Raw genomic sequence first — 1,153,433 nt, 5'->3', positions numbered from 1 at the left:
TATTTTAAAAGAAAAATGTTTTTGCACATTTACTTGGTGTAGGGTATTATATGGTCGGGCTTGACCGAACAGCGTCCCTATAATTCTGAAAGGGCATGTTGAGTAGATCATATTTGTAGCTGGTCTGAATTTTTTTTTACAGTTTGTAAAAGTTTTAATTTTTTGATCGAAGGTAGCATTATACTAACTGGAAAAAATGTTGTAAATTAATATCTGAGAGAATTCTTATTGTCAGAGTTATATTGTGGAATTTTATGGGGATCATTTTTGTGGAAGATCTTAACCCTCTATCTCCTATCTTTAGGGGTCAAATTGACCCCTTTTTCGAGAAAATCGAAAAAAGTCTTTTCAAAGAGGACATTTGAGGATTAAAATATTCTACGAAACTTTTTGCCGTAAAATTTCATTGGGGTCGCCAAAGACACAAAAGTTGTAAATAGAGCCCTTTACGCTTAATTAGCAAAATTACACGCCATATAGGGTCTCACATTATTATTATAAAAAGTCAAAGCACCGATCCTCGAAAAGGCATCATGCTTATAAACTATATTTTAAATTACCTGGACTATATTATTCTGAATAGTTTTTACTTAAAAATCTAACAGTAAGGAAATTTGGCTCATTCGCCAAAATATGGCCAAAATATTAGTTTTTCTCGAAAATCTCAAAATTTAAATCCCTGGTACGGAAAAACTATAGGAGGTATTGTTATATTTTATTCATACTTTTTTTCCCCTATTATGTTGTCAATAAATCCCCATGTGATGATCAAATAATTCTGAAATTTGTTTAACAAAATTTTTAAAAATTTGAAATTAATGTTTTGAAACTGCCGTTAAAAAATATATTTTTTTGGTTATACCTGCGTATAGGTTAACGGTATCCTACGAAGACAAGAACTCATATAAAAGTAAATATGGATATATTCTAAAATAAGCTTTTATTTTAATATTTCTCAAAATATGTTAATTTTGTTCATACATTTCATGTTCTAGTGGCCTGAGAAACGATAATGGCCTGGCGATTTTTTAATAACTTTAACATTTTTTAACAAATGTTTGTCTTTTATATCTTATTAGAACGACAATTACGTACACATTTCGATTCTTTTAAATTAAATTGCAAAAGTAATTATTTAATGGCAAAATTTTTACAAAAACTGAAAAAAATGCATTTTTTCCCCTTGTAAATGCACCTCAAAACTAAATCGCTAAGTCGGCACGGGTTGCCCTTCTTAGAACAAGCTAAAAATTTTGTTGGTAGTATTTTATGTCATTACGAAAGTTTTCAGGGGGTACCGTCTCAACATCAACAAAAAATTTAATTCTAAGGGACATTCTTTTATATAGCCCTATATATTACTCAAATACGTGCAAAGTTATTTTGCTATCACACGGTAAATAACATAGCAGTAGGGTATTTTCTAAAAAGCTCAGTTTTTGGAATATATTTTCCCCGTTTTAGGAATTTTGGTATTTTAAAATAAAAAGTGAAAAAAATTGTAACGGTATTGATTTAAGAATATTTTTATCTACACTATTTCCAATTTTTGATGTATTATCTTTAACCGATGAAATTTTAAATTAATTCAAACTTTATATTTTTGTTTATGAAAAATCCCTATATTATAATTTTTTAGTTTCTAAGGTAAATGACGTCCGAAAGATTCATAAAATTATTTCACTTCACCAATCTATTAAGCTTCAAGTCCTTAGATTTTCAACAATACCAACCACTTATACAAAAAGCTTATATTTATTCACCAGGAGCTCCACAAACCTTGCTCCCTTTTGAAAAATTTTAAGATTTTTTTATACATTCCATGCAAAATGTGTTTTTTGAAAAAACGTAAAAAATATGGCCATTTTTTCATGCTCCAACTTTGGATGCGTGTAATTTTTTATAGGGATGGGATAACTGTTACCACGTTATTTTTATTGTATTCGAAATTTTATAGAAATATAGATAATATTTTTAAAAAAAATTTCGAATCTTCGTAGGACCGCCATATCTAAAAAACAAAAAAAAAAACGATCGAGGAGAATTAAAAAAAATAAATAAATAAACCTAAATATCTCTTGAACTAAAAGAGATAACTTACATATATTTACATATATTTTGTAGATCACCTTATAGACTATTTACAATTTAAACTTCAGCTCATACTTGCATTTTTGGAGATATTTTTAAAAAATGTGAGACCCGATATGGCGTGTAGTTTTGCTAATTAAGCGTAAAGGGCTCTATTTACAACTTTTGTGTCTTTGGTGACCCCCAATGAAATTTTACGGCAAAAAGTTTCGTAGAATATTTTAATCCTCTAATGTCCTTTTTGAAAGGACTTTTTTCGATTTTCTCGAAAAAGGGGTCAATTTGACCCCTAAAGAGAGGAGATAGGGGGTTAAAATCTTCCACAAAAATTATCCCCATAAAATTGCACAACATAACTCTGACAATAAGAATTTTCTCAGATATTAACTTACAACTTTTTATTCAGTTAGTATTATGCTACCTTCTATCAAAAAATTAAAACTTTGACCCACTGTAAAAAAAATTCAGACCAGCTGGACTATAAGTTTATTCTACAAAAAGTATCTACTCAACATGCCCATTCTGAATTATAGGGCCGCTAGACTGTTCCAAAAATGCTGTTGGACTGTGTTATTAACAAAACTCTATGAAATTTTCAACGTTTTACTAATTTGTTATTCTTAATAACAAGGTGTAAAAATCTTGTCAAAGGTAATCCCACAATTCGTAAAAATTGGAGCAAAAATCCCAAAAATGCAATTTTTTAAATTTTGCCCATATTGGATAAATAGCGAACATAACAATATGGTTAATTTACGATTCATATGATTATACCAATCATATATGTATATGATTGCATTAAGAAGGATTTTACATATTATGTTGTTCTCGACTGATGAATATCATAATCTGAGAACAACGTATTATGATATGTCATCATAAAAGTAGTTGTCACAATCATATACTTGTTTACTGTAACCATATATATGATTGATACAATCAAGTGAAATTAAACTTGGTTTATGTGTGATATTTGTCATGTTGCAGTGTAAAAACGTCTATATACAGATAGACACACACTGAAGTAAGAAGTGATATAAAGTCATAATGCACACACACACACATTTATACAGATAGAATATGTATGTTTGTTTGTATGTTTGGGTATAAATGTTACTGATGTTGGTGATATGTTTGCTGCTGCTGCTGTTTACTACACGTGGTTTTTAGTATGTGTGTTATTGTGTATGTGTTCGTCTGTTAATGTATACAATATTATACCAAGTATGATTTTGTGTGCATATGTAGTATCTGTGTGTGTGTATTTATAGGAGAGTGTGTGTTGGTGCTTGGGTGCGTATGTGTGTTTGTACCGTTGTGCCACTTTAGATGTCACCACAAGCGTCAGCATAACAACAATACAAATGACAGCTGCAAGGCACTTGCGTCTTGTTTTGTGACTGTTGCAGGCATAAATCCATTGTATATTTTTCCTGTTGCTGCCACAGTTTATAATGTTGGTGGTGCTTCACTGTTGGTTCTGTTGTTTATTTTTTTCTTTTCAGTTTTATTTTTTTATTTTCAATTCATTCATATAGTTTTTGTTGTTGTTGCATGTATGTATGTAGGTATATTATTGTTGCTTATGTCCTTGCTACTACTCATACATACATCATGCTCCTACATAAGAGTACATGTGAGAGTCCTGATGAAGTTGGTGCTGCTGATGATGATGATGATGACAATGATGGCTGCTAAGTTTTTGTTGGCGCTTACGTATTTAGATGGATGGTTGGATGGATGGATGAATGAATGGATGCATGGATAGATGTGTCTGTATGTGCTGTTTTAGATTTTTTTTCTATTTAAGCATACATTTATGCTTGTATGTTTAAATGTATGCAATTGTTATTTGTTTGTTCTTGTTTCGGTGTTCACAACCACCCATACTTTTTCGTTGTGATACACATACATACATTAATTTGTATACAAATGTGTGTATGTGTGTGTGTGAGTGTTATTCTCATATTTGATGTATTATCCTTCTTATTTTGTTACATTTCACTACTTTGTCATTTTTTGGCACAAAATGTTGTTCTTCATCGTTGTCAGCGTGTTGTTGTGTTATTGTAGTTGTTGCAATTGTTGTTTTGCTGATGTTGTTACTCGTTAGTCTTTATTGTTTGCTGTTTGTGTTGCATATCGTTTAGTTTCCTGTTGTGGCAACTAGCATTTTTATGAAAATAAACCATATTTTCCTTGTTTTGTATGTTTTTATTTGTTTTGTTTAGTTTTTTTTTTTGTGTGTTTCATATTTTTTTTTTGTTTTGTATGACAAATATGGTTTGTTAACTATTTGTTGCTAAAAGCAAAAAAAATAAAAAAATATAAAATTGTTGGTTGTTTTGTATTTTATGAGAATTTATGAAATTAAGTTTTTACATGTATGCATGTTGCCTTTTCTTTTTTTTTGATGTGAGTCTGTAAGCGAACATCTTGTTTGAGTTTCATTTGTATATTATTTTATGTATGTTAATTTTTATGCTGGAATTATATGAATGTATTTAAAAATTAGGTTATTTTTCGTTTGTACTTGTACGAAGTTTTATGAAAATTTTTATAATAATGACCAGGGAATTTTAGAATAGGAATTTAAAGCAGCTTAAAAACATAATTATTTCTAACACTTTCTTATGGGGTATATGACTTAAAAAAGAGAGAACGACGTTTTTTAATCATTTATATTATATTTTGAAAGCTACACATCTGTAATTTATCCCCACTTAGTTATTGAATATTATAGTGTTTTTTTTGCTTCAAAAATTTCAAATTTTATAGCTTCAAAGCGTCATATGCGGGAAGTTTTGCTTTACTTCTGTAATTTGAAAAAAAAATGCCGCTGAAGCACATAAATTGCTCACCAAAGCTTATGGTGAATGTGTTTCATCGAGCGAGAGATGCTTTGTGCGGTTTAGAAGTGGTGATTTTGACACGAAAGACAAAGATCGCCTAGGCCAGCCAAAAAAAGTTCGAAGACCACGAATTGCAGGCACTACTCCATGAAGATTGTTGTAAAATTCAAGAGCTTGCAAAATCGTTGGGAGAAGAAGCAATTTCAAAATGATTACGAGCAGCAAGATTCATCGAAATGCCGGCAAATTGGGTACCATACGAATTGAATGACCTCAAAAGACGATTTTGTATGTCTGAAATGATGCTTGAACGCTATAAAAGAAAATCATTTTTGCAACGAATCATTACTTGTGATGAAAAGAGAAGAGAGCGCAAGAGATCAAATGTGAAGCTCGGCCAACCAGTAAAATTGACACCAAAGCCAAATATTCATGTCTCTAAGGTAAAGCTCTCTAATTGGTGGGGGCAAAAGGGTCCTATCTATTCCCACCAGACCATCACTGGGATCTGTACCGAAGCACATAGAATATGCAGCCAGACATGAAACCGTACTATTCGATCAAGACAACGCTCGGCCACATGAAGTAGTTGGGAATGTTTGCCTCACTCTCCTTAAAGACCAGACCATAGCCCGTCCTAATACTATTTGTTTCGATTCGAATATTGGCCATTGTTAGCTATGAAATTTTCCCTCTCTGTTCCAAGTATCAGATATTGGCTTGATTCGTTCTTGGCCTGAAATGATGAACAGTTATTTTCTTTGAAGTGTTTGACAGAGAGAGCGTTCTGCATGTTGCCAAAAAGATGGTAAATATTCATAGCTAACAATGGCCAATATTTAATATTTATACCAAATTATTAGTAACTATTATGCCTGTTCATAGATAACCCTTTTAAATATTATATATTCCAATAAAATAAATGAAAATTCTCTCCTTCCCTTTGCTTCAATCCAAGCTTTTTTTAATAATAAAAAAATATAAAGAGATGGCTAATACCATACCGGGTTTCATATTCATTTAATACTTTTTTTTTACATTCAACTTGATTGGCTTTTGGCTATTGTTCAGTTTCCCTTTTCATAAAACTGTGAAAAGAAATTCATTAAAGAGATGAGCCATATTTTAATTTTTTGCTTTGTTTTTTTTTATATAAATTTTTAATTATATTCTATTAACAAGATTTTTCTTTAATAATTTTCCCTTTTTCCACAGAGTATGAGTGTTTGTCTAGCACTACTATGACTACTACTGCTAAAACAACAACAGTTTATTTTATAAACATATTAAAATCCTTTTGTTTTATATTTATTCATTCACTCTCCCTCTCTCATTCTCTGCTTTATCTCTATAAACCCTATTCTTTGCGATTAAGCCAATTGAATTAATTATGGCTAATGAAAATTTACTTAAAGTGTAAAATATTTAATTTCAGCCTCAATGCTTAAACAAACAAAATTATGATAATGATGTTTTTTAGCTGTTGACGATGATGATGATGATGAATAAACAAATGAAACATAATGAAAAAAATAGACTTGCATTTTCAAGGATTTTTATTAATAAAATACAAAAATAAATATTAAAATGTATTTACTTACAATTAGTGAGAAAAAATATACATAATTTAAAGAAACTAATAGGTTACTAGGGACCACAGTCATGGATCCGATCATGTACCACTCTTAAAAGTTTGAAAGTTTCATTTTACATATGACTGGAGAGAGACTTGATTAACTGCTTTTCCAAAATTCTCGGAAATCTTTTGGTGTATTTTTTGTGCTAATTTTATTAATTTAGCATGTGACATTTACAACGCGACAAATCTTCCCTTCATGTTTGTGTTAAAGTTTGTGTAATTTAGATGACAAAATGCATTGAAAACGATTTCTATTTTTTGTCGCATTCTTAATCCCAAGTTTATTGCTAACCTTTTGTAGTAAATATAGTACATCTAACGTAAAGTGGAAATAATTTTTAAGATTTCTTTATTTTCTTTCACTTCAAAGGCATACGAATGCCATATTCTAGTCTGAATGTCACGTTCATGACAACAAATATTATATCATAAATTGGAAATACGTGTCCAAGTACATCAGTCCAAACACTAACAAAAATCTTATTTATTTATATTAATTGATTTCGATTTCTATTAAATCTATTGAAAACTTTTTAAAAAAATTGCTGGGCACATGAATTAATATAAATTAGCTTTTAAACTAAGTAATAACAACATAAATTTTCTAAAATATTAAATATTTGCTTAACTTCTAAATGGGGTGTCTCAAAAATGTATGTTATTTTACTTTACTTTCAATCGTAGTTGTAAAATTAATCAATTAATATCAGGTTAATTTTCTGTTAAATTAATCGTGGATTATATCAAATTCATTTTCTTTCTTTCATTTAATCGTAGATTATATAAACTTCATTTTCTATAATGTTAATCGTGTATTATATCAACTTCTTTTTCTTTCTTTCATTTAATCGTGGATTATATCAACTTCATTTTCTTTCTTTCATTTAATCGTGGATTATATCAACTTAATTTTCTTTCTTTAATTTAATCGTGGATTATATCAACTTAATTTTCTTTCATTTAATCGTGGATTATATCAACTTCATTTTCTTTCATTTAATCGTGGATTATATCAACTTCATTTTCTTTCATTTAATCGTGGATTATATCAACTTCATTTTCTTTAATCGTGGATTTCATTTAATCGTGGATTTCATTTAATCGTGGATTTCATTTAATCGTGGATTTCATTTAATCGTGGATTTCATTTAATCGTGGATTTCATTTAATCGTGGATTTAATTTAATCGTGGATTATATAAACTTCATTTTCTTTAATCGTGGATTTCATTTAATCGTGGATTATATAAACTTCATTTTCTTTAATCGTGGATTTCATTTAATCGTGGATTTCATTTAATCGTGGATTTCATTTAATCGTGGATTTAATTTAATCGTGGATTATATAAACTTCATTTTCTTTAATCATGGATTTCATTTAATCGTGGATTATATAAACTTCATTTTCTTTAATCATGGATTTCATTTAATCGTGGATTTAATTTAATCGTGGATTATATAAATTTCATTTTCTTTAATCGTGGATTTCATTTAATCGTGGATTTCATTTAATCGTGGATTATATCAATTTCATTTTCTTTAATCGTGGCTTTCATTTAAGCGTGGATCATATCAACTTAATTTTATTTCTTGCATTTAATCGTGAATTAATCAACTTCATTTTCTTTCTTGGATTATATCAACTTAATTTTCTTTCATTTAATCGTGGATTATATCAATATCATTTTCTTTAATCGTGGATTTCATTTAAGCGTGGATCATATCAACTTAATTTTATTTCTTGCATTTAATCGTGAATTATATCAACTTCATTTTCTTTAATCGTGGATTTCATTTAATCGTGGATTATATAAACTTCAGTTTCTTTAATCGTGGATTTCATTTAATCGTGGATTATATAAACTTCAGTTTCTTTAATCGTGGATTTCATTTAATCGTGGATTATAAAAACTTCAGTTTCTTTAATCGTGGATTTCATTTAATCGTGGATTATATAAACTTCAGTTTCTTTAATCGTGGATTTCATTTAATCGTGGATTATATAAACTTCAGTTTCTTTAATCGTGGATTTCATTTAATCGTGGATTATATAAACTTCAGTTTCTTTAATCGTGGATTATATAAACTTCAGTTTCTTTAATCGTGGATTTCATTTAATCGTGGATTATATAAACTTCAGTTTCTTTAATCGTGGATTTAATTTAATCGTGGATTTAATTTAATCGTGGATTATATAAACTTCATTTAGTTTAATCGTGGATTTCATTTAATAGTGGATTTCATTTAATCGTGGATTTAATTTAATCGTGGATTATATAAACTTCATTTTCTTTAATCGTGGATTTCATTTAATCGTGGATTTCATTTAATCGTGGATTTCATTTAATCGTGGATTTCATTTAATCGTGGATTTCATTTAATCGTGGATTTCATTTAATCGTGGATTATATAAACTTCATTTTCTTTAATCGTGGATTTCATTTAATCGTGGATTTCATTTAATCGTGGATTATATAAACTTCATTTTCTTTAATCGTGGATTTCATTTAATCGTGGATTTCATTTAATCGTGGATTATATAAACTTCATTTTCTTTAATCGTGGATTTCATTTAATCGTGGATTTCATTTAATCGTGGATTATATAAACTTCATTTTCTTTAATCGTGGATTTCATTTAATCGTGGATTTCATTTAATCGTGGATTATATAAACTTCATTTTCTTTAATCGTGGATTTCATTTAATCGTGGATTTCATTTAATCGTGGATTATATAAACTTCATTTTCTTTAATCGTGGATTTCATTTAATCGTGGATTTCATTTAATCGTGGATTATATAAACTTCATTTTCTTTAATCGTGGATTTCATTTAATCGTGGATCATATCAACTTCATTTTCTTTAATCGTGGATTTCATTTAATCGTGGATTTCATTTAATCGTGGATTTCATTTAATCGTGGATTATATAAACTTCATTTTCTTTAATCGTGGATTTCATTTAATCGTGGATCATATCAACTTCATTTTCTTTAATCGTGGATCATATCAACTTAATTTTATTTCTTGCATTTAATCGTGAATTATATCAACTTCATTTTCTTTCTTTCTTGGATTATATCAACTTAATTTTCTTTCATTTAATCGGATCATATCAACTTCATTTTCATTAATCGTGGATTTCATTTAATCGTGGATTATATCAACTTCATTTTCTTTAATCGTGGATCATATCAACTTAATTTTCTTTAATCGTGGCATATACCAACATCATTTTCTCCTTTTCAAGTTAATCGTGGATTATATCAGCTTAATTTTTTCAAATTAATCGTGTTCTTTATTTGAAAAGTTTCTTAATCACAAACTTAAATAACTTATTTTCTTAAAAGACCCTATCTCATAATATAGAGTATGTGTGCATAAATATGAATACATTAACCAACTATTAATTTATTATACAAACTTTGGCAAAAATGTTGAAAATAAGAAGAAAAAATTTAACAAAAAGCTAGAGGCAAATCCAAAAAAGAATAAGAAAAAATTTTTTTATGTAACCACAAAACTAAACCTTAGAAAGGCTTTTATTGAAATTAGTTTTTATATGCAACGCCACTTCATTTATACAACATTTTCTTTGCTGTGTGCAACAGAAGGCAACTCATCCATACACACAGAGACTACTTTTATAAGTTGGTATAAATTAAAATCAAGTTTTTCGAAAAATGCAAATAAAAAGAAACTCTATGAAAATCCCTTTAAAAATCTGTTAAATTGTATCAATTTCCCCTTAACACCCGCTTATTCTCACAAGCATACGCAAGGATAGCCAGAAAGAAAGCGTTTTTAATAATTTTTTTTTAAAAAAAAACGTCGTTAAAGACCTTTAGAAAAGTTCTATAAAAAACTAATAGAAAAAAAATTTGTTTAGCAAAGTTTGTACAATTTGTGGCAGGGTGTTATGGGGAACGATATTTTCGTTGATGTAGTTGTAATTTTGTACATTTATTAGCCATGAAATATGAAAATGTTAATATCCAATAACTACTTTTAGTAACGATGTTTATGTAGAGTGACCAGCTTGGAGGAAAGTTGGGATTTACATATTTAAAATTAATTTCTAATTTTATATGAATGAAAATTATTCATTAATGGTGGTAATTGAACAAAACTATGTAACAAAAAAAAAATAAGTTTTCTAAGAACAACCCTATATTTAGATACATTAGTATTTTGCTGAACATTTTCTATTTGGTTTATAGAATCTTCTTATATGTATTATATTATACTCGTCTAATTCATATCTTTAGTTTTACACAAAAATCGGTGATTATATCAAGTTCACTATCTTGAGAATAATCGGAGATTGCACAAAGATTAGTTTTTTGTTCTATCATTAACTTTATCAAGTTTAGTTTTGTTAAATTTTTCCAGTTTTTCTAGTTTAGTTTCTAATAAATAAGTAATGGATTATATCGAATTCCCTTTTTATTCCTTAATTAACTGCCAAATATATCGTGGACTATATCATGTTCCTGATCTGTAAAATTTACAGTGGTTTCTAACAAGAGATTGATCATTTAACAAGTGCCAGTTCCAGTATGATTTAGTTTTCATATGCTAAATTCCCAATTAAATTATTAATAAATTTACTGGAATTTATTGTTGGGCGATAAGCTATTTCCTATGCTTATTTAGATTTGTCGTTGTTCTAGTTCCTTTGTTGAGATTAGTCATGATTTGTAACAAGTTGCAGTTATTTTTGTAGCAAATTACACTGCTGATATTAATCGTCGTTTGTAACAGTTTCGTTTGTAAAATGATATTTTGTGGAAATTTATCATGGTTTGTAATAAGTTTCAGTTCCTTTTGTTGAGAATAATCGTGGTTTGTAACTAGCTACTTTTGATGAGCTAAATAGTGGTTTATAAAAAGTTCCTTCTGCTAAGATTAATCATGGTTTATAACAATTGTCTTTGATGAGACTAGTCGTGGTTTATAACAAATTCCTTCTGTTTGCTGAGATTAATTGTAGTTTATATAAAGTTTATTTTGCAGACAGTAATCGTGGTTTATAACAAGTTTATTTTGCTTGCTGAGATTAATCGTAGTTTATAACAAGTTCGTTCTGCTTGCTGAGATTAATCGTGGTTTATATTAAGTTTAGTTTGCTGAGATTAAACGTGGTTTATATTAAGTTTAGTTTGCTGCGATTAAACTGGGTTTATAACAAGTTTATTTAGCTGAGATTAATCGTGGTTTATATTAAGTTTAGTTTGCTGAGATTAAACGTGGTTTATTAATCGTAGTATATTGATTGTGGTTTATTAATCGCGGTTTATATTAAGTTTAGTTTGCTGAGATTAATCGTGGTTTATAACAAGTTTATTTTGCTTGCTGAGATTAATCGTAGTTTATAACAAGTTCGTTCTGCTTGCTGAGATTAATCGTGGTTTATAACAAGTTTATTTTGCTGAGATTAATCGTGGTTTATATTAAGTTTAGTTTGCTGAGATTAAACTGGGTTTATAACAAGTTTATTTTGCTGAGATTAAACGGGGGTTATAACAAGTTTATTTTGCTGAGATTTATCGTGGTTTATTAATCGTAGTATATTGATTGTGGTTTATTAATCGTGGTTTATATTAAGTTTAGTTTGCTGAGATTAAACGTGGTTTATAACAAGTTTAGTTTGCTGAGATTAAACGTGGTTTATAACAAGTTTATTTTGCTGAGATTAATCGTGGTTTATTAATCGTAGTATATTGATTGTGGTTTATTAATCGTGGTTTATATTAAGTTTAGTTTGCTGATATTAAACGTGGTTTATAACAAGTTTAGTTTGCTGAGATTAAACGTGGTTTATAACAAGTTTAGTTTGCTGAGATTAAACGTGGTTTATAACAAGTTTATTTTGCTGAGATTAATCGTGGTTTATTAATCGTATTATATTGATTGTGGTTTATATTAAGTTTAGTTTGCTGAGATCAAACGTAGTTTATAACAAGTTTAGTTTGCTAAGATTAGTTGTGGATTATAGCAAATTCATTTATTTAATTGAGGACTAGATCAAGTTCATTTAATCGAGGATTAGGATTTAAGTTCATTTAATCATATGACCAAGTTCAGTTAATCATGGATTATTGCAAGTTCATTTATTTAATTGAGAACTAGATCAAATTCATTTAATCGTAAATTATAGCAAGTTAATTTATTTAATTGAAAACTAGATCAAGATCATTTAATCGAGGATTGTATTAAATTCATTTAATAAAACGACCAAGTTATTTAATCGTGGGTTATAGAAAGTTCATTTATTAAATTGAGTATAGCAATTTCAATTAATCGTCGATTATAGCATGTTCATTTATTTAATTGAAAACTAAACCAAGTTCGTTTAATCGTGGATTTTAACAAGTTAATTTATTAAATGGAGGACTTGATAAAATTTATTTAATAGTGGATTAAATCAAGTTCATTTAAATGCATATTATTGTAGACATGGTCACATTCTGATAATTGTGGATTATAGCAAGTTCATTTAGTCGCATATTTATTTATAGGAGACTTGAGAAATTTCTGATAATCGTGGATTATAGCAAGTTCATTTATTCAAAGAATTGTTAAAACGTGGACTGCATCAATTTCAATTTATCTTGGATTATATCATCAACTTAATGTTTGTGAAAATGTTTATGGTTCATACACTTTATTGGAAATGTAGAGGAATACGAACCAATATAGGTATACATTCATATTAGAAATAAAATAACGACCTATTTACTGCATTGAAATCTTTAACTAAATATACATAAATCTATTTACAAGTGTATTGAACGAACTCCTTATGCACTATAATGCAGATGTAAATCTAACTTTGTTACCTGACCACCCTGATAACCATAAATAATTTGTAATCTATAATAAAAACGTTATTACTTTAATGTCACCATATCTCGCCTTTTTCTCCCTTTGAATTGTGCGAGTCAGTGTCTGGGCAAAGTGGGAGAATAAGTTTTCAATCGTGTGCTATATAAACGTAGAAGAATTGCGAAAACTTATTTAACTCATATTATTAGGAAATAAGTAAGTAAGAAAGAAGTAAGTAGAAATAGTTAAAAGTTTAGCAATTGGCAGAGTTTGGAGTGCTAAAGTATGTGGCATTTCGAGCAACTTAATGTAAGTAACACGGTTTTATACAGGCAATCGATTGCTAAAGGCTTAATTCATTTGCTGTGTGTTGTCGTTATTGTTGGTGGCAAATGTTGTTGCTGAAATAGTTTTTTTTTTATTTTTTTTAATTTTCGTTTTGTGTGTATGTGTTGGCACTCTAAACTTCGTACCACCTTATAGTTGTGCTATTTTCTCTAGTTTTATTATTTTTTTTAATAAACTTGTGGAAAAGTTTTTCAGTTTTTTCATTTAGTTCAACTTGGTGGCTGTTGTTGTAGTTTGCCAGCTAAAATTACTAATATTCTTGGTGTTGTAGTGGTAGTCAAACTCGTCGTCGTGGTTAATATACATTAGTTTTTGTTGCTGTTTGTTGTAGATGGAGAGAGTTTAGTTTGGGTTACAAATTTGTGCCATAATTCAAAAAGGCTTTTCACCGCAAGAAAACTTAATTGTTGCGCTATTTTGTTACTGCTGCTGCTGCTACTGCCAAAGGTAAATAGGTGCTTCAAATACACAAATACAACACTGTTATTTATGTAAGCAAGGTGTTTCTTGTTTCTGTTTTCATTTTATTATATAGTTCTATGGATGATGATGATGATATTTTTAGTTTCTTTTTAGAACATTCCCTTTCTTTTTTGTTCCTCTACTATTTTTTTTAAGTACTTTCATTAGTCTCCAATGAAAGCTTCTGTTCTGTTCTGTTCTTTGTGATATTGTTGTTATTTTTGTTTTGTGGCAAAGTGATTTTGTTCAAGTTACAGAAAGGTATGGCATAGAAGCCAGAGAAAAGAGAGTGTAAGCATGCATGCTTCGTTGGTTGGTTGATTATTTAGTTGTTGTTGTTGTTTGAGTGTATTAGTTTATACTTAATGGTATGCTTGTGGCAGGATTATTAACTTATTTTGTATTAGTTTTTATTAATGTGTTTATAGCTCTTTATAACAAACAATCAACCAACCAACACATCTCTCAACAGGTGTTTAGCACACTTTCTTACTTACTTTCAAACAAATACTCACAAATATACATTCACACGCAATGATTACATATACATTAGGGTGTCATCAAAAAAATAATTGTGGATATTAGCAACTTAAACAAGAGTTTAGTTCATTTTAAGATACCGTCTCTAAAAATTTTTGTCCTGGGTCCAGTATTTAAGGTTGTTATGATTTTTTTTATATTTTTCGCAGAGGAAACATACGAGAAATATTGTTATTATATAAAATGTATTTTTAAGACGCTTTCAACGCCGTGCAAAAATATATGAACTTTTGTAATTTTTTTTTGCAAAAATTTTATGTTTTTTAAATTCTTATTCTGTAAAAATGCGAGATTTTTTTTAAATGTTGAAGCGGTACCCGCTGAAAACTTTCGTAATGACCTAAAATACCACTAAAAAATGTTTACCTTGTTCTAAGAAGGCAACCCGTAGCGACTTTCGATGAAACTTAAGAAAAAAAACAAAAATGGAAATTAACCCTTAAGAGCACTTGGGGTCCAAATGACCCTGAACTTTTAAAATCACGAAAAACACAGTCTTTTTGACCCCATGTGCTTTTAAGGGTTAATTTCCATTTTTGTGCTATTATTGTAAATACTAGATTTTATGTTATATTTTTCTTAAGTTTCATCAATCGTCCCAAAAATGTATAATATTTTGCTATCTCTCCATGAAAAATTCCAAATATTAAAAAATTTGACCTTTGACCCTCAATATTTAAGGCTTAGCGTTTTCGATTTTAGTAAAACTTTCATAGTATATTTAAAATTACCTGGACTATAATATTCTTAACAGATTTTAATTAAAATTAATAACAGTAAGGAAAATCGGCTCATTCGCCAAAAAATGGCCAAAAAATTAGTTTTTCTCGAAAATCGCAAAATTTAAATTGCAGGTATGGAAAAACTATAAGTGGTATTGACATACCTTTTTCACATTTGTATTCCCTATTATGTTGTTAATAAATCCCCATGTGATGATTAACAAATTCTGAAGTTTGTTTAACAAAATTTGTTTTAAAAATTGGAGATTTGAAACTGCCGTTAAAAAAATATTTTTTTTGGTTATACTTGCGAATAGGTTAACTGTATCCTATGAAGATAAAAACTCATATACAAGTAAATATGGATATATTTTAAGTAAAAATAAGCTTTTATTTTAATATTTCTCAAAATATGTTAATTTTGTTCCTACATTTCTTGTTCTAGTGGCCTGAGACACGTAAATGGCCTGGCGATTTTTCAATAACTTTAAAATTTTTTAACCAATTTTTGTCTTTTATATGTCATTAGAACGACAATTACGTACACATTTCGATTCTTTTAAATTATATTGCAAAAGTAATTATTTAATGGCCAAAATTTAAAAAAAACTAAAAAAAATAATTTTTTCCCTTGTAAATGCATCTCAAAACTAAATCGAAAGTCGGCACGGGTTGCCCTTCTTAGAACAAGCTAAACATTTTTTTGGTGATATTTTAGGTCATTACGAAAGTTATCAGGGGGTACCGTTTCAACATTTCAAAAAATTTAATTCTAAGGGACACTCTAATGTGTACAATATAAATTTATACAAAGTATTAGCTATTGTTAGCTATGACCTTTTCCCATCTTTCTAGCAACATATGGATTCCGAGCCAAAAGAACTGCTCACCTTTCAAGCCTATATCTGATAGTCTGTTCCAAAGTGAAGCATATCCCAGAGAGAGCGTTCTACATCGATCGAAACATATTGTTGTAGATCGGGGCAAAGTATGGACTAGGCGGATGAGACAAAACTTCCCAACCACTTCATTATAAATAGTTTTTAACAGGTATTGAAACATGTGGCATAGCGTTCTCATGATGGAATATTACGGTTTCATATCTGGCCGTTTATCGGCCAATGTTCGCTTGATCTAGCCAGATTTTAGCAGCTCATAATAGATGGCACCATTTTGGTACCACCAAATACAGATCATTACCTTAGCACCATGGATATTTGGCATTGGTGTCAATTCGGCTGGTTTCAGCCGGGCTTTACACACAATCTATTTCGCTTCGTGTTATTGTACTGGATCCATTTTTCATCGTAAGTCATCGTATAGTGTTCATGCATCATTTCAGACATACAAATCGACTTTCAAGGTATCTCAGTTTCAATTTGGTATCTCAGCTCCAATTTGGCTGCTTTTGTATGAATACTGCTGCTTGCAAACATTTTGAAATTGCTGCTTGAGTAGCTTCCAATGACATTGCAAGCTCTTGTTGAATTTGACAACAATTTTCATGGAGTAATGACTCTAAGTTTTGGTCTTGAAACTTTTTTGGCTGGCCTGGGTGATATTTCTCTTCCATGTCAAATCAGTACTTCTGAAAAACACAAACCATATCTCGCACGTTGAAGCCGATGGAACGCATTCACCGTAAGCTTTGGTGAGCAATCGGCGTGCTTCAGTATTTTTTTTTTCAAATTAATGAAGTAAAGCAAAACTTCCCGCATATGACGCTTTGTTGGTATAAAATTCGACAATTTAGAAGCAAAAAAAAAGGTTGTGGTTATTGGACTTGTATGAGAATTCAGATAGCTCCGTATCTAAATTCTCATACAAGCACCTTTCAAATATTTTCCCCATTATACCAATCTTTCATATGTTTCCTTCAAATAAACTATACTTTCATTTTAGTTGGAAACTTCGGGCCAACCTAATGTACATACACTCGAACTCCTATACACTCATAAAGATATTGGATTAAGGAAAAGTTATATATTGTTTAGCAGGTAAAAGTAAATTGAAACTTATACTTGCGTTAGCGGTTTGATAGCTATAAGTGTTATAAAATAATCAATAAATTAAGCCTTAATGAGAGCTTTTAAATTTCAATTACCAGAGTTATGTGATTAGAAGAGGATATTTAGCAATAATACTAATGAAAAAGGTTTTTTAGGTAGAATTGCCAGAGACATGGCTTAATGGATTTAAATGAATAAAATGAGCTAACTAAAAGAGTAAAATTACTAATTATTTTACGAAATTAATTTCTCCTTAAACCAATAACCACTTAAGTTGTGTATATTGGTATTGTGTTGATAACATTATTAAAAATCCTTTTTGTAAGACTTTTAATAACTTCCTTCACATTCTCTCTGTATCAGTTTTTAAGTTCATATATGAAACTTGCAGCAAGAAACAAATTCCCTATGAGAATGGCCTTTCTTAATACAAAATATTTCAAGGAAAATGTTAGAACTTTAGTTTCTTAAAGTTTAGCTTTTACATTGTTACTCACGTTTAGGAAATTAATTCTTAATGTTTAAAGTTAAAATATTTTTTTGCTGTTATTGTACATACTTTCCTTAAAGAGAAAAATGAAAATTCATTTAAGTAAGAAATGTGTTTACGATTTTTGCGTTCATTAGTTTGTTTTATACTTTAAATATCATCATAAATCGAATAAAGACGTGATGTTAATAAAGAATTTACATTTATTAAGAGAATATTATATACAAGGCCCAAGGGTATTAAAAGAGAAGAACAAATTATGAAGAGAGTAAGAGTGTTTTATTCGGCTGTGCTGAATCTTGTATACCCACCATCTAAATGTGGCAATAAAATATTTTTCGGATTTAGGGGTTATATGGAGGCAGGGTCAATTATTGACCAATCCTCACAAAAGTTGTTAGAAAGATTTAATTTCATATAAAACTTGTTTATGTTCAATTTCATCGCGATACGATTAATTACTATAAAACAATTGTGAAAGTTCAAGTCATTTTCTGAGGGGGTCCTTGTATGGGGACTAATCTAAATGTTGACTGATTTTCGCCATACTTTACAGTATAATTTCGGAATACTTAGAACTAATTTGTGCAAAACTTTATCAGGATCATGAGAATTAAGATATTTATGGCTGCTCAAACAGTATTCCGGGGGATAATCATAGACCAAAATTGCATATTTTCAATACCAAACAAACTTAATCGACAGAAATTATTTGCGATGAGAGAGAGACGAACAGACGGACGAACATATCTACAATCGAGGGACTTATCATATTATGTTGCTCTCGGCTTAAGGCTTATCATAATCTGAGAACAACATATTATGATAAAATTATTCATCATAAATATGGTTTCCACAAACATATACTTGTTTACTGTAACCATATATATGGTTGAGACAATCATGTGAATCGTAAATTAACCATATTATGGTTATCACAATCATGTAAATAGTTACTGTGACTTTAATATTGTTAAAAATCTTGTAACACTATTTAAATGGTTACAGTAACCATGCCCAATTATATTTTTTCTCTGAGTGTACGACCAATATTTCGAAATGTTACAAACAGAATGACAAAATCAATATACCGCCCATGTTTTTGATGGTGATTATAAAAACCTTAAGGAAATATAAATGATAACATACTAATAACAACAAGCCAAACAATAATGGTCGAAAATATGCTTATAAAAGAGGCTGCTTCCTCTCTACCACTAAACATTGCAATCATTATTATTTATGTTGTGTGTTTGTTTGTTTGTAAATATTTCCCGCTCAAACGATTATTTATTTTGTTTGTTTAAAGCTTTTTTCATTTTTCTTAAAACATTCAAACCCAACTTTGACCCTGAAAATAGAGCAATATAATGTATGTTAATAACTTTTGCGGTGTGGGCGTCGAAATGTTGTTTCTTGCCTTTATGTTGAGAAGTCGAAAAGGATCAAAATCAACTTGAATTTATAATTAAGTGTTTGGTTTGCTTAAAGTTAAGTAGCAATAATGTTTTTGTGTGCGCTTTTTCCTTTTGAATTAATCATGCGATGTTAAAAAGGATATGTTTTGATGTTGCTGTTTTATGGATTTTGAGGAAAGTGAAAATGGAGGAGAGTTTGAGGTAGGCAGTATGGAAAGTTCGTTCATAGGCACATCACAAGACATCAATAACTTGGGTTTTGTATTTTGGTCATAACATTCATAACACTGCTAATTAGTAGGGGCGGATTGTCATGCATTTATTATTGATAAATATGCTCCTAAAATATTCTTCACAAAAATCAAATTATGATCTAAAAACAAAAAATAATTTGTAATGCAGAAAAAGTCAATTGGTTACTTTATACATCCCATGTAATCTAGCGTCAAGACAATTGTAACTTAAGTGTCTCCAAGTAATCTATAGTATAGTCCCTTTAAATGTTAATTGTGTGTATTTGTCTTTAATAAATCCATTAAAATGTATGTAAATAATGATTTTTTTAAATCTGCCGAAAAGTATGCTTTAGTTTATAATAATTTAATAGTTTATGGCCCAGGACACTTAATTCCTTTAGTTTTTTCTTACTAACTTACATTGACCAGCCTAAACCGTGTTAAGAATCATTCCTAGGAAGTTTATATGTTCCAGAAAGTTGTTTATTGAGATCTTAGGTACATTCTTGTAGTTGATTGTTTCCTTGAATTTTGAACGGTTTGCTACATATAGACCTTTTTTTATTTTATTTGTTCGCAATTTTTATTCCTCATGACCAGGGCTACAACTTTGCCTCAGAGAGTTAATCAATATTCCGAACTGTTTGCAAGACATGAGCTTGAGAAAATGATCCCTTTCTTGCAAAAATGACACAAGGCCCCAAATCTTTGGGGTCCCATAAGAAAGTGCATGGCTTTGGGCCAAACTGGGAGACACGGGTCTTTTTTTGTCTTTTATCGCGTAGTGGTGTCCGTATATGGTTATTTTTTTCGTATTGCACTGTGTAATTCATCAAGCTACTTATTAAATAAGTGTTTGGAAAGGGTTCTACACATTTACGGGTTAACAAATTTGAATTTTGTGGAAAAATAAATTTTATGGGAAATATTTTTAAAATTTTTAATTTTTTCTTTTTCTTTTTAAAGGCTTTTGTGATTTAAAATTATTGCAGAAAAGATTTAATTTATTTTTTATTTTAATTTCTTTTTAAATTTTTTGTAAAATATTCCAGATACGATTTAATTTTTTGTAAAATATTAATTTTTTGTAAAAAAAACATTTTTGGAACCATGTATCTTTTCAAAATTTTACCTCTAGCAAAAAATGGGGCAAGGACGGACAGCTGGAAATGGTTGTATTAGGTAAAGGAATAACACTGCGGAACAGAGATTTTGGTGCCCGAGATTTGAACTACCTTTTGTACACGTTGATGAACCCTCATTACTATGTTATACTTGTTTTTTTTCCAGTCAGCTCGCGTTTTCGAAATATCGCGGTTTTTATATTTTCATTGAATACCCTATTTTTTGTGTTTTTCTTCAAAATTTTAGGTAATGCAATTAAGAATGTGATTTTTTTAGCATGAGACTGGTCTACATAAACATATGCTTCTTTTGAATATAATAATTCTAATGGATATTTTGGCATATTTGTCTGATCTTTCAGGAAAGTTGAAATTTGACTTTTTTAGCTTTATCTTTAATAAAATTGTGCATTATGAAAATTTTAAATAAAAATTTATCACTGCACATTCAAGGCATTATAGCGAATATAGTTTTTAATTAAAATGAAAAATTAGTTAAAAATTTAATGAAATATTTAGATAATATCCCGAAATTTTACATCCTAAAAAACAATTTTTTTTATAAATAAATTTTTAGGTAGTCATTAGTCTTACTTCATTTGACGTTTTTAAAATATTGCGAGTTTTGAATTTACGTGATTTACAGCGTTTTTGGTGAAAATATCTTAATTTTTTTTTAAAAAACACTAGTATTTTACAGAAAAAAATAAATTTTTACAAACATATAGATTTATTTCTACATTATATATCCAGGAATTGTCTATGTTGCGAATTTGAATACCAAGGTAAGCTAAATATAATTGAAGAACAGTGTTGTAATTGATTTGCGCTGATCTTTTAACATATTTTCGTCACAAATGTAACAAAACATATTAAGATCTTTAACACAGCATCTCATCTTACTAGCCATAATGAAATAATATAACAAGAGAAATTATATTTATAAAAAAAACAGGTGTAAAACATTCAAGTTACGAACATTTATATAGTTTTTTAATATGAAATACATATGAAAAATACTGTAAAACTTTGAGTTATTTGCCAAATAGTTTAGTATATTTTCAGCGAATTTTCAATATTTTTATATAAATTAGTTTACTGATAAGTTTTTATTGTATATAGTGAAAAAATGTTGAACCCTTTTACCATAGGTTAAACTTATAAGGATGAAACTGAAAAAAGTTAATTTTCAACATCCTTGCGATATCACCAATATATCCTGAAACTTTGATAAATAAAATTGATGTCAAAGAAAAGATAATTTTGTGTAGAATACCAGTACAAAGATGCGTCTTTAATTTTAGTCTCCATTTATGAAATAACCCAACAAAAAGAGAAAAAAATACAGAATAACCAAACAAATTAAAACCGCGATATCTTAAAAACAAGAGCTCATCAAAAAAAACTAAATATAGTTTTGACTATGTAATGTCCCATACATGTTTTATCAAAAACATTTTCCGCGGCACCAAACCAAAATGTCAATTTTGTTCCTCTGTGTAATCAAAGAACTTGTTTTGAAAATATGGTAAATATAGAAATTTATAGTTTTTTTTTGTTTTTTTTATTTTCCATCAAAGTTGAGAAATATTGAAATAATGTATAGCTGTTAAGTATTGATTTACCTGGATAAACATAAAACAAATAGTACAATTTTTTTATTATTCTCTTAATAAATTGATCTATCACCTGAATCAAAAAGAATGACGATCCGTTACCTATTTTTCGAGATACTGTATCTGAAAGCGAACCAAATTACCTAAAAATGGTCTGCTTTTTTAATACTGAAAATCAGTCCACTTTGAAGGTCTATTATATCTGAAATATAAATGAAAACTTCTACAATATAAATGGAAATGACGCAGTAAATTCCATATATATAAAAAGTTTCAAATCGGGTACAGCACTTTAAGGCCATGCTTTGCCCAATATAATAGACATGAAAATTAAAACCGAACTATTGTTTTTAATAACTTGTATGTCATTTTGAAGGGTACATAACTGTCATTTACTCTTAATTATTTTTTTAACATTATAGTTAAAAAAATAAAGTTTTTTACTTGATTCTAAAATGTGGAATGGTTTTTGCTGTTCAGAAGTATAAATATTGACACGGAAGACAAAGATCGACCAGGCCAGCCAAAAAGGTTTGAAAACCAAGAATTGCAGGAAGACAAAACAACAGATTGCAGAATCATTTTGAGCTACTCAATCAGTAATTTCAAAACGTTTGCCAGCAGCAGGATTCATACAAAAGCTGGGAAATTGGAAGCAGAGATGCTGCTTGAACACTATAAAAGAATGGAAAATGGATGGTAATATAAAGCCCGGCCAACTAGCCGAATCGACACCAAAGCATTCCCACGACAGCCGGTTCTACGCACCGGAATGACCAGAGTTCACTCGGCCAAGGGCTGTCAACTCAGTAATCACTGCTTCTACAACAACAACACCAAAGCCAAATATCCATTGTGCTAAGGAAATGCTCTGTAATTGGTGGGACGAAGAGGGTCCTATCTATTATGAGCTGCTGAAATCGTTTGAAGCGAGCATTGCCCGAAAAACGAACAATAATTCGAACTGGAAATCAAGTATACACAAGCAGGAGTCTGTTTAATATCTATAAACATTATAAAAGTTTTCACTTCCTTAATAAAATTATAAACAAAAGAGTTTTCTGCTTTAAAAAATACTAAACATTTATTTTTTATAAAATTTTAATTATTTCACCATACAATATTTTCCTGTTTCTTTAAGATCTAACAATTGCTTAAAAGAATTACATGAAATAGGTAAAAAAGCCAGCAGTATTCAAAAAATTACACATAAACACAAACAATGGCTGTATGTGTGTATGTGTGATTTCTTTTCTTAATATTTCACATACATGTATGAATTATTTAAATGGAAAATACATATAAATGTATGATGTTGAAAATTGTTTTCCTTTGAATGTGAAAACAAAAGAAATAATTGTTTGAGTATCGAAAAGAACACCAGACACATAGGCAAACATTCTATATATGTATATAAATAAATACATACATATTTTTACGAATAGGAAATAAATGTTTAGAAATTTTGTATAAAAAATTTAAAAATAAATATCAATACATTAAAAGAATAAAGCAATTTAAAGGAACCAGAAAGAAAACAAACATACACAATAAAAACAAGTAAGAAGGTATAGTCGGTCAAGACCGACTAATCAGGTTGCAGTAAATAAATATGAATTTTCATATCGGCAAATATGATTTATTCTATTAAAGGCGAAGCCGATGAAATCTGGCCAGACCATCACCTAACGTTTAAAGCGAACATTTACCGAAAAACGCCCAGAATATGCGACCAGACATGAAATCGTAATATACCATCATCTTAACGCTAGGCCACATGTTGCAAGTTTTGCCTCACTCGCCTTATAGTCTAAATGTTTCAAAAAAAATATTGTGCAATATTTTTGAAGAACGTAGTTTTAATGTGGCATATATTTGAATCCAATTGAGATATTGACTTAACATTTTTTTTAACCAAAAATTAAGTTATCTAAAAAAAAAAAATTGGTTCGGAATAATCTTTCTTAACATTATTCTTGAATTATATAATTTGATTTCATTTATATTGAATTAGTATTTAATGTTAACTTTGAATGTTTAAATTTTAATATAACGGCTTTTGCAAGATACAGCTCTGTCGATTCTTTAACCTTTATGTCAACGGCAACATACCTGGGTATGTTTTGCATTTTTAAAATGCTGTAGCTCTGAATTGGATAATCGGATCGACTTGAAATTTCTTGATATCCTAGCCAAAACTGTTTTCCGCAATATATATGATTTTTTGATTTAGGATAGGATCAGCCGTTTGGAAGATAAAGCCCATTTACAAAGTTGCACCCTTACGTCAACAGCATACATAACTGGGTATCCATAGAAAAACGCATGCAAATATAAAAGTAAAATTGAAAAGTATAGTATTTTTTCAACGTTTTTAGCCACCCTACTCCTCATTTGTATAACAGCAGGTCCAAATATATCCCGATTTTCTCCATTTTTCTTTTATTGGACTAACAACAAATGCATATGTCAAACAAAACAAGAGTTATTTAAAAATCGTGACTCACTGCAAATTTATATGTATTTGAATTTAAAAAGGCGATTATTCTCTAGTTTTTTGAAAAAAAGTACTTTTTTTATTTTTAAGTTATCTAAAAATTTTCAAAAATATGTATAAGGAATTGATACCTTTTGAAAAGCTAATTTTACACTAAATATTTTAAATGAAAATAAATTTAAAAATTCTTGATACGGATGGGATAGGTCCATTCAAATGACGCCTATTTTTTATGTAAAATTCAAATTTGGGGCAAAAATTCTCAAATCGCATAGTCGATATCAAAATAAAGTAACCTATTTTGGATGGCCAAATATGTTCTTAATTATCTTGTAAAGGGTTCCGATAACCCGGCAACTAGTGTGGATATTATAGCAAAAAAACAGAAAGATATTATAGTGAAACAGAAAAATAGATAATTTCAAAACCTTTCAAAAGAGGTATCTGTGATGAAATTCTGACAAAAAATAAGAAATTTAGACGTAAAAGTAATAAATATTACACCGAATCTGTTTTTTTTATAATTAAGTTTATTAATATCAAACGAGTTTATTCAGTGTTAGCAAAAATTGTCACAAATAGTTTATATAGCTATTTTTCATCAATCATTCGAAAAAAATAAAAATAAAAAATATTTGACTTTTTTTCTTGCAAAATCAAAAACTTTTTTCTTTTTTTTCAATTTGCAAAAAAAAAGTCAAACATTTTTTATTTTTAATTTTTTTTCCAAAGATTGAAGAAATAGCTATCTAAACTATTTGGAACAAATTTTGCTAAGAGTAATAGGTAATAAGTTACATGGATGAGAAAAAACACCTGTTTGTAAAATTTTGACCCCCTCTAACTCAGGGAGTTCTTGAGCTGATCCTGTTGAAAAATTGTATAAACTACTATCTATATATAACCTTGCTGCAAATTTCATCCCGATCGGAAGATATCGGTTTTAACAATTTGTTCACTTCACATGAAATCCCCCATATAGTTACAGTAAACCGTACCTCAAAAAAAAAAAAAAAATAAAACCGTTCACCCGCTAATATAAAGTATTTCTGCAAGGCTGTTACGAAAAAAATTTTTTTTTTAATTTTTTTGCCGAATGTAGGTGTCGCACAGTGCTTTGTTTTCATATAGGCAATGGACAAAAATAGAAGGAGTTATTGCAGACGAATAAAAATTAGTGGAATATTACCTTTTGGTAAGATTAAGAAAAAATATAATTCTTGAAAAAATCCGTGAAAGGACACGGGTACCTCCCATATATCCTGAACATATAATTTTGAATAAAATTCACAGTTATACTCCTAACTTTTTAAATTTTGGTTATAATCATTTTAATAAAGTTATTGTTGTTTGTGAAAATTTTTATTACAATCGCAGCACGGATTCGGGTGGCTGCCATACATCCTTTTCCTTAAAAAACCTATAAACCTGTATAAAATTATTAATTTTCAGAAATTATTGTTCTCTTATAATATTAGATGCAAAGTTATGAAAATTTTATCGGAAGGATATTCATAATTCCAAGACATCAAGATTTCAATATCCTGTATAACATCTAAATTTTTTTTCAAAAATTCGTAAAAATCGTTTCTTATTTTGGAACCAATTTGGTTATAATCATTTTAATAAAGTTATTATTGTTTGTGAAAATTTTTATTACAATCGCAGCAAAGATTCGGGTGGCTGCCATATATCCTTTTCCTTAAAAAACCTATAAACCTGAATAAAATTATATTTTCAGAAATTATTATTCTCTTATAATATCAGATTAATTTAGTTATTAACAATTCAATTCTAGCAAGGATTTACATAACTGCCATATATCCTTTTTTAAAAAAAATACTGAAATATTGTATATATTTTCTAAATTCGGAAGGACGGATGGACGGACATTTTCAAATGTTGATAGCCTTATGGTTCAGCTGTAATATTAGAATCTGGATAATGGATTATAGTTTAAGTGTTCCTAATATCAGCAGAAGCTCATATTAATATCTCAATCTGAGGATATGTAGGTTATATTCAATTATTGAGTTACTTACATTTACGGTAAAAATGTATTATTTATGGGTACCATCAAAAACAATTTTTTTTAGAGTTCTAGTCAAAACGGACAAATAATGATTTCACATTATAATAAATAAGAGATAGGCATTAGATAAAATTAAAGAAAAATTAAAATTGATTAACATGTTTTTTTTTCAAAATTAAATCAAACTTTGGAATTTTTTTTGATTTCAGCAAAAAAAACATACAATATCAAGAACCAAATAAAGACCTATTAATACACTTTAGCCATTAAACTACTTTTGTTAAATAACGCAATATTTCTTAGTTATTTAAAAGAAAAAACGGTATTATTTTATAAAAAACCAAAAATCTGGAGCTCTTTCCCCAAACCATCAAATTGAAAATTTACGAAATGGTAATTTATACATTTAAACAAAAACAAAATTTTAACAGTTTTCATACGAAAGGACAACTAATGATTACATTTTCTTATAGATAATACTTATGGCTATTCTATAGTAAAACATAATCAAAATAGATTAACACGTATTTTACTAATATTCCAACAAAATTTTAGAATTTCAGGCTTACAATAAAAAAAATGTTAATTATTAAAAATTGCGCAGATTAAACTGTTAAACCTTTTTTTGACAAAGACAGTAATTTTCCATAATTCCACATTCATATTCTTTCATTTGCAGCCAATCGCGAGTTTATATCTTTTAAAACGAACTTTTAACAATAATTTTAGTTAAACTTAAAACAAATATATTTTTCTCTATAAAATGTATGTTGAAAATGTACTAACTTTAGCGACCTCTAGTGGCGACAAAAAGAGATATTTATAAATAAGTGTTTTTTATGCGAATGAGTTATTTAGTTGTCTATTGAAAAATATAAGTTTCATTAACATCAAAGACATGATCTTGTTTTTGATTTTTGTCCATTGAACAAAGCACTGTGTGTCGCCTTTTTAAATTTTTCGTTATATCTTTGTCATTTTCAGTCGGATCTTAATGTATGATATATCAATGTTTTCGTCCCGAGAAGACCAATGTTTTTCTCTAATGTTAGCAAAGCATCCTATATTTCACACAACGGATAAATGAGAGCCTAATGTCCGTTTGAGATAGCCGAATCTATCGCCCATTGAATAGAAGTAATTTGGTATAAATATCTTTAAGTTGGAAAAAACGTTTTTTTTTATATATTGCTACCTATACAACCACTTTTTTCAATAAACAATGAGTAAATGTTAGGGTAAAACTGGTTATCATAAAATTTTTGAACATTTTGTTAGAAATAGACAAAATGTTTAAAAAAAAAAATTATACAGAAATTCCAACAAACGGCAGCCATTCACCATACAGAACGTATGAACATACCCAGGTATGTTGCTGTTGACGTGCGTATAGCAGTTCTGCTGTTGACATAAAGGTTAATATTACACATTTATACAACCCTTTTTAGGTTTTCTGATTATTACTTATTATTTAGAAAATAGTATAAAAGCAGCTGCAGTTGCATGAATAAAATCACGCTTTGTCGGGTTGAAATTGACTTGAAGTTATTAAAGCAAAGTAGTCTAAGTTGAAATTTTTTGTGTTTTATCTACTGCCTGCTTTGTTCAAATGAACATTTATAATCTTAGAAAAAAGGTTATTTAAATCTTATTAACATTTTTATACAAATTATATAATAAAATCTTTATTTATTAACAAAACTCGATGAAATTTTCAACGTTTTTTAAATTTGTCATTCTAAATAACAAAATGTAAAATAACTTGTCAAAGGGAATCCCGAAATTCCTAAAAATTGGAGCGAAAATCCGCTCCGTTTTTAAGAATTCGGTTTAGAAATACCAGATTTATTTCCCAAAAAAATTTGATTCTACCCCACTGTGCAATATGTTACAAACGGAAGGACAAACTCAATATATCCACATTTTTGGTGGTGGGTATAAAAACAAGAAGTTCAAGTTATATATTTTCCAAAATTATTAAAGAAATGAAAATAAAAGAAACACAAAATTATGTGTGCATTAGGTTTGCCTCATTTATACAGAGTAAAAAATATTGCCAAAATTCGCAACAAAAATGTTTCACACAAAATATTTGCGGTGTTCACAATATTGAGCATTTAAATAGCCAATTTATGCTTTGTTATATTTCTGTTTATTTTGTTAGTGTAAAGTAAAAATTGCCATGCATATACGAGATGCAAGACCATTTGCACAAGATTGTAAATTGGCCTATAGAATATTAGGGAAAAATACAGGCCTCTACAAGAATTTTTACTTTCATAAATATAACTAGTTTCATTTGTTTGTCCACAACTTGTTTGCATGTTTTTTTTTTAATTGTGGAGCGCTCCTAATACATCCACACAAACATTTATATATAAAAATTCTTAGAAAATATTCAATTTAACAGAGAATTTAAATTACAATATAGAAAATATAAATTATACAACAATTATGCATACAAATACATAAATACTACAAATGTACAATTTATATTGATAAACTAAATAGATAATTTACATACACACAAACAAATAAATTATTCATTTTATAAGTTTATATAAAGTTTGAACTACAAACAACAAAGTTTAAGATTTAAATACGATATCTAAATACAGATGTGGCTACAAATGTAATTAATAATGGATATCTTTAAATTTTACTACTATTTTTCTTGTATGTTGCATTTTTTTTTTACGTATTGTATAAATTGCTTTTAAAAGAATAGATACTTGTTTAACGCGCTTGTAATATACATTATTAAAAGGAAATCATTTCATTACAGCTGGAGAATTGTTTGAACATTCATATGTTTTACCTAAACTTAAGTTTTAAATAACGCTGGGTGGCGATCATCAGAAATGTCAAATTTTCCATGACCCTGGTGCATAAATTAGACTGTATTTGACAGATGTCAATAATTATGTTGGCTTTTAGTGAACCTGTGGTTTGTGGCTTATTTGCATAGACCTGTGACTTAAGAAAACCCGACAAAAAGTATATCGGGGTCAAATCGCATGTTCGTGGTGGTAAGAGCACATCACCTCCACGTGAAATGATCATGCCCTCAAATTAGTAATGCAGAATATCCAATGTGTCATGAGCTGTGTGGCATATTGAATCCTCCTGGTTTCTATATCCTTCAACGCAGGCCAAAACAAGTTGGTGATCGTCGACGTATAGTGCACGACGTTGCACAGTGGGAGAAAACCCTAATTTAGTGGAATTAAATTCGCATCTTCTAAACGCTTGGCCAAATTAATTTCATTTATATGGAAATATTGCAGGCAAGGGGGTAAGCTAATAAAGTAATGCAAAATGGGTACTGCTACTTCAGTAGAATGAGCGGGAGAGGCTGCTAAACTACACTACCTCGGAAGAAATTCTATACTATTTTCAATTCTAAGAAATTATTTTAATAAATCTTTCAAAAAATTAAAATTTTATAAGTAATTTTATTTATAGCATGTAACTATTTAAATCTATAGAATTTGGACATTTACCCTATTGCCGGCATAGGACGAAATATTCATATAAAATTAAACTTTTTTTAGTTTTATTAATAAGTTTATTTTTAAAAACGAATAACAATTACACTGTGCAACAACCAAAATCGGAATGGAGAAAATCGGGAAATATTTGGACCCGCTGTCATCAAAAAACTGGAGTCTGATGAATCACTAGGAAGTAATGGATCCAACAAAAGCTTGCAGATGAAGTTCTGGACAATGTGGATATAACACAGCGTTAATACAAATATATTAATATTGACATAAAACGCTTTGCAAATGTTATATTTTTAATCTAAATAAAGCACTACCATGTTTAAAAGGACTCATAATTTTATGTCAAATTTGGTATATGGGCATTTGTTTTTAGCAACTTGTAAGCAGTTAGCACTTCTTATATACAATCTTAAAAAATAAGGAACAAATTTAGTACGAGATTTTACATCGTCTCAACGATAATAATTTCTTAAAAAAATTATATAAATTCACCTCGCACTTTTCAAGTAGCCTTGATATTGGTAAAAAAAATTAGGACTGCATCTCACAGCATTAGTAACTGGCAACCTTCCGAAAATTCAAAAAGTAAAAAAAATAAATTCTATTAGAATATGGCTATTGGTTATCACAAACAGCGGAAAATATATTTTTATTTTTCTGCTTAATAACAACTTTGGAAAAAATTCTTCATAAAAAAAATTTCTGAAAAATTTTTTACATTTAAATAGTTGCCAATACCAAACCACTGAAGTTATTAATAAATATTAAATATTTTTAAGTACAGCAACAACTATAGATTGAAACTACATAACAATAAATCAAATATGCCAAAGTTTATTTTTTTTATTTTGCGCGACTAAATTGTTGATTTCTCCCACAGTGCGTTGGCGGTGCGGGCTAGTCTAAAATCCTTATCAAACTGTGGCTTTTTCGGAATGCATTAGATGCATTATCGTCCCAAAATTAGAGACGTACCCTCAGTGTAAAACGGACGTAAAGGTCGCAATTACTTTATTGGCTGACAAACCCACCTTGGTCTTCTTTGTCGCCGATTCACCCTGTGAAACCACTGCTTTGACTGATGTATGACACGTTTCGCCCACGGTTACGAAACAGCACAAAAACTCGTCCATATTGCTGTAGAACAATGTCTAACACTCCTTAGAAGTTGTCACACGATTGTGTTTGCGGTCGACTGCGAAAAGCTTTCTCATGCCCAAGTGCTCATTCAAAATTGAAACGTCTGAGCCATGTGAGATGCCTATGACTTCAAAAATCGCTCGCACTTTCAATCTCCGATCGGCCAACATCATATCGTGAATTTTTTTCAAATGTTTCGTGTTTAGAGAAATTGAAGGTAGAGAGTTCTCGTAGTATTTTTCAAGAATAGCCCCGGTTTCAAATTACGCGGTAGTCTGCTATCAATGGCTGTCAAACCCAAACTGAATGACGTAGCTTGTTCAAATTGTGACAGGAGACAGATTCAGATTGCGACAGGAGGCAGCTGTAGTTTTGCCCTGTCAGTGAAGAGGCGGGGAATTTAAAACTGTGAGAAACTATGAATTCTTTTCACAACACCTTTAGCTATATTTCGCATTCCAAAAGAAAAAACAATTGAAAAAACTCAGGATATGGGTTGACCGATCGGAAATTTGAAGGTGTGAGAGATTCTAGAAGCCAGGCATCTCACATGGATAAGTGGTTCCAATTTTGACTGATAACTTGGGTATAAGAAAGGTTTCCTTAAGATGGCCACCGCGTTTGCACACGAGTGTAGTTTCCGTGTCTAAAATCCATGAATTAAGCTAAAACTTACTCCCTCTTCTCGCTCTATCCACCAGTTTTGGTTTCGAGTGACTATTACCTGTTTCCAAACCTAAAAAAATGGCTCGGTGGAAAGAGATTTGACTCCAACCATGAATTTATCTCAATATTTTGATGACCTCGATAAATATTATATTTTGGAAGGAATAAACAAATTGGAGAAACTTTGGTGGAAAATTAAAATTATTTTTTATCCAAAAACCTGTGTTTCATTCAAAAAGACCAGACCTCGTAATAAAATACTATAAAATTTAATTTTTCGAGAATTTGTTTGGATTGGTTTTAATATTTGGAAAAATGTCCATTGTATTGTAAACTGTAACATCGTAAACCAAAGTAACTATTGACTTTCAGTTTTTTAAATTAATATTTTTAATTGATCTGATGCATTTGTTATTTCAGCAATAAATATTTATCCCCGTTAAATCTATCTTAGATGTATTTAAGCAGGTTTTTTTTTTTTTTTCATATATGCAGTTTTATGTATTAGTATGTATGTTAATTTTATAATTCTGTAGATTTTTCTTGTTGTTAGTGTATAAAGCCTTAAATAAGTACCATAAAAGATTTACATCTTAAGTAAACTGGAAACAAAAATACACATGTTCGAGGAAATCTGTATAAAATTATATTAAAAGTAAAATAAAATATTTCAGTTACATCACAATCTTTAAGTAAAAAGTTTTATTTTTTTTTGTTTAATTTCATAAGAAGTTTTAATATCCCTAGTTACATTGGTTTTTTTTTTTTGGTAAAGAATTTCATTTGTGGAAGTCAAGCAACAAACCGCCCAACATTGCAAAGAAATGCAAAAGATAACTAAATTTGTGAAATAAATGAAAAATGAAAAAACTACTCGTACTGCTACTACCAAAAAGTGTTTATATATTCTGAAAATTGTAATTAAATTACAAAACAAACGAAACGTACAAGTTTTTTAATTGCTTTACGAGTTAAAACACAACGTACTATTCTTTTTTTTAAAAAAAGGGGGAAGACAAATATAAAACCAACGATCACACACACCTTTTACATACTCAAAATAAGAAACGTAAAATTTTAGTTAAATGAAATAAAATGAATTGCATTTGTGAAATGTGTTTTTAATTTACGTTTTGTGCTTTAACAGGAAATATTTGAGTTTACCTTTAGTACATTGGGACCGGGTTGACAAAATGTTATTCATATTAAGCTAACATTTAGTCAAATAACTAAAAATAAAGCAATAATTAATTATTACTGTTAGGAATGAATCTACAAATAAATCTGGCATTTCTAAACGGCTAGTCCGATCGGGACGTAGCCAAGGAGCTTTCAAATTTAAGTTATTAATATGGACGCTACAAATGCTCTAGGGGCAGCGCTATGGGGGATCAAATAAGGGCACCTTCGACATGTAAAATTTTTAAACATTGTTTTGCTTCCCATCCGTTTTCAATGATTTTTATATTTTTTGGAAAGCACTCAGCTTAAATTTTTAAATTTGTCATTCTAAATAACACTGTACAACACCAACAAAAATTACGAGGTCCGACCAATAAATTTTGATAGAGGAGACAAAAAAAAAGACACGTCTATCGGCGTTTTGAAAGTTTACATCTGAATTTCATTTGAGGGGGGGTTAAATTTTCCCAACTCTGGCACATTCTTATTGTTAATCGTCATAAGAAACCATGTGATCCTTGCATTTAAGGTATAAAATGTGTTCAGCAAAGTTATGTAAAATGTTACGGAGAATATTTTTGTAGAATATATTAACCCTCTAAATCTTCATGGCATGGGCCTTTTTTGTCCATCTTTTAAAAATGAGCAAAAAAAATCGTGCCATTTTTTTTTGTTTCCAATCCGATTTAAAAAATTAATAAGAAAGTGTAAAAAAACTTGTCAAAGTGATTCCCACAATTCCTAAAAATTTAAGCGAAAATACCAAAAATTTAATTTTTTACAATTTTCCACATTTCCTTCCTGGCTGGGAAACTACTTCGGAGATAAATATGGAACATATCAAGGTTTCCAAAGCTTCTTTCCAATTGCTGCCCCAAATTTTAAATTTTTTAAAAAAAAATAGGTCAAATTCCGATAGGACATGTTTTTTACACCAAAATATTCACAGTAAAGATACCTTACAGGAAAACATAAAATTGTTATATGTTCTTAAAGAAAGTTTTTTTTTAACAAAAAAAATATTTAAGTCACCTTTTTGCCCAAAAATCTACTATTTTTTGAATTTTTAAATTGAAAATCGTTTATTTTTGGATCCATAATTGATATTGCTCTAAAATCTTTTGTATATTATTGCCAATTTAGTTGTCTAACTAACAATGAAAAACTCTAATCCATTCGGTTCAAAAGTACGTCCCATATTTTTAAAAAAGCGGACCAAGTTATGAAAAAATTTTAATTTTACATATCAAAGGTACCCTATTTTGCGTAACGATTGCGCTGCCCATGGAGCATTTGTAAGGCTCATTTTAATAACTTAAAGAAATTGCATAAAATAACATTTAAATTGAAACAAACAATAAAAAGGAACGGTGTTGTTTCTGTTTTTGTAAATATTTTCATTTGTCTCCCTCACGACACTCCAAATATAGTTTCTGCAAGTAGCTTTGCAAGCGGGTTCGGATGATGGTGTAATTTTGATAAGTCATGAGTTTTTCTAAATTCGCCCTTGCCCAATGGCACATCTAAGTCTCTGTGGTTTTTCTCATTTATTAAGTACCATGGAGCTCCAGTCATGGTTCTAAGAATTTTGGATTGTGCCCTCTATATGAGATATATGCTGGTATTGCTTGCTGTTCCCCATAATTGGATTCAGTATGTCCAAATTGGTTTTAAGACCGTCTTATACAGGATGACTTTGCAGTTAAGGTTTAATTAATTAATTTTAATTGATGGTGGTTAGCCAGACTAAATTATAAGCTTTTAGTTCCATGTGAAGTCGCTTGGCTTCTATGTACCGACGCCAAGTAAATGAATATTAAGGCATGTAAGGTGATCAGACTGTGGGAAGTTCACACTGTTTAATGTCACTGGTGGACAACTTTCTCTCCTAAGTGAAAACGTTATGTGCTTACTTTTTATTTCATCTACTTGTATTCTTTAATTTTAACCACATTTCCACGCGTCTGAGATAATTATCTAGGTTTCTATATACTAGATTTAAGTCCAAATGAGAACTAGAAATTACAGTGTCATCTGCAAAGGTGAAAATTAAAGGTGAAAATTAATCGCATATAGATTGTCACAAAATCTCCTCATTTTATCCTAAACTAGCGATCCCATAGGTAAGTACTAGAAGGCAGTAGGCTTTTTACCTATATGCCAAACCTTGTCAAAAGCCTGGGTAGCATCTAGAAATATTGCCGAACAGTATTTGTTTAGTTCGAAAGATTAGCGTATCTCTCCAGTTAGGTGTCTAACGTGCTCAGTTGCTCAGTGATGCTCACGGAATCCGAATTGATGATCTGGGACAATTTTTTGACTATTTCACAATGTTAAAATTTTCCCTTGGATTATTTTCTCAAATAGTTTAGACAAACAAGTCAATAAAGTGATTGATCTGTAGGATGATGACAATATTAAAACCTTTCCTGGCTTGGGTATCATTATAATTTGGGAGATTTTCCAATCATTCGGCAAAAATCCTAGAGACAAGATCGCATTGAATAATACTGTGAGCAGAATAATTGCCACATCTTGTAGGTTTCCAATCATAGGTGTGATTAAGTCATAACCTGGAGATTTTTTTGTTTCTATGCGAACAGGTAACTCCCCTAACACAATAATTTGTTGGGTAGTTCGGTTGGAATACATTACTCAAATGTTCAGCGAAAACTATGGCTTTATCCCAGGTAGCATCAGATTTTTTTATTGGACTTTGACCCTAAGAAGCTAAGAACATTAAGCCACCGGTAGAGGCTTAATGTTCTTAGCTGTCTGTCAAAAGGGAGAAGTTAGTGTGTTTAGTATTGGTTAAACTTTCAATATATTTTCGATATCTGCAATCGTCTTCCGAATAAAGGGCTCTTTATAATTTCTTACTTGCAGTGGACATCCTCTGCTTAGCATCAGGAGATCTGTTGTGTTGCCAATCTCTTCTATATCTCATCTTTTCGAGAAGGAGTCTATTAATTTCTCTATTAGAAATATACATTTTAGTTTTAGAAGGAATTCATCACTGAAAGTGATCCAAGTCCAAAAAGATTAGAGACCTGAAGTCTCTGATACAATTGTTGATATATTCCTTACTAAATATTCCTTAATAAATATTATTACAATCCCACGGTACATCTTCCTCCCTCCAGTTTTGCAAGATAACAACTTGCTTGTTTGAGGAAACACAACAACAGACGCCGAATAAGATAACAATGCAACGAAAGTTAAATATTCACTTTGAAGTTTAAGTTCTTTTCAAATTTAGCTATTGCTGTTGCAGTTGTTTAAGCTTGTACTTAGTATTTTCCACTATCAACATCATATTTCGCTTTGGCGTTTTTCCTGCATGATTTTCATCATGCTAAAGAATTTTTGTAATTTTGCAAATAGAAAAACCATCATAGCAAAAACGCTGAGAAAAAAAAAATGTAGAAGGGTAACGAATGGCAACAGCAACCTATACATATGATGGTGAAAATGCTAAAAATTCTTAGCATATAAACGGATTTTAAACGAATATAAAAATATATGTAGAAAATTTACATACATCCATCATGTTTAAATGTATATATGAAGGTACCTTTAGTTCTCTAGTTATTATATTGTTAATGCTAGTTGCAAAAGGGGAAACAAACAAACAAACGTTTGTTATTCGTTAAAAACTAATAAATTTAATTTTTGGTTTGTATTTTCATGCATTTCATAGCAAAGCAGTATTCATATACATTTAGACTTATATTAAGATGGTACCAAAAACTGTTGTCAATATTCCTAACTAAAGCCAAAATCTATAGATGTTCAGACTATAATTTAATTTGAAATATCATAAACTTTGAAGTAGCTGAGCAGCAGAGCTGTAACAAATGTTAAAACTTCACTTTCTAATATTTCACAAACTCAAATTATTTTCTCTATTTTTAGTTTTGAAATTTAAAAAACGTTTATAAAACAAAATCTTAAAACTGTTGATGAATATGGAGCTTAGAATATAAACTAAAATTAAAAAATTATACTCTGCACTCGAATGTGAATATTTCGAATATTTTTTTTAATGTTAAGGTGATACAAATAAGAATACAAATTAAATGAATAATAATGATAGGAGCCGTATGATTGTTATTGAACTCATATTAAATATAAATCATACGCCATGATACTTTCAATATGTAATTTTTTAGTACAAAACGTAGTTTTTAGTACAAAACGTAGTTTTTAGTAAAAAACGTAGTTTTTAGTACATAACGTAGTTTTTAGTACAAAACGTAGTTTTTAGTACAAAATGTAGTTTTTAGTACAAAATGTAGTTTTTAGTACAAAACGTAGTTTTTAGTACAAAACGTAGTTTTTATCACAAAACATACTTTTTAGTACAAAACATAGTTTTTAGTAAAAAACATAGTTTTTAGTACAAATCGTAGTCTTTAGTAAAAAACGTAGTTTTTAGTGCAAAACTTAGTTTTTAGTACAAAATGTAGTTTTTAGTACAAAATGTAGTTTTTAGTACAAAATGTAGTTTTTAGTGCAAAACGTAGTTTTTAGTACAAAATGTAGTTTTTAGTACAAAACCTAGTTTTTAGTACAAAATGTAGTTTTTAGTACAAAACGTAGTTTTTAGCACAAAAAATAGTTTTTAGTACAAAACATAGTTTTTAGTACAAATCGTAGTCTTTACTAAAAAACGTAGTTTTTAGTGCAAAACTTAGTTTTAGTACAAAACGTAGTTTTTAGTACAAAACATAGTTTTTAGTACAAAATGTAGTTTTTAGTACAAAACGTAGTTTTTAGTACAAAACATAGTTTTAAGTACAAAACGTAGTTTTTAGTACAAAACATAGTTTTTAGTACAAAACGTAGTTTTTAATGAATAATCATTGTCCAGCTGCTATCATTTGCTAAACTCCAAACAGGATTACCCTATTATACATTTATAAATACACAAGAGTAGCTGAATCCTACTTTTAATACAATTAATGTGCACTTTTTAATAAGAAATTAAAAAAACAAATGAAAAAGGGGATATACTAGTGGAAGATGCGAAAAAAAATAATTTCCTTCATTAGTAGACTAAGAATTTTTATGTGGACTTTTGTTAGGTATTTAAATTATAAAAACAGTTTCATAAATTTGTCTTCTTAACTGTTGAATAAAATTTCTCACGAATAAGGTACCGATAGCAAAATGGTAATAAATTTGACTAAAGATCCGAACGATTCATAATATAAAGTAAAGGAGAATTTGAATTCGTTTAACTAGAAGCTGAATTCTGTAGTCAAACTTCTTCTCGATTTCTTATTATTTTTTGTATTGCTAGAATTTATTGAGCATGTAGAATAGAAGATTTTAAAATACTTTATAACAGAGGAAAGGGAATTGTGTCTACTTTTCAAAAAATAATAAACAATTATTAAGACTTAATTATAACTTTGTTATGAAAGCATGTTATTTTCCTCAATTTAATTAATTTTTCTCAAATATTTTTGTATCATATATCAATTAAGATCAATTAAAAACTGTTATTCTGGTTAAGCTACAAGAAATTACATCTTACCCACTCTAATATTAAACGAAATACCTTAATAAAATCTTTAGGTTTATGTACATATTTTATTTGTTCTCTCTGTTTAATGCTTCTGGTTGTAAGCAATTCCCTAAATGAGCATTCTGAAAAGCTTAAACAAAGAAAAAGACGAAATCAACAACAGCAAAAAAGGTTATATTCCCTCACTAAAAAGTCACTCATCCAGTCAACCAGACAGCACTACACATTAAACAAGCATACTTATGTAAGAAACTTTAAATTATTACCACAAACATACAAACAAATTTATTAATGTTAACAAATTCTCATAGCAGTGTAAATGAAAATGCAGAATAAGACTTTTTCAAAACAAAACTAAAGGTAAAGAAAATTTATAAGAACGAATTTACAAAACAAAATTAAAAAATCGTTGTATAATTTCTAACCAAAAGGTATGATAAGGAGAACAAGTAAGAAACGAAAATAAATTTGCAATAGATAATAGACGTTTTGTATTAAATTGCTGCATAGAAATAAGTAGAGATTTACAGAAGGTACAAATATATTTTATGGATAGAGCAAAAGCGAATAGAATCCAGCAGATTGTCACAGAAGTCATAGTCATACGTATGGCAGCAAACAATAATTACAAGCACATTTGCTACATACTTAGTAACATTTTCGTTTCAACAACTATATGAACACCAAACTGTCATGGCAATCTCAAATGAGTGCCAAAGTGAGTGCTGCTGAAACTGAAAGGAAAGTGAATTAACAAAGGGATTCCGTTGGTAATTAATTCACTTAAAAAACCTTCTTAATGTGGGAAAACTATTTTTGCGAAATATTTCCAGGGATTTTTTCGTTAGTGGTACAATTATTCGTAAATCACACAAAGTATTTGTAAAGTTGTCATGTGATGTCTTAAAATGCCACAATATTGTTGTTGCTATGTTGAGTTTTTGAATGTGTTTGTAAAATTAATTTGGAAATTATTCTTCAACAACATTTTGTACTAAAAACTACTTTGTTGTACTAAAAACTACGTTGTTGTACTAAAAACTACGTTTTGTACTAAAAATTACGTTTTGTACTAAAAACTACGTTTTGTACTAAAAACTATGATTTGTACTAAAAACAACGTTTTGTACTAAAAACAACGTTTTGTACTAAAAACAACGTTTTGTACTAAAAACAACGTTTTGTACTAAAAACAATGGTTTGTACTAAAAACAACGTTTTGTACTAAAAACAACGTTTTGTACTAAAAACAACGTTTTGTACAAAAAATTACGTACTAAAAACTACGTTTTGTACTAAAAACTACGTTTTGTACTAAAAACTACGTTTTGTACTAAAAACTACGTTTTGTACTAAAATCTACGTATTGTACTAAAAACTACATTTTGTACTAAAAACTACGTTTTGTACTAAAATCTACGTATTGTACTAAAAACTACATTTTGTACTAAAAACTACATTTTGTACTAAAAACTACATTTTGTACTAAAAACTCCGTTTTGTACCAAAAACTCCGTTTTGTACTAAAAGCTACGTTTTGTACTAAAAACTACGTTTTGTACTAAAACTAAGTTTTGCTCTAAAAGCTACGCTTTGTACTAAAAACTACGTTTTGTACTAAAAACTACGTTGTGTATTAAAAACTACTTTTTGTACTAAAAATTAAGATTTGTACGGAAAACTACGTTTTGTGCCAAAAATTAAGTTTTGTTCTAAAAATTAAGTTTTGTCCTAAAAATTAGGTTTTGTACTAAAAACTACGTTTTGTACTAAAAACTACGTTTTGTACTAAAAACTACGTTTTGTACTAAAACCTACGTTTTGCACAAAAAACTATGTAGTACAAAAAACTATGTAGTACAAAACCTAGATTTTAGTACAAAAAACAGTTTTTAGTAGAACGTTTAGTACAAAAAACAGTTTTTAGTAGAACGTTTAGTACTAAAAACCACGTTTTGTACTAAAAACTACTAGTAAAAATTACGTTTTGTAACAGCACACTCCATTGATGGGTAATAAATATTAAAATTATGAGGGCGTATGATTCATATTTAATATGAATTCAATAACAATCATACGCCTCAGTGTCGTCTTTATTTATATAATTTTTTAATATCAATTTTTATCATCTCCTTACTAAGAATCTAAAACATTTATAAAGCAAGATTTGTTTATATATGTATGAGTACAAAGTACAATAAATGAGTAGATATTTAAAATAAACCCTAATTCAGCAAATAATAGCAAACAATATACTGACTTACTTTGTTGTTATTTTTGGTGTTGTTTTTATTATTATTATTATTGTTCTGGTGTACTTAAATTGAAGTTTATATACTAAAAACAAAAATACTTAAACAGACAATTACATGCAAGTCTATATGTCTAAAAAACATATTATGTATTTTGTGGTTGTGTGTGTGGATATGCAAGTGAGTGTATTTGTTAGGTCTTAAATTATATTACAAAACAATATTTGCAAATAATGGTTTTGTGTACATAAAAGATTGTTTATATAGGATCACACATACAGATAGCCTATATACATAGTTAAAATTGAAATTTAATTCATTCTGGCTTGTTTTTACTTCTGTTCTTGTTGTTTTTTTTTACAAACAATTTAACAAAAAAAAACATACAAATAAAGCGAAATTAAACAAGTAAAATAAGCGTCTAAACAAAACACGGAGGAAAATAAAATCCATTTCATTCTTTTGCTATACACTTGTACTGGTAATAATGATAGCATAGTTACAATAACAGCAAAGAAAGGCTACAGAAAAAGCTACAACAATTGTTCTAATGACGGTTAGAAATTCATGAAAAAAATATATAGAAATACTTAAACTCATACTTACTCAGTCAAACAGACAGACACGTATAACCCAACATTACTTTAGCTTAATGTTGTATATAGATACAAACAAGTACTTGTATCTATGTATTTGATTTGCTCATGATGATATGAAATACAACAGAAATTAGCGCTTATCGTGTTCATTTATATTAAATTGCTGAGTAATACTTACAAAGTACATTATGCTAGGCTAAAGAGGAAAATAAAATATATAGTTGCACAGTGGGTTAAGTTAGTATACAAGTAAAATAATAATTGTTTTTATTTTTCGAATTATTTGCATTAAATATTTAATTAATTAAAGAATTCAGTGGACAGTTGTAACTACGTTTTACACTAAAAACTACGTTTTACACTAAAAACTACGTTTTACACTAAAAACAACGTTTTACACTAAAAACAACGTTTTACACTAAAAACAACGTTTTACACTAAAAACAACGTTTTACACTAAAAACTACGTTTTACACTAAAAACTAAGTTTTACACTAAAAACCACGTTTTACACTAAAAACTACGTTTTACACTAAAAACTACGTTTTACACCAAAAACTACGTTTTACATTAAAAACTACGTTTTACACTAAAAACTACGTTTTACACTAAAAACTACGTTTTACACTAAAAACTACGTTTTACATTAAAAACTACGTTTTATACTAAAAACTACGTTTTACACTAAAAACTATGTTTTACACTAAAAACTACGTTTTACACTAAAAACTACGTTTTATACTAAAAACTACGTTTTACACTAAAAACTACGTTTTACACTAAAAACTACGTTTTACACTAAAAACTACGTTTTACACTAAAAACTCGGTTTTACACTAAAAACTCGGTTTTACACTAAAAACTATGTTTTACATTAAAAACTACGTTTTACACTTAAAACTACGTTTTACACTTAAAACTACGTTTTACACTAAAAACTACGTTTTACACTAAAAACTAAGTTTTACACTAAAAACTACGTTTTACACTAAAAACAACGTTTTACACTAAAAACAACGTTTTACACTAAAAATTACATTTTACGTTAAAAACTAAGTTTTACACTAAAAATCACATTTTACGTTAAAAACTACGTTTTACACTAAAAACTATGTTTTACACTAAAAATTTAGTTTTACACTAAAAATTCCGTTTTTTACTAAAAAAGACGTTTGTTATTATTGTATCAGCTCTGCATGCAAATTATTACAACATAATTGTTATTGAGCTGCGGTTAAAAAAGTATCCCTAACCTATAGGTAATGCACTATGACACTATATTATATTATTGCCCTTCAACTCTTTGACCTACCGTTTAATGTGGGTATGTCGTCTATACCGTTTATCCCGAGGGAATAAACAATACTCATATTAGTATGTGAATGTATCGTGTGTAAGTGTATGTGTTGAAACCTATATCAACAAGAGCGAGGGAGTATAAAATCATTTTAATTTTGTCTGTCCATTACGATGGTATGTTTGTCTAAATATATTTTAGCACTCAGAAAAAATATAGAAAAAAATCTCAAACAAAGTTGAAGAATTTTTTTCTTCAAAATAAATAGTGTATAAAGTTTAGATACGTAAGCAAACCACTGGTAAACAACATTAGAAACATTAAAAATCTAAAACATGTACACACCATTAAAAGCCACAAATGAAATGTGCTAAAAAGAATGCTCAGAAAAAAAGTTTTGAAAGAAAAAAGTATGTCTAACAACAAAATGCTCAACAAAAAAAGAGGGAATGAAAAAATAAATTCTTTAAGCTGATTCTATTTGTTTTCCTTTTTTCGGTTCTTTTTTCATATCTGTAACAAATTTTATGTTGGGCTAATAGTACTTAAATTTCGTGGTTTGGTCTGGCCATTATCGAAATTCATGTCTATAATTCAGTATGTGTGTGTGAGCTTTCAAGACAAGACAACTTAAGTCAGTTAATGGGACGATTTTTTAAGCAGCATTTTATTAAGGAGCATTAGTGTGGTCTGATCCCTATCATGAAGCGTCTGGGTGTTCTATATTTTAATGTTATTAAAAAATGCAAAGAAACATACATTTATGTTTAAGACTAGCATTATATTTATTTTTATAATTTGTTTTTGCTAATAAATAAAAATGAAAATAATTTTCTATTTGGCCAGTTTGAAAAGCATTTCGTTATACTTTAAGTACAGTGTATGAGAAAAATAATACAAATTTAAGAAAAGCTCAAACATCAAAGTTCTGTAATAAAAACTACGTTTCGTACTTAAACCTACGTTTTGTACTAAAAACAACGTTTTGTGTAAAACTTAAAAACTACGTTTTGTACTAAAAACTACATTTTGTACTAAAAACTACATTTTGTACTAAAAACTACATTTTGTACTAAAAACTACGTTTCGTACTTAAACCTACGTTTTGTACTAAAAACTACGTTTTGTGTAAAACTTAAAAACTACGTTTTGTACTAAAAACTACGTTTTGTACTAAAAACTACATTTTGTACTAAAAACTACGTTTTGTACTAAAAACTACATTTTGAACTAAAAAGTACGTTTTTTAATAAAAATAATTTACTTTCTGCTACTTTTTGTTCCAGAAACTTCAAATTCTGATTTTTTAGATAACTTTGATGGATTTCCTATGAAAATATACAAGATTTTCTAAATATTTCTAATTCTATTGGCACTCACTGCAGTCAATACCTGTAGGGCATCATGTAAACGTTGTTGTCTGATTCTATTAAATACATAGCATTTTTTATAGCAACATTTTTTTTTTCATTTTAATTTCTTTTTTCATTTTTACACTATCATTGGGCAATTTGATATTTTTCGTGTGATAAGGAGAAAAACATGTTTAATGCGGAAAGCAACTTACAAGCTGACGAATCTATCTGGCTTGATAAAATGAAGTATCGTTTTGTATCCTTAGGGCTAAATAACTTTGTTTCTTGTTATTTTTGCAGTTCTTTCCCTCTAACTTACTTACTTTTTGGGGTTAGGAAGTCGAAGTCTTAATGAGATTTGCGATTTGTATATTAGACTCTTTCCCTAGCCAGACCAACAAACAAGCAACCGAAAAAAAAAACTAGAAGCAGTAATAGAAACCACTTTAATAGAGACATGGTATTCTTCATTTTATTTTTTCTGCTTTTTTACAATTCATTACCAACAGGCATGTTGTCATTGTAGTTGCTGTTGTTTGTATTTTAGTGTAGAGTAGAGTAAAACAAGCCAAATAACAATTCAAATGACTGACTTTAAGCTGGAATATAATCGAGTCAGACATTTAGCCTTTTAGCCAGTTGTAAATAATGCCAACCAGTCAAACAACAAACCAACCTAAGGTTTTACTAGTAGAAAACAACAATAATAACAACAGCAACAAATAAAGCAACATCAACTCCAAATACTCGTAAAACAAACAAAAAAGAAAACCAAAGAAACTTTTGTTATGCAAGTTGATTTTGGAAACGTCCTTTTTTTACTACATTTTCTAGTATATTTTTGGTTGAACTCAACCATAAGCAAAAGTAAAACAACACGATAGTAGCAATAACAGGGATAAGCCACCACCTAAACCATTAAAAAGGTAGTTGAAGGGTTCAATATCTTAATAAAGTATCGATTTCAAAACTTAAATTATACAACGAGTACAAATTACATTTACTCCTGCTGCTACCGCTGCTTCGTCTTAATGGGAAAAAGTTTTCAAGTTTTAGAAAATACAAACATACTTACACATGTACATATGTTTCTATGCGGAGGCATAAATATGTGTATATTGGGTGTATGTGTGAAAAATCTGAATCTTATACCTTACACAGCTTAAAAGGTTATACTTCTTTTATTATCCTTTGTTTTCGGGCATATATTTTGGTTACAAGTGGTGTCTTAGAACATACACCCGAATAAAGAAAATGGTAAAATAAAATTAAATTTTAAAATTAAGACAAGTGACAATACATACTTGAATTGTACTGAAGTGAATCTATGCCAAAACTAAAAATCTCGTTTTATGCTAAAGACAAAGCTTTTGTGCTACAAATGTTCTTTTATACTAAAAACGTGGTTTTATACTAATAACGTGGTTTTATACTTAAAACGTGGTTTTATACTTAAAACGTGGTTTTATACTTAAAACGTGGTTTTATACTTAAAACGTGGTTTTATACTTAAAACGTGGTTTTATACTTAAAACGTGGTTTTATACTTAAAACGTGGTTTTATACTTAAAACGTGGTTTTATACTTAAAACGTGGTTTTATACTTAAAACGTGGTTTTATACTTAAAACGTGGTTTTATACTTAAAACGTGGTTTTATACTTAAAACGTGGTTTTATACTTAAAACGTGGTTTTATACTTAAAACGTGGTTTTATACTTAAAACGTGGTTTTATACTTAAAACGTGGTTTTATACTTAAAACGTGGTTTTATACTTAAAACGTGGTTTTATACTTAAAACGTGGTTTTATACTTAAAACGTGGTTTTATACTTAAAACGTGGTTTTATACTTAAAACGTGGTTTTATACTTAAAACGTGGTTTTATACTTAAAACGTGGTTTTATACTTAAAACGTGGTTTTATACTTAAAACGTGGTTTTATACTTAAAACGTGGTTTTATACTTAAAACGTGGTTTTATACTTAAAACGTGGTTTTATACTTAAAACGTGGTTTTATACTTAAAACGTGGTTTTATACTTAAAACGTGGTTTTATACTTAAAACGTGGTTTTATACTTAAAACGTGGTTTTATACTTAAAACGTGGTTTTATACTTAAAACGTGGTTTTATACTTAAAACGTGGTTTTATACTTAAAACGTGGTTTTATACTTAAAACGTGGTTTTATACTTAAAACGTGGTTTTATACTTAAAACGTGGTTTTATACTTAAAACGTGGTTTTATACTTAAAACGTGGTTTTATACTTAAAACGTGGTTTTATACTTAAAACGTGGTTTTATACTTAAAACGTGGTTTTATACTTAAAACGTGGTTTTATACTTAAAACGTGGTTTTATACTTAAAACGTGGTTTTATACTTAAAACGTGGTTTTATACTTAAAACGTGGTTTTATACTTAAAACGTGGTTTTATACTTAAAACGTGGTTTTATACTTAAAACGTGGTTTTATACTTAAAACGTGGTTTTATACTTAAAACGTGGTTTTATACTTAAAACGTGGTTTTATACTTAAAACGTGGTTTTATACTTAAAACGTGGTTTTATACTTAAAACGTGGTTTTATACTTAAAACGTGGTTTTATACTTAAAACGTGGTTTTATACTTAAAACGTGGTTTTATACTTAAAACGTGGTTTTATACTTAAAACGTGGTTTTATACTTAAAACGTGGTTTTATACTTAAAACGTGGTTTTATACTTAAAACGTGGTTTTATACTAAAAACGTGGTTTTATACTAAAAACGTGGTTTTATACTAAAAACGTGGTTTTATACTAAAAACGTGGTTTTATACTAAAAACGTGGTTTTATACTAAAAACGTGGTTTTATACTAAAAACGTGGTTTTATACTAAAAACGTGGTTTTATACTAAAAACGTGGTTTTATACTAAAAACGTGGTTTTATACTAAAAACGTGGTTTTATACTAAAAACGTGGTTTTATACTAAAAACGTGGTTTTATACTAAAAACGTGGTTTTATACTAAAAACGTGGTTTTATACTAAAAACGTGGTTTTATACTAAAAACGTGGTTTTATACTAAAAACGTGGTTTTATACTAAAAACGTGGTTTTATACTAAAAACGTGGTTTTATACTAAAAACGTGGTTTTATACTAAAAACGTGGTTTTATACTAAAAACGTGGTTTTATACTAAAAACGTGGTTTTATACTAAAAACGTGGTTTTATACTAAAAACGTGGTTTTATACTAAAAACGTGGTTTTATACTAAAAACGTGGTTTTATACTAAAAACGTAGTTTTATACTAAAAACGTGGTTTTATACTAAAAACGTGGTTTTATACTAAAAACGTGGTTTTATACTAAAAACGTGGTTTTATACTAAAAACGTGGTTTTATACTAAAAACGTGGTTTTATACTAAAAACGTGGTTTTATACTAAAAACGTGGTTTTATACTAAAAACGTGGTTTTATACTAAAAACGTGGTTTTATACTATGTTTATACCATGATCATAACCTAAAAATTTACCAACTTTCATTTTCTGAGCCTAATGTCTGACAGTAATTTGCCTTACTAATGTTTTGTTTTCCCTTACAACTTCACTCCTCCATCCCACTCTACGGGCTAAAGGATAAATTATTTGTACGCCTTAAGTTATGCAAAGACTAAATAAGAGAGGGGGAGGGAGTTGTAGAAAAGTATAGGAAAAAAACGTAAAAAAATATGTCTTAAAATTTTAAAATGTTTTAAGATTATTTTGATGGCATGACAAATTAATTACTTATTTAAACAGTTCTTTGTTTTTTTGCGCTTTATAGACAAGTTTTTTGTTCAATCCAACTTATTCTTTATCTCTATTTGTTAAATGTGTCTGACGATGGCAAAAAGTTTAAAGAAATGTGAAAGGATAAAGTCAAAGCTAAGAGATTTTCCTGGAAAATTTATTGGATTTCAATTAATCAAGCTTTAATCGAAATAAATTTACTTTTACCATGAATTTCAAATATGTAAAGAAAACAAATTTAAACAGAAGCAAAAAAATACTTGAAGAGATAATTGTTACAATTTGTTTTTGTGTAAATTGCTATATATTTCCTAGAAAATAATAATATAGTTTTTATATTTGAAAAAAAACATATCTGGATTTCAAAGAAAAATTTAATAAGAAAATAATTATATGTTTGGTACTTAATTTATAATAATAATAACATGATATCATTACAACCAACTGTCACTTTTATGGCTACACTTTCCTTATATTTTATTTAAATAAATTCCCTTCATTATTTGTTAGTTGATGGTTTTCATATTATGCTGAACAACTAAAAACCCCATTTTGTTGAGTAAATCATGATTTTTTATCTAACGGGCTTAATTATCAATAACCACACATTTTAAGCATTGCATTATTTATAATAATGCTCCAATTCCCCAGGATAACAATGTTTTAATACCTCGAAACCTTGACTACAATCATAGATAATACTTGCTATGTATGTATGTACGTTGGTTGTTATAATACTCGTACTTCTTTCTATTCTCTGTGCACTTTTGCAATATTCAACATTTCAACGTTTTGTTGAATACTTATGTACATACTTGCATGCAAAAGATACTTATGCACACAAACATTTGTGATGGCATTATTTTCTAACAAATGAGTTCATTTAAGACATTTTACGTATTATACCACACACACACCAAAAACACAAATCATTCAAAGATAATATTCTATAAAAATTTACACCATATACTTGTACAGCTTTTGCTGTAAATATTTGATGAAATTTATGCCAAATTTAAAGCAATTGTGATATTGTAAAGCAATGTTTAGTTGAACATAATACTAATCGAAAATTAAATCTAAATCAATGCATATTTCAATTTCAATTTAAAATGTTTTCCAATAATTTATGTCTTAATAGCAGCGAGATATAAGAAAAATAATATTTTGTTTGCAATTATTTTTAAAATATATTTTGTAGTGAGCAAATTTATGCCAAAAAAAAAATATGATTTATTTATGAGATTTTAAAATAATATATAAAAAAAATTCAAAAAATGCAATTTTGATAAAATTTATATATGATTTTTTTTATTTTACAGCTTTTTGGATTTTTTAAATTTTTTTTATACAAAAAAATGCAATTTTAATAAGATATTTTTACAAGTAAGATATTTTTAAACACGTGGCAATTTGTTTGTTCCTCATCCGAAGTGGCATATTTTTGAAGCCAATTGATATATTGATTTATTTTGAATTATTTTTGTAAGACCAAAAATTAACTTAACTAGACAGAAAAGTTAGTTCAGAGTAAATGTGGATCAAATTGTTCTAATATTTGCAATCCTATTAAAATTTTGATATCAAGTTTAGTTTTAGAAACTCAATAAATATGTAATATGTAACAAAACACAATGAAGTTTTCAACTTTTTTTTAAATTTTTCACTCTAAATAACAAAGCGTAAAAAAACTTGTCAAAGGGAATACCGCAATTCTTAAAAATTGAGGCGAAAACTCCAAAAATGGTATTTTTTACAATATTGCCCATAGGGTCCACATTTCCTTTAGGGCTGGAAAAATACTTTAGGGATAGATAGGGAACACATCAAGACTTCCAAAGCTGTTTTCCGTTTTCTGATCCCAGATTTGGGATTTTAGAACATGTTGTCCAAAGTTGAAATTTTGATAAAAAAGAGGTCAAATTCCGAAGTGCCATTAAGGGATAATTTCTATTTTTGAGCTGCTATTACAAATAATAGACTTTGTGTTATATTTTTCTTAAGTTTCATCAAAATCGGCCCAAAAATATATAACATTTCGATATCTTTCTATGAGAAATTCCAAATATTGAAATATTTGACCTTAGTTAGACCTACACGATTTAAGGATTAACGTTTTCTGATTTCTGTAAAACGTTCTAACTAAATTTAGAATTACCTGGACTATAATATTCTGAATAGATTGTACTTAAAGTTTTTGTCATTTATATCTCATTAGAACGATAGTTATATACAGATCTCGATTATTTTTGCATTCAATTGCAAAAGTAATTTTTACAAAAACTGAATTGCATTTTTTCCGAAATTTAGCGATAAAACAGTTTGTGGGTCATTTTGACCCAAAGGTAAAAATTTTTTTTACTGAATTTTCATTAATATAAATAAATTTACATATTTCTGTAAAATAATGCAGCATGTTTCACAAATTTATTTAATATAAATAGTAAAATTTTGCATCTATCTGACCTTTGACATCGATGCGCGTCACGAAATCGTTGTCTGATTTGGCTCAAATTTTCAGCACTTTGCTTTTAGACCCAGTACCACAATATTCATGCCGGCACTCTTCAAACAAAAACTTCGACCCTCCGTAGGCCCCAATATCTAACGATCTAAAGATCGAGCAAAATTTATAAAAATAAATCACTAAATCGAAATATCTCTTCAACTAATGGAGATAACCTATACATTAGGGTGGCCCTTAATAAACGAAAGTTGGATTTTGGCCATTCTCACCCCACCAGTTTGGTGAACATTGGTAAAAAAATCATACTGAAAAAATTTTAGGTAAATCGGTTGGTGTTCCAAGAGAAATTCCAAATATTGAAAAATTTGACTTTTGACCTTCACGATTTAAAGGTTAACGTTTTCCGATTTTAGTAAAAGTTTCAGAATATATTTAGAATTGTCTGGACTATAATATTCTGAATAAGTTTTGCTTAAAATTCATAAGAGTAAGGAAATAGAGCTCATTCGCCAAAAAAATTTCCAAATAATTGGTTTTTCTTGAAAATTTCAAAATTTAAATCGCAGGTACGGAAAAACTATAAAAGATATTTTCATAACTTTTTCACATTTTTATTCCCTATTATGTTCTTAATAAATCCCAATGAGATGATCAAAAAATTCTGAAATTTGTTTAACAACATTTTTAAAAATTTGAAAATGGAGTTTTGAAACTGTCGTTAAAAAAATTTTATTTTTTTGTGCATACCTAAGAATAGGTTAAAGGTATCCTACGAAGACAAAAACTCATATACAAGTAAATATGGACATATTTTAAGTAAAAATGAGCTTTTATTTTAATATTTATCAAAATGTGTTAATTTTGTTCCTACCTTTCTTGTTCTAGTTGCCTGAGACACGATAATGGCCTGGCGAATTATTAATAACTTTAACATTTTTTGACCAATTTCTGATTTTTATATCTCATTAGAACCACAATTACGTACATATTTCGATTCTTTTAAATTAAATTGCAAAAGTAATTTTTTAATGGCAAAATTTTTACAAAAACTGAAAAAAATGCATTTTTTTCCCCTTGTAGATGCATCTCAAAACTTTCAGGATGATTTTTTTACTAATGTTCACCAAACTGGAGGGTGAGAATGGCCAAAATCCAACTTTCGTTTATTAAGGGCCACCCTACTATACATGCAAGCGTATTTTTGTAGATCTTCTCAAGGACAATTTATATTTGATTTTTGGATGGATTTTTAGAGATTTCTTTAAAAATTTGAGACCCGATTTGACCAATTTTGAGGTGCCACGCACCGGTTCCCATTAGCACTAGGCAGCTTAACAAATGTTAATCAACTCGAAAACACCTCAGCTTCCACCGTGTTAAATTTCGTAATGATATCTCTAATAGTTCCTGAGATACCGATTTATTTCCAAAAAAATGTTTCTGAACGCACCAACTTTATTTTAATTGTTTAAATCTATAGCATAATTTTAGGTGTCACAGAATACTGTACGCATAAGTAACATATAAAGAGCGACTTAATAATTAAGTATACGTTTAAATTTACAAATTTAAATAAAGAATTATCCCCATATGCATCAACAGTTTATGAATTTATCAAAGGTTTATAAAACAGATTTTGTATGGAACTTTTGTTTTATAAACCTTTTATAAATTTAAAAATTGTTTATGCATATGGGGGTTAGGTTTTTTCACTATTTAATGTAATTGTACTTTTTATTTAAAATAACTTTAATAAATATTAAAATTTATTATTTTTTAATAAATAAAAAAATAACGATTATTTTTATATACATATAATTTTTATTTTAAAAACTTTATTTAAATGATAATTTATAAATTTTAAGTTTTATTTCTAAACGGTGTATGTATCTGCACTACCAGAGGAGTGTTATCGTACCAAAAGCGGCACTACTACATGAAATTTTTTTACTCGCTAAATATTATTCGGTTTAACATGACTGGATAAAATTGCAAAGCAAACACATACACTCTCACACCAACACTGGAAACCATATAGCAGCAACACAAAAGCATGCACTTGCATGACTGCGAATTACAAAAAAAAAAAAAAGTAGAAAAGAGAAGACTAGCAACTCAAAGGAATAAAAATAACTCGAAGGAAGTGCAAAAAAAAGAGAAAAAAATATGGATTTTTATATTTTTAGATTTTAGAACAAAGAAATCGTATAATTTTACAATAAAGCAACTTGTAACTTGCAAATAGTGATTTGTAAAAGAGGAACGAAAACAAAAGTAAACCAGAAAAAAAGCACACAATGTGTTGAAATATTGAGTTAAACGGCGAAAACAAAAAACTGAATACTACAATATTAAAAACAAAAGCAAATGGAAAAAAAAGTATAAAATACGAAATGAGTCAAAAGGGAATCATAATTCAAACTGAAAGGAAACTGAAATCAAAGATACTTTTGTTACAACATACATTTATGTATGTGAGTCTGTGTATTTGTTATTTTAGAAATAATAATGATTTCTATTCCTTTCAACATGATTATGAATTAAAAAAAAAATTGCAAAATGTTTACTTCCTTAAAAACAAACAAAGTAAAACCAGCAATAGTAACATTTCACTAATGTGTGTTTGGGGAATCCTTAAAATAATGTTTGCAAGTTATTAAAACATTATTTCAATATTACAACCGCCAAAAAGGAAATGATTTAAAATGATATATTGAGTTTTGAGTTTTTGATATTATGAAGGCAATTCGTTTGAGTTTGATATTTACAATGGAATGAGAAATTTTTGGGGAGTGTTTAGATGAATAAATCTTACCTTAAATGTTTTGCAGCTGCCATACACAGAAATTTGGCATATTTTATAATTGTACAGCATTTTGTTTAGGAATGAGCAGAAAGTAAAAGGACATAAAGTGAAAATTTAATAAACTTATAAACTGAAAACGAATTTTAAATATATTTTTGGACTGTAAGGACACTATTTCCCTTGATGTACGGCCAAGCAAAATATTTTCGGCCAATGCTTGCTTCAAATGACTCAGTAGGATTCGGCACAGGTTTCCTGTGATGGTCTGGTAGATATGACACTTTTGCCCTCACCAAATATAGAGAATTTCCTTCGCGGCAAGCTTATTTGGCTTTGGTGTCGGTTGGGCTGGTTCGGGCTTCACATACGATCTCTTACGCTTTGGGTTATCGTAATGGAACCATTTTTCATTGCAAGTAATGACTCGGTGCAAAAATAATTTTTTATAGCGTTCAAACAGCATTTCAGACATACACCATCAAAAGCGATGAAACACATTCACCATAAGCTTTGGTGAGCAATCGTAGTGCTTCAGCCGCACTTTTTTCCAAATTTAAAAAGTAGAGCCAAACTTCTTGCATATGACGATTCGTTATAACAAAATTTGTTCAATAAATAATAGGGAATAAATGATAGATATGTAACCTTCAAAATGACATATAAGTTATTAAATGAACAAGTATTTTACGCAATCAATACCATTTGTATTTATGGATAAGCAGAACGAAATTTGTGAGACCGAAATTCTGATGACAATAAATAAATTAAAAAAGCCTTTTAATAATTTACAAAATATTACACAAAAATCTAATTTTAATCAAGTAAACTTGGCAAACGTAAAAAAATAACCTAAAAAAATAAATAGTTTTTAAATGGATCAATTTAGACAGAATAAGTTTAACATCCACATTATACTTACAGAGTATTTTTTTTTTGAACTACAAAACTTCAACTTGATTTAATTTTTTTGTTTTTTAAAGAAAATCACATCTTTTTTAAATGACATCACTTGACTGCAGCAAATGTTGTACTGCAATATATCTTCATAATACTCATTCATACATACATGGGTGTGTGTGTAGTATATGTTTGTTTGCAAGAGTCTACTTGAGTAAAAACAAAGATTGTTGTTTCTTTCCTTAATATTATTTATACTAATAATAATGTAGGTTTAACTTTGAAAAAGTCCAATAAAAATTATGAATACATACCAACTACAACTACAATAACTATGTATTTATACTTGTACAAACTAAAAGCAAAATAAAGAAAATAATTTGAAGCTCAAGACGAAAAAAACAAATAAGGAAAGGCAACAAATAAAACAAAAACAAAGAGAAGAAACAAACTTGTCACAACATTTTAAAAAGTTGCAGCTGCGACTCAGGAATATAAAACAATAAAGGATTTTTTTCTTATTTTTATTTTTTGTTTTCGTAATTTCACTTCACAAATAAAAAAAGCCGTAAAAAATACTTGCTCGCACAAGCAAGAAATGAGAAAATTATGATGGATTCAGAACGACCATATGGGGCTTTAATTAAATTATTAAGAAAATCTGTTTACAAAAATGTAAAAAAAAATTTAATTAAGTTTTACAACAGCAGCTCTGTATGCTAGAATATATACAAAGATAATACGTTTTATTTTCAAATGATTGTTGCTAGCTTAGTCTATCATAGATATCAACATTTAATTACTGCCTGCTGTAGGGTATTTAAAAACAAATAAAATACAAAAACAATAATGCAAAAAACGATAAGCCAAGTCGTCATGTGGCAAAAACCAACAACTTTAAAATTAAATTTATATATTTTACAAATACTGCACTATACACACATACAGCAAACAAAAAACATATACTGCAATAAGAGGATATAAAAGGAAAAACTATAAAAATATAGCAACAGGCATACATGACTTTACATTTACCTACTTTGGTCATTAAATCTAGTCATAGTCTAGTCATAGTCTAGTCATAGTCTAGTCATAGTCTAGTCATAGTCTAGTCATAGTCTAGTCATAGTCTAGTCATAGTCTAGTCATAGTCTAGTCATAGTCTAGTCATAGTCTAGTCATAGTCTAGTCATAGTCTAGTCATAGTCTAGTCATAGTCTAGTCATAGTCTAGTCATAGTCTAGTCATAGTCTAGTCATAGTCTAGTCATAGTCTAGTCATAGTCTAGTCATAGTCTAGTCATAGTCTAGTCATAGTCTAGTCATAGTCTAGTCATAGTCTAGTCATAGTCTAGTCATAGTCTAGTCATAGTCTAGTCATAGTCTAGTCATAGTCTAGTCATAGTCTAGTCATAGTCTAGCCATAGTCTAGTCATAGTCTAGTCATAGTCTAGTCATAGTCTAGTCATAGTCTAGCCATAGTCTAGTCATAGTCTAGTCATAGTCTAGTCATAGTCTAGTCATAGTCTAGTCATAGTCTAGTCATAGTCTAGTCATAGTCTAGTCATAGTCTAGTCATAGTCTAGTCATAGTCTAGTCATAGTCTAGTCATAGTCTAGTCATAGTCTAGTCATAGTCTAGTCATAGTCTAGTCATAGTCTAGTCATAGTCTAGTCATAGTCTAGTCATAGTCTAGTCATAGTCTAGTCATAGTCTAGTCATAGTCTAGTCATAGTCTAGTCATAGTCTAGTCATAGTCTAGTCATAGTCTAGTCATAGTCTAGTCATAGTCTAGTCATAGTCTAGTCATAGTCTAGTCATAGTCTAGTCATAGTCTAGTCATAGTCTAGTCATAGTCTAGTCATAGTCTAGTCATAGTCTAGTCATAGTCTAGTCATAGTCTAGTCATAGTCTAGTCATAGTCTAGTCATAGTCTAGTCATAGTCTAGTCATAGTCTAGTCATAGTCTAGTCATAGTCTAGTCATAGTCTAGTCATAGTCTAGTCATAGTCTAGTCATAGTCTAGTCATAGTCTAGTCATAGTCTAGTCATAGTCTAGTCATAGTCTAGTCATAGTCTAGTCATAGTCTAGTCATAGTCTAGTCATAGTCTAGTCATAGTCTAGTCATAGTCTAGTCATAGTCTAGTCATAGTCTAGTCATAGTCTAGTCATAGTCTAGTCATAGTCTAGTCATAGTCTAGTCATAGTCTAGTCATAGTCTAGTCATAGTCTAGTCATAGTCTAGTCATAGTCTAGTCATAGTCTAGTCATAGTCTAGTCATAGTCTAGTCATATTCTAGTCATAGTCTAGTCATAGTCTAGTCATAGTCTAGTCATAGTCTAGTCATAGTCTAGTCATATTCTAGTCATAGTCTAGTCATAGTCTAGTCATATTCTAGTCATAGTCTAGTCATAGTCTAGTCATAGTCTAGTCATAGTCTAGTCATAGTCTAGTCATAGTCTAGTCATAGTCTAGTCATAGTCTAGTCATAGTCTAGTCATAGTCTAGTCATAGTCTAGTCATAGTCTAGTCATAGTCTAGTCATAGTCTAGTCATAGTCTAGTCATAGTCTAGTCATAGTCTAGTCATAGTCTAGTCATAGTCTAGTCATAGTCTAGTCATAGTCTAGTCATAGTCTAGTCATAGTCTAGTCATAGTCTAGTCATAGTCTAGTCATAGTCTAGTCATAGTCTAGTCATAGTCTAGTCATAGTCTAGTCATAGTCTAGTCATAGTCTAGTCATAGTCTAGTCATAGTCTAGTCATAGTCTAGTCATAGTCTAGTCATAGTCTAGTCATAGTCTAGTCATAGTCTAGTCATAGTCTAGTCATAGTCTAGTCATAGTCTAGTCATAGTCTAGTCATAGTCTAGTCATAGTCTAGTCATAGTCTAGTCATAGTCTAGTCATAGTCTAGTCATAGTCTAGTCATAGTCTAGTCATAGTCTAGTCATAGTCTAGTCATAGTCTAGTCATAGTCTAGTCATAGTCTAGTCATAGTCTAGTCATAGTCTAGTCATAGTCTAGTCATAGTCTAGTCATAGTCTAGTCATAGTCTAGTCATAGTCTAGTCATAGTCTAGTCATAGTCTAGTCATAGTCTAGTCATAGTCTAGTCATAGTCTAGTCATAGTCTAGTCATAGTCTAGTCATAGTCTAGTCATAGTCTAGTCATAGTCTAGTCATAGTCTAGTCATAGTCTAGTCATAGTCTAGTCATAGTCTAGTCATAGTCTAGTCATAGTCTAGTCATAGTCTAGTCATAGTCTAGTCATAGTCTAGTCATAGTCTAGTCATAGTCTAGTCATAGTCTAGTCATAGTCTAGTCATAGTCTAGTCATAGTCTAGTCATAGTCTAGTCATAGTCTAGTCATAGTCTAGTCATAGTCTAGTCATAGTCTAGTCATAGTCTAGTCATAGTCTAGTCATAGTCTAGTCATAGTCTAGTCATAGTCTAGTCATAGTCTAGTCATAGTCTAGTCATAGTCTAGTCATAGTCTAGTCATAGTCTAGTCATAGTCTAGTCATAGTCTAGTCATAGTCTAGTCATAGTCTAGTCATAGTCTAGTCATAGTCTAGTCATAGTCTAGTCATAGTCTAGTCATAGTCTAGTCATAGTCTAGTCATAGTCTAGTCATAGTCTAGTCATAGTCTAGTCATAGTCTAGTCATAGTCTAGTCATAGTCTAGTCATAGTCTAGTCATAGTCTAGTCATAGTCTAGTCATAGTCTAGTCATAGTCTAGTCATAGTCTAGTCATAGTCTAGTCATAGTCTAGTCATAGTCTAGTCATAGTCTAGTCATAGTCTAGTCATAGTCTAGTCATAGTCTAGTCATAGTCTAGTCATAGTCTAGTCATAGTCTAGTCATAGTCTAGTCATAGTCTAGTCATAGTCTAGTCATAGTCTAGTCATAGTCTAGTCATAGTCTAGTCATAGTCTAGTCATAGTCTAGTCATAGTCTAGTCATAGTCTAGTCATAGTCTAGTCATAGTCTAGTCATAGTCTAGTCATAGTCTAGTCATAGTCTAGTCATAGTCTAGTCATAGTCTAGTCATAGTCTAGTCATAGTCTAGTCATAGTCTAGTCATAGTCTAGTCATAGTCTAGTCATAGTCTAGTCATAGTCTAGTCATAGTCTAGTCATAGTCTAGTCATAGTCTAGTCATAGTCTAGTCATAGTCTAGTCATAGTCTAGTCATAGTCTAGTCATAGTCTAGTCATAGTCTAGTCATAGTCTAGTCATAGTCTAGTCATAGTCTAGTCATAGTCTAGTCATAGTCTAGTCATAGTCTAGTCATAGTCTAGTCATAGTCTAGTCATAGTCTAGTCATAGTCTAGTCATAGTCTAGTCATAGTCTAGTCATAGTCTAGTCATAGTCTAGTCATAGTCTAGTCATAGTCTAGTCATAGTCTAGTCATAGTCTAGTCATAGTCTAGTCATAGTCTAGTCATAGTCTAGTCATAGTCTAGTCATAGTCTAGTCATAGTCTAGTCATAGTCTAGTCATAGTCTAGTCATAGTCTAGTCATAGTCTAGTCATAGTCTAGTCATAGTCTAGTCATAGTCTAGTCATAGTCTAGTCATAGTCTAGTCATAGTCTAGTCATAGTCTAGTCATAGTCTAGTCATAGTCTAGTCATAGTCTAGTCATAGTCTAGTCATAGTCTAGTCATAGTCTAGTCATAGTCTAGTCATAGTCTAGTCATAGTCTAGTCATAGTCTAGTCATAGTCTAGTCATAGTCTAGTCATAGTCTAGTCATAGTCTAGTCATAGTCTAGTCATAGTCTAGTCATAGTCTAGTCATAGTCTAGTCATAGTCTAGTCATAGTCTAGTCATAGTCTAGTCATAGTCTAGTCATAGTCTAGTCATAGTCTAGTCATAGTCTAGTCATAGTCTAGTCATAGTCTAGTCATAGTCTAGTCATAGTCTAGTCATAGTCTAGTCATAGTCTAGTCATAGTCTAGTCATAGTCTAGTCATAGTCTAGTCATAGTCTAGTCATAGTCTAGTCATAGTCTAGTCATAGTCTAGTCATAGTCTAGTCATAGTCTTGGTAAAATTCAAGATCTTATTATTTACATTTTGTAAATAATTACATAAATAGATTAGTGAAATTGCAATATTTTACTGTTTCATACATAAAGATAAAATGAATATGCTACCTATTTTATGATTGATGGTAAAACAAAAAAGTTAAGACAACTACAAGCACCGACACAAGTAAGAAAATAAAATTTAATTTTAATTTTATGTTTTTTCTCTTCATTGTTTTTATTTTTTAGTTACAGTTTACTTTTGCTTGGTAATGTAATACATACACACATATAAATGTATCTATGAATGTGTATGTAAAACATATATACGCATTCATACACTTATTAACTTACATATTCATACTTGCATGCAACCTCTGGATATTAAGGGGAGAAAGTGTAATTGTATATGGATATATTTGCGTCTGTTAAGAAACTGGGGTTTGGGGATGGTAGTGGAACACAAAAAAACTAAATCATACAAGCAAGTAACCTCAACCATCACTGCATTCAGTGCAAGTTGCCAACATTACGTTAAATTTTTTTTCTTTTTGCTTTTCATACAGACGTATAAGTAGTATATAGTAGATCTTATTATTTTGTTCTTTTATTTTAAAAAGACGTGATTTATCTTAAATTGTTATTAGTTTTTTTTGCTCGTATGTTACTTTCTTTGCTTTGTCACAAAACGCAAAAACAAAATGTTGAGTTTTTTTAGTGTGGAAGTTTTGAAGACAAAATGTTTGTCATGTTTCATATTTTTGTTATAAAATTTGAAAAAGTGTTTTTATTACAAGTATAAAAAGTTATTAGTTTTGTTTAGTGAGTAGTTGTGGTGAAAAAGATGGTTGGTTGGATGGATGGAGAGATTTTGAAACAGAGTTATTTGTTAGCAATTTTCTTTATAATTTCTAAAAGATGTAATATATTAAAGTATTTGAAAAATGTAATCAATTTCAATCAATTTTATCAATAATAATCACAAACATATGTACTGAGATTATCTGGTTCAATAATTTTTTGAGATATTGTTTGTTTTAAGTGATTGTTTACAGTTTAAAGCAGATTAAATAAACATAAATGTTTAACATATTGAATACAGTTTTAAATATTTAGAAATGTTGTATTTAGAATTTTGTATACATAAGTAGTCAAGTAAGTGACTTGCTACTTACTTAAATATGTATATAGATTTATAAAACGTTTTATTAGAGAAACAATATATTAAAACATTTAAATTAAATGTGTTAGTACTTGGTATGTATTAATTTTCAACAGTAATGAAATCTTTAAAAATTTCAAAAAATATATACAGGTGATCACAAAATAATCGTTTGCCAAATGAACCACCCTCTTAAGGTATGCCATTATTGTTATCATTATGATACATATAGTAATTTATATTATTGTTTATAATTAAACATTAAAAATCAATCAAAAATTTTGACAATAACTTTTAATACATTTCACGCCTCCTTATATGACAAATGCAATCAATTTTAAACAATAATTACACGAATACATACAAACATACGTTCACACACACACATACTTAACAATGACAACAATTCAAAAGAGTGACAGTATGAAAATCTATGTGTGTATGTATGTACTTTGGCCATGCCCATACAAAATTTCTTAAAAAAATTTTAAATATTTGAAATAGACCTATTCTAATGTATAAAACATTCAAATCAAAGAAAAAATAACCATGTTATTAATTTTCACACCTCATATATTCAACAAAAATGAAATAGTATTGGGCAGATATGAAACAAATGACAGTTCTCAAAAATTACTATTTTGACGTTCTGACACAACTTTTCAATGGTTGTGATTTGCAGAGCAAGATAAAAATAACAATGTTCAATATGCAGCGAGTGTGATATATATTTGTTCCTCTTTCCAAACCACAACCATTTTGACATTTTGTTTTGTTTGTTTTCTACTGTCATATTACTAGAACCAGCTGATTCATATCTGTGTAATCTGTGGCATTCAAATTAGCTTTTAGCTTTTATTTTGAACAATTTGTAGAATATAACTTTATAAGTATTGGCCATTGTTAGCTATGACCCTTTATCAGTTTTTTGGCAACATATGTATTCCGAGTTAAAAGAACTGCAGATCTTTTGAGGCCAGGAACGAATCAAGCCAATATGGGATACTCTGTTCCAAAGTGTGACATCCATTTTTCATCGCAAGTAATGATTCGGCGCAAAAATGTATTTATTTTTAAGCGTCCAATCATCATTTCGGACATGCAAAATCGTCTATCAAGGTCTCTCAGCTTCAATTCGTATGTACCAATTTATTAAATTTTTAATGAATCCTGCTGAGTTTTGAAATTACTATATGAGTAGCTCCCAATAATTTTGCAAGCTGGACCATCTTTGTCTTCCGTGTCAAATTCATCACTTCTAAATCGCTCAAACCATGTAGAAACAGATGGAACACATTCACAATAAGCTTTGGTGAGAAATCGGTGTGATTTGTTGGCCAAAATACGATTCATCCAAAGCAATATATTTGGTCAATTCACAAGGACTCATATCATGTCATATTGTCATAATGTCCTAATTTTTCACAATGGTTTGAAAATGTTGTTATTGCCTTTCAAATAAAAAATGTCCTTAAATAATACTACTCTGAAATAATACTACAGCAGAGACTTGCGACGAACGTCTAAGAGACGGTTAAGCCGAGCCACCGAGTCGTGAAATATTAGGACATTATGATGATATGACAATTGTGAATTGACCAATTGTATTTTTAAGGGCATATCTAATGTAAATAGGTACATATGTGTGCGTTGATGTGTATTTTACAATTTTAACACTTGTTAAACACAAACATTTAACTATTCAATCATTGCAATGACATGACATGTCATTTAAATGATTTTTAATTAGCCAATGGAAAAGAGAGTACACATCACAATTATTTTGCAGTTGTATATACTTATGTAGATAATTCTCAGTCTATATACAAACACTTTAAGTAATAAATACGATCGTAAAGTATTTTTCGAACTGAATAATTGAATGCAGATTTTCTGATTTTTATTTCAGTAAAAACAAACACCTAATGAGGATTTTTTTTTTTAAATAAGTAAAAAATACGATTTAAGATGTATTCACATGTTTAAAAGATACTTAACCCGTTCTCTCCCTAAAAGGTTTGAACTTCAAAAAAGTACCAAACACCTGTCTGCTCATTATTTAAGTAGATAGAGATGTATTGTAAAGTATTTTTGTATCTGTATTAGTTAAGAAGATATCCCCTAAATATTACAATTTTCAGAAGTCCCTTCTTAGTGGATCTTTGCAGGAAGAGAGGTACTACAGCAAAGATTGATAAATAAGACAGTCACTCATTAACGTTACATTTTGCATTTACAAAAAATGATTGGATTTTGAATATGTATGGATAGTAATTAAAAATTGGCTACAAAAAAAATAGCACATCTTGTGTGGAAAACCACACAAATTTAAGTTTTTGTATACAAGTTTAAAAAAATTTGATAAACGATGTTTAGGAAATTTCTTTACTATCCTGCATTAATTTAGTAAACAAAACTCATTAATTTATTAAAACAAATTGTTTGATATCGAGATATTTAAAAAATTATGTTACTCACCCTGTTGTGTGGTTGTATAGTTGAAATAAAAAGTCGACTTTTTGACTTTTTCCGATTTTAAAAAGTCAACTTTTGAACTTTCGACTTTCGGTAATTTATGAAAAGTCGACTTTCGAACTTTCGTCTTTTTAGTTAATCGACTTTTCGACTTTTTTCAACTTTTTACCATTTTTTTAAAAAATACATGGTTTCTACATTTATTAATGCGCCTTTTGTAATGTTTAGCAATCAAAATTAAATTTATCAAGGCTATAATAGTTAGAAGAATGTTGTAAGAATTTTGTGTAGAAAAAAGCTTTATTTTATAAACATTTATATATTACTAGCTGAACCCGGTCCGCGTTGCTGGCCCCTACAATAATTCTGTTTTATATTACATCTCGATTTGAATATACAGTGTCGACCTGACATCGCACCCTGTACTGTACTGCTACAAAGTTGTAGCAGTACAGTGGCATGATATCCTTAAAAAAAGAAACGGATATATTTAAGGCAAATGGGACATTATATTTATGAATTCATCTTAAGGACAGGGGATACGTTTTTTTTTTCTTTTATTTACTCGGGAGCAAACCACATACAAAACATGAATTTTCCAAATGTAAGCCAGCAATAGTCAACGATTGGCCTTATGCTTTGTCGTTGGAAATCTTTGGTATGCTTGAAATCATTACGTCTTCGCATTTTAATCTGCACCGATGATTGTTGCCTCAATTAAATTTGGTGAACATTTTTTGATGGTCAATCGTGTTCCGTTGCATAATTTTGGCGCGTTTATGTTGCGGAGAAACATTATCTGTGATCCAACCTTCAATGTTTCAGTAGAATAATTGAGGCTTGTTCTTCGTTCATTACTGTGTCAATCGATTTGTATTTCATTGTGTCGCCAGTCAGTTTCAATTAAGTCGCTCATTGATTGAGCTTGTTGACATTATCATTTTTTGGTACCAAAATTGCACGTTCCCACAGCCAATCCGAATTTTTGTAGTTGGTTGTGAATACCTTGTCGACAACGGATTGAATATTAATTTGCATTTGGCAGAAGTTCGGCGGGAACGAAATCTGATTTGTCGACGTTGTTTACTATATTAGTTGTATTTTCGGAAATTTTGTTTATCATCGGTTGATAATATAAAAGCACTTTTATAGTACAATGTTAACAGCGGCCTACTTGTTTTATCGAACGATATGAAAATTTGGTATGTACCGGACATGTTACACCAAATCATTCGCTTAAGAGTACACCACTGTGAATTAAAATTTGTAGAATGATGTTAAGCAACGAAATTAATTGTTTGATCGTTGGGAATGAAAAAAAGCATTTATTTCCCGAATGAAAAATAAAAATAATTTTTTGACAATTTTTTTTGTGGATTTTTTTTTAACTTTTTTTTACCTCGAAATCATTAGCGATAGTGTAAAAATTTGATTTTACCACGCCCCTGTGCCCACAGACCGAAAATCAAAAATCTGAAGATTCACTGAAAATTTGATAAAAATGGGTCCAGCCATATCTCCGGAACCACTATGCCGATTTCGTGCAAACTTCACATAAACCATCTACAGACCATCCCCAACGTACCCTGGTTGAAATCGGTCGACCCGTTTTCGCAGTTAGTGGTGACATCAAAATGTACATTTATTTTTATATATAAGAAGATTTACATTTTTATATTATTTACACATATTAGCATACACTATTTTCGACTTTTATCGATTATTTGACTTTTTAGATAACATAATCGATTGTTCGACTTTTTTCCGACCAAAAAGTCGACTTTTCGACCTTTTTCAGGAAAAAGTCGAATGTTCGAACAATCCTCTTATAGAACCCTAGTCTACACATATTAAATTTGAATGTATTTTGCACTAGGAACAATATTATTTGTCATAAGATAAACTAATTTTATGACAAACAGATAAAAGCTAAACAAGATAAATTATTATGAAAAAATATGTTGGTTATGTAAAATACATAGACATAACGTTTGTGTGGAATACAACACTCGAGGGTAAACAACGTAAGTTTTCTAGAGGTTGAGATGAGAGTTAAGCCAAAATGGCCAACTTCAGTACCGAAGCACACCTCGGCATGTTTGATACTATTTTTAGCGATATTTTTTAAAAAATATAGCTGACAGTTTTTTTTTGAAAGTATCCTTGACGATTCTTACAAATGTTTTTCTGTTTAAACTAAAGAAACAAGTATAGAATTAGTTTCAGATTAAAATGTTTATGATGTTTTGAATTTGTTACTTTAAGAATACCGCTATTTCACCAAAACGAAGTGATCGAGAAAAACTAAAAGTATTTACGTATTTTAGCGTTGACTTTTGTATCACTGTGTTGTTATTCTTTTATATATTTAAGTTCACAAAATATAATATACTAATGTATGTAGTACATAAATACATACATAATTATTTTATTTAGGCAAATTTAATAAAATGATAACCATTAAAGATAATTCCACCAAGGTCCTTAATAATTATAACCCCCACCTTTAAAAAATTGTCAATTTAAATGCGCTGTAATGAAAATATGTATATAAGCATGAAATTACAAAATAAAAATGTTCTGTAAATAAAAACTTCAAAACAATAAAATTATGTCAAATCACTAAAGAAAACTTTTCTCCGAAATAATTTTCCCTCAAATTTAGTACATTATTTCTTTTTATTTATGAGCGTAATATGATGACTGCCTTTTTTTTATAGCTGTTGATGATATTTAAAATTGATTCATTGAATGTGGCCAGAGTATGTAAGGGACTGGGGTTATGGGGGGTGAATTTAACAAAGAATTAAACGAGTGATAAACTGTAGTTTATGCATGATTATCGCAGTGTGTTAACTGCTTGTGGTATTTTAAATTAATTGCAGTTGATGATGATGATGATGATGATGATGCTGTTACTACTACTAGTGACTGCTACAGCCGAGGATGATGAGGATGAAGAGCTAAAAATGGCTTTCAGTGACATTTAATGTAAATATGACAAAAAAAAAAAAACAGTCTAGTAAGTATGATATAGTCAGTTTAAGCGAAATTTACATGCCCTTCATTACAAACATTTACATCTATAATGTTTAAATTTTTCACTATTTTTACAGGACTCTTTTTGTGTACATTCCTATAAACAATGTTTATTTATTATTTTATAAAATATTCGAAAATTTCCATTATTGCATTAGTAATCGAAATAAACTTCGAAAGCTTCATAGCTTGCGAGTAAAAGGGTATCGAATAAGAAAATCTCCAAAATAAACAAGAATCGCTGGTGCGACTAAATATTCGCTCGTATACGAATATAAGAATTAGCCCTCTGAATTAATGTTACAACACTGGTCAGCTGCTAATAATACCCTTGTCATTTATGATGTTCTTTCTATACTTAACAAAAAAGGCTAACCAAAACCCCAATGCAACCAAACAAACCGCACACATCGTGACAACTAAATGACTGACAGCCGACTATTTGTGTATAAGTGTATGTATAACTGTGTGTTTGTGCTTAAATAACTGTGTTTAAGCCATTTAATTTTTTTCCTCCACACACACACACACATACATATCTGTGGTCGTATGCAAAAACTAGGTAACTCCATTTTTTGAAAACTCGTGAAAAGCACATTTAAAGTTTTAAAAATATTTCATTAATTACACTGTCCAACAGCATTTTTGAATTAAAATCGCAAAAGACTTTAACAAATTCGATATTTTTTACCGTTTTCCCCTGTTCAGGGCCACACCGTTCAAAATTCAAGGAAACAATGAACTACAAAAATGTACCTAAGAATGATTCTTAACAACTTTCTAGAACATATGAACTTCCTAGGAATGATTCTTAACACCGTTTAGGTAGGTTAGTATAAGTTAGTAAAGGTAGGGTCACACATCACAAATATTTGACGAAAAAGACGTAACCAATAAATAAAATACATTTGAATTATTTAATTTATTTCAAAAACTTATTTTACTTACGATGATTCAAAACAAAAAAAAAATTGTTTTATTTTATTTGATGCTGTTTGATCTTACAAAACACTTCTAAGAGTAAACACGTCAAACAAATTTGTTCTAAATAAAGTGGTTACGCTTTTTTGATCAAATATTTGCCATATGTGACCCTAACTTAAGAAAAAACTAAAGAAATTAAGTGTTTCGGACCATAAACTATTAAATTATTATAAACTAAGGCATACTTTTAGGCAGCTTTAAAAAATGTATTTCTAAATTGAAGATTAAGTTTTTTTGATTTTATATGTTCACAATTTTCTTTATGACGAGGGCTACAACTTTGCCTCAGAGAGTAAAAAAAAATTCGAACTGTTTACAAAATATGAGCCTGAGAAAATTATCACTTTTTTTGCAAAAATGAGACCAAGGACCCAAATCTTTGGGGGCCCATAAAAAAAGCATGACTTTGGGCGAAACTGGGAGCTCCTTTCGATCAAATAGATAAAACTTTTATCTACTCTAAAATAATGCAGAGCAGCTGGACTATAAGTTTATTCTACAAAAATGATATACTCAACATGATCTTTCAGAATTATAGGGTCGCTATTCTGTTCCAATCAAAAAGTCTCAATTTGTTGAAGTTATGTTATGATATGATTTTAAATAATGTTAAAGGTTTCTGGTTCCTTTGAACTCACTTTTGGACATTAAAACAGAAAATCGATGTCAGTTACCTTGTTTTTTCGAAACATTTAGTTACCTAGTTTTTCAACAAAAACATTTTTTTCAATTTATTTTCATATTTTACGGATTTAACTCAACTTTAGCAATCATTTGTCGTAAAGCATTGATATTTGACTCAGAACGATAATTTATCCATTTTTTAAACGAAAAAATGTCAAAAATAAGCCGATTTTTTAATTTTTTTAGGTTCAAAATTTTAGCTTGTTACCCGTATTTGTTCAATTTCGCTCATTCTCTCTTAGTTTGCGAAACAACGTCGTTTTAAACTTCTAAGATTTCTGTTTTTTAAGAAACTATGGAGTTCCCTTGTGTTTTCAAAAAATGCATGGAGTTAGCAAGTCTTTACATAATTAACTTTTATGAAAATTTCCATCTGACAGATTGATAGCAAATGAAAAGTACATTCTAAATTTGGTGTTATCTCAATTTTCGCAAAAAGTGGAGTTACCTAGTTTTTTCATATGACCACTTTATATATATATTTCATACATACATGGTAGTTTAATTTACACAAACAAAAAAAATGAGAAGAATTAATAACAATGTAATGAGACAGTGTCAGTTTAAATTAAAAACATTCACTCACTAACACACATAAAAACTACTCGAAAGATCCTTGAGTTGATTAACAGCATTAAAGAGGTTTTATATCCTGTTTTAAATTACCAACACATATATGCATCAAGTATGTAGTGGATTTTTTTGTTTGTGTGTGTTTCTGTGTGTAAATAGTTATAAAACCTTAAACTATTTAAGTTTTTTATAGTCGTATTGTAATCACATACTTACATCTATGTAAATCTGTTTATATATTTATGTACATGCCACATAATCAGTCAGGTCAGATGAAAACAGAGTTAACGAAGAAGTTTTTATAGTTGAATTTTCGATCAGAAGCTGTGGCAGCGGGTAATTGTTATTTTTGATTAAAAACACTTTTTAGAAACTTGATAATGACTTATTATACCCTCCACCATTGACTAATATTCAACTAAGATCCTTATAAAATTCTAAGTCAATTGAGCTGTTTTCGTCTATCTGTCTGTTTGTGTAAAACACTTATTAGTCATAAATGTTTAATTCATATAGTTATCTACACAAATTTCGCTCCAAATAAGTTATATATACCAAAATCATGTCACCTAATTTTATGATGATCGGGCCATAATTAGTCATATCTCCCATATAAGGCCCGCTTCCAAAAATCACATTAACGAGCGTAAATCCCTTAAACATTTTGGTATACACATAAAATTCAACAAAAATAATTTTCATATAGACATAAATAATATGAACTAATTTCATGCCGATTGGTCCATAATTAGTCATAGCTCTCATATAAGTCCCTCTTCTGAAAATCATTCACGAAAATAAATAATTGAAATTTTAAAAGAAAATTTATTTTGCTCATTTGTTTAGTGTAGGGTATTATGTGATCGGGCTTGACCGACCATACTTTCTTACTTGTTTTTTTCAACAGAGGTACAAAAATGTATGAAAATTGTACAGCTTAATTGGTTCCTGGACCAATTTGCCTTGCTAATACGAAAGTGGATATTTTTTCAACTGTCGAATTCGAAATCCGACATATTAATTTCAATTTTCGGTGTCAACTCATACAAGTAAGTATATTTCTACTTTAGTAAACATGAAAATAATGAAAATACGACGATAGTGTTAAATAATATTTTCATTAAAAAAATGCTCTTTTTGTTTTTTTTTTGCGCACAGAAGGATCATTTGGTAAAGGATTATTTGATCACAAACCGTCAACTATCCAATTGAGTTTCTTAACTCTTTGGAACCTTCTGAAATGTCACCACACAGTTTAACTTTAAAACAATAAAATTGTGAAACTTAACAAGACTTGCTATTAATCGCTCAATCAGTAGCGGCAAATCTCAAGGCGAAGATGTGCTGATACCAAGAATTCCAATGATTTCAACTGATTTTTCAACAAATAAACAAAATGTGTTTATTTTTTAGCGTAGTAGCAAACGCCGGGTATCCGATAGTATCTTATATATTTATTGATATAAGGTTTAAATTCGACATGCATAATCCCCATATGGGCAATTTCCTTTTTCAAGATGATTTGAATAGGAGAAAACACTAAAATGTTACTATGTGAGCTTATTACAACATTTTAAGGGAAACAATAAATAATTCTGTGGTCATAAGCAATAACCACCTAAGTCGACTTAAGAAAGATTTGAGTTACATTATACTGTTCATAGAACTGTATGTAAACGTGAAATCCCTACCTTCCTAACTTTCTTATTTAAAAAGTTATTAATTAGAAACATATTGGCTTAAGTCCTAAGGAAGACTATTGCATTTACAATAAACGCCAAAATATACTTAAGAAAACATTCAATTATATTTTATTTTGTTTAAATAGCTTATAAAGACTTTAGTTGTTATTGTTATTTTTCACAAAATAAATTTTCATAAATAAGAGTGCTATTATAATAGCCAAACTAAAGATAAGCGATTATTGCAAATTGGCTTAATTACTTGACATGTCAATATTTAAATATGTAATAACAGCTTAACTCAACATATGCCAAGCAACAATCAAAACACTTGTTTTCAACAAACGCCTAATCAGACATTAGCACTTTCAATTTTGTATTTCTGAGTTGCATTATGCAACTGAGTTGCATTAAGCAACAGTTTTTATTAAATATTTCTCTAATAAATAAAGCTTTTGTTATAATTTTTCATTTTAGCATTGTAAGGGTAAGAAGCTTTGATTCTGCATTCTACTTTTTCTAATGCATTCATTTATTTTTCGCAGAAACGCTTTTATAACTATAAATTGCTTTTTCTCTAAAACATGTTTTTTGAATTAGGCGGTTATTGCTTGTGAAAACAGAATTGCTGAATGCACAACATTTTAGAAATCGGTTTTCGGTTTCTTCGAAAAATTGCAATTTAATATAACCCGGTTTCGGTTTCTGTTTTTTAATAACAACCGGTTAACCGGTTTTTATGGAAAAATTGAAACGCATAGATAAGAAGAAAAAAAGATTTATTTATTAAAATAAAAAGAGTTCATGGAAAAACATAACACAATAAAAATGAGATCATATAACAAAAAATAAGCCTTTTTAAAATGCTTAAAAAATTTTTAATTTTGATTATTTCTTTTAACCTTCACAAGGTCTTCGGATCAAATTTGAAAAATGCTGAAATTATAATAGATTTTTTTCTAAAAGTGATTGGTTGATATTTTATGAATTTTATTTAATTGCAAATGTCAACAACTACGCTAGGTTTTTAAAAACATAAATTGGTCAAAAAAATATCTCGATTTTTTTTTTTTGTTTTTATAAAGCTAGACATTGAAAATGATCTTTCTCAGTGTAGAGTTTTCCAGATCGCTTGTGACATGTATATAAATATAAAAAGACTTCGAAAATAGTTGCAGTATTTGTTTTAAAAAACTTTTTTGGATTTTAAATATTTTTTTAAGTTTTTAATACACTAAATCTCATAAAACACACTTTTAAAAAACCGGCTAATCGAGTAGAAAATCCCGGTTTCTTCAATATTCGAAATGTGAACTTTTCGAAAAAACCGAAACCGACTTAACCAAAAAAACCGGTTATAACCGGTTATTAATAAAACCGGGTCGATCTCCCTAGTGAACACCCATTGTATATTGTATGAATGTTTTTAAAAGAGTAGTATATATAACCCAACGGGAAAAAGATGCAGTAAAGAGGCCTTCCTAAATGCCTCATTTTGCAGACACAAGGACTTGCAAAATCATTTTGCCGCATTGCAAAATCATTTCAATTTTACACGGCGTGTCATTGCGAGCCAAGGCCTTGCATACTCGCTGCTGTTAGAGGACTGAGAGAAGGCCTACTTATGATGGGCTATTGGCAGCCAACAAGCTCACTTGTTATTAGAAGGGGATTCATAGGCCTTCTTGAACACCTTCTTAGAGCAGGCAGTGTGGAATGAGTATCGGATCTTTTAGAATGTGTAAGTATGCCTTTTAGAAGGCCTATAAACTGAAGTCCTATAATTTTTTCCCGCTGGGTATTGTATTGAATACAATAATACACTCGATACAAGGGGTTTTGCGAATTCAGCAAATATTTAATGACTGTATTTAATTTTTCAATTTAATTTGTATATTTTAGGCTAAAGTTGCGGAGAAAACTAAGCTCTTAATTAGCATATAGTATGAAATGAATTTGACTCTGCTTCTTTTTTTTGCTATTATCAAATTGTTTATTGAAACAGAATATATATTTCCTATTTATTTTTTAGTTTTTGTATACATATATTTGCAGAGATATGTATATGAGGAGCCGCAGAACAAAAGGTACTTTTTTGAAAATTTAAAAATTTTGGGAAATGGATTTTTTCTAGAAGATTTCAACCCAAATATTATAAAAATACCAAAAAAACAATTTGTAAAAAAATTCTAAAAAGTACATTTTGTTCTGCGGCTCATCGTATATTGTTTTACTATAAGAAAAAAATCTGTCACTTACGATATTAAATTTTATTTATTATAAAAGAATCCAAAGATTGTTTTTATTTAAATATGACGGATTGTAAAGGAAAAATATTTGGTTTAGTGTAAGAAATTAAAAGAAAACATATTTAATATTTCTACATGTATGTACCTCAAATTACTTCCGTTTTATGTCACGTACGATATACCTTTATTTCGCTTGATATTTTGGACAACAATGCTTCGAAAGAACTTATAAAATAGTAACCTCTGAATGGAACATAAAGAACAAATTATTGTTGCAAAATCTATTACACTCTATAGGCGTATAAATGTCACGTACGATGAAATCGAATTGCCCATATACGGTCTAAATTGGTTGTAGCTTCCATATAAGGACCACTTCCAAAAATTGTAAAATTTAACAAAAAATTTTTATTGAACCAAAATAATACACATATCAGTGTATCCAAAAATTATATACATAACTGAATTTTATGAATATCGGTTTTTTACCCACAAACAGACATCGAACATGGGTTGTACATCTCACAATATATTTATATTTTGGGTCCTTATGAAACTTAACCCCTTGTCGACCAAGGATTTAAATCGTTGAAAAAGGTTTATTTTTTTATAAAATATTGAAAATAAGGACTTCAGGAAGTTATTTAAAAAATTTTAACTTTGTGGAGGACCCGCAAGGTACCGAAAGGGATCTGCAAGGATTCGAAAGGGACCTGGTACCGTTGGGTCAGCATCAGCCAAATATAAAAAAAACTCATAGATTTTTGTTTAATTCTCCGTTATTCTGGGTATGCGAGTTTGCCAATAGACAAAAAAATATATTATTCCAAAGATGATAGTGTACTTCAAAGTACTTTTGGGCAAAAAGGGTCAATGTATGTTTTGTTTTCATTTTAGGTCTGTTCATTTACTTTCCCAGTAAATACTTGCAACGATAGAATAAAATCAAAATTTACAAAATTACTCTCTTAAATTCTCAAAAATAGTAAAAAGTAAATGAACGCTTTTCCAGTAACAATTGTTTTATACACACAATTTCCTTATTTTATTCCTTTTAAAATGTATAAATACTCACATTTTCTTCAATTATATTGAAAATTCTTTTGTTTTGGCATTTTTTCACCACAAAAATAAAATTTTAAATAAATAAACAATAACACAAAACATATAAAATATAAGCTGCTAACTATTACGAGTTCAAAATATAACTTGTAATGGTTTGCAACGAGATAACACTCTATAAAATTTATACGCTCTTGATTTTTTCTCTACTTGCATGTTTTTGAGTTAATGAACTCTTTTCCAGTAACAATTGTTACTAACTAGTAACAACTTTTAGTTATTGAACATAGCTTTTGTAAGCTTATTATTGTTACGTTACTTATATGTACCGTCGGTAGACAAAGGGTTAAAGATGATCTTGATACGTCCGTCGGTTTGTCGGTCTTGCAAGGACAAAAATATTTTTGTAATTAATTTTTTTTTATATTTTTTTTTACAAACTTTATTTTTATGTAACAAATAAAGATAATTTCATTTTGTGTACATTTTCCCGCTATTTTGAGCTTTTTTTGTGCATAAGGTATTTGTTGAGAAAGTGCTAATTTAATTTTATCTATTTAAATTTTTGAAATCATATGTTATGAAGAGGGATCAAATGTATTTGTGGTTTTTAATAACTACTTCGTAGTTTATCACAACGTAATCGTAATGTCTGTAAATGTACTGTAATTCTTATCACTTACAAAAAATAATGTAAAATTGTATCTCTTTACCATGAGTGTTACTATGAATTTATATACATTTTATTATTTCATTTTATGTAAAAATCTTTGGATTTTTTGTAAATATTATCCTTAGAGTACAACAAAATTTACACACACACACACAAGTATACTTGGGTTAAGTGTTCTACCAACAAAATGTAAAGTTCATTTTATAAATTTAATTTACAGAGGAGGAAAATATCTGTGTAACACAATATTTTTCCATTAGTTTTTACAAGGAAACTTTCCATAAAAATACTGGATGACTGAAGTGAGTATAGATAGAAAAGGAATTAAAAATAATTTTATATTTTATACATATATGTATATATAGTTTATATATGTATTTATGCATATGTTAGGTGTATATTTATATAAATACTTTTACCTAAAAATGTCCCTAAAGATGTCAACATGTTGATTTTTGAGTAGCTTTGGTAGAGTTGGTAGAGTTTAAAAGTTTCAAAAAATATGCTTCTTTACACAGGAGACTTACAGCAGCAGAGCTATAGATATAGAAGGAGATGATAATAAGGGGCATATTGATTAGAAAAGTTTGAATTATTTAAGTATAAATTTGTTTTATTTATTTCAAAGTATTATAATTTGTTTTATATTTTCATATTTCAGCTTTTATTATTTATTATAAAAATATCTGACTCTACCAGTTTATGCTTTTGTATGAATTCCAACAAAGATCACTTATGCTTGGCTCTTCCGATTTTGACCATTGTCAGTAAGCACATATCCATGGAAATTTTACAAATCTTAAGCAGTCAAAACTCCCAAAAACTCATATCTAACCTTTAACATTTAAACTTGTAACAGATTTGTTGGCAAATTCAATTACTGGCATAAATGTAATCAACACCCCCAAAAAAAAACCCACGTCCTTTTTTGTTAAATTAGATAACCTGTATCACAGGATATGTTTACACTGTGACCACTCAAAACCTTTTTTATTTTTATTTCCAACTAACTACTAAACACATACTAACAAAGTTAAATATTTTGCTATATTCCTAGATTATTTGTTGTTGTTGTTTGTATGAGCTTCAAGAGTACACAGAAGCGTCTAACCACAGGATGTCCTCTTCTGGTTTTAGAGGTTTTTGCTTCATTTTTGTTTCTATTTATTTTAACTAAACTAATCCTCATGAGTGAATGAGTGACTACCAGAAGAATAAGAGTGTAAAGAAAGCTTTGGCCTAAAGGGAGAGTAAGAGAGTAGAAAAAAAACAGCATACTCATGACAACAATATCTTAAATGCAGTAGAATAAATAAACAAAAAACAACAACAGCAGTAGCAAGATAACCTAAACATTTATTAGTCTAACAAGGATCTGTGAACAGTTGTATTTTTTTTTTCAAATAAACACTCACACATGTCCAACTTGTATTCTAATACATGTTTACTTACATTTACAGTAACCCTGCCAGCAATTCAAAGAGTCTTTGGGAGAAATGTGACTACTGCGTCAAATTTAAAAGTTAAAAGGATGATTTTGGTCAGATTACCAACAATGAAACATTTGATCTTCAGTTTGTTATTTGTTCGAGAACCATACGAGCAACTTTGGTTATCGATGAACTAATGGAAGAACTTAAGTCGACGACTTAGTTGTTGTTGTAGCAGTGTGAACAATTGTACAATATTTAAGCAAGTAGATCAAGTACAAGAAATTATGCTACTTCTACTGGGTGAGTCCGTAAATCCACTGGACGTAGGCTTGGCTGGACAGTTGAATATGTGGAGGGTGTCATGGTTACATGACCACATTCTGGGCATAAGTTGAGGACAGCACGGTCTATGCGGGACCAGACTGTTGCTCCATCTTGATCTTAATTTTACCAGAACGACTTTTGTTTTACAAGGCAGAATTTTCTAGGCGTCTGCTATCGGTGGTGGGCGACCTCCAAGTACGACATTTATATGGTATCCAGCTAGTGCCGAATTTATGGCTTCTCTATGAATGTCGTTCGAAGCTGTTATATACGAGCTGCGATCAAATGGATCTTTTACATACCTCTGTATACTCTTCTCGTATTCTCTAAGGTCCTGTCTGACATGCCAAGGGGGAATCTCCAACTGTGTGATGTTGAAGTTAGGATGACTCTTCCAGTGACATCTCAATGACTTAGTAATTTCTGTTACTGGGTGGGATGATGTAACGATATCGGATAGGATGCAGACTGCTCTGAATATAACCAACAAGTGGTTCCTGGAAAGAAGTTTGACCATCAACCCAGCCAAGACAATTCTTGTATCATTTACCAAACGGAGAGTTATTAACTCTTTGCGGTTGGGTGGTTAGTTTACTAACCACATTTTCTATAGTCTTTAAAACAGAGTTTATTGTCATCTATTGCCATTTTACTAAACAATTATATTTTTTGTCATCGTTTCTGATTGTTTGCAAAACTTTGCCGTCAGGGTGCTCTGGTTAGATAAATATATTGATTTGAAAATATTGTAAAAATCAGTTTTTTAAGAGACTTTCACGCATTCAATAAAAAAAGCAGAGAGTGTTTATTGTTCATCGAATTCTGAGTTAATTTGATTTTCGGTTGCTTGGTCAGAAAATTTAGTCAAAAATATTCGATATCAAAAAAATGTATACGAAACAATAATTTTTATCATAGTTATTTTTAATGCCAACCTCTACGGTGGTTAGTAAACTAACCACTTAACTCCACAAAAAACCTTGGAATGGGGTGGTTTTTTCATGTTTTTATTAATTTTTTCTTACTTTTTATAATAAACTTACCTTTATTAAAGTAAAAATGCAATTGTTTTGATTTTTAACTTATACACAAACAAGTAAGAAAGTCGGTCAAGCCCGACCATATGATACCCTACATCAATATAATTATGAACCAATCGCAAGAAAATTAGGTGGCATGACATCTGCATATATGAAACCTATTTGTGTTAAATTTTATTTGAATACCAAGATTTTTAGGAAATCTACACTCATTTAAGGGAGATATGACTAATTATGGATCGATCGTTATAAAATTAAGTGACATTTATTAGGATACCAATATTTTTAAGAGATTTATGCTAGTTAAAGTGATTTTCGAAAGTGGGCCTATATGATAGCTATGACTAATTGTGGACCGATCATCACAAAATTTGGTGAGGCGAGTTTGACTTAGGCGAGTTTGACTTATTTTTGCAGAATTTGGTTTGGATATCTATATAACTAAGGTATTTATGAGATCTTAACTATTTTCAGATAGGGCAATCGTATGGGGGCTAGGATAAATAATGGACCGATTCTAACCAAATTCAATGGACTTCGTCCTTGAGGCATTAAAGAAGCTTGTACCAAATTATCTTTGAAATTGAGAGCTGTAGTTTGATTACATGGTTTACATGGACGGACAGACGGACATCGCTAAATCGACTCAGAAAGTGATCCTGAGCAGATTGGTATACTGTAAGGTGGGTGTTGGGACAATATTTTGGTATGTTACAAACATCAGCACTAACACAATATACCCTGGCGTAGGGTATAAAAAGCGTGGCTGAAAGAGTTAAACGCATAGAGCCTACATTGAATGCCTCATCTATAGGGTTTTCTAAAGAGGTAAAATATCATGGGGTTACACTTAATAGGATCCTCACTTAGAATTGTCACTTATCTAACACTATCAAAAAAGCTACTACGGCAATCAATGACTGGTGATCTTCTTGAGAACATGCGTATTCTACCCATCTTTGGGAATAATAGTACTGCTGTATCAGACTCCAACTTTGGAAGTTTAGGGTCTTTATAGTTGAAAGGGATGAGTGGATAAGTCAGACATGGTGGCAGGAAAATTCCGATAAAGTGTGGTTTCTGATGGTTCCAAACAGCCTAATGGTGACACTGGTGCTGGTATATATGGGTCCAATTTTCTAAAAGATATACCAATGGGTACATTCCCATTCCCATATATCAGGCGAAGATTTCGCAATCCGTATATGATGTAATGAATGTTTAAGAAGGAGATTAAGGAATACTAGGATCTTTGTTATGTCGGATAGCCAGGCTGATTTTAGAGCCTTATTATCATATGACATGAGGTCTGGTGTTGTCATGGACTGCTGGACATCTTAAAGTGAACTCGGTGCGCACAATTAACTCACTTTGTGCTGGATACCTTTTCAGTAGCGGTGCCCGATGCTCGTACATAGGGCACGAATTCGTTCTTGTGTTGAATCGGAATTTGTCCGAATTTAGGGTAATATGTGGTACTAGGACTTAGACATTACTCATTACTCTATCCAAACGTAGATCCGGGCGATGTAATTGATCTCTCATCAAATAGAATAAGTTGCCTAAATCTGTTATGATGAAACTTTAAGGCTGCACAAAAGATTGGGTCGTAGTGCCTCGCTAATAATAATACTTCTTCGATACTTCCAGAAGTGAAATAATTCGTACGATCACACTTTTTTGATACATCCAGAAGATACGTATTCGTTAATTCTAGACGTCACTTAAAAGTATCCCTTTTAGGTGTATGACTGTAATGGCACACTTATTGCCAAATTGTGTTACAACAGCGATCAGAAAAATTATGACGTTACGAGGCAGAAACTTCTGCGATATAAAATGCTGGCAGGGTAAATGTACATACATATTGTTGTATGTTTGTGAATCTTTATTAGGTTAGGGGTTATACATCTATACACATTACGGCAGCCCTTGTTTTACACTTTATAAATTTTCGTTACTCCCAAGGTCAAAAAATTATTCTTAGTCTTCTAAAACCTAAATTCTGAATTTTAGCATATTCGGATAACGTTTAGAGGTTGGAATTTTTTTTTAAGTTTGACTCAAAGTAGCAATATCTTCTTTTCAAAATTAAATATTGAAAAAAGTAGTTTTTGAAATTCATTTACCCATAGATTCTTAAATACGAGTATAAAAGATGAAACTTAACCCTCTAACCGGCAAGGCTGCCTTTAGGCAGGTATGTTAAATGTATGTAATGCTGCTTTACTTGGTTATTTTTCCCGTTATAACGGTAAATATGTGCAAAGTGACAAACAATTTACTTATAGTGATAAACAAGAACGTGCACTTGTATTTTGTTTGTTTTTATTCCAACGTATTTCTTTTTTTTCAAACAATAACCCGGTATATTATTATACCACGTAATAAAATTGGCCGGTTAGAGGGTTAACATTTTCAAAATGTTTTTAAATTAAAATTCGAAAAGAAATGTTTCCGAATCTCATAACATACTGTAAAAATTTTAATATTTTTTCCGTATTCAATTAATCGGGTTTCTGGTTTAATCGGTTAATCGAGCAAATAATTAATCGAGGTTTAGATTTATTCGGTTAATAATCGGTTAATTTAAAATTATTCGATTAACCGAATAATTTCTATTTTCATTTTAAATTGAAAATACTACAACGAATTTTGTGTACAAAAACATAAAAAACAGCAAAAGAGGTATTTGAGATCATTTTTGTAAACATATCGCCTATTTGCTGTAACAACGTCATAACTCAAAATCCGTGTTTTATGAACTGAGTTATACAAAATATGCGCTGTTCTATAATATTTCTTATAGTTTCATCTGTTTTCAAAAAAGTCAATTATTTTTTGTGTGGAGTGTTTTTTTGTTGTAAACTTCAAAATAAAAATGTTTTCTCGTATATTTGATTTGTTGAAAATTTATTTAAGAAATAGAAAAAATTTCATAAAATATTCAAAGACATTTTTCTCGAAACGACTTTTTTTGAATTATGACGTTGTTGCAGCAAATGAGCGATGTGTGAGTTTTCTAAGGTTTTAGTGAGATCTTCTGAAATAATCTTTTATAAAAAGAATATAATTTAAACGATTTTTTCTTTAGATTTAATAAAACTTTTCTTGGAAAAAACTCTCTCGCTGATTGTATATGTTGGAGAAATCAAAATCATGATAAAGAATATTCCTTTTTGGATTGTTTTAGATTTTGATTAATTTAATAGTTTCGTTTAGTTATGATAAAAGACTAATTTAAACAAAAAAAGTTTCGTCTGTACATGTAAATACAAAGTTTGAAATATGTACATGTAAATTAAATATGTCAGTTGTTATACATACTCACTAATCATGTTTATTGGATGTTCATAAATATCTAATTTTAATTTGAAATTTGTATTTGAATTGAAACGGAAAAATAAATACAAAAAAATTTGTTAAAGTGCAAAAAAAAGGAATTTCGGTTAATTGGTTAATCGACACAAATTAATCGGTTTATTTGTTATTTGAAAATCGGCAATTTCAAATTATTCGAACAGTTAACCGTCCAAAATTAATCGGTTAACCGATTAACGGTTAATCGATTGAATACCCTAGTAGATATCGAAGATGAAATCGTATGAAAATGCAAATTTCTATGGTTTTTCATATTATGGGTTAGCCTGGAATTCGATTTAAAATTGGCTGATTGTGATTAAATTTTGTTGTTGGTCACAAAATTGTTAAAATAATTTCTTGAAATAACATTTCATATCCTATTTTCTAATATTTAATTTCAGCTAGTTTTTTTTGGGTAGCTAATTTATGATTTCGTAATTTAAAATTATGGGTATTGCTAATTGGTTAAATTTTCAACATTTAGTTTTCAGATGGCGGATAACAATTTTATACCTTGTGATAATGGAAAAAAGTGCCACCCTAATACACATGTTTGAATGTATTTATGCATAAGTAAGTGTAATTGTTTTTTTTTATTATTTTTAATTTCTTATTAGTATAAGTGTGCCTTTACATTGTACATATATTTGTTTGAGTTTACATGTTTGTGTGTATCCATGTCATTGTATTTCTTTACATGTAGAGACCCCTAAAGTGCCATTGTTTATTAGACAAGTTAAAAACCAAAAGAAATTTTCATAAAAAAAATTATCCTAGAGAAATTTTAATATATTACATACATTCATTACTAGTGTGTGTATAGTAGGTTCAAATGTACATACATACATATATGTTTGTTAATTTCGACACAGTTGTTTACAATAATAGGTGTACTTGACTGCTAACTAATAAAAACTGCTAAAAGTTCATCTTCTTGTTCATATTTCGACGGCAACATACCTGAGCATTGTACATATTTAACATTTATGTCAACGGCAACATACCTGGGTATGTTTTGCATTTTCAAAATGCTGTAGTTCTGAATTGGATAATCGGATCGACTTGAAATTTCTTGATATCTTAGCCAAAACGCAATTGTCCCAAATTTGGTTAGGATGGGTTCACCCATTTGGAAGATAAAGCCCATTTACAAAGTTGCACCCTTACGTCAACAGCATACATATCTGGGTATCCATAGTAAAACGCATGCAAATATAGTAATAAAATAGAAAAGTATAGTATTTTTTCAACGATTTTACTAGAGTATCCAAAACCGAAAACCGGTTTTTTCATCTTTGTAAACCCAATCGGTTTCGGTTTTTTTAACTTTTCGGTTTTTTGACAAACCGGTTTTTATAAGACGGTTAACCGGTTTTAATGAAATATATTTTCTAAAGCTCAATGAAACATATTTATGAACAACTTTGATACAATTTTTAAAAATATTGATATATTTTATAGAAAATTATAGCATTTGACAATATTTCGTAAAAGATATAAAATAATTGCATAAAGATAGAGCTTTAAAAATTCAAAAATGCTAAATAAAAATTTAATATAAACCGGTTAACCGGTTTTTTTGAAGACTAAAACCGAAACCGTTTAACCGGTTTTTTTAAAAGACAATAATTAAAACCGGTTTTTTCAAAAACACACTTTTTCGGTTAAACCGGAAACCGGTTTTTCATATTTGCCGGTTTTTTGGACACTCTAGATTTTACCCACCCTACTCCACATTTTTATAACAGCGGGTCCAAATATATTTGGATTTTCTCCATTTTTCTTTTATTGGACTAACAACAAATGCATATCGTTAGCTTAGTACGCAAACGTGCCAAGTTCCATTTTTTGAATTTTATAGGAGAGACAAAAAACGTTCTATCTTTTTTTGCTTTCAATATTCTTTAGATCTGTAAACACAGTTCTCTCCTACGATCTGTTGGCTTTAAGTATCAGTTGAAAAAAATAAAATAGTTGAAATGACTTTAGAAATTGAAGCCATTTTTAGGGACTTAGCTCTTTTGATTTTTATGATTTTGTGTTTTTTGGCTGAACTTAGCACATTTTCTTATAATAAATTTTAATTTCTCGTTTTATTATTTTACAAGGCAAAAATTCTCAAATCGCATAGACGTATCAAAATAAGGTAACCAATTTTAGATGGACAAATATGTTCTTAATTATTTTGTGGATATTATAGCAAAAAAACTAAAAAAATCCATTTTTGGGATTTTTCAAAACTTTTTTGGGAATTACGGGATTCCTGATTATAAATTTCAAAATTTGTTTTTTTTTCTATATCTAATAGAAAAGTCTATATAAGTGTAAAATTTCATTTAAAACTATTAATAAATAAAAAAATTAATTTTAATTTGAAAAATTTGTATCTTTGCAAGAACTCAATAAAAAGCATTTTTTGTCATACCTACACAGCAACTTTTTTCAAAAAACAATGACTAAATGTAAGGGTAAAACTGGTTATCATAAAGTTGTTGTACCTTTTGTCTATTTCTAATAAAATAAAAAAAATAATACAGAAATTCCAACAAACGCGTTAGATATTAGCATTTTTATGCTAACGGGATGTCATTCACCATACGAAACGTATGGACATACCCAGGTATGTTGCTGTTGACGTGCGTAAACCAGTTCTACTGTTGATATAAAGGCTAACAATTAATCGATGCACATGTCGTCCAGTTATATGTGTGATAGTCACTGATGTTTTCTTTCATAACACTCAGATACAAATATAGCTGTGTATGTTTACCTGAACCATTTAAAAATTTTACAAGGTCTTTAACAATATTATAGTCAGTGTAATTGTTCGTATGATTAAGGCAACCACGTTGGAAAAAAACCTTGAAAAATGACCCAGCGTGGGTTATAGGTTATAGGAAACACTCTCAAATTCAGAAGTTATTCTAAAAAAAACCGTTTTCAATGATGTTGGTCAACTTATCGAAATGTACCCCAGTCAGTTTTTGTCTGACTTTAAATTTTGTAATGGGTTTGGAATAGGGTATTCATTCGACTAATGATCGTTCGATTAATCGAATAATTTCTTACGAATAATAATTCGAACAATTTAAAAATGGCCATTTTCGAATAACGAATAATTCGAACAATTTTATGTAGAATAATCGAATAAAACGAATAAATGTTCATATATATTTAAATTTATTAAATTGCTTAAACTTTTTCATAATTCAAAATTTAAATAAGTAATAATGACTCACAAAAATTGTATTTTTTCTGAAATTTGACAAATAACTAAAGACAAAGGGACTTTCGATCACTGTAGGTGAGTGTTCCGATAGCTCCTTCTATAAATATATAAATATTACTACAAGAAGTTACAATTCTAAAAACAAATCTTTCAAAATTTTTAACTTGACCAATGAAAATAAAAGGTACGGAATAAAATATTTGTTATTTAGCTGGCGAAATATTAGAAGAATCGCAATTAATAATCAAAATATTAACTTAGATTAAAGCGGAGTTGAATGTGGTGTAGAATGTGATTTTGAAACGGTCGTCGAAAGTGATATTAATGATTACATTGAAATAGATGAAGGCCATGATCTTAAAATATATGTATATAAGTGATGTTATTAACCGCGTACGTAAGTGTTGCAAAATATTTCATAAAACGAATGATAAACACAAATATTGCAAACTAACGTTTTGTTGCAAGAAAAGCATGGAGTTCGTCTTATATTTGATTTTGAACATCGTTGTAAATGCTTCAATCATGCACTGCCTGACTTCAAATTAGTCACCTTCACTGACAATGATATCAAACTTTGGACAGATCCCCTTTATTGTGTAATTCCCCAAGACCACTTTATTAAGCAAAGATTCGGCAACGTTGTTAGAGCTTGATGTATAATACAATATGTTATTTATAATTTAGAAATAGTGAGTAATTAATTTACTAAAGAATTAGTTACTCAATTTAAACCCGAATTAATGAACGACATAAAAAAGTTCTTAATACGTTTTTATTGTATTTGAATTCAGGATCATGTGCAACTAGCTCAAATTTTTTAAAGCATAGCTCCAAAATGGAATTTAAATGGTTTACTAGTCAATTGTTTTGTAGATTGTGCGGGGGTTAATCTGATCAGAATATTTCTGTTGAAAATTTAATGATGGACTTTGTTTTCGAATGTTTTTTAACATTATCAATACTTGAATTGTTAACTTTAACGTTATTTTTTGTTTTTCTTTAACAATAAAATATTAAAAAACCTACATCAATACTTCATTCTTTACTTGTTTAAAAAAAATTAAATTATTCGAATAATTCGATTAATTTTAAACGTGTGATCGAATTATTCGAACAAGTTAAAATCTCTTATTCGAATTATTCATTTTATTCGAACAAGAGAAAACTCGAATAATTCGAATACCCTAGTTTGGAAAGAAAACTGATTTACGTTTACTTTATACCCTTTTATATCCCTTTTGTAAAAATTTATTACAAAATCCTACTTTTCAGTCAGATAATAAAAATTTGCATATTGAATCACCCTGTTTATAGGGAAAATGTTTACATTAGAGACCTGAGTTTTTGGCTTATGAGGTACTCAGGTGTTAACTTTAATATGAGTATTTAAAATTAAAAATTGGCGACAAAAAAAAAGACTTTTGGCTGCTATTTCAAAATTAGAAACAATGTGTGTCGTTAGTACTTCAATTTGCGTCGTTAATATGGAAATGCTTGTATCGAAAAATCGATCTTTTTAGCTAAAATTATGAATCTCGGAGCTATAATTATGTTCACAAGTGTGTTTTGTGCATACAAACACATGCTTATCCATATATTGTATTTGTATTAGTATTTCAATGTATTGTCTTTTATTTAGTCCTTATACTCTATTTTGGGCTTAATGCCAACAAGTTACCGAGCATTTTCTTAAGTATTGTTTTATATATTGTATTTTGCCAGTAAACTCTGTATGTTTTTCAATTTTTTCCACTACAGTATTAGTTTCTTTACATTTTGCATTTACTATTTGTTGTATGTCCTTCACTCCGGCCCCCTAACGTTCCACCACTTACTTATTCTCTCACTGTAACAATTTAAAACAATTTTGTTTACAACTTTATGTTACAACACAGTACTTGACAACAACAGTCATTTTCAACTCCACTTGGGGGCACTTTCTTCCTTTGTCGTTGGTTTTTTTTTTTTGAAAAGAAAAGAAAACAAAAATTAAAAAATAAAATTTGTTGCTGTAACCAAAATAGTTGTGTACGTACTTAAGACAACGCAACCCGAATGGGAGAGAAAAGATAAAGTGGGGCAACATCATTTTTACGTATTAATGTAGATGTAACCGTTTTATCATTAGGGGGTTCCTTCCTGTTGCTATTTGTACCACACAGCCAGAACAAAACTGTCACATGGTTCGAAAATCTTTGCTAAAGCAGAGCAATGACAACTGCTCTAACTAACAAAGAAATCTGTATTTTGTTAAGATTTTTATGTAGAAATTTTAATCTGGTTAAAGATTTTTCTATTGTTGTTGTTTTGTTGGGGTTTTTTTTTTAATTTTTTTTTTGCAAACGTTGCTAAAATTTTGACCTTGACAAATAAAAAATGTTGTAACTGAAACAGCAAGAACAACAGTAATTGGTGTCTTTTGAGTATGATAAAAACCCAGAGAACTTTAAAAAATTGTCTTAAATATTTTATTTTATTTTTTAAGAAAAATAGTCATCTTTTTTGTTTTTAACGCTTCATTGGAGATGAAATAAATTTGCAAGATATTCTATTCTATTTTATTTTAAAAAAATAAAAATAATTTATTATTTTATGCTAAATCAGCTTAATATTTATTTGACCACAATAGTTGTGTTTAGGCAGAAAACAGAAATTATAATGGTAAATAGCAATGTTTTAAAACATAGGTTTGGCAGAATGATTTATTTTAATTAAAGTTTTTAATATCGTATACAAACCAAAAGGTCTGGAAGCAAGTATTATTTTTGGAATAGTAACAGGAAATAAAAATTTAAATCAAATAAAATTCAATTAAGAATTTGATATCTACGACTTTATTTCAGTTTAATATATTTGTCCAATTTACAACAGCGCTAATATCCTAGTAATGATTTTTATAATTTTTTAAAAGTTTTGTTTTCAAAAATTTAGTTTGAAAAATATTTCTGATTTACAAAGATACAATAATACAGCATTACTTATTTATAAAACACTAGCTGACCCGGTGCGCTTCGTCACCCCAATTAGAAGAAGGAAATAGTACTATTAAGTCTCCCTTTGTGAATCTAAATGTAAATGTCTAATTTCATATTTCCATTATTATAGAAAATTACCAGAAAGTTATCGGTTTTTTGGAAACTCTAAGTCCATTATTATAGAAAATTTAATTTTCACTCACTTAGAACCATTTCATATTTCTATGTCCATTATTACAGAAAATTCAAAAACTACTATTAGAATATATAAAAAGTACCAAAAAGCAGCCACCTGTGGATTCCCACACACTCCGGCCCATGTAAGCTTTATTTCATGTTTCTAGGTTCATTGGTGAAGAATTTACAAAAAGTACCATTCGAATAAAGAAAAAGTACCAAAAAGTCTCCCCCTAGAATTCTCACTCAGATTTTGGTACCTAAATATTATCCCCTATTTTTAATACTAACTTCAATTTTCCTTTTCCTCCTTGAACACCTCTCAAGTTTGAAATTTAAAAATAAACCATTTTGCCTAAATTGTTTATGCTACAGGCATGTCTCAATAGAATAAAATCTGTGTTAATGTGCCCAAGAAAAATATGTTTTAAAAAAAGTACCAAACTGTTTATCCGGATTTCGCCCAATATCCTTGGCACTCGAATTCCTAATAACACCCTGCTAGTTAATTTTTGTATGAATCCAGGAACCAATGTTAAAAAAAAATTATCAAAATTGGCTTAATAATTTCAAATAAAATGTATTTTCCCGATGTTATCTCCTTTTTGGTACCTTTTTCATCCCCATTGCGGTGTTAAAATTTTATTCAAATAAATTTCTGTGTCCTTGTGGGAGCTCATAATAAAATATTCGTATTTCTATGTCAAATTATAGAAAAACATATTTTATGAAAAAGTACCAAAAATAAACTCAATTTTTATCCCTTATTTTATTTACATTTTTCATTTCCGACCCTATAAAGTATATATATTCTGGATCCTTATAGATAGCGGAGTCGATTAAGCCATGTCCGTCCGTCTGTCTGTCTGTCTGTCTGTCTGTCTGTCTGTCTGTCTGTCTGTCTGTCTGTCTGTCTGTCTGTCTGTCTGTCTGTCTGTCTGTCTGTCTGTCTGTCTGTCTGTCTGTCTGTCTGTCTGTCTGTCTGTCTGTCTGTCTGTCTGTCTGTCTGTCTGTCTGTCTGTCTGTCTGTCTGTCTGTCTGTCTGTCTGTCTGTCTGTCTGTCTGTCTGTCTGTCTGTCTGTCTGTCTGTCTGTCTGTCTGTCTGTCTGTCTGTCTGTCTGTCTGTCTGTCTGTCTGTCTGTCTGTCTGTCTGTCTGTCTGTCTGTCTGTCTGTCTGTCTGTCTGTCTGTCTGTCTGTCTGTCTGTCTGTCTGTCTGTCTGTCTGTCTGTCTGTCTGTCTGTCTGTCTGTCTGTCTGTCTGTCTGTCTGTCTGTCTGTCTGTCTGTCTGTCTGTCTGTCTGTCTGTCTGTCTGTCTGTCTGTCTGTCTGTCTGTCTGTCTGTCTGTCTGTCTGTCTGTCTGTCTGTCTGTCTGTCTGTCTGTCTGTCTGTCTGTCTGTCTGTCTGTCTGTCTGTCTGTCTGTCTGTCTGTCTGTCTGTCTGTCTGTCTGTCTGTCTGTCTGTCTGTCTGTCTGTCTGTCTGTCTGTCTGTCTGTCTGTCTGTCTGTCTGTCTGTCTGTCTGTCTGTCTGTCTGTCTGTCTGTCTGTCTGTCTGTCTGTCTGTCTGTCTGTCTGTCTGTCTGTCTGTCTGTCTGTCTGTCTGTCTGTCTGTCTGTCTGTCTGTCTGTCTGTCTGTCTGTCTGTCTGTCTGTCTGTCTGTCTGTCTGTCTGTCTGTCTGTCTGTCTGTCTGTCTGTCTGTCTGTCTGTCTGTCTGTCTGTCTGTCTGTCTGTCTGTCTGTCTGTCTGTCTGTCTGTCTGTCTGTCTGTCTGTCTGTCTGTCTGTCTGTCTGTCTGTCTGTCTGTCTGTCTGTCTGTCTGTCTGTCTGTCTGTCTGTCTGTCTGTCTGTCTGTCTGTCTGTCTGTCTGTCTGTCTGTCTGTCTGTCTGTCTGTCTGTCTGTCTGTCTGTCTGTCTGTCTGTCTGTCTGTCTGTCTGTCTGTCTGTCTGTCTGTCTGTCTGTCTGTCTGTCTGTCTGTCTGTCTGTCTGTCTGTCTGTCTGTCTGTCTGTCTGTCTGTCTGTCTGTCTGTCTGTCTGTCTGTCTGTCTGTCTGTCTGTCTGTCTGTCTGTCTGTCTGTCTGTCTGTCTGTCTGTCTGTCTGTCTGTCTGTCTGTCTGTCTGTCTGTCTGTCTGTCTGTCTGTCTGTCTGTCTGTCTGTCTGTCTGTCTGTCTGTCTGTCTGTCTGTCTGTCTGTCTGTCTGTCTGTCTGTCTGTCTGTCTGTCTGTCTGTCTGTCTGTCTGTCTGTCTGTCTGTCTGTCTGTCTGTCTGTCTGTCTGTCTGTCTGTCTGTCTGTCTGTCTGTCTGTCTGTCTGTCTGTCTGTCTGTCTGTCTGTCTGTCTGTCTGTCTGTCTGTCTGTCTGTCTGTCTGTCTGTCTGTCTGTCTGTCTGTCTGTCTGTCTGTCTGTCTGTCTGTCTGTCTGTCTGTCTGTCTGTCTGTCTGTCTGTCTGTCTGTCTGTCTGTCTGTCTGTCTGTCTGTCTGTCTGTCTGTCTGTCTGTCTGTCTGTCTGTCTGTCTGTCTGTCTGTCTGTCTGTCTGTCTGTCTGTCTGTCTGTCTGTCTGTCTGTCTGTCTGTCTGTCTGTCTGTCTGTCTGTCTGTCTGTCTGTCTGTCTGTCTGTCTGTCTGTCTGTCTGTCTGTCTGTCTGTCTGTCTGTCTGTCTGTCTGTCTGTCTGTCTGTCTGTCTGTCTGTCTGTCTGTCTGTCTGTCTGTCTGTCTGTCTGTCTGTCTGTCTGTCTGTCTGTCTGTCTGTCTGTCTGTCTGTCTGTCTGTCTGTCTGTCTGTCTGTCTGTCTGTCTGTCTGTCTGTCTGTCTGTCTGTCTGTCTGTCTGTCTGTCTGTCTGTCTGTCTGTCTGTCTGTCTGTCTGTCTGTCTGTCTGTCTGTCTGTCTGTCTGTCTGTCTGTCTGTCTGTCTGTCTGTCTGTCTGTCTGTCTGTCTGTCTGTCTGTCTGTCTGTCTGTCTGTCTGTCTGTCTGTCTGTCCGTCTGTCTGTCCGTCTGTCTGTCCGTCTGTCTGTCTGTTGAAATCAGTTTTCTGAAGACCCCAGATATCTTCGGGATCCAAATCTTCAATAATTCTGTCAGACATGCTTTCGAGAATTTTGCTATTTAAAATCAGCAAAATCGGTCCACAAATGGCTGAGATATGAGGAAAAAACCAAGACAACCTCGATTTTTGACCTATTTTTTACCTATATCTGGATTACTAAGACATTAATATAGACAACATGGATATCTAATGATAGATATTTCAAAGACATTTGCAACGACGTATATAAGACCATAGTAAGTTGGACCTACAATGGGTCAAAATCGGGAAAAAATTTGAACCCGAATTTTTTTTTAAAAACAAAAAATTTTAAAATTTAAAAAAAAAATTTTTTTAAAATTTAAAAAAAAAAATTTAAAATAACAATCGAAAACTTTTTTTTTCCAAAAAATTCAAAAAACAACTGGAAAAAAAATTAAATTTTGTTTACCTAAAAATATTTAAAATTTTGAAGTATAATTTGGTGAAGGGTATATAAGATTCGGCACAGCCGAATATAGCACTCTTACTTGTTTATATATAGATTAATTTAATTACTTTTTATAATAAGTATTTTATATTACTTATTTACTAGGTTTTTGTAAAAAGTACTTTGAACTATTTTTTAGACAAAAATATGTTTAACTAGTCTTCTATATATATATAAAAATTAAATGGTCCATGTATGTAATGTCATCAAGTGAGAACGGCTGGAGCGATTTGGCTGATTTTTTTTTATTCGATTCGAAATTTTCAGGAGATGGTTTGTAAAGAAAAAAACCAAAAATTCCGGGTAAAACTCGGAAATTCTCTTTTTTTGTGAGTCCAGTCAACTGTAATAAAAAAGCTCCCTAAAGTATGCAATACAAATTTAGATATTTTATTTGCAAATAAATAAGAACAGGCTGGTGTGCGTGGGTTGGAGAAACTTATGCCCAGTTTTTGACTTGTTATTTAAATACGTATTTAGTTAATTTTAACTTAAAATTAAGTTGTATTTAAATACAGTTTGAGTTTTTCAGTGCTACATAATTTGTCTTATTTAAATAAGATAAAAGTATGGTAGCACTACTAAATATCAAAAATTTATCGATAGTTTTGCTTAAAACAGCTGTTCAACCAAAACAAAAATTGATACATTTTGCCCAATAAGAAATAAAAGTTTATTAAACAATAAAATTATTGGTAGGAAAATGCACAAAAGAAGCTCCAATTGCCCCGCATCGGAGTTGTAGTTTTAGCAAGACGCTTTTTTTAGCAAGACGCTGTTGTTTTTTTTTTTTTTTACTACAATAGAGTGAAAAAAACCAAACAACAAAAGTCAGCTGTCAAAAACATATGGTAGTTTATGAAACTTAAATAGAATTTAAATGACCAACGTTGGCCATTTAAATATCATTTAAAAAAGCACTGAGAAACTCATTTTCGTATTTAAATAGAACTTAAATATAATTCATATTTAAATACAAAGTCAAAAACTGGCTCTTAAAGAACTAACATTAGTAAATGCTACCGGGCGAAGCCGGGGCGATCAACTAGTTTTTTTATAAAAGGTACTTTCTATTTTGTTAGTACTTAATATATAAAAAGTACTTTATACTGCTTTTGTGTAAACAGTACTTGGAACTCTTTATTTATTTTATAAAAAATTGTTTACTACTTTTTTATAAAAAAGTACTTTAGTACTAAAGACTTTATAATATTGTATTACTTATTACTTTATTCTACTTTTTAATGAAAAGTACTTTTAGGTACTTTTTTAAATGCACTTTTAGCCACTTTTTTATAAAAAGTAACTTATGAATTTAGAAAAAATCTAGGAGAGCGATATTAAAAATCTTCTTTGGGATAAAGATAAAGTAAGAATGGCACTACCTAAAATAATTTTTTTGGTAAAATTAGGTCATGCCTTGGTGGGGAGCTAGTAGTGTTTATAAACCGGTTAACCGAAAAACCGGTTTTTCTTCGAAATCTCGTTTTTTTGCGAACCGGTTAATTTAAAATGTTGATTTTTGGTTAACCGGTTTATCCGGTTTTTATCACTCGGTTAACCGATTTATAAAATTTGGGACTAAAATTAATAAATCTCACGTTTTTGTTCATTTTTAATATTCATTGTATACACAGTATTGGTCTGATTTGAAACCTAAACTGCTGATTTACAATATAAACCTCTTTAGATTAATATTTTTAAGAATTACAATGATTCTAAAGAGTAGAAGACGATGAGTTTACTTAAAAACTTTTTCAGAATAAATTTCACATAATGAAACTATTAAAAAATAAAATTAAATTCCGCATAATTATATAAGTTTATGCTAAATCTTACTAATGATTCATTAAAAACTTAGTGATGATTTTACCAAACGTTAAATTGAATTCGATGTACATACCTTCTTTGAATAAATTTGACTTCAATAGTGTGTTTTGTTCTTAAAATTTTAATTTATTAATAATTTCGTTAGCTTTTCACATACATTTATATTACAGGAGAGACAAAAAATGTTCTAAAAACCATTATTTGAAATATTTATTAAATCTGACAAATGAGTTTTTTTATAATGACAAATAATCACAGCTAAGAGGAAGTGCGTTTACATCTTATAGGTCCTTTTTGGGACTTGTAACATTTGCTGTTTCATATAAGAAAGTCGAGGTTATAATAAATTTCAAAATTTCAAATCGCTTGAAATTTAATGAATAAACCAATAATTAAAAAAAGTATTATATATTTATACTGATTTCCATTTGACTGAGATAATAGTTTTGGAATTTTACAAAATAAATGGACTTAGAACTTTTGTATATTTATTGTTATTTAATATTAACCATTCCTGATTACTAAGAATTACAAAATTTAAAGCTGTATATACTTTGTTGGACATTTTATGTGTTCTACACATATATGACGGTTAACCGGTTTTTTCGATGTCGGTTAACCGAAAAACCGGTTTTTCAAAAAAGGCCAACTTTCGGTTAACCGACAAACCGGTTTTTTAAAAATTCGGTTTTTTATAAACACTAGGAACTAGTGTTCCAAAGCGGATTAATTTTACAAAATCACAAAACTCGAAAATAAGTAGCTCTAGAAAACGGGGCGAGTGGAAGTCCCCAAAAAAGTTAAACATAGCTTTTACCATTAAATATTTTGTTAAATAAATTCTACAAATTTCCAAATATTTTATTAAAGGATCAAATCCAAAATAATCAAAAACCCTTATGTCAATAATTGTCATAACATTAACGTACCTGCGATTTGAACATTAAGCTGTTCAGTTTCAATAAAACAACTACCCAATAAGCACCAAAACCCGAAAATTCAAGTACTTGAACATTTTGTTGGAATTTGACTTGAATGCAATAAATTAAATTGAATAAGTTAAATGTTTTTGAAATTTATGTTTCCTTTTTACTGGAAAATGCTATTGATATAAAGTGTAAGTAATAGGATTATAATACAATTGCTTGACATGAATTACACTTGCTGTCAACATGAATTCCAGTGAAAAAGCTTATTGGGTATAAACTATTATTACTAAATGCATAGGAAATATATACTGAAGATTATACATACTTAAATTGGGAAACGTTAACCCTTTTAGTACCAGGATAAACAATTTTGAATATTTGGATTTTCATTAAACGTCAGAGAAATGTACAAGCCACATTTGTCCATTTATTTCGCCTCCAATATAATTTGTAGATTCTGTTAAACTTTTTACGCTATAATTTAAAAGAATTTAGTAATGTACTGTTTTCACTTTTCACTGTGAAACAACATTTTCTGGCATTTAATTTCATTCTGCTGAGTGTTTAAGACAATGTGTAATCAAAATCCCTGAAATTCCGTGTAAAAAGCATCAAATTATAATTCATACTGGGTTTTTACATGTTAAATTGAATACAAAATAGATTTTATTTTCATACAATAATTTAATGCCATCATAACGAAAAAAACAAAATAAAATAAACTTAGTTTTATTTACAGCAATAAAAAAAATGTTCGTTCTTTCAACAAAATATTCACTAACTGAACTTATTCAATTGTAAATTTCCCCTTAATCGTATCTCGCGTACAGACAAGTGCACACACACACTCAGTCAAACAACTAAAACCAGAGAGGAACAGGATAAAAAAACAGGAACTCCTCTACTCATACCAGCCACATAAAACAAAAAAAAAAACAGAAAAAATTGTTTTACGTGAAAGTTGGAGTAACCAAAAAGTGGGAATAAAAAATTAAATAAAATATTATTAACGGGATTTCATTGGGGCCCTACACTGGCCAGAGAAAGAAAATTTAATTTTTGAGAAATTTCGAACATTATTGAATAAAAGTTGTTTGCAAACGAATATTTACTTTAACCCTTCGTTACTAGCAACTGATCTGGTTGATACAGGCAAACATTTTTTTATTGTAAATTTTTTTAATCACCCTAGATTTTAACCTATTTTTTGATAAAATAATATGTTTACTGCAATTTTTTTTTATAACTCTTTTAACTAAATTGTATTTAATATTGTTTTTATGTTTTCGAAATAAAAAGTGAAGAGATTATTTTCAAACGCGCCTTTTTTATTGATATCAATTTGATACATTGCGACTAGATTCGATTGAAAATGATTGCGACTAACGGAGGGTTAAAAGAGGCATGTAAATTTACTACTATGAAGCAAGTAAAATTACAGAAAATACAGGATATTGTGACAAACCTTGTGAATCAATCAAATATGTTTATCAAAATTATTTACATCATGATATGCATTTTTCCTGGAATTCAAGTTGAAAGCAAGTGTAATCTAAGCCTTGAATTATAGTCAAGCAATTGACTTACAGTTGTATTACACTTTAGTTCAATAGCATTCACATAAAGTCAAGCCATATTATTTTTTGTTTGAAAAATATTTAATTTTTTCAAATATTTTTCAAGTTTAAAGCATAATTATATTTGTATTCAGGTCAAATTCCAACAAAATGTTCAAGTGCTTGAATTTTTGGAAGTTTGGTGCTAATTGGGATACTTTTATCTACAAAATTGAAATTATTGATCGAATATCACTCAAGGGCCATTTTTTCCATAATAGCATGATGCCAAATCTGGCCAGAAATATGAAGGCACTATGTGCTGTTTTAAGAAATGAAATAACTCCCCACGAAAAAATGAAATAACTCACAAAAAATTGTTCATACAACTTGGGACTCATTTCATTATGAAACAACTCCTAACGCATACACGCAGAGAAAAAATATAATTGGGCATGGTTACTGTAACCATTTATATAGTGTTACAAGTTTTTTAACTATATTATAGTCACAGTAACCATTTACATGATTGTGGTAATCATAATATGGTTAACTTACGATTCACATGATTGTCTCAACCATATATATGGTTACAGTAAAGTATATATGTTTGTGGCAACCATATTTATGATGAATAATTTTATCATAATATGTTGTTCTCAGATTATGATAAGGCTTAAGCCGAGAGCACCATAATATGATAAGTCCTTCATCATATAAATGGTTGTCACAAACATATATATGTTTACTGTAACCATATATATGGCTGAGACAATCATGTGAATCGTAAGTTAACCATATTATGATTACCACAATCATGTAAATGGTTACTGTGACTATAATATAGTTAAAAAACTTGTAACAATATTGAAATGGTTACAGTAACCATGCCCAACTATATTTTTTCTCTGCGTGTAGGGAGTTATATCATAATTTTTTGTTGGGAGTTGTTTCATAATGCAATAACTTCCAATGAAACAACTGGCAATGAAATTTTTGTTGGGATTTATTTAATTTTATTTTGGGAATTAGGAGTTATTCCACTGTTTTGGGAGTTATTTTATGTTAGTTGGGTTCTACTTTGCAAAAGCAGAACCCATAAATATCAAAAACTGGCATCGCCGGCCTTCCGCTGTACGCTAATGTTTTCACATCTGATTTTTATCAAAAACTGGCTTCGCTCAGAAAAGTTTTTTGCATTGCTGGCCTTTGGGGTGTATCAAAAACCGGCTTCGCTCACAATAGATTCTTTTTACATTGTCGGCCTTTTTAGGTCGTAACGATTTCTTAATCTGGTGCGAAATGAAAATCGGCTTTCTGAAATATTATAAAACCTTTCTGCAGTGAAAGAAATCTTTTCTGAGCGAAGCCAGATTTTAATATACCCCAGAGAAAAAAATTTGCTGAGCGTAAGCGAAGAATAATTTCACTTTTGTAGTTCTTTATATCATTGGGAGTTAGATTACACAATTAAATTGCTTCGGATTGGGAATTATTTTATTTCTATTGGGAGTTATTTCGCTTTTTTGGGACCAATATTTTCTTTTGTCACAACTGCAAATGGCTTGCCACAAAACAAACTTCTTGGGGAATTTTTGATGTTGATCCATCAGCCACATAAAAATCTTGAGCCAGAAGTTGTGAAAAGTCTGCCAGTACATCAGATTCATCATCCATCACACAACAGGTTTATTTGTATACTTCGTTATAGATACCGAAGTCGATATGGACATGGCCATCTGTATGTTAAAATCAACTTTCCATAGCCCCCAGAAAACTTTCTTCCGGCTCGGTTACTATTTAAAATCGACAAAATCGGCCCACAAATGGCTGAGATATAAAGAAAAAACCAAGTTAACCTAGATTTTTGGCCTATTTTTGATCTATATCTAAATTACTATGTCATTAATATAGACAATATTTCAAAGTCCATTGCAACGATGTTCATATCTAACGCCTAAGTAAGTTGGATCTACAATGGGTCAAAATCGGGAAAAAAAATTTTAACCCCAATTTTTTTTTCACAAAAAAAATGTTTGTCATAAAATGAATTTAAAAAAAAAAAAAAATTAATTAAAAAACAATTTCGAAAAAAAAAATTTTAAAAAATATTTGAAAACCAATTTTGAAAAAAAAAATTTTGAATATTTAAAAATTTTATTTTAAAATATAAGATTTGGCGAATATAGTTGTTTGGATAAAATTTGACCCCAAATTTTTCGCCTGTTCTTTTGCAATCTATAAATTTCTGAACTTTAAACGACTTCCACCCAGCATTACATTTGACTCCGTGCACAAAAGAATCTGAGCATTCAACTTTACGAAGCCTTATCAATATCTGTTAGACCAAGTTTTCTATCAACGTTCTAGTCTTGCTTATGCTATTTAATGGCTTTAGAGACAGTGTGATGTTGAACCTTCAGATCGTTTGCTATTTTTTGAAAGTTTATATTGAATTTTTCTGAAAAGTTATCGTCAAAACCGTTAAAAATATTTCAGAAATTTGTACTTGCAAAGCTGTTACTACTAATATTTCTTATAAAAGTCGACCCTTACCTTCCTTATCCAATTTTCTAACTTATTTTTTGCAGCTAAATAAGAAAAAATATATATAAGAAGCTTAAGGCAACCACTGCTGATGTAGACGTGGATGTTATTATAGCTTCAACTGTATATGGTATGTGCACTTGTAGCACTGAATATGCTCCAAAAGCATAAAACTTTATTATTAATTCACTTATAGCCACCCGATATTTTTTCACAGTATTCTTCATTTTTTCCAAGATTTTTCTGTGAAATTTTACTTCTACTACAACAACTACAATATATCTTTAAATTTTTCCAACGAAATTTGATTAACGCACTTTATTCTGCAAGTGACAGTTTTTCTTAGTTTCGTAAAAAGCGGCAAAAGCAGCGCTTTAGAGTGAGCAGTGGCAGTAGCAAAGGCATCATCATCATCAGTTGAAACAGCAACAGAAACATTCCATGTGTCAAATTGTTACAAACACAAACACAAAAAAAATAAAAATCGCTAGTTGAGTGGAACAACTTCTTACAAAAAATAAATGGCTGGCATGATGAAAACAAAGAAAAAAATATAATTTTGTTGAAATAAAAAAACTTTTCAGTTTTTAAAGTGCTGAAATTAAAGTTTATATCAAAAGTGGTTAATTTAAAACAAACATATTTATGTTTGCAATTTTTTATAAGCTTGCATTCATTAAAATTTGTCTTTATTAGTACCAGTTACAAGCTGTACACAGATTTCCCAACCAGAGGTGATTTATAACAGGGTGGTCATTAGAGTTTTTCACGGGGAATTTTCAATACTGAAATCCCATAATTATTTTCCTTAGTTTTATGTAATGTTTTCTGAACTTGGCATTCTCTAAAAGATGCTTAAAGCAAATGCAAGAAGATTCATACAACAAAAAAGATTTAACCCAAATAACCAATAAGAAGTTCATTATTCAAATTATTCCCAAAACTCGCGAATGTTCATGGCTGTCACAGAATTCTATTAAGATCGAAAGTGTAATTATTTTAGTATTTTGCTTTATCACAAAGAGTAAAATGAAAAAATTTTATTTTTTATTTGTATCCAATAATATTTTAAAACTAAAGAAATTTTTTAGATTTTTAACGAAGTCTCCATTCTTAAAAATTAATAATTTGTTCTAGGCGGGAATTCCCGAGATCAAAATTTCAAAATTATTGCCGATTTCCCGGGAATTGAAAAAGTGCGTGAAAAGAAAAACTTTAGTGGTCATAGATTTGATATCATACATCATTTTACAGTCGGCCCAGTAGTTTACGAGATTCAGATTTATTACCACTTTTTGTGTCAGCACCATGTTAAAATCCTGGTCACATAACTAGTTCTGTGTTAGTTCCCATTTATTTTATGGCTGAATGACTTAAAAATGAGGGATTTACAATAGATAACGTATCTTTTAAACGCGAAAAATGTTTCTTTTAAAATTTCAATAATTTATATTTTTGAGTGATTTTCGGAAGTGGGGTTATATGGGGGCTATGACCAATTATGGACCGATCACCATGAAATTAGGTCGTATGATTTATGTCTATATTAAAATTAACTATGTTGAATTTTGTGTGTTTACCAAAATTTTTAAGCGATTTATGCACGTTAAAGTGATTTTCGGAAGCGGGTATATATGGGAGCTATGACTAATTATGGACCGATCGTAACAAAATTTGGTGACATGAATTTTGTGTATATAAAAGTTATTTGGAGCGGAATTTGTGGAGATACATATATAAATTAAACATTTATGACCGATAAAGTCCAATTTCGGGAGGACATTTGTATGGGGACTAGGTGAAATAATGGACCGATTTCAGCCAGTTTCAATAGGCTTCGTCCTTGAGCCGAAAAAATTATATGTACCAAATCTTATAGAAATATCTTCAAAATTGCGACCTGTACTCTGCGCACAAGGTTTACATGGACAGCCAGCCAACCAGCCAGACGGACGGGCATCGTTTAATCGACTCAGAAAGTGATTCTAAGTCGATCGGTATACTTTAAGGTGGCCGTTACACACATCTGCACAAACGCATAATACCCTCCCCACTACGGTGGTATTCCAGCCAAAATATCACGCTAACTTTTAAATAAATGTCAGATATTATCATTTCTAAATCATTCATTAACAATGGTTTTTTCGGTCAAAATGGTCGCCGAAAAAAAAGTCCGTCAAAAACTTGAACATTGAAAGAAAACCTGTATCAGGAAGATAAAAGGTCAAACAGATAGTGGTAAGGCAAATGAAATCCAACAACTCTTTCGAACACTTCTATCAGAAAAGAAGCCCATAAAGTTAAATGTAAGGATTCTTTTGTGCGCGGAGCTAAAGTTTCAAATTGCAATGCGTTCAAGAACTTAGAAGCGAAAAAATTACCTTATAATAAAACAGCACAAAGTGCCTTCATATTTCAGGATCGATTTTGAATTATGCCACTATGGAAAAAAGGCCTCAATTTTGTACCATGGGAGGCTAATCCAGCCAACTGTCCAGAACTTCGGCCTGTGGAAAGATATTGGGCTCTTGTACAAAAAGGATTAAAGAACACAAGAAAGGTATCCCACGACATGTCAGCCTTTAAGCGTAAGTGAACCACTTCGTCCAAAAATGTAACGGAAGCAACCATAAAATCTTGAATGGAATGATCTCCGGAAAAAGTGGATAAATTTATAAATTCCAGTAATATGCGAATATTTTAATGTTTAATGAATTTGTACAATCTGTGAATTAATTTACGTATTTTTGAGAATTTTTATATGGAACGTTTTAAGTTTTTTTTTTAACTTAATACAAGTATATGTTTCTTTTGGCACACATTTTTTATATATTTAAAATTTCTGGTAGTCCTACTTTGAACTACCATCTTACTAAACTTAACAAATATCGACTCAATGAACTTTGTATGCAAATTTTTACTTAATTTATAAATTTTTATTAACTTCAATAATCCTTAGTGCATCTCTCTGCAACACTTTAATCTTCATATGCATATAAACTATATAAGTATGCATGTGTTTGCAACAGAATCAATAAATGCTATAGCAGAATTAAAAATTAAATTTTCATTTAATTTTCAAACATTTTTTAGCGTAATATTTAAAGTTTTTCTCAAGCTCGTAGTTTATTAAGAACGCGAAGGTGTGCAATATTTATATATATCTTTTCTATTTTTGCATTTATTTGATTTACGTTTCATTTCCGGCTGGCATATGGGGGAATGTCATAGTTACGCTTGTATGTAGCACATTAGAATGGCCCCAAAAATTGTTTAATCAGTGTGTTCAAAGATTTCCACAAATTTGTGTTGTGCAATTTTGGTATCATTTTATGCTCCCTTCCTGTACTAAAATGAAACTGAGAAAAACTCAAACAAGTTCGGTTTTAGTTTTTATTCTGAAATGATGAAAAGTTTGGGAATATCAACCATTTTATTTGCCTACAATGGGGCTACCCTAATGTACTTTTAAGAAATTTGTGCAGTGTACAGGCACAAGAGCACATTCAATTTCGTATAAATGTGCTCGACTTTATACTGAAGGCGTTATATTCGCTTATACATACGCTTTAATGTACGAAAACTATCTTATCCTACAGATAATGACATCACACACTTCTGCACATACAAGTGCTATCCACCCATTTGGAAATTTTTTATATAAATTTTAAGTAGTTACTTTTCTATTGTACTGCTCCCACACAAAGGCGCCGATGATAGTTGCAATATGTTTATACCCACCGCTGAGAAGATGCAAGTATTCGTAAACCGCTGTCTTCGCAAGATCCTACGGATATTCTGGCCGTGAACCATATCTAATCACACGCTCCACAGTGGGGGAACTGAGAAAAAAAGTGGAAATAAATCTGTAACTTCTAAACGAATAGACCGATTTTAATAAAAATATTTTTTTCACTGCCTTGCCGACTCTTTTGCACTACCTTACCGACTATTTTGCACTGCCTTGCCGACAATTCCCGGTGAACACTACAAGATGAAGCTAAGAAGAAAATTTTAATTTTTAAAATGCAATAAAAGTTTTGTTATGAATCGTTTTTAATGAAATTTTACACTTACATATATATAAACTTTTGATCCAAATCCAAAAGTGAAAAAGATATTTGTGAATTGTTAATGACAATCCCACAAAGACTTTTCAAAAATCCCAAAATTGGGTTTTTTTTTAATTTTTGGAACTATTTGGAAAATCGATTTGCACAATATTGATGAACATATTGCAACATACAAAACAGATCATAATTTTTGGAAAGCAGCTATGCGATTAGAGAACATGTTGTCTAAAGTTGAAATTTACATAAAAAATACGTCTACTTCGGAGGGCTCTGGTCCACGCACTAATACGAATTTTGATATTATTTTTATTCAGAAAAATATAAATACAGGTAGGCCTCCATTTACGCGGTTTGTAGGGCCCAAAAAAATAGCGTCAAATTCGCGTAAAACGAGGTTCTAATTTAGAACGAAATGCTTTTGTGGGCCAACAATTTTTTATTTCGCGTAAAACAATACATCAGTCACATAACAAAAAAGAAAGTGGGACCTAAAAATCGCGTTAAATAGAAAACACATATTAAATGAAAGCGGATGTTACTACACAACAATTCAAAATCGAGTTTTTGATTGATTGAACAATTGCCAAGAATTGATTTTATAACGTATCCTGTAAAAACAGTAAAAATGTAGTTACGTCCGTTTGCATTTAAGGCGACGATATATGTATACTTTAAGTAAACTTATTTTATTTGTACTTTTAAAAAATTACTTAAAACCATGATACAATAATTGTAGAAGGTAGAATCACTAGGGAGAGTTTTCAATATTTAGCCCTATAACGTCAAACTTTGATTTTGATTTATTTTCATACATTTTTATATATTCTTTTATTTGACGTTACAAGAATTGTATAATTGAGAATTTATTTTCTATTGAGTGTACCTTATATTTTTGTATCATGCTTAAAACAAAAGTAAAGTAAACAAAATTATTTCTTATCGAAAATTAAGGAAAAAATGTCAATTAAAAAAACAAAATATTCTAATACATAAAAGAGATCAAAACATAACAAAAAATTCATAAAAATTAACGAAGTTTTCAAAAAAAAATCTTTTATTCGCCTGTGTTTTTTTTCGATTTTTGTTGTTTGTTGCCGCGTTATATAAAAATTGTGTAAAAAAGTCGCGTATTTTAAAAAATGGTTGCTAATTAGAGTTGGCGTTATATCGAATTCGCGTAAATAAAGTACCGCGTAAATGGAGGCTTACCTGTACATTATTTATCTTTTTCTTATGTTCTGTATAATTTAAAATTAATGTAAGTACTTTTTTCAACAAAAAATGGCGAAAAAGCGAGTTTTTTATTTTTTTAAGTTTGAATACACATAACTTTGGAGTAAAGTAAAGGTTTTTAAACAGTTTTACCTTACGATTATTAATAAATTTGTTGTTAATTCAAAAAAAAATATTTAAAGGAAATCGGGAAAGAATTGGATCCGTTATTAGCAAAAAAGCAGACCATGGTAAGTAAAAAATCATGAAATTTTACTTTTCAAATGTGAATATCTTGTAAACTATAAGCGATAGTATATGGCTAAAGCAGTGTTTTTTGTAGATCTCGTCTAATCGAATCGCAAACAAAAATTTGCCACCATTTTTTATTTTTGATATAGCCGAGGTGTCCTAATTTGGGGCATTATGGCTCGGTGACCCCTTAGTGATATAAGACCAAATTCAAAACTTAATTTATCAACACCTCCTCTATAGCCATGGGAATTTTTATTAAAATCGGTCTATTCGTTTAGAAGTTACAAATTTATTTTCACTTTTTTCTCAGTTCCCCCACTGTGCGCACAGGCCAACAAATCCTTTCGATTGAGATAAGCATACGAAAATGGAGTTGGTTCGGCCACACCCTTTGAAGGCAGCCTAACGACATCACTAGAACTGCCATAAACTGGAACCCGCAAGGGAAGAAGGCGACGCCCAGCTCATACTTGGACAATGCAGAGATGGCGAGAAGTGAAGGCGTTAGCACAAAATAGAGAGATTTTCAAACATTTTATTGAGGCCCTATGCTCCTTGTAGGAACGACGGGAACTTATATATGACATTATTACTTTTTGCATAGATCAACTACAAGCAGAGGAAAAATATAATTGGGCATGGTTACTGTAACCATTTAAATAGTGTTACAAGATTTTTAACAATATTATATTCACAGTAACCATTTACATGATTGTGGTAACCATAATATGGTTAATTTACGATTCACATGATTGTATCATCCATATATATGGTTACAGTAAACAAATATATGTTTGTGGCAACCATTCATATGATGAAGGACTTATCATATTATGTTGCTCTCGGCTTAAGGCTTATCATAATCTGAGAACAACATATTATGATAAAATTATTCATCATAAATATGATTGGCACAAACATATATTTGTCTACTGTAAACATATATATGGTTGATACAATCATGTGAATCGTAAATTAACCATATTATGGTTACCACAATCATGTAAATGGTTACTGTGATTATAATATTGTTAAAAATCTTGTAACACTATTTAAATGGTTACAGTAACCATGCCCAATTATATTTTTTCTCTGCGTGTATATAAAACACAACGTCGCAACGACTATAAGCAACTGTTGCACCTGGTTGTTTTATTCCTGGGCGTTGATTTGGACGAATTTATGTTTAAAGAACTCATATCCAATCACAACACACAATGAATGGCTTGAAAATTATGGAGGACTACAATAAAATATTGTGCAGGAATGAATATTTGGAAATTTTCGTGAAAATGCGAACCGCCTGAATGGTTGGATATAGGGTTCTAGAGAAATATTGGGGATACAATCATAATGGGGGTTGCTCATACATTTTACCTCCTAAGGGTGATTCCTGAGTAGTTACTAGCCTTTTTCTATTAATTTTCATTCAATTTTGTTCTCACGAACTTTAGCCCTTGTGCGGCCGTTTTTGAAATAGATGAGTTTTAAATTTTTTAATACATTGAGGGTCCGTCCACCTTAATATATCGTTAGCTCTATCTTTTTTTGCTTTCATTATTCTTTAGATCTGTAAACGCAATTCTCTCCTATGATCTGTTGGCTTTAAATATCAGTTACAAAAAATAAAATAATTAAAAAGACTTTAGAAACAGAAGCCATTTTTAGGGACTTAGCTCTTTTGATTTTTATGATTTTGTGTTTTTTGGCTGGACTTTTCTCGTTTTATTATTTTAAAAATTGGTTTTATTATTTTATATTATTTAAATACATAACAAAAAACAGTCTAATTTTATTGCTGTAAAACAAAATAACTCAAAATCTTAAATAAATTAGTTTTTTATTATTATTTCTTCAAAATTTAATTTTTTTTATAGCGATTACATCGAAAAATGTTAATCTTCAAAGTATTATAGCAAATAGTATAGAAAAAGTAGATTTAAATAGCATATTCAATGTTTTTTGCTGGACATAGCATGTTTTCTTATTATTATTTTGTGGAGTTAGCACTTTTGCGTATCACTGAAAAATCATCAGTTAGAAACAAAATAACGAAATTTTTTATTGCATAATATGTATCTTATGGTTTACTATCTTTCTGCATCAAAATCTTAATTTCAATCAAAAGTGGACTTGTTACATTTGCGTACTAAGCTAACGATATGTTAATTTCATGTCAAGTGAACCTACTTTTTAAATGAATGTCTTCCGATCGGGATGAAACCAAAGTTAGTCCAATTGGATAGTAATTCAACAAGAAAGGTCGAGAACTCTCTAAGTTACAGGGGGTCAAAATTTGACATTTTGTCCAAACATATGTTTATAGAATTTCATGAGTTACAAAATATTTATTTTGATAGATATCCCGCTTGCAATCAAAAACTGGAGTTTGCTATTTCTAAAATCAAATAATTTAATTGTGAGTGCAAAATAACTATCACTAACACAGTGCAACAATAAAATGCACTTTTTTAGGGGCCCCCAAAGATTTGGGGCATCTGAGCCTGAGAAAATTATCACTTTTTTTTGCAAAACTTACACCGAGGCAAAACTTGCATGACTTTGGGAAAATCTGGAAGACACTTGTTTTTTTTTGTTTGGTCTTTTATCACGTAGTGGTGTCCGTATATGGTTATATTTCCATGATTCCAAAAATTACACACAGTATAAATTGGTTATGGAAGACATCTTATTTAAAACCTTTTAAATTGCTTACATTTTTACTGCTTAAGCAAAATTATCGAATTTTCCTCCAGCAAAACAATTTCCCTATTGGGTACGTGTGGGTGCATAAGAAGGTATATGCGAATTTTTGTGCGATTATAAACGTTGCGCACACGTTATGCAATTATAACTTTTGTCGTTAACATTTTTCTGAACAACTTTAAGCGTTGCTGCTGTTGTTGTCATAGTCGTTTTATTTTTGTTTTACTTTTTTTGTGACTTTCGTTTGTAGTTTTAAATCAAGTGTCTTTAGAGAGGGTTCTCCAAAAAAAAAAAAAAAACAAATACAAAAAAAAAAGAACGAAAATGGTGACTATGAATTTATATTATTAAGCGAGCATATGATGAGTGTGTGTTTATGTGATTTAAAATTGCATACAGTGAGGGGTAATACTTAAATGTGTTTAATAGGGCTAACACAAAATGTCAAAATTTACTAAAGCATTTCACAGGTGTTCTTAACTATATAACTTTATACTAATACCTCAATTGGTATAAAGCTTGGAATAACTGGAGTAAACCATGTCTGTGAGGGCCCATGAAATGGCAACACAATTATGAAATGCGAAAAAATACACACACACTCTCTGTGTGTCCTTAGAAATAATTTGTCTGTAAACGGTCAAATTAAAAGACGAATATTATCTTGTCATATAATTAATACCTTATTTGCTCCTTATTGTAAATTTCCTCATAAGCATGAATCTTTGTAGCTGTTTCTGCTACAGTTTATATCAATACCATGTCATTTTACACTTTACGTATAAGGATGTGTTTGCAATATTTACGATTTCTGCAGCTTTACTAGTTAACTTTAGTTCTGACAAAAACATTTTTTGTCACTTAGTTGTTTTTGTTAAGATTATTTAAAAAAAAAAAACACATTTTCTATTAGTAAAACGCTGGGTTGGTCCCCTGTCTTTGTGCAATTCAAACTCATTTTCGTTAAGTACAGCACTTAGAATGGAAGTTGAGCAAAGTACAAGAGCAGCAGGATACTTCATTTGCATTTTATGCAGTTTATTCACGAAATGAATTCAAAGCACAAAAGTTACAATTTTTCTACAGGTAACAACTTTCACAACTAAACGCACACACACACACACACATACACACCAGCACAATATTTTCTCTGACTGTTTCCTATTCCATTCTATTCATATATAATTTGGCAAATTTTTAGTGACTGTTTATAACTACACTTTAACAACTCTACTTGAATGCACTAGGAAAGCTACTTTAGTTTTTTCTGATTGTTTCACAAAACTAAAACACACACACCTGCACTCATACACATACGACCCAGTGGGGAAAAATTATAGGACTTCAGTTTGTAGGCCTTTTAAAACGCATACTTACACATTCTAAAAGATCCAATACTCATTCCACTCTGCCTGCTCTTAGAATGTGTTCAAGAAGCCCTATTAATCTCCTTCTAATAACAAGTGATTAACCCTTAAATGCATGATTTTTACTTTTATTTTTCTACAAAGTATCAAATATTTAGTTGATTTTTATTTATTATATTTCCTTTAGCTTTAGTTTGATTTAGAATTCCGTTAGCTGATTCTTTTCGTACTCCATTTGATTTTTCTGAATTAGAATCTGAATTAGTATCAAGCTTATATTCGTCTAAAATTAAGTGGAACTGGAATGTAGACAATTGGCAACAATATGCATTAAAGGGTTAAATGAAAATAGTCTACATCAAAAAATTAAATACTCTGCATCTCTTTGATTACCTCTCTTTACAAATTTACAAAAATAAATTGCTTCTTATTTATTTTCCCTTCCTAAGCAGCCCATCATAACTAGGCCTTCTCTCAGCCCTCTAACAGTAGCGAGTATGCAAGGCTTTGCACTGTGGTTCCAAATCAAAATCTAGGTGGAGAAAATTATTTGGCGATGTTTTTATATAGAATTGGTATCTCCGATTCCAAAAAAAATCTTTAAAATATGAATATAAACTTTTTTTCAAGTTACAGTAGGGTCTAGATATACATATAAAAAACATTAATAAAAAATTAAAAAAAATCGTTTTCATGTCTTTCTGAAACTAAATTTTTAAGAAGATCTGTATTTACTATATTTCAAGTTACAGTAGGGTCTAGATATATAAACATCAATAATAAATAAAGAAATATTTCTAAAAATTCCATTCCGTAAAAATTAAAAAAAAGTATTTCGGCGGCTAAAATTTGTTTACAAAGACATTCCCCAGAAATTTCTTTAAATGATGTATATAGTCATTGGACGGGCTTCGACGGCCTGTTTTTTTGCAAACTATATAACATTCTTAGAAAAAAAAATATCAGTATATTTGAGAACCAAGTTTAAAGGACTATAACAGGAAAATGGAGAGGCCCATAAATATAAGATATACATTTAATAAAAGCCTATATCAATGTTTATCTATGTTTTGAAGTATGAATTTATATATGGTAAAACCATTGAGATATATCTAATTTAGTAAAGCAGTAAAATATTAAAAAAAATTAACGAAAATATGATTCAAAATTTGTTGAACTGTCGAGAAAACGAAATGTCCAATTGAAAAACCCATTTGTATTGGAGGAGTGCAGATTGTCAGCTTCCGAAAAAACTTAGTTTTTCCAAATTTTGAAGATACCGATTTTCATAATTTTGTCCACCTAGATTTTGATTTGGAGCCACAATGCTTTGGCTTGCTTTGGCTAGAAGTTCTTGTGTCTGGCAAATGAGGCCTTTAAAAAGGTCTCTTTACTGCATATTTTACCCGCTGGTTACTAATACAAGTGCGAAAAACTTAGTTTTTCCAAATTCTGAAGATACCGATTTTCATAATTTTGTCCACCTAGATTTTGATTTGGAGCCACAGTGCTTTGGCTTGCTTTGGCTAGAAGTTCTTGTGTCTGCCAAATGAGGCATTTAAAAAGGTCTCTTTACTGAATATTTTACCCGCTGGATACTAATACAAGTGCGAAAAACTTAGTTTTTCCAAATTCTGAAGATACCGATTTTCATAATTTTGTCCACCTAGATTTCGATTTGGAGCCACAGTGATTTGGCTTGCTTTGGCTAGAAGTTCTTGTATCTGCCAAATGAGGCCTTTAAAAAGGTCTCTTTACTGAATATTTTACCCGCTGGATACTAATACAAGTGCGAAAATACACTCAAACTCCTCACACAAATTGTTCTGCAGTACTTAAAATTTAAATTCAATGTGACAGGTATTACGAGTTACAAATTATTGAGTTTAAAATGTTTGTTGTTGCCCTCAAACGAAAAGTTGAAGAAAAAAAAAATGGCAAATAACAAAATAGTGTGACATAAATGTTAATTTTTTTAGTAGAGTTTCACATGTTGAGAACAAATTATTTTTTCAAATTCAAACAAAGTTGACCGTAATATTTTGAGTAGTATTTTGATATAATTGTTGTTTTTGGCCTAATTTTTATATTAATCATCATGGAATTTGTGTGCTGTTGTTGGAATAACTAAAATTATAATTTGGTTTTAGTTTTATTTCAGGAAAAAGTAGTTTGATTTGAAATGTTGATTTTAGATTTATAAATTTAGTAAGATTGGGAATATTGTTAATACAGCTTTTAATAATTACATTATGCTACACCAATAAATATTCAAGGATTCACATATATTCTGCTTTATTGGAGTTCGGAAATACTTATAGATTTTCTTAGCCATTGCGATATTCTTCATTTATAACTTCAAATAACACGGCGCTACAGAGAAAAAAAAACTTGAAAACGGACCTAGCATGGTTTATAGGTCTTGCTGAGTACATTACAAACTGTGTCAAAAAATTTCAGAAACATAATACTGAAGTTATTCTAAAAGACCATTTTCAGTGATGTTCGTTAACTTATCAACATACAACTTAGCCAGTTTTTGGCCGACTTTAAATTTTTTAACGGGTTTGGAAAGTAAACTGACTAACTGAACTGACTCCTTAAAATGACGTGCATTTTTTGATACATTTGTAAGTTGTAAGTATTGTTACGTTTTAACCTTTTCAAAACGCTGGTTTATTTCCTTTAAATAAACCGGATACTTTTGATTGCAAATAAAAGCCGTTTAGTAGTTTGAAAATTGTAACAACTCTTTATTTCTTTAAAATGTATAACAACAACAGAATTAAATAGCCAACGTTTTTTTTATACACGTTTATAAATTCTCAGAATTACAGACACAATTTATAATGTACACGAATTTACTTGAAATACATAACACACTTTAAGGCACTTAGATGATGTTTCTTCGAAAAGCGTCTCTGATCAACTCACTAACGACTGCAACCTCTGCCACTATTTATAACACTGCATTACCATCTAGAAAGCTCTTTAACTGTCAAAGTTCGAATATTCTAGATCATACGCCATCTGTGGTGTACTTTCTACAATGTTCTTTAACGGATTATTCGAAATCGAATACAGCGTTGCCAACTTACATCAAATCAACTGAAAGCTTTTATTTAACAATGCCCACAGATATGTTACAGTTTTACAGCACTGTTACTTGAAAGCATTATGCTACTTTTAAATCAGCCGTTAAAATCGTTATATTTGAATTCAAGTACAATTTCTTAACAGTATTTTGAAATCGATGTCTTCCGATCGGAATGAAATTTGCACCAAGGTTAGTTCTACTAGATAGTAATTCAGACACATTTTTGTATGCCTTGAGTTACAAAATATTTATTTTAATAGAAAAGGAAAAGACCTAAGCTTTCTTTTGAGAAAAAAAATTAAAAAATGGTCAATTTCGAAAAAAAAGTGAAAAAAGTTTTTGATATCGGAAAAAAAATTCCAAACATTTTTATTTTTGAAAAAATTACTTTCTAAACTATTTGAGACACATTTTTCTAAGAAGAATAAGGTTTCTTTTGAGAAAAAGTCCCATTTTGAAAAAAAAAATCAAAAGAAAAAAAATTTTAAAAACTTTATATTTTTTTTTTGCGAAAGTTTGAAGAAATAGCTATCGAAACTATTTGGGACACATTTTGCTAAGAACAATAAGCTTTCATTTGAGAAAAAAGGCCCATTTTGAAAAGAAGTCAAAAAAGTACGAAAAAAAATTTTAAAAACTTTTTATTTTTTTTTTGCGAAAGATTGAAGAAATAGCTATCTAAATTATTTGCGACACATTTTGCTAAGAACAATAGCTAATAGTGACATGGATGCGAAAAAACACCTACTTGACCAAAATGTCAAATTTGTTGAATAATTGTGTTTGAATTACTATCCAATAAAACTAACCTTGGTGCAAATTTCATCGATTTCACATGAAATCCCCCATATATATATCAATCTTTTAAACTAGTTGACTGACCCGGCTTTGCCCGCTGGCATTTACTAATGTTAGTTCTTCAAGTTTCTCCAACCCACATACACCTGCCTGTTCTTATTTATTTGCAAAAAAAATATATAAATTTGTACTGCATACTTTAGGTAGCTTTTTTATTACAGCTGACTGGACTGAAAAAAAAAATTTCCGAGTTTTACCCCGAATTTTTGAAGTTTTCTTTACAAACCATCTCCTGAAAATTTCGAATCGAATAAAAAAAAATCAGCCAAATCGCTCCAGCCGTTCTCACGTGATGCCATTACATACATGGACCACTTCATTTTTATATAGATAGGTTAAAATTCAAACGAAAAAATGTAATTTGCACTCTCAAAATTTGTATGCATATTTTTCATGTAGAGTATATCCTTTTTTTGCAAAATATATTATAAATTATTTTCAATTGACATTTCATACATGCATAAATCCACTTAATTTTTTTTATATAAAAATATTTTCATTAATAATATGCAAATTTTTGTTTGTTTAAAAAAAGATTTAAACAGATTTTCCATTAATTCTAAACACCTTTGAAATAATAAAGTAAATTTTCTGTCTTTAATAGCTTCATAATAAACCATTTTAAATTAAAATACTTTAACAATTAACACATATAAAATCGAATCATTTAAAAAAAAGACAAAGTAAATATGAATTTAAAAAAAACGTTGTAAAATATTCACAACCTTTTTTAATCTGACTAAAATCCTTTAATACCCTCGCCAAATGACAATATTTAATGCGTGTGCCAAAAAAAAAAAAATAACGAGCAGCCAGACAGACATTTAGCACGATACTTTCATTTACAGATACAGAGCAGACAGAAATTATAAACACACACATGAATTACAATTGCATTGCTCTCTATCTGTAGATACAGTATTACTCTTGCACTATCCCATTTCTTTCCCATACTGCTGCCAATTATGTTCCCTTTGAATTGTGTTTGTCCGCCTGAATGTATGCAATTGTTTTTGTGTGTCTGTATTTCACTTAACCTTAAAATGCATCCTCCACCAATACCACCATCAACCAATGCAACTAAATGAGAGTAGCATCGGCGTCGGCATCACCACCACCGATGTTGTCATGTTTGCTGTCTATTCTATTCAGGGTTTAACTGTCTAAAGCAACAGTTGCACCCTGGTGTGAATGTAGTTTAAGTCTCTATGTGATTGCATATGAGTGTTTTTGTGTGTGTGTGTTAATGTGTGCATTCTATATACTAAATGCAGTATGTCAAAATTGGCTTCTATTGGCATTATCTGTATTATTCACTGACAATTAATGGTTCTATATTTACCACGACATTGCATCGACTACAAAAGACACATTTAAATGCTACAAAAACACACATACACGCAATCCCATAGATTTTTATGTGAAGCTCTTAATGAAAAAATCATGTAAGAGTGCTATAGTCGGCGGTTCCGAATATAAAAATAATTATTTTGATAAAAAAAGTTTGTTTTTGTTAAAAAAGTTGAAAATTTGTAGGTAGGTTTTTTGTTTATATATCCGCAATTTTTGTACCGATTTTCTGGATTTTAAATAGCAAACCTAAGTTCTTATATAGCCGATATATTCATGTATGTAAGTTACTTGAGCATACTAAGGCTGACCTCAAAAAAAACGGGTCACCATAGACATTAAACACAAGCAGGTTCTTCACCAACCAAATATTTTTAAAGGGCAAAAGGAGGAGAAGACTGACAAACCTACAATGTACATTGTCCATGGTTACCTTTAGAAATTCTACAATTCAGGAACTTAAATAGGGTAGAAACGGTGTTTTGGTACCTTTTCTAACCCATTATAAATTCTAAACAAATAAACATAGAAATAAAAATCAAATATATCAGCATAAAACGTTGCTGATTTAAAAGCAATACAGCTTATCACAATAGTTTGCTTCCAAAAATGTGAAAAACTGCAGTATAGTAAGGCGAAGAACTGCCTACTGCTATTTTAACCTCTACACTGGGAAACACAAACTAAAAATATTTGTAATTTCAGTACAACCTCAGTTGGTTTTTGAACATCGAATATAAGCACAATAGAGCAAGAATATGCAAGATGTTTCTAATCATTAAGAGGAAAACTAGAACGTTTAAAGCAAAAAATCAATATGGGTTGAAATTATAAAAAAAGGAAAAAGCTTTTGTGAGAATGAAGTAAAACTGTATATAAAATGTATATTCTGGATCGTTATAGATAGCGAAGTCGATATAGCCATGTCCGTCTGTATGTTGAATTCAACTTTCCGTAACCCCCAAAGAACTTACATACATGATTCATACATCAATATATAGGGAATTCTTCCGGCTCAGTTGCTATTTAAATTCGACAAAATCGGACCATAAATGGCTGAGATATATGTATGTAAGTAAAAAACCACGATTTTTGGCATATTTTTTATCTATATCTGGATTACTAAGTCATTAATATAGACAATATGGATATCCAATGATAGATATTTCAAAGTTGTATTTCAATGATGTATATAAGGCTATAGTAAGTGGACCTACAAAGGGTCAAAATCGATTTTTTTTATCATAATTTTTTTCTTTCAATAAATTTAAAAAAAGAATTTGAAAAAACTTTTTTAAAATAAATTAAAAAAACAATTTCGAAAATAAAAAAATTCTCTTAATTTAAAAAAAGTTTTAAAAGCATTTAAAAAAATTTGGACAAAAAAACTTTTTTAAAATAAATTAAAAAACAATTTTGAAAAAAAATATAAGATTCGACATAGCCGAATATATCTTACTTGTTTTAAATGCTTTTATTTAACATGCAATGTTAATTTGTTGGTTTGTTTGTATTCTAGCTTAGGTCAAAATTTGTAGCTGAATTGTGAATCAGTAATCGCAGTTCGAATATGCTGAAATTTGGTATGCAAAATTCGAATACCATGTGTGAGAAAAGCAACACGGAATGAGGCTTACAAAGAAGTGTAGGTAGTATATTCAAAATTCACAACCGAATATAATATCATTTACAAAAATATGTTTATCTTATGTATAAAAAAAAGTGTACATTTTGATGTCACCACTACTGCGAAAACGGGTCGACCGAATTCAACCAAAATTTCAGGATACGTTGGGGATGGTTTATGTGAAGTTTGCATGAAATCGGCATAGTGGTTCCGGAGATATGGCTGGACCGATTTTTATCAAATTTTCAGTGAATCTTCAGATTTTTGATTTTCGTCTGTGGGCGGAGGGGCGTGGTAAAATCAAATTTTTACACTGTAACTCTAATGATTTCAAGGTCAGTAATTGTGGAAAAACTTTTGCAAATAAAAAAAAGTTTAAACAAAATTAAAAAAAAAAAAAAAAATATTTTTTTTCATTCGAGAAATAAATGTTTTTTTTTCATTCCCAACGATCAAACAATGCTGATTTTAATTTCGTCGCTTAACATCTTTCTAAAAATTTTAATTCACAGTGGTGTACTCTGAAGCGAATGATTTGGTATAACATGTCCAGTACATACCAAATTTTCATATCGTTCGATAAAACAAGTAGGCCGCTGTTAACATTGTACTATAAAAGTGCTTTTATATTATCAACCGATGATAAACAAAATTTCCGAAAGTACAACTAATATAGTAAACAACGTCGACAAATCAGACTTCGTTCCCGCCGAATTTCTGCCGGATTAGCTGTGGGAACGTGCAATTTTGGTATCCAAACATTATGATGTGAACGAGCTCAATGAGCGAATTAATTGAAACTGACTGGCGAAACAATGAAATACAAATCGATTGACACAGTAATAAACGAAGAACAAGCCTCAATTATGCTACTTAAACATTGAAGGTTGGATCAGGTGGCATGTCACAGTGTCCATTGACATAATGTCCATGGACATTAAGACACCCCATAAAGTGACATTATGTCCATGGACATTATGTCATTTCGGTAGTGTCATAATGTCCATGGACACTATGTCACTTTTCTTATGGATATTATGACACTTTTGAAAGTGTCATGATGTCCAAATTGTGTTTAGAAAAACTAATTTTTATAAAATTTTTGATCCTAGTAGCAGTTTATATTTTCATATATTAGAAAACTTCATGTAGCGAAGCCGCCTGCCGCGTTCCATGGAGGAGAAAGCCCCTAAAAGCGGCCGCAGGCCGCCAATAAGAAATACCTTTTTCTGCGATACCGAATAGTTGCTCGCCATGCTAATGAGTGCAAAAAACTTGTCTTTGTAAATAAAGTTTTTCTGCGTGGCGTCCTACGGCCGCTCTTAGGGACTTTCTTCTCCATAGAACGCGGCAGGCGGCTTCGCTAAATACAGCCTTTCTTGTAAATAAATTATTAAAAAGTATTTTTTAGAAGTGAAAGTTCTTAAATTTTTTATTGAACTCTCTTTTTTTGTCAAATTTATTCCTAAATTCATATTTATATTTTACATTACCCATTTTAACACTTCAACACTTTTACTTTTTTAAACTTTAAATTTGTGACGTCTGAACTCCACAAAATTCAGATAACAGATAACTAAAAATCGCAGCTATCGTCTTATTACTACTTTAAATTTACAACGGTAAATTCGATAGAAGTTAAATTAACACATAAATACTTAAATTATTTTTTAAATATCATGGACATTATGTCACTCCAAAAGTGTCATTATGTCCATGGACTTTACGACACTTTACACATGGACATTATGACACTACCAAAATGACATAATGTCCATGGACATAATGTCATCTTTTGGAGTGACATAATGTCCATGGACATTATATCAATGGACACTGTGACATGCCACCTTGGATCACAGATAATGTTTCTCCGTAACATAAACGCGCCAAAATTATGCAACGGAACATTAAAAAATTTTCACCAAATTTAATCATCGGTGGCAGATTGAAATGCGAAAACGTAATGATTTCACGCATACCAAAGATTTCCAACGACAAAGCATAAGGCCAATCGTTGACTATTGCTGGCTTACATTTGGAAAATTCATGTTTTGTATGTGGTTTGCTCCCGAGTAAATAAAAAAAGTAACGTATATCCCCTGTCCTTAAGATGAATTCATAAACATAATATCCCATTTGCCTTAAATACATCCGTTTCTTTTTTTTAAGGGCATATCATACCACTGTACTTATAGATATCTGCAACAACTTTGTCAAATGACCACCTCAGTGTTTCGGGTGCGATGTCAGTTCGGGGGAGTTCGTGCTTTTTTTGCCCGACACTGTATATTCAAATCGAGATGTAATATAAAACAGAATTATTGTAAGGTCCAGCAACGCGAACCGGGTTCAGCTAGTAATTGTATAACTGTTTGGTATGGAATATCAGATTCAGATTGTCCACCGAAGCTTACGGTGAATGTGTTTGATAGTTTGTGCTTCCGTGATTTCGACACGGAAGACAATGACAAGAAAAGGTTGAAGGCGAAGAATTGGAGGCATTACCCCATGAAAATTGCTGTTAAACTCAACAAGAGCATGCAAAATCATTGGGAGCTACTCAATCAGCAATTTCAAAGTTTTTGCACGTAGCAGGATTCATCCAAAAGCAGGGAAATGGGGTACCATACGAATTGAAGCCGAGAGAACTTGAAAGACAATGTTGTTTGTCTGAAATGCTGCTTGAACGCTATAAAAGAAAATCGTTTATGTACCGAGCCAGCACTTGCCATGAAAAATGGATCCATTACGACAAACCAAAGCGTAAGAAATCATATGTGAAGCCGGGACAAACAGCCGAATCGACACCAAAGCCAAATATCCAAGGCACTAAGATAATGCTCTGTATTTGGTGAGACCAAAAGGGCCCTATCTATTATGAGCTGCTGAAATCTAGTCAGAACATCACAGAGAACCGGTGTCGAAGAACGGACAGATATGAAACATGTTGCAATAACCGCTTTATATTCCAGACCTTGCAGTTATTATGGCTCAGAGTTTTTGACGACAATTTCCGGGACGGGATGCTTAAAGTTCTAAAACAAATGCAGAAAATTTTGACAACAAAAAAGATTTAACCCAAATAGACCAATAACAAGTTCATTATTCAAAAACTCATGAATGTTCTGAGCCAGAGTATGAAAACAAAAAAAACATTTCGCAAACGTTTGCAAAATGTACAAAACTTTTCAAGTGGCAAAAAGGGAAAACGAAACAATTAGCTTTTCACTCATCTGCATTATTTAATTTACCATTACAATCATAGAGAAATAGAAATAGAGCGGAAACTAGAAAAAACTCAAACAAAAATTTTACTCAAACTAATCACACCTACGAGTGTTGTTTTTGCTATCACATAGTTTTACTTATTTACTAATACATTCTGACCACTTAGGTTTTTGACAAATGAGTTATGTCTTTGACAGCAGAGTTTCCGCTCTATGTTTATTTCTCTGTGTACATTATCTTACTTAGGTTTTTGACACCTAAGTTAGGTCTTAAGCTGGAGATTTTCCAATCTATGTGTTACAAACCCTACAAGAAACCTGCACATATTTTCAGTTTCCAATAAAGTGTTCACAAAAATATTCATAAAAATATAATAACAATAAATCCATTTGCAAAAACATGCCACCCTATAGCAAATAAACTCATCCACAAAATTGTCACTTGCTGATGATGATGAAGGAGAAGGGGGAGGAGAAGGATTATTAGCAGCACCATCACTATCATGCCAGCCCACCAAAATATTGAAAAATATGTTTGAAATATAAAACGGAAGACTATAAATAAAAAAATGCACAAAAAAATGCAATTATTTTTTTACCAGGAATGAGGGTTGTTTGGCTGTATTTTGGTTGGTGGTGGCATGTTTGAAATTGGGTTGATTTTCAGTATTTTGACTGCTTTGAATGTTCATTTCAATGCTTGCCGCCAATGTCCTCGTTATTATTATTATTATTTTCCATACACATCATAAATGTTTTATTATGTAGATTTGCTATTTTGAATTGAATTGAGTGAGACTCATTCTGAAGCAATGTGTGATGTGTGTGGAAATGGTTGGGCTAGGATGCTGCTGATGTGTCACTGTTTTTTTGTTTGTTTTTAGTTGTGTTGATGCTGCCATATTGTTCATTAAATTGGTTTGGCATTTCAATGGATTATTTAGTTTTTATTATTTTCTATTCTAAATGTTTTTAGCTCTATTCCAGTTTCATTTGTAAAGACCACATGACAGATGTTTCTAATCAGTTATGTACACAATATTTGTGTTAGAGTGCGTATGTGTAAGTTACATCCTTTTTTTAAATTTGTTGTTGTTTTGGATTTGATTAAGTAATTCTATGCTGAAAACAGGCTTTTTATTTTTGTGTAATTTTAAAAGCTTTCAATAATAATTAGTGAGATTAATTTGAGTTCTTACAAGGGAATTACAAATGCTGCTTTTTGTAGAAAAAGAGCTAAAGGGGATAAGTTATGTTAAATTTAACATGTATTTAGAAGTACATAATAATAAAATTAAAATCTTCTTTGGCTGCCAGCAGAGATTAAAGACTCTTACAATGTTGGTATTGAAAATTGGCAATACCGGTCCATGATTTCACCTAGCCCTCATATAAATGTGTCCCCGGAATACTGCTTGAGCAGTCATAATATGTTGATTATGCGGTAATCCTGAGATAATTTTTCACAAATTATTTCTATGTATGTACATTAAAGTGCTCCAAAAAAATAAAATTGCGAATTTTGACCGCCCCCCTCTAGAATTGTTCCATGTATTGTAGAAACACGTTGTGTAAAATATTAGGATGATAGGATAACGTTAACTGGTGGCGCAACGACGCTGAAGTTTTGAGGTGCACACAGAGAAAAAATATAGTTGGACAAGTTTTTTAACTATATTATAGTCACAGTAACCATTTACATGATTGTGGTAACCATAATATGGTTAATTTACGATTCACATGATTGTAGCAACCATATATATGGTTACAGTAAACAAATATATGTTTGTGACAACCATTCATATGATGAAGGACTTATCATATTATGTTGCTCTCGGCATAAGGCTTATCATAATCTGAGAACAACATATTATGATAAAATTATTCATCATAAATATGGTTGCCACAAACATATATTTGTTTACTGTAACCATATATATGGTTGCTACAATCATGTGAATCATAAACTAACCATATTATGGTTACCACAATCATGTAAATAGTTACTGTGACTATAATATTGTTAAAAATCTTGTAACACTATTTAAATGGTTACAGTAACCATGCCCAATTATATTTTTTCTCTGCGTGTGCATTTACAAGGGGAAAAAAACCTATTTTTTCAGTTTTTGTAAAACTTTTGCCATTAAGTAATTACCTTTACAAATTAATTTAAAAGAATCGAAATGTGTACGTAATTGTCGTTTTAATAAGATATAAAACAGAAAAATTGGTTAAAAACTGTTGAAGTTATTAAAAAATCACGTGTCTCAGGCCACTAGAACAAGAAATGTAGGAACAAAATTTACATATTTTGAGAAATATTAAAATAAAAGATTATTTTTACTTAAAATATATCCATATTTACTTGTATATGAGTTTTTGTCTTTTAACCTATTCGAAGGTATAACCAAAAATAATGTTTTTAAAAGCAGTTTTTAAAATTTTTAAAAATTTTGTTAAACAAATTTAGGAATTTTTTGATCAGTACATTGGGATTTATTGAGAACATAATATTGAATAAAACAAGTAAGAAAGTATGGTCGGTCAAGCCCGACCATATAATACCGTACACTAAGTAAATGAGTAAAAATATTTTTCTTTTAAAATATCAATAATTTATATTCGTGAGTGATTTTCGGAAGTGGGCCTTATATGGTGGCTATGACCAATTATGGACCGATCACCATGAAATTAGGTCGTGTGATTTATGTCTATATCAAAGTTTATGTTGAATTTTGTGAGTATGCCAACATTTCTAAGCGATTTATGCACGTTAAAGTGATTTTCGGAAGCGGGTCTATATGGGAGCTATGACTAATTATGGACCGATCGTAACAAAATTTGGTGATATGAATTTTGTATATATAAAACTTATTTGGAGCGCAATTTGTGGAGATACATTTATAAATTAATCATTAATCTCTGCGCACAAGGTTTAAATGGACAGCCAGCCAGCCAACCAGACGTACGGACATCGTTTAATCGACTCAGAAAGTTATTCTAAGTCGATCGGTATACTTTAAGGTGGGTTAGACTAATATTTTTGGGTGTTACACTATGGTGGTGTAGGGTATAAATATGAAAAATGTATGACAATACCTCCTATAGTTTTTCGAACCTGCGATTTAAATTTTGTGATTTTCGAGAAAAACTAATGTTTTGTCCATATTTTGGCGAATGAGCCTAATTCCTTACTGTTATGATTTTTAAGTAAAAGCTACACAGAGAAAACAGATTCGTGATAGCAACCGAATTTGTTGCCAATCGAATGATTCTATCTTAGTGACCGAATTTTACAGTTGTGACTACAATATTTTGTAAGGGGTAACTAAAGTTTGGTTGCCTCAACTGAAATTCTTCTTTATCAACTGACTTTCTGTTGTTAGAACTGAAAAATTCTATGTCTGCAACCGAATCATTCGATTGGCAACAAATTCGGTTGCTATCACGAATCTGTTTTCTCTGTGTATTCAGAATATTATAGTCCAGGTAATTTTAAATATAGTCTGAAAGTTTTACTAAAATCGGAAAACGTTAACCCTTATATCGTGAAAGTCAAAGGTAAAATTTTTCAATATTTGGAATTTCTCATGGAAATATAGCGAAATGTTATATATTTTTGGGCCGATTTTGATGAAACTTAAGAAAAATATAACTCAATGCCTAGAATTTACAAAAACAGCATACAAATTAAAATTAACCCATAATAGCACTTGGGGTTAAATTGACCCAAAACTTCTAAAACCATAAAAGAATAGTCAATTTCAATATTGTGGGGGGGCGGCCTGTACCTACAAAATTTTGTTCTTCCATACATTCTTGGAGCACTCTAATGTACATACTCTGATTTGTCCCTAGTCCCCATACAAGTAATCCTCAGATAAAAGACTTGAAAATTCGAGTACGCTGAATCCAGTGGTGATAACCGTTTTTTTAGTTTAGCTAATGTTTTCGGGATATACCGTTATTGCACAACATATAAAACAGCATAAAAATATCCCCTAATTTTTTAACAAAATTATATAACTCGCTGTTATTAGCTAAATCTTGCAGTGTTCTCCTGTGTTTAGTATTGCAATAGTCGGCAATGCAGTGCACAAAAATATATTACAAAACGGAAAGATTCTGTAAATTTTCAGTTTGTTGTTGATTTTGAATCTATAAATTTGACTAATGGAAAATACAAGATATACATATTTTATATCAACGTGTAGGAAATTGTGTTTTCTTTATAAAAATATATACAATTTTTAGGAATTAATAAATATATAGAAGGTTTTATACAGAAATATGAGAAAAAATGTTAAAATGGTAATAAGGAATATTTGTTTTTTATTTTGTGTATGAAATCAAAAGTTGTTGACAGATTTTCATCATTTTCTATACGCGTAGGAAAAACGAATAGCGTAGTTGCATTTTCCAATTTTTAATGCCGTTTTGAAAAACAAAAATTTCGAAATTTTTTTTAAAAAATTATTTTTTTCCAAAAAAAAAAATATATTTCTAAAATGATTGCGCAAAGTTTCAGTCTTATTTATTTTATTGCGGAATTTCGGTTTTTTTAGTTTATTTAATAAGCTAAACAGTTTTTGAGTTACGCGAATATATGTTGTGCAACCTCCTCCTTTATCGAAATAACGGTATATCTCGAAAACAAGAGCTAAACTAAAAAAAACAGCGTACCCGAATTAGGTTAACCCGCTAGGTGCTCCGCTAGACAGGAAAAAGTATCAAATTCGTGCACAGTGTAATTAATTGCTGTTTTTCTCTCAACCTAAGTGATTTTAAGTTATAAATGACCTTTTTAAAATAATTGGACCACTTATTTTCTTGCTGAGTTTTTAAATGGTGGTTTTGCTGATTAAACATCAATTTAATTACTATAATTAATTGGTTTTCTAACTATTGGCAAATATTTGTCATTCTATTTATAAAAAAAAATATTTAAAATCCCAACATAAAGCCCTCATAATTAAATTTCACTAAGTGATTAAAATACTGCAACAAAAAACCTACAAATTAACACATAAATATGGTCAAGTTAGACAAATAAATTAGCAACATTTTTTTAATAAACAGCAAAATAAAAATAGTTGTTGAGTTGAGTTTAGTTTAGTATTTTTTAATATAAAACAACTATTATTAAGTGGTTTATAACTTAACAACACAAGTACCACTGACAAAATAATTTATGCTCTTTTATGAAAAATTTAAATTTTTTTGTATTTATTTAGTTTCTAATAAAACCTCAAAAACCACGTAAAAATCATCATTATTGTCATTTACCCAAAAACCACAAAAAATACTAATTATTTCATCAACCGCTCTTCTGGTTTGCTATTATTTTTATTTTTTTTGTAACAACATTTATTAACAAACGAAAAAAATACATGTGAATAAATATCTAAAATAAAAACTGTTTATAAACCAAAAAAAGAAATGCAACATTAAATATCATAAAAAAAGTAGAAAAGCAAACTCATAATTATATACAAACAACGTATAAACTTTTGCTTGTGAAAATAACAAGTTGTATAAGGGGACACTAATTGAAGCACATTCAACTAATTTCCTCAGGCTCACAATTGCACTCACTTACAAGAATACACGCACACAAACTCATAAATACATTTAAACTTTCATATATATATATACAATACATACATACAATTTATAAAAGGATACACAAATTGTAACATGTTTAAAACGAGTTGAGATGTGCTACTTATGTTATTTTTTTTTCTTCTCCTAAGCAACTACTTTTACTTTCAACAAAAGTACTTTCATTATACAAAACTCTTTGCTGTTTGGCTCTGCTGTAGCAGCAACTACTGCAACTATAACTTCTGCTAAAGACTAACAACAACTACTACTACTAATATTCTAAATATGTTGAATGTTTGTGTTTTGGGACGGATATACATTTATAAATTTGTATATTTACTATGATGACCAAAACAGTAAGTATTTTACAGAGCACTATGGGTTGATTTTCGATATTGGCCATTTTTTTTAGAAACAACATCATTTAATAATATAAAACAAGTAAGAAAGTATGGTCGGTCAAGCCAGACCATATAATACCCTACACTAAGTACAAGAGCAAAAACATTTTTCTTTTAAAATTTCAATAATTTATATTTTTGAGTGATTTTCGGAAGTGGGCCTTATATGGGGGCTATGAACAGTTATACCATGAAATTAGGTCGTGTGATTTATGTCTATATGAAAGTTTACTATGTTGAATTTTGTGTGTATACCAACATTTTTAAGCAATTTATGCACGGTAAAGTGATTTTCGGAAGCAGGTCTATATGGAAGCTATGACTAATTATGGACCGATCGTAACAAAATTTGGTGACATGAATTTTGTATATATAAACCTTATTTGGAGAGGAATTTGTGGAGATACATATATAAATTAAACATTTATGACCGATAAAGTCCAATTTCGGAAGGACATTTGTATGGGGGCTAGGTGAAATAATGGACCGATTTCAGCCAGGCTTGAATAGGCTTGGTCCATGGGCCGAAAAAATAATATGTACCAAATTTGATCGAAATATCTTCAAAATTGCAACCTGTACTCTGCGCACAAGGTTTACATGGACAGCCAGCCAGCCAACCAGACGGACATCGTTTCAGAAAGTGATTCTAAGTCAATCGGTATACTTTAAGGTGGGTGTTAGACTAATATTTTTGGGCGTTACAAACATCTGCACAAACGCATAATACCCTCCCCACTATGGTGGTGTAGGGTATAAAAAGCAAACAAAAAATTGTATTTAGATAAGCTAAATTGTTAAAACCTCACACTGTGGACCGACTTGAAATTGGCAGATTTCGAGGTAATTTTGTTTTTGGTCACAAATTTCATAAAAGTGTTTCTTAGGAAAACACTTGTTTCTAATATTAATTTCAGATTGCTTCTTTGGATTGATAATTTACAATTACGCAATTAAAAATTGTAAAAATATTAAAGTTAGACCTCTGCAACAGAAGCAAACCAAAAATAAGGTTAATGTTCATTATCGCGAAATCTAAAAATATAGTTTTTTAGGCAAAAATTTACCCATTGTGTTGCTAGGTCACATCAAATAAAAGGATTTTGCATGCAACATGCTAAAAACAAGTTTTTAACAAAATGAAATGACCAACATGTTGAAAATCAGAAAAGGAAAAACAACATCCACACATTAAGTAGCACCCCACAACATACTGTCTACAATAACAACAGCAACAAAGACTTTTTTTCAAACTAAAATCTAATGCGGTTAAAAATAGCAACAACTGCAATAACAGCAATGACATCAAAAAACCAACAATAACAATAATAACCAAAAACTACATACTACATAAGTATAACGTTATCATTGTCGTCATCATCGCCATCATACAAGTTTTAAACTTAAAAACAACAACAAAGTTATCAACGACAACAACAACATGACTTTCATCGCAGTGCTCATGCAGACATAGGCCCAAGATTAGAACAACTACACACAGATTAAAATCATATTCACATTAGGGTGGAATTATTTTGCACTTTTTCGATTTTTGAAAGTGCCAAAGTCAAAAATTGTTTTTCGTCATATAAAAAAATCAATTATCAAAATTGCATAATATTAAGAAGTTGCACATTTTATTTGAAGTTTCTGGTTTTTGGTTCAAATTGGCAATCTTTTTTAAAAGACTACAAAATTTATGTTGGTAAAAAATTGCAATAATAACAAGTATGGGTGTTATATTTTACCATCCATCAATATGTGTCCATAAAATATTTTTCACAATATTAATTACACAGGGCAACAAAATCGAGAAAATTTTAGAGGCATTATAAACCACTACAAAATTTTAATAAATTGTGGTTCCATTAGTACAAATAGGGTCAAGATTTTAAATTTTATGGAGAAGTTTTTTTTTTTTTTAAAAATTTAAGTAAAATTGTGATTTTTTTAGACGTTTCTCCACATAATTAATGATTACTCAAAAACGGTTAGTCCGATATTATTAAGGTAAACTCAAACAAATTTAAATTTTCATATCCTTTAATCCGTTTATATATTGCGTTTTAGTCGGCTCATTAATTTCGGAGTTATAATAACAAATTTCAACAAAAACAAGTAAGAAAACATGCTCAGTCAAGCCCGACCATATAATACCCTACACTAAGTAAAAGAGCTAAAAAATTTTTCTTTTCAAATTTCAATAATTTATATTTTTGAGTGATTTTCAGAAGAAGCTATGACCAATTATGGACCGATCACCATGAAATTTGGTCATGTGATTTATGTCTATATAAAAGTTAACAATGTTGAATTTTGTGTGTATACCAACATTTTTAAGCGATTTATGCACGTTAAAGTGATTTTCGGAAGCGGGTCTATATGGGAGCTATGACTAATTATGGACCGATCGTAACAAAATTTGGTGACATGAATTTTGTATATATAAAACTTATTTGGAGCGGAACTTGTGGAGATACATGTATAAATTAAATATTTATGACCGATAAAGTCCAATTTCGGAAGGACATTTGTATGGGGGCTAGGTGAAATTTCAGAAATTTTTAATAGGCTTGGTCCTTGTGTAGAAAAAGTAATATATACCAAATTTGATAGAAAAATCTTCAAAATTGCGACCAGTACTCTGCGCACAAAGTTTACATGAACAGCCAGCCAGCCGACCAGCCAGACGGACGGACGGACATCGTGATGCGGACGGACGGACAGAAAGTGATGCTAAGTCGATCGGTATACTTTAAGGTGGGTGTTAGACTAGTATTTTTGGGCGCTACAAATATCTGCACAAACGCATTACACCCTCCCCACTATAGTGGTGCAGGGTATAAATATATTTTTTACGTGAAAATAGAAATTTTTTGTGTTTTAAAAAACTCATGAAAAATCGAAAACGGCAGGAATTGTTCAGGTTTATTGCTTTATCGCAAAGCCACATATGATAGCAACAAAATGAGATATCGATCATAAAAATCGATTGATTCTTTTCGAATTTATTCATAATTAAGTGAATTCTCTCATTTTCACAAAAATTTTGTTTTTTGTTTGATATACATAAAATTGAGTAGTTAATGTTCTTCTTTCGATTGATAGAATTTTGAAAACATTTTAGGGTTAATTTTGCATTTATTAATATTTTTTTAGAGCATTTTAACCCCTTAAATTATTGTTTTAATGGTGGTTTTGCACCTTTTTAGAAGAAGGAGAAAAAAGGCCCATGCCTTGAGGATTTAGAGGGTTAACATATTCTACAAAAATATTCTCCGTAACATTTTACATAACCTTGCTGAACATATTTTATACCTAAAATGTAAGGATCATATGGTTTCTTATGACGATTAACAATAAGAATGTGCCAGAGTTGGGAAACTTTAACACTCCCTCAAATGAAATTCAGATGTAAACTTTCAAAACGCCGATATACGTGTCTTTTTTTTTGTCTCCTTTATCAAAATTTATTGGATGGACCTTATAATTATGGAAAAAATTTGATTTTGTTGTATAGTGTAATTAATAGTTACTCAAAAACGTTTAGTGCAATATTATTAAAGAAAACTTAGAAAAATTTAAATTTACATAAAGTTTAATCCGTTTTTATATTGCGTATTAATCGGCTCAGTAGTTTCGGAGTAATTATAGCAAATTTATGCAAAAAAAATATATTTTTTACGTGAAAATAGCATTTTTTTTTTGTTTTAAAAAACTCATGAAAAATCTAAAACTGTAGAAATTGTTCAGTTTTACTTCTTTGTCGCAAAGCCACATATAATAGCAACAAAATGAGATATCGATCGTAAAAATCGATTGACTCGTTTCGAATTTATTCACAATTAAGTGAATTCGCTCATTTTCACAAAAGTTTAGTTTTTTGTTTGTTAAACATAAAATTGAGTAGTGAGTGTTCTTCTTTTGAATGATTTAATTTTGAAAACATTTTCCCCATGCTATATACAAATTTTCACATATACATATATTGCTTTTTAATCAGCTCAGTCATTTCGGAGTTATAATAACAAATTGAAGCAAAAAATATATTTTTTACGTAAAAATAGCAAATTGTTTTGTTTTAAAAAAATTATGAAAAATTGAAAACGGCAGAAATTGTTTAGATTAATTGCATTATCGCAAAGCCTCATATAATATGAACAAAACGAGATATCGGTCATGAAAACCGAAGAAGTATTTTCGAATTTATTCACAATTAAGTGAATTTGCTCATTTTCCGAAAATTTTAGGGGTTTTGTTATTGTAAAAAACATTGTAACAACATTGCACACTTTTCGGGTTTATAGACCTCAATTGTGCTTCCAGAACGATCGGCATCATCCGTGCTTGTACGGCCACAACGAAATTCTGTAAACCTCCTTTTTACCACTAAAATTGATGGTTCAGATTTCCCATCAGCTTAGCTTTTATTTGAATGGCGTTTTTTTCCGAAAAAATAACGCATAATAAGCAGACGAAATTCACTTTTTTCCTATATCTCCTCAAGTCACAAGGAAGTCAGCTATCAATGGTTGTCAAACACAAACTAAATGACGTAGCTTGTTCAAATTTTGACAGAAGTCAACTGACAGATGCCTGTTGACAGAAGCAGCGGTGCCCTTTCTGTTAAGTGCCGGGATTAAAAGTGTCGCTGTTTTATTACACCGCCCTCGTATCTTTCATTGCTGAGCGAAAGGTTTTTTAAAGGATTTCAAACTATAAAAGAAATATTTACAGGGCAAAACTGGTTTTATATACACACCAGTGGCTTAAACCCTGTGTCGGAACAAAAGACGGCAAACCAAGAAAATTTTCCTGAGGGATACAATAAGAAATAATAAATACATTATTATTTTCACTTTGGTTGGGAATTATTTAATTTTTTAGGGATTTATTTTAAAGTTTGGGTGCATTGTAAATCCAAAAAAAGTCACCCTAATACAAACAGATTAAAAGGATCATACAAGAGAGGTTGCATAGAGTGAAGTTAGAGGAGGAACTTCAGCCACAAAACCTAAAAAAATATATAATTTACAAAATTTCAATCAATGTCCTTTAAACAGGTTCTTGTTTCAGTTTGCTGGGCTATTTGCACAGTTCCTCTTAATAAGTGTTTGTACTTAAATGTGTTGCTGGTGACTCAATTTTAGTTGTTCTAGTGCTTTAACCCGGCAATTCCCAGTGTCACCTACAGGTGACAAAGATTAACGGTAGTTTTAAACATTGAAACAGATATCACTGATAAATATTGATATTATTTATATACAGACAAGATCCTGTTTTATATCTGATTTTATTTTGGCAAAGCCTAGAATTTTATTTACTAGGGGATTTTTAAAAAACATTAAGCTGTGTTTTTGATTTTAACATACTGGTGTGTGTCTTATGATAAATAAGTTGTTATAAAAATGCCAAACGGGTATGTATCACAATAATTTTTTTTAATAAATACTGCTAGATATTCAGGCTAACAATGTGAGCAAGTATTTTTAGAAAATTATTTTTTTTTTGCCCAGTGTCACCTATAGGTGACCCCGCTATAAAATCGCAACTAGCTATATTTTTTTTTATTTTAAACTTATTTATAGTGTAAACTAGAAGTATTTTTACTATTTTTAATAAAAACAAATTGTTTCTCCCTTTGGCGAGGTTATGGGAATTGCCGGGTTAAATATGTATGTTTAAGTGCAAGAGTGAGAGAGTGTGTGTGTATGTCTGTGAGAGTGTGCGTGCAAGTGCATGTGTTTATCAGAAAATTATAACTTTGGAGCTTTTTAAAGTTAAATGTAGTTTTCAACACAACAACTATTGTTTTAAACAATTTAATTAGTTGCTAAAAACTATTGTTTTTACTAACGTAAATGAACATGTTAACATTTGTTGTGTAAAAAAAAATAATAAAAACTAAAATGAAAACGCAAAAAACAACAAGTGAAACTAAAAAAAAATAAACGCTTAGAAGCACAAGTACTCGTATTAACATTTCCCAAAATAAGTTTGGAGGGAAGAAAAGTTTTTTTTGTTATTATTTTTCTAAGAACTAATTTGACATTTTTAAATTAGTTTCTCGTATTAAAGTGCTAGCATAGGAAACTTAATTTAATTGTAGCTTATGTTAAACAAGAGTGTTGAATTTCACTTTTAGGAAATACATCAAAGTATATGAGATTATGTATTTAGTTTAGTTGTAAATGGCATTATTAAGCCGGATAGAACTTACGAAAGGGTTAACTGTCAAAGAAACTGTCTAACAGCGCTCACTTTTTGATATTTATTATCAATATACTCTGGCAAATCATTATGAATAGACTGAAGCTTGATAAACGCTACCAAATTATCGCAATCTACTTTGAAAATCAGTTCTCGATTCGCGCATCTTATAGACGACTGTTTTATCGCAAAATTGTGTTCAGCGATGAGTCTCATTTGTGGCTTAACAGGACAAATGCACAACAGACATTACAGACTCCATTACATGAAGAAAACTATACCTTTTTTTGCGGTTTACACGTATGTCGCATCTTCGTTATCCTTATTTCTTCAAAAATGAATGCGGAGCCATGATCAAGCATTTTTATATCCTACACCACCATAGTGGGGAGGGTATAATGCGTTTGTGCAGATGTTTGTAACGCCCAAAAATATTAGTCTAACACCCACCTTAAAGTATACCGATCGACTTAGAATCACTTTCTGAGTCGATTAGGCGATGTCCGTCCGTCTGGTTGGCTGGCTGTCCATGTAAACATTGTGCGCAGAGTACAGGTCGCAATTTTAAAGATATTTCGATCAAATTTTGTACATATTACTTTTTCGGCCCAAGGACAAAGCCTATTGAAACTGGCTGAAATCGGTCCATTATTTCACCTAGCCCCCATACAAATGTCCTTCCGAAATTGGACTTTATTGGTCATAAATGTTTAATTTATAAATGTATCTCCACAAATTTCGCTCCAAATAAGTTTTATATATACAAAATTCATGTCACCAAATTTTGTTACGATCGGTTCATAATTAGTCATAGCTCCCATATAGACCCTCTTCCGAAAATCACTTTAACGTGCATAAATCGCTTAAAAATGTTGGTATACTCACAAGATTCGACATAGTAAACTTTCATATAGACATAAATCACACGACCTAATGTCATGGTGATCGGTCCATAATTGGTCATATCCCCCATATAAGGCCCACTTCTGAAAATCACTCAAAAATATAAATTATTGAAATTTTAAAAGAAAAATGTTTTGGCTCTTTTACTTAGTGTAGGGTATTATATGGTCGGGCTTGACCGACCATACTTTCTTACTTGTTTTGCTTGAAACTATGGATGTGGTTTCAGCAGTATTGCGGTACAATTTATTGGAATCAATATTTCGGCGAAATTTTTCGATTTATTTAAATTAAAATTACTCAATAACTTGTTTTTTGGAAGTTGACCTTTCAATTGTTCTCCAAGATCTTGCGATTTAACACCTCTCGATTATTTCACGTGCAGCCAGGAGAAGTCACTGTTCTATGCTGCTAAACCAGCACAAATTTTCAACTTGGAGGCCATCATTCGTGACACATGGTCTGCAGCACTGCTCGAAAAGTGGCCCAAAATTGGAAGTCCAGGATGCGCTTCATCAAGAACAGCCACTGTGGATATATGCCCGAAATCATTTTCAAATATTAATGCCATTTATTGATCTTTCGAATAAAAAATTAGTACGGATTCAAATTTACTTTTGTCGGGCTTAAAAGAACACCCCTTACTAACAAAGATGGGTCAATAAGTCCGCGACTTTTTGAATTTCCCGGCTCTTAACTGAAAAGACAACATTGCTCCTATCAAGAAGCATCAGTCAGTTGACTCCTGTCAAAATTTTAAGAAGCTGCTTCATATGCCCGAAATCATTTACAAATGTTAATGCCATTTATTGATCTTTCGAATAAAAAATTATTACGAATTCAAATTTACTTTTGTCGGGCTTAAAAGAACACCCTTTACTTACGAGTATGTGTCAATAAGTCTGTGACTTTTTGAATTTCCCGGCTCTTAACTGAAAGGACAACACTACTCCTATCAACAGGCATCTGTCAGTTGACTCCTGTCAAAATTTGAACAAGCTACGTAATTTAGTTTGTGTTTGACAGCCATTGTTAGCAGACGACCTCGTAACTTGTGGAGAAATTGGAAAAAAGCGAATTTCATCTTCTCATTAAGCATTATTTTTTCAACCAAACCTCAAATAAAAGCTAAGCTTGATAAATGCAATCTCTGAACCATAAATTTCATTGGTAAATTTCATGATGCCGAACGTTCTGGACACCCAGTTGAAATCTCTGCAGCCGAAACAATTGAAAAAAATCAGGATATGGTGTTGGGCGATCGGAAATTGAAAGTGCAAGAGATTTTGAAAGCCATTGGCATCTCACATGGCTCACTTGGGTATGCGAAAGCTTTCTGCAAGATGGCTAGCGCGTTTGCTCACAATGAAGTGCACAAAAGGGTGCAGTTTTTGTGGAAAAAGTCCTTGAATTATAAAATGAAATGCTCTCTCTTCCGCTTTATTCTTCGGATTTAGCCCCAAGTGACTATTTCTTGTTTTCAAACCTAACGAAATGTTTCGGCAGAAAGAGATTTAACTCCAAGATGAAATCATCTCCCAACAAAAACCTATTTTGATGACTTCGACATATCTTATTTTTTGGAAGTGATAAACAAATTGGAGAAACGTTGGACGGACTACATAGAGCTCAAAGGAGAATTAAATAACTTTTTGACCAACCGTCGAATATTCATTATTATGTTTAAATTTTTAATAATTTTTAAAGCCAACTCATATCATATAGACCCTCCCATATGCACTCAAAAATAAATCTATACACTCTTTGTTTTATTCTCAAACCGGAACCATTAATGTAATCAGTAGCCGGGTAATTAATTATGTGTTGGGACATGATTTATTAAAACCCTTAATGATGTGCTCTACATACATTTATTGTATTTGTACATTTTAATAATTTTAAAAAAATTTCATAAAATATGTTCACAAAGGTGTTTACATTATTGTTATAATTCTTTGTGAAAGCAGTAACAGTTGGATTCCGCACTCGCATTAATAATATGAACGAATTAAATTTCATAATTCTACTGTTCGTCTCTGGGATCTGCTCTACTTTGTGCAGCTTTGCTTTACTGTGTTTCCTGGTGAAACTAACCCATTACAAAAAGGGTTGACACAGGTTATTTACACATGAATTTTTCCCCTTTTCAGATTTTCTTTACGTTTACTATGATTGAATTCACGGGGTTGCACACAGCACGTACTACAAAGCAAAATGAAAAAAATTTAAATTGTGCGTAACTTTAAATAAAATACACGTAAACAGTTTTTTTTTTTTGTAATTCTCTTGTTCACTTTTATTTGTAACACATTTGTGGTTGATTGAAAGCAGCAAAAAAAAAAGAAAGAATGGGAGTTAACAAAACCTTTGCACTGTTTTATTAAAACTGTTGATTTTAAACATGAATAAATATTAAAAATAATAAAATCACAAAACATATCCACAAACACAGCAAATCAAACAAACCCAGCCAAGAAACGAGTACTTTGAATAAATAGGAAATGATTGAATGGCTGTGTAAAAAAAACTACTGATAAAATTTTTAAAAAAATATATCAACAGAATGTGACAGATGTTTAACAATTTGTTGTTGACAATTTTGTAATAATAAATTAGCTGTATTGCTGAACATCAGTACAACAGCAGCATCATGTTGAATGTTGCATATACAACGGAAATAAACAAAAAAAAAACTGCTACTGTTTAACAACCATGTTTCTTTTTATTTGTTGCTTATATTCAATAGATGATTATGGGCGTTAAATTAAAAAAAAAAATAAAAAAATAATAATTTCCTTCATGCTGAGTATATTTTTTGAAGTTGTGTTTTATAAAAAATATGAAATATTGTTTAGTTATGTTGACAAAAGGAAATAAATCACGAAATATTTTCACACTTAAAACTGAGGCAGAAAAGGAGAAAAAAAATTAACTGACCCCCACTAAACCCCCTAAAACTAGATTAACCAAATTTGCAGTCGTTTAACTTGGATAAATTTCTAAACACTCACTTGCAAGGCTTTCGACTAGTGAATAGGGTTTTTTTACTCCCGGAAATCAAGATTACTTTTAAGCATTCGCGGGAATTCTGGAAAAGAACTTACATATACATATGTATGTATGTTTAATCAAATATTTAATCAAAACAAAAAAACATTTGTACAACATAAATATAGTCAAAGTATCGGCCATTGGTATGATATTTTCCCATCATTTTGGAAACATATTCTGAGACAATTTCGAATACTCTGTTCCAAAGTGAAGCGTATCTTAGAGAGAGAGATAGAGTTGACCGGCACAAGGTGTGGAACATAAGGCTTCAAAACTTCTCAATCTTATATTTCTAAATAGGTTTAACAGGTATTGCAACATGTGACAATGCGTTATCAATTTGTGATATTAAGGTTTCATGTCTGGCCGTATATTCTAGACATTTTTCTCCCAATGGTCCTTACAAATGAATCAGTTGCATTCGGTACAGGTTTCCTGTGATAGTCTGGTCAGATTTCAGCAGCTCATAATCGATAGGACCCTCTTGGTCACACAAAATGCAGAGCGTTACCTTAGCACCATTGATATTTGGTATTAGTCGATTCTGCTGTTTGCAGGGCTCCATTTACACTTCGGTTTTCTCAGTGGATCCATTTTTATTAGCAAGTAATTATATGGTTTAAAAATTACTTTCTTTTATAGCGTTACCCAATTTCCCTGCTTTTGGATGAATTCTGCTGCTTGCGAACATTTAGAAATTAATGCTTGAGTAGCTCCCAAATATTCTGCAAGCTCCTGTTGAGTTGGACAACAATCATCATGAAGTAATGCACCTATTATTGGTTGGTCTGCTTGATCTTTGTCTTCCGTGTCAAAATCAGAGGCTTCAGAGGCACATTTTTTCAAATTAAAGAAGTAATACAAAACTTCACGCATACGAAGCTTTGCTGGCACAAAATTAAATGTTAAGTAAATAGTTTTTATGTTTTTTAAAAGTGTTAAAATGCAAAATATTTAGAAGCTACATAAAAGAAAATTCCATAACTGGTAATGGTTTTTGTTCTATTGTGATCGTTAAAAATGTAACACATTATGAGGGTATGGGTAGGTAACCATTAATAAATGGTACAAAATATGTTGGCAAGATTTGGTGTCAGAAAATAAAACGCCATCAGCAACTGTTGGTATATTTTAAATTCTTATTGTCTGGGCTTTGTGTTTTTAGTACAATTGTTCTGTACTTTCAAAAACATATATAAAATTTAAACGAATCCGAATAAAATTTTGTTCTTTAGCTGAAATAATATGAAGACTTTTTTGGGTGAAAACATATAATGATATGCTGCATTTAAGATGTAGGCCGTAAACTAGCTTCCAATACAACTACGAGTCCATGGAAGTAGAAATAAACTCAGAAACACCTCAGGCATGACTATTTGAAATTTCTCAAGATCTGTTTTTAAAATTCATTAACATTTTAAAATGTTTCTAAGTAAACTTTTCTGTTCAAGTTACATTGTATACATATTTCTGTCTCAAATACTATTATTACTTTAATACAATAATCTCTGTTTAAGGCTCTTTAATAAACTGTTAACCTTTAACTTATTTTCTTTTTTCTATTCCCCGCACACATCTATTATTTGTACATACATACTTAGTATATATTTTATTTTCCAATTTAATCAATTTGTTTACCTCAATTGTTTAATGCTCATTTAATATGTTTATTTTGTTCTTATACTGAAAAAGCATGAAAAAAATGGCAAAAAAAATATAACAACAAACTAAAATCAATAAAACTTACTTTGATATAAAACATAAATGAACTAAAAGTCAGCTCTGGAAATAAAAGCAGGAGCAAGACAATAAAATATAGAAGAAATACAAAAAAAACACATTGAAATAATTTATAAATAAATGATAAAGATAAAACTAAACAAAAACATAAACACTTTAATGATTGATACAAATGTAGAAAAACAAAAACCTAAACTTTATAAGTTTTTGCTACAAAAATAAATGAAAAGAAAAATAAACGATAGGTTTTTATTTATTTACAACTTAAATAGAATATAAAAAATCATGTGTTTAAAACTCAGGGATAACAAATTTTTACTAAATGGAAAATAGAAAACTATCATTATTACCCATACAAGCAAACATATTTATAAACACAAATACATATCGTCACCTAAAATGCAAAACAACGTATCATCAAAAAAATCGAAATTGATTCTATTATTGATTACGATTACAAAAATAATCAAGTTATAACCAAAATTCAGAACGAAGTATCATTAAGTGCAAGATTTTCTTAAACAAAATAACGTATACGTTTTTACTTGATTTTTTTAGCTTAAAAAAGTAGTTTTTAGTAATTAAAATTAAAGAAAAACATACAAAATGTTAAAACAAATATAACTGCTTTTATTTACAATAAAAAACCATAATTTTATTTAGATTTTTATTTTTTCATACAAATTTATATTGATGATAAGTTATTTCGGTTTTAGAAAACAAAAAATCATATTAATATAAGACACTTAACATAAAGTGTGCATTGAAAAACTTTGTGTTTTTATACAAAATACAATGGTTGACAAAACAATGGAAACTTTTCCAAATATTCCATATGTAGCCCAAAATTTAAAATATTTTTTTAAAATAAATTTTTTTTTTTTTAGTATTTTACTTTTATAGTTTTATTTATATAAATTAACTGAAAAACAAACAACATAATTAATTATATTCTGAAAAAAGGGAACAGAATTAAAAATATTCACTATTTCGCTACCGACAAAACAATTGAAACTTTTAAACATCTGCAAGAAAGAAGTGTAAAACGAAAATAATATTTAAAAGGACGATGTAAAAAGCATCCTGTTTACAGATATTTTATTTTTAAGTTCTGGTAATTTTTCACAATTTCTTTTTCTAAGTTTTTCGCATAATTGCTTTTCTTCAAAGTTAACGAAAATGGCTAAAGTTAAGATTTGTGAAGACTTAAAAAATAAAATAATTAACGATTTTAAAGCTGGTTTAAAACAAAAAAGTATCTTTGACAAATATTCAATAAATAAATCAGCAGTTTCAAAAATTATAAAGAAATTTCGTGAGACCGGTTCTGTAAAAACTGAACATTTAGGTGGAAGACCTCGTAAGACTACTCCTAGACAAGATAATTTAATAGCGAGAGAGTTCAAGAAATTCCCAAAAATAACTCCTCGAGAGGTTGTTAATAGCCTAAAATTAGAAATAAGTACCCGAACAGTTAGTCGCAGGACAAATGAGGCTGGTCTTGGTTGCTATCGTCCTGTGAAAAAAACACTCATTTCTAAAAAGAACCGTTCTGCTCGTCTACAATTTGCCAGGGATCATTTAAACTGGTCGATACAGAAATGAAATACTGTCCTCTTTTCCGACGAATCCAAATACAATTTAAGAGGCAGTGATGGGAGAACATTTGACGACCAAAGGGAAAAAGATTAGATCAAAGTACACAAATAAGACTATAAAGTTTGGCGGTGGCAATATTATGGTATGGGGATGTTTTTCAGGGCAAGGTATGTGCCCAATTCATATTATAAAAGATACCATGACAGGTATAGGATATATAACCAGATTAAACGATGTTATGTATCCATATGCTGAGGAAAATATGCCCCTAGTTTGGAGATTCCAACACGACAACGACCCGAAACACACCTCTAGTGTTGTAACCGAGTGGTTACAATCCCATAGAAAATCTATGGGAAATTGTAGATCGTAAAATAAGGACCCAAAATTACACCAGGAAGGAAGATTTATCGGAGGCGGTTATAAGGGAATGGCAAAATATTTCAAAGGAGACCATTGACTCTTTAATTGGTTCAATGCATCGTCGATGTGTAGCAGTTACAAAAAATAAGGGATACCCAACAAAATATTGAGTTATTGCAAAGTTTAGACCATATTTGTTAAAATAATACCTAAGTTTCCATAGTTTTGTCAATGCCGTAATAAAGAAATCTTTTAATTTTGTTTCTCATTTTTAGAATTTAATTTATTATGTCCTTTGTTTTTTGTTAAATTAAGTTAATAAAAGTATACAAATAAAATACTACAATAATGTTAAAATTTTTTAAAAAATTATTTCAGATTTTAGGCCGCTAATGAAATATTTGGAAAAGTTTCAATTGTTTTGTCAACCACTGTATATTTATAATGTTATTATAAGTCAGATTTGAAAATTTTGTTTCATATCTCAAGTAGTTTTCATTTTATATCGTTTTTTGCTTCTTCTATAAACTTATGAAAAGCGATGTTACGTTATTTTGCATTTTAGGTGACGATATAGTATAAACTGTAGGAGTTATAAAGCCAGATAAACAAACACTCACACAAACTTTCCTACACATGGCTTTGATGGTTATAAATTTGTATAAAAAAAACTTAGTTTTTTTTGTACTTCTTCAAAGGAAACGTTGTCAGTTTTATGTTCTTTATGCTTAACTTTGGTAACACACACACATACTTTTGGATAGAGTTGATATGTGTGTGTGAGTATGTGTTTAAATCATATATCAACAACAAAAGCATAAACACAAACAAATAAACTATGACTCCAACCAACTTCCTTACACATGTAATGTAGTAAATAGAAAGCACAATGGCTCATAGTAATATGAAATGTGCACTTTGTTTATTATAATATCCTTTCTGTAATGTAAACAACATAGTTTTTTTTTTTTGCATGTCGAACTTTGTACCAACAAAGCGTCATATGCGGGAAGTTTAGCTTTTTACTTCTTTAGTATGAGAAAAGTACCACTGAAGCACTCATATTGCTCACCAAAGCTTAGGGTGAATGCTTTCCATCGGCTACTCAAGCAGCAGTTTAAAAACTTTTTCGAGCAAAGGATTTATCTAAAAGCTGGGAAATTACACGCAGAGAAAAAATTTAGTTGTGCATATTTACTGTAACCATTTCAACATTGTTACAAGTAACTATTTAAATGAGTGTGGTAACCATAATATGGTTAATTTACGATTCACATGATTGTATCAACCATATGTATGGTTATAGTAAACAAGTATATGTTGTGACAACCATATTTATGATGAATAATTATATCATAATATGTTGTTCGCAGATTATGATATATAAATGGTTGATACAATCATGTGAATCGTAAATTAACCATATTATGGTTACCACAATAATGTAAATGTAAATTACGGTGATTCGTTTGAAGCAAGCATTTAGTGCAGAGCTTGACCAGTCCGACTACTATTTGTTTCGATCAATGCAGAACGCTGTCGGAGAGTTTTCGACATTAGCAGGATTTGCTCTTCGCCTCATAATCTGATCAGTTTTTTGTCGCGGAATCCATATGTTGCCAGAAAGATAGGAAAAGTTCATAGCTACAAATGTGTAAAAATAAAAGCTAAACATTTTAAAAAATCCCGCATTTTTAAGACTTTCAGTATGTTGAAATCAACTTTCCGGGGTTTCGGAAAAATAATTTTCATACATCAATATATCCGCTATAGACCCGGTTCGGTTTCTATTTAAATGCAATTTTAAACTATTTTTGATCTTTATCTGGATTTCTAAGTCATTGATTATGTCTACCTATGTATATGACATACTGATTTTAGAATTTAATCGAATCTAATGCAATCACTTGCACTTTTATACTTTCTGAATTGTTAACTTTCCTACATCTGAGCCATTGTGCATTTGACACACATAAAACCGGTGTGTGAAAAAAAAAAATAAAATGATTTTAACTTTTTTACCTTTACTTTATGTTGATATAAGACACATTCATGCAAACTCACACACATGCATAAATACACATCAAACACCAAAGAATGGCACTATGACGCCCTTCTTATGTCAAAAACCATTAAAATAATGTTTGTGATATTTTTCTATGAATGATCGAAATTTCGCAAGTTTTTCTTTTTTAGCATTGACTTTTTATACAACTTGGTTTCGTTTTTTTGTTTTTTTTTTTTTTGGTAAATTGTTGTTGGTGTTTGTTTTTCTATCAAAAAATATATTTTATGTTTTTAAACGTTAGTTCTATATATGAGCAAGTTTATAGTATATATGTATATGTATGTATGTGTGTATAAACTATTTATATATTAGCCAAAGTTTGAATTTGTACGCTGTTTTTTGTTTGTGGGTGAGTGCAAATGTAAGTGAAAATGTTGAAAAAAAGTGAGAATGAGAACGTAAGAGTAAGAGTAATATAGAGTAGTATGTGTACTTTTATATGTAATTTCTCATGCATACATACAGTATCGGTCAAAAAATATTGAACGCAATACAGGTTATAGCGTTTTTCCAATTCCAAAGAAAGTAACGATTTTAGAAGCAACAAATGCAGTCTAAAATAAAAATACATCATCAGTAGAATTAACAGCGAAATATAATTTCACCAAATTATATTTTGAAAAAACAAAATTTAAATATTGTTACAAATTTGCAAGACCGATTTGAATTTAACGGTCTGTAACATGACCATCAGTAGAATCTTCTACTTATCAATAATATTGATTGCATGTAGTTATTAGCTTTGTGTGTAAGTATGGCAATACTAAATGTTTAAGCTGCTAACATTAACATCGAAGGCTCTTGAATTCGAATATACTAGTTTTGTCCGTTAACAGAATGTATAAGCTATACGAAAGATGGCGCTGTCTATAAATAGTGGTCGTGGTTGCAATGGCAAAGGTTGGAAAAACTGCTTATGATAAACTATCATAAGCTGTTGTTGTATAAATTTAAATAAATAAAGAGTTGTTACAAATTTTAAACTGCTAAACTGATTTTATTTGCAATTAAATAAACCACTGTTTTTAAAAGTTGAAAATGTAACAATATTTTCAGATAAACAAAATTATTTCTTTTTTTAATTTATTAGTGAAAAATTTTTATGCATTTAGTTTTTTTTTTAAATTTTTGTCTTAATTTTTAAAAGAATTTTTTTTTTTTTAAATTTATTAGTTGTTTTAAATTATATGAAAAAAAAATTCGGTTTAAAAAATATTTTTCCCAATTTTGACCCATTGTAGGTCCGACGTCTTGAGTTACAAAACATTTATTTTAATATATATCCCACATACTATCCAACTCTCATCCCACAAAGCGAAAAAAATCTCTTTTTGAGCAAAAAAAGAAAAAAATTTTAAAAAGCACCGATTTGGAAAAAAAACTCAAAAAAGTTTTTGATTTTGCCAAAATTTTATATTTTGAGTTACAAAATATTTATTTTGATAAATATTCCACTCACATCCCACTAGGCGACCAAAAAGGTTTTCAAGGAAAAGATCTTTTCTTTTGAGCAAAAAAATAAAAAAAGGGTCCATTATGAAAAAAAAAATGTCAACAAAGTTTTTGATTTTGCAAAGAAGGTCAAAAATTGTATGTTTTGAGTTACAAAACATTTATTTTTATAGCTATCTAACCCGCATCCCACTAAGCGACCAAATAGGTCTTCAAGAAAACAGGTCTTAAAGCTTTAAAGCTTTCCTTTGAGAAAAAAGGTCTCATTTTGAAAAAAAAAGTTTCTGATTTCGGAAAAAAATTTTCAAAATTTTTTTATTTTTTTTTTTCGAAAGATTGACTATTTGAGACACATTTTTCTAAGAATAATAGGTAACAAGTTACATGGATGAGAAGAAATACCTGTTTGGCCAGAATGACAAATTTTGATATAAGTTGATATATAATTAAATATAAGTTACTAAAACAATACTGCGCTTAAAAGATACGCTATTTATTGTAAATCCCACCTTTTGATTTTGACCCACACTGTATATAAACAACACCAATTCTGCCATTCGTTTTCTCATACTCAGGCAGAATTCCAAGTGTATGTAGTAGAATCCTTGTAAAAATAGTGTAATAGTGCCAGTACTCCTTGTATTATTTAGTGTTGTCGACTAAATGAATGTAAGTTGTTGTTTATTTATGTGTTGTTGGTCTCTGTATATGTATTTATTTTGATATGTGTTTGTAACTGTGTGTCTGTATGAGTGTAATAAAGTGATGCATTGTAGCTTGCTTTTTGGCGTCTCTCTCAACTAATAAATCACTGTCAAATGTCATTGGCATCACTTTTGTATTAAAGAGCGTGGAAAAGTCGTTTTAAAAAGTTAATGTTGATGCGAGTATAAATATAGTAAAAGTCAAGAAGTAACACAACATTAAAGAAAAGAAAAAAATACATAAAATATAGGTTTCGTTTTATCTTTTGGCATAAATGAAATATTCAAATTCCAAAAAAAAGGATGTGTTCAAAAATTTTATAGTTTTCTAACCAATACTAAAGGTATAACTGTGTGAAATCAATTTTAACATAAATTGTTTCAATTACACTGGACGACTGCTTTCATTAAGCTAACAAATTTCTTAAGAATCTTAGTTCTTGTGAAAATAATGACTTATCTATTTTCCCATCAAACTTGTTCTCTACTTACTTTTCACCACCCTCAATTTATTTAGTTGTAATTAGTCCTCTAAACAGCATCTGATTTCAGTTTTATTACTGCTTATCTAATTCTTTTATTGTTAATCTTTTATGTTAATCAACAAATTTCCACACAAATTCATATACTATCAAAACTACACCTCCCCTCCACCAGAAATGACTCAACACTTTAAGCAAAACCAATAAATAAAACTATCTATGAATATCTTCTTTCTGTATATAAATTACAATCATAGAATAAATATCTTGAAGTATATAAAAACAATAAAATCAATGACTCGTTGCACGTGCTATAAACTCTGGCGCAGGAAGTCAAAAGATTATCATCGAAAATAATATGGCCCTGGGAACAACCCCTTGTGGAACTAATTCAATAACTACTAAATGGAACGAACTATTGCTACAACTTATTTACACATTCACTCACTCAAAAAGTGCTTTTGAAGTCTTAAGAAAATCTTGTTATTGTTTTTGTTTCTCTACTTGAATTTTTGTTATTATTGGCCTACTCATGCAACAAGTTTAAGCATAATTTATACAAAAACTCATGCATAAATACTTATGAAAATATAATAGCAATAGCAATAGCTAAAACTGAATGTGCTTTTTATAATCTATGTATTTGTTTGAAATAAATGGCCTCTTAATAAAACGAAATCTTTGCCATAAAAAAGTCTGTATTACAATGGGAAAATAGAAAGGACTTACCCTTAAAACAAGGATTAGACAAAAAGGAAATATAAACAAACATACATACGAATAAACAAAGAAAAAATAATCTTAATGTTACAAACTTGCACTAATGTCATTACGAACACACTAATTTACACTAGGGTGGCATTTATTTTGCACTTTTGCGATTATTTAAAATTGTTCTCCGTCATCTAACAATCATGTGCTGCTTTGTGCCAAATCGGATAACGTTTAATTAAATCGATGTCTTCCGATCGGCATGAAATTTGCACCAAGGTTAGTCCTATTGGATAGTAATTCAGACACAACAAGATCGGTCATGAACTCACTGAGGGTGTCAAAATTTTACATTTTGGCCAAACAGTATTTTTTTCTCATTTAGTTTAAATACATTCAAATGTTGCTATTTCTTTAATCTTTCTAAAAAATAAAAATTTAAAAAAAATAAAAAATTAAATTTTTTTTTTTTTTTTTCAAAATCTAAAACTTTTTTTTGGCTTTTTTTCTAAATAGACTCCCTTTTTCTCATAAAAAACTTTTGTTTTTTCCTTGAAGAGCTTTTTGGTTGAATATCTATCAAAATAAATGTTTTGAAACTCAGCACATACAATTTTTAACTTTTTTTCAAAATCAAGAACTTTGTTGACATTTTTTTTCCAAATGGACAATTTTTTTATTTTTTTTTTTTGCTCAAAAGAAAGCTTAGGTATTTTCCTTGAAGAGCTTTTTGGTCGCTTAGTGGGATGCGAGTTGGATATCCATCAAAATAAATTTTGGTGGGATCATAAAAATCGATGAATTCTTTTTGAATTTATTCACAATTAAGTGAATAAAAATATATCAAAAGGTCAAATGGAATCCCGCAATTCCTAAAAATTGGAGCAAAAATCTCAAAAATGGTATTTTTAAATTTTGCCTATAGGGTCCACATTTCTTTCGGGGCTGGCAAACTGTAACATATCTGTGGGCATTATTAAATAAAATCTTTCAGTTGACCATTGATCGTAAGTTGGCAACGCTGTTCAATATTCAGTTAAAGAACATTGTAGAAATAGAGCTTTCTAGATGGTTATGCAGTGTTATAAATAGTGGCAGAGGTTGCAGTCGTGAGTGAGTTTATCAGAAACGCTTTTCGAATAAACATCAACTAAGTGCCTTAAAGTGTGTTGTGTTTTTCAAGTAAATTCGTGTTCATTATAAATTGTGTCTGTATTTCTGAGAATTTATAAACGTGTATAAAAAACATTGAGTGGCTATTTAATTCTGTGGTTGTTGTACATTTTGAATAAATAAAGAGTTGTTACAATTTTCAAACTACTGAACGGCTTTTATTTGCAATCAAAAGTATCCGGTTTATTTAAAGGAAATAAACCAAACGTTTTGAAAAGGTTAAAACGTAACAATTGGTGTCAGAAGTGGGATTGCAAAATAATAAGCATGAAGTTTGAAGAACTAAAAGTTGAACAACTCAAGGAAGAACTGAGTAAGTTGGAGCTACCAACAGCAGCTAACGAGGCAGAATTGCAGAAGAGGCTGATAGACGAATTCAAGCGGCGTGATATTGACACCGGTGCTTACGAATTCGAGTATAAGGAAGAAATGGAAGTTTCTACACGTTCAGCAACAAGCAGCATGGATTTAAGCACAATATTTGCGGCTATTATGGAAAAGATGGAAGGAATGCAAATGAAACTTCTAGAAACTATTAAAGTAAACAACGAGAAGCTTCTAGCTGAACTTCGAGTAAACAACGACAAGCTGTTAGCTGAAGTTAAAGAAACTTTCAGAGTAAACAACGATAAACTTCTAACAGAAGTTCAAGAATCTTCTAGAGCCACAGATAAGAAAATTCAGAAAGTGTCTGATGTTATTAACAACAGAGTGGATGGCATCGATAAAAAGGAGTCGGACTTGAATAATGTTCAATGTCAAAAAGAGGCAGTTTTAGAGGCTTTAAATGAGAAACGTAATAAGGGTTTGTCATCCAAATTAAGGAATCACTGCAAAGGACTACATAGGGTAGTTAAGAAATTGGACGACATGGTTTATAGAATACGGAAATGTGGAAAATTGATACCGGTTTATTTAAAGGAAATAAACCAAACGTTTTGAAAAGGTTAAAACGTAACAATATTTAAATTGAATTTTTGGATCTGTAATAGATATTGACCTCAAATCTTTTGTATATTATTGCTAATTTAGTTGTCTAACTAACAAGTCCATTCGGTCCAAAATTACGCCCTATATTTTTAAAACAGCGGGCAAAGGTAGGCCAAATTTTAAAGTTTAAATTTTAAATGCCTATAACTCGAAAATTAGAAGAGATAATAGCACACACAAGCCAATGGAGCATTTGTAGAGCCCATTTTAATAACTTAAACTCGAATGCTCCTTGGCTACGCCCACGTTTTATCCCGATCGGACTAGCCATTTAGAAATGCCAGATTTATTTCCAAAAAATTCGATTCTGCCCCACTGTGCAGGATAGGATACCTTGTGAATCGACCATTTGTATGTAAAATATGTAGTGAATATTTAAGGCTGTTGAAAAGCGGCAAACGTAGTCATTTGAAGTTTGGTGTAGCTATGATTTGGACAGAACTAAAAATTATCTGATTTACCGTCTGCTAAACATTCTCTACTGTACTCAGACAACGTAACATCTACATCTATCAGACTAATGAAGCAGTATATAAAGGCATTAGATACTGGACCAGGTTTTGCTTTCTTTCAAGAAAGATTCCAGGTTTGAGTACCAATTATATTTTAGGGCGGCCACACATTTGTAGGTATGGTCAGCCCACTTGGATGAGAACAGTATTTGACAATTTTTACCCAAATTCCGCTTCTTAGATGCAGTAGAGTAAGGAAACAAAGGATCAAACATAACCTAGAATGCGTATTTATGTTGTATTATTTATTTTTATTATAGTTTTTGATCTCTCTATATTAATAAAACTGAATATATTTAAAACTCACAAAAGGGCAACTTTAAACAACTTTTTATTTTATTTTCAAGGTACTTTTTGTTTTACAAAACAAAAAAAAGGTGAAAATGTACCCCTTTATCAACACTGCTATAAAACAGCTCACACAATTACATACCAACCAACATCTAAGTATGTTGATTCATAAACACCAATGTTTTTCCTCCTACTTTTTAACACTCTTTGTAAATACCAATTTGTCCCTCCCTCTTTTTAGACGTGTCATCAGCGAAACGTTTTGCGTTCGACTGTTCGAATTCGAACACAAAAGGGAACCAAAACATATAAAAAGGGAAAAAAATCTACAATCTATTGAGCGCGACTTGCCTCAACTCAAGTTGAGTTGATATTCCAGCATGTATGTATGTTGGTATGTAAGTCCGTGTGTGCTTGTATATGCTTTAGCGAATGTGTGTGTTTTTGTGTATTTCTGGATTCCGGTTTGACTTTTGTGGGTCATAATTGCAATTTTTCTTCGTCGCGTCACGTCACCTAAACAGTAATTGCATTCTTTTGTGTTCAAACTAAAACTGGGATAAATTCTTTTGTTTTCTTTTGCCTTTTTTTTATCTTTTTCACGTTGCTTTTCCCCACTACATTTTCAGGAGGGAATATTTGATATTTGTGTGTTGGCTGTGCACATAAAGGAGTGCAGCCAGGATTGTGTGAGTATGTTTTTAACTATCATATCTGTGATTTTTTGGGATAAAAAAAAACATGAGAAAAATAGAGTAATTTTTTAGGGTTTATAAAATACAGATTTGTTTTTGTCGTTATTTGTGTTAAAGTGCCCTACATTGGGGAACTTTAAGTAACAACTAAGAGTGTTAAAGTTGGTTAATTTTTGTGATGGGAGGATATAACATTTTTTTAGCGGCCACAAATTTTAAAATTAGGATTAAACAGAAGGAATCCAGTATTCAGCCTATTGCCTTCATTTTAATCCCAGCTAGTTGTGGTAAATATAAATATGAATCCAATTTTTTTGATTAAAACAATCTCCCCTAAATTCCTTGACAACTTATCCAAAATAAACACAAATTTGTTTGGACAAAATATTGTTCCTTTTATGGTTTGTAACTATTGTTGTCATTGACGAACGACAGGCAGCAGTAAGTAGCATTTTGTCATGGTCGTCTTGCACCGTCAAAGAAAAAAACTTTTATCTAGATTTTGTATTTTCATTTATGTATGTGAATTAGTTTTGGTTTCATCTGATTTGAAAATTTTTATTCAAAATATTGTAATTGCCTTTAGGTTGACTCTTGTGTATTTTTCTACAGTTCTATTTGTTTTTTTTTTTAAGGGTGTTTTTTTTTTTGCACACAATCACACATATGTATGTACCCAGCAGTTCTAGGAGACATTCCCGAACTAGTGATTTTACCTATTATTTAGGGTGGGAAATAGTTACTTCAATAGCTACGTGAATAGCTATTTTAACACGTGCATGTCCTAAGCAGGGGACCCTTTTTGATTACAATGAGACTGTCTAATAGCTGGTACAAAGTAAGCAACGCATTGGATTCACATACTGGTTACATAGCATTAGTTACCTTACTGTTTACTTGATCAGCTACATAACTAGTTATTTTAACATGTAGGGGTGCTAATTAACTTCAAAAGGTCAGCTAAAAAGACATATTATAGACGGTCTAATAAAGGATTGCATGTAAACAAACCCTCCTCCGACAACTCTCCAATGAATTGCTTTCTAAAGTTCAGTACAAAAAAAAAAAAAACGTTTAAAGTGACTATTGACTTCATGCTATGTTACATGTAGGGTTTTTATCCCGGGAATTCCCGGGACAAATTTCCCGGGAATTTGGCCAATTTTTCACTACCCGGTTCCCGGGATTTTTAGTCGGGATTCCCGGGAATTTAAAACTGACGAAACTACAAAGAAAACAAGTTAGATCTCTATTTTTTAAAAAAAGAAAGTGAACAGTTTTTTTTACAGTTTTTCGTTTATATCTCGGCAATAGTAGACCGTTTATTATTGTTATTTATTTGGGGTTTTTCAAATGAACAGTTAAAAAAGAATATGGAAAACTGCACGATCTAGAAATAAAGGTGTATAATCTTCAATGCCAAGATTGACCAAGATTCCAGAAAACACTAGTAGAACAAAGGCCCCTATTTGGTATTTTCAAGTATAGAATTGATTTTGGCCATTTTGGTAACAATGACAGCTTTATAATGAGTGTCTTTTGCAGATGTTGTATTATAAAAATTTTCCTTTGAATGCAATAATTTCGAAATTTTCGAGATCAACATAAATTTTATCCCTTAACTTATAATTCAATACATTTGAATACATTCCTTTCACTAAAAGGCTTAAGAATTTTTTTCAATTCATTTTGAAAATGATTAAAAGCTAAATAAAACTGAATGAAGAAAAAACATTTTAACTAAATTTGTAGTAGATTTGAATCAAAATTTAACTAAATTTGTAGTAGATTTGAATCAAAATTTAATCATTCAAAGTTTGAATAAATTCTGTTATTAATTAACTTCAAAATTAATTCAATTTAAATGAAGCTTTTGAAGGAAGCTAAAGAATTAGATATTGGGAATGGATTTATGAAATGAAAGGCTGATATTTTATAATTACGGATTAAGATTTTAGTGAATTAAGCTCAAATTGAATTAATTAATACGAAGCTCTATATATAATGATTATAGCACTACGTTTTTATATACAATTTTGCTATAATATTCATAGTTTACAGTATTATTATATATTTCTGGAATAGCCGGGTACCCGGAAATGTAGAGAAAAATTTTACCGATTCCCGGGAATCAAAAAAGGTCGGGAAATTAAAAACCCTAGTTACATGGGATATCAGTATACTGAAGCAAAAATAAAAATAAACTGTATGAGAATTAATACCAGTTTGTACAAATTACTCACAAAATGTTTAAAGTGACTACACTCCAGATTACTTAGAGACACTTAAGTGGCAATTGTCTTTACACTAGATTACTTGGGATGTATAAAGTAACCAATTGCCTGCTCTCTGCACTACAAAGAGCACATACGTGTCAAATGATCCAAAATATATAAATTGGAGTCAGCCAAGTGATAAGACATTTGTGACAATTACTCTCTTTAAGGGATACATTGACTACTTGCTCAACTGCTGGGTATATATGAATGGGATGTTAAATTGACAACGTGATAACTTTTGTAGTAATAACAACAATTACTAATACAACAACAATAACAACATATAAAATATATTGAAAAAACAATAACAGTAGATAGATAAAAGTTGTCCTTTTTTTTGTGTTGTGAAGAACACAGGAACATGTTTCTTCTCAAATGTACTCGTAGTCGTAGTGGCATGTAGTAAATTGACATCATAGATACTTGTAGTCATTTACAAATAATTGTTTTATTTTGTTGAAAAAATTTTTATATAATACTGTTGTTGTTGATGTTGTTGTTTGTTAACAACATTTATTATTGCCTAATCAAGAGGGTTTCAATAATAACAATTGTACGTTGTACATACGAATGTCTGAGTGGCAAGGAAACAGGACTATGTTGTTCTTTTAGATTCCTTGAACTATATTACACAAAATGGGTGGGTGTATGGGTAGGAACAAGTTTTGAAATTTTTAAACGACATTTACCCACAAATGTTTTGCGGTTTGTTGGCCAACGTAGAAAGTGGAGTTGTAGGAGGGCTGGTTTGGTTTCATTTAATAGACTTTAACATTTTTATGAGCAATTTTAAAGTTTAAACTTGTTTGTCATTCACTTATTCATTCATTCTTTGTCACATTCCTTTAGTATTTTATAATTGTAATATTGGCAATTTACATTTTTAAATTTCATTATTATTTTCAAGTTTTTATTTGTTTTTTATTGGTTAATGTTTTGTAGTACTGAAAGGACTACAATTGCCAAATTGTTTGATATGCCTATTCTAGGCTATTAAAAACAATTTTCAGGATATAATAAATATTTTTATTTTAATTACTTTCGGTTTATTTTTACATTCAGACACATTACAATATATAAATGCGAAAACATGTGATGACATATGTATATATGTACATTTCTATATGTATATATGTACATTTCTATATGTATATACTTAAATTGTGTTAGTAGTTAATGAAATGTGGAAATATAAAAATAAAGTCAGGAAGTTTTTAATGAATGAGAGTGTCTTTAAATTGCTATAATTGAGTATTTATTAAAAGGATTAAGTAATTTAAAGTTGTATTGAATGGCTTGCTTTTGTAACACAATAAGCCACAAATTATTAAACAGTTTTAAATTTTTTTTCAAAATATGAAGGAAGCTATTTTTTGTAAAGACATGGAACATTACTCTTTCCAAATTTTTTAAAACTTGCTAGATATGTTCTTTATGGTAACAGAAAATTTGATGTTACTCAATAAATTCATAAAATCACTGAAAATCGATTTTAACCGCTTCTCCAATTTTTCCAACATTAGTCTCAAAGGATATTGAAAATAAAAAAATGCACTTGAATATCGCAAAAAAAGTATCTTCCATTTCCTAAAGATTTTCTTCAATTATCTCTTTGCGGTTTGGTGGTTAGTTTACTAACCACATTTTCTATAGTCTTTAAAACATAGTTTATTGGCATCTATTGCCATTTTGCTAAACAAATATATTTTTTGAAGTCATCGTTTGCGGTGGTTAGTAAACTAACCACTTCATTAAACAAAAAATCTTGGAATGGGGTGGGGTTTTTCATGTTTTGATTTATTTTTTCTTACTTTTTATAATAAACTAACCTTGATTAAAGTAAAAATGCATTTGTTTTGGCTGAAAGAGTTATTGGGTGTATAACTTAAAAATGCGGGATTTTTTAAAATGTTTAGCTTTTATTGTGAAATATTTTTTTTTCAAAATAACTATTCATAACTATGACCTTTTCCCATCTTTCTGGCAACATATGGATTCCGAGCCAACAGAACCGCTCAACTTTTGATGCCAAGAACGAATCAAGGCAATTTCGTAGACTCTGTTCCAAAGTGAAGCGTATCCCAAAGAGAGCGTTCTGAATCCATCGAAACACTTAGTAGTCGGACGGGGAAAGGTCTGGATTTATAGGAATTGCCTAGCGTTGTCATGATTCAATATTAAGTTTTCAGGTTTGGCCAAATATTTAGGGCGAGATGTTCCCTTCAAGGGATTCAGTTGCATTCAGTACAGGTTTCCTGTGATGGTCTGGTCTGGTCAGATTTCAGCTGCTCATAATAGATAGTACCATTTTTGTCAAACCCAGGAGCGGATCATGATCAACTATGCTTGTCCCACCAAATACAGAACATTTCCTTATCGCCATGGATATTTGTCGTTGGTATCGATTCGGCTGGTTGGCAGGACTTCACATACGATCTCTTACGCTTCGAGTTATCGTAATGGATCCATGTTTCATCGCCAGTAATATTTCAGAGGAAAAATTATTTTCTTTTATAACGATAAAGCATCATTTCGGACGTGAAAAATCGTATTTCAAGGTCCCTCAGTTTCAATTTGTATGGTATCCAATTTCCCTGCTTTTGGATAAATCCTGCTGCTCGCAAACGTTTTGAAATTGCTGCTTGAGTAGCTCCCAATGCTTTTGCAAGCTCTTGTTGAGTTTTACAAGCCGACCAAACATTTTTTAATTTCAATAATTTATTTTCCTGAATGTTTTTCAAAAGTTGGCCTTATATGGAAGCTATGACTTATTATGGACCAACCGATCGTCATGAAATTGTTTCTGTTGAATTTTATCTGGATACCAAGATGACTATTTCTTGTTTTCAAAAATTAAAAAAAGTCTCGGCGAGAAGAGATTTAAAATTTGAAATAAGAAATCCAAAATACATTGAAATTGAAAAATCGAAAATAATATTAAGAAAATGTTATTTGAAGTTAAGAATACCTAAATTAGTATTGAAAATGAAAATTTTGTATTGGGTTTAAACAGACATAAGTTCATAATCAAAGCATGCATTTTATAAAAATACTATTTAAAAAAAATTATAGTTAATTGAGCTTGAGTTTATTTTTTTTTTTAAATATTTAGTTTTATTTTCAATATATCGCATCTTCAAAGAGTAGCAAAATATTCTCAATTAACTATAAATAAAATTAATAAAAATGCTCGAAAAATTATACTATAAATTGTTATTGTCTCAATTTCAATTTGTGTTTTGATTTTCAAAATTTGTATTTTCTAAATATTAATTTGGATTTCTCATTTTCAATTAGTTTTCTCTCAATATTAGAATATGTATCAATTTGATATTTTTCAATATTATTTTGAATTTCTTGTTTTCAATTTTAATTACTCCATATTAATTTGATTATCTCAATATCGATTTTTAGTTTCTTAATTTTAACTTGAAAATTTAAATTCTTGTTTATTTTTAGTGAACAAAAAGTGGCTCGTGGTGTCATTGAAATTGGTAAGTGGGGGGGAGTGTTGAAGCAAAAGCTTGTGGGAATACCAGCTTTTTATAGTTTAGAAGATATGAGGTTACCAAATACAACCCAATAAATATTCATATATTTTGAAGTAGTCAACCAAAAAAGCTTATTTTAAAGGTTGCTTAAATTATACTTATTGAACAAAATGTATCATTATAAGGGAATAAATAGAATAAGAAAATTTAAATCTATATTTAATTCATTGTACAATAGTATACAGTTAAGCTTTTAATTCTGATGTTGGGAAAATGTATCATAATTTTAATTAATTGTTTGTTTGTCTTTAAATTCATTAAACCTTTAACATTATGTCTATTTCTAAAATAATACAAATGTAATCTATTTGTTTACTGTTAATTAACATTTGTAAATTCTCTGTTAACCTACTACTTAACATTTTATACCGAATCGAGGTGAAATGTTAAAATACTTAACATTAATGCCATTGTCTCACATTCCACATTATTCCTTACACACTAACATACTGTAAGCAACATGCTGTTGTCAATGACATCCTTTTAAAAACTACAACAAGGATGTTATTCAGGATTCCATAATGTTAAATTCCTTTAGCTCGTGCTGTCCCATTGACGAGAGCAGACATAAAGCATATGTAAGTTAACAGTTTCGTACTTTTTTGCCAACGATATTGTTGTTGTCGTTGAGGGGGTTGACTGTGTGAAATTGAAACACAATTTATTACATTCGAAGACGGCACTTGTTCAGTTTCGTGTTTATAGTGCGCTCGTATGGATGTGATAAAACGGATAAAACGGGCGCGTTTTGTTTTAACACATACAACGTGAGTGTTTTTGTGATTTTCCCAACAAAAAAAAAAAAATAAAAAAGCAGCTAGAAAAAATAAGCTGAAATTTATCAATTAATGAAAGTAGAAGAAATGCAAGAATAAAAAAATAATACACATGAAATGTATGAAAATTTAAATGAAATACCGTTAGAAAAATAATTTAAATGAAATTAAATCAAAGAAATTTATAAAAAAAATAACCTTAAAAATTCTAAATGAAATTAAATTTTAGAAATTCGAAAAAATTAAGTGAAATTGAAAAAAATATTTTCAAAATATGTAAATAATTTTTAAAAAAATAAAGCTATATATAAAAATATTATAAATAAATTAGTGTTGTTCAAAGTGTTTAAAAATTAATAAATTTAAATAAAACTAAAGGAATTCCAAAGCAATTTTACAAAAATCAAATGGTAAAAATCTGTAAATAAATTATAATAAATTGTTAATAATAAAACAATAAAAATATTAGTTTATGTTTAATTACTGGTGATAAAATTTAAGCATAATCATTTATTTAAAAATTAAATGAAATTATTCCAAACAAACAAAAAAAAAAAAATATTTTTATACTCCTTGTGTATGCAAGTATTTAAATATAAAATGTTACACATTTTTGCATGTTATACTGACATAATAAAGCAGTTGTGCAAGTAGCAAAAAAAATAAATCAAATATGTGTTCCTCCTCCCTGCTTGTTGACTTGCTGGGATTTCAGTGCACACTATGTAAATCGTACAACCAACCATTAACACCCATGCCCCACACATTTAGTAAAAATAAAGTTACAAAAATGTTGTAATTTTATGCTACGAATACATCAGGCATTTTTTACTTTCCAGTTTTAACAGATTTGAACTGAGTAAATGAAATTGGGGAAAGAGAATTTATAATTTAGATTGAAAGTTGTTAAATTTGCGCGCCGTTTTATAAACAAAATGGATATAAATGTGTAGATTAAAGCAATAAAGGTGCACACCGTTTACAAAAAAAGATTTTTGTTATTTTTTTCCAAATTTTTCAATAAGGATTTAAATTAAACGGCTGTATTAAGTGTTTTATAATAAATAAAAGTAGCCAAAAAGTATGCTACACTAATTTCCTTAGAGTAAATTCATGGGCAATTGATTATCGTATATTTATAAATATAAATATGCAAGAGATTTGTTTAAAAAAAAACAGTTACTAAAACGAAAAAGAATAAAAAGTTCAATATAATGCTGTGTTTGGCGATTTTCATCCATTAATAAGTTTTTCCAATAAAGCACTTTTATATGCATAATTTTATTTATAAATGCATGAAAATCCGCCACCTTGTTATGGCCAAAAATAAATAATGTTTAATCGAAAAATTCTCATTATTTTCTCAATTGAGGAAATTGGTACACTTTCAACACAAAATAATGGAGAAGATAAAGATTTCGGGAATGATTATAAATGAAGTATCGCTTCATCATAAAATCACTTAACTATAATAGCCCCATTTTCATATAGTTTTCCACAAAAAAATGTTTTCAAATTTCCATTAAAACATTACGATAAAAAAATTAAAAAAAAAATTGCTAAAAATTAAAAATTTTTAATTTTTTAAATCAAGTTTTTTTTCCACACAAAATAATAGAGAATATAAGAAATTTTGCGAATGGGTGTTTAGAAGTTTGTAAATATATTTTGCAAATAATGTAAATAAACCAACGAATACAGCTACAAAATATGGTACAAATAATTTAATATAGTAAATTTAAGACCAATTTTATCCATATTATGTTATAGGTGAACTTCACCTTCGTGAGAAGTTTGTCATTTTCACAATATAATTTTCCGACCCTATAAGTATATATTCTGGATCCTTATAGATAGCGAAGTCGATTAAGCCATGTCCGTCTGTCTGTCTGTTGAAATAAATTTTCTGAATACCCCAGATATCTTCGGGATCCAAACCTTGAATAATTCTGTCAGACGTGCTTTCGAGAAATTTCCTATTTAAAATCAGCAAAATCGGTACACAAATGGCTGAGATATGAAGAAAAAACCAGGATACCCTCGATTTTTTGACCTATTTTTTATATATAAAAAATAGATCTTGATAAATCTTGAGTTACAAAATATTTTTTTTGATAGATATCCCATTCGCATCCCACTAAGCGACCATATAGGTCGCTTAGGAAAAGACCTAAGCTATCTTAAAAAAAATAAAAAAAAAAATAAAAAGGGCCCATTTTGAAAAAAAAAGTCAAAAATATTTTTGATTTAAAAAAAAAAAATCAAAAATATTTTATTAAATTTTTTTAATTTTTTTTTTCGAAAGATTGTATAAATAGCTATCTAAACTATTTGGGACACATTTTGCTAAGAACAATAGGTAATAAGTTATATGGATAAAAAAAAACACTTGTTTGGCCAAAATGTCAAACTCAGAGAGTTCTTGACCGATCTTGTTGAAAAATGGTGTCCGAATTACTATCCAATAGAACTAACATTGGTGCAAATTTAATCGCGATCGGAAGACATCGATTTCAAAAGTTGGTTCACTTGACGTGAAATGCCCCATATATATCTGGATTACTAAGTCATTAATATAGACAATATGGATACCTAATGATAGATATTTCAAAGACCTTTGCAATGACATATATAAGACCATAGTAAGTTGGACCTACAATTGGTAAAAATCGGAAAAATATTTTTTTAACCCGAATTTTTATTTCACAAAAAAAATTAAAATTTAAAAAAAAAAAAAAAATTTGGAAAACAACTCGAAAAAAAAAATTTAAAAAAAATTAAAAAAACAACTTTAAAAAAAAAATTGTTTACCTAAAAATATTTTAAAGTATAATTTGGTGAAGGGTATATAAGATTTGGCACAGCCGAATATAGCTCTCTTACCTGCTTTTAATTTCCTTATTTAGAGATATTTGATCCGACTTGTTTTGTATGTTTTCCTACAAATATACTCGTAGTACAACTTCAAGTGTACACAAACCATTATCGAGAAATCGGATTTTATTAAAATTGTGTGAAATTGATGGTAAGCTTTTACATCTGTGTCTGTTAATCTATGTCTGTTATTAAAAATGTATTACCTTAGTAATTCATTAATTGAAAATGTTCATAAACCTAAAATGTGCTTAAATATTTAATATAAAATGTTGGTTTTTCACTCTAAATTGTATTGAAAAACTTCCAAATGTTTTCGACTAAAAGAAAAATTTATTGTATTATTTTAATCCACAATGTTTGATCAGGAATTAGTTATAAAATAAACACTCCAGAAAGTCTAATGACTTGTTTCTCAATATCTAACGAATGTTTTCTTTCGCTTTCTAATTGAAAGAAATCTGTGGTTGATTTAATCCACTCTATTGCGAACGAAAACTTGAAAGTTTACATACAAAATTTTCTTTCGCTTTTTCCTACTTTACAAACGCACTTGTCACAATCAGTTATTTGCTGATATGTTTTAGTAAAAAAACTCAGTCTAATTTGAATGACTAAATTTCGTTCAATCTGCAATTTACAGCAGTTATTAATTTAAAAAATGTATTACCCTAAAATATGTTTAAATGTATAATGCTTTTCCGTTTTTATAATTTCTCTAAGGGCCATTATTACAACTTGCCTTTATGTTCGAAATAGTATAAGTTAATTTTAAGGGTACATTTTTCAATTACTTAAAGTTACTTTTTACTATTACGAACACAAAGGCAAGTTATAATAATGGCCATTAACTTTTTCCAAAAGTTTCGAAATAAAAATCAAATTGCTTGTATTGTTTCAACCAAAACTCATTAAAAATATAAAAAATTTAAAATTTAATCTATTGAAATCAGATTAAAATTATCTACTTTTAACCACTATTCCCTTTTGTAATGCGCTTAAAGGTATGCTACATATTTTAGGTGAACTACTAAACGACACCTCAGCAAATTCATGAAACTATTGGAATTTGCCGATTTTTATCTCCAAATTAGAACAGAGCTGATAAAATGCCGATTTTGCTAATTATCCTATGAATGAATTTTTAGCAAAAATTCCTCAAGTGATATCTACGTGAAATAAATTTATATTTCTTTAATATTCATGGACAAATTTTTTAACGAAGTTACCCATTTTTATTATAAATATTAATAAAAAATCAATATATTATTAATATTAAAAACATTAAATACAACAACAGAATAGATTAATTTAGTTATTAATTGGTTGGATTTTTACAATCACAATTTTTCTGATCTTTCAACAAAATTAACAACTTTTCAGTTCAAGATGGATAAACAAAAGTTAACAATGTAAAGCGGGATCCTGTAAAGCGGGATCCTGCGAGAGATTATGGAAGCCATAGACATATCATATAGCTCTGTGGTTTCAATTTTGAATGATAACATTGGAATGAGAAAGCATTATGCAAGATAGCTGCCACGATTGATCACAATCGGGTGCACAAAAGGGTGCAGATTCCATGGCTAAAATCCATGAATGAGACTACGTAATGCACCCTCTTCCGTCCTATTCTCCGGATTTTGCCACGAGTGACTATTTCTAGTTTCCAAAACAAGAAAGATAATAGACTACAACGATGAAATCATCTCACAAAAAATACCTATTTTGATGACCTCGACAAATCTTGCTTTTTGAAAGGGATAAACAAATTTGAGAAACGTTGCGCAGAAATTTTATCTCAATAATTTCAAAGTATATACCAGTCTTCTATGATGTTTATCAACGTTGGTGTAAATTATATAAATCACCTTTTTAATTTGCATAATTAAGAAAAATAATTCGAGACTTCATTACAACCACTTAATCCTTTTTTTTAAATGAAATTTACTTTATATAATTAATTCTTAATTTTTAAAAAATGTACATTACTAATGAAATTAATTGAATCTTAAAAACTTACATTCTCATAATCAAAATTTAATGTTCTTTAATATAATACGAAATTCCAGGATTATATTATTGAAATTTCCTCAAATATGTGTAAATGTGCAATTTCAATATTCAATTCACTTTCACAAATATATTCATACACTAAAATAGAAACATTGGAATTTAAATGATGTTTTCATTAGGTCACAAATCTCTTATAAAACCATAATGAATAAATTGTCAATGAAATGTTTTGAAACTCAATTAAGATGTCGTTTAAATTAAAATTCTTTTGGTAATTTGAGAATTTAAAGCAAGTGCGATGTTTAATTAAGTAGTGTGGGAAATTATATATATATACAATTGGTATGAATTAAGTTTGGCCTAAATAATAGAATGGTAAACAAAATTAATACAAATATATTGTTAAATAGTTATTAGTACTAAATGTTTAATGAAACTTCAGTTAACATGGACATTATATAACATTAAACATAAAAATAGTATTTTATATCTGTTTTATTGAAAATATCTAAAATTAACATTATAATAATGATTTATTTATAAAACAAATTTAAGATTTTCAAATTCTAATGTTGTTCGAGAATATTACAAGAATGCCTTGTACTGATTGTTTACATTAGATTTACATAACAGGCTCATAAAATTAGTTGCATACTTTTAGGCATTCATGATAATAATTATAATTAGTAGAGTTGTTGTTATGATTGAAAAGCAGTAGGAGGTATATCAAAATTGTTATCCTGTTGTGTTAACAGAAAATGCATAAAAACATTGCAAAATACAGTTTTTTAAATCATAATTCTATGCCAATATCTATAGGTTATTTATAGTTAACAATTAATTAAAATCATACATTCATAAATACTAAATTTCAAAACATACATTATTTTCTAAAATATAATAGCTCATTATTATTTGAACTAACTAGAAACTAAAATTTATTGTAATTTATTTATATTTTTTTTATGTCCTTAGACAAAAATTTATAATACTCATGCTCTCATAATAAAAAGTGTAATTAATTATAAACTAAAATGTAAAAACTACATGTATAAATAAATGTATAAATATAACATATAATTAATAATAATTTGTTATAACATACAATTAATTAAATTGAATGTATTCGTGTTTGCTGCCGGCATTTTGAGTAAAAAAAAATAAATAAATTAAAACTGATGTTTATTATGTGAAAATATTGTGAAAACTAAAATGAGTATGAACAAGTGAAAATAAACTTGAAACACCATTCCCTCAAATTTGCAAACATTTTTGTTTTGATGGCAGCAAGGCAAAAGTGAATTGAAGTGTTATACACTACATTATATGGGAATTTCAAATTCAAATTATTTTATTGTATGAAATTAATATTAATTTCTTAATTAGAATAAAGGGGCTTTAGTTAGAAATGAAAGATATGTATATCAGACCAAATGCTAAAAGTTACATTAAATCACTTGTCCACTTTAATTTTCATTATTCTGCCACGTACTTTTTTAAAAGCTATTACAATATGTGGGAGCGTATAATATCCCACATATGGGTTTACGTGAATCTTTGGAACAATTTCACAGTTTCAGTGCGATGATTTCCTTGTTTTTTTTATCCCGCCTGGTACTTTTTTTGGGACCATTAATTATTTTACAGTATTCCAAATTTCAAAACATTTCGAAATTTTAAAATAAAGTGCGTAAACTTGCAAACTGCTAAAGATAAAGCGTCAGTGTATACACGCAGAGAAAAAATATGGTTGTGGTAACCATAAACTAAGAGCAACATATTATGATCAGATTTTTGCTTGTAGTCCAAAACATATTATGATCATTATTAGTATCATAAAATATCATATGTTCTGAAATAATCAAATTATGATAGAAATCAATCATAATATGTTTTGAAATAATCATATTATGATAAAAAAACAATCATAATATGACCCAGAGTCATCATATTTATGACCCAATTAAATCATATTATGATCCAAAACAATCATATTATGATCCAAAATAATCATATTATTATTAAAATTTATTTTTGGAAATACAAAAGTTTAATAGGATTTAGTTTTAAAATACTAAATTCACAATTAAAATATTATTGATAAAATCAAATTTATTGTTATTCGCTCTAGGAAAGTTAAAGATAATATACAAATAAAACTATAGAGCGAATGGGAATTACAGACACTCAAAATTTACTTGTAAAAACAACACAGCTTAGACAAACACCAGCACTCACAAATGGTTGGAAAAAAGACTATTAAAAGTAAACATATTTTGTTTGCATCTTAAACATATTATGACTACATAATATAATATGTTTACCTATTTATCATTATATAGTTGTTGTAAACATATTTTGTTTGCATCTTAAACATATTATGACTACGCGTATATAAACTTAACATTTAATGGTTATATATAAAAATAATATGTTTACCTAATTATCATTATTTAGTTGTTCGAAAACCATATTCATATTTATAATTGCGATGAAAATATAAACGTTTACAGTAACTATAATATTGTTGAAATTAAATTAAAACAATAATTATATGTTTACGACAACAATATATTGTTACAGAGAACATAGTATAGTTGTCGTAACCATGTCCAACCATGTTTTTTCTCTGCGTGTATTTAATATTTCTTAGATGCCCTTTTTAGAGACTATAGTGGGGTTAGTCACAGAAACTTGAACTCGAATATTTCTGTCAGAAGAGCCAGTTGGAAATGGCAGATTTATTTCTAAAATATTTTCCAGCAGCGAATATTTCATTAAATATGATTTGATGCATGGAATATAATCGTCAAAGAAAGTGGAACAAATCAGATTTTATTGGGTGTATGATTTGAAAATGCGGAATTTTTTTAAATTTTTTGCTTTAATTTTGATACATTTGTACAATATAAATGTATTCAAATTATTTGCCATTGTTAGCTATCACCTTTTCTCATTATTCTGGCAACATAAGGATTCCAATCGAAAAAAAACTGCTCATCTTTTGAGGCGAAGAACGAATCAAGCCAATATCTGATACTCTATTCCAAAGTATCCCAGAGCGTGCGTTCTGCATCGTCGAAACAAATAGTAGTTGGACGGGGCAAGCTCTGGCATATAAAGCGGGTGAGACAAAACTTCTTAAATACGTATTGCAACATGCGGCCGAGTGTTGCACAGTGGAATAGAAAATAAAGAGGGAAATAAATCTGAAATTCTAAACCCTTAGTCCGAATTGTTGTCGAGTTTATGTTCTGAATTTTGTCCTCATGGAATTTTGTCCACCAGGGGTGCAGCCAGGGGTTCTCAAAGTAGGACACCTCGGGTATATTCAATATTTAAAACGATCCCATTTCATAGTCATTGATTATCTCTTATATTCGCATTTGAAAATTAAATTTTCAAAATTTTTTGATAACAGTTTTTTGATAACAGCGGGTCCAAATATTTCTCTATTTTCTCCATTTTTCTTTTATTAAACTAACAAAAAATGTATATATCAAACAAAAAAATATTTTTTTAAAATTCGTAACTGGCTCCAAAGTTATATGAAATTGAATTTAACAATTTTTAAAAAGTTATCAAAAAAATGTCTAAGAAAATGTATCAGGAATTTATACTTTTTGAAAAGCTTACTTCATGCTAAATATTTTAAATGAAAAGAAATTTCAAAATTGATAATACCGATGGGACCAGGTCCATCCAAAAAACGCCTATTTTTGATGTAAAATTTAACTTTAAGGCAAAAATTTTCAAATCGCATAGTTGATATCAAAATGTAGTAACCCATTTTAGATGGCGAAATATGTTTTAAATTATTTTGTAAAGGGTTCCGATAACCCCGCCCATGGTATATCCATATATAGCCAAAAAATCCCATATTTGGGATTTTGCAAATTTTTTTTGGGAATTGCGGGATTCTGATTACAAATTTCAAAATTTGTTTTTCCATTTTCAATGGAAAGGTCTATATAACAGACAAAATATTCATAAATAAAAAATTAAATTCAATTTCAAAATCTTGTATCTTTGCAAAAACTCAATTAAAATAATTTGTTTTTCAAAAATTATATGTATTTTTGAAAATAATAAAAAATTGATATATAACATGTCTACCTTGAGCTTTTTACGTGGCAAATAAATTAGGGAAAACTTAACAACTCGTAGAGAATTTATCTAACATCGAAATTCATAAAAAAATGTTGTTAGGTAGGCAACATAACCTAACAACATTTTTATGAATTTAAATAATAGTGATAGTAAAAGGTCATCCAATAGGACCTTAATTTTGACAGCTGATAGTGGCCATATTGTTGGAGCTACTTCTTTCGTTATTTAATCAGTTGATTTTTGCCAAATCAATTAAATTATCACGCAATTATTTCAGCTTTTCAAAATTTTACGGGGAAACAGTGTTGCAAGTTACTTACAACTTGAAACATTTCCATATACACTTGCACAAAGTACACATGCCAAAATAGCAAGTAACGCCACGACCTACAACTGAGTTAATATAGTGATTTTCACTTTTTGCCGTCTGCTGCTATTGCTACAACAAAGTTCTCTTGCGCTCTTTAGTTTTTGTTACTTTTTTTAAACAATTTTTTTTTTGTTTTCATTACATCCGTTTGTAAATTATGCGGGAAAATTTAATTTGTGCTCTGTTTCCTCTATAACTAGATTGTGTTTTTATTTTCATAGCCGTTCAGTGTAAAAACAGAAAATAAATTTTTATAAAGTCTTCTTTTTGTGCAGAAAATAAAGTCAAATACTGAAGAAAAAACACAAACATTTAACAAAATATTCCATTAAAATTGAAATTTTAAAGAAAAAAAAAAACTAATTTGTGAGGGTGTTAAATAGTGAAGTGTAAACAAAATAAATTAATTACTTTATTATAGCAGCATCATGACAAAAGAAAAATGCTTAAATTTATATTCTATTGCTGGTATTACATATAACCCAGCAACAAAATTAACAAATTTCCTAATAAAAATTAGATATTGTGGTTGTAATAAATAAATTTCCAATAAAATGTTTTAAAACTCAAATGAAATGAAAATTTTGAGCATTAAAATAGTGGTGTGCATAAAGAGAACATGAGTTAAGGATTTTAAGAACATGTTATACAATTTAGTGTGAGTATTTTTGTTTCTTATTTGATTATTAGCATGAACTTCCTTGACATTAGTGTTATTTATAATTAAATAGCCGATCACGTTCGAGGCCCTGGTAACTAAAAGTGCCGATCACTGATTTAAATTCATGTGCATATAAATGTGGCATACTTTTAGGCATTCACCATAATATCTCGGAGTGCAGTTCTCTATTTTCTTCCAAGTTCCTTTCATTCGCTGGGTTAGTTTGTAGTATTATTATTTGTTGTTGTAATTTTTAAAAAGGATTAAATTATTAAAATTTGTGCTTGACAAATTGTTTTTCCGTAACTGTCTTAAATCAGTCAACACAACAGGAAATTAACAAATTTAAAAACTTGTTCGCTTTATGAAATTTGTAAACGACCGGCGAAAGGCCAAAGAAATAAACAGACGGATACATAAAAGTTTTCTTCTATTCCATGGTATTGTAGTATAACCATTATAATCTTGTTAAACCAACAAATGTTTATATTGATTTCTTTTTATTTTTGTGTGTTAAAAATTAGTGTGATTTATTTTAAGACGTATATATATACAAATCTACAAGTTTTAGTTTAATTAAATCAAAAGAGGAAGTACATATTTGAAATTCAAAGCTGTGACTCTGGGCATTTATATTAGAAACTTAACTTTAAATTGTAATATATTTCCATATTGTTTTTTGAAGTCAATGGCAATAAATCACGTTGAGTACCATGTAATGGCCACTATTAATTCGTGTAAGACAAAGTCATATAAGAATTAATCTTATATAGATATCCTTTGCTGAGAAGCTATGATAATTCTATTGTTATGTAAGAAATGAAATAATCAAAACCTAATCATTTTGTTGACAACGTTTGAAGAATTTCGCAATAATATTTCTCAAGATATTTAGAAATCATTTATTATGTATGGAGGTGACTCACCCCCTATTCCGATCCTTCCCATTTTTTGTTAAACTTCATGCCGTTATATGAAATTGATTCATATAAAGTTTGAAGAATTTCATAGTTATAGTTCAACAGATATTCCATAATAACTATTTGCTTTGTATGGGCAGTGCCACGCCCACTTGAAATTTCAACAAAAGAGTAGCATATTATTCCTTCGAGATATAGAGGAACATACACTAACAATTTGTTACCCCCTCTAACTCAGAGAGTTCTTGACCTATCTTGTTTAAAATTTGTGTCTAAAATATTAAAATTTCATCCCAATCGGAAGACACCAGTTTCAAAAGTTGTGTCACTTGAAATAAAAATCCCCATATATAGTTTAAAATTCTTTTTACTGGCATCTTCGGCTGTGTTCCGATTTCAAAACGATCACATATATAGAACATATATATTAGCTATCAATTATCTCTTATAACTTAGGAGATATTCGCATTTGAAAATTTTAATCATTTTTACCCACCCTACTCCAGCTGGTCCAAATATTTCCCGATTTTCTCCATTTTTCTTTTATTGGACTAACAATATTTATGTATGAAATATAGAAAGAATTGTTTAAAAATAATGACTGAGTCCAAAGGGGATTTTTCAACACTTTTTTGGGAATTGCGGGATTCCTGATTACAAATTTAAAAATTGGTGTTCAGTTTTTCATTTTAAATCGAAAAATCCATAGTAGAAAAATAGAAGGTAGTTTCATTCTCTCTTTATTTTTTAAAATTCTACGTCTGACATGCTTAAGGATTTTGACGTTTTCGTTAAAATAGCAATACCATATTAATTAAAAATTTTCCCATATATTCTTTAAAGTTTGTGAAAAAATTAATACATAATTTTCATTAATTTGAAAAATATTAAAAAAAATATAAAAAATATTTACTATCAAATTGGGATCAAAGGTAAGATTTTCATTTTCAAATATTTCAAAACTAATTTGTGAACATTATTTTAAGATTTAACAAACATGAGTTGCATTTTCCCCAACTGCGAAAATACCAAATATTTTTGCAAAAATTCAAATGTAAATTTTTTTAAAGTCCCTACATTACCTAACAAACGACAACAGTGGCTGGATGTATGTAAAACTTGCGAAGAAGACCTGACGATAGAGGTGTGCTCCGACCATTTCCTTAAAAGCAATATTTCAGTTAATACATTAACATACAACACAACATACTTAATACATTTTTATTTAAATACTAAATTATAAATTACACATTTTTTGTAAAAAAATTCTCTAAAATAAAAATCATTTTTAGGAATGTGGCAACGCTTTTTATAATGCTCACAAAATAAGGAAACTTCAAAAAACCTTATTTGAAAAAAAAAATTTGATTGAAACTACCTTCTATATTTTTATCATGGAAAAATCTATATTACTGGAAAATTTTGTTAAAAAATATTCAAAAATAAAAATTTTATTTCAAATTAAAATATTTGTATCTTTGCCAAAACTCAAAAAAGCATTTTTTGTCATATTTTTCAAAAAAGTATTCCATGATTTTTTTAGTTGTAATAAGTTATATATATCTTTAAAAAGTAGACAAAATTCCCTATCTGTTGACATATAATATGTCTACATTGTCCTTTTGACGTGGCAAATTAATTAGGGAAAACTTAACAACTCGCAGAGAATTTACCTAGCACTGTTGTTTACATTCATAAAAATGTTATTTGCAGGCAAACATACTTTTTATGAATTTCTATGTTATGAATTTCTATGTTAAAAACCTCGATTTTTGCCCTATTTGTTATCTATATCTGGATTACTAAGTCATTAATATAGACAATATGGATATCAAATGATAGATATTTCAAAGTCCATTGCAACGATGTACTAACGATGGCTATAGTAAGTTGGACCTACAATGGGTCAAAATCGGTAAAAATATTTTTTAAACTGATTTTTTTTTTCATAAATTCTTTTTCAAAAATTTTTTTTTGAAAATTAATAAAAAAAATTTGAAATTTTTTTTTTTTTTTTAAAAATTGTATTTTGTTTAAATAAAAATATTTAAAAAAAAATATTTTTAAGTATAATTTGGTGAAGGGTATATAAGATTAGGCACAGCCGAATAGCTCTCTTACTTGTTTTTATTATTAAGATCAGAAGTGTATCAAATTTGTTTACTTCAACTCTTAATATTACACAGGTCAACAGAAAAAAAGGCTTGACTAACCACTATATAGATTTGATGCATCATGGCTACCTTAGTACAAAAATGGTTAAATTTGTTTAATTCTATGGAGAGATTATTTTTTAAATTTTAACTAACGTTTCTCGTAAAATTTTGTGTAAATGAACGACTTCACTTAATTGTGAATAAATTCGAAAAGAATCCATCGATTTTAATGATCGATACATCATTTTGTTCCTATTACATGTGGCTTTGCGATAAAGCAATTCTGCCCTTTTAAATTTTTCATGAGTTTTTTAAAACAAAAAAAATCCTATTTCCACTTAAAAAATATATTTTTTGCTTCAATTTGTTATTATAACTCCGAAACTACTGAGCCGATAAAAGCGCAATATATATATGAAAGTTTGTACATAGCATGAGGAAAATGTTTTCAAAATTCAATCAATCGAAAGAAGAACATTAACTCCTCAATTTTATGTAAAAAGTAAAATTTTGTGAAAATGAACGACTTCACTTAATAGTGAATAAATTCGAAAGCAATTCATCGATTTTTATGATCCATATCTCATTTTGTTCCCATTACATTTTGTTTTGCGAAAAACTAATAAATCTGAACAATTTCTGCCGTTCCCGATTTTTCATGAGTTTTTTTAAACAAAAAAATTGCTATTTCCGCTTAAAAAATATATTTTTTGCTTCAATTTGTTATTATAACTCCAAAACTACTGAGCCGAGTGAAATGCAATATATATATAAAAATTTGTACATAGCATAGGCAAAATGTTTTCAAAATACAATCAATCGAAGGAAGAATACTCTTACCTCTTAATTTTATGCATATCAAACAAAAACTAAAATTTTGTAAAAATGAGTGAATTCACTTAATTGTGAATAAGTTCGAAGGGAATCAATAGATTTTTATTATCGATATCACATTTTGTTGCTATCATACGTGGCTTTGCGACAAACCAATAAACCTAAACAATTTCTGCCGTTTTCGATTTTTCATGATTTTTTTAAAACAAAAAATTTTGCTATTTTCACGTGAAAAATATATTTTTGGATTCAACTTGTTATTATAATCCCGAAACTACTGAGCCGATTAAAACGAATTATATAAATTTTTTTGAGTTTACTTTAATATTATCGGACTAAACGTTTTTGAGTAATTATTAATTATTTGGAGAAATGTCTAAAAAATTCACAATTTTATTTAAAATTTTTTTAAAAAAAAACTCTCCTTAGAATTTAAAATTTTTACCATATTTGTAATACTGGAACCACAATACAGCAATATTATGTAGTGGTTTAAAAAGCCTCTAAATTTTTTCTATTTTGTTGCCCTATGTTATCAGTTTCATTACTATTATCATTGATATGTCCTAACTATTGTTCTTATATAAATTTATTTATAACTAAAATCAATTGCTTTTGATTTAACTAATTGAAAAATGTTCTAATTGTCTCTCTGCTTTATACAAAAGATGGCCTAAAACTATTTAGCTAAACAAACAATTTTCTTTTTACAACTATTTTATTTTTTCTGTTTTAGTTTTGCAAAAAAAGAAAATAAATCATTTTAAATGATTGTACTAATTAAAAATCTGTCTTTAGTATCAATCATCTTTTCAACAAATAAATGTCCTTAAGCGTTTTATCTTTTTTGTAGTTTTTTTTTCAACCTGTGTGCAATTCTTTTCAACAATTCAACTAAACTAAACTCAACTATTTTGTGCATTGCAATCTTGGCCTTATTGTTGTTGCAGCAACATGCAACAATTTCCTCAAAACTTTTTACCACACTCACAAAGTTTTATCCTTGGTGCCCTTATTTTTGCCAATAAATATGACTATTTAAGGGGCGGCTGGCTGGTAAGGAGAAGCTAACAAAAGGAATGTTCTTTGGCAATTTTACTTTAATCGATATTCTTAACAAATACTCAAATCAAATTATATTATAAATACAAACGTAAACATACGAGTACACATACTTATGCTTCTAAGTTTATTTACGTGTGTACGTATAGTTATGTATGTTTATGTTTGTATTCAACTCCCAAACTAGCAAATAAAGCTAAACTTTTATAACAAATTTTTGCTAACTTCATGCCAATAACACTCTTTGGTATTTCTATATTGGTTAAGAGAACAAGTTAATTCTTAAAATTAAATTTATGTAGGATTTTGAAAAAAAAATTGGAAAATAAGGTGATGAAGTTTAAGGCACATTAACTAATTTGGCGAGTAACTAATTTTATCGCTTGTAAAAGTTTAAACGCTTGTTAAAGTTTATATGTTTGTGAAATATTCCCTACCCAATACTCTGTAAACTATCTGAAGTATCTAACAACAACTAATAAAATAAAAAACCTAAAAACCTCAATATAAAAGAATCTTATCCTACCGCAAATTTAAAATACTTGTCTAAGGCAACTTGAAGGGATAAAAATCTTAAAGAAACCCTTTACTTTGCCATAAAAGTAGTTGTGGTACAAATAATTGTTAAAGCTATAAAAGAAAAATATTTGCATGGGTTTCTTTAACATTTTAAAGAAGGTATATACATATTTAATATAAACAGTGAGTGACAATACAATGGACACTTTGTTTTTAAAACTATATTCCATAATTTAAAAAATTACATTTTACCATATATCCAAATATATGGCCATTTTAAGAGGAAGGAGCACAGTGAGCGAAAATAAAAATTATTTTTTTTAACATTATTTTCAACAAGTAATCAATATATTGTTTTATTTTTTTTATTGACAATAAAATACTTTTCTGATATAGGTGTTAATGTAGATTGGGGTTAATTATAGATCTATCCTTACAAAAGTTGGTTGAAAGATTTAGGTTGTATCCAATTTCATTACGACATTAATTATTATAAGACAAATGAATCGTTTATTTCAAAAACCAGTCAAGCAACAAAAAATTCAAAATTGATTTATTGGGCGATTGGGACGGTTTTGTAAAGGTAAAAGCATCGCTTAATTAAAAAAAATACCGTCCCTCTATTATGATGAAGTAAAGGCGATAAATCCGTGTTTAGTGCAAAAAGAAGTCAAGTGACAGATAGGCCCTAATCTAGTTTTTTCATAAATGTTATAGGTCTTAATAAATCTAATAAAGGTAAATAATTTACAAGCTCTAAAACCCTACTTGGATATGAAGAGTTTTATGGCATACAACGAAAGCAGAATGCACTGTAAAACTAGTGCATGACGACAAATATGTATATGGGCATTTCCACTGAAAAGTCCACCCAGATCGAAAAATTAAAATTTAATCAATTCAAATCAAATTTCGCTCCAAATAAGTTTTATATGATCGGTCCATAATTGGTCATAGCTCCAATATAATGCCAACTTCCGAAAATAAATTATTGAAATTAAAAAAATATGTTTCGAAGTGTAGGGTATTACATGGTCGTGCTTGGCCGACCATACTTTCTTACTTGTCACGTCAGACAAATAAAAAACGAGTAAAGATTTTTAAGTTTCATAATTTCGAAAATAAATTTATATTATTCCAAGTCCTACTACAAAAGATTTTAATAAAAAAGTCTTGCCCAAATCAAACCGCAATTCTGTTTTTGTTAACATCACTTCATAATGGAAATACCCATATATATAAATTTGATGTTAAACACTTTTAAAAGTTCATTTGTCATTTTAAAGTTTTGCAGTTCCTAATAATATTATTATGTTTCATATGAAATTTACAATAGTGATGGTTGTCAAACCAGTCAAGTACAAACTTTATATTATATTTTAAATATATGTTAATATAGATACAAAAAAGTTTTATATTTGTCAAACAGATACACAAATAAATAACTCTCATAGGAAAAAATATAAATTTTGTAAATGTAATTATTAGGTTGCTAGAGAGTTTTCTTTGATTTACTAAAAATCATTAATTTGTTGCTTGGCCGGTTTTGAAATAAACGATTCAATTATAAATGTGCAAATAATTTTCTGAGGGGGATCTTATATGGGGACTAGGGACAAATACTTTACAGTATAATTTCAGAATACTTAGAAGTAATTTGTGCAAAGTTTTATTAGGATTGCAGCATAATCAACATATTTATTACTTCTTAAACAGTATTCCGGGGAGCGCTTGTATTGGGACTAGGTGAAATCATAAACCGATAATGCCCATTTTCAATACCAAACAAACCTTATCAACAGAGAGTATTTGCGAAAAATTTCAGCTAGGTAGCTCTTTTTGTTTGGGTCCTATCGCGTTTTAAAAGGACGCACAGACGGTTAGATGGACGGACATAGCTAGATTGTCTTAGAATCTTATGAGGACCCAAAATATATATACTTTTGTGGGTCTGCGATGTATAATTCGATGGTGGATATAAAATTTTTTTATTAAAGCTTATAAAACAAGTTATGTATGGAATTTTTGTTGAATAAACTTTTTTTTTATAAAATAAAAATTTGGTTATGAATGAGACCTTTATAATATAATTATTACACCAAAAATTTAAAGAGGACGAACGAAGCTCGATTGTATCAGTACTCCGAGATAGTTTTAATAAAGTGGCCAATAATTTTAACTGAAATAAAAAAATGTTGTGGCTTTAATTTAAAAACAAGTTACTGCTCTATTAAACACTTTAAATATTTTATTATGATAATCAAATTATGGTTTGCGATCGTAAATGTATCTGGCATAAATCAAAATCAAGACAATAGCTGTACTCTAATAAATAGCTTTTTGTTATAAGCTTTCTCAATTATAAATATAAAAACGTTGACATTTTTGAACTTTAAGGTCATTATGTATTATAAACTTATCTAAATAGTCTTATATATATAAAAAAGTGTAATAAATACATTTTTTGTAGTTTATGTAATTTCAGGTTCAATCGGTATCACAAATATGAATGACAAATATGTCACGTGACGAATCATAATTAAGTTTGTAAAAACAATAACAAATGAAATATTTCAACAAGAGAAATCTCAATTGATAGCTATATTATTTCATTTTAATTTAAGAATAATAATAAATTGTGTTGAAGACAAAACCTTCTTCTTTATATTTTTCATTTCAAAGGCGTACGAATGTCGCGTTCGGTATCGTGGAAATGTCTATAATTATATGTACATTTCTAAGATAAATAACCATTTACTAGTGTGTCCCAGAACTTTTTTTGTAGAGAAATTTTTAATTGGATTAAATTTATTATAAAAAATCCATTTTTACAGTATGATATACAAAGTAGGGGGGTGTGTCAATATGTATCATTATTCTAAAGACATTAACACAATCATATATATGATTACTGCAATGATGTGAATGACAACATAAGCATATTATGGTTACCGAAATTATGTAAACAGTTACAGTGACCTTTATATTGTTAAAAAACTTGTAAAAATATTGAAGTGTTTATGGTAAACATGTTCATTGTACAACTATATTTCGCAAAATACGGACTGTAAGTTATACCTTTAAAAAGCTTCATCAGGTGTGGTACGAGAATGGTAAAATATTTTAAAGGTGACAATTGAATTTTTAATTGGTTTAATGCATCATGGCCGTGAAGCTATAACAAACTCAATGGCTATCCGATAAAATACTGAGTCACCTAAAGGGTGACTCATTGTTTTGACAATACCATAATAATGAATACTTTTTGCCATGTTTTCTATTTTAAGAATTTAAATAATTTTGTTCTTATTTATTTGTTAATATAAATAAAAGTATATATTAATAAAATTCTCCAAAAAATTTAAAATTTCCTAAGAATTATTTTGGATTTTGAACTATTAATTAAATATTTGGAAAAATTCCATTGTATTGTCAACCACTGTAGTGTTTATGTATATATTACAAAGTTTAAGTTAGCTTGTGAGAAAAGAAAAAAAAACGGAAGTAAATTGTATTGATGAAAGATTTTTATTTCCTGTTACAAAAGTCACGTGCTAGACAACACATACATACATACATGCACAAGCAGGCATACGTACACGCAGAGAAAAAATATAGTTGGGCATGGTTACTGTAACCATTTCAATATTGTTACAAGTTTTTTAACTATATTATAGTCACAGTAACCATTTACATGATTGTGGTAACCATAATATGGTTAACTTACGATTCACATGATTGTCTCAAACATATATATGGTTACAGTAAACATATATATGTTTGTGACAACCATTTATATGATGAAGGACTTATCATATTATGGTGCTCTCGGCTTAAGGCTTATCATAATCTGAGAACAACATATTATGATAAAATTATTCATCATAAATATGGTTGCCACAAACATATATATGTTTACTGTAACCATATATATGGTTGAGACAATCATGTGAATCGTAAGTTAACCATATTATGGTTACCACAATCATGTAAATGGTTACTGTGACTATAATATAGTTAAAAAACTTGTAACACTATATAAATGGTTACAGTAACCATGCCCAATTATATTTTTTCTCTGCATGTAGAAACCCTAACAACAAACAGCAATCAATTTAGCAGCACATAGAAGCCAGTACTAGCTAATCCAAAAAAAAGCAAAAAGGACGAAGGTCTCGACAATATGTATGATGTTAAGTGAACTACTAGAAAATCATCATCATGTTTATAAGCAATATGGTACATGTTTTTCTATATTATTTTACTTAACGTTAAAACTGTTAAAATATTAGTTTGCTAAACTTAGTACTGATGTTGATATGCTTATTGATGGTATATATGATTGTGTTAAAAGGAAATTATTAAGAGCTGCGGAAATGCTTAGCAATAAATGAACATATATGTATGTATGTTTTATTTATTATAACTGGATGCCTTGTGAGTCAAATTGATTAACTATACTTTCTGATTTAGTTTAAGATTTTAATAATCAAGAACTTGAGCACCACTAAATGAATAGATATTAAACCAATAGATAAACAAAACAAGGAATTTATTTTAAAAACTAAAATGGAAACCCTTATGTTTTATATTGTGCATGAAAAATATACCCAATTGAGGTATTCACACGGTCTACTATTTGGTCATATTGTCATAATGTCATAATATATTATGATAGTTTAAACAAATTTTTGTTGTGTTTCAAACAAAATTTTGTTTATTGTTTTGTCATAAAATAATACTTTTTTTATTTAAAACACAACAACAACTATTATAACAAATTAGGACATTATGACAATATGACTAATAGTAGACCGTGTGAATACCCCAAATATCTAAATATTATAGTGGTCGGCATAAATAAAATAGGGATATGCGTTACAATAACATGTAAACTCAATATTTTCCCTCTTGCAATCCCATCACAGACCCAATAATGTACATACACACAGCCTCAAAAAAGAGTAAACATACACACAGCCTCAAAAAAGAGTAAACACCAGCGAATTTTTTGATTTTTTTAAGATCATGAAAATCATTATAGTCCGAATTGAATCTTTTTTCACAACAGAATCTATTATTCAACCCATTCTCCAACAAACCGAAACTTTTATATTTTAATCGAATTTTAAGATTTTCATTATCTTAAAAAAAATCAAATAATGTTTGGTGTATACTCACTTTTGTATATTCTAGGAGTTTGTGGAATTCTAACGCGATCTAGGTGTGTCCGTCTGCCTGTCTGCTAAATAAACGGTAAGACCCAAACGAAAGGAGCTAGCTGGATATAAGGTTTGTTTATATATTGGGCGTATGAATTAAAAATGCGGAATTTTTCATATTTTTAGTTTTTCTTTTGATACAATTTCAAATTTATTCAAAGTATTGGCCATTGTTAGCCATAACCTTTTCACATCTTTCTGACAAAAGAAATGCTCACATCTTTCTGACAAAAGAAATGCAGATCTTATGCTCATCTATTTAACAGGTCTTGCAACGTGTGGCCAATTGTTGTCATGATGAATATTACGGTACCTTGTCTGACCGCATATTCTGGGCATTTTTCGGTCAATTCTGGCTTTAAACGAATCAGTTACATTCGGTACAGGCTCCCTGTGATAGCCTGGTCGAATTTCAGCAGCTCATAATAGATATGACCCTTTTGCTCACACAAAATACAGAGAATTAGCATAGCGCCATGGCCAATTCTCGCTTCAAACGAATCAGTTACATTCGGTACAGGCTCCCTGTGATAGCCTGGTCGAATTTCAGCAGCTCATAATAGATATGACCCTTATGCTCACACAAAATACAGAGAATTTGCATAGCGCCATGGATATTTGGCTTTGGTGTCAATTCAGCTAGTTGGTCGGTTTTCACATACGATCTCTTACGCATCGGGTTATCGTAATGGATCCATTTTTCATCGCAATTGATGATTTGGTGCAAAACTTATTTTCTTTTATAGCGTTCAAGCATCATGTCGGACATGCAAAATCGTCATTCAAGGTCTTTCGGCTTCAATCCTGCTGCTTGAAAACGTTTTGTAGTTGCAGCTTTTGTAGCTTGCAAATATTTTGAAAGCTGTGGTTGAGTCTGACAACAATGTTCATGGAGTAATACCTCCAATTTATGGTCTGCAAACTGTTTTTTCTGGCCTGGGAGATCTTTGTCTTCCATGTCACTTATCAACCGAAAAAACCATCTCTTGCATGCTTTGGTGGACAATCGGTCTGCTTCAGCGGCACTTTTTTTCAAATTAAAGAAGTAAAGCAAAACTTCCTGCATATGACACTTTGTTGGCACAAAATTCGGCATTTTCGAAAAAATAAAAGTTGTTGTTTTCACTATAATGTTCAATAACTAAGTGAGAATAAATGACTGATATTTACCCTTCAAAATGGCCTATAAGTTATTTATAACAAAGGATACGCCTTCCATTGGAAGTACACCCAATAAAAAACCATTTACTAAACTTGTTTTTTTTACACAAAATAATTATTTTTTAGAATTTTCAAACGAATTAAGTTATCTCCAACACAGTATTTAACAATACAAACTCAAATTTCAATTAATTCATTTGATTAATCACAACCAATCCAAATCATTTAAGCTACAAATTTTGCTTTTAAAATTCACAAAAGCAATTACAAAAATTCAAAAGCCTTTACTTATTGTTTCTACATTTTGCTTTGGGAATCACCAAGTGTGATTCCTTAAAAAGATTTTCTTTTTCATTGGCCAAGTTTTTTCAAAAAGGGAAACAAATTTAAGAATTGAAACATGTTCACAGCTAAAGGAAAGCATACTATGCATTTTACATGCAAGAAGACATGAACATTTGTATGAGTTTCTATGAAGTTCTTCAAAGAAACCCAACCAGTAAACAAACAAAAAAATACATGGAAAAAGTATCTATGAATATACGAGTAGGAAAACCAAATAGTTAAGACTAAGAGGGTTTGGGTTTGCATGAATAAATAAGATTCAATGAATAACTGGGTTATAAATGCCAAAATACAGGGTAACGAATTAAGAAACCCAACATTATTTCCAACAATTTACATTTTTACACTTAGAGCTAAAGAATTTTTTGTTAAATTGCCCGGTAAATCAAAGAAAAAAAGATATTTAAAAGTTTTTTTTTTAAGGTTGTGGTTTTCAACAAAACTGTTTCAAGTATTTTTAAGTCTTTGTGCTACTTTATGTGGTTCTCTTTTTTGGGTGAATTTGATTTTCCGTTTTTTATATTTTTTGTAAATGCACAAATAAAAAAACAAATAACTAACACAAAAAATAAGAAAATCTCACCCAGTATTTTTGTGAAAAAATTTTAAGAAGAAGGTGATGTCCTCAAATACACCTTTAACAAATGCAGACTTTGTTGCAAGATACTTTTGCATACATTGCAGCAGGCAGGGTCTAGTACGAAGTAAAATAAACAAAACCAGCAAATTTCCATGTATTCAAGCATGTGAATTGTATAGTTGTTTCATTCTACTGTCTTTTCTTTAAGTTTCTTTAGTTTTATTTGTTTGTTTGTTTTTGCAGTTTTTTTTTTTTAGAAGAAAAAAGTTATTTAAATAAAATTATAAATGCAATGATGTGTGAAACGTGTAACAAACAAAGTGTCGCATAATAATAATAATAAGAAGTAAACAAGTTTTCTTTTACTTTTGTTTAACAAAATGTTACAAAGATTTATTTTAGATTTTATTTTATTCTCTTAATACCCTTCACCATGAGTGGCAAGTTTGTCATTATGTTTGTAGTTTCCACATTGATAGCGGAGTCGATATGGCCATGTCCGTCTGTCTGTTCAAATCAACTTTACAAAGCCAGCAAATACCTTACATACATGATTGACACATTAATATATCCGTAATGGTTCAACTTAGGCCGCTTTTTAAAATCGAGAAAATTGAACCACAAGTGGCTGAGATATAAGCAAAAAACCACGAGTACCTTAATTTTGTTGTTGTTATGTATGACCCCAAATGCTCTTAAGGGTTAATATCCATTTTTGCACTGTTATTATAAATGTTACAATTTAAGGTATATTTTTTTATCAAGTTTCATTAATATCGGCTGAAAACTATCGCCATCTTTCATTTAAGAACTCCAAATATTGCAAAAATTTACTTTTGACCTTTACGATTTAATGGTTAACGTTGTCCGCTTTTAGTAAAACTTTCAGAGTATATTTACAATTATCTGACCTATAAGATTCTGTATAGGTTTTAGTTAAAATTCATAACAGTAAGAAAATTAGTATCATTCACCTAAACATGACCAAAAACTTAGTTTTTCCCGAAAATCACAAAATTTAAATCGCAGTTACGGAATAAGTAATCTCAATAAATCCCAATAATGATCACAAAATTATGAAATTTGTTAACCAAAATTTTTGAAAATTTGAAAATCGAGATTCGATACAGCCGTTAAACAAATTAAATTTGTTTGGTCATACCTGAGAATGGGTTAACGTTATCCTACATAGACAAAAACTCATACACACGTAAATACGGATAATTTTTAAGTAAAAATTAGCTTTTATTTTTATATTTCCCAAAATATTTTATTTTGTTCAAGTGGCCTGAGACACAGACATGGTCTGAGAAATTTTTAATAACTTTAAAATTTTTCAACCAATTTTTTTCTTTTATATCTCATTGGAACGACAATTAAGCACACAGTTCTCTTCTTTTTTATTAAATTAATAAAGTAATTATTTAGTAGCAAAATTTTTACAAAAACTCAAAAATTTAATTTTTTCCTGAATTTTTGCTATAATATAGTTTGTGGGTCACTTTGACCCAAAATTGTTATTTTTAATTAAAACAAATAAATCTACATATTTCTGTAAAATAATGCAGAAATTTAATGATTTCATCAAATTGATTTCATATAAATAGTAAAATTTGCATATATCTGACCTTTTACCTTGATTCGTGTCCGGAAATCTTTGTCGGATTTGCCTCAAATTGTCTGCACTTAACTTTTAGACCTAGTGTCACAATATTCCAACTGGCAACATGAGTCATTATAGTGCGGCCTCTGTTTGCGGAACCTGTTAGAATATCTTACAGGAAAAAATCTGAAATCTGAAAAATTTAATTGCAGTTTTTGAAAAAGCTTTTAGTTTTTTTACTTTCATTAGAAATTTCGACATGAAAATATTAAGATTTAAAATGAAAACTAACTCTGTCACGATATCGAGCACCAGCAGTCACTTGACCAGCCTCATTTAAGCTGAAGTATGGTCCAGTGAAAGCCAAAGTAAAAAATTGGCACGAAACAGTGCCACATTGTGGATGAATATTTTTTCGGCAATCACAATCTGAACTTAAAAGCAGTGTTTAAAAAGCTACGATAACTAACAAAATTTATAACTGTTGCTACAACTACTGCTTCAAAAAAGTGTATGTAGCGGTAGCAGTAGCAGTAGCATTTGTCTTTTTTCGTTTTCTTGTTTTTTTAAAACAACTGCTACCTTCAAAATATAAAACTCTTAACAGAGCAGTAGTAATAAAACATGAATTGTAAATGGAGTAGTAGCATAAAAATACAAATCATTGCTACTGCTCTATATCGAGTTTTAATTTTTAAGGTAGCAGTAAAGTAGCAGTTGATGCAGCAGTTAAGGTAGCAATAAAAGTAGTCAAAAAAGAAAATCTTCAGTCATAACACCAAAATTGACAAAATTAAACACTGTGTGTTGTTTTTGTTTTGAGAGAATTTGAAAGAATTATTCGATTTTATTCGTCTCAGATGTTCGTGTTGCTAACAGAAAGATCGTGTTTTCTGTGTGTATAAAAAAAAAGCCGAACTTTTGTTTACAACACGACCAACTTACACAAATATACATTCACAACAACAACACATAATATACTTTTTTGGCTGACGATTTTTATCTTTGACTTATTTTATTGCTACCTCAACTGCTACTTAGCTGCTACTTCAACTGCTACTTCTTCTACTACCTCAACTGCTACTTCTATTACTACTAAATTTTAAAAGTAGCAGAATTAATAAAAAACTAATGACTGCTACATCAAAACTTTTTCTTTTTTAAGGTAGCAATAGAAAATAAATTACTCTGCTACTTTTAAATTTTTCTTTTATTAGTACTACTACAACTACTGCTACCAAAATGTGAAGGTAGCAGTAGTAGTAGTAATTATTGACTCCGAATTTTTATTAATTTTGTGTTTTTTCGTTGCTACTGCTACTTGTAGTCTAGTTTTTTAAACACTGCTTAAAAGTTGCAATTTCGACAAATACCAAATCATGAGTTAAAAATATACTCCATCGCTTAGGAATATTTTGGTAGAAAAATAAAAATTAGGGCCATGAAACTTTCATTATTTTCGTAACATTATTCCACAATAAAAATGCGTTGTACTCTAGAGAGTATTGCTTCATTTTTACAAAATCTAAACTGTCAAACTGTTATTTTGTCGGGTTGGAACTACTTGCGTAAATAGAAGCTAATTGAAATCTTGAGTGAATTGTGTAAAATTTTATTTATCATCATCGGAGCCATTACCATCATCGGTGTAGTCCTCCTTAATAATAAATAGATTTCACAGCTGAGCTGTAGAGTATCTCAAATAAGTATTTATGCCAACTTCTCACCAAACTCTTAAAACTTCATTTCAACTATTCTAGTTTTGTGGTTTGTTTTCATACTAAAATTGGTATTTGAAATAAATGTTGGAATTTTTTTGTTCCATTGTCGAATTCTTTCGTTTTACCATTATAGACGAAAAGAATAAAATAAAATAAAAATAATAAAAATATATGTAATAAAAAAAACAGAAATATTAGATTTATTTTGCCACAACCACTTTGCTACTACTTGTACACACACAAACAAAAACAAACAGCAACTATTATTATTATTTAAATGCCTCATTTGCCAAATAGATTAACAGCTCAAATAAATATAAATATTTTTGTTTAATTTATTATTAAATCAGCATCTCACTTGTCAAACAGATTAGATCCTTAAAATATAGAAATTTGATAAAATGCAATACCTTAACTGAAATAATTTTGTCATTTAATTATTTTTATAACTTGGTTAGAAATCACTTAGGAATCAAAGTTGAGTTTTGCCATTTAAATTTTGTGCCAACAAAGCGTCATATGTGGGTTGTTTTCATTTGATAAAAAGTGCCGCTGAAGCACACCGATTGCTTACCAAAGCTAATGGTAAATGTGTTCCATCAGTTTCAAAGACTGAGAGTTGGTTTGTTCGGTTCAGAAGTGGTGATTTTGACATGACAAACAAAGATCTCCCAGGCCAGCCAAAAAAAAGTTTAAAGACCAAGAGCTTGAAAAATCAGTGGGAGCTATTCATGCAGCAATTTCAAAATGTTTGCAAGTATTTATCAAAAAACAGGGAAATTGGGTACCATACGAATTGAAGCCGAGAGAACTTGAAATGCATGTTCGAAATTAAGCTTGAACGCTATAAGAGAAAATCATTTTTGCACCCCATCATTACTTGCGATGAAAAAAGGATCCATCAGGATAACCCGAAGAGTAAGAGATAGAGTTGTCAAACCGGTTTTCGAATTATTCGAAAAACCGGTTTTTTTCAAAATTTTTTATTTTAAAAAAATCTTTTTTGAGGAAAAATAATTTATGACAAAAAAAAAATTATTTGTTGAAAAAAAATTCAAAAAAATATTTTTCCCGATTTTGACCCGATTTTGATAGGTAAAAAAAATATAGGTTGTCCCGTTTTTTTCCATATATCTCAGCCATTTTTGTGCCGATTTTGTCGATTTTAAATAGCAACCGAACCTGAAGAATTCCCGATATATTGATGTATGAATCATGTATTTAAGTTATTTGGGGGCCACGGAAAGTTGTTTTCAACATACAGGCGGACTGACGGACATGTCTATATCGACTTCGCTATCTATAACGATCCAGAATATATATACTTTGTGGGGTCGCAAATGAAAAATTTAGAAATTACAATTTCAATTGACAAAAAATGCTAAAAACCGGTTATTCGAACCTGTTTTTGATAGAAAAAACAGAAAAACGGTTTTTAAAAATTACGCTTTTTCGAATTATTTGAAAACCGGTTTTTATAATATGTCGAATATTTGACAACTGTAGTATGAGAAGTGAAGCCCGGTCAACCAGTCATATGGTAATTCTTTCTCTCTCTCTCTCTCTCTCTTGGTGGGAGAAAAAGGGTTCTATTTATTATGAGATGCGGAAATCTGGCCAGACCATCATAGGGAATGTGTACCGAAACCAATTGATTCCTTTGCCCCGTCCGATTACTATCTGTTTCGATCAATGCAGAAGGTTATAGGTAGGGGGCGGATTTTCATGCATTAATTATTGGAAACTATGAGCCTAAAATATGCTCCAACAAAATCAAAATATGACCTAAAAATAATAATTAACTATGGATCGCGCAATATCCAAAAAATATACAATGGTGTTCCCAGCTGTTAGTACTCTTTAAATTATATCTGGAATTAAACAGTTAAATTTTTAAAATTATAATGCTTTTCTGAGAAAACGAATTATAATATCTTGTTTAGAGCCTTAATTGTCACTAATGTCTGATCACAATTTTTGATACAATAACAAAACACATTTAAAATTTATACTCAAAGTATAAGCTTGTAAGCACATACAATTTTTGGAAAATGAGCGAATTCACTTAATTTCGAAAACAATCCATCGATTTTTATGATCGATATCTCATTTAGTTACGATAAAGTAATAAATCTGAACAATTTCAGCCGTTTTCGATTTTTCATGATTTTTTTAAAACAAAAAAATTTCTATTTTCACTTAAAAAATATATTTTTTCTACAATTTTTTATTATAACTCCGAAAGTATTAAGCCGATTAAAACGCAGTATATACGTGAAAATTTGTAAATTGCATGGGGAAAATATTTTCAAAATTCGATTATTCAAAAGAACATTAACTACTAAATTGTATGTATATCAAACAAAAAACTAAAATTTTGTGAAAATTCACTTAATTTTGAATAAATTCGAAAAAAATCAATTGATTTTTATGGACAATATCTCATTTTGTTGCTATTATATGTGGCTTTGCGACAAAGTAATAAACCTAAACAATTTTTGCCGTTTTCGATTTTTCATGATTTTTAAAAACAAAAAAAATTTGCTATTTTCACGTAAAAAATTTATTTTTTTGCTTTAATTTGCTATTATAACTTCGAAACTACTAAGCCGATTGAAATGCAGTATAAATTTGTCAATAGCATGAGAAAAACGTTTTCAAAATTCAATCTTTCGAAAGAACACTAACTACTCAATTTTATGTATATCAAACAAAAAAACTAAAATTTTGTGAAAATGAGCGAATTCACTTAATTGCGAATAAATTCGAAAAAAATTTATAGATTTTTATGACCAATATCTCATTTTGTTCCTATTACACATGGCTTTGCGGTAAAGTAATAAATCTGAAGAATTTCTGCCGTTTTCGATTTTTCATGATTTTTTTAAAACAAAAAATTTATATTTTCACATAAAAAATATATTCTTTCTACAATTTGTTATTATAACTCCGAAACTATTGAGCCGATTGAAACACAATATATACGTGAAAATTTGTAAATAGCATAGTGAAAACATTTTCAAAATTCAGTCTTTCGAAAGAAGAACACTAACTACTCAATTTTACGTATATCAAAAAAAAAATAAAATTTTGTGAAAATGAGCGAATTCACTTAATTGCGAATAAAACATTTATAGATTTTTATGATCAATATATCGTTTTGTTGCTATTATATGTAGCTTTGCGACAAAGTAATAAACATAAATAATTTTAGCCGTTTTCGATTTTTCATGATTTTTTTAAAACCAAAAACGTAGCTATTTTCACTTAAAAAATTTAATTTTTGCTTCAATTTGCTCCGAAACTACTGAGCCGATTAACGCAATGTTTAAACGGATTAAAATTTATGTAAATTTAAATTGTTCTAAGTTTACTTAATAATATCAGCCTAACTGTTTTTGAGTAATCATTAATTATGCGGATAAACGTCTAAAAAAATTTTAAATTGATAATTTTTAAAAAAAAACCTCTGCATAGAATTTAAATATTGGAACGTATTTATACTGCTGGAACCACAATACATCAAAATTGTGTAGTGGTTTAAAAGCCTCTATAATTATTTCGATTTTGTTGTCCTATATTATTAATAAATTTTCTATAAATACAAATTGTTTCGAATCAAAAAAAAAAAGCTTTGGCATTAGAATCTAAAAGAAAAATTCAAAAAGTGCTATTAATCTATTTGTTAAATAAGCCAGGCATTTATTTTATTATTGTCATTTTTAAATTAGTATGGGTGAGTGCGTGCGAATAAATATAAGTGTGTGTGCAGGAATTTTCATATTAAAGTGGGTGTTTGTATGAGTAATTGGGTACATTTTGCTTTAACAACCAACAATAATCATACAATTGTTGGCTGTTTAAGTGTTTTAGCTCCATTCTAGCTCACTCTCTTATAATACAAACAAAAAAATCTTAGTTTTTTTCTTGTTGTTGTTGTTGCTTCATTTGTTTGCTGAAGAGTACACGATGAGTACAAGTATTTTTTTGTTGTTTTGTTTTCAATTTTATGAATGAAATTGTTGTTATTTGTTTGTTTTGTATTATTGTTTCGTTTCTATAAACATTTTTTCAATGCAGAAAATACCAGAAGAGTAGGAAAAACAAGAAAATAATAAAACAAAAATATAAAACATTATCCTGCGTTGAGTTTTTATATGATTTCTTTCTATTTTCTGCTCATTTCGTACGTGTTTAGAATAATAGTTTCAAAATTGTCTTGTTTTTTCTTTTGTATTTTAGTATATTTATTTTTCTCCCACTTTTTGTGTAGAAGTATGTTGTTGTTGTTGTTGGTGTCATATTTTTGTTTTAAAGAGTTCAAGCAAATAGAAAAATTTTGAAAAATAAAAACTACAAAACAGCATCTTAGTGAAACAAGTTGTAGTACCAGCAATAGCAGCGGCAAGCAAGCATAAAAAATTTTACAAAATTGTCCTTCATCATTTTTTTTTGTTTGCTTTTATTTTTTTTTTTTTGTTAAGGCAACTATAAAAACAACATCATCAACAATTACAATAACGACAAGAAGATTGTTTTACAAAACATTATACATCGTTATAGCGCAACTACCACTAGATGGATGGCTGGTTTGTTGCTGCTCCTCTAGATATACAGCCAACGTTCCTTAATAAATTGGATTAGGGAAAAAGTCTCTTTAAATGGATTTTATGGTCAGTTACTAAAGTTTTTGAAAATGTTTTCTTTTTTCCATTATGTTTCTATTTGGCTTACTCACAGCATTTGCCAGTGAACTGTTCAGTTTTTTGTCACAGTTTTTGGAATAATCACCTAAGTGAGCAGTGATGTAGAGCAATATTAAAACACGATGAATATATTTTTAAAATTTCTTGTAATTAAAAACTGAAATTGAATTCAGTGTATAATAACACTGTGCAACAAATAAAGAGTTTTGGAAAACACACGGACTGATCAGTATAGGTTTGACTCTCTACTACTGAAGGGTAGAAAAACCTTATACTCAGTTTGGCGATTTCAGTTGCCAATTTTTTTTTATGAGGCTCCAAATATACTGCAAATCGGTGGTCCCTCAAAAGAAGGTGTCATCAATTTTTGGCCAAATCTAATTCATATTTGGTGATACCGCTTAACTTTATATGGCAATAATATAGCTAAGAGTTCACCAAGCTAATTTTGTGTAAATTTTTTGCCAATAAATAGCTCTTTCTTGTACTTTTCTTGAAAAAAAATAAAAATAATTGGAAGGAAAATTTTTTTTGGTAATATTTTTTAGAATAACTTATAGGAACTCTTAATTTTTTACTAATACAATTTAGCATAGTTGTAGCTAGGGTAAAACTGAATAACTCTTGTGAACATACCAATGCAATCTGATTGTGTCTAGGCACTCTAAATAGCTCATAAATTTCTCTTTGGGTGGAAATTGAATCCATTGTATAATAACACTGTGTAACAACTAAAGACTTTTGGAAAACACACGGACTAATCAGTATAGGTTCGACTCTACTACCAAAGGGTAGTAATATACTATACTCAGTTTCGCAATTTTGGTGGCCAGTTTATTAATATGCGACTCCAAAAATTCTGAAAATCAGTGGATCCTCAAAAAAGGTGTCATCAATTTTTGGGCAACAGCTTATTCATACTTGGTGATACCGCTTAACTATATATGGCAATAATAAAGCTAAGAACCTACGAATTCTACTTTGATTACATTTTTTGCCAACAATAGCTTTTTCTTGACCTTTTTTGGAAAACATATGGGAAGACATTTTTTTCATTTCTTTTAGAATAACTTACAGGGACTAATAATTTTTCACTAACAACATTTAGCAAAGTTGTAGCCACGGTAATGCTGAATAACTATTGTGAACATAGAAATGCAATATGAATGCGTCTAGAAACTCTAAATAGCTCATAAAGGTCACTTTGTACCTTACTAAATTTCGTTTTTTAAAATTTTTTGACATTAAAAAAAAATTTGCTAAAATAGTAGGATCAATTCCATACTTCTATGTTGTGTATGATTTATTTGGCTAAGGTGTTTTCGAGTTGAGTTACAGTTGTTCAGTTTTGTATGTGGCATGGGGATCAGTGGGTGGCCCCTCAAATTCTCAGATTTAAAAAAAAAATCCCCAAAAATTCAATTTATGATTCAAATGAGCTGAAATTTAAAATATAGATAGTCCTTGAGAAGGTTTAAAAGAGTAGGTTATCTCTTTCAATTCAAGAGTTATTTGGCAACAATTGTAATGCCATTGACTTAAGGACATCTAGGTCTATATTAGTTCCAAATTTTGTTATTATATCTTTAACCGTTACAATTTTACACTAGCTGACCCGGCAAATGTTGTTATAAAATATATTCGTTTTGACATCTGAAGCATTTTGAATATCAACTCTTGAACAGGCCCATGAGAGAAGCTCGGTTCCTCCAAATTCAAGAAAACATGAATACAAATGATAGACGTACTGGGAATTTCATGTCTGTTGCTTTCAGTAGAATACGCGGTATAACCACAATTTCGCTTTGCCAGTCAATAATGTGGCTTCATTCAAATTCGGCATTAATTTTTTTAAATTAATTAAATCGAATTTTGCCTTTTTCGATTTCCATATCGCAGAAGTTCTGGATATATTGCATATGGGATTTTCAATTACCTATACGTTGAAGAAAAAATTTATGTTAATTATTTTTCAAGTATTTTAAATCCATGAGTCATTGAGTGGAAACAATGCAGAGTGTGCTGTTCGTCCACCATCCAATAAAGTAGCAGCAATTCCCGATGAAGCAAGTGACAATAAAATTTTTCCGTACGAACGAATGGCTGCCAAAATCAGTGATACCACGACATTACGACACATAGTTTGATAACTTTTCAAGTTACAATAAAAAAATCATAATATAGAAAATCTAAATGTCATATCTTCGGAACCACTGAATTTCGTGCAAACTTCATATAAACCTTCTACAGACCATCCCCAACGTACCCTGAAATTTTTTTTAAAATCGGTTGATCCGTTTCTGCAGTTATATATCCCACTTGCATGCCACTAAGCGACCAAAAGCCTCTTAAATCTTTCTTTTGAGCAAAAAAAATTTAAAAAGGGCCCATTTTGAAACAAAAACGTCAAACATTGTATATCTTGAGCTACAAAATATTTATTTTGATAGATATCCCACTCGCATCCCACTTAGCGATCAATAAGGTCTTCAAGGAAAATATTTAAGCTTTCTTTTGAGCTACAAAAAAAAAATAAAAAAGTGTCCATTTTGAAATAAAAAGTCAACAAAGTTTTAGATTTTGCAAAAAAAAGTCAAAAATTATATGTATTCAGTTATAAAACATTTTTTTGATAGATATTGAACACGCATCCACTAAGCGACCAAATATGTCATCAAGGCAAACATTTTGAAAAAAAGTCAAAAAAGTTTTTGATTTCGGAACAAAATTATTAAAATTTTTTTTATTTTTTTTTAAATATTTTTTTCGAAAGATTGAAGAATTTGGGGCACATTTTTCTAAGAACAATAGGTAATAAATTTCATGGATGAGAAAAAAACACATATTTGGCCAAAATGTAAAATTTTTACCCTCAGAGAGTTCTTGGCCGATCTTGTTAAAAAAATTGAGTCTGAATTATTATCCAATAGATGTAAGCTTTAGGAACACAGAAAAAACAATTTCTTAAGCCGTTTCAATTCAAATATTTGTCACATATTGAACTGGTTTCAATTATTTCATAATTAAATCAAGTATTCATTTGCTCAAAAACAAAATTTCTTGATACATATTTTCTATTGAATTTTGAGTTTTGAATTTGATTATTTTGACAATTGATTATACAAAATTATCTATTCAATAATTTTTGTATTTGAAATTCAACCAATAACGAAAATTGTATATACAATAATCAAAATTATCAAATTCAAAACTTAGGGCACTGCTACACGTTCAATATATATTGACCGCGATCCAGTATCCCGATATTTATTGAACGTGTAGCATACGGTATTGATGGATCGCGATCCAAATCGCAGAATAACCTCATTTTGCGTGATCCATTTCAATAGATCGCGATCCAAATATCACAATATATATTGTACGTGTAGCAGTGCCCTTAATTCAATAGAAAATATCAGAAAATTTTATTTTTGAGCACATGAATACTTGATTCAATTATGAAATAATTGAAACCAGTTCAGTATGTGATAAATGTTTGAATTGAAATATAGTTTTTTCTGTGTGGAAAAAAAAGTCAAACATTGTATGTCTTAAGTTCCAAAATATTTATTTTGATAGATATCACACTCGCATCCCACTAAACGATCTAAAAGGTCTTCAAGGAATATATTTAAGCTTTCTTTTGAGCCAAAAAATAAAAAAGGGTCCATTTTGAAAAAAAAGTCAACAAAGTTGTAGATTTTGCAAAAAAAAAGTCAAAAATTATATGTATTCAGTTACAAAACATTTATTTTGATAGATATCGAACACGCATCCCACTAAGCGAGCAAATGGGTCTTCAAGGCAAATATCTCCGCTTTATTATAAGAAAAAAAGGACCCATTTTGAAAAAAAAGTCAAAAAAGTTTGATTTCGGAACAAAATTATTAAAATTTTTTTTATTTTTTTTTAAATATTTTTTTCGAAAGAAGGTAATAAATTTCATGGATGAGAAAAAAACACATATTTGGCCAAAATGTAAAATTTTTACCCTCAGAGAGTTCTTTGCCGATCTTGTTAAAAAAATTGAGTCTGAATTATTATCCAATAGATATAACCTTTAGGAACACAGAATTATTATAGTTGTCCATGGTTACTGTAACCATTTAAATATTGTTACAAGTTTTTTAACAATATTATAGTTACAGTAACTATTTACATGATTGTGGTAACCATAATATGGTTAATTTGCAATTAACATGATTGTATCAACCATATTTATGGTTACAGTAAACAAGTATATGTTTGTGAGAACCATTCATATGATGAAGGACTTACCATATTATGTTGCTCTCGGCTTATGGATATCGTGATCTGAGAACAACATATTATGATAAAATTATTCATCATATAAATGGTTGTCACAAACATATACCTGTTTACTGTAACCATATATATGGTTGACACAAATTGTTACCACAAAAATGTAAATAGTTACTGTGACTATAATATTGTTAAAAAACTTGTAACACTATTTAAATGGTTACAGTAACCATGGACAACTATATTTTTTCTCTGCGTGTATACTCAAACTTTACTTGTGAAAATATCACAACCATGATTTTTTTCTCTGCGTGTAATTACAAAATAGCCCCAAATTAAGAGCATATGCAAATAAAATTTGAAAAAACTTTTGAAAATCCATTAGGAATTTGGCTGGAATGTCAGCTGGTCTATTTTAATGTCGTTTGGGAATAATTGAAGCTGAATATTTTGTGCCGCTTTTAGGTCTACAGAAATCATATTAACACTTTCTTAAGTGGACTACGCATGGTATGAGTAATATTCAATTAAATATTTATTTGCATTTTTCGTAAATTTATTTTATTTTATACATGTAGTCCATATGTTTCCTTGAAAGTTGTAAGTTCTTGAAATGCAAATACTTCTTAAAGACATTTCTTAACAAACACTGCACTAATAACACCAATTTATCTACTACACGTTTGTATGTTCGTTACTTTTTTTTCGCTCGGTTTCTTGTTTGTTGTATTTTCTACTCAACTCATCATCTTTATTCCTCATTTTTCCCTTATCCTTATGATATTTAAGATTTAAGCGTTGTTATTATATGAGTGTATCTATATATCCTTTAGTTGCAAACTGTTTCATAGTTGTTTTCTTAAACAAGTAGCTCCTGTAAACATACAGGCCAAATAAGTACAAAGAATATAAATAGAAATAATAAGCATCCCAGAGCAAGTAAACTCATTTTATCAACCAGTTGTTGTTTTTAAAATTCTTTTAGTTTTGGTTGTTGTTGTTGTTGGTGTTTTTGTCTCATGTCCTATAAAATATTTACAATATTAGTCTTCTTCATCTTTAACTTGTTGTAATCTTTTTGTTTGTTTCATTTTTTTTGGCTTCTTTTTTGTTTAGCAGGCTACACAGTTTATCTTAAACTGCTACAGTTTTCCTGCATTTTTACTTATATTCGTTTTATTTAACATTATTTTTCTTATTTTTTTTTTGTAAATGCACCTTTTTCCGGCTGTTTCTGCTTATCTGGTGTTTTCTGGAAACTGTTTATAAAATCTTAAGCATTAAACGCTTTTTATACACATGTGTTTCCTGTGTACGAGAAAAATTGCTTGTTATTTTGCAGCATCGTTTTTGTTTTTTGGCGGTTTTTCAGTATTCAAGTGTGTTTGTGTGTGCGTGCGAGTGTATTTCCGTTTCCGCGTTGTTGTTTTGTGTGTGTTTTTGTTTTTGTTTACGTTTTGTTTTCTTGTTACTCTGCTTTATATTTTATCTTTATTTTTCTGTTTAGACAATATTAACGAGTTTCTGTCTTATTAATTTTTTATTTATGTAACTTTTTAGCAACTTCTTAAATTGTGTTGTTCTTGTTGTTGAAGATGCTTTTCATTTGAACGCAAAGAATAGGAGGAAATCTGTACTTGTATTCAAGTTTATTTTCAAAAGTTTTTGTAAAAAATAAAATTTTGGAATTGTTTGAAAATTTAGTTTTGGGGGAGTAAATAAATAAATTAAAATTAAATTATTGATTGACTATATTTTTTTATTAATTTTTTTTTGGAATTTTGAGTAGTACACGTCCAACTTTGAGGATTTGTGTCAAATTGGAGAAAATATATAAGCGGTTTAAAAATATATAGCGGTTGAAAAAATATATTTTACAACCGCTTATATATTTTCTCCAATTTGACACAAATATTCAAAGTTGGACTAGCACTACTCTAAATTCTAAAAAAAAGAAATGAACACAAAAATATAGTAAATCAATAATTTAATTTTAATTTATTATACTCCATTTTAAAACTTTTTAAAATTTTGTAAAACAAATTCTAAAATACTAGAATAAAAGACAAGTAAAGAATTGGCCACTTAAAAATGTAGCTAGAGATAAAATTGTGCACAACTATCTAGAAAATCCGACTTTGTCGGGTTAAAATACAGCCAAAATATGATTTTCGGCAGATATTGGGTACAAATTTTTACGTTTCGGCAGCTCGAATATATGAATACGAATACGTATGAATACGTAAAATTTACCAAAAATATTAAATTGGCAGGCAATCCGCAGCTGCGGTTTGAAGAGTCAAGCTTTCCAGACATGTTTTTAAAGAATTTTCAGAATTATATATAAAAAGACAGTTTGGAAAAGCGATTGCTGTCATTTATTAGACATCATACATCTGATACAAAGTTTCAGCCAAGTTGTCATTACTCAAATACAACTATGAAGTGGTATAATGAGAATAATATTGATGTTATACCAAAACACATCAATTAAACAAATTGCCCAAATCTTCGTCAGATCGAGATATATTGGGCAATTGTTAAACGTAAATTGAAAAAGAATGCAGGTACAGTAAATAACCAGATTTTTATGAGAACAAAGTGGAATAGATATGCTGGAATAACGGTAGAAGTGGGAAGAAAAGTTGTGCAGCTATTAATGGGAGGCATAAGAAGAAAAACCAGAAAATTTATTCGCAATAAAGACACATTAACCTGCAGTTATATTTTTTGTAAAGCTTAATAAATTACTTTTAAGTTCATGTATAAAAAGTTAATATACGTTGTATCATTTAAAAGATATGCTCGCTTTAATCCGTACGGATTTTAAGTGGCCACTTCTTTATAATTCGACTGAGTCTTGGCAGGATTTTATTTTGTAATATTTTTTTTAAAAAAAAGTTTGAAGACCACAAATTGGAGGCATTGCTCTATAAAGATTGTTGTAAAACCCAACAAGAGCTTGCATAATCAACTTATGCAGCGACTAAAACATATTCGAGCCGCAGGATTCATCCAAAAGCAGGGAAATTGGGTACCATACGAATTAAAGCCGATAGACCGGTTTTCAATGTCCGAAACATTTTGATTTATTCACTTTTTCTAAAGTTTCTGCAATTTTTTTTATCTCTTCCAAAAAATAAGATTTGTAAGATGATTTCATTGTTGAAGCCAAACCTCTTTCCAACGAGACATTTCTTTTGGTTTGAAAACAAGAACAAGTCAGTCGGGGCTTAATCCGAAAAATAGGACGGAAAAGGAAACATTTCGTAGCATCCATCTTGCATAAACCTTTATCATTCAAAATTGAAACCACTCTGCCATGTGAGATACCTATGGCTTCCATAATCTCTCGCATTTTGAATCTATGATCGCACAGTGGTGCTGAACCGAAATTTTTTGAAAATAAATCGGGCATTTCTAAACGGCTTGTCCGATCGGAATAAAATTTGACATGGGCGTAGCCAAGAAGTATTCGAGTTTAAGGTTTTAAAATGGTATCTACAAATGCTCCTGGAACGGAGCTATGGGGGCTCAAATTAGGGTACCTTCGACATGTAAAATTTTTAAATACGTGCCATTTTTTTTGTTTCCCAACCGATTTGAATATAATTGAGATATTGAAATTTGTTTTGTATGACTAAAACAAAAGGAATTAGTATGGAATAAATGTGGATCAAATTCCTCTTAATATTTGCAATTAAAATATTGATAAAAATTTTAGTTTTAGGAACTCAATAAATCTCTTCATGTAATAAAATCTTTATTTATTAACAAAACCCGATGAAATTTTCAATGATTTTTATATTTGTCATTTTAAATAGCAAAGTGTAAAAAACTAGTCAAAATTTTTGCCATGGGGATAAACAGAGAACACATCAGGGTTTCCAAATCTGATTTCTGGTTTTTGATCCCAGCTTTGGGATTTTAGAACATGAGGCCCTTCGGCATCTTCCGTGCATATACCTACCGTATATGCACGGAAGTGTCCCCATAATTTTTTTTTTGGAATTTCGGAACGCATACCCTCTAATTTTTTTATATATATAAAACTATAGTTAAATATGAAATTTTGTCTTTCTATCATGATTGCAACCAGTGCCGACTTGCGATTTAGTTTTGTGGTGCATTTACAAGGGGAAAACAATGAAATTTTTTCAGTTTTTGTAAAAATTTTGCCATTAAATAATTATTTTTGCAATTTAGTTTAAAAGAATCGATATGTGTACGTAATTGTAGTTCTAATAAGACATAAAACACAAAAATTGGTTAAAAAATGTTAAAGTTATTCAAAAATCGCCAGGCCATTAACGTGTCTCAGGCCACTAGAACAAGAAACGTAGGAACAAAATAAACATATTTTGAGAAATATTAAAATAAGAGCTTATTTTTACTTAAAATATATCCATATTTACTTGTATATGAGTTTTTGTCTTCGTAGGATACCGTTAACCTATTCGCAGTTATGACCAAAAAAAATTATTTTTTTTAATGTCAGTTTCAAAACTCCAATTTCAATTTTTTTAAAAATTTTCACTTGGGGATTTATTGTCAACATAATGGGGATTATGTCAATATCTCCTATAGTTTTTCCGTAACTGCGATTTAAATTTTGCGATTTTCGAGAAAAACTAATTTTTTGGCCATATTTTGGCGAATGAGCCGAATTTTCTTACTGTTATGATTTTTAAGTAAAAGCTATTCAGAATATTATAGTCCATGTAATTTTAAATATAGTCTGAAAGTTTTACTAAAATCGGAAAACGCCAACCCTTAAATGGAGAAGGTCAAATTTTTCAATATTTGGAATTTCTCAAGGAAAAATAGCGAAATGTTATATATTTTTGGTCCGATTTTGATGAAACTCAAGAAAAGTATAACATGATGTCTAGTAATTTTTATATCAGCAATTTTTGGGCTAGATTTTAAATAGTTATTTGGTTGCTATGGAAAATTGATTTCAACATACAGACGGATTGAGGGACAGTCGGACGTGGTTATATCTACAACGATCCAGAATATATATAGTTTATTGGAAGGCAAATGAAAAATATAGAAATTACAAAACTATTTCCACCATTGCCACTCATGGTGAACGGCATAAAAAAATATTTTTAGTTTTAACAACATTTCAGAAATTCTATAAATAATTAAATAAATAAGTTTGCTATTTCTGGAAAATATATATTTCTTTTGGCTTTACAATTCAAATTAAATTGCTTAACTTTGCTCTATAACAAAACTGATGTAAATAAATAATACCTTGTATAAGTTTGAAAATCCTTTTATGCTGTCCGAAAATTCTTAGAATTTTAACATTTTGTCATAAAATACTAATTTTCTGTGGAATAATGGCAAAAAAACTTTATTTTTAAACCAATGACCGATTAAATTTCTAAGCTAAACAATTAAAAAGAAAAATTACTTTTCACAAAAAAGAATAAAAAACATTGCTGAGAATATGACACTTAAAAGTTCAAATACCTTTTTATTGTAGGTGTAGAGTCATATACCAGTAAATGTTTAAATGTAAAATGATGGGGTAAAATAATCTTTGTTTAATTTTTTTTCCTGTTAAACAAAACACCTAAACTTAAGACAGAAGACTTAGAAAAAATAAAATAAAATAGAAATAAATAGAAATAATTGTGACTAGAAAATAAAAATAAAATAAGACAAAAAAAAAATGCTAAGAATAGATTCTGTGTAGGCTTTTGTTGGTCTAAACAACAGCAGCAGCAACAATTTTACAGACATTAAGTCTACTCAGTCGACTCAGTGTAAAGAAAACATTTATTTACCACCTTTTATTTCAACAATTTCTGTGTTTTTTTCATTTACTTTTTTCTTCCTAACAAAAATAATGTATTTCCCTTTTACCCAATACAGTGTGTATGTAATTTCTTGAAAATACTGAAAAAAACAAACCAAGAAATATATAAAATGATACAAGTTTATCATCATACTCATTGTATACAACACAGAATGTGTCAGTTTTGAAAATGAGTATTTTTTGTTTGCTTCATCCAACAACTAAAAAAAGTGTAAGAAAAGAGTGAAAAATAGTTTATTTTTGTGAAAAAGAAAAACAAACAAAAAAATTAAATAAAGAAAAGTATAGGAAAAATAAGTAAAATTTATTCAAGCACAATTTGAAAATCTTTTAAGTAGCACAACTAAGACATGAAATGACTGGCAGACTGTCTGTCAGACAGACAGTCAGTCAGACGGACACTAGAATTTACAGACAGACGTTTATTTAGAGAGACTGACACAAGCAGAAGTAGTAGATTGGCGGACTTTTAAAGATAATAGCTAAGTAAAGTATTTTTTAAAGCAAAATAAAAAATGGAGGTGTGTTGAGGAAAAAAAGTATATTGTATTAGTGCTTAAGGTAGACAAATTCAGAATGGTAAAAAAGTTTCGAATAATTTCAAAATGACACATGTGACAAAAGGTTTGATTAAACAAACCTTCGTTTTAAAGAACTTTATCGGTGATAAATAACTTAAAAATGAAGGATTTATATTAGAAGTAGGGTTTTTCTCCCGGGAATTCCCGGGACAATATTCCCGGAAATTTTGCCAATTTTGCACTACCCGATTCCCGGGATTTTTAGTCGGGATTCCCGGGAAATAAAAACTGACGAAACTACAAAGAAAACAATTTAGAACTCTATTTTTTTTTAAATAAAAGTGAAAAGTTTTTTTTACAGTTTTTCGTTTATATCTCGGCAATAATAGACCACTTATTATGAACATTTAAAAAAGCAAGAAAACTGCACGATCTAGATATAAAGGTGAATAATCTTCAATGCCAAGATTGACCGGTACGAATTATTACAGAAAACACTAGTAGAACAAAGGCCAATTTGGTATTTTCAAGTATGGAATTGATTTTGGCCATTTTGATAACAATGGCTTCATAATGAGTGTGTTTTGCAGATGTTGTAATATAAAAATTCACCTTTGATTCCAATAATTTGGAAATTTTCGAGATCAACATGAATTTTATCTCTTAACTATTCAGCTAAATGTATTGAAAACATTCCTGTTACTAAAAGTCTTAAGACATTTTTTTTCAATTCATTTTGAAAATGATAAACAAAACTGAATGAAGAAAATTTATTTTGAAAATGATAAACAAAACTGAATGAAGAAAAAACATTTTAACTCAATTTGTAGTAGATTTGAATCAACAAAAATTTAATCATTCAAAGTTTGAGTAAATTCTGTTATTAATTAACTTCAAAATTAATTAAATTTAAATGAAGCTTTTGAAGGAAGCTAAAGGCAGACATTTTTTAATTACGGATTAAGATTTTAGTGAATTAAGCTCAAATTGAATTAATTAATACGAAGCTCTATATATAATGATTATAATACAAAGTTTTTATATGAATTTTTGCTATAATATTCATAGTCTATAGTATTATTATATATTTCGGGAATAGTCGGGTACTCGGGAGTGTAGAGAAAAATTTTACCGATTCCCAGGCATCAAAAAACGTCGGGAAATTAAAAACCCTAATTAGAAGGCGAATATTTTGAACGCGATTTTTGTTTTTAATAATTTATATGTCATTTTTAATTGTATATATCTGTTATTCATACCCACTTACCTACAGAATATTATAGTATAAACAACAATGCTTTTTTTGCTTCGGAAATGTCGAATTTTGTGCCAATAACGCGTCATATGCGGGAAGTTTTGCTTTAGTTCTTTAATTTGAAAAAAAGCCGCTGAAGCACACCGAAGCTTATGGTGAATGTGTTCCATCGGTTTCAAGGTTCGAAAGATGGTTTATTCTGTTTAGAAGTAGTGATTTTGACACGGAAAACAAAGAGCTCCCAGTTCAGCCAAAAAATTTTGAAGACAAAATCAAAAAAATTTTCGAGACTTTTTAAACCACTACAAAATTTTGATGTATTGTGGTTCCAGTAGTACAAATTTGGTCCAAATTTTAAATTCATTAAAAAAATGTTAATTAAAATTTTGATTTTTTTAGACGTTTCTTCACATAATTAGTGATTACTAAAAAGCGGTTAGGCCGATATTATTGAAGTAAACTAAAAAAAATTTAAATTTACACATCCTTTAAAACGTTTATATATTGTGTTTTAAGCGACTCAGTAGTTTCGGAGTTATAATAACAAATTGAAGCAAAAAATATTTTTTTTACGTGAAAATAATATGTTTGTTTTAAAAAATTCATGAAAAATGGAAAACAGCAGAAATTGTTCAAGTTTATAACTTTATCGCAAAACCACATACAATAGCAACAAAATGAGATATCGATCAGAAAAATTGATGGATTCTTTATTGACAATAAAGTGAATTTGCTCATTTTCACAAAATTTTAGTTTTTTGTTTGATAGTCATAAAATTGAGTAGTTAATGTTCTTCTTTCGAATGATTGAACTTTGAAAATGTTTTCACCATGATATGTAAAAATTGAAGCAAAAAATATATTTTTTACATGAAAATAATAAGTATTTTTGTTTTAAAAAAATCAAATTGTTCAGATTTATTACTTTATCGTAAAGCCACATGTAATAGGAACAATATGAGATATCAGTCATAAAAATCGATGGATTCTTTTTGAATTTATTCACAATTAAGTGAATTAATCCTAGGGCCACCTAGATCGTGTGACCACGTGACCACAATAATCCGTGTATTGAAAGACCGTGCATCACAGAATATCAGACACATTTATCAACGAAAATCAAACACATTCTAGTAATCGGAAGAGGTCGTGTAATTCAATACCATAGGATTTATTTTCAAACACACAGTATTGAGGAAAAACTGCACTCTGTATCAGACACATTTATGCAAACTGATTCGACAAAATAGTGCGTATGTGCAATTTGGATAACCTTTTTACACGATGTGCTACTCTAATCTAAAAATGTGCTACTCTAATCTACTAATCTAAAGAAACAAAATTTTTCATAGATTTTTTACGAGCTGATTTTAATGGTTGATATGACTTGGCCAGTAATAGGATATTAGGAATTTTTAAAATACATCACAGACTAATTATTTCTTTTAAACAATGTGCCATCGGTTATACATTTTCCATCTATTTTATTTTCTTTTTAAATTTCTATTAAAGCTAATTATTAACTGAAAACAAAAAAACTTTAACAATTTTCTTTGCTTTCATTTATTTATTTTTTTTTTTTTTTATTTGCCAGAAATATATGAAACAGTTTACAAACTATTTTAATAGTTTAAGCGTTTTTGTATAAAACATACAAAAATATAGTGAAAAAAAAACAACACTAACATTAAATGCACTTCTCACATATTTACTTTCATTCATAAGAATGCTAAAGGCAAACAACATTTGCCTTTTATTTGAGTTTTTCCTTTTCATTTCCATTTTTTTTTTTAAATGAATTTAAACACATTCACCGGCAACAACAATTCTTTAACAAACGACAACATTCATATAAAATATTCAGATGTACACAAATCTACAGTCAAATTTATAACACCCACACGCATTTATACACCCCAGTCGTACAGAAAAAAACCCAGCAGTTTTACAAGTAGACAAAGTATCCTCTATTATATATTTTTGACATAAATGTGTTCTTTGTAATGTAATAAAAAAAAGTCAATTGGTTATTTTGTATATCCTAGGAAGTCTAGGGTGAAGTCAATTGTCATACTAGTGTCTCTAAGTAATCTACAGTGTAATCAGTTTAAACTTTTTTTGTGCTTCTCTATAGAAGGTAGGTTTTTTACTCAACAGATAACTTCTAATGGTGAGTCAAATATCAATAAGTTTCCCTTTGTAATCTGAAGTCAAACCAATAATCAGCTGGCTTTTTAACGTTACCTGTAATAAATTCGCCTTGACTTTGCCCAATAAATTCTCAAACAAAGCTTCTCTCTGTACGTCTGACTCTGCTTTAGAAACTCCTTTTGCTACCAGTTATATAATTTTTATATTGTAGCTTATATACTAGGGTTGTCATTCGAATAAAAATTATTCGAATAATCGTGGAAAAAAATATAATTTTTATTCGAATGAATAATATTTTTCGATTTTAAATAAAAAATGTTCGATCAATAGTTGTCGATTAATCGAATAGTCTAATAAATTTATTGTCAAGTTTCCAATTGTTTATTTATATAAATAATTCTTCTGTACGTGTGTTAGTAACTGAACTCCTCCTTAACGGTTGGTCCGATTTCGATGAAATTTGTTGTGTGTGTTTGAGTGGGTCCCTGGATGGTTTAGATTCACAATTGACCTATATAGGCACAATGGGCATGGCACCTACCATACAAAATAAAAATTTATATCTGGAATACTATTATAGCGGGAGTTTTCAAACTTTGTGGGAGCTATGGCAGAACAACGTTTGCCGGGACAGCTTAATGAAACAATAACAAAGTAGCAAAATAGCTCGACTAACCACTACATAGAGTTGATGCATCATGGCTAGCTAAGTACAAAAATTCTAAAATTTTTTAATTATAAGGATTGATTTTTTTTTAAAATTTTAAGTAAAGTTATAAATTTTGTTAGACGATAACTTAAAAAGGGTTAGTCTGAAGTTATTAAAATAAACTTAGAAAAGTTGAAATTTACATAGCCTTTAATTCACATATATATTGCATTTCAATCGGCTAAGTAGTTTCCGAGTTATAATAACAAATTTGAGCTAAAAATTATTTTTTTTATGTGAAAATAGCTAATTTTTTTGTTTTAAAAAAATCATGAAAAATCGAAAGCGGTATAAATTGTTCATATCGTAAAGCCACATATAATAGCAATAAAATGAGATATCGATCATAAAAACTGATTTATTATTTTCAAATTTATTCACAATTAAGTGAATTCGCTCATTTTCACAAAATTTTAGTTTTTTGTTTGATATATATAAAATTGGTCAGTAATGTTCTTTTTTCGAATGATTGAATTTTGGAAATATTTTCACCATGATATGTACAAATTTTCACACATATATTGTGTTTTAATCGGATCAGTAGTTTCGGAGTTATAATAGCAAATTGAAAGCAAAAATATATTTTTTACGTGAAAATAGCGAATTTTTATGTTTTAAAAAAATCATGAAAAATCGAAAATGGCAGCAATTGTTCATAGTTATTACATTATCGCAAAGCCACATATAATAGAACTAAAATGACATATTGATCATAAAAATGGATTTATTATTTTCTAATTTATGCACAATTAAGTGAATTCGCTCATTTTAACAAAATTTTAGTTTTTTGTTTGATATACATAAAATTCATCAGTAATGTTCTTTTTTCGAATGATTGAATTTTGGAAATATTTCCCCCATAATATGTGCACATTTTTGCGTATATACTGAGTTTTAATCGGCTCAGTAGTTTCGGAGTTATAATAATAAATTTAAGCAAAAAATATATTTTTTACGTGAAAATAGCGAATTTTTATGTTTTAAAAAAATCATGAAAAATCGAAAATGCCAGCAATTGTTCATATTTACTCCATTATCGCAAAGCCACATATAATAGCAATAAAATGAGATATCGATCATAAAAACTGATTTATTCTTATCGAATTTATTCACAATTTAGTGAATTCGCTCACAAAATTTTAGTTTTTTGTTTTTGTTTTCACAAAATTTTAGTTTTTTGTTTGATATACATAAAATTGTGTAGTAAATGTTCTTCTTTCGAATGTTTGAATTTTGAAAATGTTTTCAACATGCTATGTGCAAATTTTCACGTATATATTTTGTTTTAATCGGCTCAGTAGTTTCGGAGTTATAATAATAAATTTAAGCAAAAAATATATTTTTTACGTGAAAATAGCAAATTTTTATGTTTTATAAAAAACATGAAAAATCGAAAACGGTAGCAATTGTTCATATTTATTACATTATCGCAAAGCCACATATAATAGCAATAAAATGAGATATTGGTCATAAAAATCTATTTATTCTTTTCTAATTTATTCACAATTAAGTGAATTCGCTCATTTTAACAAAATTTTAGTTTTTTGTTTAATATAAAAAAATTCAGTAGTTAGTGTTCTTCTTTTGAATGACTGAATTCTCATAATGTTTTCCCCATGCTATGTACAAGTTTTCGCATATATATTGTGTTTTAATCGGCTAAGTAGTTTCGGAGTTATAGTATCAAATTGAAGAAAAAAATATATTTTTTACGTGAAAATAGCAAATTTTTATGTTTTCAAAAAATCATGAAAAATAGAAAGCGGAAGAAATTTATCATATTTATTGCTTTATCGCAAAGCCACATGTAATAGGAACAAAATGAGGTATCAGTGATAAAAATCGATTTATTCTTATCGAATTTATTCACAATTAAGTGATTTTGCTCATTTTCACAACTGTATTTTAAGTTTAATTTAATATTTTCGGACTAACCGTTTTTGAGTAATCTTTAATTATGTGGGGAAACGTCGAAAAAAAATCACGATTTTACTTAAACATTTTTTTTAAAAAAAAAACTGTCCATAGAATTTAAAATTTGGAACATATTTGTACTAATGGAACCACAATACATCAAAATTGTGTAGTGGAATAAAAAACATTTTTTCGATTTTGTTGCACTGTGTAATTTATACATTGGCTACATTGAACGACTTTCTAAAGGGTCTCTCATTAAGACTTTCCTATCATCGACATGTATGAATGTAGAATTTTCCTTGACTCTGTCGCATAAACCTGCCTAAACCGCTGAATTTGGTAGGATCTCGGTGTCCAATTGACATCGCTTTCACGTGAGATGATGATGCCCAAAAATCGCTTTCGCAGATTGTGCAATGTAGCATGAGCTGTATGGCAACCAAGCTATTACTTTTTCCCCCATGTGCATTGATATCGTCCCAAAGAACTGACTATTCTACGATATATATTTTTGACTGACTATTTGATGTTAATTATTATAGCTTCCGCTTAGAACACGCCCATTAAAAAATAACTAGTCTCATAGCTAATTATGTCGCAGTCACCCAGAACTGCTGGAATACATTCATGCTCTTTTACATTCATATACATTGACGCATAAAAGACGCACATGTGCATGTCGAAAAGGACACCATTTGTGCAATACAATTTTGTTCTTCCTTTTTCAGTTTATTATGAAATGCATACATACAGGAAAAAATGTTCATATAGTGTAAATATGAATAAATATTTGTAAAGTAAATCTTATACTGTTGGAAAATATGAATGTTGGCAGAGAAAAAAAACTTGTAAGAGCAAATGAAAAAAATTTAAACAATAAAAAAAAGAATTTATTTAAAATATGTAATATTTATATAAATACAGCAATGATACAATGAGACATGGAAAACAGAAGAGTTCTGTGATATGTATCAACTCAAATACAGATTTAAATGAATGCTCTTGTCAGAAAATAGAAAGCAAATAAGCTTTAACCCACTTTTTAATTTTAATTTTCAGATTGTAAAGGCTTTAATAGGATTTTTTTTTTAATATTTAGCAAAAGAAACTCTTTAAGGGATGTTGTTTCAAGAGTCATACAAAAAGAGCTAAACAGATCTTTCATTAATATAAATGAATAAACAACAATTCACACAAACTTAATTCGTTGAAAACAAATGGGTTAATCTGATTTCATTTCATTCCATAATTTCACTTTTCAATAATTTGACATTTTAATTAAAAATGAATTAATATTCTTTAGTTTGTGTTCTTCTTTATTTTTTTTTTTAATATACAATACATAAATACAAATATTTAATTCATATAGTTTTTCATGCAAGTATTATTGCATGATTATCATGTTTAATCAGTTGAATTTAATGGAGAAAAAACAAATTATTTAAGGCTTGTTTTTATGTGTGTATTTTTTATTTTATTATATTTATATTTTCTTCCTTTTAGCAAAATTTAAAGTTCATTTCACTTTTTATGCTGCGGGGTATTATTTATCATTATTATTATTAATACGAGCAGTATTATTATTTTTTTTGTTATTTTTATTATTGTATTAAAATTGAGTTTTAAAAAAATTTATGTACTCGTAAAGTTAAACCAAGTCAAGAGAGAAATAATTGAAGTGGCACAGTAGAAAAGAAGCTTTTGATATTTAAAAACATGAGTAACAAAGAAAATTTTTTGTAGCACGAGCTTTTCATGCAAAATAACGAAAATATTAAAACTTAATTCAAATTTCAAACTCAAATTAGCTTTTTCTATTAAATATTTATTTCGCAGTCATAATTCTTCATGTCCTACAGAACTCAATCTTTAAAGAATTAGGTTTTTACTGAATCATCCAAGTTTTCTTAAACTCAAATCCAAAAATGAGAAATAAATTTTTTTAAAGCTGCCTAAAAGTATGCTTTAGTTTATAATAATTTAATATTGTAGCGGTATAGTAGGGTTTTCATTCGAATAATATTTTTCGGCTTTAAATAACAAATTATCCATCAATTGTTGTCGATTAATCGAATAGTCGAATAAATTCATTTATTTGTACAAAACTATCTAATTAAAACAAGACCAATAACACGGTCAACAGCAAACTCAAAAATTTTTAGTACGATGTTATTAAAAAAAAACTTAGAAAAGTTGAGATTTACATAACCTTTAATCCGTTTATATATTGCGTTTTAATCGGCTCAATAGTCTCGGAGTTATAATAACAAATTGAAGCACAAAATGCAATTTTTTTTTGTTTTAAAAAAAAATCATGAAAAATCGAAAAAGGTAGAAATTGTTCATATTTATTACTTTATCGTAAGACCACATGTAATAGGGAAAAAATGAGATATCGATCATAAAAACCGATTGAGTCTTTTCGAATTTATTCACAATAAGTGAATTCGCCCATTTTCACAATATTTTAGTTTTTTGTTTGATTTACATAAAATTGAGTAGTTAATGTTCTTCTTTCGAATAATTGAATTTTGAAAATATTTTTCCCATTCTATGTAAAAATGTTTACATATATATTGTGTTTTAAATTTTAAACGGTGTTAAGAATCATTCCTAGGACGTTTATATGTTCTAGACGGTTGTTTACTGATATCTTATGTACATTTTTGTAGTTGATTGTTTCCATGAATTTTGAATGGTTTGCTACCTATGGACCTGAACATGGGAAAACGGTAAAAAAAAATCGATTTTTTTTTTTAATTTTTTGCGATTTTGATCTTGAAGATGAAGTTTTTTTGAAGTTATATGTTGATAATTTTTATTCTTTATGAGAAGCGCTACAACTTTGGCTCAGAGAGTAAATCATAAAAACTTCATCTTCACGATCAAAATCGCAAAAATTTTAAAAATTCGAAATAAATTTAGAACTAAATTTGTTTAAGCTGCCTAAAAATATGCTTTAGTTTATAATAATTTAATAGTTTATGGCCCAAAACACTTAATTCATTTAGTTTTTTTCTTACTAACTTATATTGACCTACCTAAACGGTGTTAAGAATCATTTGTAGGAAGTTTATATGTTCTAGAAAGTTGTTTATTGAGATCTTAGGATCTTAGGTTTTCTTGAGTTTAGAACGGTTTGCTACCTATGGACCTCAACAGGGGAAAAAGGTAAAAAATCGATTTTATGGCGATTTTGATCTTGAAGATGATCTTTTTTTGATTTTATATGTTCACAGTGTTCTTTATGTCAAGGGCTACAACTTTGCCTCAGAGTGTAAATCAAAATTCCGAACTGTTTGCAAGATATTAGCCTGAGAAAATTATCACTTTTTTGCAAAAAGTGCATGACTTTGGGCAAAACTGCGAGACACGGGTCATTTTCTTTTTGGTCTTTTATCACGTAGTTGTGTCCGTATATGGTTTTTGTGAAAAGGCAAATTTTTTTTTTTAAATGTTTAAGTGCTCACATCTAGAATTGTTCTTTTTAGTGTAAAAATACGATTGTAAAAGTTTTCGAACTTTGCCTTCCCGAGCCGAAAGAGTCCTGAAGTTTTCAAAAAGGCTATCGCCAACAGCTTCCGCCTGACTGATACCTGCGCTATTCTCTAAAGTGGAGATTGCCATTAGTTGTTCATCATATTCTTTGCTTACCAATATTGCAACAACAAACTTTAAATTAATATTTAATATTTAACAATCGTATTTTTACACTAAATGGCACTATACTGAGCATCTATAAAAATCGGAAATCGATTTTATAAAACCACCCTAGTGTAATACAATACATAAAGTGTGATTTGTATTTATGTTAGTTCAAAACACTGTGCTGTTTGATGTAGTGTTTATTCAATTGGAAATTTCTGCTTGAATATTTTTTCAAGCTCAAACAATTAACTTTGTGTTAATGAATATCGAATTGGTTTAAGGCAAACATGGCTATACATAAGTATGGGTTAAACAAATTATTTTACAGGCAAAATTTCAAAATGTTTTGCAAGAAAAACATTTGTACTCTTCAAATCTTATGGAAGATTTTAAGCAAATATTTTTATTTTAATTTTTAGTTTGTTTACTAAAATGACTCTATTATTTACATAAAATTTCTTTTATTTGTTGTGTAAACCTTAATTAAGAAGGAATTTTTTGTAGAAAAATATTTTTTTAAAAAACAACACATACAATTTTCAAATTATTTACATCTACTTCATATGTATTTTTGTAATTTATTTCAGATTAAAAAATATCTTTTTATAAAAATGGGGAAAAAAGGAAAAATAAATTGGTACTAAACAAACAACAACAAAAAATTCTCTATGATTTTGATATGCGAACAAAAACCCAAAGAAAGAGCGAGCCAGAGACAGAGAAAATATTTTACTGGTTTAATGAAACATCAGAGAAATTTATGATTTAAAGTCTACAAATAAATATGAAATAAAAAATATATAAAAAAAGAAATCATATAAAATACTCACACAAAATATAAATTGCCAACAAAATGCAATTGTATAAAAAACAAGCTACTAACAAAAACAACAATAATAGCAACAACAAACAAATGACTAAAACAAAACTACGAATACAACTAAAACTAAAACTACAGCAAAAACAAATTCATGTGAGAATAAATATGAAATCATGTAATAAAAATCAACAAAAATATAATAGAAACAACAAATATAACAAATAAAATAGAAAAATATATATGTATTTTAGACAACAAAAAAAAAAATAATAAAAAAAATTCCATTTTTGTTGTCACAATAAAAACAAAAGATTTTTATCATACAACAAATAAAAACCAACAAACGAAAAATGTACACTATCTACTGGAGATTCTTTTAAACAATAGTGAAATTGCAGAACAAAATAACAAATTTATCGTAACTTAACCACCGAAATAGACAAAAACTAAAAGCAAAAATTCATGCACATACACACACACAACAATTTAAACAAAAAAAAATATATATATTTGTACATAAAAAAATATAAACAAATAAATACAAAAACTATATATATATACTACATACAAACATATATAAATTATTTGTAACTGTAATAAACCAAAATAAATAATAGAAATAGTATCACATATTTTTATTATTTGAAACAATAAAACCACAAACGATACCCAGCAATAGCAACAATCCATAAAAGACTTGTAAAAATCCCTATAAAATCAACCTCAAAAGATGGCTTTGCGTATTTCGGCGAAATATAAAAATCATTTAGGACTCATCATTTATGGTTTCACTGGTCTCCTGCTGTTGACAACAGCAACCTCATACACATTAGCTGGCCGTTTATTTGGTAAGTTTTGCTCCACTTCAGTTTGTTTTTTTTTAATGGAAAAATGATTTTATTATCAAAAATTAATCAAAAAATTTGTATAAATATAAAAATAATTTATAGCCTTTGCATATGCTTTAGTTTTTGTATTTAAGATATGATTAAATGGATACGATAAAATATAAAAAATAAAATACACAGGTCAAAGGCAAAAAAAGACTTGACTAACCACTATATAGATTTGATGCATCATGGCTACATAAGTACAAAAATGGTAAAATTTTTCAATTCTATGGATAGATTTTTTTAAAAAAAAATGTTTAAGTAAAATTATAAATTTGGTTAGACTTTTCTCCACATAATTAATGATAACTCAAAAAGGGTTAGTCCGATGTTATTAAATTAAACTTAGAAAACTTGAGATTTACATAACCTTTAATCCGCATATACATATAATGCGTTTCAATAGGCCTTGCAGTTTGGAGTTATAATAAAAGATTGAAGCAAAAAACTTATTTTTTACGTGAAAATAACAAATTTGTTTTTATTTTATAAAACTCATGAAAAATCTAAAACGACAGATATTGTTCAGGTTTATTGCTTTATCGCAAAGGTACATGTACCTACGAACAAAATAAGATATCGATCATAAATATTGATTGATTCTTTTCGCACTTATTCACAATTAAGTGAATTTGCTCATTTTCACAAAATTTTACTTTGATTTAAATGAAATTGAGTAGTTAATGTTCATCTTTTGAATTTTGAATTTCAATTGTATTTCAATCGGAGCAGTAGTTTCGTTATAATAACAAATTGAAGAAAAAACAAGTAAGAGTGCTATATTTGGCTGTGCCGAATCTTATATACCCTTCACCAAATTATACTTCAAAATTTTAAATATTTTAAGGTAAACAAAATTTAATTTTTTTCCAGTTGTTTTTTTCATTTTTTGTAAAAAATTTTTTTCGATTTTATTTTAAATTTTTTAAATTTTTTTTTTGTGAAAAAAAAAAAATTCGGGTTAAAATTTTTTTTTTCCGATTTTGATCCATTGTAGGTCCAACTTACTATGGTCTTATATACTTCGTTGCAAATGTCTTTGAAAAATCTACCATTAGATATCAATATCATTTGAAATCTAGGTTGTCTTGGTTTTTTTCCTCATATCTCAGCCATTTGTGGACCGATTTTGCTGATTTTAAATAGCAAAATTCTCGAAAGCATGTCTGACAGAATTATTGAAGATTTGGATCCCGAAGATATCTGGGGTCTTCAGAAAATTGATTTCAACAGACAGACGGACGGACATGGCTTAATCGACTCCGCTATCTATAAGGATCCAGAATATATATAATTTATAGGGTCGGAAATGAAAAATGTAGAAATTACAAACGGAATGACAAACTTATATATACCCTTCTCACGAAGGTGAAGGGTATAAAAATATATTTTTTACATGAAAATACCAAATTTTTTTGTTTTAAAAAATTATGAAAAATCTAAAACAGTAGAAATTGTTCAGATTTATTGTTTAATCGTAAAGCCACAAATAATAGGAACAAAATGAGATATCGGTCATAAAAATCGATGGATTAGTTTTGAATTTAGTCACAATTAAGTGAATTCGCTTATTTTCACAAAATTTTAGTTTTTTGTTTGATATACATAAATATGTTCTTTCGAATGATTGAATTTTGAAAACGTTTTCCTCATGCTATGTGTAAATTTTCATATATATATTGCATTTCAATCGGTTCACTAGTTTCGGAGTTATAGTAACAAATTGAAGCAAAAAAATATAGTTTTTATGTGAAAATAGCAATTTTTTTGTTTTAAAATAATGATGAAAAATCGAAAACGGCAGAAATTGTTAAGATTTATTACTTCATCGCATATGTAGTAGGAACAAAATGGGATATCGATCATAAAAATTGATAGATTATTTTTTAATTTATTCACAATTAACTGAATTCGCACATTTTCAATAAATTTTATTTTTTTGTTTGATTTACATAAAATTGAGTAGTTGGTGTTCTTCTTTCGAACGATTGAATTTTGAAAACGTTTTTCTCGTGCTATGCATAAATTGTCATATATATAATGCATTTCAATCGGTTCACTAGTTTCGGAGTTATAATAACAAATTGAAGCGAAAAAATATAGTTTTTATGTGAAAATAGCCATTTTTGTTTTAAAAAAATCATGAAAAATCGAAAACGGCAGCAATTGTTCAGATTTAATGCTTCAACGCAAAGCCACATGTAATATTAACAAAATGAGGTATCGGTCATAAAAATCTATGGATTAGTTTTGAGTTTATTCGCAATTAACTGAATTCGCTCATTTTCAATAAATTTTTTTTTTTCTTTGATTTACATAAAATTGATCAGTAATGTTCTTCTTTCGAAGGATTGAATTTTGAAAACGTTTTCCTCATGCTATGTATAAATTGTCATATATATATTGCATTTCAATCGGTTCATTAGTTTCGTTATAATGACAAATTAAAGCAAAAAAATATATTTTTTACGTGAAAATACCAAATTTTTTTTTGTTTTAAAAAAATTATGAAAAATCGAAAACGGTAGAAATTTTTCAGATTTATTACTTTATCGCAAAGCCACATATAATAGGAACAAAATGAGATATCGGTTATAAAAAGCGATGGACTATTTTTGAAATTATTCACAATTAAGTGAATTCGCTCATTTTCACAAAATTTTAGTTTTTGTGAAAATGAGCGAATTCACTTAATTGTGAATAAATTTTAAAAGAATCCATCGATTTTTATGATCGATATCTCATTTTGTTTCTGTTACCTGTGACTTTGCTATAAAGCCATGGTAGGCGTTTATATTGTTCAGGTTACGATGATTTTCGTCAAACAACACGAATGTGAACAAAAGAGCGTAATAGAACGTAAAAATACACACAATTCATTCAGTTTCTTGATGTTGTTGTGGATATTTTATTTTTTACCCAAAAGAGCCTCTTTTTGCCTACCAATGCTATAAAGCAATAAATCTGTACAATTTCTGCCGTTTATTGTTATGGATCCAGTTTTCATCGCAAGTAATGATTCGGTGTAAAAATAATTTTTTTATAGCGTTCTCGCGTTATTTCAGACTTCAGTTCGTATGGTACCCAATTACATTGCTTTCGTATAACTCCTGCTGTTCGCAAACATTTTGATATTCTTGCTTGAGTAGCTCCCAATGATATTGCAAAATCTTGCTGAGTTCATGGAGTAATGCCTCCAATTCTTGGTGTTCAAACAAAATATGCAATAACAAATCAATGCCAAAATTCTTAAAATTATATGAAACGAATAAATAACTTACTAAAAATTTAAATTCTGACCCAGAGTACACAAAGTTCAGTGATAAGGAGGGCGTATGATAAATAATTATAATTAAACATATTTCATACGTCATGGTGGTTTACTAGTAGGTGAGTAGAAATTTATGTTTAAATACAAAAAATTACTATGAGTTACAAAATATGAAAATTTTTTTTAACAAATTATCAAAAGTCGGTATTTTAAGTCTCTTGATAATTAAATGAAATTTTTTAAACAGGTATATTTCTGATATTCCCAAAATGTTTGTTAATTTTTTTTATATCATTAGTTGATTATCAAATACCTAAGAGAAATTCAATATTACAAAAAACTATACATTATTAAACACTCCCTTTTTTTGAATAAAAAAAAACATTTCTACCAACTATAAACCTATTTATGTAGATTTAATTTCGTGTAAAAACTCAATCTGTTTTTTTACGGCTAAAATCATTATTATTTTTTAAATACTAAAACAAATACTTTTATATGTATACATTGTTAAAACAATGTTTTAAAAACAAATACAAATATAATTTGTTTATATTTATGTATATTTAAAAAATCATTAAATTTCCATAAATAAATAATAAAACTGTCATCATTTGTTTGCCTCAAACAACAAAGCTAAAGAAAAAAAAGTCAAATAAAAAATTAAATAAATACATATATACTTTATTTATTTTTTACACATACATACATATAAACATTGATACAGAAAATATTTATGAATATTATTTTAATTAAAACTTGATGTTTATATAATAAAAAATAATTTATACACGTTGATTTTATAGGTTTTAATTAATAAATTACAAACTAACTGGCATGTTATCTGTCAATAATCTTGACAGCTTATTGACATTTATAAAATTTTACAAAAAACTGTTGTTATTATTATTATAATTTTCATATTTGGTTTTTTTTCTCCAAACCCCTAAAAGTATGATAATTATTTTGTTTATTGTCTTCTTGACTTGTGATAACAGGATTTTGTTTTCATATACAGGTTATAATAGTAATAATAACAACAAGTATAAATAGTTATAAATATTGATGCTGATTTTAACAAAGATTATAGCCACAACAAAAACTTAAAAACCTTTTTAGGCCTAAGGTAAATGATTAATTAATTAATAGAAAATATTATGATTTTACAGTTTATTACATAGATATTATGTATATATGTAAGTTGAGGATGTGACAACAAATTATAAAACAAAAGAAATACGATGTTTCTATTAAAATCTATAGACTTTTGTTTTGATTTTTGAGAACTTTTTTAATGTATTTTAATGATATAAATGATTTATTATAATTTATAAATCATATGAATATGTAAACGTTGATTTATAATAGGTTTTAAATTTATCAAAACACTATGGCTGAATTTCCAAACTTTGCGGAAAAAGTAGATTTTTCAAAATTTTTGTATAGTGTTTAATTGTCAAAATATTAGAAAGAAAACATTGATACAAATAATGAAAATTGACAACCCTTAACACAGAGCAACAAAGTCGAAAAAATGTTGATGTATTGTGCGTCCAGTAGTACAAATATAAATTCTATGGAGAGTTTTTTTTTAAATTTTTAAGTAAAATTGTGATTTTTTTTAGACGTTTCTCAACATAATTAATGATTACTCTAAAATGGTTAGGCTGATATTATTAAAGTAAACTTAAAAAAATTAAATTTACATATCCTTTAACCGTTTATATTTCGAGTTTTAATCGGCTCAGTAGTTATGGAGTTATAGTATCAAATTGAAGCAAAAAAATATATTTTTTACGTGAAAATAGCAAATTTTTTTGTTTTAAAAAAATCATGAAAAATCGAAAACGGTAGAAATTGTTCATATTTATTGCTTTATCGCAAAGCCACATGTAATAAGAACAAAATGAGATATCGATCATAAAAATCGATTTATTCTTTTCTAATGTATTCACAATTAAGTGAATTCGCTCATTTTAAAAAAATTTTAGTTTTTTGTTTGATATACATAAAATTTATCAGTAATGTTCTTCTTTTGAATGATTGAATTTTGAAAATATTTGCCCCATAATATGTACAAATTTTTGCATATATATTTCGTTTTAATCGGCTAAGTAGTTTCGGAGTTATAATAATAAATTTAAACAAAAAATATATTTTTTACGTGAAAATAGCAAATTTTTTTGTTTTAAAAAAATCATGTAAAATCGAAAACGGTGCAAATTGTTCAGGATGTAATAGGAACAAAATGAGATACAGACCATCAAAATCGATGGATTTCTCTCGAATTTATTGACAATTAAGTGAATTCGCTCATTTTCACAAAATTGTATGTTCTTTTTATATCCTACACCACCTTAGTGGGGAGGGTATAATGCGTTTGTGCAGATGTTTGTAACGCCCAAAAATATTAGTCTAACACCCACCTTGAAGTATACCGATCGACTTAGAATCACTTTCTGAGTCGATTCAACGATGTCCGTCCGTCTGGCTGGCTGGCTGACTGTCCATGTAAACCTTGTGCGCAGAGTACAGGTCGCAATTTTGAAGATATTTCGATCAAATTTGGTACATAATATTTTTTCGGTCCAGGGACCAAGCCTATTGAAACTGGCTGAAATCGGTCCATTATTTCACCTATCCCCCATACAAATGTCCTTCCGAAACTAGACTTTATCGGTCATAAATGTTTAATTTATATAGGTATCTACACAAATTTCGCTGAAAATAATTATTATGTACAAGGAATTCATGTCACCAAATTTTGTTACGATCGGTCCATAATTAGTCATAGCTCCCATATAGATCCGCTTCCGAAAATCACTTTAACGTGCATAAATCGCTTAAAAATGTGGGTATACTCACAAAATTCAATATAGTTAACTTTCATATAGACATAAATCACACGACCCAATCACCATGAAGATCGTTCCATAATTGGTCATAGCTCCCATATAAGGCCCACTTCCGAAAATCTCTCAAAAATATAAATTATTAATATTTTAAAAGAAAAAATTTTTTTCTCTTTTACTTAGTGTAGGGTATTAAATGGTTTTCTTGTTTGTTTTTTAAATGTACTGTTTACAGAAAAACTAGCTTTTTTCTCTTAAAAAAAAATAATTTTGATAACAAAAACTTTATTCCCAAAATCGTACATACTTTATTCACAAAAACTTACCTTTTTTCTTACTTTACTTTTTTCACAAAAATTTTAATTTTTTTTTTATAAAAGTCCTTGTTTCGCAAAAAGTTCTTTTTCACGAAAATGCACTGAAAATTTTAAATTTTTTTTTTCACAAAATCTTAGTTTTTCACGAATATGCAATCTGAGAATCCACATATCAAAGTATTTTGTTATTTAAGTCCCCATGTTATAGTAACTGCTTGCCTTTAATGGCAACACAGTTTTAAATAACGAAATATAATGCCAATGTTTAAATAGTTGTAAGTAATTATACTATATATTTAAAACAAAAAAACTCAATTTTTACAAATATATTCGAAAAAAATTATTATTTCTTCATAAAACCAAATCGTTTCTGTTGGTGATCCTAAAAGGAATAAATATTTATGTATACGAACTTTTCCATACAAATAACAAAAATATAACACTTTACGTTAAAAACTCATCAGCCGAATTCCTGTAATCATGCAAAAAAAAAAAAAATTGCCCACTTTTTTTTTTTTTTGTAAAATTTTGCCCAAAAAATAATCAATTACTGTTTGCAAACAGGTGTGTAGAATGAAGCCAGCCAGATGATATAGACGAATGGGTGCGTGAGAGAGCCGGAGTGAAAAATTACCAATAATAAATATAAAAATATTTTTCAACATGCAATCAAGTTAAAAATAAATAAAAACACTTTACCGTTTAACAACTACATAAAAACATTATAAGTAATACAATACATACAGCAAAACCTACAAAATAACCGACTATTTTACAAAATAATAACAACATCAGTGACAACAATAGCAAAAACAATGTGGAAAACAACCAAAAAAACAAACAGGGAGGGACGATTAAAATAAATTTATGTGACACTTCCGCACATTTATTGGATTTTAAATGAATTATAAATATGAAAACTTGGAAAATAAAAGTCAACAGAAATATGAATATTTTTGTATTGAAAAATATGGCAATAGCACAACCCAGCAAAGGTTTTTAAAAGTCATATAAAGAAAAACTGATCTTTGTGACCCTTGACCTTTCATACAATATTTCTAATAGCAAACAAATGGTTTTAGGTTTTTCTTTTTTACAAAATCTCAACAAAATTGTATTTAATTTGTTTTCACATCTCACTGGGTTTTGAACTACCAAAAAAAAACCAACTGCCATTATTTATGAAATAATAAACCACTTCAGCAACATTTTTACGGGGTATGACAAAATGTGTTCGGCGTGGATTTATATAAACTGAAATTTAAAATTATTAAATACCAATAACAAACAACTTAACCTCAATAATAAACAACAACAACAGCAAAAATAATGATGTAGGTTGCTGTTAATATTAAATAAAATACAACATAATATAATATTACAACTAAATCAAAAAATAATACTTGTACTACTAAAATAACAACACACCAACATATATATTTTATGACCCCAGCATCACCTCTAAATCAACTAGTCGATTATAAATTTGATTTAATATTGTGTAAAAATATTGAATTTTTTTTTTTGAGAATTTTTGAAACCTAATAAATCAAGGTTTGTTTTTGTAATTTGATTTTACGAAATATTTTAAAATTATTTTATTTTGCCATAATACGACCTACATGTAAATATTGATTTGTGTAAGTGTTTTGTAATTATTTATTAAAAAATTAATTTTTCGTATGTAATGGATTGTAGGAGCAAATATGTAATACTGCTATATTCGGCTGTACCGAATCATATATAACTTTCGCAAAGTTTGTGAAAATTTGGCCCACTGTGGCTTCGCTGGAAAGTTTTTCCATATTATCTACATGTACATGACTAGTAATTGACATATAGGCAAAGATAGAAAAAAAAATCTCAGCCATTAGTGATTTACCCAATTTTTAATAGCAACCGAACCAGAACAATAATTGATATATTGATGTTATATTCAAGTTATTAGTTTAAGAAAAGTTGATTTTAACAGACAAATGGACATCGATATATGGATGTGTCAGAAGCTAAAAGGCCTAAATAAACAAATGCTTCTGAAAAAATCCAATAAGAATCAAACCTTATATCGATTTTTCGTATTTTTTAATGGAAAATATTTAAATAATAGAAAAACAAAATAATTTTCAAATAATTCACAACCAATTAGATACAAGCAGAAAAAAAATATAGTTGTGCATGTTTACTGTAATCATTTAAACAATTTAAAATTTTGAACAATATTATGGTAACTGTAATTATTTATATGATTGTGGTGAAGTAAAATTACGATTCACATAATTGTAACAATCATATACAGTAGAAGAATTGTTAATTGTTAAGCACTCTATTTACTATAATCTGGTAACTCACTCTGAAACTAACGGAACTTTTATACGTTTTTTGAATCACATCTGAACGAAGTTACATATGAATAGTATTGTCTGCCAATAGATTTTGTGAGAATGTATGGTCGGTCAAGCCCGAACATTTAATACCCTACACTAAGTAAAAGAGCATAAACATTTTTCTTTTAAAATTTCAATAACTTATATCTTTGAGTGATTTTCGGAAGTGGACCTTATATGGGAGCTATGACCAATTACGGACCGATCACCACGAAATTAGTTCGTGTGATTTATGTCTATATGAAAGTTAACTATGTAGAATTTTGTGTATTTACCAATATTTCTAAGCGATTTATGCACGTTAAAGTGATTTTCGTAAGCGGGTCTATATGGGAGCTATGACTAATTATGGACCGATCGTAACAAAATTTGGTGAAATGAATTTTGTATATATAAAACTTATTTGGAGTGGAATTTGTGGAGATACATATATAAATTTAACAGTTATGACCGATAAAGTCCAATTTCGGATGGGCATTTGTATGGTGGCTAGGTGAAATAATAGAAAGATTTCAGGCAGTTTCAATAGGCTTGGTCCTTGAGCCGAAAAAATAATATGTACCAAATTTTATCGAAATATTTTCAAAATTGCGACCTGTACTCTGCGCACAAGGTTTACATGGACAGCCAGACAGACAAACGGACATCGTTTAATCGAAAGTGATTCTAAATCGATCGGTATACTTTAAGGTGGGTGTTAGACTAATATTTTTGGACGTTACAAATATCTGCACAAACGCATTACCTTCCCCACTATGGTGGTGTAGGATATAAAAATAAACACACAAAACAAAGCACTTCAAATTTTCAGTTACTTTGCAATGGATAAAGCTATAAATTCTGTTTTGAATGTGGTCATCAAGAAATATTTATGCAGGACACTGTTATAATAACAACAAAAATTAAACTGCTCGAATGGCCTGCCCCAGTCCACAGATTTAAACCCTATCGGGCACCTTTGAATTATTTTGAAACGTAAAATTTTTGCCGAAAAAGACTCTCCATGACCCATAGTTGAATTGTGGGAGCTGGCCCTTCTAACATGGCAAAATATAAGAACAAAAATTTCGGAAAATCTTGTAAATAGTATGCCAGAAAGAATCAAAGCTCCAAAAAAAAAAATATAAAATATTAATTTTAATATTACCCTGTTTTTGAAACAAGGGACATAACTGTTCACACCGACTTTTATTTTAAAAGTAGTATGTTGTATTTAATCCAATTTTTAAATTTAGTTTTTATGTATTGTTTATGTTACTAAATTAATACTCTTTTAAAATTAATTAATATATTTCTTATACATACACGCAGAGAAAAAATATAATTGGGCATGGTTACTGTAACCATTTAAATAGTGTTACAAGTTTTTTAACTATATTATAGTCACAGTAACCATTTACATGATTGTGGTAACCATAATATGGTTAATTTATGATTCACATGATTGTATCAACCATATATATGGTTACAGTAAACAAATATATGTTTATGACAACCATTAATATGAGGAAGGACTTATCATATTATGTTGCTCTCGGCTTATCATAATCTGAGAACAACATATTATGATAAAATTATTCATCATAAATATGGTTGCCACAAAAATATATTTGTTTACTGTAACTATATATATGGTTACCACAATCATTTAAATAGATACTGTGACTATAATATTGTTAAAAATCTTGTAACACTATTTAAATGGTTACAGTAACCATGCCCAATTATATTTTTTCTCTGCGTGTAGTGAATAATAAAATTTTTCTGTAATACAAAAATTTCGTGACTTTTTAACGGGTTTGTCTTCTAATGTATATCATTAAATAAATAAGTCAGCCCAATTATGAATAAAAAAATTCACCGGGAGTTTGTTCCCAGGGAGTTTTTCCCATTGAATTTGAATAGAAAAAATGGGAAAAAACTCCCGGGGAAGTTTTATTCATAATTGGGCTGAGTATGTTTCTGACAACCATTTTTATGATGAATTTTTTTATTACAGATTATGATATCCTAAAATGGACTAAAAATAAAACATAATGGAATGAAAGAAAATATTTTCATTCAATTTGGTATAGATGAATTAACAAAAATTTAACCATGCAAAAGTTAAATAGATTGTATTATGAATAATTTCCATTTTGAATTAATTTAACAGTAAATTAATTATATTCAAAACATTAATATTAAGCCACAGAACTCTAACTTTAAGGGCCTGGCTCACTAAATACGAACGGACATTTTCTTTCTTATTTTATATTGAAAACAACAAATAAATTTGAATTTTTATTATTGTTTTCAATATAAAATAAGAAAGAAAATGTTCGTTCGCATTTAGTGAGCCAGGCTCTAAGATTTCGGATTCATAAAAAAAAATACAAATCATTTCCATAATTCTCCAAAATATTTGATATTCCTTTTATATTGATTCCTATTTTCCTACTTCTTTTACTGTTGGACCAGCTTCGTTTACGATTTGTCTTCTCCAGGTATTACTGTCACCTGTTACTGCTTTAGGGATTCCTTTCCTTGTAAAATTAATAAATGTACAACATAAAGGCGATCGCCATTGCAACTTTTATTTTCCATTTGTGAGACTGAAACTGCTCAGACGCTACATAGAAATCTTTGCGACTGCAGTTTATAATATAAATAGGAGCGGCTCTAGAACATTTCCCAAGAGTATACTATCGGACATTTGTCGACATGAAGAGATGATATCTTTGATTTTATTTGCAAAGATCTGTTTTTTATATAACGCTGAAGTAACTTGTGTAAATTTTCAGGTAATAACGTAGTGATTTTGTATATAAATCCATCGTTCCAGACTTTATCAAATGCTTGAGAAATATTTATAAATAATGCAAAGCAATACCCAGTATGCAACATTTCGAGTCAGTTCTTTTTATCGAACTTATTTCGAATTAAAATCGAAAATATCAATTTATTATGATGCTCTATCCAATCTACATTTTTTATAATATCGTATTTTAATATTTTATAGAAATGGCGAATAATGTTCGAGTTTTTTTTTTAATGTCAAATTTTATTTTTGCACAAATTGACAAATTCATATACATACATACTATTCTTTTGTTAATTTGTGAGAAAATAAAATTGTATTTCTTATCCTATCAATAACATATTCATAAAAATATAGTTTAACACGAAAAATTGATCAAAGACGTCTTAAAAGAAAAGCGCAGTAAATTATTGATGTTGTTTTTGACAATTCGAATCTCATAATCAGCAAACATCAGAAATATGTGCAGAATTTATTGCATTTGAAAATGAAAACACATCTAACGCAACATTATTGGATAATAATAAAGGTATTGAATATGCATTATTTCAAGAAGAAATTGCTCGATGGTATAAAGTATACGAAATTGTTCATATATTTAATCGAAATCGAATCAATTTAGAACATTTTTAATACCGAAAAAGGTATAGTATATCGATAAAAATTAGAATCAGAATAATAAATAATTTTCGACTCTTTATCGCTCTGCACTCTACTCAGGAAAACACGCACATTATCGACATTATATCGAAGTCGATATCGATAAAATTTTACGAAAAAATGATTCATTTTCGACATAACTTCGAATCATTTTGCATACTGGGTACTGTTTGCTCTCGAACATGCCGAGTTATGTATAGACAGTGTAATGTTGAGGATTGCTCCAATAATCGGATCAACTGTCACTTTACAGACAGATATAATTCCACCAATCAGGCCTTTAACTGCACGCAGAGAAAAAATATAATTGGGCATGGTTACATTAACCATTTAAATAGTGTTACAAGATTTTTAACAATATTATAGTCACAGTAACTATTTACATGATTGTGGGAATCATAATATGGTTAATTTATGTGGCAACCATATTTATGATGAATAATTTTATCATAATATGTTGTTCTCAGATTATGATAAGCCTTAAGCCGAGAGCAACATAATATGATAAGTCCTTCATCATATGAATGGTTGCCACAAACATATATTTGTTTACTGTAACCATATATATGGGTGATACAATCATGTGAATCGTAAATTAACCATATTATGGTTACCTCAATCATGTAAATGGTTACTGTGACTATAATATAGTTAAAAAACTTGTAACAATATTGAAATGGTTACAGTAACCATGACCAACTATATTTTTTCTCTGAGTGTGGATAGACAGTGTAGCTGATAACTACAGATATTTTTTGAAATTGAATTAATTAATTTCAGCGCTCTGATTGAAAGTGATTAAATGAAAAACACCGAATAAATATCTTGCAGTAAAAATTTCTAAACTATTAGCATAACCCTAGCCCCTAACATTAGTTAAGAATATTTGCACTAAAATAAAAATTTCACTAATTATCTAAAATTCCAACTACCTATCACAAAAGCTCTACCTTGACAGTAAAGCACCCATCTGCCAACTAATTGCAATATACTCAAGAGAGCTTTCAACAAAATATATTTGCTGCAAATACATGACCATGTATTTATTCAATAAAAACAATATTGAATTCCTTTTATTTATTCCATTTACCCAAAAATTCTATAGCAAAACAACTCTTCAATTAACTTTATCGATCTATATTCTAATTCTAAAATAATATTTCGTTTTTAAACAATAAAACAAAAAAAAAACTTCTAAATTACTTTACACCACTCCCCCCAACCACCAACCAGCATATTTAAATAGAAATACATAGAATTTTGTAAAACTCTATTGATAAAACCATGCAACTTTATGTAATTGCATTCGACACACAATGCAGTGGTAGTTGGTTGTTGCACTTGTTATGCTCATATTTGTTGCATGGCATGTGTGCTGAGAAATTTCGATAATTTTCATTTTACATTTTGAATTCATTTCATTCAATGGCTTAAAATGTAAAAATAGTTTTTCACAGCAGCTTTTGTTAAAGAGAGTGTGGAATTTATGTGGGTGTGTGTGTGTGTTAAACTTTTGTTTATAAATTGTGGCCATTATAGAAAAAATACTCGTATCCCAGTAGTTAAGCAAGTAGTCAATGAATCCCTTATAGATAGTAATTGTCACTAATGTCTTATCACTTGGCTGACTCCAATATTTTTTTGGGTCATTTGACACTCATGTGCTCTTTGTAGTGCCGAGAGAAGACAATTGGTTACTTTATAGATCCTAGGTAATCTAGCGTGAAGACAATTGTCACTTATGTGTCTCTAAGTAATCAAGGATGTAGTCACTTTAAACGTTTTGTGAGTAATGCAAATTGTGTTGATATAATTCTCATACAGTTTATTTTTATTTTTGCTTAAGTATACTGATATCCCATGTAACATAGCATGAAGTCAATAGCCACTTTAGTGTATCTTAGTAAACTACAATGAAGTCACTTTAAACGTTTATTTTGCACTGCACTTTAGAAAGTAGTTATTTTAGCCACCAGAAGCAATCTATTGGAGAGTAGTTGGAGGAAGCCGTACATGTTAAAATAACCAGTTTCGTAGGTGATCAATCCAGTGCGTTGACTACTTTGGACCAGCTATCGGATAGTCTCATTGTAATTAAAAAGGGTCAACTTATCCCCTGCTTCGGACATGCATGTGTTAAAATAATTAGTCACGTAGCTATTGAAGTAACTAGTTCCCACCCTAAATGATGGATAAAATCACCAGTTCGGGACTGTCTCCTAGACCTACTGGGATGCAGAATATATTTATTTACATAAGTCTGTCTATATGTGTGTGATGCAGTGTGTTTTTGTAAATTTTTACAAATTGACCAACGTTTGTGTCCATGGGCTGAAACCTAAAACCATAGTTTGTCATTGGAGAATTATTTTATTTTAGTTTAGTCAATTGTCCCATTTACCACTAGCAACAAGTGACAACATAAATTTATTTTAATTTTATATTTTGGCGTGTGTTGTATAGTAAATATGTATGTATATCATGGCCGAAAGGAGTTAACGAGTTTGGGACCTCTGACCAGAAATTGAATATTTATAATATTTGAAAGTATGTAATAGCCAAATAGGTGATAAATGTTAATTTTATTTAAAACTAAGGTTACATATTTATAATAAATATATTTAAAATATTTACAGGTCAAAGCAAACAAAAAAAATTCTATTAAAAAAATTTATTTTTGGAATCTTTATTCTTCTAAACTCGATAAAATTTGCTATACTGGTTTTACATTGTCATACTAAATTTAAAGTTTATATTGAAATTCATTATTTTTAAACAAAGCTGGATATCTTAACCTAGGATTCTTAGGAAATAGATTAACTATATCATTTGTTTTCTATTAAATTTTTAAAACACATTTTAAACACCTACTTTAAAAATTTACTATAATGTTTTCAAAGGTAGTGGCATTCACTCTATAATCAATAATAGACATGTATTCATTATTCTCATTCATACATATAATTCTATTTTCAATAATAACAATCAATTCATAAATATGTACTTTGAAGAAAAAACAAACAACTAAATTATTCTATAGAATTTCTTTAAATAATCGTATCTATGTATTTGTTGTGTGGTGTGTTAAATAAAAATATAAATAAAGGATTTTAATTGTAATTGTATGGTTTTGTATCGTATTTGTACAAATAAATATATAAATGAATGAATAAATATTTACAATCTTTATAAAACACTCTATTGTTTTCAATTTATTTAATAAACTCTTTGCACGCATACCAAACATGTTGTTATTGTTTGTATTAAATTAAATACAAACACATTTATACATACACGTTCATTTGCCCAATAGTTCTGGGTAACTGTCCCGAAGAAATGATTTGACCTAAGGGTCACTGCTAGTCCTGATTCAGAATCAGCAAAGGAAAACTATTTTCAAAATTTTTGTATGAAAAACTACATATTTCAAAACTTAGTGATTTTTGACAACTGAGTTAGGTCTTTGACAGGAGAATGTGTCCTAAGCAGAGGTACAATTAACACTACACAGGTTATAAAGAGACTGTCTGATAGCTGAATCCTAAGTGGTCAACACATGGGATTTACCTTATAATTTACTGGACTAGCTATATAACTATTAATTTTAACATCTATGTAGCCTAGGCGGAAGCTAATTGTAGTAGTACTCAACCCAACCAGATACTAGCTTCAATGATACAACCTTATACTCTGTTTTTAGTAGATGATTCGGTCTCAGGGAACCATCATCCAACTACTGCATGGTTCCTATAATAAGATATACCAATAGGACCAACTAAAATAATCAGTACCAAATAGTCTACAGTAGTTTTGACTTACCTGCCTTTCACTTAAGAGCATTTTGCATATAAGTGCACAAAACTTGTGCTTTGTATATTTATTTACCAAACTCCATATAAATTCGTTAATTTAAGTGCATTGTTCATACCTGCACATTTAAGATAAGTGCATAATACTTTTGGAAGCTATAACTGGTTTTCATGAAAAAAATTTCATTTAGCTGCCTAATACAAAATTAAATCAAAACAAAATAAGGAAAATCCGATTTTGCAAAAATGAGAAGTTTGCAACTTCTTAATAATTTGAAACGTAGCTAAAATAACAAATTTGTCGTTATGTTAAGACGGAAAAATCACAAAGCTTCATGTAAATCATTTGCCGTTAGCTGCTTTTTTGGGCAGTAAACTTAAATGCACTTACCAGCATCAATGAGCACGTAAGTGTATTAAGGTTAACTGCATTTTTATCTTACCTGCACAAAATATCGTGCAAAGTTGGTTGTGCAGGTAAGTCAAAATTACTGTACCAATAAAAGTTTTTACTTTTTTATACCCTTCTCCATGAATGGCAACGGTATGTATAAGTGTGTTATTTCGTTTGTAATTTCAACATTTTTCATTTGCGATCCCATCAACTTTCCGTAGCCCCCAAATAACTTAAATACATGATACATACATCAATATATCGAGAATTCTTCCTGCTCTGTTACTATTTAAAATCGACAAAATCGGACTACAAATGGCTGAGATGTAAGGAGAAAACCGGAACAACCTCGATTTTTGGCCTATTTTTTATCTATATCTGTATTACTAAGTCATTAATATAGACAATATGGATATCTAATGATAGATATTTGAAGGTCCATTGCTACGATGTATATAAGGTTGAACTTACAATGGAAATGGATCAAAATACGGAAAAATATTTTTTAACACGAATTTTATTTTTATAAATTCTTTTACAAAAAAAATTTAAAATAAACAAGTAAGAAAGTATGGTCGCTCAAGCCCGACCATATAATACCCTACACTAAGTAAAAGAGCAAAAACATCTTTCTTTTGAAATTTCAATAATTTATATTTTTGAGTGATTTTCGGAAATGGGCCTTATATGGGAGCTATGACCAATTAAGGACCGATCACCATGAAATTAGGTCGTGTGATTTATATCTATATTAAACGTAACTATGTTGATTTTTGTGTGTATACCAACATTTTTAAGCGATTTATGCACGTTAAAGTGATTTTCGGAAGCGGGTCTGTATGGGAGCTATGACTAATTGTGGACCGATCGTAACAAAATTTGGTGACATGAATTTTGTATATATATAACTTATTTGGAGCGGAATTTGTGGAGTTACATATATAAATTAAACATTTATGACCGATAAAGTCCAATTTCGGAAGGATATTTGTATGGGGGCTAGGTGAAATAATGGTCCGATTTCAACCAGTTTGAATAGGCTTCGTCCTTGGGCCGAAAAAATAATATGTACTGAATTTCATCGCAATATCTTCAAAATTGCGACCTGTACTCTGCGCCCAAGGTTTACATGGACAGCCAGCCAGACGGACGGACGGACATCACCTAATCGACTCAGAAAGTGGTTCTAAGTCGATCGGTATACTTTAAGGTGGGTGTTAGGCTAATATTTTTGGGCGTTACAAACATCTGCACAAATGCATTATACCCTCCCCTCTATGGTGGTGTAGGTTATAAAAAAAAATTTGGAAAACAAATTTTTTTTTAAAAATTTTGAGAAACAATTTAATATAATAAATTTGGTTAACTAAAAATATTCAAAAAAAAATCAATTTTTGAGCATAATTTGGTAAAGGGTAATAATTTTCGGTACAGCCGAATATAGCTCTCTTACTTGTTTACTACTCGAGTTCGTTGCAAGTAAAATAACATGTCTTTTTCCACCGAATCATTACTTGCGATGAAAAATGTATCCATTACGAAAACCCGAAGCGCAAAAGATCGTTTGTGAACCCCGCCAACCAGCCGAATCCACACCAAAGACAAATATCCATGGCGCTAAGGTAATTATCTGTATTTGGTGGAAACCAAAGGGCCTGTCTATTATGAGCTGATGAAATCTGGCCAGACAATCATAGGGAACCTGTACCGAATGCTACTGATTCGTTTGAAGCGAGTATTGGCCGAAAAATATCCATATTCTGGGCCATGCATGAAACCGTTATATTCCATCATGCCACAGATTGTAACACCTGTTAAAAAGTATTCAGTATGAAGTGGTTGGGAAAATTGACTCTTCCGTTTTATAGTCCAGACCATGCTCCGTCCGACTACTATTTGTTTCGGTCTATGCAGAACGATCAATCTGGGCTGCGCTTCAATTTGGAATTTAGAACCCGATATTGGCTTGATTCGTTCTTGGCCTCAAATGATGAGCAATTGTTTTGGCTCGGAATTCATATTGTTACGAAATTGTACTTGAATTCAAATATAACGATTTTAACGGCTGATTTAAAAGTAGCATAATGGTTTCAAATAGCAGTGCTGTAATAGCAAACTGTAACATATCTGTGGGCATTATTAACATTGAATAAAAGCTTTCAGTTGACCATTGATCGTAAGTATGGCAACGCTGTTTGCTGCGACCGTATATTCGAATTCGAATATTCAGTTAAACAACATTGTAGAAAGTACACCACAGATGGCGTATGTATTAGAAAGCTCTAGACAGTTAAAGAGCAATCTAGAGTGCAGATGACAGTGTTATAAATAATGGCAGAGGTTGCAGTCGTTAGTTAGTTTATCAGAGACGCTATTTGAATAAACATCAACTGAGTGCATTAAAGTGTGCTGTGTTTTTCAAGTGAATTCGTGTACATTATAAAGTGTGTCTGAATTTCTGAGAATTTATAAACGTGTATAAAAAAACATTGAGTGACTATTAAATTCTGTTGTTGTACATTTTAAATAAATAAAGAGTTGTTACAATTTTCAAACTACTAAACGGCTTTTATTTGCAATCAAAAGTATCCGGTTTATTTAAAGGAAATAAACCAACGTTTTGAAAAGGTTAAAACGTAACAATATGTTGCCAGAAAGACGGAAAAAGTTCATAGCTAGCAATGGCCAATACTTTGAATAAATTTATATTGTACAAATGTTTCTAAATAAAAACTAAAAATTTAAAAAAATTCATACTAATATAATAAAATGAGTTTTGCTTATCAATAAATCTAGCAACCATATATTGTTTACTTCTAAAAAAAAGTCTACTTTCATAAATGGCAAAAGTCGACTATTAAAAAAATTTTAAAAAATCGAAAGTTTGAAAAATCTACTTTTTGTTTCAAATAGAGAATTCTACTCTAGATAACATGTGGTAAACAAAATAAATAGTCTCTAGAGTATAAATCAAAGTCACTATTAATAATATCTAGTTCTTTCGTATAAATCTAATTAGAGTTACGAAATGACCACAGATTGGTCTAACAAAATACAGTAAAATGATAATGCACCTATATACTCTCCAAAGAGTAAAATACACTGCAGATTGCAAAGGGTCACTAAGTGACAATACATTACATATGGTATGTGAAATAGCTAAGTTCTATAATACAGTTCAAAATAGAAGTTTAAAGTGACTTCATACTAGATTACTTAGAGCCAATAAGGTATCCAATTGATTTCCATTTGCACTCAACAGAGCACATACATGTCAAATAAACCACAACTATCTATATAAATTGGAGTCAGTCAAGTGATCAGACATTAGTGAAAATTACTATATATTAGGGATACAATGACTACTTGTAAAACTGGTGGGATTTAGTAGATGCAGGAAAATACAAAAGCAAAAGACTAGGTTAACAGATATACTCAAACAACACTGACTTTATGTATTTGCAATATTTGCACTTATGGTGTGAACAGTGCTGGTTAGTGATATTGGAACATGATAATATTCGAGGCAAAATAAAAAAGCTAAAATATGATGGGAAAAAGCTAAAGAAATTTCAAAAATGTGTTTTTAATTTGGTGCTAAATAAATGATCTGTTATTAATGTTCAAGTTAATTTTTTAAATCAGAGATGCTTCTTAAAATAGCTAAAACCCAGTAATTTTTAATATATATGGGGAAAAGTAAATTATTTTCACAACTTATTCTAAAACACAGCATTTGTTTTAGATTGGCGTTAACCTTCATATGCATCATTCGGGAACTAATTGTTTTATTAGTGATTTTGATTTGTAATTGCCAGATGCTGTTTGGAAATTTTTATCTTTTGTTTGGTTCAATAATAGAATTATTATAAGAGACTTATAGTTATTGAATTTCATTTAAACTTTCGTATACCAATAACGGCTGCCTATACTGTTTGCGAGAGTTAGTGAACTGCATGAACTCAATTTTAAGCACAAAAGGATAATAAAAGAAAACAGAGTAAAGGTCAGTATAAAATACAAAAGAAAGACTACGAACTAGAAAAACGGAAAATAAATGTTTAACGCCTGCAGTTTATTTATGGCAAAGTATTTATTTTTATAGATATGCATGGTAAACTGAGTATGTGTTTATTGGGGGGGTATGAGTGTCCTTGCTAACAACAGCCAGCAAAATAAACAAACAAAACTTCTGTTCTGTTTTTAGTGTATTTTATTACATGTTGCTGTTGTAGTTGTAGTTATTTTGCATATGTACTCACATACACAGCCATACCCACCCACTATCAACAATATTAAGGAGCAAATTGTTGGTAGGAGAAAATAAAAGAACCATAATGATTTAATAAAATGATGCCATAAACAATAAATAAACACTATAAAAAACACTTACTTACTCCCCTCCCCAAGCACTCATCCAAACAAATATTGAAAACTAAAAATCTGACATAAGGGAGAGTTTTAGACAAAACAGAAAAAATTTCAAAGTAAATAGGGAGAAAGAGAGAATTTGCTATATAATTGAATGTATGTACAACAGAGCTGGTGAAGTTGAATAGGAAAGAGTCAAACTCACACAAGTAAAATTTACTTGAGCAAGTCTTGAGTTTATAGCAGAGAGAGGAAGAAAAAGAGGAAAATCTTTCCAATCTCCTCTCCTCTGTGTTCTATAAACTCAAGACTTGCTCAAGTAAACTTGACGTGTGTTAAGCGCAAGATTGGCTTTAATTCGGCGTTAATAGATTTAAAAATACTTTATACATAGTGTTACTTCCAACCTAGAAATGTTTGGTTAGGAATTAAAGAAACATCTTAGCAATTTTTGTCATTGAGTTAAGCCCCTACCTGTCTATTTTACTCCTCTTCTGATGCAACTTTGTACCCGCTTTAGTAACATATTTCTTTGTCAAATTTTACCTAAACTGTTATATGCAATAGAGGAAAGTAGAAGGTAGGAGACTGGTGAAGAAATCGCTGTATTTTCTGAAAATCAATTCAGATATCTGCGAATATATGGCTAATTGAATACGATATGTAAAGGATGTAAAGACTAACTAAATAGTTGTGGTTAAAGTGCATGCCTCCAAAACCAAGCACCCCAGTTTCGATCCTTGGCAGAGGTCGAAAAATTTTAAAAATTTACCCCCTCTAAACAATCCATCCAAGAAGCCGCCTGACCATTCACCTGGAAAAGAGGATAACATCATGGTAAAGGTCAGCCAGCCAGCCACCACACTCCTGGGAAAAAAGGTAGGAATCAAATATTAGCAAGGTTCTCCACCACTACAACAAATACACAGAGGGAGTTGTATCAAGGCAACGACAGTTGACAGCCCCATTATCCTGGACCAGCTACTTAGATGGAACAACAACAACGAATAACGAAACTGATACAAAGCAAAAATAGCAACAGACTGGATCTTATGGCAATATCGTTCATATATCGCAGGACCCGCTACAGCAGACCAGTCATCTACTTTGCTGGAACAACAACTTTTTAACGAAACTAATACAAAATTACAATAGACTGGATCTAATGGCAACATCGTACATGGAGACGCACGATACTCCAATAACTAGGAGTGCAATCTTACATGGGAAATATACTGAAAAAATGCTCCAAATCGTATAAGATGGAGATGCTTTGTGGAAAGATGAATGCTGCCAAGAGGGGTAAAGGAGAAATTGGGCACAGAATTTGAATTTTTAAATTTCCTAATATATATTGTATAAAGTTCGTAAAAAGTTCCATATAGCTATTTTGTCCAGCCCTGATGTAAACAAACTTTGTAGCACAAAGTTTAAATGAAACAAGAACTTGTAAAAGCGGGGCAAGTACAAAAATCAGCACAACTTTAAATAGCAGAAAATTTCGAAAATAAGTAGTTTCAAACTTAATTAAAGAATTTAAAAGTGATTCAATTGGATTAAGGTTTGAAGTTAAATATTTTTAGATATAAAAGCAAAATTTAATAAAGAGAAGATAAAACATCTAAATAACTAGCTATAAAATTTGTGAATATAATTTAATATACAACTAACAATTCAAGGGAGCCAGACAATGGTGTCGGCCAAAAATCGAATATGCGAATTAAATTATCATGTCATGGATGCGGAAAAAAGAGTCCAATGTATGCTTATTATTTCAGGAGAGCAAAAGGGAATTTACTTCTTATATAAATGCCAATTTAAAATACACATTAATCTATTTGAAAACCTTGGAACCAAAGAGTATTTTTGAAAAATTTCACACAGGACTTTTATATATCTCTGCTAGTATATTCTATATATTGATTACTTAGATGACTTCTAGTATATTTTATATATTGTGATAAAAAAATCTTTCAAAACGGATATATTATGTTGAATTACACTGTTTGTAATTTTAGAATCATGTCTTCCTGTTTTGCCCAAAGTCATGCACTTTTTTTATGGCCCCCAAAGATTTGGGGATCGGTGTATTTTTTTAAAAAAAAGTGATCATTTTCTCAGGCTCATATCTTGCAAACTGTTAGAAATTTTGATTTACTCTATGAGGTAAAGTTGTAGCCCTTGTCATAAAGAACAAAAATTGTGAACATATAGAATCAAAAAAACTTCATCTTCAAGATCAAAATCGCAAAAAAATTCGAAATAAATTTAGAAATAAATTTTTTTAAAGCTGCCTGAAAGTATGCTTTAGTTTATAATAATTTAATAGTTTATGGATTAATTGTAGCAAATTGCCCCTAGCAACGAGGGGGATGGTCACGTCGGGATATAGTTTTTTTATTAGCTAAAAGATGAGGCTTAACATTCATACCAATATTTTTCAGAAATTCTACCTTTTTCACATATAAACATTTTTTGAAAAATTTTATTTTTACTGTTCGAAAAATTGAACAGCGCACAGAGGGTTGAAATGTACCAAAAGTGGCGATTAATTCAAAAGCTGAACTTTATCTGTTTCAGTCATGTTTGGTATTGGGTTAAAGTGCATTAAATAATACATCACAAACTGCTAAAATTACAGTTGTGAGTAACTCACTTTATTGGCAGTGAGCGGTCAAAGTCAAATAATTTTTACAAATTTTGCGTGCTGTGGTTAAAATTTAAAATTGTGATATTTCGAGAGCTTATATTTTTTGTTAAATCTGTTAAAAGTAGAAATATTAAAATGGAACCATCAACTTCAGGTATTTGAGAACATAAATAAATAATTTTTGTTTAGATAAATGTTTTGAAAATATTTTTTAAGATTTTTTTTAAAGTTCTCCATTATTGGGGTTTTTTCGATATATAGATTGAGTTTAAAAAAAATCAGGGTGAGATCGGGTAAATTCCATTAAATGCTCTTAAAATATGAACTTTCAGCTTCTATATACAGAAAAAAAATCGTCCGGGTTTATTGAGGTTTTTTACTTATTTAAGTTATAGTGAAAGAAGTCCTCTTGCTAAAAAACATATTCTGATATAAAATAGGTTAAAACATTTTTTTTAAAGTTGTGTTTTTATGTATTTATGATTGTTCATTACAAAAATTTATAATATTGTCTTTTGTGGCTTTTTTTTAAAAAAATTTGTACATTTATAAAATTTTGTGAAAAACAAAAATTAGATTTTAAATTAAATTTATGCTAATGTAAATACATATAATAAATTTATGTTTTGAATTTTTTAATAGCATATTAAGTATGCTTTTATTTCCAATTTAATTCATTAATTTATCGCTTTCCATTCCAAAGTTACAGCATTAATTGTGAAAAAAGGTTTTTTTTTCCAAAAAACAATAATGCGCTTAAAGGGTTAACCTTTTTTTTCTAAAATGCTGTGTTTTTATGTGCTTATAATAACTTATCAATAAAAAAATATAATATTTTAAAACTACGGCTTCTATGAATTAATCGCCACTTTGGTACCCACTGTGCAGCGGAGCGAAATGGGTTAATTCCTTTATTTTTTCTTACTAAGAATCGTTCTTAGGAAGTCCATATGTTCTAGAAAGTTGTTTATTGAGATCTTAGGTAAATTTTTTTAGTTGATTGTTTCCTTGAATTTTGAACGGTTTGCTACCTATGGACCAGAAAAGGGGAAAAAAATTAAAAACAAATCGAATTTTTTAAAGTTTTTTGCGATTTTGATCTTGAAGATGAAGTGTTTTTTATTTTATATGTTCACTATTCGACAAGGGCTACAACTTTGCCTCAGAGAGTAAATCAAAATTTCGATTTGTTTGCAAGATATGAGCCTGAGAAAATTATCACTTTTTTGCAAAAAGTACACTAAATCTTTGGGGTCCCATAAAAAAGTGCATGATTTTTGGCAAAACTGGGAGGCACGGGAATTTTTTTTGGTCTTTTATCAAGTAGTGGTGTCCGTATATGGTTATTTTTTTCGTGTTTTTTTCTTCATGTACTTTAAGTTGGCAAAAAATTTAAGTTAAATTTAAAATTTAAAAGCTTCCTTTATACCAAAACAATAAAACCGGCAAAGGAAACAATTCAAAGCCAATATATGATTAAATAACACGCCTCAGTTGTCATCAACTACTTCCGTTTCCAATAGTTTATGGACAATATTTACACAATTTAAAATTTTTAATAAACTTGGCAGAGTTTTTTTTCCATTAAAAAAATTTTAACAGGAAAAATAAACATTATTCCAAAAAAAAACAAATATTTAACATAAAAAAAATTTAACAAATCAAAAAACGACACATTTATTAAATTAAAATATAAAAAACTATAAAAAACAGCAAACGTTAGACAAGCACAAAATAACCATAAGTACACACAGGATACTAAAATTAATATTCATAGAGGAAATTGAAAATATTTGATTTCCGATTTGCTATATTTTTAAATTCAATTAAAATATTAAAAACAAATTAAAATACGAATAAATAAATAAAATTTTAAAAATAGCATATGAATATAGCAGCAGTAATAAATAGATTGTTGAAATATTGCCAAGTAAATAGAGGTAAATTGGCAAAAAGAGCAATAATAACAAATAGCAACATACATATTAAATTAATTTAATTAATTTTGTTTAGCTTTTAAAATAAACTATTTACTCAAATTTAATTGGAAATCAAAATACATTACAAAAACAAAACTAATTTCCATAAAACTAAATACAGCAGTATAAATTTGACGCCTCAAAATATACTAAAGTGAAGCTACAATGTAAATAAAATAATTAAAATTGACATGTGTCTGTGGGTGTGTGTGCACATGTGTGTGTGAGTGTATCCTTTAATCATGCCATTCATCACCTACACATCTACTCTTACTCTCACTTACACTTACATTTTATATCTATAATGCCACAATAAACTTTAACATGTTTTACTTAGAAGATTGTGTATTAAAATAAAAAAAAACTTGAGCTTCTTTTTTCATTTACAAACACACATGACAAATATATCTTTTGTAAACATTAACAATACTTTTACACACACAAACATTCGTACTAGTGTAAACGCGTACATAAACAAAATTGAACTTCTTTATCTGCTGACTTTGCATATCTGTTTATAACATCAGAAAACACACAAAACTCTAACATACAATCATGCTTATAAATTACACTCAGGATTTAGGGAATAGGGTAAATTAAGTAATGAATAAAGTGTGAGAGAAAAGAAATGACTAATCAGTGGGACGATACGAAAAACTTTGAAGCATTTTCACAATATTAATTTATTCAAAGTATTAGCCTTTGTTAGCTACGAGCTTTGCCCATCTTTTTGGCAACATATGGATTCCGTCCCAAAAAACTGCTCATCTTTTGAGGCAATTTCGAGCGACTGATTTGTATCGATCGAAACAAATAGTAGTCGCACGGGGCAATCTCTGGACTATAAAACTGCTGATGCAAAACTTCCCAGCCACTTCATTCTATATATTTTTTTTACAGGTATTGCGGCCTCATGTCTGGCCGAATATTCTAGGTGTTCTTCGGCTGCAAACGGTACAGGTTCCCCGTGATATACTGTATTACCTTAGCGCCATATTTGGATTGGTTGGCTGAACAGTTAAATATATGGAGGGTGCCATGATGACCCTAATCACAAGCTGAGCAAAAGATAAGGAAGGCACGGGCTATGCAGGACAATCCTAATATAAGTTATGACAAAACGACTCTTGTTTTACGAGGCAGAATCTTCTGCTATCGGTGGTGGGCGACCTCCAAGTACGAGATTCGTACTGTATCCTGCTACCGTGGAATTGACGGCATCTCTGTTAATATCGTTCAAAGCTGTCATATACAGCGGCGATCAAATGGATCCTGCACATACCTCTGTATGCTCTCCTCGTATTTCCGTAGGTCCTGTCTGACATGACTCCTCCGGTGACATCCCAGAAGGAACTGTTGCGACAACATGACATTGTGTTCCTTGACTGGTAGAATCTTCGTGAAGGTGGTGTTCGGAGGTAATTTGAAGGCAGCCTGTGTCGGTCCTTAAGGCTGCGTTTTGACAGCTTTGAATATTTCTCCACTGAGTATCACTCAACGAAGGCGATCACACTGGAGAAAAATAGTTGACCACTGACCGACCAATCGTATTATAGGTAATTAGCAAGGTTTCATTGTCCATACCCCGGCTAGTGCTTTGAGGACCTTGTTAGTATTTCGAAGTTTATGCGTGATTGCAGTGGTGTGTGCTGAGGAGGTAAAAATGCTATCAAAAGTTGAATTGGTGTCAATTCGGCTGGCTTGCCGGGCTTCACGTATGATCTCTTACTCTTTGGGTTATCGTAATGATTGAGTAGCTTTCAATAATCCTGCAAGCTCTCGTTGAGTTTGACAACAATCTTCATGGATTCTTGATCTTCAAACTTTTTTGGCTGGCCTGGACGAACTTTGTCTTCGGTGTCAAAATCATCATTTATGAAATCGATTGAACACATTTGCCATAAGTTTCGGTGAGGCATCGGTGTGCTTCTGCGGCACTTTTTTCAAATTAAAAAAGTAAAGCAAAACTTCCCGCCAATGACGCCTTGTTGGCACAAAACTCGATATTTACGAAGCACAAAGAACTATAATGTTCAATCGCTAAGCGAGAATAAATGAGAGATATGTATCCCTTCGAAATGCCACACAAGTTATTAAAAACAAAAATTTCGTTCAAAAGATACGACTCTTTTGTAAATCCCGCATTTCTAAGTCATACACCTCGAAACAGGATACAGCACACAGTGGGGGAAATAGAAAAAAAATTGGAAATAAATCTGTAAATTCTAAACTGATAGAGGTATTGTAGCTGAGCTGAATTTTGACTTTAAACACTAACGTGGGACGGAGCCTCAATGCCCTAAAGTGGGGTATGTTTTTTCTCGATCCTATTTGTGATATTTGTAAATGTGTAAATCTACAAGAAGAGAGCCATAACTATATTTTCTCTCTAATAGTTTGCGAGATATTCTCATTTGAAAATTATAATATCAGGTTTTTTACCTAACTTGGTCTTGATTTTTGCTAATAGCGGATTCAAATCTCTATCGATTTTTATAGTCCGAGTCTCGGTACCGTCAACAGTGTAAAAAATCTAAGTTTTTAGTATTTTTAAAAAGTTTTTTTTTTTGGGAATTGTGGGATTTTCAAAAACAGTTTTCTATTTTTTTTTTTCAATTTCCATGTGGGGAGCTCGAGACAGAAATGCATGACATTTTACGATTTGTTTGTTATCAAATTTAAATGGATTATTGATGTCTGTACTTGATTCTGAGATGACAAAGAATAATTTTAGAGCTTAGAAGCATCATATATAAGTGATCATCCTAGTGATCGCTCATTTTATTCCTTTTTTTGATGGTTAATAAAGTTATGGATGATCGATTTTTGGTGAAATAATCTCATATTTGACACCATGAAAGCTAATTAATCCTGATCCAAAAATTGTGTAGTCCTTGCACTATTCCTTTAACTCGCATTTAAGTATTTATACAATAACAAATTTTCGCAACTATACAAATATTAAACTTAAACACATACTCTCACATATTAAAGTTTATCCATATACAACTACATACATACATGTATATATTCCCAGCTGTTCTAGGAGACTGTCCCGAACTTGTGATTAGTTATCCTAACATTGCATTACCGTGTCCCAAAAAAAAAAATTTTGTTATGGCTCAAGCATAATTTGAAAGCTTATAGGGTAGATTATTTTTGAGATTTTTTTAAGATTTTTCGGAAGAGGTTTAGAGGTCGCTCAAGTCGACTTTTGCGGGTTTGTGGGCTTTTTTTGAGTTTTCTTCATAACTTTGTCAAGACCCATGAATTTCATTTCATTTGAGGACACATTTTTAAAACAAAATGTCCGTGCTTTATTTTTGTGTGCAAAAATTTTTAGTTTTTTCAATGAATTGGCTCATTAAGGTGCCCTACATTACAATTTTTCGTAATTATACCCTACACCACCATAGTGGTGAGGGTATAATGTGTTTGTGCAGATGTTTGTAACGCCCAAAAATATTAGAATCACTTTCTGAGTCGATTAAACGATGTCCGTCCGTCTGGTTGGCTGGTTGTCCATGTAAACCTTGAGCGTAGAGCACAGGTCGCAATTTTGAAGATATTTCGAATTGAATTTGGTACATTTTACTTTTTCGGCCCAAGGACTAAGCCTGTTGAAACTGTCTGAAATCGGTCCATTATTTCACCTAGCCCCCATACAAATGTCCTCTCGAAATTGGACTTTATCGGTCATAAATGTTTAATTTATCTATGTGTCTATACAAATTTCGCTCCAAATAAGTTTTATATATACAGAATTCATGTCACCAAATTTTGCTACGATCGGTCCATAATTAGTCATAGCTCCCATATAGACCCTCTTCCGAAAATCACTTTAACATGCATAAATCTCTTTATGTAGAATTTTATACACAAAATTCTACATAAATAACTTTCATATAGACATAAATCAAATGACCTAATTTCATGGTGATCGGTCCATAATTGGTCATAGCACTCATATAAGGCACATTTCCGAAAATCACTCCCGAATATAAATTATTGATATTTTATTATTATCAATTATTATTAAGAATTAATTGATCTTTAAACTGCATTGTTAGTTTTTTTCATTTTCATAAAAATTGTATAAGTTATAAAGCCTTATTTACAAAATTTATAGAAAAATTTCAAAAAATTTTAATATAGGGCACCATAATGACCCAATTCATTGCAAAAACTAAAAATTTTTGCACACAAAAATAAAGCACGGACATTTTTCTTTTAAACTGTGTCCTAAAAAGTAATGAAAATCGTGGGTCTTGATAAAGTTATTAAATAAAACTCAAAAAAGGCTGACAAACCCGTTTTTTGACAAAAACTCGACTTGAGCGACCTCTTCCGAAAAATCTGAAAAAAATCTCAAAAATACTATACCCTATAAGCTTTCAAATTATGCTTGAGCACCTATGAAAATAAGAAAAAAAACTTTTTTGGGACACACTAATGTGCATGTCCTAGGCAGTTGGTCAATTGATCTCAAGCTAACTTACACGGGATGTCAGTATACTTAAGCAAAAACAAAATAAACTGTATGAGAATTATATCAACACAATTTGTATTAAACCAGTTTGTTCAAATAAATCACAATAAAGGTATAAAGTAACTACATTCCATTTAACTTAGGGACACTTAAGTGTCAATAGTATTCAGGCTAGATTACCTAGGATGTATAAAGTAACCAATTATCTTCTATATAAAATAGAGAACATAATATAAGGGATAAGGTTAATTAACTGCTGGGTTCTTAAAATCTTTATATACATATTCATATATTAAAATACATATGTATATACAATATGTACAAGTGTATGAGTTTGTATTGTGTTTGAATACTATAATACATTTTATGGTACATTTTATCTGTTTGTCGCTCGCGCAAAACAAAATTTACACAATTTATAATTTAATCAACATAAAAGCTTTTCTTCAGCTCCTGCTTCAACTTCCTGGCGCAGTGTATGTGTGTGTGTATGTCTTTACTCGTTCCCATATTCATGATGACTGTTTGAATGCCTACTAGGGAAATACATATATATTTTTTTTTCTCTTATGTAGGGAAAATAAAAATTTTATATAATTTTTTTTCCTTATTTTTTTTTTACACTTTCATTTAAAAGCATTATAAGTTTTTTTGAAGCTGATTTTTTTCTTTAGCTTGTGAAATTTTTTTTGTGGTAAATGTGCTGGGAGCAGCTCATAAAAATACAAGTATAAAGTAAGTCAGGTCTGTTATTTAATGATTTTTTTTTTTTTTTGTTATTAAGTTGTGCTTGGAGTGGTGGTAGTGGTTTTGGTTGCCAAATTTGAGGCTTTAAATATAAATCCTAAAAAAAAAACGAAAAGAAAATCTCATATACAGTTTTATCATACAATATTTAAATCTAAATTATTTAATACGTAAAATATTGTTAATATGTACAGACATTTGTATGAGCAGATTATATAAACATGTGTTATTTTTTTTTAAATTAATTTACTACATATTTTGTATTTTATACACACATGCATGTCTGTAAACATTTATTATTTAAGCTCATTCACACTCTTTTGCAGATGCAGAAAAACATATTGAGCTTAACAAGGACACCAGTAATTATGATTATAAACTCAGAGATAAAAAGGATGTATGTATAACAACATTTGTACATACATACATATGTACACATACGAAGAATATTTGATAAAACCAGATACACAATTTTTAAATTAAAAACACTGTAAATTTTAGAAATGGAAGAGTTATTAAAGTGTCATTTTAAAAATGAAATGAATTTCTAAATATCAGAACGTTATATTACGTTAGCTAAAATGCAAAAAGGCGTAACTAACAAAAAATTCCAAATCGAGTTTTTGATTGAAAGGGACGTAAGACCCCTTTCGCACTAGGAAAGTTAGTTGCGCAAGTGTCTTGTGTTTGTAGATGCCAGAAGTAATGTTGGGTTAAGGAGAAGAAAAATTTAAATGCTGTTTTGTTGTTGGGCAAGAGACTTGCGCAACTAAATTGCCTAGTGTGAAAGGGGTCTGTCTAACTACAATTGTGTTTATTTGATAAATACAAAAAGACGTAACTACATGTTTTAGTTTTCTAACAAAATATAATAAAATGATTTTTTTTGAAAATTGTTTAAAGAATTGCATAGATGACTTATCAATGCATGTTTTTCTGATGTTGTTTAAAAGAATATCAATATCAAATTAACTAATTCTTTGTATGACTAATATCTCTTTGAGACATTTGCAACAATTAAGAAATGCTGTTGTTAAATTCCCTGACATGCACCATATTATTCTCTATTCTTTACCAAAATATAAATGGGGATCTGTCTAATGATTTAGCTTCTTTAAAATTTATCAAGTTCAAAAAGAGCAAAACGAAATAGGTATGTTAATAAAGGATAGAGTACGTACTTTCAAATGGTATTAGGTTTTTAGGAAATATTAGGAATTCCCTAAGGTTCTATTCCATTAAACCTTAAATTTATGTAAAATTTAACACATTTTTAAAAATAATATGGAAGCGATTTTAAAAGTGGTGGAAACATATATCTGCATTGAAATTAATGATATGAATATCCCTTTTGCAAATAAAAAGTTATAAGCAATTGAATTTTCAAAATTTATTAGAAAATCCTACTTTTCAATCTGATAATTGGGGTATTCAAACGTTCTCCTATTAGGTCGTATTGTCATAATGTCATAAAATATTATTTTAGTTTAAATAAATTTTTGTTGGCTTTCAAACCAAAAAGTTATAAACTAATAAGATTTGTAGAACTATGTTTATTGGTTTGTCATAAAATAACACTTTTTTGTTTGCAGCACAACAAGAATTTGCTTAAACAAAACAAATATTTTACGACATTATGTCAATACGACCTAATAGCAGACCATTTGAATCCCTAAAATATAAAGGTGCATATTGAATCACCCTGTTTATAGGGAAAATGTTTACATAGAGACCTGAATTTTTGGCTTCTGAAGTTCTCAGGTGTTTACTTTAATATGAGTAATTAAAATTAAAAAAAGACTATTTCAAAATTAGCAACACTGTGCGGCGTTGAGCTTATCAACTTTGCTTAACATCGCTTTGCGATATTCGGACACTTAGATGGTCAAAATGAATGAAGAAGGCACTCAAATGACAATTTCCCCTATACGATAATTCGTGACTTCATATCGATATACATATCTCCATTAATATAATTCTTTTATACCCGGTAAACTGTCGCTTACCTCCGTTTTGGCTGTCGCACAGTGTTTTTAATTCGAATACCTTCGTTAAGCCGAGCAAATAAATTTTATGTTTAAACTTATTTGTTGTAGATACGTCTTTTTGTGTGTAAGAAAAACACAAGTCAAAAAGGCGTATCTAACATAAGTCATCAAATAATCGAAAAAAAATATTTTTTTGGTTTCAAAATAAAATTTTCGGTGTATTTGAAGTGGAATTAGAAAAAATTTCATTAAAGATGTTTATAGTTTTAATTTTACAAAATTTTTTGGTTCTCCTGTAAAATTATATTTTTGTTACGAACGCCTTTTTGCAAAACGAAAGAAATCCTCCTGTGCACAGTGGTTTAAAAACTTTTATTTGGAAATAATTCGGTATCTTGGGAACTATTGGAGATATTGTTACGAAATTTCAAATGGTTTGAGCTGAGGTATTTTCAAGTTGATTTACGTTTGTTCAGCTTCCTAGCGCTAATGTGGGCTAGGGTCTTAAATTTTTTAAAAAAAAAAACGTAAAAATCCCTTTATGATCCGAATGAGCTGAAATTTTTGAATATAAATACGCTTACAAGTGTAGGTTATCTCTATTAGTTGAAGAGATATTCAGGTTTATTTATTTTAATTTTGATCGATCTTTTTATGTTTTTTTTAGATATGACGGGCCTATGGAGGTTCGAAATTTATTTTTAAAATATCAGCTATATTGGCAATAAAATTCTAAATAAAATAAAAACAACTTGCTAATAGTTATCTCTTCCCTATAAAAAGTTATACGCATCCAAATTTGGAACTTGTAAAAATTGACGTATTTTTTACGTTTTTTCCCAAAAAAGCCCATATATTTTGGCTTTTGTAGAAAAACAATTTCTTCGGGACTATATAGAATTTTTTTATGATCCGGAAAGATAACTTACTGCAAAAGTGTGTAAAACATAATTTGGCTCACTTAAGAGGACATATCTTATCCAAACTTGGCCAATTTAAAAAAAAATTTCAGTTTGAGTAAAAAATTCTAAAAATGCAAAGTACCGATCCACGAAAAAGCTCCATATTTGTATAACCCCATATATTTCTTAAATACCTACTAAGTATTTTTACTATTACAAGGTAAATAACGTCACAGTAGGCACTTTTCTAAAAAACTTAGTTTTTGGAACACATTTTCCCCGTTTTAGGAATTTCGGCATTTGAAAATAAAAAATTTCAAAAATTCTAATGCCATTGATTTAAGGACATTTGAGTCTATATTTGTTCCAAATTTTGTTAAGATATCTGTAACCGTTAAAATTTTACATTAATTCAAATTTTATATTTTATTCGTGGAAAATCACCATATGAATTTTTTTTTTAGTTTTTAAGGTAAATGAAGTCCCAGAATTTTATAAAATTATTTAATTTTACTAAAATATCAATCTAAAGGTCCTAGGGTTTTCAACAATATCATATATCTATATAAAAGGCCTTTATTTGCACCTCAGAAGTTCCACAAATCTTGCCCCCTTTGAAAAATTTGTATGTTTTTTTCATATAATGCATGCAAAATCTGTTACACCAAAAATGTTTTGTACGCTTCTCTTCATAGCAGAGTATACGAAATTGGCTTGAATGGTTCTTGGCCTCAAAAGGTTTTAAATTTGTGTTGCTGGTTAAACAACATTTTATATTTATTGCTATAAACTGGTTTGTAAAAGTAACATTTTGAAATACAACAAATTATTGATAGCTGAGTTCAGTATTAAGTGTGAAAGGTCTAGCAGCAATGCAATAACTAAATTCACATTCACATCTAAAATGTTGCATTTGCAATGTTGCGTTTTAGTTGCTTAATTAAAAAAAAAACAGTTTTTTGGCTCTACTAAATTTTTTTAAATTTTCAGTTGACTCTCTTTAAAGCAATCAGTGCGATATTCTCCGTTATCCTTTACTTCAAATTATTTATGTTAATCAGTAAAGTTTCATCTAAAGTTTCTGGAAATGTACAAAATGATTCTATTTATTTGTAGTTATTTTCTAATTTCTTTCTTAATTGATTACCCCCTTAAATTGGTCATTCGTAAAAGCGGCCATTAGGTATATTATTTTCTTACTATTCCCCCATGAAAAGGCTAGACTTGCCATAAATTTTCTTAAGCCTTAAAACCCACATACAGAAACAAACATACGTATGTATATATTTCGATATATTTAGTTTCTTTTAAAGCTTCCAGCTGTTTTTCACAGACAAAAACAATTATCCTTGGGACATTATATGAATTAGTTTTATGTTAAAGATACAAACGTGCACATGGTTAAGGGCCATTGTGAAAAGAAAAATACAAAAGTTTATTGCAAAACAAAAGGGTCTTAAAGCTAGCAACTTAATACATCTAAATATGCTCTTTTTGGCCAAAAAAGAAACTCAAATAAATACCTAAAGCAAACAAAAAAAAAAAAAACAATAAAAATCTGTTACAAACCATGCAAACATACAACTTATATAAGAAAAAATCGCGTAGCTAATTGCAAAACAAATCTTTAATTCTAACCAAATATTGCGGTCGTCCTTTTTTATATCATTCTTTAGGTTTATTGCGAAAATTTTGTACTTTGTTCTTAATTTTTATTTTATTTCTGTTTTGCACCATTAATTTGGCACCTTTCTACATCTTGGTATTAATTGAACCCATTTTTCTGGTTAATTTCTTTAACCTCTTATTTAAGGGATTAGTTCAGGATGAATAACGTAAACAAACAAGATGTTTTTAAAAGGAAATTAAAAGGAAATCTTTAAATTGAACACCACAACAAGAAAATCAGGAGAAGAAGACAATTTGATACTTTTTTTCCACACTACTTAACAGTTTTAACAAATTGGCTATAGGCCAAATTGAAAGCATCAACATCAAAAGCAAAACACGGCCAACACACAGGAATACCTACAAATGTACTTATATTAAAAACGGGGGAACAACAAATTTTAGTTCTAAATAAGTCATAAGCACACATTAATGTATTACATCAATGTCTTACTTACAATTTTACCAAATATGAGTATAAAAAAGGCTCAAATATTGTAAACAAATACACTCGAAATTAAAAAATTGGTAAAACAAAAAAGTGGAAATTTTAACAATAATTGATCAACCGATTATAATTATAAATAAACTTTTATTCGATTTATAAAAACCTCCAATTATTGACAACCCTAATACGAATGTTGAAATGATACAGGCAAATACAGTGACAAAACGAAAAATCTTCTGTATTCGAGTATATTTGGTATACAGGTTTTCCATGGCCATACAAAATTTGAAATTCTCCAAAATTGCGAAATTCGAAAATTTAACACATTTATGGGCAGTTGAACATTATAGTGTAAACAACAAGGTTTTTTTTGCTTCAAAAATGTAGAATTTTGTGCCAACAAAGCGTCATATGCGGAAAGTTTTGCTTTACTTTATTTAATTTGAAAAAAACACCTCGCTGAAGCACACCGATTGCTCACAGAAGCTTATGGTAAATCTGTTTCATCGGTTTCAATGTGCGAGAGATGGTTTGTGCTGTTCAGATGTGGTGATTTTTACACGGAAGACAAATATTGCTAAATCCCGCAAAACAAGTTTGAAGACCAAGAATTGGAGGCATTACTCCATGAAGATTGTTGTCAAACTCAACAAAATCTAGCTAAATCATTGGGAGCTGCTAAATCAGCAATTTCAAAACGTTTGTGATCATCAGGATTTATCAGAAAGCACACGCAGAGAAAAAATATAATTGGGCATGGTTACTGTAACCATTTATATAGTGTTACAAGTTTTTTAACTATATTATAGTCACAGTAACCATTTACATGATTGTGGTAACCATAATATGGTTAACTTACGATTCACATGATTGTCTCAACCATATATATGGTTACAGTAAACATATATACGTTTGTGGCATCCATATTTATGATGAATATTTTTTTCATAATATGTTGTTCTCAGATTATGATAAGCCTTAAGCCGAGAGCACCATAATATGATAAGTCCTTCATCATATGAATGGTTGCCACAAACATATTATTGTTTACTGTAACCATATATATGGTTGAGACAATCATGTGAATCGTAAGTTAACCATATTATGGTTACCACAATCATGTAAATGGTTACTGTGACTATAATATATTTAAAAAACTTGTAACAATATTGAAATGGTTACAGTAACCATGCCCAACTATATTTTTTCTCTGCGTGCAGGTAAATGGGGTACCATACGAATTGAAACCGAGAGCTGACACCAATGCTCTGTATTTAGTGGGAGCAAAATCTGGCAAGACCATCACAGTGAATCGCTTCAAGCGAGCATTGCCCGAAAAACGCAAAAAAAAATGTGCCCAAACATGAAATTGTAATATTTCATCATGACAACGCTCGGCCTCATGTTGCAATAACTGTTAGAAAGAAGTGGTTGCGATATTTTGCTATACCCGCTTTATAATTCAGATATTGCGTTATCCTGCAACTATTACGCTTCACTTCAGAACAGAGTTTCCGAAATTGACTTGATTCTGTCTTGGCCTCAAAAGATTAGCAGTTCTTTTGGCACGGAATCCATATGTTGCAGGAAAGATGGTGAAAGGTCTTAGCTAACAATGACCAACACTTTGAATAAATGTATATTGTTCTAATGTTTTAAAGTAAAATCTAAAAAATTAGAAAAAAAATCTGTCATTTTTTGTTATACACCCAAAAGTGAAACTATTGATTACTTTTTAACTGTTAGTTAGTTTTTATCATTTTGTTAAAGGTAATGGTGTGTAAATTTAAGTCTTTTTTTAGAAATCCGTTTCTCATCAAATCAGGATAATGCCTAAAAATGGATTTTGCTGAATAAATAACATTTTCTTAATTTTTTCTCTACACAACTGCATCTTTGGATTTTTGAAATTGAGTGTTTGAAAAATTTACTGCCACGCAGGGGAAGGCCGCTCGCCATGCAATGCATTGTGTTGGAACTAGGATAGGTTATCGGAGGGAGGATAGAGGTAGTAGTGTTTGTGGACATTTGATTTGAATTTTTATATATATAAACAGCGATAGGAAAGAATTCAGCAGGATGCTTATTCCACATACAGACAGTAAGGCTAAAGAACGAAATTTTCCTGTAATCTGTTGTGCAATACACTGTTCACACTACGACGAATTGTTGAGCCCTTGCCGAAGAACGTGTATTGCGTAAAAAAAATGCATTTCGGCAACAAGTTCCCTAATTTCAGCAGAGCACATTCCATTGTAGAATCGATAAAACAGTGAAATACAATCCACACTGCGACGATGTTCCAGTGAGTCAAGAGAGCTAGATACCCTACTATTATCGATAAGCACATTCGCCCACTTCTGTACTTGGTCGACTAACTCCAAAATATACTTCGAAGCACCAGAACATACGAGGAATCGCAGAACAAAAAGTACTTTTTTGAAAATTTAAAAATTTTGGGAAATTGATTTTTTCTAGATGATTTCAACCCAAATATTATAAAAATACCAAAAGATCAATTTGTAAAAAAAAATCGAAAAGGTACCTTTTGTTCTGCGGCTCTTCATACATGAAAATTCCATTTTGGGTCGCATATAAGTGGTGTAAATAGCGATGAGATTGAAAGATATGGTTTGTCCAGCGAACATCGCACACATGCCTAGAACATCAAGAATTCTTTAATGTTTACACCATCCATAAAAACAGATGAAGAAACATGATCTGTCGTACGTTTGTGTGTTAACATACAATTTTGGGTCCTGCTACATTAATACCGACTCTATTCGCACAACCACATTCAGAGATTGTCACGAGATATTAAAGGAATATAAATGTCAAATGTTGCTGTCATCTGCAAAAGAATAGATAGGGTTGGAAGTTTCACGTAGAAGGTCTTTAGAAAGATAAGAAATAGAGTAGGAGAAAGGACGGAACTAGGTCTGGATTACAAGGTGGATGAGGAAAAACTTCCCAACCACTTCATTCTACATTATTTTTAACATTAATGTGGCGGTACAGGTTCCACGTGACATAGTATATACGACACCAAATGCATAGCATTACTTTAGCGCCATGGATATATGACTTTCGTGTCGATTCGGCTGGTTGGCCGACATTCACATATGATCTATTATACTTCCAGATATCGTAATGGATACATTTTTCCGCGCAAGCGATGATTCAGTGCAAAAATAATTTTCTTTTAAAGCGTTCCAACATCATTTCGGACATGGAATATCGTCTTTCAAGGTCGTATGGTACCCAATTTCCCTACACAGAGAAAACTGATTCGTGATAGCAACCGAATTTGTTGCCAATCGAATGATTCTACCTTAGTAACCGAATTTTAGTGGCTACAAAATTTTAGTAGGAAAAACTAAAGTTTGGCTGCTCAAACCGAAATTCTTCTTTATCAACTAACTTTCTGTAGGTAGAACCGAAAAATTCTATGTGTGCAACCGAATCATTCGATTGGCAACAAATTCGGTTGCTATCACGAATCTGTTTTCTCTGTGTACTTTTGAATGTATCCTCTGTTTACTGCTTTGTAGCTCTCAATTAACTTGCAAGCTCTTGTTGAGCTGGACAACAGTCTACATGGAGTAATGGCTTCAATTCTTCAAACTTGTTTGGCTGGCCTCTGCAATCTTTGTCTTCCGTGTCACCACTGCTGAACTGCACTTTAACTTAACATTTTCTGTGAGTGTATAACAAAACCTACAAAATATCTACATGGCCACAAAATCTGTATTTTACAAAATATGATGGAGATGATGACGATGATGTTGGTTACATTAATGGTGTTGATTAAAAGCCGTAAAGAAAGTGTGTAGAAAAAGCTGAAAATACCAAAAATAAATAAAAAAAATATTGCAAAAAGAAAAATACCACCTAAGCCGAAACCAAAAAAAAAAAAACGAGAAAAATTACTTAAATGAAAGTCCTAACAATGCCACAAAACAACGAAAAAAGACAAATTGATGAGACCAAAATGAACCAACAAAATAAAATACAAAGGCAGACAAACAGGCAAAGAACTGAAACTAAAAGAAAAAAAAAAGGACTAAACAAAACTGAAACAAATACGTATAAAAAGCTTAAGTCATTTAGAAAAAAAAAAAACTGAACAAATTCGTTTTTTTTTTGGTGTTTTTGGTTTGGTTCTTTTCAAGAAATAGAATCAGATTATGGGAGTTTATATAAATGTTAAGGGATATTGGAGGTTATTTTTCACATGAATGGTTGGGGTGATTTAATGTAGGATGCTGTTGTTCATGTTGTAAATGCTATTGTTGTTGTGGCTGCTTTTGAAGTAGATGAAATAGCAGAAGAATAATAATGGTTGATGGGTTATAGGGAAACCCCAAGTATTATAAAATACTTACCACAAAAATATGTACGACTACATGATAATAAAGCTATAAAGCGCATTATATCTATATACATATATATTTCAAATTTCTCATAACATTTTTATTTTTATTGGTTGAGTGAGAAATTTAGCTTCTTCTTCTTTGGTGGAATATGGGGACTAAAACCAATAATGAACTGTTAATCGTTTATCACCATGTTTAAGCCGTATTGTGGTCAATAAAGTTATCTTAAGAGGAACGAGTTACTGCCAGTATAGCAATACAGAACTTATGAGGAATTATGACATATTAGCTTTCTCCCTATCTTATATTGAAGCCGTTCGAATGAAGACAACTTATTTTTAGTTACAACATGAGTTTAAATCAAGGAATGATCTGTTGGTGGTTTAATACCATCGTTATATCAATATTGTGGCCTATGTGGTGTCCTAAAGAGGAAAATTATTTATCTTGGTTCTGGAGAAGCTCTGAAGTGTTGAGATGTGATCATTAGACCGCGCCGATATTAACGACTTTCTTTTTGATATCAGATGTGGCTAAAACCAAGAATAATCTGTTGACCTTTTAATCCCTATCGTTATATCAATATTGTGGCCAATGTCGTGTCCTAACGATGATGTCATCTCTCCGTTCAAAACTTCTTTTTATAAACTTCATCCTGGCTGGTTAAAGTTTGTCATAAAGTATAAATATTCCTGATCGTAATAGATAGGGGTATCTATATAGCCATGTGCGTTTGTCCGCCTATGAAATCAACTTTCCGAAGCTCTCAATTAACTTACTACTTACATAAATGATTCATACAATAATATATCCGAGATGTATAATAAATGGCATATCTTTTGAACGCGGGCTTTGTTTATAATAATCTATATGTAATTTTGAAGGCTACATATCTATCATTTATTCTCACTTAGCTACTGGATATTATAGTGTAAACCACAAAGTTTTTTTGCTTCGAATATGTGGAATTTTGTGCCAACAAAGCGTCATATGCGGAAAGTTTTGCTTTACTTTATTTAATTTGAAAAAAAATGCACACCGATTGCTCACCGAAGCTTAAGGTGAATGCGTTTCATCGGTTTCAACGTTCGAGAGATAATATGTGCTGTCCAGGAGTGGTGGTTTTGACACGGAAGACAATAATCGCCCTGGCCAGCCAAAAAAAAGTTTGAATACCAAGAATTTGAGGCATTACTTTATTAAGATTGTTGTAAAACTCAACAAGAGCTTGCAAAATCATTTTATAGCTACTAAAGCAGTTATTTTAAATCGCTTGCGAGCAGTAAAGGTAATACCTATTCATCCAAAATCAGGGAAATTGGGTACAATACGAATTGAAGCCGAGAGACCTTGAATGACGATTTGCATGTTCAAAATGATATAAAAGAAAATCATTTTTGCACCGAAAAATTACTTGCGATGAAAAATGGATACATTACGAAGCCCAATCAATCTGCTGAATCGACAACAAAGCCAAATATCCATTGCACTAAGGTAATGCTCTATGCAACTGATTCACTTGAAGCGAGCATTGGCCGAAAAATTCCCAGATTTAAGGGTACGAAAAATGCCCAGAATATGATCATGACAACGCTAGACCACATCTTGCAATACAAGCTAAAAACTATTTAGAAATAAGTAATTACAAAGTTTTGCCAACTCGCCTTATAATCGGCCCAAAACCAAATATCCATGGCGTTAAGGTAATACTCTGTATTTGGTGGGAGCAAAAGGGTCCTATCTAAAATGAGGTGTTGAAATCTGGCTATATCATCACACGGCACCTGTACTGAAGAACGCAACTGATTTATTTGAAGCGAGCATTAGACGAAAATCGCCCAGAATATGCGGCCAGACATGAAGCTGCAATATACCATCATGACAATGTTCGGCCACATGTTCCAATACCTGTTAAAAACTATTTAGAAGGAAATGGTTTGGAGGTTTTGCCTCACCCGTCTTCTAGTCCGACTTTGACCCGTTCGACTACTATTTGTTTCTATCCACGCAGTCTCTGGGATACGCTTGACTTTAGAACAGAGTATACGAAATTGGCTTGATTCGTTCTTGGCCTCAAAAGGTGAGCAGTTCTTTTGGCCCGAAATCCATATGTTGCCAGAAAGATTGGCAAAGGTCATAGCTAACAATGACCAATACTTTGAATAAATTTATATTCAAAATAGAAGCAAAAAATTTTAAAAAAATCCCACATTTTTAAGTCACACATCCAATAGTTTTGCTATTACTCGTCGTCATATTCTGTTGTATTTGTGAAAAACTGCAAATACTAGTGAACCGATTGATGAACTCAGATGCACAGCAAAATATAGACAACATAGGGCAACAAAATCGAAAAAATTTTAGAGACTTTTTAAGCCACTACACAATTTTGATGTTCCAGTAGTACAAATATGGTCCAAATTTTAAAATCTATGCAGAGGTTTTTCTTTAAAAAATTTTTTAGTAAAATTGTGAATTTTTTCAAACGTTTCTTCACATTATTAATGATAACACAAAAACGGTTAGTCCGATATTATTAAAATAAACTTAAAAAAATTAACATAATCTCAGTAGTTTCGGAGTTATAATAACAAATTGAAGTAAAAAATATATTTTTCCGTGTAGATAGCAAATTTTTGTGTTTTAAAAAACTCATGAAAAATCGAAAACGGCTGAAATTTTTCAGATTTATTTCTTTATCGCAAACCCACATATAGCAGCAACAAAATGAGATATCGATCATAAAAATCTATTGAAGATTTTTTAATTTATTCATAAATAAGTGAATTCGCTCATTTTTACAAAATTTTACTTTTTTATTTTATATACATAAAATTGAGTAGTTAATGTTCTTCTTTCGATTGATTGAGTTTTGAAAACATTTTCCTCATGTTATGTATAAATTTTCACATATATATTGTATTTCAATCGGCTCAGTAGTTTCGGATTTATAATAACATATTGAAGTTAAAAATATATTTTTTACGTGAAAACAAAAGTTTTTTTTTTGTTTTAAAAAAATCATGAAAAATCGAAAACGGCAGAAATTGTACAGATTTATTGCTTTCTCGCAAAGCCACGTGTAGTGGAAACAAAATGAGATATCGATCATAAAAATCGATGGATTCTTTTCGAATTTATTCAGAATTAAGTGAATATGCTCATTTTCACAAAAGTTTATTGTTATAATATCGGACTAAACGTTTTTGAGTTATCATTCGGAGAGAGAATTAATTGTTGCACGATCTTGTCCAAAACTCAGCAATTTACGAATTGAATAGATTATTTTTAAATTACCGGAAATATGTCCACTATAGTGATGCTTCATAAAGGTTTGTAAGTTATCCAAGATCATCGATGTTGGGAAATACATTGTTAAATATAATCTAACTATATAAACTTTATGGGGTTGCTAAAGGAAAATTACAATCTGAATTACAAATTTATAAACAGCTTTTCCACTCATTGGTAATAAAATAGCCTAAAATATTCAACACAAATTAAAAATTATTCAGTAATTTACAATAACTTGTAAATAATTCAAATATTTTCTATCACACCCAATATTTCAGTTAAACCAGCTGCCTCCCAATACTTCACTACACAAACAAAAAGAGCAAGAAAGAGTATGAACAAAAAAAAAAAGAAATGAAAAGCTTAACATAAGAAGAAGAATTGGGTCATTTTAGGTTCAAGCTAAAAATGCAAATGTGCCTTAATAAATGATGGCTGATTTGCTTAGTTCACTGACACACAGACACAAACTCAGTCACTCACACAAAAGCTCTTGCAATGACACACAAACACATATACTCCTACAACTAATACACAATGTATGTGTGTGGCATGAACTGGCATTGCTGTTTGAAATTTTTTACATGGTATGGTCGATTGGTTGCCTGAACGAGTGAATGGTTAGTTAGACACTACATACAACAAAAAATAAAACCGTCCGTTTGTCCGTCCCTCTATCGTTCGTTCATCCATCCATCCAAGCATTTGTCTGTCTTTTATTATCCTTGTAATAACTACAACAACAAGGAATTTAATACATAATATTCAGTCATTTCTGCCACTAACGCTACCCCAACTTTTGATTTTTTCTCTTTTTAAATCCGAAAAAAGTAGTTGTTCGTTTGCACTTTGCTACATTTATTTTGTATGAGTGTATGAGTTTGAAAAATTTGTATTGGTAACTGGTTTCATAATGATAATAATGATAGCAATGTTATATTCCAATTTTTGTTTTCATTCGAATTTTTTTCTTTAATGTTCAAACATCATGTTGCCAATGATTAAGCAAAAAATCAATTTATATGCAAGTGTATTACGACGAAGAGCCACCCAGCAGTTAAGCAGGTAGTCAATGAATCCCTTATAATTGTCACTAGTGTCTGATCATTTGGCTGACTCCAATTTATATACCTTAGGTCATTTGACACACATGTATGACATCGTATGTGCTCTTTGAAAGAAGTCAATTACTTTATGCATCCCAAGTAGCCTAGCGTGAAGACAATTGTCTCTTAAGTGTCTCTAAGTAATCTAGAGAGTGTGAACTGATTTTAAACCTACAATTTGTTCCGCACTTTGTGAAAATTGTGTTTATATATGTAATTATAACCTAGGATTTATTTTGTATAGCACTTTACAAAGTTGTTAATTTTTATCACAAGAAATAATCTATTGGAGAGTTGTCGAAGGAAGGTTTGTTTACAAACTATCGGTTATTGGACTGTCTATGAGATGCATTATAATATATCGAACATTAACTACTCAATTTTATGTATATCAAACAAAAAACTAAAATTTTGTGAAAATGAGCGAATTCACTTACTTATAAATAAATTCAAAAATAGTTAATCGCTTTTTATGACCAATATCTCATTTTGTTCCTATTACACGTGGCTTTGCAATAAAGCAACAAATCTGAACAATTTCTACCGTTTTCGATTTTTCATGATTTTTTTAAAACAAAAAAATTATCTATTTTCACATAAAAATATTTTTTGCTTCAGTTTGTTATTATAACTCCGAAACTGCTGAGCCCATTGAAACGCAATATATGTATGAAGATTTGTGCATAGCACGAGTAAAATGTTTTCAAAATTCAATCAATCGAAAAAAGAACATTAACTACTCAATTGTATGTATATCAAACAAAAAACTAAAATTTTGTGAAAATGAGTGAAATCATTTAATTGTGAATACATTCGAAAATAATTAATAGATTTTTATGATCGACATCTCATTTTGTTCCTATTACATGTGGCTTTGCAATGAAGTAATAAATCTGAACAATTTCTGCCGTTTTCGATTTTCATGATTTTTTAAAACAAAAAAATTATATATTTTTCACGTAAAAAAAAGATTTTTTGCTTTAATTTATTATTATAACTCCGAAACTGCTGAGTCGATTGAAACGTAATATATAAATGGATTATAGGTTATGTAAAACTTAACATCGGATGAAGTCTTTTTGAGTTATCATTAATTATGCGGAGAAACGTCTAAAAAAATTTATAATTTTATTTAAAATTTTTTTTTAAAAAGCCTCTGCACATGTGTAGTGGATTTTTGATTTTGTTGCCTTGTGTTATTAATTTTTTATTTGAGGTCAATTATAACCTGTATAAGTTAAAACATCTAATGTAGCTGATTAAGTAACCAGTTAGGTAGCTAGTAAATTAACTGACTCTAACCGGTATATGAGTACAAAGCGTTGTCTACTTTGGACCAGCTATCAGACAAACTCATTGTAATCAAAAGGGAACCTGCTTAGGACATGTACATGTTAAAATAACTATTCACGTGATTACTATTGTAACTAGTTGTCATCCTAAGTGATAGTTATAATCACTAGTTTGGGTCAGTCACCAAGAACTGCTGGGCAATATGCGATTGTATGTAAATGTGTGGCTGCGTATAAGTTCTGGACTCTGACAATGACTGCGACTAAAAGTTAAGTAGAGGCAAAACAGAGATAGAGAGTCATAGCGGCCATAAAACTCGCAGACAAATTATGTTTAATAGTTTTTGAATATATGAATGCAAATTAGTTGAAGATTTCGGATTATGGAAATATAATTTTATACTCTTTGTATGAGTATCTCTGTCTATAGTAGTGTATACATGTGTATATATATACTGTAGTAGCTGAATTTATGTGCATTATAAAAGTTAATCGACAAATCAGAAATTTAATTTAAATAAACATTTTAATTTTGAAAATCTTTTTCTGCTTTTGATGCAATTTTTTTTTTCTTTATTGATTTGCAGAGGTTTTTGTTAAAAGCTATATAAATATGTAAATTTAAGCCTGCCAGCAGCAGTGAATTTATAAAAACAAATCCTTAAATCTTGACATTAATATTTAGCAAACAATTCTTGTTTAGCTGTTTGCCAAAATATCTTAATAAAGGCTTTTTTCGTTTATATATTGCGTTTCAATCGGCTCAGTAGTTTCGGAGTTATAATAAAAAATTGAAGCAAAAAATATATTTTTGACGTGAAAATAGAAAATTTTTTTATTTTAAAAAAATCATGAAAAATCGAAAACGGCAGAAATTGTTCAGATTTATTGTGTTAGCGCAAAGCCACGTGTAATAAGAACGAAATGAGATATCGATCAGAAAAATCGATGGACTCTTTTCGAATTTATTCACAATTAAGTGAATTCGCTCATTTTCACAAATTGTATGTGTTTTGTTTTTTTTTTAATTTCAAAATGAATCAAATTTGACCCTATGAAGGTCAACGTCCTGGACTTTTTTCAATATTGGTTCTAAAGTAACAATATTCTATATTCAACATCATAACCTAGTGTAATTAATTTATAATTTTTGCTTTATTTCATTTAAATTGTTAAGGATTCACGAGAATTAATATTTTGAAAGTATTTTCCCTTTAGTACTATTTATTGGCTCTCTATTTCAAGTTTCACAAATTCATCATTAAGCTGTTTGGAAACTATTTTTTTGGTCCTTCTTTTGCTAGCAAAATAAAGCTAAGCTAAAGATATCTAAAGAAGATAGGCCAACTTTAAACGTTTTATGCATACAACGTATAGGATAAATAAAGTAAACTAAACATTGATAAAGCATTTCATATCTTTACTACAATTTCATCTATGGACAATATTCCTGCAGCAACTTTGTTAGTATGCAAAAGACAAAAAAAATTATTTGTAAAAGGGAATATTGGCAATTGAGTTATAACGAACATTACTAATTTTTTGTTAACTTCTTTTAGTTTTCCAAGTCAAAATTTTAAAGACTTCTTTTCTGTTGTTATTTTCTTCCTTTTGGCCTTATGTCTGCTGCCTTACTCACTGTCTATAAACGACATGGATTTTTTCTGTTGATTTATTTTTATTTTTTTTTGGCTTTTCTATTTTGTATGCTCGGTTAAATGCCCAATTAAATTTGACTTATGAGTGTTATACGAGTGACTTTTACCAAACCATTATTAGACGACCAATAGAGTCAGCCAAGCAGTCATTCAGTCAGTTTAGTCAAGCCACTTATGGTCTCCACAGACAGTCGGTAGCAGTCGGTGGTGGTGATGAGGTCACATTAATATGTCTCCTAGTGTGAGTATGTGTGTGTGTTTGTAAGGATAAAAAAGGACATTTAAAAGAATTATACATATGCCTTATATACAAGCATTGTGCCCTCTAAAACACCCCAGGAGATTATTGTTTTGCTGCTCAGTTAACTGTCCTGTCCTTTGCTTTGCTTTGGTTTTGTTAATTTTACTTTTTTCTAACTGTTGTTTCGATTTCTCCGTAGGGCAGTGGTGGTAAGGCAGACAGGACACATCAATTTTTGCTGTCTTCTTTAATTTCGTGGTTGATGTGACAAGCCTAAAGTACTTGTTACAAACAATACTATACTGTAAACATATATATGTTGGCTTTGTGTGGCCAACAAAATTTGTTTGGTTGTGCGGTAAGAGCACTTGAATATCTGTTGTTTATTACATACACGGAGGCTCCTTTTTGTGACGTTTTCTTTCCTTTTTTTTGTGTTGTGGTTTTATTTGCCAAACAAAAAACGAGAAGAAAATGTCTATTAGAAAGCCAAAAAGAGCAAGTCAGTCAGTCACTAGAAGTGGAATGGGGTTTTGTTTTAGTATTTTGCATTTGTTTTTATACAAAAAAAAACCCAAAATCTATGTTTGCAGGCAGGCAGGCTGTTACAGAGAATTACATTTCAAATATTTAATGTCAAGTGACCACAAAACTGACAAGCAGGCGTTTTAATTCCACTTAATAATGACAATTGTAAATGCTGCAAAATTTGGCGGTAATACGAATTCAATTAATAAATAAATTAGCAAATATTTAAGCATTTAATGATTGCTCAAATTATTGTAAAATGCTTAGTTTAATTTGACAAATAATTGATATACCTACATGGTTATTTAGCGTAATTAAAATGAAGGTTTAATTTAAAATAATGATTAGTTGTTTAAGTGGAAACAAGTCATTTTAAATAATGAAGAAAATGGGGCAATAAACCCCTTTCAACTGCTTTAAATGCTAGAAATTTATAGAAATTAATTAATGAAATTTTATACTCTCAAATGTTTCATAAAGAGAAATTCGTTTGTAACTTCGAATGCCATTGAATTAATACTGAAACAAAAATATGTAGAAATACATATTTATTTTTACCAATCTTTACCCTAATTTACCCAACTAATGTATATTTGATTAAATACAATTAAATGATTAGAGTCGCCAGGCAATTTGCCCAACTTTTCACATACAATAACATTTTTTCAAACTGTCAACAAAGTAGTTATATTGTGCATGCTGCAGTTGCGTGTTACATGCAACTAATTCGATAACCTTTATATTCATGTTGACAAATTCCACCATAAAAGCTCAACAAATTCTAATATATTGAGAAATGAATACCTGTAAATACTGAAATACCGAATGTAATGTTTAAGAAAGTGTATATAAAAATTAACAACTTATACTGCTAATAACTTCTAAGAAAAGTAATCAAAAAAATAAGTCATTAAATATACAAAAATTACGCCATAAGATTAAAGTTCAAAAGATTTTTTGTTGGAGATTATGATTTATGACAACCTTGAAGGGTACTTTTGTTTACAAAATACAAAAATTTATTAATTGTCTCAGATAAAGGTAAAGATTATAATTCATCAAGTAATGTAATAACACGACTACATTTTATGAAAGTAGTTGATCGTTACTTTTAGGTTCATATATGATTTATATTTGTATTTTATTTATCAATGGATTTTTATACCTTTTACCATGAGAGGCAAAGGTATATAGAATAGAATATAGAATGCAGCAACATGTTTTTGTAATAAAATGTTGCAGGAACCTGTTTAAAAAATTGCATAAAATGTTACAGCAACATGTTTATTGAATAGAAAAAAATGTTGCAGCAACATATTTGTAGCATAAAATATTGCAGAAACATGTTTATAGAATAGAATGTTGCAGCAACAAGTTTATAGAATAGAATAAAATGTTGTAGAAACATGTTTATAGAATAAAATGCTGCAGCAACATAAATAAACAGTCGCATTTAATACGACGACAAACTGCAAAGTAAATGAATGAATGAACAAACCAAACAATAAATAAATCAGGTTGGGAAATAAAATGTTTGTTCGATTAAAAATAATATTGAGATAGTACTTTTTCACACACAAAGTATTAAAATGTATTTATACAAAAAATGCTTAATAGAAAAACAGTTATAATTATTATGTTCTACTTTGTATAAAATAAATGTTATATATAAAATGTTCTATAGAAATAACCGTTATACACAAAATTGTCTATAAAGAGTGGGTCAGTAAAAACCTATACACAAAGCACCAGCCAAAACTTATCCTTGGTCCAACCAATTATTATTTTTTATAATTACAATAGCTTCAAAAAATATGCCAATTATCTTTCGGTCAAAATGGACAACGAAAAAAAGTACGTGAAAATATGATTAAAACTTTTCAAAAGTTCTGAAAGTTCATCGTCACACTGCTTCAAAAGCCATTAAACCATAAAAGGAAGAAAACTTGAAAAGATCTAACAGATACTGGTAAGGCAAAATAAGTCGGAAAACTCTTTCGCAAAAAATGTTGCAGCAACATTTTTATTGAATAGAAAAAAATGTTGCAGCAACATATTTGTAGAATAAAATGTTGCAGAAACATGTTTATAGAATATAATGTTGCAGCAACAAGTTTATAGAGTAGAATAAAATGTTGTAGAAACATTTTTATAGAATAACATGTTGCAGCAACATGTTTATAGAATAGAATAAAAATTTTCAGCAACATGTTTTTAGAAAAAAAAATTATGAAGCAACATGATTATAGAATAAAATGTTGCAGCAAAATGTTTATAGAATAAAATGTTGCAGCCACATGTTTATAGAATAGAATGTAGCAGAAACATGTTTACAGAATTTAATGTGGTAGCAACATGTTTATAAAGTAGAAAGTTGCAGCATCATGTTTACAGTATAGAATTAAATGTTGTAGAAACATGTTTATAGAATAAAATGTTTCAGCAGCATGTTTATAGAATAGAATAAAATGTTGCAGCAATATGTTTTTAGAATTGAAAAAAATTATGAAGCATCATGTTTATAGAATAAAATGTTAAAAAAATAAAATGTCGCAGCAAAATGATAATAGAATAATATATTGCAGCAACATGTTTATGGAATAAAATGTTGCTGCTACATGTTTACAGAAAGAAATGTTGCAGCAACATGTTTATATAAAAAAATGTTGCAGCAACAGTTTTATAAAAAAAATGTTTCAGCAACATGTTTATAGAATAAAATGTTGCAGCAACAGTTTTATAAAAAATGTTATAGAATAAAATATTGCAGCAATATGTTTATATAATAAATGGCTGCAGTCACACGTTTATAGAATATTTCTAGTTTGCAAATTGCTGTGAAATTTATTCAAACATTTTCATTGTCATAGTGAAATTTAATTTAACTATGAAAAATATTTTCTTGTTTTTTTTTGGAATTTTTTCACTCACAGAAATTTGAATAATTGTTTAAAACAATTTTTTGACTACTTCGAACAGAGTAACCTTCCTTAGTTACAAAATGAGACCCTTATATTACAAACTAAATTTAGGTTTAAATTAAAATTTAACCAATAAATTTTATATACATAATTTACATTTAGTATGCCTTCTAGTCTCATCTAAAAAAAACAAATCATTATTTCTCAATTACCATAAAATTTAAATTATTTTGTGTTGCCTTATAGACAGCTGCTCATCGATTTATCAACTAAACTAATTACTAATAATTAATAGTTAACATTATAAATATGTACGTATTATGTATATTATAGGCATAATAGCAATAATAAATTAAACTCTTTAGTTGGGATTAAAATTGGAAAAACTTTAAAGCCCTTTTAATCGTTTTTAACATTTAAATCTCAATTTTCATACACAGCTTAAAATGTCTGTCAGAGTTTTGTATTACAGTCTGTCTGTCTGTTTGTCTATTTATTTGTTGGTTTTACGAGCTTTTTATTATGCATTTTGTTGTTGCTGTATTTAGGCTTGCTTTAATTTAATGCTACTATATTAAATGGCTTATGAATTATATTTTAGTTAATAACCTGTATAAACAAAAGCCAAAAAAAAAATATAATAAAAAAAATAATAACAATAAATAAATAAACTTATGCTGCTTAAACGCAAAACAAATATTATGGAATTATACCCAACAGTGGTTTTAGTTGGAATGGATGTCAGATAGAGATGTATATTTTAATCCTCTATAGATTGATAAATCCTTAAATAAAGTTTATATAAAAACAGCTTAGAAAAACATATCAAAAGTATGCATTTTTAAGACAATCCAAAAAAATTTAGATGAACATTATCACAGCAATTATTGCAGCCTTATTACAAGCTATTTAACAATATTGCGGTCATTTGCCATTTAAATGATTACTGCAATCGTTGTAGTAATTAATTATATATTTATGGCAATCATGTTCATGATAAATTATTACATCATAATATGATAGCAACATAATGACCACAAACATATGTATTCATGATAAATTAAATCATATTTATGAATGCTGCAATCATGTGAATCATAACTGGTAGATATTATGGTTGGCATAATCATATAAATAGTTACTGTGATCATAATATTGTTGAATATTCTGTTGAAATTATTGTTGTAATCATAATATGACTATTAAAGTCTTGATATGATATTATTAGCTAGTAGCTAACTTAAAATTTTTTGATTGAATATTTTTTGACAAAAATTTTCAAAATTTTACTGGGTTAACTCATATACATATGCTCCGAAATATGCGTGTGATTGCGTTTGCGAGTTCTGTTTGTATCGATAAATAACACTTTCTCTTCTTTATGGCCGTTAACATTATTATTGTAAATAACTGAGGATATTTATGATTATGTGTGAGTGTTTGAGAATGTATTCATCTGTATGCGTGTTATTAAATAATCAATGAAATGTTTTATTGACAAATATATTTGTGTCAATAAATAAATAAATAAATAAAATCATTGGGTGAATGTATGTATGTGTCCTTCAGTAGTGACACTCTTAAATGCCATAAATAAACTGTCGCATTTAATACGACGACAAACTGTAAGTAAATGAATGAATGAACAAACCAAAAAATAAATAAATCAGGGTGGGAAATAAAATGTTTGTTCGGTTAAAAATAATATTTAAATAGTACTTTTTCACCCACAAAGTACTAAAATGGATTTATACATAAAATGCTGAATAGAAAAAACTGTTATAATTATTATGTTCTATAGAAATAACTGTTATAAATACAACTTTGTATAAAAACAGGTAAGAGTGCTATATTCGGCTGTGCCGAATCTTATATATCCTTCACCAAATTATACTTCAAAATTTTAAATATTTTTAGGTAAACAAAATTTTTCCAGTTGTTTTTTAATTTTTTGGAAAAAAAAGTTTTTCGATTGTTATTTAAAATTTTTTAATATTTTTTTTTTAAATTTAAATTTTTTTTTTAATTTTTTTTTTTTTTTAAATTTTTTTTTTTTAAATTTAAAATTTTTTTTTTTTAAATTTTAAAATTTTTTTTTGGTTTTTTTCAATTTTTTCCGATTTTGACCCATTGTAGGTCCATCTTACTATGGTCTTATATACGTCGTTGCAAATGTCTTTGAAATATCTATCATTAGATAGATATTGTCTATATTAATGTCTTAGTAATCCAGATATAGGTCAAAAATTGGTTTTTTCGCAATATCTCAGCCATTTATGGACCTATTTTGATGATTCTAAATAGCAAAATTCTCGAAAGCATGTCTGACAGAATTATTGAAAATTTGGATCCCGAAGATATCTGGGGCTTCAGAAAATTTATTTCAACGGACAGACAGACGGACATGGCTTAATCGACTCCGCTATCTATAAGGATCCAGAATATATATACTATATAGGGTCGGAAAAGAAAACTGTAGAAATTACAAACGGAATGACAAACTTATATATACCCTTCTCACGAAGGTGAAGGGTATAATAACTGTTATATATAAAATGTTCTATAGAAATAACCGTTATACACAAAATTGTCTATAAAGAGTGAGTCAGTAAAAACTTATACACAAAGCACCAGCCAAAACTTATCCTTGGTCCAACCAATTATTATTTTTTATAATTACAATAGCTTTAAAAATATGCCAGATATTATCTTTCGGTCAAAATGGACAACGAAAAAAAAGTACGTGAAAATATGATTAAAACTTTTCAAAAAAGTCAAATATGGACTTTCCAAAAAATAGCTTAACATCTGAAAGTTCATCGTCACACTGTTTCAAAAGCCATTAAACCATAAAAAGAAGAAAACTTGGACCAGGAAAAAAAAGGTCTAACAGATACTGGTAAGGCAAGATAAGTCGAACAATTCTTTTGAAGAGCATGGAACACTTCAATCAGAAAAGCAGCTCGTAAAGTTAAATGCTCTGATTCGTTTGTGCGCTGAGCCAAAGGTAATGATGGTTGGAGTCGTAGAATGTTCAGGAAGTTTTAGATCGGATTGCGGTAAAGAACTTAGAAGTAAAAAAACGAGCGAAAATTAAGGTCAAATCTTATAAAAAAAATACACCTGTTGTGTGGATGGATGATGAAACTCTTCACAACTTCTGGGTTAAAATTTTCATGTGGCTGGTGGACGATTAATCTGATTAAAATGAGTGACAAGAAAAAAGTGCGTACTGAAATTACTAAATATTTTTAACAAAACCCAACTTGGTTGGCCAAACAATCAAGGGTCTGCCGTCAAACTGAGGCCAAATTAACACAGATATATACAGATTTCTCAAAACTGACGTTTATAAAAGTGGTGTATCAGCTTTTCTTGCTATTCCTTTCTTACGAATGTGTTAAATGTGTGATGCCACTTTGATACATTTTAACACCGTGACGTATCTCGAGAACTTGTCCGTTGATATATAACCTGGTTCATGTAGAAGCAATGGTCCACATGATGTTTCTATAGCCAGTAAATAGAAAACATTTTCAAAAGAGCTCCCAACACATCCGGTAGGAAAGCTGTCCGTTTAGCTTAGAACTCGGACTATTTGGTACAAAAAGTTTAAAAACATAAAAGGTTAAAAAAAAACTCTCAGAGCACGTAAATTGAAGTATGGAAAATTTTTTGCAGCTTCCGGTCAGTATTTTAATATTGCTGCTGCTGGAGGGAATGTTGTAGAAAAAATTAGGACCCAAAAGCAATTTTCCCATAAAGTTCTTGGCATGGCAAGCAATATACAGTTGCGGCAAAAGAAGCCAAACATTTGTTATAAAGTGCTCTATAAATACCGAAATTTGCATCGAGGAATGTTTACAAAAGAGAATGCTTCCATTCATAAGACTTCTTAATGTGTCCACTTATTTTTGGCCTGATTTGGCATGCCGGCAATATGGTAAGCAAGGTCTTGAGTGGTACAGGAACAATAATGTGTTATTTATACCAAGAGAGACAAATCCTACAAACTGCCTGGAGCTAAGGTCAGTGGAGAGATATTGGGATATTGTTAAAAGAGAATTGAAGATATATAATAATACTGTATCTATAAAAAGAAAATTGCTTCCAGTTATAAACTCTCTTTAGTGAAATGACAGTATAATTGTGGAAAATCATTAGAAATTGGAACATATTTGATATCGAAAAGAAAAAGACTTTTAGGAAAATATATCGCAACCAGAATACATATATAAGCATTGATATATTGAGCATATGATACCAGCAGTACCATGGTACCTTTGAACATGAAATAGTATCAGAAAAAGTACGATCGTATCAAGCTTTGCATGACTATAATCAATGAATACATAATATAAGCAGAGAGTAAAAGGGAGAGGATAAAGAAGCAACTTTATACCAAAAGAAATATTTATTTATAATTGTGTGTGTTTGTGTTGAAACATCACTGAAGAACTTTAATACAGCAATTATTTATTTCTTGTTTACCAACATTTTTTGTATGGATTAATGCCACAAAAATAACAACAACAACAGGCTATTGTTGTTGTGGTTCAACTATACATGGCTGCTACTTCTAGAACAAGTAGCAGCAATTTTCCAAAAAAAAAAAACACAACAAACATTGATTTATGAACGATAAAACATTAAGCTTTATTAAAGCCAAACATATTAAATTAATTAATAATAACTACGTCTCCAAACAAACAAATACGTACTACTATCAAGTTGAAAATATATAAATAAACATTCACATTTACCCACAATAAATATAAAGATAACTATAATATATAAACATTCATATACATATGTGTGGACTTTTGACAAAACAACTTAAGTGTAATTTTAAAATGTTTCAGGAGTGCACACAAATTGTTGAATTGATCGAAAATTATTTTATTATATGATTTTAAAGAATTTCGAGACAAATAATAATGTTCTTCAAGGACAAATAATAAAATAATTACACTAGTTTACAAATCAAATATTTTTGTTTGCTCATGGAATGAAACTTATATTTTTGAGAAGAACTAGAAGAGCTGAACAATTTTAAAATTACACTTAAGTTGTTTTGTCAAAAGTCCACAAATAAGTATGTATATAAATATAAATTGCTTTACATTTCAAGTCTTCTGTTAAATTTATTTTCTAAGAATTTATTTATAGTTTATGCATTTTATAGTAAATAAATATATGTGTCTGAGTGGTTTTGGCATTAATTCTAACCCTAATATTTTCTTAATAAAATTGTTGTATATCAAATGGGTTAGTCACACCATTATTTCTGTTATATCAAAAATATTTAAGTTGTCAACTTTATGGATTCAACCAGGTGATAAACTCAGCAACCGAAAAGCTTTATGCATACATAAGTATTGTGTCATTACTTATGTTTAATTAAGTTAATGTAATGAAATGTCAAAAACTGATGTTAACACCTTATTCCAGTGAAAATTTAAATGCCACTTACAACAAAAATGTACTCATAGGAAAATAAATTAAATTACTATTTAATAAGTTAAGGTAAAGACATGTAAAGACACTGAGTTGCGGTTCAATTATATGAAAATGAGGATAGACTTATACATTTCGATATTGTAAGTGACAGACAAGCTTTCTTAATGAACAAATTATTTCAGCAATATATTGTGCTATTCACTGACCAATCGATTCTGGAAAAACGAATCTGAATACACTCCATTGTAGTATTGATAGAACAGTATAAAGAGTGAATCAGAAAAAAACTATACACTCTATTCCAGCCAAAACTTATCCTAGGTTCAACAAATTATAATTTTTTTAATCACGTTAGCTTTTTAAAATCTTTAATTTTCAACTGTTAGTTCGGTAAAAATGGACAGCCACTATAAGGGTGAATATGAACTTTCAAAAAATAGAAAAAGATCTGAAGGTTCATCGTCACACTGTTTCAAAAGCCATTAAACAATATAAGGAAGGCCTAAATATTAAAACAAAGCCTGGATTAGGATGAAAAAAAGGTCTAACAGATATTGATAAAGCAAGAAGTCGATCAACTGTTTCGAAGAGCACCGAACACTTCTGTCAGAAAGCCAGCTGGTAAAGTTAAATGCTCTGATTCTAGAGTCGTATAAAGTTCAGAAAGTACCAGATCGCATTGCGAGTAAAAACTTAGAAGCAAAAGAACGAGCCTAAATATTTTATAAAAAAAATACACCTGTTGTGTGATAGATAATGAAATTTATGTACTGGCAGACTTTTCACAACTTCCAGGTCAAGATTTTTACGTGGCTGATGGACGAGGTAATGTTAAAGAACAATAACGGACAAAAACAAGTAAGAGAGCTATATTCGTCTGTGCCGAATCTTATATAGCCTTCACCAAATTATACTTCAAAATAAAACATTTAAATATTTTTAAGTGAACAAATTTTTTTTTTCAGTTTTTTTGGAAAAAAAAATAATTCAAATTGTTTTTTTTAAATTTTAAAATTTTGTTAAAAAAAATTTTCAAATTGCTTTTTTTAAATTTAAAATTTTTTTTGTTGAAAAAAAATTCGGGTTAAAAAATATTTTTTCCGATTTTGACCCATTGTAGGTCGAACTTACTATGGTCTTATATACGTCGTTCCAAAGGTCTTTGAAATATCTATCATCAGATATCCATATTGTCTATATTAATGACTTAGTAATCCAGATTTAGGTCAAAAATCGAGGTTGTCCTGGTTTTTTCCTCATATCTCAGCCATTTGTGGACCGATTTTGCTGATTTTAAATAGCAAACTGCTCGAAAGCATGTCTGACAGAATTATTGAAGATTTGGATCCCGAAGATATCAGGGGTCTTCAGATAATTGATTTCAACAGACAGGCGGACAGACAGACAGACAGACAGACGGACATGGCTTAATCGACTCCGCTATCTATAAGGATCCAGAATATATATACTTTATAGGGTCGGAAATGAAAAATGTAGAAATTACAAAAGGAATGACAAACTTATATATACCCTTCTCACGAAGGTGAAGGGTATAAAAAAACTAACATAATTCCCCAAGAAGTTTCTTGTGTGGAAACCAATAATTTGTGACACTATAAACATAGAAATATATATTAAGGAGTATCTAAAAAAACGGCTTTTAACGTTCTTAAGTCCCGGTCCACACTGTGAAACATTTGCTGCAAAACATTTGAGTTTGTGGATGAAAGGAGACAGAGGAATGAAAAAGGGAACTTTGTTTCATGTACATGAAATTTTTGTTGAGTATGTCATCCGCATTTATTCGTTCGTATTCGTACTGTACAGAAATGTCAAAAACTGAAAAGCAAAAACTTCACTGTGTGGACACGAATGCAGTTTCAAAAGAGAATTTAAAAATGTTTTGCAGCAAATGTTGCACAGTGTGGACCGTGACTAAAACAGCACAGAGTGTCTTCTTATTTCTGGCCCGATTTGGCATCAAACCACAATGGCAAAAAGGCCCTGATGTCAATTTTGAACCAAGGGAGCCAAATCCATCCAACTGTCCAAAACTACGGCAATTGAAAATATATTGTAAAAAAAATAATTAAGAACACAGCGCAAGTGGACCACCTCGTCCAAAAAGTGGAAGCAAGTATAAAATCTTCAATGGGAGGATTTCGGGAAAAAGTGGATAAATTTATAAATACCGAGTAAAATAATATGCAAATATTTTAATGAATTTGTACAATATTTGAATAAATTTATGTAATTTTGAAAATTTTTACACATTTTTTTTAACATAATGCAATATATAAGTATATGTAGTATATAAGTTTTTTCTGGCTCACTCTCTACACAACCGATATAGCTACGAGTGAGTTAGCAAAAGAACCAGAAGCTCCTACTGTCCTGGAAAGCGAAAAAGAAACTTTAACAAAACGGATAATCAAAAATGTGTCTCAAAAAAAAATCAACAATATGCATACATTCAGCCATAGAATAAACGCATAGAACGGAAGGAGAGAGTAAAAAAATTACTCTCTTTTCACACATACATGCAATACATTCTCATGAATTAGGTTTCTGACAACAGACTTAGGTTTTTGGCTCTCAATTACCTATCTAGTTGTTGTCTATGCATTCAGCATTTAACTATTTAAATTAGTATAATTTGCAATAATACTTTAGCTATGTATTTAAAAAATTAAACTTAGCTTTATTTAAAATATATACCAATAGTATTATATAACAATTGTCCTAATCATGTCATAATATTTATTAATAAAATTTTAATATTTGTTATACACCCGAAAATTTGTTTAGCTTATAAGTTTTATTTTATTAAATTTAACATGTTAAAATGTAGCTTCAAAAAGTCGCTTTCATATTGTCAAGGTTTTTTGTAATCTTATATTGGGTGTATGACTTAAAGGCAGGAATTTCTAAACGTTTCGTTTCTAAACCACCTTGAAACTAGATTTTGCATGGTCGGAATGATGTTTGAACTTTATAAAAAAAAATATTTTTTCACTGAATCATTACTTGCGATGAAAAATGGAAATATTATGAAGCCCGGTAAACTAAGCATTATAGTCCAGACCTTGCCCCCTCCGAATACTATTTGTTTCGATCGATGCAGAACGCTCTCTCTGGGATACTCTTCACTTTGTAACAGAGAAACCGAAATTGGCTTGATTCGTTCTTAGCCTCAAAATATGAGCAGTTCTTTTGTTTTGGCATCCATATGTTGCCAGAAAGATGGGAAAAGGTCATACCTAACAATGGCCAATACTATGAATAAAATAAAATCTAAAAATTTTAAAAAATTCCGGATTTTTAATTCATAAGTCCACGGGAGAGTATATCTGTATATACTCTTTGCAAATGTTCTCATTTGGTATATTATATATACATATATCAGTAACTTTCATTCCCATAGATCTGATTATAAAGAAAACCGAATAAAAATTCTTCAGAATTGTTGATAGGTATCTGGAAATTAGAAAATTGAATGATGGTAATGAAAAACAAATTTGAACTAAAAGTGTAGAGTTCCAATGGAATATTACATATTGGCAATTCCACGAGAATGACAACCACGATTGAAATGACGAAAAGGAAACTTTTTTTCAAGATGATTTGGAGAGTAAGGAGAAAACATTAAAATGTTAATACTTATGTGAAAGTATTTAGAGCTTATTACAGTTTCTATTTTTTTTAATCTCTGTATACATACATACATTTACAGAATATATATTGTTTGACTATAAGAGAAAAAATTGTCACGTACGATATCAAATTTTATTTATTACTAGTTGACCGCCCCGGCTTCGCCCGCTAGCATTTACTAATGTTAGTTTTTCAAGTTTTTCCAACCCACATACACCTGCATGTTCTTATTTATTTGCAAATAAAATATATAAATTTGTATTGCATACTTTAGGGAGCTTTTTTATTACAGTTGATTGGACTCAAAAAAAAATGAGTTTTACCCGGAATTTTTTAATTTTTTAAAAAAAGTAAACAGCCAAATCGCTCCAACCGTTCTCAAATGATGCCATTACATACATGGACCATTTCATTTTTATAAAATCATCCAATCATTTTTTTTATTTAAATATGACGGATTGTAAATGAAAAATATTTGGTTTAGGGCACTGGATTTCTATATTCGGATTTCTTTATAAATGGATCACGCAAAATGAGGTTATTCAATACAGTATGCTACGCGTTCAATAAATATCGCGATACTGGATCGCGGTCAATATATATTGAACGTGTAGCAGTGCCCTTAGAGTAAGAAATTGAAAGAAAACATAACGCCTCTTATGATTAGAAAATTTTCGCATATTTCTACATGTACTTACCTCAAAATTATTTCCTTTTTATGTCACGTACGATATACTCTTATTTCGCTCGATATTTTGGATAACATTGTTTCGAAAGTTCGTATTATTTTTTTAAAAATAGTACCCTCTGAATGGAGTATAAAGACCAAATTATTTTTCAGATACTCTTATTTTTGCAAAATCTATTCCACTCTATAGGCATACAAATGTCACGTTCGATGACATGGTATTGCCCAGGTATCTGTTGGACTCTATAAATTTGTTATTAATTGTCTCTGCAACATAATTAACCCGATTTAGCTTAATTTTACGCAATTCCTTTAACGAGTGTAGTTTTTTTTTTGCTGGCAATTTTTAATAACTTTTTTCCATAATCTATTAAACTGACACTATATTTGTTTTCAAAATACTACAGAATAAAAAAAAGCTAATAATAGTTAATAACAACCAACCATAACAATAACAAAATATCTGTGTTTAATTAAATTTAATAACTTTAAAGTATTTGGCAAAAAAAAAAAACAAAATAATTTGCATAGTTATTATGCAATTTATTTATCTATTTATTTAAATAAAAAAATCTAACTACTAAATATTATTATTTGGTTTTAGATGTTTTTATTATTATTAGTATTTTTTTTATTTAAATTATAATCCTATACTGCATTATGCAGAAATGCACAAAAAAAATTTTTTGAATAATAATTATTACCAAAAACAAAATAAAATACATATTTTTGATAGTTAAATAGAAATAATTACCACAATTTTTCTAATATGATTATGTTACAATTAAATAATTTAAATATTGTTTAAACATTTTGTAGCCAACTATTCAGCTGAATGCAGTGCAACAAACAACGATTGTTTAATTTTAATTTAATAATAAATAAATGATTGCAATTAATACCTATAAACATTTTTATGGTTAAATAATGAAAATGAAATTTTATTAATATTAAATATTTTTTTTTTTTTTATTATTTACAAATTTTCAATAGGAATTTCACATAATTGTTACTAGAATGTAATTACTCTAAAACTATTTGTTTAAATTTGTAAATTTTTCTACATAAAGTGCATTCATGAGTATTAAATAATGGTTAAAATTTGAAATAAATTTGTAATTAAGCTTAAGCAAGTTGGCAACGTAACCATTAATTAGTGTTGTATATTAAGTCGGCAAGAGTGTTGTGGGTTCGAGTACCGACAAATACTGTGGGTGTTTCTGCAGACAAGTCAAAAGGCTTCTCAGATAGCAGTTTTTTAAATAAAATATATACATATTCAATTTTCTTACATATAATTGGGGTATTCACACGGTATACTATTTGGTCGTATTGTCATAATGTCCTAATATATTACATATTATAGTATAATAACATTTTTGTTGAGTTTTAAACAAAAAAGTTGTAAACATAAAACTATTTGAATTATGTTTATCGTTTTGTCATAAAATAATATTTTTTTTTGTTAAAACACAACAACAACTATTATAATATATTAGGACTTTATGACAATATGAATACCCCAAATATTTATATAACGTACTTAGTTGTACCTTGAGAAAAATTGGATGTTTTTTGGAAAAATCAAATTTTAGACAAAATATAAATGAGTCCATAAAATAGTAAATAAATAAAATAGTAAAATAGATAAGTACTTCTAAAAATTCCTCACTGGATGTTGCACTGTGTAATAATTATTGAGCCATATGAAAGGCACTTAGAATCTCTATTAGGAGGAAGAAAAAATAAATAAATTACATTAAAATTATATAATAATGTGTAAATAATTGAAGCTCTCAGACAGCTATATAACTCACAATTCATGTAAAATAAACATATTGTCCCCAATTTCTTGATACAATGTGTATTTTTATAATTAACCACTGAAAATTTTAATTAGATTTTTATTGGCTTGTGTTATTTTGCTGTCTTGACATTCCATAATTATCTCTTCATTACATCTATTCGTTCTATTCTATTTTTGTTGATAATTTGTTTTGAGCGCCAAATTGTCTATAATTTCGATGGCTTATCATCACCAACAAAAGGAAACTAATGTTTATTATTATTTAACAAATAAAAAAACAAGTAATGAGCTGAAAGAAATAACATGGTAAAGGACTTAATAATATATTAAAATAACAAATACTAAAATAATATGTCGCTGCCAACAATTATAATTAGACAGTGACAACTAACAAATTTATGATGAACGGAGTTTGTTATGAAAATAAATTTAAAATTCAATGGGAGGAATAAGTGTAGCATAACCTGCAGTTAGATTTTATACTGGATGTACTTTTTTAGGTAATTTTCTTAGGTTCAAATTTTTTTTAACTAACAATTTATTTAATTTAATTTTTCATTTATAAATCTATGATTAATAAAATATTTTATTCTTTAGATTGCATTTAAATTATATAAAATTTAATAGAAAAAAATATGTTATCTTTTATATAGTTAAACAGTTCCAGGAAGTACATGAATCATGTCTAGTTTTATAGCGAACGGAATTAAAAGTTTTATCATTACAAGTATGCTGCTCACTAGGGTGGTCCCCCACAAAGCTGTGGATGTTACCAACTACAATAAAAGTTTAATTCATTCAAAGACCTTTATCATGAAGCAAATCATAAAAACTTTTTAAAACTAGATTTTTTCCTTTGATGCAGCTCACCAAATACTGATGCCAGGACAAAGATTTTGAGAAATGGTCTCTTCAAACAAAATAAACTATCATTTTAATTGGAAACATCGACAGCTTATTTTTCCGCCATACAAACGGGGCAACCCAAATGCTCACATATCCACATACAAATGTTTCAACTCTAAGGCCAACTAATACACTGAAACATGTGTGTTTTATATTTATTTTTTTTTAGCAAGTTGTGCAAAAGTAAAACTATTTTTTATTACTTCCTATAATATTTAAAATACCCTACTGTAAAAAAGCTAAACAAATAAATGTACTACACAGTTTACAGAAATTTGGCACAGGCAAATAAATAAATCATACAAAACCTTAATTATATTTTTTTTTGCGTAGAGACTATATCCTTATCCCGCTATTGTGTGGAAAACCACACAAAATTAATATTTTTTACACATTTTTAAAAAAGTAATTCCTACTTTCAAGACCAAAGAGAAGAGGTGATTTAAGGTCCCAATGTGGGGTACATCAGGCATATGAAAATGCAAATTAGACATTTCGTGATTTTTTAATTAAATTTCAAGGTGCAGCACGAAAAAATATAAGCATATACCGACACCACTAGGTGACCCAGTTTTGCCTAAAGTCATGTACTTTTTTATGGGCCCCCAAAGATTTGGCTTGTCGGTGTCATTTTTGCCAAAAAGTGATCATTTTCTTAGGCTCATATCTTGAAAACAGTTCGGATTTTTTTTTACTGTCTGAGGCAAAGTTGTAGCCCTTATCATAAAGAACAAAAATTGCGAACATTTAAAATCAAAAAGACTTCATCTCTAGATCAAAATCGAAAAAACTTTAAAATTTAGATTTTTCCCCTGTTGAGGTCCATAGGTAGCAAACCGTTGAAAATTTAAGAAAACAATCAACTATAGAAATGTACCTAAGATCTCAATAAACAACTTTCTAGAACATATGAACTTCCTAAGAATGATTCTTAACACCGTTTTGGTAGGTCAATATAAGTTAGTAAGAAAAAACTAAAGGAATTAAGTGTTTTGGGCCATAAACTATTAAATTATTGTAAACTAAAGCATACTTTTAGGCAGCTTAAAAAAGTTAGTTCTAAATTTATTTCGAATTTTTTTAAGTTTTTTAAGATTTTGATCGTGAAGATGAAGTTTTTTTGATTTTTTTGGCTGGATATTTGGCTGTTTGGCCGGGCTCTACATATGCTTCTGGTAATGTAATGGTTCGGTGCAAAAGTGATTTTATTTTATAGCATTCAAGCAGCATTTTGGACATGCAAAATTGTCCTTCAAGGTCTCTCAACTGATACTCGTACCCAATTTCCTTGCTTTTAGATGAATTGTGGTGCTCGCAAATGTTTTGAAATTGCTGGTTGAGAAGATGCCAATGATTTTGGAAGTTATTGTTGAGTTGGACAACAATCTTCATGCAGTAATGCTTACAATTCTTGGTCGTTAATCTTTTTTGGCTGGCCTGGGCGATCTTCGATTTCTTATAAAAATCTCCACTTCTTTCTTGTGCGGTTCAGAAGAGAAGATTTTTACATCTATCGCACGTTGAAACCGATGGAAGACATAAGCTTTGTTGAGCAATCGGTGTATTTTAGCGGCTCATATTTTCAAATTAAAGAAGTAAAGCAAAACTTCCCGTATATGACGCTTTGTTGGCACAAAATCAGACATTTTCTAAGCAAAACAAAAATACTTTATTGTTTAATGAAGTGAAAATAAATGACAGATATGCACCTTTAAAAATGACATATAAGTTATTAAAAACAAAAACCGCGTTGAAGAGATACGTAATAAGTGAGATATTTAATAAGTGACTTTGGTGTGTGGTTTTCCACACATATGTAATATCTAAGTTTTTTTGTTTTGTTTTTTATTGAGCTCACAAGTCATTATTTTGCACTACGAACTGCTATATAAACTCGAACTTTTATGTAAAATGTGTAATATTTGATGACAAACAGATACAAAAAATATAAAAATTTGTTTGATGTTAATTGTAAATAATGATTTTGACTACTGCTAGTGCAAAATATGTAGACATACAGTATGTGTGGAAAATAACACACGAGGGTAAATAGCGAAAATTTGATTGAGAGTGAGTTAGGTAAAAGCGTCATATCGGAAATGAAGGGACTAATATATTACAATTTATAAAAAAATCGCCTAAATCGCATGAATTAGTACGTGTAGCTCAAACAATTGCCATTGCAGCCTCTTAGCTGACTTTGCTTTACACTTTTAGCCCATAAACACTAATAAAGTGCGTTTCATAATTTGTACGAATTTTAACTTGCTCCATGTGCAGCCAGGTATGAATGTGTTGTATAAAAAACTGTAAGTGGGAGTCTTCCGTTCGCCAGCACTAGAACGCTCTTCAGACTGCCTCTCTCTCTCGCCCGTTCTCTTGCGTAATATTATGATGGCATTTTGTAAAAAGCATTTTAAAGTTATGAATTGCACTTTTGTGTTTGTTGCTAAAAATATACAAGAACAAAAAAAAAACAAAAAATGGTGAACAAAGTTTGTCTTGTTTTTGTTGCAACTTACAAAAGCAGCACTAGTGTAGTTGTTGTAGTTTTTTTTTTTATTTTTGCTGTAACAGTTATGTAGCAGGTGTTTTAAATTGCGTTAAAATGCTAGATTGAAAACTTTTGCGTTTACTGCTTTCTTTCTTTGTATCAAATACGTAGTATTTCATTATTTTTGTGCTGTTTTTATGACTGCCATTTAAGTTTTGCTAGTGTTTTTTTCTGAGTAAAATAAAATGTTTTTGGAAAAAGTTTAAAATTTTTTGTAATAATTAATTAAAAAAAACTGTTTGTTTTGTTTAAAAGCGTTTTGCTGTAAAAACATTTTATTAAATATAAATTAGTTTTGAATTAAAAAAACAATATATTACAAAATATTTTATAATAAAAAAGGAAACACATAAATAACAACAAATTTGTACAAAAGTAAATTTTGTATTTGTCTGCAAAACTAATTTAATTAAATATTACTCATACGCTCACAAACAAATGAATTATATGCATATAACAAAGTAATTATTAAATTTTATTTGAACATAGTAAAGAAGGAAATATTTATATGTAAATATTTTATATATATTTTTTTAATTGCTAAATAATAACACAGCAAATCATGACATATTATTACCACAATTCTTAAAAAAAAAATAAAAAAAATATTTAAATTTATTTTCTGCAAATTAAGGTAAAAAATAATGGTGATTAAATGTGTGCAATTAAATTTTAAAAGCTTTGTGCTTAACATGTTGCATGTTGTTATTTAAGAAAAATAACTTTTAAGCCATTAAAATATGTTTATTATTTTTTTCAAAAAAACTAAAACAATCTCTTTAAAAACTTTAATTTAATTATAAACCTGCAGACAACTTCAACCAGCCTTTAACAACTAAATATTACTTCCTATAGCTTTAAATACTTAATAGTAGTGTACTTTAAATTATTTGTAAATTATTCATGACTCCGGCTGTGTCTATTTCACATCTGTCACTCCGAGCCTTTAATACAATCCAACTTAAACAAATATAATAACTGTGCAAAGTAGGATGCCACCGTTTGTATGGTCACAAAACTAGCTGTAGATATTTCCTAAATAAAATGTAGTAGGTTTTGCTCATATTTTGTTCTTCAAATGTTATCACATAAAATTTAGAAAGTTTCAGCGAAGTCATTTTTAATTTATTATTCCGATTTATTTGGAATCATTGCTTTTCATTTTGAAATATTTCTAATTGAAATTATTTATTTAAAATCGTTTTACTTCTAAAATTTTAACCCTTTATCAATTTAATCCACATATAATAATTGACATCATGTGCGCTTTTTTAAAAGCTCTCTAATAACATACAATCCTTTTTTTACATAATTGTTCAATTAACAAGGTCTTCTGTTTTCATAATGTTTTAAAATTTCACAATGGTTTAAAAATACTTCTTTAAAAAAAGCTTTTTTACAAAATTAAACTTCTTCCTCAAAAAGCTTTTTAATTTTTTTAATTCAAAAAGCTTTAATTAACTTTTATTTAAATTTCTTTAACAAGATTTGATATTTTTGAGAAAATAACGTTTCCACAAAAATATCTGATTAAAAAAATATTTTTTTTTGAAAAAGCTTTTTCGCCTAAAAACTAACATATTTCTTAAAATGAGCTTTTTCACCCAAAAACATATATCTTTCTCAAAACGAGCTTTTTCACCAAAGAAATATTATATTTAAAAAATTAAATTTTGTTTGCACAAAATTCTTTATATGAGCTTTATATAAAAGCTTTTTTATTTTTACTTATTTAACCAAATGTTTACATAAAAAAGCTTTTTTCTATAAACGCGTTTTTTACAATAAAATTAAATATAAAATTAAAATTTTCATATACAACAAAATAAAACTTTTTCCAAAAATAAAAGGTCCGACCAATACATTTTGATAGAAGAGACAAAAAAAAAGACACGTGTATCGGCGTTTTGAAAGTTTACATCTGAATTTCATTTGGGGGGGCTCGTTATTAAAATTTCCCAACTCTGGCACAATCTTATTGTTAATCGGCATAAGAAACCACGTGATCCTTACATTTTAGGTATAAAATGTGTTCAGCAAATTTATGTAAAATGTTAGGGAGAACATTTTTGTAGAATATGTTAACCCTCGAAATCCTCAAGACATGGGTCTTTTTGTCCTTCTTTTAAAAAATAGCAAAAAACACCATTAAAACAGGGATTTAAGGTGTTTTTTGAACTGTTATAAGACAAAAGGCCAAGAACGAATCAAGACAATTTCCAAAACAATGTCCCCAAATATAGCGTTCTTCATTGATCGAAACGAATATTAGTCGGACGGGGCAAGGTCTCGACTATTAGGCGGGTGAAACAATCCTTCCCAACCACTTCATTCCAAATACTTTTCAATATATATTGCAACATATGACCGAGCGTTGTCATGATTCTGGGCATTTTTTAAAATTTTTTTTTTTTCCAAATTGTTTTTTATTTTTTTTTTTAAAAAAGTTTTTTCAAATTTTTTTTTTAAATTTCTTTAATTAATTTTTTTGGAAAAAGAATTTATGACAAAAAAAAATTTTTGATGAAAAAATAATTCGGGTTAAAAAATATTTTTTTCCAATTTTGACCCATTGTATGTCCAACTTACTATGGTATTATATACGTCGTTGCAAAGGTCTTTGAAATATCTATCATTGGATATCCATATTGTCTATATTAATGACTTAGTAATCCAGATATAGGTCAAAAATAGGTCAAATATCTCAGCCATTTGTGGACCGATTTTCTCGATTTTAAATAGCGACCAGGCCGGAAGAATTTCGGAGATATTGATGTATGAATCGTGTATGTAAGTTATTTGGGGGCTTCGGAAAGTTGATTTCAACACACAGACGGACAGACGGACATGGCTATATCGATTCCGCTATCTATAACGATCCAGAATATATATACTTTACAAACGGAATGACAAACTTATATATACCCTTGCCACTCATGGTGAAGGGTATAAAAACTAATCGACAAATTATGATACCGAAATATGTAAATAAGAAACAAAATTTCAGATTTCCTAATTTTTTTCCACTACAAAACTGTACGAATGTCGCGTTCGGGAACAAGTATCATAAAGCAAACCTAATTACCATTTAATAACTCTTCTTTAACTCCATATAAAACGGGCCATCCTAATGCACAGCCCTTTAAGCATAAGCAGCCCATCATTTGAAACATTTATAGTATATCTCTTGCAGGATTTTATTTCTGCCTCTGGTTGCATGCAACAAACGAATTTAAAATAAACAAAACTGAAAAGCTATAAGAGTATTAGCCGAATTTGGGGTACATGTTAATAAACTCTATAGTAAGCTTCTTAAACTATTGTATATTACAATTACACAAACAAAACTCATAAGCAAATGAAAATTATATTTACATGGAAATAATGTTTATAAAATTTTATATTAAAATTTGTAATAATTACATATGTAAATGAATTTCTACCTTACTTGCATAGCGTAGGGTATTGAAATAGAATTTGTTGTTTATCACTGCTTTACTTAATATGCCACTGTCAGTTGCAATTTACAATTTGTTTTGTTTTTTGCCTCCTCTCTACTTTTTTTGTTTTATATCTATTTTTTTAACTTTTAAATATGCAGCTTTTATTTAAATGAATTGTCTGTGTAATTTTTTTTTTTAATATAATTCCTCTTTAGAGTGTATTTTTAATGTTAGTTTTTCGCAATGTGCAGTAAAAAGCATTATGACTTAGTAATTTACTAAAGTAGAAGTTAAATTTAGAGCTGAAAGTGAATTAATAGTTACAGTTTTTTTGTTTTGCTACTTTTGGGAAAACAGTTAAGTGTTGTTGGAAATGTGTCACTGAATTACATTTGAAAGGAGAAGACAAATTAAAATTTGGTAAAAAAAAATAAATAAATTAATTTATTTAAGTAAGACGTATGAGTGATGTTAATATGTAGGAGCTGCATAAAGCAAACAAGGGATAAATAAAACGTATGAGTGATATTAATTTAAACAATAAAATACATATTAATCATACGACTAGGTTAAAGCACTTAAGCCAGTACAAATAACAGATAAATTGAATAGCTGCTTGCAACGAAAGAAATATAATTTGTTTACAATTAAAAGAAATTAAAATTATGTTATTAATTTTATAATTTCTTATAAATTTAAAATCCATAAGTTTTTATTAAACCACTTATTTCTTCATTTAAATATAAAAATTTTATTCACAACTTAATTGTACTATTTTCATGAAACAATGGCTTATTTAACTTATATTTACCACTTTAATTTATTCTTTTTATACCTTTTCTTTAACATTTCATACAAATATATATTAAATACCTCGCAACGCCTTTATTTCAGGTCGTATTTAAAGCCATAAAATTCGTATTTTTAATATTCATAGTAGTTTAATGCTGCCGGTTAGGACGATGCATCTTTTATTATTACCATTAACGTATAATTAAATCATAAAAAAATATAAATACATATAAAACAAAGTAAACAATAAAAGTAAATTTTACTATTGACTGTTCTTAACAATTTGTGTAAGCTGTCGGAGGACTTTCCTTTATTGCTGTATGTATAAGAACAGCGTTCAGTTCAGTTTAACTCTTTAACTTTTGCGGCTGAATGGTAAATATATAATAAAATATTTATTAAAACCGTACAGTTTTAATATGAGAAAAAATATTTTTGTAATTATTATTTAAAGACTTGTAAAATATGTATTTAATGAAGCATTTTAACCAACCGTGAATGAATACAAAGGAAGGTAGAAAAAATTGTTAACTATTTAAAACCTTTAAGTTTTAAATAAGTTTGATTTCATTTTATTTAAATATTCTTTAATTTAAAGCAATTTAAATTAAAATGATTTATTTGAATATGAAAAATGTACAGTCAAATGATCATGAGCCCAATCACATTCAGTGAACATTGCTGATATATTTCTAAACAGAAAAAAAATACAACAATTAAAACCACAATATTGCTTTTAACATCAATATCTAAATTGACAATAATTTTCGTTTAAAAATAAACTTTTTCTAAAGCTGTCTCATAGTTATGCTTAAAACTTCTTTTTTGAAAACCCGATTCTGCTGGTTTCCAATACCAAATCTCCTAGGACAAAAATAAATATTCTAGATGAATATTATAAATTTCAATTTTATATTCTTGGCGAGAGAGTGTTTTACACACACAGGCACATGGTTGAAGTTAAATCGAATTAAAATTTCATAAGGATGACCCCCATATTCTCAATATCTGGTTATCGTTTTTCGTAACGATAACACAGTACAACACATGATTTTGGGACTCAATTCTGACAATTGCACGTGAAAGTAGCCCCAAAAATAAGAACTTCTGCATCATTAGTTTTGTCAAGTTGGCTGCCGTATTAATTTAATGGCCATACGAATTTTTTTTCCTCAAGGTGGATTTTTTTCACTTTTTCTATATTTTAGCACGGTTATATCTCGTATACCGTACGGAATATCTCTTTTGTGGCTGAAGCAAAGTTGTAGATATTGAATAGTAGAAAAAAAGTACGGAACATACCTACCCGAAAAAGATGCATATAGTGCCTTAAAAATCGCCAAAATGCCCATTTTTAAATTTTTTAACCAATTTTTCACCTTTTTTGCTCAATAACTGGATTACAAATCCAATTATGGACCGATCACCATGAAATTAGGTCGTGTGATTTGTGTCTATATGAAAGTTATTTATCATGAATTTTGTATGTATACCATAATTTTTCACAGATTTATGCACTTTAAAGTGATTTTCGGAAGCGTGTCTTATATGTGAGCTATGACTAATTATGGACCGATCATAAACAAATTTGGTACATATAATTTGTTCGGCCCAATAACAAAGACTGTTGAAATTGGCTGAAATCGGTTCATTATTTCACCTAGCCCCCATACAAATGTCTTCCCGAAATTGGACTTTATCGGTCATAAATGTTTAATTTATATATGTATATACACAAATTTCGCTCCAAATAAGTTTTATATATACAAAATTCATATCAAAAAATTTTATTATGATCGGTCCATAATTATTCTTAGCTCCCGTATAAGACCCGCTTCCGAAAATCACTTTAAAGTGAATAAATCTGTTAAAAATTATGATATACATACAAAATTCATGATAAATAACTTTTATGTAGACACAAATCACACGACCTAATTTCATGGTGATCAGTCCATAATTGGATTTGTAATCCAGTTATTGAGCAAAAAAGGTGAAAAATTGGTAAAAAATTTAAAAAAAATGGCAATTTTTGCGATTTTTAAGGCACTGGATGCACCTTTTTCGTGTAGGTATGTTCCGTACTTTTTTTCTACTATTCAATATCTACAACTTTGCTTCAGCCACAAAAGAGATATTCCGTACGGTATACGAGATATAACCGTGCTAAAATATAGAAAAAGTGAAAAAAATCCACCTTGAGGAAAAAAATTCGTATGGCCATTAAATTAATACGGCAGCCAACTTGACAAAACTAATGATGCAGAAGTTCTTATTTTTGGGGATACTTTCACGTGCAATTGTCAGAATTGAGTCCCAAAGCAATGAACTGAAAAATGTTGTACTGTGTAATCCTCCAATTAACAATCAGTTTATCGTCACGATAAAAAAATAACCAGAGATTGAGAAAATGGGTATTATGATGTATTATGTTGCAGTTTTGACTGAAAATCAATGCTCCATTATATCTCTAATGAAAATGTAGAATTTTGTACCAACAATGCCTCAAAAGCGTTAGGTTTAGCTTTAGCAAAAGCACACCACTTGCTTACCGAAGTTTATGGTGAATGTGTTCCATCGGTTTCAACTTGTGAGAGATAGTTTGTGCGGCTCAGAAGTGGTGATTTTCACACGAAAGACAAATATCGCCCAGGCCACCCAATGAAAATTGTTGTCTAACTCTAAAAATCATTGCGAGCTAATCAATCAGCAATTTCAGAACGTTTCCAAGCAACAGTATTCATCCAAAGATAGGGAGTTGGTTATTGAGAGACCTTCAAAGATGATTTTGTATGTCTGAAATTTCTGGCGATGAAAAATGGATTCATTACAATAACGCGAAGCGTATGTGAAGTCCGGCAAGCCTGCCGAATCGATATCAAAGCCAAATATCCATGGTGCCAAGGTAATGAACAGTATTTGGTGGGAGCAAAACGGTGCTATTATGAGCTGCTGAAATCAGATCATCACAGGGAAACTTTACCGAACGCTGATTAAATAAAAAGTACCAAAATAGAAAGACAATGAAGAAACAAACAAGAGAGTTACAAAAGTAGAGTCAGTCAGTTGAAGTTTGTACCTAGCGAAAGTTGCATTCAAAAGAGATTTTCTAAAAGTTGCAGTTAAAAAGTTGTTAATAAATCAAAGTTGTTCTTAAAAGTTGTGAAATTTAAAAACTAATAAAAGTTGTAAATATATTTATTAAAATAATTAAATCTACATTAAAATTAACACATTGACTGCCATGTTGGACACATATGTGTGACACGACTTTTATTCTCTCTAGCCATGTCAGACAATAGTGCTGGATTTTAAGAATTTTTTCGATGTTGTCTGGAAATTCCTCATAAAAACTGTAAGCTTCACATTCTTCATCACTTTCTGAACTTGTACTGAGTATTTTTTCTAACTCAGTATCCCATAAAAAAATCTTTTTCGCCATTTCGTAAGACCCTCTTATTTATAAAAAAATCTGTTTCTTAGCAGTATATTACTGACAGTATCTTAAATTCCAATATTGACGTTTTCGAAGAGATTACGCAAAGAAAATGCTGTGGCCCCCAGCATATTATTAGCTGAAAATGCATTGGCAGTCAATATGTTAAACTTAAAAATTTAAACTGTAACAACTAATCCTAAAATATTAAAAACCATTGTAAAGAATACTACATATTTGAAATAAATTAATGAATTATCTTTTAAAATAAAATATCTAAATAAATTTTGAATAAAAATTAAACAACAAGTTTTTATTGAAAATAACCTTCTTACATACCTGTAAAAAGGTATTTGGAATAAAGTGGTTGGGAAGTTTTGCCTCATCCGCTTTAAAGTCCAGATCGTGCCCCGTCTGACTACTATTAGTTTCGATCGATACAGTACCCTCTCTCTGGAATACTCTTCACTTTGGAACATAGGAGCCGATAGTGGATTGATACGTTGTTGACCTCAAAATCTGAGCAGCTCTTTTGGCTCGGAATCCATGTCATTGTACGTGACAATTGTACGTCTATATATTGGAATAGATTTTGCAATAATAAGAGTATCTGAAAAATTATTTGGTCTTTATGTTCTATACTATATTTTAAAAAAATAATGAGTATTTTCGAAATATTGTTGTCCCAAATATCGAGCGAAATAAGAATATATCGTACGTGACTTAAAACGAAAGTAATTTTGAGGTACATGTAAAAATATGCTAAAATTTGCGAATCGTGAGAGGCGTTATTTTTGCTGTTAATTTCTTACACTAAACCAAACATTTTTCCTTTACAATACATCACATTTAAATGAAAACAATCTTTGGATGATTTTATAATAAGTAAAATTTAATATCGAACGTGACATACCGCACGCGAAAGATTTTTCTTAGCAGTGATATCGTACGTGACATGCAGTGATCATTTGTGAATTTTAAAATTTTACAGCTGGAATAAAACCTTATTATCTTGGGTCTATTAGCGGACAAGACAACGCAACTGAAGTTCTTTTTCCTTAAAGATTATTAGGCATATTTACGAATCGTGATCTCATAAATATTTCGAATAAATACTGACCCTACCGTCAACTAATTTACTCGCATGTAAACTGATCTTAAACAATAAACATTGTCATCAACATCAAAATTACGCTCCTATTATGATTCAGAGCAGAGCCTGTAATAGTTAGCTCATCTGCAAGTACCAAGACATTAATTCTTAAGATTAAACATACTAAGGTTTTCGCTAAATGTTTAGGGTTTAGTTGTCAAGAAAACTTCCAACAATCTAATTGACATAATTAGGTCATATATGTTTATTAAGCAATGAAAGACTATTTAACTCAACAAATCTAGCTACAAAATTTAAATATCAAATACCTTTAATCTAACTGCCAAGCCCACATTTTATTATCTGCAACTCAGCAAACATAAAATCTTTCCAATTTATATTTTTGCAAAAAAAAATAAGAAAAAAAATCGTAAAATTTTCTAATATTTGTCAGACATGCAAACGATTTATTATAAATATTTTATACATGCATATGTATGTATCTGCAATATATTGATAAACTAATTTCAACCTCAAGAATGGCATACTGGAAGAACAATAACTTTGATAAATGCATTTCCCAGCAGTTAAGCAAGTAGTTAATGTATCCCTTATAAACAGTAATTGTCATTAATGTCTAATCATTTGGCTGACTCCAATTTATATATTTTGGGCCAAAAAGATGTCAATAGGTTATTTTATATATCCCAGGTAATCTAGCTTGAAGACAATTGTCACTTAAGTGTCTCTAAGTAAGCTAGAGTGTAGTCACTTTCCACTTTCAACCCCTCTGGATCCACACCTGCCTCACATGATAGGTAAAATCACTAATTCGGGACAGTCTCCTGGAACTGATGGGTTACACAAACATATATGTATTTATAAGTATGTATGTATAAATTAGCCTGCTGTACAAACACAAATGCAATTGAGCAACATTTTTGGGTTTCTGTTTGTTTTGTGCGAGTGATTGTACAGACAAACAAATATTTCTATTTAAATATTGTTTATATTGTCGATTAGGCAACTAACTAAACAAATTGCAACAAAAACTCTAATAAACCTAAACCTAAACCAATAAACCTAAAAGTCTATAGGTAAGACAGACAAACAAAGAGACTGACGATGTGTCTACTTGCCTGCCTAACTAGCAATTCAGTCGTGTGTGTAAATAATATACTATGAAAATTACCTTAAAATATTTTGCAATAGTTTGAGCTGATGTCGAACAAAGTTGTAGTTGAAAGTAAGGTAGATGAGAAAGTAACAATTTAAATAATTTCAATTTTGTGGTTAGCACCTGTTTCTATTACTCTGCCTATGTGAATGTGAATTTATTTGTTTGCTTGTGTTTATCCAAAACTATTCTTCTCTTCTAATAACATTTCATTACAATCAAATTTAAAATATTTTTATTGTATTTCCCAGCACACAATAAACAAAACTAACTCTAACAGGGTGTTCCCAATACTGGTATATTTAGGAGATACAGTTTTCAGCAAAGAAAAAAACATTAACAAAACTAACTCATTTTTTTAAATAAAAAAACCAGGGACCGTAACTGTTATAGGTGATATCAAAAAAGTTATTTTATAATAGTTATTTTGTGACTTTAAAAAAAAAATCCATCTAAAACCGTTATTATTCAACGTAAAAATAAAAGTTCGCATGAAACTCTTAAAAAAGAGTTTTAAATAGCCGTCATAAAAAATACTCATTTGAGGAGTTTTATTTTTCGCGTCAGAAAATTTGAAATCACAAACTCTCTCTATGTTAGACTCAACTATACTGTTATATGCCAATAGATTCGTATTGACGTGCTCTTTTAGAATATATAGTGATATAAAAGTTCGCATGAAACTCTTAAAAAAAGAGTTTTAAATAACCGTCATAAAATAAAAGTCATTTTAGGAGTTTTATTTTTCCCGTCAGAAAAAAAACTCATTTGAAGAGTTTTATTTTTTTCAAATATAATTGATTTAATAAAATCAAGTGCGATTTTAATTTGTCATTGTTTGATTACTATTATCAGATTGTTGTTTTTTTTCGTAGAAAAGACGTAGAAAATAAACGAAAATAGTTTTATTTTCTGACTAAAAAAAAAAATTCCTCAAAAGAGATTTTTTCTGAAGGGAAAAATAAAGCTTCTCAAATGAGATTTTTTATAACGGTTATTTAAAACTCTTTTATCCTCGTATTGAATTGAATAAGAATTTGAGTTTTATTAATTGTATTCATTATAAAATACACCCTTTTTAGACTGTGATATGGGTGTGTATGAGTTTAAGATAAATTTGTGCACTAGGTATTGAGCTTAGTTGTATTAGAGTTGATATAGTCTAGAAAATAGTTTTAGGTCTTAAATTTGCCACGTAAAAAACATAAGGTATACATGTTATACATATATCAGTAGATAGCGGATTTTGTATATTTTTTAAAAAAAATACAGTGACGGACAATACAATAGAATCACTACATATAAATTTAAGTAAATTATTAAAACTACAGAATTTAGTTCAAAAATTTAGGGTCTCATTTTGTAAAACGAAACGTTTGTAAGCGTGAGCAATTTGTTTTTTGGTTTGAAACTTGAATATTTCCATACAAAATTTTGTTAACGTTTGTAGTTTCGTTTTATAAAATTAGACCCTTAAATTATTTCAGTATGTATTAATGTCTAGGTGTACACAAAAAATAAATAAAACTAAAATAAAAAATATAAAAAAAAACTCAATGAGATACGCGACATTAAAATAGAATCAATCAGTCTAATACTTATAAAAATTAAAGAACATCTTAAAAACGCGTCGTTTTCCTAATATTTTGTTGCATAACCATTATTTTAGATAACAGCATCACATTTTTTTTGGCATTGAATTTACTAATCGTTCGCATGTAGAACGAGGAATATCGTATCAGATTTCCTGAATTTTTTGCCATAATTCTTCCTTGTTTTTCACTTTTTCAGGTCCAAGTTTATCTTTGACTATTTTCCATAGGTTTTCGATAGGATTTAAGTCAGGGGATTGCGAGGGCCACTCCATAATATCAATTTTGTTATCTGAAAACCACATTTTCGCAAGACGTGAAGTGTGTTTTGGGTCGTTATCTTGTTGGAATACCCATTTTAAGGGCATACTCCATTCTGCATGTGGCTAACATTTTCCAAAATATTCACATACAGGTGCTTATCCATATTTTCCTTAATCCAGTAAATTGGTCCAACGCCATACCAAGAGAAGCATCCCCATATCATAATATTTCCACCACCATGTTAGAGCGTTTTTGTTGTATACCGAGGATCTAATTCAGCATTTTTTGGACGTCTGACCCATGTTTTACCATCGCTACCAATCAAATTAATTTTTGTTTCATCCGTCCACAACACATTTCGCCCCTTTTTTATATTCCACACCAGTCATTATGTTCTTTGGCAAATTTCTTTCTTGCTGCCACTTGTTTTTTAGTGAGCATAGGAATTTTTCTTGAAGTTCTGCCATGCAGACCAGCATCCACTAATCTTCTTTTAATAGTTCTTGTGGATACTTCACAACCAACCTCCTTCCGGATTGCGTCAGCGGACTTAAATGGATCTCGTTTGGATATTATAACAATTAAATTATCTTCATGATGACTAGTTTTTCGTGGTTTTCCTATGGAACGTGGCGGCTTGCGGATGGATAACGCATTGAAAACAAATTTCTGGGATCGTCCTACTAATTTAGCAATTTAACGTTGAGATCGGCCGGAACAACTTAAATTTCTAATAATTTTTTGATAAATATTTTATTACCGATAGCTAATATTTATTAAAATATTTTCTCATTAACAAAAAAATCCAAAAATGAAAAGTCAAAGTCAACTTTTAATTTAATTTTTTAAATGTTATTCTATTTATTGTCGGAATGTGTTCAACAAAATTTACGTTTCATATCATTTAATTTGAAAAGTAACAATGTTATTAATATTGTAATAAGTTGTAATTGTAAGCGTTGACCACATAGACAAAATTCAAAGGCAAAATAAAAATAGAGTTTAATATATTATATATCATAGTTTTATATGAAATATTGGTAGTGATTCTATTGTAATGTCCGTCACTGTATATCCAACTTATGACAACTAAAAAAAATAGTTTTTTGAAAAATATGTCAAAAAATACTTTTTATTGAGTTTTTGCAAAGACTAACATTTTTAAAATTGCAATTAACCTTCGTTTTACCAAAGGTTTTTTATGTACATGGTTTACTAATACCCACCCGGGTGGTACTTTACTTTTATACATATAAGAGAAGAAATAAATTTAAAAAAATCAAAAAAAACTCATAAAAAGTTTAAAATGATTTTAATAAATTCTACAGAACTCTAAAATTTGTTCTGTGAGTCTTAATTTCATTAAATCGAAACAAAATTAAAAAATATTTAATTACTAAATCCGTAAATGGGAGGGTATTGGTAAAGCGAAGGTTAAATTTTTATTTATGAATATTTTTTCATTTCCAGTTATATAGACTTTTCTATTGAAAATGGAAAACTAAAAAGAAATTATGAAATTTGTTATCAGGAATCCCATAGTTTCAAAAAAAGTTTCGAAAAATACCAAAAATGGAATTATTTAGTTTATTGGCTTTAAAATATCCATACCAGACCAGGGGTTATCGGAATCCTTTACAAAATAATAAAGAACCTATTGGGCATTCTGAAATGGATTGCTATATATTGATATCGACAATGCAATTTGAGAATTTTTGCCCTAAATTTTAATTTTATATAAAAAAAGTCGTTTTTTGAATGGATCTGGTCTTCTCGGTATCAAAAATTTTAATTTTTTTTTTCATTTAGAATATTTAATGTTAGCTTTTAAAGTTAGCTTTTCAAAATGTATAAATTTCAAATACATCTTCTTAGAAATGAATGACAAAGAATAAATCTGAACAATTTCTGCCGTCTTCGATTTTTCATAATTTTTTTAAAACAAAAAAAATAGCTATTTGCATGTAAAAAATATATTTTTTGCTTCAATTTCTTATTAAAACTCCGAAACTACTGAGCCGACTGAGTTTAATAATATCGGACTAACCGTTTTTGAGTTATCATTAATTATGTGGAGAAACGTCTAAAAAAATTCAAAATTTTACTTAAAACATTTACTAAAAGAAAACCTCTCAATAGAATTTAAAATTTGGACCATATTTGTACTTCTGGAACCACAATACATCAAAATTGTGTAGTGGTTTAAAAAGCCTCTGACATTTTTTTCGATGTTGTTGCCCTGTGTAATATAATAACAAATGCGGTTCGATGTAAATTTATTCAAAGTATTGGCCATTGTATGCCCTGACATTTTCCCATCTTTCTGGCAATATATTGTTACGTTTTAACCTTTTCAAAACGTTGGTTTATTTCCTTTAAATAAACCGGATACTTTTGTTAATGTTAGCTTTTAAAGTTAGCTTTTCAAAATGTATAAATTTCAAATACATCTTCTTAGAAATGTTTTAGATAACTTAAAAGTGAAAAATTGCCTTTTTTAAATTTTAATGCATATAACACTGGAATCAGTCACGATTTTTAAACAAGTTTGACATATACATTTGTTGTTAGTCCAATAAAAGATAAATGGAGAAATATTTGGACCCGCTGTTATCAAAAATCTAGAGTAGGTTGGGTAAAACTGTTGAATATATAATTTTCAAGTGCGAATATCTCAAGATATAGGATCGTTTTAAAAATTGAACATACCCGAGGTTTCCTACTTTGGGGACCCCTAGCCGCACCCCTGGTTGGATGATATTGATGTGGACAACATTTAATAGCAGACCGTGAAACCATTCATTGAGAAGTTTCCTTTCAAAGGTAATATATTGAAATTACACTCAACAATTTCCTTAAATATTCCTAACTTCTCCTATAATTCGTTCCCGGAGTGTCCCTCATACATATTTACATATATACAATTTGTTTCAACGCATTGCCTGCATTGTATTCATATGCTCCAGTATTACATTATTGTGTAATTTCAAATGTTGTATAGAAAATATATATATTGAGTTTGGTTACTTTACTTTGTGCTACGCTGCATTGCATTTCATTGGATTTGGTTTTGGATTGAATTAGATTTTAAGTTTCTATATATTTATTTTTCTATTTTTTTTCTCTTGCCAATTCCATATATTATTTGAGGCTTGTTAAATACATCTATAAAGCAAATGCAGACATGCACGCACATGCAACCATCTAATCTAGCTTGGTTCGGAGTGGTTGTCTAGTTGGTTAGAAAATATTTCCCTACCAAAATTCTACACAGAAAACAACAACAACAAAAGTATGAAATGTTGCAAGTAGATTTATATGTGTAGCAAAGAAAAAGAAACCTCAAGCATTATATAAAGAAATTGAGAAAATTTATTGTTTTTTTTTTTTTGCTTTTATAATGTTCTACTTGTTTAAATCCCAGAACCACATTTGCATGCTTATTCTAAGACACACAGATATTTTTACAGTTTTCAGCAGTGCAAACGATAATGGGAATAGGCCTTACAGAAGGGCTTAGAAAAGTGAGGAAAACCAAAAAAAAAAATTAAATAACCACTATATGGAGAGATTTTTTTATAAATTTTTTTGTTGAAAAACTATAAATTTTTTAGACGTTTCTCCACATAATTAATGATAACTCAAAAAGAGTTAGCCCTATGTTGAGATTTATATATTGCATTTTAATCGCCTCAGTAGTTTCGGAGTTATAATAACAAATTAAAGCAAAAAATATATTTTTGATGTGGAAATAAAAAATGACCGAAATCACTTAATTGTGAATAAATTCGAAAAGAATCCATCGATTTTTATGATCGATATCTCATTTTGTTCCTATTGCATGTGGCTTTACGATAAAATAATAAATCGGAACAATTTCTGCCGCTTTCGATTTTTCATGATTTTTCTAAAACAAAAATATAGATATTTTCATGTAAAAAATATATTTTTTTCTTCAATTTGTTATTATAACTCTGTAACTACTGAGCCGATTGAAACGCAACATATATGTGAAAATATCTAAATAGCATGGGGAAAGTTTTTTCAAAATTCAATCAATCGAAAGAAGAACATTAACTACTCAGTTTTATGTATATCAAAAAATAAACTAAAATTTTTGAAAATGAGCGAATTCACCTAATTGTGAATAAATACGAAAAGAATAAATCGATTTTTATGATCGATATCTCATTTTGTTGCTACTACATTCGTCTTTAAGACAAAGAATAAATCTGAACAATTTCTGCCTTTTTCGATTTTTCATGATTTTTTTAAAACAAAAAAAAAATAGCTATTTGCATGTAAAAAATATATTTTTTGCTTCAATTTCTTATTAAAACTCCGAAACTACTGAGCCGACTGAGTTTAATAATATCGGACTAACCGTTTTTGAGTTATCATTAATTATGTGGAGAAACGTCTAAAAAAATTCAAAATTTTACTTAAAAAATTTACTAAAAGAAAACCTCTCAATAGAATTTAAAATTTGGACCATATTTGTACTTCTGGAACCACAATACATCAAAATTGTGTAGTGGTTTAAAAAGCCTCTGACATTTTTTTTCGATGTTGTTGCCCTGTGTAATATTATGTATGCGGTTCGATGTAAATTTATTCAAAGTATTGGCCATTGTATGCCCTGACATTTTCCCATCTTTCTGGCAATATATTGTTACGTTTTAACCTTTTCAAAACGTTGGTTTATTTCCTTTAAATAAACCGGATACTTTTGATTGCAAATAAAAGCCGTTTAGTAGTTTGAAAATTGTAACAACTCTGGTCAACTGAAAGCTTTTATTCAATGTTAATAATGCCCACAGATATGTTACAGTTTGGGCACTGCTATTTGAAAGCATTATGCAACTTTTAAATCAGCCATTAAAATCGTTATATTTTAATTCAAGTACAATTTCGTAACAATATGTATTCCGAGCCAAATGAGCTGCTCATATCGACCCCTTTGCGCGAAATTATCGTATGTTACAAAAACCAAATTTTAAAGGAGAGCGTCATAATTATGACGCTCTCCTGTAAAATTTGGATTTCTTTGTTTTGGCTGGTATCATCAATACCAAATTTTAAATCCGATACAATAACCGATTTATTAAATTAAATTTCACATACGATAAAAATAACTTAGTAATATTTCCATAAATATAGCGAATACCGATATAATATTTTACTATGTAAAAATGTAACATACGATAATTTCGCACAAAGGGGCCGATATTTTCAGGCCATGAACGAATCAAGCAACTATCGGATACTCTGTTCGAAAGTGAAGCGTATCCCAGATAGAGCGAAAAGAGTAACCGATAGTTGCTTGATTCGTTCATGGCCTGAAAATATAGACCCCTTTGCGCGAAATTATCGTTATTTGTTCGATTGAAACAAATAGCAAACTGATGGTTGGATGAGCCAAAAACTTCTCAACCACTTCAGTCTAAATACTTTTTAACAGGTATTAAATAATGTTGCCGATAATTGTCATGATGGCCGCAAATTCTGGGCGTCTTTCACGAACGATTTCTTACATTTCGGGTTATCGTAATGGATCCATTTTTCATCGCAAGTAATAATTTGATGCAAAAATTATATTCTTTTTATAGCGTTAAAGCAGCATTTCGAAAATACAAAATCGTCTCTCGGGGTCTCTTGGTTTCAATTTATATTGTTCCCAAATTCCCTGCTTTTGGATGAATCCTGCTGCTCGGCGTATTGAAATTGCTTCTTGAGGAGCTTCCAAGGCCTTCAAGAGTAGGCCATCTGATTTCTACAACTGTATTGTTATATATTATATGAGTACGTGCCTGTATTGTTTTCTAGTCTTGTGAATAAAATCATATACATACATGCCTCATATGGTTGCGGAAACAATCATTTTCGTCAACTCCATCATCGTCATCATCTACATTAACAAAGGCAATCTAAGCTCCTTTTCTTCTTGTCTTACTTCTTAGATGTTTTAAAGATATTTTGTAGCTTACTTTACATGTTTGCTGGTTTCAGGACTATTAGGGTCCTTTGAAAAAAGCTAATATTTCCCTATTTTCAGACTATTGGTTAGGAGTTGTAAAGGAAAGTATGACAAAGAAATTGTGCCACCTTATTATCATTTGTTCATGTTTGAATGTTTCTGTTGTTATTTATATGCAAGTAATTATTTGCAAAAATCTGTTCATGTATGTGTTCGTATGCATAATATTTTGTATTAAATAAGGATTTGCAATTTAAAACATTATAATAAGTTTTATTTTCTGGTATAGATTAAATGTTTGACAGCAGTATGCACATATAAATACACAGTTGGGGTATTCACACGGTCTACCATTTGGTCATATTGTCATAATGTCGTAATATATTATGATAGTTTAAACAAATCTTTGTTGTGTTTCAAACAAAAAAGTTCTAAACTAATAAGACTATTTGAACTATGTTTATTGTCTTGTCATAAAATAATACTTTTTTTTCTTTAAACACAACAACAATTATTATAATATATTATGACATTATGATAATATGACTAATAAAAATCTGAGCTTACAAAAAAACAAGAGTTAGGGCCTGTCCATATTAAGGAAACTATATATGACTTGTATTATTATTTCTTTGTATTACTAATAAATTTTAAGAAAACCTAATTCAAAATGTGGTGTTTAATAAAGATTTTGATAGATGTCCCTATTCAAACTTAGTTTCTTTTATTAACATAATATCATTACTTATGTCAAAGAAATCATAGTAATAATTAAAAAAACAATGCTCTTGAATTTTTGGTTTTCTTTGTTTACTCAATTTCAGGGAAACACCCATATTTCAGTAACCAACTTTTTGTAACATTTATTTATTTACTTTCATATTCTTCATTTACTTTTTTTTAAGATACAGACTTAAACAAATTTTCTTGATTTAATTTCTAAACAGCTGAACCACAAATAACTACATAGACACACATCCATATACATATATTCATACAAAGGCAAATACAATCCTACATATCGTCACCTAAAATGCAAAATAACGTAACATAACTTTACATAAGTTTCTAGGAGAAGCTGAAAATGATATAAAATCAAAACTACTTGAGATATTGAAATCGGTATTTTCAAATCTGAATTATAATGACACTAGAAATATATTTTATACAAAAAAATAACATTTTCATACTTAATTTTATGTGTCTTACGTTATTTTGAATTGTTGTTTTCTTAAACCAAAATAACGTATCATCAATATAAATTTGTATGAAAAAATAAAAAAATAAATTATACACCCTAACTATGAAAGACATTTTAAAGTTAATTGTTGTTAAAGTCGACCTTATTTTAAAATAGAACTTTTTTTATTTAAAAAAGCTTCAAAACTTTTCCCAACATATATATTCAAATAATTGAAAATACCCTGTAGCCAGCCTACAACCATATGTCTCTATGTCAATACTATTTCTCTACAGACAATTGCAGCGTCAGTAGAGATACATTAGAGACAACAGTTCTAGTGCATTTTTGGTGACATTGGCGACGATCGCGTCAATAATTTGTTTTTTTTTTTTATTATGCTGTGTATTCAATAGCTATAGAAAGTAACTACCTAGTCAATAGTGATACAGTCTACTGGTGAATTTTCAATGACAAGCTAATGTTAAATGTCAATAGAAGATTTCATTGGCTGGGGTACATGTGGTAGTAGTGCTACTGACATTGTCACTAGTAAATCTCTACAAATTTACTATTGGCATTCCCTGTAGGGTATTTTTCAATGAATGAAAATAAAGAAAAAGAAATTTTAAAAACTTAAAAAAACAAAATGTACATAAAAGCTCAAAACAAAAAGCTTTTCTTGGAAAAAATAAATCAACATTTTAAATTATATTTGAAATTTGTTTTATGGCACGAATTTTAAAATAATAGTCAACTTTATTGACTTAAAATCGACTTTAAGGCTTTTGTAGTTAGGCTGATGGTTTTTATTAATTAATTACTCAAAACGTATACGTTATTTTGTTTAAGAAAATCGTGCACTTGATGATACTTCGTTTTGAATTTTGATTATAACTTGGTTACTTTTGATAGCAAAAGTTTAAAATTTTGTAGACATATGGGCAATTCCATGTCATTGTAAGTGACATTTGTACGCCTACAGAGTGAAATAGATTTTGCCAAAATAAAATTATCTGGGGGGTTACTCTCTATTGCGATGCAAAAGAAAAACTGAACAATTGGTACCCTCTACTCCGTTTTCGCATCGCAAACAAATGTGTTTAAAATATTTTTATTTACAAGTTTTGACATTTCATTTCGCTATTGTTTATTTTGTGGTACCAGTGTTGCTTATTTTTCAACTTATTTTGGAAAAGCGTTTGCGTAGACGATGCAGAGTACTAAATTGTATTCTTATCGCATTTACCTTTCGCATCGAACTTGCTTTCGCATCGCAATACAGAGTAACCCCCCTGAAAAATAATTTGGTCTTTATGTTCCATTCAGAGGGTACTATATAATAAGATCTTTCGAAATATTGTTGTTCAAAATATAGAGCGAAATAAGGGTATATCGTACTGGACATAAAACGGATGTTATTTTGAGGTACATGTAGAAACATGCGAAAATTTGAGAATCGTGAGAGGCGTTATGGTTTCTTTTAATTTTTTAGACTAACTAAACCAAATATTTTTCCTTTAAAATCCATAATATTTAAATAAAAATAATCTTTGCAGAATTTTATAATAAATAAAATTTACGTACTTGACAGATTTTTCTCTTTTCTGTAAATATATGTATACAAAATCAAAAAAAATAAATAGTAATTGTATTTTCCGTTTCAATAAACAATTTGATAATAGCAAAAAAAGATCATATTCAACATCATTTCATACTACATGCTAATTAGGAGCTTAGTTTTCGCAGCTATCTTAGCTTAAAATATACCAATTAAATTAAAAAATAAAATATAGTCAGTTTAAACTATTAGTTTTGCCATTAAAATGTTGTAAAAAGCTCTAAATACTTTCAAATAGTTTTCTCCTATTAAAATCACCTTGAAAAAATGTTTCAAGGTTTTTTGTTTTTTCAGTCGTGTTTGTCGTTCTCGTGGAATTACCCATATCTAATATGATATAGTGAATCGTAATCAATTACAAAATCAATTTCGAATTTTTGTGACGATACGTTGTTTTCCATTTTAAGTGACGATATTTAAGTACATTCACACAATACATATGCATTGCTTTTTTCCGATTATTTATTCATTTAGGTTTTTTTTTATACAATATTTTATTTATATCTTTATTTTATTATATTTTTTTTACTCGCTTTTTTCTTTTTTAATAATAGTATATATGTGGCTTTATCAATATGTATGTATGAGTTAAATTTAATGAATTTCAAGCACATGGCAAAAAAAGAAGAGGCTCATATGTAAAGAAAACAATGTAATAATGAATGAATAAGAAAATGAAATTTAATAGACGCATTTTCCATTTACATACATATGCATTCAATTATCCTCAATACACTTTTATATATTCTGTATAAATGTATTTGAGTTTATATTTATATAAAGAAATACATTTAGCATTTGTAGGCCTGAATTCGTTTTACAACTTCTTTTTATTTTTTTTTTAGATTTTTGCAAGTAAAATGTTATAACAAAATGTTGATTAGTTTTGCTTATTCTGTAGTTTCTATGATTTTAATTGTAAATACTTGATATTACATATGTATAAAATGCATAAAAGTCTTCCCATAATTTTTCTATAAATGAAAAAAAAATTTCGAAAATTTCTTTAAAAAATAAATTAATTATACGGATAATGTATTTAAATGAATGTAGAAATAAAAAAAAAAATTTGCTTGGTTTTGTTTTGAATTAGGTACAAGATGCGTATGCGTGCTATTTGAACATTCGCAATAAAGTATACGCACAGTAGAACATAAAGTCCACATACTGCAAGGGAAAACAAGTAAGAAAGTATGGTCGGTCAAGCCCGACCATATAATACCCTACACCAAGTAAATGAGTAAAAATATTTTTCTTTTAAAATATCAATAATTTATATTTTTGAGTGATTTTCGGAAGTGGGGTTATATGGGGGCTATGACCAATTATGGACCGATCACCATGAAATTAGGTCGTATGATTTATGTCTATATGAAAGTTATTTATGTTGAATTTTGTGTGTATACCAACATTTTTAAGTGATTTATGCACGTTAAAGTGATTTTCGGAAGCGGGTCTATATGGGAGCTATGACTAATTATTGACCGATCGTAACAAAATTTGGTGACATGAATTTTGTATATATAAAACTTATTTGGAGCGAAATTTGTGTAGATACATAGATAAATTATACATTTATGACCGATAAAGTCCAATTTCGAGGGGACATTTGTATGGGGGCTAGGTGAAATAATGGACCGATTTCAGCCAGTTTCAATAGGCTTGGTCCTTGGGCCGAAAAAGTAAAATGTACCAAATTTGATCGAAATATCTTCAAAATTGCGACCTGTACTCTGCGCACAAGGTTTACATGGACAGCCAGCCAGCCAGCCAGCCAGCCAGCCAACCAGACGGACGGACGGACGGACGGACATCGTTTAATCGACTCAGAAAGTGATTCTAAGTCAATCGGTATACTTTAAGGTGGGTGTTAGACTAATATTTTTGGGCGTTACAAACATCTGCACAAACGCATAATACCCTCCCCACTATGGTGGTGTAGGGTATAAATATAACCACAAATATCTTTTAATTAATATAATAATAATATATGTGTTTGAAGATAAATTCGAATTTAACTAGTAGAGACACAAACCACATTTTGTAACAGAGCTTATTTAGCAGTTAACAGTGCACTATTATGCATTTAACAGATATAGTATTTAAGAGGTAGTATATTTAGGAGGCTAATACAGGAGAATAGAACCAAGTCCATGACCAAAACTATATTGAAGTGGTACTCCATGAGGCCTGTATTAATAAAATATCTAAAATATTTATAGAATTTACAAATTTGGATGTCTGTTTCGAAAACACATTCTTTAGAGGATCATTGGTAAAAATGGTAATTTTTGGAATGCTACACGTAGCACACTATATAGGTTTGGTGGTACAAGGGGTGCTTAATGATGCACTATTAGTGGGATAGCTGAGCTGATTTTGGGATTTGATAAAATTGACTTTCAAAAAAATATGATTTTGAAAAATTCTTTAGAGGATCGTAGGTAAAAATGGCCATTTTTGGAATGGTACATGTAACACACTATATAGGTTTGGTAGTCCAAGGGATGCCCAATGATGCACTATTAGTGGGATAGCTGAACTAATTTTGCGATTTGAGAAAATTGACTTTCAAAAAAATTTGATTTTTGAAAAAATTCTTTAGAGGATCATTGGTAAAAATGGCCATTTTTGGAATGGTACACGTAACACACTATACAGGTTTGGTAGTCCAAGGGGTGCCTAATGATGCAATATTAGTGGGATATTGCCTTTCAAAATCATATATTTTTGAAAGTAAATTTTCTCAAATCCCAAAATTAGTTCAGCTATCCCACTACTAGTGGATCATTACAGACCTCTTGGACTACCAAACCAATATAGTGCGTTACGTGTACCATCCAAAAAATGGCAATTTTAACCAATGATCCTCTAAAGAATTTTTTCAAAAATCAAATTTTTTTGAAAGTCAATTTTCTCAAATCCCAAAATTAGTTCAGCTATCCCACTAATAGTGCATCATTAGGCACCCCTTGGACTACCAAACCTATATAGTGCGTTCCGTGTACCATACCATAAAATCCCGAAAATTATAAGAAAGAAACGTACATAATTATGTCTTTACAATTGAAAGTAATTTTTTTATTTAGCAATTAATTTTTATTAGACACTAAAAAGCATACTATTGCATCTATGGTTTCGTCTGCCATTCTGGAACGAATTTTGTTTCCGACATATGCTGCTGCCGAAAGACATCTTTCATATTGGCAAAAGCGTTTGCAAATACTTATAACAAATATGCAAGTATTTTTCTCTTGTTTCTTCAGAAATAAAGTGATCTATTTCTTTTGCAAATCTACATTATAACTTGGTTTCGTTATTGTTATTTGGGTTTTTTACATTTATTAATAATATCTTTTAGCCTTTGAGCAATCGAAATAAAATCTGAGATAAAATCAATTTCGTTTGAAAAGTATTTAAATTGAGTTTTGTTAGATAACTTACAAAAAAACATGAAGAATTGATTTTCCAGAGACCCACTCTAGGAAAACCAAAAATACCGCTTTCCTTTATTAACTATGTTGCATCACTTTGCGATATTCGGGCATGTAGAATGTCAAAATGCATAAAAAAGGCACATAAAAATTACAATTTCCCCTATTTATTTATGAAAAACGCGATTTGGAAAATCCTGAAAATCCCGGGATTTAAAATTAAAAAATCCCGGGCTTCGGGGTTTAAGAAATCCCGAAAACCCCAGGATTTTCGGGAACGAGATTCCCCGTTTGGCATCTCTAATCAAGATACATGTTTCGTTTATAATTTTAAAACTTTAACTATTTAATTTTTAGTATAATTTAAAGAGTCATATATACAGGGAACTTTTGGGCGATCCATAGTTCGCTACACGTTAGTATGTAATTTTCTATATTTCTATATTTCTATTTTTCTATATGAAAAAACCATATTTTAAGGAAACATTTTTGTATAATTTTTAGGGAACTGGCATTTAATATTAAAATTAATTAAACTAAAATTAGTTTTTAAGTTATTTACTTTAATAAATTCCAGGCAAACCTTTTGTAAAAAAAAACAAAACAAACGTTTAAAGGATTTCCTGTTATTTTAAGTTTTTTTTTTTTTTTTGGTTGGCAAACGGAAAAGTAACAAAACGATTTGAAAATTATATTCATTTAACAGCAGCAACACTAACAACAACACCTCATTTAATGGCAAAAAAAAAAAATAACAAAACTGTTACTTGTCCTGTAATTTAAATGAATATTTTGCCATTGTTTTGCATATATTTTTTTTGTTGCCAGCTAAACAAAACATTGAAATACTTCCACAACCCCCGAAAATAAAGTTGAATGCTTTTGTGCTACATCTTTATAAAGTTTTATAATATTCGTACACCATTTCCCAATGAATATTTAAACATAATTAGGAATAAAACTGAAGGCAATTCTTATGGTCTTTAAGTAGAGTTTGCTTTCTCACAAAAACCTAAGGGAAACAGTATTTTATTGTAGCTTATTTTATATTTAAACAGTATAACTTTGATGGCACATATAACAATAGAGAACAAAATGTGTTACAAAAAGTAACAGATTTTCACTGTGGCTGGCTTTAGAGTGGAAATGCAATTTAAATGTTTCCTGCACAATTTACTTTCTTTCTCTTGTTACATTTTAAGAATGTACAATACATAAATTTGGTATATTAAATAGCTGTAATTTAGTACTTTTAAAATCATTAAATTGGTACTTTTTACTTACATTTTATATAAAATTTAAGTAGAGGGTGATACAAGATATAGAGTTAGAAGATAACAATTATGTTTATGTTCCGATAAATTTTAAACAAGTTTTTTAATTTGTACAATTCTACTGAAAGTACTTTTTGAAAATTATTAAGTTTGAAATTGTAGCCATTTTGATGAGGAACACAATAGTATATAAAAACAAGTAAGAATATTATATTCGGCAGTGCCGAATCTTGAATACCCTTGATGCTAAAGCATAAAGGATATTTTTCGTAATGGAAAAAAGTACTTTTTTTTAAATCTTTCAACAAGTGCCCAATTAATATTTCTTGATGTTTATTTTCTTAAAAACGAATAATTTTTAAAAAGTACTTTCTGTAAAATTTCCAGCATACAAATATATACAGTCATAAACTTTTTATTTAACATTTCCGTTGTTTAGTCTCATTTTTTTTTTGGCCAACGAATTTCAGAGTTTTTGTCTAAGTTTAGTGTTTGTATATTTGGTTTAAAAATAAAATATTTCTTTCATGAAGGCAAACAGTCAGTACTAGTATCTGCTGCTGACATTAACAACATTGAAATGTGTTTCTTCTTTTTGCCTTCATTTGGAATTTTCTTTGCCATTCTTCTCAGCCATAATAATATTATTGCTGGTGTTGCTAAAGGAAATGCAAAATATTTATAAGAAACAAGATTTTTGTCCCCCTAGAAAAAAACGAAAAAAAAAACGAAAAAAAAGTGTAATATTTTGTTCAGCTTAGCTGAAAGTTATAATACAAAACGCGTATTCAAATTGCTTTTAAGTAGGCAACAATTGAATTGGCACTCCAGCTAACTTTAAGAAGGAAATACGTATAAACCAAAACAAATTTATTTGTGTAAAAAGTAAAATTCATACAAAATATGCTAAAAACTACCGACCTAAAAATATTATTATTATTATAATGAAATGCAAGGGCAAAAAGAAAATATAAAATCTGCTAAATAGTTTAACAAGTGAGAAAAATACTAACAAACAAACGATTTTAGGTCAACGAATTTTAAGAATTTGAAAATTTGTTTAATGCCAGCATAAATTTATATTTATAAGGGGAACAAAATATTTGAAGTAGTTTAAGTTTTATTTACTAACAATTTTAGATTAGCATTTTAAATGTAATTGTATGTATGTATTTAGGTAGAAAAATATGCAAAAATTATGCCATAAATTGTTAAAAGTAAGTGAAATTTTATAAAATTCAATTTTAATAATTTTTTCTCAATTCTTTTACTTTTAGGTAAGTGATATTTCAGTTTTAATATGAAGTATACATTGTGAAAGGCCAAGTACTGATTGAAATAAGTAAGTCTTACAGAAGTATTAAATTAACGAGTAAGAAAGTATGGTCGGTCAAGCCCGACCATATCATACCCTTCACCAAGTAAATGAGCAAAAACATTTTTCTTTTAAAATTTCAATAATTTATATTCGTGAGTGATTTTCGGAAGTGGGCCTTATATGGGAGCTATGACCAATTATGGACCGATCACCATTAAATTAGGTCGTTTGATTTATGTCTATATGAAAGTTATTTATGTTGAATTTTGTGTATATACCAACATTTTTAAGAGATTTATGCACTTTCAAGTGATTTTCGGAAGCGGGTCTATATGGGAGCTATGACTAAGGTTTACATGGATAGCCAGCCAGACGGACATCGCTTAATCGACTCAGAAAGTGATTCTAAGTCGATCGGTATACTTTAAGGTTAGACCAATATTTTTGGGCGTTACAAACATTTGCACAAACGCATTATACACTACCCACTATAGAGATGAGCGATATTTCCATACATGTGATTTAATCACTGTGATTGAAAAATCACTGGTAACAACAGTTACTGACTATTGCAAGTAACAGGTACATTTAAGTCGTTCTTTTATATTTTTCAACATACTGTTAAATGTTGTTCTTTTATATTTTTCAACATTCACTGGTAACGTTTTAGAAAAATAACTGGAACAATTGTAGTAATAGGTACATTTAATATTGTACTGTTAAATGTCGTTCTTTTATATCTTTCAACATTCATTGGTACCGTTTTAAAAAATCACTGGTGACAAAACAAGAAAGTAACAGGTACTTTTAATGTCGTTCTTTTACATATTTCAACAAACTGTTAAATGTCGTTCTTTTATACATATTTTTCAACATTCAGTTACTGCCTATTTTTAGGCGCATAATTTTATTTATCTCCAACACAGTGTTAGTTAGTTAGTTAACTTTATTGAGACTTCTTTTTTTCATATTTCAAGATTTACAAACATTAAATATTATAAGAAAACTTAAAACTATAACGTATTATTTTAATTACATGAGTATTCAATTGGTAATGCGACTAGCTTATCAATATTTGAGAAGAATTAATTATATGTAAAATTAAATGTTAATTTTGAAGAAAACAATGCTTGCTCCCGGCATTTAGCTATCCTAGTAGAGTTATATCTACTTTTAATTAAACTTAATACTAAAAAAACTTAAAAGCTAAATTTTAAAACTAATTAAAACTAAAAAATCTTTAAACTAGAACCAAAAAAAAATAATGAAATTATACTAAACAAAAAAATTAATAAAATATTTAACCCCTGTGTATACCGGGAGTTGTGTGTGAATAGAAGTTTGGACCACTCCAACACAGTGTATAAAATAAAATGTTAAGTTAATTCTCTTAAAATTTTATTGCATTTACTTAATTCTGTTATTTTCCTATTTTTTTTAAAAAAACGTTTTTAAATCAGCAGATTTAAGAATGAAAATAATACATAATATATTGTTCTTAACATAATTGTTATTTTGCTTAAGATAGACAAAACGTGATCACGGTAACTGTTTAAAAGAACAGTGATTTATAAATCACGTTCACTGAGAACGACGTTCTTCAAAATCACGGGATCGCTCATCTCTAACCCACTATGGTGGTGTAGGGTATAAATATTTATTTAAATACGTTTTCATTTTAAATATATTTTGATAGATTTAATGCCCAATATCGGACGACGATTTTACTTAGCACCCATACAAATATCCCCCCTGAATACAAAATTAGTTGTAAGTACTCTGAAATTATACTGTAAAGTATGTCGAAAATCGATCGACATTTTTCCCTTGTGCCCAAATAAGATCCCCCTCTGAAAATGACTTGAACATTCAAAATTGTCCTATAATTAATATCGGGATGAAATTGAACACAAATCTAAATCTTTCTACAAACTTTTGTGAGGTTCAGGCCATAATACATATCATATCAATATTTAATTGTCAGATATTAGACACAGCCGAATATAAAAATATTACTTGTTATTTCTCAATATGTTTTTTTTTTTCAAGTATATATATTTTTATTATTTAAATAAATCTAAAGAATTTAAGACAATTAAACATCTCCATCCCATAATTGTCTTTATTGTGTAATAAAAAATTGTAGGCGAAAAAATCGTTTAAATCTTCTTTCAGTTTATTGAATAATAAAATGAATTATTTATATATGGGAGCAGAAAAAAAAAATTCTTAAAAAAAAATAAAACCAATATCATTCATTTGTAAACCACCAACAACATGGTGGAGATTTTTCACTCTATATACCAGTCCAAACAAAAGCAAAGATCAACCACACCCACAATTTAATGCCAGGAAAAAACAATCTACATTAACTTCTGCATACGTATAAATGTTTATACCCTGCAATACTGGGAACTTGTTCCGGAAACAAAAACATTGTTGGTTACCCCATCTTACTTTTCTCTCTTTTTATAGTTAGGCATTCAATTGGTTTTGAAAGTTTTCAAAGATATATATTTTTTGGTAGGTTGTCCGTTTTTGATTCTAAAGTGTGCTTTCTTACATCTTTTTCCCTATTGAAAACAACTTTTACAGTTGGCAGTAGGGTATTCATTCTAGTAATGATCGTTCGATTAATCGAATAATTTCGAAAAATTTTATGAAGAATAACACTGTGTGTAATTTTTTGAGTCATAAAAAATAAGAGACCAAAAAAAAACAAATCCGTGTCTCCCAGTTTTGCCTAAAGCCATGCACTTTATTATGGGCCCCTCAAGATTTGGGGCCTCGGTGTAATTTCTTGCAAAAAAGTGACCATTTTCTCAGGCTCATATCTTGCAAACAGTTTGGAATTTTGATTTACTCTCTAAACAAAGTTGTAATCCTTGTCTAAGAGAACACAAATTTTGATCATATAAAATCAAAAAAACTTCATCTTCAAGATCAAATTTGCAAAAAACTTTAAAAATTCGATTTTTTACCTTTTTTCCCTGTTCGAGCCCATAGGTAGCAAACCGTTCAAAATTCAAGTAAACAATCAACCACAAAAATGTACCTAAGATCTCAATAAACAACTTTCTAGAACACATGAACTTCCTAGGAATGATTCTTAACACCGTTTAGGTAGGTCAATATAAGTTAATATGAAAAAACTAAAGGAAATAAGTGTTTTGGGCCATAAACTATTAAATTATTATAAACTAAAGCATACTTTTAGGCAGCCTTAAAAATGTATTTGGATTTTTTTTTAGGTTTTTTGCTCGGGAAGTTTTTTTTGATTTTATATCTTTTTTATGTCAAGGGCTACAACTTTGCCTCAAAGAGTAAATCAAAATTCATAACTGTTCATCATTTCTGATTTATATTTAATGATGTATGATGTATTTTTGTTTTCGAATGTTTTTAACAATAAAATATTAAAAAATCTACATCAAAACTTCATTCTTTACCTTTTTTAAAAAAATTTAGATTATTCGAATAATTCGATTAATTTTAAACGTGTGATCGAATTATTCGAAAAAGTTAAAATCTCTTATTCTGATTATTCAAGAGAATAATCGAATATTTTGAATACCCTAGTAGGCAGGGAACACATTCCCAGAATACCTATTAGAAGTTCTATTGATTTACAAGAGCCCTAGTTGTTCTTCTTATAAGTGAGGGTCGAATGAGTTTGGATATTCTTTAATTAGTAATCGTAGACCGACTTTGTAACCCCTTTCCCACTTCTCGATTGCATTTAACATTCCAAGTTTAGAAATATGAACATCCATCTGTGAATCAATATTATCCACATGAGATCAGTGCCTCGAATTCGAGTTCATTAAAAAATATTCCCTAACCATTTACAGTTTAATCAACCACGAATAACAACACTCAAGCTGATTTTTTTAAAGGAAAATCTCCACTCACTCAACGATCGACACAGTAATTTAATTTTTTATATAACTGGAGTCAATGTTCCTTTTAAACAGCCATCAGAATAAAGTCGACCTGCCAAAGTAGCATTAAAGCCATTGCAAAGTTAATAATTGCTGCCTTTAAAACTACAGGGTATTTACAGATAAACAGTGGGTAACAATATAAGAAATATAGTTCTTATAAAATCTAGTTTTCTTTTTTATTTGTTGCTAAAATAATGTTTATATAAATAAATTATTTATAAAAGTGAGTAGTAACATTTTCAAAATAAGTTTCAAATATTGTCATTCACTGTATGTTTATTTGTTTGCACTAACTATGGTCTCTATAACAGCAGCACAAAAAAAAATTAAACTACATAATAAATGACTTAAAATAACTCATTTATCTTCTATTAAATAAATGTAATTATTTTTCCACTGAAGGAAAAAAGAGAAACAGCAAAAATATAAAAGCAATTATTTCATTCAAACAAACTGGCTAAAAAAAAAATGGATTTTTTCTATGTGTATATTTTGTTCATTTTAAAAATTACACAAAAATATAATTTATCAAATAATTTATAAAAAACCAATACACAGCAATAACAGAAATATTCAAAAGTTTTAATATGTTATACACACTCAATATAAAAAATTACAAATATTTAAACCCAATGAAAATATTTCATTTTATTTTAAAAGTGTTTACAAATTCACTTAATTAGTACTTATTAATATTCAATTTAACCAAAATATTTTATAACTAAGTATATAGCTGAGCACATTCATAATTAAACAATAAATTTATTGGTCTACAGGCACAATTTAACAATTCTCTGGGCCATCACTGTGGATCATTCAATCAATGTCTCTTATTACAACAATAGATAAAATATAAATTCACATTTGCAAATACACACAAAAATTATTTCACAATACAGCTACATTATTCTTTTGAACATATCCCAGCAGTTCTAGGAGACAGTCCCGAACTAGTAATTTTACCAATCATTTAGGGTGGGTACTAGTTATTTCAATAGATACGTGAATAGTTATTTTAACACGTACATGTCCTAATCAGGGAGTCAATTGACCCTTTTTGATTACAATGAGACTGTCTAATAGCTGGTCCAAAGTAGTCAACACATTGGATTCACATACTGGTTAAATAGCGTCAGTTACCTTACTAGCTACTAGGGTAATCGAATTATTCGATTTTTCTCTTGTTCGAATAAAACGAATAATTCGAATAAGAGATTTTAACTTGTTCGAATAATTCGATGGCACGTTTAAAATTAATCGAATTATTCGAATAATTTATTTTTTTTAAAAAGTAAAGAATGAAGTTTTGATGTCGGTTTTTTAATATTTTATTGTTAAAGAAAAACAAAAAATAACGTTAAAGTTAACAATTCAAATATTGATAATGTTAAAAAAATTCGAAAACAAAGTCCATCATTAAATTTTCATCAGAAATATTCTGATCAGATTAACAATCAGCAAAACAATGCTTTAAAAAATTTGAGCTAGTTGGACAAAGGGACATTCGATCACTGTAGATGAGTGTTCCGATAGCTCCTTCTATAAATATATAAATATTACTGCAAAAAGTTACAATTCTAAAAACAACTCTTTAAAAATTTTTAACTTAGGACTTGAACCAATGAAAATAAAAGGTACGGAATAAAATATTTTTTATTTAGCTGGCGAAATATTAGAAGAATCCCAATTAATAATCAAAATATTAACTTAGATTAAAGTAGAGTTGAATGTGATGGAGAATGTGATTTTGAAACGGTCATCGAAAGTGATATTGAGGATCTTTAAATATATGTATATAAGTGATGTTATTAACCGCGTACGTAAGTGTTGCAAAATATTTAATAAATCGAATGATAAACACAAATATTGCAAACTATCGTTTTGTTGCAAGAAAAGCATGGAGTTCGTCTTATACATGATTTTGAACATCGTTGAACATCTTTGTCTAACATGGTAATAAACTTTTTGAGTATTTGTAAATGCGTCAATCATGCACTGCCTGACTTCAAATTAGCCAAGTTCACTGACAATGATATCAAACTTTGGACAGATTCCCTTTATTGTGTAATTCCCCAAGACCACTTTATTAAGCAAAGATTCGGCAACGTTGATAGAGCTTGATGTATAATACAATTTGTTATAAATAATTTAGAAATAGAGAATAATTAATTTACTCAATTTAAATCCCGAATTGATGAACGACATAAAAAAGTACTTAATACTTTAATAATATATATTGTATTTGAATTCAGGTCGTTCGATTAATCGAGTAATTTCTTACGAATAATTATTCGAACAATTTAAAAATGGCCATTGGCCATACTCGATTAATCGAACGACCATTAGTCGAATGAATACCCTACTAGCTACCAAACTGGTTACCTGATCAGCCACATAACTAGTTATTTTAACATGTACGGCATGATCTCAAATAGTCAGCTAAACAAACCATCCTCGCACAACTTTCCAATGGATTGCTTTCTAAAGTGCAGTACAAAATAAACGTTTAAAGTGATTACACTAGAGGTTACTAAGAGACATTAAAGTGACTATTGAATTCATGCTAAGTTATATTGGATATCAGTATACTTAAGCAAAAATAAAAATAAACAGTATGAGAATTATATCAACACAATGGGTGAATTCCAAAATGTATGTATGCAATGCAGTCATAACTTTATCAAGACAAAGCATGCAAACGCGTAGTTAAAATTTAAAAAAAACTTATCATACTGCCTGTTTTTACTTTTTCATACATTTTGCGATATGAAACATTATCAAAATTTACACGGTTGCGTTAAGAATCGCTCGACTTTTTAACGTTGCATTGCATACATACATTTTGGAATTCACCCAATTTGTATAAAACCAGTTTATACGAATTACTCACAAAACGTTAAAAATGACTACACTCTAGATTACTTAGAGACACTTAAGTGGTAATTGCCTTCACGCTAGATTATCTGGGATGTATAAGGTAAACAATTGGCTACTCCCTGCACTACAAAGAGTACATACATATGTGTCAAATGACTAAAATATATAAATTGGAGTCAGCCAAGTGATCAGACATTTGTGACAATTACTGTCTTTACTTGCTTAACTGCCGGGATTGACATAAACTGAGTGCAAATCAATAAATAAAAATAATTGTTGTCATTCAATAAAATTTATATAAATTAAACTCAAAATGTGACAGACAATACCAAAGGGTATTGGGACGAAAAATTTCAATGTCAATCAGAAAAATTTATTTTTTAATTTTTATGCTGCGTTTACTCTGCACTTCAGTAAGGTTCATGTTATGTTTTTTGCGATTTTGATAAAGTTAAAGATACATTTTTTTGAATTTATATGTTCACAATTTTTGTTCTTTTTGACAAGGGCTACAACTTTGCCTCAGAAAGTAAATCAAAATTCTGAACTGTTTGCAAGATATGAGCATGAGAAAATGATAATTTTTTTCAAAAATGACACCGAGGCCCCAAATCTTTGGGGGCCCATAAAAAAGTGCACGACTTTGGGCAAAACTGGGAGACACGGGTCTTTTTTTTTGGTCTTTTATTTTTATGACTCAAAAAAATTACACACAATGTAATCGAATCATCTATTTCAAAAACAAGTCAAGCAATAAATTATTGATTTCGATTAAATCAAAGAAAACTTCCTAACAACCTACTGATTACTTTTACAAAATTTATAATATTTCTTATCCATTTGTGTAGCTTTTTAATAAACATAAAACTCTTTTTATTTATGAAAAAAATAATATAAAGTTTGCACTTAAGAAATATTCTAATCTTATTAGCAACTTCAAAAGTAAAATGCCAAGTGAATTTTTAAAAATTTTTGCATCTTACTCAAATATACATATTTGTTCTGAAATAACTCTTCATCATCATACACTCGTTCTTTAGATCATTCTGCTATCGTTGTAGACCATTGAAAATTATTCCAACAAAACTCTTCATAGCCAACCAAGTAGGGTTTTAGAGCTTGTTAATCGTTTATCTTTTTCACAATTGATGAGATCTACAACATTTGCAGAAAGAAGTCACTTAACTTCTTTCTGCACTAAACGCGGATGTCTCAGCTTTGCTTCACCATAATAGGGGGCAGTACTTATTTTTTTTTCATTAAACGATCCTTTTACTTTTACAAACTGTAATCGCCCAAAAACTCAATTTTGGATTTTTTTATTGCTTGGCTGGTTTTTGAAATAAACGATTCAATAGAGGAAACTCTTTAGAAAATGGAGGATATCTGTTTTGAGATAACCTTTATTCAAGGGCAATTTTTTGGTTCAAATTCCTGTGTGCAATAGAAAAGGAATCTTAGGAAAATACATTGAAACTAGAATGCATAAAGAAAGTTATTCACTTTTGATATTTTGTGATTTTATGTACATAGTATATTAAATTTGAACTTTGAACATCGATATGTGACAATGCCAATTTAGAACGATTCTTATAAAGAATATTTCTTAAAGTAATTGCCGGATTAAAGCCCTCTATTAAACCGAATTTTCAATACTATTTACACTCTATTAAGCTACACTGAACTATTTTGCTATAAAATGAAACTGAATCAAATAATATTTGGCAGAAAAGCAAAAAAAAAATCTTTAACATCAATATGCACAAAACAATATTTGCCATATAAAAATTCTTTATTGGAGTCTACATTTAGTATAACGTGAAATATAAATTGCTGGTTTAATAGAACCTTTTTCATGATTATATTATATGTAGTATATAAAGGTAGTATAAAATAACCAACCAAAAACTATTTTTCATCATATCAAAAAAATATATGGAAAAAAAATATATAAATAAACAATTTCTCATGGCAATTGTATCTAACAGGGCTTTTGCTTTCATAATAAAATGTACAAAAAGAAATTGCATACAAAAGGTTAAATTTATAAAAGGAAACGTTTATAGAAAATAATTCACAAAGATACATACATACATGCACATATACAAAAAGATACTCGCATAAAACATTCCATAAATTCATAACTAACCGGCAACATCTACAACAAGTGCAATAGCAATAGCAACAGCAAAAACAACTACTACTACTACTACAAAGAAAACCGTTACGTTTTACGTTTTGAAATTGTATCCGACCAACATAAAAAATTTAAAAAAAAAATAATAAAAATAATAATAAAATGATATGAATGAATCAAATACCTGTGCAAGAGGTAAAATGCGTGTTGCATGAATGAATGGCAGCTTCGTTTTTTCATTCAGAGTTTCAGCAATAATGTAGGGTATTGAGGGAATTCGGTTATTCGAAGATAAAACCTGATTGTTGCTTAATTTTATTATACTTTTTAAAAACATTTCTACTGTAGCGAAAACCGGTGCTACCGCCCCATCCGTGTGGTAAATACTCCTAGGTGATGGTTCAGCAATGTCAAAAGTAAAATAAAACAAAAATCTCATAATTGACCCATAATTTCATTTGAAAATTTTGTTCACACTAAACAGAAAATGTCATTTAAAGCGATGATAATTCCGGTGGAATAGTTGGTGCTCCAATAGACCAGTCGATATTGTGCTGGACTATTAATCTGAGGGTTCCAGGTTCGATTCCCGCTTTTTGGAAATAATTCTGGCATTTCTAAACGGCTGGTCAAATCGGGATAATATTTGATGTGGTAGTAGACAAGGAATTTTCGAGTTTAAGTTATTAAAATGGGACCTTCAAATGCTCCACCATGGGAGGTATGGGGGCTCAATGACCAGTTAATAGGTTCATTTGTGGAAGTTATTTGTTTGCTAAATATTTCTCCCAGTTAATTGATTGCACCGGGCTCTGCACAGTGGGGCAGACAAATTTTTGAAAATAAATCTGGCATTTCTAAACGGCGTAGACAAGAATTATTCGAGTTTAATTTATTAAAATGGGAAAATACTTTGGAGATAAATAGGGAACGCATCAAGGTTTCCGAAGCTGCATTCAGTTTTCTGATCCCAGCTTTTGGATTTTAGAAAAAATAGGTCAAATTCAATATCTAACAAAAAAACATAAAATTGTTATATGTTCTTAGAGAATTTTTTTTTCAAAAAAAAAAAAATAATAAAAATTCTCCTTTTCGCCAAAAAAAAACAGCAAAAATCTACTATTTTTTGAATTTATAAATTGAAGATTGTTTATTTTTGGATCCATAAATGATATTGTTCTAAAAACGTTTGTATATTATTGGTAACTTAGTTGTCTAACTATCCAATATACGACCTATATTTTTATATTTAGAAATGCGGACCAAGGCATGGCAAAATTTTAAAATTTAAATTTTGAAATGCCTATAACTCGGAAATTATAAGAGATAAATATCACTAGATTTTTCAAGACCTAGCCGAGCGACATCGGATACATTCGACATGTAAAAAACTCGCCATTTTTTGTTAAACATCCGATTTCGCTCGGTTAGTGATATTTATCTCTTATAATTTCCGAGTTATACGCATTTCAAAATTTAAATTTTAAAATTTTGCCATACCTTGGTCCGGTTTTCGAAAAATATAGATCGTATATTGGAAGTTAGACAACTGAATTACCAATAATATACAAACGATTTTAGAGCAATATCAATTATAAAAAATCTTCAATTTAAAAATTCAAAAAATAGTAGATTTTTGCTGCTTTTTTTTTGCGAAAAGGTGAATTTTTACTATTTTTTTATTTTTTTTTAAAAAATTTCTTTAAGAACATATAACAATTTTATGTTTTTCTGTAAGATATTGAATTTGACCTATTTTTTCAAAAATCCCAAAGCTGGAATCAGAAAACTGAAAGCTGCTTCGGAAACCTTGATGCGTTCCCTATTTATCTCCAAAGTATTTTCCCATTTTAATAAATTAAACTCGAATAATTCTTGTCTACGCCGTTTAGAAATGCCATATTTATTTCCAAAAATTTGTCTGCCCCACTGTGCAGAGCCCGATGCAATCAATTAACTGGGAGAAACATTTGGCAAACTGTTCACCTCGTCATTGGACTATTTTCTCTGCACGCGAGAAAAAATATATAGTTGGGCATGGTTACTGTAACCATTTCAATATTGTTAAACGTTTTTTAACTATATTATAGTCACAGTAACCATTTACATGGTTGTGGTAACAACAATATGGTTAATTTACGATTCACATGATTGCATCAACCATATATATGGTTACAGTAAACAAATATATGTTTGTGACAACCATTCATATGATGAAGGACTTATCATATTATGTTGCTGTCGGCTTAAGGCTTATCATAATCTGAGAACAACATATTATGATAAAATTATTCATCATAAATATGGTTGTCACAAACATATGTTTGTTTACTGTAACCATATATATGGTTGACACAATCATGTGAATCATAAATTAACCATATTATGGTTACCACAATCATGTAAATAGTTACTGTGACTATAATGTTGTTAAAAATTTTGTAACACTACTTAAATGGTTACAGTAACCATGCCCAATTATATTTTTTCTCTGCGTGTGGGGATATGTAAAGTTCCAGGTCAATGTAGATAAACCAGAAACGACCAAACACATGGAAGCGGATATTCGATGCATTATTGCCGAAGTACAGCCTGCTTTACTGCGACGGCCATATGGCCGAAGTTCTCCGCCTGTATAAAAAAAACCCTTTATACAAAAGACATCAAAAGAAAGTACATTATGGGAATCGTTCAGTTATTTTTAAAAAAAGAGTTTGGAAAATCATTGGGTGCTTCTCAACAGTGTTGCCAATTCATGTTGAACAAAAAGGGCTTACTTAGAAAAAAAAGGCTAAAAATGGGCTAAAATTTTTAATTAAAAAAATACATACATTTGACACAAGAAACAACTTAGAATGTTACATTTGGCTATGCCGAATAGACAAACAAAAATGGATGAATATAACACACATTCAAATGCAAGAAAATAAGAATATTTATTCCTGTATGTTGATCCTTAACTTTAAAATAACGTAATATGGGGCCACACGTATATCATATGCCGATGTTTTTAAAATCTCGTATTTATCACCTGGCCTGCAAAATGCTCCTAGCAAATTTTTTTATATGAAAGACAAATTTTGTATAAAGTAATCCTTTGTGATAACTTCGATGGAGAATATTTTGATAAGTGAATATGGCAAATATGCCACTCATGTAATGCAGAAAAAAAATATTCTAAAAATTATACACGTCGCCGGACAGAATTGATTTTCATTGGAAAAAACATAAATTTTGCCATTAGTTAGTAAACATATCATAACTAAGATAGCCGAAATATGTAAACATAAATATTTAATTTAATTTTGGAAAAAAGTTAATTTTCTATATTTGAATAATCATAGCTAAATTATTATCTATTGTAACGTAATTGTACTTGAATTCAAATATAACGATTTTAACGGCTGATTTAAAAGTAGCCTAATGCTTTCAAATAACAGTGCTGTAATAGCAAACTGTAACATAACTGTGGGCATTATTAAATAAAAGCTTTCAGTTGACCATTGATCGTAAGTTGGCAACGCTGCGACCGTATATTCGAACTCGAATATTCAGTTAAAGAACATTGTAGAAATAGAATATAGAGATGGTTATGCAGTGTTATAAATAGTGGCAGAGGTTGCAGTCGTGAGTGAGTTTATCAGAGACGCTTTTCGAATAAACATCAACTGAGTGCCTTAAAGTGTGTTGTGTTTTTCAAGTAAATTCGTGTACATTATAAATTGTGTCTGTATTTTTGAGAATTTACAAACGTGTATAAAAAAAACATTGAGAGACTATTTAATTATGTTGTTGTTGTACATTTGAATAAATAAAGAGTTGTTACCATTTTCAAACTACTAAACGGCTTTTATTTGCAATCAAAAGTATCCGGTTTATTTAAAGGAAATAAACCAAACGTTTTGAAAAGGTTAAAACGTAACACTATAATGAACTGAATTTCTTCTTTCCAAATTGGTTAGATTGTAGTCTTTGAAAACGGTATACTACATGGCATGTGTTATAAAATATTTGTTAAAGTACTATATTTACGTTAATACATCGCCCAGATAAAGTTAAAAGTATTATCTTTAACCCTATATATGATTTTATAATCGCCCGGACCCGCGCTTAAAGCATTAACATATTTATTAACAATTTTTATTCAAATAACGTCCATTTTCTCTATATTAGCAATGGCATTTTTTTAATGTATGGAAGGTTCAACAATTTGTATGTGCTTAAATTGTTTACTGGTTCAACATTTTGTATCCATGGCCAGTTGTAACGACACGTTTCCGCTGGTTGCTGGGGTAAGTTCAGCGGAGTCCAGGGTCATCTAAATAAAATACTTTATTTCACACAACGTTATAAAGCGTACTTTATTTAACACTAAACACTAAGGTAATGCTTTATATTTGGTGGTAGCAATGAACGCAACTGATTGGTATGAAGCTAGCATTTGCCGAAAAGTGGGCCTTATATGGGAGCTATGACCAATTATGCACAGATCATCATGAAATTAGGTCATGTGATTTAAGTCTATATGAAAGAAAAGCTACACCTGACAAATGGTTCTAAGAATTGTAATACTTCCACCAAAAATTGTTTTTCCATCAATAAATTGCTTTTTACCAAAAAAACCGTGTTTCACTTAAAAAACCACTTATAAATTTCCAAATGAAAACCTAATTTCATATAAAAAATTTCTATAAAAAAAGTTCCACCTGACTTTTACTTGTGATCCCAACAATTTACTAGGAAAAAGGAATACATTCTATGTACATATGACCTAGATTATTGCATATATTGTTCCCAATAAATACGCCTTGATTTTAGCAGAAATTTGTATTTAATTTACAAACAAAATGTTGTTTGATCTCTCCCAATTTGAAATAAATCTCGCTCTGTGGTTTCTACTAGGAAATATTAACCGAATAACCAGCGGTTAAACTGAGAATTAAATCACACTATCGCACCTATGTACGTGCATGCATATGCATGTATCTGTTCCTGCAATTGTATGCGGTTGTATGTTCTCCCTCTTTCTGATTGTTGTTGATGTTTCTGTCATTCATTTTACCCAGCAGAAGATACAAATTCATAATAAAAATGATTGCACTTTTCATTTCTGTGTGCTGATGTGTTTTCTCATAATTTTTTTTTTCTGTTGCTTTTATTTTCATATTATTATTTTCATTTATAACATGAATTTTCATCATACAGTTTGTAATAAATTTATGTGTGAATGGCATTAGGGTGAACTTTATTTTGAACTTTTTCGATATTCGCTGCTACTAAGGTCTAAAACTGTTATCGGTCATCTAAAAATCATAATATTTCATGCATAACAAAATTGCTCTCTTTTTACAAATATGTGTGATACAATAACAAACTGCATGGCACTATAGTCTCATGAATTAGATTTTTGAAAACAGACTAGGATTATTGCTCTCAGTTCTCTATCTAGTTGTCATTTATGCCTCAACTCCCAAATTTTACATTTCTTAAATGAAATTTCAATAATAAAAACAAAAAAATAAACGCTAAATGAGGATTAAAAACTCAGGAAAATGGATTAGAATTTTCCGGATTTCGAGAAAATTATTTCTGGTCAGAAATTTAGGCTATTGTTACGCTTTTACCTCTTAAAAACGGTGGTTTATTTCCTTTAAATAAACCGGATACTTTTAATTGCAAATAAAATCAGTTTAGCCCTTTCGCTACAAGTTTTAACTGGAAGTGTTAATAGATGTTTTAAGTATATCATATGGTTGGTATTGATATCAATATTGACTGATGCTAATATTTAGGTCATACGTGTGCTGGTTTATCCGTTATACAACATTAAATTTTTATCCTGAAGGCCCCAATGACTTTTTTGCAATCTTTTTTATTTTTGTATTTCCGTAATATGTTTCTAAACATTCTAAATCATTTTTATTACAAAACTTGAGTTTTTACAAATTTTATAGGAAAAAAATCGAAAATTTATTTACACACTTTTTCAAATTGTTATCAATCCAATAATTCAATAAAAGAAATTGTAAACATCTCTGAATATATTCCAAAGATAGACTCAAAAACAATTTTTTAAAAATATTCATAAATGCCGAAGTTATATGCAAAAATATAAAATGTATCCATATGGATACAATATAGCGAAAGGGTTAGCAGTTTAAAATTGTAACAAATCTTTATGTATTCAAATTTAGATAACAAAAGTTTAAATAACCTATATGTGTTTTTATACAAATACAAGTTTATAATTCACAACTCATACAGCACACTGTCAGACAGTTAATTTATGTTTACTTAACGATGCTTCAAATTAGACTGACTGCTTGATGTTCTCACGGCCACCATATATACACTGCATTACCATCAAGATGTTTCTAGCACCATCTACTGATGCTTCTCGAAAGTTCTATTTCTACAATGATTCACTCAAAGCTTTTATTAATGTTGAGAAACATGATCCAACTTGAAACCAGTAGTTAGAAACCATTATGATTGAATTCAAATACAATACACAGATAAAACAGATTCATAGTAGCAACCGAATTTATTGACAATCGAATGATTCAGTAGCACACGTAGAATTTTTCGGTTCTATCAACAGAAAGTTAGTTGATAAAGAAGAATTTCTGTTGAAGCAACCAAACTTTTGTTACCCTTTCTAAAATTTTGTAGCCACAACTGATTAGGCCACTACGATATATTCATTTGACCCCACAAAGTATATATATTCTGGATCGTTATAGATAGCGGAGTCGATATACAGTCCGCCTGTCCGTCTGTATGTTGAAATAAACTTTCCGTAGTCCCTAAATAACGTACATACATGATCCATACATCAATATATCCGCCATAGACCCGGTAGGGTTGCTATTTAAAATGAAAAGAAATCGGCCCACAAATGGCTGAGATATAAGGAAAAAACCATGAAAACCATAGGGTGAAAATCGAGAAAAGTTTTTTTAAATTTGTTTAACTTCACATTTTAAAAGGTTAATAACACTAGTTTACAAATCAAAAATTTTTGTTTGCTCATGGAATGAAACTAGCTAGGGATGCTAGCTAATTGACCATTTTTTGTTTCCCACCTATACGTCAAAATTTTGAGATATATGGATTTTTATTTTTCACCTGCCGTGAGTACAACTAATGCATACTGTAGTGTACCGAATTGTGGTAATTAGGTATTTATATCGTTTTTGGTTACTCAACACTCTGACGAAGCTACTAGATACTTTCAGAGTTGTATTTTTTCACAAATTCCAAAAAAAATTAACGGCGAAAAAATAAATACTGTTTAAAGTACATCTTTTTGTAGATAAACGTTAATAAATCGCTATTAACTACAAAACTCTAAAGTAAAAACTATTTTAAAATGTCTTCTAGAAAGTGTAAAATAAACCCAGATCATTTTTGTTTCGAGGTTTTCCTATAACACAAACACTGCAAAATGCTTATTTACATTATTTTGGATTCCCCGTGTCAAATCAGGATAAAATGTGGGTCCCTCATTCGATTTGCACAAATTTTAGTGAATATATTCCAGGTAAAATGAACATTAAAATGTCAGTTTGGTTGACCCACAAAAAATAGTTTTGCCGCCACTCCACATTAAATTAGGTTTAATGAAAATTTTCGTAAAAGCTTTAGATGAGACAAAACCAGCATATCAATATTTAAGTAGCGTGCTCCCGAGTCTTTCTGAGGCCAAAATAAAAGAAGGGATATTTGTGGGTCCTCAAATAAGAAAAATTTTAGGTGATACCAAATTTGAGTGTCTATTAACCGATGTTGAAAAAGCAGCATTGAATACTTTTAAACTTGTTCAAGAATTTTTGGGGAAAAGAAAAGTCAAAATTACAGAGATATTGTTGCGAATTTATTATATAATTTAGAATTGTTGGGTGTAAATATGTCCATCAAAATTCACTTTTTATATTCTCATGTGGATTTTTTCCCGGAAAACCTCGGACACATGAGTGACGAACATAGAGAGCGTTTCCATCAAGATTTGAAGTTTTTCGAGAGGAATTATCAAGGTTTTTGGGATTAGAATATGCTAGGAGACACTGTTGGAGTGTCGTGAGGGAGACAAATGTAAATAATTATAAAAAGAGGACTAAAACACTTTTTATTTTTATATGTTTTGTTTTTAATAAATATCTCAAAAGTTTGACGTCCAGGATCGCATACAAATCCCCATATGTTTCAATTCATGAGCAAAAACCTTGTAAACTAGTATAACTGAAATCAAAAATCTAAATAACTGAAGCAAACAAAATATGTATAAACAATCCAAGGCATTAATCTGAAATTAAATTCTAGAAAATAAACTCCTAAATGTAATTTTATGCAAAAATTTTAACAAATTTAAACAATTGGCTTAATTAGCCAATTTCGAATCGGAAACAATTATTTTATTTATTTTTTACTTTTTTTAAATTTTCAAAATTCGGTGTTTACTTAACGTAGAAGGAGGGAGGGTCGAAACCAGTGCAAAAGTGCAAAATAAGTGCCACCCTAGTGTGTGCATAAATGTGTTCATGTGTAAGAGTTTGTGTGTTTGTTCATGTCAAACTTTCAGATTTCCAGTCTCAAAGAATGAAAACATTTTTTGACAGCAACTCAAAAGCAATCAAATAAGTTTTAATGCTAAATGATTTTTTTTTAGTTGGCGTTTAGTTTTTGGTGTTCCTTTGTGTTGCGTTTTTGTTCTATTCAAATAAAAAGTATCAATCAAAATTTATTAAAGGGGAATAAAATGAAAGACAACAAAATTTCACAAACATTTAGCTAAAAACAATTTTGTAAAGCATGGTGTTAAAATGAAAGGTTTGGCTTTTTCTAAATTGAAGTTAAAAAACATTGCTTTTCTAGATTTTATGAAATAATAATTGTACAACGTTTGCAATAACACAAAAATAGACAATTTTAAGTTTCTGTAGGATGAGAGTTGTAATGGAAATGTGACACCATTCAAAAATAATTGTATTATGTTATTCCTTTTTGAATATTCTTAGTTCAAGTAGGATTTAACAATAACAACTTATCCCTAAAGTATTTTAAAATCACTTAATTTGTCTTCAAAAACCCGCTGCTTTGGCAACAAACCATCTTTAAAAATTTAATTAAACTTCTTAACAAATTTGCTATAAAATGCTGTAGCCATTAATTGGTAAAATTAGAATTATTTAAAAACCAATATAAGTATTTTCAGCACACTTACAAGCGCGAAATGTAACAGTTGTTTTATTTCCTTTTTTTTAGCTTTTAAATATGTAAAAAGTTGTAAAAGTTTTTGTTGATATAATTTCCTGTTTTTGTATGTATCTATGGGTGTGCTGACCCAAATTAAATAATTTCGTGTTGGAAAATGTTTTGTTTGCATAGAAATGTGCTAGTGTGTGTGTATGTATGAAAGTGTAAGTCTGCTGGTTTTATTCCGCTTCTCTGCTTTTTAAATATTCATCGAAATTAGAAATTTTGTTTGAGTTTCATTTGACGTCGTTCTTGTAGTAGTTGTTGCTGTTGTTGTTCGTCGTTGTCGTCTTTCATTTACTTTTTTTTTCTCTATATTTTTCTTTTTATTTGTATTTGAAGTACATTTTAATTGATTTCACACTACCCCTCACCCTTCACCTTTTTTGTGGACATCATCATGGTGGTTTTGTTTTCATTGTTGGTTACATTTTAATTTAAGCGTGTCTTTAACTACTTGTCACTCTATTACAATTTTAGTGTTGCATACAACAAATATCATGTTAACATTTACAGCTGTTCTTTGCTAGTCGTTTTAATTTATGTACAAATATTTTGTTAGTTATTTAGTGTAAAATGATGGAATATTTTATTTAATAGACAATTTTCTTCCGTTTTTGCGGTCAAATAGGGTGCTCAAATGGTAGTGTAGAATGATGGTTAAAAATGACATTTTGATAAAAATTAAATTTCAGTTTTAATCTTACAATTCAACTTCAGTTAAACTAGAGTGAGCCAGCGAAACTACTTTGTTACAGTCTAGATCATGAAATAGACTCATTCTCCTTCAACTTCTGCAATAATTGTCACTTGAGCTTTTCCACGGCCCCGAACGCGACATACGTACACATTTGAAGTGAAACAAAATAAAGAAATCTTAAAAAAAAATTTATTTACGGGTTTCATTAGCATATTTGTAGCTCTCTGTTTAGAGAAAAAAATAGGCTTCGTCAATTAGTTGTTTCCAATATATGAGTAACAAACATGGTATCCCGCACGAGACAAAAAATAAACTCGTTTTCGGCTGCCTCTAGCTAAATGCAAAAATCAGCGAATTGGAACATAGTTTATTAAAGAATTATTTTTTTTTATTAAAATGCAATAATATAGCTGTGAATTGACAGATGTCTGGTTGAAATGTTTGGTTTTTGCTTCCCAACCATTAGCATGATTTGTCACGCGACATATTTTTCAATCACGTTAAAATTAGTCAAGTAAATTCTTAAAATTTTATAAACCGCAATAAACATCATCTGAATTAAAAACGCAAGATTTACAATAGATTGTATATCTTTTGAACGCGGTTTTTGCTTTTAATAACTAATGTGTCATTTTGAAGGCTATATCTGTCTTACATATATTAGCATTTAGAGTTTCATGTTCGGTTTTAACAGAAACCGAAACCGCGGTTTTTGAAGGCCTAAAACCGAAACCGACAATTATTCTTCGGTTTTCACTTTTAATTTATTTTCAGTAAAAACATTAAAAGTTTAGAAATGAGAAACAAAATTTTTCATTCAATGATTCAGCCAATATCTCAAAAAACAAATCAAGAAAATTTGGTTTTAAATTTCTTAATACAGAAACCGCGGTTTTGAAATTCTTAGGTTTTTTGGAAACTCTATTAACATTTATTTATTAAACATTATAGTGTAAACAGAAAAGTTTTCAAGTAAGAAAGATATATTCGGCTGAGCCTTAAATTGTTTTCTAATTTTTTGCCATTTTTTTTAAATTTTTAAAAAAATAAAATTTTCAATGAATTTTTTTTATTAAAAATTTTTATTTTTTAATTTTTTTTAGCCCAATTTTTTTTATTTTTAAAATATGAAATTTTTTAAATTTATTAGTAAAAAAAAAAAAATTGGTAAAAAAAAAATTTCGGGTTAAAATTTTTTTTTCCCGATTTTGGGCCAAAGTTGAACCAACTTACAATAGATTCGTTTCAATGGACTTTGAAATATCTATTATTAGATATCCATATTGTCTATATTAATAACTTAGTAATCCAGATATTGATAAAAAATAGGCCAAAAATCGAGGTTGTCCCAGTTTTTTCCTTATATCTCAGCCATTTGTGGGCCGATTTTCTCGACTTTAAATAGCAACCGAGCCGAGAGAATTCTCGATATGCACGAATACCGCTGAAGCACTCCGATTGCTCACCAAAGTTCATGGTGAATGTGTTACGTCGATTTTAATGTACGAGAAATTGACAGACCAGCCAAAATATCTGAAGACCATGAATTGGAGGCATTATTCCATGAAGGTTGCAAATCATTGGGAGCGACTCAAAACGTTTGCGAGCAACAGGTTTTATCCAAAAACAGGGAAATTGGGTACCATACGAATTGGAGCCGACGGACCTTAAAAGACGATTTTGCGTATCCAAAATGATGCTGAACGCTATAAAAGTAAATAATATTTGCAATGAAAAATTGATCCATTACGATAACCCGAAAAGTAAGAGATCTTACACGCAGAGAAAAAATATAATTGGGCATGGTTACTGTAACCATTTATATAGTGTTACAAGTTTTTTAACTATATTATAGTCACAGTAACCATTTACATGATTGTGGTAACCATAATATGGTTAACTTACGATTCACATGATTGTCTCAACCATATATATGGTTACAGTAAACATATATGTATATGTTTGTTTGTGGTAACCATATTTATGATGAATAATTTTATCATAATATGTTGTTCTCAGATTATGATAAGCCTTAAGCCGAGAGCACCATAATATGATAAGTCCTTCATCATATAAATGGTTGTCACAAACATATATATGTTTACTGTAACCATATATATGGTTGAGGCAATCATGTGAATCGTAAGTTAACCATATTATGGTTACCACAATCATGTAAATGGTTACTGTGACTATAATATAGTTAAAAAACTTGTAACAATATTGAAATGGTTACAGTAACCATGCCCAACTATATTTTTTCTCTGCGTGTATGTGAAGCCTGACCAACCAGCCGAATCTACACCAAAGCCAAATACCCCCCATGGTGCCAAGGTAATACTCTGTATTTGGTGGACAAGCAGTCGCATGTTAGAAACAGGAAAGAGAACAGCTCACTTGGGTCCAAACATTGGGTCACTTTGTGTAACCTGAAAATAGAAATAGAAGAGGCCCAGATAGAGATGAAAAGAAAAGGATAAGAAGTAGTAGAAATGAAGAGAATGTGAGGAGAATAGTTGCACCAGTCATGTGTCTCGCTTGATTAGCCAACTGTTATTCCTAATGAAGTCATTGATACATTGTAGCTTCATGTCCGATAGCTGAGAATGACTATTAAAGTAACGTTGTCCTAGAAACCTGATGTGTAGATCTCCTAATGCCGCGCAACGAAGATGAAATATGGTTTCATCCACCTCTTTATTTTGTCAACTTCTACAGAAGTCATTAAAAAGCATGTCAAGTCTCCTCGCATGGTTGCAAAAAGTGCAGCGTCCGGTTATCAACGCCACTACATTGCTAAATTGTGAGCGTGTCATTACAAGAAGATATGTTGTCCATCCTCGTACAGGTGGATTCACCTCCCCATCCGGCATAAGAAGTCTATGTCTCCCTCAGGTATCATGGCGCCTTTTTTATTAAAAGCTGGTGAAATCTGGCCAACCATCACAGCAAAGCTATGCCGAACGCAACGGATACGTTGAAGCGAGCACTGGCTGAAAAACGCCCAGCATGAAATCGTAATATTCTATCATAACAACGCTCGGCCACATATTACAATATCTGTTAAGAACTATTTAGAAGTGGCTGGGAAGTGTTGCTTCACCCACCTTATAGTCCAGACCTTGCTCCGTCCGACTACTATTTGTTTCCAACGATGCAGAAGGCTTTCTCTGGGATACGCTCCTCTTTTGAACAGAGTATTGGCTTGATTCGATCTCAGCCACAAAATCTGAGCAGTTCTTTTGGCTCGTAATCCATATGTTGCCAGAAAAATGGGAAAAGGTCATAGCTAGGAATGGCCAATACTTTGAATAAATTTATATCTGTGTACAAATGTTCACAAACTTCAAATTAATTTAGAAATGACTGCATAAGGATTATTTACACTGAGTCATTTGATGACAGTTTTTTGTATAGCACCATATAATTTTGTAATATATTGGGTTTTAATTAATTTTAATAATTTAAAAGATACAAATTTATAAAAACTTTACTGCAGCTACACACAATTTTTAAAAGTTCTTTTTCCTTGGAAAAATCTTTTTTTCATTTGGTAAATTTATCCGCAAACGTTTTATTTCCTAATACGCCATACAAGCCATTAAACATTTTCTAAACCCACAATTAGTTTAATCGTTCAACATAAATTAGGCCCTCCTCTCTTTAGACGTCTTGTAAGCAGTAAAAGAAATAATGCCAAAAGAACAACAAAGACCCGTATTTAAGCCATGATTACTAATGAGTAAATATTGTAAATTTATATTTAGCGACAAGTTAAATGAATAAATTAAACGTTGAAGTATAAAATAAATAATGTTGCTGATGTTGATTTTTGTTAAAATTCAAATTCCTACAAAAACTACAAATACACGAACAAATTAACAAACAACCAAATAAATAAATAAACAAAAATAAAAACTACCACTACTAGTTACTTATTTAAACAAACTCACATAAAAAAGGGAAAGGAAAAGGGGAGCTGGCAAGTGTCTAACAGGAATAAAATATAAACTAGATTTAGGAAAAAAAAATATCAAAGAAAGAAACTTTAGTCAACACCATCATAATAAAACCAACATTTTAATTAATCATTTGCTTGTCAAAAGAATACGGAATAACTTTTTTCTCTCAACTTTTTTCAGTTTAGTATATTTTTTCCTCTTTTTCTCTAGTTTTAGCATTCTAACAAAGTTAGTGCAAGTTTAGGTGTAACGTTAACTGAATGGCAAGAATAACAAGAACAACATTTTATTTATAAAATGGAAATAATATAGAGAGTAGTATTCTCCTTGAGATACATTTTGTTGGAAAAATGTAACCAAAAATCAAACAAAAAGTTTGACAAAAAAAAAAACAAAACACCAGATCAAGAATGAAAAGAAACAGCAGTAAATAAGAAAGTTTATTTTTTTTTTTTGCAAATAGTGCTAATGATGATAAAGATAATAATGAAAATGAGCTGACGTTGATGATAATGATGGTGGTGATAGAGTTGATAATGATGATGCTAATGATTGTTCCCTTATGGTTTCTGGAACTTTTTTTTTTTAATATCTTTTGTTTCTATCATTTACCCCATTTGTAAATATAAAACACCCACTTTTGTGGAGGTTTTGGGGATTGTTTTGAACTAAGAAGATTATTATATATTACTTATTCATTTTTAATTCTTTCAAATCCTTTTAAACGTAATTTAATTTTAATACATTAAAGAAACTTACATTTTACTTATTTAATAGGGAGAAAGCAAGAATTTTCGACAATGCATCTTACCTAAGCCATTCCAAAGTTGCTAAAACTTGGAACACAGGTTCATTATGGCCATGAAAAATTGGTGTATGACTTAAAAATGCGGAATTTTTTTAAATGTTCAGCTTTCATTTTGAAACATTTGTATAATACAAATTTATTCAAAGTAATGGTCATTGTTAGCTGTGACCTTTTTCTATCTTTATGCCAACAGACGCCTTCCGAGCCAAAAAAAACTGCTCAGCTTTTGAGTCCAAGAACGAATCAAGCCAATACACTCTGTTCCAAAGTGAAATGTATCCAAGAGAGAGCGTTCTGCATCGATCGAAACAAATAGTATTCGGATGGGGCAAGGTCCATTATATGTCCCGACCACTTCTTTCTAAATTGTTTTTAACAGGTTTCGCAACATGTAACCGTGCATTATCATGATATACCACTAAATACAGAGAATTACCTTAGCGCCATGGATATTTGTCTTTGGTGTTGATTCGGCTGGATGGCCGGGCTTCAAAAATGATTTTCATTTACAGTGTTCAATTATCATTTCGGACATGCAAAATCGTTACCGCTTCTGAACCTAACATATCATCTCTCGTACGTTGAAATCGATGGAACACAAGACTAAAAATAAAATAATAAAAATGAAACCACTAAACTAACTGTTTTCAATTTTTATTTATTTGATAGAGATTATTATTACAATTTACCAAAAAAAATATTTTTATAGTTCTAATCACTAGTGATGAATTTTTCACCTTTTCCGGAAACTCTTCCATTTAGGTCTTTACAGTGCTTTTGTCATTGTGTTCGAACAGATAGTCCATCTGCGTTTAAAATCCAACATATTTTTGAACACCTTTTTTGTGCTCTTCAATTCTCTTTTAACAACAGCCCAATATCTCTCCACTGTATCCAGGCAGTTTGGAGGATTTGCCCCTTTTGGTACAAGTACCACATTATTGTTCTTGTACCACTCAAGACCTTGCTTACCATAAAGACAGGATGCCAAATCAGGCCAAAAACAAGTGGACACATTAAGAAGTCTTATGAATGGAAGCATCGTATTTTGTAAACATTGCTTGAAATAAATTTTGGTATTTATAGAGCCCTTTGTAACAAATGTTTGGCTTCTTTCGCCGCAACTGCATATTGCTTGTTATGCCAAGAACTTTTTAGGAACATTTTCTGCTTTTGAGTCCTAAACTTTTCTACAACATTCCCTCGAGCATCAGCAATATACAAATTTTTACCCGGAAGATGCGAAAAATTTTCCATACCTACATTCCGTCATCTATTTTGCAGCAGCTATATTTATACCCCAAACCACCATAGTGGGGAGAGTATAATGCGTTTGTGCAGATGTTTATAACGCCCAAAAATATTAGTCTAACACCCACCTTAAAGTATACCGATCGACTTAGAATCACTTTCTGAGCCGATTAAACGATGTCCGTCCGTCCGTCTGGCTGGCTGTCCATGTGAACCATGTGCGCATAGTACAGGTCGCAATTTTGAAGATAATTCGATCAAATTTGGTACATATTATTTTTTCGGCCCTGGGACCAAGCCTATCGGTCCATTATTTCTATAGAATTAAAAAGTATTTAAGCGTTTATATTTATAATTTTGATTACTTCTTTCAACGTTCACAATTTTAATTTTGATATTAAAATTTAATTTTTTCTAAAAGTGAGTGGTTGATATTTTTTTTTATTTGAGGAATTTTATTTAATTTCAAATATCGACAACTACGTTTTAGAAACAAAAATATGCCAAAAAAAATATCTATAAAACTTTTTGCACTTAAGGTCATTGGGTCAAATTTGACCTGGAGCTAAAATCTTAAATTTTTGTTACGCACAATTAAGTTAAATGTTTTCAGAGCTTTGGCAGCACTTCATGTTATATTCTTCTTAAGTTTCATCAAAATCGGCCCAAAAATATATAATATTTCGCTATCTCTCCCTGAAAAATTCCAAATATTGAAAAATTTTACCTTTGACTATAATATTCATAACAGTAAGGAAATTCCGCTCATTCGCAAAAATATGGCCAAAAAATTTGTTTTTCTCGAAAATCGCAAAATATAAATTGCAGTTACGGAAAAACTATAGGTTGTATTGACATACTTTTTTCACATTTTTATTCCTTGTTATGTTGTCAATAAATCCCCATGTCGAGCCCTTAGCGCCAAATTATCGTAAGCGACATTTTCAAAAATTTTTTTTTATTGCAAAAATTAAAATTTTATGTACCGACTGATGTTTTAGCGTTCTCAGAATATCAAAATTGTTAATAACTTCAAAATTATAGGGGGTAAGATTTTATCGTAAGTCAATGGTTACATTTTACAGTAAACGAATTTTATCGTAAGCGACTAGGGTATTCGAATTATTCGATTTTTCTCTTGTTCGAATAAAACGAATAACTCGAATAAGAGATTTTAACTTGTTCGAATAATTCGATCACACATTTAAAATTAATCGAATTATTCGAATAATTTAATTTTTTTTTAAAAAGTAAAGAATGAAGTTTTGATGACGATTTTTTAATATTTTATTGTTAAAGAAAAACAAAAAAAAATAACGTTAAATAAAGTTAACAATTCAAGTATTGATAATGTTAAAAAGCATTCGAAAACAAAGTCCATCATTAAATTTTCAACAGAAATATTCTGATCAGATTAACTCAGATTTGAGATAGTTGGACATGATCCTGAATTCAAATACAATATAAACGTATTAGAACTCTTTTATGTCGTTCATTAGTTCCGGTTTTAAATTGAGTAACTAATTCTTTAGTAAATTAATTATTCACTATTTCTAAATTATTTATAACAAATTGTATTATACATCCAGCTCTACAACGTAGCCGAATCTTTGCTTAATAAAGTGATCTTGGGGAATTACACAAAGAGTATCTGTCCAAAGTTTGATATCATTGTCAGTGAACGTGGCTAATTTGAAGTCAGGCAGCGCATGATTGACGCATTTACAAATACGCAAAAAGTTTATTACCATGTTCGACAAAGATGTTCAACGATGTTCAGAATCATGTATAAGACGAACTCCATGCTTTTAGTTTGCAATATTTGTGTTTGTCATTCGATTTATTAAATATTTTGCAACACTTACGTATGCGGTTAATAACATCACTTATATACATATATTTTAAGATCATGGCCTTCATCTATTTCAATGTAATAATTATAAATGTCATCCTCAATATCACTTTCGACGACCGTTTCAAAATCACATTCTCCATCACATTCAACTCCACTTTAATCTAAGTTAATATTTTGATTATTAATTGCGATTCTTCTAATATTTTGCCAGCTAAATAATAAATATTTTATTCCGTAACTTTTATTTTCATTGGTTAAAGTCCTAAGTTAAAAATTTTGAAAGATTTGTTTTTAGATTTCTAACTTCTTGCAGTAATATTTATACATTTATAGAAGGAGCTATTGGAACACTCATCTACAGTTATCGAAAGTCCCTTTGTCTTTAGTTATTTGTCGAATTTCAGAAACAATACAATTTTTGTGAGTCATTATTACATATTTAAATTTGAAATTATGAAATATTTTAAGCAATTTAATAAATTTAAATATATTTGAACATTTATTCGTTTTATTCGATTATTCTACATAAAATTGTTCGAATTAGTCGTTATTCGAAAATGGCCATTTTTAAATTGTTCGAATAATTATTCGTAAGAAATTATTCGATTAATCGAACGATCATTAGTCGAGCGAATACCCTATAAGCGACACATAGTGGTATAGAAAAAAAGAGGGAAATAAATCTGTAACTTCTAAATGGTTAGATTGGTTTGAATGAAATTTCACATGCGCAAAGAAGAAGTGTTCTCGAGTTTAAGTTCTGAACGTAACCTCATTTGCCCACCAGGGCCGCGACCAAGGGTCCTCAAAGTAGGACACCTCGGGTATATTACATTTTTAAAATGATCCTATTTCTTCGTTTGTGATCCGATTTCAAAACAATTACACACATAAAATCTTTTCATCAAGTGCTACAAAAGACCTAGTGTAGCTATCAATTGTCTCTTATAGCTTAGAAGATATTCGCATTTGAAAATTAAATTTTCAAAATTTTTAACCAACCTACTCCAGTTTTTTGATAACAGCGTATCCAAATATTTTCCGATTTTCTCCAGTTTTCCTTCATTGGACTAACAACATACGTATGTGTCAAATAGGAAAAGAACTGTTTAAAAATAATGACTAAGTCAAAAGTTATATGCATTTGAATTTAAAAAATGTTGAAAAGCCGATTTTTCGCTAATTTTTTGGAAAAAATAACGTTTTTTGTTTTTAAGTTATCGCAAAAAAATTCTAAGAGGATGTATAAGGAATTTATACTTTCTGAAAGCTAAGTTTTCATAAAATATTTTGAATGAAAAAAAAAATTAAAATTTTTGTTACCGAGGGGACCAGGTCCATTCAAAAAACACCTATTTTTTATGTAAAATTAAACTTTAGGCCTAAAATTCTCAAATCGCACATTCGATATTAAAATATAATAACCGATTTTAGATGGCCCAATATGCTTTTAATTATTTTGTAAAGGATTCCGATAACTCCGACCCTGGTATGGATATTATAGTCAAAAAACTAAAAATTTCCATTTTTGGGATTTTTCAACACTTTGCGGGATTGCTGATAATCAATTTTAAAAATCGTTTTTATTTTTCCATTTTAAATAGAAAATTTTACATAACTGTGAAATTTCATTAAAAACTATTCATAAATAACAATTTTATTTCAATTCGAAAAATTTGTATCTATGCAAAAATTCAATAAAAAATATTTTTTGTCATATTTTTCAATAAAGTATTCAATGAATTTTTAATTGTCAAAAGTTATAAATATTTTTGAAAAATAGACAAATAGCTTGAACGAAATTATAATATATCGCATCATAAAATTTTTAATTCTATGTATAAATTTCAAAATAATCGAAAAATCCTTCTCCTGTAAAATTTGTGTTTTGTCGCTTACGATAATTTGGCGCTAAGGGCTCGATGTGATGATCAAAAAATTCTGATATTTGTTAAACAAAATTTTTAAAAATTTGAAATTGGAGTTTTAAAACTGCCGTTAAAAAAAATATTTTTTTTTTGGTTATACCTGAGAATAGGTTAACTGTATCCTATGAAGATAAAAACTCATATACAAGTTAATATGGATATATTTTAAGTAAGAATAAACTTTTGTTTTAATATTTCTCAAAATATGTTAATTTAGTTGCTACATTTCTTGTTCTAGTGGCCACGTTAATGACACGTTAATGGCCTGGCGATTTTTGAATAACTTTAACATTTTTTAACCAATTTTTGTGTTTTATATCTTATTAGAACGACAATTACGTGCACATTTCAATTCTTTTAAATTAAATTGCAAAGTTAATTATTTAATGAAAAATTAAAAAAAAACTGAAAAAAATGCATTTTTTCACCTTGTAAATGCACCTCAAAACTAAATTGAAAGTCTGCACGGGTTGAACTTCTTAGAACAAGTTAAACATTTTTTTGGTGGTATTTTAGGTCATTACGAAAGATTACAGCGTGTACCGAATCAACATTTCAAAAAATTTAATTCTAAGGGCCACTCTAATGGGGGTATATCGATTTTGTCATTCCGTTTGTCTCAGAGTCACATTAGTTTATTTATTCTGAGTCCTCAAAAGATTCTAAGACGGTCTAGCAATGGCCGTCCGTTTGTCTGTCTGTTGAAAACAGGATAGGACCTAGCCGAAAGGAAAAAGCTGGCTGAAAATTGGCAATATCAGTCCATGAAGTTACCACACAAATGACCGCAGGAATACTTTAAATTTTTTACCAACTTTTGTAAAGATCGTTCCGTAATTAACACATATTGATGGTGGGTATACAATAGGGTATTCAATCGATTAACCGTTAATCGGTTAACCGATTAATTTTGGACGGTTAACTGTTCGAATAATTTAAAATTGCCGATTTTCAAATAACAAATAAACCGATTAATTTGTGTCGATTAACCGACTAACCGAAATTCCTTTTTTTTTGTTGCACTTTAACACATTTTTGTATTTATTTTTCCGTTTCAATTCAAATACAAATTTCAAATTAAAATTACATACATATTTTGTTTAGTGAGTATAACAACTGACATATTTAATTTACATGTATTTCAAACTTTGTTTGTATTTACATGTATAGACGAAACTTTTTTTTTTAAATAAGTCTTTTATCAGAACTTAACGAAACTATTAAAAGTATTCAAAATCTAAAACAATCCAAAAAGGACTCCAATGGTATAACGAAGGATTTTATATGCTTAGAAAAAACTAAAAAAAGAACTGATATATTGGATTTTCTTTATCATGCTTTCTATTTCACCAACATCTACAATCAGCGAGATAGTTTTTTCAAGTCAAGTTTTATTAAATCTAAAGAAAAAATCGTTTAAAAGGAAAACATTTAAATTATATTCTTTTTTTAAAAGATTATTTCAGAAAATCTCACTAAAATTCTATAAAACTCACATGTGTATACAAAAAGGATCTCAAATACCATATTTGCTATTATTTTTTGGTTGAATGTTTTTGTACACAAAATTCATGGTTGTATTTTCAATTTAAAATTAAAATATAAATTATTCGGTTAATCGAATAATTTTAAATTAACCAATCATTAACCGAATAAATCTAAGCCCCGATTAATTATTTGCTCGATTAACCGATTAAACCAGAAACCCGATTAATTGAATACCCTAGTATACAATCTATTACTTTCTGACTTTGTTCAAGGAAGATTTTCTATGCTATCCTTTATGAGAAACGGATTGCTAGAAAAAACTTTAAAATCTACTTTTCATTAGCTTTAAAATGCGATAAAAATATCAAAATCTGATGAACAGTTCTAAAGATTTTAGTAGATTTATTTTATGTATTTAAACATATATAAAAACCAAACTAAAGCGAATATTGAATTACTGTCTATATAGTAGGGCCATGGAAAACATATGCGACAAAAAAAAAACAAGTAAGAAAGTATGGTCAGTCAATCCTGACCATATAATACCCTACACTAAGTAAAAGACCAAAAACATGTTTCTTTTAAAATTTCAATAATTTTTATTTTTGAGTGATTTTCTAAGTGGGCCTTATATGGGAGCTATGACCAATTATGGACCGATCACCATGAAATTAGGTCGTGTGATTTATGTCTATATTAAAGTTAAAAATGTTGAATTTTGTGTGTATACCAACATTTTTAAGCGATTTATGCACGTTAAAGTGATTTTCGGAAGCGGTCTATATGGGAGCTATGACTAATTATGGATCGAACGTAACAAAATTTGGTGACATGAATTTTGTATATATAAAACTTATTTGGAGCGCAATTTATGGAGATACATTTATAAATTAAATATTTATGACCGATAAAGTCCAATTTCGGAAAGACATTTGTATGGGGGTGAGGTGAAATAATGGACCGATTTCGTCCTTGGGCCGAAAAAATAATATGTACCAAATTTGATCTAAATATCTTCAAAATTTTCCTTCACATTATATAATAATTATTTAAACCTAACAATACTTATAAGTAAAATATTATACAAAACTATTTAAAAAATATTGTAAATATGTAAATATTAAACGCATTTGAGTGCCCGATTTTGGGACTATATTTGCAAAAAATGTATTTTATTAACTGTTTGTTTATTTGCAGTTTAAGTTAATAATTTTTTTTGATAAATAAACGAAAAAAAAAAAAAAATATCTTCAAAATTGCGACCTGTACTCTGCGCACAAGATTTACATGGACTGCCAGCCGACCAGCTAGACGGACGGACGGACATCGTTTAATCGACTCAGAAATGATTCTAAGTCGATCGGTATACTTTAAGGTTGGTGTTAGACTAATATTTTTGGGCGTTACAAACATCTGCACAAACGCATTATACCCTCTCCACTATGGTGGTGTAGGGTATAAATATGTAACAATATTAATAAATAAATGGATTTTGTATAAGTTTCTACTATAAGACCCTGCTGATTTTGTCCTACACATGACATGACATTACATTATAATTATTTACTGCCTTAACCAACTGTACATTTTCAAAACTTTTACATGTAAAATGTCTGTAATCCCATAGTGCAAAAGCTTTTCATTGAAAACATTCACTGAGTATAATTAAATCTTGTACAATTTCTAATTTCACTACAATCACCATTAATTAAATATTGAAAATTAATTTTATGCAACATTATTTTATACTTTACAAATATAAACATTTTGACATTTGCCTTGATGCCAACAAATAAATTTTTGCAACAAAACTGCAACATAAATTGTTGGTATGTACATTCAACGAATGCATGTACATTAGGGTTGGCCATATAATGACCTTTTTCGATTTGAAATGGCTATTATGTACACGATATAATATTCAGCAAATATTCGCCGCGGTTTCGCTGACGCATAAATCATGCGGAATTTGACTGATGACATGGGTTATGTGGCTTATTCACATAGACTGCGACTTAAGAAAATCCCACAAGAAAACGTGTAACCGGTTCAAATCGCTTTGGCAAAACAAAATGAATAAATTAAAGACAATTCGATAGATGTAGCTTCAACAAAATGGCAGCTATCAACTGTCAAAGTTCGGAACCCCTTATACCTCAAATCCCGAATTTTTTCAAACGAAAAATTAAAAATATTATTTTCTATAAATTGCTAAATGAGTATTAAAAATGCTAGTTTTAATTTTTTAACTGCAGATATTATTTCGTCCCCTTATTAAAACAATAGTGTATAATTTTTTTGCCATTTCGAAATAAATGAGTTTAAAATTTTTGTGTTAGTAGACATCTAGAACAAAAGCAATATTTCAATTGATCATTATACCCACTTTGTGGAAGTAGAATTTCACCAAATTTTTACCACATATAGAATCAGTTATGTAGATTCTTATTATGCAATAATGGTGTATATGCTTATGCACTATTGTTTTATTGAGGGGACGATTTAATTTATACTCAACGATACTCCACATAAAGTGTGCAACATCTAAATGTTATTCGATTTTAACAAAATTTTCAATAAATAATTTTAGACCTTGGCAGCTATATATGGGCCACCCTAATGTACATAAGTACAAATAGATATTTTATAACAATGATTAAAAATGTTCAAAAATTCAATTCGCTATCGTATCCCACAGCATAAAATCATCAACAATTAGAGTCATTTACATTTTGGTCATTTACCGCAAACGTGCAGAGGCATGAACTCAGTACCTTAGTGTAAAAATACGAGGCACGAAATACAACATACTAAATACCAATGATGGTTATAGTTCTGACTACAGCTTTAGTATATAAAAATGGTTTGCACCATCAAATACTTACATACATTTGTTAGATGAAACATGTAATTCAAATTACCACATTTTAATACCTGTTGTAATATTTAATGTTCAACATAAAATTTAATTTAAAATGTTCAATGTTGCTGTACTATTGTAACGTGTATAATCGTGTTTTTTTGTGAGTTTTTCTCTGTGATTCCATTATAATCGACTACAAAAAAAAATGGTGAATTTTAAATGATTGGTAAATTAATTAAATATTAAATGTTAGAAAACTACGATGTAGTTACAAGATTATTTAATGCATCCATTATAATCCACTGATATATTTAATGTAATGACTAGAAATTATTAAAAGTTTATGAACTCGATAAACCTTACACATGGATTTGCAAAATCACAATGTTTGGGGATGATAAACATTGATTTAAAAAATATAAAGGATTAATGAAGAGTAAATACAAAGACAAATTATGAATAAAAAACTCCCAGGAAATTTTTATTCATAATTGGGCTGTATAATAAAATGTTTAAAAAGACATAATGTAAAGCTTTAAAATCGTAAAATTTTAAAGCTTTAAGTGTTGCAGCACTATAAACATATTCTTCACCTTGAATATGTTTTCGGAATATTTTTGTCTACAAACATGTTGTTTCAACTTGTAGAGACAAGTGAAAAAATTCCCCATATTTGGCTGTTGCGAACAAAATCAATTAGTGTGAATGAAAATTTCTTGGGAATATTGATATTAATTATATTGATAAGTATGGATAATTTATGGGAACATTAATTTCACATGTTCTTGCCGATAGGGCCGAAAAATATCAAGCCAAGAATTTTATAATACTTATATGAGTAGTTTTGAAAAACTTGAAGAAATTGTACGTTTTGTATGTTTTAAAATGTGTATGTATAAAATGTAAATGTATGTTTAAAAATGCGGAATTCACAATGATTGAAAAAAAGTTCTGCTGAAGCAAACCGATTGCTCAGCATATGGTGAATGTATTTCATCGGTGTCAAAGTGCGATCGATGGTTTGTGCGGGTTAGAAGTGGATATTTTGACTAAGAAGACAAAGATCGCACAGGCCAGTCAAAAATGTTTGAATACCAATAATTGGAGACATTACTCCATGAAGATTGTTGTCAAACTCAACAAGTGCTCGCAAGATCATTGGGAGCTAATCAGCAGGATTCATCCATATGCAGAGAAAATGGATAACATACGAATTGAAGCTGAGAGACCTTGAAAGTCAATTTTATATGTTTTAAATGCAGCTTGAATGCTATAAAATAAAATCATTTTTTCACCGAATCATTATGTTCTATGAAAAAAGGATGCATTAAAATAACCTGAAGCGTAAGAGATCGACATATGCCAACCAGCCGAATCGACAGCACAGCCAAATATCTTTGACTTAAAGGTAATGCTTTGTATTTGTTGGCACCAAAAGAGTACTACCTATCATGAGCTGCGGAATGCAGGCTAGACCATCACAGGGAACCTACATCGAAGGCAACTGATGTGTTCGATTGGCAGAAAAAGCAAAGAATATGCGGCTAGTGATGAAACTGTAATATTCCATCATGAAAACGCTCGGCCACATGTTGCAATACCTGTTAAAAACTATTTAGAAATAAGTGTTTGGGATGTTTTGCTTCAACTGCCTTATAGCCCATACCTAGACACGTCCGACTACTATTTGATTCGATCGATGCACGCTCTCTCTGGGATACGTTTCACTTCAGAACAGAGTATCCGAAATTACCATGATTTGTTATTGGTTTCTTTTGGTTTGGAATATATATATTGCCAGGAAGATGGGAAAAGGTTATAGCCAACAATGGTTAAATGGTTAAAATGATTAAAAATAAGAGCTAAAAAAAATAAAAAATTCCTCATTTTTAATTTACACACTAGACACAATAATAAAACAAGTAAAAAAGTATGGTTTGTCAAGCCCGACCATATAATACCCTACACTATGTAAATGAGCAAAAATTGTTCTTTTAAAATTTTAGTAATTTATTCTAGTGAATTATTTTCGGAATAGGAGCTATGACTAGTTATGGACCGATCGCTATGAAATTTGGTATATTTATGTATATGTATATGAAAGTTATTTTTGTTGAATTTTATATGTATACCGACATTTTTAAGAGATTTATGCTCATTAAAGCGATTTTCGAAACAGGTATTATATGGGAGCAATGACTAATAATGGACCGATCATAATAAAATTGATATGAATTTTGTATATGCAAAACTTATTTGGAGCGAAATTTGTGTAGATAAATATATAGACAATACATTTATGATCGATAAAGTCCAATTTCGGGAGGACATTTGTATGGGGGCTAGGTGAAATAATGGACCGATTTCACCTAGTTTGAATAGGCTTCGTCCTTAGGCCAACAATTGCGACCTGTCCTTTGCGCACAAGGTTTATATGTATAGCCAGACAGCCAGACGGACGAACGGAAATCGCTTAATCGACTCAGAAAGCGATCATGAGTCGATCGGTACATTCTAAGGTCGAACTAAAGTTATAGTCAGAGCGTGGAATTATTTAGTTCAATTTGATCTTAATTCACTACAGTCTTAATTCGGAATTAAAAAATGTCTTTATTAATTTCATGAATCCATAACTAACATCAAACTACTATGATTTATTCAAAGTCTTTTATTTAAATATAATTCATTTATCGCTGACTTAATTTATAACAAAATTCATTCAACCTTTAAAAGGCGACATTTTTATTAATTCAAATTTAATACAAATTAAATTAAAATATTTTTTTCCATTCAGTTTTATTTCTGTGTTGCTTTTATACTTATATACAAAATAAATTAAAACAATTTAAGAATAATTTAGGAATTCAATTAATTTTTAAAGTTATTTTTCCAATGGATTTGAGTTGAAGAAAATTTGAATTATTCAATTAGGTATTAATTCTATGAATAATGAATTCTTAAAGTAATGAATTCAGTACATTTGAAGTACAAAAGAATTGAGCCTATGCATTAATTCATAATAAATACGGGGAACGGAATGGTTGAGATAGAATTTATTTTGATTTTGAAAATGGAATAAAGAATAAATTCTTTCCGTGATAGTTTTATATGAATTTTGAAAATTATCCCCTTAATTTTTATTTCATATTAAATATTTGCTAAAAATTTTAATGGAAAACTATACTTTCTATTATTTTTATAATTCTACCAAGATCAGATACGAGTATTGCAGTGTGTTTTCCATTAACATTTAAATTTATGAACTCTTACTATTCTTTTTTAAATTAGTTTTAGTATTATTTTAACTATTTCAGTTATTAAACTTAATTTACAGCCAACTATTTTTTTTTTTGTTTGCATAGTTATAAATAAACAACTATTATGTTTTTGAAATTAAACAGACATTTATTATAATTTGCATAATAATTATGAATTTTTGTGTACGTCATGTTGCGAGTAAATTCTATGTATGTAGCCCTCACTTTTCTAACAATTACATGCATTTGAATGTATCTCCTGATTCGCATTAAACAAATAGAATTGTGAAATGTACAAAAACAGCATTAAATCTTTTAGCATTGCAATTTCGAAATGTCAGAATTAATTACAACCATAAAAACTGACACTCAAATAACATTTATTTAAACAATTAAATGCATTAAATGTGCACGAGTTTATGAGCAAGAGAGAGAGTAAATACATACTTAGACCAACACAACTGCTGTTTGTGCTTCAATTTGTATTTTCATTATTTTTAATTTTTTTTTTCATTCTCGGAACTTGTATGAATAGTAAATGTTTACATTTCAAAATCTGTGCGATTTAATTAAGCTTTTAATATGCAAATTCAGGCGTTAAACCATGACTGTTTGTGAGGTTAGCAAGTGAAGTATGATTTGGCTTAGCAATTATTGTTGGACATCAACAAAAAAAATTAGGATTTAGCAAATGTTTTTTAGAAAGTTTTTATAGAAAACTAAAATTGTAATGCAGGAATTGTGGGTTTTTGTGGGGATGATTTAAAGTTCTAAATGCATAAGAAAAATTACTAGAATTACAAAAAAAAATACTAGATTTCCGCCAAAGTCTCTTGTATTGGTTACTCTGTTTTATAAATTACATTAAAAACATATTTGATCATTTCACAAGATCTCCTATCATGTCATATTATTTGTCCTAATATTTCACAATGGTTTGAAAATGTTGTTATTGGCTTTCAAGCAAAAACGGTCCTAAAATAATACTACTCTGTATGTATCGGTTAAACCGAGCCTCGGAGTCGTTAATTATTAGAACATTATGACAATATGACATGATAGCAGACCTTGTGAATTGACTACTTATAACGCTATAATCGGTTGTGTCGAATCATAAAAACTCTTTACCTGAAACTAGAATTACTCAAATTATGATCATTGTTAAACATTTTCGGTGCTCCCTAGGTCTAAAATGATTCTCTATCATCTAAAAATATTTCTCTATCCTAAAAGCTTAGGTTGTTCAAGAGAAAGCTTAGGTCTATTCCTTTAAGATATTTTTGGTCTCTTAGTGGGATGCGAGTGGGATATACATATACAAATTAATTGTTTTAACTAAAAAATTGTATGTCTTGAGTTACAAAATATTTCTTTTGACATATATCGCACTCGCACCCACTATGATGCCAAAAAGTTCTTAAATCGATCATAGCTTTCTTGTGAGCAAAAACAAAATAACAGAAAAAGTTACCATTTAAAAAAAAAAAATTTAAAAAATTTTGATTTTGCAAAAAAATTTAAATGTCTTGAGTTACAAAACATTTATTTTGATATATATCCCACTCGCATCCCACTAAGCGACCAAAAAGTAAAGGTCCTTTTCGTAAAGGAAAAGCTTTCTTTTGAGCAATAAAAATAAATAAAAAAAGGGTCCATTTGGAAACAAAATTCAAAAAAATTCTCACTTGACTCAGTGGTTTAAATTTTTAATGATCACTTGGATGAGAGAAAGTTTTCTGCAAGATGGGTGCCGCATTTGCTCACAATTGAATGCACAAAAGGGTATACACATGTGCAGTTTCCATGGCAAAAATCCATGAATTAGGCTACGAAATGCTGCATCTTCCGCCATATTCTCTTAATTTAGTCACGAATTACTATCTCTTGTTTCCGAACCTGAAGACATGGCTCGGCGAAAAGAGATTTGACTTCAACGATAATCTCACCAAAAAACTAGCTATTTTTATGACCTTGAAAAAACTTATTCTTGTATTAAGTTAAATAAATCTTAAACCGTTCAATATGTATAAAAATTTAAAAAAATACGTAAATTCATTAAACATTAAAATATTGGCATATTTCTCGGTATTAGGGTTCGAATAGGTACATCGGATAACTACACTTATTCGGAAAACCTTCGAGAACAAGCAGTATTGTTCCGCATTATTTATTGACATATCTCAAGCCTTCGATAAAGTCTGGCACGATGGACTAATACACAAAATAATTAGATTACTACCTGCGAACGTACATAAACTGCTTAAAAATTACATACAACAAAGATCTTTCCAAATCAGATCAAAGGATGTGATCTCAACACGTCGAAAAATATCCGCTGGTGTACCGCAGGGAAGTATTCTAGGGCCGTTCCTATATATTTTATATACTGCAGATATGCCTACGAGCGCTCTGACTCACACATCTACATTTGCGGATGATACCGCTTTTTTAAGTACACATGAAAACCCCATAATAGCTTCTGAACAACTCCAGTCTCACATCGGCGATTTGGAAAAATGGCTGGACAAATGGAAAATTAAGGTCAATGCAACAAAATGTATTCACGTTACATTTACTTTAAGACGAGAAAGTTACCCTTCCATACAGATAAATAATATCAAAATCCCAGAACAGAGCCATGTGAGATATCTCGGTATCCATCTTGATCGCCGTTTAACATGGTCCCACCATATTGAAGCCAAAGTTACGCAAATAAAATTAAAGTCAATCCAACTGTACTGGTTAATTGGCCCACGGTCTGCTCTAGTCTTGGAATACAAAGTGCTTTTGTACAAAACAATTATAAAACAGCATTCAGCTATGGGGAACAGCCTCCTCATCTAAAGTTGAAAAATTGCAAAGAAAGCAGTTAGCACTGTTAAGGACAATAACAGGTACCCCATGGTACATTCGCAATAGTAATATCCATAGGGATCTGAATGTACCCATAATACGCGAGGAGATCAAACTCTCCAGTCTAAAATACATTTCAAAACAAATGGATCATCTAAACCCCTTTGCCAGGGAGTTGCTGTCATTTGAGGGTCATAGACGACTCAGGCGATTGGAAACACTGGATCTGGCCAGATAATCATTTAACGAGCACTCATGTTGGACATTGCAGCGGCAATAACAACAAAGAAAGATTCAATAAAGAAAAAAGATACTGACAAAAAAAAAATAAAAAAATTTGGGTTCCTACGTGGGAAAAATTTCCCGGGAATATTTTGTTGTTAATTTTCGGGAAACGTTTGTCGGGAATTTTCGGGTATACCTTCAGAAGTTATCTTCTAAAATTTTCAACATTCAGATTCGTTTTGATGGTCAAATTTGTTGCTAATTGAATTATTCTATTATATCCTTAGATTTTTTCGGTTCTTTTGATTTATTGATTTTATACTGATTAAAACTACGACTGGTTATTGGTTTACTGGTTTTTGGTTTAATTTAGTATTAAAATATTCCCGGGAATTCCCGGTAATGAAACGATTTTTTAATTTCCTCTCGGGAAAGAAAAAAATCCGGGAAATTAGGAACCCTACTCGGTATTTATAAATTTTTCCACTTTTAATAGAAATCCTTAAAGATTTAATAGTTGCTGCCGTTGCTTTTTTGTTTTTATGCTTAAACTCGGACATTTAATGGGATACCTTTTCTGTATTCTAATTATTTATTTTACAAGAGCCCAATATCTTTCCACAGGCCGAATTTTTGGTCAGTTGGGTGGATTTGTCAGTGGATCAGCCAGTTCTAAAAGATAATTCTGGTAATCATCATCAGTATAAAAGAATAGATTTGGCATCATTATTTCATGTCTAAAAAAATTTTAATAAGTTTTACCATTTAAATATTTTATATAGTCATGTATTCTCATAACCTTAAAAGTTTTATATTATGATTTTCTAAAAAAATCTAAATTTTTACTTCAAAAATTAATGTGCTGTTTTTTTAATCCAAACGAGTACTTTGAGTGGAAATTTAACATGTGTTTTGTTATTGTAACAAAAACAAAATACATGTAAAATTTCTACTAAAAGCACATAAATTCATATGTTTTAGAACCCTCATATGCTGAGTGGGTAATTTTTTTTTAGCAGTCAACAAAATCGTACGTGTAGCTTAGGAAAGTGGACCTATTGTCTTGGTTATTTTTACTGATAGAGGACATTCCCCCGTTTTTTAGAGACATTTATTTATAATCTCTTGGTTATTTTTACTGATAGAGGACATTCCCCCGTTTTCTAGAGACATTTATTTTCGAATTTTGTGATTTTGTAAAATTGCTCAACTTTGGCCCACTAGTTCCCCCATAAGGCATGACTTCATATTACCGAAAAAATTAATTTAAGTAATTCGATTCTTACTTTATATATACCAGGAAAAGGCTTTTTGATATCGCTATTCTAGAATTTTTTTAAAATGGTTCTATTTTTCGGTATTTTTCTACCCATTCGGTGTTAATGCGACAATTAGCCTTACTAAGAAATTTTCTAAAATATGTATATCTATTTTGGGGTATTTTTCTAACCATCCGGCGTTCATGGGTTAATCTAAGATTGACATTTTTTCAATGTTACACACGCAATGACAAATTGCTTTCAAAGTAAACATGATTTTTATTTACTTTTCTTTCTTAATAAAATTTTAAGTACAAATTTAAATTTCAAGAGAATTTATTGTAATTTTGATAAATTTCAACAATAAAAAAATTATTTATGTAAAATTTTACATGGAAATTTGCATTTAAGTTTTAATTGAATTCTTTTTTCACTTCAAAAACCACAACAATCAAATTCTTTTTTTAAATATGCATGTATAAAATATACCATTATTCCTGTATGTAACATTTTTTTGCTAATTTACATAATTTCATTATGCTCATATCGTTCAATTTCCCCTATTTAAGATTTATTTAATTAAATTTAATTTAAAATTATACTCACATTACAAAGCCATATCAAAAAACATTTGTGATATTGCCCCCAAAAAATAAAATCCAACATTTCTCTAAACTTTATTTACTTTGAGTATGTGAGAGAGAGAGAGAGTTGATAAGGGGAAAAAGCAAATGAAAATATGGTAATTAAAATAAAATTGCCAGCAATTAAAGTTTTATATGCAAAACTATTTATATGCAGCATGGTAAACTAGACAGACAGCTGTATAGACGGACATTTAGAAATTTAATGAAGCATTTTAGGTTTTTTTTTGTTCATATAGAGAACATACACCTTTAGACAAATATCACTTGTTTACACAAAGAACAGAGTGCCAAAAAAGAATGTTTTAGTACAAAACAAACAAAATATTAAAAAAAACACCAGGCATTGCAGCAAATTGTTCATTTCACTTAAATGTGGTTTAGAGAACATTTCATTCACATTTTTTTTTTCAACGTTTATTTAAAATTGAATTTATGTAGGTTTTTTTCATATACAATATTATTTTGCCTCCATGTATTTGAGTTTTTTGTATGCCTGGGTTTATTTATTTTAGTAAGAATATTATGTCTGGCTAAAGTTTTATTTACTTTTACAGCTATGAAATTTCGTTTTTTTTATTTTCTTTTTAAAGTAGAAACAAAAAACTTTGAAATGTAGATATGAAATGCAAAGGCATTAAGGCATATTTTCATAAATTTTTGTTGCAAAAAAGCAAAATCCACATTTTAGTAAAGTTATTGAATTTGTGTATTACCTGGAGGCTTTAAGTGAAATGCTGTAATTAAAAATAAGAATAATAAAAAGAAATGAATATAGTACATAATAAAGATTTAAGTATTTAAAGTACGTGGGTTAACTATAAATATAATTAACATGTAAGAGTGTTCTATTCTGCTGTGCCGAATATTGTATGCTCACCATCAATATTTTCATCATGAGTGGCATGTTTGTCTTTTCTTTTGTAATTTCTACATTTTGCATTTGCCACCCCACAAAGTATATATATTCTGGATCGTTATAGATAGCGGAGTACATACATGATTTATACATCAATATATCCGCCATAGACACGGTACGGTTACTATTTAAAATCCAGTAAATCGGTCTCCATTTTTTAATTATTTTTGATATAAATATATCTGGATTACTAAGTCATTAATATAGATAATATGGATATCTAATGATAGAAATTTCCTTTGCAACGAAGTATATAGCGCCATAGTTTATAAATTTCACAAAATTTTTTCATTAATAAAATTTAAAAAAATAAAAACTTAAACAAAATATTTGCCATAACATTTGTTTCGATAATAAACAACTTTTATTTTTTTTTTAAAAAAATTAAATACAAATTTAAATTTTTTTTTTTAATTTTTGTTTACCTAAAAATATTTAAAATTTTTATTTTAAAGTATAATTGGCAAGTGGTATATAAAATTCGGCATGACTTCAACTTAAAATTTGTAGCTTTTATTTCAAAACTTTTGTACAATATGAATTTATTCAAATTATTGGCCATTGTTAGTTATGATCTTTCCGTATCCTTCTGACAATATATGGATTCTGAGCCATAATAACTGCTTATCTTTTGAGGCCAAGAACGGATCAAGTCAATTTCTAGAGTGAAACGTATCTCAGAGAACGCATTCTGCATGGATCGAAATAAAAAGTGAGGCAAACTTCCCAACCACTAAATAGTTTTAACAGGTATTACAACATGTGGCCTAGCGTTGTCATTATGGAATATTACGGTTTCATGTCTGGCCACATATTCTGGGAGTTTTTCGGCCAATGCTCGCTTCAAAGGAATCAGTTGTGTTCGGTACAGATTCACTGAGATGGCCTTGCCAGTTTTTAGTAGCTCATAATAGATAGGACCCTTAGCGACATGAATATTTGGCTTTGGTGTCGATTTGGCTGATTTGTCGGGCTTCACATATGATCTCTTATACTTCTGGTTATCGTGCTGAATCCATTTTTCCTTGCAAGTAATGATTCGTTGAAAAAACTTTATTTTATAGCGTTTAAGGCTTTCAGCTTCAATTCGTATAGTAACAAATGTCACTGCTTTTGGATGAATCCTGCTGCTCGCAAACATTTTGAAATTGCTGCCTGAGTAGATCCCAATGTTTTTTCAAGATCTTGTTGAATTTCACTATAATCTTCATGGAGTAATGCCTTCAATTCTTGGTCTTCAAACTTTTTTGGCTGCCCTGGGCGATCTTTGTCTTCCGTATCAAAATCACCACTCCTGAACCGCACAAATTATCTCTCCCACGTTTAAACCGATAGAACACATTCATAATAATCGTTGGTAAGCAAATTAGAGAAGTAAAGCAGAACTTTAGAGAGTCTAGGTGTGCTCATACCGTGTTCTTTATTAATTTTTAACACCGCCGTCTTCGATATTTTTTACATTGAACGGAATGAGTTTCTCTTGAAAAACGTATGAGGAACGCATTGGATATACATATTGTAAATCCTACTGCTTTCACATGGATCCTCCCATAACTAAGTGAGAAAAAACAAGTAAGAGAGCTATATTCGGCTGTGCCGAATCTTATATACCCTTCACCAAATTATACTTTAAAATAAAAATTTTAAATATTTTTAGGTAAACAAAATTTAATTTTTTTTCCAGCTGGGTTAAAAAATATTTTTTCCGATTTTGACCCATTGTAAGTCCAACTTACTTTGAAAAATCGATCATTAATTAGATATCCATATTGTCTATATTAATGATTTAGTAATCCAGATATGGGTCAAAAATCGAGGTTGTCCTGGTTTTTTCCTTATATCTCAGCCATTCGTGGACCGATTTTCTCGATTTTAAATAGCAACCGAGCCGGAAGAATTTCGGAGATATTGATGTATCATTCGTGTATGTAAGTTATTTGGGGGCTTCAGAAAGTTGATTTCAACACACAGACGGACATGGCTATATCGACTCCGCTATCTATAACGATTCAGAATATATATGTATACTTTGTGGGGTCGCAAATGAAAAATGTAGAAATTACCCTTAAACATCACATATGAGTTATTAAAAACAAAAACCGCCTTCACAAGATACGTAAGCCCCACATTTTTAGGTCATACACCCAATAAAAAGTCATATTTTTCAGAAACTTAGATTTTTTTGCCGTCGTCATGAACTTTCAAACTACATATATAGTAACCAAATTAAATCTATTTTCAAAATTCTGGATAACTTTAAATTTTGAATGACCATGGAAAACAACTATACCAAATATTATCGAATTCAAAAGAGGTTGAAACAATTTTTTTAACAAATTTATTTTTTTAAAAATCTGCAATAACAAACATAAAACTAAAAACTAGAAAAACCTTAAATTCAATCAAGCTTAAAGTTAAACAAAAACAACTCAGATTTATTTCTCAATATCTACTTTCTTAACTGACTGACCCACTGAAAATAAAAGACAAACCACAAAAAGAATACAAACTAAACAAGGAAAAAAAAATTTAATAAAAATCCCCACAAACCCCAAGTAAAGAGCAGCACAGCAGAAAAAAAAACAAACTTTCAAGGGGGAGAAAACAAGAAACAAACAAAAAACAAAAGAGGAAAATATAATATTAAATTATTTACATTTTAAATTTTCTGACACTCTAAAGCTTCCATCTGTCTCTCGGTGCGAGTGTATAAACAAGTGGTGCCAATAAGCCAAGTACTATGTACGACGTACTAGTGTCAGTGTAACAACTCTTCTTGCCTGCAATGAAATGCAACAAACAGCAAGCAAAACGTACCAAAAACTAAAGCCAACAACGACAGCATCAGTTAATACACATGTAATGAAAGTTTATACTTGTAGATACAGAAACAGACACAGAAAAAAAATCTGTGAAATACAGAACAACGTACTTTTGCAACTACAACAACATTTTCAACAACATTGAGTGCAGAGAAAATGCATTTTTGTTAAACGAAATGTTGCTGTTGTTGATGATGATAACTGGATTTTATAGTTTTATTTATAAGAGTAGCAAACTACAATGCACAGATAGACAGACAGATGGACGGACGGACATATGTCCTTATAAATACATTGGCGAAATGTATAAAGATACTTACATACATAGTTAACACTTGGGTATTTTAAAATTGATAATATTGACAAATTGAATTGGAAATATAAATAAATAAAAGTAGCTTCTTGTACTCAAACACACATGCATTTATTTTACAGCCAATAACTGAGATTGCTTGACTTTTTTTCTAGAACTATAAGAGGGTGATTTTTAGCTCGAGTGGAGTAGTATAAAATTATAATAACAATAATACATACTAATGAAACTATTTCATGTACATTTTAACCACGAATTCGTTGTATATTTCGATAATATGTAACTCGTGTAATGTTTTTAAAACTTGTGATTTCCCATAACTCTAGAGCAGTGCATCTCTACTTGTAGCCCCGACATCATGAGCCTTTGTAAACATTTTAAGTACTTATAGATATCCAATGGTTCGATTTGTAGGGACGCAAAAAAAATCGCCCAAGTGACAAGGAAAGTCGTATTCTAGGGATCAAAGTAAGAAACTTTGCCCTGGTAACCATACCTTTAAAATGAATTCTGATGTTCCTTATTTTGACTCAAAGGTCAAATTTCAAAAAATTTGGAGTTAAGCATATTTTTCCAAATTTGTTTATTATGACGCGAACGCCATTTTGTGTATGTTAAATACTCCGCTACTTAGGCACGCTATAACTATTCGTGTTAATTATTTCGCTCATTGCGAGCAAAAGTTATGTTGGTTTAAACTTTAAACTTTAAAGTTTAAACTATGTAAATCTTAAAAATAAAGCTATGCTGATTCTCATAGGCGTATGATTAATATTATTTAATATACATTATTTATTTATCATACATCATGTTAAGTGCCAAAAATGGTGATTTTTGAAACTTTTGTGGTGGGGTCCCCAGGGGGATCCAGGGGGTGTGCCACTAGTATGAGTGAGTCGGACCACCAAAGTTAGTAGGTCATACATTTAGACTCGATTAGGGCACTTTAAATGGGTCAAAATTTGACCTTTGGGTCAAAATAAGGAACATCATAATTCATTTTAGAGGTTTCTTGGGTTCCTTGTGCAAAGTTTCTTTGATCACTAGAGTACGACTTTCCTTGATACTTGGGCGATTTTTAAATTGACCCGCCCTAGTATATGATCTTTTGAGCATGGGTTTTGTTTTTAATAACTTATGTATATGTCGAGTTAATTCTCACATACTTATTGAACATTTTTGCTTTCAATGTTTTAAATTTTGTGCCAAAAAAGCGTTATATGCGGGAAGTTTTGCTTTACTTCTTTAATTTGAAGTAAGAAAGTATGGTCGGTCAAGCCCGACCATATAATACCCTACACTAAGTAAAAGAGCAAAAACATTTTTCTTTTAAAATTTCAATAATTTATATTTTTGAGTGATTTCCGGAAGTGGGCCTTATATGACCAATTATGGACCGATCACCATGAAATTAGGTCGTGTGATTTATGTCTATATGAAAGTTTACTATGTTGAATTTTGTGAGTATACCAAAATTTTTAAGCGATTTATGCACGTTAAAGTGATTTTCGGAAGCGGGTTTATATGGGAGCTATGACTAATTATGGACCGATCGTAACAAAATTTGTGACATGAATTTTGTATACATAAAACTTATTTGGAGCGCAATTTGTGGAGATACATTTATAAATTAAACATTTATGACCGATAAAGTCCAATTTCGGAAGGACATTTGTATGAGGGCTAGGTGAAATAATGGACCGATTTCAGCCAGTTTCAATAGGCTTGGTCCTTTGGGCGAAAAAATAATATGTACCAAATTTGATCGAAATATCTTCAAAATTGCGACCTGTACTCTGCGCACAAGGTTTACATGGACAGCCAGCCAGCCGACCAGACGGACGGACATCGTTTAATCGACTCAGAAAGTGACTCTAAGTCGATCGGTATACTTTAAGGTGGGTGTTAGACTAATATTTTTGGGCGTTACAAACATCTGCACAAACGCATAATACCCTCCCCACTATGGTGGTGTAGGATATAAAAAGAACCGCTGAAGCACACCGATTGCTCACCAAAGCTTATGGTGAATGTGTTCCATCGGTTTCAACGTTCGAGAGATGGTTTGTTCGGTTCAGAAGTGGTGATTTTGATACGGAAGACAGAGGCAAGCCAAAACAGTTTGATTACCAAGAATTTGAGGCACTACTCCATGAAGATTACTGTCGAACTCAACAAGAGCTTGCAAAATAATTGGTAGCTACTCAAGCAGCAATTTCAAAACGTTTGCGAGCAGCAGGATTCCTCCATACGAAATGAAGCCGAGAGGCATTGAAAGACCTGTTTGTGTATCCGAAATTATGCTTGAACGCTATAAAACAAAATCACTTTTAGACCACATCATTAATTGCAATGAAAAATTGATCCATTACGATTAGCCGAAGCGTATGAGATCGTACGTGAAGCCCGGCCAAACAGTCGAATCGACACCAGAGCCAAATATCCATGACGCTAAGGTAGTGCTCTGTATTTGTTGGGACCAAAAGGATCCTATCGATTACAAGCAACTGATTCGTTTGAAGCGAGTAAAGGCCGAAAAATGCCCAGAATATGCGGATAGACATGCAACCGTAATATTACATCATAATAACGATCGGCCTTATTATACAATACCTGTTAGAAACTATTTGGAATGAAGTGTCTGGTAAGTTTTGCTTCACCAGTCTGAATACTATTTGTTTCGATCGATGCAGTATGCTCTCCCTGGGATACGCTTGACCTTAGAACAGAATATCCGAAATTGGCTTGATTTGTTCAAGGCCTTAGAAGATGAACAGTTCTTTTAGCTCGTAAAGATGGGAAAAGGTTATGGCTAACAATGGGCAATACCTTTAATAAATTCTTATTTTACAAATGTTTTAAAATAAAAGCAAATTTAAGTTATAAGAGAATTAATATGAAAAAACATTTAGAGGCCAAACAACAGTAGCCTTTCTCAACTTTATTTAAAATTTAATCAAAAATATAACTGATATTTTCAAAATCAGTTAGGTTCATCTAAAGTCATCTAAAATATTAAAACAAAATATTTTTCAACCTTTTGATTTTAATCTATTTTATGTACACAGAGAAAACAGATTCGTGATAGCAACCGAATTTGTTGACAATTGAATGATTCTATCCTAGTGACCGAATTTTACAGTTGTGACTACAATATTTTGTAAGGGATAACTAAAGTTTGGTTTCCTCAACTGAAATATTTCTTTATCAACTGACTTTCTGTTGTTAGAACTGAAAAATTCTATGTGTGCAACCGAATCATTCGATTGGCAACAAATTCGGTTGCTATCACGAATCTATTTTCTCTGTGTAGATATTTCCACATTTGTTTAAAGTTGTGTAGACATGAGAAAACCAACTTTCAGTTGCCGCCCACTATGAAAAAAAATACAAATCATCTCAAAACCACCTCAAATTTTATATTTCACCGAGTTTCTACCGAGTTATTTTCAAAATAAACTTTTTGTAAACAACTCCAGAGTGGAAGAATTTTGATTTGTTATTGACGAATTCTAAAATTCTTGATATTTTCTTTAATTTTTGTTAATTTCAATGTATGTATATTTTTATTATATTAATATTTGTTTACTTCTTTTTTCTCTTATGCTTAATATAGATAAATTAATAAAAATCGTTTTCTTTTACTTTTTTTAGGTAAGTTCAACATCTCTACTAATACCTTGTTAAACATTACAAAATATCTGGGTAAGTAGACGCAAATGACACTTCGATAATATAATATGTTTATTACTTTTCCGAAAAGTTTATTAAAACTTAATATCGAAGCCAAACAACAATGAGTAAAAGTCATAAAAAATAAAAGAACAACTTTCAAAGAAAATCAGCAAAAGTAATTAAGTATGACAAAGTATTGTTTGGAATTTCAAGTGCTACTACTATTCTTTACATATTTTCCGAAATATTCCTTAATTTAAGCAAACAAGTGTTTCTAGGGTGTTGAAACTATTTATCAAATTAAATAAACAATATAAATGAGATTTTTTTGGTGTTAAAAAACGAAACTGTCAATAGCAGGCGGTTCAAGTGTAAGCTTTAAAACAATTGTATGAATATTTTATATATTTTAACGCCCACAAAAAAAAAAAAAAAAAAAAAAGAGAAAAACAAAAATGAAATCAAAGGACATGCAAACTGAAAAACGGTAAAAATCTAGACCATCAAAGTCAAAATGACAGACACAAAACAAGGGAAAAATAACAACTAATTATAGACCTCACATTTTAATGAGCACGAAAACTACAACGTTTATGTAGAAATTATTTTTGCTGTTTTTTGTTTGTTGATGCTCACCAAAAATCCAACATTATCCAGCTGTAACATGTTACAACAGCATACACTACATATTCTCACGTACACATATAATTATAAAAAGAAAGCAGCAAAACTGAACGGAAGAAAAAAAGTACAGGAAACAAAAACAAAAAAAAATAACGCTGCCGTCATACCAAAAACAATACAGACACAGATAATGGCAGCTAAATGAAAACTCTGGGTATAAATACTTATACATATAGAAACAGCGATAGCAACAGCAGTGGCAGCATTAAAAGACAAAAAGACAAGGCATCAGTAACACTACTAATTATTTCGACATTATGCAGGCTATTTCGTTTTAATTATAGAAAGGAACATTAACGTTACAATGTACTCTACACCTTCCTGTTGCCACCAACCTATCACAAACTCCACCATTGAACAATGAACGCAACATTAAAATAAACCTTAACACACACACACCCACATCCATAAGTACCCTCTTCGAACACATACTCTAATACAGCTACAACTCCTACCATTAAATGTTCATTCACTCATGATCATTAGGGTGGCACTTTTTGTATTTTTAAATGCTTCCAATGTCCAAAATTGTTCTCTGTCATTTAAAAAGCAAATGCAGAAAATTTAAGAAGATTTGGATAAGTTTTGTGTTGAGAGAAATTCCAATTAAAAATAGTTTTGTATTTCTCCTAACTTGATACCAAACAAAATCTTATAATTGCATGATCATCTCAAGTACCCAAAATTTAAAAGTCAAATACTTTTTTGAATGAATTTATCTAGGTATCTTGCGAACTATTGTATATAGATATTGTTACGAAATTTCACATGGTTGAAGCTGAAGTATTTACAATTGTTCAGCTTCCTAGGGGTAGTCCCTCAAAGTTGGTCACCTCGGGTCTCATTTTTTTTAAAAAATTAGCAAAATTTCATTTATAATCCGAATAAAATTTAAAATATAAATAGTCCTTAGGAAGACTATTAGGTTATCTCTTTTAGTTGAAGAGATATTTAGGGTTATTTATTTATTTTTTTAATTTAACTCGTTTTTTTTAATTTTTAAATATGATGGGCCCACTAAGGTTCAGCTTTTTCTCGCATCCCACTAAGCGACCAAATAGATCTTAAAGGACTAGACCCAAGCTTTCTTTTGAGCAAAAAGATTTAAAAAAGGGCCCATCTTGGAAAAAAGTTAGATTTTGAAAAAAAAAAAAAAAAAAGTGAAAAATTTCATGTTTTGAGTTACAAAACATTTATTTTGAAAGATATCCCACTCGCATCCCACTAAGCCACCAAATAGGTCTGAAAGGAAAATATCCAAGCTTTCTTTTTAGCAAAAAAAAATTAAAAAAGGATCCATTTTGAAAAAAAAAGTCAACAAAGTTTTTGATTTTGCAAAAAAAAGTCAAAAATTGCATGTTTTGAGTTACCAAACATATTTTTTGATAGATATCAAACTCGCATCCCACTAAGAGACCAAATAGGTCTTCAAGGAAAATATCTAAGCTTTATTTTAAGAAAAAAAGGGCCCATTTTGAAAAAAAAAGTTAAAAAAGTTTTTGCTTTCAAAAAAAAAATATTAAAAATTTTTTATTTTTTTTTTTAAATAATTTTTTTTCGAAAGATTGAAGAAATATCTATCTAAACTATTTGGAACACATTTTGCTAAGAACAATAGGTAAAAGTTACATGGATGAGAAAAATCACATGTTTGGCCAAAATGTCAAATTCTGACCCTCTCTAACTTAGAGAGTTCTGGACCGATCTTGTTGAAAAATTTTGTCTGAGTTACTATCCAATAGGAAGACATCGATTTTAAAAGTTGGTTCACTTGACGTGAAATCCCCCATATAAAAAGTATTTTTTCTATCACACGGTAAATAACGTCACAGTATGCACTTTCCCAAAAAAACTCAGTTTTTGGAACACATTTTCAACGTTTTATGAATTTCAGTATTTGAAAATACAAAATGTAAAAAATTCTAATGCCACTGATTTAAGAACATTTGAGTCTATATTTTTAGCCGTTAAAATTTTCATTAATTCAAATTTTATATTTTTTTTAATGCAAAATCACCATATTATCATTTTGTTTAGTTTTTAATGTAAATGACGTCCCAAAAATTTATAAAATTATTTAATTTTATCCAAATATCAATCTTCAAGTCAAAAGGTTTTCACCAATATCAAATACTTATATAAAAAGGCTTGATTTACTCCTCAGAGGTACCACAAACCTTGCTCCCTTTGAAAAATCTTAGATCTTTCCAGGGACCAAAAACATTGACCTAAATGAAAGTTTGGTGTAACATATTTTGCGTCTTCTCAAGGACTATTTACATATATTTAAAATTTCAGCTTACTCGGATCATAAATTGGATTTTTTGCGATTATTTTAGACCCAATGTGACCATTACCCCTAGGAAGCTGAACAACTGTAAATCAATTCGAAATTACTTCAGTTCCAACCATATGAAATTTCGTAACAGTTTTGACAATGTTTATATTTTACATAAAACTGCAAAGTTCAAATGTACAACCTACAAAAGTTATTCCATTTTGCACAAATTTTCTTCTCTTGGATGTCAAATGACGTAGAAAAAGATATTGGGAATATTAAAAATTAAAAACAAACAAAATAAGAGCCACTCTAATGTTCATGTTAAAAACTACAATAACAACATTGTTTAAGGAACTACATGTACAGGAGGAAACAACAAAAACAACAACACAAACACTAATATTATAAAAACTCGGGCAAATACATACAAATACCGTTGAAAAAGAGTAATACACAATAGCAAGAACTACAACAACAACACAAAAAACAAATGAACAAAATGAAATAAATGCACAATTTATGAGAGAAATAAGGGACATTGTTATTTTATTTTAAAAGCTCGGTAATGGAGAAAAAGAGAAAGAAACAAACGAAATAATGATATTAAAATAACAACAACACTACTAACCAAGTTTTGTTATTTCCTTGTTACTGCTGCTGTTCTTTTAATTTTGCTAAAGGTAAACAAATAGCAACTACCATTATAAAATCTTTACTACATGCTGGATTGATGTAGGCAACAGTATTAATAAAATAAATAGCACACTTAAAGTAGGTTTATAAGTTTTTTTTGTGTGTGGTTTTGTCCTAACATGCATTACAATAAATCTCCAAGTGTATAAATGGGAAAAAGTAACACTGTCTCAGCGACTATTACTTTACTAATTTCATATTACTAGGAAGAGAAATAGTAAACTCTGGTCTCCAACGGTTAATTCTTACTTCATACAGTACCATTCATTTTCTAATGCTCTGAGGAAGACTGATCTGGTAAGTAATTCAAGGCTACTAAAAAAAAAAATTAAAAAATTGTGACTAGTAAAATAACAAATACAATTGCTGTGGCATTTTATTTTCTGACACAAAATTTTGCTTATGAATTTGTTGATAAATAAAAATCAGGCAACCGCACCAGGACTTTTCATGATATATGTATGTATTTGAAGCTTTGGTTCGAAAATTTAGTACAATTTGTTTTTTCAAAACTATTTTCTTATGACACATAAGAAATTTTTCTAGTTGTATAGGAAGATGCTCAATAGAACTGTATTAGAAGTATCAAAATATGTTAATTTATCATTTGACACGTATGTGCTATTTGCAGTGCAGAGTGAAGACAATTGGTTTCTTTATACATCCCAGGTAATCTAGTGTAAAGACAATTGTCACTTAAGTGTCTCTAAGTAATCTAGGGTGTAGTCATTTTAAACGTTTTGTGTGTAATACGTAGAATCTGGTTTTCTACAAATTGTGTTGATATAATTCTCATACAGTTTATTTGTATTTTTACTTAAGTATACTGATATTGCATGGAACATATTGTGAAATCAATAGTCACTTTAGTGTCTCTTAGTAACCTATAGTGGAGTTACTTTAAATGTTTATTTTGTACTGCATTTTAAAAAGTAGTTATTTTAGGAAGCTTTGTTTATAACCAATCATTTGTTGGGCTATCTGTGATATGACTGTTTGTGGTAAATTAGCACCAGTACAAGATAAAACAAGTAAGAAAGTATGGTCAGTCTAGCCCGACCATATAATACCCTACACTAAGTAAAAGAACAAAAACATTTTTCTTTTAAAATTTCAATAATTAATATTTTTGAGTGATTTTCGGAAGTGGGCCTTATATGGGAGCTATGACCAATTATGGACCGATCACCATGAAATTAAGTCGTGTGATTTATGTCTATATTAAAGTTAACTATGTTGAATTTTATGTGTATACCAACATTTTTAAGCGATTTATGCACGTTAAAGTGATTTTCGGAAGCTATGACTAATTATGGACCGATCGAAACAAAATTTGGTGACATGAATTTTGTATATATAAAATTTATTTGGAGCGGAATTTGTTGAGATACATATAAACATGTATCTATATATATAAAAGTGAATGTGTGTTTATATGTATATTTGTTGGTTTGACGTCTATAGACGGCTAACCAGATTTGCTTGAAATTTTGACTGTATGTTTTTCGATATCTGGAAGGAACAATAGGATATTTTTTTGTTTTGAATTTTCAAGTGGGCGTGGTACCTCCCATACAAAGTTAATTTTAAATATCAAATATTTTGGAAACTATAATAGCTATAGTCCTAAAATTTTGCATGAACAATACCACCGTTTGTATAAATATTTAAGGCCAAAATGGGAGTAGAAGCCACAGAGGGCGTGGCACCTCCCATATGATGATAATTAAAATCTATTATATGTGATACTAAATAAGAGATAGAGTCCATACATTTTGCACGGTTATTCTATCATCAATATTAATAGTTAGGACAAGAATGGGCGGACTATCAATAGTGGGCGTGGCACATCCCATACAAACTAAATACTAAAAATCATATCTATGTGTATAATTTTGATATGTAAAGCAATCAAACTTTGTATGAATTACATATTTAGGCCAAAAATGGGCAAACTAGCAAAAGTGGGCGTGGCACCTTCCCTAGATATAATGACAAATTATATATAGGGAAAGCTATAGCAGCTATCAATATTAATTTTTAGTGCAGAAGTGCGCGGACTACCAACAATATTAAGAAAATATTAAAATTTGTATACATTTGAAACCCTTATATATATATATATAAGGGTTTCAAATGTATTTATAAATTTCATCGCGATCGGAAGACATCGATTTCAAAAGTTGGTTCACTTGACGTGAAATGCCCCATATATAAAAGTCAATGTGTGTTTGTTTGTATGTATGATGTTTGCGTATTTGTAGTGGCACTCGACTTACAGTAAGGCAATTAATGAACAATTTAATCGGAGCGACCTCTAATCGGAGCGACCGAATTATAACTTCGGAAATGCCATTTGATTTTATTCGATAGCAGTTTCCTATTTGCTTAGTATTTGCAATGACAATTTGCAAAATCAAGGTCAGTCTTTGCAAATTTGTGGACTAAATCTAGAAAATCCATGTTTTTCACATGAACAGAAACTAATTTCAGATAGACTAACCCCCATTTTCTCAATATCTGGTTATCGTTTTTCGTAATGATAAATCGTCACGATAAAAAATAACCAGGGTTTTAGCTAGTGACCTATAAAGTCCAATTTCGGAAGGACGTTTGTATGGGGGCTATGTGAAATATCGAAATATCTTCAAAATTGTGACCTGTACTCTCCGCACAAGGTTTACATGGACAGCCAGCCAGACAGACGGACATCGATTAATCGACTCAGAAAGTGATTCTAAGTCAATCGGTATACTTTTAGGTGGGTGTTAGACTAATATTTTTGGGCGTTACAAACATCTGCACAAACGCATAACCCCACCCACTATGGTGGTGTAGGGTATAAAAACTATTTATGTAGCTGATCAAGTAACCAGTTAGGTAACTAGTAAATGAAACCAGTATGTGAATCTAATGTGTTGACTACTTTGAACCAGCTATCGGACAGTCTCATTGCAATCAAAATGGGTCAATTGGACCCTGTTTAGGACATATACGTGTTAAAATAACTAGTCACGTAGCTATTGAAGTAACTAATTCTCACCCTAAATGATGGATAAAATCACTAGTTCGAGACTGTCTCCTAGAACTGCTGGGATAACATGTTTGTTACAATGCAACTGTTAACAACATTCCTAGCTAACCGTGAAAGGTTCCAAAACAATTAAACTAAGACTATCAATGTACAAAAACTAAAGCACTAAAGCTCCAAAAATTCAAGCACTTGAACGTTTTGTTGGAATTTGACTTGAATTCTAATATAATTACTAAGTTTTAGACTTGAAAAATTTTAATATTTTTCAAACAAAAAACACATGGCTTGAATTTATGTTACCTTTTTACTGAAGAATGCTATGGATATAAAGTGTAATACAACTATAATTGAATATAATTCTAGGCTTGAATTACACTTGCTTTCAACTTGAATGTTCAACAAAAATTTGTTTAAGAATTCAATTACTAGCAAACTCTTACATTTAATCAAAATGTACTTCTTCAATTAGACCTTGATGACAGAATTAGTGAGGAGCGAATGTTTTTCTAAATGTTGAGCATATTTGTTTGATTGTTTTTTTGTTTTAAACTCAAAAGTATTAGCAAATCAATGGCAAAATTATATTTTATTGGTAGCTGAATTTTTATTATATCCTTAATGACTATGGAAGTGACTCCAAATGGTCATTAGAAAGTAATATAGTTTTATTGATGTATTTAGCTGCTATTTTTATTTGCTTTAATGTTCATAATTGTATGTATGCTTATAGAATAGTATTTAAATACGAATAATATAGAACAGTGGGTTATAAAAACGAATTGTATAGTTGGGATTTCATAATAGAAACATTAATAGAGTTAAATAAGGAAATTATATTATGGAAATAAAATAAAGGCTATAATAACTGAAACATATTTATGAGGGAGTTTCAGATAACGAAGGCTCAAGAAACACATATGTCTTTTAGTAAATTTTATAAATGATTTAATTCATATTCTTAGTCTACATTACATCTACAAGTATATAATTATTTACAACAAGCACAAAAATTAAACCCATAAAGCAATATAGTTTGCCCTTGGTCGGATTCCTAGCTATAGATTTTCGATAGTACGAATTCACTGATCTTCTTAAGAGATCAAATTTTTAATTTTAATAACTTCCAAAGCATAGTATTTACTATTAAAGAGCTGAAAATAAGATTCATTCAAAAGCTCTTTTTCCTAAATTTTCCATAGCAAATATTTGATTAATTTTGAGGGATTTTTATTTTTTTTATTTAAATTATTTTCATTTTAAATTTGGGTCACCCCTTTTTTATTTACTTTTAATATTCCTAGCATAATTGTTGCATTTTTTTTCCATGTTTGAAAGGTAAAAACAAAAATGGTAGAAAAAATTGTAAATCAAATTACAATTAAGTTTTACAACAGAGAATGACATACACAGCAGCAGCAAAAATTTCATTTGTCCTATAAATTTTTTTCTTAATAAAGATAATTTTTTACCATTTAAAGTATACACAACAAACATACAGGAAATAATAAAATATAAACGCATACATGCTCGTAAAACATTAAACATATAAATGTATGTTTATTAGGTTGGCCCTAAAATATTAGTCTAACACCCCACCTCAAAAGTATACACAGAGAAAACTGATTCGTGATAGGAACCAAACTTGTTGCCAAACAAATGATTCGGTTGCACACATCGAATTTTTCTGTTCTATCAACAGAAAGTCAGTTGATAAAGAAGAATTTCGGTTGAAGCAACCAAACTTTTGTTACCCTTTCCAAAATTCTGTAGCCAAAATTCGATCACTAAGGTAGAATCATTCGATTAGCAACAAATTCGGTTGCTATCACGGATCTGTTTTCTCTGTGTATTGATTGACTTAGAATCACTTTCAAGGTCGATTAAACGATGTCCATGTAAACTTTGTGCGCAAAGTACAGGTCTCAATTTTCAAGATATTTCAAATCGAATCCTATTGAAACTGGCTCTAAAATCGGTCCATTATTTCACCTAGCGCCCATACAAATGTCCTCCCGAAATTTAACTTTATCGGTCATAAATGTTTAATTTATATATGAATCTACAAAACTATCGCTCCAAATAAGTTTTATATATACGAAATTCATGTCACCAAATTTTGTTACGATCGCTCCATAATTAGTCATAGCTTCCATATAGATCAGCTTCCGAAAATCACTTTAACATGCATAAATCTCTTAATAATATTGGTATACACACAGACATAAATCAAACGACCTAATTTCATGGTGATCTGTCCATAATTGGTCATAGCTCCCATATGAGGCCCACTTTCGAGAATCACTCACGAATATAAATTATTGAAATTTTAATAGAAAAATATTTTTGCTCATTTACTTAGTGTAGGGTCTTGCTTGACCGTCCACACTTTCTTACTTGTTTTTAAATTTTTTTAAAAATATCGCTAATTTCGACCAAAATTTAAAATTTCAAATAAAATGTGATGCAACCTCTAAACGTTATGCGATTTTGCAGCGAAAACGAGCAAATTAAGGGCAACGTTAGTGTGTTTATAAATATGCATATTTGGCCATAAATATTTGTTCTTATATCAACAATTGTAGTTTGTAAACTGTTTAACAACAACACGAAATGGCAATATAGTAAAGAAACAAAAAATGTGAGATAAATAAAAAAAAAAAAAACATAAAAACAACCAGGAAAATATTGTAAAAACAATCCCTTTAGAGATGTCATGTTGCTGTCATCACATGTTAGTTTAAGTTTAACAGTTGAGGTAGGTTCGTTTAAAAATATTTTTTATTATAAATACACTTTGTTTTGCTTTATTTTTGGCAAATGTTTATCCATGCGTACAAATAGTTAAAATGTTAACAATATATAAAAATTTATTAAAAACAGCAAATATTGTGTTTTTTGCAAGTGTCCTTTTTGCTGAGAGTCCTGTTTTTTTCATTATTTTTTATATTTTTGTTATTATTATAAACATAGATTGAGTTTTTCATGTTAAAAAGGTATCAGAAAAAAAAATATGCTTCCAAGTATAAATGTTGGAAGTTAAGTGAGCGACATATTGCAACATAATCAATTTATGTTTCAAACTGATTAAGTTTTAAGGGTGAGTCTTTTGATATTTTATAAAGGAAATTTTTATGCAAATATTAACATGTTACAACAAAATTATTTTAATAGTTTTTTTTTAATATAGTTCCAGCTGTTTTAAAAGTATCCAAAGTAAACGTTTTAGACAGTCTCTTTTTCTCTATATTACAAAGACACATATTTGGTCTTTGTAATATAAAGGGGAGTCCATTGATTACTTTATATATCCCTTGTAATCTAGCATGAAGTCACTTTGATATCTCAAATAATCTAGATTTTAGTCACTCTAAAAATTAGTTTGTACAGTACATTATAAAATATGTAGTAAATTTTCCCACCAGAAGTAATCTTTTGAAGATTTAATTGTCACTTTGTGTCCCTTTGTAATCTGAAGAGTAGTCCGTTTTCATGTTTTATTCCCATTTCACCCGTACTATTTCTTTTTTCGTAAATTTAATAATATTTCTGCTTAAGCACTAGCTACTATATTCACCACTCAATTCAATTGCTGTATTACTTTCCCTTAAAAAGGACTGTCTCTATGTTATTAACACGCACGTTTCCTCAGAATGAGTCAACTGCTGAGAACAGTCTAAATTGTCTCGTTACATGTTAGCCCCTAGTTTAAATTAGTTCTCCTGTAGTAGTCTAATACAATTAACTCTAATAAATCCATTTCTTATTTCTCTTTAAACATAAACTCAAATCATCTAGCATTAGTATACTTTTACTGTGTGTGAAGATAAATTTAAATTTATTTAGCACAGACCTAAACCATATATTTTAGCTCAGCCCATTTTGCAGTTAACAGAGCACTGTTAATCACATAACAGTCATAATACTTGAATTATAATAATCAAATTTATACCTACAATATCTGAAATAATTTCATAATAAGAAAAAAAATGGAAAAAATTAAAAAAAAAACTATCCATCTGAAATAATAGATGGATATTTGAACCCATCGTAATATCAGGATTCCAATTAAATTGACTTTTTTGAAAAAATAAATCTGGAGAGGATTTTTGGCCATTATGGAAATTAGGAAAAGGGCTCGGATATGACACTATATAGCTATGGTAGTCCTAGGGTCACTGAATGGAACTGTGGTAGTGGGATATCTGAAATAATTTTGGGATTCCAATAAATTTGAGTTTTTGTTTTTATTTTTTCACAAAACTCAAATTTATTGGAATCCCAAAATTATTTCAGATATCCCACTACCACAGTTCCATTCAGTGACCCTAGGACTAATTATCTCTAGTCATTTTAAACAATTTATATCTATATATATAAAAATGAAATGGTCCATGTATGTAATGTCATCACGTGAGTACGGCTGGAGCGATTTGGCTGATTTTTTTTTATTCGATTCGAAATTTTCAGGAGGTGGTTTGTAAAGAAAAAAAATTAAAAAAATACGGCTAAAACCGGCTTTTTTGAGTCCAGTCTGTAATAAAAAAAGCCCCTAAGTATGCAGTACAAATTTAGATATTTTATTTGCAAATAAATAAGAACAGGCAGGGTTGGAGAAACTTGACGAACTAACATTAGTAAATGCTACCGAGCGAATATATTTTAACACAAGATTTGAGTTTTCTCTTGTTGTTTTGATATTCCACCGCTTTATACTTGTATTTCTTGTATTACAATTGGCTTTTATCTTAAGTGTCTTAAATTGTGGTAGATATTTTATTGTGAAAATAATTTTTACTAATAATTGTACGATGAATAAAATGTGAAATTCGATCTCTTCTATACATAATAAAATAGCAATTTCCACTAATGCCACTAATCCAATAAAAAGAGGTATTTATGTCCAATTTTTCAAAATTCTCAGATGTTCTCTACTCAATTGGGGTAGTCGTTTGCATAAAGACGAATTTGAATGCTATATATGTTCTATACATTAGTATAGGTTCCTTCTGTTCCCTTTCTACACGAATAAATAGAAGGAGCTGTCTAACATAGTCTCGACCCCATAGCATTTCCCCGATATTTTTGCGCTTTGGTATAAGATTAATTCCACAACATTAAGAAGGGGTTGTACTTCCTTGAGAAAAGTATAAGATTAGTTTTCACGGGAATGACACTACATGAAGAGTATACGCTGTGTCGAATCCATTATTTGTGGTATAGGGTCCGGATATTTAAAAGTTTTATAACCCAGTTTGAGTTTTATGAGTGAACAAAATGAAATTTAACAGAGAAAATCTCTAAAAACTCTTTCTTATAACTGGTAAATTATCTGAAGCATTATCCAAATAATAATCATTGAAATGATATAAATATTGTTACGAAATTGCACTGTCAATTTGAATTTAATGGTCTGTAACAATTGCTTGCAATATTCACCATGTTTATAAACAGATCCATCAGTAGATGGTTCTACTTATCAACAAGGTTGATAGCACACAGTTATTAGCATTGTTTGTAAGTATGGCAACAATTCGAACATTCTAGTTTTGTCCGTTAAGATCATTCATGAAGCTACTGGAAGGAAGATGATAAAATGTAATTTAAGTGTGTGTATTATTGTGAATTATAAACGTGTATTTTTATAAAAACACACAGTGACTATTTAAACTGTTGTTGTACATTCTAAATAAAGAGTTGTTACAATTTTAAACTACTAAACTGTTTTTGTTTGCAATCAAAAGTATCCGATTTATTTAGAGGAAATAAACGACCGTTTTTAAAAGGTAAAAAAGTAACAATATATATATATTATATAATATATTGAAGAAAAAGAAAACTTAAAGTATTTTTAGTCAACTTTTATTTAAATAATTTTTTTTAAACACTTTAGACATGAGCAAATTTTAATCACTTACCAAACAATAAATTAAATTTTTCCCAGACCCAACATGTTTTTATGCTGCTAATAAAAAATATAGTCAAATGGTAATGTATGTTTATGATTATGACCCAGCAACAACTAAAATAATAACAATAATAGTTATATATATATACTTGTAGAGATATACAATGTAAATAAACATGTATACATACAGTTGTGGACATGCAATTAAGTTATTAATGCAAGTTATTTTTTAAGTGTAAAAAACTTGTTTATTTTTTTATATTTACATTGCAATGTTTATGCAAAAAATGTTCCGTTAGGATTATTTGTAAATATAAAAATTTTTGTCATTTTACTGCTTTGCTTCATTAATAGTCAATCATTTCTTGAAACCTCAACAAAATTTAGGTGGACATTTAATTAAGTCATTTTAATTTTAAAAGGTAAATGGATATAATAAAAAGGTAAATTGTTGTAAAAATGGATCTAATGGACAGTTTAAATATTTTAGCACCCTCCCCCATAACGTCGTTTGATTTTTCTAAATAATGGGTAAAAATAAAAGCACTAATCCCGCAGAAAGGGAGATAATTTGGAATTGTTTCCAAAATGTTGCTTCTATCTCCAAAGTGGTACAAACATTAGGATTATCCCGGGGCAAAATTGTTAACGCAATTACGCATTATAAAAAATATAAAACTTTTAACAATTTAAAAAGAAAACAACCGCGAAAAACGACCGCAGCTGAAGACCGGATTATGGTCAGAATGAGTAAAGCTGACCCATTTTTGACATCCACTCAAATTAGATCTCTGATGGAATCAAAATATGATGTTCAAATTACGGCAAGAACTGTAAGAAGACGATTGGCCGAAAATAACCTTCATGGTCGCATAGCACGTCGAAAGCCAAACGTGTCAAAGATGAATATTAAGAAACGTATGCAGTTTGCCAAAAATCATATCAATAAAGATTAAAATTTTTGGAAAATGATAGTCTGGAGCGACGAATCTAAATTTAATGTGTTTGGAAATGATGGTAGGCCATATGTACGACGACCAATAAATGCTGAATTGAACCCCAAATATACGAAAAAAACGGTGAAGCACGGTGGGTCATCAGTGATGGTTTGGGGGTGTTTTTCCTCGTCTGGTGTGGGTCCATTAATTAAAATAGAGGGTAAAATGACTGGTGAAATGTATAAGAACATATTAAAAAATAACCTTAATGGCGATTATGCTGAAAATTTACCACCAGGGTGGACGTTTCAACAAGATAACGACCCGAAACATAAATCTCGGGTCGTTAAGTCTTGGTTAGATGAAAATCTAATAAATGTTCTTGAGTGGCCACCACAAAGTCCCGATTTAAACCCCATAGAAAATCTATGGGGGATCATAAAACGAGCCGTTTCGGACAGAAAGCCCATAAACCAACGTTCACTTTGGGATATTATTCAAGAAGAATGGAATAATATTACTCCACAACAGAGCAACGATTTAGTAAAAACAATGCCAAATAGATGTGCGGAAGTAATTCGCCAGAAAGGATTTCCTACTAAATATTAGTTGTTAAAAATATATTTAATTTAAAATATTTTAATTTAATGCTATTTTTTCAAACAATTTTGAAATAACTTAATTGTGTGTCCACACCAAATTAGAGATATAAACAATATTTAGTACATAAAATAATTAAAAGTGAATAAATTGAATTTGTTTTGTTATAATATAGTAGAATAAGTTTAAAATTTAATAAAAATGAAGTTGTTTTTGTTTACTTTTTATTAAACAAGCTATTTTATTAACTGCAATATCAGAGACATTAAATGACTTAATTCAATGTCCACAAGTGTATGTACATTAGGATGGCAACATTTAAAATGTAATACTATGGCCCTAATTTTGTAAATCACGTCACAAAGTGATATTTATATGGAAAGCAAAAACAAAATTTCAAAAATTTTAAAAATTTGTTTTTGTTTTATATACAAATTCTTAACAGAACAAACGCACCAAAATTCAAGCGTTGATTTGCCTTTCATAATTTGAAAATTTTGTATATAAAACAAAAACAAATTTTTAAAATTTTTGAAATTTTGTTTTTGCTTTCCATATAAATATCACTTTGTGACGTGATTTACAAAATTAGGGCCTATACCTATTCATACAATTTTGGTATTATGTGAAAGGCCTTTGAAAAGAGTATCAAATGGAAATAAAGAAATTCAAAACTAAAGACCAACTAACTGTCTGTTTCTAAACATTGGCTCATTACTTTCAACATAGTACCTAGCTTCAGGTAGGTACTACGGTATTGATTCGAGTAATGATCGTTCGATTAATCGAATGATTTCTTACGAATAATTATTCGAACAGTTTAAAAATTTCCATTTTCGCATTTTATGTAAAATAATCGAATAAAACGAATAAATGTACATATATTTTTAAATTTAATAAATTGCTTAATTTTTTCATAATTCCAAATTTAAATAAGTAATAATAATATTTTTGTTTGCGTTTTTTTAAATTGCAATCTATCTTAATATAGATAATAAGCAACTTTGATAAAAAATTTAATAAAACGTTGATATCTTGTACTCTTTTAAGTACAACTATAGATATTATGAATTTACATATTTCTGACAAAGTAATAATAATGACTTACAAAAATTCTATTGATTCTGAAATTCGACAAATAGCTAAAGATAAAGGGAGTCTTTCGATCACTGTAGATCCTTCTATAAATATATTAATATTACTGCAAGAAGTTACAATTCTAAAAATAATTCTTTAAAAATTATTAATTTAGGACTTGAACCAATGAAAATAAAAGGTACGGAATAAAATATTTGTTATTTAGTAAAAAAAAGCCTGAATAAGTTTAGAGTTGATTTCGAAACAGAAATTTGTAGTGAGCATATGCTGGCGAAATATTAGCGGAATTAATAATCAAAATGTTAACATACATTAAAGTGGTTTTGAAAGTGATTGCGAATGTGATTTTGAAACAGTCGTCGTAAGTGATATTGAGGATTTATAATGACTACATTGAAATAGATGAATGCCATGATCTTAAAATGTATATAAGTGATGTTATTAACTGCGTACTTCAGTGTTGCAAAATATTTAATAAATCTAATGATAAACAAAAAATATTGCAAACTTACGTTTTGTTTCAAGATAAACATTATTAACATTACATTATCTAACAGGGTAATAAAATTTTTGCATATTTATAAATGAGTCAATCATGCACTGTCTGAGTTCAAATTAGCACCGTTCACTGACAACGATATCAAACTTTGGACAGATTTGTGTATTTCCCTAAGACCACTTGATTAAGCAAATATTCTGCAACGTTGATAGACCTTGAGGTTATAATATAATTTGTTATAAATAATTTAGAAAAATTTAATAATTAATTTACTAAAGAATTAGTTAATCCCGAATTAATGGACGACATAAAAAAATTCGTTTATATTGTACTTGATATACATTTATATTGTACTTGAATTCAGGATCATGTCCATCTAGCTCAAATTTTTTAAAGCATAACTTTAATTAATTGTTTTGTAGATTGTTCGGGAGAGAATCTGAACAGAATATTTCTGATGAAAATTTGATGATGAACTTTGTTTTCGAATGTTTTTTAACATTATCAATACTTGTTAACCTCTACGTTATTTTTTGTTTTTCTTTAACAATAAAATATTAAAAAACATACATCAACTTCATTTTTTACTTTTTAAAAAAAATTTAAATTATTCGAATAATTCGATAAATTTTAAACGTGTGATCGAACTATTCCAACAGGTTAAAATCTCTTATTCGAATTATTCGTTTTATTCGAACAAGAGAAAAATCGAATAATTTTAATACCCTAGTAGATACTCTGAAATACCTTTTACATTTTTTCATTTTAATCTGCGAGAAATATACTTTAATACAGCTCACCACATACTGAAACCAAAACAAACTTTTTAAAAAAAATGATCTACTCAAACGCGGACATCCTAATGTTTATGTGTATACAAATACTTCCTTTTGGCCTTGTTAATGAATGCATAACAATAAAACAAAGGTAATAATGTTAGTTAGTTAGTTGTTGTAGTTATAGCTGTTGTAATATGTAGCAGAAGCAATAGTAGCCAACGTCCTTTACTCTAATAACAATTAAAATACCCATATATGAATGAATGAATGTATGTGGCAACAAACATATACACAGATATAAAAAGGACTTTATTTGTATGTTGTTTTTTATACATATATGTATGCAAATGTATGTATGTGTATATATATGTTAGTTTATGTTCATCCTATAGGAATTTATAAAGCATGTAATTTTATTAGATTTCATTTTAATGTAATGTTATTTTCATGGTAATTTTCTTATGTTACAAATATAAAATTACAATTAATTTGGGACTTATGAGTGCCATTTTACATGTGTATAACAAAATAAAATTTATTATATTTAAGGAATTTGTAATGTTAAATTTAAATCAAAATAAACTGTTGCTTAACTTTTACATAGTTTTTAGTTTTCTTTTTTAAAATTTCTTCTTTGGTAAGGTAATGTTTTTTAGGTCATATTTTTCTCATAATAAATATTATGAAAGTAAACTTTCATTTTTCCAAGAAACCCAAAACTTTTAAACTACATTCATTATTTAAAAGCATTAAGTTTTTAAACATTAAGTAAAACAAAAAGTTTATTAAGGCGTATACTTATTTTTAATTTATTAATATTGCTCATACGTAGAAATATTATTTAATATTTAATGGCTTGTACAAATTGGAATAATTTAAATTAAATTACATTGTATTACAAATTTGAAATGGAGTTAAAAATTTAAGGAATTTGTGGTAAAAACAACAGTTTTTAATAAATATATTTCAGCTGGTATACTTTTACTTTTGAATCGAAGTAGCATGTGCTTTTTTCATTAAAGTTTTTTTTTGCAAATTAGCACATGTTTTTATAAAACAGTTAGCAGTTAACCATTCCAAGTGGTTATTACGGAGTTTTTGCGTGTTCTTTTTATATAAAAGTGAAGTGATTAGGAACTAGTTTTAAATCTATAGAAAATAAATTAAAAAAAAAAGTTTGAAAGGCCAGAACGAATTAAAAGGGGCTATTAGAGGTTAAGTGCAAATTACATCTAATACTTTAAAGTATCAATAGTAAGTACTATAAATTTCAGCTGCAAATATCTGCCATTCCAAAAACCAGCACGATTTCAGTGCCTTCATATTTTACACATTTTTTTGGTATTTTGTTCAATGGATCATTTATGTTATTTTTAATTATAAAAGTAATTAAAGCCATTTACAAAAAAAAATATATACTTTTTTCGATAATTTTATAACGTCAGTGTTTATTTGGCCAACTCCTGTATGTAATTTCTAATATTTTTTGCGATGGATCAAGATGTACACCAAACTTCATACATTTATATGAATAACCTAACTTTTCCGATAATTTAGAAACGTCCATTATTGTTTGGCCAAACCCTGTATACATATATCGGAATTTGTAATACTATTTTTTTCAATCACTTATGCTATTCTGCATTTTTGAACTAAATTTCAGGTACTTGAATAACCATAAATAACCAAATTTTTTCGATGCTTTTAAAACGTCCATGATTTTCCATGTTTGGCCAAAACCTGTATATATAATCCGAAATTTGAATAACCAATTTTTTTTTCGATCACATATTTTATTCTTTATTTTTGGACTAAATTCAGGCACTTACATGCAATTTTTTGATAATTTTTGAACGTCCTTGATTTTTTGGCCATTGAAATATTTATCCATCGATCGGTTATGTTATTCTTAATACAAATACCAAATTTCAAACATTTTTATTAACAAATAAAGAAATTATGGAGTTTTGGCCGGAATTGAGAGCATTAAATTCAAAGAAAATTAACTAAATATCTAAAGAATATGTCGTACATTCGAAAGTCATTTCACAGCTTTCTATTCAAAACAACTACAGAAGAAATATATTGTATACTCCACATCAATATATGACAATAAAATATTTTTCTGATATTGTGATAAATGAGGGGTAGGGTAAATTATAGATCGATCATCACAATAGTTGGTAGATAGACAGAACAACGATATATTTATGTTTCTATTGTGTCCGCCACATTGGTCAGAATACATAATGCAACTTACACCACTTTTGCTCTATTACATTGTTATATTATTCTCTATTGTTGGGTATTTAATAGGGTATTCGAATTATTCGATTTTTCTCTTGTTCGAATAAAACGAATAAGAGATTTTAACTTGTTCGAATAATTTGATCACACGTTTAAAATTAAGCGAATTATTCGAATAATTTGAATTTGTTTAAAAAAGTAAAGAATGAAGTTTTGATGTCGGTTTTTTAATATTTTATTGTTAAAGAAAAACAAAAAAAAACGTTAAAGTTAACAATTCAAGTATTGATAATGTTAAAGAGCATTTGAAAACAAAGTCCATCATTAAATTTTTAACAGATATATTCTGATCAGATTAACTCGCGAACAATCTACAAAACAATTGACTAGCAAACCCTTTAGTTTCAGTTTTGGAGCTATGCTTTAAAAAATTTGAGCTAGTTGGACATGATCCTGAATTCAAGTACAATATAAACGTTTTAATGTCGTTCATTAATTCGGGTTTTAAATTGAGTAACTAATTCTTTAGTAACTAATTCTGTCCAAAGTTTGCTATCATGTTAGTGAACGTGGCTAATTTGAAGTCAGGCAGTTCATGATTGACGCCTTTACAAATACGCAAAAAGTTTATTACCATGTTAGACAAAGATGTTGAACGATGTTCAAAATCATGTATAGGACGAACTCCATGTTTTTCTTGCAACAAAACCTATAGTTTGCAATATTTGTGTTTATCATTCGATTTATTAAATATTTTGCAACACTTACATACTCCCGGTCCACACTGTGAAACATTTGCTGCAAAATATTTTTAAATTCTCTTTTGAAACTGCATTCGTGTCCACACAGTGAAGTTTTTGCTTTTCAGTTTTTGACATTTCTGTACAGTACGAATACGAACGAATAAATGTGGATGACATACTCAACAAAAACTTCATGTACATGAAACAAAGTTCCCTTTTTCATTCCTCTTTCCCCTTTCATCAACAAACTCAAATGTTTTGCAGCAAATGTTTCACAGTGTGGACCGGGACATACGCGGTTAATAACATCACTTATATACATATATCTTCAGATCATGGCCTTCATGTATTTCAATGTAATCATTATAAATGTCATCCTCAATATCACTTTCGACGACCGTTTCAAAATCACATTCTCCATCACATTCAACTCCACTTTAATCTAAGTTAATATTTTGATTATTAATTGCGATTCTTTTAAAATTTTCAAAGATTTGTTTTTAGAATTGTAACTTCTTGCAGTAATATTTAAATATTTATAGAACGAGCTATCGCAACACTCATCTATAGTGATCGAAAGTCCCTTTGTCTTTAGTTATTTGTCGAATTTCAGAAACAATACCATCTTTGTGAGTCATTATTACTTATTTAAATTGAAATTATGAAAGATTCTAAGCAATTTAATAAATTTAAATATATATGACCATTTATTCGTTTTATTCGATTATTCTTTATAAAATTGTTCGAATTATTCGTTATTCGAAAATGGCCATTTTTAAATTGTTCGAATAATTATTCGTAAGAAATTATTCGATTAATCGAACGATCATCAGTCGAATGAATACCCTGGCATTTAAGATTCGTCACAGTCGTACATATTATTCTAATTTGTTTCCTTTCAAGTCAATTGCATTCCAATAAGTAAGACAAGACAATTAAGTAATTCACAACAACTCAAATTGATGTGGCACAATAATTTCTAACACACAATAAAGCACAGGTTTCAAATATCTACATGTCAACCACAAAAATCGAACAAACACACACTGGCAAACAGATAGACATACATACATACATACATAAAAATCAGCATAAAATATAAATTTGTTTTCCCCAAAAAAAGAAAATATCATTTGAGGAATTTGCTGAAATATTGCAAAAAATATATGCATACATATTTCCTTTTTTTCCTAATAATTTTTTCTGCATTCGTTGTCAACAAACAAAACATCTCTTTAATTTAAAGGAGTATTTGTGCAAGTTTTCTGTGTATATTTTTTTTTTAATTTTCATTTCGATTGGTTTTTGCATATTTCATTTTATTATGGTTTGGTTTGGTTTAGTTTCATTTGAGTTTTGTTTTTGTTAGTGTCCTGTTCAAACTAAAAACGGTAATAAAACAATAACTTGAAAATGAAATGCATACAGGAGCCACTAAAAGTGAAGCCAAAGAGAAATCAGAGGGCGATTGAAAGGAAGAGACATTATAAAGGTTCTGATATCAAAGATGTTTTAGAGAAAACTCGGGTTTTTACAAAATGTTGGAGTGTGGCTGTATGCCAAAAGAAGTAGAAGTGGTTTTGTAGTAGTCGTTGTAGTAGTTGTACTGGTAAAAGTAGACGAAGTGAATGTAAAAGTATGTCTGTGACAGTTTAAGCCAACTTTTGTTTTTTTCTTCTTGTTTTTGTTCTATCCTGTTTTCCTTTAGTCTTCTCTTTTTTTTTTGTATACCAACAAAACCAAAGTGATAAATAGACTTGGCTATAGCATAAAGTGGGTCATTTGGATAATGACACACAAATACACTAACAAATAGATATATATACACACACACACATATGCATATTTATGTATATATACAGAAAATAAGAAAAGTAGACAAAAAAAAATTAAAAATGTTCTGAAGGTTTGAATACGAGTCACAAGTTGAATTGTTTGTAGTTTGTATAAAACTGTCATTTACTATGGGAGTAAAACCACATAAACTCTATACATTTACACACACATACATACATACTTACATATACACATATTGAAATATATATGTATGTGTATGTATCTGTGTTTACAAACAAAAAAACAATCATCTCCTATACTTATATAGACAACCAGAAAAATAATAAAACAAATAAAAAAAAAAAACTAAAAAAAATTATTGGCACACATTTTCTTTCCATACTCGTAAACATTCTGGCAAAGACAGACCAAGTCATACACTCATATATACACCAGCATATGTCAAAGTGCAGACTTAAAAGTCCTTTCAAAATAAAGGCATAAATAGCATTATGGGTACCGTGAAATAACTCCCCACGAAAAGATGAAATAACACCCAACAAATTTTTCATACAACTTGGGACTTATTTCATTATGAAACAACTCCTAACGCATAGGGAGTTATTTCATTATTTTTTGTTGGGAGTTATTTCATAATGCAATAACTCCCAATCAAACAACTCCCAATGAAATTTTTGTTGGGTTTTATTTCATTTTATTTTGGGAATTAGGAGTTATTTCACTGTATTGGGAGTTATTTCATTTTTGTTAGGTTCTACTTATAAATATCAAAAACTGGTTTCACTCAGAAAAGTTTTTTGCATTGGCGACCTTTGGCCGGGCGCTAACGTTTTCTCCTCTGGGGTGTATCAAAAACCGACTTCGCTCAGAAAAGATTCTTTTTACATCGTCGGCCTTTGTCAGGTTGCAAAGGTTCTTAATCTGTTGCGAAATGAAAATCTGCTTTCTGCAATATTATAAAACCTTTCTGCAATCAAAAAAATCTTTTCTGAGCGAAGCCAGATTTTAATACACCCTGGAGGAGAAAACCTTAGCGTCCGGCCGAAGGCCAGCAATGCAAAAAATACACCCCAGAGTAGAAAACCTTAGCGCCCGGCCGAAGGCCGTCAATGCAAAAAACTTTTCTGAGCGAAGCCAGTTTTTGATACACCCCAGAGGAGAAAACCTTAGCGCACGGCCGAAGGCCGGCAATGCAAAACAAATTTTCTGAGTGTAGCCAGTTTTTGACACATCCCAGAGGAGTAAAACTTTGCGCTACGCCATAGGCCTGCAATGCAAAAAATGTTTGGTAAGCAAAGAATAATTTCACTTTTGAAGTGCCTTTTTCTAGATTACAAAAATAAATTGCTTATTTCATTGGGAGTTATTTCGCTTTTTTGGGAGTAATATTTCTAAAACTATGAAACCGCCGATTATTGGGAGTAATTTCATTTTACCCTTTGGTAGTTATTTCATTTTTCAAGTTTGGGAATTATTTCATTTTTGATGGGAATTGTTTCGTAGGGAGTTATGTCATTGGGAGTTATTTCATTTGGAAGCTATTTCACGGTACCAGCATTATGCTACACCAAAAAATATGCAGGGTTTCTCATATAGCAATTCTGTCTTATTGGAGTCTATAGAGTTCGGAAGTTTTTCCCGATGAATCACTATATCAAAATGTATTCTTCTCAGATCGTGATAACCATAAGCCGAGGATAATATGGTAAATCATTCATTGATACAATCATGTGAATAGTAAATTAACCATATTATAGTTACCATAATCATATACAAAATTACTGTGACTATAATATTGTTAAAATACTTGTAAAAATATTGAAATTGTTACAGTTAACATGCAAAACTATTTTTTTTCTCTGCGAGTATAAAATTGTTTTCAAACAAATTTTTTGAAAATATCTTGAAAAATTTTTAAATATTTTTAGGTAAAAATTTTTAAATATTTTTAGGTAAAAAAATTAAATTTTTTTTAAATTGTTTTTTTTTATTTAATTTTTTTTTGAAAAACATTTTTTTTTTTGAAAATAAATAAATTCCTTTTCAATTGTTGATGAAAAAAAAAAATTCGGGTTAAAAAATATTTTTTCCGGTTTTGCCCCATTGTAGGTCCAACTTTATATACATCGTTGCAAAGGATTTTGAAATATATATCATTAGATATCCATATTGTCTATATTAATGACATAGTAATCCAGATATTGATAAAAAAAAATAGGCAAAAAATCGAGGTTGTCCCGGTTTTTTCCTAATACATATCTCAGCCATTTGTTGATCCAGAATGTATGTATACTTTGTAGGTTCGCAAATGAAATATGTAGAAATTACAAACGGAATGACAAACTTACATATACTATACAGCCCAATTATGAAAAAAATTCCTCGGGAGTTTTTTTTCCCTTTTCTCATTTTTCCTATTCAAATTCTATGTTAAAAAAACGAAAAGGGAAAAAACTCCCGGGGAATTTTTGAAGACCAAGAATTGAAGGAATTACTCTATGAAGATTGTTGTCAAACTCAACCCAGCAATTTCAAAACGTTTCTAGCAGCAAGATACACACAAATGTAGGAAAATTGGGTACCATACGAATCATGGAAAAGAGTCCTTCAATGACTATTTTGCATGTCCGAATCATTGCCTGCGAATGAAACTTGCGATAAACCGGAGCGTAAGAGATCGCATGTGAAGCCCGGCCTACCAGCCGAGATCGAAGCCGAATATCTATGTCGCTAAGGTAATGCTTTGTATTTGTTGGGAGCAATCTATTATCAGCTGCTGAAATCTGGCCAGACTATCACAAGGAACCTGTACCGAACTCAACTGATTCGTTTGATGCGAGCATTGACCAAAAAAATGGCCAGAATATGCGGCCAGACATGACTACTATTTTTTTCGATCGATGCAGAACTCTCACTCTGGGATACATATCACTTCAGAACAGAGTATCTGAAATTGACTTGATTCGTAAATTTTTACGTCATACACCCAATAACTCCCAAAGGGTAGAATGCAGTTTTATAATAATTAAAAGATTAGTCCCACAAAAATTTGATATAACTCCCAACAGAAGTGAAATAATTACCAATTCGGCAGCAATGAATTTATTAATGCTTACAAAATCGGTAATACGACAAAAATCGGTTTCTCTCAGTGTAGTATTCTTGAATTGAGCTGTGTATCATAAACCTGCTTAGCATAGTAATGCTTTCATTTACTACAGATATGTTTCCAATTAATTTAGAAAAACTTTTCGCTCGGCAATGCAAGGAATTCAGCTGGGTTTTACTATAACCCAGAGGAGAAAACCTTTGCGGCTGGCTGAAGATTGGCAATGCAAGCAGTTTCTGGATACATCCGAAAGGACAAAACTCAAAAACAATGATTTTTAAAACTTAAAATCTGGTCAAACACTGTTTTTAATACTTGAAAAGTTAGTTTACACACATAAAACTAACAAAATACAAAATTTTATAAATTTTTATTAAGGAGTGAGATCGAAAAATTCTTAACACACGTTTTTCATTACATTTTTTAACCCAAGTATTATTTGAATTTTTTTTTGATCAAGTTACCTTTGAAAAACATGTCAGTTATTATGTGTAATGTCAATTATATTAATTTTTTTGTTAATCTGATTAAAATGAGTGACCAGAAAAAAGTGCGTACTGAAATTATTAAATATTTTCAACAAAACCCAACTTGGTCTTACAAAAAGTTGGCCAAGCATACAAAGGTCTGCCGTCAAACTGTTTCCAATGTTATTAAACAGTACCGGGAGAACTTGTCAGTTGATAGAAAACCTGGTTCAGGTAGAAGGAATGGTCCACATGATGTTTCTAAAGCCAAAAAAATAGAACGCATTTTCAAAAGAGCTCCCAACACATCCGGTAGGAAAGCAGCCCGGTTAGCTCAGTGCTCGGACTATTTGGTACGAAAAGTTAAAGCTAATGCAGGTTTAAAAACATACAAGGCTCAAAAAGTTCCTGACAGGAACGCTACTAAAAATTTAGAGGCCAAAAACAGAGCACGGAAATTGAAGTCAAGTTTTATAAAAAAATATTCTTGCTGCATAATGGATGACGAAACGTATGTTCTGGCAGATTTTTCGCAACTTCCAGGTCAAAAATTTTATGTTGCTGATGCTCGAGGGAATGTTGAAGAAAAGTTTAGGACCCAAAAGCAGACAAAATTTCCCAGAAAGTTCTTGGTATGGCAAGCAATATGCAGTTGCGGCAAAAGAAGCCACTCATTTGTTACAACGGGCTCTATAAATACCGAAATTTACATCAAGGAATGTTTACAAAAAAGGCTGCTTCCATTCATAAGACTTCATAATGTGTCCACTTATTTTTGGCCTGACTTGGCATCCTGTCACTATGGCAAACAAGCCCTTGAGTGGTACAAGAACAATAATGTGGTATTTGTACCAAGAGAGGCAAATCCTCCAAACTGGCCGGAGCTAAGGCCAGTGGAGAGATATTGGGCTCTTGTTAAAAGAGAATTGAAGAGTACAAAAAAGGTGTCCAAAAGTGTGGTAGATTTTAAACGGAGATGGACTACATGTTCGAGCAAAGTGACAGAAAGCACTATAAAAACGTTAATGGAAGGGTTTCCGAAAAAGGTTCAAAATTTCATCACTAGTGATTAAAACTATAAAAATAATTTTTTTTGTAAATTGTAATAATAATTTCAATCAAATAAAAAAAAAATTAAAGCTGTAAGTTTAGTGGTTTCTTTTTTATAAACATATATGTATGTTAAGAATTTTTCGATCTCACTCCTTATTATATATTTATTTATAATTAGTGATTTTCAATACTCAAAATGGGAATTAGAGAAATAGCTTAGAAATTCATTAACCTTTATGCCAACAGCAGAACTGCACGTCAACAGCAACATACCTGAATATATGTTTTGCATGGTGATGGCTACCGTTAACATAAAAATGCTAATATCTAATTCGTTTGTTGGAATTTCTGTATTTTATTTTTTTATTTTCTTAGAAATAGACAAAAGGTTCAACAATTTTTTGATAACCAGTTTTACCCTTACATTTAGTCATTGTTTTTTGAAAAAAGTGGTTGAGTAGGTATGAGAAAAAATGCTTTTTATTGAGTTTTTGCAAAGATACAAATTTTTCAAATTAAAATATTTTTTTATTTATCAATAGACTTTTCTATTAGATATAGAAAAATAGAAACAGCTTTTGAAATTTATAATAAGGAATCCCGTAATTCACAAAAAAGTTTTGAAAAATTCCAAAAATGGGATTTTTTAGTTTTTTTGCTTTAATATACACACCAGGAGCGGGGTTATCGGAACCCTTTACAAAATAATTAAGAACATATTTGGCCATCTAAAATAGGTTAACTTTTTTTGATATCGACTATACGATTTGAGAATTTTTGACCTAAATTTGAATTTTACATAAAAAATAGGCGATTTGAATGGACCTGGTCCCTTCCGTATCAAGAATTTTTAAATTTTTTTTCATTTAAAATATTTAGTATAAAGTTAGCTTTTCAAAAAGTATAAGTTCCTGATACATCATCTTTGAAATTTTTTAAATACCTTAAAAATAAAAAAGTACTTTTTTCTCAAAAAGTAGAGAAAAATCGTCTTTTTAATTTTTTTTTAAATTCAGATACATTTAACGTTGGAGTCCGTCACGATTTTTAAATAACTCTTTTTTGACATATGTATACATTTGTTGTTAGTCCAATAAAAGAAAAATGGAGAAAATCGGGATATATTTAGACCCGCTGTGGGTAAAAACGTTGAAAAAATACTAACTTTTCAATTTTATCATTATATTTGCATGCGTTTTACTATGGATACCCAGGTATGTATGCTGTTGACGTAAGGATGCGACTTTGTAAATGATCTTTATCTTCCAAACGTGTGATCCTATCCTAACCAAACTGAGGACAATTGCGGAAAACAGTTTTGGCTAGGATATCAAGAAATTTCAAGTCTATCCGATTATCCAATTCAAAGATACAGGTATGCAAAACATACCCAGGTATGTAGCCATTGACATAAAGGTTAAATCAATTTAAACGAGTTTAATGACTAAAAACTAACAAAATACTGAATTAAAATTAATTCCTAAATTTTTAGTACCCAAAATGGCAATTCCAAAAATTGCAACGAAGTTCATTGAATTCAGTTAAATATGGTTCAAAATGTTTAGACCTTTTAGATTTTAATAAATTCCCAAATTAAAATTCAAATTTCGTAATCTTAAATCTAAAGGGATCAAAAAAAATTACCATAAAAGAGTGCATATGCCAGCAAAGCTTGGGCGCCATTTGCCAGATGTCCTATTCCATATTTATTCAGTGTTATTAGTGGTTCACTAAAAATTAAAACAATCGAAAGAAACAAAGTGTTCAATTCAAATCTTGTGTAATTTTTGGGTTAAGCTTTATTTATGAGGGTTTGTTCATGCATGAAATGTCACTGTTAAAAATATGCTACAATGTCAAAGCAAGCATGTTTGAAAAGCTGGACATGAATTGACAATGTTTGGTGTGACACCTGACGTCCAGCTAAACATTTTGATGGCTTTAATGGTTATTTGATCTAAAGCAAACTTTAGATAAAACATTTCAAAACATTCACCATGTTATAGCTAAACATCGGAAACATACTTGTCTAAACTCACTGAAATGACTTTTCTCATTACCCTCGTTTAAAAACTACAAATAGACAGTTAAACAACAAACACTTATACCCGTTTATACATTTATAACTACAACAACAACAACAACAAAAACAGCAACTACAACAACTAGAAATTCAAACATACATTTGCCATTTCACATTGACACTTAATATTTATCGTTGCACACAAATACACTCAATTCTCACACACATATGGACACACATACACCCATTGAGAAGCAAACACAAAAACAGAATGAAACCAACAACTACAATAGTTTTATATTGAGTGAAAGAAATTGTTTTTTTCTTATTCGTTTTATTTCCTTTCTTTACGTTGTGCTTTATTGATTGTGATTGTGTGTGACACATAAGAAAAGTTTATGCTGCTGAATAAATGTGCATGTGTGACATGCAGTTAGAGAAAAGTTTGGATCACAATGGAATATTGATGGTCACATGTTAACAGGGGCAGTTTTTTTTTTTCAGATGTGGGAATCGTTTGGCATTAAGTACTAACTCATGTTAAAAAATTGTCAGTTTGTAAATGTCAACATCTGAATATTGCTATATTTCTAAGTTAAAAAGCTTTAGAGACTGTAATGTGGAAAAAGAAAAGGGCAGGTGGTCAGAAGTACTTAAAATCTACAATGTTTGTTATATAGGAATTCAAATATTGTCAGAAATCAACAAAATCGCCCAATTTCGGAAGTAATAGAAGGGTCACAGTTTGGATTAAAAGAAGGAAAGGGTGCCCGTGAAGCGCTTTTTTCTCTTCAGATATTAGCTCAAATATTTTATTATTTTTTCCATTATCCCTCTTGGGAGCATTTGGCTTCCACAAAGCACTTTAAATAAATATGATACCTTAGTTTTAGAACCAATGGATGAAGAAGTTTCACTTGCAAATTGCACCAGGTAAAAGGAGCGAATATTGGTACCGGGAAATAACTCCCAAATGAAATAACTCCCCACGAAAAAATTAAATAACACCCAACAAATTTTTCATACAACTTGGGACTTATTTCATTATGAAACAACTCCTAACACATAGGGAGTTATTTCATAATATTTTGTTGGGAGATATTTCATAATGCAATAACTCCCAATGAAATTCTTGTTGAGTTTTATTTAATTTTATTTTAGGAATTAGGAGTTATTTAATTTTTGTTGGGTTCTACTTTGCAAAAGCAGAACCCATAAATATCAAAAACTGACTTCGCTCAGAAAATTTGTTTTGCATTGACGGACTTAGGCCGGTCGCTAAGGTTTTCTTCTCTGATACAAACCAGAGGAGAAAATCTTAGCGCTACGCCATAGGCCCGCAATGCAAAAAATGTTTTGTAAGCGAAGAATAATTTCACTTTTGTAGTTGCTTCGGATTGGGAATTATTTCATTTCTATTGGGATTTATTTCATTGGCAGTTTCGCTTTTTTGGGACTAATATTTTTAAAATTATGAAACCGCCAATTATTGGGAGTAATTTCATTTTACCTTTTAGTAGTTATTTAATTTTTCAAGTTTGGGAATTATTTAATTTTTGATTGGGAGTTATTTCATTGGCAGTAATTTCATTTGGGAGTTATTTCACGGTACCGCGAATATTATACCAAAATTGTGCAGACTGGAGCAGATATATCGTCAGAGAATACTCTCTTAATCAAACTTAGGTGGAAAACTCTCCTCTGTTATTAAAAGGAAACTTAGTAAAATGTTATATCCTGAAAGACTCGGTTATCCAGCTATCAGACAAACAAACAACAAATTATTCAAAGCATTGGCTATTGTTAGCTATGACCTTTTCTCATCTTATGGATTCCAAGCCAAAAGAACTACTCATCTTTGAGCATCCGATACTATGTTCCAAAGTGAAGCGTATTCCAGAGAGAGTGTTCTGCAACGATCGAGACTAATAGTAGTCTGACTGGGCAAGGTCTGTACTATAAAGCGATTGAGGTAAAAGAGTTAAGTCTAAATACTTTTTAATATGTATTGCACCATGTGAATGAACGTTGTCATTATGAGATGTTACAGTTTTATGTCCGGCCGCATATTCTGGATTTTTTTCAAACTAAACAGCTGTTGAAATCTGTCCAATAGATAAAGCACTTCACATGCGGTCTCTTACGTAATGGATCCATTTTTCAGCTCAAGTAAATCGTCTTTCAAGATCTCTCGGCTTCAATTCGTATGTTACCTAATTTCCCTGCTGCTCGCAAACGTTTTGAAACAATCTTCATAGAATAATCTCTCTAATGCTAGATCGTCAAACTATTTTGTCTGGCCTAAGGAAGACAAAAATCGGTCTTCCGTGTCGAAATCACTACTTCTGATCCATCTCTCGCATATTCAAACCGATGGAACACATTCACCATAACCTTCGGTAAGCAATTTTTTTTTCAAATTAAAGAAGTAAAGAAAAACTTCCAGCATATGACGCATGTTGGTGCAAAATTCGGCATTTCCAAAGCAAAAAAATGGTTGTTTACACTACAATATTCAGTAACTAAGTGAGAATAAATGGCAGATATGTAACCTTTAAAATGACAAGTTATTAAAACAAAACACCACGTTCAAAAGATAGTTATTTTGAAAAAACATGTTTTAGGGTAGGTCGTAGTACTTTAGTACCTCTAACTCACACATTTTTATACCTATTTAAAAATTTTAAACAATATCGGATAGGCCAAGAATATGCATAAAATTTATATTCAAAATATGTGTAATTAATTCTGCAGATTAATATGCAGCAAAAGCTTTACTTATTTTTCTACTAGAAAAAGTAGATACTTATTTTTGATCGCGATATCCATTTTCCAAATTCGTGTTGAAAAATATTTTTGCCGATTTTGACCCATTGTAGGTCCAACTTACTATTGTACATCTTTACAATGCACTTTGAAATATCTATCATTAGATATCCATATTATCTATATTAATGACTAAGTAATCCAGATATAGATAAAAAATAGGCCAAAAATCTAGGTTGTCCCTATTTTTTCCTTTCATCCCATGCATTAGCGGGCCTATTTTGTCGATTTTAAATAGCAACCGATCCGGAAGAATTTCCGATATATTGATGTATAAATGATGTATGTAAGTTATTTTGGGACTACGGAAAGTTGATTTCAACATACAGACGGACAGACGGACATGGCTATATCGACTTCGCTATCTACAACGATCCAGAAAACATATGGGGGATTTCATGTAAAGTGAACCAACTTTTAAAATCGATGTATTCCAATCGGGATGAAATTTACACCAAGGTTAGACCTATAAGTAATTCAGATACAATTTTTCACCAAGATCGGTCAGGAACTGTCTGAGTTAGAGTCAAAATTTTACATTTTGGCCAAACATGTAATTTTTCTTATCCATGTAACTTATTACCTATTGTTCTCAGCAAAATGTGTTCAAATAGTTTAAAAACAAGTAAGAGAGCTATATTCGGCTGTGCCGAATCTTATATACCCTTCACCAAATTATACTATAAAATAAAAATTTTAAATATTTTTAGGTAAACAAAATTTAAATTTTTTTCCAGTTGTTTTTTTAATTTTTTTTTTAAATTTTTCTTTTAAATTTTATAATTTGTTTTTTAATTTTAAAATTTTTTTTTTTAGTTTTTTTTTAATATTTAGTGAAAAAAAATTTTGGAGAAAAAAAAAATTCGGGTTAAAAAATATTTTTTCCGATTTTGACCCATTATAGGTCCAACTTACTATGGTCTTATATACGTCGTTGCACAGGCCTTTGAAATATCTATCATTAGATATCCATATTGTCTATATTAATGATTTAGTAATCCAGATATGAGTCAAAAATAGGTAAAAAATCGAGGTTGTCCTGGTTTTTTCCTTATATCTCACCCATTTTTGGACCGATTTTCTCGATTTTAAATAGCAACCGAGCCGGAAGATTTCGGAGATATTGATGTATCATTCGTGTATGTAAGTTATTTGGGGGTTTCAGAAAGTTGATTTCAACACACAGACGGACAGACGGCTATATCGACTCCGCTATCTATAACGATTCAGAATATATGTATATACTTTGTGGGGTCGCAAATGAAAAATGTAGAAATTACAAACGGAATGACAAACTTATATATACCCTTGCCACTCATGGTGAAGGGTATAAAAATATAAAAAAATTTTAATATTTTTTCCGAAATCAAAAACTTTTTTGACTCTTTCAAAGTGGGCCCTTTTTATTTGTTTAAAATAAAGCTTAGATATTTTTCTTGAAGACCTACTTGGTCGCTTAGTGGGATGCGAGTTCAATATCTATCAAAAAAAAAGTTTTGTCATTCAAAATATGTAATTTTTGACTTTTTTTGCAAAATCAAAAACTGTGTTGATTTTTTTTTCAAAATGGGCCCTTTTTTAATATTTTTTTTTTTTTGCTCAAAAGAAAGCTTAGATATTTTCCTTGAAGACCTATTGAGTCGCTTGGTGGGATGCGTGTTCGAAATCTATCAAAATAAATTTTTTGTAACTGAAGATTGATTTCTTGATTTTTCCAAAATGGTACCTTTTTTAATTTTTTTTTTTTGCTCCAAATAATGCTTAGGTATATCCTTTAAGAGGTTTTTGGTCTCTTAATGGGATGTGTGTGGGATAGTATGAAAATAAAGTTGGTTCACTTGACGTGAAATCCCCCATATACATATGTATATACTTTGTGGGGTCGCAAATGAAAAATGTAGAAATTACAAACGGAATGACAAACTTACAAAAAATGCTGCTCCAACCGTGAGTTGAACTCGCGATTTCGTATTTAGATTTATATGTGATTTGATGACAGCTTTAAAAATAATGCCTTTAAAAAGTAGTTGTCAAGTAGTTATATAAACAATTTTAAGTGAAGTTTTTACTGGGCATTTAATCCCAGAGCTTCATTCCTAATCCAATGCATTCTCCAATATTTTTTTTAAGTGTAAGTTCTTTTAATTTTTTTTTTTTTTTGAAGTTTATGTTTTTACATTCAGTGTTTAAATGTTCTGTTATAAATTTGTATCTGAATGTGTGTCTGGGTATTTATGTATAAATGCGAGTGAGAGTTTAAGAGCGGATGTTTATTGTCTTTTAACAGAAGTGGGAGTAAGTAGTTTTTCTGTTTGTTTTTTTTTTCTTATGTCATTATTATAAATATATAAGCACACTTACTTAAGCTTTTGTTTTTTGTGTAAAATTGAATGCAATTTACTTTATGTTTCCCCCCTTTTTTCCATTTATAAGTACATATTTATTTTCCTTTTATTTTGTACTTTTATTTAAGTATGCTTATATTATTTTTATTCTCTTTATTTTTTTTGTTAAGAAACATGTTGGTGCTTGTATATATAAATGTTTTTTTTTTTATGTCATCTCAAATTCATTGAACTTTGATGGACATCTCTCACAGTGTGTTAAGAAGTCATATGTGAATGGCCATAAGTGAAATAATAATGTTAATATGATGTCCTTAAATGAGTGAATGTAATTTTATTTTATATTTACTGAATGCCAGTAGCGGGGGGAATGGAAAATTGGTTATAGCAAGTAGAAGGCTGCAGAAAATTTAACAAAGAATAGCTTGACTTGGTTTTTTCAATAAACGTGCATTCTGGGAAAAACAATTGCTTTATTCGGCTATGACGAATCTTATATACCCTTCACCAATGTACATTTAAAGCTAAAAACTGAACACCTTTAGGTGGAAAAAATAGTTTGGCGAAAAAAATTGCAAAAAAATTCTGGTTAAAACAAATATTTTTTCCGCTTTTGGACCATTGTTTTTCAGAATATCAATGGATTCGTTCTTTGAAAAGGTCTTTAAAATAACTTTCAGTTGATATCCATTTTCTCTGTGTCCATAAATTAGTAATCGAGATATACAGTATTGGCCATAACTAAAGCACCCCCTCATTGGATTTTTTGAAATCATAATTTTTTTGATAAAAACGGCTTTTTTGGGATGTATTTTGTATATATTTTATTAACTAATATTGTTAATGTTCATTTAATATTCATTTAGTAAAAGATAATTGTATTAAAAATTAATTTAAAATGATAAATCATATAAAAACTCAAAACTCAACGGACAAAACAAAAGCACCCTCTTATAAGATGTTTAAAAATTTGACTCGGTACTGCATATTTGCAATGTGAGTTATCGGGAATCACAATGAATGGAATTAAAAATTCCAAAATATAAAAATATAGGAAGACGTAGTGTGCAAAATTTAAGTTTTATACAGTTTATTGTGAAAAAAAAACAATGACAAGGAACAAGTACTCCAGTGAATTTAAAATTAAAGTTATTGAAGACTGGAAGACGGGCTTATCACTACATGAATTTAGTAAAAAATATTCAATTAACAGATCAGTTATTTCCAGGCTCGATTAATCAGCTGACGACCAGCAAAACAAACATTTCTATCAGCTAAGAACAAGAAAGCTAGACTGAAATTTGCCAAAGCCCACATCGACTGGAGTGTCCAAAAATTAAAGACAGTACTGTTCCCTGCCGAATCCAAATACAACTTAAAAAGTTCCGCTGGAATAAGGCGTGTACGCTGACCAAAAGGAGGAAGACTGAATCCTAGGTATTGCAAAGGAACAATTAAACATGGAGGAGGCAATTTAATGGTCTGGGGTTGCTTTTCTGGTCAAGAATTTGGGCCAAATCATAAAATTTATGGGATTATGGATCGGTTCATGTACCGTGATGTATTGAAAGCTGTAATGTTGCCTTATGCCAGTGAAGAGATGCCAATTATAGGGAGCTTCCAACAGGATAACGATCCTAAGCACCCCTCCAAAATTTGTAAGACTTGGCTACACAGCAATAAGATTCTAGTTCTTCATTGGCCTGGTCAATCTCCCGATCTCAATCCTATTGAGAACTTGTGGCACATTGTTAATATGAAAATAAATCGTGAAAATTGTTGAAATAAGGATTGGAAATTTTCACGATTTATTTCATGCCATTAAAATAGCCTGGGAAGGAATATCGAAAAACGCCTTAAAAACATATTATCTTCTATGCCAAGAGATGTTCTTGTGCCATCCAAAACAAAGGATTTGCAACAAAAACTTAACTAAATTTTTTTTTTATATTATATCCTTGAAGGGGTGCTTTAGTTTTGTCCGTTTCATTTTCTACCTTAAAATATTTTTTGATTTTAAGTTACCTCTTATAGAAAGGTTAACTTTGAAAGTATTTGTTTATCAATACTAAACATATTAACAAATGAAAATAATACATAATAGATATTTAAAACTATGATTTTATACAAAAAAATACCATATGAAAAAAATTCATTGAGGGGGTGCTTTAGTTATGGCCAATACTGTAGGTCCACCATTTGTGGGCTGAATTAACAACCGAACCAGAACTGTACCCCATATATTGATGTATCAATCATGATTATTTTTGATATGCCACATGAAAGATCGTGACATATCACGTGATAAGTCATGATATGTACCATGGTAAGTCATGACATGTCACGTGATAGATCATAGCAAAAAACAATCTGAAGCTCAGTCCCACAAAAAAAAAGTTTTGCTAGTCATGGATCACAATTTCATGTTAACAGAGCAATTCCTCTCTCCCTCTCCAGACATGTCAAGACACCTCTTAGTATATACAAAAGAAGTATACAGAGGTATGTTAAGGATTTATTGGGTCGGCTTGTGATAAGGTTCCTCATGTTACTCCCTAGCCCAAAAAGTTTTAGCTGTAACAACAATATGAGAGAATCCATAGACTGCTTAAAATTATAGTATTTTTTATGCCTTACATAATACCAATAAAAAATTATCACACATCGTTTTTGATTTCCTCATTCCTCTTCGATTTTAATACAAGGAAGCCTCATAAATTGCGTTCCAACCATTAATCCTTAAGCCGCATTCTTCACACGTCTGTGGCTCTTGCTTTCATTGGCTGTCGTTCAGTTCTTCTTCACCTTTTATTTCCCTTTTTTGTTTGTGTCTTTGACATCTTCTTTTATTTGATGTTTGGCATTTTCATTCAATTCTTCCATTCTTGTCGTTCACAATATTTTCACACACTTAAATAAAGCTGTCTTTATGGAGAGACATTTTCATTTGCTACGAACATGTGAGTAAGTAAGTAGTGTATTATGAATTTGTATAAGTGTGGGAGTGCGAATTCGTGTAATGCACAACATAATGTCAGTTGATAAGCAAAGGTTGCAATGTCCATTTTTTCGTGAACTTATCTAACTTTGGAATAAAGTATATGATATTGTCTTGACTTGTTCTTGGCCACAAAAGATGAGCAGTTTTTTTTTGGCTCGGAATCCATAATTTGAATAAATTTTTATTGTACAAGTGTTTTAAAGTAAAAGCTAAAAATTTAAAAATTCCCGAAACTTTAGAAATCCGTCCTTGCACTTTTTCATACTAAAAACTTTGTACAAATTTCCTTAATATTTTATTTATCACATTAAAATAAGAAAAAGTGCAATATTTTTAAAGCACGGAGTTTTAAATCTAATTGAGACAAAGCTCAATAAAATTCTCAACGTTTTTTAAATGTGTCATTCTAAATAACAAAGTGTAAAAGAACTTGTCAAAAGTTCAAAGGGAATCCCGCAATTCCTAAAAATTGGAGCGAAAATCCCAAAAATGGTATGTTTTACAATTTTGCCCACAGGATCCACATTTTCTTCGGGGCTGGGAAACTAATTCGGGGATAATTAGGGAACACATCAAGGTTTCCAAAGCTGAATTTCTAAAATGAAAATCGTTTATTTTTGGATTCATAATTGATATTGCTTAGTTGTCTAGCTAATAAAGTATACATTCGGTCCAAAAGTACGATCTATATTTTTAAAAAAGCGAACCAAGATATTGTAAAATTTAAAAAAATTAAATTTTGAAACACCTATAACACGGAAATTATAAGAGATAAATCGGATATGAAACAAAAAAATGGCACATGGTACCCTACTTTGAGCCCCCATAACGCCGCCCCTGGAGCAGTTGTAGGGCCCATTTTATAATAATAATTTAATCCCGGACCAACCGTTTAGAAATGCCAGATTTATTTCGAAAAAAATTTCGCCATTTATTCACAAATATGTACTTGAAGTCTCTTGGAGACTGAGTTTGTAACCTTCCAGGATTCACTTCCGTATAACAAGACCGCCAAATACTGCGTTTGGCGTGCTTTATTGATTCGGCTTTTAACATCTGCATCCGCACCTCCATCAGTTGTTATCACACTACCTAGATAACTAAAATCAGTGTCAATCTCAATGGTATCATTATTGTTTTTGTTGGCCGAAATTCGCATACATTGTTGATCATTAACACAACTTTGAGGTCATTTTCATATAACTTTTTCATCTTATCCTAGATGCCAACAAGTATATGCGACATTATAAGATTCCACTGGATGCCATCCGAAGCTAATAATAATCCAGAACTAATAAAACAAGTGTTGGCGATATTACACAAACTTATCTTACTCCACAGTTAATATAGAAACTATCAATATACACACCCTTGAAACGGGCTCTACATTTAACGTCGCTGTATAGCATCCGTATAATAGAAATTATCTTGTCTGGAATATCCGGATTACGAATACATTTCCAGATAGCTTCTCTGTTCGAATGCACTCTCAAAACCGACAATAATTATGTATTGTTACGAAATTGTACTTGAATTCAAATGTGCTGTAATAGCAAACTGTAACATATCTGTGGGCATTATTAACATTGAATAAAAGCTTTCAGTTGACCATTGATCGTAAGTTGGCAACGCAGTTTGCTGCGACCGTATATTCGAATTCGAATATTCAGTTAAAGAACATTGTAGAAAGTACACCACAGATGGCGTATGTATTAGAAACCTCTAGACAGTTAAAGTGAAATCTAGAGTGCAGATGACAGTGTTATATGTAAATAGTGGCAGAGGTTGCAGTCGTTAGTGAGTTTATCAGATACACTATTTGAATAAACATCAACTGAGTGCTGTGTTTTTCAAGTGAATTCGTGTACATTATAAAGTGTGTCTGTATTTCTGCGAATTTATAAACGTGTATAAAAAACATTTAGTGACTATTTAATTCTGTTGTTGTACATTTTAAATAAATAAAGAGTTGTTACAATTTTTAAACTACTAAACGGCTTTTATTTGCAATCAAAAGTATCCGGTTTATTTAAAGGAAATAAACCAACGTTTTAAAAAGGTTAAAACGTAACAGTATATACAGTGATGAGTTCTATTCGATTGACTTTTCCACGATTAATCTCAAAAAATGAATGTGGTTTATACATGATCGGTTGTGTCTAAATCAAGCTTGTTTCTTACTTAGGTAAGCTTCAAGAACAGGCGATATCTAATGCAGAACAATAAAGGATAGAATTTTTGCATTCACTAAGGTCACCTTTCTTAGGAATGGTAACGATGACGCCCTCTTTTCAAGACTTTGGAATGTTGTCCGTAGTCCAAGCTTCATATATTAAATGCAATTTGTAGGAATTTTGTCCACGCCTGATGCTTTATTGCTCTTCAACTTTCCAATTGAGCTTCTGACCTCCACCTCAGTTGGTACAGGATTGTTGTATGTCGATGCTAGAACTTCAAAGTATTCTTACGACCGCTGAAGCTTTTTATCAGTTGTGGAAAGCGTCCTTCCATTTACGTCATTGATGTAGTTTTCCGCCACTTAGTTGTCTGACAGCTTTGAAGACTGCGCGAGAGTTACTACGTAACGCAGCATGTTCGGACTCACTATCGATGCTGTTATAAAACAGGTGCTTATCTCTGTGCACTAATTTCTTAACTTTCTTCTCCTCATTGTTATAATTTGTCCTTACGAGGAGTAATTCTATGCTATCAGTTGCGGACTGCAGTTTAATGTTTAGTGTCTTTCTTTCGTCGATCGCGCACCAAGTTTCATCACTTATCTATGGTTTAATATGATGTTTTTTGCACTTTCTCGGTAAGCTGTAACGTTACTCTCCCAACTGTTTGTGATGTTACGATCCAATCTATTGCAAACGATTTATGTTGTATTTATCCCTGCTTACTTTATGATGACAGTAGGCCTTTTGTCGGGGTTTCACAACACCGATCACTATAAATGTCAGCAACTCTATACGGCCTTACGTCCATAAGGTAACCTTAGAATCTTCGTTGAGAAAATTACGTTGTCCGGGAATCGCCATGTGCACCTGTGGACATCACTGTGGGGGAATTGTGTACCTCCAATATACAACTGATGTGAGCCACATAAATCTATTAGACGCCCACCATTATTGTTGCGAGATGATCCAAGCCCTTTGTTAACTATGATGTAGCGCAAATTCGAATTGTCACTTTTATTTGCCCGAGCAATTTCCATGTTCAGTTTCTCTTAGAATTCACTTTTAGTTTGGTCTTCATCACTTACAGTTGGTTCGTAACACTGAAAACCGACCATGTTGCGGTATTTAGTCTTGGAATCTTTAAAGATATTGTTTTTTTTCTCATTTATCACAGAAACTAAAAAAAGTGGACATTGCAGCCTTTGCTTCTATACTACTCAATTGTGTGTTGTTTGTGTAAATACAATGAGTAAATAACGCAGGGAGCAAAGGAAGAGAGATTGTATTTATGTTGACAATTGATTGCAGACCAAATTATATGTGGGTCATTGATTATAACGGTAACGACACAAACAACTACCAACAACAGCTACACTTGCCACACAATGATACTGCTGCTGTATTGATGTGCTGATAATACGGACTACTAGTGTTAACATACTCCTGCTACTTGCTTCACACACCAGCTCTGGCAACAAAGTCATTTATCCAACTATTCAGTCATTCATTTAATGTAGATGATGATGATGCTGATGATTGCTGTGCTGTTTTGATGTTAAATCGTTTTTATTATGGATCTTTTTATATTTTATTATTTTTATCTGCTGCTGCTGCTGGTTTTTTTTTATTGCCAGTATGAGAAATCACTTTTCACCATTTTTTTATTTATTTTGTTATTGTATTGTAGTTTTTATTTTTTGTTAAAACTGACTTTATTACATGTGTCATTTTAAGTAGGGATCTATTTTAGACATATGTTTGATTTATGTTGCCATTCATGCTTCAAGGTTGTTTGGTTTGGTTTGAATTCGATTGGGTTTGTTGGCTGCTTGTTTTGTGGTGTTAATGTGTTTGTTTGTGCGCGAGTGAGTGTGAGCTATTGTGTGCATTTGAAATGTTTGCTGTAATAAATCACTTTTAGAATAGGAAGGTTCAAACATATTAAGGGTTTGATTAGATTAGATAAATATTAAGGTTGATTTATACAAACACACACATACACAGATATATATAAACTTTAGAAAAAAGCGCTGGCAACAAAAGGATTTTAAGCGATTAAAAAAAACACACACTAACAAGAGTTTTGCAACACAGATGTAATTTATCATCAGCTAACAGCTTTTTGGGGTTTAATGCTTCATTTACGCAGTTTTGTGTTAAAAAAAAAATGAACAATGTTTATAGCATTTATTTCGATTTTATAATTTATCATGTATTAACTAGGTATAAGGGGTAGATAAAATTCCATAACCTTTTGCTATTAAATGTTTCTCATTGCACATCATTGGCAAAGTTTTTCAATGTTTAAAGAAAACAATAGTGATAATGAACATCTCAAGACACCCAGTAAAGAGTATGTCCCTCAATCCGTACGTTGGTTGAAATAGCTTTTCCGATGTCCAGATAACTTAAGGACTCCCGTGTTACCATTAGAGTTTTTCACGGTAATTCCCGAACATTTTCAATACCGAAATTGTTTAGTTTTATGTGATATTTTTCGAACTTGACAAATGCAAAAGACTCCTACAAAAAAAAATTAACCCAAATAGACCAATAACACCTTCATTATTCAAATTATTCCAAAAACTCGCGAATATTCAGGGCTGTCACAGAATTATATTCAGATCAAAAGTGGAATCATTTTAGTGTTTGAACATTTAGTTATTGAACATTAGCGTAAACAAAGTTGTTTTTGCTTCGAAAATACCAAAGCGTCATATGCGGGAAGTTTTGCTTTACTTCAATGAGCGAGAGATAGTTCGGTTCAGAAGTGGTGACTGGTGACATGGAAGGCAAAGATCTCCCAGTCAAGCAAAAAAAAGTTTGAAGACCAAGAATTGGAGACATTACTCCATGAAGACTGTTGTCAAATTCAACTAGAGCTTGCTAAATTATTGGTAACTACTCATTCAGAAATTCCAAAATTTTTGCAAGCAGTAGGATTCAATCAAAAGCTGGGACGTTGCACAGTGCTTTGTTTTCATATAGGCAATGGGCAAAAATAGAAGGAGTTATTGCAGACGAATAAAAATTAGTAGAATATTACATTTTGGTAAGATTAAGAAAAAGTATAATTCATGAAAAAATCCGTGCAAGGACACGGGTATCTCCCATATATCCTGAACATATAATTTTGAATAAAATTCACAGTTATACCCCTAACATTTTAAAATTTGGTTATAATCATTTTAATAAAGATATTGGCCCATAATCATAGTCAAAAATAAAGTACATTTTAAGAGAATTAAACTCGACTTTACTTAAGAGTGGACTTTAGGTCTATCATAGACAAGTTAAAGTATACTTCTGACGCTGAAGTCTACTCTAAATATAAAACTAGCTAAAGTTGTTTTTAACTCGTTTAACAACAGCATCAGCTGTTCGTCGCCGAGTAAAAAAGTTCTTTACAAAGTAAAAAATGTTTAAGTTACAAGATATTGGTAGAGATTTTGCAATTATTGAACAGTTATCAATAAAATTAATACCAAAATATTCTAAATATGATATTAATCTTATCTTTTCCATTTTTCCACCACAAAAAACTTTTTTTCTTTAGTTGTCCCGGTTACTTTTATTGTTTACCTTTTTTGGTTTTTGTTTTAATTTTCTATGTCAGCTGTTCAGCGGTGCCACTTGTCTGTATTTTGTTGTATATTGTATGAAAACATTTTCTACATTTGAGGTGGCACCCAGTTAAAGTCGGTTCAATTTAAAACATACTTTAATTTTGACTATGATTGCAAATTAATAAAAAGCAGGTTTTTATTTTAAAGTTGTTTTTAAAAAGAACCGACTTTAGTGTTTGACTATGATTATGGGCCATTGTTGTTTGTGAAAATTTTTATTACAATCGCAGCATGGATTCGGTTGGCTGCCATCCATCCTTTTCCTTAAAAAACCTATAAACCTGAATAAAACTATTAATTTTCAGAAATTATTGTTCTCTTATAATATTAAATGCAAAATTATGAAAATTTTATCGGAAGGATATTCTTCCAAGACATCAAGATTTCAATATCCTGTATAACATATAATTTTTTTTTTTAAAAAAGATTCGTAAAAATCGTTTTTTATTTTGGAACCAAGCATTAATTTAGTTATTAACATTTCAATTCTAGCAAGGATTTACATAACTGCCATATATCCTTTTTTTTAAAAAAAAAATGTGAAATATTGTATATATTTTCTAAATTCGGAAGGACGGATGGACGGACATTTTCAAATATTGATAGCCTTATGGTTCAACTTTAATATTAGAAACTGGATGTTGGATTATACTTTAAGTGTTCCCAATATTAGCAGAAGATCATATTAACATCTCAAACTAAGGATATGTAGGTTATATTCAATTATTGAGTTACTTACCTTTGCTGTAAAAATGTATTATTTATGGGTGCCATCAAAAACTAATTTTTTTTAAAGTTCTAGTCAAAACGGACAAATAATGACTTCACATTATAATAAATAAGAGATAGGCATTAGATAAAATTATAGAAAAATTAAAATTGATTAACATGTTTTTTTTCAAAATTAAATCAAACTTTGGCATTTTTTTGGATTTCAGCAAAAAAAACATACAACATCAAGAACCAAATAAAGACTTATTAATACACTTTATGCCATTAAACTACTTTTGTTGAATAACGCAATATTTCTTAGTTATTTAAAAGAAAAAGCGGTATAATTTTATAAAAAACACAAATCTGGAGCTATTTCCGCAAACCATCAAATTGAAAATTTACGAAATGGTAATTTATACATTTAAACAAAAACAAAATTTTAATAGTTTTCATACGAAAGGACAACTAATGATTACATTTTCTTACAGATAATACTTAAGGCTATTCTATAGTAAAACATAATTAAAATAGATTAACATATATTTTACTAATATTCCAACAAAGTTTTACAATTTCAGGCTTACAATAAAAAAAATGTTAATTATTAAAATTTGCGCAGAGTAAACAGTTAAACTTTTTTTGACAAAAACAGTAATTTTCCATAATTCCACATTCATATTCTTTCATTTGCAGCCAATCGCGAGTTTATATCTTTTAAAACGAACTTTTAACAATTATTTTAGTTAACCATCAAAAAAAATATATTTTTCTCCATAAAATTTATGTGGACCTCTAATTTTAGCGACCTCTAGTGACGACAAAAAGAGATATTTATAAAAAAGTATTTTTTACACAAATAAGTTATTTAGTTGTCTATTGAAAAATATAAATTTCATTAACATCAAAGACATGATCTTGTTTTTGATTTTTGTCCATTGAACAAAGCACTGTGCGTTGGTACCATACGAACTAAAGCCGAGAGACCTTGAAAAACGATTCTGCATGTGCGAAATGCTATAAAAGAAAATAATGTTTGCACCGAATCATCATCATAAAAAAATTGATTCATTATAATAAACCGAAGTGTAAGAGATCGTACGTGAAGCTCGGCCAACCAGCCGAATTGACAATAAAAACTTAATATCCAGGGCGCTAAGGTAATGCTCTGTATTTGGTGGGACCAATGAGATGCTGAAATCTAGCCACACCATCACAGGGAAACTGTACCAAACACACCGATTTGCTTAAAGCGAGAATTGGCTGCAAATCGCCCAGAAATTAAACTGCAATATTCCATCGTGACAATGCAATTTATGTTAAAAAGTATTTACAATAAAGTGGTTGGGAAGTTTTGCCCCGCTTTATAGTTCAGACCATGGCCCGTCTTACTACTATTTCGTTTCGATCGATGCAGAATGCTCTCTCTGGGATAAACTTCACTTTGGATTCATTCTTGTCCTCAAAAAATGAGCGATTCTTTTGGCTCGGAATCTATATGTTGCCGGAAAGACCGGAAAAGGTCAATATCTTGAATAAATTTATATTGTGCAAATGTTTCAAAATAAAAGCTAAAAATTTGAGAAGAAAATTTGATCTTTGAACGACGAAAATAGACAAAACAAAATCTAATTTAATGGTTTTCAACAAATTCGAATTTTATTTCACCACAAAGTTATTGACTTTCCTGCCACCTATATTCATTAAACTGGAAATGTTTACGATTCCTCTACGTCCTTCGGAATTTCACCTATTTTTATCAATATTTCAACATTGGGCCACATGTTCTAAAATTCCAATACTGGGATCAGACAATAAAAAGCAGCTTTGGAAACCTTGATGAGTTCCCTATATATCCGCAAAGGAAATGTGGACCCTATGGAAAAATTTGTAAAAAATACCATTTTTGAGATTTTCGCTTCAATTTTTAGGAATTGCGGAATTCCCTTTAACATTTTAACCAAGTTGTTTTACACTTTGTTATTTAGAATGAAACAAATTTCATTGAGTTTTGTTAATAAATAAAGACTTTATTACATATTACATATTTATTGAGTTTCTAAAACTAAAATTTCTATCAAAATTTTTATTGGATTGAAAATATTAGAACCAATTTGATCCACATTTATTCCGAACTAATTTTTTTTTTGTTTAGAAAAGTTAATTTTAATTCAATATCTCCATTAGATTCAAAAATATTTCACTTTCAAACTCACTGTGCAAAGTTTTTTAAACTTTTTTGAATTTTATTTTTGAGAATTTACCAGAAATTATTTTCCTCAATTGAAAGTAGTAAACAAAGTTTAACAAGTAGTCCAACTCTTTGACAGCAGTACCTAACTATAAGCATGATTTAGTGAAAAAGTACCTAACTCTATACATGTATTAGTAACAAAATTACACATGTGTAGGTACCTTTTAAATTTTCTCTAGGCAACAGAGTTCTATAAAAATGTTTTAAATTTAAATTTGTATGAATTTTCAGTACTAAAAATTGGAACTCTGTCCTATAATTTAAATCCTACAATAACAAAAAATTACATGTCAGAAATTCCAAAAATATTTTTTCTTGATTTGTGCAAAATAGAAACGTTTTAACAATGAAAATGTGCAAAAAGTATTTTAAAAAAATAAATAATAATATGTGTTAGTGTAATAATGTGTAAAAAACGTTATTTTTATCAAAATTTAAAAGTTAAAATTTCAAGACATTTTATTGGTTAACATTTCTCTGAACTCACACGGTACCCGTATATGTGAGAGATTAATTTTAAAAAATTGAGAGTCGGACTACTTGGTATACTTTGGTAGTAAATATGCGTATGTGGAATATTTTCAATATTGACAAACTGATAATACGTATACGTACAGAGGTAAATCTTGAAACAAAAATGTATAATTAAATATTTAAGTTTCTTACACAGTTTCTTGCAACGAAAAAAAAAGATCTTGAAAAAACTAAAAAGTATACCTTTTTTAAGAATGGGCGAGCTCACGAATGGTTATAGCAAAATAAGAAATGTTTCGAGAGTATTCAATGAAAATGTCATAGTTTATTTTCAGGGGTCACTAACATTGTTTTCTGGAAAAGACCCGCCTTAATATACATATCACCTAATAGCTTTTTTTCCTTCCAACCGAAACTACACTAAACTAATACTATTCTCAAATGTTTAATAAGAGATTAGTTCCTGGAAATCCAAACAATATTTTCAAAACACATAAACTAAAACTAATAACTCCTCCTCCTATCACTTGCAGGGAAAATTAACATTTCGAAATCAATATCTTTAAGAAAACAAATAATACAATATCATTTTAATTTATATCATCTGTAGCTCATTTTACTAAAAGCCTACCTTTACAGCTTAAATAAATACGCATTTAGCCTTAAATCCCTTGCAGCTAAAAGCGAATTCATGGAAATTAAATTATGTTTAATTTGCAATGATATGTGATATAAATCTGATAACTTTTGTTTCACTCGATGAGTTTAATTAATAAATGTGTATGAAAAAAAATTGTGTATTTTACTCCTGTAATATCGGTTTCCATATGAATATAATACTATTAAGTGAGCCTGTATTTACGTTTAAAATGATTGAGAAGAGTATAATGGAAATCATGTTTCACTTTCATTTATAAATACACTTTTTTATAAAGGATTAAATAATACTGCGAACTGATAATAAAGATACTTTTTAAAGAAAGCCATAACAAATAACATAATGTTATCAAATATATTAAATATTATTAATAGATGACATGGAATAACTACCAAATTTTAAGCTGTGAATCCTTGTACAATTTATTATTAAACATAGTACTAAGGGTGTCCAAAAATATAAGAAATATTTGCCGAATTCATATCAGTAAAAAAGACAATTTGCCTTTTTATTGTTGAATAATATTTCAAAAATAATTCAACTTGAAGAGAGTAATTAAACAAGATTGGGTCTAAAAGTTTGAATACCAAGAATTCTAGGCACTACTCCATAAATATGGTTGTCAAACTAAACAAAAGCTTGTAAAATCATTGGAAGCTACTCAAGCAGCAATTTCAAAACGTACACGCAGAGAAAAAATATAATTGGGCATGGTTACTGTAACCATTAAATAGTGTTACAAGATTTTTAACAATATTATAGTCACAGTAACCATTTACATGATTGTGGTAACCATAATATGGTTAATTTATTCCATCATGACAATGCACAGTGGGGCAGAATCAACATTTTTTTAAATAAATCTTGATTTCTAAACGGAGGAGTATTCGAGTTTAATTTATTATAATGGGCCCTACAAATGCTCCAGCGGCGGCGCTCAGTGCTTTGTTCAATGGATAAAATTCAAAAACAAGATCATGTCATTGATGTTAATGAAATTTATATTTTTGAATAGACAACTAAATAACGCATTCGTGTAAAAAAGATTTTTTTATAATTATCTTTTTTTGTCGTCACTAGAGGTCGCTAAAGTTAGTATATTTTCAACATAAATTTTATGGAGAAAAATATATTTTTTTATCGTTAACTAAAATAATTGTTAAAAGTTCGTTTTAAAAGATATAAACTTGCGATTGACAGCAAATGAATTAACATTAATGTGGAATTATGGGAAATTACTGTTTTTGTCAAAAAAAGTTTAACTGTTTACCCTGCGCAAATTTTAATAATTAACATTTTTGTTATTGTAAGCCTAAAATTGTAAAACTTTGTTGGAATATTAGTAAAATATATGTAAATCAATTTTGATTATATTTTACTATAGAATAGCCTTAAGTATTATCTATAAGAAAATGTAATCATTAGTTGTCATTTCGTATGAAATCTATTAAAATTTTGTTTTTGTTTAAATGTATAAATTCACATTTTGTAAATTTTCAATTTGATGGATTGGGGAAATAGCTCCAGATTTTTTGTTTTTTATAAAATAATACCGTTTTTTCCTTTAAATAACTAAGAAATATTGCGTTATTTAACAAAAGTAGTTTAATGGCATGAAGTTTATTAATCGGTCTTTATTTAGTTCTTGATGTTGTATGTTTTTTTTTTCTGAAATCCTAAAAAATTCCAAAGTTTGATTTAATTTTGAAAAAAAAACATGATAATTAATTTGAATTTTTCTTTAATTTTATCTAATGCCTATCTCTTATTTATTATAATGTGAAGTCAATATTTGTCCGTTTTGAATAGAACTTAAAACAAAATTAGTTTTTCATGGCACCCATAAATAATACATTTTTACCGCAAATGTAAGTAACTCAATAATTGAATATAACTTACATATCCTCAGATTATTAATATGAGCTTCTGCTAATATTAGGAACACTTGAAGTATAATCCAACATCCCGTTTCTAATATTACAGTTGAACCATAAGTCTATGAACATTTGAAACTGTCCGTCCTACTGAATTTAGAAAATATATACAATATTTCACTATTTAAAAAAAAGGATATATGCCAGTTATGTAAATCCTTGCTAGAATTGAAATGTTAATAACTAAATTAATGCTTGGTTCCAAAATAAAAAACGATTTTTACGAATTTTTAAAAAAAAATTATATGTTATACAGGATATTGAAATCTTGATGTCTTGGAAGAATATCCTTCCGATAAAATTTTCATAATTTTGCATTTAATATTATAAGAGAACAATAATTTCTGAAAATTAATAGTTTTATTCAGGTTTATAGGTTTTTAAAGGAAAAGGTTGTATGTCAGCCACCCGAATCGTTGCTGCAGTTGTAATAAAAATTTTCACAAACAACAACAACTTTATTAAAATGATTATAACCAAATTTTAAAATGTTAGGAGTATAACTGTGAATTTTATTCAAAATTATATGTTCAGGATATATGGGAGGTACGCGTGTTCATGCACGGATTTTTTCAAGAATTATACTTTTTCTTAATCTTACCAAAATGTAATGTTTTTATTCGTCTGCAATAACTTCTTCTATTTTTGTCCATTGCCTATATGAAAACAAAGCACTGTGCGGCGCTATGGGGGCTCAAAGTAGGGTACCTTCGGCATGTAAAATTTTTAAATACGTGCCATTTTTTGTTTCAAATCCGATTTCAAAGACGCTCGGCTAGGAATTGAAAAAAATTGCTTGCATGTGCATTTCAAAATTGAAATTTTAAAAACATGTCCTATTTTTTGAATGTGTCGCCTCTAAGCCCCTAAGGACAAATTTGTAAAAAATACCATTTTTGAGATTTTCGCTCCAATTTTTAGGAATTGCGGGATTCCCTTTAACCTTTTAGCCAAGTTGTTTTACACTTTGTTATTTAGACTGAAAAAATTTCATTGAGTTTTGTTAATAAATAAAGACTTTATTATTATTACATATTACATATTTTTTGAGTTTCTAAAACTAAAATTTGTATCAAAATTTTTATTGGAGTGAAAATATTAGGATCAATTTGATTCACATTTATTCCGAACTAATTTTTTTTTAGTTTTTTTGTTTGTTTATTGCACACCCACTTTAAATTTTATCACGATTGGATCAGCCGTTTAAATTTATTTCCAAAAATTTTTTTAAAACTTTAAAAACGTTTTTTGAATTTTATTTTTGAGAATTTACCAGAAATTAGTTTCCTCAATTGATGGCAGTAATTTCAACAAATAGATATCTACGGTGTAAATTACACAGCGGATAAATTTATCTAAAAGGTAACTTGACATTAAATTCCAATCAATATCTACAGGTAAAAATTATCAAATATATTTACTCCATAAGTAACTAAGCGCTGATAGATATCTCTTTATTAAAATTACGGACATGAAAGTAGTAAATATGCGTATGTGGAATATTTTCAATATTGACAAACTGATAATACGTATACGTACTGTGGTAAATCTTGAAACAAAAATGTATAATTAAATATTTAAGTTTCTTTTAAACTGATTCTTGATTTGAAAGGAAATGTAAATCAAAATAGTAGAGAAGGATCTAAACATATAAAAAATGTAACTAGTAACCAACGTGTTTGCACACAGCTAGAGCTACAGAGTGTCAAAGTTGATTGCCTCCACAGTAAATGATGAAAATCATTAAATTCATTAAAGTTTTTATTACCCCCTAATGCCTAATATTCTCATTTTTAATTTTTACTTAAATACTTTTATTGGAAATCACCAGCAGCTGGCAACTAACGAAACACAATTGATCTAGTATGCAACACATTTCAACACTCATAATTTGATATTTCTCCTGCACACTAATAAAACTGTCAAAAAACTGTCAAATGAAACATTTCGAACATTGTTCGTGCCATTAATTCCTCAATCATTTCAGAGCCTGACATACACACATAACAAATTATAAAAAAAAACCTAAAGTAAAACACAGCCAACAGTGTGATTGAGCAACATTTGTAAATGTGTCTATATTGTATTGTATATTTAATGCATGCACAAAAACTCAACCGCTCATCCTGCTACTCAAATATACCCATACAATTTTTTTTGACATTGTTTAAGGGGTAGTGGGATGGTCATGGTTAAAAACAAAAAAACAGAAAAAATAATGAAATACTGTAACAATTTAATATGCGAATATCATCATCTCATCGTGTCATTTTCAGCGGCAATATCACAGATTTGGTTTCATGTTTCGTACATAATTTTTTTTTTATTTAACCTGCTACGGTTTTCATTTCTTTTTTAGAACATTTTTGAGCTAAAATTTTGGCCTTATTTGTATACATGGAAAAAAAACTGTATGCAAATTTGTTAGATTGTGGGTAAATGTTTTTTGCAGGGTTTTGAACAAAATCAAACAAAAATTAGGTTTGCGAGTTTGTTAGTTAAAAATAGGGGAGAAAAAAAATATGAATTTCCAAATTGTTGTTTAATTTTCAGGTCACCATTGGGAAAAAAATTTAGCTTCAATACTATTTTATGATGTCTATGATTGCAACAAATAAAGGACGCAGGATTTGATTTAACTACCAAACATAGTTTTTTCTTGGATTGATATTTATGCGGAACAGATCGAACAAATGGCCCCCCTCGGCTTTGCAATCATCAACGAATTTCAGCATAAATGCGGTTGAAATTCGTTGATGTTGCAATGAATTTCCTTGGTTGGTTGTGTCTTCAAATAACCCCATAAAAATAAATCCAATACACTTTCGATTGGGTACATGTTCAGGTAATATATTGTGCAGTAATTGAAATATATCGCTGGCACTGTGGCATATGGCAATTTCATGTCGATCACAGCAATATCATTCAATTTTGGCAATAGCGAATACCAATCACTGCTTGGCTAGGGGGTGGTTATTTTGTAATACGTTTCGAAAAGAGTCTCGTTCGAATTTAAATTTAGGTTTCGAATCATTTTCGAAAAAGTATGACAGTACCAGTCCATATTGTGGCTGCAATTGTTTTCCTATATTTATATTAGAATTAAATGCTGACAGTAATTTCAACGATTAACAAAGCTATAATGTTGAAAATATCATTCATCGCTTAGGATGATTTTGTTCGAACACTCAGCATCAACTTGTTCACATTCAACAATTCATTCAACGAACTATCTTCGCAATGCATAGTAATTAGGCTTCAGTTCTTGTGTCAGTTAAACTTTTGAAGACTGTAAATCTTCAGTAAAGATATACTGAAATTTGCAATTGTTGACCAAGACGCCGAATTTATGTTCCGGCACTTTTACCAACACTCGTACGCCCTGCTTCGACATAAACATTAAATCCGCTTGTTTTTGAAAGACCTGTGTGTTAGACGAAGTTGGCGAAGTTAAATAAATGCTCCGTCTATATTTTGTCTGAAATTTTGGAACTCTGGTAGGCAATATTTTAATATTATTCAACAATGAAGAAAATATTTTCACTAGTACCACCAGTTCAGCTATTTTGAAGATAAAAATGGATAACAACAAGAGTTTCTGTTCATTTGTGAACAGAATTCCGAACAACAGACGTACCTCAATTCCCCCTCTTCTTACGGGTGATTGTAATGTCAACGAAGCTAAGGAAAAAGCTAAACTTTTAGCAAAAATTTTCTCACCAAATTCTTCTCTTCCTGACAGCTATCAATCGGTGCCTGTGACTGATTGCTGATGATTCAGAACTCGGGCAGTCTAGAAAATTATATCAACGTAAACAAATCTGGTCCGGATTGTAGTCCATCGCTTGTTCTAAAAAATTTTCCTCATCGCTGGTTCGTCCAGTAAGGAATCTTTTCTGCCTTTCGTATCAATCTGAGATTTTTACCCATTGTTGGAAGGTTGCCAACGTCTACCCAATCCCCAACCATTTGAGATAATTATCGCACTATAATGGTAGTAATAGATGGGGTTTCTTCCGATAACTTTATGGAGTCTCCCAGGGCTCTGTTATTTCTCCTTACCTTTTTTGAATTTTGATGAATGAAATCCAATTTATTATTTCGCGAATGACACCAATATTAGCACACATATTCACTTGATCATAGGCCAACTATTTCTGAAATAAAGCTCTTCTGAATGAATATGGATGAGTCGATATATCGTGACTTCAACCGAGTTAATTTCAACGCCTATTAACATGAAATTGTTGGAGATTCAGATAACCTTTTTATTCTGGGTACGGCAAACAATGTGACGTCCGTTGAAACTGTCATGTATATTTGATGTTGCAAAGAAAACTTTTAGGTTCTTGGGTTTCTTAAGTCGTTGTCAGACATATTTCTCCCCTTCAGACCGTAACAATATTTTAAAAACTTTCCGAAATATTAGTCTGGTCAAATTTCAAAAAACTCAACCAAACTTTTCTTTAAGTGTAGTAAAGTTAAAAAATCCCATCCCTTCTTATAAATACAACAAAACAATCACACATACTCTCCTAGACACTCACACCAACAAACTTACACTAATACCAAAATTTATACATATTTTATATGTAGATTGAAAAGATTTGTTGATGTCCCTCTATGTATGTACCTATTTATGATGAAGAGGGGGTGGCGGAGGAGGTGCAGCAACATGACAATATTTTTATTGTTATTTTTGTTGTATGTAGGTAACCATCTCAGGCTAACTGTCACATCCATATGGCATAGATGATTCATGGATACAGGTTATTTGATCCAATTCAAGTGCTGATGTTTATGAAACTAAAAAAACTTCTGAAAATAAAAATTCTTTCACTTAGCCATGTCATTTCAAACAGCCATTGATTTTCGTACAGCCGTTGCAGCAGCAGTAGTAACAGCAATGACAACATGATTGTCATTGGACACGTTGTTATACAATTTTACAATCCTTGTTATGAATTTCTTTTTTTGTTTTGTATTTTCTAGCTCTATAGCTAAAGCCGTAAAATTGTTGTTATTTAGAATTTAGTTGTTTTATAAGCTTCGATATACTGCGATAACCAACAGCTACAACAAAAAAACACCAGCAAACCAGGACCAAATAACTTTATCATTTGCTAGTGCTGCAGTATGATGTTGCTGTGGCTACTGTTGCTTTTAAAAGTTACTGGTTGTAAAAACCTGCTGTCATCATGGCAAACACTTATTCACTCACTCACTCACCCGGTCTCTATACTACATGTCCATCTGCCTTGCTGCATTTATAAACTGTATAAATATGTATATGTATTTATGATGAAATTTTGAATACATTTTTTTTATCTACCTACTCTACCTTTGCCTCTAAATATATGCTGCTAAAATGAAGCATATTTTTTTTTGGTAATTTTTGCTATTGTGATTTTTCAATTGAAAAATGATCAGGAAATTAAACTGGCTGTCGAATGGCCTGCTCATAAAAGGGAAGGGTTATTGACCAGCATGGATTTCAGTTTGGTACCCCTTAACGGAATAAATTATGTTACGAGCTATTTGGATAAGGGAATTATAACTGTGTAATTTTTAAATACTGGGATCTTACAAAACGTTGGATTGTTATTTATGATTTCGTACCATTTATTTCATAGAAATGCAAACAAACATTTTCGACAAGCTATCCTACCTCACCACTTGCAAATTTGTTGAAATTTGAAATACGAGTTTTATGTATGGCCGCATTTTTAATCCCACCAAATACAGATCATTACTTTAGCGCCATGGATATTTGGCTTTGGTGACGATTCGGCTCAAGTAATGATTCGGTACAAATGTATTTTCTTTTATAGCGTTCAAACACCATTTCGGACTCGGCTTCAATTCGTATGGTACAAAATTTCACTGCTTTGTGTAGAAACCTGCTGCTCGTAAACATTTTGAAATTGCTGCTTGAGTAGCTCCCAATGATGTTGTAAGCACTTGTTAGTTTTGAAAACAATCTTCATGAAGTAATGCCTCCAATTCTTGATCTTCAAACATTTTTGGTTGTCTTATATTTTTTCTTTTATACAGGCCTGTCACACATTTTGTTCGGAATGGTTTCAATTCCGTAGTTTTTATTCCGATCGATTTCTTTTTAGGTTCTTCAGATTCCGAGAATTTATTAATTCCGAAAATATTTAATCATTCTGTGTTTCTGATTTTAATTTGACAGCGTATTTTATATTAAAACAAAAGTGAAGTTTTTGGTAAAGAAATTGGTTAAATATTTTAGAAAAACAAAGAAATATCAATTCCACTTTGAAAACTGAAAGTGGTTTCATTCTGAAATAAATTTTCGTTTTACTTTTTCTGAAGAAGCGAAATGCGGAATTAATTCCAATTTCAATCGGAATGGAATTCTATGACAGGCCTGATAGACAAAAAATTTTCTTTGGGAATATACATATACAGATTTTATATGAACCGGAAAGAGAACTTAATGCAAAAGCCTGTAAAGTGAAACTTGCCTCACTTAAGCGAACATAATCCCCTCCAGAATGATCCAAACAAGTATTAAAGCTAAATTCGGTTGCACCGAATCTTACATGCTCTTTACGAAATTATACTTGAAAATAAAAAATTTTGATAATTTTAATTAAACAACATTTTTTTTTTATTTAATTATTTTTTTTTAATTTGTTAGTAAAAAAAATGATGACCACAAAATTTTTTTGGTGAAAAAAATTCGGGTTAAAAAATGGGTCACGATTTTGACCCATTGTAGGTCCAACATACTGTGGCCTTATATACCGATTTTGTTGATTTTAAATAGCAACTGAACCTGCTCTATAGCGTATATAGTAGGGTATTCAATCGATTAACCGCTAATCGGTTAACCGATTAATTTTGGTCGGTTTACTGTTCGAATAATTCAAAATTGCCGATTTTCAAATAACAAATAAACCGATTAATTTGTGTCGATTAACCGATTAACCGAAATACCCTTTTTTTGCACTGTAACTTATTTTTTTTAAGTTATTTTTACAAATGTCAAAGTAAAATTACATATTTTTTCGAACATCCAATAACAACTGACATATTTAATTTACATGTACATATTTGTTGGATGAAAACATGATAATTGACGAAACTGGAGGCATTACTGAAACGAGTCTTTTATCAGAACTTTTTAAAAGTATTCAAAATCTAAACAAATTCAAAAAGGTCTTCAATGGTATAAAGGAGGATTTTATATGCTTAGAAAAAACTAAAAAAAGCCTTATTTTCGATTTCTCCAACATCTACAATCAGCGAGACAGTTTTTCCAAGTCGAGTTTTATTTAAACTAATGAAAATTAATTATTTTTTGGCTGAATTGTTATGTTTTGTTTGTTTTTATTTTTTTGTTCTTTTTATTAATAAAATACTTAAATAAATACACAAAATTCATGGTTTTCTTTTCAAATTTAACCGATTAAATCTAAACCCCGATTAATTATTTGCTCGATTAACCGATTAAACCAGTAACTCGACTAATTGAATACCCTAGTATAAGTGATATATGAATCATGAATATGTTATTTTGGGGCTTCCGAAAGTTGATTTCAACATACAGACGGACAGACAATTATGGCTATATCGACCCTGCTATCTATAAAGATCCAGAATATCACTGATTCTCGAGAAAGCACCATCATTCTATATATTTTGCAATGCAAAGATATTTTTTGTATCACACACTAAATAACGTCGCAGTGGGCAATTTTATACTAGTTTCGGTATTTAAAAATAAAAAATGGCAAAACATTGATTTACGGAAGTATGGATGTATATTAATTCTAAATTTTATTATGATATCTTAATTCAAATTTTATATTTTTCTTTATGGAAAATCACGATATTATTATTCAAGTTAAATGACGTCCGAAAAATTTTTAAAACTTTTTCATTTCACTAAATTGACTTCAGGTCTTAGGGGTTTCACCAATAGCAAATACTTATATAAAAAGTTAACATTTACTCTTCAGAAGCCGTGCCCATTTGAAAAAATTAAAAATTTTTCATATGTGTAGCCTATGTACATATCAGAAGTAACTTCCCTGCAGCAAGTGTCAATAGTGAAACTATACTGACTTACTATTGACACAGTCACCAGTACTAGTGACTTATTTTACCCCAGACAATGCTATTTACTATAGACATTTAACATGTGCATGTCATTGGAAGTCTACTACTGACGATATTACTATTGACTATGTACTTATTCACTAGTACATTTTAGTAATTCTAATCTACACTTTTGGTACTTTTCTGAAGTAGATGTAAATAATGAAACTGCATATTTTGTTAACATTTGACGTTGTATTAAACAAATTAAAAAACGAAATGGTATGAATTCATAACAGATGGAAAAGTCGTCTTCGTCGACGCTTCGTTGACAATGTCGCTAAAAAGTCACCAAATTAGTCGACAAAACTGGTGACTTGGAGACACTTGTCCCCAGGTTTCCTTCAGGGTTATGAATTCAAACACATACTAATTTAAATGAAAGTTTGTGGAATTTCGTTACGATATATCCAATATTGCCTGAGATAACGATTTATTTCCAAAATGAAAAATCATGTCTAAACCACTGTGACAATGTATCCGGTCAAAAATGTTTTTTTTTGTTTTTTAATTTTTATAAAATTTTAATGGTAATTTTTTTTAACAGTTCAGAATATACAGTATCATTATTATTTTGGCTATAAAGTCAAAGGTTTTTTCTTTTCATTTTAATATAAGAAAAATGTGATTTTTTACTTTTGAATCGAAGTAGCCTGTGCTTTTTTCTTTAAAGTTTTCTTGTTGCAAATTATCACATAAAACAGTTAGCAGTTAACCATTCCACGTGGTTATTGCGGAGTTTTTGCGTGTTCTTTTTATATAAAAGTGAAGTGATTAGGAACTAGTTTTAAATCTATAGAAACTAAATTTAAAAAAAAAGTTTGAAAGGCCAAAGAAAGAGGCTTTTAGAGGTTAAGTGTAAAGTACTATAAATTTCAGCAGCAATTATCTGCCATTCCAATAACCAGAACGTTTTCAGTACCTTCATATTTTACACATTGTTTTTGTATTTTTTTGATCAATTTAAAAAATTATGTAAGTTTGAGAGTTATTTACGTCTATGCTGATTTGGCCAAACAACGTATTTGTATGTCGAAATTTTTTCAATGGATAATTATGTAATTTTTTAATTATAAATCTAATTGAAGCAAATTCAATACTTTTTTCGATACTTTTATAACGTCAGTGTTTATTTGGCCAACCCCTGTATGCAATTGTAAATGTACACCAAATTTCAGGCATTTACATGAATAACATAACTTTTTCGATAATTTCAAAACATCCATGATTGTTTGGCCAAAACCTGTAAATGTATTCCGAAATTTTTACGACCATTTTTTTCAATCACTTATGTTATTCTTCATTTTTGGACTAAATTTCTGGCATTTACATGAATAAGCTAATTTTTCGATACTTTTAAAGCGTCCATGATTGTTTGGCCAACCCCTGTATATTAAATCCGAAATTTGAATGACGAATTTTTTTTCGATCACATATTTTATTCTCTATTTTTGGACTTAATTCCAGCCACTTACATGCAAGTTTTTTGATACTTTTAGAACGTCCATGCTTTTTTGGCCAAACCCTGTATTTGAACATCGAAATATTTATCGATCGATCGGTTATGTTATTCTCAATACAAATACCAAATTTCAAACATTTTTATGAAGAAATAATGGATTTATGGATTTTTGGCCGGAATTGACCACCGTGCAATTGTGCAACTTTGAACCTATATAAAAATCAAACTAAAGCATATTTCAAAATTCTGCAGAACTTTAAAAAAGTTTAGAAAAGTTAAGGTTTGATGGAAATTTTTCGTTTTGTCCCAGCATTTCCATTTTTGGTTAGTTTTGATTTCCCTACATAAAGTTTTTTTCTAATCAAGCTGCTCGTGGTGTGTGCATATTTCAGTAAAATACAATATGTTGCACAATATCTTTGTCAAATAAAATGTCCATATTGTTTGGGTGCATTGGTAGACAAAACGTTGTTGTTGCTAGTTTTATTATTATTGTTTGTTGTATATCTAATGTCTAGATTCGCTGTGGCTGCATCGAGCAACAATCATGCCTGTAAATGAAGCTGTTTTAATGGTTTTTATTATGCCCTGGTCATAGACTCCGTGGTTAGACGGCCACTAACATTCGGGCAATGGTTAGTGGCTGTGCCTCCATGAATTCTAACTTTTTCCCCCATATAAGTATGCAACATATTTGTTTATGTAAAAACTATATCTCCATATGCAAACATAAATGTGTAAATGTATGTATGGCAATATGGTTTAAGATCATAAATAACATACACCAAAAAAAAAAACAAAAATAACAAAACAAGTATAGCAGGAAAACTATAGTATTAATATTGTATGATTATATTGGAGTATGTGGAGGTATATGTGTTGCTCATGGATATGAAAAAAATTAAAAAATATTTTTTGTGTTTGAAAAAGTGCTTTATATGCTTATGTACACATAATAGGCTGCTGCAGCCTGCCTGCCTGCCTGCCTGTTTATCATCTAAATCAGTCTCGGCTTCTGTTTCTACTTTTATGCAGCAGCGTTCCATGCATAGAAAAGCTCTTCTGCAATCAACATTAATATGACTTTATTACATGCAAAATAAAAAGCATAATTTTCAATTCAAGTGTTTTATTAATGTTTCGTTATTATGCATATTAAAATTGTTTTTCGTTTTATCTTTTGTATTTTGTAGCTGAATAAATATTTATGAAATTGTTTTAAAATACTTATTTACTAAATAGAAAAAGATGAACGCGTTTTTGAGAATTTATTAAATAGTTGTTTGCAGCAGAGAAAATTTATGTGATTTATAAAAAGAGATTATAAAATGTTGAATTCTATATTTAAATGCACAATTGAAATAACATTTCTAAGCACAAAAATAGGTGAGCTACAACAAAACAATTTAAAATCATGAGAATAAACTGTTGCCATAACCGTAAAAATTCCAAAAATAACGTTATGATCATTCTAAAATATAAAATCAATATTCGAATTCATGTTACTGTAGCAAAGCCTTCCATAAAAAACATTCCAGGAAAAACTGCATTAGCTCCTCAACTAGTTCCAGAACGAATATAAATATGTAGCTAGCACCCATTGCGATTTTTAATGTCAGCTTCGCAGAAAATTCTACTGAAGCATTACGGAGCCAGTACCCGTACTGTCTGTTCTGTCTCCAGTTCTCTAATCAATGATTTTCCTATGAAACTGTCTTCCTTCTAGAACTAGTTCTTCCATAAATAATTTTGATCAAGATTGACTCATTTTTAAATTATTGGTTGTATGACTTAAAAATGAGGGATTTTTTTAAATTTTTTAGCTTTTTGAGGCCAAGAACGAATCAAGCCAATTTCGGATAATCTGTTCTGAAGTGAAGCTTATTCCATAGAGAGCAATTGAAACAAATCGTAATCGGACGGGACAACGCACAGTGGTATAGAACAAAAAATAGAGAGAAATAAATATGTAACTTCTAAACGGTAAGTCCGATTTGAATAAAATTTCACAAGCACAAAGAGGTAGTATTGCCGAGTTTAAGTTTTAAACTTGGACCGCATGGGTCCACCAGGGTCGCGAACCAAGGTCTTCAAATTAGGATACCTCGGATATGTTACATTTTTAAAACGATCCTATTTCTTCATTTGTATTCCGATTTCAAAAAAGTTGCATACATAGAATTTTCTTTTCTTTTTACAGCTTACCCACCCTACTTCAGTTTTTTGATAACAGCGGATTTCCCGATTTTCTCCAATTTTCCTTTATTAGACTAGCAACACAAGTATGTGTCAAATAGAAAAAGAAATGTATGAAAGTAGTGACTAATGGTGTTTTCTTTTCTGACACAAAATGTTGCCTATATATTGTGTACCATTTATTAAATGTGTTGCATTTTTAACGATCACAATAGAACAAAATCATTACCATTTATGCAATTTTCTTTTATGTAGCTACTAAATATTAAAAAACTATACTTTTTGCTTACAAAAAAAGTGGTGCATTTCTAACCCTTATATAAAATTGAGGGTGAAACATGTAGCATATATTCAGGGTTTTAGGGTAACATTATTAGAAAAGAACACGACCAAACTACATTTTTTTCAGAAAAGAACGCAAAGAAGTGTAAAAGGTAGAATAAATGCAGCATTTATGCCAGAATAGAAAACACCATAAGTTAAACAGTCGAGCGGACTAAAGCATGATCGTATTGGTCATGGCACCATCCTACAAAAGATAGGCAGGCCAATCATAGGGCGGGAAACGGACTACATAATACCTACACCGAATTTTGACAGAACTTTTAAGACCAGAATACCGACAAGTGATGATTGAGCCGCGAACTCTGTCCTAAGGGATGACGTGATCTCAATCTACACTGATGGTTCAAAGACAGAAAGAGGCACGGGCTCGGGAATCTTCTCAGATGAGTTGCACCTTTTGATATCTATTCGATTACCCGATACCCGCACGGTTTTCCAGGCAGATACAGCCGCGAGAAGAATCCGGGAACTGAATCTCGAAAATTCGACTGTACATATCTACTTGGACAAACATGCATCAATCAAGGCTCTGAACTCCAACGTGACTCCAACTTGGACAGCCTTGCATCAATCAAGGCTCTGAACTCCAACGTGATCAGGTCGAAATGTCTTCTCAATTGTATCAAATCACTGGCACAACTGACACAACATCACGTCGAGTTGATATGGGTTCCATGACACGAGGGCATATGGGGAAATGAAGTATCTGATGAGTGCGCAACCAACGGGTCGTCCATGGACGTATCTCTAGCGCAAAGGGATATTCACACTCCCCTGGTGACAGTATCGACATTGATAGGTGAATGGGCTTTGAGCGAGACGGAACTCAGGTGGTCAAATATCATCACTTGTAGAATATCCAGAATGCTCTGGCCCAATCTGACAGAGGATAGAACGAGGACTCTTTTGTCTCTTAGCAGGAATTCGATCAGGCTTCTTACAGGTATAATTACTGGGCACTGTATGATTGGACATATGTCGGAACGTATGGGTTACCCACGTTATAGCTAGGAATCGGTACAGCACCTTCTATGTGAATGCCCAGCCTTACAAGAGCATAGACTACTACATCTTGGTAAAGCTCTTTTCCATGATCTGGACTGTCTCAGAGATGTGTCACTAGCAAGTATGATCAGATTTATTAGAAGTACCGGTTAGTTCCCACGGGGACCACAGGAATCACATAGTCAACGAAATTAGGGAGGGAAACTATTCTCACCTTATGTACGAAATTTTCAGCATAAGGGAATTGTATTTCTAAGGGTATCACAATGGGCCATAAGGCCTCCCAGTGAACTCGCTAAATTGCGAGCAATCCACGTAACCTAACCTAATGAATAAGTTTAAAGTTATATGCATTTGAATTTAAAAAATTTTAAAAAGGCAATTTTTCGATAATTTTTTTGGGAAAAAAGTAAAGAAAAAATTCTCTTTAAGTTAGCGCAAAAAAGTTCTAAGAGGCTTTATAAGGAATTTATATTTTTTGAAAGGCTAACTTTTCATCAAATACTTAAATGAAAAAAAAAAAAGTTCCATTAAAAAAAAAACGCCTATTTTTATATAAAATTCAATTTTAGGGCAAAAATTCTTAAATCGCATATTCTCTATCAAAATATAGTAACCGATTTTAGATTGTTCAATATGTTTTTAATTAGTTTGTAAAGAGTGCCGATAACCCCTACCCTGATGTGGATATTATAGCCAAAAAACTAAAAATTACCATTTTTCAACACTTTTTTGGGAATTGCGGGATTGCTGATAATAAATTTCGAAATTTGTTTTTACTTTTCCATTTTAAATGGAAAATCTACATAACTGTGAAATTTCATTAAAAACTTATCATAAATAAAAATTTAATTTTAATTTGAAAAATTTTTTATCTATACAAAAAATATGCCACTTTAAAACTCCGTCCTTCAAAAATATTGCACTTTTTCAAACAAAACAAGTAAGAAAGTACGGTCGGTCAAGCCCGAACATATAATACCCTACACTACGTAAAAGAGAAAAAAATTTTTCTTTTCAAGTTTCAATAATTTATATTTTTGAGTGATTTTCGGAAGTGGGATTTATATGGGAGCTATGACCAATTATGGACCAATCACCATGAAATTAGTTCGTGTGATTTATGTCTATATTAAAGTTAACTATGTTGAATTTTGTGTGTTTACCAACATTTTTAGCGATTTATGCACGTTAAAGTGATTTTCGGAAGCGGGTATATATGGGAGCTATGACTAATTATGGACCGATAGTAACAAAATTTGGTGACATGAATTTTGTGTATATAAAAATTATTTGGAGCGGAATTTGTGGAGATACATATATAAATTAAACATTTATGACCGATAAAGTCCAATTTCGGGAGGAGATTTGTATGGGGGCTAGGTGAAATAATGGACCGATTTCAACCAGTTTCATTAGGCTTGGTCCTTGAGCCGAAAAAAATAATATGTATCAAATTTCATCGAAATAGCTTCAAAATTGCGACCTGTACTCTGCGCACAAGGTTTACATGGACAGCCAGCCAGCACAGCCGATCAGACGGACGGACATCGCTTAATCGACTCAGAAAGTGATTCTAAGTCGATCGATATACTTTAAGGTGGGTGTTAGACTAACATTTTTGGCGTTACAAACATCTGCGCAAACGCATAATACCCTCCCCACTATGGTGGTGTAGGGTATAAAAATGGCACGTGTTTAAAAATTTTACATGTCGAATGTAGCCTACTTTGCCGCCCCTGGATTATTTGTAGGGCCCATTTTATCATGTAAGATACAATAAACATTTCTATTTTATTAAATATTTTAACAATATGACCATACCTTGAGACACATTTAAGTGACATTTCTTAATTATTCAACTTTTAAATGTGTATTATTTCGTTTTATTGCCAATCTCGGTTTGACCATATATTCATTTTCTGAATGTCATCAAAATAACTACATTTGTTCATTTCTATAAAGAGATTTTACAAATCTGAACAACTATTTCAACTAAAAGTTATTTCCCAACATTGACACCCCCGAAACACGCCACATCTTTTATATAAAATTTACGAAAAAAAAAACAAACAACATTTCAGTATTGCTGCTGGACAAGTTAGTATTGTATGTTTGTATGTATATTTTGTAATTATTGAACCAAAATACCAAATAACAATATGACAACAGCAGCACCATCAACAACAAATATATGTTTTTACAACAATTTATCTTTTGACACAATACAACCAGAATACGAATACAAAGCCCACATACATATATACAATATGAACATATCCTGCGGGAAAAAAATTCTAGGTCTTCATTTTGTAGGCCTTCTAATAGATCTGATTACATATTATAAAAGTTGCGATACTTATTCTACTCTGCCTTCTCGTAGAAGAATGACTTCTCCTTCTAAAAACTGTCATACACAATTGAAATTACATTGCAAAATAAGGCCTAATAAACCTTTTTTTAATATTTAAACATGATTGGTTTTGCAATTATTTCTCTCTACAATACAATTTATTTTGCAATGTTACATGAAACCAGAAGAAGGTGAAAATCTTATAATAACATTTATAACATTCGATGTTGTGAAGTTCGCTTGAAGAAGTTTCTTATATGGGAGATTTCATGTCAAGTGAATCAATTTTTGAAATCGATGTCTTCCGATCGAGATGAAATTTGCCCCAAGATTCAGACACAATTTTTAAATTTTTTTGGTCGAGAACTCTCTGGTTAAAATTTTAAATTTTTTTCCGAAATCAAAAACTTTTTTGACTTTTTTTTTATTAAAATGGACCCTTTTTCTCAAAAGAAAGCTTAGATATTTTTCTTGAAGACCTATTTGGTCGCGTAGTGGGATACGAGTTGGCTATCTATCAAAATAAATGTTTTGTGCAAAATCAAAAACTTTGTTGACTTTTCCTTCTTCCTTAACCCTTTCGGGACTACTGGGATAATACGCCCCAGCAATTCTCAAATGCAATTTCTTATCTAAATAACGCCAGTAGAGAGGTCTTCACTTGGTATCGAATAGTGTGATGATCAGGCTGCAACAACGCTTTGTGTTACAGGTGTTTTGGACCATTCCACAAATTAAATCCCTAATTATATTTATAAAATTCTATAAATAAGCAAATAAATGTGTCCTTTCATCTAAACTTAATAATATTCTGATGTTTTATTAATTTTTTAATTTCGAATCACCCATCAAGAACACTGATCGAGCCCTTAGCGCCAAATTATCGTAAGCGACAAAACACAAATTTTACAGGAGAAGGTTTTTTTTTGATTATTTTGAAATTTATACATAGAACTAAAAATGTTATGATGCGATATAATATAATTTCGTTCAAGCTATTTGTCTATTTTTCAAAACTATTGAAAAATATGACAAAAAATGTTTTCTATTGAATTTTTGCATAGATACAAATTTTTCGAATTGAAATTAAATTTTTATTTATAAATAGTTTTTAATGAAATTTCACAGTTATGTAGATTTTTCTATTTAAAATGGAAAAATAAAAATGAATTTTGAAATTTATTATAAGCAATCCCGCAATTCCCAAAAAAGTGTTGAAAAATTCAAAAATGGTAATTTTTAGTTTTTTGGCTATAATATCCATACCAGGGTCGGGGTTATCGGAACCCTTTACAAAATAATTAGAAACATATTGAGCCACCTATAATCGGTTACTATATTTTGATATCGGATACGCGATTTGAGAATTTTTGGCCTAAAAAGTTTTATTTTACATAAAAAATAGGTGTTTTTTGAAAGGTGTTCGGTAACAACAATTTTTAAATTAGTTTTCCTTTAAAATATTTTATGAAAACTTAGCTTACAGAAAGTAGAAATTCCTTATACATCCTATTAGAAATTCTTTGCGATAACTTAAAAAGAAAAAAAGTGATTTTTCCCAAAAAATTAGCGAAAAATCGCTTTTTAAACATTTTTTAAATTGAAATGCATATAACTTTGGACTTAGTCATTATTTTTAAACAATTCTTTTTCCATTTGACACATCATGTGTTGTTAGTCCAACAAAGGAAAACTGAAGAAAATCAGGAAATGTTAGGATACGCTGTTATCAAAAAACTGGAGTAGGGTGGGTAAAAATGTTGAAAATTTAATTTTCAAATGCGAATATCTCCTAAGATATAATAGATAATTGATAGCGAGGAGGTTTTTTGTAGTGTTCAATGAGAAGATTCTACATGTATAATGTTTTTGAAATCGGAACTCAAACCAAGAAATAATATCGTTTTAAAAATTTAACATACCCGAGGTATCCTACTTTGAGGGCCCTTGGTGGAGCCCTTGGTGGCCCCATGAGGTCCACGTTCAAAACTTAAACTCGACAACACTTCTTCTTTGCGCATGTGAAATTTCATTCAAACCAATCTAACCATGTAGAAGTTACAGATTAATTTCCCTCTTTTTTTCTATACCACTGTGTGCCGCTTACGATAAAATTTGTTTACTGTAAAATATAAACAAACATTGACTTACGATAAAATCTTACCCCTTATATTTTTGATGTTATTAATAATTTTGATATTCTGAGAAAGCTTAAACATCAGTCGGTCCATAAAATTTTAATTTCTGCAATAAAAAAAAAATTTTAAAAATGTCGCTTACGATAATTTGGCGCTAAGGGCTCGATATGTCCCAGGATAAAAGGACGATTTCAGGATTTCTGTGTATGCAGAACATAATATTTTTTCCTCATCTTTTAGAATATGCAAACATGTCTGCGATATATATTTTGGTTCTCAAAATAAAACTCCGTCCCGAGAGGGTTAAAGGCCTTTTAGGTCGGTTAGTGGAATGCGAGTGGGATATTTATCTTGTAAAATCTTATTTTTTTCAATATTTTTAATTTTTTTTTTGCTCAAAAGAAAGCTTACGCCCGTTCCTTTAACCATCTAACCAGCAAACTTTAAAAAGTTAATAAAATGTTGTCGAATAATTTTTTTTAAGGTAACTATGAGCCAATAAACTCAGAACAGCCATTAGGAACTAATTTGCAAATTTAGTTTAGGCACCAAGTGCAAAAAGGTGAAGAGTGCCTCAGGGCATTGTTGCCGATTTAGGTGTAAAAAACAATAATTATGAGACGATTTTATTGAAAAACTAATGAAAAAAAACTAATACAAAATATTTCGAATTGATCGGGCGACTAAAAGTTAGTAAAACTTTGATTTAAAAAAAATATATATAAAACTACGCACGTGATATTTTAAAGACCATTCTTTAGGTTTTAAGATGAATTCATTTATAACATTATTTTTGTTTCAGCAGACATTTTATTAGGCTTTTATGTAGATATTATGTGAGGCATTACGCGGTAGGTCTTCTTACATTTAACGGAAGACCTTCTAATACGCCTTCTTAAGTAGGGTTCTCTCAGCCCTCTAACAGCAGACAGTATGCAAGGCCTCGCAATGACACGCCTTGAAAATTTAAACGATTTTGAAAGTAAGGCATTATGGAAGGCCTCTTTTTCCCGCTGGGTACACTAACAGCTCAACAATATTTTTGTGCTGTGATAGTGATGAATTCAAATTCCAATTAACAATAAAATATTAAATGTCAAAGTATTATGTGTCTGTCGGTGATGTATATTTGAGTGTATACGTACGTATCCGTATATACAATATCTTGAGTAAAAATGTATTTTTATTCATGCTTGAATGAACGCACGTACATATGTATGTATGTGTGGATGTATAATTGTAAGTCTGTAAGTCAACAGTTAGTTGCATGCATGCATATTCAAAGCATAAACAAACAGCTGTTGCAGAAATGAAACAACAATTACGACTACTATAGCAATTTGGACATTTATGTTTAACACACACAGCAACATACACCAAAAAATAATAACAATTTAACAATTTGTAGTTGAAGTACATACATTCATGTATGTATTCAAATAGTTATAGTTACACCATTCCATATGTATACAACTACCTTTTACACGTCCGTTTATATCCTTTGTATGGGTTTTGTAAATGTAGAAATACATGCATACAAATACATATCTACATGTAAATTCAGAGTAAATTATTGCAAAAACTTGATAAATTACAAAATGAAAATATTCAAAATATTGCCATCATAACTGTAAAAATATGTCTCAGGTCTCTACTGATATTTGAAAAAATCTACAAATATTTTTTTGTCAAATATTTGTCGAAGTTGTTGCATGGAAATGTAATTGATTTTTCTGCACTATTGACATTAATATAACTATTGAATCTGTATTTATTTCACTGGCCTAATAATGAGTACTAAAATCTAATTGAAATCAGGTACCACTAACAACTAACTTACGAATAATATACAAAAGATTTCAGAGCAATATCAATTATGGATCCAAAAATAAACGATTTTCAATTTAAATATTCAAAAATAGTTTAATTTTGCTGTTTTTTTATTAAAAATAAACATTCTTTTTTCAAGAGCTGGAAGAGCGATTTCCAAAAATATAAAAATCTTTAAAATCGGATGGGACAAAAAAAATAACAAGTGTTTAAAAGTACCCTACTTTAGTCTCCCATATCGCCGCCCCTGGATCATTTCTAGAGCCCATTTTCATAACTTAAACTTGAATGCTCCGAATGCTAGGTCCACGTTAAATTTTATCCCAATCGGACCAGCCGTTTAGAAATGCCAGATTGGATTCTGCCCCATTGTATCAAAAATGCAGGATGTAAAGTTAAATGCTCTGATTATTTTGTGTGTAGAGCCAAAGCTATTGCTGGGTTGAAGTCGTATAGAGTTCAGAAAATTCCAGATCTCAATTCGTTAAAAAACTTAGAAGCAAAAGAACGAACGAATTGTGTTTTAGATTATATGATAATGAAAATCCTAAAATCTATTCTTCGATTCAAATTTAAAAGTTTCGGTTTGTTTGAGATTTTTAGGAATAATAGATTCGGTTCTGTAAAAAACGATTTAAGTCGGAATATAATGAGTTCCATGATCTTAAAAAAATCATAAAATTCACTGGTGTTCACTCACTTTTTAGGCTCTCTGCATATTACAAAGTTTATAGTTTCCTTAAAACAGCTGAGAGTGCCTTCATATTTCTGGCCCGATTTGGCATCATGGCACTATGGAAAAAAGGCCCTTGAATGAGATTCAATAAATAATGTCAATTTTTTTGCCACGGGAGGCAAATCCATCCTTCTATCCAGAACTTCGGCTTGTGGAAAGGTTTTGGGCTCTTGTAAAAAACAAACTAAAGAACAGAGGAAAGGTATTTCAGGACATGTCCGATTTTAAGCGTAAGTGGAATAAAAAATATCAGTTAAGGCGTCAATATAAATGAATACCAAGATATGTATGTAATAGTATCTTCCCGTGAAATGTTTATGTTATTCAGACAGAGTCCTCTTAATTTTAAGTTCATTTACCCGTCTTCTTCGATTATATTGCTATATCTGAGATATTTAGTCAATTCTGTAAAAGCTACATGGGAGCTAGATATGGATTTTTATTAAACAACCATAAACTGCATTTACCCATCTTCTTCAATTATTTTGCCATATCTGAGATATTTGGTCAATTCTGTAAAAGCTACATGTGAGCTCGATATGGATTTTTTTTAAATAACCACAAACTGCGAGTCCTTTAGCTTGTCTGCAGAAATACGCAGAGTCTGTGGCGGGAATCGAAACCTTGGAAATATAATCCAGCAATCTATCGTCAATCGGTACATCCAATGGGCCTGAAATGTTCAGCTTTAGGTCTACATCATTTTATTGGTGGCAATTTTCTTATCCGTGTGACTTATCCTATTATTGCAGCTAACCCTTCAAATGTATTTCCCCATATTTAGAGTGTACACAGACAATTACATTTTGTTATATTTGTATTTTATAAAAGATGAGCTTTAAATAACACATACAAACTGACCATATTTCACACACTTTCACACAGCTACACACATTCATACATACATAGATTTATATTTGTATATGAACATTAACATGATTGTAAACTGCTTAAATGGGGACAAAGTTATATGCTATTTGGACAAGACTGTGTCACCGACATGTGTCATATTTAATATTGTTTATGTAATAAAATAAATATGTATATCAGCATCTGTAAGGGTTGGAAATGTTGGCCAGAGAATGAAGCTCATTGAGTAGAGGGGTATTGCCTAATTTTTTTAAGCTTTAAATAGAAATAAAAATTATGAGAACAAAAATTTTGGGACGATTGTTTAGAGATATGAACACTTAAATCAGATGGCACCTCATTGGGAGACCCTAACTATCATACTCAAAGATTCATAATAAAATTTTGTAACCCTTTAATGCATATTGTTGCCAATTGTCTACATTCCAGTTCCACTTAATTTTAGATGAACATAAGCTTGATACTAATTACGATTTTCCTTCAGCAAGATAGAAAGGAGTACGATAAGTCTGAGCTAAAGAAATTCTTAAACAAATTAAAGTTATAGGAAATATAATAAATAAAAATCAAATAAATATTTGATACTTCATAGAAAAATAAAAGTAAAAATTATGCAGTTAAGGGTTAACCCTTAAGTGTATTAAAATTGTCTTTTATAAAGCATTGATAAACATTTCTTATGAACAAGGTTGTGAAAGGATGTTCCTACAACATATACCTATTTAAGCATATTTCTGAATTATCTACTTATTCTCCATACCAATGCACTTATATCTGTACATCTCCACTTCCATAACAGTATTTACATTATATTAATAATATTTAATATATTCTATATTAGTTTTTGTAATGTTTATTGCTTCACTAGTCAAGCTGCAGCCATTTCAAATGAATTTATGTACAAACAAGCATTTTATGATCATTTCAAAAACATAAAACATTTATCATTTTGAATATATATTTTGTGAATTAATGTACACGCAAAGAAAAACCCATATATATGATTGCTGGAATGATATGAATGGTATCTTATACATATGTATTATGGTTGCCATAACATAATTTCAGTGACCATAATATTGTTAGAAAACTTTTAAAGATTGTGAAATGGTTATGGTAAACTTGTACAACTATATTTTTACTCTGGGCACCATTTAGTGTACTTTATCTAACGCCTCAATGACATTGTAGTGATTGTCTTTTTCTTCCTGTGATGGTATCTTAAAATTAAATAAACTGCCATTTAAAAGTGAGTCAAACGGTGCCACCGTTATGTACATTTACCATCATGCACCAAGAGTGTTGGCGGCAAAAATATAAAAATAAATATTTAAATCCACTTAAAGTTGCACTTTAAATGTGTGTATATCTACATTTAAACTCACCCGCAAACACAATTAACACGCACAGTGTGTCACCTAAATAGAATTATGCAAATTTGCTAAAAATAACACTCCTTCTACTTGTTTCCAACTTTTTTTTTTCATCTTTTGCTTTAGACTCGCTCACATAATTTGCAAATACAAACATTATAATAACCGTCATTATGATCATAATCATAATCTTTATTATAAAAAATTGTTCGGATGTGTGTGTGTTTTTTTTTTTTTTTTTGAAAAACACAACATTTAAAGTGTTTGTTGTAGCATACTTAAGTCTTAAGTAAGGGATATAATTATAAGTACAGAGAAGTAAATGGGAAAATGTATAAGCCAAGTAAAAACAATAGAATACTTATACATAATGAAAATGTTTAAGAAACTACACACAAAAAAATATTCGAGGGCATATTAACTAAGCTTGCATAGGTATTTTTATATGAAAGTAAAAAACTAAGTTTTATTATCCATGCTAATATGTAATTTATACAATACATTTTACCTAAAATCCATGTTAATACAACTATTGGAATAAGGTATTTTTAATTTTGTTGACAATTCAAAATATTTTTTGTGCAAACTGGTATGTATTTTTTCAAATTAAATTTAATCAATATTTAAATAAATAAACTAATTTTATATTTTAGCAAAATAAATTCAAATTATGGTCAAATTGTGTCAGGCAACATACGAACTATAGGCAGATACTCGGGAACAATTTTAATGGATTTACATTATATAAGTTCCCGTAGTTCATACAAAGAGCATAGAATATCATAGAATATCACTCAGGGACCACCACGAGGAGGTTTGTGAGTCGACTTGAGGTGTAATGTATAACAATCACCAAGTATAACCAATCAGAAGCTTTGCCTTATCATTATATTAAACAAATAAATCCGGGTCACATCCATTCATACAACTTTAACTCCTGATGTGTATGTTAAATGTAAAGCCTTTTTAGACAATATATTGGAAAAACAGTGATGAACATGTAAAACTCATAAGCATATAAATTTGAAAAAGTGACCAAATAGCAGCTGATGTATCAAGAAAAAAGTCAAACGATTATAATTTTTTTCTTTAATCTTTAATACTGGTACTGTTACTTTCAAAAAGATCTTATGTATATATTTTTTAATTATAATTATAATTTTTATATTTATTAAATAATTATTTAATAAATATAATAATAAATAGATTTATTTGTTATTAATGTAAAACAAATATAAATGACCAATCTACATATAATAAAGTTAATTTAACTAAAAAATTAGTTTCGTTACATTTCTTTCATCGATAGTTTACCAAAAATAAAATTGTGATTTAACTTTGTTATCATTGGTAATTTTTAAAAGTTTATAAGTAATTTTAACAAAATTTTTAGTTGAATTTTCGAACATAGAAATCATCAAAAATTTTTGTTATATTAACTAAGAAACTTTGTAAATGCCATTCTACCCTTGCGCTTAGTTAAAATTATACTATATTTTTAGGAAATATAACCAATGGATTTTTTTTGTGTGTAGGAAACTGTTTAAGGAGAACCTAACCCAAAGCAGACAGAAAATAACACTTTTTTGATTTGTTATCTCTAATTTTGACAGAATTTGACACAGTTCCCAGTTGACGAGATCCCGAGCGTTTTGAAAGTGTGCAGCGTGGAAAGCATTGTATTGTAGACATGTGGTTTCTGCAGGATGGTGGTACATGTCACACAGCCCGAAATATTTGGTGAAAGAAAAAATTTTAAAAACCATTAGATTATTTTCTCTAGGGAAATGTAAAATTCCAGGTCTATGCATATAATCCAGAATCGATCAAACACTTGGAAGCGAATATTCGAAGCATTGTTGCCGAAATACAGCCTGATTTACTGCGAAGGGAATGTAAAAACTGGAGCTCCAGTTTACATTAAATTATCTTATTAATAAAATCAACTGATGTATATTAAAAATGGTTTTCTCTGATTGATTTAAATTTTAAGTTATCCGCTCAATAATTTCTTCGTTGGATTCAAATCTCTTTCCGATGAGCCATTTCTACCGCTTTGGAAACAAGAAATAGTCACTCCAGGCTAAATACAGAGTTAAGGACGGATAAAGAAGCAATTCGTAACCTTATTCATGGATTTTTGCAATGGAAACTGCACATGTGTGCACCCTGGCATTGTCCTGGTGAAAAAGAACTTTTTTCTTGGTCAAATGCGGTAGTTTGTGTTTCTTTCAAATCCTCATTAAATCAACCCAACGAGTTGATTGTTCCATGGTTACGAATCTGCGCAAAAACTCTTCCATATTGCGGTTGAACAACGACAAACACTCCTGCGTAGTTCTCACACGATCGCGTTTGTGGTCGATTGTGAACAAACGCTGCACACATCATGCGGAAAAGCTCTGTCATACCCAAGTGATTATTCAAAATTGAAACCACTGTGCCCGGCATCTACAATCACTCGCATTTTCCATCTTCGATCGTCCAACACCATATCGACAATTTGATACATTTTTACGGTTATAGATACCTTAACTGACCTCGACGTTCGACATCTTCTGTGCTTATATGGCCACAACGAAATACGGACTACTTTTTATATTCTACACCACCATAGTCGTAATCGAGTTAGAATCACTTTCTGTCCGCCTGGCTGGCTGTACAGGTTGCTATTTTGAAGATATTTCGATCACATTTGGCACATGCACATTTTTCTGAAGAAGAACATAGCATATTAAAACTGGATAAAATCGGTCTATTATGTCAGCTAGCCCCCATACAAATGTCCTCCCGAAATAGGACTCTATCGGTCATAAATGTTTAATTTATATAAGTTTTTTATATGCGGAAGTCACTAATTTTTTACGGAAGTGACTAATTTTATGATGATCAGTCCATAATTAGACATAGCTCATATATAATTATAAATTCAACTGAAATAAGTTTCGTATATACATAAATCATACAACCTAATTTCACGGCAATCGGTCCATAATTGCCATATGTGCCATATAAGACCTACTTCCGAATATCATTTACGAAAATAAATTATTGAAATTTTAAAAGAAAGGTTAGTATATGGGCTTGACCGATCAAACTTTCTTACTTGTTTACCATTTAAATTGATGGTGCAGAGTTCCCATAATATCTGTCAAGCTTAGCCTGATTTTTTTCGCAATAATGCTCATTTGCAAACGAAATTCCCTTTTTCCATTTTCTCCTCATATCACAAACTAAATGATGCAATTTTTCAAAATTTTCACAGGAGTCAACTGGCAGATAATTGTGGACATGAACAGTAAGATTCCTAAACTCCTAAACAAATATAGAAGGGGATTCAACCAACAACATACATTTTATAAATGTTGGTTTTTGAGATATAGGCTTTTGAATTTTATATCTCAAGAATTGAACTTTTGAAAGAAATGTGATTTATTCATAGGATTTAAACCATACAATGTTTTACATTGTATGGTTTTCAAGTTATATGCAGTTAGAAATGGATTATCTTATTATTAATATATTGTACTGTACTTATAATTAACTCCCAAACTTTTTGTTATATCAAATTGTAACAAACCCAGCAATATTCAAATTTTCTTCAGAACTTTAAAGACTTTTCTCACTCTCTAGCCCTCTCTCCTATTTATTTTTCATTTCCTTGATAATTTTTGTTCTTGTTTTGGCAAAAAAGACGACACACTTGGCTGAATGTCTGGTGGTGCCCTGGTGGATGGCAACGATGTTTGGTACTTGTTTACTTTCTACATCTTAGGTACTTTTTTTTTCTTCCATTTCGCCACCATATGTTGACTTAAGTTTGATTTTAATTTTCTGTTTTCATCTTGTGCATTTTCTTCCGGGTTTTGTGTAACTAAATCTGTTGGCCTTTAATTAACAGTTATTTAAAGTAATTAACAGTATTCTTAACAATGTTTATAAAATAAATATAAAACACAACAATAACAATAAAAACAACAGCAACAACAACAGATATACAAACAGCAGTGGCAGTGGCAGCATCATCAGCTTTAAGAGCTATTAAATGAAAATAATACTGGTAAAAGGCCAAATGATTTTATTAGTCATTAAAATGTATGTGACAATATTTATTTAAATACTTAAATATGTTGATGCTGATTGTAATTTATAAAATTTTAAGTATATTTAATTTAGAGTTTGTGTTCATTTGTGTGACACGCACAAATTTATGTTGTTTTAATTGTGGTTTTAAAATGTACAATTTACTATAAATTTAATTACTCTTACAAAGCAAACTTTAATAATATTAATGCATATATAATTGACATTAAAAGTTTTAATTATTTATTTACTGATGAAATTAACAAGTGTGAAATGTAGAATTTTTAGGGAAACTGCAGGGAATTTGAAATGAATCAAAAATCAACAATTGTTTATGGTTCTTTAAAAAAACATTAAGGAATACAGGGTCTCACTCGTATTAACTATCGAACGCTACTTAATACGAGTGAGTCCCTGTACAAGCGACTTTTTGCAGAAAGAATCGAAATCAACTACTTTATGCAAAAAAAGTTGCTAAACTAAACAAAGTTGGAAATAGCGATTATTCGATGAAAGTCGATATTTTATTTCAAATTTTTGTTTTAAAAATTTATATAAAATGCGTTTTTCTCATTAATAAATGTAGCAAACACATATTTCTATAACCACCACAAAAAAAATTGATTTTGTCATTCCGTTTGTAACATATCGAACTATTCCTCACAGAACAACAAAAGTATGTATATATATTCTGGGTTCTTTCAAACTGTCTGTTGAAGGTCGTACAGCTCACATGGGTCCAATAATAGTTCCCTTTGTGATACATGAAGAAGAAAATAAAAACAGAAAGAAAAGAGAAATAGAAGTTGGAGAAAAGGGGAATCTATAGATTGAGTTATAGTTAAGAATTCAACTAATGAAAGAACTTAGGGCGACTATATTTTCTCCAAATATTCCTTGTCGACTAGAAATGTTTGGTATTAAAAATCGGCAAAATCGGTCAAGTAGAACCAGAGTTATGAACCAAAATTCTTCAGAAGTTTTTTGCAATTTTCTTTAATAATATTGCGGATACATTGAAATTTTGCACATGTTATTTTTATTTCTGTAGAAAATAAGATTCGACACAGCCGTAGAAATACTCTTACTTGTTATACCCTTCACCATTCCGTTTGTAATTTCTATATTTTTCATTTCCGACCCTATAAAGTATATATATTCTGGATCCTTATAGATAGCGGAGTCGATTAAGCCATGTCCGTCTGTCTGTCTGTTGAAATCAATTTTCTGAAGACCCCAGATATCTTCGGGATCCAAATCTTCAATAATTCTGTCAGACATGCTTTCTAGAATTTTGCTATTTAAAATCAGCAAAATCGGTCCACAAATGGCTGAGATATGAGGACAACTTCGATTTTTGACCTATATCTGGATTACTAAGACATTAATATAGATATATAATGATAGATATTTCAAAGACATTTGCAACGACGTATATAAGACCATAGTACGTTGGACCTACAATGGGTCAAAATTGGAAAAAAACAAAAAAAAAATTTAAAATTTAAAAAAAAAAATTGAAAATAACAATCGAAAAAAATTTTTTTCCAAAAAATTAAAAAACCAACTGGAGAAAAAATAAAATTTTGTTTACCTAAAAATATTTAAAATTTTGAAGTCTAATTTGGTGAAGGGTATATAAGATTCGGCACAGCCGAATATAGCACTCATACTTGTTTTAAATTAAAATAAGACGAAAAATCTGAAAATAGTCGAAAAGTCATAAAAAGTCGACTTATTATAAATAGCTAAAGTCAAAGTTGAAAAAGTCAAAAGTTGACTTTTTAAAAATCAAAAAAAAGTCAAAAGTTCGAAAATTCGAATTTTAGTTTCAACCATAGAACTGTATAGAGGAGACAACCTATTAAAAATTCTTTTGTCAATTAATCCCATAACAAGAAATCGAATCTACGGATCCAATTCTGATAACCGAAACGAGAAGAGTTCACGACCTAGAAATGCACCAAAAAGTGACACGATCCTGCACCAAAATCCTACTTAAAGCTAATGGACAATTACAATACTACAGTTAAATACTACAGATTCCTCCTAAGTCATATACGGTAGAAGGGGCACATCTGCAAACACCGATTAACTTCAAAACAAAGTAATCGATTTTGATTCATTACTAACTTTTATTTTTTTTTCATAAGTATTTATTTAAAAAATTAGTTTAATACAATTCATTATAAGATGTCTCGCGCCACATGTGGCTTAAAGAGACAAGTTGGCAATATTAAATAGACTTTTAATACATGTTACATAAAAAAAACCATTATTAATTATTTACAATTATTTAAAAATTTGTTTTTTAGTATTAGTAAAGAAGCATTTCTAAGTTTTGCAAAATATACCATTTTATGTTTTTCTTGAATGTTGATAAACGATTGCAGTCTTTCAAGTTACTTGGTAAATTGTTAAAGTTTACACTGCCGGCATAGTCTAATCTTTGTTTGGTAGTTTCCAATCTGCACCTAGGTATTCTAAGATTATAAATGTTTCTTGTATTAAATCTGTTTTGATTTCTATAAAATTTTACGGATCTATGTCCAATATTATGAAGTGATTTGTATGTATAGAACAATATATGTTTTAAATATATTCCATATATAGGTAATGTTGTTTTGCAATAATCCTTGAACAAAGAATATGTATTATGTCTTGAATTTAGATTATACACACATTTCAAAGCTTTATTTTGTACTGATTGTAAAGACTTTAATTCATTCGACTTTTTATAGGCATATGCTATAGCAAGGTACTCTAAACGACTATGAATTAAGGCATTGTAAATCAACATTTTTGTCTTGATGTTGAGTTTTCTTTTTAATTTAAATAGAACACCGACCGCCGATGCAACCTTAGTTTTCAGTGATTTAATATGTGAATCCCAAGTTAAATTACTTTTTAAAACTATACCCAAATATTTGATTTCATGCTCCTCACTTTTGACATTTCCATCGACATAAATGCTGAAATTATTATTAATGCTATGTGAATGTGGTCTAAAACGTATTAATTTCGTTTTATTTGCATTTATAACAAGCCCATTTATACGTGAAAATTCAAAAATTAAAGCAGAATCTCTCTCCATTTGTGTTTTTAAAGCTATGTCATGTTTGTAGGGATAAAATAGTGCGATGTCATCAGCAAACATTATAATTTTACCAGTAAGACCTAGATTGTTGATATCATTTAAATATATCATAAAAAGAAGAGGCCCAAGGACACTTCCTTGTGGAACACCACAATTTATAGGAAGAATTGAACTTCTTTCTCCACCAATTTCAACATATTGTCTCCTATTGGACAAAAAACTTCTAATAAGCTCCAGTTCATCTCCAAGAAAACCATAGTATTTTAGCTTATCAAGTAAAATTTTATGATCAACCAAATCGAATGCTTTGCTAAAATCATAAAATATACCTGCCACCCCACAAAAACCTTTATCTAAACCTTCACATATTGTATTAATTACATTGACCACAGCTTCGTCCGTCCCACTTCCCTTAACATATCCAAACTGATTTTTGCTTAACAAAGACTCATTCTCCAGAAACTCAAGGAACTGAGAATGAATTATTTTTTCGAAAATCTTATCTATAGTTGATAACAAAGCAATTGGTCTGTATTGTTCAACTTTTCTAGAATTGTGTGTCTTAGGTATGGGAATTATTTTATGCAATTTCAGAGCTTCGGGATAGATGGAAGTATTTAACATTGTGTTAAAAATTGTTAATATATGAGGTGATATTATATCACAACAGTTTGTAAGTATTTTCGAAGAAATATTGTCATGACCTGAGCTTTTAGACGTATTTAAAGCCATAATTACGCTTTGTATCTCATTTATGGTTATAGATTTAAAATGAAAACGTGTGTTACTCTGTCTTAGAGTCCTCAATAAATTGCATGAGTCATTAGAATAAGTTGTAATACCTTGTTTTAACAAATTAACCGAATTTACAAAGTATTCATTTAAAAGAGTACATTTCAATTTATTGTCATCTACACTTAAACCCCAGCTATCAACTATGCTGACCACTCTATCATTAGATCGACCCATAACATTATTTAAAAACCTCCAGCAACTCTTTGCATCACCCCCAAATCTTAATAAATTATTTTCATAATAGAAATTCATAGATTCCCTTGTAGCTCTTCTTATTACTTTACTAATTCTCTTTAATCTATCAGCTATACCTGTATCATTTCTTTTATTTCTTCTAAGTTTTAACAGTTTCTTTTTAATTTCCATTAAATTCCATAAATTATCATTTATCCATGGAGCCAGATCACATTTTATTAGTTTATTTGTCCTGATTTCTGAAGTGCCAGCGGTAACAGCATTGTTTATAATATTAATTAAGTTTGAAGCAATATCCGATGGAGAATCAACTTCATAAATATGTTCTATGTTTTGGTTCAAATATTGTTTAACATTTTCATAATTGCAGTGGTATTTTATTTTACTCGAAAATATTTTCTGATTTATTTGACATTTTAATTTGCAGCAAACTAGATTGTGGTCTGACAAATCACATTCTACAGAATCTATAGCAACTTTTTCATCCACGTTACTGAACACATGATCAATGCATGTGCCACTACTCGGTCTTGTAACCATCATATGACAAGATTTAAGTCCATAGCACTGAAATAAGTTAATGATCTCACAACCCTGTACAGTACTTAGTAAATCAATGTTTGAATCTCCTACTACAATGGATGAGTTACTTGCAAAATTACTTATTTTATTTTCCAAAATTTCCACAAAATCTCTCACGCTACATTTTTGAGAACGATAAAATGACATAAATTCAAAAGGCTTTCCATTTACTTTAAAATTGTTGAATGTTAACTGAATAATTTCTACATAACGATCACTTTCGCAACAATTTACTGCATATTGATATTCTTTACTTATGTAGATGGATGTTCCTCCATACCCATCTCCTCTGCAACAGTGTACAGAGTTGTAATGAGGTATTTTATACATTTGCGAACATTTTGCGTCAAACCAAGTTTCTTGAATTGCAAGAATATCAGGTAGTTTTGGTAGTTTTGCTAAAAAAGTTTTAAAATTATTAAATTTCTTAAGTGAAGAAATGCTTCTTAAATTAATTGAAAAAATGTTCATATAATTATAATTTATATTATTCAAAAATGTTTCAAAGGAAAAAATATTTGTAAAGTATTGATTTTGATTCATATAAAAAATATTTTTAAAATATATATAACATATTACAGCTTTATAAATTTATCAGTGCTGAACTGGTGACATAAAATTAGATTGACCTTCATCTTCGCTGCTCTCTACTTGGGATACAATACCACTGTTGACCGATCTGCGGATCCTCGGTTTACTGGAACTAGCTTCCAGCAAAAGGCTGTCCACGTCATTTTCATTCCTCAGTACACGGGGTCGGGATATCTCACTCTTTTTTACAAAAATTCGACCGTGGTTGGGAAAAACAAATTTGTAACCAACAGTTTTTAATGTTTTTGCATAATTTAGCAATGCCATGGTCTCTTTACTAAGCAAGTCATTTATAATTACTCTCTCTGTAGTTTCATTTTCTTTCAATTTCGATTTTGCAGCCATTAATTTATTTTTTGAAGATTTTTCATTAAATTTTACAACGATATTTTTATTTAGTGATTTTTTGCCTCGATTTTTTAAAAAATAAGCATCTTCAATGTTGTCTGCTGTCAGTTCAACACCAATATCTTTAGATATATTAATAACAGCTTCAGCAGCAGAAATGTTTTCATCTGGTTTTAATCCCATTACAATGCAATGGTTTCTAACCCTTTCATCGTTTAAATATTTCATAGACATTTTTAAATTTGTTACTTCTTCTCGTAAATAAACATTTTCTTTTTTAACTTCATCCAATTTCTTTTTGTTATCAACCATTGTTTTCAAAACATCATCATACTGCTTCGATAAAAAAGTAATCGAATCTTTTATAGATGAAAGTTGATCCAGCTGATTTAACTTATTTTTGATAAATGTCAATTCTTCTTTAATTGTTCCATTCTCTGCTCCTTCGCATAAATGACATATGAACTCCTCACTCTCATTTTCGACCAATCGCTCGTATTGGCGCTTATCCAATTTAGAACACTGAGCATGGTATAGTTTATCACATTTATCGCATGCAATATTGTTTTCCTTTTCTTCATTTACTTCTAATTTGCATTGTGCACAAAATAATTTATTTATTTTCACACTTCTACGAGTTGAATTATTCATACTTCATTAAATATTGAGTTATTATTTTTAGATTGATTGTTAGACTGTTTATCAGTTATATTTTTTTAATAAATACTCAATTAAATATATTTTAAAAAATTATATGCAGAGAGCTCACAGAAAAAACACTTTGTTCAACAAGGGTTGCCAACTTCAACGTTTTTTTTTATTTATCGTTTATTTTCGTTTATCGATCTTGTAACATCCCCATTGGGGTTGCCTTTTGCGATTTTCGTTGCTCGGAAGATCTAAAATTGTTCTTCTGAAAATTTGAACAACAACATTTATATAAAAAAATGTACAACATTTTAAGATAGCTAGGTAGGTAACAATACCGGACTGTCTATTTGTAATAAAGGGTATTTCCTTAAGTGCTTCCTATATTTAAATAAAACAAAGTGTATGTGAGTTATCATTGACTTTATTTATCAGTTGAAAGGCCTATCGATGTCATCATGTATGGAATATAACATCGTGCAAATGTCTGCGTGTCTTCGCTGGGTGGCGAGCAATCGAAATGTCCAATTTTCAATGACTCTGGCGCATAAATTTGACGGGTTGCTTGCTTTGAGGCTTTGAGGGCAACTGTGGTTTGTGGCTTATTCGCATAGGCCTGCAACTTAAGAAAATCTCACAAGAAAAAACTAGAGGGCTCAAAACTCACTCTTTCGGTGTCTAGTTCACATCACCTCCATGTGAGATGCACTAATATGAAATCGTGCAAATGTCCGATGTGGCTTCGCTGGGTGGCGCGCATCCGATTTTCTTGAACTTAACCAATTGCATGCGTTTTGTAATGTAATGAGAAAATCCAACAAGAAAAAAACTAGCGGTGGCAAATCGCAATATCTCGGTGTCCATTCCACATCACCTTCTAAACGATCATGCAAAATGTCCAATATGGCAAGAGCTGTGTTGCATGTAGCGCCGTCCTGTTGATACCACATGTCGTTGGTGTTCATATAATCCAATTGAGCCCAAATGAAGTTGGTAATCAGCAACATATAGAGCTCGCCATTGACAGTGATGCCCTGTGTCAACGTCGTTCTCAAAGAACTCTGGACTGATCACGCCACCAGCCAAACACCCACACCAAACAGTGATTTTTTCGGGATGTATTTGACGCTTTTGGACCTCATGTGGATTGGTATCGTCCCAAACTTGACAATTTCGTTCGATGACGTACACATTCATCCATAAATTGGCCTCACCGAAAATTGTATGAAGATAACAAACATTTTTTCGTTTAATATGCCAAAACAAGATAAATAAGACTGCCAATACGACAGATGTAGCTTCAACCATATGGCCGCTATCAACTGCCAAAGTTCGTAAATCCGTATTGGAAGATTCTTTATACTTACAGGACATTTAAATGTTAAAATTATTAGTGAACTCAGTAACCACTGATGACCTCAAATATTAGGTAAATTCACTAGATCGGGTAGAGTCTCCGAAACCTTCAGTGGAATATAATACATTTTCTATGATGATTTAACAATGTAACTAAACGTACCATCCAAGTAGGTATTATTTTTTGAATGTAGCATGAAAAAAGAAAAACACTTAATTTGATATGGTTCCATAGACAAGCAAATACTAAAAAAATTTTTATTACAATATTATATATAACCTTATGTTGCAACATAAATATGTATTCAACAAAAAAAAAAATCTGAAGAAGAAAATCAAAAAAAAAACATAAAGAACTTGACCAATGTCTGCATATACAATTTGTAATAAATTTTGAATTTCTTTTATATTTTTACTAAATTTTCAACATACACTCCATGTAATGGTATTAGGGAAGACCTGTTATTTTAGTTTAAAACATAAAAGGTCTTATTCATAATAAAATTTGTACTTTATCAAAGGTTTGTTAAACAAAAATTCCATACAAAATTTGAAAAATCTAAAGTTTTACTACTAAAGGAAATAAATGAAAATTTTATTAGACATATTTCGTAATTTTCAAAAACTAATGCTGTTTTCATGATGAAACATATTGTTGTAGAAAACTTGGCAAATGGGCAAAATTATATATAAAGTTGAAATTTTCTTATAAATTGAGTTAGGGCTTACCCTAACTATATATTTTTAGAAAAATGTTGTTTCAAATCTACATATACATACATGTTTGTGAGTATGTTTTGTGTTCAAAAACTAAAACATTAGAAAAATCTCAAAACAACAGCCAGAGAAAAACTATGTTTTCTAAATCATCTTATAAAAAAACATGTTACAGAAACTAATTGAACTTTATACATTTGGAATTTACACACAAATACAAACATACATATACACACACACACACTGAATATATGTACAAAGATTTCTACAAAAGAAACATGAATGTAATTAGGAAGTCTGTATGAAAAATACTTAAACACATGGACGAACATACAATGAATACGAGTGTGCAGGCAGGGTATTAAAAGAATCCATTGATGAATTAAACATATTAATTAAATGATTGAGGTTTAAGCTCTTAGATAAATAATTGCAAATGAATTTATAAGTGTTGAATGCTTAAAGGGTTTAAAAGTGAATAGAAAACATTTAAAAGAAAATAATGTACAAAATGGACTAAAGTGTTTGTTGGAAATTAATTGGAATTTTCATTTAAAATAACTTTATGTACAAATACTATGTATGTATTGGGTTATTTGTAGAATATAAATTTATTCAAAGCACATGAAATTGTTAGGAATGACCTTTTCCCATATTTCTGTCAACATAAGGATTCCGAACCAAAACAACTGCTCATGTTTTGAGGCCAAGCCAATCTCGGATATCCTGTTCCAAAGTGAAGCGTATCTCAGAGAGATCTTTCAGCATCGAGTGAATTAAATAGTAGTCGGACTGGACACAGTCTGGACTATAAATCAAGTGAGGCAATACTTCCCAACCACTTAATTCTAAATAGTTTTTAACAGGTATTCATAATGTGGCCGAGGGTTGTAATGACGCAATATTACGGTTTCATGTCTGGCCAAAAAAAAATCTAGTAGTTTTTCGGCCAATGGTCGCTTCAAACGAATCAGTTGCGTTCGGTACAGATTACATGTGATGTTCTGGCCAGATTTCAGCAGCTCATACCTTAGCGCCATGGTTATTTGGCTTTGGTGTCGATTCGGCTGAATGTCAACGTAGCTAATGATTCGATGCAAAAAAGAGTACCATCTATAATGTTCAAGCATGCGGACATGCAAAATCGTCCTTTAAGGACTCTCGGCTTCAGTCCATATGGTTGTTTTTGGATGAATCCAAACATTGTTAAATTGCTGATTGAGTGACTCCCAACAATTGTGCAAGCTCTTGTTGAGTTTAAAAACAACCTTCATGGAATAAAATTAAAATTACTTACCAAATTGATTCATTATCAATCATTGCTATTTGTTACTACAGTATCTTTATCTATTTATGAGGCTCAATTATTTTCCTCCCAAAAACATCCCAGCAGTTCTTGGTGACAGTCCCGAACTAGTGATTCTACCCATATTTTAGGGTGGGAACTAGTTACTTCAATAGCTATCGGACTAGTTATTTTAACACGGACTTGCCCTAAGCACGGGCTCAATTGACCCTTTTTGATTACAATGAGACTGTCCGATAGCTGGACTAAAGTAGTCAACGCATTGGATTCATATAACGGTTACAATGCGTCAGTTACTTTACTAGCTAACTAACTGGTTACTTGGTCAGCTACATAACTAGTTATTTTAAAATGTACGGGTGATAATTGACCACAAATACGATTTCTTGTAAACAAACCTTCGTTCGACAACTCTCAAATAGATTGCTAATTTAATTACTTTCTAAAGTACAGTACGAAATAAACGTTTAAAGTGACTTCATTATAGGTTACTAAGAGACACTAAAGTGACTATTGACTTCACGCTATGTTACATGGAACATCAGTATACTTAAGCAAAAACAAAAATAAACTGTATGAGAATTATATGAACACAATTTGTACGAATTACTCACAAAACGTTTAAAGTGACTACTCTCTACATTACTTAGAGACACTTAAGTGGCAATTGTCTTCACACTAGATTACCTGGGATGTATAAAGTAACCAATTGTCATTTCTCTGCACTACAAAGAGCAGAGTCAAATGACTCAAAATATATACTATTGGATTCAGCCTAGTGATAAGACATTAGTTTTTTTAAGAGATACATTGAAAATGTAAAATTTGGATGGATGGCAATGAAAATGTAATATTTTTTAAAAACATTGAAGAAACATTTGTAAAATGTTTGAATTTTATGTTTTTTATGTATTAAGTTTTATTTCAATAAATTTTAAGATACAATCTCATATTACAACAAATTTTCAATTTTAATTTTAATCACAAAATATAAATTAAGTATATTGCAATTTTCTTAAAATAAACATTTACATTGAACTTTAAACACACAAAAAGTAAAAACTAATTTCTTAACTTTCAATTTATATGTGTATTCTGTTTGTTTCTCCTTATTTTAGATGTTACAAATTTGGAATATGAAAAAATTATAGCAGAGGCTGGTAAAAATGTAACCATACCCTGTCCGGGTGTCACCGAACATTCTCTAGTGGATACATTGGTATGGAAAACAGCCACAACAACAATAGCACAATTTGCCAATCGTATACCCCTGTTACATAGTCCTAGAGTAAGTACCAATATATAGAATATGACAACTACAATATAGTATAAATCTAAAACATTTAAATATCTTGCTTTGTGTTTGCATATTTATGTGTAGGAGAATGTTAAATTGAAATCCTTAGAACGCATAAAATATTATTGGTTTCGGTTTTTAAGTCTCTAAGAGACAAATTATTTGAATTTATTTCATTTTTATCTTTTATATTTTTTTTGTTTTTTTTTTCATTCCTTTGGTTTAAGTTTATTTTCATATGGTTCATTTAATGTTAAAATACTCATGGTCTTTTATTTCATTTACTATGTGAAACATTTCTCTGCTGTTGACAAAATCTCCTGGGAGTGGTTTTTCTTTCTCTGTGCCATTGAAGAAAATTAAAAACCAAAAATGAAAAAAAAATAATCATTTTATATTTTTGCAAGGCAAACAATTTTTAATGTTTTAATCTATAAAACCAGAGAGATGAACAAAACAACAATAATGTTTATTAAATCAGAAAAATATTTAATTTATAGTAGCAATTTTATACAGTTTTTCAATTTATTATATTTCAGTATAAAAATAAATTGAATTTTATATAAACGCTGCAAAATGTATGATCAGCTAGAGTTTGGGTGCATTTTGCTTATAATAAATTAGAATTTTGAAATCTTAAATAACCCTCAAATTATTATCACAATTAGTTTAATAAATATGTCTTTAATAATAGACATAACCACAGGCACAAATACTTGTTAACTTGAAAAAGGTCAATATGACACTAAACTTCTTCAAACAGTCAGTTAAAATGCCATTGTATAATCAGTGCAGAGTAATCATATTAATATTTTAACTCATTACTTTGTAATTAGGTTAGGTTTCCAGGTAGCCACGAAATGAAAGAAGAGAATAGAAGCTCGCATGGGTCCCAGCAATGGTCCCTTTGTGTTACCTGAAAGTAGAAAAAACAGAAAAAGAGGGACAGATAGAAGTGAAAAGAGAGAAGATTGAAAAAGTTAAGAAGGAGATTTCAGAGGAAAGAGAGAGGGAGGAGATTTTTTTAAAAAAGTTGCGTGCCAATGAGTCTGCGGTTAATTGGGTTACTCTAAAGAGATCCCCAAGTCTGGTATTTTTAACCAATTACTTCTCATTATAAAGGTATTAATGCCATCAAGCCTCATATTCGAGATCTCAGAAAGACTATTTAGGGATCGGTGTTCCAGAAACCCTATGCGTAGATCTGCTGATGTCGGATAGTGACAAAGAAGATGAAAAATAGTCTCATCCTCCTCCTCGTTTTGACAACTTCTGCAGAAGACGTGGTATGGCAAGCCAAGTCTCCTAGCGTGGTTACCAAAGGTGCAGTGTCCGGTTATAACCGCCACTACACCACTCAATTGTGAGGGTGTAAAGCCAAAAAGATATGTTGTTCGTGTAATGCTTTCGCTGTGATTTATTGGAATCGAGAAACAAATTTTAATTTTTAAAAAACATTCAGCCTAACTACAAAAGAATTAAAGTCGATTTGAAGTCCATAAAGTTGACTATTACTTTAAATATCGTACCATAAAACAAATCTATATCTATAAAAATGAAATGGTCCATGTATGTAATCGCATCACTTGAGAATGGCTGGAGCGATTTGGCTGATTTTTTTTTATTCGATTCGAAATTTTCAGGAGGTGGTTTGTAAAGAAAAAAAAATCAAAAATTCCGGGTAAAACTTGAAAAAAATTGAGTATAGTCCACTTCTTATTACAGCTCCCTAAAGTATGCAGTACAAATTTAGATATTTTATTTGCTAATAAATAAGAACAGGCAGTTGTATGTGGTACAAACTTGAAGAACTAGCATTAGTAAATGCTACCGGGCGAAGCATTTATTTTATTATTTCAAAAAAAAGCTTTTGTTTTGAACTAAAAAAAAATATTTTCAATTATTTGAATGTATATGTTGGAAAAAGTTTTGAAGCTTTTTTCAAATACATAAAAACAAAAGTTATATTTTAAAATAAACTTGACTTTAACAAAAATTAACATTAAAATTTCTTTCATAGTTAGGGTGATTATTTTTTCGAAATATAAGTTTAGTTATTTGTCAAGTTAACATATTGTAATGTTTTTACCTTTTAAAAACGGTGGTTTATTTCCTTTAATTAAACCGGATACTTTTGATCAGAGTACGGAAATAAAAAATCGAAACGTTTGCTATCGTTTTGTTTTGTTCTTTGCAGTGAATAAAACAAAAACCAAACAAAAACAATGAGAATGAGTGTCCCATTTTGTTTTGTATTGTTTTTGCTCATGAGCGCAAACTGTACATTAATATAAACGTACGCAGCTATAAAAGAAAAGAGTAAGAACAATATTGAAACATTCTGATAAAAAACGTTTAACAAACGTTTGGTATTTGATTTACTCATTATAATAGAGAACACAGTACAATAAAAAACAAAACGAATAAAAAATACGTTTCTCTATCTGTTTTGTACTCAAATGTACGATTGTAACGGTAAATTAAATAATGAAGATGAGTGAAAAGCTAATCGTTTCTTTTCTCTCTTTGTCACTTGAAAAGTTTTTGTTTTGTTTTTGCTCATGTACAATACAATATAAAAATTTTGATTTGTTTTGTACATTTTGCAAACGTTTGCGAAGTGTTTTGTTTGTTTTCATACTCTGCTTTTGATTGCAAATAAAAGTAGTTTAGTAGTTTAAAATTTGTAACAACTCTTTAGTTATTTAAATTTATACAATAACAGTTTAAATAGTCACTCAGTGTTTTTATACACGTTTGTAAATTCGCATTAATATACAAACTTTATAATGTACAAGTATTCACTGGTAATGCAGTTGATGTCTTTACTTAGCGATGCTTCAAATTAGTCTTCTTGTTTAGTGTTCTCACGGCCAATTTATATATGCTGCATTACCATCTAGAAAGCTCTATTTCTACAATGCTCTTCAAACTAGAATATTCGAATTCTAGAGCTTTCGATGTTAATAAATAATCAATTGGTGTTGCCATACTTAGTTTGTTTAAAGTTTGAGAAGCACTGCTGTTTGAGAGACATTATGCAACTTTAAACCAGCCGTTAAAACAATTATATTAAATTCAAGTACAATTTCGTAACAGTATTTATTTCCATTAATTATCGCTTTCAGACCCCACTGTTCACTAAACGTATGAATAATTTTAAACATTTTAATGTTTGCCTACAATCCGCTTAATTTGAATTTGTATTTAGGCATTATTATTAATACATAATTTAAATTCCTAACATACATATATTGTATCTCACAACTTTTTCGGCATATTCAAATAACAAAACTTGCCCCAAAGAATACAAATATAAATTTGGCAATTTTCTAAATCAAAATCTATTGCAATAAATATGTACTACTAGACTAGTATGTATGTAGAAGCCAGTGAATGAAAATCATAATGGAAAAGTTTGTGCAAATATTATGACAGTGTATATAATTTTTGCCATAAAACACACTAGAGGATATCAAATTTATGCTTTTCCCTGTATCTCTCTTTCATATGATAAATAAAACAATTTTTGCAGAAATACTACAGCGACTTAAAACAAATGCATGTACAACAGTTAATAGGGGGCTACGTGTTAAGACAAGTAAAATGAAAGATTTTTTTTCGTAATTGTTTCAAAGGAACTCTATGAAAAATAATTTAATATATTTATCAAAGACATTTCATATGATATTAAAATTACCTTAGCAAAAGCAGTAATAGCATTTTATCTCATTATTGATAGCGCTAAAACTACCCAAAAGTTAAGCATGTAGTCAATGTATCCCTTATAGATAGTAATGGTTACTAATGCCTGATCATCTGGTTGACTCCAATTTATATATTTTGGATCATTTAACACATATGCGCTCTTTCTAGTGCAGAGAGAAGTCAATTGGTTACTTTAAACATCCATTATAATCTAATGTGAAGACAATTGTCACTTAAGTGTATCTAAGTTATCTAGACTGTAGTTGCTTTAAACGTTTATTTTGTGCTGGACACTAGGATGGCCTTTAATAAAGTTGGATTTTTGCCATTCTCACCCCCCAGTTCGGTGAACATTAGTAAAAAAAATCATCCTGAAAAAATTTTAGGTAAATCGGTTGGGCAAGCCCTCTAAAGTTTTGAGATGCATTTACAAGGGGAAAAAATGCATTTTTTTCAGTTTTTGTAAAAATTTTGCCATTAAAAAATTAATTTTGCAATTTAATTTAAAATAATATAAATGTGTACGTAATTGTCGTTCTAATGCGACATAAAAACAGAAATTGGTCAAAAAATTTTAAAGTTATTAAACAAGAACAAGAAATGTAGGAATAAAATTAACATATTTTGATAAATATTCAAATAAAAGCTCATTTTTACTTAAAATATATCCACATTTACTTGTATATGAGTTTTTGTCTTCGTAGGATACCGTTAACCTATTCGTAGGTATAACCAAAAAAAACTAAATTTTTTTAACGGCAGTTTCAAATCTCCATTTTCAAATTTTTAAAAATTTTGTTAAACAAATTTCAGAATTTTTTGATCATCTCATTGGGATTTATTGAGAATATAATAGGGAATAAAAACGGGAAAAAATTATGAAAATATCTCTTATAGTTTTTCCGTACCTGCGATTTAAATTTTAAAATTTTCGAGAAAAACCAATTGTTTGGCCATTTTTTTGGCGAATGAGCTCTATTTCCTTACTGTTATGAACTTTAAGTAAAACCTATTCAGAATATTATAGTCCAGATAATTCTAAATATACTCTGAAAGTTTTACTAAAATTGGAAAACGTTAAACCTTAAATCTTGAAGGACAAATTTTAATTTTGATACGTTTGTACATTATAAATTTATTCAAAGTACTGTTAATATTTATTCAAGAACTGCTCATATTTTGCGACCAAGTACGAATCAAGCCAATATCGGGTACTCTGTTCCCAAAGAATATTACGGTTTCTTGTCTAGCCGCATATTCTGGGCGTTTTTCGGCAAACCAATCAGTTGTTGTTCGGTACAGGTTGTGTGTGATGGTGAGGCCAGATTTCAGCAGCTCATAATAGATAGATTTTGGTAGCATCAAGTAAAGAGCTTTGGTGCAGATTCGGCTTGTTGACTGCGCTTCACATTCGATCTCTTACGATCTCTTCACAACTAATGCTTTGGTACAAACACAACTTTCTTTTATATAATTTTTCAATGTATTTCGGCTTCAATTCGTATGGTACCCAATTTTCCTGGTTTTTGATTATTCCTGCTGCTCGCATACGTTTTTAAATTTCTGCTTGAGTAGCTCCTAAAGTTTTTGTTGAGTTAGACAACAATCTTCATGGAGTAATGCCTCCAACTATTGGTTGTCAAACTTTTTCGGCTGCCCTGGGCGATCTTTGTCTTCCTCCTGAACCGAACAAACCATCTCTCACACATTGAAACCGATGCACAGTGTTTTTTTGGAAATGAATCTGCAATTCTAAACGGAGAATATTCAAGGAGTATTCACACAGTAACTAGTCACGTAACTACTTATGTAACTAGTAACTATTATGTACAATTTTCTGAAAATAAGCGAATTCACTTAATTGTGAATAAATTTGAAAGTAGTCCATCGATTTTTATGATCGATACCTCATTTCGTTCCTATTACATGTGGCTTTGCGATAAAGCAACAAACCTGAACAATTTCTGCCATTTTCGATTTTTCATGATTTTTTTAAAACAAAAAATTTTGCTATTTTCCCGTAAAAACTATATTTTTTTGTATGAATTTGTTATTATTACTCCGAAACTACTGAGTATATTGAAACGCAACATATATGTGAAAATTTGTACATAGCATGGGGAAAATATTTTCAATATTCAATCAATCGAAAGAAGAACATTAACTACTCAATTTTATGTATATCAAACAATAAAGTAAAATATTGTGAAAATGAGCGAATTCACTTAATTGTGAATAAATTCGTAAAGAGTCAATCGATTTTTATGATCGATATTTCATTTTATACCTATTTATCGCAAAGCCACAAACCTGAACAATTTCTGCCGTTTTCGATTTTTCATGAGTTTTTTAAAACACAAAAATTTTTCATTTTCATGTAAAAAATATATTTTTTGCTTCAATTTGTTAATATAACCTCGAAACTACTGAGCGGATTAAAATGCAATATATTAACAGATTAAACGCTATGTAAATTTGAACTTTTGAAGTTTACTTCAATAATATCGGTCTAACCCTTTTTGAGTTGTCATAAATTATGTGAAGAAACATCTATATAGTGGTTAGTGAAGCCTTTTTTGCTGTTGACCTGTGTAATCAGTTACATAATGAAAAGTAAGTTATTAACATTTGGTTACTGCTGAATAAAAGTGATAAACAAAATCAGAAAGGCACTAAAAATAACTATTTTGTTATATGATCCAGCTCAGAAAAAATTATCCATACAAGAAATTGTATGGTGTTGGGATTTCAGTTTGGTCCACCCTAATACTCATATATAAAAACAGATGATTTGTCACCAAAATATAAACTTATTGCTAAAACTTCACATAAATGCGAGCAGTCTATACAATGGAAACAAATATTTTATTTGCGATATGTATGAGCGAAAAAAATTCTAATAATAAATGATCAAAATAATTTTTCCACAAATTGTTTTTTATCACATACATATGTATGTATGTATGTATGTATGTATTATTTGTTAAATATCCTGTGATATTTTATAAAACATTTTTGCAGCAGCTTTTGTAAGTTGTTTAAGTGTTCGTGATTAATTGCTAAATTTTTTCATTTCATAATAAAACAAACACATTGAAATTCCAATTTTTTATGGCAAATTAACTACGAAGCATAAAAATATAGGATTTTCGGAAATAAAATAAATAAATAAATTAAATAAATACGCTTTAAAACAATATCATTGTAATAACAACTAAATAGATTGATTGATTTATTGATTTGAGTGCTTATGAAACCATTATGTTCTATAGAAATTTATCAAAATTTAATAATAATTAAGCTAACAAACAAACTTTGTTATTAAAACCTTAGAAATATTTCACATTGTGGTAGTCATAAATCAATATCTATATTCCATTGTTAATATTAAACCATACAAATTGCTAATTTAACATTTAATATTATTGACAATATGTTCCCAAAAAATAAAAACTAATGAAATACTTTCAACTTCATTTAAAATTACTTTGCCATAAAGCCCTACATATTGGATTTGCACAAGTATGACAAAATTACAAATTAAAAAAAAAGAATTGAAATAAATTTTGTTGAAAATTAATTCCCAACTATAAGTCTTCCTGTCATTGTCCAATATTGTTTTGATTTTCTAAAATAGAACTACAAAACAAACACCCACAATAATAAAATAACAAAAGGAAAATCATTTATAAATATAGTTTTACACAAAATCTATTAAAAACTGGATATGAAAACGTCATACATATGAGTGCAAAACACAAAAAAGCAATTTAAATCATCTACAATTAATATTGATCCATAACATTGTTGCTAAAGTTTCCTAAACAATCACAATAAAGAATGTATAGAAAATATTGTTTAAAGTTGTGCATTGTGTTTTTATGTATTTATTAAATATATGTTGGTTAGTATAAATATTAGGCTGGCTTCAATAAAATTATTTTTTTTTCCACTTTTTACTAATTTGCTTAGCACAACCGCTTATAAATAAGTAGTTACTTCGATATCATTCCAAGTGTCATTGTTATGCAAGTATCTTATACATAACTACTTATATATCAAACTAGTTGACCGCCCCGGCTTCGCCCGGTAGCATTTACTAATGTTCAAGGTTCTCCAACCCGCATACTCCTGCCAGTTCTTATTTATTTGCAAATAAAATATCTAAATTTGTACTGCATACTTTAGGGAGCTTTTTTATTACAGTTGACTGGACTCAAAAAAAAATGTCCGAGTTTTACCCGGAATTTTTTAATTTTTTTCTTTACAACCCATCTCCTGAAAATTTCGAATCGAATAAATAATAAATCAGCCAAATCGCTCCAGCCGTTCTCACGTGATGACATTACATACATGGACCATTTCATTTATATATACACGCAGAGAAAAAATATAATTGGGCATGGTTACTGTAACCATTTATATAGTGTTACAAGATTTTTAACTATATTATAGTCACAGTAACCATTTACATGATTGTGGTAACCATAATATGGTTAACTTACGATTCACATGATTGTATCAACCATATATATGGTTACAGTAAACAAATATATGTTTGTGACAACCATTTATATGATGAAGGACTTATCATATTATGGTGCTCTCGGCTTAAGGCTTATAATAATCTGAGAACAACATATTATGATAAAATTATTCATCATAAATATGGTTGCCACAAACATATATTTGTTTACTGTAACCATATATATGGTTGATACAATCATGTGAATCGTAAATTAACCATATTATGGTTACCACAATCATGTAAATAGTTACTGTGACTATAATATTGTTAAAAATCTTGTAACACTATATAAATGGTTACAGTAACCATGCCCAATTATATTTTTTCTCTGCGTGTATGTTTATAATAATAGAAGTAATGCGGACAGTAAGTAGCAGTCATTAAAAAGTATGTTACAAATCACTACCAAGTATTTGTTGCGTAATGAAATACTTTAGGTTCGCAATTTTTCTATTTTCGAAAAACTGGAAAAATCGGAAAACGTTTAAAGTGGTTTAGAATTGAAATCAAAAGAGTCAACTAAAAATTTAAAAATTTTCCGTAGTGGCAAAAAACTGTGTTTTTTTAATACAATACAATGAAAGTTGAAGACGGATACAACTGTATCTTTTTGGCGAAAGAGTAGAGAAAATGATGTGAGATTTTTACAGTGGGTAGATATAACCACTGTACATCAATTATTGCAAAAAGTAAAAATTTTGAGTTGACAATCTTCAGAGGAATTTAATATTAACACATAATTTAATCGTTAGTTGTATATTTATACCCTTCACCATGACCGGCAAGGGTATGTTTGTTATTCCGTTTTTAATTTCTACATTTTTCATTTACGACCCTACAAAGTATATATATTCTGGATCGTTGTAGATAGCGAAGTCGATATAGCCATGTCCGTCTGTATATTGAAATCAGCTTTCCGTAGCCCCCAAATATCTTACATACATGATTCATACAGCAATATATCGGGAATTCTTCCGGCTCGGTTGCTATTTTAAATCGACAAAATCGACCCACAAATGGCTGAGATGTAATGAAAAAACCGGGACAACCTCGTTTTTTCCACTATTTTTTATTTATATCTGGATTACTTAGTCATTAATATAGACAACATGGATATCTACTGATAGATATTTCAAAGTCCATTGCAACGATGTATAAAAGGCCGTAATTGGTTTTTGGACTCCATACTAATGGGTCCATCCTACTGCACATAAGTATAAATAAATAAATGTGTATATATATGTAGTTTATTGTAAATATGTCAATAATGAAATTTACCATATGTTGTATGCAAATGACCAATATTTTCCTAAGCTGTCCATCCGAAACACAGACAACCATCATTGTATAATTGTAATTTAATAGTTGTTGCAGAATTTTCCATAAAATTGTTAGGGAAATATGTTCACATATTGTTGAATTGATAAACCAACAAATTATTTTGAAATTTTAGATAAAATAATGCAATTGATGTCTTAAAAGCATTTAAACAATATATATGTATGTATATGGGACAGTTCATGTAAAAGCAATATAGTATGGTATGTATAATGTTTTGATACAAAGACATTAATAAGTCAATTTAATTACAAGTCTATTTCATAAGTAACTTTCACATAAGTACATTTCTGCTCATATCTGGCATTCATAATTTAACGGCTCTATGTTTTAGTTGAGGGTTATTTAATGGTATCTTTTTTTATACAATACTAGTTGATCGCCCCGGCATCGCCCCGCATTTACCAATGTTAGTTCTTCAAGTCTCTCCAACCCACATACACCTGCCTGTTCTTATTTATTTACAAATAAAATATCTAAATTTGTAGTGCATACTTTAGGGAGCTTTTTTATTACAGTTGAATGGACTAAAAAAAAATTACCGAGTTTTATCCGAAATTTTTGAATTTTTTTTCTTTACAAACCATCTCCTGAAAATTTCGAATCGAATAAAAATAATCAAAAACCGTTCTCACGTGATGCAATTAAATACATGGACTATTTAATTTTTATATATATATAGATTATTTGACAATTGATCATGAAAAGATTCACGACGAAACAATAAATTCGAAAAGAATCCAACGATTTTTATGATCGATATATCATTTTATTCCTATTACATGTGGCTTTGCGATAATGGAATAAATCTGAACAATTTCTGCCGCTTTAGATTTTTTATGATTTTTTTAAAACCAAAAAAAATTGCTATATTCACGTAAAAATATATTTTTTGATTCAATTTGTTATTATAACTCCGAAATTACTGAGTCGATTAAAACGCAATATATATGTGAAAACTTGTATATAGCATGGTGAAAATGTTTTCAAAATTCAATCATTGAAAAGAAGAATGTTAACTACTCAATTTTATGTATAACAAACATAAAACTAAAATTTTGTGAAAACGAGCGAATTGACTTAATTGTGAATAAATTCAAAAAGAATCAATCGATATTTATGGCCGATATCTTATTTTGTTGCTATTATATGTGTATTTGCGATAAAGTAATAAATCTGAACAATTTCTGCCGTTTTCGATTTTTCATGATTTTTTTAAAACAAAAAAAACTGCTATTTTCACGTAAAAAATATATTTTTCATTCAATTTGTTATTATAATAAGAAACTACTGAGCCGGTTGAAACGTAATATATATGTGAAAACTTGTATATAGCATGAGGAAAATTTCTTGAAAATCAATCAATTCTACAGGAATTCAAATTAAATTTCCTTCGTTGAAAGCAGTATTTGTAAGTTAAAATTAATGAAATATATTTGTTAAGAAAATAAATTCACACTAAAAAAAATTAAAATAACATCACTTAAGTCGGGTTTAGCAACATTTCCTATCACGTCTAAAATTTCACCTTTATTAGACTTTTTGATTCTGAGTCAAATAACGACATTTTTTTTTGGTTTTTTGGGCTTTAATGTTCAAAATATTATGAAACTTAATAGCACCGCCCACCCAAAAGTAGGCGTAACCGAAAATAGATTTTTGGTTATTTTACTCAGAATCAATAACTCTAATAACGGTGAACTTTATTTGATTTTTTTTTTATATATCCCATAAAAAAACTGAAAAAACTGCTTTAAATTAAAGTAACATAATAATTTTTCCTGTATGTAGACTTTCTTGGGCTACTGTATATCAAACAAAAAACTAAAATTTTGTGAAAATGAGTGAACTCAATTAATTGTGAATGAATTCGAAAATAATCCATAGATTTTTATGACCGATAGATATCTCATTTTGTTGCGATAAAGTAATAAATCTGTACATTTTCTGCAATTTTCGATTTTTCATGATTTTTTTTAAACAAAAAAAATGCTATTTCCACTATAAAATCATTAATTATGTGAAGAAACGTCTAAAAAAATTCACAATTTTACTTAAACATTTTTTTTAAAAAAAACCTATCCCTAGAATTTTAAATTTGCACCAAATTTGTACTACTGGAACCACAATACATCTAAATTGTGTAGTGGTTTAAAAGACTCTAAATTTTTTTTCGATTTTGTTGCCCTGTGTAATTAGTCATAGCTACCATATAAGGCCCGCTTCCAAAAATAACTTTAATGAGCATAAATCTCTTATAAATTAAAAAAAATAAAAAATTCATCGCAAATAACTTTCATATGGACATAAATCATACGACCTAATTGCATGTAGATCGGTCCATAATTAATCATAGCTGCCACCCTCTTCCGAAAATCACTAACGATAAAATATTGAAATTTTAAAAGAAAAGAGTTTTTGCTGATTTACTTAGTGTAGGTATGGCTTGACCGATCATACTTTCTTACTTGTTTTCTTTGGGGTTTTGTGAATAAACAATTCCTGAGCAGAAATACGAGATTCAGCTAGATCTCTGTGAAAAATGTATGGAAAATTGTAGGAAAAGAGTAATGGAATCTCATCAGAGCCGTGTGGGTCCATTTGACGGATATTTTATTCCATACTTAATGGGAACATGTCTTCTATACAATCCAATCAAAAAAATCATAACTGTCTCAAAAAATAAGTGTTTATACCCTACACCACCATAGTGGGGAGGGTATAGTGCGTTTGTGCAGATGTTTGTAATGCCCAAAAATATTAGTCTAACTAAAGTGTACCGATCGACTTAGAAGCACTTTCTGAGTCGATTAAACGATGTCCGTCCGTCCGTGTGGCTGAATGGCTGGCTGGCTGTTTATGAAAACCTTGTGCACAGAGTACAGGTCGCAATTTTGAAGATATTTCGATCAAATTTGGTACATATTATTTTTTCAGCCCAAGTTTAATGAAACTGGCTGAAATCGATCCATTATTTCACCTAGCCCCCTTACAAATGTCCTTCCGAAATTGAGGTTTATCCATCATAAATGTTTAACTTATATATGTAACTCCACAAATTCCGCTCCAAATAACTCTTATATATACAAAATTCATGTCACCAAATTTTGTTACGATCGGTCCATAATTACTCATAGCTCCCATATAGACCCACTTCCGAAAATCACTTTAACGTGCATAAATCGCTTAAAAATGTTGGTATACACCGTTGGTGGCCAAACACTACCCCGGTGTAGTTATGTTATTCTCACTAATACATACGCAATACGAATGCTCTAAGTAAAAACACAAAGTAAACTCAAAATAAAAACAATTTCATAACATTTTATCAGTGCACGCATTTCCATTTGTGTACTCTTTTATTTTTTCACTACTACATATGCATTTTAAGCACTCTCTCGTTGGCCACCACTGGTATACACACAAAATTCAACATAGTTAACTTTCAAATAGACATAAATCACACGACCTAATTTCATGGTGATAGGTCCATAATTGGTCATAGCTCCCATTTAAGGTCCACTTCCGAAAATCACTCAAAAATATAAATTATTGAAATTAAAAGAAAAATGTTTTTGCTCTTTTACATAGTGTAGGGTATTATATGGTCGGGCTTGACCGACCATACTTTCTTACTTGTTTTATTTTAAAATGAAAAAGTGCATTCTTACTGCGACACCATTTATGAAAACACTGTGTTCCTACTAAATCGTTTAAAAGAAGTAATATTTGAAGTAATATTTTGTAGCAAATTTTTCCAAACCAAAGTAATATACTTATTTTAAGCTGTACAATTTAATTTCTTTTGTTTTTTATTAAATTTCTGTTTTCATGAAATTCCAGGAAATGTCGTTAGATATAATCCCCATATGTTGCTTGTTGCTGCTAACAATTCAATTGATTTAAAAATCTCCTATCGTTGTGTATTCTATTGTTAATTTCATTATTAATATTATGTATCTATAGATATTTAAGCAACACATGCGTATTTAAGTGAAAAGTATTTGCATTTTGTAAATAAAAATATTAATTTTTATTTAATTTTTGTTGACTTAATTATTGTATAATTATGCATAAAAATGGCTTAATATCGTATAAAAAAATTATGTGTTTATGGAAAAATATATATTGGGGGATTTCATGTCAAGAAATCCATGTCTTACGATCGAGATGAAATTTGCACCAAGGTTAGTTCTATTGGATAATAATTCACACACTATTTTTCAACAAGATCGGTCGAGAACTCTCTGAGTTCTGATATTGATATTTTGGCCAAGCAGGTGTTTTTTCTCATTCATGTAACTTATTGCCTATTGTTCTTAGCAAAATGTGGCCCAAATAGTTTAAATAGCTATTACTTCAATCATTGGAAAAAAATATTAAAAAAAAAAAATTTTGACATTTTTTTTCCGAAATCAAAAACTTTTGTGTCATTTTTTCAAAATGCTCACTTTTTGGTTTTTTTCTCAAAAGAAAGCATATATGTATATTTTGCTAGATGATTCTTTTGTTCTCTTAGTGGGATGATAGTGGGATATTTATCAAAATAAATATTTTCCAACTCTAGATATACAATTTTTGACTTTTTTTTCAAAATGGGCCCTTTTTTAAATTTTTTTTCTCAAAAGAAAGCTTAGATCCATTTCTTTAAGAGAGTTTTTGTCGCTTAGTGGGATGCGAGTGGGATATATGTATATCAAAATAAATGTTTTAACTCAAAAATTATGCCTTGAGTTAAAAAATAGGACAAATTCCGATGGGCGTAGGAGCGACATATTCGAAAAATAGGACATGTTTTTATACCAAAATGTTCTCCGTAAAGATACCTTACAGAAAAACTGAAAATAGTTATATAAAAAAAGAGTAAAATCACATTTTCGACGAAAAAACTATTATTTTTTAAATTTAAAATCGTTTATTTTTGAATCTATAATTGATATTGCTCTGAAATCTTTTGTATATTATTGTAAATTTAGTTGTTTAACTAACAAACAAATTTATGTCCATTCGATGCAAAAGTACGACCTACATATACATATTTTTAAAAAAGCTGACCAAAGTAATGTAAAATTTTAAAATTTCAATTTTTAAATACCTATAACATGGAAATTATGCTATGTATGTATATTAGAGTTCGTTTGTGACCAGGTCACTTCATTTGTTTTTCGGGTATCATCATTTTTCTGAAGGTTTTTGGGAAAATAAAAATTATGGCGTCCTTTTTTTTGGAAAATTTTTACTCCTCGGTTCAATGCACTAAAGACGCGGATTTTGAGCTCATTTTTCTGTAGAGCAAAAACGGTTGAATATATTGCAAATCTGATTTCACCAGTCGTTTCTGCATCAAAAATTAATACAATTGAAAAATGAGATCAAAATGCGCGTATTTAGGTGCATTGAACCACCACAAGGAGTAAAAACTTTCCAAAAAAAGGGACGCCATAATTTTTATTTACGCAAAAACTTTCAGAAAAATTATGATAGCCGCAAATCAGATTTTTGAAATTAACTCTAATGTATATAGCACACGTAAGTATGCTTTTCTAGACCCAGCCAAGCGCTTTACAAAAATCAGATGGGAAACAAACAATGGCACGTGTTTAAAAATTTTACATATCGATGGTACCCTAATTTGAGACCCCATATCGCTGCTCCTGAAGCATTTGTAGGGCGCATTTTAAAAACTTAAACTCGAATACTCCTTAGTTCCGCCCATATCAAATTTTATGCAGATTGCACTAGCCGTTTAGAAATGCCAGATTTATTTCTGAAAATGTTGATTCAGTGAGCAAAATTATTTGATTCAAGTCATCGAGCATTTTCACAAAATGCATCTCAACTGCAACAAAAGAACAATTTTAACAAATTTTAAAAAATAAAAAACCAATATTAGTCTCTTCTTACTTAATATTAATGTATTTATGAAATTGAAGAAAATTTAGAAATTTTCTGACGGGAAAAATAAAACTCCTCAAATTACTTTTATTTTATGACGGAAAAAATAAAAGTCCTCAAATGAGTTTTTTTATGATGGAGATTTAAAACTGTTTTTTTAAGAGTTTCACGCGAACTTTTATTTTTACGTTGAAAAATAACTGTTAACTGTGGAGTTGGGAAAATTTTTTTAATATCACCATAGATTCTGAAAGAGCTAAAACTGAAGTTTTAGTGAAATATCTATACATTTTGAAGTAAAATATAACAAACATATTTAAATATATCAAAATAATTTAAATGAAATTTAACTCGTATTAGTTAAAATCGAAAACTGGAACCCCGAAATATTAACAACTTCTCAATAGTGCTGGCAAACAAACTACATTTAGTTACTACTAAATAAAATTTAGGAGGATTCTTAAGAGGAGACAAATTTAAATAAATTAATTAAAAATCACATAAAATATGTAACAAGTGAAGGCTTTTAATGGATTAATCCAAATAACATTTCAATAATGTTTAATACATCAAAATTAAAATAATATTGTAATTAAATTATTTTTATTAAAATATATAATCACTTGGCAAATATGCATATTTGTAAATATATATAATTTTTTTTTTAAATTTACAATACTCAAACATATTTACACTATGTGTGTGTATGGAAGTGTATTTAATTTATTAAAAAATACATATAAGTATTAACATTAATTTAATGTGATTAATAGAGCATAAATTTGTGGCAAAAAAATAAATTAATAATAACTCAAACCCTAGATTGTGGGAGTTTCATAAAAAAAGCAAATATTTAAATTTTTAAATTTTTTATAATTAATGAATGAATTTGATTCATTAAAGAAATATTAAAAAACAAATTTCACATTTCGTACAGTTCCCTAACTGCAAAGTATGATTTAATGCTTCCAAATGATTTGAATTGAATGTTTCTTGCAGAATTGCTTCAGCGTAAAAGTAAAATTAATGCAAAAAAATATGAAACAATCGAGAGAAGTAATGCTTTTAACCTACAAAACTTTTAAATGGAATATAACTTAACATTAGAAAAATAACTTCTAATAACCATTATAGTAAGTAATTTGTACATAATGTCATTTACAAAATAATTAATTTTTAAATAGAATTAAAAATAAATGAAGATCAGACAGAAGCTTTAAGATTGCTGAAATTGTTAACTGTGGCTCTTAAGAGTTTCTAGTTGCCACAGTTAGCTCTAGTAATAACCTTAGCCCAGTCTGCGACCTTAAATGTGTCTTCCTCTGATTTTCCCTTGAATTTCGTCGAGAAGCCTTCTCTCAACTATATGGCAGTTGATTGAAGGAAAGATCCGCACTGCTTCTCTCATCCGGATCATTCTGATCCTTATCATCCAGGCTTAACAATTTCCTAATATTTTCAAAGTCGTGGGATTAATCTATCCAGATCTATCTCTCATAATAACTTACTCTTGGGGACCCTCAAAAGATCAAGCTCGAGATTATTCTGTCTTCTTGTTTAAGTCCAATTCTTTGGGCGCCTTTTTTTATTTATTTATTTCATCTACAGATAACTTAAATTTAATTAGTTAATTTTACAACATAAATAAGTTTAATTTAAATCTATTCAAGCTGACATTAAAATTTAATATAGGAGAAATACTATTACATAATTTCAGGCATCTTGCAATAGGCTCATTTAAAGCAAAGTGTCCTCAAAAATGCGGTTTCTCCTCATATCTCTTGGCGGATTAGATAATGTAAAATGTTCACAAATTTCGGTACATAATTGAAAAATATAAACAAAATGACACAACAACAAGATCTGCGATCATCCAATGCTTGAAGACCAAACAATTGCCTCTTAGATACAAAAGAAGGATCAGTAGGCCAACATAATAATGTAAAAGCTAAATTTACAATTTTTTTGGATCCGTTCAATACGGTTAGATTCCTTTTTATAAAATGGACTCCAAATAATTGAGCAATATTCCAGTAAACTACGAACAAGAGAAATATACAAGGATTTAAGAGTAAAAAGATCCTTAAACTTTTTGGGATCCTTTTTGGGGAATGACTTCAGAGACGAGGACTAAGAATTTTACACCCTATGACTGAGGTTGCCAACCTCTTACTCTATTGAGTCTGTTTGGGGTTAGCGACAACCTTCACCTGTTGTTCCCTGGGAGAGTTTTCCCCAAGTATAGCAGTGACAGGGTCATACATTTTTTGAAAAATGTCCATCTTATCTAGATAGGCAAGATACATACTAATGCATGCCATTCCTCCTATGTATTATCGCGTAATATCACTGGCAGGCTCTCCACGGCAACCTACCGAACTATTTGGTGCCGTATGGAGTTTTTGGAGTTGTCAGAATACACGTTTGGCCTCCCTCAGCCTCATCGAAAGACAGACGGACGGATCCTGGATCTCGTCAGAAAGTAAGTCTCATATGGGTTACTACAAATGAGTCACCGGACAACCCCAGTAATGTCCCAAATTGTATCCCATCTCCCAAATTGTATAATTAGCTGTGATTCATGAGCAATGACGTTCATCATAATTCTCACTATCCATCAGTAGATTCCCGCAACCTTACTCCTCATGTCATTCCTTTCGTCAGTTCCATTGTCCTTACTATAATTTAAATTTTTATTCATCTTGTTCATATGTTGATTTCAAGAATATCCTAGCGTTGACGGTCAGCTACTACCGACTAGTTGTCGGAATTCACGATCACTAGCTGATGAACATGATCGGCTATACAAAAATCACAATAAATAGCTAGTTAGGTTTCAAAAGAGGAAAAAAGTGCAGAGCAACCGAATTTGTTGCCAATCGAATGATTCTGCATTAGTGATCGAATTTTACAGTTGTGGCTACAATATTTTAGAAAGGGTAACAAAAGTTTGGTTGCTTCAATCGAAATTCTTCTTTGTCAACTGACTTTCTGTTGATAGAACCGAAAAATTCTATGTGTGCAACTGAATCATTCGATTGACAACAAATTCGGATCCTATCACGAATCTGTTATCTCTGTGTATGTACTAACTGGCCATTCATTCTCAGCACTGTAACCAACAACAATTAGACGACCACCTTTAGATGACGGAAATTGAAAGCATCGAAAATCCAAAAAGTTCAAAATAAGGGCCACCCTTATTGTTTATGTTAAACGATTTTGTTTATTCATAAACAACCTTTTTATTTTGGTAAGCGAAACCTGAATGCCCCCAGTAGGACAAACAATGCAACTCTTTTTGTCCATCACCTGTTCCATGACAAACCTTTTGTTTTGCATTCCTTTATAGTTTATGCTTCTTTCTACAAACTTTCATTTGAAGCCGGAAACATGGAAAATACTGAAGCTCTCTCAATGCATCAATATTGTTACCCAAGCGAAACTTGTTTTTCTTACACAAGCAACTTCTCAACAAATCTCAGTTTGAAACTTAAACATAATTTTGTATAAATTTATGCATTTGGAACTTTCGCAAAAAATTAAACCATAAACTACAACATTGTTAAAAATTAAGGCTTAATTTGGGAAATTTTCAAAATCTCTAAAACACACTTATACACTATCATTAACATCGTATACCTCTACATGCTCAGGAAAATATATGCAGCTAGCTACACTCGAAAAACATGTTCCAGGTGAATTAAGAAACTTTGGAATTTTTACCATAAATTATGTTACCAACCAGGCACAACAACAACCCACCCAACAAAATAACTCTTAAGAAGAATCCTTTTTGCTGGTTTTTTTGGAATACAATGTTTCCACAAGCCAACCAACCACTCCTGTACCCAACAGCTGGGTGGGTGGGTACCAAACTAAATGAATGTAAGTACAAATGAAAAATATTCGTGTGGGAGTTTCAAGTACGAATTTTAAGTCTAGAAAATGAATGAATCTTCTTTTTCTTGTTTTTGCTTTTAAGAGCAGAAAGTCTTTAACTTAAAACTATTTTAATGTTGGTAATTTGGAAGTGTGTAAGTGTCTCGGTGTGTAGAAGGGAGGGAGAAATGACTTTTAAAAAGCAAATGTGTAGTTTTAGGTAGCAAACATTAATGGCAGAATACACTGAACAAAATAATTCCGAATTGATGGACATGTTTTAAGAGACCTATACATTCCATTCCTACATAATAAATAATGTTATGCTCAAGCACTCGATTACTATCGTTAGGTCTCCATTATATAATTGCCGAGGATACTACGATATTTTTTACTTAACTGTAAATAGATCAGGTGCTTTTATTTTTCTTTATAAAAACCTAACTCTGAAACCAATTGTGCGCATAAGCTTATTATTATAAGCATAGCGTGATAGCATTGCCCAACATTTTCATATATTTGATAAAATATCAAATGATCACAAGCTGGAATATTAAAAATACTACCCAATGAGTATGTTAAAAAAAATCATAAATTTTATAACAAAATGTTCTCTAATACAAAACCTAACAAATTCCCTAACTGGATCATATGTATTTCATCGCACTGTACTCTATGTTTTATATAATCTTGTTTAAAATAAATATGCTCTTAATCTAAACTATAAACTACCACTTTGACTCCTGCAATAAAAAAAACTATTTTATACTTTTGGTTTAAAGTAATTTGAAACTTAAGATGGCTTTAAGAGCAGCCCATATAAACACTCTACATATTCATCTTTCAACACTCTTTTATGTACAGTGTGAATAATAATTATGAACACAAATAAATTTATTTCTCAGAATGATAAACGTTTTATGCAAATCTTTATAAAAGAATTTCTGAGGGAGAGAGAGAGCATTTTGATAAATTTTGTTTTAAACTATAAAGAAACGGTTAAAAAGAATTCCACTTCTTATAAATGCTATAAATTAGTCAAATGATATAATTTCTCTAAACAGAAAATATCTTTAAAGCATATATTTGTATCAATCATATATAAATTTGTAAAAGCTTATACAATTTTTCCAGTATTTTTCTCATAGCAGTGCTTATATATCCTAGTTTCAATACATTTTCCTAAAAATTCTTAAATTTTAAACACAAGATATTCATCCATAAAAATGTTCTTAAACAAACACAGAGCCAAAAGTGGTAGGTAAATAACGCAAAATGGGGTGTGGAATGGAAGAAAAGAAGGTTATTATACAACTAACAAAAATGTTCGTCTATTTAACACACATTTTTTAGTAAAATTGCAAATTTTATTAAAATAGTCAAATTGAAGAAACATCGTCAATTTGAATAAATGCGTTTGTTATTTTTTATTGTGTTAATTTGAATAAAATTTTGTTAAATTAAATAAAAAACATAGTTAAATTAACAAAAATTAATATTCAAAATGAAGATTAATTCTTCATTTTAATTATTGCCTTTTATTCAATTCTACGAATATTCGTTGATTTTTAAAAGGTTATAATATCCCAGTTGGATTTTTTTAAAAAGCGTCTTTATATTATTTAATGCAATTTTGTATGGTTTATACGCAATATGATTTAATATAACATAATGTTATATAAATAAGATAAAATTGCATTAATTTTAAATAATGAAATAAAAAAAACAAAGCAAAAATTATTTCATTGCAAGAAATGAACATGTTTATTATATAAAAATTATATAAGCATAAATTAAATGTGTATAATCTTATAAGTATGTCAATGGTAATATATAATTTCGTGTGCATAAAATATCGACAATTGTTATACATGTTAGAAGTTACTATATGGACCTATAGTTAAATCATAGTTTTCTTACGAAATATTACAATTGCCATAAAAACAACATTTCTTACTTTATGCGATAAATATATAAATGTCGAAAAAAAATTAAAAAGGAGACATTCAAAATGTTAATGATGTGGATAGTATTAATATATACAGTATTAATATTAAATACATATAATGGACCAAAATTTCAAAATACTTTCTATCATACAAAGTATAGAAGAATGTAAAAATCTCTCTTATATAATAAAAACAAATAATACAATTTAGGAGAAAACTTACATTTAAAAATTTCAATATACTAATTTATGTTTGAAATTAAGGAATTTATTTGGGGACTGTCATAATCTCAATTAGTTTTAGTTTTATAAAAATATTTCTGAATGAAGAACTAAACGAGTATCGATATTGTATTCCTTCAAAATATACCGCGATTTCTTGTTGTTCTGAAAAAGAACCTGAATTTAATATTGATGGTTTAAATTTGGCAGGCCGCAACTGTGCTTCCATCAATTATGAAACTCTTTTGTGAGTCTCTTATGGAGAACCTTGTATATATATATCTTTTTTTCATTTTTCATTTTGAGCAAAATATACCAAGGAATCAGCCATCTGAAAAGATTCAAAATTATTAATATTAATGTATTGAATGATCAATATAATAAAACCTACTTTGAGTTATATTTGGTTGGATTTTTATACGTTCTTCAAAGACAAGAATAATTTTTGATGAAAACGATTCAAGGCCATAATTGAAATCATTCGTATGTGGATATAACTGCTGAAAATCTATATCAACAGCCCATGAACAGTTGTCGTTTAATATTGCTCAATGCTTTCATCAATATTTACTTCTGGAGGATCTAAATATAATACTTAATCACAACTGATATAAAATAATACACATTTTAGAATTCTTACCTAGATTAACAACTCTATTTTGAACAACTGGAGAAGACTTATTGCATTTACATCTATACATTCACCTGCAAAATACAAATTAAAAATTGATTAACAAAATGTTCATTTATAAAGTACATTGTATATATTACCAGAAAATACAGGGAAAAGACTTCCAAAACTTCATTCGTTTAGTAGTTTTTAAACTTCTTCTTTGGTATTTCGTGCCATCCAGAGTTTGGCTAATGTTGCCAAATTGGTCTCACTGCATTTCGGGATATTATTGAGAATTTTATAATAGTAATCAACAGTTCTTTCGTGATTATTCAATTGGATATGTGATGCTTTTCGCATGTGTTATAGATGAAAAATTTTCCGTCCATGCTTTTTTACATTTAAAACACTTCATAACCATATATTATTTATAAACTATATGTTCTTGACTTTATATTAATAAAAACAAACATAATCACCACAAAAATTTTTGTTTGCTTATAATCACTGAATCTTATAAATCAACATTAAAAGATGTAATGATAATTCATATCATTATAACTAATATTTATAATTATTTTAATATTTTATAAATATTTTAATTTGAAACACTCACTTTAACTACGAAATGACAACTAATAAGCATCGTTTGCTTGTCCACTGCATGTTTTTAAATATTGAAGAAATTTCTTCAATTCTACATGCCTTTATTCAATATGAAGAAATTTATTTAAATTGAAGAATTTTATTCAATTTAACTAAAATGATTTATTTAATTTTAACAAAATTTCTTCATTTCTAAGTGCCTTTAGTCAATTTGAATAAATTTAGGTATGTTAATTTGAATAAATGCATGAGTTATTAAATATTTTTACGATGAGTTACCACCCTTTTAAATAAATTTTTGTTGATTTGACAGAATTTGTGTGTTATTTGTAAGAAAATTTTATTCAAATTAACAAATGTGACTAAAATAATCTTTTAACTAAAAGATTTAGTTCATTTGAATAAAAAATAGTTTATTTGAAGAATGTTTTCGTGTATTTGAATAAAAACCCAGTTGATTTGAATATTTTTTTCGTTAAAATTGACCGATGCTTTTTTGTTATTTTTACCTACGGATATTTGGTTCAGTGAAAGATATCTCAAAATAGTTATCTTCCATTTTCTAAGGCTTTTCATTTTTGTTGTTGTATCAGACATATTTGTAGTTCTTTTGTTTGACAAATGGATCTGGATATGTCCATCTGTCTGTCAGTCTGTTGGAAACACGATAGAGTACAATTGAAATGAGCTAGCTGGCTTATATTTCCCACAAATACTCTCTGTTGATAAGGTTTGTTTGGTATTGATAACGGGCAATATCGTTGGACCAAACTGATTCAAGTCCCCATCGTAGGCCAAACTACATATTGATGGTTGGTATACAAGATTCGCTACAGCTGAATGTTTTTGTTTTGATTGTTTTCCTAATGGAGACAGTAGTATTAATCTATAACTTTTAAGTTAGATACATATCTGAAATTTGTAAAGGTAATCAGCCTAACTATAAAAAATATTTTAAAATAGAAATATTTTCAAAAAAAACTTTCAAAACTTTTTCCAACACATTAATGAAAATATTTTTAAAAAATTTATATATATTTTTTTTAAAAAAAAAGAGAAGTAACACTCAGGCAATTAATATGCCTATATATTAGTTGTGTTACTTTCTTTGGAAAGGGATAGTTTTTAAAAGGAAAGGTGATGAAAGGAGGAGGAGAAAAGCTTTTATTGACAACTCTGCAATTGCGCGTTATGATTGTTATTAGTGCAGGTTGCAGCGCCTCTGGTGGTGAGATGGCGCATTAGTCAATCCAACAACCTTTATTTAATTATTTTACTTCGGTGGCGTTTTTAATGTTATACCACCGAAGGAGGGAGCTGTGATAAATATTAGTTATTAGTAATCTAATAATTATTATAAACTGATGTTGTTGATTGGCAGCGGATGGGAATCGAACACAAACGCGCTAACCAATTAAGCCACAGCACCTTCAAAAACATAAAAGTTCAAAAGTTCAAAACAAAAAGCTTATTTTAAAATAATAAAACAACATTTTAAATTATATTTGGTATTATGGTACGAAATTTAAAATAATAGTCAACTTTATATACTTAAAATCGACTTTAAGGCTTTTGTGGTTAGGCTGAATATTTTCATATTTTGTGTATTGAGTAGGGTATTCATTCGACTAATCATCGTTCGATTAATCGAATAACTTCCTACGAATAATTATTCGAACAATTTAAAAATGGCTATTTTCGAATAACGAATAATTCGAACAATTTTATGTAGAATAATCGAATAAAACGAATAAATGTTCAAAATTTTTCATAATTTCACTGTAGATGAGTGTTTCGATAGCTCCTTCTATAAATATATACATAAATATTACTGCAAGAAGTTACAATTCTAAAAACAAATCTTTCAAAATGTTTAACTTAGGACTTGAACCAATGAAAATAAAAGGTACGGAATAAAATATTTGTTATTTAGCTGGCGAAATATTAGAAGAATCGCAATTAATAATCAAAATATTAACTTAGATTAAAGTGGAGTTGAATATGATGGAGAATGTGATCTTTAAACGATGGAGTTCGCCTTATACATGATTTTGAACATCGTTGAAGATCTTTGTCTAAGATGGTAATAAACTTTTTTCGTATTTGTAAATGCGTCAATCATGTACTGCCTGACTTCAAATTAGCCACGTTCACTGACAATGATATCAAACTTTGGACAGATTCCTCCCTCTATTGTTTAATTCCCCAATACCACTTTATTAAGTAAAGATTCTGCAACGTTGATAGAGCTTGATGTATAATACAATTTGTTAATAATAATTTAAAAATAGTGAATAATTAATTTACTAAATAATTAGTTACTCAATTTAAAACCCGAATTAATGAACGACATAAAAAAGTTCTTAATACGTTTATATTGTATTTAAATTCAGGATCATGTAAACTAACGGGTTTGCTAGTCAATTGTTTTGTAGATTGTTCGGGAGTTAATTTGATCAGATTATTTTTTTTTTTGAAAATTTAATGATGGACTTTGTTTTCGAATGTTTTAACGTTATTTTTTGTTTTTCTTTAACAATAAAATATTAAAAAACCGACATCAAAACTTCATTCTTTACTTTTTTAAAAAAATTTTAATTATTCGAATAATTCGATTAAATTTAAACGTGTGATCGAATTATTCGAACAAGTTAAAATCTCTTATTCGAATTATTCGTTTTATTCGAACAAGAGAAAAATCGAATAATTCGAATACCCTAGTATTGAGTGATATTTTAGATTTAATTTAGAAAAATTTATATAAAACAACAATGAAGGAATTTCGAATTTATGTAGAACTTTAAATTTTGTATGGCCATGGAAAACATGTATTTAGAATTCAGAAGAGTAAAGTTTAAAAAAAAAACAAATCCTGTAATGAAAATGACTAAATTTGTGCCAAGCTAAAACTTAAGTTACAAATAATTTATCTTTACCATTTATACATTGGCATTTTAATTCATAATTTTAACACGGTGATGCATTGACGGCAAGTGCTTACTACAAGCGCTTACAAAAGTAATGTTAAATACCATGTCTGCCTACAAATATAACTTAAATAAGTTATTGTTATTAAATCTGTTATCTATAATGAATAAAGAATCATTATGAACTGATTCTTCATTTATTTTCTAAGATATTAATTCCATATCATTCAATATTATGAATTAATTCTGAATTTCGTAAACAGATTTTTTTTTGTCAGACATTACCAAACTGCTTTTCGGTAATATATATGGTATGTATTAATCATTGAAAATAAAGTATTTCTGTAATTACGAAACATTACAAAGATTTTTCTGGATAACTTATAAAAATGGTAAATATTCTTGAGAAAAAAAAAACCTAGCAAAGAGAATGTTTAAAAAATATAGATTTTATGTTAGAGAAATAAATTCCTTTTAATAAAAAATCTTTAATTTTTTCACCTACTGTTGTAACTTATTTAACCATTCGTTCATCCATCCTTATATCCTCTATTCATTCATTTCAACCACCTTTCTCTATACATTTTATAACAAAATCATACCAAATGGCAGCACGTACTCTGAAGTTTCGTTTTATGTAAAAAAAACTAAGAAAAACCTCAGTCGTACCATACAAAATTTATTTTTTATATTTTGAAATGAAATAAAAAAAAAATCCTAACGGAAATGCATGATGAAAATGTGGTGTTAAACGGCATACTGGGACATTTTAAAGAAAAATAAAATCAACAAAAAAGAGTTTTATTGCAGTTTGTGTTTTTATTTCCTTAAAATGTATATTTTTTTCTTCTGCAAATTCAAGAAGCAAGTGAATTCTTAAGCTTTCTTTCCTACACTCATTAGTTAAGTCTTTCAACTAATACTTACATACATAGACATATATTTGTAAATATGTGTGTTTGCATGTGTGTTAGTGTTACTATCCCACTGTATTATTTGTGTTGAAAAAAAAAACTTTTCCTTAGAGCTTGTTAAGTTCTTTCCTCTTGTAGAAAATTAAGAATATGCCTTCATTAGTTAGTTGGCAAGAGGGAAAAATCCTTAAATATCTTTTTTTTCCTAAAAAGTTTTGTAGATTTTACATAGCTAAGTACATACATACTATAAACCCTGCAGTCCTGGGAACCACTAAGTTTCATTCTGTCAAATGTGTGAAATGTAAAGCTGAGGGAACCAATTAATACTATATGTTAGAAAAGTAACTATTAGCAGTCAGTAGCCTGCCTACATACCTGTCTAACTAGCAATATGGCTAATTGACAAAGTTGACACTTGCTACCTGAAAAACTGCAGGGTGTGTATGTAATAAACATTAGGAGCGAAAGTGTGTGCAAATACATGGATTTCTAAGTATCAAGAGCGTGTATGTAATTATATTTAAAATGTTCCTTTAAGTGTGAGTGAGAGGGTTACTACTAATATTTTGAGAAGAAAAAACAAGTAAGAAAATATTTAAGGCTCCATCGCATTCCAATCAATAAACATTTTCAAGAGATGGAATAAATTTCGGAAACATTTTTATTTCCCACAATAAAAAAAAACATTTAATTTTGATGTGCGTGAATGACATGAAGTCACTGGGTGCCAAAAAAGGCTGTATGAGGAATGACCTCATATTTAAATTTATTGCTTTAAGTGATCTAAAAATCTCAAGTTCGCATTACAGTGCTGGAGATCAATTTATATTTGGAAAGGATCTTTCTCTTTGGATATTTGGCTTTGGTGTCGCTTCGACTGGTTGGCAGGGCTTCGCGTACGATCTCTTACGCTTCGGGTTATGTAAAAATATCAACAATCATAAAACTACCCTGTTGGTGATATATTTCCAAACACAATGAGTAACCCTCGCATGTGCTTCTATGTTTGTGGGCAATTTACTTTCAATGTTTGTTTTATGTTGTAAAGTTGAGAGATTTATTAAAAGTTTTTAAGCCTTTCGTTCATCTTCCTTCCCTGCGAGCATAATATTTATTAAATTTATTAAAAGGATGAACAGAGCAACTAAAACTATTTCCTGGCAAGAGATTTTTGTTGTTATCAATAGGTATAATATGTAATCACATTAAAGAACAAGAACTACTACTTTATTCACATAAAGTTTGAAGTATTGCTACTTTTTAAGAACTCATGTTATTTATGGCTATACTTATGGTTTTCATTTGGGAATAGACGGTTTAATAGTGTGTCCTAATTAAAGAAGAACAGATTTATTAAAGAGTAGCAAAAATAACATACATTTAAAGTTAGACCTCATCTTACCCTCAAAAAAATCGTACGTTATTTACACAGCTATGTCTACGTATTTTGCACCAGCAATATAACTAACTACTTTATTTTATAATTTATCAAGTAATATATTTTGATATGAGAATTTGAATTTTATCTTGATACTAATGTATGCTTTATATGATAGCTAGGATCAATTGTGGACCATAATTAACAGTATAATCATAAAATTAATCATTTATTTCAAAAATCAGTCAAGCAACAAAAATCCAAAATTGAGTTATTGGGCGAGTACTATTTTGTAAAGGTAAATATGTATATCACTTAATGCTCAAAAAAAAATTCTGAATCAAAGACGTGCAATTCGTGTTTAGTGCAGAAAGAAGTCAAGTGAGAGCGTTTGGCTAGTTTCTGCATATGTAATACTAGGCTCTAAACTATTTTTTCATAAATGTTTTAGGTCCCTATATGTATGTATGTGTTATGAGTTAAAAGCTCTAAAACCCTACTTGGTTGGATATGAAAAGTTTTCTGGGAATATTTTTCAATGGCCTACAAGCTGAATATAATGTAGAACGAGTGTATGAATAGGTATTTCAGATTTATTTTTATTCATACATTACCTGTTAACAATACACAAAATGTGTCATCAATTTGATGTCACTGAAATCATTGCATAGAAGACACACAAAATATGACAAAATTTTATGATAACGTTCGTCATTATATTGATGTCACTTTTTGTTTCATTGATGCCAATAAGTTCATTTGTCATTTTACTTTTGAAGCTCCTAATAAAATTAGAATTTTTCCTATGAAATCGGTTTTTTGTTTCAGAAACCAGTCAAGTGCAAACTTCATATTATTTTTAAACCCTTCACCATGGGTGGAAAGGGTATGTATAAGTTTGTAATTTCTACATTTTTCATTTGCGACCCCATCTGTCTGTCCGTGAATTATACATCAATATATCGGCAATTCCGTCCCGGTTATACTTTTGACCTTCACGATTCAAAGGTTATCGTTTTCCGATTTTAGTAAAACTTTCAGAACATATTTAAAATTACAAGGAATATAATATTATGAATAGGTTTTACTTAAAATTTATAACAGTAAGGAAATTGGACTCATTCGCCTAAATATGGACAAAAAATTAGTTTTTCTTGAAAAACCCAAAATTTAAATCGCAGGTACGGAAAAACTGTAAGAGGTATTGACATAATTTTTTCATATTTTTATTCCCTATTTTGATCTCAATAAACCCCGATGTGATGATCGAAAAAATCTGAAATTTGTTTAACAAAATTTTTAAAAATTTGAAAATGGAGTTTTGAAACATATTATTATTCCATATTAACAGTAAAATTTTGCATATATCTGAACTTTGACCTCGATGCGCGTCCAGAAATCGTTGCCCGATTTGGCTCAAATTTTCAGCACTTAACATTTAGGCCTAGTGTCACAATATTCCACCCGGCACTCTTTAAAATTTTAACAAACATTTTTTTCCATACAACTGATTGTCACTCTAATGTATATGTTAATATAGATAAAAAACAGTTTTATGTTTATCAAATGGATAACTTTCATAGAAAAAATATCAACTTTTTTAAAAGTAATTTTTAGGTAGCTAGGAAGTTTTCTTTGATTTACTCAAAATCAATAATTTGTTGCTTGACTGGTTTTTGAAATAAACGATTCAGACATAGCCAACACTTTTTGACAAATTGTAAAGTAAAGTCCCGAATAGATATAAACAAAATTTAAATTTTATCATTGTATTAGTTAAGATTAGTAACACAGTGTTAGGAAAGAAGATTGAAGTACTACTTTTCTGTTATATTTTGTGGATTTCAACAAGAATTTTGTCAATCAACACCAAAATCTTGAGTTAAAAAATAGTTTTTCGTATATTTATGCACTTATAAGCCAGTAACTTAGTTGAATATCAACTGATTTTAAGTTTCTCAGCGAATTTAGAAAGTAGCAACTGCGGGCTTTCGAATGGTATTGTACCAAGTTTTAAAAAATTTGGAACGATCCGATGCCTTGTCTAAAATTTTTTGTTTTCTTTATATACATTTTGATTTAATTTATCATCAACACATTTTACATACATATTCCGGTTAAGCATATTCTTACATAATATATCTTATTGCCAGAAACAGCTCATTTGAAGTCAAAAAGGCATAGAAATTACATATCGAGCCCTTAGCGCTAAATTATCGTAGGCGACATTTTCTAATTTTTTTTTTTTATTGCAAAAATTAAAATTTTATGGACCGACTGATGTTTTAGCGTTCTCAGAATATCAAAATTATTAATAACTTCAAAATTATAGGGGGTACGATTTTATTGTAAGTCAATGCCTACATTTTACAGTTTTACCGTAAGCGACACATAGTGGTATAGAAAAAAAAGAAGCAAATAAATTTGAAACTTCTAAATGGTTAGATTGGTTTGAATGAAATTTCACATACGCAAAGAAGAAGTGCTGTCGAGTTTAAGTTCTGAATGTGGACCTCATGGGCCAACCAGGGGCGATCATATTTCTTCGTTTTGAGTTCCGATTTCAAAAAAATTACACATATAGAATCTTCTGATCGAGCACTACAAAAAATTCCTCATAGCTATCAATTACCTCTTACAGCTTAGGAGATATTCGCATTTGAAAATTAAATTTTCAACATTTTTACCCAACCTACTCCAGTTTTTTGATAAGAGCGTATCCAAATATTTTCCGATTTTCTCTAGTTTTCCTTCATTGGACTAACAACATATGTATGTGTCAAATAGAAAAAGACCTGTTTAAAAATAATGACTAAGTCCAAAGTTATATGGATTTAAATTTAAAAAATTTTAAAAAGTCGATTTTTCGCTAATTTTTTGGGAAAAAGAACTGTTTTTCTTTTTAAGTTATCACAAAACATTTCTAAGAGGATGTATAAGGAATTTATACTTTCTGAAAGCTAAGTTTTCATAAAATATTTTAAATGAAAAAAATAAAAAATTTTGTTCCCGAAGGGACCAGGTCCATTCAAATAACATCTACTTTTTATGTAAAATTAAACTTTAGGGCAAAAATTCTAAAATCGCATATTCGATATCAAAATATAGTAACCGATTTTAGATGAACCAATATGCTTTTAATTATTTTGTAAAGGGTTCCGATAAATCTGACCCTGGTATGGATATTATAGCCAAAAAACTAAAAATTTGCATTTTTGGGATTTTTCAACACTTTTTTTGGGATTGCTGATAATAAATTTCAAAATTCATTTTTATTTTTCCATTTTGAATAGAAAATTTAAATAAAGTATTTCATGAATTTTTAATTGTCAAAAGTTAAATATTTTTGAAAAATAGACAAATAGCTTGAACGAAATTATATTATATCGCATCATAACATTTTTAATTCTATGTATAAATTTCAAAATAATCGAAAAAACCTTCTCCTGTAAAATTTGTGTTTTGTCGCTTACGATAATTTGGCGCTAAGGGCTCGATATGTGTGGAAAACCACATACAAGGCTAAGCAACACCACTTATTAAATATCAAAATATATTTAACTATATTTTTTTTTAATTTATAAAAAAAAATTAATTTTGCGTGGTTTTCCACACAAGGAAGAAATGAGCATTAATACTTCTATTTTCCTTTTAAATTGTTTAATGTATTAACAAAATATTGTGGCAGATATTTACAGCCTCATTTGACAAAGTAATTATTAGCACATTATTTTCTAGATGATTTTATATCTTTCAACCACATACAAGGAAGAAATAGTTCTATTAAATCACTGATTAATTTACTTACTACCACACCTTACACAAATATTTTAAGTATTTATACTCGTATACATAGTTATGTGTATGTATAGTGCTAATAAAAGGGTTTTAAATCTAATTTGTTTCGAAAATATCCTAAAAACTTTTTAAAACCCACAACTATTTAAATTATTAATGGCAATTAATCAAGAATTAATTAGTAGCAACAACATACAATCTAAACAAGAAAAGGTTTACATTAAATTAGTTATTAACAAAATCATGGAAAACCATAAAAATGTCTTATTTACACAAACTATTTCATTATGTTGAGGTTAAGTATGTGAGGTTATGAAATGAAAAGAAAACTTTTAAGACTTTGTTAAACGATATTAAATCTTTAAAGATAGATGGTATTAAAGTATTTGAAACTACTTAAACTTTGCTTGTTAATTAACAAATAATGTCTAATGGGAATTGATTTAAGAAAAGTTGTTAGATGTTTTGTTAGTAATTTAAGCTGCAAAAGCTAATGAATTATGAAATATTGGAAATTTAAAATTTTTGTGTTTTTTTCTTAGTACTGAAGTAATTTTCCTTAAATAATGTTATTGTTTTATTTATCTTTTAAAGTAGTTAAATTTTATAAAGTTTATTTTCCTCTAGTTTTTTTTTTTGTTATACTTTTTGTTAACATCATTCTTTTATGGATTCATTTAAGATTTTTTTAAAAGAAAAAACAAAGTAAAGTTTTTTTTTGTCTGTATCATGCAACAATTTTATTTCCTCACAATTCTTTTCATGCGTCTCTTTTAGTTATATTTCTTTATTTTTTTTATTGGTATTTTACAGATACAACTTTTGTCGGAAAATTTTGCATTACATTTTGCTCCAGCCTTAGCTATAGATACAGCAGAATATATATGCCTAGTAAATGACCGTCATATACCAGAAGCAATTGTTGATTTACTGGTGCAAGGTAAGTTACAATACCATGCTACATTTACACACATTTACCCTACTTTACATGCATACAACATCAACCTTCTACACAAAATACAATATTTAAAGTAAAGTGCAGTAGCTTGTGTTTTTCCTTTTTCATCTTGTTTTATTTTTTTTTTTATTAAATTTCATTTTGTTTCTTTAGATGTACCAGATCCACCTGAAAGACCACTACTGATAAGTTTTACATCACGTTCCGTTAACTTATCATGGGCCCATTCACAACATCCACGAAATGCTCCTGTAACGCATTTTATTATTGAAACCAGGTAAGTGTAAGGAAGGGAGTTTTTACGGAAATTGTAGTAAATTATAGAAATTGTTGCTGCATATTTATTATTACTCTGTAGTCATGTTAAGTTTGCTGTATTTTTCATAGGCTTTTTACACTTGCAAGTGGCAACAGAAAAGGAATTCTTAATGTATATTGCAGACTATGATGTATAAGTATGTCTACGTCTACATTTTTTTTAGTTCATTTCATACTCATGCTCATGCATTTGTTATTTATGTAAAGTAATTGTTACTTTTTCTGGACTTATGTTGTGAAAAAGTTGTGTAGCAAGAATATTTAATGATTTCAAAAATATATGAAGCACATTTAATGTATTAATTCTTATTAAGGCCATTAATTGTTGATATGAACTAACTTCCCAAACCGAAAATTAATTAAAGCCCAAAGTTAGGTTTTTTGATACATCCGAGAGGAGAAATCCAAAAATCATTATGAGCTAAGTCCTTAATTAACTGAAATGGAATAAATTTCCTAATATACATTTTTCTTTATATAGAGATTTAGGACTACAATTAATCATTGAGAACTTAGTTGTCAGTCAATTGTAATCAGTATTTCATGGTCAATATGTATTCTAGCGAATATTGCAACCAAAAAAAAGAATTGCTACGAAACTGTACTTGAATTCAAATATAACGATTTTAATGGCTGATTTAAAAGTAGCATAATGCTTTCAAATAGCAGTGCTGTAATAGCAAACTGTAACATATCTGTGGGTATTATTTACATTGAATGAAAGCTTTCAGTTGACCATTGATCGTCAATCGTGATGGCAACGCTGTTTGCTGCGACCGTATATTCAAATTCGAATATTCCGTTAAAGAACATTGTAGAAAGTACACAACAGATGGCGTATGCATTAGAAAGCTTAGACAGTTAAAGATCAATCTAGAGTGCTGATGGCAGTGTTATAAATAGCTTGCAGTCGTTAGTTAGTTTATCAGAGACGCTTTTCGAATAAACATCAACTGAGTGCCTTAAAGTGTGCTGTGTTTTTCAAGTGAATTCGTGTACATTATAAAGTGTGTCTGTATTTCTGCGAATTTATAAACGTGTATAAAAAACATTGAGTGACTATTTAATTCTGTTGTTGTACATTTTAAATAAACAAAGAGTTGTTACAATTTTTAAACTACTAAACGGCTTTTATTTGCAATCAAAAGTATCCGGTTTATTTAAAGGAAATAAACCAACGTTTTGAAAAGGTTAAAACGTAACAGTATTTTCAGCAATACTGCTCATATTGTTCTTAGTTCAAAAATTAGTTTTCCTAATGTAAATTAAGAGATTCTTTGGCTGATCTGTTTGCGATTTTCATTTATAACACTATATTAGTAAAGGTTAAATAGGGCGGCTTTTCACAATAAATTCATGGCACGTTTAAATGTTTGTACAGTGAGTGACATATAAAATTGGAAAAAAAAACTATTATACACATTATTTTCTATAAAAAATACAGTCTTACACAATGCTTTTTAATATTATATAAAATATTATTCATTACAGCATAAAATACTTTTATATACAATATTTTCTATAGAAAATACTACAGAAATATTGTGTCTAGCCATAAATATAGTAATACACAATCGTTTCTATAGAAAATGCTATTATAAACAATGTTTTCTAAAGAATATATCGTTTTTTGTAAGATTTTCGTTTATTTCGATAATTTGTCCTCTCATATGTATATCATATTTAGCCAAAAATGTAGACACGAGTTAAGGTAACGATATTATATATTACAGTAGAAAATATTTTTATACACAATATATTCCATATAAAATGTTGCGACTGCTTGCAGCATTCGCCATGAAAGGCGAATTCGATATATCCATGTCCGTATGTCCGTCTGTATGTTGAAATCAACTTTCCGTAGCCCCCAAATAACTTAAATACATGATTCATACATCAATATATCGGGAATTCTTCCGGCTCGGTTGCTATTTAAAATCGGTCCATAAATGGCTGAGATATAAGGAAAAAACCGGGAAAATCTCGATTTTTGGACTAATGATACATATTTCTAATGATAGATATTTCAAAGTCCATTGCAACGATGTGCATAAGGCTATAGTAAGTTGGACCTACAATGGGTCAAATTTGGAAAAAAAATTGTAACCCGAATTTTTTTTTCATAAATTATTTTTAGAATTTTTTTTTTTTTAATTTAAAAAAAAAAATAAAAAAAAATTGGAAAAAGCTTTTTTAAAAAATTAAAAAACAATTTTTTTAAAAATATTTTAAAAACAATTTAAAAAAATTTATTTTGTTTAAATAAAAATATTTAAAAAAAAATAATCACCCCTATCACGAATCAATATTTCACATGAAATTTGTTCCCATTTCCCATTTTTCGTTCATAAACTTTGTTCACGTGAAAAAATTCCCCATGTTGTGAAATTTTTACATGAAATTTTTTAAACAATAAACAGCTGTTACGAACAAAATCAACTATTGTGAATAAAAAGTTTAGGGGAATATCACGATAGCAATTTTCCCTTCGAGGGAAATGGATATTTCATGGGAACATAAATTTCACATGTTTTTCACGATAGGGGTGAATAATTTTAAGTATAATTCGTATTCCAAAAGTATAATCGCTTCACCAAAGATTCGGCACGAATATAGCTCCCTTACTTGTTTCTATTCATGCGTAAAATATATTATCGATTTTAAATAATCAGGATTGGGAACATTTTAGGTGAACATTTTTGTATGTCCGAGATGTGTAAATTTGAGGCGTCTACCATTAGACCCCATTTTAACTTTTAAATTTCATCTAGAATAGTTCACGAGCTGCTGAATTATTTCCATAATAAAAAGTTTCTAAACTACTGTGTGGATATCAAATGAAAAATCTAGCGCGATTCCCAACTAAAATTTATTTTTCTTCTTAAAGAATAATAAGATGAAAGCCAAAGATTTGAATTCAAAAAATCCAATGGTGTTACATCTGGAGGTTTAATTCTGATCACTGAAACCACGAAATGTCACATAAAGTTATTAAAATATTTCGCGGGCTGTATGACCCAAAAATGAAGGAAAGTTGAACTCCACAAACTTTATTTATTTTTGAAATAAACTAAACTTTTGTTACCCACTGTATTCACATTAAAACAAATAAGTATGTATTAATAGGGTGATGTTTATGACTGGTGCGAGTAATGAAAAGGAAATGTAAAGGAAAACTACGAAACACACACACACATACAGAAGCAAAAAAAGTTTTAAGTGCTTAGCTGAAGTAAAAATTGTGACAACAAAGTTTAATGTAGCTCTACAACAACCCAGCAGTTCTAAGAGACAGTTCCGAACAATTGATTTTACCAATCATCTAGGATGAGAACTAGTTACTGCAATAGCTAAGTGACTAGTTATTTTAACACGTGCATGTCCTAAACAGGGGGTCAATTGACCATTTTTGATTACAAAGAGACTGTCTAAAAGATGGTCCAAAGTAGTCATCGCGTTGGATTCACATACTGTTTATATGCTCAGCTACTAGGGTATTCAATTAATCGGGTTTCTGGTTTAATCGGTTAATCGAGCAAATAATTAATCGAGGTTTAGATTTATTCGGTTAATAATCGGTTAATTTAAAGTTATTCGATTAACCGAATAATTTCTATTTTAATTTTAAATTGAAAATACAACAACAAATTTTGTGTACAAAAACATAAAAAACAGCAAATAAGGTATTTGAGATCATTTTTATAAACATATCGCCTACTTGCTGCAACAACGTCATAACTCAAAATCCGTGTTTTTTGAACTGAGTAATACAAAACATGCGCTGTTCTATAATCTTTCATATAGTTTTATCAGTTTTCAAAGAAGTCAATTATTTTTTGTGTGAGAGTGTTTTTTTGTTGTAAACATCAAAATTAAAATTCATGTTTTCTCGTATATTGGATAAGTAAAAATTTGGGTTAAATACAGATTAGAAAGACATTAACATCTACTATTTATATTTCTGAAATCGCATGATATGTTGAAAATTTATTTAAGAAATAGTAAAATGTCATAAAATATTCAAAGACGTTTTTCTCGAAACGACTTTTTTTGAATTATGACGTTGTTGCAGCGATGTGTGAGTTTTTTTAGGGTTTTAGTGAGATCTTCTGAAATAATCTTTTATAAAAAGAATATAATTTAAACGATTTTTTTCTTTAGATTTAATAAAACTTTTCTTGGAAAAAAACTCTCAAAAGCATGATAAAGAATATTCCTTTTTGGATTGTTTTAGATTTTGATTAATTTAACAGCTTCGTTTATTTATGATAAAAGACTCATTTCAAAAAAAGTTTCGTCTAACATGTAAATATAAACAAAGTTTCAAATACATGTAAATTAAATATGTCAGTTGTTATACAACTCACTAATCATGTTTATAGGATGTTCAAAAAATATCTAATTTTAATTTGAAATTTGTATTTGAATTGAAACGGATAAATACAAAAGCATTTTTTTAAGTGCAAAAAAAGGATTTTCGGTTAATCGGTTAATCGACACAAATTAATCGGTTTATTTGTTATTTGAAAATCGGCAATTTCAAATTATTCGAACAGTTAACCGTCTAAAATGAATCGGTTAACCGATTAACGGTTAATCGATTGAATACCCTACTCAGCTACATACGTAATTATTTTAACATGTAGGGGTGCCAATTGTCCATAAATAGTCATCTAAAAAGACATAAATAGTCATGCAAACAAACCTTCCTCCGACAACTCTACAATAGATTGCTTCTGGTGGTTAAAATAACTACTTTCTAAAGTGCAGTACAAAATAAACGTTTAAAGTGACTTCACTATAGGTTACTAAGAGACACTAAATTTACTATTGACTTCAATGGGATATGTATACTTAAGCAAAAATAAAAAGTAAACTGAATGAGAATTATATCAACACAATTTGTATAAAAGCAGTTTGTACGAATTACTCACAAATTTTTTTAAAGTGACTACACTCTAGATTACTTAGAGACACTTAAGTGACAATTGACTTCACGCTAGATTACCTGGGATGTATAAAGTAACCAATTGTCTTTTCTCTGCACTACAAAGATCCATATATATTGGAGTCACCCAAGTGATACGACATTAGTGACAATTACTGTCTAACTATTGGGATACATTGACTACTTGCTTAACTGCTGGATATTTATAATAAAAACAGAGGAGTAATTGTGGGTGGGATTGTAAAGGTGTTTCTACAAATGCGTGCAAGTAAATACCTGTTTAGTACTGACGATGTACTTATTCATGCTGAAGCAAAGTAGGAATATTAAAGATTTTTTAAACCTAATAAACTTTTTCCTATTTTTATTTTCTCCCATTAAATATTTATTATCATACGAAAACAATTTTAAAATATAAAGTAGGAAGTAATTAAAAAAAAGTGTATGTGTTCTTCATTTACAAAATGAACTACATATTAAATAATTAAAAGAAGTGAATCAAGTTAAAACATAAAGAAAATGTATGTTAATATCATGTAGTATTTAATGGCCCAGAAAAGAATGTGATAAAACTTAAACATAAGAAAAAAAATAAATTCTGATTCAATAAACATTTAGTAGACTTTTAGTTAATTACGTAGATACTTAATGTATATTAAAGTTTATTAATTGATAATTTAAATATTTAAAGACATGTTGATGAAAATATGGAACAAGTAAGTTGAATTGGTTGTGATAAATTCTCTTTAAAAATCCAACTTTATTTTGCTTATTGTATTTCTAATTTACCCAATTTTTTTAATAACAAAAAAATATTAGGGTAGACTCCTCACCAATGGCGATCATTAACATCTAATGTCTGCTCCATACAAACGGGCCCAGCCTAATGTAGAAATATGCATATTTATTATTGTCATATTTTTGAACAATATAGACAGAAGAACAACACAACCCTAGCAGCGGCAACATCAGCAGCTACATAAAATTAAGACATGTGTGTCAGGAAGTGTCGATTTTATGTCAAACCAAAAATACATTAGGGAAAAATATTTAATATTGATGATGAAGATTATGATCTCAAAACAAATAACAAGAAAAATTGATGAAATTTTCCAAAGAAAAAAAAACAGAATATACTTTATAAAAAAAAAATATGAAAAATGCTTATACCTTCCCATTGAAAAGTAGAGAAAGAAAAATTGACATATTATTGCAAAGAAGTAAAAACCGAAAAGAAAACATACTTATTTCAAGACAAATGGAAAAAAATATTCCCCAAAATTTATGTATTGAAGACAATTTCTATAGAAAAATGTTATAATACAAATAAAATACCTAGAACTCTTCTAGTGAAACATCAACAACAACATAGCAATAGAAAAATGAATGTGTATTTTTGACATTAATTTGAAAAAAATGAAAAGGAAAACTCAAATTGAAATGAAAATGAAAACCAACCCTGAACAAAAAAACATTTGATTAAAAACATTTCTTAATAACAGCAAACAAACAAACAAATGCGGTTTAAGCTAAAATTTAAAATAAGATTTTTGCTTCAATTAAATTTCAGGATAATAAGAAGAGATTTTGTTTATGCATAAATACAATAGACTCATTCTTGTCAATCATACAGTTTGGTTTAAAAATACTACTATAGAGATTTTGTGTTGTGTTATTACCCAATAAGCATCAAAGCCTCAAACCATAGAGAAAATATACATAGAGCGAGAACTATAAAAAAACTCAAGCAAATAAATTACTCAAAAAAGTTAGTTTTTGTTTTGACATAGTTTTTTTTCACTAATACATTCTCACCACTTTGGTTTTTAACAACTGAGTTAGGTCTTTGACAGGAGAGTTTCCGCTCTATGTGTATTCTCTATGCCTCAAACATTCATGGAATTCTTTTTTCTTCTTGGACCAGCACTCAGGGGATGACCCCTACTCATGCAAAACATTGTGTTGGAACTAGGAAAATAGGTTATGGGAGGGAGGAAAGAGGGAGTAGTGTTTGTGGACATTCGATTTGAACTTTCCGACGTTGGAAATGATAGGAAAGACTTCAGCGGGAAGTTTATTCCACATACGGACAGTACGGCTAACGAACGAATTTTCCCTGTAATGTGTTGTGCGGTCCACTGTCCAATCTTGATGAAAAACGTACGTATTACGTACAAATCTGGAACATTCCATTTCAGGAACAAGTTCCCTAATTTCATCAAAACACATTCCATTGTAGTAACGATAGAACAGTGAAACACAGCCCACATTGCGTTGGTGCTCCAGTGAATCAATAGAGTTGGATACCCTACTGTCACCAATAATCACCTTCGCCCTCTCCTGTACGCGGTCGAGAAGCTCCAAAATAGACTTTGAAGCACCGACCCATACATGGGAGTTGTATTCCATTTTCGGTCGGATATAGGTGGTGTAAATAGTGAGGAAATCAGATGGAGTGAAGTAATTCCAACACCGTTTTAGAAATCCGAGACACTTGAATGCTTCTTTCGACACTTGAAAAATGTGTTAAGACTAACGGACATCACATTGTATTTTCATGCCGAGAACATCAAGAGCGTCTGATTCCACAATATTTACACCATCCATAAATACAGATGAAGCAACATAGTCTGTCGTTCGTTTTTGTGTCAACATGCAACACTGAGTCTTGCGAGCGTTGAAAGCGACCCTATTCGCACGACCCGATTCAGAGATTGTCATAAGGTCCCGTTTGAGGGAATCATTCCTGTTTTGCCTCATTGCCCCAATCTCCGACAGGCTTGGTCTAGAACTGAATGAATAAAAATGGCAAATATTGCTGTCATCTGCAAAAGAATAGATAGGGTTGGAAGTTTGACGTAGAAGGTCGTTTAGAAAAATAAGAAATCTAGTAGGAGAAAGAACGGAACCTTGCGGTACCCCTGAATTGATCTTGAACACGTTTGATGAGATTCCATATATAAAAGCTCGTTTAGTGCGATCTCTGAGAAAGCTGGATATAAATCGAGAAAAAAAAGCAACAAGTTTTGCTAAAAGCGCACCATGCCATACTCTATCAAACGCTTTAGAAATATCCAGAGCCACCACTGGAATTTATGTATCCTTTTCCCTGTTTTAAACTTGAAAACTATTTTTACTTTTTTACTGGGTAATATTGTAACAACCATAATTCAATTGATTTACACTGGACTCAAGGCTTGAATTACACTTGCTTGCAACTTGAATTCCAGTAAAAATATTATTGGGTATAGTTATCAGTTGGATTAGTACACGAGAAAACAACTTGTTCTCATTATTGAGCAATATTTAAAAAATAACGAAAATTTGGCTCATAATCTTCCAAATTTTTACTTTGATCGCTTTGTTAATCCTCTTCAAAAAGAGGCTGGTCAAACAGTGACTGATTTATCATTATCGTGACAAGAAAAAGAGAGTTTTTTCTTACAAAATAGAATGATGGGGACGACATTCGGATGCAACAAGATTGTCTTAATTAATGCATGGGGCATCTGATCATGTTCTCTCTCGCTTCGGTAATCAGAATGTACCTTGATTTAACACCATTGGATTTGCTTTTAAATTATTTTTATTCAGTAATGTTTGATAATTTATCATGAATAATTTCACATCACAAAAACGACTTCAAATTATTCAGCTATATTACGAAAATCAGCATATTATAAGAAACGTTTTTCAGCCTTTACAACGAGTATTCGAGAATACTTTTAAATAAATACTTGAAGGGAAAAGATAGCAAATGTCACCATTTGCTAGTTAATGCAATTTGGAGTTCAAAGTACTTAATTGAACTATTCTCCATTGCAAACGTATGTAGATAAATATGTCGCGTGCTAAATCAAACTGAATGTAAATGAATTTTATCATGAGATCTACCAAAAAATCTTTTTAAAAAAAATGCTTCAATTCACAGATTATTCCAAAAAGAGTTATGTTTCTGTCGCGATTTTGATACCATGTTTATTGCTAATATATGTATTAGAAACATAAAACCTACCAATTGTACCAAAAATTAAACCATTTTTTTTTTTAATTTGAAAATGTCGCGTCCTTGACTAGTAGTAACTAAAACCACCTTTCGTTTCTATTAGAATTTAATTTTAAGTACTTACAACTAGTGTTTAGTGAGATCTGAGTAATGGCTTATTTAAGGAAGTTGCCGGCAATAACAGCACCAGGTTCAAATATTAATTAAAATTCCAAAATTGTTGTGAAGAGTCATTCCAAAAAGGCGCTTGTAAGAAGTAGTAGTGCAGGTTAATTAACGATCAATTGTGAGCGATAAAAGCTATGATTTATACAGAAAAAACAACATACAAATGGGAACTCATTCCACAAAAATAAGGTCTTCTATAAGATGCTCCATCTTCCGCAGGGCCCTCCCTCTCCCACACAAACTGGTGCTAATAAGCGCCTCTTTCGAAGTGTATGAAAACAATTTTTTTGGATTAAGTGCTTCGATAGGAAGTTAAATTTTTTAATGTTTTTATATTCCTTGTTCTCTTTCCTTTACAAACAGAGCAAAACCTGAATAACTTTTACAGCTTTTTTATGTTTTTGAACAACCACGAGTATGTAAATTTATGCTATTGAGAAACAAGTAAATGATCTTTGCTTAAAATACAATAATACAAATACTGGCTGCTTTCATCCCTTTGCTGTTACCTTTTGTGCAAAGACAATTTATTGAAAAACTTTTAAGTTTTGTTCACGATGTCCATCAACATCATCAGCAACGCCGCTTGAGATCTAGGATGCTTATTTTAGTGGTGTTCTATGTTCATGAGCATTGTATTGGGGCATGTTGGGAAGATAGGATGTGTGAACATAAGGGGACCAACTAAATAAATATCATATCTTCTATAGCTACCTATATAAATATGCACATTTCCAAGTTCAAGAACGCGACATTCGTACGGTTTTGAAGTGCAAATAAAATAAAGAAATTAATCTGCAAAAAGCTGGTTTGGTCGTTTTGTTGTTTCCATTATATTAGCAATAAACATGGCATCCAGAACCCTACAAAAAATAGAACTCGTTCCCGACTGCAGCTGAAAAAATGAAAAAATATTTAATTATTAATTGTTTAAAATGATTTGTTTAAACTAAAGTAGAATAATAATGCATTATGTTGATAGTTGTCATGTTGAAGTATTTGTTTCAGTCAATTCCACAACCTTTAATATGATTTAGCACGCGACACATTTTTGTACACATTGTTTATAATATGGATTAGTTCAGGTAATTGCTTCATATTTATTATTTACTAGTTCGACATACTTTTTATATAAGACTTCAATGAGTTTAACTTTAAATTTTCAAATTTTCCCAATCATGGCTTGCCCGTATATGGTTCAAACTTCTGTTTTTCTTTCATATTTCCACTTCATATCAAGCAACTTTTTCGGTCTTATAAAATGTTTTTCCTATTTGTCTTATTTCTTCTCATCCTCGTTTTCTTTACTTTCACAACAAGTATTACTTATATTTAAATAAGCATGTTAAAATAATACAAGCATTTGCTTTTGAAAAATAGAAACTTACGTTAGCGAACGTGACACACTTTGGATTATTATGTATAGCAGCTTGTTTTTTAACTAAATCCACATTATTTTAATTTGAATTAAAATTATCAGCCACTTGATTAGAACAATCACGGAGTAATGATAACAAACGATTATTTAGATACCAGAACGCGACATTATAACATGATTATTTGTTACTTTTCATTTGTTTGTATTAATTTGGTGCTAAATAGATTTCATAACATGTGTGCAATGTGGTTTTACTTTGCTTTTTTGGACAATCTTAAACCCAGATATAAAAGGGTTAATAAAATCCTAGAAATTTTAAATTACAAAAAAATAAATTTCCTCGAAATCCGCCAATTTCAAAACGATCCACAACAAGTTAACTCTTAATAGGTACAACTGTGAAAATTCGTTGGTTTTAATCCTCAATTCATATGGTACCCAATTTCCCTTCATTTGTATGAATCCTGTTGCTGGCAAACTTTTTGAAATTGTGGCTTGAGTAGCTTCCAATGATTTTGCAAGCTCTTGTTGAGTTTGACAATTTTAATGGAGTCATGCCTCAAATTCTTGATCTTCATACTTTTCTGGCTGCCCTGGGCGATATTATTATTATTTTGTTTCCATCGGTCACTTTATTATGTTATTTGCTTATTTGAAGAATTTCTTTTCTTACCTATTTATTTGCAATTCGATGTGAATTTAAGTATTTTTACATTCAAATTACTCAAGTGCCACAAACAACAGAAATATGTACGTTGTTGAGCAGACAAAAGTGATGTTGAAAAACTAAAAAAACTCAACAGCTAGTCCACCAACACCGTGAAACACTTTTACACAGCAACACATAAAACTGAATGTACTACTTACAACTTTTCACAGTGCACCTTTTTTTACAAAGTGAAAATAACGACAGTTAAGCCAAGTTTTAATGGAACTAAGGGAAAAGAGTAGAGTCAAATAAAATGAGTATGAATGAGCGAATGAGTGCAAAGAAAAGAAGGACGAAATTTCCATATTACTTAATGTTTATATGTAGATATTGGTGTGTATACTACAACCATATGTGTATGAGTGTGTAAAAGTGTTTAAGTAGGGATGTGTTCTTTTTTTATATATCAGAGTATCTGAATAACACTAAAGTGGTTTCTGGGGAAATCGCCAGGTTAACCAAGTATAAAGGACAAAAACACATACACATATGAGTATTTGTGTGTTAAATTGTGATTGGTTTTTTATATCCCTTTTCTGTGTTAATATTCCAGCAACAAAAAATTAAAAACATATACGAACAAGAACAAATACCAAATGAAAACATAACGAACAGTAAACGCATTCAAAATATTGGACACTATCTTAGCAAAAGGTAATAAATACCATATTTTTCTCCCGATTTCTAAAAATACGGGAAAATTTATCATTAAACTGTTTCGGGGTTGTCTTAGGTGTTGCTCCAGAACTTTGATTCTGCTTAACCGTTTTTAATGAATTTCAAAAAACAAATTGCTTAAAACATTAGCAAATATTTTTGAGAGAATCTTGTTCATTTCGCAAGAGTACCAAAGAAGAAAATGAGTTTTAGACTGACATTCAGACGGATAAAAACGAAGGGCAGATTTCTGTGATGTTACGATAAAAAAAGTTGAATAAAAGTTTGAGCTCGATCGTTTAAAAATTGGCATGCCACACGGCCACTAAAACTCAGTCAAATTGAGGGTCATTTTGACCACTAGTGCTCTTAAGAGTGAATTTTCATTTTTGCACTGTTATTATAAATTTAAGACCTTAAGCTATATATATCGCAACTTTCATAAACATTACTCATTTAAATCTTAATAAACAAATGATTTTTTTCTAAAATTATTTAAATAGGCAATTGAAATGGAACGATAAAATCAAATTTATCAGTTGATTTTGTTCATGTGCAAATGTAGCGTTCTTGTACATTAATAAAATTTTGTTATCTCCGAGATCGTTCTAATCAAGTGGCTGAATACTTCTCTACACATCAAAATGTATATGCTTTAACTAACTAAAGTTACTGCATATAATTATCACACTAAACATTTTATTTTGATTTCCCAAGTGTGTCTCGTTCGCTATAGTTATGCGTCAAATCGGTTCATGTTGCAGTGTCGTGTTTTTGCTTCTAAAGCATCGTTTGTTATCAGTACTCAGCGATCGTTCTAATCAAATGACTAAAATTCATATAACAATCACACAAAAAAGATGTTGATTTTGAAAGTGTGTCACGTTATTGTTAGTGCATTTTTTTAATAACGCATTTCTATTATTTTAACATATTTATGATGATGGTGAAAGAAAGGATGAAATAAGAGAAGAAACAACGGTACTTGGTACAAATTAAAAGATATCCATTAAAGTATAAGAAATATAGAAATAAAACAAGGAAAAGTGTTATATTAGGCTGTGCTGAACCTGTATAACCACCCTCAATATTTGACAATAAAATATTTTTCTGATATAGGGGTTATATTGGATGTCAATTATGAACGGATAATCACAAAATTTTTTAGAAAGATTTAGGTTTATATACAATTTGTTTATGACCAATCTCTATATTAATTGTTATTAGAAAATTAAGAATGTTCAAATCATTTTTGAGTGGGACTTTATCGGGTTTGCCGCATAACCAACATATTTATAGATGCTCAGCAGTATTCCAGGGGGATATATGAATGGGTATTAGGTGAAATCATGGACCGATATTGTCCATTTTCAATAACAATAAAACCTTATTAACATGGGGTATTTTTTGAAAATATCAGTCAGCTAGATCCTTTCGTTTTGGCCCAATCGTATTTTCAACAGACATACAGACAGACAGGCATAGCAAGATCGTCTTAGAATCTTACGCGGACCCAGAATATGCAGTGGTTGATAAAACAATGGCAACTTTTCCAAATATTTCATTAGTGCCATAAAATCTGAAATAATTTTTTAAAAAATTTTAAAATTTTTGTAGTATTTTATTTGTATACATTTATTAACTTAATTTAACAAAAAACAAAGGACATAATTAATTAAATTCTAAAAACGAGAAAGCAAAATAAAAAAGAGTTCTTTATTACGGCATTGACAAAACAATAGAATCTTAGGTATTTTTGTTTAACAAATATGGTCTAAACTTTGCAATAACTCAATATTTTGTTGGGTATCCCTTATTTTTTTTTAACTGCTACACATCGACGATGCATTGAACCAATTAAAGAGTCAATGGTCTCCTTTGAACTATTTTGCCATTCTCTTATAACCGCCTCCGATAAATCTTCCTTCCTGGTGTAATTTTGGGTCCTTATTTTACGATCTACAATTTCCCATAGATTTTCTATGGGATTGAGATCTGGCGATTGGGCAGGCCTTCAAAACACGTACCCCGTTGGATTTTAACCACTCGGTTACAACCCTAGAGGTGTGTTTCGGGTCGTTGTCGTGTTGGAATCTCCAAACTAGGGGCATATTTTCCATACATAACATCGTTTAATATGGTTCTGTATCCTATACCTGCCATGGTATCTTTTATAATATGAATTGGGCCCATACCTTGCCCTGAAAAACATCCCCATACCATAATATTGCCACCGCAAAACTTTACAGTCTTATTTGTGTACTTTGGATCTAATCTTTTTCCCTTTGGTCGTCTTACAAATGTTCTCCCATCACTGCCTCTTAAATTGTATTTGGATTCGTCGGAAAAGAGGACAGTAAATTGTAGACGAGCAGAACGGTTCTTTTTAGAAATGAGTGGTTTTTTCACAGGACGATAGCAACCAAGACCAGCCTCACTTGCCCTGCCTAACTGTTCGGGTACTTATTTCTAATTTTAGGATATTAACAACCTCTCGAGGAGTTATTTTTGGGAATTTCTTGAACTCTCTCGCTATTAAATTATCTTGTCTAGGAGTAGTCTTACGAGGTCTTCCACCTAAATGTTGAGTTTTTACAGAACCGGTCTCACGAAATTTCTTTATAATTTTTGAAACTGCTGATTTATTTATTGAATATTTGTCACAGATACTTTTTTGTTTTAAACCAGCTTTAAAATCGTTAACTATTTTATTTTTTAAGTCTTCACAAATCTTAACATTAGCCATTTTCGTTAACTTTGAAAAAGAGCAATTATGCGAAAAACTTAGAAAAAGAAATTGTGAAAAATTGCCAGAATTTAAAAATAAAATAAAATAACTGTAAACAGGATGCTTTTTACGTCGTTCTTTTAAATATTACTTTCGTTTTACATTTCTTTCTTGCAGAAGTTTAAAAGTTTCCATTGTATTGTCAGTAGCGAAATAGTGAATATTTTTAATTTTGTTCCCTTTTTTTAGAATATAATTAATTATATTGTTTGTTTTTCAGTTAATTTATATAAATATAACTATACAAGTAAAATACTAAAAAAAAAAATTTTATTTTAAAAAAATATTTAAAATTTTGGGATACATATGGAATATTTGGAAAAGTTTCCATTGTTTTGTCAACCACTGTACATAGTTTTTGGTTCTATGACCAATATTTCGATATGTTACAAATGCAATGACAGAATCATATACCCGTTATCATTTTTGATGGTGGGTATAAGAAATGGAAGATATGGTATTACAAAAGCGAAGTGGAAAATATGTCGCGTTATAAATCTCTAGAGCTAAATCAAACCAAAGGTTGTAAGAAAAGAAGGCAACATGACAACTCATAACAAACAGCCATATTATTTCACTTTAGTTTTAAAAAATAGCTTGAATAAATTGTACATATCTTAGCAATCGAAAAATAACTCTGTTTTTTGTCGCGTTATTGACACCATGTTTATTGGTAATATATTGAAAACTAAAATGCTATAAGAAAATGGAATCAAAGAAAAACAATTGCTAAAATTTCCTATATTTTTGTTCACTTTAAAAGCATAAGAATGTCGCGTTTTAGACAGATTTAGCATTTTAAATTTCAGAAATGAATGAGAGTGGCACATGTACCCCGAGGTTACATGAAACCCCTTACATATTTTTATGCATTTCTGTTGAAAGTCAAGGTCTACTTTACAACTATTTGAAAAAGACAAATATTTATTATATAAAAACGGTTGATAGGTATTTTTCCATATAATAAAAATTTCCTTAAATGCTTCATGGAGGAACAGCAACACCCACAATAATTTCAATAAGAGCAGGAAAAAAATAAAATAAAAAATTGCCGGCTACCAAATGCGTGCGAGATTTTGGTATTCAGGCATTTCAGGATTAAAATCAGATTTTTATACCAATTTATTTCGTTGATTTTTTTTTTCATTTATTTTGCCCAGCTTTTTGTTTTAACTGTTTTCCATTTTTATTATACATTCGAAAATGATTAAAATAAATGTTCAATGCACGCATATCAGAATTACATTTAACATCAATTTGATCATATGATGAGGAGTATTTTTGGTTAAAAAATATTAAAAAATAAAGAACGAAAAACAAATACATACGAGAAAAACAATTATAAGAACGTATGTATTCGTATGCTTGGTAGCGGGATGATGGTTGGTTATTGTTTATGGTTTATTATGATGGGATTTTATAAACATGTATGAATGTACGTATGCGGATTGCCACCACTACATACTTATGTCATACAAAAATAGATATAAGGAGTCTTATAAATTAGAAGAGCCCTCAAAAAAAAAATCGGTCAACATTTGTCCCTAATTCACATAGAAGACTCCCCTCAGAAAATTATTTAAACATTAATGATTGTCATCTTCTAATTAATATCGTGATGAAACTGGATATAGACAAGTTGAGGATTGTGAGGATTGGTCCATAATTGATCATATTGATAATTTTTATTAGCTATAAACAATTTGTATATAATGATATTAACATAAATTTCGATATAAGTCATTTAAAGTTAATCACTCTATCAAATTCTATACAGTTTGAGCCATAACTAATTCAAGTCCCCATAGAAGGCCAGAACTACTTTTTTTTTTGAAAAACAAACACAACCTGCAGAGCGTTTTGCTTGTCTGCAGATAAACTGGCGGGAATCGAACACACAACACTCAGATTGAAAGTCCAGCACACTATCGCATAGTCTATCGGGGCACCCAATTGGTTGGTATAAAAGATTCGCCACAGCTGAATATAACACTCTTACTTTGTTTTTAAGCCATGTCCGTCTGTCTGTCTGTCCGTTTGTCTGTCTGTTGAAATCAATTTTCTGAAGACCCCAGATATCTTCGGGATCCAAATCTTCAATAATTCTGTCAGACATGCTTTCGAAAAGTTTCCTATTTGAAATCAGCAAAATCGGTCCACAAATGGCTGAGATATGAGCAAACAACCAGGAAAACCTCGATTTTTGGCCTATTTTGACCTATCTGGATTACTAAGTCATTAATATAGACAATATGGATATCTAATGATAGATATTTCAAAGACCTTTGCAACGACGTATATAAGAACATAGTCTTATATAAAAAAAAATTAAAAAACCAAAAAAAATTTTTTTAAATTTAAAAAAAAACTTTAAAATTAAAAAAAAATAATTTTCAAAAAATGTAAATATATTTAAAATTTGTATTCTGAAGTATAATTTGGTGAAGGGTATATAAGATTCGGCACTCTCTTACTTGTTTTAATTAAAGTTTTTTCTGGGTAACAGAAATCAGTTCTTTGTAATTCTAGACAAAAAAATATTTTATACTTTGATCCATTTATCCACTAGAATGAAAATGCATCTAAATAGTTCCGATAAATGTCAACATTGACAAAATTTTTGTGAGCCATCCTATTAGAAATGTGTATTAATAACTGCGTGGTTGAATCTATAGGTTTTATTTCATCTTTACAATATGGAATTTAAGCTACACTTAAATGTATTTATTTTTTTATTTTAAACTTTATGAAGAGAATCTGCAATTAATTGAAATCCTATTACATTGTGTTTAAGAACGATTCTTTATTTTTATTTTTTTGAAACATAAAAATTCAACCAACAAATAAATGCAATAATAAGAGAAGGTAAATTATTTTTAATATATGAATGTACCTTAAGCTATACATAAAAAAAGAAGTTGTTAAATAGCAGGCAAGTAGAAGAAGCTGCAGGCATTGAAGCGAAATGGGGCCACAAATTTAATTGCTTTCGCTACTTAATAATAAAGAATAAAAGGTCGCTTTAATAAACAATTATTTTAAGTGTATTTTAATGAATCACCAACAACCACAGTGATTAAGAAATAAGTAATGCAAAATTATACTCATACATGTTAAGTAATAGCGTGCTGAAAAAAAAAACATTAAAGAAAAATTTGGTTCGCGAAAAAAATATTTTAAAATGCTCGCTTCGCCATAACTGGATTATGAAACACTCACATTTAGTTCGAAAATTAAGAAAGCTTTTAATGATTAGTAATCTTTAATCTTTCATAGCTAAAATATTGATCGTCAATTGATTAAAAGTCATTCCTAGAACCTTGAATGTTTAAACTCAAGAAATCGAAACAGAACTGACATGAGTTTTCTTGGAATTTAATTGAAATCTTGCATTTGCTGCCAATTGTATAATGAAGTGTTGTAAAGTTTTTGCAGGTCTAAATTTAGGGCCTGTAAAAATGGAGCATTACAATAGTGAAAAACTCTAAAATAAAATAACTCCCAAATGAAATAAATCCCAACCAAAATAAACTAATTCCCAACCTTAAAAAATTAAACAACTCCTAAAAACTAAAATTAAATTACAGGCAAATCCCGGTATAACGAACGATATGTTGTCAGGCCCATTCGTTAAATTGAAAAATTCGTTATATCGAGATGTTTTTTTTAATTTTGGACAACTTTTTCTATATTGGAATTAGGTTGGATGAGCGGTGTGACATTAGGAGGCATGAATATCGTCCTAATTTGTATATCTATAGTAGTTTTTACTAATTGTTCTTCTGGAGGATGGCTTGGTGCATTATCCATGATTAATAAAGCCTTCATTGTAAGGGATTTCGATTCGGAAAATGAAAATTAAACTCAGAGACAAACATTTAAAAAAAACAGATTTTGAAGATTCTAGATTCCACTTAATTTGTGTAAAGACAATTTACAGGAAACATTTAGTCACGATAAAATGTTTTAATTTTCTTCAAAATACATGTTGAGAATTTTATTATTCCATATTTCATTCATTCATCAAAATTTTTAGTTTTTCTTTCAATGAAATTCTTCTACGGTTTCCTATATTTAATTCACGTGAATTATAGCCTGATTCACAATATCGAATGAAAGATTTCGTTCGCATTCTAAGCGAAAGAAAGCTGATTTTGAATTCCCTAACTTCATATTTACGTGAACGAATCAGTTTTCTTTCGCTTAAAATGCGAACGAAATCTTTCATTCGATATTGTGAAAACAAGCAATTAAAACCACTATAGAAAAAATGACAGCACCTATTATTAACCATTGAAAACGGTAATGTAACGACTTATTTTCTTATTTTTACATTCTTTACTAATTTTGTTTTTTATATTTTCTGTTCGTTATATTGAGCGTACAATTTTCGAAATATTCGCTATATAAGGTTGTCAATGCTAAAAATTTGGTCGTTTGTTTGATTTTTGTTTGTTTTTTCCATACAATTTTTGAAACGTTCGTTATATAAGGTGGTCAATGTTACGAATTCGACCTTGCGTTAAATCGGATTTTCGTTAAAGTGAGATTCGTTATACCGGGATTCGCCTGTACTACCAAAAATTGGCAATTTTATAATAATAACAAGTAAGAGTGTTATATACGGCTGTGCAGAATCTTCTATCAATATGTAACAATAAAATATTTTTCTGATATAGGGATTATATGAGGTGTAGGGTAAATTACAAAGGGCAACAAAATCGAAAAAATTTTAGAGGCTTTTTAAACCACTACATATTTTTGATGTATAGTGGTTCCAGTAGTACAGATATGGTCCAAATTTCTTTAAAACAAATTTAAGTAGAATTGTGATTTTTTTAGACGTTTCTCCACATAATTAATGATTACTTAAAAACGTTTAATCTGATATTATTAAAGTAAACTTAGTAAAATTTAAATAATGAAGACTTCCTATTCAAATCTATATAAATAAAAATCAATTGTCGTAAATATTGGTCATATTTAGATAAAAACTTAGGTTTTTACGGAATGAAAAATTTACCACGCCCACTTTTTTCAATTTATCTAAAATCAGAAAACGGCTATAACGATCTGGCTAATTTTTTGTTTAAATGTTCGTAGTTATCCAATTAAAGTTTTTACTGAAGGAAAAATTTACCATGCCCACATTATCGATTTATCTAAAATCTGAAAATGCCTATTTGGCTAATTTGTTTTTAAATGTTCGTAGTAAAATTCGTAAGAAAAATTTACCATGCCCACTTTTTTCGATATATCTAAAATCGCACAACGCCTGGACCGATTTGGCTATTTATTTTTAAATGTTCGCAATAGTCCACAAAAGTTTTTTACGCCCAATAATACACTCACTAATGAAATATGTGACCAAAGGTAGTGACATGGCCCGAACGCTGCCATAATACGAAATACCAAGATATATTTGGAATCAATTGTCAAAGAAATTTCAATGGCGGAAACAAGGAATTCCAGTTTCCCCTATTTAATTTCCAACATTATGTCCATCCGAGAAACGATGAGCGTTTCTACTTGCGTTGGCAAAAAATCGATTTTTTATATAAAAATACACAATATCTAAATTCGCTAATAACTTCGCCAATAAGCGTTTAATCATGAAAAACAGCTCGATCTGTGATCACTCATATTTCTGGCCAAAAATCGATTTTTTATATAAAAACTCAAAATATCACATTTGTGAACAAGAAAAAAACTCAAAATATCTAAATTCGCTAATAACTTGGCCAACAAGCGTTTACTCATGGAAAGCAGCTCGATCTGTGATCACTCATATTTCTGAACAAGAACGATTTTTTATATAAAAACTCACAATATCTAAAATCGCTAATATCTTGGCTAATAAGCGTTTCATCAAGAAAAGGAGCTCGATCTGTGGTCACTCATATTTCTGAACAAAAATCGTTTTTTTTATATAAAAACTCAAAATATCTAAATTCGCTAATAACTTGGCCAATAAGCGTTTAATCAAGAAAAGGGGCTTGATCTGTGATCAATCATATTTCTGAACAAAAATAAATTTTTTACTTAAAATTTTTTACTAAAAATCGTTTAATCAAGAAAAGCAGTTCGATCTGTGATCACTTATATTTCAGAACAAAAATCGATTTTTTATATAAAAACTCAAAATATCTAAGCGTTTAATAAAGAAAAAGTGCTCGATCAGTGATCACTCATATTTCTGACAAAAACTCGGTTTTTTATATAAAAACACAAAATATCTAAAATCGCTAATAAATTGGTCAATAAGCGTTTAATCAAGAAAAAGGGCTAGATTTGTGATCACCAGGGAAACCGGAAATATGCTCTAAAAAAAGCGTTTTAAGCGCTTTAAATATGCAGTAAAAACTTTAAAATATGCTCTTAAAATTTAAAAAATATGCTCTTAAAAAACCAAACTTTTACACAATTTTTTACCAAAAAAAATTTACTTAAATTTTCAAATAAAAATCGTTGTCTATTGGATCTGAAAACATTTTTATACATAGAAAATATTCTTTCGACATCAACTGACAAGATTTCTTTAACTCTTAGAACGGTTAAGTTTAAATTAGAACTAAAATTTGATATTTAGATGGCGCTATTATTAAAATAGTGCTTATTTTATATTAAAACAAGTAAGAGAGCTATATTCGGCTGTGCCTAATCTTGTAAACCCTTCACCAAATTATACTTCAAAATAAAAAATTTAAATATTTTTAGGTGAACAAACATTTTTTTCAGTTTTTTTAATTTTTTGGAGATAAAAAATTTTCGAATTGTTTTTTTAATTTTATTTTAAATTTAAATTTTTTTTTTCAAATTTATTTTTTAAATTTTAAAAAAAATTTTTTGTTTTTTAAATATTTATTTTTGGTCAAAAGCGATCTATTTTTAAATTTTGAATTTTAATCAAAGGAAGTAAAAACCTGTAATACAACATCGAAAAATAAGAAAGACAAAATTAGTTTTTGATAAAGTCAAAATATGCTATTAAACAGTAAAATATGCTCTAAAAACGCAAAAATATGACATAAATATGCTCCAAAAAAAATATATGCAAAAATATGAATTTAAGGGTAAAATATGCAAAAATATGTACTAACAAATCGATGCCAAAGTTCTTAAATAGTTCTGAAACGTGTAAATATCTTATCCATGTGTTCATTAAACTCACCAGAAAAAACATGCATTTGCATATTTTGGTTTCCCTGGTGATCACTCATATTTCAGACCATAATTCGATGACTTATATAAAAACTCAAAATATGCTGTTGTTTCTTGGACAGGACAACGTCTGTCGGGTCAGCTAGTTCTTAATAAATACGAAATTAACCGTAAGCTCTCTTTTATTATGTCTTATTTCTGACTTTCTGGTTGAATTTTCCGTTTTGGTGTATTAAGGACTTAAAGTAAAATTTCACGGATAATATTTTTGAGGACCATTTTAACCCCTTAAATCCCTGTTTTAATGGTGTTTGTTACTCATTTTTAAAAGAAGGACAAAAAAGACCCATGCCTTGAGGATTTAGAGGGTTAACATATTCTACAAAAATATTCTCCGTAACATTTTACATAACTTTGCTGAACACATTTTATATCTAAAATATAAGGATCACATGGTTTCATATGAAGATTAACAATAAGAATGTGCCAGAGTTGGTAAGCTTTAACCCGCCCTCAAATGAAATTCGAATGTAAACTTTCAAAACGCCGATACACGTCCTCCTCTATCAAAATTTATTGGTCGGACCTTGTAATTTTGGAAAAAATTTGATTTTGTTGTATAGTGTTATTTTAGAATTTATTCACAATAAAGTGAATTCGCTTATTTTCACAAAATTTCAGTTTTTGTTTGATATACATAAAATTGAGTAGTAAAAAAATTGTCCCCATGCTATGTACAAATTTTGCGTTTTAATCGGCTCTGTAGTTTCGAAGTTATAATAACAAATTGAAGCAAAAAATATGTTTTTAGGTGAAAATGGCAATTTTTTTTGTTTTAAAAAATCATGAAAATTCGAAAACGGCAGAAATTTTTCAGATTTATTGCTTTATCGCAAAGCCACATGTAATGGAAACAAAATGAAATATCGGTCATAAAAATCGATTGATTCTTTTCCAATTTATTCACAATTAAGTGAATTCGCTCATGTGCTTATACCCAAAGTACACCATATTTGTACTACTGGAACCACAATACATCCAAATTTTGTAGTGACCGATTTTGGCCATACTAGAACCAATTTGCATGATCCGGATGATGAACATATTAATCACTGATCGAACCGTATTCCAGGTGCATATACCTTGGGTCTATAAAACCCGGTTTTTTTATCCTCTACTCTAGAGTGTATCATAAACTGGCATCGCACAATACAGATTTCTTTAACTGCAGATAAGTTCCGAAATACTTCAGAAGACCTTTTCGAAATACTTTTGTATACCAAATATAAATTTAAAAAAATGACAACTGTAGTTCAAAAAATAAGATAAAACTAATCAACCACAACCAAATTATGATCTTCTAATCAGTTATAATACAGCTGACTCCTGCATATGACCAATTGGAACACACTCATCCCACCTGTTGAGTCCAAAACTCGCATTAAATATTCCCAAAGTTAATATTAACCTCAAAAACTTTTAACAAGAAAAATCACATCAGCCGAAAAAACCCCCAAAAAGCAATACGTTTTATTGAAAGTAAATTGGCCAACAAAAAAAAATTTATTAATCATGTGTCAAAAAGAAATCGACAACTCTATAAAAGAGAAAACTTTCCACATAAAAGTCCTTGAAATAAACACCAAAACAAGCAACCAGTCAGTCAGCCATCCTTAAACTGTAATGTTAAGAAAATATTCAAATACCACACGCACAAAATGTGTGTGAGTTTGTTCAACTTTGTTCTTTACTGCCACCAAGAATACCCACTTAAAGCCATAAAAACAAAGTTTTATGAAGACATTGACATTTTATGCCTCCTTAAAAAATTTATAATATATATTTTCTCATAAAGATGTTGATTTTTTTTCTTCATCTAAGGATTATTTACATAAATAAATTTGAAAAAAAGAGCCCACAAATATTTCGCAACAACTTAAGACAAATACAAGCAGAAAACACAAACGGTTTTCAAAACTTTCAAAGAAAATCATGTGTAACTGAAAATACAAAAAGTTATGCAGCCATAAATAAGATACGTTGTTAAGAATGCAAAACACAAAACAGATAAAGTATAAAAGGATAAAAGGGTTTGGCCACAAAAAGGGTTGGTTGGTTCAAAAATTTCCTAAATAAATACATCATCAAAAAGATTTTCTGGGTGGGCAAAACAAAAAAAAAAACAGAAAAGTTTAACTAAATTAAATGTTAAAGAAAAACTTTTCTAAATTATAAAGTACGAGTTGTTGGCTACATTTTAAGAATTTTTTTAGCTAATTATTTAGTGCTCATATTTTGTATTTCAAATGTGTTATGTGAGAAAATTTGTTTGTCCTTTGAGTGTTCTAAAAATAGCAACAGTTTTTATGTTTCTGAAAACTTTTTTTTTAAAAAAACACAGCTATTTTTCTCAATTTAGTCAAATTAAAAATTTACTCTAAAATTGTATAAAATAAAAAGTTCAAAAGTTCATCATGTATTTTGTTGTTGTGTCAGCCATATAACTTGGGAGAGGATAATTTTTTTACTCTAAGCTTACTCTTAGTTGGGCCTCTTCATATAAAGGATCAATACATTTTTAAGGCGCTTTATATTCTAAGACGATTTTATATACTTTAACCTCTCCTATGTATTTATTAGTCAAAAACAAGGTTTCCGTTTTTAGGTTAGGTCTCGTAATGTTCTGATATTGGTTACTAATCCCAAATCAATTGGGAAATTAATGTGGACGTTTCTAATAAAATTTTCAATGCAACCCAACTTGGAATAAAAGTATAAACGATTATTACGGTTTCCTTAAGATAGTTTTGACCAACAAACTACTTTTTATAACCTACACCACCATAGTGGGGAGGGTATAATGCGTTTGTGCAGATGTTTGTAACGGCTAAAAATATTAGTCTAACACCCACCTTAAAGTATACCGATCGACTTAGAATCACTTTCTGTGTCAATTAAACGATGCCCGTCCGTCCGTCTGCCTGGATGGCTGTCCATGTAAACATTGTGCGCAGAGTACAGGTCGCAATTTTGAAGATATTTCGATAAAATTTGGTACATATAACTTTTTCGGCCCAAGGACCAAGCCAATTGAAACTGTCCGAAATCGGTCCATGATTTTTTTGCTCTTTTACTTGTTTTATATTTTAACATGAAAATTAATTTAATCGAGAATTATTAATTGGATATTCTTTTATTCTAAATTGAAATATATTATTCATTCGATTAAAAATAAAATTTTTTATTCGATTATTCGAATAATTTTTATTAGAATTTCAACCCTAATTTCTATTTTGACCGAAAACTCGAAACTTTAAATAAAATGTACAACCTCTAAACGTTTTTGGTTTTTTGATGACGGAAGATAATTTAATACCTTGAGAGTAAGGACCACGGTAGTGTCCATACATAAAGATTTACTAAGATAACTGAGGAATGTATTTGATCGGAAAGGAATTTACAATTACAAATTTTATGTCTGTAACTTCAAGAATTTTAGCTGATGATGAATGAATTGTACTATTTTAGCATAAATATTTAAACAATATGAACATGATTTCAAATATTCTGCTAGGCAACTCTATAATTGAGAAAATTGGGAAAATCAATTGCTTTTATGTAAACCCAAGACATATTAATTTAAACAGTTTTTAGGCATTTTATTTAATCCTGCTAAAACTCCCACAGAGCAAACCTCCTGCCCTTAAAGTTTTTATTTCAATTGAAAACATTTCCTGCAAAAAAAAAACAAAAAACTCTTAAAAGTTCAAAATAAAATCATCTTAACTAAAACTTGTCAAAAATAATTCCCGACCCAAAAAAAAAAAAATTCACACAATCCCACAAGTAATTGAAAAACAAATGAAACAATTGCCTTAAATCAATTCCCATTGATGATTAAGAAGAATGGAAGAAATATTTAATACATTTGCTATTGTTTAAGTGAAATGAGAATTGCCATTGCTGTTATTAAATTTCTCATGCACGGTTGAAACAAAATATAAATATAAAATAAGAAGGAAAAAAAATTTATATAAAAATAAAAATAAAATAAAAAAGAAATATAAATTTTAGAAAAACATACATACATGTGGAGCGTAAAATTCTTTTTACGCTTAACTTAAACATAAAGCAACGTATTATTGTTGTTTGTAGGTCTGGAAGAAAGGAAAAATAAATAGAAAAAAATATAGAAAAAAACTGTTTTTATTTTGTGGGCCAAAAATAATAACAAAAAAAAAATGGAGCTAAATGTTGATATTTGTACACTGTTAGAGTGGCTAGACTATGTACATATGAATGTGTGTAGAAGTGTGTATAATAGGCTGGCCCTTATTTTAAAGCTTGTGGATTTATGCAATTATTACACGGGTCAATACCAAACAAGTAAGAAAGTATGGTCGATCAAGACCGACCATATAATACCCTACACTAAGTAAAAGAGCAAAAACATTTTTCTTTTAAAATTTCAATAATTTATATTTTTGAGTGATTTTCGAAAGTGGGCCTTATATTAGGTCGTGTGATTTATGTCTATATTAAAGTTAACTATGTTGAATTTCGCATGTATGGCAACATTTTTAAGCGATTTATGCATGTTAAAGTGATTTTCGGAAGCGGGTCAATATGGGAGCTATGACTAATTATGGACCGATCGTAACAAAATTTTGTGACATGAATTTTGTATATATAAAACTTATTTGGAGCGCAATTTGTGGAGATACATTTATAAATTCAACATTTATGACCGATAAAGTCCAATTTCGGAAGGACATTTGTATGGGGGCTAATGGACCGATTTCAGCCAGTTTCAATAGGCTTGGTCATTGGGCCGAAATTGTACCAAATTTTATCGAAATATCTTCAAAATTGCGACCTGTACTCAGCGCACGAGGTTTACATGGACAGCCAGCCGACCAGCCAGCCAGACGGACGGACGGACGGACGGACATCTTTTAATCGACTCAGAAAATTATTCTAAGTCGATCGGTATACTTTAAGGTGGGTGTTAGATTAATATTTTTGGGCGTTACAAGCATCTGCAAAAACGCATTATACCCTCCCCACTATGGTGGTGTAGGGTACAAAAAGGGCTTGAATAAACACTATATTGATTTGATTCAACATGCTAGCTAATTACAAAAACATTACTACACATAATTAATGACAACTCAAAAATGATCGATTTTGTTCCTATTACATGTGACTTTATGATAAAGCAATAAATCAGAACAATTTCTGACGTTTTCGATTTTTCATGATTTTTTTAAAATAGAAAAAAATTGCTTTTTTCAAGTAAAAAATATATTTTTTGCTTCAATATGTTATTATAACTCCGAAAATACTGAGCCGATAGAAACGTAATATATATACGAACATTTGTACACTGCATGGAGAAAATATTTTCAAAATTCAATCAATCGAAAGAAGAACACTAACTATTAAATTTTATGTATATCAAACAAAAACCTAAAATTTTGTGAAAATGAGCAAATTCACTTCATTGTCAATAAATTCGAAAAGAATCAATCGATTTTTATGATCGATATCTCGTTTTGTTCCTATGACATGTGGCTTTGCGATAGAGCAATAAATGTAAACAATTTCCGCCGTTTTCGATTTTTCATGATTTTTTTAAAACAAAAAAAATAGCTTTTTTCAAGTAAAAAATATATTTTTTTCTTAAATTTGTCATTATAACTCCGAAACTACTGAGCAGATTGAAACGCAATATATAAATGAAAAAATGTACATAGCATGGGGAAAATGTTTTCAAGATTCAATCAATCGAAAGAAGAACATTAACTACTCAATTTAATGTAAATCAAACAAAAAACTAAAAGTTTGTGAAAATGAGCGAATTCACTTCATTGTCAATAAATTTGAAAAGAATCAATCGATTTTTATGATCGATATCTCGTTTTGTTCCTATGACATGTGGCTTTGCGATAAAGCAATAAATGTAAACAATTTCCGCCGTTTTCGATTTTTCATGATTTTTTTAAAACTAAAAAATTTTTTACTTTCACGTAAAAAATAAATTTTTTCCTTCAATTTGTTATTATAACTCCGAAACTACTAAGCAGATTAAAACGTATTATATAAGCAGGTTAAAGGTTATGTAAATTTTAATACTTCTCATAATATCGGACTTACCGTTTTTGAGTTATCATTAATTATGTGGAGAAACGTCTAACAAAATTTATAATTTTAATTAAAAATTATTTTAAAAAATCTGTCCATAGAATTGAAAAATTTAGATAGCCATGGTGCATCAAATCTATATAGTGGTTATTCAAGCCTTTTTTTGATGTCATTGCTATTGAATTATGTGGATAAACATCTAAAAAAATTCACAATTTTACTTAAATATGCTGAATATATGCGCAAAAAATCAAAATCATTTTATTCAAAAAAATAAATAAATTGTGATGCAGTTTTTTTCCATCCGGGATTTGCATAGTCCGTCCAGGTTCTTTAAAGGCCAGCTTCCTTTGAAATTTTTTTGTTAATTGACGAAGCTTATAATAGCGAGTTTCGAAAAGATAAACGCTTTGGCTAATGACTTATTATGGAAGAGTAAATGCAACGGATGAATGGATATGAATTTGATGACTCCATACGTTAAGATAGCTAGTTAATACAATCCGACTACATAAATGCTTCGGCTCTCTGTCGGCTAACGACTACTTATGGACAAATATAAATATGGATGCAATCCGAGGAGATAAATTATTCCGCTCTCGGCAAACTACAACTTATTGGCTATGACTAGCTAATGAGTACAATCCGACCAGATAAATGCTTCGGCTTTCAGTCGGCTGACAACAAAGTAGGGGTAAATGTATCTATGGATATGAACCGAGCAGATAAAGTCTTCTACAACTTATTGGCTATGACTAGCTATGACTAGTAGAATCCGATGAAATAAATGACTCAGCTCTGGGTAGGCAAACTAAGGATTTTACATACGGTATTACAGGGAAATCGAAAATCGTAAGCAAAATAAGGTCCACCCTAGCATATAAGTGTGAAAGTATGTCTATTTAAGTAGTTTTCTAAAGAACTAAACAAACACAACTTTCTTTCTTTCATTATTTCATTCATTCCACTAAAGTCCTACAGTTGAATTGAATTGTAATGGTATTTTTTGAATGTTTGTGTGTGTGAGCAAGAATTTCCTGCTCTCTGTCCAAACATTTAAAGAAAATAAAGCACTAAAAAAAACCAATTGAATTAAAATACATTTAAACTATAAGATATAAGTAAATATTATTTTTTCTATTTCTCATCATCATTTTCAGTTCTTTTCAAAAAAAAAAATATTTTCTTGCAACTTTTTTCTGTGTTTTATTTATTTTGCAGAGTGGGCGAGAATGGTCAGTGGGATCAAGTGCCACAAATACAAACAAAATCGAATGTGACATCGTATCAAGTAACTGGCCTCGTACCATTTACAGTGTATAGTTTTCGTTTGAAAGCAGTCAATAAATTGGGCATTAGTCCACCCTCCAAAGAATCCTACTACATAGTGACCTTGCGTGAGGGTAAGTATTGAATATTTTTTGTAAACAAATAAGTACTTACTTATGTATAAATAAATCATTTTTATTTATTGATATTATTTTATAAGTCTGTACTTAAAATAACGTGGGCTAATTGTATATAATATAAAATATTTAAGAAGAATAGTAAACACTGGGAAATTGTTTATAACTTCATTACTTTAACAACATTTTTTAGTAACTTATTAATTACCCTGACTTAAGCTTTTCCATAAACCTCACACCTGCCATTAAAATGATAAAAGAAAAGTTGTTAAAAAAAAAACTTCAACAAATTTAATGTGGCACAGCAAGACAAAGTTTCTTTTATCACAAAACCTTTTAGGAAGAAACAAAAACTTTAATAACAGCAAAATAAAGAACAGAATGTGTTTAAAAATAAAAAAAAAACGTAAACTTTTTACAACTTATTTACCTACAAACACCCCACTGGAAATTCAATAAAACTCTCGCCTGCTCAGGCACCACAAATTACGAGGCGAGTTCTTTTATTATATCGAGTGATACTCGGCAGTAAAAGAAAATAAGTAGAGTTGGAGACAAATGTAGGCCTTACTCGTATAATTTACACTGTCCTCGTAAAAACACACATCCTTAAGCCTTTTAAAGTTTATCACATCACATCATTTAATGGCACACATATACTAGCAGTTGTCTACATATGAACAAATCCCAGCAGTTCTTGGTGACAGTACCGAACTAGTATCACTTAGGGTGACAACTAGTCATGTCACTACTTATGTAACAAGGACATGATTGTTTTACAAAAAAAGTGATAATTTTCTCAGGCTCATATCTTGCAAACAGTTCTGAATTTTGTTAAAAGGTTATTCGGGAATACAAAATTAGTATTTTAGTAAAATTGTTTTTATGCTAAATTCCAAATTTTTAATTTGATAAATTCACTGTAGTTATATGCGCTAGTTCCTATGCGCATTTCACTGGTTGCTTAGGCCAGATCATCAGGAAACCTTTTCCCAAAAGGCTTTAGAAAAACTAAAGATATTATACAAATAAAACTATAGAGTATTTGAGAATTACAGACACTCAAGCTTAATTTATAAAAATATCAAAGCTTAAACAAAACACAAACAATAAACCGTGATTGATTTTTTTGATTTAGTTTCTGAGCCAAAATTGTAGCTCTTGTCATAAAGAACAAAAATTGTGAACATATAAAATCAAAAAAACATCATCTTCAAGATCAAAATCGCAAAAAACTTTAAAAAATTCGAAATAAATTTAGAAATTCATTTTTTTAAAGCTGCCTAAAAGTATGCTTTAGTTTATAATAATTTAATAGTTTATGGCCCAAAACACTAAATTCATGTAGTTTTTTCTCACCAACTTGACCTACCTAAACGGTTTTAAGAATCATACCTAGGAAGTTCATATGTTCTAGAAAGTTGTTTATTAAGATCTTAGGTACATTTTTATAGTTGATTGTTTCCTTGAATTTTGAATAGTCTGCTACCTATGGACCTGAACAGTGGAAAAAAGATAAGAAAAATCGATTTATTTTAAGTTTTTTGCGATTTTGATCTTGAAGATGAGGTTTTTATGATTTTATATGTCCACAATGACAAGGGTTACAACTTTGCCTCAGAGAGTAAATTAAAATTCCAAACTGTTTGCAAGATATGAGCCTAAGAAAATTATTACTTTTTTGCAAAAATGACACCGAGGCCCCAAATCTTTGGAGCCCCATAAAAAAGTGCAAGACTTTGTGCAAAACTAGGAGACACGGGTCTTTTTGTTGTTGTTGTTTTTTATTAAGTAGTGGTGTCCGTATATGGTTATATTTCCATGACTCAACTAGTCAGTTAAAAATACATTCCATAGACACTCCAATAACAGATTGCTTATAAACAAACCTTCCTCCGACAATTCTCCAATAGATTACAGTGGAGTCGGGTTAGAGTGAACACTTGATAATATGAACTACTGGATAGTATGAACACACAAATTTTTACATTGGAGACTCTAAAGAATGAATATCGCCTACCTCTGTAGAGTGTAAAATGTCCCGGAATGTCCCAGCGTCGACAAAATACTCCATAATTGACTTTTAAAGCAGCGATGTAAAAATTTCCCTGTCAGTGGAGAAATGCTTAAGGCAAAATCCAAAAAAAAAAAATACACGAACAGTTACACGATCAGGAGGTTTCAATGCAAGCGCAGGCTGGCTTCAAGGGTATAAAGCACCAACTCAAGCTGTTTTTTTTTGAAAAAGCCATTGACTGGGCTGAGAACAATACTAAAGATTATGAAAATATCATAGTTTTACAAATTTCGTGATTTAGTAGTACACAAAGCCAAAAGTACATGTACAAAACAAGCAACCATTAATGATTTATTTGTTCCTTTATAAAAATGTAATAAAAGGTACATTTTTGACATAAAATTTTATGATTTTATATTATTTTTTCAGTCTCGATAAAGTGAATTTATTGGATAAAGTGAACAGGCCTTGCATTAATTAGTTCACTCTATCCCGATTCCACTGTACTTATAGTGAATAAAATAACTACTTTTTAAAGTGCAGTACCAAATTAACATTTAAAGTGACTACACTCTAGATTATTTATAGACACTTAAGTGACTAATGTATTTACGCTAGATTACATAGGGTGTAACCAATTGACTTCTCTCTGCACTACAAAGAGCACATACGTGTCAAATTGACCAAAAATATATAAATTGTAGTCAGTCAAATGATCAGAAATTAGTGACAATTACTATCTCTAAGGGATACATTGACTACTTGCTTAACTGCTGGGATATGTGTATGATTGTGTGTGTTCGAATAAATTGTGAGGACCCTCCCAACCAGCTGTCATGTGGCAGAGTGCTCTTTACTAGTCAGTTGCTTCCTATTTTAATTATTCGTAACCAACAAACAATGTATGATGTTTTGTCTGTAAATGGGTGTTTATAGTCATCTATATCACTCTCATATGTTACCTAAAGGCTGCTTGGTATTTCTTCTATAAACACTTTATTATATGGTGCGCTATAGTGCCAGGAAAGGGTATTCAAGAATAGTTGGTCGTAACGTTTGCCGAAAAAAAAAACAGAGTAATCTCTTACACTGTTTGATTTTTTCAACAATAGTTTTTGAATTCTTAAATTTACTCTTCAACATGTATTTTCCTTTTGTGCAGCTTTTAGGATTCTTTGGTTTTAATTAAATCAATTAATTGATATATCAATTGATTGATACACATTCCAGGCTTTCTCTTAATCATTAGGTATTAATCTAACTGCTTTGAAAACACATTGCCTCTATTGAGACTTGCTCTCATTTAAATTAAAATACGTAAATATCCCTCATTTCTGATTAACCAATGTTTATTTGTAAACCATAACACTAATTACTTTTAGTTTGAATTTGTATTAAATCCATGTTGTACCACTCTAACCCAGTCGTTACAACTCCAACTCAACAACAAAATTTCGTTTTAATATCTCATGCAATTTCTCTACTTTTAATTTTGAATCGTAAACAAATGTCAGATAAAATGCATACAGTATGTATTTGCATCATATAAATATTTGTATGAGAGTTAGTATGTGAGTGTACCAGTATTAAATGCCTTTATTACCATTAAAAATTGCAAAGTTTTTAAGGTTCTAGGTTTTTCTCTACTTTAATGTTGCCTCAATACAGGACGAGCGAGTAATAGTTTGTTCCTCTCGTACTGTATTCGTAATTTATATTACAACTACCAACAGTCGTCGTTCAACAACTAAGAGAAAAAACTCATAAAAAAAGTTGTTGTTAATGTTGTCGTTGTTATTATTGCTTTTTACTCACATTGTTGTTGTTAGTTTTTGCTATGATGTTTTAACAGCTGCTTTATCATTATTTCGGTGTTTATATTGTTGTAGTTGTAATTGTATTTTCTGTGTAAAAACATCAAAAATTTTCTATTTTTTGAACTTAAATAGGTTGCCTACTTTAGGGAGCAGCAAATGAAAAACCAAATAAAAATAGTTAACATTTTCCTACATACACAAACAAAAAACACTTAATCAGACAGCCATAAACAAAGCAGCAGCAACAATTATATGTCGACAACAAAAAAAACTTTTGGATTAAAACTTTACATTGCTAAAATCAGGCATACATAGCCACAGACATCCGGGTTCAATTGGCTATTTATACAATATACCACGAGTGTAAGCAATATTAAAGGAAATAAAAATTGTAAACAAATGTTAGATGATTTAAAAAAAAATTCTAAACAAAAATGCATGTAGAAAAGTTCTTTATTGAAAATACCTTTAACAATTTTTAATTTTCTCTTTGTGGCGAACACTGCATTTAATATATGGGAAATTCCACGAGAATTGCTACCACGACTGAAAAAACAAAAACCCTTGAAACTATTTATATCATATTACAATATTTTAAAGACAAAAATAATGATTTAAACTGATTATATTTAATTTTTTTAATGTTTTAGGCCAAAATTGCGTCGAAAACTAGGCTCCCAATTACTCTGATTGTTTTTTTGCTATTGTCAAATTGTTTATAGAAACCGAATGTATATTTTCCATTAATTTTTTTAGTTTTTGTATACATATACAGTGGTGGCCACCAATTTAAGACAAATACTTGATTTTTTTTCATCAACTGAATTTTAAGTGCGATAGAGCCAAAATAAAAGGTATGAAATTTATTATTAATGTTTCTAGTTTCTGAAAAATTTTTGGAAAAATCGGTAAAACATATATGGACAAAGATATGTGGAAATACGTTGACCCACCTCAGCGAACATCCGCTGTTAATAACATGATATGACCGAAACTAATGGAACTAAAAATAAGAAATTTGGTTCGAATATTTTATAATAATAAAAATATAATGATAAAATGTGAGAAAATATGTTTATTTAAAAAAACATTTTTTTGGTCAAGTTGTAGAAAAATTTTATGTTTCGTGGTAAATATGTATGAATTGACACAGTTGAATAAAACACACTTGTGTGTTAAAACAGTCCTCATGCATACATATTTGTGGAAATATTTGAAAAAATAATTGACAATCACGTGGAATTTAGCAAACAATTTTTGTCTTGAATTCCTGACCACCACTGTATTAACAGAATATATATTGTTTTATTACAAGAGAAAAATCTGTCACGTACGGTATGTCACGTACGATATAAAATTTTATTTAGTATAAAATCATCCAAAGATTGTTTTTATTTAAATATGACGGATTGTAAAGGAAAACTATTTCGTTTAGTGTAAGAAATTAAAAGAAAACATAACGCCTCTCACGATTCGAAATGTGTTCCGTTTTATGTCACGTACGATATACTCTTATTTATCTCGATATTTTGAATAACCTTGTTTCGACAGAACTTTTTATTATTTTAAAATAAAGTACCCTCTGAATGGAACATAAGGACCAAATTATTTTTCAGATACTCTTATTTTTGCAAAATCTATTCCATTCTATAGGCGTACAAATGTCACGTACGATGATATGGAATTGCCTATATGTCATTAGGGTGGCCCTTAAAAAATTACCCCAAGTAAGAGACTATTAGTTATTTTTTAGATACCGCTTCTTAAAATTTTTGTTCTGGGTTCAGTTTTTGTTGAGTCGGATCAAAGGATCCAAAGGACAATTTTTAAAGTTTTTATGATTTTATCTAGGTCTAGTTAGATTATTATTAATTATTTCAAAAAAAAAATATAAAAATTCTTCCTAAACAAACAAAATTTTAGTTGGGAACATCGACACGTTACTTCACACACAACTACTTTCTGATTGTTTAGTTACGTTATATTCGCGTATATATTAGTGCTTTTATGCTTATGTTTGTATGTGCGTATTTGTGATTATACACGAAAAACTGCCAAACAAATAAGTATGCAATAAAAACCGTGTTTGAACAATTTTTTTTTGTTTCATTTTCATTACGAAAGTTTGCTATGCAACTATGACAACATAAAAATGTGGTTGACAGTGAGCCAATAGCATTGAAAATGCTGATGTTTTGATCTTGAATAACATATTTTCTATTTTTTAAAAATATATGATAAAAATTTACTAATCATCATAAAGGATGAATAAATATTAACTTACCTTTATCCAATTGGCTGAAACAAAAAAGAAAAAATTATGAGCATAAATATTTTATGAAATACACAGTGCAACACGAAAAAAAAAATAACCACTACGTGATGAAAATCCAAAAAACAAAGTTCTGCCCAAAGTCATGCACTTTTTTATGGCCTCGCTGACATTTTTGTAGAAAAGTGATAATTTTTTCAGGATGATATCTTGCAAACAGTTCGGAATTTTAATTTACTTTCTGAGGCAAAGTTGTAGCACTTGACATAAACAACAAAAAAATAAAATCAAAAAACGTTGTAGTCAAGATGAAAATCGCAAAAAATTAATAATAATTCGTTTTTTTAACCTTTTTTCCCCTGTTCAGTTCCATAGGGATCAAACCGTTAAAAATTCAAGGAAACAATCAACTACAAAAATGTACCTAAGATCTCAATAAACAATTTCTGGAACATATGAACTTCCTAGGAAAGATTCTTAACACCGTTTAGGTAGGCCAATATAAGTTAGAAAAAACTAAAGGAATTAAGTGTTTTGTACATAAACTATTAAATTATTATAAACTAAAGCATACTTTTAGGCAGCTTTAAAAAAAATTTATTTCTAAATTTATTTCGAATTTTTTAAACTTTTTTGGAATTTTGATGTTGAAGATAAAGTTTTTTTGATTTTATATGTTCTTTATGATAAGGGCTACAACTTTGTCTCAAAGAGTAAATCAAAATTCCGAACTGTTTGCAAGATATGAGTCTAAGAAAATGATCACTTTTTTGCAAAAATTACACCGATGCATATAAAATAAAAACTGCATGACTTTGGGCAAAACTGAGGGGTTTTTTTTTGGTCTTTTATGTGATATTGTATATATAAAGATAAATAATCAAATTTATCATGAAATACTCAATTGATGGAATTAAATTTATTTGGAAAATGGATGTCGAAAGAAAAATAAAATTGTACATAAATGAATGGCTTCCATGAAAAATTACATAAAAAAATCACTTTTCATTTCAATAAAATACATTTTTTTTTTTTGGAAAAAAATATTGTATTGCACAAAATAACTGTTAGATGGAAAAATTTGTTTGTTATAAAAAATATTCAGCCCAATTATGAATAAATTTTTATTCATAATTGGGCTGATTATTTATGGGGAGCACTTTTGTAAACAACATTTCTGGATAAAGCTGACTTGTTGAAAACCCATTTTCCGAAACGAGCTTTAAAGTGAAAATAATCTGCATATTTTTTAATGTTTGCGGAAATACGTTTTCCAAAAAAAGAGCTTTTGGATATACAAATATTGCTTTGTGAAAAGTAATTCTTGAACAATAAATAACTTTTGAAAAGTAGGTTTTTTTTGAAAATATTTTTTTGAAGAAAAAAATGTTTTTCCTTATTAAAATATATTAATGAAACATAATTGCCCAATTCACAATCTGTTTCGTAGTGTTGTAACATTGTATGTCGTATTTTTTTATTAATATTTTGTTTTTGTTTCGAAAATTTTTGTTTGAAAAATATCTATGACAAACAACTTACAACGCTAGGACTCCGATTGTGAATTGGGCAAATATTTAAAATTCCACAAAACCAAAAAAAATGTTTTGGTTTTTGAATTGATATCCAAACTTGCTTACTTTGGTAAATGCAAATAGCATAGCTACAGAAAGATAGAACACATTTCATTTGTAATATTGTTGCAATCATCTTCATTAAAACTCAAAGTACACTCTTGTAAGAACATACAATTTTGTGAAAATCTATCGATTTTTATGATCAATATCTCATTTTGTTGCTATTATATGTGGCTTTGCGATAAAGCAATAAATCTGAACCATTACTGCCGTTTTCGATTTTTTATGATTTTTTTAAATGAAAAAACTTGCTTATTTGTTATTATAACTACATATGTATAATTTCTACATAGCATGGGGAACATGTTTTCAAAAGTCTATCAGTCGAAAGAAGAACATTAACTATAACTAATCAATTTATGCATATCAAACAAAAAACTAAAATTTTGTGAAAATGAGCGAATTCACTTAATTGTGAATAAATTAGAAAAGAATACATCGATTTTTATGATCGATATCTCATTCTGTTGCTATTATATGTGGCTTTGCGATAAAACTACAAATCTGGACCATTATTGCCGTTTTCGATTTTTTATGATTTTTTAAAAACAAAACAATTTGATGTTTTATCGTAAAAAATATATTTTTTTGCTTCAATGTGTTACTATAACTCCGAAACTACTGAGCCGAATAAAACGCAACATATATATGAAAATGTCTACATAGTATGAGGAAAATGTTTTCAAAATTCAATCAATCAAAAGAAGAACACTTACTACTCAATTTTATGTATATCAAACAAAAAAATTAAATTTTGTGAAAATGAGCGAATTCACTTAATTGTGAATAAATTCGAAAAGAATACATTTATTTTTATGATCGATATCTCATTTTGTTGCTATTATATGTGGCTTTGCGATAAAGCAATAAATCTGAACCATTACTGTCGTTTTCGATTTTTTATGATTTTTTTAAAACAAAAAATTTTTTTATTTTCTCGAAAAAAATATATATTTTTTTGCTTCAATATGTTACTATAACTCCGAAATTACTGAGCCGATTGAAAATCAATATATATATAAAAATTTGTACATGGGGAAAATGTTTTCAAAATTCAATCAATCGAAAGAAAAACATTAACTACTCAATTTTATGTATATCAAACAAAAAACTAAAATTTTGTGAAAATGAGCGAATTCACTTAATTGTGAATAAATTCGAAAATAATCAATCGATTTTTATGTTCGATATCTCATTTTGTTGCCATTATATGTGGCTTTGCGATAAAGCAATAAACTTGAAAAATTTCTGCCGTTTTCGATTTTTTATGATTTTTTTAAAACAAAAATGTTTGCTATTTTCACGTAAAAAATATATTTTTAGCTTAAATTTGTTATTATAACTCCGAAACTTCTTAGCCGATTTAAACGTAATATATAAACGGATTAAAGGTTATGTAAATTCAAATTTTTCTAAGTTTATTTTAGTATAATTAGAATAAGCGTTTTTTAGTTACCATTAATTAAGTGTAGAAACGTCTAAAAAAAATCACAACTTATTCACTTAAAATTTTTTTAAAAAAAAAAAAACCTTTTCACAGAATTTAAAATTTGGACCATATTTGTACTACTGGAACCATAATACATCAAAAAGCCAATAATATTTTTTTGGAATTTTATTGCCCTGTGTTATGAATGTAATTTTATCATTTCATTTTATACAATATAAAAATGATAGATTATTTTCTTCGCTGGCTAATATTACAAATAGACCTGCTACTTACAGCATCATTTATATAAATGTTAGTTTCAAACTTGCCCAAATTTTAAAACCTTCTACAAAATTCAAACATTAATTTTCTTTCTAGTAAGTATATTAAAAAAAACCTTCTAAGTGCAAACAATTATTCTTCAGCAACCACATTATTATTATTAAACATAAAGTCATATGCAAATCTATTAATATTCCAAGTACTTTAGCTTAGGCAAACCTTAAGTACTTTTAAAGTGAAGTTATTTTAATGGAATTTAAAATGATTTCTCTAGTGTTTATTATGTTTTTTTTCTTACATATAATGCTTGTATACAGCCAGCATTATGGATGATTCAAATTGTCTTCGTCACTCTGTTGGTGACAATCTTAGGACAATATAATTAAACACGTAAGCATGCTGTTAAAAAGCCAACATAATATGGCTGAATTTGTGGTATTTCACAAAGAGGCACAGCTATTAACGGCAACAACGAGTCACAGACCTCAAATCACACCAGCCATAAATCATTTAGGCAATTTAAGTGATATTTTAAGGTGTGAAAATGACATTAAGAAAGTTCATTAGGGCAGGTGTTTTATCATTTATTAAATATCAAGTATATTACAAAATATTAAAGCTAAAATATTTAGCAAAATATTCTAGTGATACTAAAATTAAACATTTAAATTTTTAACTTTATGCTAATAAGCTTTTAAGAAAATTACCTTGCTTAACATCTAATTATCTAAAGCATTTAGCACAAATTCCTAAAATAATTTTAAATATTATTTAGGTATTTCTAATTAGAAAAGCCTCATTTTCTTAATTTATTTTTAATGTCTGTATTTTGTTCGTGAAAGATTTTTTAAATGTTTTTAGCCTTACCACTGTAACATTTAACCCTGTTTTCAGGGCAACAGCAATAACAACTAAAACAATTTAAGTGGTAAGGAAAAACCTAAAATGTTTGCCAATTTTGCAATAAAAATATCTACATATATACACACAATCTATCTCGCTCTCACTCTCTCTTAAACATCGATACATATTTTTTAATCTAAAACGGAAACACTCTCATAATCAAATACATGTGTAGTTTGGTTGTGTATTTGAAAACCGCCGTGTGTGTGTTATTATGTGTATTGGTTGGTGTTTATGTTTCTGTAAAACACTGTGAATGTGTTAAAAAAAAAGAAAACGAAAACCTAAACTCAAAAGTTGTATAAATAGATATTTTAATTTAAACAAAAGTGTAAGTAAAACTAAAAATGTTTTCGATTAACCCGAATGTTGCCACATACAAACGTACATACTACGTACGTACGTACACATGCCTCAAACATGAAAACCTTAAAGCCGTCAATTGAACATGGCCGTGTTATGAATGAAAATATTGGTGGGCTAATTGAAAAGGATTAAGAAGAAATGTTATTAAAATGTTTTTCTTTATTTATTAGGCCTTACAATAAATTGTTCTTTAACGAGAGCGTTGATTGATAAATCAACCTTATCTTAGCAAGGTGATAAATTGGCCCTACTACGAAGCCTTTATATCATGAATAATTTTATCATAATATTGTGACGACAAAAGTCGTAGACTCGTTTTTGCCACCATTAAATATTAATTTTATTATTTTATATATATTTTATTTTATGTTTAGTATTAATCTGATTATTTTATTTGTTTTATGTATTTAAATTTAACGGTTTCATTTATATGAGTACGCCATCTGTTGGTAAATAATAGAGTCAATTTAATATCACTACCCCAAAATACAACCATGCAGAATGTAATAAAAGTACCATAGTACGATCGTTACCAACGATGGTTGTAGTCACTTAGTTGCAGTGTTGCCACCAAATAAATTATAAACTACACATGCCTCATACCTAAATTATACATACGAGAAAAAATTACACATGTAAATAAATTTTCGTGGTACAAGATTATTAAAACGTACATGAATATAAAAGGTTTGTCACAGTGGACTCTGGGATGTTTGGACCAAATACGATCACTTTAGTTTATCCAGGAATTGGATATATGAGGTTAATACCCCTTAACAATCTCTATTGTTTTAGTGAACTTTTCTAATTTAATGAATTCTTGAGATCAGTCAAATATGTCAATCCCAAATATGCTTTTAACAAATATTAATCAATGTTCATTTGGGATTGTTCCATTGCAAATTGTTACATTTCTATTAAAAATTTAAATTTTCGAATTTTTCCTAATTTATATTAAATGCTTTGAAATCAGTTTTGTTTTCTGTTTCAAATAGTCTTAATTTAGACAAAGTTAAATATTTTTTACTATTTGTTTAAAAATGATTGCTCTGATCATTTACCTTCCCAGTAAATTCTTGTAACGAGAGAGAAAATTAGGAAAAAGTAAATGAACCCTTTACGAGTAAAATCGTGTAAGTAAATAAATGTATAATTTTTGTAACGTTTAAATTTTGAAAATTTAATTGTAAATAGTAATTCCATTTAATATATAAAACACACACCAGAAACCAGACAGACAATAGCATAAACACAAATAACTAGTAACAATTTGTAAATAAATTTTTCTCACACAAATTCCTACATTCTTGTTTTTTTTCTTAAGATTGGCTAACGTTACCCCGAAATAACTGCAATTACCTTTAAAAATAAGCCAAACAAACCTTTACCGCTAAATCACCTTTATCGAAATAATCAAAATTAGCGTTATTGTTAACTTTTTACAGTTCTGAATCGATAGTCAACCTTGGGATATCTTGAAAATTAACGTTTTTCCAATAACAATTTGTAATAATTCGTAAAAATTTATAATTATTGAATACTATTTGTTGTTTTATATTTTTTTTCATGTTGGAATTAAAAGTTTGTAATATAAACTAAAATTTGGTTTCATTACCAATATCACAAACCAAACTATCACAAACGGCGAAATGTCCGCTCGGTAAACCAAACATAGCAATCTCCAAATTACTTATCGTATTTTTCTACAAACCTTAATGTTAATTTAGTTCAAACTTAATTCATATCTTCATACATATGCATAATTCCATTATACAAACAAACGAGTACAATATAATATACATATATGAATACATTAAGAGATACTGGATTTGTTATTTATCAACTAAAATAAAGCATATTATTTTCAGTCGGATTTGAAATCTGAATAATCCATGATTCATTCAATAAAAATCCAAAATATAGATAAAAGATATATGTATGTTGACAATATATTTTGGATATAATTGGAATTTAAAATTACACATGAATTGCACATGCGATCAATTACACATGGGCTACACATCCAAGTTAAAATTACACACAATATGTGTAATTACACATGAAGTGGCAACACTGCTTAGTTGTCCGACACGGGTATAAAAGAAGGCACACTGTGAAATTGAAGTCAGTCTGCCAGCAGGAGGCCAAGCGGTAAGAACCACTCGACGTTAGCGACGAGTAGTACTAACTAATTGGTTAGCTTTAAAAGGCAACTAGTGGGAAACCAGTGGTACATCCAGAGGTTATACCTCTACCTTGTAACACTCTTGTCCGACACTTACGACGTTAGCGACGTGGTGTAAACAAGTCCCAATAGAGGCATTTTAAGACTAATTGGCTATTCTAATAGGCACTAGTGGGAAACCAGTGGAACATCCAGAGGTTATACCTCTACCTTGTAACACTCTTGTCTGACACTTACGACGTTAGCGACGTGGTGTAGGCAAGTCCCAATAGTAGCTTATTGATCTAGCTCACCAGGGTACAACTAATTGGCTATTCTAAGAGGCACTAGTGGGAAACCAGTGGTACATCCAGAGGTTATACCTCTATCTTGTGACACTCTTGTCCGACACCTACGACGTTAGCGACGTGGTGTAGGCAAGTCCCAATAGTCGCTTGTTACTTTAGCCCAACAGCGTCGTCGTCAGCAGATTTTATCTCAGCACGACTGACTAGTTGCTACCTTGCTTCCCGTGGCTCCACCCAGACAGTCGGCGTTACTCTCTAGATTGAGTTTTTGTGTTATTTGTAAAATTAAAATAAAGTGATACGTATTATAACGTTTAAGATAACTGCGTCTTTTATTGTCTTTACTGAGACGACATAGGAGAACTTCTCTTCAATCAAGACAACAATACGACCCTGGACTCCGCTGAGACTACCCCAGCAACCAGCGGAAAAACGTGTCGTTACTCAGATTATGATAAGCTTTAAGCCGAGAGCAACATAATATGGTGAGTAATTCATCATATAAATGGCTATCACAAACATATACTTGTTTACTGTAACCATATTTATGGTTGATACAATCAAGTGAAACGTAAATTAACCATATTATGGTTACCACAATCATGTAAATAGTTACTGTGACTATAATATTGTTAAAAAACTTGTAACAATACTAAAATGGTTACACTAAACATGTACAACTATATTTTTTCTCTGCGTGTAGTACCTATCAAACTTAGCCTAATTTTGAGTGATGGTTTTTAGCTATCAATGGCTGTCAAACACAAACTAAATGAAGCAGCTTGCTCAAATTTTGACTGGAGTCCACTACATATTGCTTATTGACAGGAGCAGTATTTCACTTTCCGTTAAGAAAAAGGAAATTCGTACAGGTTTTTCCATTGTAACAGAAAATTTTTATTTGAGAAAATAAGCTTTCTGGATGCTTTTTGTATAATAAAATACAACATAATTATACCTTACACCACCATAGTGGGGAGGGTATAATGCGTTTGTGCAGATGTATGTAACGCCCAAAAATATTGGTCTAACACCCACCTTAAAGTATATCGATCGACTTAGAATCCCTTTCTGAGTCGATTACACGATGTCCGTCCGTCTGACTGGTTGGCTGGCTGTCAATGTAAACTTTGTGCGCAGAGTACAGGTCGCAATTTTGAAGATATTTCGATAAAATTTGGTACGTATAAATTTTTCTGCCCAAGGACGAAGCCTATTAAAACTGGCTGAAATCAGTCTATTATTTCACCTAGCCCCCATACAAATGTCCTCTCGAAATTGGACTTTATCGGTCATAAATGTTTAATTTATATATGTATCTACACAAATTTCGCTCCGAATAAGTTGTATATATACAAAATTCATGTCACCAAATTTAGTTACGATCGGTCCATAATTAGTCATAGCTCCCATATAGACCCGCTTCCGAAAATCACTTTTACGTGCTTAAATCACTTAAAAATTTTGGTATATACACAAAATTCAACATAAATAACTTTCATATAGACATAAATCACACGACCTAATTTCATGGTGAGTGGTCCTTCACCTTCGTGAGAAGGGTATATATAAGTTTGTCATGTAATTTCTACATTTTTCATTTCTGACCCTATAAAGTATATATATTCTGGATCCTTATAGATAGCGGAGTGGATTAAGCCACGTCTGTATGTCTGTTGAAATCAATTTTCTGAAGACCCCAGATATCTTCGGGATCCAAATCTTCAATAATTCTGTCAGACATCGGTCCACAAATGGCTGAGATATGAGGAAAAAACCAAGACAACCTCGATTTTTGACCTAATATAGACAATATGGATATCTAATGATAGATATATCAAAGACATTTGCAACGACGTATATACGACCATAGTAAGATGGACCTACAATGGGTTAAAATCGGAAAAAAAAAATTTTTAACCCGAATTTTTTTTCACAAAAAAAAATTGAAAAAACAAAAAAAAAACTTTTTAAAATTTAAAAAAAAATTTAAATTTAAAAAAAAAGAATTAAAAAAATAAAAATCGAAAAAAAAATTTTTTCAAAACATGAAAAAAACAACTGGAAAAAAAATTAAATTTTGTTTACCTAAAACTATTTAAAATTTTGAAGTATAATTTGGTGAAGGGTATATAAGATTCGGCACAGCCGAATATTGCACTCTTACTTGTTTTTTTATAAATACGTTCTTTCTTTATAGAAGTTTCGGATTTGGTAAAATTTTTTCCCGAAAACCAGATACTGGTATTAGGACGATTTTTGGCCGTAGTCCTAATGCAATAATGTAATAGCTTTCGGGAAGCATGTTATTAAGTAATAACAAGTCACTACCATGTTTTAGCTGGATTACTTATCAAACAACCCAAGCTAATACAATACGTAACCTCAATAACACCTTATGAACTAGTTATAATGAATGTGTAAAATATAGTATATGAAGACAGACACTAACTACTGCCACATCTACGTACATAAATAAATATTGTGTAATAAAATTCAATACAATACAGAAGAAGATATAAAGTCATGTTATTTTAATAAAATACAGTGGTTGACAAAACAATGGAAACTTTTTCAAATATTTCATTAGAGGCCTAAAATCTGAAATAATTTTTTAAACAATTGTAACATTTTTGTAGTATTTTATTTGTATTCATTTATTAACTTAATTTAACAAAAAACAAAGGACATAATTAATTAAATTCTAAAAATGAGAAAACAAAATTAAAAGATTTCGTTATTACGGCATAGATAAAACAATGGAAACTTAGGTATTATTTTAACAAATATAGCTGGGTACTCTGTTCAAAATTTCGTGCGAAATGCTGTCAAACTACATATAAAATATTTGGAATGAATTATATGCGAAATAATTTCGCAAAAGTTGTACTCTGTTTTTATTGTGGAAAACATGTGAAATACATCTGGAAACCTTATTTTTCCACACGAAATAACATACGCAGCACTTCTTTCGCACGAAATTAAAAGCAACAGCGAGCTGTCAAACTGCATATAAAATTTTTCGCATGAAAACACCATGATTTTTCGCAAATATGAACAGAGTACTAGGCTTATGGTCTAAACTTTGCAATAACTCAATATTTTGTTGGGTATTCCTTATTTTTTGTAACTGCTACACATCGACGATGAATTGAACCAATTAAAGAGTCAATGGTTTACTTTGAAATATTTTGCCATTCCCTTATAACCACCTGCGATAAATCTTCATTATTGATGTAATTTTGGGTCCTTATTTTACGATCTACAATTTCCCATAGATTTTCTATAGGATTGAGATCTGGCGATTGGGCAGGCCACTTCAAAACACGTACCTCGTTGGATTGTAACCACTCGGTTACAACCCTAGAGGTGTGTTTCCGGTCGTTGTCGTATTGGAATCTCCAAACTAGGGGCATATTTTCCTCAGCGTATGGATACATAACATCGTTTAATATAGTTATGTATCCTATACCTGTCATGGTATCTTTTATAATATGAATTGGGCCCATACCTTGCCCTGAAAAATATGCCCATACCATAAAATTGCCACTGCAAAACTTTACAGTCTTATTTGTGTACTTTGGATCTAATCATTTTCCCTTTGGTCGTCTTACAAATGTTCTCCCATCACTGCCTCTTAAATTGTATTTGAATTCGCCGGAATAGAGGACAGTATTCCATTTCTGTATCGACCAGTTTAAATGATCCCTGGCAAATTGTAGACAAGCAGAACGGTTCTTTTTAGAAATGAATGGTTTTTTCACTGGACGATAGCAACCAAGACCAGCCTCACTTGCCCTGCGACTAACTGTTCGGGTACTTATTTCTAATTTTAGGCTATAAACAACATCTCGAGGAGTTATTTTTGGGAATTTCTTGAACTCCCTCGCTATTAAATTATCTTGTCTAGGAGTAGTCTTACGAGGTCTTCCACCTAAATGTTGAGTTTTTACAGAACCGGTCTCACGAAATTTCTTTATAATTTTTGAAACTGCTGATTTATTTATTGAATATTTGTCACAGATACTTTTTTGTTTTAAACCAGCTTTAAAATCGTTAATTATTTTATTTTTTAAGACTTCACAAATCTTAACTTTAGCCATTTTCGTTAACATTGAAAAAAAAGCAATTATGCGAAAAACTTAGAAAAAGAAATTGTGAAAAATTACCAGAATTTAAAAATAAAATAACTGTAAACAGGATGCTTTTTACATCGTTCTTTTAAATATTATTTTCGTTTTACACTTCTTACTTGCAGAAGTTTAAAAGTTTCCATTGTTTTGTCAATAGCGAAATAGTGAATATTTTTAATTTTGTTCCCTTTTTTTCAGAATATAATTAATTATATTGTTTGTTTTTCAGTTAATTTATATAAATAAAAATATACAAGTAAAATACTAAAAAAAAAAATTATTTTAAAAAAATATTTTAAATTTTGGGCTACATATGGAATATTTGGAAGCGTTTCCATTGTTTTGTCAACCACTATATATCTATGTGTTTCTGAGTGTTGCATTAGTTTCCACAAGAAACATTTTGCCAACACAAATACACTCAAAATTATTCAATCAATGTTAACATAAAATATAACACACCATAACCTATTACCAAACACACGCATGCAGCCACCAAAAGCAATAACAACATGTAGCTATGAGTAAAAATGAAGATCATTCATGGGATTTATACACGCAAATATTAAAGGGGCCTTAAAAAAAGATTGATACATAAAGGAAAAGGAAAACTGAACAGTTCTCTTAGCCCAACCAAGTACAACTACAAGTAAATTGTTTATTCATTGTGTGTAAACATGTGTGTGTGTGTGTTAGCGTTTTTCTCACTTTTCTTTGTTTGTATTAAGAACGAGTGTTTTCAAAGTTTCAAGTGGAAAGGAAGCCTACTAACCTAATAACCTTCTTCAACATTTTTCTTTGTTAAACTAATATAATCATAGAGGTGTATGTGAGCATGTTCAACACAATACATGAATATTTATATTTGTTCGTTTATATAAGAATGTACTTTACAACAGTATGTGTGTGTGTTTGTTAGTGTTTATACAACATAAAGGCAAAATAAGCGAACTTTGTAATGTTTACATTAAATGTAAATATTACATACCAATACATACCAAAAACAAAAAAACACATACTCACATTCTATCTCTCAAACATATAAAGTACATGTTACTTTGTGTTGTACCGCCATCATCATCAGAAGACAAACAAAACAATATTGCCATATCCACCATATTCACACACAAACAAACACAAAAACACACACTTACACATACTCATACACTTTACGCTTAAAATGACAATGAGTACAGGATGTATATATTTGAGATTTTTTGTACAGTAATAAGATAGAGCTAAGTTTTGAAGTTCACACAAATAAATTTTCAAAAATCTGCTCTATTCATGAATTTGGGCACCGTTTTTTTCAGGCTATAAAACCAGGGACAGTAAATACCGTTTATCCAGAAAATTTTAAATCAAAAACTCTTTATGCTAGAGTCAACTCCACAGATAACAGATATTTTTCAACTTAAAAATAAAACTTCGCATGAAACACATAAAAAAAGAGTTTTAAATAGCCGTCATAAAAAAAACTCATTTGAGGAGTTTTATTTTTTCTGTCATAAAATAAAAGTCATTGGAATAGTTTTGTTTTTCCCGTCAGGAAATAAAACTCTGTTCATTTATTTTCTACATTTTTCAGTATCTTTCTTTATTGAGTCTATCTGATATAATGTTTGTAGTAATTTATTTTTTAAGAAAAAAAAGAACAATTTGATAATAAGAATCAAAAAATAACAAATAAAAATCCAACTTGATTTTATTTTAATGACAATTTATTCAATTACAATACTAATTTATTCAATTACAATACTTGTAATGATCTGACCATAGGGCAACATAGAGACGAGACGTAATTGTCAAAAACCTAAGTCTGTTGTCAAAAACCTATCTCTGGCAACAACAAAATACATGCTAGTCAATGCATTTTGTTGGTGTATCAGACATCTGATTTGTTGTATTTTTCTTTGACAATTCGGAGTGTCTCGTCTCTATGGGTCGGACCAACGGCAAGCTTTGGGTGTCAATTTACATAAAATGAGTTTTATTTTCTGACGGAAAAAATAAAACTCCTCAAATGAGTGTTTTTATGACGGCTATTTAAAACTCTTTTATTAATTGTTTCATGCGAAATTTTATTTTTACGTTGAATAATAACTGTTTTAGATGGATTTTTATTTTTAAAGTCACAAAATAACTGTTTTAAAATAACTTTTTTGACATCACTTATAACTGTTACGGTCCCTGTATAAAACTGTTAATAACACAGTGCAACGCGAATACATGTTGTGCAACCTTTTCCATTTTCGAAATATCCCGAAAACAAGAGCAAACCTAAAAAAACGGTCCAGTGGTGCTGGATTCAGCATACTCGAATTAGTTTGACCCGCTTGACAGAAAAAAAGTGTCAAATTCGAGCACAGTGCAACCACAAGAAACTATCAGAGAGACCATTTAATCGTTTTCAACTATATTTTCGTAAAAAAAAGCTTTATAAATTCATGATTTTTTTTTTGTCAGAAATATTTGTTATTTTTGATTTTTATTATTTGTTTTTGTCAGAATTTGTTATATGGTTTTTATTATTTTTTGTCAGAAATATTTGTCAGATTCTGGTTTTTATTTTTTTGTCAGTAATATTTGTACAACAAGGATCAATCTTAATGCTGAAAACGACCTTTCGACACTTCCATTTCACGGAAACCAATTCCCAATAGCAATGAAGATCATAATTCCAAATTTAAATAAGTAATAATGACTCACAAAAATTGTATTGTTTCTGAAATTTGACAAATAACTAAAGACAAAGGGACTTTCGGTCACTGTAGTTGAGTGTTCCGATAGCTCTTCCTGTAAATATATAAATATTACAGCAAGAAGTTACAATTCTAAAAACAAATCTTTCAAAATTTTTAACTTAGGACTTGAACCAATGAAATTAATAAAAATAAAATATTTGTTATTTAGCTGGCGAAATATTAGAAGAATCGCAATTAATAATCAAAATATTAACTTAGATTAAAATGGAGTTGAATGTGATGGAGAATGTGATTTTGAAACGGTCTGATATTGAGGATGACATTTATAATGATAACATTGAAATATATGAAAGCCATGATCTTAAAATATATGTATATAAGTGATGTTATTAACCGCGTACGTAAGTGTTGCAAAATATTTAATAAATCGAATGATAAACACAAATATTACAAACTAACGTAATCTGCAAGAAAAGCATGGATTTCATCTTATACATGATTTTGAACATCATTGTCTAATATGGTAATAAACTTTTTGCGTATTTGTAAATGCATCGATCATGAACTGACTAACTTCAAATTAGCCACGTTTACTGACAATGATATCAAACTTTGGACAGATTCCCTTTGTTGTGTAATACCCCAAGACCACTTTATTAAGCAAATATTCGGCAAAGTTGATAGAGCTTGATGTATAATATAATTTGTTATAAATAATTTAGAAATAGTGAATAATTAATTAAGTAAAGAATTTCTTACTCAATTTAAAACCCAAATTAATGAAAGACATAAAAAAGTTCTTAATACGCATATATTGTATTTGAATTCAGGATCATGTCCAACTAGCTCAAATTTTTAAAGCATAGCTCCAAAACGGAAGCTAAAGGGTTTGCTAGTCAATTGTTTTGTAGATTGTTCGGTAGTAAATCTGATTTTTCTGTTGAAAATTTAATGATGGACTTTGTTTTCAAATGTTTTTAACATTTTATCAATACTTGAATTGTTAACTTTAACGTTATTTTTTGTTTTTCTTCAACAATAAAATATTAAAAAACCGACATCAAAACTTCATTCTTTACTTTTATAAAAAAATTTAAATTATTCGAATAATTCGATTAATTTTAAACGTGTAATCGAATTATTCGAACAAGTTAAAATCTCTTATTCGAATAATTCGTTTTATTCGAACAAGAGAAAAATCGAATAATTCGAATACCCTAGTTAACTTTCATATAGACGTAAATCCCACGACCTAATTTGATGGTGATCGGTCTATAATTGGTCATAGCCCCCATATAAGGCCCACTTCCGAAAATCACTCAAAAATATAAATTATTGAAATTTTAAAAGAAAAATGTTTTGCTCTTTTACTTGGTGTAGGGTATTATACTTTCTTATTTGTTTATTATTATTTTCGTGATCTACAACAAATCTGCCATTTCTAACTGGTTGATCTGATTAACATACAAGTGTAAGGCAGTGTGATTACAAGTTAGTATTAATTTTAAATAATTCCGCGCTACCCTATTACCGCTACAGATAAGACAAAGAATATGCTATATTATTCAATAGGTAGGCGTGTGCCTGCATTGTGAATGTATAACTTGTATCTATGAATGGGTTGGTGAGTAGTGTGTAGTTTGGTGTAAATAGGTTGGTTGTGTACAATTTAGACTGCCTTAGGCACCGTTGTGTCTCATTAGCGTAACGCTCCACATGACAATTTTTTTCCCATTTCTTTTTTTTCATTTCGTTTCTATTTCCTTTTGTTGAGCATGTTTCACTCTCCACTGATACAGCCACTCATATACATATACGTTTCTTGCTGTGAATGTGTGGTGAGGCCACACCTGTTGTTACTCTGAACAATACTTATTGCCTTCATACAATGTTTTTCAAGTACCAAAGCAAACACACACTCACATATTTAAGTCAGGTGTAGTACAACATACAAAAACATTGTGTGTAGCAGAATACTATTATTATTTTGTTAGAGTATGTTTTAGAAAAACTCTGTACATAGACATACGTGTACTAAATGTTTATTGCTTCTGTATAAATGTATGATAAAAACGGCGGAATGATAAGTTACTTAACAGCTTAATGGAAAAAGACAAACAAAATTTAAAGTTTTGTATAATTATAAATGACCTGTGTACCAAGTTTTAACAAATTATGAAGGAGTATGGTCCGATGCTTTGTCGAATATTTATATTTCCTTCCTATTGTACTACTTGATCATGTGTTGCTTAAAAAAATTCTTCAAATATAAAGCCCAAAAGTACATGTATTAACAAGAAAGCATCGTTCAGTTTGTTAAACATCTTTTCAAATGACCCACTTATACGTATGATCAGGCCTCCATTTAGCGTTAAGGGGTTTTCCTTCTTCTCTTTTTTTTATTTTTGGCGTACAGCTATATGTGTTCTGTTTGCTGGAAAAAAAACCATCTCCTGTTGTTTGATGTTAGATTTGCCACTTTGCCATGTTATTATCTACATTTACTCTGTTGATTGTATGTATGGCTTGCTGTATTAGACTATGATTGTAAGTTTATACATACTTACATATATATATGTATCTATACATCCCAGCGGGAAAAAATGATAGGACTTCAATTTGTAGGCCTTCTAAAAGGCATACTTACACATTCTAAAAGATCCGATACTCATTCCACCCTGCCTGCTCTTAGAAGGTGTTCAAGAAGCCATATGAATCCCCTTCTAATAACAAGTGAGCTTGTTGGCTGCCAACAGCCCATCATAAGTAGGCCTTCTCTCAGCCCTCTAACAGCAGCGAGTATGCAAGGCCTTGGCTCGCAATGACACGCCGTGTAAAATTGAAATGATTTTGCAATGCGGCAAAATGATTTTGCAAGTCCTTGTGTCTGCAAAATGAGGCATTTAGGAAGGCCTCTTTACTGCATCTTTTTCCCGCTGGGATATTATGTCAGTGTGTGTGTGTATGCAGCAAGTGTGTGAGTGTATAAACAGAACAACATCTCGTTGTTGGTTTCTGCATCATGTATTAATGTGGCACGACTACGTTAGTAGTTGTACTTTGTGAGAACAACTTTCGTTAAAAGAATTTCAATAAAATTTAATAACACGGAACAAATTCATAAGGTCGTTTTCCTCATCTACTCTACAGAATATTTTTGGTTTTTGTTCTATTTGTTCAAAATTTACTATGATGCTGTTGCTGCTGGCATAAAATTATGAAAATTAAAGAATTTTGCTGTTTGAACAAATACGTTGCGTATTATTTTCCAAATTGTTGATTAGCATTTAAAATAGCTTCCTTAATTTTGTTTACAACAGAATTTTCTGAACCATTAACTTCAAAGTAAAATTTTGTTGATTAATTTTTGTTCATATTTTCAATTCTAATGTGTTTTCTTTATTATTATAAATTATATTTTTAGCGCCTACGGGTAAACCCATACCCACAGCTGCCCACAATACATCATCCACCTCTGTATATATATCATGGAAACCACCACCTCCGGATACGATATTGGGAGAATTTCTTGGTTATCGTATTACCTATAGACCCCGAGATCGTAATCCCAATGACACCAAAGAAATCTATATACGAGATTCAACGATTGAGGTAAGTTTTGTTTGTATGAATGTTTGCCAGATATTCCAGATGGAATTAGCTCCATGGAATAATCTCTTAAGAAATTGTGTTTTTTGGAATAAATCTTCGTCAGCTCTATGCAACAGCTGATCGTATGCGGTATAGAATATAACAAACCATCATTTGATTTATGGAATAGATCATAGATAGGTCTATAGAATAAATCATCGCCTAGAACATCGTCCGTACCAATGTCTGATCTATAGAACATTGCCTACTCCATTGATTACATCATAATCTATTCTATAGAAAAGAATATCGTCTACTGTATTGAATAGAATATCGTCTACTGTATAGACAATGGTATATTTCTATAGAATATCGTCTAATCTATACAATCAAAGATCATCTACTGTATGGAAAAGCCCACCATCTGCACTACAGGATAGACCATCGACTACTCTATAGAATAGACCATTGTCTACTCTATACGATAGACCATCGTATACTCTATAGAATAGACCATCGTATACTCTATAGAATAGACCATTGTCTACTCTATAGAATAGACCATTGTCTACTCTATAGAATAGACCATTGTCTACTCTATAGAATAGACCATTGTCTACTCTATAGAATAGACCATTGTCTACTCTATAGAATAGACCATTGTCTACTCTATAGAATAGACCATTGTCTACTCTATAGAATAGACCATTGTCTACTCTATAGAATAGACCATTGTCTACTCTATAGAATAGACCATTGTCTACTCTATAGAATAGACCATTGTCTACTCTATAGAATAGACCATTGTCTACTCTATAGAATAGACCATTGTCTACTCTATAGAATAGACCATTGTCTACTCTATAGAATAGACCATTGTCTACTCTATAGAATAGACCATTGTCTACTCTATAGAATAGACCATTGTCTACTCTATAGAATAGACCATTGTCTACTCTATAGAATAGACCATTGTCTACTCTATAGACAATTGTCTACTCTATAGAATAGACCATTGTCTACTCTATAGAATAGACCATTGTCTACTCTATAGAATAGACCATTGTCTACTCTATAGAATGGACCATTGTCTACTCTATAGAATAGACCATTGTCTACTCTATAGAATAGACCATTGTCTACTCTACAGAATAGACCATTGTCTACTCTATAGAATAGACCATTGTCTACTCTATAGAATAGACCATTGTCCAAAAGAATCCATGGGTTTTTATGATCGATATATCATTTTGTTCCTATTACATGTGGCTTTGCGATAAAGGAATAAATCTGAAAAATTTCTGCCGTTTTCGATATTTCATGATTTTTTTAAAATAAACAAATTTTCTATTTTCACGTTAAAAATATATTTTTTGCTTTAATTTGTTATTATAATTCCGAAACTACTGAGCCGATTGAAAAGCAATATATATGTGTGTGGATAACTGTTTTCAAAATTCAATCATTCGAAAGCAGAACATTAACTACTCAAATTTATGCATATCAAACAAAAAACTAAAATTTTGTGAAAATGAGCGAATTCACTTAATTTTGCATAAACTCGAAAATAATTCATCGATTTTTAAGGTCGGTATCTCGTTTTGTTGCTATTACATGTGGCTTTGCGATAAAGCAATAAATCTAAACATTTACTTCCGTTTTCAATTTTTCATGATTTTTTAAAAACAAAAAATTTTGCAATTTTCACGTAAAAATATATTTTTTGCTTAAATTTTTTATTATAACTCCGAAACTACTGAGTAGATTAAAACGCACTATATAAATGGATTAAAGATTATGTAAATTCCAATCTTTTTAAATTTACTTTAATAATATGGGACTAACCGTTTTTGAATTATCATTAGTTATGTGGAGAAACGTCTAAAAAAAATCACAATTTTTTTAAACAAACTTCTCCGTAGAATTTAAAATTTGGATCATATTTGTACTACTGGAAACACAATACATCAAAATTGTGTAGTGGTTTAAAAAGCCTCTAACATTTGTTCGATTTTGTTGCCCTGTGTAACAATTCAGAATTTATATTTATACTTTGGGAGGTGGCAAATGAAAAATGTAGAAATTGCAAACGAAATGATAAACTTATATAGATCGTTGCCACTCATGGTTAAGGGTATAAATATAATACCCTTTTGCTAATATTTAAACATTTTAGCTAAATTTCCCAGTTAACATCACCTCCATTATTCTTAATTTTCACCTCTGTATTTCTATATCTGTCTGACTTTAAATAAGTCTCTTATTTCCCCAAACAGCTTTTCTGTTAAATTATCAACAAAAAATACTATATCCCTTTAAAAAGCTTTAATAGTAAAGTACACAAACTGCATCTAATTAAAATTTTGATTTACCCCACACCATATATGAAAAATACTTTCTTCAAATTAAACCAACATTATAAACTATTTTTAATTTGAGTTTTAACACAAAACTTTTAACTTCTTGCTCTCTGTATAGAAAATCAAATAAAAATTTTGAGAAAGTATACATATATAATACACTAAATACAAAAAAAAAACTAAAAAAGATAAAAAAAATATTTTAAGTTAAACATGCTTGAAAGTTTTAGGCACTTAACATTAATGACTGCATACGGTACGTATACTTTATATTACACAATGTGTACAGAGAATATTTCACATACTTACAGGGGTAAGCAAACTATTAAATAACTGTATGGATGCATATGAATGGAAGTGTGTAAAAGTATGTGAATAAAACATGGAGTTTAAATGTCTATGTACAGGGTAAGGTATGTTAGTGTGTGTGTGTGTGTGTATGTTTAAGTGTTTGTTTGTATGCTTGAATACTTACTATCTCTGGTGAATTATTAAAAATTATATAATTTCATTTTTACTTAAAAAGTCATGCTAGTTAATCCATAAGTGTTTTCAACAAAAATTCCTAAAAGCATCACTAAAATTACACAAACCACACAGACTACTACCTTACACTCACACATATACTATCCCTGTAACACTAACACTGACACATACAAAATATATACATACATACATGCTACATATTATAAAAGTAGTAGACACATACAAGCAAAATAACAACTTAAGTCCACAAGATTTATGCATTAAAAGTGAAAAATACAGGAAAAACCAACTCAGTAAAATGAAGAAAAGAACTGAAGAGAAAAAAAAACGAAAAGCCATTACAAGTGGTTAGAAAAACAAGCTGCAACAACAACAAAAAAAATAAATAAAAAGAAGTAAATGTGAAACAAAATAAAAGCAAAATGAATAAACAAATTGTATGTAAAATGGAACAAAGTATCACAGTCATACATTCGTATACATATATGCATATTTACAAATGTTTATGCATATTCATGTTGTGCAATTTATGCAAATATTAGCAAATATAATTTGGTATAAAACTGAAACGATACAGGTAATAAACTACAAACAAAAAACCCCAACATTCACATAAACGCAACAAAAACTTCAGCAACAGAAAATTGGAACTAAAATCTACAATTATGCAACAAATAAAATTAAAAACTACTTGAATAAATCTTTGAGTATTTATGCACTTTAAGCCCAAGAGCATTTGTTTAAACAAATGATGCATTAGTTTAGTATGAATCTTGGTTTATAATTAATTGTTTAGCAATTACTCAGAATTACATTCATCGTGAGTGGTAAGGGCATATATGAGTTTGTCATTTCGCTAGCAATTTTAACAGTTTTTCATTTGCCACCCCATGTCCATACATCTGCTGAAATTAACTTTCCGAAGCCCCCAAAATAACTTGAGCAATATCTCGGGTATAGTATTGGTTCGGTTTCTTTTTCAAATCGAAAAATCGGCCCACAAATCTCGATTTGTTGACCTATTTTTGGCAATAATTAAAAATTATTCGACTAATCAATGAAAAACTTTATTCGAATGAACAAAATTTTTAGAATAAAAAATTATTCAATTAATATCAAACAAATTTATTTTCAACTTAGGAAATAATTTATTACAAGACCAATAATTTTATTCCAAGTTAGTTACATTGAACAATTTATCAGAGGCGACTTTCCACATCCATTTCTCAATCGCATTTGGATTGAATTTATTAAACCTAACTAAAAAAAACTACACCCAGAGAAGAAATATAATTGTACATGTTTACTATAATAATTTCAACATTTTCACAAGTTTTTTTTAACAGTATTATAGTCACTGTAATTATTTATATGATGGTGGTAACCATGATATGGTAAAGTTAAGAAACCCATTTTTGTCGCAATCATATATATGATTGTTTTAAACTATATGTTTGTGGCAATCATGATGAATCATTATATCATTATGTGTTGTAATCAGATTATGACATCATCATAAACATTTACTTATTCACTGCAATCATATATATTAGAGTGACAGCCGATTTTTTTAGATTTCAAAGAGTTTCATTAAAATCTGCCCAAAAATATATGTATAACATTTTGCTATCTTTTCATTAGAAATTCCAAATATTGAAAAATTTTACCTTTGACCTACACGATTTAAAGGTTAACGTTTTCCGATTTTAGTAAAACTTTCAGACCATATTTATAATTACCAGGATTACAATATTATGAATAAGTTTTACCTAAAATTTATAAGAGTAAGGAAAGTGGGCTCATTCGCCAAAATATGGACAAAAAAAATAGTTTTTCTTGAAAATCGCAAAATTTAAATCGAAGGTACGGAAAAACTATAGGAGGTATTGACATAATTTTTATTACCTATTATGTTGACAATAAATTCCCAAGTGATGATCAACAAACTCTGAAATTTGTTTAACAACATTTTTAAAAATTTGAAAATGGAGATTTGAAACAGCCGTTAAACAAATTAAATTTGTTTGGTCATACCTGCGAATAGGTTAACGGTATCATACGAAGACAAAAACTCATACACAAATAAATACGGATATATTTTAAATAAGAATTAGCTTTTATTTTTCACGAAATATGTTAATTTTTTTTCCTAAATTTTTTGTTCAAGTGGCCTGAAACACGTTAATGGTCTGGCGAATTTGTAATAACTTTAACATTTTTTAACCAAATTTTGTCATTTATATCTCATTACAATGATAATTACGTACATATTTCGATTCTTTTGCATTCAATTGCAAAAGTATTAATTTAGTAGTTAAATTTTTTCAAAAACTGAAAAATTTGCATTTTTTTCGAATTTTGGCGATAATACAGTTTTTGGGTCATTTTGACCCAAAGGAGATACAGGGTCAATTTCCAAAAAATCTTTTTAATGTAATATTCATTAATATAAATAAATCTACATATTTCTAGAAAACAATGCAGAAAGTTAACAAGATTTACCTATTTATTCCAATAAATAGTAAAATTTAGCATATATCTGAACTTTGACCTCGATGCGCGTCCAGAAATCGTTGTCCGATTTGGCTAAAATTTTCAGCACTTAACTTTTGTCACAATATTCCACCCGGCACTCTTCAAAATTTTAACAAATTTTTTTTTCCATACAACTGATTGTCACTCTAATCTACATAAAGAAAAATGCTATTTCATAATGTTCAACCATAAATTTTATCTTATTTAACTATTAACAGATATGAATATGCAAAAATCTAGTTAAATATCTTAATTTTTAATAAATATTGTAGTTTTTAACTTGATGGTACCCATTAACTTTTGCACAACTTTTCGGTCCATTTATTGTGCATATTTTTTCCAAGCAGATAACATTTGTTTATTGTCGATAATAGCACTTCCATTTTTATACCTTACACCACAATAGTGGCTGGTTGTCTGTCCATGTAAACCTTGTGCGCAAAGTACAGATCGCAATTTTTAAGATATTTCAATAAAATTTGGTACATATAATTTTTTTCGCCCAAGGACCAAGCCTATTGAAACTGGCTGAAATCGGGCCATTATTTCACCTAGCCCCCATACAAATGTCCTTCCGAAATTGGACTTTATCGGTCATAAATATTTAATATATATATGTATCTACACAAATTTCGCTTCAAATAAGTTTTATATATACAAAATTCATGTCACCAAATTTTGTTACGATCGGTCCATAATTAGTCATAACTCCCATATAGACGCGCTTCCGAAAATCACTTTAACGTACATAAATGTCTTAAATATTTTGGTATATACAAAAAATTCAACATACATAACTTCCATATAGACATAAATCACACGACCTAATTTCATGGTGATCGGTTCATAACTGATCACAGCTCCCATATAAGGCCCACTTCCGAAAATCAGTCACGAATATAAATTATTGATATTTTAATAGAAAAATATTTTTGCACATTTACTAAGTGTAGGGTATTATATGGTCGGGCTTGACCGACCATACTTTCTTACTTGTCTTTAATTTAGCTTTGACAATAGCCCAATAAATTTCAATTTCGTTGTACGGCGTTTCTCTTTTATTACGATCCGTGCTTAATGTTTTGTAACTAAGATATACAATTTTTGTTTTTTTGAATTTTTTTCTTTTTCCTTTTTATTTTTTTTTTGCACGAAAGGTCCTCTTAAATAGACCAAAGCTTTCTTTGAACACAAAAAATGGTCCCATTTTTTCAAAAACAAAAAAGAAAAAAAAATTTTGATTTTGCAAAAAAAAACATCTAAAATTGTATTAAATGTCAAAAAGGTCTTAAATGACAAAACATAAGCTTTCTTTTGAGAAAAAAAAAGTAAAAAAGGCCCACTTAGCTCTTAAAGAAAAAGACTTAGGTCTGTTTTTTAAGCAAAAATAAGGGTCCATTTCGAAAAAAAAAAAATAATTAGATACTAAGCGACCAAAAAGGTCTTCAAGGATAAGACGTAGGCTTTCTTTTGAGAAAAAGGCCCATTTCGAAAAAAAGTCTAAAAAGTTTTTGATTTTGCAAAAAAAAAGTTAACAATTTAGTTCTTCTTTAGAGAGTTCTTGACCGATCTTGTTAAATTGTGTTTTTTTATCTAATAGTACTTACCTTGGTGCAAATTTCATCACGATCGGAAGACATGGATTTCAAAAGTTGGTTCACATGACATGAAATCATTGCAGGACAAAAAATAAGAAATAGAAAAAATTAGTTGTCTTTTCATTAAATTCCCGAAGTGGTTGCGAATTACGTATAAAGTTTTAAAGATCTCAGGCACTTAGCTGGACTAAACAGCACTTTAAAATGAAAGTACTAAACAAATTGCTAAAACATATTGGTAAAAGCACTATCACTATAAAAAGACAACATATGTCACACATGAAATTTCATATATAAACCACCCTCGCATACGCATACATAAGTTAAAAGACTTAATTTACCTATAAGCCAGGGTTTTACAAACAGCTTTGCTGCCATCGTTAGGTATTCATTACTCATACATACAATATTAGAAGAAACAAAAAGAAAACGCAACAATACTAATAAAAAAAACACTAATAAAAACAAAAAGTGAAAAGAATAGAGAGACCACAAAAGGAAAACATTAAATTTTTTGCTGCAAACAGTAGAGACATTTACATACAACCAGACATTGGACCATATCACCCTCAAATAAATGGATACACCAACTAGTACACGTGCTCATGTATAAATATTTATTCCATAGTTGGCTTTCATAACAGGAACTGCACATACATATAGGATAGTAGGTGTATGTGGATCTGAGTATCTGTGTTTGTCTTTGATTATAGGGATGTGTGTAATATAAGTGGTGCTCTTGTAACCTCCTGGCTGTATGCCAATGTTGCTTTTTTCATCTTTATTTTTTTTTTACTATTTTGTTCCTTTTTTTTAAGGATTATCATGCAATTTTCATAACTTTAGAGATTTACGTAGGCATTAGTTACAATTCTTCTTCATTTTCATTTTTACTCTCGCATAATGTATTGAGTTTGTTACCATAAGACTATGTTTGTGTGACGTTGCTGCCCAGCAGTTCTAGGAAAATGTGCCGAACTATTCATAAATATAGCTACGCATGTTTACTTTAACCATTACAATATTTTTACAAGTTTTATAACAATATGATAGTCAGAGTAACTATTTATATGATTGTGGTAACCATAATATGGTTAATTTATGATTCAGTTCAATATCAATCATATATATATGTATATGTTTGTGACAACCACATTTATGATGAAGGACTTACCATATTATGTTTCTCTCGGCTTATGGATATCATAATCTGGGAACAACATATAATGATTCATCATAAAAATGGTTGTCATAAACATATACTATTTACTGTAACCATATATGATTGATACAATTATGTGAATTGTAAATTAACCATATTATGGTTACCACAATCATATAAATAATTACTGTGACTATAATATTGTTAAAAAACTTATAGCAATGGTTACAGTAAATATGCACAACAATATGTTTGCTCTGCGTGTCTCATTTAAGATGACAACTAGTTACACAACTAGCTTCGTGATTAGTTATTTTAACAATAGCATGTCCTAAGGGGTGTTCAATTGATTCTTTATGATTACAATGAGACTATTTAATAGCTGGTCCGAAATAGCCAACGCATTGGATTCGCTTACCGGTCTCTTTGTCAGCTACATAACTGGTTATAAATAAGAAGAAAAAATAAAACAAAAGGTTTTTATGGAATAAGGTGGTTAGTTTATTAACCACCATGGCGGTTGGCATTAAAAATAATTAAGATGCAACTTTTCGTAGCGTATAAATTTGTTTGAAAACGTATCATTATGTCAAAATTTTCTGAACAAAACAAATGAAATAGCTGATTAGATGAGACATTCTCCAATACTTTTATAGCATTTGGTATACACCCACCTTCTGTGTACTCAACCGGCTCTTTCAATCGACCATTTTTTCACCATTTTGGTTCCACCACAGCAGTTTGGGTAGATAAGTCATTAACAGAAGTGTTAGCCAAATTTTAGCACATTTTAACTGGAGCCCCGAGCACCATCATCAGATCGACTTGCTCCTAATAATTCACTTCTTCGTCGGGTTCAAGACTGCAAACATATTCCCATCCGAAGGTACAAAATATCTTCAATTTAATGTTCATTGAATACACGCGGAATCCTTACAAAATAACATAATATTATGTAGAGAAACACTTTATATAAAATCTATTTCAGTCATAGTGGTTAGTAATCTAACCACCTTATTACTTTCGTTATTTATTAAAGAATATAGTATATAATATTACTTTGTTAGCACATGCCAACCAAAGAAACTATATACACTCTGACCTTTTTTATTGAATCCGGGAAAACCCCTGCGGCTTACAATATTTTCAAATTAATATATTAATCTAACCAGAGGAACATGATGGCAAAGTTTGGCCAAAAAACTTAAACGATGACTTAAAAAAATGGAATTGTTAAGCAAAATGCCAATGGATGTCACTAAACAAGACTCTAGAAAAGGTGGTTAGAAAAGTGACCACCTTAGAGACATTTAAGATAGAACCAAAAGTACTCCAAAAAATATCAATTTGAGTACAAAGAGAAGTCTTCCTTGGTTCTATCTTAAATGTCTCTAAGGTGGTCACTTTTCTAACCACCTTTTCTAGAGTCTTTAAATAATTTTTAGTGATATCTATTGGCATTTTGCTAAACAATTAAATCTTTTTATTATCTCTAAGGGATACATTGACTACCTGCTAAACTACTGGGTGATGAAGGTGGTGTTGCTGCCATACGAAATCATAAAAAAATTGCACAAAAACTCATCTTTTCCCTTTTGACAAAAAAAATCTAGTTTTCATATTAATTTTCGCTAAAGCTTCCAAAAACATACAAAAAATAGCACCAATAAAATTGTTTGAGAAAATTAAAAAAAAAAATAAAAAACTCATACATGAACTAAATGCTTAGAGAAAATAGCAAAAAAAAGAAATAATATAATTTTGGCGCCACATATCATGCCACATATTCGTTGCAAGTTAAATACGTGGCATACATTTAAAAATAGAATAAAATTGCTGCAAAATTTATAAAAAATTGTCAGTTTGTATAGCAGAGCAACAAAAAGAAAACTAAACTAAACGTATAGCTAAATTGAAGATTTAATATGAAACCATTTTATCACAATTTAGTGGCAACACATTTCTTTTCTGTTTAGTTTTTTTTTTCTTTTCTTCTTATTTTTTATGTACGTTTTGAGGGTTTTTCTTTTGGATGCATGTAAATGTTTCTGCATATTTGGGGAAATAGTATAACAGTGCATATTGTGTAGCAAACATCCATTCCACACACACTCTCGAACATATTTTAAAAATTTCATGAAAAATAGTAGCAATTTGGCTCTAAGTAGGTAAGAAAAATGTCTGATGTATGAGCATTATTGCCATGGATACCAAACACAGACATACATGTGTTCTATATAGTAGAACTTCTTAAGCAGTGGCATTGAAGCAATCCCAATAAGCATTTTTATTGAAATTCAAGTGTAATTCAAGCCTTAAATTATAGTCAAGCACTTGAATTACAGATGTATTACAATAGCATTATTCAGTAAATAGAAAACATAAGTTTGAGTTTGAAAAATATTTAATTTTTTCAGATATTTTTCAAGTTTAAAACATAATTACATTTGCATTCAAGTCAAATTCCAACAAAATGTTCAAGTGAATTTTTGGGGCTTTGATGCTTATTGTGATAGGTGTGAATATTTGGTACGTTCCATGGCAATTCAATTTAGTTTAGTATTTCTTTATACAGAATTTTTTACAGTATTCGTCGTTGTTAGGAAACGAAAAATTTCGATCAAACAATTAAACTCGATTATAATTTTCTAGAGTTTTGTAAAACTTCATATTTCTAATAGCTGCGTGCAAAATACCTAACGAAAATTGGTATCAGATTTGATAATATTTGATCTCATATTAAAGCTAATGAAGTGCAGAATTTTAAAGCTTTATGTATAGAAATCTGATCCTCATGAAAACAGGATATAGAGTAGAATATCATCCTTGAGCAAAGGATCTCTCAAAAAAGAAATGTTCCATTTTCCATAGATCGTAATTAAATTATGAGCCATTGCACGATTTAAAACATAAATAACTTAAAAATGCGGGATTCACAACAGATGGCGTATCTGTTTTTTGTCTTCAATAACTTATATGTCATTCTGAAAGTTATTTATTTGTGATAGTGTAAACAACAAAGCTTTCTATGCTGTTTTGAATTTTGAGCCAACAAAGCGGATTCAGTACTTGCAATGAAAAATATATCCATTACTTTCCATTATATCCATTATCTATGACCTTTTGTCATCTTTCTGGCACGATATGGATTCCGATCCAAAAGAACTGCTCATCTTTTGAGGCCAAGAAGGAATCAAGCCAAAACTCTGTTCCAAATTGCGGCGTATCCCAGAGAGAGCATTCTGCATCGATCGAAACAATTAGCAGTAGGACGGAGCTCGACCGGTATGAAGCAGGTCCGGCAAAATTTCCCAACCACTTCATTCGAAATACTATTTAACACGTCTGGCCGCATATTCTGGTCATTTTTCAGCCAATGCTCGCCTCAAGCGAATCAGTTGCATACGCTGCAGGTTCCCTGTGATGGTCTGGTCAGATTTCATCAGCTTATAATAGATAGGACCCCTTAAATACAGAAAATTACCTTAGCACCATGGATATTTGGCTTTGGTGTCGATTCGGCTGGTTGTCCGGGCTTAACATATGATATATTATGCTTCGAGTTATCGTATGGTTCCACTTTTCAACGCAAGTAATGATTCGGTGCAAAAATTATTTTCTCTTATATCATTTTGGACATCTTTCAAAAACAACATTCAAGGTCTGCTTTTGGATGAATTCTGTTGCTCGCAAACATTTTAAAATTGCTGCTTGTGTAGATCCCAATGATTCTGCAAGGTTTTTTTGAGTTTTACAACAATCTTCATGGAATAATGCTTACAATTCATGGTCTTCAAATTTGTTTGTCTGACCTGGACGATCTTTGCTTTCCGTATCAAAATCACCACATCTCTCGCAAGTTGAAACCGATGCACAGTGGGGTAGAATCAAAATTTTTTGGAAATAAATCTGGCATTTCTAAACGGCTGGTCCGATTTTATGTGGGCGTAGCCAAGAAGCATTCGAGTTAAGTTATTAAAATGGGCCATACAAATGCTCCAGGGGCGTCGATATGGGGACTCAAAGTAGGGTACCTTCGACATGTAAAATTTTTAAAATTTTTTTGTTTTCAATCCGATTTCAAAGATTTTAATATTTTTGAACAGCGCTTGCGTGTGCTATTTATCTCTTCTCATTTTCGAGTTATAGGCAGTTAAAAATTTTAATTTTAAAATTTGGCGATACTTTGGCCCGCTCTTTTCAAAATTTAGGGCGTAATTTTGGACCGTATGGACTCGAATTTTTTTAAATTAGTAATAATATACAAAAGATTTGAGGTCAATTAAATATTTATGGATCCAAAAATAAACGATTTTCAATTTAAATATTAAAAAAATAGAAGATTTTTGCTTTTTTGTTAACTCTTTTTTATTAAAAAAAAAACTTTCTTTAGGGACATATAACAATTTTATGTTTTTCTGTAAGGTATCTGTACGTTATACATTTTGGTATAAAAAACATGTAAAATTTTTCAAATATGTCGCCCCTACGCCCTTCGGAATTTGACTTATTTTTTATCAAAATTTCAACTTTGGGCCACATGTTCTAAAATCCCAATGCTGGGAGCAGAAAACAAAAAGCAGCTTTGGAAACCTTGTTGTGTTCCCTATTTATCGCCAAAGTATTTTCCCAGCCCCTAAGGAAATGTGGGCCCTATAGGCAAAATTGTAAAAATTGGAAGGAATTGCGGGATTGCCTTTGAACGTTTGACAAGTGTTTTTACACCTTGTTATTTATAATGGCAAAATTAAAAAACGCTGAAAATTTCATTGAGATTCGTTAATAAATAAAGATTTTATTACATATTACATATTCACTGAGTTTCTAAAACTAAAATTTGTATCAAAATTTTAATAGGATTGCAAATATTAAGAACAATTTGATACACATTTATTCCGAGCTATATTGTTTTGTTTAGATAAGTTAATTTATGGTCTTACAAAAAAATTTCAAGTCAATATCTCAATTAGATTCAAAAATATGCCACCAAAAAATTTGTATAAATTTTCTTAATATTTTATTCAACACAAGTCATTGTTTCCGACTCAGTCACATTAAGAAAATTTATACAAATTTTTTATACGTGATTGATACATCAGCATGATAGCTATAGTCCTGTTTAGTTTGCTATTTCATATCGGGAAAATCACCCTACAAAAGGCTGAGATATCACACAACTACCTCGATATGTTTACTTGTATCTTGATTACTAAGTCATTAACATAGACAATATGGATATCAAATGAAAGGAATTTCCATGCAATTTAAATTAACAATGCCAAAATTCTTACGCAAAATTTCCTGCCAAAAAAAACGGAAATATTCCAAAATAACCAAATTTTCTGTTAAACTTGAATACAAAATCCTTCTTACTTAAGAGTTAAAATATATATATCAACATCAATATCAAATAGTTACTGCTGCTTCAACAAGATTTTTTGTTAGAATTTTTTACTCAAGTTTTTCTCTTTTATCATGCGTGCTGGTTCTATATAAAGAAACACACACATAAAACTAACAGTACAACCACAATCCAAACCAACAGCGGGCAATACAACCGAAATATGTACTATTTTTTTTCGCCTTTTAAAACTCAAATAATGTTACCAGCTATTTTTATGGAAATTTTTTCCCTACTCCCAGTAATGTTTTGGGTTTTTTTTCTTTCTTTTGTTACAACTTCTCAGTTATGTTGGTAACTGATATACTTTCGAAAACTCATATTCACATATTTACTCAAATGAAAAATAGTTGTGTATTTGTAGGAATTACATACGGACGTGTTGTGTAAAGACATAAACATGGAGAAAACTTACTGCCACTAAAATATGGCTGCGTTAGTTACTCGCAGTTCACTATCAGAGTTACTAACGCTACTACTGCAACTGCTGAAACTACTTTAAATAGCTGGTGCAATAATTTTTCTTGTATATACGGAAAAATTTAAAAAGGGTTGGCAAGTAGTTGGATTTTAATATTTTTTATTTAAATATCAGTTCAAACAAATTTCTCATGAATAAGGGGATTAAAGTTGTTTAAGCTTTATGATTAACTTCCAACTAAATTTATCGTATGTATCAATACGATCAGCCATCAATCTGTTATCTACGTAATTTTGTATTGCTGAACGATGTTCCATGAGAATGTTGGTGTCCACCTAAGAAATAAATTCTAACGACTCGAAAATCAAGTAAAATTTGCTATACGGAAGAGCTACCAAATAGCAATTGTATTAAATTGTAAAGGACGGATTAAAATCGTAACTCAATTGGAAGTCTAATTGTCAGGAGATAAATATTTTGAAATTAAAATTCTTTATTGAAAGGATTTACCCATATTAAAGTGACACAAGTATTATTATAAATAAAAATTTGTATCGTTTTACTTTACATTGCATTATAAATATATTTTCTCGTACTCCTTTAAAATCTCTGACGTTTGCCTCGTACTCCATAACTTGTATCAAATCTTGAAAATATATCTACAAAAAATCATATTTTAAATCTAAAATACTGTTTCTGCTGTTTTTACCATCCAATTTTATTTCTCTTGTGTACATTATCTTGTATTTTCCAGCTGAAATTACATCTAAAAGAAAAAAACCTAAAACTGAAATATAATTGTCGGTTCTCGGTTTCGAGCGTCTAAGATGCATATTCATTATTTCTTCACGAAAGTATATTTCCATTTAAAAAAAACCTTTTTTAAACAAAAAAACTCACTGCAATGTTTTCAAAGCTTATTTCAAAAATTGAAAAATTTTTATTGAGATTTTTTAAATTTATTCAAATTACACCAAGCAACAAATGAAGACCTTTGGAAAAACACAAGATCATGACAGTATAGGTTCGACTCTACTACCAAAGGTTAGTAAAACCCTATACTCAGTTTGTCCATTTTGGTGACCGATTTTTTTTATGGCCCCCAAAGTTTCTGAAAATCAGTGGAGCCTCTAAAAAAGGTGTCATCAGTTTTTGGTTAACACCCAATTCAGACTTTGTGATACGACTTAACTTTATATGGCAATAATATAGCTAAGAGTCCGCCAAATAAATTTTGTTAAATTTTTTTTTTTTTAAAATAGCTTTTTCGTGCACTTTTGTTGAAAAAATATAGAAAGAATTTTTTTTCTCTTTTTAGAATAACTTCCAGGGTCTCCTAATTTTTCATTAAAAATATTTAGCAAAGTTGTAGCTACGGTAAAGTTGAACAACTCTTGAGAACACATCAATGCATTCTGAACGTGTCTAGTCACTCTAAATAGCATGGACAAACTGAGTATAGGGTTTTCCTATCCTTTGAGTAGAGTCGAACCTATACAGTCATGATCGTGTGTTTTTTTCACTGTTGCACCGTGTTGGCTAATGTTAGTTATGACCTCTCTTCGCATCTTTCTGGCAACATATGGATTCCGAGCCAAAAAAAACTACTTATCTTTTGAGGACAAGAACTGATCAAGCCAATTACGGATACTTTGTTCCAAAGTGAAGCATATCCCAGAGATGGCGTTCCGTATCGATCTAAACAAATGGTAGTCGTATGGGGATTTCAGCAGCTCATAACAGATTCGCTGTGATGGTTTGGCCAGATTTCAGCAGCTCATAATAGATAGGATCCTTTGGCTCCCACCAAATACAGAGCATAACCTTAGCGCGATGGATATTTGGTTTTGGTGTCGATTGTGCAGTTTTTTTTATAGAGCTAAAGCAGCATTTCACACATACAAATCGTGTTTCAAAGACTCTCAGCTTCAATTCGTATGGTACCCCTGCTTTTGGATGAATACTGCTGCTAGCAATCATTTTGAAATTGCTGATTGAGTAGCTTCCAATGATTTGGCAAGCTCTTATTGAGTTTGACAACCATCTTCTTGGAGTAATGTCTCCAATTCTTGGTCTTTAAAGTTTTTTGGCTGGCCTGGGCGATCATTGACTTCAGTGTCAAAATCACCACTTCAGAACCGCACAAACCATGTATCGCACATTTAAACCGATAATACATATTCACAATAAGCTTTGGTGAGCAATTGGTGTGCATCAGCGGTAAATTTTTTTTCAAATTAAAGAAGTAAGCATCATATGAGGGAGTTTTGCCGCATATGACGCTTTCTTGGAACAAAATTCGACATTTTCGAAGCAAAAAAAAACTTTGTTTTTAACACTATAATATTCAATAACTAAGTGCAAATAAATGACAGATATGTACCTCTCAAAATGACATATGAGTTATTAAAAAAAACGGCGTTCAAAAGATACGCATATTTTTTCGTGTGTGAAGAAAAACTTTATCATTTTCACTATCAGATATTGATATATTTTGAAACAATAGCTGTCATAGATGATTATGTTATACCAGTTTTGCAATTCACAGTTCCCATCTATTGTAAGAATAATGAACATGATAACAATATTCAAAAAGGAGCAGCCTGTAAAAAATAATGAAATTGCCATAAAAAAAGGAAACTTCAAAAAGCAACTTCTAAAGTAAATAAAGATCAATTGTAGTCCACAGTATTCTTTATTTCCACCTTCAAAGTTATTAAAAATATTTGGCATAAATCCTGTGGCCTCCACTTAAAGTTTTTTTGCGGCGTTTAACTCAATAACCAGCAAAAATTTAATCATATTAAAGTTATGCGTTACTTACTACTAACAGCCATCGCCTCCTCCCTAGTCCTTTGTTTCCACAACGGTCTTGCTGTCTTTTCGATTACAACATCAAACATACATAAATGCCGCATACTGTGCGGCGGGGTGGGCGCTCAAAACAAATAACAAAAAAAAAAGATATTCCTCAATACAATACACTTCAAGTCTACTCGACTCTATTACAAATACAATTACTTCATTTTCAGTAAATACACACATATGTATGTATGTCTGCGTGCTACATGTGTGTAAATGAAAGGAAACCAAAAAAATAAAAAATGTTATGAACAACAAGAAAAAAATGCCATGAAAAATAAAGAAACTTTAACGAAACGAAATATTCAAAATGAATCTCACGTTTTACGCCTCATAGGATAATATTTCAGCGTATTTCGTCCTTGTTATTGTTATTATTGTAGTAGCTGGTAGCACGAGAAAAACAACTCGAAATAGCATCAACGTATTATGCAAAATATATCTAAGGGAACAATAAAGAAAAAATATGAAGAAAGAAAGAAACTCTAAAGGGAAGGAGTAAAGTTTTTTAAAGGTTTCCTTTTTTTCGGTACTTTTCTGTTTTATTTTTAAAAACAAAACTGAAGAAACTAAAAAAAAAAATTCAGTGATAACAGAAAAATATGCACTTGGGATAAAAAAACATACACATTAGCACACATCACATACATAGATATGCACATGCAGACATTTATATGCATGAGTGTTTGGTTAGATACAGTGGTGGCCAGCTAATTAGAGACAAAATTATTTGCTATATTCCATGTGAATCTCAATTAATCATACAAATTTGAGCAACTAAAAAAATATTTATATTAAATTAGGTCATTTTTTCGCACTTAAAATTATGTCGATAAAAAAAAATTCAAATATTTATCCCTAAATAGCTGGCTGCCACTGTATATGCAAGTGTATGCATAAGTGTGTATTTGTGGATTTGTGTTTACCACATATTTATTTGTATGCTTGTGTAAATGCTACATTGTGTACGTGAGTATTATCACAGATAATATTTAAATAAATGTCTCGATATTAATGCCACAGCAGCCGGAGAGTATTCAAATATATATGATTACTAGGATGGACCTTATAGTGAACTTTTTTTAATTTTCTGTACTTCCATATTCTAGCAACAAAGTGCAGCTTGGCCAACCAGCAGAATCGACACCAAAGCGAAATATTAATGACCTTAAGATATTTGGTGGCACCAAAAGAATCCTATCTATTATGGGCTGCTGAAATCAGACCATCACATGGAACCTGTACCGAATACAACTGATTCGTTTGAATCAGTTGTATAGCCAAAGATGCCTAGAATATGCAGCCAGACATGAAACCGTAATATTCCATCATGATAACGCTCGGCCACATGTTACAAAACCTGTTAGAAAACTATTTAAAAAGAGGTGCTTGGGAAGTTTTGCCTCACCCACTTTAAAGTCCAAACCGTGCCCAGTCCGACCACTATTTGTTTCGATTCATGCGGTTTTGCTAAAATTTATTGCACTTTTATTTTTAGCTGACAGAGAATTTTAAACCTTGGAATCACCGAATATCAAAAAAGTCTATATAAGGGCCATCCTAATAATATATGATAGTTTATGACCAACAGTTGGTGGTAGTAGTTTTTCTTATTAATATTCTTAAGTGCTTAGTGTATGTGTGTTAGAGTTTTAGATTTATTTTTTGCATTAAAAAAAACTAAATGTGTAAATCAGTTTTATACAAACTGAAACTCTGTTTTAAATTTAAATAACACACTGAACTAATATTTCTTAGTTGCTCATTGTCAGCCAAACCACAACACCTTTATAAAAGTTACAGGGTCTAAACAATTTTTCATACTCCAGATGGTAAACTATTGTGCTTACCCTGTCTTCGAATTGAATAAATCCATATCCGTTTGTTTGTTGAAAACAACTTTCCGAAGACCCCAAATAACTTACAACTATGATAATCGGCCTACAACGATTTTTTCTCCAATATCTCGATTACTAAAGCTACGTTTCCGCATACACCGTAATCGGCACCGAAAACGAAATTCCATACATTTGCACCAAAAAATAGTTCGTTTCAGAAATCGGCCACGAAAATTGGGAACGAAACGACACCGATCAGTAACGAAAAACCTGTCATTTGGGGCCGGAACGAAAACAACTTCAAGTATGTTGTTTTCGCTGCTGTAGGAACGAAATTATTTTAATTATTTTTTTATTTCAAATTTAAAGAAAAAAAAATGTTCTTTATTGGAAGAGGAAAAAATACTAGATTTTGTCAAAAATAATAAAATTCTATTTAATGTGCGATATCCAAAATTAAAAAATAATTTCGTTTCTGTTTTATGCCGCAATGCACCCAACTGAAACGAAAACAATTCAGAAACGAGACGGTGACAAACACCAATGTTTTTCAGTTTCAGTTATCGTTATCGGCGCCGATGACGGTCTATGCAGAAACCCAGCTTAGGCCATGTACATTAGTGTGGAATTTGGGAATTTTGGAACGCATACCCTATATTTTTTTATATATATAAAACTATAGTTAAATATGAAATTTTGTCTTTCTATCATGATTTAGTTTTGAGGTGCATTTACAAGGGTACAATAATGCAAATTTTTCAGTAATAGTAATAAATAATTACTATTGCAATTTAATTTAAAATAATCGAAATGTGTACGTAATTGTCGTTCTAATAAGATATAAAGCACAAAAATTGGTTAAAAAATTTTAAAGTTATTAAAAAATCGCCAGGCCATTAACGTGTCTCAGGCCACTAGAACAAGAAATGTAGGAACAAAATTAACATATTAAAATAAAAGCTCATTTTTACTTAAAATATATCCATATTTACTTGTATATGAGTTTTTGTCTTCTTAGGATACCGTTAACCTATTCGCAGGTATAGCCAAACAAAAATAATTTTTTTAACGTCAGTTTCAAAACTCCATTTTCAAATTTTTAAAAATTTTGTTAAACAAATTTCAGAATTTTTTAATCATCACATTGAGATTTATTGAGAACAAAATAGGGAATAAAAATATGGAAAAAGTATGACAATACCTCCTATAGTTTTTCCTTACCTGCGATTTTCAAGAAAAACTAATTTTTTGGCCATATTTTGGCGAATGAGCCGAATTTCTTTACTGTTATGATTTTTAAGTAAAATCTATTCAGAATATTATAGTCCAGGTAATTCTAAATATAGTCTGAAAGTTTTACTAAAATCGGAAAACGTGAACCCTTAAATCCAGAAGGTCAAAAGTCAATTTTTTCAATATTTGGAATTTCTAATGGAAAGATAGCGAAATATTATATATTTTTGGGCCGATTTTGATGAAACTTAAGAAAAATATAACATGATGTCTAGTATTTATAATAACAGCACAAAAATTAAAATTAACCCTTAATAGCACTTCAAAAATCAAATGCAGAAAATTTGAGTAAAAACTTTTACCCAAAAACATTGTAATATTTCACAAATTTTACATTTGCAACAAAATTTTTAAACGAAATTTCAAAAAATAAATATTTGTTTTCCTATTCTAATGAAAGCACTCTTATGACAATATAGGGTAGTAAAACTCTATACTCAGTTTGGTAATTTTGGGCCTCCAAAGATTCTGAAACTCAGTGGGTCCTCAAAAGGTGTTATCAGTTTTTGCCCAATAGCTAATTCAGACTTGGTGATACCGCTTAACTACATATGGCATAATATAGCTAAGAGTCCACCAAACTATTTTGTTTTACATTTTTTTTTTGCCCAAAAAAAATTCTTTTTGTGTCCTTTTTTAAAAAAAAATATAGGAACAAATTTTTTTTCACTTTTTTAAGAATAACTTACAGGGAATCCAAATTTGTCTGTAACAATATTTAGCAAATTTGTAGCTACGGTAAAGCTAAACAACTCTTGTGAACATATCAATGAAATCTGAATGTGTGTAGGTACTCTAAATAGCTCATAAAGATCGCTTTGATACCTTAAGAATTTTAGTTTTTTACTATTTTTTAAAAAAATTGATGATCAAGTATAAACTTCAATTTTGGGCTGCATTATCTCGGCACATTGGTTGAAGAGTGCCCGAAATTCATTTATTTCATGTTCGCCGATTTGGATAATTTTTTTATATTTTGTTGTCAGATATCTGAATATTATGATTCCATAATATTAGGCTGATATATTTATTGTTTGTTTTGACAGACACAATCGAAGTTCATATGCATGCTAATTTACTGTATATTCAATATTTTGGTAAAATCACAGTAAACTTATCATTTGACATTGTTGTATATTTTTGTAAATGACAATTGCCATAGATGAGATTTGCATTAAAAAAAGTTGGAAAAAATTTCGTAGAACAAATTATAAATAAAATCAAAATTTCAATGTTCATCAACTTCAGTGTACTGCATCTTTTTAGCGCTGTTTAAAGAAAGATATCAAATTACAGCTTGAAGTCTCAGTTAAAAGTTAAAAAAAATCAGCTGCTCCTACCTGCTCCTTTCCAAAAAAAATAGTGAAAACTATAAAGTGATATAGTGATAATTTAGAATTTTCGTTCATGCATGTTGTTGTTGCCATAATTCTTTAGTTGTAGGAAGGAGAAATTTATCTCCTTTCCTGGGTGTTTTGTTATTTTATTATTTTTTATACTTAAATTATTAAGTAAACCCAAGCCAGTCGATCAACGTCAAAGCAGGGTAATACTTTTTATTTATTTATTTAAAGGGACAAATCGGACTATAAAAGTCTTAATAGGTCCTCTTTAGTATTATTTTTTATTATTTAAAAAAACACCGCTTTTTAATTTGGTCAACTTTACCAGTGGACAGTTCATAAGCGAATGAATTTTATTTCAAAAAATATTTATAGTTAAGCTTCAAAATAAATCAATAAAATAATACAGGATTAACGGTACGGTATTTTAATTTATTTAATTTTAATAATAATGATTTCATTTGAATTTTTACATTTTAATTGATTATTTGTATCAGGTATGCTATCCGAGGAAGCTCAGGAAGCGAGAAATAAAGACTATAGAGCCTATAGATTACATCATTCGCGAAGAATTGGACGTGTAGCCACTAATGAAGACGTAATGCATAATCTTTTATTGTCTTCAGACCCATTTATAAATAGATTTCGCTCAAAGGTGCAAATCAAAAAATTGGAGTACGATAATGATGTTAAAAAATTATTAAAAGACTATGCTTAAATTACTTATTCATGCTTTTTCTATGGGAGATGGGCGTAAAAGTGGGCGGATCATGTATATATTTTCAGGAGCCAATTCTACAATTATAATATTTATTTTTTGAGAAAATTGAGTTGATTTCAATACAAGTTGTATGAGAAGTGGGCGTAAAAGTGGGCGGATATCAAATTTCACACAAATGATTCCGAGTGTTTAAAAAAGCTATGTGCCAAAAATCAATGCCTTAGGTCAAAATTAAATTTTCGCTTTGTATGGGAGGTGGGCGTAAAAGTGGGCGGATCATTTTGATTTTTAAATTTTTTCTTGATTCAAACAAAAAATACCTATGTGCCAAGTTTCATTGTCCTTGGACAACTTCTTCTATTTTTAGCCGGTCGTTTTATGAACTTCAACCAATGTGCGCCGCACAGTGGTGCTATTTAAGTTTTTTTCGTTGCAAAAATCATCAGATAATTGATCAACCTCTGAAATGAGTATTTGGAAGGGGTTCTACGCAGTTTAGGTGCCTACTTATGGGTTAGCAAATTTGAATTTTGTGGAAAAATCTATTTTATGGGAAGTAAAATAAAACATTTTTAAACATTTTTGATATTTTATGTTTCTTTTAATGGCTTTTATGAATTTAAAATTATTCCGGAAAAGATTTAAATTTTTTTCAACTTTTTGTAAAATATTCCATAAAAATTTAAAATTGTTTTTTTTTTTAATTTTTTGTAATATATTGTTCACAATCCGTCAAAGAAGGTACATATATGTATATGCAACACATTTTTGGAACCATGTCTTTTTTCAAAATTTTTCCTCTAGCAAAATATGGGCTGATAATTTTTGCATTATTTAAAGGAATAATCAAAAAACTTATTTTGAATATATGATAAATATAGAAATTTAGAGTATTTTTTTTATATTCCATCATGTTGAGAAATATTGAAAAAATGGATAGTTATTCTTTTCTTATTAAATAGATCTTTCCTAGTTTTCGAGATACTGTATCTGTAACCGGACCAAATTACCTAAAAATGGTCTGTTTTTTTGACACTGAAAATATGTCAACTTTGAAGGTCTATATATTCTGAAATCGTTGGACAATTTCCTGTAAAATAGGTTTGTTCAATATTTTATAGGCGTCACTGTGCTTCGTAAGTGTCGCCCTAGGAATTCGGACGGATCGTGATTCAAAATCGAAATACCAAAATTATTTTCATCAACATTTTTCTCCAACAATTTTATTTCACCAAAAATTGTTTTCAATCTTTATCTTAAAGTAAACTTTGGTGATAATAACACTCTTACTTGTTTGTATTAATATTGTTTTTCAATCCAATTATTTAGTTAAGTTCAATTTTTGTTTAGCTATCGACTGCAATATGCTACGTTTTCTAACCCTTGTTTAAGCACTTAATTTGATTAAACATAAATACAACTAAACAAACCAAACCCTAGTCCTTAGCAAACTAAATAACTACATAATTAATGATTGTCGTTAATATTATGTAAAAATTATGTGTATCATGTATGAGTGAAATTCTAACTAATCATTATTTTATCGCTAGCTGTTCGATATAAATTGTGTTAATAAATCATTAATATATTAGATGGAATAGAATTTGACATAATCATTGATAATATTTAGTAAATTTTAAACGTAACTACTACATACATACTTATTTATCAAACTGACAAGTTTGACACACATACATCCATACATACATAATGTGTTACATGTCATTATATAGTTTATCACTTTATCAAGATCCTATAGCATGAGTCACGAATATAATAATCGTCATGGAACAAAAACTAAAACAGCAACATAAAATATTTACAAAAGATACAAGAGTTCGACAATAGATAGACAGATAGATGGAAATAAATGCCAAAAGGGTTTTGTCAAGTGGAAATGAGAACAAGAATGAACAAAGCTTACGAAAAAAATGCTTCGTTTTCTTCCATAAATAACTCACGCGTGATAAAAGAGAAACATTTTTTTTTTGTTTTTTTTGTAAAACACTTTTTGTTTTATTTTAAATATCACGACTGAGAACTATAAGATGGATATTAGTTTTATAAATATCAAACGTGACTGTTTCCATTTTTTATATATTTCCTTTTTTTAGTTTTCAATATTTTTTACGTTCCTTTTTTATGTGCAGCGAAATCAAATGATATATTGAAAATCATAAGTCATAGACATTTGACATACATTAGCAGCGCTACAAAAATATCCATAAAATATGTTGGAGTACAGACGTAAAGAAAAACAACATAAATAAATTGCAAAAAAAAAAGAAAGCAAAAATAATAGTGAAATGATAATATTTTTATATGCAGTTCTGTTGCAAAAAAAAAAAAAATACGAATTTATCTTGCGACTAAAAAAGCACATACCTACATATCTATCTACCCGCACATAAAACATACACGTTCATTTGAAATGTTTAGTACGAGTAGTATCTTTACGAGTATCTAAAGTTTAAACACATACTCAGGCATATGCACACTTACACTAAAACTCATAAGTCAGTTAGGAATATACATATACAGATGATTGTACTATCACATACATACATCCTTACATACATAGGAATCGCTATAAACATTTATTTGTATGCGTGTTTAAGGATATGTACATATGTGTACATGTTTCTGTTCTTATAGTAACTATAGTGGATTTATAGACAAAAATGAGTGCAACCAAACAACTGTTTTAATACTACTTGAAAGAGTCCTTTTTACCATGGCACTCTGATTATTAAAAAGAATTGAATCTTAAATTGCATTTTAGACAAATGTCAAGGACCATTCATTCACATAACAAAGCATAAAAACTAAAGGAAATAAAAAAGTTACAAAATTTCAAAAATCTTCTTGATTGCCTTACATTATGATCTGTAACTTTTTGACTACTAAACCGTTGTAGCTAATTTTTAATACCCACTTGACTAGGATACTGATAAACATTGGAGTTGATTTGTATTAATATCCCTTTTTGTATTTTGGACGGGAGAGTGATTTACACACACTATGTCTATCGGTCTGGTAAGAACTATGTCTATCGGCCCAAGAAAATTGAGCACAGGCCTCAGATGAATATTTCTAAGTTCTGCACTGGTGTTATTCATTTTAGTATTGGCACTTTTAATTTATTAGCAATTAAAAACATTTATCACCAGCAATTCTAAGGATTGACAATTGTTTACTTTATGACTGACAAACAATCATTAATGTTTTTTTGTTATCCAACGTAAGATACACTTTTATTTATATGATATTAATTGAAGGACTTGCGCCAGTAACCCAATAGGCAACCTAAATTCGAAATCTTTGTCACATAAAACAAAGATATTATCTTTAATTTCTGATCATATATGAGGAAAATCAAAAATTTTGAGAAATTTGATTAAAAATATTTTTCAAAATTTGTTTCTTATAACACGAACGCCATTTTGTAGTAGTATAAACAGATTTAATATTTAAAAAAATCTTAAAAATAATTCTTTTTTAAAATGTTACTAATTCACAGGACACTCTCGGAACTATCAGCTTATGTGAAATTTTTATTTTATAAGAAAAATTTTGAATATAATTTTATCCATGAATTCGTCAATAGCAAGAAATTTTTAAAAATAAAATTGATTACTTTATATATAGTAGGTAGTCTAATTTGTAGTCAATTGTCACTTTAGTATCTATAATTTGCATTATGGAATTCCAGAATTGAATTTGTGAGATTTTTAAAAAATTTTCATGGAGAATTTTGGAGCTCTATGAGGGATTTTGTCCAATGAGGCCAAATGAGACATATGCATGCATAACCACTATATAAGAAATGTATGTTATGGTGATGGCTTTCGAATGCTGTTTATGGAATTTCAGAATTGAATTTGTTGGCTTTTTCGGTCAATGCTCCCTTCTAACGAATCAGTAGTCTGCGGTAGAGGTTCCCGGCGATGGTCTGGTCAGATTTCAGCAGCTCATAATAGATAGGACCCTTTTACTCTCACCAAATACAGAGAATTACCTTAGCACAATGGATATTTGGCTTTGGTGTCAATTCGGCTGGTTGTCCGGGCTTTAAATACGATCTCTTAAACTTCGAGTTATCGTAATGGATCCATTTTTCATCGCAAGTACTGATTCGGATCAAAAATTATTTTCTTTCATAGCGTAAAAGCATAATTTCGGACATACAAATTCGTCTTTCAAGGTCTCACAGCTTTAATTCGTATGGCCAATTTCCCTGCTTCTGGATGAATCCTGCTGCCTGCAAACCTTTTGAAATAGCTGCTTGAGTAGCTCCCAATGATTTTGCAAGCTTTCGTTGAATTCTACAACAATCTTCTTGCAATTCTTGGTCTTCGCACTTTTTTGGCTGACCACTTCTGAACCGCACAAACCATATCTCGAACGTTGAAACCAATGAAATACATTCACCATAAGCCTCAGCTGCACTTTCTTTCAAATTTTTCTTTCAAAGAATAGATAATTTTAACGTAGAAGATCATTAAGAATAATAAGGATTAGAGTAGGAAAAAGAACGGAGCCTTGCGGTACCCCTGAATTTATCTTGAACTCGTTTGATCAGATCCCATATATAACAACTCGTATCTCTGAGAAAGCTCGATATAAATCGAGAGAAGTTATTACCGACATCAAAAGCAATAAGTTTTGATAAAAAAAGCACCCTACCACACTCTATCGAACGCCTTGCAAACATCTAGAGCCACCACTTTACTTTCGCCAAAACGGTGAATGGAACGACACTATTTTCCGATAGAAAAGCTAACATATCTCCCGTAGAGCGTCCTCTATGGAAGCCATACTGGAGGTCGTTAAATAAATTGTTGGATTACTAATATTTAACCAAATGGTAGTTTACCATACTCTCCATAACTTTGGAAAGTGCAGAACAAATTGCTATTTCTAATTTTCAGGGTTATTAGCCGCTTCCTTTTTAGGAATTGGCATGACATTAGCAACCTTCCAATATGCAGGAAATATGACGGCGGTATGAAATGCTGAAAAGGTTAGCTAATGGACGAACAACGTCGAAAAGCACTGATCCAAGACTTGAGATCCGATAAAACCCCTTTTACAGCACGAGCTCGAAAGAATATATTTGGCATAGTCAGTAGTACTCCTTCGAGTTCGGGTAGTAGTTGATCACTTTCCGACAAGTGAGAATTACTTGCGAATAATTGAGGGTTAGCGTTATCAAGCGGGTCAGTGAATGTTTGGTCATCCTTTAAAAGAGTCGGAATTGAGGAAGTCCCATTATCCGTTACTCTTTTAACGAATGACCAAAAGCTTTTACTACTACTGCCGAAAGAAATCGTTGAGCTCAGCCCAACGATCCTTTTCGTAGATAAAAATTGAACGTTTCGTAGCTGTTCATGAAACATTGTGATGTTCTGAGAGCGAAAAGGAGGAGGAAATGGTGCAATGATCCGAATTACCGAGAGTTGCCAGAACATCCACTTCATACTTTTCAGAGTGATAAAAAGGTCAAGAGTGTTATGTTGGTGCTATTCAACACATGAAATGTGTGTTCGTCATTCACTAATTGCGCGAGGTGAAAAGTAATGACTAGCGTCATTCACAGCATCCTTTTACAATGGTGAACAAAACTTTTTCACAGAGACACACTGAAACAAGATCAATTATCGGAAAGCTTAGGACCTTCCCTAAAACTTTTTTGAAAAATGTTTCTTCATTGGACCAGCAGTTTAGGAGATTTATATTGCTATTACTTTTCTAAGATCGGCGTCACAGTGGGACAGTTTAATAACAAAAAAATAAAGAGCTAAATCATTCTAAGAATTAAAAAGATAACATTATTTTAAGTTATTGCTAAAAGAAAAGTTGCCATGGTATGAGTATTTATGTGTATTAGTATTAGTATGTGATGTATATGCAAATTGCTAGAAAAATACTAAAGAAGATAAATAACACCAGATGTCTGAGCTATGTTGGTACTTATGGATGTGTGTGAGAAACACACACACATACAAATACTCACACGCATACAAACACTCATATATACATAAATACATCCATATAAACATTGTGGTTTTGGCTGAATATTGATGCGGGTATATGAAGTGTATTTGCATACAATTTTCAAGAAAATACTTGTGTTGGTATTTGCTATTGGGTTGAGGGAATGGCTACAATTTACGAGTAATATTTCTTAAAAAACTACTGAGTATTATAAACATTTTTCTATAAATGTAGATTTGTAATTTTAATTTTACAAAATAATGATATTTTATGGTGGAAATATTATGTTACATTTGAATATTTTTCAAATAAAATATTGAATATAAAATGTTAGTAAAACAAATTTAGCAAATAAAGCAAAAGTTAGTAAATCAAAATTATTGGTATTGTTTAATAATTTTGAAATATTTGTTTTTCATTAATGTAACTTTTATCTTTCCTAGGATGTGTTAAAAAGATTCTTTAAGATCGTTAGTATTTTGGTCAATAATGATAAAGAAATTTCAAAAAACTTGCCATATTCAAAAGGCAAAAACTTAAAAATTCATTGCAGCCAAGTAAAACCTTTTTTAAATTTTGTACAACGATTGACCTACTTTCATTTGCTTTAGGAATGTTATTAAACACAAAAGCCATAAGAAATACAGAAAATTTTCCAGACAGTTTTAGCAATGTTTAATAACAATATTTTCACAATCATAAAATCCATAGACTTAGAAATACAAATTCTTAAAATTGTCTTCTGCTAAATCGAAATCTCTAAACAGTAGATGTATACAAATTAGTGTCTTTGAACAGACCCCAATTAGTTATAAATGAAATAACAAACTTCTGTATACCCTTGTCAATTGTGGCGAGGGCTGGAATAGGAAAAATATCGCAAAACAAAACCAGAACATTTCAATTTCAAGTTGCATCCTTGTTTATCCTTGTAATATCACTAATTGTCACTATCTGTCTGGCTTAAACAAACAACAACAGCAACATCAATAACGACAACTGAAAAAAAACTCAATATGTCTCTGTACAATATTAAAAAGAAATTCTCAAATAGTAAAAGAAAATTGGAAAAAAAAGTACAAAATCTAGACTAAACTCAATTTCCGATTAACGTTTTTGTCATATTAGACTTGAGCAAATAAGCAAAGAAAAACTGATAGAATGAAGGAAGAAACTAAATGCTAAAGAATGAAAACTACACGAGATGCTGCACACAGACAACACCAACTAGCTGTGTTTAAAAAGTTTTGTACGTTAAAGAAAATCAAATCGATTTTGTGTAGTTTCTCTTTTTTTATGTTGTATTAAAAAGATAAAGAAATTTGCTTTTTTGCGCGCAATTTCCGTTTTCTTTTCAAACTCTTTATCTGTTTTATATGTACTTTCTTTATTTAAAGAAAAATTAATTTTTAGCATAAATTTAGAAAACTTGTTTTGGCAAGAAACAATGTTGTATATTAGTTAGAAATATAAAAAATAAGTAAAATTTGTATATTAGGCAGAACACTGTGCGAGGGAAATTATAAATATGCAATTAATAAAGCTACACTTGAATGCACTTGACTGTATACCAGTGGCCAGTTCCATTCTTATGTGTTCTATCGAAAGAAATAAAATATCATACTCTTTTTCTCCATTGAAAACCATGCAGCAGTTAACCCTCTCAACCGTAAACTTTAAAAAGCTAAAAAAAAATGTCGAATAATTTTTTTAGGGTAATTATATCGCAATAAACTCAGAGCAGCCATCAGAAACTAATTTGCAAATTAAGTTTAGGAACCAGGCACAAAAAGGTGAAGAGTGCCTCTGGGCACTGTTGCCGGTTTTGGTGTAAAAAGCAATAATTATGATACGATTTTATTGTAAAACTAATGAAAAAGAACTAAAAAAATATATTTCAAATACATCGGGCGACTAAAAGTTAGTAAAACTTTGTTTTAAAAAAACTCTAGCGTGAAGTCAATTGTCACGTAAGTGTCTCCCAGTTTTGCCCAAAGTCATGCACTTTTTTATGGGCCCCAAAGATTTTTGCAAAAAAGTGATAATATTCTCAGGCTCATATCTTGCAAACAGTTCGGAATTTTGATTTACTCTCTGAGGCAAAGTTGTAGCTCTTGTCATAAAGAACAAAAACTGTGAACATATAAAATCAAAAAAACTTCATCTTCAAGATCAAAATCGCAAAAAACTTTAAAAAATTCGAAATAAATCTAATTTTTTTAAAAGCTGCCTAAAAGTATGCTTTAGTTTAATTCCTTTAGTTTTTTCTTACTAACTTATGTTGACCTACCTAAACGGTGCACAGTGGGTTGAATGATACCCAAAGTGGCGATTAATTCATAGAAGCCGTAGTTTTAAAATATTATATTTTTTTATTGATGAGTTATTATAAGCACATAAAAACACAGCATTTAAAAAAAAAAAATTAACCCGTTAAGCGCATTATTGTTTTTTGGAATAAAAAGACCTTAGTTCACAATTTATGCTGTAACTTTGGAATGGAAAGCGATACATTAATGAATTAAATTGGAAATAAAAGCATACTTAATATGCTATTAAAAAATTCAAAACAAAAATTTATTATATGTATTTACATTAGCATAAATTAAATTTAAAATCTAATTTTTGTTTTTCACAAAATTTTATAAATGTAAAAATTTTTTTTTTTAAAAAAAAAGCCACAAAAGACAATTTTATAAATTTTTGTAATGAACAATCATAAATACATAAAAACACAACTTTAAAAAAAATGTAAGAAAAAAATTGTTTAACCTGTTTTGTATCAGAATATGTTTTTTAGCAAGAGGAGTTCTTTCACTATAATCTAAATAAGTAAAAACACCTCAATAAACCCGCATAAGCTGAAAGTTCATATTTTAAGAGCATATAATGGAATTTACCCGATCTCGCCCTGAACTTTTTTAAACTCAATCTATACATCTAAAAAACCGCAATAATGGAGAACTTTAAAAAAAATCTTAAAAAATATTTTCAAAATATTTATCTAAACAAAAATTATTTATTTATGTTCTCAAATACCTGAAGTTGATGGTTCCATTTTAATATTTCTACTTTTAACAGATTTAACAAAAAAAAAAATAAGCTCTCGAAATGTCACAATTTTCAATTTTAACCACAGCACGCAAAATTTATATAAAAATTATCTGACTTTGACCGCTCACTGCCAATAAAGTAAGTTAGACCCCTTTCACACTAGGCAATTTAGTTGCGCAAGTCTCTTTCCCAACAACAAAACAGCATATACAATTTTCTTCTCCTTAACCCGACATTACCTCTGGCATCACACAAACACAAGAAACTTGCGCAACTAAATTGCCTAGTGTGAAAGGGGTCTTACTCACAACTGTAATTTTAGCAGTTTGTGATGTATTATTTAATGCACTTTAACCCAATGCCAAACATGACTGAAACAGATAAAGTTCAGCTTTTGAATTGATCCCCACTTTTGGTACATTTCAACCCTCATTCCTAGGAAGTTCATTTGTTCTAGAAAGTTGTTTACTGAGATCTTAGGTACATTTTCTTAGTTGATTGCTTCCTTGAATTTTGAACGGTTTGCTTCCTATTGATCTGAACAGTGGAAAAAGGTAAAAAAGAAATCGAGTTTTTTAAAGTTTTTTGCGATTGTGATCTTCAAGATGAAGTCTTTTATAACGTAGTGGTGTCCGTATATGGTTATATTTCCATGACTCAAAAAATTCTACACAGTGTTTCATACAGTTTATTTTATTTTTGCTAAAGTATACTGATATCCCATGGAACATAGCGTTAAGTGAATAGTCACTTTAGTGTCTCTTAGTAAACTATAATGAAGTCAACGTTTATTTGTAACGTTTATTTTGTACTGCACTTTAGTAAGTAGTTATTTTACCCATCAAGAGCAATCTATTGGAGAGTTGTCAGAGGAAGGTTTGTTTAAAAGCAATCGTTTATTGTAATGTCTGTGATATGTCTATTTGAGGTCAATTAGCACTCGCACATGTTAAAATAACTAGTTATGTAGCTGATTAAGTTACCAGTTAGGTAGCTAGTGAAGTAACTGATGCTATGTAACCTGTATTCCAATTCGTTGACTCAAAGGGTAAATTATCCTCCTGCTTAGACATGCATGTGCTAAAATAACTACCTTAATGATAGGTAAAATCTCTAGTTCGGAATAGTCTCCTAGAACTACTGCACATCACCATAGACAAGATCTACATAAGTAAGTAAAAGAGAGAAAAAAGCCCCTGAGGGGTATGGGCCTAGAACTACTGCACATCACCATAGACAAGATCTACATAAGTAAGTAAATGAGAGGAAAACGCCCCTGAGGGGTATGGGCGCATGTCTCTCTCCAATTTGTAAGTGTTTGGGTCATTTACCACAAATCTGATCTTTGTAGCGCAAAGGGAAGTCAATTGATTGTTTTATACACCCCTGGTAAACAATCTTGAAATCAATTGCCACTTAAATGTATCCAGGTAATGTATAGTTTTTTCTGCAATTTTATCTACCAGAAGTTACCTAGCGGCGAAATTTTTGAGGCCTTCAGCTATAAGGCCTTCTGTAAGACCTTCCTAGACCTTTTTTTAGATCCAGTACTCATGCTCGCTTGCCTTCTCAGGAAGACCTTATGGAAGGCCTACCTGCTCCCTTCTTTTTGTTGCTACAAAAAAAGTACAAGCACAAAATACCGTTAAAAAAATCACATTCCAAAGACAAAACAACAAACACAAAAAAATGCAAAAAGTGAAAAGAAAAAAAGAAGTTTCTGTGTGTGAATTGTTTACGAGTTATTATAAACAAATTAAAATAATTTGTAATATGTTTAATTTTTAAAGGTAATTATTAAAATTACCTTTAGAAATGACAGTTTTTCAAATAATTGTGACAGCTATTCAAATAATATACAAAAGGCCTGATAACAAGTCTGTGAAGAAGGCCTACTACCAGGCCTGTTGAAGAAGGCCTTCTATCAGGCCTGTTGAAGAAGGCCTTGGCTGGCTAGGACATCGTGTGTAAAAAATATATGAGTATGGAATGGAGCAATGAGGCCTTGTGTCTGATAAATAAGGCTTTCCAGAAGGCCTGCTTACTACTTCTTTTCGCCGCTGGGTAGCTATTGTAAAACCAATTGTCACTCTGGTGACTCCAAGTATAGCAACTTTTTTGGAAAGTTAATTAAAAATAGTTTTTTCAATGTTTTCATGTTATTTTTTAACAATATTATGGCCACTGTAATTTTGAATATGATTACGGTAACCATAATATGTTAAAGTTATCATGCCATAATCATATTTTTATGGCAATTATGTTCATGATGAATCATTAGATCATAATATGTTGTTCTCAGAGTATGGTTACCAATAATCCGAGAACAACACAATATGGTGAAGTAATACATCATAAAATCACATATGTGTATAATTACAACAATAATGTAAATGGTAACTTAAAAATATTTTGGATGTACGAACGAATTATAAAGGAGGACAGAAACTATCACAAAATAAATACAAAATAATTAATTTTAGTATAATAAAATGCTATTGCAAAAGTAACTATTTTTAAAAAATCTGATCCCTTGTTCTTAAGGGGTTGGCTACTTATAATTTGTTAATTCAAGAAAGCTAGAGACAGCTCCCAACAACTAAGAGTTAAATGATAATGTCTATGACTGAAAGATAAGGGCGCCAACTGTGCTGATGAAATACATTTTGAACTGCTGATATCTATAAATGAGCCTTTAAATTTATACATTGTTAAAATTTCACACATTTTCATTAATAAATCCCCAATTTCTATTTAATCTCTTTGCAGAGCCATGAAATTCTCAATTTGGAACCCTATACCCAGTATAAGGTTACCGTGCAGGTTTTCAATCCCGAAGGATTGGGACCTGAAACTACCATTTTGGTAATGACAGATGAAGGCGGTAAGTCAAATTTAATGTTTAATATACAATTTAACTAAACTTTAAAACAAAGAATTTTTAATTTAATGTTTATGAATATTAACTAGCATTAAATGGCATATTTTAATTAAACCCAATTAGGTCATTAAATATAATTTAAATTGCTGAATTATAAATAAGTTTTAAATGTTTACTTAAATGAAAATTAAAAAATAGGAAAATCAAAAAAAAATGTAATAAATGAAATAAAATTAAAAATTAATAACAAAATATTAAATATTTAAAGATTTTTGTTTTTAATTTTTAATAAAATACTTAAATTAGAATTGTATGTTGGAATGTTTATTGTGACACACGACTATGATGTAGGTGGTTTATATGCAAGGTCAAGTCACTCTTTCCAGCATTGCTACCAGTATCTCGCGTATTAGGAGTGTAGAGAATCGTTAGCAATGCTGGAAACCGTATAAACCTCCAACAGCTTAGTAGATTTACTTCAAAAAGTAAATATCAATTATATTTTAGCTCTCTAACCCTAAGAGTGCCTCAAGGCATGCATTACAAAAAACCAATTATTTCAAAAAGTAATTATAATTTTATTTCTTTAAACTTAACCGTGAATTTACTTACAGATTTGTTAACATTTCACTCGAAGGTCGAAATGCATTCTGACACACTAGCTTAAGTCAGCTTAAGCAACTGTGCGAATACATATAATGTACTTAAGAGAGTTTCGTCAAGTTTCGTCAAATTTTATTTGCTTAAGCAAAGTGCGAAGCTGGTCGCACATTCCGTACGGAATCAGCTGTTTGTTTATTTTATACAAAAAAATAGAGAAATAAATGAAAAGGATGAAGAAAGTTCATCCTAAAGTTTCTTCGGATTTCCTTAAGCATTTGACAGACTTTTCGTTCGGTTTTGACATTACCTTAAGCTAGCTTATGCATATTATAGTTGGGCCTTTAGTTTTTGTTGTGTCAACTGTTTTTTGAGTGATGTCATAATTTTAGAACGTGAAATTTTGTGTGTCATTATACCCTTCACCTTTGTGAGAAGGGTATATATAAGCTTGTCATTCCGTTTGTAATTTCTACATTTTTCATTTCCGACCCTATAAAGTATATATATTCTGGATCCTTATAGATAGCGGAGTCGATTAAGCCATGTCCGTCTATCTGTCTGTTGAAATCAATTTTCTGAAGACCCCAGGATCCAAATCTTCAATAATTCTGTTTTCGAGAATTTTGCTATTTAAAATCAGCAAAATTGGTCCACAAATGGCTGAGATATGAGGAAAAAACCAAGACAACCTCGATTTTTGACCTATTTTTGACCTATATATGGATTACTAAGGCATTAATATAGACAATATGGATATCTAATGATAGATATTTCAAAGTCATTTGCAACGATGTACATAAGACCATAGTAAGTTGGACCTACAATGGGTCAAAATCGGAAAAAAATTTTGAACCCGAATTTTTTTTTTCAAAAAAAAAAAATTGAAAAAACAAAAGAAATAAATTTTAAAATTTAAAAAAAATTGAAATTTAAAAAATTTAAAATAACAATCGAAAAATTTTTTTTTCCAAAAAATGAAAAAAACAACTGGAAAAAAAATTAAATTTTGTTTACCTAAAAATATTTAAAATTTTGAAGTATAATTTGGTGAAGGGTATATAATATTCGGCACAGCCGAATATAGCACTCTAACTTGTTTATTTTTTAAAAAAAATCACAGTTTTACTAACCTTTAGTTGCCCGATCTATTCGAAATATTTTTTTTTAGTTTTTCAATAAAATCGTATCATAATTATTGTTTTTCACACCTAAATCGGCAACAGTGCCCTGAGGCACTCTTCACATTTTTCCACCTGGTTCCTAAACTTAATTTGCAAATTAGTTTCTGATGGCTGTTCTGAGTTTATTGCGACTTAAATAACCTAAACAAAATTATTCGACAACTTTTTTTTAGCTTTTTAAAGTTTGCGGGTTAGAGTGTTAAGTGTTTTATTGAAAATTTAAAATGAAAACCTTTTAATTATTAACTCTATACATAAATTTATGAAAATCATTTTACAAATTTCAGTTATTATTCTTCAGCAAAATATTCACTAAAGACTTTATTTAAGGCTTTTGTAAATATTTGTTAACTGAAAAGAAAATTGACCTTCAACCTTAAGCCTACCAAGTGGGAAAAAAATTGCTACAGCTTTATTGGATTAAATATTGGCATTAATGCCATACTTATATATATTTTTTGTCTTCCAACATTTTACAGTCAATAAGCAACGTATTAAAGATATAAAAGTAAAAAGAAAATTCATAACTTTATGCAACAACACAGAGTACTTGAATGCCGTTGCCACATTTTAAAATGTGCTTTATATTTAAGGAATTTTTTGCTCGACGTAAGAAAATTTTATAGTTTTTTTTCTTCTTTTTTGCCAGCAGAAGATGAATGAATGTTTTGGGCCAGTAGATGTTACAATACAACAGAGAAAAACGGAAAAAAGACAAGCACAAGGGCATATTTAAGATAGTGTTTGATTTAAACAATTTTTTTTATTGCGTTCAGTTTTTTGGAATAGACTTACAATAAAAACTCAGATATGCATTTATAACTTATGTTTACCTTCATCAATGGAAACCAAGGAAATTCTTTCAATTTTTCTAAAAAAAAAAAATTAAATAAAAAGGCTGTATTTTCAGTTAGACTATATACATAAATGTGTTTGACTGTGTCTCTGTGTATATGAGAGACATCAAAATTTTTTGGAGAATCATTGAAAGTGACCATAATATGGCTAATTTACGATTCTCATGATTGTATTAATCATATATATGGTTACAGTAAACAAGTATATATGTGTTATGATGAATAATTATATCATAATATTGTTACGTTTTAATCTTTTCAAAACGTTTGGTTTATTTCCTTTAAATAAACCGGATACTTTTGATTGCAAATAAAAGCCGTTTAGTAGTTTGAAAATTGTAACAACTCTTTATTTATTTAAAAATGTACAACAACAACAGCATTAAATAGCCACTCAATATTTTTTATACACATTTGCAAATTTGCAGAAATACAGACACATTTTCAAGTAAATGTACACGAATTTACTTGAAAAACACAACACACTTTAAGGCACTCAGTTGATGTTTATTCGAAAGGCGTCTCTGATAAACTGACTCACGACTGCAACCTCTGCCACTATTTATAGCACTGCCATCTGCACTCTAGATTGTTCTTTAACTGTCAAAATTCGAATATTCTAGATCTTACTAATACATACGCCATCTGTGGTGCACTTTCTTCAATGTTCTTTAACTGAATATTCGAATTCGAATACAGCGTTGCCAACTTACGATCAAATCAACTGAAAGCTTTAATTTAATAATGCCCCCAGATATGTTTAGATATGCATTATGCTACTTTTAAATCAGCCCTTAAAATCGTTATATTTGAATTCAAGTACAATTTCGTAACAATATGTTGTTCTCAAATTATGATTTCCATAGGCCGTGATTAACTGTAACCATATATATGATTGATACAATCATGTGATTCATAAATTAACCATATTATGGTTGCCACAATCATATAAATAATTACTGTGATTATAATATTGTTAAAAAAACTTGTAAACATTTTGAAATGGTTACAGTAAACATGCACAACTATATTTTTCCACTGCGTGTAGGAAAGAAACCTGTGAATCTATTCTGGAGTTACTCGACCGCATACAGGACGAAGGTGCATATTGGTGACAGTAGTGTATCAAGCTCTATTGACTTACTGGAACAACCGGTGCAATATGGTTTGTGTTACACTGTTCTACCGATACTACAATGGTATGTGCTCTGCAGAAATACACGTTCTTCGGCAAGGGCTCATTCAGACTGGACAGTGGATCGCACAGTATATTACAGGGAAAATTCGTTCCTTAGCCGTACAATACTTATGTGGACTAAGCTTCCTACTGGAGTCTTTTTCGTCACTTTCAATATAGAAACATTCAAATCAAATGTCCACAAAAAATACTCCCTCTATCCTCCCTCCCATAACCTATTTTCCTAGTTCCAAGACAATGTCTTGCATAAATAGGGTTCATCCCCTGAGTGCTGGTTCAAGAAGAAAAAAATACCAAATTTTGTATTCTATAGACATTTATGTATTTTAGAGACATAATTCGGAAATAGTTATATTTGCATGGGAGAAATCATGGATTGATTATTATCAGTTTTAATACAAAATATTTTTAGTCCAACATTTTTGATTTTCCTCATATGTCTCAATCTGTTTAGATGTGTGTGAGTGTTTCAGTATGCTATGCTGTGAACAAATATTGCAAAAGCTGTATAGCTTTTCGCGCTGTAAGCAGTTTTGCTTCCGTTTCCGTTTTAGAACACAAAAGTGGAAAAATGCAAAAAAAAAAATAACAATATATCTAGCAACACATACCAGAAAAACAGCCAGAAATAAATGGCAAAAGCAACAGCTTTAACAGCAACAACCTCAGCACCAACAACATCTGAAAAAAACCCATAGTAGCAGCAAAAAAGAAAGCTTTGTAAAGAAGAAATTGACTATGAATACAATGGTTAAGAGTTGCTGGTTTACAAGTAACTCAAAAAGAAACTACAGCGTCCTTTTGGTCATAAGGAAAAAGGAAGGTAACACAAGCATTATACTGGAAAAACAGTTCTGTTCTGTGTTCGTTATTCAAAAATCAACCGAGAAAAAAGCAAAAAACCTTCAAAAAGAAAACTAAAAATATTAAAGGAAAATATACTTAAAAACGACCAATGTCAGCATTTTACCAAAGAAACCAAAAAAAAGCAAAAAACTAACAAAAAAAATATATAAATAAGAAGAACAAAGAAAAATGAAACGCCACAAATAAAGAATCTTTCTTGCATACAATTTATAAATAGGTTCATATTATACATATTTTCATACAGTACATCCAAACAATATTTTTCTGCTTATATTTGTATGCGGTTCTTTCTTATGTTACATTTTACCAAGAAAAGGATTATTTTAACATGTTACATATTTCTTGTTTTGCATTTGCCTTTTTTTTTCCTTAACAGTAAAAAACAAGAATAATATTGTGTTATAACGGAAGCTTAACATTTTAAAGAATATTATGCAGTAGAACAAACAAGAGTAAGAAGAACTTCAACACACAATATGTTTGTTACAAATAATATATTAGTTATTAAAGTAAAGTTATAAAATTTAAAAGAAAATATTTAAACAAACTCTATTTTACTACATAAATAGCAAAAAAACGAATAATTCTTGTTTCTGTAATCGAACATTGTTTACTGTTTATAAAAAAAAATATCAGGAAAAGAGCAAAACTAAAATATGAAAAAAGCTTAAAATAAAAAAAAACATATTGTAGCTACATGTTTATATAAATATAGCAATTAATATTGCAGCACCATTTTTATACAAAATAATGTTGCAGCAACATGTTTTTTAAAAAATAATGTTGCAGAAACATTTTTACAGAAAGTAATGATGCGGATCATTTTTGTAAAAAATAATGTTGCATCAACATGTTTATTCAAAATAATGTAGCAGCAACATGTTTACAAAAATTAATGTTGCATCAACATGTTCACAAAAATTAATGTTGCATCAACATGTTTACAAAAATTAATGTTGCATCAACATGTTTAGAAAAATAATATTGCAGCAACATGTTTATAGAAAATAATGTAGCAGTAACATACATTTTTACAAAAAATAATGTTGCAGCAACATGTTTAGGTACAGAAAATAATGTTGCGAATCATGTTTGTAAAAACTAATGTTGCATCAACATGTTTATACAAATAATATTGCAGCAACATTTTTATTCAAAATAATATTGCAGCCATATGTTTATACAAAATAATATTGCAGAAACATGTTTACAGAATATAATGTTGCAGATCATGTTTGTAAAAAATAATGTTGCAGCAAAATGTTTATTCAAAATAATGTTGCATCAACATGTTTACAGAAAATAATGTTGCGGATCATGTTTGTAAAAACTAATGTTGCATTAACATGTTTATACAAAAAAATGTTTCAGCAACATTTTTTTGCAAAATAATATTGCAGCAATATGTTTATACAAAATAATGTTGCAGCTACATGTTTATAGAAAATAATGTTGCAGCAACATGTTTATACAAAATAATGTTGCAGCAACATGTTTATACAAAAAAATGTCACAGCAACATGTTTTTTAAAAATAATGTTGCCTCAACATGTTTGCAGAAAATAATGTTGCGACAACATTTTAAAAAGAAATTAATTTGTAGCAACATTTTTATAAACAAATTTTGATAGCAACATGTTTACACAAAATAATATTACATTAACACGTTTATAGAAAATGATACTGCAGTCACATGTTTATAGGAAGATTGTTGAAGAAACATGTTTATAAAAAATAATGCTGAAGTAACACGTTTATAGAAAAATATTTCCAGCTACATCTTTGTAAAAAATAATTTTCTGGCAACATGTTTTCGGAAAAAATGTGGAGTTACATGTTCATAAAAAATAATGTTGCAGCCACATGTTTGTACAGCAAAATTTTTATAGCTAATAATGTTGCAGCCACATGTTTATAGAAAAAATTTTACAGAAAAATGTTTATGAAAAATAATGTTTAAGTAAAATGTTTATAAAAAAATTTTACAGCTACATGTTTATTAAAAATATTTTACAGTAATATGTTTATAAAAAATATTGTTGTTCATAGAAAAAATGTTGCATCAACATTAGAGCGTCCCGGAACGCATACGTTCGATTTAGTTTTGTGGTGCATTTACAAGGGGAAAAAATGCAATTTTTTCAGTTTTTGTAAAAATTTTGCCATTAAATAATTACTTTTGCAATTTAATTTAAAAGAATCGATATGTGTACGTAATTGTCGTTCTAATAAGACATAAAACACAAAAATTGGTTAAAAAATGTTAAAGTTATTCAAAAATCGTCAGGCCATTAACGTGTCTCAGGCCACTAGAACAAGAAACGTAGGAACACAATAATCATATTTTGAGAAATATTAAAATAAGAGCTTATTTTTACTTAAAATATATCCATATTTATTTGTATATGAGTTTTTGTCTTCGTAGGATACCGTTAACCTATTCGCAGGTATGACCAAAAAAAAATATTTTTTTTAACGGCAGTTTCAAAACTCCAATTTCAAATTTTTAAAAATTTTGTTAAAAAAATTTTAGAATTTTTTGATCATCACTTGGAAATTTATTGTCAATATAATAGGGAATAAAAATGTGAAAAAATTATGTCAATACCTCCTATAGTTTTTCCGTACCTTCGATTTAAATTTTGCGATTTTGGCGAATATTTTGGCGAATGAGCCGAATTTCCTTACTGATATGATTTTTAAGTAAAAGCTATTCAGAATATTATAGTCCATGTAATTTTAAATATAGTCTGAAAGTTTTACTAAAATCGGAGAACGTCAACCCTTAAATCGAGAAGGTCAAAGGTCATATTTTTCAATATTTGGAATTTCTCATGGAAAAATAGCGAAATGTTATATATTTCAAGAAAAGTATAACATGAAGTCTAGTATTTATAATAATAGCACAAAAATTAAAATTAACCCTTAATAGCACTTGGTGGTAAAAGTGTTTGTCAGATTATAATAATATTTAAGAGTTTAAAATTTATGATTTGATTCATTTAATCTCTTATGCATCCTTAATGAAACTTTATTGAGCAAACCTTTACTTTCTAAGGGATTTTTATTTTTTACATCACGCTAGAAAAGTGTTACTGTACTTATTGTCATTTATTTACAATTCAATAAGAAAACAAATAGTTAATACAAAAAAAATGGGCCTTTAGAGGCGATACAATAGCTGTAAGCAATAGCCAATCAGTTTTATTTTGAATACAATATATTTTTATCATGTATTATTCCCATACCATTGGCAATCCAGTCTAATGTAAATACTAGCTCATGTTTTATTTTGCCGCATGCATAATTAAAACTTTAAAATATATTTTCAAAACCATCTACTTTTCAATATTGTATATTTAGTTTATATTCAACATTATATACATTTTAATAAGTAGACTACTTATCAGGAAAAAAACCTCATTTTCATAATCTGTTCTGAGAATTATGCTTTAAATAAATATTAACTCTAGCTGACAGAAATAAAACAAACAATGAATAAATGAAATATTTTAAAAGAAGAATTTCCTTTCAACCAACAAATTACAATAAAACAGATCAAAAACGCTGAATATGTTTAAAAAAGAAAAAAAAAAAGTATTATAAAGTATTAAATAAAGTTTGTATTATTATTATTTTTTTTAAAAAAATAAGCAAAATGAAAAAAGATTCCACTTAAAACCATAACAACTGTACTGTTATCAACACATTTTTGCCACGTTACTATTAAGTAGCTGTGGAAGTTGGTTGCAAGTAAGTAGTAGTTGTTGATAATAATGATACTTTCTCCAGCTACTTTTAGTAGTTCTCTCTTTTGTTTTTTGTTTTTTTCTGTGTGTGTTGAATTGTTGCTGGTGTGACATTAATGCCATTGCATTAATATAATAAGCAGCATTTCATTTCAACTTCAATTTCATTATTGCGAAAACTGAAGAAAACTTGAAATGAAAACAATATAAAGCAGTAGTGGCTGAATGCCTGCCTGGCTGTTGAATGAGTGAGTACTTTTTATATACTTTTGCAACTGGCCCGCATAAGTATGCAAATAATTTTTGCAGATCTTAACAATTGTTTAATGCTTAAAGATTAACACAACTTTTGTGTTGTATTTTCCCCTTATTTTCTCTTTTCTCTTTCTCTTTTTATTTTTTTTTTTTTTTGTTTTTTAACAATACCCAGCCACAACAGAAGTTGTATTTCTTTTAACAGAATTCAACACCTGCTGTTTTGTTTTTTTTTGCGACAACACTTTACCATACTTTTCTTTTCATTACAAAACTGCAGAGAAAAATAAAGTACATTCTTCTCTTAAGTACAAAAGTGTGTAAATTTTTTGGCGAACTTTTGTAAAAATTTATTTCACAGGCCTGTTGTTTTGTTTCCAGCTTTAAGTAGTATTTATTGGGAATTTGTTTTTGAATGAAAACAAGAGAAAAGCTATGGGTATGAGAGGCTTATTATGACATTTTGTTAAAAATTTTATTAGCAGATTTTTCTAAAATATTTATTTAAGATATAAGCAAACAAGCAGATTAAATAATATCAATGAGTTTTGTTAAATAATCTTCTGGTTTTGTTATTGTAACTTTTAATTCTCTAAATGTCAAATTTAAAAATATTTGAAATTTGTCTTGAAATTATATCGATATATTTTGTATTTTTATACCCTTCACCTTCGTGAGAAAAAAAATTTAAAATTTAAAAAAAAAAATTTTAATTTAAAAAAAAAAAATTTTAAATAACAATCGAAAAATTTTTTTTCCAAAAAATGAAAAAAACAACTGGACAAACAATTTAATTTCGTTTACCTAAAAATATTTCAAATTTTGAAGTATAATTTGTTGAAGGGTATATAAGATTCGATTCAGCCGAATATAGCACTCTTACTAGTTTAATTTATTCTGATAAGATAAAATTCAGTTGAAATTCAGGTCAAATTTTCAAATATTTTGAGAAATTTGATTAATAGAGATCACTGACTTATTAAAAAAATAATATATTTATTTCCTGGAGTCTAAAGTTAATATTTCAATTGAAATTAAATCTTTTAGATAAAGGTCAACGGTTAAAAATTTTAAATATTTGAGGCTATGCATAAAAATATAACCAAATGACATCTCAATTGAAACTAGCCCTTAAAATGAAGGAAGACATGGGGCAAATTTTGAATTTAGTTGAATATTGAGAAAAAATTGTTTTCGGTTTTAACATTATAATTAAATGTTTTGATGCAAATCCCGGGATTACTATAAAATTTATCACTTAACAAGTAAGAGTGCTATATTCGTCTGTGCCGAATCTTATATACCCTTCACCAAATTATACTTCAAAATTTTAAATATTTTTAGGTAAACAAAATTTAATTTTTTTTCCAGTTGTTTTTTTAATTTTTTTGAAAAAAAATTTTTTCGATTGTTATTTTAAATTTTTTATTTTTTTTAAATTTAAAATTTTTATTTTTAAATTTAAACATTTTTTTTGGTTTTTTAAATTTTTTTTTGTGAAAAAAAAATTCGGGTTAAAATTTTTTTTCCGATTTTGACCATTATAGGTCCAACTTACTATGGTCTTATATACGTCGTTGCAAATGTCTTTGAAATATCTATCATTAGATATCCATATTGTCTATATTAATGGCTTAGTAATCCAGATATAGGTCAAAAATCGAGGTTGTCTTGGTTTTTTCCTCACATCTCAGCCATTTGTGGACCAATTTTGCTGATTTTAAACAGCATAATTCTCTAAAGCATGTCTGACAGAATTATTTAAGATTTGGATCCCGAAGATATCTTCAGAAAATTGATTTCAACAGACAGGCGGACAGACAGACAGACGGACATGGCATAATCGACTCCGCTATCTATAAAGATCCAGAATATAAGGAGTGAGATCGAAAAATTCTTAACACACGTTTTTCATTACATTTTTTAACCCAAGTATTATTTGAATTTTTTTTTGATCAAGTTACCTTTGAAAAACATGTCAGTTATTATGTGTAATGTCAATTATATTAATTTTTTTGTTAATCTGATTAAAATGAGTGACCAGAAAAAAGTGCGTACTGAAATTATTAAATATTTTCAACAAAACCCAACTTGGTCTTACAAAAAGTTGGCCAAGCATACAAAGGTCTGCCGTCAAACTGTTTCCAATGTTATTAAACAGTACCGGGAGAACTTGTCAGTTGATAGAAAACCTGGTTCAGGTAGAAGGAATGGTCCACATGATGTTTCTAAAGCCAAAAAAATAGAACGCATTTTCAAAAGAGCTCCCAACACATCCGGTAGGAAAGCAGCCCGGTTAGCTCAGTGCTCGGACTATTTGGTACGAAAAGTTAAAGCTAATGCAGGTTTAAAAACATACAAGGCTCAAAAAGTTCCTGACAGGAACGCTACTAAAAATTTAGAGGCCAAAAACAGAGCACGGAAATTGAAGTCAAGTTTTATAAAAAAATATTCTTGCTGCATAATGGATGACGAAACGTATGTTCTGGCAGATTTTTCGCAACTTCCAGGTCAAAAATTTTATGTTGCTGATGCTCGAGGGAATGTTGAAGAAAAGTTTAGGACCCAAAAGCAGACAAAATTTCCCAGAAAGTTCTTGGTATGGCAAGCAATATGCAGTTGCGGCAAAAGAAGCCACTCATTTGTTACAACGGGCTCTATAAATACCGAAATTTACATCAAGGAATGTTTACAAATAAGGCTGCTTCCATTCATAAGACTTCATAATGTGTCCACTTATTTTTGGCCTGACTTGGCATCCTGTCACTATGGCAAACAAGCCCTTGAGTGGTACAAGAACAATAATGTGGTATTTGTACCAAGAGAGGCAAATCCTCCAAACTGCCCGGAGCTAAGGCCAGTGGAGAGATATTGGGCTCTTGTTAAAAGAGAATTGAAGAGTACAAAAAAGGTGTCCAAAAGTGTGGTAGATTTTAAACGGAGATGGACTACATGTTCGAGCAAAGTGACAGAAAGCACTATAAAAACGTTAATGGAAGGGTTTCCGAAAAAGGTTCAAAATTTCATCACTAGTGATTAAAACTATAAAAATAATTTTTTTTGTAAATTGTAATAATAATTTCAATCAAATAAAAAAAAATTAAAGCTGTAAGTTTAGTGGTTTCTTTTTTATAAACATATATGTATGTTAAGAATTTTTCGATCTCACTCCTTATATACTTTATAGGGTCGGAAATGAAAAATGTAGAAATTACACACGGAATGACAAACTTATATACCCTTCTCACTAAGGTGAAGGGTATAAAAATGCGAGATTTTTAGCTTTTATTTTGAAACATTTGTACAATAAATTTATTAAAAGTATAGGCTATATGGCAACATATGGATTCTGAGCCAAAAGAACTGCTCATCTTATGGGGCCAAGAACGAATCAAGAATCTGCTACAAAGTTAAGCAGATTCCAGAGAGAGAACTAAATAGTAGTCGAGGCAAGGTCTGTCCTAAAAAGCGGGAGAAGCAAAACTTCCCAACCACTTCTTTCTAAATAGTTTCTAACAGGTATTGCAATATGTGGCCGAGTGTAGTCTTGATGGAATATTACGGTTTCATGTCTGGCCGAATATTCGCCTCAAACGTATCAGTTGCATTCGGTACAGGTTCCGTGTGATGTTCTGGTCAGATTCCAGTACTTCGCCAAATACAAATGCTTAGTGTAGGGTATTATATGGTCAGGCCTACCATACTGTCTTACTTGTTTTTTATACCCTACACCATCATAGTGGGGATGTTTGTAACGCCCAAAAATATTAGACCCAGCTTAAAGTATACCGATCGACTTGTAATCACTTTCTGAGTCGATTAAACGATGTCCGTCCATCTGTCTGGCTGTATGGCTGGTTGTCGGTCCATGTAAACCTTGTGCGCAATTTTGAAGATATTTCCATCAAATTTGGTACATAAAATTTTTTTTTTTGCCAAAGTACCAAGCCTATTGAAACTGGCTGAAATCGGTGCATTATATCACCTAGCCCCCATACAAATGTCCTTCCGAAATTGGACTTTATCGGTCATAAATGTTTAATTTATATATGTATCTCCACAAATTCCGCTCCAAATAAGTTTTATATACACAACATTCATGTCACCAAATTTTGTTACGATCGGTCCATAATCAGTCATAGCTCCCATATAGACCCGCTTCCGAAAATCACTTTAACGTGCATAAATCGCTTAAAAATTCAACATAGTAAACTTTCATATAGTCTTAAATCACACGACCTTATTTCATGGTGATCGCTCCATAATTGGTCATAGCCCCCATATAAGGCCCACTTCCGAAAATCACTCAAAAATATAAATTATTGAAATTTTAAAAGAAAAATGTTTTTCTCTTTTACTTAGTGTAGGGTATTATATGGTCGGGCTTGACCGACCATACTTTCTTACTTGTTTTTTATTATTTTTATAATAGATAGTAAAGAAATAGATAGTAAAGAAAAAAAAATGAAATAAAAAAAATTTCGGGAATTTTTTCCAATTTGCGGCTACCTAAACGGTGTTAAGAATAATTCCTATGAAGTTTATATATCCTAGAAAGTTGTTTATTGAGTTGTTAGGTACATTTTTGTAGTTGATTGTTTCCCTGAATTTTTAACGCTTTGCTACCTATGATCCTGAACAAGGGAAAAAAGGTAAAAAAAAAAAAAAAAATTTAAAGTTTTTGCGATTTTGATCTTGAAAATGCGTGGTATTGATTTTATGTGTTCGCAATTTTTGTTCTTTATGGCAAGAGCTAAAACTTTGCCTCTGAGAGTTAATTAAAATACCGAACGGTATGCAAGATATGAACCTGAGAAAATTATTACTTTTTTGCAAAAATTACAGCGAAGCCCCAAATCTTTGGGGGCCCATAAAAAAGTGCATACCTTGGGTAAAACGGAAACACGTAGTGGTGTCCGTATATGGTTATATTTCCATGACTTAAAAATTACACACAGTGTAATTAAGTGAGAATTGAGCTATGTATTACAATGAATCAATTTATCGGGTATGGTATCACATTTTGGGAGAAAAAATCCATTTTTCCCAATATGGGAATCTTTCCCCAACAAAGCTTCTAAAATCCTTTAATGAAAATAATTCCAGTTAATCTTCAAACACATCACAAAGACTTTTTACATTTTTAATATCAAACTGAGTATTTTTTTCTTTAATTTTTTGCAACCTTAATAACGTTATTAACCTGAACATGATGTCTGTGGCATGCTTTCATTATGACAAAGTTATTAAATTATTTGTACTCATTCATAAAAACAAAAATCAGCAGCCACATAATGCTAAAAAAGAAAAGAATTGACAACAAAAAAAGTATGTGTTACACAAAAAAAAGTAATATTTTGTAAGTGAAAAAAAAGTCTTGCTTAGCATTTGTTCACAGAAGTCATTACAAATCAGGACTACTATTATGTCTACACTGGCAGCTTTGTAAAACACAAAGACTAAATATTTTGCGAGAAACTAAACCAAACCAAATCATATTCAGCAGCCAAACAAAAACGATTTCAGCTGAACTTTTTAAAAACTCTACTCTTTGTTTTAGCTAAAATATCCATAACCAGCAAAGGGAAAAAACGTATTTTTTTACTTTCATGTGCTGATTTTGTTTTGTAAATATCCTTTAATATGTAACCAGTTGTTTTAGAATCAATGATGGTATTTTTCTGAGTGTTGGATTGATTACAAAATGTGCACTGTAATCAGCGCCATTGATTTGCTAGAAATTATTTCTGTTTTTTGTAAAGATTTTTCTTATTTCCAGCATCTCCTTTGTTGTTTAAAACTCTTGAAAACATTCATTCAAGCTTAAAATTCTATTTTATTAGTTTCACAACAATTCTTTATGTTTGTGATGTGTTGTTATTAATCTAAAGTAGTATTTCTTTTAGTATTCTTTTTTTGGCGTTTCCTCCATTCCAGCCTGCCACCATGTGTTGCAGCTTATCGTTTAATACAACCAAACAAGTGTTGATGTGTTGTGGTGCTTTTACTCTTACACCAACACATCTATTTATAGCATTCATATGTTTTCTTTTCTCTCATTTCATTTACTTTTTTCTGTTTTTGTTTTTTGTATGCTATTTTGGTTTTCTTCTATTCTCCACATATTTTCTTGTCTGTCAATAGCAATCGTGTAAAATTGATTTCATTTAACAATTTTCTCCTTCCCTTCTTCTCTTTTTATTTTATTTTTTTGACTTGTTTTCTTTTCAATTTAATTTATTGAATGGTAAATAATGATTCTGTGTTTTCTTTATTGGTATTTTGATGATAGATGTCATATGGTTTATTAAATTTTATATTTAACATTATGAAATATTGAACAGTTTTATATAAATTTTTAAGATACAAAAGAAATCTTATTGTACTTTTAAATAAGTAATAAAGATATCTTTATTTTGCCAAAAATTAATTTCATTAAAAAAGATTTTTTTCCACAAAAAAGCTTTATTTGCACAAATTAAGAATTTTTCATAAATGTTTTAAGCGTCTGACTAAAAAACGCGGGATTCGCAACAGACGGATTATCTTTTGAACTCGGTTTTTGTTTTTAATAACTCATATGGGCCAGTCCACGAAAATCGCTACCTCGACTGAAAACACAAAAACCCTTGAAACTTTTTTTCCAGATGATTTGAATAGAAGAAAATAATAAAATGCTACTATGTGAAAGTATTTAGATCATATTACAACATTTTAAAGACAAAAATAATAGTTTAAACTGATTATATTTAATTTTCTAATGTTTTAGGTACGTTTTAAGCTAAAATTGCGGCGAAAACTAGGCTCGCAATTAGCTTGTAGTATGAAATGAATTTGACTATGGTGGTTTTTTTGCTATGGTCAAATTATTTATTGAAACCGAATGTATATGTATATTCTATTCACTTTTTTTAGTTTTTGTATACATATATTTACAGAATATATATTGTTTTATTATAGGAGAAAAATCTGTCACGTACGGTATGTCACGTACGATATTAAATTTTATTTATTATAAAATCATCCAAAGATTGTTTTTATTTAAATATGACGGATTGTAAAGGAAAAATATTTCGTTTAGTGTAAGAAATTAAAAGAAAACATAACGCCTCTCACGTTTCGAATATTTTCGCATATTTCTACATGTACCTCAAAATCAGTTCCGTTTTATGTCACGTACAATATACCCTTATTTCGCACAATATTTCGAAATAATTTTATTTTATTTTAAAATATAGTACCCTCTGAATGGAATATAAAGACCAAATTATTTTTCAGATACTTTAATTTTTGCAAAATCTATTCCACTCTATAGGCGTACAAATATCACGTACGATGATATGGAATTGCCCATATGTCATTTTGTAGAGTACATAGCTGTCATTTATTCCCACTTAGTTATTGAACATTATAGCGTAAACAACAATGTTTTTTTTTTGCTTCGAAAATGTCCAATTTTGTACCAACAAAGAAGTTTGGCTTTACTTCTTTAATTTGAGAAAAAAGTGCAGCTGAAGCACACCGATTGCTCGCCGATGTGTTGTGTTTCATCAGTTTTAACATGTGAGAGATGGTTTGTGCCGTTCAAAAGTGGTGATTTTGACACGGAAGACAGATATAGCACAGGCCAACCAAAAAAGTTTGAAGACCAAGAATTAGAGGCATTTGGTCCTTGAAGAATGTTTTAAACTCAACACGAGCTTACAAAATCACTGGGAGCTACTCAAGCAGCAATTTCAAAACCTTTGAGATCAGAAGGTTTCATCCAAAAGCAGTAAATTTGGGTACCATACAAACTGAAACCGAGAGACCTTGAATGACGATTTTGCATGTTCGAAATGAAGCTTAAACGCTATAAAAAACCGAATCCTTATTTGCGATGAAAAGTGCATACATTACGTTAAACCGAAGCATAATAGATCGTACATGAAGCCCGACCAACCAGCCGAAGCTACACCAAAGCAAAATATCCATAGCAATAAGGTAATGCTCTGTTTTTGGTGAGACCAGACCTTCAGAGGGAACCTGAAGGTCTGGTCTGACCAGACCTTCAGAGGGAACCTGTGCCGAACGAAAGTCATGCGTTTGGAGTGAGTATTGGCCGAATATCGCCCAGAATATGCGGCCAGACATGAAACCATCATGACAAGGCTCCGCCACTTGTTGCAATGCCTGTTAACAACTATTAGATTGAAATGGTTGAGATATTTTGCCTGACCCGTCTTATAGTCCAGAGCTTGCCCCGTCAATACTATTTGTTTCGACCAATGCATAACGCTGTCTCTGGATACGCTTCACTTCAGAACAGAGTATCAGATATTGTCTTCATTCGTTCTAGGCCTCAAAAGATGAGCAGTTCATATGCTAATAGAAAGAAGGGATATGGTCGTAGCTAACAATGGCCAATACTTTTATTTTTAGAGATCTGGATCATAATATTTTGAAATTGTTTTAATAAAACTAAGCAAGCGTAAATAAATTTGGCTTACTCTTTCAACAAAAATTATTAATTTAAAGAGTTTGAGCTTTATGTTTCCAAAATTTAATTTAAATAAAAAGCTTTTCAAAAGCTTTATTTCGAATATAAGAAAAATTTGCACTCAAAAGTAATTTTTTTTATAAAATTTTTTTCAAAAAAGCTTTTAAAAGCATTAAAGCTTTCTTATGGCAAAAAAATAGCTATTGCAAATAATGCCTTATACTAACAACAAAAAATTTCATTAACATTTCTTAATGTTAACATTAAAAGCTCATTTAAAAGTAGTAGATAATATTTCTAATATAAAAACGTTATTGTTTTACATAAAATTTTTACCACAAATAAGCCTATTCTATAATAAAGTTTATTAATATAAAGACGTTTTCACAATTGTTGTATTTTCACATAAAACGTTTTTCTACAATATTAATTTTGAGGAATAAAACTTTTTTAAAAAAAAATATTTTATTTTACCAAATTAGGGTTTATTGATAACAAAACGACTTATTCAGAAAGCGACATAGTATTTTTCACACAAAAGCTTTTTATACATAAAAGCTTCGTCGGTAACAAAGGCTTTTTTGAAAACAAAATTTTTTTTAAACTGACTAAGCCATATTTACACATAAAATCGTTTGTCACTTAACCCTCTAATGATTAAGCATGCCTCAAGACACACATCGCAAAAATGACAATAAATGCAAATATTTTTCTTTTGAAAAACCCTTGTAACAACTGCTAAAAAAATTACTTAAATATTTTAAAAAGCTCTTAAAAGCTGTCTTCTTACTTATTCGATGCACTTTTTACCAAGTAACAACCAAAAATATATGAGGCATGCTTAAGCATTAGAGGGTTAAGACAAAATAGTATTTTTTCACCAAAAAAATAAGAATTTTAGAAAAATTTTATTTTGACTTTTACACATTTTAGCTTTTCCAAAAAGCTTTTGTTTAAAAAAAAAAACTTTTTCTGGAATTCATTGTTCGTTATTCTGAATTAATCATTTCTGTCATTGCAATCTCGTCTTATGAATTCTGAACAGTTTAATTCAGTAAACTAGTGTGGGAGCAACATAATTGAAATACTGTGCCTTTCCGGTGTTCCACAATTCATTTTAAAGGTTCTGGATAGCTTTTTCGCAATATCTTACTTTACAAAAATGTTGTAATAGGGTGGCATAACTTAAAAAAATCATGCTGGGATTTTTATTGATGTTTACAGTTCAAATTTCAGCATTTTCCAGAAACAATAAAGCCACCAAAAATATCACAAGATTTTAAGGAAACCACTAAAAAAAAATTTGTAACAAAAAAAAAACAACACACTATTTTACTTAAACAAATTGTTTATAGTTGCAACAATTTATCAACAACTCTGCATGAAGACAGCAAACAATCATTCACTCAACCATCGAAGTTATTGTTTTTTTGTATCTTTTTCTTTAAACAAAATGGCAACAAATAAAGAGAAAGAGAAAAAACAAAAAAGAAAAAAACAGCAAAATGAAACCGCAGTTTCAGCACCAAAATGAACATAAAAAAACGATGCACACTTACCAAAAACCGAAAAACAAAGAAAGAAATTTCAACAAAAAAAAATACAAAATAAAATCGAGTAAATGCAGGTGAAAAGAAACAAAAAAAAATAAAAACACACAACACAACTGAAGAACTTTAATGAAGAACTGTGGTTTTCGGTTACACTCACTCACTCATTCATGCTTTATACACTCACTCTCCCACCCACAATTTTAATGAGCAAATAATTTTTGTTTTTCTGTACACAAGCAACAAAATCAAGTAAGTAAAAGAATACTTGCAACAAAAAATATGTGTAAAAAAAAACCAACAAGTTATAAGATGAAGATGATGCTGCATCCACTTCCACATCAATAGTGTAGAGAAGACAGTGTGGAGAGAGGCAGCATAATTAGTTAAAAGTATCAATAGTAACCAGTACAAAATCGTTTATTAATAAAGGAGCCCGGAATGCTTACAGTGTATGTACTGCTGCAGTAAACTAAAGTTTTTTTTTTACAAAAGTTTTACAAAAAGTTGCAGGTAAAAGAAAACTGTCTTTGTATATAATAAAATCCATTTCCGTTTCCGCCGCAATTATGTTTGAAAGCTTGTTTATTTCTCTCACATTTCTTTTACTACTTACTTGCCAAAGTTTGTGTAAGTATGAAAGGATGTTTATGTATGTGGTTTTTTTGCAGTTGTTTTATTTATTATTTCACTTTTTAACATCATTCAATACCTACATATTTATTGTATAAATACTCTTGCAACAAGCATTTGCTTAAGGAAGCAGGTCCAGTGTTGGCACAAAATGAATAGGGAGACAATTTTAAAACAACATGTAAATTTCAATTACTTGCAGATTTTTAAATCTAAATAGCTGAAAAGCTTAAGTATTGTAGCACAGAAGTGTAATAGAATAGAGCTATTATAAGCTGCTGTTTTTGTCCAATTGTCATTTGGCAAAATGTATAAGATATTCAGATATGAAATCAACATGGTTCGTACAGAAGTGGTGATTTCGACACGGAAGATAAAGATCGCCCAGGCCAGCCAAACAAGTTTTAAGATCAAGAATTGGAGGCATTACTCTAACCCGAAAAGTGCAATATTTCTGAAGGACTGTGTTTTAAAATGGAATATTTTTGAATCTAATTGAGATATTGTCTTGAAAATTTTGTTTGTAAGACCAAAAATTAACTTATCAAACAAAAAAAATTAATTCGGAATATATTTGGATCAAATTGGTGCTAATATTAGCAAAACTATTTAAATTTTGATACAAATTTTAGTTTTAGAAATTCAATAAACAAAACTCAATAAAATTTTCAACGTTTTTAGAATTTGTCATTCTACATAGAAAAAACTATTTCTTAAACCGTTTCAATTCAAATATTTGTCACATATTGAACTGGTTTCAATTATTACATAATTAAATCAAGTATTCATTTGCTCAGAAACTAAATTTCTTGAAATTTTCTATTGAATTTTGAGTTTTGAATTTGATTATTTTGACAATTGAATATACAATTTTCGTTATTGGTTGAATTTCAAATACAAAAATTATTGAATAGATAATTTTCGTAATTGAAAACACATTTTTGTTATTTTTTGTGTTTCAATTACGAAAATTATCTAGTCAACAATTTTTGTATTTGAAATTCAACCAATAACGAAAACTATATATTCAATTGTCGAAATAATCAAATTCAAAACTCAAAATTCAATAGAAAATATCAAGAAATTTAGTTTCTGAGCAAATGAATACTTGATTTAATTATGTAATAATTGAAACCAGTTCAATATGGGATAAATGTTTGAATTGAAATATAATTTTTTCTGTGTAAATAACGAAGTGTAAAAAAACTTGTAAGAAGGTCAAAGGAAATCCAGCAATTTCTAAAAATTGGAGCGAAAATTCCAAAAATGGTATTTTTTACAATTTTGCCTATAGGATCCACATTTCCTTCGGGGCTGGGAAAATACTTTAAGGATAAATATGGAACACATCAGGGTTTCCAAAGCTGCTTTCCGTTTTCTGATCCCAGCTTTGGGATTTTAGAACATGTGGCCTAAATTTTAATTTTTGATATAAAATAGGTCAAATTCAGAAGAGCATAGGGACGACATATTCGAAAAATAGAACATGGTTTTTATGCCAAAATGTTCTCCATAAAGATTCCTTACAGAAAAACCTAAAATTGTTGTATGTTCTTAAAGAAAATTTTGTTTAAATAAAAAAAGAGTAAAGTCACCTTTTCGTTAAAAAATACTGCAAAAATCAACTATTTTTTGTATATTTAAATTGAAAATTGTTCATTTTTGGATCCATAATAGATATTGATTTGAAATCTTATATATATAATTGTTTATTTAGTTCTTTAACTAACAAAGAAAAAAAAATCGAGTCCATACGGTCGAAAAAACGTCCTATATTTTTTTAAAAAAATTTTTTTTTTTACAATTTTGCTCACAGAGTCCACATTTCCTTCGGTGCTGGGAAAATACTTTGGGGATAGATAGCGAACACATTAAGGGTTTCAAAGCTGCTTTCCGTTTTCTGATCCCAGCTTTGTGATTTTATAACATGTGGCATAAAGTTGAATTTTTGATATAAAATAGGTCAAATTCCAAAGGGCATAGGGACGACATATTCGAAAAATAGGACATGGTTTTTATGCCAAAATGTTCTCCGTAATGATTCCTTACAGAAAAACATAACATTGTTGTATGTTCTTAAAGAAAAATTTTGTTTAAATAAAAAAAGAGTGAAGTCACATTTTCGTTAAAAAACATCAAAATCGAAAATCCCAAAAATGGTATTTTTTAAAATTTTGCTCACAGATTCCACATTTCCTTCGGTGCTGGGAAAATACTTTGGCGATGAATAGGGAATACATCAAGGTTTCCAGAGCTGCATTCCTTTTTCTGATCCCAGCTTTGGGATTTTAGAACATGACCCAAAGTTTAAATTTTTTTATAAAATAGGTCAAATTTCGAAGGTCGTAGGGACGACATATTCGAAAAATAGGACATGGTTTTTATACCAAAATGTTCTCCGTAAAGATTCCTTGCAGAAAAACATAAAATTGTTGTATGTTCTTAAATAAAAATTATGTTTAAATAAAAAAAGAGTTAAGTCACCTTTTCGCCCAAAAAACAGCAAAAATCTACAATTTTTTTTTAATTTTTAAACTGAAAATCATTTATTTTGGATAATTGTTTATTTAGTTCCATAAATAACAAAGATAATAGGAAGACATTGCCAAATGCTTTCCAAAAATATAAAAATGATTGAAATCGGATGAGAAACAAGAAAATGGCACGTGTTTAAAAATTGTACATGTCGAAGGTACCCTACTTTGAGCCCCCATAGCACCGCCCCTGGAGCATTTGTTGGATCCATTTTAATAACTTAAACCCAAATTCTACTTGTCTAATCCCAACTCAAATTTTATACGGATAGTACCAGACAGTTAATCTACCATAAGAATTATTTTAGGTTATTTCTGTGTTACTTTTCAAAAAATATGAAATTTATTAACTTCTCATGAAAATAAAAACCCCCTGGAAATTTCTGTTTCTTCTAAATTACATTCACTATTTCTTAGCAACTTTTCATTTCCCCCATTTCAATTGCAACGAGTGTATTTCTACTGCTAACTGCAATTTCAAAAATGTTTCTTTAACAAATTGCACGCATACATACAAGCATATAAAAACTATACATAAAAATACATTCTTACAAGAAAATTAATTACCTTTGGCTACAATTTCGTTTACTTGTGAAGTCTAAAAAAAAAACTCAAAAAAATCCATGTTTGTGTTGGAGAAATATATAGAGAAAAAGTAGAAAACTTCTTAACGAAGAAACCAAAACGGAAATAATGCTTAAGATGAACACGATGAAGAAGACATGATGATGTGAAATTATACAAAAAGAAGCTCCCACAAACACTTAAACACCCATATACATATTAACACAAATAAAAAAAAAAGATAGATGATAAATGCAGCAGGATGATGGATAATACTTACAGTAGTAACAAGAAGAAAAATACTTTTAATTCTTTACTAAGGCAGGCAATGCTTACTTATTTTAAATAGTCGTAAATGTTATGGAACTTTACTCATTTTCTTACTAAAACTCTTGTCTGATTATTTTCTAACTCAAACAGAAAACACTAAAACAGTATAACACAACATACATCTTGCTAAAATTACAGTTTAAATTTAATAAACAAATTTTAACAAAATTATGAAAATATTATTGTACTAAAACAGTTGTTTCTTTCCCAAACAGCCACCCTGTCTGTATCTACTTGATAAAATTGCCATAAAAGCAAATAAAATAAAAATAAAAATAAAGTTAAACTCTTAGAAAACAATATGTTGAAACATTAATTTTGTAAAAGAAAATAAAATACAACACAAGTTAAATAATATAGCAAAAAAAATATATATATAAAACTCCTGCTATTCCTGCCACTGTTTGTTTGCACTGCTCCATACCAACTTTGCAGTTCCATTAAATTAAAATTACTGCAAATCCAAAAGCTGCCAAGGTAACCACAAAAACAAAATAAAAAAAGAAGACAGAAGAAAAACAACTGGAACACTTTGTGTAAGAAATAAAATAACAGCAACTTTTATATATATTTGTTGAGGGTTCCTTTTTTATATTTACTCTTCATTGCTTTTTCCATTAATGAAATGAAATTTTTTTTAAATTTTTTTAAACATTGATGTAAGAAACTTTATGCTAAATGTTATTAAATCTAGCAAAAATCAGCTAAATCAATTTTATTACATTTTCAAAATGTAAGAGAGGGGAGCAGAATTTTATGATATTGTTTAAATAATTTAATAGAAATATTCAGATTGCTCGTAAAATGCTGAACTTAAAGATTATATCGAGGGCCTATATTCAAAACCTTCTATCTTTGATTTTCACGAAAATGAATTTTTGATGGTAAAATGTTCAGTAGAACAGCACTCATCTATAGTAAGAATTTTGTTTGCTGTTTTATTTGCATTTTTGTTATTTCTCTATCTTACACAATTAATTTTTTTGAATGCAAAACCCTCTATCTTTCTAATAAAAATTTTTCAAAATATTTTTGGAATAATTTCTTCTTGCAATACATGTTTTCTTACTATTGTTTGCATGCTGAACATGAATTTGAGATTTTTTCATCGTTTATCAAAATAGCGAAAGCCGATTCTGAATTGAATTACCATGAAAATATTTTACCTTTTTACCTAGTGACTCAAGTTGGAATTTGCTTAAAAAATGTGTCTACTTTTAAAGTGTCATCATCAAGTCTGTGGCTATCAAAACAGCAACCATTATTTATTTAATGCTGTATTCAATTTTGCTGCGGAAAATAATAAAGTTGTTGAACAGTAGTTCTTAGAGAAAGACCATACACAAATGTATTGCGATAGTGGCCATGCTAAGATAGAGAATAAATTTAAAAATAAATTAAACACTTGGTAATCGAATACGTTAGAATTACTAGAGAAGCCAGAAAGACTGTCAAAATTAACAATGAGATCGTAAAAAAACCGTTTGGCGGCGTTATAGGAGCTCAAAGTAGGGTACCTTCGATATGTAAACTTTTTAAACACGTGCCATTTTTTGGTTTCCCATCCTATTTTAAAGATTTTGATTTTGTTCTCCGTTAAGATATCTTACAGAAAAACATAACATTGTTATATGTTCTTAAAGAAAGTTTTTTTATAATAAAAAAAGAGTTAAGTCACCCTTTCGCCCAAAAAACAGCAAAAATCTATTATATTTTTAATATTTAAATTGAAAATCGTTTATTTTTGGATCCATAAGAGATATTGACCTCAAGTCTTTTATATATAATTTGTAATTTAGTTGTCTAACTAACAACAATAATTCGAGTCCATTCCGTCCAAAATTACGCCCTATATTGTTCAAATAGCATGCAAAGGAATGGCCAAATTTTAAAATGCCTATAACTCGAAAATTAGAAGATGTAAATAGCACATCATTCAAGACCTCGCCGAGCGCTTTCCAAAAATATAAAAATCTTTGAAATAGGATGGGAAACCAAAAAATGGCACGTGTTTAAAAATTTTACATGTCGAAGGTACCCTACTTTGAGCCCCCATAACACCGCCCCTGGAGCATTTGTGGGATCCATTTTAATAACTTAAACTCGAATACAATTTGGCTACGGTCACGTCAAATTTCGGACCAGCCGTTTAGAAATGCCAGATTTATTTCCAAAAATTTTCGATTCTGCTCCACTGTGCACCGGAATACCATTTTTTACGATAACTTACACTAATTGAATTCCAAAAAATCTTAAAAATTCAAAAAAAAAATTTCTATAACTTTTTGTTAAACATTGTTTATTATAAATTTTTTATCTTAAGTTGTATTAATAGCTGTTATCTTAAATAAATCACATTACAAACTTACAGATGACATAAATGAAATCAAAATAATTAATTTGACTGACTATTTTTGAGAAGCCAAACCCACTATCTATCATAAAGACCCCAATAATGAACAATTTTTAAAACCAATTATATGTGAGATTCAGTAGTTGCTTTAAAAAATATTGTAGAATACCAAATTTTAATATCTCAAATAATACGCAAAAATAAGTTTTTGACTCTCCTGAAAATTTGTGTTTTTTAAGACAGAGGATTTTGAATATAGGCTCTCGATATAATAATCTTCGAAGTCAAGGTAAAAATCGAAAAGTTCAAACTTTTAACTTAAATATATTTTAAACTTTAAGCGATAACTAAGTCAAATAAACCTGCTTATTTCATTGAAAACTGTTTATATTTGTACAAATTACAATATGCACAAAGTTTTCCTAAACAGGTGTATCTCATCTTGGGTGGTCACAAATTTCCATTTCTTAAAGCCTATGTCCTCCTCTATGATTCCTTCGTACATAATTTTTTAATCGTACCAGATTTATTACAATTTTTTTGCGATTGACCCCACTGTTTGCAATAGTTTTTTTTAAATAAAAATATGTTGAATTTGTTTTCCAAATTTTTTCAAAATTACTATTATTAAAATATATTTTCCGAATGTCTGACTTGTTCTGAATAAAAAAAGCCGTCTCTCATTTAAAATGATTGTTAAATGTCAAAGTTATGGTTCTTTTTCTGAGTAGGAAAAATATTTTATTTATTCATTACTAGAGTATGAGTAATTTAGTCAACTATCATATCATGTTTATTACTCATACGTACCCATTACCATTACCTAACAAAATTGTAGCATACTTTAGGGATTTAAATAAAAAGGTAAACAATGCGTATGATTAATATTGAAAATGTGAATGCATTAGTTTTTATATTACTGTTTAACTTATTTTTTCTACTACATACATACTTCTAAAATAATAAAGAGATGTTGCAGTTGGTTCTTGTGATTTAGAGAATTTTGAAATTTTGGAGAAATTTAAATTTTTAATGGCCATAGAAAACATGTATACCAAATATAATAGAATTCAGAAGAGTAAAGATTTACAAATTATTTTTTTTGTTAGAAACTTTTTATCAACTTTTTTATAATAAAAAAAAATATTAAATTCATAAAAATTGTTTGCCCTATCCTTTAAATATTTCACAAAGTTTCCCTTGTATTGTCAACCACTGTATGTTGTATGGAATATGACGAGTAAAAGTTTTGTTTTTTACAATAACTAAGATTTTATTTCAACCGATTGTGTTGATCCTTATGTTGATAATATAATATCATAGATATTTCGTAACAAAATAGTCTACTTTTAATTACTCAATCATCTTTTATACCAATTTTTAAATATTAACTTTTATTTTCAAATGCTTAGCTTTTATTTTGAAACATTTGTACAATATACACTTATTCAAAGTATTGGCCATTCAACAGTGGACATAACCCTACAAATACTCCAAGGGCGGAGCTATGGGAGCTCAAAGTAGGGTACCTTCGATATGTACAATTTTTAAACACGTGTCATTTTTTTTTTTTGTTTCCCGTCCCGATTTCAAAGATTTTTATATTTTTGAAAAGCGCTCGGCTATGCTTATAATTTCCAAGTTATAGGTATTTCAAAATTGCAATTTTAAAATTTTAAAGGCGTACTTTTGGACCGAATGGCTTCGATTTTTCGTTAGACAACTTCGATGTTAGTTAGACAACTAAATTATCAATAATATAAAAAAGATTTCAGAGCAATATCAATTATGGATTCAAAAATAAACGATTTTTTATTAAAAAATTAAAAAAGTTGCTGTTTTATTGGCGAAAAGCTGACTTAACTATTTTTTTTATTAAAAAAAAAACTTTCTTTAAGAACATATAACAATTTCATGTTTTTCTGTAAGGTATCTTTACGAAGAACATTTCGGTATAAAAAACGAACATGTAAAATTGTTCGAATATCGGAATTTGACCTATTTTTTATCAAAATTTCAAATTTGGGCCACATGTCCCAATTGTTAATGCCAAAAGCCTAATCATTCTTTTAGCCTTAATATAAGAGATGAGCAAAGTTTTACCCCTTTGTTTCAATCTATACAAAGGCTGAAAGTTACGAAAAGCATGTCATCTCTTTCCCTAATAATGCCCAAAAGCATCTGTCAACCTGGTCAACATGTCCAAAATGTGGTTTCCGTTTTAAACTTAAGATATTTTTACTCCTTTGTTCTAACATCATTCCTACAGAAAGGTAAACCTTATTGAAAAGAATCCAATAAATTATACTCAGAAGTCCTAAAATCTTACTTTTTCTTTTGTTTCATTTTTTCTTTTGATTTCCTATTGGGTTTGTTTCATGAGCAAAATAAAATAAGCTTATTTATTTTGTTTATCGGCACCGAGAATAATTATAATTTCCAACCAGATTCCTGAAAGAAGCTTTTCAAATCAACACCAATTTATCCCCAATGTATTTTCCCAGTCCTGAAAGAAATGTGTACCCTATGGGCAAAATTGTAGAAAATATCATTTTTGGGATTTTCGCAACAATTTTTAAGAATTGCGGGATTCCTTTTGACCTTTTGGCAAGTTTTTTTATACTTTGTTGTTTAAAAAATTTAAAAAATGTTGAAAATTGCATTGAGTTTTGTTAATAAATAAAGATTTGATTACATATTTATTGAGTTTCTAAAACCAAAATTGGTATCAAAACTTTAATAGGATTGCAAATATTAGGAACAATTTGATCCGCATTTATTCAGAACTAATTTTTTTATTAGATCTTACAAAAAAAATTCTCTAATAGATTCAAAAATATGCCACTTTAAAACTCAGTCCTTCAAAAATATTGCACTATTTCGTATTTCAATGATTTTCTTGTATATCGTTGAAGCAGCATTTCACAAAAATTTTTAATTGCTGCCAATGATTTTTCGAGCTTTTGTTGAGTTTTACAACAAACTTAATGGAGTAATTCCTTCAATTTTTAGATTTCAAACTTTGTAATGGCTACAACATACTATTCAACTTACTTAGAAGTAGTTTAGTAATGACAGGCTCAACTCACACAATAAGTGTATTGTACCATTACAAAATATCAATATTTTAAGCATGAGTTGTATTGTTTACGTCATAGTAGAGGCAGTTTCAGATTCGTTCATTGTTATGTACTTCTCTGAAGTTTTTCCCACATTATGTGTCACGTAATGTTATAACGGTCATTGACTTATTATAGTTGCTGCATTAAAATAATGATTTATTCTTATATGTAAGTGCGTAATAAGTCAATTGAGTTAAACTGCCAAATAGTCATTGTATTAAAATTTTAAGCTTTTAAATGAATAGTTAAAATATTTTTCTGGGCATCTGTCAATATTTTTTGTTGCTTCATTAACTGGGTGAATTGCAGTCAATTCACCCAGTTTCCTAAGTATAAAAATCTTTGGCTTTTCATTGTTTAATTAAATTGAAAGTAAGTTCTTTAATAAAACATAAAAAAAATAACAACAATCTCAGTAAAAGTTTTAATACAGTTCAAGGTTTTCCTTAGAAGTAGCTTTTAGTATAAAACCAACAAAAAAAAATGCTAGAAACAATATTAAAAACTCTACTCAAAATTACTACTTGACATAAAAACGTAACACTACTTAACAACAACACCAGCAACAAAATTCATCATCATCACTAACAATGGTTTAAATAAAACACCCAGATTTATGCATTTCTCTGTGCATTTGTGGTGGACACCCCATTTTGAGTGGCATACAAATCGAGAGTGTGCAGCATAAACACATCAATGCCACACAGAGAATTACACAATGTTGAAGTAAAGAAAAATTATTACTTTTCACCAGTTGTGACATTTCATATGGAAATGATAATAATAAAAAAAATCACACCAACAAAAAAATAGAAGGTAAATGTAATGATTCTGTTGTCATGACCCATAAAACTTTTTAAAAGAAGATCATAAACATCATCTTTAACATATCCATACCATACCAATACAGTGCAGTAAAGGTAATAACAATAAGTAGAGTAAAGGCTTTAGTATCATCATAGATCTTAAGAAAAATGTATATTTTGTATATTTTTAGGATGTAAAAATGTTGGCAGCATATTACCGTCCCATAAATGATGTACAGAGTATTAAAACATTGATCTTAAACTCTCTACGAATCAGCAAACCCAAATATAAAAAAGTGCACCATTTCAGAAGAACTGAGTTTTAAAATGGCATATCTTTCAATCTAATTGAGATATTGACTTGATTTACCTAAACAAAACAAATTAGTCTATATATATAAAAATGAAATGGTCCATGTATGTAATGGCTGGAGCGATTTGGCCGATTTTTGTAAAGAAAAAAATTCAAAAATTCCGGGTAAAACTCGGAAATTTTATTTTTTTGTGTCCAGTCAACTGTAATAAAAAAGCTCCCTAAAGTATGCAGTACAAATGGGTGGGTCGGGAAAACTTGAAGAACTAACATTAGTAAAGGCTACCGGGCGAAAAGCCGGGGCGGTCAACTAGATTGGAATAAATGTGGATCAAATTTTTCCTAATATTTGCAATCCTAGTAAAGTTTTAATATAAATTTTAGTTTTAGAAACTTAATAAATATGTAATATGTAATAAAATCTTTATTTATTAACAAAACTCAATGAAATTTTCAAGGTTTGTTCAATTCATCATACTACACAACAAAGTGTAAAAAAAAATGTCAAAAGGTCAAAAGCAATCCCTCAATTCCCAAAAAAATGGAGCGAAAATCCCAAAAATTTTATTTTTTACAATTTTGCCTATAGGGTCTACATTTTCTTCGGGGCTGGGAAAATACTTTGGGGATAAATAGAGAACACATCAAGGTTTCCAAAGCTGCTTTCCGTTTTCTGATCCCAGCTTTGGGATTTTAGAACATGTGGCCCAAAGTTGAAATTATGATATAAAATAGGTCAAATTCCGAAGGTCGTAGGGACGACATATTCGAAAAATATGACATGTTTTTTACACCGAAATGTTCTCCGTAAATATGCCTTACAGAAAAACCTAAAATTGTTGTATGTTCTTAAAGAAAGTTTTTTTTTAAGTCACCTTTTCGCACAAAAAACAGCAAAATTCTACCATTTTTTGAATTTTTTAAATGAAAATCATTTGTTTTTAAATCCATAATTGATATTGCTCTGAAATCTTGTTTATGTTATTCGTAATTTAGTTGTCTAACTAACAAAAGAAATTCGAGTCCCTTCGGTCCAAAAGTCGGACCTATATTTTTAAAAAAGCGGACAATTTGTAACGCCTATAACGCGGAAATTATAAGAGATAAATAGCACACGCAAGGCAAGCCGAGCGCTTTCTAAAAATATAAAAATCCTTGAAATCGTATGAAAACAAGAAAAATGGTACGTGTTTAAAAATGTTTAAATTTTTAAATTTTTTGAATTTTTAAATCGTTGCTTTTTGGATCCATAATTGATATTGCTCTGAAATTTCTTGTATATTATTGATAATTTAGTTGTCTAACTAACAGAAAACATTGAATTCATTCGATCCAATAGAACGCCCTATATTTTTAAAAAAGCGGAAATTATAAGAGATAAATAGCACATGCAATGGTCTAGCCGAGCGCTTCCGAAAAAATAAAAAAATCTTTGAAATCGGATGAGAAAAATAAATGGCACGTGTTTAAAAAATTTGCATGTCAAAGGTACCCTACTTTGAGCCCCCATAGCGCCACCCCTGTTGCATTTGTACCCCATTTTAATAACTTAAACTCGAATACTCCTTGGCTACGCCCACGTCAAATTTTATACCGATTGGACCAGACGTTTCGAAATGCCAGATTTATTTCAAACAAATTTATGATTATTCCCCACTGTGCAGTGTCGAAGAGTTTTTATGGTCTCCACCAGGATTCTTCCAAATTAAAGGACTAGCGGTTGATGTAAACGAAGTAGAATAGGATCCGTTATGTGAATCCAGAACGAGACTCAAAATGATCGAAGAAATTATGACAATCACGAGCGAGTTGTTAATCAGCTCACAACTACCTTGCGATGAATTTGAACTTTGAACCTCGATAAAAGACAAATCAAAGGGAATGTTTAAATAACTAGCAATTTTGTTTCACCAAAAAGAACCTCAGTTTTAATAAATTTTAAACGGGTTAAGTCCGATGAATTGTCGAAAATTTTTGTTTTCTTCCAGGTATAATCGGTAAATCAAACAGTAACAATTGAAAAAACCCGCAATTATTTATGTTTAGTTAAGCATACAAGTGTTTTAAGGAACGATTCTTAACTCATAGGACAATCATTTAAGACAGTACAGAAGAAATCTTGTATGTGACCTGAAAATTAATTTTTCAGCTTTTGTGCATGTTACTCTTTCAAGTCACATATGACATTTTTAATTCAAAATTCCAGGTATTCTTTGGCAGATTGCTGTATGTTGTAGAGGGATAGCATCAGCAGACAATAACGAAGTAGTTTTCTTTTGTAGCAAACTGTAGTAAAAATCATTTTTATTTTTTACATGAGAGAGTTTTGTTGTTGCTGCTTTTATGTAAAAATGCATAAAATTCTAGGATTCATATGCATGATAAGAAATGAACAAAAACACTGTACAAGCAGCATTGTAAAATTTTAAAATTTTATTTTTGATTTAAATCTGCAAACGTGTGTCAGTGTTAGAGTGCTACACGACTGACACAATGCATGTAAACAGCAGCTCACAGTATGATTACGAGACCATGTGTAGTACAGTGGGACAAAGTTTAGTAAATAAATTGACTTTCCCTTTCATTAATAAGGAGTTTCCTGTGGGTCCTTGCTCAGTACTACCGTCCATATTTGTATAACTAGTTACTGTGGTGTTATGAAACTTGCTCCACTGTTTCAGCTTGAAAAATAAGGAAATAAAAGATCTAGAAAAGCAAACGGAAATGGCTAGCAAAATGTATAAACCTTTTAGTAGCATGTTATAGTAAAAATGTACATGTACTTACACTCATACAAAACATGCAAGCATGTAAAAACATGGTTTTTTTCTCATCATTTTTACATAAACATCTTTTGAGTCCTTGTGACACTTGTTAAGAAAATATTCTTAGAAAATAAAGAATAAACAAAACAAAACAAAACTTTTGTCAAGCAACAACAAAAGATGACGACATCAGTCCCCCCAACATGGACAGTTATAGTATTTTACTAGAAACAGTACTAATACAGATACTCATTCCAAATGTATTTCAATTTCCGGTGTCCCATAGAGCAAGAGATTTCTATAAAAAAAAAACAAATTCCACATTTGTTTAGTTTATTTTTAAAATAATATCTACCAAATTCCTTTAGAAACCCCAACTAGGTTGAGGTTTTCCAACCAAACCAGTCAAAATCATTTATTTTTAGTTTTAAGAAAAACAACCAAAAGAAAAGAAAAGAAAAGAAAACATGATGCTTTTAAACCAAGACACTATTTTATGCAAATGTATCAAGTATTTATGCCTGTTTAAGACTGAAAAAGTATTTATTTTGTTTGCTGAAAAACCAACAGCACGGAAACAGTAACAGAAACAAGGTGTATACTTGTGTATTTCTGAGCAGCAACACTGTCACTATGTTTATTTATATACCAAGGATTTGTTATGTTTTCTACTCCTTTTTTTTTTTGAAGTTTCATTTAAGGCTGCTGTAACAACTAAATATTCTACTAGACAAGTTTAAAATAAGAAAACAAAATAAAAAATCGAAAGGAAAGCAAGATTCCAAAACAGGAAATAAAAGAAAACAAACCGATTTACATTTAAAATGTTTAGAGCTTTAGAGATTCCTGCTATGTGTCGCCATTGTTGTCGTGGTCCGTTGTCTGTTGCAATGGGAATGTGGTTAAAATTTTCATTTCTTTTTTCTTTCGATTTTTTCCTGAAGTTACACGTATGGCAAGCAATTTTCTTAAGTGTAGTAAGCTTGTAGTTTTGTTATTTTTATTGTTGCTGCTGTTGTTATTCAATCGTAAATGGATTAAATTACAGGAATTTCTAACATTCTCCATAGATGACAAATAATATTTACAACAAAATGTAAATTTTTAGATAAAATTAAAATTTCTGTAAAGAATTGCTTGCTAAAATACATCTAAATAGTTGATCTCTTGAGGCCGCATAGATTACCACTAGACTATCATCTTAATATAAAATTATTTCGTTTTTAAGCCTAGTAATAGAATGGGAAATATGTCATAGGGGTCATAGCCAACCCCAAAAAAATTAGCTCAATTTGTTATCAAAATATGAATGGTTGTGAAAATCCTAACTTGTATCAGTATATTTAAATTTGCAAGTATCTTATTATAAACAGGCCTGTATTTGCTGCAATACTTATTTTAAGTTAAACCTCGAGCTTTGTAAATATAAAAATTGTAACAATATTTTCAAGTGTACTGATGATAGAAAAATAAATAAAATAAAAACATTCTGTAATTTTTTTGTGAAGTATCTTATTGATAAAATATTTATTTTAAGAACTTTTTTTTCGTTAAGCTTTTAATACAAATTCCTTAATAAAAAAATGTTTAATTACGAAAGTTCTCTGTTAAATTCAATTTTATTACTAAAGCTTTTTTTATAAAAGTTTTATAAATTATTTTGTTTGCAAATCAATTCTTGAAATATCTAGCAAACGCATTCTGTTAAAAACGATATTATTACTAAAAGTTTTGTGACGAACCTGAGGTAGGCATCTCGTATCGTCTTCCGAATGAGTTTAGTGTTTTCCAGGCGGAAATTTTTGCAATCATGGCAGCTTGCAATACACTACATGATCATAATACCCGCTGCAATATAGGTATTTTTGTCGATAGTCAGGCGGCAATTCTGAATGCTTACACAACTTCATCTTCACTAGTTAGGCAATGTAGGAACTCTCAGTCAAGGCTAGGTCATCAATCTGACATTACTTTGGTTTGGGTACCTGCGCATAGGGACCACCACTGTAATGAACAGGCAGACGATTTAGCCATAATGGGATCTGCCTTAGATATCTCCGATGCAGTCTCAGTAGCAATTCCACTGGGGACTATTAAAGGTATCATCTTCAGACACTTTCTTACAAAGGCTGAGAATAGATGGCGTAAATTAGACACATGTAGGGTAGAGTGTCCCAACAAATCTATTTTTTTATATACTTTTATATACAACTTTCAAAATCGATGGGATGCAATTTACAATTTACTATCCTATTGGATAGTAATTCAGACACAATTTTTCAACAAGATCGCTCCAGAACTCTCTGAGTTAGAGGGGGTCAAAATTTGACATTTTGGCCAAACATGTGATTTTTCTCATCCTTTTAACTTATTACCTATTGTTCTTAGCAAAATGTGTTCCAAATAGTTAAGATAGCTATATCTTAAATGTTTCGAAAAAAAATATTAAAAAAAAAAAAATTTATATTTTTTTTCCGAAATCAAAAACTTGTTTAACTTTTTTTTCAAAATGGGCCCTTTTTTCTTAAAATAAAGCTTAGATATTTTCCTTGAAGACCTATTTGGTCGCTTAGTGGGATGAGAGTTTGATATCTATAAAGAAAATGTTTTGTAACTCAAAACATGCAATTTTTGACTTTTTTTGCAAAATCAAATACTTTGTTGACATTTTTTTTAAAACTGGACCCTTTTTTAATTTTTTATTTTTTTTTTGCTCAAAAGAAAGCTTGGATATTTTCCTTTCAGACCTATTTGGTGGCTTAGTGGGATGCGAGTGGGATATCTTTCAAAATAAATGTTTTGTAACTCAAAACATTAAATTTTTCACTTTTTTTTCCAAAATCGAACTTTTTTAAATTTGTTTTTGCTCAAAAGAAAGCTTGGGTCTAGTCCTTTAAGATCTATTTGGTTGCTTAGTGGGATGCAAAATCGAACTTTTTTTCAAAAGGGGCCCTTTTTCAGTTTTTGTTAAAATTTTGCCATTAGATAATTATTTTTGCAATTTAATTTACAAGAATCGAAATGTGTACGTAATTGTCGTTCTAATAAGATATAAAACACAAAAATTGGTTAAAAAAATGTTAAAGTTATTAAAAAATCGCCAGGCCATTGACGTGTCTCAGGACTAGAACAAGAAATGTAGGAACAAAATTAACATATTTAGAGAAATATTAAAATAAAAGCTTATTTTTACTTAAAATATATCCATATTTACTTGTATATGAGTTTTTGTCTTCTTAGGCTACCGTTAACTTATTCGCTGGTATAGCCAAAAAAAAAAAAAAAATTAACGGCAGTTTCAAAACTCCATTTTCAAATTTTTAAAAATTTTGTTAAAAAAATTTTTGAATTTTTTAATCATCACATGGTGATTTATTTACAACATAATAGGGAATACAAATGTGAAAAAGTATGTCAATACCTCCTATAGTTTTTCCGTACCTGCGATATAAATTTTGAGATTTTCGAGAAAAACTAATTTTTTGGCCATATTTTGGCGAATGAGCCCAATTAATTTTAAGTAAAATCTGTTCAGAATATTATAGCACAGGTAATTTTAAATATAGTTTGAAAGTTTTCCTAAAATCGGAAAACGTTAACCCTTAAATCGTGAAGGTCAAAGGTCAAAATTTTCCATATTTGGAATTTCTAATGGAAAGATAGCGAAATGTTATATATTTTTGGGCAGATTTGGATGAAACTTAAGAAAAATATAAAATGAAGTCTAGTATTTACAATAACTGCACAAAAATGGAAATTAATCCTTAGGAGCACTTGGGGTCCAAATGACCCTGACCACAAGTGCTCTTAAGGGTTAATTTCCATTTTTGTGATCTTATTGTAAATACTAGACTTCATGTTATATTTTTCTTAAGTTTCATAATACCAGACTTTATCGAAGGCTTGGGTATGTCAATGAATAGTGTACGAGTAGTTGTTCGATAGTACTAGGCTTCCTTATGAAACCAAATTGATGGTCAGGAATAATGCAATTTTCGTCAAGGTTTGAGAATAATGACAACAGGCTAATGGGTCGGTATGATGTCACTTGAGTGACATCTTTTCCCGGTTTAGGTATCATAACTATCTCAGATATTTTCCATGAGGATGGGAAATATCCAATACGTATCGAGTTAAATATGAACAACATAATTCTCAGTGCTGAGTTGATCAGATTATTTACCATCGGGTAGTAATTGTATTTATACCAGATAAATATTTACATCAATTACAATACTAATTGTTTACCAAAAATTTATTTAATTCTTAAAAATTTCAATTGTTTGTTCAAAAGTTGTCACAATAAAAACAATTAAAAGTTTGTCTCTTCTCAAAAATTTTTCAATATTGTTAATATTTATGCCTTAAAAAAATACTTTTAATTGTTTACATGTTTTGGTTTATTTCTCACTTATCAGCCATTAGTGAATCCAGTTTTATTATTATTATTCAAGTATAAAGAAATAAAATATATTTGTTTATTAAACAAAATTTATAAATCTTTCTTAAAACCCCTGAAAACTTTTTTCAGTGTTAAATCAACTGTTAAAAATTATACAACACTTTCACACCTTTTGTAATTGCATAAATATGAATGTCACTTGTTTTTTTTTTCCAATTGAATTTGCTTTTCTTTATTTACTAAAATAAATAAATATTTAAACTAAAATACATATTTTTCAATGAAATGTTGCAACAAATAAACTAAACATGCATTTTTTTAAATGAAATTTAGCAGAAATAAAATACAATCAACACGTGAATCTGTTTAATCTTTTTTATATGCAAATACATGCATTTATATGCATATATTTATATACATGCTTTGTATATGGTTTTATTAACTCCTGGTTTTATTTGAAAATCGTGCGATTTAAAAAAAAACTGCACTTTACACAAAATAATAAATCATAACAAGAGAGCATAATATTTATGGGAAACTGTCGTGCTTTTCTAAATATTTAAAAATTTTAAATAATTTACAATTAAAAAACAACAGCAATAAAACATGTTAAAAAAATATAGTCGGGCTTGACCGACCGTATAATGCACTCTACTGAGTTTATGTGAAAAACATTATTCGTTTAAAATTTCAATAATTCATATTCGTGAGTGATTTTCGGAAGTGGGCCTTATATGGGAGCTATGAACTGAATTTTGAACTGGTCGCCATTAAATTAGGCCGCGTGATTTCTTTCCATATGAAACTTCTTTCTTCTGCAAACATTAAGTCCCACCAATCATATCCAATAATTTATAGCTAACATATAAAAAAAAACAGGTGGCTTATTTAAACTTTTGAAAATCGTGCAAACATTTCAAACTAAATACAATCATATAACATACATCATCACCATTATTATCATACTTTACCATCAAATTCAAAGAAATATGACCAAAAAAAACAAAATGTCAAACAAATTTTTACAACAAAAGAAACTTACAAAAAAAATATTACATGATTTATGATATTTTAAAAGAAATACTAAAAAGAAAAAAAAACTAACTTAAAAAGTCTACATATTTTTTCTTTTTCATAAAATTTTAATTTAAGTTAAACATAATTTCAGTGTCCATTGACGCACTTTATTAAATGTCAAAGAGTTGAAGTTGTATTAAAACATCTGGCTCTAGTCTCAAGAAAAAAAAAAAAAAGAAATAAGCCACCCTTTTTTTAACTGCTCTCGATGATGTCGCCTTCCATTGAAATATCTAGTCTACTGTACTTTTGTAAGGACTTAAAGACTTTTTTTATTTCCAGTTTTATAGTCCTTGAATTTTCATTTATGGTTCAATGTCTGTGTGAGTTGTGAGAGCGAGTGCAAGGGAATTTCTTTTTTTATGGTATCTATCTTTCAAGTCAAATTAAAAAGTTTTCTGCCAAACTAATATTCTTCTGCTTAAAGAAAAACAAACAAAAAAAAAAATACAAAAATTTATACAAATTTTAGGGTAAGTTTTTTAAGTTTTATTATTTTTTTTGTTGTTTGCTTTCTACTGTCCAAAATGAAAAATTTTTTAAGAGGATGAACTGCATGTGAGTAGGGGAATAATTTCTAAAGGAAAAACCTCAATTTTAAAACTGCTTATTGAACTTTTTGTTTTTGTCGTTGCGGCAAAACTTTCAATCAAACAGCATTTTCCGAAACTATTTAATGTTGTAAAATTGTTTTGGTGGTTAATACATTTCAAGGATAATTTTGAAATTGAATTTAAGTATTCAGTTTGAAAGTTATTTTTATGCTTTTAATCTAATTGAGGTGCAATTTGGTTTAAATTTAGGGGAGCCTAATTATATGTATACCATATTCATATTTCTTGCTTAATTTTTATAATCTAAAATGGCTGTTAAAATCAAAAATTTTTTGGTTTCAAAAAAAAAAAATTTTGTTTCAAATGCTTAAATGTAAATAATATAAGTAAGATATTATGATTTTATGGCAAAAATTTATTTACAAAAGCTCTTTGGTGTAAATAATTTATAATATTTTTAAGTAAAAAGCTTTTATAAATCTCTTGTTAAGTATGATTAAATCAAAATGTTTTTACAAGTTGTTTTTTTAAGAAAAAGCTTTTTTTCAGAAAGCTTATTTGTATAGATTTTTTGTGAAAAGCTTTATTAATAAAAATTAATTTAACTAAAAACATTTCTGATGAAAAAAGCTTTTTTGATGTAAAAACGATATTCGATAAATAACATTTCTCAAATCTAGCTGTTTTTCTGAAGATGTATATAGTCGACTTCTCTTCAATCAGGGGTTCATATGCAAATATAAATGATTTGATCTTTAAGACTTCCATTAAGGCACAGCCATCAAACATTATTTAAGACGGTATTTAACGCAATGAAAATATATATATGATGGCTTAATGTTATTGAGTGAAACTAATACCCAAATATACTTTGATTTCACGATAAGTTCAATTTCTGAACACCATCGATATTTTCTTACGCAGGGATTATCCCAAAACTTATCTTCCATTTTGTAATATTTGTTTTATGCAAACAAACATCAAATGTGTAAACGTTTAATTGAATATAAAAGAATTTACACCTAATATGTAAATTACACACAGATTTTGTAATTTTAACAAAGATTTTAAATAAAAGGCGTAATTTTACATAAAAATCGTAATATTACACAAAATTTGAAACTTCTATTCCATTTTTTAACCCTTTCAGACATTTTGTCCAATATATTGGACATTTGGATTTTTCCTTTTAAAGTCATGTAGCGTTGACGCAATTGGATAGATTTTTACAGTTAATAGCGTTATCAAAAGAGTGTTTACTAGATTGTATATTAGGGATATAACTATTGACATTTTTTGCAAATATGCAAATTGGCATAGCATAGTCGAATAGAGCATTAAAAAATATGAAAAACCACTGTATTAGTTTTTCGCGGTAGTTAAAAAGTTCACGCACCAAACGCAATACAGTTTTTCATTAAATATTTTCAATTATTGTGAAATACAATATATTTTATTTTAATAATAACTACGGACATACTTTAAAGATCAATTTTAAATGAGGAAAGTATCCCTCACACTTGCAAAAAAAAAATCGAAAATGATAATTAGATTATTTTAAGCTCTAAAAAAAGCGTGTAAGTATTAATTGAGTATTAGTTTAGATATTTGTGTATTAATTGCAATTAATTACATTATTTTTTTTAAATTTTATTTATGAGATACATTTCATTTAAGAAAATTCGCCCAATATATTTGACTTCATCTGGCAGACTCGTGTGACGATTTACCTGTAATTTGACTTCATATTCTTAATTAGCAGCCTCAAATTAGCTTACACTGAAATTTTCAGTTTTTTATCTCAACTAATTCTATTTAATGTCTGAAAGGGTTAATATTTGTTTTATGCAAACAAACATCAAATGTGTAAATGTTTAATTGAATATAAAAGAATTTACACCTAATATGTAAATTACACACAGATTGTGTAATTTTAACAAAGATTTTATATAAAAGGCGAATTTTACATAAAAATGGTAATATTACACAAAAATTTTTAATTTTGCACAAATAATGTTTAAAACGCCAAACGTGAAAATTAACGCAAACAAACATAAAATTAAAATGACAAAATTTGCAATAATTGTGTAATTTTATACAAACTATGAAAATTTATGCAAAATGTGTTATTTCACACAAATTGTAATTGTACACAAACTATGTAATTTTACACAAAATTTGCACTCTACACAAAATGTGCAATTTTACAACAAAAGCTTGGAACTAATTTAATTTGAAACAATTTGTGTAATTTTAATTGTACATAAACGGTGTAATTTTACAAAAAATGTTGCAAATCCACACAAAAAGTGTAATTTTACACAAAACATTTGAACTAATTTAGTTTAAAAAAATTGTAGAATTCACACAAAGTGAATACGTAACTTTTCACAAAATATGTAATATTACACAAAATGTGTAATTTTACACAAAATCTGTAATTTTACATAAAATGTGTAATTTTACATAAAATATGTAAGTTTACATAGAATGTGTAATTTACCACAAACTATGTAATTTTACACAAATTTAACAAAAATTATACAAAATGTGTAATTTTACACGAAAATTTCCGTGATATGATAATTTAACAAAAAAATTAACAAAATACGTAATTTCATACAAAACTTTTTTTGTATACAAAAAAGTGTAATTTGCCACAAAGCGTGAGATTTGGCACAAGTAATTTTACACAAATAATGTAATTTTCACAAATTTTACTAAATGTGAAATTGGAATTTAACACAAAGTGTAAAAATTTTGGCAATTTTTCACAAAATGTTTCAATTTACAAAAGTAGTTAAGTTAAATGTGTTTAAAATAAAGAAATTGTGTAATTTTACGGAAGATGTATAATTTTTCACAAAGTGCAAAAATATGTAATTTTCTACAGCATTTATAATTTAACACAAACTATATAATTTCTAAAATTATTTCACAAATAATGTAATTTTACACAAATAATGTAATTTTACACAAATAATGTAATTTTAAACAAATAATGTAATTTTACACAAATAATGTAATTTTACACAAATTCTGTTATTTTACATAAACGTTTTCGGAATGTGTTTAAGTTAACACAAAACTTTTAATTTTACGTGAAAAGAGTAATTTTACTAAATTGTGAAATTGGAAAAAAATTGTGTTATTTAACAGAAAGTGTAAAAATTTTGTCAATTTTTCACAAAATGTTTCAATTTACAAAAGCAGTTAAGTTAAAGGTGTCTAAAATAAAGAAATTGTGTAATTTTACGGAAGATGTATAATTTTTCACAAAATACTAAATTTTATACAAAATGTGTAAATTAACGCAAACTTAAATTGGCGAAAAATTTTACAAATTGTGTAGTTTAACACAAAGTGCAATAATATGTAATTTTCTACAGCATTTATAATTTAACACAAACTATAATTTCTAAAATTATTTCACAATTAATGTAATTTTACACAAATAATGTAATTTTACACATATAATGTAATTTTAAACAAATAATGTAATTTTACACAAATAATGTAATTTTACACAAATAATGTAATTTTAAATAAATAATGTAATTTTACACAAATAATGTAATTTTACACAAATTCTGTTATTTTACATAAAAGTTTTAGGAATGTGTTTAAGTTAACACAAAACTTTTAATTTTACGTGAAAATAGTGATTTTACTAAATTGTGAAATTGGAAAAAAATTGTGTTATTTAAACATAGTGTAAAAATTTAAGCACTTTTACACAAAATGTTTCAATTTACAAATGCAGTTAAATGTGTCTAAAATAAAGAAATTGTGTAATTTTACCGAATATGTATAATTTTTCACAAAATACTAAATTTTATACAAAATGTGTAAATTAACGCAAAATTAAATTTGCGAATAATTTTACAAATTGTGTAGTTTAACACAAAGTGCAAAAATATGTAATTTTATACAGCATTTATAGTTTAACAGAAACTGTGTAATTTCTAAAATATGTAATTTAAAAAAAATCTTAATTTAACACAAAATGTATATTTTTAAACTAAAGGCGTAAATTAACATAAAATGTGCAAGTTTATACAATTTGCGATAGGACATTTTGCTGGATTTGTTTAGCTTGGAAAGATCCATACAGTCAGCTATTAATTATTTCAAACTTTTACAGTTAATATATAAATGTCCCTTTAATTTTAAATGTATTATTTGATTTAAAAAAAACGCTTTAACTATATAACCATTCAATACAACCTTTAATTTCTAACAATTTAAACTTATTGTTTTTTGAATGAACAACAACACAACCATGACAGAAACATAAAACAAAAAAAAAAACTATAATTTCCTTATGTCAATTATTCGCAGCTCTAAATATAAATTATTTTTAACTTATAATTTTCAGCAAAATTTTAAAATGAACTTTTTTTATTATTGCCGAGTATTCATTGTGTTCCGATAAAAATTTTTCCCTTTTGCTGCTGTTATGAACTTAAAACCAACCAACTAAATACAAAGATATTCGTGAATGTACCAAACTCTAAGATTGTGGAAGCAGTTGAGGCTAGAATTCTATTTGTCTAGTTTAGCAGTGGTATTTCTTAAGAAAAATTGTTGCCTTGTTTTAAAGAAATTTGCAGATAAAGTATGTCTTTTTTTGAGTAAATTTTTCGTTACGGTTAAAACTGCATAATAATACTGCTGGTTTTTTGTTTTGGGATTTTCTACAACAAATTAGTTTGTCAGATAGTTTGTCATTCAGTGAGTTGGATAGTATTATTTGGTTTTTCTTCTATTTTTTTTTAGTTTTTGATGGCTGGTGTGTTGGTTGGTTCCTAGGTTGCTTGGTTGCCTGCTTAGTTAGTTTGGACGACTTTTCATATTTGCATAGTTAAGCAGTTTCGTAAAGCATTATAATGAAATAATTGAATAAAGTATAATGGGGTGAGGCATAATTGGTTTCATTCACATCATTCTCATTTTCAAATTCATCCTGCCATAAAGATGAAATTTTCTCTGAAAGCGTATTATGCAGTTTTTACCAAACCAAAAAACAAAAAAAAGCAAAAACTTATTCAAAAAATAAAAGAATATTTCAACAGAAATACTAAGAAGATAAAACAGATAAGTCATATTTTCATTTTTTTTTATTTATTTTAATACTGGTTTGAATTAAGAGATTCTGTTAAACTAAAAATAGAGAAAACCAAATTAAATTAAATGAAAAACTAAATGTTGTTAGGAATAAATTAGTTTGTGAATTACTCAAATAAAATAATTGCTGGTTTTTTGCTAATTCTTTGTTTAATTTTTGAGGTGTTGCTAGTTAAATTTATGAGTTGGCTTTTATTTGGACATGGTGATTTTTTAATTAAAATTATTTTGTAAAATGGCTTTTAAATTTTGTAGCAGCATTCGTGGTGATTTATTTAAACGTTTGTCGTTTCGTGTGATATATTCAAAATATAAATTTCTCTCTTGTAAACCGCTGCTCAGTGAGGCAGTCTGGCATTTCTAAACGGCTGGTTCGATCGGGATAAAATTTGACGCAAAAGTAGCCAAGGTGTATTATTAAAATGGTCCCTACAAATTCTCCAGGGCCGGCGATATGGAGGCTCAAAGTAGGGTACCTTCGACATGTAAAATTTTTAAACACGTGCCATTTTTTTGTTTCCCATCCAATTTCAAAGATTTTTATAATCTTGGAAATCGCTTGGCTAGATCTTGTGTGGTATTTAGCTTATGTGGTATATATCTATAATAATTTCCGAGTTATAGGCATTTCAAAATTGAAATTTGAAAATTTGGCCACACCTTGGTCCACTTTTTTTAAAATATAGGGCATAATTTTGGACCGAATTGAATTGGATTTTTGTTAGTTAGAGAACTAAATTGCTAATAATATACTAAATATTTCAGAGCAATATCAATTATGGATTCAAAAATTAACGATGTTAAATTAAAAAATTAGTAGAGTTTTGCTGTTTTTTGAGCGAAAAGGTGCCTTAACTTTTTTCTATTTAAAAAAAACTTTCTTTAAGAACATATAACTATTTTATGTTTTTCTGTAATGTATTTGTACGGAGAACATTTTGGTATACAAAACGTGTAAAATTTGTCGATTATGTCGCCCATACGTCCTTCGGAAAAAGACCTATTTTTTTATCAAAATTTCAATTTTGGGCCACATGTTCTAAAGTCCCAAAGCTGGCATTAAAAAACGGAAAGCAGCTTTGGAAACCCTAATGTGTTCTCTATTTAATTCCAAAGTATTTTCCCAGCCCCGGAAAAAATGTAAACCCTATGGACAAAATTGTAAAAATTAACATTTTGGGGATTTTCGCTACAATTTTTAGGAATTGCGGGATTCCCTTTGACCTTTTGCCAATGTTTTTTACACTTTGTTATTTGGAATAACAAATTTAAGAAACGTTGAAAATTTCATTGAGTTTTGTTAATAAATAAAGATTTTATTACATCTTACATATTTATTGAGTTTCTAAAACCAAAATTTGTATTAAAATTTTAATAGAATTGCAAATATTAGCAGCAATTTGATCCAAATTTATTCCGAATTAATTTGTTTTGGTTTAGACAAATTAATTGTTGTCTTACAAAAAACAATTCAAATCAATATCTCAATTAGATTCAGAAATATGCCACTTTAAAACTCAGTCTTATATAAAAATATATAAATTTTAATTTACCACCACCCCCGCAATTGGTTGACCTGGATCAGCAACCTGCAATGACAGCGTCGTGTTAAATTTGTGAGTGGTTTGAAAATTCACTAGTAGTAGTTCTGAGCGGCTACCTAATTCGACGTAGCGGAAACAGTTCAATGAACTGCATAGAATTAATTAAACTATTTATGTCTGTGTAAAACACACTCAACTCCATAATACAATAACAAATTTAATGAGATTCATTTGAAATGTTTATCATTATCCTAAGCAGTTTGGTATTAAACATCAGCCTAATCAATTCAGTAGAATACAATTTATGAACCAAAATGTTTTGTAAAAAACACAGCTTCCTTTAAAAGTAGTCATGTTTGAAATGTATTTATTCAAGCCATAAAAGGTTGACAACTACAAGGAAGATGACAATCTATTTTGAAAATTATGTACATAAAGGCCGACAGAATAATCGGTTTCGGTTTAAAACAAAAATTAGGCAACATTTAAAATTCAACACCAAATTTTGACTGAATATAATAATAAACAATCCATGAACTTATATTTTACTTTATTGTAAAATATCCAAGAAAACTAAGCAGCCAGAAAAACGGTTACCTCCAAAAACAATTTTCTATTTCTGATGAAAGGAGTTCAAAATGTTAAGTGGCTGCTGCAGGGCAACTAAACCGAATAGGCCGATTATTAGGTTCGGTTTGGTTTTGGTCTGAAAAACCTAGTTGTATAAAGAAAATAAGTTTGTATGCATAAGTTTAATTCCATACACATGTAGTTAAATAAAATATAGACATAAATACATATATTTAAACAAAAATTTAAAAATAATCCTAAAAAAGTATATAAGTCAAATTAAGGATCCATTCCAGGCTGTTGACTGGTGAGCAATTGCATCAACATATAAGTAGATTTATACTTATACATTTGCATGACTGCTACATGTTGCTTTATGTATTTTTTTTTTATAAAAACAAAAACCAAAAAAAAAAACATATTTTTTATAAAAAAAAACTTGTATGTTCATTTAGGTTTAAACAAAAATTTGCCCGAGAGTCTAGTATAGAAACTAAGGAGAGAGAGGAAGGGAAAATAACAAAAAAAAACAATAACATATGAACATTAAACCTAAATGCATTAAACTACATTAGATAGCAACATAATTGTAGGAAGAAATTAATGATTACTTCTAAGAAGATTACTAAGAAGTTGTTTGGTAATGGGTAAATTAAAAGTTAACTTAATGACTTCGACAATGAATAGTACATTCAAAAAGTTTCTGTTTGTCCAGTATAAGACGGAATAAAGATTTTTTGGTCAAATAGTTGATTCTGTTCGTTTGCGGTCTGAAAAATCTATATTAACTAAAAAACAAGTAAGAGAGCTATATTCGGCTGTGCCGAATCTTATATACCCTTCACCAAATTATACTTTAAAATAAATTTTTTTAAATATTTTTACGTCAACAAAATTAATTTTTTTTTTGTTTCTCAAAAATTTTTTTTTCATTTTTTTTAAAAAAAAGTTTTTTTTTCAAATTTTTTTTTTTTTGCAAAAAAAATGTATGACAAAAAAATTTTTTGATGAAAAAAAAATTCGGGTTAAAAAATATTTTTTCCGATTTTTACCCATTGTAGGTCCAACTTACTATAGCCTTATCTACATCGTTGCAATGGACTTTGAAATATCTATCATTAGATATCCATATTGTCTATATTAATGACTTAGTAATCCAGATATAGATCAAAAATATGTCAAAAATCGAGGTTGTCCCGGTTTTTTGCTCATATCTCCATTATTTATGGACAGATTTTGCTGATTTTAAATAGCAAACTTCTCGAAAGCATGTCTGACAGAATTATTGAAGATTTGGATCCCGAAGATATCTGGGGTGTTCAGAAAATTGATTTCAACAGACAGACAGACAGTCAGATAGACAGTCAGACAGACAGACGGACATGGCTTAATCGACTCTGCTATCTATAAGGATCCAGAATATATATACTTTATAGGGTCGGAAATGAAAAATGTAGAAATTACAAACTTATATATACCCTTCTCACGAAGGTGAAGGTTATAACAAGTAAAAGAGATTAATTTGTGCCGATTCTTATATGTATATCCTTCAGCAATTTATACTTTAAAATGAAAATTAAAAATATTTTTGGAAAACATAAAATTTAAAAAAAATAAAATTTGTTTTTTTAAATTTATTAGTAAAATCAATTTTATGGTAAACAATTTTTTTTTGGTGAAAACATATTTTTCCCGATTTTGATCCATTGTAGTTCCGAATTACTATACGTTGTTGAAATATTTATCATTAGATATCCATATTGTCTATATTAATCACTTAGAAATTCAGATAGAGATCAATAATATATTAAAATCGAGGGACTATAGCGGATATATTGGTATATGAATCATGTGTGTATGTTATTTGGGGGCTACGGAATGTTGATTTCAACATACAGTCGGGCATTGCTAATCCGACTACGCTATCTATAATGATCCAAAATATATCTAATATATATATATAATATATTTTTACGCCTAATTGTTTTAAAATTAATCCCAAAATTTACAGTTGTAGTCTAAAACAAGTAAGAAAGTATGGTCGGGCTTGACCGACCATACCCTACACTAAGTAACAGAGCAAAAAAAAATTTTCTTTTAAAATTTCAATAATTTATATTTTTGAGTGATTTTCGGAAGTGGGCCTTATATGGGGGCTATGACCAATTATGGACCGATCACCATGAAATTAGGTCATGTGATTTATATCTATATTAAAGTTAACTATGTTGAATTTTGAGTGTTTACCAACATTTTTATGCGATTTATGCACGTTAAAGTGATTTTCGGAAGCTGGTCTATATGGGAGCTATGACTTTGTAGCAGTCTAATGCGTACACTTTTTTAATGCATTTTGATGGATTTCTTTAACAACATTGTCATGCTTTTGCACTAAGTTTTACAACCTCTCAAAGTGTTGTTGCTGCTATTGCTATTGCTACTGCTGATGCTGATGCTGTTCGGTGCTGCCTCCCCTTATTGTTATTGTTGCCATTTTTATGTTCCTACTTTACTTGCAGCAAGTATTTCTTGTTGTCATTGTCCTCGTCGTTGTTGACGACTTTTTCTTTCCATTTTCTTTAATGTTGTTCTCATTGTTGTTGCTGTTTTGTTATGTCCTTCATATGGGTTTATATGTAAAAGTGTGTTTGTGTTGCATGTGTGTGTTTGTGCAACAATATTTTCTCAATATCAACATTTTTGGTTATTCTTGTTAAGTAAAGCTACGCTTTGTTAAATTGTTTTTCCACTTTGTAAATGGCAGTATGTATTTGTGTCTCTGCCAATGTATAGATGTTTGGCTGTTTTTATGTGTGTATTTGGGTGCATGCGTCAGTGTTTTACACATACATATTGAAATAATAACACTCATACTCATAGTTATGTGTGTAAATATATTTGCATATGACAGGATGTATTGCAACAGGAGACACATTTTTCATTTGCGAGCCCTTAAAATATATACAGAATCGATAAAAACCGATTGTTAAACTTCAGAAAGATCACGATTTATAAGATGTTCTAATAAATTCTTACAAAAAAAACGAGCTCCCATTGTGCAGCTGTTATTCCGAGTTTATTCATTACTATAGTAATAGTTGTAGACGTGGGCGTAGCCAAGGACTATTTGAGTTTAAGTTATTAAAATTGTTTAGAAATTTTTCTCAACATAATTAATGATTACTCAAAAATGGTTAGTCCGATATTATTAAAGTAAACTTAGACAAGCTAAAATTTACATAATCTTTAATCCAAAAATTGTTCAGATTTATTGCTTTATCGTAAAGCCACATATAATAGCAACAATACGAGATACATATCGTATAAATCCCTTGATTATTTTTTAATTTATCCAAAATTAAGTGAATTCGCTTATTTTCACAAAATTTTTGTTTTTTGTTGGATATACGTAAAATTGAGTAGTTTTTTCGATCGAATGAATTTTGAAAACATTTTCCACATGCTATTTATAAATTTTAACTTATATATTGCGTTTCAATCTGTTCAGTAGTTTCGGAGTTATAGTAAAAAATTCAAGTAAAAAATATATTTTTTACGTGAAAATAGCTAATTTTTTTGTTTTAAAAAAATCATGAAAAATCGAAAACGGCAGAAATTGTTCAGGTTTATTACTTTATTGGAAAGTCACATGTAATAAGAACAAAATGAGATATCAATCATAAAAATTTATGGAATCTTTTTGCATTTATTCACAATTAAGTAAATTTGCTCATTTTGACAAAATTTTTGTTTTTTGTTTGATATACATAAAATTGAGTAGTTAATGTTCTTCTTTCGATTGATTGATTTTGGAAACATTTTACCCATGCGATGTACAAATTTTCACATATATATTGCGTTTCAATCTGTTGAGTAGTTTCGGCGTTATAATAACAAATTCAAGCAAACAAATTTATTTTTTACGCGAAAATAGCTAGTTTATTTGTTTTAAAAAAATCATGAAAAATCGAAAACGGCAGAAATTATTCAGGTGTATTACTTTATCACAAAGCCACATTTAATAGGAACAAAATGAAATATCGATCATAAAAATCGATGGATTATTTTCGAATTTATTCACAATTAAGTGAATTCGCTCATTTTCACAAAATTTCTGTTTTTGTTCTTCTTTCGATTGATTGATTTTGAAAACATTTTACCCATGCTATATACAAATTTTCACATATATATTGCGTTTTAATTGGCTCAGTAGTTGAATTGAAGCAAAAAATATTTTTTTTTGTGAAAATAGCAAATTTTTTTGTTTTAAAAAAATCATGAAAAATCGAAAACGGCAGAAATTATTCAGGTTTATTACTTTGTCGAAAAGCCACATGTAATAGGAAGAAAATGAGATATCCATCGTATACATCGCTTGATTATTTTCGAATTTATTCACAATTAAGTGAATTCGCTCATTTTCACAAATTTTTAGTTTTTTGTTTGATATACATAAAATGAGTAGTTAGTGTTCTTTTTTCAATTGATTGAATTTTGGAAACATTTTACCCATGCGATGTATAAATTTTAACTTATATATCGCGTTTCAATCTGTTCAGTAGTTTTGGAGTTATAATAACAAATTGAAGCAAAAAATATATTTTTTATGTGAAAATAGCTAATTTTCTTGTTTTAAAAAAATCATGAAAAATCGAAAACGGCATAAATTATTCAGGTTTATTACTTTATTAGAAAACCGCATATAATAGCAACAAAATGAGATATCAATCATAAAAATTGATGGATTCTTATTGCATTTATTCACAATTAAGTGAATTCGCTCATTTTCAAACAATTTTAGTTTTTGTTCGATATACATAAAATTGTATTTATTCACAATTAAGTTTTCTGGAAACGCAATATATAAACTGATGAAACTTTTCTGAACTTTTCTAAGTTTATTTTAATAACATCGGACTTAACCTTTTGGAGTTATAATTCATTATGTGGAGAAACGTCTAACAAAATATAATTTTATTTAAAATTTAAAAAAAAAAAACATAGAATGCATCAAATTTATATAGTCGTTGGTCAAGCCTGTTTTTGCTGTTGACCAGTGTAATCTGAGAACAATATAATAATGGTGAAGTAACACATCATAATAATGGTTGCCATAAACATGTATTTATTTACTACAATCATATATATGATTGCTACAATTATGTGAATGATAACTTAAACATATTATTGTTACCACAATCATATACATATTTACTGTGACTATAATATTAGTAAAAATATTGAAATGTTTATGGTAAACATGTACAACTATATTTTATCTCTGGATGAACTAACACTAAAAGAGCGACTGGATCTTAAATAAAACGAATTGATAAACTATTCTCCAGAGTTTTCCTTTTAAGCCTGCTATATTCTTAAATACTGGTAATGCCACCGTAAGTAATACTTGTACTCTCTATCTATACTATACTCAGATGCATATATTTATGTAAAGGGCTTGTTTTAGTTCCTCGACGTTTTGTTGCATGTATGCAATTCATTCTTTTTTTTTTTGATATACAAAATATAGTGTTATTGTTTTTGCTTTTCATTGAAAATCCATCTGAAGAACATTTGGGAATTTCAGGGTGTTTACCAACTCATTCTCATTCAATGTAAATACATACATAGTATAAGTTTATGTGCAAGTGTGTTATGTCAGCTCACATCTACATTTAATAAGTGTGTGTGTATTAGGATACAACTTATTTGGCACCTTTTATAAATGTATATAAATTCTGGGTCTAAGGGGAACTAGCTATGTCCGCCCGTCTGTCTGTCTGTATATTGAAAACACATTAGGTCTTGTTTGGTATTGAAAATTGGCAACAGCGGTCCATGATTTCACATATCCCCCATAAAAATACTGTTTGAGCAGTCATAAATATGTTAATTTGGTCATCTTATCTCAAAAATTATACTTTGGCGAATGTGAAAACTTAAAAGTTATCTGATTTTGCTAAAATTTTCAGCATATGGGCTTCAATTGACGGTGAACAATTTTAGACATTCGGAGCATCGAAAATAAAAAATAACAAAATAAGGGCCACCCTAACATACAAGTATGTGTGTGTGTTATGTCAGCATACATATACATTTAATAAGTATATGTGTGAATGTGCATGTGTAAATATATTTTTATTACTTGTGGCTGTAGTTGTATAAAACATGTTAAAATATATTTTATATACCATATAGTTTAACTACAAGGATTCTTCCTTTTTTCTGTTTTTTTTTTGTCAGTCATGTTTAGAAACATGTTTTTGAGATTATATGTATGGTATATATTTTTTAAAAACTCTTTCTTGTATGTTCTAAATACAACAAGAACATTTTCTTTAATAAATTTTTAAATATAAATATTTTTCTTTTTTCATTTTTCTCGAATGCAACTTGGGTTAGCTTTTATAGAAATAAATTAATTTATTTAATAAAATTAAACTATTATGACCCTGGGGCCAAATATGTTATGGCATGGTAAATTATTAAAACGCAATTTCTATGACAAACATTGGGGAAGAAAATCAAGATGAATTTGTATTAGAAAAATTTAATAATAAAATGTATGTTGAGGAAGGAAAGTTGGAAAGAAATGTGGGTAAAAAACGTTTCAGAAATAAAAGAAATATATTATAGAATAGTGATTGATAAAGTCCAAACATAAATGTTTATTTTCAGGACTAAAAATTAATCGCATCCAATATGCGGCCTATTCTTCCGGATCACTATAGCCCAACTCCATCTTATATCATCATCTTGAGCAGAATATTGTTTGGAACAGTTTTTTTTTTTGATTTGTTCAGTGTTTCCGATTTAAGTGGAATATTATCTAAAATCGAATAACCATTCGGCCGAACTCTAATGCACGGTTTCTGTGTTTTTCATGATATTAGAAAGTTGCAGAAATATAAGCAAAAAGTACCTTATTTAAAATTAAACTTACCTAACTTACTAAGCCTAAAAAAGTATCACCAATTGATAAAAAAGTACTGAAAAAAAAATATTCAAAAAATATGTAATACTGTGGACTAAAAAATTACATAAAAAAAGTACCACAACTGTTTGGAAAAAGTACTTGATTTTTTAAGTTTATCAAAAAAAAGTACCAAAAATATTGGAAGAACTACTTGATATTTGAAGTTCCTCAGTTCCATCAAAAAACATCTAAGAAAAAATACATACATGTGCTAGACTAAAAAAGTACCAACAAAGTTAACAAAAAAATGGAAATATATGAAAAAAAAAACACAAAATATTTAATATTATTTTCAAATGTGAATTGTGAACGGTTAGACCGATATTATTAAAATAAACTTAGAAAAGTTTTGATTTAAATAATCTTTAATTCGTTTGTATATTGCGTTTTAATCGGCTCAGAGGAGGTATAATAACAAATTGTAGCAAAAAATATATTTCTTTCGTGATTATAGCAAATTTTTGTGTTTTAAAAAAATCATGAAAAATCAAAAAAGGCAGAAATTGTTCAGGTATATTGTATATAGCTACAAAATGAGATATCGGTCATAAAAATCGATTGATTATTTACGAGTTTATTCACAATTAAGTGAATTCGCTCATTTTCACAAAATTGTATTTTTTTGTTTGATATACATAAAATAGAGTTGTTAATGTTCTACTTTCGATTGATTGAATTTTGAAAACATTTTCCCCATGCTATCTACAAAATTTCACATATATATTGCGTTTAAATCGGCTCAATAGTTTAGGAGTTATAATAACAAATTAAAGCAAAAAATATATTTTTAATGTGAAAATAACAAATTTTTTTGTTTTAAAAAAATCATAAAAAATCGAAAACGGCAGAAATTGTTTAGATTTATTGCTTTATCGCAAAGCCACATGTAATAGGAACCAAATGAAATATTGTTCAAAAATATCGATGGTTTTTTTTCGAATTTATTCACAACTAAGTGAATTCGCTCATTTTCACAAAATTTTACTTTTTTGTTTGATATACAAAAACTTGAGAAGATAAAGTTCTACTTTAGATTGATTGCATTTTGAAAACATTTTCCCCATGCTATGTACAAATTTTCAGATATACAGTCAGTGTCCAAATTTAGTATACAGCACGTATTTAGAAAGAAATATATAAGTTTGATTAAACTTAAAATTAAATTTAGGGTATAATTTTATAAAACGAAACGTTAAAATAAAATGCTATGGAAAATATTCAAGTTTCAAACCCTTTTCCCAGTATTCTTCCTATAAATTGCTTACTTGCAAACGTTTCGTTTTATAAAATGAGGCCCTTAGAGTTTAATCTTTTATTATTTTAAAAAACTTTGAAAACTTAAAATTGATTTCGAGGAAAATTTATGAGAAAAAGAGAAAAGAACTTAAATTCAGCTTAATTACGGCCTCTACACGCAGAGAAAAAATATAGTTGGGCATGGTTACTGTAACCATTTCAATATTGTTACAAGTTTTTTAACAATATTATAGTCACGGTAACCATTTACATGATTGTGGTAACAATAATATGGTTAATTTACGATTCGCATGATTGTATCAACCATATATATGGTTACAGTAAACAAATATATGTTTGTGACAACCATTCATATGATGAAGGACTTATCATATTATTTTGCTCTCGGTTTAAAGCTTATCATAATCTGAGAACAACATATTACGATAAAATTATTCATCATAAATATGGTTGCCACAAACATATATTTGTTTACTGTAACCATATATATGGTTGATACAATCATGTGAATCGTAAATTAACCATATTATGGGTACCACAATCATGTAAATGGTTACTGTGACTATAATATTGTTAAAAATCTTGTAACACTATTTAAATGGTTACAGTAACCATGCCCAATTATATTTTTTCTCTGCGTGTAGTTGCCTTTTCAAAGAGTTTCCAAGATATTCAGTTATATCTTTAGTAATTTCCCCCTCTCCCTGCGGTGTGCTTTGGGTCATTGTCTTTCTTGACGACCCATGGTGTTAGAGGACCTAATTTTTCAGCACTTACTTTCAGATTGTCCTTTAAAATTTTTTAAGTAGTCTCGGCTGTTCATTGTTATTGCAATGAATACAAGATTGCCAGGTCATGCAGCTGATATACAGCCCACACCACACCCATACCATCAAAGACAAACCGGCATGTTTTCAAAATTCAATTAAACGAAAGAAGAGCATTAACTACACAATTTTATGTATATCAAACAAAAAACTAAAATTTTGTGAAAATGAGCGAATTCACTTAATTGTGAATAAATTTGAAAAGAATCAATAGATTTTTATGGTCAATGTCTCATTTGGTTGCTATTATATGTGGCTTTGCGACAAAACAATAAACCTGAACAATTTTGCAATCTTCGATTTTTCATGATTTTTTAAAACAAAACAATTTGCTATTTTCATATAAAAAATATATTTTTTGCTTCAATTTGTTATTATAACTCTGAAACTACTGAGCCGATTAAAATGCAATATATATGTGAAAATTTGTATAGAATGGGGAAAATGTTTTCAAAATTCAATCATTCAATTTTATGTATTACAAAAAAAAAAAAACTAAATTTTTGTGAAAATGAGCGAATTCACTTGATTGTGCATAAATTCGAAAATAATCAATCGATTTTTACGACCGATATCTTATTTTGTTGCTATCGTATATGGCATTGCGGCAAATTAATAAACCTGAACAATTTCTGTTGTTTTCGATTTTTCATGATTTTTTTAAAATAAAAAAGTTGAATATTGTCATATAAAAAATATATTTTTTACTTCAATTTGTTATTATAACTCCGAAACTACTGAGCCGATTAAAATGCAATATATAAACAGATTAAAGGTTATGTAAATCCTAACTTTTCTAAGTTTATTTGAATAACATCGGACTAACCCTTTTTGAGTTATCATTAATTATGTGGAGAAACCTCTAACCAAATTTATAATTTTATTTAAAAAAAAATTTTAAAAAAATCTATCCATAGAATTGAAAAATTTTACCATTTTTGTACTTATGCATCAGATCTATATAGATCTGATCTATAGTGTGGTTAGTCAAGCTTTTTTTTGCCGTTGACCTGTGTTATTGCTGATATTCTCTAACACCCTTTTCTAGTACATGCTTTCCTGTAATATTCAGAGCCTTCTCATTTCACTTAAATCTTTAATGAAAACCCTTGAATTAATTTCTTCCTCAAACAAATTTATTATCTCCCACAAATTGTCCCCAAAAAAAAAATTCGTTCATAAAATTTCCATATATTTTAAATCCTTTACTCTACATCCTTTTTAATGTTCTTGTTTATAAACTTACACAGTCACAGAGCAAAAACAAAACAGGAGCCAAAACAATACGTATATATACAGCAACTACAGCAACAAAATTACAAGCATAAAATTCTGGAAAAAAAAACCTACTAAATTTTCCATAAAATATTTGAAAGTGACAATGAATGTGAGGGAGTATCGGTGTGTGGTGTGCAGTAAATTTGGTTTGTAAATATTTTTACAAGTACTTTCCTATAAAATTACTTTGGTTCAGTTATTTTTAAATTGCAAGAGCAACAACATTTACAGAAAATAGAAAACAAAAAGCAAAGAAAAGGGTCATTGTGACAATCATCAATTAAGTCTTAAATGTATCCTTTTTCTTTTACTCATTTGGCATACGAAAGGATAAATTGTACAAAAATACTTATTTTTTTTGTGCTTTTCGTATGGCCATTACAAGTTAGTTACACAACATTGTTATTTTGCCTCAATATGGGTTTACGGAAGTGAAAAACAAAATGTTTATCTATTGGTATACAAACAAGTTGGGGACGTGGATACAGTAGAGCAGACAGACAGACAGCCTCATAAAGTTTTAAGCATTAACAATTTTCAGAGATTTATTTAAATGTAAACAAGTTGCACAATATGGCCATGACACCAAAGGAACAACAATGTGGCAGGGTAACATTTATACAGAATATTTAAAATGATGAAAATTATTTGTAATAGAAAAAAATTATGTGAATATAATAATAAAAGGAAAAAAATTTAAATACAAATTTATTAAAAAATAATTATGTTTACTTTGAAACAATTATATACAAAATAAAGACAATTTAATTTGTATTTAAAATTCTTTAATTCATATTAATTAATAATCATACGACTGGTTGAACTTTTCTTAAGAAATTTAATATCAATCATACGTCACAGTGTGCTGCAGATATGGTTTTAAAAAGGATTGTTAATTCTTATTAAACTTTTAAACTACTGTTGTAATCTGTACTAAACTGAACAAATAAATAGAGCAGATGTTGATATTTCATAATAAAGTTTGTGCAGATGTGAAATTAGAATACAGAATTTGAAACAAGAGCTCAAAGTTGTATGTTCTTAGCTTGATTTAAAGTCAATTCCAAATATCACAAAACAATTCATACATTCCTTCTTAAAATTCAAAACGCACTTTCGTATATGTTGCAGTTAATGAAGCTATTTTTATTTGAAACAATATTTAACTAGCCAAGCCTGAACAAAATTAAATACTAGTTTTAATTTTACAACTCTAAGATTTACTATGTCTCTGCTATATTACAGCGAAACCACTGAGCCGATTTAAACGCAATAAATATGTGAAAATTTTAACATATCATGGGGAAAATGTTTTCAAAATTTCATCAATCGACAGAAGAACATTAACTACTCCATTTTATGTCTATCAAACAAAACACTAAAATTTTGTGAAAATTATCGAATTATGAATAAATTCGTAATGAATCAAAAGATTTTTATGATCAATATCGCATTTTGTTGCTATTATATGTGGCTTTACGATAAAGCAATAAATCTGAACAATATCTGACGTTTTCGATTTTTCATGATTTTTTTAAAACAAAAAAAATCTATTTTCAAGTAAAAAATATATTTTTTTATTAAATTTCTTGTTATAACTTCGAAACTACTGATCCGATTGAAAAGCAATATATATGTGAAAATTTGTACATAGCATGGGGAAAATGTTTTCAAAATTCAATCATTCGAAAGAAGAACATTAACTAATCCATTTTATGTCTATCAAACAAAAAACAAAAATTTTGTGAAAATGAGCGAATTCACCTAATTGTAAATAAATGCGAAAAGAATCAATCGATTTTTATGATCAATATCTCATTTTGTTGCTATTATATGTGGCTTTACGATAAAGCAATAAATCTGAACAATATCTGACGTTTTCGAATTTTCATGATTTTTTTAAAACAAAAAAATTATATTTTCACGTAAAAAATAAATTTTTTGCTTCAATTTGTTATTATAACTCCGAAACTACAGAGACGATTGAAATGCAATATATATATGTATGAATATTTTTTATACCATGGGAAAAATATTTTCAAAATTCAATCAATCGAAAGAACAACATTAACTACTCAATTTCATTTGAATCAAACGAAAAACTAAAATTTTGTTAAAATGAGCAAATTCATTTAATTGTGAATAAATTCGAAAAGACACAATAGATTTTTATGATCAATATTTCATTTTGTTGCTATTATATTTGGCTTTACGGTAAAGCAATAAATCTGAACAATATCTGACGTTTTCGATTTTTCATGATTTTTTAAAATAAAAAAAATTTATATTTTCACGTAAAAAATATATTTTTTTATTCAATTTCTTATTATAACTCCGAAACTACTGAGCTGATTGAAACGCAATATACATGTGAAAATTTGTACATATCAAGGGGAAAATGTTTTCAAAATTCAATCATTCGGAAGAAGAACATTAGGTTAGGTTCCATGGGTAGCCACTCTTCAAGCAGCTCACTTGGGTCCATTCAAAACTGATCCCATTGTGATACCCAAGGGGTAAACATCTTGGTATTAATTATACGTCCGTTGTTTCCAGGCTAAACCAACCAGATTCTCTGATGAAAGAGTAGATTCGTCTAAGACTTATCCTTGATAGCTCATCTAAGCATGATAGGAATGGTGTTCCGAAGATACGTTCCCTCAGATTTATCAGAGCCGGGCATTGACAGAATAGGTGTGACACCGTCTCATCCTCTTCTTCATTATGGCAGCTCCTACAGTAGTCATTATACCGTAGGCCCAATCTCCTAGCATGTGTCCCAATTATACAGTGTCCTGTAATGAAGGAGACAATTAGCCTTATTTGCTCACGACGAAATTCCATAAGTAGATTCGTCCTGCTGGCATCATATACGGGCCAAGTAGACCTCGTTGTAACACAGGAAGACTCATTGGTCCACCTGCTTTGTGCAGATTCATATAGTGTCCGCTGAACAGCCATCTTGCATATAGCAAGGGAAATACCAGAAAAGGGGTCGATCTCATCATCATCCATCATCGCCCCCATTTTGGCCAGTTCGTCAGCTATACAATTACCCTGATTACCATCATGGCCAGGGACCCATATAAGCGTTATCCTAGAATGTCTCGCTATCTCATTAAGGGATACCCGGCATTCCTCGGTTAACCTAGATGTCGTAAAGACACCCGCTATTCCTTTAACGGCAGCCTTGCTATCGGTAAATATACATATATCACCAGATATTTGATAAAACCTCAGCCAGTTGGATGCACGTTTAATGGCCGTAATTTCCGCCTGAAGAGCCGTACAGAAGTTAGGTAGCCTGAAATAGGATTTAATCCCATAGTTCTCAATAAAGAAACCACCACCGACCCTATTGCCCCTCTTTGAGCCATCAGTGAATACCCTTATGACATCATCAGGGGGTAAGAGTCCGCGCTGCCATGAATCCCTATTCGGGATCTTAATATGGAAATGCATATCGAAAAATGGTTTTGCGATGCAGTAATCGACATTACTATGTAAGTACCCATAGTAGTTCAGTATCTTAGAGTGCCCATGATCTTTACCATACCACGAACATCCAGCATTTAGTCTCACAGCAGAGTTGAGAGCCATTTGTATCACCATCAAATCAACTGGTAACCAGTTCAGGATAGTAAAAAGTGCCTTAGAGGGGGTAGTCCTTATAGCGCCTGTAATCAGTATCGCAATAGTCCTGAGAACTCGTTCCACAGCCTTACGGTGAGTAGCATTATCCAAGGCGTGCCACCACACCAACACTCCATAGAACAAGATGGGTTTAACAACTGCTTTGAAGATCCAACTGATACCCTTCGGCATAATACCCCAGTTTGTACCAATTGCCTTCTTACAGGAGTAGATGGCTACATAAGCCTTGTTAATCCTGTTTTGAATATTCAAATTCCAGGACAATCTTTTATCTAGAATGATGCCAAGATACTTCGCATTATCTCTAATCTCAAGACTGATTCCATTCAGTCTAGGTGGTCTGAAGTCATCGATCTTATACCTCCTAGTGAAGAGAACCAGTTCCGTTTTTTGTGGGTTCACACTAAGTCCACATGAAATACTCCACTCACTCAGTGTACTTAATGCTGATTCCATACAACTGGATATTGTATCCAGAAATTTACCAGATATAAAAACTGCAACATCATCAGCATATGCGACTGTCTTGATCCTTCTGTTGTCCATCCTGATCAACAGGGAATTCATAGCCAAATTCCACAGAAGTGGTGATAAAACACCCCCCTGCGGGGTTCCACGATTGGCCACTTTTAAAACACTTACACCACCTAAAGTAGCACAAATGACTCTATAACCGAGTATCTTTTCGACTAGTCGGCGAACACATAGATCAATTCCCAGTTCATCCATCGCAGATAGGATGGCATCGGGCCTGACATTATTAAAAGCTCCTTCAATATCGAGAAAGGCAACAAGTGAATACTCCTTATGTATTAGCGACTCCTCAATGGAGCCAACTAGCGAATGTAGAGCTGTTTCCACAGATCTGCCTTTGGTGTAGGCATGTTGGGATTTAGAGATGAGTTCCGACGGAATGGTCATTCTCAGATATACGTCAATCACCCTTTCTAGGGTTTTCAGCAGGAAGGATGCAAGGCTAATTGGCCTATAATCCTTTGGTTTAGTGTGAGTCGCCTTACCACCTTTAGGAATGAAGACTACTCTGCATCTCGTCCACCATGTGGGGATATAGGTCCATCTAATACACCCTGTGTATATGCTAATGAGCCATGGTACAACTATTTCTTCGTTCTTTTGAAGATCAGCAGGAATAATGCCATCCGGCCCAGGAGATTTAAACGGGTCGAAGCTTTTGATTGCCCATTGGATTCTATCCCTGTTTATCGGAACAGAGTTATCACCCGGAGCAACAGAATCGGCAGCCCCATTCATAGTCTCATCATCGACTGGAAGGCAACCTGGAAAATGAGTATCCAATAGGACCTCAAGTGTTTCCTTACTATTCAGAGTCCATCTACCACAGGGTTTCTGGATATAGCTCGGTACAACCGGTGAAGTTGATAGAATTTTACGTAATCGGTTAGTCTCAGAGGATCCTTCCACGCCGCTACAGAAGTCCCTCCAGGCTTTCCTTTTCGCATTCCTCGTAAGGTTCTTAAAGTGGTTCACTGAGGACTTATATTCCGGCCAGTTACCCAGCCTCTTTGCCTCGTTGAACAATTTACGACACGCCCTTCTTGCGTGTGCAATCTCAGGGTTCCACCAGGGTGGCTTATTCCTACCCCTGCAGATATTCGGCTTACAGGCCAAATTAGTAGCTGATTGGAACGCTTCTGTAAGTGCCTCAACTGCTACCTCAATATCGTCCCTATTTTCAATAGTGGGCGGGTTTGGTAGAGACCGGGAGAGTACATCACTCTGCAACTCCCAATTGGTCTTCCTCCTATTTAGAATGGTATTATCATTCCTATAAGTTACACTGATATTGAAATCAATATATAGATGATCAGAAAAAGAGCAGTCGTCGGAGACAGCCCAATTGTTAATCATACTGTGGTGCTCAGCACTCACAAGTGTTAAGTCTAGTACCTCACTTCTGTTTGAAACAATGAAGGTAGGTTCTGAACCTCTATTAACTACTTCCAAACTACTATTAAGTATGAAACTGAAAAGACTCTCACCTCTTGTGTTGGTGTCGCTGCTACCCCATACAATGTGGTGCGAGTTAGCGTCAGCACAGATAACCAATGGTATCCTGGACTCATTCGCCTTTTTCACAGCACTACGGATATCATCGTTTGGTGGATGCTCCCCGTGGTCATGCGCCATGTAGCTGGATATCAGCCATAACAAACAGCCTTCATTAGTTTCCCATGAGACTGCTACTGTATCTTCATTACTGTAATCAGACAGAATGAAGATTTTCAAAGAGCTTTTAGCCAATATACAGGATCTAATTTTACCTGCGCCTTTAGCGAAGTAGAGCTTATAGCCCTTCAAACATAGTCCACAGATACGGTCCTGATGGACCCAAGGTTCCTGGACCATGACTAGCTCCTCCCCGTTCTGAGCAATTCGGAGGAGCAGTGCAGCTGATGCTGCTTTAGAGTGGTGAAGGTTTATCTGGGTCACCCTCACCATGCTCCATTTTTACAATAGTGACGTCGGCGTCCTCCTGGTCAGAATTCAGGAGGGCGTCCTCGTCCACCACCTCATCCATCCGTTCAAAGAATGTACCAACTAGTTCAGAGACTGAGTTGGTATCTTCAGTGTCGGCTGGATCAGTGGCGTCATTGCAATCCATGCCCTCTTCCGAGAGCATGGGCTTTACATCACCTGAGGATGTATCGCCTTTGTTGTCGCTACGGTAGACACGCAGGATGATCGTACCAAATCCATAGTAGACCTTCCCTTGTGCCTTCCTTAGCGGCCCCAAAGAGTCCTTATTCAGGACAAGGATCGCTTTCCTTGAAGAGCCCTCAGCGTCCGTAACCTTAACAACTTTCCAGTCTTGAGTTGGAAGCTGTGGGTTACAGCACTGAAGGATCTCCAAGATCTCCTCCGGGCTAGATGGCTCAGCTGGTATTTTAGCTATGGATCTAGGCTTTCGGGGTATCTCACTCACAGATACCACCTCAAGCCTAGACCCCGGCCAAACCTCACCCAGTGATGCGACGGCAGTCTTTAGTAGCAACGCTGAGCGTTCATCTACACAAGACATAAGTTTTACGTGACCCTGGTACCAACCAGCGTCATCGCATTGTGGAGGAGTGCCTGGGTTCTCTTTGAGAACTTTCCAAAACACCCCTACCAGTTTTTGCTTCACCATATCCCAATTCAATTGAGATATGGATCCGTCATTCGCACTCCGGTCGATAACCGCCCTAACAAGACTGTCTTTGACAATCTCGCTAAAGGATTTAGCTAACGACCTTTGTGCCGCTTTGGGACGTTTAGGTCCCGGTTGCTGGCTCTTGGTCGCTGTATCCTCCTCTGAACGTTGCCGTTTAGGCCCCGCTGGTAATTCAGCAGAAGGAGGAGCGGTCTTGAGACCAGCAATGTAGGCTTTCGCCCAGGAAAGCGAAGCTTGTTGCTCCTTAGTGAGGTCCTCGACTTTTTTCGAGCCAAGTGCCTCAACAAAGCGGTAAGCGGAACGCCTGGTGGTAGCAGCCCTTCTAGCAGGGTTTTTATGCCTGGGGTTAGTTTCAGAGCCGGGATTGGCCAGGGGTGATGCGTCTTCAGGACAGGAGGATTCCTTCACAAGACCTGAGCGCACAATTGGCATATGGGAAGCATCCGTGAGGGGCGACTTAGTCGCTTCCCCCTTAGAGGCACCCGAAACAGGGGATTTAGCCGCCTTGACGACTTGGGCTTTCGCGGCTTTGGAGGTACTTGGAGAGAAGTCCAGAGGTACCTCGCCGCTTAGGTCACTACCACCTATTGCCTTGGATTTTTTACAATCAGCCAATCTGGGTATGCCAGATTGACCTCTTGCGACACCAGTAGCATGCAGACTAGTCTGGCCCGGTGTGATCACCTGACTAGCCTGAGTTGCAGTAGCATTCGACTCACCACAGCCCGAAACCATCGCTGTGGGAGTAGGGTCCCCGGAGATTATGAAGCCCCCGACCGGGTACATGGGGCATGCCTTATCCTCTTCCATGAGTCCTGATGGACAATTACTTGCATTTTATACCTGCTGCCAGGTGTTGAGATAACTGCCGCCCCATTGGAGAAACAGACGCAGACCACCAGCCGCCCAATATGGGAAACAGACGCTGGTGGATTTCGGACGGACATTAAAGAGTCCTTACGGACCAGCCGGACTATCCACCTTAACCACCCCTCTCAATGAGGGGAAAATGGTTCGATGGAAATAACATCTGATAGCCGCCCCAGAGGAGAACAGACGCTATCAGACAAAGGGAGGGTAGTTCTTAGTATCATGCTCAACGCGTGCCCTTCTGGAATGGGAGACCCTGCCAGAGACAGCCAACTCAAGTTAAACTGTCCCCTCCAGCATGGCCAACGCGAATCATCGCACTTAAGCCTCTACATCGCGTCAAGATGACTACCCATCGTAGAGGAAGAAGAACATTAACTACTCAATTTTGTGTATATCAAACAAAAAACTAAAATTTTGTGAAAATGAGCGAATTTACTTAATTATGAATCAATTGGAAAAGAATCGATAGATTTTTTGATCAGTATCTAATTTTTTTGCTATTATATGTGGCTTTGCGATAAAGCAATAAACCTAAACAATATCTAACGTTTTCGATTTTTCATGATTTTTTTAAACAAAAAAATTTTCTATTTTCACATAAAAAATTATTTTTTTGCTTCAATTTGTTATTATAACTCCGAAACTACTGAGCCGATTAAAATACAATATATATGTGAAAATTTGTAGATAGCATGGGGAAAATGTTTTCAAAATTCAATCAATCGAAAGAAGAACATTAACTACTCAGTTTTATGTATATCAAACAAAAAACTAAAATTTTGTGAAAATGAACGAATTCACTTAATTGTGAATAAATTCGAAAAGAATCAATAGCTTTTTATGACTAATATCTCATTTTGTTGCTACTATATGTGGCTTTTCGATAAAGCAATAAATCTGAACAATATCTAACGTTTTCGATTTTTCATGATTTTTTTAAAACAAAAAAAATTATATTTTCACCTAAAAAATATATTTTTTTATTCAATTTCATATTATAACTCCGAAACTACTGAGCCGATTGAAACGCAATATATATGTGAAAATTTGTACATAGCATGGGGAAAATGTTTTCAAAATTCAATCAATCGAAAGAAGAACATTAACTATTTAATTGTATGTATATCAAACAAAAAACTGAAATTTTGTGAAAATGAGCGAATTCACTTAAATGTGAATAAATTCGAAAAGAATCAGTCAATATTTATGATCCATATCTCAATTTGTTCCCATTACATGCGGCTTTTCGATAAAGCAATAAATCTGAACAATTGCTGCCGTTTTAAATTTTTCATGAATTTTTTAAAACAAAAAAATAAATTATTTTTACGTAAAAAATATATTTTATGCTCCAATTTGTTATTATAACTCCGAAACTACTGAGCCGATTAAAACTCAATATTTAAAAGGATTAAAGGATATGTACATTTAAATTTTTCTAAGTTTACTTTAATAATATCAGACTAAACGTTTTTGAGTTATAATTACATAATTATGTGGAGAAACGTCTAAAAAAATTCAAAATTTTATTTAAAATTTTTTTTACAAAAAAAAATCTTTCTATAAAATTTAAAATTTGGACCATGTTAAATCAAATCTATATGGTGGTTACTGAAGCCTTTTGTTTTGTGTTGACCTATAAAATTTCATTACTAGCATATTTTTGAAAGTGAATTGTGTTCATTTGGTGGCACATCCTGTTTTTCTTTTCCTTTTCATTCATATTTTGATAACTCTATATTTATCTTTATTTAAGAACAGAAATTTTATGATAACCTACTCAATGTATAATCGAGCTGGCGATGTGGTTGGTTACATGTAATGCACATATTGAACTAGCGATATTTTGGATTACTTGTAATTCATTGGAACCTTATCTGAATAACCTTTGATTGGCAAATTAGCGATGATAGCTAGATCGGCAAGAAGACACCTATGACGCCTAAAAATGTACCGACGTAATTTAAGGAATTTTGGTTTTAAGTAGAAAACTAAGCCGAATTAACTTATTCCTCTCACTATTAACTACAATCAACTCCTGCAAATGATATTCGTTCCCCCTCTCCTCCCTCAAACAAGAATACATTTACGTAAATCATACATGTCATATGATATTTAAATGTATGTATTTAAAAGTTTCAATTAATAAAATGAAATACACATAAAAAAAAGGAAACAAGATATGACTTCATGTTCCTATATGCTGTATACAAATGTTAATAATCAAAAAATAAAAAGTTAAAAAAAAACTGGCAAAAAAATATTAAATAAATTAAAACAAATAACTTTTTTGTCGTTTCCACATGAACATCAACAATTCTGTTGAACATATGAACGAACAGCAGTTTTTTTTTTTTCTTTTTGACTCCCCTAGAAAGGAAGAAAGGCAATCATCTGGTTATATGTTACCTCTGGGATATGGAGCTGATACACATAAACATAACTAGATATGTAGATATAGTGTGCAAAACATTTTCGTAATAATAAAAGAGGGAAGAAGACAATGACAAAACCCAAAAAAAAAATGTCATTATAGAAAAGAACCAAAAAATATTTGAAATTTTTGTGAAAATTTATGAAATAGTTAAAGGCGACTCATTGAGATACTACTGGGCAATTTGTTTTCTTTGAGATAATACTCCTTATATACATATGTTCCTTAAGAATATAATACACAATAAAAAGTCTAACGGGGTTAAATCGCAAGATCTCAGTGGCCAGTTCACATTACCTGCACATTAGATGACCATGCCCTCAAATGGCATGAGCTGTGTTGCACGTCAAAAAACGTTGGTAATCATCGACGTTGACGATGTCGTTCTCAAAGGAATATAACCGATGACGCCGCCAGCCCAAATTCCACCCCAAACATTGACTTTTTCGGAATTAATTGGACGTGGATTGATATCGTCCTAAATTTGAAAATTTTGTCATCCTCATAATTGAAGATGATTTTTATATGAAAATTAGAGTTTTTGAACGCTATATCCGTCCATGGTGATTTGGCAAAACAAACTGAATAGAGGACACCCAATACGACAGATGTAGCTTCAAAAATATGGACGCCTTTACTACAAATAAAGTATTCTTTTATCTAATGTAGGGTATCAACCATCTTCGATACCACAAGAAAACATACAAACACAAATAAAAGTTTAACTTTCACATATGATTGCAAAACCCCAAAAATAAATTTCCAAAATGCCAAACAAAAAAAAAACAATAGAAATCCCAAAAATCCTACAAACCAAATAATGTTTAAAGAAATCAACACGAGAGCTGCAAATAAAAGTCGTAGAGTAGCTTTCAATTTATTTTGCAAGCTCTTACTGTTAGATTATTAGATTTGCCAAAAAAAAAGACAAAAATACATTTAAAATTTAAATTAAACAACTACAAAATTTCATAAAATATGTAAATAAATTTATAACAGACAAACCAACAAAAAGAAAGCTTAACCTATAATGTTCAAGTTAAATGAAAGTAATTTAATGCGAATTTGACTGCCAAGAAGTTGTTTGGGAAGTGGTTTAGGTATAAATTTCTTAATTTTATAAAGCAATTTTAGAAAAATTTTGTCAATAAAACTGCAAATGCTAAACAAATAGAGCTTCAAAACGTTCGAGTGTGTGTGTAAAACACTCTCACCTGCTTAAAATACAACCGAAATTAATGAGATTAGCCGAGACTCTGTACCATTGTCCTAGATATTGTGGTATTGAATATCAGTAAATTCGGTTTAGTAACAAAAAAGTTATAATCAAAAATGTTAGACAACCTGAAAAACATTAATGTTTTAATTAAACAAATTTTCAACATTGCTATTACTGATTATCTTGTTGTTGTAATGAGTATAAGAGTTTAAGATGTTGTTGTAATTTCGATTGTTGTTGTAGTCTTTTACAGGAATTAAACAACAATTTCCTCCAACAGAGGAAATAGGGTTTAAAGGATATGGAATAAAATGCTCGACTTTTTGGAATTTATAATCGAAAACATAATGTTATTTTATCTCTCCACTAAATTCTGCAGCAGTCTATGTTTGTATATATATGTATGTAGTTATTTTATGCTAAGAACTAATAGTATTAAAATAATTTCTCAATAAATTTTATATAAGATTTTCCACAAAATTCTAATTTTAATCTAAACACAAAAATTTAAATTAAATGTCACTTTGCAGACACCCAACCAGATATGAATCCAATATGCAAGCAAAGTAATTTGTGGTCTGGTTTATATATTTTTTACTACTGTTATCCTTTTAATAAGATTTACTATTTAAAATAATATTAAGAAAAGAAAAGACATTATTTTCATTACAAGAGAATTTGTTTCATAATATGTTTAGAAACAATAGTGATAAATTCATGTCTTACAAATGCTTAAGATACCTACACACCGCTACAAAAGTATACATACGATCGACTTATTGGGTTTTTATACCCTTCACCTTCGTGAGAAGGGTATATATAAGTTTGTCATTACGTTTGTAATTTCTACATTTTTAATTTCCGACCCTATAAAGTATATATATTCTGGATCCTTATAGATAGCGGAGTCGATTAAGCCATGTCCGTCTGTCTGTCTGTTGAAATCAATTTTCTGAAGACCCCAGATATCTTCGGGATCCAAATCTTCAATAATTCTGTCAGACATGCTTTCGAGAATTTTGCTATTTAAAATCAGCAAAATCGGTCCACAAATGGCTGAAATATGAGGAAAAAACCAAGACAACCTCGATTTTTGACCTATTTTTGACCTATATCTGGATTACTAAGACATTAATATAGACAATATCTAGTGATAGATATGTCAATGGGTCAAAATCGGAAAAAAAAATTTTTAACCCGAATTTTTTTTTTCAAAAAAAAAAATGAAAAAACTAAAAAAAAATTTTTAAAATTTAAAAAAAAATAATTTTAAAATTTTAAATTTAAAAAAAAAAAATTTAAAAATTTAAAATAACAATCGAAAAATTTTTTTTTACAAAAAATTAAAAAAAACAACTGGAAAAAAAATATAATTTTGTTTACCTAAAAATATTTAAAATTTTGAAGTATAATTTGGTGAAGGGTATATAAGATTCGGCACAGCCGAATATAGCACTCTTACTTGTTTTTGTAAACAACTTCTATTATATAAAAATATAAGACCTGACTCATTCATTCACTCACTCACCCACTGATGAGTCAGTGAATGAAAGAGTTAGGCCTTGTATTTTTAAATATATAGATGTTTAAAAAAAAACCCAATAAGTCGATCGTATGTATACTTTTGTAATGGTGTGTATATCCACAATACTTTAAATTATGTATTTAGAAAAATCGGATTTCCTTTAATTATCATTTTTGTTTAAGATTTTATTTAGAAAAGAGACAAATACCCAAAATTACAAACAATTTTAAATATGCTGGAGATAAAATTTGAAAAAAATGATTAATGTATGATTGGTTTTTAATAACTTATAAGTCACTTTAAAGGGTATATATCTGTCATATACATTTATTATAGCTTTTTTATTTTATATTGTTTTTGCTTCGAAAATGACGAATTTTATACCAACGAATCCTCATATGCGGGAAGTTTTGCTTTATTTCTTTAATTTGGAAAAATTAGCTTAAGGTGAATGTCTTCCATCGAATTTATCGTGCGAGAGATGATTTGTTCGGGTTAGAATTGGTGATTTTGACACAGAAGTCAAAAATGGCAGCAGAATTCATCCAAAAGTAGGAAAATTGCTACCCAATTTTACACATTGCTTGCAATATATGAAAAAAAGTACACATTTTTTAAAGGGGACAAGGTTTGTGGAAGTTCTGATAAAGGCATTTTATATATGATATTGATGAAAACCTAAGGACTAGAATATTGATATTTTAGTAAAATCAAATCTATATATATAAATTTTAAATGGTCCATGTATGTAATGGCATCACGTGAGCACAGCTGGCGTGATTTGGCTGATTTTTTTTTTATTCGATTCGAAATATTCAGGAGATGGTTTGTAAAGAAAAACAAGTAAGAAAGTATGGTCGGTCAAGCCCGACCATATAATACCCTACACTAAGTAAAAGAGCCAAAACATTTTTCTTTTAAAATTTCAATAATTTATATGTTTGAGTGATTTTCGGAAGTGGACCTTATATGGGGGCTGTGACCAATTATGGACCGATCACCATGAAATTAGGTCGTGTGATTTAGGTGTATATGAAAGTTTACTATGTTGAATTTTGTGTCTATAGCAACATTTTTAAGCGATTTATGCACGTTAAAATGATTTTCGGAAGCGGGTGTATGTGGGAGCTATGACTAATTATGGACCGATCGTAACAAAATTTGGTGACATGAATTTTGTATGTATAAAACTTATTTGGAGCGAATTTTGTGTAGATACATGTATAAATTAAACATTTATGACCGATAAAGTCCAATTTCGGGAGGACATTTGTATTGGGGCTAGGTGAAATAATGGTCCGATTTCAGCCAGTTTCAATAGGCTTCGTCCTTGGGAAAAAAGCATATGTACCAAATTTTATAGAAATATCTTCAAAATTGCGACCTGTACTCTGCGCACAAGGTTTACATGGACAGCCAGCCAACCAGCCAGACGGACGGACGGACATCGTTTAATCGACTCAGAAAGTGATTCTAAGTCGATCGGTATACTTTAAGGTGGCGTTACACACATCTGCAGAAACGCATAATACTCTCCCCACTATGGTGGTGTAGGGTATAAAAATTCAAAAATTCCGGGTAAAACTCGGACATTTATTTTTTGAGTCCAGTCAACTGTAATAAAAAAGCCCCTTAAAGTATGCAGTTCAAATTTAGATATTTTATTTACAAATAATGAAGAACAGGCAGGTGTATGTGGGTTGGAGATACTTAAAGAACTAACATTAGTAAATGCTACCGTGTCAACTAGTAATTTTATAAATTTTTGGGATGTCATTTACATTAAAAACTAAAAAAAATTATAATATGGAGATTTTCCATGAAGAAAAATATTAAATTTGAGTTAAAGTAAAATTTTAACGGTTTAATCATAACAAAATTTAAAACTAATATAGACTCAAATCTCCTTAAAATCAATTTCATTATAATTTTTGACAATTTACCGAAATTCTCAAAACGGGGATAATGTGTTCCAAAAACTGAGGTTTTTATAGAAAAGTGCCTACTGTGACCTTATTTACCGTGTGATTGTATAAACGCATTGTAAGTATTTAACAAACATACAGGGTTCTACAAATATGGAGCTCTTTCGAGGATCTGTGATTTGTCTTTTTAGAATTTTTTACTAAAATATGAATTTTTTTTTAAATTGGCCAAGTTTGGAGAGGTTTGATGGACACAATATGTCCACTTAAAAGAGCCAAGTTTTTCATTAAGTTCTCTTTGTGGATCTCTTTCTAGATACCGAAAAAAAAAATTTTCTACAAAAGAAAAATTATATGGATAAAAAATACTGCCCTTTTTACATGTTCCAAATTTGGATGCGTGTAACTTTTTATAGGGACGGCATAATTGTTAGCAAGTTTTCTTTATTTTGTTTAGAATTTTATTGGCAATATAGCTGATATTTTGGATATAAATTTCGATCATCCGTTGGACCGCCATATCTAAAAAACAATAAAAAGATCGACCAAAATTAAAAAAAAAAATTACTTAATAAACCAAAATATCTTTTCAACTAATAGAGATAACCTAGCATATTTTGTGTAGATCTTCTCTCTCAATATTTATATTTTACATTTCAGCTTATTCGAATCATAAATGGATTTTTGGTGATTTTTTTAAAAAATTTGAGTCCCGAGGTGACAAAATTTGAGGGGTTACGCACTGGCCCGTATTAGCGCTAGGATGCTGAACAAATGTAAATCAACTAGAAAACACCTCAGCTCCAATCATATGAAATTTCGTAACACTATCTCCAATAGTTCCCGAGATACCGATTCTTTTTTAAAAAAAAAAAGTTTCTAAACCTCTTTGTCTTGGTCGAAAAACGCCCAGAATATGCGGCCAGAAACCGTAATATTCCAACACGACAACGCTAGGCATCACGATGCAATTGCTGTTAAAAATTATTTAGAAAGAAGTTTTGCCTCACCCTCCTTATAGTGGAGACCTTGCTCTCTGTTTTACGCTTCAATATGGAACAGAGTATCCGAAATTGACTTGATTCGTTCTTGGCCTCAAAAGACGAGCAGTTATTTTGGGCTCGGAATCCATATGTTGCCAGAAAGATAGGAAAATGTTATAGCTAGAAATGGCCGAAACTTTGAAAAAAATTTATATTGTACAAACGATTCAAAATAAAAGCTAAAAATTTTAAAAAATGCCGCATTTTTATGTCATACAATCAAAAGAGGCCATCAGCGCAAAAGTGGTGTAACCCACAATTATTTCTGGTTGCTGTTCTGGTGTTACATACAATCCACACATTACCAACTATCAATACAAAAGTGAGATAAGCTACCTTTCGGTATTCAAAAGCAGATGGAGCTGAAAAACTGGTATTTGCACAGAACATACTTAATACAACAAAGTAATATAGCAAAAGTGGTGTAAGTTGAATAAACCACTAACTAAATAGTTTGGGGTTACACCACTTTTGCGCTGATACCCTCATATAATTCTACCGAACGTGACAAAACTATATATAGGAAATTTGTCAGTTATCTTTCAAAGAAATATTCTGATTAATAATAAACTTGCCGCTATTTTAGGAAATTTCAAAAATTTAATATTAATTTTCATTTTAAGAAGCTGATGTCATAGATATATTAATTCTCTCCTATTTATCCTTAATTTCATCTCAAATACAATTCACTTTTCGTATTTTTTTTTAATAAATCTCCCTATAAATAAATCTCAAAGCAATAATCTACCAAAGAACACATGTAAAAAATCATCATAAGGTTTTTAATTTACATTTAAAATTTTTTTATTACAGAAAGATTTATGAGGTAAAACTCATAAAAAAAATACATTAAATCATTTATTATTTAATATCAAGAAGTAGAAAGCAAAAAAACGCGTGATATCATAAATATTAATTATTTTAAAACCGCAAATCATGCGAAAATATTTATTTTGATGTAAAATAAAATATAAGTGCAAATGTCTGAGTATGAAAAAGGTAGTTTGTTACTTGCAACGTCTAATGTATTTCCGCACAAACACTTTACAAAATAAATGAAATGGTGGGATTTCTGTTTTATCAAAAAAGGTCAAAGGAAATTTCGTTGTTGTTTTTTCTTTTACCATAATACGAGAATCTTCAACAAACAACTTATTGTATTATTTTATTTTTTTTGGTTTCATAACAGGAAAAGGAAATATGAAATTGGGAGTTTTCATTTTCTGTTTTTTTTTTAAAGTAATGAGAAAAATATTTTTGCGACAATACAATCAAAGAACAAAAAAAATCAACAATATCTATACATAGTCATGCTTATATACATACATATGAAAGTTTTAGTTGACACATGGGTTAACTCACAAAAAGATTTCAGCAGCATATTACATATAGAACGCTTTTGCTCCCACCAAATACAGATCATTACCTTAAGGCTATGGATATTTGGCTTTGTATTCAAGGTCTCTCAGCTTCAATACGTATTTCGTATTTCCCTGCTATTGGATGTATTCTGCTGCTCGCAAACACTTTGAAATTGCTACTTGAGTAGCTTCAAATGATATTGCAAGCTCTTGTTGAGTTTGAAAATAAACTTGATGGAGTTATGCCTCCAACTCTTGGTCTTCAAACTTTTTTGGCCTATGATCGGTGAACAATCTGTGTGCTTCAGCGGCACTATTTATCAAATATGACGTTAATGACGCTTTGTTGTCACAAAATTCGACATTTTCGACGCCAAAAAAAAAAACTATAATGTTTAATAACTAAATGAGAATAAAATGCAGATATGTATTGTAAATCCCACATTTTTAAGTCACATAGCCAAGAGAACAAAATAATTCTTCCCGTGTTTATGCATTCAAGCCCTTGATAAACGAAAGTTGGATTTTGGCCATTCTCACCCTCCAGTTTGGTGAACATTAGTAAAAAAATCATCCTGAAAAAATGTTAGGTAAATCGGTTGGGGTTCAGACGTGCCGCAAGCCCTCTGAAGTTTTGAGATGCATTTACAAGGGGAAAAAATGCATTTTTTCAGTTTTTGTAAAAATTTTACCATTAAAAAATTACTTTTGTAATTTAATTTGAAAGAATCGAAATGTGTACGTAATTGTCGTTCAAATGAGACATACAAAACAGAAATTGGTCAAAAAATGTTAAAGTTATTAAAAATTCGCCAGACCATTAACGTGTCTCAGGCCACTAGAACAAGAAATGTAGGAACAAAATTAACATATTTTGAGAAATATTAAAAAAAAAGCTAATTTTTACTTAAAATATGTCCATATTTACTTGCATATGTGTTTTTGTCTTCGTAGGATACCGTTAACCTATTCTTAGGTATGAACAAAAAAATAAAAATTTTTAACGGCAGTTTCAAAACTCCATTTTCAAATTTTTAAAAATTTTGTTAAACAAATTTCAGAATTTTTTGATCATCTCATTGGGATTTATTAAAAATATAATAGGAAATAAAAATGTGAAAAAATTATAAAAATATCTCTTATAGTTTTTCCGTACCTGCGATTTAAATTTTGAAATTTTCGAGAAAAACCAATTATTTGGCAATTTTTAGGCCAATGAGCTCTATTTAATTACTCTTATGAATTTTAAGCCAAACTTATTCAGAATATTATAGCCCAGATAATTCTAAATATACTCCGAAACTTCTACTAAAATCGGAAGACGCTAACCCTTAAATCGTGAAGGTCAAATTTTTCAATATTTGGAATTTCTGTTGGAAAGATTTCGAAATGTTCGAAATGTTGTATATTTTTGGGCCGATTTTGATGAAATTTAACAAAAAATATGTTCTAATAGTACTTTTTGTTTGTAATGGTACTTATTGAGTTGAATTTTTCTTGTAATGGTACTTTTTGAGTCGAATAGGGCTTTTTGCTTCTAATGGTACTTTATTCCTATAAAAGTTCTTTTTGCATCTAATAGTACTTTTTGCTTATAATAATACTTTAGCTTCCAATGATACTTTATCTTATTTTTTGCTTCAAATGGTACTTTTTGAGTCGAATAGGAATTCTAATGGTACTTTATGCTAGTAATGATCCTTTTTGCATCTAATAATACTTTTTGCTTCCTATAGCACTTTTTGCTTCTTATATTAGTACCTTACGCTTGAATATAAATATTAGAATTTTAAACAAAAAGTGTAGTTAATCTATTTACCAAATAATGCAGCCACCCCGTATAAATATAAAATCATTTAGCTGTATAAGTATAAACAGTATAAAATTGAAATTATTTGTTGTTGATTTTCAGTTTTATTTTGACATTTTTTTTTTCTATTTCATTTCAAAGCCAAAGGGACTTTTATGCGAAAAAAATAATAATAATAAAGAAAAGTAATAAGAAAATCACAACAGTTTAAGATTTATTGCCATTTCTTTCCACTTTATTATATATATTTTTTTCTTACATTTTATAGCAAAGCCAAACTAAAGCAATGACATTTTTGAGTCAAATAGCAAAGGAATTGGTATTTTATACTTAAGTTTTGTTAAAATGTAGACTTAGAAGCACAACAATGTAACCAATTTCAAATTGTATACGTTTTTTCTTTTTCTAGAGAAAACAAAAATATTGTACTTTTGTTGTATTTACATCCAGTATACATATATGAATGAGGAAAAAAAAGTACCAGTTTTATGATGTCTGAGAAGCACATGGCTTTTATTTGTGTAGTTATGTTTTTTTTTTAGAAAAAAGAAAGTGAAATAGTAATGAAAAAGTGATATACATAGACTGAAAAGTGCTGTATGAAAATATATACATTGTAGGGTAAAAAAATATATATATCTCCCTCATTTGGTTTATGTAGTCAACATACATCCTTGCAAGTGACTAGTGAGAAATGTCATTCCTCTTCTCACATTATCGCCTGATTCCATTAAAAAATAACAGATGAAAGCGCCTGACTTTCAAATGTCTGAAGTATAAAAGTCAGGGGATATCATCATCAGTTTGAAATTTTCAACTGAGCATGTGAGCTCATAACAAAGGAAGTTTTAAACTGTCTTTGCTATAATGTGGTCATAAATACCACTACATGAAAATAGTATTTTTATTATAGTTCTTATTGTTATTGTTGCAAGTCTCTTAAATGGATTTTCTATTAAAAGAAGAATGTGGATTGGTTTGTCAGCAGCTGGTTTTAAGTTAAAACTTAAGATTAAAAAACTTAAATTTTTCCCAAATGAATTAAAAACAAGAATCAATAAACTTTTATTGATAAAAAAAAGTCTGTCGAAAAAAAAATTAGTGATAAATAGTAGTTAGAAATATCAAAAAAAAAATAGAGGTGTTACGTTTTTACCTTTTAAAAAATGGTGGTTTATTTCCTTTAAATAAACAGAATTCTTTCAAATGCAAATAAAAGTGATCGGTACTTTAAAAAATTGTATTGCGTGTATACAAGTTTTTAAACTACCGATCGCTTTTATTTGTAATTTAAAGAATTCTGTTTATTTAAGGGAAATAAACCACCATTTTTTAAAAGGTAAAAACGTAACAGACTTAAAACATTAGGGATTTTTAAAATTTTTGCTTTTTTCCGATACTCTGTTCCAAAGTGAAGCGTATGCCAGAGAGAGCGTTGTGCATCGATCGAAACAAAACTTCCCAACCACTTCTTTCTAAATAGTTTTTGATAGGTATTGCAACATTTGGCCGAGTATTGTCATGATGGAGTATTACGATTTCATGACTGGCCGCATATTCTGGACGTTTTTCGGCAAATGCTCGCTTCAAACGAATCAGTTGCAGGTTCGGTACAGGTTCCGTGTGATGGTCTGGTCAGATTTCAAAAGTTCATACTAGATAGGACCCTTTTGCTCCCACCAAATACATAGAATTAACTTAGCGCCATGGATATTTGGCTTTGGTGTCGACTCTGCTGTTTGGCCGGGCTTCACATACTATCTCTTACGCTTAGAATTATCGTAATGAATCCATTTTTCTGCGCAAATAATGATTCGCCGCAAAAAAAAAATGATTTTCTTTTATAACGTTCAAACATCATTTCGAACATGCAAAGTCGCCTTTCAATGCCTCTCGGCTTCAATTCGTATGATACCCAAATTTCAATGATTTGGCAAGCTCTTGTTGAGTTTGACCACAATCTTCATGTTGTAATGCCTCTTCAAATTTTGGCTGGCCTGGGTGATATTTGTCTACCGTGTCAAAATAACTTCTGAAACACATTCACCATAAGCTACGGTGAGCAATTGGTGTTCTTCAGCGGAACATTTTCTGTTGGAACAGAATTAAACATTTTCGAAGCTAAAGTAAAAGCAATGTTCAATAACTAAGTGAGAATAAATGACATGTAAGTTATTAAAAACAAATGCCGCTTTCAAAAGATACGTTGTCTATTGTAAATCCCATATTTTTAAGTCATACACCCAATAGAATAAATAGGGGCATTTATATCCTTAGATAAATGGGGCTGTTAAGCTCGTTGTACTTAGCAACCAGATATGGGGAGAGACACCAGAGCTCCGGGGATGCACGGACCCCTATTCTGAAAGAATCTATTGACTTAAACTCGCAGCTGACCAAAGTCTTTCGCTGGTTCTGTGGGGATTCTGTGATCACCTGGACTTGTCCTGACTTGATCATTGGCAAGGTCACTTCGGCGAGCACGCAGTGGCTGTGTTTAAAGCAGAAGATCGTTGGTTAATTCCCCAACGATTGTGCTAGTGACAAACATCGGGCAACCAGTAATTCCCGAAGTGCTGTTGCAAATGGAGTTGGGCTTGGGTCTCATTCTTGAACTCGACCGAGTGTGGTGTGCAACCTATTTGGTTTTTATAGCATTTTTTCTATCTGGTCTATCTGGACCATTATGCGATAAGGCCGTCAGGCAAGTGATCGCAATAATCTTGACACATCTAAACAAAATAATGAAATACCAAATTTGGTATTAAATACCAATATCAGAGAAAATTGGTTACATATGTTCCACCATTAATACAAAAATATTTGAAACTCGTTCTAGAGGGGATAGAAAAGGAGGAGGCTCAGGTTTCATATTCGTTTTAATTCTTTTTCGCAAGTTATTATAGTTTCGAGCCTTTTGACTCGTAGATGTATGAAATAAACTCTCGACAGACGAAACAGTTAAGATAAATTGGTTTATTTTCTTCATTTTTAATGTACTTTTAACAAAGCTGGAGCCAAAAAAAAAACAACATCCACTTAAAGGGACGGCAAGCGCTTTATAATTTTGTTTATTAATGAACATAGCTTTCAAATGTGAGCTATTTCCGGTTGTAGTTCTTTGGCTTCGAAAATTACGGTTTGCTTCTAATGGCACTTTTTGGTTCGAATAGTATCATTTGCTTCTAAGAAATTGTAATTTTTAGCTTTATGCGCCATTACAGCAGTTTTATTTCAACAACGTAGCGGTATAAATGCTAATATTTCTCTAACAAACTTTAAAGTTTTAAACCACTTTACGAGCAATTCACTATGGAGTTAAAGACAAACAAATAGTAATGTCCTGGTATTTTCTTTTAACATTATCAATAGATTTGTTTGTTGTTAGAAATTGTATACATTTTTTTCTTTGTCTTCAAAACCCTCTTTTACAAATTATTGCAACAATCAGTAAAACATATTGAATCTCTTACAAAGCAACTGTATAAGATACGTAATTTAAGGATATTATTTTTACGCTTCAATACATTATAACAATTTGTTTGTGTTAATATATTAGTGTGTGTGTGTGAGCATATAGAAAAAAAACACTGATGAATGTATATATTTCTTAAAAATTAATTTATTTTCTTTCAATTACGACACTCTGTCTCTATTTTTATAAAATTCCAATTCATTGTAAAGCTACAAAAACAAAATTGAATAAAAAAGAGAGAAACAAAAGTTAGAAGGAGATTTAAAATTAGGTGTTATTAGCAGATTTCAGGATTTTTTTTTGCAAAGAAGTTGGGTTTCTCACTTGCAGGATCTAATGTAAGAAATGATTTTTTTATTATCAATACCTGTGTATTTTTTATACGAGTTGAATTTTAAGAAATCAGAAGCCGAAATAAAGGGTCTACTTATTTTCAAACGGCTATTAACTATAACACCAATCATATACATATATATGAAAGCACAGGCTCTATGTGGTAGAAATTTTATTAGTATTGCCGCATATTCAGCATATTTATGGATTCTCAAACAGTATTCCGGCTGGACATTTGTATGGGGTCTAGGTGAAATCATGGACCGATATTACCCATTTTCAAGCAAACCTTTTCAATGGAGAGTATTTGTGGAAAATGTCAGCCAGTATCGTGTTTAAAACAGGGTCATAGCTAGATCGTCTTAGAATATTTTGAGGATCCTGAATATATATAATTTTGTGAGTCTGTGACAAATATTTTATTAAACCCCCATCTTTTTTGATGGTGGATATAAAAAAGAAGAAATTCAAATTTGAATTTCTTTGAAAATTTAAAGTCTTTTTAAAGCAAAAAATAACGAGATGAAAAACTGAAAGTGAAGTATGACAATGTGAAGTATCTAGTATCAAAACGTGACTTTCGTTGTGCGGTGTTATTTATCCTTTTAAATTCACTTACTGCAGTGTTAATTTCAAACTCTAGGATTTACTAATCTTACTAAAGCTTTATCTGAATATTTATCTAAGATGAATGTTTAGAATTGGGTTTAAGCTAGAGTCCCAAATAAGTGCAACTAAGATTATTAGTTGCCATTAATCATTAATTGGTTATATGACTTAATAATGCTTAATTTTTTAAAAGGTTTTGCTTTTATTTTGCAATAATATGAATTTATTATTATTATTTTTTATTTACACAAAGAAAATAGAGTTCTAGTGGCAACATAATTTGTAGCCAATCGAATGATTCGTTTGTACACGGAGAATTTTTCAGTTCTGGCAACAGAAAATCTGTTATTAGGGAAGAATTCGGTTGAAGCAACCAAACTTTGGTTAACTCTAAATCATTCGATTGGCAACAAATACGGTAGCTACTACGAATAAGTTTTCTCTGTGTATATGACCTTTTTCCATCTATCGGAGCAACATATGAATTCTGAGCTCTCTTTTGAGGCCAAGAACGAATCAAGCCATTATCGGATACTCCGTTCCAAAGTGAAGTGTATTCCAGAGATAGCGTTCTACATCGATCGAAACAAATAGTAGTCGGACGGGTGAGGCAAAACTTCTCCACTTTTATCTAAATAGTTTTTAACAGGTATTGCATCATGTGGTCGAGCCTTGTCATGATGGAATATAACGGTTTCAAGTTTGGCCGCAAATTCTTGTAATTTTTCGGCCAATGATCGCTTCAAAATAATCAGTTGCGTTCGGTACAGGTTTCCTGTGATGGTCTGTCCTGCTTTCAGCTGCTCATAACAGATAGAACCCTTTTGCTCACACCAAATTCAGAGAATTACCTTTCCGCCATGGAAATTTGGCTTTGATGTCGATTCGGCTGGTTGGCTGGGCTTCACGTACGATCTCTTATATCGCAAGTAATGATTCGATGCAAAAAATTATTTCCTTTTATAGCGTTCAAGCATCATTTCGGACATGGAAAATCGTCTTTCAAGTTCTCTCACCTTAAATAATAGATAGGACCATTTTGCTCCCACCAAATGCTGAGAATTACCTTAGCAGCGTAGGTATTTGGCCTTGGTGTCAATTCGGCTGGTTTTCCGGACGATCCCTTACGCTTCGTGTTATTGTAATGGATCTATTTTTCATCACAAGTAATTATATGGTGCAAATATGATTTGCTTTTATAGCGTTCAAGCATCATTTCGAACATGAAAAATCGTATTTCAAGGTCTCTCGGCTTTAACCCCTGCTTGTGGATGAATTCTGCTGCAAATTTGCTTCATGGAGTAATGCCTCCAATTCTTGGTCTTCAAAAATATTTGGCTGGCCTGGGCGATGTTTGTCTTCACGTAGAAACCGATGGAACACATTCACCATTAGATTTGTTGAGCAATCGGTGTGCTTCAAAGACACTTTTTCCAAATTAAAGAAGTAAAGTAGAACTTCCCGCATACACGCAGAGAAAAAATATAGTTGGGCATGGTTACTGTAACCACTTCAATATTGTTACAAGTTTTTTAACAATATTATAGTCACAGTAACTATTTACATGGTTGTGGTAACCATAATATGGTTAATTTTCGATTCACATGATTGTATCAATCATATATATGGTTACAGTAAACATGCAAAATTTTTCCTTTACTTCAAAACCATTAAAAAACACCTCATTTTACATTATTACGTATTGCTGTGGTGGTACATTGTACATGTTGTAGTACAACTCAAACACATTACAATGATGTTAAATTTTTAATACGGTATAAGTGTAAAACATCCATTAAGGACATACAACAAGAACAAAACAAACACTACGACAGCAAGAGTGTAGGTATGTATGAAGATGAAAAAAATTTAAAAATAATTCTGTACACAGGCTTACATACACATACATACTTTTATAAAACACGTTGTAAAACATTCAATAATACATACCAACTAACAATTTAAGGTGATTTCAAAGATGCAACGAAATGCATAAAAAAATCCTTTTAAGTAAGAAAAAACAAATAAGAAATTTTTCTTCATAGAAAAATGTGGAGAATTTCTTTTTTTTTACAGGTGCACAGCGCAAAAATGGCGCTGAGAAATAAGACAAAGACGAAACGAAAGGAACGGAAAGAAAAGAAACAAAAAAAACTATTAACGACAAATTGCAATCATTGTTTCTGTGATGAATTTCCGACATTTTTTTTCGTAACACTCAAATACAATAAACATTGAGCCAAGGAGTAGGAGCTATAAAATACAGTAAGACCTGGATAACATGCAATAAACACTTGGAATTCTGAAGCCATCTTAACGAAAGTTGTTTAAATTCTCTTTATCATTTTATTACTTAAATAGTTAACATTTTATTTAATTAATTATTTAATTATTTATTTAGTTGCTGTTATTAAGGTTTTACTATTTATTTCAGCTTTAAAATCAATACCTACTATAGCTCAAGAAAAAAAATCTTATTTTCTCTCTTTGTTTTCCTCTAAAAGTGGCTACATTGTATTGTTGTTGCTTTAAAAAAATCTTTACTTCTTTTCTTTAGGGTTCTTTGCTCCAGATAAAAAAACTGCTACTATTATTTACTAAGTGTCCTTGTTTTATGTTCCTCATTAGTAGCAGCAGTATAGCAATGATGTTAGTGGTGTTGTTTTGCTGTTGCAAGTACCATTTTATTTTGCTGTTGACTATTGCACTTGTACGAGCAGAAAAATTTATTACCAAATTCAAGTGTTATTTGTTTAATGATGAAACTTCAAAACTGCAACAAATCATTTATTTAACTATTGTATAGCATCCTATGTATTAGTTGCCAGTATGTTTTATGACCATAAAACATTTTGTGCTGCTACATGGCGTAAAGAATGTTGTAAAATGTTTAACATGATAGAAATACAATGCCAGCTATAAATTAGAGTTAGTATTTAATAAAATTGGAATTTTGAAGGTAAAACATAGAGGATTATAAAATGATGTATTGGGTGGAACTAAAAAAAAATTAAATGACAAAGAATTTTGTTTTTTTTTTTCAATTAAAAGATTTAGTTTTATTCACGAAATAAATAGCAAAATAAATGGAACATTTTACACAGTATTATAGAGTTTATTTAGCTCAGTGAAGTGAGCACTCTCAGCTCAGAGATAGATACCCCACTCGCATCCCACTAAGCGACCAAAAAGGTCTTAAAGGGAAAGTCCTGAGCTCTCTTTTGAGAAAAAAAAATAAAACAAGTAAGAGCGCTATGTATATTCGGCTGGGCTGAACCTTCACCAAAGTAAACTTCAAAATAAAAATTTTAAATATTTTTAGGTAAATAAAATTTATTTTTTCCAAAATAGTTTTTTAAATTTTTTGGAAAAAAAAAATTTTTCGAATTGTTTTTTTTTTAAATTTTAATTTTTTTGTTTTTTAATATTTAGCGAAAAAAAATTTTGGGAAAAAAAATCGATTTTGACCCATTGTAGGTCCAACTTATATACATACGTCGTTGCAAAGGTCTTTGAAATATCTATCATTAGATATCCATATTGTCTATATTAATGACTTAGTAATCCAGATATATGTAGATCAAAAATCGAGGTTGTCCTGGCTTTTTCTACATACATATCTCAGCCATTTTTGGACCGATTTTCTCGATTTTAAATAGCAACCGAGCCGGAAGAATTCCGGATATATTGATGTATGAATCGTGTATGTAAGTTATTTGCTGAATCGACTTCCCTCTCTATAAGGCTCCAGAATATATATACTTTATAGGGTCTGAAAACTATATTGTGGAAATTACAAAAGGAATGACAAACTTATATACATTGGTTGACAAAACAATGGAAACTTTTCCAAATAGCCCAAAATTTAAAATATTTTTTTAAAATAAATTTTGTTTTTAGTATTTTACTTGTATAGTTTTATTTATATAAATTAACTGGAAAACAAACAACATAATTAATTATATTCTGAAAAAAGGGAACAGAATTAAAAATATTCACTATTTCGCTATTGACAAAACAATGGAAACTTTTAAACTTCTGCAAGAAAGAAGTGTAAAACGAAAATGATATTTAAAAGAACGATATAAAAAGCATTCTGTTTACAGTTATTTTATTTTTAAATTCTGGTAATTTTTCACAATTTCTTTTTCTAAGTTTTTCGCATAATTGTTTTTTTTTCAAAGTTAACGAAAATGGCTAAAGATAAGATTTGTGAAGACTTAAAAAATAAAATAATTAACGATTTTAAAGCTGGTTTAAAACAAGAAAGTATCTGTGACAAATATTCAATAAGTAAATCAACAGTTTCAAAAATTATAAAGAAATTTCGTGAGACCGGTTCTGTAAAAACTCAACATTGAGGTGGAAGACCTCGTAAGACTACTCCTAGACAAGATAATTTAATAGCGAGAGAGTTCAAGAAATTCCCAAAAATAACTCATCGAGAGGTTGTTAGTCGCAGTTAGTCGCAGGGCAAATGAGGCTGGCCTTGGTTGCTATCGTTCTGTGAAAAAACCACTCATTTCTAAAAAGAACCGTTCTGCTCGTCAACAATTTGCCATGGATCATTTTAACTGGTCGATACAGAAATGGAATACTGTCCTCTATTCCGACGAATCCAAATACAATTTAAGAGGCAGTGATGGGAGAACATTTGTAAGACGACCAAAGAGAAAAAGATTAGATCCAAAGTTCACAAATAAGACTGTAAAGTTTGGCGGTAGCAATATTATGGTATGGGGATGTTTTTCAAGGCAAGGTATGGGCCCAATTCATATTATAAAAGATACCATGACAGGTATAGGATACTGAACCATATTAAACGATGTTATGTATCCATACGCTGAGGAAAATATGCCCCTAGTTTGGAGATTCCAACACGACAACGACCCGTAACACACCTCTAGGGTATTTACAGAGTGGTTACAATCCAACGAGGTACGTGTTTTGAAGTGGCCTGCCCAATAGCCAGATCTCAATCCCATAGAAAATCTATGGGAAATTGTAGATCGTAAAATAAGGACCCAAAATTACACCAGGAAGGAAGATTTATCGGAGGCGGTTATAAGAGAATGGCAAAATATTTCAAAGGAGACCATTGACTCTTTAATTGATTCAATGCATCGTCGATGTGTAGCAGTTATAAAAAATAAGGGATACCCAACAAAATATTGAGTTATTGCAAAGTTTAGACCATATTTTTTAAAATAACACCTAAGTTTCCATTGTTTTGTCAATGCCGTAATAAAGAAATCTTTTAATTTTGTTTTCTCATTTTTAGAATTTAATTAATTATGTCCTTTGTTTTTTGTTAAATTAAGTTAATAAAAGTATACAAATAAAATACTACAAAAATGTTAAAATTTTTTAAAAAATTATTTCAGATTTTAGGCCACTAATGAAATATTTGGAAAAGTTTCCATTGTTTTGTCAACCACTGTATACCCACTAAAGGGTATAAAAAGAGCCCATTTTGAAAAAAAGACTAAAAACAGATTTTGATTTTGCCAAATAAAAGTAAAAAAATTTATATCTTGAGTTACAAAACATAGATAGATATCCAATTCGCATCCCACTAAACGACCAAATAGGTCTTCAAGTAATTTGATTGTGGAAAAAAAAAATTTCAATTTTTTTTTTTAAATTCAACATTTTGCTAAAAACTAAAGGGAAATAAGTTACATAGATTTTTGATAGATATCCAACTCGCATCGCACTAAGCGACCAAATAGGTCTTCAAGTAAAATATTTAAGCTTTCTTTTGATAAAAAAAGGGCCCAATTTGAAACGAATGGTCAAAAAAGTTGTTTATTTTTTTAAAAATTTATTTTTCCAAAAGATTGAAGAAATATTTGGGAAGGATAAGAAAAAAACACCTGTTTAGCCAAAATTTAAAAAAACTCAGAGAGTTCTTGACCGATCTTGTTGTGTTGAATTGTGTCTGAATTACTATCCAATAGAACTAACCTTGGTGCAATTTCATGCCGATCGGAAGACATCGATTTCAAAAGTTAGTTCACTTGGCATGAAATCCCCCATAAAATAAAACCTATTGGTTGTATGACTTAAAAATGCGTATTTTTTTAAACAAATAAAATATGGAAATTTTATAATTACTGAACAAATTATTTTTTCTCACTAAAAAAGCAACATTTTGGAAGAGTAAGTTGAGGGCAACTGTACACAAATTACACCATTTTACAAGGCAATATATGTTATAGTTTGAGCCAAATGTCTCTCTAACAACAATACTTATTAGCACAGCTTGCCCCCCATTACCAAACCTCTATACGTTAGATGCTTTTGTGCAATTTTAGAAATGTCAATTTTGCAACATAATTTATCAAATTTTTGAAATGAAATTTTATTTTTCTGACCAACTGCAATAATATAACACAAATGCAACAAATATGTACCAATATGTACAGAGAGGAGTAGAATGAATAAATGAATGATTGAGTGAGTGAGTGAATGCATAATGTTTGTCAGACAGTTTTTGATTTTATTGCATCGAGTTGTTTATTTGTTTTTCAAAGGAAAACTTAATATCCTGTAAGTTATGTATGCCAATATACTTACACATAAGGATTCTTTACCTTTATATGACTACAAAAACCAACAAAAAAAAACACAAAAAATTGGCATGCAAAATTCAAATGTGTTTGTAAAATAAGCTCATATAAATACTATTAAAGGGGTGCTCTCAGTATCAAGTACTTGATTCCTTTTGTTTAGACGATGATTTATTGTGGCATAAAACAAAATTTCATATTTGACTTTAAATGTAAATGTTCTTAAAAAGAAACAACTCAAGCAAATAAATTAAGATGACTTAGAATTTTGATCACATTGTACATATTCGTTTAAGTTTAAGTAGAAAGAAATTGAATTAGTTAATGTTGATAGGATTGAATAAATATATGTATAAAGAATAGAAAGTGAGAGCGATGTTAGGAGTCAGGGTAGGCTCTTTGGTATGACAGGAGATTTCAAACCCAGAATAATCTATTGGTAATTTGAGGTCAGTATAAAGACCATACTGACCTTCTCCGCTTTGATACGATAGCAAAAGCTAGAACCGCTCACTGCTAAGTATTCATTTGGTAAGCCCTATCGCCTGATTTTCATGTTCGTCGCTGGTACAATGAGAACCTGTCATACATAGGTCATGGACCCTACTTACTACTTTCCACCTTTCCATATTTAGTGAAGGATTAGGATTAGTGAAGGATTAAAAGTTTTTGAATTACACAGGACCTTCTTGGTCCATATACCGATTAGGTATCCAGTGATCCAATCGCACTTAATGGCATGAAGTATCTAAAGAATTATGGTTCACAGTCGGGACACAATCAGGCACATTGTGAAAACGGGGCAGAAATTGTGAAACAATATTCAAAAAAGCAAAATATTCTTCAATATTTAAGTCGGAAAATTTGCATTATCTTCATTTGAACAAGAAAGTGTTTGAAAAGTGTTGCATGCATTCTTGAGATGTCGAATTTCCGGTCTTCGATTGTGTCCTCATCGTGTCATGAACTGCAACAGTTTAACATTAAGGCCCATTCTGGTAACGGACTGATTGTTTGCCAAACTTTATGATCCCAAAGCCTAATGGACAAGTGTAAGAAAAGACCAAGTCCTAGGTTAGTTAGCCAATCACGAGCAATATATGGAAACAAATAACCCAAGCGCTTAATCTGACTATCAAGAAGTTTGTTCGAAGAGCTACTATCACTCAATAATACTCAATGGGGGTTATTAAGAGGTTTGTTTACTTTAATTTGTGGTCTTAGATACCACCAAAATTCACTGTACTGCTCAACATTTTAAGGCCAAAAACTCTGTTTCAAATGTAAGCGTATCCAACAGAGAGCATTCTGCATCGATAAAATGAAGTGATATTCGGACGGGGCAAGGTCTGGACTATAAAGCGGGTATGGCAGAACTTCCCAACCACTTCATTCTATATAGTTTTTAACAAGTATTGCATAATGTGGCCGAGTGTTGTCCTAATGGAATATTATGTCTGGCCGTTTTATGGCATATTACTCGCTTTAAACCAATAACTTGCATTCTTTACAGGTTACACGCAGCTCATAATAATTAGGACCCTTTTGGTCCCACCAAATAAGCCGTGGATATTTGGCGTTGGTGTCGATTCGGCTGGTTGGCCGGGGTTATCGTAATGGATCCATTTTTCATCGCAAGTAATGATTCGGTGCAAAAATGATTTTCTTCGTAAATGCAAAATCGTCTTTCAAGGTCTCTCGGTTATGGTACCCAATTTTCCTGTTTTTTGATGAATTCTGCTGCTCGCAAACGTTTTGAAATTGCTGCTTGAGTAGCTGACAATGAGTTTGCAAGCTCTTGTTGTGTTTGACAACTATCTTCATGAAGTAATGCCTACAATTCATGGTCTTCAAACTTTTTCGGCTGGCCTGGGCGATCTTTGGCTTCCATGACATAATCACTACTTCTGAACCGAACAAACCATCTCTCGCCTATTGAAACCCGTGGAACACATTCACCATAAGTCTTCTGTTTCATTTGCGATCCCAGATATAGACATGTCCGTCTTTCTGATGAAATCAACTTTCCTAAGTTCCCAAATAACTTTCATACTTGATTGATACATCAATATCTCTATAGTTCAACTTAGGTTGCTATTTAAAATCAACAAATCATGAAAGACGATTAGTGCTTTACCCTCTACTATATCTGTAAAACAAGTAAGAAAGTATAGTCGCTCAAGACCGACCATATGATAACCTACACCAATCTAATTATGGACCAATCGCAATAACATTAGGTGGCATGACTTTTGTATATATGAAACCTGTTTGTGCTGAATTTTATTTGAATACCAACATTTCTAAGAAATCTATACTCATTTAAATGATTTTCGGAAGTGATCATTATATCGGAGTTATGACTAAATATGGACCGATCGTTATGAAATTTAGTGACATGACTTTTGTATTTTTTTCTCCATTACCCCACATTTGGGGGAATTTGGCTTAAACAAAGCATCTCCATCTTATACTAATTGTTGCAGTTGTTTTTCGCGTATTTCCCATGTACACGCAGAGAAAAAATATAATTGGGCATGGTTACTGTAACCATTTAAATAGTGTTACAAGATTTTTAACAATATTATAGTCACAGTAACTATTTACATGGTTGTGGTAACCATAATATGGTTAATTTATGATTCACATGATTGTATCAACCATATACATGGTTACAGTAAACAAATATATGTTTGTGGCAACCATATTTATGATGAATAATTTTATCATAATATGTTGTTCTCAGATTATGATAAGCTTTAAGCCGAGAGCAACATAATATGATAAGTCCTTCATCATATGAATGGTTGGATGTACGATGTTGCCATTAGATTGTTTGTATCAGTTTTAAACGGTTGTTGTTCCAGCTAAGTAGATGATTGGTCTGCTGAAGGGGGTCCTCGTATACATGTATGATGTTGCCATAAGGATTCAATCGATTGTTATTATTGCCTTGTGTCAGTTTCGTTAATCGGTTGTTGTTGGCGGGCTGCCTGACCTTTTCCATGATGTTATCCCCTTTTCCAGGTGGAGGAGTGGTCAGGGGGCTTCTTGGATGGATTGTTTAGAGGGAGGTTAATTTTAAAAACTCGAAAACCATGATTTAAATTTTTCGTCCTCTGCCAGGGATCGAACCTGGGGTGCCTTAACAAAACATTTTTGAAGCCACATAACTTTTTAACGGGTTGTGATAGAAAGGAAATATTGGTACCGTTTTGATAAACTTAAAATGCATTTTCATCGTTCATGTTTAAAAAATCTAAAATTCTTTTTTTAAAAATCCTGTTGTGGATTTTTGGAACTATTTTTAAGGATGGACTGGTGAAATCAGGTTTGCAATATATTCAACCGTTTTTGCTCTACAGAAAAATGTGCTCAAAATGCGCGTCTTTAGGTGCGTTGAACCACCACAAGGAGTGAAAATTTTTAAAAAAAAATGACGCCATTGTTTTTATTTACGCAAAAACCTTTAGAAAAATTATGATACCCTAAAAACAAATGAAGTGATCTGGTCACATATGAACTCTAATATACATATATAAATTATTTGTGTTGAGTTCTCTTAGAATATCAATATTTTTAAGAAATTTATGCTGGTTAAATTGATTATAGGAAGTGAGCCTATATGGCAGCTTTGACTAATTGTGGACCGATCATCACAAAATTTGGTGAGACGAGTTCGACTTATATAAAACTTATTCTTGCTGAATTTGGTTTGGATATCTATATAACTAAGATATTTATGAGAGCTTAACTATTTTCAGATAGGGCAATCGTATGGGGTCTAGGAGAAATAATGGACCGATTCTAACCAAATTTAATAGTCTTCGTCCTTGGGGCAATAGAACAGATTGTACCAAATTTTATTGAATTATCTTTGAAATTGTGACCTGTAGTTTGATTACAAGGTTTACATGGACGGACAGACGGACGGAAGGACATAGCTAAATCGATTCAGAAAATGATCCTGAGCAAATTGATATACTTTAAGGTGGTGTAGGGTATAACTACAGTGTATTTTTCTAAATTATTACCTAAAATATTTGTGTTTATTGTAATTAGCTTTAAAATCATTTTACATTTGATGTGAAATTTATTGTCTGTGACATTTATAGCCATCAACGCCTCAACTCTACTCAAATGTGTATCAATAGTTTTTGCATGAGCCAAACTACAGTGTCAATATACCTGGTATAATTGAGAAGTTATTTAATTAAAAGACAAACAATTAATAATAGCAAATGTGGCAACAAAACTTTCTTAAAACTTTTCCAACCAAAATTTTCACTGCAAAAACTACTTATACAATAGCATTTTAACAGGATAATAATTATAGATAAGTCATTACATTGATATCACTAAAACTAGTTACAAGTAATGATATTAGTTAGGTCTCACATGCAAATGATTAGAAACTATGATAAGTATATAATTAATAAGACATTAAATGACTACTTCTATGTAATATAGGCCGTATGTAGAAGGCTTTGAAAGGTAAGTCATTGAGTAATTGAAAGTTATAACCAAGTTTTTACTGGCTTGTTATAAAATAAACCATAATTTCAGCTATTTATCAATTAAACCACTCAATAGAATACGTACGAAAACGTACTCTGCTTAACTCTCCAATATAAAGTTACACAATTACAAGTACATACATACATATATTGAACCCAACAAAGAATCGAAAATAAACAGAACTTTTACATTTAGTCGGGTATTAGTAGACGTATGTTGGCATATTAGAGTCAAAATCTGTAAAGAGGTTTAATTGAAAAAACAACAACACCAGCATGAAAAATTTAAGCAGCAACCCAACACAAACACCTCTAGCACACAGCCAGCAAGAAAATATGCCAACAAACCAGCTAACAAATCTACAAAGATACAAGACATAAAGACTCCGAGATATTTCACACCATAAAGAAGCTTTAAAATTGGAATAAACTCACACGCAACGCAACGCATCTGCATAATGCGTTTGAAAACCAACTGTCAGTCTTAGATACATACATGCTACACATACTACATTTCTACATATGTTTGTATGTCTGTATGTTTGTGTATTTTAGTTTTCATCATTGTCAACTTCATTTGCTTGTTACAGCTACACATTAAGGATTCCCAAAAATTGTGTGTGTTGCACCATTGCAACAACAGCTACTGGAGCAACACTTGCTTGCCACCACTGCTGGTGTACATTGATAACTGATTTAACAACACAACATACACACATTAGTATTGCAAAACCAACACAAAATTCAAACAGAAAAAAAAAACCCAACTTATGGGCTTTAAAATTCAAGTCCCCAAACAAATATTCACTCACTCATTCACTCATACGCAGACACTTCAAGGACCTACTAACACATGAGACAGCAGACAATAGAGTGTTTTGTTAAAAAAAAAAAAGAAAATAGAAATAGATTTGTACCAAAGATGCCAAACCAAACCGAAACGAAACGAACCAATGCATTTAGTGGAATACGAGTGAGCATAAGACAGTAACACAGACAATCCATTTTAATTAAAGTTGATGCTTCTGATGACATAGACACTGGCTACAACAGCAATGCTGATGGAGATGAAGACATGGGTTTGTAAACATTTTTAAAGAGAAAATAGTTTTTCAAAATCCTCTATTCAAATTGTTTCGAACAATTTCTGTTAGGCATGATTTGAGATTAAATTTGAAAGTAACTTCTTTTCTTACTTAAAAAATTAGCAATTTACAAGCTAGAGGAAAAGAGCAAATTTATTATTTAAGAGGAAGTAAATTTGATTAAAGTGTAGTAAGAAAGAGCAGAATAATAAGAAACTGTTGTAAAATCAATTATTTTCAATTAATTTTGTTAAAGCTTTCGTTATAAAAAAAAACAAAAGCTTTATTTGATAAAAAAAACGTCATTCTTTGCTTGGAATGACAGTTCCTGATGCTAAAAGATTTCTATGTTCATAAGCTTTTATATATGTGCTTTTTGAAAGGTCTTCAAAGTTTTATTCGAAATAACTTCTTTTAAAGATGGCATTTTTAGCACATTTTTTTCGAAAAATTTATTTTATTTTGATGACTCTGCTACAAAATGACACTTTTTTGTCAGAACTTGAAAAGCGACCTAATGGAGGTTGTAGACCTAGGCGAGGACATACTAAAACCGTTTTCAAAGATTTTGAAACACCCTCAAAATTTTGAGATATTTTGAAAAAACAGTTTTAGGGTAGGTCGTAGTTCTTTAGTACCCCTAACTCACACATTTTTAGACAGATTTAAAAATTTTAAACAATTATGGAAAGACAAAGAATTAAAAAATTGCGTAAGTTTTTATAAAAAGATTCGCTTTACTTTTTTATTTTTTTTTTCATAATTTTTCTAATTCAACAATAGTTAATTTAATTTTTTTCTATAAAAACCGATTCTTTTTTGCACAGTGTTTTAAAGACAACTTTATACGGGAAAAAATTAGACATTACTTGTTAAAATCGGTTTATATTTGCAAAAGTTATTAAACTTTTCTGAAAAAAGTTCGAAAAAATTTTTCAAATATTTTGTTTTCTACAGTGTTTTGTTGTTTTTATTCATATGCGCTAAAAAAAATACTAAAAATGGTATTAATTAAAAGTTGAATAACTTTTACAATTTTAATCCGATTAATAAAATAATTAAAACCATGTTTTATTAAGAACTAAATTTCCTATATATGTTGGTATAAAGTTTTATAAACTTTCAATGAAAAGCGACTAAAATCAAAAAAGTTGATAAATTTTGTTTTTCTTTTAGATATTCTTAACAAAAACAATACTTATAACTTAAAAATTTATCAAAAAATGCACGTCATTTTAAAGGCTAGTCAGTTTTCTTTCCAAATCCGTTAAAAAATTTAAAGTCGGACAAAAACTGACTAAGCTACAGGTCGATAAGTCAACGAACATCACTGAAAACGGTTTTTTCAGAATAACTTCTGAATTTGAGGGTGTTCTGAGACAATTTTAGAGACAATTTGTAGTGTACTCAGCAAGACCTATAACCCACGCTAGGCAGTTTTCCAAGTTTTTTCCATCGTGGATGGAAAAAAAAGCTTTTTTATGTGAAAAGCTTTTTCATTTATAAATCGTTTATTTATTGATATAAAACTTGTATAAAAAATCCTTTTAAAGAAACGGACTTTTTATAAACTATTTTATTTAATCAAAAAGCTTGTCATATAAAAAGCTTTTTTTTATTTTTTACTTAGTTTAATCAAAACAAACTTTTTTGGGACTAGAGCTTTTTCTGTGAAAAACTTATTATTTTAAAAGTGATTTATTTAGTGAAAGCGTTTTTAAAGAAATTTTTTTATCGATAAAGCTTTTTTGCGAATAACCTATTTTCAGACCATGATACAATAATTGTAGAAGGTAGAATCACTAGGGAGAGTTTTCAATAATTGAGAATTTATTTTCTACTGAGTGTACCTTATATTGTTGTATGGAAAAATCCATACATCGCACAGTGGTCGGTGCAGTATGGAGTCGGCGGCCAAAAATACTTCCAATCTAGGTATCAACTTGTAATTTCGGTCACGGCTTTATAAATATGTCAGAACTATTTAATGATAAAATGGGAGTGGTAGATGACTCGCATTTTTTTAAAAAATGGGCGTAATTGGACAACTGCCACACCCACTCCCCATATAAGTGAAACTATAAACTTTTTAAAATTGATAAAAAATTAAAAATCAATAAGAAATCTTACTAAAAAAATTGCAAACTAAATCTGGGCGTGGTCCGCTCGCTCATGTGAGTTTAATAAAATCGACTCCTTTTAGGCAAGCCAATCAGAATATGTATTTTGAACTTTTGTTTTTATACGATTGCATTTTTGCCAAAATTTTTAAATTTTTTTGCAATTATAATTTAAGCGTGTTTCTAAATGACTTTCTTTAAATGTGTAGCCCCCATTTTTAATATAGTTTTTCACGACATCCTTCACTTTTCGAGCTTTTTCAGCATTCTAAGCACCAAATATCAAAAATACGTGAGCGCGAAAGTTTGCAATTATAAGATGTGACTATTGCAAATACAATTTATAATAAGGACCAAATTCATAAAGTAAAAATATTAAAAGTCCATGGAAAAGAAAAAAAAACAAACACAATTCTTTACATGCATAACAATAACAAAGCAACGCGAACATAAACTAACAAAACACCTCACAAAAATTCAAAGTTGAACATCAAAAACAACGAGGCCGCTTTGGTGTATGGGAGATAAATCAAAGAGATGCAAAAGGATGCAGCTGAAATTTGCAATTTTAGAATCTTGGAATATTAACTAATAAACCAGAAAAAAACCCATTGGAGACATCAGGGGGAAACACAACTAAAACTCTAGTTGAAATTGAAATATATGGACGAACGAACACTAAAAATGACACTGGGCAAATATTAATTTTATAAAAAATACACAAGAAGCTAAACACATTGTAATTATCTTAAAATTAAGTTAATACCTACCAATTCAATATTCATTTTGATTTTTTTCAAAAAAACATTTTTTTATATGGTTTTAATTAATTTAAAGTTGCGCTTAATTTTCCACTTTTTCACTCTGCAAAAACCAACTGTCAACATGCTCTCACTTTAGAAGCTATTCTTGAAGAGTATAGTTGGAAAAAAACAAACGTTTTTTTATTTTTGGCCTATGGGATCGACCAGTGTGCATCGGCTGGATTTTTTAAAATTTTTAGCTTTTATTTTGAAATATGGATTCCGAGTAGAGTTTTTATCATTGGAATTCCCGGTACAAATTCCCCGGGAATTTTGGCAATTTTTCACTAACCGATTCCGGGATTTTTAGTCGGGAATACCGGGAATTAAAAACTGACGAAAATACGTAGAAAACAAGTTAGAACTCTATTTTTTCACCAAAAAACAGTAAAAAGTTGTTTACAGTTTTTTGCTTATATCTCGGCAATAATAGACCGCTTATTATTATTATTATTTATTTGGAGTTTTTCATATGAAAATTTAAAAATCATTTTAATTTCTTTAAATCCATAACAAAATAGCTTCAAACATTTATTAAATGATTAAATTTTTCTTCAATTCAAATCTAGTACAAAAAGGCTTAAGACAATTTTTTCAATTAATTTTGTAAATGATTTTATTTAACAAAAATTTAATCAATCAAAGTTTGAATAAATTCTGTTATTAACTTTAAAATTAATTCAGTTTAAAAAAGGCTTTGGAATCTAAAAAATTCAATATTATGAATAGATTTATGGAATGAAAGGCTGACATTCTCAAATTTTATTAATTAATTCGAAGCTCTGATATTTAATAATTATAACACTAAGTTTTTATATGAAATTTGGCTATAATATTCCTAATTTACAGTATCATTATATATTTCGGGAATAGCTGGGTACCCGGGAATGTAGAAACAAATTTCCCGATTCCCGCGAATCAGAAAAGGTGGGGAAATTAAAAACCCTAATTCCGGGTCAAAATAATTGAGGACAAGAACGAATCAAGACAATTTCGGATACTCTGTTATTCATCGATCGAAAGAAACAGTAGTCGGTCTGGTCCATAAGGCGGGTGAGGCAAAACTTCCCAACCACTTCTTTCCAAATGCCTTTTAAAAGGTATTGCACAATGTGGCGAATCAGTTGCGTTCGGTAGATAATAGATAGAACACTTTTGGTCCCATCAAATACAGAGCATTGGATATTTGGCTTTGGTATTGATTCGGCTGATTTTCCGGACTTCACATACAATCTCTTACGCTACGACTTATCGTAATGGATCCATTTTTCATCGCATGTAATGATTCGGTGCAAAAATTATTTTCTTTTATAGCGTTCGAGCATCATTTCGGACATGCAAAGTTCTCTCTCGGCTTCAATTCGAATGGTATCCAATTTCCCCGCTTGTGACTGAATCCTGCTGCTCGCAAACGTTTTGAATTTGCTGCTTAATTAACTCCCAATGATTTTTCAAGCTCCTGTCGAGTTTCCAATTCTTGGTCTTCAAACTTTTTTGGCTGGCCTGGGAGATTTTTGTCTTCCGTGTCAAAATCACCACTTCTTAACCAAACAAACCATCCTTCGCACTTTGAAATTGCTGGAACACACTCACTATAAGCTTTGGTGAGCAGTCGGTGTGCTTCAGGGGCACTTTTTTCGTCATGTATTTGATTGAGATTAACCAGAGTACAAACAAATATATCCCTAAGTTATATGACTTTAAAATCAACATAAATACGATACATATTGAACATTGAAAATAAAAATATTCTTTCATAAAAACACCATGACAAAAAAAACTACACCCAGTTTCCTTAACATTCATCTACCTTCATTACGTACCTGTATATCTATCTATACATATATTTCAACTGTATTATATTTAAGCAGATTCACAGACTCACTCTAATTTTTATCTGTCATTATTTTATATGATAAATACTACAAAAATAATCTTAATCCCAAAAATCATGTTATTTTTATTATTCAAACAATATTCCCAATACTTAATTTCGTTTTTCTGTTTAATTTTCATTTTATTTTATATTTTTTTGTTTTAATTCTACATATGGATACAACAAATGTCTGTTGTGTTGTACCACAAATTTGGTGCACAACATAAAAATAAAACCAACATCATCTCAACCGAACACTAAATGAACAAGCGTGAACCGAAATGAAAAACCAATGAACAGCAATAACAACAATAACACGGACCGAGTGTTTCTTTTTTTGCGGTATTTTATTTTTATGAATGTATAGAGTCTACAGTTTTATGAATAATGCTCTTTAACACCCTACACATAACCCACAACAACATAATGAACACGGGCATCACAAAAATCTATGCAACGGATATCCGTTTTTTTTGGTTTTTGCGCTACATGGAGCATAAAGTTCAACACGATGAACGAAAACAAAACACCAAAACATTAAACAGACAAAAAAAAATATTGAAATAAAAAACTAAATAGTATTTATTATAGTTACAGGGTGCTAAATATGAGAGGAGACCAACAAAATAATTTTAAAAACTCATAATTCCTGAACATTTAGCTTTATTTGAGAAAACGAGTATGGCGATTTCGATATGATATATTCAACCATAATTGTAATTTTTTTAAAAACTGTAATGCTCCATGTAGATTAATTACACTGTGCAACAGTGAAAAAAACACACGATCATGACTGTATAGGTTCGACTCTACTACCAAAGGGTAGTAAAACCCTATACTCAGTTTGTCCATTTTGGTGACCGATTTTTTTTATGGGCCACCAAAGTTTCTAAAAATCAGTGGGTCTCTAAAAAGGTGTCATCAGATTTTGGTTAACAGCTAATTCAGACTTTGTGATAAGGCTTAACATTATATAGCAATAATATAGCTAAAAGTCCGCCAAATAAATTTTGTTAAATTTTTTTTTTCCAAAAAATAGCTTTTTCGTGCACTTTTGTTGAAAAAATATAGGAAGAACATTTTTTTTTTTTACTTTTTTTACAATAACTTCCAGGGTCTCCTAATTTTTCGCTAACAATATTTAGCAAAGTTGTAGCTACGGTAAAGTTGAACAACTCTTGAGAACATATCAATGCATTCTGAACGTGTCTAGTCACTCTAAATAGCACATAAATATCACCTTGTACCTTAACAATTTTCGTTTTTACTATGTTTTGACGCTAAAACAAAGATTTTTTTGTTTAAATAGCATGATCAAGTCCACACTTCTATGTTGTGCTGTATTATTTACTCGGCTGAGGTGTTCGGAATGGGGATCAGTGGGTGGATCCTCAATATCACACATTTAAAAAAAATCGCCAAAAAGCCATTTATGATGCGAATGAACTGAAATTTAAAATATAGATAGACCTTGAGAAGGTCTACAAAAATATGCTTTTATCTGTAGGTTATCTCTTTTAGCTCAAGAGATATTTAGGTTTAATTTTTTATTTTAATTTTGCTCGATCTTTGTATATTTTTGGCATATTTTAGGCGCATATTTTAAAATAAAAAAATCCATAAAAATCCGCAATAGTAACTATAACTATACTTAAATGGTTGCCTTCTTATGAGAATTGTTCAAAATGAGCGAATTTATTACACTCTGCTACAAAATGACACTTTTTGTCAGAACTTGAAAAGCGACCAAATGGGGGTTGTCGGCCTAGGTGAGGACATACTTTCAAAGATTTTGAAACACCCTCAAAATTTTGAGATACAGTTTTAGGGTTGGTCGTAGTACTTTAGTACCTCTAACTCACACATTTTTAGACCGATTTCAAAATTATAAACAATTATGGATAGACAAAGAATTAAGCTATCATAAAATGTATGCACAAAATGTATATCAAAAAAAGTTTTTATAAAAAGTTTCGCTTTATTTTTTTTCGTAATTTTTCATATTCAACAATAGTTAATTTAATTTTTTTCTTCTTATTTGTACAGTGTTTTAAAGACAACTTTATATGGGAAAAAATGAGATATTACTTGTTAAAATCGGTTTATATTTGCAAAAGTTATTAAACTTTTTTGAAAAAAGTTCGAACAAATTTACATTGTAAATTCAAAATTTTACAAATATTATTTTTTTCTACAGTTTTTTGTTTATTTTTATTTATATGCGCTGCACAGTGTGGTAGATCGCAAATCTAACTGGACAAAATTAATAAATCACGTTGGGTTCACTTCTCACTTATGAATCATATAAAAAATGAGTTCAAATATATAAACGATTATAAAAAACCAACCTTTTTTTCGCAATGTATTTTGGGAGTTTTACCCATTCTTCAAAAATTTTCTTTCGTGAAAAAGTAGAAGTCATACTGGAAAAGTGAAAAAATGTATGGCGGTCGCAAGAATACGCAAGATGTTTTTGATTTACCTTAAAGTGAACACTTGGCAGATTAACCCAAATATAGTTTTACAGCGGAACTATGCGGAATAAACACTACTTGAAAAAAGGAAATATTTTATTTTTTCCAATTTCTGATCTTCTTACAAAAAATATTTTTTTTTAATAGTTACAATGGAAATAATTAAATGAAAATTGTTGCATATTTCCTTGAAATGGAGCTTAATAATAATATAAAAAAATTATGACAATAAAATCACCGTAGCCTTTTTAATCATAAACCAAAGTCACACAAAAAATACACTTCTCTTTGAAATCTTAATGTACTTGTTGACAACAACTGACTTTAAAGCTTAGTTTTTCCTAATCGCAGCTAAAAACCAAAAAAACAAAACATGAATTACAGTTCCCTATTGTATTGAGAAACTCATTAAATGATCAGAAGGAATGTTGCCAGACATTTATTTTTTAATTTTGTCCAGCTAGATTTGGGATTTACCACAGTGTGCGCTGGGGGGAAAATACTAAAAATGGTGTTAATTAAAAGTTGAATAACTTTTATAATTTTCACCCGATTTGAATAATTAAAACCATGCTTTGTTAAGAACTAAATTTTCTATATATGTGGATATAAATTTTTATAAACTTTCATATCAAAATAAGCAATGAAAAGCGACTAGAATCAAAAAAAGTTGATAAATTTTGTTTTTCTTTTGGATATTCTTAACAAAAACAATACTTATAACTTAAAAATGTATCAAAAAATGTTCGTCAGCGTAATCAGTTTTCTTTCCAAACCCGTTAAAAAATTAAAAGTCGGACAAAAACTGACAAAGATGCAGGTCGATAAGTCGACGAACATCATTCAAAACGGTTTTTTTCAGAATAACTTATGAATTTGAGGATGTTTATGAAATTTTTAGAGACAATTTGTAGTGTACTCAGCAAGTCTAAAGATTTTGCACTTTCGATTCCCCAAAGTGTTGTTTATCTAATTTCATGTCCCCCTGTTTATATGCATTAGTTTATTGTTGCAGTATTTTTGTACATAATAAATCCCCATACATATTTCCATAGCATATAGCAAAAAGGATTAATGTCAACTTAGTAATCATCAATAGTCTTTTCACACAAATGCTAGTTGTTTAAGGTGTTTGATTTATAGTTTATTGCGATTTATAATAACTTCATATTAATGGTTTTATTTGCTATTTAATTACTATTAAAATAAAATGTAAACATTTTCTGATATTGATAGAAAATCTTGTGTATAATAGTATTTTCTATAGAAACTCTTGTGTATATCAGAACTTTGTATTGAAAATCATGTGTATAACAGTATGTATTTATAACTCAAATTTGTTTAAAAATTATAAAGTCTTTGAATTATTATAAAATTTAATGCACAAATACACAGATGCTTACAAAAACACTTAGATAAACACCCACACATTTACTTTTAATCCTTGTTATTGATTATATTTTTCATTTGATTTTCTCCAGTTCCCCAATAGAATTTACTCCCGTTTAAGAGTTCACAAAAATAAAGAAATATAAAATTAAATTGCCGATTTTGATGGGATTTTATGTTTTTAATTTTTTTCAAGAATATTTAAAAGCTGTTTTTATGTGTGTAGCAAATATATACATTAAAGTAGCAGCTCTTAAATAGCTTAACAACATAAAGTACACATCATCAGACTCATCATTGAAGTTATCATAGGATTCATAAGGCAAAAATGGAAACTTCTTTAAAACAAAATACTCTTTGTACTACATACTTTGCTTACAACAAAGAAAATACAAATTCTTGATCAGAAAACAAAAAAAAATTAAAATAATTTGAAATAAAATAAAGAAAAAATATATTTAATGGTTACAAACGAAACAAAACCCCATAAATTTTAGAAAAACGAATATAAAAAACAGAAGGAAATACATCATGCTTTAATACTTACAATTCAATGTATAATTTACACAAAAAAAACACACTCACTAACACTAATACTCTATCACTCTCAAAATATCAAAAAAAGAAAAAATACAGAGTGCGTATGAGTGTTATTATTTCAATAGGGCGCCTTAAGGTAGGCTACACAGAATATAAAAATGAGTGATTTTCCTACTTAGATATTTTTCTATATTGTCTGCAGGCATGAAAAGCGTAACAAACACATTTTTACGCGTTTTTTCTATAATTCTTTTGTGGCGCTCGTTTGCTTTTATGAAACAAACGTGAGCTACTGCTTCTCTTTTATTTTATTTCATTTTGTAATGTTTTTGGTTTTATTTTGTTTTATGTGGGGTATTTTTATATTATTTAAGATACTTGAATCATTTGGCATTATTTCTTTTTATGACCCAATAAATTATTTTTACATAAACGCACAACCACACAATAACCATAAGTAATAACGAAAACAGCAAATATTTTCTAGTAAAATTTATTGGGAGAAAAAAACAAAGTTGTGCATGATTTTTCTTATGGAAATGTGACAGGCAGCAGCAGTCTGACATCTAGTTAGTCAACCATGTCATATTCATTTATTTACTTGCTTTTGCACCAACAAGACTGACAGCATTTTTATAATACTGAGAGAATATAAACAACCAACAAATTTAAATACTTATTTAAGTATAATGAAAAAATTGCAGTAAACACTGTTTCCTTGGGGAAATTGAAGCAATTACAATGTTTTTCGTTTTTTTAATGGGAAGGGTGGGGTATGTTTGGTCAAGTTTTAATGTAAATTCATTTAACAATTGGATAATTACTTTAAGAAGATTAAAAAGGAAGCTTAGTGTAATGAATTTAGAGGCATATTTTAAAATAATAACCTTAGGCTGATAATAAGGGATCCATTTGTTTGCAGAAAATTATTAACTAACATTAATCACTTAAAATTTTACTTTTGTAGTAAATTACTTAGAAAAAACTTTCTGTAGGAAGCTTTATGATATGAAAATAGCTAAAGGGTGTCCCAAAATAGAGCATGTTTTGAATTAAATAGATAGCAGAGGTTTTTTAGATTGTTCATTGAATCAAATAGAAGCCAAATGGTCTCCACAGTTTTGCTGGACCATACCCACTTTGTGTGGAAATTTTTCATGGCCATTTTGGATATATGCTTGTGAATTTTGTTGATGCATCGTTGAATGTTTTGTTGGCATAGACCTATGATTGCATCCAATCACGTGTTTTATGGGGCCAATTTTGATCACCGAAATGATAAGGGGTTTCTAATGAGAAAAAATATTTTTTTTAGAAATTTCTATATCTCTGAGCTATGAACTCTTCCCTTCTTTCTGGCAACATATGGATTCCGATGCCAAAAGAACTGTTCTACTTTGTTCCAAAGTAAAGCGTATCCCAGAGAGAGCGTTCTGCTTCGATCGAAACAAAAAGTAGTAGTGGCAAAACTTCCCAACCACTTAATTTTAAATACTTTTTAACAGGTATTGTTGTCATGATGGAACATTAAAGTTTTTTGTCGAGTTCTTATAGATGGAAACTCATCAAACAAGTTCAAGGTAAATTCAGGGGTACCGCAAGGCTCAGTTCTTTTTCTAAATTACCTTCTAGGTCAAACTTTCAACCCTATCTATTCACTTGCAGATGATAACAACTTTTGACATTCATATTCATTCAGTTACAGAGTTACAAGATGGTCGGAGATTGGGGCAATGAGGCAAAACATGAATGATTCCTTTAACCGCGACCTTCTGACAATCTCTGAATAGGGTCGTGGTAATAACGTCGCTTTCAACGCTCGCAAGACTCAGTGTTACATGATGACACATAAACGAACGACAAACCATGTCGCTTCATCTGTATTTATGGTTGGTGTAAATATTGTGGAATCAAAAGCTCCTGATGTTTAGGGCGTGAGAATACAATGTGATGTACACTGGTCAAATGTTGAAAGAGGCCTTCAAGTGTCTCGGATGACTGAAACGGTGTAGGAAGTACTTCAGTCCATCTGCTCTCCTCACTATTTACACCACGGAAATTTGGAGTTTATTGACCGCGTACAGGAGAGAGCGAAGGGTATCCAACTCTATTGATTGCACTGACGCAATGTGGTCTGCGTTTCACTGTTCAATCCGTACTACAATGGAATGCGTTCTGATGTTCCTGATACCCGAAGATTTTTACGTAATACACGTTTTTCATCAAGAACACATCCCTTTGTGGTCGATTGGCCAGTGAACCGCACAGCACACTACAGCGAAAATTCGTTCTTTAGCTGAAGTGTTTCCTGTCATTTTCAAAGAGCGAAAAAAACACAGTTTCAGGTCTGGTTGAATATTCTGGGCGTTTTTTGACCAATATTCGCTTCAAAAGAATCAGTTGCGTTCGGTACAGGTTCCATGTGATGGTCTGGTCAGATTTCAGCAGCTCATACTAGATAGGACCCTTTTGCTGGAACCAAATACAGAGCATTACATTAGCGCTTTTTGGCTTTTGCGTCGATTTATACAATGATTTTATTTTATAGCATTCAAGCATCATTTCAGACATGCAAAGTCGTATTTCTAGGCTTCAATTCGTATGGTACCCGATACTCTGCTTTTAGATGAGTCCTGCTGCTCGCAACCGTTTTGAAGTTGCTGCATGAATAGCTCCCAATGATGTTGCAAGCTCTTGTTGTGTTTTTCGACAATCTTCAATGCCTTTAATTCTTGGTGTACAAACATTTTGGCTGGCCTGGGCGATCTTTGTCTTCCGTGTCAAAATCACCACTTCTGAACCGCACAGACCATCTCTCTCGCATGTTGAAACCGATTGGTTTGGTGAGCAATCGCTGTGATTCAGCGGCACTTTTTTTCAAATTAATGAAGTAAAGCAAAACTTCCCGCATATGACGCTTTGTAGGTACAAAATTCGATATTTTCAACAACTAAACGAGAATAAATAAGTTATTAAAATCAAAAGATACGCTAAAAAGATCTATTGTAAATACCCCATTTTTAAATCATTCACCCAATAGTTTTAGCCAATGCCATTTCAACCCAATAACAGAAGCAGAAGAAAAATCTACCACAAAGATATTTAAATTTTGTTTAAAAGTCCACCCATTCTCCTGGGAAACAGTGTTTAATTAACACAACAACTTATTTAAGCCTTAAAACAAAGAAAACATTGTTTATTATCTTAACGAACATTTCCCTAACTGCAAAACCCCACTCCGCCCCCTCAATCTTAACAACAATCAGTTAGTCTTGGTATTAACTTTATGTCATAATCATAATGTTATGTTCGCCGTACTTACAAGTATTTTTGGTTTGAATATAAAACACAAAAATAATAATAAAACAAAAAAATAAAACACACAAAAATATTTGTTGTGAATATTGGCAGGTGTAAACAATAATAATTAACACTTGAACACAAAACCTAAGCTCCCTACACAGAGAAAACAAGCTGCTGAAAAGCAAACAAACCCATCCACCCACTTCATATATGTATCTGTACATTTGTATTTATGCCCTCTTTATGATTATGAATAATTGAACTGATGTTTATGGTGGCATAGAATGAGTGGGTGCCAGGAGACCCCAGATACTCAATGGGATCGTTTACGTTGTAGTGGTGCTGGTATTGGTGCTGTTGGTGGTGGTGGGCACGTCAAAATTTTATAACATCTAATCGTTTAATGAGTTTTCATGATGACACCTTTTATTACTCCTACCACCAAGTTTGGATGTTTTTATTTTTACTTCCCTATTTCCTGTTCTTGTTCATGTTCTTGTTGTTATTATTATTATTTATTTTTATATTCTTGTTTTTGTTGTTGTTCCGCATGTTTAAACAAATGTTCTTTTTTTATGTTAGAGGTACTACAAGTACAAGTACATTCATAGATATAAAAAAGTGTAGTAAAATTGGAATTTATTGAAAATCAGCTGAAATAGATTATCAAATACAACAAAAACAAGTAAAAATGTGTTAAAATTCCGGGGAAATTTATTTCGTAAATATGTTAATGGCAAATTGTGTTATAGAACGTGTCGTTGTAGAAGTGAGCTTGAATGTTTAAGTTTATTGAAATTATGAGCAGCATTTTAATGAAGATAATTTCGCATGAAAATGGAATTATTTTCTGCTAGAATTATTTAATTAGTTAGGAAGTGTAATTTTTTGGTACTCATTAAAAGAAATACATATATAACGATTTTGCACAATATGTTGCAGTATTGAAATTAAACAGCTTTAGAATTTTATTAAAATATTAAATTTGTGGCAGAGGTAACTTTTAAGCAAAAGTATATTTTAAGAAAGTGAAAAGTATATTAAAAAAAACTTTTTTGAGTATTTGAAAAAAATAGTATCTTTTTAGATAGTATCTATTTTAGAAAAGTATATTTTTATTTTTTTATAAAAAAAATGTTCTTTTTGGTCTTTTTACAAAACACTCTTTAGAAAGTCATATGATTAAAAAAATATATTTCGGAAAAAGTACCTATTCCATCTTAATAAAAAATATTTTTTTTTTTAAATTTTCCGTTTTTACCTTTTTTTCAAAAAAGTACTTGTTTTAGTACCTTTTTAAAAAAAGTACTTGTTTAGTACCTTTTTTAAAAATAATATTTTAGTAAAAAAAAGCATCACAAAAAGTATCTTCTTTTTAAAAATGTACTTTTAAAAAATAATTATTTAGTAAACTAAAATGTATCATTTCAATAAGTACTTTTGAGTACCTTTTAGTACTTTTTTAAAGTACATATTTTATTAGCACATTTTTAAATAAATATCTTGTAAAAATACACATTTTAGTACCTTTTAAAAGTAGTACTCTTTAGTCACTTTTTAATAATTACATATCTTCTTAAAAAAGTACTTTTCAGTACCTATTTAAAAAAAATTAAAAAGTACCTTTTTTAAAAAAAATAAATTTTTGGTACTTTTTTAGTACCTTTTTTAGAAAAAGTACTTTCTCAGTACCTTTTTTAGAAAATGTACTTTTTAAGTACCTTTTTTAGAAAAGGTACTTTTTTAGTACCTTTTTTAGAAAAGGTACTTCTTTAGTACCATTTTTAGAAAAGGTACTTCTTTAGTACCTTTTTTAGAAAAGGTACTTCTTTAGTACCTTTTTTTAGAAAAGGTACTTCTTTAGTACCTTTTTTAGAAAAGGTACTTCTTTAGTACCTTTTTTAGAAAAGGTACTTCTTTAGTACCTTTTTTAGAAAAGGTACTTCTTTAGTACCTTTTTTAGAAAAGGTACTTCTTTAGTACCTTTTTTAGAAAAGGTACTTCTTTAGTACCTTTTTTAGAAAAGGTACTTTTTTAGTACCTTTTTTAGAAAAGGTACTTTTTTAGTACCTTTTTTAGAAAAGGTACTTCTTTTTAAAAAAAAGTACTTTTTTAGTACCTTTTTTAAAAAAAGTACTTTTTTAGTACCTTTTTTAAAAAAAGTACTTTTTTAGTACCTTTTTTAAAAAAAGTACTTTTTTAGTACCTTTTTTAAAAAAAGTACTTTTTTAGTACCTTTTTTAAAAAAAGTACTTTTTTAGTACCTTTTTTAAAAAAAGTACTTTTTTAGTACCTTTTTTAAAAAAAGTACTTTTTTAGTACCTTTTTTAAAAAAAGTACTTTTTTAGTACCTTTTTTAAAAAAAGTACTTTTTTAGTACGTTTTTTAAAAAAAGTACTTTTTTAGTACGTTTTTTAAAAAAAGTACTTTTTTAGTACGTTTTTTAAAAAAAAATATGGTTTTTTAAAAAAGTACTTTTTTAGTACCTTTTTTAAAAAAAGTACTTTTTTAGTACCTTTTTTAAAAAAAGTACTTTTTTAGTAACTTTTTTAAAAAAAGTACTTTTTTAGTACCTTTTTTAAAAAAAGTACTTTTTTAGTACGTTTTTTAAAAAAAGTACTTTTTTAGTACGTTTTTTAAAAAAAGTACTTTTTTAGTACGTTTTTTAAAAAAAGTACTTTTTTAGTACGTTTTTTAAAAAAAAATATGGTTTTTTAAAAAAGTACTTTTTTAGTACCTTTTTAAAAAAGTACTTTTTTAGTACCTTTTTAAAAAAGTACTTTTTTAGTACCTTTTTTAAAAAAAGTACTTTTTTAGTACCTTTTCTAAAAAAAGTACTTTTTTAGTACCTTTTTTAAAAAAAGTACTTTTTTAGTACCTTTTTTAAAAAAATACTTTTTTAGTAACTTTTTTAAAAAAAGTACTTTTTTAGTATCTTTTTTAAAAAAAGTACTTTTTTGGTACCTTTTTTTAAAAAAAATATGGTTTTAGTACCTTTTTTAAAAAAGTACTTTTTTAGTACCTTTTTTAAAAAAAGTACTTTTTTAGTACCTTTTTTAAAAAAAGTACTTTTTTAGTACCTTTTTTAAAAAAAGTACTTTTTTAGTACCTTTTTTAAAAAAAGTACTTTTTTAGTACCTTTTTTAAAAAAAGTACTTTTTTAGTACGTTTTTTAAAAAAAGTACTTTTTTAGTACGTTTTTTAGTACGTTTTTTAAAAAAAGTACTTTTTTAGTACGTTTTTTAAAAAAAAAATATGGTTTTTTAAAAAAGTACTTTTTTAGTACCTTTTTAAAAAAGTACTTTTTTAGTACCTTTTTTAAAAAAAGTACTTTTTTAGTACCTTTTTTAAAAAAAGTACTTTTTTAGTACCTTTTTTAAAAAAAGTACTTTTTTAGTACCTTTTTTAAAAAAAGTACTTTTTTAGTACGTTTTTTAAAAAAAGTACTTTTTTAGTACGTTTTTTAGTACGTTTTTTAAAAAAAGTACTTTTTTAGTACGTTTTTTAAAAAAAAATATGGTTTTTTAAAAAAGTACTTTTTTAGTACCTTTTTAAAAAAGTACTTTTTTAGTACCTTTTTTAAAAAAAGTACTTTTTTAGTACCTTTTTTAAAAAAAGTACTTTTTTAGTACCTTTTTTAAAAAAATACTTTTTTAGTAACTTTTTTAAAAAAAGTACTTTTTTGGTACCTTTTTTTAAAAAAAATATGGTTTTAGTACCTTTTTTAAAAAAGTACTTTTTTAGTACCTTTTTTAAAAAAAGTACTTTTTTAGTACCTTTTTTAAAAAAAGTACTTTTTTAGTACCTTTTTTAAAAAAAGTACTTTTTTAGTACCTTTTTTAAAAAAAGTACTTTTTTAGTACCTTTTTTAAAAAAAGTACTTTTTAGAACCTTTTTTAAAAAAAAAAAATATGTTTTTTAAAATAAGTACGTTTTTAGTACCTTTTTTAAAAAAAGTACTTTTTTAGTAACTTTTTAACAAAAATTACTTTTCAGTACCTTTTTAAAAATAATGTATTTTTTATTACCTTTATAAAAAAAAGTACTTTTTAGTATATTTTTAAAAAAAGTACTTTTTAGTATTTTTTTTAATTGCTAAAAAAATACAAAAATAGCTTATGGTAACTTTTTAAAGAAAAAGTGCTGCTTTATAAATTTTCTTTTTACCTTCATAAACAATTTTCAAATGAATCGGAAAGGAATTTTTTGGATGTACTGGAGGTTTCATCATGATGGGGTTGTGATTTGGATGAGTTGAGTTCGAAATTATCCCTAGTAAGGCGAGGACAATTTGTTTTGGGTTTGACTCCAATGAATTAAATATAAATGTGGGTAATGTTAGGCTTTACTATATCTCTGAGATAAAGTGTTTAGGAGTTTTTATTGATGAAATGTTGAATTTTTCACGACTTATAGATAATGTGTCTTCTCAAGATAAATTTTACTTTTAAACGTTTATGGTCCCGGGACTTATGCTAACGAACTACTTAGTATGTATAAGGAAATGTATTGCTAGTTCTCTATTAATGTCGATTTTGATTTTGTAACGTCTACATCTATCGTTTAATCGGATTGTTAGATATGTATACAGATTGCAGGTTAGGGTTAATTGGTTTTACATTTGGAAACTTGATCGATTTAAGAATTTTTTTTTTACTCTTTTACAAGATTATGATGAGAACTTGTCCGAAATACATCGCTGGTAACTTTAAATTGTCTAGATCATTGAAGAATCCTCAGATAATATTTTTTCAGATTGCCTCTGCCATATATGAAAGGTTATTCCAAGTAACTATTTACTTTGTATGATAGGTGCCACGCCCACTAATACAATGCTGGCCATTTTAAGCCAAACTCCGTATAGTGATAAGAAATTAATTCGTACAGAGTTTAAGTACTTTAACGATTATAGTTTTTCATATATTCGAAATTAAGGAATTAAATTGTATGGTAGGTGTCATGCCCATTAATACAATACCGCCCATTTTCAGCCAAACCATGTACAATAATAAGTGAAATATTCTACAGATATTCGAAAATAATTATTTACTTTGCTTGGGAGGGTTAAATTATGTTACAATTATAGTTCATCAGATATTCGAAAATAACTATTTACTTGGTTGGTGACACGCCCATTTTTTCAATTCCGCCCATTTGCAGCCAAGAAGGAATCAAAGTAAATACATCGAATTTTTACAACAATTATAGTTCACCAGATATTCCTAAAGTTATTTGGGCCAGTTTGTCAAGTTGAAATGATTTCTTGACTGCACATTTATTTATACCAAGTTTGATACCAGTTTTCGAAATTCAAAAAAATTTCGATTTATTCAAAATTAATTTTAAAGTTCGTTATTGTTAGTTAGAAATATTAGTTGGCTCAATTATAAGTATGTATGGTAATTCAGTATTTCATATTTTTTTTATTGGCCTTACTGCTAAACAAATTTATTTAAAATATAGCTTATTTTAGCACTTGAAATAAACGTGTATTTTTTAATATAAAAATATAATTTATAAATAAAATTGCTGTTATTAAATACATAAGCAACTAATACAAGTTGTTACAAATATTTATTATGAATAAAATATAAGTATTTTTATGCTCTTTTTAATAATACATCTATTAATATAAATTTGTTTTATGTCAGCAAAGTTTGTTTTTTTTTTGTTTTGCCTCTTGAAAGTTAGGGGGAAAACACTGAAGTGTATTTTTCCAATAAAGATTAAATTGAGTAGAAGAATATCAAAAGCATCCTGGTTGTTGGCTGGCTTGGTCATGCTTTGCTCCAAAGGTCAATATAAAATTTAATCGTTTTTCTTTAACAATATGTTTTTGATTTCCTAAAACATTATATAGTAGAAGATTTACAAACAAATTCCTACAAGTAAGTCTCATATAAAAAGAAAAGTTTCAATAGAAGACATAAAATCCTAAATTTACTATGTAACACATACGTTTGTATGTTCAAGTATAAAAACATAATCGTATAAAAAAAGTTAGTTCCTACTTAAATTAGTTTCCCATCAACCAATATGTTACATTTAATGTGACCCAATACACTTTTTCGCCTCCTGCTCCTGCTCCTTTTACTTTTTCAGTTTCTAATACTTTTCTTTTATATACCACGAACATTTTTGTCATATAATTTTGTTGTGTGCTTTTCTTTATACTTTTTTTTCACATGTTTTCTTATTATCAAAAATATGACTTGTATGGCTGCTCAGGGATTTCAATTTTAGTATTTTCTATAATAAAAAAAAGTTGATGAAAAAATATTTTTTATATGTATTCATTCATTCATTCAGTCACTCATAACGAAAAAATTTTGTTATTTGTTAGAAAAGGTTGTAAAAACTAAATTATATGTATAAAGAAATGTTTTAATTTTATTAGGAATTCTATGTGAGAGTGCTGAAATGTAAACGGCAGGATTAAGATGGTGAAAAAATATGCAATTCATTAAATTTTTAAAGAAATTCTCAAACATTGTGTTGTAATCATATTTATCCTGTAATAGAAGATATTGGTAAGGTAAACAGACCTTGATTTTAATTAAGTCTATGAATATAATCCTTCAGACCGAGTGTTAAATTATAAAATGTAAATTAATGTAAATAATGCTAGTTGTTTAAATTTAAAACCATATTAAGTTTTATAATATCAGCATTTAAAGAGAAATCTATAAAGTTAAACATTTCGTTAAAATTACATAAAGTTATTGAATCGTAATGAGCTTTGATGACATTACTTACAAGAAAATTGGATAAAACATTTCCATTTAAAAGATTTACAAGAAATTAATCAACGACTTTTTAATATTGGCAATCGAATCAAAGCAAGTCCTGATAAATATATAATGATTACTACATACCGTATCCATTACATCGAAGTAGTTTAGTAATAGATAGCTAATCATTTTATCTACAAAAAGAATCAATAGATTTCTCATTTAGTTAAGAATATTTTACTCATAAGCAGTGTTTAAAAAGCTACGATAACTAACAAATTTTTAACTGTTGCTATGTGTACGTAGCGGTAGCAGTAGCATTTGTCTTTTTTCGTATTCTTGTTTTTTTTTAAAACAACTGCTACCTTCAAAATATGAAACCCTTAACATAGCAGTAGTAATAAAACATGAATTGTAAATGGAGTAGTAGCATAAAAATACAAATCATTGCTACTGCTCTATATCAAGTTTTAATTTTTAAGGTAGCAGTAAAGTAGCAGTTGATGCAGCAGTTAAGGTAGCAATAAAAGTAGTCAAAAAAGAAAATCTTCAGTCATAACACCAAAATTGACAGAATTAAACACTGTGTGTTGTTTTTGTTTTGAGAGAGTTTGAAAGAATTATTCGATTTTATTCGTCTCAGATGTTCCTGTTGCTAACAGAAAGATCGGGTTTTCTGTGTGTATAACAAAAAAGCCGAACTTTTGTTTACAACACGACCAACATACACAAATATACATTCACAACAACAACACATAATATACTTTTATGGCTGAAGATTTTTATTTTTGACTTATTTTATTGCTACCTCAACTGCTACTTAGCTGCTACTTCAACTGCTACTTAACTGCTACTTCTTCTACTACCTCAACTGCTACTTCTATTACTACTAAATTTTAAAAGTAGCAGAATTAATAAAAAACTAATGACTGCTACATCAAAACTTTATCTTTTTTAAGCTAGCAATAGAAAATAAATTACTCTGCTACTTTTAAATTTTTCTTTTATTAGTACTGCTACCAAAATGTGAAGGTAGCAGTAGTAGTAATTATTGACTCCGAGTTTTTATTAATTTTTTAACTAGACTACTTGTGTTTTTTCGTAGCTGTGCTACTTGTAGTCTAGTTTTTTAAACACTGCTCATAAGTAGTTATGCTTTCTAGCAAGCAGTAAAGAAGGTAGAAAATATATTACCAGCTACTTGAGCTAATTCGTGACGAAAAAATATGTCGTGTGCTAAATCATACTAAAGATTGATTGGACAATTTTCAAGAGAAATACACATTATTACGTTTTATATACCCTTCAGCAAATTATACTTTTAACTAAAAAATTTAAATTTTTCTGTCTTTCAAAATAGTTTTTTTTTTAAATTGTTTTTATAAATTTTTATTTAATTTAAAATTTTTTTTTTTAATTTGTCGTTGCTATGGACTTTGAAATATCTGTCATTAGATATCCATATTATCTATATTAATGACTTAGTTTGTAGATAATATATTTCTATAATATAATAGCGGAGTTCACTATTAACTGCAAATGGTCTCGCATCATTGCATATGGGCAATTCCATATCATTGTACGTGACATTTGTACGCCTATAGAGTGGAATAGATTTTGCAAAAATAAGAGTATCTGAAAAATAATTTGGTCTTTATGTTCCATTCAGAGGGTACTATATTTTAAAATAATAAAAAGTTCTTACGAAACATCGTTGTCCAAAATATCGAGCGAAATAAGCGTGACATACGTGACATAAAACGGAAGTCATTTTGAGGTACATGTAGAGATATGCGAAAATTTTCGAATCGTGAGATTCTTCTTACACTAAACGAAATATTTTTCCTTTATAATTCGTCATATTTAAATAAAAACAATGTTTGGATGATTTTATAATAAATAAAATTTAATATCGTACGTGACATACCGTACGTGACAGATTTTTCTCTTATAATAAAACAATATACATATATTCTGTAAATATACATATGTATACAAAAACTAAAAACATTAATAGAAAATATACATTCGGTTTCAATAAACAATTTTATAATAGCAAATAAACAATCAGAGTCAAATTCATTTCATACTATATGCTAATTGGGAGCTTAGTTTTAACCGCAATTTTAGCCTAAAACATGTCAATTAAATTAAAAATTAAATATAGTCAATTTAAGCTGTTATTTTTGCCAATGAAATGTTGTAATAAGATCTAAATACTTACACATCGTAATATTTTAGTGTTTTCTCCTATTCAAATCATCTTGAAAAAAGTTTCAAGGGTTTTTGGGTTTTCAGTCGTGGTAGTCCTTCTCGTGGAATTGCCAATATGCATACATTTACAGTACTCCAATAACGATCGTTCGCGATCGTAGGTGTATCTAGCATAAATTAAGATCATATGGAATGGAACAGAATGGATTTCTTATTATTATTATTACATTAATACAAAATATATGTGCTTATATTGGCTGTATGTCTTAAACATGTGGGATTTACACCAGATGGCATATATTTTGAATGCGGAAGCCCATAGATTGCTGCTCACCAAAGCTTATGGTGAATGTGTTCCTTCAGTTTCAACGCACGAGATATGGTTTGTGCTGATCAGAAGTGGTGATTTTGACACGGAAAACAAAGATCGCCCAGGCCAGCCAAAAAAATTTGAAGACCAAAAATTGGAGGCATTACTCCTTGAAGATTGTTGTCAAGGGCTTGCAAAATCATTTGGGAGTTACTCAAGAAATTGGGTACCATAAGAATTGAAGCTGAAAGACTTTGAATGATTTTGCATGTTCGAAATGATGCTTAAACGATGTGGAAGAAAATCATTTACAATAACCCGAAGCGTAAGAGATCGTACGTAAAGCCCTGCAAACCAGCCGAATCGATACCAAAGCCAAATATCCATGGCGCTAAGGTAATTAGCTGCATTTGGTGGGATCAAAAGGGTCCTATCTATTATTAGCTGCTGATATCTGAACAGACCATTACAGCGAACCTGTGCCGAATGCAACTGATGCGTTTGAATAATATTCCATCATGACAAACCTAGGTCAGATGTTGCAATACCTGTTAAAAAACTATTTAGAAAGAAGTGGTTGGGAAGTTTTGCCTCCCTACAGTGCCCAGCCCGGCTATATTTGTTTTGATCAACGCAGAACGCTTTCTCTGGGATACGCTTCACTTTGGAACAGAGTATCCAATATTGGCTTGATTCGTTTAAATTCGAAGTTTTTTTTTAGTTTATGAACTAAAGTTGAATTTTCTTGGCTAATCAGTATGACAAATTATAAAAACCAATTCAAACATTGCAACAATAAGACTCTCAATTGAAATCTATATACATAATTCCATTTAATTTAAATAAAAATTCTTTAATAAATTATATTCCAATTCACAGATTTTTGCATTTTTCCAGAGGTAGTCGAAAACGATATTTTTTTAATAAAATAAATTACCAAATTTTCTATATTTTTTTTCTTGCAACAAAATTTTCATTTAAAAAAAATCTAACTTTTTAAATTTTCGAAAATTTCCCCCATTTAATGTTTACTAAACACAGCTTCACGTGTTATTCTCTGCTCTTGCTTCACACAGTTTCATAATGTTGTTGTTATTATTCTTGTTGTTTATGTTTTTGTTACTGTTGTTATCAGCAAATCTTTACTCATATTACCTACATTCTCCCAAAAAAAAAAAAAAAACAATATGCAGGCTAATATGGCATGAAAGAGAAACAACAAACAATGTAAAACGCCGATAAGAAGACATAGAGACAGACAGCCAGACTGGCAACAACACACAAACAAAACAACAAAAGCAAAACAAAAAAAAAACACAACAGACAGATAAATTCGCCGTAGAGCAAAACAAACAAAAAAAAACCTACCTAAAAATGCAACCCTGCATACTTAGAGATACAAACACACGGCAAAAAGATACGAACAAACGAAGACGAAGATAGACACAAAGCAGAGACCGAAAGAAAATAAATTCATTTTACAAATACTAAATTCGCTTCAATAGTTTACGTCGAGAGACTCAGACTAACAGCAAAAAAAAGGAAGGCAAAAAAGTCTACAATACAAAAAAACTATAGGTTTATTATACTAGAAATTAAGTTAATTAAATAAAATTGACAATAAATATCCAACAATTGAACAATAAACGGTAAAATTAAACGAAAAAATCATGGAAAAAGTTTAATACAGAAAAGAAAAACGAACCCACCAGTGCAAAGGTTTTCGAGACAAACACTCATCGGGCAAAAGAGGCAGCAAGCAGCGGCAGCAGCAAAAAAAAAGGCATTCGAAATTGAATCATGGATACAGGAGTTTAAAAATGTATGAAATTAAGTGTTAAATATGGTTCTAAAACAAAGTGCAAATTAACAAAATTCAAATTTTGTTCGTGTTAAATAAAAAAGAAATTGTGTAAAATTTTTAAAAAGCCATAATTAATGTAAAAAGTTTAAATTACAGTAAGAAAAAAGTGCAAGAAAAAAATTTAATTTAGGCTGTGCCTTATTTTGGTATATGCTCATACGTTTTTTTTTTGTATGTGTGCTATTGTTGTTGTTTTTCTCATATTTTTTTTTTTGAGTGTGTTATACTGTTGTTGTATCTTCTTGCAACAAATCAATAAAAAGTGCTGCCAGCCAGCAAGTGTTGACAATTTGGCGTGTTTTGTTTAAGTGTGTAAGAGTTTTCTTAATAATTTCAGGTTTAAACAAATAAAAGTAAAGCTAAAACAAGTTATAATTTAACAAAATTAAACTAAAAAATTATTGAATAATGAAATAAAACATTTTAGTTATCGTATATTGAAACAAATTTAAGTATAATTTGTGAAAAATCGTCTCATTATTAAATGCGAATTGCTATTTAAATATTTTTTGTCGATTTGCGAATCGAAATTTGCTTTAAAACGTCAAAATTGCATTGTGTATTGAGTTTGTGTGTGATTTAAATGCCAGGCAAGATTTGTGAATCAAGCTAATATTAATTAAGAAATTGTGTGTTGTAAATGGTTGTAAATATCGTTTTATTTGAATAAATTAAAAAAAAACGGACCCTGATGCTATAGTAAATAAGCTACAGTGCTTTATTCGTCTGAACCGAATCTTATAAACCTCTCACTTTAGTTTAATTTTTGTTAAAAAAAAAATGATACCCGAAATTGGCCCATTAACGAGCACCCTTTAATTTGATATATATACTGTCTATTGTTGAGATATAGGCAAAAATACACCCAGACTAGAGTATCCAAAACCGAAACCGAAAACCGGTCAACCGGTTTTTTCATCATTGTAAACTTCACCGGTTTCGGTTTTTAACTTTTCGGTTATTTGACAAACCGGTTTTTGTATGACGGTTAACCGGTTTTAATGAAATATATTTTCTAAAGCTCATTCAAACATATTTATGAAAAACGTTGATACCATTTTTAAAAATATTGATTTATTTTATAGAAAATTGTAGCATTTGATAACATTTCGTAAAAGATATAAAATAATTGCTAAATTCCATTAAATAAAAATTTAATATAAACCGGTTAACCGGTTTTTTTGAAGACAAAGACCGAAACCGCTTAACCGGTTTTTTTAAAAGACAATATCGAAACCGGTTTTTTCCAAAACACAATTTTTCGGTTAAACCGGAAACCGGTTTTTTAAATTTGCCGGTTTTTTGGATACTCCAACCCAGACATGTTTACTGTAAACATTTTAACATTTTTACAAGTTTTTTTTAAACAATTTTATGGTCACTGTTATTATTTATATGATTGCGTTAACCATAATATGGTAAATTTACAATCCTTACGATTATCTCAATCTTATATATTGGGTGTATGACTTAAAAATGCGAGACTTTTCCAATTTTCAGCATTTATTTTGAAACATTTGTGTAATATAAATTTATTCATAGTATTGGTCATTGCTTTTCCCATATTTCTGGCAAAAGAGACTGATCCGATTAAAACGCAATATATAAACGGATTAAAGGTTATGTAAATCTCAACTTTTCTAAGTTTAGCAATCATATATATGATATAATTTAAACATATTATGGTTACCGCAATCATAATAATTACAGTGACCAAAATATTGTTAAAAAAACTTTTAAACATTTTTAAATGGTTACAGTGGCATGCACTGCGTGTTGTTGAGATTGAGATAGTGTTTGTTTTTTGCTTATATTTCAGATATGGCTTTTTATGCCATTAGAATATTTGATGCCTTTGGAAAACTTATTTCAACCATCGATTTCTCTACATACAGTGGTTGACAAAACAATGGAAACTTTTCCAAATATTTCATTAGTGGCCTAAAATCTGAAATAATTTTTTACAAAATTTTAACATTTTTGTAGTTTTTATTTGTATAATTTTATTAACTTAATTTAACAAACAACAAAGGACATAATTAAATTCTAAAAATGAGAAAACAAAATTAAAAGATTTCTTCATTACGGCATAGACAAAACAATGGAAACTTAGGTATTATTTTAACAAATATGGTCTAAACTTTGCAATCACTCAATATTTTGTTGGGTATCCCTTATTTTTTATAACTGCTACACAACGACGTTACATTGAACAAAATAAAGAGTCAATGGTCTCCTTTGAAATATTTTGTTCGATAAATCTTCCTTCCTGGTGTAATTTTAGGTCCTTATTTTACGAGCTACAATTTCCTATAGATTGAGATCTGGCGATTGGGCAGTCCACTTCAAAACACGTACCTCGTTGGATTGTAACCACTCGGTTACAACCTTAGAGGTGTGTTTCGGGTCGTTGTCGTGTTGGAATCTCCAAACTAGGGGCATATTTTCCTTAGCGTATGGATACATAACATTGTTTAATATGGTTCTGTATCCTATACCTGTCATGGTATCTTTTATTATATAAATTGGGCCCATGAAAACATCCCCATACCATAATATTGCCACCGCCAAACTTTACAGTCTTATTTTTGTACTTTGGATCTAATCTTTTTCCCTTTGGTCGTCTTACAAAAGTTCTCCCATCACTGCCTCTTAAATTGTATTTGTATTCGTCGGAAAAGAGGACAGTATTCCATTTCTGTATCCACCAGTTTAAATGATCCCTGGCAAATTGTAGACGAGCAGAACGGTTCTTTTTAGAAATGAGTGGTTTTTTCATAGGACGATAGTAACCAATACCAGCCTCATTTGCCCTGCGACTAAATGCTCGGGTATTTATTTCTAATTTTAGGCTATTAACAACCTCTCGAGAAGTTATTTTTGGGAATTTCTAGAACTCTCTCGCTATTAAATTATCTTGTCTAGGAATAGTCTTACGAGGTCTTCCACCTAAATGTTGAGTTTTTACAGAACCGGTCTTTATAATTTTTGAAACTGCTGATTTATTTATTGAATATTTGTCACAAATACTTTCTTGTTTAAACCAGCTTTAAAATTGTTAATTATTTTATTTTAAGTCTTCACAAATCTTAGCTTTAGCCATTTTCGTTAACTTTGAAAAAAAGCAATTATGCGAAAAACTTAGAAAAAGAAATTGTGAAAAATTACCAGAATTTAAAAATAAAATAAAATAACAGTAAACAGGATGCTTTTTACATTGTTCCTTTAAATATTATTTTCGTTTTACACTTCTTTCTTGCAGAAGTTTAAAAGTTTCCATTGTTTTGTCAATAGCGAAATAGTGAATATTTTTAATTTTGTTCCCTTTTTTCAGAATATAATTAATTATGTTGTTTGTTTTTCAGTTAATTTATATAAATAAAACTATACAAGTAAAATATTAAAAAAAAAATTTTATTTTAAAAAAAATATTTTAAATTTTGGGCTACATATGGAATATTTGGAAAAGTTTCAACCACTATATGTACATACTTCATTGGGTCTCAAATATATATTATAGAAATTATAAACGGAATTCGAAATCTAGAAGTTTTTAATAAATTTCGTTAAAAAGTTACTAGATTCAAAATTTAAAAATTTTTTTTTTCTTTGTGCGAAAAATTCTCACCTAGAAAAAGTTAATTTTTAAAATGATTTCTGCTGCTATATTTCTGCCCTAGACTTTCATGCACTGTTTAAGCTTTCAAATTCCTTATAGTACTGGGGACTAATTCTCGCATTCGTTGTCGAAATAAATTTCGAATACATGTTAGCATTCGAGTGCAAACTCGCTCCTTGCCGAATTTCCTCATTACAAATTTCAATGCCTTTTATTCGATATCGAGTAAGGCAATAAATTAATGCACGAATTAGCCCTCTGAACTCTTCTATAGTTGACACAGCATTTACTTTTTCCTTAAAGTTGGTTTTTATAATTGACCAATATTCTTATATTGTTTATAATTCTGGATAATTAGATTGATTGTTTTCTTTCGGTACTAATGACTTTTAAGATTAACTTATAAAAACTTTTGTCAAAGAGAAACATAGAGCTGAAACTAAAAAAAAATCAAAGAAAAAAATTATTCAAAATAATCACACATACCAGTGCTGTTTTTGTTTCTGACAACTGAGTTAGGTCTTTGAGAGGAGAGTTTCCGCTCTATGTCAATTCTCTATGACTTTAGAGTGAAATAATATTCACATTCTCACCACGTAGGTTTTTGACAACTGAGTTAGGTCTTTGACAGCAGAGTTTCCAAGTCAATTCTCTATGACTTTAGAGTGAAATAATATTCACATTCTCACCACTTAGGTTTTTGACAACTGAGTTAGGTCTTTGACAGTAGAGTTTCCGATCTATGTGCCTCAAACTTTGGCAAAGTCCCAGCATATTTTGTTTCATAACTCTGCTACTATCTAAGCGAATTTGCTTATTTTCAAAGGACAATGACAAACACGATGTATGAAACAAATTTACGTTGGAATAGTTTAGATTACAATATATTTATTGTAAGGTTTTAGATGAATATTTCCATTGCATTTGTTACTTTTTCAAATTTCAGCGTTTTTTGTTTAATTCTAGCGTTTATTTCTACCACCTTTAAGTACATTTTATTCTTATTAGCATCTCTGTTTATGCATTAAATTCACTTTCCTACTCATCATCTCCGCTCACCATATGTGTTGCTGAATTGTACTGACTTGATTGCTTGCCTCACTGCCAGGCAGTCGGCCTAGCCGTCTGTCCAACCGCCCGTCTGTCTTTCGGTCTTGTATCTTGTGTGCTGGTTTGTTCAGCTACTCTAACGCGCAAAAAGTGGTTGTTCAATGTGTCATTGCCTTTAAAAGCAAATACAAACACGTGTTGTCTCTTTCTCTCCTGTACCCTTAACAAACCCCTAAATAAAGCGGCATAATTTCTGTTGCTATCGTTGTTGTTTTTGTTTTGCTGTCGACAAATTCGCTTCAAGTGTTTACATCTGGTTTTCCAACAAAATTCTACATTAAAGAGAGCGAATCCCGATTATTACTGTTGATGTTGCTGTTGTTGTCATTTTTTGTTGCTGCTGTAACGCACCCGTTGCCCTTACAATGTGTATTTTGACTACAAGATTTTTTATTGTTGCAAAAAAAAATTAAATAATTAGTTGTTTTTTTTTCTTGTAATAAAAAATAAATTATGGAGATAATTAAATTAAACACATGATTCATGGAAATTGTTGTCAATTAGTTGTAAACTAAAGAGAGGCATATAGACTGCAAGTATGTGTGTGTTTTCAATTTTGCTCTCTTGCTGAGTGTGTTATATATTTTTGCAAGTTTCCTTTAATTTTGGTATCCTGGCATACTAAACTGATGTGATGTGTTCAGTTTTCTGTATGTTCTTTTTATGCTTTTGACATTTTGGGATGCATGACCTTTGATATCTTGAGAAAATTGCATAAAAATTAAATTGAATATATAAGAATTATGGAAAATTCTAATAAAATTCAGACAATTTGAAAATTTTTATTGCAAAACCTCAAATAGATAGATATTTTCTTTAATTATTAACATTTTCTCCTTTCTCTCTAACAATTAACAATAAGCTGTCAGTTAGTTTCAACCCACAATTTTAATTATGAAACTGTATCCCTTGTTGTGTAGTGAAATTCATTAACCCAGTTTTTGGAAAATTTTGCCACAAAACATACAACGAACGCACTGTGAACGAGTAGAGAATTGAATTTATAATGCCGCACCCAAATGAATAATTAGAGCAAATTTAATATTCAATTATTAATATTCATTGATACAGTAACAGTTCAATTAGAATTAGGAAATGCACACAATTGCTTGTTTGTTTGTTATGCAAACAATTATACATTTAATAACATTCTAAATAGTATATAAATTAAAGCAATACCCTCTACACATAATCAAAATTAATATTTAGTTATGATTTTATTTAAACAGGATGAAATAAACCACAAATGTTGAGAAATATATTTAAAATAAGATGTAATTTACCTACAACATTCCTTTTCCATATCAATTTATTCTGGGTTATTCCTGTTCTCACTTTCAACATACTCCCATGGATGGTGTAAACAGTTGCAGCAAACTAAGAATTAATTATTTTGCTTGACAATTCTAATAATATTTGATTCAAAGAGTCTTTCTTAATCCTTAATTGAAGTTTTGGATATTTTTTTAAAGGTATATCCAGAGGAATTAAACTGTGATGAGTGTTTTTCCGAATAGGGCTGACTGTGAAATAAATTGCGGATCATCTTCTGCAGTCTCAATAATTCCATCGCAAAATGAAAATAGACTAGTGGACAAACAAATCCTTAAAAATAAAATGCTTAACTTACTTAGGGAAGTTTTGTAAATTTTGATCGCAATTTTGGTAGATACTACAGAAAAATGTTTACTCGACTATCCTCGATATAAAATTTTTCCAAAGACCCAAGTTTTATTGCTTACAAACCATTAATAATTTTAAAATTCTTTTTGAAAAGCTTCTTTTTTTAACCTTTTGACCAGCTGAAAGTTTTCAAACTTTTAATGTAACAAACTCAGGAAAGGTTAGGTGTCGGTGATCTCAGAGATCACACTATACGAGTTGTTATAGATGGAATCTCATCAAAATGAGTTCAAGATCAATTCAGGGGTACAGCAAGGTTTCGTCATTTCTCCTACTCTATTTCTTATCTTTCTAAATGATTCTCTATGTCAAAATTCCTAACCTATCTGCTCTTTTGCAGATGACAGCAACATTTGCCATTCATATTCATTCAATTATAGACCAAGCTTGTCGGGAGATGGGGGCAATGAGGCAATTTCTGAATGGGGTTGATTTTAATGCACGTAAGACTCAATGTTGTATGTTAACACACAATCGCACAACAGATCGTGTTGCTCCATCTGTTTTCGTGGGTGGTGTAAATATTAAGGAATCGGAAGCTCTTGATATTCTATGCATGAATACTCAGTGCGATTTCGACTGGATAAAACACATTCAAGTGCCTGGGTTTTCTAAAACGGTAAAGGAAATACTTCACTCCATCTGATCTCCTTTCTGTTTACACCAGTTATATCCCACCCAAAATGGAATACAAATCTGTATTTCAAAATCTATTTTGGAGATACTGGACAGTAGAGTATCCAGCTCTATTGACTCACTGGAAGATCATCACAATGTTGGGTTCTGTTTCACTGTTCTACCTATACTACAATTTATATTTTGGAAGTGATATACCAGCAAAGGACTTTCTGTCCAATTAATCAGTTACACAGTTGCCCTAGCATCATCCATGGCACGTTTGAAAGTACAAATGCTGTATAAAAGTAGTGAAGATCAGTAAAAAGGTCCATTTGCATTCCATTGCATTCAATGAATGAATAAATCACAACCAACCCTTTTCTTCCTTTAGTATTCCATAATCCCATGACCCCAGTTCACTCGGGCAAGGGCTGTCAACTCAACAACAACAACAAACTTCATGACAACTGCAGGTGGGAAGAGCCCTCATAGCTACATAATCCTATTCGGGATAATTACATATCAAACAGAGAACTCGGTATGCACTAGCATTCCAAGATCCAGGAGTGCCCACAATAGCGCATTTAATAGATTAGTCCTTACCCCTCCTGTTATCACAATGACAGTAATCCAAAGAGCACATTCAACTGACTTCCGGTGCGAAGCCAGTCTTGGATGATACCAAAATACTTAGCACTGGCCGTAATTTTCAGTCAGATTTCATGCAGTTTCGTGGGAATAATGTTACCTCCTTGCGAAAGTATCAATTCCGCCTTCAAGGGGTTCACACTCAGTTTACCCAATGCTGGCTCTATGCTAGAACCTCTGCATCATCCACATATGTAACAGCCACCTATAAGCATGGCTCTGTAGTACAAAGCCATACGACGACAGGGAACATGTGTGTTTCCTACTAGCAATCCAGAAGTTCTAGGAAACAGTTTTGAACTAGAGTTTTTACCTAGCATTTAGGGTGACAACTAGTTACATAATTAGCTATGTGACTAGTTATTTTAACACGCGCATGTCCTAAGCTGGGGTCAACGCATTGGACTCACATACTGGTTACATAGAGTCAGTTACCTTACTAGCTACCTAACTGGTTACTTGATCAGTTATTTTAACATGTACGGATGCTAGTTGATCTCAAATAGTCAGTTAAAAAGACATCTCATATACAGTCCAATAAATGATTTCTTTTAAACCTCCGACAACTCACCAAAAGGGTACTTTTGCTGGATGAAATATGGCAAAAGAAAATAAACTGTATGAGAATTATATCAATATAATAAAGTGACTACACTCTAGATTACTTGGAGACACTTACATAAGTGAAAATTGACTTCACGCTAGATTACATAGGATACACTACATGTCAAATGACCCAATAGGGGTCAAGTGATCAGACATTAGCCGACAATTACTGTCTATAAGGGATACATTGACTATTTGCTTAACTGTTGGGAAGCCATTCTTACGAATACATAATTACATGCAACACTCGCGGTTGGTGCTTCATTTCGGCCAAAACTTCTTTTCAACAAATGCAGTTTGCAATATTTTCCAACGTTTTTTCAGTGTAAGGCGACTCATTTTGATTCGAATAGTAAATATTTCGAATAGAAAAAATCTATCAGTGTCAAAAAAACATAGGATTTAAAGTGATACTAGCATTTGGTCAGCCATGACACAGTGGGGAGAATCGAAATTTTTTGGAAATAAATCTGGCATTTCTAAACGGCTGGTCTGATCGGGATAAAATTTTACGTGGCCGTAGCCATGATACTAGCATTTGCATATTTTTGAATCTAATTGAGATATTGACTTGAAATTTTTTTTGTAAGACCAAAAATGAACTTATTTAAACAAAACAATATAGCTCGGAATAAATGTGGATAAAATTGTTCCTAATATTTGCAATCCTATTAAAATTTTTATATAAATTTTAGTTTTAGAAACTCATTAAATATGTAAAATGTAATCAAATCTTTATTTATTAACAAAACTCAATGCAATTTTCAACATTTTTTAAATTTGTTATTCCATTAGTGTAAAAAAACTTGTCAAAAGGAATTCCGCAATTCCTAAAAAATGCAGTGAAAAGCCCAAAAATGGTATTTTTTACAATTTTGTCTATAGTGTCCACATTTTCCTCGGAGCTGGGAAAATTCTTTGGTTACTGATAGGGAACGCAGGTTTTCAAAGATGCTTTCCCTTTTCTGATCCCAGCTTTGGGATTTTAGAACATGTGGCCGAAAGTTGAAATTTTGATATAAAATAGGTCAAATTCCGAAGAACGTAGGGGCCACATATTCTAAGAATAGGACATGTTATTTATATCAAAATGTTCTCCGTAAAGATGTCTTTCAGAAAACCATAAAATTGTTATATGTTCTTAAAGGAAGTTTTTTTTAATTAAAAAAGAGTTAAGTCACCTTTTCGCCCAAAAACAGCAAAAATCAACTATTTTTTGAATATTTAAATTGAAAACAGTTTATTTTTGGATCCATAATTGATATTGCTCTGAAATCGTTTGTATGTTATTCCTAAATTAGTTGCTTAACTAATATAAAAAAGCGGACCAAGGTATGGCAAAATTTTAAAATTTAAATTTTGAAATGCCTATAACTCGAAAAGTATAACAGATAAATAGCTTGTTTTTTCAAAACCTAGCCGAGCGCTTTCCAAAAATATAAAAATCTTTGAAATCGAATAGGAAACAAAAAAATTGCAAATTTTACATGACGAAGGTATCCTACTTTGAGCCACCATAGTGCCGCCCCTGGATCTATTGTATGGCCCATTTTTATATCTTAAACTCGAATGCTGCTTGGCTACGCCCACGTCAAATCCCGATCGGAGCAGCCGTTTAGAAATGTCAGATTTATTTCCAAAAAATTTTGATTCTGCCCCACTGTTCATGATATGACGAAATCCAAATTTTTCTAAAGGTCTGAAGGATTATAACGGGCCATAGCTATTTATTCTCGTTTATCACAATGCAACTAATACAAAAAGACAACATTATATTTAACTTCGCGTACATTGGATTATAAAAAGTCCTTTCGATATTTCAGCCACAAAAATATTTATATAAAAATTTGAAAAACATACCATTTTTCCAAGATTATTTTTATTGACAAAATTCCTAGTAACATTCATTTAATTTGCTTACATCAAATGGCCATGAACGTTTTTCGCACTAACAGGCATAACTAACTAGGTTATTTAAAAATATTTATTTAAAGGAAACTAAGATATTCACTAGTTATACAAACCTAAATTCATGGTGCAGGGTATTAGCAAGAAACCACATATATTTTCATTGAATTGCTAATATTCAGCACATACTTATATACAATTTAATTAGGTCACTTTTTGCCATAAAATGCATTTCAAAATGAAAATCTCCAAACAGCAATGGAAAAATATAGCAATTTTTAAAAATCCTAAAGCAAAAACTAAAGAATATAGAAAACAGCCAATATTTAACAAAAAAAAAAACTTAAAATAAGAATATTTTTTTAAAATAAATTCTCTGGAAATACAAATAATTCGTTTAACTCTGATAAATTCAGAGAACAAGGAATAAAAGGTTTATACCAGTAACTACTTAGTTAAATTGAAATGTTTTATTGATAAACAAAGAGATTAACATTTCGACAGGTAGTGAGTGAGATTATGGTGTGGACAAGGGCTGGTAGTAGGGGAATGTTGATTTGACTTGACTTGACTGACTGATTGATTGTATTACGCTTGTGAAGGGTGCACACACACACACACATTGTTATTTGAAGGGTGATTGTGATTTTTGAGGTAAAACATTCACTCCTAAATGACTGTTAATTGACATTTGAGCAAGGTAAATAATGAGTAAAAGACACATTAATGTAAATGATTTGGGTAGCTAACTGGTAATTAACAAGTGTTCTTTTTTCCACAAGTTAATCTTTATTCTCTTTCTGTTTTTTGGGTTTATATTTAGACGTGAGAAAGATCAAGTGTGGTGTTTTAGTAGTCTAACACTAGGATAATTGAATTTTGATGGAAATATTAAGATTTTATAATGAAATTTTAATGTTTGATAAGAGAAAAGGAATTTGTTTAATTTGTGATTATGTAGAATATAAAAAATGGTATTTTGTTTTATCATTGACATTAGTAATAACGAGTTATTTATCAAAACCACAAAATTATACCTACTTATGACTAATTTATTTATAATAGCTTAATTGTAAAATAATTTATATAGAAATCATTGCTTTTATAGAAAACTTACCTGTTTCAATGTGGATTAGATTGTCTTATTGCTGCTAAAAAGAATATTTGTATGTGTTCTCATGATATTTGTGGTTTTCTTGAATTTATAGTGTCTGGAATGATATGAAAATTTTTTTCAGATTTAGAAATTATCATACATAGTAAAGTATTATGTTATATGACATTTTTCATTCTAACAAAAGATAAATAAGATTCAATTAAATCAGCATGGCCAATTTAACGCTTTTCAATATCCCAAAACCGCAAAATTAGAGCATTTTACTTTGAAAACTTTTTCTTAAATTTTGATAAAATTTCATATTATCTTATGATTTTACCAACTTTTAAGATAAAGTGGCCAATGCCTAAGTTTCTTTAATATACCGGATGAAATATTTGCAACATTTTATATTTTATGGCATCTATACTCGAAACTTCAATGAAAAAAGTTGTCAGTTATGAAATCAAAACCATAACACAGGTCAACAGCAAAAAAAGGCTTGACTAACCACACAAAGTACAAAATTTTTCAGTAAAATTTTTCAAAAAAAAAAGTAAAATTGTAAATTTTGTTTGACATTGCTCCACTTAATTAATGATATCTCAAAAACGGTCAGTTCGATGGTATCAAAATAAACATAGAAAAGTTGAGATTTACCTAACCCTTAATCCGTTTGCGTTTCAATCGCTTCAGTAGTTTTGGAGTTATAATAACAAATTGAAGCAAAAAATATATTTTTTACGTGAAAATAGCTAATTTCTTTTGTTTTAAAAAAATCATGAAAAATCGAAAACTGCAGAAATAGTTCAGGTTTATTGCTTTATCGCAAAGCCACATATAATAGCAACAAAACGAGATATCGATCACAAAAATCTATTGATTCTTTTCGAATTTATTCACAATTAAGTGAATTCGCTCATTTTCACAAACTTTTACTTTTTTGTTTGATTTAAATGAAATTGAGTAGTTAATGTTCTTCTTTCGATTAATTGAATTTTGAAAACATTTTCCCCGTGATATGTACAAATTTTCATATATATATAGCGTTTCAATCAGCTCAGTAGTTTCAGAGTTATAATAAAAAATTCAAGCAAAAAATATATTTTTTATGTGAAAATAGAAATTTTTTTGTTTTAAAAAAATCATGAAAAATCGAAAACTGCAGACATAGTTCAGGTTTATTGCTTCATCGCAAAGCCACATATAATAGCAGCAAAACGAGATATCGATCACAAAAATCTATTGATTCTTTTCGAATTTATGCACACTTAAGTGAATTGGCTCATTTTCACAAAATTTTATTTTTTTTGGATTTAAATGAAATTGAGTAGTTAATGTTCTTCTTTCGATTAATTGAATTTTGAAAACATTTTCCCCGTGATATGTACAAATTTTCATGTATATATTGCGTTTCAATCGGCTCAGTAGTTTCGGAGTTATAATAACAAATTGAAGCAAAAAAATATATTTTTTAAGTGAAAATATAAGTTTTTTTGTTTTAAAAAAATTATGAAAAATCGAAAACTGCAGAAATAGTTCTGGTTTATTGCTTTATCGCAAAGCCACATATAATAGCAACAAAACGAGATATCGATCATAAAAATCTATTGATTCTTTTCGAATTTATTCACAATTAAGTGAATTGGCTCATTTTCACAAAATTTAACTTGTTTGTTTGATTTAAATGGAATTGAGTAGTTAATGTTCTTCTTTCGATTAATTGAATTTTGAAAATATTTTCCCCATGCTGTGTACAAATTTTCAGATACATATTGCGCTTCAATCGCTTCAGTAGTTTTGGAGTTGTAATAACAAATTGAAGCAAAAAATATATTTTTTATGTGAAAATAGAAAATTTTTTTGTTTTAAAAATATCATGAAAAATCGAAAACGTCAGATATTGTTCAGATTTATTGCTTTATCTCAAAGCCACATATAAAAGCAACAATAGGAGATATTGATCATAAAAATCTATTGATTCTTTTCGAATTTATTCACAATTAATTGAATTCGCTCATTTTCACAAAATTTTAGTTTTTTGTTTGATATACATACAATTGAGTAGTTAATGCTCGTCTTTAGATAGATTAAATTCTGAAAACATTTTTCCCATGCCGTGTACAAATTTTCACATATATATTGTGTTTTAATCTGGGCAATAGTTTCGGAGTTATAATAAAAAATTGAAGCAAAAAATTAATTTTTTATGAGAAAATATAAAATTTTTTGTTTTAAAAAAATCATGAAAAATCGGAAACGGCAGAAATTGATCAGATTTATTGCTTTATCGCAAAGCCACATGTAATAGCAACAAAATGAGATATCGATCACAAAAATCGATGGATTTGGGAGTCCAAAATAAGGTCTCTGGCACTTTTTGTATATTTTAACTATTTTTGATAACTTTACTATATTTCTTACCTTAGAATTTTATATGTACCTTGGTAGTTTATAACCACATTAGAATCTTGATTCTTTTTTGCCAGTTTCTAAATTTCTAAATCGACAGTAAACCTAGCAAACCAGGTAACAAATTAAATTGTATTTGAAACTTGGTACTTTTTATTATGAAATTTTATTTAAAAATTATTCCCTTTTCTACATAAATGGGCCAGTGAATCAATCTGGATCTAAAATCCTGTTATGTTAGGTATGACTTTGTTAAGCCATGAAAAAACACGATACTCTAGATTAAAGTATTAAAATTTCACTCAAAACTGTAATATAAGGGAATTAAAATATGGTACTTTTTGATATTAATTATAAGCAAAAGTACTTTTGGTAATTTTTAATGACTTATCGAAGTCTGTAATATATTTTTATTTTTATATTTTATTTAATGTTTAATGGTCTTACATATAAAGCTTCAAAAGCTCTAAAAGCCGGCTTTATTTGTTTAAACAAATAATAAGAAACACACTGGCCAACAAACACGAACAAAAAAATAAAACCTGCCTTAAACGGGGCAAGACAATAACAAAAGAAATTAAGAACAGGTCAATAACATATAATACGATATATTTGGCATAATTTTATTTAAAAAAAAAAACAAAAAAAAATTGTGCTACCAAAACAAAATCAACAAAGAAAAAAGTAAACAAAAAATAAAATTAATAACAATAAAAAAAGAAGCAAATAAACAAACAAAAAACAGCACTAATAAGCAAAAAAATAAAATATTTGGTTACACTTTTACAAATTCGCTTTCAATCACATTCATTCATTATGCAGCGAGAAAAGCTCAACACAATGGCGCGCATTTGTAATTGAAATTTAAAAAAAAAAAAAACAAGTTTTACTTACACAAGTTTTTTTTTATTTGGAATTTAACACAAACAAATTTGAAAATGTTATTTATTATTAATTTCAAACATTACAGATGTATTTAAAAAAATACTTTAACAAAGACAATAAATAAATAAGAAAGAAAGAGAGAGAGAGAAAAAAACTGACAAAAACCACAAATAAATTTAGTGAATAATTATTAATGACTACAAAGTGTTGAAAATCTTAAGTGAACAACAACAAACAAACAAATCGAACAATGTCTTCATTATTATAGACTGTTAACATATTTGCCCTATAGCTTGCTTGGTTTATTTATCAGGCACAGTGGGCCTAAGCACGCACAAAGCAACAACTACAAATTCACAAACAACCCCCACCCCCCAAAGGAAAAACACGCACATTGCACTAATAAAAGCAACTAGCACTTTAAACGAACAACTTCGTAACTAAAACGAAAAAACGCACAACGAAATTGAATAAGAAAAAAAAAACTCAAACTCAAAACTCGCCTGGATCTCTGTAATAGAAGAGAGAAAAATCATATAAAATGACTAGATCCAAATATCATACCACGTTGTTACGTTTATTGTATAAATTATTAATATTTGTGGCCATAATCCAGCAAAATTATGGCAATCCCACAGCCTCAAATATGCCCTCAATACCACCACCCTTCGACATGGAATTATCCTCACCAGTGCCATTTACCACACGCAAACCAGAGATCTCCGTCATGCCCGACAATGAGAAACAAATTGAGATTTTATCAAATGATAGCAGCAGCTCTACTACTCTAAAGACTATTGAAACGAATTTAAAGGATTTGAAAAAGGATCCAACTTTAAACACTAATACCCCCATTAATCCTAATAACAACAACAACAACCACAATGATGATAATAATAACAACAATAATGCTAATGATGCTGCTGATGCTGCTGATGATAATAGTAGTTATGATGATTATATAGAGACTGATCTTAAAGTGGAAAAAACCACTCCTACTTCCATGGAACAACAAGATGATCCTGTCATTCCACCCACTACCATTACATTTAGTAATGTGGCAGCTGCTGGTATTTTAGGCAATTCCAATTCAAATATTGATGGTGTTGTTATGGGTGGTGGCTTGGATGGCGGCAATGGCGCTGGTACAGTTATTAATTATAATGATGCCACTCCCCCCTATGCTGCTGTCGATAATAAATATGGTAAGATTAATTGATTCATTTTGTTGGTTGGAAATTGTTTGGAAATATTTGCCCAATTCTCAATTGATATCGTAGTGTTATAGCATTGTATGGCATAAATATTTTTCAAACAAATTTTTCGAAACAAAAACAAAACATTAAAAAAAAAATTACGACATACAACGATACAACGCTACGACACCAATTGTGAATTGGGCAATTGTTTATTAATTTAATGTTTAAGATTTTGAATTTTCTTATATAAAACAAGTAAGAAAGTATGATCGGTCAAGCGCGACTATATAATACCCTACACTAAGTAAAAGAGCAAAAACATTTTTCTTTTAAAATTTCAATAATTTCTATTTTTGAGTGATTTTCGGAAGTGGGCCCTATATGGAGGCTATGATCAATTATGGACCGATCACCATGAAATTAGGTCGTGTGATTTATGTCTATATTGAAGTTAACTATGATGAATTTTGTGTGTATACCAACATTTTTAAGCGATTTATGCACGTTAAAGTGATTTTCGGAAGCGGGTCTATATGGGAGTTATGACTAATTATGGACCGATCGTAACAAAATTTGGTGACATGAATTTTGTGTATATAAAACTTATTTGGAGCGGAATTTGTGGAGATACATATATAAATTAAACATTTATGACCGATAAAGTCCAATTTCGGGAGGACATTTGTATGGGGGCTAGATGAAATAATGGACCGATTTCAGACAGTTTCAATAGGCTTGGTCCTTGAACCGAAAAAATAATATGTACGAAATTTGATCGAAATATCTTTAAAATTGCGACCTGTACTCTGCGCACAAGGTTTAAGCCGACCAGACGGACGGACGGACATCGTTTAATCGACTCAGAAAGCGATTCTAAGTCGATCGGTATACTTATAGGTGGGTGTTAGACTAATATTTTTGGGTACCGTGAAATAGCTCCCAAATGAAATAACTCCCAGTGAAATAATTCCCAATGAAATAATTCCCATCAAAAATGAAATAATTCCCAAACTTGAAAAATGAAATAACCCTTTGGTAAAATGAAATTACTCCCAATAATCGGCGGTTTCATAATTTTAAAAATATTAGTCCCAAAAAAGTGAAATAACTCCCAATGAAATAAATCCCAATAGAAAAGAAATAATTCCCAATGTGAAGCAATTTATTTATGCAATCTAAAAGAAGGAACTACAAAAGTGAAATTATTCTTCGCTTACCAAACATTTTTTGCATTGCGGGCCTATAGCGTAGCGCAATGTTTTACTCCTCTGGGATGTGTCAAAAACTGGCTTCACTCAGAAAATTTGTCTTGCATTGCCGCTAAGTTTTTCTCCTCTGGGGTGTATCAAAAACTGGCTTCGCTCAGAAAAGTTTTTTACATTGCCGGCCTTCGTCCGGTCGCTAAGGTTTTCTCCTCTGGGGTGTATCAAAAACTGGCTTCGCTCTGAAAAGTTTTGTGCATTGCCGGCTTTCGGCAGTGCGCTAAGGTTTTCTCCTCCGGGGTGTATCAAAATCTGGCTTCGCAGAGGAGAAAACCTTAGCGGCCGGCCAAAGGCCGGCAATGCAAAAAACTTTTCTGAGTGAAGCCAGTTTTTGATATTTATGGGTTCTGCTTTTACAAAGTAGAACCCAACAAAAATGAAATAACTCCCAATACAGTGAAATAACTCCTAATTCCCAAAAGAAAATGAAATAAAACTCAACAAAAATTTCATTGGGAGTTGTTTCATTGGGAGTTATTGCATTATGAAATAACTCCCAACAAAAAATTATGAAATAACTCCCCATGCGTTAGGAGTTGTTTCATAATGAAATAAGTCTCAAGTTGTATGGAAAATTTGTTGGGTGTTTAAATTAGCTTTTCGATGTGAAACCCAGTCTTTACTTCTCTTTCTTATTTTTTCTTTGAATTGGGTTTTCACTTTAATTATCTTTAAATATCTTTATGGCACCTGACTTTTTTTTTCTCTCCAATTCTTCTCTTCACTTTAAGTTTATACCGAGTTAATTTCTTAAGGGTATCTAATGGATCTTCGAGTGGAAGTGTTGAAAGCTCAAAATTTAATTGAAAGTATGACAAGAAAATGCGGTATTTTTTAAAATGTTTAGCTTTTAATTTGAAACATTTGTACAATATATATTCAAAGTATTGTCCATTATTAAGAATGACCTTTTCCCATCTTCCTGCCAACCAATTTCGGATACTCTGTTCTGAAGTAAAGCATATCCCAGAGACAGCATTCTGCAGCGATAGACGCAAATAGTAGTTGGACGTGGCGGGTGAGGCAAAACTTCCCAACCACTGCATTCTAATTACATTTTAACAGGTATTGCAAGCGTTGTCATGATGGAATATTACGGCTTCATGTCTGGCCTCATATTCTGGGCGTTTTTCGGCCAATACTCGCTTCAAATAAATCAGTTGGGTTCGGTACAGGTTCCCTGGTCAGCAGAATTACCTTAGTGTCATGGATATTTGGCTTTGGTATGGATTCGTCTAGCCTGGTCAAGGCTTCACATACATTCTCATACGAATCAAGCCAATATCGCATGCTCTGTTCCAAAGTGAAGCGTATCGCAGAGAGAGCGTTCTACATAGATCGAAACAAATGCAGTCGGACTATAAAGCGATTGAGACAAAACTTCCCAACCAATTCATTCTTAATACTTTTTAACAGGTATTGCAACATGTGGCCAAGCTTTGTCATGATGGTATATTACGGTTTCATGTCTGGTCTCATATTATGGAAGTTTTTCAGCCAATGCTCCCTTCAAACGAATCAGTTGCGTTCGGTACAGGTTCCCTGTGATGGTGTGGTCAGACTTCAGCAGCTTATAATAGATAGGACGCTTTTCTCCCACCACATATAGAGCATTCCCTTGGTGCTATGGATATTTGGCTTTGGTTTCGATTCAGCTGGTTGGCCGGGTTTCACATATGATCTCTTGCACTTCGGATTATCGTAATGGATTCATTTACCTTCGCATGTAATGATTCGGTGCAAAAATTATCTCTGAAATGCAAAATCGTATTTCAATTCGTATGGTACCCAATTTCCCTCCTTTTGAGGAAGCTTGAGTAGCTCCCAATAATTTTGCAAGCTTTTGTTGAGTTTTACAACAATCTCCATGGTATAATGCCTCCAATTCTTTGTCTTTAAAATTTGTTTCCTGGCCTGGGCGATCTTTATCTTCCGTGTCAATATCACCACTACTGAACCGCACAAACCTACTCTCGCACATTCACCGTAAGCTTTGGCGAGCAATCGGTTAGTTTCAGCGGCACTTGTTTTAAGGTAAAGCAAAACTTCCCGCATATGACGCTTTGTTGGTACAAAATTCGACATTTTCAAAGCAAAAAAAATTTTGTTGTTTACACTATAATGTTCAGTAACTAAGTGAGAATAAATGACTGATATGTATGTATGTACCCTTCAAAATGACGTATAAAATTATAAAAAATTAAAAATTATATCCCTAAATTAACGTCTCGAGAAGCCCCATGAATATTATATGTTTTTAATCAAGCATTGGCTCATGTTTATGTTCGTCTAATTTTAGTTGAAAATATTAAAATTGATTTCCGAAGGAAAATTCAAACAAACACAAAATGAATAATACAAAAAAATAATGAATTTAATCAATTTAAATATTAATAATTTTTTAAATTTTCGTTTTCAATTTCCTTTTGAAATCAACAAATTTTAAGAAAGAGTAGTTTTTATATGCAAATACGTGCCTCTAATCAATTAATTTCTCTGCCATAAAATATTTATAATAAAATTTCATTAAACAAACATTGAATATTTATTTATAAATACAAAATCATGGAAAAATTTTGCCTAGACATGCAAAACGTGTTAAAGATGTTGAAATTTATTTCTGCTTCCACACACAAACTAACACATTAGCCAGGCAGACAGACTGGCATTATTAAAGGACTCGGTGACTTTAACCCTTTCCACCCAAACAACATTTCTAGACAACACAAAATTAGCAAGAAAATGTAAAAAGACTAACATAGGGACACTTCACTCGAAGGCACACTAAAGTGGCATGTTTGATATTTTGAAAGCTACAAGAACAACTTAACATCCCTAAAAAGAGATAAGGAGAAAAATACTTAAAAAAGTACAATAACAAAAAAAACTTGTACTTGTGTATTGAACTTAGTTGAGCTTTTTTTAAAGGATTTAAAGAATTACAAGTGAATTATGGAAAGTGCAGTGTAGATCAGGTTTATTCAGAGTTTAAACTAGTTTAAGACCAAGTTTAAGAGAATATAAACACATAAGAATGAGTTAAATTTGTATCATTATTTAAACTAGTAATTTTGTAGTTTAAACTGAGTTTATTTAGTAAAACCTTTTAAAAATGTAAGTCTTTCTTTGCATTATATTTTAAATAAAATACATCTTGCTACTTAAACTTGTGTAAACTTAAGTTTAAATCAAGTTTAAAAGATTTTAAAAGCATAGGAATTAGGTAATTTGGCTTGAGTGCTATTTTTGTTAACTAAGCTAGTATTTTTTGTTTAAACTAAGTTTAAATTTTTAAAGAAGTTGCGTGCAATATTTTTTTCAAAAAATCTTTTGAAATTTAAAAATTAAACATATCCTGTTACTTAAACTAGATTAAACTTAAATTTAAACAGAGTTTAAACTAGATCAAAACTAGTAATAAAATTTGTTATATTTCAATAGTTTATATAGATTAGTGGTGTAATACTGTGGTTAAATAAATAAATTATTTTTTAGCTAAAACGGAGTATAAACTTTAAATTAATATTTAAAAAAAATTTTCATTGTACGTTAAACATTTTGTTATTAAACCTAGCTTAAGTTTGAGTTTAAACAAGTAAAAGCTTGAGTGCCTGCATTTCTCATTCTAAAAGTTTCTTTGTAAAATATCTTTAGATTTTTTAAAGCCATTTGGGGAAAAGGTTTCCTAATGATCAGGCCTAAGCAACCAACAATGAATTTCAGTAAATTAATCAATTATTAAATTGGGAATTGTGGGACATAAAAACAAAATGTTAATAAAACAAGTAAGAGTGCTATATTTGGCTGTGCCGAATCTTATATACCCTTCACCAAATTATACTTCAAAATTTTAAATATTTTTAGGTAAACAAAATTTATTTTTTTTCCAGTTTTATTTTTTTATTTTTTCTAAAAAAAAATTTTTTAATTTTTTTTTTCAATTTCAAAAAATTCGGGTTAAAAAATATTTTTTTCGATTTTGACCCATTCTAGGTCCAACTTACTATGGTCTTATATACGTCGTTGCAAATGTCTTTGAAATATCTATCATTAGATATCCATATTGTCTATATTAATGCCATAGTAATCCAGATATAGGTCAAAAATCGAGGTTGTCCTGGTTTTTTCATCATATCTCAGCCATTTGTGAACCGATTTTGCTGATTTTAAATAGCAAACTTCTCGAAAGCATGTCTGACAGAATTATTGAAGATTTGGATACCGAATATATCTGGGGTCTTCAGAAAATTGATTTCAACAGACAGACAGACTGACGGACTTGGCTTAATCGAATCCGCTATCTATAAGGATCCAAAATATATATACTTTATAGGGTCGGAAATGAAAAATGTAGAAATTACAAACGGAATGAGAAACTTATATATACCCTTCTCACGAAGGTGAAGGGTATAAAAATAAGTTTTGTATTTCAAACATAACTTTTTGATAACATAAATCAAGTATAAATCATAATAAGTAATTCGTTCATCTACTCTGGATATTTTTTTATTGATTATAAAGTTTTCTTAGTTTAAACTAAGTTTAAAGTTTTAAATTGTTCTAAAGGAACATTTCATTACACAAACTTTTAAAAATTTCATTTCAATTTTAATTCCAAATAAACTAGCTTAAACGTTAGTTTAACTACGCTAGTTTAAACTATTTTAAACGTTAGTTTAAACTAGCATAAACAAAGTTTAAAGCTCATTGTTTATTAAAGCCCTCAGTGATTAAACCAGAATTATCTGCGTTTAAACGGAGTTTAAACTTTTAAGGGTAAGAATATTTTAAGACTAGAGTTTTAAAACTTTGAATTTTTCATTCTATGAATTCATTAAATTATATACAACTTGCAACTTAAACAAAGTTTAACTTGAGTTTAAACTACCAAGACCGAGTTTAAATCATAAAAAGTAAATTATTTGTCATATTTTAATATTCTATATTGATGTATAGCATTCGCTTAAATAAACTATAAGTTTTTTTTAGATTAAACTAAGTTTAAACTTTAAAATAGTTTTATAAGAATATTTGAATAGATAAATTTTTCTCCTTTTCCATTCTACTTTAAATTGTATAATTTTTTCTTCCTTAAACTAATATAAGCCTTAAATTAATCTGAGTTTAAACTAACTAGAATCAAGTTTAAGCTAAATAACATAATCTATTTTTCATATATCAATATTTTATATTGATTAGTAGTATTCACAATAATTAAACTACAGTTTTTTATTTAAAATTAAGTTTAAACTTTGAAATATTTACATTTTGTTAAAGATTTTTTTATCTGTTATACTTCAGTGTACCATTTTTTTAATTCAACTAAAATCAAGTTTAAGATATGCAATATATTTGCATATCTTGCATATCTTAAACTTGATTTTAAGTAGTTGAATTAAAAAAATTGTACACTGAAGTATAATAGATAAAAAAATCTACGACACCCAATTCACAATCGGTGTCGTAGCGATGTATAAATATTTTTCAAACTAATTTTTCGAAATAAAAACAATTACGACACCGATTGTGAACTGGGCAATATAGCATATGAATATTTTATATTTACTAATATTATGAGATATATGTATAAATTATTTAAATTTACTAGTAGTCTTTTGGTATCTTAAATAATAGTTTAAACTAAGTTTAAACTTTAAAATTGCTGAGAAGGATTAATAAAATAATAAGACTGCAAAAACATACATTTATTTGCTGATTCTTGTTACTTCTACCAACTTAAACTTAAGTTTATCTTGAGTTTAAACTACATTTAAGCAAGTTTAAGGCAAACAATATAATTTGTTTGGCATATTCATATATATTATATTGTGAAGTAGTAGTCGTGTTAATTAAAGTCTATTTAAATTGAGTTAATACTTTGAAATATATTGAATAATAATATTTTTTAGAGATACGATAAAAAATTACATCTTTATTTCCTTTCCACTGTTAACTATAAACATCTTTTTACTTAAACTTGAGTTTAAGCTGAGTTTAAACTGTCTTAAAGACATATGAAGTTGTTTATTTGTCAGCTTTGAGTACCTTCGATAGATTGGTAGTAATCGAATTTATTAAGCCACGTCATTCTTCTATTAAACCTAGTTAAAACTTTATAGTAGTTTTGTAACAAAAAATTAAACAACTTTTTCATTATTCTTTAATTACTTTATTTTAAACCGAGTTTAAACTAAACAAAGTTAAGTTTAAGCTGTACAAGATCATTTGTTTGCAATATATAAAAAATTTAAATTAACTAGTGGTTTTTATGGTGTTTTATATAATAGTTAAACTAAGTTTAAACTTTAAAATTGTTGAGCATGAGCATTTTATTAATAAGGCTACAAAAATATACATTTCTATAAGTTAATCTTGAGTTTAAACTACATTTAAGCAAGTTTAAGGCAACAATATAATTTGTTTGGCATATTTATATATTTTATATTGTGAAGTAGTAGTCGCATTAATTAAACTCTATTTAAATTGGGTTAATACTGTCAAAAACATTGAATAATAATATTTTTTAGAGATACTATAAACAATTTTTATTTCCTTTCCACTGCTAACTATAAACATCTTTTTACTTAAACTTGAGTTTAAACTGTCTTAAATGAAGTTTAAGGCAGCAATGTTTAATTTTTTAGTACTTTAAATTAAGTTTTCTTAGTTTAAGCTGAATTTAGCTACATTTTAACTGGATGGCCTTAGTTGCAATATCATTAGTGATATTTAGTCTGTAATATTACTTTCTAATTTTAACTTTTTTTAATATTTGAAAATTGTAAAAAATTAGGCAGGAGATTGAGAACATAAAAGGCATTTTATATGCCACAGGCATTTCATACGCAACCTCCATGTCCCTTTTTTAAAACATATCTGTAAATAAGTTTTTGTTTACCCTCATAATTGATCGACCTCTTCGCCACAACTACAAACATAACAAAAACAGATAAAGTATTTGAGACAGTAACAGTTTTAACACCACTCTTACTCGTGCGTATGTAATTTAAACCTGTGTCATTTGCAGTTGTGGCCAACCAGAGTTTAGTTTTGTGGTTATATTTTTTTTTATTATTATTCTTGTTGTTGATGTTATATTAAATTTACACTGACAAAACAAAATGTTTAAACACCAGCCTCAACCTCCACCTCCTCCTGTTATGTTAAAAACATTTGTTTTATTGTTCAAAGACTTGTGCTGTTCATTTCAATTCAGTAGCTACATCAACCGATAAAGTCTCAAATCTCAAGTGTGTATTAAAATCTTTATTCTTCCTCAAGTTCGGAAGAGGAGTTTTGTTGTGGTTTTACACACTTGTGGTCTTGGTTTGATAGTTTTGTAGTGATTGTGATTGTGTACATGTAAATGATTTATTTTTAGTGATTTCCTTTGGTATGTGTGTGTGTGAGAGAGAGAGACTTTATTTTGAAAGGTACAGGTAGGGAAATAAATTTCGTTGTGTTTAAAATTAAATTTATTTAATTGCCAAATAATGGTAAAGTTAAACAAATAACAAACAAGGGTAGAGATTGTAAAAAAATTCTTTGGAAAAAATTAAAAATTCTGTAGAGAAACTCTTTAATTAACATCAATTTAAAAAAACGTGGCCTACTTTTAGGCGTTACTTAAAATGAAAAAATTAAAATTGAACAATTCAGGAATATTCTTATTAAAATTCAGCTTTCAGTTGTTTTTTAAGATTTACACTTATAAACCTTGATAAATCTGAAAGAAGAGTGAGTAATTTAGAATCTATTTATTAATTGATACTGATGTTTGACCAGTACCTGTACATGAAAGTAAATGGAATTTCAATAAATTGTCATTGTTTATTAAAACCATTTAAAATTGTAGACACTTTGTTTTAGTCGTTATATTATGCAATACAAAATGAAATAAAATAAAAAATAAAAACATTAATTTAAATGGCACAAAACCAACTCAACTAAAGGACAACATAGGTACATACAGAAGATGAAAAAACAATTACCGATCAAAAGTCACAATGCCAAGTCCTAATATACAGATGGCTACCAAGAAGTCACCAGTGATAGGACAACCATCAGCAGACACCAGGACACCACGTACGTTTGAATGTATGAATTTGTATAAATATTCAGACAACTGAAATTCCACTTCACTTAATATTTATACTTCAGGTAACAATAGAATAGATGAACGACTATAAAATAGAAGAATGGTAGTTGTTGTACTGGCCATAGTCAAGTCAAGTCAATGGAAAGGGAGTAGAAATGTTAAAACCATGTACAATACCATAAACTATGTTATCTTAGTGGCAAAACCTTGTTGTTCATTCCATATTCTATTAATTCAATTGAATTGAATTTTCATTCAATTGTATACTAAATATGTATATGGAACTTGCACATACATATAAAATACATTTGCAACTATGGAAATGTTTGAAGGTATCTATGTCTGTATATGCAGCAGTAGTGGTAACAAATAACGGAAAACTTGGATGGGAAACATAAAACGGAAACGCAAATTTATAGCATCAACAGGAAACCAGATCAGGAGAAACGACTGTTTAACTATAATAAATCGCTTTTTGTTAAATATCTTTATGGGTTTGTAAGTGTGAATGTAAATTTAAGAAAAGGACAATACAGAACACTTTATACATTTACATTTTACATTGTAGTGGCAAAATATAATATAGACAAGAATAAAAATCAATTAAATTACAAATATTGTTTTATACTGAGAACAAAAACGATTTTAAAAAAATAATATAAAACACTAAGTGAAGAGTGTTGACAGACAGCAGAACTTACAATGTTTTAGACAGATTTCTAAATTATAGCTGAACTATGAATAATTTAAAAGGTCCGCCAATTCGCAAGCAGAGAAAATTTATGGTTACGACATGGTTGCGGCAAATATACTATGTTCCATGTAATCATACGTGTTTGTAGCAAACAACTGTTTTGCTAAATGCCAAGTCGCCACCGTTACCCATATAGCGGTCTAACCATTTGGGGGAAAAATAAATTATTGGGTGTATGACTTAAAAATGCGGTATTATTTTTTTTTTTAATTTTTATAAATTTATTCAAAGTATTGGCCATTATTAGCTATGACCTTTTCCCATATTTCTGACAACATATTGTTACGTTTTTACCTTTTAAAAATGGTGGTTTATTTCCTCTAAATAAACCGGCTACTTTTGATTTCAATTAGGATTCCTAATTTCCCGGACTTTTTTCTAATAAATTGACTTATAATTGTACCAGGGTTTTAAAAGAAGCATAAAATAACTATATTTGAGAAACCGCAGAACAAAACTTTTTTGAAAATTTAAAAATTTTGGGAAATTGATTTTTTCTAGAAGATTTCAACCCAAATATTATAAAAATATTAAAAAATCAATTTGTAAAAAAATTCGAAAAAGTACCTTTTGTGCTTTGGCTCCTCATTTGGTTGTACAATGTTGGTCCAGCCTTTATAAGGGTTTCTAATTTAATTGTGGCATTTTACCGGTGTTGCCACAGTCGTAGTTTTAATCAGCATAAAATCAAAAATTCTTTGTTTAATTAATTTCGACTATGTTAAATCTATAAAACATGCGTAGTTAGAGACATTTTTCATATCTGCTTGTAGATAAACAAATTTGAACCAATATTATTGTTATTATTTTCTCTAAATATGAATAATATTCATAGAATATCCCTAAAAGTTGTAATGTTAGGCATCTTAATAATTCCTTTAAGGGCATAAACTTTAAATTTGATTCATTCTTAATAACCAAATTTTTCTGTTGTGGCTTGAGTTCGGTGCAAAAAAAATCGGTTATTTCGACCGTAATACTTCTTCGCCAACTGACTATCTGTTGCTAGAACCGAAAAAATCTATGGATATAATAAAATGATTCAATTAGCAACAAATTTGGCCATCGAAACGAATCTGAAAATTGTAAATGTTAGAAGAAAACTTATGAGAAATTTCCCGACAAATTTTCTCGCGTATGAACCCTAATTGCAAATAAAAGTAGTCGACTAGTTTAAAAATTGTAACAACTCTTTATTTATTCACATTTACACAACAACAGTTTAAATAAACTAAATAGACTCTGCGTTTTAATATACACACACGTTTATAATTAATAAACTTATACAGCACACTTTAAGGCAGTTAAATTGTCTTTACTTAACGATGCATCAAATTGGACTGTGGATGGTGTTCTCACTACCAATTTATATACACTAAATTACCATCGAGAGGCTTCTTGAAAGCTATATTTCTACAATGATCTTAACGGACAAATCTAGTATATACGAATTCTAGAGCTTTCAATGTTAATGTTAGCAGCTTAAACATTTAGTTTTGTTATACTTACAAACAATGCTAATAACTGCATGCTATCAACATTGTTTATAAGTAGAAGCTTCTACTGATGGACATGTTTATAAACATGATGAATGTTGCAGGCAGTCGTTACAGACCATTAAATTCAAATCGCTAATGCTAATTCGCAACAATATGGATTACGAGCCAAAAGAACTGACCATCTGCCAGAGAGAGTCGGATGGGCATGGTCTTGACTACAAATCGTGTGAGGCAAAACCTTCCAAATACTTTTTAGCAGGTGTTGCAACATGTGTCCGATTGTTGGCATGATGGAATATTACAGTTTCATGTCTGGCCGCATATTCTTGGAGTTTTTCGGCCAATGCTCGCTTCAGTTTCCCTGTGATGGTCTGGCGAGATTGCAGCAGCTCATAATAGATAGGACCCTTTTCCTCCCACCAAATACAGTTCATTACATCATAGCCATGGATATTTGGATTTGAAATCGATTCGGTTGGTTGGCCAGGCTTCACGTACGATCTCTTACGCTTCGGGTTACTGTAAAGGATAAATTTTTCATTGCAAGTAAATAATGATTCGGTCCAAAAATGATTTTCTTTTATAGCCTTCAAGCAGCATTTCAGACGTACAAAATCATATTTAATGGTCTCTCAGCTTCAATTCTTAGGACCCTTTTCCTCCCACCAAATTCCATTCAGCTCGTTGGCCGGTTTTTCATAGCAAGTATTAATTCGGTGCAAAAATGATTTTCTATAACATTCAGCAAGCAGCATTCGGACATACAAAATTGTCTTTCAAAGTCTATCAGCTTCAATTCGTATGGTAGCCAATTTTCCTGCTTTTGGATGAATCCTGCAGCTTCTTAACGTTTTGAAATTGCTGATTGAGTAGCTCCCAATCATTTTGCAAGCTTTAGTTGAGTTTGAAAACAATCTTCGTGGAGCAATGCCTCCTATTCTTGGTGTTCAAACTTATTTGGCTGGCCTGATGTGTTTTATCGGTACTTTTTTATACCCTCCACCATGAGTTGCATTCAGTTTGTAATTTCTCATTTGTCATCCCACAAAATATACATATTCTGGATAGTTATGAATACTGGAGTCGATATAGCCATGTCCGTCTGTATGTTGAAATCAGCTTTCCGTAGCCCCCTAGCATACATGATTGATACCTCAATATATCAGGAATTCTACCGACTCGGTTGCTATTCAGCCCACAAATGGCTGAGATATAAGCAAAAAACCGGCAGAACCTCGATTTTTGGCCTATTTTTGATCTATATCTGGATTACTAAGTAATTAATAAAGACAATATGGATATCTAATGATAGATATTTTAAAGTCCATTGCAACGATGTATATAAGGCTATATATAGTAAGTTGGGCCTACAATGGGTCAAAACCGGGAAAATGGTTTTTTAACCCGATTTTTTTTTCATCCAAAAAATATTTGTCATAAATTTTTTTCACTAATAAATTTCAATTTTAAAAAAAATTTGGAAAATTTAAAAAAAAAATAAAAACCAATTTCGGAAAAAAAAATTGTTTAAATAAAAATATTTAAAATTTTTATTTTAAAGTATAATTTGGTGAGAGGTAAATATGATTCGGCACAGCCTAATATATATGTAGCTTGTTTGAAATTAAAGAAGTAAAGCAAAACTTCCCGCATATGACGCTTTGTTGGTACAAAATTCGACATTTTCGAAGCAAAAAAAACATTGTAGTTAACACTATAATGTTCAATAACTAAGTGAGAATAAATTACAGATATGTACCCTTCAAAATGATATATAAATTGTTAAAAGAAACAAAAACCGCGTGGAAATCACGCATTTTGAAACAGTACAGTTTTTTTTCAAAGTTATGTAGCCAAAGCGTACAGAAATAAACTTCTATGAAATTTCTGAAATTTTTTCAATTGCCGACAATTTATGTTATGGAAACATTCTAATGTGTTAAATTAAGTTTCCTCAATATCTCAGAAATTGTGTTTGTGTAAACTTCTTTAACCCATCCATTATGTAGAGTATATTTCCTTGTTTCATTTCATACCTGTCACACTCTCTCTAGCTCTCTGACTCTGCTGTTGAAGAAAACAAATACTGTAATAAACTAACATCATTTTAATATCATTTAAATGAAACAAGCAAACCAAGCTATTATTCCTTTGCTTCCTTGCTTTATCTCTTTATTTATTCCTTCACTCCTCATGCTCTCATTCATTATCCAACCGAACCATTCATCCAGTCAACCATCTATAATGAACTTTATTATTGTGTGTCGTCTATCTGCCATCTATATTTGAAATCAACTGCAATTCTATGGAAATTTTGCAAAAAAAAAAAAACTAATATTATCATTTGAACAACAAAAAAAATTAAACGAAAAAATCAAAAAGGAAAGAATTACTAAAATAACAAAACATTCGAAACTAATGACACTCTTGAAAATGGAACGGATATTAACAGGGTGTAGGAAAAAGACATGTGTTATATTAGAAAATGAAGGAAATTTGGAAAATTTAATAATCAAATCAACAAATATATTCAGCACATAAATTTATAATATAAGTATAAAAGTATTGTATTAAAAAAGTTATAGAGAAATACGCACAGAGCAGATACTAGAAAAAAAACTCCACCAGAAAAATTACTCAAAATTATCACATATACCAGTTTTTGTTTTGTGTTTACATAGTTTTGTTTACTAATACAATCTTACCTAGGTTTTTGACAACTGAGTTAGGTCTATGACAGCAGAGTTTCCGATCTATGTGTATTTATCTATCGCTAGAGAAGATATAAAAATTTCTTACTTTCCAAAAAAAACACTTCCTTTCAACCACCCTTTTTTTAATACTCTATTTTCAGCAGTGGTAGGGCTAATAGTTTTGGGTGCTGTAATGCCACCTAATCAATGTTTGTTTTCCTTACCCTAACTCTATTAAAACTTTTTGTGCTTAAGTTATAGTTTTCCTATTCTACCCATCATTCCCTACCTTGTTTTTTATTTTTTTTTTTTTTGGTATTTTGTGAACATCAATTTTATTTTTGCAAAATATTTCTTACCTAATGGTATTTGTAAAAATATTAAAAAAAAAATACAGTATTTTCATTTATTTATGCAGTTTCTTCATTCAATACATACATTAATGTTTCCAGCTGCAAGTGGTTTTCAAACTAAATACACAAGATTACAAAAAAAAGAAGAAAGTAACGTATTTTTGCTATATGAGTTTTGGAATTAGTGAAATCATAAGCAGGGAGAGGGTAGCTAGGAAAAAAACCTTTTTAATTTGATTGGAATATTAATGAAGTTGTGTCTTACATCACAGTTACAGATACTTCACTCCAACAGCAACAACTAACTCTGTACGTTATTAAAAGTAACAAAAGGAGTAGATTTTTAAATTAAGGAAAGATTTACCGATGGAAACAACTGTTGCTAAGTTTTTGTTTATCTTAAATACCTTTCAGGATAATTAAGTAAATCCAAAAGTAAAAGAAAACTTCAATGTGCATGATTTGTTTTTAATAAAAAAGAAAATAGAAATACTTTTCAATACTTTCAAGTTTATATTTGCATAATTACTTATAAAAGTATGTACTCGTATGAGAACAAGTAATCATAAAGATTATTCAAATGAAAAATTTAAAGTATGAAAATCGAATGTTTTAAATAGCTAAATACTCTACTCTCAAGTTCACAAATAAAATCTTGATTTTGAAGAATAATTTCTTTTGAAACTTGTTTAATTAAAACTCTTCAATAATATAGAGCGCAAATTAAATATTTCTCTCATATTTACATTCTCCTAATTTTCAAACCAAAATACATGCAATTAATAATAACTGCCTAAAAGTATACTAATATATTTGTGTGTACATGTAATGTCTTTATAGTTTACCATTTAAAGGATATTAGAACTAATAAAAACAATGCCAATAATGCCAATTCTTTAACTAGTTGATCGTCCCATCTTCGCCCGGTAGCATTTACTAATGTTTGTTCTTCAAGTTTCTCCAACCCACATACACCTGCCTTTTCTTATTTATTTGCAAATAAAATATCTAAATTTGTACTGCATACTTTAGGGAGCTTTTTATTACAGTTGACCGGAGTCAAAAAAAATTCCGAGTTTTACCCGGAATTTTTTAATTTTTATCTTTACAAACCATCTCCTGAAAATTTAGAATCGAAAAAAATCAAAAAAAAAATCAGCCAAATCGCTCCAGCCGTTCTCACGTGATGACATTACATACATGGACCATTTCATTTTTATATATGTATATATTTTTGTTTCTAGCTAGTTTCATATTTAAATGCATAATGGTTTTTCTACTCAACCAGTTTTCCGTTATTTTTCAAAACTAAACTGTTCAGAGCTGTGGCAAATTATGAAAAATTATTTAGTTAAATTATCTGCGAGTTGTTAAGTTTTCCCTAATTAATTTGCCACGTAAAAAACATAAGGTAGACATGTTATATATCAATGGATAGAGAATTTTGTCTACTTTCCAATAATGTATATAACTTTTGACAATTAAAAAATTCATGGAATACTTTTTTGAAAAATATGACAAAAAATGATTTTTATTAAGTTTTTGCATAAATACAAATTTTTCAAATTGAAATAAAATTTTTATTTATGAATATTTTGTAATGAAATTTTACACTTATGTATATAGATTTTTTTATTGAAAATGCAAAAATGAAAACAAATTTTGAAATTTGTAAACAGGAATCCCGTAATTCCCAAAAAAGTATTGAAAAATTCCAAAAATGGGATTTTTTTCGTTTTTTGGCTATAATATCCATACTAAGGGCATGGTTATCGGAACCCTTTACAAAATAATTAATAACATATTGGGCCATCTAAAATAGACTATTATAATTTGATATCGACTATGCGATTTGAGAATTTTTGCTTTAAAGTTGAATTTTACATAAAAAATAGGCATTTTTTGAATGGACCTGGTCCCCTCGGTATCAAAAATTATAATTTTTTTTTTTCATTTCAAATATTTGATGTAAAGTTAGCTTTTCAAAAAGTACAAATTCATTATACATCCTCTCACAATTTTTTTTAAATAACTTAAAAAGAAAAAAAGTACTTTTTTCCCAAAAAATAGCGAAAAATCGCCTTTTTTATTTGTTTAAATTCAAATGCATGTAACTTTGGACTCAGTCATGATTTTTAACTAATTCTTCCTTTATTTGATATATACATTTGTTGTTAATCCTATAAAAAAAGTGGAGAACATCGGGAAATATTTGGAACCGCGGTCATCAAACAACTGGAGTAGGGTGGGTAAAAATGTTGAAAATTTAATTTTCAAACGCGAATATCTCCTAAGCTATAAAAGATAATTGATAGCTAGGACGAGGTTTTATGTAGTGCTCGATGAGAAGATTCTCTATGTGTAAGTTTTTTAAATCGGAACAAAAACGAAGAAATAGGATAATTTTTAAAATTGAACATACCCGAGGTGTCCTACTTTAGGGACCCCTGTTCCCGCTCTTGGTGGGGTCATGAGGTCCAAATTCAAAACTTAGACTCGACAACACTTCCTCTTTGCGCATGTGAAATTTCATTCAAATTGGACTAAAGGTTTAGAAGTTACAGATTTATTTCCATCTTTTTTTTTCTCATACCACCGGTCGTTTAGAAAGATAAGAAATAGAGTAAAGATAAGAAATAGATATAGGGTTCGAAGTTTTGAGAAATGAGGGAACATAGCTGTACATCCGAATTGATCTTGAACTCATTTGATGAGATTCCACCTACAACAACGTACAGCGAGATGTCTAAGAAAGCTCGAGAGAAGTTTTTACCGACACCAAAAGCAATAAGTTTTGACAGAAGCGCACCATGCTACACCCTAACAAATGCCTTTGAAATATCTAGAGCCACCACTTTATTTTCGCCAAAACGTTAAATGGAACGACTCCATTTTTCTGATAGCAAGCAAGTCTCCCGCAGAGCGTCACCTACAAAAGTTATACTATCGTTCGCTGAGTAGATTGTTGGACTCCAAATATTTCTCAAGATGGTAGTCAACCATACTCTCCATAAATTTGGAAAGTGTAGAGGAAATTCGCTATTGTTCGATAATTTTTAAGGTTGTTAACCTCTATTTTTTTAGGAATTGGCTTTTCATTAAAACCTTCCAACAAATAAGAAAATGCCACCAAAGACCTTTGAATGTTATTTTATTTTTGAGCATTTTTTCAAATGATTCACAATTAAATTGAATCATAGCCACCAGGGAGGCGAACATGATTGATAATTTACCTGTAAACAACACGAATGCGAAACGAACGAAGTTCGTAAATATGATCCAGTAAGAATCAAGAAAGGAATTCATTAGATGGCCAAGTTACAACTGTACAATATGTTATTATAATCCTTGTTCCATGTTCTCTTTATACCGATCACTACTGATCTAGACTAAAAATGTATATTCGTAGAAACAGTCGGCGGACGCTAAGGAAGATCGCCAAAACTAGTAATGAATGAATAATTCAAATGAACCGACTGAATTTACAGAAAAATTATGAAGGACTACGATTGGACATCATGACCTGTCGTTGTTAATACTATAGAGAACAGGACTAACGTCTGCTGATCTTAAATTTTTAAATAAATTCTTTGTTTAACATTTAATTTTTGAATTTGTTTTGAAAATATTGCTACTTTGACCCAAATTTCGAAACATCAAATAAAATGTGTAACCTCTAAACATTATCCGATTTTTGCTTAAATTTTCAGCATTTGATTTTGAGAAGACGAAGAAAAATTTTAGTTCTTGGAAGCATCGAAAATCCCAAAGGTGCAAAATAAGTGTGAGCCTAATGTACATAGTTTTCCAATTAAAAATATGTTAGCATATTTTCCAGCAAAATTTCTATAAAAGTTTCTAATTAAAATTATGAATTAAGTATAATAATTTAATGTCTTCTTAAGCAAAATTTAAACAATTTCATTAACAAAATATTTGCATAGGTAAAATTTTCGCCAGGAATAGTTGCATGCACAAGAAATCCATGCATGAATGACAGCGTGTAATCATTAAGAAACAAGTGCTTTATAAGACTCACATACACTCAGAACTACAACAACATAAATAATAAAAATGTATGTTCAGATACATAGATACATACATATACATATTGTTGTAAGGATATGATAATTTTAATTTAACACGCTGGCATTAACTACATATTGTAATTTTGTTTCCTAGAAACTTGCAACACATCTGCATGCGTGTACAAGGTGTGATATTATTTTGTTTTTATTTTTTTGTTTGTTCTGAAAGAAAAATAAAAAGAAAAGCTAGACAGACACCTTATAAGTAGTGTAGTGTTTGTTGTTGCTGGTTACAGACTTCCTGAAACGTGACATTGAAACAATTTCATTAATATGATGAGTTTTGTTGCAATCATTACAAAACAAGTACATCCTTATAAATCTAGTGACACGGCTACCACTAATACAGCAACTACTACTTACTACTATGTATCCTTCTACTATGTACTACTCCTTGCACTTACTTACGTGCAACTCCCTGTGAGAGTGTGTTACTCTCAAGTTACTAACAATGACAATAAAGTTGAAGTTGAGAATGAGGATGATGACAATGATGATGAGAATGTCGATGACAATAAGTGCAAGAGCTTGTGAGGAAGAGTGCAAGGAGGGTTGGTGAAAATGACGATGATTTCATTGTTGATGATACTGTAACTCATACCTTCGTCTATTACCACAATAGAGTCGTGTAGACGGCTCTTATCCTGTGTTGTATGTGTCTTAGTAGAGTGCTTAATGTTAAATTAAAGTTTCAGTCATTATCCACATCAATTTCACAAACTATGGGCATGTTGATGGATGGAATATGTACAATATTATACAGATATATTTTGTAATGTTTATAATATAAGTTATATATAACTATGCACAATGTAAGTACACAGTATATGTGGTGGCCAACATTCTAGGTACAACATTTTAAGAATATTTCTAGGTAATTTTCAAACAATTTTCCAAATTCCTTACAAACATTTATATGCACAAGATTATCTTTTTTTTACAAATAAAGAGGTTTTAATTTATATAAGCCATCGATATAAAATGGAATGAACTGGCTGGCCACCACTGTTTAACATATGGGCAATTCCATATCATCGTATGTGACATTTGTACGCCTATAGAGTGGAATAGATTTTGCAAAAATAAGAGTATCTGAAAAATAATTTGGTCTTTATGTTCCATTCAGAGGGTACTATATTTTAAAATAATAAAAAGTTCTTTCGAAATATTGTTGTCCAAAATATTGAGCGAAATAAGGGTATATCGTACGTGACATAAAACGGAACTCATTTTGAAGAAACATGTAGAAATATGCGAAAATATTCGAATCGTTAGAGGCGTTATGTTTTCTTTTAATTTCTTACACTAAACGAAATATTTTTCCTTTGCAATCCGTCACATTTAAATAAAAACAATCTTTGGATGATTTTATAATAAATAAAATATAATATCGTACGTGACATACCGCACATGACAGATTTTTCTCTTATAATAAACTAATAAACTACAGAAACTAAAAAAGTGAATAGAAAATATACATTCGGTTTCACTTTGACAACAGCAAAAACAATAACCCCCAGTAACACGAAGTCTGGTTATGTTTTAACTAATAGTTATACTGACAGTTTTCATACAAAAATAATTTTAACCGACTGTATAACTATTAGTTAAGGCCTAACCAGACTTCGTGTTAATGGGGGTAAGAGTCAAATTCATTTCATACTACAAGCTAATTGGGGGCCTAGTTTTCGCCGCAATTTTAGCCTAAAACATTAAAAAATTAAATATAATCAGTTTAAACTATTATTTTTGTCTTTAAAATGTTGTAATATGATCTAAATACTTTCACATAGTAATATTTTATTATTTTCTTCTATTGAAATCATTTGGAAGAAAAGTTTCAAGAGTTTTTGTTTTTTCAGTCGTGGTAGCGATTCTCGTGGAATTGCCCATATGTAAGCAGTGACAATACAATGAAAATGGATTCCGACCCAAATGAACTGCTCATCTTTTGAGGCCAAAATAACGAATAAAATCTGTTCCAAAGTGAAGCGTATCCCAGAGAGAACGTTCTGCTTCGATCGAAACATTTGTAACAGTAGTTGGAAGGGGCATGGTCTGCACTAAAAGGCGGGTGAGGCGAAGCTTCACAACCACTTCATTCTAAATAGTTTTTAACAAGTATTGCATAATATGGCCGAGTGTTGTTCTGATGAAATATTACGGTTTCATGTCTGGCTGCATATTCTGGGGGTTTTTCGTCCAATGTTAGCTTCAAACGAATCAGTTGAATTCGGTACAGTTTCCCTGTGATGGTCTGGCCAGATTTCAGCAGCTTATAATAGATTGGACACTTTTACTCCCAGAGAATTACCTTAGCACCATGAATATTTGGCTTTGGTGTCGATTCGGCTTGTTGGCCGGGCTTCACATACGATATCTGACGCTTCGGGTTCTTGTAACGTATCCATTTTTCATCGCAAAATGATTTTCTTTTATAGCATTCAAGCATCATTTCGGACATGCAAAATCGTATTTCAAGGTCCCTCGACATCAATTCATATGGTTGCCAATTTCCCTGCTTTTGGATGAATTCTGCTGCTGATTTTGCAAGCTATTGTTGTTGTTTGACAACAATCTTCGTTTAGTAATGCCTCCAATTCTTAGTCTTGAATTTTTTTTGGCTGGCCTGAGCGATCTTTGTCTTCCGTGTCAAAATCCCCACTTCTGAACCGAACAAACCATCTCTCGCACGTTGAAACCGATGGAACACATTTACCATAAGCTTTGGTGAGCAATCTGTTTTGATTAGAGTTGATATCACAATTAAGCAGTTTCAAATATTGGTTGTATGACTTAAAAATGCGATTGTTTTTAAATTTTCTGTAACATTTGTACAATATGAATTTATTCAAAGTATTGGCCATTTTTATCTATGACTCTTTTCCATATTTCTGACAAAGATATTGATTCAGTGCCAAAAGAACTGCTCATCTTTTTAGGCAAGAACGAATCAAGCCAATTTCGGATACTCCAAAGTGAAGCATATCCCAGAGACTGCGTTCTGCTTCGATCAAAACAAATAGTAGACGGACGGGTCAAGGTCTGGACTATAGTTTTAAACATGTATTCCAATATGTAGCCGACCGTTGTCATGATGGAATATTACGGTTTCAAGACTGGCTGCATATTCTGGGCATTTTTCGGCCAATGCTCGCTTCAAACGCATCAGGGAGCCTGTGATGGTCTGGCCAGATTTCAGTAGCTTATAATAGATAGAACAACTTTGGTCCCACCAAATACAGAGCATTACCTAAGCTCAATGGCTTTGGTATCGATTCCGCTGTTCGGCCGGTCTTCACATACGTTCTCTTGCCGCCTTGGGTTATCGCAATGGATCAATTTTTCATCGCAAGTAATGATTCAGTGCAAAAGTGATTTTCTTTTAAAGCGTTCAAGCATCATTTCGGACATGCAAAATCGTCTTTCAAGGTCTCTCGGCTTTAATTCGAATGGTACCAAATTTTCTTGCTCATTTGATGCTCGCAAACGTTTTTAAATTGCTGCTTTAATAGCACCCAATATTTTTACAAGCTCTTTTTTAGTTTGACAACAATCTTCTTGGAGTAATGTCTCCAATTCTTGGTCTTCAAACTTTTTTGGCTGGCCTGGGCGATCTTTGTATTCCGTGTCAAAATCACCACATCTGAACCGCACAAACTATCTCTCGAACTTTGAAACCAATGAAACACATTCAATCTTCTTATCGAATTAAAGCAGTAAAGCTAAACTTCCCACATATGACAAAATTCGACAACTTTGATGTTTACACTATAATGTTCAATAACTAGGGTATTCAATTAATCGGTTAATCGAGCAAATAATTAATCGGGGTTTTAATTTAATCGGTTAATTTTAAATTATCCGATTAATTTTAAATTATCCGATTAACCGAATAATTTATATTTTAATTTTAAACTGAAAAACATAACAATCCTTTTTATATACAAATGTGAGTTTTTTTTAGGATTTTATTGAGATCTTCTGAAAAAATCTTTAAACAAAAGAAAATAATTTAAATGTTTTCCTTTTAAATGATTTTTTTCTTTAGTTTTAATAAAAGTTGACTTGGAAAAAAATCTATCACTGATTGTGGATGTTGGAAAAATCAAAAGTAAGGCATGATAAAGAATATCCAATTTCTCAGTTCTTTATTTTAGTTTTTTCTAATATTTTATCAGAACTTAATAGTTTTTTTAAGTTCTGATAAAATACTGGTTTCTGTAATGTCCTCCTCATTTGGACAAAGTTTATCATAGAACATTGTAGAAAAAATGTCATTTCCAAATTCCTTAGTTTCAGTTTTGGAATACTATTGTTAGAAGGGAATGTTCATGAGTTAAGACAAAAAATTTGAGTGTGTAAAACTATATTTCTATATAAAGTGGAAAAACAAGAAATTTCGGTTAATCGGTTAATCGACACAAATTAATCGGTTTATTTGTTATTTGAAAATCGGCAATTTTAAATTATTATACAGTTAACCGACAAAAATTAATTGGTTAAGCGATTAACGGTTAATCGATTGAATACCCTATCAATAACTAAGTGAGAATAAATGAGAGATATGTACATATATACCCTTCATATTCATTATTGTTTCTGAAAGTCGTCCTTTATAAATTTTCTTTAGTAATGATAAATTGTTATTGATTAATATAATTTTTCATCATGATTGGCTTCCGATTTTTTTGGGATTACTTCGATTTTAAGGAAATTTTCGTCTGAAGTTTTAATAAAATTTATAAAAATTTCAAATGATTTCAGAAAAAGTAACATAACTTCAGCAATTATTTAAATTAGAATTTTCACACAACAATGATAATTCGGTTGGCTTTTTTTTTGTTCAACTATCCTCTTTCAGGATATCCAAGGTTAACAAATATTTTCCCATTTTACAGGTTCTTTTGCCAGGAAAGTATATAATTTTTATGAAATAGTAACAATGAGAAAACTAAATTCTTTCAGAAAACGCCTCATTTGTTAAAATCGGATGAAGCGTTCCAAATTTATTCGATCCTTAACATATGCAAATTTGAAGTTGAAGAATATGTTTTCTAGATAATTTAGAAGGAAGTTAAATTAATGTCTTTTTCAAAGTTTTAACATCTCTCAAATAATATTGTATGAACAAAATACATTTTCTATGTACCCCGTATTGGCTGATTACGATAAAGTAATGCAATTTTTCACCTTGTCAAGTCAACAAACTTTTAAACGAAAAAGAAAAAACCGAAACGCAATGCAACACAAAAAAATGTAGAACTTTTCAGTGACGATAGTAACAAGAAATACATTAACAATATTATATCAACAACAACAACAAGGAACGATGAATGACAGGATCTGAAATACATACAACACCAAAAAAAAGGCAAGAAAAAGCCAGACTAAGAACTACATCAGAACAACACATGAAATAGAATGAAAAGAAATTTATTGTTATCAGGATTGTAAACAGGTACCAAAACATGGGAGTGTGAAGATTGTGCTTTTTTTTTGTCTTTGGAGTAAAACATTTCGTCACTTGGGCACACATGAACGGTATAAAACACAAACAAATGTTGAAGCTTATCCAGACCTAGAAGAAAGATATTGTTGTTGCAAAACACCACATCAACACCTACAACAACTAACAAACAATAAAGAGTATGAGTTGTAGTTGTAGGTAGATATGTATGCAGCAGAGTAAAGTAATGTAACACGCACACGTAACACTGATCTTAGATAAACGTTTAAGGAAACGGATATGCACGCACACCAACAGAATCATACTCATAGCTAACAAAAAAAGGACTTTTTAACACATTTACACAACATCCTACATACAAACATCGTTTGTTTATGGTTGTATACATACATGGTAGCTGGTGTTGTTTTTGCTGCTGTTTGTTGTATAAAAACATTACTACTACAACAACAATAACAGCAGCTACATCTCATACATCAAGTAATTTAAGCTCTTTTGTTGTTGGCGTCATCATTTTCAAAGAAAAACAAAGCCAACACACTCAAACACACTCACACTTTTCCCAGCTGTTCTAGGAGACAGTCCCGAACTAGTGATTTTACCCATCATTTAGGGTAACAACTAGTTACATAACTAGCTACGTGACCAGTTATTTTAACCCGTGAATGTCCTAAACAGGCGGTCAATTTACTTTTTTTGATTACAATGAGACTGTCCGATAGCTGGTTCAAGGTAGTCAACGCGTTGTATTCAAATATCGGTTAAATACAGTCAGTTACCTTACTAGCTACCTAACTGGTTACTTGATCAGCTACATGACTAGTTATTTGAACATGCTAATTGACCTCAAACAGTCAGTTAAACAAAAACATATCACAGACAGTCCAATAAACGATTGCTTGATTGCGTTCTTAAAATGAGCGAATTCACTTAATTCTGAATAAATTCGAAAGGCTTCAATCGATTTTTATGGTCGATATCTCATTTTATTGCTATTATATGTGGCTTTGCAATAAGGCAATAAATCATAACAATTTTTACCGTTTTCGATTTTTTATGATTTTTTTAAAACCAAAAAATTTTATATTTTCCCGTAAAAAATATATATTTTTGCTTCAATTTGTTTTATAACTCCCAAACTACTGAGCCGATTGAAACGCAATATATATGTGAAAATTTGTAAAAAGCATGGGGAAACTGTTTTCAAAATTCAATCATACAAAAGAAGAACATTAACTACTCAATTTTAAGTAAATCAAACAAAAAACAAGAATTTTATGAAAATGAGCGAATTCACTTTATTGTGAATAAATTTGGAAAAAAATACATCAATTTTTATAATCGATATCTCATTTTGTTGCTATTATATGTGGCTTTGTGATAAAGAAATAAATCTGAAAAATTTTTAACGTTTTCGATTTTTTATGATTTTTTTGAAACCAAAAAATTTTATATTTTCCGTAAAAAATATATTTTTTTGCTTCAATTTGTTATTATAACTCCAAAACTACTGAGCCGATTGAAACGTAATATATATATGAAAATTTATATATAGCATGGGGAAAATGTTTTCAAAATTCAATCATTCAAAAGAGGACCACTAACTACTCAATTTTAGGTATATCAAACAAAAAACTAAAATTTTGTGAAAATGAGCGAATTTACTTAATTGTGAATAAATTCGAAAAGAATCCATCGATTTTTATGATCGATATCTCATTTTGTTGCCATTATATGTGGCTTTCCGATAAAGTAATAAACCTGAAAAATGTCTGCCCTTTTCAATTTTTCATGATTTATTTAAAACCAAAAAATATTATATTTTCCCGTAAAAAATATATTTTTTTGCTTCAATTTGTTACTATAACTCCGAAACTACTGAGCCGATTGAAACGCAATATATAAGTGAAAATTTATACATAACATGGGGAAAATGTTTTCAAAATTCAATCATTCAAAAGAAGAACATTAACTACTCAATTTTATGTATATGAAACAAAAAAGTAAAATATTGTGAAAATGAGCGAATTCACTTAATTGTGAATAAATTCGAAAAAACTCAATAGATTTTTATGATCGATATCTCATTTTGTTCCTATTTCATGTGGCTTTGCGATAAACCAATAAATCTGAACAATTTCTGCCCTTTTCGATTTTTCATGATTTTTTTTAAAACCAAAAAATTTTATATTTTCCCGTAAAAAATATATATTTTTGCTTCAATTTGTTTTATAACTCCCAAACTAATGAGCCGATTGAAACACAATATATATGTGAAAATTTGTACATAGCATGGGGAAAATGTTTTCAAAATTCAATCATTCAAAAGAAGAACATTAACTACTCAATTTTATGTATATCAAACAAAAAAGTAAAATATTGTGAAAATGAGCGAATTCACTTAATTGTGAATAAATTCGAAAATAATCCATCGATTATTATGATCGATATCTCATTTTGTTGCTATTATATGTGGGTTTGAGATAAAGAAATAAATCATAACAATTTCTGCCGTTTTCGATTTTTCATGATTTTTTTAAAACAAACAAGTTTGCTGTTTTCACATAAAAATTAAATTTTTGGCTTCGATTTGTTATTATAACTCCGAAACTCCTGAGCTGATTGAAATGCAATATATAAACGGATTAAAGGTTATGCAAATCTCAACTTTTCTAAGTTTATTTTAATAATATCGTTAGACCGATATGAGTTACCATTAATTATGTGGAGAAACCTCTAAAAAAAATCACAATTTTACTTAAACATTTTTTTTAAAAAAAACCTCTCCATGGAATTTAAAATTTGGACCATATTTGTACTACTGGAACCACAATACATCAAAATTGTTTAGTGGTTGAAAAAAAAACTCTAACATTTTTTCGATTTTCTTACCCTGTGTATTTATATCAACACAGTTTATATAAAATCAGTTTCTACGATTTACTCACAAAAAATTGCAGTACAAAATGAACCTTTAAAGTGACTACACACTTTCTAGATTACTTAGAGACACATAAGTGACAATTGGCTTCACGCTAGATTAACTGGGATGTATTAAGTAACTTCTCTATGCACTACAAATAGCACATACGTGTCAAATGACCCAAAATATATAATTTGGAATAAGCAAAGTTATCCGACATAAGTGATAATCACTGCATATAAGGGATACCTGGACGACTTGTTTAACTACTGGGCTGGACTGTATGACTTTATGTCACTGCCACTTGTGCTGCTTGCTAGCTGTCTGTCTATAAGCCCGTCCTACTGTCTGTCTACCTTCCTGATTGCTTGCCATCAGACTAAACTTGTGTTGTTTACATGCAAACGATAAGCAGCCCAAGACAAATTAGTGCAACAAAAAAAAAAGAAAATAATAAAGAACTGCTAGCAAAATGTACCAACTATGATGGCAAAATAAATTAAAGAGAAAATAAAAACATTTCATTAGAAAGACAAAAAATTAAATGTTTGTTTACAAGCAAAATGTGCTTATTGTTGTCGTTGCTAGAAACAATATTATTGTATAATCGTGATAACAAATGATTTCTGTTGTATTTAACTGCTTATGTTGAATAATGTGCCATATCACAATTTATCCAGAGAAACAAATTACATTTAAAAGTTCACTGGTAATGGCTGAAAAAAGGACTTCATCTTTGCAGACACTAACACTTTTAATAGATCTCTTCAATAAAGTTTAATTTTTAGATGCAGATTGCATGAATGAAGCCAGCAAAATGTTGGTAATGTTTTGCAGTTATTGGGGAACACAATGTCTACTACACATCGGCAGCTTTACTAAGAAGTAGTCTAATAATTGTTATATGATATGTACTATGTAATAAATTATAGTCGAATAAATTTGGAAGGTCCTCTAAAATGGTAAAATATCTTTTATCCTGAAAAACTATATTTTTTCTTAATTTTTTACATAAAATGAAAACCTTAATTCCCAGTGGTCCTGCAAAAAGTTCCTCTAAATTGGAAATATATCTTCTATCCTTGTCCTAAAATTTTTGGGATTCCAATGAGTTTTTTTGAGACAACTATCAACCGTTCGAAATAATTAATTCTTTCTTTGTTTCCTTTTTACTGGAGATTTCTATCCATAGACAACAACTAGATAGATAACTGAGAGGCAAAGACCTAAGTCTGTTGTCAGAAACCTAATTCATGAGTTTTAGTAGTTTTAAAATTGTAACAACTCTTTATTTATTCAAAATGTACAACAACCACAGAATTAAATAGCCACTCAATGTTTTTTATACACGTTTATAAACTCTCAGAAATACAGACACAAATTTATAATGTACACGAATTTACTTGAAAAACACAACACACTTTAAGGCACTCAGTTGATGTTTATTCGAAAAGCGTCTCTGATAAACTCACTAACGACTGCAACCTCTACCACTATTTATAACACTGCCATCTGCACTCTAGATTGCTCTTTAACTGTCAAAGTTCGAATATTCTAGATCATACGCCATCTGTGGTGTACTTTCTACAATGTTCTTTAACTGAATATTCGAACTCAAACAGCGTTGCCAACTTACGATCAATGGTCAACTGAAAGCATTTATTTAATAATGCCCACAGATATGTTACAGTTTGCTATACAGCAATGTTATTTGAAAGCATTATGCTATTTTTAAATCAGCCCTTAAAATCGTTATATTTGAATTAAAGTACAATTTCGTAACAATATCTTATTGAGTTAATTTAGTTTTCAAAATCAAATTAAGTTTGAAATCCTACTTACTCCAGTAAATACGAATTGATGCATAGGTATAATTTTGGAATTTCCAAAGTAATTTATTTATTCCTTATTGAATCATTAACTTTTTCTTGACTTAAAGATGCGGGATTTTTTTTAAATGTTTGTATTTTATTTTGAAACATTTGTACAATATAAATTTATTCAAAGTATTGGCCATTGTCAACTATGACCTTTTCCCATCTTTCTGGCAAAATATGGATTACGAGCCTAAAAAACTGCTCATATTTTGTGGCCAAGATAGAATCAAGCCAATATCGGATACTCAGTTCCAAAGATAAAGCCTTCTGAATCGATCGAAGCAAACTTCCGAACCACTTAAATCTAAATACTTTTCAACAGGTTTTGCAACATGTGGCCTGGCGTTGTCATGATGCAATATTACGGTTTCATGTCAGGCCGCATATTGTGGGAGTTTTTTGGCAAATGTTCGATTCAAACGAATCAGTTGCTTTCAGAACAGTTTCCTTATGATGGTCTGATCAGATTTCAGCAACTCATAATAGACAGGACGCTCTTGCTCCCACCAAAAACAGAGAATTACCTTAAAGCTGTAGTTATTTGGCTTTGGTGTCGATTCGGACGAATATCCGTGCTTCACATAAATGGTTATCGTAATGGAACAAAGCGTCATATGCGGGAAGTTTTGCTTTACCCCTTTAATTTAAAAAAAAGAGTGGCGCTGAAACACACCGATTGCTCACCAAAGCTTATGGTGAAGGTTCAGAAGTGGTTTAAACACGGAAGACAAAGATCGCTCAGGCCTGTCAAAAAAGTTTACAGACCAAGAATTGGCGACATTACTCCAAGAAGATTGTTGCCAAACTCAACAAGAGCATGCAAAACCATTGGGAGCTATTAAAGCAGCAATTTCAAAACCGTTTGCTAGCAGCAGGATTCATCCAAAAGCAGGGAAATTGGCAACCATACGAATTGAAATCGTATGTGAAGCTGGCCAACCAGCCGAATCGACACCAAAGCCAAATATCCATGGCGCAAAGGTAATTCTCTGGGAGCAAAAGGATCCAATCTATTATGAGCTGCTTAACCTTCTAAACAGCAAACTTTAAAAAACTAAAAAAAATTGTCGAATAAATGTTTTTTAGGGAAATTTTGACCCAATAAACTCAGAACAGCCATCAGAAACTAATAATTGTTGTTGTTGTAGCAGCAGTGATTTCTGAGTTGACAGCCCTTGGCCGAGTGAACTCGGGTCATTCCGGTGAGTAGAACCGGCTGTAGAACAATAATTGTGATACGATTTTATTGAAATACGAATTAAAAATAACTAATAAAAAATATTTCGAATAGATCAGGCGAAATTACACACGTGCTAAAATTATGACATCACTCACAAAACAGCTGACAGAACAGAAACTAAAAATCAGAATGCATTTCGACCTTCGAGGGAAATGTTAACAAATCTGTAACTAAAGTCACAGTTAAATTTTAAAAATAAAATTATAATTACTTTTTGAGATAATTGGTGTTTTGTAATGCATGCATTGAGGAACTCTTGCGGGTTTGAGGGTTAAATCTGGCCAGATTATTACAGGGAACCTACACCGAATGCAACTGATACGTTTGAAGCAAGCATTGGTCGAAAAACGCCCAGAATATACAGCCAGATATGAAATCGTAATATTCCATCATGACAAAGCTCGACCACATGTTGCAATACCTGTTAAAAAGTGGTTGAAGAATGAAGTGGTTGGCAAGTTTTGCCTCATTCGCTTTATAGTCCAGACCATGCGCCGTTCAACTACTATTTGTTTCGATCGAAGCAGAACGCTCTTTCTTGGATACGCTTCACTTTGGAACGGATATTGGCTTGATTCGTTTATGTACTCAAAAAATGAACAGTTCTTTTGGCTCTGAATCCCATATATTGCTAGAAATATGGGAAAAGGTCATGGCTAACAATGGCCAACACCATAGAGACAAATCATAGGTCTGATACAACAACAAAATACATTGATTTACATATATTTTGTTGTTGCAACGGTTAGGTTTTTGACAGACTTAGGTTTTTGAAAACTACGTCTCGTCTCTAAGTTACCCTATGGTCAATACATTGAATAAATTTATTTTGTACAAATGTCTCAATTCAAAACTTAAAAAATTTTATTAAAAAATTAAAACATTGAGACATTCTGTCTTAATTTCACCCCTAGCATCCAATATCTATATCAAATAATAAAAAAAAACAATTAATTGACACAAAAGGAAACCATTAAGTCTGCCTTTAAATGACATTTAATGCTTTTGATATTTCAAAACTGACAAATTCACCTTTAAGTTTTACAAAGTAGAAAGAATTAAATATTTGAAGAGACTCATGTTAATATTTTAAGGATTTACAAATGAAATAACAACTGGATAAATAAAATAAAATTCTCTAAACTTTACCCTCCTGACAAACAAAAGGTGTTTTTGAGAAAAACGTGTATGGGAGAGTGAATGCGAATGAGTGTTTGAGAGGAGACTTTGCTGCTAAATGGTTTATGTTTCTTAAACATAAAAAACTTTTAACCCTTGTCATGTCATTATAATTGTGTGACTGGCTTTTCTTCATACATTCTTAACTTTTTGTTTAGATGTTGCTGTTGATGCTGCTGACTGTTTGTCACACGACAAAAGAACAGTTCGAGACTAAAGCAACGAACAAATACAGTAGTAAAAGAAGTATCAGCAGCAGCAGCAGCAGCAGAACAAAAACATATGCCTGACGTATTTGTTAAGTGAGTTTGAAACAAACAGTTCAACAACTTTTTCTCCTTTCTTATATCCTTCAGAAATACTCGCAAAAGAATTGTTGTTTGTGTGTTGTTCAAACGTGTGTCAGTGATGCGAGTGGCTGAATGCTGTTTCTGAAGACTAAGAAGACGTATCATGTCGTAATATTTTCCACTTGTACGTGCATAAATATCTACCATCGTCATTCATGTGATAATTTTTAAGTTCCTTTCTTTTTTTTTTACTTAATTTTTTGTACTTTTTCTACTGCTGTTGAATATTGTTGTTTGAGTGATATTTGTTTTTTGTTGTTATTTTCATGGCATTTAAACAAGTATTTTACGTCAAATTTATTTAAATATATTAAATGTCATTATTTCGAGACTAATATGTCTGTCTGGTTCGGGATAATTTTAGGAGTAAGGAGTGAGTTCTATTAAAAAGTTAGAAAGTCTTTAATTTGTTAATCATTCATTTAATTTGCAGTGTTTTGAGTGTTTTGGTTTCATACATTTAATTAAAAATGTTTTAATTTCTATTTACAAAGTTTGGAATTAAGTTAAACATAATTTGCAAGAGAATTTAAATAAAACAGAAATTGAATTCAAAGATTTGAAAGTATTAGTTTTTAATTCAAAAGTCATTGTGTATTAATTCCTTATACTTTATAAATTGAGTTGAATTCCTATTAAAATTCATTCCTTATAGAACTAATGCCTTATTGAATCACTCAAGTTTTCTTTAATTTAAATCCATAGCTTAATAAAATATATGGAAAGACTAAATTTTTCTTCAGATTGAATGCAGAAGCAATCGAGACTAAAGAGGCATGATATTTGAAATGTAGGTTCCACTCTCCCCACTATGACTAGGACTAGGGACAAATCTGGGCCGATTTTCGCCATACAGAGTACTTAGAACTAATTTGTGCAAAATTTTATCGGGATTGTTAACATATTTAGGACTGCTCAAACAGTATTCCGGGACATTTATATGGCGACTAGGTGAGATCAAGAACCAATACCAGACAAACCTTATCAACAGAGAATTTCAGCCAGCTAGCTCCTTTCCTGTTTTCAACAGACATACGGATGAACGGACATATCTAGATCGTCTTAGAATCTTATTAGGACCCAAAATATATATATTTATGTGGGTCTGCGACAAATTTGATGATGTGTTACAAACGGAATGACAAAATCAAAGGTTGTTATAAAAACATTTCTTTAATTTGAAAAAAAGTGACGCTGAAGATGTTGAATGTGTCTCATCGGTTTCAACGTGCGTGAGATGGTTTATGCGGTTCAGAAGATGGTGATTTTGACACAGAAGACAAATATCGCCCAGGCCAGCTAATAAAGTTTGAAGACTAAGAATTGGAGGCATTACTGCATGAAGATTGTTGTCAAACTCAACAAGAGCTTGCAAAATCATTGGGAGCTACTCAAGCAGCAATTTCAAAACGTTTGCGAGCAGCAGGATTCGTCCAAAAGCAAGGAAACTGGCTATCATACGAATGTGAAGCCCGACCAACCAGCCGAATCGACACCAAAGTCAAATATCCATGGCGCTAAGGTAATGCTTTTTATTTGGTGGGACCAAAAGGGTCTTATCTATTATGAGCTGCTGCAATCATACCATAACATCACAGTGAGCCTGTACCGAATGCAACTGATTCGTATGAAGCGGGCATTGGCCGAAAAACGCATATGATATGCGGCCAGATATGAAACCATAATATTCTAACATGACAAACCTCGCGAGGCCTCGGTCACATTATGCAATAGCTGTTTAAAAGTTTTTAGAATAAAGTGGTTGGGAAGTTTTGCCTCAACCGCTTTATAGTCCAGACCGTGATTATTTAGATTACACAGGGCAACAAAATCCAAAAAATTGTAGTGGCTTTTTAAACCACTACCCAATTTTGATGTATTGTGGTTCCAGTAGTACAAATATGGTTCAATTTTAAATTATATGGAGAAGTTTTTTTAAATTGTGATTTTCAAAAAGGGTTAGTCCGATATTATTGAAGTAAATTTAGGAAAGTTCAAATTTACATAACCTTTGATATATTTCTATTACGTTTTAATCGGATCAGTAGTTTCGGAGTTATAATAACAAATTGAAGCAAAAAATATATTTTTTATGTGAAAATATCAATATTTTTTGTTTTAAAAAAATCATGAAAAATCGAAAACGGCAGAAATTGTTCAGATTTGTTGCTTTATCGCAAAGCCACATGTAATAGGTACAAAATGATATATCGATCATAAAAATCGATGGATTATTTTCGAATTTATTCACAATTAAGTGAATTCGCTCATTTTCACAAAATTTAACTTTTTTGTTTGATATCCATAAAATTGAGTAGTTAATGTTCTTCTTTCGATTGATAGAATTTTGAAAACATTTTCCCCATGCTATATACAAATTTTCACATATATATTGAGTTTTAATCTGCTCAGTAGTTTCGGAGTTATAATAACAAATTAAAGCAAAAAATATATTTTGTATGTGAAAATATAAATTTTTTTTTGTTTTAAAAAAATCATGAAAAATCGAAAACTGCATAAATTGTTTAGATTTATTGCTTTGTAGCAAAGCCGCATGTAATAGCAACAAAATGAGTTATCGAAGATAAAAATCGATTGATTCTTTTCGAATTTATTCACAATTTAGTGAATTCGCTCATTTTCACAAAATTTTACTTTTTTGTTTGATATGCATAAAATTGAGTAGTTAATAATATTCTTTCGATTGATTGAATTTTGAAAAAATTTTTCCCATGCTATGTGCAAATTTTCACATATATATTGCGTTTTAATCGGCTCAGTAGTTTCGGAGTTATAATAACAAATTAAATCAAAAAATATATTTTGTATGTAAAAATATAAAATTTTTTTGTTTTAAAAAAATCGAAAAGTGCAAAAATTGTTTAGATTTATTGCTTTGTCGCAAAGTTGCATATAATAGCAACAAAATGAGGTATCGACGATAAAAATCGATTGATTCTTTTCGAATTTATTCACAATTAAGTGAATTCGCTCATTTTCACAAAATTTAACTTTTTTGTTTGATATCCATAAAATTGAGTAGTTAATGTTCTTCTTTTGAATGATTGAATTTTGAAAACATTTTCCCCATGTATGTACAAATTTTCACATATATATTGCGTTTTAATCGGCTCTGTAGTTTCGGAGTTATAATAACAAATTGAAGCAAAAAATATATTTTTTATGTGAAAATATCAATATTTTTTTTTAAAAAAAATCATGAAAAATCGAAAACGGCAGAAATTGTTTAGATTTATTAGTTTATCACAAAGCCACATGTAATAGCAACAAAATGAAATATAGATTATAAAAATCGATTGATTCTTTTCCAATTTATTCACAATTAAGTGAATTCGCTCATTTTCACAAAATTTAACTTTTTTGTTTGATATCCATAAAATAGAGTAGTTAATAATCTTCTTTCGATTGATTGAATTTTGAAAACATTTTCCACATGCTATTTAAAAATTTTCACATATATATTGAGTTTTAATCGGCTCTGTAGTTTCGGAGTTATAATAACAAATTGAAGCAAAAAATATATTTTGTACGTGAAAATATAAAATTTTTTTTGTTTTAAAAAAATCATGAAAAATCGAAAACTGCAGAAATTGTTTAGATTTATTGCTTTGTCGCAAAGCCGCATATAATAGCAACAAAATGAGGTATCGAAGATAAAAATCGATTGATTCTTTTCAAATTTATTTACAATTAAGTGAATTCGCTCATTTTCACAAAATTTTATTTTTTTGTTTGATACATTTTTGTACTTAGGTAACCATGATGCATCAAATCTATATGGAGATTAGTGAAGCCTTTTTTTGCTGTTGACCTGTATTATTTAACTTAGGTCTATCACAAAAAAAAAGTAGAGTTTCTAAACTGGTTATATTTCGACATTTTGAAAACGGTTTCTTAACAATCTAAACAAATGCAAACGAAATGTTTAACTATTTTTTTATTCTTATATTGATTAACAATTTAAACACAATTTCCAAAAGTAATGAAGTGAAAAACCAATAAATATTTATACAAATCAATTAATGTTAAAAATAAATAAAAAAAAAAACAGAAAATCTTGTATAAAATATTTATTAAGAAAAAAGTGGAGATTTTATTTCATTTTTCAACAATATTCTCAATAGCAAATAATAGTACCTAACTAAACAAAAATGAATATTAAATCAAAAAAAAATTATAAAAATAAAACATTATTCTGCAAAAATCAGCGTACAAGTTTTGTAAAACAAATCTAAGAAAACAAGAGTTTGGGGCCTGCATATTTAAAATATAATACCGGACAATTTAGATTTCCAAAAAACAAAAAAACAAAACGGTTTATAGCTTTGAGAAAATGTCCTTTATAAGGAGACACCTTCAAACACACCCTAAACAATAACTACCCAAAAAGGAGCATCTACATTAAGGTTTATTTTTCATTTAATGATAAAAACGTTTGACTTTTTGTCTTTTAAGCCTGTAGAGAGCAAGATATACATCCGTTTTTTAGATTTTCTTTATGTTATGGCATATCATTCAATTGAATGACCTTTTTTTTGTGGAAGCAAGAACTATGCAAATGTAATTTTCCAATACAAATATGAACAAAAGAATATGTAGCCCTCAAAAAAAAAAAAACAAAAAAAAAAAAAAAAAAAAGAAAAAAACAAACTGAAAACTGAATTTGATATCCTTAACTACTGCCACAGTTAAAACAATACATGATTTTTTTTAAAGGAAATGAGTGTGAGAGAGAGAGTGATAACAATTCATTTTCATTGTTATTTAAGAATGTTGTTTGTACTTATTGTTGTTGCTGCTAACCTTTTTCTTTAAATCGAGTACATTTTCAAGAAAATCTTAAGTATAAAACGATTTTGTAGGCTTTATTTGTTTAGCTATCGTTTGTGTAAAAGATGCCAGTAACCCTAAATTAAATGAACACAAACAAAATATTTGTTAACCGTTTTTGATTTTTTTTTTTTTTTGAGGGAGAAATCCGATTTTTTTTTGTTGTGGAATTTGGGAATAATGTATTAGTATTGTGGGACAAAAGCACTAAATACTATATTTTTCAAAATCTATACAAAGCTATATTAGAAGCTGGACAACGCTCAATAGCTTGTAACAAACACCTAATAAAGGATAGTTTTAAACATTTGAAATAGTTACTTTAAATTCCTTGATACATGTTCTACGTCATTTTCAACTAATTTCTTAAAAGTTTAAATAACGACAATACAAATGTAGATTTCCATTTCTTTTTAGCTGTCTAAATTATTATATCTCGGTGGTATAATCTCTCTCTATCTCTCTTGCAACATGAAATAAAACACTTTAGATTTCAATTTAATTCATTTACATAATTCAGACTTGAACCTCACTGGTAACTGTCAATGATGTCTTCTGTCCGAAATGTACGTCTTTTATACCTCAGTTTCCATTCCGTCTTGTCCCCATTTGTCTTGACCCAACCCATTAAAACCATCTTCTCATCATCCTTTTCCCTCCATTTACTAAACAAATATACAAAGATATACTTTACAATGACCTTTCTTATTGGGTGTATGATTTAAAAATGCAAAATTGTTTGCTTTTATTTTGAAAGATTTGTACATAACAAAATTTATTTAAAGTATTTGCCATTGTTAGCCATGACTTTTTCCCATCTTTCTGGCAATATATGGATTCCGAGCTGAAAAAACTGCTCATATTTTGAGGCCAAGATCGATTGAATCAAGCCAATATCGGATACACTGTTCCAAAGTGAAGCGTATCGTAGAGGGAGCTTTCTGCTTCGATCGAAACAAATGGTAGTCGGGTCAAGGTCAAGCGGGAGCGACTAAACTTCCCAACCACTTCAATCTATGTTATTTTCAACCGGTATTACATCATGTGGCCGATCGTTGTCATGTTGGAATATTACGGTTTTTTTTTTCGGCTAATGCTCGCTTCAAACGAATAAGTTGTGTTCAATACAGGTTCCATGTGATGGTCTGGCTAGATTTCAGCAGCTCATAATAGATACGACCCTTTTGCACCTACCAAATAGAGAGAATTACCTTAGTTCCATGAATATTTGGTGTCGATTCGGCTGGTTGGATAGACTACACGTACGATCTCTTATGCTTTGGGTTTTCGCAATGGATCTATTTTTCATTGCAACTAATGATTCATTTTGACATACAAAATCGTCTTCCAAGGCTTTTTCGTATGGTAATCAATTTTCCTGCTTTTGGATTAATCCTGCGCTGCTTGCAAACGTTTGGAATTTGCTGCTGAAGTAGTTTCCAATGATTTTGCAAGATCTTGTTGAGTTTGACTACAATCTTCATGGAGTAATGCCTCCAACTCATGGTCTTCAAATTTTTTTGCTGGCCTTTGTCTTCCGTCAAACTCACCACTTTTGAACCGCACAAACCATCTCTCGCACCATAAGTTTTAGTGTGCTTCTGCGGAACTTGTTTCAAATTAAAGAAGCAAAGCAAAACTTCCCGCATATGACGCATTGTAGGTACAAAATTCGTAATCTTTTAGAATAAATGACTGATCTGTACCCTTCAATGATACGCCACCTATTGTAAATCCCGCATTATTAAGTCGTACATCCATTAATTATACCCTACACCACCATAGTTGGGAGGGTATATTGGATTATTGCTGTTGTTTGTAACGTGCAAAAATATTGTTCCAACACCCAATCTGCTCAAGATCACTTTCTGAACCGATCGCAGTTTCAAAGCTAATTCGATAAAGAACGACGTCTATTGAATTTGGTTAGAATCTGTGCATTATTTCTCTTAGCCCCCATATGATTGCCCTATCTGAAAATAGTTAAGCTCTCATAAATATATTGGTTGTACATATATCCAAACAAAATTCAGCAAAAATAAGTTTTATAAAAGCCAAACACGCCACCAAATTTTGGTGCGATCGGTCCATAATTAGTCATAGCTCCCATGTAAGGCCCACTTCCGAAAATGTCTTTAACGAGTATATATTTCTTGAACATTTTGGAATTCAAATAAATTTCATATATGCCACCTAATTTTATGGCGATTGGTCCATAATTATTCATAGCTCCCATATAAATTTTAAAAGAATAATGATCGGTGTAGTTGTTGTTTTCAATTAATTTCTTAAGAAATACTTTCCCTTGACCTTTCTTAATTTAACCAATAAAATAACAAAACCCCACTGTAAATTCCTATCTATGGTGTTTGTTTAACTTATCTAACATTACAAAAGCTTTAATTTAAAGTTAGTTTTCATATTTTTTGTGTTCATTCTTCTTTATTTTTTGCCTATATGTATCTGCAAATATAAACCTTTAAAAGTGGATTTATTTGTTCATTTATAGTGCCTGAGGTTTCAACCTTTGTTATTTTACTTTTTTTTTTTTTTTTTGTTTGCTTCTTTATCTATTTTTGTGTTTGTGATTCCTTTTAATCCTTTTGTATGTCGTAGTGTCAATTTAGAAAGCAAGACAGAAAAAAAGAAATAACACTCATACCCTTTCAGATCCTAAAGGGGTATGGGGGGAAACGTGTAGATGTCAAAGTATGCAAACCTTAGAAAGAACTAAAATACATTTAGTAAAATACACACTTCTCTACAGATATACATACTATACATAGCTTCAAGGATATTCACAGACATAGGACTTACTTACACTCACATTGTAGCTCGAAATCAATTGATGTGTAAAACAAAAGAGCATTCGAAAATTGTAATGGCTTTGAAGGTTAGGTCGATCGGTCAATACTTGTATTTTACCCACAAACATATATGTAGTAATACGTTTGTCTTAAGGAAATATTTATGTACTGGTATTTACATGTTTGGCTATATATGGTTGGGGGATGTTAGGGAAATTCCTAAGTGTTAAGTCATAAGAAAAATTGAAAAACAATACACTCTTATTGTTAAAAGTTTTTTTCCTTTTAGACAAAGAAAAAAAATGAAAATTTAGCAGACATTTTTTTGTAGAACTTCTTTGTTCACTGAGCAGTACTTTAAAGAAATTTATTTCATAACATTTAAATTCATTTAAGGTTAAAGATAAGAAACATTTGCAAGATATTTAAACACACTTACATACATATTTATTAGCAAATAAACATTTGCCAATAAGTTATAAGGAGTGTGGTGATAAAAATTGTACACATTTTCTGGGAAAATTTATATTTTATATCATCTTTGATATATTTTAATTAACCTGTTCGAATGTCGCGTTCTTGTAGCTAAAAATAATCGTTCTACAGAATTGGATGGACATATTTTAATACAAATCAAAGTTTAGTATTTTTAACTAAAAAATAATCACACTAAACATTTTATCTTGACGTTCAAAGTGTGTCGCGTTCATAACCGCAGGGAAGCTTTTAAACAATAGATAGATAAAACGTGTGCGAAAGAAGAAGGAAAAATTGAAAGAGGTCCACAACTAAAGTATAAAGAATATTACAATAAAGCAGCTGAGAAGGTGCTTTGAAAAGCTATCGGCATAGTCAAAACCAAGTAGGAACTTGCTGCAAAAAAAAACAGGGAAGGCAGAAAAAATAGAGCGATAAAAAGGCAATATTTGCTAAAGCAAAAACCCCGCATCTACAGCAAACATTGGAAAAAGTAGTAAAGTAAAGGTAGAAACTGAATTATTAGGTAAATAGTTAAAGCACTATATAAAAAATATGTCGTTGATACCAACGTGACGTGAATATTTGTTGCGATATAAATGTAGCGAGCAGCATCATACTAAACGTTGAAAAAAAAAACAATTGCAATTATCTCCACATGACTACTAACAACAGAAAGACACATTATTTTATTCCAATTCGAAGATATTAAAATTTTTCTAGATGAAGTCGAAAATGAGTTATATATTTGCCACGTTCTGCATTTCATGTTTATCACTAATATTCCTATTGTAGATAGCAATGTTACTAAAATGCTAAAGAAAAATGGAACAAACAAATTGTCGCGTTATTGACAGTGGAATTGCCTAATAAATAAAAAAAAATCGGAAAATTTCTTTCATAAATCCATGTGATATGAACGAAGCTCTTAAAAAATTACACTTGATTTACTTTAAACCAAACATTAACCTTATTACAAGCGTGACGTGAATATACATATGTTGCGATATAAATTCAGTGAACTAAATCATACTAAAAGTTGTAAAAAAAACGATTGCAACTATTTCTGCATGACTACTAACAACAGAAACCCACATTACATTTTTCCAATTAGCGGATTTTTGCATTTTTCTAGCTGCAGTCGAAAATGAGTTATATTTTTGTCACGTTCTACATTCAAAGTTTATTACTAATATTCAACCTAACTTTTTCACTAAACATAGAGCTACTAAACAGCTATTGAAAACTGGAAACAAGAAAAAAAAATGTACGATTTCTTGTCGCGTTATTGACCGTGAAATTGCCTAATATCTAAAATATCGGAAAATTCCTTTCATAAATACATGAGATATGAGCGAAATTCTTCAAAAATAACACTTGATTTACTTTAAACAAAAAATTAACCAATTTTATTGGGTATATGACTTACTAATGTGGGATTTAGAATAGATGGCATATCTTTTAAACATCGTTTTTGTTTTTAATATTTTACATGTCATTTTGAATTGAAGATTATAGTATAAACAACAAAGTTTTTTCTGCTTCGAAAATGTCGAATTTTGCGTGAGGTTTTGCTTTACTTGTTTAATTTGAAAAAAGTGCAGCTGAAACACACCGATTGCTCATCCAAGCTAATGGTGAATGTGTTTCATCGGTTTTAATGTGCAAGAGATTATTTGTCCGGTTCGGAAGTGATGATTTTTAAACGGAAAACAAAGATCACCCAGGTCAACAAAAAAAGCTTGAAGACCAAGAATTACAAGCATTACTCCATGAAGATTGTTGTCAAACTCAACAAGAACTTGCAAAATCATTGGTAGCTACTCAATCAGCAATTTCAAAAAGTTTGCGAACAGCAGGATTCATCCAGAAACAGGGAAATTTGCGACCATACGAATTGAAGCCGAGAAACATTGAAATACGATTTTGCATGTCCGAAATGATGCTTGAACGCTATAAAAGAAAATCAGTTTTGCACCGAATAATTACTTGCGATGAAAAATGGATCCATTACGATAATCAGAAGCGTGAGAGTTCGTATGTGAAGCCCGGCCACCCAGACAAAGCGACACCAAAGCCGGTTCTACGCACCGGAATGACCCGACTTCACTCGGCCAAGGGCTGTCAACTCAGCAATCACTGCTGCTACAACAACAACACCAAAACCAAATATCCATGGCATTAAGGTAATTATCTGTATTTGGTGGGAGCAAAAGGGTCCAATCCAATATGAGCTGCTGAAATCTGACCAGACCTTACAGGAAACCTATACCGAACGCAACTGATTCGTTTGAAGCGATTATTTGCCGAAAAACACCCAGAATATGACCTTGGCCCTTTCGACTACTATTTGTTTCGATCAATGAAGAACGCTCTCTCTCTGCTTCTCTTTGGAACAGAGTATTCGATATTGTCTTGATTCGTTCTTGGCCTCAAAACATGAGCAGTTCTTTTGGCTCGGAATCCATATGTTGCCATAAAGATGTGATTTGAACATTGAATAAATTAATATTGTACAAATGTTTCAAAATAAAATATAAAAATCCAGCATTTTTAAGTCATAAATTGAAACCTTTGTCAACTGATTTAAACTTTATCACTCAAATTCCCAAATACCGCTACTAAAATTAGCGTTAACTTTACTTTTTAACAACCGTAAAAACAAACAAAAAATTCTCCAAAAAACCGATTATTTGATCAAAAAACAAAAACAGATTTTTTCGATAAAAAAACAGATTTTCACAAAAAAAAACAGGTTGGGGAAGCAAAAACTGATTTCATAGTGAAAAAAAGTTATCTTCAAAACCTAAGAGGCTATTTAAGATTTAACAATTAAAGTTACTTTAACGATTTAAACCAAATAAAATGTAAACTTAAAGTCTTATTAGAAAATTAAGGCTTATTTATTTTCTATTTTTAAAGTTATCAAACATATATAAAACTGATTTTGTATTGAAATTTTGTTTTTAAACTTGTAAAAAGTATTCAAATATTCCTACTTAAAAAATATTAACAATTCTCATTTCAAGGCACTTTGTCTGCCCTGAAAAGTATGCAACATATTTATTGACAATGTAAAGGACATGGTATTAAATTAATATGTCTATGTTTTCTTAGTTTATTTGTTAAAATAAGTTATAATATGCTCAAGAAAGAAGCCTTACTTACATATACTTATTTTTTGTAATACAATATTCAAAATTATAATTTTCTTTTATTTTTTTTGAAATATATTTCTAGTGCCAAGTAAACCTCAGAATCTCACCGTATTAGATGTTACGGCAACAAGCATAACGATGTCTTGGCATCCACCTAGAAATCAAAATGGTGCAATTGCTGGTTATCATGTCTTCCATATACATGAAAATCAAACAGGCGTGGAGATTGTAAAACGTAATGCTGCAGATTCAGCCATTACATTTGAGCTGCCAAAATTGAGTAAGTAAAAAGAAAAAACCCAGACATTTATTCATTTATTCTTAACAAAAGCCATTGTATAGCAGTCAGAATAACCAATAAACCAATATAAAAAAACTGCTTGTATGTAATAATAAGTATATTTTTGGCTTCAATTATAATTACCATCACAATAAAGAAAAACTGCACAAATTTGAAGTAATTGGTATTGAATTGAGTTATTTTTGTTTTCTGTTTGTGCTTTTTGACTTTTGATTTAATTATTATAATTAACCTTTCGTGTTATGTTTTTTTTTTTTTGCTTTATATTAATATAATTTGATGTCTTTAATAATATTGGCCCCACAATACAGTTTGATATGAAAACAATACAATAGAGTATAATAATGACATGCTGAACTACTATAACTATATTAATATTATTTGTTCATAAGTATTGTTGTTTTTGCTATACTATATTCAGTACATACATATATATGTATGTAGATTGGAATATTTAAGTAGTTATATACAGCCCCCATAGTACAGCTTAAAGGACGGATATTGCCACAATAATATCATTTATTTATAGTATGACAAGACAATCCTGGCGAATTTTATTTATATTTAAAATGAGGTGACCACATTTATAACGGAAACTAAAGAGAACAAATTAACTACAAGTGAGATAAAGCTTCAAATTAAAGCTAGAGGAAAATGTTTCAACATAAAATCAACTGTCAGCTAAATGTACTAAAGGTCAAAGTTCATAAAAAGCTCAGTTATGTGTTTCTCATTATCCACAGTAATTATCACATCAAATATTACAAGATTGACCTTTAAAATCTCAACTGACCGTCAAATGCTTTATTGTTTGATTCTCTTTTCAGAACTAAACATTTTCCGTTTAACTATTCAATCAAAATATGTGTTAAAAGTCAAAGGATACCAGAGGTTATTTATGACCTTTGATACTACAAGATCGGATTAGATATTAAAATGGCACATGCCAGAAGTGGTCACATAAGACCCTTTGACCTTTAATATAGGCAGTCAGATGATTTATTATTTGTTTCTCAATTTCAATTTGTTATATCATAACAAAGGGTGTTTTTTAAAAGCGATAGAACTTATGAAAGTGTTAACTGTCAAACGAACTGTCACACTGACGGATGGCTTCATACATTTGTGTGCACAATTTATAAGGAGTGGCCATAGAGCATTGAAATTTGGCACCGAGAATTATATGGACTAAATAGGAAATAAAATGAAATTTTATCAAAATCGTCCAAGCCCAACGCCCACTTCCGATGCAATCCAAATTGGTTTTTTCCCATAAAATTTTTCCTATCAAAGAAAAAGTCTGGATATTTGGTGCATACATTTTCAAAACAAACAAGTAAGAGAGCTATATTCGGCTGTGCCGAATCTTATATACCCTTCACCAAATTATACTTTAAAATAAATTTGTTTAAATATTTTTAGGTAAACAAAATTGAATTTTTTTTTTTAATAGTTTTTCAATTTTTTTAAAAATTTTTTTTTTAATTTTTAAATTTTTTTTTAAAACTAACTTATGTCAAAAAAATTCGGGTTAAAAAATATTTTTCCTGATTTTGACCCATTGTAGGTCCAACTTACTATAGCCTTATCTACATCGTTGCAATGGACTTTGAAATATCTATCATTAGATATCAATATTGTCTATATTAATGACTTAGTAATCCAGATATAGATCAAAAATAAATCAAAAATCGAGGTTGTCCCGGTTTTTTGCTCATATCTCCGTTATTTATGTACCGATTTTGCTGATTTTAAATAGCAAACTTCTCGAAAGCATGTCTGACAGAATTATTGAAGATTTGGATCCCGCAGATATCTGGGGTCTTCAGAAAATTGATTTCAGCAGACAGACGGTCAGACTGACAGACGGTCATGGCTTAATCGACTCCGCTATCTATAATGATCCAGAATATATATACTTTATAGTGTCGGAAATGAAAAATTTAGAAATTACAAATGGAATGACAAACTTATCAGGAAGGTGAAGGGTATAAAAAAGAACGCTTGCCAAGTTTCGCCCATGAAACCCATACATAGATAAGATTTTTTGATATTTCGTTTATTATTCGACCAAAAATTTTAAATTTTCATCGTGTTCCCAAAACTTCGTAGAACTTTCGATTTATTAAAATAACAGCCTGACTTTTTTTCCATGGAAAATCAAAAATAAAGTAATTTTTAGAGGCTTTTAGATTTGGGCTGATCTTCATAACGGTTTATGATATCCCCACATTTTATAAGTGCATATTTCATTTTTCAACATTTCTCTACAAAACTGCATCATTTGATTTTTGAAATTGAGTCGTGGAAAAATGGGGCTTTTGAAACCAAAATCCCTCTGCGTGTCATACTGCGATAATTTTTTTTAAATTTATGATCAGTATACTCTGGCAAATCATCATGAACAGCTTGAAGCTAGAACAACGCTACCAAATTATCCAAAAATCCAAAACAGATCCTACAGACTCCATTACATCCAGGAAAATGCACCGTTTAGTGCGGTTTACACGGACCTCATCGGACCTCATTTCTTCAAAAATGATGCCGGAGCTCGCGTTACGATCAATGGAGATCATTACCGCACCATGATCAATGATTTTTTTTTTTGAAAATATGGTTGACATCCGAGTGTGATGTAGTCCACAAAATGGCCCAAAATAGGACGTTCAAATTGCGCTTCGTCAAGAACTGCAGCGGTGGTGGCCATTACCCGAAATCATTTTCAAATGTTACTGCCATGTTTTGTATTATTTTTCTATTTAAAGTTCTATCGGGCTTAAAAAAACACCAACAATGCGAACAGGTGTTAAAGGACAAAGCATACAAATGACCTTTAATAACTAAAGTAGCAGGAAAATGATTAATGTTCGAAATAAAACAGATTTTGTGTTATTCACCCCTATCGGCAATAACATGTGAAATTTTGTTCCCATGAAATATTCATTTCCCTCGAAGGGAAAATTGCTATCGGGAATATCACGATGAACTTTACATTCACAATAGTTGATTTTGTTCGTAATAGCTGTTTATTGTTTACAAAATTCCATCTAAAAATTTCACAACAAGGGAAATTTTTTCACGTGAACAAAGTTGATGAATGAAAAAAGGAAATGGGAATATATTTCATGTGAAATATTGATTCGCGATAGGGGTGATTATTCAATGGAATTATTAGATCAGTGATAAATGGTCATAAATGTAAACTTATTTGAAATTACCTTTAGCACAGCAAGCTTAAAACAAATAGACTAATTTATCGCTTGACATATAGAAACAGACCTTTAAAGTAATTTTCAAGCCATTATTAAGATGAATGGTTACTTATTCGCAATTACCCTTAGTAACCTCATCGGTGAAAAAAGTATACTGAGAACCGCTACAAAAGCAACCTCGAGATCACAATTGCAGACCCAATATTCGTCTATGGATCGTGTGGTTAAACGCAATGCTCGGCGAGATAACAGGGGTAGAGATATGGAATAATCGCTACAAGGCATATCAACTGAAGGACCCCATAAATATAAAAATATAAACTTTGAACCAACAATTGCAAATATGGTCCGACTGCTACGTTTTCATGTTGTAAATGTATTACAGCTTATTCGCAAGCACTAACTTCTGCATTGGTGTAATAAGAAAGTAACGATATTGGTAGCGCATAACCTTGAATGCTAAACCTGTTCCTGGACAATATCAAAACTTAACTCCATAATGCAGATCTCCATCTTAGCTCTAAGATAACATGGCATATTATCAAAAACTTCTGAACTTCGCAAGCATTTGCTCGCACGAATAACAAACAAGGATGACAAGGAGAGACATAATCTTATTACCAATGGTAAATAATGGTCGGTTAGGTTAGGTTAGGTTAGGTTCCATGGGCAGCTACTCTTCAAGCAGCTCACTTGGGTCCATTCAAAACTGATCACATGTTGATAGCCATGTGGTAAACAGCAGGGTATTTATTATACGTCCGTTGTCTACAAGTTAAACCAACCAACCTGATGAAAGAGTAGATTCGTCTAAGACTCATCCTTGATAACTCATTAAAGCATGATAGGAATGAAATTCTGGTTTATCAGAGCCGGGAATTGGAAGAATAGGTGAGACATCGTCTCCTCCTCTTCTTCATTATGACAGCGCCTACAGTATTCATTGTGCCGTATGCCCAATTAAACAATGTCCTGTAATGAAGGAAACAATTAGCCTTATTTGATCACGACGAAATTTCATACGTAGATTCGTCCTGCTGGCATCATATACCAGCCAAGTAGCCCTCGTTATAACACAGGATGGCTCATTGGTCCACCTGTTTTGTGCAGTTTCATATAGTTTCTGCTGTACAGCCATCTTGCATCTAACAAGGGAAATACCAGAAAAGGGGTCGATCGCATCATCATTCATCATCCAATGCCAATTCATCTGCTATACAATTATCCTGATTTCCATCGTGTCCAGGCATTATCCTATAATGTCTCGCTATCTCATTAAGTGATACCCGGCATTCTTCAGTTATAGCGTAAACGGTCGCCTTGCTATCAGTATATAGCAAGAGTCGTACAGAAATTAGGTAGGTGAAGTAGGATTTTATCCCAAAGTTATCAATAAAGAAAACTCCACCGACCCTACTGCCCCTTTTTGAGCCATCAGTATATATCCTTATGACATCGTCTGGGGGGAAAAGTCCGCGCTGACATAAATCCCTATTCGGGATTATAATATGGAAATGCCTATTGAAAAAAGGTATTGCGATGCAGTAATCGACATTACTATGTATGTGCCCGTAGTAGTTCAGTATTTTAGAGTGCCCATGGTCTTTACCAGACCAAAGACCACAGCAGAGTTGAGAGCCATTTGTATCACCATGAAATGAACTGGTAACCAGTTCAAAATAGTAGACCAGTATAGCGACAGTCCTACGAATTCTTTCAACAGCCTTCCGGTGAGTAGCATTAACCAAGGCGTGCCACCACACCAATACTCTAATTGCCCTTTCACAGGAGTAGATGGCAACATAGGCCTTATTAATCCTGTTCTGAATATTTGGGTTCTAGGATTATCTTTTATGTAGAATAATGTCAAGGTACTTTGCATTATCCCTGATCTCAAGACTGATTCCATTCAGTCTAGGTGATCTAAAGTCATCGATCTGATACCTACTAGTGAAGATAACCACTCGAAATACTCCACTCACTCAGTGTACTTAATGTCGATTCCATATAACTAGATATTGTATCCAGAAATTGACCAGATATTAATACTGCAACATCGTCAGCATATGTGACTGTTTTGATCCTTCTGTTGTCCATCCGGACCAACTGGGTACTCATAGCCAGACTCCACAGAAGTGATGATAGTACACCACAACTTTTGAAACACTTATGCCACCTAGGGTAGCACATATGACTCTACTTATAACCGAGTATCTTTCCGACTAGCCGGCGTACACATAGATCAATCCAAAGTTCGTAAATCGCAGATAGGATGGCATCGGGCCTGACATTGTTAAAAGCTCCTCCAATATCGAGAAAGGCAACAAGTGAATACTCCTTATGTTATAGCGACTCGATTGCCAAATTGGCAATCAGAAATTTGTGGTTGCCTCTGACAGCGCAACTGAAGTTCGGTTACCATACATAATCGACCCATAAGATACTGGCTCATGCTCGCCACACTATTCCACTCACTGTCATCCGAACTTCGGTATGAACAATCCGATTTCAGAGCTCACATGTTGTATGATTGTGATTATGACAAGAACCCTCAATGGCATAGTTAAGATGACAATTGAATGAAATCACCAAGGCAGTAGAGAATGAGATAGATCCGCTAACATCTGGAGAAAGCAAATCGAAACCTAAGCAAGCTTAAAAGCAAATAACTGGGCCAAGGCTGCAATTGATGGCAAAGAACAGATTACAATGGTAGAATTTAGTTGGAATCAATATTTATTTACATATAAAGACAGTAGCTTTTAACAAATTCTTTTTGTCCCTGGTCACCCCATTCCCGTTCATTGTGGATATTAAACACACTAATACATTAATACTTAAGCAAGCATACAAACAAGCACAGCGCCACCACCACCAGCAACAATGTTCTTTTGGCCATTTTATCCTTTGACATTTCATTACGCTTATATTATCTGTTATTAATTTTGACCAAACCATTTTGCTGTCATTGGCCATTGTGGCCAATTGTTGTCAAACGTCGAAAGGAACGAACGAACCAACGGACGTTAAGAGAAAAGGAGCCATATTAAACAAGGCTGTTAAAATGTTTGTATGTAGTTTAACTACATAAATATTTGCAACAATAACAACTGCAACTGCAACTGCCACTACTATCACCATCTCTCTACACCATGATGTTCAACAACATTTAGTATTTATGTGAAAACAAGTGAAGCTTTCAGGATAACACACCAACACACAAATACAAATACTTCCATAAACAAAATGTTGTTGGTGGCGTTTTTCAGTTTTTTTGTTGTTGTCTTAAATGCTTTTATAATTAAAAATTGTTTGTATTAAAAATATAAAATAAAACAAAACATATTTTTGTTGTTATTTTTCTGCATTACGGTCACTGGTGGGGGACCCTGGTTTACAAAATTATTAAATATGAAAATTTAATGCAATTAAGGCTTTTAACTGATTAACCTAACGTAATAAGGCTGCAGTGGATTTTAACCAGAAAACAATACAAATATGTTGAATTATCGGCTTAAACAACAACAAAAACTTGTAATAATTAATAATAAAAAAACAGTAACACAGTTTATTTTACTATGAAATCAAAGAGTTTCTTCGAGGCGGTTTAAATTTTCTATAAACTTGGTTTAAATTATGGTTAAAACAAGAGATGTAGAAGTATAGAATCTCTATAAAAGAAACCAAGTTAGAGATTCTTTTCAAAAAAAAATTGTATATTTATTTTCATTCTAAAACTTGTTTCTTTATTCCATATTTGTTTTTTTGCAGAACCCTTCACTGAATACCGCATTAAAGTCAATGCCTTCACCACCAAAAACGAAGGTGAATCCTCGGATAAAATACTGCAACGCACCGATGTGGCGGGACCCAGTGCACCGATTATTGTGAATTTAACATGTCATTCGCAAGACTCGTTAACCATACGCTGGAAGCGACCCTTAGAATTTTATAATAATATTGATTTTTATATAATAAAAACAAAAATTATGGGCCAGGATACACATCGCGATATACGGATAAATGCTTCGGCTAAGGAATTGGAAACGGCGGTAAGTTGAATATTAAATTTTTGTTTGAGAACATGTGACTTACTTAGCAGGGGCATGATCGATATAGAAAGCAATAATCAAATTAGAAAATCACAATAAATTTTACCCGATATCGTATGCGATAATTCGGCACCAGGATATTAATTTTCAAATTCAGATTAAACTACATAAACTTGCAGTTAAATATGCTGCTTCAAATTACTTAAACCCAGTTCAAGTTGGTTTAAACTTGGGTTAAATTAAAGTTTAGTTAAACTTAAGTTTTAGATAGTTTAAGGAAAGTTGAATGGAAAAGAAAACAGAAAATTTGCAGTTAAATATGCTGCTTCAAATTACTTAAACCCAGTTCAAGTTAGTTTAAACTTGGGTTAAATTAAAGTTTAGTTAAACTTAAGTTTTAGATAGTTTAAGGAAAGTTGAATGGAAAAGAAATCTAATAGATTGTTTTTGCAAAGTTTATAGACAAAGAAATTCAAATTAAATAAGGCGAACATTAAAAATTCACTAAATATATTTAAAGATGACAAATAAATAATATTTTGTGTCTTAAACTTGGTTATAAAGGTTTAAATTCAAGTTTTAGCTAATTTAAGTCACAGAATTTTGTAAAATAACAGATAAAAGTAAAATGGTAAACTAAAATGGTTGAATTATTTGTTTTAGACAAATTTTAAAATAATTCAGCCTAACTACAAAAGCCTTAAAGATGATTTTAAGTCCATAAAGCTGACTATTATTTTAAATTTCGTACCATAAAACAAATTTCAAATATAATTTAAAATGTTGTTTTATTATTTCCAAAATAAAGCTTTTTGTTTTAAACTTTTATGTAAATTTTGTTTTTTTAATTTTTGGGTCAAAATCGGAAAAAATATTTTTGAACTCGAATTTTTTATAACAAAAGTTTTTTTTCGCTAAATAGTAAAAATCCAAAAAAAATCGAAATAAAAAAATTTTTGAAAAACAATTCGAAAAAAAAATGTTTTCCAATAAATTAAAAAAACAACTTTGAAAAAAAAATAAATTTTGTTTACTTAAAAATATTTAAAATTTTTATTTTGAAGTATAATTCGGTGAAGGGTATATAAGATTCGGCACAGCCGAATATAGCTCTCTTATTTGTTTCAAATAAACAAGAAGTTCTATTTTAAAATAAAATCGACTTTAACAAAAATTAACTTTAAAATTTCTTTCATAGTTAGGGTGATTATTTTTATAAAATTATTTTAAAATTTAAACTTAGTTTAAACTAAGAAAACTTTGTGTTAATTAATCCGAATATAACCAATATTTAAATATGATAAATTAAAAACATTTTGTTTCATAAACTCCAATTATTATATGTAGTTTAAACTCAGGTTAAACTAAAATGTAAGCTCGTTTAACTAACAAATTGTGTAAAATTTAAAATGGAATGGAAAAATTAAGAAAAAATTCCTATTTTTGTCCAACAAAATGTTCTAACACATCTTCTTTAAAACCTAAATTTAGTTTAGATAAAAAAAACCGATTATTAATCTTAATATTGAACGTTTTGACACATTATTTTTGCTATCACTAAGTTGTAGTTAAATTAAACCACAAAATGTATTGTGATTACATTTTTAATTCATATTTTTTTCATAAAATTTACATAAATAATTCTAGTTCGATAAAACGATTTTTTCAGTTTAACAAACAGGAAAGACATTATATCATTAGTTATACGGAGCTTTGTCTGTAAAATACTTATTATGTCTTAAGGTAATTAAATCTCTAGTTTAAGCTTTTTTTCAATAATAAGATGAGTACAGTTTAATGTAGAATGGTGAAATAGTTACACATTTTCAAACGTTTTCCATCTACCAACTTTTGCAGGCAAAAATATTTAAAAATTATAAATAAAATACTATTTATATCTTAAACTTGGTTTCAGATGGTTTAAACTTTAGTTAAAGCTAATTTTAACGGTAGTTCAAGTTAGTTTACGTAAGAAAATGAGTATAATTAATATCTAAATGCCATAATTAAAACCTTTCAAAAGATTATTTAATAAAATGATTTTTAAAAATATTTTTGTAAGCTTAAACATAGTTTAAACTAAGAAAACATATGTTTAACTAACTAGAATACTACAAATCAGTATAAAATATTTAAATATGACATAATAACTACTCCTTATGTCTTAAACTTGAAGTAAGCTAGCTTAAACTTTAGTTATAGAAAATTATAACTGTAGTTAAAGTTAGTTTAGTTAAAAAAATATTATATTTTCAATCTGAATGGAAGAATATTTACAACTTTTAAAAATTTGATTTAATATGATTTTACACAATTTATTATAAGTTTAAACTTAGTTTAAACTAAAAAAAAACTCTGACTTAATTAAAAAAAATATTATCATTCATTATAATATGTTTCAATATGAAAAATTAATGATATTTTATGTCTTAAACTTGATATAAGCTGGTTTAAACTCTAGTTTAAACTTAATTCAAATTCAAACTTAGTTTAAAATAAAAAAACTCAGATTTAATTAATAAGAATACTGCTAATCTATATAGAATACTTAAATAAAACCACTAAATTTATTTTTATGACTTAAACTTCCATTAAGCTAGATTAAACTTTAGTTTTTAATAACCTGGAAAATGTCCAAATAATTTGTAAAAGTTTATCTAAAAAAAGTTTTTCACCAACTATTTAAAAGTTAAGAAAACTGTGATTAAGTAATGAGAATACTATTAATCTATATAAAATATATAAAAATGCTTTAGTTTAATCTTGTCTAAGTAAAAACGGGGGTATAGTTTAACTTATAATTGTTTGTAGGCTTAAACTTAGTTTAAACTAAGAAAACTTTGGTTTAATTAGCCACAATACTACTAAACAATATTAAATACTTCTTAAACTTCCTTTAGTCTATAGAGAGGTGTAAAATTTCAGTTAGAATGTAAAAGTAATTAATTAGCATTTTTCAAAAAAATATTTTTGTAAGTTTAAACTTAGTTCAATTTAAAAAAAATAGAATCTAATGAATTTGTATAATATAAATCAATATATAAAATAATTCTTATATATAAATTGGCCACACGTTTTTTGTGGTACTTTTAAGTATGTTATTGTCCACCAATATTGATGAAACATACATATATGGTTTAAAAGGTTATTTTGTCTAGATATGCACAATATAAAAATGATTTAAAAATTCTTTCCATAAAAGTGGTAAAAAGCGTTTTAAAAGTGGTCGAATTTCGGTCACCAGGCGATCCTAGTAAAAATAGATTGTCTTAAACGTGGTTTATTATAGTTTAAACTATAGTTTATTCTAGTTTAAACTATAGTTTAAGCTAGTTTAATTAACAAGATTTGTGTAATTTAATATAGAATGTTAAAATAAACACATTTTTAAAAAATTTGTATTACAATAAAATTATATAAACTTTTCTTAAGTTTAAACTTAGTTTAAATTTTAAAAAACTCAGATTTTATTAAACAGAAGACTACTAATCAATATAAAATACACAAGTAAGAAAAGTGTTTTACTTGTTATAACTTAAACTTGGTTTTATATAGTTTAAACTTTAGTTTAAGCTAGTTTAAATAGTTTTAAAATGTATTTAAATAGTTTGAACTAAAATATTACAAATTTATATAATAAATACGCTCAATGCTCCTATACTCTACACACTTTGCCAATTTATATAGAAAATCATAAACAATAACTATGTATACACAAAATATGACTGTATCTAACTCACTTTGTAGCAAAAAATAAATACAGACGAGAAAAATGATTACGTTAAAATCTCATTCATCACTGAGTTTGGCCAATAACTTCCAAACACAATAACATTTTCAAGTTTATGCCCGTAGATGGTTCTAAAACTAAACAAAATTCGTCAACTAAATATTGATTAATACAATTTTTATGCATATCAAATCTATGATATACTATACAATTCGTGTAGATATTTATTTTATTTTTTTTTTTTTTGTTTATCCTAAAAACAAAAACTTTAGCAAAAATAAAAAATGTATTTATTTAAAAGTGTGTGTATGAATATGAGCTAAATAAAAAAAAACTACTACATAAACTTAGTTTATTTGTATATTGGAATTTATTTGAAAAAAAATGGTTAAAAAACTATATTTTTTAGAATTTTTTTTTATTTCAAAATCTAATAAAAAAAATATTTCGCAGAAAAAAAAAACTGTTGAAAAATCGAAAAATAAATACAAGTTTGCTTTTATTTGCAACAAGATATAAAAACAGCACACATACGTAATTCTACACATAAATACATGCACAAACTCACTCAGACATACACGAACAAAATATAAATTTCAAATGTCAATTTTTATTTAGTACTAGAGGAAAACATTGGAAACACATACAACAACAACAAAAATACAGAGCAACTTTTTTTACGAGAATTTTGGTTGATTTTTCTTTTTTGTTTGAGTAAATTCTGATTATAAACACAAGGTATGCATACGAGTAGTTAGTTGGAATAACATCGAATTGTACAGAATTTTTCTGTTAAATTTTGTTCGTTAGTTTTTTTTTATTAGAATTTCAAATAAAATTTACATACTTTCTCATGTATACACATATCCTTAGATAAAACTGTACTCTTACATTTGAATGCTTTGGAAATACAACACTTTTTTTTAGATATTTATGAATCTATCACAATATAAAACACGTTAGGAACATTTAAAAACCCACGATTTCCATGCAATGACAGCAAAGGAAATTCTGGTAAATGGAAGAAAAAATATGAAAAAAAAAGAGTGTTGTTTCAAAGTTTAAACTCAGCTTAAGCTAAGAAATCAACATAAAATATTGAAATGTGGCAAATAAATTACTTTATATGCCTTAAACTCGTTGTAAGACAGTTTAAACTCAGGTTAAATTTAACAAGTAGAAATAGAAAATACAAGTTTCGCTCATAAACCTAAGAAAGCTTGAGTTTAATTACCCAGAATACTACTAATTAATATAAAATAATTGAAGTTGTCAAACAAATAAATTTTTGTAGATTAAACTTGGTTTTCTCTAGTTTAAACTTTAGTTTATGCTAGCTTAAGTAACAAAATGTGTATAATTTAATATTTGATCTTCTCAAATTATGATTTATTGAAAAGACAAACAAAAATTTGTATGAGTTTAAACTTAGTTTAAACTAAGAACATTTTAAAAATACCACAGTTTAAACTTTAGTTTATGCTAACTTATATAACAAAATGTATATAATTTAAACCTCAATAGAAAAAATAATAAAACTGTTCAAATGTTGATTTAATAAAAACATCTTACAAACATTTTTATAAGTTTAAACTTAGTTTAAACTAAGAAAATCCTGATTTAATTAGAACAATGGCGCTAATCATTATAAAATAATTAGTGGTATTAAACAAGTTAATTTGTATGCCTTAATCACAGTTTAAGCTAGTTTAAACTTTAGTTTAAGCAAGTAAAAGTATAACATTGTTAATTTCTTAAATATGAATGGAGAAATTATTAAAACTTTTTAAAATATTCTTAAATAATATTCTTTAATAATAGATTGAAACTAAGAAAACTCTGATAAAGTTAACCAGAATATCACTAATCGATTTAAGACAATTAAAGATATCAAAAAAGTTATTTTTAATGTCTTAAGCGAGTTTAAACTTTAAACAATTTTTAACGTCCGTTAAAGCTAGTTTAAGTAACAAAAAGTGTAAAATTTAAATCTAAATGAAAAATGAATGACAACTTTTCAAAATTTTATTTAAGAAAATAAACTCATAAAACTTTTTGTAAATTTAAACTTAGTTTAATTTAATAAAAGTCCGATTTAATTAAACAAAATACTACTAATCAATATAAAATATTTAAAAATTATAAAAAATAACTTTTTATATCTTAAACTTGGTATCAGCTGGTTTAAGCTTTAGTTAAAGCAAATTTTAATGTTAGTTCAAGTTAGTTTAATTAAGTAAATGAGTATAATTAAAATCTGAATCCCATAATTTATACTACTAATCAATATAAAATATTTAAAAATTATAAAAAATAACTTTTTATATCTTAAACTTGGTATCAGCTGGTTTAAGCTTTAGTTAAAGCAAATTTTAATGTTAGTTCAAGTTAGTTTAATTAAGTAAATGAGTATAATTAATATCTGAATCCCATAATTTCAAAACATAATATAATAAAATGATTTTTAAAAATGTTTTTGTAAGCTTAAACATAGTTTAAACTAAGAAAACTTATGTTTAACTAACTAGAATAGTACGAATCAATAGAAAATATTTAAATATGGCATATTAACTACTTTTTATGTCTTAAACTTGATGTAAGCTAGCTTAAGCTTTAGTTATAAGAAATTGTAACTGTAGTTAAACTCAGTTCAAATTAAAAAATTATTCCATTTTCAATCTGAATGGAAAAATAATTACGAATTTTTTAAATTTGGTTTAATGTGATTTTACACAATTTTTTTGTAAGTTTAAACTTAGTTTAAACTAAGAAAATTCTGATTTAATTAAAAAGAATATTACCGTTCATTATAAAATGTTTCAATATGAAAAATTAATAACATGTTATGTCTTAAACTTGATATAAGCTAGTTTAAACAATTTTAATTTAAAATTAAAGCTATTTTAAGTAATCAAATGTTTGTAATTTAAATCAGAATGTAACAATTATTACAAAATTTTAAAAATTGATTTAATATGATTTTACACAAATTATTGTGAGTTTAAACTTAGTTTAAACTAAGAAAATTTATATTTAATTAAAAAAAATATTACGGTTCATTATAAAATGTTTCAATATGACAAATTAATAGCATGTTATGTCTTAAACTTGATATAATCCAGTTTAAACTTTAGTTTTAGCAAGTTTGAATTAAGGCTCGACGAAGTAATACAATGTTTATAGTTTAAATCAGAATGAAAAAAATATAACATTTTAAGAATTGATTCAAATTACACTGGGTTTTATTTGAGTTTAAACTGAGTTTAATCTGAGTTTAAACTGAGTTTAAACTGAGTTTAATCTGAGTTTAAACTATGTTTAATCTGAGTTTAAACTATGTTTAATCTGAGTTTAAACTAAGAAAAGTGTGATTGAATAAAATCAGAAATGAATTATGAATATGATAAATTAATTACATTTTATGTCTTAAACTTGGTTTAAACTAAATTAAACTTTAGTTTAACAATGTCAGTTAAACATAGCAATGCTAAGGGAGAAGTTACGTTCCGCAGTTTTTTCTCTTTACACAATAGTAACTGAATTCTACAGGAATATACCAATTGTTATCAAAATATTCTGCAAAGTCCTTGCATTTTGTATATTATTCATAGTTACAGGAAAACATTTATAAACCAGAAATTCAAATACAAACGAATCAACCAACATTCGCAGAAATAATAAATGGTTGTAAAACAACACAACAACCAACAGCAAATTTTTAAAAGCCTGGCAAAAGTTTATCTTTTTGATATAAACTCGACAGAAAAAAAAGAAAACTTTTTCCCTTTAAAAATAAAATAACAAACTAAAATAAAGGAAAAACTGATCGTTAGCACATATTCAAAACTATTAAATTTATACAAATTGTCAGAAAATTTTGTTGGGAAAAAAATTTAACATGGCGACAAATAGATAAAATACAAGAACTTTTTAAATGTTTTATAAAACAAAACTATAACAAATGTAAATAAATATTTGCAAATATATATAAATTTTTTTTATAGAATTTTTGTTTAATATTTATAGTTGTTTATAAATGTTTCACTACTAAGTTTGTTTATTTGTTTGTTTTTTTACAGATGATTATACAGAATTTAACCATGTATCAATTGTACGAAGTTAAAGTGGCGGCTGCTACTTTTAGCATTATAAATCCCAAGAAAATTATATTGGGTAAATTTTCGGATGGCAAAAAGGTGAGTGAAATTTATTTAATTTAAGAAATATTTGTTTTATTTATGTAAATTTAAAAAGTTAGTGAAAATTTTGAACTTCTACCCCTCTTTTTGTATGAAAACTGTAACTATAACTATTAGTTAACACATAACCAGACTTGGTGTTAATGGGGGTTAGGCAATTTATTTATTCAATAATGAGATTAATTTCTTAAATACTAAAATTAATTGCTTAATTTATGAATGCCAGTTTAAACCTTAGTTTAGGCATATTTAAACTAAAATTATACGAAATGTTTCTAAATAGAAAAATCATTAAAACTTAGTTTAAACTAAGAAAAGTTTAATTTAATTAAACAGAAAATGTTTAGATATGACAGATAAATTATTTTCTAAAACTTAGTTAAACCAAGTTTAAGCTTTTGAACACATAGTCAAATAATTGTTAAATAAAATAAAATGAATTGCTTTAGTTACAGAATTAATTACAAAAATTAATTACTTCAATTACAAACGTTTTATTTTTTGTTAAATCATTGATTAGGAAATAATTTATTTGTATCCAAACTTAAGAACTTGGAAATTTATTAAGTCTAATTGTAAAGTTTAAATATATTTAAATAATTCTTTAAAAAACTGCATTTCATTTAAGCTCCTATAGCGAAATTAATTTTGTTTGCATAGTTTTGACATTTAAACCCCCCAAAAAAAAGGAAAAAATACTTTCATTCTCTCTTGTCTAAATAGCATCCTACACAATCACATATAGATTCTCTTACAATGTGTGGAAACGTTATGCCGACATATTCAATTCTTTTGTATGGAAATTCTACAAAATAGGTTCATAAGTAAACGTTCGTTAAGTATCGAAAATGGCATATTTCTTGGGTCATTTGAGACACTGTTATTCACATAGCAAAAATAAGTTAATTGATTACTTTATATGTCCCAGGTAATCTAGCGTAGAGTCAATTGCCATTAAGTAGTCCACAAGAAGCTTTTTATTATCAGCCCAATTATGAATAAAAAATCCGCGGGAGTTTCCATTTGGATCTGTCTGTCCGTCCGTCTGTCTGTTGAAATCAACTTTCCGAAGACCTCAAATAACTTATATACACGATTCATACATCAATATCTCAGGAATTCTTTCGGCTCGGTTGCTGTTTAAAATCGAAAAACATCGGTCCACAAATGACTGAGATATAAGGAAAAAACCATGACAACCTCGATTTTTTACCTATATCTGGATTACTAAGTCAATAATATAGACAATATTGATATCTAATGATAGATATTTCAAAGACCTTTGAAATGACGTATATAAGACCATAGTTGGACTTACAATGGGTCAAAATCGGAAAAGATATTTTTAAAACCAAATTTTTTTTTTCACCAAAAGTTTTTTTTTCGATAAATATTAAAAACAATGTTAAATTTTAAAAATTAAAAAAAAACAATTTGAAATTTTTTTTACAAAATTTAAAAAAAAAAATTTGTTTACCTAAAAATATTTGACACGTATTTGCTATTTGCAGTGCAGAGGGAAGTCAATTGGTTACATTTTACATCCCAGGTAATCTGGAGTGAAGTCAATTGCCACTTAAGTGTCTCTAAGTAATCTAGAATGTAGTCTCTTTCATTTTCTACTGAATTTTTTTTTTGTGAGTAATTCGTACAAACTGGTTTTATACAAATTGTGTTGATATAACTCACATAGAGTTCATTTTCTCTTTACATAAGTCTACTGACATTCCATGTAACCTAGTGTGAAGTCAATTGTCACTTTAGGATCTCTAAGTAAACTAGAGAGTAGGCAGTAATTGTCACTAATGTCTGATCACTTGGCTGACTCCCGTTTATATATTTTGGGTCATCTGATATTATGCTCTTTGAAGTGTAGAGAGAAATCACACTTCATAACTATAATTTTAGCTACATTGTCTCTTTTTTACAAAAAATTAAAAAAAATTTAGTTTACCTAAAAATATTTGACACGTATTTGCTATTTGTAGTGCAGAGGGAAGTCAATTGGTTACTTTTTACATCCCATGTAATCTGGAGTGAAGTCAATTGCCACTTAAGTGTCTCTAAGTAATCTAGAATGTGGTCTCTTTAATTTTCTACTGATTTTTTTTTTGTGAGTAATTCGTACAAACTGGTTTTATACAAATTATGTTGATATAACTCTCATACAGTTCTCTTTACTTAAGTCTACTGACATTCCATGTAGCCTAGCGTGAAGTCAATTGTCACTTAAGGATCTCTAAGTAAACTAGAGAGTAGTCACTTTAAACTTTGGTAAAGTGTAATCCCTTATCGGCAGTAATTGTCACTAATGTGTGATTACTTGGCTGACTCCCATTTATATATTTTTGTTCATCTGATATATATACGTATATGCTCTTTGAAGTGTAGATAGAAGTCACACTTTATAACTATAATTTTAGCCATATTGTCTCTTCACCCACTGTCCCAAACATTCATATATTTACTTCACTTGTCACTTGCAGTTTTTTTTTGTGAAATTTGTGTTTTTCACTTCTGTTTTTTTTTACAAATTTTCATCATCAATTTTCTTCTTTAGCAAACATTCCCAAAATAGTTATGCCAGTAAAAACAAAGACGATGAAAAAAAAAATACAGCGACAAGCTGAAAGAAGTTTTAAAAATGATGTTGTAGACTTTGGATTTACTCATGGTAAATATACATGTAGTCATACAGTTGTATTTAAATGTATGCATTTGACATGTTTAAATGTAAGAGATATTATTTTTCATCTCTATACCATGGTTTTCTATTTTTTTCCCCCGACATACATCCATATTAATTCAAGTGAAAATGTACGTGAATTAGTTGCTGTCGTAAATATGTTGTACGTAAGAGTCGACTAAATGTCTGCTTGTTGTAAATTTATAATAGAGAAATATATTTCGAAAATATATTTAATAAAAATTACTAAGAAAATTGCTTAACTGCATGAAAAAAGGCTTACCATATAACACAAACGTATTTACATATTCTATAAATGGGAATTTTCACAACAAATCTTATGAAATTTTTCTATCAGCAACAATTAAATGAAAGGAGGCCGAGCAAAACTCCATTAACGGTGCAATTTTCTTTTTTTTTAATGTTTCAATGTCGCGTTCTGGTACCTAAATCATATAATCAAGTGACTGAAAATTTTAGTTCAAATCTAAATTTAGGGGCTTTAAGTAATAAATTACTATGAACATTTGATATTCAAAGTGTGTCGCGTTCGCTATCGCAAATGCTTCTTTTTTCAAAATTCAATGATTTTATTATTTTAACATGCTCATCTTGGATAAATAAAACGTGTGCCGGAAGAAGGAGTGAAGCTACAATGTGCGACTTGGGAAGAAACATAAAAAATATTTTGATAGAGCAGCTGAGAAGACACCGGTAAGCTGAATAGAAAATGGCAAATGCAAAAAACAAGCCGGTGAAAGTAAAAGGAGAAAAATATTGTATAAGACAGAAAAATGTATGCAATGGAGATAAAAGTTATGCTAAAGTCAAAATGGTTTGAAAAATTGGGAAAAGCAGTAAAGAAGGCAAAGTTATAAAAAAAAACTATATCCAGCCAATAAATAAAAAAACGAGGCCTTTATTGAAATCACTCAAAAATAATCCGTATAAAAAAACGTTAAGGGAAAATCTGTCGCGTGCTAAATCATGCAAGCATTGGGAAAATAAGTAAAGAAGACAAAAAATGTTGGTGATGCATAAGTCGCGTGCTAAATCGTGATAAATATTGTGAAAAATAATAGAATGCAAATATTTCAAGAAGCCGCCAATAAAAAAACACATTATTCTAATTTATTTTAAAAAAAAAATCACTTAAAAAATTTAAGCGGATTGAAAATCCGTAGATTTTTGCATTTTTGCCTTCTGGATCCAATGTTTATTGCTAACATATTGGAAGTAAGAAAACGATGAAATTCACATTTTGCATAAAAATACCTAAATATAGTGATACTAAAATGTTATCGGAAAATGGAGATTATAAATGTCGTGTGCTAAATCATACTAAAGTTTGTAAATGAAAAATGGCTGAAAATATTTCAATATGACAACTATAAACTGAAAGCTAAAAATACCTAAACATAGTGATATTAAAATGCTATCGGAAAATGAAGATTATAAATGTCACGTGCTAAATCTTACTTAAGTTTATTAAGGAATAACGAATGAAAATATTTCAATATGACGACCATAAACTGAAAGGCACATTGTTCCACTTTACTGTAAAAATTTGGACATTTTTCATTATTTCAGATGTAGGCGTAAACGAATTATATTTTCTGTAGCATTCTTGATCCCCTATTAATTTCATATATATTTTAAACGATAAAACCTAACTTTTGCCTAAACATATTGTTACAAAAATGCTAACGAAAAATTTAAATTACAAATGTCGCGTGCTAAATAATGCTAAAGATTGTGAAAAACTAAATAATGCAAATATTTCAACATTCCAACGATAAACAAAAAACCACATTATGATCCAATTCACAGATTTTTGGAAATGGAAATTATAAATGTCGCGTGCTAAATCATATAAAAGTTTGTAAAGTAAAAACGAATGCAAATATTATAACATGACAACTATAAACTTAAAGCCACATTATTCCACTTTGCACATTAAATTGGAGATTTTTGCATTTTTTCAGATGCATTCGAAAATGAATTATATTTTCTGTAGCATTCTGTATCCCCTTATTTATAGCTAAAATATTGGAAACAATAAAATTACGAAACCTACTTTTTGCTGTACTGAATTGCTAACGAAAAATGGAAATTATAAATGTCGCGTTCTAAATCATAAGTTTCTAAAGAAAAAACGACAGTGGACCGTGGAATAAAATTTCTTGTCTTCACTTTAAAGGCTTATGAATGTCGCGTTCTGGGCCATGGAAATGCCCATCAACTAGTACAAGGTGGCGCAAAAGTAATCCTCCTATCAGAAAATGCTATAAATTTTGCGATTGGCCCCTAATGTCAGTTCTGTTTTGACATTTGTGTAGTAAACACATACGAAATACACGTTAATAAAAATTGCTGACTATTTATTTGACCAATAATCGGTCGGTGACTTTGGCACAACGTGAATTTCTTCGCAGATTTCCTGGCCATCCAACGCGTACGTAAATAAGCAAAATTTACGCTTCTGGGGCACTGAAAGTCCGCGTGTAACCCACGAAGAGCCATTACACCCGCTCAAAGTCACTGTGTGGTGTGCTGTTTTCGATGGGGGAGTCATCGGACCTTTTTTCTTCGAAGACGTCGCGGGCCAAACGGTTACTGTGAATGGTGAGCGCTACAGAGCAATGATCAACGAGTTCTTTTTGCCGCAACTTGATGAATTGGGATTGGAAAACATGTGGTTCCAACAGGACGGTGCAACGGCACACACTGCACGTGCCACAACCGATATGCTGAAGGATGCATTTCCCGGGCGCCTAATCTCCCGTTTTGGCGAATTGCACTGGCCAGCAAGATAGCCTGATTTGACCGTTCCAGACTTCTTTTTGTGGGGCTTTTTGAAGTCGCGGGTTTATGTCAACAAGCTTCAGACTCTTGCAGCTCTTATCGGCGGAAGTTTTGGCCAAAGTGATAGAAAATTCCATAAAAAGGGTTCAAATGAAAGTAGCTAAAAAGTTCTTAGAAAATTATTAGTTTTATGACTTAATAATGCGGGATTTTCCATATCATTTTGAAGGCTACATATCCGTCATTTATTCCCACTTAGTTATTGAACATTATAGTGTAAACAACGAAGGTTTTTTTTGTCGAAATTTGTGGCAACAAAGCGTCATATGCGGGAAGTTTTGCTTTAGTTCTTTAAATAGAAAAAAGTGCCGCTGAAGCTCAGCGATTGCTCAATGTGTTCCATCAGTTTCAACGTACGAGAGAAGGTTTCTTCTGTTCAGAAGTGGTGATTTTGACACGAAAGACAAAGATTGTCCAAATCATAGGGAGCTAATCAATCAGCAATTTCAAAACGTTGGCAAGCAGCAGGAAGCCTCGCCCAACTATTATTTGTTTCGATCGATTCAGAACACTCTCTCTTGGACACGCTTCAATTCAGAACTCGGAATCAATATGTTGCCTTAGTAAATTTATATTGTACAAATGTTTAGCAGCAGTAACTTATTTATTTTTTTATTTCAACAAAATTATTCCTTCGTTTCATAATTTTTAGTTTCCGTTACAAGTTTAAGGTACAAATTTGCAATTTCCTTTAACAACACAAAGAAAAAAATAAACAAACAAACAAACGAATGAATGAACAAATAAACAAGAAATATAGGAAAATATAAATAAAAATAGCTGCTATTAAAATATTTTTTCCAAAATAAAGATTTATGAAGGTGGTGCCTGTTCTTTTACCCCGACTCTCTTTTCGCTAAGTAAAAAGTTGGGGAGAAAAACACACAAATAAATACCTTTTTTATGATCAAAGTTATTATAATAAAATAATACACAAAAAAACCGAAATGTTTATGAAAAATTTAAATATTTTTGTTGTTTTATTCTGGGCGGAAGCTAAGAGCAACAAAATATAAAAGAAATAAAACATTGTGGAGCTGGTATTTAACGATTCATTGCATAAATTTAATGTTGTCGTTAAAGGTCTTAAAGGTCGAGCAGGGTTTATATAAAATTGAGAGTATTTTGGCAGAGCAGGCAGGGGTTAAGAAGTTTAAACGGCTTTTCTTTTGTTTTAATAACTTAATTTTGTTAAAACTTACAAATTTTATGATTCATTCTTATACTTATACTTATTGTATTGTATTGTATTTTGTTCTTGTTTTTCTTTTTCTGTTTTTTATTACATTTAGATTGGTTTACAACCCAACTGTGAAAAGATACAACCTCTTTTGCGCCAATCTCATAATGATTATAATTTAGCGGTTTTGGTTGGCATCATTTTCAGCTGCTTCGGCATCGTGCTCATTGTAATGGCATTCTTTTTATGGAGGTAAGTGGTGTTCTTTTAAATAAATTCTATGTACATATGTATGTTTGTATACATATACTTTTAGATTCGTTTTATAAAATACAAACAAACATTCAAAATTTTGTACTAATTATAACCATTAGTAATGAATGAAAATGAAATGTAAAAAAAAAACATATTATTTATAAGAATTATGGACGTGATATATAAATACTGAGTTAAATATGTTTAAAAGCAGTTGTTATGCCAAAAAAAAATAATATTTGAAGTGTTTATGGGGGTTTAACAGCAGTGGTCGGCTCTCAGAGCCACCAGGGGACAAACATTTTCCATTATTTAACGTAAATACCACGAATGTCAACGAATTTCACAAAAATTATCAATTAAGAATAAGAAGAAGAAGTCCATAGCTCAGATTACAATAGAGAAAGTAAGTTATTAAAAATAAAATATTCTCTCTATCTGCCGACCACTGTTAAAGTTCGATGAAGGTATTTTTTGCAATATCTATGTACAAAATCGGGTTAGTTGTTATTTTTTATAATATATCTCATTTATGGAATGATATTTCCGAATCCCATGACTATATATAATGTTAGGTTAGGTTCCATGGGCAGCTGCTCCTCAAAGCAGCTCACTTGGGTCCATTCAAATCTGATTCCATTGTGATACCCAAGGGGTAGACAGCAGGGTATTTACAATACTTCCGTTGACTCCAAATTAAACCAACCAGATTCCCGGATGAAGGAGTAGATTTGTCTGAGATTCATCCTTGATAGCTCGTCCAAGCATGATAGGAATGGAAGTCCGGGGATGCGTTCCCTCAGAGCCGGGCATTGACAGAAAATGTGATACACAGTCTCTTCCTCTTCTTCATTATGGCAGCTTCTACAATAATCATTGTACCGTAGGCCCATTCTTCTAGCATGTGTCCCGATTAAACAGTGTCCTGTAATAAAGGAGACAATTAGCCTTATTTGCTCACGACGGTAATCTATAAGTAGATTCGTCCTGCAGGCATCATATACGGGCGAAGTCGACCTCGCTGTAGCACAGGAAGATTCATTAGTCCACCTGTTTTGTGCAGTCTCATATAGTTTCTGCTGAACAGCCAACTTGCATTTGGCAAGGGAAATACCAGAAAATGGGTCGATCGCCTCATCACTCATCATCGCACACCTTTTGGCCAAATCAAAAGAGGTATTTGTTTGTGATTTAAATCTCTTTCTGTCGTGACTTTTCTTTAGGTTTGAAAGCATGAAATAGTCGCTCGGGGCTAAATCCAGTCTAATTCATGGAAAATGCACATGTGTGCAAGAACTGTTTTCTTGGCCAAATGCTGTCGTTTTTTTTTCAAATCCTCATTAAATCGACCCAATAACAAACGTATAATATTCGCCATTGATTGTTTTACTCTTCTGAAAGTAGACAATGTGAATTATACCTCGTGCATCCCAAAACAATTGTGGCCATGACTTTATTGGCTGACAAACCCACCTCTGCTTTTCTTTGGCCCCGACTAACCCGAGAAAAACATTATTTTGACTGCTGTTTGGTCGCTGGTGTGTTGCGGTAGATCCACATTTCATCCAAAATTACGAAGCGGCGCAAAAACTCATCTATATTGGGGTTGAATAATGCCAATCACTCCTACGAAGTTGTCACACCATTGCGTTTGAGATCGATTATGAGCCAACGCTCACACGTCTTGCGGCAAGCTTTCTCATAGCTAAGTGATAATCGCATCTGATAAAGCTTCATTCGTGGTCAAATTCTGGGTTCGTATTTTGTGACCTACAATTGCCTATAGGTTTTCTATGGTATTGAGATCTGGCTGTACACTTCAAATAACGAACCTCATTCAATCGTAAACTGTCGATTACAACCCTAGAGATGTGATTGCTGGAATCTCCAAACTTCTTCTTCTGTCCTCTTAACTCCCTGTGGAGCATAGGGCCTCGGAGGTTTCTAAATACTGTCTGAAAATGAATTGCTCCCTCCCAGATACATGGAGCTTGCCGCCGAAGCGGTAGGAATAGACAAACGTCTGTGACCTCCTGGGAGACTTATTCTCTGTAATGATATTCATGTTTTTTGTTTGACTGACTTTTCAGGATTACTGCAATGCTTGTAAGAACAAAGAAGATCTTAGTGAAGCCTGACACTCCTTGTCGACTAAGCACAGGCGTAGGCTTCCTGGAAGCTTGTGGGCGCAACCGTAAACTCTCGATTACAACCCTAAAAATGTGTTTGGGGTCATTGTCGTGCAACACTCTTTTAAGAAAATACTCTTTAAATACAGCCTTTTTTAGTACGTTTCTTATTCTGAAATAAAATAAGCTTTTAAATTTATACACTCTGCCTCTAATCGAATTTCCGCCCCTATAGTAAGTGGCATTTTAAATAAACGATTGTTGTAGTAGTTGTTTTTAATGTTTTTCAGTTTCTTCTTCACAATTTATTCCCAAAATTTTGGTTTGGCATTTGTTGCTAGTTGGTACACTTTTATTTCAAAAATTGTATGATGGTTTTTATTATACAATTTATGAATGTTTTAAATTTATGGCCGTTTTTTTCAGCTATTTGTTTTTGTTAATTTAAAACAAATTGGTGTTTTGTTTTGTTCAAAAGGAAGTTTTCATTTAATGAATTAATATTTTGTTAGAAAAGTTTTGTTTAATGAATTTTATTTACAAAAGTTTTCGCATTTAAAATGCTTTGGTTTTGCCAGGGAGGGGGTGTTAAAGCGAAAAAAAACTGAGTTTTTTTCTTTTGTGGTTGTCTTTTTACACACAATATTTTACTGGTGTTTTTAATATTTTAATTACTTTCGACAAACCATAAAATGCAATCAGCAATCCTTCATAATAAGTTAAATAATTAGAAAATGTTTTTTTTATAACCCAGATAATCTAAGGCTGGAGGCTTTGGAGTACAGCCAGCCAGGGTTTTAGAACAGAACAAAAAGTGAGAGCTAGACACAATATAGATTATAGAAGTTAAGTGTTGTTTATTTATGAGAGGATTTGTTTTAAGACTAACAACAATTTCTTAATTTAATAGATGATAAAAGTTTTATTAATTAGTATAAGTAGTAGGAAATGTTTCATACAACTAATGATTCAATTAAATAAAAAGACGGGAAAGTAAACTTTAGTTTTTATAATGGCAAAAAAAGTAAAGAACAGAAACGAAAGTCATAAACAAATTAAATTTAAGATTAAGACATAGTTGGATATTTTCTTATGGAAAATATATAAACGAAATCGGTTCAAAATGCAAACTTTTCTATAAGTGATTTTCTATTATTTTTATTATATTAAATGGATTTTGTTAAAACTTCACAAAATAATTTAAATGTAATAAGACTCAAAATGACTCCAGATGCATTAAATTGTTAATTTATACAGTCCGACTGAAAATTTTATTTCAGCCTAATCCGAAACAAACCGAAACTTTTCAAGTGTAGTTATTTTAATTTTAGAGCATCTTTCTGGTGACATTTATTTGATATTGAACTGAAATATTTTATTCAGAAACTGTTTTTACATGACATTAGACATTTTGCAATCAAAAATACGTTTTTGTGTTCTATAAAATTAAAATTCGGCCAAAGACTCCCACTATAAAAGTACTCCAGATATGCAATAATAAATTTGTATTTCGTATGGAAGGTACCACGCCCATTGCACCTATATAGGTCAATTGTGAATCTAAACCATCCAGGGACCCACTCAAACACACGTAAAAAATTTCATCGAAATCGGCCCAGCCGTTAAGAAGGAGTTCAGTTACTAACACACGTACAGAAGAATTATATATATAAAGATGACCTTTGACTTATGCACGCATATGAGGCCCGATTTTGTTAAAATTTTTAAACATGTAATTATTTTATTTTCAGTCATAACATTCTGAAATGTATTTAATAAATTAATATTAAAATTATAAAAAAACCAAAGAATTTAAATTTTCCTGCCAATTGACCTTTGACCCCGCCGCTTAAACTTGTCCAATTTTTGCCACATTTCAGAAATAATAATTATTTCTAATTAAGGCTATGAATTTATTTAAAAATATTATTAAAACTAAATAGAATTGTTGTGATATTTGACCTATGACCTGGTCACCAAAAACATGCTAAAATAAATATCGTAAAAGAGATTAAAACAATTCAATAGAATTACATTTTTCAAAAAATTTAATTTGTTTAGTAATGTTTGGATTATATTTAATTGCAACCAAAAACATGCTAAAATAAATTTCGTAAAAGAGATTAAAACAATTCAATAGAATTACATTTTTCAAAAAAGTTAATTTGTTTAGTAATGTTTGGACATTTGATTTGAATTTTCCTATAATGAAAATGACAGCAATCAGGAAGCTAAATAACGTATTTCCATGTAATGTGTTGTGCGATCCACTGTCCAGTCGACGACAAATTGATGAGCCCTTGCCGAAGAACGTGTATTGCATAAAAAACTACGGGTTTCGGCAACAAGTTCCCACATTGTGGCGATGTTCCAGTGAGTCAATAAATATGGATACACTATTGTCACCGTTAAGCACCTTCGCCCTCTCCTGTACGGTGTAAATAATAAGGAAATCAAAAGGAATTCTTCATAGACTGAAAACAGAATCGTAGTAGCACATAAATTTGATGCCAATCGAATTATTCTGCCTTAGTGACCGAATTTAACAGTTGTGGCTACAAAATTTTAGATTTGGTAACTAATGTTTGGTTGCTTCAACCTAAATTCTTCTTTAACAGCTGATTTTCTGTTGCTACAACCGAAAAATTCTATTTGTTCAAGCGAATTATTCGATTGGCAACAAATTCGGTTGCTATTACGAATCTAATGCTTCTTCGACACTTGAAAACTTTTTTCCCCTGTTCTGGCCCCTAGGTAGCAAACCGTTAAAAATTCAAGGAAACAATCAACTACAAAAATTTACCTAAGATCTCAGTAAACAACTTTCTAGAAAATATGAACTTCCTAGGAATGATTCTTAACACCGTTTAGGTAGGTCAATATAAGTTAGTAAGAAAAAACTAAAGGAATTAAGTGTTTTGGTTTACAAATTATTATAAAGTAAAGCACACTTTTAGGCAGCTTTAAAAACAATTATTTCTAAATTTATTTCCAATTTTTTAAAGATTTTGATCTTGAAGATGGAGTTTTTTTGATTTTATATGTTCACAATTTTTGTTCTTTATGACAAGGGCTACAACTTTGCCTCAGAGAGTAAATCAAAATTCCGAACTACTTGCAAGATATGAGCCTGAGAAAATGATCACTTTTTTTTGCAAAAATGATGCCCAAAATCTTTGGGGGCCCATTAAAAAACTGCATGACTTTGGGCAAAAGTGCATAACTTTTTTGTCTTTTATCACGTAGTGGTGTCCGTATATGGTTATATTTCCGACACCAAAAGCAATAAGTTTTGAAAGAAACGCACCATGCCACAACCTATCAAACGCCTTAGAAATATCTACTTTACTTTCGCCAAAAAGGTGAATGAAACAACAGGATTTTTCCCATATGAAGTTTAGCCTCCCGTAGAGCGTCCTCTACAAAAGCCATACTGCAAGTCGCTTAGTAGATTGTTGGACTCTAAATACTTCATAAGATGGTAGTAAACCATACTCTCTACAACGTTGGAAAGTGTAGAACAAATTGCTATTGGGTGATAATTTTCAGAGTTGTTAGCCTCTCCCTTTTTTGGAATTGATATTACATTAGCAACATTCCAACAATCAGGAAATTTTATCGGTCCGGTTAGCTAATGGACGAGCTAGCGTCGAAGAACACCGCTTCAAGACCAGTGCTCAGGCCCAGGGAGTTTTTTCCCTTTTCCCATTTTTTCTATTCAAATTCAATGGGAAAAAACTCCCTGGGAACAAACTCGTCGCCTCCAGTCGAAGTTATGATGCCAAACAATTAGCAAAAGTGGTGCACGTCCTGTAGTTGGATGTGTTGGATAGAGAATGGCCGGTTGGATGTTGCATTTACTCGCATTATCTTCGTCTTATTTATATTTACTTTGAGTCCTGCCTTTGCAGCTTCTGTCTCTACCATTTGAAGGCTTTACACCATGTCAGAGTGACTGTGTGTTGGAAGGCATATGTCGTCGGCATAGTCAACATCGGCCAGGCGGCCGCCTAAACCCCATGTTATGCCTCTGTTGTTGCTCGTTGTATTTCTCATGACAATGTCCAGCACTACGTTAAAGAGTAACGGCGACAAGATGCAGCTTTTTCAAACACCAGCTTTAACAGAAACCTTATTGCTAACTGAATTCCGGTGAAGTATACGACAGCTTACGTTCCTGTATAGCTCTTGGATAATCCGTATTATTTTCCTGGTACGCCTTTGCATGTGAGTGCTTTCCAAATGGTAGTATGGACAAGTGTGTCGAAAGGTTTTTCAAAGTCGATGAAGACCAGGTATAGGGGGGACCTCCATTCTACTGATTGCTCAATTATTATGCGGAGACTGTTTATGTGGTCTACACATGATTTTTGAGCTCTGAATCCAGCCTGTTCGCAACGAAACTCTTTGTGGAGGGAGTTAGCAAATCTCATGTTGATAATGTTTGCGATCACCTTATTTATCAAGCTTAGGAGTGTGATCCCCCTCCAGTTTTTGCACTCCGTAAGATCATCTTCCTTAGTAATGTTGAGGATCAGACCCTCTTTCAGTTCGTCGGAAAGTTCATTATCATCCCAGAGTCTTTGCACCACATTCTGAAGCAGGAAGGCACTTGTTTGAGGGTCTGCTTTTAGCAGCTCTGGGTTGATGTTGCCAGGTCCTGGAGCCTTGTGGTGTTTAAGGGCGCAAATAGCGTTTGCTATTTCGGTTATAGTGGGGGAGGTATTGGGTATGTCTTCCCTTTCGATGTGCCGAGTGCAGTTGCATAATGGCTGGGGTATATGCACGTTCATTGACAACATGTTGGAGTAGTGGTGTACCCAGATATCTAGCCGGCTGTTTTTGAAATGATTAGCCATCCATAAAAAGAGTAAGAATTGATGAACTAGCACCAGAAAAATACAGAATATATTTACTCTTTTAAACGCATTTCCAAACTTCAGGATCGATTCGGTAGAGGATAACAAAAATCGATCATCAATCAATCGAATAATTAATTTGATCCACTTTTCATAAAATGTTTTTCGTTCTTATAAACCACCATTCTAGGAGAAGTTATAGTTACAGTTTAAAATTAGTGCCGTCTACTCAATGTTGCCGCACACGATCACAATGGAATACTCAAATATGTTATGTCCTGCCTGTGAAGACTTTAAAAAGGCGTTGAGCACTCCGAAAAAAATTTACAAATTTTCATAAACTATACAACAATTTCTGTAGAACTCTTTGATGATGACCCTTCATTTACATTATATTACAAATTTTATTTTTATCTTTTAAATACATAAGAAAAGTTGCCAACAATCTATCAAATTTCAAATAATATACATTGTATTACTTAAATGTCAAACGAAATGTCAATGATGAACAAAAACCTAAGAGGAAATTAAATAATTATAAAACGAGAAACAAAGTAGGCAAAAGTCCTTCATAAATTGAGTACTTTTTTTTCATTTTAAGTGGTTGGTAAGCAGGCAACTTAAAAACGAAACAAGTTCTAAAAGTTTGCTAAGAATATGAGATGATAAGCTCTAAATACTATACATACAACTCAACATCCTGCACACTTAATTGTAATAAAATAAAATTTATTCGTAACTCTTTTTTTTTTGTGTGTTTTGGATGAGTGTGTTTAAATTGGTATTTTAGCCATTATACAATAATAAATACGCCCCAAAGGATTAAGTACAAAGCAAACAAAACTAAATTTTGTAACGAGATCTCGGCGAAACAAAAGCGTAAATGGCAATTTGCACAAATTTTTTTCTAGATAGTAAAATAAAGGATAGACAGTGAATGGTACACACTACATACATTGTCGGTATACAAAAAATAAAAAAAAAATTAAGCGAAAAACTTTTTACTTTTTTTTTTTTTTTGAAGGATTCTTAGATGATGACCGTTGTTTTATAAAATTCCCCTTTTGGTTTTTATCTCTTGTTTGGTTCCTTTTTTAATAGAACATAACTAAACTAGAGTAGAAGCACGAGTATCTAACAAACAAAAACTAATAACAGCTTGAAAAATAAAATGCAAACATAATAAAAACTTAATTAAATTCTTAAAAAATAAAAAATAAAAACAAAATAAATGGATAAAACAAAACCAAATTTTTTTAACAAAAAAAAAAGAAAAAAAATTATATGAATTTCATACTTGAAAATAATGAAATGAAAGAAGAAACATTGTATGTAGATTTGAAAAACTTGCTGAAAAACCAAAGTATATTGAAGAGCATGAGCTGAAGTACTTACTCATAAATTGTATAAACAATTTGAATTTTGTTTTTGTTGTAATTTGTTAAATTAACTTTTATTTAGGTAAACAGATTTATGAATATTCATTTACTTTTTCTATTAGTTACTTGTACATACTTTATCTGTTTTGTATTACATACAATTTCTCTTTCTTTTTAATTGCCTTAAAAACATTACAAAATATCCAAGAATTTTATTTAAAATCTAACGAAATCAAATCCAAACTAACTTTGTTCTATGTATTGAGTTTTATAAATCAAATTAAACTCCAACGAAAATTTTGTTTAAAAACAAATTTATATATAAAAGAATGTAGAAATATGTCAATTGCTGATTCTAAAAGTTGTTAGAATCATAGAGAAAATATACATAGAACGGAAACTCTCCTGTCAAAGACCTAACTCAGTTGTCAAAAACCTATGAGGTGAAAATGTGTTAGTAAAAAAAAACTACATAAAAACAAAAACAACACTCGTATATGTTTTTTTTTGAGTAATTTTTTTTTGTTTAAGTTTTTTGCTAGTTTCCCCTCTATGTATATTCTCTCTATGGTTAGAATATTAAAAAACAAATGTATAAACATTTAGATATTTATTATTTTTGAAACCTTACTGCACTCTCAGCAAGAAACTTTAAAATGTACTGCATTTTTTCTCCTATAAGAGAAGCAACACTCGAGCAATGTTGTCTATTATAAAGAGCAAAAAACATCACATGCTCTGCTTTGCTATGGAGACTCAAACGAGGTGTTTTTCATTATTATGACAACTCAAACACATGCCATGTAATTACAAGGCAACTTGTTGGTCTGTGTCATGAAGTTCGGCTACTCACACGAGGTCTTGCTCATTGCTATGCCAACTCAAACACATGTCATGTAAAGTAGAGTTTCGTGTTCGGTTTTAATCGAAACCGAAACCGCGGTGTTTCAACGCCTAAAACCGAAACCTACATTATTCTTCGGTTTTTACTTTTAATCTATTTTCAGTATTAAAAAATTTAGAAATGAAAAACAAACTTTTTCATTTAAAGATTCATACAAGTTTTTCCTGACAATTAAAATTCAAATGACTGTTTATTTATTTATTTTCAAAAAGGAATGCAAAGTGTTTTTAACAAAGACTTAGTTATTTTCATATATCCAATAAAAGCTTGGAGTACTGGCTGACCCCGTGCTCTTCGCCACCCCAAATTAGAAGAAAGAAATAGTACTATTAAGTCTCCCTTTGTGAATTAATAATAATGCAAAAATGCAAAAGAAATGTACCACTAAAGTCACATTTTGCGAATTCTAAATTATTCAGAATCACGTGTGTCTAATTTTTAGGTTTATTATTATAAAATATTCCACTATTACAATAAAGAAATAGTACTATAGCCAACTATTATGTACATAAGTGAAATAATATAATAAAAAGTACAATTAGAAGATAAAGTACCAATTTTCCACAATTGAACCCCAGTCAAGTTCGAATTAAAGTAATTTTCTAATCATAGTTTCAATATTATAGAAAATTCAAAAAGTACCATTTTGAAGAACGAAAAAGTACTCCTTAGTTTGTTTTAGTTCTCCTTTTTTGGTATCATAATACCATTGAGCCCCAAATTCTTGATTATTTTTTTACTGGGAAGCATATTAGCCAACTTTAATGTGTATAAGCTAACTAATTTAAAATATTAAAAAAGTACCTTTAAAAGAAAAAGTACCAATTTTCCTTTATCCTCTTGAACACCCGTCAAGTTTGAATTTTAAATTTGTTAGCTTTTCTTATATTATCAACAGATTTTTTTTTCCACAACACTTGATATTAAATAAATTATCACAAAATCGACCGAAACCGATCGGTTTTCAATTTTTTAAAACCGAAACCGTAGTTTTGAAGTTCTTCGGTTTTTTGGAAACTGACAGCAATGTTTTCTGTGACAGCTGACAGTTCTTGGTTGTTTTGAGATTAGTTTGATTTGGAAATTTATTATGAATAGGCTCCAGCCAGAGCAATGTTTGCTTATTGTTCAAATGTATTTTGAAAATCATGGTGCATTTTATGATGATCATAATCGTCCATCAGAGGGATTAATTCGAGAAACTATGGATAGTTTTCACAATACGTTTACTCTTAAAGATAATACGCATTCCGAGTGCGCAGCTTGGTGTTGATGATGATTAAAATGTGTCAATTCGTCAACAATTTAACTTGTGTCCATTCACTTTATAAGAAAATTGTCCGTGATGATCTTGGTTTGAGTGCTTACAAGATTCAACTCCTACAGGAATTGAAGCCTAACAATCATTGTTTGCACCGTACATTTGGTAAATGGTCCGAAAGAAACATCGCTATTGACCCACAATTTCATTTTAAAAATCTGTGCAGTGATGAAGCACACTTTTGATCAAATAAACAGATTTACCACATTTGGACCTCAAGTCATTGTCGGAACCTACAGAAAAACTCACTGTTTGGTATGGTTTATGGGTCGCTAAAATCATTGGTCCATATGTCTTCACAAATAACGATGGTCAGAACTAGGGTTCCTAAGCGGGAAAAATTTCCCGGGAATATTTTTTTTTGTAAATTTTCGGGAAATGTTTGTCGGGAATTTCTTTATACGTTTTCTTCTGAAAGTTACAATATTCAGATTCATTGTGATGCCCAAATTTGTTGCTAATTGAATTATTCTATTACAATTCATATATTTTTTAAGTCTTAACTATTTACACCATTTTCAATTGTATTTGAAAAATTTCTAATTGAATTTCAGAAATGTCTAATTATATTTCAGAATTGTATTTCACAAATTTAAATTTTGTATTAAAAAAGACAATTATTCGAAAAAATTTTACTGGTTTTTGGTTTAATTTATTAAAAAAATCCCGGGAATTCCCGGGATTGTAAAGATTTTTTAATTTCCTCCCGCGAATGGAAAAAGTCCGGGAAATTAGGAACCCTAGTCAGAACGTTCCCGTCAACGGTGAGCAGTATAGAGACATGCTTACTAACTTGTTCGTGCCTCAATTATAAGGAATTAGGTTGCAGACAGGTATTGGGTGTATGACCTAAAAAGATTGGATTTGAACTCGGTTTTTGTTTTTAAAAACTTATATGTCATATGCGGGAAGTTTTGCTTTACTTCTTTAATTTGAAAGAAAAGAGTTCCGCTGTAGCTCTCCGATTGCTCAGCAAGGCTTATGGTGAATGTGTTTTATTGGTTTCAACGTACGAGATATGGTGTATTCGGCTCAGAAGTGGTGATTTTGACACGCCTATTTCAGCCAAAAAAGTTTGAAGGCCAAAAATTGGAGGCATTACTCCATGAACATAGTTGTCAAACTCAACAAGAGCTTGCAAAACCATTGGGAGCTACTCAAGCAGCAATTTCGAAAGGTTTGCGAGCAGCAGGATTCATCCAAAAGCAGTGAAATGGCGTACCATACGAATTGAAGCCAAGAGACCTTGAAAGACGATTTTGCATGTCCGAAATGATGCTTTGAAACTATAAAAGAAAATCACTTTTGCACCGAATCACTACTTGCGATGAAAAATTGATCCATTACGATAAATCGCACGAATCGACAGCAAAGCCAAATATCCAATGCGCTAACGTAATTCTCTGTATTTGGTGGGAGCAAAAGGATCCTATCTATTATTTGGCCAGACCATCACAGGGAACCTGTAACGAACGCAACTGATTCGTTTGAAGCTGGCAGACATGAAACCGTAATATTCCTAATCGGTACTGATTTTTGAAAATCCCGGGGTTCGGGATTTGGTAAAGAATCCCAAAATCCCGACCCATTATAGTTATTTAGGTTTATTACATTTATTAATAATATCTTTTAGCCTTTGAGCAATCTAAATATTTTCATCTGAGATAAAATCAATTTCGTTTCAAGAGGATTTAAACAGGTGAAGAATTGATTTTCCAGAGCCCCACTCAAGGAAAGCCAAAAATACCGCTTTCCTTTATTAACTATGTTGTCGCAGGCGTTGAGCTTAACAACTTTGCTGAATGAACATCACTTTGCGACATTCGGGAATGTAGAATGTCAAAATACATGAAAAAGGCACACAAAAATTACAATTATGGATTTCCCCGGGATTTTTGGGAACGGGGAGTTTGGCATCTCTAGTTGCAATATCTATTAAAAAGTACACAGAGAAAACAGATTCGTAATGGCAACCGAATTTGTTGCCAATCGAATGATTTGGTTGCATACATAGAATTTTTCGGTTATAGCAACTGAATATCATTTGATAAAGAAGAATTTCGGTTGTAGCAAAAATGTTTTTGTTACAAGTTCTAAAATTTTGTATCCACAACTGTAAAATTCGGTCACAAAGGCAGAATCATTCGATTGGCAACAAATTCGGTTGCCATTACGAATCTGTTTTTTCTGTGTATCTACACGCAGAGAAAAAATATAATTGGGCATGGTTACTGTAACCATTTATATAGTGTTACAAGTTTTTTTTACTATATTATAGTCACAGTAACCATTTACATGATTGTGGTAACCATAATATGGTTAACTTACGATTCAACCATATATATGGTTACAGTAAACATATATTGTGGCAACCATATTTATGATGAATAATTTTATCATAATATGTTGTTCTCAGATTATGATAAGCCTTAAGCCGAGAGCACCATAATATGATAAGTCCTTCATCATATAAATGGTTGTCACAAACATATATTTATTTAGTGTAACCATATATATGACTGATACAATCATGTGAATCATAAATTAACCATATTATGGTTACCACAATCATGTAAATGGTTACTGCGACTATAATACAGTTAAAAAACTTGTAACAATATTGAAATGGTTACAGTAACCATGCCCAACTATATTTTTTCTCTGCGTGTAGAATGAAGTGGTTGGAAAGTTTTGCCTTACCCGCTTTTAGTCCAGGCTTTACCCCGTCCAAATACTATTTGTTTCGATCGCTGCAAGACGCTCTCTCTGGGATACGCTTCTCTTCAGAAGGGAGTATCCCAAATTGGCTCTTTTCGTTCTTGGCCTCAAAAGATGAGCAGTTCTTTTGGCAGCCCAATTTACAGCGAAGGGCGTGTAAAACCTGGGAGCTTCAGGTTACGTCATGTACGCGCTAACCGCAGACAGTAGCCTGAGTATAAAAAGGAAGTTTAAGTAAAGAATGGCCATTTTAAATATGGACGCATTAAAATAGCTATAACTTTTCTTTATAAGGTTTGAGTATAAGACAGCAGTATGAGTAAAATGTCATAGTCTGAATATAATGGGTCGATTGTGGATCGCAACCGAACTTCAGTTGTGTTGCCAGAGGGCAACCAAAGTTTCTGGTTGCCAATTTGGCAACAGAAATGTTAGTTGCCATCTGTAATATCATTTAGGCAACGGACAACGCAACTGAATTTCGTTTGACATCCATAATCGACCCATAAGACGGTAATCACAGTTCAAGCCTGTAGTCTGTGTTGAATATAAGATGGCAATCGAAGTATAAGACGATATTAGTCTGACTATCACATTGTAGTCTGTGTAATTGGTCAGGATTGAGTCTATGTATAAAAGGTAGCCTGATTATAAGACGATAGTAGTCTGACTATCTGAGTATAAGACAGTTCTCTGATTATCTAACTATATGGCATTAGTGTAATTATAAATCTCACAAAATTTCTTGAAAAATGGACTCTTGTAAATCTATATTTATTTTTGTATTACAAATTTTGCAATTATACTAACACAATTCCTCGAGTGTAGATATTACATATGCTGAAATGGGCGGAAGAGTGGCATCATATTTTATTGCATTCAAATGCACAATTTTTCTTACAATTCTTTGTTAGTTTACGAGTATGTTTTCTACTCAAATAAACCAAAATTTATCTATATTCAGTGTAGTAAGAAAACTTCTATTAGTTTAGTTCGTTTTCGTCTCGTTTTTCTTCTTTTTTTCATGTAACTAAGCATAAAGATGCTTACTATTTCCCAGAAAATAAATATTTTTATTTTGTCTGTGTGTCACAGCATTTTCGTACTTTTGGTAAAAATTTTAGTTTAAACTTTATTTTTAACAATATTTTGTTGTTGTCTAAAAATGTTTCTTTTTGTTTGTGATGCATGTAACTCATCCAAAATGAGAAGATGCAAAAAGGCCAATACTACTTACTACCAACCATAACCATAAAGAAGAAAAAAAGCATTAGCCAAAAAAACAAAAAAAAAATGAAAAAAACTATAGTGTGGTGGCATGAAAAGTTTTGTGGGTTTTTTTGCGCAAAACTTTTAGTCAAAGAATTTTTTTAGATTTTAAACTTCATCAGTTTTGTGCAGTTTGGTTGGCTGGCTGGTTGGTATAAAGAAGATTATTTTGGCAGTCTTTGCTTTTAAGATCAAAATATTACGGTTACAGCAACAAATAATAACCAACAAAACTGAAACTTATTGTGTTTTGAAAAGTACAAAAAAGAAGAATAATCAAACTTGTTTATAACATTATTATTTCTTTTTGCCAATTTACAATATGTACAAACCATATTGAACAAAATGGAATATTAAAAGTATTGATTAAAATAAAAAATAACTTTTCAATAATTTAATAAAACATTTTAATACAAAGCATTAAATAAAATATTGTTTTTAACAACGTCCTTCCTTTGGCATTTCATTTGCAAACATGTTTCAACACCCTGTTCTATAATTTTGTGTTGACAATTGTACAATGATTTTGTTTAATATGTATTTATTGTAATCTCTACAATTGTAATCAATTAACAAATCAAAACTTTTTAAGGTTAAATAATATTGAGTACAACAAACAATTTTTTTACACATTCGTTTTATAGAGAAGATTTTATAAATAGAGAGAGACAGAATGAGAGGGAAATACTTTTATAGGAAAACTCAATTAACTCTTTTTGTTGTTTGATTATTTTTGTTGTGGTTGTTGTTTTAAGAAAACTTAAATTAAGAACGTGAAAAAAAAGAGCAAATCTAAAATACCTGTTCTCTGTGATGTCAATGTTGTTTTAATGGTAAAACAGCTAAAATATATCTTTAAAAAAGAATCTTTAAAAATAATAAAGTAAGAAAGCTATATTGTGTCTGTTTAGGATAGAAATCAGAGGATAAGATATAAGAAAGTTGTCTGAATAAAAGGCAGTAATCTGAGTAGTCAGAGAATAAGACGGAACAAGACAATAGTCTAAAGCAGTGATGTTCAAAAATAAAAATGAAGATGTATTGGTGAGAGAGCTACCCAGCAAACATAATGTCAAACATTTAAAATAAGAACAAAATAATGAAAGTTTAGATTTAGAATTTTTGTCACATATAACCAATTTATTTAATGAATGTAATTTAAATTTTAAGGAAAAGAAAAAATATGCATTATCCGGCCTAAATTCTATTTAATTTTTTATTTATTTTTGACTTTGTTATTTTGTGTTCAATTGCAATTGAAACGCTTGTGTTTGCTATGCTTCTTCCAAAAACAACCAACAACAATGCTTAGTAAATGTCTGAAAAAAATAACGATAGTCCGTCGCATGTGTTTTCATCGAGAGCTAAACGATGAATGAACAAAAGTTTTTAAAAGAGCGTAACAAATGTGTGTAAATTTTTCAAACAATTGTTGTATGGCGTGAACATCACTGGTCTAAAGATAGGGTCACACATGGAAAATATTTGCTCAAAAAAGTGTAACCACTTTTTTTAGCACAAATTTGTTTGACGTGTTTACTCTTACAGGTGTTTTGTAATATCAAACAGCATCAAATAAAATAAAACTAACTTTTTTGTTTTGAATCATCCTAAGTAAAATGTGTTTTTGAAATAAATAAATGAATTCAAATGTACTTTATTTAGTGGTTACGTATTTTTAGTCAAATATTTGTCATGTGTGACCCTACCTTAAGTATAACACTGTGATCTGAGTAGAACAGCGTAGTATGGATATAAAACAGTAGGCTGAGTCTGATTAGAAACCCCAAATATCTAAACTTTTACAGCAGAGATCAAAGCTCAAATGTAAAGTTTAAATTTTTATAAATATTTTCTGAATTTTAAAACAAAATATTTCGAACTTTTTATGAATTTAAAAAACTTTCTTCCATACATCTTACATAAATCAGATGTATCAGATAAATATTAACATTTTCACTGCAAGGTCAAAGGTCAATTTTTGTTGTAAGGAATTATTAAACAATTAACCAAAATTTTAATTAAACAATACTTCAAATCCATTACAGAAAAATTTAGCTTGACACAGAGAATATATGTTTTTATAAAATGGAAAAAATTCTAAACGAATGAATGGAATACTAAGAAAAAGGTAACAATTTCAAAGGAAAATGTTTCAACATAAATTGATTTGCACTCATTGATTTTAATTTATATTATTTTAAAAAAAAATGTGATTTTGTTCATATGTTTATACCCTTCACCATGAGTGGCCTACAATGGGTCAAAATCGGGAAAAATATTTGTTAACCAAAATTTTTTTTCACTTAACATTTCTTTGTCATAATATTTTTTCACTAATAAATTTAAAAACTAATTTTTTGCAAAAAATTTTTTTCACTAAAAAAATATTTTTTTTTTATATTTTGAACCAAAAATTTTGGAAAAAAAGTTTTATTTTAAATCGGAATCTTACTCTCTTACTATAAATTTTTTTAAATCATAGAGAATGTATTAGTAAAAAAAAATATGTGAAAACAAAAACAACACTCTATCCCCGATTTTCTCAATCTCTGGTTATTTTTTATCGTGACGATAAACTGACAGTTCTCATACAAAAAAATGTTAATTTTAGGTTTATCGTTACGAAAAACGATAACCAGATATTGAGAAAATGGGGGTATGTGTGATTATTTTGATTAATTTTTTTGTTTGAGTTTTTTCTAGTTACCGCACACCTTAAATTCCAAAAAAGACCCATGCCTTGAGGATTTAGATTGTTAGCACATTCTACAAAAATGTTCTCCGTAACATTTTACATAAATTTTCTAAACACATTATACCTAAAATGTAAGGATCACATGGTTTCTTAGGCAGCTTAACAATAAGAATGTGCCAGAACTGGGAAACTTTAACTCCCCCTCACATGAAATTCAGATGTAAACTTTCAAAACGCCCATACACGTGTCTTTTTTTTTTGTCTCCGCTATCAAAATTTATTAGTCGGACCTTGCAATTTTGGATTAAATTTTTGTTGTATAGTGTAACCAGTTTTAGAGCCAATTTGATAACATTTACTTTAAAGGATTAATTTAAACCCTATTAATGGTAGTGGTTGTAATATTTAACAAATTAAAAATAGTTAAAACGGTTTTTTTTAAAATATAAATTTTAATAAAAAATAAAAAAATCGCTATACTACCCGCAAAAATAGCTACATTACCACATCCATTTATTCTTTATCTCTGTGACTCTCTCATACTTATTTCCAAGCATGGAAATGTCTATACGATCGTAATTTTGTTTCATACTATTTCATATTTAACAAGTAAGATAGCTATATTCGGCTGTGCTGAATTTTTTTTTAAATATTTTTAGGTAAACAAAATTTAATTTTTTTTAAATTGTTTTTTAAAAAATTTTTTTTATTTAAATTGTTTTTTAATTTTTTTTTAAAAAAAGTTTTTTCCAAATTTTTTAAAAAATTTAAAATTTTTTTTTTTTAGTTTTAAATTTTTTTTTTGGAAAAAAATTTACGACAAAAAAAAATTGTTGATTAAAAAAAAATTCTGGTTAAAATATATTTTTCCCGATTTTGACCCATTGTAGGTCCAACTTACTTATAGCCTTATCTACATCGTTGCAATGGACTTTGAAATATCTATCATTAGATATCCATATTGTCTATATTAATGACTTAGTAATCCAGATATAGATAAAAAATAAATCAAAAATCGAGGTTGTCCCGGTTTTTTGCTCATATCATATTTATGGACCGATTATGCTGATTTTAAATAGCAAACTTCTCGAAAGTATGTCTGACAGAATTATTGTAGATTTGAATCCCAAAGATATCTGGGGTCTTCAGAAAATTGATTTCAACAGACAGACAGACGGACATGGCTTAATCGACTCCGCTATCTATAAGGATCCAGAATATATATACTTTATAGGGTCGGAAATGAAAAATGTAGAAATTACAAACGGAATGACAAACTTATATATACCCTTCTCACGAAGGTGAAGGGTATAAAAATGAATGCAAAAATTCCCGCATGTGAAGCTTACCTTTAATATGAGATCTAAAATGAAACGAGTAATAAAGTATGATCGGTCAAGCCCGACCATATAATACCCTACACTAAGTAAAAGAGCAAAAACATTTTTCTTTAAAAATTTCAATAATTTATATTTTTGAGTGTTTTTCGGAAGTAGGCCTTATATGTGAGCTATGACCAATTATGGACCGATCACCATGAAATTAGGTCGTGTGATTTATGTCTATATGAAAGTTAACTCTGTGGAATTTTGTGTATATACCAACATTTTTAAGCGATTTATGCACGTTAAAGTGATTTTCGGAAGCGTGTCTATATGGGAGCTATTTATGGACCGATCGTAACAAAATTTGGTGACATGAATTTTGTATATATAAAACTTATTTGGAGCGGAATTTGTGGAGATACATATATAAATTAAGCATTTATGACCGATAAAGTCCAATTTCGGAAGGACATTTGTATGGGGGCTAGGTGAAATAATGGACCGATTTTAGCCAGGCTTGGTCCATGGGCCGAAAAAATAGTATGTACCAAATTTGATCGAAATATCTTCAAAATTGCTACCTGTACTCTGCGCACAAGGTTTACATGGACAGCCAGACGGACGGACACGTTCGACTCAGAAAGTGATTCTAAGTCGATCGGTATACTTTAAGATGGGTGTTAGACTAATATTTTTGGGCGTTACAAACATCTGCACAAAAGCATTATAACCTCCCCACTATGGTGGTTTAGGGTATAAAAATCTGACTAACAGTTCCAACGTTATTAACAGTTTTGCTATAGGTATTTTGCAAGTATCTAAAAAATAACTTTTTGAAAATTCTTTTGATATTGAACTAAAATATCCATCCCTGCTTGCTTTATATAGAAACGTCAATATTTTATAGAGAATTATAAAAAAACACACTAACAAAAACAACAACAGGCTTAATCTATGGTAGAAAATGATAATAAAACAAAAACAAAAACATATAAAAAGAAATATCAGATGAATATACAACTAAAAATTGCCCACAAACAGTTGCCAAGTGATCGTGGATCGTGAGAGTAAAATAAAAAAACCAAGACGTGCGACTACGAATTTTATACTAAGCTAAATTAATAAAAAACAAATGAATTAAAATAAAAAAAATGTAGTAAAATATAAACAAACAAAAACAAAAGAATTAAAATTTATATAATTTATGATATTTAAAATGTGTGAGAGAGTGAGTGGTGGTTAAAATAACATACATATCTAAAAACGTCAGAGCAAAATAAAGAATAAACGCAATTGTATAATTATTGAGGCAGATACGGGTTTGTCTGCAGCAATTCTAGTGCAAAAAAAATACCAAATCTAATTTGTGCTTTTTTGTAGATTTCGACAATAAACAATAAAACAAAACCTACACAATACTAAATAATAGTAAATAAAAATAATAATAACTAACAAAAATAAACGGAAAAGAATTAAATAATTGTTAAATGAAATGCAACAAAAAAAATAAGAATCATGTGATTTATGAGCTTTTAGATGATTTGTATTAAAAAGTAAATGAATTATAAATAAATTAAATTTGTAATAATAATAAAAATAATAATAATAATTAAATTACACAGAAAAATTATTTAAATGACGCAATGTGTATACAAGTAATTCAAATCACTTAATAATACGTTGCAAAAAAAAAAAAAGTGTTTTTGTAAACACTTTCATGTTAAATTGTTTTTCTAAATAAATCGTTTAAAAATAAATTTAATTAAACAAACAAAACTCATACAGTTCGTATGTTATTGCAGAACAAAACACAGAAGAAAAAAAAATTAATTCTTTTGTAGTCGTTTTAACAAAAGATGTCTAGAAGTGCAATACAATTTGAAAGGCCGGCTAAAACGAAACGTGGTAATTGGTTTACGTAAGTTTGACTGACTGCCTTTAGTATCCTTAAAACTAAAAGATTTCACGTAGTTATAAATATTCATCCAAAGTGTGTTGGTAAAAAAATATACGCAGATACGTACATATATTCTTTTTTTCATTATTAATTGCGTCTAAACGAAAAACACACACGGACAAAAACAACAAAAACAATAACAATTTATTTATTTATTTTTTGGTTTGATAAGAAAAAATAAATGTCAAAAAAAGAAGAAAATAAGATAACACGTAAAAAACACTTTTAACACTAGTCGTACCACTTAATTGAAAATCACAAGTAAGAGAGCTATATTAGGCTGTACCGCATCGTATATACCCTTCACTAAATTATACTTAAATTTTTTTTTTTAATTAATTTATTAGTAAAAAACAAATTTTTTAAAATTTTGAAAAAAAAAATTCGGATAAAATTTTTTTTTCCCGATTTTGAATTTTTTTTAAAAATTTTATGAAAAAAAAAATTTTTTGTATGAAAAAAAATTCCGATTAAAAAACCATTTTCCCGATTTTAACCCATTGTGGGTATACGCCATTGCAAAGGTCTTTGAATACGCCTTATATACGCCCTCGCAATGGTCTTTGAATACCCTTCACTAAATTATACTTAACAATTTTTTTTAAAAATTTATTAATTTATTAGTGAAAAATTTTATGGCAAAAACAAATTTTAAAATTTTTTTTCAAAATTTATTTTGAATTTTTTTTAAAAATTTTATGAAAAAAAAAATTTAGTTCTTCAAGTTTCTCCAACCCACATACACCTGCCTGTTCTTATTTACTTGCAAATAAAATATCTAAATTTGTACTGCATACTTTAGGGAGATTTTTTATTACAGTTGACTGGAATCGAAAAAAAATCCGAGTTTTACCCGAAATTTTTGAATTTTTTTTTTCTTTACAAAATATCTTCTGAAAATTGCGAATCGAATTAAAAAAAAAATCAGCCAAATCGCACCAGCCGTTCTTACGTGATGACATTACATACATGGACCATTTCATTTTTATACCCTTCACCTTCGTGAGAAGGGTATATACATATAAGTTTGTCATTCCGTTTGTAATTCCTACATTTTTCATTTCCGACCCTATCTTTATAGGGTATATATATTCTGGATCCTTATAGATAGCGGAGTCGATTAAGAAATGTCCGTCTGTCTGTCCGTCTGTCTGTTGAAATCAATTTTCTGAAGACCCCAGATATCTTGGGGGTCCAAATCTTCAATAATTCTGTCAGACATGCTTTCGAGAATTTTGCTATTTAAAATCAGCAAAATCGGTCCACAAATGGCTGAGATATGAGGAAAAAACCAAGACAACCTCGATTTTTGACCTATTTTTGACCTATATCTGGATTACTAAGACATTAATATGGACAATATGGATATCTAATGATAGATATTTCAAAGACATTTGCAACGACGTATATAAGACCATAGTAACTTGGACCTACAATGGGTAAAAATCGGAAAATTTTTTTTTCACAAAAAAAATTTAAAAATTTAAAAAAAAAATAAAATTTAAAAAAAATTTAAAAATTTAAAATAACAATCGAAAAATTTTTTTTTACAAAAAATTAAAAAAACAACTGGAAAAAAATTAAATTTTGTTTACCTAAAAATATTTAAAATTTTGAACTATAATTTGGTGAAGGGTATATAAGATTCGGCATAGCACTCTTACTTGTTATATATATAGACTAGTTGACCGCCCCTGCTTCGCCCGTTAGCATTTACTAATGTTAGTTCTTTAAGTTTATCCAACCCACATACACCTGCCTGTTCTTATTTACTTGCAAATAAAATATCTAAATTTGTACTGCATACTTTAAGGAGCTTTTTTATTACAGTTGACTGGACTCCATATTTGGGGGTTACGGAAAGTTGATTTCAACAGACAGATGGACATGGCTATATCTACTACGCAATCTATAAAGATCCAGAATATATATACTTTGTGAGGTCGCAAATGAAAAATGTAGAAATTACAAACGGAATGACAAACTTTTATATACCTTTGCCACTCATGGAGAAAGGTATAAAAAAAAACAAGCAAGGCTAGTTGAAATCTTGGACCGATATTGCCTTATCAACAGAAAGTATTTGTGGAAAATTTCAGCCTGCTAGCTAGCTACTTTCGTTTGGGCCCTATCGTGACAGACAGACGGATGGACATAGCTAGATCATCTTAGAATCTTATGAGGACCCAGAACTAATATGGTTATGTGTTACAAACGGAATGAGAAAATCAATACACCTCCCAATTTTTTTTTTTTTTGATATTGTCTATAAAAACATTAGTGCGTGAAACTAAATATGAAAAAACATTTAAAAAGTGAAACTTGAATTGAAATTAATTCTTTCTAACTCTCTAGTACATATTTCGAACAATAAAAGGCTCCCAATGAGATCTATGAATAGAACAGATTCTCCTCTATTTAGATAATATTTAACATAACATTACCTTTAAACACAGTTTTGCTAGTGAAACTATCGGGCAAGATATGGTCTAGACCAGTGGTACGCAAAAATAGGCATTTAATTTGAGTGTTCTTTTGGGTAAAAAATTAAATATCCACAACAACATCAAGAAACTGAATGAATTGTGTGTATTTTTACGCTCTATTACGCTCTTTTGTTCACATTCGGGTAGTTTGACGAAAATCATCGTAACCTCAACAATATGAACGCCTACCATGGGTCTAGACTATAAAGCGGGTGAGGCGAAACTTCCCAACCACTTCATTATAAATAGTTTTTAACAGGTAATGCAATATGTGGTCGAGTGTTGTAATGATGGTATATTATAGTTTCATGTATGACTGTATATTATGGTCGTTTTTCGTCCAATGCTCGCATTAAACGAATTAGTTGTGTTCGGTACATGTTCCCATTGATGGTCTGGCCAGATTCCAGCAGATCATAATATATATGGAATCCTTTTGGTCCCACCAAATACAGAGAATTACCTTATCGCAATGGACATTTGCATTTAGTGTTGATTCGGTTGATTGGCCGGGTTTCACATACGATCTCTTACGCTTCGGGTTATCGTAATAGATCCATTTTTCATCGTATGTAATGATTCTGTGCAAAAAGTATTTTCTTTCAAGGTCTCTTGGCTTCAATTCGTATGGTACCAACGAATTCATCCCTACTTTTGGATGAACATGTTTTGAAATGGCAACTGGCCAAACTACAAAAATCAAAACACGATCTAGGCTTCGTAGATCCGAACTACCACGCCGCTAATATGGGGTCCATTTTTCCATAAAGGTTCTCGTCAGATATCATTTAGTTATAAACTTAGTTATACGATTTTAATACTCATCATTATTATCAAAAAACTTCAAAGTTATTATTTGCTAATATTCTAAAGCTTACAATAGCTAAACTATTGTTATGCCCTTCAGTGTACATTTTTTTTTGTATGCCTTATCTCACATTGTCTTTGAGATAAAATTCAGGCCATAATAAATAACTATCTATTATTTCAAACAAAGAACTTTTGCATAGAAACTTGACTGGAATTTGCATAAAAATAGTTTCAATTGTTTAAGAAAATTTTACAAATTATAAAATATTCAGAAAATTTCTTTAGAATTTTATAAAATTATTTAAACATTTTGCTACTTTGCTTAGAATTTTATGGCAAAACTCAAGTTTGTAAATTTCATTGATATATAGATAGGTGTGACTAATCTGTATTTTTTTTTGTTTATTAGAAAATGATTTAATACTTATTTTTCAAGACAGTTAATTTGTAGACCAAGCGATTTTTTACCGTTAATCCTTAAATACCTTTTCAGTTCAACTACTGTTACCGCTAAGCTACTGTTACCAAAATAACTGCATTTACTGATATAATCCTAAATACCCTCTAAATACCGATATTCTATAAATAATTTGAAATTAAAATTTGGCACTCAAATTAATAAATTTCATGTTGTGGTGAATTTTTATACCCTACACCACCATAGTGGGTCATCACTTTCTGATTCGGTTAAACGATGTCCGCCCGTCCGTCCGTCCATCCATCTGGCTGACTTTTTTCGACTCAAGGACAATGCCTTGGCTGAAATCGGTCCATTATTATTTCGCCCCCATACAAATATCCTCCCGAAATTGGACTTTATTGGTCATAAATGTTTAATTTATATAGATATCTACACTTTCTTACTTGCTTTATTTATATTAATTTGGTCTGTCGTAAAATCTAAACTAATGTTTTAAAAGTCCTTCGTTACAAAAATTCAAATTCGATTCCTTATAATTCAAGAAGTTTAGCCCCCAAATTTTACTAATGAATCATTAGAATTTTACTGATTTGATCAAATATAACAACAGAAACGTTAGATTGAATTTGCTGTACTTATAAATCATTATCTTCTTTCCATAAACTTGATTGTCTTGATTAGTGTGTTTTGTTCTTTAAATTTTATTTTATTAATCAGTCTACTACCTTGGGAATTTTATCTACCCACCCTAATAATATACATATTTAGTTGAGACTTCTAAAATAATTTCATTAAACATAGGTTTACCGGTTAAACTTGAATCGTAATGAAATAGAAAGTTTATATTTCATTACGATATACCCTTCACCAAATTATACTTCAAAATAAAAATTTTAAATATTTTTAGGTAAACAAAATTTATATTTCTTCCAAAGTTGTTTTTTTAATTTTTTGGAAAAAAAAATTTTCTAATTGTTATTTTAAATTTTTTTAAATTTAAAATTTTTTTTTTAAATTTAATTTTTTTTTTAATTTTTAATTTTTTGTTTTTTCAATTTTTTTTTTTGGTGAAAAAAAAAAATTCGGGTTCAAAATTTTTTTTTCCGATTTTGACCCATTGTAGGTCCAACTTACTATGGTCTTATATACGCCGTTGCAAATGTCTTCGAAATATCTATCATTAGATATCCATATTGTCTATGTTAATCTCTTAGTAATCCAGATATAGGTAAAAAATAGGTCAAAAATCGAGGTTGTCCTGGTTTTTTCCTCATATCTCAGCCATTTGTGGACCGATTTTGCTGATTTTAAATAGAAAACTTCTCGAAAGCATGTCTGACAGAATTATTGAAGATTTGGATCCCGAAGATATCTGGGGTCTTCATAAAATTGATTTCAACAGACAGACAGACAGACGGACAGACAGACGGACAGACAGACGGACAGACAGACGGACAGACAGCCGGACATGGCTTAATCGACTCCGCTATCTATAAGGATTCAGAATATATATACTTTATAGGGTCGGAAATGAAAAATGTAGAAATTACAAACGGAATGACCCTTCTCACGAAGGTGAAGGGTATACAAATCACCGGAATTTGAATAGGAAAAATGAGAAAAGGGAAAAAACACCCGGGGAATTAATTTTCATAATTGGGCTGTATATATAAAATGAGAGAGCTATTACGACAAAATTTAAATAATCTCGTAATTATAATTCTCAATATATTTAGAAACAACTGTTTACTACCTTGTATGGGAGGTAGTTCACCCCCTGTACCGATCGCTCCCTCTGATTAAACTTCATGCAGTGATGTGAAATTGATTCATATTAATTTTGAAGACTTTCACATATAAATTTTTCAGGATATTAGAAAATAACTATTTACATTGTATGATAGGTGCAACGCCCACTAATACAATCCCGCCCATTTTCAGCCAAACTCCGTATAGTGATAAGAAATTAATTCGTACAAAGTTTAAATACTTCAGATATTCGATATTAAGGATTTACATTGAATGGGAGTTACCACGCCCACTAATAGTCAGCCAAATTATGTACAGTATGCAAAAGTTTAAGACTTCCACAACTATAGTTCTCCAGTTATTCAAAAATAAGTATTTACTTTGTATGGGAAGGTCTACACCCCTATAATTCATATAAAATTTGAAAACTTTTACAATTATAGTTCTGCAGATATTAGAAAATAACTATTTACATAGTATGTTTGGTGCCACGCCCATTTTTACAATTCCGTCCATTTAAAGCCATTAAGCGCACAATGGTACCGAAGAAAATTCCGTGAAGTTTTGAGGTTTTCACAAGTATAGTTCAAAAGATATTCCATAATAACTATTTACTTTTTATGGGAAGTACCCACTTGAAATTTCTAAATAAAGTATCCTATTGTTTCATTCAGATGTAGAGCAACATATAGTAAACATTTCAAGATGATCGGCCCAGTGGTTTAGGCTCCTATCACAGACAGACAAACAAATAAACAGACATACATTAATTTCATAGAATTACATACATCTTATACTATTTAAAATATTTTAATTTTGTTCATGTTTTAATGTCGCGTTCTTGTACCTAAATAATTGTTTGTTGTCAGTACTCGGCAATCGTTCTAATAAAGTAGCTGAACATTTGAATTCATATTAAAATTTAGAGGCTTTAACTAAAAAGAAGATTCTGCACATAACCATCACACTAAATATACAAGGTTCCATGTCATATTGTCATAACGTTGTAATATTTCACGACTCTGCGTCTCAGCTTAACCGACTCTGGTTAGTTACGATACTGAGTAGCATTATTTTATTATTATTTTTTGCAAGAAATGCAATAACAAAATTTTTAAACTATTGTGAAATATTAGAACATTATGACAATACGACATGATAGGATACCTTGTGAATCGACCAATTATTATGATTTTCAAAGTGTGTCTCATAAAAACTATCAAATAAGAAACAAAAAACGCAATTAAGAGTTGGTCAGATTACAATAAACTGAAAAAGTTCATGTGATATAATTACAATCCATGTTCTATTTATGCCGACCACTGCTTTATTGAACTCTTCACACTCTCTTACTGTTTAAAGTTATTTTGAAAAATGCATTAAAAACCAATATGACTCCTAACTACTCTGTTAGTTTAGATTTGAATTGTACATATTTTTAAAAACCCATTTTCGTATTATTCATATTAGTAGCCCATATCCATTATGTACATTCTTGTTAATGCGGCCTTATAATGTAATTAACACAAATACTTGTACTATATTTATACATTATTATTATGTATTTATTATTATTATTATTAGTATTATTTATGGTATTATGCATAATAATTCTAAAAAATTTATAATTTCGTTTATGTTCATGAGTCTGTGTACATAAATTATTTACGCAGTAATAAACATGAATGTATGAAAAACCAAACAAAATCATACTCACACTCGAATATGCGATTTTAACATAAAATCTCTTAATAAATTGTTTTTTTATTTGAATATTTTTCTATTTTTTTTTTGGTTTGTTTAGTTTTGTGTGCGCCGTATTCAAAAATGATTTTCTTAAAACTATATAAAGTACATATGTACATATGTAAAGGGTCTTCCAAAAGGGACTTTCAAACTTTGACAGTTGAAAGTGGCGTCTGTCAAATTAGCTGTCATTTATTCACCATATAGCGCTCAACAACACGTGTAGTGTAAAAAGCTGAGTGTCTGTAATTCTCAAACACTCTATAGTTTTATTTGTATAATATGTTTAGTTTTTCTAAAGCCTTTTGGGAAAAGGTTTCCTGATGATCTGGCCTAAGCAAACCAGTGAAATGCGCATAGGAACAAGCTTATCCCCCAACAATAAATTTCAGTGAATTTATCAAATTAAAAATTGGGAATTTAGCATAAAAACAATTTTACTAAAATATTAATTTTGTATTCCCGAATAACCTTTTAATGAGAAAATTGTTTTAACAAAATTGGTGCTCTGTTCGGCAACGATCGAGCGCTTGGCCAATTTAACGCTGAGGCCCATTTCTGGATGATCGTGTAATTTAAAAAACAAAATTGTCGAATTTGAGACGATACCAATCCTCATGCATCCATTAAAAGTCACTGTTTGGTGTGGATTTTGGACTGGCGACGTCATCGATCCATATTTCTTTGGGAACGACGCACAGTTTTTTCGTTGCAAAAATCATAACTTTTGTACCAAATAAGATAATCAAACAATTTAAAAGGTATGTGCTAGATAATTGATCAGCCTATGAAATGAGTATTTGAAAAGGGTTCTATGGGTTAGCAAATTTGAAATTTGTGGAAAAATCAATTTTATGGGAAGTAAAATAGAATATTTTTTAAAATTTTGTGTATGTTTCTTTTTAAAGGCTTTTATGATTTAAAAAGATTTAAAAAAAAATAGTTTTGAAAACAAAATTTTGGTTGTTTTATCGCGGTTATAAAATTTTACCTCTAGCTAAAAATGGGACAAGAACAGACAGCATGATGTAGATGAATAATCAAAGAACTTATTTTGAAAATATGGCAAATATAGAAATTGACACCCCATCGTGAAAAACATGTGAAATTTATGTTCCCATGAAATATCCATTTCCCTCGAAGGGAAAATTGCTATCATGATATTCCCCTAAACTTTTCATTCACAATAGTTGATTTTGTTCGTAACAGCTGTTTATTGTTTACAAAATTTCATCTAAAAATTTCACAACATGGGAAATTTTTCACGTGAACAAAGTTGATGAACGAGAAATGGGAAAAGGGAACATATTTCATGTGATATGTTGATTCGCGATAGGGGTGTGATAGTTTTTTTTATTTTCCATCAAAGTTGATAAATATTGAACAAATTTATAGTTGGTAAATATCAATTTACCTGGACAAATACAAGGCAAACAATAAAAGTTTTTTTTATTATTTTCTTAATAAATAGATCTAATAGATCAATAGAATCAAAAATAATGACGATCCGTTACATAGTTTTCGATATATTGTATCTGAAAGCGGACCAAATTACCTAAAAATGGTGTGTTTTTTTGATAACTGAAAATCAGTCAACTTTTAATTGCTTTTGAACCAAAAATCTGATTGTAATAAGAATAGCATATTTGAAATCGTTGAACAATTTGCAGCCAAATAGGTTTATTCAATAGTTTTTACGGGCTTTTTGCAACCTCACTTGTACTACGGGCGCCAATGTGCGACGCCAGGCCATCACCGGTATAGATCGAATGATAAGAATTGGATAATATGGGTAAAATGGCGCTAAGTGTCATACAGCTCATGCCACATTAGACATTCTATTACAGTTTTTAATTTCCCGACCTTTTTTGATTCCCCGGAATCGAGAAATTATTTTCTACATTCCCGGCTACTCCCGAGATTTATAATGATACTGTAAATTAGGAATATTATAGCCAAATTTCATATAAAAACTTAGTGTTATAAATATTATATATCACAGAGCCTCGAATTAATTAATACAATTGAGCTTAATTCACTAAAATCTTAATCCGCAATTAAAAAATGTCAGCCTTTCATTTCATAAATCCATTCCCAATATTTAATTTTTTAGATTCATTCTAAACTGTTTAAACTGAATTAATTTTGATGTTAATTAATAACAGAATTTATTCAAACTTTGAATGATTAAATTTTTGTTAATTCAAATTAAGTTAACATTATTTTTTTCATGATTCAGTTTTGTTTTTATCATTTACAAAATTAATTAAAAAAAATGTCTTAAGCCTTTTTGTAATAGATTTGAATGAAAGACAAATTTAATCATTTAATACATTTTTGAAGCTATTTTGTTATGGATTTGAAGAAGAAATTAGAATGATTCAATAAGAAATAAATAATATTGTAGAGATGTAAGTAAGAACTATAAAAAAAAACCAATCCCGGGAATCGAGTAGTGAAAAATTGGCAAAATTCCCGGGAAATTTGTACGGGGAATTCCCGGGATAAAAACCCTACATTCTATACAAACATTTTGAGGGCATGGTCATCTCTTATGGAGTTCATGTGAACTGCCACCGAGATCGTTCGATTTGACCCCGTTAAACATTTTCTTCTGAGGTTTTCCAAATTGGCAAACAGAAATTTGTGGTTGCCCTCTGGCAACGCAACTGTTTTATTTAAATTTAAAAATGGAAATCGCTTGATGATAGACCCTTTATATAACAATAATTTTAATGAAAATTAGGACCTTGTTTTCTCTGTTAGTTCTGGCTGGCTGCTGCGATTTTATGTATGAATGAAAAATACATATAGTATTTATGCTGTTGGTTGGTTGGTTGTATGAATGGAATTAGATTTGGTTTTGGTTTTTTAAAAGTACGGTCGAAATGTTACACCATTCATGACAAATTTATATTTGATTTTAATGGCTTTTTAAATAAATACAATACAAACAAACGTCATAATTTTGTTTTTGCTGTTATTAATATGAAAATAACATTTTTCCAGTTTGGTATAGAACACAAGAACCTGTATAGTTTTACACTTAAATGTACTTAAATATGTATGTAGTTGATGTTAGTTGGTTGTTGGATGTACGTATTCACTATTCATAAATTGTTTCTTCTTATTTTTGATAAAAAATCGTTTATGCCTGGCTTAATTTTCATATTTAACTTTATATATAAAAGCAGGGCAGTGAATGAATTTAAAGTTGTACAAATTCTGTCCAGTTCTGTAAATCGAGTTATTTCAAAAACGAATAATAAATTAAAAATTTGTTCAATGTACAAATAGGTTTGTTTACTCTAAAGTAAAACGAGTACATCATGTCCCAACACAAATTTTGAGAACTATTTACCCCATACATTATTTTGTAATGAGTGGTTGCCAGTTCGATTCCCTAGCAAGGCAATATTTTGTGTTTTTTTTGAGCTACATAGAACTGAAAATTCACTGTTTTAAAATAAAAGAAAATGGTGTAGGATGAATTTAATTCCACTCCCATATTCTTCAATTTGTTTTAAAATTAAATTTCTCGTTAAAGCAACGAGAAATTTATATTGATATTTCGTTTATATTCTATTTTTATTTCACTTAAATGAATTCACAATTTAAATATCTGCTTTATTTTCTTATCATGATATTCATCGTTAATAAAGTCAAGTAGTAGCTTGACGCTATACCCACTATACTGTAGTAGTTACTCGCACTTGTAGTCTGCTTGACGCCTTTATTACTTATTATTATTTATTTTTATTATTTTTATGATTTCAAAACTGTTAAGATTAAATTTTTCTTAGAAATTTTCATACAATTTATTCTTCTTAAGGTTTTCTAAACCTAAGTACAAAGACAGTTATTCTTCTATTTTCTTTTTTTTTAAATATCACTTTTAATACGTTTTCTTTTGAGTTTAGTTAGAGTCTATAGAAATGTAAGAATGTGAAACAAATGTTTAAATATTTACTTATTTACTTCAAGTAACAAATATAATACATAGTAAAGAGAAATATAATTTACGTAATGTTAACTTTAGCTAATAAATTAGTTATTAGTAGTTTTCTTTTATTTTTTGTAAGACAGCCATGAAATTTAGTACATATTTAATTTTACGCCAAGAGATTTTCAAGTTACTTTAGAAAGGTGTTAAATAACAAAAAATTTTCGAGAACATATGTATGTGTTTATTATTATGGTACTGCGAAATAAATAAAGAACATTTGTTTAGTACCTACTATTAATTATTTAACATAAACAATTAGAGAATAATAAAAAATATTTGCTTAAAGAAATGTGAGGTTAATTTTAGCAGGTGGAAGATACTACTTTAAGTAATTGTGATCAAAATTAATTTATTACTACAAAAAGTTAATGAAGCGATAAATTTGTACATCACTGCGGCAGTGATCTGCAAATTTTTTTAATCCGAAATTCTAATTAAAGTTTGGCAATGATCGCAAATATTGTTTTGTACGATACAATATTACCGTTATAATTTTCCCACCCCTTCTGGATAAGTGTGCCAAACATGTGAATCATTGGAATCACCACTGGCTTAATAATTACACTTGAGCCAGTGGTGACAATTGACTACCTTAGTAGTCAATTCACTTAGTGACAATTGACTACCCGGCAGTTCTAGGAAACTAGCTACGTGACTAGTTATTTTAACCCTTTTGGATTACAATGTGATTGTCTGATAGCTAGTCCAAAGTAGTCATCGTATTCACATATCGGTTACATGGAATCACTGACCTTATTAGCTACTTGACCTCAAATTGTCAGTTAAAAAGACATCGCATAGACAGTCCAATAACAGATTGCTTCTTCACAAACCTTCTCCGATAACTCAATAATCTATCACTACACGATTACCTGGGGTGCATTACAAAGAGCAATATACAGCCCAATTATGAATAAAAAATTCCCCGGAAGTTTGTTCCCTGGGAGTTTTTTCCCATTGAATTTGAATCACCCCTATCGCGAATCAATACTTCACATGAAATATGTTCCCATTTCCCATTTTTCGTTCATAAAATTTGTTCACATGAAAAAATTCCCCATGTTGTGAAATTTTTAGATGAAATTTTGTAAACAATAAACAGCTGCTACGAACAAAATCAACTATTGTGAATGAAAAGTTTAGGGGAATATCATGATAGCAATTTTCCTTTCGAGGGAAATAAATATTTCATGGGAACATAAATTTCACATGTTTTTCACGATAGCGGTGAATAGGAAAAATGGGAAAAGGGAAAAAACTCCCGGGTAATTTTATTTCATAATTGGGCTGATAGTGAAAATATCGACTATATAATACATTGAAACAAACTTAAGTGGCAATAAGTTTTTTAATTTCTAAATTCATTTCATTTTATTCAAAGTATTTGCCATTGTTAGCTATGACCTTTAACCATCTTTCTGGCAACAAGAACTGCTCATCTTTTGAGGCGAAGAACGAATCAAGCCAATATCAATCTGTTCCAAAGTGAAGCGTATCCCAGAGAGAGCGTTCCGCTTCAATAAAAACAAATAGTAATCGGACGGGGCACGATCTGGACTATTAAGCGGCGAGGCAAAACTTCCCAGCCACTTCATTCGAAATACTTTTTAGCAGGTATTGCAACATGTGGCCGAGCGTTGTCATGATGGAATATTACGGTTTCATGTCTGGCCGCATATTCTGGGCGTTTTTCGGCCAATGCTCGCTTCTAACGGATCAGTTGCGTTCGGTGCATGTCTGGTCAGATTTCAGCAGCTCATAATAGATAGGACTCCCACCAAATACAGAGAATTACCTTAGCTCCATGGATATTAGGCTTTGGTATCGTTTCGGCTGGTTGGCTGGGCTTCACGTACGATCTCTTATGCTTCGGGTTATCGTAATGGATCCATTTTTCATCACAAGTAGTTGATTTCGGTAGCAGTATTTCAGACATACAAAATCGTCTTTCAAAGTCTCCCAGCTTCAATTCGTACGGTACGGTACAATCCTGCTGCTTGCAAACGTTTTGAAATTGCTGATTATGTAGTTCTCAATGATTTTGCAAGCTCTTGTTGAGTTTGGCAACAATCTTCATTGAGTAATGCCTCCAATTCTTGGCCTTCAAACTTTTTTTGGTTGGACTGGGCGATCTTTGTCTCCGCTCAAAATCACCACTTCTAAACCGCAAAAACCATATCTCGTACGTTCGAACCGATGGAACAAATTCACCATAAGCTTCAACGGCACTTTTTCAAATTAAACAAGTGAATCAAAACTTCCCGCTTATGACACTTTGTTGGCACAACATTCGACATTATCGAAGCAAAAAAAAATTCAAGTTTACAGTTGAACTAAATGAGACTAAACGACAGATAAAAACAAAAACCGCGTTCAAAATATGCGCCATCTATTGTAAATCCCGCATTTTTAAGTTATAAAATATTTGTAAATATAAAACTGAAGCCTTTGAGAAAATCGAGTGACGCTCGATTTTCATCCTCGGTTCGAAGGACCATAGTTCAAGTAATTTTGCGTATTTATCAAAATATAAAAAAATTTATTACTCAAATCAATAGTTTTTATGAAATAATTTGAAATAAAATTAATTAATTTAATTTAAACTTGAACATATTTTTCCTTATTATTCATGATTTCCCCTTACATTTCAATTATTTTCAGCAGGAAGTGCTTCCATGCTGCCTACTACTACTTAGATGATCCACCACATCATCCCAATGTGCCACAAGTTGATTGGGAAGTACCCGTTGAAATTGCTGGCGAAATACGTGCAGCTGTACCCGTAAATGAGTTTGCAAAACATGTGGCCTCGTTACATGCCGACGGTGATATTGGTTTCAGTCGGGAATATGAGGCCATACAAAACGAATGCATTACCGATGATTTGCCCTGTGAACATTCTCAGCATCCGGAGAATAAAAGGAAAAATCGTTATTTAAATATAACAGCCTGTAAGTACATTAAACTACAATTAAACTACAACTACAACTACAAAATAATAAAATTACAACTAATTTATTGATTAATTTAGATGACCACAGTCGTGTACATTTACATCCCACTCCGGGCCAGAAAAAGAATTTGGATTATATTAATGCTAATTTCATAGATGGCTATCAAAAGTCAAGAGCTTTTATTGGCACCCAGGGTCCTTTGCCCGATACATTTGATTGTTTTTGGCGCATGATTTGGGAGCAACGTGTCTCCATTATTATCATGATTACGAATTTAGTGGAACGAGGACGCCGCAAATGTGATATGTATTGGCCCAAGGATGGTGTAGAAACCTATGGTGTCATACAAGTGAAACTAGTCGAAGAGGAGGTCATGGCCATGTATACAGTGAGGACGTTGCAAATTAAGCATTTAAAGGTAAGTTTTCTTTTCATAATTAAAAACGATATAAACTAATTTATTTCTCTCTTAAGCTCAAGAAAAAGAAACAATGCAATACCGAGAAAATAGTGTATCAATATCACTACACCAATTGGCCCGATCATGGGACTCCCGATCATCCCTTGCCGGTGTTGAATTTTGTTAAAAAATCTTCGGCCGCCAATCCAGCCGATGCTGGTCCCATTGTGGTCCACTGTAGTGCTGGTGTTGGCCGCACAGGCACTTATATTGTCTTGGACGCCATGCTTAAGCAAATCCAACAGAAGGGTGTGGTTAATGTATTTGGTTTCCTGCGTCACATACGTATACAACGTAATTTCTTGGTACAAACCGAGGAACAATATATCTTTATACACGATGCTTTGGTCGAGGCCATAGCATCGAGTGAGACTAATTTAAGGGCAGAACAAATTGAGGAATTGAAAAATTGCACTCCGTATTTGGAGCAACAGTATCGCAACATCATACAATTCCAGACCAAAGACATACACATTGCTTCGGCCATGAAGCAGGTTAACTCGATTAAGAATCGTGGTGCTATATTCCCCATAGAAGGTAGTCGGGTACATTTGACACCCAAGCCAGGCGAAGAGGGCAGTGATTATATAAATGCCTCTTGGCTGCATGGATTTAGAAGACTGCGTGACTTTATTGTCACACAACATCCCATGGCCCATACGGTCAAGGATTTTTGGCAAATGGTTTGGGATCACAATGCTCAGACAATTGTTTTGCTATCATCATTGGATGAAATTGTAAGTAGTTAGGGAGTAGGGAGTTTTACATTATTATCTTATATTTATTAATTTTTTTTTTGTGTTTCATTTTAGAATTTTGCCCAATTTTGGCCCGATGATACGTCACCCATTGAAAGTGATTATTATCGTGTGAAATTTTTGAGTAAAACTAATAAATCCGACTATGTAAGTCGAGATTTTGTCATACAATCCATACAGGATGATTATGAGTTGAGTGTAAAAATGTTACATTGTCCCAGTTGGCCGGAAATGTCGAATCCCAGCAGCATTTACGATTTCATTGTTGATGTCCATGACCGTGGCAATGATTATCGTAATGGACCAATTGTTGTAGTGGATAGGTAAGTGATTTATCTTAGTAAAAGTTCAAAGGACTATTTTATTTAAGTATTAACAACTCAAACAAATGTTTTAATAAGAAATAATTTATATTCTTAGAACTTTATTAACATATTTATAAAAATTTATTAATAAATCCAGTGCAGCAGAATCATATGTTATAGATTTAAGAAAAAAAGTTTACATTCTCATGTGAAAGTTAACGAATGAAGTATAAAATACATTTCATAAGTCAGTTTCATGTTCGTAGGACCATTGAAAGAACGGGATTTGTCGTAAATTCAGTATGATTGCATCACTGCAGCAAATTAAAAGTTTAGCGTTCGAAAAAGCATATTTGCGATTATCGCTTTACGTCAAACGTTTTTTAATGCAAATTGTTGGCAGTGATGCCGCAAATTTGTGCAACCAATGCATCATTAAGTTATATGTTGCAAAAGTTTGCAGGTCGTGGCATCAGTGATGCACAAATTTACTGCATTTACGAACACACCCACCTTTCATGAATTAAAACTTTATTTTCCTAGACGAATTTTTGAGCATTGAAAATGTAATATTGGGTGTATGACTTAAAAAGGTGGAATTTTTTAAATGTTTAGCTTTTATTTTGAAACTTTTGTACAATATATGATCTTTTCCCATATTTCTGGTAACATATGGATTCCGAGCCAAAAGAACTTCTCATCTTTTAAGGCCAAGATCGATCGAATCAAGTCAATATCGGATAGTAGTCGGGCGGGGCACGGTCTGGACTATTAATCGGGCGAGGCAAAACTTCCCAAACACTTCATTCTAAATACTTTTTAGCAGGTATTGCAACATGTGTCATGTCTGGCCGCATATTCTGGGAGCTTTCCGACCAATGGTCGCTTCAAACAAATCAGTTGCGTTCGGCACAGGTTGTCTGTGATTGTCTGGTCAAATTTCAGCAACTCAAAATACATATACATTTGCTCTCAGCAAATACAAAGAATTACTTTAGCCAATATCAGATATTCTGTTCCAAAGTGAAGCGTATCTCAGAGAGAGCGTTCTGATTGGATTGACAAATATAGTAGTCGGACGGGGGATGGTCTGGACTAAAAAGTGGGACAAACAAAACTTTCCAACCATTTCGGAGGCAAATTTCGGATACTCTGTTCTGAAGTGACCGACCGAGCGTTCTGCATCCATCGAAACAAATAGTAGGGGCACGGTATAATAGGTATTACAACATGTGGCCGAGCGTAGTTTCATGTGTGGATCGCTTCAAAGGTATCAGTTGCTTTCGGTACAGGTTCCCTGTGATGGTCTGGTCAGATTTCAGCAGCTCATAAAATATAGGATCCTTTTCCTACCAACAAATACAGAGAATTACCTTAGTATCATGGATATTTGGCTTTGTCGTCGATTCGGCTGGTTGGCCGGGCTTCACACACCATCTCTTACGCTTCTGGTTATCGTAATGTATCCGTTTTTCATTGCAAGTAATGAGTCGTTGAAAAAATTATTTTCTTTTATAGAGTTCAAGCTACATTTCAGACATACAAAATCGTCTTTCAAGGTCTCTCAGCTTGAATTCGTATGGTATCCAATTACCCTGCTTTTAGATGAATCCTGCTGCTTGCAAACGTATTGAAATTGCTGATTGATTAGCTTCCAATTATTTTGGAAGCTCTGGTTGACTTTTAAAACAATCTTCATGAAGTAGTACCTCCATTTCTTGGTCTTCAAACTTGTTTGTCTGGTCTGGGCGATCTTAGTCTTAGTATGATTGTAAAACGCTCGAAGTGCCATTAAGTGCCTATTTCCATGATAAAGAAGAACTAAAGATAGGGTCACACATGACAAATATTTGACGAAAAAGACGTAATCACTAAATAAAATACATTTGAATTCTTTTATTCATTTGAAAAACTTATTTTACTTAGGATGATTCAAAACAAAAAATTTAGTTTTATTTTATTTGATGCTGTTTGATCTTACAAAACACTTGTAAGAGTAAACACGTCAAACAAATTTGAGCTAAAAAAAGTGGTTACGTTTTTTTGAGCAAATATTTGCCATGTGTGACCCTACCTTTAGTAATTATTGTCAAAGGTTCGAAGGACCATTGTCTGATTTAAAAATCTGTTTCCCTTACAGCAAACTAGTGAAAGTTAAAATACTTAGTAAACATTACCAATGACTCGAATGACCATTGTGAGATTTAAAACCCAATTTTTAGTTAGTTTTATCTCTCTGAGAAATATTGAAATAGTCTTGTTTCTATTAAAAGGCTCGAAAGACCATTGATAGATTTAAATCTCTGTTTACCTTGCAAAACAATCATTTTCAATAAACAAATTGAGGAATGATTGTTAACGTACTTGGAAAACATTGTCAAAGATTCGATTCATTATGGGATTTAAAACCCAATTTTTAGGTAGTTTTAGCTCTCTGAGAAATATTGATAAGTATTTTTGTGAATTAACTAATTGAGTATAGTTTATTAAAAGACTTGGTAATTATTATCATAGGTCCGAAGGACCATTGTGACATAAACATAATGAGGAATGATTATTAAAGTACTTTGGAGAAAATTGTCATAGATTCGAAGGAACATTATGGAAGTTAAAACCCGAATTTAAGGTAGTTTTAGCTCTCTGATTACCATATTGTAGCAGAAAATTAATTTTGATATTAAGTTAGAAAAATTATGGAAAATAATTTGTTTCATAAAAAAATATGACATACAATACTTAATAAATTAACTTAAGCTTAAGAATAATGTTAAGAGAAATTAAATATTTCCAAAAAAAAAAAAAAAAAACTAAAATATTTCATTATTTTATATCTGTAGATATGGTGGAGCTCAAGCCTGTACATTCTGTGCCATTTCTTCGCTGGCGATTGAGATGGAATACTGTCAAATGGCGAATATCTATCAGTATGCCAAATTATATCATAACAAACGTCCCGGCGTTTGGACATCGAGTGAAGATATACGCTTAATCTATAATATACTCGCTTTGCTGCCACGTAATTTGCAGTTATTGAAACGTACTGCCATTAAAACGGAAATCGAAGATGTTACAACCGCCACACCGGATCTATACAGTAAAATCTGCAGTAATGGTAATGAAATGCTAATAAATAAACACAATCATGATATGATGAAACGTATCAGCAGTAATAATCAAAATCAATGTCAAAATTTAAATCAAATCAATTTGAATGCGAATTTGAATCAAAATCAAAATCATACAGCGCAGTATACAACAACAACCACTACACCATCTCCACAACAAGCATCACAACAGAATCCAATATTTAATCAAATACAAACCACCCACCACCACCACCACCAACAACAACAACAACAATCACCACCACAAACACCAAATCCTTCACAATTACAAAATTTATCTGCAACTTGTGCAACATCTAATAATCTAACATCATCACAATCAGCATCCCTAATAAATCACAATCAGATTCACAATAATCAAAATCCATCATTATCATTGTCATTATCAGCATCTTCAGCATTAGATAATAATATTGGCCATAATCCTATAAACAATCAAAATCAAAATACTACAACACATCCTCATTGTAATAACCTTCTTCTTTATAATAATCATATTAATAATACTTTAGTTAATAATGAAAACAATACTAATATAAATTTTAATGATTCTTCTAATACTTTTAACACCACCACCACTACTACTACTACTAACACTGGTAATGGGGATCTAACAACATCTCCTAATTGTTGCAATACTACTACTTCAACTACTAATCTAAACAACTCAACTTCTAATAATATTGCTTTGCAACCAACAAATGCACCTACAACACCATCACCACCACCGCCACAACCGGTCAACTCCTCTGCTATGGTTTATCATCAACAACAACAAATGTTGGCTCTGTTAAATCAACAACAATATGTGCAACATTATGCCCTAAATGAAAATCAACAACAATTGCAACCTGAAATAAATGACGATAATTTTGATATAACATCATATACCCCACCACCACCACCGGCGGCATTCTCTAATGGTTCCACAAACACAACAATGGGATCTCCCATACCACCACCGGCTCTGCATATTGTTGATCATAATCCAATTGATTCAATTGCCGATTATCCCATTGGTTTACAAAACTGTCCACCAATACGTTCCTCCTCACCCCCCTCCAATTCCTCCTCACCTTTGCCCATGCCCCTGGCTAATGGCAACAATGATTTGAATAAATCATTCTCTTCTACCTCTTCGTCCTCCTCCTCTTCGGCTTCCTCACAACCACCTTCTTCTACAAATTCCCTCAATGCCATAAATGGTGCTTGTTTAAATAATTTAACCACTCCCCTGACAAACACGACTACAGTTACTGATGCTCAAAGCTTAGATATCGTAGGTTAAAATTATATATATATACAATTATATATAAAGAATATAGTCTAATCTTAAATCCGAAAACATAAACAAATTATGGGAAACCACAAATATAACAAAATAATAAAAAAAAAAACAATACCCTGTAAAACAAAACAAAAATGAGATCGATCTTATGCACACACTTTACATTTCTAACGAAATGTGAAATTTGTAGACTAGCACCAAAAAAACCAAAACAAAACAACAATTTATCACAAAATCACCCTTTTAAAGAAACAAAAAACAAAACAAAAGTAACAAATGGAATCTTTTATCACAAAATCAATATAGTAATATACAATAATACTACTAACATTATTTAAACAAACAAATAAAAAAAAAATATGTATTTACAACCACCCCAAAACAGATAAACTAAAAGAGTAACGTTTCAAATCAAGAAAAATCCAAAATCTATTCGAAAATATACATTTTTTGTAGACTTAACGTGAGACCAGATATTTTTTTTATGAAATAACGGGATTTCGTTAAAAATATTTATAATCAATATACAAAAAGTTGGTTTAAAAAATAATTTGCTTGAAATTGGCCCATTGTCGATCCAAATATATAAGGGCCCTTTTGATATATCCTTCATTTGATATACATACATATTGTGTATGTATGTACTGAACTTAGTATCGGAGATCACATAATTCCATTCCAAACGAAAGTGGAATTAATTCCGCTTTTTGCTTCTTTAGAAAAGTAAATCGATATTTTTTTTTTGCATTGAAATCACTTTAATTCTTCTAAGTGGAATTGATATAAGCACCAAAACCCCAAAAATTCAAGCACTTGAACATTTCGTTGGTATTTGACTTGAATGCAAATGAAATTATGTTTTAAAATTTAAAAATAAACAAAAAACCTATGACTTGAATTTATGTTTCCTTTTTACTGGATAATGCTATTGAAATAAAGTGTAATACGACTGTAATTCAATTGCTTGAATATAATTCAAGGCTTGAATTAGTAAAAATGCTTATTGGGTTGATTGTAATTATAAGTTTTTCTCATATTTTTAAATAATTTCTTTATCAAAAACTTGACTTTTGTTTTAATATATAAAACCATAGAGAATAGACATAGAGCGGAAACTCTCCTGTCAAAGACCTAACTCAGTTGTCAAAAACCTAAGTGCTGAGAATGTATTAGTAGAAAAAACTATGTGAAAACAAAAACAATACTCGTATGTGTGATTATTTTGAGTAATTTTTTTGTTTGAGTTTTTTTCTAGTTTCCGCTCTATGTTCTCTATGTACAAAACATTACCAAATTTAATTTGTAAATTCAGAATAATAACCTATTTTGGGAATTGAATTATAAACTATTTGGGGAATTGACAAAATCTAACGAAATCTGAAGAAGCTAAAACAAAATCGATGGGAATAATAACTACGGAATTGAAACCATTCCGAACGAAATGTGCGACAGGCCTAATAGGCCAACATATTTGCAAAATTAAAAACCGGTTTTCGGTTTTTAAGAAACAATTGGATGATTTTACCCAAACAGACAATTCAGAAAGTATTTCTGATAGTTATCAGTTATCTAGGAGCTTTCCAAAATGTATTTTTATATGAAAAATAGTACATTTGTTCTTCAGCGAAAAATCAGTTATTAAACTTTACTTTCTCATTTCAATGACAAAAATTCATGTCGGAAGTATCTTTTTTTAGTAACAACAACATTAATTTTTCTATTAAAACGAAATATTTTCTTCTCGTAATAAAATCACATTAAAATTAAACACACTCGTTGAAGAATTTGTAAATCATTGTCAAATTTACGAATAATCATTTTGGGATTTATAAAACAGTATTCGAAGAAATATTATCAATATTCATTTAGTGGATTCACAAATTATCCTATCATGTCATACTGTCATAATGTTCTAATATCTCACAATGGTTTAAAAATGTTGTTATTATATTTTAGGCCAAAAAAAAAAAAAATGATCTGAAATAATACTTCTCTACATTTTATTATTATTGTGATGGCGTAACCAACCAGCAGAGACTTGAGTCGTGAAATATTAGTACATTATGACAATGATACACGATAGGATACCTTGTGAATTGTATTTGTTAAGAAATATAAATAGTTTTAGCAAATTTATTTCCGAAATTTAACTAAAATTATATCAACAAACTATTATGTATGCTATAAGTTAAGCTACGTTTCCGCATACACCGTATTCGGCACCGAAAACGAAATTCCATACATTTGCACCGAAAAAAAATTCGTTTCAGAAATCGGCAAGGAATATTGAGAACGAAACGGCACCGATCAGTAACGAAAAACCTGTCATTTGGGGCCGGAACGAAAGCAAGTAGGTTGTTTTCGGTGCTGTAGGAACGAAATTATTTTAATTATTTTTTTAATTTAATTTAAAGAAAATTAAAATGATTAAAAAAAATAAATTTAATTAATGAAAATTAAAAAATAATTTCGTTTCCGTTTTATGCCTTAAGCTACGTTCGTTTCAGAACATTCTTTCGGTGCAAATGTGTGGAATTTCGTTTTCGGTGCCGATTACGGTGTATGCGGAAACGTAGTTTTAACGCACCCAACTGAAACGAAAACAATTCAGAAACGAGACGGTGACGAACACCAACGTTCTTCAGTTTCAGTTTTCGTTATCGGAGCCGATTACGGTGTATGCGGAAACCCAGCTTTAGCATTCAGTTACGAAGAACGAATTTGTGATACACAAAAAGAAAAAATTTGAATCTAAAAAAGAAAAATTAGTTAACAAAATATTCGTCATGGCCAAAATTAGATTAAATATCTGTAGATTTTAGTTGAATAGTTTTTTTAAAATTAAACAATTTGGGGAATTGTTTCATTAAAAAAAAATTCTACTAGACAAGTTCAGTTTGAAAACATTTTCACCGGTTCGAAGGACCAATTTTTAGTAAAGTTTTAGCTCTCTAATTACCATATGCTGCCATATATGGTAAATGAAATTTAAATATTTCTTTAGACAATTTATACACAATTTTAATAAAAAAATATCCCAACAAATGATTTACAGTTGAGAAAAAAACACTGTAAAATGATATCCTGCATTATGGACTGTTGTTAATGGACTTGAACCTTATTGCCCAAGAACCAATATGATATAAAAAATCCATTGTTTTATTGCCTGTTTCATGCTAACGAACGAACATTTTATGTTGAAAATAAAAAATAATTTTTTTTCCATATAAAATATAAAAGAAAATGTTCTGTGATTTCAATATGTCATTACAGCAAAGAAATTCAAATATTTCGTTAGACAATAAAATGCATTTTAATAATAAATACGACAGCATAACACCAAGCAATTCATTACTTCATTATTTAACTTTAAATTTTATAAAACCAGATGTAGTACAATTCACAAGATCCTTCTGAAATAATTATAGTTTTTAGGCACCAACTGAAATAATCAGTTTCCTTCACAAAAAAACTTAAAATGTCAAGCAAATAAATAAGAAAACTTGTAATGTCATTCCATACACAGAAAATGAGACCAATTTTTGAGGAAAAAAAATCAACACATTTCTGATATCAATTTTAGGGACAAACTGTCTGGAAAATAAATAAGAAAACATGTAATCTCATTCCATAAACAGATAAATGAGACTAATTAATTTTCTGGCAAAAAATTTTCAACTTTAAAAATATTTCTTGTAACAATAAGAATTTTTTACACAATTGTATGGAGGTGAAATACATTGTAACTGGGCAACAGTAATTTTTAGAAAAAATTAAGCCTAAAATTTACGAAATTTGAAATGAATCCTAGAACCCGACCTGTTTACTAAAACAGAGTTATATAATGGAAAGTGTTCGCTTATGGTCGCTTTTAAATAAGTTTAAACTGTCTTATAGAAATTTCTCGCTAGCTTAAACTTTCTGTAAAGAAAAAAAGCTCTCGTAAGCTTAAGCTTTCTATAACAAAATTGTTGCCAGGTATTTCAAGCTTTTTGTAAAGAAATCTCTCGCTAGTAACACAAGCTTTCTATAAAAAGATATCTCGTTAGCTAAAGTTTGCTGTAAAGCATGCTCTCGCTACCTGTAGATTTCTATAAAATCTTTCTCGCTATCTTAAGCTTTCTTTAACTAGTTTTAGTTTTCTATAGAAATTTTCATATTTTCTTCAAAAAAAACAACAATAGATTTTTCTTGATTTGAATTCAGCTAATTTTATGTATAAATACCACGGGATAAAGAAAAACTTTTAAACTTTTATTTTACATTAATTTAATTTAACATTAACAAAAAAACGAGGAGAAGATCAACAATTATGGAATAATATTGTTTTTAAGAGATTTTTACATTTATATGTATAATTATGATAAACTAGATTATTAAATTATTTATTTAAATTTATTATACTTGTACAATATATAACATTTTTTCAAAACCCACAAAACATTAAAAAGTTATCACTTTTATTTTATTTAGTATTTTTTATAATTTTAAATTTAAGTATGTATAAAAAAAAGTGATAGGTTTCAATTAGTCATTTATGTATGTGTTTTTGTTTTTAATTTGAAATTAAAACTAAATTAAGTTTTCAGCATATTGATTTGTTTCATTAAAAGCATATAAAATAAAAACTATTTCAATATTAGATATTTAGTAATAACCAAAATGAAATTATGGTAAAATATAAATTTTTATAAAAATATAATTTCTAAACATCATTATCATCACTTAATAAAAAATTTAGCTTTCTTTCTATTATATTCTAAGCAGCAAAAAGAAAATTTCCTAAAAAATTTTATTTGAAATCGAACCAAAACAATTCAAACCCATTGTATGCAACATAAACGAAATTGGTTTATAAATTGTTAGAAACATCCGTCCTAATTTAAAATTTTTGGTTTTTAAAAATCATAATCATAATCCTTTACTACATCAAACATCTTATAAAAATTGTACAAAATCATGCAAAATTAAATCACAAAATTTGTCATTATTTCCTTTTATATATATAAAAAAAAAAAAACAAATAAAATCTTATTCATAAAAATAAACAACAAAAAAATTGCCCCTATCCCCTCCCATACAAATTGTCTAATCTAAGCACCAAGGCACAAGTGATTGAACATTGTAAATACACTATAAGTATAAATATAGTAAATTAAATATTAAAATTAATTATAAACAAACAAACAGAAAAATACAAATTTAAGGGAATATAAACCAGAAAAAAAAACACAAACAAAATAAATATAAATATAATAAATAAAATAAAATAACTTTTGTAAATTTTATGTACTAATTTAAATATTTTTTTAATTTTCAACAAACAAAATGTCATGTGCACCCTGTCGATACGAAAAATTTAAAAAGAAGAAGAGAGCAAATAGTTGGCAACTCAAGATTAAGGGCATACGTTTTGACAGCTGGAAGGTAGAGAAAATGTAAACAATAACAAAATACCTGTAAAAAAAATTTTATGTAGGCAAACAAATTGCTGAACAATTGTTGAAGCTAGGAAGCCATATTGGTAAACGAGGTTTCTCGATACCAAGAAGAGAAAATGTCGTCCCTTTTTTGATTTTGGCTCCACATAGTGAAGAAGGTGGAGTCCGTGGCCTCATATAAAAGAAAAACTAAATTTTTGATTTTTTTTAAACAAAATAAGTAAATTTTATTAAACAAAAGATTTTTTTTTTAAACTTAAAGCTAAACTTAAAACTAAATCTTAAAATATAAAAATAAAAAAATAAAAAAAAACTAATCAAACCAACCTGCAAAGCCACTGCAACAAGACTCCATCCAACGAGGGAGAAGCAGCATTAGCACCACCACGCCTGGGGTGCTAGGGTATATTTGGTGATATTCCGACGAAGTACAGTAAAATACACCGGGACATATAGACGGACGTTCAATTCGGTTCCTTTTCTTTAAGAAAATAAAAAAAAAAAAACAAAAAGAAATATTTATAAAATAAAAAAAAAGGTGATTAGTGAGATATTTATATAAAAAAAAATAGGAAGTCTTAAGTATCGCAAAGTCCATCCCGCGTGTGAACCTTAACCACGCGTGCGCGAGTTAGGTTAGAGCTCTGGCCTAGGGAACAGTGAGTCGCGAGGTTAATTAACCCAAGATTTTCCTAAATCTTATATAGGTAATTCTCCTATAAAAAAAAAAAAAAATTTTATAAATAAATATATATAAATAAATAAATAAATAAAAGGAATTAGAGAATTCTAAATATTAATAGTACCTCGAACCACTTAGACATTTAGACACGTCACTGACAGGAAATATCCATCTACCCTATCCTCACCCGGGAGATTCTTCCGCAAAATTAGTTGGCCGCCAGGGAATAGAGCGGGAAAGCAGTAACGCTAGATTTAAAAAGATACATTATAAATTATTATTATTAAAAGAAATTTTATTAAATTAAACTAAAAGCAAAAAAAAAAAAAAAAATTAAAATTTAAAATCTTAAATTTAAAATTTAAAACTAAAATCTTAAATTTAAAATTTAAAACTAAAATCTTAAATTTAAAATTTAAAACTAAAATCTTAAAGCTAAATTTTTAAAACTGAATCTTAATGCTAAAATTTGAAATTTTTAAACAAAAACAAAATTTTTGTACATTTTTATTTCTAAAGTAAATTTTGTTAATAATTCTTTTTTTTGTTTGTATAAATTCATTCTTTATTAATAAACCGAAACTTTTATAATGTTTAAATGAAATTGCTATTTTTCAAGTTTTTTTTTTAAAATGATTTACTAAATTTCAGTAAACGCGGCGGTAAGTAGGGAAGGTATTGTTTGCGGGGAAAGTTTGGGACATTCTTACGATAGGATGTCATGGCGGGATTCAATCCCGAGTGGGTGGGTTATCTCCTGGCAACAACATCAGCCAGGAGAAGAAATTGTTCGGTAGATAGGTACGCAGGGAAATAAAGGAAAGAGAAAAAGGACAAGAGAAACTACTTCGAGCCCCTTTAACTTAAATATACTTTTGCTGGTATGATTTTTGTGATAGTGTGTGTTTTCGATCCGGATTGCTGGCAAGGACCACCCCCTCCGGCGAGTTCCCAGCCAGGCAAACGCGAGCATACCAGCGCCGCCGGCAATCTGGCCACCTTGTTTCTTTATGTTTATTTTGTTTTCTGTTTGTTCAATGGACAATGAACAGACGTTTGACAGACACACCAGCCCACACACTACATAAATGGCGCCCAACGTGGGGCCCGAAGTAGGTCCATAGCCTAATCTAGTTAGTCCTTAATGCTATTTAGTCAAGACTACGTAAGTCCTGTTAGGTCATAACAAGAGTCCCTAACTGCAGCGACGTCGTCAGACAAATAGTTATTTATTTTTTTTTCCTTTTCGTTTTTTTTTACTTTACAATAGATGGGAATCTATCATCGTGCATGGCTAATGTGGTGCACACCAACGTAAGTCCCGAACATCTGGACAATCTAGTCTGGTTCGCGTTGCGACGTTTGGTGTGTACGCTATAGTCATGCGGGATGATAGATTCTTCAGCCTGTTCTTTCCAAGCAACTTGAGGCTCTCGTGTTAGCTTTCTGTAGCAAAAGCGAGAATGCTCAAGTTGGGAGGAAAGAATAGCATAGGCAGCCACCCTTAATAGATACGATTATTAGTATTTGTTTTATTTAAACTCACGTTTTGTCTGCGGTAAAATAGATAGGGTAGTCCTAGGCGTACTGGGTTTTCAACACCAATCTTCTAGATGCCCCTTGAAATTTGAGCTGCGGTAGAACAAATACTACCTTTTTTTTTATTTATCCATTTACTTTTTCCACTTCCTGAAACCAATAGAAAAACAATTAGTACATATCTTCGAACAATTTCTATACACTTTACCTGCAAACATTACTTACCCAAAAAACATCGCCGTTCACAAGATTAAGTTTTGAATCTTCTTTTCCATTTTGAGTTTTAACCTTTTCTTTGTTAAGATTTATACGTCTAGTTTTTTAAGAGGAGGAGATTTCTATTAGTATCTTGTTTGATATTTATCTGTTAGATAAATATATTTTTTTTTACTAGCGTTCTATACAAATAATCAACATTGTGGTTTTATCATTTTGATTTGTTTCATTTGGTTATTCCTCGTACTAGATCTTTATCTATATCTAATTAGACAAGTAGGAATGGTCGTAACTCGTTCTGCTAAGAATCGCGAACAAACTCCGAATACCGATATGCAAAATTTTGTACCAACTACCGTGGGGACTATAGTTTCCACGGCGCTTCCAGTGTACACCTTAGCTAACACCATGACTACCACCACATCGCCAGCCGTAAATCCAAGCGTTCAGCAATTCATGTCGATAGCGCATGAACGTTCTGGTTTCCAAAACGAATCTGCCATTTCAAACAGTACCATCACATCGCCACAATACAGTAGCATTACTGCTAGGACCGTGAGGCAGGAATTCAGAGAAAGTGTGCCACCTCCAGTTCCTCAACCTAATGTTGCAGCACCAGGCGACATGTTCGGATTCATTCGGGAGGAATTGCAGCGTCAAATGCAGATGTTGCGTATGGATATGCAACGTGAAATATCCCAGGCTGTAACCCGTGCGATTCCACAGGCATCGCCGCCACAACAACCAGCTCCGCAACCACCTAGGGAACAACAAAATGTGTTGAGAACAAATTTACCACCACAATCACATATGAACATACCCGTGCACAACTTCCAACAGCAGCCATATGTTTATCAGCCAACACCAGCCCAACTAGTAAACACTTTGCCACAAGAATCAGCACCAACACCAGCCTTTCCAACGCAGCCAGCCCATTCGTCACAAGCACCCAGCTGGCCGACCGAAGGTGCATTTGAGTCACAACGGAAGGTGGACTTATCGAAATGGGGCATTAAGTTCGACGGAACCTCTAAGTCGATGAGCGCTGAGGATTTCATATTTCGAGTCGACGTCCTTCGACAAGACTACAATTGCTCCTTCAACGACATCAGACGAAGTTTCCATTCACTATTAGAAGGCCAAGCTCTGGATTGGTATTGGAACTTGCGCAAACTCGTTTCAATCCAAACCTGGGACGACCTGGAGAGAGCATTTTTAACCCAGTTCCGAAGATACGAAAATGAATTCCAACTGCAAAAACAAATAATGGACCGCCGCCAGATGCCCCAGGAAAGCTTTGAGAACTTCTATAATGCCGTGATGAGGCTGAGAAACCAACAGAGAAATCCATATTCTGAGCGAGATCTTGTGGAAATCATGAAGGGGAATTTAAAGCCGGCCTTATCGCACCTGTTATTTTCCGTGAGAACAGAAGGGCTGAATGATTTCTGCCAACAAGCAAAACGGGCAGAAAACTTGATTTTGAGTCAGCAAAGGCAACAGTTCCAGTCAAGGGGTCCAGCAACTGCTCGTGTGCATGAGCTGCAACTTAGTGACGATGAACCGCCACCACCGATTGTCGAAGTGGACGCCTTGGCCACCAGTAGCCGCTATATTTGCTGGAACTGCAAACAGCCAGGCCATAGCTTTATGGACTGTCCGTCGCCAAATAGGCGTATATTTTGCTTCCGATGTGGCCGAGACAACGTAGTCACCCCAAAGTGCCCAAAATGTCAGGGAAACCAGGTAGTGAGCGAGTCCCTGACGGGGGAGACTCGTTCGACCCAGACGTAATCCCGGTTAACCAGTCAGTCATAGTGTGTAGGCCCACCCAAATTTTAACTAACCCTAATAAACAGATTCCGATTATAGAAAAAACCAAAATTCGTGAAATTAAGCCACTCCATCAAAGAGTGAAGGAGTATAATGAGGCCAGGGATAGAATTTTTGGGCAGGTCTCTGATAAGATAAAAAAGGCTAGGATTAGGTATAAAATGAGAAAGAGAGTTAGGAATGAAATTATGTCAGCCTGTTTATATGAGGGTGAAGACGCCCGTTTTTATTTGAAGGTACCTATTAATGGCGTGCCCATAGAAGGTCTTTTAGACAGTGGGGCTACTGTCTCATGTTTAGGTAAAGGGTGCCTGGAGTTCCTTGAGAACACAGGTTTACAAATTCTGAACTTTTCTTCACACATTAGGACGGCTGATGGTAGTCCTCACAGGATAGTAGGTCGTGTAAAGGTTAAAATAAATTTCAACAATAGGTCACAAGAGATCACCTTTTATTTGGTGCCATCTCTAAATAGACCACTATTTTTAGGGGTAGATTTCATGAGAAGTTTCGGTTTATTTCCCAATTTGTGTAGCCTAACTACTAATGATGTCAATCTCTGTCCAGAGTCTGAAGTAATAAATGGTGAAGTTAAGACACATATACTCACTCCGAGTCAGAAGGCGTCATTAGATATTTTAGTAGCGAAATTTCCATGTTTTACGAAGAAGGGACTTGGTCAGACTTCCCTCGAATCCCATACAATCGACACTCGCGATGCGATTCCAGTTAAGGACAAGCATTATCCGGTCTCACCAGCTGTGCAGAAGTTGATGTACGCAGAGCTTGATAGGATGCTTAATCTTGGGGTCATTGAGCAGAGCGAGAGTCCTTGGAGCCATCCGGTTACTCTCGTCCGTAGGGGCGAGAAGAACCGTTTGTGCTTGGACGCCCGTAAGCTGAATGCCCTCACGATTAAGGACGCCTATCCTCTGCCGCACATCGAAGGTCTTCTCAGCCGGTTAGGGGACACATATTTTATATCAAGCGTAGATCTTAAAGACGCGTTCTGGCAGATACCACTAGATGCGTCTAGTAGAGAAAAGACTGCATTCACGGTGCCAGGACGACCACTTTACCATTTTACGGTAATGCCTTTTGGGTTGTGTAATGCAGCCCAAAGGTTATGCCGTCTGATGGATAAAGTGATCCCCTCAGCACTTCGTGATAGAGTCTTTGTCTATCTAGACGATCTTTTGATCGTATCTCCAGACTTTAAAACCCACCTGGAATTGCTGGATCGAGTGGCGCATTGTTTGGATTCAGCAGGTCTGACCATAAATGTAGGGAAATCGAAGTTCTGCTTCAAAGAGTTGCGGTACCTAGGTTATATAGTGGGAGGGGGTAAATTAAAACCAGACCCAGAGAAGGTAGAAACGATTTTAAAATTTACTTACCCGAAAACCGCTAGGCAGGTCAGGAGTTTCATGGGAGCTACTGGCTGGTACAGGCGCTTCATCCCAGACTACGCGACGATTTCTACTCCTATCTTCAACACCCTTAAGAAAGGAAAAACTTTCAATTTTCCCGATGATGCCAGAGAAGCTTTCGATAGACTGAAAACAGCCCTTACAACAGCACCAGTGCTCACTCATCCCAATTTTAACAAGCACTTTTACGTGCAGTGTGATGCCTCAGATATTGGATTAGGAGCTGTCTTATTTCAGAAGGACGAAGACGACGGAGAGCATCCCATCGCATTCTTCTCTCATAAGTTGACCAGCGCCCAGAAAAACTATTCGGTCACTGAGAGAGAGTGTTTGGCTGTGGTAATGGCCATTAAAAAATTTAGGCCTTACATCGAGTTGATGCCCTTTACAGTCATCACTGACCACAGCAGCCTTAAATGGTTGATGTCCCACAAAGACTTGAGCGGTCGACTTGCCAGATGGAGCTTGCATCTTCAAGCATTTGCCTTCACCGTCGAACACAGGCCAGGTTCTAAAAATATAGTACCCGACACCTTGTCGAGGTATGACATGGAGGAGCTTTCTGCGGAGGTAAACAACATTATTAATTTTGATTCCAAATATTTTAAAGAACAACATTACCTGGACTTAATCGCCAAAGTGACCGAAAACGCAGAAAGCCTACCAGATCTAAAGGTAGTGGATGACCTGGTCTATAAAAGGGTCTTGCCTTATGATGGAGTCCCATTGAACGAAGATTTCGCATGGAAGCTCTGGGTACCACTTGAATTGACACACGAAATTATTGAGAAGTGTCATAATCCCCCTCAAGCTTCGCACGGAGGATTCGGCAAAACACTTAGGAGGGTAAAAGAATACTTCTATTGGCCAAACCAGAACGTACAGGTTCGTTCCTTCGTAGCAAATTGTCAAATTTGCAGAGAAACAAAACCAGCTAATGCAATTTTGAGACCACCGATGGGAGCTGAAACGCAAACGGAACGTCCGTTCCAAAAGATTTTTATAGATTTTTTGGGTCCGTATCCGCGCTCTAAGAACGGGAATTCATACATATTTATAGTCCTAGACCATCTTACAAAATTTGTCCTGCTTAAAGCGATGGCTAAAGCTAACACGAAGAACGTTATAAAATTCCTGATTTCAGAGGTTTTTCATAAATTTGGAACACCGGAGATAATTCTGTCCGATAATGGTAAGCAGTTCGTCAGCAAAGAATTCATCGATATGGTGAACAATTTTGGCGTGAAACATGTGCGGACGGCCACCCACTCGCCACAAGCCAACGCCTCGGAGCGGGTGAACCAGTCCATTCTGTCTGCAATCAGATCTTATCTTCAACATGATCACACGGAATGGGATAAGTACTTATCAGAAATTGAATTCTCGCTAAGATCGTCTGTTCAAACGTCCATTGGTGTCACGCCTTATTTTGCGCTTTTTGGCATGAATATGGTTTCTCATGGGAGTATCTATAAACTGGCTAAGAAATTACAAAGTCTAAGCGATCCTGAATTCAACATAATACCGAAATCCGTGAAAATGGATTTAATAAGGCAGAAAATTCGTGAGAATCTGCATAGAGCCTACTTAAGGAATGAGAAAACCTATAATACACGCTGCCGTCAAGTTAAGTTTGTACCAGGTCAGGAGGTTTATCGTCGCAATTTTCAGCAGAGCGACTTTAAGACCAATTTCAATGCTAAGCTAGCGAAGAAATTTTTAAAATGTAGGATTGTACGACCTGTAGGTAATAGTCTATACGAGGTTGAAGACCTTCAAGGGAAATCGTTGGGGGTATTTCACGCCAAAGATTTGAAACAATAGTTTCAAATTCTTTGGTGGTCTTAGTCCCAACATTTCAGTCCGAATACCTAACTCTGTCAAATACTAAAACGTATTGTCAAAATTTTATTTATGAGTGGTTAGTAAATACTTTCTACATGAAACTATAGTTAAATGACTATGTTTTTTTTTATTTTTTTTTGCCATTTGATTTTTATTTTAATTAATATTTTGTTTTTTTATCTAGAATATTGCGACCAGAGATGTTCATTTGTGTTGTGGAACAATTACCAGTTGCGTTGGATTTACTCAGTAACAAGTAGTACGTCACCATGCTCACCGAAACCAATTAAATCTTTTATCACGATTGTGACTGTCAACACACTATTGATGCAATTCCGTTAACACTCTGGGGAACTATGCCAATAAGAGCTGAGAATCGTTAGACATCTAGTATGTTGATCTGATTTTGATAATATTAAAGAGACGGGAGTAATTTGCAACGTTTACCCAACAAGCATCTCTTGAAGAAATACGTGGCTTACTTGTTATTGGATAAATCTAACACCACTGTGTTTTGTTCTCACAATACGAACCATTTCTGGCCAAATATTTTTTTTATTTGAAAGATTTATGATCTTAAAGATCATGAAATGTTATTGGCAATATTTAATTTGGTTTAACTACTTTTTATTGGAATAGTAATGCTAATGTTAGACTAAGCGCAATAACTTAAATTTAAATATTAATATATATAAATTGAATTTTCAAACTCACCAATTTTTTTTGTCGTCTGGAACTTTTTCCATCTCGGCTCAGTGTTTTTATGCAGGAGTGATGAATTAGTATACAATCTGTATAAATAAAAACAAAACAATTAGTATTTTATCAAATATATAAATTTCATGATACTTTTATATTTCATATATCCAATCAATAGATATAGATAACTTTAGTTCACTTACTTCTTTTTTTTTTTGAAGATTTCATTTTTAATCCCCATCCCAGGCACCAAATGAATTTCCAACCTGTGGAGAAAATTGTCATTAGTAAATTTGGTAAATTAAGTTTAATATTTAAAATCTAGTGAGCTAAAAGGATATCCTGAAATTTACCAAAAAGAAAACAAAATTGAATTTTGATAATTCTTTTAGTAAGCTAAATTTTCTATTTTTTTTTGATATTTATCATTTAATTTATTTTTTTTTATAATTACTATATTATTTTAAAGGAGAAATTGCAAGGGGTACTTCTCGCCAAAGACTCTAGGCATTATCCTAAGAGCTTTGGTGAATTTAGTCCTTGCATTTCTACCTCATTTCCCACGATTAAATCGTGAAAAACAAAATATAGTAATAATTTCCAGTAAGATATAAGAATTTTATTTATACTTACCAAACTTAAATGGAATCGATTGCCCAAGGACTTGTCACAGGTCCGCTTGAATTTTAAAAATCTGAAAATAAAAGGAAAATTATTGAAGAATTAGTAAAGTTCACATATTGAATTGGATAACAAACAAAATTATTAAAAGAACAATTATTTTTCTTTAGCTTTTCTTTTATTATCTCCATTTACTGATTTAGTTTGTATTTCAAATTCAAATTCAATTTCATTTTAATTTTTCATTAAGTTTGAGTTTTTTTTATTAAAATAATTTTCTTTAGTTTTGATTACTAAATGGTTATGGTCACAGTTCACATTATTTTTCATATATGAATTAAATTTTTATAAAATTTACAATCACTTTCACCATTTAAATTTTTTTTATATATGAACAATTAAAATATTTGAACAATTACTTTTGTCACACACTGTATTAATTTTTTTTTAGTTTTTCCCATTATTTTTGGTCACAAAATTCACTTTTTATTTAATTTTATTCAGTTTTTTTAATCCGTTTCACAAATTTTAACAATCACTGTAAATTATAAAATCAAATTTTCATTCATTTTTTTTTATTCAATAGTTTCAAATCACTCAATAGTTTAATTTTCATAAAATTGTTTAATTTTTTTTTAACACAAAACTTTTATCACTCACGGTATTGTTCAAAATAAATTTTTAGTTTTGTTTTTCAATCTAATTTTCACTTAATCACTTTTTAATTTAATTCATGCAATTAATTTTAAAAATTAAAAGTTTTGTCACTTCACTTTTGCTTTTCACTGTACACAGTTTTTTTATTTAACTTAATTAGCATTGTTAAATTTCATAATCAATTTTTCTAAATCATTCATTAATTTTTTTATTTTTTTTTGTTCACTTTTCACGCACACTGTAAATTCCAATAAGAATTTTAAATCCGTGTTATTATTTCTAAAATTTATCGCGAAACTATAGCCACTTCTATTAAAATTTTTCACATTTTTAATTAAAATTTTTTTTTTTTGAATACTCACTTTTTACACTCACTGTAACCAAAACCAATTTTTTTTTGCACTTTTAATTTTTAAATTCCTAATTTCACTTATATCTAAATAGAATATTCATTTCACTTACCTTAAAATCCGGAACCACCCTAATGCTCAGGTTAATTTGATATAGTTTCTGAAATTTAAAAATTAATTTTTAGAAAATTTATTTAGAAATTAAAATAATTTTTACACATTTACTTACTTTTTCAATTCTGCTCCGATCCGCCATATTAGAATTCGTCATCTGTACTTTTTTTATAGGCCCAGGGCCGCCAACATGATCCCTGTAAAGAAAAAGAATTTGGTTGTGTTAGTTAACAACACCACTAATAAAATTTCCATTTGTATAACACTTTTACTTACCTTATTTAAAATCCCACTTATTGGCCATAAATCTACACCAGAACCTGTGAAGAAACAAAAGAAAAAATTATTATAATATTTTAAACAATTTAAAGTATTATTTTTATTATTTTAATGTTTATTTACAAAAAAAATACTTCCACTTACCTTTCATTCATAAATTTTTGTTTGGGTGCTTCTTCTTCACCCACGCGTAGTTTTTTTTATTTTGCCTCCTCCTCTTTTCGTTAATTCTTATAGAGTATGTTCAGTCAAGGTTGCCATATGAGAAAACATTAACGAAGGTACAGAGTCGTATTTTTTTAAGTGTGGTGAATATAAAATAGGGGTTACCAGACTATAATTTTTTTGTGGGAGTAAATAAAATACCCAAAATCTCATAAAATTTCGTAACATTAGGGTATTACAGAAAATCAGGGCGCTTATTTTTCCCTCCCATCCTGTATCCAGGGATGGATAACAGGAGTGGTTGGGTTTGTCATGTGCACCCTGTCGATACGAAAAATTTAAAAAGAAGAAGAGAGCAAATAGTTGGCAACTCAAGATTAAGGGCATACGTTTTGACAGCTGGAAGGTAGAGAAAATGTAAACAATAACAAAATACCTGTAAAAAAAATTTTATGTAGGCAAACAAATTGCTGAACAATTGTTGAAGCTAGGAAGCCATATTGGTAAACGAGGTTTCTCGATACCAAGAAGAGAAAATGTCGTCCCTTTTTTGATTTTGGCTCCACATAGTGAAGAAGGTGGAGTCCGTGGCCTCATATAAAAGAAAAACTAAATTTTTGATTTTTTTTAAACAAAATAAGTAAATTTTATTAAACAAAAGATTTTTTTTTTTAAACTTAAAGCTAAACTTAAAACTAAATCTTAAAATATAAAAATAAAAAAATAAAAAAAAACTAATCAAACCAACCTGCAAAGCCACTGCAACAAGACTCCATCCAACGAGGGAGAAGCAGCATTAGCACCACCACGCCTGGGGTGCTAGGGTATATTTGGTGATATTCCGACGAAGTACAGTAAAATACACCGGGACATATAGACGGACGTTCAATTCGGTTCCTTTTCTTTAAGAAAATAAAAAAAAAAAAACAAAAAGAAATATTTATAAAATAAAAAAAAAGGTGATTAGTGAGATATTTATATAAAAAAAAATAGGAAGTCTTAAGTATCGCAAAGTCCATCCCGCGTGTGAACCTTAACCACGCGTGCGCGAGTTAGGTTAGAGCTCTGGCCTAGGGAACAGTGAGTCGCGAGGTTAATTAACCCAAGATTTTCCTAAATCTTATATAGGTAATTCTCCTATAAAAAAAAAAAAAAATTTTATAAATAAATATATATAAATAAATAAATAAATAAAAGGAATTAGAGAATTCTAAATATTAATAGTACCTCGAACCACTTAGACATTTAGACACGTCACTGACAGGAAATATCCATCTACCCTATCCTCACCCGGGAGATTCTTCCGCAAAATTAGTTGGCCGCCAGGGAATAGAGCGGGAAAGCAGTAACGCTAGATTTAAAAAGATACATTATAAATTATTATTATTAAAAGAAATTTTATTAAATTAAACTAAAAGCAAAAAAAAAAAAAAAAATTAAAATTTAAAATCTTAAATTTAAAATTTAAAACTAAAATCTTAAATTTAAAATTTAAAACTAAAATCTTAAATTTAAAATTTAAAACTAAAATCTTAAAGCTAAATTTTTAAAACTGAATCTTAATGCTAAAATTTGAAATTTTTAAACAAAAACAAAATTTTTGTACATTTTTATTTCTAAAGTAAATTTTGTTAATAATTCTTTTTTTTGTTTGTATAAATTCATTCTTTATTAATAAACCGAAACTTTTATAATGTTTAAATGAAATTGCTATTTTTCAAGTTTTTTTTTTAAAATGATTTACTAAATTTCAGTAAACGCGGCGGTAAGTAGGGAAGGTATTGTTTGCGGGGAAAGTTTGGGACATTCTTACGATAGGATGTCATGGCGGGATTCAATCCCGAGTGGGTGGGTTATCTCCTGGCAACAACATCAGCCAGGAGAAGAAATTGTTCGGTAGATAGGTACGCAGGGAAATAAAGGAAAGAGAAAAAGGACAAGAGAAACTACTTCGAGCCCCTTTAACTTAAATATACTTTTGCTGGTATGATTTTTGTGATAGTGTGTGTTTTCGATCCGGATTGCTGGCAAGGACCACCCCCTCCGGCGAGTTCCCAGCCAGGCAAACGCGAGCATACCAGCGCCGCCGGCAATCTGGCCACCTTGTTTCTTTATGTTTATTTTGTTTTCTGTTTGTTCAATGGACAATGAACAGACGTTTGACAGACACACCAGCCCACACACTACAAAAAAAAAACATAAAAAAGAAACTCTCAGTTAATGATAAAATAAACAGATAAACAACAACAAAAGATCAGTAATAACAACAACAACAAATAAAATTAATTATATTAATAAATTACTTCTAATTTAAGCTAAGGACAAAACAATGGAAGAAAAAGTATTATAAATTATAAACAAATAAAAAATTATAAATATAAAAATGTTTATAAAAACATTAATAATAAAAAAAGAAAGAAAAAAAAACACAACATTTTTTTTATTAAAGCAACAACAAATTTCAATTCATTTTAAACAAAAATACAAAGTAAAACATTTTTCGATTTAGTTAAAAATAGAGGTAATATTATTTAGTACGAAAAATAATTTGAACCTGTCCCAATAAGTTTAGAATGAAATCTAAAAACAAACATTTTTAATTTTTTAGAAACTTTTATAGAAAACCCAAAAGTATGCAATATTAGTTAAATTTTCCCTCAAGGCCATTAACCTTTATGTCAATATACCTGGGTATGTTTAGCATTTTCAAAATGGTGTATCTCTGAATTGGATATTCGGATCAACTTGAAAATTCTTGATATCCTAGCCAAAACTATTGTCCCAAAAAACGCAATTGTCCCAAGTTCGGTTAGGATAGGATCACCCGTTTGGAAGATATATAATATAATGATCAAATTTAAGAGTATAGTATTTTTTCAACGTTTTTACCAGCGGGACCAAATATATCCCGATTTTCTCAATTTTTCTTTTATTGGACTAACAACAAATGTATGTATATGTCAAACAAAAAAAGAGGTATTTAAAAATCTTGACTGACTCCTGAATTTAAAAAAAAATTAAAGATTTTTCCCTAGTTTTTTGAGAAAAGGGTATTTTTTATTTTTAAGTTATCTAATAAATTTCAAAGAAGATGTATTATAACTTTACACTAAATATTTTAAATGAAAATAAATTTAAAAATTCTTGATACGGAGGGGACCAGGTCCATTCAAATAACGCCTATTTTTATGTAAAATTCAACTTTAGTGCAAAAATTTTCAAATCGCGTAGTAGATATCAAAATACAGTAACCTATTTTAGATGGCCAAATATGTTCTTAATTATTTTGTAAAGGGTTCCGATAACTCCGCTCCTGTTTTTATTTTTCAATATCTAATAGAAAAGTCTATATAACTGTAAAATTCCATTAAAAACTATTAATAAATAAAAAAAAATTATTTTAATTTGAAAAATTTGTATCTTTGCAAAAACTCAATTCAAAGCATTATTTGTCATACCTATACAACCACTTTTTTCATAAAACAATGACAAAATGTAAGGGTATAACTCATAGGGTAACATAGAGACGAGACGGAATTGTCAAAAACCTAAGTCTGTTGCCAAAAACCTATCTCTTGCAACAACAAAATACATGCTAGACAATGTATTTTGTTGTTGTATCAGAAATATTATTTGTTGTATTTTTGTTTGACAAATCGGAGTGTCTCGTTTCTATGTATAATTCTCTATGGTATAACTGGTTATCATAAAATGTTTGAACTTTTGTATATTTTTAACAAAATAAAAAAAAATAATTCAGAAATTCCAACAAACGAGTTAGATATTAGCATTTTTATGCTAACGGCAGCCATTCATCATATAAAACGTATGAACATACCCAGGTATGTTGCTGTTGACGTGCGTAAAGCAGTTCTGCTGTTGACATAAAGGTTAAATGGTTAATTTGTAATTTTTCTTTTAAGAAATCCCTAACATTTAGAAATGTTTTAGAAGTTTTACTTAAAGTTTTCTCAAAATGTACGTGATTATTTTTATTTTATTGTTAATACCAATGAATAACAAGGCTCTAATTTTTACACAACAACAACATTTCTCTCTTCTCACATACAAGTACTATGTGAATTCAACACACTTGAAAGATATGTAAAACAAACAGAAATTTCAAAATTTTTTCTTCAAATTTTAACTAAAATAGCATTTTCTACACATTATTTCACAAACACACAGGGCTGTGTTGACAGCATTTAAGCAAATAGTCAAATGTATCCCTTATATACAGTAATTGTTACTAATGTCTGATCACTTGGCTGACTCCAATTGATATATTTTGGGGAATTTGACACGCATATGCTCCTTGTAGTGCAGAGAGAAGTCTATTGATTACTTCATATATCCCATATAACCTAGCGTGAAGTCAATTGTCACTTAACTCTTTGCGGTTTTGTGGTCACTTTACTAACCACCTTTATTATAGTCTTTAAAGCATAGTTTATTGGCATCTATTGGCATTAGTGAATGGTAAATCGATTACGATTATGGTCGAAAATCGATTTTCAGGGTCTAAAAACGATTATTTCGTGCTGAAATCGATTTTTGATAACGATTAATCGAAATAGAAATAAAATTCCGGAATTTTTAGTATTGTCTACGTTTTTTGCTTTCATTAAAATTTGCATCGGAAAATATTCACGGAGGACCTCATTTTTTTATGCGAAATTTTTTCAACCTTAAGAAATTTGTATAAAAAGTGCTACGAAATTTTTTCCATAAAATTGTTGTCAAATATTTGCCTTTACGGTTTATAAAATGATCACCTCAACATCAAGGAGTTATAATACTCTTTCAAAATATGATTTTAATCCGTAATTATAGCGTATATGGGTCATTTGCTATAGTTCCCAAAAATGCAGGTCGATTATTAAAAAATCGATTATTGGGTTCGATTAATCGACTGTAAAAATCGAAATGAAAATGGTTGGTCGAAAATAGATTATTAGCTTTTCATACCATTCACTATTTGGCATTTTGCTAAAGAATTATATTTTTTGAAGTAATCGTTTATTTTTTTTTTGCAAAACTTTGCCGTCAAGGTGCTCATTGTAATCCAAAAAGATCAATTGACCCCCTGCTTAAGATATGCACGTATTAAAATAACTACTCACATATGATCGGTTGAATCACTAGTTCGGAACAGTCTCCTAGAACTGCTGCGAGGTTTGAACACCAAAATATATGAAACAAATTTTACTAATACATTCTTTAAGTTAGGTTTTTTCTACCAGTAGAATTAGGTTTTATTTACAACGTTCCACTTCTTGTTATTCTTTGGTTAATATCATTGATTTCAGCTAGGGATGCCAAACGGGACTGAGTTTTACAAATCCCGGGATTCGGGATTTTAGAAATGTAAATCCCGGGATCCCGGGATTTTTCGGGACCCCGGGATTTTTCGGGATCCCGGGATTTTTCGGGATTTCGGGATTTTTCGGGACTTCGGGATTTTAGTTAAACGTAAAAAACATCAAATTCAACAATAAAAACTATTATATCATTAATATATTTAAGTAAAAACATAACAAATCAAAAACTAATGCGTTAAATTAAAATAAAATGGTCCATGATTTCCCCTAGCTCCATACAATTGTCCACCGGAGTACTGTTTGAGCAGTCATAAATATCTTGATTATGCGGCAATCCTTATAAAATTTTGCACAAAATAAGTTGTAAATAATCTGAAATTATACTGTAAAGTACTGCGGAAATCGGGCTACATTTGCCCCTAGTCCCCTTTAGAAAATAACTTGAACATAAATTTCGTAAAAGTGTAAATTGTGTAAAAGCCTGTTAATGCAAGGGAGACGTGCTGCTCTCCGATTCAAATGAAAAAATCTGTCTGCGTTTGGATTTGAAGCGAGATTAGTATTATAAAAAATATGCTGAAATTTAGGGTGCTTCAAAAATCGTCCAAAAATATCAAAAATCTCATAATATTTCGGGATTTGTTAATCCCGAAAAATCCCGGGATTATTTTTCACAAATCCCGGGATTCGGGAAATCCCGATCCCGAAAAATCCCGGGATTTTCGGGATCGGGATTTCGGGATTGGCATCCCTAATTTCAGCATATACATATTCTGAACAAAACTTTAAATTTGTACAGCATCATGTCCAATAAATCAACAGTTATTAAGCTTTTGAAGAAATGAAGAAGTCTTGTTTTGTGGAGCATATACATACATTTTTTTCTCACTTTCGCTTACTTAGGGTTTTTATTCCCGGAATTCCCGTTACCAATTTCACAAGAATTTTAGCAATTTTTTACTACCCGATTCCCGGGATTTTTTGTCGGGAATCCCGAGAATTTAAAACAGATGAAAATACAAAGAAAACAAGTTGGATCGCTAATTTTCTTACCAAAAAAAATGCGAAGAGGTATTTTTACAGATTTTCTCTTATATTCTCGGCAATAATGGACTAAACATACATACGGACACCGCTCTATCGACTTCGGTAATGTATTATACAATATATTATGATTATAACACTAAATTTTTATATGAATTTTGGCTTTAATATTTCGGAAATTCCCGAGTTCCCGGGAATGGAACAAAAAATTTCCCAATTCCCGGGAATCAAAAAATGTGGGGAAATTAAAAACTCAAACAGCGATGTATTTTTATACCCTAGATCACCGTAGTAAGAGATAATTCGATACAAATTATTTGGCCCAATGATAAACGCTATCGAAAATGGTTAAAATCGGTCCATGATTTCATACAGCCTAATAGCTAAAGCTACGTTTCCGCATACACCGTATTCGGCACCGTAAACGAAATTCCATACATTTGCACCGAAAAAAAGTTCGTTTCAGAAATCGGCAACGAAAATTGGGAACGAAACGGCACCGATCAGTAACGAAAAACCTGTCATTTGGGGCCGGAATGAAAACAACTTCAAGTAGGTTGTTTTCGGTGATGTAGGAACGAAATTATTTTAATTATTATTTTATTTCAAATTTAAAGAAAATCAAAATGAATAAAAAAAAAATAAATTTTCTTTATTGGAAGAGGAAAAAATAATAGATTTTGTCAAAAATAATGAAATTCTATTTAATGTGCGACATCCAAAATTAAAAAATAATTTCGTTTGTTTTATGCCGCAACGCACCCAACTGAAACGAAAACAATTCAGAAACGAGACGGTGACGAACACCAACGTTTTTTAGTTTCAATTTTCGTTATCGGCACTGATTACGGTGTATGCGGAAACCCAGCTTTAAGCGGACACTTTTATGAAAAAAAGCTAAATTTTAGGAACATATTTTCCATGTTTTAGGAATTTCGGTATACATATCTTCATCAATTAAGCTAGACAATCACCCTCAGTAGAGTTCCCCAGTAGGGATTGGGTTGTATCCGATCAATGGGGGTACAGTTTTCACTGACGGATCCAAGATGGACTCTGGTACAGGGGCTGGGGTTTATGTGATCGACAAGGATATCAAACGTTCATATAGACTCTCCAACAAGTGCAGAGTTTTCCAGACAGAGATCTTCGCGATCTGGAATGCCTCAGAATTGATAAAGACACACGTCAATGAGAGGTCTGTAGTGACTATATATTTGGTACTTAAGGCTCTGAAATATCATTTAATACATTCCTGCTTAGTGGAAGACAGTAGGAGAGCTCTCGAGAAGTTATTGGTATACTACTCAATAAGATTGTGTTGGGTACCGAATTTTTTTCTTTTTCTTTCTCTATGCAGATTTGGATTCTTGTTTTACTATATATGACTCTTGAAGGGAATCGCAATGGACCTTATCTCCGAGTGGAACTACACATAGGGCACACACTTTCCAAACTAAACTAAAGGTAGACAATTTTATACTTAGCAGTTTCCAAGATTGACATGGAGCGATATGGTTTAAACAAACGAATAAATTATCCTGATTCGAGGGGCATAAAGGGGCACAAACGCATAATAACACTTATGGTGTTATACAAATCATTTATACACACAATCATTAATCGTGAGTGAATAAATATGTTATTCGAATTTAGCGATTTTTCTTTAAAATACTATTCTCTATAAAATTTTATTTCTATTATTTTTAATTATTTCTTTGCCAAACTCCCTCCCTACTTAAATTTGAAGTGACTGCTTAATTACTAATAAGCTTAACAAAAAACAATTTTTTAAGACTGGTTTTTCATAGATTTTCTTAAATTATAAAAACAAACACAATTACAATTTATTACACAAACTTATTTATACAAATTATGCTAAAGCACAAATTTGTAATGCTTAAAAATTTATTAAGAACAAAATAATGATTTCAATCCATTATTAACACTTTTTTGTTTTTATTCCAAAATTAAAGGTCCACAAATGAAACTGTATATAGTAAATAAAATATGTAGTTTAACGTTTTTGATTTTTATGAATTACAAAATGGAAATGCAATGAAGTTTTTTAAAACTGAGTAAAGGAGTGAGTGAAATGAGAGTAAGATGAAATCAGCCCTATGCGGATTTGTATTTCGAGCAAGATCTAAATTATGAAAATTATTTTAAAAAACTTTAACAAAAAAATATTAAAATAATTAATTTTCAACCTTTCTAGGTTATTAACTTTACCACATTTTACAGAATAGGGCTGATAAGGTTTGTTGTTTTTATTTTCTTTTTAAGTTGTGAAAATCATGATAAATTAATGTAAAACAGTATGAAAAACAAAAGAAGAAAACTTATGATTATACGATAGCGTATGTATGTAAATGGATTAAACAAAAAAGAAAACGAAAAAAAAGCATGAGATTAAGAAATTATGATAATGATAAATATGCTAAGAATTTAACAAATAATATTTGTAAGAATAATAAAACGAAAAATAAATATGAAAATATTGAAATAAAAATTTATGCAAATAATGCACAAAACTTGTGGTTTTCTTTTTTAATGGAAATGCAAAATAAAACAAGTTTCGGTAGAGCAGAAGTGTTTTTTGTTTTCATTACTATTTATTTAACAACAGACAAAAGAAAATAATACTGTTTATATGGGACAACTGATATGTAAAGGTTACAGTGTGACCTCTGGTTCTTTAACACTTACGCAAAATTCGATGGTCATTAAACCAAAATTACTTTTGGGAAACGCAGAGGGCAGCCATTCTAATTTAAGGCCACATTTTGGGGGCTGTTTTAAAAAAAAAATATAACATTTTTTGAAGGAGTTTTCTTAAAGAAAAAAAATTATTAAAAAGTTAAACTTGACTTACCTGTATATTGTTTGCTGATAATTCCGCGTTATTTGAGAATTGTATAAATGCTTTATAAAGTTGAATTTTGGGATATATTGGTCTAAAATTGTTATTTTCTGTCAACTGTATCGTGGCTGGTACATACAATTCAAAACCTCCATCATTTAAACGCTGATATGAGCGTTCCAATTCTATTTTCAGCTGAAAAGTTAAAAATTGAAAAACCTATTCGATTCTTATTTGCTGAAAAAAACTTACATTTTTACTGCTAAATATTCTTTGCACCGCAGAGGCTTGATTCAAATACCAGGTATATTTTATAAGATCTTTATATTTACCACTTTTTACAACACTAGTGGTATTTGGCAGTCTTCGTTTGTTATTTAAGGCAAAGGTTTTATTAAAATGATTAAAAATTGTTTCAGGTACATGAAACGTACTCTTTACATTAGACGAATCTTGTATGTTAATACTGTCATTTATAACTTCGATTATATGATCCAACCAACTCTCATAACTTAAACCGGGTAGTTTATTGTCTGCAGGATTTGCTTCAGTTAGTTGTGGTAAAATAAATTGTTTTGCCACAGCTTGATTAGATTTAACTAAAATTATTTTATTAGGATTTAGTTTAGATATTTGTATAATTTTGTTATTTCTTTCAAAGGGCAGCTTTTGTATGGGTGTAGCAAGTTTTATAATTTTAACTGGACCTTGTTTTAAAACTATAGATTTCTGTACAGGTACTGTTGTGGTATTAATTACATTAATACATGGCTTTAGGTTAAGCTCTTCTGCATTATTGTTAAATTTACTGCCAGTTATAGAAGTTTTTAATAATGATTTCTGTTTATTATTGTAAATGGGATATATGTTTGATGTTTCCATTACTTGAGACTCTAAATTATTGAGATTTTCTATATCTTTTGCCAGTTCTATATTGTCATTTGACACTTGCATATTGTGATTCAGTTGGAATTGCTCTATAACACTTAGACCATTCTCATTGAAATCAATGACAGTTTGTGTTGTGGAGTTAGCTGTTGTGGCCTCTATAGGTTGCGGCGTTTTTATATGGGAAAAATTTAAGTCCAAGTCTTCAGCATTTATACAGGCTGTGGTGTCATTAAGTTTAGGATCTTTTATATGCATTTCTGAAGTAGGCGTTTGTTGTGGAGGTTTCTTAAACTGTTGTATATTGGTTTGTTTGTCATTGTTAACATCCAAAATGATGTCAGAAAAATCAGGTATATTCTAAAAAAAGAAGAAAAGATATGTATGTAAATAAATCATAGTTGTTAGTTGAAGAATAAATTGTTGTATATATTTGTTAGAACTTTATACAATACAAAATAAGGTCATTAGTTAATAGTGATAATTGATTACTGAATACATAGATAAATGTATACTTATGTTTATTTTTTTATGTTAGTTTTGATTGATACTTGTATTTTAAATATGGGAAATTCCATTATCTCGAACGTGACCGCCTTACACTTTAAAAGTGAAAAAAGTCAAAATAAATCAAATTTTTATTTTGATAAAAGGCTTAATTTATAGCTTATAATTAGTGCTAAGTTTGATTTTGGTTAAGTTTTCATTTTCAAGATAATTGCAAAAAACCGAGGAAAATACAGAAGTAATTTTCATGAGGTCTAGTTTCATAAGAAAGTAAATTTGGTGAAGATGGTTTTAGACACCTAAAACAATACCTTAGGTTTACATTAGAAATTACCAATTTTGTATGTCACCTATACCGATGTGTAGATCCACTAAGAAGGAATTTTGGTAATTCTAATTTTAAGGCTGGGTAATTGATAAAAACGATTAAAAACGGTATCTCTACATCTCCGGAACTAATAAAGCTAGCACCAAAAATAATACTTAATCCGAATTTATACTAAAAATAAGTAAACAGGTGCGTGGTACCTTTTGATGGTTTTACTTTTAAGGGAATAAAAAGATCGAAAATCCAGTTTTACTACTTTTTTTGTACTACTACTACTTTTTTTGAATTAAATTTAATTGAAATAATAAAAACTAATTTTAACATGTCACACTTACGATATCGCACGTGATCAACTTTATATAAATAAGTACCAAGATATAAATCTTCTTATTGTTCAGTAAGGCACTCAATATTTGATAAGATTTCTGCAAGTACTTTCGACGTACTGATAAAAAATGTGGTTTTTCAATCTCGCACGGGACATCGAAACATGTGATAATGCAACGCAAAAAATTACAGTTATTTGCAATCGCGTAGTTATTTTTATGCATTCTTTTTTGACTCTTGTAACCTCAGAAAGATTTTAGATATCAAAAGTCATTATGCATTGACTATCTTTAAGAACTTGTATCAAAACAAAACGCGCATTATAAATATTCAAATTAGAAAAGTTGACCTTGAACGACTTTGTATGCGAATATCTCGAAATGGGTTATGAATAAATGTGAATGTACTTTCTGAGTCGATTAAATGACTGGCTGGCTGTCCATAAAAACCTTGTGCGCAAAGTACAGGTCTCAATTTTTAAGATATTTCATTCAAATTTGACACATGCATTTTTTCAGCCCAAAAACGAAGCCTATTTATTGAAACTTGCTGAAATTGAAATTCCAAATAAGTTTTGTATATGCGGAAGTCATGTCATTTAATTTTATGATGATCAGTCTATAATAAGTCATAGCTCGCATATAATGGCCACTTACGAAAATCACTTTAACGATTACCTATAATATCTTAAATATGTTGGAATCCACATTGAATTTAACAAAAATAATATTCATATTCATATCGCAAATCACTAACGAAAAGAAATTATTGAAATTTTAAAAGAAAAATGTTTTTAATCTTTTATTCAGTGTAGGGTATTATATAGTCGGGCTTGACCGATTGTGGTAAATGGAAGTTTAAAAATATGCAAATTCAAGCTGGGTGTGATTCAATATCATTTTTAATACATATTTATTAATAAATAAATATTTGTTCATATTTTAAACACTTTTTAAGTACATTTTAAAGAATTGTTTAAAAACCAATGAATGTTATTTCACAAAACCAAAAAATCTGTATTAACAATAGATTTGTGCTTAGTATTTCAATGACCGTTCATTTTAGTTCAATCGCTCTTTGACTATTTATAAGAGAACAAGAAACGAGTGATACATGTCTTATAATAAAATATTAAAATTGGCTCTCTGTTCTGAACTAACTAGAGCTAAATTGCACCTTGGGTTATTAATTTGCTGTCAGTTTCCATATAATTCTGAGAACGGATTCTGTCCATTTCGGCATTATTTCAGAATGCGTATAAAAAGAAGCAGGAAAAGCAAGGAAGACACGCATTTAGTTAAGAACCATTTTAGTTCATAGTTCAATACTTAACTAAGTGAGCAAAGGATTTGAACTAGTTCAATTAGTTCAAATAATGGAATCGTTCAATTGAACTAGTTCGTTCATGAACTACCCAAGTCTAATTAACAACTTTGGATGTAATTTATATGTTGTTTGGTAAGGTTTATTGCAAGTAAAAAATAAATATTTATTATTTCTTTTAAGTTGCAGGCTTGAAAAATACTTTACAGCCCATATTTTTACTCACATTTTCCGCAAACAGCTCCTCAGTGAAATTGAAAATATCATCTGAATTGTCATTTTCAACTTTAATACTTTCTTTGCACTTTACCAAACCCAAATCGTAGTCCATAAATTGTGATGGTCTAGCAGTGCCACAATCCACAATGGGCGTATTCAGACTGGTAGGCATCCATAAATACTGCAGTAAATCCAAAAATCTACCATATAATGTTTTACCCTCCGGTTTATTTAAGATGGCCGCTAATAACAATAGCAAATGATCACAGATTTCTTGTTTCATGGTCACCGAATTATCCGGTTCCAAAATGAGTTTCAGCTTTTTACAAGAACACGAAAAATTACCGCTTTTATTGGGCACCATATTACTGAAAACGGTAACATGTAAACGGCCAGCCGGAAACATTTTCGATTCTACACATTTCACCACGAAAATTGAGGAATTTAGTTTCTGTATGGGATGTATCATTTTCTCCTCCAATTGATATAAATCCCATAAATGTTGTTTCTGTTCAACTGGTATATTAAGATTCCACAAAATGCTTTTATCTATGGGATACACCTCGGCCAGAGCAACATCCCTCAACACTTTACAGGCCTTAATGTGTCGACAAACTAAATGCGTGGGCTCAAAAGCATCATATTTGCAATTGTCCACATAACAAACTGCACCCGGTTGCGATTCCATTGGTCCCACACAATCTGTAATGCTTACAAAATTACGCGGCTGCAGTAATTTCTCTTTACTGCGTAACGAGTAGAGTTTTGTGCGGCCATATGTAATCAATTGTATGGGATCAAAAGGTTTAATGGCGGCAAGTCTCTTTTTACGCAAATCACAGTTAACATTACGACATATTAAGGCTCGCTGACCGTTAATGTAACCACAGGAAGTACACTTTTTTAGACCACGCAATGTGGCACGACATAATATATTGTTTTTTGTTAATTTTTCACACATCACTTCACTTTTCAACATCTTTTTTAACACTTTATTTTATTAATTTTTATCACTCGAAAATTACCGTACGAAAAACTAAAGTTAACCCATGTTCAAACAAAACTAATTCTAACGTAATTTAGGGATGCCAGATATCTGTTAGAAATTAATCCAACTAAATTGTTTGTGGGAAATAAATAATAAAATTTGTTTAAAAAGTTATTATTGTTATTTAAATAACTCAGCTTTATAATTTTTCGGTTTTAATAGTATTTAATAAATATAAATGAAGGACTTGCTGCATTAATTCTATAAGCCACAATATCAAAATACTGAAAAAACAATGTTTAAGTACGCTTTACATTTTTAAGTCTATAAAATATTCGAAATAATTTGAAAATTAATTTTATCTGGCTCAAGTTCATTTATTATAATTACTCTGTAATAATTAGAATAATAGAATAACGTAATTTAGACAACTGACAAATTGTAATGCTTTTTTTACCCTCCCTATTGCATCTTCAGCAATTTTACATTCATACATAATTAAATTAACAGATAAAATCAATTTTCGAATTCAGTTGTACTTTTTATAAAATTGTACATCCCATCATTTAAAATTTAGCTTTATTTCTAATCCCAATCACTTCATTGTTTACTAATGAAAATTTAGATCTGGCCATTTTGTATCATATGATTGTTATCAGTTTTTGGCGTTGCCAACCATTCTATGTAAATTAGTGTTGTAAAGTGATTTTTCATATGCCTAACAGCTGACTAGTCATTACCGAAATATAAATAAAAAAAAGAGGAAATTGACAAAGATTGTGGAAGTATTTATCAAATTCAACAAAATGTTTTTATTTATAGCCATACTATTGATATGTTTCTTTCTAACTTTTGCCGCTGATATTATTAAATTGGTATGTATTTCTAAATAAAACTAATTTCTTCTAAATAACAAAAAAAATGTATTTGCAGCTGAAAATATCAAAATTATTTGCACCAAAACAGCACAATGCAGTTTTGGAAGATAACTTACGCAAAGCGCGTGAGGAATTGGAAAAAGTCATGAATTCTGGTGCCGATAGTGGAGAATATACATTTTTCATTAAAAGTATGAGAGCCAAAGAAAAAGTTAAAGATTTGGAACAAAAAATACGCAGTGAACGTACAGTCGGCCAATTGAAAGGAGCCTCAGTGGAGATTATGCTTAATTATGGCTTAAAGACGTTGCTTTATTTAACATTAGTTATTATTTCGATAAGAAATCGTTACAATCCGGTTTTGGTATTTGGTGAACAATTTAATTTCCAACCTTTACAGGGCCTGCTAACTTTTCCAACTGGTGTTCCCAATGCTGTCTCTGTACCAGTGTGGGTGTTGTCTTGCAATGTAACTTTTAGATTAATTTCTGGACTAATTAAACAAAAATAAATTACTTACATTAAGACTTTAGGTGAGGTAATTAATAGTTGTGCTTTTTTCAATAAATTTAAAATTATTTACTAATTTTGGAAAGTTGTTCATTATCAAAACAATTAAAATTGACTTGGGCCTCTATCCATCTGGCAACAGTAAGCAGCTGTTCTTCGTTGAGAGTATTGCTCATTAGTTGCAGACCTATGGGCAAGCCTTGACTAGACACTCTGATTGGTATGGAAATTGCAGGTATGCCAGCCATATTGGCCGGCTGAGTACAGAAATCTTGCACTGCACATTGATCGCGATTCGAAACCGAAACAAAATCCTTATATAATGGTGCATCCGATAATGTAGATGGTGTTAAAAGTATATCCGCTTTTTCATCATTGTCGCCAGTGACAAAAACACGTTGAAAGTCTTCGGCAATTAAACGTCTTACTCGTAAAGCCTTCTCAAAATATTTATCATAATTTTGGCGCAATAAGAAGTAGTTGCCAGTTAAAATTCTGGTCTTTACCACATTATTAAATCCTTCGGCTCTTGTTTTCGCATATAATTGTTCCGTACTGCTGTCATCATCGGCACGATGACCATATTCTATGCCATCGTAACGGGCCATATTACTGGCTATTTCACATTGATTTAAAATCGAGTACACAAAAATACTGGCTGCAGTGTGTGGAAGCGAAACTTGTTTCACTTGCGCCCCTCCAGTTTCCAGTATATCGGCAATTTTTCTCCAGGTCTGTAGTACTTCTGCTGATAAGCCATTACAATGATATTCTTTAGGTATGCCAATACGTATGTTTTTTAAATCAATTTGATCTGGTTCGGAAAGGTTAATTTGGCGATAAGGTTTTTTGATGGTAGTGGAGTCTCGATTATCTGGACCAGCCACCGCATTTAGAATATCCACACAATCGCTTACACAACGTGTAAATATACCAGGTACATCCATGGAATTTACTAAGGGAATAAGTCCATGTCTGGAAACTAAACCGTAGGTTGGTTTGAAACCTACAACACCACAATACGAGGCAGGATTACGAGTTGAGCCGCCAGTATCGGAACCAATTGAACTGCAGATATAAAAATGATAAAATTTGTATAACTTTATTAATTTTATTAAATGTATCTTTAAATAATGTTTCATTTTAAAACATAATCTACATATTCATATTATTTATTGTATGTATATGATTTTGAAGATTCATTAATGGAGAACGAAAACTGACCTAATTATAATTTTAAAAATCTAAAATAATATGTTTAATCAAAGACTTTTTAATAATTTTAAGTTATTATTTACTTTCACAAGTAACAACAATTAGGACCTATGAACAAATTGGACAACAAATATTTCAATTTAAAAACTTCAAATCGTTTTAAATTATTTTGAATAACTAAAATTGTCTAATTCCTCTGTTCTTTCTTATTAACAAACAATTACCAACACTGTTTTTGTTTAAGATATTTGGCAACTCTAAACGTCAAGACATTTCATTTGACATTTCGTTAACTGTCAGTTGGTTGGTTTCTAGTGGCAGCGCTGTAAGCAGCAAAAAGTGTGTTTTTCATATAAGAATTTTTTACAGAAATAATCGAAATATTTTAATTCTTTTTAGCAAAAACAAACGAAAAATGTCAGCTCTTTTGCGTTTTGCCAATCGTGCTGTTGTACAGCGTTCTTTGGCCTACAATCAATCGCTCAGTGTTGTGCGTAGCATTAAAACCTCACCAAAAAAAGATGAAACTGCTGCCTCTGTTGCACCCGTAACAAAAGACGATTTTGCAAATCCAAATCCCAAGAACTGGGTTAGTTACGGTTTCGATACAAAGGATGAGAGCAATGATCGCAATTCGACAAAGTCGTCTTTCTTCTTTGCCGTAACTTTGTGTTTGGCTTGGGGCACATTCTTCTGGGCATATTTGCCCGACACACAATTGCGTGATTGGGCACAACGTGAAGCCTACTTAGAATTGCGTCGTCGTGAAAAGGCCGGTGTGGATTTGGTCAGTCCCAACTATATTGATCCTGCCAAAATTGTGCTGCCTTCTGATGATGACATTGCCGATATGGAAATCATCATTTAAACGATTTTTGTCTATATAAACAAAAAGTGTTTTTTCTTTTTCTAAATATTTAAGTGTAATTGATAATGTTATGTAATTGAATGGAACAGAGAAGAAAGCCAGCTGAGGCGGTGAAATTTAATAAAATTAGTGAAAAGAATGCAAGGAAGTGTAATAATTTTATGAAATTCTTATGAAACAACGGAGATTGTGTAAAAAATTAAATTTCTAAGAGGATTTTAAGTTTTGAGGTTGTGTTTACCTTTTGCACAGGGGTGGGATTTACAAAATGATAAAATGCAATTTGTTGAAATTATTTTCAAAAAAATGTATAATTTGCAAACTTACCCATAACAAATGCCACTGGCAACAGCTAAGGCTGAGCCCCCAGAACTACCACCAGTTATACGCCAGTTGTTTTCACTAAAATCTTCACTCCAACAATTTTTGGATGGACCAAAAATAGAATCTACCGTACCAGAACCCATAGCAAATTGATCCATATTTGTTTTTCCTATTAAAATAGCACCAGCTTTCAACAAACGTTCATAAACGGTGGCATTGTAAGGCGGTACAAAGTTTTCCAACATTCTTTTAAAGAAAATTAGTTATTTAAAGTTATAATTAGTTTTAGTATTGTCTGGTTTTTGTCAGAATTGCAGGATTTTAGTCAAGGTCTAGTACCAGGTATTTATTTAATGTAAGAGAATCTTTCCAGTTAATTGAGATTATATACTTTGTATTATAGGAATTCAACTAATTCATAGTAATGTAATATGTACTTACTTTGAGGCACAGGTTGTGTGTACATTTTCGGTACAGAAATTATCCTTTATGGCAATGGTTATACCATCCAATGCACCCTTACTTTGTTTCTCATGATAACGATGGGCTGATTCTTTGGCCTGATGTAACGCCAACTCCGGTGTGATGCGGATGAAGGCATTTAGCTCTTTAAACTTAACAGCATTATCTAAGGCACAATCAGTAACATGCCGGGGTGAATAAAAACCATTTTGGTAGCTGGTCGTCAGCTAAAAGTAGTAATTTAAATTGTAATATATATTAATGGGTTATTCTTTAATTCAAAAATACTTGTTTTATATTTTGTTTCAAATGTCTTCGCATTTTTTGGCCGGGCACAAAAAATAAATATCTGGATAGACTTCAAATGTACACTCGGACAGCTGTTGTCTGTTTATGTCGCAAATTATAAATGGCAATACTATAAAGGTAAACAATAGCATGGCAATGCTTGGCAGTGCAATCAAACAAACTCAATTGATAGTACTGTTTTAGTCATAGCGATAAGGCAGTTTTATCGTTAAAGCAGTGTTTATGTTTTCATGTGTGTTTTGTTCTCTTGGTATTCTACTCAGTTTCAAATGGAATTTAAAAATCAGCATTAAAAATTGTACTTTTTGGGACTTTGGGACACATGTAAATACTATTGTAAAAAATTATTTTATCGGACAAATCTAGAAGCGGACGATGAACTGAAATTCTTTAATTTTTTGATAATAATTTTGTAAATGAAATAGAAAAGAAAATTCTGGAATAATTTGATAAATATTCTTTTTTCAACAAATCGCTTGCCATATATTGGTTGACAATTGGCCCCTTCATTTTTGGAACTATTTAATTTGACTAGACGAAAAAGTGACACAAATATTTTAAATGCAAATAAATATTAATATTGTGTTCCTCATCTTTTCAAATTAATTTATTTTTCGTCTGCGGCGCTCTTTCATTAAATTTAAAATATTAGGATTTCATCGGACTTTATTTCCATATTTTTTGGAAATTATTTCATTATGAAATATAACCCAAATATTGGGAATTTTGTTGTAATTTTAATTGGGTGTTTTTTCTTTTTTTTCATTTGGGAGTTTTAATTTATTTACTTTTATTGGGTTTTAATTTATTGGAACTTATTTCATTTTCCTAATTGGGCGTTTTTCATTGGGTGTTATTTCATGTCGACGTAGTTCACGATCACATCCCATTCTTATTAAAACTTCACGATATTTTCATTAGTCTTCGGAAGCACCACATTTCTATTCATAGTATTGTTACGAAATTGTACTTGAATTCAAATATAACGATTTTAAGGGCTGATTTAAAAGTAGCATAATGCTTTCAAATAACAGTGCTGTAATAGCAAACTGTAACATATCTGTGGGCATTATTAAATAAAAGCTTTCAGTTGATCATTGATCGTAAGTTGGCAACGCTGTTTGCTGCGACCGCATATTCGAATTCGAATATTCAGTTAAAGAACACTAGAAATAGAGCTTTCTAGATGGTAATGCAGTGTTATAAATAGTAGCAGAGGTTGCAGTCGTTAGTGAGTTTATCAGAGACGCTTTTCGAAGAAACATCAACTGAGTGTTATAAAGTGTGCCTGTATTTCTGCGAATTTATAAACGTGTATAAAAAAACATTGAGTGACTATTTAATTTTGTGGTTGTTGTACATTTTAAATAAATAAAGAGTTGTTACAATTTTTAAACTACTAAACGGCTTTTATTTGCAATCAAAAGTATCCGGTTTATTTAAAGGAAATAAACAAACGTTTTGAAAAGGTTAAAACGTAACAGTATTGATTACTTCTACTTCATTTTTATTTTGTTTTTACAAGTATTGTGCCCTGATATAATTAAATTAAAAGAATTACCCCCATTTTCTCAATCTCTGGTTATTTTTTTATCGTGACGATAAACTGACAGTTCTCATACAAAAAAAAATGTTAATTGGAGGTTTACGTTACGAAAAACGATAACCAGATATTGAGAAAATTGGGGTTAATATGTTTCTAATAAATGACATCTTGATATATAAAATTGATTACAAGTTGTGTGCTGCCTACGCCACAGTTGGAAATTCAAATGTATTTTGGCAAGTGAAAAACTTGAATGAAAAACCTGAACGTGTAACTGCAGCGCAATTAAAAATATATGAGAGAGATATTAAATTAATGTATGTATTCTTAGTGCTCTGCGGTACAAAAAAATTAATTTTTTGTTACCGAAAAAAAAATCTAATAATTTATAAAGTCCAACCCTGGCTTTGTGCTGCAATTATCACGAGTTCCCCTAACTACCCTAGAAACCCAACACTGATTGTTTAGGCTGTTAGCGCCAGCTAGCGGTCTGTAATGATATTAACAGAGACGTCATCTCGCCATCTGTTAAATTAGAAAACACACACACACACTACCACAGAAAAAACAACTCTATTTTCTTTTATCTTTCTTTTTCATTTGTCGTTTAGTGTTGTGAAAATTTTTTCGCGAAAGTGTATATTTTTTGTTTTGTACAAATACTTTTTAGCTGCCGTTGGGTGTACCACCGCTAGTGTTGTGAGTGAGTGTGTGTGCGTGTGTGTTTGTTGAAGGTGCCGTCCAAGAAAGTGTTGCCGATTCAAAATAAATTTTTTGTTTGTTAAATTTATTATATTTTTTTTATACAATATATAAGTAAATAGTTAATTACATACTGGTTTATAAAGAATTTACTTATTGTTGTGACAATACACACAGAATTCTCTGTTTTGAAACCCGCATCCATCTGCTATATATAAAAAACCTTTTTACTCGTTGTTGCGGCATTTCACAGTTAAAAAAGTAACCAAGCGGTAATTCTCTTAATAACTAACAAACACACATCATCTACAACACTACAGTGCGCGTTTTATTAAATAAAAAATTAATAATTAACACACACATTAATAAATAATATACCTAATAAGAAATACGGTTGAATAGAATTTCTAAAGAAATTAAAAAAAAAAAATTATAAATTTTCTTTCGGCTTGTATAAAAAAGTGGACAAAATAAAAAAAGGACTTTTCCTATAACTTAATAACTGAAGCTGATTTATAAAATTAGTTTAAGTGAAAAAAAGTAAGTAAAGAATTAAAGTTTTTTTTTTGATTGTTAAAGAAAAATTACTCATCATTTATTACAAGAAAAAAATATAAAAAAGAACAAACATGCTTGTTCTAGCTGAGTTTTTGTGTAATTTCCCTTAAGATCTCTTTAAAAAAATCAATTGTTGCTCCTCTTTTTTTTAATTTATTTTGTTGGGTCTCGTGTGTTCCTTTTGCTCGATTACGTCTTTTTCGATACGTGTGTGTAGTAAACATTTTTGTAAACATTCAAACAATAAAGTAACTGTAAGTTTTTGTTGTTGGTGATTTTGTCGGTCGGCACGGTTTCCCGCCGCACCCATTATTGCCATAAGGTCAAAACGGAAGAAAAAAAGTTTAATACCAAAAAAACAAAAATACACCCATTTTATTCATTTTTATATAGTTTTTTTGTATTTTGCTTTGCCACCAGTTTGTACTTTATTTTTTTTTCTTTCCCCAATTACTAAAATAAATTCTTTTACTTTTTTTTTATTAATTTCACATACTTAACAATACACACAATTGCAATTAGTAGAATTTAATTCGAAGAGAGTGTAAAAGAGTAAGGGAGTGTTTAACATTAAAATGAGAGTTTTATCGTATTTCTCTTTAATTATTTAGTAAAGTGTGTTGTTTTTGTTGTTATTAATATTATTTTGATTTTGTTAGTTTTCTTTTACTTTTGTTTGACATTCTTTAAATTTGTATTTTGTAGGTTAAAGATTTTTTTTTACATTAATGTGAAAATTGTCCCATTATTGCTGTAGAGCGGCGTGATTTGTAGTTTTTGTTTTAATTAAACAGTGGCGGGAGATTTTGTTTATAAATTGTCTTTGCATTGTAGAGTAGTGTGCTAAGAAAGTATTAATTGTAATTTAATTAAATTGGGGTTGGTAGTTTACATAAAACTTTAGTAAATTGGTAGTTGTAGAGTATTGTTGACGAGTTGGGGAGTTCCGCCTACATTTTAAATTTCTAGGTGTATAATTATTTTGAAGAAATTATATTTTTTAATTTAATAAAAAGTCAATAAAAGTGTTATAAATCATGAACGTCAAAACTGCTTGTATTTTAAACAGTTTGTTAGTGCTGCTTTCTTATGGTTTATGAGTTATACAACTTTAAAGTTTTGATATATACATAATTGTAAATATGTACTATAATATTTCTGCACACTATCCTTTGAACACGAAAATGCCTTTCGATTGATATATAATATGACCGATTCCATTAACCCATTTTGTTTACCTATGACATCTATATTGATAGATAGGACAATTTTGAGATAAATATCTTGAAATCGGTGCTGAGATTTCCATACATTAAAAAAAACTAAAAAATGCACATAAAACATGCAGGATAAATAGAATAGTATGGTAAAAAATATGGAATAAAATATGCTAGATCCCATTTTCCATGAAATCTTATGATTTGGAAAAGTAATTGGTCAACATTTTTTTGTGTTACTGACTAAAAAAATGCTTTTGCATAAAAAACGCAGTCCTGATAATAATAAACTATCAGCAACAGCTGCATTTGTATTTTTTTTACAAAACCCATCTGTTGTCAGATGCAAAAATAATATGATCTAATTGGAATTCATGACATTGTACATGTATTTATATAAGCTTAGGAAAAAGGCTCGATTACTTAAACGTTAATGTAAAGTACATATTGTAAATTAAAAATTCAAGCGGCTTCGAGTCGGCGCTTAGTCGCCGTCAATCTTTGTTTGAGCCGCCGCCGAATCACGCAACTTTTGTCGGCTAAAATTCATATCATAATTTGTTGGAACTCATTTATCCTAAATAATTATTCGATCTAAAATATTTTGATAGGATTTTAAAGGACATTAATAATAACAAATTATGATAAATATAATATTTTTGGAAAACTGCCTTCATGTAAAAATCACTGTTTAAATTTTTTTCTCATGAAAAAATAAAAAATAATAATTTTTAGAGAATTTTAGTTTTTTTTAAATATAACAAGTAAGAGAGCTATATTCGGCTGTGGCGAATATATACTTCAAAATAAATATTTTTTTGGGCAGTTTTTTAAATTTTTTGGAAAAAAATTTTTTTCGAATTGTTTTTTTATTTTTTTTTTAAATTTTAAAATTTTTATTTGTTTTTCAATTTTTTTTAATATTTAGTAAAAAAAAACTTTTGGTGAAAAAAAAATCGGGTTCAAAAATATTTTTCTGATTTTGACTCATTGTAGGTCCAACTTACTATGGTTTTATATACGTCATTGCAAAGGTATCTGAAATACATATCTATCAGTAGATATCCGTATTGTCTATATTAATGTCTTAGTAATCCAGATATCGGTAAAAAATAGGTAAAAAAATCGAGGTTGTCCTGGTTTTTTCCTCATATCTCAGCCATTTGAGGACCGATTTTGCTGATTTTAAATAGCAAACTTCTCGAAAGCATGTCTGACAGAATTATTGAAGATTTGGATCCCGAAGATAACTGGGGTATTCAGAAAATTGATTTCAACATACAGACGGACTCCGCTATCCAGAATATACATACTTTATATGGTCGGAAATGAAAAATGTAGAAATTACAAACGAAATGCCAATATACATATAAGTTTCTCACGAAGGTGAAGGGTATAAAAAGACCTGAAAAAATATCTTTAAGCAGCTGCTTAACTTAACTTTTTCGGTCTATCCGCCGTCGCCGAATATTTCAGCTCGACTTCGTATTGTTTTAGAGAACCAGGCCGATGGAAAATTATCGCTCTATAAGCGTTCTTAACAATTTTATTAAAAATTTCGTAGTAGAAATATTAATAAATGGTAGACATTTTCTTGGTACGGCGTCGACGACTAGTCTGATGTTCCGGTCGTCTAGGTTCTCTGAATTGTTTGGGTTTTTTCAGGATTTTTAATAATTTTTGTTTATTTCTTAATATAAAATATATTGATAAAAAAAAATATATTTTAATAGTTTTTTTTTAAAAACTTGTATACAAATTATTGTTTTGTCAGGTTATATTGGAACGTAAGATTACGGTTACGAAATAGTTCCACTATAGACTGATTCGTAACGTGTACGTTCACCTCGAAAGTGTGAAAATATGTACATATGTATTAATACAAAATTTAAAGTCACACGATTTGTACTGCCGGTATTTTCAAAATTTCAAGGTTAAGATTAAAAGTAACAAAAAATGTGAACAATTTAAATCAATAAAAAAAATGTGTTAATATCATAAGTATATAAAAAAGTGTAAAGAATGGTATTATTTAATTATAAAGGCTTATCTTCTCATTGGATTTGATTTCTAAAATTTTGGACAGGAAACAAAAAATGTTGACAAGGTATCGGATTTTACTCGTTCTAAATTTGATACTTGGTTCATACACAATTTGAAGTGAAATTGTATATAAGAATGGTGTAAAATTGTTCAATTTCAATCGTATATAACTTTTTAACCGCTTATCCAATTTGTAGAATATTGATCTCATAGTAATGCTTATGTATACTAATTTCAATATACATACATATTTGCCTAAAAATCCTTTTCGTTTGAATACGGCTATGGTGGGTATTAAAAAAAGGATTATCATGGAAAAGGGACCAATATTTAAAAGAAAATTACGTTTTATTTTTAACTATTTACTGATTAAAGGCCAAAGTCTCCCACCATCAATTTATTAGCTCAGAAAAATCTACCTTTGGAACAATGTATAAATCAAATGAAAATTATTTTCCATTTCCTCGAGATTTATAAGCTTGAATATTTGATTGTTTTATTAAAAATAAATATAGCTAATTGTATATGTAATTAAATATTCTAAAGTGTAAAATTACGAATTAAGCAATTTCATCTTAACAAATCGCTATTAATTGTTATTTTTTTTTTCTAACCTTTTAAATAAATAATGCAAAAAAATGTCTGATTTGTTTTTTACGTAAACTGTTAGTTAAATGCCATAAAATTTTAACACTTATTGCATATTCTCGAGTAAATAACACTTAGATTTATTTCATTTGCAAACAAATGAAAAAATAATGAAAATTAAAAATAACAAAACTTAAAATTAAAAATTTCGTTAAATCAAATTTACATTAACTACAACATTTCCAATTGTATTTCAGAAAATTTCAATTGTATGTCAGAGTTCCCATTTTTGTCTCAGAATTTTTAAAAATGTTCTAATTGTATTTCAGATTTTTCAATTGTTTTTCAGAATTTTCTAATGGTATTAGAATTTTCTGAAATGGAATTTTCTGTAACACAATTGGAAATGGTGTAGAAATACTAATTTATTTAGGCAACCCATTACTAATATTATCTTGTAAACATTTTAGACTTGGGGGAAAAACGCTCTTGAAACGCGTAAATCCATCATGTTGACTCTAGTCTATCTCTCTCTTCTCTATCCTATGCTGTCTAATTAGCAAAGAAAACAAATATGAATTACTAACGTGCCAATACATACATATATTGATAATTTTAAAATTAAATGTTTTTAACAAATTATATTTAGTGTATGTATATGAATGATATTGGGGGAAACAAAGTTGGACTTTGTTCTTTATCGTAACACTTTTTTTAAAGTTCCACCAAAAAAAAAAAAAAGCAAACAAACAAAAACCACATACTATATTGTGTGGTGCAGCAACAACAAAAAAGTTAATAACGGCATGACTTGCTAGAAGAAAGAAATCAAATAAAACAAATTTGCGTTGAGCAAAAAAGAATCTATATACGAGTATCTTTCTATTCACACTCTTAGGTTAATTCGTTTTTTGCAAAATTTTAACTAGTTTTTAGACATTTCTATCAGTATCTTTAAACTCTTGTTAACAGCTCTTTGTAGAAGCCTCCAAGGCTTCAATTGTTGCTGGTTTATATGCATAAACCAGGGATTTCACGTGACCCCACAGGAAATAATCGAGAGATGTTAAATCGCAGGACATTGGAGGCTAGTTGAGAGGTCCATTTGTAATAATATTTTTTGCAAATTGTAATAATACATAATTAAAAAAAAAAAAATAATCAAAACTAGTTTTAGTGGTTGACGAAACAATGGAAACTTTTCCAAATATTTCATTAGTGGCCTAAAATCTGAAATAATTTTTTAAAATTTTTTTACATTTTTGTAGTATTTTATTTGTATAGTTTTATTAACTTAAATTAACAAAAAACAAAGGACATAATTAATTAAGTTCTAAAAATGAGAAAACAAAATTAAAAGATTTCTTTATTACGGCATTGACAAAACAATGGAAACTTAGGTTTTATTTTAACAAATAAGGTCTTTGCAATAACTCAATATTTTGTTGGTTATCCCTTATTTTTTATAACTGCTACACATCGACGATGCATTGAACCAATTAAAGAGTCTCCTTTGAAATATTTTGCCATTCCCTTATAACCGCCTCGGATAAATCTTCATTCCTGGTGTAATTTTGGGTCCTTATTTTACGATCTACAATTTCCCTTAGATTTTCTATGGGATTGAGATCTGGCGATTGGGCAGGCCACTTCAAAACACGTACTCGGTTACAACCCTAGAGGTGTGTTTCGGGTCGTTGTCGTGTTGGAATCTCTAAACTAGGGGCATATTTTCCTTAGCGTATGGATACATAACATCGTTTAATATGGTTCTGTAACCTATACATGTCATGATATCTTTTATAATATGAATTGGGCCCATAACTTGCTCTGAAAAACATCCCCATACCATAATATTGCCACCGCCAAACTTTACAGTCTTATTTGTGTACTTCGGATCTAATCTTTTTCCCTTTGGTTGTCTTACAAATGTTCTCCCATCACTGCCTTTTAAATTGTATTTGGATTCGTCGGAAAAGAGGACAGTATTCCATTTCTATATCGACCAGTTTAAATGATCCCTGGCAAATTGTAGACGAGCAGAACGGTTCTTTTTAGAAATGAGTGGTATTTTCACAGTGCGATAGCAACCAAGACCAGCCTCATTTACCCTGCAACTAACTGTTCGGGTACTTATTTCTAATTTTAGGCTATTAACAACCTCTAGAGGAGTTATTTTTGGGAATTTCTTGAACTCTCTTGTTATTAAATTATCGTGTCTAGTAGTCTTACGATCTCACGAAATTTCTTTATAATTTTTGAAACTGCCGATTTATTTATTGAATATTTGTCACAGATACTTTTTTGTTTTAAGCCAGATTTAAAATCGTTAATTATTTTATTTTTTAAGTCTTCACAAATCTTAACTTTAGCCATTTTCGTTAACTTTGAAAAAAAACAATTATGCGAAAAACTTAGAAAAAGAAATTGTGAAAAATTTCCAGAATTTAAAAATAAAATAACTGTAAACAGGATGCTTTTTACATCGTTCTTTTAATATTATTTTCGTTTTACACTTCTTTCTTAAAAAAATATTTAAAATTTTGGGCTACATATGGAATATTTGGAAAAGTTTCCATTGTTTTGTCAAGCACTGTATGTATGTTAAGATTTTTTCGATCTCTCTCCTTATTTTATTTAAAATCTCTTACTTTTCACCTAAAATCAGATCTTTCAACAAATTAACTGATTTTTATTTAGAAATTGTTTGTTGATTTTTTAAAAAAAATTTCTAAATTGCGCATTACTTAGTTCTTATTTCATTTATAATCTCAATTATCCACCCCTGCTCCACAACGTGCACTGTACAGTTGGAAATATCTAATGTTTTTTTTTTTATTTGAAAACTATCTGTTGATTAAAAACGTGATAAACATTTATAAAGTTTAAAGTTCACTTTCGTTGATAAAACGCAAATAAAAACAATGTGTAACAAGAGTTACACAACTTTTAACGCCTTTTAGCAAAATAAATACTGTTATGACGTTTGCAAAATTAATGGCTTAAGTTTAATTGTATTAATCAATTAAATAATTTGATTAACCCCAGATAATATTAGCTAAGAATATTAAATTGCTTAAATATTTGTATTAGATGTAGTTATTTTGTTTAAAGCTTATTATTTAATTAGTATTCATATTAATAACAATTTAATTGGGTGAGAGCATGATGCTGATTACGTATTATCTTATGGACTTTGAGGTAATAGAAAGCAATAAGGAAACTTGCTTCTTTGACGTTTCTTCGTTAAGGGAACGTGGACTACGGATTATACAAGGTGGCGCAAAAGTAAACATCCGATGTTTTTTGGCTGTAATTAAATGTGGATTATTTTTATTTGGTCTTTTAATGTTTTTTACATCAAGTCGAGAATATGATGTCATGTAAATGGCCGCCGCCACAGTTGATTGTCATTTGAGCCCTTTTTATGTCATTTTCCATCACTTTGGCCAAAACTTCCGGCGATAGGTCCTCACATTCTTGACGGATATTGTCTTTAAGAGCTGCAAGAGTCTGAGGCTTGTTGACATAAACCCGCGACTTCAAAAAGCTCCACAAAATGAGGTCTGGATATTGCTGGCCAGTGCAAATCGCCAAAACGGGAGATTAGGCGCCCGGGAAATGCATCCTTCAGCATATCGGTTGTGGCACGTGCAGTGTGCGCCGTTGCACAGTCCTGTTGGAACCACATGTTTTCCAATCCCAATTCATCAAGTTGCGGCAAAAAGAACTCGTTGATCATTGCTCTGTAGCGCTCACCATTCACAGTAATCGTTTGGCCCGCGACGTCTTCGAAGAAAAAAGGTCCGATGACTCCTCCAGCGAAAACAGCACACCATACAGTGACTTTGAGCCGGTGTAATGGCTCTTCGTGGGTTACACGCGGATTTTCAGTACCCCAGAAGCGTAAATTTTGCTAATTTACGTACCCGCTAAGATGGAAATGGACCTCATCACTCATGATTATTTTTGATGAAAAATCATCTTCCTTATTGATCATATAAATAGTCAGCAATATTCCGCGTTCTGGAGCAGTGTAGCGTAACATTGTTTATTAACGTGGATTTCGCATGTGTTTACTATACAAATGTCAAAACAGAACTGACATTAGGGGCTATAGGAGGATTAGTTTTGCGCCACCTTGTAGTAACATTTCATTCACATTTTTTATCTGTTGTAATCTGATCTTATATCCACTATCAAAAATATGGTTCTGTTTGTTGCATATCGAAATATTGGTCATTGAACCAAAAAGTATATATATTCTGGATCCTCATAAGATTATAAGACGATCTAGCTAAGTCCAGGATAGGGCCCAAACGAAAGGAGCTAGCTGGCTGAAATTTTGCACTGTCTGTTGATTTGGTTTGTTTGGTATTGAAAATGGGCAATATCGGACTATGATTACCCCTAGCCCCCATACTAATGTCCCCCTGGAATACTGTTTGCAGTCATAAATGTGTTGATTATGTGACAATCCTTATACAATTTTGCACAAAGATCTAAGTACTCTGAAATTATACTGTAAAGTATGGAGAAAATCGGGCAACAGTTGTCTCTAGTCTCCATACAAGGTCCCCCCCCCCAGAAAATTACAGAAAATTGAACTTGAACATTCCTAATTAATATCGTGAAATTAGACATAAACAAGTTTTATATTAACCTAAATCTTTTTATCAACTTTTGTGAGGACTGGTCCATAATCGGTTTTATGAGGACCCAGAATACTAAAATTTTGAAGTGTTAAAAACGGAAAGATGGGGGATATCATATTTTTTGATGGTGGGTATTTAAATTTTAAGAAATTCAATGATATTTTTTCATAGATTTGCATTTAGAGATACTAGATAAATCAAAAAGATAAAACCGAAAAAATCGGTCTTGAAAAATCTTGATTTCGGTTAAACCCGTACCCAAAACTGTATCAAATACAATAAGTTTTTACAAAACACCAACTTATTACTTGCTGCATTACTTTGTAATTAGTGATTATCAGGGAAACCAAAATATGCAAATGCATGTTTTTTCTGGTGAGTCTAATGAACACATGGATAAGATATTTACCCGTTTCAGAACTATTTAAGAATTTTGGCATCGATTAGTTAGTGCATATTTTTGCATATTTTATCCTTAAATGCATATTTTTGCATATATTTGTTTTAAGAGCATATTTATGTCATATTTTTGCGTTTTTAGAGCATATTTTACTGTTAATAGCATATTTTGACTTTATCAAAAACAAATTTTGCCTTACTTACTTTTCGCTGTTGTGTTACAGGATTTTACTTCCTTTGTTTAAAATTCAAAATTGAAAAATGGCTTTTTTTTTAATATAAACTAAGCACTATTTTAATAATAGCGCCATCTAAATATAAAATTTTAGTTCTAATTCAAACTTAACCGTTCTAAGTCTTAAAGAAATATTTGGGGGATTCAAACGGTCTGCTATTATGTCGTATTGTCATAATGTCGTAAAATATTTTTTTTAGTTTAAACTAATTTTTGTTGGGTTTCAAACAAAAAAGTAATAAACTAATAGGACTTCATGAACTATGTTTATTGTTTTGTCATAAAATAACACTTTTTTTGTTTGCAGCACAACAATAATTTGTTTAAACTAAAAAAATATTTTACGACATTATGACAATACGACATAATAGCAGACCGTTTGAATCCCTCAATTGTCTTTTAAATTTGCTCCTATAACATCAGTTGATGTCGAAAGAAAATTTTCTATTTTCAGATCCAATAGACAACGATTTTTATTTGAAAATTTAAGTCAATATTTTGTAATTTATTGCAATAATAACCTTAATTGAAGAAGTGACTTTATATTTATATAAAATATCATCAAAAAATACCTCTCGAGGCCTTTTCATAGCTTAAGTTCCTATTGTTTTTATGTTGTATTTATTTTTTGTTATACTTGTTTTAGTTCATGTTATTTTTGTTTATTCTATGTTACTTTACCTTTTTAGAAATGAATTGTATTGATTTTTTTTTTAAATAAAAGTATATTTTTTGGTTAAAAATTATGTAAAAGTTTGTTTTTTTAAAGCATATTTTTTAAATTTTAAGAGCATATTTTAAAGTTTTTACTGCATATTTAAAGCGCTTAAAACGCTTTTTTAGAGTATATTTCTGGTTTCCCTGGTGATTATGTTAAATTAAATTTTTAAAGTTTTCAACTTTATAAAAATGGGTAGCTGATAATATTGAATTTCGCATGTTAAAATAATACTCCAAACATTTTTCCAATTTCCCTGAAATTTAGCCAAAATATTCAATATTTTCTAATTTTTTCTATTAACAAACTGTCTGCTTTTAATTCTGTGAAAAGAATTCATGAATTTCATGAAGAATAAAAAAAACTCAAATTAACACGAAAAATAACTGAGTTCATTCGTAACAGCCATTAATTACATACAAACTTGTATATTTTTAGTTTTAACAAAAACCATAATGTCTGGCTAAAACCAAAAGAATTGTTAAAAAAAATCATATAATTTTTTGTTGTATACTATGGTTATTTTATTAATGTTTTTCTTATTAAAAATGTATTTCTTTTTTTCAAGAGTCTGTTTTATGTTATTTCTAAAGAACAAAGTCCAAATTATATTGAATAAATTTAAACAAATTTGTGTCGTTTTTTTTTGTTCATCTATAATTTTTGCTCTCTTCTTTTCAAATAAATATTGTGATTCTTTTTCGCACAGATCTTATGATTTGTAGGTATATTTGAATTTTTTTACACTGTTAATAAAACAGAAAAAATAAATAAATAAAATAATAAAATAAATCTAAACATACACATCATTTTTCTATCACACTTGTGTGTCTGTAGATTTGAAAGAAAGTCTTCGTTCATTTTGAATACCTTATATATAACAGGGGTATTATTAGCATGTTTCTTTCTATCTGACCAAACTATAGCAATGTCATGAACATTTGAAAATTTCTTATTCGTTGTCATGTATTTAAACTTATGAATGGTTAGTGATGAAAGACTTAAACTAAGAAACTAGTTTTAGCCAAATATTTTAGACAGTTCTCACCTGCACTTCACAGCTTAGTTCGTAGAATTTATGTATATTTTTATTTTTGATTGAATTTGATTTTCTTGCATATCATTAGAGGTCGTTGGTCTATAAATTATGTAGCAATAATTTCACTGAGATTTCAATTTAAATATTCTCGACATACAAACTTATTCTGTCCTCAAAACAACTTACATAAATGAATAAATATTTGTAAATTATGTTTAATTTTTTTTTGTTTGAAAATTTCGATGATATTTCAGGTTTATTAAAGATTTTTTATGGGTTAAACACGGTTAGACTATATTGGTTTTAAATTGTTTTAACGGTAAAACATGTGTGACTAAAGTTGGTATTAAAGACTTTATATGAAGCGCTATAATCTTTCCATAACAGGCATAAAATGTAGAGAATTCGATGAGAATCCAAAAATATCATCCGCAGCAAATTCCGGTATCCTTACTCTTATAGAGCGAAAGGAATTTTTGGTAGCTTCCTTGAGACAGAAGTAAGAATCCGCTAGATATAGCTCCCCATTCGGATTAGAATTTCTTCCGGCCTTGGATAATCTTAGGTTTCATTCTGTTTCCTTTCAAAAACATCAATCGCAGATAATAATGGTTACCCGATCTTTACAAGATCCCAAAGTATCAAAAAATCAAAATTGATGGTAGCGAGAGAAACATCTGGAACTTTCTTCGAAACAGAATAATAATTCGCTTAGATATAGCTCACCATTCGCGATAAAATTCCTCTCGGTTCTCATTTTATTAGGTTCCACTCAAAAAACAAAACTCCGTTTTACCGGTCATTAAGCCAGTATAGAACTCGTGATATCTTTCAGTCCATCAAAGACCAAGGCATTATAACCTTGAGAAATGCCATATGAGAAGATCTATAGTTCCCAGGTCTACCACATCCTCACAATTCTTACTGAAATCCTAAATGCTAGTCATCGACCTTATATGTGGTGCAATGATTTTCAGACCACACCTGTCCATGCCTAATAACAGATTGAGCGACATACTCCTTGCAGTCATTCTTCCATTTGCAGGAGTTGTCAGTATAGTCCAAGATCCAGTCAGCTAGTAGCTTGACCTTGACCTCATTTCCATGCGCATTGTACAGCCTGACCCTGTACAGTTTCGTTAGCTCACTTATTCATCTTCTATATACTTTCTCTATGACACTTTAGCAAATATATATTTAGTTACCTCCTCGGCTGATGCTACTTGTCATCAATCTTCGTCCGTTTAAGACCGTCAGAATTTTAAATTGGAAGATGCTGGATTCTTTGTGATGTCTGCATGTGACAGAGAAATTAGAACAAGCAAATGATCGTATAACATTGCAAATTGATCACGTTGATCTAATGACACGGTGTTTGGCGTTGTTGGTGGGTTTCTCGGGTCGCAAAATAAGGTCAAGGTAGGTTTGCTAGTTTTTTGAGATGCACGTGGTTTAATCCACAGTAAGGGTAAAACTATCAATGGCGAATTTTATGCCAACTTATTGTGTCTATTTAATGAGGATTTAAAAAAAAACGACCGTATTTGGCCAAGAAAAAAGTTTTTTTTCACCAGGACAATGCAACATGTGCAGTTTCCTTGCCAAAAATCCATGAATTTGAGTATGAATTGCTCCCTCATCTGGCCTATTCTCCGGATTTAGCTCCGAGTGACTAATTTTTGTTTCCAAACCTGAAGAAATGGCTCGGCTGAAAGAGATTTGACTACAACGATGAAATCATCTCACAAACAAATACCTATTTTAATGACCACGACAAATCTTATTTCTTGGAAGGGATAACAAAATAGGAGAAACGTACAAAGTGTATAAAGCTCAAAGGAGACTATGTTGAAAAAAATCCATGAATTAGGCTACGAATTGCTCCCTTATCTGCCTTATTATCCGGATTTAGCCTCGAGGATGCGAAGGGATAAAAAACTTGGAGAAACATTGGATATAGCGTATAGAGTTCAAAGGAGACTATGTTGAATTAAAATTAAATCATACTTTACCTCGTATTATTCATAATAACTGAAAAGGTATAAAACCTTTTAACTCACTATAAGAGTTCAAATATGAAATGAATATTAAAAAATCAGATCGAAGTCATCTATCTCTATATATGGCATTTTCATCTGAGAATCCTTCACAAATAATTTGGCGAAATGGAAGCGTTATTAAAATAAACAATAATTTTAAATAAATATTTTTATGATTTTTGGACCCCTCTACACGTATTTTAGAATACATTTTGGTCTAAACCAAACATGTGTTATATACCCTTCACCAAATTATACTTCAAAATACAAATTTTAAATATTTTTAGGTAAACAAAAATTTTTTTTTCATTTTTTGGAAAAACTTTTTTTCGAATTGTTATTTTAATTTTGTTTTTAAAATTTTAATATTTTTTTTAAATTTAAAAAAAAATGTTTATGTTTTTAATTTTTTTTGGTGAAAAAAAAAATTCGGGTTAAAAAATATTTTTTCCGATTTTGACCCATTGTAGGTCCAACTTACTATGGTCTTATATACGTCGTTGCAAAGGTCTTTCAAATATCTATCATTAGGTTGTCCTGGACCAATTTTGCTAATTCTCACGAAGGTGAAATGTATAATGAAGACTGACTGTCAGCTTTTGCGCTGTCAGCTTTGACAGATTCTACAACAAATTACTTGCAATTTAAAAAATCTATAATTAAATATTATGCTATTGTCTAAAACTTGACCGATTTTGTTTTTGTTATATTAATATACATATTTAACATGCTTTCTATTTAAATTTGATTGACTCCCTGTTAAACGGGTTTTAATTGTATAGATTGATATTATTAACATAATTTTAATAATTTGTATAAATTATTTTAATTTTTTGGCAACACCAAATGTGATGAAGAAACAATACAAGAAAAAAAAAACGCAGCACGACGATTGCCTAAACTAAAAAAAAAAACTTAATTCGATCAACAAAAGTTTCGTTTTTGTTTGTAAATAATTAATACCACTACATAGGCAATTGAGTACAAGCACGGGTCTCACTCATTTGGCCACTATACAGTGTTGCTGTATTCCCTAAAAAAAATTTAAAAAAGTACTTTAAAATGCCCCAAAATTATTTCTTTAAGTCTTTTAATATTCGCCTAACAAATTCTTACCCCCTCAAATGAGAAAAATTCACCAAATCTAGAATAGAATCCTCCCCCAACTGGCAACACTGTCACTCTCGCACTCATCTAGCCGCACGCATACCAGCGAACATGTGAAGCGCGCTCATTGGAATTCCAGTAATTTGTATTTTGTTGTTGTTGCTTTAAGCATTGAACAACAATTTTCACTTGTCGTTTTGATGATTTGCTTTTGGCCGATCAATTTTTTTGTTTTGTATTTTTGTTTCTACATTGTTTAATTTTTTTTTGTCTTTTGGAACAGCACCATCAATAAACGATCGATTTTGATTTAAGCCATTCAATATAGTTTTTATTATTTTTTTTATTTTGTATAGAGACATGTGTGTAGATTTTATTTTTTGTTTATTTTAAACTTTAAGTGTGTTTGTATGTTATGAACATGATTGTTGTAGTTGTTGTTTTTCTTTTGGTCTGTAAAGAAAAAAAAGCCAACATCAACAACAGCAAAGTTTACTTTTACCTCAATAAAAGGGCTTGTTTTATGCTCGCTGGCGTAAGTGAGTTTGTATGTTTTATTAAAATTAATTTTGTTTTTCTTTAAAAATATTGCTTTACACTTGAAATTTTGTCTTGTTGATGTTTTGTTGCGAGGGCTGGTTAGAGATTGTTGGAGTAGATTCATTTGAGGTTTTGAATCCGAAATATTGTTCCAAACTTTCGGTTAGTTCAGCTGTTGTTGGGTTGACAGCCTTTGGAACGATTGAGATTGATGAATTACTCTCTACTCTCTCAAAATATTCGTATTTGAAAACCACAAAACTCTTTCATTTTGAAAAGATATGTAACGTAGAAAAATATACCTAACTTAGTTGTCAAAAACCTAAGTGGAGAGAGTGGATTAGTTAATTAAACTATGTTTAAAAAAAGAAACACTCGTATGTGTGATTATTTTGAGTAATATATTTGTTTGAGATTTTTTTTTCTACTTGTACATTTATTATTTCTAGTTGCCAGTTTGACAAATGAACTGATAGCGGCCAGTTGCCATCTGTAATACCATTTAGGCAACTGACAATGCAACCTGAAGTTCGATTGCCATCCTTCGATACAATCCTTCTTTGTTTGAATACAACAATTTAAATTCAAATTTTACTCTCAAATATTACTTTGAAAGGCTCAATTCATTTCTATTATTACTTATACATAATTTCTTAAAACCTTTGAAATATGGATTGGAACTTCAAATCGGAGTCATGTTGTGTTTATTAAGTTGCGACTGTCCTATTTTCTAAACGTTATATATGTTGGCCTTGCTGGCCAACATAACATTTTAAGGCGATGAGCTGGCCAGAAACAGTTGTCTGCTTTCACTTCTAACGTCCGCTTTGTAGGTAGGTTCGATTCAATTCTCATAGCTAAATTGGTTCCAAGCATAGCTCACATTTTGTTTGTTGGCCACCGACACACTACAGCCATTCAATTCTTTTAAAGATGTTTTCAATTCTACCCAAATCACTCTTAGATAGACCAGTCTACAAAGTCTATAAAAGATGGTGGCAGTTTTTGAGCGTGTGCCTATAAGGTTCATTAGGTGAAGTCTAGTCAGATTTATCGGAAGTCGTCTCCATTATATATCCATGTTAGGTCTCATGTCTGTGGGATCTTTCTCTAATCTATCTTTGACAGTGTATCTGAGATTTTCATGAGTACCTGTCATGACGGCTAAACCCCACGGTGCTCCCAACACCGGATAGAATCAATGCGTCTATCATTGCCACTGTATGACTTGCAAGGACCACACAGTTGGCAGCTTCTTTTACATTGACTGCACAGATCAATGCACAAACCTCTTGTTTGAGAGCTCGGGCTATCTAATCCCTGCCATCCATAGATATCTGCTCAATTAGAAACCCCAGGACAATTAGCAGACCAGTAACATCCGGTAAAAGTCAAAGTTCTGACACTACACATAATGGACCTCGATCGAAACCAAGCCCAATCTAGAATGAGATCCATGTACTTCGGAGTCCCGGTTTCGCACCTTGGAACATAACAACAAGGTGTGGAGCATCACCCAGATATTCAAATATGTCCCAATGGGTAATCTATCTTTGACAATGAGATAAAATTTATGTGTCTGCTCTGCAATTTCCCTTAATGTTCCCTTGTCCAGAAACCAGTATATGTATATGAATGACTCGTTATCTCTTTCAGAGACACTTGCCATTCGTGTACGGTTTTCGATGTCATATACACATGCTCTAGGAATCTAATGGTCGCTTTGCTATTAGTAAATATGTGGATATCCCTGGCCCGATATCCCTGTTCCACTGCTACGATTATAGCCATAATTTCGGCTTAAATCCTGAGGGACAGTCTCAAATTCGGCTGGTCCTTTTGATACTTTCATGTGATCTTGATCTGCCAGGATTGTAGTTTAGTCTTACCAATTAGATTCTTAAAGTCGTTAAGCTGGGATTAAATAGCATCCTTCATTCAAGGAGGCAAGGTTTTGCCTTGCCTCTCCTGATAGTTTTTCTGCAGGCTTTCTTTGTTGCTTCAGCTAAGGCGTTCGTTAGCTGTTTAGTCTAAAATTGACATATCCTCAATAGAGTCTGGGAACTTGGGTAATATATTGTCCAGTACATCAGCAGAAATATATCAAAAGAAAGAAACAATTATTCGATACTTTCCAATTGCTGATCAAGTCTGAATATGTGTAATATCAATAAACTTTTTTTAACTAACACAAACTGCGCAGTTTTTTGCTTGTCTTGTCTATCGGGGCACCCTGTTAGTAATAATAAAGTTGGATCCATTATTTTAATTAACTAATCTTGGTTTATTTTCAACTATGAAGTTGAAGAGCGACTCACATCTTTCGTTGATATCTGAACTGCCCGATATAGTATGTGTTGTGCTTCGACATCTGCTGAAATCATAAAAGGGATGATGATTTAGTTAGAGTGGGACATTGCATTCCTTATGATGGAAATTGGTTGAACATCATCAAATACTTCTTGAACATCATGAAATACTTCTTAAAGGTTCTCAAAAGATTCCCAATGTGGTCAATTGTGTGTCACAATTGAATTATGTTTCTTATATAAGAAACAACAGACCAAACACATATGTGTTTGGTCCAATACTGCTTTCAATTTTACACTAATGTCCATAATGTCCGAAATGTATAAAGCTATTAGATCTTTGGTTAACGAGTTTTTTTTTTGTTACCGGAAATTTATAAATTGGGAGGATATGTGGTACTAAAAGGACAATGATCGCGTGATCACTAATGTCTATTAGAGGCCGAATCACCATTTTGGACAATTTATTGTTTGTGTGGTTGTTCATATTTGTGTACTTATCTAAGCTTATCTAATAGCCCTCGTACATTGTTTAAACAATCAATGTAATTGTATGTGGATTTTAGTTATGAATTTTTATATCAAAGAAAATATATAAAATAAAATGAATGAAATACTTTGAATGAGTGTCCAGTATTTAAGCATATTTTTTGGTATATAGTATAAATATGTATGAGCACAAATATGTATCTATGAATTTATGTATATGAAATGGCATAATTTTATTTTATGAATTGTACATACATACATATATATAAAGTATGTATATATATAAAATGCATATAAAGAAATACATAGTATTGCAAGTATCTATGTATATAAAAAAAGCTCATTGTAAATTAGACACATTGACTTTCATGCTTCCGCGTTTTACTGTTACAAAATATTATTTTATTTACGATTGCGTGCGCCAACTCAACCAAATATTATTAATAAAATATGTATCTATACATATCTATTTATTATAAATATATAATTTTACATTAAGAAAACACAGACTCAATTAACACTTTAAGGTGTTTCTTTTTTGTTTTGCTTGTTTTCAAATTCAATTTAACTTATTATATTTAATTGAATACATATTAGTGTCTATAAAATAATTTAAATGCTTTTTAAATGGTTAATAACACAGTGATACAAATATGAAAGAAACAAATATGCAAGGGGTTCTCATGTAGCAATTATGTTTGGTTGGAGTCCGATCTCGATCTCTACATTTTAATGAAATAACGTTATTCTTAAAGTTACAAACTTCAAAACATCATCAGCCCAATCATGAATAAATAATCCGCAGGAATTTTTCCCATTTTACCTATTCAAATTCAATGCTAAAAATGGAAAAATAAACTCCCGCGGATTTTTAATTCATGGTTGGGGTTCCATAAATATGTTCTTTAGAAACTAATTTTGACAGCTATGAGTTTTACCTTTTAAACTGAAAAATATTTGTAAAAGTCGCTTGTAAAATGGCTGAGTTACGGTAGTTTTTAAAAAATGGCGTTATTTGAACCTTTATTACAAATATAAATTTTTAAATTAATTTCAAAACAAAATACTTATGCTATTTTGAAGTTGAAACTTTAAGAATATCGTTATTTCGCTACATTTGCAAGTAAAAAAGTACTAAACGAAGTAACCGAGAAAAACTATAAGTAAGAGGGCGTGTCAATAAGTCCGTGACTTTTTGAATTTTCAGCCACTTAACTGAAAGGGCAACACTGCTACTATCAACAGACATCTGTCAGTTGACTCCTGTCAACATTTGAACAAGCTGCGTCATTTAGTTTGAGTTTGACGTGATTTTAGGATTCTGCTATCATTGTGCGGAAAAAAACCATTACTCATTCCAAGACTAAGCTTGATAAATACTATGGGAACTGTGCACCATTCATTCCAGAGCTTAAAAAGCGGTTTACTGAAATTCGTTGTGGCCGTGCAAGCAAGTGTGAGAGATTGTGTATCACATTCAAATGTGAAACCATCTGAGCGGTTTCACATTTGAATGATCAATTGGGTATGACAAAACTTTCCACAAGATCGATGCCGCGTTTTCTCACAATAAACCACAAACGCAATCGTGTGGTACGAATTGCTGCTTCATCCGCAGTAAGTAGTATTTCTACTCCTTTTTTTAAAAAATGTAATATTTCTACTCCTTTTTTAAAAAAAGTTGCATTTTTACTACCTTTTTAAAAAAAGTAGTATTTCAACTCATTTTTTAAAAAAGTAGTATTTCTACACCTTTTTTAAAAAAAGTAGTATTTTTATTTATTTTTTTAAAAAAGTAGTATTTCTACTCCTTTTTAAAAAGTAGTATTTCTACACCTTTTTTTTTTAAAAAAGTAGTATTTCTACACCTTTTTTTTAAAAAAAGTAGTATTTTTATTTATTTTTTTAAAAAAGTAGTATTTCTACTCCTTTTTTTAAACAAGTAGTATTTCTACTCCTTTTTTTAAAAAAGTTATATTTTTACTCCTTTTTCTACTCCTGTTTTAAAAAAAGTAGTATTTCTACTCCTTTTTTTTAAAAAAAAAAGAAATATTTCTACTCCTTTTTTTAAAAAAGTAATATTTTTACTTATTTTTTAAAAAAAGGAGTAGAAATACAAACTGCCTTTTTTAAAAAGGGAGTATTTCTACTCCTTTTTTAAAAAAGTAGCATCTCTACTCTTTTTTTAAAAAGTAGTATTTCTATTCCTTTTTTTGAAAAATTAGTATTTCTACTAATATTATTTAAAAAAGTATTTCTACGACTTTTTTGCCCAATTATTTTTTGGAAAAAATTCAGATTATGTTGGATTTTTGGTGCTAGCTTTATTAGTTGCGGAGATTTAGAGATACAGATTTTATCTGTTTTTATCCATTTATATCCCCTTAAAATTCGAACTGCAATCCCATCCTAGTGGATCTACATATCGGGGGAGGTTCCTACATACAAAATTTTATGACATACACATTTTAAATGTTTGAAATTGGGAAAAATTGTTGTATGGGAAAATTCGAAAATTTCCTTTCCAATAAAATCGGTTTTGAGCTAATCGGTTCAGAGTCTATAACGGACATACATAGGTAGAAACATTTTTTGTGTTTTATATACATATATATTCTGAATGTTCTCCTGCTATTTGCTCCCTTTTCGTTTGACACAACTGTAATTGAGCAAACAATCTTTGGCCAAGTGACATACAATTCAACAAGAAAACAAGCTGCTTTTTGTTAAAGAGTCAGTAAGATAATCACAATAATATATGTATTCTCTCTGAAATGTATTTCAATCTTATAAAGTTCATTAAATATTGCATGGTAAACAATTCCGAAATCCCTAATTAGCGGCCTTGAAAGATGCACACAATTAACTAAAGTTGCAAAAAGATTGTTATGTTGCTGTCAAATTGTTTGTGGTACGTTCATTTTTGATCTTAATTAACTGAAATGAACAATTTAGAAATTGGGCAAGTAAAATAAATAATTGATTTTAGTTGTTAATTGCACAGTGAATAACAACGTCACATCATCTTACATTATTAAAAATTTGGTAATTCCAATGATTGAAATTAATTTGAATCATTATAAGAAACCAGTTACTTAATGTGCCCTTATTTACACAACGAATATTCTACAAAATATATTTTTGTTGGCAAATTTGTATGTCGCATCATTTTATTAATAAAATATTTGAAATCTATTTTGAAATAAAGACGTATTTAGAAAATACAAAAAAATATATAATTAACGTATTACATTAAATAATTAACGTATTACGTTTTAAATAAATAACTTTGATTTTATATTAATTAATATATATAATTGGGTGATTATTTTTATTAATGGGTGGATCTAAATGAATTTAGTTTTCAGATATTGAATACTCAACTGCTAAAGTATTGAGTACTCAAGTCAAAGATATCGACATTTTACAACACTATGTATTAGTAAAAAGTATTTTGATAGTTTTTAACAAAAATTATTTTCAATATTTATTTTAAAATTTACTTTTAATTTAGCTCTTTTACTTCTTGTAACTAAACAGTTAAATCCAGTGTTTTAATATTTTAGACCAATCAAACTATATTTTTAAAATAACTGCTAAAAGTCATTCCTTGCTAATCCTGTACTGCGTGCGAGTTATGTCATTACGCAAGATCTTTTGTTAAACATGTTCATACCAAAATTTATTTGAAAATAATTTAAACTCTTCAAATAATTAGTAATATTATTTAACAGTAAAACGATTCATAGCGGTTTTAAAAAATTAGTAAAAGATTTCTAATAGAAAATTACCCAACTTTTTCTGTATTTTTTTTTTTTGTACGAGGTCATATTGTTTATGTATAAATTATTATAATTTATTTTCGAATTCATATTCATAAATTTTGTTAATATTTACTTAAAATTTTTAGGAATATTTCTGATATAATAACAGGTGTATTCATAAATGGTAGTGGCGTTTTACTTAAAGAAGAAAAAATACAAACACTACACAAAATTTCAAATATTATGAAGTCAACATAATAAAGCGTAGGTTTTTTTTTTAATTTCATGTCTATTTCTATATTTACATACAAATATATTTCTAATTTGAAACTTATACAATTGAGTCTATGTATGTACCTACTGCTATATAACCTTCTCACATATGTATCATATCAATATCATTCACGAAAAATAAAAAAATGAATTGAAAAAAGTGTTAATTTTTTAAGTACTCCACAAAATTTTGCACGTTTCATTACATTATATTTTAGTTAGTTATTTATACTATTATTGTTGTATTTGAGTTGAGTGTGAGTACAAACGACTGTGAGTATTTAGTAGTACATACAAAAGCGTCTTTCGTAAATATCTGATGTTGAGGTTGCTGATGAGGGTAGGGCCTGACTGAAAGACACCATTTCTCAAGGTGGCCACTTATGCTTATTGCTTATTTCCAGTCAAAAATTAATAAAAAAATACAAAAAAATTAGTAATTCATTGCAGTTTTATTGTAAATTACAAATCATTGGTGCTTAACCTTCATGATTTTTTTGGGAAATTATAAATATACCCAAATATAGAGGATATTGAACTATGTTTGTATTTTGCTATAGGTTTTAATCAGCCTTCATTAAATTATATTCAAATATCATTATTTCATTTAAAATTAAATTTTTCTCAAAGAAAATTTAATTCCCAAATATAAAATAAAAATTTCCATTTTGGGGATTTTTTTACATATATTTATGAATTCAAGTTTAATGTTTGTTAACAAAATTATAATTAATAAACTTCCGAGGAATTTTTATTAATAATTGGGCTGACTATTGGGTATTATCTGAAAAATTTAAGTTTTCTTCCAAAAACTTAAATTCCCAATTAAAATATAAAAATTTCCTTTTTTGGGATTTTCCAAAAAAAAATTTGGAATTTATGGTATTTATGTTATTTTTGACACAATTGTTAAAAATTACTAATTTTTTTGCTCAAAGAAAATTTAATTCCCAATGAATAAATAAAAATTCCTTTTTGGGGATTTTCAAAACATATTCAGGAATTTAAGTTTTAATGTTGTTTATACAAGAAATATGTATATTAGTAATACATTTATTTTGTTAAAAATAAAAAAATTTTAAGTTAAGTTAAAATAAAATTATTTCCCTAAAATCACTTCTATAAGGGAAACATTTTTTTAGTTATCTTAGGTTAGGTTATAAAGGCAGCTAGTATCAACCAGCTCACTTGGGTCCATGAATTGGTCCCTTTGTGATACCCTAGAGGATCATGCTCAGGATCGCAAGAGTTAATTCACATGTCAGAACTGTTCAACCGTCTCATCCTCGTCTTCATTATGGCAACTCCTACAGAAGTCATTATATGGAGTATTCAGTCTCATAACATGCTCACCAATCAAGCAGTGCCCCGTTATTTAGTTATCTTAGAATTAGAAAATACTAAATTCCGAAACTGAAAACAAAAATTCCTTAAACTAATAATTTTTTTTATTGACTTAAAAATACGGGATTTTTAATAGATTGAGTATCTTTTGAGCGCGGTTTTTGTTTTTAATAACTTCTATGTCATTTTGAAGGGTACATATCTGTCATTTATTCTCACTTAGTTATTGAACATTATTGTGTAAACAACATTATTAAAGAAAATAATTTTTCCAACGAATCATAACATGTGAAGCCCGGCAAAACAGCCGAATCGACACCAAAATCAAACATCTATGGCGCTAAGGTCCTAGAATCTGCGGCCGTAATATTCCATCATGACAACGCTAGACCACATGTTGCAATACATAGTAAAAACTACTTAGAAAGAAGTGGTTGGAAAGTTTTGCCTCGCACGCTTTATAGTTCAGACCTGGCCCGTCCGGCTACTATTTGTTTCACTCGATGTAGAATGCTCCCTCTGGGAGACTCTAAACTTTGGAAGGGAGTATCCGATATTGGCTTGATTCGTTCTTGGCCTTAAAAGATGGGCAGTTCTTTTGGCTTGGAATCCATATTGTGCCAGAATGGTCAATGGCCAATAATTTATATTGTACAAATGTTTCAAAATAAAAGCTAAAAATTTTAAAAAATCCAGCATTTTTATGTCTTACACCCAATAATAATAGTGGAGAACTAAGGAACTTATGTTGTTTTTGGCGATTTTCAAAATATATAGTTCCAGTTTAAAAATAGCTTATTAATTAAAAACATACCGTTAAAAATTTACCTAAAATATCACTTTATTTCTATACAATAATATGTCAATGGCGGCAACTGTCAGCTTTGTTTTGATATTGCCATGAAACACTGTACTCCTCGAGAATATCGTGGTAATGCTTGTGACTTTAACAAAATTAATCATGAGTAAGGTGAATCAACATCTAGAGTCAAGCCATAAATAATTATCAGTATAGTCTCCATTTATAATTTAGTAGTTTTGCTCCGACACAACTTTGTCCTGACATCAAATCAAATGTCATTTATTGTTATGATCAGGGAAACCGGAAATATGCTCTAAAAAAAGCGTTTTAGGCGCTTTAAATATGCAGTAAAAACTTTAAAATATGCTCTTAAAATTTAAAAAATATGCTCTTAAAAAAACAAACTTTTAAATAATTTTTAACCAAAAAAAATTTACTTAAATTTTCAAATAAAAATCGTTCTCTATTGGATCTGAAAACATTTTTAAACATAGAAAATGTTCTTTCGACATCAACTGATATTACAGGAGCAAATTTAAAAGACAATATTTCTTTAACACTTAGAACGGTTAAGTTTGAATTAGAACTAAAATTTGATATTTAGATGGAGCTATTATTAAATAGTGCTTATTTTATATTAAAACAAGTAAGAGAGCTATATTCGGCTGTGCCGAATCTTATATACCCTTCACCTAATTATACTTCAAAATAAAAAATTTAAATATTTTTAGGTGAACAAAATTTTTTTTTCAGTTTTTTCATTTTTTGGATAAAAAAATTTTTCGAATTGTTATTTTAAATTTTAAAAAAAAATTTCTGTTTTTTAAAAAAATTAAATTTTGAATTTTAAACAAAGGAAGTAAAAACCTGTAACACAACAGCGAAAAATATGTAAGACAAAATTTGTTTTTGATAAACTCAAAATATGCTATTAAACAGTAAAATATGCTCTAAAAACGCAAAATATGACATAAATATGCTCTTAAAACAAATATATGCAAAAATATGTATTTAAGCGTAAAATATGCAAAAATATGCACTAACAAATCGATGCCAAAATTCTTAAATAGTTCTGAAACGTGTAAATATCTTATCCATGTGCTCATTAGACTCACCAGAAAAAACATGCATTTGCATATTTTGGTTTCCCTGGTTATGATAAATATTTGTCAAGTATAGACAGGGGATTAGAGATAATGACAGCATATGCCAGCTTAATTTAAACTCTCTGGCAATATGTTCTCTCTAATGTTATTAAACCACCATGAATGGGAATTTAAAACAAGAAGAGGAAAACATAAACAACTGTTGTTACCGTGGGTTAAAATTCTACTTACGGTTAAAATAATTAAATATATTTAATTTTATAGCTACTTTTGGGAATTGGTGTAGTTTCTTTTGCTTCTATTAACCATTATAAATATTTTTAAACGATTTTATTTAGTTTTCTGTGTCGCTTGTTAAATATAAATCTACATACAAGAGATTTTGTCAACAACATTTTTTTTTGATGCTGTAATATACATCTCGAAGTTTTTTTTGTTTTGTTTCTTTCATATTTTTGATGACCACATTTTGACCATGAAATATTTATTTTTTTATTAAATGCCAAAAGCTTTCATTCATTCAATTAACTACTAGTAGTAGTTAACTGACGATGGGCTTTGAATGATAAATGGATGGATAGATAGATGATGGTTCGATGGTTGGGTTGTCATCATAATTTTTTTTTTTTAAGTGTGTATTTTCTTCTTCCTTCTTTTTTACATGTTAGCGTGTAAAGCTTAAAAGACAATTTCACAAACAACGTGTGATAGCTTTTTATGTTTAAAAAGAGGTAGTTTTTTTTATTTATTTATAATATGAGATCTTGGTAATTAAATTTTTAATTACGTTATATGTATGTATGTATTTACTCTTGCTTAGCTGAGTGTGTGTGACCTCCTCTTGCTGCTTTTTACGCAGACAAATATAGTATGACATATTTTTGTCTTGTCGCTTTTTATGGTTTAACAATTAAGTAGTTTTTTTTTCATTTAAGAAATCACAGGATTACTAAAACGCATTTATTACGTTAAAATATTTTATAATTAAAAACAAAAATAAACAAAGCTGAAAAGCAAAATGAGAAAACAATAACACGGTATTGTTTAATTATTGTAAATCTTCATTCATTCATCTCTTTCTTGGCTTTTACGTTTTCTATAGCTATAGCTTGGTATCTTGCAGTTGTCGTCACAGGGGTCAATGATGTTTTGAAGGTCGTTCGTTCATTTTATTTATGAAAAGAAAGAAACAAAAAATAACAAACTTTTGCAGTTTATGGATAAAACCTTGAAATTTTGTTTATATGTAGTTGTTAACTTCCATGAAATTCTGGAACATAAATGTTAAGATAAATGTTTTAATGCGTTTTGTAAACAGGAATAGTGAATGCTTTTTTTAGTTTTTGTCTGAATTGTTATTTTGAGAAAGAAGTTTCAGATTAAATTCATATTTATAAGTTAAAGAATTTTTAAAGCGTGTCTAGAATATTTTAACATATTAAGTGTGACAAGTTGTTTAGATAGTTGTTTAAGTTGAAAATACTTTTATTTGAAAGCTATACAAAGAAAAATTATTTAATTTGAATTGTCATCTTACAAAATATTTCCTTTAGCATTTAAGTATGATTTTAATTGTAAGGATCCACAGGTGTTCATGGTGATAAATGGAAAATTTTTACTACAAATTACTTTTTGATGTTGTTTTTTCTTCTTCAAACTCTCTCAACTCCATAATTACGAAATTTTAAATGAATAAGGAAAATTATTTTATTATTTACAAATTATTTTTATTTCTTTTCAACATCCAACATAAAACTAGTATTTTTTTTCAACTCAAGATTTAAAAGAAAGAGACAAACAAAATTATTTAAAAAAAAAAATCATAAAACGTTTATATTGAAGTTCAATTTTTTTATATCTTTACTTTATAACTATGGTGGGAAACACAAAGTTTACTGAAAAGCAATAAACGTGGTAATTCCCCAACGTGGTTTTTGAAAAAGATTTGGTATTTATTATTACTAGTAAATCTTCATTCTTCGAAATATAACATTTGCCTCTTTTCCACTATCCGAGCCTTACTCGTCCCAAGATTGTCAACTCAATGACAGCTGTATCAACCCAAAGTTTTTTCCACAGGAAAGAATTTTCCTCAAATCCCAATGTCGTTTTGTTATTCAAAAATACAAGAGATATTCAGCCTTATCATTTAAGGCGTAGTCGACAGTTTCGTACTAGATGAAAGAAATTATTCAACCTGTTTCATTAATCTAGTACGAAAACGACTACGACTTGCATGATAAGGCTGATTTAAAAAAATTAATACAAAGAGGTACTCCATACATTTAAGCGTATGTTTTGTAGATATATACAAGTATGTATCTAATTATAAAATTTCTCGACATTCGGATAAGAACTGAATTTTTTGTGATTTTTATACCCTTCACCATGAGTGAGTGGCATTCCGTTTGTAATTTCTACATTTATCATTTGCGACCCCACAAAGTATATATATTCTGGATCGTTATAGATTGCGGTGTCGATATTGTCATGTCCGTCTGTCCATATGCATGTTGAAATCAACTTTCCGTAGCCTCCAAATAATTTGGATACATGGTTAATACATCAATATATCGGGAATTCTCCCTGTTCGGTTGCTATTTAAAATCGAGACAATCAACCTACAAATGGCTGAGATATAAGGAAAAAACCAGGACAACCTTAATTATTGACCTATTTTTATACCCTTCACTTTCGTGAGAAGGGTATATATACATTTTTCATTTCCGACCCTATAAAGTATATATATTCTGGATCCTTATAGATAGCGGAGTCGATTAAGCCATGTCCGTCTGTCTGTCTGTTGAAATCAATTTTCTGAAGACCCCAGATATCTTCGTGATCCAAATCTTCAATAATTCTGTCAGACATGCTTTCGAGAATTTTGCTATTTAAAATCAGCAAAATCGGTCCTAAAATGGCTGAGATATGAGGAAAAAACCAAGACAACCTCGATTTTTGACCTATATCTGGATTTCTAAGACATTAATATAGACAATATGGATATCTAATGATAGATATTTCAAAGACATTTGCAACGACGTATATAAGACTATAGTAATTTGGATCTATATTTGGATTACTAAGTCATTAATATAGACAATATGGATATCCAATAATAGATATTTCAAAGACCTTTGCAATGGCGTATATAAGGCCAAAGTAAGTCGGAATGGGTCAAGATCGGGAAAAATTATTTTTATCCCGAATTATTTTTCACAAAAAAAAATTTTTTGTTATACAAAAAAAAAATTGTTTAACCTAAAAATATTTAAAATTTTTATTTTAAAGATGATCAAATATGGACGGCCGCCCAATAGCTCCTATTCCTACAACGAACCCATGTAAATACGAGTCAACTCATTAAGATATCTCCAATCATAACAACATTTTGTAACACTGACTGACAGCTGTCATTTTATAAACTTTTACACCTTCTATTTCAGAACCCTTTTCTACCACATACGCAATTTTAACTTAAGTAAGGAAAGAATAAATTATTTTGTTTTAGCAAAGAAAACAACAATAATAAAAAATACTACCACTTTACAAAAACTTTTGTAAAAAAGCACGTTGTTTAACCAAATTTAAAACGTCTGAAACATCTTTATAAAACCTCAATTATCGTCAACATCATCATCATCTGCTCTCATCTCTTTATAAACATTATTAAAGTTGGTCAGTGGTGATGATCATGGTTGGTAGTAGATGTACATACAAAGTTTTATTAAGTTGATGGTAATAATTATTATGAATTTTATTAACTTGGTTTGCTTATTTTGTTTTTAATTTGGAATGTTCGAGTAAACATATTGGGTAAATAACACACACGCATGCAGACCCACAGATATCAGACAAACGACTTTTGGACTTTTGGTGGCAGAATATGTATGAAATACGAGTGTGTGCCTGTGTGTTTACAAGAGTGGTAAAAGAAGAAGAAAGACATTAAAAAAAAAATTATTGAAAAAAAGAGGCAAAAAAGTTTCAGACACAAGAAGAATAAGAAGAAGAAGAAAAAAATCAGCAAAACTGAACTGAAAGAAAGCGAAAGTGGTTTCTTTCTTCATGGTTGCACAGTTGATCAAAAACTGTATGCTCGCCTGTTCGATGTTGATGGCGGTTAATGGAGTTGAAGATACATAATTTTAGTTGTTTTCTTTAATTTTCAAAACAAGAAACCGTTAATAATGTTTATTCGCCTTTGACTATCTCAATGTTTGTCGTATTGTCTTTCTAACTTTACTTGATTATAGAAGATATTACAAAAGAAGAGGACAACAACAACAACAAAAACTCGACAAACATCAAAGCGTGCGAGAAGAAGAAGGTGAATTAAAATTATTACATCAGATTTGCTGAAAGGAAAAGAAATATACAAGTTATGTACAGTGTTGGGCAAATGTTAAAGAATGAGACATAATAACTGAACATTTTTTATTAAGAACATTAACTAAATGCCGATTTTTTTTATATTGTTAAATTAAAGAAAATAAGAGCAAGTATGAATGAACTTGGTTTGTAAACAAACCAACTGCTAAAATTTGTTGTACAGACAGAGATGTTATAAAATAGTAGGTGCATTTTATGACAACTCTGTGTGTTCAATTAATTACAGCTGTTGGTTTGTTTACAAAACAACATTAGCTAGCGATAAATAAAACATCAACAAACAATGTTTTATTTCGTTTAAAACTATTATTTTCTTTATCTTAAGGTAAATTATAAACAATTGAGTAAATTTTCTTAATAATTTTTAATATATAAGGGATTTTCATTATTTACATTGCAATTTGTTGTTGGGGTTGTCTGCTTAAATATATTTTGATGTTAATTTAATTCAAAATTAATTTTTAATTGTTGTTTTTGGAGAATGAAAAAATTTGTGAAAATAATTAACGGCATGGAATGATACAGAAACACGGAAAATAATTATATTTTAAAAATCAATAAGTTTTAAACAATAAAATCTTTTCGAGTTTCTGAATTAGGAGGAAATATTTTCAAAGGCTGAAATGCAGTAAAGGACATTGAAATCAAAATGGAAAAAATTTTGATATTTCTTCTAAATATGGCTACCACTTAGATCTTGGCAAATTTTGTTTTGTTGTCGACACTCGAGGTAATAAAGTTGAAGACAAAAGAAGTTAAACATTTGTCACGCACACAAATTTATTATAAAAAGTGTTACAGAAAAGGTTGTTGTATCTCTTTATACGGTATAAACTGTTTATTTTGTCATAGTTGCCAGATGTATGGCTCCAAAAAAAATATTGGGTGTATAACTTAAAAATGCGGGATTTTTTAAAATGTTTAGCTTTTATTTTGAAACATTTGTACAATATAAATTTATTCAACGTATTGGCCATTCAATTTGCCAATATATGGATTCCGCGCCAAAAAAACTGCTCATCTTTTGAGGCCAAGAACGAATCAAGCCAATTTCGGATACTCTGTTCTGAAGTGAAGCATATTCCAGAGAGAGCGTTCTGCATCAATCGAAACAAATAGTTGTCGGACGGGGCAAGGTCTGGACTATAAGGCGGGTGAGACAAAACTTCCCAACCACTTCATTCTAAATAGTTTTTAACATATATTGCAATATGTGGTGTAGCGTTGTCATGATGGAATATTACGGTTTCATATTCATTCTCGCTTCAAACGAATCAGTTGCGTTCGGTACAGGTTCCATGTGATGGTCTGGTCAGATTTCAGCAGCTCAGAATATATAGCACCCTTTTGCTCCCACCAAACACAGATCATTACCTTAGCGCCATGGATATTTGGCTTTGATGTCGATTCGGCTGGTTGCCCTGGCTTCACATACGATCTCTTACGCTTTGGGTTATTGTAATGTATCCATTTTTCATCGCAAGTAATGATTCGGTGCAACAATTATTTTCTTTCATAGCGTTCAAGCAGCATTTCAGGCAAGCCGCATAACATTTTTTCAAGGTCTCTCTGCTTCAATTCGTATGATACCCAAATTCCCTGCTTTTGGATGAATCCTGCTACTTGAAAACGTTTTGAAATTGCAGATTGAGTAGCTCCTAATGTTTTGCAAGCTCTTGTTAAGTTTGACAACAATCTTCATGGAGTAATACCTCCAATTCTTGGTCTTCAAACTTTTTTGGCTGGCCTGGGCGATCTTTGTCTTCCGTGTCAAAATTATCACTTTAGATTGAATACATTCACCATAAGCTTTGGTGAGCAATTGTCGTGCTTCAACGGCACTTTTTTCAAATTAAAGAAGTAAAGCAAAACTTCCCGCATATGACGCTTTGTTGGCACAAAATTCGAAATGTATGAAGCAAAAAATAACTTTTTCTGGTTTCTTTGGAAAACCTACGTCTACTTTGAATTTTTATGGGAATTTCGAAAATTAAAAAAATGGCTGAGATATAAGCAAAATCCTATGACTATCTCAACAATTTTTACATACAAATTAATTTTTGGAAGGCGTCCAGATGACATTAGTTATCTCAGAAATATGCTCTGGATTGTCTGTGTTGTTGAAATCATTCAAATCGGTTATTAAAAAGAAGAGATATAAGCGAAATTGTGAAATTTGTATTAGATTATAATCGGCGACGTATAGTTTTTGGTGGCCGTGATTTTATAATTGCAAATATGTTTGCTTATATCTCGGATACCAAGTTCAGTTTACATGATTTGACATCATGAGATTATGGCAACAAGGTTCTTGAGTAATAGTTTCGACCAGCAATTTATAATGGTCTTCACCAAACTGCTCTAAACTCCGGCACGTTACTGTCTTCTATGTGTATATGTATTTCAAAGTTTGGTGCTGGGTGGGATTCAAAAACATACATATATCCTGGCATCACTGCTATGCAAAAATGTGATAATTCTCTCTGAGCTTTTCAAATATTTTGCCCCTCACTGTGCTGACAATACAAAGTATTATGAGATATTTTGTTTCTTGTTGTTTTTGTCGTGTGAAGAAAAAGCAAACATAAGCAAAGAAAGTTATTTACCATAATGTTGTTGTTGTGCATGTTGTTGTAGTTATTGTAAAGCGTCGAGTGACTGTGATTGAGTTTAACTTTTTTGTATTAAAACTTTAGTAGTTAGTTGCATTTAAAACTTTTACGTATACGGTTGTGAGCCACACAGCAACGACAAATTACGATTTTTTTTATTATTGTTTTTTCATTACACACAGAACTCACTAACGGGCAATTACGGGTTAAACGTCAACAACGTCGAGCGTTATCAAACATTTAATTTTTTTTTTTTAAAAAAAAATTTAATTTGTTTCCCTTCTTCTGGGTTTTGTCTTTATTAAATTGGTGTTATTAAACTGTTTTAAAAATCTTTTAATAAACTCAAGTGGTGACTAACTTTTTGAAAGAGGGAGATAACAAAGTTGATTTAGTTAGCTTTAGCCGCATTATTAAATAAACCATTAGTCAATGGATTTTCGGAAAGTGTTATTTATTATTAAAGACAAATTGAAAAGATAAAAAATAAATAAATAAAAATAAATAAAAGTAATTTGTGTTTAGTTTTTTAAAAAAATACAAGTGATTTTTATTTGTGAAAATGACCAAGTGCTAGTTTTTTACGGTTTTTATTAACGTTTGCAAAAAACCAAATAAAAAATAAAAAAAATGAATCACATTTAATTTCAATTTGTTTGTACTTGAGACATCAGCAGAGTCAGTAGTTAATCAATTGTACGTTCGCACTCGATCGCATACATTTTGTACCTTATCAAAATAATTGTGGACATATCGGCAGAAGAACCTTAAACCATACAAAGGAAAAGAAGTTGACTATTTATTTAAAGTATGCGTCATTTATCAGCATAAATTCTTCATAAATTTATAAATATTTGGTATTTTTTTTTATATATTTCCATTGTGCATGTGTATGTCAGTCAGTCAGTCAGTATGTGTATATGTAGTAGTTGTTGTTTATGTTAGTAGAAATGTGCGACGCTGTTGTTAACATTAACATTATCATTAACATTAACATACACACAGTGAATTGTTTATAAATTGATGATTGTTTTTGCTAAAACGCCTTTTGTAAAATAAAACCAAAAACAAAAAATACAACACAGAGAAAAACCCTTATATACTCACATTTAACTAAAGATTAGATAATAATATTATTCAATACAATCTACTACTAAATACTAAATACAGAGTTAAAAAAAATCAAAATCAAAAAAATATAAATATCAAAATAAAAAAACGTCTCAAATAGTTTTGCAACTCTGGCGTTTGTGTGTTTGTGTTTGTTTCTCTGTGTATTATTAATAATAATTTTTAATCAAATCAATTTAATAGTGAATATTCACCGGTTGTTGGCTGAAAAGGAGGGTTTGTTGCTGCTGTTAAAGCCAAGAAATAAAATAAAATTATTACTGTGATTTCGGATTATTGTATATTTGTGTTCGTAACTAACAACAGGTGCGTGTGTGTTTTTTTTTTTTTTGAAAATTATTTTTAGTAAAAAAATAAAGGTTTTTCAAATTTAAATAAGAATTAAATTGTTTAATCGTTATATATTTTTTGTTAAATTACTGGTGTTAAAAATAGTGTTTTATTGTTTGTTAATTTTACTATGGGAAAAAAACTTAAAATAATCAATTTGTTAAACTAAATTTAGAATTTTACAGCCACTGAAGTTTGCGCTTCATTAGCTTGAATAACATAAATTTTTTTCTCCCTTTTTAATACAAGGTTTTATTTATTTTTTGTTTGAAATGCAGGGACATTTATAACCTTTAATGAGAATTCATTGTGCATATTTTTAAAATCTGAGTGCAGTGTTTAAAGATTATTCTAGTGACAACTTTTAGATGACGAAGTTGTACGAATTTTAAATTAGCTATTTGCTTAAATTTTGTTATTAAAACTATTTATTTTGTGTGATATTTAAAAGAAAAGATCTTACAAATCATTAATAGTGGTGAATTTTTAAGTTTTTTCGTTGTGTTTTAAACAATTAGTGACAGTTTCTAATTTTAAAACAGTTTGCCGCCCATTTTGGAAAGACTAGAAATTAATATTTGCAGGTTAGAGCAAATATTAATATGAGGAACAAGATGTTGTTCCTCAGTTTCTGAGAATTCTTTCCTGGGAAAAAAACTTTCTATTGATAAAGCTAACGCTCCCCCCAATAAGCATTTTTACTGGATTTCAAGTGGAATAACAAGTGTAATTCAAGCCTTGAATTATAGTCAAGCAATTGAATTACAGCTGTATTAAACTTTATTTCAATAGCATTCTCTAGTAAAAATGAAACATAAATTCAAGGCTTAAGTGTTTTATTTTAAAAATATTTAAGTTTTTTCCAGATTAAAACAAAATTTTATTTGCATTCAAGTCAAATTCCAAACAAATTTTCAAGTGATTGAATTTTTTGGGGCTGAGTTGACAATCTTTGGCCGGGTTAGACTCGGGTCGCTCCGGAGCGGACATCCAATTGTCGCGGTAGTGCCGAATCTTATAAACCCTTAAACTTGATAAGAACAATAAAAAACGTTTGTGGTGAAAAAAAAAATTGTGATAAAATATTTTTTTGTGTGAAATATTGATACAACATTCACCTTGAACTTACAATCAAACTACAATAAATTTTTGGCAAGTGACTTTTCAATGGACCAAGAAACCTATTGAAACTGATTTAAGTCGCTCCATTAGTTCACCTATTAACAAAATGAGGAAGTGTTCGGGGACCTTCAGTCGTGGTCGATAACGCCGTTATCGAAGTCGATAAGCTCGTCATGAAGATCGATCATACGACACGCATTTTTGGACGTTCATAATTGGCTCCCATATTAAACCCATTTCCGAGTGACTTTAACGATTATACATATTGTGCAAATATAAACATCGATATGCAATTCAAATATACAGAATTCAATTTTATAATGATCGGTTCATAATAAGTCCATTATAGCTCCCATATAAGGTACAGTTCCGAAAAAAACTTTAATGCGCAGAAATCTTTTACATGTTTTGATATCTAAATGAAATTCAACACAAATAAGTTTTAGAATTTTATAATTCCCAGATTCAGCAAAACACTCAAAAATTATTTGAAAATTGAGTGATTTTCATAAAAAAAATTTTTTGAATCAGGCCCTAAATAAATATTGAACTCCTGGGTACTGAATGTTAGAATAAAATTTAATTTTTAACTTGAAATCCGCAAACACACAATATTCTATAAGCTTTAGTCTTCTATTGTCTCTGGTTTGTTTAGATCGTATTTTTGTTTTTTAAAAACTTTTTGAATAATTTTTTTATTAATACTTTTTTAATACCTTAATCTCCGATAATCCATTTTGTCAAATGTTAGGTTAGGTCAAGTCTTAATAATTCATTCACACATATTTTCATATGATTTATGAATTGAAAATTGATTAAATTTTTAAACAGGTGGATTTAAGTGGATGTCTATATCTTATAAAACTGGAAAAACCTTGAAATAATACCGCGATTAGATAGAAAGCAGACTAACTATTGTACAATAAAATGTATTAATAACAACTGGGACAGTTTGCTTATCATAAGTCAAGTGACCAAAAAAATTCATAATTTGTATGATTTTTTTAATTACGCGTTATTTAAACCGTGAACAATTTTCAAATGAATCAGTGATTTTATGAGCTGGAAATAAATTTGAAAAAAAAATAGATTGCTGATGTAATGACAAGTTTTTTTTAAACTTAAAAACCTTTCTACAAAACAATTATTTCTTTGTCACTTTTGGCATTTCTATCCTAAGGGAAAGGAAACTGGCACAAATCTAGTAACATGTTTGGTACCTGGGCGGTTTAAATTAGAATACTTGACATTTGTAAAGGAAACATATCACTTTAATTTGACGTTGTACTCTTTGACAGGTCTTAGATCTAATCATAACTGGTTAGAGTTATTGTATCAAAATAACAAATTTCCAAGTTCGACTAGGTTATTTAAAGTACTGGCCATTGTAAGCTATGACCTTTTCCCATCTTTCTGGCAACATATGGCATCCGAACCAAAAGAACTGTTTATCTTTTGAGGCCAAGAACGAATCAAGTCAACATAGGATACTCTATTCAAAAGTGAAGCGTATTCCAGAGAGAGCGTTCTGCATCGATCTAAACAAATAGTAGTTGGACTGGGAAGGGTCTGGACTATAAAGCGGATGAGGCCAAACTTCCCAACCACTTCATTCTAAATAGTTTTTAAAAGGTATTGCAACATGTGGCCGAGTGTTGTCATGATGAAATATTACTGTTTTGTGTCTGGGCGCTTATTCTGCTTTTTGTTCGACCCATGCTCGCTTGAAACGAATATGTTACGTTCGGTACAGATTCCCTGTGATGGCCAGATTTCAGCAACTCATAACAGATATGACCCTTTTGGTTCCACCAAATACAGAGCATTACCTAGCGCCATGGATATTTGGCTGGTTGGCTGTCCTTCACATACGATCTTTTAGCCTTCGAGTTATCGTAATGAATCCATTTTTCATCGCTAGTAATGATTCGGTTTAAAAATGATTTCCGTTTATAGGGTTCAAGCAGCATTTCGGACATGCAAAATCGTCTTTCATTCGTCTCGGCTTCAATTCGTATGGTACCCAATTTCCATGCTTTTAAATGAATCCTGCTGTTTGCAAACGTTTTGAAATTTCTGCTTAAGTAGCTCCCAATGAGTTTGCTAGCTCTTGTTCATGGAGTAATGTCTACAATTGCCTTAGAAGTGTCAAAATCACTTCTGAACCGAACAACCCATCTCTCGCACATTGAAATTGAAGGACTCATTCACCATAAGCTTTGGTGAGCTTGGTATGCTTCAGCTGCATTTTTTTTCAAATTAAAGAAGTAATGCAAAATTCGAAATTTTGGTAGCAAAAAAAACTTTGTTGTTTACATTACAGTTCAATAACTAAGTGAGAATAAATGACAGATATGTATTTCCAAGATAAAAAAGTTTCAAATCACTGAATATTATACGATAGTCTGAATATGGTATTGTTAAGTTTTTACCTTTTAAAAACGGTGGTTTATTTCCTTTAAATAAATCTAATTCTTTGATTGCAAATTAAAAATGTTAACTGCGCCTATGATAAAACTGACTTGGTTGTTGCTCTTCCTACAATATTAATACACAGCGACATCTTCTAGATAATTCGTGCATTATCTTAACGGAAATAACTTGAATGATCTATTTCCACAGTTAATGTTGCGAATCCTATAAACAATTACAATGTGTATGTATATAAGTAGAAGATTCTAGTTATGAAAATGTAGATAAATATACAGGACAATTAAAACCCGGGAGTTTTTTCCCCGGGAGTTTTCCCACTGAATTTGTATAGGAAAATGGGAACAGGGAAAAAACTCTCGGGGAATTTTTCTATAATTGTACTGATAATGAATATTTCAAGCAGCAATTAAATTCGAATTGATAATGCAATTTCGTAACAATATTAATATGTGCAAGCTGTTTTTAATATAGCAAAAGTTCTTACAATTTATCAGGTCTTTGATAATTTTCATATAAAAATTTTAGTATATCTTAACATATACATAAAAATAATAATCTAAAATAATTAATTATGGCCATTAATGTTTATATACTACACTTAAAGTTAAAGGTCATTATTTTTTACAATACTTTTATCTAATTTTTTTCAAAAAAAAACTTTTCAATTTCATTAAAAATATAACTGTTTCAATTTATTGCTTTAAAAAAAATAACAGTTTTTTATGATCTTCTACCAAAACGTTTATTGTATTCTTAATTAATATTATTTTACCGCTTCAAATAATACAATAAATATGTAATTGTTTATTAGAATGTTAAAAAAAATGTTTTAGAACTTGTCTAATTATAAATTTATAAAACATTGTAGTTGTTATAATATTATTGTATTTTATATTTGTTATTAAATATTACACACACTTGTCATGTAAAATTCTAGTAGTATTTTCAGCTGTAAAATTAAAAAAAAAAAAAACACAAAACGTGATTGAAAATTACAACCATATTTTTCAATTAAAATCTGACAGCCATTGGCTCAGGAAACACGTTTATTAAATTTCCATTCGGAAATGTTAAAACAAACTGTCCAATTGTTGAAATAAGGAAAAATAATCAACAAATATAGTGAGAGTTTAACAATGTTTTGAACTTGGTCAAATGAGGTGGGAGTGTTCAATTTCAATTGTTTATTTTATTTTTTTAAAGGGAAGCATTATTGATATTTTAATTTAAAAGCTTCCTAAAACACAACTGATTAATTATGTTATTAATTTATTGTAAAAATATCTTTAAAAGTCATAAAATTAATCAAAAATTTCCTTATTTTAACATCTCTGATTATATCTGTGATTATCTGTTATCAATTCTGTTTCAAAAAACCCCATTTAAATTTTCTTTGTTTATTTATTTAAATCGTGAAAAACAATTGTTACTATTATTAGAAATTACTTGTACTCGTTGTGTTTAAACACATTTTTGTATTGTACCGAAATATAAACATGAAGTTTGCGTGTCTAAACAAGGCTAATTTTGTTTGGGGTATGTGATTGAAAACTGAAATCACATTGCAATGTTATATCCGGCTGAGTTGTTAGTATTAGCTGAGTATTAGAATATTATAATTAATGCAAACAAACATGTTAACATAAATAGTACTTATCTTCTCTATAGGTGCAAATACTGATCGGAAATATAAATATGTTATGCCAACATAAAATTAGTATTTCTCAATTTAACAAACTTAATGACACATGGATTAAGTGTTGTGGTGTTTATCTTGATTTCATTTGTTTGACATTAGCTAAACAATTTTAATATTAGTTGTATAAATATTATAAATAAACCTGTGGTCGGCATAAAGAGAATATGCTATTGCTTTTTCTGTTTTCATCTGATCAGCTATTGATTGTAAATTGTTTATTTTTTCATAATTTTTTTTGACATTCCTATTATTTATTCACCTGTAGCCGATCATGTTCGGTTTATGAGTGCCGATCACTGAAAATCATTTGCATTTTTTATATAAAAATTAATATCTACATATTAATACTCAAGTTTTATAGTTTTATTTAATTTTAGATAAGCGTCTATAACACATCGTAAAATTTCTATTAGCTAAATTTTTAATTTACAATTGCATGACATGAAATATTTTTTTTTTTTAATAAATGACCACGCGCCTTGTATTATTTTGAAATTAATAATATTTTAATTTTATTATTAATAAAATTTATTTACACTAACTCAAGTGAAAGTTTATTGTAATAATTTTTAAGAATATTTTCACCCCTATTGCGAATCAATATTTCACATTAAATATCCCATTTTTCGTTCATCTACTTTGTTCACGTGAAAAATTCCCCAACACGAGAAATTTTTAGATGGAATTTTGTAAACAATAAACAGCTGTTACGAACAAAATCGACTATTGTGAATGAAAAGTTCAGTTTCACTATAGCAATTTTCCCTTCGGGCTCAGTTTATCTCTCATAATAGAATTCGGGAATTATTCAATTGTTTTACAAATGTTGTTGCTCATTTCTAGTTTATTATTTGTTATAATTTTTCAATTCAAAAGATATTTGGGGGATTCAAACGGTCTCTTATTAGGTCGTATTGTCATAATGTCATAAATTATTTTTTTAGTTTAAACAAATTTTTGTTGGGTTTCAAACAAAAAAGTTATAAACTAATAAGACTTTTTGAACTACGTTTATTGGTTTGTCATAAAATAACCCTTTTTTTTGTTTGCAGCACAAGAAGAATTTGTTTAAACTAAACAAATATTTTACGACATTATGACAGTACGACCTAATAGCAGACCATTTGAATACCCCAATTGTAAGAGTCGTAAAACCTTTGTTTTTATATATTGTTGTAAATATTTTTTGAACTCGTAAGAAAATTCCACATTCCCTCTCTGAATTTCATTTCAATTTATAATGAATGTCAATTTTTAAAAATCAGAAATGAAATTCAGATTTGCTATCACATAGAGAATGATTTGAATTCGGAACTATTCTCAAAGGCTTGATAACGATTTATTAATCATCAACAAAAAGATTATTCTAAATTTCAAAAATGCATTTGTTTTAAATTTTTCTCAAATTGTAAGTCTTGTCTATAAGTTTAAGAATAACTTGAGAAAATGGCATTAGCAGCGTATCATTTGGTTAAAAATTTCAAGCGAAGATAAGATTTGTAAGTCTCCTGAAGGGAAGATATAAGAGTCAAAAATCTAAGTCTGCTATCAAAAACCTAATTTCATGAGAATGTATTGATATATACATTTCAATCTCCTTCCGTTTAATGTTTGTGATATTTTGTTAACTTTTAGTTTATTTAAATCAAAAAGGAAGTTTCGCTCCGAAAACCAAGTTTAGGAATAAAAAGGAAAAAAATGTAAAATTAATTTTAATTTATTTCCCCCCTAAAATGCTTCACCAGGATCCCTACTCTTGCAATGCATTGTTTTAGAACAAGGAAAGTTGGTTATGGGAAGGAAGATAGAGGGAGTAGTGTTTGTGGACATTTGATTTGAATTTTCCTACATTGAAATGGACAGGAAATACTTCGAAAGGAAGCTTACTGACGGTATGGCTAAAGAACGAATTTTCTCTGTAGTGTGTTGTGCGATCCACTGACCAATCGACCACTAATGGATGAGCCCCCGCTGATGAACGCGTATTTCACATTGGGACGATGCTCCAGAGAATCAATAGAACTCTTCTGTCGAGTAACCCCAAAATAGACTACGAAGCACCACACATGAGAGTTCCATTTTGGGTCGGATCTGTTGTGCCGTCTTAAGTGCATTAAAATCGACTCAGTGCGCACAACCCCATTCAGAGATTGTTACAAGATCTTGGTTAAGCTTAACATTCCTATAGTTGAATGAATATGCAAAAGAGTAGATATGGTTGGAAGTTTGACGTAGGTCATTTAGAAAGATAAGAAATATAGTTGGAGAAATGAAGGAACCTTGCGGTACCCCTTAATTAATCTTGAACTCGTTTGATGGCATCCCATCTACAACAACTCGTATAGTGCGATCTTTGAGAAAGCTTGATATAAATCGAGAGAAGTCGTTACCGACACCAAAAGCAATAAGTTTCGATAAGAGCGCAGCATGCCACACTCTATCGAACACTTTAGATATATCAAGAGCCACAATGGTGAATGAGCGACACCATTTTTCCGTCCCCCGTAGAGCAACCTCTACGAAAGCCGTACTGCTGGTCACTAAGTAAATTGTTCGACTCTAAATATTTCACAAGATGGTAGTTAACCATACTCTCCATAGCTTTGGAACACAAATTTGCTATTGGGCGATAATTTTCAGGGTTATTAGCATCTCCCTTTTTGGAGCGAGCGCGAAGTAATATATTCGCCATAGTTACTGATACTCTTTCAAGCTCGGGTAGTGGTTGATTGCTTTCCTGTAAGTTTGAATTATTGACAAATAATTCGGCCAAAAGGTTAGCTTTATTAACCGGGTCAGTGAATGATTGGTCATCATTTAAAAGGGTAGGAATTCATTATCCTTTATTGTTTTAACGAATTACCAAAAGCTTTTACTATTTAAATATAAAATTAATATAGAATTTGCCATCAAATTACTGCATTCGTGATCGAATGAACGTATCGTATCGAAAAATATTACGAGTTACTGCATGATTTTCAAAATAAACCGTTACTAAACCACTGTGGGTCATCGTAGCTGATCAGAAAATGCATTTCATGCCCCTAGTGATGATTTCTTTCCATGAATTATTTTAAAATATTACAATAAAAAATTGAACTTGAAGCTCAATTAAAACTGATTTATTATTAATATTGAATGAAATCTAATTTTTTTCCTACAATTGAAATAAATATTCCATGAATAATTTATAGTTATTTCATTTCATTCTTGCACTATTTCTTTATTCAATTGAATTCTGGCTTTACATACAAAAAAAACAACACAACCATTAGCTAATTAATGCAATTTCTGCATTCTTAACATTTGAACTTGACTGCGGTTTAACAAAAATAAAAAAATAAATAATAAATTATGGAAAAATGTTCAAACAGTGTATAAATTTGGAAATTTTGTTTATTTTAGCATAAATTCAAGGCTAATTTCTTTATTCATGACGAAAGTTGTTTGTTTTTAATGTTATTTTATATGCATATGTAAATATTATATTTTTTTGTAATTGTTTCAGTTTAATTAATAAAAAATTTATTTCTTTTGTTTGCTTTCAGGTTTTATATTTAATATTAAATTTTAGATTATATTTTTTATTGTTAACATTTCTACCTGTGAGTTTGGTAAGTTGAAGAATTATTTTTATTTTTTAAATTAATATTATTAACAAAGTTAGTTTATATTACAAACACTTTTTAAAATGTGTCTCGAAAAGAAGAAGAAATTAAAAACCACTATTGTTTTTATACATTATTGCCAACTAATATTATTACAAACTGCATTACCGGCAATAATGCAGTTCAGCAAAAAACATGGCGCAGCATTGTTTACATTGTAAAAGGTAAACAAATCACTATAACGAACATAAATATCTTAAAAATTTTGGTATTCAAATAGAATTTTTATAATAACACGATGTTACAGTGAAAAATAGTATTGTTTTTGTTACGTCTATCTAAACAAAATTTATCAGAGCAAAGTGTAATTAATTGAAAATGTCCAAGGGCAGAATAGTTCACAAAATTGTGTAAAAAGATTTTTCTCGAAATTTCATAAATTTTATTTAATTAACTTGAAATAATTTCAACTATTACCCATTTGCAGGTCAAATTTCAACAGCTCCTATATTGATGATTAGTTTTGATTTAAAGTTTCACATTTAACAATTAGTTAACATAAAAATAAATCAATATTTATTTATTTATTTGTTTCACCTAACAAGTGGGTCACAAAAACTTGCGCAAATATTTTTTATGTTTTTCAAAAAACATAAACTAATTTATTTATTTTATTTAATTATGCAAAATTTTACTAAAAATAGCGTATAGTTTTTGTTTGTGTTTCTATTTGTTTGCAAAAATATTTATAAATTTGTTTGTATTTTAAACAACAAAAAAAACTCCCAACCACATGTTTGTGATCACATTTTTTGTGATTTTATTTGGATTTTTTTATATGGGTCTTCTTAATTACTCTCCCCACCAGAGAAGTCATGACCTAAAAAGTATGTCTGGGCAAAAACGAAAACGAAAACTAAAATAAAAATTAATAAACATGGTTGTAAAAAAATGGTTTTACACATTAATAAACAAATAAAAAAAATTTTAATAGAATTAAAATGTTTTAATGACATTTGAGTTCAAAATGGCAATGACATGCACATAAGTTGTTATATCTTGTATACAAATAAAGTAATTTGATACAAATAATTGCATTTACTGTATTTTCATAATTATAGTTAAATGTAAAAATGTTTTAAGGTTTTATAGTGTTTATTTTGTGCAAAATTAAAACATTTAACTAATTTAATCATTAAAAATTTAGTTGTAAACATAAAAATAATTTGAAAAATTTTTGGCCGCAAGTAAAATTAAAGCAGCAAAAATCTTAACAAAAATATCGTTGGTTTCATGTAGAAAGGCCGTAACTCGGATTTTTTTTGAGAACAAATACACCATAACGGTTTTACAAAGTCTTGGCCATTGTTAGCTATGACTAGAGATGCTAATCGGGACTGATTTTTGAAAATCCCGGGGATCGGGATTTGGTAAAGAATCCCGAAATCCCGACCCGGGGTTTTTTACATTTATTAATAATATCTTTTAGCCTTTGAGCAATCGAAATATTTTAATTTTGTTCGAGCTCCTCATCTGAGATAAAATCAATTTCGTTTGAAGAGGATTTAAATTTAGTTTTGTTAGATAACTTAAAAAAAAATGTGAAGAATTGATTTTCCAGAGCGATATTCGGGCATGTAGAATGTCAAAATGCATAAAAAAGGCACACAAAAATGACAATGAAAAACGGGATTTGGAAAATCACGAAAATCTCAGGATTTAAAATTAAAAAATCCCGGGCTTCGGGTTTTAGGAAATCCCGAAAACCCCGGGATTTTCGGGAACTGGATTCCCCGTTTGGCATCTCTAGCTATGACCTTTTCCCATATTTCTAACAACATATGGATTCTGAGCAAAAAGAACTGATCATCTTTTGAGGCCAAGAACGAATCAAGCCAATTTCGGATACTCTGTTCTGAAGTGAAGCGTATGCCAGAGAAAGCGATCTGCATCGATCGAAACAAATAGTAGTCGACGGGCAAGGTTTGCACTATAAGGCAGTTATAGCCTCGCGTTGTCATGATGGGATATTTTTTTGCAGCCATCATGGATATTTGGCTTTGGTGTCGATTCGGCTGGTTGGTCGGGCTTCACGTACGATCTATTACGCTTCGGATTATCGTAATGGATCCATTTTTCATAACCGTAATATTTCCTCACGATTTCGAGTGATCGAAAATAATTGATTAAGGAAAGACTCAGGTTATGATTTAGATTCTAAGTAGCAGATACTATACAAGCACTGAATTACGTTATCACTGGAACCTCATTGCTCCTTTCTTTGAGCCTGCCTTTTAAAGGAAATCGAACAATGTATTGAAAATCAGTCTTAAAGGGCTCTCAACATCGAGAATTAATTGAGAAAAAGTGGTGTAACCCCAAACTATTTAATTAGTGGTACATGCAACTTACACCACTTTTACTACTAGATTACTTTGTTGTATTATGCTCTGTGCAAAAACGATTTTTTCAGTCTGCTTTTGAATACCAAAATTTAGCTTACCCCAATTTTGTATTGATATTATGGACTGTATGTAACACTAGAACAGCAACAAAAACAAAATTGTGGGTTACACCACTTTTGCGCTGATGGTCTGTTTTATAAATCGAGTGATTTCAAAATAACAAATTTATGATTCTGCAAATCGCAAGATTTTGTACATTGAAGCAGGTTAGTTTACCAGTCTAAACAACGAGTAAATCATGTGGATTCGATTTGATGAATTCGAAAACGTTACTCACATTCGGCTTACAGAACAGAAGGTATCATTTCAGAAATGGTTTGCTATTATTCTCAACTGTTTACCAAATCGTTCTCAAGTGTTTGACATTTTGGGAAAGATTTTGAATTAAAATCATTCTTAATTTAATAGAAAACCTGAATATTTGCTTAAGATGTCTCATCTAATTATTATTAAGTGGATTTGGAATATTTATGATTCTTAATTTTTAATTAAATTTTATACAAAAATTCCTAATTGGCAAACCAGACATCATGCATATCCTTAACTAATTAATTTTAAAAAAAATTTCCACAAAACTATAAATAGAATAAATTTTTGCAGCAAATCTTTGTCAAAGAATACAAATTAATTATTTATTTTGCATGCTAGACAGAACCAGCCAAAATGTTAAGTAGTTCTTAACAAATTTGGTGTTAATATTAATCATTAAACTATTATTGATTTTAACCATCAAATTGGGTTTTTTTTCAGTTTAAATTTAAATTTCAAATCTATATTAAGAAAACAGTTTAAAGTCTAGACAAATTATAAGGTTTTATTTTTGGTAAACGTTAATTGTTATTTGTTTTTGGTTCATAAACTTATTAACTAATGTCTAATTGAGTTAGTTATTTAAATTTATAAATTTTTGATAAAGTTTGAAATATTTCTATTTTGATCTTGTCAGAATCACAATAATTGTGATGATAAGTTTAAATAAGTGTGTGTTATAACGGATTTAGATATATAGACTTAAGTTCTAAAAACTACAAACAATTCCTGTTGTAACTGTAAATTTTTCGCAAAGCTAAAAAAAAAACACACTCACAATATGTATTTGCATGCATCCACTTAGGTGCATGTACGAAATGATCGGGTATCAGTTATAATTTGATCGATAATAAACTTGTTCTTGTTTCCCATTTAATTTTAATGATCGTAAAGACTTAATAAAACAATATAACAACAATTTGTGTGTGGAAATTTACTTGAATAATTATTAAGCAGCTAATTCTATTTAATATTTTACACATCATTGACGTACATACATAGTAAGTAAGTACAGACAAATAAAATTTAATAAATTCTATAATTTTCAACAATTTAATACCAATTATATTGGAAGTGAAATAAATAATTCATTTGTTTTTAAGTTGTTTGTCTTGTCTCGTCATTAAGATCTTTGTAATTTTGTGGAAGTTTTTTTATTTTTCGATTTCTTCCCTATAAATTTTAAAAAGTTGTTTGTAACCAGGAAACTATTTATTTAGTAAGTGGCTAAAGTTTCTTGATGTTGATTTAATTATTTTATTATGCTTTTAAATGCAAGGATGAATTGTTTTATTTATTTCCTTGTTTCGTTTGTATTTTTCCTTTGCAGTTTTTATAAAAACAAATTAAAAATGGCTCTCATAATACTACACGACATGTATGACTGGTACAGGGATCTCATGGACAATAAAAGTGGTAAGTGTTAAAATATTTTTTTAAAAATAAATTTATAAATAAGTGTGTATGTATCTTATTTTAACTAAACAATATTTATATTTAATTTTCAAAATTATCCAATATGAACTAAACTTTGATTAGGCTCTAATTAATTTATTATGCCATTTCTGTTAGATACTTATCTCTTGCCACTCGCAGTGGCTGAGTTACATAAATATTCAAATTATCTGAATACTATTGTATATTTTACATGATTAAAAATTTCTAGAAAATTTTTTTAATACAAATTAACCATAAATTTAATGTTACATACACTTATTTTTTAAATGAATATTTAAATTTGTAATTAATTTCTTAATAGATCCCTTTATAAAGTCTATAATATAAAAAGTGTTAAAACCGCAGATTATATAACCAGCATAACCAGTAATGAAATTATTACAACCATATAATTCTATATGGGCAATTCCATATCATCGTACGTGACATTTGTACGCCTATAGAGTGGAATAGATTTTGCAAAAATAAGAGTATCTGAAAAATAATTTGTTCTTTATGTTCTATTTAGAGGGTATTATATTTTAAAATAATAAATAGTTCTTTCGAAACATTGTTGTCCAAAATATGGAGCGAAATAAGGGTATATCGTACGTGACATAAAACGGAAGTCATTTTGAAGTACATGTTGAAATATGCGAAAATTTTCGAATCGTGAACTAAACGAAATATTTTTCTTTACAATCCGCCGTATTTAAATAAAAAACAATCTTTGGATGATTTTATAATAAATAAAATTTAATATCGTACGTGACAGATTTTTCTCTTATAACAAATAAATATATATTTGCCCAATTCACAATTGATGTCGTAGTGTTGTAGCATTGTATGTCATAAATATTTTTCGAAACAAAAACAAAACATTAATAAAAATAATTACGACATACAACGATACGACGCTACGACACCAATTGTGAATTGGGCAATTGTGTAAATATATGTATACAAAAACTGAAAAAGTGAATAGAAATATACATTCGGTTTCAATAAACAATTTGACAATAGCAAAAAAACAATCAGAGTCAAATTCATTTCATACTACAAGCTAATTGGGAGCCTAGTTTTCGTTGCAACTTTAGCCTAAAACATTAAAAAATTAAATATAATCAGCTTAAACTATTATTTTTGTCTTTAAAATGTTGTAATATGATCTAAATACTTTCACATCTTAACATTTTATTATTTTCTTCTATTCAAATCATCTTAAGAAAATATTCAAGGGTTTTTGTGTTTTCAGTCGTGGTAGTAATTCTCGTGGAATTGCCCATATGTAATTAATACATTATTTATTTATCTTTAGCATTAAGTCACATGATAGCAATTTTATAAATTCTTTAGAATCTGTTGCAATTATTCAAATTTGTATTATAATGTTTGTGCTTTTGTAAAGATTTTATGAAGTCATACAACCGTAATAGTTCTAAATAGTTCCCCGGATCCATTTCATTAAAAGCTCGGCCTACATTTTTATACTTCTCACCATGAGCGGCAAAGTTTTTTCATTACATTTGTAATATCCACATTTTTCATTTGCTACCTCTTAAATTATATATATTCTAGACCGTTATGGAGCGGAATCGATACAGCTATGTCCGTCTATATGTTAAAATTCACATTCCGAAAACACCAAATAACTTACATACACGCAGAAAAATATAGTTGGGCATGGTTACTGTAACCATTTCAATATTGTTACAAGTTTTTTAACTATATTATAGTCACAGTAACCATTTACATGATTGTGGTAACCATAATATGGTTAATTTATGATTCACATGATTGTATCAACCATATATATGGTTACAGTAAACAAATATATGTTTGTGACAACCATTCAAATGATGAAGGACTTATCATATTATGTTGCTCTCGGCTTAAGGCTTATCATAATCCGAGAACAACATATTATGATAAAATTATTCATCATAAATATGGTTGCCACAAACATATTATTGTTTACTGTAACCATATATATGGTTGATACAATCATATGAATTATTAATTAACCATATTATGGTTACCACAATCATGTAAATAGTTACTGTGACTATAATATTGTTAAAAATCTTGTAACACTATTTAAATGGTTACAGTAACCATGCCCAATTGTATTTTTTCTCTGCGTGTACATACGTTATTGATACATAAATATATAGCCTAACTAAGAATATATATTGAATTCATTGCTTTGAGAATTCATTCTTTATAGAATTATTGGGTGAATGACTTAAAAATGCGATATTTTTTAAAATTTTTAGTTTTTATTTTGTAACATTTGTACAATATAAATTTATTCAAAATAACTGCTTATCTTTTGAGGCCAACAACGAGGTATTGCATAATGTATCATGGTAGAATATTACGGTTTCATGCCTGACCGCATGTTCTGAAAGTTTTTTAAACGAATCAGTTGCGTTCGGTAGAGGATCCCTGTGATGGTCTGCCTTTTGCTCCCACCAAATACAGAGAATTATCGTAGCGCCATGGATATTTGGCTTTGGTGTCGATTCGGCTGCTTGGCCGGGCTGCACATACGATATATTACGCATCGGGTTAACGTAATAGATCCATTTTTCATCGCGAGTAATGATTTTCTTTTATAGTGTTCAAGCATAATTTCATACCTGCAAAATCGTCATTCATTCTCGGCATCATTTCGTATGGTATCTAATTTTTCTGTTTGTCCTGGGCGATTTTTGTCTTGCGTATCAAAATTACCACTTCTGAACCGCACAAACCATCTCTCGCATGTTGAAACCAATTAAACATATTCACTATAAGCATTGGTGAGCAATCGGTGTGCTTCAGTGGCACTTGTTTTTAAATTAAAGAAGTAAAGCAAAACTTCCTGCATATGATTCGTTGTAGAACCAAAAAGTATATATATTTTGTGTCATCATAAGATTCTAAAACAATGTAGCTCTGTCCGTCCGTCTGTCTGTCTGTCAATTGAAAACATGATAGTGCCAAACGAAACGAGCTAGCTGGTTGAAATGTCCCCTCGGAATACTTTTTGAGCAGTGATTAATATGTTGATTATGCTGAAATCCTGATAAAATTTTGTACAAATTATTATACGTACTCTGAAATTATACTGTAAAGTCTGACGAAAATAGGGCAACATTTGTCCCTAGTTTCCATACAAGGTCCCCCTCAGAACATTCATAATTGTCTTATAAAATCTTTCTACTAACTTTTGTGAGTATAGGTCCATAATTGACCCTACCCCCATATAATCCCTATATCTGACACATGTTTTATTGTAACATATTGAGGGTGGGTATACAAGATTCGGCACATCCGTATAACATCAAAACAAAACTGAATGAAAAAAATTAAAATTTAATTTGAACTTGTTTCAAATATCCCGGCAAACGTTGTTCTGACATAGCTCACACAAAGTTTGAAGACTCCCACTATAAGGAGTGAGATCGAAAAATTCTTAACATACATATATGTTTATAAAAAAGAAACCACTAAACTTACAGCTTTAATTTTTTTTTTATTTGATTGAAATTATTATTACAATTTACAAAAAAAATTATTTTTATAGTTTTAATCACTAGTGATGAAATTTTGAACCTTTTTCGGAAACCCTTCCATTAACGTTTTTATAGTGCTTTCTGTCACTTTGCTCGAACATGTAGTCCATCTCCGTTTAAAATCTACCACACTTTTGGACACCTTTTTTGTACTCTTCAATTCTCTTTTAACAAGAGCCCAATATCTCTCCACTGGCCTTAGCTCCGGGCAGTTTGGAGGATTTGCCTCTCTTGGTACAAATACCACATTATTGTTCTTGTACCACTCAAGGGCTTGTTTGCCATAGTGACAGGATGCCAAGTCAGGCCAAAAATAAGTGGACACATTATGAAGTCTTATGAATGGAAGCAGCCTTTTTTGTAAACATTCCTTGATGTAAATTTCGGTATTTATAGAGCCCGTTGTAACAAATGAGTGGCTTCTTTTGCCGCAACTGCATATTGCTTGCCATACCAAGAACTTTCTGGGAAATTTTGTCTGCTTTTGGGTCCTAAACTTTTCTTCAACATTCCCTCGAGCATCAGCAACATAAAATTTTTGACCTGGAAGTTGCGAAAAATCTGCCAGAACATACGTTTCGTCATCCATTATGCAGCAAGAATATTTTTTTATAAAACTTGACTTCAATTTCCGTGCTCTGTTTTTGGCCTCTAAATTTTTAGTAGCGTTCCTGTCAGGAACTTTTTGAGCCTTGTATGTTTTTAAACCTGCATTAGCTTTAACTTTTCGTACCAAATAGTCCGAGCACTGAGCTAACCGGGCTGCTTTCCTACCGGATGTGTTGGGAGCTCTTTTGAAAATGCGTTCTATTTTTTTGGCTTTAGAAACATCATGTGGACCATTACTTCTACCTGAACCAGGTTTTCTATCAACTGACAAGTTCTCCCGGTACTGTTTAATAACATTGGAAACAGTTTGACGGCAGACCTTTGTATGCTTGGCCAACTTTTTGTAAGACCAAGTTGGGTTTTGTTGAAAATATTTAATAATTTCAGTACGCACTTTTTTCTGGTCACTCATTTTAATCAGATTAACAAAAAAATTAATATAATTGACATTACACATAATAACTGACATGTTTTTCAAAGGTAACTTGATCAAAAAAAAATTCAAATAATACTTGGGTTAAAAAATGTAATGAAAAACGTGTGTTAAGAATTTTTCGATCTCACTCCTTAATAGTACTCAAGATATGCTGTACTAAATGTTTACTTTGTATGGGAGGAGCCATGCCCATTGTTCCTATATAGGTCAATTGTGAATCTAAACCATCCAGGGACCCACTCAAACACACACAAAAAATTTCATCGAAATCGGCTCAGCCGTTAAGGAGGAGTTCAGTTACTAACAGACGTACAGAAGAATTATATACATATATAAAGATTAACAAAAATTTAATGATTCAAAGGTGGAATTAATTATATTTAAATAAAAACTTTTGAATGCATCTAATGAATTTATGGAAAGAATGTCAGCTATTCCGAAATTTATATAATTAATTCGAAGCTTTGGTTACAGTTAGAAATTTCTTATAAACAAAAATATGGTGCAATTTCATATACATATTCTTAAGGGTTAAAAATGCTGACATGACTACATACCTTTATTGTTAATAAGACCTTTATTAATTTGACTTTTACAAAACCATTTCCTATCTCTTCAACATCTAGGTATTAGCATATTTGTTACAAACATTATTTTATTTTTTTCTTAATTTATGTTAATTTAAATAAAAAGCGTAACTTATAAAAGTAAAATTCAGCCTGTTTGAATAGAAAAATCATAAATATTTAAATGTTTTACACCTTAAACATAATAATAAGTTTCAACATAAAATAAGACGGTTACGAAATCTTTATACATTAAATCAATATTGTAAATTACTAAGTAGAAATTAACATTTGTTAACCTTAAATTGTATAATTATTTAAAAATTATCTGTTTCAACATATGTAATGAATTAATTTTAATTTACAATAATAAAATTTATATTTTTTTATTAATTCCAGATCCTCGTGTCCGAGATTGGTTTATGATGGCTTCACCTGTACCCACATTTCTATTATGTGTATTTTACGCTTATTTTAGTAAATCTTTAGGACCAAAGTTAATGGCCAAACGCAAGGCCTTGGATTTAAGACAAATATTAGTTTGGTACAATCTGTTTCAAACCATATTTAGTGCGTGGATATTTTATGAGGTAAAATTAACTTTCTCACTTTCCTTATAATTTATACAAATGGTTTTTTAATTAGATACTAATGAAAATTTTCCTTTTTTTCTTTTACAAATTTTCTTTCTAGTATTTAATGAGTGGCTGGTGGGGTCATTATAATTTTAGATGTCAACCTGTTGATTACAGTAATAATCCTTTAGCCTTAAGAGTAAGTTTATATCTTATTTTCACAAACAAAACAATATTTTCTGTATTTATTTCTATACGTTCAAAGCACACGTTATCTGCCTAATTGATCTGTTGAATACAAAATAATTAGCCATTTTGGTCAAATACCACGTTAGAGCCATTTATTTCAACTCACGTTTCTTGTGTGAATTTTAATTTACTCACAAACATAAAATTGCCAAGATAAATCGTAAAAAATTTATTATGTTTTGTTTGTTTTAAATCGCTATTAAAAGTAATTCAATTGTCAACAATTCAACTTATTCATACTTTGAGAATGCTCCAGAATTAGATTTTGTAGAAGTGGGGGAAAAAAAGTACCCCTTACTTGAATTTCTTATCGATGATAAAAGAGGCAATGAACCTGAAAAAGAAGGAGAGCAGCAAAGCTATTTAATTTTATAAGCAGCCAAGTTGTTGGTTGATTTAATGAACAACATTTTTAATATGTTTGATTGTAAAAATTCCCAAAGGCATTAAGGCATTATTAAATAATAAGTATGAAATAATGAATGTTTTAGTTATTTACTGTTAAATTCATTCAAATGAATTATTCCTCTATATTTAATTCAAAGTGTATTTATTTAAACATTTTATACATAAACTAAATAGCTAACCCGCTGCGCTTCGCCGCTCAATCGTAGTAAATTGAAAATGAAATCACTTTATTTTCAAACAAAAATCGAATATTCATATGAAAATTAAATGAAACATAAACGGGTCTATAACTCGGTAAATAGTGCTCTAAATGGAAACAGGAAGATCGATAATTCGTTCAGTTTCATTATAATAAATTATTCAAAAAATACCATTAGAATAAAGAAAAATTAGCATTAATAAAGAAAATATGCTCAATTTCATGTTCCTAGGAAAATAGAAAATTCAAAAAGTACCATTAGAGCCACGAAAAACTACTTTTTTTCTCTCTTTATTATGCCCTAATACCTCTAGGAACCCTATATTTAATTCTTACTTCACTCAGAAGCTACTTTTTTGTCAATTTGTTAAATAATTGAAAATATTTAAAAGTACCAATAGAAGAAAAAGTACCAATTTCGCTTTTCCCTCTTCAACTCTCGTCAAGTTTAAAATATCGAAGTACGCCTTTTTGGATAATTTTTTGTGACACTAAAATTTTTGAAACGATTCAAGTCTGTATTAATTTTCTTAAGGAAAACAAATGTTTTAAAAAAATACCAAACTTTTTAACGGGATTTGGCCCAATCAAACCCTTAGTACTCGAGTTACAAATATCATCTGTATGATGGAAGGAAACAATGTTTAAAATGATGTCCGTTTTTACCCCTTTTTGGTATTTTTTTTGTCCACATTGAGATGAATCGAATTTTATTCAATATTTTATGAAAAAGTACCAAATATAAATAAAATTTTTATATCTTGGATAGCTTCGAACGATGCATCGCGATGTAATGAATACGTTATTAAATGTATTTCTATGTTTATTGGTTTAAAAGATACATATGGTTCCAAAAAAGTACCTAAATATAGTTTAAGCCTTTTTCAGCCTCAAATATATTCGAATTTCAAAAAAGTACCAAACATCCGTCTACCTTTTTATTTTTCGAAGATATAAGGTTACCGAATTTAGCCGCTTTTCCCCCTTAACTTCAGAATTTTCAAAAAAACCCTTGTTAGTGGTTCTACACAGATAAGGAAGAGGGGAACCATCATGTATCTTGCTTTTGGCGTTTGGTCTGGGCGATGTTGAATCAATCAGATACTCAGTAACGTTACACTTTTATATGTATATCTAAATTAATCAATTGTTTTTTTTATTTTAATATTATTCCTTAGATGGCACGCGTTTGTTGGTGGTATTACATTTCAAAATTCACAGAATTTTTCGACACACTATTTTTCATATTGCGTAAGAAAAACCAACATGTCTCAACACTGCATGTCATTCACCACGGCTGTATGCCCTTCTCTGTATGGATGGGCATGAAATTTGCACCAGGTAATTTATAGTTAAACAAAACACCAAAACCATTCATTATTTTCTTTTGAATTATTTAACAAAATATTGTGAATTTACAATTTAATTACAAATTTTGTATTTTTGTTGCATTCACAGGTGGCCACAGTACCTTCTTTGCCTTATTGAACTCATTTGTACATATTGTAATGTATTTCTATTATATGATTGCTGCTATGGGACCAAAATACCAAAAATACATATGGTGGAAGAAATATTTAACCTCTTTCCAAATGGTAAGTGATCTTTCTCAATAAAAATTTTAAATTATTTAATTGAAAAGAACTTATATTAATTTTATTTATTTGTCTATTGTGTTTCTCTTTAGATCCAATTTGTGGCCATTTTCACCCATCAATTCCAATTGTTGTTCCGCGAGTGTGATTATCCTAAAGGTTTTATGGTTTGGATTGGTTTACATGGCGTTATGTTCCTATGTTTGTTCTCAGACTTTTACAAAGCCAAATACACAAAGGCCGCCCAAAAAGTTAAGGCCACCGCCAATGGAGTTCTCAAATCGGCGGCGAAAGAACATCTTATTTCCAATGGCAATGGCAAATTAATCACAAATGGTGATGTGCTTTATGCCAATGGCAATAGTAATAAAGGAGCTTGTATGGTAAGTTTTTAATTTAGCCATTAATATGTTAAATACTTTTCTAGGAAATATTAAAAAATGTAAATGTTAATTATTTATGCCAGAATTGTCCATCAGTGGAGATGAGAGTTTAAGATTTCAATTAGTTTTTGGTCAGTAATTTTAAATGCAAATTTTATTAGTTGTGTTTATTTTAAGCTAGAATTTTCCAACATGACAATTGTAGATTCGAATGAAGATATTAATTATTTGTTTTTCAAATATTTAAGAACATGTTTAGATGTTTCAATGATTTTATATTCTGAAATGGAATTTTTTATCTAGTTTTCAGCAAATTTGTATTTTATATAATGGAGATTTTTTCTTGTTGTGGTTTAATTTTGAATTAAACAAACAAAATATCATGCGTCATTTAAACCAAATGGATTATTAAATAATCTATACCTGTAGAATGCTAATTATGGTTTAAATGCCGCTATTATTGGGTGAATGACTTTAAAATGCGGGATTTACAATAGATGGCGTATCTCTTGAACGCGGTTTTTGTTTTTAATGTGACGGGTACATATCTGTCATTTATTCTCACTTAGTTATTGAACATTATAGTGTAAACAACAAACAAAACAACAGTTTTTTTTTGCTTCGAAAATGTTAAATGTTTGTAACAACCAATTTGAAAAAAAGTGCCGATGAAGCACACTGATTGCTCACCAAAGCTTATGGTGAATATTTTCCATCGGTTTCTACATGCGAAAGATGGTTTGTGCGGTTCAGAAGTGGTGATTTGGAAGACAAACATCGGAACAAGTTTGAAGACCAAGAATTGGTGGCATTACTGCATGAATATTATTGTAAAACTCAACAAGAGTTTGCAAAATCATTGGGAGCTACACAACCAGCAATTTCAAAAAGTATGCTAGCAACAGAATTCATTCAAAAACAGGGACATTGGGTACCATGCGAATTGAAGCTGATAGACCTTGAAAGGCGATATAAAAGAAAATCATTTTTGCAGCGAATCATTATTTGCGATGAAAAATGGATTCACTAGGATATCCCGAAGCGTTAGAATTTGTATGTGAAGCCCTGCCAACCAGCCATATCGAAACCAAAGTCAAATATCCACGGCGCTAAGGTAATTCTCTGTATTTGGTGGAAGCCGCTGAAATCTGGCCAGACCATCACAGGGAACTTGTACCGCACCCAACTGATTCATTTGAAGCGAGCATTGCCAGAAAAACACACAGAATATGCTCCCAGACAAGAAATTGAAATATTTCATCATGACAACACTACAGATCTTGCCCCATCCGACTATTATTTGTTTCCATCGATGCAGAATACTCTCTCTGGGATACGCTTCACTTTGGGGCAGACTATCCGATATTGGCTTGATTCGTTCTTGGCCTCAAAAGATGAGCTGTTATTTTGGCTTGGAATTCATATGTTGCCAGAAAGATGAGAAAAGGTCATAGCTAACAATGGCCAATACTTTAAATTAATTTATATTGTTCAAATGTTTCAAAAATCCTTCATTATTAAGTTATACATCCAATAATTACCGGTTTTTATTACAATTTCAACTAAATCGATGGACCGTTTGTTTTTTTAATTTTGAAAATAATATATTTATTTGTATAGAAAAAATAAGAGGTCAGAAAAAGGGTTTAATTTGGTATCTTTTGTTCTATAAATACGAATATTTGATTCGAGCAACTTGCGGCTGTGATAAATTTAAATAAAAATTTCTGTGCGTTTTTTGATGGATTCTCCCATTTTGGAAATGTATACATAAATTGAACAAATTGTAATGATTTTCTTATCGAATTAAATTACAAAATTACCATAGCTAGAACTAGAAATAGGATGGAAAATATTCCTGCTCTAATGAATCTGCATTTTCATCATAGTTTCAAATCATTTATTATAAACATAAGTTTGTAATTTCCACAATTTTCATTTTCGACCCCATAAAAAATATGTATATATTTACTTTAGATCGTTATATATAGCGCAGTAGATATAGACATTTCTTTCTATTGACATCAACTTTCCGAAGTCCGAAAATTAGAGAAATAAATAAAAATAGACCAAAGAATAGCAAGAAGCTAAATGCTGACAAAAACGAAAACGAAACATTTAAAATTTATTTTCGATATTTAAAATATACTTTTTTTCATTAGTATAATACAATTCTATGAAATTGCATACTTTAAAACCAAGAGAAGTGTTTGTTTTAAATTAAGCAGTTCATTACATTACCGACCTTTCAAAATTTTACTTAATACGAAATTTAGCATATTTTGAAATTTTTAAAAATCATTGACATTATTTACAAATCAATTCAACTAACAATTAATGTGAATGTGTTTCAAAATAAAGAATAAAGCAAGTTTTAATATTGTCATAGATTTTGTTTTTTTATTTTTTTTTTTAATTTATGCAGTTCATTGCATTTGTGAACCTTACAAAATGTTACTTAGTAAGAAATTTAGAAATAGTTTTGAAATGTTTAAAAATCATTGACATTATTTACAAATTAATTTCGCTAACATTTAAATGGCATTCTTTCAAACACTTGTAATTAATTTTATAAAAGTGTTTCAAAATAAAGAATGAAGCAAGTTTTTGTATAATACTTGATTTTAGAAAATCATTGACATTATTTACATTATATTAAGTACGAGTATTTATTTATGCCTATACGATTTGTTGACAATGTGTACTTAATTGAATATTTTGTTTATTTTTCGTTACGAAACCTTTGCCTTTAATTTATGTTAATTTAAAATATTAAAAGCTGGAAAATAACATGGCAATTAATTAATAGCAAATACAAATTAAATTTACAAATTGCATTAGTATAAATATTGACCTTGGCATAGCACCTTTTGAGGAGGACTTGAGTGAGACTGATTGAAAAATTCACATTATCAACAACATTTCTCAACTTAATAAATAAAATTCTAAACTTTAAATAAATATGTATCTATGTCTGATAAATACAAATGTATTAGGAGTAGGTGCTTATTTTTCTTCTTTTTTTTTGTTGTAGTTCATTAATATTTAAAAGGGGGAGGGGGTAATGTTTTGTTTGTTTGTATTTATTTATATTTAATTAACACTTTAGTGCTAAACCGGACTTAAGTTCAAGTAATAGTTGTTCCAACATACAGCATTTTTAGAATATTATTTTCTTTACCCTCTTAACGTTAAAACTAGCTTCTTGGCTAAACTTTAAATTGCTGTCCCTTGCTCTCTTTGTAGTCATTGAACTCCCCCTTTCCACATACATAATATTTAGCTATGGAATCGTATGTCTGTAGACGACAATTTTCGCTCATTTTATAGTTTATTAGCTAGCGAGTATTTGCTTTAATTTTGTATAATTTTTAATGTTTAGACGATGATGCTAACAATTTTTAGCTCAAATATTTGTTTTCCGTTTCCCCACCCTCCAATATTGATAATATAAACCCTTAACGTCAGCATGTTAATGACCAGAACTTTGTTTGTATTTTTGTTTTCATTTTCTCAAAATCGTATGCGGCATTGGATAATGTTTATTATTAATTATATAGTTTGTGGTTGACAATATTACGTCAATTTTATTTGTATAACAATTTTGGTTATTTCAATATTGTGGTTAAAACAAAACCACTCCAAATTTGTAAGAATTTATGACTTTTTTTTTGTTTCATTTAAATGTTTATTATTAAAACACACATAGTGGTTTTAAGTTGTTATTAGTCAGACTTTAATATATTACTGCCAGTTGTTAAGTATTAAAACCTTTTTTGGTCAACAAAAATAATGTGTGCTTCTTGTGTCAACATGTTTCTAACGACCACAATTAATTTGAAATATTTAAAAAAAAGTTGACAGATTTATTATTATTATTACAAACAGGCAGAACATAAATAAATCAAAGCATTGATTGTATTTGTTTTAAAATCAGTCTGGGAAATTTAAGATTTTGAAATGGTTTTGAATTCTAACCAAAAAATGTAGTTTTTAAGGATTGAAAGTTTTTTGTCATGGATTTCTCCATGACAAATATATGAGTGCTGAGAAGGTAAATAGTATTTGGAAGTTCTTTTGCGAAAACTCGTATTTACATCTATGTGAAATTTCATTAAGATATCTCCGAATTATTTCGAAAGTAAAAAGTTCTTAAGCTACTGTTAAAACTGTATGGTCCTTCGAAGCAAAACATTCAATCATAATTTTCAATAACATACATATCTTTAATATTAACTCATTTTATTAATAATATTTGTTTTTTTAATTTATCTTTGCAGCCTGTTTTGGAGGATGAAATTGAAGTGAAACCCTTAAGCAATGGCCGTTTATCGAATGGCAATGGCCACTATCAAAATGGCTATGCCAATGGTCACATACTCAAGGAGGGTGTTATCTCAACCAATGAAGCTATTTTAAATTCAGATACCAGTAGCTCTAGTCTTCACCAGAGAAAAGTCAAATAATAAACTAAAGTGTTTTTCTTAGGATTTAAAATAATTTTATATATATACATATAGTTTTTAGCAACAAATTATATACAAAAACAAACAAACAAAAAAAAAAAAACAAGAAAAGGAATTAATTATAAAAAGGGAGATATAATTTATATAAAAAAAACCTAAAAAAATTTATTGAATGAATGTATGCAAAAGAAACAAATATTATTTAAAAAAATATCTGTAATTAATGAACAAAAAGAAGAAAAAAAAAACAACTTGCAATCAAAACAATCAATCATTTAATATTATGTATTTTATTTTTATTTTTATCATTATTTTATTATTATTATTTTGTTTAGTTTAAGTATAAGTTTCTCTGTACTCTACTCTATTATTATCGTAATAATTGACAAAACAAAACAAAAAAAAAACATACACAAAAATCCTTAAATTTCATTGGTTCACATCTCCAACAATCATATATTTTTATAGATTATTTATTATTGTAAAAAAAGAAGAAATTCAACAAAAAGTTACACTTACATACATTTAATATACATGCATCTTCTATATCTAAATATTTTTAATATTTTCTCAAATGAATGACTAAAAAATATTTTTGCAAATATTTTGAAAATGTTTAAATTGTTATTATTATTTTTTTAATTGTAATTTTTGTTCTTTAAGTACAAGAAACCAATTTCAACTCTTTATTTCTGTTGGTCTTTGTTAAAAAGATTTTTGTTTTTTGGGAGATTTTAAATAGTATTTAAGGTTCTACGATTCGTGCATTTATCTGTTTTTTCGAGTGAAATAAATAAGATTGTTTAAACATTTTTGGTAAAAAAAATACATATATTTGTGGTGTTTTTTATTTAAATTGAATTAATGCTAAATTAATTGGTTGTGGAGTTGGTACTACTATATTAAATGCAGCCACTAATTATGGTCCTTCTAAAGATGTTGTCATTTTCAAAATCAAACTTTTTGGAAATGCACAATTTTATAATATAACTTAACAATTTTTAAAATTTCTTAATGTATTTTGGTTTCTATGATATATAATTCTTATAAAGAAGTAATTGTAATAGTTTGTGCTAAATAGAGATTTTACTAATTTGAATTTAGAAAACAAAAAAATATTTGTTCATCTTTTTATGACGAACTTTTGTACAATTCCAGCTTGTATTTCGGTTAGAAAAAGCTTAAAAATGGTTAAATTCTGCATCAAAACCTAATGTCTCTTGAAAGCTCCAAAGCGAAGCTTCTATATTAGGAATATCAGGAGAGACCCTAAGTTTTTTTTTTATCTAAAGATCGACTTTTGCAGAACTTTGTTCTTTGACCTTTTTGTATTCCGCGAAGCTTATGAAAAAGTTTTGTTCGCAAATTGATCAACATTTTCTTATTTACGATACTGACATTCGATATTGAGCAAGAAATTTTGTATTTTTTTATTATCAGGCCTGTCACAGAATTCCATTCCGATCGAAAGTGGAATTAATTTCGTATTTCGCTTCTTCAGAAAAAAGTAAAGCGAAAACTTCTTTCGGAATGAAATCACTTTTAGTTTTCAAAGTGGAATTGATTTTTCATTGTAATTATTTGTATTCACGCCTCAGATATCATTCGCGAACGTAAGCATTCAGTTTTTAAAAATATTGTCTTAGAAAATTTTAACAAGCAAGAGTGTTATGGTTCGATTATGGATGGCAACCGAACTTCAGTTGTGTTGCCAGAGGGCAACCACAAATTTCTGGTTGCCAATTTGGCAACAGAAATTATAGCTGCTTGTTGACACCATTTAGGCAACTGAAGTTCGGTTGCCATCTTTAATCGACCCATTATATTCGGCTGTGCCAAATCTTGTAAACCCATCATCAATAAGTAGTTTTGGCCTGAGGGGGGACCTTGTATGGGGACTAGGCACAAATGTTGACCGATTTTCGACATACTTTGAGGGCTAGTTGAATTCATGGACCGATATTGCCCCTTTTATTTGTGAAACATTTCAGTCAGCTGGCTCCTTTCGTTTGGGCCCTACCGTGCTTTCAATAGGAAGACAGACTGGCGGAAATAGCTAGAACGACTTATACAGGCCTGTCACAGAATTCCATTCCGATCGAAAGTGGAATTAATTCCGTATTTCGCTTCTTCAGAATATGTAAAACGAAAATTTCTTTCGAAATAATTAATTCCACTTTCAGTTTTCAAAGTGGAATTGATAATTCTTTGTAAAAATTTTTTTTTCTAAAATTTTTATTTAATTTTCTGTACTGATAATCATATGAGGACACAGAATATGTTGCAAACGGAATGACAAAATCAATCTTTTTTGATGGTGGGTATAAAAGCAATTGTAGGATTTTATTAGGAATATACACGAGAATAAAATCCAAAAAGAATTAGGTGAATATTTCATAGTGCCTGCGATTGGAATTTTAAGGATTTCGGTAAAAATGCAAATTTCAGAACTATTTTGGGCCACTATTTTATAATTTTGCTCAATTTTAATAAAAAAAATTAAGAATATTATTGCATAGTCCATAGGAAATATGTACTAACGATTTTATTGAAATCGAATGTATTTTTTTTTCAATATTTGTGATTTTCCATTAAAACTTAACGAATTAATTTATATTTATCTGCTAATTTTAATAAAACTTCTAAGAAATATTCTCTGATGTTTAAAGATAAAATGATTTTGGTATTCTGTAAATTAATTCCACATGATTTATTAGTTTTACTTACAAGTAAACAAACCTGGGGCCCAAGTCTCTCCCGTATACGAGCGAATACTTTTCGAAAGTTCTTTTTGTGGTTCCCTTATTTGTTTTCGACTACAATGTATTGCAATATATAATTATGGCATTCGATTTGAGGTTTTAGGAACTTAAAAGTTTCCTAAACAATTAAATGTTTTAATTATTTTCTACACTAGCTATTTAATCATTAAAAAAAACTCTATCTTATATAGACCAAAGAAAAGAGTTGAAATACTAAATCTAATTATTTAAAAAATATAAACACAAAATTAATTACTTAAATATAATATTAAATTAAGAACAAAAACACCTAAAAAAAAACTTGTAAAACAAAAAAAAATAATTTTTAATTTGTAAACGGTTGCCTTTTTTTCATTAAGTTCAAATAGTTAAATTTCATTAAAATGTATATAAACGTCGTACTAACTATTATAAAGAAAAAGTAACTAAAAACCACCTTTAAAATATTTATAAACAAATGAACAAAAAAAAGTCTTTAAAAATAATGGGTTTTTTTAAATTAAATTTAATTCTTTTTGAATAGTTTTTGAAAAAATATAAAAATATTGTTTTTTATTTAAATTTAATTGAAATATTTTTTCTATTTTATATAAAAATATTTTTTTTTTTAGTAGTAAAACTTTAACTAAGCAAGTAGTAGTATAATGGGGATACTGACTCAATGTGATTTTTCCATAACTCATAGTCTAGACTGGCAATAAATTCATTAACATACATATATTGCAGCAAATGTCAAAATTATGTTATCTCTAGTGATGACGCATCTCTTTTGGTACCTAGCAATAATTGCGGCAACATAAAATGTCAAATTTGTTGGTCAATTTGTGTTTGACATTTCAAAAAAAACCGCCATAAAAACATCAAATGAAAATTATTTGCGGAAATTATACAAAACGATAAAATAAAGTAAATCGTCTTTTAAATTGTGTGTCAACATACAGGCTTGTCACACATTTTGTTCGGAATGGTTTCAATTCCGTAGTTTTTATTCCGATCGATTTCGTTCAAATTCCAAAAATATTTAATAATTCTATGTATAATTCTGATTTTAATTTGACAACGTTTTAAATATTAAAACAAAAGTGAAGTTTTTGGTACAGAAATTGATTAACATTTTTAGAAAAACAAAGAAATATCAATTCCATTTTGAAAACTGTAATTGGTTTCATTCCGAAAGAAATTTTTGTTTTACTTTTTCTGAAGAAGCAAAATGCGGAACTACTTCCATTTTCGATCGGAAAGGAATTCTGTGACAGGCCTGATAGATACGTTTTCCCATAGCAGTAACAATAGGTCTCCACGTAGCAATTTTTATTGCTAAACTCGAGCTAAAACGTCGGCTGAACAACAGCACAGCGATTGCTGATGACTTTAGGTGGAGAAAACGAAAACTTTCAACGCGAGAAGTTCTATGAAAAACTGAGAACTATTTTGTTTATATTTTGTGTTGAATGATTTTTCCACTAATTTGATTGTTTTATACTCTTGGTATTTAAATAACCATAGAAAAAAAATTTAATTTAATGTCATTAATGACAACTGAACTGACTGACAGCTTATTGCTTAGCCATAAAGCAATCATTGCAAATTTTATGAACGCAATCAAATATGACCATTGCGGCAATAAATTTACTACGTATAGACTTAGGGTTAACATAAGTAAAGCAATATTGTTCCGTTATTCTGTCGGCGTTATAGCTTTATTGTTAACATATTTATTGCTAGTCTAGCCTGTGAGGTAAGAAGTAATTTTTTACTCTTTATTGGAAGAACTACATAAGAAATTATTTTTTTACTCCTTATGGAGAAAGACCCATAGAAATAATAACACTCTTTATGAAAATAAAACAAAAAATATAAATAAAAATGTGGAGTAAAAAATTACACATTGAGTCAGTTTCCCCATTATACTACTATTTAAGCAAATATAAACAAATTAGTATGTTTAAGATACAGGACCAGGGCTTTTTCTTTGATAAGAAAAGACAAAAAAAAAACTAGTAAAATAATTAGCATCTGCAAAGGAGTTGGTTTAAGTAGTCATTTGTTTGTAGTTAAAAATATATTAAAAAAAAACAATTAAAAATAAAACACAATCATGTTGTTAAGAAAACAAGCTTTTTTGTATTGTATAAATTCAAAATTCATTAAAAAAAATATTGAAAATAAAACTAAAATATAAAAAAAAAATATATGCAGGCCTGTCACAGAGTTCCATTCCGATCGAAAGTGGAAAAAGTAAAACAAAATTTCTTTTGGAATGAAACCACTTTCAGTTTTCAAAGTGGAATTGATATTTGTTTGTAAAATTTTTATATATATTTCTGTCAAATAAAAATACACAATTTTGGAATTAAAAAAATTATTACACGGAATCTGAAGAACCTAAAATGAAATCGATCGGAATTGAAACCATGCCGAATAAAATAAGTGTCAGGCCTGATAAAAACCTATTGTATAAAACAGAAAGATTAAATTATAATCTATAAATACGCAGTAAAACTGCTTTATTGTCATACAAAAAAAGAAGAAAATAATAATAAATACTACTAAAAAATTTCTATTAAAATTTTGTATTTAATTAAAAAAAAAATTGTTATTATTGAAAGAAACAAACAAAAAAAAAATATAAAATACACACAAACAAAAGTAATTGCAGATAAATTAAATCGTTTGAAAAATTAATTAATAAAAAAATAAGCTAAAAATCCAAATTCTGTTTTGACTCAAATAAGTACTCGTACATTAATGAAATAACAATAACAACCATTAAAAATTGTAGTACCGCTAAGAAATTTAATGTTTTTTTTTAGTTTTTTATAACCATTGTTTTAAACATTTATTACAAAAAAATAAAAATAAAAAATCTAAAAATTAAATGAATCGCATTTATTTAAATAAAAACAATATAACAAACAAACAAACAAAAATTACACCATAAAAACGTGTCTTTATTATTAAACCATTAAGAAATTTTTGAACAAATTCCTTTTCATTAAAATGCATTTTTGAAAGATTTTTATTATTAAGACAACTTTATGACAAATAAATTCAAATTTATAATTAGATGTTATAAATTATACAGCAGTTTTACAAGTAGTCAATTTTATGGGTGTATTAGCATTTGATTGTATACAATCATCACTCACACGTTATTATATTTGGACCGATTTTAATGAAACTTGAGGAAAATATAAAGTCCAGAATTTAAAAAACTGCACAAAGATGGAAATTAACCCTTAATAGCCCTTGGGGTCCAAATGGTCCTCAACTTTTAAAATCACGAAAAACACAGCCATTTTGACCCCAAGTGCTCTTAAGGGTTAAAATCCATTTTTTACTGTTGTTGTAAATGTTAGACCCTAATGTATATTTTCCTCAAGTTTCATTAAAATCGGCCCAAAAATAATAACATTTCGCTATCTTTCCATTAAAAATTCCAAATATTGAAAAATTTGACCTTTGACCTTCACGATTTAAAGGTTAACGTTTTCCGATTTTAGTAAAACTTTCAGACCATATTTAAAATTACTAGGACTATAATATTATGAATAGGTTTTGCTTAAAATTTATAACAGTAAGGAAATTGGTCTCATTCGCCAAAATATGAACAAAAAATTAGTTTTTCTTAAAAATCGCAAAATTTAAATCGCAGGTACAGAAAAACTGTAAGAGTATTGACATAATTTTTTCATATTTTTATTCTCTATTATGATCTCAATAAATCCCAATGTGATGATCAAAAAATTCTAAAATTTGTTTAATATTTTTTTAAAAATTGTTTAAAAATGTTAAAATGGAGATACGAAACAGCCGTTAAAAAAATAATTTTGTTTGCGAATAGGTTAACGGTTAACCTATAAAGATAAAAACTCATGTCACAATATTCCACCCGGCACTCTTTGAAATCTAAAGAAAAAAATCGAATGTCACCCAAATGTAGATATACCAAATAGTATATTTTGAATAGGTAGGCAACCTTGTAATCTTGTAATCTTAGGAGTCACGTAGCTGATTATGTAACCAGTGGTGATCCTAAATTGTAGGTAAAATCACTAGTTCGAGAAACAGCGTCTTCACGCTAGATTTCAATTGTCACTAAAGTGTATAGGGTATTCAATTAATCGGGTTTCAGTTAATTTAAAATTATTCGATTAACCGAATAAATTCTATTTTAATTTTAAATTTAAACTGAAATACAACCACGAATTTTATGTACAAAAACATAAAAAACAAACAAAACTTAACAATTCAACCAAAAAATAATAGCAAATATGGTATTTGAGATCATTTTTGTATAAACATGTGAGTTTTTTAGGATTTTAGTGAGATCTTCTGAAATAATCTTTTAAAAAATGAAAATAATTAATTTTTTTCCTTTTAAACGATTTCTTTCTTTAGATTTAATAAAACTTGACTTGGAAAAAACTCTCTCGCTGATTGTAGATGTTGGAGAAATCGAAAGCATAGCTTTTTCTAAGGATATAAAACCTTTCGTTATACCATTGGAGTCCTTTTTGAATATGAAACACATATTCAGAGAAAAACAATTAAACTTTGATATGATAAAATCCAAAATTGACAACAATATCTCTCCAAGCATTTACATATTTTTACAAGTGGCAATAAGCCTTACTATTAGTTCAGCTAGTTGCCAAAGAAGTTTCTCAGCTATGCGTAGGAACGATTTTCAAAGTTAGCAGTTTTTTTTCAACTCAATTTTTTATTTATAATAATATTTGAAAAAACCCCATTTAAATATAAAAAAAAAATTATAAAAATTTTTTATAAAATAAATTAGCAGTTTTAAATATTGAAAATGAAGTAGTTATGTTATCAAACTGAATTTTTGTGATATTTTAGTCATAGAATAGTTTATAATAGACATAGTTTAGAATAGACATAGAGCGAAAACTCTCATGTCAAAGACCTAACTCAGTTGTCAGAAACCTAAGTGGTGAGAATGTATTAGTAGAAAAAACTATGTGAAAACAAAAACAACACTCGTATGTGTGATTATTTTGAGTAATTATACCCCACACCACCTTAGTGGGGAGGGTATTATGCGTTTGTGCAGATGTTTGTAACGCCCAAAATATTAGTCTAACACCCACCTTAAAGTATACCGATCGACTTAGAATCACTTTCTGAGTCGATTAAACGATGTCCGTCCATCCGTCTGGTTGGCTGGCTGGCTGGCTATCCATGTAAACCTTGTGCGCAGAGTACAGGTCGCAATTTTGAAGATATTTCGATGAAATTCGATACATATTATTTTTTCGGCCAAGGACCAAGCCTATTGAAACTGGTTGAAATCGGCCCATTATTTCACCTAGCCCCCATACAAATGTCCTCCCGAAATTGGACTTTATCGGTCATAAATATTTAATTTATATATATATCTCCACAAATTCCGCTCCAAATAAGTTTTATATACACAAAATTCATGTCACCAAATTTTGTTACGATCGGTCCATAATTAGTCATAGCTCCCATATAGACCCTCTTCCGAAAATCACTTTAACGTGCATAAATCGCCTAAAAGTGTTGGTAAACACACAAAATTCAACATAGTAAACTTTCATAAATACATAAAACACACGACCTAATTTCATGGTGATCGGTCCATAATTGGTCATAGCTCCAATATAAGGCCCACTTCCGAAAGTATGGTCAAGCCCGACCATACTTTCTTACTTGTTTTTTTGTTTGAGTTTTTTTCTAGTTTCCGCTCTATGTTTCTCTATGATTTTAGTTTTGTTTTAATAAAAAATTATTTTTTTTTATAAACAAAATTGTTTATTTTTATAAACAAAATTGTTTATTTTTACTATTTGGGAAGGGCACTTGCCCACCCCAGAATAATAGTCTAGCTACTTATGTATCAGTCAGTCTCATTATAATCCAGAAGGGTCAATTGACAAGGGTCAATTGCTTAGGAAATGTACGTGTTCACGTAACTAGTTGTCACCTTAAGTGATAGGTAAAATCACCAGTTCGGCATAGTCACCAAGATCTGCTGGGTAACATAAATACGTATGAATGTATGTACTTTCATTTCAATTACCCTTAATAAAGTTTTTCATTTGTTTTCGTTAATTTTTTGAATTGAATTCATTGCATATTTTTAGGTGTGTAAAAATCGAATACTCGCGCACAATTTATTATTTATAAAAATTGTGTTTAATAAAAAAAATGTTAATTGCGTTTTAATATTTTGTTAAATAGAAATTGTATTAAATATGCATACCAATTAAAAACAGCTAATTATAAAAGAAATATATAAATTATGCTTACTCTTCAAATTAGGATGATCAAATATCAATAGACCTATACATTTGGAAATGCATTAGGGTATTTTTATGTTAATATAAGAGTCCAATTCAGACAATTTGAGTCAACTCGGATAATGTTAATTCGTGCCGCTTCGACTCCAAAGTTTTGAAATAAGTAAATAGGATTTTGCTATAACTAGGGATGCCTACATCGAAATCCCGGGATTTTTTGAGGCTAACAAATGCAAGATTAATAAAGCTCCCAAAAATAGATAGAAAGCTAAATTTCAGCATAATTATAATACTAATCTCGCTTCAAATCCTAAAGGAGACATATTTTTATACCCTATACCACAATTTGTCCACACTTAATCACAAATTTTACCTCCAGTATATACTTGACAAATATTTATCATAACAATTTAATTCGTTTGCTATCAAGACACCGAAGCAATAATAGTAATATAAGGAGACTATACCTGATAATTTTTTAAGTTGACAACCATTTTGAGGTTTATCATGACAAAAATTTAACAGGTATTGACACATAGGGTTAAGTTGTGATTTTTGAAAGTATCTTAAATAAATAACAACGTTAATTCTTAATTTTAGATTGTTCATTGGATAAAAAGAAATAGTAGTTTAGATTTGTTTGTAAATTACTTTTCAGACCTTGAAGATTATGGCATTAAAAGGAACTTTACTGAACATTTTTGCATGTTACAAGTACAAAATTACCTTTATAATGACAATGAACTAGGATTTCTGTACAATTCCAAAGATATCGTTCACTGCATTTAAAATCCACAGCGAATGCATAACAACTTGTAAGTATTTGCTGCAAAGTAGTGCCTTTCACTAACTTGCTACTAAACATTAAAATGCGCATACTAGACATAAATCCCTGGTACCGGTTTTCTTATTTGTTCTTTAACAAAAATTGTAATTAAGGCAAATTAACCGCAGGTCAATGAGCCATTTCAATAAAATCAACCTTGTTTAGGAATATTTATTTGTTCAACATTGTTCCAAAGTAAACTTTTAATGCGGATGTAACGAAAACAGAAAAAACATCTTACACATGATTACACAAAAAAAACAGGTCCTTTTTTATAGAATGGAAAAATATAATTAAATAAATTGTGGTTGATTTGTTGCAACAAAAACTTTACGTTAAGGAAACAAGGAGAACAACCGAATCATTATTGTGGATTTTAAATATTCTGGAATATTTATGTATTTGTGTTGTAAATGCACAATGATTTGTTGTTTCCAAAAAACTTTCCATCAAGGAAACAAGGAGAACAAGTGATCCAATCACATTGTGGTATTAAATATTCTGGAATATTTGTTTGTGTTGTAAATGCATTGACGCAAGCGTGTATATTGTTTTGATTAAATTTTGTTTAATTAAATATTGAAAATAATGTAATAAATATAGCCGCCGTAAAATCACGATTAATTAAAATTATTTACCATTAGTGAGTGAGTGTTACGTTGCGACGTTAAATATAGTTATTATCATTACCAGCATCAGCATTATCATCATATTAATAACCAGTTTGAAGTTGAAACCTTTTTAGAGTTGCCAATTTTATCGTTACACATTACACGCATAAAATTAAATCCAAAAATAATTTCATGAACAATTTAAATTATAAGGGAATAGGAATACGGATAGATATTAAACTGATCATGAAAATCATGAGAACTGATGTGTCTCTCCAAATTACGCCACGCAGCATGGATCTAAATGATATATCAGTTTGTAATAGAGTTTGGTGTTCGGTTTTAATCGAAACCACAATTATTTATGGCTTAAAACAAAAAATCGACAATTATTTCTGCAGAAAATTTCATTGGATTCCATTGCCTTAGTATAAGACTGTAGTCTTATAATAAGAGTTTCGTCTCAGTATAAGACTGTAGTCTTATAATAAGAGTTTCGTCTTAGTATAAGACTGTAGTCTTATAATAAGAGTTTCGTCTTGGTATAAGACTGTAGTCTTGGTATAAGACTGTAGTCTTGGTATAAGACTGTAGTCTTTGTATAAGACTGTAGTCTTTGTATAAGACTGTAGTCTTGGTATAAGACTGTAGTCTTTGTATAAGACTGTAGTCTTTGTATAAGACTGTAGTCTTTGTATAAGACTGTAGTCTTTGTATAAGACTGTAGTCTTTGTATAAGACTGTAGTCTTTGTATAAGACTGTAGTCTTTGTATAAGACTGTAGTCTTTGTATAAGACTGTAGTCTTTGTATAAGACTGTAGTCTTTGTATAAGACTGTAGACAAATACTACAGTCTTATACAAAGACTACAGTCTTATACAAAGACTACAGTCTTATACAAAGACTACAGTCTTATACAAAGACTACAGTCTTATACAAAGACTACAGTCTTATACAAAGACTACAGTCTTATACAAAGACTACAGTCTTATACAAAGACTACAGTCTTATACAAAGACTACAGTCTTATAATAAGACTACAGTCTTATACAAAGACTACAGTCTTATACAAAGACTACAGTCTTATACAAAGACTACAGTCTTATACAAAGACTACAGTCTTATACAAAGACTACAGTCTTATACAAAGACTACTGTCTTATACAAAGACTACAGTCTTATACAAAGACTACAGTCTGTAAGACTGTAGTCTTATACGAAGACTACAGTCTTATAAAAAGACTACAGTCTTATACGAAGACTGTAGTCTTATACGAAGACTGTAGTCTTATACTAAGATTGTAGTCTTATACTAAGATTGTAGTCTTATACTGATCTTATACTAAGACTACAGTCTTATACAAAGACTACAATCTTATATTAAGACCACAGTCTTATACAAAGACCACAGTCTTATACAAAGACTACAGTCTTATACAAAGACTACAGTCTTATACAAAGACTACAGTCTTATACAAAGACTACAGTCTTATACAAAGACTACAGTCTTATACAAAGTCTGTAGTCTTATAATAAGACTGTAGTCTTATAATAAGAGTTTCGTCTTAGTATAAGACTGTAGTCTTATAATAAGAGTTTCGTCTTAGTATAAGACTGTAGTCTTATAATAAGAGTTTCGTCTTGGTATAAGACTGTAGTCTTGGTATAAGACTGTAGTCTTGGTATAAGACTGTAGTCTTTGTATAAGACTGTAGTCTTTGTATAAGACTGTAGTCTTGGTATAAGACTGTAGTCTTTGTATAAGACTGTAGTCTTTGTATAAGACTGTAGTCTTTGTATAAGACTGTAGTCTTTGTATAAGACTGTAGTCTTTGTATAAGACTGTAGTTTTTGTATAAGACTGTAGTCTTTGTATAAGACTGTAGTCTTTGTATAAGACTGTAGTCTTAGTATAAGATCAGTATAAGACTACAATCTTAGTATAAGACTACAGTCTTCGTATAAGAATACAGTCTTCGTATAAGACTACAGTCTTCGTATAAGACTGTAGTCTTTTTATAAGACTGTAGTCTTTGTATAAGACTGTAGTCTTTGTATAAGACTGTAGTCTTTGTATAAGACTGTAGTCTTTGTATAAGACTGTAGTCTTTGTATAAGACTGTAGTCTTTGTATAAGACTGTAGTCTTTGTATAAGACTGTAGTCTTTGTATAAGACTGTAGTCTTTGTATAAGACTGTAGTCTTTGTATAAAACTGTAGTCTTTGTATAAGACTGTAGTCTTTGTATAAGACTGTAGTCTTTGTATAAGACTGTAGTCTTTGTATAAGACAGTAGTCTTTGTATAAGACTGTAGTCTTTGTATAAGACTGTAGTCTTTGTATAAGACTGTAGTCTTTGTATAAGACTGTAGTGTTTGTATAAGACTGTAGTCTTTGTATAAGACTGTAGTCTTTGTATAAGACTGTAGTCTTTGTATAAGACTGTAGTCTTTGTATAAGACTGTAGTCTTTGTATAAGACTGTAGTCTTTGTATAAGACTGTAGTCTTTGTATAAGACTGTAGTCTTTGTATAAGACTGTAGTCTTTGTATAAGACTGTAGTCTTTGTATAAGAATATTAGAATATTTACATAGATATTGTTATTTATTACAGAAACTATACCCCTCAAGTGTTATTAGTCTGATATTACAGATGTACAGATGCTTATTATTAATTTTTGTAGAAAAATTCCTTGTCAACTCGCCTATTTCAAAATTGGACAATTCCAAAGATAATTTACGGTTTACTGTTTCAACCATTTTCAAAAACTTACAAAAAGATCGACGAAAATAAATTTATCTACAGTCGTCTGTCTCAAATAAAGAGTTTGAAAAATCGTATTATTTGAAAAGGTAAAAAAATTAGACGTACTTATATTGAATTAATAAAGAAGTGTCTTGAAAAATAATTGAATTAATTAATATTTTTTTATTTAAGCTTATTATCAAATATTTAATAAGCTATAGGTATGGATAATTTCTGGTTCTCAGATATTAATTAGCAATACAAGCTGTTCATTGCACTTTCAACTTAAATTGTGTACTTTTATTAAAATGTTAGAATGAAATGCATTGGACTTAATTAATACTAATTTGTTAAACCATTAAACGATAAATCTTTTCAAAGATCCTCGATTATCACACTTATGGCAGCACTGTTCCTGAAATTTATTACAACGTTAATTATTGAAAAATAAACCATAGCTTAAATAAAATAATACTTAAATGTTACTTTTGACATAAAACAAAAATAAATAATACAGTGCATATTGTTAAGTCATTATTAATACTAATTTTTTTATTTATTTATTTTTGGAATGATCACACAAGATCAATAGGCTAAAAAAGCTGGTTTACAGACTGAATGACGCGAAGCTTAATAAAACAGAAAAAAATCTTTGCAATTTGCAATTTTTTTTTGTTAATATTTACAATTTCTGTTTGACCGGCTTGAACGGTCAACTGACTGTCAAAGTTCTACACAGAGATATTGAGCGTAAAGATAATGATAATCGTCACAGAAAACAACACGCGTAAAATGCAAAAAAAACCAAAATTGTATTAAAAAAAAGGAATAAATCACAAAAACTTGTTCTCATCACTATTGTTGTAAATTTTTGTTCTGCGTTCTGCTGTTTTTATATTTGTTTCTCGTTTCATGTTGATGATCTTCCTCTTCCATAAGATGCTTTTAGTAAAAGTAACTAAAATTTACAATTTAGTAGGTGTTTGAATGTTAAACGTTTCCGTTGTTTCTAAACTATAAATTCGTGCTGTGAGAGATTATTAGTGTGTAAATAATTGTGAATAATTGCGAATTTCATAAATATTATAAAAAATTTCCCCAAGAACTTTATAAATTTAAATACTATTATTTAATAAAGCGAATTATAAACATTTAATTGTGTTTTTACAAAAGGTAAGTGAAATTCCATTTATTTAAATGAAATTAATTGTGATTTTCTACTAATGTAGTTAGTAGTCTACTAGATTAAGGTTATGTTGAATGAATGATGCTCTTAAAAACTATTGTTTACATTTCTAATGAAATGCTGTGACTTGTTACTCTTTGGACTCTCTTCAAAATTAACGTTATATTTTTTTTGTTTTCTTTTCCTGAGTGTTTGTTTACATTAATGTCTGTGTTGTTAATTTGGCGTTTATTTTGAAAGGTAAGCTTAGTTTATTTTGACATTTAATTAATAAACTAAATTAAACAGACAATTTGAATGCATTAGTTTAGCTTCATCCTCAAAATTTACTATAATTTTTTCTGTTCATTGTATGAAACATATATTTTTGAAAATGTCTAGAAACTGTAGTTAATTAATGTCCGTAACTTCTGCAAATACATTTGTTGTAAACATATCTTCAGTGGAAAATACAATGCATACATACGGCTAAAAATTATCAAATACTTTTACTCCATAAGTAACTAAGCACTGCTAGATATCTATACGTCACAATTTTAAGAAAAACTGGTATTTATATCCACCATCAAAAAATATGTTAGACCGTTTGGAAAAATCCAAAAAACATTAGTATACAAATATATACCGGGTCCTTATATGATTCTAAGACGATCTAGCTATGTCCGCCAGACTGTCTGTCTGTTGAAAACAAGATAGGACCCAAACGAAAGGAGTTACCTGGCTGATATTTTCCACAAATACTCTCTGTTAATAAGGTTTGGTTGGTATTGGAAATGAGCAATATCGGTCCATGATTTCATCATCTATTCATACAAATATCCCCCCGGAATAATATTTGAGCAGTCATAAATATGTTGACTATTTTTTTTTAAATTTAAATTTTTTTTTTAATTTTAAAATATTTTTTTTTAATATTTAACGAAAAAAAAAATTTAGGTTAAAAAACCCATTAGGTCAAACACTAAATATAACATTTAAAAGATCATGTAAAGATCTAGACCTAACAAATTAAAAGCCAAGACCTTGGGATTTATGCAAAATTCGATTTAATTGTGTCTTATTTTTAGGATTACAAAACTTTGCGAGGTTTTTTTTCGGTCCATTGGTCGATCATTTGTTGCTGCATGTGTCTGACGATGGTGTTTGTAATGTGTAAATGTTGATCAACAATTCGTGTAAATATTTATTATTGTAAATAAGGTAAATATTTAATTAATGGGAATTTTATTGTAACACGATTCAGTTTGTTTTCTCAACTAACATAAATTCAATGTCAAGTTAATTGTAATTCAAGTGATTTTAAACAAAGTTGCATTGTTTAAAATTTATTGAATTTTTGTATGTTCCTTTCTTCTTTGCCTCCTGCGCTTTCGTTGTAATTTTGTTTTCACACCAGTTGATCTTGTTTTTTTTTTGGTTTTAATTGACAAATTTGACATGTAATTAAAATCCACAACAACAAATATTTTGTATTTACATACAAATTTGTTGAAATGACCCTGATCTCTAAAAAAAATTTAAACTTTGTAAAATTTTTGTGTGTGTATAATTAACAATTGTGTGTTAAAATATTTGTTAATTACGGTTAATGTATTTAATATTTGTTAGTTATTGAATTTTTGAATTGTTTTCAAAGTTAAGCCTTATACTCTCTTTATATATACGAAAAATTACACACAATAAGAACAGAGCACTGCTTTTGCAAATATTTCATTCCAAATATTTCATATACATATGCATGTAGTTTGTCAGCATTTCGCACGAAATTTTGAACAGAGTACTAATCTTTACACTTAAGTCAGTAAAGTTAGAGCGTTGTTTTTTTTACATAGCTGTTTAAAATGCATTTTTGAGCAAATTAGTCTACAAATTCATTTTAGTGATTGAAACTATTAATGTAATTGGAAATTTAAATCATGTTGGAAATATGTCAGGATATGTCAAGTGTCTGACATTGGTACTATTGTCCTAATATTTACCAAAGAGTGTGCACAAGTTAGGGAGACCAATTGGAATTTTACTTTAAATGTGGCAAAGAAATTAACTAAATTAAAGTTCAATTAATCCGCAAATTTTACAAAAATCTAGCTTTTACATTTTAAAGTGTTATTCATAATCAGTTTGTTAAGTTATTAATGCTTTATAAAACAAATTGTTTTATTGGAGGATCCATGTGAAAGTGTACAGCATTCGGTTTTACCATCTCCGATTTTAATGAACTTTATCACATACTTAATACATCCAATATGTTCCTCATATCAATGACTTCTTCATCGGAAACCCATTCCATTTCAAAAATATCGCGATTTGAAAATTGAAAAATTTGTTAAAAATGTCTAAAATTATACACATATTTGCCCATAACTTTGAATCTACTCAAAGACCAGCATAATTTTTGATTCCATTTTAAAGGCAAAAATATTGTCCTTAAAATGGTGTGAATAAAATTGTTTACTTCCAAAAGGTTAAAGGTCAATTTTCGGAGTATATATTTCAATGTAAAAAATATCAAAGATCGCGGTTTTAAAAATTATTTCGATGGAGACTCGATTTATAAGAAAAAACGTTATTAAAAGTACCTGTGTTTTACTATATAAATTTAAATTGATTAGAATGTGTTCTGTTTTCGATTTGCTTAAATTTGTATATGAATTTATATGCCTGAAAAAAAGTACTTTTATTAACGTTTCTCTTTATAACTCCTTAACTAATCAAGTCTCCATTGCAATTATTTTGCACGAATATAGTAGAGTTTAGGTGTCCTCATACCATGTTCTTTTTTAATTTTTAGCACCGCGATCTTTGATATTTTTTACATTGAAATATATACTCCGAAAATCAACCTTTTGGAAGTAAACAATTTTATTCACGCCATTTTAAGGACAATATTTTTGCCTTTAAAATGGAATCCAAAATTATGCTGGTCTTTGAGTAGTTTCAAAGTTATGGGAAATTATGTGTATATAATTTTAGACAATTTTAACAAATTTTTCAATTTTCAAATCGCGATATTTTTGAAATGGAATAGGTTTCCGATGAAGAAGTCATCGATTTGAGAAACCCATTGGAACCGTAATATGTGTGGTAAATTTCATTAATATCGAAGATGACAAATCCAAAAATAGCAGTTTTCTGTACGTTTTGATATGAATTCTCCCATATAGAAATTTTGTTTCATAAACCTTTTATAAATTTAAATATTTATTATAAATATGGGACTAAATGTTTTAAAATAATTGCATATTTCAATAAATTAATGTTAAATTTGATTTATTAAAATAATTAAAGTATTTATCTAAAACTATATAACCTTAGTTATTAATTGTTTAATTACAGAGATTATCTGTGCCTTTTGTGACACCTTTTCTTAATTGCCACCAATTATGACATTTGTAGTAGTTATTGGCAGCAATTATTTGTTGCGTTAATTTTATATGACAGTTTAAATGAATCAGTTTAAAAATACAAATTTATTATATTAATATAAATGTTAATGAAATTATGATATTTAATCTAATAATGAATAGTTTAGATAAAAACGACAATTGGATAATTGTTCTCGAATGAGCTGAGTTCCAACTGTAACTGTTACAATAACAAAAACATAGTTTTTATTTTTGAATTGAAACGAATCACGAATCAAGCAAATTTCAGATATGTATGTACTCCGTTCTAAGGTGAAGCGTATCCCAGAGAGAGCGTTCTGCATCGACCGAAACATATATTAGTTGGACGGGACAGGGTCGGAGCTATAATGCTGGTGAGGTAAAAATGTCGCGTTGTCATTATGGAATATTACGAATGGTTTGGTCTGGCCAGATTTCAGCAGCTCATAATAGATAAGGCCCTTTTGATACAGCGCTAAGGTAATTAGCACCATGTATATTTGGCTTTGGTGTCGATTCGGGTTATCGTAATAGATCCATCGCATGTAATGATTCGGTGCAAAAATTATTTTCTTTTATAGCGATCAAGCAGCATTTCAGATATACAAAAGCGTCTTTCGAGGTCTCTCAGCCTCAATTCGTATGGTAACCAATTTCCCTGCTTTTGGATGAATCATGCTGCTGTTGAGTTTGACAACAAACTTCATGGAGTAATTCCTCCTATTCTTATACTTCAAACTTTTTCTTGCGTGTAAAATTACCAATTCTGAACCGAATTCACCATAAGCTTTTTTGAGCAATTAGTGTGTTTCAGCAAAACATCGATATCTTACGCTTTGTGTTATTGCAATGAATCCATTTTTCAAGCATAATTTCGGACATGCAAAATTATCTTTCAAAGAGTTTCGGATTTAATTCGTTTACTACGCAATTTCCCTGCTTTTGAATGAATCCCGCTGCTTGCTTAATAAGTAGCTCCCACTGATTTTGCAAAATCTTGTTGAGTTTGACAACAATCTTCATGAAGTAATGCTTCCAATTCTTGGTCTTCAAACTTTCCGTATCAGAATCAGCATTCAGAACCGCACAAACCGGAACTCATTCACCGTAAGCTTTGGTGAGCAATAGGTGTGCTTCAGTCGAACTCTTTTTTGAAGAAGTAAAGCAAAACTTTCCCCATATGACGATTCGTTGGTACAAAATTCGATAAAATAAATCATTTGATTTAGTTCATCATTATTTAATGTCGCGTTCTTGCATCACTGTTTCTTATCAGTAATCTGAGATTTTCAAAGTATGTCCTCTTCACTATCTTTTATCAAAAACAATTGTAGTTATTATTTGAATATATATTTATTTAGAAGGGTAAAACGTGAGGCCAAATAAAAACGGAAGCAATAATGATGTACTGTATGAGGAATTGAAAAGGGATCACTAAAGTTTAAAGAATATTTCAGTAAAGCCATAAAACAAAAAGCTATGTAGGTTCTGAAAGACAAAAGAGAGAAATATCGTAAAAGGCAGGAAAAGCTAAAGAAAAGGGGAATTTTGTGTCTTAAGCTAGGTACTCTGTTCATATTTGCGAAAAATCATGGTTTTTTCATGCGAAAAATTTTATATGCTGTTTGACAGCTAGCTGTTGCTTTTAATTTCGTGCGAAAGAAGTGCTGCGTATGTTATTTCGTGTGGAAAAATAAGGTTGCCAGATGTATTTCACATGTTTTCCACAATAAAAACAGAGTACAACTTTTGCGAAATTATTTCGCATATATTTCATTCCAAATATTTTATATGTAGTTTGACAGCATTTCGCACGAAATTTTGAACAGAGTACCTAGCTTTATAATGCAATTTTGAGTTGAAATTACTTGAACTAATCCTTATTACAAAAGTGATGGGATAGTTAATATGTCGCGTGCTAAATCATACTAAACATATTAATCTATTTTTCAATTCGTCGCTATTTTTTGTCACGTTCTTGATTTCAGGTCATATTGTTAATATATTGGACGCTATTGAAAAATAAAAAAAATATTTTTTTGTTAAGATTTCTTTATTTTTAACATCAATTGAAGGAATATGAAAACAGCCCTCCGACTTATGCAAATAATTTAACTCTTTATTATTCTAGAGGGTCTGAAAGATAAAAAATTCCCTAATAAACAAATTGCGTATGAGTTAAAGGAATATTTATTTTTCAAATTCTTTTATAATTTTATGCTGCTTTAATTTAGTTTTATTTCATCAAAATAACATTAATTTGCTTTAAAGCTCATCAAATTATTTTGTAACCAATTCCAAGCCCATTAAGGAATTCCCCCGCATTAAATTGTCTACCGGTAGGTACATATGTATCAAGAGAAATAACAAAATTTGCAAAAAAAGAATTAAATTATAATTATCATAATTTCGATGGCAAATTTCCTTGGAGAACAAGATCTAATTAGTAATAATTGCACGTCTCAATCGTATGCTAAACAAACAAAAAAAAAAAAAAACAGTGAGTAAATCTAGACTCACGATCAGTGATTTGTTTATGCTCTGATGTTAAGAACGGTGAAGTACCCGCAGAAGTACTTGGTTTAATAAATAAAGGCTAATCTTATGTATTCAATACTGAAATAGATGAAACACTAAAATTTGAACGAGTTCCTCCAGGATTCCAATTTCTTTTTATGTTATTATAGCTTTTTCCTTTTTCGAAAATGATTTTTATTATTAGTGTGTGGTAAAATTTTAAACTTCGAGTGATCTCAGATCTTTCTAAAGCATGTGATCAATATTTTGAATTAGATCATCTATCTATTTGAGGGTGGACATAAATTAATCTACAAATTAATAGTTTTTATTGAGAATAAACGCATTAAGAACAGTATATAAATACATACAGAGTAAAATGAACTGAACTGAAAAATAAACTTTTTAAAAAAACGGTCATTGATCTGTAGCAGTTTTGAAATGGTGGTTATGAATTGTTTATACCGGCAGACAGGTTAAAAGAAACTTTACATTTCTTTTTTTTTATAACTGATCGTGTGATGTTTGAATGTGTTAAATTATAATAAATAAATACCCAGCGAGAAAAATATGCAGTAAAGAGGCCTTTCTAAAGGCCTTATTGCTAAATCATTTTAATTCTACACCACCTGTCATTGGCAGGCAAGGATGAATGAAGGCCTGTAAGGAGACATGTAGTTTAATGCCTCATAGGAACTTCTATTTTGGTCTAACTAAAGAAATTATTCTTAATAAATTCAGCATAAAACCTAAACAATGGGCTTTAAAGAATCACGTGTATAGTTTTATATAAAAAAAGTACTTTACGCGAACTTCACAACATAATAATTTATAAAATACTAAATTTTTAAGAAGAGTTTGTACCTTCTTCCAGTTTCATGTAAAGGTTTATAATAAAGAGAGCAAAATAAATGTTTTTATAGAGAGAAAACGCATGAGAGTAATTGCAAAACTCTCAGGTTTATTAGATCTGTTTTTGCAATGCAATTTTGCATGAGTAGGAAATTGTTTAGAAGGAGAAGAAAAGTCCTTCTAGAACGCCTTCTGCGAGAAGGCAAAGTAGAAGGTGTATCGGGTCTTATAAAAGGCCTATAAAGTTAAGCCCTACCGCATTTTTTACCGCTGGTTAGTTATACATATGTTTATATACATATATACACATTTATTTGTATTTATTTATTAAATTCACTTGATACCACACGTTCACTCACCTATAGTCTGTTAATAAAAAACTTCATTTAATATGCAACACTTAACATGATGAGTAAACCTCTAATGACTTTATAATAAATTATCATTTCAGACATTATTATTTTTATATACTTTTTATATACATACTTTTATTATTATTATTAAGCTAGATTATTATAAGATACATAAATATATACAAACCAACTTGCGAATATAGTCGTTAATAATTATAATCATTTGAACTGACTGTCTATCGGAGTGTCTTTTTAAAACCCGATCTTGAAAATACTTCATTTACAACTATGTATTTCTCTTTTGATTTTTGAACACTCAAATGGATTTGACAATTTTTTTTTTGTATTTATTTTATTTTTTTTTGTTTGCTGTAGATTCTTAACATAATTTTAATATAAGCTGGCGAATTTGAAAAATGTTCAAAACAGTTTATAGAAGAATGAATTAATGGTGTTATATTAATTCATGTTTTGACAGTTAAATGTGATATTTTTCAATAGCATATATTGTCATTAAAAAAAAAGTTTACAAATATTCAAAATTGACAATAGTTATAAGATTTATAATGACTTAAAAATGCGGGCTTTACAATAGACCGTAGTTGACCCGCCCGGCTTCGCCCGGTAGCATTTACTAATGTTAGTTCTTCAAGTTTCTCCAACCCACATACACCTGCCTGTTCTTATTTATTTGCAAATAAAATATCTAAATTTGTACTGCATACTTTAGGGAGCTTTTTAAATTATTAAAGTTGACTGGACTCAAAAAAAAACCGAGTTTTACCCGGAATTTTTTAATTTTTTTCTTTACAAACCATCTCCTGAAAATTTCGAATCGAATAAAAAAAAATCAGCCAAATCGCTCCAGCCGTTCTTACGTGATGCCATTACATACATGGACCATTTCATTTTTATATATAAAGATAGAGAAGATAGATATGTCATTTTGATGAGTACATATCTGTCATTTATTCTCACTTAGTAATTGAACATTATAGTGTAAACAACAAAGTTATATTTTGTATCGACGAATCGTCATATTTGGTAAGTTTTGCTTTACTTTTTAACCCATTGCTCACCAAATCTTATGGTGAATGTTTCAACGTGCGAAAGATGGTTTGAAGAGCAATAATTGAAGGCATAACTCCATAAAGACTTGCAAAATTATTGGTCAAGCAGCAATTTCAAAACGTCTGCGAGGATTCATCCAAAAGCAGGGAATACGAATTGAAGCCGAGAAACCTTGAAAGACGATTTTGATTGTCCGAAATTAAGAAAATAATTTTTGCACCGAATCATTACTTGCGATAAAAAATGGATTCATTACGATAACCCGAAGCGTTAGAGATCGTATGTGAAGCCCGGCCTTCCAGCCTAATCTATACCAAAGCCAAATATCCTTGGCGCTAAGGTAATTCTCTGTATTTGGTGGGGAGCAGACCATCACCGGGAACCTGTAATGAATGCAACTGATTTGTTGGAATCGAGCTAGGCCACATGTTGTAATACCTGTTAGAAAGTATTTAGAATGAAGTGGTTGGGAAGTTTTGCCTCACCCGCTTTACAGTTTGTTTCGATCACTGCAGAACGCTCTCTCTGGGATACGTTTCACTTTGGAAAAAAGTATTCGATAATATGAAAATATCCCACATTTTTAAGTCATACACCCAATAGTACTTTCGTATCAAAATTTAAATATAAAAATATTCTGCTGTGTCGAATCTTGTATGCCTGATTCAATGGGGACTTGAATCAGTTATGGTCCAAACTATACAGAATTTGATAAAGTGATTAATTCCTTAAAACATATAATGTCTTATGTCGAAATTTATATTAATATCATTATATATAAATTATGTAGTAGGGTCAATTATGGATCGATCCCCAAAAAAACTTGTTTAGGTCAAATATCATCATTATATCAATTAATATAAGACAATTATGAATGTTCAAGTCATTTTCTGGGGGGACCTTGTATGGGGACTAGAGAAAAATGTTGCTTGATTTTCGCCATAACTTTTTTATATTCACCACTTTTGGTGGTGGATTAAATATATGTTCCAATATGTACACAGATTTTTGCAACTTTCTAAATGCACTCGAAAACTAGTTAAACTTTTGTCGCGTTCTTGACTCCATGTTTATTGCTGATATATTGGAAACAATGGTTGAAAAGAATTAGTTCTTAATTCAAAGAATTCATTCAGAATTAATAAGTATTCATGCTTTATATGATTAATTTAAATCCATTACAAATTACCTTAATAAAATTTATATAAAAAATATAATTTCTTATAGAAATTTCTTCAATTTAAATCTATTGCAATAAGTTTTAGACAATTTATTTTAATTAATTTATTTAAAAAATTTTCATTCAATTTGAATTAATAAGTATTTAATCATTTAAATGAATGAATGAATTTTATTATGAAATAATTCAACAATGAATGAATTCTAAGCCTTTGAATGAAGCTAAAGTTTTTTTTGTTAGGAATGGTTTTGTGCAATGAATTGCAGACATATTTGAATTGTGAATAATAATGAATTGAGGTTAAATTGAGTTAATTAATTCGAAGCTCTGATTGAGGTTAAATTAAATTAATTAATTCGAAGCTTGATGGGAATCTATAAACCTACATTTTGCACTGAACATATTGCTACTAAATTGCTATCGAAAAATTGAAAGATGAAAAAAATAATTTTGATTTCTTTAATTGTTTCACATAAAAATTGTTCATATGTCGCGTTTTTTTCAGCTGAAGTGATTAAATTTCCTCTAAATTTGGAAATGTCATTTATCCTTGAATTACTCGATATTTTGTAGTGAACCCTTGGGCCATTGTAGACTTTGCAAAGGTTTATAAACTGGCGAAGTTTCGGAACCCTGTTAACCAAAAACTTAATTCTAATATCTGTAAACTGCTTCGTCACATAAGTTATTTTTCCTTTTTAAAATGGGGTTATTATTTTTGAAATTTTTATAATTTCATTTTTTTAAGACAGCACAGTATCTCAGCAGTTTCGATACCAAATTCGAATCCAAACTGTTCGGAACATCGATCAGTTGAGAAAATATTGGACATAAGCCAGCTAAAGAAGATCATATCAATCTTAACTTTACTAAAAAGTGTCTTTTAATTCAAGAGGACAATTTATATTAGATGCAAATCAATATATATTCACGTGTTAAAATTTCTAACTGTATACAGTGTTAGCAATGTGCGATCAACGATCACTCATCTACAAAATCAATACTCTCTATTGGAATTTAACAAAAAAGAAACATAAAACTAAAATCTATTGTAATAAATTAATTTTAATTTATTTTAAAAAGTAACAAATATCTTAGGATTATTATACTCGTATTAGCAATAAAATAAATTATATTTCAATTTGCATAAATTAATGAAGTCATTATTTAAAAACTCTGTTATTATTATAATTTTCATATGGCCGCGTGCTTGAATGTTTGTACTCTTCTTTTTTTGCTCTCTCTTTCTCTTTATAGATTAAAATCGTTTAAGTTTTCATACGTTTATTCTAAAAACCAATGAATGGCACACCCTTTCTTAACGCATAATTTCTAATTAATAGTCCAAACAAGTTTATTTTTATACCCTACACATGCAGATGTACTCACATAGATACACTCATACATGCATATCTATACATAAATATTTATACTCATATGTATGTATAATTCCACTACATTTACAAATATGTAAAACTATTAAGTTTAGTTTGTTTGTGTAAAGAAATTTAATTCCTGACGCATACATGCAAACACGTGTGCAGATTACACAGGTGTGTATTAGGATGGCCCTGAAATGATATTTTACTGTATCCATAGGTTGTAATTAAAGTTTTTCTTTCCGCACACTTTTTCATTTCCCGCGAAATCGGGATTAATTTTGAAATTTCCCGGGAATTCCAGACTAGAACAAATTATTAAATTTTAAGAATGTAGACTTCGTTAAAAATTTAAAAAATGTCTTTGGTTTTAAAATGTAAAGAGTAAAGTATCCAAAACCGAAAAACGGTCAACCGATTTTTTCATCTTTGTAAACTCCACCGGTTTCGGCTTTCTTTAACTTTTCGCTTTTTTTAGAAACCGTTTTTTTAAGACGGTTAACCGCTTTTAATGAAATATATTTTCTAAAGCTCATTTAAACATATTTTAGAATGACTTTGATACGATTTTTAAAAATATTATTTTATTTTATTGAAAATTTTAGCATTTGACAATGTTTCGTAAAAGATATAAAATAATTCCATAAAGATACAGTTTTAAGATTGAAAAATGTTAAACTTCCGAAGATTTATTACACAGTTCCTAACACATTTCTTATTAGCATCCACAAATAAAAATAAATTTAAGTAGACATTTTTTATATTGAATAAACATTTAACATAAACCTGTTAGCAGATTTTTTTAAAAAACAAAAACCTAAACTCGTTTTTTTCAAAAACACACTTTTTCGGTTAAACCGGATATCGGTTTTTTTAGACAAACTAATAAAGAGATAAACTGACTCGATTTCTAATTTTGGTTATATACAAACCTGTCCACATTTGTCATTTGTTTTATACCCTTCAGGGTATATAAGATTCGGCTCTTACTTGTTTGTTCTACCTTCGTTGATTTCAATTTCGCAAAAATTAAATATTTATTTTTGAATTGACAATGTTTTCCTTATTAAATCAAAAACTAAGTGAAGATGTTAATTAAAACTTGAAGAAAAGCCAATAATATTAAACAAAATTCAATGAAAAAATACTGAAATAATTCCACATTCGATTGAAATAGAATTCTGTGACAGCCCTGAACATTCATTTAATTTTTCTAATGAAAATGTTTTATTGAGTAATACATACATTAGAATAAAAAATTTTAAGGATTATTAAAAGGCTAAGGCCGGGTAACCCATTCTAAATTGTATATATTGTTACGAAATTGTACTTGAATTCTAATATAACGATTTTAAGGGCTGATTTAAAAGTAGCATAATGCTTTCAAATAACAGTGCTGTAATAGCAAACTGTAACATATCTGTGGGCATTATTAAATAAAAGATTTCAGTTGACCATTGATCGTAAGTTGGCAACGCTGTTTGAATTCGAATATTCAGTTAAAGAACATTGTAGAAAGTACACCACAGATGGCGTATGTATTAGTAAGATCTAGAATATTCGAACTTTTACAGTTAAAGAGCAATCTAGAGTGCAGATGGCAGTGTTATAAATAGTGGCAGAGGTTGCAGTCGTTAGTGAGTTTTATCAGAGACGCTTTTCGAATAAACATCAACTGAGTGCCTTAAAGTGTGTTGTGTTTTTTTCAACTAAATTCGTGTACATTATAAATTGTGTCTGTATTTCTGAGAATTTATAAACGTGTAAAAAAAACATTGAGTGGCTATTTAATTCTGTGGTTGTTGTACATTTTGAATAAATAAAGAGTTGTTACATTTTTTAAACTACTAAACGGCTTTTATTTGCAATCAAAAGTATCCGGTTTATTTAAAGGAAATAAACTAACATTTTGAAAAGGTTAAAACGTAACAATATGTTTTTAATCCTACAATGGACGATTTTCTATTTGATTTTCTGGTTTTATAAAAAACCATCAACAATTATAAAATCTGACTAAAAATTCCAAAGTTATTATAATTGATATTAAAATAGCAAAAATCGGCCAACAGATGGCTGAGAAATAAGGAAAAAACCACGACTATCTCGATTTCTATAACCTTCACCATGAGTGGCAAGGGTATAAGTTTGTCATTCCGTTTGTAATTTCTACATTTTTAATTTGCGACCCCACAAAGTATATATATTCTGGATCATTATAGATAGCGGAGCCGATATAGCCATGTCAGTCTGTCCGTCTGTGTGTTGAAATCAACATTCCGAAGCCCCCAAATAACTTACATACACGACTCATACATCAATATCTCCGAAATTCTTCCGTCTCGGTTGCTATTTAAAACCGAGAAAATCGGTCCACAAATCAAACCAGAACAACCTTGATTTTTGACCCATTTTTGACCTATATCTGGATTACTAAGTCATTAATATAGTCAATATGGATATCTAATGATAGATATTTCAAAGACCTTTGCAACGACGTATATTGTTGAGATATAAGGAAAAAAACAGAACAACCTCGATTTTTGACCTATATCTGGATTACTAAGTCATTAATATAGACAACATGGATATCTAATGATAGATATTTCAAAGACCTTTGCAACGACGTATATAAGACCGTAGTAAGTTGGACCTACAATGGGTCAAAATCGGCAAAAAAATTTTTTAACTTGAATTTTTTTTCAAAATTTTTTTAAAAAAAAAAATTCCTAAAAAGACAACTGGAAAAAAATTTTAATTTTGTTTACATAAAAATATTTAAAATTTTTATTTTAAAGTATAATTTGGTGATCTCTTACTTGTTTTAACTATATTTTTTATCTATATCTGGATTACAAAGTCATTAATATAGACAATATTATGGTATTGACAAAGAAATGTACCACTCGGTTAGAATTCTAGAGGTGTGTTTGGGGTCATAACAACATCGTTTAAAATCCAATACTGTTATTCACACACTGGCTCATTGATAACCTCGCGGGGTTTAATTTTTGGGAATATATTAAACTCTTTTGCTATTAAATTATCTTGCCTTGGTGTAGTTTTTAAATCAAGATTTTTTTTTTAATTTTTGAAACTGTTCGAGAACAAATTTCCAAGTTTAGATTATTGATAATCTCTCGGGGTTTCATTTTTGGAATATCTTAAACTTTTTTGCTATTAATTTATCTTGTTTTTCTATAATGAATTTCGTTTTTAATTTTTGAAACTGCTGATTTATTACATGAATATTTATCACATATAGCTTTTGTGCTTCAATCCGGCACTAAAATCGTGTATCATTTTACTATTTAAAGATATTATCAAAATAAATATTGAAATAACGGTAAAACAGTTCAATTGAATCGTTTATTTCAAAAACCAGTCAAGCAACAAAAAAATCAAAATTGAGCTATTGGGCGATTAGAAAAAGGAAATATAATCATATTCTATAAATGTATTTTTTGTTAATCTTTAAGTTTAAGTTTGAACTAAGTAATAATTACAAATAAATTATTTCAAATATTTGCGAAATCTAAAATTTCACTGAAAAATTAGACAAGCTTTAATATAGGAGAACTTTCTAGAGTCCTTTCATATAATACAAAAATGTAAAACAAAAGTATTTCGGTCCAACTCCACAAACAAAATATATAATTTAGAAATTAACTTTAATTTTTAGGACCATCTTACTGTTTCTACAGATACATAAATGAGTTTAAATACATATGTTTGTATTGTATTTTATATGTTTTACTGTAAATCGAAAGTAAAATATGTAAAATACAAATTTGTTTTTCGAAATTAAAGTCAATGTTAAGGTTTGTAGGTTTAAGAACAGGTTGGCATATAAATATCATTCATAGGGGGTCTCTTAAAAAATAAAAAAAATTAATACGAAATTGAAAATGTAGCCGATTCAATCTTATTAAACATTTTAATATTTGGGACTTTAATAAAGTTTGAATAGTAAATATGTTTGTTTCAATTATATTATTTAGGGTACACCCTATTAAATATATGTATATGTATGTATGTGTGTATGAATGTATTGCACATAAGTCTATTATCCGTAATTCTATGTATTTATACCTATTTCCAAGTTGTGTGGCAACCAGTGTGAGAAGAATTTTTTAAATCCAGACGACAGCTATAATTTATTACAGCTCTCTAGTAACAAAAACAAATAATTACAATTGATTGCAAACAATTTGAACAAAAATAAAGTAATGTTTCATAGCCACAGAAACTTAACAAGATTTTTGATAAAACTCAACAGGATTTCATGAAAATACTTACTTTGTGTTCTTTAGAATGTTGTAAACAGTTTGTTGACTTCAGCAAATGCATTAACAAGTCAATGATCTTGTATCAGATCATACAAAAGTACTTTAACCTGAAATTTGTTAGTAAATTTCAGTGCTGCCAGTTTTGTTTTGCAATAGTATTTACATAAACGAAAGTTTGATTTTAAGAAATTTTTATTAAAAATTTGTATCTAGAGATTTTATATAGATAAACTCAAATGCACATCAATCTGTCTTTTTTAAAATACATTCTATAAAGAGTTAGAATATTGTCCAGATTATAACTCGTTTATTTGACAGGCCATTTCAGACTTCCTGCTCTGTGATCGATTTAAAAAATAAAACTGTCACATTTAGGATTTAAAGAGTGATTGAAAGGTGCTTCAGAAAGCTCTGGACACAGAATTGCTTAGGATATTATATGTGTATGTGCAGTTAAAGAAGAGCGATTTCATGCCTGGGCGTTTATCGGCCAATGCTCGCTTTAAATGAATCAAGTGCGTTCGGTCCAGGTTCCCTGTGATGATCTGGCCAGATTTCAAAAGCTCATAATAGATAGGACAATTTTGCTCCAAATACAGAGCATTGCCTCATCACCGTGGATATTTGGCTTCTTTGTCGATTCGGCTAGTTGGCTGGGCTTTACAAACGATCTCTTACGCTTCGGGTTATCGTAATGGATTCATTTTTCATCGCAAAAATTATTTTTTTTATAGCGTTCAAGCTTTATTTATATTTTAAAATTCTCTTTCAAGGTCTCTCGACGTCAATTCGAATGGTACCAAAATTCGCTGGAGAATCCTACTGCTCATAAACGTTTTAAAATTCCTGTTTGAGTAGCTCACAATGATTTTGCAAGCTCTTGTTGAGTTTGGCAACAATTTTCATGAAGTAATGCCTCCTTTGTCTTCCGTGTGCGATCTTTGTCTTCCGTACCACTACCACTACCACTTCTGAACCGCACAAACCATCTTTCGCACATTGAAACGGATTGAACACATTCACCATAAGCTGTGGTGAGCAATCGGTGTTCTTCAGCGCCACTTTTTCAAACTAAAGAAGTAAAGCAAAACTTCTCGCATATGACGCTTTTGAATCTCCTCCACGAATTTTTTTCACTTGAGATTTATTTAATTTTTTTGGGGTTTTAAATCATTGGGAATTCTTTAATTTTCCTAATTGGCTAAAGATTTTTTGCATTGACATTCTTCGGCAAAGTGCAAAAGTTTTCTTTTCTGATTAGTATCAAAAACCGGCTTCGCTTAGGTTTTCTCCTCTGGGGTGTATCTTCGCCCAGTAAAGATTTCTTTTACTGTAGATAGGGTTTGAAATACTTCAGAAAACCTTTTCATTTGGCCATTTTATATCCCCAAAGGAATTCTTAATCAATTCCGGCGGTAATAAAGGCAGTGATATGGAAATTGTTGTTCTATTCATAATAAATTTTTTTTATAAACCAAAATTTATTTACTTTGCCAGCAGTAACCAACCAATTAATTAATTATATAATGAATGTCAGACTAATAAAAATAATTTAGTAAATAAATTTCCTTATAATATCAGGTGCCACAATTAAATCTTCAACACAAACAGCAAATAGACTTTAATTATTTGCATTCAAAAACTAAATACTCGTTAATGTTTTACTTTTTTAAATGCATTTCCGGTCTATTATTCATTTAATTTTAACAGTTAAATTAAAGTTCAGTTTTAAAGTCGAAGTTTATGGGTGGAATAATCCATAGAATAATTTCCTAACTAGATTTAACTGTAAGCTAATTAAAAACATAAAATATTATACTTTTATTTTGCGGTTGTTGTCATTATAAACATTTCATTGAGTGAGTAGAATAAATATTTGCAAATTCCCAACACGTTACAAATGTTGTATTTAAACAATCGCTTTGTTTTTCTTCAGAGAATTGAGTTCTGGTCGAGAATAAAAAAAAATCAGAAAAAAATTAAATAAATAGTTTTTTTTGCATGTTTTTTTTTCAACTAAAATACACTTTAGCTTTGTTGTACTGGGAATTTGGGTTTTGTAAAAAGGTTTCATATTTAATTGTATTAAAATGAAATTAAACTGAAACATAAACATGGCTATAAGTTGAGACATTATGACATTATGACTAATAGCAGACCGTGTGAATACCCCAAATGTATATTCGTAAATGTTCGTTTTTATACTTTTCACCTTCGTGAGAAGGTTATATATAAGTTTGTTATTCCGTTTGTAATTGCTACATTTTTCATTTCCGACCGTATAAAGTATATATATTCTGGATCCTTATAGCGGAGTCAATTAAGCCATGTCCGTCTGTCTGTTGAAATCAACTTTCCGAAGCCCCCAAATAACTTACATACACGATTCATATATCAATATCTCCGGAATTCTTCCGGCTCGGTTGCTATTTAAAATCGAGAAAATCGGTCCACAAATGGCTGAGATATAAGAAAACCAGGACAACCTATTTTTTGACCTATTTTTTTATCTATATCTGGATTACTAAGTCATTAATATAGACATTATGGATATCTAATGATAGATATTTCAAAGACCTTAGCAACGACATATATAAGACCATAGTACAATGGGTCAAAATCGGAAAAAATATTTTTTTTTCACCAAAAGTTTTTTTTCGTTAAATATTAAAAAAAATTTAAAAACAAAAATAAAAATTTATTATTTCAAAAAAAAAAAAAATTTAAATTTAAAAAAATAATTCGAAAAAAAGCTTTTTCCAAAAAAATTTTTTTTTTACATATATTATAATATTATTCCTGCCTTTAATTTCTAGGCCTTACAATATGTAATTAAATCTTAAAACTAAACAATTATTGTTCTCACAGTGGAGAATCATATTTGGAAAATTAGATGAGTTGTAAATCAGCTCTACGCAGCCTTGAGCTGTCTTGAGTTACTGAAAGTAGCCTTGCGAGCGGGTTCGGATGATGATGTAATTTTGATAAATAAGCTTCACGAGTTTTTCTTTATTCATCTTTGACCAAGGGTACATCTAAGTCTCTATGGATGTTCTCGTTTCTTATGTACCATGGAGCTCCCGTCATGGTTCTAAGAATTTTGGATTGTGCCCTCTGTATAAGATCTATACTGGTATTGCTTGCTATTCCCCATAATTGGATTCCGTATGTCCAAATTGGTTTTAAGACTGTCTTATACAGGATGACTTTGCAGTTAAGGCTTAATTTCGATTGGTGGTGGATTAGCCAGTGTAAATTAGAAGCTTTTAGTTTCATGTGGAGCCGCTTGGCTTCTATGTGCCGACGCCAAGTAAGACGTCTATCTAAATGAATGCCAAGGTATGTAACGTGGTCAGATTGTGGGATGTTCACACTGTTTAGTGTTACTGGTGGACAATTTCCTCTCCTAAGTGAAAACGTTATGTGCTTGCTTTTGATTTCGTTCACTTGTATTCTACAATTTTTTAACCACGTCTCCACGTGTCTGAGATAATTATCAAGGTTTCTAGATGCTACATTTAATTCCACATGAGAACTAAGAATTGCAGTGTCATCTGCAAAGGCGGAAATGGTTAAATCTTCGGACTCGGGCAAGTCTGAGGTGTATAATAAGTACAGGGTTGGTCCTAGAACACTTCCCTGCGGTACACCAGCATTGATCGCATAGTCGCTTGTCACATAATCGCCGCATTTTATCCTAAACAAGCGATCCGATAGGTAAGACTCTAGTATTTTGTGAGTACTAGAAGGCAGTAGGCATTTAATCTTGTGTATTAGACCTTTATGTCATACCTTGTCAAAAGCCTGGGCAACATCTAGAAATATTGCCGAACAGTACTTTTTTAGTTCGAAAGATTTTCGTATCTCTCCAGTTAGGCGGTTAACTTACTCAATTGTCTGGGATAATGTTTTGACTATTTAAGAATGTTAAAATTTTCCCTTGGATTATTCTCTCAAATAGTTTAGACAAGCAAGGCAATAAGCTAATAGGTCTGTAGGATGATGCCAATTTCAAATTCTTTCCTGGCTTGGGTATCAGTATAATTTGGGAGATTTTCCAATCATTCGGAAATACTCCTAGAGACAAGATCGCATTGCATAATACTGTGAGCACAATAATTGCCGCATCTGGTAGGTTTCCAATCATGGAAGGTGTAATTAAATCATAACCTGGAGATTTTCTTAGTTTAAGATTGTCCTTTATTAAAAAATGAAAAAACTACTTTGGAAAAAAAAATTTTGTTTACTTAAAAATATTTAAAATTTTTATTTTGAAGTATAATTTGGTGAAGGGTATATAAGATTCGGCACAGCCAAATAGAGCTCTCTTACTTGTTTTTTTTAAAATTTGAAATTTGAAAAATTACCCAAAATAATCACAAATAGATAAGTACACATAGATCGGAAACTCTCCTGTCAAATACCTAACTCAGTTGTCGAAAACCTAACATAAACAAACAAATTACTCAGAATAATCACACGTACTAGGGTTGGTTGTGTTTTCACATAGTTTTTTTTACTAATACATTCTCACGACTTATGTTGACAACTGAGTTAGGTCTGTGACTGGAGAGTTACCGATCTATGTATGTGTATTTATTTATGGTTTTTTCTACTGATACATTCCAACCACTTTTTGACAACTGAGTTAGGTCTTTGACAGGAGAGTTTCCCATCATGTCTGTTTATCTAAAACATAAATTACAAAGGTTTTTTTTTGAGGCCTTGGTGTAGTTAATGCGAAACATACTAGTAGTAATTTTATTCTATTTTAACATTAAATAAAAACAACACAAAAAATCTGAATCTAAACAGCAATTAAATTAACAGTATTGATACAATCTTACTCGTTTTGTTGTTGCGTTTTTTTTTTTTATTTTGTTTAAATTTAATTCAAAAACGAGTTCGAGTATCCGTAGATATACTATAACTATATACTAAAACGTATTTTGTATATTTTACAATTAAGATCTCATTAATTATAAACGTGATGAAAATTTCATATTAATTTGTTGCGATTATCGTCATCAATTAAACGGTAAATTTCAAAAAATGCTTCAATTCTTTCAAGTTACTGTTAATAACAATTAAATAAATGTTGGGGTAAATCAATAGAAAAGAGCAATACTGGTGTTATTATCTTAAAGATTCAGATTTCAAAATTGGGTTTAATTAGAAAAATAATTTATAATTTATTTAATTTCATAAGAGCTGTTTGATTTCATACTAAATTTCCAGTATTTACCGGTTGCTGAAAGTATTAAATTACAAGGTTGCAACCTCTTAATGATTGACAAACTTTGTATTCATCCGTCTAATTATACTGCTATTTAATATTAATAATAAAAAAATGCATTTATTTATTAATATTCATTAGTAACTCGTAATATTAAATGCCTTAGAATGATTTTGTTGAAAACTAAAAAAAAAACTTGTAAATAAATATATTTTTTTAAACCATGACCTTGTAGATTTGATAATGATGCAGCAGCCGAAGCAGCAACAACAATAACGTTGTAATAAATATTCCAGCGTTTTATTTTGTTGTTGTTATATTTTATTGCATTTATTTCCTTGTACGTTTAGCTATTAATGGAAAAAAATGCATAAAATTATCTGTAAATATTAAATTAAATGAAAGATAAACAAAATTAGTTATTAACAGTTTTTAATTTTACACAATCAATATTGATATTAAATATTTAACAACAAAAAAACCTTTAATAGTTTTTTTTGTGTAAAAGTTAATGTAATAAATAGCTGGGGTGTTCAAAGTTGGATCCATTTTTCTGAGAAAAAATTTTAAAATAAATTTCTCAAAATCTATGAAATCAATTGATGTAGCTTTACCTAGCATTACATCCCATTTATATAAAGCTAGTAATGCAACAATGTTTGAATCTATCTGAATTGTAAATGAATGATTCATATTAAATTTAACTCATCATGAATTAAAAAAGAATTAAATGCATTAATATTGCATGATTGAATGATTTCATCTTGAATAAAAAATTCATATAAATGACAAAATTTGGTTAAAAAATGTTAAAGTTATTACAAATTCGCCAGACCATTAACGTGTTTCAGGCCACTTGAACAAAAAATTAAAATCGGCCCAAAAATATATAACATTTAGCTATCTTTTCTTTAGAAATTCCAAATATTGAAAAATTTGACCTTTGACCTTCACGATTTAAGGTTATCGTTTTCCGATTTTAGTAAAACTTTCAGACAATATTTAAAATTACAATATTATGAATAGGTTTTACTTAAAATTTATAACATAAAGGGAATTGGGCTCGCCTAAATATGGACAAAAAATTTGTTTTGAAAATCGCAAAATTTAAATCGCAGGTACGGAAAAACTGTAAGAGGTATTGACATAATTTTTTCATATTTTTATTCCCTATTTTGATCTCAATAAATCCCAATGTGATGATCAAAAAATTCTGAAATTTCATTAACAAAATTTTTAAAAATTTGAAAATGGAGATTCGAAACGACCGATAAAAAAAATATTTTTTTTGGCCATACCTGCGAATAGGTTAACGATATCCTACGAAGACAAAAACTCGCACACAAGTAAATACGGATATTTTTTAAATAAAAATTAGCTTTTATTTTAATTTTTCTCGAAAAATGTTAATTTTTTTCCTAAATTGGCCTGAAACACGTTAATGGTCTGGCAAATTTGTAATAACTTTAACATTTTTTAACCAAATTTTGGCATTTATATCTCATTACAACGATAATTACGTACATATTTCGATTATTTTGCATTCAATTGCAAAAGTATTTATTTAGTAGCAAAATTTTTTCAAAAACTTAAAAATTTGCATTTTTCTTTAATTTTGGCGATAATACAGTTGGGTCATTTTGACCCAAAGGAGATACCCTGTAATTTCCAAAAATTTTTTTTAATATAATATTCATTAATATAAATAAATCTACATATTTATAGAAAACAATGCAGAAAGTTAAGGAGTTTCACCTATTTATTCCATATAAATAGTATAATTTTGCATATATCTGAAGTTTGACCTCGATGCGCGTCCAGAAATCGTTGCCCGATTTGGCTCAAATTTTCAGCACTTAACATATACGCCTAGTGTCACAATATTCCACCCGGCACTCTTTGAAATCTAAAAAAAAAAAATCGGCTGTCACTCTAATGTAGATAGCGTATCTTTTGAACTCGGTTTTTGTTTTTAATAACTTCTATGTCAATTTGAAGTTTACATATCTGTCACTTACTTATATCCCACTTACTTATTGAACATTATAGTGTAAACAACAAAGTTTTTTTTTTGTAATATTACTTACATGTGCAATAAACTGTGATACCCCTAAATGAAATATTTGCATATTTCGGTATAAACTTAAAATACGTTTCTGGGAAAAAACAACTTAAAACAAAACTAACTAAAAAAAATAATTTTTATTGGAACTGACATATCTTACACACCAAAAAATAATACACAATGAACAAATTAAAACGATGTAAAAATACCTATCGAAACAATACACAATACAGCATCATTAATAATTGAAATAAATTGAATATGTGTCACTGTGTCACCTATAAATACTATACACTGAAACACAAACATACTTACAACACAAAAAAAATATATGTATTTGAAAAAAATCATTTGATCTCAACATCATTATGCCAAAACAAACAGCAAAAACCACTAACTACTTGTTGTAAACACCATCAAACAACTTAAATTACAAATTTTTATTTTTTTTTCTTGTAGTTTTACTCTATTGACTTCAAATAAAAAAATTTACAAAAAATAAAAATAAAAACTACAACAAAACATTGGTAATTACATAATTAAAACTGGTTTACAAATGATTTTTTTTTTCAAATTTAAAGCTCTTTTTCTTCTCTCTTTTATACGAAATTTTTTTTTTTTAAATTTCATGAAAAATCTGATGGTTCGCACTAAAACAGTATAATGAATATGTTTGGATGTACATATGAATGAATGAATGTATGTACAAATGTTCATTGAACATATGTACATAAGTGTACGTTTGTATGCTTGTTTTAATGTACCAACTTAGGTCCGTATGTCTGTCTGTCTGCTCGCTCATTTGTCTGCATGTTGTTTATGTTTGGTAATTGACCAACAATTAAAGTGTTAAATTAAACAATAATCGATAACAGCAGCAACAACAAATATTATAATAGCTCAAGTATTAGCAATCACTTTGGCCTCCTCATTTACCAAATCGTTTAACTCCATTTATTGACTTCTTTTTAAATTGAGTGTTGAACAACTGTTTTATTTAAGCAATAGCAAATATTAACAGCTTTAAACAATAAAAAATATATTAATTTATTTTCTCATTTTTTTCTTCGTTTTGTTTAATGGAGTTAATCGATTTGGCCAATGAGTATGTAATTTGTTTGAACTATAAATATTTTTGTACTATTTGTCAATGCTTTTCAGTCTGGGACATTGAAGTTACGGCGTTATTTTCCTATTTATATAGCGTATAACAATTTGCCACTAAACTACTTATGTTTCTGAGTAAAAAAATAAATCTCTATCCAAAGAGGGCTTAATGATATTGATGTAACAAAAACTATTAGTATTTTTTCGTTCTTCAAATGGTATTTTTGAAATTAAAAAATGTTGTTAAGAATTGTGCTGAATTCCCAATTATTGATAAAGTCACAAAAATTTATTGTTGGGGATAAGCTAGTTCCTATGAGGATTTTACTGGTTGCTTAGGCCAGGTCATCAGGAAATCTTTTCCGAAAAGGCTTTAGAAAAACTAAAGATATAAATTTTGTTTAACATATTTCAGAAGAGTATGAACAGAACAATGTACAGAAATATACGATTTGACTAAAAACCCGGTGACCGGCGGGAAATCAAATTTATTTTAATTTGTAAAATTAAAAATAAATATTGATCATGCTTTTAAAAATTAAGATGACAAAAGAGGACACAAATTTAATAGATCACAGCCAGTTGAAATAGATGATTGTCCTCTAAAAAAGAGGACGTATGGTCACCTTACTTTAGGGAACTCAAATTAGACACTCATGATTCTGAATGAGTTAGAATTCACAAAAGGTGACTTTAGTGATACATTTCCTTTGTATTTTCTATAATAATGGACCCAAAAATATTCTTTCTTCTAATTGGGGTGTCGAAGCGAACCGGGTCAGCTAATAGTCCATACTTTTATCGGATATTTGAAAATATGACTTTTTTATACAAATTTTGCATTATTTTATTCAAAATTAAATAAATGAACAGTTTTCATTATTTCCATTTGAGTTTGTGTCATTCTTTATTAAAAGGTTTCCTTGCCTATCCTGTGAAAGGCAGCCCGCTACATCATCTGAAGCAATTATTGTAATACAATTTAAAATATTTAAACAAGACTAAAGATATTTTCACATCAAATTGTTTTTAGAGAAATTGAATGAATCATCATAAAGTTGTTCACTGTTTTTTAAATACAAATAAAAATTTTGTTTTTCATTTCTCAAATTTAAATTTTTCTACTGAAAATAGTTTAAAAGTAAAAACCGAGCAATAATTGTCGGTTTCGGTTTTAGGCCTTGAAAACCCGTGGTTTCGGTTTCGATTAAAACCGAACACGAAACTCTAATACTATGTGTCTTACGTTATTTTGAATTGTTATTTTCTAAAACAAAAATAATGTAATAATGTATCATCAATATAAATTTGTATGAACAAATAAAAATTTAAATAAAATTATGTTTTTTTACAAGCAGTTATAGATATTTTTATATTTTGTATGTTTTTTTTTATTTTAATTACTAACAACTATTTATTTATATTAAAAAATTTTCATAAAGTCTGCAAAAAAATTAATTTGCAACAAATTTATAAAAAAAAATTTTGGAAACTACCTAAAATACGTTATTTTGTTTAAGAAAATCGTGCACTTGATGATACTTCGCATTGAATTTTGGTTATAACTTAGTTATTTTTGATAGTAAAAGTTTAAAATTTTGTACACATACATATGGGCAATTCCACGAGAATCGCTACCATGACTGAAAAAACAAAAACTCTTGAAACTTTTTTTTGAAGATGATTTGAATAGAAGAAAATAATAAAGGGTTACTATGTGAAAGTATTTAGATCACATTACAACATTTTAAAGACAAAAATAATAGTTTATATTTAATTTTTTAATGTTTAGGTATGTTTTAGGCTAAAATTCCGGCGAAAAATAGGCTCCCAATTAGCTTGTAGTATGAAATGAATTTGACTCTGATTGATTTTTTGCTATTGTCAAATTGTTTATTGAAACCGAATGTATATTTTCTGTTCACTTTTTTAGTTTTTGTATATATATATTTACAGAATATATATTGTTTTATTATAAGATCATTCAAAGATTGTTTTTATTTAAATATGACGGATTGTAAAGGAAAAATATTTCGTTTAGTGTAAGAAATTAAAAGAAAACATAACGCCTCTCACCATTCGCAAATTTTTGAATAATTCTACATGTACCTCAAAATGAGTTCCGTTTTATGTCACGTACGATATATTCTTATTTCGCTCAATATTTTGGAAAACAATATTTCGAAAGAACTTTTTATTATTTTAAAATATAGTACCCTCTGAATGGAACCAAATTATTTTTCAGATACTCTTATTTTTGCAAAATCTATTTCACTCTATAGGCGTACAAATGTCACGTACGATGATATGGAATTGCCCATATGTAATATGATATAGTGAATCGTAATCAATAATAAAATCAATTTCAAATTTTTTGATGATACGTTGTTTTGCATTTTAGGTGACGATATATGTATATGGATGTGTCAGAAGCTAAAAGGCCTAACTCCACTTTTCGAAAATTTCTCAATTTTGTTATACATGTTACTATCAAATTAGTTCTGAACTCTTTGAAAATTATTTTTTTCTTCTATTATTTAATTTAATTTATTGAAATCATTTTTTCCGTATTATAATATTCATAAATTTGGGAATACTGTATATAAGTTTTTTTTTGACTCAGTCTTTAAGGTAGTTTAGCTTTCACTTAGAACCAGTTTTCATGTATTTAGTTGCATTTGTTTATTTTTTTAATACTTTATTACCTAAGACATCCGACTAGGAACTAAGTTGGGGTTAAAAACCGGCATATTTCAACAAAAACAACAAAATAATGAAGGTTAAATATTTGAGATACATTTACTTTCCTCCATCACTCAACTCAGCAAACTAAACAAATATAATCAATAAATTACTTTGCGAGTTTAAAAAAAATAACTATTTTTTGCGTTCTATTACTAGATTTATGCTAAAATTATTTTTCAATATTTACTCTAAAATATGGCAATTATTCTAAACTTAAAATAATTTTTTTTCTTATTTTTTACAGTAATCGAAGGTCAATAAGAGGTGCGTTGGCTTTGCTAAAAAAAACGTATGTACCTAGTTTATATATAAATACACTAATAGCAACAAAAAAAATCACCTCTCCTTAATTGAAGATCGATCGCTAGATAGATAGATCGTTCGTTTGCTCATTCATTGATGATCAAGCATCATCAATACAAATTGTATTAAGGGGTCTTGTTCCAGACATTAACAAACGTTTTAGTTTAGTACTCAAACCTCAAGTACTACTAGTATTATTTTTGTGAATTCATAAATATATTGAAAAACCTCAATGCTCTTACAAAAATAACGCGTTTTTGTTAGAAAAAATATTTTATTATTTTTTTTTATTGAAATTTTTCATAAAATATTTGCATAACTATTCAAATGTAGAAAAAACAGTAACGGTTGATTGACTTTTTCCTAGTGTTTGAAAATTTAAATTCAAATACATAAATAAATAATATATAAAAAAAAATACAGATAGACAGAGATACAGCCAGAATGATAGACAGACGGACAGCGTTAGTTAGTCTTATTGAATTTGCAAAAGGCGTTAAAATGTGAGAATGAATAATGGGAAATAAATTAATATGAAATGAAAACAAATAAAGAATTTATCTGCTGTTATTGAAATCGTTCGAAATATACTTTATTTATAAATTTATTTTGACTTTGATCATTTTTAATGGAATTATACTCATAACTGTCTAAGATAAATTTATGATCATAGATGACAACTACAGAGGTAACTGAGAGCTAAAAACCTTAAGCTGTTGCCATATATTCTGGTATTGCATCACTAAGTGTGTAACAAGAGACTAATTTTGTTAAATTCCTTTCATTCCCTTCTATGTATTTATTCTACGTTTATATTTTTTGTAATATGCGGATTAATTCTCATTTAATTGCAAAATATGCTGAGAGAAAAACTGAACTGAGCTTTCATAGCACCAAGGAACAGTCTTGTCGAGTCAGGGATTTGTGAAACATATGAATATGTTTCGTGTGGACAACTCATATCGATGTTATGTTCTTGTTCGAACATCGTTGCTAGAGAAATTGTTTTCACACAAAAATACCGCTATTTGAAAAACAATACAAAGAAATTATGAACATGAATATCGACACGTTTTCCCCACAAAGAAGAATATGAACATATTTATGTCTGTAATAATGCCATTGCACATTTTCTCAACTACCGGTCCGATTGCAAAATAATTGATGAACGAATCGTAAAGAACCTATTAGAATGATCACCCTATTAGAATGCATGGTTTGCTACATGTTGTCAAAGTCGACCATATCTGGTTAGGCAAACTTTGTACAACTTGTAATTTATGCAAATATTGAAAGATTTCAATGAATGAAATATTGTAAATAAAGCCAGTTGGAAGGCAAAGAAACTACTATTTACTTTGCTAAGAGATGGTTTAAAAGATATTTTAAAATTTTCTTTTTTTATCTTGACTTTATTTTTCGCAAGTACAGAGTGACTGATGAATTTTGCTACATTAAGAAACTGGAATAAGGTTTTTTGTAAAGCATGTAAATTATTCAATCTTTTTTCATTTGAAAGCCCATTGAATTATTTTAAAAATAGTTTAATAAGTCTTAAAGATAATTGATTTTAAATGCATGCTATGGTCATTGTTGCAGATGCGTCATCTTAGCAAAAAATTGTTCATTTTCTGCCTAATTCTGAAATAATTTTGAAAAATTTTCAAAATTTTGAAAAAAAAAGTTAGGTTAATTTTTTTAATATTTCTCAAAGATTTTGTTTAAAGTTGATTTAATATTTTTACATATTTGAGGAGCCGCAGAACAAAAGGTACTTTTTTGAAAATTAAAAAATGTTGGGTAATTGATTTTTTCTAGAAGATTTCAACCCAAATATTATAAAAATACCAAAAAATCAATTTGTAAAAAAATTCGAAAAAGTACCTTTTGTTCTGCCGCTCCTCATTTGATTAGAACTGGCTTCCAAAGATGCGGATATTATAAAAGTACCATTAGTAGAAAAGTACCAATTTCCCTTTTCTTCCTCGAACACACCCCTCAAGTTCGAACTTTAAAAATATTCCATTTTGCCAAAATTGTTTATGCTTCAGGCATGTCTCAAAATATTAAAATCTGTGTTAATGTGCCCAAGAAAAAATATGTTTCAAAAAAAGTACCAAACTTTTTACCCGGATTTGGCCCAATATATACCTTGGCACTCGAGTTCCAAATAACAGCCTGTTAGTTAATTTTTGTATGAATCCAGGCACCAATGTTAAACAAATTATCAAAATTGGCTTAATAATTTCAAAATGTATTTTCCCGTTTTTATCCCCTTTTTGGTACCTTTTTTATCGCCATTGCTTTGGTAAAATTTTATTCAAATAAATTTCTGTATCGTGGTGGGAGATCATAATAAAGTATTCGTATGTCTATGTCAGATTATAGAAAAATATATTTTATGAAAATGTACCAAAAATAAACACAATTTTTATCCCTTAAGCGTTCGAATTTCCAAAAAGTACCAAACTTATATTTTTTATTTTTTGATAATTAAAGAATACGATTTAAAATTTGTTTCTATGTTTATTGGTTTAAAAGATACATAGGGTGCAAAAAAAGTACCAAAATACAGTTTTTACCCGTTTTCTCCCCTAAATGTTTTGAATTTCGAAAAAGTACGAAACACCTGTCAGCTTATTTTTTAAATGGAGTAACATGCAATTTTAAGTTTTTTTGTATCTTTATTAGTTTTGAAGATATAAGGTTACCGAATTTACCCGTTTTTACCCTTTTTTACCCCCTAAATGTTCGAATTTCCAAAAATCCCTTCTTATCGGATCGTTTTGGGGAGGGAGGAACCCACAGTTAAAATTTCATGATTTTAGCTTCAGCCGTTTGGGCTGTGCGATGATGAATCAGTCAGTCAGTAACGTTACTCTTTTATATATATAGATAAAAGCTCATCTTTGAAATTGGATGGGAAAAAAATAGTACGCGTTTTAAAATTGTACACGTCGAAGGTACCCTACTTTGAGCCCTCATAGTAACGCCCCTTTAGCATTTGTAGGGTCCATTTTCATACCTGAAACTCGAATACTCAAATTTTATCACGATCGGACCGTTTAGAAATGCCAGAATTTTGATTCTACATCACTGTGGGCTGTCAAACACAAACTAAATGAAGCTTGTTCAAATTTCGACAAGAGTCAACTGACAGATGCCTGTTGGCAGGAGTAGTGTTGCCCTTTCTGCAAAGAGCCGTGAAATTAAAAAAGTAGCAGACTTATTGACATACCCCTAAATTAAATATGACCTACAAAGGGTAGTGGCAACATAAGATAAAGCAAAATACATCGTGTTATTAAAATGATCTTATCTAGCACATTGAGATTTATAATCCAAGATCTTTTGTTAATTTTATTAGTTTTTTTTGTTTCAAAGAATTATTTAATTAATTTGATTATCTATCTTTTTAAGATTTATAAACGTAATAAAACTATAATTAGAATGTCTTGATTTAATAATTTGACAAGGACTTTAATCTATTTAATTACACAACATACACACACATTTTATTACAAATTACATAAAAATTATATATTTGACGATTAAGTACATTTGATTTCAAGACCATCTTCATAATGATCTTGATGTAAAACCATAACAAACGCGTTTATAATAATAATTAAACATTGGCATACATAATACTAAATAGTAGTTAGTAGTTAGTAAGTACAACAAAAAAAAGTAACTCAAAACAAAGAAGGTATTGAAAAATCCAAAAAAACACACACAATTTAAAACCAAAAAATTAAATAAAAACTGAATAAATAAATGCAAATAACAAATGGCACACAACTAATTTTCAAATCAATGTCATTACATACAACTAAAAACTTTAATAAAATTATCAAAAAAAAACTAAATAAACTACTAGCAAACCAAAAATTTTGCAACAATTTAACCCTCAAAAATAAACAAACGTTTGTAGTTTGAATTTAAGTTTTTCTAATATTTAACTAACTAACCATTGAAAATCAAATAATTTTTGATAAGTTTCAAAGTTGATATTGATCGCTTAATTGTCTGTTGGCAGGCTAAACAGCAACAGCCCAGGCCAGGCCAGTCTAGGCCAGTTCAGTTCAGTCCACACATTGGACACATTTGCAATAATACCAACAAACAATACTCATGAAATGACGTTTAAACACAATTTTAACAAACGAACACCTTAAACATTAAAATCAAAGAAAAAATTATTAAGCAATTTAACGTGAAATGGGTGTTTGCATTTACTGTTAACACTTTGTAGGCCTAAAATGCATACAAACAGACATTACTGTCTTACATTGGGTCTGTAATTGAAAATATGACTGTTATTTTGGTAGTTAAATAAATTTAAACAAGAGTTTTTGATATTGAAAACACATACTAAATATTTATTGTCGTTACCAATATTTACATTTCAAAAACAATGATATTTAACTGAAAAATACATTTTTACAAATGATTGACACACCACAATTTGGTCAAGAGTAAAAATGTCTGCAATTTTGAAAAATTATTTTAAATGTTTCTTTTGTGTTTTTTGTTTTTTTTTGTTAGTAAACAGATTAAACTTCAAACGTTCGTTGACTTCAAGGGACTTTTTATTAATATGCTAAACAATGTGTGGGAGTTAGTTACAGTGGGCTTGCTTTGTTGCTAAAATGTAAATTATTTTTAATTTTTTTTTGTAATTTTGTGTAGGTTTGCAAGTTTGTTCAAATGTAACTAAATAACAAAGATATTACTGTGTTTAAATTGAACAAAAGATTATTTCATTTGGAAAAAAAATTGAATTTCAAATATTTTTAAAATTTTCTTAGATAATCTTTGTCTGAATTAATTTGAAAATGATATCACCAAATACTAGTTCAAATATTGGGGGTAAAACTTAAAAATAAGTTTGTACAAAATAAATTTATTCAAAATATTGGCAATCGTTAGCTATGACCTTTCCCTTCTTTGTGGTAACATATGGTCAATTCCATATCATCGTACATGATATTTGTACGCCTATAGAATGGAATAGATTTTGCAAAAATAAGAGTATCTGAAAAATAATTTGGTCTTTATGTTCCATTCAGAGGGTACTATATTTTTAAAAAATTAAAAATTCTTTCGAAACATTGTTGTCCAAAATATAGAGCGAAATAAGGGTGAATCGTACGTGATATAAAACGGATGTAATTTTGAGGTACATGTAGAAATATGCAAAAATTTTCGAATCGTGAGAGACATTATATTTTCTTTTAATTTCTTACACTAAACGAAATATGTTTCCTTTACAATCCGTCATATTTAAATAAAAATAATCTTTGGATGATTTTATAATAAATAAAATTTAATATCGTACGTGACAGATTTTTCTCTTATAATAAAACAATATATATTCTGTAAATATATGTATACACAAAATAAAAAAATTAATAGAAAATATACATTCGGTTTCAATAAACAATTTGATAATATCATATAAACAATCAGAGTCAAATTCATTTCATACTAATTGGGAGCTTAGTTTTAATCGCAATTTTAGCCTAAAACATGCCAATTAAATTAAAAAATTAAATATAGTCAGTTTAAACTATTATTTTTGCCTATAAAATGTTGTAATAAGCTCTAAATACTTACACATTGTAATATTTTAGTGTTTTCTCCTATTCAAATCATCTTGAAAAAAAGTTTCAAGCGTTTTTAGGTTTTCAGTCGTGGTAGTCATTCTCGTGGAATTGCCCATATGTATTCCGCGCCAAAAGAACTGCTCATCTTTTGAGGCCAAGAACGAATCTAGCCAATTTCGATTACTCTGTTCTGAAGTGAAGCGTATCCCTGAGATAGCGTTCAGTATCACTCGAAACAAATAGTAGTCGGATGGGGCAAGTTTCCCTGTGATGGTAAGGTCAGATTTCATGAATATTTGGCATTGGTGTCGATTCACATACGATATCTTACGCTTCGGGCTTTCGTAATCGATTCATTTTCATCGCAAGTAATGATTTGGTGCTAAAATGATTTTCTTTTATAGAGTTCAAGCAGCATTTCAGACATACAAAATCGTCTTTCAAGGTCTTTCAGCTTCAATTCGTATGGTAGCCAATTTCCCTGTTTTTGGAAGAATTCTGCTGCTTGCCAACGTTTTCTGCTTGAGTAGCTCCTAATGATTTTGCAAGCTTTTGTTGAATTTGACAACAATCTTCATGGAGTAATGCCTCCTAATCTTGAAATTTTTTTATCGAATTTCGAAATCCGATTTTCTTTGGGTTTTATATATGTACATATGTTCTTCTTATTATTTAATAACGGGTCCTTCACTAAGCGCTTCCTATATTTAAATTTAAAGAAAACAAAGTGTGTGTGAGATATCATAGCCTGTCGATGTTATTATGTATGAAATGTAACATCATGCAAATGTCCGACGCGGCATTGCTGATTGGATAGCATCCGAAATGTCCAATTTTCCATGACTCTTGCACATAAATCAGGCCGGATTTGACCGATTTCATTGGGTTATGTTGGCTTTGAGTGCCGTTATGGTTTGTGGCTTATTTGCATATGCCTGCGACTTAAGAAAATCCCACAAGGTAAAGTCTAACGGGGTCAGACCGTACGATCTCGGTGGCCAGTTCACATCGCCTCAACGTAAGATTACCATGCTCTCAAATCGCTCATGCAGAATGTCCAGTGTGCCATGAACTGTGTGTCGTGTAGGGCCGTCCTTTTTAAACCGCATGTCATTGGTGTCCATCCCATTCAGATCAAAAGAAACTGGTAATCATCTACCTATAGCGTTAGCCTGGCTAAAGTAATATGGACCGTTGACAGCCCAAAATACAAACCAAACTGTTACCTTTTTGGGAAGCTTTGGACACTATTGGATCTCATGTGGATTGGTATCAAATTCGACAATTTTGTTTGTTGACGTACTCATTCATCCAAAAATGGGCCGACCGTAAAATGGACGAAGTTTAGGTAACGTTTCCCAAACAGAACAAACTGAATAAATGACAGTCAGTTCGATAGATGTAGATTCAACAATATAGCTGCTATCAACTACCAAAGTTCGGAAGTCCCTATTGTAAAACCTTTTAAGTTTTTAACAATTGCGAGAGAAATTGCTGTAAGATTTGTCTTTATTTTGGAACATTCCAATATCCCACTGTACAGAGGTGGGTGTTTAAAAGTACTAAACAATAGAAACAAAACAAGTAAGTAATTGTTTTTTTATTTTTGCGGTTATTTCTTTTTACACAAAAAGTGAAAAAATCCCAACATTTATCACTTACCCTAACTGCGTGCATTCTGTAGTTTATTTATTTATGTTTTTTTTCTTTACAATTATTTCTTACAAATAAATATTTTGCGTACAATACAATTTTGTTCGGTTTTTGGTATGTGACCAACGTTGACAGCGCTCTTGGCCTTGACTCAATTTGTTTTCTTTCTTTGGTTTCGAATTGTTTTCTATTTTTTTTTCTTCTGACACTATATTAATTTACAACAAGAGCCATAGATGATTAAAATTGATGTGAACACATCAAGTGTAGAATATTTGGGAAAAAAAATACTAAAAATTTTGTAAGTAATTTTGTATTTTGTTTAAATGAGTACCATAATTAGGCAAACGTGTGACATTTTATTAACAGCGCGCATGCTTAATCATTGTAAACATGTGTAAAAATCCACAAAGCCACAAAAAAAAAAACAAAAACAAAACAAAACCTAAAAATAATATTGTATGACATCTAATTAAGGTATTATTTTTTAATTCCATATAATTATGGTTATAAAGAAACATAAACCTTGTTAAATATATTAAATAAAACAAAATACAATACAAAAAACTTTAAAAGTACAAAACGCATTAAAATTTAAATACAATTTGTTGGAGTTTAAAAATAGTGAATAAAGCCATCATTAGCTAAATCTTAAAGATTTTATTATCTATACTTATACGTTTTAACTCAATTTGTAGTAAGGGATTTATGACTTTATAAACAATAAATTGGCTCTTTTTAAGGTATGATTATAAATACGGGGGTTTAAACATTTTATGTTTCAGTTACAGGCAGAGAAAAAACATGGTTGTAGTAAACACAATCTAAGAACATATTGTCATAAGATTTATATTTATAGTCCAAACTTATTATCATCATTATTAGTATCATAAAATATTATATTATGATTAGATATTTGTGCTCTTTTTAGTGCAGAGATCAGTCAATTGGTTACCGGTTAACCGGTATGTGAATCCAATGCGTTGACTAGATCGGACCAGATATCAGCCAGTCTCATTATAATCAAAAAGTGTCAATTAACCCCCTGCTTAGGAAATGCAAGGGCTAAAATAACTAGTCACGTAGCTAGTTACGAAACTATTTGTCACCCTAAATGATACGTAAAATCACTACACCATTTCCATTTATATTTCAGAAATTTCCATTTATATTTCAGAAATTTCTAATTATATTTCAGAATTTTCTAATTATATTTCAGAATATTCCAATTATATTTCAGAACTTTCTAATTGTATTTCAGAATTTTCTAATTGTATTTCAGAATTTTCCAATTGTATTTCAGAAATTTCCATTTGTATTTCAGAATTTTTAATTTATATTTGAAATGTTTCTAATTGTATTTCAGAATTTTCCAATTGTATTTCAGAATTTTCTATTTGTATTTCAGAAATATCCATTGGTATTGCTATTAGAATTTTCTGAAATACAAATGGATATTTCTGAAATACAATTGGAAAATTCTGAAATACAATTGGAAACTTTTTAAGTATAAAATAAAAATTCTGAAATACAAATGGAAATTTCTGAAATACAATTGGAAAATTCTGAAATACAATTGGGAATTTCTGAAATACAATTAGAAATTTCTGAAATATAAATTGAAAATTCTGAAATATAATTAGAAAATTCTGAAATATAATTAGAAATTTCTGAAATATAATTGGAAATTTCTGAAATATAAATGGAAATTTCTGAAATATAAATGGAAATTTCTGAAATTGAATTGGAATTTTCTGAAATATAATTAGAAATTTCTGAAATTCAATTGGAAATTTCTGAAATACAATTAGAAACTTCTGAAATACAATTGGAAATGGTGTAGTGCTGGACAGTCTCCTAGAACTGCTGGGATATTAGTGATGAGAACAAATTACTATTAAAAGTAAACATATTTTGTTTGCATCTTAAATATATTTTGAATACGCATTCAAGATTGGAATCATAATTCGACAGATACTGGTAGCAATGCTGGAAATAATGGACGAGTAAATATAAGAATCAATGTGCTTTCGGGTCATAATAAAGTTTTTTTAAAATTTTAGCTTTTAATTTGAAACATTTATACAATATATATTTATTCAAAGTATTGGTCATCTGTCTGGAAACATATGGATTCCTGCTCATCCTGCTCAGAACTGCTCATCTTTTGAGTCCAAGCACGAATCAAGGCAATTTCGTATATTCTATTCCAAAGTGAAGCGTATCCCAGAGAGACCGTTCTGCTTCGATCGAAACAAATAGTAGTCAGACGGGACAAGGTCTGGAATATAAACCGGATGAGGCAAAACTTCCCAACCACTTCATTGTAAATAGTTTTTAATAGGTATGGCAACATGCATTGGCATTATTATCGATTCGGCTGGTTGTCCGGGCTTTACATACGTTCTCTTACACTTCGAGTTATTGTAATGGATCCATTTTTCATCGCAACTAATGATTCGGTGCAAAAATTATTTTATTTTATAGCGCTGAAGCATTATTTCGGACATATGCAAAATCGTCTTTCAAGGTCTCTCGTCTTCAATTCGTATGGTACACAATTTGTTCGCTTTTGGATGAATCCTGCTGCTCGCAAATGTTTAGAAATTGCTGTTTGAGTAGCTCCAAATGATTTTGCAAGCTCTTGTTGAGTTTGACAACAATCGTCATGGAGTAATGCCTCTTATTATTTATCTTTATACGTATTTGGATGGCCTGGGCGATCATTGTCTTCTGTCTCAAACGTTCAAACCGATGAAACACATTTACCATAAGGTTATAAAACCGGTAACATTCGATTTCTCGAGACCAATGTACTTTTTCAGTCCTTTTCAAAACCGATACCAACAATGATTGGATTCTATGACAACCTCGGTAAAATATAATTGGAATATAATCTATATATGTATGTATATAAAAGAGTAACGTTACTGACTGACTGAATGACTGATTCATCATCGCACAGCCCAAATGACTGCAGCTAGAATCATGAAATTTTAACTGTGGGTTCCTCTCTCCCCAAAACGATCCGATAAGAAGGGATTTTTGGAAATTCGAACATTTAGGGGGTAAAAACGGGTAACCTTATATCTTCAAAACTAATAAAGATACAAACAAATTTAAAATTGTATGTTACACCATTTAAAAAATAAGCTGACAGGTATTTCGTACTTTTTCGAAATTCGAGCCTTTTAGGGGAGAAAACGGGGAAAAAATGTATTTTGGTACATTTTTGGCACACTATGTGTCTTTTAAACCAATAAACATAGAAACAAATTTTAAATCTTATTCTTTACTTATCAAAAAATCAAAAATATAAGTTTGGTACTTTTTGGAAATTCGAACCCTTAAGGGGTAAAAATTGTGTTTATTTTTGGTACTTTTTCATAAAATATTTTTTTCTATAATTTGACATTTGACATGAATAAAATGTTGCCACCGCAATGGGGATAAAAAAGGTACCAAAAAGGGGATAAAATTAAATTATAGGTACTTTTTTATTCTTCTAATGGTACTTTTTGAATTTTCTATAACAATGGACTTAGAAACATGAAGTTAAGCATATGTGGTCCTAAGTGAGTGAGAATTCTAGAGGGAGACTTTTTGGTACTTTTTCTTCATTCTAATGGTACTTTTTGCAATTTCTTCACCAATGAACCTAGAAACATGAAATTAAGCTTATATGGACCAAAGTGAGTGGGAAACCACAAGTGGGGGCTTTTTGGTACTTTTTCTATTTGAATTTTCTGTAATACTGGACATAGAAATATGAAATTAGGCTAATATTGTCCCAAGTGAGTAAAAATTCAAAGGCATACTTCATGGTACTTTTCTCTATTCTCATGGGTACTTTTTTGAATTTTCTACAATAATGGATCTAGAGTTTCCAAAAAACCGATGAATTTTAAAACCGCGGTTTCGGTTTTAAAAAATTGAAAACCGACCGGTTTCGGTTTTTTTTTGGTTTTGTGATAATTTATTAAATATTAACAAAATTAGTTGGAATATAGGAAATGCTATTCAAATTTAAAATTTAAACTTGACGGGTTATGGTTTAGTGAATGCGAATTCAAAAGTGATAATCAATGGTACTATTTCTTTATTGCAATGGAACTTTTTGAATATTTCGTATTAATAAACCTACAAATTTAAAATTAGGCAGACATGATTCTGAATGAATTTAAATTCACAAAAGGTGACTTTAGTGATAAGTTTCTTTTGCATTTTCTATAAAAATGGACCCAAAAATATGAAAGTAGACATTTACGATTTGATTCACAAAGGGACACTTAATACTATTTCTTTCTTCTAATTGGGGTGGCGAAGCGCACTCAATAACTGAGTGAGAATAGAGACAGATATGTACCTTTCAAAATGACATAAGTTATTAAAAACAAAACATCGCATTCAAAAGATACGCCATCTATACTATATTTTTTGAGATGCTGAAAAATACATAGATTTTTAGTCCGAAATTCAAATTTCTGAAATTTTTTTATTTTTTAATTTTCACTGTATTCATTATAGAAACCATCAAAAAGATGGGGGATATACACATAAACTTGGCGAAATGTGTTTCCTATCATTGAAAATATTCAATATTTTTTAGAAGAAATTTTTACAATTGATAAAACAGTTCCAGTTGGAGTTGAGGCCCGTAAATTGGCATTTTTTTTGTTCCACAATTATCTGTTTAAATTAAAATATTTAAATTTTGTAAACAAAAAAGCACTTCCTTTATATGTCTGACTGTCTTCATTTTAAAACCATTTAAAACAATTTGTTGCATACAATCGCTTATTAATTGTGTTTATCTCCGGTTTTGCTAGCGCATTTTTAATTTTATTATGTTTGTTCATTCATTAATAATATTGTGACATTTTTCTTTAAGATTTTCGGTTCCGAAAAAAACAAAAAACATCTCTCTTACCAACTAAATTTTACAAACTAACACACCCCTGTTTATAAATACAAATACAGATAGACGGACAAACTAACATTATCATCATCATGATCAGTTGGTATAAAATTAAATATTTACGAAATTAATTAATTATTTATACACCTGATTTTGTTCGCTCTTTGACTGCTTTCGATTTCTTGACCAAAAATGTTGGCTGTTTAAATCTGCAGTTTAAAAAAAAAACAGTTTCGTAAACCCACTAAAGTTGTTGGCAGCGCTGCTGCTGCCGAAACGGAATTTATAAAATGATCGCATTGATTCACAACAACATAAGTGGCGCAGCAACAACACATCAATAAATAAATACCTTTTAATAATAATTCAAGGTGAAAATATGTTGGTGTGTTCGGCTATTTATGTATGTACGAATAAATGTATGTAAATGATAATGGTTATTAGCTGACACATGAATGATGAACGAATGGACGAACGGACGGGCGGACGACAGATGGTTAGTTGCACAGCAAGCACACACATATACAATACATACATTGTTTAATTTCAACTCATACAGACATATAGAAATACATAAATATTTGAAAACGGTATGAAATTACCTGCATACCTACTTAAAGTTTGTGTTTTACTGTAAAAGCTCTTTACTCTCATAGTATGTATTGATCGATTCCGTAAATTCATTTCTACACACAGATACTATTTTGAATTGTGTGTTGAAAGATGTTCATGACGCATTTTAACTTAACACCGCCACTTGCACTTAAATTCATTCATTCATACATTTATTCCTTTCTTCATTCATTCATTCATTTATTCGTTTGTTCGTTCATGTCGTCAGTCAATAATATGGCTGAGGCAACCCGGCAGCAGCCAGCCGGCTAGGTAGGCAGGCAATCCATGAAGTACGAGCATTAATGTTTGCATGTATGTCAATCTTTAATGTTTTCAATCTGATGAAATCTTTAGCGTTAATGATGTTGTTGTTCACTGTGTCTTTCAGATATTGAGAGAATTAATTCATTAGCCTTAGAAATCGCTATTTATATAAATAGTAAAATAAAACAAATAGTAACATAAATTAACCCGTTATCCCCAACTCGTCTAGCACTATATGTAGGTAATATCGAAAAGATATCCATAAAATCGAAATTAGTCTTCCCGTTAATATATTTTAATAATTTATTTCTCTAATTCAGAATGAAATAGTTGCCAATTACGACAACACGTCATATGGTGCTATTGATCTAGCACAGCACAGTGGGGCAGAATCAAAAATTGTTTGGAAATATTTTTTTGTTTCCCATTCGATTTCAAAGATTTTATAAATTTTTGGAAAGCGCTCGGTCTTGAAAAAACATTTTTGCGTGTGCTATTTATCTCGTATTATTTCCGACTTATAGGCATTTCACAATTGAAATCATAAAATTTTTTCATAACTTGGTCCGCTTTTTTAAAAATATAGGGCGTATTTTTGTACCAAATGGACTTTTATTTGTTAGTTAGACAACTAAATTAGCAATAATATACAAAATATTTCAAAGCAATATCAATTATGGATCCAAAAATAAACGATTTTGAATTTAAAAATTCAAAAAGTAGTAGATTTTTGCTGTTTTTTGGCGAAAAGGTGACTAAACACTAGGGTATTCAATCGGTTAACCGTTAATCGGTTAACCGATTAATTTTTGTCGGTTAACTGTTCGAATAATTCAAAATTGGCGATTTTCAAATAACAAATAAACCGATTAATTTGTGTCGATTAACCGATTAACCGAAATTTATTATTTTTGTATTTATTTTTCAATTTTAATTCAAATGTCAATAAAATTACATATTTGTTCGAACATTCCAGAATCATGTTTAAGGTGTTAATAGACGGCAATACTGCGTATTAATATTTGTCAAAAACTCAAGTATCATACTACAATTTCATCGTCAAAACAAAATTTAATTAGATTTTCAAAAAATACAAATGATTTTTTTGTTTTACTGTCGATATTCAAAATTTGTTTAAAAAAGTTTTTATTTTCATATGTATCGGATATCGCACTTGATCAACAAGAGGGTATTAACTATTTAAAATTTCACATTTTTTTCATTTTCAATTTGAAAAGTGTTACTCAGTATTGCCATCTATAAATACTATAATGAGTATAAAAACTGACATATTTAATTTACATGTATTTGTCGGTTGAGAACATGATAATAGACGAAACTGGAGACACTACGGAAATAAGTTTTTATCAGAAATTATCGAAATTAGTAAAAGTATTTCTAAAAAATCCAAAAAGGACTTCAATGGTATAATGAAGATTTTATATGCTTAGAAAAATAACTGAGATATTGGATATTCTTTACCATGCCTTACTTTCGATTTCACTAACATCTACAAACTGCGAGAGAGTTTTTTCCAAGTCGAGTTTTATTAAAACTAAAGAAAATTAATTACTTTTTGGTTGAATTGCTATGTTTTGTCTATTTTGTATTTAAGTACAGAAAATTCGTGGAATTATTTTCAGTTTAAAATTTAAATAGAAATTATTCGGTTAATCGATTAATTTAAAATTAACCGATTATTAACCGATTAAATCTTAACCCCGATTAATTATTTGCTCGATTAACCGATTAAACCAGAAACCCGATTAATTGAATACCCTACTAAACACTCTTTTTTTATTACGGAGAACATTTTAGTATAAAATACATGTCCTATTTTTCGAATATTTCGTCACTACGCCCTTTGGAATTTGACCTATTTTGTATCTAAAATCCCAAAGCTGGGATCAGAATGCGGAATGCAGCATTAGAAACCTTTATGAGTTCCCTATTTATCCCCAAAGTGTTTTCTATAACATTTTTGGGATTTTCGCTCCAATTTTTAGGAATTGCGGGCTTCCCATTGAACTTTTGACAAGTTTTTTTTGACAAATTGAAAAAAGTTTGAAAATTTCATTGAGTTTTGTTAATAAATAAAGATTTTATTACATATTACATATTTATTGAGTCTCTAAAACTACATTTTTAATAGGATTGCAAGTATTAGGAACAATTTGATCCATATTTTTTCGAACTATTTTTTTATACCCTTCACCTTCGTGAATTTTTAAAATTTAAAAAAAAAAAAATTTAAAATTTAAAATAACAATCGAAAAAATTTTTTTTCAAAAAATTAAAAAAACAACTGGAAAAAATTAAAATTTGTTTACCTAAAAATATTTAAAATTTTTAAGTATAATTTGGTGAATGGTATATAAGATTCGGCACAGCCGAATATAGCACTCTTACTTGTTTTAGTTTACATCAGTTAATTTTTGGTCTTACAAAAATATTTCAAGTCAATATCTCAATTAGATTCAAAAATATGCCACTTTAAAACTCCGTCCTTTAAAAATATTGCCTTCAAATATATGGGCTCCGTCCTTTAAATATATGGGCAACCTGGGGATGTCTATCGCTTCTATAATGGACTCCGGTTATCGATGAGCTACTGGAAGAACTTAACAACTTAGGAGTCCGTACATATGGCTACGCCGACGACTTAGTAATTTCTGTTACTGGGTATGATGACGTAACGATGTCGGATAGGATGCAGACTGCTCTAAATATAACCACCAAGTGGAGCTGGGATAGTGGGTTAACCATCAACCCAGCAAAAACAATACTTGTGACATTTACCAAAAGAAGAGTTATTGGACTCATAGAGCCTACATTGAATGGCTTACCTATAGGGTTTTCTAAGGAGTTCTCATTTGGAATTCTCACTTATCCAACACTATCAAAAGAGCTGCTAGAGCAATATATGCCTGCATTGACTTTTGTGTAAAACGTGGGGATTAAGACCGAAGATGATCAACTAGTCTTTTATTACAGTTATAAGTTCAATAATAACATATGTATGCTACCTTGGCATGGTGGAAAAAGTGGAACAGGTGACTGCAAGATCGCTACTTGAGAAGATCTATCGGCACATCTGTATTTCTATTACTGTGTCCATGAGGATGTGTCCCACTCATGCTCTGGGTACAATCCTACACATCCCACCCTTACATTTATTGTTAATGGAGGATGCCTATAGGAGTGCATCCAGATTACCGGAGATATACCGCTTAATGGCGGGTGATCTGAATGGGCACATAAGCATTCTAGGAATCTTTGGAAATGAACCTAGTATTGCAGTATCAGACTACATGCCAACGACTCCGGTGTTACATAGAAAGTTTAAGGTCCTTATACCTGAAAGGGATGAGTGGTTAAATCAGATATGGTGGCAGAATAAGGGGTATCCCAATGGGTATTCCCATCTATATTTCAGGCGGAAATTTACGCCATCCTTATATGCTCTAACGAATGTTTGAGAAGGATTACTTTGAACTAAATTGTTAAAAATTTTATCAGGATTGCCACATAATCAACATATTTACGACTGCTCAAACAGTATTTCGAGGGGACATTTGTAAGGGGGCTAGATAAGATCATTAACCGATATTGCCCATTTCCAATACTAAACAAACCTTATCAACAGACAATATAGTGTGTAAGACTTAAAAATGCTGGACTTTTTTTCAAATTTTTAGCTTTAATTTTGAAACATTTGTACAATATAAATTTATTCAAAGTATTGGCCATTGTTAGCAATTACCCTTTCTCATCTTTCTGGCAACATATAGATTCCGAGGCAAAAGAACTGTTCATGTCGGATACTCTGTTCTGAAATGAAGAGTATCCTGGAGAGAGCGTTATGTATGGATCAAAACAAATAATAGTCGCACGGGCAATGTCTGGACTATAAGGCGGTTGAGGCAAATCTTCCCAAGCACTACATTCTAAATAGTTTTTAAGAGGTTTCATGTCTGGCCGCATATTCTTCGCGTTTTTCTACTGGTTCTCTACTGGTTCCCTGAGATGGTTTGGCCTGGATGATCTGGCATAACCTTATAACAATGGACATTTGTCTTTGGTGTCCACTGGTTGGCTGGGCTTCACTTACAATCTCTTACGCTGCAGGTTATCGTAATGGGTCCATTTTTCTTTGCAAACAATGATTCGGTGCTCGTTAATGATTTGAGTTGCTCCCAATGATTTAGCAAGCTCTTGTTAGATTTGACAACAATCTTCATGGAGTAATGCATCTAATTCTTGGTCTTCAAACTTTTTCGATGGCCTGGGTTATATTTTCCTTACGAGTACTGAACCGAACAAAACATCTCTCGCACGTTAAAACCTATAAAACACATTCACCATAAGCTTCTTCGTGTGCTTCAGCTGTACTTTTTTTCAAATTAAAGAAGTAAAGCAAAACTTCCCGCATATGACGCTTTGTTGGCACAAAAAACTTTGTTGTTTGAGGCAAAAAAACTTTGTTGTTTACACCATAATGTTTAATCATTAATTGAGAATAAATGACAGATATGAACCCTCCTAAATGACATAATAAACCGCGTTCAAATACGCCATCTATTGTAAATCCCTCATTTTTAAGTCATACACCCAATATTACCGTTTCGAAACGGTAGCCAAACTTGGATTAACTTTAAAATACTTTTTGCTGTTAAATTTTTGGTCGATATCGTTATTTGTAAGAAATTTATGTTGGTTAATATGTATTTCGGTCTGATCTTTATAAAATTAGGTACTGAGATTTCTGTGAACATGAGGATAAGAGGTTTATGCGTATTTAAGTAATTTTCGGAAATGGTCCTAATTGAACAAAATCCAGCATAAGGTCTTCAAATTTACTGACGTTAACGATCTTCGGGTTATTTTGGTGGTGGAGGGTATAAAAAGAGTCTGTAGTTCAAATGTAAACAAAGTTCGGATCCTAACTAATGATGTTGATAATAAATGTATAGTCCGACCTAGAAACTTTTAAGAATTGTTGAGAAATCGAATAATAATAATACATTTCTTTATAATTTCAATATTTTTCATAAACAAAAGCGATAAATTAAGCCTGATTGGGAATTAATTAATTGAAGTGTGTGAAAAGCTCTATTTATTTAAATTTTAACAAAAATTATATAAAAAATTCTGTTTTTCAACTTGATTGAAAAAACAAAAAAAAAAAACATTAAGTATTTTGTAACGCTGGGTATTTTTAGATGTTGGCATTAAGGAATTCATGGTGACATGACAACAAATAAAAGAAATTTACACAAATCTTTTAATGTTTTACCACAAATGAAACTTTAAAACATGTTTCTTCGGTGACCTTTTTTTTCAAAAGTTAAAATGAAATAAAAACAATAAAAAACATACAACCAAAGAAACCGAATTTCAAAAAGATGCCTAGCTATAAAACAGGCTGGAGATTTCATAAGTTATTGTTTAAATAAATAAAACAAAAAAAAAATCAAATATAAATTAATTTATTTTAAACAAATTAAACAAACTTCACAATATTCACATTTGATGTGAATATTGCACATTTTTTTGTTTTAAATTTTCAAAAATTTATTTCGTCATTTCGTCTGCTTCTTCCAGAAAACAGAAAACCGAAACCATAAACCTATAATCATCATCATCAATTGAGGTGCGGTTCAACAACAAAAGGTAAAACAATCAACCATAAATAAACAAACGAAAAACACTTGTTTTATTTAAATTAATTTTTTTTATAGACTCTAAAGTGCGAGTGCGAACTTGTAAACGTAATCATACTCGTATTGTATTACAAATAAATAAATAATACTCTTATTAGATAAAGTAAATACTCGTAGTTAACAGAAAAATACAGATAGTTATAACTACTCGTATCTACATAAGCATGAAATAGTAATCGATAATTTTAAACGTATTTTATGTAAATTTTCATTTAAAAGCGTTTCATACTCATACAACATCATGTATTCGATTTTGTCAACAATTTTTATATGAATTTAAAGAAGAAAAATAAAATGCATTTGACAGAAACCTCTATTAAGACGACCCAGCAGTTCTAAAAGTAGTCAATGTTTTCCTGATAGACAGTAATTGTCACTAAAGTCTGATCACTTGGCTGACTCCAATTTATATATTTAATATCATTTGACATTCATGTGCTGTTTGTAGTACAGTGAGCAGTCAATTGGTTACTTTATACATCCCAGGTAATCTAGCTTGAAATCAATTGCCAATTTAGGGTCTCTAAGTAATCTAGAGTGTTGTCACTTTGAACGTTTAGTTTAAAAAGTATCAAAAGTAATCTATTGGAGAGTCTGTTGTCACTTAGTGTCCCTTTGTAATCTGAATACTTATTTTTTTATGATGATTCCTATTTAGGTATAAGCCATTTTACTCAATATAAATAATAGCTTTCAATAACTAAAAGTTGTTACTAGTTAGTAACAATTGTTACTGGAAAAGCGTTCATTAACTCAAAAAACTTTCAAGTAGAGCAAAAATCAAGAGCGTATAAATTTTAGAGACTGTTCTCTCGTTGCAAACTATTACAAGTTCTATTTTGTACTCGTAATTGTGAGCAGCTTATATTTCATATGTTTTGTGTTATTATTTATTTATTTTTGTGGTGAAAAAATGTAAAAAAAAGAATTTTAAAATTTAAATTTAAAAGGAATAAAATAGGAAAATTGTATGTATAAAACAATTGTTACTGGAAAAGCGTTCATTTACTTTTTACTATTTTTGAGAATTTAAGAGAGTAATTTTGTAAATTTTTATTTTATTCTCTCGTTGCAAGTATTTACTGGGAAAGTAAATGAACAGACCTAATATAATAATGCTGGGTGTATTTTATTATAATTTCACTATATAGTCATTTCAAAAGTATAATTATATTGAGGGTATGACTTCAAAATGCAGGATTTTTTAAAATGTTTAGCTTTTATTTTGAAACATTTGTACAATATAAATTTATTCAAAGTATTGGTCATTGTTAGCTATGACCTTTTTCCATTGTTAGCTATGACCAACGAAGTCATCGGCTACACTCTTCATCCCCTGGACGAAGTAGGTAAAACTGAATTTAGGCATCATGGTCGACGGTGTACAAATTCCGACAGTGAAAATCCTGCGATTCACTTTTGATAGCCTTTTTATCTCCTCCGCACACGCCACTGCAATCACACATAAACTTCGAAATAGGAACAAGATCCTCAAAGCACTAACCGGCAGTACTTGGAGTATGGACAAAGAAACCTTGCTAGTTACCTACAAAACGATTGGTCGGTCAGTGGTCAACTATGCTGCTCCAGTGTGGTCGCCTTCGTTGAGTGATACTCAGTTGACGCAACAATTCCTTCTGGGATGTCACAGGAGGAGTCACCCGAACTTCAACATCACACAGTTGGGGTCTCCCTCGAGGCATGACAGACAGAACCTACGGAAATACGAGGAGAGCTCGCTCCTATATAGACAGCTTTGAAATACATTCACAGAGACGCCATCAATGTCGTACTTGGAGGTCGCCCAACACCAATAGCAGACGCCGAGAAGATTCTGCCGCATAAAACAAGAGTAGTTCTGGCACAACTTAGATAAGGATGGAGCAACATACTTAAGGCCTTTTGGTCCCGCATGGAGTGTGTCGTCCTCAACTTATGCCCAGCATGTGGTCAGGGTCCTCATGACACCCACCACATATTTAACTGTCAGCCAACCCTACTTCACTACGACCTATGGACTCATCCTGTTGAAGTAGCACAATTTCTTGGACTTGAACAACATGCAGAACACCCAGATTGACTATTAAATTGTTTATGCTGCTACAAAAACAACAAAAACATTTGTCCATCTTTCTGACAACATATAGATTCCACGAACTTTTAATATTTTGAGGCCAAGGACGAATGAAACCAATATCGGTTACTCTGTTCCAAAGTGAAGCGTATCCCAGAGAGAGCGTTCTGCTTCAATCGAAATAAGTAGTAGTTGGACGGGGCAAGTTCCGGACTATAAAGCGAGTCATTCTAAATACTTTTTAACAGATATTGCAACATATGGACGAGCGTTGTCATGATGGAATATTACGGTTTTATGTCTGGCCGAATATTTTGGGCGTTTTCGGTCAATGATCGTTTCAAACGAATCAGTTGCGTTCGGTATAGGTTCCCTGTGATGGTCTGGCCAGATTTCCGCAGCTATCAATAGATAGGTTCCTTTTGATCCCACCAAATACAAAGCATAGCGCCATGGATATTTGGCTTTGGTATCGATGCTGGTTGGCCGGGCATCATATACGATCTCTTAAGCTTCGGGTTATCGTAATGGATCCATTTTTCATCACTAATAATGATTTGGTGAAAAAATTTTATGAAACTAGTGGGGACCTTAAAAAATAGGTAAAATCACTAGTTCGGGACAGTCACCCAGAACAGTTGGGGAAAGATATTAACATAGATACTCTAACACACATTCATGCTTAAATGTGTATGTATGTATTGCAATTCTTGGCAAGGAAATCATTTCAATTTTATGGATGAATATTATACTTTATTTTATTACTTGGCTCTATACTACAATTCTAAGAATAAACAGTGACTTGGTTAGGATTTGTTGAAATCGTAACCGTTTAAAAAAATGTTCTCTTGAAAACTAAGTAAAGATTTTTAATTATTGGGTGTATGACTTAAAAACGCTGATTTCATTGTCATTTGTTAGAAACTATCGAATTAGAAGTAGAAGTTTAGCTGAACTTCGATTGCTCACCGAAGCTTATGGAGGATGTGTTTCATCGGTTTCAGCGTGAGAGGAGACAAATATCACCCAGGCCAGCCAAGGGAAGTTTGAAAACCATGAATTTGAGGCATTCAGCCAAGAAGATTGTTGTAAAACTCAACAAGAGCTTGCAAAATCATTGGCAGATACACAAACAGTAATTTCAAAACGTTTGCGAACAGTAGGATTCATCCAAAAACAAGGAAATTGGGTACTATACGAATTGAAGCCGAGAGACAACGCAACTGATTCGTTTGAAAAAATGACAACACTCGGTCTGATACCTCACCCGCCTTATAGTCCAGACATTGGCTTGATTTTTTTCTTGGCCTCATGGATGGAAGATGTCAGAAAAATGGGAAAAGTTCGTAGCTAAAAATGGCCAATACTTTGAATAAATTTATATTGTACAAACGTTGCAAAATAAAAGCTAAAAATTTAAAAAAAAATCAGCATTTTTGAGTTCTACATCCAATAATGGAAAAGTGGTGGTTATTTTCTAGACTAGTGCCGGTACAACTGTGTTAAAAAACAATATAAAATTATATTTAAATTTTAAAATATATGTATTTCCAAAAATCATTTTTAGTGGCATCATCCAATATGTATAAATCGTATTTTTTGGGGTATTTAATTGTATCGTATTAAGAATATTAAAATCTTTAAACAATTTTAAAACAATTTGTGGAATTATAAGTGTTTGTAGAGTGTACCAGCGTTTGGCATAGAGTCCATTAACCCTCGAACTACATATTTAATTGTTATTTTGTTTTTGAAAATTTTAGAAACATTTTGTTAAAATGTTGTTTCTTATACCTTTAATAATGCACACAGAATTTCAATTGAGCAAATACTTGGTATTAATATGACATTAAAAATTCAAAACTCGGAGGTTAAAACGTTTTTAAACCATAATGCTCATGGTGCACATTTACATTGTTCAAGAGTACAATAGTGTAAGCTATTGGCACACTTTGTAATACGTTCAAATGCAATCAAATTATATAAGGAGGTTGATCTATAAAGTATTTACTTTATGGGTGATAAAATATTCGAACTATTAGACAGAAAATTTAAATTTTCTTGCCTTAATAGCTACAATTTTTATACCCTACAACTCCATAGTGGGGAGGGTATTATGCGTTTGTGCTGATGTTTGTAATGCTCAAAAATATTAGTCACCTAGCCTCCATACAAATGTCCTCCAGAAATAGGACTTTATCGGCAATAAGTTTTACATACAAATAAAGCTTAATCCGCTCAATAAACATTTCGAGCGCATCGATTCATAATTCACCATAGTTCCAATGTAAGTCCCAGAAAATTACTTTAACGAGCTTAAAACTATTGAACATTTTGGTATCCAGAACAAATTCAACACAAATAAGTTTCATATAGAAAAAAATCACGCAACGATATTTCGTAGCGATCGGTTCATAATTGGTCATAGCTCCCATACTAGGCTCACTTGCGACAATCACTTTAACCAGTATAAATCTCATAAAAATTTTGGTATCCAATTAAAATTTAACAGAAAGAAGTTTCATATATAAATAAATCACGCGACCTTATTTCATGACGATCGGTCCATAATTGCTCATTACTTCTATAAAGGGCCCACTTCCGAAAAACACTCAAGAAAATAAATTATTGAAATTTTAAGAGAAAAAGGTTTTTTCTCATTTACTCAGAGTAGGGTATCATATAAACTTTATTGAAATTCCTCTTATTGTCACACTCTGTTTTTAACTCGTTTATTAGTTAATCTATAGAAAAAAAGTTTAATATTTTTTCACAAACTAAATTATAATTTGAAACTTACAAACAAACTCATATGTGTATATAAAAGCCATACATTAAATTGCCAACCCTTTTTTTGCAAAGAAGTTAAGTTAAATGCATCAACAAATACGTCCATACATACATTAGTAATTTAATGAACAGAACACATATGCTCCCACACCACTTTGCACAAAGTCCTGCTCCTGCTCCTGTTCCTGTTCCTGCACACTACTCTACTCATTGTACTTTTAACTTCCGGTATTAAACAAATTAAAACAATACAAACAGAGGGTCCTTTCATTGGCTTTTGCATGCACAAATACACACTGTAACAGAAAAAGCAAAACAAAGAGAAGAAGCTATAACAAAAACTGACCACAAACAACAACAGCAGCAACAGCAACAACAACAACATCATGTTAAAAGAAATGATTGGATTTCCTTTAATAACCAAAAACAAATAGATACAAACAAGCCAACAACAAACAAAATCAGCAAACACAAGTTGTGTTGCCAGATAAATGTTACATTATGTGCCCAATCTGAAAATCGAAGACCCCAAAATATAGAAATATAATGACAGCAACATCATAACCAGTTGACATTGATGTTTGACGTTTCGATACATATTGTTCATTATCTTAAGTTGTCTACAGCGGGCAACGGTGATTGTGTAACCGAGTGATGGCATCAAAATAATCACCTTCATAAGATTATTATTTTTAACAAAGATATGAATTGTTAGAACACAAAATTAAAATTTAGAATCCTCAAAAATTAAACTTGAAATCCCCAATATAGGGCCAAAACCCTATCATCTGGCTACACTGAACACAACAACACTTATACACACTTGCCAGAGAAAAAAATTCAGCCAAAACAAAACTTAAAATGAGCACATGGCTGCCAAAAGATACGAATATCAGATTCCAGATACTACTAAGTATTGCAGCTACAGCTACATTCTTATCACACATACTATGCACAACAGGGATGCGAAATAAAGATTACAAATTGTAAAAACGATAAGGAAAATGGTACCTTTTTTGGGCTTTGGTTTCACAATTTATGGTTTTCTGTAAAATCATTTATTAGCTGCGGGAAATAGCATTATTCTGGATAAAACCTGTCGAATATAAGTACCCAACTAGGTCACACAGTCTGGTTCACAATAACTCAGAATGAAGATTCAGCATAAATGAGGAGCCACAGAACAAAAGGTACTTTTTTGAAAATTTAAAAATTGTGGGAAATTGATTTTTTCTAGAAGTTTTCAACTCAAATATTATAAAAATACCAAAAAATCAATTTGTAAAAAAAAAATTCGAAAAAATACATTTTGTGAATAGTCGGTTTCAGGATGCACTAAATAAGGTGAAATCAACAACACAACTGATTTTTATTTATCTATTTTGAAAGTGCTTGTGTTTTGTCAAACTGAATTTATTTTGAAAAAATAATAAATTTTATTTTCAAAGAAAAAAAAATTTAAATCAAAAAACATGAATGAAAATGTGAATAAAATGATTTCATATAATGAAATTTGGATAAAGCACTATTAAACCTTTGTTCTTTTTCAAAAATAATTTAAATTTAACGGCCGTTTTTTAGTTAATATGCAAAAATAAAATTTGTTTATTTTTTATTTCAACAAATTCAGACAAATTCAATTTTGACAAAACCTATGCTCTTGTCAGCAAGAAATATTGTGTTTGTTGTGTTTGTTGTCGAAACGCTCTCACCTTACTTATTACATCATGGTCGGTTTTTTGTAGAGAAGATGAAGAACTTTTTCCTCTTTTTAGAAGTTTCGACTTAAGCAGACAGTCTACGTCGATTAAGCTTACCGATTTCCCAATAACCCCATTAGACTGCCATTAGCCTCGAATGTACTTCCGCTTGCTGTTCAAGAGTCGTATACTGCGTTTCAAATCTTATACTGGCCACATTTTTCTAGAAACCTTGTGTGTTTTCATTTGACACCATCTATTTTCAGTCTTTTGGTGATAGTATCTCAAGATTTCGCTTTAAATAATCGCAGTCAGTGTTACATTCAAAACGGTTCCTTTTCTGAGCTTCTCGTCTATGTACTGCGGTGATTTCAGATAGACGACCAATTTTAGTTTACGATTTATGTAACTTAAGTGCTGCCTGACTATTAACTGACAATAAATATTCCTTCCGAGGAGAACCCAGTTCGCCAATACATCTAGCTTTATCTGGAAGTCGTATTGAGAACTAGTTCTTAAACAGGAAGTTTGAGCCATATGACTTATAAATGAATTTCACTTATAGTTTAGTGTGATTCACAATCGACCACAAATTGATGAGTAATTGTCGAAGAATATTTATTCCCTTATGTCCGACGAATGAATAACTATAAATCGGTGAAACACAACCCACAATGTTACGAGGCATCAGTATATCAATCAAAGGTTAACAAATTTTAAAAATTAAATTTATTCAAATTAAATTCTATAAGGAATACATTTGCCCAATTCACAATTGATGTCGTAGTGTTGTAGCATTGTACTCGAATGTCATAAATATTTTTCAAACAAATTTTTCGAAACAAAAACAAAATATTAATAAAAAAAATTACGACATACAACGATACAACGCTACGACACCATTTGTGAATTGGGCGATTGTATTTAAATAAAAGCATTTGAATGAAGATAAAGAATTAGTTTTTTATTTTTGGGAATGGTTTTATGGAATGAATTGCGTAAATTTTTAATTCGAATAAATATTTTAATCTATTTCGAAGTTCTGGAATCAATAAAGTTGTATGCGATTAGACTTTAATGACCATATATGATAATTGGATTCCATTTTCCACATCTTGTTTAAATAGCTAATGCCTTTTATTTCGACACTTGAAATTTTTGATAAATTCAATGGACATCACACTGAGATGTCCAAACAATTAACAAAGGGCCGTAACGATATTCTTCCATCAGGATCTGTCCTGTGCCATTAGTCTTATCTCAGTCCAAGTTTTTCTTGTTTAGCAAATTTCGGATTCTAGTTGCCTTCTCCAAGTGTTAGCCAGATCTACATCTTCTTCTGCCGCTTTAAGGGTTCCAGTCAATTGTCATCTTTGTTATATCATCATGAGGTCTTCTCAAAATATGGTTGTCCAAAGACCTCCAGTTACTCTATGCTATTTGATGTGGTGTTTCGCCAGTTCCTTGCCAGAGGTCTCTGTTGGAAACTACGTTCGGCAAAAATATTCTCAATATTTTTTGCAAGTAGAGGTTAATAAATTTTTCCAGGGATTGTAGATATCGCATGCAGTAGAGTTTTATGTTGGATATGATGCTTCCTAAGTAGGAAAATGATTGCACATCCTCGAGATCTATGTTGTTGACTCTTAACTTGGATAGATTATTTGTATTGATACGTATAACTTTAGTTTTGTCGAAGTTAATATGAAGACCAACTCCAGATACCGGGGCCGAATTACCGAATTCGATGTCGAGTAAATTCGATCGTAATTTTCTTATTTGAGATTACGGCTTTCGATATCGAGCATGAAATTTAGTACATTTTGTTATAATTACGATATCGAAATTATTTTTCGATACGATAGTTCATTCGATCACGAATGTGGTAATTCGGCCCCAGCTCATGTATCTGATCGGTAACTGATATGTCGCTAAAGTTATGTGCGAGCAGCCAAATATAATCAGCGTAGTCAAACCTATTCGCTGATTAATATTTATTTTCACCAATGCCCATGGTCTCCAGAATTGAACTTTGAACTTTTAATAAAAATGTAATATTTTTTTAATTTTGAAGATTAAACCTATACCTGAGATACTTGCAACAAAACTATGTTCTCGGCGGATCTGCTCCGGAGGAATAATAACTCTGTTTGCGAATATTTTTGTATTTTTTTGAAATAAAGGCGATCAAAAAGATTCTCTTAGAAATCAAATTATTAACTACAAATAATTGTACCCAACAAACGTAAAATTGTACCAACAGTAATTTTTTTACCCTCATCCAACCCACACAAAACCCAAAAACACAGAGGAGGGTGTTGACTTGCACTGCAACTGAGTGAGCCAGTGAGTGTGTGCGTTAGTGAGCAAGTGAATGAACACGAGTGAGTACCGAGTGGTTGGGTCATGAATGTATAATTACGTATGTTGCAACAAACAAAACCAAAAACACCAGCAAAGAAACCAACCAAAAAAAAAAACAAATAAAATGTAAAGATTTTAAAACTGCTGAAAGATTAGAGAAGAATTTTATCGTGACTGTTTAGTAGATATGACAACTTGATGACATAATAGACAAGGGATACTGAGTACATTTTTGAATGTACATAATTACAAGTGTAGTCGAATTTGTATAGAAATAATACTCGTAACTCTCATTTATAAAGAGCAAATTCAATATTTATCTACAACACTTCACCAACATTGTCTCACGTACGAGTGTACTTGCATGCGAGGGGGTGGCATTTAGTTAGATACTTGTGCTCAATTATGATGACAGTAGATACATTCTACTGTCATCGTAATTGTACTGAGTAGAATAATAGTTACGTTTATCCAAAAGAGCTTAGAAACGTGTCTAGATAGTTTTAAGAGTACATTTGTTGTGGAAATATGGAGAACATGAGTTTAGGGTAAAGGAATATTGAGAAAATACTACAAGTTTCGAGTATTTTATTGTGGGTTTCAGAGGTGTCAAAGTTGTGATAAGGAAAAACAGCGAAAAAATAGTTTTAAACATAGTTTCACAGTTTTAATAATCCAATTAATCCAATTTAATAGTTATTTGTAGTACTAGAATAATATTATTTAAACCATTACAATGACTTTTCAGTCATGCAATTATAGCAATACTCTTTTGAATTTGCTTTTACTCTACCCCTCTTTCCAACAAACTCATGAATTAATTCATGACAGAATTCATTCATCTTTTGAATGATTAAATTTTTGTTAATTCAAATCTAGTACAAATTGAATTAAAATAATTTTTATTTCACTTAATGAATAAATTCTTAAAGGAACTAACTCAATATCTTTAGAGTACTAAGGAATTATGACAACGAATTAATTCGTAATTGGAGGATATACAGTGGGGAGCACTGTAAATTAATTTTTACACTCATTGGCATATTTTCTACCAATTTTTCATTTACTTTATTTGGAATACTCGTACAAATTGGTAGGAGTTAATCCGTATTGTTCCAACCGCCACATCACGATTCACCAAAAATTCTCAATAGGATTGAGCTCAGGACATTAAGCTGGTAACTGCATTAATAAGAAATTTTTCTAGGAACACCATTTTTACGATTTTTCACGTGTGCATTGGGTCGCCTGTTGTATGGCTGCGAATCCTGGAACACCACAGCTTACGAAAACTGCTCAAGATATTCTGGCCGAATGTTATCTCAAACAGAGACCTGTGACGCAACAACGACAACGTAGCTAAGATGACAATTGAGTGGAATTCCCAAGGCAGTAGAAGAAGAGGCAGACCAGCTAACACCTGGAGGAGACAAATATAAACCAACTTAATTGGAAAGTTTTGGGCCGAAGTGAAGCTTATAGCACGCGATAGATCACAATAGAAAAACTTTGTTGTGGCCCTTTGTTCCACCTTGGAACCATAGAAATCAACATATATAATATATTGGGTCGCCATCCTATTGAAAAATTACTTCTTCTGCAGGATTTTCTCATTTATATAGAAAAATTGTAATAGCGGATTTTGAAAAAAATATATTAAAAAATCCAATTCTTCCCTAGAGTTTTTGTGGGGTGCAAAATTGAGTACATGCGAGTTATTTTAGTTTTGTCTGTTTTTTACTTAGAACTGGATGCTTTTTGGTTTGAATTGTAATCCTTGTTTTTATATATTATACATAAAATAAATGAGAGAAAAAAATTTTCGGATTTGCTTTATTAGTTTTATTTTTATTCCATAAGAAGTGCACAAAGTACCAACATGTTCTCATTTGTGCTCCCCACTGTATGTAGTTTGATTCTGAAAACTTAATGAAGATAATTCTTTCCAACCTATGGCCCTGCGACTCTTAATGATCAGGTATATTTTTTTATAACTCGAAGATTTCAAAGTCCACTTTTAACTTTTTAAAGATTGCAATTCCATTTTGATTAATACAAAAATAAAATATAAAAATAAACAAAATTTATGATTTCCCCTTAAACACGCATTTCTAAAGTTCAGAGTCGATTGAGCCAAAATTTCAACTTTGAGTTTAATAACAAGAAATATTATAAAAACCAACATAGTAAGCAGATTCCACATTCCATTCTGTTAAACAAAATATTTAAAAATGCGGTATTTACAATGTTTTTAATAACTGTATAAATAAATGTATGTCGTTTTGAATGGTACATATCTATCATTTATTCACACTTAGTTACTAAACATTATAGTGTAAACAACAAAGTTTCATATGCGGGAAATTTGCTTTACTTGTAGTGAAGCTCACCGATTGCTCACCAAAACTTATGGTGAATATGTTCAATCGGTTTCAATGTGCGAGAGATGGTTTGTTCGGTTCAGAAGTGGTGATTTTGACACGGAAAACAAAGATCGTTCAAGCCAGCCAAAAAAGTTTGAAGACCAAGAATTGGGGCATATCTCCATGGAGATGGTTGTAAAACTCAAAAAGAGCTTTCAAAATCAAACAGCAATTTCAAAACGTTTGCGAGCAGCAGGATTCATCCAAAAGCAGGAAAATTAGGCACCTTACGAATTGAAGCCGAGAGAGCTTGAAATATGATTTTGCATGTTCGAAATTATGGCTGAACGATATAAAAGTAAATCATTTGTGCACCGAATCATTTCTTGCTATGACAAATGGATCCATTACAATAACGCGAAGCGTAAAAGATCGTATGTGAAGCCCAACCTGCCGCATCGACACCAAAGCAAAATATCCATGCCGCTAAGGTAATGATCTGTATTTGGTGGGAGCAAAAGGGTCCTATATATTATGAGCTTCTGAAATCTTGCCAGACCATCACAAGGAACCTGTAAGAATGCAATTTATTTATTTGAAGCAATTTTGGCCGAAAAACGCCCAGAATATGCGGCCAGACATGAAACCGTAGTATTCCATCATGATAACGCTAGGCTACATGTTCAATACCTGTTGGGAAGTTTTGCCCCTCCGGCTTTGTAGTCCAGACTTTTCCCCGTCCGACTACTATTTGTTTCGATCGATGCAGAACGCTCTCTCTGGAATACGCTTCACTTGGGAACATAGTATCCACTATTGGCTGCATTCGTTCTTGGTCTCAAAAGATGAACAGTTCTTTTGGCTCGGAACCCATATGTTGCCAAAAAAATGGGAAACGGCCAAAGCTAACAATGGCCAAAGCTTTGTTTCAAAATAAAAGCTAAAAATTTGAAAATATCCCGCATTTTTAAGTCATACAACCAATAATATTTTTCAGTTCATTCTCACAGCCACAAGAAAAACGCTAATTTGTTTTTACTGTTTACAAAAGCTTAAGATAGTTTATTGTTGTTGTTGCTGTTGTTCATGGTGGTGTATTTTGCAACAAACACAAAACAAAAGAGAGCAGTTATTTGTTTTCGGTATTTTTATCTTTCAGATACATTTATTTCTACACAACACGTTTTTCGTATTTATGAGGTTTTATTGTTTAACCAAAATACAAAAAAAAAACATAAAAAATAAAAATAATGGGAGTATGGTGCGATTGACGGACGGGGCAGTGTAATGAAGAAAATACACAACAAAACAACAAACACTGAAATTTGGGATACGTGGTTAAAGTTTAAGAGATTTTTTTTTGTTTAGTGCCGCCGCAGCACAATGCTGTAGTAATACGTTCAACACAATATTGGTGAATGTGAATGATTATTTTTCGTTTTGTGTGCTTTTTCTTTGCTGAATGTTATTTTTTTTTGTATTTTTTCATATATGTATTTTTTGTTTTTGTTGTAGTTTTCTATGGATGTATCTTTTCATATATTGGGTTGATATTCTCTTGCTTTAGATATCTCACTTTAGTTTGATTTTTGCTTTGGGTTGTGTCTGGCCAACAAAAATATTCAATAATATTTCTACAATAATTCCTAAACAACAAAAACTAAAAATTAAATTAATAATAACAAAAAACAACAGAAACTTACATGCTGTAAAGAAACAACAAAAAAAGTTTTGACATAAAAAAAAATAAAGCAAAAATTATTTCCTAAAAAATTAAAACAGATAAAACACACACAACCGTTACCGTGGTTTAAATCAATTTAACAAATAAAAAAAATTAATTATTTTTTTTACAAAAACACACATACTGAAACACTAATCTAATTGCAATCATAAAAACAAATAAATATTTTGGAAAACTCAAGTGTTTGTTTTATTTATTTATTTTTTTATTTATTTTATGAAAAAGTGTAGTTTTTTCAAATTTTGCCACAACGCGTCGAAGAAGTGCTGAAATATTATATATTTTTTTGATAAAAAGTTTTATTGCTGAATACAGAAAAATCATAATGAAATACACCTTTAGCTAAAACTAAACTTAAATGTATGTTAAGTTAACAAAACTTAAATTTTTTCTTTACAAATTGAAAAAAAAAATTAAAAAATATTAAATAAAATTCAAAATCAAAACGAAAAGTATGAGTATGAGTAATAAATAAAAACAAGTATCAGTAAATAAAATAAATATTTTATTGTTGAAAGTGGAAAAAAGTGCAAATTTCTATAGTCAACTGGGCATTTTGGGGGGATTTAATAACAATTTAATACAAAAACAAAATCTGGAGCAACAACACCGTCGTGGCGTCGTCGTTGTTATCAAATAAATAATAAAAAAAATATTAAATAAATACAAATTTAAGTTGATGGTTGTCATGTGGTTAGAAAATATTTAAAGGCAGTAACTGAATTATGACTGAATTATTATAAAATTTGCCCTGTTAAGAAAATCAAAATTCCTTTAGAAAATATTTCTTAATGCCCCCATAATTGCATATTTTAAACCTTGTTTTTGTTTACCTTTCATCTCCAATTAAATACCCCATTTCCTTTGGAATTTCGGTTAAGTATTGCTACAAACAAATTCTAGCTAATTCTTGCTTTTTGAAAAGAATTACGTTTTTTTGTTTTTCATTCTTTTCGTTATTGTATAAAGGTGTTATTAGTTTTTTCCACTTACATACTTGTGAAAAATATGACATAATTATACAAAAAGCAAAAACAATATACATTCGGAGCAGTGATGGTTAGAGAAAGGGCATCTGAACTTTCAAAGAAACTAAAAATTTTTCAACTTTTTTAATGGAATTTTTATATGTTTCTAGAGTTGGCAAGACTTTGAGGTAGTTATTGATAACACTGAGACAGTCACAATCCGAGTAACAAGATTTGATCATAATCCGAGCAACTTTCTATAAGAAATGTAGATCAATATCTGGGAAACGTTGTACTAGATAAATGGTTCAGTATCTGAGAAAATATTTGTTAGAAAAGTTGATTAAACTGTGAGATTTTTTTACTAGAAATGTTGAATAGAATCAGATCAACTTTTTATTAAAAAAGTTGATCACAATCCGAACAACATTTTTCGATAGTAGTAAAAAAGTAGATACAAATCTGATCAACATTTTACTAGAAAAGTTTTTAAGAAACTGAAGAAACTGTATTAAAACAGATGAACTGAATCAGAGCAACTTTTCATTAGAACAGTTGTTCAACATACGAATAATTTTTTACTGGAAAAGTTAATCACAACCCGAGCAACTTTCTATTAGAAAAGTTAATAAAAATCTGAGCAACATTTTACTAGAGAACTTGTACAGAAACTCAGCAACTTTTTATTAGGAAAATTAATCAAACTGTGTGCAATTTCTTACTAGACTCTTCTTATTTGAAGAGTTGATCTCATTCCAAGCCACATTTAATATGTTTATCAAACTGTGAGCAATATCAGACTATATTTTCATTAGAACAGTTGATCACAATCCAAGCAACTTTTTCTTACAAGAGATGATTACAATCCGAGCAACTTTTTATTAGATAAGCTGAACAGAATCAGCTCAACATTTTATTAGAACAGTTGCTCGCAATCTGATACGATTTTCATTAGAAAAATTGAGCACAATCTGAAAAATATATCAAAATCTGACCAAAATTTTACTATAAAAGTTTTTAAGAATCTAAGTAAATTTGTATTAGAAGAGTTTATCAAACTGTTCTAAAAAATATGAACACATTCCGAGCAATTTCTTATTAGAAAAAGTTAATCACAATCCGAGCACCTTTCTATTAGAAACCTCAGCAACATTTTACTACAGAACTTGTTCAGAAACTGAGCAACTGTTTATTAGGAATGTTGATCCAACTTTGGGCAATTTTTGACTAGAAAACTGGAACTGAATCAGAGCAAATTTTTATTAGAAAATTTGATCACATTCCGAGCAATTTCTAATTAGAAAAGTTGATCACAATCCAAACAACATTTAATAGACAACATTTTGATCATAATCCAAACAACTTTTTCTTACAAGAGATGATCACAATCCCAGCTACTTTTTATTAGAACAGTTGCTCGCAATCTGATTAGTTTTTCATTAATCAATCCGAACAAGTTTTAATCAAACTGTAATACATTTTTTTACTAAAAAAGATGAACAGAATCAGGGCAACTTTTTATTAAAACAGTTGATCGCAATCGTATTCATTTATTAGAAAAAGTTAATCACAATCCGAGGAACTTTCTATAAGAAAAGTTGATACAAATCAGATCAACATTTTACTAGAGATCTTGTTCAGAAACTTAGTAAGTTTTTATTAAAAAAGTTAATCAAACTGTGTGCAAGTTTTTACTAGAAAACTGGAACTGAATCAGACTGAATTCAACTTTTTATTCGATAAGTCGATCATCGATCAAGCAACTTTTTTAGAAGAGTTTATAAAAATCTGAGTAACTTTTTTATCAAACAGCGAACAATTTTTTAGTAGAAAACTTGAACAGAATCGGATTATCTTTTCATTAGAACAGTTGATTACAATCTGAGTAACTTTTTGTTACAAGAGTTAATCAGATCAACATTTAATTACAATATCAGTTGATCATAATCCGATCATATTTTTGATGCAAGAGTTGATCACAATCCGAACAATTTTTTATTAAAAAAGTTGATAATAATCCGATCATATTTTTAATCAAACTGAGAAAAAATGTTTAATTTAAAAGTTGAATAGAATCTGAGCAATATTTTACTAAAATTTAAGCAGAATATAAACAATTGTCTATTAGAATAGCTAATCAAACTGAAAAGCAAATTTGTATCAGACACTGAGAAAGTTTTCATTTTCAAAGTTGATGACACTCTGAGCAACTTTTTATTAGAAAAGTTGATCATAATCTAGCAAATCTTTTTAAAAAAGTTAATCAAAATCTGAGTAAATTTTTTCATGAAAATGTGGTCACAATCTGAGCAACTTTTTATTAGAAAAGTTGATCACAATCTAGCAACTTTTGTAGAAAACTTGATCAGACTCTGAGAAACTTTTTATTTAAAATTTCTTGAATCACTAAATATTGTAAACTCTCATATTGCAATCAATTTACTGATATACCCAAGCAAAATAACATTTTGTACATATTCTGAGAAAAACCAACATATTCTCTGGTAAAGTACCGAGTAAACTACATAAATCTTATTAAAAAAATTCCTTAAAAAAAATGTTGATGTACCATGAATATTAATTAGAATTAAAATATTCTTGTTAAATTAAATGTGTCATTGCTACTTATATGAACACAACTGTAATTATTATTTGAGAAGTGTTGGCAAAAATTGAGCATGAGTATACTATAACCCGGTTTAAGAAAACGCGCGCATTGTATTATTTCTCCTGCTCTTTGAATTGTATGGAAAAAAAGGCTTTCTTTTCTCACCCTCTTTCACAATCTCTCTCTGTGAGTCTGCATTGCTTTCGTTTTTTCTCAATGTTCTGACAGCATACTCAACTAAAAGAACTTTGAATAACTTTTTGACAGCTCTTAGCTGTCAAAATCTTATTATTTTTATTATTACTCTTACTATAGTTACACTCTTTTCTCGTTTCTCTTTTTTATTTATGGCTAGTGTAAACGATAGCCAATAGTTGTGAGTGTGGTGTATATGGTGGTGGTTGGTGCAAATGTTGTTTTTGTTTTTATTGTGGTTTTTAATGTTTGATTTCTTGTTGGCCACGTTTTTGCTGTAACACAGAAAAATTGGTTAAGAAACGTTTTCTGTGCTGAATTTTTTCTTCATTTTCGCTGTATTTTTACATTCGTGAATCAACAGACAGACTCCTTTTTCATACAACTGGATTTATTGCTTAACTTTATTATTACTCGTATGAGTTTCTACTGTAGTTTTTTTGAAATATTTTTCTTGTCTTGTCTTCATTAGTTAGATGAAGTCAATATCTTTCTAATGTGTGTCATGTTATCTTGAAATGTGTTTTGTGTATGTCTTTCTTGGCCAAAAATCGATTAGATTGTTTATTGTGTTATTTTGGTTGTTTTTTTCTTGTATTTAAACATTTTTTTTCGAGTGTAGAGGAATTTTTTTGTTAAAACCAACACAAAAATTATTAGTGCAAAACTAAAATGAGATTCTGAGTTTATTGATTTTTTTTAGATTTTTTTTTGTTACATTTATTTTGCGTAGTTGTTGCAATGTTTTGGTATTGGAAGCTGTTGAAATATTGCAGTATGATGAATTTTCGGCTGAACAATAGGACAGAAGGTCAAAAAGTAAAAGTTTAAAAAAATCAAACTGTGATTAGAAAGTTTTTATTTCTTTGATTTTGTGTTTTCTTTTATTGGAATTTATTATAATTAACATAAATTATAGTTTTGAAAAATGTTTCAAAGTTATTTACGACTTCTAAATTTGTAAATTAGCTCAAACCAGATCACTTGAAAATTACAATAATTTTCGTTTAATTAACCCTTAGAATACTGAAGACATATGAAGTAAAAAGTTGCTCAGATTCTTGCAACTGTTCTAGTAAAAAACTGCTGAGACTATGATCAAATATTCTAGTAAAAAGTTGTTCAGAGTCTGATCAACGTTTCTAGTAAAAAGTTGTTCAGAGTCTGATCAACGTTTCTAGTAAAAAGTTGTTCAGAGTCTGATCAACGTTTCTAGTAAAAAGTTATTCAGACTCTGATCAACGTTTCTAGTAAAAAGTTGTTCAGACTGTGATCAACGTATCTAGTAAAAAGTTGTTCAGACTCTGATCAACGTTTCTAGTAAAGAGTTGTTCAGACTCTGATCAACGTTTCTAGTAAAAAGTTGTTCAGACTCTGATCAACGTTTCTAGTAAAAAGTTGTTCAGACTCTGATCAGCTTTTCTAGTAAAAAGTTGTTCAGACTCCGATCAGCTTTTCTAGTAAAAAGTTGTTCAGACTCTGATCAGCTTTTCTAGTAAAAAGTTGTTCAGACTCTGATCAGCTTTTCTAGTAAAAAGTTGTTCAGACTCTGATCAGCTTTTCTAGTAAAAAGTTGTTCAGACTCTGATCAGCTTTTCTAGTAAAAAGTTGTTCAGACTCTGATCAGCTTTTCTCTTTTTTGTTGACTCTGATCAGCTTTTCTAGTAAAATGTTGTTCAGACTCTGAACAAATTTTTCTAGTAAAATGTTTTTCAGACTCTGATCAAATTTTCTAGTAAAATGTTGTTCAGACTCTGATCAACTTTTCGAGTAAAATGTTGTTCAGACTCTGATCAACTTTTCTAGTAAAATGTTGTTCAGACTCTGATCAACTTTTCTAGTAAAATGTTGTTCAGACTCTGATCAACTTTTCTAGTAAAATGTTGTTCAGACTCTGATCAACTTTTCTAGTAAAATGTTGTTCAGAGTCTGAACAACTTTTTACTAGAAAAGTTGATCAGAGTCTGAACAACATTTCTAGTAAAATGTTGTTCAGACTCTGATCAACTTTTCTAGTAAAATGTTGTTCAGACTCTGATCAACTTTTCTAGTAAAATGTTGTTCAGACTCTGATCAACTTTTCTAGTAAAATGTTGTTCAGACTCTGATCAACTTTTCTAGTAAAATGTTGTTCAGACTCTGATCAACTTTTTTAGTAAAATGTTGTTCAGACTCTGATCAACTTTTCTAGTAAAATGTTGTTCAGAGTCTGATCAACTTTTCTAGTAAAAAGTTGTTCAGAGTCTGATCAACTTTTCTAGTAAAAAGTTGTTCAGAGTCTGATCAACTTTTCTAGTAAAAAGTTGTTCAGAGTCTGATCAACTTTTCTAGTAAAAAGTTGTTCAGAGTCTGATCAACTTTTCTAGTAAAAAGTTGTTCAGAGTCTGATCAACTTTTCTAATAAAAAGTTGTTCAGACTCTGATCAACTTTTCTAGTAAAAAGTTGTTCAGACTCTGATCAACTTTTCTAGTAAAAAGTTGTTCAGACTCTGATCAACTTTTCTAGTAAAAAGTTGTTCAGACTCTGATCAACTTTTCTAGTAAAAAGTTGTTCAGACTCTGATCAACTTTTCTAGTAAAAAGTTGTTCAGACTCTGATCAACTTTTCTAGTAAAAAGTTGTTCAGACTCTGATCAACTTTTCTAGTAAAAAGTTGTTCAGACTCTGATCAACTTTTCTAGTAAAAAGTTGTTCAGACTCTGATCAACTTTTCTAGTAAAAAGTTGTTCAGACTCTGATCAACTTTTCTAGTAAAAAGTTGTTCAGACTCTGATCAACTTTTCTAGTAAAAAGTTGTTCAGACTCTGATCAACTTTTCTAGTAAAAAGTTGTTCAGACTCTGATCAACTTTTCTAGTAAAAAGTTGTTCAGACTCTGATCAACTTTTCTAGTAAAAAGTTGTTCAGACTCTGATCAACTTTTCTAGTAAAAAGTTGTTCAGACTCTGATCAACTTTTCTAGTAAAAAGTTGTTCAGACTCTGATCAACTTTTCTAGTAAAAAGTTGTTCAGACTCTGATCAACTTTTCTAGTAAAAAGTTGTTCAGACTCTGATCAACTTTTCTAGTAAAAAGTTGTTCAGACTCTGATCAACTTTTCTAGTAAAAAGTTGTTTAGACTCTGATCAACTTTTCTAGTAAAAAGTTGTTCTAGTAAAAAGTTGTTCAGACTCTGATCAACTTTTCTAGTAAAAAGTTGTTCAGACTCTGATCAACTTTTCTAGTAAAAAGTTGTTTAGACTCTGATCAACTTTTCTAGTAAAAAGTTGTTCAGACTCTGATCAACTTTTCTAGTAAAAAGTTGTTCAGAGTCTGATTATCTTTTCAAGCTAAAAAATTATCTCTGTGTCGCAACAACTTTGTTTAGCAGAAGCTAGCATCACTTTGGTTATCGATAAAATACTGTGCATTTAAACTTTCCCAAATTTGTTACAAATTCTATGTTTTTGTTTAAAATGTTTGGATTATTAGCCTCTCAGTGAAAAATGTCTTACGATCAGACCTAAGACAAACATTTTTAGTTTATGATGCTATTCAAATTTGTGCGATCATTGGGAATTTTAAAGAAATCATTAATTAAATAAATAAATTGAACCTCAACTTAATTATATCTAAAACAATAATAACAAGCAAATGATATCAAAGAAGACTTAAAGAAAATAGGCCATAAAGAAAGCCAAACAAAAAAAGGTAGAAATTTTTTCAAAATAAATTATGCATATATGGGTAAAATTTCAACAAAAAGAATAAAAGATACACACACTTTATTGTAAACTAGACAGATAAACAAAAAAAATAATTTATTAATAAATAAAATAAAGACACCAAAATTAAAATACTCAAAATGTTTTTGGTTGTTTTTTCCTTTTGATCAGACCAAAGCCGAGTAGGGCAGAGCAAAGCTCTCGTTTGAATTGCACATGAATAAATTTTAGTAGATATTTTAGATTTCATTGTAGTTTTATTTAAAGATTTTCATTCACATGATACTGATACTGATGATGTTCAGCAACGTGTTGGGGATGTAAGTATTAAATCTGCACACTACAGGCAACATTTACTATTTACTACGATCATTTAGATAGATGCTTGTCTACGAAAAGCTAGAAAGTTGTTCCGCACATTCATACAACAATGTATATTGTATTTATTTATGGTTTTAGTTAGTTTTTGTTTAACTAATTCCTATACATACTATTTATTTAGTATTATTATTATTTTATTTTTGTGATCGTGTATGTAAATATGTATGATGGATGGATGAGGGGTTTTTCGTTAGTTATATCATGCTCAGAGCTCAATCTTCTACTTGACTAATGAATGCTACATACAGAAAAAAAGTAACCAACTCGTTGTTTAGATTAAAATAACGAATATAAATGACTGGCTGTCTGATCATCTGTGTAAATAGTATGATTTTCTACACCTTCGACAAAAATATTAGTTAAACAGTTTTATTTTGTAACACTAGAGAAAAAATTGTGTGTCAAAAAATATGATTTTTTTTAGAACATTTTAATGTTTTGAAAGAAAAGTAAAGGAAATTGTATAATAAATAGGAAAATTTAACAATAAGAATTATTCAATATGTTCAATTATTTTAATCACTAATTATTTAGTTGTAACTATTCACTTACTAAGTATAATACTTTAGAATACTAGCGTAAAATTCCATAACAATTATTACGAGTATAAAACATTAATAATATGTAGTTTATTACTGTGTTTTATAACATTCTAAGTAGTAGGGTTGTCATTTGAATAATTTTTAATCGAATAATTAAGGAAAAAATATATTGTTTATTCGAATAGGCGATTAATTGAATAAATTTATTTTGAAGTTAAAATTTAAAAAAAATAAATCGTTTATATAAACAAAAATTTGGTGAAAAATATCTCAACATTCATTCATTTCCAAAAAAGTTTGAAGATCAAAAATTGGAGGTATTACTTCATGAAAATTGTCAAAACTCACCAAGAGTTTGCGAAATCATTGGGAGCTACTTAAGCAGCAATTTCAAAACTTTTGCGAGCAGCAAACCAGAACTTGTCCCGTTCGAAAACTATTTGTTTCCATCGATACAGAACGCTTTGTCTGGGATACGCTTGACCTTAGTATCAGAAATTGGCTTGATTCTTTCTTGGCTTCAATAATAGTTCAGCACACTATCGACTGGTCTATCGGGGCACCCTATAGAATTGGAATCCATGTTGCCAGAAAGATGGGAGAATGTCATAGCTAACAATGGCCAATATTTTATATAAATTTATATTGTACAAATGTTTCAAAATAAAAGCTAAGAATTTAAAAAAAAATCCCGACTTTTTAAATCATACAAACAATATAAACTTTTATTCGTTTAAAATACAACTCGAATAATTGACCAGCCTAATTTTAAGACACTGATCTTTTATGTTAAATAATTAAAGAATAAAATATTCCGCTTCTACATTGTACAACTACTTTTAGAGTTAATTAATATTATACAACATTTCCCCCTTTTTATACAACTTACAATATCGTTAACTTAGTGTGTAAACGCGCTAAGTCAAGTTTTTATGAAAATTAAAATTGTAATACAAAACGCCAGAATAAGTAAAAATACACTGTTCTCTAGCAAAACTGCTAAAGTCCATTTTACTTATTATCTCAATCAAATGGAATTGTGTACTTTAATCTAAACTGTAATTACTTATAAATCATTATAAATCATACCAAATAATTAATAAAACTGCACAGAAAGATTTCAAAAATGTCTCTACTGTAAAATTTGTAAAAATGTATTTAGCACGTTTGCATATTTAGCTAACTATATTAAATATTAAATACTTAGTTATTTTCCTATAATTTTATTAAATTACAAATATGTTAAACAATAGGAAGTTTTTGCACAGTGTAAACGTCATTGATTCTTGTTTTCCGCGAAAACAAAAATACGCTACGCAATTTAAATCTGTAATTTTCCTTAAAAATAATTCCTGTTTTCATGATTTTGAAATTTTTAGCTTCTAAAACAAAATCCTGTTACTTTGTTGAATTCAGTTATTGTGCGATCGATTAATTATTTAAACAAACAAACTGGTTTTGTGGTTTTAGTTGCTTTTTACAAATCGAAAACAAAATAAAGATAATTTACTATAATATTTTGTTGTTGTTTATGAACTGTGTTGAATTTATGGAAAACTTTTGTAAAGAAAAACATGATCATGTTTTCAAAAATTTCAAACTACAGTTTGAGCAATAAGAAAAAATTAACTGAAATTGATTTAGTATATAAATAATACATATTGTTTAAATAAAGTTGTACAACTTTTTATTAGAAAAGTTGATCAGATTCTGAACAACTTTTTATTAGAAAAATTGGTCAGATTCTGAACAACATTTTATTAGAAAAATTGATCAGAGTCTGAACAACATTTTATTAGAAAAGTTGATCAGAGTCTGAACAACTTTTTAGTAGAAAAGTTGATCAGAGTCTGAACAACTTTTTATTAGAAAAGTTGATCAGATTCTGAACAACTTTTTATTAGAAAAGTTGATCAGATTCTGAACAACTTTTTATTAGAAAAGTTGATCAGATTCTGAACAACTTTTTATTAGAAAAGTTGATCAGATTCTGAACAACTTTTTATTAGAAAAGTTGATCAGATTCTGAACAACTTTTTATTAGAAAAGTTGATCAGATTCTGAACAACTTTTTATTAGAAAAGTTGATCAGATTCTGAACAACTTTTTATTAGAAAAGTTGATCAGATTCTGAACAACTTTTTATTAGAAAAGTTGATCAGATTCTGAACAACTTTTTATTAGAAAAGTTGATCAGATTCTGAACAACTTTTTATTAGAAAAGTTGATCAGATTCTGAACAACTTTTTATTAGAAAAGTTGATCAGATTCTGAACAACTTTTTATTAGAAAAGTTGATCAGATTCTGAACAACTTTTTATTAGAAAAGTTGATCAGATTCTGAACAACTTTTTATTAGAAAAGTTGATCAGATTCTGAACAACTTTTTATTAGAAAAGTTGATCAGATTCTGAACAACTTTTTATTAGAAAAGTTGATCAGATTCTGAACAACTTTTTATTAGAAAAGTTGATCAGATTCTGAACAACTTTTTATTAGAAAAGTTGATCAGATTCTGAACAACTTTTTATTAGAAAAGTTGATCAGATTCTGAACAACTTTTTATTAGAAAAGTTGATCAGATTCTGAACAACTTTTTATTAGAAAAGTTGATCAGATTCTGAACAACTTTTTATTAGAAAAGTTGATCAGATTCTGAACAACTTTTTATTAGAAAAGTTGATCAGATTCTGAACAACTTTTTATTAGAAAAGTTGATCAGATTCTGAACAACTTTTTATTAGAAAAGTTGATCAGATTCTGAACAACTTTTTATTAGAAAAGTTGATCAGATTCTGAACAACTTTTTATTAGAAAAGTTGATCAGATTCTGAACAACTTTTTATTAGAAAAGTTGATCAGATTCTGAACAACTTTTTATTAGAAAAGTTGATCAGATTCTGAACAACTTTTTATTAGAAAAGTTGATCAGATTCTGAACAACTTTTTATTAGAAAAGTTGATCAGATTCTGAACAACTTTTTATTAGAAAAGTTGATCAGATTCTGAACAACTTTTTATTAGAAAAGTTGATCAGATTCTGAACAACTTTTTATTAGAAAAGTTGATCAGATTCTGAACAACTTTTTATTAGAAAAGTTGATCAGATTCTGAACAACTTTTTATTAGAAAAGTTGATCAGATTCTGAACAACTTTTTATTAGAAAAGTTGATCAGATTCTGAACAACTTTTTATTAGAAAAATTGGTCAGATTCTGAACAACATTTTATTAGAAAAATTGATCAGAGTCTGAACAACATTTTATTAGAAAAGTTGATCAGAGTCTGAACAACTTTTTATTAGAAAAGTTGATCAGAGTCTGAACAACTTTTTATTAGAAAAGTTGATGATCAGAGTCTGAACAACTTTTTATTAGAAAATTTGATCAGAGTCTGAACAACTTTTTATTAGAAAAGTTGATCAGAGTCTGAACAACTTTTTATTAGAAAAGTTGATCAGAGTCTGAACAACTTTTTATTAGAAAAGTTGATCAGAGTCTGAACAACTTTTTATTAGAAAAGTTGATCAGAGTCTGAACAACTTTTTATTAAAAAAGTTTATCAGAGACTGAACAACTTTTTGTAATAAAAAGTTGTTCAGACTCTGATAAACTTTTTATTAGAAAAGTTGTTCAGACTCTGAGCAACTTTTTACTAGAAAAGTTGTTCAGACTCTGAGCAACTTTTTACTAGAAAAGTTGTTCAGACTCTGAGCAACTTTTTACTAGAAAAGTTGTTCAGACTCTGAGCAACTTTTTACTAGAAAAGTTGTTCAGACTCTGAGCAACTTTTTACTAGAAAAGTTGTTCAGACTCTGAGCAACTTTTTACTAGAAAAGTTGTTCAGACTCTGAGCAACTTTTTACTAGAAAAGTTGTTCAGACTCTGAGCAACTTTTTACTAGAAAAGTTGTTCAGACTCTGAGCAACTTTTTACTAGAAAAGTTGTTCAGACTCTGAGCAACTTTTTACTAGAAAAGTTGTTCAGACTCTGAGCAACTTTTTACTAGAAAAGTTGTTCAGACTCTGATCATCTTTTTACTCGAAAAGTTGTTCAGACTCTGAGCATCTTTTTACTCGAAAAGTTGTTCAGACTCTGAGCATCTTTTTACTAGAAAAGTTGTTCAGACTCTGAGCATCTTTTTACTAGAAATGTTGTTCAGACTCTGAGCAACTTTTTACTAGAAAAATTATTCAGACTCTGAGCATCTGTTTACTAGAAAAGTTGTTCAGACTCTGAGCATCTGTTTACTAGAAAAGTTGTTCAGACTCTGAGCATCTTTTTACTAGAAAAGTTGTTCAGACTCTGAGCATCTTTTTACTAGAAAAGTTGTTCAGACTCTGAGCATCTTTTTACTAGAAAAGTTGTTCAGACTCTGAGCATCTTTTTACTAGAAAAGTTGTTCAGACTCTGAGCATCTTTTTACTAGAAAAGTTGTTCAGACTCTGAGCTACTTTTTACTAGAAAAGTTGTTCAGACTCTGAGCTACTTTTTACTAGAAAAGTTGTTCAGACTCTGAGCTACTTTTTACTAGAAAAGTTGTTCAGACTCTGAGCATCTTTTTACTAGAAAAGTTGTTCAGACTCTGAGCAACATATTTAACGTTAGAAAAGTTGTTCAGACTCTGAGCAACATATTTAACGTTAGAAAAGTTGTTCAGACTCTGAGCAACGTTTTACCAGAAAAGTTGTTCAGACTCTGAGCAACGTTTTACTAGAAAAGTTGTTCAGACTTGTTCAGACTTTGAATTCTGATTCTTTGAAATAATTAAAATATTATTAACCTCTTTATTTGAATGCATGTGTGTAAATTATGGAAATTTGCATTAAACATTGTGAAATTAATGAAAAATAAATTTAAATTTTATTAATACATGCGTTTAAATTATGAAAATATGTTTAATATTTTAGTCGTTTCCTGGAGCCTTGAAATTCTTAAACTTTTGAACTTTGATTAACCCCCCATCATTTGAAGATATATGTGTGGAAATGTGTACATATTAATCTTTTAACGCTCACTGCAACGAAAATCAAACATCGATATTTCTTAGGTAGGTATTGCACCTCATTAAAAAAATTTTGCGCAAAAATAATCAATTCCATAAATAAATAACACATAAAAACAATAGCAGCAGCAAAAAAAAGAACACAATTCTCAAATAACTACAATTGTTAAGTGAGTCCGATAGTCATTCAGTCTCAAAGCTTTGATCTGAAAAGGCCGGTTTTTGTTAAACAAAAAAACATATCAAAAACACAAAACAGCAGCAATTTAACCTGGGTACAAATAACAACAACAAAAATAAAAAACAACTTTAAGCAATAAATGCAACAAACGTCAGTGAGCAGACGGTAGTCATAAACACAAACGATCATTATTATCAAAAACAACAACAAAAAAAAAACAAAAAAATTACAAAAATATCTAAACTTGCACTATTAGCAGTACATACATATTTAGTAGCAGTTGTTTTAGAGTCAGTGTGTAAACGTCATTGCTACTGCTGCTATTAGTGGAAGTCGTTCGTATTTAAAAAGAAAAAAATTAAATATAATTATTGTATGTAGGCATCTACTATGTATAGAGAGAAACATATTTAACGTTAGCCTAACTACAAGAATAGTGTAAAGATCGTTTGCTGACAACTTCCCGCTTTAAGAGTGTATCTAGCTGTCTGTTGCTTTAATTTAATACGTTTTCAACATCAACATCACCACCATCATCATCATCATTCTCAATCTTATCTAAGATTGTTGTAACGACAACGACGACGGCAACAACGTTACCGATACAAACACAATAAACAACGACGCCAGCGTCTGTCTCAGTTGACGATCGTTTAACTAACGCGCGATTTAGTAGCTTAGCTAGCCCGCTTAACTAGCTAATGTTTAGTCGTACGCCTAACGTTGACATTCATTGTTGTGTTGTGAAACTAAACACGCTTGAAATATAAAAAAATAAAACATATATCGCTATTCTGTTCCGTTTCGTACGTACGTTCGTTTTGATTTTGTTGAATTTATTTTTTTTTTTTTTCAAAATTTTACTTTAAATTTTTTCCGTTAATTTGAAAAAAATCGAATAAAGTATACGAAAAAAAAGTGTTGAAACTAGTGATTGTTTAAGCAATATTTAAAAAAATTATACAAAATAAAATATATATTTAAAAATTAATAAAAGTTTATTTGAAATTTCGAAAAATTTATATATTTTATTAAATAAAATAATAAAAATTATTATCAAAAAAATCCATATTATTCTAGTGCTGGAATTTATTTTCATGAAACCAACAAGAAAATTCAATTGATGTAATAAAAAGTTAAAGCTGAGAGCAAAAAAAAAAAGACTAATACAAAAATGCTTACAAAGTCTCAAAAATTACACCATTTCTAAAGAAATCAGCAACAGCAAAAGAAGAAAAAAAAGACTAAAAAGTACAAATTTCCTACAACACAAACAAAATTTCCAAATAGATACTTACATTTCTGGAACTAGGATTTAATTTTACCACCACACAAAGAAAAAAGGTAAATATTATTTAAAAAAAAAGCTATAAAGTGTAACCCTGACCATTAAAATATACCACATAATTTGGTTTTCCTGCAAACTTCAGCAAAAATGTGAACTAAACTAAACCACACAATTGCAGCTGATAATAAAAATAATTGTTAAACAAACTTTTTATTAATAATAATAAATAAATAAATAATGTGATGACTAAAGAAATGTGCTAAAAATGTGCTTATAAATAATAAATAAGTAAAAATATAAATAAATCAAGAAATAAAATCATAAAGTGTGAAATTAATTAAAATTAATCTGCCATAAAGAAATTGTTTCAAGTTTGAATGTGAGCTCCAGAAAATATTGGAATCTTTCCTAGCTAGATCCATAATGTTATGAAGATGAAATGATTTAGTGTTTCTGTGCTAAAATTAATATAAATTTATTCAAAATTTTTCAAGATTATATTCACAAAATTTCCATATTTTCTCATTATAATCCACCTGTTCCTCTATATGGAAAAGAAATTGAGTTTTTTTTAAATAAATAAATTCCATACAAATTTATTTTATTCACTTTTCATTCAATATAGTGGATCTTGCAGCTTATTGAATAAATGTTTGAATATTTGAATTCTATATTTTATGAAAGAAACCTTAATACATATTCAGCCTAACCATAATCAATTTTAAGTCCATAAAGACTATCATGACTTTATTTTAAAATAGAACTTTTATTAGAAAAATATTTTTTTTTTTTTGAAATAATAAAACAACATTTTCAATTATATTTCAAATTTGTTTTATGGTACGAAATTTAAAATAATAGTCAACTTTATGGACTTAAAATCGGCTTTAAGGATGTTGTATTTAGGCTGTATTATTTTAATTTTGTACCATAAAACAAATTTCAAATATAATTATTAAATAATATTATTAATTTTTTTAAATTTCTGGCTATGAAAAAAATTTTAAAGTTAATTTTTGTAAAAGTCGACTTTATTTTAAAATATAACTTTTGTTTTTATTTGAAAAAAGCTTCAAAACTTTTTCAAATAATTGAAAATTTCTTCAATGAATGTAAATAAAACAAGTAAGAGAGCTATATTCGGCTGTGCCGAATCTTATATGCCCTTCACCAAATTATACTTTAAAATAAATTTTTTTAAATATTTTTAGGTAAACAAAATTTAATTTTTTTAACTGTTTTTAAAATTTTTTTTTTTTGAAATTGTTTTTTAAAATTTTTTTTTTACAAATTTTTTTATAAATTTTTTTTGGAAATTTTTTTTTTTTTGGAAAAAAAATGTATGACAAAAAAAATTTTTTGATGTAAAAAAATTCGGGTTAAAAAATATTTTTCCCGATTTTGACCCATTGTAGGTCCAACTTACTATAGCCTTATCTACATCGTTGCAATGGACTTTGAAATATCTTTCATTAGATATCCATATTGTCTATCTTAATGTCTTAGTAATCCAGATATAGATAAAAATAAGTCAAAAATCGAGGTTGTCCCGGTTTTTTGCTCATATCTCCGTTATTTATGGACCGATTTTGCTCATTTTAAATAGCCAACTTCTCGAAAGCATGTCTGACAGAATTATTGAAGACTTATTTGGATCCCGAAGATATCTGGGGTCTTCAGAAAATTGATTTCAACAGACAGACAGACGGACATGGCTTAATCGACTCCGCTATCTAGGATACAGAATATATATACTTTATAGGGTCGGAAATGAAAAGTGAAGAAATTACAAACGGAATGACAAACTTATATATACCCTTCTCACGAAGGTGAAGGGTATAAAAAGAAATTTCAAAAAATTACAAAAACAAAATGTACAAAACAAAAAGTTTTTTTTGAAATAATAAAACATCATTTTAAATTATATTTAAATTTTGTTTTATGGTACGAAATTTAAAATAATAGTCAACATTATGGACTTAAAATCGACTTTAAGTCTTTTGTAGTTAGGCTGTCTGTTTTTATTTACATACATTCATTGAAAAATATTTTTATTTATTTGAATGTATGAGTTGGAAAAAGTTTTGAAAGCTTTTTTTAAATATTTCTTGTGGTACGAAAAATACCAAAAGTTTTATTTTAAAATAAAGTCGACTTTAACAAAAATTAAGTTTAATAATTATTTTATAGTTAGGCTGATTGATTCTCAGTTTCTCTACCCGACAATTTTTTTCGAAATATTTTCTTAAAATTGATTTTTCTTCATTTTGAAAATTCTCAAAATTTTTTAAAAACAACACACCCGATCTCACAGACATATATGTAGGTCACCATTGGCGGGTTAATTAAAAAACAGAAATATTCAGACCTATGACTGGCTAGTTTCAAGTTCATTCTTGGATTTCGAATTCTATTTCAAAGAATTTTCCGAAAAAAGTTGGAAACTTTTGTTTAACGTTCGTTTATGAATTTTGTATTTCAAAATTTCCAATTCTATTTCAAAGAGAATAAAGTTTAAAACATTTTATTATTACATTCTAATATAAATAAACTAAAACGTACTAGGATGGGTCAATAAGTCCTTAACTTTTCGAATTTCCCGACTCTTAACGGAACAGGAGCAATACCGCTCCTATCATCAAGCCATCTATCAGTTGACTCCTGTCAAAATTTGAACAAGCTGCCTCATTATTTTGTGTTTGACAGACATTAACTCACGACCTCGTGACTTGAGGAGAAATTGGAAAAAAGTGAATTTCGTCTGCTTGTGGGAAGATGTCGAACTTTTTGGATGCCCAGTTTAGGTCTCTACACCCGAAACAATCGATCGGAGATTGAAAGTGCGAGAGATTGTGGAAGCCATAGGCATCTGAAATGACTCAGTGGTTTCAATTCTGAATGATAACTGTCGCGTTTGTTCACAATCGGGTTCCATGGCTGGAATCCATGTATTAGGCTACGAAATGCTCTTAAGTTTTTTTCTGAAAATTTCAATATTTTCTCATGATAATAAGATGTCTCAAGTGTTAGTGAATTAACTTTCCATAGCAATAGAATCAGAATACTGATTATATGCTTAAATATTTTTAAAATTTTGTTTGAATCATAATTAAAATTTATTATTTATTTCAATTATCGAACAAATTTAAGGGTCCTTTGCCAGAAAGAAAGAAATTTTATAAATTAGTTTGAGAAAATTTCTAAACATACAATATTTTTCTGTTTAAAGTGATTCAAAAAATAGAGACCTTAAAAATGAATTATCTTAGTAAACAAATTGAGTTCGTGACAAAACTCTGTAAATAAAATTTCTTCGAAACAAATAGAAATAGAAATATTACAAAAACATTTAATATCCAAGTGATTGAAATTGAATTTAAACTATAATATAACAATTCAATTCGAAATAGTCTAACGTTATTATCTTTCATATCTTGAACTAAACAAAATCAAAGTAATGTTCAAGAAAACCTACAATAAGGAGTTTGGTCCAAACTAAATTCACCATCAAATTAAGTACTTGAAGAAGCAGTTATATTGTTACAAGATATTGGTTACTTCAGATATCTTGGGCCTTCGAAATGTTGATTTGAACAGGTATGCGGTATATACCAAGACTTTAAGGGGTCGCAAATTAAATGACAAACGTAATGTCAAACATACATATAAAGAGCAGGGTTTATACGGGGAAAATATTTCCCGGGAATTACTTTGAATATATTTCCTGAGAAATTTCAGGAAATATGTTAACAATCTTCTTCATACTATTACTGAGCTATCAGACACGAATCCAGGTCAATCATTTGGTGTGATTTTTTATATTAAAACTTTTTGCTTTTGGGGGGAAATTTCCTTTCCCCCTCTAGGATCCGCTGTAGGATCTAAAGTACTTTAATTAATAAAATTTTTAAAGAAGTTGTTCTTAAAATTTACAGAAATATCGATGTGATTGCGTTTTGACAAGAGCACAATTATCAATGAGATTAATAAATTGAGTATTAGATCAAGTCTAGATGCTAGAGAACTAACTGAAGCATTCAGATATCCAACAACTCGTAAGTGTGTTCAAATCAATTGATGTTTTTGTAAAATCACGTGTTAAATATAACAATCTGAATAGAGATTAAATTAATAATTAATTTTTGCTAGATATCAGCTTATTATTATTCAAAAATTCAAGCATACAAAACTGGACATAACTAAAAATAGTAAAGCTATTTTGAATCGGCACCGATAGTCTTTCTCGGATAGCTAAGTATAAGAATATCTCTGTTTAAACCTAAATAGTTTTCACTTTTTTTACTTTCATCAATAAATTTAAGCAAAAAATATTAAAATTTTTCATTAATAAACATAAACCACTAGTTACATAAATATTAGAGATATTTTTAGTAGGAGTTAGTTAATATACACAATTATTTATGATTTGAATAAATTACTGTCAAATTTTGTGGGTTTTCTTTATTAAGGTTTAATTAATATTGAGAAATAAAACCAAAAAATAATATTTTACATTTTTAATCATCATTAATTATAAAATTAAAATAAATATTAAACCACACAACATATATTGTTGGTAAAAATAAAGAGAGTGAGAGCTTTAAAATAAAGTTTGCTGTTACTCAATGGCAATGAAGGCCTTTCTAGTGTTAAACTCTGAAGGGTATTGGAAATATATTCAACTTAACCTCACTTGGCATGTTTATTTCTTTAAAAATTATATATTTTTTCTGTTGGAGGTTTTGTAAATTTTTTGCATATTTAAATGATGTGTTAAACGTTTTTTATACAATAATTTTATTTTCTTTTATTTTTCGTTTTTTTTGTATTGTTTTACTCTCAACACAATAACAATTTTAATAAAAATAAAATTAAGTTTGTAAAATAAAACGTGACCGACTGAAGTCGTCTTCAGACTGGTTGTTTGAAACCAATTTAAACAAACAAAATTTATTCAGCAGTTATCTCTTTTTGGGTTTTTTTTCTATAGCAACAGAAAAAGATTTTTATGAAATCAGATTTTATTTTTGTTTTATTTTAATTATAGAATGGGATTTGTTGGTTGTTGGATTTGGTAATGTGTATTTTTTTGGTTTTCTGTTAGTTTCATTAGAAATTATTTGTTTAACTTTATTTCAAAACTGGAAAGGGGTATTCATAATTTTCAAGTGCTGCAATGTATTAAAATATCCAGACTTGAGTTTATTTAATATTATTTTTCCTTAATTTTATTAAGTTTATAATTTTTTGAAGAACATTTCCAAGAAAAAAGCTGTCTAAATTATAATGTGAATGTTGTATGTTGATTTACTTAATTGTTTCAGCAAAATCAGGTTAAATACCATCCCAATATTGTGTTATTTTTATAAGGAATGAAAATGTTTTTGGAGGAATTTTTATCGCATTATTATGACCGAAAAGTTTCAATATAAAAAAGAAAATAAGAAAAATGTGACATAAATTTTACTTTATTTTCCCCCCAAAATCCATGCCTGATTATGACATTTGACATAGTAGTTCAACTCTAAAAATTTGAAACAAATCGGATAATTTTAAGCCGTTCCCCATCAGATCTAAAGTTTACTAAAGAGTTTACAAAGGGGTAAAATTAGTTTTTTTAAGTTTTTGGAAAACATTGAATAAATTTCGTTTTAAGTTATAATGGAATTATAATCTATAAAGAATTATCATTCTTAAAAGTAAAAAATCTATCAAAAAATATTCGTTTTATTAAAATTTCGCCCGACCATTATGAGCTCCAAACCAAAGGTAAAGGAAAATGCAACAAAAAATGTTGCCCGTTTTGGGAATTTTTATAATAAAAAGCTATTTTCACCTTGTAAAGATTTGTGTCTCACTCAGATAACTTTTACCAATTGCCATCTGCAGCCAAACAAGTAAATTTTGTTTAAAAAACTTTCAAAACTCCAATTTTGAACTTTATAAAATCTTCTTAAACAAATATTAAAACTATTAGAATTTCTCTTTAGCATTTTATTAGAAATATATAAGAGAATAACAATTTAAAAGAATCTGGTCAATATCTCTCAGAATTTTTCAGTATCTGTCATTTAAACTTTAAGGTTTTCGGCAAAATATGCAATTTTTGACAATAATTTGATTAATATAAAATTAGTTTATAATGCGACTTATTTTTAATTACAAAAAAGAAAATATTGCTTAAACCTTAGGTAATATAAACTGAAGGTTTTACTAAAATTGGTTAACGTTAAACCTTTCAATACCGGTGTCAAATATTGTAGCTGAGTTTTAATAAAACAAAATCGAAATATTATTGATTTGTCCATAGGAAATATATGCTGAAGCTTTTACTAAAATCGGTTACCATTAACCCTTTCAATACCGGTGTCAAAAGTGAAATTTGTATATATTCCGGGAAAAAGTAAATTTTTGACATAATATATTATCATTTCATATTGTGGCTCAGTTTGAATTAAATAAAATCATAATATTATTGCTTATTACTTAGGTAATATATATTGAAGGTTTTACAAAAATCGGTTAACGTTAACACTTTCAATACCGGTATTAAAGTCAAATTTTTAGAAATTCCGATAAAAACTAAATTTTTGACAATAATTTGGTCAATATATCATTATTTCATATTGTGGCTTAGTTTTAATAATACAAAATCAGAATATTATTTCTTAATCCTTGAGTAATACACATATACTAATGGTTTTACTAAAATCGTTTGCCGTTAACCCTTTAAATACCGATGTCAAAAGTAATTTTTTTATAAATTTGAGGTTTTTCATAAAAAGTTATTAAATTTTTGTGTATTTATTACTGATTTTTAATGAAACTTCAAGAAATATACCAAAATGTGTGAATAATACATTTGAAATAAAATTAACCCTTTGCTAACTTGGTTCCAAAATAAGACCAATTTATTAAATGCTTAAAAACATTATTTGATTGAAATTTTTGAAAGAAAGACATTAACACATTCTATATACATATATTTTTTAACAAGAAAGTAATTCAATTAAACATTTTATACAGTTGGGGGATATTTTGGTCTTAGGCCCATAAAAGGTAAAATTCCCATATTTTTCCATATCATAAGTTTAACTCATTATGATATTTATATCTAGGAGTTTTTATTATTAATGAAAATTAATGGCGAAATTTTCAGAATTATATTTTTACGCTCAATATCTTTTATTAAATAAGTAGCAAAATTTATTACTTTTTGTTACAAAATAGTAGTAAATTTAATACTTTATTGACAAATTTCAACAAAAATTATATGGACTTAAATTTTATTGTATTGTATATACAACCACAATCTAGACAAAAACTATAAATTTAGCCGTGTTTAAAAAAGTAGTATTTTTACTACTATTTTAAAAATTTAACAAATAATTATATTTTTATCATTATAATTTCATGCTCAATATATTTTACTAAATAAGTAATAGAATTTAATAATTTTTGCTAAAAAGTGAGTAAATATATTACTTTTTGTTAAAAAATAGTAGTAAATTTAATACTTTTTGAAAAATTTCAATACAAATTATATGGTCTTATATCTTATTGTATTGTATATACAATTACAATCTAGGCAAAAATTAGACATTTTCCAATTATAATTATTTTCTTTGAAAAATAAAAAATTTTATACTTTTTTAAAAAAGTAGTATTTCTACTACTATTTTTAAAATTTAAAAATATTAATATTTTTAGAAATATATTTCTACGCTTAATATATTCCACGAAAAAAAATAATTATTTACTAGCTTTTGTTAAAAGGTAGTAGTTAATTTCTTCATCAACAAATTATTAATTAATATAATTTAATAATTAATTTTTAAACACTTGCCCTTTATTATATTATTACAGTCTATAAATAATTTTGCATTCATTTAAAAATTCCATTTATTACACAAAAAAATACCAACAATTAAAATCAGCTGTAGCGTTAGATAAAAAATTTTATACAAAAAAATTTCTCCAACCATTTAAATTGTCATAGAGTGCAACAGACAAAAAAAAAATTCCTCTCTAACAACGAAAAAAAAATTCCGTCACTTAACCCAGTCGATTTTGTAATACTAATTGCACGTTTAAGATAAAAAAAAATCAACAGCAATAACAAAGAGCCACATTAAATAGACTAAACGTTCCATGAATAATTAAAAAAACGGTGTAAACACATGTAATAAATAATTAAAATATTTAATAACAAAACAATTTAATTCAATTGAAAATCAACATTAACAACTTGTAATATCTTCTATTATTTTTTTTTATAGCAAAATGCATAAATTACAGGGATGGAGTAAAATTTTAATTAGTTTTTCTTGATGATGATGAATTCTATGAATTTCCCTAATGCATTTTAAAAGATCAAAGTTTAGAAAATGAATGGGTTTGCGTAACAATAATTTGCCATACAATTTTATGATAATTAAATATTACAGCTCTAGTAAATGAAATGTATTATTCCTTAATCAAAGTTAAAATTAACTACTGTTTACTTACAACATTTTCCTGATATTAAACTTAACTACATTGTAATAGCTCAGCTTAATAGAGTTAATGTTATAATTAAACAAATTTATTTATTAAATTATTGTTCTTCGAGATTTTTATATAACTTACAAATACAAATAGTCTAGTTGGACTAGAGACTAAGAACATTCAATCAGCAATCATATTATTAAATACATATTTAGCAAGAAATTATATGTATAATTAGATTGTTTTAATTATATCTTACACCACAATAGTGAATGTTTATAAAGTCTTACAATGATGAACCCTTCACACACCCTGAATTGTAGCAATCGTCTCAGCATCACTTTTTGAATCGATGATATCTGGAGAATAAGTATTAATCAAAATTAACCCTTGGGTCTGATTAAAATTATGTAATTTTATTATATTTTGGAAAGACATTTTATTTTGGTTAATTATGGCCTTAAAAGGGCATAAAAGGGTTAATTGCAAGGTGAAATGGGGCTCGTTGTTTGCCCAATTGATGATCGCTTGCCTAATTAGGCGACTTGTTGTTTGATTAAAAGGTTTACATGGATTAAATCTACCCAGGAAGTGATATTCTAAGTTTATTGAGATATGTCCAACTGTCTGTGTGTGTGTAAAACACGCTCATATCTAAAATACACAAACAAAATTAATGAAATTCCTATAAAAATATTTATCACTGTCCTAAGCAATTTGGTATTGAAAATCAGTAAAATCGATTCAGTTGAAAAAAAAAATTAGGGACCAACATAAAATTTTTTTCAAAATTTAACCTATAGTAAGTTGTAGTCGAAATAACACTGTCTCATGGAATTTTTTGATAGATAAACATTAGGACATTTTATTGTGGTTAATTGGGTAACATTTTGGTTGTGTTATTTTAACCCCAAGGGCCTAAAAGGGTTAATTGAGAAGTATTGGCTTCAATAGGTTTCTTTATCTATGCAATTGAAGGTTGCGAAATAAATAACTGCTCCTATTTTTAGGCCAAGAGCGAATCAAGTCAATATCGGATACTCTGTTCCAAAGTGAAGCGTATCCCAGATAGAGCGTTCTGCATTGATTGAAAAAAATAGTCTGCATTGATTGAAAAATGTTTAAACGAATCAGTTGCATTCGGCACAGGTTCCGTGTGATGGTCTGGTCAGATTTCAATAGCTCAAAATAGATAGCACCCTTTTGCTCCCACCAAATACAGAGCATTACCTTAGCGCCATGGATATTTGGCTTTAGTATCGATTCAGCTGATTGGTCGGGCTTCAGATACGATCTCTTACGTTTCGCTTTATATGCATTACGAATCCATGGCGTTCAAGCATCATTTCGGACATGCAAAATCGTTTTTCTATATCTCTCGGCTTCAATTCGTATTGAAATTGCTGCTTGAGTAGCCCCCAATGATTTACAAAGCTCTTGTTGGGTGTGACAACAATCTTCATGGAGAAATGCCTCTAATTCTTGATCTTCAAACTTATTTGGCTGGCCTGGGCGATATTTGTCAAAATCACCACTTCTGAATCGAACTAACCATCTCTCGCACATTGAAACCGATGAAGCACATTCACTTCAATGAGCTATCGGTGTACTGCAGCGGCATTTTTTTTCAAATTAAAGAAGTAAAGCAAAACTTCCACCATATGACGCTTATTTGACACAAAATTCCACAGCAAACAAATTTGTTATTTACACTATAATGTTCAATAACAAACTGATAATAAATGACAAATAAGTTATTAAAAACCAAAAACTCTTTCAAAAGATACGCCATGTTTTGTAAATCCCGAATTTTGAAGACCATTTAGCTGTGTTCAATTGTCTGTGTGTGTAAAACACGCTTAACACCAAACTACCCAACTGATATTAAGGAAATTAACATAGAAATGTTTATTAATGTCCTAAGCAGTTTGGTATTAAAAATAAGCTAAATTGATGGAATAGAACGAAATTTATGAACCAGCCAAAATCGAAAAAAAATTTCCAAAATTGTTAGGTTGGCTTTTTTGTTTCTTAAAGCTATAATTGTTGCTTTGTCTTAACAGTTTTTTTTTATAAACAGTTTTAAATACATGGAAAATCACAGCAAAATTAATCTATACAAGTTTTAAAAACTGTTTTTTACTAATTGAAATTAACCAATCTAATGACTAGTTTAAACCTAATGTAGTAAACAAAATAACTAAAATTTAAATCTATTCAACATTTATAAGTAAAAAAATGTATTTCTTGTTTTTTTTTTATAAATTTCAATCACATCCGTATAAATGAATCAGATTCACAAAAGGTTTTTCACCTGTAATTAACACACAAAACGAGAAAAACTAAAAATTTCCTCCTCTATTGGTGAGTTTGTGTGTTGAGTCATTTACTATTAAACTAACTGACGTAATAGAGATTCAAAGTCATCAAATTTCTGCAGTTTTTATAGCATCATCATTATAAAAAATCCTCTCCCCTGCAAGCTACAAGTGACTGTCTGCAGCAGATATGACGAATTAAATAAAATCGAATAAAAAAGAAACGTTTTGAAATGTAAAAAATAGTCTGTAATTGCGTACATTGTTTCTTAAAAACTAAATACTCACACACTTTTTTTCGTTTCACACAAAAATTTGTATTCTCAGTTGTCAGTTGAAAGATTTAAGTTGCAGATAATAATGAACATGCCTCTGGTTTTTCTTTACGTAATAACTATATATATATTTTTTCTGTTTTTTGTTTTGTAAATATTAAAAAAATGGCACGCGTTTGTTGGTTTTATTTGTATAAAAAAACCTTAAAAATAAAAAATAAAACTCGCACCACAATCATATTTTTTTTATTATTAATAATAATTAAATATTTCAAATTACTTTGTGTGGTCGTGGTAGTTGGTTGGTTGGTTGGTTTAACGTCATTATTGTGTTGGGTGTTTAAAATAAACACAACGTGTCGTATAACTAAAGTTAATAATTTAATTACTAATTTGTTTAAAATTACCAGTAATGAAAGGTTTTTATTAAAGTACATATAATATGGGAAATTAAAAGAATAAAGAAGAAATAAATGAGTACTAAAATAAAGAAATTTCCTATATCAACAGAAATGTCTGCAACTACAGTTTTCAATTTATTACTTTATAATCAATTTTGTTAATTTTCAATACTAAATATTAATATAAAAACATTTTTAATATTTCTTTTCAGGTAATATTCTGGAATATATTAAACCATCTAAGCTAAGATCATAATAAATGTAAGTAATTTTATTCACAAATGTTAGCAAAGCTATTAGTTTATTTAGTTTACAAAATTTTTTAATATTTTTGTACAACTTTTTTAACAAAAACCTGTCAATTTTAACAAAAATCCTAAAACTTAATTATCACAAAAAAAATATAAATTTGAAAATATTTGAATTTTTGAAAAAATTAATATTAGGAGATTTTATTGTGGTTAATTTGGCCAAATTTTTGTTGGGTCATTTTGTTCCAAAGGGCATTAAAGGGTTAATTATTTGTGTACTAAGTGCAGTAAAATTTAAAATTAGGACATAAAATACCCCACAAAGTATATAAATTCATATAATTATTTAGTATTATGATATTCTATGCCCATCTGTGTGTGTAAAACACGCTCAGGTCCAAAATACATAAGAAATATTAATAAAATTTTTAGCAAAATGTTTATCACTGACCTAAGCAATTTGGTATTCAAAATGAGCTAAATCGATTCAGTAGAAAATAAATTATGGACCAAAATAAAACCCAACTTCGATAAAGTTGTATTTTTAAATTTTTTTTAACAAAAACTTGTAAAACGTATTTAAAAATTATTTATAATACAAAAACTATAAATTTAGAAATTTAGACCATGCCCACATTCAAAGTTTTAGATAGTGGGCGTGAATAAAAATAAAATACCATCTATAGCATTGGTAGGCAAAAAGAGGCATTTAATTTGTGTGCTTTTTTGTGTAAAAAATAAAATATCTACAACAACATCAAGCAACTGAATGAAAAGTGTGGATTTTTATGCTCTATTACGCTCTTTTGTTCACATTCGGGTTGTTTGACGAAAATCATCGTAACCTCAACAATATGAACGCCTACCATGGATCTATAGCCTTTTGGGAAAAGGTTTCCTGATGATCTGGCCTAAGCAGCAAATGAAATGCGCATAGGAACTATCTTATCTACCAACAATAAATTCATCAATAATTAAATTCGGAATTTATCATATAAAAACTAAATCTTATTAAAAATAAAATTTTTGCTTCTCTTTCTAAAACTGATGATAGCTTGAGTTTTGCATATTTTTGTAGAAACAAATATTAAATAAATAAAAAAAATTAACTCTGTCCAATCAATTTATGTAATTTTTAGCTGATTTATTGGGTGTAAACTCAAAACTTGGGGATTTTTTTTAGCTTTTATTTTGAAATATAATATAAATTTATTCAGAGTATTGACCAGTGTGACCTTTTCACATCTTTCTGGAAACATATGAATTCCGAGCCAAAAGAACTGCTCATCTTTTGAGGCCAAGAACGAATCAAGCCAATATCGGATACTCTGTTCCAAAGAATCCATAGAAACAAATAGTAGTCGGACGGGCCACGATCTGGACTATAAAACGGTTGAGACAAAACTTCCTAACCACTTCTTTCTGAATAGTTTTTAAAAGATATTGCAACATGTGGTCGAGCGTTGTCATGATGGAATGTTATTCTTTCATGCCTGGCCACATATTCTGGGCGTTTTTCGGCCTATACTCGCTTAAAACGAATTAGTTGCATTCGGTCTGGCCGGGTTTTAGCAGCTCAAAATAGATATAACCCTTTTGCTCATACCAAATACTGAGAATTACATTAGTGCCATGGACATTTGGTGTCGATTCGGCTGATCGATACGATCACCTCCGATTCGGGTTATCGTTATGAATCCATTTTTCATCGTAAGTAATGATTCCGTGCAAAAATGATTTTCTTTTATAGCGTTCAAGCATAATTTCGCTCATGTAAAATCGTATTTCTATGTCTCTCGGCTTCAATTCGTCCTGTATCCAAAATCCCTGCTTTTGGGGTGAATCCTGCTGCTAGCAAACGTTTTGAAATTTACTGCTTGAGTAGCTCCGAATGATTTTGCAAGCTATTGTTGAATTTGACAACAATCTTCATTGAAGACCAAGAATTGGAGGCATTACTTCCAATTCTTGGTCTTCAAACTTTTTTGTCTGGACTGGCTGTCTTCCGTCTCTGGCATGTTGCAGCCGTTGGAACACATAAGCTCTGGTGAGCTTCAGTGACACTTTTTCTCAAATTAAAGAAGTAAAGGAAACTTCCCACATTTGACGCTATGTTGGTACAACATAAGAAATTTTCGAAGCAAAAAAAATTTTGTTATTTCAATAATTAAGTGAGAATAAATGACAGATGTGTACCCTTCAAAATGACATATAAGATATTAAAAACCAAAAACCGCGTTCAAAATATATGTCATATATTGTAAATGCCTCATTTCTAAGTCATAAACCCAATAATTCAGAATAAATGCAGAATTTAGAATAATTATTCAATATTAATGATCGTTAAAAAAATGGAGGAAAAATTTGAATCATTAGCTGGTCAGATTACAACTGAGAAAAAAGTGTGCAACTTGTTATTATAATCCAACATTCAATCACTGTTGTTGGTGGTCGGCACAAAAAGGACGCTCATATAATGTTCGGTCCCTGATCGCTATGTAGAGCCCGAAACATATATTTATTGTTTGCCTCAAGAATATATTTTATATGGGGGATTTCACGTCAAGTGACCCAACTTTTAAAATCGATGTCTTCCGATCGGAATGAAATTTGCACCAAGGTTAGACCTATTGGATAGTAATTCAGACACAATTTTTCAAAAATATTTCGGAAAAAAAATATTAAAATTTTTTTATTTTTTTAAATATTTTTTTTCGAAAGATTGAAGAAATAGCTATCTAAACTATTTGGGACACATTTTGCTAAGAACAATAGGTAATAAGTTACATGGATGAGAAAAATCTCATGTTTGGCCAAAATGTCCAATTTTAACCCCCTCTAACTCCGAGAGTTTTTGACCGATCTTGTTGAAAAATTGTGTCTGAATTACTATCCCATAGGTCTAACCTTGCAAATTTCATCACGATCGGAAAACATCGATTTTAAAAGTTGGTTCACTTGACGTGAAATCCCCCATATATTTCTAATAATTTTTTTTATATTTTTTGGAAACCTACCTTTAATAATTTATATTAAAATACACCCCACAAAAATATTAGACCTTGACATGCCTATACATATTTTATAATAAAACACCAACAATTTATTACAAACATCAAATAAAATATTAACAAACAAATATTATTCTTTGTTGTAAATAAACCACATTATTGGCATTTTCATAATATGTACATAATTAATCAAAGTTAGTTGTGGTTAGTTTACCTTCAAATATTTCTAATTAATTGGCGGCAGCTTTTGCCGCCTTAAATTCATCATACTCCCCACTTTCACCTGGTCTACACACGAGTATAAACAAAATATAAACACAAATAATAATGTCTGCTCCAATATTATTTTATTTTATTATTCTGTCTGTTCTACGGGAAAGTGTCTGTCTGTCTGCCTATGTATTGTTTACTTTAATGTTTTTGTTATTTTATTATCAGATTTCTGAATAGGCTGTAAAAAAAACACATATAATTATAATTATGTACTTTCTAGGTACATAAATAAAAACATACACATCTCACATGTACTTAAATTTGATTGTGTGTATTTTAATAAACAAAAACACACAGACTCATCACCATACTTCCGTTTTGTCCAAGCCTATATTGAATATATAAGTCTGTCAAATAGTCTGTATATATGTATATACTGCTTTAAAACAGTATGGAGAAAAAAAACAAAAAGCAACAGATCTCAAATAATAAACAATTGTATATTTGCCCTAATATTGGTCCAGCGTTATCGGATTTATTTAAATTTTTTAGTATACATTTCACAATATCAATTTAATGATTGAGACCATGCCTTCTTTTTAAAGATTTAAAAAGTGGGCGTGACATGGACTGAAAGAGGCCGCCTTAACTAGAGAACTTTGTTGTTCAATATAGAGACTAGGTTCCACTCTAGGGCAGCCAAACAAGCAGCTCACTTGGATCCATTCAAAACTGATCCCATTGTGATATAGAGAGTAGGACTACGTTAAACCTAAATGAGAAACTACTTAATAATACAATTCCGAAAACGTGTAACGTTTCTAACTTTAAAACCACAGCGTAAAAACATTTCTAAATTTTGTATTAAGCATTTTTAAATTCTATGGAAAATATTGATTTCTTTGCCATAGAATGAAGGACTAGTCTAATGTGCATACCACACCCACTTTGTTATGATTAGGCTGACATAAAGCTCTGTAATTGTAGTTAATGTTGTTATATTTTTTTTTTCATTATTTTAGTCAGTTGTTTATATACAAGTGTAAAAAAACTGAATAGTTTTTTTTTATTTTTTATTATACAATCACATCCATATGTGTGAACCCCGGCAGACTTTGTAACTACCCGAACTACCAAGCAATCAAACATATCAAGATCATAGTTCCCGTCAAAAAATATAAATATCAATGACCACAATATTAAATAATTCTCGATAATTTTTTGAAAAGTAAATGAAGAGACCGATCTGTTGAAAATAATTTTTCTAACATAACACTTATCTGCGCAGAGGATTTCAGTTTCATAAAGTTTGTTTGGGATATTTGCATGGGGGCTAGGTGAAATAATGAAATGATTTCATTCAGTTTCAACAGGTTTCTTGGTCCATTGGAAAGTCAGTTGCCAAAAATTTATTGTAGTCTGATTGCAAGTCCTTTGGTAAACTTTAAGGTGGAAGTTGGATCAATATTTCACAAAAAAAAATATTTTATCACAAATAGATAATTTTCGTAATTGAAACACAAAAAATAACAAAAATGTGTTTTCAATTACGAAAATTATCTATTCAATAATTTTTGTATTTGAAATTCAACCAATAACGAAAATTGTATATTCAATTGACAAAATAATCAAATTCAAAACACAAATTTCAATAGCAAATATCAAGAAATTTTGTTTTGGTGCAAATAATTGAAACCAGTTCAATATTTGACAAATATTTGAATTGAAACGGTTTAATAAATAGTTTTTTCAGTGTACTGGAGAATACTATTGAAATAAAGTGTAATACAACTGTAATTCAATTGCTTGACTATAATTCAAGGCTTGAATTACACTTGCTTTCAACTGGAATTTCAGCAAAAATGCTATAAATAATAAACAACTCTTGCTATTGATATCGGACTTTCAAGGCTTCTAACTATCGAATTTAACTTGTTGATGTCAATGCAAAGAGCTTATTCATACACTCTCCATAACTATTTACTATCGAAACTACTAGCTACTGGTAGTTGCTTGTTAGCATAGTATAGTTAGACTTTTAATAATTTGCAGCTCGGCTCCAACTCTCGTTTATATACTCAATATTATGTTGTTGTAGTCAAAAGAGCTTACAAAATTCAATAAATTTAAAGGGTCTTCCAATAGGGACTTTCGAAATCTGACAGTTGATAGCGGCCATATTGTTGAAGCTACATCTGTCGAATTAGCTGTCATTTATTCAGTTTATTTTTCCAAATCACAATGAACGGATAAATGATAAAATTGTTTTATCAAAATGGGTGTTCCAATTTACGGTGAGGCCCATTTATGGATGAATGGGTATGACAACAAACCAAATAGTCGAATATGGAACGATAGCAATCCACATGAGATCCAAAAGAATGCATCCCGAAAAAGTCAATGTTTAGTATCGATTTTGGGCTGGCGGCGTCATCGGTACATATTTCTTTGAGAACGATGTTGGCCAGGTCTGTTTGGTCTGACTTGGATGATATGGACTTCAACGACATGTTGTTCCAACAGGACAGAGCTACGTGCCACTCAGCTCATTCCACATTGGAAGTGATGTGAACTGGTCACCGAGATCGTGAGATTTGTACCCGTCACTTTTTCTTGTGGGACTTTCTTATGCGAATAAACCACAACTGCCCTCAAGGCTAACATAACCCATGCCATCGGTCAAATTCAGAGGGTTTTCTGCAACAGAGTCATGGAAAATTGGACATTTCGGATGCACGTTACGCAGTGAAGCCGCGGCGGACATTTGCACGATGTCATATTCCATACATAATGACATCGATAGACCTTCAAACGAATAACAAATTTCTATGAAATTTCTCACATACTTTGTTTTGTATAAAAATAGGAAGCGCTTAATGAAAGACCCTTTAGTTATCGAACTACAAATTTTGTAGGTGAAAGGTAAATAGGGGACAACAAATACCCAATCTCTGCATAATTTTTTACTTGAATAGACGTATATGTAACCAATATGAAAACTGCAGGGTCTCTGTAATATGTTCGCATAAGCCTATATCTAGACATGCGTGTGAGTCGCAGTGTTTATTCTAAAAACTAGAGGCAGTTCTTGTTATTGACCTTTTGAGCAGTGTTTGTTCAATGTGTTTGTTCTTTTTTACATTATTAATAAGTTCAATTTAATAACACTTTCTTATAGAGTTTAATTATATAATTCCTCTTCATTTTATTTCAAATTTACTGTAATTGCAAAGTAATGTGAGTTAAGCGGGTTTAAGAAGGCGGATATTGAGAGTGTTTGTAATGGACTATTATTTTCAAATAATAATTTAAAAATGATTTAATTTAGAAAAATATTGAAGGAAAACTTTTAGATTATGGAACACGACTAGTTCTAGAACGACTATAACCAGAGAACCACTTCAGATTTTCAAAACTACTTTTTGATTCTTTTTCCAATTTTTTTGTTAATGCAACAAACATTTAAAATACTTTTGTTTATAATGTAATGAAAGAAATACAAATTTATGTGACTGGTTCCCGGAACTAGTTCCAAGTCGATCGAAAAACAATGATGGAAGAACTAGTTGTAGAACCGTTCTTAAGAAGGGGTGTTGGTTATTTATCGCTTTCCTAGAACTAGTTCTGAGCATAACAATTTCAAGTAAAAATCATTTATTAGAGAACTGGTTCCAGAAGCTTCCAGAACAAAATTGCATTCTGCAAACTTTTGAATAAACAAAATTTAAAAAAATTTAAATATTTCTTCACCAAAATATACATTTAATTCTCAATTGTAAACACTTATAACAAAAAACCACAGACACTAAACAGAACAGAACTGAGCGTGGGCGTTAATGAACTAAAAGGAAAAGCAACGAAACGTCATGTGATGTAGAGAGCACTAAACACACAATGTGGCTGTTTAACTTAATGTTTTGTATACTAATAAATATGAAATTCACACGTGCATATTTACTACATTTATTTACATAAAATAAAAACAAAAATGGAAATAAATAGTAGAAAAAAATTCGAAAAAAACATGACTTTTAGAATTTTAACCTGGGGACATGCATGTAAAAATGAAAAGCAAAAATTCCCCCAATAAAAATATAATATTATGTACTTCCCATTTTATTGTTTGTGTTTGATGATTTTGGTAGACATTTTATATGACAAGACGATTAACAGTATTGTTTACCCAAACAACAACTAAAACAGAAATTTTGTTATATGGTTCTCATATCATTGACCTGATTCTAAAGGTAGAAAAGTCTTATCACTATTATTTACACATTCATACACACTTACTTTTTAGTTAAAACTAACAAATAAAATTAGGTAAAATTTGTAAGAGTATGGAAAATGTAGCAATAGAAGATTAGCAATAATAAAATTTGATATACCAACAAAATTTGTTTAAAAAAAATAAAAGAAATAAATAATTCTGCTTTTTATGTAGCTTCATTAAATTGTTCCATTTACTGTAACAACGAATTCTGCTGATAATCATCGTTCATCATTCCTAATTGGAAAATATTCTTGTTTTGGAATTCCTACTGAAACCACATTGGAGATATCCAAAGCAGATCCCCTCATCTGCATGTTAATTGCCATAGTAGTCTCTGGGGCCCAAACTAAAGTAATGTCAGATAATCTAATGTATAGTCAATTTTCACTTTAGTATCCCCAAGTAAACTAGAGTGTAATTCCAAAAAGATGGGGGCTATATGGATGTTGTCATTCTGTTTATAATACATCAAAATATTGATCGTAGACCCACAATTATATATATTCTGGATCTCAAATTCTTAGGCGATTTAACTATGTCCTATGTCTGTTGTAGGTACGATAAGGCCAAGAGAAAATGACTTAGGGTGATAAAATGTTACCCAAATATTATTTGGAATTGAAAATATTTAAACCTAACAACATTTTAGAGCAAAACATCCGACGTTTAAAATCAATTACAAAAAACGAGGACCTAAGATATTTGCTACAAATAGTTATTGCTAACATATGATTAGATTAGTGTGCAAACGTGCTAAGTCCCTTTTCACTAATTTAACAGGACACAAAATAGTTCTAAAATCCTTGTTATACCCTTCACCTTCGTGAGAAGGGTATATATAAGTTTGTCATTCCGTTTGTAATTTCTACATTTTTCATTTCCGACCCTATAAAGTATATATATTCTGGATCCTTATAGATAGCGCAGTCGATTAAGCCATCCGTCTGTCTGTCTGTTGAAATCAAATTTCTGAAGACCCCAGATATCTTCGGGATCCAAATCTTCAATAATTCTGTCAGACATGCTTTCGAGAATTTTGCTATTTAAAATCAGCAAAATCGGTCCACAAATGGCTGAAATATGAGGAAAAAACCAAGACAACCTCGATTTTTGACCTATTTTTGACCTATATCTGGATTACTAAGACATTAATATAGACAATATGGATAGATATTTCAAAGACATTTGCAACGACGTATATAAGACCATAGTAAGTTGGACCTACAATGGGTCAAAATCGGGAAAACAAATTTTAACCCGAATTTTTTTTTCAAAAAAAAAAATTTGAAAAACCAAAAAAAAAAATTTTAAAATTTAAAAAAAAAAAAATTTAAAATAACAATCGAAAATTTTTTTTTCCAAAAAATGAAAAAAACATCTAAAAAAAAATTAAATTTTGTTTACCTAAAAATATTTAAAATTTTGAAGTATAATTTGGTGAAGGGTATATAAGATTCGGCACAGCCGAATATAGCACTCTTACTTGTTTTATTACTTATTTGGTATGATTTATAATGATAAATAATCACAGTTTACAAGAAGTGTTTTTTTAAATTTATTTTTATCTTTTTAACTCTGTTATTTAATATAAAGTTTCTACTTAGTGACCAGTGGCCCTCGAAAGGCAATAGAGCAACGATTTTGATATCAGTCAACGAGATGATAATAAATTTCAAAATTATACAATATTTACTTAAACAATTTATGATTTACGTTTTTTGCATCAAATTTAATTATTCACGATGCACAGTGGTTTAGAAACTTTTTTTTTTTGGAAATAATTCGGTATCTCGGGAACTATTGGAGATATTATTACAAAATTTCACATGGTTAGAGCTGAGGTGTTTTTGAGTTGAATTACATTTGTTCAGCTTCCTAGGGGTAATACGGGCCAGTTTGTGCCCCCTCAAATTTGGTCACCTCGGGTCTCAAAATTTTTAAAAAAAATCCCCAAAAATTCATTTATGATCCGAATGAGCTGAAATTTAAAATATAAATATTCCTTAAAAAAAATATTTAGGTTTCAGTAAAAAATTCTAAAAAGGCAAAGCACCAATCCTCGAAAAAGCTCCGTATTTGTATTACCCTATATGTTGTTTAAATACTTAGAAAGTTGTTTTACTATCACACGGTAAATAGCGTCACAGTAGGCACTTTTCTAAAAAAACTCAGTTTTTGGAACACATTTTCCCCGTTTTAGGAATTTCGGTATTTGAAAATAAAAAATGTCAAAAATTATAATGTCATTAATTTAAGGACATTTGGATCTAAATTAGTTCCCAATTTTGTTATGATATCTTTAACCGTTAAAATTTTACATTAAATCAAATTTTATATTTTTATTCGTGGAAAATCACCATATGAAAGTTTTTTTAGTTTTTAAGGTAAATGCAGTCCCAAAATTTTATAAAATTATTTAATTTTACTAAAATATCAATCCTCAGGTCATAATGTTTTCAACAGTATCAAATACTTATATAAAAAGCCTTTATTTACTCCTCAGAAGTTCCACAAACCTTGCCCGCTTTGACAAATTTGTACATTTTTTCATATAATGCGTACAAAATGTTATTAACATATCAAATGTAAATTTTGAATTCAAACACATACTGACTTAACAGAAATTTTAGTGTAACAGATTTTTGCACATTCGGATCATAAATGAATTTTTGGGGATTTTTTTAAAAATTTTGAGACCCGAGGTGACCAACTTTGAGGGGGCACAAACTGGCCAGTATTACCCCTAGGAAGCTGAACCATGTGAGGTGCAAAAAGCACCTCAGCTCTAACCATGTGAAATTTTGTAATAATATCTCCAATAGTTCCCGAGATACCGAATTATTTCCAAAAAAAAAGTTTCTAAACCACTGTGTGATGTCGAAAGAAAAAATGATTCGAACAAATTCGTATGAAAACTATTCGAATGAATTTTAACCCTCTAACCCGCAAGAGTGCCTCATATTACTAAATACCAATTATCTCAAAAAGTAATTATATTTTTTTTTAAATTTAACTGTGAATTTAGTTATAGATTTTTTAACATTTGCTTCGATGGTCGAAATGAATTCTGACTTTTAGTTTTTGTTCTGTCAGCTGTTTTGTGAGTGATGTCACAATTTTAGCACTTGAAATTGTTTGTGTGATTTTTTTTTAATCAAAGTTTTACTAAATTTTAGTCGCCCGATCTATTCGAAATATTTTTTATTAGTTTTTCAATAAAATCATTTAAAATTTTTTTTACACCAAATTCGACATCGTGGAACAGTTATGTGCTGTTTTTCTATAGCGAACGAGTACTTTGAGTGGAAATTTAACATGTGTTTTGTTATTATAAAAAAACAAAATACATGTAAAACGTCCACTCAAATCACTCGTTCGCTATAGAAAAACAGCACATTAAACAAGTTTGACTCAGTTATATATTTAGTAACATAATTATACTCAATTCCATTTGACTGAAATAATAATTTTGCAATTTTGACCAAATAATGGGGCATTGAAATGAGCTAACCTCAAAATAAACCTAGCACTTTTGCGTACCACAATATAACGAAAAAAAATCTAAACTTTATTTTACGCCAACAGTGTATTTTTACTTATTCTAGCGTTTTGTAATCTAAGTCCCCATCCATACTGTGAAACATTTGCTGTAAAACATTTGAGTTTGTGGATGAAAGGGGAAAGAGGAATAGCAACGGGTACTCTGCTTCATGTACATGAAGATTTTGTTGAGTATGTCATCCACATTTATTCGTTCATATTCGTTCTGTACAGAAATGTCAAAAACTGAAAAGCTAAAACTTCACTATGTGGACACGAATCCAGTTTCAAAGGAGAATTTAAAAATGTTTTGCAGCAAATGTTTTACAGTGTGGACCGGGACTAAGTAAAAATACACTGTTTGCGTAAACAAAATTTAGAATTTGTCGTTTTTTCCCGATTATGATAAATAAAAAGTGTACTTAGTTACTTAGTGTCGAAAAATTAACAAAATAATTTGAACCGGTAAATAGTTTTGGATTAAATTATATGCAAATTTCTGTTTTGCCGAATATAACAATCTTGCTTGTTTATATTTCACTTAAGGAGTCAGATACTTCAATTTAGTTCAATTCAAGTGTCACTTAAGAGTTCCTAAGTTAACCAAAGGGTAAAAATTTGTTATTTCTTTGTCCTTTTGAAATCGGGGACGTGATATTCGATTAGATTGAATATAATTAACCATTTCTTAGACTGACTATTTGTCATAATATATATGTAGGTCAAATTGAGAAATGTGCATGTTGAAATGACTATTTCTAGTTCTCTAGTTAGTGGACACTCATTAGAACTGCTGGGTTTTTTTAAATTCCCCCAAATGTAAATAGTTTTGTACATATTCACATGTACATATGCTAATCGTTTGTGAAAAACAAATACAGCGGAAAATGTCATAGTGCAATACAAAATATTGACAAATATTTTTGGAGTTGCCATATAAACAATAGAGCGATTTTAATTTTTTTTTCGAAATGTGGATTAAACTATATATTATGACACTGGGTTAAAATGGCAAATTTGAAAATTTTATACGAATCCGATCCGTGACGCTTCGCCTCTAAAGTATGTTTATAAGTGGAAAATAGGTAATTTAAATAACTTTCAATAGGTATTTATACATTTATCTACTTTATTAATTTATAAATGTAAAAATGCTTTATTTTTTCTTTTATTACTTAAACTATTTATGCCTGTGTACATTTAAAGGTTTAACTATAATTCCCCTATGAATGTCTGTAAAAATACAATAAAAACAAGCAAATAAAAGTGATAACATACAAAATTATAAGCTTTAAATTTGAAAAATTGTGTAAACATATACAAATTTACATATCTACAAATGTACACAAACCTATTTGTTTATAGACATGTATTCATGTCTACAATTTTTAAATTTTCTTCATCACGTGACTGTTTTTTCTAATTTTGACTCTTTTTATTTTTTTTTTGTTTTGGTTTAATATTTCTACTCCATTAAATTTTCTTTGCTCTTAATAGTAACAACAAAAAATTTTCTCTTTACTTTTACTACGAATTTTGTGAATGAAATGAATAAACAACAACATTTAATTTGTAACAGTTATTTTCAATAAAACAGAGAATGAGAGAGTGCTAAAGATATTACAAAAATTTGTCGCGTGAGTCATGTCGTTTTTATTTAAAATTTTTCCTTTTTTTTAATTTTTTTAGCCAAATATCTAACAACAACAACACATTTGTTATCCATTTAATGGTTAGGCGAACTGACAGCCAGTCAAGCAAATAGTCAATCAGACAGTTAGCCAGGCGAAATTTAACATTATTTTCGAGTTGCCAATCATCAACAACAATAACAAACCACCAGGGTAAATCGAAAACTTGTCATTGCTATTGTTGTTGTTATGTTTGGTGTTGCTGTAGCCGACACTTACACATGTGGTAAGGGGTGTTCGTGTAACACGCCATGAATGACGCCAGTAAGACGCTTTTTTTACAATTTATTATGTCAGTGTCTTGTACTACTTGTTATTACTCCTCCATGGGTGCGTGTATGGCTGTAAAATAGTGCAGTACGAGCCCCTCCCGTTGTATTTTGTTTTTGTTGCTGTTTTCATTTTATTTGTTTTGAAATGGGGTTTGTTAATCGAAAAACGAAAACAAGTTGCATTCAGCGTTAATTGTGTTTTTAAAAAAACGTGACTGCATTTTGTCCTTTAGCAGGCTGGTTTTTTGTTATTCATTGTTTCATTACAAAAAAGGGTTTGTTTACCACCACCCTTTTTTAACCAATAGTTTTTTTTGTAGATAAAATAGAGTATTTTTATAATGGCATTTTAATTACGCATGTTTGTGTAATGCTTGGCAATTTTTTGTTATTTGAAATTAAAGATTACTTTTAATTACTTTACCCATCCCCGGTAATGTAGCGTGAAGTCAATTGCCATTTTAGTGATTTTAAGTAGTCTAGAGGTTAAAACTTTAAACACCTACTGCAAAAAATGGTCAATTTATTAATTTTATTTTTAAAAAAAATATTATGATGTTTAACTTTCAAACATTTCAATCAGGTATTGAAATAAAATCCACTTTCCTTCTATATCTGGCTCTATACCTTTCCCTACAATGTATCATGCAGGCCACTAATGTCACCCAAAGGTGCCACCTTTGATTTCCCAATAGGTTTGTATATTTTTCCCCCATTTAACTGCTGAGTGTAGAGTAAATAAAGGTATTTTCCCATAATTGTGTTTGATACTAATAACTTAAGTAAATTATTTGTATTTCGTTTTACAATTACAAATTCATTTATTATTAATATTAATTACAGTTGCCACACAAAACCACTTGATAATTAATTTATTTCAAAAAAAGAAGACTTGAAAACAAAGCAGAAATGTAATAATTATTGTTTAAATAAATACCTGCATGTTGGTCTTACACATATTTGCTAATAAATTTAACATTTAAATGTTAGAAACAAATGGGGATTTAATAATATTAATAATATATAAATAAAAGCTACTGCAAAGCCCAGATATTGTATTTGTGGTCCTGCTTGAAAAAGTTTAAATAAATATTTAAGCATGACGTTAGCAGTCGGGTTTGCTTACAGATCATATGAGATGATTTACTTAAATGACAGATTAAAAAAGAAAATATTGATGTGTGTAGGTGCTAAAGTATAAAAGGTTATTGTTGGGATTATTGAAAAGTTAGTATTTATAATTAATTCTAATTGAAAGGCGGTGAAAATTTATTCGTTTCTAAAATCGAAAAAAAATTATATTAAAACAAAATATAAACTGAACAAAGTGAGTGAATTAAAAAATACAAAAAAACTAAGGATTTCATTAACTTTCGATAATTGATTACTTTTTTATTAAAAAGTTAACAAACTTTGTTTTACAGTACTTAAAATATTGTTAATATTATAATAGATTTGCCAACCTCCCAACTAAACAATAGTGTTGCCATTAGACAAGTGTCAATAACAAACCCTAAAAATGTTGCCATATTAAGGCTTTGCCAAACATTTTTTGGGTTTCTGAATTGCCAGCGAAAAGACCTATAAATTTATTTAATAAAAAATCTATATATGGGGTTAATTTATAAATCAAGTGAGATTTTAATACATTTAAAATGCTAATAAATATTTTTTTTTGTGAAATATTTGTATGTTTTAAAAGGATGTTTATTAAAATCTGTTACAAATCAAATATAAAGTATATACAATAAAAAAATTCGAACAAAATTAACTGTAATATTTCTGAATATTTCATAATGAAATCCAGACATACATATGTTCAAAATTTTCGAGACAATTGCAAATTATTTTTTCCATTTTAATAATTTGTATGTAAGCTGAAAGTAATTGTTTGGAAAAGTTTAAATCATATTTTGATTTAGTTTTAAAATTATTATTCAACTCCAAGATACCCAGGAGCATGGAAAATTGGGATTTTGAACACTTTCAGGACTGAACAAAGTATAACCAAAGCATTCAGTTCAACCATTTGATTTTTGCTTCTTATATTAAAAATATTCGATTTTGGAGAAGGTTAACCGAAGTTAAAAGCCTCTTTTAATAATTACAAAATTAGAAACTGTAGAACCAAGTGCAAATACAAAACTTAGACCGGAAAAGAATTTTAAAATTTGTGTATGAATATCACTCCAACATTTTTTTGGAAAACTGAGTGATTTTCATAGAAAACTTTTAGAATCGTTTTCCGCTAGTATTTTCTCAGGCCCTTTGATTTTACAAAAAATCATAAATGAAAAAGTATGTTAATTTGGCCCTGAGAAATACATCAAATTTATAAATACACCTGATTGATTAGAGTTGATTTTGCTTTACATTTCAAATCAAATACGTAAATTTAATAATCGAGGTTGTCATAGAGTCCAATCATTGTCGGAATCGGTATATTTGACTTATGAAATCCAATGTAATTTTTTGTTTTTGATTAATAAAGAATTTAATTCTAGATAGAATATAAAACCGATAACTTTCGATTTCACGAGACCAATGTACTTTTTTTGTCGTTTTCAAAACCGATTGTGACAACGAGTGGATTCTTGTTTAATATCGAATGCAATAATAAATTGTTTCAAAACTTATTCAGTAAGATAATTATAGAAATAATAAAAGTTTTTAACTGCTTCTCAAAATCAGTTCCTAGTGTGAAAATTTCGAACATTACAAATGAAAGAGAAGATATAAAAAATAGACTGATTCTAGTTCCATTTTATATGATCTTTCACATTGTGTTGATTTATAAAGGGCGTGGAAAAATTCACAAAATATTGTGGGATTGTTGCCATGGATCCTTTGTCTTCAATTAACCTCTTAATAAGCAATCCATTGGTGTTTAATCACATGATAAAGAACGCTAATCCTGTTAACCGAAACACTCAGTTTTCAAATAATTTTAGAGTCTTTTTTTCATAGAGAAACATAGAGTGGAAACTAAAAAAAAAACTCAAACAAAAAAATTACTCAAAATAATCGCACATACGAATGTTGTTATTGTTTTCACAAAGTTTTTTTTACTAATGCATTCTCACAGCTTAGGTTTTTGACAACTGAGTTAGGTCTTTGACAGGAGAGTTTCCGATCTATATATATTTATCTATGACCTTAGTTTTCAAAGTATTTTCCCATCAAATTTGTTCAACTCAATTATCGTTCAATATAGAGGTAAAGCAAAGTTAAAACATTGAAAGATTTGGCATGTGAATATAGTAATATTTGTTTATTTTGAACAAAATCACAGATCAATTATTTCTCTGATTATTTTTCTTTACAAATTTCTCTGTATTATAACGATTTTGCATAAACAACAATCTAATCGACTTCTCTAGCAGCATTGTTTACTTCTCGTCATTTTCATAACTCAGTTTACCCAATTTTTGTGGTACTTAACCTAAAAGAGCCAAATAATAAATTTGTTTTTCTTTTCTATACTCATTTTAAACATTTTTATGATACATATTCTTGTTCTTATTAAAATTTGACGTTATAAATGTTACGTCTGATAAATGATGAGATGAAAATAATTTAAAACAGCTGTTGTACATGTTAAAATGAGAAAAAAAGTAGAAACAAAAAGGTAAAAATAAAAAATGTGCTCATGTGAATGATAATTTGTATACTCACAACAACAACATCACTATCGTGATCTCTTTATTAGTGTAAATTGTTTCAAAGACAATGTATTTATGTGTTTGTTTATGTATAAAAAGAGAGGGATTTAGTTAGAAAAATGGGAAAATGGGGAGTGAGAGGTGAAAACTATATGTGTAATTTCATTTGTTACCGCATACTTAACAATGAAACATTAAATAATTTTATAAATAACCAAATGATGTGATAATTTGTTTATTTATTATTATTTTGCTGTTGTCATTATTTAATAGTATGTGAAAATGTGTGTATAATTAATGCTATATGTCTGTGTCCTTGACCTTTGGACGTGAATTGGGGAAAAACATATGCGAAAATGCAATTTCTTGTTAATTAAAACAATTGAAATGTTTTAAACAATGATCAGGCATAATTTATGGGGGAATACTTTATGAAAAACAACAAGACTTTGGAAAATTTAAAAAAAATATTTTCAATTGAAAAGATCAATAAAGATTAATTCAAATTAATATAGTTTATTTTTAATATAATTAAAATTGTGATTTTTATTAGATTTATTAATAAAAATAAAATGATTAATTTTGGTCACTCGTTTTTCTTTTCAAATATGTTAATCATGCGTTTAGTTGGTTTTATAAATAAACATTAAGTATACGTCAAGTGCTCAGTTAAATAAATAAATATCAATCATACGTCCAGTGTCTCTCTCTCTCTCTCTGAGCAAAATTAAACAATGTATGCCACTGATTTAAGTGATGCCAACAATTTCAAAGAATTAATGGAAAAATAGAAAATATTTTGATTTCTAAAGAAAAATTTATTAAACAAATAATAGTATGAATAAAATGTAATGATTTTTTATTTAAAATCTTGTAATTTTAAATAAATTTGTATGTGTTTAAGTTGATAAAAAGTTTGTTTTTAATTATGGGTATTTTTAATTTTTCTGTTTTAAGATCTGAAATAATATTGAGTTAAGGAAAATTTAATTGAATGTTTTAGCACTTGTTCGTAAATATAAAAAGCTATCTGTTGTCATTACTTAGTGCGTCACTAAAATGTTGCAGAACATAAAAAACCTTTTAAAGAAATTATTTAGTATTTATTTTTGAGCTAGAAAATCAAAATAAATCTAGAGTAGCTAAATATACTTAGAAACCATATTGATGCTTGACGTAGGACTATGAACTCTATAAAAATTTCTTAAAATTTATACACACATAATACAATAGAACTTAATAAACACACATAATAATTTGTTTAAACAATGGGAATGCGAACAAATTTGTTTGTTCTTGATTTTTTTTTTAATAACTATAAAAATTAATATATATTTTCAAATTAATTTTAATGATTTTAAAGGAAAACATTTATTTGTTTAAATTTGAAAACAAATTTGTTTCATTTAATAGCTTGAGTGATAATAAATTAATAATTTAATAAATTTAATACCAGTTTAAATCTGTTGATTTTTTTCAAGTAGCTGGCTGCTTATCTGTGGTCTATAGATAAGCCAATGAAGCATTAAAAATAAATCTAAATCATAAATTAGTTTTATAACTGATAAACTTCTAAATAAATTGAACGTCCATTCGACTAATTGTAGTTATATTAAGGTATTAGAGACAGATAACTTGACAGCAAAGCATTATATCACTAATCAGTAAAATAAATCTAATAATATGAACTACAAACAAAAAGAGAACTTCAAATAATAAATAAAGCATTAAATTATTAAATAAAGCCTTAAATGGAATATGAACTTATCTATTTATATATAAAATGGTGGATTAGAAACAAAAACAAAGTTTGATAACATATCAGGCAATAAGAAGGCGACTTTTTTAATTTCCCGGCTATTAACTGAAAGACCAACACTGCTCCTATCAACAGGCATCTGTCAGTTGAGTGCTGTCAAAATTAGAACAAACTTGACTTGAGGAAAAGGTGAATTTCGTCTGCTCATTAACTAATACTCAAATAAAGGCTATGCTTAATAAATACTATAAGAACTCTGCACCATCAATTTAAATGGTAAAAAAGTGGTTTACTGAATTTCATTGTGGCCGTACAAGCAGGTTTCTACACCCAATTGAAAAAATCGAGATATTTGAATTTTGAGAGAATCATCTCACAAGGCCCAGTGGTTTCAATTTTAAATGATCACTTGGGTATGAGAAAGCTGCCGTGTTTGCTTAAAATCGGGTGCACACATGTGCAGTTTCCATGGCAAGCATCCATGAATTTGGCTACGAAATGCTTCCTTTTCCGCCCTATTCTCCGGACTAAGCCCCAAGTTACTAACTATGGTTTCCAAACCTGAAGAAATGTTTCGGCGGAAAGAGATGATGACAAAAATAAAAAAGACAAAAAATAAAGATTTAGGCCGAAAGAACATTGTTGTCATGTCGCGATATCGAGCAACTGTAACAGTCACTGCTTGACTAGCCTGTTGAATCCACATGTCTCCAATTTAGACAGAAATATGGTCCAATGATGCATCCAGCCCAAAATCCTCACCAAAGAGTGACACATTGGTTTCTCTGGGCTCCAATGCGCAAATTTGACAATTGAAAAAGCCATTAAGGTTGGCTTAGCATGATTCTGAGGCCACCGAACTTTCAATATTTTTAAAATATTGTTCAGCTGTAAAAATATATGACTCATTTGTGCTAAACCTAAACTGTCAGCTGTCAAACTATCTTTGTTTTTGGTTGGCAACACTTAACTGCACAAATGGCGAAAAAGTCCTGGTCCACACTGTGAAGCATTCGTGTCCACACAGTGAGATTTTTGCTTTTCAGTTTTTGACATTTCTGTGCAGAACGAATAAGTATGGATGACATACTCAACGAAAACTGCATGTATATGAAACAGAGTAGCCTTTTCCATCACTCTTTCCCCTTTCATCAACAAACTCGAATGTTTTGCAACAAATGTTTCACAGTATGGACGGGAACAAAGTAACATTTTGCGTGAATTTTGGAGACATTGTTCAAAAGTAAAGAGAAAATTTTCGTTCAGCATAGGCTTGAAAATTAATGAAAAGATTTTGATTGCGAAAAAACTGTTAGTGTCAAACTGGTTTCTAATTTCTACAATATTCATTGGCGACCATAAAAAGTATACATTCTTAATCATTATAGTCAGGAGAGTTGATATAACAATGTTCAATGTTCGTCCCTTTGTTAATTGAAATCAGATTTCAGAAGGACCAAAATATTTCACGCACCCAAATATTCTTACCAAAATTTTGGTTTTGAAAATCAGAAAAATCAGTTCATAAATACTCAAAACAACCTTTATATGGATTTTTGGCTGGTTCAAATTATCATAGAAAAATTTTTCTTCTGGCTCTTAAAATCTTGCAAATTCCTCAATTTATTTGAAGGTATTTAAAGTAGATCAGAATGTAAAGATTTTAGTTCAATATGACTTGTATGGAATATTTATCGATTAATTTATTGGTTATCCGTTCTCTTATTACTCACATTAGTGACTCTCAGATTTACGTCAATATTTCAACAAGATATTTATCTAAATAACAAATTGTTATAAACAACTACAAACTCACCTACATATTTACTTATGTATGAAAATATGTCTGTATGTCTGTCTGTCTGTTTTGGGACAATAACAAGTGCGTGTCATTATTCATTTTCATAATTTTATTATTTTTTTGGGGGATTTTCAAATTATCGGTCATATTAAGTGTGAGTTTGTTGCGGTTATTTTATTTGGCTATTACTATAAACCAGTTAATGGCAATTAGGTCACTTATGTTATTGGTAACAGAAATATTTGAACAAAAATATCTAATACAATTTACCAAATACAAAGATAGGGTTGCAGGGGTATGTCCAATTTGTTTGGGGAGTTTTATCTAAATCAATTTGAAAGTACAACTCAACAGCTACTACCCAGACCCATCAATATTAGTGGAATAAAAGAACGAATCATGATTATTTATCACTCACTCATACGCAGTCATTATTATTATTATTAAATATATATACAGTGTAAATGCGTGGTATTATTTATTAGTTTGAACTTTAATGGTATGGGTGTGATAAAAACCTAATCGAAAATTTTTTAACAACAAAAACAACAGCAAAACTTTATCATTTCTTAAAATTTTTTATTTAGTTTAGACACCTGCATTTATGTATTTAGACAGTTATTTAATAGTTTTCTTCTATTTTTTTTTTTTGTTGAAAATAAACTTTCTTTAGATTAAAAATTATTTATTGGTTTTAGTTGTTTTAAAGGAATTTTAAAGACTGGTTGCGTTTTCTTGCCGGCTATTCTAATTGCTGCCGGTATTTAGCAGGTGTTTAATTCACAATTTATTAAAAAATCAAAATTATAATGCTTAAGAAATCGTTTTTTTAAGTATTTAAAGTGTTTTTTGAAGATAATCTAAATTGCTGGTTTTATTAAAGATTAAATGGCAAAAGCAATTTATGTATAACATTTAATAAATGCAAATAAAATAATAAAATTATACAAGTGCTAATTATACAATTGTTAAATGCTAACAAAAATCAAATAAATTGCCAAAAAAAAATCCCACAAATCTTGGAAGTAAAAAAATAAAAAAGATCAAACAAATACTTATATTAATAAAAAATTCTTATAAAAGTTATAAAATTGTAAACAAAAGTTATAAAATTCCCTATAAAAGTTATAAAAAACCGGCAAATTGTTTGCAAAATTAAAACTAGCAAAGACATGTGTTCTAAAGATCAATTAAAGGGGAGAGAGCAAAGTCCATTTTTTGAAGTTAAAAACAAAAGAAATATTACAAAAAAAAACATACAAAAATAAGTGTTCTGAAGAGATTTAAAAACTCAAATTATTAAAATTTTAAAAATTCTTAATAAAATTATAAAATTCCTTATAAAAGTTTTGAATTTAAACTGCATATAAAAGTTATAAAATTGGAATATAAAAGAAGAAATAATACAATACCTTTTAAGAGTAAAAACTAATAAGATCAAAAAAGTCTTATTTTATTATAAATACTTTAAAAAATTGTCTTTTTTCTTAAAAATTTCCTAAACTCCAAAGTCTAATTTAGTTTTGATTCCCCGCAGAATTTCTAAATTGCTGTTATTACTAATAATTAAACTCAAAGTCTAATTTCTGTGATAAAAACGATAAATATTGTTTTTTGGATAAAAGTCTTTTAAAACCAGCAAACATTTTAGAACAAAATAAATTCTAAATAAAACAAAAGTTCTAAAATTGCCTAAAGAAAATCGGACAGTTTTAAAATCAACTAGCTACAGAATTGCATTAAATAATAGTTAATACTGACTAATTCAATTTGAATTTGAATTGAATTTCTACATCACTAATGGTTTAAAGAGAATTTCGAATTTTCTAAATTTGCAACACAGAAAAAAGTTTCAACATAAATTGTATGAATTGATTTCAATTCATAATGAATAAATTCTTAAATAGTAAGATTTTTTTCATATTTTTTGTTTTCAAATAAAATTAGGAGGCTTGAAAAAAATATTTAAATTTTCAATGAATTTTTCCTTTTCTATTAAAATTTTAATTTAAAAAACATGTTTTTTCAGTTTTACTGGTTCCAAATAAATTTTCAAACCTAGCAATTTCGTTTTAAATTTTGGAAAACATTTTTTAATACTTAAAATAAGTTTTTGTTTCGAGTTTCTTGGAGATAAAAAATCTGAAATTTTTGACATTTGGAATTTTTCAAAATGTCGAATTTTTTGAACATAGCCAAAAACGCTTAGAAAATTTTAGAATTATGTTAAATATACAAAATGTGATTGTAAAATTAAGAACTTTCTAAAATTTGAATTTGAATATTTTCAAAATTTATAGAATTTTTCGAACATTTTTGGAATATGATTCATTGTTTAAAATTTCTGATTTTTAGCATTTTCTATAAATTTATGAAATTTCGAAAGTTTCGAACATAATTAAAAATATTCCCAAATTATAGAAATTATGCCTAATTGAAAATAAAGACATTTTAATTGATCTCAAATTTACAGTTTCATTACAGATTTTTAATATTTGAAATATTTTAAAAATTTTGAACTTTATTGAAACATTTTTGAACATAACCAAATATGTATTAAAATTATTTTAAATATGCAAAATTGTTTATAATATCTGATTTTTTGGATTTACTGTAAATTTCGAAATTTCAAATTTTTCGAACATATTTAATTTTATGAACAATTTAAAGTTGTAATGAGTTCAACTCACAATTTTAATTTTCGTATAACTTTTTTTTTATTTTTAAATCAGTTATTTCTTCTTTGGGCAGCATGTGTCAAAATATTTAGCATATTGAAAATATCGATTTGTATATTTTAACTATAGCCTACCTAAATATTGTAGAAAATGTTATAGTTTTTTAAAATAACTTATTTTAAATACGAAACCTATTTTAAAATTCAGCAGCCTAACTATAAAATAATTTTAAAGTTAATTTTTGTTATAGTCGTCATTAGTTTAAAATAGAACTTTTGTTTTTTCGTGCCATAAGAAATATTTTAAAAAGCTTTCAAAAATGTTTAAAATATTTTTTCCATACAAAAAAAATATTTAAACATTGATTAAGCTTAACTATGTTTAAAATTTTGATAAGTTAGCCGGCCTTACATTCAAATAATCGAAAATATTTTCCAATGAATGTAAATATAAAAATAAATTTAAAAGAATTAAAAAAAAAAGATCAAAACAAAAAGCATATTTTAAAATAATAAAACAGCATTTTAAATTATATTTTAAATTTGTTTTATGGCACGGTAAATTTAAAATAATAGTCAACTTTATGCACTTAAAATCGACTTTAAGGCTTTTGTGGTTAGGCTGCAGATTATTAAGATTTTCTATGTATTTTCGATATTTCATTATACATTTTTTAATGTAAACTCTAATAATAATTAAAAAACATTCAACTTTATTTAAAAGCTTCTTAAATACTTGATTAAATTATATTTAAGATGTTTAAAATCATAATTAAAACCGGTGCTTAATTATGATTTCTTGCTATTACCAAATCTTTGTTTGAGCACCGTAAGACAAATTTAAATGAAAACAAATCATAATTAAACTCTTGTTTAAAAATAGTCAAAGAAATTTATAAAATTATTCAAATAACTTGTTAATTGACATTACTTTTATTTAAATTAAAATAAATTTAAGTTTATTTATAACAAATCCTATATAAATTTTAATTAATTTATATAAGGCAATCAGTTTTACTTAATTTGTTTCCTAATTAAAAATTAACAAAATCTGCTTAATCGAGAATGTTTTAAACATATAACAGAAACTAGAAAAAACTTACTCAAAATAATCACACATACGTGAGTTGTTTTTGTTTTCACATAGTTTTTTTTAGTAATCCATTCTCACCACTTAGGTTTTTGACAATTGAGTTAGGTCTTTGACAGTAGTGTTTCCGATCTATGTGTATTTATGGTAATAAATTAATGCCTGCAATCATTAAATTATTTTCATTTAAACGAATGTTTGAGAATCGATTGCAATTAATTTTGTTTTTCTATTTAATTCATTAAATGAGTATTAAAATGTATTATCAGGATATTTTGGTTATGAAATTTTCAATATAAAGGATTTTTAAGTTTATTAGGCATAGACAATTTACATTTCATTGTGCTCTTTAATAATTTTATTATTTAAAGTCTCAATGGATGTTATATTTAAAAAGTTTTTATTACATGTCATATTCCACTATGAAATACAAATGACTGGCGGCACACTGTGAGTGCTATAAATATTAATTCATCTTTATAATGCCGCCTAGCCTGTCATATAAATATTATTAAATACTAGTTTACTACTAGTATTTTTTATTCAAATTTGTTTTATTGCTTTAATGTTTTCAACAAAATTGTCACATATTCTTTTAGCTAAAACATATTCTTTATGAATTCTTTATTCTTGTTTAGAAATTCCAAAGTGTGCCAACTATTCTGTGATTGTGCTAAAAATATTAATAAATAATTTGGAGTTAAAATTTCCCCATTTTAGCAAGTTAAGATTCAGAATTTTTTGATATACATATGTGATTAAGCACATTTTATGAGTGATAAATATAGGGGTTTTTTTAAAAAAATTATGCAAAGCTATGCCTGAAAATATGAATTATTAAGTAAATTCAGTTTTAGGAACTAGGTAGTGAATATTAACAAGGAATTGAATAATATTTCGATACCTAGCCCAACATGATGGTAACAAAAACAATAGTAGTAATCATAGCAAAATAAACAATAGAAGTAGTAGCCTTAAAACAGCTATTATAACAAATGCTAGTGCTATAGCACCTTAAACTATTATTGCCAATATTTCTACTATTACTAGTAATTATAATATTATCATGTTATAATAAAATATTAGCGGAGTTTAGTATTACGTTCAAGTGATTTTATAAATTTGGACTTTAAAAAGTTTTTAGCAAACCACGATCAACAGACACACAAAAGCTATAGCATTTTGTATTTTCAATATTGCTACAGTATTCGCAATTTAATGGTTGGCTATCGTGGTAGTTCACTGCGCTCATACAGCTAAGTAGAGTTGAAAGGACACAATTTTCGCACTTAACCCTCTAACCGGCAAGGCTGCCTTTAGGCGGGTATGTTAAATGTATGTAATGCTGCATTATTTGGTTATTTTTCCCGTTATAACGGTAAATATGTGTAAAGAGACAAACAATTTACTTATTGTGATAAACAAGAACACTTGTCTTTTGTTTTTTTTTTATACCAGCGTATTTGTTTTTTTTTTAAACAATAACCTGGTATATTATTTTACCTCGAAATAAAATTGGCCGGTTAGAGGGTTAATACTCCGCTAGTAAATTGTTTAGCATCCCAGCAGTTCTAGGGGACTATTCCGAACTAGTGATTTTACCTCTCATTTAGGGTGACAACTAGTTACATATCTAGCTACGTGACTAGTTATTTTAACACGTTCCAAGTAGGGGGTAAATTGATCCTTTTAGATTACAATGAGACTGTCCAATATGTGGCCCAAAGTAGTCAACGTATTGGATTGCCATTCCGGTTACATAGAGTCAGAGAACTTGCTACTTAACTAGTTATTTTGACATTTAATTGACACCAAACAGTCAGTTAAAAAAAAACATCACAAAAACAGTTCAATAACCAATTTCCTGTAAACAAACCTTCATCTAACAACTCTCCAATGGATTATTTCTGATGGGTAAAATAACTACTTTCTATAGTGCACTACAAAATAAACGTTTGAAGTGACTACACTCTAGATTACTTAGGGACACTAAAGTGACTATTGGTTTGACACTAGGTTACATGGGATGTCAGTATATTTTAGCAAAAAGAAAATAAACTGTATAAGAATTATATCAACACAATTTGTATAAAACCGAATTACTCGCCACAAAGAGCATAACAAAAGAAACGTTAAAAGTGACTACACTAGAGACACTTAAGTGACAATTGTCTATTCGCTAGATTACCAGGGATGTATAAAGCAACTACTCCGCACTACTAAGAGCATATAAGTGTCAAATGACCCAGATATTAGAGACAATTACTGTCTAACAACAATTACTACTTGCTTAACAGCTGCGATGTAGCATAGGGTTCTATAAGTCGATTGTTCGAACAATCGACTTTTTGCTGAAAAAAGTCGAAAAGTCGACTTTTTGGTCGGAAAAAAGTCGAATAGTCGATAAAAGTCGAAAATAGTCGATAAAAGTCGAATAGTCGATAAAAGTCGAAAATAGTCGATAAAAGTCGACATTTTAGATTGTTAAAAAAATATTTAATTTCAACATTAAACTAAAACTATTGCAATTTGGTACACTTGCATTTTTTGTAGTGTATGCTAATATAAATAATAAATAAATGTTTATAAAATAAAGCTTTTTTCTACACAAAATTCTTCCAACATTCTTCTAACTAGTATCGCCTTGATAAATTTTATTTTTATTGCTAAACATTACAAAAGGCGCATCAATAAATGTAAAAACTGTATATTTTTTACAAGAAATGGTAAAAAGTTGAAAAAGTCGAAAATAGTCGGAAAGTCGAAAATAGTCTAAAAAAGTCGAAAATAGTCTAAAAGTCCAATTAACTAAAAAATCGAAAGTTCGAAAAGTCGACTTTTTAAAAAAACGGTAAAAGTCGAAAGGTTTGTTTCAACTATAGAACCCTAATGTAGCAGTATTAGTACATAGATTCTGTAGTTGTAGTAGGTGCTATAGCAGCAACATTTGTTATAGCATTAATAGCAGTGTTACTAGTAATTCAAAACACAAGAAAAGATTTTGATAAAAAATAAAAGATTTTTCAATATTTTAAGCCTGGGAACCTAAGTTACATGTTTGTATATAAAAGTATTAAAGTTTGAATTTGCCACCACTATGGGAATTGTTCAATTACTTAACACTGTCTGTGTATGCTTCCATGGGAACAAAATAGCAAATCATTTCTCAAATATTTATAAATAAAATTAACTAAAATCTTAAATACAACATCTCTTAAAAGATTTACAAATGAATACAACACAATTTCCCATTTTACAAATTTTACAAACAAATATTTATTTAAAATAAACAATTAGCATTTATCTATATTTACAGTAAAATTCTGTGTAAAAATCTATAGAAATAAAACTTTCCCCCTAAAAACTTGACAAGTTTTGTTGCAAACAAATAAAACTTTTTACGAATTACTCAAATATTTTTTAAAATTACTTACTAATTGAAACTTGCATACTAATGAATATCTTTATTCCATTTTATTTATCTTTACAGATTTAAGAAAAATATAAATACCACAAGCAAGCAACAATTGAGAATATTCCTTTGAAGCAGATCAATAACCAAACTCCCTTCCTTCCAAAACCAGAAACTATAGTTTAGTTTTTTTATTTTTATTATTGGGATTTGGTCTATGGATTAAATCCTCTTCAAATCTAATCAACTGCAACAGATACCACAAATAAATTAGAGAATATATATTAAAAAAAAAACAGAACAAACAGCAACAAAACATAACAATGGCCTTAATTATGAAATACATAGACAGCATGCACAGATATATGGAGTCACAGGGCGGTAAGTAGTCGAATTTTTATATATAATTTTTGTTAAGAAACCATATATATCAAATTCATTTCCATTGGCAAAAACTTATTTGGGGTATTCACACGGTCTGCTATTAGTCGCATGGCCTAATATATTATAATAGTTGTCCTAATATATTAGTTGTTGTTGTGTTTTAAACAAAAGAAAGTATTACTTTATGACAAAACAATAAAAATTTGATTAAACGATCATAATATGTCCTAATATATTATGATCGTTTAATCAAATTATGACAATATGACCAAAGAGTAGACCGTGTGAATACCCCAATTATAAAACTAATTATTAAACTGCGATTTAACTAACCAGAGATCTTTCAGTTCAAATGTTTTCTTAACTCTATTTTTTAGTTAAATTAAAATATAAATTAAAAAAATTAGCTAGAAATGTATAAAATTGTTAACTGATATTTCTTAGAAAACAGTCACCATGCTTCAATGATAACTTTGTAAGGTTTTTATTATTTTATTTTTTCATGATAAATTTGTGACAAATACTGTTAAGCAATTGTATTAAATATCGGCTTAAATCGCTAACGAACTCTATAAATCACTGATATTTTAAGGAATTCTTAAAAATACTTCAATGTTAACATTTCAATTGAATTTGTTAACAAATATGTACTTTAATTATTTAATATTCATATTTTGTTTGCTAACAATTATTCAAAAGTCATCCTGAATACTGTATGCATTTGTATTTTAAATAATAAATTTAATATCACACTTGGAACCGGCATTAAAATACGATTGTTTGCAACTAAATCTTTATTATTAATCAGCTAGAGATACAAATGAAAACAAATCAGCCAAGTATACAGGTTTTAAGCACATATTGACGAGCCATCCATTAATTTGTTGACTCAGCCAACAATTTCTTGTATGCACCTGAATTTGACTCGTGTGGACCACTCTTGTCGATGTTATGTTCTTATTCGAACAATGCTATCAGAACATTTGTTCGTACAACGATGCCATCAGTTCTTAAACACATATTGACGAGCCATCCATCAATTTGCTGAGTCAGCTTACAATATATTATTTTACGCACATGAATTTGTCTCGTGTGGACCACTCTTTTCGATGTTATGTTCCTATTCAAACAAGGATATCAGAATATTTGTTAGTACTACCATGTCTGCCATCAAATGCAATTTTCAGTATAAAAAAATAGGGAGTTACACAATAAGACCCAATTAAAAAAAAGTACTAAGCAAATTACACAGTACAACATTTTTCAGGTCATTGCTTTGGGACTCAATTCTGACAATTGTACGTGAAAGTATCCCCAAAAATAAGAACTTCTGCATCATTAGTTTTGTCAAGTTGGCTGCCGTATTAATTTAATGGCCATACGAATTTTTTTTCCTCAAGGTGGATTTTTATCACTTTTTCTATATTTTAGCACGGTTATATCTCGTATACCGTACGGAATATCTCTTTTGTGGCTGAAGCAAAGTTGTATATATTGAATAGTAGAAAAAAAGTACGGAACATATCTACCCGAAAAAGGTGCATCCAGTGCCTTAAAAATCGCAAAAATGCCCATTTTTTTAAATTTTTACCAATTTTTCACCTTTTTTGCTCAATAGCTGGATTACAAATCCAATTATGGACTGATCACCATGAAATTAGGTCGTGTGATTTGTGTCTATTAGGGTATTCGAATTATTCGATTTTTCTCTTGTTCGAATAAAACGAATAATTCGAATAAGAGATTTTAACTTGTTCGAATAATTCGACCACACGTTTAAAATTAATCGAATTATTCGAATAATTTAAATTTTTTTTAAAAAGTAAAGAATGAAGTTTTTATGTCGGTTTTTTAATATTTTATTGTTAAAGAAAAACAACAAAAGTAACCTTAAAGTTAACAATTCAAGTATTGATAATGTTAAAAACATTCGAAAACAAAGTTCATCATTAAATTTTCAACAGAAATATTCAGATCAGATTAACTCCCGAACAGTCTACAAAACAATTGACTATCAAACCCTCCAGTTTCCGTTTTTGAGCTATGCTTTAAAAAATTTGAGCTAGTTGGACATGATCCTGAATTCAAATACAATATAAACGTATTAAGAACTTTTTTATGTCGTTCATTAATTCGGGTTTTAAATTGAGTAATTAATTCTTTAGTAAATTAATTATTCACTATTTTGAAATTATTTATAACAAATTGTATTATACATCAAGCTCTATCAACGTTGCCGAATCTTTGCTTAATAAAGTGGTCTTGGGGAATTACACAAATCTGTTCAAAGTTTGGTATCATTGTCAGTGAACGTGACTAATTTGAAATCAGACAGTGCATGATTGATGTATTTAAAAATACGCAAAAAGTTTATTTTCATGTTAGACAAAGATGTCCAACGATGTTCAAAATCATGTATGAGACGAACTCCATGCTTTTCTTGCAACAAAACGTTAGTTTGAAATATTTGTGTTTATCATTCGATTTATTTAATATTTTGCAACACTTACGTACGCGGTTAATAACATCATTAATTATATACATATATTTTAAGATCATTGCCTTCATCTATTTCAATGTAATCGTTATAAATGTCATCCTCAATATCACTTTCGACGGCCGTTTCAAAATCACATTCTCCATCACATTCAACTCCACTTTAATCTAAGTTAAAATTTTGATTATTAATTTCGATTCTTCTATTATTTCGCCAGCTAAATAACAAATATTTTATTCCGTACCTTTTATTTTCATTGGTTCAAGTCCAAATTTTTAAAGACTTGTTTTTAGAATTGTAACTTCTTGCAGTAATATTTATATATTTATAGAAGGAGCTATCGGAAAACTTATCTACAGTGATCGAAAGTCCCTTTGTCTTTGGTTATTTGTCGAATTTCAGAAACAATACAATTTTTGTGAGTCATTATTACTTTTTTTAAATTTGAAATTATGAAAAATTTTAAGCAATTTAATAAATTTAAATATATGTGAACATTTATTCGTTTTATTCGATTATTCTACATAAAATTGTTCGAATTATTCGTTATTCGAAAATGGCCATTTTTAAATTGTTCGAATAATTATTCGTAAGAAATTATTCGATTAATCGAACGATCATTAGTCGAATGAATACCCTAGTGTCTATATAAAAGTTATTTATCATGAATTTTGTATGTATACCATCATTTTTAACAGATTTATTCACTTTAAAGTGATTTTCGGAAGCTGGTCTTATATGGGAGCTATGAATAATTATGGACCGATCATAATAAAATTTTTTGACATGAATTTTGTATATATAAATCTTAGTTGGAGCTAAATTTGTGTATATACATATATAAATTAAACATTTATGACCGATAAAGTCCAATTTCGGCAGGACATTTGTATGGGGGCTAGGTGAAATAATGAACCGATTTCAGCCAATTTCAACAGTTTTCGTCCTTGGGCCGAACAAATTATATGTACCGAATTTGTTTATGATCGGTCCATAATTAGTCATAGCTCACATATAAGACACGCTTCCGAAAATCACTTTAAAGTGCATAAATCTGTAAAACATTATGGTATACATACAAAATTCATGATAAATAACTTTTATATAGATACAAATCACACGACCTAATTTCATGGTGATTAGTCCATAATTGGATTTGTAATCCAGTTATTGAGCAAAAAAGGTGAAAAATTGGTTAAAAAATTAAAAAAATGGGCATTTTGGCGATTTTTAAGGCACTGGATGCATCTTTTTCGGGTAGGTATGTTCCGTACTTTTTTTCTACTATTCAATATCTACAACTTTGCTTCAGCCACAAAAGAGATATTCCGTACGGTATACGAGATATATCCGTGCTAAAATATAGAAAAAGTGATAAAAATCCACCTTGAGGAAAAAAATTCGTATGGCCATTAAATTAATACGGCAGCCAACTTGACAAAACTAATGATGCAGAAGTTCTTATTTTTGGGGCTACTTTCACGTGCAATTGACAGAATTGAGTCCCAAAATCATGTGTTGTACTGTGTTATGAACATCAACACATTTTACCCACAACGAAGAACATGAACAAATTTGTGTCCGTAAGTCTGTCTACACAGTAGGAGAACTGAAAAAAAGTGTAAATAAATGTGTAACTTCTAAAGGGATAGTGTGATTTTAATAAAATTTCCCATGGCTACAGAGGGAAATACTCTGTTCCAAAGTGAAGTGTATCCCAGAGAGAGCGAAACAAATAGTATTCGGACGGGGCAAAGTGTGGACTATAAAGCGGGTGAGACAAAAATTCCCAACCACTTCATTGTAAATACTTTTCAACATGTGGCCGATCGTTGTCATGTTGGAATAATACCGTTTCATATTCTGATCGTTTTTCGGCCAATACTCGCTTCAAACGAATCAGTTGCGTTTGGTACAGGTTCCCTGTGATGGTCTGGTCAGATTTCAGCAGCTCATAATGTATAAAATTCTTTTGCTGCCACCAAATACAAAAAATTAACTTAGCACCATGGATATTTGGCATTGGTGTCGATTCGGCTGGTTGTTATAGTAATTGATCCATTTTTCATAGCAAGTAATGATTCGATGAAGAAATTATTTTCTTTTATAGAGTTAACGCATCATTTCGGACATTCAAAATTGTATTTCAAGGTCTATTGGCTTCAATTCATATGGTACACAAGATCTCTGCTTTTGGAGGAATTCTGCTGCTCGCAAACGTTTTGAGATTGTTGCTTGAGTAGCTCCTAGTGATTTAGCAAGCTCTTGTTGAGTTTTACAACAATCTTAAAGGAGTAATGCTTTCAATTCTTAGTCTTCAAACTTTTTTTGGCTGGCCTAGGCGATCTTTGTCTTACGTGTCAAAATCACCACTTCGGAACCGCACAAACCATCTCTGGCACGTTGAAACCGATGGAACACATTTACCATAAGCTTTGGTGAGCAATCGGTGTGTTTCAGTGGCACTTTTTTTTATACCCTTCACCTTCGTGAGAAGGATATATATATAAGTTTGTCATTCCGTTTGTAATTTCCACAATATAATTTTCCGACACTATAAAGTATATATATTATGGATCCTTATAGCGGATAGCGGAGTAGATTAAGCCATGCCCGTCTGTCTGTTGAAATCAAATTTCTGAAGACCCCAGATATCTTCGGTATCCAAATAATTCTGTCAGACATGCTTTCGAGAAGTTTCCTATTTAAAATCAGCAAGATCGGTCCACAAATGCCTGAGATATGAAGAAAAAACCAGGACAATCTCGATTTTTGACCTATTTTTGTCCTATATCTATCTGTATTAATAAGTCATTAATATAGACAATATGGATATCTAATGATAGATATTTCAAAGACCTTTGAAACGACGTATATAAGACCATAGCAAGTTGGACCTACAATTGGTCAAAATCGGAAAAAATATTTTTTAACCCGAATTTTTTTTCACCAAAAAAATAATCTAAAAAACAAAAAAAAATGTTTAAAATTTAAAAAAAAAATTTAAATAACAATTCAATTTACAAAAAATGAAAAAAATACAACTTTGGAAAAAAAATAAATTTTGTTTACCTAAAAATATTTAAATTTTGTATTTTGAAGTATAATTTGTTGAAGGGTATATAGCATTCTGTACAGCCGAATGTAGCTCTCTTACTTGATCAAATTAAAGAAGTAAAGCTAAACTTCCCGCATATGACGTACAAAATGTTCGAAGAAAAAAATAAACTTTGTTGTTTACACTATAATGCTCAATAAGACCCCTTTCACACTAGGCAATTTAGTTGTGCAAGTCTTTTGCCAAACAACAAAACAGCATGTAAAATTTTCTTCTCCTTAACCCGACATTACCTCTGGCATCTACAAACACAAGAGACTTGGGCAACTAAATTGCCTAGTGGGGTATAACTATAACTATAATAAAAGTAGGTCACATTGAGATTAAAAATCTTACTGGATTGGTCTCAATGAACGCTAACAGATTTGTTAAAACCTCCTGAAGTTGAAGAAAAAATTACTAAATATGCCAAGTTGCCATTCATTTTTAATTCCTACTAGGAATGGTGTTGTCTACTTCCCAAAAAATGTACAAACATTAAATAAATATTCATGCAGTATAGTCTCGTATTTACTCACTAGCTCAATCCATATAATTGATTTTATTTAATATTCATTCGATATTTTTTTTACATACAAAATTCATATATTGAATGAAGTCTCCACGCAAATTCCAAAAACAAAAATTACCTACAAATATAAATGCAAAAAATAAATAAATATGTACTACCTACCAAAAGAGAATTAACCTTGAAAATTAAACAATATTTTTTTCTGTATACCTATAAACGTACATACATATAAGTCTAAATGTTTCATCACCTTAGTGTTTACAAGAAGTTAGTTCAGTTCACAGTTTTGTAAATTTTAACACATGATCACTAATTGCCTGACCTACACTGCACAATAGATAATAATAACGACTATTTTGTTATGGACACACAAACAAATACACAACAGTAATAAACATTAACATTTATTTCTGTTATGATGACTACGATATTGGTCATTGAGATTGATGTCAAACGCCAACTCATTCTGGATTATGGACCATTAATTTTTGTTATATTTTGGCATTTGTTTGTTTTTTCTTCTCATTTGAAAAAAAGAGGCCAAAAATCGCTTAAATGGTATTTTTGTTGAAATAATTTTAAAAATTTTATTCACGTGCTGTGTATTTAATAAAATTTTAATTAACTTGTCTTGCTTAATTGTGATTTTTTTTTTGGTATGTTGTTTATTGATATATTTTTATTTTATTTGTTAAATATTTCCAAATATAATTGTTCAAAGAGGTAAAGAATTATATAATATTTGTCTCACGATTTTTTTATAATCACACACGAACTATTTTTGTATTTATATTTGTGGTTTTAAACTCAAATATCTTTAGACTTTTATTAAATTAAAATAAAAATATGAAATTTAGTCGTGTGTTATTAACCGGAACTGTTTTATATTTGGTTTTATATCATTTAAATGAAACATTCACCCCCTTTAGGTTGATTATAGCAGAATGGTAGATTAGGTAGTATTCAGTTTATAATTAAATTTTATTATGACAAATTAGGTGGTGTTAATTAATAATAAAGATGCTATCTGTACGGGTTTATGCCAAGAACTCTTACTATTGAGTTATGAAATTCCGAAGTAACAGAAAAATTCTAAATAACACCCACATTTTACCTTTCTCGTCGTGACTTACTAAAGTTGTAGAGAATTTAATGTGTAAAATTGAGGTTATGAAATAAATTCTCTGTCAAATGATGAAATGTCAGGAATTGAACTCTCATCCTTTGACATTTATTTAATAAAAGCTTTCGACAGCTTAACCGTGAAAAGCTTTACACTAGAACAACGTATTTTAATGTGAAAATTTAATTTTCAAAAGAGTGACCCAAGGTGCATTAAATAAGGTGCCATCGGCAGCACAGCTGATTATTGAAATAGCACGCACAAATGTCAAACTACATATATAAATAATATCCGTCCGTACGCCCGTATGTCAAACTCTATATATAAAAAATAAGTGAATTCGCCTGTATTTATTTCATTTCGCCACTGCTGTCACCTTGTTAAATACGCCTTGGAGTGACCTTTAGGTTTAAATTCAAGCAGCTTTTCCTCATAATCAGGCCACGTTAAAAAATTCCAAAGTTGTTAGAAAATTGCAGAATAGCACCCAGCTTCCATTCTTCTTGGTCATGACTTTCTAAAATTCTAGAGAATTTAATGTGTAAATTTGAGGTTATGAAATAAAAAAATCTCTTTCAAATGATGAAATTTCAAGAATTGAACTGTCATCCTTTAACCTTTAATTAGTAAATATTTTGAACAATTTAACTATGGAAAGCTACACTCTTGAACAACGAATTTTAATTGTAAAAATATACTTTCAAAATGGTGAATATTTTATTGCATCACTCCCTTAAATTCCAGCAGTTTTTCCTAGTAATCACGTTCCTTCAAATTCTATGATAATCGAATTTGTGTGACCTTTGGCTTAAGCAAAACGACGCCTAAAACCACACAGTTCGATCAGCTTTTCCTCATAATCAGGTACCTTCAGAGATCATGATCTCTAATTTTGTATGGCCAAACATCTCAGGTCGCTTAAAAAATCCCGAAGTTGTAGAAAAATGCTGAATAACACCCACATTTCACCCTTCGCGGTCATGACTTTCTGAAGTTGTATTGAATTTATGAGTTAGTTTGGGGTTCTGAAATAAATTCTCTGTCAAATTATGAAATGTCAAGAATTCAACTGTCATTTTTTGTCCGTTAATTCGTAAAAATTTTGGACAATTTAACCATGGAAAGCTCCACTCTTGAACAACGAATTTTAATTGTAAAAATTTACTTTCAAAATTATGAATATTTTACTGTATCACTTCGTAAAATTCCAGCAGCTTTGCCTTCAAAGGTTCCTTCAAACTCTATGATAATCGAATTTGTGTGACCACAGTGGCCATAGGCTTAAGCAAAACGACAAAGATCGAGCAGCTTTTCCTCGTAATCAGACTCCTTCAGACTCTATGAAAACCGATTCTTAGTGGTCACATATTACAGTGATCTTTCGATTTAAGCAAAACGACGACTTGAGCCACACAGCTCGAGCAGGCACCTTCAGATATCGTGATCACCAATTTTTTGTGGCCACACAGCCGATCAAACAATTAAGTTGTTGCACGAGAAATTTCCATATCGCGTTATTTATCGAATTGGCAATGTCAATTGGCCATGGTCGATATTCATAGCTACCAGAGCCGAACATGATCGGCTAGCTAGGAGTAAACAACACGATTGTCATCGAAGTTCATAAAAATTATCTAATTCAATTTAAAAATAACAATATAGAAAATAATGCATAACATGTTCTCTATATGACGACCACTGATTTAAACATACACAAAATTGCAAAATAATCCTTACAAAATGACTGTAACAACTTTAATTTTAATACAACAGTTTCCATTATAAAAAAATCGAATTTAGAGACTTAAATAACATTTGATGGCTCAAGTCCAAAACCTTAAACATTTGGTTTTTGTTTAAATCGTTGAAAATAAACCTAATCTTTAGAGCTAAATGTATTTAAATCAGAGGTAGACATTCATAGGCCGCAGGGGCCGAACCCTATCGACTATTTAGATGTACACAACACGAAAGTGTGAAAATCATAAAGTACACAGAGAAAACCGATTCGTGATAGGAACCGAATTTGTTGCCAATCGAATGATTCTACCTTAGTGACCGAATTTTACAGTTATGGCTATAGAATTTTAAAAGGGGTAACAAAAGTTTGGTTGCTTTAATCGAAATTCTTCTTTGTCAACTGTCTTTCTGTTGATAGAACCGACATATTCTATGTGTACAACCGAATCATTCGATTGGCAACAAATTCGGTTGCTATCACGAATCTGTATTCTTTGTGTGGGAAACAAATTGAAAATTGGGTATTTAAATATCAAATTAGTTTAATGCAACATTACAATACAATATAAATCAATGGTCGGCATTTATAGCCAGCAGTTGCCGAACTTCATCGGTTATTTAACTATAAATAACACGAATGTCAACAAAATTCATTAAAATTATCTAATAAAGAATAAAAATCACAATAAATGGCTGTAGCGATTACAGCAGAGAATAAAATTTGCACTTTATATGCCGACCACTGATTTAATAATTACAAAATGAGATATAGGACAGTTGTACAACAGATTTTATAAATTTAGATAAAGTTATTTACATATTTAAAGCTAAAATATATTGTATAAAATTGAATTAACATAAATTAATTATTTTTGTTGTTTTCTTGTTATTCTTATGTAGATCCCCGGACGAAGGATTGGCCCATGATGTCATCACCATTTCCCACATTAGCTGTATGCCTCACATATGTTTACTTAGTCAAGGTGAGAAAACGATTTATTAATTTATGCTAATAAATTGACAGTAAATAATCAAAATTGTATGATGTTATTTTGGAACAAATTTGAAGAAAAAAAAATAGGAAAACTTTGAAAAAATACATTTTAGTTCTGATCCCGTATAGATTTAATAAGGATTAGGATTTGAGAAGGATGAATTAAAATTAAAATTCTCTATTAAAATTTAATATTCACAAATCAAATAAATTAATTCTTTTATTTTTGCCTACGTTAGGTGATCGGACCAAGATTAATGGAAAATCGAAAACCATTCCGTTTACAAAACACATTAATTTTATACAATGCAGTACAAGTGATATTTAGCGCCTGGATATTCTATGAGGTATGTTTTTGGTACTCCCTGGTTTTTTTTTTTGCAAACACAAACAAGCACCTATTTAACACTCTAACAAAAAATAAATCTATTTTATAAAAGAGTTTACAGCAGCAATGTGGGTCCAATTCCAAGAAAAAGATCAATAAACTACTTAAAATGTCACTCAGTCAAATCATCTCTTATGTTTCTACAAACATAAGTACATTCTATATCATATATCATTTGTTATTTGTTGTCATTATGAAAAAAGTATTAATTTTTTAATACATTTTCATTAATATTTGGCTATTATGTTTTGAAATTCTTTTGCAGCTTTTCATTTCACCATTTAAATGTTTTAAAAAAATTTCATATTTTTTCTATGTATTTATTATTTTTTAGAGTAGAATTATTTGTTTTGTTTTGTTTTTTTTCTAAAAGTTTAAGTTGTAATATTTTTCTAGTGTTTAATGGGAGGCTGGTGGGGTCATTACAGCTTTACATGCCAGCCCGTGGAATATAATGATCATCCTCGTACCAAGCGAGTAAGTTTAGCAGATTTAGCAGACTAAATGCTGTTTAACAGAAAATTAATAAAGAAAAAATAATATTTGAATATTTTTTTTAAAAAAAGAAAAGAAAATCCTTCATACTACAGTCTGTGCACTCTCGAAAGCAAAAAACTTAAATTTTAAGTTATAAGAAAAAAAATCTATAAAAAATAGCTGGGTTTTGAATTAAACAACTAATTGCTGAACTTTCTTAAGTATTTAGCTTTGATAATTTTCAAATTTTCAAATGTTTGTCCTCTAGTCCTGTACCTTCATTTCCTTCCTTTTCATATTTTACAGCTTTTTAGTCATAATTAAACTTTTAAAAGCTACATATTAACCCTTGCAGCAAAGCCTTTTTTGTGGGGAAATCTTAATAATTTCATTAATTTGCAGCTTAAACAATTGCCACTTTTTTTTAAAATATATGTATATAAATCTTTTATAATTTCATGTTTAGTTTTGTTTTACATCTTCAACTTAATTGTGCACATATTTTTTTAATATAATTTCACTCATCTGTAATTTTTGCTGCTTTTTTTAATTTAATAAAATAATTTTATAATTTAATTAAGTATGTTTTCATTTATTAATGCAAAACTCTCATTAATTATTGAAACCTGTAGGTAAAAATCTTATTAATCTTTTCCATAAAGCTAAATTTGTAATCAAATACTAGTAGTTAGTAGATTTAACCATAACAAAGTAATAAATCATAAACATAAAAACATTAATATCCAAACTATAAACAACTTTATGCAATGAACATTTAAAAAAAACGATCATTCTTCAATTTCATCCGTTTGAAATAAAAACTGGGGTGATGAGAGAGGGAAACAGTTCTTCAAAGAAAGCTGGCAAACAATAAGTGTTTTATTATTCCGATTTGGCCGTTCTAAAACAGTGATCCTCACTCATAGCCATCAGTGGTCGAACATGATCAGCACAAATTAATTATTTTTCATCACTTTGAGCCATTTTTTTAAGTTCGAGTTAATTCCAAAATAGGGGATTTAAACATATTAATCCGATGAGAGAGAGAGAGAGTTCTTCAAAGAAAGCTGGCAAACAATAAGTGATGTATTATTCCCATTTGGCCGTTCTAAAACAGTGATCGTCATTCATAGCCACCATGGGGAGAACATGATCAGTTATTTACCTATAAACAGCATGAATTCCTTCAATTTCTTTCGTTTGAGCCAATTTTTTAAGTCCGAGTTAATTCCAAAACAGGAGTTTCTTCAAAGATTACTGGCAACCTGAAAGTGGTGTATTATTCCGAATTGGCGCTTTAAAACAGTGATCGTCACTCATAGCCATCACAGATCGAACATGATCGGTTATTTACCTATAAACAGTACAAATTCCTTCAATTTCATCAGTTTGAGTCCGAGTTAATTCCAAAACAGGGGTTTTAACACATTACATCGATAAGAGAGAGAGTTCTTCAAAAGTGGTATATTATTCCGAATTGTCCGTTCTAAAACAATGATCGAGAGCGAACATGATAAACAACACGAATTCCAAAGAAGTTCATACAAATTAAGAAATAAGAGAAACAAATCGCAATCAATAGCTAGTAAGATTACAACAGATAATACAATCTCTCGCTGCTAAAAAAGGGCATGATTTCGGAAGAAGATAAAATCGAAATAACTTTAGATTAGAGAGAGGACCCAACGACTTGTGCAAAATAAATGATGCTGTACGAGTTTTCAAGCACGAAGCCGTTACATTTGATTTTAACAATGCAATAGATGAAAGATATCTTCAAAGCACACAATTTTTGCTGCATTTGAATCACCTCGAAAGACTTATACAACTTACAAGGGCTGTCAGATATTTACGTGGATACCTGCCATGATGACCCAACCTCACGATGTTCTTCACACTGGATAGAATCAACAGTCTGCCCTTGCTCGAGAGCCGGGTCTATCTAATCCCTGCCATTCATATCTAGCTAGTCAATTAGCAATTATCAAAGCACCAACATCCGGCCTTGTAAACCAGTCCGAATAATTTAAGGAATTAAATTCTTATCAGGAATAATGTCAGTGCATCTCAGAGAACCCGGTGTCGCCTCATATTTCCCCTTGAAGCATAACATCAAGGTGTTTGAGCTTCACCAATATGTTTAAACATGCCCCAAGGGGGGGTGGAGAATTTGAAATTTTGATATTGTGAAATTTTTAAGCCAAAAACAAATTTGTTTGAGTATATTTAGGTCCACTTTTAAATAGCACAAATTTAAAATTCTTAAAGTTTGGCGATTTCTGATGTATGCCCATTTTGGCGATGAAATAAAACTAATAATTGTACGGCTGTTTAGCCATGGCTCATAAACGCCGATTAATGTTGAGACGCCTGTCAAGATCCTATAGATTACAATGAGTTAGATAAAAAATAAGTTAATATAATTAAGAATCGTACTGCAGTTTAGTCATAGGCTTTTAAGCGCAGATTCATGTTGAGACGCCTGTCATGATCCTATAGATTACATTTCGGAATTCCTGGCCTTATTTTCTATGATAAAAAAATGTAGTTCAAACAAAGAAATTATCAGATATTTATTTCTTTACTAGTTGACGGCCCAGGATTCGCCCTGAAGCTATTTACTAATGTTAGTTCTTCAAGTAAAAATAAAATATATAAATTTGTATTGCATACTTTAGGGGCTTTTTTATTACAGTTAACTGGACTCAAAAAAAATTTCCAAGTATTACCCGGAATTTTTGATTTTTTTTTTCGCTCCAGCCGTTCTCACGTGATGCCAATACATACATGGACCATTTAATTTTTATATATTTCTTTATAATGAAATTGTTAGTTTATAAAACTAAAGTTTATTTTTAATCAGAGCTTTTAAATTGAATAGGTAAAATAGAAAATTTTGCTTTATGGAAAAGATCTTCTAAGAAAACAAGTCTTTAAACAGTTTTATGCATATGTAAATTGTTTGGCTTTTTTCGTAATAAATCGAAATTCATTTGTAAGTTATGTGTAATTTATTCATTTATGTAATTTTTAGTGTATTTTTTGGATAAAAACCATTAAAATAATGGCCAAAATTCATAACTGGCTTTAATTAACACAGTACCCAAGGAAATATATAATCTATGTGAATTTATATAATTAGTGTCATCAAAATGTTTTTTTTAGTATTGTAAATGTAGAACATTGTTGTCTCTTTTCTTAAGTAGTTGTATGTAAAATCACGCCAAAAGAGAAATATGTATGTGTACAAAAACAAAAACAAAAAAATATTGAAAATTTCAACAGGACCTGGAGTTGCTGATCTTCAATGAAATCCCCTTTGCTAAAACAAAACCGAAAAAATTATACGATTCTCTCACATCATCTGAGTATTACATATTCTCTTTTAATTTTTACATTTTCAGATTGGTATATCCGGTTGGCTGACAGGACACTATAGCTTCCGGTGTCAGCCGGTTGAGTATAATAATAACCCTAGAACAGTAAGGGTATGTGTTAACCACCACCATCACCACTACAGCAAACTTTTTAAATTGCATTTAAATAAACCAACTCCATGTTAAATAACAATTAAATGTTTTTTTTGTTCGTTAGAGTAATTACAAAAATAATTTGAAAAATGCGTAGAATTGAAAACGTTTTTCAAATAATTTTCTTAATGTTGTGTTGTTTCGTTTCGTTTCCTTCTCCCCTCTTCTGTGTATTCTGTGTCTTGATATTCTTTTCCGTATTTTATTTTATTTCCTGTTGTTTTAAAGCACTAACTTTGCATTTGTATTGAGTTGTTACTAATCAATTTATTTTTAATCTAAACTAATTAAATTTTTATTTTTTGGTGGCTTTTATTTATTATTTTTTGTTTAACAACTAACATTAGCTTAAATTTTAATTAATTTTTGGTTTTAATTTAAATTTATATTGAAAAAAAATCTGTTTATTTCGAGAGAGCTACAGTTTGTTAAAAAAAAAACATTTTGTGAATTTTATTTTGAATGCAAATTTAAAACAGGATAAAGGACAAAAGAACAATTACATAATTATGTTTTTTATATAAAATACTTTATTTTTATTATTTTGTTTTTCTACAAGAATTCTGTTTATACAATATTTATTTTGCATGAATTTGTTTTAATAATTACACAAATAAATCAATCATATTTTTTTAAAGAAGTAAAAATGAAGCACTAAAAAAATAATCTTCTAAACTTTCTTTTGAGCTTTTAAACATTTAGACTCCCTTATGTTTTTAAGGTCATCAAAGCTCGTTAAACTTTTAAACGTTTAAAGCTCTTTGGGCTTTTAATTTAAAAGCTTTTTAAACTGTTAACCAATTTAAAAGTAATTAAATATTCAAAAGCTGTTAAACTATAAAAGGCTTTTAAACTTCAAAAGTTTTTAAACTTAAATAAAACAATTTTGTTTAGCTCGAGGTCAGTTAATTTAATCAAATATTAGGGAAAACATAAAATCACTGTTTATTGTTGGTACTTTGTCAAAGCTTTGATATATTTACAAATAACGCTTGAGTATTTGTAATTCTCATTTCTCTCTATAGTTTTATTTGTATAACATATTTTGCTTTCCTAAGGTTTTTGGGAAAAGGTTTTCCCATTGATCTTGCCTAAGCAACCCAACAATAAATTTCAGTGAATTTATTTAATAATATTTAAAACTGGGAAGAAAGCTCTTTGTTGAATAACAAAAGCTTTTAAACTTAAATTTTGAATGATTGTTTTTAAATATTTAACTTTCAAAAGCTTTTAATTCTTCAAACACGTTTAAACTTTCAAAAGCTTTTAATGTTTTAAATGCTTGAAAATCAATAGAAGCTTTATTTTGTTCAAAGCTTTAACATTTTTCAAACTTTAAAAACTTCCAACAGCCTTTAAAGATTTTTAAATTTTTAAAAACTTAAGAGACCTTTACAAGTTTTTAAATTTTAAAAATATTTAACACCTGTAAAGCTTTATTAGTTTAAAAATTTCTAGTTACACATATTATTTTTTAAAAAAAACTAGTGCTTTATTTTCCCTTCACTTTTATGCAATAAAATATTTCAAAATTCCTACAATATTAATTCAAATTTTATAATTTATTTTATCTTAACAAAAAAAAGATGGTTCATGCTTGTTGGTGGTATTACTTCTCGAAATTCACTGAGTTCATGGACACGGTAAGTTTAAAAGCTTTTAAAAAGCTAACAACTAAACTTTTATACTGTTGACATTAAGAAAACTATTTTCTCAACCTCTGGGGGGTTATTTTGTGATTGATTAGAAAAGAAAATCATAACAAAAAAAAATAGTTTTCCTTCGAATCGTTTTACAAAATAACATTCCAGTAGGGTATTTTTCTGACAGTTTCCAGACAATAAGTTGTTAAACATAATGTTAACATGTTATAATTTCCATAATTTGTATAGATATTCTTTGTTTTGCGCAAAAAACAAAGTCAAATCACAACACTCCACGTTATTCATCACGGCTGTATGCCCATGTCCGTTTGGTTCGGTGTAAAATTCACACCCGGCGGTCACAGTACCTTCTTCGGTTTGCTCAATACCTTTGTACATATTATTATGTATACCTACTATATGTTCTCGGCTATGGGTCCTCAATATCAGAAATACTTGTGGTGGAAGAAGTATTTGACAACATTGCAAATGGTAAGTCAAAGAAAACGAAAAAAAAATTAAATATATTCAAGATTCGGCTTCAAGAATTTGTTTCAAAATTAAGAATAAATGTTAATTTTTGCACTTTAATCTGTAATTACACATTTATTATATTTTCTTTTTCACTTTCCAGGTCCAATTTATTGCCATCATGGTACATGCCTTCCAGTTACTCTTCATCGATTGCAATTATCCTAAGGCCTTTGTCTGGTGGATCGGTATGCATGCTGTCATGTTCTTCTTCTTATTCAACGAATTCTACAAAGAAGCCTACAAGGGCCGCAAATCGGTAAGTAGTCCACAAAAATAACAATAAATTCATTATATTCTTTCATTTTTTAATAGTTTTATTTTAATATATTTGCATTATTAAATTCCAAACAAAATTTCTAAACACTACAAAATCTAGATAATTTCATAAGAATAATTGTAGAAATGTTGGTTGGAGGAAAAAGTAGTTTCGTTAGACATCATTCTTATCATTTCAATGTATATGTAAAGTAGATTGAAAGTAGTTTTATTAAGCTCATAAGAGCGTTTAAAGTATCGAATTAATTAATTCACTGTAATCTTAACCCTCTAAAGCTTAAGCATGCCTCAAGGCACTCATCGCAAAATGCTAATAAATGCAAATATAACTGTATTTCATTTCAAAAACTTTGAAAGCTTTTTAAACTAATTTAAGTGCAGTTTTTAGCAACTGTTACATACGTTTTTGAAATGAAAAATCAGTCATATTTATTGGCATTTTTGCGATGAGTGACTTGGGAATGCTTGGGCATTAGAGGGTTAAATCGGCAGCCATTCATTCCATAGATCCATTCCCAACATCTAATTCTTTAGCTTCATTCAAAGGCTTTTATTTAAATAGAATGCATTCATTGTTGAATTAATTCATAAGGAATTATATCTTTTAATGGATTCGAATTAATGAAAATGTGAATGATTCAATAAGGAAGTTTTTCTAAAAAGAATTAATTCTCATAGGAATGAATTCAATACATTTAAAGTGAAAGGAATTAAGGAAATAGCTACTGAAAAATCTGTTCTCTTATCTTTTTGAGCGGGATTGGTAACAATTAAATTGTTGTTCAATTCCAATAAATAAATATGTTTATTACAATATGATTATGGTATTTTTTTGAACAATATTTATTTGCAAAAAAAAAATCAAATTAAAGTCAGGGTAAAAAGGCAAATTTCATAATTGAAACAGAAATATCTTCTAAAAGTATAAGAGATAACTTCGAGAAATAAACAGTATTTTCTTTATTTTCCTATTTGCTTTATAACAAAATAAAATTCGTTGAAATCTGTCTCTATTTGTACAAGTTAGGAACTTCCCATTATCTTGAATTCTATCCGGGTGTTTACAAATTTAATTTTCTGAGAGCTTATGTCCTCCTCCATGATTCGTTCGTACGCCATTTTGCAATTGTACTAGTAGTTTTTGTAAAAAAGATTTATTACCACTTTTCCGGTCGAACCCACTTTGAGTTCTCTTTCTACATTTCACTGATTTAATAATATATTCTATGGAGCATAAGCAGTGTTTCAGACTGTTGATATGACAAATCTGCGATGCATATCTTCATAATTTAATCATGGCACGACAGCGCCCACAAAATATATTTCGATCTTTAAATGATCGCAATTATCCATTTTCATAATTCCTTAATGATTGAAAACAAATGTGAAAGATTAGTTGTCAATTATGTTTCATTTGCATTAAAATACAAATTAATATTGGGTATATGAATTAAAAATGCGGGATTTTTTTTTCAAATTTTTAGCTCTTACTTTGAAACATTTTTACAATATAAATTTATTAAAAGTAATGGCCAATGTTAGCAATGATCTTTTCCCATCTTTCCGGAAACACATGAATTCCGAGCCAAATCCATGCGTTTCCAGGCCAAGAACGAATCAAGCCAATATCGGATAGAGCATTCTGAATCGATCGAAACAAATAGTAGACGGACGGAACAAGGTTTGGACTATAAAGCTGGTGAGGCAAAACTTCCCAACCATTTCATTCTAATTAGTTTTTAACAGATATTGTAAGATGTGACCGAGTATTGCCATGATGAAATATTACAGTTTCATGTCTGGCCGCATATTCTGATAGGATTCTTTTGGTTCCACCAAATACAGAACATTACCTTAGCGCCACGGATATTTGGCTTTGGTGTCGATTTGACTAGTTGGCTGGGCTTCATGTACGATGTCTTACTATCTCGATCGGCTTCAATTCGTACACAGAGAAAATAGATTCGTGCTAGCAACCGATTTTGTTGCCAATGGAATGGTTCTATCTTAGTGACCGAATTTTACAGTTATGGCTACAATATTTTGGAAGGGGTAACTAAAGTTTGGTTGCTTCAACTGAAATTCTTCTTTATCAACTGACTTTCTGTGGTTAGAACTGAACAATTCTATGTGTGCAACCGAATCATTCGATTGGCAAAAAATTTGGTTGCTATCACGAATCTAATTTTCCAGCTTTTGGATGAATCCTGCAAACGTTTTGAAATTGCTGATTGAGTAGCGCCCAATGATTTTGCAAACTCTTGTTGAGTTTGACAACAATCTTCATGGAGTAATGACTTTAATTATTGGTTTTCAAACTTTTTTGGCTGACCTGGGCGATCTTTGTCTTACGTGTCAAAATCATTACTTCTGAACCTCACAAACAATCTCCCGCACGTTGAAACCGATGGAACACATGTGCTTTAGTGGCACTTTTTTCTCAAATTAAACAAGAAAATCAAAAATTCTCCCATATGACGCTTTGTTGATACAAAATTCGACATTTTCGAAGCAAAAAAAAACTTTGTTGTTTACACTATAATGTTCAATAACTAAGTGAGAATGAACCCTTCAAAATGATACTATAAACCGTGTTCAAAAGATACGCCATCTATTGCAAATCCCGCATTTTTAATTCATACAATTAAATAACTCTAGGTGGATTTACCAATTTTTTTCAAGAAATCTCAAACTCAGGAGAATTCAAAACATACTATAGCCTGCTTCCTATATGAAGATATAGATCGAATGGAAATCATTGTTTGCTTAATTAAAGTGTGTATATGAATTTAAAAAATATTAGCATTTTTTAAACCAAAACGAATTAATATTTATACAAACAAACACGAAATTACTTTTTCCTTTACACAACATTTCAACACTGAAAGCTTTTGTTTCCCCCTAAAAATATACCTTGTTTTTTTGATGTTTTCCCAACATATGTTGGGTCTTGGTTCACACCGTAAACTGGACGAATAAAAGTAAATTCAAATGTTAAAAAATTTACTTGATTTAGACCTGATTTGTTTAATTTTTTTTTTTCAATATTCATACTATTATTCAAACATGATGATTTAAATATGGTCAAAACTGGGTCCAAGTTATATTTTGAGGGGATAACGAACACATTTATTTCCTTTCCATATTAAATCACATGATCTAATATATCTACATTTAAAGCACAATTTTGAAAATGTTACGATTTCGAAATCGTTACAAATTATCATTAAGTCTAAAAAGCATTTTCTCTACTACATAAACTCATAATTGCTTCTTCTACAACTTCTCATTTTGTCCTATTTCCCAACATTCCTGACTTATGACGTGTCTCTGCAAGAGACAGACATTGCCACTTCCGAATTGCTATCAATGTCATCAATAATATTCCCACGTTATTTTACATCAACTGTAGTTTCCCCATTTAAAGCGAAAACCCAAAAGCCATTTAAAAAAACACTTGTCGCAACATAAATCCGGCCTGTGGTAATGAAATCAAAAGTAAAAGAAAACAAAAAAGAAAAAAAAACTCAAATAATGAAAAGTAAACCTTGTAAACGAACTGAAATTCCAAATATGTAGTGTTTGTTTGTAAGGCCAACAGAGGCAGCAGCAGTAAAACAAAAATGCTTCAATTATATCATACATAAATAAAGGTAGACCTGAAGACAGGCAGACAGACAGACACTCAGCCATAAAGAAAGACATGTTAAACAAAACTCTTACTTGTTAGCTGTAGCAGCTTAGTAGCCGAGTGGAAGACTGTGTCTGACTTACTGACTGGCTTTCATTTTTATTTTTTGTTCATTCATAAAACAAGCCGCTTAACAAAAATGTTGCACCTTCTTTTTTTTCTTTTTCATTTTCTATTACATTATTTGTCTTCCTTCATTTCGTTTGCTTAACTCATGTGTAGTTGTTGCTAAAATTTTATGATCGTAACAAATTTCTGTTTGTATTTATGTCTGTCTGTCTGTCCCCTGTTTTTAGTGCTTATTTATTTTTTGTTTGCTGTCTTGGTTGTACACAAATTTGTGTACGTACTCCCAAAAGACAAGAGACAAGACACCACAATTGTTAAACAAAAATTCATTGACATTGCTTTGTCAACATAAGTAGCAGCAACAGCTAAACATACTTCATTATTATAACAGTCATCATGATCATCATTATTGTTATTATTACTATTATTATCAGTGTTAACACGTTATGGTAACACAAATCCAAAAATACTATGTAATCGTTTCAAACCAAACAACCAACCAACCAACAGACAGTAAATGCTTTCTTTAAAAGGTCTTTAAGTAGGTCTCTAGGTATGTTAGCTAAACATTACATAAAATTAGTTTATAGACAGTTAAGTTTATGGGAAAATATTTTTACTGCAGTGTCAGTAAAAATTATTAGCTGTGAAATGTAGCTGCAGACTGTCACTGATGTATTGTAATTGACACAATAAAACTTAGATTTCTAAAATATCAGCTGTTTTTGAAACTGACATTGCCAAAGACTTTGCGCAAAAATCTTCCTTCAGAACAGATCTAGTCAAATATAGTCATAATTTTGATATACAAATACCCCTTTCACACTAGGCCAACAACAAAACACCGTGTAAAATTTTCTTCTCCTTAACCCGACATTACCTCTGGCATCTACAAACACAATAGACTTGCGCAACTAAATTGCCTAGTGTGAAAGGGGTCAAATTGTCAAAATTGATTACTTGAGAACTTTAATAGTTCGGAATTCAAGTCTGCATACTTAATTCAAAATACATAGTTGTTTAACATTATCCCCCTAATCATATTACCCCCACTGTATACTACACGTTTCTTATTTTTTTTGGAGGGACTATTTTCCAATGTTGCGCATGCTTATTCTAATAACCAAACAAACACCCATTGATTGCAATGCAGCAACCATTAGTTCCAACAAAAAAAAAATCACCGTAATAAAATTGACTATATTTTTTTTTTGTAAAAATAAATTTGTTTTGTCTAATCTTTCAAATACAATTCGGTTTAAGCAAGAAACCAAGTGAAAGTTAAGCTAAAACAAAATCATGGATAATAATTCAATACAACATAAAAAGCTAGAAGACAACAACAACAAAGTTAGAATATTATATCTAGCTAAACCGAATCTAGTATACTCTACAATCGGGGTTTTGTGGAATTATATTTTTAGCACTTTAGGTATCAGTAGAAATATGGGAATTAATAATTTATGTAATATGATGGCGGTGGAAATGTCTGCATCTAGCACGTCAGACCTCCGCTATTTTCACAAAATGTTAAACCACATTTGGTAAAAACGCTTATCTCGTCAAATCACCGCACAGTGGTATGAGGAAAAAAGGAAATAAATCTGTAACTTCTAAACTCTTAGTCTGATTTGAATGGAATTTCACATGCGCAAAGAGGAAGTGTTTAAGTTTTGAATTTGGATCTCCTAAGCCTACCAGAAGCAGGGCCAGGGGTCCCCAAAGTAGGACACCTCGGGTATGTTTGGGAAAAAATAGTACTTTTTTCTATTTAAGTTATCTAAAAAATGTCTAAAAAGGTTTATTAGGAATTTATACTTTTTGCAAAATCTAACTTTACACTAAATATTTTAAATGAAAACAAATTTGAAAATTGTTGATACCAAGGGCACCAGGTCCATCCAAAAAACGCCTATTTTTTATTTTAAATTCAACTTTAGGGCAAAAATTCTCAAATCGCATACTCGATATCAAAATATAGTAACCCATATTAGACGGCCAAATATGTTTTTAATTGTTTTGTTAAGGGTTCCGAAATCCCGCCCTTGGTATGGATATTATTATAGCCAAAAAACTAAAAAAGCCCATTTTTGGGATTTTTCAACACTTTTTTGGTAATCGCGGGTTTTTTGACTACAAATTTTAAAATTTGTTTTTAGTTTTCTATTTTCAATGGCAAAATCTATATAACTGTAAAATTTTATTAAAAAATATTCATAAATAAAAATTTAATTTCAATTGAAAAAGTTGTATCTTTGCAAAAACTCAATAAAAAGCAATTTCTGTTATATTTTTCAAAAAAGTATTCCATGAATTTTCTAAATATCAAAAGTTATATATATTTTTGAAAAATAGACAAAATCCCCTATCCATTGATATATAACATGTATACCTTATCTTTTTTACGTGTCAAATAAATTAGGGAAAACTTAACTTACCTAGCACTTACCTAGCACATTCATAAAAATTTTATTAGGTAGGCAAACATACTTTTGTACAAATTTATTTACATATAATCTCAATTTTGCCCTTCCTTTACATCTTTGCATCAGAACGATTGCTCTAAATGTCTGTTATATTGTACTAAGTATTAGTAAAAAAAAAAATTTCAATATTTTTACATCATTTACAGTTTTACTCCTAATTTGTTTGCTTTAAATTCAATAATTACCATAAGCATCTCATTAGTATATCATAATCATAGGAGATTTTCAGTTCCCCTTTTAGGTTTTCCCAATCACATCTCTAACAACCACCCTACATAGACAACATTAAAAGTAAATGCCTAAAAGTAGGCAAACGTTTTTTGCTTTGCATTTATATTTACATCAATGTTACACTTTAAACAATTTTACATATAAAACACAAAATTCATTAGTTGTATTGTATTTTAGATAAAAATCATTTTGTTTACTATTTTATTGTAAGTATTTATAGTATGTAATAATAATGCAAATATACATAAATTAAACCATTTTAGAATATAGTAATTAATATTTGAAAATCATATCAGTATTTATTTACCAAAAACATACAATTGTTGTTAACAAAAATCAATTTTCCTTTTTCATGTATTCTCATTTGTGACCTAATTCTCTGCCTGATGCCACTACAACGACAACTAAATGTAACGACATTTTGTAATAACCCTAATAATCAAACAATCATTATATATGCGCGCTTAAATGTAACCAATAATTAAATTGTGACAATTGCTATTTGCTTCTATACATATAATTTTTCTCTCTGTGTAACTGAAATGATTTTGCGAAAAATAATGGAAAACCGGAAAAACTATATGTATCTATCTATAGCAATACAAGAACTTATTAATGTTCTTTTTACAGCGTCCTGAAAAGGATTATAAGCTCATAACCAATGGCCATGCCAATGGTGATGATGATGATGTCAACAACAGCAAACACATGAATGGTCATGCTGTTAATGGTAAGATCAATGGCCTCAAAAATGGCACAACAGTGACAGCAAATGGTGGAGTCACAAGTGCGAATGGTTCAATGAATGGTAGTGCGTACAAAAATGGCGCCGTGCTGGCTAATGGCGTCGCTAACGGTCACAGCGATTTGACGCAAAGAAAAGTTAAATAATATAAACCCAAAACAACGAAACAACGTAAAATACACAAGAAAAAATTGGATATTTAAAATAAATTTTGGAACATTAGTTTTCTTCTAAATATGTAACTAAAAACTCTTAACTTTGTTTCCAAATCAATATTTGTTTAGACAAATTTTCTTTTTGCAATAATTTAATTAAAATTTAATTAAACCAATCCCCAACAAGATTACTGCTAAGCTATTGCTTTCAAGTCAATCTGAACTGTAAATTATGAGGTAAAACGTAACAGAGTTGTATTCAAAGTTTAGAAATTAATATACAAGAAAAATATTGAAAAAAACAAACGTTTGTGATGTATTTCTTTAAAAAAAAAAAAAAATTATTAAGTAATAACAAGTTTTTGTAAAGTTTTATAATTATAATAGTTCCATACTTTATTTTTCTATATTTTTTCTTTAATTATTATTTAATTTTTTTTTTCTTTTGGGATCCATTTTATTATTGTTTAAGTTTCATTTTATACAATGTTATATAAATATATGTATACAAAGTTATTTTTTGTTAAATTTTCTATAAAAAAATAACCTAAACATTTTTTAGCTTTTTATTGAAAACAAAAATATATATATAAATAAATAAAAAATAATTGCTTTAGTTGTACAAATTAATGGATGAAAGCAGTAGAAATAATATTGTATAAAAAATATTAAATATTTAATTAAAACAACAAAATACTTATACATATTAGACAGCCTTGGGGAAAACATTAAGGTTATTAAGTTGTTTCCTAGTAAAAATAAAATTTAAGTTGAATTTATATTAAATCCGTTATATTAATGGAAAACTTTTTCCAAAAGGCTTTCAAGTTCAAAAAAATAATATAAAGCGGCCAGAAAATAAGGGACATTCCTGCACCCTGCCATTTAAATTGTAAGGAAATGAAATTATTCAATAATGTAAAAAGTGGCCTTTTCAAAAAAGTACTTTTTGGAAAAAGTACTTCTTCAGTTTTTAAATGATTTATGAAATTTAAACATGTTATAATGCTACATATTGTAACGAAATAATATTTTTGTCGAAAAGTACTTTTTTAGTTTTTATACTTTTTCAATATTTGAACTTTAATTTTAAAAATAATAGAAGAGAAAGTAATTCTTAAATTTTTTAAACCTCTGTATACATTAATAACATTCAAATATTCTTTCTCAGACTTCTAAATTGTCAATATTTTAAAAAAATTCTCAAAAAACCCAAAAAAGTACTTTTTGAAAAAAGTACCTTGCTAAAAAGTATTTTTTGAAAAAGAGTATTTTTTTGATTTTTGTAAATACTTTTTTCAAAACTTTAAAATTTGTTTATTGGAATTAAATTTTGGAAGATTTTTTAAAAAACTTGTTATTTATATACTTGCTGGAAAAAGTATTTTTTAATTTTTTTTATACGTGTACTTTAAAAAACTTTCAAATATTCATTTACAGAGTACAAAATAGCCAAAATATTTAAAAGAAAATGGTTTAAAACTTGAAAAGTATTTTATACCAAAAAAGTACTTTTTATAAATAAAAATCAGCAGATAATTTTTATATTTTTTTTTCATAATTTCAAAATTCATAACAAATTTTACTTCTAAAAGGAAACAACAAAATGACATTTGTTTTCAACATAGGGCAGTCTAATAAATTTATTGCAAAAACAAAAATATATATAAATTTACAAAAGTGAGGTTATTATTATGTAGGTAAAACCAAAAAAATTATATAAATATTTAAATAATTTTGTAAAAACCATAAAACCACACTAATATTTAAGTTAAAAGTCATGCATAAAATTAAATTAAAACAAAACAAAAATTAATATTATTAATATTTAAAACAAACAAAAAAAACCCATATAGGAAAAGAAAACTGATTACAAATGATGTACGCAATACTACTACCATTAAACATTAATTAAATTAAACAAAATTATTTTTCTCATTGACAACACTACCACAAAATTCATGATTAAATTATTAAACCAACAAAAAAAATCCCATAATTAAAAATAAATTCAGCAATATTTCGATTAGTAACATTAAAATTAGATAAAAAGATAATATTCTAAAAAAACCGCTTCATTAATTTATTAAAAACAAAATCAAGTGAAAACGATTTAAAAAAAATTCTAAAATTATATATAAAAAATAAAATATAAAACCTAAATACAACAAAGAAAAAAAAAAGAAAACAAAAATATTTACAAACAAATTATGGAAATTACCAATTGAAAAATAATTTCGAAATTTCAAAAAGTAAAATACAAATAAAAATAAATTAAACCAGAAAACAAAAACAAAATCCCAAATACATTTATTTAAACACTAAAGGAGAATTGTATTTATTTTTTAAGTTTATTATATTATATGATAATATTATTATTAAAATATAAATAAAATATGTAAAACAATACATTATAAATAGTAGTCTGTAAGTTGTAATAGGTCTATAGGTATACAGATTTTGTATGCAAAAAACACAAACAACAAAAAAAATTCAAAAAATAAACAAATGAAAAAAAACAAACGAAATTGCAATTTATTACAAAATTTAAATTTCATTAAATCTGGCTATAAAAACAAAACAATATACAAAACAAATCACAACAAAATCCCACAAATCAACAAGTAACTAAACTATTGTAATGTCTTTATTAAAAGAATTAAATGAAAAGAACGAAACCGTAAGTTTTTTGTGTATAAAATTTAAATTTAAAGAACTGGGCGTTAAGGAAGTTGAACTTATTTTTATTTTCAAAATAACGATTTAAAAAAAATAAACAAAAAAAACTGAAATAAACTAAAAATGCATCTATGAGAGGAAAAATATTAAATAAATTGTGTATTTATTTTAATTATATGAAACTTAGATTATAGAAAATGGTAAGTTTTTAAATTAGTTAAAAAAAGTATCATAAATACTCACTTTAAATAATTATTAGCCGGTTCGTAATTTTTCATAAATGTTGTTGATGTGTTAACCCTATATCACAAAACTTTTAATGGTTTAAAGCTCTTTCAAACGCAGTTGTTTCAAACTACGTCCACAAACTGAGTGCATACTTTGGGCGCTTTGTATAAGTAATCAAGTCTGTTAAAGCTTTTGTAACGATTTGTTTTAGGTTTTTCTCTGCTGCCTTTTTGACAAATTTCTTTATTAAAAACATTGCCGATGCTTTTTAAATAATTGACATTCTTCCAATTACATACATAGTACATATTTTTTAATTTCTAAATATTTTTTAAATAAACCATTTTTTATACATATATAAAAAAAACTAGCAATTTTCTATGAAAAAGCTTAATGCTTCTTAACTTTTATTTTTTTTTTCACAAGATAAGTGCAACTACTTGATTTTATCTCAATCACAGAACTTTATTTTTTTTTGCAAATTGACTGGCTGCTATTTCAATTTAATTTCTATTTCAATTTAATTTTTTTTATTTGAAAATTATTTATTTATTGATTAAACATTGTTTTTATTTCATAGACTAACAATTTAACAACACTTTTATTATATTTTAAACGATAATTTTTATAAATTATGCAGAGAATCCAACGACAATTCTCAATCCGACGGATATTGCGCGAAACCAAAAGAAATTTATCTACAAAACAGAGTTGTATTGTTGCCTAATTGGGAACGAGTTGTTGGCGGAGTTGTATTTTTAGTTGTTAACCCTTGCAGGATACAAAATTATGAATGACAATTACTCATATCTTCTATCTATATATTACTTTCACTGTAAAAATCATACTATTTTAAACTCAATGTTTTTAGAAATTTGAAATTACCAAAAATTAAATAAATTTTCTCTCTATAAAAAATTTATATGAACATGAGCCTGAATAATATTTCATATAATTACGCTGTGTACGAAATTGTCACTTTTTTCTGTCAGGAAGGGCACCCGGCGGTTTAAACTAATTCGATTACGCTGAATCCAGTGGTTCTAACCGTTTTTTTAGGTTAGCTCTTGTTTTCGTTATTTCGAAAATGGAGGAGGTTACACAATATATATTCGCGTAAATCAAAAATGGTTTAGTTTATAATAATTATTGCATAAACTAAAAAAATCGATATTCCGCCATAAAATTACATTTAAGTAAGGCTTAACAATTTTTTAATCTGCGCAGTCGTTTTAGAAATATTTCCAATATCTTTACGCATTTTCTAATTTTTTAACCCGTTTTAAAAAACAAAAATTTAAAAATTTTACTAAAACATTATTTTACGACTGCGCAGATTAAAAAAATGTTAAGCCTTGCTTAAAGATAATTTTATTGCGGAATTTCGGTTTTTCCAGTTTATAAAAAAAACCATAATCAATCAAAAACTCGATTTTAAATTTTTGTGTAGTTACGTCCGTTTGCATTTAAGATGACGATATATATTATGAGTCCTCATAAGATTATAAGACGATCTAGCTATTAACGTACGCCTGTCTGTTTTTTGAAAACACGATAGGACAAATACTCTCTGTTGATAAGATTTGTTTGGTTTTAAAAAAATGAATCGAATATCGGTCGATGATTTCACCTAGCCCCCCGGAATACTGTTTGAGTAGTCACAAATAAATTGATTATGTGGTAATCCTGATAAAATTTTGCACAAATTAGTTCTAAGTACTCTGAAATTATAACTGTAAAATATGGCGATAATCGGGCCACATTTGTCCATATACCCAATACAGAAAATGACTTGAACATTCATAATTCCTTAACCTGACCTTACCTCTGACATCTACAAACACAAGAGACTTGCGCAAAAAAATTGCCTAATGTCAAAGAGGTATAATAGTGTGTAGTTCTCAGGTTTAGGCAAGTTCAAAAGATACTCAGAAAAATGTCTGCCTTTCAATTTCTGCATTGTTAAAGGGGACTTATATATCAAAATTATTAACAAACTTTTTTCTCCTGTAAGGGTTAACAAATCAAAATACAACTCTGTCAACAACTCTCTAACAAATCAGACATTAACAATACAACTCTGTTTGGTAGATAAATTTCTTTACGTTTCGCGCAATATCCGCCGGATTAAAAAGTTTCGTCTGTTTCTATGCAAAATTTGCATAAATTTGTACATTAAATTCGTTTAACATACAATAAAAGTGCTGATAAACTGTTAAAATATGTGTGGTGTACGAAATAAAATCAATTTTTAATCAATAAATATAAGTTAGCAATAAGATAAATAAAATTGCAGTAGACTGCCTCTAGCAGTCAATCACTATGCACAAAAACAGAAGTTTTGTGAAAGTGGTATGGAATTGTTTTAAAAAATAAAAGTTTATGATGTAAATTGTATAATCATTTAAAACCGTATTTTTACTGTGTGGAATTAAAACAATATTTAAGAACAGTTTGTTTAAAATGTACCAAATGACTAATAATTGAAAGGTAAGATAGCTTTGAGACTTTTATTACTATATTTACTTAACAAAATTCTTTAAAATTCGCATTCTTTCAGCCCATTTATGAAACAAAGTTCCCGGAGAGTTTTTTCCCTTTTCTCATTTTTCCTATTCAAATTCTTTGTTAAAAAAACGAAAAGGGAAAACACTCCCGGGGAATTTTTATTCATAATTGGGCTGAATATGAAAACACTTTATCCTGTAAACACAAAATCATTCATAATACAGATCTTAACAGGTTTAATTAATATAGAACAATCGACCCTGTTCTGTAAACCGAATATCATAATTTTTCAGGAATTTTTTATATGAAAGCCCTAGAAATTTGCACATGATTCTTTGTGATAATTTCAGAATATATGGATGATCGAATTTTATAAAAATAAAATCATAGACCTTTTTGCAGACAACTCGGCGATATTTTAGTAAGACAGAGGTATCAACCGGAAAACTTGTTTCCACTTGTTTCGTGTAAAGAAAGCTCTTCTTTCAACGGACTAAATCTTGGGATTAGCAGATAAACAAATTATCATTTCATCGTTTTTTGAAAATCGTTCATTTTCAGAACAGGGAACCCAATTCTTTGAATAGAATACATTCTTTATTGAATGAATTCATAATGGAATTAGTAGTTTCATCCAAAACATCGAATTAATTAATTTAAATCTTAATTCAGAATTAAAAAATATAGACAATTCATTCCAATTCATACTCCAGTTGCGTTGTCAGACAGCTCCACAAATTTCTGGAAAACATGAATAATTCAAAAAGGAATGAATTCTCAAAGGAAGGAATTCAATACGTACTTCAATAAAGTACTAAGGAATTAAGCATATGATCTAATTTACAAAGAATTTTTCAACGGAATTTAATTTGAAAAAGTAAATTGGGACCTTTCGTCTCAAACATAAATAAATAAACTCTCCTGTCAAAGACCTAACTCAGTTTTCAAAAAACTAAGTGGTGAAAATGTAGTTCTAGTTTCCGCTCGACATTTCTTATGGTTTCAATTAATAAAAAAAAATTGAAGGTGCGAAACGACCACTTTCGATAAAAAATTATATATAGGTTCAAAATTCATATTTTTAATAAATGCGTGCAAAATACTTTCATCCAGAAATGGCCCTCACAATATAAGGGACGGAACAGAACACCCATTTTGATAAAACAATTTTATCATTTCAACAGTCTTGTTGAACTCTATATCCGTACGTTATGATTTGGCAAAATAAATTGAATAAATGACAGCCAATTCGATAGATGTAGCTTCAACAATATCAACTGTCAAAGATTGGAACGCCCTGTAATTGAGGAAAATCATTAGGAGATGGAAGATTCCTTTTTTGAGATATCGTTTGTTCAAAGAACATTTTTTGGTTCAACATCCAGTGTTCAAAAAAATATTGACAATGAATGAGACTAATATTGTAAATCGTTTTTGGTTTTATGTATGTTATTGTCCACCAATATTGATGAAACATATATGGTTTAAAACTCTTTTTTCTCTAGATGTCTAGATGCACAATATAAAATATTTAAAAATTCTTTCCATAAAAGTGGTCGAATTTCGGCCACCAGGCATCCTAGTATTAGATTAATGGTTAACAAGTTATACATTTGAAATGGAAAGATTTTACAATAAAAAAAAACCAAAGCGGAATTTGGAACGGGTAAAGCTACGTTTCTGCATACACTGTAATCGGCACCGAAAACGAAATTCTATACATTTGCACCGAAAAAAGTTCATTTCAGAACTGTGTATGGAATTTCGTTTTCGGTGCCGATTACGGTGTATGCGGAAACGTAGCTTAAGGTCCGATAAATGATTTCTTTTATTTTTTGTAATAACAACTCACCTTATTTAATCATAATAGAAGGAAAAAACATTTCATTTAAATTAAATTATAGGAATATCTCACTCGTTGTATTTTAGATAAATTTCTTAGATAAATTAAATCATAAATTATATTTAATATTATTCCACTGAAAAATTTTAAAAACAAAGACTAAAATTAATGTTTAAAACAAAAAAAATAAAAAATTGAAACAAAACATAATTTGTTTGCATAAATTAGTAACTAAAATAGTTAAAATTAAAACATAAAACAAATTAAAAAAAAATATGGAAAAATTAACTTGTTTAAGCGAACAGCTAAATAATATCATGATGTAATAGAAGTCATAAAAAATAGCAGTAAATGCTAAAACTTAAACTTCTTTAATAGTTCTAATATATGTATTATTTGATGGCTTAGAAAAATATCATTTAGTTTTGTAGGTTTCCTCTGTTTGTTTGTTTTTTTAAAGATGAGTAAAGCTTGGCAAATTACAATTAATCCAATGTTTGAGGCCGTTTTTTCAAAGAGAATTCAATCATATTATCAATATCGGTTACAGATTTCATAGATTTCTTAACATTCGATTCAAGTATTCTTAGGTTGCTGGTATAATCTGGTAGTTTGTGCAGAGTCTGGGCCATTTCACGGGCCAACTTTTTCGCCCTTTGTTGCAGTGTAACATTGGGTGAGAAATTACCTTTTGGACTGTATTTGTAATGGTTGTAGTCTTGAAGTTCACCAAAATCCAAAATATCCCATTCACCAGTCAGCATATTCCAGGTGAACAAAACACGACATTCATATTCGCGCCTATGAAAAGCACAACTAAGTTTGCGTGAGCAATTCAAGCAGGAGGATACTTCTTCACGGGCCGAAAAGTGGGCCATTAAAATACAAAATACCGTAAGAGATATAGGACAGACCTAAAGGATTCAAACATATGATAATTGTTAAGGTTCATTAAAATTTTAGTTCATTAAATAAGTTTATCATACATTTATCAGTTCATAGGCCCAGTCATAAAAGAAATCATAGGTCTTCTGGTTCTTCTGGCACAATGTACTGATGGCATAGTAGGTAAAGGTTTCCATATCAAATGAATGCTGCTCTATAACCACACTAGAACAGCGCAGCTGTTGGTAGGAAGCTTTCGAAATCATTTGCATTTCCGAGTAGCAGGAGCCATGTACCTCCATGGGCAATAGTATGTGATAGCCGGGGGAAATGCAATCATCTGTAATATAGGAAAATGTATACAAATAAATAAATTTTTAATGATTAATTTTCCTACCTTCAACACTTGTTATAATCGAGGCGGCATCATCTTCTTCGACAAAACGTCTTAAAAACTTCTTTGTACACACAGGCTTTTCCGACATGGCACCGCCCTGCAGTGGCACCTCCACCACTGAACGATATTCATCCCTGCGTGGCGACAAAAACACCGATAGCTGATGATTTGGCGACAGGGAACCGCCCACCTCCAGATGTGATCGCTTTGTCATGGATAACTGCAGAGGCGAGAGGGTGCCATGTGGTTTAAAACTTAACATGTATTGCGTAGCAGGTGACAGAGTGTGGGCGAAATTATGTGGTGGAGATTTTTGATTGTTATAGAAATGATTGGCTACCAGATGGCGACTGGGTGAACGCATTACACTACTACCGGCAACACCGCCACTTGATTGTGTTACTAGGCCTGAAGTTGATGGCGGAGATCTAAAACCCAATGGCGAGGTGCAAGTACGATGTAAAGGCGATAAAGCAGCCGCTGTGGGATGATGAGTGTGTGGCGACGATGAGGGCGAGGCATAGGGAGAGATACTATGCAAATGTGTTAGATTGTGGCGGGGCGAGTGACTGCCCGTGTTGGTGTTACTCAAAAAGGAACTGAATGTATTGGAAGTTCGAGTCTTGGTAAAGGGTATAATATTTTCTGAATTATCTTCGGAAAATTCATATTTACGATCAGCTAATCTACGTTTGCGCAATATGGAAATCTTTTCACACTTTTCATTCTCTTCCGAAAATTCATAGGCAGCGGCTCTATCGTTATTGCTGTTATTAGATGTATTACTGCCACCATTAGAGGAAGTTGAGGTATTGGGTGAGGTAATATTAGCTTTTAGCCCAGCAGAGGAAAAGAATATGGAAACTCCCTTGCGAAAAGATTTAGTAACTATGCGATGTCTTTGGCGGGGTCCTTTTTGCATAAGTGAGCTATTATTCTTATTTACACCAGCTACTGTCCCAGCCACCACTGTATTACTATTTGTAGCTGTTACAACCGCTGCAGCACCACTAACACAAATTGATGACGTTGTAGAGGTGGTGGCACTATTTATGGCTGCTGGTGACATGGCATTTAAACGACTAGTACTATTTGTATTGCAATTAAATATCAATTCTTCGCAAGATTTCCTTGACACTGATATGGGTGAATCATTTTGACTGGAGCCCGATGATCTCAGACTATTGGCCAATTGTGAAATGCTTATAACACCACTGCCAGAGTGTGTTGAATCAGTTTCGACATCGGCGAAATCTTCAATTATGCGAGCGACCACATTAGTTTGTGAGTTTGTTGATTGACTATCTATGCTAAAGGTATCGGTTAGATCCGATATGGGAGTACATCTTTCTGGTGGTACATCAATATTAGAAGATGTAGCCATATTATTATTGTTAATATTGCTGTTACAATTGTCCCCTGTATTGAGAGGTCTCTGCATTAAATGACTTAATGAGTTTTGATGCTGATTTATTGCACTTTGTTGCTGTTGTTTTTGCTGTTCCCTGGGTGCTTGTTCCAAGCGTATGTGCAACATATGAAAAAACCCATTAGAGTTTAATAAAATGCGCTCGGGACAGATTAAATGTATATTTGGTTCAAATTTACGATCGGAATCTGTAGTTGAATATTTCGTATGTATAGTTAAATTACATTTGAGGCAGAGGATATGTCGTCTGAAATCTGTTATAAAAGAAGGAATTACAAATAATTGTTTACAGAGTGAGAGTGATATCTTTGAAAATAAAATATAGTCAGTAAAAATACAATGGGAACGTAAATTGCCAATTTAATAAACCTTATAATTTCTAAACTAGAAATAAGTAAGAAAGACCACATAATACACATATAATACTGAATATATGAATAAAAATATTTTTCTTTTTTAAGAGATTTATGGTTGTTAATGTAATTTTCTAAAGTGGGATTTGTGTGGGAGCTATGACCAATTATGGACCGATCGCAATGTCTTTTTTGCTTCGAAAATGTAAAATTTTGTGCCAACATAGCATCATCTGCGCGAAGTTTTGTTTTACTTCTTTAACATAAAAAAAATTGCGGCTGAAGCACACAGAAGCTTGTGGTGAATGTTTTTCATCGGTTTCAACGTCCGAGAGATGGTTTTTGCGGTTCAGAATCCAGGCCAACCAAAAAAGTTTGAAGACCAAGAATTGGAGACATTACACCATGAATATTGTTGTCAAACTCAACAAGAGCTTGCAAAATCATTGGGTGCCACTCAATCAGCGATTTCAAAACGTTTGAAAGCAGCAGGATTCATTCAAAAGCAGGGAAATTGGGTAACATATAGGGTATTCGAATTATTCGATTTTTCTCTTGTTCGAATAAAACGAATAATTCGAATAAGAGATTTTAACTTGTTCGAATAATTCGATCACACGTTTAAAATTAATCGAATTATTCGAATAATTTAAATTTTTTTTTAAAAAGTAAAGACTGAAGTTTTGATTTCGGTTTTTTAATATTTTATTGTTAAGGAAAAACAAAAAATATCGTTAAAGTTAACCATTGAAGTATTGATAATGTTAAAAAACATTCGAATCTACAAAACAATTGACTAGCAAACCCTTTAGTTTCCGTTTTGGTGCTATGCTTTAAAAAATTTGAGCTAGTTGGACATGATCCTGAATTCAAATATAATATAAACGTATTAAGAACTTTTATATGTCGTTCATTAATTCGGGTTTTAAATTGAGTAACTAATTCTTTAGAAAATTAATTATTTACTATTTCTAAATTATTTATAACAAATTGTATTATACATCAAGCTCTATCAATGTTGCCGAATCTTTGCTTAATAAAGTGGCCTTGGGTAATTACACTATAAAGGGAATCTGTCCAAAGTTTGATATCATTGTCAGTGAACGTGGCTAACTTGAAGTCAGGCGGTGCATGATTGACGCCTTTACAAATACGCAAAAAGTTTATTACCATGTTAGACAAAGATGTCCAACGATGTTTAATATCGAACACGACGAACACCATGCTTTTCTTGCAACAAAACGTTAGTTTACAATAATTGTGTTTATCATTTGATTTATTAAATATTTTGCGGTTAATAACATCACTTATATACATATATTCTAAGATCATGGCCTTCATCTATTTCAATGTAATCATTATAAATGTCATCCTCAATATCACTTTCGACGACGGTTTCAAAATCACATTCTCCATCACATTCAACTCCACTTTAATCTAAGTTAATATTTTGATTATTAATTGCGATTCTTCTAATATTTCGCCAGCTAAATAATAAATATTTTATTCCGTACCTTTTATTTTCATTGGTTCAAGTCCTAAGTTAAAAATGTTGAAAGATTTGTTTTTAGAATTGTTACTTCTTGCAGTAATATTTATATATTTATGGAAGGAGCTATCGGAACACTCATCTGCAGTGATCGAAAGTCCATTTGTCGTTAGTTATTTGTCGAATTTCAGAAACAATACAATTTATGTGAGTCATTATTACTTATTTAAATTTGAAATTATGAGAAAATTTTAAACAATTTAATAAATTTAAATATATATGAACATTTATTCGTTTTATTCGATTATTCTACATAAAATTGTTCGAATTATTCGTTATTCGAAAATGGCCATTTTTAAATTGTTCGAATAATTATTCGATTAATCGAACGATCATTAGTCGAATGGACACCCTAGTAACATACGAATATAAGCTGAGAGACCTTGAATGACGATTTTGTATGTCTGAAATGTAACTCGAACTCTATAAAATAAAATAATTTTTGCACCGAATCATTACTTGTGATTAAAAATGGAACCATTACGATAACCCGAAGCGTAGGCGATCGTAAGTGAAGCCCGGCCAACCAGCCGAATTGACACCAAAGTCAAATATCCATAGCACTAAGGTAATGCTCTGTATTTGATGGGAGCAAAAGGGTCCTATCTATTATGAGCTTATTTCAACAATATTTTTTTCGTGAGTGATTTTCGGTAGTGGGCCTTATATTGACCAATTATGGTCCGTTCGTCATCAGATTGTCATGTGATGTATTTCTATATGAAACACAATTCTCGTGAAGTTTATATGGATACCAAAATTTTTAGGAAATTGTGGTTGTTAAAGAGATTTTTGACTGTGTGACTTGTATCTATACTTATAAATATCATTATACTTACACCCATCATCCTCTTCGAATTCTCTTAGTTTTTTGCAATCTAAACAGCCCAATTTAGGAACTTTTACATAAGTTATATAGGAGTCTTCATGTTCATCTTCGGAAGCACCATGGACAATTAAAATGCGAGGATCACAATTTTTCCACTGTATCATGCTGACTTTTTTCATATTGTCAACGCCATGATCATCGAAAAGGCAGCATTTGTAAAAATTGCGCAGCGGCTTAAAGGGTTGATAAATCCAGAAAAATAAACTAAAAATTGAAACACACCAATTATATACATTAAACCTAAAAAACCCATAAATAACATTAACTTACGTGTACTTAAAGCGCATACTGAAAGAGTAATGGCTGAGCGAAGCATTCTCACTGCTGCAGAATTTGTAGCTTAACAAAAATTGGCCACACGCAGAAAGACCCATAAACACTTGCCTATGCACATAAACGTAACAATATATAAATAAGGGCATAAGTTTATTATTAACATAAATTAAATAAAAGATACAACAAGAACTCACCCTTGTATAAAATTTGGTGGTATTAAATCCTTAAGACAAAATGATAATCTAGTTGGCACATTAGCGAAAAAAGACTTTGTCCTCCGGCTATTGCCCATATACTAATAGGAAATTGTAAAAATAGAAAAAAACAGGTATTTTAACGAATCTAGTTTTTCTGTCTATACTTACTTCTCGTTTCATTAGCTTATTTGCCAAATTTTCTTGTGGTGGAAATTTTTTCGTCTCTTCCCCCAATCTATTATTATGGGAATATCTATTAGGACCTCTACGCATATGATCATCCTCTTCGTCGGTGTCAGAAGTTTCAGCCAAGGAGAATTCATCTTCCTCATCCTCGTCGGAGGATGATAAATCAATGTAAATATGACTACGGCTACTGTGGTCCATTTTAGAACCCTTTTTTACTTATTTTTGTATGTGTGCAGTTGTTGTATATTTTTCTTTCAGTCTGCCAACCTGCTACCTGTGTATTGAGTTTGGTTTTTCTATTGCAGTTTTTTGCCCATAAAAAATGTAAATTTTATGGTTTTCTTCTGTTATTATACCCCATGTTGTTGTTTGCTTCCTTTACAATACTTTTTATACCAAATTTATTTATTTAATAATAGTTTTTTGTACTATTTTCCTTAAAAATTAGTGACGCTTTTTGCACCCTCTACCAAAAGCATCAGGATGAAAACACAAAAAAAAAACTATTTTGACAACAAAAATAGTTTGGGGAGTATTGGAAATATTTGAACCGGTACAGCGTTGCAATGTTTGTGTTGATAAAGCACGGCAAAGGCAGGGTTGTTTTACTTTGTGTTTTCAGTGTTGTATTTAGAAAGTAGAAACGGTTAATTTTAAATTTGGCAGCAGAATGTAAAAGAATTATTTATAAATTTTTTAAAGTTAAAACTGAATTTAATTATTTTAAGTTTGTGGCAAAAGCAATGATAATTTTTAGTGTTATTATTAAATTCCTTCATTTATATTAAATATACTTTTAATATTATTAGGTGTTTAGGTCGCATCCTTTTGGTAATAACTACATTAAACGTATTATACTATTTTTAACAACGTTAGAAGCTATTGTTGCTTCCTTTTTTATGTCACTTTGCTGGAAGTATTTTACTAGATTCTAGCGAGTAAACCGTTAACGGGTCCTTAAATATTGGTTGCCACCAAATTATGCTTGTTATTTTAGCATTAAAAAACACTTGTCAAATTGTCTTCGACATAAGCACTACGTGCATCTTACTAAAAAACGCGATATATATATTCCTTCTACGAGGTAATATTTATTTACAATAAAAAGAGATCTTAGTCTCTAATTTAAACTTGAAATTTGTTTGTTTTATTTTTATAAAAATTTTGGAAAACTTGGATTGATGCCAAACATTAGATATTGATTGCTTCTTAATTTATGATATTTACCCCCATTTTCTCAATATCTGGTTATCGTTTTTCGTAACGATAAACCTCCAATTAACATTTTTTATATGAGAACTGTCAGTTTATCGTCACGATAAAAAATAACCAGAGATTGAGAAAATGGAGGTTAAACGAATTAAGTTATGGTTATGTCACTTTAATTAAGAACAAGGTCATTTCTCAAATTCTAAGGACACTGCTACACATTCAATATATATTGTGATATTTGGATCGCGATCCATGAGGTTATTCTGAGATTTGGATCGCAATCCATTAATACTGCATGCTACAAGTTCAATAAATATCGCGATAATGGATTGCCGAATTAGGGCACTGCTACACGTTCAATATATATTGACCGCAATCCAGTATTGCGATATTTATTGAACGTGTAGCAGTGCCCCAATGCAAGATCATGAACGATTGATTGATTCAGTTGTTGTTCAACTAATTTATACTAAACTGAGTTTTTCTGCTGCTTCACATAATTTAGTATTAAATGCTTTGTATTGTTTCGAAATATAGAATGTTATTTTCTGATTCCAATATAAGTTTTATCCCTTTTTTATTACGAACAATTTTATTCTCCAATTTTTTAGTGACATGGGGAGCCTGACAACTAGGGTATTCAAATTATTCGATTTTTCTCTTGTTCGAAAAAAAAGAATAATTCGAATTAGAGATTTTAACTTGTTCGAATAATTCGATCACACGTTTAAAATTAATCGAATTATTTGAATAATTTTTGATGTAGGTTTTTTAATATTTTATTGTTAAAGAAAAACAAAAAATAACGTTAAAGTTAACAATTCAAGTATTGATAATGTTAAAAAAACATTCGTAAACAAAGTCCATCATTAAATTTTCATCAGAAATATTCTGATCAGATTACCTCCCGAACAATCTACAAAACAATTGACTAGCAAACAATTTAACTTCTGTTTTGGAGCTATGCTTTAAAAAATTGGAGCTAGTTGGTCATGATCCTGCAGGATCATGAATTCAAGTACAATATAAACTTATTAAGAACTTTTTACGGCGTTTATTAATTCGAGTTTTAAAATGAGTAACTAATTCTTTAGTTAATTAATTATTCACTATTTCTAAATTATTTATAACAAATTGTATTATACATCAAGCTCTATTAACGTTGCCGAATCTTTGCTTAATAAAGTGGTCTTGGGGAATTACCCAATAAAAGAAAGCTGTCCAAAGTTTGATATCATTGTCAGTGAACGTTGTTAATTTGAAGTCAGGCAGTGCATGATTGACGCATTTACAAATACGCTAAAAGTTTATTACCATGTTAGTCCAAGATGTCCAACGATGTTTAACATTATGTATAAGACGAACTCCTTGCTTTTCTTGCAACAAAACGTTAGTTTGCAATATTTGTGTTTATCATTCGATTTATTAAATATTTTGCAACACTTACTTATGCGGTTAATATCATCACTTATATACATATATTTTAAGATTAGATATAACATGACATTATAAATGTCATCCCCAATATTTCCCCAAGGAACCATAGGTCTAAAATCAAATCCTATCTTGCGCATTTCGTTTTTTATCCAATGATATTTCAATACAATTTTTTTCATAGTTTTATTTATTGGAGTAAATTTTTCGTATTATTTTATTTTAATATTAATTGCAATGGTGGTTCCTTGTACATCTTGCTCAGGATTATGTGTAATAACGTGAGCTTCTCTTTAATTTGTCTTTAAGTCCAGTTTGGTGGATTTGAATAGAGTTTTTAGTGACTTAACAATCATAGATCATTAATTAGCAATCTCCTATTAATTCCTTAATTCTGCATTCTTCTTAATTCCAATTAGTCATTAATTTCGATAGAATTTTTAACGTGTTTACAATCGTTTACAGAATTCACAGGACCATACGGGCAATTGCATTTTACTCCGGAACGATCCGCGTATCACTCGGCCAACAATTGTCAACAAGGGAAGAATTTTCGACGACATCACAACAACAGAGCCTTAAACTGATGAAGTTGTAGTTAATATAATGAGAATTGGTAGATTCACAAGTAGAGTTTTTCTTTTCCCGCACTTTTTCATTTCCCGGGAAATGGGGATTAATTTTGAAATTTCCCGGGGTTTCGGGAATTCCCGCCTGGAACAAATTATTATATTTTAGTAATGTAGACTTCGTTAAAAATCTAAAAAAAAGTCTTTGGTTTTAAAATGTAATTGGATACAAATAAAAAATCCAATAAAAATTTAATATAAAGACATAAACTGACTCGATTTCTAATTTTGGTAATATGTATACAAATCTGTCACCATTTGTCTTCGGAATGGCTTCAATATCTATTAGATTTTGTTATACTTTCGTTATATTCCAATTAATTCTGTTAATTCGCAAAAAATAAATATTTTATTTTTTTAATTTGGAAGTGGCAATATTTTGCTCATTAAATCAAAAATTAAGTAAAGATGTTAATTAAAACATGAAGGAAACCCAATAATATTAAACAAAATTCAATTCCACGGAAGGTGGTTTTATTCTAAAAATTTTCGTTTTACTCTTTGTGAAAAACAAAATACTAAAATAATTCCACTTTTGATCGGAATAGAATTCTGTGACAGCCCTGACCATTCACGAATCTTTGGAAAAAATTGAATAATGAACTTGTTATTGTCTATTTGGGTTAAATTTTTTTGTTGTATGAATCTTCTGCATTTGTTTTGGAGCTTTAAGATACTTTTGAGAAATTCAAGTTCAAAAAACATCACAAAAACTAAAGAAAATAATTCTCGGGAATTCTCGCACAATTTCCCGGGATTTCCAGATTGAAAATTTTGCGGAATTCCCGAGATTTCTCGTCCCGGGAATTCCCGTGAAAAACTCTATTCACAAGGTTTGTGAATAGAGTCATATTGTCATAATGTTTTAATATTTCACAATGGTTTGAAAATGTTGTTATTGCCTTTCAAGCAAAAAATTTCCTAAAATATTATTTATTTTTTTTATTTATTTCATTTATTTTAGATTGTAAGCCCTTAGGGCCTAATTAATCCAGCTTAATCACATGACAAATATAAATAAAACAGGATACCTTGTGAATCGACCAAATGACACGTGAGTTATATATCAATCCAGAACTGCTTTACGAAAAATATATTATTCTAAATAACCTTAATGATTAAAGACACTAAACTAAAGTGACAATCGACTTTACGCTTGATTACTAGGAATGTATAAAGTAACCGACTTCTTTTTGCATCAAATGACATATAAATATATGAACTGAGAAAAATTACTGAACAACTATTGACCTTTGGTATGATTTTTAACAGTGGTTAATTGGAATTGTTACTTTTTATTATGGACCGCCTCAATTGTTGTCATCCAAGTAATTAGATATTATTATTTCTATATTTACAAAACACTTGAATTTTTAAATAATTGTTTTTATTAAAACACGGCTTAAACTAAATCAATAAATACAAAATAAATTCTATCCATAAATGCATGTATGCAAAAAAGTCGTTTAATCAAACAACTCAAATAATTGCTAGGAAGTTATATTTAAAAATCTTTAAAAATAGTTAAACTTTTAAATGGTCAAAAGTTTCAGTCGAATTTGTCTCTATTTTATCCGGAAAGTCTTGTAACTTTATGTTCGTTGCGTCGGTAGGTTCAAGTTTCGTTAAAGTGTCCTTGTCCGTAACTGTAAAAGTTTCTGTAGAAGTCGAGTTTGTATTCATAATATTTATTTCCTTAGAATTTTTGTCTGTTGAGTTCGTATTGTCTGGTTTTTGTTGGAAGTTATTAATGGTTTGTTGTGTCAGATGTCCCAAAGGTCCTTGAAATTGTAAAGCAATTCTTTTCTTAATCTTAGCCAAGTCTAACCAAATATTTTCTTTAAAAGGCTTGGGAATTTCCGCCGAGGGCACAGGATCCATTTTGATTTCAGGTATTTGCGGCAGTAAAGGTTCATTTTGCCTAGGGGACTCGTAAAATACCCAATTGTCAGGCCTAGAATTAAAAGAAAAATAAGTAATAGTTATTAATTTTATATGTGTAAATGTTTATTAAATTTGCATTTCTTACCTTTCTGGCTTTGTCAAGATATTAAGGGGAGCAAATGCTATTTTCTCATGATTTCTTATATTATTCTTGTTCTTATGCCGATTTCTATGTCTTTTACGTTGAACTTCTCTTAAAACATTAGTCTTTTCTTTAGCTATAGTCTCACTGTTTTTCGAAATGGTCTCGTCATCATTGTCCTCAGCAAATATGTCATTGTTTAAATGTTTCGCCAGTGAATCGGGATAGTCTGTTGAAAAGTTAGTATTTAAAGGAGTAGGCAAGTCCAGGGGTAAGTCATGAGGTAACTCTTTCGTATTGTTTAAAACTGGCAAAACATAATTATCGTCAACAGTTTGATTGTTCTTGTTGGCTGTCAGATTCATCGAGTCCACTTCAGTTTTGTCATGGACAATTTTTAATACAGTTCCTATCATATGTTCGGGTCTAAGGTAACCATCCTCATTGAATTTTCTTAGTAAAGGCGAAGTGCCGTAATCTTCATCATATTCATAGTCTTCGTCCTTGTCCTGACTTTCATCGTCCGTTGTTGTTATGTTGTGTAGAGGTTGTAGCGTGCGTCCTATATAGTCATAGTCTTCCAATTCTTGAGCTTGTGTCAGTGTCAAGGCTTCCTTACGTTGTGGTCCCGTCTTTTTACGTATGTAGTAGGTCTGTGAGTTAGTGGAGGAAAAAGGGCTGTTCACATTTTCCCTATAAGGTAGTTCGTGAGTGTTCATTTGTTGTCCTGCTGCTGGAGGCAAATTGGCGTATTCCGTGTTTTGTGCATACCAGTGATTGCGGGGTGGTATGGATAATCCATAATTTCCCCCATTAGCAGTTGGTCTGTTGATTTGAGTTTTGTCTGGTTTTGGTCGTATGTTAAAACTGAATGTACTGTCTGCCCCATTAGCACTGGCAAAACCTGCGATAGTACCGAAATTGCCATTGCTTACTGAGCCACTGGAAGCTTGCACAACACCTGCTGTTCCCACTTGAGCTTGACTAAAGCTCGAAATGCCAGCCATCTGAGAGGGTGGTCTTTGATTTGGATATGCAGGTTGAACATTAGCGGTACTATGAGGACTTCCTATAATACTCTCAAAACTGGGTCTTTCATTGAAGCCTATGGAGGCAGGTAAAGGCCTCTTGGTGGCCAAATTCCAACCCACTATACTCTGTAAGAAACCTGGCTGTTTAGTGGTCGTACGCTCTTCATGCTCGTCAACATATATTATGGTGGGAGGTCTGGTCCTTTGATTTTGAATTATAGGTGAAATTTGAGTCGGTGCTGGTTGGTAGTAGGCGTAAATGGGTGTGGTCTGATAGTTAGTGGTATAACGGTCAAATTGACTTGGTTTATAGATATTTGTATAGTCCCCGGTATAGGGCGTGCTGTGTAAAGGTTTCGGACTCTTATTTGTCTGTCGTATGTTTATTTCAATTTCGTATTGGTTGTCTCCATTCACCGAGTCTACTATAACCTTCTGAGGAGTTTTAGTGAAGGAGGGTCTGTTCTGGTATTGTCTTAGTTCGACTGAGCGTACAGTTGTACGACTGGCTTTAGATGGCGATTTTGTTGTCAATGTTCGATTGGCATAGTGCAAGGTAATATTTCTGTTGCCCACAGTATTCGAATTTGTTAGTTTTAATTTGTCTTTGAGTTTGTCCGTAAAGGCAGAAGGTATAAGTTTACGTTGTACTCGTTTATGTTCGACAGGGATTACTTGAACCATGGGATCAATGTCAGAGTCATTCGTGTCCTTCATTGGGTCAGTTGTTATAGTCACATTTTTCAGTTCAGAGTTTTGTAAATTTTGTGTAATTGTCATGATTTTGTGGACTACTTCAGCCTGGCTAGAAAGTGATTCAGTCTCTGTTGGATTTAAAGTAGAGTCGTTTCGTTCGTTTTTCTCTTTATGTTCTGGAATTGTCGCCTGAGTTTTAGAAGTCTTTTCAGATTTGTCCTGTTCTGTTTCTTTCACTTCGTTTTGGTTCTCTTTTGCTGCATTTGTATTATTTGTTCTAGTCTCTTCTTTTGTTTGTCCTGTAGTTATCGTTCTTTTAGAGTTCGTAATTTGAGCTTCTGTTTTCGTGTCCTCAATGTGATCTGTACTTTTAAGGTCATTAGTTTTAGCCTTTAACGATTCGTCTATATCTTCTACTCTGGCTTCAAATTTCAAATTTTCTTCCACAATTTTTGTTTGTCCGCGTTCAGTCTTGTTAGTATCTGTCTCAATTTCCGAGTTGACAGTCCTTGCTTCTGGTTCGTTTTCTGTATCTGTAGGCTTTGTTTTAGCTTTGTCTCTGCCAGCAGTTCTCAGTTCTATTGGTATGTTATTCACTATAATGGTTCTTCGGGTAGTGTTCTGTATTGCCCCATGTCTGTTGCTTCCCTTACGATTGTTCTTGTCTAATTTGTTATTGACACCCGGTACAGGTTTCTGTTTCGTAACATGTCCTGCTGATCCTTTGCGCTTCAAGTCCAGTTTGTCATTGATTTTCGAGGAGTTCTTAATGATAAGAAAACCATTTGATGCCGTCGGTATGAATTCAAGATGTGGTTTTTGAACTAATTGTGTGGGTTGCTTGAGCAGACTTGGTGGTGGGTCTTTGATTACAGATATGGCCGGATTGCGATTAGAGAATCCTGCCTTGTTGTCGCTAAGGGGAGTGTCAGTATTATCTGGTGATTTTGTTTCCAACTGCATAATGTCAAATATACGGTCCGGTAGAGGTTGTGGTTTGAAGGTCGGTGGAGGTTGTGGTTTAAAGGTCGGTTGAGATTGTGGTTTAAAGGTCGGCGGTGCAAATTGTTGTTCCGCTGTATGCGCGATATGAAGTGAAGCAAAAGGATCTTGTTCTAGCCAAGGGCTAATATCGAAATCACCTAAAGGCGCCACTCCGCAAGGTAAACGCACATTGTCGGGAAATTGTACCGGTAAGAAAATATGCGGCTGGAAAGTTCCTCCTCCAACAGAACGACATAATACCGAAGCTAATGATACACGGCGTATAGAATGAAGTTGAGCTGGTGTAAAGGAACTTTCGAAACCAGCATTTTCATACCAAAATCGATCACCCTTGCGAGTATTACTAAATTGTTGAGCAATAATACAGGCAAATGTAGGTCCTACTAAGCCACCTACAACTGGCCGTTCGGCAATGCCGCCCACAAACAGATCGACATCGTGTACACTGTGATAAGCATGACTGATGCGTCTTGCCGACTCGGGACCCACTACAGTAGCAAATTCATCCCAGGTGTTTATGGGCGTCAAGCCGCAGGGCACACGCCAGTGGGTATAAGGAGGTATGCCATGATCTCGACCACGTTGTATGTTAATGGCTGCCAAATCTAAGCCAAAGGGAAAACCTAAAAGTGGATAATTGTAAAATTAAATGAAATTTCTGCTTTAGCACTTTAATTATACCTGGAGTTTGGAATAAATGATTAGTAAGTTCTGGCGTTATAAATTCATCTCTCTTCAAGGCTCTTTGAGTGGCCATGCCTCTTATCAAACGATGTAATGAGCCTACTGAACCTATATCGCCGCGCTGGAACTCTTCATGCAAACTTACATCTGTTTAGAACATTTCGGAAGAAAGTTAAATATTATTTTTTTGAAGCTTAACAAGTACTCACTGTTATTTATAACATTATGAAAACGATCACATCTCATGTAGGAATTTTGTACCAAAGAATGACCAAAACGAAAAGCGGCCGCTGAAAAAGCATTGGCCACTGCGGGATTTGTTTTAGGATCATAACCCTCATAATAGCCACTTGTCAAAAGCTCCAAATCAAATAGTTTGACCACTTCTCGTCCCAACACTATGGGCAGAAATTCTCTATATGTTATATGCTGGAACATGGCGCCTATAATACGTCTAGTTTCCTGATAGATTTTCTCATCACTCCAGTGCAAATTCATTTCACCCAATTTCATGGCTATAAGATTATGTTCATGGACCCAGACATGATGCAAAGCCAAGAGGCCGGGTTGTTCGCCACTGCGGCCATCACCAGATCTAATGCAATGCGAAGCAATGGCACCTCGTTGGCAGACATCATCGGCTGGATTGCCACGACCAAATATCAATAAGCCTTTGCGAAAGACTCTAGCATTATCCGAAGACTTGACACTGCTGGAGTAAATGGGGGAAGCATCAATGTAGGAAGTGGCCTGATTGGTTTGTTCACGCCAAGATAAAACACAATCACGACGTTGAGCCGGAGCAGAGCGTAGAAACTCCAAACAGCGCACCTTTAAAGGCGATAGCCAGGGATCATCCAAGGGCACTTTGATGGGAAAACAAGAGGGATGGAAATCTTTACTGCCACAACAACTGGGCACAGAGCCGTTAATAGATCTGTGGAAAGAAAAATATACTTTTAGTTCTCCAATAAATAGAGGAGATTTTAATTATAAACTTACCTTGGTTGCGCTGTGGATGTTAAATCATGATCCAACAGCTGACCCCATTGGGCCAACATCAATGTCAAAGGCGCTTCACCATCCCGTGCTCCATGCACCAGTAAACTTACAAATCTGGAGGAAGACAATGGTCCTCCATCTGCCGATTTGCGAGTGGTATCCACACCATCTCCATACTCGGGCGGCAGAAAACGATTGAAAGGCATTTGTGCAGCTCCCCAGCGGGATCTTCTTTTATTGTTGCAAGTACCATCATGTGTACGATACCTCTCAGAGGCTGGCATACAAGTAGGAGGATCTCGTGGTGGACACAAACTCTCCAAAGCAGTACGTCTCAAAGACACCTTCTGGGTATGGGCCTGGCGGGCTAAATCACTATTCAGATCATAGCTGAAAATTAAGAATACAACATCTTTAGTTGGTATTTATTTAGTTTGTTTTTAATAATGTTGATTGTTTGTTTGTTTTAGCGAACACTCGACGACATTTCTCAAAACAATGCACGTTTCGAAATGAATCTTAAACATTAATGAGCCTAGTATTTATGCAGCAATCGCGCTTCAAATATTTCAAATACACTGCACACACAACACGTTCAATTTAATTCAGCTCAGAAAGTCGCATGTACTTACAAATGTGTGTATGAGCGTAAGAGTTGTTGGTTCAAACAAGTTGCCTTTTAATCAAATTGTTCGTTCATTGTTGTTTGTATTTTTTGTGTGTCTGACAACTCGTGTTAACAATTTATTTATTTGGTCGATTGTTTGAATGAAGTTGTTTTGTTTTTTGAGTTTAATTTTGGGAAAATTAAATGGAGAAAGTGAAAAAGTTATTACGTTTTTGCTAAACCTATTGAGATGAATTTCTATTTTTATGGCATTAATTACTTGTGCACTGTATTCCTCATGCTTCAGTTTTTTTTTTTTTTTTGATATGAGAGTGTTAACTATATTTCGTTAATTAATGTGGCATTAGGTTTGTTTATTTGTGTTTTAGAAGTAGGGAAATCAATTAAAAATATGTTTTTTATTATGTAACTTTAATTATACACAATGGGGCAAGTTTAGTTAAGTAAGGAAGGTGTGGATTTTGTTTGTTGAAGGAAAAGCTGGGAAACATAAGATCCTAGGACTTTTAATACATACTTTTGGGAAAGAAAAATAAATACTATTATATATAGTTCCACTATAGCTTCAATCGTATATAGTCTCATATATATACATCATTATATTCATATTTCAAATTCCACCGTAAGTCTTTATATGGCCCTACATTACTTCCAATCATAGGTCTTTATATAGTCAACTTTACATTCAATCGTATAGTGCTATTTTAGCTTCAAACATAGGACTTTATATAGTCCTACTGTTCTCTTAATCGTATGTCTTTATATATCCCTAATTTTCTTCAATCGTAGGTCTTTATATAGTCTCATTTTAGCTTCTAACATGGGGTTTGTATATTCCTACTTTACCTTCAATCGTATGTTTTTATAGAGTCCAATTTTAACTTCAATAGTAGATCTTTATATAGTCCTACATTAGTTTCTAACATAGGTCTTTATATAGTCCCACTTCACCTCCACTCGTTGGTCTTTATATAGTCCCATTTTCACTTCAGTCCTAGATCTCTGTGTAGTCAATCTTAGGTCTTTTTGTAATTCTATGTGAGCTTCAATTTAATCTCCATTTAATCTTCAATCGAAGGTCTTTTTATAATCAAATTTTAGTTTCACTCAAATGATTATGTTTTTGTTAGTTAGTATTTCCATAGCTTCAAGAATACATATCTATGAGAAAAATTCAGTACAATACTTTCCTCGATCGAAATGTGGATAATGCTGTGGCCTAATTTGCTTTACTAATGTGCCTACTCACCACTAGAGGCGTTGTAACCTGTACTAATAATAACAAACATAACGCGCAATTACAGAGTTGTCAAATAAAAAAAGCTTTTCTCCTTCTTTCACCACCAATCTATCACTGTATCAAATGCTGAAGTAACACTCTTCTCTTTAAAAGAAAAGATGGCTACAAATTACTATTTGGGATTATTTTCCTGGAATTTACTCATGTGTTGGAAAGTCTGGACTCTTCCTAATTGTTCTACATTAAGGTGTAGGAAGTCTGAATAAACAATCCTGTTGTAAAATAATTAGAACTGAGAGAAAATAGTTTCGTTGTAACAACTAAAGCTGGAGGTCCACGCTACGCGTCTTCGCGTCAAAGCATTGCGTTCTTTTCATACCTACATACTTCGAATTCTACGCTTCAAGTTACATGCGATGCTTTTTAAGTGTAAATTTTTTGTTTTATTATTAAAAAACTTCGTGTTTTCTGCAGCTTTTATTTATTTTTTCACCATTAAACTCGTTTTAATTTATTAAAATTGAAAAATACACATTAAAAAAAGAATATAAAATCAGCTGACTAAGCTAAGCATTCTACGCGTGAAGGCATTCTACGCTTTTTTACTTGTAACTTGAAGCGTTCAAATATTTACATTGATTCTACTTTTTTGACAGCCGCGTAGAATGCGAGAAAACGTAAAACGCGTGGTGTGGACCTCCAACTTGCAAATAAGTGTGAACGGCTCAATCTATGCGTGACAGGAGTATTGGTTGGTTAACATGCGGTCAAAGAAAGTTCGTTAAGTTTAACCACACCATTCGTTATCTTGGAATGAATTTTTGTGACAATATCTTATAGGGTTCGACCGAATAAAATCGACATTTGCCGGCCACTGTAAATTCGGCACTCGTACTAGTACACTCGGATTACCGTACATTGACTTCTGGAAGATTTGTCAGAATGACGAAACTATGAAGACTATTTATCACCTTTTCTGTCATCTTCATTTTCCTGCACTAAGAGACTAACGTACTAGATTTCTGGTAGAACGTTCATTCGATTTTTTGGAATTATCGAAACAGACTGTATTGACGCCTATATTACGAATAGCGAATAATTTCGGGATTGAAACCTTTAAATCGCGCTATTGGGTACCCATTAATTCGCTGAATGACTGAATATTTTATGGGTTTTCGAGACTAAGATACATTAAACTGAATTTATTATCACTTCATTTGAACAATTGTTGCAAAAAGATGACAACTTATCAATGAATTTTAAACACGTTATAGTCTTTCTAATTTTAAGACCAGACCACAGAGTCCTTAAAGGTGTCAATTTACCACCTCCTAGGACATCGCCAAGTTAAAGTAACAGGTTCTTTTCATACAAAGAGTTGCAGCTAGAACCGGTCCCAACAATTTGGAAACTAGTCACGTGACAAGTTTTGTATTATTTCCCTTTCCCCTAGGGTAAAGATATATCTGCACTCTGACAGAAAACGGTATTAAAATCCTCTAAGTTTACATTACACTTGCAAAAAAGGTACCTCAACGAAAAGAAGATTACTCACTAATTTTTTGCCATTAAAAGCATAAGAAAGGGTAAATAGTGTTTGGTTATTGTCAGAATTAGGTCCAAATTACTTTCCATCCTCCATATATTTTATATGTGTCTAAACCAATGATGTTCATTTCATTGTGCTTTCGCGCTGAGTAACAACACACATATTCTTATTCTCTTTAAAAGAGCGTAACAAATGTCTCATTTTTTTCAGAAATTCATTAAGCATTGTTGTTGGTTGGTTTTTGGACGAAGCATAGCAAACACACGCGTTTCAATTACAATTGAACACAAAACAACAAAGTCAGTAATAAATAAAAAAATTTAGAGAATGTCGGCCGTATAATGTATATTCTTTTATATCCTTAAAATTTAAATTACATTCATTTAATAAATTGGTTATATCTGGCAAAAATTCTAAATCTAAACATTCTTTATTTTGTTCTTATTTTAAGTGTTTGACATTATGTTTGCTGGGTAGCTCTCTCACCAATACATCTTCATTTTTATTTTTGAACATCACTGGTCTAAACGTTAGAAAATTTAAAATATTAATGAGATGGATCTTCTTGAAGAATGTCTACTAATTGACAGACAAAAGGTTTGTGTTCTCTCTATATAGACTCTTTTCTTAATTTTTTTCTTTTCGAAAAGAAGAAGAATTCGACATTATCAACAATGAATTCAATACAGGGTAGTTCTATAGCAATGGTGCCCATTTCATAGTGCTTTCGCGCTGACCAACGACACATACATATATTCTTATTTACTTTTGTTTAGTCGTCACTGACACAGCAACGAATGCACATGCTTAGTTTAGTGCAGTGGTACGCAAAAAGAGGCATTTAATTTGTGTGCTCTTTTGGGTAAAAAATAAAATATCCACAACAACATCAAGAAACTGAATGAATTGTGTGTATTTTTACGCTCTTTTGTTCACATTCGGGTTGTTTGACGAAAATCATCGTAACCTCAAAAATATGAACGCCTACCATGGGTTTAGTGTATTGCTATTTCTTCATTTCTTTGCATTGTTTAGTATATTTTGAACTTCAAAAAATAATTCTGTGAACGGTTTTTTAAATTTGAAATTAATTTAATTCAAAGCAACGTAATAAAATCAGCAAAAAAATATTCTATTAATTTGCCAACAATCACACTGTCCTCAAATTGAGACTTTTTGATTGGAACAGAATAGCGACCCTATAATTCTGAAAGGGCATGTTGAGTAGATAATTTTTGTGGAACAAACTTATAGTCCAGCTGGTCTGATTTTTTTTTTACTAACTGAAAAAAATGTTGTAAGTTAATCTCTGAGAGCATTCTTATTGTCAGAGTTATATTGTGGAATTTTAGGGGGAATATTTTTGTGGATGATCGTAACCCTCTAGCTCCTCTCTTTGGTGGTCAGTTTGACCCTTTTTTTCGAGAAAATCGAAAAAAGAAAATTTTTGGCGGAAAATTTCAGTTCGGGTCACCGAAGATACCAAAGTCGTAAATAAAACCCTTTACGCTTATTTAGCAAAATTATACGCCACCTTGGGTTTCCCATTTTTTAAAAAAATCAATGTTAATGGATTAAACAATTTTTGAAAAATAATAAATAAAATTCAATTAAAATAATTGAATTAAACGATAGGCATAAAATTATGTTGTTGTAACGACCGTAGACTTTTGGATACAAATTGTATTGGAAAGACTACAATTTGTACCCCATAATTCAACTCCTATTTTTAAACTACTAACCCCATTAACACGAAGTCTGGCTATTTGTTAACTAATAGTTAAACTGACAGTGTTCATACAAAAATAATTTTAACCGACAGTACTAACTATTAGTTAATAAATAATCAGACTTCGTGTTAATGGGCGTATGAGGAATAAATTCTAAAATAATTGTTTGCTTATAAAAAGCATATTATAAAAATAATTATAATTAAATTGTTAATTTGAATAAAAAATAACAGTCAGGATGTACTTATTTATGTGAAAACCACAAATAAAACTAATTTAAATTTTAATTATTTTCAACTTCTAAAAAGAGATTGCATTTAACTATCTACTTACTATTTCTAGTAAATAAAATAAAACAAAATGAAATGAAATAAATTAATAACAAAACACGTCATTAACCAAAAATAATTAACTACAAGTATGTAAGACCATTATTTACTATTTTTGCACTTATTTATGGCGAAACAATTTAAATAAATAAATTATAATAATTGTTATAATGCATATTAATATAAACAAAGGCAATAACTATAGTAGTAATACTATAAAATAATATTGTATATAAAGAAAAAAATTAACACAAAACCTAACAACAATAATACAAAGTCTAAAAAGAAAAAAAATATAATTAAATAAAAAAGACGCATTAAATAATGAGGCAGGCACCAGCACCATCACCACTCATAGAGTAAAACCTCAATAGTGAGTAAAATAAATTCAAGATGGGAAGAATATCACGTTTGCTAAACTTACGAGCTTTTACCAACCAACCACTCTATAGACCCCGACCAACAGAGCGGTCATTGAACCCTTCCAAAATAAAAAAAGTATTAATCCAGACATTAATACACTCACTGTTGCCTACACAAACAAGTGAATTTTTTTAATAAAAAAAGTCATATAAACGGATGGATCTTTATGGTTGGCAGTTGTTTTGTTTTGTTTCGTTTATTTTTGTTTTTCTTAATGTGAATGTGAAGAAATCGAAAGTAACAAAAGTTGATGTAACCAATTATGAATACTTATGATAAAATGCTAAATAATACATACAACAATACAATAATAATAACAATAACAACAACAAAAATTAATAATAAAACAAGTAAGAAAGTATAAGATGGGTTAGCCCGATCATATAATACCCTATAGCTTTAGGAGTATAGAAATTTGATAAATATTTCTCTGGATCTGAACTCCTTTTCATTATTTTAACGATCCTAAATATTTTTATAACATCATTTGTCAGTTTCTCATTATAGGAAAGTAATTCAAATTTTCATATAGTCAAAATGCAACGGTACATTGTCGTGATGTAACAAGATATGTTGATAAATGGCGTTTCTATAAGATCGATCGTTAAAGTTTTAAAACAGTCTAATGCTTACTAACAAGCACGTTTTGGATCGATAATTACATTTACAGTAGTTGATAATACAACGGAAACTTTTCCAAATATTCAATATTCCAAATTTTGTTTATTTATTCCGTCGCATGGCTTCGAAGTTGCATCGTTACTCCTTCGATTTGCATCGTTTTTGTTTCATATTGCGTCGCATGCCTTCGAAGTTGCGTCGTTTGTACTTCGATTTGCGTCGTTAATATGAGAATGTTTGTATCGAAAAATAAATTTTTTTAGCTAAAATTATGAATTTCAGAATCAATTAAATGAAAATCAATACAAATGTATGGAAAATCGTGCATCGATATGCGTCGTTTCGGTTTGCGTCGTGTTTCTCCGGGCCTAATTAGCGAAAACACAAAACAAACTAAAATGTATTCATTATTATGATATTTATAAGACAATGACAACTAAACATTTTTACAAAAATTGTCTGGCCCTGCCTCATAATTTTGTTGAATATCTCTTGTTTTTATTGCTGCTTCAAAACGACGATGCATTGAATCAATTAAAGAATCAATCGTCCCCTTTAAAATATTTTCATTTCTGTATCGAGCTGTCTAAATGTTCTTTGACAATTTCTATATGAGTTTTGGCCATTGTTAACTATGACATTTTCTCATCTTTCTGGCAACATTTGGATTCCAAGCCAAAGAACTGCTCATCTTTTGAGGCCAAGAACGAATCAAGCCAATTTCGTATACTCTGTTTCAAAGTGAAGCGTATCACAAGGAGAGCATTCAGCATCGATCAAAACAAATAGTAGTCGGATGGTGCAATGTCTGGACTAAAAGGCAGGTAAGGCAAAACTTCCCAACCACTTTCTTCTAAATAGTTTTAAACGGGTATTGCAACATGCGGCCGAGCGTTGTCATGATGTAATATTACGGTTTCATGTCTGGCCGCATATTCTGGACGTTTTTCGGCCAGATTTTAGTCCCACCAAATAGAGAGCATTACCTTAGCGCCATGGATATTTGGCTTTGGTATCTATTCGGTGGCCGGGCTTCACAAACGATCTTTTACGCTTCGGCTTATCGTAATGGATCCATTTTTCATCGCAAGTAACGATGTGATGCAAAAATGATTTTATAGCGTTGAATCAACATTTCAGACACACAAAATCGTCTTTCAATTTCCCTGCTTTTGGACAAATCCAGCTCCTTGCAAACGTTTTGAAATTGCTGATTGAAAAGCTCCCAATGATTTTGCAAGCTCTTGTTGGGTTTGACAACAATCTTCATGGAGTAATGCCTCCAATTCGTCTTTTCCAAACTTTTTTGGCTGGCCTGGGCGATCTTTGTCATCCGTGTCAAAATCACCACTTCTGAATCGCACAAACCATACCTCCACAAACCATGAAACCGATAGAACACATTCTTCATAATCTTCTTCGAGCAATCGGTGTTTTTCAGCGGCACTTTTTTTCAAGCAGAACTTGCCGCATATGACGCTTTGTTGTTTACACTATAATGTTCAATAACTAAGTGAGAATAAATGACAGATATGTACCCTTCAAAATGACATATTAGATATTAAGATCTTGTAAATCTCGAATTTAGGCGGCGATGTAGGGTGCAATGAAAACATTGTGTTGTATTCAATTCCTCTATACTCGTATGTGTTTATTGTAAATGTATTTATTATATTATTTATATGGATGATTCCGACAACAACAGCAGTTAACAATATAAATGATGTTGTTGTTTATTGTATTCGTTGTTGTAGTTGTTGACTGATTTTGCTTTTCTTTAAACTAAAATCAAAGGAGAACTAAAAAAAATCAAACACAAAAACCTGGCTAAATTTAATTGCTTAAATAAAATTTTACTTTCATCATCATCATGATGGTGATGATCTTCATCATTATCAAAACCCAGCAGATGTTAAGCTGGTTACCCGAGATACCATTCAAGCAGAGTCAATGTAGAACCAAGCTTACTACAATGTTCATAATATGCTCCGATTCTGGAAAGACAGTTTATTGAAGATAGCCGATGATAGGATCGAAAAATCATTTGTTTCCTGATAAAGCAAGTTTAGCACTTTCCTTTTCGTTCTGAGAAATCATTTTAGTCTACTCTCAGTCGCAGTTCATGCTGTCCAATTAGTAAAATTCCCTTAATTCACCGAAAGTAATGAGTTTGTACGCTCTATGTTCAGATGAGGCTATAGTTGACTGACTATCCTGAAACTATTTTTGGTGAACTCTATCATGTTTGCCAAATCTTAATCCTTACTATGAAGCCTAAGTTTGCACGAATGTAGGAGTATATCTAAAAATTCCAAATCCATTGGAACATGTAAGATAATACACAATTTTTAAAACTCTACCGTTCTGGTATGTTCCTGTGCGTTGGGGCCTAAATTATCATTCATCTGGTTAAAATATAAGCAGTTATCATTTTCAGAAACGAAGATTCGAAAGTCGTAATGGCAGTTTAACTGTGAGAATAGATATTTACAGCGGTTGCGAGAACAATTGATCTCAGTCCACGTATTCCCGAACTGCCAGACACATCGTTTGAAACACTGTAGTGAACCGGTAGTCTGATACTCATAGGCAGTGCAAATCGTAGCCATCTTTGCAAAATTTAACATGTCTCCTTTCTACTATGATTAATTTCGCGAAGTATCCTCGAATGATATCAGCGTGATATATTTTAACTTTGCATCACAGGTGGAACTTACTATGAACGTTCTTGCTATTTAATTTTATAAAAGTTACTATGGTTTCGATTGAAAACATTTTTATTACCACTAATCTATATAATCGCTAGTTCAATATGGAATAAATTAACCTTTTATATATTTTAGTATAAAATCCATCAAACGATCATATGCAATCATTTCACAATGTTATCCTCCTGAAAAATTGTATGCCTTGCAAGGTGGTTAGTAGGCAACTAGAGGTGGCTTTTAGTGGAAAACGCCATCGTCAATGTACGCAACTAGTACCATGGTCTGCAGGGTTTATACAGATTTATACAAAAAAATCAACCTGCTTAATAATGAATTTTAACAGTTGATATCTAACTAGTAACAGTGTATATCAAATCCTTAAGCTACCTTTGCACTTTTGGAGTTGAACATCTGAGACTCTTAATACAATTTGTGATAGTGAAATACAGAGAGACATAATGAAGACCGTCCATGTAACTTATGATTCGTAAACAGAGAGACATTTTCATGCTGATGAGAATCTTAAAGGATCTCTTGACAATCGATAATCATAAGAGTAGTTTCAGAATGTCATTTAATAACTGTCAGCAACAGACGAAACAATATTTCATCTTCTCTGTGAATATCCGGCTCATTATGTAACCAGACATAGGTTTTTCGATAAATTAGTGGGTTATCATAATGTCCATAGACAGTATGACACTTTTATTTATGAAAAATATTGTCACCTTCAACAAGGTTTCTAAAAGAAAAAGACCTTTCGCCGCTTACTCAGCTGTTGGATTTTGACTTCAAAAAGACTCCTATAAAGAAATAAATACGCAGGTATTCAAACTGTATTTTGATGTATTTCCAACATCGGCTTCGTATTGTTCAAATTGCATTCCGGACTTTCGGTCATAACCTCCATGGACATTATGACATGGCACTGGACAAACATAGATGGATAAATATAGCTGGACAAACATACATGGACGACCTATACGAGATATGGGGAACTGGACTCAGTGACTTTTTTTGATACATCAGTGCTACAAATTGGATCTGTACTCTTCCAAATGGCCTTCATCAGACAATGTGTAATCCTATCAATTACAGTAAAGCTGCATCTAGTAAAGGAAGTTAGCAAAAAAGTAGAAAATTAATGTAGGCTAATAAGTATTGCATTTAATGCGGGAAGTTCTGCATTACTCCGTTTGCTCACCAAAGCTTTTGGTGAATGTAATCCATCGGTTTCAACGTTCGAGAGTTGATTTGATCTGTTCAGAAGTGGTGATTTTGACAGCAAAAAATTTTGAAGACCAAGAATCCATGAAGATTGTTGTCAAACTCAACAAGAGCTTGCAAACTCATTGGGAGATACCTACTCAAGCAGAAATTTCAAAACGTACCACACAAATTGAAGACGAAAGACCTTGAAAGACAATTTTCCATGTCCGAAATGATGTTTGAACGCTATAAAAGAAAATTATGTTTGCATCGAATCACTACTTGTGATGGAAAATGGATCCATTACTATAACCCGAAGTGTAAGAGATCGTATGTGATGCCCATCCAACAAGCCTAATCGGCATCAAAGCCAAATATCCATGGCGGTAAGGAAATGCTCTGTTTTTGGTGGGAGCAAAAGAGTCTTATCTATTATGAGCTTCCGAAATCTGGCCAGACCATTACAGGGAACCTATACCGAATGCAATTGATTCGTTTAAAGCGAGCATTTGCCGAAAAACGCCCAGAATATGCGGCCGGACATGAAACATTAATATTCCGTCATGACAACGCTCGTCACATTATGTAATACCTTTTAAAAACTATTTAGAATGAAGTGACTTTATAATCTAGACCTTGGTCCGTCCGACTACTAGTTTTTTCGATTGATGCGGAACGCTTTCTCTGAAATTCGCTTCATATTGGAACATATTATCCGAAATTGGCTTGATTCGTTCTTGGCCTCAAAAAATGAGCAGTTCTTTGGACTCGGAATCCATATTAACAATGCCAAATACTTTGAATAAATTTATATTGTACAAATGTTTCCAAATAGAAGCTAAAAATTTAAAAAAAAAACCGTATTTTTAAGTTATACATCTTAACAATTCCATTTATTCGTTATTATTCGTTTCTTTATTCCTTAGTACTGCCAACGCATTGACGTCATTCCTTTAAGAATGAATTTCTTTGATTCAAATCCATTACAAAGTAGCTTTAAAAATTGATTGAATGATTCAATTTAAATCTATTACAAGACAATTTTTTCAATTCATTTTATAAATGATTAAATGAAAAATAACACAAATTTAATGAAAAAAGTTTAATTCAATTTGTATTAGATTATAATTAACAAAAATTTAATAATTCAAAGATTGAATGAATTCTGTTAATTCCAATTAATTCAACCATAAATGAATTCTATTTAAATAAAAGCCTTTGAATTATATTTTGTGATTGGATCTATGGAATGAATGATAAACATTTTTAATTCAGAATTATGAGTTTAGTGAATTAAGCAGAAATTAAATTAGTTAATTCCAAGCTCTGATTCAAAGCTATATAATTTTAAATATGTTTATTAAATTACCAACATTTTAAAATTATTTTTGTAAATTTTATTAACAATTTAATTCAAGATAATTACTGTTAGTATTGAAATACCGAAATAAGACCAAATATCGTTACCGTTACCCTATCACCGCTTTGAATCGATATAAAGTCTTGCTATTAATTGCTTTTAATGGTGCAACAACTCATTGCTCCTGATTCCGAAAAAATTGGAATAATTTGCGGTTGTAGGAATAATATTGCTGAATTTCTTTAATTTATTATTTACTATTTACTGGGTATTAATAAATATTTTTAATGCATCACAGAAATGTTAATTATATTGTTATTTCTTTATGTTTTTATCATTATTGGCAATACCTAATCATAGGAATGATGTCCATTTTACCAACGCCAACAACAACCAATCAACAATTTTTACGCAACTTTTATTTGTTTAAAACGCTTGTTGTTTTTTCTCTATAACTCTCGTCAAATTTGTTTATAACAAATGAAAAAAAGTAACGAGAAAAAGTTTAAAAAAACAATAAATAAACAAAACAAAAAGTGACAGAAAAACACGTTTTTCAACCCAAAATTCAATGAACTCTTGAAGCAGTGCAGTTGAATGAATAATAAAAATATCATTCCCGTGCCCCCCCACCACCATCAGCTGAACAACATTCAAGCACTGCTGCTGTTGGCAAGAGAAAGTTCTGCCAGCCAACTATGAAATGCAGAAGAAGCTTTGCAAACTACAACTCAAACTAGCTGCGAGTAAAAAAAACAAAAACTAAAATAATTACATGTACATCGTAGAGTACATTGTTTTTTTGTATCTAAATAAATACACAACTATATGATGTGATGAGATATTTTTGGTGATCTTTTCAAAAGATAGATAGATAAAATATCAATTTATTTTATAATTTGTGTAATTAGTTGATTTGGGGTTTTCCATAATTTTAAAGAAGACTTTAAACAAACTAATAAACAACCAAAAAAATTATGGTATCACTTTTTGTTTACCTCTGTTTAGTTTAAAAGACAATAAAACATTTATCTGTATAGATAAACACTTTTGTTTTTGAGGAAGTTATAGCATTTAACATACTAAGATCTGCAAAATAGTGTTCGTGAATTTTCTAATTAAACAAAATCAGATATTTGATCAATTGCGTGCCACAATCATGTTAATATGTTATGAGAAATTTTTTCATAATTATTGTAATTACAATACAAGATTACAATCTTTTATTTCAATTTAAATTTTTTAATTAAATTGTTTAAATACGAAAACTAATTGCATTTAAATATTTACTTCATTGCAGGGTTATATGACAGTAAACTTCAAAGAATAAAGGGGTGAGTTTATAACTTATATTATTATAGCTTGGGAATTATTTAAACAAACATTAATCAAATAGTGTAAAAAACCCAAGAATATTAAACAAAAAAAACTTACATAAGTATTTAACAACGATCAAGGAATATGAGTGATCACAGATTAAGGCCATTTTTACAATTAAACTCATATTTACCAAGATAGTAAGGATTTTAGACATTTTGAGATTTTCATATTAAAAATCGATTTTTGGTGATAAATATAAGTGATCACAGATTGAGGCCCTTTTTCTAATTAAACGCTTATTTACCAAGATATTAAGGATTTTAGATATTTTGAGATTTCCATATGAAAAATCGATTTTTGGTGAGAAATATAAGTGATCACAGATTGAGGCCCTTTTTCTAATTAAACGCTTATTTACCAAGATATTAAGGATTTTAGATATTTTGAGATTTCCATATGAAAAATCGATTTTTGGTGAGAAATATAAGTGATCACAGATTGAGGCCCTTTCTCTAATTAAACGCGTATTTACTGAGATATTAAGGGTTTTAGATATTTTGAGATTTTCATATGAAAAATCAATTTTTGGTGAGAAATATAAGTGATCACAGATTGAGGCCCTTTTTCCAATTAAACGCGTATTTACCAAGATATTAAGGATTTTAGATATTTTGAGATTTTCATATGAAAAATTGATTTTTGGTGAGAAATATAAGTGATCACAGATTGAGGCCCTTTTTCCAATTAAACGCGTATTTACTGAGATATTAAGGGTTTTAGATATTTTGAGATTTTCATATGAAAAATCAGTTTTTGGTGAGAAATATAAGTGATCACAGATTGAGGCCCTTTTTCCAATTAAACGCGTATTTACCGAGATATTAAGGGTTTTAGATATTTTGAGATTTTCATATGAAAAATCGATTTTTGGTGAGAAATATAAGTGATCACAGATTGAAGCCCTTTTTCCTATTAAACGCGTATTTACCAAGATATTAAAGATTTTAGATATTTTGAGATTTTCATATCAAAAATCAATTTTTGGTCAGAATTATAAGTGATCACAGATTGATGCCGTTTTTCCAATTAAACGCGTATTTACCAAGATATTAAGGATTTTAGATATTTTGAGATTTTCATATGAAAAATCAATTTTTGGTGAGAAATATAAGTGATCACAGATTGAGGCCCTTTTTCCAATTAAACGCGTATTTACCGAGATATTAAGGATTTTAGATATTTTGAGATTTTCATATGAAAAATCGATTTTTGGTGAGAAATACAAGTGATCACAGATTGAGGCCCTTTTTCCAATTAAACGCGTATTTACCGAGATATTAAGGGTTTTAGATATTTTGAGATTTTCATATGAAAAATCGATTTTTGGTGAGAAATATAAGTGATCACAGATTGAAGCCCTTTTTCGAATTAAACGCGTATTTACCAAGATATTAAGGATTTTAGATATTTTGAGATTTTCATATGAAAAATCAATTTTTGGTGAGAAATATAAGTGATCACAGATTGAGGCCCTTTTTCCAATTAAACGCGTATTTACCGAGATATTAAGGGTTTTAGATATTTTGAGATTTTCATATTAAAAATCGATTTTTGGTGAGAAATATAAGTGATCACAGATTGAGGACCTTTTTCCAATTAAACGCGTATTTACCGAGATATTAAGGGTTATAGATATTTTGAGATTTTCATATCAAAAATCAATTTTTGGTCAGAATTATAAGTGATCACAGATTGAGGCCGTTTTTCCAATTAAACGCGTATTTACCAAGATATTAAGGATTTTAGATATTTTGAGATTTTCATATGAAAAATCAATTTTTGGTGAGAAATATAAGTGATCACAGATTGAGGACCTTTTTCCAATTAAACGCGTATTTACCGAGATATTAAGGGTTATAGATATTTTGAGATTTTCATATTAAAAATCGATTTTTGGTGAGAAATATAAGTGATCACAGATTGAAGCCCTTTTTCCTATTAAACGCGTATTTACCAAGATATTAAGGATTTTAGATATTTTGAGATTTTCATATGAAAAATCGATTTTTGGTGAGAAATATAAGTGATCACAGATTGAGGGCCTTTTTCAAATTAACCGCGTATTTACCAAGATATTAAGGATTTTAGATATTTTTAGATTTCCATATGAAAAATCAATTTTTGGTGAGAAATATAAGTGATCACATATTGAGGCCCTTTTTCCAATTAAACGCGTATTTACCAAGATATTAAGGATTTTAGATATTTTGAGATTTTCATATGAAAAATCGATTTTTGGTGAGAAATATAAGTGATCACAGATTGAGGGCCTTTTTCAAATTAACCGCGTATTTACCAAGATATTAAGGATTTTAGATATTTTTAGATTTCCATATGAAAAATCAATTTTTGGTGAGAAATATAAGTGATCACAGATTGAGGCCCTTTTTCCAATTAAACGCGTATTTACTGAGATATTAACGATTTTAGATATTTTGAGATTTCCATATGTAAAATCGAATTTTGGTGAGAAATATAAGTGGTCACAGATTGAGGCCCTTTTTCCAATAAAACGCGTATTTACCAAGATATTAAGTATTTTAGATATTTTGAGATTTTCATATTAAAAATCGATTTTTGGTGATAAATATAAGTGATCACAGATTGAGGCCCTTTTTCCAATTAAACGCGTATTTACCAAGATATTAATGATTTTAGATATTTTGAGATTTCCATATGAAAAATCGATTTTTGGTGAGAAATATAAGTGATCTCAGATTGAGGCCCTTTTTCTAATTAAACGCGTATTTACCAAGATATAAAGGATTTTAGATATTTTGAGATTTTCATATAAAAAATCGATTTTTGGTGAGAAATATAAGTGATCACAGATTGAGGCCCTTTTTCCAATTAAACGCGTATTTACCAAGATATTAAGGATTAGATATTTTGAGATTTCCATATGAAAAATCGATTTTTAGTGAGAAATATAAGTGATCACAGATTGAGGCCCTTTTCCCTATTAAACGCGTATTTACCAGATATTAAGGATTTTAGATATTTTGAGATTTTCATATGAAAAATCGGTTTTTGGAGAGAAATATAAGTGATCACAGATTGAGGCCGTTTTTCCAATTAACCGCGTATTTACCAAGATATTAAGGATTTTAGATATTTTGAGATTTTCATAATAAACATCAATTTTTGGTGAGAAATATAAGTGATCACAGAATGAGGCCCTTTTTCCAATTAAACGCGTATTTATTAAGGATTTTAGATATTTTGAGATTTTCATATTAAAATATCGATTTTTGGTGAGAAATATAAGTGATCACTGATTGAGGCCCTTTTTCCAATTAAACGCGTATTTACCAAGATATTAAGGATTTTAGATATTTTGAGATTTTCATAATAAAATTAAATTTTTGGTGAGAAATATAAGTGATCACAGATTGAGGCCCTTTTTCAAATTAACCGCGTATTTACCAAGACATTAAGTATTTTAGATATTTTGAGATTTTCATATTAAAAATCAATTTTTGGTGAGAAATTTTAGTGATCACAGATTGAGGCCCTTTTTCCAATTAAACGCGTATTTACCAAGATATTAAGGATTTTAGATATTTTGAGATTTTCATATGAAAAATCAATTTTTGGTGATAAATATAAGTGATCACAGATTGAGGCCCTTTTTCGAATTAACCGCGTATTTACCAAGATATTAAGGATTTTAGATATTTTGAGATTTTCGTATTAAAAATCGATTTTTGGTGATAAATATAAGTGATCACAGATTGAGGCCCTTTTTCAAATTAACCGCGTATTTACCAAGATATAAAGGATTTTAGATACTATGAGATTTCAGTATTAAAAATCGATTTTTGGTGAGAAATATAAGTGATCACAGATTGAGGCCCTTTTTTAAATTAAACGCGTATTTACCAAGATATTAAGGATTTTAGATATTTTGAGATTTTCATATAAAAAATCGATTTTTGATGAGAAATATAAGTGATCACAGATTGAGGCCCTTTTCCCTATTAAACGCGTATTTACCAAGATATTAAGGATTTTAGATATTTTGAGATTTTCATATAAAAAATCAATTTTTGGTGAGAAATATAAGTGATCACAGATTGAGGCCCTTTTTCAAATTAACCGCGTATTTACCAAGACATTAAGGATTTTAGATATTTTGAGATTTTCATATGAAAAATCGATTTTTGGTGAGAAATATAAGTGATCACAGATTGAGGGCCTTTTTCAAATTAACCGCGTATTTACCAAGATATTAAGGATTTTAGATATTTTTAGATTTCCATATGAAAAATCAATTTTTGGTGAGAAATATAAGTGATCACATATTGAGGCCCTTTTTCCAATTAAACGCGTATTTACCAAGATATTAAGGATTTTAGATATTTTGAGATTTCCATATGAAAAATCGATTTTTGGTGAGAAATATAAGTGATCACAGATTGAGGCCCTTTTTCCTATTAAACGCGTATTTACCAAGATATTAAGGATTTTAGATATTTTGAGATTTTCCCAAAATATTTTCAAATCCCAGGTACCCATTACTTTTGTTTTAGGCTTTAAGACTTTAATTTGATTTGAATTAAGTTTCTATATTTATATTTAAATACATGTTTCACTTTTATTTAATTAAAATAAGCATAGTTTGCAATTTTATGTTTTGAAGTCTTTATCTGTTTTTAAAATATTTAAATTTAGCATGAAACTTGATTACAAATACACATACACTCTCTCTCTATTCCTCGTGGCATAGCTCTGCCCCCTCTTCCTAATCATACCAAAGCGTGCATTCAACTTGTGCATTCACCATTTAACATCAAAGCAGCTTAAATACAAAATCCACTCCCAAAGTCATGAGGTGAGCCAAGCAGTCTTAGCAAAGAAAAGTAATAAAATCAACTTAAAACTAAAACTAAAATTGAAATTACCACAATAGTTTCAATGTCAAAGTGAAAGTTGACTTTTATGTGATTCGCTTACAAAAAAGCAACGTTTGCAAAAAAAACTTACTTACTTAGAAAAAACAAAGTATTGAAATCATGATTTTTGTAAGCAAAAAAAGGCGAAATTACAACCGTCATGATAATTTGTTTTTTTTTTTTTTTGTTTCGTTTAGTAAAAGAACTAGTATTTCTTGACAAGCAGCAAGAGATGTGATTTGAATATTTAAAAAGAAATTTGTTACTTACTTTTTACGAAAAACTTTAGCAGCTGTCAAAGTGGCATAAGCGGCCATTTCTCGTCTGCTGGTCTCTACCACGGGTGCACTGAATTTTGATAGTAAAGCTGCTGGATGGTTGTCTTGTAATACTTGACCTATAATAAAAAGTAAAACTTCCGCATTAAAATTTGCCTTTAAATTGTTAGATTTGTATTTAAATAAATAAAAGGAAAGAAATAAAATGCTTACCTACCATTTCTAACCATATCCGGTTCAACTTGTGTGTATAGTTTTCTCATGGCATTTAAGCCCTCTCTTACGGACGCCTCCAAGGCGATATCCATTAAAGTAGGTCTTTGAGATTTTTGTAAACGGCTTTTAGTGTCTGTTAATTCATCATCTATTTGTTCTTCGTTTAGTGCTTTAGCTTGCCTTGACGAAATCAGAGGTCTTGGCAATTCCACTGGTGGTAATTCATCATTGCTGATGAATTTAATTTCGGCAGGTTTTAAATCCCTTAGATATTCTTGGGCATTTAAAAGCGAGGGTATTTCGTAGAGTATGAGGAAGGTGAAAAATAATTTCTTACGTAAAAACATGGCATCTGTAATGAAAAATAAGTTTATCTTTAGTTTAAAGGGAATCAAATAATACAATATAATATATACGATATGAGAGAGTAAAACTATAGATATTAGTTATTCAAGGGAGTTTAAGGATCCTTTTGCTCTTAAATCCTTATATATTTCGCTTGTTCGTAGCTTATTGCTCAATTATTTGGAGTCCATTTTATAAAAAAGAATCTAATCGTATTGAACGGATCCAAAAAAAAAATTTGTAAACTTTGCTTTTACATTACTATGTTGGCCTAATGATCCTTCTTATGCATCTAAGAGGAAATTGTTTGGTCTTCAAACATTGGATGATCGCAGATCTTGTTGTTGTGTAATGTTTGTTTATAAAGTTTTGTCTGGTCAAATATTATGTACCGAAATTTGTGAACATTTTACATTATTTAATCCGCCGAGAGATATGAGGAGAAATCGCATTTTTGAAGACACTTTACATAGGGCAAATTATGCTTTAAATGAGCCAATTACAAGATGTCTAAAACTATGTAATAGTATTTCGCCTATATTAAATTTTAATGTCAGTCTGAATAGATTTAAATTAAACTTATTTATATTGTACAATTAATTAATTAAATGTAAGTAATCTGTAAGAATTATCTGTAGATGAAATGAATAAATAAATATTAAAATGGATAGCCTCACGGCTTTCTCATTCTATCGGTCAAATATCAGAAGCATCAAATGCATTATAGATATACATACTTTGATTTACTTTTCAAATACTCTGGAATACTGGAATAATCGGAAAGCTACTGCAAGGAAAAAACTGATTCGATGTAATAAACAAATTTGTAGCCAATTATCGAATTGCTAATTTCACGGACATTTTCCATTAACATATGCATTCCCGGGAATTTTTGAATACTAAATTAAGCTAAAAGCCAGTAAAATGTTTCGCATAATCGGTCAAAATTCAACAATGTATATTTTGAATTTCCCGACTCTTAAGGCTCTGTAAGGTTAACACCAAGGCGTATTAACAAGGTGAGTGCATAAAATCAGCTGTTTCTTAATTCGCTGTGGTTTTATGTACACTATATGTCAAACTTTGTTTATGTTTACATTTGTTATTGTAAATAACATAGTAATATTTTAATTCGCCTTGATTTTGACATTTACCGTACATTTTAACAAAAACAAATTGTCTGTTGTTTTTGCATTGTTGTATTTGTTGCCGGGACGCACTCACCTTGTTAATACGCCTTGGTTAACACTTGTCCTGTCAACAGACGTCTGTCAGTTGACTCCAGTCAAAAATTGAACAAGCTGCATCATTTAGTTTGTGTTTGACAGCCTCGTGGCTTGAGAAGAAATTGGAAAACAAGTGAATTTTGTCTGCTCATTAAGCATTATTTTTTGCGGAAAAAACCATCACTCAAATAATAGCTAAGCTTGATAAAAACTATGGGAACTCTGCACTAAAAAATTCAATGGTAAAAAAGTGGTTTACTTAAGTTCATTGTGGGCGTACAAGCACGGAAGATGCCGAACGCTCTGGACGCCCAGTTGAGGTCTCTACAACCGAATCAAATGAAAAAAAAACCCGATATTGTATTGGCCGATCGAAGATTAAAAGTGCGAGAGATTGTGGTAGATATAGGCATCTCATATGGCTCAGTGGTTTCAATTTTAAATAATCACTTGGGTATGAGATAGCTGTCCGCAAGATGGCTCACGCGATTGCGAGCAAACGCTGCAAAAATCCATGAATTAGGCTACGAAATGCCATATTCCGCCCGTTTCTCCGTTTAATCCCGAGTGACTATTTTTTTAACAGCCCAACTAAAATTTTTCAGCCAAAGTAAATTAGTTACAAATGCATGTATTGGTTTTCAAACCACTTTCCCACACTCCTCAAACACACAGAGTTGTAAAAAAGCGACCTTAAAAATTATAACAAAATTTTATTACTTAATTTATAGATTTTTGGTAATTATTCGAACTTTTTATATATATAATTTGAAAGTAAAATTTTTTAATTAGGCTTAAGTTCATTTATATTATAATTTATTTGTAATAATTCAAAGAATATCACTGAATACTAAAATTTTAGACAATTGGCAAATTGGAATGCATTTTCTACCCTGCCAAGGGCGTCATCAACAATCTTCATTGTCAATGAATCAACACCAAGGAGAAAGAAAGAAAAAAACACAAAAAACATTCATAGCTAAATTGTTAACCAAAGGTTGACTACAGCAACACTAATAAAATGATAAATTTGTAATAATAAGAATACACATATATAATAAAAATATTTGAAATTTCGTCTAATTTACAAATAATATAAATATGAATTAGGCTTCCCATATTCTAATTCCTAATAATAGTAAGTTAAATAGATGATATTTACAAATAGACCTTGACAATGAAGATTGTTGATGACGCCCTTGGCAGGGTAGAAAATGCATTCCAATTTGCCAATTGTCTAAAATTTTAGTATTCAGTGATATTCTTTGAATTATTACAAATAAATTATAATATAAATGAACTTAAGCCTAATTAAAAAATTTTACTTTAAAATTTTATTACAATTAAATTTAAAAATTCAAGCAAATCTCAAATTATTTGAATTATATTTGACCTGGAAAGGTTTTATAAATAGATTTTTCCGCTTTTTAATCCATCATTTCTGCAAACATTAAGTTTATATGATTTTTTGTATTAATTTCCAATACGAAATTTTACAAATGTGTTTTTTTTAGTTTTTATTTCAACCCCCAAAACAAATAATGTCCAAAACATTAAAAAAATATTTTTTTCGTTTGTGCAAAATATACATGTTTCGGTTATTTAAATGGTTTAAAGGTGTGGAAAAAAATAATAAAAATATTATGTGATGGTGAAAATGTGTGTTAGAAATGCAATTTTGTGCAATTTTCAAGAAAAAGTTTTGAAGTTAAATCTCTCTCTCAAGTGTGTTGAATTCACATACTACTTGTATGTGAGAAGAGAGAGAAGTTGTTGTTGTAGAAAAATTGTTATTCTTTGGTTCAGGTTTTATTGGGTGTATGACTTAAAAATACGTTTTGGTTTTTAATAACTTATATGTCATTTTGAAGCATACATATCTGTCATTTATTCTTACTTAGTTGAACAACAAAGTTGTTTTTGTCTCGAAAATGTCGAATGTTATACCAACGAAGTTTTGCTTTACTTCGTTAATTTGAAAAACAAAATTGCTCACCAAAGCTTTTGGTGTATGTGTTCCATTGGGTTCAACGTGCGAAAGATGGTTTGTGTGGTTCAGAAGTGGTGATTTTGACAATTCAGTTTGTTGACCTAGAATTTGAGACATTACTCCATGAAAATTGTTGTAAAACTCAGCTTTCAAATAATTGAGAGCTATTCAAGCAGCAATTTCAAAACGTTTGCGAGCAGCAGGAATCATCCAAAAGCATAGAAATTGCGTACCGTACGAATTGAAGCCGAGAGACCTAGCAAGACGATTTTGCGTGTCCAAAATTATGCTTGAACGCTATAATCATTACTTACAATGAAAAATCGATCCATTACAATAAGCCGAAGCGTAAAAGATCGTGTGTGAAGCCTTGCCAACCAGCCGAAGCGACACCAACGCCAAATGTCCATGGCGCTTAGATAATTCTCTGAATTTGGTGGGAGCAAAAGGGTCCATTCTATTATGAGCTGCTGAAATCTAACCGGACCATCACAGGGAATCTGTACCGAACGCATCTGATTCGTTAGAAGCGAGCATTGACCGAAAAACGCACAGAAAATTAAGCCAGACATGAAACCGTAATATTCATGACAACGCTTGGCCACATGGTGCAATACCTGTGAAAAAGTATTTAGAATGAAGTGGTTGGGAAGTTTTGTCTCATCCGCTTTACAGTGAAGACCTTGCCCCGTCCAACTACTATTTGTTTCGATCGATGCATAACGCTATCTCTGGGATACGCTTCACTTCTTGGCCTCAAAAGATGAGCTGTTCCTCTGGCTCGGAATCCATATGTTGCCAGAAGGCTGGAGAAAGGTCATAGCTAACAATGGCCATACTTTGAATAAATTTATATTTTACAAATATTTCAAAATAAAAGCTAAACATTTAAAAAAAAAAAATTTTTAAGTTTTTTACGATTTTGATGTTTGACAATTATGACAAGGGCTACAACTTTGCTTCAGAGAGTAAATCAAAATTTCGAACTGTTTACAAGATATGAGCCTGAGAAAATTATCACTTTTATGCAAAAATTACACCAATGCCCCAAATCTTTGGGAGCCCATAATAAAAGTGAATGACTTTGGACAAAACTGGGGGACAAGGGTCTTTTATCCGTATATGGTTATATTTCCATGACTCAAAAAATTACACACAGTGTAAGCCCAATTCATGGTATTTACTTTACCTTAGGGAATATAAGAACTATAGAGAAATTACTCACTCAATTCCAAATTCAAATCTAATTGCTACATTACTTCAAACCCTTCAATAGATACCATTTTACTGGTAGATCGGGTTCTGAGGGTTATTGCCTAATTCGAAAGAAAATATTTCATTACAAAATTAACACTTTATCATAGAACAATCGAGAGAATACAACACGAATTCCGAACACGCTTACATATATAGAATATTTAGATTTGGGCGATGTGTGCTCTTCAAATTCAGAGTCGACGTCAGACTTTGTTATTCTAACTAATTTGGGATTAAAAATCGGTCCAGTAGGAAAAAAAGTTGTGAACCAAAAGTTTTTCTGAACAACTTTTGGTTCACAACTAGTTGAGTTTATAAGTAAAAATTTCCCTGAAATCATTTTCATAAATGCTAATGAACTTTGAGTTAACCTCTATTTTAAATTGAACTTTATAACAGTTCTCAAAACTTTAACATAAAACCATTAATATCATTCAAGTTCAATAGAATTTTTACAATGAGTTTCTACTTCAAAAATTTACAAAAATCAAAATTGTTCATTAATTATTTGCCAGCACTCATGTAAATTTACATATGACTATATGTATTTTCAAATTCAAACACTGAATGAATAATGATTAATGCCGTTTACATTTGAAGTGTGAAAAAGTTTATAAATAAATATATATTTTAATTACATTCCACAAGACCTAGCCACACTTGCACACATGTCTAGAGTTATAAAAAAAATATTGAACAAAATATTATTAACTAAAATAAGAGAGAAAAAAAAACTACTTCATCACCATCTCATCAATATTTATGGTTTGGGGTTTTATTACGGATTTATTTTTATTACATTTTATTATACAGTATTTTTGTATTTTTATTTAATTTTGTTGTTAACATGACGGGTCGTTCGATCGCTTGGTTGGCTGGCCGATCGATCGATGGTTTTGATTACATCAGTGTAACAACAAAAAGTGCAGAACATTACCGCATTATGTATGATTTGTTAAACTATAGACGAAGAAAAAAATTCGCAACAAAAAATTAATAAAATATTTACAGAATTACATGCAGACTAATATGTATTGGATGTGTGTGTGTATTTATATTGTTCATAATAATTGTAGTTATTTAAAAATTTTAATCGCTAAAAAAAATAATTTTAGCAAACAGAATAACAAAATGTTGAACCATGTTTTGAGGGTACACTCAAAAAATTTTAAACAATATTTGTTTAATATTTTAATAAAATAAATATACAAATGTAAGATACAGCCATTAGATCGGAAACTCTCCTGTCAAAGACCTAACTCAGTTGTCAAAAATCTAAGTTGTGAGAATGTATAAGTAAAAAAAATTATGTGAATGCTAAAACATCAGTCGTATGTGTGATTTTTTGAGTAGTTTTTTTGATAGAGTTTAAGAAATTGACAAAAATGATTCCCCCGGGAGTTTATCAATAATCTAAATTTGTAAATTAGTTCTCGAACTGTTTGGTTGCTATCGCCCCTCGATAAAACCTTTTATTTCTGAAAACCCTTATTACACATATACATTTAAACTGGTAGACACAGAAATGGAATACTGTTCTCTTTTCGGATGAATCCAATTTAAGAGGTGGTGATGAGAGAACATTTGTAAGACGGCCGATGGGAAAGAGAATCCAAATAGACAAATAAGACAGTCTATATGCCCTCAGTTTGGAGATGCCAGCACACAATGACCTCAAACACACCTCTAGTGTATTTACAATCCAATGAGGTACATGTTTCGAAGTGGCCTTGTCCAATAACAAAATCTCAATCCCATAGAAAACCTATGGGAAATTGTGGATAGCACAATACGGAATCATGATTATACCTCGAGGGAAGCTTTCTATTTGAAAGGAGACAGTAATTAAAAACAAAGGATATTCAACAAATTTTTAATTCACTAAAATGGGAAGAAAATTTTTTAAAAACGAAATCCATTTTTTTTGGTTTGTCGATATTTGCAGAATTTATATAATTTTTTTGCTTCGAAAATGTCGAATTTCGTACCAACAAAGCGTCATATGTGGGAAGTTCTGCTTTAGTTCTTTAAACACAACGATTGGCCAGAGAGACAGTTTTTTGCGGCTCAGAAGTGGTGATATTTACATATTTATTTCCTATCGGAGGATTTGTAGGTCCCATTTTAATAACTTAAACTCGAAAACTTCTTAGCTACGCCCACGTCAAATTTTATCCCATTTGGACCAGCCGTCTAGAAAGATTTATTTCCAAAAATGTTTGATTCTGTCCCATTGTGCGACGAAGAACTCTCTCTCTGGGATACACTTCACTTCAGAACAGAGCACAAACTGCGAAGCGTTTTGCTTGTCTGCAGATACACCTAGAGTCTCTGGCGGGAATCGAACCCACAACCCTCAGACTAATAGACCAGCACACTATCGACTAGTCTATCGGGGCACCCAAATTGGAGGTATTACTCCATGAAGATTGTTGTCAAATTTAACAGGAACTAGCAAAATCATTGGGAGCTACTCATGCAGAAATCCAAAAGCAGTGAAATTGGTTACCATATGAATTAAAGCCTAGAGACCTTAAAATACGATTTTGCATTAAATGATACTTGCACGTTATAAAAGAAAATAATTTTTGCACAGAATCATTACTTGCGATGAAAAATAGATCCATTACGATAACCCGAAGGGTAAGAGATCATATGTGAAGCTCAGTCAATCAGCCGAATCGATACCAAAGTCAAATATCAATGTCGCTAAGGTAATGATCTGTATTTGGTGGGATCAAATTAAGCAAGGTGAATTTTACCACTCATAATTTCTAATAATAGAAAATATAAAACCAACTAAATCGGGAGAACCAAATCAAATATCTACAGTAAAAATTAAAAAAAACTTTTTACTCCATAACTCATAGTCTAGATTGGCAATAAATTCATTAAAATATATATTGCAGCAAATGACAAAATTATATTATCTCCAGTGAAGACGCATCATTTTGGTACCTGGCAATTAGAGTGTCCAAAAAAACGGCAAATTTAAAAACCCGATTTCCGGTTTAACCGAAAAAGTGTGTTTTTGAAAAAATCGGATTTGATTTTTGTCTTTAAAAAAACCTGTTAAACGGTTCCGGTTTTTGTCTTCGGAAAAAATCAGTTAACCGGGTTATATTAAATTTTTATTCAATATGAAAAAGGTCTACTTAGATTTATTTTTATTTGTGGATGCTTATAAGAAATATATTAGGAATTGTGTACTAAATCATCGGAAGTTTAACATTTTTGATTCTTAAGGCTCTATATCTTGCTTTATATTATATCTTTTACGAAATAAAATAAAGCAAAATGGTATCAAAGTTTTTCAAAAATATGTTCACAGAAAAAACTATTTTTTAAACCGTTTCAATTCAAATATTTCTAACATATTGAACTAGTTTCAATTATTTCATAATTAAATCAAGTATTCATTTGCTCAAAAACAAAATTTCTTGATATTTTCTATTGAATTTGATTATTTTGACAATTGAATTTACAATTTTCGTTATTGGTTGAATTTCAAATACAAAAATTATTGAATAGATAATTTTCGTAATTGAAAACACATTTTTGATATTTTTTGTGTTTCAATTACGAAAATTATCTATTCAATAATTTTTGTATTTGAAATTCAACCAATAACGAAAATTGTATATTCAATTGTCAAAATAATCAAATTCAAAACTCAAAATTCAATAGAAAATATCAAGAAATTTTGTTTTTGAGCAAATGAATACTTGATTTAATTATGAAATAATTGAAACCACTTCAATATGGGATAAATGTTTAAATTGAAATATAATTTTTTCTGTGTTTAAATGAGCTTTAGAAAATATATTTCATTAAAACCGGTTAACCATCTTACAAAAACCGGTTTCTCAAAAAACCGAAACCGGTCGAGTTTACAAAGATGAAGAAACCGGTTGACCGGTTTTCGGTTTTGGATACTCTACTGGCAATAGTTCTCTACAGTTTTTCGTTGAAAATTATTGCGAACATAAAATGTCAAATTTGGTTGGCAATTTGAGTTTGACACTTCAAAGAAAACAAAAAAAAGACGCGCCATAAAAACATCAAAAGAAAATTATTTGCAGAAATTTTACAAAAATTTAAAATTAAGTAAATCGTCTTCTAAATTGTATTTTGACATAAATACGTTTTCCCATAGCCGTAACCCTAGGTCTCCACGTAGCAATATTAATTGCTAAGCTCAAGCTAAATCACAACAACAGCACTGTGATTACTGATTGCTTTAGGTGGAGAAAACGTTCGTCACAAATACAAAATTATCAACGCGAGAAGTTCTATGAAAAAGTGAGGTGTATTTTACTTATATTTTGAGCTGAATGATTTTTTCCCACTAATTTCATTGTATTTACTTTTGGTATTTAAATAATCATAGAATGAAGAAATTTTACATTAATGACAACTAGAGATCCCCTATTTATTTATGAAAAACGGGATTTCTTAAAACCAAATCCCGTTTTTCATAAATAAATAGGGGAAATTGTAATTTTTGTGTGCCTTTTTTATGCATTTTGACATTCTACATGTCCGAATATCGCAAAGTGATGTTCAGCAAAGTTGTTAAGCTCAACTCCTACAACATAGTTAATAAAGGAAATCGGTATTTTTGGTTTTCCTAGAGTGGGGCTCTGGAAAATCTATTCTTCACATTTTTTTTTTGTAAGTTATCTAACAAAACTCAATTTAAATCCTCTTCAAACGAAATTAATTTTATCTCAGATGAGGAGCTTGAACAAAATGAAAATATTTCGATTGCTCAAAGGCTAAAAGATATTTGGTCAATTCACAAGGTCTCTTATCAGTCATATCTCAACTCTTAGGCATTCGGCGCAGGTCTCTGCTGGTAGGTTACGATAACACAATAAACATAGCATACAGAGTTGAACTATTCTAGGAAATTTTTTGCTTGAAAACAATAAAAACCATTGTGAAATATTAGGACATTATGACAATAAGACATGATAACAGACATTGTGAATTGACCAATTATTAATAAACGTAAAAAACCCAAATAACAATAACGAAACCAAGTTATAATGTAGATTTGCAACTTGCAAAAGAAATAGATCACTTTATTTCTGAAGGAACAAGAGGAAAATACTTGCAGATTTGTTATAAGTATTTGCAAACGGTTTTGCCAATATGAAGGATTTTTTTCGGCAGCAGCATATGTCGGAAACAAAATTCGTTCCAGAATGGCAGACTAAACCATAGATGCAATAGCATGCTTTATAGTTTCTAATAAAAATGTATTGCTAAATAAAAAAATTACTTTCAATTATAATGACATAATTATGTAGGTTTCTGTCTTATAATTTTCGGGATTTTAGATTTCCCGGGATTCTTTACCAAATCCCGATCCTCGGAATTTTCCAAAATCAGTTCCGATTAGCATCTCTAATGACAACTTCTTGCTCAGTAGAGTAATCAATTCAAAATGGATTGTTACATATAGTAATTGCGGTCTACACATTGACAACTGCGGCAATAAATATTGCTACGTGGATACCTAGGGTAACATAAGTAAAACAATATGCAATATTGTTCCGTTATTCTGCAGGCGTTATTATTTTATTGCTAATTTATTTATTGCTAATCTAGACAGAGGTTAAGTAACAAAGCACAGATATATATCTATTTGTTGAAACTACGGGGTTAAGTCAGTTTCAATGATGAGAACATTTTCTGGAATTTAACCATAATAAACAAGTAAGAGTGCTATATTCGGCTGTGCCGAATCTTATATACCCTTCACCAAATTATACTTCAAAATTTTAAATATTTTTAGGTAAACAATTTTCGATTGTTTTTTAAATATTTTTTTGCGAAAAAAAATTCGGGTTTAAAAATTGTTTTCCCGATTTTGACCCATTGTAGGTCCATCTTACTATGGTCTTATATACGTCGTTGCAAATGTCTTTGAAATATCTATCATTAGATATCCATATTGTCTATATTAATGTGTTAGTAATCCAGATATAGGTTAACAATAGGTCAAAAATCGAGGTTGTCTTGGTTTTTTCCCTCATATCTCTGCCATTTGTGGACCGATTTTGCTGATTTTAAATAGCAAAATTCTCGAATGCATGTCTGACAGAATTATTGAAGATTTGGATCCTGAAGATATCTGGGGGTCTTCAGAAAATTGATTTCAACAGACTCCGCTATCTATAAGGATCCAGAATATATATACTTTATAGGGTCGGAAATGAAAAATGTAGAAATTACAAACGGAATGACAAACTTATATATACCCTTCTCACGAAGGTGAAGTTTATACCCTTCACCTTCGTGAATGCAAATATCATAAGAATTTATTTTAGATTTTCAACTATTAGTTAAACATATGGAAAAGTTTCCATTGTATTGTCAACTCCTGTGTGTTTACATTATATCGTCCCCTTAATAAAACAATAGTGTATAATTTTGTTGCCATTTCGAAATAATGGAGTTTAAAATTTTTGTGTTAGTAGACATCTAGAACAAAAGTAATATTTCAATTGATCTTTTGACCCACTTTGTGGAAGTAGAATTTCGCCAAATTTTGACCACATATAGAATTAGTTATGTAGATTCTTATTATGCAATATATGCTTATACACTATTGTTTTATTGAGGAAACGATATAGAAGAGTTCTGAAAAGTTGTTCACACTTGAGGGGTCGTTATATTTAGCACACTGCATCGCACACTCTGTTTAAACTGATGCTAAGCAAATGATATTTTAAAAGCTTAACACATTCTTTAATAATATTAAAAGTTTTGTATAGATCGGATTTGTATATTTACTACGTTTTCATAATGCCCTTTCAATTATTTCCAAATCTTAGTTATTTTTCCATAAAATAACTAATATTTTTCTCTGAGCGTTCAATTAGTTATAATTTCAATTGGCGGTACCGCACTAGTTATACTGCGTTTATTATTAGATTTTGTGTTAGCTGTTACAGTAGAAAAGCTTTGTATTCCAACAGCTTGTTTTAAGACATTTTGAGTGCAATCAATTCGCATGTAACAAAAATTCAATACTCCAGTATTACAAGTACATAAGACACTTTGGTCATAATTTAATACGCTTGAATTGATGTCGGCTTTTGTATTGTATTTTAAATCTTCAATAAAGCGAGTCCAATAAAATAATAAATAAAAAAAAAATAATTATAATTTTGCACAAGATTATGCAAAAATTACAAGTGGAATTTTGTTAAACACAAAAATAGCATTTTATTTGTATGTAAATAAACAAATTTGCATATAATTATAAGTTATTGTTTAAATTATTTAAAATTCTTTATCAAGTACAAAGTAGTATTTATAAATATTGAGCACAATCACCTGTGGGGTTTTCACAAAACAGGACTTTTATTTGATTTTAATATATTTTTCTTGTAGTTTTTGAATTAATCCTTATTTTTTTGTATAAATTTATGCACTTTTTTGTTTAAAATTTTGTTTATTTCGTCTTTATTTGTGTTTAAGTTTAACCGAGATTTTTTGCGTTTGTTTCTTAGATGGCCGTAAACTATACTGAATTGATTCTCACCTTAAGATTTTCATTAGAAGTCAAAGAAGATCGTAGAATACTCTTTTATTTACAACAAAAGTGAAGAAAAAAATCACCATCGAATGCTGCTGCTTATTTCATTTCTTTTTTTCTCTGTTTTTTTTTTTTTTTGTAAAAGTTTTGGGTGATTTTGTTGTCTTGTAGTTTTCTTCTTTTACCACTACTGTAAATAGTGCTGGGTAAATGTTTAAAGGCAGCAGGGGTTTTTAGAAGTTGAACAAAAAAGTTTGCAAGTGTCTTAGAAGACAATTTATGAAGATCATTGATATTTTTAGGACCAAGTAATGAAGCGATCTGTCCGATTTATATTCTAGATCATCGCTATTGTAGGTCAGTCAAATCCGTTTAAGAAATTATACATTTTAATTTGTCAAAATGTGGAAAATTGTACAGATTTAATAATTATTTTTAAAAATATTAATGTGATGTTTCGTCCTCCATCCACAGCATGTACTGACCTTAGTGTCAAAGTTTCCTTGCAAGCGAGAACTTTATTCCACGTGACCTATGATATCCCAAATAAGTCTTAATTTAAGAATATTCTCCATTTTACTTCTGTCTGGATGCTTCCACCTCTATTTAATATCTTTGTCATTCTATCGATCTTCTACTGGAAGTTCTGTGAAAGCTCCTACTGGAAATGTGAATCTAAAGAGGAGTTTTACTTATTTGTCAGTTAGAGAATGAATTGATTTTTTTTTTTTTTTCTTTTTTTTATATAAGTTTTATTTTCAATTCAATTTCATTACAATAAGTTAGCCTCAGCGCCTTAAAGGCATTGTTGAGGCAAGTTGGCAAATTATATTAATACTTAAAATTTATATATGTTTATAAAAACGTGTTTAAGAATTATAACAAAAAATAAAAAAAAAACTTTAACAATTTGAGATCATTTACATTAATTGTTCACTAATATGTTGCAAAATATATTCCTTTAATAATTTTTTAAATATTGATATTCTGGTTTCGTTTTTTAAATTTTGTGGCAAATTATTGTATTCACGACTACCCATGAATTCTATACGCTGTTTAGTTACTTCTAATCTACACCAAGCTATTCTTAAATTTCCATTATTTCTCAAATTTATTGCATGGTCATTTCTTATAAAACGTATGGTGTGATGTCCAATATTATGCAGGCACTTGAAAACATACATTAGAAGCTGCATTTTATAAAGACTATGTACAGGCAAAATTGTTTGACAAATATCAGCATATAACGAAACTGTTGGATATGCTATTGGAAGATTATAAACTTGTTTTAAGGCTTTATTTTGCATTCTTTGGAGTGACTTCAAGTCATTGCTTTTCTTATAACCATATAAAATAGCTAAATAATTCAAGTGACTTTGGATTGTAGCATTATAAATTAAAAGTTTTGTTTCCTTTTTAAACTTGTTTTTAAATTTGTATAAAATACCGTTAGCTTGTGCAGTTTTCATTCTTAGAGATTGTATATGATTATCCCAAGCAAGATTGTTTTGAATGTTTATACCCAAATATTTTATTGAGCTGACTTCGGAAATTTCTCTACCATCAATAATCACTGAAAATGTATCATTATGACGACTTGGCTTAAATCTTAGCAATTGTGTTTTATTCGCATTTAAAATGAGCTTATTTATTCGAGCAAATTCACACATTAAGGCAGCATCACGTTCCATATAAGCTTTTACAACTGTTTCATGTTTGTACGGATACAGCAAACAAATATCATCAGCATACATAAATATTTTACCAGTGAGACCAAGATTATGCAAATCATTAATAAAAATTGTAAATAGTAATGGGCCAACAACACTACCCTGTGGTACACCATATAAAACAGGGCGTAATGAACTTTTATCACCACCAATTTGTACAAACTGCTCTCGGTTAGCTAAATAACTTTTTATTAGTGAAATATTTCTACCATGAATTCCATGAATTTACTTATTACAGTTCGAAACTTCACGATTTATTAAGAATAAAGTCCTCAAATCATTTTTGTCATCAAACATTTATCTGAACTTTAATTTATGTATATGACCCCTGAGTTATTAGTTTAAAATATTTTCCGTATTATTTACTAATGATCCTCGAACTCGTTCTAAGTATCCTTGTCATTCTGTGGATCTATTGCTGCAATTTTCTAACATGTTCGATCAAGGCTCATTCCATTTGCTGCTTCTGCAAAGATGAAAATGGGTCATGGCAACCAATGAGGAGTTTGAATTATTTGTCAGATTGGGAATGGATGGTTGCCCTAATTACAATTCAACACACTTTGATTTTATGAGATTCTTTGACATTTCCCCAATTAAATTTTTTCGTCCTTCCAATAATCGGCTGCTACAAATTTGACTGAACTTTATTCTGTTCTTTATTCTTTGACCCTTAATATTTTTCATGTCAGAATATTCTCCGTCTTCCCAATCCCCTAAGTATCTTTTAATGCTCCGGATCTTCTTCTGCATGTTTCAAACATGTTCGGTCAAAGCACATTCTTAAAGATCCTTCTTCTATTTAGTTATTATAACGGGATTCTTTCTTTTCTTCCAAAAATATTTTTCATCATTCCGATACAAAGGTAAAATACCTTTGTTCCATATAATCCGTGAGATCGTAAAGCACTCTTCTTAATCTTTGTCATTCTGTGGATCTTCTCCTTTTTACACTTTAAGACATGTTGATTATATCACTCCACTATTTAATTAAAATAACCTTTTTCCTACCAGTCGGATCCTCCCCTCTCTTAACTGAAATCTTTGTCAACAATCTGAGAGTCCTTTAATAGATTCTAATATGTTAGAAACATAAATGAATCGGGATCCTCCTTCTAGGAATAATTCTCACCATTTCTGTAGTCTCCTGCTAGTTTCTAACATGTTCGTTAGTGCTTCTTCTGGACTGATGACAATTGTGTGGAGGGAGTTAAAAGCAGTTGGAATTCGCTCTCAGAACTTCGCAATGTTTCTCAAACAGCTACGAATTGTTAAATTTTTATCTACGATCGGCATTTTAATTGGAAACTTTGTTTCCTAGACAATAACCATGTCAAAAATTGTTGAGGAAATAATCATTTTGGAAATGAAAACTTTCATTCCAAAAAAGAATTCTTGGATTAGAAGTGTTTCTCTACGCAAAAATGCAAGAACTTCGTGTGTCAAAGTACTAAGGCGCATAAAGCAACGCCTTCGTTTTTGCTTTTGGTCATTCGTTAAAAGAGTAAAGAATAATGCTAGTTCCTCAATTTCGATTCTTTTAAAGCATGACCAAATATTCACTGACCCGTTTAATAATGTTAAGAATGAGTTCAAATGTAAGCATGTTATGTTCGACGTTCTAAGGAGAGGAAACTTCTCATCTGTCACACTCAACATTTTTAATATATCGCAGCCTGATCATGTCACATAATTAGGTAGTCATCTAGAATCTAGATAGACGGCTTATTTGGCACCATCTCATAGAAATCAAGAGAATTCACATGAACCTAAAAGCCTCTAGCATTAATTCGGTAATCAATGATTTGCAAAATTAAGCCTTGACTACAAAGTCATACTGTATAAGACTAATTGCACAGAGTTAAACCCGATCAAGTTATCTTAGATCACATCTACCACCCCGCTAAGATAAGGGTAATTTGTCCATGGATACTTTCTTGTTAGAGACCAACTAATTTTAATTTTAGTTATAAGATTTAATACTTATTGTTAGGCCTGTAAAAAAGGCAGATTTAATAAATAACTAAAGCGTTAAAAATGGCGACATGGTGTAGTGGTTAAAGTGCTTGCCTACAAAACCAAGCACACCAGGTTCGATCCCTGGCAGAGGACGAAAAATTTTCATCATGGTTTTCGAGTTTTTTAAAATTAACTCCCCTCTAAATAATCCATCCAAGAAGACTACTGATCAACCCTCCCCCTGGAAAAGAGGATAAAGGAAAAAAGGTAGGAATCAATGATTAGCAAGGTTTCCCACCAACCATTACACCAAATACACAGAGGGCAACGACAGTCCCATTATCCTAGACCAGCTACAGCAGACCAATCATCTACTTAGCTGGAACAACAGCCGTTTCACGAAACTGATACAAAATTTACTTCTCAGGACTCTGAGAGCAATTTGGATGTGGGTGAACATTCTAATGTGGTCGCAGTTGTGATAATGGGGCGTTCAAAAATACGTCTGTAATGCCGAATCATTTCCTTAAATTTGAAAGCTGCAAATTATCGCAACAATGTTAATATGGAGAATGTGGTAGATAATTTCATAATTGGTAGACCAATTATGACGTTGCATGACGTTGTTGCCCGATATAAATAAATGCATCCTCTTCGACTGGGTCCATCGTAAAAACTGCACTATGTAGACTATATCGAGCCCTTAGCTCCAAATTATCGTAAGCGACAAAACACAAATTTTACAGGAGAAGGTTTTTTTTGATTATTTTGAAATCTATACATAGAATTAAAAATGTTATGATGCGATATAATATAATTTCGTTCAAGCTATTTGTCTATTTTTCAAAAATATTTATTGAAAAATACGACAAAAAATGTTTTTTATTGAATTTTTGCATAGATAAACATTTTTCGAATTGAAATAAAATTGTTATTTATGAATAGTTTTTAATGAAATTTCACAGTTATGTAAAATTTTCTATTTAAAATGGAAAAATAAAAACAAATTTTGAAATATATTATCAGCAATCCCGCAATTCCCAAAAAATTGTGGAAAAATCCCAAAAATGGAAATTTTTAATTTTTTGGCTATAATATCCATTACAGGGTCTGAGTTATCGGAACCCCTTACAAAATAATTAAAAGTATATTGGGCCATCTAAAATCGGTTACTATAATTTTATATCGAATATGCGATTTGAGAATTTATGCCTAAAATTTTAATTTTACATAAAAAATATATATTTTTTGAATGGACCTGGTCCCCTCGGTAAGAAAAATTTTTTTTCAATTAAAATATTTTATGAAAACGTAGCTTTCAGAAAGTATAAATTCCTTATACATTCATTTAGATTTCTTTTGCGATAACTTAAAAAGAAAAAAAGTTCTTTTTTCCCAAAAAATTAGCGAAAAATCGGCTTTTTAAAATTTTTTAAATTAAAATGCATAGGCATTGTTTTGAAACACTTCTGTTTCTATTTGACACATACATATGTTGTTAGTCTAATGAAGGAAAACTGGAGAAAATCGGAAAATGTATGGATACGTTGTTATTAAAAAACTGGAGTAGGCTGGGTAAAACTGTTGAAAATTTAATTTTCAAATGAGAATATCTCCTAAGCTATAAGAGGTAATCGATAGCTACGACTATGTCTTTTGTAGCGCTCGATGAAAAGATTTTAATGTTTAATTTTTTTGAAATCGGAACACAAACGAAGAAATAGAATCGTTTTAAAAATGTAACATACCCGAGGTGTCCTACTTTGAGGACCCTTGGTCGCGCCCCTGGTGGGCCCATGAGGTCCATATTCAGAACTTAAACTCAACAGCACTTCTTATTTACGCATTAAAACCAATCTAACCATTTAGAAGTTACAGATTTATTTCCCTCTTTTTTTTCTATACCACTATATATGCTTACGTTAAAATTCGTTTACTGTAAAATATAAACATTGACTTACGATAAAATCTTACCCCCTATAAATTTTGAAGTTATTAACAATTTTGATATTCTGAGAACGCTAAAATTTTAAATTTTGCAATAAAAAAAAAAATTTGAAAATGTCGCTTACGATAATTTGGCGCTAAGGGCTCGATATATCGGACTCTGGTAGTTAATTAACGGTTCATGATTCCAATTGATAAACTCCTACAAATAATTTATGGCAAATTCGAATCATCACTTGGTCGTGAGTTTGGTGTTCACAAATCCATGAGAACAAGAGAAGCTTTATTTTGCAATCCGATTGTGTTTCAGAACTGATTAACAGTGTACAAATATATTTTTCTTTGTTAAATTTTGACAGAGCACAGCACTATGTATTGATAGGTATCCCGAAAGTTTTTAATATTGAAGATGCATCAATAATTTGTATTGAAGAAAAACAGAAGAAATCCGACAAGGGTGCTTTTTGCCATTTTTAACTCATGCCTCTAAACGATTTTCCCCTGCTGTACAGATAATATAACCGTAGATTACTATTTGTTATTAATTTGTGGTTTGGTCTGCTGGTTGATCGATGGATAGTTAGCTAGAGATAAATCTCGTTGTTGTAGCAGTTGTTGGGTGCTGTTGCTGGCATTTTTTTCCACTGTTTACGTTGATGTTGCTGCCATCGTAGAAATGTTGGTCAGCTGGTAGCCGACAGTCATCAGCTCAAGACTTAATCACAAAACTCAAACAGCATCTTAAGAATCCAGTTCTGTTTTGCTTTCATTTAAATTTTCTTTCATTTCACTCGTAAGTAGTGGAGATAAAAATACAATTTAATAATAAAAAAAGCGACATTTCTTTATTTTTATATATATTTTATTTCTTGATATTCGACCACACTTCACTTTGATCATGTTACCCATACGTGTGCTAGCTATAGCTAGTGTAAAGCGTGTGAATCAGCCAGAGTGTGTCTGTGTGTGTGTTTGTATAATTATTGTATACACATCTGCATCAAGCGTATAATAAAAAATTAATCTTTTTCTTTATTTATGTGTATAATGTTGGTTTTTTTCTCTCTATATTGTATATTTTAATTTTTATTTACATACCACTAATATCTTGTTTCAAGTGACATAAAATCGCTTTAGGCTGCATAAAGTTTCCAATAAAGCACACACGCTCTCATGTAAGAGGCATCTACGACATCACAGCTAAGCACAATACAACAATCACCTTTAAAGCAAGAAATACCAACAATATTTCAATGTAGGCACTGTGGGTTTGTTGACTGAGAAGTCACTACGATTTCCCAATCATTTCCCTAAACAAGAAATGAATAGACTAATGAAAATTGTGGACGGACATCGTTAAATTGACGAACAAATTTCTATACTTTATTATTGGAATTTCCAAACATCAGCACAAACGCCCTTCTCCATTCGTGATGTAGGGTATACAAATTAGTATCTGCCTCAGATATCGGAAGGACAATCCAAGTATCCTCAAGATTGATATCTGTATCAATGATAAAATCTCATATAGATTGAAATACAAATGACCTTCGATGTGTCTCATGATGTCTTTTAAGAACAATTCTGAACAAACACATCATATTCTTCCAAAAACCATCTATGTGCAGGGTATTTGCAGCGTATTTTTTCTTGGGAGATCAACATATTTTACAGCTACAACACCATTCTCAGCAATGAATCTAATTCACACCTTGATTCATTAACCCTATAAATTGTATGTATTTGGTGTGCTTTCGGATCAATTTCGTAATTACGGCTAATCAGGTACTAAATTAAATGGTGTTCGTAATCGAGTATGACTTAAAAATTTGGGATTTTTTCATATCTTTAGCTATTTTTTTGCAAGATTTGTTCAACATAAATTTATTTAAAACTAGTTGACAGCCTTGGCTTCGCCCGGTAGCATTTACTAATGTTAGTTCTTCAAGTTTCTCCAACCCGCATACTCCTGTCTGTTCTTATTTATTTGCAAATAAAATATCGAAATTTGTACTGCATACTTTAGGGAGCTTTTCTATTACAAAAAATAAAAAATTTCCGAGTTTTACCAGGAATTATTTTCTTTACAAACCATCTCCTGAAAATTTCGAATCGAATAAAAAAAAATCAGCCAAATCGCTCCAGTCGTTCTCACGTGATGCCATTGCATACATAGACCATTTCATTTTTATATATATAGATATTGTAAGCTATGACTTTTTCCCTTCTTTCTGGAAACATAAGGATTGCGAGGCAAAAGAACTGATCATATTTTAAGGCCAATAACGAATCAGCCAATTTCGGATACTCTCTCTGAATACTCTTTTCTGAAGTGATGCGTATCCCAGAGAGAGCGGTCTGCATCGATAGAATAAAATAGCACCAATTCATTCTAAATTTTTTTTAACCGGTACTGCAACATGTGACCTAGCGTTGTCAGGATGGAATAAATCGGGTTCATGTCTGGCCGGTTATTCTGGGCGTTAATCGGCCAATGATCGATTCAATCGAATCAGTTATCTTCGGTAAAGGTTCCCTGCTAAGGTTTACCTTAGCGCTATAGATATTTGGCTTTGGTGTCGATTCGGCTGGTTGGCCGGGCTTCGCATATGATTTCTTACGCTTCGGGTTATCGTAATAATTCCATTTTTCATCGCAAGTAATGATTATTTTCTTTTATAGTGATCAAGCAGCATTTCAGATATACAAAATCGTCTTTCAAGTTCTCTCAGCTTCAATTCGTATGGTACACAATTTTTCTGATTTTGGATGAATCCTGCTACTTGCAAATGTTGAAGCAGAAATCATAAATTGCTGATTGAGCAGCTCACAATGATTTTTAAAGCTCCGGTTGAGTGTGATAATAATCTTCATGGAGTAATGCCTCCAATTCTTGGTACTCAAACTTTTTTGGCTGGCCTGGGCGATCTTTGTCTTCCGCGTCGAAATCAGCACTTCTGAACCTCAGAAACCGGCACTTTTTCCAAACTAAATAAGTAAAGCAAAACATCCCGCATACATTATAATGTTCAATAACTAATTGAGAATAAATGACAAATAATTTATTAAAAACAAAAACTGAGTTCAAAAGATACGTCATTGATTGTTAATTCCGCATTTTTAAGTCATGCTCCCAATATAATATAACCCGAGAAACATTTCATGTGATTTAAAACAGGTGGACTTTTTTCTATTGGTTTTTAGGTATGGTTTATGTCAATAAAATACCGATCATCCACATATTAAGGCTGAGCACTCTTAAAGGTGGATAAAGGCAAATACAATGTTAGAGGGAACCTTAATAGTTTTGGCAATGGTTGTAGTAAGTTTTCCTCTATATTTTCAAAATATTGAGGATCCCATTGAACTTGGACTAAGCAGTTGAATTTCTAAGACTATTCAATTATGATTTGAAAATTATCTCTCCAGTTGTTGAAATTTATTGACCGACACAATTTGGGTTACTAGACCTTTGGTTGACTCTGTCACTGTGCCCGGCATGTCGACTGGTTGGGCTTGTGGTAGTTGACGCTGTGTATGCAGTCTTTTTTGTTGTTGCAGTTGTTGTTGCCGTTGGATTAATTGTTGCTACTACTGATGTCGTTGCCTAAGAGCAACTAATCTCAGCTTAGCCCTTTGCTGAGATATGTGAGTCAGTTGTTGAGGTGGACGTACATTTTTGTTTCTAGGATGGCTGAGCTGATGCCTATTGCAGCTGACGTCGATTTTATCTTGACCGTTGTCCAGAATGTCTCGGATGAAGTAGGTTGTGGGTAGCTCCCACAAATTTGGCATTCTCCCATCGATATGCAGCTGTCTATCTGATGTGACCTGGAATAACAGTTGGAGTAGTATATGTGAATCCGCATATATGTGAATCCAAATAAAGCCTCTGCTCAAAAGTCAGCTTGCGGGACATCTTGCAATAGCGCATGAAATGGTCATTTAAACAAAGGGAGGACAGACAGTTTACCTTTGAAAAAATATGGTGCAACACGTATGGACATGACATGGTATACAAAAGGACATGCTAATATACAGACTTTTCACTAACTATTGGCCGGGTTATAACGCCGGAAGATGTTTTAACATCAGCTTCTATTCGCCCTAATCTCCAATCGCATGGAGGAAGAAGTTCATCTTTTACGACGACTTTAGATGACATTGTGGATTCTGCCATTTGTACCTTTTATGGAGTTCGTGAAGTTAATTAGTTTTCCATCGTTGACTAGATTTGCGATGGAGAGCTGTTAATCGTTTCCAACGATTAATCAAGGATAACTTATCAAATTATAAACAAGCTGCGAACATCAACGGGGCTCCATGTAGAAAATGACCTGGAGTAAGGGCTTGTAGCTCATTAGGATCTTCAGTGATTGGTTAAATGATTCTTGAGTTTAAGACGCTTTCTGTTCTTGCTAAAAGAGTAAAGAACTCTTCAAAATTAAACTTCTGTGAGCCAGTAACTTTCTAAAAGCGAAGTTTAAAACTTTTAACTCCAGTCTCCCATTAACCTCGCATTTGCTGATCGCTGGGTGGAATAAACTTCCACTCAAATCCACACGCAGAGAAAAAATATAATTGGGCATGGTTACTGTAACCATTTCAATATTGTTACAAGTTTTTTAACTATATTATAGTCACAGTAACCATTTACATGATTTTGGTAACCATAATATGGTTAACTTACGATTCACATGATTGTCTCAACCATATATATGGTTACAGTAAACATATATATGTTTGTGGCAACCATATTTATGATGAATAATTTTATCATAATATGTTGTTCTCAGATTATGATAAGCCTTAAGCCGAGAGCACCATAATATGATAAGTCCTTCATCATATAAATGGTTGTCACAAACATATATATGTTTACTGTAACCATATATATGGTTGAGACAATCATGTGAATCGTAAGTTAACCATATTATGGTTACCACAATCATGTAAATGGTTACTGTGACTATAATATAGTTTAAAAACTTGTAACAATATTGAAATGGTTACAGTAAGAAGTTAAGAAGACAATTTTAAATATCTCCCTACATCCAGCCCACTGTGCAACAGATCAAAATATCACCCATATTACTAAGCAAGCAAATATGCCAGCTTCCATCCGTCTATCCAACAACAATGTTGCTATGGACCGATCAACCGACTGGCTATTTGATCAACAACCATATGTTTTATTTTGTTATTTTAGAGTGGCTGGAGAAAGTTCTGTGTTTTTTGTTTTTTTTTTTTAAATATATTAAAATGATTATAGTTGTTGTTAATTTAAATATACCTATACAACAAACACACACTAAAATTACGTATTAGATACACACTAACGAACGAAACGATCAGCAATATTTGTAGATCTTATTAGATTTATTTATTTTTCCCCATTTTTTATTATTATTTATTTTTTTTGCTCAGAATAGTTAATGGAGTGATATTTGTTTCTACTACATATTTATTTATTTTTTCTATTTCTATTTTTTAGTGGTTAATGGAGTAAAGTAATTTATGGCTGGTTTATCTGTTCTGTCATCTGTATCATTATTTTATAACTTTGCAAAAGATCTTTATTTTTATATTTTTACTTAGCTAAGAGATTTGGAGAATAGTTTAATGGAGCAGCAGTTTCACTTTTTATTAAAGTTTGAATTGCTGTTTGATTTTAGTTATGTTTCTGTTCTGGATAGTTTACTTTCTTTTTTAGTTGGTATTGATTTATAAAAATAGATATTGGGTTATTTTTTTTTTGTTAATTTTGAAGTGGGAATGTCCAAATAATTTAATATCCTTTCACTTTAATTATGGAGATTATGATCGATTGTATTTATTTATTATTTCTTTTTTATAGAAATGACGCATGTATTGCTGTTTATTTACAGAAATTGGGGTGAATGAACTGTTTTGATTGTAAGTTAAAAGTTTGTTTATTTTGAAATTTAAAAAAAAATGGCATAGAAACTTTGTTAAATTACTTTTGATCAAGGTTTTTATTTAAGCGTGTAGGTTTTTGTAATGGAAGAAAAGACAATAAGTAACTGTTTATAAAATGCAGCATAATTTAAATCCATGATATGGTTTTCTTTACAAATAAAAAATATATTATTCAGATATTTGGAAATATACAGTGAGTGATATTACGATGGAAACTTTTCTTGAGAAACTGTATTTCTTAATTTAAGTTTTCAAAACCATGACTAAATGTATGTATATTTCCAAGATAAGATTCAAATTGATTAGGTTTGCTATTAAAATATCGTAAATTTCAGCGCTTTTAACCAATAATTCTTATCAAAACTACATTTATAGAATGTGCTTGTACTTTTCATCATTGGAAAAACAATGGAAACTTTTAAACTTCTGCAAGAAAGAAGAGGAATTTACAATAGATGGAGTATCGCTTGAACGCGGGTTTTGTTTTTAATATATTATATGTCATTTTGAAGGGTACTTATCTGTCATTTATTTACACTTACACAGAGAAAACAGATTCGTGATAGCAACCGAATTTGTTGCCAATCGAATTCTACCTTAGTGACCGAATTTTGCAGTTGTGGCTACGAAATTTTAAAAGGGGCAATAAAAGTTTGGTTGCGTTAACCGAAATTCTTTTTTGTCAACTGACTTTCTGTTAATAGAACCAACAAATTCTATGTGTGCAACCGAATCATTCGATTGAAAACAAATTCGGTTGCTATCACGAATCTGTTTTCTCTGTGTAAGTTTAAGTTCTTTTTTGCTTCGAAAATGTCGAATTTTGTGCCAACAAAGCGTCATATGCGGGAAGTTTTGCTTTACTTCATTAATTTGAAAAAAATTAAGCTGAAGTACACCGATTGCCCACCAAATCTTATGGTGAATGTGTTCCATCGCTTTCAATATGCGGAAGACAAATATTGGAAGACACGTAATTCAAATACATTTGAAGACCAAGAATTGGAGGAATTACTCCATGAAGATTGTTGTCAAACTCAACAAGAGCTTGCAAAATCATTGGGAGCTACTCAATCAGCAATTTCAAAACTTTTTCAAGCAGCAGGATTCATCGAAATGCAGGGAAATTGGTAATGCAGTTTATTTTTCCAGCTGAGGTATGACTCAGTCTGTCCAGGTTCGATTCAGAGGTCTGCTTCCTTTGAAATAAAAACACGAATATTTTTGGGTGTTGGCAATTCAAATGCGTTGAAACGATGAAACGTTGTAGCGGCGGGACGGAAGAAACTTATACGATGATGAAACGGCGGAGTCGGTACGCAAGGTGAAGCGATGATGGAAAACGGTTGATCCTCGGCTTAGTGAAAAGAGAAAACAAACGAGAGTTTGTAGTGAAGTATTATAAATGGTTCAGGTTGTTTAGCAGTCTAGTATCTACGATCGGCTAAAACTACAACGAATTCAAAAAGAATTCGAAAGTTCTTGAATTCGGCTACGGATGCAAAATACGATTGTAAGAAGAATTCGGGAGTTCTTACGATCGACTAACTACAACGAATTTGGCTACGGATGCAAAAATACGATTGTAAGAATAATTCGGGAGTTCTTACGATCGACTAACTACAAGTAATTCGGCTACGAATGCAAAAATACGATACGAATTGAAGTTGAGAGACCATGAAAGACGATTTTGTATATCTGAAATGCTGCTTCAACGCTATAAAAGTTGCACCGAATCATTACTTGCGATGGAAAATGGATCCATTATGATAACCCGAAGCGTAAGAAGCCCATCCAAAGCCAAATATACATGACGCTAAGGTAATGTTCTCTATTTGGTGGGAACAAAAGGGTCCTATCTATTATGAGCTGCTGAAATCTGACCAAACCATCGCAGGGAACCTGTACAGAAACCCAGCTGATTCGTTTCAAGTGAGCATTGACCAAAAAACGCCCAGAATATATTCCATCATGAAAACGCTAATTCGCATGTTGCAAGTCTTTTTAAAAACCATTTAAAAAGAAGTGGTTGGGAACTTTTGCCACACCCATCTTATAGTAAGACGCTCGAGATCGAGAGCCAAGCTCTAGCCAATGTACCATGCACGCCACCCATTCCTCTACCCGCTTTGGGTTTTAAACAACAGCTACCACGTGTTCATCGATGTGATCTCACCATCGATCCAAAAGGATAAGTCATGTGGCTCTAGATAAAGACTCTAGTCAGCTGCGAATTTAAGTTAAAAAACTCTAACTAGGAATGAGGCTCGTTCAAAATCGGGGCCCAGTTTTCGTCCCTCCAAGATGTACCAACCATGCCCCAAAGGGGTAGATAAATAGGACAGTGGCGATAGTTATATGTTTTAAACGAAGTTCCATATGTATTAATACACTGAGAAAAATATGCACCCAGTTTGGAGATTCCTGCACCCCAAACACACTTCTAGGGTTGTAGGTGAGTGGTTACAAAGCAATGAGGTGCGTGTTTTTGAAGTATCCTGCCCAATCGCGAGATCTTAATCTCATATAAAACCTATATTAATTTGTAGATCGCAAAATGCGTTTTCGAAGGCAACATTATCAGATGCGGTTAGAAGTAAATGGAAAACAATTTCAAAAGAGTCGATTTATTCTTTAATTGGTTCAGTGCATCGTCGCTCTGATGTGGTAATAAAAAACAAGTGATTTCCCACAAAATATTGAGTCACTAAAAGGACCAAAAAATTTTTTTAAAAATAAAACCTAGATTTTAGTTTGTTTTCTAATTTCTGAATTTTATTAATTTCATTATGTTCTTATTTTTTTCCTAATATAAGTAAAGAAAAGTATATGTTAATAAAATTTGTAAAATTAATTAAAATATTGCCCATTTATCTGTAAATATATAAACCATATTACTAAAAAAAAACAAGTACTGCACACAGAAAACAGATTGGTTGAAAATCGGTTGTAATTATTAAAATTTAATTACGTTAAACAAAATTATATTCTAATCATTAAATAACTGTATATTTAATCGTATTTTAATGTTTAGAACTGAAATACAGTTATTGTTGTAGAATTGTGGTTGCAATGACTGTAAAATGTTGGTTTGTGTCTTTACTAATATAATTTTGGTTAATTTGGAAATGACAACCAACACTATTGGGGTTTGTAATCGATAAATTCGGTTATTATATATAAATTGACATTCGTAAAGAAAAAACAATTAAAATAAATTTAAAAACAAAAATTATTAATCTGTGAATAAATTTTGGGTAACAAAAATTAAATTATACGGAAGCGTAAGTAATTAACACCAATTTATTTTCTAAAATATAAGTATGTTTCATTAAGGACCTTTTAATATTTTTTAGGAGTTTAAAGAAGAAAAAATCGTGTGTGGAACCACCGAAATAGACCGAAAACTAATTCTGACCTAGCCATAAAACAATATTTTCCCATTATAAAATCTATTCAGTGAGAAAATAATGTACAAAGCTAAAAAGTATTCTATTGCAGTTCAGTGGTTGTCACTTATGGAATTGATAGTGTTCAAAACACGCTTATAACTTTAAGATTGCCCAAATGCTGAGGCCATACAATTAAGTTGACTCCGTCAACAGAAAACAATTTGACTGGAGGCACATGAATGATACTACTCTGGATAGTTGCTGGATGGAAGCATAATTCAGTGGCTGCAGGAAAAATTAAAAATAAGGAAGAACAAACGGATTGCAAACTGTAAATCACATCATACTTTAAAACACTAAAAACAAATGTAATTTATGTTTATGTATGCATCTTTCTTTAAGCTCATTTTTATAAAATAAATTATATTAAAAAAGAAAAGTCAAATTATTTTGAAATTAATTCACAGTAGTCATTGATACGTTCTGGCCCTTTCACCGAATTGTGTTTGAAAACAGTTACGAGTACTAATAAATTCAGTAATTCCAATCGAATTTTGAGATAGTTATTGTAACCGACAAAATTCGATTGGCGCCAAATTCGGTTGTGGACACGAATCTGTTTTCTCTGTGTGGCTTCGAAATTATTATTAAATTCCAATGTTTAATTAAAAATTCTATTCTACACACACTTATCTGACTTATGAGTCGACACATTCCAAACATAAGTACGACTACAATAGACTGGCTTAATAAATTGAAATAAATACATTTATGGCATGACAATAACTAAATTTGTCTATAATCTTGTACAATAATTTATTATAGAAATAAATCTTAAAGATGACTTTAATGGTGATATTTTATCAATCATACAAAAATCTAACAAATACGTTGTAATAATAAGTTATTTAAAGTCTATAAATCAATTTGTATACGATTTAACCCTCTAACCCTCAAGAGTGCCTCAAGGCATGTATTACAAAACACCAAAACAGATTTGTTAACAATTCCCTCGAAAGTCGAAGTGTTTTCTGTTTTTAAAGCCTTTTGAGAAAAGGTTTCCTGATGATCTGACCTAAGCAACCAGTGAAATGCGCATAGGAACTAGCTTATCCCCCAACAATAAATGTCAGTGAAATTATCAATAATTGGGAAATTTAGCACAATTCTTACTATAATATTTCTGACTTTTAGTTTTTGTTCTGTCAGCTGTTTTGTGAGTGATATCATAATTTTTGCACGTGAAATTTTGTGTTTTTTTTTTGTTTTTTTTTTTTAAATCAATGTTTAACTAACTTTTAGTCGTCCAATATATTCGAAATATTTTTTATTAGTTCTTTTAAATTAGTTTCTGATGCTGTTTTGAGCTTATTGGGTCATAATTACCCTAAAAAAATTATTCGACAACTATTTTTTAGCTTTTTAAAGTTTGCGGGTTAAGAACAGATCAGGAATTTGTAATATTATCATTGGTAAACCATACCTTCAAAGTTCTGTTTGTAACATGAGTTTGTGTGGGAAGAAAGTATGTACACTTTCAAGTACGGGTACATACTTCAGTGTCTGTCTGTATTTTAAGTATAAGATCAATTTATTGTACATAGTTGTAGTTTATAATTCAAGGTAATGTCATGATCATTTCACTTAATTGATAAAGATCTTAGAAATGTGGATACAATACTCTACTCATTCATAGTTTATGTACTTACTTAGATCAAATGTTTGCTAGAACAATAAGAAAAACACAAGTTAAATTTTGTGTATGGGTGCCGAACGACCGTTATTTGCTCTACAGCTGGTCTGGCATGAATTCTTAATTTTAGGTGGAATAACCGGATTTACTGCTGACAAAATTTAATTAATTTTCAATAGTTATTTCATTACTCCTAAAATTAGTAACCTTATCTTGACCCAGAATTATTCCTCCTAAAATTGTAAAATATCTTTCTACCATTAGACACGATCGTGGGACATTAGACACGATCGTAGGATGTATAACTCTATATTCTCTATCCATCGTTATATCATAATATGTTTTGGATGGTAAATATTATTATAAATTATAAACATCTGCATAACCCAATGATCGAGTTTACATAGCACCCTTGAAAATGTCACCCATTCGGATCCAAATTAAATTAGTTGACATTACAATAACAGCAATAACTATAATTACGAGTGCAATTGAATTTAAACTAGCCTATGACGATGATACGAGCAGTTTAAAGTAAAAAATAAATAAAACAAATTCAATTATATTGACCCAAATGACCACAAGCACGAGAGGGGACGGACTTATCATGAATAGTAGAACGTGAGCTTTGGAATGTGTGTATGTATATTTGTACGTAGTATATATTTATAACAGTTACGATATGGAACACACACAGCTGAGTGCAAAGTGTTTGGGTTCACAGTAAGAGCCATTTATTTTAAAAGCTAAAAATTAAAAAAATAAAAACATAAGGAGGCTTTGGTATACAAGTGTTTAACATTGTACGAAATTCAAAAGAATGCATTGCATCATTTTGTTAGTCACAAGTCTCTTAATACTGGAACAATTGATTAAAAGTTGTTCAACAATCTTCGAAATCCTAATACCCCAAGGAATATTTGTTATTTTGGAAAAGTGAAGATAGCTTTAGCCTTCAAAAATTAATCTTATTTAGTATCGCGAAGCCATAAATTTGATATCGATTCCAGATCTAACATGTTGTGATTCACTACAGTAGAGAAGTACTAATTTTAAACAGGAGTTAAAGATTATGATCTTTGTAAGTTTAGAGATGGAATTGACTTTCACAAAGAGCTTAAGATATCAAAGGAGTAGTTGGTTTTTGAAATTCGATATGCCACATCCTCGATTCTGTTGCGTAATATATTAACATGCTTCACAAAATATTAGCACTTCTCAAAGCTCAGAAATTTTAATTCATGACCGTTAATTTCAGTACGTTTATCAGTCTGATAACATGTTCATTTCTACAGCTCTGTTTTTGTTCTCACGAACGAGTATAAGTATTAGAATTATTGACGATAATTTCGTTAATTAATAGAATATATTTCCAAAAAAACCTGCTTCTATCCCGGTGTCTTCATGATAGTTTGGATGTACGACTTAATAATGCGCGATTTTTTAAAATTTTTAGCTTTTATTTTGAAACATTTGTACAATACAAATTTATTCAAAGTCTTGGCCATTGTTAGCTATGACATTTTTCCATCTTTCTGGTGACATATGGAATCCTAGTCAAAAGAACCGCTCAACTTTTGAGGCCATGAACGCATCAAGCCAATTTCTGATACTCTGTTCTGAAGTGAAGCGTATCCCAGAGAGAGCATTCTGCATCGGCCGAAACAATAGGCGGACGGGCCAAGGTTTGGACTATAAGGCATCACTTCTTTCTAAATAGTTTTTAACAAGTATTTCAACATGTGGTCTAGCGTTGTCATGATGAAATGATACAGTTCCATTTTTAGCCGCATATTCTGGGCGTTTTCCGGCCAATGCTCGCTTCAAGAGAATCAGTTGCTTTCGGTACAGGTGGTGGTATGACCAGATTTCAGATTATACAAAAATATACAAAATCGTCTTTCAAAGTCTCTCGGCTTCAATTAGTATGATACCCAATTTCCCTGCTTTTGGATGAATCTTGTTGCTTGAAAACGTTTTGAAATTGCTGATTGAGTTGCTTCCAATGATTTTTCAAACTCTTGTTGAGTTTGACAACAATCTTCATGCCTCCAATTCTTGGGCTTCAAACTTTTTTGACTGGCCCTTGTTTTACGTGTCAAAATCACAACTTCTGAACCGCACAAACATCTCTCGCATGTTGAAACCGATTCACCAACGATTGATCACCGATTGATCACCAATCGGTGAGCTTCAGTGGCAATTTTTTTCAAGTTAAAGAAGTAAATCAAAACTTTCCGCATATAACACTTTGTTGGTACAATATTCGACAGTCGTTCACACTATAATGTTCAATAACTAAAGACTGCGTTAGCCGACCGTAATGTATCCTAAACGGAACAGCTGATCGTTTTTGTTGTGTGTGAACTAGTTAGAGCAGTTACAGTGATAAAATGTAAGTTTTAACCTGTTAAAAACAGAATTTCATTCATGTAAAATTCATGTTTTAATGTTCTTTAATCGCACTAAAGTGTTACGTTAAGTCAACATTACGGTTACATTCCATCAACGGTCTAACCCAGCTAACCCAGCCTTCAGTGAGAATAAATGTCAGATAATTACTCATCTAAACGAAATATACATATGTATGTTATTAAAAACAGAAACCGCGTCCAAACGATACGCCATCTATTGTAAATTCCGCATTTTTAAGTCGTACACTCAATAGAACAAGAACATATCCTGAACTAGAACCTGAACTAGAAACTAAACTAGAACCTAGAACTGAACTTAAACTGGTATATGAGTCGTATGGCGACGTTAATTCATGACAATAATTAAAGTGGTCAGTACTGTATAAATTTTCGAGATCTAAACCATATAATTTCTAAACAATTGAGACACATCGATGTTATTTCCTTTACTCTTTGTAGTGCAATTCCCCAGAAAGTGCAACCATGTAAAATTATCTTGATATATAACCGCCAAATATTTGTAATTGCTAAAAAGAGCGACCAGCTCCTTTGTTACTCATTTTATGTTATTGGATATATATATGGCCTAGAGCCAATTAAACATAATGTTGACCTGAAAGACAAGCATTTTATTTCCCTTTGAACCCGACCGAGTTCCGTCTTCATAAATATTATAATAAAGAGTTCAGACTATTTGCAAATAGTCTACTTAATTAGCATAAAGCTCCAAGGAATTGACATCTAATTTCAATGCCTTAAAACTTCCAATCGCCCAGATTAAGTTTGGTAAATCTATAATTAATAAAATGCAGAAGAGAGTATCGGGTAGAATTTCAAGTATTTCTGTTTATTTCCCAACTATCTATGTATAACATCTGATTTCGTTAAACTTCCAAACACGCAAATCTATAATTAATGAAATGCAGAAGCGAGCATGTAGTATAATTTCCAGTATTCGATAGAGTTCAAGTACCATCAAGAGTCTGTAATTATATTAATGAACATGTAGCAGAAAGGGTAAGTTAACAGAAACACCTCAGAAACATAGGAGATACCAGGCACGCATTCCATATTCATGTAGTTCGGGAGTATTTCCAAGATGGATGTCTGCCATTGTCAATATACATATGAGACGCTTCTTCCTCATTATGTCAACTTCTAGACCCTCATATCCATGTCTAGGGTTCATTGAAAGTTTCGCTATCTCATTTAAATACACCTAGCATTATTTGGTTAACTTAGTTTTGGAGAAGACATCCGCTAATTAAAGACCGTGGGTCAGTAGATCAGTCACATATCCATATTCGGAATAAGTATGGAGAATTGAATATCAATTAAGGGTCACGGTATGTGCCATTCTTATGTATAGTTTCTTAGTATTCCTAGATAGTGTAGTGCCCAGAGTCATTATCAGAGCATGAACATCCAGCGTTTAGCCTTCGAAAGATTAGCGCTCCAGTTATCAGAATTTTTTTTAAAGAACTCGTTCAATTGCTTTTCTATTACTCCAAACAATAAAGGTTTCACTGGATATCTTTCAGCATTGTTCTTTTGCATGAATATAAAATCACATAATCATTATTAATCCTATTCTGGATATTGAAATTCCAGAATAGTAGCAACACATTTATAACCTAGAACGATTACATTATCCCAAGTATCTGTATAAATATTTATTTTCGGTATATTTCTGACTAACGATCTCAATGATCATTAACAATATACAAAACTAAATATACACACGTACTTAGTACTAGCATTCATTTTAATCGTAGTACGAGTTCTATACATTTTTTGTATCATATGGGAGTATGTGCTATCGTAAATATTTATTTGAGTGTGTTTGTATGTATGTCAGCATGTGTGACGTATGCATGAGTAAACTTCTATACTAAACAATCAAATCGAAAAAAATGTAAAAATCGTAACAGCAACAAACACACGATCAATAGCAATCGTCTTGCCAAAGCCCCAAACCAGAGCTAAAACAGCAACCGACCCACCAACCAACCGTCCAGTTTAGTTGAATTTTCTGTACGAGTATTATAGGCATGTAGAATAATTGCTAAAGAAAGCATAAACTACAGACAACAACAACAACAAGAACAGCAACGATAATGACGATCAATGCGACGACGATGAAAACGACAACAACGAATGACTGAAAATGAGAACAAAACAGAATACAAATAACAGCAACAACAACAACAAATATAAAATGAAAACGAGAGACTGGGTCACTGTTACTCGCTGCCGTCGCTATCGCCGTCCTCATCAACAACAGCCCCACTTACAATAACAACAACAATAACAAGAACATCACGATAAATGTTGTTAGTTTGTGTGAGTGTGTGTGATTGGTTGTTGCGTTTGTTGTTTTTGTAATTTAGAAGCTCCCATCAAGTTTAATATTCGTCTGCAATTCGTATAAATTGTATGTTCGTTCGTATTCGACTTGATTCGTACTCGTATGTAGAACTTACGACAACCGGTTACAATTTTTTTTATTTTCTTTTCATACAGTTCTGTTTTGTTGTTGTTGTTGCTGTAGAAGATACTTTCTTACTTCTTGTACAATACGAATACAAGTATTTTTATTTATTTATTTACAGACACATTAAACATGAAAATAAAATAAAAAAATATTGTAGTTGTCTTTAGGTGAAGTTGAAGTAAATTCTCTTCTTTCCATTTTTTCCCATTTGTATGTAGGCATATCAGGCACATATATACACACATTTTCATACAGACATTTACAAATTTTGCTTTCGTGCAAGTCTTATTTTCTTCTGTTTCTTTTTCTTGTTCTTTGTTTTCTTTACAACTTCTGAGTTGTGAAAGCAAAAGCGTTCTGATTTTTATTGTTGTTTTGTCTTCTTTTGAAAACTTCTTGTTTTCTTCTGCTTACATTCTTGTCTTTATTTAAATGTTTTTAATTCTTTTTTTAACTTTCACACCGGAGCTTTATTAAATCGTAGTGTTTGGTTGGCTGCTTGATTACTTGATTTTTTTTCTGTTTTTCTTGTAGGTATGTGTTTTATTTGTAGTCATACGGAAGTGTCCGAAAGTATGGGTGATTCCATTTAGAGATTGGATGAATGAGAATTTCAAAATATTGGAATTGATTGAGAAACTTTTTTTTCCAAAATAGCAGATTATGTTTCTAAGATATCAGTAAGTGCTAAATTCAGTAGCTGTAGTGACTTTTCACTTACGATCCATAGTAAATTCCTAGAAATTGAAAAGATCCCTGATCTTAGTGTCATAGAATCCAGTTTATTGTAAAAACTTTATTCTGGAATTTCCATACAATGACAGCGAAAATGCTCAGTTTTGTTCACTTCTTCTTGGTTCTTGAACTTCTACAAAAGTCGTTGTAAATGAGTCGCACATTTTGAGTTTAGATTAAAAATGCGTGACCACCATAAAATTGATATTTATCTATGTGAATAAAATGAACGGTTCTTTAGAAGGAGTAGGACAACAGGCATTATTATTATTATCGAACTTGATTTGAGAATTTTTCTTCTCCAATTCCAAATTCCAAATCCCCGTCCCGATAACAAAATTTTATAGCAAAATGTCGTATGCCTTTTATCAGCAATAAAGTGCAGTTGCCCCTTTAGTAATCCTGGATTATACATTCACGATTGATTGTACGTATTAATTCAACCTCCCGGAATTTATTTCCACTTGGTGCAAGCGAAATACAAGATGTCAGCCCATTCATTTATCTTGGCATCGGGTGAGTACATCGACAGTAGCTTGTAGATCGCCCTCTTTATCTCTCCGTACGAAAATTGCAATCTTCAATGCCTATGTAAAATTTACTCATCTGTACGGCTGCGAAACTTGGAACTCTGACACTCGTGAACCGCTATCTTCGCACGATCCCAAGTGTATTCTGGCCGATAACCATATCTAATCTGGGAAAAAATAAGCCAACAAATCCTATCGATTGAAATAAAGAGACGAAAATGGCGTTGGATCAGCCACACCCTTAGAAGGCGGTCTAACGACATCACTAGAACTGCCATAGACTGGAACCCGCAAGGGAACAGAAGAAGGGGACGCCCATCTTATACATGGAGAAAGCTGATTGAAGTCGAACTAAATATAAGTGGCAAGATTTGGGGAGAAGTGAAGGCGTTAGCACAAAATAGAGAGATGGTCAAACATTTTATTGAGGCCCTATGCTTCTTGTAGGAACGAGTCTAAAACATTTTTCATTGTCGGATAATGTAAGTGTCACTCCTTCGATCGAAGAATTTGTTGGATTTTCTCATGCGCATATTCTTAACACAGTTTCAATAATAATTATATCGCAAATTCCATACCACCCGCATAAACAATCTTCAAGCAACACGTCTTCACCATGGATTTAAGCAGAGTGTCAATGTTTAGATTCTAGTGCAGTGGAGAGTGTACACCTCCTTCTGCAGTAAACCGAAGAGTAAATTTGGAAATATTCGAGACGCTTTGTATAACCAGGAAGGCAATGAAAGCTGTGCAGGTTCGGTATATCTACCCTTCGTATATGCATATTAGGCTTTGGATAGAGTACCTGACATCAATTCAGCACTGTTGTCAAGAAGAATTAGCCCTGTACATCGTATTCGGACAACAAGAACAAAATGATTTTCTGCTTAAAAAACGATATAATTACACCCTATGTATGTCATCACCTCAGAATATCTTACTGGTTCAATTTAACGATATCTGCTCAAACTATATGAGTAATATTTTGCATAATACCTAAAAGATATATTAAAGAGAATAAACATAAGGTTTATTATAAATAAGTCTCTTGAAACATAAATGTTTCGCTGAGGATTGGTTCGTAATCCAATAAGACCAACATAAGAAAATCATTGACAGCAGACTACCGCGTGACTTGAGAAGAAAATGGAAAAAAGCGAATTTCGTGAATTTCCGAAACAACGGAAAAATTTAGGATATGGTGTTGGCGATCAGAGATTGTATGTACGAGAGATTGTGGCTTAATGGTTTAAATGTTTGATTATCACTTGTGTATGATAAAGCTTTCCACAAGATGGCTTCCGCATTTGCTCACAGTCGTATGCACACATGTACAGTTTCCATGTCCAAAATCCATGAGTTAGCCCCTAGTAATTATTTCTTGTTTCCAAACCTGAAGAAATGGCTCGACGAAAAGACTCCAACGCTGAAATCATCTCACAAACAAATAATTATTTTGATGACCTCGACTAATCATATTTTTTGGAAAGGATAACAAAATTGGAGAAACGTTGAAAAAAATTTATAGAACGTGGAATACATTACTATAGTATATTGTATTTAAAACTAACAATTTTATAAAAATTAGTTTGTTAACAATGAAGAAGTAATAAAAAACAGGTATGAAAGTAGATGAGATTAAACAGCAGATTTATGCCAAATTCAAGCGCAATTCTGGTATGACGTAAATATGCGGACAATCAAAATAATCAAATACATAAATCTAACTGGTTCAGAACAGTTCCATCAAAGGGCTATTGATTCCGAAGTAATAATTTCGAACAGAATTAATTGAAACACATTTTTTAGATTGACAAATTAAATTTTTGATTAATTCAAATCGTTTTGACCGATTTTTTTTTAAAAATAAAACTCAGTATTTTTTTTTGTATATATTTTTTTTGTTGTAAATATTGTAAGTATTTTTTTTATTTGTTTTTATTTATTTAAATTTTTCAGAACTTACAAACTATGGATTATAAAATATATATTTCATTATAGGTTATTTTTTTACTACTTACTACTTAAAAATCACATAAAACATGGAAAGTTCTTAGACACATAAATGATTGCAGGGATACTCTCCCCACTCTCATATATTTTTACAACAATACAATCATCATTTGAGTTTGCTTATCTTCTTTAATAAATTGTTAGTTAAATATTACAAAATTTATTTCAAAAATTTAAAAAAAAAAACAAAATTAACTCATATTTAGTAAATAAAAAAAAACGTGAATGAGTGCTTTAATAAATTGCTATCTAAAGCAATTTTGTATTACTTTGTTTGTTAATTATAATAAAAAGAAACTAAGCATAATAAAAGTTATTAACTCTGTTGCTTAATTCAATTATAAATATGTTTAGATTTCTATTTAATTTCAGTTTTGTTTGTCTTCTAAATGAGTTATTGCATTTTTTTGTTTGATGTTCCTTTGTTTCTAAATCTATTTTGATAATAATGTTTTGTTATTTTTATTTTTTTTTTATTTGCTTTTGATTATTTAAAGATGATGTAATTTACTATGAGTTAAATACACTCAGTATGGTTGACAATGATTTAACAGAGATTATAGAAAACTAACAACAATTAGTTTATTTTATAAAACAATAAAATGTTTGTATAGTTAAAATGAATTTCATTTAGAAAAAAAAGTTTTTCAAACTTTTCTTTAAATTTAATTTTTGTATTTTAAGCAATGCCTAAAAATATTGCACTTTTTCTCGTTTGTCTAAAAATACCCTAATAAAATGTATGAATAATATTTTGAAGACGGTTTTCACAGTAGCAGGTTAATGAAGAAAACCAATCGCTGTAAAAACCTACTCTAAATATCAAAATTTTATTTAATTTTATTTTAGTTAATACTTAATTATATAAATCATTGGAAAATTAGAGAATTCTTATTAACACAAACCCGTAACCATTAATTTCATTAGCTTCACAAAACGGAAGCAAATAAAAAATTTAGAAATTTTTTCTTTGTTTTAAAACCCAATATTATATCAAAAAAGGAAATGAAAATTAAAACAAAAATAAAAAAAATTAACAAACAATATTGATTAAAAACTTAACTGGTATTTGAAAAAGAAAACTATTAAATTTTAATAACTTAAGTGTAAAGAACAAAATATTTAAAAGAAACAAACAAAAAAATACTAATTAAATAATTAAGAAATTCGTTAAACATGTTTTGAAATAATAGGAAATAAAGATGTTTTTTGTTTAAGGAAATAATAAAAGGAAATGCAGCGGAAACTTAAAGAAGACAAATTTAAAAAAAAAATATTCGAAAAAATCTGAATTTTATAATATAAATTTTGTTACTCTTTACTTAGATTCTCTATCATATTTATGTTATTCAATATGATCTTTAGACTTTTATGATCTTTAGACTTATTAAAAGCTCTACTTTTCAGTTTATTTTTTATTTAAATGATTAACTGACCTTTAATTTTAAACAAAAAAATATTAACTGTTCCCCCAAATGTTGATTAATTAACCAAGTTTAGAGTTAGTCAAACAAAGTTTAGTTGTTAAAATTATTATATTTTGACTGCAGTTTAAATTTACAAAAATCTCTTTTTTTCATTTAATTGTTATAACTGTAGATTAACGAGAGTTTAACTTTTGATTTATTGAAAGTGTTATTGTAAATAATATTATCTCTGTTTACTTTTAAGCGTTATTTTATAATTACTAAAATTTCTAGTTTTTATCATATATTTTATACAACTGTCGATTAGCTAACCAAGGTTAAGGAAAGTTTAACTCCTTAATAATTAACAAACACTAAATTTATGAAAAATAAAACGTTTAGCATAACATTTTATATAACTGTGGATTAGCTAACCAAAGTTTAACCATATTTAACAATGCTTCGTTGTAAATTTCGTTACTCAATTTAATTATTTGGCCCACAGATTTATTGTGTCTATAACTGTAGATTAAGTAACCTTGTTTCAGCAGAATGTAACTTAAAACTTGTTTTGCTAATTAAAATGACGAGAGTTTAACTATCGTTTTGAATGAAAATTGTTGTTATAAAATATCTTCTCAATTTCCATTTTAGTGGAATAAATTTCAATATTTTATCCATGGTTAACGAGAGTTTAACTAAAGTTTTTAATAAAGATTTATTGTAAAAAACATTGAGGTTTAAATTAATATATTTTAATCGAAAATAATCTATGAAATCGTTAACTTTATTACTTGTTTATAAAACAATTAGCATTAAGTTAATCTCATGATGACGACTCTTGATGAAAATTAGAATTATAAAAATCTCAGCTTTTTTGCTGTTATTTTAAATAACAGTAGCTTAACTAACTGAGTTTAAGTAGGTTTGATCAGTTTAACTTCTTTTTTTTAACTTAAATAACATTAAGTTTCTGAAAGATATTGATTTTTCAGTGATATTTTATATAACTACAGATTAGCTATCCATGATTAAAGAAAGTTTAACTATAATTTTGAATGAAAATTGGTTGAAAAATACTTTCTTAATTAATATTTTAACGATTGATTAAAATTACAAAAATCTTCACTTTTTATAAGGTTTCATAATTGTGGATTATCTTCAAAAAAATCTTAATTTTTTATAAGGTTTCATAATTGTGGATTAACTAACTAAAGTTAAATAGAGTTTAATTTCTTAAACTTGTCTTGCTAATTATGAATTAAGAAAACATTAAATTTAGGAAGAAAATTCAATATTTTGAATATATTCCAAACAACTAAGGATTAGCTAACCTTGGTTAACCAGAGTTTAACTTAAGTATTTAATAACGATTTATTGTAAAAAATATTTTATTGTTAATGAATTAGCAATAGTCTAAAATAACAAAAATCTTTACTGTAGCAATGTTTCCCAGATTAGCAATAGTTCAGCTTTTATTGCTCATATTTTCGATATGACTGTAGATTAACTAATCTGTGTTTATGAAAAATTAACTAATCAATTATGTGCATTTAATTTTTAATTTTTTTGTACATATTTGAATATAATTTTGTTTTAACAAATATTTTTTTCAATTTAAAAAGCAACATTAATTATAGAAGTCGTCACAACTATTCCTAGTTGGTCAAAAGTGTTTTGATCGGTTTTGGTAAAACGAAGTTAAGGATCAACATACACGATAAACTGCATCCGTAATCCCTTATGTTATCCTGTCTCCATTGTCTTAATGTCTGATTATTTGTTAGTCTTAACAATAAACTGACAGTTTTTATACTCAAAATCGTAAACAGATATTCAGAAAATGGAAATGGAAAAATAATCTCTGAAATTGTTTACTTTTTCACTAGTTTATAAAACAATTAATATTAGAAAAGTTAATCTCATTTTAAATTTTAATCCAAAATTCTCTTACTCCCGACAAAACTTAATTTTACACCATCATCAAAAGGTGCAAACTATGAAGAAAATATTTAATTAATTTAAGAAACATTTGAATGACGATTTTTAAACCGATCTTCCAGTTAAGATCAAATGACTTTTTGGTTTTACTGCTTAAGCATTTCAGAAACTAATTGTTAAACAAATCTTTTAGTTAAATTTAATTAAGGTAGTTTAGTTAAACTTAACTTAAACCTGGTCAGCTATTGCTCTTGTTTAACATAATTTTTGTTAAATTAAATATGTTGCTCAAACTTCATTAGCTATATTTATTAATCAATTTAGATTTTAATGAAATTATAACTATAGATTAAATGAAACATTGGCTAATTTTTTAAGAATATTTTTTTTGATTTTTTAAAAAAAAATATTGAATTAATTTTAATTAAATTCAAATAAAAAAACTTTCTACATCTTTAACAAATAGTTAAAAAGAGATTTGAAAAATTATGTTTTTAAATTCATGACGAATCAATATTCGATCAAAATGGTAAATAATTTTCATATTATAATTCTTTGATAAAAATAAAAATATTTTCTCTATACAAGAAAATTATATAATTTTCTCTAAATTCAGATTTTTCGAATATTTTTGTTAAACTTCATTTCCACTGCATTTATACTTAATTAAATAATTAATTTACATTTTAAAGAAATGTAATATTTCTTTTTTAAACTACTTCTGTAAAACGGTACTAATTAGACTCTCTTCTTAAATGAAAATGTTTCATTATAAAACTAAAAATATACAAAACATTTCTTTTTTAGATAAATAGAAAAAAGGACATCATTATAATCTTCATTGAAGTTTTCCACTAATTTACTACATTTTTTTTTAAATCACACTAACAATTAGCAAGAGCTTTAAAGAACTCTTTCATCACTTCATTCATTCATTCTACATATACAACTTCAAATACACCTGCTCTTACAACACCTTAAAGTTAACAGCTTAAAAAACTCTTTTGCCTCAGCTAGACACTTCTAAATGTTTTAGAAAGAAAAAAAAACGAAAAGAAACTCATCCTCTTTTTGTTGTTGCTGTGTTTTAAAAGCCACTCAATTTCTGCGATCCCCGGCACGTGTCATTGTTTGACGTGATTTTTCCTTTTCCCTTAGCTCTTTGATGGCGCCCACTGTGCCCACTATTAGCTTGGCTGTGAATTGGGTTTGTGAGCCTGGTGAGGATTTCGTAGAGCCACTTAAGGTGGCATTGGACTCACGATCTAAGCTGGTATTGGCATTTGCATAAGCACTTGTATAGCCGACATAATTGTTGTTGAGGTCACGACCGCAACTGCATTGATGAGACATTTTGTTTAGATTTTTGTTTGTTTTTAGTTGTAGCTTTTGAATTATTTAATCGACCACAAATATATGCGCTATTTCTATAAATTAGAAATCTGTTTGAAACAACAAAAAAAAATCCACAGGGTTTATATTTGTAGTTTAAAGAAAATACCAAAAATGCAGTAAATTTTTCTTAATTTCAAAATTGTGTATTGTATGGCTCTACGTAGTACAATTTGAATTTTTCTAATATATAAACGTTTTTATAATTTTTTTCCTTCTTTTCGTTAGCAAAAAAAAATCTATTAAAATTCCATTTAAGTTTAGTGTTGTCGGATGTTTTATTTGTGTGTTGTTTTTTTTTTGTTAATACGTTTCTTTATTTATCCGTAGTTTTAAGTTTAACAAACCGTTTCAGTGAAATTTTTACGTAAAACTGATCCACAATCAACTAATGTTTGTATAAAGTTTTTTTTGTATTTTTCATTTTCGATTGATCACCACCAACGTACCAAAATAAAAAAAAAAACATTAAATGAAATAAACTTAATTTTTTTGTTTTTACTCTTTCTCTGCTTATAAAGTTTACTCTCAGCTAGCTGAGAAAAAGCGCGCTCAGTGTTTTTATTCATTCAAGTATTTAGGTGTGATTTTTCTGTTTGTAACTTTTTAAAATTCTATGCGATCGTTTCTAAAACTTTCACACTCTCTCTGGCTTGAGAAAAAAAAAATACAAATTTATTGCAGTGTTTGGAGAAAATAAAATGTAATGCAAAGTTCTTTGAAGTTGAAGGGAAAACATGATGCCACCTAGTTGTATTTTTAAAAAATGATGCAATGTTGTTAATGAGAGAATTTCATATCACTTGTACAAGATCAACTAAAGATTATTGGCAGTTATTACTATAAATTTGGCTCTTATTACAATTTTCTCGTTTTTTTTTTTTTTTTGACAATAAAGAGGACAATGAAGTCTTATTCTCAGTCTCATTCAGCAGTGAATCAACATATTTTGTTAGTGTTGCTCCGCATCCTTTTGGTATATTACGGAATTGAGAAAAATCCCGAATCATGGTTCTGCAAACAATGCCAGACTGCCCCACATATCGATCCATTTAAGGTGGAAATCTTATCACCTATGGAACTGTTCCTAACGGCGTGGTCGGATGGCTTTGTTGCTCCAACAATGACGAAACTCATCAGTGTCTTGCCGTATAGAAATCACAACAATACCAGCAATTACAACATCTACAGCAGCATAAACCGTTACCGATCATGCCCCCAATTCCGGAGACCTGAAGCACCACAGCATTGTCGCCTTGGTCTAGGAGACAATGTTCTTTGCACCAGTCGCAAATATGAAGGTATCTCATTCATCATATACAACACCATGGGCTTTTTTCGATCCCTAGGGACGGTCAGTTGGGGGAAACAAAATTAGAACTCTATAATGTCTCGCCATTGGCTAGCTGTCCGACAAGCAACCGTCATGGCATCTGGGCCTTTTTGGAGACCAATACCTTAGTACACAGGATATTTCGGTCAGATCAGGGAAAACGCCAGGGTCCGAAATGCTACCATCTTCATTTTTCCATATTTTTTTACAGTGATGCCTGACTGGTTCTAGATAATTCTTACGGACACCACATATTCTTATCCTTGAGCCTAGTAGAAGAACATAGAAGTTCGTTTGGGCGTAACAAATTGACAAATATGCCACCACAAGGATTGTTGTTGAATGCTACTTGGCATTCCTCCAGGGTCCAGCTGTCCGAAAGGCTACCATCTCGTCTTCATGTTTTTTTTTACATAGATGCATGACTGGTCCTAGAGAATTCTTATGGGCACCACCTGTTCTGATCATTGTACCTAGGAGAAGACCAGAGATGTTCGTTTGAGCGGAACAAATTGATGAACCCCCCTCTGCCACTACACGCATTATTGTTGAATACTAGCTAGCATATCGAGCATACGATCCTCCATGGCCCAGCTATCCGAAAGGCTACCATCTCGTCTTCATGGTTTTTTTTTACAGTGATTCCTGACTGGACCTAGAGAATTCTTATGGGCACCAACTGTTCTGATCCTTGAGCGTAGGAGAAGATCAGAGAGGTTCGTTTGAGCGGAACGAATTGACGAATCCCCCTCTGCCACTACACGCATTATTGTTGAATAATAGCTTGCATAGAGAATCATGTTCTGATTAATGTCTAATACCACGACATAATGACTCTTTCGGAAACCAATATGTACCTTGATACTTAGTGTATTGCGGGTAGATCGGGGAAGCCGAGTAAGATCTCTATCAGCATGACATCAAGGCTTTATTGGACAGTGATACCCGACTGATCCTATGGTATTTTAACGGACATCATCAGGTTTGGCCACTGAGTCTAGGAGAAGACCTGCTAGGTGTATTTTGCGTTTGATGAATCCCCCTCCTATGCAATTAATGACGATACAACACCAACAGGACGATTGTTCCGTCAGTATTCAACAACGCTTTTTCAGTGTGGTGTCCTTCTTTGAATGATACCCACGCTGCCTAAACGTAGCTTTATGGCTGCATGTAAATTACCTCAGAACACCATATGTATGAGGAAGCAAGCATTCTTCCGCTCATGGAATAAAATGTAACGATTATTAAGCAGTTCTCCTAGCATACTGTTGGAGGAGATGAGTAACACTATACAATTAGAGTCTCTGCAGAGGCACGAAAGGAAGGAATTTCGAATTTACGAGTAGACGTGTGCAAGATCCGTTGGATCGTAATTCGTACACTGAAGCTTTCAGGAAGCTCTAACAGGAATGTCAAGAACTGGATGCCGCCATTCCATACATGAATATGAACCTGCCTCGGAAAAAAGAGTTATTCTGGCATAACTAAGATCAGGATAGCCACATGCCTAATGCATATCGATCACGTGATCGTTCAATGGACTTAATTTTGGAACATCTCATATACCTTGGAATATATAGATATGCAGGCCAAATATAATTTAAATTCAGTAGGATATTCTAAGGATCAAATTGATGAGAAAATGCAGCCTAGACCATAGTATCGTACGGTGGAAAATATCAGAGTGATCACTGTCTTTTAGAATGTAATACAGCGCTGATAATATACTAGAAGGGTATAATTTCCTAGTATTTGTCACTTTAGTATAAACTGATAGACACTCAGAGCTATGATAACATAAAGAAGGATTACCGAACATAAGTATCACACGAAGCGCTATTAATTGTTTTTCATATAATGGAATTTTGGAATTCAATAGACAGGATTAACGAGTAATCTGAATTTGAGGGGATGAGAATTGAATATAATTATTTTGAGTAATAGTTTTGGTTAGAGCTTAAACATTCTCTGTATAAAATATTTAGGACTTCTAATAACAGGGGCCGAATTACCGCACTCGTGATCGAATGAAAATGATTTCGATATCGTAATTATAACAAAATGTACTAAATTTCATGCTCGATATCGAATGCCGTAATCTCAAATTAGAAAAATACGATCGAATTTACTCGATATCGAATGCGGTAATTCGGCCCTAGCTATATCTGGCTCTGGGATCATTAATAATAATTATGAATTCGGGTTAGGATGTGATTCCTTTTAGGAAACAAACTTGGAACTGGAAACTGTTACGAAGGGACAGATCCGACACATCTTCTCCTTCCAAAAATGTTAGCACAAAAAACATTTTCGTTTCTTTGAAAAAATAGATAGTTACATTGGATCCGGATTCCCGTCAAGATCAGAAAAATAAATTTGTTATAGTCTGGCAACTTCAGTATAGCAAGAGATTTCCCTTGAAAAAGAAAAGAGTATAGTAAGAGATAGAGAGATGGCAAATAGTCGTGTAAGAGAGAGAGAGAGAGGGAGAGAGATTAAGAGCGTGAGCTTAACGGTTGATATATTATTGTCCACTCATCTATCTTTATTGTAATAATTCGTATGTTGGCGTTTGTAATCTAAGACACTCTAACTGTATCTCAGTTGTTTATTTATTATTTCTTTTATTTGTTGCTGCTGCTGCTGTTGTTGTTATTATTATTTTTATACGACTCGTAGTATTTATTTTCTGCTACTGCAAAAGCCAAAAGCGTACGTCGTCTTGTAAAGATATTGTATCTACACATGCATACACTTGTATGGATGTACGAATGTATACATATATGCATTAAAAGATGTTTTGTCCGTCCATCTGTACGTCCGTCTGTCTGTCTGTTTGTATATTGTGTCTGTGAAAATGAAATTTTTGTTTGCTGCCACCACGAGTACCGCAATGGCGATGTCTACGAAGTATCTCTACATACAACTTGTTTATTATATTCGTAACAGGCTGTTTGTTTTGGTTTCTTATGATTGCTGCTGCAAAGAAAAACGAAATTCTTTTTTGTTTTTCCCTCTATAACTGCTGGTCAAAACACTTGTTGTAACGTGTATTTGGTTTTTTTCCAAGTTGTGGTGTTTTTTGCTGTAGTTTAATTTGTTTGGGAAAAACCCCAATTTGATGGCATGATATTTTAATGCTTTTTTTTTGGGGAGATTTTCAAATGGTGTTTCTTTTTTTGGAAACTTCTGCACCGTTAGATTTACTTGGTTAAGTGCTCGAATACAGCGTTATACCTAAGAACATAAATACAATAATTATTTGAGAATACCTTCTGATGTTTGGCCGTTACTTATTATCATGTATGCAGTTTTGCCAGCTGGAACACTTCGTTTAAATGGAAAATTTTACAAATATTTTGTTATTAAGTTATTATTACCGTTCTTTTTAGATTCTAGACATAAATTTGTTCAAATACTTATACTTGTACACATTAGGGTGTGTGTTTTTTCTGATTCATCCCAGCAGTTAAGCAAGTAGTCAATGTATCCCTTAAAGACAGTAATTGTCACCAATGTCGTATCACTTAGCTGACTCCAATTTATATACTTTGAGTCATTTGACACGTATGTGCTCTTTGTAGTGCAGAGAGAAGACAATTTATACATCCCAGGTAATGTAGCGTGAAGACAATTGCCACTTAAGTGTCTCTAAGTAATCTAGAGTGTAGTCACTTTAAACGTTTTGTGAGTAATTCGTACAAACTGGTACGATATCCCCTGTAACATAGCGTGAAGTCAATAGTGACTTTAGTGTCTCTTTATTTTGTACTGCAGTTTAGAAAGCAACCTATTGTAGAGTTGTCGAAGGAAGGTTTGTTTACAAGCACTCCTTTATTGGACTGTCTATGATATGTATTTTTATCTGACTATTTGAGGTCAATTATCACCCCTACATGTAAATATAACTAGTTATGTAGCTGATCAAGTTACCAGTTAGGTAGCTAGTAAAGTAACTGACGCTATTTAATCAGTATGTGAATCGAATGCATTGACTACTCTGGACCAGCTATTAGACAGTCTCATTGTAATCAAAAAGGGTCCATTGACCCCCTGCTTATAACATAACTAGTCACGTAGCTCTTGAAGTAACTAGTTCCCACCCTAAATGATGGATAAAATCACTAGTTCGGGACTGTCTCCTAGAACTGCTGGGATTATTTGGCCTACATTTACAATGTAAGTAAAGAATTTAGAATTTTAGAGTTTTTGTAGAAAGTTTGTTTTAAACTCTTAGTAATAAAATAATATTCAATCAAATATAGTTAATAAGACTTCGTTTTGATCCCAGAGGAGATAAAAAAATATTATAAATGAAGGCCTTGTCGAACCGCATGTCTACTGATTAGCTGACTTTATCCCCGATACATATCTCTGATTTGTATTTAAAAGTGGCATAGTTAATTTATCTTTGTATCCAGCTCTCGCCTTTCATGTTAATTTATTCTTTTCTTATCAACGATACTCACGTTAATTCTTCCTCCAAAGAGATTGCATGTCAGTTAAAGAGTTAGTTTAGAGTATCTATAACTCTGTAAACATGGAGATGATTGGTAGATTCTAAGTTCTTCAAAAGAATGGCAAATCATTAACAGAAAAAGTTCTGCAAAGCATTCCAAAGTATTTTGCAACACTTCTCGCCTCTGGAACTGTTCCGTACTAAATCATACATGAGCGTGGTTGGACAGTTTTTTTCCCTAATCGTTGTCTTCGATAACGTCATCATTATACTCCACACCATCACCCTCCCCACCATAATCACAGCAACAACATCCGTCGCCGCTTAATCCTAGAATGCATTCCGGAGACCTGGGATGATATGCTCATCCAATTCAACTGAAATGGCATCCAAAATAAAGTAACTGAGATAACCCGATATATGCAGGGCAACAACATCGTGGCCGCCGCTTTCCAGGAAACAAAGCTGACAAATGATTTCAGTCTGCACAGTTGTAACGGATAGAATGTTTTCAGAAAACACTGCACCAGAAGCAACTGTGGATGCATCGCAATCTTCATCCATAACACCGTGCATTATAAGGCTATATCTATTGATCTCTAGAGACTGGGAGACAGAGTTAGATCGCGCAAGTGGCCAGCTAGGGGATTTAAGCAAACAGCCTAGAGAAAAACCGGGGAAGAATGAAAGACCACTCGTGTTACTGGTAACTGTGCTAGCTCGCCTGACATCACCAGTGTGAAACCATGCTAGTACAAATGCGCTACCGGCAGAGCTGTACTTTCTCTAGCGCATGTATTAAGAAACCTTTTTTGCAACTGCAAGGTGACAGTCAGTGGTGGTTGACTACTGTGCTCTAGTGTGGTCTCCTTCGTTGAATGATACCCAGTGGTGAAATGTACAAAGCTGCCAAAACGCTGGCATAATAAATATCACATACTGCATGGAAATTACCTCAGAACACCATGAGGAAGCCAAGGTTTTCCCGGACATAGAACATTGTGTAATGTTGACTAAGTAGTTCCTCGTGGGATATCATCGGAGGAGACATCGTAACTACATTACCTTCTAAAATACAAGGAGAACATATGGAGGAATATGTAGGATCCACATGATTGTACACAGCAGATTTGAACGACATTCCCAGAGTCTCCGGAAATTCAGAATACACTATGAATGTGGTACATATAGGCCACCCATTGCAGACAAGCAGAAAATACTACCAAAGGAAACCACTGAGGCAAGAATACCTTTCCTAATCTATGTTCAGCATATGGTAAGGATTCTCAAGATCCTGAGAGTCAGCCCAGTGAAATTGAGTCACTTCGCCCAGTGAAATTGTGACCTAGGCCGATAGCAGCAGCTCATTTTCTAGGACTTGATCTCACTCCTAAACCCCCGGATTTTATAATTTTATCTTTTACAACAACAACTGCGATAAAATCTTAAATTGTCATCGCCTTTGACGAAAGCAAAAACGATGCATTTAGATTCTTTGAAACAGTGATATGTCAGCCATTACAAAACTACTTCTAAATAATGTATTTGCTGAGACTCTTTCTTATTGAGTTTGGTCCAGATCGAAGCTTCAATATAAGCCTGTAATTAGCAGTCTTTCGTCTATGTTCCCAATTAGGAATCATTTTTCATGATAATGCTACTTACTGATCCTGATAAACCTTTCCATAAACCATTCTTTTACCAAAAAATTAGAAAGTTTTGAAATTTCTATGTCTTTAAATAAGAAAAGCAAATACCACCTACTACATATAATAATTCTTTAAGGAATTTCTTCATACAAAAAAAATTATCATATTTATTTATACTTCTTTGTATACGTACAAACTGTTTTTTTTTCGAAAAGAAAGCGAAATCTCTCACACAATTAAGTAAATGCTTGTTTGTACAAGTTTTATTTTATTTTTTCTTGAATCCGTCTGTCTGTCTGAACATTAAAACAACTTGCAGTAATGGATGTAAATTACGAGTATTCTTACAAAAACAAAACGAGTTTAACAGTTAGTAACTTGTAGCGTTTGGTTTTTTTTGTTTTTGTTTTTGGTTTGTACCAAAAGCTGTTTCTTTGCTATACTATACAAAATGTTGAAGCAGAGATATTCTCCAGTCTTTATTGATCTGTATGTCTGTTGGGGTTACTACGAGTAACTGAAGTTTTGTTCTGGTTTTTATTCTCTTTTTTTTGTCGAAAACAAAACTGCGTGATTTTATTACTTTTATGTATTTTAATTTAAATTAAGTATTGCCAGAGGGCGGGGAAAGAGAGTTTCTCCACAACACATTTGACATCCACAGTTATGCAGAAATCAGCTGATATACATACATTGGTTGACAATACAATCGAAACTTTTCTAAATATTAGATTAATTATATCACAATCAAAAAAATTTTCCACATGAGATCGAAGAGACCCCGAAAAAGTCTCTATTTGGTGTGAATTTTGGGCTGGCGGTGTAATCTATATCGGCAAGCGCTATAGATCGATGATTACCAACTTCTTTTGGCATGAATTGGATCATATGAACACAAACGACATGTCGTTTCAACAAATAAATCTCTAACTTCTAAACCCTTAGTCCGAATTGAATGAAGTTTGACATGCGCAAAGAAGAAGTATTGTCGAGTTTTGAACTTAGACTGAATGGGCCCACCAGTGATGCTGGCAGGGGTCCCCAAAGTAGGAAACCTCGGGTATGTTGAATTTTAAAAACGATACCATTTCTTGGTCTATGTTCCGATTTCAAATTATTATGTAAAGAATCTCCTCATCGAGCAGTACAAAAAACCTCGACATAGTTATCAATTATCTATTACAACTTAGGAGATATTCGCATTTGAAAACTAAATGTTCAACATTTTTACCCACCCTACCCCAGTTTTTTGATAACAGCGGGTCCAAATATTTCCCAACTTTCAAAATTTTTTTCTTGTTAGATAAACAATATATGTCAAACATAAAAAGAATAGTTTAAAAATCCTGACGGACTCCATAGTTATATGCATTTGAATTTAAATATGTTTAAAAAGACAATTTTTCGTTAGTTTTTGGGAAAAAAGTTTTTAAATTATCTAAAAAACTTCTAGGAAGAAGTATTATGAATTTATACCTTTTGAAAAGCTAACTTTACATTAAATATTTTAAATGAAAACAAATTTGAAAATTGTTAATACCGAGGGGACCAGCTCCATCCAAAAAACGCCAATTTTTTTTAAGTAAAATTCAACTTTAGGTCAAACATTCTTAAATCACATAGTCGATATCAAAATATAGTAACCCATTTTAGATGGCCAAATATGTTCTTAATTATTTTGTTAAGGGTTCCGATAACCCGCCCTTGGTATAGATATTATAGCCAGAAAAACTAAAAAATCCCAATTTTGGGATTTTTCAACACTTTTTTGGGAATTGCAGGATCGTGATTATGAATTTAAAAATTCGTTTTAATGACTTAAAAATGCAATATGAATTTGTTTAATATATTGGCCATTGCTATGACATTTTCCCATCTTTCTGGTAACATATGGATTCCGAGCCAAAATGTGCAAGAGCGAATCAAGTCAATATAGGATTCTCTGTTCCAAAGTGAACCGTTTCCCATAGAGAGCGTTCTGCATTGATCAAAACAAATAGGAGTAGAACGGGGCACGGTCTGGACTATAAAGCGGGTGAGGCAAAACTCCCCAACCACTTCATTCCAAATATTTTTTAACAGGTATTGCTACATGTGACCGAGCGTTGCCTAATAGAATATTACGGTTACATGTCTGGACGCATATTATGGACGTTTTTCGGCCAATGCTAGTTTCAAGCTGCGCATAATAGATATGACCCTTTTGCACCAACCAGATACAGAGCATTACCTTAGCGCCATGGATATTGGCTTTGGAGTCGATTCGGCTGGTTGGACGGGCTTCGCTTCGGGTTATCATAGTAATGATTCGGTATTTTGATGATTCTTTTATAGCGTTCAAGATTCATTTCGGACATACAAAATCGTATTTCAAGGTCTCTCGGCTTCACTGAATCCTGCTGCTTTCAAACGTTTTGAAATTACTGATTGAGTAGCGCCCAAAGATTTTGCAAGCTCTTGTTTATTTTGATAACAATCTTCTTGGTCTTCAAACCTTTTTGGCTGGCCTGGGCGATCTTTGTGGTGGCTCTAGATATTTCTAAAGCATTTGATAGAGTATGGCATGGTGCGCTTTTAGCAAAACTTATTGCTTTTGGTGTTGGTAATAACTTCTGTCTTCCTCAGAGATCGCACTATACGAGTTGTTATAGATGGAATTTCATCAAACGAGTTCAAGATCAATTCAGGGGTACCGCAAAGCTCCGTCCTTTCTCCTACTCTATTTCTTATCTTTATAAACGATCTTCTACGTCAAACTACCAACCCTATCTACTCTTTTGCAGATGACAATTATAGACCAAGCCTGTCGGAGATTGGGGAAATGAGGCAAAATATGAATGATACGCTCAACCAAGATCTTGTGACAATCTCTGAATGGGGTTGTGCGAATAGAGTCGATTTTAATGCGCGCAAGACTCAATGTTGTATGTTAACCCACAAACGCACAACAGATAATGTTGCTCCATGTGTTTTTATGGGTGGTGTAAATATTAAGGAATCGGAAGCTCTTGATGTTCTAGGCATGAGTATTCAGTGCTATGTCCGCTGGACAAAACACATTTTTCGAGTGTCGAAAGAAGCATTCAAGTGCCTTGGTTTTCTAAAAAATCTCCTTACTATTTACACCACTTATATCCGACCTAAAATGGAATACAACTTTCATGTGTGGGCCGGTGATTCGAAGTCTATTTTGGAGTTACTCGACCGCGTACAGGAGAGGGCGAAGATGCTTATCGGTGACAGTAGGGTATCCAGCTCTATTGACTCACTGGAACATCGTCGCAATGTGGGTTGTGTTTCACTGTTCTACCGATACTACAATGGTATGTGCTCAGCTGAAATTAGGGAACTTGTTCCCGAAACCCGTAGATCTTTACGCAACACACACTCTTCGGCAATTTTCTCGAATATTTGTGTTAAGTGAAATTATCATATTTTGTATGTGAAGAAATAGGTTTAGAGCTAATGCAAACTTTTATAGATTGAGAATGTTGGATTCGAAAACATCTTGATTACAATCAGGTAATACTTAGTAGGAACCGATGATCTTCTAAACGTTTTAGGAGATTTTCCTCATATAGAATGGCTTAACATTTAAAACTAACTCTGGCATCATTCTATAACTCTCGTCTCTGCTGAGTTCTGATCTGTTCCTTCACTTTCTGAATTCTTTTGCGGCATACAGACAGACACAGAAAAACATATGAAAGAGCACTTACTATTCATTTTATTTCTTTATTTTTTATATTTTTGTGCAGCTGAGCAAGTAAATAAATATTTACATACTCCAAGAACGAAAAGACAACAAAAACAATTTGAAAAAAGTTTAAACAACAAATGAAAACACAAGCTAGCTTTTTTCTGCTGCTGTACTCCGAAAGTATGTCAGTCTGTCAGCCGAACATGACTTAGAACCACTTGAGGGCAAATGCTGTTTTATTATTATTTCTGTTTTTTTTTATTTTTATTTTTACTACCAAATGGATGTATCTGTGTGTTTGGAGGAGAGTGTATGAGTGTATTCGCGTTCGTTTGATCTTGTACAGCTGATGTTTTCGTTTTTAAATTAAAACTCTTGTCGTGACTTATAAAAGTTATTGTGGCTTTTAGTTCTTCGTTCAAGTTCTGGGCTTCAATCGTTAACACACATATGTACTTACATACGTTGTTACTATTTACATACAAACCGAGAGGAAGAGAGAGAGAGATACATCATCAAAGCCCACTTCTTGAAGGTTTTTTTTTTGAGGGGTCTTTGGAAGTTGGCTCTACTCGTGTTGGTAGTAAACAACACTTGTTGCAGCTTTGTTTTTTTTTCTTGTAATTTTTTTAAAATTTTTAAGATCGTGCGAAGACATTTTTTGTGTATTTTTTTTTTGAAGCTGTAAATGTTTTTAAAGAAAATTTTCATGAATTATTTTTATGGTGTGTTGTAGCGGAAACCCAGCAAATGTTGAGAGATGGAATATTACAATATCAAATGAAAATTTTCGACCTTTCGTAGGGCCATCATATATAAAATACGAAAACAAGATCAAGCAAAATTTAAAAAAAAAATTATACCTAAATATCTCTTGAACTAAAAGATATACCATACAGATATAATCGTATTTGTAGATCTTCTCAATGATTATCTACATTTTAAATTTCAGCTCATTCGGATCATAAATGGATTTTTTTTTAAATGTGAGACTTTGAGGATCCACCCACTGATTCCCATTCCGCCTAGACCTATTTCACACTAGTCATTTAGTTTCGCAAGTCTTTTGTGTTTTTAGATGCCAGAGGTAATGTCGGGTTAAGGAGATGAACATTTTGCATGCTGTTTTGTTGTTGGGCAAGAGAATTGCGCAACTAAATTTCCTAGTGTGAAAGGGGTCCTACGAAGCTGAAAAACTTTAAATCAACTCGAAACACCTAAGACGAGTGAATAATACTGCACAACATAGAAGTGTGGACTTGATCATGCTATTTTAACAAAAAATCTTTGTTTTAGCGTCAATAAATAGTAAAAACGAAAATTGTTAAAGTACAAAGTGATTTTTGTGAGCTATTTAGAGCGCATAGATACGTTCAAAATGCATTGATATGTTCACAAGTGTTGTTCAGTTTTACCGTAGCTTAAACTTTGCTAAATATTGTTAGTAAAAAATTAGGAGTCTAAAAAAAGTAAAAAAAAAAATTCAAAAAAAGTGCACGAAAAAGCTATTTTTTGGGGAAAATTTTTAACATAAAGTGTTTGGCGGACTCTTATCTATATTATTGCCAAAAACTGATGACACCATTTTTTGAGGGCCCACTGATTTTCAGAATATTTGGTGGCCATAAAAATAAATTGGTCACCAAAATGGACCAACTAAGTATAGGGTTTTACTACCCGTTAGTAGTAGAGTCAAACCTATATTGTCATGATCGTGTGTTTTTTGCGCTGTTGCACTGTGTAATTTAATGTAAATACTGCATTGCCGAACATTGAAACAGATATCATGTTCTGATAGTAATCTGATTAGACCGAAAAGTTAGCTTAAAATTTGATTTTTGGAAAAGCTTTAAATACGGTAGCATTTACTAATGTTAGTTCTTCAAGTTTCTCCAACCCACATTCACCTGCCTGTTCTTATTTATTTGCAAATAAAATACCTAAATTTGTACTACATACTTTAAGGAGCTTTTTTATTACAGTTGACTGGACTTCAAAAAAAATTTTCGAGTTTGTTCGAATTCCTGAAAATTTCGAATCGAATAAAAAAATCAGCCAAATCGCTCCAGCCGTTCTCTCATGATGCCATTACTTATATGGACCATTTCATTTTTATATATATAATAATATAATAGATAGATATACAATTTTCAAAATCAAATACAATTTTGTGTCTTAATCATTATGTAATGAATTCATTCATAGGCTTAATTTCCTAGCTCTTACAATGTTTTGCATTAATTCCTTATTAAATCATTTACGTTTTCTTTAATAGAAATCCATTGCAAAATAGCTTCAAAAGTGTATTGAATGATTTTATTTTTCTTCACTTCAAATCTATTACAAAGAGGCTTTATTTAGGCTGTATGACTTAAAAATACGTGATTTATAATAGATGGCGTATCTTTTGAATGGAGTTTTTGTTTTTAATAACTTATATGTCATTTTGATGGGAACATTGCTGTCATTTATTGTCACTTAGTTATAACATTATAGTGAAAACAACAAGGATTTTTTTTTGCTTCAAAAATGTAGAATTTTGTTCCAACAAAGCGTCATATGCGGGAAGTTTTGCTTTACTTCTATAATTTGAAAAAAAGTGCTGCTGTAGCTCACGATTGCTCACCATAGCTTACGGTGATTGTGTTTCATCGGTTACAATGTGCGAGAGATGGTTTGTTCGGTTCAGAACTGATGATTTTGACACGGAAGACAAAGATCGCCCAGGAAATCCAAAAAGTTTCAAGACCAAGAATTGGAGACATTACTGCATGAAGATTGTTGTCGAACTCAACAAGAGCTTGCAAAATCATTGGAGCTACACATACAGCTATTTTAAAACGTTTGCGAGTAGAAGGCTTCATTCAAAAGCAGGGTAATACCATACGAATTGAAGCCGAGAGATCTTGAAAGACGATTTTATATGTCAACAAGAAAAACCTTGAAAGACGATTTTGCTTAAAATGATGCTTAAACACTATAAAAGAACATCATTTATGCACCGAATCATTATTACTTGTGATGAAAAATGGCACGGCCAAGCAGCCGAATCGACACCAAAGCCAAATATAAGGTAATTCTCTGTGGTGGTAACTGGTCCTATCTATTATGAGCTGCTAAAATCTGACCAATCCTTCACAAAGATCCTATACCGAACGAAACTGATTAGTTTTTAGGTGAAATTAATGAACCGATATTTCCTATTTTCAACACGAAACAAACCTTATCAACTGAGAGTATTTGTGGAAAAATTTCAACAGATACACGGACGGCCATAGAATTTTATTAGGACCCTTGACTTATATATTTTTTGGTTGTAACACCAATATTTCAATATGTTATAAACGAAATAACCAAATCAATCTTGTTTAATGGTGGCTATAATAATGTTACGAAATTGTACTTGAATTCAAATATAACTATTTTAATGGCTGATTTAAAGTTGCATAATGCTTTCAAATAGCAGTGCCCAAACTTTAACATATCTGTGGGCATTATTAACATTGAATAAAAGCTTTCAGTTAAATATTGATCGTAAGTATGGCAACGCTGTTTGCTGCGACCGTATATTCGAATTCGAATATTCAGTTAAAGAACATTGTAGAAATAGAGCTTTCTAGATGGTAATGCAGTGCTATAAATAGTGGCAGAGGTTGTTTTATTATTTAAAATGTTTGTATTTCAATTAATTGCTGGGTTATTGAAACATGTGTTATTGTTGTTACAACAAGAAGTAGTCGTCGTATAATATTTAATTTGTTGCAGGTCTATTTTGTCTTGTTTAAAGAGTTTTTTATTTTGCTGATGTTTCTTAGCAAAATTTTGTATGATCATGGTCCCAAGAAACCAAAGATTTACAGTTTCTCCCACATGTTATTATTGTCTTAACACAGATACACACACATTCACTCACTCACACGGTCACACATAAGTCATATAACAATTTATATTGAATTTATTGTCTAATGTGTGGTGTGTAGTGGATACTTTATGGGGTTTTCATTCATTCATTCACTCCTTTTAACACACATTTTCCTCTGCTCATAAGATACATAAACAGTAGGGTTGTCCTTATTTTTCACTTTTGCCTATTTTCGATGCTTCATAGGTCTAAATTGTTTTTAAACTAATCAGTTGTGTTCGGTTGACTTAAAAATGCGAGATTTACAATAGATGGCGTATATTTTGAACGCGGTTTTTGTTTTTAATAACTTATATGTCATTTTGAAGTGTATATATCTGTTATTTATTCTCACTTAGTTATTGAACATGATAATGTAAACAACAAAATTATTTTTGGCTTCGAAAATGTCGAATTTTGTATCAACAAAGAGTCATATGCGGGAAGTTTAGATTTACTTCTTTCACATCGATTGCGTAGGTCTTGAAATATACAATATTTACAATACAATATTTTTGATGGACGGAGTTTTAAAGTGTCATATTTTTTAATTTAATTGAGATATTGACTTGAATTTTTTTTGTAAGACCAAAAATTAACTTATCTTAACAAAAAAAAAAAAAATAGTTCGGAATGAATTGGGATCAAATTATTGCTAATAATTGCAAACATATTAAAATTTTGATATAAATTATAGTTTTAGAAACTCAATTGAGGTATTCACACGGTCTACTATTTGGTCATAATGTCCTAATATATTATGATAGTTTAAAGTTTAAACTTTAAAAAAATTTTTGTTGTGTTTCAAACAAAAAAGTTCTAAACTAATAAGACTATTTGAACTATGTTTATTGTTTTGTCATAAAATAATACTTTTTTTGTTTAAAACAGAACAACAACCATTATAATATATTAGGACATTATGACAATATGACTAATAGCAGATCGTGTGAATACCCCAAATATATAAGTAATTTGTAATAAAATCTTTATTTATTAAAAAAAACTCAATGAAATTTTCAATGATTTTTTAAATTTAAACTGACAAAAATTTAAAAAAAAAGTTCTAAAGATCAAAGGTAATCCCGCAATTCCTAAAAATTGGAGCCAAATATTGTATTTTTTATTATTTTGCCTATAGTTGGGAAAATACTTTGGGGATAAATAGAGAACGCATCAAGGTTTCTAAAGCTGCGTTCCGTTTTCTAATCCCAGCTTTGGGATTATAGAACATGTGTCCTAAATTTGAAATTTAGAAAAAAATAGGTCAAATTCCGTAGGGCGCAGGGGCGACATGTTAAAAAAATAGGTGATTTGTTTATAACAAAATGTTCTCCGTAAAGAGAGCTTACAGAAAGACATAAAATCGTTATATGTTCTTAAAGAAAGTGTTTTTGTAATGAAAAAAGAGTCACCTTTTCGCCCAAAAAATAGCAAAAATCAACTATATTTTGAAAATCGTTTATTTTTGGATGCATAATTGCAATATTGCTCTGAAATCTTTTGGTAATAGGTTAATTTAGTTGTCTAACTAACAATTCGGTCAAAAAAAAAACCTATTTTAAAAAAAGCGTACCAAGGTATGGCAAAATTTTACAATTTCAATTTTGAAATGCCTATAAATCCAAAATTATAAAAATCTTTGAAATCCGATGGGAAACAAAAAAATGACACGTGTTTAAAAATTTTACATGTCGAAGTTACCCTACTTTGAGCTCCCATAGCACCACCCCTTGAGAATTTGTAGGGGCAATTTTAATAACTTAAACTCAAATACTCTTTTGCTACTCCCATTTTGTACCGATCGGATCAGTCGTTTAGAAATGACAGAATTATATACAAAAAATTTTGATTTTGCCGCACTGTGCATCTGTTACAACGTGCGAGAGATGGTTTCTTCGCTACAGAAGTGGTGATTTTGACACAGAACACAAAGATTGCCCAGGTCAGCTAAAAAAGTTTGAAGACCAAGAATTTGAGGCCTTACTCCATGAAGATTGTTGACAAACTCAACAAGAGCTGGCAAAATCATTGGGAGCTACTCAAGCAGTAATTTTAAAACGTTTGCGAAATTGGGTAACATTCGAATTGAAGCCGAGAGACCTTGAACGACGATTTTGCAGAAAGTAATTTTTGAACAGAATCATTAGTTGCGATGAAAAATGAAAGATTGATGAAAGATCCATGTCGCTAATATAATTCTCTGTATTTGGTGGGACCAATAGGGTACTGATTCGTTTGAAGCAACAGACATGAAACAGTAATATTCCATTATGACAACGTTCGGCCTAATGTTGCAATACTTGATAAAAAGTATTCAGAATGAAGTGGTTTTGAAGTTTTGCCTCACAGCAATTTATAGTCCAGACCGTGCTCCGTCCGCCTCTATGTGTTTAGATCGATACAGAACGCTCTTTCTGTGATACGTTTTACAGAGTTCTGATTCGAGGAGTTATTTATATTTATCCATGTCCGTCTGTATGTTGAAATAAGCTTTCCGTTGCCCCCAAATAACTTATAAACATGATTGATAATCAATATATCGGGAATTCTTCCGGCTCGGTTGCTATTTTAAATCGACAAAATCAGCCCACAAATGTATGAGATATAAGGAAAAAACCGGAACAACCTCGATTTTTGGCCTATTTTTGATCTACATATATTTGGATTAATATGACATTAATATAGACTAATGATAGATATTTCAAAGTCCATTGCAACGATGTATATAGTAAATTAGACCTACAATGGGTCAAAATCGGGAAAAATATTTTTTAACCCGAATTTTATTGGTTAAAAATTCTTTTTCCAAAATTTTTTTTTAAAAAACTAAATAAAGTTTAAAAAAATTTAAAAAAAAAATGTTTGAAAAAACTTTTTAATTAAAAAGCAATTTGGAAAAAAATTTAAAAAATATTTTTTTTTAAAAAATAAAATTAATTTTGTTAATTAAAAATATTAAAAAAAGAAATTTTTTTAAGTATAATTTGGTGAAGGATATATAAGATTCGGCACAGCCGAATATAGCTCTCTTACTTGTTTTTTTTTATAATTAAAAAAAATAAGGTCCATCCTAATGCTTATGAGTACATTTGTTGGCTATACATCTGTTGGCTGCAGAAGTTAAATGTTGCATTTAGTACGTAAAGTATCTATACTTTTTTACAAAATTGTATTTATATTATTAAATGTGTGTATGTTCCATGTTAGGTTTGTATTTAAAGTTTTGGTTTTTTTCTTTTATTGTGCAGTTTATGTCTTCAAATTTTCTCATGATTTTTTTTCCATGTTCTTGTTGTTGCTGCTGTCGTCGTTCGTTGTCTAAATACGTTTCAAATCAATTATAAATTCGTTGTTTGGGGGTAAAAAAAAATAGTTGGTATTTCTTTATTTTTTCTATTAAAAAACTACAAATCATCAAATCTGTTTGTTGTCTATTGGTCGTGATTTGTTTTTTTGTAGTATTTTGTAGCTTTTTTTATTGTTGTTAACATGCAAAATGTAAAAAAAAATATACAATAATAAACAATCGCATAATTTGTTAGATTTTTGGCAATATGTATTTATTTTTTTTTAATAGTTTATAATGTTGTTTTGTGTTGAGGTTTTTTTAATATTACAGGTTGATTAACATTTGTTTCATGGGTTCATAAACATATTCCAAATTTTTGAGCTATTCTGGTAGATAGATAGGATATATTGCATTTTCTCACATTAATGTAAGCAGAACAAAATATAGATTCTTTTTAAAAATATATGATAAATTTGAGGGGTGTTCGCACGTACATGAAATTTGTATCTAATGTGCAGTCATAAATGATGTATTATAACACTTCATATAAAAAATAACTCTAGTTTGAATACAAAAAAAAACTCAGACATACTCGTATGTTTGTCATGCAGAAACATATTCATCATTTCAAGGTTCAGACGACAAATAATGTAATGTAATCATTACAAATGTAATATTCATAAATAGTTATCAAATAAATACATACATACATACAGAATTTATTGTCACTCATATAAAAAATAAGTATAAAGCTAAACATTAATGTAGTTTTTTTTTCATACATTTTACAAATGCGTTGTAAAAGTTATATTCAGTTTTATCAAAGTGTATGTTTGAATGATTATAATGAGACATTATGGGATCCCATGTAGGTAAAGTGTGATTATACAATATATTTTTTATATCCCCAGGTGGGAGATAGTTGAAATATACAAATGAAATTTGTATGTGAACATGCAGAAAATAATCTGCATTCGTTGTCATTATTCACCGTCTTTATTGGCAACAAATATTAGTTATTTAAAAGAATCAGATCACCATATATCCAGAGACAAACAGCTGTGATCACAGGCATTTAACACGATTATGAGTTACACTATGTGTAATTTTTTGAGTCATGGAAATATAACCATATACGGACACCACTAAATGATAAAAGACCAAAAAGACCCGTGTCTCCCAGTTTTGCCTATTTTTTTATGGTCCCAAAGATTTGGTGCCTCGGTGTCATTTTTGCAAAAAAGTGATAATTTTCTCAGGCTCGTATCTTGCAAACAGTTCGGAATTTTGATAAAGAACAAAAATTATGAACATATTGTTACGAAATTGTACTTGAATTCAAATATAACGGTTTCAAGGGCTGATTTAAAAGTAGCACAATGCTTTCAAATAACAGTGCTGTAATAGCAAACTGTAACATATCTGTGGGCATTATTAAATAAAAGCTTTCAGTTGATTTGATCGTAAGTTGGCAACGCTGTATTCGAATTCGAATATTCAGTTAAAGAACATTGTAGAAAGTACACCACAGATGGCGTATGTATTAAAGAACAATATAGAGTGCAGATGGCAGTGTTATAAATAGTGGCAGAGGTTGCAGTCGTGAGTCAGTTTATCAGAGACGCTATTTGAATAAACATCAAATGAGTGCCTTAAAGTGTGCTGTATTTTTCAAGTGAATTCGTATACATTATAAAGTGTCTGTATTTCTGAGAATTTATAAACGTGTATAAAAAAAACATTGAGTGACTATTTAATTCTGTTGTTGTACATTTTAAATAAAGAGTTGTTACAATTTTCAAACTACTAAACGGCTTTTATTTGCAATCAAAAGTATCCGTTTTATTTAAAGGAAATAAACTAACGTTTTGAAAAGGTTAAAACGTAACAATATGAAATCAAAAAAACTTCATCTTCAAAATCAAAAAAATACAACTTATTTACTACTTATTGACTATGACTAGCTAATGAGAGCTTCGGCTCTCGGTGGGCTAACGACTAATTACACAGTGAAACCGTTCAAAAAACACACGGTCATGGCAGTATAAGTTCGATTCTACTACCCTTTTGCGATTTAGGTGACCAATTTTTTTTATGGGCCTCCAAAGATTCCGAAAATCAGAGGGACCTCAAAAAAGGTTTCATCAGTTTTTGGCCAACAGCTAATTCACACTGGGTGATACCGTTTAACTATATTAGCTAAGAGTCCACCAAACAAACTTTGTTTACATATTTTGCCCAAAAAAAAATAGCTTTTTCGTGTCCTTGTATTGAAAAGAAATTTTAAGAAAAAAATTTGTTCCGCTTAATTTAGAATAACTTCCAGGGACACCTAATTATACCCTATATAAGTTTGTCATTCCGTTTGTAATTTCCACAATGTAGGCTGACTTCATAAAAGCATTTTGCAAAGCAACACTGCAATGTATAGTGTTTATAAACGCAATAGATTTTGTTTTGGCAATGTCGCAAGTTCAATATTGTATGACAATGCTTGTCTTTTATTTATGATTCTTTACAAAACATTTATGAGTTCATGAAAGTCAGAAAGTATTGAATTTTCCGACCCTATAAAGTATATATATTCTGGATCCTTATATCGATGAAGCCATGTCCGTCTATCTGTCTGTTGAAATCATCTTTCCGAAGCCCCCAAATAACCTACATACATGATTCATACATCAATATCTCCGGAATTCTTCCAGCTCGGTTGCTATTTAAGATATAAGGAAAAAACCAGGGCAACCTCGATTTTTGACCTATATCTGGATTACTAAGTCATTAATATAGACAATATGGATATCTAATGATAGATATTTCAAAAACCTTTGCAACGACGTATATAAGACCATAGTAAGTTGGACATACAATGGGTCAAAATCGGAAAAACAATTTTTTAATCCGAATGTTTTTTTTTCACTAAATATTAAAAAAAAACAAAAAAAATTTTAAAATTTAAAAAAAAATCGAAATTTTTTTTTTCCAAAAAATGAAAAAAAACAACTGGAAAAATATTTTGTTTACCTAAAAACATTTAAAATTTTTATTTTGAAGTATAATTTGTTGAAGGGTATATAAGATCTGGCAAAGACGAATATAGCTCTCTTACTTGCTTTTCACTAATAATATTTAGCAAATTTGTAGCTACGGTAAAGCTGAACACCTCTTGTGAACATATCAATGCAATCTGATCGTGTCTATGCATTATAAATAGCACATATAAATCACTTTGGACCTTAAAATTTACGTTTTTACTATTTTGTGACGCTAAAACAACGATTTTTCGTTAAAATAGTATGACTAAGCTAAACTTCTATGTTGTGCTGTATTATTTACTCGGCTGAGCTGTTTTAGAGTTTATTTACAGTTGTAAAGCTTCGTAGATCGAATGGGGATCAGTGGGAGGCCCCATAAAGTCTCTAATTTAAAAAACAAATCGCCAAAAAACCATTTATGATATGAACCAAAATATTCAAGAGATAGTTAGTAATTTTCTTTTTTTTTAATTTTCTCGATCTTTTTTTTCGTATTTAATATATGTCGGGCCTATGGAAGATCGATTTTTTTTTTAAAAATATCACGTATATTGGTGATAAAATTCTAAAGAAAATAAAATAAACCTGATAACAATTATCTCGTCCCTATAAAAAGTTAAACGCATCAAAGTTGAAGCATCTTTTTATATGTTTCCAAGAATCTTCATTTGTTGCAAAGTGGTAAATATAGCTTAATTCGAGGAGCTCTCATCGACTAACTAGAACTTATTGACTATGACTAACTAATGAGTACAATCCGACGAGATAAATACATAGGCTATCGGTAGATCGGGACTTCGATTCTTGCGTGTCTTTTTTCTTAGATGTCTTATATTCAAATTCACATAAACTGTTTGGGAATTATTAACAACAATATACTAATATATATTGTATTTGTATTATGTAATTATGCTATGATGACTGATTGACTTTTGTAATCGTCATACATGGAAACAAATCCACACCAAGTAGTGACTTTTTCGGGAATATTTAAGAAAATTTTATTTGATTTTAAAAATATTGTTAGCAGTTGATGCTTTTGAACCTTTATTTGAGAGCAATATAGCATGATGTTATATTTTCTTCATTATGAAAATATTTGCCGCAATCATATGCTTGATATCTGCAAACATAAATATTGCACCTGAGAATTCAAAGGTAACTGTAACATAATACGGTTGTGACAATCATATGAATGATCATAATATGATTATAACTTAACCCTGTTAAAAATATTCTTGTGATCATATTACAACAATGGTTTTTCTCTGACTGTACAGCACATTCAATTCCTTTAAACCTCTCTTAACTATTATGTATTAATACAACTGTTTCATCTGTTTAGTATTACAAAAAAGTTAACGCGTATTCTTATTACCATATACATATGTGTCTGACTTTTGATGAGATTTATGATCGATTGGATGGCATGAAAAAGTGAAAAAAAATAAATACAAATACAAAAAGGAAAATGTCATTTGGATATAGCGACGATGACGCATATACATAAATACGAGTACATACATACATTTGAATACAGACATAAGTGTTTAAATCAGAGTCAACCAAAAAGAGAAATGCTTTATATGGAAATATGTTGGTTTTGTTTGCTAAATTTAATTATTAAAATTAGTACAAATTTAAATATCTCTTCAACTCTTAGAGTAAGTTTACAATACATTTATTCCTCATTCTCAATGCCTACTATACAAAACGTTAAATTTCAGCTAAATCTTTTTTCCTGTAACAGTTTTTTCAAACATATGACATCATGTAGCTTTTGCTGTATTTAAAGACTGCGGTAATCAGCTCTATTTGCTGAGAGCCTAGGATACATGATTTTCCATAATTTTCATGTGTATGATTGTTATAGTAATCGGAGTTGATATAGCAATGTCCATCTGTCCGTCAGTCAGTTGAAATGAACTTTCTGAAGCCGCAAATAATAAATGTTATATTGTAAATTCTTGCAATATAACATTACAGTGCAACTTCGACAATCCGGACACATATAGTTTTAGGCTCGGTCGGGTTATTAGTTGTCCGGACTATAGCTAGTAGTGCAAATTCTTAAAATAATCTAAGTGAATTAAAACATGAATTTACTCTTTTGTTACAAATATCTCATGTCCGGATTATCGATGTTGCACTGTATTTCAATTTGTTAATTATATTCCTGTTGCTTCTTTTATTACTTTAGTATTATAAATGTTTTTTTTTAATACGATTTTATATCCATTTCATATACAAAATACATTATTTTTATTTTATTATTTATTATGGAAAAAATGTATAACCTGTAGTTTTTATTTGCTGAAAATAACTGACATCACTAACATATTGGTCGGTCAATGAAATCACAAAAACTTCATCTAAACCACAAATCACACATACAACCTTACACAGCAATTAGTTTTTAACGATGTTATTTGCTGAAGCATTTGATTCTTAATGGATGTTTTAGAATTAAAATGATCAACAGCGAATTAGAAATACACTAAAATAAACCACTTATTAAAGTTTTCTATTAATCCTTAACATTTTTTTTTTGCAAACAATTAATTTCTAATGTGTGACTGATAGACTGACAGGTTGCTAAGTTCAGTTAGACATTTACATTGAAGTTTTCTATTTGTTTTTTTTTATTCTTATCTTTTGTAGCATTCATTGACGTACATTATTTCATAATTTATGATTCCGTTTCCGATATAGACGGCTAATTCTCTTGAAATCTCTTAAACACCCAAACTCTTGTGACTTGTAAAATGAATATTTATTTGATTTATCGCTTTAGCTTTATTAAACCATGACGATTTTCTATAATGATAAACAAAAATTATGATATAGGATTTAGATTTGCATGGGCATTGCTAGATAAATTTAATAGCCTGAGAATTTCCCTAATATTAGATTCCCAGCAGTTTGAAAAAACTTGCCAATTGGAAACCTTACACTAGCTATATTACAAAAATATACCACTTGAATGGCCACATATAATGCTGGTATTTGATGATACAGAAAATGGAATAATTGAGAGTAGACTCAAATGCAATTCTTACTTACAAATAGAGATCAGTACAAATAAGAGCTCTTTAGCTTAGTGATCAACGCATTTGACTATAAAACGAGAAGTTATAAGTTCAACCCCGCTTTCTGAAAAGTTTATATTCAAATTAAACTCATCAGTCAAAAACGTTGCTCGTGGTTTGAAAATTCACTAGTAGTAGTTCTCAATGGTTAACTAATTCGACGTGGCGGAACTAGTTCAATGAACTACATGGACGAATATATTTAATCTAATGTTAAACTAGCAGCCTAACCACAAAAGCCTTAAATCGTTTTTATACCCATAAAATCGAATATTATTTAAAATTTCGTGCCATAAAACAAATTATGTCTGGTGGAATATGTTGCGATTCTGGCCAGATTTCAGCACAAAATTCCCATAAAATACAGAAAATTACCTTTGCGCAATGCATATTTGGCTTTGGTGTCGATTCGGCTTGTTGGCTGGTCTTCACATACGCCTCGGGTTATCTCACTGGATCCATTTTTCATCTCAAGTAATTATTCGGTGCAAAAATGATTTTCTTTTATAGCGTTCAAGCATCATTTCGGACATGCAAAATCGTCGTATGGTACCCAATTTCCCTACTTTTGGATGAATTCTGCTACTCGCAAACATTTTGAAATTGCTGCTTGAGTAGCTCCCAATGATTTTGCAAGCTCTTGTTGGAGAAAAGTCTCCAATTCTTGGTCTTCTAACTTGTTTGGCTGGCTTTGGCGATATTTAGCTTCGATTCAAAATCACCACTTCTGAACTGCACAAACCATTTCTTGTACCTTGAAACCGATGAAACACATTTACCATAAGCTTCAGTGAGCAATTGGTGTTTTTATACCCTTCACCTTCGTGAGAAGGGTATATATAAGTTTGTCATTCCGTTTGTAATTTCCACAATATAATTTTCCGACGCTATAAAGTATATATATTCTGGAGCCTTATAGACAGCGAAGTCGATTAAGCCATGTCCGTCTGTCTGTTGAAATCAATTTTCTGAAGACCCCAGATATCTTTGGGATCCAAATCTTCAATAATTCTGTCAGACATGCTTTCGAGAAGCTTCCTATTTAAAATCAGCAAAATCGGTCCACAAATGGCTGAGATATGAGGAAAAAACCAGGATTACCTCGATTTTTGTCCTATATCTGGATTACTAAGTCATTAATATAGACAATATGGATATCTAATGATAGATATTTCAAAGACCTTTGCAACGACGTAAGTTGGACCAACAATGGGTCAAAATCGTAAAAAATATTTTTTAACTCGAATATTTTTTTTTCACCAAAAAAAAAATTTAATTAAAAAAATTTTTTTAAATAACAATAGGAAAAATTTTTTTTTCCAAAAAATTCAAAAAAAAAAATTGGTTTACCTAAAAATATTTAAAATTTGTATTTTGAAGTATAATTTGGTGAAGGTTATATACGATTCGGCACAGCCGAATATAGCTCTCTTACTTGTTTCTTTTAATATCTTACACTAAACGAAGTATTTTCCCTTTACTATCCATCGTATTTAAATAAAAGCAATATCTGGATGACTTTATAATAAATACAATTTATTATCGTTCGTGACATACCGAACGCGACAGATTTTCCTCTTATATTAATAAAAAATATATATTGTACACTAAACAAGCAAAAAACAAATAAAAATATATTTTCGGTTTCGGTAAACAAAGTGCATTGAAAAAAATCAAAGATAGTCAGTTTAAACTGTTATTTTTGCTTTGTTTTGGGAATTGCCCATATGTCTTATGGTTCGGGAAAAATTAAAGTTCTATTTTAAAAGAAAGTCGACTTTAACAAAAATTAACCAAGAATGTGTTTTGTGGTTAGGCTGCATGTTTCTAATAAAGTTTAAATGACTTATTTTGTTAAAATATAAGTAAATCTTTAAGAATTTGTATTCAAAAGAAATCCAACATAGAGTAACTTCGGGTAATGTGGACTACCGTTTTGTGTTTTCTAAATTTTGGCCTCAATATATATGGATATTAAAAGAGTTGTGAAGCAATAAATTAGCTAATATATTCTCTAATGGTTTTTGCAGTTGAAAATTTTTGTCCGTTAAAGGATAAAAAATTTATGTGAAAATATTGTAAGGAACCCAAAAATCAGCATTAAAAAAATTGGAGGGTAATATGGACCACTATATGAGGGTAATGTGGACTAGTATTTAATACATAAAATTCATGAACCAGCTAATCATGAATGATTAAAAAATTTAATTTCAATATATTTTTATTAATACAAACTAAAAAGTCGCGTTCTTGGCTTAGATAGATTGCTTACAAAGTACATAGTTATTGTCGGGTAATATGGACCAGTAGTACATAATCAAGTAATTTAAGTGGTCCACATTACACGAACTTGGGTTACAGTGGTAAAAAGTTATTTTTACCTAATAATCTAAATGTGCTTAAATTCTTACCAAATATATGCAAAACTACGTGTCCACTTTAACTATATAAAACAACCAAACATTAAATTCTACCAAGTAACTGTACCAAATTTTGTTTCTTACTTGAGCCGAAAAAAAATGTTGAGCAGGCGCATTAATTTCAATACAAGAATAAAAAGTCAACATATCAATAACTCATGAAAGCAAATGTGCAATTGTCGTTTCAAACAAATTGTAAAATGTACGACAAATCAGTTTTATCATACCTTTAATAGTTTCTGAAAAAAGACACTGGTCCACATTAGACGCATAGTCCACAATACCCGAAGTTACTCTAGTATTCTCTATAAAAAGTTCAAACTTAGATTTCTTCTGAACTGACTCTTCAATATTTCAATATGTTTAACATATTTATATACTGTTCCTTGAATATCAATGGCAGAATAGTAGTTAACATTATTATATTTAATAAATCTAACACTAATACAAGTAGGAGTATTGTATAATAAAAGTTAAATGGAAATGTTTATTTGTTTAAGTGTAATAGCAAAACCATTGAATCAAATAAACTTATATGAATTTGAACATCAAAGTAACAAAAAAAAAAACTAATGTCATCATCATCATCATCAGACTGCTATTAGTATTGACTACCTTAAACAGCAGGACATTCTTATAAATAAATACTTATATAAATGACCAAGTTTATTTTTATTAATTGTGATTTAATTGCAATAATTGGCATAACAGCCACTTTATGGCTAACGCGACATTACAAACAACCCACTTATAACCACCCACATTATTGTGTTTGCTGCCCAGCAAACAAAACATTCCAACAACAAAATGATGTGTATGAAAAAGTAGTTAAATACAAAAATAATTATTTTTATGTAAAAATGTCGATAATAATTATGGAGTTATTAAATAATATTTAACATATTTTTAAATACTTTATAAATATTTAAATTAGTGCATGTTATAGTTATGTAAGACATTGCGCTAGTGGAACTAGTTACTAGGGTTCTATAGCTGAAACAAAAAGTCGACTTTTCGACCTTTCGACTTTTTCCGTTTTTTAAAAAGTCGACTTTTCGAACTTTCGACTTCTTAGTTAAATCGACTTTTCGACTTTTTTAGAATATTTTCGACTTTTCGACAATTTTCGACTTTTTCAACTTTTTACCATTTCTTGTAAAAAATATATAGTTTCTACATTTATTGATGCGCCTTTTGTAATGTGTAGCAATAAAAATAAAATTTTTCAAGGCGTAATAGTTAGAAAAATGTTGGAAGAATTTTGTGTAGAAAAAAGCTTTATTTTATAAACATTTATTTATTATTTATATTAGTATACACTACAAAAAAATGCAAGTGTACCAAATGGCAATAGTTTTAGTTTAATGTTGAAATTAAATATTTTTTTAACAATCTAAAATGTCGACTTTTTTCGACTATTTTCGACTTTTATCGACTATTCGACTTTTTCCGACTTTCATCGACTATTTTCGACTTTTATCGACTATTCGACTTTTTCCGACTTTCATCGACTATTTTCGACTTTTATCGACTATCGACTTTTTTCCAACCAAAAAGTCGATTTCGACTTTTTTCAGCAAAAAGTCTATTGTTCGAACAATCGACTTATAGAACCTTACTAGTTACCCATTAGGCTACTTGGCTTCCGAATTTATTAAGAGCCTGTCACTGTTATTTTTCCTCAAGATCGAGTGATTTCAATAATTTAGACTCATTGATTTGAATTTTAGCTTGTCGCAAACATTCCAAATAATTTGGCTTCTCTAAAAGAGGATATACAATAAATATAGAGTTAGAATAACGATAAATTCTCCTAATAAAATGAACACCCTGAGAGAGACAAGACAAAGCGAAGCTCTGTTAGCAAATTTCCTAACCTTCCAGTTTCCGAAAACAAAAACACTGCCTTACAACCCAACTGAAGTTCCATCATTGCAGCCAAACCATCCAAGGCGATTGCCAATGGTCAGATCATAATAGATAGGACCCATTTGCTCCCACCAAATACAAAGAATTACTTTAGTGCCATGGATATTTGGCTTTGGTTGGCCGCGCATCACATCGCAAGTAATGATTCGATGCAAAAATTATTTTCTTTTATAGCATTCAAACATGCAAATTCATCTTTCAAGATCTTTCGGTTTCAATTCGTATGATACACAATTTCCTTGTTTTTGGATGAATCCTGCTGCTCGCAACTGGTGTTTGTGTAGCTTCCAATTCCATCTTAAAACCATGTTTTTGTATTGGTACGGTGACTAATGTATTCCAATTCTTACCATTGCTTCATTTAAAGCTAATTTGAAGTAATTAAAAAAAACATAATAAAGATCTTTGCAATGAATAAGAAAATGTAACATATTGTTACGTTTTTACCTTTTAAAAACGTGGTGTATTTCCTTTAAATAAACCGAATACTTTTGATTGCAAATAAAAGGAGTTTAGTAGTTTACTATTTTTAACAACTCTTTATTTATTTATTTATTTATTTATTTAAAATTTACAACAACTGCAAAAATACACAGACTTTATAATGTACAAGTATAGTGTTTATAAACCGGTTAACCGAAAACCCGGTTTTTCTTAGAAATCTCGCTTTTTTTCGGAACGGTTAATTTAAAATGTTGTTTTTCGATTAACCGGCTTATCCGGTTTTTATCACTCGGTTAACCGGTTTTTAAAATTTGAGACTAAAATTAATAAATCTCATGTTTTTGTGTATTTTTTATATTCATTGCGTACATATTATTGGTCTGATTTAAAACCTAAACTGCTGATTTTCAATACAAACCTCTTTAGATTAATACTGAAATTTACTGAAAAACCTTTTTAGAATAAATTGCACATAATAAAACTATTAAAAATTTAATTCCGCATAATTCTAGAAGTTACGCTAAATCATAATAATGATTGATTATAAACTTATGGTGTTTTCTTTTCTGACACAAAATGTTGCCTATATATTTTGTACCATTTATTAAAGGTTACCCATACCCTCATAATGTGTTGCATTTTTAACGATCACAATAGAACAAAAATCATTACCATTTATGCACTTTTCTTTTATGTAGCTTCTAAATATTATAAAACTATACTTTTTTCTTACATAAAAAGTGGTGCATTTCTAACCCTTTGATAAAATTGAGGGTGAAACATGTTGCATATATTCAGGGTTTTAGGGTAACATTATTAGAAAAGAACACGACAAAACTACATTTTTTTCTGAAAAGAACACATTTTTTTCAGAACAGAACACAATTTTACCCTTAAAAGGCAGAATAAATGCATCATTTATGCCAGAAAAGAAAACACCATTAGTGATGATTTTACCAAACGTTAAATTGAATTTGGTGTACATAGCTTTTTTCAATATATTTGACTTCATTGTTTTGTTCTTAAAAATTTATTTTATTATTCATTTCGTTAGCTTTTTGTACAAAGTCCTTTTCAGAAATATTACAGGTTCTAAAATTTATTTTAGAACCTGTAAATTTAAAATGGATTTTTATTAATTACTAGTTGACCGCCCCGGCTTCGCCCGGTAGCATTTACTAATGTTAGTTCTTCAAGTTTCTCCAACCCACATAAACCTGCCTGTTCTTATTTATTTGCAAATAAAATATCTAAATTTGTACTGCATACTTTAGGGAGCTTTTTTATTACAGTTGACTGGACAAAAAAAATCCCAGTTTTACCAGGAATTTTCTTCACAAACCATCTCCTGAAAATTTCGAATCGAATAAAAAAAAAATAAGCCAAATCGCTCCAGCCGTTCTCGCGTGATGCCATTACATACATACATGGACCATTTAATTTTTTTACATATAGCGTTGGTATGATTTATAATGACAAATAAGCACAGTTAAGAATAGGTGCGTTTGCATCATATAGGTCCTTTATTGGGAATTGTACATTACACACATTTTCTGTTTCATATCAGATAGTCGAAGTGATAATAAATTTTAAAATTATCAAATATTTAATTAAAAAATTGATTTACATTTCTTGGTTGAAATTTAATGAATAGACCAATAATTTAAACAAGTACAAGTATATTTAGTAACATATTTATACTCAATTCCATTTGACTGAGATAATAATTTTTAAATTTTTACAAAATAAAATGGACTTAGCACTTTTGTATATTTATAGTTATTTAATATTAATCATTCCTGACTACTAAAAACTACAAATTTTAAAGCTGTGTATACTTTATAGTACATTTTATGCTTTCTACACATATATGACGGTTAACCGGTTTTTTTTTGATGTCGGTTAACCGACAAACCGGTTTTTTATAAGCACTATACAAGTATACACTGGTAGTGCAGTCTTTACTTAACGATGCTTCACATGAGACTGCCTTGCCTTGGTGTTCGCACGGCCAATTTATATACGCTGCATTACCATCTAGAAAGCTATACTTACAAACAATTATCAACTCAAAGCTTTCATTCCATGTTGTATGTTCTACAACAATGTAATACCCAAAGATATGCTAAAGTTTGAGAAGTACTGCTGTTAAACCAGCCGTTAAAATAGTTATATTTAAATTCAAGTACAATTTCGTAACAATATTATTCATTTCATACTTACCTATTGGATTTCTTACAATTTATTAAACAAATTCCTATCTTTATTATTTCAAGAAAATCTAATATTTAACTATTTGCATTTTATTTTCTATATAAATAGATTTCAATGCCGTTACAATATTTCTAGACTTCTAAAAATTATCAAAATTGTCTTTCATTCCTTATTTTCTATTATTTGCTAAAAATTCCAACATGTCTTAATAAAAAAAATCTATACATAAGTACAAGACATTTTTGTTTGATTCTTAAACAAACAATAGAACAAAATCCTTTTCCTTAACAAATATTTAACACAATGCAACAGTTGTTTGTGAGACCAGTGAGTAAATGTGTATGCAAACAGGATACGATTTCCATACACAAAAAAAAGCTGCTCCTTTACAGTTTTAATATGGCGTCAAAAGACTACAACTGACTAATGGTGACAGTTAGTACATATTTCAAAATAAAAAAAAGTCTAAAAGATGTTGAAAATAAAAATAATAAAAATAATAATAGCAGTTTTGCATACTCCCACAATGTACGTCCCTAGCAGTGTATTGATAAAGGACATTTTCCAAATAGGACATACATAAGTACTTGGGTATGATGATTATTGCATGCATTTGAAATACTTAGACAACCGTTTGTTAAAGCTTATGTGTTAGAAAGTTTAATAACAAATAGGGGTTCATCACTTGCCTTTTTGAAAGTATTTTTGTATTATTTTTTTTCCCATCCTGCAGGGTGACACTTCTGATAAATTATAGAAAAGAAATAGCAAGTTAACACTTGGCATAAAGATGCAAAAATAAAAATTACTTGCAATAGATGATAAAACTTGACTTTGAGAAATATTTCTTTTGTAACTAGTTGTTGCATTCAAGTGTCATGTCAACAGAAATAAAGGTGGTCAGATGAAGTTGGGTTTTAAAAGCTTAAATTACAGCAAAGAGGAACAATATTGTGTGAAAACTTGCTTGACTTAAGTTTGAGATAATAAATCAGTAAAAAGTTTGAGAATATAATTTTGAATTTATTTATATATGGGGGATTTCACGTCAAGTGAACCAACTTTTAAAATCGATGTCTTCCGAACGGAATGAAATTTGCACCAAGGTTAGACCTATTGGATAGTAATTCAGACACAATTTTTCAACAAGATCGGTCAAGAACTCTCGGAGCATGACATTTTGGCCAAACATGTGATTTTTATTACTATTGTTCTTAGCAAAATGTGTCCCAAATAGTTTAGATAGCTATTTCTTCAATCTTTCGAAAAAAACATAAAAAAATTTTAATATTTTTTTTCCGAAATCAAA

At 30.0% G+C, this 1,153,433-nt stretch overlaps 11 protein-coding genes and 2 long non-coding RNA genes across 22 annotated transcripts; 6 read left to right on the top strand and 7 right to left on the bottom strand.

Annotated features, from left to right (window-relative positions):
* Nucleotides 1-204,785: 204,785 nt before the first annotated feature.
* On the top strand, nt 204,786-789,381 carry Ptp99A (Protein tyrosine phosphatase 99A). The gene is made up of 16 exons (XM_065503698.1): nt 204,786-205,067; nt 432,193-432,362; nt 464,945-465,071; nt 465,243-465,366; nt 494,588-494,769; nt 518,230-518,417; nt 552,237-552,351; nt 726,317-726,514; nt 733,519-733,799; nt 741,609-741,725; nt 748,572-748,711; nt 783,153-783,442; nt 783,523-783,863; nt 783,920-784,642; nt 784,718-784,986; nt 787,806-789,381. Exons 1-16 carry the CDS (start codon nt 204,950-204,952, stop codon nt 789,379-789,381), a joined length of 4,959 nt encoding a protein of 1,652 aa, XP_065359770.1. The 5' UTR covers nt 204,786-204,949.
* Nucleotides 789,382-795,398: 6,017 nt separating this feature from the next.
* On the bottom strand, nt 795,399-799,939 carry LOC135964211 (uncharacterized). The gene is made up of 4 exons (XR_010576869.1): nt 799,703-799,939; nt 797,051-797,356; nt 795,629-795,752; nt 795,399-795,538 (listed from the first exon to the last, which is right to left on the bottom strand). It is a non-coding gene; the product is annotated as an uncharacterized LOC135964211 (long non-coding RNA).
* Nucleotides 799,940-801,971: 2,032 nt separating this feature from the next.
* Nucleotides 801,972-802,346, top strand: LOC135953706 (uncharacterized). The gene has a single exon (XM_065503687.1). The coding sequence runs from the start codon at nt 801,972-801,974 to the stop codon at nt 802,344-802,346; it is 375 nt and encodes a 124-aa protein (XP_065359759.1).
* Nucleotides 802,347-803,273: 927 nt separating this feature from the next.
* On the bottom strand, nt 803,274-804,843 carry LOC135959698 (uncharacterized). The gene is made up of 3 exons (XR_010576554.1): nt 804,807-804,843; nt 803,700-803,760; nt 803,274-803,332 (listed from the first exon to the last, which is right to left on the bottom strand). It is a non-coding gene; the product is annotated as an uncharacterized LOC135959698 (long non-coding RNA).
* A 9,369-nt stretch (nt 804,844-814,212) lies between these two features.
* LOC135959690 (uncharacterized protein C2orf42 homolog) lies at nt 814,213-819,101 on the bottom strand. Its single transcript, XM_065510701.1, has 4 exons — nt 818,080-819,101; nt 814,733-815,728; nt 814,493-814,675; nt 814,213-814,410 (listed from the first exon to the last, which is right to left on the bottom strand). Exons 1-4 carry the CDS (start codon nt 819,049-819,051, stop codon nt 814,294-814,296), a joined length of 2,268 nt encoding a protein of 755 aa, XP_065366773.1. The 5' UTR covers nt 819,052-819,101; the 3' UTR covers nt 814,213-814,293.
* Nucleotides 819,102-819,800: 699 nt separating this feature from the next.
* LOC135964209 (guided entry of tail-anchored proteins factor 1) lies at nt 819,801-820,524 on the top strand. Its single transcript, XM_065516367.1, has 2 exons — nt 819,801-819,935; nt 819,994-820,524. The coding sequence occupies exons 1-2, from the start codon at nt 819,867-819,869 to the stop codon at nt 820,447-820,449; spliced, it is 525 nt and encodes a 174-aa protein (XP_065372439.1). The 5' UTR covers nt 819,801-819,866; the 3' UTR covers nt 820,450-820,524.
* On the bottom strand, nt 820,494-823,710 carry GatA (glutamyl-tRNA(Gln) amidotransferase subunit A, mitochondrial). Its single transcript, XM_065516366.1, has 4 exons — nt 823,606-823,710; nt 823,297-823,544; nt 822,859-823,101; nt 820,494-821,516 (listed from the first exon to the last, which is right to left on the bottom strand). Exons 1-4 carry the CDS (start codon nt 823,636-823,638, stop codon nt 820,514-820,516), a joined length of 1,527 nt encoding a protein of 508 aa, XP_065372438.1. The 5' UTR covers nt 823,639-823,710; the 3' UTR covers nt 820,494-820,513.
* Nucleotides 821,902-822,670, top strand: NP15.6 (NADH dehydrogenase [ubiquinone] 1 beta subcomplex subunit NP15.6). Of its 2 annotated transcripts, none has more exons than XM_065510684.1 (2): nt 821,902-822,002; nt 822,063-822,670. In XM_065510684.1, the coding sequence occupies exon 2, from the start codon at nt 822,079-822,081 to the stop codon at nt 822,529-822,531; it is 453 nt and encodes a 150-aa protein (XP_065366756.1). In that variant the 5' UTR covers nt 821,902-822,002; nt 822,063-822,078; the 3' UTR covers nt 822,532-822,670. The 2 variants fall into 2 exon arrangements, with proteins under 2 accessions (XP_065366756.1, XP_065366763.1); XM_065510691.1 differs by having other exon boundaries at nt 821,936-821,988.
* A 35,600-nt stretch (nt 823,711-859,310) lies between the features above and the next one.
* On the top strand, nt 859,311-886,511 carry LOC135964207 (very long chain fatty acid elongase AAEL008004). The gene is made up of 9 exons (XM_065516365.1): nt 859,311-859,540; nt 868,367-868,432; nt 872,531-872,616; nt 878,208-878,398; nt 878,502-878,582; nt 880,418-880,580; nt 880,698-880,834; nt 880,927-881,217; nt 885,498-886,511. Exons 3-9 carry the CDS (start codon nt 872,553-872,555, stop codon nt 885,681-885,683), a joined length of 1,113 nt encoding a protein of 370 aa, XP_065372437.1. The 5' UTR covers nt 859,311-859,540; nt 868,367-868,432; nt 872,531-872,552; the 3' UTR covers nt 885,684-886,511.
* Nucleotides 886,512-958,283: 71,772 nt separating this feature from the next.
* LOC135964206 (very long chain fatty acid elongase AAEL008004) lies at nt 958,284-1,039,827 on the top strand. 9 transcript variants are annotated; one of them, XM_065516361.1, is made up of 10 exons: nt 958,284-958,581; nt 973,061-973,324; nt 1,012,480-1,012,782; nt 1,022,675-1,022,757; nt 1,023,008-1,023,115; nt 1,027,038-1,027,121; nt 1,028,750-1,028,806; nt 1,029,056-1,029,298; nt 1,029,441-1,029,596; nt 1,036,691-1,039,827. In XM_065516361.1, the coding sequence occupies exons 3-10, from the start codon at nt 1,012,725-1,012,727 to the stop codon at nt 1,036,982-1,036,984; spliced, it is 1,083 nt and encodes a 360-aa protein (XP_065372433.1). In that variant the 5' UTR covers nt 958,284-958,581; nt 973,061-973,324; nt 1,012,480-1,012,724; the 3' UTR covers nt 1,036,985-1,039,827. The 9 variants fall into 9 exon arrangements, with proteins under 9 accessions (XP_065372433.1, XP_065372430.1, XP_065372429.1 ...); XM_065516358.1 differs by lacking the exon at nt 958,284-958,581 and adding an exon at nt 958,622-958,759; XM_065516357.1 differs by lacking the exon at nt 958,284-958,581 and adding an exon at nt 971,884-972,074.
* A 4,463-nt stretch (nt 1,039,828-1,044,290) lies between these two features.
* On the bottom strand, nt 1,044,291-1,050,760 carry LOC135964204 (uncharacterized). The gene is made up of 7 exons (XM_065516353.1): nt 1,050,395-1,050,760; nt 1,050,224-1,050,324; nt 1,050,024-1,050,137; nt 1,049,704-1,049,957; nt 1,045,534-1,047,216; nt 1,045,238-1,045,476; nt 1,044,291-1,045,165 (listed from the first exon to the last, which is right to left on the bottom strand). The coding sequence occupies exons 1-7, from the start codon at nt 1,050,611-1,050,613 to the stop codon at nt 1,044,737-1,044,739; spliced, it is 3,039 nt and encodes a 1,012-aa protein (XP_065372425.1). The 5' UTR covers nt 1,050,614-1,050,760; the 3' UTR covers nt 1,044,291-1,044,736.
* Nucleotides 1,050,761-1,055,060: 4,300 nt separating this feature from the next.
* LOC135953697 (uncharacterized) lies at nt 1,055,061-1,078,597 on the bottom strand. The gene is made up of 6 exons (XM_065503675.1): nt 1,078,477-1,078,597; nt 1,060,135-1,060,524; nt 1,059,342-1,060,069; nt 1,059,130-1,059,279; nt 1,055,720-1,059,071; nt 1,055,061-1,055,644 (listed from the first exon to the last, which is right to left on the bottom strand). Exons 1-6 carry the CDS (start codon nt 1,078,521-1,078,523, stop codon nt 1,055,215-1,055,217), a joined length of 5,097 nt encoding a protein of 1,698 aa, XP_065359747.1. The 5' UTR covers nt 1,078,524-1,078,597; the 3' UTR covers nt 1,055,061-1,055,214.
* Nucleotides 1,078,598-1,119,907: 41,310 nt separating this feature from the next.
* Nucleotides 1,119,908-1,121,082, bottom strand: LOC135959647 (uncharacterized). The gene has a single exon (XM_065510648.1). It carries the CDS (start codon nt 1,120,615-1,120,617, stop codon nt 1,120,363-1,120,365), a length of 255 nt encoding a protein of 84 aa, XP_065366720.1. The 5' UTR covers nt 1,120,618-1,121,082; the 3' UTR covers nt 1,119,908-1,120,362.
* Nucleotides 1,121,083-1,153,433: the final 32,351 nt, after the last annotated feature.

This window comes from Calliphora vicina, chromosome 1, assembly GCF_958450345.1.
Source record: "Calliphora vicina chromosome 1, idCalVici1.1, whole genome shotgun sequence".
In the NCBI taxonomy this organism is placed as follows: Eukaryota; Metazoa; Arthropoda; class Insecta; order Diptera; family Calliphoridae; genus Calliphora; species Calliphora vicina.
Note: the sequence above shows the minus strand (reverse complement) of the source record. Positions and strands in the feature narration are given on the sequence as shown.

Coding starts and splice junctions, on each gene's coding strand:
- Ptp99A (XM_065503698.1), top strand. CDS start 204,950: ATGGCTTTGCGTATTTCGGCGAAATATAAAAATCATTTAGGACTCATC. Junction 465,367..494,587: donor CATTTTATTATTGAAACCAG/GTAAGTGTAAGG, acceptor TTTATTTTGCAG/AGTGGGCGAGAATGGTCAGT. Junction 748,712..783,152: donor ATGGCATTCTTTTTATGGAG/GTAAGTGGTGTT, acceptor AATTATTTTCAG/CAGGAAGTGCTTCCATGCTG.
- LOC135953706 (XM_065503687.1), top strand. CDS start 801,972: ATGGTTTCTCATGGGAGTATCTATAAACTGGCTAAGAAATTACAAAGT.
- LOC135959690 (XM_065510701.1), bottom strand. CDS start 819,051: ATGTTGAAAAGTGAAGTGATGTGTGAAAAATTAACAAAAAACAATATA. Junction 815,729..818,079: donor AGGAGCTGTTTGCGGAAAAT/GTGAGTAAAAAT, acceptor TTCTTTTTTTAG/AATATACCTGATTTTTCTGA. Junction 814,411..814,492: donor TATCAGCAAACAATATACAG/GTAAGTCAAGTT, acceptor TTTTTAAAACAG/CCCCCAAAATGTGGCCTTAA.
- LOC135964209 (XM_065516367.1), top strand. CDS start 819,867: ATGTTTTTATTTATAGCCATACTATTGATATGTTTCTTTCTAACTTTT. Junction 819,936..819,993: donor CCGCTGATATTATTAAATTG/GTATGTATTTCT, acceptor ATGTATTTGCAG/CTGAAAATATCAAAATTATT.
- NP15.6 (XM_065510684.1), top strand. CDS start 822,079: ATGTCAGCTCTTTTGCGTTTTGCCAATCGTGCTGTTGTACAGCGTTCT.
- GatA (XM_065516366.1), bottom strand. CDS start 823,638: ATGCGAAGACATTTGAAACAAAATATAAAACAA. Junction 823,102..823,296: donor CACACAACCTGTGCCTCAAA/GTAAGTACATAT, acceptor TTTCTTTAAAAG/AATGTTGGAAAACTTTGTAC. Junction 821,517..822,858: donor GCCAGTGGCATTTGTTATGG/GTAAGTTTGCAA, acceptor TTATATCTGCAG/TTCAATTGGTTCCGATACTG.
- LOC135964207 (XM_065516365.1), top strand. CDS start 872,553: ATGGCTCTCATAATACTACACGACATGTATGACTGGTACAGGGATCTC. Junction 878,583..880,417: donor ATAATCCTTTAGCCTTAAGA/GTAAGTTTATAT, acceptor ATTATTCCTTAG/ATGGCACGCGTTTGTTGGTG. Junction 880,835..880,926: donor ATTTAACCTCTTTCCAAATG/GTAAGTGATCTT, acceptor GTTTCTCTTTAG/ATCCAATTTGTGGCCATTTT.
- LOC135964206 (XM_065516361.1), top strand. CDS start 1,012,725: ATGGCCTTAATTATGAAATACATAGACAGCATGCACAGATATATGGAG. Junction 1,029,299..1,029,440: donor ATTTGACAACATTGCAAATG/GTAAGTCAAAGA, acceptor TTCACTTTCCAG/GTCCAATTTATTGCCATCAT. Junction 1,029,597..1,036,690: donor CCTACAAGGGCCGCAAATCG/GTAAGTAGTCCA, acceptor ATCTATCTATAG/CAATACAAGAACTTATTAAT.
- LOC135964204 (XM_065516353.1), bottom strand. CDS start 1,050,613: ATGGACCACAGTAGCCGTAGTCATATTTACATTGATTTATCATCCTCC. Junction 1,050,325..1,050,394: donor ATAAGCTAATGAAACGAGAA/GTAAGTATAGAC, acceptor ATTTCCTATTAG/TATATGGGCAATAGCCGGAG. Junction 1,050,138..1,050,223: donor CCACCAAATTTTATACAAGG/GTGAGTTCTTGT, acceptor TTATGTGCATAG/GCAAGTGTTTATGGGTCTTT.
- LOC135953697 (XM_065503675.1), bottom strand. CDS start 1,078,523: ATGGCCGCTTATGCCACTTTGACAGCTGCTAAAGTTTTTCGTAAAAA. Junction 1,060,525..1,078,476: donor GCTAAAGTTTTTCGTAAAAA/GTAAGTAACAAA, acceptor CTTAATTTTCAG/CTATGATCTGAATAGTGATT. Junction 1,055,645..1,055,719: donor ATCTTGACAAAGCCAGAAAG/GTAAGAAATGCA, acceptor TTTTAATTCTAG/GCCTGACAATTGGGTATTTT.
- LOC135959647 (XM_065510648.1), bottom strand. CDS start 1,120,617: ATGTCTCATCAATGCAGTTGCGGTCGTGACCTCAACAACAATTATGTC.